The 1,153,433-nt window shown below is 35.9% G+C and overlaps 2 protein-coding genes and 1 non-coding gene across 5 annotated transcripts; 2 read left to right on the forward strand and 1 right to left on the reverse strand.

Annotated features, from left to right (window-relative positions):
- Positions 1–231,250: 231,250 nt before the first annotated feature.
- On the reverse strand, positions 231,251–901,869 carry LOC149079229 (protein turtle-like). 3 transcript variants are annotated; one of them, XM_089240133.1, is made up of 16 exons: positions 901,365–901,869; positions 761,293–761,385; positions 711,396–712,015; positions 485,407–485,433; positions 282,502–282,837; positions 271,551–271,661; positions 270,496–270,702; positions 267,060–267,356; positions 263,549–263,839; positions 260,412–260,702; positions 258,635–258,943; positions 251,453–251,578; positions 250,524–250,554; positions 247,799–247,938; positions 245,965–246,110; positions 231,251–232,459 (listed from the first exon to the last, which is right to left on the reverse strand). In XM_089240133.1, exons 3-16 carry the CDS (start codon positions 711,475–711,477, stop codon positions 232,178–232,180), a joined length of 2,676 nt encoding a protein of 891 aa, XP_089096259.1. In that variant the 5' UTR covers positions 711,478–712,015; positions 761,293–761,385; positions 901,365–901,869; the 3' UTR covers positions 231,251–232,177. The 3 variants fall into 3 exon arrangements, with proteins under 3 accessions (XP_089096259.1, XP_089096258.1, XP_089096257.1); XM_089240132.1 differs by lacking the exon at positions 761,293–761,385; XM_089240131.1 differs by lacking the exons at positions 485,407–485,433; positions 711,396–712,015; positions 761,293–761,385; positions 901,365–901,869 and adding an exon at positions 430,405–430,900.
- On the forward strand, positions 627,972–628,045 carry TRNAS-GGA (transfer RNA serine (anticodon GGA)). The gene has a single exon. It is a non-coding gene; the product is annotated as a tRNA-Ser (tRNA).
- Positions 901,870–1,124,149: 222,280 nt separating the features above from the next.
- Positions 1,124,150–1,124,683, forward strand: LOC149079231 (uncharacterized). Its single transcript, XM_089240421.1, has one exon. It carries the CDS (start codon positions 1,124,150–1,124,152, stop codon positions 1,124,681–1,124,683), a length of 534 nt encoding a protein of 177 aa, XP_089096547.1.
- The last annotated feature ends 28,750 nt before the right edge of the window (positions 1,124,684–1,153,433 follow it).

Consider the following 1,153,433-nt stretch of genomic DNA (forward strand, 5'->3'; position numbering starts at 1 on the left):
TATATGATCTATCTCTCTTTAGAAATTGTTCAACCAACAGCATTTTGGGTAGAATTTATAGAAATATCAATATAAATCAGATAAAATGTTAATATTTTAAATTTTTCATACCTCTATAAACCATGATGGGGAAAAAACCATTAACAATCGTAATAGAAGTAATGTTTGAAATGTCGTGATTTATCCACGTGCGTCCGTTAGGTGACAGTACCATAGTTAGATTTTTAACTATTATAATGCTTTTCAAAATGTAAAAGTAAATGATCAAAAAGCACAGTGTTATTCACACTCATCGTCATCATGGGAGGGAATCGCAAAGATATTTAATTTGAACTCCGGTTAAACAATGATTTGGACGGCATGATCAGACGGCAGGCACGTGAAAGTATGTACGAATTGAAATAATGTCGCGTCATGAGCCAGGTTCGCGCTGTTGTAATTTTTCCAAATGCACGCAGATGGCAGCACCACTGATAGATTTTACTAATTGTGAGGCGTAAAAAAAGGGTGCAAAAGTTTTTAAAAGCGTTGTGCTATTTACATTTATCATCATCGGAGTGGCTCCAGAAAAATTTCGTTTAAAGTTTGTTGAATTTTGTCCAGATCAAATCAAATATGCTTAATGCTATGTGTGAATGCTTCCGAAAATTCTGAATTTGCGTCGATGCTGGAAATATTTTTCATTCTCGATAATTTCAGATTGCTTTATTGACTAATTTTGAATTATTATATTCATTATTAATTTTCTGATATATATTATTCGGAAATTTTACAATTTCTTTTATTTCCGCATGATATTTTGAATTTTTATTCTTTCATCAATTTGGGATTTTTATCAATTTTGAATTTTTATTGCATTTCGCTTTTCATCAAATTTGAATTTTTTTAATGTTTTACTTTACATAAATTTTAATACTTGTTATTCACACAATATGATATAAACATTGAAACAATCGTCTTCAAACCCGAGCACAACACGGTTCTATCGCCATGGACAATTTACTAGCTAGTGAGTTGTGCCGGTGTGTGTAGCTAACAGTTTGAGTGCGCATCTGGTGCTGCGATTAACAGGACTATAAATTGGTACATCGGGATCCCAAATACCGATATAATAACATTTCATAGCATTTGTGCAGATCAAGTTAAATTTTTACTTTTCGTTGAAGTTAGCGCCCTCTAGGGGCAAGGATCACGTGGCCCGTGCTAAACATGGTTAGGAACCATATTAACTGCTAAAATATTAGAAAATAAAGTGTATATACCATCGATCATAAAGTGTAAGAATCTCGCACGAATGGAAGTGAATCTGTAAATGAAATTCTTATTACGGATAAATGTGTTAAAATATTGAGGGATTCTCTGAATACCACTTCGTACTCATAAAATATATTCATAAATTTTGAATTTTAAATAAATTCCTAACTATTACTTGGCCACTAAATGCTGGATCGTTGTTTCTTCGTTAGTACGCAGCAAATAATTCGTCTCAATGGTGGTGAGCTGAATGCTCATCCAGCGTCTTCTTTGCAAAATATAGGTTTTAATGGCATAGCAACATTAATAACGTGCGAGATGTTTTGTGTAAACGTGTTCAAAATAAGTTGAAGTTTTCTGGTAAATTGTATTTTGTAGTGAAATATGATACAAATACCACAGTCACAAGGGTGAGATTGAAATTATAGAAAGCTTTCATGAATTCTGAAATTATACCTTTCAAAAAATATATAATTATCTGAATTTACTTCACTGGATTTATTTCTCTCCTTAATTTTCAATTATATTATTCATCAATTTTTAGTTTTTATTGTAAGTTTAAATTAATCGCAATAAAAATTCTACATTTTTATTAAATACCTAATTATCACTTTTGATCATCTAAAACTCTTCAGTTCTGGATCTGAGATGAAAAGTAAAGCATCACGTTTTCGAATCGGTGCTTTCTCCATGAAACCTATTATCTCTACAGCGACAACGGAATTTTCCCCGAATAAATTAAAATGCAGAACTGTTAGTTTATAATAAAACCTACATAAAATCAACAATATGTGTGGTTAATATATATATTTATTTATTTATATATTCGAACATCACATATATATCTTATATATTTGCCTATTTATTACAACTTAAGTATCACCATTCCTTTTTCTTATCACAAGCATGAATAAAGAAATACACTTCGTACAAAAGTAGCAAAATAAATTATGAACGATAAATTTTTCATGCGCGAATCGTAGAGGAAATTCCGTACAAATCAAAATTCTTTATCTGCGTAACGGAAAACACATACATGCGTACACGAAAATGAAATAAATGCATGAAAAAAATAATACCTGATGCAACAAAATTTAGAAAAATTTTCGGTAATATCAACCATGTTTCCATGGAATCATATAATAATCGAAATAGGATATTTGTATTATCCTAATTTTTCTCGTCATACAAGTGGTTAGTTATTATAAAAGTAACTAAAGCTTTACCTTCTTTCCTAAAATAGAAAGTTTTTCCCAAATTTCTTCTATCTCTTTCTTTTTTGAAATGTGAAATTCTTTTCACTTTTATCTAGGGCTAGTCCGATTAATCGATAAATTTTTAATCGGGGTTACAATTTTTGTTTCAGTTAATGAGATTGAAATTTTTCATAAAAAATCGTAATTATTATTTTTTTTTTGTTTGACGAAACTCATAAGATGTCTTAAATTATATTTTTAGAAGAAACATTTTAGATGAGTTACCATATTTAAAAATATTTCATTCAATATTTTGTTCAAATTTTTTCGACATGGGTTCGAAATACAAACCGATGAAACGAAAATTAGAGACGATTTCAAGTTTTTAAGGGGGATTAGTTATTTTCAGTTTTAGAATACAAAATCGAAATTTGTTGTGTCCACTGTGAACACCATTTTTCGTATTCGGGAAACATCGGTTTCCCCCCCCCCCCCCCGACACCTCCTCTAGTACCATTTTAAGAGTAGTTTGTAAGGAGAAAAAGTGATAAAATATATGGCGAACGCGAAAATAGTTCCGAAATCAATATATGACTAACCTAAAATGATTGATTTTCTAAAAAAAATAACAAGATCCTTGTGCAGAAATTCCAGGATCCGACAAATAGTTTTTATTCTCAATTTTATGTATTTTATGTTTGATTTTATGTTTGATTTTATGTATTTTATGCATTATTTTATGTTTGATTTTATGTATTTTATGCATTGTTTTATGTTTGATTTTATGTATTTTATGCATTATTTCATGTTTGATTTTATGTATTTTATGCATTATTTTATGTTTGATTTTATGTATTTTATGCATTATTTTATGTTTAATTTTATGTATTTTATGTTTAATTTTATGTATTTTATGTTTAATTTTATGTATTATTTTATGTATTATTTTATGTATTATTTTATGTATTATTTTATGTATTATTTTATGTATTATTTTATGTATTATTTTATGTATTATTTTATGTATTATTTTATGTATTATTTTATGTATTATTTTATGTATTATTTTATGTATTATTTTATGTATTATTTTATGTATTTTATGTTTAATTTTATGTATTTTATGTATTTTATGTTTAATTTTATGTATTTTATGTTTAATTTTATGTATTTTATGTTTAATTTTATGTATTTTATGTTTAATTTTATGTATTTTATGTTTAATTTTATGTATTTTATGTTTAATTTTATGTATTATTTTATGTATTTTATGTTTACTTTTATGTATTATTTTATCAATTGTGTATATATTTTATATTCAATTTAATATATTTTGTTTTTATTTTACTTTTTTTTCCAGTTTACTACCAACTTTATTCGGCGATTAATTGTTTTTTAGTCTGCCTTGGCGTACGCTCCTGTATATTTTAATTCGTGCACTTTATGCATTTTCAAGCTTTATTTATTTATTTGTGCAATGCGTTTTTTTACCCTCTTCAACTGTAACTAGATATTTTCTGTTGTTGGATGATGAATGAATAAAATTAAAATTAAAAATATAGATCACTTTAGAGCCTTAATTTCCTAATCTATTCTGATATTTTTATTTAAATCTATCGAATAGGCGAGTCAGAGAGAAATGAACATAATATATTTTTGTAGCATCAATTAATGTAGAAACTTTGCCTAATAAGTTTGTATAAAGTAATAAGTACTACGCTCCATATTAGGGCTACTTAAAAGTATTCGATTAAAACTCAATTAATCGGTCGATTAGGCCCTATATATATATATATATATATATATATATATATATATTTTATTATCCACATAAAAATTTTAATCGATTCCCAGCCATAATTTTAATGATAAGAATGACGACGTTGACGTCAAAATTTATTTATTTATTTTTCTGACATTCCTCTATACAGAGAAAATCACCTACAGTGAAAAAATACAATTTTTCCCCCCATTAAAGATAACAAAAAGTACCATCAAACATTAGGAATAAAATAAAATATTGAATGTAAATGTGAGAAACGTTATGCAAATTACTGGGCACACGTGCAATATTTGTCAATTTTGTCAAATTTTTTGTCATTTTTGTCAAATGGCTTGTACGTTGCATCGAGTTGATGGCTGTCTTCATGGGAAGAACGACGCGAGTGATTCGAAACTTGCGAGCACGAGGCAAGGGGAGCCACCACTATAAATGTTTGCTAACTTTACCGACACAACTCTGCCTCATTTGAGGTAACGGAAGTAAGGTGCTTTGCATCAGTCCGGGGTTGTGAGCGGTTCTATCTATCTATCTACATTCTATCTTATTATAAATAACAGAGGAGTTAGAGTTTCGAATGATACAATTGATACTCTCGGTGTGCTTAATTCGTTATATATATCGTTTTAATTCAAACTCATTTATTTGTGTGTTGCTGTTGAAATTGTAATTGTTTTGGTTCGTAGGAATAAGTATCTTAAAGTGTAAGAATAGAGACAAGTTTCATTATATTACCGTTATTGCTTTAGTATTTCTGTTTCAAGTGGTTATTGTTAATAATTTAATTAACAAAAGTAATTTCTTTTCTTATGGCTTTTGTAAATGATTCGATTGAAGTTAGCAGTGCTTTCGGTTTTTATTGAGGTGTTCGAATATTGATTATAATTTGAAATTGAAGGAACTGTACGGTTTTCAGACAGAAGATGACTTTCGTACTTGCCAAATACTGTAGACATGGGAGTTTTACGAAAAAGGAGCCGTTCAAGTATTACGTAAGCAAATTTTTAGCCATTTTTGACCCCCTCCCCCCCCCTTGTCAGCAAAATTTCGTCACCAGCTCTGCCCCTCTGAAACCTAACGCATATTGGTGGGATCAGAGACGTACACGGGGGGGGGCATAGGGGGGGCTCTCTCTTGCCCGCTTCCCACGAACAAAAATTTATTTTCTTAATGAATAAAAAATATTTTTTTTTTTAATTGAAATTTCGGAAGAAAATACCTTTATATGTTATTATAATCAATTTCTGTTAATTTCAATGTTATTTGAAGGCTATGTTAACGCAAAAAATTTATCTTTAATAAATTCATTCCGACCCACTCTCTTAGCCCTATAATGATAAATCGCATAAACGCCCATGGCCAGCGGACCAAATATGGCCCTGGGGGTTACTTGATGCGGCCTGCGCTCTTCAAACCTAATTCTGTAAAAATGAACTAAGCGGCACATTTACAGATCGCTTAAGTGTCCCGTGGTACGATTCCAGAACATTTAAGCGGCTCGTGGCATATTTTCGATCACTTATATGACCTGGGACACAGTTCCAGAACACTTAAGCGGCCCCGAACACATTTGGAGATCCCTTGAGTGACATGTGACGTGGTTTTAGCGCACTTAACTGGCCCCCAGTGCGGTTCTACATTCCTCAAATTACCCGCGGCACATTCTCAGATTATTCAAGCAATGCGTGGCACATTCCCAGATCACTTGGATCCGCGAAACATTGAGATCATTAAAGTGGCTCTGTAGAGCTCTTATCAATAGGCGGATGTTACTTCAATTACCCACAAACTATGGAAAGGTTTTTCTCGTTTTTGGCACAACGAGTAAGATGCCATTAAAAATATTTCATATTTCTATAAAAGGTGGTTGATGACGTAAGCATTATCCAAACCCCCCTCCTCCCCTTGTCATCAAAAGTCAGCAAATCGGAAACCCCCCTCTCCCCACCCCCGCCATCGATGATGACGTAGTAACGGCCCCAAATGTGCAAAAAGGCCAAAATTCTACGGTTGATTCAAAAGTTAGAGCGTAAAAAACTTTATATTATTTCTATATTGTCTTTTTATACATACAGAAAGCCCAGCCTGAAGATACTCAAAAATAATGGCTTAAGGGGGAACATCCTTTTTTTTCGAATAGAAGACCAGCTCACATTCTCACATTAAAAAGGCATTACCTGTAATTAAGTATTCTTCTATACCAGATGCTCTCCGTGGCGAGACTTTTTTAACGGGGAGATCAGCTCGCATTTGCGCCTTGAAGTTGGAAACCACAGAAAACCAACTTCAGCTGACCACCACTGTGGGGTTCGAACCCCACGTTCAAAGGTAAGTAAACTTGTCAAATTACAGACAGCTACTGTCAAAAGTAGATAATTAGAACCACTCACAAGCCCGGACTGATGCAGAGCAAATTACTTTCGTTACCTCAAAAGAGGCAGAGTTGTGTCGGAAAAAAAAAAAAAATTAATAGTAGTGGCCAACTTGCCCCGTGCTCGCAATTATCAAATCACTCGCGTCGTTCTCCCTATGAAGGCAGCTATTAAGTCGATGTAGCGTACGAGCAATTTCGCTAAAATTGGTAGCTGAACCCAACGACCAGGGAGAAATATTGCACGTGCGCCCAGTCGCACATAAGGGCTGGAGACCACAGTTTGGGATTTCAAAAGAAGTGAGGAGAAGACGTGTGGGGCAAGTAAGATGAAGTTGGCATGTTGAGGTTTAAGATTCGAATGATCTAAATACACAAAATATGTACAACGCCTCCACTGTGACGGGAAACGAGGAAACAAAGCCTCCGTCCACAGTGCTGAGCATTTTTGATCCCCTTTGTTTTGACAGAATACGCAATATACACACACAACAGATGAAAACACACAGAGCCTCCACTGCGATGGATATAATCAGACAGAGCCTCCGTTTTCACAGTGTTGGACATTCACATTTGAATTATTCACATATATTATTTACGTTTCCGTTTTTTACATAATTAGGAATGCATATAAACATTACTATAAATGCAATACATACTGGGAACAAATATCATTACGAGTTCATACAAATATTCACAAAAATGTATTATCATACTATGTAACTGTATATAATAAAGCATTAGTATTGTTTCTCCAGTTGTTTACCACAGGATCGCTAAATGTGTGGCCTTTAAAATATGGTGTGTGAGGACACTAATTCTTACTTTCAAAAATAGCTCACGCAGTCCTTGATTCCACATCATAAATTATACAGTGTGTATTATTTATGTATAATGGTATAGGAGCCAAAGTTGGCCCCTTCATCTTGAATCTACTTCTATTTCAGATTTTACTTATTGTGAAAAGTAAAATTGTCAGTCCACTCACAAAAATTGATAGAGGTAAGTAAAATCACCAACTATCTCTAAAAGTGCTGAAAAATCGTCATTAGCTGAAAATATAGAGGCTACCGCAAGTCGTAATCATTTGATAGATAAATAGATAGAACTTCTCACAACCCCGGACTGATGCAAAGCAACTTACTTCCTTAACCTTAAAAGAGGCAGAGTTGTGTGTGATGATTTGAAATGCATTGCACGAAAGAAAGGTATAGGTCAGTGACAAATATGTGGAATTAAAATATTCATTTCAGTCCTTTCATTTTAGTGAATAATGAAAATCCAAGTAAGCTGCGTTGAAATACAGGGTGTCTATACTTAAAAGACCCTATTTTAAAGTAGCTTACAGGCGAAACCAGTCATCAGAAAAGTGTGAAATTTTGTGGAGGACTCGCGAAGTAAAGGAAATTTTTTAAAGGGAGGGGGAATAGTTGCATGTGTCACCACCAGAGGGCGTTTCACTTTGAATACCTGTAAATTTATGTGATGTCAGCAGCTGTTATAAACCTAGAAACATTCGCGGAGATCTTGTCAATACTCACAACTGCCGAATTTAGGGACCGGAAAATCCGCACGTGATCTTAGAGGTGCCGTTGCATTCATCAAAAGTGACGGTATGGTCAGGGGCGGCTAAAGCTAGGGTGCAAGGGGTGTGTCGCACCCGGGCCGCAGGTTGTAAGGGGCGGCAGCGGAGACTTTAGTTAAGACCTCAAAATTTAACCCAGTAAAAATTTACATGGCATCACTCTTTTGAGTCATATCTCGACAACGGGAACGTTGAGAAAATACACAGGGTCTGTAATACCAGAAACAAGAATGTAATCTATCGGAGCGGCTGGAGGCAAAATCGGACCCGTACGGGACCTATTTTTTGCGCCTCCTGCCTATTGCCTCCACCCGATAGCTCCTGTGGGCCCTTAGGCTTACTTACTTACCAACCGAATCGGTGACCCAGTTCATATTCCGAAGAATTTCTAACCGATAGATCACCGCCGGGGTAAAAAAGTGTATGATAGGGACAGGAAGAGTCAAGAAGGTGCGAAAAATCAAAGCACACATTCTAGTTCGTTGCATTCCGAGTATCATACAATACACAATTTTTACATGAAAATAAATGAAAAAAAAAAATCCCGTTACAAATTATATGTAAAACGCAAATGACTTGGGGAAGCGTTATGCACTTCCTAGTCCATGAGTAATTATAGAGAAAAAAAGAGTGTGACTATTGCTGTCGCAAGATGCATAGATACATAGTTACAAAGCATATATATGCATAGACTGGAATCTTTCGCTTCACCCAAGCCAGATTTTCCCTGAGGGACAGAAAACCTTTTCTTGCGGCCACAATGGGTCGCATGGCCAAGCGCCACCCCTGTACTCTATCACAAGGGGCACAAAGGTGTATTTTGGTTCCTTTACCCATGGCCCCCACAAGGGCGGGGCTGACATGTCTCTAGCCCTCGGCGCTGGGTCAATTCTCATATCTTTTTTGCTTATTCACGCTATAAATTAACTATAGAAAGTCCCGCGAGAAGTCTGACTGAGGGGCTCACAAAAGATCCCAGCGTAGGGGCCCTGTTCTAGGATAGCGGGGGGGGGGGGGTTGACATACCTTCACCCAGAATTTGTTCCAGAATAGTCAAATGAAACAAAGGAAAAATTCGGCTTCTCACTTGACCGGTCCCTGGAGTACCAGAAACATCTTTGAAAAAATGTCTTACTAAAAATAATCCCGTTACATATCATCTGAAAAGGTTGTGCATCCCAGCTGTACAACTGTGTCATGGAGTATTCCAAGCATATTATAATTATTCCAATTGATGATCATATCTTGAAGGCAGAGTAAACCTGGTATTCCATATTACTCGACTGATCTATAACACCTGTAATTTCCATACGTATCGGAAACTTCGCATTAGTAAAATATTCATGCGAGACGTATATTAATGTGTGCTGGTCTTATATATATGTGAGGCGGGTTCATACATCGGATTCTCAGCTATGCAATGAGCTGATATTGGGTCCCGATTATTGCAGCTGCTAGTGGCACAACGTTCTAATCGTTCGAAATCAGTTCTCGCGTTGACAATTCTTTCTAAAATCAATGCATCGCGACTGATCAACGACTAGATTCCCGTTTTGTTGCCTCTTCGTCAAATAGCCAATTCACTACTAACAATAAATAAGTTCTCACAATGTGGTGGTAGGAATAATCTCGGCCAGTGTCCCCTTTACAAGACTCACGCTTCAGAGGCTGGAAAAATCATTGATGGTGTGTGAGAGATGTTTCTAAATGATCTACGGGAGTCAGGTTTGTATAATTTTAGTGAAATATGATGTAAAAAAGAATATTGAGCTAGAAGGAAAAAGTTGAGCTGGGACAGTTTAACTCCCGTAAAATGAATAGGAGTATGGATTTGGGCACAATTTTTGTTAATTGCTGCTGTTCAATTTCAATCTACTCACAAATAGAAGTTCTACGGTTGCAAAGCACAAACGAACGTCAACTACACGAATAGATTTGAGCTTAATTAGTTTCACTCCCATGGAAAAGATCATTGCGTGTGTTATGAATGTCATTTATATTTATTGTCCAAACATAAAGTATTAGAGTGAGATAGATGGCTTTTTCTCAGCCCAAGACATCAAGGAAACAATAAAAATTCACTTAGATAATGACGTTGATTTTATTATAAATTTTATTGCATTGGAGCGTTGGCACATCGAACTGGAAAAAAAATAAATAAAGCAATCGTAATATGAGCCAGGTATGTGCTGCTGTAATTTCACGAAAATAAACAAACTGCCTCCATTATGACTTGACTTACAAATAGAAGTTTTGCAAGGTACAATACAAACGTCAACTAGAGGAATCAAGTTAAGCTGAATTAGCTTTACTCCCATGAAAAAGATCATTGCGAGTGTTATGAGTATCAGATATAGTTACTGTATGAATATAATTGAAATTTTTGTTCAATATTTCATATGATCTCTTTCCCTTTAAATGAAATTCAACTTACACATGGATAAACAAATTCACTTAGATAATGATGTTGATTCTTTTTAACTTTTCATGCATTGGAGCGTTGGCACATCGAACTGAAAAAAAAAATTAAAAGCAATCGTAATATGAGTCAGGGATGTGCTGCTGTAATTTCTTCACATGTACTCAGAAGGTGTCAACACCAACGTTCACCACTTGCGCCTGATGGGTTGTTAATATTTTTCTGCATAGAAAATAGTCAGGTATATGTTACCTGACCTATATAACTTGTTACAGAAAATCATACTCAATTTTCAATTTTAAAATATTACAATTTTGTTTCACTTATTATTATTTTTTTAGTATTATTAGAATTTAACCACTTATTTGACCTATTTTGCATGGCAAATAAATAATCCAGTTTCTTGACAGAATGTGTAACTCAACTAGATTTATGTATCTATGTAATTAAATTAGAAGATTATGTGTCTAGATATCATTATTACTGTTGCATGAATCCATAGCGTTTTTTTGTGCAGATTTAGTTAAATATTTACTTTTTCTAGGGGCAAAGATTACGATGCCAGTGCTACACTCGACTAAAGGCCCGTTTACACGACGCAAGCGCTTTAGTTGGTAACTTAATTTTTAGTTGCCAAGTACGATACAATGTATGCAGACGATAAGGGCCGTTTACACGGCTTTAGTTGACAAGTGCGCAAGTGCAGAAGTGATTTAGTTGGTAAGTCAGATAAGAACGGTTCTATTTTTTCCGGTTAAGTAGACCTATGCGCATGCGCCAGTGGGCGTGACCTGCCGCTGTGGAGGGGTCTTTTTGCTCTCTCACGGAGGGGTTTATTTTGATCTCAAGCGTGAACCTGTTCATACTCCGTCGTCTCCTGAAGTTTCGCTAGAATTCCGCCGAAATATTGGATGGTGAGGTGGCCAGAGGACACAAGCTTCAAGTTTATTGAAAAATATCTTCGCCATGAATGTTTGTTGAACTATAGAAATGGAAATTACCTTGTTCAAACAAGCTAAAATTATTCGATGTTGGGAAAAGCTATGGAATATTCTGTCGACGTGATGTCAGGAGTTATATTTTTGAACCTTCAATTTTTTTTATCTGGTAGGGAGGATTTATATATTAAAAACTGGAGGGGGGGGGGGTTTCGAATATTTCTCTCGTCCGGAACGAATTTGCTGCCATCTGTTGTAAAAATACATGATCAAATATTTAACATAAAGATGTCATCTCTATAGATCAAATTAAAAAATAATAATGATTTCGAAAATTTGGAAATAATTTTTGTTTAATGAATTTTTATTATTTAATTTTTAACCCTTAGAATTTCCTACGAATGCCAAGAATCTTCTCCCGTATTTTCGGCTTACATAATTCATAATTATCTCCTCTTTAACATCGATTAAAATATCATATAATCGGTATTTACAACTTAGAGGAGAAATAGAGAAATCTTATATTTCTTCTCGATGACTTACTTAAGTTTATAATATGTTGTGTGTTCTTTTTTCCCCTGTGGCGTCATCTCTCGCCCCCTTGCGTGGGTGGCAGAGGCGAAAAAAGGGGACAAGCGAACTGTTTCCCTTGCGTGACCTACTTCTTGCTCAGTGTGTTGCTCTCGCGCAAGTGAGAAAAGAGTTTCTCCTTTTTTATTATTTGGAATTAATATTGTTAACCTATATAAATAGTTTTTTAAAATTAAATGAACTTAAATATTATCAACCGTTTCTTCAATTGGAGTCAGAATATACATCGTCCTCAATGTGTATCATATAACTATATCCCCCTTGAGTAAGTGAAAATGAATAAATTTATATTCTTTAAAAAAAATATCATATAATCTGGCTCTGATCACAGTAATCGTAAGTTCTACCTGATCATCTTCATCCATCGTTACGAAAGCTATGAGCTTTAAAAAAAGCACCTCTCTGAATGCCAGATAAATAAAAAATTATTACTATTATTCTCCCGCGCGTTGTGCGTCTGTCTCTCTCCGTGGATTTGAGTAGACTGAAGCGCGCATGCGCTAACTGCGCTCACCTCCGTAAAAATTATCCAATGAGCGCCTACTTACCACTTATCGTGTGGACAGTTTCAAGAAGAATCGGTAAGTTGAAATTAAGTTACCAACTAAAGCGCTTGCCTCGTGTAAACGGGCCTTAAGTCAATTTCGCGAAGAAGCGCATGATCGTGTCTGACCACACACAACACCCATCTTTAAGAGGTCTTCGTCAACACCTTCTACAGCAAAAAGCCTCCGTGCCAAGCTTTGACGTCACTGAAGCCGTCCATTTCACCTGTAGTCATTAGATATAGCAGGCCGCGGACATATGTGGAATCTTTACCTTTTTTTGCAGTATGACTATAGATGAATTGGACGACTTCAGTGACGTCGCGAGCTTCTCGCATAGGCTTTCTGCTATAGAAGGTGTTTTTCTGACACGGGCATGTCAGGCAAGTGGTTTGTAATCCATAATTGTAATGCTTAAAAAAAGTGTAATTTTTTTTTTGTAAAAGTGTTGTATTATTTACGCTTGTCATCACCTGAGTGAATCGGCAGAAATCTCATTTGAACTTCGTCAAAAATTAATTAAAGGGCCCGTACACCACCGATGATGAACAAGCTCATCCATCAACTTCTCTACAAGATGAAAGTTTCAGGGGCCCATAGTAAACATACGTTCTAAGGCAATTGTGCATACCTAAAAAAAAAAGGATGAGTGGGTGGAAGCCATACGAGTACAAATATAACGTAGGGACTGATAAATTCCGAAGATAATAGTCGCAACTGTCACTCATCTTCTTAATTTAAAAAAAAAACTTTTCAACAGTTTTCAAATGAGAATTAACAGAGATATTTTTATCGTAAATCTTCCATCACTATCATACTGAAACGGGAAAAACTGAAGAATCAAAAAATTGTAATTTGAACATAATAGACATTTTTAATGTGCATAGAATATTATAGAAATTCCTAACTTCTATGTATTATGTTTCAATTCTTAATTTCTATGTATTATGTTTCAATTCTTAATTTCTATGTATTATGTTTCAATTCTTAATTTCTATGTATTATGTTTCAATTCTTAATTTCTATGTATTATGTTTCAATTCTTAATTTCTATGTATTATGTTTCAATTCTTAATTTCTATGTATTATGTTTCAATTCTTAATTTCTATGTATTATGTTTCAATTCTTAATTTCTATGTATTATGTTTCAATTCTTAATTTCTATGTATTATGTTTCAATTCTTAATTTCTATGTATTATGTTTCAATTCTTAATTTCTATGTATTATGTTTCAATTCTTAATTTCTATGTATTATGTTTCAATTCTTAATTTCTATGTATTATGCTTCCCTTTTCTTCAAGTTTGAATTGTTATCATGTTTCGATTCTTAATTTCCATGCATTATGCTTCGCTTTTCTTCAAGTTTGAATTGTTATCATGTTTAAATTTTCGTAAATTCAGAATTTTTAATATATACCGAATCATTAATAAATCCCAAATTATAACTTTGTCTAGTACATGCTGATTCAGTGTTTCTTCATCCGAATATAAAGCTAATTACAAGTTCTCTCGATGGCAGTCAACGAAAAGCTGTGCCAGTGTCTCATTTATCCTTCCTTTAGCGCCCGAGTGGCGCGGTGGTAAGATGCTCGTCTACCACCGTGAAGGTTGCTGTCACGGTCCTGGGTTCGAGCCCGAGGGAGGAAATAGATATTTTCCCTAACGAACTTGAGGCGACCACCAATAGACAGTGCCTTCATTCCCAACCCATCTCATTAATGGCAGTAAATTGCGATATGGCCAGAGTTGGTGTTTGGTGAAGTAGTGTCTCCTTTACAAGATGCGAGTTATAAAGGCGGCAGGGAAACAAAATTTGTGGTTTGCAAGATGTTTCGTGGAAATTTTTCAAGAATAAATGAAATTTCTATGGTTACTAGAAAACTTGTGACAACATATGGTAGAAGTTACGATTTGTATCACTAGTTTTTAATTTTTTTTTTCCTGTTAAGAAAATGCCATCTTTATGGATTTTTTTTTCATTATATTCATATGTCCATGGATAGGAATAACTGACAATTACAGAAAATCATACGTCATTTTTCAATTAAGAAATCGTAAAATTTTGATTCGCTCTTATTACCTTTTTTGAAACTATTATTAATTTTTCAAAAGGTCTTATCTCTGAATTTTTTCTTTTTGCATGGAATATAAATAATCTACTTTTTTAGATAGATCACACAGGTTTAAAAAAATAATCTTTGAAAGCTTTTTTTAGTTTTGATAACTGATTAGATTATAATACTTTCAATGCAGATGATATTTTCAATGAGATTCGTATGCTCTGCTTATGATATTACTATTGAAACTGAATTTTTTTTTTTTTCACTTTTTCTCAATAATTAGACGTGATAGAATTTTTTAGTTATTTTTCCGAGAAATTACATCCAAAAAAAAAAACTATAAGATTCGCTAATATATATTTAAGAAAGAACTTTTTTTTCATGGTGGACTTGTGTTATGTAACGGAACTAGATAGATAGGTAAAACCACTCACAACCCCGGACTTGCCATGCAAAGCAACTTAATTCCGTTACCTCAAAAGAGGCAGAGTTCTGTCGGAAAAAGTTATCAAAGATTTATAGCAGTGGCTCCCCGTGCTGGCAAGTATCGAATCACTCGCGTCGTTTTCCCTATGAAGATAGCTATCAAGTCGATGTAATATACAAGCCATTTGACTAGAAATGCATAACTGAACCCAATGACCAAGGAGAAATATTGCACGTGTGCCCATTGGCACATAAGGGCTGGACACAGCAGCTTGGGATTTCAAAAGAAGTGAGGAGAAGGCTTGTGTGGCAAGTAAGAAGATGCAGTGGGCATGTTGAGGTGGAAGATTCGAGTGATCTAGCACAATAGTGATTTGCACAATACATACAAAATATATACGCCTCCACTGTGACGGGAAACGAGGAAACAAAGCCTCCGTCCACCGTGCTGAGCAGTTTTGCTTCCCTTTCTTTTTACAGTGCTAGGCACATTGCCATTTTTGAATTATTCACATACTATATTATTTACAGTGCATAAGTTTCCGTTTTTACATAATTGGGAATGTACATGAACATTACTATAAATACAATACACACTGGGAGCAAATATTATGTGCTCATACAAATGTTCATGGTTACAAAATTATAATCATTCTATGTCAGTGTGTACACTAAAACATTTGTATTATTCTTCCGGTTGTTTACGACAGGGTCGCTGAGGGTGTTGTTTTTAAAGTAGGGTGTGTGTGAGGACATTAATTCTTACTTTCAAAAATTACTCTTGCACATATGTCCTTGATTCCAGATGATTGATATATTATGGTGTAGGGGCCCCCAGTTGTCCCCATTCAACTTGAGTCTGCTTCTATTTCAGAGTCTGATTCTACTTCAGATTCTGCTTCCGAATCACTAGTAGTTTGTTCACTGTTTCCAGTTATTATCGAAACAGTTTCTTTATTATTCACCATGTAGTTAAAGACTTGTTGTAGTTTCCTCGTTGCAGATATTTATAAAATAATTTTCCTTTTCTATAACATCTCTCGTGTCCGTTTGGTGGTGCTTCTAAATGGTGTCCCTTTGCGTACTCAGACTGTGTCACATAATGTATGACGCTTCCCGAATGGCCGCATCTACACGTGCTGGTCTGGCTGATTTTGAACCTTTGCATGTATTCACCGAATGGATCGTGTTCTGTGAGGAGCATTACTATTTTTCTCGGCATGACTTCTTTCATTTTACCCACTTATGGTATTACGTCGAAGACCTTTCTTCCAGTTGTGCATATTTGCCAATGGTGTTTCCATTTCTCTAACACTTCTTGCGAGAGCGGATTTTTAATGCAGGATGCCGGTAATTTCATTAAGTGGTTTTCATGTTGGTGTTTTGTAGTCTCTTTTGCGTATTTGTCTGCCATTTCATTCCCCTCAATACCTACATGAGCTTTCACCCATCGCATTATAATATTCCTGTTGTCTATTAGCATTTTTCTAATGTCATGCACTGGGCTGTGAGGGGATTCAACGTCCCGTATTGCATGTATAACATGCTGTCGGTCTTTGTAGTTGATTTTTCTGCAAATGTTTTTGCATAAGTGACCACCATCCAGATTACGTACAACTCAGCTTGGAATACAGTGTTGTTATTGATCAATCGGTAGTTCCATTTGTTCATTACTTCACCTCTGTAGATACTGACGTAGGCTGCTCCTACGCCATAGACAGTCTTGGAACCATGTGTGAAAATAATTGGATTTGTTGATTCTTCAGTATCTGTTGTCAAGACCTGTTGGCAGAATATCTTTCACCGGGTGATACGTCCAGGGCGGATGTTTATGCTCTACATCAATATATGTTACATTATTTTAATTAACTGTTGTTTAGGATCATTAAACCATACAATAGAAATATATGCTATAATGCGGATGGCGACAACTTTATAAAGCGTTCTTTTATTACATGTACATGTATTAACTGTACAATATACTACGGGACATTGCCAATCGCCATAAAAAGGTTGCCGGAAGGTGGCACAATCACTAATGTTTATTGAGTTGTTGAAAAACTGCGGAAAAAACGTTGAACCTGACAAAAGGGAGATGCATATCTACATTTTTTGCCGTAGTTATATCACAATATAATTTATAAACTGCATTATGAAAACGCTGTGTATTCACGATTTCAGAAAATTTTACAAATTCGAGCAAAAGCATTGTTTGAAAAACCAGACAAATGTATATAAATAAAATTAGAACCAAAATTACAGGAATGTCCTGTAATGTGGGAGGGGTCATTAAAATTGTTTCAGACATTTTACTTGGTCCTTGGTTTCAGAAAAGTTGAGAAACCCTGCATTAATTAATTTGCAATAATTTTATTCATTATTTTTCAGTTTTTAATAAGGTTTAATCATCATAAATTTTGAATAGTTAATAAATACGAAATTAACACTTTTGAGCTGCCAAAACAATCTTTAGTTTTGACTCTAGGAAGAGGAAAGTGTCACACTTTTTGTGAAAATGGTTGTTCCATGGAACTGATTACCTCTACAGCGGCTAAAGTAGTTTAACTTCATAAATTGCAAAGCAGTATTGTTAATTTAGAATCAAACGTCAATAAAATTAACATTATATGTGGTTAATATACACAGGGTGCCCTGCAAGTGCTAATGCGGCCTTTAAATCATCAATCGTTTGTAGCAGAGGTATGGTATAAATTTAAAAACAAATTCTCAAAATGTGTTCAAAAGTTACTCTGTAACAGCTTTGAGAGTGAAAATACAGTGTGTCACAAAATGAAAAATCAAAATTTTTATACAGTCCCACTCTCTTCTATTAACTTATTGGAAAATGGTTGGTCTTTTCTGAGTCCAATAAAAGAGATCCCATGTTTTCAAATGTATTATTCGCATTCAAAAATCAGAGAAAAGTTGGGAAAGGACAGCATAAATAATTAAAAGGAGCGTTATCCGTTAGTTTTTGCTGTTATACCCGAACTTTTCTCAGATTTTTGAATTTAAATATCTCAGTATATATCGCAGTTAAATAGTGGGCTTGTTGGGCTCAAGAAACACAGGGTCACAACTTTTCAACTGGCAGTACGAGAACAAGGGGACCCTATCATACATCTACGACAGGCGGTTGATGGAATAAAAACTGCATTACAACTTACAGGACACCCTGAATATTCAACTGTCTCCATCAATCTATTTACCTATTAGTCTAAATACAGAAAAATGAAAAAATCGAGAAATTTCTAGTTACTTGTCAGCCAATCGTACAGGGAATCCCAGACACATAATTCATGCACTGCGTAACATAAAACAATCATGCTTAACCAAAAATAAAATACCTGGATGAAAAACCGAATTCCTAAAACAACAAAATTTCAAATAAATAAAAGTCCTAGGTGAGTTTTCCATAATGGTAGCAGTGTTTCCTTGGAATCATATAAGAATAAAAGAAGTAAGAATGTGTATTTGTATATTATTTTATTTTAAAAAAGAACAAAAACCACATGAATAAATTTTTGTTTTACATATCAATAGGGCAATTATCCAGAGACTCTGCTTATGCAATTCAACTATCAATCTGATTAATGACAATTTTAGTGTCACAAATATACTTCTCATTACCACAGGTGTAAATAAAGAACTACACAGAGAAGAGAGAAAACACAATCGACTAGTTACGAGTCATTTTTCTTGCAAATCTTACATATAATTCAAATACAACGCCACAACAGGCAAATTGCCCAACGAGGTGGCTGACTTAAGAACATCATGGATCCCCGAGCCATTTTTTGGAGGCCCTACCTACTACTGCTACACCACACATGAACCCCCCCCCCCCCGCGAAACCCCCAACGAATCGGTACATGCGGGAATGTGCGTGTACGTTTAGTGAAACCTGACGTGAAGTTTTTTTGTGTTTCCCTGTAATGCTTGTTATGTGTAGTGCTGCCATCTACCACCAGTTTTTCAAACTATGAGTGAAGTGTTATGATTGAATGATTTATCGTTGTAGGACTGTTGCTCTCTGTGGCGAAACTTTTTAACGAGGAGATCGGCTCGCATTTGCGCCTTGAAGTTGGGAACCACAGGAAACCAACTCCAGCCGACCACCACTGTGGGGTTCGAACCCGGATCCTCGCATCACGAGTCCGTCACTATAACCACTCGACCACCACAGCGGCTCCATACATAAAAATTCATAATCCATGATCTATGTAACAGCAAACATATATAGACACACAAAGATAAAATACATGAATGATAAAGGAATTCCAAAACCGCAAAAATGAAACAATTCAAAAGAGAAAATTCTTAAGAATCAGCAAAAAGAGTTTTCCATAATGGAAGCCGTGTTTTTCTGCAATCATACAATAAAAGAAGTAAAAAGAGTATTTGTATTACTTTATGTTTTTGCTTAGATACCGAGAAGAAAATAGTAACATTACACAAAAGTAACTAAAGCTTTATTTCTTCTCCCAGATTAATAAACAGTTTCCTCCATTTCTATCTCTCTCTCTGGTGAAATGCGAATACCTCTTCACTTTAATTAAAAGAACAGCGACGTTGATGTTTATTTATTTATTTCTCTCTTACTTTCTCCTATGGTAGCGGATCACCTAAACAGGAAAAATATTTTTTCTATTAAATAGAAAAATAACCAAGAAACATTAGGAAAAAAAAAATACAAATATTAAGTATAAATGTGAGAAATGTTATTCAAATTAAGAACTAGGAAATAATATTTATGTAAAAGAAGTACACAAAGTTTTTTTGAAAAGTAGGGACATACTTTCAGTCCAATAAGAAATAAGATATGCATATTAGAGATTCGGATAATGTATTCTGTACTCACGCGGTGCATGTAATTAGGTTATTAACTACTTTTAATCCCAAATTATTTACTTGTGTATTGTTGTTGAAATTAGAACTACTTCCGTTCGTGAGAATGATTTTATAGTGTCAAAGAGAGAAATAATTTCTTATTGACATTATTACTCTAGTGTTCCCGTTTGAAGTACATGTTGATAATGAATTAATGGAAGTTTATATGGTAATCAAAACTCAACCAGAGTGTGCTTTTAGGCCAGGATTTCATTATAATAGTTTGATAAAATATGTTTCACTACTCTTGAAGAGAAACTACCATTGAGTGTATTGGTTAAAATTAATTTTCGAAGTTTTATAAATGAACGTTTATCAAACTTTTATTTAACGTAACAAATGCCACCAATGAGCTTGCTATTATAAAATTTTAAAGACCGACTTCAGGGGGGAGTTTCCAGACAATAAGATAACCCCCTTAATCATAATTGGGCAATTTTGGTAAAATAATCAAGGCTAAATCGTATTTGTTCAAAGTATATGATACAACTTAAGTTAAAAAATGATCAACTTTGAATTTTCTAATGAGATATCCACTAAAATATCAAAAACATAATTTTTAGTCTTTTTCTCTTTCTAAGACGAAACAATGAAAAGTCATTGAAATTTAGATGAGTGTTGATGATAACAAGGGGTTCGAATCTGAAGTGTCGTGATTTCTGCATGCTCAATCGGTAGGTGGCAGCATCAACGTTCAATTTCGCTTATGTGATAGGTCAATTAAAAGTAGTCTTTTCAAAGCATTGCATAATATATAAATCAGAATTAATTAACGCAAATTTAATCAAAAGATCATGTTTATTCTATAAATTATATTAATGCTCACCAATATACACAGATACGAGTGCGATAGTAGGGAAACTAGCGGAAAAATAACTATAAAATTATAAAAGTTGGAAAAAGATCTCGCGAAACCCCTGAATTATTCAAACTTTTCACTGAAAATCTGAAATTATTATTATTTTTTCCAAAATTCATGATTTACATTTAATGCTGAACTGTTGCTCTCAATAATTTTGTTTATTGATTTCGGATTGATTTCTTTTACCAATTTCAGATTTCGTTCTTCCAGAAATTCTTTATTCAACTCTTTGACCAATTTTCGATTTAATTCTTTCTTTAAGATTTGATTTTTGTCAATTTCTGAAATTTAGTAAATTGTGGGAAACTTACAAACTATAACTTACTTTGAAAACTTACTTTCGATCATTTTATATTTCTTTTAGTTTCGAATATGAAGGAAAGGACAATGTTTCACTTTCTGTGACGCTACTTTTCCCGGAAAATTCCTTCAAAAACTACGCTACAGAATTGTTATTTTGAAATCATACTGAAAAATAAATACAGTCGACACCACTTATTAAAATCACGGTTATTGTTATCTCATGTGGGTAATATTATTACTTTTCCAAAGGACGGAATGGACCAATACCATAACATGGGAAAAGTTCGTTTATAGTTACCGGGACTTCGGATAATTCTCGGCGATGTTATGGTTAGGATTAGGAGGATTATGAATATTTTTGCCGTCGAAATTGTTTTTGCGCATTCTGAAACAAAGGTTTATCCAAACTTATTTTTTCCCCTGTAAGTTATAGTTATTAAGCTGCAATACAATGTAAGAGGCTAGAAGGTATTTTCTACATCTCACTCTTATTAACAACAAACATTTCCGTAGTGGTGGTCCACGTCCGTGCAGAGCTGCTATGACTTTTCTAAATTGAAGGCGAATGTATGGCAAAAAATGAAGCCCTTCCTTTCAGTCATTGATTGATATCTTTCAGCTGACCAGAAGCAAATTTCTTTTATCCCAGAGGCTTTCTCGAGGAACCTATGGAACGTCTTTGCACGTTAAAAAATGTAATTCATGATGTACATTAGCAGCGTTAGAGTTAAAAAGTTAAAGTAACTGATAAAGTAACCAATGACTATAAGAACCTATTGGTCCGAAGGCATTATAATTGGTGCGATAAACGAAATACATTCTTAGAGAGAGAGAGAATAATGAGAATTTATTTTCCTACATATATTATCATTTAAAATAGTGATATACTACCAAGGGGGTGCAAAAGCTATACCAAACACGTGGAATTGCAGTCAAACCTTATTACATAAACCGCACATGTGTTAATTTTGTGGCTTTATCGAAAAATAAGTGTAGATAAGTGTAGGCATTCTTTTCTTCTTTTTTTCAGAAAACGTTCCACTAGGGGCACTGCTATTTTGGATTTAGTTCTTACTAGTTCTGAGGATATTGTTGAACATATTTCGGTGGGGGAAGAGTTTTCTTCCAGTGATCATCGTATCGTCAGATTTCACTGTAACTTTTCCTTGGGTAAGGTTGATAACAAAAGACTGGTTCCTTGTTTTCGGAGAACTAACTTTGATGTTCTGAGAGGAAGGTTAGCGGAATTTTTCAAAGACCGGTTGGAATCAGTAGGGGTGGTAAGTCAATGGGATGAATTTAGTACGAAGCTGTCCTCTTTTTTACACGACTTCATAACCTTTGTTCGAAAAAAGCGTGTTTGTACATCGCACCCTCTATGGTTCACGGATAGCGTGCGTAACCTTTATATTGAAAAGAAAAGAGCATTCAGAGAGTATAAAAGTGGACGAGGTGACCTATCATTGTTTATTGATAAAAGAAGAGTGTTGAAGAAATCGATAAGGGATAGTAAAAAAGAAGTTGAATCTAAGTTGGCAGATAACATTGGTTCTGACCCAGAACCATTTTTTCGATACGTCAATAATGGATGTAAGGGGACAGTTGGCCCCCTCTGGATACGAGGCTCTAGGGTAGAGAGCAATGTAGGCATGTGTAGTGCTTTCAATGACTTTTTCGCGTCGGTTTTTAATGGAGATAATGATATTCATTATACGGGTGTTGTATGGGGTAATAAAATCCTCAACGATATTCAAGTGGAAGACGTGGAGCTCCTGAATCTTTTAAAAAGTGTATGTGCAAGCAAGGCACCAGGACCAGATGATATCTATCCCAGGGTCCTCAGGTCTCTGTGGTATAATTAGTGGATTTTAGCACAAAACCCGTTTCAGAATTTAAAATATATATATTAAACACTTTGCAAAACAAATTATGCAGGAAAGAAAACTGAGTTTTCACGTTTCTTCAATACCGTTCACCATTCCTCCCAATTCTAAACGGGTTTTTTTTCAAATATAGTTATCCTTTGGTTATTGTTATCATAATCACGGAATCCCGATGTGATGCGATCACTTTAAGCGGCGTTGATTACATGTAGGCTTATATTTGTATAAATTTATGCTTATCTTATTCAAGTATGAATCTCATTATTCATAACTTCAGTGTCACAACTGCACTTTTTCCTACCGCTAGTACAAATAAGAATATACACTCCTAGGACAAAAGTACATAGAAAAAAGTTAATTTGTACGACTTGTATCTTACGAGTTCTGTTTTGTTTCCTATGCAAATCGTACAGGGAATTCCATGCACGCATTTCATAATTCACGTACCGCGTAAGGGAAAACACATACACGCATAAACAAAAATGAAATACATAAAAAAAAAAAAACAATTGCTTGAGCACAAAAATTTCGAGAAAGGAAAATTTTAACATTCAACAAGAGGAATTTCCCATAATTGCCAGCGTGTTTTCTTGGAATCATACAAGAATAAAAGAAGAAAGAAGAGCATTTGTATTATATTATATTTTGCTTAGATACCAAAAAGATACTTATTACAAAAATAACAAAAGCTTTACCTCTTAGCTCAAATTAAAAAACGGTTTCCTGCGTTTCTTTTTCTCTGTGATGAAATGTGAATTCCTTTTCACTTAATGAAAAGCACGGTAACATTGACGTCGTTATTTATATTTATTTTTCTCTTACTTTCTTCTTTTACAGCAAATCACCTAGAGAAGAATAATAATAGTTTTTCTATCAAATGAAAGAAAACACCGGGAAAAAAAAACATCAGAGATATAAAAATATATTAAATGTAAATGTGAGAAACATTATGCAAATTAAGGAGAGGAAATATCTATACATACATACATATAAAGGATGTATACGAGTTGTTTCTCTATCTTATATGAAATAAGAGATGGATTTTAGAGACTCGGATAAAGCATTTTGTACTCTCGGTGTACTTAATTAGGTGTTTATCGTTTTTAATTCGATCTCATTCATTTGAGTGTTTGTTGTTGATGAAATTGGAATACTTTTGTTCCGTGAGAATTATTTCCGTAGTGCACAAAACAGAGAGAGAGAGAGAGAAGTTCTGTTAATATCGTTGAAATAAATAAATCACTTAAGTATTTTCATTTTAAGGGGATTTCGATAATAATTTAATAAGAGTAATGAGTTTTCTTTTGGTTTTCGTTGAAGATTTGTTTTAAAATGGTGCTTTCAGTTTTTATTGAGTTTACTGGATATTGATTCGGGTTTGAAGGTCAAGGAACTGAATTGTTTTGATATAAATATTGGCATTCGTACGCGCAAAATACCGTACACACGGGGTGTTCTACGAAGAATGTCCAAAGACGATGGGAATTCTATGTTTTATTCAATAATTATGGTGCAAATTGACCATGTTATTTATATATATATATATTTTTTTTTTTGCACACACATAAATTAAAATACCTGAAAGTAATGGTTTATAGTGAAAGGGCTAGCCATACATGGTTATAAGTTTTGGTGCCAATAAATATGACAGCTGTTCAAGTAAATTTTGAAATTAATAAGTTCACTTTGTGCAGCATTAGTGATCCCGATTATTTCCAAATGGTACTCGATCTCTTGCATGAATTTCTCGCTGAGGAATTTAGGCGTTATAAAATTAACTGGTGCTGAAATAAGCTGTTCAGATGTATGTTAATCGGGTAGTCCAGTGCTTCTCGTAGGGATTCCCAAGGGCGAATTCAACCATTGTCAGGAGCTTCGCCTTAAGTTGGAGATATTCATATTTGTGTGTCTATTACAGGGTGCTTACCAAGTATTCCGTCTATACTTTCACGTGGTGCTTTAATAAGGTAACACATCTACCAAACTATTCTGGGAAGCCACGGACGAGCCATGAATTGGGTACGGGAACCACGAGTGACAAAAGTTTGGGAGCTACTGGGGTATAGTCCATACTACCCGACCTAATTCATGGTAGCCAGCACTGCACATATATATTAGATTTTTATCAATTCTAATTAACAAGCCGTCCCTATTATAATATGAGCTGCAATAACAAAATTATATTTGTGTCTATAAGTACATGAAGATTATCGGGGAAAATTAAATGCACATAACAATCCACAATGTGAAGAAAGAAAAAAAATCACAAAAAAATGATCACTCATTAACTTCAAGAATTGCACTTGTCGAAAGAAATTAAATAACTAAATACTTAATTAAAGGTTGATCAGAATCATGGGTATTCAGTAGGCACATGAGAGATTTTTTATTTGATTCTAGGGAACAAATATGTTGCACTTCTTATATACAGGGTGCATAGCAAACAGGAGGGATGCCATTTTACTGGCGAACCATTGATCTTGGAAGTGTACACATTCAATTAGAAAAAGTTTTCAAACAACGTGTAGTACTCAGATATGTCATTCATGTTTCAAGGGGATGTATACTTATATAAATAACAAAATAAACTTTTTTATAATCCCTGTGTGCCTTAAAACGAATTAGACATTTGTTGACCTGTCTCTTCTGATGCCAACAACGATAATCCCATGCTTCTAAGTGCATTATTCACCGAGATATTCGAATTATAAAAAACGGAGGAAATTTTGGAAAAAAAACAGCTCTAAATGCATAAAAACAGTTTTACCCGCGATTTAACGCGGCTCTTTCCCAAATTTTGCTCGCTACAACGATACTCGATGCAATGATAAATCCTCCAATAACGATGTGTTTTATAATCTTGTTTGCAATCACCCATAATCTACTGTTAATCTCCTCTAGATACAAGGATATATGATTACTACGATAAACCTATCTATAACCATATTCTTAAGATTTCGAAACCGCTACAAAACGATGTTTTTTGTTTTTTCTTCATTTCGCTCAAACTATCCTTCAATATATTTTGATACTCGTCACACATTTGGGTTGTTCTAAAGACGTCAAATAATAATGATCACCTGAATGTAATGATCAACTTTCGGTGATCACCTGATCACCGAAAGTTGAAATTTTCGATATTTATATTTTTTGTGTGATACACACGCGCACCAAATTGTGTTTTATTGAACCTCTTCACAGAAAGGCAGCACACACGCACATATGACTGAATTTTGTTTATCGACTTATCAATCAGAATGTTTTGCAGCAAAATAAGTACTCAAAAGCGCAATTTTTGGTGGTACTAACAATGCGCCGATTTAGAAAAGACGGCAACAGAGCAGCATAAAATTTGAAACCTCAACAACGATATTTTCTTAGGTCTGCAAATCTTTATCACCGAGGTTTCACTGTAGTAGTAATTTGAAAAACATTCAACCGATACATTTCATGAAGGAGAGCATTCACTTTTTATTTTCATTACATTTTAACTCTTACAATCCCAAAGTTTGAAACCATAATGAAAGCAATTCCATCATGTTCTAAGTTTGCGTTGTTGTATTTTCTACGTTATTATCCAAGCTGAATTAAATTTAAAACACAAGGTGAAGTAAGTGCAACTAATTTCTCAGCCGGTTTTGAGAACCTAAATAACTTTGCATTTAGTTGGTGTTTTCAGTTTAGTTCTAGCTCTTTTTTTTAATTTTTGAATCGCGTATTCTCAAGGGAAATTGTTAGTGTTAGCAAACATCCATGCCCGAACCCAGTCCTGCAGTCAGAGGCTAGCTCTCTAACCACTCAACTGCCAGGCGGCGAACTGCTTTAATTGTGTTTCTTCGATTAATTAAAAACGCATTTTCAGTGACGAGTATTTTAGTGAATGTTTTTGCTCGACTATTTTGACTATTTTTAGTGCCTGATAAATGAACGCCAGAACTTTGCTACTGGACTTATCCCGTTTCCGAGAACTCTTTCAGCACAGCTTCGTGGCGTAGATTCCGGAACAATTTTTTTTTTTTTGACACAAAATAATAACATAACATAGAAATTTTTCACAACATATTTTCCCCAGGCAGTTGGGTACTATCGCGATTAAGGAATTCTGTGCTGATATCAGACGAGTAGGGGTTGGGATTTGGAGAAAAGACAGCTGAATATACGCATATTAGGATGGAGGTATATTTTAAAAGCAATTGTAAGGAACCCCCATGCCTTTTCATCTGTTATCTTACACTTGTCATATCATATACACAGGATACAAAAAAGACAATAGAAATGAGAATCTTATTATGGAATATAAAATATTCATCGGAGCGAGTCATCTCGCTTAATTGTAATTTTTTTAGTGCCTAAAAAATTTCTGGCCTCCACTTTTGCGGGTAGTAGAAATCGAGCCCATGGAGAGGGCGCTCTAGATTATTTTCTTTAATATTCACAGAAATCACTTGATAAATGTAATGCCTGAGCTTTTTTTTATGAATGAAATATGCTAAGAACTGTTTTTGCATCCCTCAGAAGGGTGCAAAAGCTGCGTCACCACCACCTCTGTATAATATGATATTGATGAATTTTCAAGATGTTAGTTTTAAATCAAAGGATGTAGTAATAATTATCATTTCATTGGTAAATACTAATGAAAAATAAAAAACCTTTTAACACTAGAACCGCGGAGTTGGTCAATTTGACCCAAATCAAACTTCATTTTCATTTGTCTCAAAAACTTACACGCAGATGTTAAAGAAATTTCGTGACTTTTCATGATATTATATGAATATTAATTCACGAAAATTTTATTATCTTCACATTTCGTGTTTCGGAGTTATAAGCACTTATACCTAGAACCGCGGTTTGGGTCATTTTGACCCAACGTACTATTCTATAGGAGAAAGGGGGTGCAGAATTTTCTTAGAAGTGGTCACCCTTTCTAAAAAGTATTTGTACATGAAGACAGTGAAGAATAAAGGTGTTTCAAGGTCAAGGCCAACTCATTGTGAGAGCAGATTATCTTTTTTTCAATTTAGGAATGGCAAGTAGAGCTAAATATTTTTTTTTCCTTTGTACACTTGAATACCTGGAATTCTGACGGGACTCAATGAAGATTTTGGGAGAGTAAAAGCTTAACTCTAGAAAAAACGTGTAGTTGAAATTTCTGTAGGGAAACGATGTCACAGAGAAAGAGTAAACTTCTGGCTTGCACCAAATATGTTTTGCATGGATTTCAAAACCTTGGAAAGTATCATCGTCCAACGAATCTCTCTTTCAGAGCACATAGTGATGCAACTAATCAAGCCATTTGAGAACAAGGGCAGAAATGCCTCAACCGACATCTCTTTTCACTACACTGAAGCTTACTTAAATGCTAAAAACCAAGAAATACGAGCTTAGTAGAGACGATGAGACGAAATCGAAGAGCAATATTATCTCACACAATAAAGATAGTGAAACTACAGTTGTGTGGAACAATGATGACACAATGGCAATTTATCAAGGAAAGAACGATATAAGTTTTTCATTACTCAGCACGCTTCATCTGGCAGTCGATATTCGAAGTAGTTAGCCCCAAAAAGCTTCCTCACCCACACACACAGAAACTATTTCATACTAAATTCAACAAAGTGTAACGGTCGTAGTTGTAGCGATCAAATGCCTAGAAAATATTCGGCATCATAAACGCTTTCTATAATATCCTGGATCACACTATAAAAATATTCCTGTACTTTGTATAGAGCAGTACAGAAGGACAGAACTATTTTTTGAAAGCAGTTCCTCTAAAATCGTATTGAACAACTTCGTTCATCATACGTGTTGCCCTTGCGCAAAAGGAAACGTTCGTGTGCTCTTGATCATGTAACTGTTCGTGAGCGATCAAAATAATAAAGTAATAAATAAAAATAAACGATCTGAGATGTCAGGTAACATAAAAATGCAGAAACAAAACTGTTAATTTTTGCATGGGCTGTGCAACTTCAACATGCGATGAATGTGCAAGAATATTGAAAAAAAAAATTGCTCAACTGCTCATCATAAATTCCACTATCAGGATATAAGTTGAAACAAGGTTTTGACGTCACTCATCAAATCAAATTTAACGGGGGCATTTGTTTCGTCAGAGCCCCCAGATTTATAAAGACCCCCCCCCCCCAAAAAAAAAAAAAGAAACTTTTCATTAAATCTGAAAGTAGGTGTTTCTTATAAATTCACAATATGCATTATTGCAGGAACTCCTATTACTCTTATTAATTTTGGATTAGGTCATTCAATAATTTCTGATTAATTTCTTTTACCAATTTCAAATGTCACTCTTCCAGCAATTTAAGATTTTTATTCATTTTCAATTTTTTTGTCAATTCTGAATTTCCATAAATTCTGAACTTTTCTCAGAAATTTACATTTAATATTATTGTTTGTTCCGAATCTGACGGACCGGACATCGTTTCACTTTTTAAGGCGCTGCTTTCTCCATGAAGAATTAACATAAAAAAAAATCTACGATAATTTGGAATAAAACTTTATATAAAATTCATCTTACATTACATTTTAACACTTATCATAGCGCTTGCTCTCCGCTTATCTTATCCAGCTATTGTAATTTAATTATTCACAACTTCAGTGTCACAAATGTATTTTACCTTTTGCACAAGTATAAACAGAAAAATGTACACCGACAACAAAAAATAAGAAAGAAAAATCGTACAGTTACGAGTCATTTTTCATGCAAATCGTACAGGGAATTCCATAATCGCCATTCATAATTCATGCCCTGCATAACAGACATACGTATTCAAAAAATAAAATACAGGAATGAAAAAGAGGATACCTTAAGCACCAAAAATTCAAAAAATAAGTGAATAAAAGTCTTAACACAACCAGCAAGAGGAGTTTTCCATAATGGCCGGATATGTTTTTTTCAGAATCATATAAGAATAAAGGAAATAAGAATTGTATTTGTGTATTGTTTCATTTTTTGCTTTAGATACCGAAAAGATACTTATGGCAGAAGTATCTAAACTTTTACCTCTTCTCTCAAATTTAAAAAAAAAAACCTGTTTCTTTCCCTCAATTCTTTTCCACTCAATGGAAGGAACGACAACGTTGTGACGTCGACATTTTTTATTCATTTTTCTATTACTTTCTTCTCTAATAGCTAATCACGAAGAGAGAAAAAATACAATTTTTTCCCCCCATTTAGGAATTTTTTCCATTAAAATTATTGTCAATAAAAGTAAGAATTGAATTTAAATGAGAGAAACGTTATGCAAATTAGGAACGGAGATAAAAATAAAAATATGGAAGATGTACACGGCTTATTTTCTTGTAAAGGCATAGGGACATTCTTTAACATTTCCTATCTAATAAGAAATAAGGGATTGGTTTTAGTGATTCGGATAATGCATTAGGTAGTGACGGTGTACTCTTTTTTTTAGGTATTCATCGGTTTTAATTCCGGGTTATTTACGTGTGCGTTGTTGTTGAAATTGCAATTATTTTGGTTCGTGGTGATGATTTCTTAGCGTAAAGTAGGAAATCCTGGTATTAGTGCTATTACTTTAACGTCTCCGTTTCTAAGGGGAAGTTGACAGTAATTTTATGAAAGTAAGCCTAATTCCTTGGTTCTTGTTATTCATTTGCTTGAAGATGGTTGTTTAGTTTTTGATTGGATTTTCTTGGAATTATTCTGATTTGAAATTAGAATTGAACTATTTTCGGGTATAGGATGGCACTTTCAATTAGAAAATACATTAAAAAATGTGCCACGGAGAGTTTCCAAGAAGAGAAATTCCCCATTTCATTCTAAAATTAGAGTGCAATTACTTAGCTAATATTATTTTTATATTGAGTTTTTTATACATACAGGGTGCCCTAAATAAAGTAGCCCAAAAGTAGTAGCTTGATGTGAGAGATTCAGTCATATCAAAAAGTTACCAACCAATAGGTCAAATACACGGCATTGTACGTATATATCCCATCTCAAGGAGATATCGAAGCGTCGAATTAAGAACAAAAATGTGAGCACCATCCGGAAAAATCTACAGTTTCTTTGCAGATATTGCACGAAGCGTGCCCAATGTAAATAAGATTTCTATGGTTCATATTGCAATAATGGCTAAATATAAATAACGTACCAGGAAGAAAGATATTGAACTAGGACATTCTCACTGCTTTCAAAAATAATTTTTAAAATAAAATAAAATAATTTTTAAAATAAAATAAAATAATTTTTAAAATAAAATAAAATAATTTTTAAATAAAATAAAAATATTTTAAAAATAAAAAATTAAATAAAGTAATTTTTTTTGAAATAAAATTCAATTTATTTCCGAAGTAAATAACACATAAAATAGTGAAATCTCAATGTCTGACTTCTAGAGGCCTAAGGCTGTTCAGACAAACTAATTAAAAGTAAAAACGAAAGAAACAAAAAACATAATAAATGTAAGTAATAAAATGATTTTGGATAAATTTTCGTGACAATTATATTGAAATACATGTTCACATAACACACACAGTAGCAGTTAATACAGTAAAAATTTATATGAGGCAACTACAGGCATATTGATAATAATAATATAATTCGCTTCTATAATTGAAAATATACACCAATATCGTCTATCGTTATTAGAAATTCAAATAGTGATTTTTTTAAATGATGCAAACCTAGATAAATTCTGTATTACCAACGGTAAATCATTTAATTATTAATATTATTTAATATTTGTTTCATAAATGAGGGTATGCAGTAAATTTCGTTTGTTCTCAATGATATGGACTCTATTTGTGTGCATTGATTTATTACGGAGTGTGATTCGGTAAATGGCGTTATGTCTAAAATTAATTAAATCTCTATTTAGGTTTCTATAAGTTGAGATTTGAGAGCGAGCACTGCAAATAGTTTTGAATAGAACAAATAGGGTGTAGATTTGTCTTGATAATCGCCTCCCCAGATAATGGATGGAAAGCTATTTACTTAACACGTTCACGCCGGCGTGCATCACCGGTGGGTCACTTGAATATTCGAACAGACGCTGCGTACCAACGAAATGTAGTTCTTTTAGTAACTAGAAAGAATTGTCATATAGTTGAAAATGTAAATCATGGAAATTTAACGTATATTACAGTCGAATCCCGTTATAACGAACGCCAAGAGACTGGAAGAATCACTTCGTTTAAACGAAATTTCGTTATAAAGGAATTCCAGGTTACCTAGCATTGTTCCTATGTAAACTTATTTGGGGTATTGGAAAAGTGCTTGTTAAAACGAGAATTTCGCTATAACGGTATTCGTTAAAACGGGATTCGACTGCAATTGAAAAAAGTAGGATTTATTTTATCTCAACGTTATAAACATAACTTATAAAACGAAAATTCAATATTATAAACTTAACTGTGTTTGTTTGTTCGATGCAATTTTTTGAAGCATTGTAAACAGTGCTGGCTGGCCTTATTGTTACAATGTGTCGTTACTTTTTTGGTTTTCTCCGTGGCATTCTGTCTACCCTTTCTTTTACATAAACATTTGTAACATTCTTTATCTACATCGCCGCTAGATGAAGTGAAGCACGAATTCGAGAGCGCGTGCGCGCGTCGCAGCGAAAAACATGAAAAACGATGCCGGCCTGAACGTATTATACAAAAGTTGATAGTTCTTATGATATATATATAATCTATTTCCCCCTAAGATAAATCAACTGGTATAATTCATAAATCCAAAAACACATTTTGCTGTTGCAGTTTCCATATCCATCACATTTCAACTGTGAAATCGGAAAGCTCAAAGCAATAATGAAAGCAGAGTTAATTATTTCCAAGATGTGCTGTTTTAATTTCTCCACACACACACACCCAAGTGGTGTGGCACAAAAACATCAGAAATCGAATAACTAGTAGAGCTTATACGGTTTGTGAAACAAGTTTTGAAGTTCGTTTCAATTACATTTTTGCAATATACATTGCAATATTCTCAATATACAGGGTGTTCTGTTAATGGACCGACAAACTTCGAGGGTTGTCAGTAGGCATCGAGAGGAACAAAAATTGCAATGGAACATGGTGTCGCAAACCAGAGGATGAAAATCGCGAAAAACGCATGCGGCTCTGATTCCAGAGGAGACGAAAGATGGATGTCAGTTGATCGCTGAATGCGTTCGTGGGTTCGCTCATCATATCTCGCGTAAGCAGCGTTGCTTACGTTACCGGAGGATCTCATAGCGTGGATTGTCGTTGCTGCGGCAGACGTCAAAAGCGCACTGGTATCTTCGAGGGAGTCCGGAAATCGTTTTCACGTCAATGTAGACTGTGTAATGACGTCAGCGGCCGTCACTTCCAACAAATCTTATAAATATTAATCAAATAAATCTTTTGTTAGTTACTATTGTACTATCACTAGAGGACTGTCGTTCCAGCGTCACGAAACCTGCATGCGTTTTTCGCAATTTTCACCCTGTCAACGTGGTTTGCGACACCATGTTGCATCGCAATTTTTGTTCCTCTTGATGTTTACAACCCTTTGAATTTGTCGGTCCATTAACAGAACACCGTGCATATGTGAGCTTTACATTTCTTGCGGCAGGTTCTTGACTTGCAGCTTTTTTTTGATAAACACATTCCACATCGAGCGTTCTTCGTAGGTGGCTAATCCTCTTCTTTGCCTTTCTCTGCCATTGAATTATCCACGTCCGGTTGACTGTGCATTGTGCTGAGAAGAATGACCGTTTTAATTTACTTCGGACAGTTGACCATTGAATTCGGTCCAACTTCCATTGAATCTGTCGGAACAGGAATCCCAAAAGATTGCTGTTGAATGTCCTGTGTATGCATGCATTAATCTACTTTTTCAAAAACAATTGCAAGTTCCACTCATTTTTTTATGGTTCCAACATACATAAGCTGTCGCTGCTTCAATTTACGAGCTAGATATAGGCTAAAGAAGAAATTATCGGCGATAATATTTCTACCAGCACCTGTGTGTATGCTCTTGTAAGTTTCCAGAACTAATCTTCCTCCTCGATTGGTTTTCCTCCCTCGTTGTGTTCTATTTCCAGTGCATATTCGCATGTTGCACACATTGTTGGTTGTGCCAAACTGGTATTCCATATTTTCCGACCAAAAGCATATTCAACTTAACCTGCATAAAATATTCTGAATAGATAATGTCTGAATGTAGAACGCGGACCCATATGCGTGAAATTCTCGGCTGCGCAATGGCCTGATATTGTCTTCATTGTCGTAACAGCTAGTGCGTCTATGTATTATGTTCATAGAATGTGATACAATCAGTTTCAGCTACCGCTACTCTCTGAAATCAATGTGTCGCGGCTGATCAAGGACTATAAGTAGGTAAGTTTTGACAATGGTGGTGAGTGAAAAGCTCATCTAGTCTTCTTTAGACGGAAGTTTCGAGGCAATAGGGAAATAATATTAGTGACGTGAAACAGGTTTGACGTAGTTCCCATATTACCAGGAATAAATATTTGTCATACCAGAATACCGTATATACTCGTGTATAAGCCGACCCCCTACTACAGGACCACTAAAACCGCAATAAATTGAAAACCCGTGTATAAGCCGACAAAAAAAAATCTGTGCATTTCAGAGAAAAAAAAATTCTTATATTTTCATTCAAAAAATGAATAACTTGCGGAAATTTACAATAGAAAATGATTCAGACTTTTTAATCCCTTTCTTCAAAGTCTCCAAGCTGATGGTAATCCATCAGATTATCATAGCGGGTGCCGCATCTTCGCTTTTATCCTCATCTGGGCTGTCTCATCGCCATTGTCCCTTTCAAAGAGGGTATCATCTTCAGTTCCGTCCATCGCATTGCTGATGCAACACTTTTTGAAGGATCGGATGATAATTTCGGTGGAAACAGAATTCCACGCCTCATGTATCCATTGACACTAGGTCAATGTCAGGCTTTCTTCAAAGCACAACTTTTTTTTGTTGTTTCTACTCACTCATTCATTCGATCCACAAATTCTTCAAATAGTCTTTGAAAGGCTTGTTGATGCTCACATCTAAAGGCCGTACAATCGACGTTAGGCCGCCTGGTATCAAAACCAATAATGTTTTCGATTTCTTTGCCTCGGTTTTGACATTATCCGTTCTGTGAGATTTGAACATCATCCATACCAGTAATGCCGGTTTCTCGAAAACTGCGATTGCGGGGGTCGATATTTTCTCATCAAAAAGTGACCCAAGCCGACCCCTCCACTTGAGGAACGAATTTTTCCTCAAAAAATCGGCTTATACACGAGTATATACGGTAGTTCCCGCTTCCAAACACCTCTACCTGAATGTTAAAACCATTGCGTTCTTACCCAATGGTATTGTATTGTTATCTTTAGAGCCCGAAAGTTCAGACGAAATGACATGAATGTATTTGTTTGCCTATTTTCAAGCTTTTTACGTAAAAATGCATTTCTTGAGTTTATTAGTTAATTTCAGAAACCATAACCTGTAAAAATTGGATATTTTGGGCATTTAAAACTTCACAAACTTGTTCTTTTTAAAGTTTTCCAACTCTCAGTATTAATTATCATCAGAAAGCCCGTCCCTGCCCTCCCAGCCCCCTTCAGACGCAAGCAAGTGATCTGAAAGATTGGTGTTGTCACGCATCAACTGTGCTTTGGTCGGATGGTGTTAGACGTGAATGATTTTGTTTCAGAAGAACGCAGCCCATGTTAGAAAAGCAGAGAAAAATTAGAAATTTTTTGCTTCTCCACATGCTTCACATAAGATCTCTCGCTCAGGCATTGGATAGCGTTGTATGTGTATAGCGGACCGATGATTATCCCAAGAGGTCTTGAATTCACGCCATAAATCATACAAGGTTGGATACGAGCAGACATGGCTCTGGGGCCTAAGTTGATTTTATTTAATTTTTTGCATTCGATGAAATTGACAAGAATTGCCCTTAAGGGTGTGTGGGAAAATGCGGCCACACAGGGCCTCGCGTTTGAAAGAGTCCCGCATACGTGGCAATATAAATAGAGTTAATTTTTTTAATACAAAAATAGAAGAAGATATCTATGTTGCAAGCATACAAATGATTATTATTTCATATAATACAACAAATAAACGAGTATTATTCGTAACTCGAGGGAGAGTCCACAAGATTATTTTCTCTGCTGTCTCCGCGTCTGGTAATGGTGGTCCTGGAATCGGACTAATCCCGAGGATCTACTTACATTTTATTTTGCACTTGAAATCAATTCAACTTGGATAGTGTAATACAGTTATTATAAACTATAATTAAAGCAATAGACGGATTAAGTGCAACCCATTTTTCACCTAATTTATGGACTCTTAATACTTTTTTTCCAAAAATTATAAATGCCTTCTTTTTCGACTTTTTGCCTTCCTATTTTGACAATTTTATTGTCTAAACATAGGCTAGACTTGTTATTTTTATATGAAAAACATTACTTTAAAATATTATCAAAACACGATTATTTCAGGAAAAATTCATAAAGATTAAAAAGTAAAATTTTCGAGTTATTTTCAATATTTGAAATTCGAAAGCACGAAAATCTATATCAGTGATGATGAAATTGGTAATAAGAGTAGAGTTGTATTAATTTCACGCGCTCGCATTCGGGAGATAGCAATAGTGTATTATTAATGGTTCATTTAATGCAAAAATTTATGAGATGAATTGTATTATTTTACGTTTGTTCATCCGACATTCCTTCATCTGCATTGACAGAAACTTCATCAGAAAAGTATTAATTATTTACTACTCCTACTAATAATAAATAGCAACGTACATACATAAGAAAAAGTGTGACAGTATCGAGCTATAGAAGGGAATGCCGCAGTTAAACTGTAAAATGATAGAATTTGAAACAAGATTTTTACGTCGCTGATCAAATAAAACTTAATGGAGACATTTGTATTGTCAGATTACTGAATAAATCAGGAGCCACCCCTAAAAAAAGGAAAAACTGATAATCTAAGGGATAAATCTGATAAATAAAACGAGATAAATCTGAAAGTAGGTGATTAATAAATTTAAAATATGCACTAATGCAGGAATTATTACTCTTAAAGTTTTTTAAATATTTTATTCATTAATTTTTGATTTAACTCTTTCCTGAATTTCGGATTTACTTCGTTCAACGACTTCACATTTTGTTCTCTTTGAGAAATTTCATATAAAACTTTTTCATCAATTTCCGATTCTATTATTTTCCCCAGTTTTGGAGTTTTAGTACTTTTCAATTTTTTCTATTTTGTGAATTTCTATTAATTTTCTAGTTTTTTCAATTCAGAATTCTCATGAATAAATCTCGAGGGCTTACTTTCGATCATCTAAAATTATCTCGTTTTTCCAATCTAAGGGAAAGAACAGCGTCAGTTTTCGTGACGCTTCATTTCTCCATGAAATTTGACTTCAAAAACGAAACGACAGAATCGTTAATTTGGAATGAAACTTGTATAAAATTCATCTTGCACATCATTAGGAAACCTATCATGACATATCTGATTATATTATTTAACTGTTAATCTAATTACTCACAACTCTAGTGTAACAGCTGCACTTTTCTTTTTACACATAACTAAAAATATATACACCTAAGAGAAAAAATATTTGAAAAAAAATCAACAAGTTACGAGTCATTTTCGTCCAAATCGCGTACAAGCAATACCATACTCAACAGTCATAATTCCTACTCTGCAATACAGACATGCGTACTCAAAAATGAATTGCATAAACTAAAAAGAGTTCCTTTAAGCAACCAAAATTCAAAGAAATAAAATAAAATTACTGAATAAAAGTCTTAGCGTCCAGCCAGAGGGGTTACAAATAATGGCCCCTGGTGTGTTTTCTAAGAACCATATTAGAATAAAGGAAGTAAGAAGAGAGTATTTGTATTGTTTCATTTTGGTCTGAAGATACCAAGAAGATACTTTATTACAGAAGTGACTAAACTCCATTTCCCCCAAATTAAGAAAACTATTTTCCCAGTTCTCTCTCTGTAGTGAGTTTCTTTTCATTTAATGAGAAGTTTATTATTTATTTTTCTATTACTCTCTTCTCTAATAGCAAATCACGCAGAGAGAGAAAGTACCATTTTTTTTTCATTAAAGAAAAAAAAGCAAAAACTACGAAACATCAGAAATATAATAAGTGAGTATTGAATGTGAATGTGTGAGAAACGTGAAAAAAAGGAAACGTGTATAAAACATGCATAGGGTTATTTACTTTTGAAGAGACATGAAAATTCTTTAGGACTTGCTTTATAATAAGGAATAAGGGATTGATTTTAAGGGTTCGGATAATGCATTAGGTACTTGCGGTGTACTTAATTAGGTATTCGTCGTTTTTAATTCCAGCTTGTTTATGTGTGTGTTGTTGTTGAAATTGGAATAATTTTGGTTTGTTGGGATGAGATTTTTTTGGTGTAAAGAGAGAAAGTGTTGATATCAGCGCTGTTAATTTAATGGCTCCGTTTTTGCAAGGGAAGTTGACAGTAATTTTATAAATGTAATGTCTATTTATGTGGTTGTTTCTAAATGTCATATATATTTATGCGGTGCTTGTTGATCATTTGCTTGAAGATGGTTGCCTCGTATTTCATTGAACGTACTTGGAATTATACGGATTTGAAATTCGAGTTCGACTGTTTTTGGATGACGCTTGAAAATTAAAAAATACATAAAATATGTGTCAGAGAGAGTTTCCGAGAAGATACCTCCTACTTTTGATTCTAAACTTAGAGCGAAATTAGCTAATAGTAGTTCTTTATTGATGTTTTTACGCATACAAGGTGCCCGAAGTAAATTTATCCAATAGTAATGGTGCTTATGGTGAAATAATGGCATATTCTAAGTCTCTCCACAGACAGCAGCAGATCTACAACGGTGCAGACGATCAATCATTATATTTCACACATAATTCGAAATGTAGATGGCAGCACTGAAAAATCAGACACGACACTAGATTACACTCAGACTGTTACTTCCGGCTCAACATACTCGGTGATAAATTTTCCATGGCGATAGGACCGCAGTTGTGCTTTAACTAAAAAAAAAGAAAGAAAGATATATATTTAGTTATAAGTTCAAGTTGCATCAAAGAAGGCAATACCCCTCAAGTTATTTGCCAATTAACAAGTACAATGTGAGTGATCACCATCCGGAAATCTAGAGTGTCTTTGCAGATTTTCAAACGGTATTCGATCTCTTGCATTAGAATTTTAGATGTTATGAAACAAACTGCCACAAGAGATATGCTATTGATATTTATGTGAATAGGTAGTCCATATTGCCTAACCTAATCCATGATATCCGAACTTTCTATACACAGTACACTATCGCTAATCCGGCACATCCAATCATCCGGCGTTCTTTAGGAGAGTTTTCAACGAGGATGTATGAGGGAAACATGTCGTATGTCTATGCCTAGACGTTTATATTATTTGAATTGGCTTTCAGGAATATGGTGACTTCGACAGTCCAGCACAACCTGGTCTGATAGTGCCAGATATTTGAGAATCTATTGTATATCAAACTTCTCTTTCAAAAATATTCTGATGATCCTCATTTATGTATAGTGGTCTGCGTGCAGGGCACGGACAACTTGAAAGTTCAACAATACGTGCAATTTTCGGCTGTGCATTAGTCTCATATTGTTTAGCTTCTTGCTGTTGCAGCTGCTGATGAGTGTCCTGTAAGTGTTAGCAAGGCCTTTATCTCGTCAACCGTCCATAGTAAAGATATAATTTCAATTTAAAAAATTCTCACCAGGCCTTACAGCGTTAAATGCAGGTAAAACGGTTTTACCGAATTTTACGCTGTTCCTTCTCAAATTTCTCCCGTTTTTCGAATATCTCTGCTAATGTTGCACTTGAAAACCTGAATTTTTTTTTGTTGACATCAAGAGAGACTGAGCAACAACTTTCTAATTGAAAGTTGGAACACAGAGAGAGCGTATAAGTGTGTAATAAATGAAATAGCTTACCCCCCGGAGGTAGTAAATTGTAACACAATTGACACGTTTAAAAAAAAATACGATAAACATGTTGGGGTAAATAGAGAAGCTATCCATACTTAGAATAAGACAACCATAAGTATTCTTCATGGGCATTGTATAATTTTTATCCCGTGTATATATTGTTTATAACTTTTATTAATTGCATTTTGAATTGGGTTGCTGCATTTTCGAAATGTATGACATCCATATTTTTATGGGCATCTTTCTTCTCACCCACCTCGTTGGGCATTTTGCCTGTTGTGGCGTTGTACTTGTATTTGAAATTCACGACCTCCCGGTAAGCAATTGCATTTATTAGCAACCCTATTCAAGAAAAACTCCCTGCGACACCACAACATGTAATTATCTCTTACTAAAAGATGCTGGTGTTCCCATGACAAAACAGTTGATTGACGGTGTATTAATAAATATTGGTCCATCCTATCCCTCCCGTTGAAAATTGTAAACACTTTGATCATATCTCCCCGACACCTGCGATCATCCAATGTAAACATATTTAAAAAAAATTAAGTCTCTCCTCCAAGCTCCGTGTTCCAACAAGGACAGATAGATAGATAGACTATAGATTCTATATTTTGTGCGAAATAACACAAATCCAAATATTTCGAATTTTTATTGTAATCCCTCATAAATACATACAATATATCATAGTTGCCTCATTATAATGATGGACCTTATAGTCACTGAATTATCTCTGGCAATGATTTAATATATTTATTCGCACAGTTGCGAAGAGATTCGTATGCTGCTTATGGTATTACTATTGAAATTCCATTTTGTTTTTCACTTTTTCTCAATAACTAGATGTGATAGTATTTTTTAGTTATTTTTCCGAGTAATTGCATCCAAAAAACTATAAGATTCACTAAGTTATATTTAAGAAAGTACTTTTTTTTCATGGTGGACTTGTGTTATGTAACGGAACTAGATAGGTAGACAGAACCGCTCACAACCCCGGACTGATGTAAAGCAACTTACTTCCGTTACCTCAAAAGAGGCAGGGTTGTGCCGGAAAAAGTTAGCAATGACTTATAGTGGTGGTATAAGGCCCCCTCTTAATAACAGGCCCCTCCTGTTATAATGTTTATTTTTGATTTATATTTAACCATTTCCTCAATTTATTTTATTTAAGACTTCGTACTAGGGGAGGCCGTGAAGAGAAGGGGAAATTTTCCCTACAAAAATGAAAGAGGTGGCACAACCCAGAGTCCGACATTTATCATTATCAACTAGAGATCTCAATAAACACTAGACACAAAGAGTCAAGTCCACACTGAGGAAATTTAAATCCAGACATTTTAATAACAGAAAAACATTATTCAGAGAATTCAATGGGGGATCCCCGTGAGATAAATTTAACATCAATTATTGGGTAGAAAGCCCCATCACCTTTGTCGACATGAAAAATTTGGGGCGTGAGCAGTTAAGTATGTTATGAGGAAAAGGCCTCGATTTGAAATCAATCAGATCGCGAGAGAGACCTTAAGATAACCGGGGAGGTGTTTTCGGGGAATGATAGAAAAGGGATCTGTAAATGGCCCAAGGAGGATAGATCATAGGAGGATAGATACTTACGTTTACGACAGTGTCAGTCTCTGAAATCCGGGGATGGCATTGCACAGACGGACGGTCCGCCGAACGAAACTAGATCTAAGTGATGAGGCACTGACGAACCCGCTTCTCAGACGGACACACGGCATCTGCAGGGGCGCCGAAGAGTTTTGCAGGTCGGATGATTACGATATTGGATGAGATGAGGTGATGACGGACCAGCTTCTCAGGCAGACACATTTTCGGATTCCCCTCGGAACTGAGGAGGGGAAGCGGCGCAAGCGCCATGCAGTAAGTCGAGAGCCCGTCCTAGCTCCCTTGCAGCAAAGAACTCAGGAAAAAAAGCCTCGAGACCCGTCTCCGTGGGGTATATATGTCCTCCGCAGCTCTCTCTTCGTCCGAGTTCTTCGTGGATTCTCATAGGTGGCCGCAGCTCACGTGACCGTGACGTTGGCTGTATTCCCCGTCTTTGGCTATCTTTGGCGGCCCAAAAGCCCGCGAAAAACCCGTCACCACCGGTGCAGGTTCGGGGTATGAGTCATTCCGGAAGGAGAAGAGGGGTCGAGGGGGGGGGAAAGAAGGGGGAGAGAGAGAGAGAGAGAAATGGCACTGGAAAGCACGATCCAACACTTTAAACATAGGCTAAAAGAACTATTGAATTTTCGGTTGAAATTCCCGGTCGATTGGCTTGCATGTCTGAATTTATGTACCAACAAAAAAATTCCTATCTATTGATGTCACTCTTATGTTGAGGAACAAATTGGAATGCCGAAAGTTAGGGTTTTAATTATTGTCCGTGGTCGTACTACACCCGGCGCCAATTAAGCCAATTAATTAATTTGAAAGGTGTTCTACGGCGAAGAATTACATACTTCAGCGGGGAAAATTAAGGAGTACGTGTGTGTGGATTTGATCCAAGACAAAGATGTTTCACATTCCTCCACTTCCGTGGGATATATATATATATATAAAACATAATAATAATCTCTATTAAGTGTGAGAGTGTAGGTGTACAAGTGGTATTACAAAAAATCACATATAACTTTCAAAATACTAATAATAATAATTGCCACCTTACATAACATTTATCCCATTCTCCATAGCACTCCTCTTGCCCCGTACTCGCAAGTATCGAATCAATCGTGGCGTTCTCCCTATGAAGACAGCTATCAAGCCTATATAACGTACAAGCCATTTGACTAAAAATTGATAGCTAACCCAATCACCAGGGAGAAAAATTGCACGTGCCCCAGTGGCATATAAGGACTGGAGACGACAGCTTGGGATTTCAAAAGAAGTGAGGAGAAGACTTGTGTGTCAAGGAAGAAGATGACATGTTGAGGTAGAAGATTCGAATGATCTAAATACACAATACATACAAAATATACACAACGCCTCCACTGTGACGGGAAAGGAGGAAACAAAGCCTCCGTCCACTCCTGCTGAGCAGTTTTGCTTCCCTTTGTTTTTACAGAATATGCAATATACACACACACAGATGAAAACAGACAGAGCCTCCGTCCACAGTGATGGGCATTCACATTTACATTACTCACATATATTATTTACATAGCATAAGTTTCCGTTTTTTACGTAATTGGGAATGCACATAAACATTACTATAAATACAATACATACTGGAAGCAAATATTATGTGCTCATGCAAATATTCATGGTTACAAAATTATAATCATGTTATGTCAGTGTATATACTAAAACATGATTGATGTGCTTGATTCCAGATAATTGGTATATTATGATGTATGATCCTACGTTCTCTTGGCCCATTTAAATTGAGTCTTTCTATTTCAGATTCTACTACCAAATCACATGTAGTTTGTTCACTGCTTCCAGTTATTATCAAAACATTTTCTTTATTATTCACCAGATGCACTCATGTCCATAAATTAAGGACAATTCAGGATCACACGGAAATCGAAATGTAAAGTAAAAATTTCACCTGTAGAATTATCACACACATCTGCAAGAATGATGTGCGAATTTCAGAAAGTCACCAGATGATGCCGATAGTACGTCACAATGACGAGAGTGTAAGAGGGGGGGGGGGGGTATATAAGGAATGGTGGCAAAGAAGTAAAATTGTTCACAAGAGTTCTGTAAGGCGCTCAGTTTCATAAGCGAATAGTTATGACACAGAGGACGCATGTGGATGATTTTTTACGTGGTAGAATTATCGGCAGCCTGGAATGTGGGCGTACTCAGATGGAAGTATCCGATTAACTTGGAATTGCCCAAAGTGTCATCTCTAGGCTTTGGCAACGATTCCAAGATAACGGAAATGTCAGTAGACGTTACAGTACAGGTCGCTCCCGAGTTACAATGCCGAATGAAGACCGGTATTTGGCAGTAACTGCCAAAAGAAGCAGACGGAGCACAGCATCCGACCTGTCTCGTCAGCTATCTGCAGCCACGGGTACCACAGTTTCAAGGCAAACGCGTACAGACGTTTGGGAGATATTGGTATATATGCTCGCACAGTGGCGTCGGAGCCGGGGGTGCTGTTGGTGCTCAAGCACCCACGATAATTTGTGAAATTCATCCGAGCACCCCAAGAATTGATTCAGAAATTAAAATTTCCGATATAAAACTAAAGATGAGCAACCACAGTTTCGAAACACTTCCGACGCCCCTGTGCTCGCAGGCCTGTCAGATGTGTTCCGCTCACGGCAACTCACTGTCGGCAGCGATTAGCCTGGAGTAGAGAACTTGCAATGTGGACATCGTCACAGTGAGCTTGTGTGATGTTTTCCGACGAGTCCAGGTTTAGCTTGCAGTCTGATTCACGTCGGACTTTCATATGGAGAACGCCAGGTACCCGTTACCACCAAGACAACATCATTGAACGACACCGTTACGGTGGTGCAGCATTGCTCGTTTGGGGTGAAATTATACTGGGTTCCAGAACAGATCTGCATGTTCAACCCGGAACCACGAAAGCCCAAATTTATCGGGACATCATTCTGGAACAACATGTACGTTTGTTTAGGTGTGCCATGGGCGAAAAATTTGTGTTTATGGATGACAACGCCCGTCCTCACCGAGCAAACATCGTAAACGAATGTCTTGAATCTGAGGATATAACCCGTATGGAATGGCCAGCATTCTCACCTGACTTGAATCCGATAGAGCATGTGTGGGACATGCTTGGCCGACGAGTTGCAGCCCGTCAACCACCTCCTACACGTGTACCGGAACTTCGGAGAGCATTGCTTGCTGAGTGGAGTGATCTTCCCCAAGATCAGATCGATAATTTGATACTCAGCATGCCTAGGCGTTGTACGGACTGTATTTCATCGCATGGGTGACATACAATGTATTAACCATCATACCAACCATGTAATAGTAAGTTTTTGTGAAGGAGATATTTTTTACAATTGCTCCAGGGAGCAAAAATCGTAGTTTTTATGAATGGTATCATACATACATCATCGTTTTTGTTCTTTATCTTTTGTTTGATAAATGGGCTTTATGAATAAGTAACGTTTGTTTTGTTTCTGAACCTTTATTTGCCGGAGCTGGCATTATCCTTAACTTATGGACATGAGTGTAGTTCAAGCCTTGTTGTAGTTTTCTCGTTGCAGATCTTTGTAAAATAATTTTCCGTTTCCCTAAGATCTCTTCCAATAAGGACGAGCGTAGTTCTTCTCTGCAACCCCTCAACTAAGTCTATGTGCCTCTGTAGGTATAGCCTCCAAAATATTGCAGCATACAGAACAAATAAAGCTTCGGATAAGCGGAAGAATGACTTTAGAAGAACGCGAAGCAACCTTTGCAAATGAGACCCTGCATTCTATTTGATTTTTTGACAACTGCTCAACAATGTGTAGGAAACCCAAGCCGCTCGTCAATGAGAATTTCCAAATCGGTGGCCCTAGTTGCGTTCGGGAGAGTAACACCATTGAATTCGTCAGTGATACTTTGGTTGTTCGAACCAAAATGAGCGGCCATCACTTTTATCAAAGGTACCTTAAAAAGGTATTGCTCCATTCATTAGCCTATACTGCAATTATATTCAAGTTCATCTTACCGTTTCGATTCCTGGCTAGTCCCATTATCTTCACGTCATCCGCGAATTTGGTAACAACCTCTTCCATTCCTTGATAGAGTTTATCGATAAGGAGTGAAAAACAGTGTGGTATATATATATATCTGTGCCCCTGTACGTTGTGTTCCAATGCATTATATTATTATATGTGTATTACACGTGCAATTTCAGAGATTCTCAGCTAATCCAGCTCAGAGTGCAATAGGTTTACAACGATAAAAAATATTCGAAAAAGTACTCGGCAGCACTTTATACCAATCATGATATATATATAACATTACAGAGAAACAAACTCCACCACTCAGACACGTACTTATAGAAGAGTTGATCCACTTTGCCCAAGAATATTTAGAAGACACCAACGAATAAGGGAAATACACAAATAATAATAAAAGCCCTAATGCATTTCAACACCAATAGGTGCCGTCTTCAGAGGAAAAATTTAACCACTAGTTTCGCTGACCGAGTTTCCCATTTGGGTTGAATACCAAATCTTCACGCTCGGTTGCTCAGCGGAAGAAGTACGTCTGTTCACTTCAAACGTCGTGGTCAGAATGAAGCTGTGAGCCTGCGTGAGATACTAATGCAGCGTCCTGATTGGACCTTTGCGGAATAGTACTATCCAATTGGTCCATTCGAATTTTCTTGTAATTCCCGCTCAAAATGAATTTAAGCCATGGTGTTGCGATCGGGGGTGTAGATTTATTATCGTTCACAAGTATATTTTTGAAGGCCCGAATATATGTGCCTTCGTAGAAATCTAGATCAACTGTGGACTTGACTTTGTGAAAAACTCTCGCTTCTTGGAATTTGAATTTGTGGCCTTCTTGCCAACAGTGAGCGGCGATGGTCGATTTTTCACATTCCTGATTCTTAACACAGCGAGCGTGTTCATTTAATCTTGCTTTTATGGGTCTCCTTGTCTGTCCTATATAACCAAGAGAGCAATCACCACATGGAATGTAATAAATGCCCCATTGTTTATTCTGCGTTCTAGCATCTTTAGGGGGCATGAAACCAAAGTTTTTAGTGGGCACATCTATGGTTGTTAGATTAAACTTTTTAAGAATCGGTTTGATCTTCAGTGAGAGTATTGGATCGTAGGGTATGACTACACTTTCTGTGAGTGGTCTCTCTGTAATATTTTCTAGAGTGGTTCCTCGTGCCGGTTTCAAGAATTTTCTACTTAATTCGTCAACGATCTTGGTGTTGAACCCCCCGTCTATCGCAATTGCTCTGATGGTTTCAAGTTCATGGTCTAAAGTGTTCCGATCTGAACAGTTGTTAAATGCTCTCTCTACAAAGGTGCGAAAAGACGAAAGTTTCTGTTGCATAGGATGGCAAGATCTGAAATGAGGTGGTAATGAGACTGCGAAAGGCTTACGATAGACCGAGGTTTAAAACTGTGATTTCTGTTTCGTTACTAATACGTCCAAGAAAGAGAGTTCATTGTTAGTTTCGAATTCGGCTGTGAACTGAACATGAGGGTCTAATCGGATAGTACTATTCCGCAAAGGTCCAATCAGGACGCTGCATTAGTATCTCACGCAGGCTCACAGCTTCATTCTGACCACGACGTTTGAAGTGAACAGACGTACTTCTTCCGCTGAGCAACCGAGCGTGAAGATTTGGTATTCAACCCAAATGGGAAACTCGGTCAGCGAAACTAGTGGTTAAATTTTTCCTCTGAAGACGGCACCCATTGGTGTTGAAATGCATTAGGACTTTTATTATTTTTTGTGTATTTGCCTTATTCGTTGGTGTCTTCTAAATACGTACTTATAGGTTACAAGTTCTAAGCAATATGGACGAGGTAATAAGTTGCATGTGTGGTTTGGAAGAAGTAGTAGCCATTCCAACTTATTATCCACAATTTCCTAAATCCTAAATATGACATAGTGGCCTGTGGGTTCCGACTGAAATTGGCAATCAGTGCATACCCCTGAGTCATTTCTTAGCCATCCTGGACTAGTAGTGCTATTTTCGCCATGGTTGTATATGTTTTATTTTTAAACTACTTAGAGTTTAATATTACCCATATTGGGTTATTAATCTAGGGGGAAAAGAAAGCTTAAGTAGGCTGGAGGAGAAATAGAAAGCAGAAAGTGTCACTCAACAGGGCAGTGACAGAATGTCACTTCATCAGCCTGTTAGGACGTCATTAAGTTATAATTAATGCTATTCTTTTAACATTAATCATTCATCATAATGCATATATTACCTACTCTCATTTTTATGTTCAGCGTCAACTATAGATCATATTAATAAATGCGATTATATGTTATTAAATGCAGTTAATTATGATTATTTGATTAAATATATATTATCTACAAATTTGATATTTTGCAGTTGGTCTAATTATTTACACTATATATAGTTGCTTATATACACCTTTCACAATCCCGGTACCTCCGGTCTTTTCATAACCAGAAAGTTTTTGGGTCTGGAAAAAGCTGATATCTGATCTTTTGGGTAAGTGGATATTTCCCTAAGATGTTGGTATTCTGACTCTTCAAGAGTTTGGAAGAGATTATTAGCCAGCTTTTGAGCAAAGGCGTGTATGGTGGGCATTCCTATATCGTTTCTTATACTTCTATTCCTGATGAACCAATTGGCTCCCAGCATAGCTCTTATTGTTTTGTTTTGATATTGTTCTAATTTAACCATGTGTTGATTGCTCGAGTAGAGCCACACTGGTGCAGCATATAAAAGTATGGATCTGATAGCCATTTTGTATACATTTAATTTGTTCTTGATTGTCAATGTTGATCTGCTTGCAAGTATGCGTTTTAAAGTGTGTTTTGCTACGTCTGCTCTTCGTATTACATAATTGCGTTGTTGCACAAATGTCAATCGTTTGTCAATTATTATTCCCAGGTATTTAGTACTTATAACAGGTTCAATGAATTTCCCCCCAACCACTATTCCGGCATCTGGGGGTACATCTAGTTTTCCTGTGATCCACATAAATACTGTCTTGTCTGCATTAAGTTTAACTCTGCTGTTTTCGCACCATGTTTCGACTTGATCAATTAATTCTTGTAAATTACTTAATGCCTTCTGTGGTTTTCTATCTATACAAATTATCATTGAATCGTCTGCGTACAGCGCAGTAATACCCTTAATTGCCACTGGAAAATCATTCATGTGATAATTGTGGAGGCAAGGTCCTATAACACTGCCTTGCACTATAGATGATCTAATTCGTCTAGTTGTAGATATTGTGTCATTGATTTTTACATAAAAAGTTCTTGCTGCAAGATAATGACGTACAATTTTAATTATGCTAAAGGGTAGGGCCATTCTAATCATTTTATAGAGCAACCCCTCATGCCACACTTTGTCAAATGACTTACTTAAATCCAACAGTGCAACTGCAGCTGTATCATGATAAATTCTAGCTTCTTGGAGTGTTTCTATAACTCTTAATAATTGTGTGGTTGTAGAATGACCGTCTCTAAATCCATGTTGTTCGGGCCCAATTGTTGGATGAGACTTTTCGTAAGTGTTGATACGTGTTACCACAACTCTCTCGAATAACTTTCCAAAATTACTAAGCAATGAGATGGGTCTCCAATTGCTTGGAAAGTGCAAATCTTGGCCAGCTTTTGGTATAATTTTAACAATTGCTGTTTTCCAGTTAGATGGGAAATATTTGAGCTCCAGCAATCTATTAAAAATTTTGACGATATATTCTAAAATATTATTGGGCAAATTCTTCAGTGCCATATTTGAAATTAGGTCATGCCCAGATGCTTTCCGAATTTTCAAATGTTTTATTATTTTTTTTAATTCATTGATATCTGTTGGAGTGAGAGCTGTTTGTGTTTCAGGTGGAGGATTATCAAAATATTCATTAATAGTTCTAAGTACTCTCTCGACCTGAACATTTGAAGTATTAGTGTTTGGTGAGAATTGCAGTTCAAAGGTATCTGCAAATACTTCTACCTTATCTTCATCTGTATATACCAGTCCATGCGGGCCATGTATAGATGTAAGTCTTTGGCTACGGGGTTTTTGTGCTCTATAAATTTTATAGAACGACCCATCCTCACAATTAGCATCTTCTAGGAACCTTAGAAATCGTTCACTTGTAAATTCCCTGATTTCTCGACGTGTATTGTTTCGTAATGTTGTATATCTGAGCCTATGTGTAGCATCTCTGGTTCTTTGCCACCTTCTTCTAGCTCTATTCTTTTCTCTTATCATTTCCCTCAGATATCTGGGGAGTGCTAATGGGTTGTTTTCGTTTGACCTTTCCCGAGTGGAATTATTAACAGTGTCCTGCAATTTTTGTGTTAATGAGTTTATTTCATTTTCTATATCTATGGTACACTCACTAGCAATGGTAATAAAAATGGTAATAAAAAAGAAGCTGAACTATATTTACCATAACTGTGCTGTGTAATTTCTCCACGTGCACCCGTGAGATGGCAGCAGCAGCGAAAGATACTGAATGCATTAGCTATTTGAACACTAATGAAATTCATCTTTTCGGTGCACGAAAATTTGTTGTGAGTAATTATATTATTTTACTCTTCGTCATCAGACTGGATTGATAAAAAAAATCATTTAAAAAAAAGTATGAATCATTTTGATGGTAGTATTTATAAGTTAATAAAATAGATACACTAAGAGTTCATAAAAGAAAACAAATGTAATGATTAGAGCAGAGAAAATAGAAACTGTCGAATAGAAATACGTAATATGGATAAATGACCCGTCAATTAGGGATTCTAAATACCTCGATATGCTTGTAAAATTAATAATATTTTCATCAAGTATCTCCACATATTCGTGGTCTGGAAATGAATGTTAAATTTGTTTTTGGCTCGTTTTTTGAGGTATAAAAAACTTTGATTCCAAACATTCTAACACACAATTGTGAAATCGGAAGATTAAAAGAAACTGAAAAAACGCACGCACGCATATAGCCAGACCTATTCTGCCAAACGAAGGGTGGGGGGTGACAGACGAGCCTAAGAGTGGATCATGAAACACCCCACCAACCCCTGTCCCCTTGTGTGGAATTACCGAGTACGGAGAAAAAATGCGTCAAATCAGAATTTGTGAAGATTCGGAGAGACCTACACCAGAACCACATGTGTGGAAGGAACAGGAAGAATACTATAAGTGACACCAATTTCATCGAAATATCTGGTTTTAATGGCGATCAACGAGCGCTGAAAGATTGGCAAAGTTCAAAATCGAATTATCGCCAAAATTTTTAATCACCAATTCGGCAAACACACTTTCCGCTACAATTTGTCAAATTGGCCAAATTTCTCAATTTCACCAGCTTCCGAAAGAGCTTACAAAAAACTATATCGGTTTTTTGGGGTTCAGGAGAAATTTAGTCTTTTCTTTGCAATATGCATCACTGAAAGCAGCGTTTGCCGAAGTAGGCATTCGATATAAATTCGGAATTCACAGATACGGATTATGCCAACAATTTGATTTTTCACAAAAAATTGTATAAGGTGACACTACCTCTATCAACAGGACATAATTATTGAAGCGAGTGATGTGTTATGATCACTCACTTCACTTCTGATATATAGATGGCGGCACTGAAAAATAAACACAACACTACACACGCACTCAGACTGTGTTAGGTCCACACACAGTAACACTTCCGGCACAATTCACTAGGTAATAAATCACCCGTAGATCGTGATAGACCTGAGTTGTGGTCGGCTTGAAAGAAAGAAAGATTTTTCAGTGCTACCATCTATATTTCAGAAGTGTAGTGATTGAATGTTTGTACTGTTTGTAGGCCAGCGGGATGCTATAAAGTCTGTGTCGCGTGGTTGTTACCATGGCCGCTATAGTAGAAGCTTTTCCACTTTCAGAAATTTAGTTAGGTAAGTTTTCAAAAGTGTTTAGTAATTATTGGAAACGTTCCATTAGCCAGAAAGTAAGCGTAATGTGGATCACAAGTGTGTGTTGTATTTTATTTTGGTGTGCTCATGTTTAGCCAATTTCCGGTTACATAGAATGCCATTTTTTTGGCTGATTTTGTGATGGGTAATATGAAATATATTACGTTTTGTCTGAGTTGAGCTAGATTACCTTTTCAAAATGGAAAGTTTAGAAAGATAGGAGAGGAAACGTAAGGAAATAAATGTGTGTGAAGGACTGTCTTGGAGGCAGAATAGGGGGATTACATTTGTGAAACTTGTTAATAGACTCGGACATGCGATTGATATTTTTCATTGTCATAAAATTACTAAATCTTACTTTCCTTTAATTCGAATATGTTTTCTTTACTTTGAACACCATGAAAATGCTTTCTTTGACGTCTTTTTTCTTAGTTATAATATTTATTTTTAAATACGACAAGCTTGTATACGTAAGGAGAAGAAATAAATTTTTATAGGAATATAGATTTCATGTTTCTACTTAGTTTCAAATCGCAATGATAAAAATAAATAAATAGAGGTAGTATTCCATATTACGTGAATGTACTATATCATTAGAACAACTATCCAGACATCTCTGCTTATCTTATTTGACTACTAATTGTTCACAACTTTTATGTCACAATTGTATTCTTTTTATTTTCACAAGTGTGAATAAAGAAAAACTAACAAAGCAAGAATAGAAGGGAACAAAAACCATGTTACGAGTCATTTGTCATGCTAATCGTAGAGGGAATTCCATGCACACAATTCATAATTTATGCACTGCGTAACGGGAAACATTCATGCAAAACAAAAAAAATAAATAACATGAATAGAAAATAATTCCTTGAACACAAAAATTTCGAAAATATTGTCTTACATCCACCAAAAAGAGTTAACCATAATGGCAGTTCGTGTTTTCTTGGAATCACGTAAAAACAAAAGAAGTAAGAATAGTATTTGTATTATTTTATTTTATGCTTTGAGTCCAAGAAGATACTTATTACGAAAGTAACTGAAGCTTTACCTCTTCTCTCAAATTAAAAAAAGAAGAAAAAAAAATGTTTCTTTCATTTCTCTCTCTCTGGTGAAATGTGAATTCCTTTTCACTTAATGAAAAGAACGGCGACGTTGACGTCGGCGTTTATTCATTTATTTTCTCTTGCTTTCTTTCTCTGATAGCAAATCACCTACAGAAGAAAAATAATATTTCTTTCTATTGAATAAAAAAAACCGAGAATGGAGTAAAAGTAGATGAATATTAAATGCAAATGTGAAACGTTATGCCAATTAATGAGTAGAAAAAAAAATATGATGAATAATATGTATACGGTTTTTTCAAGGATGGAATCATATTTTATGAGTATTCATTTATTTTAAAAGTAGATAAGAGATGAATTTTAAAATTTGGAAAATGTATTTGGTACTCACGGTCTACTTAATTAGTATTCGTTGTTTTTAATTCCAGCAAACAATTTATGTCTGTTTGTTGTTCTTGAGATTCAAATTGTTTTGATCCGTGGGAATGATACGTTTTATGTCAAAGAGTTTTATGTCATTATTAATTTTTAGTGTAAATTTTTACGCAGTATATCCCATGTACAGCACTATGTTTTCTGTGAATTTCGTAAAAAATTGTTGAAAACTTAACGTGTTATAAGCAAAAATCTTGCGATAAAAATTGAAATTTTCATAGAAAACATTTATATTTTCGTATATATACGTGTTATTCTCACGAATACATACACAGAAGTATTAAAAAAAGTTAGTAAAATATTTTGTTGAAGTTACAAGTCATTTGCAGCTCTTTCTGATACAGTGTTGAGGAAAAAACGCTTTTTTTCTTTATGTAATATGTCCCCCTAAATGCACTCGTGACGAAATTCTCACTGGGAATACTGAATACCAACACAAGGTACATACATATAACCGAAATTTCAGGGCAATGCGTTCAGTATTTTTCTCAAAATTTAGGAAAATGTGTGAAACATAATGTACGTCATCGTCGCGGACCAAATCTCGTCCGCGGACAATAGGTTGAGAAACGTTGGTATATAAAAGATTTTGACTGATTTCCTAGATATTCTATCAAACTCTTGACTAAAACAACAATATGCATTTTCCCTATGGACAAATCCATACTAACTATCAACTATCGAATAGGTATGACATCTTCCATATTGATCAATTTATCAATTAGATTGCGCCCAGGTGTGTCGAGGAAATGTGTGTGATGATATCCTCACTCTCTCTCTCTCTTGCAACTTGCATAAAGTTGAAGTAGAATGCGATGGAGAGTGGTCACAAATATATACGGGACGAAGTGTGTATGTGTATGGTATCGAAGTCGACTCACGGTCCCATCACACCGATCGCTCTCTCTCTCAACCTGTTTAATACACTAATTCAATTATATCAACGATTCTCTCGCAAATGAGGCGACTGCAAATCGCCATCACTCGTCGCTCCGAAGCATTTGCATCGGTAATTAACGTTAACCTGCCAGATTTTGCTGTGAATAATGACGTCATGCTAATTTACATATTGTGCGTTTCCCAGGTTTGCTACACCGCGCGGGTATCGGGACAATGGCACACACATTGATGTTTTCCGCGATTATATCGTTGGCCTCCCTGCCGATGGGTATCGGTGATCTCTTCTCCCTTCGGTGAATTGGACAATTCAATGGAAAACCCCGTTTATATGATTGATGTTGCTTCGATGTCTAATATTTCATTTGTTACCTGCGAATAAATTTGACGGTAAATAAACAATGGAAAAAATCCTAACACATTGTTTAGCGATTGAAAATGTGCCATATTTCCCGTTTTAGAGTCCTGATTTCCCGTATTTTAGTCGCAGAAATACGGAGATTCGAAAAGAAAAAGATATTAAACAAAATAATTGATCACCTATTTTTCGTACTTTTTAAAGTTTTTAGTATTATAATTTCTTGTCGAAGAAATGAGTGCCTTGTAATGGCGTATTTTAAACAAATTTCAACAAGCGGGGCAATATCCTGTATTTTACCGTTTTTAAGATTAATTCTAAATGCATTTATTTAGTAAAAAGTTATAATATTATCTCAGTAAGAGCGCCATATGAGTGGTATTTCACCGCCATTTTTGAATAAAAATGGCCCGTTTTTCTCATGAATTTTCAACAAAATTAAATATTAACACTGATCTCTCACATATTTTTGAGGTAAAATGTTTTCATGAAATATATTTTTATTCCTTTCAAGTGGCACTCAATTTCCCACCAACGAATGTAATTTTTCATATGGTTCAATAACAATTGACAACTTTTTCCGTAAATTTTTTCGTAACAATTGACGGTGGCACAATTTCCCCAGCTTTTAAGGTCGGAATTTCCCGCATTTTTCTCGAGGAAATACGCGAGTTAGCAGAATGGACAAGTTTTTGGTATATATGACGGATTATAGCTGCAAGGGTGTTTGTGGAATTAGCGATTAAATATTTTGGTGACAATTTGGTTTTGAACTTTGCCAATCTATCAATGCATGTAGGTCACCATTAAATCCAGACATTCCAATGAAATTGATGTCACCTTATAGGGTTTTTCTGTTATTTTGAAATATATAATGGACTTAGTTGGTGTGTAGGTTTCTCAGAATCTTCACAAGTTTTTTTTTTTTTTTCCAGACTTGACACACTTTTATCCGTAATCAAATATCTACCATAACTGAAAATTGGTTCGACATAGGACAGGGTTGGTAGGGTGTTTCATGTTCCACTTGGGCTCGTCTATCACCCCCTATCGTTCTGCAGAACTTATCACGTTCACCCTGTATAGAAAGTTCAGAAAGTCATTTCCATATATTGAGACTTTTTTTCTTCTCAACCATTTGCCGTAGATAAGGCCTTTCAATTGTAAAATTGTCTTAATGAGGTTAATGTTCATATTATGGTACATTTTTATGCAAATAAATGAACTTTTTCAACAAAATAAGAATATCTAACATTTCGGTATGTCTACGCAGTCATCGGTCACCGCGGTCATTATAGTCTATGCAGTCGTATATAGTAATAGTAGTCATTACTGTTCGCAGATTGTCCATGAGATCAGAAACGCAAAGCGTACTGGCTATTCTTACGAGAGTGCACCCATAATGCAGTGAGCCCTTCATCCATGCGTATATATTGTCTATTTTTTTTCCTGTGTTTACCAGTTTTCTGTGCTAACTTTCTTGGTGACATCTCACCATGCATTAGTATGTTCTCTACTTGTATATAGTCGCTGTTTTCTGTGCGTTTATATATTTTATTTTATTGCCTTTATTTAATTTTCTATTTTATGTATTATTATTATCGTATAATAAAGTCCGCCACGATACAGCCCCATTGGGGATATGCTAAAATAGTCCGACAGCGATAGAGCATAGACCGTGTTCGGTTTGAAAGAAAGCAAGTCATTAAAGCCATAGTCCTTATAGTTACAATCCCTACGAAGTGCCGTGAGTATGAAAAACAGAACGTGTTTTATTTCAGAGCGATAAAAATATTCATCGAGACATTAAACTTTATTGAATAGTGTGAGAGGGGATTCAGGGGTCGTTCACAAAATTAACAGCAGGACAGTTAAATTGATATTTAAAAATAATAAGGTATGAAATGTTCCTTCAATAGTAGCACATTCAGTGATTATAATTGATATTACACTGTTTAAACAAAAAAAAAAGTAGTAAATTTCAATAATTATTATATTTTGCAAACATGTATTTTGATGGTGTTATTCGTCAATATCTTCATACGAAATACATTGCAAATTTATTGGAGAATTTTACTTTCCAGTGGATCACAAACAAGTAATAATAATTTACACTGAGGAAAAAAATTAGCATCTCTGAATATCTCAAAGCGACGACCCTCAATGACAGCTTGAAGAATGGCTTCCACATACTAGAAAAATTCTGAAAAAAAATCACACATTTCGAAATTAAATATCTTGCTCGGTTTTGCCGTACTGAGGCAACTTGTTGTGTCTGTCAATTAATGTGAGAAAATAATAAGAAAAATAACATCTAGTTGTGACTGAAAATATATAACAAGTCAAAATTCTGTATTTTTTCTTTAAATTTATTTGTTCAAAGCACCATGATACGGACATTCGGTGTTTACTCCACCGAAATATTCGCTAAGTTTTTGTCTTCAGGGACAAGGGTCAAACTCCAAGTTATATTTCTGACAACGGCTTCTCAAAGGCAGCTAAAAACATGAACTGATTTTGAAGTTGAATATCTCACTTCGTTTTTGTGCAAAATCGAAAGTGTTTTATTTGTCAAATTGCGAATAGAACAAAAGTAAATTAGAAGTGATTATGATGCTTTGATAAAATATTAAATAGCAAAATTTTGCTGTTTTTTTATATTTGAAAACATGTTTATTTAAAACCACGATTATATATAAATATTCACTTCATTTAAAACATTTTTCGCTATTGCAATTCTTCGACAAACGATTCAGAATAACAATACCTTTCTCGACACGCTTTACATAAAAAAATCAATACGAAAACAACACAAGATTCTCGAGAACTAAAATATTTATTTTCAACACCATATATCCAATCTTAAAAGATCACTCAATCAGCGATTTTCTTGTAATTAAGATATTCTTTTCATGTCCTTTTTTTCCCTTCAAATTAATTCCCACTACGTTCCAGAATGATAATGAAAGATTAATGCTGAATTCCAATGGACTATTTTTCTCTTTTAAATCTGTGAGTGAATCACCTGCAAAGCATAAACAGAACCGGAAAAAAAATTGTACTTCGATCAACGTAAAATATAAAACGGCACAAAAAAAATGCACACCAAACCATGCATAAATTTTTCTTAATTTCCTGCAGAATACACATGGCATACTAATTTTCTTCCTTATGGGATTAACGTGGCCTGAGCTGCTTAAAAGATGACGCATAGAAAAGAATAGTTTAAAAATCGTTTAAATACCGTCGAATGCCTTTAATTAAGTGTAATTAGTTGGAGCCAGTTACCGATGAAATTTCCATTGTATAATTAACTGTTCTTTTTCGCCATTTTTTTTTGTTCTTTCCTCCCCCCCTCAGTGATAATGATCGAAGAGTTTGAACAATAATAATAATGAAAATAAAATGAAATAGCGTCGGATGAGAGTATCTGTTACTTAGGGGAATCGATCACGAATATTCACACAAAAGAGATCATACGCCAATTAAGAATAAAGAAAGAATTCTTGACAATGGAATTCTTTAGAAAGAACGAACACAAAAAAATAATAATTAACTATTATTTTTTTTGAGAAGTGAATGATTTATTTCAGATAAAGAAAATTAGAGTACTGTATTTAGTGAATTGAAATTTGGAATTTCTGAAGGAAGAAATTTCTGATTTCCATTACAATGGTTTTTTTTCCCCCCTTCAAGTTTTTAATTATGTTAATAATTGATTTTTACTTAAATTTCTTGGGAAAAAAATGAATAAATTACAATTTTTTTTTGTTTTTCGATTTTTTTTAATCGTGTTTCTTCTTACATTCTAGAATTTTTATTTCAAGTGATTTTGATGGAATATAAAGTGATTTGCTGAAAAAAAAATAATTTTTTATGTTTTCTTTTCCGCAATATTTTGTCTTTCTGTATTTTTAGAAATTTGGAAGATAAAATGTACTTTTTTATTTAATTTTTTTTTTTTTTAATTTCTCCACTTTATCCTTAGAAAAATTGTCTTCGGAGAGATTTTTTGTGCATACGCAATATTTATATGTATATCTTGAATATTTTTTTGGTGTACTTTTAACGTTTTATTTTATTTTCTGTGGTTTAGATATTCTTAGCTATTTAAGGAAGTATTTTAATGTCTTTGGAATGTATTAAAATATCATCAGAAATTTTAATATCTCTGGGTGTTCGTAGTTCTGATACTTATAGTAGGTGTTTATTTTTTTTTGAATTTTAATTTTAATATTTTTTTGAATTTTAATTTTAATAGTTTTTGAATTTTAATTTTAGTTCTTTGGAATTTTATTATTTTCAGGGTTTGAAACTTTATTACTGTTGATGTATGAAATTTCAATGTTTTCCGATGCTTTATATTTTTTTAGGTTTTTAGGTATGTTATTTCTTGTGTTCAGAAAAACAAGACCAGTATCACCCGAATGGCGTGGTGGTGAGATGCTCGTCAGGTCCCACGGTTTGAACCGGGAAAGAATATAGATGAAAAGGTTTTTTTCCTCTGACGAGTTTGAGGCAACTACCGATAGATGACACTTCCATTTCCAACCCAACTCGTTAACGGCAGTAAATTTCAGTATGGTGTTTATGGCCGGAGGTGGTGTGTAATGGAATAGTAGGACCAGTAAGTATGTTCAGTAAGAGCCTCATACGTTTTTTTTTCACAGTAAACGTGTGATACGTATGATATATTGTGTGACTGGTATATAGTAACAGTATTAGATTAGCTGCATGTGACGAGCTAAACAAAGACATTTGAGAGAAAAAAAATAGTTTTTAACAATATTCACAGACATAGATTTTGTTTCATGTCAAATATTGAAAAAATACGGTTACCGCATCGTGATGTGTGAAAGTTAACGTGGATATAATTTATCACGGAAAAATACACCAATTTGCCAATGACTACGAATCATGCCTTTTCTTTTCTGACTTTGGCCAGGGATCTCCAGCCACTTCAAAAACTGGCTGGCCAAAACCCGAAATTTGCATAATTGGCCTACTGAATTTACAACGAAATAGGCCACTTCTCGGAATGACTGATTTCGGGCTTTGGCAGTAACATATAAACCACATCGATACCCATTTATGTACTGTTTCTGAAATTGATTCGTAGAAATAAAAAGAGACTGGTTAATCATTTCGGTTAGCCGGGATTAGATTAGCCATATATTAGATATATACCTATATATTAGATTAGCCATTATTATACCATACTGTCGAAGTGTCAGTATTATATTCAATATCTTAGATATTTAATGTATCCAAACATTGCGTAGTTTCCCATGTTAAATACACGCTATGAAGAGACCTTTGGGTTTTCATACTATAATGACATAGACGATAGTTGGATCAAACTCGATTATATAATCGCTTTACGATGCATTCATTGCTCAGAGCGTCATTCAGCGCATGTAATCTTTTCATTATGTTACGATAATATGCTATACATGGACATGAGATTCGGAATAATATGCTGTAATAAATCATGAAGGTAGCCACAACGTATATATAGAGAAGACAGAATAGATGCCTCATCATATTGCCATAATATCAAATAGATAGGTAGCAAGCTCTACATGAAATAGAGTGTAAATTATATATTATTCGGTGATTCAATTGAAACAAAAATAAATGAATGCATGTTAGCTCAATATAATAAAGGAATGCAATTTTTACGAAAATATAGAACAGCTTACATGGGCATGAATTTAATCTATTATCAATAACTATATCTTACAGCAATAAAAAATAAAATAACATTCCCAAGTTAAATGCATTGAAGACATTAGTTGTAATTTTTATTGGATTTGCTATATCCAATATGAAGGTAAATTTTTAAATTTACACTCATGTCCATAAATTATGGATAATGCAAGCTCCGGCAAATAAAGGTTCAGAAACAAAACAAACGTTACTTATTCATAAAGCCCATTTATTAAACAAAAGATAAAGAACAAAAACGATGGTGTATGTATGATACCATTCATAAAAACTACGATTTTTGCTCCCTGGAGCAATTGTAAAAAATATCTCCTTTACAAATACTTACTATTACATGGTTGGTATGATGGTTAATACATTGTATGTCTCTCATGCGATGAAATACAGTACGTACAACGCCTAGGCATGCTGAGTGTCAAATTATCGATCTGATCTTGGGGAAGATCACTCCACTCAGCAAGCAATGCTCTCCGAAATTCCGGTACACATGTAGGAGGTGGTTGACGGGCTGCAACTCGTCGGCCAAGCATGTCCCACACACGCTCTATCGGATTCAAGTCAGGTGAGAATGCTGGCCATTCCATACGGGTTATATTCTCAGATTCAAGGCATTCGTTTACGATGTTTGCTCGGTGATGTTTGCGTTGTCATCCATAAACATAAATTCTGCGCCCATGACACCCCTAAACAAACGTACATGTTGTTCCAGAATGATGTCCCGATAAATTTGGGCTTTCATGGTTCCGGTTTGAACATGCAGATCTGTTCTGGAACCCAGTATAATTCCACCCCAAACGAGCAATGCTGCACCACCGTAACGGTGTCGTTCAATGATGTTGTCTTGGTGGTAACGGGTACCTGGCGTTCTCCATATGAAAGTCCGACGTGAATCAGACTGCAAGCTAAACCTGGACCCGTCGGAAAACATCACACAAGCCCACTGTGACGATGTCCACATTGCATGTTCTCTACTCCAGGCTAATCGCTGCCGACAGTGAGTTGCCGTGAGCGGAACACATCTGACAGGCCTGCGAGCATATAGACCAAAAAATTTCGTGCTCAGTTTACTTCAACGTTGCGTCAAATAGTAATTTGTGCGCCATTTCGAAAAGCTGTTTTTTTGCAAATATGAACCTATTGCGGTGAAGTCATTCTAACGTTTCACAGGAACATCCTATGGATGATATAGTGGAGTGACTCAAATTAGACTACGGTATAGCCATGATGGTGAGAACCTGATGATGATGTCTGAAAATGCATAGAAGGTCCACTTAAATTTTCCACATTTTTTTTTTTTTAATCCTTCTCGTGACCACATGGATGTGAAAGGGCCTCGCTGCCTGATGTTACGTATAAGCGACTATGCATGACGAGATATGATCAAGTAACTATGCAGGAAATTTCAATTCAGAAGTGTGACAAGGTTTGCACTTAAATATTTGTTACTTTACTCATGACGCGATTAATGGTGAAGCATATATAATGATCAAATAACGAATGAATTGGTGTTTGAAGCTACGTTGACTATGCGATCTGACGAATATTGCTCATGATTACCGGCTTATTGACTAAGTTTCCAAATTCACCGCAGGGAACGCTTCAATCAGTGTCATTTCGTAGCGCATACCCAATCTCTCAGGTTTTGATCGTAACTATTCAAAATTGTGTATACCAGACATTTGAATTTTTAAGGTTCCGCCTTAATCCCGTGTGAGTACTTGACATCTATAAGATTAGTGGAATAGACTTCTTTTTTTTTTTAAATGTCATATAGCAATGTTCTTCAACCTCTTTTCTTCTTGCGTAACAAGTAAAAATTTAGTAAACAACTTAGCCGACTGCCATTAATGGGAGAAATAATATGAGAACCGGCAAAAAAAAGGACAATATCCTAACTTCCTGACTTATTTTGTTTTCATATTTGAAGCTACTTTATTATTGGCACATGAGAAAAACTGCGAGAGAAAGATATATGGAAACTGCGTTGATAAAAGCCTGCTGTCACCTGTTGAATGAAAATAAAACCTACTGTTATAATATTCTTGTACTGAAACTAAAATTTGGTTTTGAACTGGTATGTAGCATGCAATGAATAAAATATGGTTTTGATATTACATATTAGTTTGTTTTGAGCTACAGACTTTAGTCTGTAAATTAGGGTAAATTTTATGCACGGAATTATAGGTTGCTTTGTTTTTATATTTGCCGCATATTTACTTTCGACAAGCACCATGAAGTAACTCAGAGGCATTTTTACATTGTTCAATTTTGTACGTCAAACCAATTCTATAATATCAAGCCATATTTTGTTCATTTGCAATATCATACCGTATTTTAGTCATGCGGCACACCGGCATATAACCGAAAACTTATTTTACTTGCAGAATAATAAGAGCTAGTCTTGTTTTCATTCGATAGGTGGCAGCAGAAGTTCCATTGCAGAGAATCTTGATTTCAATAACATTTATGCACATTTACTTTCTAAGCAAAAATATCGGAACGGGAAAGCGAAACAATTCGGACTCGTTCAACAATGTTTAAGACAACGATATTTATCATTCCGACATACTCAAATCTTTTGTCGTAATCTAGACAAACGTCTTTTATTCCCACACGAGATGCAACAGATTTATTTCCCCCACAAACTTATTACCCGAACTATACGCTCTTGATCCTTCATCCTTGATAATTGTGAAAATAGAATGAAAAGGAATTTGCGGACAGATTAACGCATCATATTTTGCAAGACACGGTTAGGACACCGCTTAATTGGGTAACGGATATTCTCTCTGATGCCCTGCTTAATACTGGTTAAATCCTCTGCAACCAAAATTCTTGCAACCAAAGAGAGAATATTAAAGTTCCTCGATTAATGTTGTAATTTCTTACGCTTTGAAGAATATTGGAATTTTCACGGCAACTGTAAATACATATCAAACATTGTGTACATAATATTTTTATTGAATGAAATATTCATAAATTAAATGAAACGTGTGAACAGTTGAAATTTGTGAAAAATCAAGAATCGTCACCCTATAATGCCAAAGTTATTTTCAGTACATTTAAGTAATTTAGTTTATTGTTGTTTTTTGTTTAGCTAACTTTGAAAAAAAAATCAAAAATTTCACAAACGCCATAGCTTCATGCAAATTCCTTAAAATTAGAAAAAAAAAGAAACCCCGGAAATAAAAAAAATTATTTCTGTGAAACAGATTAAAAGTTTCCACAAATAGCGATAAATTTCTCACACTCGGGTATGAAACATTACAAAAACAATGTGGGCAATAATAATTCCAATTATAAAATTTCATTTCTGTTGATTCTTTCTTTCAAAATTGGGCTAATTTGCTTTTTTTGGATGAACCATTCCGTCCTATATACAGGGTTGTCCTTTAAGTGCTAGAACAGCTTTTTGATCTTTGATCATTTTTGTCGCACCACGATCATTTTCTGCGCACGAGGGCTAATTAGACCGGGACCTACAATTTATTGCCGATTCCGAAAGGCATACAATATATATATATATATATATATATATATATATATATAATAATTATATGTATATATACATATATATATTGCCTATAGTATATTTTTTCAACCTAAAACTTGTAATATGAAACTACTACTACTAAACCAGACATGCACCTCGTCCACATTCCTCCGCGGAACTCCTAACGACCTGGTACATGTTGGAATGTGTGAGTACGTATAGGGGAAACCTTCCGTGAAGTTTGTTTCTGTATAATTCTTGTTATGTGTAGTGTGCTGCCATCTGCAATCCATTTTTTTTTAATTATGAGTTTTTTCTCAACTCATTGATTGAAGTGTAATGAATGAATAATTATTATTATAAGGTATGAAACTGCATTTTGTTTGTTCCCCACACAATGATTCCTCGCTTAATAGGATAATATGTGCCGGAATCATTGATATCCGTTAATGCGGGGCCGACAGTATTTTCTCAAGTATCATTCATTCAGGAGTATTTAGACAATCTTGCACACACAGAAAAGGGGAATAACTAGTAACACAAGAAGACGATCAAGAAATGAAGAATTTTAAATAATCCTACATATAATAATTGAATTCAATTTAATTATATTAATAACACATTTATTCTAAAAGACTTATCTGGACTTTCGACTTTGAATGGTAGAAATAACGTAAAATTACATGTCAAGTCAAATTCCTAATGGCTTAAGAACATCCATCCAAAATCGTACAATCTATTTGTCAAAAATCTCAGACTTTAAAATGGGTATTCGGAAATAAAGATTTTTAATTTCTAATTTAACAGGAATATTAGAGCAAAGACGTCAAAGTTCTGACAAACCAATTAACTCACAAAATTTAATTTGCTGTTCCGTTATTCTATACAAATACCAATCGCTTTAAATACACACAAGCACACGTATATATATGTATATATATATACATACGGAAATTCAAATTCTAAATTCGATCTTCTACGAGAAATGCCGGAAAAGTGGCAAACTCGTCAAAGTAGAATTTTAATAATTTTCTAGAAAAGTTCGTAGAGAGAATTTCTCCTATTGAGTCAGAGGAAATATTAAATTTCCGAAATGTTGATTGGAGAAACTGTATATTCCTGATATTTTACACGAGAGAGAAATTCTAGCATTGCTTGGTTTGGTTTCGAAAACGGGTTTAATCCCATGTTTTGTATCGAAATCTGTATTTTCAAGGAATTCTTTATCCACGGGAACTGCATCCACTACCAAAAAAAATGAGACGAGAGAATCTGAAGCCAAAATGGAGACAAATGACTTCTTATTCCTTTTTTCTTGCCTTAATTTAAGTGAACTTTATACTGATAGAACACACGAGAAGTTGTTTTTTTTTCCTCCCTCTCTTGCAAAGTCGAGCTTTTAGGAAACAAGTTTGCAAGCTTGTTTTCCAGGAACTACCGCTATTTACTCTCAAGGATTTTACAACAGAGGAAGACCAAGTTTTTATTATATATACGATGCTAATATTTACTGAGATAATAGTTGTTTTGTAGAAACATATATATATATATTTTTATGTATAACCAGAAAGTTGTGAAGTTGAATTTTCTGGATGTTATGCCGAAACTATTATTTGGAAAGAAAAGTGATTTGTCTCTTTAACAGTGTGTTCAAGTGTTTGACTGAACAGAGTGTTCATTTGTTCGACTGAACAAAGTGTTCATGTATTTGACTGAATAGTGTACGAGTATGTGAGTGTGACTGAACAGTTCACAAGCATGTGAGTGTGACTGAACGGTGTACAAGCGTGTGAGTGAGACTGAACAGTGTACAAGCATGTGAGTGTGACTCAACAGTGTGCGAGCATGTGAGTGTGACTCAACAGTGTGCGAGCATGTGTGCCCGAAACAGTGTACAAGCATGTATGCCCGAAACAGTGTACAAGCATGTATGCCCGAAACAGTGTACAAGCATGTGAGTGTGACTCAACAGTGTACAAGCATGTGAGTGTGACTCAACAGTGTACAAGCATGTGAGTGTGACTCAACAGTGTACAAGCATGTGAGTGTGACTCAACAGTGTACAAGCATGTGAGTGTGACTCAACAGTGTACAAGCATGTGAGTGTGACTCAACAGTGTACAAGCATGTGAGTGTGACTCAACAGTGTACAAGCATGTGAGTGTGACTCAACAGTGTACAAGCATGTGAGTGTGACTCAACAGTGTACAAGCATGTGAGTGTGACTCAACAGTGTACAAGCATGTGAGTGTGACTCAACAGTGTACAAGCATGTGAGTGTGACTCAACAGTGTACAAGCATGTATGCCCGAAACAGTGTACCAGCATGTGAGTGTGACTCAACAGTGTACAAGCATGTGTGTGTGACTCAACAGTGTACAGGCATGTGTGTGCGACTCAACAGTGTACAAGCATGTATGGCCAAAAACAATTTTATAAACTAGTTAAAAAACATAATTAAAAACAACTTTCTGATTAAGAGATAGTATTTTTTCGGCCCGAAATGTACTGAGAAATAGCCTTTTCTGGATGTTATACCGAAACTAATATTTGGCAAAGTGATTTGTCCCCTCCGCGAATCGAAACCAGACCCCTTGCATACCGGGCACGTGCGCTAACCAATGCACCAGAGACACACTTTCCAATTCCTTCTAACACGCATTCGGGCCGAAAAAACACCATCTCTCAATACAACGCCAACTGGGGCAAAAATTGTTGTAGTTAAAGGGAGGCTGTGCCGCGCGTCTCCACTCAGCGCTTCACGCTACTAATGCCGTGCGTGTGGACGTGAGCCTGTTACGATATTATATTTTAACAGGCTCACGGCCACACAATAAAATTCTGCAATTTCCTGCATTTTATGCTTTTTACAAAAAAATTCCCAAGGTTTGGTGTCCAAGAAAGTAGAAGAACTAGAAAATATAAATGAGAGAGAGAGAGAGAGAGAATTTCAACTCTTTATAGAATGTCTATAAAATGTAGTTTGTATGAATTTTACTATTTTTTGTTAAAATTATTTGTTCATAATTATAAAATTAGTCTTGAAGGTAATTCGCATTCCTAATGTTACAAAACTGATAATGCGGATTCTACATCAAAAACTCATATCATTTCTATATAATGTTTACTCAGTCACTAGGTAATAAAATTATTTTACAACTCAATAATAAATATCTTCTTTACGATATTTAATAACCAACATATTTTTTTCAATATTAATAAACACGGGGCTATTGATTCATTTGGTTATGCTGAAGGGATTTTTATCAAATTTATGGTTGGCTTCTAACTTTATTGCTACAACCTAAAGTATTTCAAAAGATAAATTTTAAAAAAATATATAACATATAAAGTTTAATGAAAAAATGAAATAGACGAGGAACCCGTGATACGAAGTTAATTAATCTTTCGTGAATTCGCCGTAAGTCAATGAAACACAAAATGACGTAGATTGCGAAACCCATAAAAAAATACGCTTCTTTTTTAATTCCAGAGGTGTGGCAACATATGGCGGAAATTACATGCAGCTCCAACGAATATCGGGAAATAAATAACTTCTGTTGCCAACACTTAAATTAGAAGAGATAATTTTAGGATTGTAAAATAGAATCTATCTATATACTATAATAAAGAATTATTTATGGTTTTTATAAATTTTTTTGGGACTGTTCGAAACACATATAAATTTAGTGACTACACTAAATCAGGAGTCTTCAATCGCCCGTAAAATGTGGGCCACAAAAAAAGCAATTTTCATGAAGCCCGAGGGACCAATGAGTCATATTATGTGTGGTATTTAGAAATATATTGATATCTTAAATGGGGAGCAGCATGTTTATGAATAAAACAACGGGAGAGATAGCTGTGTATTAACTGAGTTTTATTTGTTCTACATTTAGTTTTCATAACATACTAATTTGCAAGTTCTGAAATTATTTTTTCACTAATTTTGAAATTAAATTTTTATTGATTGTAAAATGTTTAATAAATTTTTCATTAGATATATGAAATTAATTTTTTTTCATTAATTTTGAAATATTATTTTTGATAGTTATAATTTTTTTCAATTATTCTATTTATTTTAACAATAATTTTTTAATTCTAATTTCATCTAATTGTAAATTCATAAATATTGAATTTTATTAATTTCCAAAGCGTTATTTCATGAAAATATTAATTTTTATATTGATATTGATATTTTGATGCAATTACTATTGCATCAAATATTAACTTCCGTTGATTCTGTTTCTCTTTCATAAAATATTAAATTTTCACATAAATTCTCAAATTATTTCTTAATTAAATTAATGATAACCTGAACTAATTCTTGAAATATTTTTAGAAGCTTTCAGATAATTCTCTCATAAATTCAAAACTTAATTTCAATACTTCTGGTAATTATCTCATTAATTACCAGAATTAATTCTGAAATTAGTTTCAGTTATATAAATTTTTTTCTCTCAATTATATTACATTTTTTCAATTATATTACATTTTTTCTCAATTATATAAATTTTTTTTTCAATTATATTACATTTTTTCTCAATTATATAATTTTTTTTCAATTATTACATTTTTTCTCAATTATATAAATTTTTTCTCAATTATATTAAATTTTATCTCAATTATATTAAATTTTTTCTCAATTATATTAAATTCTTTTTCAATTATTATGAAATTATTCTTGATTAGTTATAATTATTCTTAGGCATTTATAATTTTTCTTGGTCAATTATAATTATCCTTGATTAATTATTTTGAAATTATTTTTGATTAATTCCAATAATTATAAAATTTAAATTACTTCTTTCAATCACTACGACATTATTTTTGATTGATTCTGAAATTATTTCTCCCATTCGTTCAGAATTGTTTTCTAAAAGTAAATTTTAAAATTACTTCTTCCACAATTCGCAACGCATTTCTTTACTCTTTCCTCCTCGCGAACGGGCCGCTGCAAGAAGAGATTCAAACATCACGTATGACCCGTGGGCCATGTGTTGTGCACCTCTGCCGTAATCTATTCAGTCAGCGTTATGCGTACAAGTTTCAACGTATATTTATCAGTGGTAGGTTTTTGCAGAGGCACAAAAATTATTTTATATTATTTTTGAGGTATATATAATATAAGTTCCTTTTATATCTCAATATGTATTTTATTTCCATCCTCTGCCAGAATTTATACAGACGTTACACTTAACAAATGGTGGAAAAACTATCGAGCAAATCTGAACAATAAATTTGCGTGCTGAATAATTTACTTGTTATAAGTGGGGCTTTCTTTTTGTTTTTTGTCAATATTTACTTTCCCTGAATTGTATGTAAGAAAAACAGTGAAAAATGGGAATTTTCCAGATAAGAAGTTGTTATAAAGTATTTTTGAGGTTGTTTGTGACATCACGCGAGAAGCTTTTCGAAGTAAAAGAAAAATCTTCAGACATTAAGTATGCATTTTTTTCTTTTAATGATTTCTTTTCTTTTATCTCAAAGTAATAGCGAATTATTCTTGGCAAATATGGTCATAAATCCTTTTTCTTATTCATCTCACACACAAGAATATTTTCTGAGTATTCAAGATTATTCAATTATCTCGAACTGGATTATCCTTGATAGCTTTAGTAGAAAAATAAAATTTCGTTAGCAATGAATATCTTTTGTTCTTCCCATTTTCTTATTACCTCCGAATTCTGCATCATAAAGCTTTAAGTACTGATATTATTCTAATACGTACATTATTTCATCGATATTTACTGTTTCTTTAATATTTGAAGATTCAAAAATTAAGATAACGCGTGGTGGGATTGTTGTGTTTTTAAACTTTTTATAATTTAATATGTTTATATTCTATAATTTATTATTTTCTAACATTGTTTTTTTCTAATATTTTCAGAACTTTTCTACTATCTTATTTCTCCATAGGGATTTCAAATTAGATAGTTATTTCGTTGAATATTTAAATATTTCTTTCATTTATAAAAATATTTGCATATCAGAATGGAAGTTATGTATTTATTGGCAATATGAAATTCAGAAATTAAGTGTCTAGCAAAAATTAATATACTCGTATAAGCCACATCATCAAATATGAATTTTATTATTCAACCCTTTATTTTGGCAGAGTTGCTCTTATCATCATGTGTTTTATATATTATTTTTAAATAAAGGAAAATTTGAATTTTTTGTTCTCATTACAGTATTGATGTTTTCAAGCAAATCTTAAACAACCAATTTTCACATTTGAGCTGCTGAAGTTTCTGTAATTATCAGCAGAATGGCTAAAATTTACGTCTCCTAATTCTTGACAGTAAAAGCAAGAATGATTTTTGACCCTTGTCAAAAGGGTCTTTGGAGGGAATTACCATCTGCAGAAGGGAAACATTGCAGTGCATACTTCAACAACGATTGAAAAGTGAGTTGGCAAACAATGAATGCCATTTTTATACTTTTCAAATCTATGTAAAGCATACAAATACAGTGTGTATCTGTACGCTTTACATAGATTACGTAGATTACATCGTTAATCTATTAGAAATCATTATCTATTAGAAATCATTATCTATTAGAAATCATTAATCTATTAGAAATCTTAGATTACATCATTAATCTATTAGAAATCTTAGATTACATCATTAATCTATTAGAAATCTTAGATTACATCATTAATCTACTAGAAATCTTAGATTACATCATTAATCTATTAGAAATCTTAGATTACATCATTAATCTATTAGAAATCTTAGATTACATCATTAATCTACTAGAAATCTTAGATTACATCATTAATCTATTAGAAATCTTAGATTACATCATTAATCTATTAGAAATCATTATCTATTAGAAATCTTAGATTACATCATTAAGATTTACACCATTATCCCTCCATATTGACAATTTTTTATCATCCCTGAGCATTTAGGGTACCTCATTTGCTTAATGTAGCTCCTCAAAATTTTTCACATCTGGCCGCAATTAAAGAGTTCATAAATTTTCGGAAATATATATGTACCGATCATTATGATTATATAGTATAACAAAAACTGCATATTACAAAACATTCCGAACAGTCTGTCCGAAAAGGTACTGTAAAGTATCAATGACACTTTTTTTACCCAGCTGCAGGAATAAAAAGCCGGTTATTACAGCGGACAACTGTTCTTTCCTTTATTTATTTTTTATGATGTTTTTACCGAACTTTCTTCCGATTTTAAAATAAATTATCTCAGTGAATATTGCACTTGAGCCAACAATTCCAGTAAACAATGATTCCAGAAACGTGGAATTATCGTTTGGTGGCCTCAGGAGAGACAGAGCAACATCTTTCTAATTGGATTTCTGAGGATAATGTGCCTGTATACACGTAGCGCTAACGCTCTTCCTTTCGGCCGCCACTTCAGCGTTTCTCCAGATTGGTTTTTCCCACAGTTAAAAATCAATTCGGATCACTTCATTTTCCAGCAGGATGTGGCACCACTACACTGGAGCTTGGACGTTCAAGAATTTTTAAACAATCGAATTCCTAAACGATGCATCGGCAGTACGGGACCTGACGATTCAGTTATACATCACTAGCTTCCAAGATCTCCAGACCTACAGCGCGCGATTTCTTCTTGTGGGGGTTTATAAAAGACTACGTTTATGTGCCTCTCCTTCCAGCTTCATTAGCCGAACTGAAGATACGCATAACAGCAGCAGTGGATGCAAACATGCTCGCAAAAGTTTGGGACTTATTTGACTACCGTATAGTCATATGCCGTGCATCCCGAAGTGGACATATTGAGCACTTTTAATTTGGTTTGTAAAATAACTTTATGTTTCGCCATGTAATATAAAATTAATCTCAAGTGTTTATGTGTTCAACATTTTTCGTAATATACGCATTTCAAATCGGGTATTATTTTTGAAACACTCTGTAATGTTTCTTATCTCAAGTACGAACAGTGTTGGTTGCATTTCTAATCCTCTATGATCCCGTGTATTTTTGAATACGAGACAAATATGTGGTAAAAAAAAAAGCAACCATACCTTTTTTCTTCTCTCTCTCTCTCTCTCTTTGTATGTATTTTAGAAAGAACATGTTTTGGTGTCATTCAAGTACAAAATGCGGATATGTGAACAACTTATATCTGGAACTTAACCTTATTATCTGGAAAAAGTTCATTCGATGTGTTGTTGTCATTTTTTGATCTTCTGCTGAAAGAGTTTACGTGTTCAGATATTTATAAAATCGCAGAAAATTGAGAGAATTCAAAATAAAATTCAAGGTAATAACGCTTCAACTCTGCTAAGCTCGATCTTATCTGTTTGTAAATACAGTAGAACCTCCCCTAGCGGGCAATTTTCAGATCCCGGTCCCGTGAAATAGAGCTGCAATGTATTTCAGTCTCTGTTAGAGGACACTCTCAATAGCGGTCAGTAGAACCAATTGTAATTTATTAATTTTCGGTCGTAAATCGAGTAATTATATTGCATCAACTAATTATATTGAATCTCAAGCTCGTATTGGTAAATATGATAAATGAATTAATTAATTAACGAAGCATAATTATTATTACGAAATTTATGTATATAATCATTATTTGTCATAATTAATGCATCAATTAATTATGATACTTAATTGTTTGAGATTAATAATCATCATTTTCACATGTAACTAAACCCATTAATGGAATTCTCTGTAAATATCACCGAGTTGGCACGTTTGGCGATGGTTATAATTCAGCGATGACATGATGCGAAACGAAGATGTGACTGGAATCATCGAGATTTGTGTGTGTGTGTGTGTGTGTGTGTAGAAGGTTAATTTTTAATACATAAGTAGCGCCACTAAAACGGACATATGTCCAGTTGTTAAAAATATATCGGAAAAATGAGACTTTATCTGTCATTCGCTCCGGATATTTGCAGGTCGCTTTCCGTCGAATCGCGGCTTGTAAATACAATACATGTAAATAGCTGTTCTGTGCATTAAAAATCTGTGGCACCCTCCATGCTCTGCTCATTTCAAGGACTCATGAGAAAAATTATCCTCAACACTATCGTCCAGGATGGTGAATTCGAATGGCAATGTATTAGTTTTGTTGATGCACGTGGAAAAACCCTCTAATGGTTAGGATTAATTAATGGAAATACCCTAGGGCAGATGCTCCCTTATATGGCAGACACAGGAAACTGACTAAGCTGAGGAGATATCGATGTTTCATGAGAGAAAACTCATCTCTGCCCTCACAGGGACATGAGCCCCGGTCTCTCGTTTGCCGGACGAGTACTCTACCAAATAAGCTATGAAGACAGATACAACCTCCTCTCCTTGGATATACTGAATGGCTCCTTGCAATGGACAGTGGCAACATTCTACTAATATCTCGCAAATGACATCTGGGCCAACAGATGGCAGTATATGACGAAAGACGTCACTCTCCCTTGACTTTGCCGCTGTGGTGGCCGAGAGGTTATAGAGACGGACTTGCGATGCGTGGATCCGGGTTCGAACACCGCAGTGGTGGTCGGCTGAAGTTGGTTTTCTGTGGTTCCCAACTTCAAGGCGCAAATTGCGAGCCGATCTCCCCGTTAAAAAGTCTCGCCACAGAGAGCAACAGTCCTACAACGATAAATCATTCAATCATACCACTTCACTCATAGTTAGAAAAACTGGCGGCAGATGGCAGCACTACACATAACAAGCATTACAGAGAAACAAAAAAAACTTCACGTCATGTTTCACTACACGTACATTCCCGCATGTACCGATTCGTTGCGGGTTCCGCGGGGGGGGGGGGGGGCGGGGTGCATGTGTGGTGTAGGTAGGGACTCCAAAAAATGGCTCGGGGATCTATGATGTTCTTAAGTCAGCCATCTCGTTGGGCAATTTGCCTGTTGTGGCGTTGTATTTGTATTTGTTAATACGATAGATATAGGAAACTGGCTAAGTGAGGAGATATCGATTGTTTCAGGAAAGGAGAAAATCTATCTCTCCGTCCCCGTGCGGGCATACGACTTATCAAGAATGATGTTCAGTGCACACGAGCTCCAAGGAAGGATTGAGAGATTCGTTGCCTTTGTAGTCTAGTGCGTTCATCCATAAAGTGGAAGGACGTGGGCTCGATTTCCCGCAAAGACAGTCGAATTTTCTCTCTTGCCAAAAATTCATCTTCGCAACAGCCAGTTGTTAAAACCCTTCATACGTCATTTTTACTTAAAAATATGAAAGACCGATGACAGCATGATCGTGACACGGTGAAAGAATAACTCCTACAACATAATTTATAAACACCATCCGATATACTTTTATGAAAAATCAATTATTGCTATCGAATAACTTTTCACTGGAAAAAACGATGTATTATTTAAAGTGTAAATTCATTCTATATATTGATTTTTCCAACTTACTAAAAATTTTAAGATCCTTCCAGAATCATTACAAGATTATTTCTGAAGTATTCATTACTTCGAAAAATTCCGATTCCGCTCGGAGCGAAAATCTTTCTCATTTATACTCTATTTATCTGGAATACAGTTCGAAGTCAACGCATTCTCAAAATTCAACACACCCTTTGCGAGTTTATGCAACTGGAGAACTCAACCTTGTTCCGAAAAGACATCTGTTCCGTTTTAGCAATTCATACATTTCAAGGGATTTCCCAACGTTGAGGAAAATACCCAAGGGGAGATACTCTCTTATTCAGAGTCTAAACTATTTCTTGGCGTGTGTTAACGCCCCTTCCCCCACTACATCCACGTAGGACTAACGTGGTTCGGTCCATACTTTTGCATACATTTTACGACTATTGCGGAACATTTTTGTAACGAATGTTTCTGACTTCAGAGAAAGCGTAAATCTTTGATTCATTCGCCAAACCATACTGAGTTTTATTGTTCGACTTATCAAAAATGGAAATCATGGCTTCCCCCTTATTATTGCTGTATACTTTATTTAAAGTGTAGCGTATCACCTGCGTGGTTCACGTTTTTATCCCCTTTACGACCCTTTTTTCCGGGTTTTTCCTGATTTTATAGCGCGAGGACGCTAAGGTGTGAAGAGAAAGGAACATTTTATTAAACGTCCGTGATGTGAATAGATAATGAACAGTGTGCGCTTACCCAGAATACATCAGTGAAGGAAAAACATATTTGCGTGTTTCTAATATCAAACGTAATTTATTCATGAATAAATCACGATAATCCTATGACTTATTGCTTATCTCCCAGTGGAAGTAATCCCGGGAGAACTCAAAAAATTGATTTCTTTGTGCAGTTGTTTTTATTTTTAAATATAGAAAGCTTTTCTCTTCGAAATTTTCATTTTTACTTTGTTTTAACATATTTTCCATCAATTTGAAATATCGTGCATTTCATTTGTTTCCTTACCACATTACTCCCTCATGTTTAAATTCATTTTGAACAACTCAATTTAATATTTTCTTAATTATGTGATTTCATTACGGAAAAAAGAATTGCATATTATAGGTTTTTGTATCTTAAATACCAGCAACGTGGTGCTTGCACAAATTGAAAAGTTTGCATAAAATACATACTTATGAAGTGAAAATTTCGTTTCAATCTCCTAAGGCACTGTCTCGAAGAAACTGATTAAGAAAATTATGGTTGACTGCAAGAAAAATCAACTTCATATACGATACCTACATAACATCTACATAAATTATTACTACATATTCATCTGTCGGCAGAAGTGAAACATGAAACGCTTAATTTTATCAATGTATATAATTAGGGCTAGTACACACAAAATTTCCATGTAACCAATTCGTAAGAAATTACTTTTATAGGAGTGTTTATATATGCGAATTTCATATACGGTTGAGTAGTAGTAGAATTGCCTTATACTGACCTCATTATAATGGCATCTCGGCTATAGCGTCACCCATTGGCGTGTTGTTGTGATTTCTATACAGCAGCATTTCTTAACCTTTCTGCAAGGACTCGTAAATTTTCTGAAACAATTCCGGCGGATCTCTACTTTACAGCCCGAGTAGTTAGACCATATGCCGCGTATTTGAGAGACGTATCCTTTTCTCCACGAGTACAAATATGTGTACCTCCGTTTTGACGGTTTTAATGATTTTTTTTTTCGTTTTGAGAATTGAGGTACACACATGTGTAACTAGCTCAAGCGGTACTAGTAAATATATGACCCAAATTAATTAAGCGAGTTTATATTAATAATATACGAATAAATATACATTTTTTCATTATAAAGGACATTTTGACATACAATAAACACGATCAATTTTTTTAATCTGCTTTGAGGAAGAAACGATCATCAATTTTTATGACGATAATTTCTTATGAAATTTCTGAAAATTTCTTGGAGAATGCTGAAATACTTGCTATATACCCGAAAATGTCACATTAAAAGCTCTTGGTCAACAAGATTTCCTGTCATTTCCTACCAGACCTGAAGTCTGGATAGTCTCCCGTAATTTAAAGGAAATTCCTGTATTTCCACGTATTTTTTATTCCGAATTTCTCCATACCTTTATCCCATTTTTCCAACGATGCGTATTTGAGTTCATAATTTTTACAGATATCATAAATGGAGATAATATTCTTATAAATTATACTATGATGATTGCGGCTACAATTGGTAAACAGTCCAAAATATCTCATACATTTTTCATGTTCATCACATCTTCCATGAGTCACTTCACATTTTACATCTCACACACATTGTTTCCCAGAATAGCTCCTCATTTCCCCACTTATTTGTAAGTACGTTTGATGACACTATAGACGATTTCCCGTATTCCGTGTATTTAAAATGATGTGTTTTTTTTCGTGGAATAAATTCTTGTTTATAGCAATTTTTAGCAGCCCGTTATCTCAACAACCTTCAGAAATTTTAGCAATAAGAAGCAAATTTGTCAAAATTTTTGGCCTCAACTAAAGACATCATGCAGTTTTTTCTTGATGTTATTGGTTACTCAAAAGTCTGTTTGTTTAATCGTCAATTCAATAAATTGTTTGTTTGAACCCATAAGGGTTTTACTAATATTAATCACAACAATCGAATATAATTTCATTTTATTAGAACTGAATAGGCTTTAGGTGATTCAAAGACTGCTGTGTTCCAACTGAGGTTTATCTTCGAAGACAAAAATATGCTTTTCCTTATATTTGACACATCTAGCGGTTTGAATTAAAAATCAAAGTTAAAAACACGTTTTCCTATGTTTCAGCTAAAGCAGCAATATCAAACATCACAACAAACATGTTAAATTTAAATACACGTATGCATGTTGATACAAAAAATATATAAGTACTAGATGGAAAAGATAGCAATTGGTCCATCGGGTATCTCTCTCGACCAATCAACGCCTCACAAACCACGCACGTGACGATTCCTTATTACTTGAATTTTCCATTCTTTTCCCACCGCAGAACCTCATTCCGTATGTTTCAATTCCGTTATACTTTTTCACTGGTATAACTACTCTCAACTCATCTCTCCGAAGTCACGTATGTATATGTTTGGAGGAGAGAAAAAAAAAAAAAATCGTAAAACTTTATGGTTTGGCGCCTTGTCTCCAGAAATTTCCACACGCAGTGTAGATGGATCCAACCATCCATCCATTCCATTCCGTCCCGGCAAGCATTGCAAATCACAAGATTATACAAGTCTTCACTTCTGGATTTGTAGTGAGGAAAAAAAGAAATGCACAGTGGACATTTTTCATTTTATTTTGTTCTTTTCTTTGATCATTTTTCTTATTTTTCCCGTCCGTGCGACTTCCAAGTCTATGTATAATTCAAGAAGAAACTCACGGGAAAATAAAAAAAAGTTTTGTTTACTTTACGACAACGAAACTGCTTCGAAACTAAATTCATATCAAAAGACGAAAAATATGAAGAAAATTTCAAAGAAAAAATATTCAACTACGTGTTTTCTTAAGAAATCTCGTGTGTTTTTCTTTTGACAAAAAATTATTATTTTTTCGAATGAAAATATTTTGTTTGTTTGATTTTTTTTGCGGAAAAAACTATTTTTAAAATAAATATTTTTTTTTTTATGCTTTTACGTAAAATCAATAATTTCTTGGAAGCAATTAAAATTATTCTGTTTTCTTTCCCTTGATGTGAAAATATTTTTTTTTTTTTTTTTTTTTTTGGAAATTGAAATGAAGCATTTTTTGTCTCTTTTGAAAATAAAGAAAATATTAAAAATTCCGTAATTTAATGCATTTGATTTAGAATTATTGTTGTTTTATGCTGATTCGCATCAGGAATCGTGACATCAAATTAGCTTGAGAAAAATAACAGTATTTTTTTCGGTTGTTTTCTCAAAAGGAATTATTGATTGCCCTTAGGCTCAGTGTACTCACGGAAAATGAAATAAAAGGATAGGAAAGACTGAAGTTGGATGAATGGAATTCTGACACAGTGTTCTTCTGAATGATTCATTGAATTATATACGTGAAGATGTGTTCGAATCATAATGAGATTTTCGATTGAAATTATACTTCATTTAATTACGGTGTCAGTGACTGCGAAGTCTATTGTAGGCTAAGCAATCGCTCGTGCATTTCCATGCTTGTTGCACAAATCAGTAGCTGAGAAGAGAATAGTGCTCCAAACATGCGTAATTTCAGCTGGATGACCTTGCTGACATCTTCATACAACAGTGTGGTCAGGCTAAATATGTACAAAAGTAATATGTATATAATGGAGATATAGATAGATGCTAGACACATTGACGTTCAATACAGATTCAATACAGACCATTGGCCGGCATAACACGTTTACGTGTGGAAATGGAAATGAGGCAAGTACCGAGATATATTTCATGTCCTCAAAAAAGTAATATTACGACGTATGCCTGCTGCAATTTTTTTCCAAAAGACGCCCTCCCAACGAAGCACAGGGTGATTCATAAAGACGTATACAGTAAGCAGATGCGTTAAACAGTAAACATGTAAGGCGTAGAACACAATTGAGTGCTTTTGTAAAGATGTATTTATAAATTTTGTGTCCCACGGCAATTTCTCTGTGTTCTTCAACCTGTAGTCCGTGACAGTAACGGCGCGTGGAAATTGCTTTCCGGTCAGCATTTTTTTTTTTTTTTTTGCTCAATCCAAGTAGCCACTAAAACCACCAACTAATTTGTTATTATCATTTTTTTGCGGTAGAACACGTTATTTTATCACAAATTTCTCCAATTTATTTTTGGCAATTCTTCAAATTATTTCACCTACTTATTAATTTGGGCGAGGTAGCCCGGTCGATAAGATACTCGCCTAAAGTACCAAAGGATATTTAGAGGTGTCGCGAGTTCGATACCCGGTTCGTCCTTGTCAGAAAACTTTCCTGACACAGGGGTACAACAGAAAACGGCGACTTGACCGCAGCAAAAAATTGCTACCGCAGGGAGTCCCCTATCGAGGGGTTAGCGCACCAATCTCTCGACGAGTTTTAAAAAAAATAAGCCTGCCGTTCGGAATCGGCAATAAATTGTAGGTCCCGGGGTCTAATTAGCCCTCGTGTGCAGAAAATGATCAAATTAACTTATTAATTTTATTCTTTTCCTGGTCCTCAAATTATTTCTCGGACTTATTTATTATTTTACAGCTAAAACTTTTTCTCACACTTATTAGTTTTATGACAGTCCACAAATTATTCAACCTACAAATTTATTTTTCTTGTTCGTCCGTAAATTATTTCCCCTACTCTTGCCGATCCGTAAATTATTTATCTGATTTATGACATGAATGTCGCTCTCCACTTGTTAATACAAGATATACGTATATCTTGTATTAACAAGTGGGGAGCGACATCCATGTCATATATATAGCCATCTGGTGGCTCGTCGTCCATGAGCTATTAGCTGATCGGTTCACCGTCCATTGCACGGTTCCGTTCGGCACATATACGCTCTAGCGAAGGAAAATCCCTATCTCCTCTGTAGCTTAGTGGTCAGAGTACTCGTCCGGCAATCGAGGGACCCGGATTCGACTCCCGGTAGAGGCAGAGATGAGTTTTTTCCTTCCTTAAGAAATTAACATCTCAAATATAATAAATATCTTCACAACATCCAGTCTTCCGTATATCTTGTATTATCTGATTTACTAAATTTTTTTCCTAACCAAAAATTATTTCCCCTATTCATTTATTATTCCTACTAATTAACATTTCTCCTATTTATGCTATTCCCAATATTTATCATTTTGCATATTTATTTATTATTTTTCCTATTCAAATTCCTTGAAGACCCGAAAACGATTTCTCACATTTGTGGTGGTGAACCATAACTGTTCAACTACTTTCGCCGGTCCGCAGCTCTGAAAATGTTTAAGAACACTGGAATAGGCACTAGTCAGTCAAAATTATTGCGCCTGAAGCAGAGTTGTGGTCACAAAGCGTATTAAAGACTATTAATACGCTTTGGTTGTGGTCCTTAACTTTTGAATTGCTACTGTTCTTTCCAGCATCTACAAACTGCATACTTCTTCATAAATCCTCCCTGTATGAGAGTATGTTACATTTCATGGCTAGACAAGGATCACATTTTATAATGAAGTCGAATTTGGTTAATTCGAAGCCGAAGTCACTTGGAAAGAGTTCGAATTATCCAATTAATCTATCCTGGATCTGTAAAATGACTACAAATTGCAACTAACCATCAACATTCACATAGGATAATAATTATCAATTAATAAAAGTTTATCATGAATTACTTAACTGTTTCCCGAATTTTAAAAATTGTAATAAATAATTTTAAATTAATTTAAAAATTATTAAACAGGATTGCAGCATGGGCAAATGAATGGAGCATGACGTTTAGCGTTGATAAGTGCATCGTCGCTCATTTTGGTTCGAACAACCCACGGTTCTCTTACGAGTTGAATGGTGTCACTATCCCGGATGCAACTAGGGTCACCGATTTGGGAATTCCCATGGACGAGCGGCTTAGGTTTTCTGAACATTGTTCAGCGGTGGTCAAAAAGTCGAATAGAATGCTTGGTCTCATTTTCAAAAAGATCTCTTTGCGTTCTCCTAAAGTCATTCTTCCGCTTTTTCGAGGCTTAGTTCGTCCTGGACTGGAGTATGCTGTAAGGTTTTGGAGACCATACCTACAGAGGGACATAGACTTGGTTGAAGGGGTTGCAGAGAAGAGCTACGCGTGTCTTTATTGGCGGGGCTTGAGTTATGAAGAGAGACTTAATTTTTTGAATATGTTTACATTGGATGAACGCAGGTGTCGAGGAGATATGATCGAAGTGTTCAAAATTTAGTACAACGCCAATCGGCTGCTTTTACAAGGGGACACCAGTATCGATTGGTGAGGGACAATGCAAGGTTATGGTGTCGCAGGGAATTTTTCGCCAATAGGGTTGTTAATAAATGGAACAGCTTCCCCCCGGAAGTAGTAAATTGTAACACCATTGACACGTTTAAAAACAAATACGATAAACATGTTGGGGTAAATCGAGAAACTATCCATTCTTAGAATAAGACAACCATAAGTATTCTTTATGGGCATTGTATAATATTTTATCATGTGTATATATTATTTATAATTTGTGATAATTGCATTTTTAATTGGGTTGCTGTATTTTTGAAATATATGACATCGATATTTGTTATGTGAATCATTTTCTCAGCCACCTCGTTGGGCATTTTGCCTGTTGTGTCGTTGTATTTGTCTTAGTTTTACCTGCTACATTATTCAACTTTTCTGGAATCGTCATCATTGCAGAATTTCTTGACCGTTCCTGAGATCATCCGTTATAAAGTGTTTCCATAACTTCACTTGTGGTTTTTATGTTCTAAAGGAAATACACTTAGAGAACATAATGTTTTAAAAAAGAATATACAGGGTGTTCCCTGAAAGAACCTGTAACTCTTCAGCTTGTATAGATCGAATAATGTATAGGCAGAAAGAATGAAATCTCGAGTTTTACGCAGGTGCGAGAGGAAGCGATAACGCTCTTCCTTCAGCCGCCACTTCAGTGTTTGCCAAGATAGTGATTGTACAAAAGAAATCATTTTGTGTTCTAATCTCCGCGAAGTGTGAGTCGGTAACAATTGTTCATCTTGCTTTTCGTCGACAATACACCTCGTGTTGAACTTCCTACCGCTCAAAGCATTAGGCGATGGTATAAACAATTCCGAGACACGGGTTGTATGTGAAAATGGAAATTCCCTTGTCGTCCCCGCATGTCAGACGAAAATCCACTCGTAATGGATACAAACATGCTCGTAAAAGTTTGGACGAATTTGACTCCCGTACAGACATATGTCGTGGGTCCCGAGGTGAACATATTGAAAACCTTTAATTTGGTTTGTAGAAAAATTTTGGACTAGCCATGTAATACAAAATTAATCTTAAATGTCTATGCTCAATATTTTTCGTAATATATGGATTGCAAATCGGATGGTTCTTTTTGAAACACGCTGTATATCAAAACACTGCCCCATATTCAAACTACACGCATATAAGTTCGAAATCATTCATTTCAATCAGTCCTCAGTTAAAAGAAAGTCCCCATAAGTCGGTCCGAGGAAAATTGTTGAAGAATAATAGAAGCTCTGTTACCATTCCATGCCGGTTAACTAACTGTTGCCTAGTCAGTTCGAAGTACAGTGCGCAACAATGAATTTTTTACAACAATACTTTTAAATACTATAAAAAAACAAGCAACACACACAAGAAAGCACGCAGTAATTTATTTTTCAGTTTCTTGCTTAGCTTCATGTTCCACTTATGATTCGCCGGAAGCTGAACAAAGGGCGGTTGGGAGGAGGTTAGGGAAGGTCAGAAACAAAACACTACAGATATTTTTCTTAGTGAAATGTTTGAGTAAGTGACCCGGTGAAGATTCGTTGGAATCGGGGAGCTGAATTGAGGGCGGTTGGTTGGAGGAAGGGGAATGGTCAGAAACAACATGTTGGAGTAAGCAACCCGCTGAAGATTCGTCGGAAGCGGGGAGCTGAACAAAGGGCGGTAGGAAGGAGGACTGGGAAGGTCAGAAACAACACACTACAAATATTTTTGTTAGTGAGATGTTGGAGTAAGCAACCCGCTGATGATTCGTCGAAAGCGGGGAGCTGAACAAAGGGCGGTTGGAAGGAGGATTGGGAAGGTCAGAAACAACACACTACAAATACTTTTGTTAGTGAGATGTTGGACTAAGCAACCCGCTGATGATTCGTCGGAAGCGGGGAGCTAAACAAAGGGCGGTTGGAAGGAGGATTGGGAAGGTCAGAAACAACACACTACAAATATTTTTGTTAGTGAGATGTTGGAATAAGCAACCCGCTGATGATTCGTCGGAAGCGGGGAGCTAAACAAAGGGCGGTTGGGAGGAGGTTAGGGAAGGTCAGAAACAAAACACTACAGATATTTTTCTTAGTGAAATGTTTGCGTAAGTGACCCGCTGAAGATTCGTTGGAAGCGGGGAGCTGAATTGAGGGCGGTTGGTTGGAGGAAGGGGAATGGTCAGAAACAACATGTTGGAGTAAGCAACCCGCTGAAGATTCGTCGGAAGCGAGGAGCTGAACAAAGGGCGGTAGGAAGGAGGATTGGGAAGGTCAGAAACAACACACTACAAATATTTTTGTTAGTGGGATGTTGGAGTAAGCAACCCGCTGATGATTCGTCGGAAGCGGGGAGCTGAACAAAGGGCGGTAGGAAGGAGGATTGGGAAGGTCAGAAACAACACACTACAAATATTTTTGTTAGTGAGATGTTGGAGTAAGCAACCCGCTGATGATTCGTCGGAAGCGGGGAGCTAAACAAAGGGCGGTTGGGAGGAGGTTAGGGAAGGTCAGAAACAAAACACTACAGATATTTTTCTTAGTGAAATCTTTGAGTAAGTGACCCGCTGAAGATTCGTTGGAAGCGGGGAGCTGAATTGAGGGCGGTTGGTTGGAGGAAGGGGAATGGTCAGAAACAACATGTTGGAGTAAGCAACCCGCCGAAGATTCGTCGGAAGCGGGGAGCTGAACAAAGGGCGGTAGGAAGGAGGATTGGGAAGGTCAGAAACAACACACTACAAATATTTTTGTTAGTGAGATGTTGGAGTTAGCTACCCGCTGAAGATTCGTCGGAAGCGGGGGAGCTAAACGAAAAGTGTTTGGAAAGAGGATAAGGAACGTCAGTAAAAACACACTGGATATTTTTCTTAGTTAGATGTTGCAGTAAGTGACCCTATGAAGATTCATCGGAAGCGTGGAGTCGAATAGAGGGCGGTTGGTTGCAGGAAGGGGAATTTTCAAAAACATCATATGTTGGAGTAATCAACCCGCTGAAGCACATCGTGAACAGTTTCATCAACAACTTCCATTAAACAGCGGAAAATTCACACACACAATGCCTGAGGAATTTAAAGTGGTGTCTCTCTGTATGCGCGCAAAATGCAGGATGTTTCAAAAAAGGATAATCTGAATTTAAAAAATCTTCACTATTCAGTTTTCATCCTTTTAGATGTAAGGATGTATAGGTAGAAAGAGAGAAATCTCGAGTTTCACACAGGTGCTGACAGGTAGCGCTAACGCTCTTTCTGCGGTCGCCACTTCAGTGTTCGTCAGGATGGTGACTGCATAAAAGAAATTGGTCTTTAAGTTTCACGAAGTCAGTCCATAACAGCTGTTCATCGTGCTTTTTGTAGACAATATCCCTGGTGTTGAATTTCCCACCGCTCAGAGCATTAGGCGATGATATAAACCATTCGAAGACACGGGTTCTCTGTGTGAAACGAAATCCTCTGTTCGTCCCCGTTTGTCAGACGAAAATATGGAGCGCATCCGCCATCCGACAGAGTAGTTCCCAGAAATCAACTCGCAGTAGAAGCATACATGCTCGCAAAAGATTAGAACGAATTTGACTACTGTATAGATATATGCCGTGCGTCCGAAGGTGGACATATTGAGCACCTTTAATTTGGTTTGTAGAAAAATTTATCATTAGCCATGTAATGCAAAATTAGTCATATGTGTATATGTTCAAAATTTTTCGTAATATACGCACTTAAAATCGGGTGATTGTTTTCAAACACCCTGTATATTAACGTATGCAATCTAAACTCTCCGATGTTATTACTCCCCATACTCTTAATGACGACAAAATATTTGAATGTTAAACCTTGATCAATAGTCTGAAAAGCATAATCGGAATAATGTGGCACACAGTCTCAATGCACCCCAACTGAAGAATGTTAAAATGGGCGTTACATTTTCAAAAAAAAAGAGTAGAGAAAAACTGAATTTTTTTTAAACTTTTATTAGTTTTTTCAAAATTTGTTTAACAATTTAAACGATTTACGCACCATTTAAACGATCGAGAAATGCAAACAATGTTTTTTGTAGATTTGTTCCAAATTGAATTTTCTCATACAAAAATTATGATTTCTTTCCCTCCAACTTTTTTTTTTCAAATTATCCAGAAAATTTGACCAAAGTTCGAATAAAATGAGAAATTTCAACATTAAATTAGATAGAAAACTCGAGGGGAAATTAATCATGTTCTACTACAGTACGTCGCTGTCGATCACTTCCAACTTCCACATAATAATTCTTTGATATGGCACTCATTTGCGTTTGAAAATCGAGAAACCACAAGAAGATATCATGGAGATCAATATACTCAACTTTTATGTCGCCATTATTAAGCCATCATGATACCCAAGCAACCACAAATCATCAAAATCTCACTGGTAAAAATGTAATTGCATATAATTACTCTTTCAATGATTGGAAATGCGTATTTCCATTCCATCCTGCTGCGTCCGTTTCCACAGATTTAATTACTGTTTTCTCCGATACTATCAGCTATTACGGCATGAATGTATCTCTCTCCACTCTATAACATGAATAATTTTCGCATTCTAGAGAATTTATCTAAAGTGTGCAGAGAGAGAGATGAGCTAAATCCAAAAAAAAAAAAAAAAAAAATGAATGCGCAGTATTTTTAACAAAAATAATAATAATTTAAGTAAATATTTATCACCGTCTTGGGTACTTTCTATAGCTTCAAAGCGAGGGATTTCTTTCTCAATTTTCTAAAGAATTTTTACTTCCTCTCTCTCGTTATTTTTACAGCAAACTCTGTATAATAATTGTCTTTAATGGATTGAACGTGGGATTAAAATCGCTCCTTGCTTTTCTTAGAACTACGTTAAGATTCCCGGTCGGTGTTCTCCAATAACTGCGTCTTATAAAGAGCTTTAGATGCATCCATTTATGCATTTTTTTACTTTCCACTACACCTCTTTCATACCAGGCTCATTTCTCAGTACACTGTACACATACTTTGTTTCTCTTTCCCCCCCCACCATAATAATTTTACGTGTTTCCTGAAAAGAGTTCATTTAAAGACTATTTTTATTCCCGAAGTTTTTTTTCAGAATTCACAGCCTGAAGGAATTTGTGTGAATAACCGAGTAAATTAAATTTTTTATTTCTACATATTGAGGCGGAATAGACAATATTATTTCCATGGATACCAAATAACTAGGAGGAGATTATGAGGTGTTTCTCTGACAACGCTCAGCTATAATATAGCTCGAAAATAAATATTTCGAAATTACCGTGATTATAGTGTTCGAATAGTATAATCTCTATAGGATTTTTCTATTTGAAAATTATTATTTTTGTATTGTCTGCTTCTCTTCTATAATGAAGTAAAGGGTTATACGTATTATTTTAATCTGTATAAAAAAAAATAAATCCACAACTGTACTATATTCGATGGCTAAAAATAATAAATATCAAAAATATTGAAGTTATACATTAGTGACTGTCTTGGAAAAAAAGGAATTTATATTAAAAAATTGTTTTTTAAACATTATGTTACCACTGATTATGTGTCATTTTCTTGTACTCCAACACCAATAATTTTTTTTCTGTTCCTTACTTAATGGGTTATGCGTTAATATCTACAAAAATTCGTAAATGTCAGCTAAATATATTTTGTGTTCATTTACACTGCTGGCCACCCAAATTGCAACACCAAGAAAGACAAGAGATATCGCAACAATATTTATTTTGTAGATAACATGTTGACCAAGCATCAAATGATTAAATTTATAGACTTCTGTGAAGTGTGGTTCCTGCCAAAATCAGTAGCCAGAGTAGCCGCCATTGTTGGAGATCATCGCTGCCACACGCCTCGGCATTGATTCAAAGAGACTTTGGATGTGTTCTTGGGGTACAGCAGACCAAGCAGCTTCCACGCGTTGCCAAAGTTGATCTGGTGTGGCAGCTGGAGATGTAATCTGGGTCAATCGTTGAGCAACCATGGACCACATGTTTTCTATCGGCGAAAGATCCGGAGAGCGAGCTGGCCAGGGAAGCAATTCAATCTGGCGATTGACGAAGAACCTTTGGACAATGCGTGCCACGTGTGGTCGCGCATTATCCTGTTGAAATATGGCTGTGGGCAAGCCCTGAAGGTAAGGAAGGACAACTGGCTCCAACACCTCGGAGATGTAGCGCTGGCTTTTTAAAGTACCGGCAATGCGTACTAGAGGAGTGCGAGAGTGATATCCAATACCGCCCCATACCATAATACCCGGTGCAGGACCAGTGTGGCGTAGCATAACGCAGCTGTTCAGCATCCTCTCTCCACGGTGTCTCCAGACTCGAATCCGACCATCGTGGTGTTGCAGACAGAAGCGTGACTCGTCAGTAAAGACAATTTCATTCCATTGTGCCGTCCACATCCTTCTTTCATCGCACCATTGGCGGCGGAGACGTCTGTGGTTCCGCGTCAAGGGTAGACGAAGCAATGGACGTCTTGCGGACAGACCACTCTGCTGTAAACGGCGTCGAATGGTACGCGCAGACACTGGATGATGCGGTACAGACTGAATGTGCTGTGCTATGGTTCGTGATGTGGCTGAGCGATCCGTCACTGCCATACGCACAATACGCCTGTCATCACGTGAAGTGGTGCACTGAGGTGGATGCGATCGAACACGTCGGTCCGTCGTACCCTCCTGCATCCAACGATCACATATCCGCATTACAGTTGTTTGGTTTCGTCCAACACGACTACCGATTTCCCTGAAAGATAATCCACAATCTCGGTAGGCCACTATCCTTCCTCTGTCGAACTCGGATACTTGATCAAAAGATGATCGCTGTTTTCTACGAGGCATAATTGATCGTTTTTTTGAAAAAACCACAAGAAAAACACAATTGCCGTACTTCAAATCGTCGAAATCTCCAAGCCTTAAATAGCGCTTTGAAGTGGCGCCACAGGCGCGCGTGATGTGCGTCTACGCTGAAATTCTAATCATTTGCATATCTCACCTCCGCTAATGCATGTTGTAAATTTCATATCATTTGCATGCTTCCTTCAGGGGGTTGCATTTACGGTGGCCAGCAGTGTAGTTTATCAAACAAGCTATAGTGCGTTTTGGATCACGTGATATATTCCTCCGTAAGCAAAGTGTTTGAGGGACATTCATTTATTATTCAAAGTAACCAACAAGCGTCTTCCTTGTTTGCTCATATAAATACTTCGTTTTATTCATTTATTTTTCTATGTTTAACGGAAAAATCGGGATTTTTGATTCGAAAAATTCTCCAATTGAGAGAGAGGGAGAAGCAGCGAAATTTCTTTAACGTAATTATCCGCGGGTCATTATGGATTTTACAAAATAAAATTATCAAACCATATGAATTGATGCTGTTGAATATTAGAAGATGACACAGGGTCAAAAAAAATTTTGTTTTTCATATTGTCAATGAACATACGTACATTTGAATGTAAATATAAAAACTATAAATATTAAAAATTTTAAAAAAATAATAATAATATTGAAAATTTTAAAAAATAATAATAATATTGAAAATTTTAAAAAATAATAATAATATTGAAAATTTTAAAAAATAATAATAATATTGAAAATTTTAAAAAATAATAATAATATTGAAAATTTTAAAAAATAATAATAATATTGAAAATTAAAAATATACATACTGTATTATTGCATGTATATCCAACTCAAAAATACGTCCGACATATTATTTTATATATTGAATTTTCTCGAAATTTCACATTTTGGCTACAGAGATACGTTCGGAAAACATTCATTTTTCAAACAGTTCTCAGTTAATAGAAAGTCCCCCATAAGTCGGTCCGAGGAAAATTGTTGAATTATAATAGAAGCCCTGTTACAATTGCATGCAGATTACCTTACTGTTGCTTAGCCAGATCGAAAAGCAATGCCCAACAGTGAATTTTTGACATCAATGCTTCTGAATACTATAAAAAACAAGGAACACACAAGAAAATGCGCAGTCATTTATTTTTCTGTTTCTTGCTTAGATTCATCTGCAATGATCGGTAGGAGGAAATGAATAGTATACAAGCAATCATCCAATACAAATATTTTTCATAGCGTGGGGTGAGAGTAAGCTACACAATTATGATTCTCCAGAAGAGGGGAGCTGGACAAAGGGTGGTTGGAAGGCGGACGAGCAAGGTCAGTAATAACATACTAGATATTTTTCTTAGTGAGATGTTGGAGTAAGCAACCCGCTGATGATTCGTCGGAAGTGGGGAGCCGAATTAAGGGCGGTTGGTTGGAGGAAGGAGAATGGTCAGAAACAACACACTACAAATATTTTTGTTAGTGAGATGTTGGAGTAAGCGACCCGCTGAAGATTCGTTGGAAGCGGGGAGCCGAATTGAGGGCGGTTGGTTGGAGGAAGGGGAATGGTCAGAAACAACATGTTGGAGTAAGCAACCCGCTGAAGATTCGTTGGAAGCGGGGAGCTGAATTGAGGGTGGTTGGGTGGAGGAACGGGAATGGTCAGAAACAACACACTACAAAAATTTTTGTTAGTGAGATGTTGGAGTAAGCAACCCGCTGAAGATTCGTCGGAAGCGGGGAGCTGAAGAAAGGGCGGTTGGAAGGAGGATCGGGAAGGTCAGAAACCTCACACTACAGCTTTTTTTCTTAGTGAAATGTTGAAATGAAAATTGAATTTCTTCGATATTTCACATTTCGGCATACTCAAGATTTCAAAAATTAAGAATTTAATTTAATTTCTAAAATGGCTTACGAGACAGAGCAGAACAGAACTGAGTGAGCACGACCAGGCTCTGTCGCTTACGCGATTTTAGTTCATTTGTCCGGAGGGCGTGGTTTGTGCCGGAGAAAATTCTGAAATAAAAGAGGGGAAAAATAATCGTGGGATCTAAATGTCCTCTAATCATGCATACGTATTCATATTCACAATATACATTCAATGTACATAACTTTTAACCGAACGATGGCTAAAGTTTGGGTTCTATTTACTGTAAAAAAACAAGATAGGATTTTTCTTCGTTTAAGATCTTCCTTATAAATCCATTAAGTTCATTTTTCCTTAAGGGGTCATCTAGATGTTAAAACTAGATCCAACCTACGATAGATCAATTGTAACCCGATTTTTTTCTTCAACATTTGGTTTCAGTATCTCCAGAAATGCCGAAATACCAAATTTCACCAATTTTGAACGAACGGTTAGTGCTATATAAATTATTGAAAAACAAGTGTCGTAATATTAAACAGCAACATTTTGTTTTTGAGCATATTTGCTGAAATAATACAAGTATCTCATTACTTTCATTTTAAATGATATATTCTAACGGGTCAAACAAATTTTTATTACTCATTTTCAATTTGGCTTTTTTTAAATATGAGAACCCCACAGAATTAATTTGCATTCCAATCTGACCTCTATTTCGCAAGATATGAGCGATTATATGAAAATGACCACTTCTAGGAACCATGTACTAGATACAAATTTGAAACTCATTGAAAATTTCTTCATGACAAGTTATGCGGAAATGTTTAAATATGAAGCTCATAACTTTACTAAAATGGACAATTATTGTTTTAAGTATACGATAAATAAGTCACCCGTCCAGTTTTTCAAACATATTTTTCAAGTATTCGGTAAACATATAAACAACAAAATTTTGCAGTTTTTCGCTATTTCAGAAATTCGTTTCATTCCTTAAAACATTCATGAGCTGAAATGCTAGACATAATAATGCGCGAAGATGTCACAAATTAATACCAAACAATTAGATTGATATTTAATATTTATGGAGATAGTAATCAATAAATAACGGCTCTTCCAATAGCGTAAATAATCTTAGTATCTCAGTGTGCGATAAGTTTAGGGTAGTGGCTATTGGTGGACAATAGTAAATATGTAGATGACCCCTCATCGAGACGGATTGCACAGTCAGGTAGAGAAATCATAAACCATAATTTTTGGTGAAAACCGCTTCATTCTACAACTTTTAGAACCCAAGATATTGCCATCTTTCGGTTAAAAGTTGTGCGTACTGTACATTTACAATATACATTTAAGTAGAAATTTCAGTTAACCTAGGTATGCACACAAATATAATACAGAAACGTAGAAATGTGTGTAAAATAACGTTCAAAGGTTTTTAATAGCTGGCTGATGCGAAGATATATTTAGGAAAGAAAGAAAATTGAACTGCCTTTGCGGGGAATTTTCTATCTTTTTCCTAAATATGAGGCCACACACATATAAGCCATCTGCCACAACCTTTGTATGGATAGCGGTTAGTGACATCATCCTCGGATATACATAACGTATAAATATAAACATATGGCCTATGCATACACAAAAGTGTGAACCTGAACAAAGAAAAAAATCAGAGGGCTCTGGTGCCTGTGGCCCACAAAGTAACCTACAGAAAACCCCACTAAAATTTCGAGTCGCAACAACTAAATTCGCATTTTTAACATTGATTTCTATGGGCGGATCATGTTGTGATTATGCCTCAAAATGATTACAGCTTCTATGATGATTACAGTTTCTATGTGAAAGCCTTAGTATCCTACAGCTGTTCATTGAGCTGACTAATTTAAGATTCGCGAATTCCAACACACAGTGTTGAAGATAAAATTGCATTTCACATTTCACTGAAACGCTAGCTGTGGAAAATTGTGAATGTAGATCCCCTACTTGTGATTAATCGTTGTCTCGATGCACTCCAACTGAAGAATGTTAAAATGGGCATTAAATTAAGAGCCAAATTAATTAACCAAAAGAGTAGAGGAAAACTGAATATTCAAACTTTTATTAGTCTTTAAAAATTCGTTGTTTAACCATTTACACGATTTACACACCATTTAAACGATCGAGAAAGGCAAAGACTGGCTTCTTATAGAATCGTTCCAAACTGAATTTTCTCACACAGAAATTATGATTTTTTCCCTCGAACTTCGAATTAACCAGACAATTCGACGAAAGTTCGAATTAAATAAGAAATTTTCAACATTAAATTAGAAAACTTGAGTGAATTAACCAAGTTTTACTGTAGTATGTCGGAGAGCCAATCACTTCCAGCTTCCTCATAATAATTCTTTGATGTGGCACTCATTTGCTTTTGAAAATCGAGAAACCATAAGAAGATATCGTGGAGATCAATATACTCAACCTTTATGTCGCCATTATTAAGCCATCATGATACGCAAACAACCACAAATCATCAAACTCTCACTGGCAAAAATGTAATTGAATATAATTACACTTTCAATGTTTGGAAATGCGTATTTCCATTCCATCCTGCTGCGTCTGTTTCCACAGATTTAATTACTGCTTTCTCCGATACTATCAGCTATTATGGCATGAATGTATCTCTCTCCACTCTATAACATGAATAATTTTGGCATTCTAGAGAATTTATCTGTAGTGTGCAGTGTTGTGGTTATTAAAGATTTTGGCACATTGTAGAAATTCGCAGGCATAGTGTTTATAATGAAGCCATACACATTGATACGAGAGGAAATGAGGTATATAAAATATTGAGGTTTTCGAGAAAGTACATACTTATTAAAATATAGGGATGTACGCATTGTTTGTATTGAAATCCATAATTATTAAAGACAAAAAACATTTCAGAAATTTTTTGAGCGTGAAGTTATAAATCTCTCATTTAATTTCAGAAAAAAAAACCATTCTGAACTCCGGATATGAATCATGCACATTCATGAACATTCATTTTTTGGCATTGGCTTTCTCCTCTCGTGAAATTTTAATTATAATATTTTTCAAGTGATGTTTCATTTTCTCTAATGGTTTTTTTCACATTTATGCAAATATTATATTAATTCAATCACAAATAAAGTATATTATGTCCTCTCACCAAAGAAATTGAATTTAAATTGAAAAATTCAATGGTTGTTACAAGCAGCTTCAAAAGAATATTCCGTATTATTTTATAATATTTCCTAAAATATGATTGTAGTAATTATCACGACCGTCAAATTATTATGATATCGTCCAAAAAATGTCAATAATCCCAAGTTTCTAAGCTAAAGAATTACACGTTTAATATCACTATTATAAAAATTATTTAATAAAACCAAAAAACTTCCACTTCTGAAGCTTTTTATTTCCAAGATAATACTCGTACACTTTTAAAAATGAAATATTATTAAAGCCCGTAATTTAATAACAATAAACGCTTCATTTATTCAGCCGCTATTATACTCTTTGTGATAATACAAAACAACTGGCTATCGTTATCTAATTTTGATATATTAGTATACTTTGTATTATATTTCCTGTTTTCATGTTTTTTGTGTTGTTATTATGTGTACAAAACACTTATTTATCGTTATAAAAGTACTTATTCATGAGAGAAAAATTCCTGGAAATTTCTTTTTGTGTTACTCGGATAATTTCTATTCACAGAAATCTGGGAAAACAAAATGCTTTAAATTCACTTTTTCCGTTCCAACTATTGTATTTTTTTTTAAACCATTCTACATTACTGAACTCGTATTTGCCGCAAATGTTTCAAACAATAGCTAGTATACAAACATTAAATAAAGGAAAAAAATACAAAAGAAATAAAAGGGGGGAATGTTTTTCATTTATATGTAAATGAAATAAAAGACCGTGTATTTACTTTTTTGCTTTTAATATTCTTCTTTTATCTTTGAATAAAGTGAAAACTAGAAGAATTCAAAAGGAAAGAGTTGTTTAATTGCATGTTTTTGGATAGGAATGTGTTGTTTTTTTTTTTATAAGAACTTCTTTAGATTTCTCTTAAATGAGAAAAAAATAAGATTTCGACAAATATTTCGGAAATGTTAACTTTAGTGAAAGGAAATAATGGAAGTAAAGTTAGCCATTAAATGCAGGGGAAAAAAAATATATCAAATGCAAAATTCCGAAACGAAAAAACAATCTTTAAAATTCATCTTACTAAGCTTGAAATTAATGTTTTTTTTGCATTTATTTATCTATTTTTTTTTTCGTTTTAGGCATTATCGCATGTGTAGCATGTGTTACGTGCTGAACTTGGATATTCAGAAAAACGAATTTTTTCAGTATGGAATTTTCCCTTAGGAAAAAAAAAATGGTTCTTTAAGCTTAAAATGAGAGCAGCTGTGATAAAACGTGACTCTTAATAAATGGAGTTATCTACCAAAAACAAAAAGTTTAAAATATATAGCATTTTTTTTTTAACTAGTTAGTTAGATTCTACCTGAAACTTATTCGTATACTGAAATAAACTTAGTGGAAAATAAAATAGTATATTTTTTTTTTTGGATTTCATTTTGAATTCCGTTTAAATTTAGAAATGAAACAAAGATATTAACAGGGAGGGTCTGAAGCTGTTTCTTATTTTTGTTTTGACAAAAATGAGGATTAAATATAGTACTTTTATTGTTAGGTATATGGTAGTTTATGTACTATGGAATAAAAAAAATTATAAGTATTTTATACGTATGCGGCGCACGCGCGCGCGTGTGTGTGTGTATGTGTGAAGGAGAATAACTATATTTTAAGGTATACCATCCTGAAATTTCCCACATCTTATCATATTTTCGATAAATTCTATGTATATCTTATCCCTATACATAAAAAACTTCTATACTCAGTGTTTGTACTATAGTGTTTATCTCTATATTTTTAGCTTATTGCCCTTTGTTTTAACCAGGGTGAGATTCATTATTGAATCCAATTTAGTCATAACTAAATTAACTAGTTTATAATGAATAACGAGATAACTAAGTTTATAATGAAAAAAAAATTGTGTACAAATAAGTTCGATTCCTGGGACCATTTCAACTTTTTCCGTGGAGGGGGGGGGGGCAAAGCACATGTACTCAATGTATGTATATACATATACCATTTTTAGTGTATTTCCAAAAGCCGGGGAGTGGGACAACGGCCCCCACCTGCCCCACCCTAAATGACGGGCCTGCCTGGGACTCTCTGCTAGGCAACAGAAGGGGGGAGTGATCATCGTTCTCATGTGCCGAATTGTACGGGAAAAATAGGTCTGTGGAAAATACGGGACTATCCAATGAACCTACACAATAAATCGCCTCTCCTGACTCATCCCCCATTCCCTTAGCCCACGCCTACACTGGACCAGAGTTCATTAAGTTTCATTCTTGTGGAGGTTTTATGCATGACAATATCTCAACATCATGGGTTTTCGAACAAAGACATGTTATGAGGCCTCATACTTGGCTGGAATTAACAGATTGCATATTTACATAATTTCAATCAAACAAATCTCGCACGATATCTGATCATGCTGGAGTGCCCTATGAACATGAGGTCCCAGGCTCAAGTTGGGCGTGGTATCTCAGCTCGGTAAGATACTCGCCTAAAGTGCTAAGATTAAAGATGTCGGGAGTTCGGTGCCGGAATCGTCCTTGAAAAGAAACTTTCCTGTCACGGAGATACAACACAAACGGGAAATATGACCACAGAAAAAGATTGCTACCGCAGAGAGCGCCATATGGAGTGGTTAGCGCACCGAACCTCTTAGTGAATATAAGAATTCTGTTGTTCGGAATCAAGGAAGCACAGGGTAAGTATGCCCTGGTTAAATCGTCATCATTTTTTCCTCACGGTATTCACTTGAAAGCTTCATTCCCTCTCCGTCCCCTCACCACTTGTCGACGCTCTTCTTTACTCTGATTTATATCCGTGGCATCCTTATAATATCCCTGCTCCGAACGGGGTCGTATGGGCGTAGGTTTTGGAACCTCAGTTTTGCGACCGCCCAGATCACCGAATACGATCCACTATTCCATACACAGCAAGTTTTCATATACTACGGAAATTTTAACAATACACCTTCCAATTTTATCAGTTTATGATCTCCATTGAACATTATTTTTCCACAAAAAACAGAAACAAAAATTAACAAAGATATTGCCTTCTACAAAATATCCTTTCTGATATGAAAAGTAAAATAAAACAATTACACAAGTATTTAGAATTCGACATTCTAACAATAAAGTAAATTGCGGAACACATAAGTTATTTATTTATCACTAATCATGGATTACACGATCATTTCCACCATTGCAATGGAAATTCGCAATTTCTCTCATCACATGAACGTACAATACCCAAACAATTTGTACGAGTAGATGAGAGAGGAGATTTTCTTTCCCCCATTCATTTATTTACTAATAGGCGGAAGAGACGAAGTGAAGGATTAAATTAAGCCATGCCATTCAATTAATAAGCGATCATTCATTCACTGTTATCATATTGATGCTGAAAATCCCATAGAGAGGAAACTACCAAATACATAAATAAATTTCTATTTCTTTTCAGTATATTGGAATTAATCTTCAATTAAACAGATGTAAGTGAATGTAAAAATAACAATGGTAAACGGTTGGAGTTTTTCCTGAATCTATTATACAGTACCTCATTCGCGAAAACTATATGTAGCAGTGAATTTCATAAAACTATAATGAAAGCTAGTAGTATATACCGTATTAGTATACAGGGTGTCCTGTAAATGATTAGTGCAGCCTTTATCTCATCAACCGTCTCTTGTAGTATAGTTACAATCTAAAAAATGTTCAGAAGACATTCAAAAATGACACTGTACTAGTTATAAGAGTGGAGATACAGTGTCGCAAAATAAAAAATCTAAATTTTCAAACATCCACCATCCTCTAATTTCCAATTAGAAAGTCGTTGCCATGTCTCTCCTGAGGCTAACAAAATATTCCAAGTTTCTAAGTGCAATATTCGCTGAGAAATTCGAATTCAAATGCTGGGAAAATTTGGGAAATGGTAGCATAAATTAGGGAAAGAAGAGCATTGTCTGTAAGTTTTGGCTGCTTTCGTAACTTTTCTCCGATTTTTTGAATTCAAATATCTTAGTGGAAATCGTACTTAAAAAATTGGAATTTTTTTCTTATCCTCAGGAAATATATGTTAATAACTTTCTTTTTCGAAGTTCAAGAACAAGGGGACCGTATAAAAATTTATATTAGTTTTTTATTTTTTTTTTTGAAACACTGTATTTTCACTCTAAAAGCAAGCACAGTGTAATATTTGAACGCTGTTTGAGCATTTTCTTTTTTAAATTCGAATCGTACCTCTACGACGGACGATCGATGAGAAAAAGGCAGCATTAGCACTTGCAGGACACCCTGTATATAATAAATAATATATTTCTTCAAAATGAAGACGTAAGATTGGAGTGATTGAAAAATTGTCAAAAATATCTGACTGCATCGGATACATCGAAACTCATTTGAAAAAGAAGTTGACATTCACCGACGTTGGAATCCAATATTTTTCGATGTAAAGTACGGTGAAGTGAATCGTTTTATATACGGGACATTTCTGTATATTTCCCCGTTATTTTTAGAAAAATCCCATTTTCCCATTATTGTCAGCGATACTTATTCCAATTTGTAATCTTAGCTGAAATCATAGATGGATATTATTATTTATACATATATAAGAGACTATAATCTAGACGGATATTATTTTCATTATTTCTAAACTATTTTACAATTATTATATTACTAGTACTTATTTACTTCTAAACCACCCAATCACCTGAGGGACTTCGACGAATGGGTGCTCGTCGTTATCCGTTGCGTACCTAACTTGCTGCGCATGTGTTCTGTTATGTACCTAACATGAAATATATTTCTCAGGAATTGTCCTAATAAGTGTTCAAAGAATGCTGCTGTCTGTCTTCCGAATCAGTGGGCAACCATCTGATCCAGATCAGCGCGAGTGAGATTTATTTTCTTGACTTGAATTATATGGGATAATGGCACGAGATTTCAAGTCTTCCACGTTAGTTCTGTTTGTGTGGCAGCCTGACGAGAAGCCTAAAAGCCGGATTTTCTGTAGAATTTCTGCCCTGTATGCAGCGTTAAAACGCTGATTGGTTAAAACTTGAAATTCAGGTTTTTTTTTTACCAATCGAAGTTTTCACGCTGCACGCGCTGTAGAAAACTGCCTCCTAAGAAACCCTGGGTTTAGGCTAAAGTTGACTTCCTTTATAACCCATTCGACCCAGATGCGATCGTGTATTCCATTATAGCGACATGGAAGAATTACCCTTTTTGCCCTACCGGTTTGCCCTCAGAACCGAGAAATGTCAGAGTTCCAGCGGATATATTTCTATATTTTTTTCTGTGAATTGGGGTTTACATAATTATTTGAATTTTCTCCGGCACGACCGCGCCTTCCGGGGAAATAAGCTAAAATCTTGTAAGCGACAGAGCCTGGCCGTTCTAGACCTGTTCTGTTTTCCGTCTTCAAATTCGCAACGGAACAACAGCACGGCAGTTTATTTTTCTTGTTCGTTTCGTCGTGAGTTTTAAATGTTGTAAAGGGGGAGGGGGAAGGGTGCAACAATTAGCACACAATATGTGCAATAAATATCCGTATCTTCTATTTCTTATAATTTGGCTGTCGACAATAAAATCATGGAAAATTAGAATCTCAAATACGGTGAAAAACGATGTCTCCTCAATTACTCCATAAAGCGATACCAACGGGATGTAAATACTGTTTCTAAAAATCGCCAAAAAAATCGCTAATCGTGCGAGATGAAGCAAACGGCAATTGAAATGTTTTTTAGGTAATAAAACGGTTTACATGAGAAAATATGTGTGCGTACGAGATAAATATTTACATTCATAGTCATTATTATATAAATATTATCACATTATTATTGTTAATAAATATCATCATATATCATTGTTATTATTATTAATTTATATAAGTTGGGAAAATAATTTTTTGATTCTTGACTTTTCTAAAGAATTTAAATTCGGTGGATTTCGTTGAAGGCAAAAGAAAACTCAACACATTGTTATTGAAAAGTTAATCTACAGCAAGACAAAAATACGGGAATTTCCTAAGAAATACGGCAAGACATCGCAATCTTGTACTTTTCCCATATCTTATTCGGTAAAATTGGTCATCTTAGAGCCAAGGCAGTCAGTTGTAAGCCTAATCAAAGCAGTTATAACTACGGTTTTTTTTTCATAAATACAATGGGCTCAGGTAGGCTTCAAAATAAGGACCAAAATGGGATATTTTCCATCCAAAAACGACGGATATTGTGAAAAAAAAAAATATATGCGTAACGTTGAGTGACTTTAATAAAATATTTCATGCTATAAAATACTTAGGTCACTCAACAGGAATCGTTCAAAATTGTGCATTTGAATTTCATAGTTCGATACAGTAAATATATTATGGACTATTTGTTATACTCACTGTAAATACCTATCAGTATTACACGGGGCATTTACAGATCATATTGCACGTAAAATCCAAAAAGACGTAACAAAACTTTCCTCTGTAATACATGGAGGCGCACCGTATTTGTGAAAGTGCTTTCCGGAGAAACTCCGAAATACATATTTGATTAGCTTATCTGTGGAACGATTCGAAGGGAGGGCGAGGGGCTTATACGATATTCCCAATTCCGGAATTTCACTCTCCTAAAATTCGTCTCTCTAATCGGTTGCGACGAATATATATTCGGAATGCGTCGGAGATACGGCGTCGTTATTGTCATTATACCGACGCGATGTCGAAACGATTTCGATTTTAACGATATTATGCTCCGGGTTTATATCGTGTCATATCTTCGGAAGCGAGTGCTTGAAATTCATTCCCAACGCCGAGGAATTATTCAGCTGCCGTATATATAGCGTTGAGTAATTTTGCGTTATTGTGTATACAGTTATCAACATTGAAATGCCTTTTGAAATATGTTCGCGAATATCTATGGAACTTATGTGGAAGTTAAAATAAATAAATTAAATATTTTAGACTATAATTTTCACATTCCGCGTAAACGTTTTCATATGGAGCACCTTATAATTGAGTTTGTAGTGAATTGTTCATCGTAATATCGCATTTAGCTTCGAATGTTTGCACGAGGGAAATTTAACAGTACGTTTGCTGCGACCCGAATTTGGTGATGTGTTTGGTTTACCTTCAGCAATATTGAAAATGTCTGTTTTTACGGATTTTCTGCTTGAGTCTCTTTGGTGTTTTATGTTTCATAGCGATTCATATTTCAAAATATTTTTGTCATGGAAAAATTGAAAGTAGTGAAATGTTTATACTGTGTTTCAAAAGATTGATAACTCAAGTTTTTCCCCTCTTAAATTAATGATTATTTTAATGGCGCAGCTAACACACATTGCTTCCATCAGCTAATACAGTGCGTTATATTTGACCATAATACGTCGAAAAAAAATAATTTCCATATAAAATAAATCCATGTATTACAAATATTTTCCGATTGTGTATAATATGTGTCGAAAATGTTGCGGCATCGTTTGAGAATACCGAAAATAATGTGTTTCAATATTCATGATGAGCTAGTGAAAAGACTTCAGATTTAAGAATTATTCATAAAGTGGAGCCAAATATTCGCAAAATGGACTATTTTTCAAATGATCATAAATAAAAGCATCGTGTGTGGAACTATCCTAGTCCAAAGCATTGTTCGAAATTATCGTAAATACAAAGCCAATTATCAAATCAGAAAAAAAACATGCAAATTTCCCACATTGTTCAAAATGATTCAAAATCACCGAACTGTTCCAAAGTATCCGAATTCCAATCATTCACAAAAATAATCAAAGCATTGTTCAAAATGTTCGTGAAAAGGAGCATTTTCACAATAATCGTAAATCGCAACATTTGCCAAAACGCTCTTAAATAAAAGTGGAGTGGAGCATTGTTAGAATCATTAGTAAAATTAAACAATATTATTATTATTTAAAGTAACTAATATACAGTCAATTCATAATATTTTTATTTGTAAAACAATTTTTGAAATATTCACAGCATAAAAAGGCGGTAATTAAAAAATGATTGTTGTAAAAGAAACAATGCTGGTAATATTAGCAGGATGCAGTTCGAGAGTATCGATACACAAATGCTCTAACACCGAGGCATCCCACACATACAACTTAGGTGTAAAGTACGTACACTACCGTATACTATACATAATACACCCGGTATTCATCCCATATAATAATTAGTTCCACCATTTTCAAATGTTAGCGTGATAATTACCGAATAGCAAATAGTTTATTTATCTATATTTTTAGTTAACAATGTTGTTTGTGTTTTAAACTTCAGTTAACAATTCAAATATAATAAACAAACAGAAAACACGTAACTGATTACTAATTAATGAGGTAAATTTGCAAACACAAACAAAATATAGTTCGCTCTTTTGTACGGTTGGACGGAATTTAGTACTTCTTTCGAAATTCCTTTAAAACATTTTCCCCAGAGTATTTTCTCAATAAATTTCCAAAAGTCGTAACGGTATTTTTCTCGTCAAAAAACTTTATCGTGTATTTAACTCCATGTATTTTTTGGAATCTTTCAAACTTGTTCAGTAAATGCCTGATGTTTTTCTCTTTGTCGGTGTTTGTTCAACATGAAACGAAGAACAGAATTTCCCAGCTATTGAGGAATTAGAAATAATAATAATCAATAATAATAATAATAATAATATAATAATAATATAAATAATAATAATAAAATAATATAAATAATAATAATATAAATAATAATAATAAAATAATATAAATAATAATAATATAAATAATAATAATAAAATAATATAAATAATAATAATATAATAATATAAATAATAATAATAAAATAATATAAATAATAATAATAAAATAATATAAATAATAATAATATAAATAAAAATAATAAATAATAAAACAACCATAAATACATTTTATGGGCATTGTATAATATTTTATCAAGTATATGTATACTCAAGGAAACAGTTATTTTCCGGATATTATGCTGAGGTGATCTCTGAGGTGATACCGGGCAAGTATGCTACCATCTACACCACTGGAGACACATGAATCTGCCTTCCAAATTTCACGCACTGTGTCGTGAGGCGCTGAAGTAGAGGCATCAGTAGCCTCTCTTAACTTAACTTGCCCGGTATGCAAGAGGGCCTGGGTTCGAGTCCCGGCGGAGACGTGATGACTTTTCTTTCCGAGATCACCTCAGTATAATATCCGGAAAATAACTGTTTCCTTGATATCTCTGGCTGAGAAAAAAGCCATCTATATCTCTCTATATGTATACTGTTTATAATTTTCGTAATTGCATTTTTAGTTAGGTTGCTGTATTTTAGTAATACAATGACATCCATACTTGTTATGGGTAGTGTGGCCACACATCCCGGGACAGTCCCGGTTTTTCCTGTTTTTTTGGAAGACCCAACTTTTTAGTGGAAGTGTCCCGGTTTCTCCCGTTTTTTACACAAACCTTACTTGAATTTTCATTCTTTATCGAAGTCAAAGGATGAAATTATTTTCCCACTCAGAAATGATATTATGATAATTAAAATTATAAATAAGAATATTAATCTCTCACATTTGTCTTATTGAACTTTTTATTTCGTGGAATTCATATAAATCCACTGTAATTTGCAGTAATGCTTTATTTCCCGCCATTTTGATTTTTTACGTAATTTCTCCAATATTTGGCAACTTTGTTTACTTTTGGCGATAATTGGCGGTGTCCCGTATTCGGAATCCCAATTTCCCGTATTTCTTTCGAGGAAATATAGTCAGCCTAGTTATGGGCGTCTTTTTCTTAGCCACATCGTTGGGCTGTTTACCTGTTGTGGCCTTGTATTTATATTAGAAAGTTATTGCCCTGTCTCTCATGATGCAAGAAAAAAGTGCAATATTCACAGAGGTATTCGTGTTCGAAAAACAGAGTAAATATGGGAAAGAACAGCGTTATAAATGCGGGTAAACGGTTTATTTTCCTGATTTTACGCTTTTTCAAAATTCCTCCGTTTTTGGAATTCGAATATCTCTGTGAATATTGCACTGGAAATTGAAAAAAACTCATAAAAATGCAAATCTCAGATGCACTCCAAAAAAAACCCCATCAATAACTGAATAAGAATTTCATCATAGTATTAGAATCGCTCATAAAAATTTTCATTGTAAAATATACCTTTTGTACTCGGATAGCTTGAAGGAAAACTGAATTCATTCTTGGTCTAATGGTGAAAAATTATATGTTTTTTCCCTACCATCTGCTACATGGCATAACATGCCAGAAACATAAAGAACTGTAAAATAGACATGGGAAATAAATAGACATGGATAAAAGTATTTTAGAAAAGTTTCCTAAAAGTACTTGTTTCCAACATTTCATGCTTAAGACATTATTTCGGAAAAGACATAGAACTTTAAAAAAATATATATTAATGGTGTTCCCTTTTTCCGCTTTCATGCACTCACTATACACGCTAAAACCATACAAACAAGCAATTAAAGCGTAATCTGTCTCACCTTGGTTCAACGTTACTTAATTTAAGTACTTTAAATCCAAGAAATGAATTGTTTCCTATTTTTTTTTGTCAAATAAGAAATGCCCGATTAGTTCTTAAGTTTTCTTTGAAAAATTTGCATTCAATTGCTTAAAAGTGTTACGAATTTTTTTTTAACCTAAATTACTGTCATGTTAATTGTTAAGAAAACACTTAATTAGGCAGTTTTATATAAGTATCAGTTAAAAAATTCAAATTCTAAGGTAAGTGAGGATACACACATGGCCATGATAAGCGCTTGTGATTTTTGTTGAGGCCTGTATGGCTAATTCTGAGAAATATATAATGTTAAAAAATGTTTTGCCTAGCGTTGCTAAAAAAAATTCTTAAAAATGATTAACTGGTAATCATTTTAACCTCAGCGGAAAATATGTGAAAAATTGGGTTTTTTGGGTTTTTTTTGTCTTCTTCTTCTCATATTCCCAACAGGTGAAGGTAATATGCAAGTCGCCATCTGGTGGCAGCATCAGCAGTTGTGAGCTTGGCCTGAGTTGGGTCCGACCGTCCATATACGGTTCCTTTTAGTGCACACGAGCTCCAAGGAAAAATTGAGAGATTCGTCGTTGCCTTTGCAGTCTAGTGGTCTAGGCAGCGCCGTCTTAAGGCATGGGCCCACCCGGGCAAGGCCCGGGGGCCTCAAGAGGAAAAAGGGCCTCAGAAAAATCATTTGGCCCGGGGTCCCATGATACTTTTAAAACGGCTCTGGGTCTATAAAAGTGAAAGGACATGATGTTGGATTCCCCGCAAAGGCAATTGAATTTCTTCTTTCCAAAAAAAATTCATCTTAGTAACAACCAGTTGTTAAAACCTTCGGAAGGTAATACGGCCCATGAAGATATCAATAAGAATTGTGCGTGCGTGAACACATATTTGCGTGTAGAAATGAATCGACACAAATGTGAGACCAGCTCGTGAAAGTCCAGCACAAGACCACTCAGTGTTGACTGCAAAACTGTGAATAATGCATTAATACAATGAAATTACGGTATAGAGATATTTTTTTTCGATTACAACCGCTGTAACGAAATAAAAACGGTCGCTCGCACACTCACTTCATCAATCATACGGCAGCTCACCCACTCACCTCGTCACTCATATGATCATCTCAAACTCATATTGTAACTCTTATGGCCGTTCGCTTGACCAGTCATACGGACACTCACTTGGTCACTCATATGGTCATACACTCAACCACACTCTCACTCACTCATATGGTCATACACGCAACCACATACTCAGTCACTCACTCCACCAAATACTCAGCCACTCACTCAACCACATACTCAGCCGCTCACTCAACCACATACTCAGTCTCACTCACTCAACCACATACTCAGTCTCACTCACTCAACCACACTCTCACTCACTCATATGGTCATACACGCAACCACATACTCAGTCACTCACTCCACCACATACTCAGCCACTCACTCAACCACATACTCAGTCACTCACTCAACCACATACTCAGCCACTCACTCAACCACATACTCAGTCACGCACTCAACCATACTCTCAGTTACTCACTCAACCACATACTCAGTCACTCACTCAACCACATACTCATTCACTCACTCAACAACATACTCAGTCACTCACTCAACCATACTCTCAGTTACTCACTCAACCACATTCTCAGTTACTCACTCAACCATACTCTCAGTTACTCGATCAACCATACTCTTAGTTACTCACTCGATCTCATTCATACTTCCATTTCTTTCAAACCGAGCACAACTGAGGTTTATCACCATCTATGAATAATTTACTACCTAGGGATCATTCATACTGTCATTCACTCAACTGTATCCATATAGTCACTCATATGGCCATACACTCAACCACACACTCAGTCACTCATATGGCCATACAATCAAACATACACTCAGTCACTCACTCTGAGTTACTCATTCATACATTCATACTGTCATTCACTCTTACTCATACGGTCACTCGAGCCCGTATCCAGAAATTTCGTTCGGAGGAAGACCACTTGCATTTCACTGGGGAGAACGAAAGTGATAAAGCAATAGATCTGGTCAGTTTTTCCCTCCCTTTCTTCAGACATTCTCTCACATTCGGGGGTAGACCCTTAAGTCCCCCCTCTGCCTTATGAATCACTCACCCAATCACTTAATCACTCACTCTGTCACTCATACGGTCAAGGCAGGTGAAATTTCCTTATACGGTATTCCTTACATTAACAAATAAAATATATGATATCAGAAACTTTCTAGAGAAATGGAAACTCCTGCAGCTACAAAAACTAACCTAAAACAAAACCATAACATATAAAATGTCAATCATTCTCACAACATCCCCGTCGCCTCAATCACCTTCGATTCCACACACCATAATGCATGAAGACATGAGCATGTAATTCTTGAATATATCGATCGATCACGACATATCATTCTCATCGCACGAAATAAAATTTAAAAAAAAAAACTCAATTTCTTTCACTTTTTGGGAAGTTTGAAAGTAAATCAAGAAAATAGTCTATCACTTAGAATAAAAACTGAATAATTGACCATTTTATTTTCGCCGGAGTTAGAAGAGGAAAGTGTCAAATTTTTTTGCTCCCGTTTCTTTCACGGGAAAAAAGATCTTTAAAACTACGGAATCGTCGGGAAAAGAGATTTTCTAATGGATGCAAAGATGCGATAAAATGGCATTTTCAGGTGGGAAAGCCATGGGAGCAACTGTCGAGGAAATCTGAAATGTTAAAAGGGTAGCGCCTTCTCCTGATAAATCGTCGTCTGAGTGAGAGAGAGAGCGAGATTTCGATGTGGAAGTTAAGAATAAAAAAGCGAACTCGCTAGTATAAAAGATCTTCAATTCCCATCGGTGACTTTTCCAAATGTTTCGAACAGGAACGGATTTAAAGTCTAACCGTAGCCGCGCGCTAAAACAGTACGGGCTGGAGATTTGCGTAGAGTTGTTTCCTTCTCTTACATGTGCGTGTAACGTGAAATATATAAATTTGTATACGAAAACATTTCAAGCAAAACGCGACGTAAGAGATGTTAGAAATAGGGTTTTTCCCTTGTACTTTTTCTGTGTACTGAAGTAAAGTAACTGCTTCAGTGTGTGACAGCTATTTTACATGTAAAGAAAATTTAGAGAAGGCATCACGAACCTGTTGCTCACACATGAACATTTCAGCTTCCAATCAGGTGTATGCAGGATGGAATTTAGAAAGGGGCATGCTAAAAAAAACAACATTTAATTTAGCATAAATTGGTTCCAATATCATTTACAAGGTATTCCCTTTTGATATATATTAATTTTTTACCGAAATAATAGGGTTTTTTTCTTCTAATTTTTGGTTGGCTGGAGGAGGCACAAGTCTTCTGCGTCCACTCCTGTTCAGCACGAATCTGCCAAGAATGGTCGATGCTTGTGACTGATTTCATTAGATCTCGATGGGCATCACAATTAAACCGAAGCATTGGAGAATTATTGTTTTATGATTGAGCATATGTTAGAATCACAATATTGGTGCTCTTGTTCCAATTCTGGTTATAAACAGTGCTCGCAACTCTTTAACCAGTCATCTGGGCAATTAATTTCTTCTTTTTCTTCTTTAAAAATATGAATCTAATAAAATATATTTCCCCGATTAAATTTTTTCCAAGCGTAAGTACCACGATTATTTACAGAACTTCACCATTCACACCGATCATGCTGTCTTAAAAAGGTTAAACACCTTAACCCGAAGACTATTTTGATGGTCGTTATAGCTGAGCATGTATGACTGTACAATTAAATATAAACCAGGCACCACACATCAACATTGAGGCCGACATGTTGTCGCGTAATCCTATTTGTCACTTCGTAAACGAAGCAACACGTCTTCTGGAGGCTGGATAATGCCGATGTTACGAAGTACCATAACCTCAACAATGTCTTGATTGGGGTTTTGTCCAATATTGTGTTCTGGAGAAAGGGTTTTAATAAAATTGTGGTCAATTTTTCTTTAAGAGAAACCCTTCTTGAAACTGCACATGAACATTTTGGCCACCCAGGCGTTCAGAAAATGTTAATTTGATCAGCTCAATTTACTATTGGTCCAACATCAGTTGTGATGTACACACGTTTGTGAAACATTGTGAAACCTGTGATCTTAATAAGAAATGCCACCTGAAAAGATTAGGGTTAATTGCAGCTGTGCCTCCAGCTGAGAAGCCCTTTGATAATATCTCTATTGACACAGTAGGTGATTTTGGTTATTATAACTCCACAAAGACATTTTTGTACATTGCTATAAATCATACCACAAGATACATTTGGACTATAGCCTCCAAAAACGAAAATACAGAAACCTACATTAATTTTTTGAACCAAATATTTCAAGTACAAGTTACAAAATAAAAGTCCTCCGAGTGACCGAAACAGTGCTTTTACATCATGAAGATTCAAAAAATTTCTACATCACAACATTAAACAATTATTAACGCCTACTCATCATCCACAGACTAAAGGTAAAACAGGGTGAATTATCCAGTCCATAGTTATTCAACTGAAATCAAAATAAGTACTTCCTCTTTAAATCGGTATTGGGCAAGGCATCTTCATCAAATAACCACTGAGTACAATAATACACCACATTCAGTCGCCCAATTTTCCTCAGCTTATCTGTTACTTGGTGTATCTCCCTACAACCCACCAATAGGGAATAATGAGCTATATCTATCTTTATATAGGAAGCGAGGAAATTGGCGAAACCAATGCCAAAAATTTCCACAAGAAAAATAAAATTAGATACGACGCGCAACCTGCCTCTTTCAAACAGGTGATATTAAAGTATAGGTGATATGAGAAGTTTCAATATCCAAACCACTAAGAAACTTTCGCCACCGTTTTCACAACCTTACACGCCATAATGAGCAAGATTTCTGAAGTCAACATTGAGATAAACCGTCCCAATACCCTTACCAGAAAACTTCAGAAATACTACACGCAAGAAAATTAAGATATTTCTACCCTTCAAATAGCCTTAAGCCCTCTCACAAATAATCTCTTGACTCATCGAATCCAATATGTACATAAAAAATTCATACCATATCTTATGTACAGGGTGATTCAGAAAAGATGGGAAAAACTTTAAGAGGTGATGGTACACACCAGTACAAACAATTGTCATCAAATAATGCATGTTCTAACAGGACAGCGCGTTTCGAAACGACCGCTCAGCAAACGTTAAAACGGCATTCCTGTTGAAATTTATTAGGAGCAAAAGAGCAATGTGCATGTAACCCGGGGAAGAAGAAAAAACAGTGTGCAAATCTGTGACGCAGTGAATAAAATTCGTGGACGCCAACTCTGTGAATTTATTCCAACCGTTCTAACAGTTGTAACGTACGGGATAATGACGCACTTTAGTAATACTGAAAAAGCAGACGGGGCTACAAACGGAAGCACCACAGAGGCAGCATGTGGTACGGTGAGCGTTTCCCCCCACAAGCTGTAGCCTAATCCGAAAACATTTGCGCACTTGCATCGGCAGCTGTGCGAAACGGGATTCTTGCTTCCCGGTCTGATGCAGGTCGTACAAGCACTGCCAGAACAGCAGGTGTGGAAGACGAGATTTTGGAGAAGGTGGTAGATCAGTCAACTACAAGCACACGAGCTGTGGGTCGTAACCTTGGAGTGCCACAATCCAGGACACGTTGCGCCCTGTAGCACGCTTGCATTTCATTTTAGGTCATGCATTCTTTGATGAAAATTGTCTGTTTTAGTGTGTACTACCACCTCTTAAAGTTTTTCCCCCCATACAAATCCATAATTTTAGACCGATCGTCGCCTAGTTTTGCATATATACCAAACAGGACCGTGATTGCTACATTAAAAGTTTGTCAGAGCAGGACAAATGCCCGAAATAGGCGAAAAACCGTTGGAGCAACAATGGTTTTTTCGCCTCAACAATTACTTCCGGAATGTTTACTTTGATTACCGTGATAACCAAACAATGCGTTTCAGACATGTATATGCCTCTACAATTGTTTGTCACACCAGTAGTCCTGCCAGTATTATGTATAACTATATCTAATTTAACTTCGTCCAAACTATCTTGGAAAACCTGCTAGAATATCTAATCACTCAATCTCTACTTTACACCTATATCGGTTTCCAATAAAATCCCGGTTTCTCATTTGTCTATTTTTGATGGCTGTTCCGACCACAAAATTCCCTTTTTCGATTTATTTCTTCATCATACCATCCCTTCTTTTAAACTTGCCAAAAAAAAAACTCAACTTTAATAAGGTCAACTATCCCCTCATGCAAAATATCTTTCGTACTCACTTTCCTGACTTCATCTCGTCTTGCTCTTCTAAGGATATTCAACGTCTCTGGGGAGGGCAAACTCAAAACTGTTATCGAAAAATGCAAAGCCACGGTTCCTAGCATATGCTCCTCATGGAAATGTCTCTTAAACCATTGGATCAACCGCTACATTATCCATCTGAAAAGAAGCATTCGGCGTGATGTCACTAAACTGAGTTTCAACCACAAAGACCTCATTTTTCACCATAAATCCAATTACCTGTCCAACTCGTTGCCTACCTATCTTAAAGCAAATCCCCCGAAATTCTGGAATTCCCTCCACCCCAAATCAGCCGGCACCCCCTTCTGACTCAAAACTACTAACTCGGTCCTAACTTCTCCCATTGATATTGCCTCCAAATTTAACATAGCCTTATCTTCTGGTTTATCCTCTTCGATTCTCCCCAATTCTTCTTTTCTGATTTACTTCTCAACTCCAGTCCTGTCTTTTTTTTCTAAGGCTGGTCTCCTGAATCTCCTGAAAAAATTTAAAACCCCACTCTACTGGCCCCGATGGGATCTCAAATGATATCCTCTCCTCAATATCATCCTGGAATCATCATATCCTCATTATTTTAAACGTCTCACTGAACACATCTACCCTACCCTCTGACTGGAAAATTAATAAGATAATTCCCATCCATAAAACAGGTTCACTGTCCCACCCCCCCCCGCCCTTAATTTTAGACCTATTGCAATCACCCCCGTCTTGATACAAGCTCTTTGAACACATAGTTGCCAAGGAAATCCGTACCCACCTCTACTCGACTAACTTTTTCCTCCCTAACCAATGGATATAGATCATCGTTATCTGTATCTACCCAGTTAAAACTTTTCATACATGACTTAACCAACACCAGTGACAAAAATCTTCAATCCGATATCATTTTCCTAGATTTTTCTAAAGCATTTGACAATGGTGCCCCATAATAAACTTCTACTAAAATTTTCAAACCTTGGTCTGAATGTTCAACTGATTAAATGGGTGAAGGCCTTACTACCCACAGACAGGTAACCACAGCCAGTTTGTCTCATTCGAGGGCCAGAACTCCCCATTTCTTCATGTCAAGTCTGGCACATCCAAGGGTTAGGTCCTCTCGACATTACTATTTTTAATTTATATAAATGATCTTCCCGACTCCATAAACTGCCGTATCAGACCCTTCGCTGATGATTGTGTCATTTACAAAACAGTGTGCAATCTATCCGACCAAGAATCTCTCCAACACAACCTTAACATTATTTCCGAATCGTGCTCAACCTGGGAATTGTCCCTCAACTCCTCAAAAACAGTTCTTATGAAAGTTATCCGTGAAAGAAACCCGAGGATTTGGTTTTCTATTATAAATACTTGGACATTATAATCTCTTTCGATATATGCTGGAATTTTCACGTTGATTATTATTTTAGCAAATGCTTCCAAAAACTCATTTTCCTTCGTCGTAACCTGAAAAACTCCACCCTTCATGTCCGTCACCTGTTCTACCTGACTGTTCTCTCCTATGCCTGTAACCTGGGACCCCCCCCCCCATACCTAAACCAACATAGGCAAATTAGAATCTATCCAAAATAAGTCCACCCCCTTCATTTTTAACCGTTGGTCTTCATCTGGCTCCATATCGGAGATCCAGCGCCAACTCAATATCCAACCGCTCTCCTCTCTTCGACTTATCTCTCGTTTAACTTTTCTTTTCAAAATGCTTCATCGGTATTTTAGTATCGACACTTCTAGCATTCTAATTGAACCGTCACATTTCTCTGTTAGACTCAACCATTCCAAAAAATTACAGTCCATCTTTGGTTCTTCAGATTGTCACAAATTTAGCTTCTTCCCAAGAATTATTATCGACTGGGACAACCTGCCACGAAATATTGTAGATTGTGCTACGATTTCCAAATTTTCCTGTATCATCAATAGTCATTTTCGTCATACGTAACTTCCTCTATTGTATATTTGCCTCGGCCAAACAATATTGAATAAATGAATAACAGTTTATTCCTTTGTAATTGTTTGTCAGTTTCTCAATCCTCCCAGTAATTGGAGAAAACTCGGACAACACCGGGTATTATAGCTAGTATACTAAATAATGCATTGTTGAGATTGCTGATGTGAAGAAAAGACATAAGTAATCGTATCATTGAATATTTCATCTTAATTTTGCATATAAATTCTTATACCCACTCACACATTTTTAATCGAGACGCTGCAACCTTAACATTATAGTAATTTCAGCAATGGTGCTATTATGTTGCTTATGATATTATCTTTTTGATTTTGAAATGTGAATGTGTGTAACTTGTGTTATATCATGTTTCCATTTGCATGTGATTGAACCCACATGATGTCTGAATATGCTGTGTTGGTCCAACCTGATTGGAGCCTTAAATAAACTATCTACTTCAATCTCTTGGGATCCTTGTGGGAGCCCAACACCCCCAGCACTAATCTTGGGGGGGGGGGTTTATTAAGACAAGGGAATTCTACCTCTTCTTTTCCCGTTCTATGGGACTATATATACGGAATATATTATATATATATGGATATAATATATATTCTTTATTCCTCGTATAAGCTGTAGGGCACTCTCTCTCTCATTTTCCTCCCCAAGACCTATTTCTCCCTTCATCCAATCAGGGACCAACAAATTGTATTGTTGGTTCACCCCTACAACTTGATGATCTTAACACTCCGTTATCATGCCGCTGTGATAAGTAGCATATGGGAGCGGTTATCCATATACGTATATGTTTTCCATATATGTATAACATGATTTATCGATATATGCCAACTTAATCAAATTTTATGAAAATAAATCTTACTACCGGCCATCAATAGTCGTATCATATGTACACACACACACACACACTGCCTCTTTTGAGGTAACGGAAGTAAGGTGCTATGCATCAGTCTGGGGTTGTGAGCGGTTGTATCTATCTATATATACAGGGTGCATAGCAAACAGTGGACGGGGTTATGACATTTTACTGGCGAACCGTTGATCTTGGAGGTATACTTCAAATTAGAAAAATTTTCCAAATAACCTGTGGTACTTAGATATGTCATTTATATCTCAAGGGTTTGTATAGTTGTATAGTTATTGAAATAAAAAACAGAACTTTTAAACAGTCCCCGCATCCAACAAAATCCAATTAGAAATTTGCTGACCTGTCTCTTCTGATGCCAACAAAGAAAAACAACAACAAACAGCTCCATGTTTCTAAGTGCAATACTCACTGAGATATTCGAATTAAAAAAAATGGAGGAAATTTGGGGAAAAACAGCTCTAAATGCGAAAAAAATCGTTTTATTCGCATTTAACACGTTGTTCTTTCCCTAATTTCCTCCATTTTAAAAATTCAAATATCTCTGTGAATATTGTACTTAGAAACATGGAATTTTTTTGTTGGCATCAAGACAGGGCAACAACTTTCCAATTGGGTTTCGGGGCACACGAAGGCTGTTTAAAAAATTATTATTATTTTTCTTCATAACTATACCATCCCTTAAAACATGACTGAAATATCTGAGTACTACACATTATTTGGAAACATTTTCTAACTGAAATTATACCTCTAGAGAGGATCAACGGGGTTCGCAAGTAAAATTTCCTATCTCCTGTTTGCTATGGATATATTTATATGATTGTTGTCTGTATATATATATGTGTGTGATTAACTAATTTGGAGTTGATTTTTGTAAATAAATTGGAAAGGAAAAAAAAAACCTAATCAAAGTGCTTCGTTGAAAATACATGAAAAAAAGGGGACGTGAAATTATTTCCACAAATAATTAGACTAAAAGTCTAAAAGCAGGACTGAATGTTAAATACTCGATGCTATTAGAAACGTACACAAACAACACACATATTCTAACTTTCATTTTTCAAATTCTATAATTAACTAATTTCGAGTAGATATTCGTGAAGAAATCGGGAGAAAATTCCAATTTAATACTACAGCAAGTTTTCTTTAAAAACGTCGGAAAATGCAATTCGAAAATATTCAATTTTAATATTAAAAAAAAAACAATTTCTAAAGCTTAACTTACGTTATATTGACATCGTCGATATTATAAGAAAGAAGGAAAGCAATAAAGATAAGTTCATAAGGTAGAGCGAAAATAATTTCCGTAGCAGCAGCTCTACTCGGAAACACGCATTTTTCTCCACGAAATTGCACAGTAATTAATCAAGGTAAGGATTCATTAATCGAAGTCTTTTCTTGGTGGTGGGAGAAAAGTTAATGAAGACGAATTAATGAATTTGTCCGACGCGGGCCTTGCGGCGTCGTGCCGAAAGGTACATTTAGGTCAGTAGCGAAAATCTTGTTTCCTCCGCGCCATCGAATAACCTCTACGCCAGTGATCAAAAATAACCCCCTCCCCAGCATCTTTTATTAATTAAAGGTTCTCTTAATACGTTTAAAACATTTTTTTTAATTATTATTAATAATTTTTTTTTTTTAATCTTATAATTTTCCTACCCGACGGGGATTACATGTCCCAGCTTTAAAAGCTATTTATTTCTGCTTGCGTTGTTTCAAAGGTACTTTCTTTAATCTTTCTTAAGATTAGATACATATTTTCTAAGATATGAATACTTGATTACGTTGCTTGTTTTTCTTCTTTTTTTTTTAATGGAATTACATTTATATTACGCTTTGGTAATTTTGATGAAGTGCGTGTTTAATTAACGATAACTTATTATTTTTTTTTAATTACCTTACACGGTTTTATGAATTTAATATTTTTTTTTTTCGGGATTTATTTTTGGTACTTGGCCTGGAGGTGGAAGTACGTGCTTTGATATCCGTAGTTAGCATGTGTTTGATCTTAATGAGTTAAGAACTTTTTTTTTTTTTTTTTTCATAGCTGATTAGTTTTCTTGATATTTTCTGGGTTTTATAGTAATTTGGAATTATCGATGGGCTTGTGATATCGATGAAGATCGATTTCCGACGTGATAACTGATCTCCGTTATTTAAGCCTTTTCTCTTGGGAAATAGGAAGCGTATATGTACCATGAATATGCTATTAAAGCTACTTCACAATGAGCTAAATCACTTTGAATAATCGAAAAATAAGTTCTCAGCACTGTGTACTATAGTGCACCACCTGACCTGAAAAAAGTGGTAAGGTATGTCTAAGAAAATATTTCTGTGCATTAGAATCCCAATTTCTAGAAAGTGTGATGATATGGTAATCATCCGTAGACGAACGGTTTAACATTTTCAATGTTCGCCTGCTTAGAAGCCTATTATTTGAGCAAAAGAATGAGTTGAAAGCCCATTTCTTGATTGACCAGGTTTTTTTCATCCTTTCAAACTCATATGGTTAAGCTTCTTCGCCAACTCTGGCCATATCACTATTTACTGTCATTAATGAGATGTATTGAAAATGAAGGCGCTGTCAATTGGAGGTCGCCTCAAGTTCGCTAGGGAAAATATCTATATCCTCCCGCCGGTTCGAATATAGGACCGTAACAACAACCTTCGCGGTGGTAGACGAGTATCTTACCACCACGCCACTCGGGCGCTATATGGTAGCTGCTACTCAAGACCCAGATTTTCTCCGTTTATCAACTGTAGTTAGCGAAATCGATAGATCCATTCATCATCAACATTCAATGAGATAAGCTCATTTAGTGCTGTAATTTGGCAGAGGTTTTCTGTGATTTGATAACATTGAGAAACATTCCTTCATCTCTTTGAGGAATTCCGTAGTGTGGAATTCCTTTGAGGATTCCTTCATCTCTTTGAGGAATCCCAGAGTGTGGAGAGGGGATATTTTTAATATATGATGCACTTTTATCTAAGTGGATTGGGAAATATTTAACGTATCGCCTTCCACTATTTTTCAGAATCATCTTTTAAGAAGATGACATTATAACCACGAGCGATATTATGGTTTGCAAAGTACAAAAGTAGTATCAGCGTCAGGGAACATCTTCAGAATAACGATAGAAAAATTTGATACCGATTTCTCCACTTGAAGTGTTTGTGAAACTGTTCAATGTCGAATCGGAAGGGAAATATTCATTGAAAGTAAATTTTTTCAAAGTGATTCGAAAAATCGGATCATTCCTTTCACGATGCTAGGGCTCTTCGCGTTCTCCTAAAGTCATTCTTCCGCTTTTTCGAGGCTTAGTTCGTCCTGGACTGGAGTATGCTGTAAGGTTTTGGAGACCATACCTACAGAGGGACATAGACTTGGTTGAAGGGGTGCAGAGAAGAGCTACGCGTGTCCTTATTGGCACACAGGGCTTGAGTTATGAAGAAAGACTTCATTTTTTGAATATGTTTACATTGGATGAACGCAGGTGTCGAGGAGATATGATCGAAGTGTTCAAAATTTTCAATGGGATGGATAGGATGGACCATGAACTTTTAGTACACCGCCAATCGACTGCTTTTACAAGGGGACACCAGTATCGATTGGTGAGGGACAATGCAAGGTTATGGTGTCGCAGGGAATTTTTCTCCAATAGGGTTGTTAATAAATGGAATAGCTTACCCCCGGAGGTAGTAAATTGTAACACAATTGACACGTTTAAAAAGAAATACGATAAACATGTTGGGGTAAATCGAGAAGCTATCCATTCTTAGAATAAGACAACCATAAGTATTCTTTATGGGCATTGTATAATATTTTATCATGTGTATATATTGTTTGTAATTTGTGTTAATTGCATTTTTAATTGGGTTGCTGTATTTTTGAAACATATGACAACCATATTTTTATGGGCATCTTTTTATCAGCCACCTCGTTGGGCATTTTGCCTGTTGTGGCGTTGTATTTGTATTTGTATTTGTATTTGTTGACGATTATTCGCGTCAAGGTTGAATGGAACGAGAATTTCATTTTGTGTGGTTAAACTTGTGAGGTTACCTTTAAAAAATCTCATCATTAGTAAACATGAATTTGCATTGAAGGACAAAATATAAAAATTTCTTTATTCAAATAATTTGAACCAGATTTTACTGCTTTTTTTAAAATTTTAAATCATTGAAGAGTTGAATTAATTTGGCGTAAGCAGTACGGTAAGAATATATAAAACACATAAGAAGCTTACAAAGGTTTCGTGAATTATGAAGTTGATTTTATAAAGGGATCATTGCAAGAAGTACTGGTGCATAGCATATGTTTTCAATATGCAGGATGCCTTCCTACTCCTCCTCACCAGAACATGCTCCCCCACCGCTCTGTCACAATGAAGAGATATGAGAATAAGAGATATGAGATATAAGAAACCCTCCTATTTTTGGCATTCAGGGTTCTTTATACACGTTAAAATTTTCTAGATGCACAAAAGCCATCTCAAAGCATTAGACGTCATTTAAAATAATAGGTAATACAAGGACGACGAAGATGAATCCTTCTACAATAATTTATTTAGAAGCAATACTATTACGGTGCATACTCAAAGCTTTTGCCAGACGCGCTGACGTATACATTACATCTACTGCCGCACCTTCTCAAAAATATCAGATGTATTTACATATTTGCTACACAACAGCTCCTTGTAGTGGCTCCGTATGGCTTTTGCGCACCTATGTTGCTATGTTATTTTGAACTTATCGTACGACTGAATTGCCCTTTCATTCTGTCGATGTTTTTTTGAAACACCCTGTATATCACGTTGTTTTTATTGATAGTTTTCCACCGGAACACTTTAATTTGGCCGTGTAGAACCCCGTAGCGGTCAAAATGTTACTCACCCCTGGACTAGACCATCTGCTAGACCAAGCTATATGACAATTTCAAAGTGAAAATGTTGATTTACTTTCAATAGCAGTTGAAAATTTAAGACTAAATCAGGAAAAAAGTCAAAGCACGAAGTATTCAAATTCCTCTACAATGTCATAAAAATTAAGTTCAGATATTGGAAACAGATTTCCGCCCCGGAAATTTTTCGTATCGATCCAAGATTTCGCACAGGTCCCAAAAGATGGGTTTTTTTTTCTTCTTTCTGACATTCTTCATCTTACATCTCACTCCAATCTTGGATCTATCTCTGATGAAAATCTCCATGAAATACAGAGTAGAGATATGGAAATTCCATCACACTGCGGTGAAAATACAAATTTTGCATTCCTTTGATTTCCCGTATGCCACGATGCACTTTTCTCCTGTATATATATTTCCTATCGTCAAATAAACTTTCATTCCCGTAGTCTAAGCTAACTGAAGAAAGCCTCTCCGAGCAAAACCCCTGAAAATCCTTTCATATAAGCCGCCGTTTTCTATCTCAGCAGCAGTTGCTAAAACTTTTATATGTCATCGGGGCCGGTAAACCAACCGTTGCCGAAAATTCTCTCTCTCAGACACACACAAACACTGCCTAAGTTGTCGACATCTCATTTGCATTCCTGATTAGCTCGTCCACGGAACAGTTTCAGACGTGATTCCGGGGGATTTTCGAAGCGAAACTTCATATTCCAATCAGTTAGCCTTGAAATTTCGGATTAGATGACGCTTGGGATTAAACGCTCCACGAGATAGTGACGACGCTTTTGTGTGTTCTGTTGAGCTCCTTCTCTCTCTCTCTCTCTCTGCTCTGTGTGTTTTACGCCAACCGCATCTAGTGCCACTATATTTGTTTGCCTTCAGCAAAATATGAAAATTTTGTTCTGTATGTACCCTTGTATACATAGTTATGGAATCAATGGAAATATGCTAATGGCCAGAGTTTTCCCGGTACCAATCTATTTAGATAGGAAAATATTTTTCTATGTTGAATGTAGAAAACACAGAAATACTTTGGACTTTTGTGAATGGACATGCTGGCTGAACCAATTTGGGTGCTCAGAATTTTTTTGTCGTTATGTACGGCCTATTTACATATCAATGGAGGGCAAAAATCTTGGGAAAATTTAAGGTAATTGGACTTCTTTAGAAACCAATATCTCAAATATGGATGGATTTGCATGCTTAGGGAATATACGTACGGCCATGGTTCTGACAATAGTTGCTCGTCGAGAAACCTGATTGGACTTGCACTCACATTAGAATGCTTTCTTATAAATTCTAGAGTAATGTATTTTTTTTTAAGTTTTTTAAATATTATCATCAGTTAACCATTTCACTGGCATCGACGAGATACCTCGCCTGCTTGATAGCCTCTTATATCAGCAATGACAATCAGTTGTTTGAAATGTATCATTTATTTATTTTTCTATTCAATATTGCTTGGCCGAGGCGTATACAGTGGTAAAGTTTGACAGAAGAGACGGTTGATGTTACAAATCGGAACTCGGAAACTGGTGTACAATCAAAAATGTTTGGTGGGAGGTTGTTTCCAATCGGTTATTGTTCGAGAGAAGAAACTAAATATTTTATCATACAAGGGAAATTACCATTTGTTGGCCAACGCATCTGGTCAACCCATGTATCGTTCCCCGCATGCTAGAAGCACGAATGTGCAAATTTTCACTCATGCATTTATCAGCTGGATGGAAGTTTTCCATTAAACGTGTATCCCTATTGAAACACATGTTACAAAACATTTCAGGAAAATAACTTCCATGGAGTAACATGGGTACAGCAAATATTTAAATGCCATTTCCCACGTTATTTCTTTTTTTTTCCCAAGGACATTGCACCGTCTTCTAGCTTGAGAAGGAACGATGTAATGTTGGACGAAATAATTTCCAGATGAATGAATAATAATCAATCCTGTTCTTGTGTATAAATGAGCAGTGCAGTGTTTTTAAAAATTTTCACAGGCAGGAATTAGTTGAGTGACTTCACGGACCAGCAAGAAATAATTCAATAGGAGAAATAACCTGAGGTCCAGTAAAAAATGAAGAAATTATGGAATAATTCACCGACTGGCAAACATGAATAAATAAGAATAATAATTTGAGGATCGGCAAAAAATAATTTAATAACAGAAGTAATTTGTCGACAAAATGTAAGTAGATAGGGGAACTATAATATGTCGACTATTTTAATAGGAGGAAGGAAAGTTACGTGGACCTGTAGGGAATCCCTAGGGAGCCTACATCGGTCCGTGGACCAGAAGCTGGAGAACGCTGGACAAGTGCATTGGGTATAGCAGTGCATGTAGTTCTTGAAATAATAATAATCACTAAAATCTAAATTCCACAATAAATTGAGGTATCCGACTACCTTTTATATGTCGCTTTTCTTCAAAATAGTATTGGAGTGATACTTGGATAAGGAGCCATTCAAGTATTACGTCAGCATCAATGGGGGGGGGGGGGGTTCCGATTTGCTGACTTTTGATGAAAAAGGGGGTGGTTTGGTTAATTGGTGGTCATCAACCACCCTTTATGAAAATATGAAATTTTTTACTGGCATCTTACTCGGTGAGCCAACGACGAGAAAAATCTTTCGGTAGTTTGTGGGCACTTGAAGTAACATTCCCCTCTATTGATAAGTGCCCTACAGTGCCACTTTAGTTATCTCTAAATGTTTCGCGGATCCAATTGATCTGGAAATGTGTCCGGACCGCTTAAGTGCTCTGGAACTCTGTCACACATCACTCAAGTGATCCGTAATTATGTGCCGTGGATCAATTGAATAATCTGAGAATGTGCCACAGATAGCTTGAGTGATGTAGAACCTCACTGGGCCACTTAAGTGCTCTAAAACTACGTCACTCAAGGGATCTCTAAATGTGTCACGGATCGCTTAAGTGTTCTGGAACTGTGTCCCAGGTTATATAAGTGATCTGAAAATGTGCCACGGGCCGCTTAAATTCTTTGTAAATGTACCACGGGGCACTTAAGCGATCTGTAAATGTGCTGCTTAGTTCATTTTTACAAAATTAGGTTTGAGGATGGCAGGCCGCATCAAATAACCCCCAGGGTCATATTTGGTCCACGGGCCAAGGTCCTTTATGCGATTTATCCTTATATGGCTCAGAAGGTGGGCCTCAATGAATTTATTAAAGATAAATTTTGAGTTTATAGACTTCATATAACATTGAAATTAACAGAAATTGATTATTATAACATATAAAGGTATTTTCTACCGAAATTTTAATTAAAAAAATATTTTTTTAAATTAAAAAAATAAATTTTTCATCCTTGGGGTCCATGCCCCCCCCCCCCCCCGTGTACGTCTCTGATCCCACCAATATGCGTTAGGATTCAGGGGGGCAGACCTGATGATCAAATTTTGCTGGCATGGGGGGGGGGGGGTCAGAGTTTTGCTGATTTTTGCTGACAAGGGAGGAGGGGGTCAAAAATGGCTAAAAATTGCTTACGTAATACTTGAACGGCCCCTAAAATTTTTTGATAGAAAGTGTTCCAAAATTATGAAGAGCCTGTAAGAGCTGGCATGGCCTTTGTCTCATCAACCGCACGTCGTAGTGGTATGATTCCAATAAATAGTCAACAGGCGTACAGAAATTAACCTGTACGAGTTTTGAGAGTGAAAATACAGTGTGTAACAAAATAAAAAATCTAAATTTTTACACGGTCCCTGTGCTCTATTTTCCAATTGGAAATTTGATGCCCTGTCTCTCCTAAAGCCAACGAAAAAAATTGTTTCTAAGTGCAATATTCGCTGAGATGTTGTTTAAAATCAGATATCGGAGGAAATTTGGTCAGAAATGGCTCCAACTTTCGGGATAAAATTTTTACCCTGTTATTTAACGCTGTTCTTTCCTACATTTCTTCAATTTCTCGAATTAGAATATCTCTGTGAATTCCACTTAGAAACATGGAAGTTTTTTTTTCGTTGGCATCAGGAGAGACAGAGTAACAACTTTTGAACATCTGTTCAGCATTTTTTTCAAAATTGCAGTCATACGGCGGACGGTTGATAAGGTAAAGGCCGTGGGCCTACAGGACACCCTGTATAATCACAGTACATACTGTTTTATATCGTAGCATAACTATCATATATATATATATAGGGGAACCCGGGGCGGAACGAGGTACCGGGGCAGAATGAAGTTCGACGTTTTTCGGTGGCAAGGTGGTGCTACCAGTGAGCGGCAATAAGTAGATGTAGACCAACATGTTACTGCGCAACTACGGCAGCCATGTTAGTTTGGTTTTCTTGAGCATTGGTGAGTGAGGTTTATATTGTGTGATTTATTGCTCCTGCATTGTAACTTCTGGTGCTTTTGTAACCATGATAAGGTATACATACTTGCTTACATTATAACTATAGTTAGTACATACTTGAAGTACGTTTAATTGTCTTTAGTTTCGTGTAGTTAAACGTTTGTTTATTCATCTTTCTCGAGTGACCTTACCTCCCTAACCTGAATCGTGTTCATGGGGCGGAATGGGGAAGTACCCATTCCGTCAAATTGTCTGTATGTCGGCAAGTGGAATTTATATGCCCCCCGATGCTCATTTTACCTCGAAAGAAGAAGCAGAAAGAATTTGAGTTAGGATTGCCACCAGGACGTTGGGCTGAGGCGCACAGCACTAGATGTGTGACTGCTGAGTGATTTCTTGTACGGTTTCGAAAATTTGTGGAATTTTCTAAGGAATCAAAAGACTTTTCCGGTTCTTCTTATATCAGATGGCCACTCAACACATACCAAGAACCTTGAGGTTATAGACCACTCGAGGAAGAGTGGCGTTTCGTTGCTATGTCTACCACCACATTGCTCTCACAGACTTCAGCCACTTGTTGTTTCTTTTATGAAGCCTTTAAGTCTTCATTACAGCGATGAGCTACAAAAATGACTACGAAGCAACGCAGGGGAAGTCGTAACTCTCTTTCAAATTTCAACGCTCTTTGGATCAGCTTTTATCCAAAGCGCAACAATGATAACGCCTATTAATGGTTTCCAAGCTCCAGGACTATGGAAAAATGACCTATCCATATTCACCAACGCCGATTTTCTCCCAGTAGACACAACTGACGTCGGAAGGCCTTCAAGTGAAGAGGTGATCATAGCTGGAACTGAATAATTTGAATTCACTTCCGCTTCGCACACCAGTTAGAAAAGACATTCCTATCAGGTTGGATGATAAAGCTGGCGAGGTTTCAGCCAACTCTAATGATGACACGTCAGCTAAGAAGGCCCGATTTAATAAGGCTAGTTGTGTCACTTCTGGGTGCTCTTGGATAGCAATTGACAACAGGGCCTCTTCATTTCATGTTTCACCGGAAATTCTAATGTCAATTCCAAAAGTTAAAGAAAGCGCAGAAAGGACGAATCGGAAGATCGCTGTCTTAACAGATTCCCCATGCAGGTTTTAGAATCCGCTACTAAGGAAAAATTGGGAAAAAACTTTGCCAAACAACACACACACACAAAAGAAAGAGCAAGGATAAAACTATTTAAGAAAGACAATAAAATTAAGAATTGACAAATCAAAGAAAATTGCCTGAATGGAAAAAATAATGGAAAAAACCCAAAACTAACGAGAGTGATTCTGAGGATTCTTCTGACTGTGAATGATTATATTTACTCCAAAGTCAGTTAAAGGTTTGGTCACTTGTTCCATGTGCAAAAAAATGGGCACACAATTCCTGTGTGGAAATAGACAGCGAAGGTGATGAGGCTGTCCTAGTGTGTGCATTTTGTGAATAGACTTAAGAAACGGACACAATCAATGAAAACTGTAGTTAAACTTTTCTAGTCACTTAACACTAAAAAAATATAGAGCAAACTTAATTTTCCTGCATTTCCACTAATTTTATATATTTTTATAATTAGTTGTCCTTATCAACCCGTTCTACCCCGTAAGGCAAATGACATAATTTTTTGTTTTTGAAAAAATATATATTGTTCTTTTGTTTTCTTACAATATCACTGTATTTTTGTGATTATTAAATTGTAATGTGTTCATAGAACCATTTGCAGCTCTCTTAACTAACACCATTTGTATTTTTAAAGCTTGTTTTCAACTTGGTACCCCGTTCTACCCCGGGTTCCCCTATATATATATATATATATATATATATAATCCATAGATTATTTGTTAAATAAGTGGTTAAACATTAGAAAATGCGGATTATCTACCACTACGGAAAATCTACAGAAAATTATGTTATCAGCATGATGTGTATTCTGATGAGTTTGAATTTGAAGGTTTTTGATTAAGCTGTAAATTTTGTTTCATGTGTAAGTAATATGCGAGTCTTTCGTAAATACACTAAAGTGCCGAAAGTCATGGAATACTTCTTAATATTATTGCACTTCGCCGGGTAAATGGAGCTCCCACACGATATCGAAAGGTATCCCATGACTTCATGACCCACTTCAGCCATGATACCCATGACTTCATGACCCACTTCAGCCATGATATCCATGACTTCATGACCCACTTCAGCCATGATACCCATGACCCACGATCCTCATGATCCCATGATTGACCCACATGATTCCTATGATTGACCCATATGATTCACATGATTGGCCCACATGATTCCCATGATTGACCCACATGATTCCCATGATTGGCCCACATGATTCCCATGATTGACCCACATGATTCCCATGATTGACCCACATGATTCCCATGACCCACTTCAGCACTGAAGGCATGGGATACTTCTTAATATCGTGTGGGACCTACTTTTACTCGGCGAAGTACAGCAATATTAAAGGGCATCCCGTGACTTTTGCCACTTCAGTGTAAATTTCATTAATTAGTGTATCTAATTAATGAAATTTACACCGAAGTGTCAATAATGGATTGATTATTGAAACACAAAGGCAAGTTTTTATTTAATTATTTTTTTTAAATCCGGCGGATTATACATACATACGGTAATCCCCCCATATACGTAGAAGATTATTTTTACTCCAAGTCTATGGCTAAATAATCAAAGAATATGGATAAATAAATTCAGGAAAGAAAGATATATTTTTCAGAAATGCCGACAGCAAATCTATCTCGAGAAACTGGAACACTCTCGAAAACATTTTTCTCAGTCTATTAGCCTCTGAATAAGTTTCATTTTATCTCCTATCCTAAGTCCCATTTTAGTAAACATAAATACCGAAGGAGAAAAAGAAAGTGAATATTTAAAAAAAAATTACTCAAAAATACAAAATAAAATAATCTTAAAAGACATATTTATCCGTATGTACTTACTTCTCCGTATGAAAATATTAGTATCTTTGCACAAAAGGACTTCCGTGAAAATGGTAAATCGCAACAAGGTAAATCCTAAGTAAAACGTAAATGTATGAGGATATAAATTTACAGTGTAGCTTTCATACTTTCATATTATTATTATTTGGAGATATTGGATTTTATTTCATTTTAAAAGATGGATTTTCGGAAGAAAGTGCCGCTTTCATAGTTTACTCAAGGATTATATAAGATATTCGAAATGATAAAGAAACTATCAGTTTGTTAGATAAAGGTTTTCGAAGAGATATAGCTTGAATATATCTGGAGTTATCGAAGGAATACATTAGGAGTTTCGAGTTATTTTGTTATAATAGATAGCCTGTCAGATAGCATTTACCGATTAAAAAAAAATGATAATAATGGTTACTTAACTTCTTCCAAATCTATTAAAATTCAATGGTATAAGTGATTTAAATGTTTATTAGTTTCAATATATATAACAGCTGTCTTTTAAGTCTTAATCCGGCCTTTATCTCATCAACCATTTGTCGTACAGGATGATTTTAGGAGGGGATATTAGTTTACCCTTTCAATTAGCAAGCATTTATGCATCCAGAAGAGAACATTTTTGACGAGTTATGTTAAGCAAATGATATACTTTGAATGTTATTTCATGACAAAAAAAATGTATTGACAATACAGTAAAAAAATCCTCTTAACGGACAAATGCGATCACCCCTCTTTTACGGTCAAATAAAAATATTTAGAAGACACCAACGAATAAGGCAAATACACAAAAAATAATAAAAGTCCTAATGCATTTCAACACCAATGGGTGCCGTCTTCAGAGGAAAAAATCTATCACTGACCACGACGTTTGAAGTGAACAGACGTACTTCTTCCGCTGAGCAACCGAGCGTGAAGATTTGGTATTCAATGGGAAACTCGGTCAGCGAAACTAGTGGTTAAATTTTTCCTCTGAAGACGGCACCCATTGGTGTTGAAATGCATTAGGACTATTATTATTTTTTGTGTATTTGCCTTATTCGTTGGTGTCTTCTAAATATTCTTGGGCAAAGTGGATCAACTCTTCAAATAAAAATATTTCGGCAAAAAGAACATTTAAATAATATATTTTGAATCCCTGTTTAACGGTCACGGACATCATTTCCGTCATTCGTTCTACTGGACTAAATCCCCTGTAGGGACAACCAGAGTTTCAATTTTGGTACAAATTATACCCACCAGATGGTAGCACAAGTTCTGGTATTTGATTCAGTTTTTGGCTACTCCGATGAAATTTCGGTTTGGAGTTCGTTAGCGTTTGGCAATTCTGTCAGTTTGCTGGTTGAGATTGTATATTTCACATGATTTAACGCTGTTTACTATTTTCAGCTATAGTATTCGTCGCTCTTTACCACTAGGAGAGATTCCGAAGAGAATCAAAAGAATGATGAATCAATGATGTTACGGGATACAGTGAAAAACTTGAAATGCAAATTCGTACTCTTGTGCAAAGAAATTCTGTGTCGCGAAGAGACGCAGATGTATGTTTCATTTTGAAGCAAGAGGAAGATTTTCAAGAAGAATGGCCAAAAAACGGAAAACAAGCAAGAAAAATAAATTTCCGAAGGCACAGAAAGTGCCGCCGAAGGACAGAACTAGGTCTACTTGCCGTAGACTTAGTTCTGTCCGCGATTGGTTTATTGTTAGAGTGAATGAACTTTGCCTGAAAATATTCAGAAATCACTAGAAAATAATACGGAAAATATAAAACCCACTTTTGAATTCGCCGCCTTATTCGTTGGTTATTGCCGAGGATTGGGTTATTTCAGCAGAAACACAAGAATTTACCTGTTTCCGATCCGATTCTACCCGGGAAACTGCAAAAGAACTTGGACTAGCCAATTTCAAAGCTTCAAATGCATGGTTGGATAACTTTGTCGAGTTTAATTGTACTTGAGAAATTGTGCGGGAATTTGCTCTTGTCAATGATGCGAATAATACAGTAAAAAATAATCAGAAAGAATTATCAAGGAATATTCAGCCAATGCTATAAACCAGTGGGCGTTAATACCCCGAGAGGGGCGATGGAATGTTCCAGGAGGGCACTAGAAGCTACGGGTATAACATAGGATCCTATGGGTTAGATTGCGTCGGAGGGCAATGGGAGAAAAAAACTTCTGAAGAAGGGGGCGATGGGGCAAAAAAGGTTGGGAAACCAAAGATGGCCAAACATCTAACCCACGGGCTGCATGCGCTCAATGATTGAGGAGTTTAAATAGTCCTAAAAACGCACCAAACATCGCTTGATCAGTTTTTTCAAAAGATGTAAATTCAGTATTTCAACTTTGTGGAATATTTCTTCTGTTATTTTCATTGCGTGTTTATACAATAATTATGTGCTTTCACGACTTTAAACGCATCTTATGTTTTTAGAATTGCGTTCATTTACAAACAAATAATTCAGTTATTGTTAATATTGTAATTTACAGTTTCAACGGAAAGCCCTCTCTGATGCGGTCACTTGTGTTTTACGGAACATTTTTTTTTCGTCCGTAAAAGAAGGGTTTTACTGTATTTAAAATATATAGGATGTTGCACTTATATAAAAAATCGGTTATATGATTTACATAAACTTGAATTGTATAAAAATGCTATTTATTTCTTGCCGAATAATTTTTCTATCATTGTTGAAGGATGCACAGCAATATTTCTCTTCCACACACGGTATTTCCCTCTAAAATTCAAGGGTCAAAAATGGTTTTTGTTTGGTTCGTTAAGAAATGGGAGACGTGTATCTTTGAGCCATTCTGTGCTGGTCATTATAGAAACTTCATGAGTAGCTCAAAAGTAGAAATCGAATGTTTAGGAGTTGCTTAAAATCACATCTGTGCCGATATTAACTAAAAATATACTATGCCTTTATTTTAAAAAAAATGCGATATCATGTTGTTTGACAGCAACACTACCAAATACAGGGTTAGGGATAGAAAACTACGTATTTTCAGCAAAAACTGAACCAGCGTTTTTCTTTTTCTCATCTAGTCTCGCAAAACAGGCTCGCTGCACAAATTCAACGGAATTTGCATAATGCTACAGCAAACTTCAGCGATTACGTTATTTTGGTATATTCTTGGGAAGAAACATTCCTGATGAAATTTCATATTAGCTTAATTATTTTAAAATGTTTGTAAATTTTTAGGAAAACAATTTTCTCGGAGGAAAAAATGAATATGATCGAGTAAATGCGGGTTTATGTAATAGTCAGGTAATATAAAGTACCAAGTTTACTTAGCCATCAGTTATAGCCAACACAAGTGGAGTGTGGATAAACTATGTGATAATACACAAGATGCTCTCTACAGTGAGTATCATTCGATTGTCATCATCATTACGTACGTCAAATGGGAGGTTCGGTTTTCAATTTCTAGAAATAAAAAGTCATACAAGTCTTCAGAAGTGTTTAATCATTATTCATTATTATAAGAGTGTGTTTATATTTTGGTTCTTTTTTTTTTCGGATGTCGATTCTTTTCGGTTAAACGGAACTAATTTTTCAAATATGGTGTGAGTGTTGGGTATTATATGGAATACCATAAATATCATTTGAGCTAGGCTTTGTACCGACTACAACTACAACAACTATTTGTCCATGTATGCACCTAGCACATATTCTCTGAAAATGTTTAATACAAATACAAAGGACACAATATACAAACTGCTGAACGATGTGGCTGAAAAAATTATGTCCATAAAAAATACGGATGCCAATGTGTAAAAATATGTATTTTAATGAGAATTAGTACATCTTAAATATGTGTTTTGAGCACATTTGTGGCCATAATGTATATATATTGTCAAAGTTATGCGTTTTACTTGTATTAGTGCCGCCTTGTATGTCTTCCGTATTTCGAAGTGAAAAAGATAAATGCCTCAATTGCCGTGTTATATCATTTTTCCTTTTGAAGGTCTGTTTGCCTTAAATATAAAATAAATCGGATTTCAAATTTTCAGCATGAAGCTGAAAAAGCCAGAATTGATTCAGAAATCAAAATGCATTTTATAAATTTCAATTTGAGCACCATTCAGAGTTAAAATGACTCTTATAAAGGAACGTCATGTCGGAGGCGCGTCTCTTTTCCGTGAGATGACGGAATATTCCAGGACACTTGATATTGGAGGAGTTTCCAATAAATGCGCGAAACTACGGAACTTAAAGAAGAAGCCTTTATTTCAAAGCATTCTTAAAACACACAACCTTCCAGTATGGAAGGCATATTCCAACTCACGCTCTCTTCTTTTGGAAGATAGATTTTCTCTTCTCACCTTCTCTTTTAACAACATATATACAAACAAGACGTATTATGTGGTATAAGGCCACAGAGAGTCAGTAAAAATGTTCATACTGGAAAAATAGATTGGTAACACTCTTACACACCTTCATTTCAAATGCATTGTCGATATGCGGTTTTCAAAGCTCTGCTACCGAGTAAATATTTTATTGCAACAATAATACCAAACGGTTTCATTCTACGGTGTTTAAGGTTTGTGGTCGTGAACCTCTTCATTGCCCTGTTAACATTAGAAAGACGGATCGCGAGAGTATACCTAGAAACACGGGATGGGGTCAAAATGACCCCTCATAATTTTTTTGCAATTTTCGGATACCTAAATGTTTCAAATCACGGTATATCATTTTTAATACATAAATAGAGTTGTAACACAAAAATTAAAGGGTAAAACCACTGATTTGTTAATATATTTTGTTTTTATCTAGCACTCAAAGCATTCTGTACAAATCACCTCTCTCGATGTGCATTTGCCGCACAATGGTTTTTTTTTGCATTGCGTACAAGAGATTGATGTGTTTTATTATCTTTGCAGTTCCTTCTTACTTGGCATTTCTGTCATTTTTTTGTCTCCATCAATAGGTGTTGCATATTATCGCATTTTGAATTGCAGTTTTCAAGTTGAAATACTCAGCACAGAATTCTTCGCATAACTGCAATATGTAAGTTCTCCGAGTGATCTTTTTTCCTGTCACTTGTTTGTACAAAATCCAAGCATTTATCGCTGACATATCCAAAATGTTAGAAAATACATGCATTTGCCAGCGACGACTTCCAGTCTTGGGCGTGTATAATCGCACCATTTGATCCACGATGCCGACTCCATATTTAGTTTCGTTATTATAGGCAAATGTTTCTGGGGTCTTTTTTTCGACAAGGTATCATTTCTCACGATTTTATGTTTCTTACTTCTCAATGACGTTCTATTTTGTACTAACTGATGCACTACTGGAAAAATAATTTTATTTTGATTAAAATCTTCGTTACAGAACCGCTACTTGCTTCTCCACAGTTCGTCATAGGGTAGATTTCATGCTTTTCTGAACTTTCATCATCACTACTTCCAGAGTTTCTCTCATCTAATCTTTGCAACTCCTGGAGTATTTCTTCTTCAGTAAATATACGTTTTATCGCCATTTCTAAACTGTTTGGAATGATCACGTGCACTCAAATTTTTTACGTCGAAGAACAAACAATTTATCGTATAATATGGAAAGAATGCTTGACAAAAACCAAACATTACACACCTGCTGACGGGTATTCTTCACTTGCAGATAATAATGGGAGGAAAAGAAAGGTCACACGGAAGGTCAAATGCAAAAAAGACTTTCAGAAGGATTATAACCTATTTAAAAATCAGTTGTGACAATAACAGTAGTGTAAAGAATCTATTTTCCTAGTATGGACATTTTTACTAAGTCTCTGTTGCCTTACAGCACATGATGCATTTTGTTTGTTTATACGTTGTTAAAGAAGGTGAGAAGAGTGAGAAGAGAAAATCAATCTTCCAAGAGAAGAGAAGGTGAGTTGGAATGTGGCTTCCGTCTTGGAAGGTTGTCTGTTTTGAGTTCGTTAAGTTCCGTAGTTTCGTGTTATAAATTGGACACCCCTCCAATATCAAGTGTCTGGGGATATTCCGCCACCTCACGGAAAAGAGACGCACCTCCGACACGACGTCCCCTTGTAGTAGTATTTACCGCATAATGTGCTAGGATATAAGGAAGGGTCATATTGACCCCATTCCGTCTTTCTATGTATATCCGCTCGTATCCTCGTTGTTAAAAAATACAACAAAAAAGCTTTGGTATACAATAAGAACATGCTAATTCAGGAAAAGTGGAAAATTTTCAAGTGAATCGGTTTATTTTTAGCAGAGATATGCAAGCTTAAACAGCGTGCAGGGTCATAAAGACCCCCCGTCCGTCTTTCTAATGTTAATTCATCTCCATTTCATTCATTCACTGCGCAAATACTGCAAAATTTGCATTTGACTATAACAAGATCTATCATTTGGAGACATTTTTAAAGAACACATACCCAAGGAAATTCGACAATATCCTTTATGCTTCGAGACGTTTCGTCGAAGAAAAATTAATATAGATTCAACTTATAACTGTTTTTATGACGGTTAAATTGGAAAAATACACGTGGAACTATATCATTTTAAAATACACCTTAGATTAAATGTGAAGTATTCGTATATCTCTTCAAATGTCTCCAACCAAACCTTCTAAAAGTATAAAAAAAAACCTCAGTGATCATCACCTTTTCAAAAAATACCGATCGATTCCTTCTCCTACGAGTAGGAAAATACCAGAAATCGATCGAAAATATCCAGATAATAGTAGTTCATTCATATATAAATACTACATTCATTTTGTATGAAAGTATTTCTCCCATCGGATAGATATGAAATTCTTCAGTTCTGCGTCCATACGATTTTCTAAAACTTTATATTTTGGAAGTTTTTGTGAAGGAGGAGAAGGAACCTAATCCTCTAAGTACATCTGGCAGGGAAGAGGAAAAAAAACAAACTCACACAGACGAATATAAATCTTGAAACTCATTTCTTTATTCCAGAAGAGGTAAAAAAGAAACTTTTTTGAAGAGAGATGACGTGAAATAAGCAAAAGAACTGCAGTATTTCCATTGCTATACCAGAGCCAAGTTTCATAAAACAGCCCCTGTGGCTCTACGCCGCCGCCGGAAAACCTTGCCAGAAGGAAGTAGTGTTCTCAAGTCTTCAAGTTCTTTATACCATTTTCTTCTTATATATATGTTTTTTCCCCCTACAGAAATTTTTTTTTCCGGAAAAAAATATAAATTTCTGGAGAGTGAGCCAAATTTGATAAAAATAGACGAAAAAAAAAATACTCTACTTTGTTTAGACTCTACTTCCACATACTCCCAATACATCATAATTCCGTATGTCAGAAAACTATCATTAATACATTTAAAAGATATATATAAATGTATTTTTTTTCCATAAGAAATGTTCTACAATTGGATTAGAGTTGCATTGTATGGGCAGGAGAATTTTATTTTGAGAGGAGTTTGGAATGGATTTGAATAAGAATTGCGAGAGTTGGGATATTTTATGGATCAACTATTTGACTTTATGGGTCAACTGGTTTACTGTGTTAGAGTTCAAGTGGTTAAGTGGTTGTACTTTCTGCAGATCGTGTGATTGTGAGCATTGTGAGGCGCTTTTGCTGTCGGCGTGGCCAGGATGGGATGGTCAGGTGTACAGAGGTTAAGCATCTAGTACCGAAGGATGGTTAGAGGTGTCGCCAGTTCGATACCCGGTTCGTCTTTGTCAGAAAAAAAAAACTTTCCTGACACAGGGATACAACAGGAACTGCGACATGACCGCAGAAAAAATTGCTACCGCAGAGAGTGCCCATCGAGGGGTTAGCGCACCAATAGCTACAAGCCTGCCATTCGGAATCGGCAATAAATTGTAGGTCCCGGTCTAATTAGCCCTCGTGTGCGGAAAATACCCGTGGTGCGACAAAAATGATCAAATGTTAATCATCTCGTGATAATCGTGCTTTCTTTGGTCTCAGGTTTGCGTGGGTCTTTGAGGGATGCCGCAAGCCGTAACGAAGCCATTTTAACGGCAATACGGGAGAAGCTGGAACATATTCCCAACGTCTATAACCGCAGTACGCTCTACATTCAGCCACCGGTGAACAGAGAGGTGACTGACTTTGCAGTGAAACCGATAAGAAATGAAATCTCCTCGAACCATGGCACCATAGCCTCGAAAGTCTCTCGATGTAAGTTTTCCAAGTTTGTTTTAAGTATGAAATGATATGCAATGTTTATGTTGTGGTTTGATACCTATGATGTTATCCACTTCTTCTAATTCTGAAACAGTGTTGAAGAATAGGCATGCATGAAAGCAGTGATTCTTTAAATACTGTGGGTCTTGTCATAAGTGGAAAGACTGGGGGAAAAGTACGATTAAAATAATCATGGGGAATGGGACTAAGAAATGAATGAGTATAATCAAATTGTTAATCCTAGGGGAGCCAATCGCTGTAATTGTTATTTATTGCAAATGAAATGGACTAGTTTAAAGATCGCCAAATACAAGATAAAATGTTTAAAAAAACTACAGATCGATTTCTCCTCAAAGTAGGAAAATACTCGAAATAAATCGAAAATATCCAGATAATAGTAGTGCATTCATATATAAATAATGCACTCAGTTTGTATGAAAGGATGGGTATGGAATTCTTTAGCTCTATGTCGATATAATTTTTTAAAAAAATTGTTTTTTTAAAAAAAAGTTTGTGAAGTAGGAGAAGGAACTTACTCCTAAAAAAAAAATCACAGAGAAAAATTTTTAAACTCATTTTTTTATGCCAGAAAACTAGGAGAAAAAAGGAAAATTCTTGAAGAGAGATGACGTGAAATAAGGAAATTTAGTATTTCCATTGCTATATACCAGAGCCATGTTTCATAAAACAGCCCATGTGGCTCTGTGACGCTTCCGGAAAACGTTGCCAGAAGCAAGTAGTGTTCTCATGACTCTATACCATTTTCCTTGTTTCTGTAAATAAAACATTATAATCCTAATATAGACAGTGTATATATACACACACACACTTCAGAAATTTGTATTTCTGGAGAGTGTGTGTGTGTATTTGGAGAGTCACCACACACACAAATTTGATATAGATAGACAAAAAAATTTTGACTCTACTTCAATAGACTCCCAATACATCATAATTCCGTACGTCAAAAAAAACTGTTATAAATGCATTTAAAAGATGTATATATAAATGATTTTTTTTTGTTCCAGAAGAAGAAATCTTCTACAATTGGATTAGCGTTAGATGATATGAACAGGAGAATGTAATTTAGAGGGGAGTAAGGATGGATTCAAACAAGAATTATGGTAGTGGGGATATTTAATGGGTCAGCGACTATGTTAGAGTTCAAGTGGTCATATGGCTTTGCTCTCTGCATTGTGTGATTGTGCGCATTGTGAGGCATTTGCCGTTTGTATGACCAGGAAGGGACGGTCAGATGTGCAGAGGTTGAGTATCTTGCGATAATCGGACTTTCATTGTACTCGGAGTCACGTGGTGCGTAGAGGAACGCTGCCGCAAGCCGTAATGAAGTCCATTTTAATGTCAATATACGAGAAGCTGGAGCAGATCTCTAACGCATGTATAACAACAATATAATTAATGTAGCATTTTAGGAAAATCCTTGAACAACCTTCTAAGGTCCAACAACACTTTTGGACAAGCCTTTTCAAGCCATTATATTTGACGTTGGCTTTGCTTTCGGACTCAAATGTTTGAAATTCACGTCGAAACTTATGGAAACTTTCGGAAGTGAATTAATACAAGCCAGATAAAATTTAACAATATTTATCAGGGAAAAATGTATACAGACAAGATCAAAATATAAACATGGCTGTAGTTTGGGACACACTTCAATCAAAATATTAAGTGATATATTTATATATCATCAAACATTTCCCAACCAATCTTCCAAAAAAAACCGCAATGATTAGCAAAAACAAAATAAAACGATCGATTTCTTCTACGAGTAAAAATTACTCGAAATCGATCCAAAATATCCACATAATACTAGTACATTTCAGATAGATTAGATAGATAGTAGTAGTATAAATAGTACATTCATATTGTATGAAAGTATTTTTCCCAACGATGGATATGAAATTCTTCAGTTCTGCGTCGATACGATTTTCTGAAACATTTTTTTTTTTTGGAAGTTTTTGTGAAGGAGGAGAAGGAACCTAATCCTCTAAGTACATCTGGCAGGGAAGAGGAAAAAAAACAAACTCACACAGACGAATATAAATCTTGAAACTCATTTCTTTATTCCAGAAGAGGTAAAAAAGAAACAAACTTTTTTGAAGAGAGATGACGTGAAATAAGAAAAAGAAACTGCAGTATTTCCATTGCTATACCAGAGCCAAGTTTCATAAAACAGCCCCTGTGGCTCTACGCCGCCGCCGGAAAACCTTGCCAGAAGGAAGTAGTGTTCTCAAGTCTTCAAGTTCTTTATACCATTTTCTTCTTATATGTATATATCTTTTCCCTCCACAGAAAAATTTCTTCACAAAAATATAAATTTCTGGAGAGTGAGCCAAATTTGATACAGATACACGAAAAAAAAAAAATGTTTCGACTCTACTTCCACAAACTCCCAATATATCATAATTCTGTATGTCAAAAAAATTGTTATTAATACATTTAAAAGATATATATAAATGTATTTTTTTTCTGGAAGAAATGGTCTACGATTGGATTAGAGTTACATGAGGAATTCTGGACTGCGGAATGGAATTTCGAGAGGAGTTTAGGATGGATTTCAACTGGAATTAAGATTGCTCGGATAGTTGATGGTTCAGCGACTGTGTTGGAGTTCAAGTGATCAGATGGGTTTATTCTCTGCGTTGTAAGGCTCGTGCTGTTTGTGTGGGAAACGAAACGGTCAGATCTAGAAAGATTGATTTACTGGTTCTCTTCTGTTTCACTGTTCATGTCTTATAAGAGATGACACTGAAATTGTTCTCCGTTACCATTTGTACGTTTAAAACTTTTACTGTAGGGAAAAAGTTAAAAATTTATTTGTGTGTGTATAAATTATAGTTAGTTTTTTTTTCCTTATCAGTGCAATAGTTCGCTTTGCACTTGTACAGACAAGTAGACTGTTTAGTCGGTAAGGTGAATGAAATGTATAATTTTTACTTTGTGATCTTTGTACTTGAAAATAAAATTACGGATTTGGAACATTTGAGAATCAGGTTCCATGGTCGAAAATGTGTTTTAGAGATATTCATTCTTGGTAAAGAATCTGCATTAAAATAAAATATGGGAAACTTCAGCTGCACATCATTCTAATAGTCTCGATTAGTATACGAAAAGACAGGGACTTTTTTATCAGTATAAGCAGTTCATCTCTGATAGATTCCAAAAATTGAAGCGAAGAAAAATATCAAGTCTTTTTTCAATAGTCATATTCTCCTTTCAATTAATTTTGGACCTGAAACGTTGAATCCAATGAAAAAGAAAGAAGGCAGCTTGAAGTCAACTCAACATGCTATAGAGCAGTGATTCCCAACGTGGGCGTTAACGCCCCCTTGGGGGTGATGGAATGTTCAAGGGGGCGGTAGAAGCTACGGGTATAACATAGGATCCTATGGATTAGATTGCGTTGGGGGGGGGGGCGATGGGAGAAAAAAAATTCTGAAGAAGGGGGCGTCGGGACAAAAAAGGTTGGGAAACTATGCTCTATCGCATAGTTTCCCAACCATACGATTTTCAACCATCGTTTCCATCCACCCCCCCAGGAGGTGTTAACGCCCATGTTGGGAATCACTGCTATAGGCCGTCGGATATTCAATGTCATCAAACTTGATCCTACTAGAAATACAGATATCCGTGTAAAAACAAATGTGAAAGATGTTGTAAAGGCAATTCCGAGAGCCTGGTATTCTGGATACGGTCAACGAAAACATACAAATACAAATACAAATACAAATACAACGCCACAACAGGCAAAATGCCCAGCGAGGTGGCTGTAAAAAGATGCCCATAAAAATATGGTTGTCATATGTTTCAAAAATACAGCAACCCAATTAAAAATGCAATTAACACAAATTACAAACAATATATACACATGATAAAATATTATACAATGCCCATAAAGAATACTTATGGTTGTCTTATTCTAAGAATGGATAGCTTCTCGATTTACCCCAACATGTTTATCGTATTTCTTTTTAAACGTGTCAATTGTGTTACAATTTACTACCTCCGGGGGTAAGCTATTCCATTTATTAACAACCCTATTGGAGAAAAATTCCCTGCGACACCATAACCTTGCATTGTCCCTCACCAATCGATACTGGTGTCCCCTTGTAAAAGCAGTCGATTGGCGGTGTACTAAAAGTTCATGGTCCATCCTATCCATCCCATTGAAAATTTTGAACACTTCGATCATATCTCCTCGACACCTGCGTTCATCCAATGTAAACATATTCAAAAAATGAAGTCTTTCTTCATAACTCAAGCCCTGTGTGCCAATAAGGACACGCGTAGCTCTTCTCTGCACCCCTTCAACCAAGTCTATGTCCCTCTGTAGGTATGGTCTCCAAAACCTTACAGCATACTCCAGTCCAGGACGAACTAAGCCTCGAAAAAGCGGAAGAATGACTTAGGACTTTAGGAGGAAGCTTTTGTTATCCTATTGAATGACTTAGGATAACATGGTACGCCTCCAACAATATAGAGAGATCCAATTGTCTGGGAGATAGGAAGGATGTGCAACATCAAGGCAGAGAGTGTTGGAAGCTTTGCGAACTGCATTAGTTGCGAGAAGCCAAGGATGAAAGCACGGGTCCATCTAGGCATAGATAGTTCATAATCGATATGATAATTATTTCTTTCTGAGTATCGTACCCGGTTGTAATCACCGGCAATGGAGGTATCTCTGAGCGTGATTGCACTTTATATAGAAGACGAGGTCTCAAACTGCATTATCAATGGCCCATATGCCTGAATAACCGGAGTTTATTACACTCCGTGTATTTGCCTCTATATCATCCTGAAAATGCGTGAGCATTATAACATCCATGGTCGAAAAGAAATCTACTGGCCATATTTCTGTCTCACCACGATTTGAAATTTCTACTTGCCGAAACGATTCGTACATGCCATAAAAATGGCCAGAAATCCCAAGAGTAAAATCACAAAAATTGAAGAAGAAGAAGACGTATATGGATAGACATTTATGGCTCAACCAATTTCTTACTTTTTCCTCCAAAAAACGAAATGAATAAACAAGAATTGTTTCTTGTTTTGTATATCTTCTCCCAACATACACAAGGGACATGAATGGTAACAAGAAAGGAAAAAAAAAAACTTTTTCCCACTCAATTCATTACTTTTCCAGAAGATAACCGAACCATCTTTGCAAATTATATTCCTCCGGAAAAAAATGTACCGTAAATCCGAAAAAAAGCGGCATTAATAATTCAATGTATAGAAATATTATGGTAATTTATTCGCATTAATCATCATTCATCTATTCCTCTTCTGAACAAACGAAACGAAATCATATTCCACACATGCTTCATTTTCTTTTTACTTTATGAACACTTCTTTTTTGAAATATATTTTTCGTATTTATAGTTTATTTCCAATAGGTGAAATTCCTATTTTTGGCCAAATATCAATTGGCAGCGTTTTTAGAATTCCATTCGAGGTAAAAAGAAGATTTTCTACAATCTACTCTGATCTGATGCATTTGAAATCATAGCTAAATTATTCCGAAATTCACGTAAGAACTGTTAGAATATTCATTTATATTTTTTTATTGATAAGTATACATGGTGTCCTGCAAGGGGCCGTTCAAGTATTACGTCATCATCGATGGGGGGAGGGGGGTTTTGGAATTTGCTGACTTTTGATGACAAGGGGGGGGGAGGGGGGGTTTGGATAATGCTTACGTCATCAACCACCCTTTATGAAAATATGAGTTAGGATTCAGAGGAGCAGAGCTGATGACGAAATTTTGCTGACAAGTGGGGAGGGGTCAAAAATGGCTGAAAATTTGCTTACGTAATACTTGAACGGCCCCCTAAGTGCTAGCACGGTCTTTATCTTGTCAACCGTCAGTCGCACAGGTATGATTCCAATTTAAAAAATACTGAACAGGTGCTCAAAACTTACCCTGTACCAGTTTTTAAGAGCGAAAATACAGTGTGTAACAAAATAAAGAATCTAAATTTTTATACGATCCCCCCTGTGCTCTAACTTCCAATTAAAAAGTTTGCCTTTTTTCTCTCGATGGCAATAAAAAAGATTCCATATTTCTAAATGAAATATTCACAGAGAAAGAATTCGGGAAAGAACAGAGAACAGCGTGAAATCCGGGTAAAATTGTTTTACTGCATTTGGAGCTGTTTTTCCTAAATTTCCTCCATTTTTCGAATTTGAGAACATCTCTGTGGATATTGCACTTATACAAATACAAATACAAATACAACGCCACAACAGGCAAATTGCCCAACGAGGTGGCTGACTTAAGAACATCATGGATCCCCGAGCCATTTTTTGGAGGCCCTACCTACTACTGCTACACCACCCATGCATCCCGCCCAAACCCCCCCCCCCCGCGGAACCCCCAACGAATCGGTACATGCGGGAATGTGCGTGTACGTGTAGTGAAACCTGACATGAAGTTTTTTTGTTTCTCTGTAATGCTTGTTGTGTGTAGTGCTGCCATCTGCCACCAGTTTTTCTAACTAGGAGTGAAGTGTTATGATTGAATGATTTATCGTTGTAGGACTGTTACTCTCTGTGGCGAGACTTTTTAACGGAGAGATCGGCATAGTAATAGTAACCATAGAATTTTTTTTTTGCTCGCATCAGGCGAGACACGACAACAACTTTCTCTTTTGAAGTTGAAACACAGGGGTACCGGGTAAAAATTTAGATTTTTTTTGTTTAGGTGTTATGAACTTTATTTTCACTCTCAAAAACTGCTTCAGGGTAATTGTTTGAATGCCAGTTCAGAACTTTTATATTGAAATTATACCTCTACGACGGAAGGGGTTGAAGAGATAGAGGCCGTGCTAGCACTTACAGTAGAGCCTCCGGATAATGGACACCCATGGGACCAAAGATTTCGTCCGCTAATAGGGAAGTGCGATATCAATGGAAAATCATATATACGACTTTCACATTTATACGACCTTTCTCTTTGGTCGCAATTGGTTCCTATACGTTTTATATGTTATTGTGTGTAAAAATGATACACCGGTGGTAGTGCATAATCATCAATCATCTCGATAAGAAAAATTGATTAAATTTGACTACATTTATCAGTTTTACCGGTGATTATTCATTCGAATTTGCAATTTTGGACCATGGTTATGTTCAGGTAATCAAGTAATCATGACGATACATCATACTTAACAACACCACACCAGCTTAAGATTAAACGTATTGTTACTTGAATATGATAAATTCTCGGTTTGATGAGAAAAATTAATAAATTTGAGATTTTTATAATTAAAAGTTTTGAAAAAAATTAGTTTGCCTGATTTTCCTCTGTGCTACCGAGAGTGCGATCCGCTCTGTTCCTCTAGAGCAGTGATTCCCAACGTGGGCGATGGAATGTTCCAGGGGGGCGATAGAAGCTACTGGTATAACATAGGATCCTATGGGTTGGATTGCATTGGGAGAAAAAAATTCTGAAGAAGTGGACGATGGGGGACAAAAAGCAGGTTGGGAAACTATGCTCTTGAGCAGCGGTGCTCAGTGTGCACTTCCCAGGGGCTCCGCGGCCACTGGAGAATAATAAAACAAATCAATAAATTTGATAAGCAAACAAAAAAAAGAGGCCTAAAGGGCACCGCCATATAAATAATATACTAAAAAGGGCTCCTCGTGTAAAGCAGGGCTCCGCCATAGAAATTATTTACTGAAAAGGGCTCCGCGAATCAGAATAGGTTGAGAACCGCTGCTCTAGAGGATATAAGCTGGTTCGTCTATCACTTCTACGCCTTTTGGCTCAGATCAAAGTGTAGTATCGGAAGTGTCCGCTAACGGGAAGTAGAATACATTAAAACCCTATTCTACGTGAGCGGGGATCGCACACGCACAAAAGTGTCCGTCAACTGGAACTAGCTGGTAACGGGGAGTGTCCGTTAGGGGAGGTTCCACTGTATTTAAAGTAAAATCTCTAATTTGCGGACACCGAGAGGCAAAAAAAAATTCGTTCCTAAAAGAGGGGTGACCGAATCTGATGGGTGTCCGTTAAGAGGGGGTTTTTCTTTTATTTGCATCGAAATGGTTTGAAATTTTACTACTACGTGGTTCTGTAAAAATGATTGTTGCAGTTTCCAGCTGGATGCGAATTAAATAACCTATAGCACATTTGCATATCACTCAAGTAATCTGCGACACATTTGCATATCACTTAATTAACCTACGACACATATACAGAACCCGCAATACAGTGGCCCGCGACACGTTTTCAAATCAATGAAGTGTGTGTGGCCCGTGCGCTCCAAAAAGTTGAAAACTCTTGCCTACACACGACCGTGGCGCCCAAACTCAGAATTTTCGAGGCTCGTAGCCATAATGATGCCCACATGACCGCTAAGCGGCTTCTATTATACACTTTTGCGCGTGAAACATGAACTTTTCGGCTTCACGAGCTTCCATTTAAATGCGATGGCGTGATATAAATCTTGTTGGATCGTTTGTATGCTAAATAGGTAATTTCGAGAGGTTTCATTACTCCACAAGCAGCGCAAAATGAGAAATAATAACAGTCGCCACCCACTCCATTAGCATATCTATTTTTAAACTGGACTCGTATTACCACACAGACCCAAATCTAAAGATACCATTACACCATTTCCTGATACACTGAAGACAAAAAAAACGATAGAACATTGCATTAATATCACTTTTCATGCTGTTTTTTACAGGGTTCAAGCATAAAAAACCGTGTGTATAATAACGTCAGCAAATTATTACTCTTGTTGTATATTTTATGGCCAATACGCAAATAAATTCTCCCATTTATATGTATTTTTACGGTTTCTCAAATTTACCGGTCAGCAAATTTTATGAAATTTAATTTTTCGAATGTGTCCTCAAACTTTTTCCCCGTTTATTTCTGTTTTTTGCTCTTCCGCGGATTATTTCACCCCTTTATAAATTTTTTGCCGAATAATATAGGATTTTACACTGGAAAATCTATACTATTTCTCCAATTCACGGTATTTGCTTCTTGCGGATTCCTTCAATTCTTCTCCCATACGTATGTTTTCTTGGTCCGCAAATTATTATTTTTTTCCTATTTATGGTATTTTTTTTTTTTTTTGCTGGTCCGTAAGTTTTTACTCCGATTTATCAATTTTTGCCGGTTCGCATACTATTTCTCAAATTTATGGTATTAATTTCTTGCGGGTTCGTAAATTATTTCTCTTATTTACGGTATTAATATCTCTTTTGCCAGTCCGCAATTCATTTGTCCCATTAATTTATTTTTCTGTCGGTCCGCAGATCTCATTTCTCCCATATATTTATTTTTTAAAACTACTCCGTAAATTATTTCTCATATTTATGGTAATTATTTTTTACTGGTCCGCATATTATTTCTCCCATTTATCAATTTTTGTTCAATGGCATACTATTTCTTTCATTTACGATATTTGTTTCTTGCGGGATCGCAAATTATTACTCCTATTCACACTATACATTTTTTGCTGGTCCGTAAGTCACTCCTCCCTTTAATTCATTTTTGCCGGTCCGCAAGAGATCATTTCCCTCATATATTTTTGTTTTTAGACTGGCCCGCATATTATTTCTCCTATTTATCTTTTTTTCCCCCCTCGCCCAAGGACTGATGCTTGCGCGGGACTGCTTTCAATACATATTGAAGTGTGCTGATTTAAACTGTTATTATGACACCCTGCTGTCCATTGTAGAAGTATTCTTGAATCAATTTAATACATTTGCATGTCTGCTAAGAACTATCATTTATTGCTGGGTTTCGCAAATTCTGTGTCGCCAACCTCTATCAGGGGCACCGTGGAGTGACGGCCCTAAAAACAGGTTATTTTGAAGATATTCTTTGTTAAACTACGTTGGCTTCCAACGATAAGCTTCCGCTCCACGGGTTATATAATCGTAATTTATATTGCGTAATATAATCGTGATAATGCCTTGCAACTCACATAGTTATATGAAACGACACCAGCTTTACAAGTCTTTGATCTTCAAAATAACAAAATTTAGCTGTCCAAAATTCAAAAACAAAAATCGTGATACATAGTGCAAGGGGCCATTCAGGTATTACGTCAGCATCGATGGAGGTGGAGGGGATTCGGGTTTGCTGACTTTGATGATAAGGGAGGAAGTGGGGGGGGGTTGAATGATGCTTACATAATCAACCACCCTTTATGAGAATATTAAATATTCTTAAGAATATCTTACTCGATGTGCAAAACCTTCCGCTAGTTCGTGGGCACCTGAACTAACATTCTCCTTATTGATAGACTGCTATAGAGCGATCCTTATTAGCGATCTCTAAATGCTCCGCAGATCCTTCAAGTGCTCAAGAAATGTGTCACGTGTCATTTAATTGCTCTAGAACTGTGTCGCGAGTCACTCAAGTGGTCCATAGTGATGCCGTGGATCACTTAAGTGTCTCGGAATATGCCGCGGGTAGATTTGAATGATGTATAACTGCACTGGGGGAGGGGTACTAAAATCTCTAATACTCTACCACATGTCGGTCAAGGAATCTCCAAATGTGCTACGGACCGCTTAGGTGTTCTGGAACTAAGCGGCACATTCGCAGATCACAATGTGCCGCTTAGTTCATTCAATACCAAAATTAGGTATGAGGCAGCGGGCCATATCAGATGCCCCCCCCCCTCCCTCCGCTTCTGTTCAAAATATGCGTTAGGAGGTAGGTGACTAAATTATGCTGGCAAGGGGCTCAAAAATTACTAAAAATCGGCTGACGTAATACTTGAATGCCCCACTGTTTTAATTAATAACTAGGAACCGGGTATTCAGACAAAACAATTACTTTTCCCAGTTATTTCAAACTGTGAAAATGCTTTTTTAAAATTTTCTCACCTGTAAATGCCTTTTTTGACATACTTTAATGTTTATTCGTGAATTCTTTAGAGCCCATACAAAATTCATTCATAAGAACTGAATCCCTACTTCACGCGATTACACTATTCGCTCGCTCCAATTCTTCCTTGGTGCGAAGTGTATTGGAGTAATTCTGGCGAGTCTGGTGGCCGTGACCCCATTGAAGAATAATATTAATATCAATATAATTTTACTTTGAAAAAAATAAAATAAACGAAATTTAAAAATTTCACAAATTCGAGAATAGTTTGTAAATTATCATTACTTATTATTATTGCTATTTATTCGCTGTCATTTGCAGCAAGTTGAATTCCAGTTCACACATCGGAGAAAAAAAAAATTCGACAGCGTTTTTGGTATGAATTGTACTATACAGGCTCAATGGATAAACGACAGAACTTTGCCGCTGGACTTATCCCGTTTCCGAGATCTCTTCCAGCCTCTACCTAGTTGATAATGCAGTCATTATTACATGATTGAAAACGTAGACATAATAAATGCAGCAAATGTTTTAGTCAGTTTTAGGCCCTTAATGTTGTAGGTTTTAGCTATTTTTCCTATTTCCATAAATGTTTTCATTGCCTATTTTAAACATTTTAGTGCATTTTTGCTTGCCTATTTTAAGCATTTTTAGTGTCTTTTGCTTATTTTTACAATTTTCAGTGCCTAAACTTCTCTATTAATGACTTGGAAAGGCCGAATCAATGCCATGTATAACAAAGGCCTCCACGCAAATCTTTGACGTCACTGAGGATGTCACATGTAGACATCGGATATAGAAGGCCGACGCATTAAATATCTTTCCCTTTTTGGAATGTATCCAATGACCATAGGCGCAATGAACTTCTACAATGACGTCACACGCGGAGGCTTTCCGCTATAGATGGTTTTTGCCGAATCGGAAAAAAAAAATTCCTTGATTCCGATACCCGGCTTTTTGAGATGAGGCCAGAGGAACGTGGTTTTGTCTGTTTCCACTTGCAGCTTAACACTGCTCAACCAACTCGACAGGGACATGAACGCAGTCTGAACTGGTAAAGATTACCGTGGTCAACCCCCTGATATCACAAATTTGTGCTCGTACCAGACAAAAAAAAGGAAATCCTATCGAAAATCAGGATTTTCAGGAAATTTTCAAAGAAATTAATTTTAGTAAAGCCAAGAGAAAACACGATACAATTTTTTTTCGTAAACAAAATTTAAAAAAAAATACCATGCACGTTCATTAGACATTTCAATTTCCAAAAACAATCATTTCCTCGCAAGAATTTATATGGAAATTACTTGCAATTTTATTTTATTTTTTTGTTTCAAACACATCCTCCAAATATATGCAACATCAGTCAACATGAAATATAGTGTTTGCCACTGACACATATGATAAGAAGGCAACTACGGTAATTCATAATTTAGAAAAAATTGAAATAATAACTTTTGCAGCACATACAAATTTACAAATGATGCACGAACTGTATATAAATCGGTATTTCGATTACTTTTATCCATGTTACATTGATTTGCATATGGAAATTTACATTTGATTCAGAAATTGATTAGAAAGTTTTAAATACACATGATGTTAGAAGAATTTACATTTATAAATATTCATATTGAAATTTTCATCAAAAATCCAATCATTCATCGCGAAGAATAGATGCAAATGCGAAATATGAATTATTATTAACAATTAGGATTCATGGAAATTATCTTTTCAGCTACCGGCGATATTCAGGGAATGCGACGATTGTGAAGATATTGGAGTGATTATAGAAATAATAATGAGCAATAAATATATCATGAATAGTTATAATTAGACAGATCAGAGCACGATCCAAAATTGTTTTTTTGATGTGTTGATTATATAGTTTGAATAATATTACACGGGACATAAATGGGATCTGAAATATTTTGGAATAATTATAAAAATTAACGAAAGTTGGAGATTTTTATCGATATTAAAAATTAAATGATAAAAGTATATCGCTTTTCTGTATAACGTCTTCTAGATTTTGATTTAGATACGTTTCTATATTGGTTATCCATAAAGTGAAGGGAAGAGATCGGAGAAATCACTTCGTTGTACTGAAATTTCATTACAAAGGAATTCAAGATTCTCGCATTCTTTCTATGTAAAGTTATCTGAGAATTAGAAAAATGTTCGTAAAAACGAGATTTTTCCGGCTATAACGGCATTCGTTAAAACGGAATTTGACTCTATTCGATTTAGTATTTCCCTGATACAGTAGAACCTCTTAATAACGGGCATGCATGGGAACAAAAATTTTACCTGCAAATGGGAAACTACTATATACAGTGCAACTTGGTTTCAATGTAATACTAAAAGCTAAGTTACGACTCTTATACAAATAGACGACGTTTGGCTTCGGTCGCAATCGGTTCCTCTACATTTTAAAGCTGAAAATTCGTTTCTGTAAAATTGATATACCGGTGACTATATATGCATAATTACAAATCGTCTCGATAATGAATGTTTGATTGGATTTCACTACATTTATATATCACTTTTACCAGCGATTATGCATAATTTCGGTAGTACTAAACGATGTCCCCTTGTTGAAGCAGTTCACTGAAGGTGCATTAATAACTTATAGTCCACCTTATCCATCCCGTTTTGAAATATTTGTATTATAAACCCATTCCCTGACATATGCGTTCCTTCAATGTAAACATATCCATGAAATCAAGCCCTGAGCTCGGATAAGGGCCCGCCTTGCCCTTCCGTGCAACTCCCCCACAATTAAGCCTATGCCTCTCGGTTGGTATGGTCTCCAAAACCTTACGGCATTCTCCAGTCCAGGACGAACTAAGCCTCAGAAAGGGGGAGAATAACTTTAGAAGAACGCGAGGAAACCTCTTTCCTAAATGTTTCACTCAATAGAGCCATTACGTGTAGTGGTTGAAGCACATTGACAGGTAACGTGTAAAGCGCAATACAGTCGAATCCCTTTATAACGAACTCCCAAGAGACAGGGGGAATCACTTCGTTGTACTGAAATTTCATTGCAAAGGAATTCGAGTTTTTTGCATTGTTTCCATGTAAAGTTATCTAGGAGATTAGGAAAATGTTCGTTAAAACGAGATTTTTTCGCTATAACGGTATTCGTTAAAACGAGATTTTTTTCGCTAAAATGGTATTCGTTAAAACGGAATTCGACTGTATTCGATTTAGTTTAAATTATCATAATAATTTAAACGTTTAAATTATCATAATAAGCGAGGAACTTTTGGTGTCTGAGAATTTTATCCGTTGAAGCGGGGTATCAGTTTATCCGTTTGTCCGATTAAGCAGAGAGTCGGCTGTATTTGCATTATTGATTTCTTTTATCGAATTAATACCTCCATAGATTTTATTGAAAGTTCATTTGTCAGTGATTTATTTACTCGAATTACTTACTCATGTAACATACTGTACCTCAGTTGTAAACTATAAATACAGAAACAGGAAAAAGTATAAATTTCACGTGTTGTGGTCTTGTATTTGTACAGTAAAACCCTTCGGACACTCTTAGATGTGATCACCCCTCTTTTACGGGCCAAATAATCATTTCCCCTTTTATAATAAAAGTATGCATTTTAAACCCCCTTCCCCCTCTTTTACGGCTAAGTAATAATTTCACCCTTTTGTAATAAACAAACGTATACATTTCAAACCCCCGATTTACGTCACACCCCCCTCTTTCACGGACGATGTTTTCAGTCGCAACGGTGTCCGTAAATGAGAGGTTTTACTGTATTTAAACATGTTCAATATGTGATTTTCTTATTTACATCGCTGCATTTGAATAATCAATATATTTATGTTAAGACTTATTTGCTTTGAATTTCGAAAATTCAAATTTTGTGTGAATTCATTACAAAAGAGAATTAATTACACGGAAATAGACTTCTTTGCAAGCAAAATAGTACATTTTTATATGCATAATCTCTACGTCGAAGCCATTACAAAAATGGATAGTTTCCACGTGTGCAGTATTAATTTCACGCACTGAAGCATTACACACAACTCCTTCAAAACAATTATGAATGCGTAATCATAGGAAATCTGCATTGATAGATCTTTGCGTTCGCATGAGAGGTCTTGTCACATTTAGCTCCGAATAGATTATCTTGATGAATAATTCAATTCGTTCATCAAGTGCAGTGAGTGAGTGTTACGGCGATGGCACGAAAACTCGACTTGTAATAATTGCTGTAATCACACTGGTAATGCAGTCAACACTGGTCACATTCTGGGAGCGCGCACGCTTGAAATATGTCACTGACCACACGGACATGGTTATTTAAAGTTCAAGGGTTGGCGGAAAAAGAGAACAAAAATAATAATCCAAGGAAAAAAACACGTCGCCAAAATTGTGGTCGATTCCATGATACGTGAGAGTTAAATGGGTATTTTTTTGTCCTTGACAAGAACTGAATATAATGCAAAAGCGGTGGGAGGAAATCGGAAAGCAGTGACTGATGAAATTTTGGCATCAGCTTCGGAAATGAAATGTATATACAGTACGACCACAATGAAACGCATTGCACTGAATTTTTTGGCACTAATTCGAGTAAAAATGGCCATTTTATATGTTACGGTAAATGTGATGAATCTGGTGCATAATCGGTTATTATGCATAACCAGTGAGCTTTTTTTTACGAATTTTATAAATTTCCCTAAATTTATCACTTTTACCGGTGACTACGCAGAGTGCCCAACCGTCGTTGGTGAATTTGGTAAATTTCCCTAAATTAATCACTTTTACTAATGGTTATACATAGTACCCAACCGTCGTTGGTAAATTTGATAATTACTAAAATAACAATCACTTTTACCACCGATTATGCTTAATATCCAGCATTGTGTCGTTGGTAAGCATGATGAGTCATACTATTCAATATACTATGCATAATAATTTATACATGTTTTTTGTTATCATTATATCAGGATACGATCGTAAATTTTTTTACCATTATATCGGGGGCCGACTATATTCTTTACACATACTTTTTTTCATATTTATCAGATTCACCAATTACACTAGGGTATTATGCATAATCACAGGTGAAAGCAATAGATTTCAAGTATTATACAAATTTACCAACAAAACTTGGTGATTCCGCATAATCGCCGGTAAAAAAGTGATATTTTTTAGTATTTATCAAACTAACCAACAACGACTGGGTATTATTGTTATATTTGTCAGGAAAAGTGATAAATTTTTTGAACTAAGTATGCATAATAACCGGTTATTATGTGTAAGAACCTATTTATTACATTTAGCGAAACATTTACATGCAAACACTAGTATTATGCTGGGTAATACCACCGTACGTTGTTGGCGTGACCCCAAGGCAAGAAGCGAACGCAGTGTGGGCTTAAGGGGGTCGATCCCTTCCAAGTCAATCAAAAATTAGGGGGGGAAATAACTAATTATTTCTTTGGAAAACAATCAAAGTATTATAAAAAATATCAAAATTTATGTATAATCATATATACCAATTACTCCGGTACCTGTTAATAATACCACTCTGCGAATGTATTGAAAATTCATTTTCAAATAACGTTAAAACAGCCTATTTAAACTATGTTGACGTATTTTGTGCTATGTGTAAGAAACTGTAATAGTCTCCTTACCGATAGTGTCATGTTACTTTTCAGTAGAGGAAAAAAAACATTTCTCCTTTAAGGGGGCGTGATCCCCTGCCCCGGGTCTCCTTTACACATTCGGTAGCATTATTTTCAACAAATAAATATATTCGGCAGTTCAACTGCTACTTCAATGTTCCCACAGTCGAGTCAGAATCCCGATACACACACAGTATCATAAACCACAAATATTCTCCAAACAAAGAAAATCAGTGAAAAGCAAAAACAAAACAAAACTGACAGTATCGTCATCACATAAAACTACCATATCATATAGCCTACCTTTTCCCCCCGTAAAATGCATACACAAATCTCCACTAAAATAAATACAAGAAAACATGAAAGACAATACTACTCTGATATTCATGCCATTTCTCTAGGGAATAAATAGAACAAAAATTTAAAATTATTGAAAAATATACTTTTTTTTTTTGTTATAAGTATCTAAAAACAGGAGTTTTCTCGTGACATGCGCATGACAAGAATAAATTTTTGCCTCCCTAAGTCAGAAAATCGTAGGACATGAACGAAAGAAAACATATTTTTTTTCTATTCGATACCCTGAGGCATGTATATATAAAAACAGAAATGATATATATCAGTTTTATTAAATTTTCTATTCTGCTGTAGTTTTGTATATGTACCCAAAATCTTTCCTGGTACTGGTATTTTGAACGGAGGAAATAAAATAGAAACTAGAGTTTTTTTTTCCTTCGTTCTGGAACTGGTACCTGAAGGAGCGTGATCAATCACTCAAAAAAGAGCCCAGGAATTTTTCGAGTTTTTCATGGACTGTGCATTTTATTATATGTATTTTTCTGTGAATACAAGAAAAGCTCAACCATCCGCGAAACGATACGCTCATGTTCAAAAATAATAATAATAATAATAAATAAAAAATAATAATATGATTTTTTTTTTAAATATTTTAGAAATATAAATACAGAATGTTTATATATATGCCGAGGAATCCTGCAGGGAGTTTTCTCTCGGAATCTGCGTGCAATATTGAAATTTATATCAGTCAGTCATCCGATGTATGATTTCTCCGAAAAAATGTATTTTATACTGAGTGGATTTTATTTTTTAAGGATATGGGTTGTATCGCACAATAATAAAAGATAGATTATAAAAATTTACCGAGATTTTAGTGTTTGAAATATTTCAGAAGAGTACACTTCTGGATGAGGTGCAGTTCAAATATCTGGAGGAATGTCTGACTATTCAGGAATTGTGTCGTCTTCAACGTGCGGGCAAATTGACGCTTTCCATGAAGAGACCGCAAACTACAACAAGGGGTTTAAAACTTTCAGTGTAATTGCGATCCTAATAAAACTTTCAGTTATTGCTATCCTAATAAAACTTTCAGTTATTGCGATCCTAATAAAACTTTCAGTTATTGCGATCCTAATAAAACTTTCAGTTATTGCGATCCCAAATTAAAACTTTCAGTTATTGCGATCCCAAATTAAAACTTTCAGTTATTGCGATCCCAAATTAAAACTTTCTATGAAACTGGCACAAGATACTACTACTACTACTACTACTAAACCACACATGCACCTCGTCCATATTCCTCTGCGGAACCTCTAACGAATTGGTACATGCGGGAATGTGCGTGTACGTGTAGTGAAACCTGACGAGAAGTTTGTTTCTGTGTAATGCTTGTTATGTGTAGTGCTGCCATCTACCACCAGTTTTTTCTAACTATGAATGAAGTGTAATGATCAAGATATTACTGGAGAAGGGGGTCGTTCAACTTTTTAGATATGCATATGATGTTGTTAAATTAAAACTGTTCATGAAGCCTGAAAGCTACTACAAGGGTCTTCTACATTTTAGATATTGTAAGTAAATTAATATTTTACAAAAAGCCAGCAAAATACTACATATCTTCAACTTTGCAAGATCTTCAACTTTGCAGACGTTGCAGACCAAATTAAAGCTTTCCATGAAGCCCGCAAGTTACCACGAGGCAGGCACTTTCTACTACAAAAATCTTAAGTATGCGAAAAAAGTTGATACTTTTCACGAAACACGCAAGCTACTGCAAGAGTTCTTATAGGTTGTGAATGTGATCGATGAATATGTGTGCTATATTTTTTTTTCCACGGATGGAAGCACCCGACGATGATGTTTTCGAAGGGTTCCAACCAAGCTTTCTCGTAAAATATTTTGGAATCATTGATGTACTATTGACGAGGAAATCTCACAATATTTCATACACTTTCATCTGCAGAAGTTTCTTAATAGACGGGATATTATCGAAATCTCATATTTTATGGAAATTGGTTGACGTTTGTGAGTGTAGGACAAGGTTTTAATTCAGGATTTCAGTGTGGTTTGTGTTGACTGTTTCCAATAGCATTTCATTTTGCATCAGCTAAGGCATTGCTTGAGGCATAATTTGATTCTGTATCCATCCTCTATACTGTTGCTTACTTCACAGAGGTTTTTGCCTGGGGTAGTTTTCATGCTCCCTTGAATCCTCATCACCATTGCTTCTGGATATTTAGCAAGAACCCTTTGTCAAATTCTGAAGAGATTTCTCTTCTGTGTGAATCTGCGTCCTTTTTATAAGCATGTATATTTTTCTACTTGTTGCAGAACAAACAATTTATCAAACAATTACTTGACAACGAAAGCTGAGACCCATGCTGACCTATATATACAGATAAGAATGAAGGTAAAAAAAACGTTCACGAATGGGATTATACCGTATTATATGCACAAAGAGATTATCAGAAGAATTTCAACCTTAAAAAATCAATTCTGACAATGTTGGTAGTATTATATGGCGAATGTGTTCTAAAATATGTGGGAGGGTCAGTTTGATCCCTCGCCTTTTTAGTTAACTCCGTTCTTATCTCCGTTGCTAAGAAAGATAATGAAAAAAGCTTTCATATAAGCTGAGAGCATGATAATTCAGGAAAATTCGAGAAATTTTAAAGTTTTTGGTTCATTCCTACTCAAGATACGAGAGCAGAAAGAGCGCGTCAGGCAATACAGACCCCGTTCGTCTTTCTAGTGTTAATGTTTGAAATATTTCAGTAGCGTATATCAAATTTCTCTTGATGAGGTACAGCTCAAATATATAGAGTGGTGTCTGACTATTTTGGAATTATGTCAAAGGTCTCCAACGAAAGGCAAAATAATTTTCCATGAAGACCGCAAACTAGTAAAAAATGTCCTCAAACTTCTAGACATTGTGCGAACAAATTAATATTTTCCATTACGTACAACAATACAAGTACCAGGAAGTACAACAATAATCTTCAACCTTTCTGATATTGTGGGCAAAATAGAAGCTTCGGATACATGGGGCACTACAAAGGTCTTCACCCTTTCAGACATTGCGGGGCAAATTAAGGCATTAAGTGAAGACCCCCGCCTAACCAGATCATGGCTCACAGCTCTGTCTCTATGAAGATATTTTAGGAGGTGGTCGAAGACATGAGCCATACTGGAAGTTGGAATTCCATACCGGAATTTTTCAGTAAGTAAAATGTTTCAGAAGTGCACACTTTGATGAGGTGAAGTTCAATTTTCTCGAGTTTTGTATGGATATGTTTGGAATATGTACGTACAAGAAAGAAATTCACCGAAATATCTGTACAGTCGACCCTTGGTTATTCGCCGGGTTTGCGTTCCGAGAGTCCCTGCGAATACGGAAAGTAACCAAAACCAGAACATGATGAAGTAATGAAAAGAGTCGAGTGCACCTGTGGTACAAAGAAGCATCGTGGGCGGGTTCTCTATGATGATTTCAGTATTTTTTAATTTCTTCTCCATTTGATTAAATATGTTGGAGAATATTCATAATGATCCATCTACCAAATTTTCTACATGTGGGGAACCGGTAATACCGGTGTGTCATTTTTTTGTCAATATAATAATCCGTTGACGATTTAAACTTCCGAAGCCCATCTGCTATGTTGCTGGTAGTGAGCATGTGTCTTCTTATTGATCTTCGTCGTGAGGATACAACTTCAGTTTCCGAAGCACTCATCTCGATTAATTCTACTTCCGTCAATGTATCGAGATTGCTGTTTAATTAATTACTGGATTTCTCCTATGGCCATATCATCGATCCTTCCTCCATCAACCTGACATGAGAATGCCTTTTATAATCTATACGATTGATGTGTAAATGGAAGTGTCCTCCTACACAAACTGAAGTAAACGTCTTTTTTTTTTCCAACACGATTTGACTTTTTTCATATTTATAGCTCCTACGGCTACATCAGTGGCTCGAATGACATCAACGATGGTGCAATTCATGATTATAGCTTGAGACGTTTGATATCCTTTGATTGGATGCACAATCGTTACAATTAAGTAACTCGTATAGTGAGCCTTAAATGCGCGCATGACATCCTGATCAAGCGACTGGATAAGTTGTGTTATAATTATAATACATGTTGAGGGCATCCTGCATGGTAGGTTTATTGACACCTTAATGATGAGCAATTGATTTAGTTTTTCTTATGCATAGTTAGTGTACCGAATTTTCCTTGCAAAGCTTTCACTTTCTTTTGTCTTTCAGAAAAATTTCAGAAGAGTCATCGTTAACACGTACAGTTCATATGTTACCAATACCTCACCCAATCCAAATGCAATGGGGTGAATTCCTGCCATTACAATAAACACATTTTTTTAACAAATTCAACCTGTATTCATTTAGCTTATTTGGGGGTTCCCTATTTAAAGAGATTTTTTTTTTAAATTTACTGTGATTATTATTTTATTAAAGCCGAATTATCCTCTTATTACTGAGAGATATATCTTTTGCTTCAATTATGTGCCCACAGCCTCAGGAAATTATGCGGTTTAATCTCGAAAATCACTGGTCTTCAGTATTGGAAGTATCGAAACAGAAATATCTTATGCATCTAGATTAATCTTGTAGCAACTATATGTTTAATATTTTGAGGCATTTACTGGATGTGCTAGACATTTGGCAGCATATACAACTGCAGCACTACGTCACTACGAGCGGCTTAAAAACCGGTTTTTAAGGTGTGACTGATGTCATTTTGACTGATTTTAACTGTACAAACATAGCACTACTACTGTACCACACATACACTTCATCTGCATTCCTCTGCGAAACTTCTAAAGAATCGGTACACGATGGAATGCACGTGTATGTGTTTTGAGCCTAACGTTGTTTGTGTAATGCTTTGTTATCTGTAGCGCTGCCATCTTCCATAATTTCTTCTAATTATGGCTGAAGTGTGGTCACGGCGGAGATAGACTTGGAAATCTGGGGGCGGGCACGGTCATAATTGCTGGGGGGGGGCGGCACGATGATGATGATGTTAATTCATACATATATATATACATTAGATCAGTCGACTCCACTTTTGACGCTGGAGGGGGGCATGCCTAGCCACCCCGTATCTCCACCCATGAGTGGCGTGATTGAATAATTGTGTCGATGTAAACCTGCTGCTATCTGTGGCGAGCATACTCTGTGGTGGCGAGTCTTTTTAACGGAGAGATCGGCCTGTATTTGCGCCTCGAAGTAGAAAATCGCCGAAAACCAACTTCAGTCGAATACCTCTGTGGCAACGAGGGGAGGGGGGGGGGGTGTACCAACATACTGCACGCTGTGGTTTCCGATTGTGCAAGTCGGAGCCGTAACGAATTGGTTTAAAGCCCTGAAATTCGGCTTTGAGCCTATCAGCAACCAGCGTGCCCTATATGTTAGTACCTTTAAACCATTTTTTATGCTGCTCGGAGAGGCGTGGTGCCGTGAGTGCGAAAACAACCGTAACTGATATAACATATCTCAATCATTTTAATATGTAAAACAAAATATAATTTCATTTTTTTTTTTGAATTACGTTAAAATTTCTTACTCTAGATTTACGACACGTGAAGCATTTTCCACGTCAGGTTGAACACTTGTGAAACACCATTCCGTTCCGGCACAAGTCACGTAAGGAAAATCTACAAAACAACTACCACAACAACGAACAAACAACAAAAACTGTGGCAAAAATTATAAACAACCAAACTAAAACACACACACACACAACAACGCTTTAAGTTCCATTTTTTTTCTCACCAAAATTACTACCCATATATAAGGAAAAAAAAAAGGTGGGAAAAAAATGAAAACAGGAGACAAGTTTGGATTTATGATCCTTTTACTTGGTATATATTTCCTTATTTAATTTGGTAAAACGCCAAAATCTCTCACATCCTCTCAGGATACTTTTTTACCCTCAAAGGAAAAAGCTGGACCAGAGACTACGCTATGCTAGACAATGAGAGTCATCTTTCACTGGTCCATTTCTGTGTCTTAAGATGTAACGAAATAAGAAGAAAAAAAATAACAAAATAAAGTAAATAAATAAAAGGAATGTGCGGCAAAGAATCTTAACGTTGAGAGAAGCAAAAAGGGGAGAGAAAAGAATTTCTTAATGTCGTTGGATACTGGGGAAAGTTTGTGTTTTTCTGGTATTTTTTAGGGGTTTTTCTTTCGGTATTATTTTTTTGTTTTCCAAAAAGGGTGCGATATGAAGGTAATAAGCGAAATTTTCTCCTCTGCCTTCTAACTCCCTTATTTTCCGGGATAGCCGTATTTTTCCGTCGCCGTCCGGGTGAGCGAAAACGTTACTTTTAGAACTTATACTTGAGTGGACGGAGAGAGAGAAAAAGAACAACAGGGAAAAAGGTACTAGAAATGGTCTAAGAAAATAAATAAAAATAATAAGAATACATCCATTGGAAGAAGTTTGGGAATCGGAAACAAACGGGGAAAAAACAAGTAGAAAATTTTGGTACCTCATTGCCTCATTTGTGAAAATGGTTCGAGTCTCTCAAACGCATTAAGATCCAAACGTTGACGTGTATTGGAGGAAAAAGACTGGAAAAATTACGATGGGAAAGGAAATGGAATCTAAAGATTTTTCGCGTGTTATAATGAAATTTTTTTTTTCCTCACTCTCCGGTGTATTGATTACTCAGGATAATTGAGGTCAAGAGAATTTTGTTTATATTGTTTAGATACAATTGACGGTTTCGGCTAGACTTGGTGATTTTCAAATTAATTTGGAGTGACTGGAATGTTTCCCGGCTGAGATCTTTAATGGAAAATTTAGGCGAAAGTTGCGAATTTGCATATCATTGTTAAACAGATTCTCAATGTTTTGCCAAACTGAGAACATTTGACTTCAAGATAAGTCAGCGGTTATGCGAACGAGCCTGAGTGGTGCAATAGTAAGCTGCTCGTCTAACAACATGACGGTTGGCTTCGGTTCCACGGGTTCGTTCTTGAGGAAGGACATAGACAACTAGTTTTTCCACTATCGAATCTTAGGCTACCACAGAAAGGTGATGCCTTCATTTCTGACTTAACTTGATTGAGAGTAAAATGATGTGCAGCAATATGACTGGAGTTGGTGTGCGCTTTAGTAAGTAATTATGTCAATGATTGTGTTTTCAGATAGATTCCAAAATGTAACGTGATTTATCCCACTTTTACCGTGGCTGAAAAATAAAGGATATTATGCTAATGTCTTCCGAAGGTCCGTTGTACCAAAGTTCGAAAATTTCACTGGGTGACAGGACATCTTACCGCCGATTTGCCCTTGGACCGTTCCACAAATTGCACCGCTATAGACTTCCTACTCAAAAAAAATAAAGAAATCTGATGTATTCATATCAATATCACATGGTGAACGGTACCCAACATTATCCATTACTACTTGGACGCACAGTAAAAGTCCGATATAACAAGTACAGCTAATAACGATAATCTCGCTATAGTGATGAGTTGCAAGTGATTGTCGAAGAACTGCTTTAAAGATACAAAAAATAGTAGGTTAAGGGCGGTATTCACTGACATGGTTTAAAGTATAGTCACAATTTTTTGGTGATTAGCGTACGGTACGTAAGCATCCTGTCTGATCACCTGCACCCATTCTTGTGCATTCCGACGGACTTGGACAATTTTAGCAGGACAATGCGACACCCCACACGTCCAGAATTGCTACAAAGTGGCTCCAGGAACACTCTTCTGACTTTAGACACTTCCACTGGCCACCTAAATCCCCAGACATGAACATTATTGAACATATCTGGGATGCCTTGCAACGTGCTGTTCAGAAGCGATCTCCACCCCCTCTTACTCCTACGGATTTATGGACAGCCCTGCAGGATTCATTGTGTCAATTACTGTTCCAGCACTACTTCAGACATTAGTCGAGTCCATCCCACGTCGTGTTGCGGCACTTCTGCGGGCTCGCGGGGACCCTACACGATATTAGGCAGGTGATCAGTGTTTTTGGCTCTTCAGTGTATAACGTCAGAGAAACAATCTCTCTCTCTCTCTCTCTCTTTCCCTCTCTCTTCTCTCCAAAACTCCAGTTTCACTTTCTCTTTCTTTAAGAATTAAACCAAGGCTAACATGATACTCGTGCAGATTACTGTGAGATATTCCTAACATGAAATTGATACAGAAGTCAGATATTTTATTGCCTCACCTATTTTTAGGCTTCCTGAGTATACACACGGAGTGCTAATGTGGTGGCCCTCACAAGGGTGGGCCTGACATGGCTCCAGCCCTGGGGCCCGGGAGGATTGTCATCATTTTTTTGATTTTTCACGCTATAAATCAACTATAGAGGGCCCGTACGGGGCTGGTACGGGGGGGGGGAAGATTTCCGCCTAGCGGAATTGCTCCAGGATGTGAGCCACAGAAGAGCGATATCACAATTTCTTGGTTGACAGCTAAACCGCTTCGTGATACGAAATTATATGCAAAATCCCCTTATAGGGTGGCCCTTAGAATTCACCGACAGGGTTTAAGCTTTAGTCATAAATTTTGGATAGTAGATCAATGTATGGATCAGTTAAATTCTTGTTTTAAACCAACCCGTTTCGATCTCCTATCCAAAAAATTGTGATTAAAGTTTAAACCCTGCCGGTGAATATACCACCCGTAGAAGCAACTGCTGCTCTCAAAACCAATTGCTGCGAAACTAAAATTCGATTTCACGACATGATTTCTCTTCATTGGCTAATACCATCACCGACATGATCTAAAATACGTTTCAAAGCAATATAACAAAGTAACGACTTTCAAGAATTTATAACTTTTAACAGAGTAAAAAATGAAATTCTCTTATAAAGACAAGTCAGTTGTAACAGCTTTCCTCGTGATTGTGAGCTATCGTTACAACGATTTTTTGCTGTATGTGTAGAGGAAATACAACCTTAAAAGATGAAAAGTTTCGTCATATGTTGAACAGCAGCCAGACCACATATACAACACCACACACTAACTCCGGCCAAATCGTTATAGTGCAATTTACTGACGTCAACAAGCAAGGTGGGTTAGAATTGAAGGCACCATCTACCGGGGGTTGTCTCAAGCTCGTTAGAGAAAATATCTCGTCTATATACTTCCCCCGGTTCGAACCTGTAACCGGATGACACTTTTCATGGCGAGCGATATTACCATCAATCCACTCGGGCGTCAAATCCATATACTGAGAGAATTAACAGCCCCCCCCCTCCCACTGGTTCGAATTTCGTTTGTTCTAGCAAACGATGATTATTTCTAGAAAATCAATTTGCTAGCTGAAAATTATTTGCATCGCCATTTTGCCACATTGTATAGATGATTATCAGACAACGTATTAACTAATCCTCAGGAAAATATTTTTAAACACGCGCACATTTGTGTATGCCGCATGCGGTATTAGAAATTTGGCGCTGACCTTATATAGAAGATTTGCTAGAAATATTGTAGAAATATCTCTTACATATTCAGAGTCTGAGGATTATATTTGTGTTATGTTGATGTTCAAATTGCTATTGCACAAAACATATTCACAGATAACGAATGTTACGCGAATTTTAGATGTTAATCAGACATGAAGATTGACAAATGTGTGTGTGTGTGTGTTTTCATTACTTCATGCTCTCTAATGAATGTTATACGATGATTTCTCACAACGTTCATACAAACATTAGGGATCGTTATAATGATAATTGTTTCATCCTCGAACAGGATGGAAGTTATTCAATCGTTTCATGAATGTAAGATCATTCTCGGGTCGACACGGTACTTACGAAATCATAGATTTGAAAACCGCCGTAACAAATGCTTTTAGATCAAGTCGGCGTTTGTACTCGTATTTAGACATCAGTATTCACGATGATGAATGTATAAACTTATGCCACACATTAATTTTGATATGATATCACCAAGTTGTGAAATACTACGCACTGTAAGTGCATCAACAGTTGTATTAGGCGTTTGAGATCTAAAATATTCATGATTACAGATAGATTGTTTCACCAAGACGTAGAAAATCTATCGGAATCGCGCACATTTTAATTATCACGTAAATAACGGGAGTGTGAATTCAAATAAAAATGACGGCTTTCCGAACTTAAGATTTGATAGCGTTGCGCTGTAAGCGGTAATTTTGACCAGAAGACTGAACTGACCAGAAGCCAGCAATTGAACAGATTTTGAATCGAATGTTATGACGTTAAAAACATTGAGAAAAACCAAATTACATAATCAGAAATAATTTTGTCAGATATTTTTTAAATCAAGAACATCAGCTTTTTTTGGAAGTCATTATTTCGCTTTAGTATGTTAAATGTGAAGAAATATTTCTCATATAAGCGTAGACGGTGTCTTTGATTTTAATTGACGAAGCCTTTATTGTCCATCGAAAATTATCTAACTTCATGACCGTCTTAATGAACGGATGAGGAGAAATTTTCGAAGCCCGTTTAAAATCAAAAAATCTCTGAATAGCTTTTGGTATGAAATCACTTTTTGTGTTCGCAAAAATATATTTTCACACCAGCAAAGTGCATTCTGGTAAACATCACAACATACTCTTTAGCGAAAAAATATGGATCTATATTTCTATGGAGATATTTAGAGACCTTGCAAAGAAACATAAAAAGTTTGGCCTAATACATAGTTTCAAAAACTTTGTTCCAACGCTCCAGTCTCCAGAAAATTTTTTTTCTCATCGCCCCCCTACTGAAGCCAACCCATAGGATCCTAAGCTGAACTTCTACCGCCCCCTGGAATCTTACAACGGCCCATGTGACGATATTGCCTACTTTGGGAAACACTGGTCTATTGCTTTCAAAAAAAATCACCGTATATACTACAATTTGCTTGGAAAACACCCTTTAATAATGAACACGGGTATAGTTTTATTTAATTTTGCCATACCATCATTTTTTTCCTAAAAGTTTCATATTTTTCTGATGAATAATCAAAGCTGTGGACAGCTAAATACATACCCGCATATAATATAAAATATATATAGTAAAGTATAAATAACTAAAATATTTACCTTTTTTACTTTTTATACTCTTTCTGTTTATCATAATATTAATTTATCATCATTAAGATAAAAATAATTATATAAAAACTTCAGCACTCAAGAAAACAGCAAATATCAGCGTTATACATGGAAAAAATGTTTTAAAAAAAATCAGATAACAGAGGTGCAATTAAAACTATCAAGGTAATAACAATAAACCATTGAATAATAATAATGCTAAATATTGTAATAGTACTAACCGATTAAAAATAACATAAACTATTCAATAACTGGGGAAGTGTAATCAAGACCGACCGTCAATATAATAATTGTTATTTTACCATGGTAATTTTTTTTTGTATTTGTATAAAATATATTTTGTACCAAATACTGTATCTATGTAAATATATACAATATGATAATCACATTAAAAAATGAATAATACTAACAACAAATAATTAACAATATTAAAATCATATAACAGATTGGAAAAATTGCCAAATTATCCAATAATTGAAGTTTTATCAAAAATATCAAGATAATAATAAATAATTGAAAGATGATATTTGTATTTTACTAACAAAAAATAATTGAATGGACTGAATTACGAATATGTGCATGTTACTAATAATAAATAATGAATGGCGCTAACAATAAATATTTTAAATATTTTATGTTGCACACACACACACAGTAAATATAATAAAGCATACAAATAAATAAATGAATAAATAGAAATACTTGTTATAAACAATAAATAATCGAATAAATGCTAACAATAAGCAACCAAATAATATTGAAAATAAATAGCTGAATGATACTAACAATAAATAACTGAATTAACTGAATGATATACTAACAATAAATAACTGAATTAACTGAATGATATACTAACAATAAATAACTGAATTAACTGAATGATATACTAACAATAAATAACTGAATTAACTGAATGATATACTAACAATAAATAACTGAATTAACTGAATGATATACTAACAATAAATAACTGAATTAACTGAATGATATACTAACAATAAATAACTGAATTAACTGAATGATATACTAACAATAAATAACTGAATTAACTGAATGATATACTAACAATAAATAACTGAATTAACTGAATGATATACTAACAATAAATAACTGAATTAACTGAATGATATACTAACAATAAATAACTGAATTAACTGAATGATATACTAACAATAAATAACTGAATTAACTGAATGATATACTAACAATAAATAACTGAATTAACTGAATGATATTAACAATAAATAATTAACAATATTAAAATCTTAGAACAGATTCAGAAAAATAAATTTCAGAAAATCTCTAGTTGTAAAACTCGTTCTGAATAGTTCTCGTCCAATAAAGAAAATTCCGCTCATAAACTCAAAATACTAAATCGCGTTTATTTCTCTCCTGATGATGATGACGATGACCTAAAACCAGAGGAATATATCTTTCCTGGACTATCAGGAGCAGTCTATGTGTATACACATGTATGTAAGCAAACTTCCTAGACGTTAGGCCATCGAAACAACATGGATAAAAAATAATAATAATAAATTCCGAAAGAAATTCCTACCAGGACATCATTTGACGATTGGCTGCAATAAAATATGAGAAAACCATTAAAGGTCCATAACGGAGGGTGAAAAAAAAAAAGATAAAAAAGTAAAATATAAAATAAATATCATAGAGGAAAAAAAATCGCACTTAAAATGACTGCAGATAAAAGTCTAATGACTTTATTTCTTTTTATGATTATTATGGAAACGGTAGGTTCACCTCGATTTACTCCCTTCGCCGTTCCCTCTCATTCCCATGTTCAATGATAGTTCCGAACATTAAAAATTGCTGTAAATTTTATTTCTGGAAGTACATCTGAACAAGTATACCTATAAAAATATATATATATATATATATAAAGAACATCTGTTCACGTTTAATACTGGTATCGATTTATAAGCTTGGAGATGTTCGGTTTAATGTACTGTGCGTAATAAGATTTGTTTCGGGATGGATTTGTTACTAATGTATGAATCTAAAAGGATTTCGTTTCTTGTTTTTTTAAAATAAAAATGTATTGTTGGTAAGTATGAATTGAATCTAAGAATTTTGTGTCTCTAGATACGGTTCGTTTCGATCACTAAATTTAAATGAGAAAAAAAAATTAAAATTAGAGTTGTGAATGAAAAAAATTAGAATTATAAAATTGAATGCAAAAAAATATTGAAATTGAAAGAAAAATGAATTAAAATTGAGAGAAAAATGAATTAAAATTGAGAGAAAAATGAATTAAAATTGAGAGAAAATGAATTAAATTTGAGGGAAAAATGAATTAAAATTGAGAGAAAAATGAATTAAAATTGAGAGAAAAATGAATTAAAATTGAGAGAAAAATTCATAAAATTGAGAGAAAAATTCATAAAATTGAAAGAAAAATTCATAAAATTGAAAGAAAAGTATTGAAATTGAAAGAAAAATATTGAAATTGAAAGAAAAATATTGAAATTGAAAGAAAAATATTGAAATTGAAAGAAAAGTATTGAAATTAATATATAAATATTGAAATTGAAAGAAAAATATATTAAAATTGAATGAAAAAAATATTGACGTATTAAATGAAAAAAAGATTAAAGTTAAATGAAAAACTAAAATTGAATGAAAAAATAAAATAAATTATAGTGAATCGCACCTAAAAAATGACTGGATAAAAGTCTAATAACTTTACGTATTTATTTTTATGACTATTATAGAAACGGTAGGTTCATCTCGATTTACTCTCTCCCCGTTCCTTCTCTTCCCATGTTCAATGATATTTCCAAACATTAAAAATTGCTGTAAATTTTATTTTTGGAAGTACATCTGAACATGTATACCTATAAAAATATAAGTATAAATGACATCTGTTTACGTTGAAAATTGGAATCGTTTTATAAGCTCGGAGATGTTCGGTTTAATGTACTTTACGTAATAAGATTTATTTTGGGATGGATTCGTTACTTATATATGAGTCTAAAAGGATTTATTTTCTTGTTTTGTTTTCTTAAATAAAAATGTATTTTTAGTAAGTATGAATTGAATCTAAGAATTTTGTGTCTTTAGATACATTCCGTTTCAATCCCTTAATTTAAACCGGAGAAAAAAAAATTAAAATCCGAGTTGAGAGTGAAAAAATGTAGGGTTATAAGGGGGACTTCGTGTCGGAGGGTGCGTCTCTTTTCCGTGAGGTGGCGGAATATCCCTACACACTTGATATTGGAGGGGTGTCTAATTTAAGCACGAAACTACGGAACTTAACGAAGAAGCCTTTATTTCGAAACACACTCAAAACAGACAACCTTCCAGGACAGAAGCCACATTCCAACTCACGTTCTCTTCTCTTGGAAGATAGATTTTCTCTTCTCACCTTCTCTTTAACAACGCATAAACAAACAAAACGCATATTATGTGGTATAAGGCCACAGAGTTAGTAAAATTGTCCATACTGGAAAAATAGATTTGGTACAATCTCCCCCTCTGGCTCCGACGACGTCTCGGCGAGGAACCAGTAAGAGCCATCTTTCCTTTGGGAGTAGTTCCTGACGAGCACAGCGGGAAGCTCAACTGCCGACACTCTTGTGCCAGGTCGAAGTTCGGTCCTTGAATCGCACCGGTTCTCAGGACGCTCACTAGGATTCAGATGCATTTTTGAAGAACGCCACTCTCTTGGGGTCCGGGTAACCACGGTTGTAACCTAAGCATCTCGTAATGTAGTCAACTCCCTTTGGAATCGGTACTGCTTTACGGGATTCAAGACGAGTTCTTGTTTCCTCCCGTTTAGGAAATCTTCGGCTTCTTGAGTAGATTCAACGTTTTCAATGATCTTATCCAAAACACCATTACCACGTTGGGACTCGCGGAGAGTCCGTGAACTCTTCTCCACTACAACAGCTCACACTGCTTCGCTCCTTTACCAATTGGGCTGGATAGCTTATCAGCGTGGATGCCTGGACAGTTACGGGCTATATGACCATTATTTCTACACTAGTAACACACTATCTGATCCCAACATCTTCGGGCAACGTGTCCACGTTGACCGCAGTTATAGCAAGCATTCCTTCTTCGCAAGGTCGAGCTAGAATCTGATACACGGCATTTTTCGTAGCCTTCTCTAGGGCCACCTCTACAGCGGTATACCCTGTCATCACCACCCTTGTTGATCTGGTGCTTCAGGAAAGGTCTTAATCCCCCTGACCTGGAGCATCTATGGGATTCTTCTGAGAAGGAATAAAGTTCTCGCTGCTCGATGAAAGGTATCGGGCCTCCCCCTGGCTTGAAGCATCTCTTGAAATCGGGCGGGAATGAATCAAGTTCTCGTAGCTGAGAAGTAAGATGGGTATCTTTATCTCCACCAAGTCGTCACGTGGGTGACTCAGCAGGTAGTGCCAGGAGGGCACTGCTTTCAGATGGGCTTTCGAAGAACGAATGTTGCTACTCGGGAGCTTCAGAGAAGCACCACTTTCCTTGCTGAACATCCAGGACGATACCAGCATCACTGAAAAAGTCGGTACCGAGAAGGGTTCGGTTTTCTCTGGCCTGTGGTAGCACCATCATCTTGGTGGGAATCACTTTACCTTGGACGTTAATGTCCACAGTCGTAGTTAGGACTTCGGCTCTACGAGCATATCCATCGGTTAGTCTCATAACGATAGTCTTGCGGGAAAAGGGCAAAACATGTTTTTGTAGGAGATGGTATAGCTTCTCCCCTGCCACCGAATGTGTGGCATCAGTGTCAGCACACACTGCTACACGCTTATGACAGATCATGACTTCGACAGCATTTCTTTGACGTCTCTCGTTTGTGAAACTAAAAGTCCAAGGCGTCGGCGCTAACTTCTGGGATGTTCGTGGCCGGATTTCACGTTCGACATCGGGATTTGACGACACCAGGTTCTTCGCATCCGTAGCATCTTAGAACATGACTGCTACTAGCATCTTCCGATTCCATATTAGGATGGGATGATAAACTGTATAAGTCCAAAGCGTTGACACTGGGTCCAGGTCGATGCATTGGAGGAGTGCAAGTTCGGTTCCCCACAACCATAGCATCTTTAGACAGGATGACGTCTTGTATCTTCCGATTCCGGATTTGCACGTTAATTAGAATGAACGTCTCTTTGTCGCACTGGGGACCTAGGGGGTTCATGTTGCTTAGACTGCAACTTCTTCCTCTCACATTGGATTTCGCTCTTTTTGTTTCGAAGGTTATCATAAGAATTAAGCTTCTCCACGATCTCTTCAGGGGTAGTCCACTCACTCCAAACATCCAGAAACTGATGTTTTTTAACTTCAGGTGGGATCATCTTCTTCATCTGATCCGAAATCATCAGATCTTTCAGCTCGTCAAAGTTTGCAATGCTCAGTTCGGACAGCCTCCCGGATGTGGTCGTAATCGTGGGCCTTATCTTCAGGTTCTCGAGCAATGAGTTGTCGTAGAAGGCATAAGACGGTAGACGACAAACACTTCCCTCTACGATTCAAAGATTATTATTAAACATTTATTAAACAATTAAACACAAATAAGCAGAACCTACCAGAACGAGTGAACCGCGTGACTGTTGCATTTGAGCGGCAAAATCCGAGTCCAGTTCCAACATCGCGCAGGCGCGCTCTTTTCCCTATTACGTGGACAGCGCCATCTAGTGGTGGACGCTGTCGCCACAGAGTTCAGCGACTTCATTCGGCAACACTCCCAGCAGATACGCGACCCAGTTCATCTTCTCCACTTTCAAGAATTTTAGCTGTCTTTCAAACAATTTTAGGAATAGCGACATATCATCTTCACTCGGATTGAAATTCGGGATCAACCTCTTCACGTCGAACTTGGGCTGATCGATGAGAGCGACGGATGACTCTTCTGCCGGTTGCGAGCTTCGTTGAAACTCAAGCTGCAACCGCATCTTTTCAAGCTCAAAAGAACGTTTCAGTGCTATTCGTTCTTTCTCTTCGGCGATTCTAGAGCGATTGTCCTCTATGTCTCTTTCTTCAGCTATTCTAGCTTGTTCTTCTTCTTCTCTTTCTCTGATAATAGTAGCCATCAGGGCTTTCACGAATTCTTCCTCATAACCGGATGATTTTATTATTATATGCTTCAGATCTACTACACGCGAATCATTCGGAACTTCTTCTCCTGATTCTAGTAGGATAAAATCACGTTTCTTACCGTTGGCCAGGTACGCCATTTCTTCCAGGCAGTATCAGGAGCCTCACAACCGAGTTCGAATGTCCACTTCGTACCACCTTGCGTTCGAGCCCCACGAGGACGCCAATTTTATAAGGGGGTCTTCGTGTCGGAGGGTGCGCTTCTTTTCCGTGAGGTGGTGGAATATCCCTAGGCACTTGATATTGGAGGGGTGTCTAATTAAAGCACGAAACTACGGAACTTAACGAAGAAGCCTTTATTTCGAAGCACACTCGAAACAGAGAACCTTCTAGAACGGAAGCCACATTCCAACTCACGTTCTCTTCTCTTGGAAGATAGATTTTCTCTTCTCACCTTCTCTTTAACGACGCATAAACAAACAAAACGCATATTATGTGGTAAAAGGCCACAGAGTTAGTAAAATTGTCCATACTGGAAAAAAATATTCGTTACAGAATTAAAATTAAATGGAAAAATATTGAAATTAAAATGAAGACATTAAAACTGAATGCAAAAAAAAATCGACATTATCAAAGAGAAAAAGTATTCGCATCATTAAATGGAAAAAAAAAATATTATATTGATAATTAGTAAATTGAAATTGAAAATTGAACTTAAATGGCAAAAAAATTAGATTCAAATTGTGTGGGAAAAAATGGAAATAATATACTTGAATGGAAATATATACCGTATATACTCGTGTATAAGCCGTTTTTTTATTTTGTGGAAAAATTCGTTCATCAAGTGGGGGGGGGGGGGGTCGGCTTATATTCGGGTCAGTTTTTGATGAGAAAATATCGACCCCACAAACGCAGTGTTCTAGAAACCAGCATTATTGGTATGGGATATGTTCAAACCCCACAGAACCGATAATGTCAAAGCCCCAAGGCATAGAAATCAAAAACATCATTAACTTTAATACCAGGTGGTGGGCTAACATCGATTGTACAGCCTTTAGATGTGAGCATCATCAAGCTTCTCAAAGACAATTTGAGGAACTTGTGGGTCGAATGGATGAGTTCTGATGATAAAGAAACCACTAAAAGTGGTGCCTTGAATATTTCCGAGCATTAAAATTTTCAGTAAATTTTATTTTTGGAAGTACATCTGAACAAGTATACCTATAATATATATATATATATATATATATATATATATACATATACCATCTCTTCACACACGTTTAAAACTGGTATAGATTTATAAAATTGGAGATGTTCGGTTTAATGTACTGTGCGTAATAAGATTTATTTTGGGATGCACTCGAGTAATGTTTGTCTAAAAGAATTTCGTTTCTTGTTTTTTTGAATAAAAAATGGATTGTTAGAAAGTATAATTTAAATCTAGGAATTTTTGTGTCTCTAGATAAGGTTCGTTTCGATAAGTAAATTTAAATGAGAAAAAAAAATTAAATTGGCAAAAAAATAAAATAAAATGGACAAAGAAACTAAAACTAAATGGAATAAGTTAAATTGCAATAAATTAAGATTAAATATGACAGGAAAAAAAATTAATTTTGTGAAAAATAAATTATTTAAAAAAAATTAAATTCAAATGAAATTAAAGATATAAAATTAAATTAGAATTAAAATAAAATATATTAAAATAAATGACGGAAATGAAAGTGCATGGGAAAAAATATATCAAATGCAAGAAAATCAAAATTAAATTTTATTAAATTTAAAAAAAAAACTAAATTAAACAAAAGAATAAATTAATAAAAAATTAATTTAAAAAGATGTAAACATCAAAATGGAACCGGATAAATATTCCCAAATTAACTACATTTTAATTAAAAAACGGTGAACCCTCACTACAACAGTACTCGATACGACGATAAGTTCCCCTAGAATAAACTGTTTATAGAAAATCGTTTGGAGTTGCCTTGAAATGTAAAATTTCTCTATGTGTGTGATCGAGTTCCTATATAACAATAAATTTCCTCAATAACGATAGGATTTTGAAATCATAAAAATCATATCATTTACTTCTCTTTCAAAATCACCTTGAATAAATGCACAATCCAACTCGGTTATAACGACTGCGGTTGTAAGGATACCTCTACCGTAACTTCAAAAATTGTTGGTTCCCGTTGATTCCAAAGACAACAATCAACCTTACATCAAACGTTGATGAAACGCAACGAACTCGTATATAACGACAGTTTTTTGATGCTTTTGCGTCCATTTATATGGCGTTTCCTCAAGAAAATCATTGGAATAGAGCTGAGATCGCGTTCAAGGAAAGGTTTTCGTATGTTGATACATTCGCGTGTAAAATAAATTTGTATTACGTGTTCAACGCCCCGACATGCTAATTGATATAATACTGCATGTTTATAAATACGAACATTCCTGTAATTTTTCCATAGTTAAAAGAAATATCAAATTTTTCAACGAAGTTGGATGAAAAACTAAAAAAAAACAACTCACTATACAAATATTAATTCCACAACATGCGAGTCTGGTTATCGATCATGATTACATTCTCTCACCATATGACATACGGAAGAGACCATGTTAGTATGTACATATTAATTCAAATGTATTAATACGTACTATACAATGAATCAACATTGAATAGCATCAACATTTGAACGCAATGAAATGAAAAATTATCGATGTCTCCGATAAGTTTCTATTGGAATCGATTCCCTAGTGCGGACAAGTTAAATCACCGATTGTGCTGGGGCTGCTGTATAGTCGACGACTGGGACACGCACATGGTTGGCTCTCACTTATCCTACTGCTTACATAACCAATAATAGATCTCGAGGGTCATCGTGAATCTTACTGAATCTAGTCGCTGGATTTTGACAGTTGAACTGTGTCGGGAATCCCGGAAACTTAGTATCAAGTCACAACGTCAGCTCGAGAGATTAAAACACGACGTTATCTGTATTATACAGAGGAGAATATGCTCATGGTGGATCGAATAATATAGAAACATGTTACGACTACTAATGTTGGAGATTTTGTGATAAGTTGAGTCTTCGATCAGCTGATCGTTGTTGAAACCACAGAATGGCCCTTGAATTTAAACTATTAATACTAACATCTACATTGTTTGGAAATATATGTAATATGCGAATTAACAATTTTTCTTCAAATGCAAATACAAATACAAGACCACAACAGGCAAAATGCCCAACGAGGTGCCTGAGAAAATTATGCCCATAACATATCGATGCCATATATTTCTAAAATACAGCAACCCAATTGAAAACGCAATTACCAAAACTATAAAAAATAAATATTTACATGATAAAATATTATACTTCGTAAATTCTTATCTTTATTGTGAGTCAATATTCAATGAAATAAACTGAATTATTAGCTGAACTTTTCATACGATATTGGAAGTAACTCACGGAAATGTACAGGGTGCTCTGTTAAAGGAGACCGAAAAACTTAGAGGGTTGTTAGCAGACATCAAGAACAACAAAAATTGCGATGGAACACGGTGCAAAGAGGGTGCAAATCACGAAAAACGCATTCAGGTTTCGACGTCAAGCTGGAACGACAAAAAAATACAATATTAACTACAAAAAAATGTATTTTACTAATTATTGCAAGAGTTGTTGGAAGTGGCGGTTGCTGACATCATTGCACAGTCTACAACGACGTAAAAATGATTCCCTTACGCACTCGAAACTACTAGGTATGATTTTGATGCCTGCCGCAGCGACGACATTCCGCGCTATGACATCCTTCGGTGTGTTCACAGGCTCCGCCGCTGGGAGTTTCACATGGAGGGGCTAACGCACCAATCTCTCGATCAGTATAAAAAAAGCCGTTCGGAATCGGCAATAAAAAGTATGTCCCGGTCTGATTAGCCCTCGTGTGCAGAAAATGACCATGGTGGGACAAAATGATCAAATCATTAATAATTACTTCCAGAATTGAGATGGAGGTCATCAAACTCACTGGACTATAATCGTGCATGCTTTCTCTCGGATACAGTATTTGTTTAAAAGTTATGATTAAAAACGAATTAATTAGTTAATATATTCCGAAGCTTTTTTCTTCCTTGGCAAATTTTGATAATTTTCCATGATAGTGCACTTAGTTTGACAACCTTCGTGTAGAGAATACTAGACGTAGATTGTACCATGTATATACGTAATGCGGTTTTGACAGTATTTTCCACTGAATATAAGATATCCATACTCCAACATAAAAATTATCATGTCTCGAAAAACAAATAAATTACCATCCGTGATCTAGAAAACATCGATCTGGTCAAAAAAAGTCTATACTCACTTTTATTTATTTATTTAAATTTCACTCAATTGATAAAAATTTACGTAGCCCTCATTGGGTTGTTGTGAGTTGTTTTTTTGTGACTCCATTCAAACCAGGATGCTTTTCATAAAAGTAATCTCAATATTTTCTGGTGTTTGTTTTTCTTTAATGACTGTGTTACAAACTGTGTACTCCAGAATTATGAGCACATTTTGGCATAAACTAATTAAAGTTTTACGTTGAAAACGTTTTTATGCGTTACTTTCAGTGGAGAGCTCGATTGTTTTATAAAATGAATATATCTCCGTTATTTATTGAAATAAGACCTAGTACGGTAAAACCTCTCTGTCTATAGTCAATATCATTACTGCAAACTGAGCGTTTATCCGAAATTGGACAAAGTCCTTTTTTGTGGGCCAAAATATGATTTCTTAATCATCATGAATAAATTCATACGTTTCGTGGAACTCAGTACCTTTTTGATATGTTTTTCATCGTATATAATGAAATTCGGTCCAGATATCTAAAAGTTACATTACCAAGAATTTTGATTCAAATCAATAATCTACAGAAACCTACAAAGTCAGATAGAACCGAAAACACACACTAGGAACGGAAATTGATATTTCCGTTATATTGTGACTCCTACGTAAGTTTATTGGATAAACTGCGATCGAAACATCCACAGATTTCACGTTATAACTGTACAAGACCAATCAATCATTGTGCAACCGTAAACTTGAATCTGAATTCGGAAATGTTTCTGAAAATTGTAAATGTTACACGCAAAATGAAATACTAGATTCGCTGTTTTTTTCATTTTTTGGAACTCGGATAATGAACAAAAAATCGTGATAAATGAATCAAGTGGCCATTTCATTGATACCATAATGCTCCAAGTAAAATATACAATACGTTTTCTCTTTTACACTAGCGACACAAAATTACGTTTGCTCATCTCCCCGCTTCCGACGAATAATCAGCAGGAGCTGCTTACTACAACATTTCACTAAGGAAATACCTGTAGTGTTCTGTTACTGGATTTCACCATCCTCCTTCGAACCACTCTTTGTTCAGCTCCCCGCTTCCGACGAATCATCAGCGGGTTGCTTACTCCAACACCTCACTAACAAAAATATTTGTAGTGTGTTGTTTCTGACCTTCCCAATCCTCCTTCCAACCGCCCTTTGTTCAGCTCCCCGCTTCCGACGAATCTTCAGCGGGTTGCTTACTCCAACATGTTGTTTCTGACCATTCCCCTTCCTCCAACCAACCGCCCTCAATTCGGCTCCCCGCTTCCAACGAATATACAGCGGGTCGCTTCCTCCAACATGTTACTAAGAAAAATATTTATTGTTCTGTTACTGACCTTCCTCATCCTTCTTCCTACCGCCCTTTGTTCAGCTTCCCGCTTCCGACGAATCATCAGCGGGTTGCTTACTCCAACATCTCACTAACAAACATATTTGTAGTGTGTTGTTTCTGACCTTCCCAATCCTCCTTCCAACCACCCTTTGGTTAGCTCCCCGCTTCCGACGAATCATCAGCGGGTTGCTTACTCCAACATCTCACTAACAAACATATTTGTAGTGTGTTGTTTCTGACCTTCCTAATCCTCCTTCCAACCACCCTTTGGTTAGCTCCCCGCTTCCGACGAATCATCAGCGGGTTGCTTACTCCAACATCTCACTAACAAAAATATTTGTAGTGTGTTGTTTCTGACCTTCCCAATCCTCCTTCCAACCGCCCTTTGTTCAGCTCCCCGCTTCCGACGAATCTTCAGCGGGTTGCTTACTCCAACATGTTGTTTCTGACCATTCCCCTTCCTCCAACCAACCGCCCTCAATTCGACTCCCCGCTTCCAACGAATATACAGCGGGTCGCTTCCTCCAACATGTTACTAAGAAAAATATTTATTGTTCTGTTACTGACCTTCCTCATCCTTCTTCCTACCGCCCTTTGTTCAGCTTCCCGTCTCCGACGAATCATCAGTGGGTTGCTTACTCCAAGATCTCATTAAGAAAAATATCTGTAGTGTGTTATTTCTGACCTTCCCAATCCTCCTTCCAACCACCCTTCGTTCAGCTCCCCGCTTCCGACGAATCATCGGCGGGTTGCTTAATCGAACATCTCACTAACAAAAATGTCTAGTGTGTTGTTTCATTCAGCGACCAATCAACCTCAATGCGGCTCCCCGCTTCCGACGAATCTTCAGCGGGTTGCTCATTCCAACATCTCACTAAGAAATATTTGTAGTGTGTTCATTTGGACCATTCCCCTTCCTCCAACCAACCTCCCGAAATTTCGCTCCCTGCTTCCAACGAATCTTCAGCGGGTCGCTTACTCCAACATCTTGCTAAGAAAAATATCTAGTGTGTTATTGCTGACCTTCCTCATCCTCCTTCCAACCGCCGTTTGTTCAGCTCCCCGCTTCCGATGAATCATCAGCGGGTTGCTTAGTCTTACACCACACTACGAAAAAATATTTATATTGGACGGTTGCTTATACTATCTCTATCCTCCTACCGACCATCCTAGATGAAGCTAAGCAAGAAACTGAAAAATTAATGACTGCGTATTTTCTTATTCCTTGTTTTTTATAATATTTAGAACCATTGTTGTCAAAATTGCACTGTTGCGCAATGCACTTCGATCTGACTAAGCAACAATAAGATAACCTTCATGCAGTGGGTAACAGAGCTTTCATTGTTATTCAAAAATTATCCTCGGACTGACCTATGGGGACTACCTTTCAATTGAGGACTGTTTGAAGTGAATGTTTTTCGAACTTATATGTCTTTAGTTGTTGAATATGATACAGCGTTTTGATATACTTTGCGCGTATACAGAGACACCACTTTAAATCCCTCGGGCATTGTGTGTGCGAATTTTCCTTCGTTTAATGGAGGGAGTTGTTTATGAAACAGTTCACGGTGCGGCTGGGAGGACGTATCAAACGTGAGTAACTGATCATTACCAGTATTTGCGGGATATTCGTAGATTTCGCATCGTCTGAAAATTTTATTTCGAAAAAATCCCGTGTTTTCAATGTAACCGAAAATACTTTGAGTGATCTTTTTATGTGCTGTTTAGGTCATTTTTACAATATCAGGTGTGAAGTCACGGGCACATTAGACGACTTCAATGGTCACTTTTTTGACCCGCGTGCTTGGGTTGAGCATGTTATGGTATAACACAGTGATGGGCAAACTACTTCCCGGTGAGGCCTACTTAGAAGTTCCACCCGTCTCGTCAGAGATTTAAAAATAATAGTACAAAAAAATTTTAATTTAAGTGTTTCAAAAAATTTCATTTGAACGGGTAGGGGGATTGTTCTATTTTTTGCATTTGCAAAATATTAGTGGTAGTTCAAAGAGAAGCTGATTTAAAAACATTTTCATATGCAAGAAATGGAGAACACACGAACTAAAATTAACATGCATAAAAATGATGAAAATATACTTGTTTGTTTTCACAGTTGTAAAAGGACTGACGTTGGAAGCTTCTTTTTTTATGAATCACTGTAAACGAATCATTTATGCACCTTTGAAGTTGTCTCTTTGATAATAACTTGCAAATCACTCATGATAGTGAGATCCTCGTAATGAGCCGTTTCCGTTATCAGAGGAGCATTTATGGTTTCCTGATCTGTGGGTTACATTTTTTTTTTTTTTTTTTTTTTTTTATAACATACAAACATATATACAAGCATATACAGAAACACATTCAACATACACTTTTGACCTCAAGGGACATGCCTGTCCTTCCAGTAGGTCTACAAGGGTTTCCCCGTACATTATTTTTCTTAGTAACAGCCTATTTATGGTTTAGGTCGGTTTATAGTTGTTCAATATACAGTTTTTTTTGTTTTTTTTTGTATTTATGTTACAAAGAAATTTTACATACAGATGGATTGTATCATGTGGTTGTATTATTGTTGTAATATAGATTCTAGACTGGTATTCTTAGAAAACGTGAATATATTGTTATTAGATCTTATGTAATTATTTGTATGATTGATTGTATGGTATAGATTCATTATTTTTGGAGCGGTGTATCTATAACTCTTTTGAAATAACGTTTTATTTGTTTTTGGCACTTTATATATGTTATTTAATCTAGATGACGTTCTATTTTGTTTCATTTCTAACCAATTATTGTTTAAGAATGAAAATTTTATTAGTCTATAAACATAGTTTTGTCTTATAGTTAGCTTATGACATTCTGTTTTGTTGGTGTTTATTGTGGTGCTTGTTATTTGGGATCTTATCTTGTTATATATGTAATCTGGTTTTTGCATATCTATTTGATATGCACCTCCCCAAGCAGTGATTCCATGTGTTACTGTTGAATATATCCAAGCATAAAATAAATCTTTTAGAAAGTTATTGTCTATTGTGTCTCTTAGTCTATAAAGAATTGCTGCATATATTCTTAATTTTTTTATCATTTTTTCACACTGTGATTTCCATTTTAAATCATCTTGTATTATTATTCCTAGCTAGTTGTATTCATGTAATCTTTCAATTTCTTGACAGTTACATTGTAATATATGTTGACACGGACAATGATCATGAATTTTTATACTTAAATTTGCCTAATTATTTATGTTTCTTGTTTTTAAGCAGATGTATTTAGTTTTTTGTATGTTTAGTTTTAGTTTATTTTTCTTGAGCCAGTTACTGATTTTAAATAGGTCCTCTTCAACTTTTTTTATTAAATTTGTAATTTCAGTGTCTTCAACATACAGTACTGTATCGTCTGCGAATGAGATTAATTTACCATTCATGTTGAGTTTGAATATATCATTTATGTAAATGAGAAACAATATCGGGCCAAGCACAGATCCCTGGGGGACACCTTTTTTTACTTCTATGAATGTACTCATTTCTTCACCTATTTTAACTGATTGTTTCCTATTAGAATAGTATGATTTAAACCAGCTCAATATGTTTCCACGTATGCCACTGTTGACAATTTTCCTGCGAGTATCTCTAAATCTACGTAGTCAAAGGCTCTTTTTAAATCCAGAAATATCGTTATAGAAAATTTATTGCAGTTGAATCCGGTATTTAAATAATTGCACAGCTCTAAGATGGCCATTTCTGTATTCTTACTTTTCTGAAACCCATATTGGTTAGGAGCTAAATAATGCTGATAATTAAGAAAATCTACGAGCTGTTTTTTTATGCACTTTTCTGTTACTTTTGAAAATATTGGAAGAATTGATATGGGTCTATAGTTTAGTAAGTTATTTGTCTCTCCTGATTTATAAATGGGGTGTACTATGTCATACTTTAAATCACTATAAAAGACTCCTTCCGTTATAGATGAGTTAATTAGGTTTTTTATTACATCCACGTGATAATGGGCAATTATTTTCATCATCTTAGGGGTTATTTGGTCAATTCCACTTGCTTTATTAGTCTTCAATTCTGACATAATCTTATCAATATCATAATCGTTAATTTCAAAGAAGTACATAGAATTGTTAGAATTAGTCATTGTTTGGTCATCTTCACAATTACAGACTGTGTTTAATTCTATTTCTTCCAAGTTTCTTGTAACAAAGTCTTCGTTAAATTTCTTCGCTAAAACGTTATGGTTATCACAGATAGGGAGTATATTTTGCTTTGCACTTTTATTAAGTACATTCTGATTTATACATTTCCATTGCATTTTTTTGTTATTCTCGCATTTCGTAAAAGTATCTCTGATATATTCCTGTTTTATTTTTCTAATATACTTTTTTAGTTCCTTATTGTATTCTTTGTATTCTTGCTCGTATGACATAATATTTGGGTACTTTTTGTATTTTTTGTACAATTTTTCCTTATAATTTATTTTATTTATTATTTATTTTGTGATTACTTTTTTTGGGTTTCATCTTGACTTGTTTCGTCCATAAATTAGAGTTTGATTGTATGATATCCACGAATCGTTTGTATTTATTTTGTATGCATCTTTCTTCTATGACACTAACAAAATTTATATTTCCAATGAATTTTTCAAATTTATCATAATTTATTATTTTTATATGTTTGTTTTTTTTCATTTTCTTCTATTTTCTTTTGTATAAAGTTTATGTAACCTAATACTGGATAGTGATCGGTTATCTGAGTTTTATACACTGTGAATTTTTCTATTGAATTTATTTTTGATCTATAGAATACATGGTCTAAACATGTTTTATTATTATTTGTTTCTCTTGTTATATTTTTGTGAAGGGGGACCAGTCCATTTATTGCCAATATGTTAAGATATTGAGAAGTTTCGTTATCATCTCCATGTAAATTTATATTAATATCACCCACTATTAAAGTATTTTGCTTCAATTTCTGTAAATTTTGTTCTAATTCATCATTAAATTGTGAGATGGAAAAAGAAAGCGAACGGTATAAGAGTAATAAATCAATGTCATAATCAGGGAGGTATATACATAATTCTTCAGCAGTTAAAAATTTAACATTTTTCTTTTGTATTGATTTGATATTTTTATTTATATACATTATTACTCCCCCGGCTCTATTGTATGCTCTACAGTTTATATAGCAATAGTAATATACACTGCTGGCCACCGTAAATGCAACACCCTGAAGGAAGCATGCAAATAATATGAAATTTACAACATGCATTAGCGGAGGTGAGATATGCAAATGATTAGAATTTCAGCGCAGACACACATCACGCGCGCCTGTGGCGCCACTTCAAAGCGCTATTTAAGGCTTGGAGATTTCGACGATTTGAAGTACGGCAATTGTGTTTTTCTTGTGGCTTTTTCAAAAAAAACGATCAATTATGCCTCGTAGAAAACAGCGATCATCTTTTGATCAAGTATCCGAGTTCGACAGAGGAAGGATAGTGGCCTACCGAGATTGTGGATTATCTTTCAGGGAAATCGGTAGTCGTGTTGGACGAAACCAAACAACTGTAATGCGGATATGTGATCGTTGGATGCAGGAGGGTACGACGGACCGACGTGTTCGATCGCATCCACCTCAGTGCACCACTTCACGTGATGACAGGCGTATTGTGCGTATGGCAGTGACGGATCGCTCAGCCACATCACGAACCATAGCACAGCACATTCAGTCTCTACCGCGTCATCCAGTGTCTGCACGTACCATTCGACGCCGTTTACAGCAGAGTGGTCTGCCCGCAAGACGTCCATTGCTTCGTCTACCCTTGACGCAGAACCACAGACGTCTCCGCCGCCAATGGTGCTATGAAAGAAGGATGTGGACGGCACAATGGAATGAAATTGTCTTTACTGACGAGTCACGCTTCTGTCTGCAACACCACGATGGTCGGATTCGAGTCTGGAGACACCGTGGAGAGAGGATGCTGAACAGCTGCGTTATGCACCGCCACACTGGTCCTGCACCGGGTATTATGGTATGGGGCGGTATTGGATATCACTCTCGCACTCCTCTAGTACGCATTGCCGGTACTTTAAAAAGCCAGCGCTACATCTCCGAGGTGTTGGAGCCAGTTGCCCTTCCTTACCTTCAGGGCTTGCCCACAGCCATATTTCAACAGGATAATGCGCGACCACACGTGGCACGCATTGTCCAAAGGTTCTTCGTCAATCGCCAGATTGAATTGCTTCCCTGGCCAGCTCGCTCTCCGGATCTTTCGCCGATAGAAAACATGTGGTCCATGGTTGTTCAACGATTGACCCAGATTACATCCCCAGCTGCCACACCAGATCAACTTTGGCAACGCGTGGAAGCTGCTTGGTCTGCTGTACCCCAAGAACACTCCAAAGTCTCTTTGAATCAATGCCGAGGCGTGTGGCAGCGGTGATCTCCAACAATGGCGGCTACTCTGGCTACTGATTTTGGCAGGAACCACACTTCACAGAAGTATATAAATTTAATCATTTGATGCTTGGTCAACATGTTATCTACAAAATAAATATTGTTGCGATATCTCTTGTCTTTCTTGGTGTTGCAATTTGGGTGGCCAGCAGTGTATTATTCCTTCAAGATTGTCAATATAGTAATTAAATAATTCTTCACTTTCAATCCATATTTCCATTAGGCATATGATATCTATTAATTCATTTAAAGTTCTAAGAAAAACCACCAGACTGTCAAAATTTACTCTTATACTTTGGATATTCAATGTAAGAAACGTCAATGTTGAGTTTGGATCACTGGGGCAGTTCATAATTTTTTTTTGCTTCACTAATGTCCTCCAGAGGTCGTTGGTCCTGCATCTCGAGAAAGTTTTCTGCGATCATTTGTACTGTGGCTTGATTCTAACTTTTGCAAATGTTCTTGGTTTGTTATCCTAGACTTTTGGTCACTGCCGTTCTCACACAATCTAAATCACTCTTTTGATCATCCACATGGTTGCTCACTGCTGTGATCATCAACATGCTTATGCACTGTTCTGGTAAATTGAATACTTGTACACGCTGTAGGTCACTCTTTTGGTCGCTCAATGGCATGGGTTTTTTTTTTGCTTTATAAGTCACTGTTTTGATCACTTACACATTTATTCATTCTCTGGATCGTTCTTTTGGTCACGCGTTCTAGATCACTGTTTTGGTCATTTACAAGCTTGCATACGCTCTCGGTCACTCACTTACCTAATCACTTGCTCTGCAGGTCATTCTTTTCTTCGTTCTTATACTTGCTCACGCTCCAAGTTACTTTTTTGCCCTCTCACATGCTTGCGATTCCTGTAGATCATTCTTTTGTTCACTCACTGACCTTACTGTCTCGGCAGCAGGTCTGCCTTAAGAACTTCATTGGCCCCCTGGATAAAGCGATATTTTTGAGGCCATTCATGGCCAGAAATGCTTGTCCGTAACCAGTTTACACGCTTACTTTCGAAAACTTCAACCAAATCTCATTTTTTGAGCCTATTGCTCTTGTGCCCTGGGCCGTGCCCGCGTAGGCATCATGCTTCACTGATCGTTTCACAGACGATTTATTTATGGTTATATACATTTTTTTGCCCTTCTCCCATTCTATTAATTTTCTCGGCAACTCATTCCTGAAATTTGCCGCTACCCCGTCACCGTTCGTTATAAAGGAATTTACACTGTACCTTTATCATAACCCTGAGAATCTGAGCTCTTCATCAGGATATATAACAGTAATCTTTAATGCAATCAACAAGATGAAATAATTCCAAAATAAGAAAGAGAAACTCTACAGGGTGTCCTGTAAGTCCTAAGATCACCTTTACCTCATTAACCGTCCTACGTAGAGTTATGATTTCAATCTGAAAAATGCTCCAAACACGTCCATAAATTACCCGGTACCAGTTTTGACAGTGAAAATACAGTGTGTCAAAAAATAAGAATTCTAAATTTTTATACGGTCTCTCTGTCCTCTAACTTCCACTTAGGAAGTTGTTGCCCTCTATCTTCTCAGGCCAACAGAAAAAATTCAATTTTTCTAAGTGCAATATTCGCTAATATATCTGATTTCGAAAATTCGAGAAAAAGACGAACAACAAAAACTAACGGGCAACGTTTGTTTGCCTCATTCATGCTGTCTTTCCAGCTTTTCTCCGATTTTTGAATTCGAATACACTTAGAATCTTTGGTTTTTTTTTGTTGGCCTCAGGATTGACAGGGCAACAGCTTTTTAATTAGAAGTTTTAGGATAGGGAGGACCGTATAAAACTTTGGATTTTTTTTCATTTTATTACCTACTGTATTTTCACTCTCAAAGCTGGTGCGTGGTAATTTTTCAACGCCTTTTGAGTGTTTTCTAAATCCGAATCATACCTCTACGGCGGACGGTAGCCGCATTAGCAGTTACAGGATACCCTGTATATCAGTGGGTTGCTTTTGTTCCTAAAAACATGTATAGAATATATTTTTTACACGTTTTATCTCTGGAACATACAGGTCCCAAAAACTGTCTGTTTGAACAGAAATGTTTTCTTTTCCCGTTTATTTTTCTTCTATAAAGATCGGTGTTTTGAGGAAACAAAAGTAAGAAGATTTTTAACGTGAAGGAACTCCTGGCATATTCTGCTGGAATCTTTGTTCCAGTTTATTCTGCATATTTTTCTTTCCTTTTTTGCTCCTGATCCCAGGATTTCTCGTTATTTTTTTTTTTGTTCTTTTCCTGAATCCCTTATAAAAATATTTATTATTTATATATAGATGGATATTTTTGAATGGATTTACTTGAAAAATATGTATATATATCGTGCCGAGTGGTTAGAACAAAGGCACTTTCTTTCCATGAGCCCTCGAAATGGCCCACAATATCGCCAGATCATTTAAGTAACCCCCGTCACAGTTCCACATAACTTTATAAGTGGCCAAGTGAGTGGGGTGAGTGAGCGATTGAGTGAATGACCGTATAAGTGACCGAGTGAGTGGTTGATTGAGCGATTGAGTGAGCTAGTGGCAGTATGAGAAAATGAGTGAGTGAGCATTTGAGTAGGTCTGTCACCATATGAGTGACGAAGCGAGTGGGTTAGCGACAGCATGAATGGAAGAGTGAGTGGTTAGTGAAAGTATGAATGAAAGAACGAGTGGGTGAGTGACAGTATGAATGAAAGATTGAGTGAGTCTGGGATAGTATGAGTGAAAGAGTGAGTGGGTTAGTGACAGTATGAATGAGATAGTGAGTGGGTTAGTGACAGTATGAATGAGATAGTGAGTGGGTTAGTGACAGTATGAATGAGATAGTGAGTGGGTTAGTGACAGTATGAATGAGATAGTAAGTGGGTTAGTGACAGTATGAATGAGATAGTGAGTGGGTTAGTGACAGTATGAATGAAATAGTGAGTGGGTGAGTGACAGAATAAATGAAAGATATTGAGTGGGTGAGTAACCAAGTGACTGACCGTATGAGTGAGCGCGTGAGTGGGTGAGTTACAAATGCAAATGCCACAACAGGCAAAATGTTCAACGAGGAGTCTGAAAAAAGACGTCCATAAAAATATGGATTACTTCCTAGTGAGTGAGTGACCGTATAATTCTCGCTATGCTCATCTGCTCACTCACTCCGTCATTTCCTCAATCACTAACTCAATCACTCACTTGCTCCCTAAATAGCCCACTATTTCACTCTGTCTATGATTTAGTTGTTTGTCGGTGAATTTTCATAGCGGCGAATTGTCATACCGATGACAATTCGTGGTAGTGAATTGCTGGCGATGAATTTTCCACGCACTCTTCATTAGAATATCTAACGAATCCAGCAACGTCGTAATTTCCAATGCAATCGTAAAACCGAGATGAAAAACTTCCAAAAAACAGGAAAGAAAAATTCAATATCGGAACAAAAAAGTACGAAAACGACTCGAATTTCCTTCAGTGGGTTGCTTTCGTTCCTAAAAACACATATAGAATGTGTTTTTCCTATTTTTATACGTTTATCTCTGGAACATACGGGGGCCTGAAAACTGTCTGTTTGTACAGAAGCAGTTCTTTTCCCGTTTATTTTCCTTCTATAAAAATCGAGTTTTTTTCTTGAGGAAACAGAAGTAAGAAGATTTTTAACGTCAACCAACTCCTGACATATTCTTGCTGGAATCTTTGTTCTGTATATATTTCTGTTTTCCTTTTTTTTTTCTCCTGATCCGGGGATTTCTTTTCATTTTTCCAGTTCTTCCCCCCTGAAGCCCTTATAAACAATTTTTATTATTATATATATATAGATATTGAATGGATTCCATAAAAAAAATCGTGCCGAGTGGTTAGAACAAAGGCACTTTCTCTCCAAGAGCTTTTCCCTCGAAGTGTTGAATGCATCAGATGAAAAATAATAACATAGGATTTCATAGGATAAGGAAAAAAAGGAAAGTATCATAGAAAAAAATATATATGTATATATATATATTCTAGGAGATTATCGGGAGGGAATTTTCGTTGGAATGTTTACTGGGTTTAAGATTTATAAGAAAATAAAATAAAAATATATATCTATATATATGTACGTGTAGGAGAAAAAATCCCAGCTTTCCGACATTATTGCGTATACCGTTGCCATCAAAACAACCTGGTTATCTTTGTCGCAGCACAAAACACTACTTTAGCTGTCTTTCAATCCTTTTATATGTATACGTGTGTGTGTGTATGTGTATATATATATCTATATTTTTTGTCATTTCCAACTTTTTAATATAAAAAAACATTTCTTGTGGATAGAAATAAAAATTCCTGTCAATAAATAGGAAAAGAACGTGTATTTTGATATATCGGTGTACGTATAAAAAACAAATATGTAAATTGTATTCTTTTCTGCCTATTTTATCAAGAATATTAAGCAAGAGAAATAATTTAATTTAAAAAAAAATTGGAAGATGAATATAATATGTATTTTCTGATGTGAATAGAATAATAATGAATTAATTTAAAAGGATTAATATTACTTTTTCATTATCGGATTGCTTGTTTCTTGCAAATTGCGAAATAGATTCTTATTATTTTTAAAGATTTTACTAATTATTTTTTTTATTTTCAAGGATAACATTCGGAAGGGTTTTAATTCGATACTTTTTAACAAGATTACAGGAAATGTTTTGTATGTGGAAGAAATATATTTACATATTCTGGTTGGTTGTGGTATTTTAAAGACAATGATTTTTATCGTTTTTGAGAAATTATTGAAGAATATGTTGAAGCAACAGCAAGTTGGAGACAAGTTTTTCATCTAACTGATATGATGGAATAACTGCTAACTCAATTTCTCGACTAACTCTACCGTTGGCTTCTAAACAACCTGGTTATCTTTGTCGCAGCACTAAATACTAGTTTGGCTGTCTTTCAATCCTTTTATATGGATGCGTCTATATATTGGGTTTTTACCCTTTTAATGGGGAAAAAACATTTCTTGTGGATAAATATGAAAATCCCGGTCAATAAGAGAGAAAAAAATATATATATATTTTAAAGTGATATGTGATGATCACATTACATTTTGAAAAATCAATCCACGTATAAAAACAAATATGTAAATTGTTTTCTTTTCTGCATATTTTATCAAGCATAAATAAGAGAAATAATTTAATTTGAAAAAATGTAAGACGAATATATAATATTTTTTCTGATATGAATAGCATAACGATAAATTAATTTAAAAGGATAAATATCACTTTTTTTTAAATCAGATATTAGCTTCGTTTTTTCAAATTGCGAAATAGATTCTTATTATATTTTAAAATATTATTTTAATTCTGTTTTTATTTTCAAGGAAGGGTTTTTATTCATTTTTTTAACAACTCATTAAGATTACAGGAAAAGTTTGTTATGTCGAAGCAACATATTTACATATTCCGGTGGGTTGTGATGTTTTAAAGACAATAATTTTTAACGTTTTTGAGAAATTATTGAAGAATATGTTAAAGCAAAACGTCAAGTTGGAGACAAGTTTTTCATTCAATTGATACGATGCAATATCTGCTAACCCGCGATTTCTCTACTAACTCTACCGTTGGCTTCAAAACAACTCCGTTATCGTTGTCGCAGCATTAAATACAACTTTAGCTGTCTTTCTATGCATACGTGTACATTGTGATTTCACCCTTTTAATAGAAACAAAAAGCATTTCTTCTGGATAAATATAAAAATCCCTGTGAATAACAGAGAAAAAATTCATATTTTCAAAAATCAATCCACGTATAAAAACAAATATGTAAATTGTTTTCTTTTCTGTATAATTTATCAAGTATAAACAAGAGAAATGATTTCATTTGAAAAAAGAAATTGGAAGGTAAATATAATATTTTCTGATGTAAATAGAATAATGTTAAATTAGTTTAAAAGGATAAATATAAATTTTTCTTTATCAGATATTAGCTTCTTTTTTTTTGCAAATTGCAAAAAGAATTATTATTATTTTTTAAGATTATTCTAATTCCGTCTTTATTTTCAAGGATAAAATTCGTGGGGGTTTTTATGTTGCATTTTTTGCAACTCATTAAGATAAAAGCAAAGGTTTTGTTTGGGGGAAACGTATTTACATGTTCAGGTTGGCCGTAATAATTCAAAAAAAAAAAATAGTTTTTATTGTTTTTGAGATTCCACACGAATACGTTAGTTGTTTGCAACACCGTGGGTGACTTCTGTTTTTCATTCAACTTATATGATGCAATAACTGCAAACTGAATTCCTCTAACTATACCGTTGCCATCAAAACAGCCTGGTTATCTTTGTCTGTAATGTTATAGCTGTCTTTCAATCCTCTTACCTCTATGTTGTTTTCTTTTTTGTCTCTCCCTCTCATATTTATTAGAAAAAAATCATTTCTTGCGGATAAATATAGTATATATTCCTTCAGTAACGGAGGAAAAAATATTTTCAAAAATCAATCCACTTATAAAAGCAAATAAATAATTTTTTTTAAACATTGGTTCTGTTTTCTTTGTGTATTTTGCAAGTATAAACGAGATAAATAATAAAATTTTGGCGAAAGAGTTTTTCTGATGAATAGAATAATGATAAAATTAATTTAAAAGGATGAATACCAATTTTTTTTTTTATTACAAGTTGCGTATTTTTTCTCGCGAATTGCGAAATAGAGTCTCATGATTTTTAAAGATTATTAATTGTGTTTCTATTTTCAAGGATAATATTCGAGAGAGTGTAGATTCGATAGGGTTTTTCCTGTGCAATTCATTAAGATAAAATCAATAAATGTTTGTGTGAGGAACATGTTTTTTTTGCATGTTTTGGTTGGTTGTAATATCTTAAGAAAGTAAAAATTTTTATTGTTTCAAGAATTCATTCAAGGATTTCCAGACTTTTAGCAACGTCAAGTTGTATACTCGTGTTTCCCAACTAATTGAAATGATTCAATAACTGCTGATGAATCTTCTGCATGCGGTATTTTATTGCACCGATTTCTTTAGTAGAACACTAAAATAATATATGCAACCAAAATCCTTCTATTCACATATATTCATTTTGTTTAACCCACTGAGAATGTTTTTTTTGGGTTGGGATCACTTTTCTGGCTTTCACAGTTCATTCTTCGTGGGAAATGGTAGCAATCAGTATTGTATATTTTGGCTCCAGTATTTGGAGATAGAATGCATGGGTTTACTGTGGTCGGCTAAGTTGGTTTTATGCGGTTTATCAATATCGGGAGGTGAATTCGAGAAGGTCTCCCATGTGAAAAAAGATGTCCGCTGAGAGCATGCAGACGTACAACACATAATACTTACGCAGCCTGTAGCAAGATACACACACACAAAATTCAATTATTTACAATCTTCACTTGAAAATATGGAAGCAAGATTGCAGTACCAGCAAATATAAGCACAACTCTGACAACATAAATACGCCAGTGGCCATTCGTATACTCAGAACACACATTTCGTCTCATTCCAATTCGTTAGAAATTCCACAGAAGAATGTGTACGTAATGCATTGTATGGTTAAGTAGTAGTATTTGTGGTTTACTGTTCCATCGCGGTCAGTTGTGCGAGCTTAACTTCTCTTTGTTGATATGTACATTAGCATTCTAATTTTTCACTGCACGCAAAACTTTCAAAAACTATACAGGCACTTCTTTTGTATTTGAATGATACCGATATTGATTTTTTAATTCTGATATAATCGGATAATATGACACGCACATTACATTTCTGAATTTGATATTAGCCTATATGATTTGGATATGGCCTCCAAAATGTCCAATGATGCCAATTAAATTCGCTTCAAGATTTCAACAGTACTACTAGTACTAAACCACACATGCGAGTCATAAACATTCCTCTGCGGAAATTCTAACGAATTGGTACATATTGGAATGTGCGTGTATGTGTTACGAACTTGACGTAAAATTTGTTTCGGTGCAATGCTTGTTATGGGTGGTGCCACCATCTGCTATCAGTTTCTCTAACTATGATTGAAGTGTAATGATTGAATAATTGTATCGTTGTGTAGGCCTGTTGCTCTTAATGGAAAGACTTTCAACGCGGAGATCAACCCGCAAGAATTGCAACACTAAGATATAATTGATATTGGTGAAATAAATGAAGACGAAATAATTTTTTTTTAAATTGTTTCCATGTGTCCAAAAAAATAATAATAATAATCAGGCCAGAAAGAGCTAACAATGAATTCGCTGGATAGGCAATCTGCAAAGGCGACAGAAATGTTTCGTGGGTAGCGCTAATAGTCTCTCACACACCGTCCTCCAAAATCGGTTTTGAAGGAGTAGCTGCGCAAAATCATCCAGCTGGCACTGTGGTAGCCACACCTAAACACCGGGTTTTCTTCAAGTCGAAGCCGCATAAAGCTGCGAATGTGGATCTGGCTTTAGTTATAAGTTTTTCATTAGGCCACCCTATTGGCTCGCTTGCTAAGTGCGGCAGAGCGGCGAATATGCCACGGAACCGCCAAAAAAACCTTTTATTCAGGTCAGGTCTGGTCGGGCTTTAGTTATAAGGCGGTCCGTCTCCAGCATAGAATGAGGTTTGATAACTATTAGTCATCAGGAAGAAAGTCTGGTACAACTTCAGCCTTACAAGACACGCAAGAAAAATTGCTGAATGAATAAAAAAAAGAAAACATAAAACATGCTCTTCACTATTTCCCATGTTTAGGTACAGGTCGATTCCTTTCTTTGCGAAAGCGATAAAAATACAAAAATGATAACATTATCCGTGATGTCAATAAGCAGCATCTATTGCATTCCTTTCATTTCCAGCGGATATTATCTACTCACACCAACAGACCAACAAAATACAACAGGCAGCATCATTCGTTATTTGGTTGCATGTCACGAATGTGTAGCTGTGTCTCAGGTCAGTATTAGAAATGAAGGATCGATGAAGGATCAAACTTGCTTGAGATTCAGTGATTTCAGGGAAGTTAAATTTTTGGAGAAATAAATCATGAATAGATCAATTTATAAACCCCATACAATAAAAAGGGATGTTTAGAAGAGTCGAAGAGTTCGATACCCGGTTCATCCTTGTCAAAAACATTCCTGACACATGGATACAACAGAAACGACGACATGGTCACAGGGAAAAACATTGCTACCGCAGGGTATCCCACACAGACGGGGTCAGCACACCACATTTTGGTGAGTATAGGAAATGCCGTTGTTCGAAATCGGCAATAAATTGCAAGCCCAGGTCAAATTAGCTCTCGTGTGCAGAAAATGACCGCGGAGAGACAAAAATTATCAAATGATCTTAGAATAAATTGAAATCTTCTAAAACTTTCCTAGTGGGATATGAAACAATTTTATTTTTAACTGCTTTATACTTTATCTCACAGCCAAAAATATTTTTTTACTTTCTAAGAATCCGGATAATATCTGGTTAAATTTTGTTTTGCTTACCCATGATGCTGTATATCTATGTTTCCCATGTATACGAAACTCCCAACAACCTGAGAAAGAAGCGATATGCAACTTACATATAAATTTCTCGCAATATTCTGTATGAGTAACACTTTATCGCCATAAACACTTCGGGACTAAATCCAAAACACTTTCGTATCTCTCGCTAAAAATATTTACTAGTCCGATGGGAAGAAAATACTGCTTGGGAAATTTTTCCCAAAGCCAGCACAAATAGACATGAGCAAGGGGGGGAAAAAAATTGAGATCAAGCGGATATTTAGCTCTTGAATACGAGTCCTCATCAGATCTCAAGTGGGCTTTACTCTGTAAGTCCTTTCGATAAAAGTCCTGCGCAGGAAATTGCGTTTCGAGTATGAAAGCAACGAATAACTAAAGGGTATATTAGAGGCCACCAATAAATTTTCTTCTTTTTTTATATCTCATGTTAGATATATTAGTTTTCTTCTCCTTCACCTTTTCCGAACATTTGTCATATACACATAAGTGACAGCAAATATCTAGTCATACGCTCATCGAATACATATTCACTGATTATCGTTGAGTCGTAATTGTGAAAGTTTTATATATAATAAATGATTAAAAGGATGAATTAAGGTCATGAGTGTCTCATGAGTATGAGTAGAGTATGTAATCAACGTAAATTTAAGAGGTCTCACTACTCTTTCGACTTGAAAAAGACAAATTTTCAAAAATGACTTCCATTGCAAATAAAATACTAAAAATTTCGTGTCAATCGGTTAATTTGTTCTTTGATAATTAAAGAAAGAAATACTGGATTATAATGTAAACGTATACAAGAGAAAACATTTTGAACGCGATTTTCTCATATTGCAGTTTTTGAGCTCATCCGTAAGATTTAAAGAAAACTACTGCCCCAAAAATTCTGAATTTATGCAGAAACGTTAGTCAATATGTGTCAGTAGAATAGACCTCGGACTTTGATATCTGACCATTCTTTAAAATATTATGAATTTTTAAAGTTTGAAAAAATATATAAATTTCAAAAATCTAAATTCAACATTTAAAAAAAAAATACTTTGCATTAGTCAATTGCTAAATTCGAGGTCTATTCTACTAACACATATAACAATTTTCGAGGCAAAAGTGTTCTTAAAATCTTACGGATGAATTCAAAAACTGCAATCTGAGAAAATCGCGTTCAAAATGTTTTTTCTCGTATACGTTTGCACTATAATCCAGTATTTCTTTAATTATGAAAGAACAAATGAACCGATTGACACGGAATTTTTAGTATTTTATTTGCAATCGAATGAAATATTTTTTGAAGTCACATTTTTGAAAATTCGCCTTTTTCAAGTCGAAAGAGTAGTGACACCCCATACAAAAGTTGTACATTGGTTTGCGAAAATTAATTGCTCAATGAAGCTGAAACATTGAGGTCGAGTACTGATGAAACCAGATTTATTCTGACTAACGATTCTGGACACATACACATCTGGAGAGAGCGGGAGTGGGGAAACCGTTTACCTGCATTTAACGCTGGTTTTTTCAAAAATTTCCTCGGTTTTTCGAATTAGAATATAGCTGTAAATATTGCGCTTAGAAACATGATTTTTTATGGCATCAAGAGACACAGGGCAACAACTTTCTAATTGGAAAATAAAGCACAGGGTGGACCGTATAAAAATTTAGATTTTTTTTTAATTTTGTTACAACACTGTATTTTCACTCTTAAAAATAATACAGGGTTAACTTTTGAGTGGCTGTTGAACATTTTTTAAACTGGAATCATACTGTTCCGAATAACGTCTAACAAGAAATTATCAGAGAATGAAACAATTTTCACGACGTCACAGATTTATATTCACCGAAAACAGCTACATTTCTCCTTTGGCAACAAAAAAATTATTAGATGAGTTCCGATGAGTTATCAACAAATTTCACTACACATAATTTTTGTAACCCTGCCCCTTCCTTTAAAATTGTTCGTCCCGAAAATTTAGTCTTCGAGTGTCGGCGGGTGCACATTGCTACTCACTGTTGAGGTGGATCACCTTACGCTTTCAAGACAGCGTCCTTTGAATGCATACCACGACAGAGTTCAATTTCTTCCCGACTCTGTAGGGCCCTTCCCATGTCGTCTGCAGTTTCGGGCACAGCCTTTTCCGAAGTCATGAGAGGTGGCCCTCGAATCGTAGCGGTTCTTCATGTTTTCTGAGCCGATGCTGATCCTGTCTCTGGCGATTCGATGCACATCCTCGAGGCGCTCCTAGTGTCCCTCGACGTATTCTTCTGGTGGAAGAGGAGCAGCATCTGGCAGTCGCCCGAACAGCCGGTCACCTCGCAGACGAAGATCTCGTCCGATGAGCATCTGCGCTAATGAAAATACGCTGATCTCATGGACTCACAGTTCGGGAGGCCAGCAGGAAAAGTGGTAACTTTGAGTCCCAATCTTGTTAGTTCTGCGACACGAAGAGCGAGAAATGGTTCATGATGGTTCTGTTGAATCTTTCGACCATCCCGTCAGAGTCTGGGTGAAGTAGCGTAGCTTGCGTCATTCCTAGAAACTTGCACATGCCGTCGAAAACTGCTGAAGTGAAGTTTCTTTCCTGGTCGGAATGGACCAGCATGGGGAAATCTGTATCGAAACACCCAATTTCGCACTAAAACCGCAGCCAGCGTCACTGCTTCTTGAGCAGGAAAGGGATACGCTTCTGGCCACTTGGTGATGGACTATTTCTGGCCATCGTGAGTTCTGCTTAACACTCCGAGGATGTTCAGGGTGATTATCTCGAACAGCGCACCAACGTTGTAAGCTATGGAGACGGGCTCGAGTGCGTTTCGGAGGACCTTCATGAGCGGCACAGTCGTCGCAACTCTTTCACCATTTTTTCACATCGGTCCTATGAGTAGAATCGTTCACGGACTTTCTGGAGAGTCATGATTACGCCGGTCCACCGGTCGGGCTCCCTTGTAACAAGTTCAAGACCTCTTTTACACTTCCCCTGGGTAGTATGAGTTGCCATATGAACGTCTTTTCGTCCTCCGACTCCCATTTTCGATACAGCAAGTAATCTCTCATTTCCAGCGAGTGCCGTACGGCGAAGTGTCTTTTGGTCGTCGGACTGGAAGAATCGACGTCTTGCCCCATTGATTTATTCCCGATGGATTCCTTCAAGTCTATTATTGTTCGAATGCCAGGATCTTCTAGTTGGGCTTTCCGAGTTTCCCCGTTGCCCCAAGGATCGTCATTTTAGACTTGAGATGTTATCTGTCCCACTGTCGGGTTCATCGGCCCGTACTTTTCTTCTGCCTTTACGCAATGTCGACAGTCCTGTGGACACAGTGTTCTTGATAAGGCATCTGCATTGCTGTGCGATGCTCCCTTTCGTTGTTGGAACTCGGTTTGATTAGTCTGAAATTCGCAAAACATACATTTCTGAGAATGCAAGAATAAAATGAGTCCTCCCCAATATAAGCAATCCACCCCAGAAAGCACATTCCTCTATGTCATATTACCCAGAATTAGCCCCTATACACATGTCGAATGATGACAACACACCCTGGGGTTCGAACGAGGAAATCGAAGCAGCCCACTGCACATTAGATATCTCTAGAATCCCGCTCTCTTGAAAGGCCAATGTTCCATAAATGGAACATGCATTTTTGAACGCGCGTAGCCCTTTCAAGTTTAACAGTGCAAATAAACTAATTGGTTTACTTTGATTGATATATATTAAGTGGTAGAAACACGCAAAATAATTTTCAATTTACTTCAAAATTGAAATTTTGACAAAGTTTATCGAAATTGGGGAAAAAATGTCCATTAAATGTCAGATTTCGAAATTCTGTCAAAAATGTTTATATCAACCTGAAGTTTCGAAATTTATTTCAATAAATACTTTGAACTCTCGTCTATATACGATAAAAACCTAAAATGTTTGGATCGAATTTGATCAGATATTTTTTAAAATAAAAAAACCATGTTCCATTTATATATATATATATATATATATATGGAACATTGACCTTTAAACGGTTAATTAATTAATAATATTACCATTTAAAAAAATGGAGTTAGCTCCTACCGAGACCTCTCATACATCGAATTTCCTTTGTTGAGCACATCAAGATTTGGCCAGGGATCTCCAGCCACTTCGCGAAATGGCTGATCAAACTCCGTATCATTTCTGCAATTCGAACTTTGTCCAAAAACTCTTAGCCAATTCGCAAAGTGGCCGGTCTCTTTGCCAGTTGACCGCATTTCGGGCTTTGGCAGCATAGACGCACCACCACATAAACGTACTGTATTTGGTTGGTTCTGTGATCTCTAATTAGGTGGAAACCCCTGTTGAATGCTGGAAGCTTATGTCACATGCAATTTCACATGTACACAAGTGCCGATTCCTGCATCTGGAATTTTTAGAAAATTAGAATGGATTCTCGAATTTCATGTAAATGTGGGCGGTTTTTACGGAAGCTGCGTGTCGTTGGTGAAATGTATTTATTTACTGCGAAATAAAAATTTCTTACTCGCACCCCGGGCGCCCCATTCATATGAGATTCAGAATCGTCTGCAACGGGGAACATACATAATATATTGTATATTCATGAAATACTGGAGGATGTGAAAAAACCCTTTTACAAAGTTTATTGGAGAGGGGTGGCCCAAGAAGTACGAGTTCTGCCTTCCCTTACCAAACATGGTGTAGGTGAGATGAATTTCTGCCGACATAAGCGCATACACAACATGCATTGCGATAATCGAATTTATGACTCGAAAATAAAAACAATTTAAATCCCAAAAGAAATAAAATGAACATTTTTACAAAAAAATAAAGAGGACAGCCGAACAATATCTTGCGGGAGCGAAGGGAATGCTCGTACACGGGATGTATGGTCTTCGTTAAAATCGATGCAGTTTCACGTGCCACAATCATCATTGTGGTAAGGAAAAGGCTGTGGGAAAAATTAGTCTAATGATTCTTTAGGCGCAATAAAATTTGTTTGATACAATGAGATCTCTGCTTGGTGTTCGAATGAAAATATTTGTCTTACGAACCAATGAAGAAGACCTCTCGTACCAAAAATCACCATTTCTCTTCTACTCAAACATGCACCATCGATTTTTCCAGCATACTTTCCATAAACACAGTGTAATTTCTCCCAACATAGTGTAATCTCAAACGTTTATGTAGTTCGGTTCAGAAAACACACCTCAGTATATCATGCCTACGATCCTTTCTCAAGGGAGATTTCTTGAAGTCTTCCCGTTTCTAGAAGAGGCTGTTCCAAATATTCATCACAAAGCTAGATTAATATGTATTTTGGGGATGGAAAAGCAAATCACGCACGGATCCTAAAATTAATGAATGTTCTGGAATATTATTTCTGGAACGAAGTGGAGCGTGTACAAAGAGGAGGAGAAGATGGAGAGATTCTCGGTTAATTCTCCATCTAAGAGATTGCCTGATCGAGAGGAGAAAACCAAATACGTATTATGAGATAGAGTCGTGAAGTTAGAGTTGGCTTCCCTTCCTCTCATCTTCATTCACGTCTTAGACACAGTCAAAATAACGCCGATACCACTTTACTTAAGTGCTATACTCACACGGAAAGGTCCTGCTGTAGAGAATTTTAAATATTCAAAGAGCCGGAGACGTAAGTAAAAGCGAGATTTATATTGCGGTAAGCGTCGATTTTAATTAACAAGGAATTAGTCTCTTTATGGTGAAGTCAAGTACTCGTTCGAATTTCTTGGATGCACTGCATGGAAATGAAGCGCACTTCGGTTCCAGAGTTTCTTTTTGTGATCATTATATTGACCTCGAAGACACCTTCTGATAGAACGAATGCTTTTGTGTGTGGGCCGACGTTCCACTTTCTCTCTTTGTTTTTGGTGGTGCATTTTCAAGGGTCCCTGATATTTTAACTCCATTTACAAATCAAAGTGGATTGATGATAATATAGATTTTTGCGTGTATCAGGCTCGATCGTACTGAGGTCCTTGATATTATCTTCTAAAATTGGAGCAAAATAACATCGAAATCAGATTCCTTGTGTTATTAACTTCGGAAGCGGGCTCGTTGGAACAAGAAGTCAAGGACGCGCTTGGAGTCTATCAGGTGCCGATGTTTATTTTAGTAATATTAATATAAATGTACAGAAAAAACCGCGAGTACACCCAGGCTATATAATTTACGCGAAAATTCTGACCGGTGACGAGGATGATTCCCCCCCCCCTCATTGGGCCAGTGCTCCCTTGGTACACACCCGTCAAGCCAAGCCCATCTCGCACTCCCTGAGTCAAAACACTCCAGCAACCCCGGAAGATACCGACTTAGACGACTCACAATCGGCAGAACCAGGAACGGCCCGCAAAGGCCACTCCGACCCCATTCTGAGAAACGAGAACACCACGCAATTACCGCAGCAGTCACTCCGTCACATTCCAGGAACCCTACTCCTCAGCACCATGAAATGGACGCCTAATCCAACGCCCTCAGACAGAATTACCATAGTACAGTTCTCAGCCACGTCGTTGGGCATTTTGCCTGTTGTGGCGTTGTATTTGTATTTGTACAAAAAGTAGTACTGTAAACCGGGACAAATTTAGTACAAGTTTTATTATCATATTTTAAATTATGTGGCGCGCTGAGTTCTAACGTCTACTCGATATAGATTTATTGACAACAATTAAGAATGCACTGACGTGCATATATTGTGAGTGATGCTTCTGATTGTTGGCACTTCGTTTCTTCTATTTAGTGATTATCATAACCGTGTGAAACCTCTTAAAGCTTTGATTAGTCAAAATATCGTACGTCAAGTAAAAACAAAAAAGTAAGTAGTTATTCAATTCATAATATTATTATGATTAATCCAACAACCAGTTTTATAGGGAATGATAATTTAAATCACTTCAAGAAGCTTGTAGAATTCTATTTTCCTAGTACTAAACAACTGAGCAACATTTACCATGAATCGGGTGCGACATTTTTCTGTTCCGTTCTCTTGATCAGTTCGCATTCCACCGTAGGCTACTACGAGAAATGGCATCCCGTATTTAGCTAGGAAAACAGGATCTACACCCACACATAACTATACATCTACCTACCGATATTCTCTTCCAGAATCGATCCCCTTTCGTGAAAGCGAGAACATCGTCCTTCTCAGCGTCAACATCAGACGTTTTGCATCGCTTTGTAGCCTATTCATTTGGAGACACAGTGGAATAGCGGCAGCTGCGGCAGCAGAAGCTACAACAACGTAACAAAAGGGACTCGAAGACAGTAGGGGATACATTAATCTTCCGCTCGATATGTAAAATCCAAGAGACGCGACGCAAGTCTCTTTGATGTGACAACCATCAGCGGGTCGTCCCGAGTATGACGTACATCTAGTGCACATTGCTTGGTTCGCAATGGTATGTTTCGTAGATGCCATAAAAAGGATTGTTCGGGTTCCATTACTATTTTCCAGCATGGCCCAGGTCTTTGACCACCTGAATATAGCTCTTCCTTGAGACAGAGCAGCGGGTCACGATCTGGTTAGGAGGAGGAAACCTTAGTACGCATGCTAATTCTCGTTGTTGTGATGGGAATCCAGTGTTTAAGTAGAGATAATTCAAAACTATAGGGAACTAAAGTACTTTGAGTTAAGAAAGAAAAGACAGATTATATATACTCTACAAATGCGAAGTCATGTCAAAACTTGCATTAATGTATCAAACGAACCAAGATTTTCATCGGAAATGAGAATTCCAATCACTTCTTTCAATCCTGTAGGAATCTTTTCCCTGTACTGCACAAATCTCTGACCGACGTTTTCTGTGTATCAGCTACGACATTTTTCCATTCTTTTCTCTTGATCAGTTCACATACCACCTCAGGCTTATCCGAGAAATGACATTCCTGATGTACCTAGGAAAAGAGGATACACCCATCCATACACATCTACCTGCTAATATTCTCCTCTCCAGAATCGATCCCGTTTCGGGAAAGCGAGAACATCGTCCTTCTCAGCGTCAGCATCAGACATTATACATCGCTTTGGAGCCCATTCATTTCGAAGTCTTTTCTCAAAGAGGAATAGCTGCAGCAGCAGCAGAAGCAACAACAACGTAACAAAAGAGACTCGAAGACAGTAGGGGATACATTAATCTTCCGTTTCCTTCCATTCGACTTTTCCTCGCATTCTGTACGACTTTTTCAGCGAATGATGGATCCGTAGTAGTAGTTGTTGTATATTTTTAGCTTTCTTATATCTCTAAGACGCTAAATCGTGCTCTTCTACTTCCACACGCGGTCTTTTTTTTTTCTCTCTAGTTTTTGTCATTTCTCACGTATTCCAAGAATCTATTTCTACCAAAGAACTGACTTAGATTTTCTCCAGCATTATTATTATTATTCTACTTTCTCTCTCTCTCTCTCTCTCTCTACATTCTACTTACATTTGAGGAATTTCTCAACTTCATCCAGGGCACGAGACTGGAATCTGAGATTTCTCTCCACACCAGCTGCCAGAAACTTCTAGAAGGTCGCATTTCATTATTCCAACGCGCAACTATATATGTATCCATTGCCACTCAAAATTCAAATAGTGTGCAATCTTTTCCTCGTACCCTGTAATTTTTGAAATATCAGAATATATCTTAGTACTGGGAGGAAGGAAAAGAAGGAGAGAAATGCAAATTTTATTATTATTATTATTTTTTTGTTCTTCTCTGAGGATGTAAAAAAAAATGGGATTGCAGCGAGATGTTCCTCTTCTCTATCTGAAAATATTTCTGAAATTAGAAATAATATTTTTCTTTGGTCCTTCAAATATTTGGCAACAGAATATTTTTTAGTCGATTCTTTCTTTCTGTGTATCATAACATCAACAAAATTTGAAGATGGAATTTCAAATCCGGAGCAAAAAAAAAAAAATGTTTGTATGGAATGATAACAAAACATGGCTATGGAATTTCCATTTCGGATTGTTATTTTTCTATTCATAAATATACTTCCTATTTCGATTTTTTTCCATGCATGTCGTTTATATTCCATACATATTACGTGAATGGGAATTCCATAATGTATGTTTTCCTAGCTACTTACATGAAATTTATGAATGTGGATTTTTCATGTTGTGTATTTTCTTCGGATAAATATCAATAAAGTGAGGGATTTTCAATTCTGATGACAAATAGTGGTTAACAAACAAAATCACTTTCAATAAGAAATTATTTTCAAAAAGGGGTTTTTATTTTTGTTGGACATTTTTGGAATGATGAAAATTGAGCACAATGTTTTGCGAGAGGAATTCAATACCAAATTTTTTTGAAATTTGTTAGTATTTTCTTATTCCTAACAATAATGGACAATGCTTGTGATTTTTTTTTTTTTTTTGAATTTCAAATTATACTAACAATTTCCTTATTTTTTCTTAGGTTTTTCCGGTTCTCAATGTTTTGTTCATCATCCTTTCATTTTTTTTAACCTTTCACTTACATATCTTTTCCAATTTTCTGAAACGTGCACTTTCTGCTTATTTTTTGTGGTTTTCTAATTAAAGATTTTTTTAAACAATTTCGTCTTTCACAAAATAACTTCAGTACTTCTGATCTATTTTTGATCCTTCAAGCGGCACAGCAGATATCACAGATCTTTTTAATGAAGTAGACTTTATTCTGTTTCTCAGCAGGAGCAAATTAAGTTGATAAAGGCAAAAGTTGTGGAAAATTAGTTAACTCCACAAAATACCTGGACTTACCAATGCTAAAATTGGACGCTTTCAAGGTGAGATATATCGTCAACGCCCTTTAATGGGTTATTTTCATAAATTTCCAAGTATTAAATTAAGACAATTTTAACCTTCAAGTTCAAAATTTGAATTATATTTTTGCATTTTTTGTGTTTTTAAATTTTTTCCCCTATAAACAAATTAATTGAATTTTAATTTGAGTTTTCAGCATTAATTAAAATGAATGAAGTATTTTTTTGGATCTGTTTTGCATCTTATGTTTCGAAAGTTCATTATTATACGTATATTGAAATAACTTTTTAAAATTTTTATTACAAAAATTTCTTAGGATTTTTCCAAATTTTAAAAGTTTCTTTCGTCCAACACCAAATTCAAAATTATTTTATATTGACAATTACTGATGTTCACACATTCTTATGCTTATATGTACATATTATACATACATTTATGAATATTTTTTTAATTTGATTAATATATATATTTTTTTTATAATTCTTCAGTTTTTATTTTATTCATTGAATCAAAAATTTTGAAACCATGCACATATTTTCGAAATTAGTTAGAATTGATATCTTTTACAGAGGAAAATATCTTATGTTTCTGCTTACTACAATACTTCATTCCATAAGTTTCAAATACAGTATATACTGCATATATAGGTTGCATAGGTAACAAGGCGTAGGACATTTTACTGGTGAACCGTTGATCCTAAGGGCATACTACCGATATTAGAAAATGTATCCAAATACCGTGTAGTACTTAGATATGCCATTCATGTTGCCATGGATTCTGTAGTTATTAAAATAAAAATGTTAACTTTCGACACCCAGTGCTCAAAAACCCAATAAGAAAGTTGTTGCTCGGTCTCTCCTGAGGGCAAAAACAAATAAAAAAATCCACGTTTATAAGTGAAACCAAGTTTTTATTAACGTGCCTCCGTTTTTCGAATTAGAATATATCGGTTAGTATTGCACTTAGAATCGTCATGAGAGACAGGGTAACATATACGTCACTGGGTTTTTGAGCACAGGGTGTCTATCTGAAAAATTGACATTTTTATTTTAATAAATATACAAAAAACCCCTTGCACCATGAATTAAATACAAGGGTTGGACAAAATAATATGGACACCTGTGAAATGAGACAAAATCTTTATCAAGAGGCTGTCGGACCTCTTTTTTCATTAATTACATTTTGTATCCGTCGTGGGGTAGACAAATACAAGTCATGCACAACGGTCACAGGGATATGTAGCCACTCCTCTTGCAAAAAGGCCACTAATTCAGAACATGTATATGGAGGTGGAAACCTACTGAGAACATTTTGGTCTGAAAGATACCCCACAAAGGTTCAATTATATTAAGATTAGGGGGACTGAGCGGGCCACACGAGGTGTTGCAGTTCATCCTGGTGTTCATCAAGTCAGTCTCTGACAGTTCCAGCAGTGTGAACGGGCGAATTATCTTCTTGCAACTCTGGTCGAGAATCAGTGAACAAATATTGCACCATTGGATGAAGATGGTCGTCCAGAATACTGACATAAGCCGCTGCATTAACCCGCCCATTCAGGGCAACAAGTGGGCCGAGACCACGGTGAGACATCGCGTTCCATACTGATCCCCCCCCCCTATATGCACACTTAATTCTTAATAAAAATGTCGCCAATTTTGACAGAAATAGTCAAATATCGCCTGTGAACACTCGGTGATAAATACAGTGCTACAGCAACGGATTTAGAAGGTATTTTCACGGAACAAGAAAAAATTAGCATGATAGAAATACAGTAAATTCTCGATTATCCGGTCCATCACTGATCCCTTCCATGCTTAACAGTAGGAAGGAGACAGTCAACATTATAAGCTTGCGCTGGTGTTCTCCAAACGTAAACACGTCCGTTAGTCTGGAATAATGTGAACGACGATTCGTCTGACCAGATGGAATTCTTTCATTGTTGTTGTGTCCAATTCTTATGTTCGTGACACCATGTTCGTCGTTTCAAGGCATTGCATGGTGTCACCAATGATTTTGGAATAATCGCTCTACCTTGTATGTTTGCTGCATGCAGTTCACGGCGGATAGTTTTTGTCCATACACCTTCCTGTAGATGTGTGTTCATCTCAGATGTGATCTGGGATGCTGTTATCTTTTTCTTTCTGGCCGCAATCTGCTTCAAAACCCTTCTGGGTCTATCAGCCATATTCGACTTTCGGCCACTGTTATGCTTGGTAGATGATGTCTGTCCCAGTTTGCTATAGGCTGTCATTATCATCGACACAGTACTTCTCCCGACACCAACAAGGGTTGCCGTTTTTATTACTGTGGCCCCGGTAAGACGGGCTCCAACAATCATGCTTCTTTCGAAATCTGTGAGGTCAGCCATAACGAAGTTTTAACGCCCCGATGTACATCGCATACGAACGCTATCACTGCTACGACTAGATTGATGTGTGCACATTATGGCCCACTAAGTGGAACTCTTCCACACTAGAGGGCGGGCGTATACGACAGGTTCCCTCGAGTGTTGTTGTGTTGTTCACATTATTTTGTCCAACCCCTGTTTCTAAGTACGGTATTTGGATAATTTTTATTCTTTTTTCAAATTAGGAGTATACCTCTAGGACCAACATTTCACCAGTAAATTGCCTGTTACCTATGCACCCTGTATATATAAAAAAATCCACACATTATTTTGTGAAATAAACTACTTTTTTTACCAACAAATTGATGTAAATGCAAAAAAGAAGAAAAAATTACCTGCGAAAGATTCAAATGTGATGAGTAATATTCCAATATGTATTCAATTGTGAGGATTGAGAAAAATTAACTAAAATATACTACACATATCATTGGTATTGATAGTATCATTGGTATTGATAGTATCATTGGTATTGATAGTATCATTGGTATTAATAGTATCATTGGTATTGATAGTATGATTGGTATATAATAGTATCATTTCTCTAGTTAAGAATTATATGAGGCAACTCTCAAATACTTCTTTCACGAAAATAATTGCTCAACAACACGTAACGCTATCAGACATTTGTCATCATGAGCAGTTCTCGAGAACTTATTGTAGATCGATCCTTACAATCGATGAAAATTAATATATTTCTATATAAATATTTCCACAAAACCATCAGCTATTTCTCCTTCAACGCTTTCTTCAGACGCATAAACATTGATTAAAATATAAACATGATTAAGATGACGCTACCCGACACTATAACACAAGATTAATAATTTCATGTAGTCATTATTGACTACGTATAGATCACGCGGGATCTTTTGAAAACCGTAGATGCCTTTTGAGATTTATTTGCCATGATTTATGTTAATGTTTGTTTCTGATCATGTCGTCAATCACAAGAGCTAAATCCCAGTAAAACTCGATTACAACGACATGAAAGATTCCACTAAATTTTGTCTTCAAAACTAAAGTTGAAGTTTTCAAGTCCTATTTTGAGAGAAAATATAATCATATGCAATCAAATTCTATGTATGATTGCGATTAGGGGTGGCACGTTTGACCAAAAAAATTGGGATCATAAGTTTCAGACACCGTTAATTCTCAATAACAACGTCGCCAGTTTTGACAGAAATAGTCAAATATCGCTTGTGAACACCCTGTGATTACAGCAACGGATTTAGAATGTATTTTCACGGAACTAAAAGAAAATAAACATGATAGAAATACAGTAAATTCTCGATAATCCAACATATATCACACCAGGGTGAGACAGATTACCGGCGTCACCAGGAAGTTAATGAGAGAAAGCCCATTCAAATAATACTTCCGCGCACACTCATGCAGTGACATGTTTTCCTCTTCTATGAAAAAAGCCCGCCTAAACACTCTGGATTACTGGACGGGCCGGACTAGCGCACGGCTGGATTATTGAAAGTCTATATATTCAAATGTATATGTACTTTCTATATAACAGAATTTATAAATTACTAGCTATAATACCCGGCGTTGCCCGGGTTTTCTTCAATGAGGCTTTTTTGGATCACGTGATATCTCCCTCTTTCTTTTAGGGATATGCAAACCGTGTCTAAGTTCACCAATATGGCGACTTCCTGCGCGACTCATGAAACAAACAAATCTAGATTTAAAGAAACGTAAAAAAAATAATATATATATTTTTCTCTTTTTAAAGGGTGCTAGGTATTTCGATCCCCCCCTTTGAACTTCAAGTTATCCATTTCTGCCTGATTCTGCTTCAAAAAATGCGTAATTAAAGCTGTGGAATTTTTTCTTTTTACTTTTTACGGACCCATAATTAATTTTAAAGCAACCTAAACTATATGTGAATTTATGCAGTTGAATATTAAAATACAATAGACGGAAACATTAGTTTTCATGCTTGAGAAGATATAAATAAAAAGTTAAAATCAATGTTATTGCCTGGATATCCAACTCTAAAGAAAAGGTGCGGATAATTACTTCATATTTAATCTCCTGGGCATCGTATATCTCTCAAAGCGAACTCAATATTTCAAAAATCGATTATTTAATACAATTTTCAAAATTATTGATGTGACTGAAAACCCCACCAAATTTCCGTATTTCTACATTAAAATCGGCAATTTTAACACTGACTTCTATGAGGATCACCCTTTTCCTGACCCTCAAACAATACTGATGATGATTAAGACGTCATTCAAAAAACCTCATTATTGGGAGTATTGAAAATATGGAAAACTATTATAAAGGCATAAATATTATACATACATTGGCAGCATTGAAGAAATTACAAACCATTGTAAAGGCATATACACGTCTGTAACGCATTGCTAGGGAACCACGGTAACCAAAATAAACGTTCGGAAAGTGATTGTTGAGGCCAAAAAACCATTGTTGCCCTACGGTTTTTTGCTCATTTGGGGCATTTTCCCTGCTCTGACGATATTTTAAAGTAACCTATCGTTCAAGTCGGGTCCCATTTGGTATATATGCAAAATTTGGCGACGATCGGTCTAAAATTGTAGATTTGTATAGAGAACATACACACACAGACACACAGAAAATCAATTTTATATATATAGAAGATAGATTCAAATTAAATACATGAGCTAGATCACGAATTAAAATTTAATATAAATTCTTTTTGTGAAGAAATAATTCACTTAATTTAAAAAGTCAAACTTATATATATATATATATATATATATATATATATATATATATATATATATATATATATATATATATATATATACACAATCCTTCAAGCAATTTCTTAACCCGATTGCTTAACACGGGGAACGCATGCTATAAATACTTTGGCTTTAAGTATTACGACCGGGCGTTTAAGACCCACCGCGCGTACTCGCGGGTTAACTGTCTGAGATCGTAAGGAGAAAATTCTATAGTGAGGAAATGCAACCTACACATTTCTAGCACCAGGGTCCCAACGTGTCAAAGACAATTGTGATGACAATTTAAGAGTCATCTCGCACCCATCCTCTAAGATCTCGAAGAATTTAGAAAAGAAATATTGCTGGAAGTGCATCTTTACCCCGAGAGTTATATATGCTGGCCACCTCCACAGATACTAATGAATATCATTATTAATGATAATTGATGCTAACGAATCATATGATTCAATATGGATAAACGGTAATAAAGTCACCATACGAAGAAAGAGATGATGAAGATTCAACATGTTGTGATATTGATGTAATTAATGTTATATGAATATAATAATATGGATAAAAATAATAATCGTTAATGATACTAAACTTGAGGTTGAATAGGGAATATAATATGTGTGAGTCATGAAGTGACACAATGACATATGCAGTGTATCAATTCTTACTCTATCAGATGCAAGCTTGGGTTTTTGCCAAAAACTGTTTTAATTCGTCAAAAACTGTCGCGAAAACCGTCAAAAAACCTAAATGAATGCTTTTCGATAATGTTTTAAAATACAATAGGTTTAATAAAATGATGAAAAACTTGCTTTTTTTGCATATTACAATGTTTAATTTTTTAACATTCATTTATTACAATAATTAAAACAAAATATCAATTATAATTTGCAATTTGAATTTTTCAACACATAAGAGTCTAGAACATATAAAACATAATTTTGATTTTATGGTTTATTTATCTAAGCTACTCATTCCCTGTGTTCAATTTGCTAAGCGGAATAGAGCTGCTTATTCCAAATATGTATGATAGGGTATCAGGGTTAGGTTTTTGACTTCTGAAACTAAACCGCGGTTTAAACTGTCATGTGTCAAAACCCTGCCAACCTTGACCAGAAGGGAGAAGTTAACCATATAATACAAGTACATGACAGAGACCTGGAATATTGGTTCTGGACATCTCGGGAAAAGTTTTAGGCTATTTAAGTCTAAAACTATCAGTGCTATTATAATTGGAGATTGCACGAAGATGTTCATAGTCAGAGTTGTTTAGAGAATCATAGCAGTTTCTGGACAGCCTTTTGGCATAATCCATGATTGTTTCAATCTTGGTATATCAACGTAAATGCCTATTTCTGGTGAACTGGAGAACCTGATAAAACTGCGGCATGTTACGTTTTAGAAACATTCAACGGCAATAATATTAGGATTTCTAGCATACTTCCATTCCAGGCAGGAAAAAAAAATTATAGGGTGGCAACAAAGCTTCGCGATGATGAGGAGCGAGGAAAGAAAACAAAGAGAAATTGTTTGAATTCATCCCACTGGCGTTTGGATGCAAAATTACGTCCTTGATCTTAAAGTGGTCAAGTCACGGTTTAAAAGTCAATAGACAAGTTCTACAGTGTGGTAATATTATAAAGAAGGGACGTATTTATTTCGTTTTCATCGACGACATGAGCAAAGTTCATTAAAATTATTCACTATCAGAATCATCCCGGACCGCGAATTATTGTCGTTGTAGCCGAGATCGTGTTAACCGATTGTAATTCTCGGATTTGAATTAACTGATTTAAAAAAATAAAATGAATTTAAATTATTATTTTTTCAAAATGTTTCGATGGCTGGTGAAAATTTGGAATTCTTCAGATTTTGCGAAGTCATGCACTAAAGAAAACTTCTTATTATGTTTCAAAGTTTCCAAATTATATAAATACTTTTATAAAAAACTTAATTAAATACTTTAATATTAATTTGTGCTGCCTGCCGTTAATGGATGTTGTAAACCATGAGATATGTGGTAACATTATAAAATCATTGTTTCATGACTGTAAGTTAAGGAATTTAAGCACCGTTTCATGAAATGGAAGTCTTAGATCTTATTCCTTGAAATATAACCGAAATAATTTTCTTCTTTTTCGAGAAAAGGAAAAAAAAAACATAGAATAAAATCAGGATAAAATCCTGGAACGTATGTGGAAAAGGATTTCTTTCCCCTCCAGGGCATTGAATCGTGGGTTTCGAGAGCCTCAAGGGACGACGAAACTACAAACCAGCGGCTATTACAGTCTTTTCTACATTCTTGTATTTTTGCTGTTATTATTTATTGTGCATCGATGCGGACGGGATTGTACTCCGATACCATATTCATTCCCCCCCCCCCCGTCCTTGTAATATTTGAAGTTTAAAGGCACTGGCAGGCATAAGTCTTTAGAGGCAACAAGAAACGAAAATTCAATAAGGGACTTTGTTTTTCTTTTCCTCCTCGTGATATACATCATAGATTAGGTATGGAGAGAATTTATTCTTTGGAAAATCTGAAATACTTGAATAATTCCGTGATAAAACCTGTCTTGAGATACGGAAATGTTATACGGTAAGTGTTACAAATCCGGTAAAAGTGTGATTGTTATTCTGCATAATATAACCGGTAATAATACATAATCACCGACAATTTTGTCGAGTTCGATGAATTTCACTAAATTTATCTCTTTTACCGGTGATTATGCATAATACAAATGCAAATACTAACAGAAAGGCCACAACATACTAATTGTCCAACGAGGTTGTCATGCCATCACAGGCATGAATTTGCATTTTTTTTTTTTTTTCGTACTCGACCCCGATCGCAAAATTGACTCATACACCTCCCCCAAGAATATGTGTGTGGTCACTACAGAGAACGAGCGGTACCTTTTGTCGGCAAAACGTAATTCTATTGAATACATCGGTCTCAAACCTTCAACAATCCATGAGACTGCATGTCACCCGCAACAAAAAGGGGTTGCCAACCTTCTACCAACTGAGGACGCACTATCGTCGCTGATTCAATGCCAGGTCAAATACGAAAACAAATACAACACCACAACAGGCAAAATGCCCAGCGAGGTGGCTGAGAAAAAGATGTCCATAACAAATATGGATGTCATATATTTCAAAAATAAAGCAACCCAATTAAAAATGTAATTAGAAACATTATAAACAATGTATAAACATGATAAAATATTATACAATGCCCATAAAGAATACTTATGGTAGTCTTATTCTAAGTATGAATAGCCTACAAAATAGGAATGGCCTACAATGAATACAAAAGGGTCATGCTCCATTCATAAGCTCATACTGGAACCATATTCAAGTTCATCTGGAGTATCTCCTCCTATCACTTGGATTACGACTACCCTCCATTAGCTTCACGTCATCTGCGAATTTCCTAACGATCCCGACGATATCCTGATCGAGTTTAACGATACAAAGTGAAAAGCTATGGGCATTTCCTTGAGACTCTTCACACCTGACGAATCAGAAAATTCCCCCGTTCACCAAACCCGCTGCGACTTATTATGTGTGGGTAATTCGAATGTGATCGCTGCCACCCAGCACTGTGAACGGGAGCTGTGTTTGATTGTTCCCGCCGCACTTTTATAGTATGATAGTAATTTGTGACCTTGAATATACATTTGTATGAGCTCATGGTGATATTTGTACCCAATACTACCTTCATAGTAATGTTTATGTGCATTATCAATAGTATAAAAAAGGGAAATTTTTGTAAAGTAAATAATATATGCATGTAATTCAAATGTGAATGCCCAGCACTGTCAACGGAGGCTCTGTTTGATTACTCCCGTTGCAGTGCAGGATCTGTGTGAATTCTGTGCGTGTGTGTATATTGCATATTCTGCAATAGGACAGGCAAAACTGCTCAGCGCTGTGGACGGAGGCTTTGTTTCTTCGTATCCCGTCACAGTCGAGGCGCTGTATATATGTAATTTGTATACATTGTGTATTGTGTATTTTGATAATTCTCAAAGCTCTCCCAGTTCAACATGCCAGCTTCTTCCTCTTCTTTCTTGCCCACAAGTCTTTTCCACATTTCTTTCGGAATCCCAGGCTGCGGTCTCCGGCCCTTATGTGCCACTAGGCGCACGTGCAATTTTTCTCCCTAGTCATTGGATTCAATCACCCATTTTCGTCAAATGGCTTGTAGGTTGCATTGGTTGATGGCTGTCTTCCTGGGGAGAACGACGCGAGAAATTCGAAACTTGCGGGCACGGGGAAAGGGAACCCACCACTATAAATCTTTGCTAACTTTTCCGACACAACTCTGCCTCTTTTGAGGGAAGGGAAGTAAGGGGCTTTGCATCAGTCCGGGGTTGTGAGCGGTTCTATCTATCTATCTATCTCAAACACGAACGCATCTACGGTTAGAAGTATGTATGGCCACATAGAAATATGGCCATGCTGTGTATTTATCTGCATTAACTAGTTCGCCTCTTGCGGGCGATCCGCCCGGGCTCCTTGGCGGGGGTTTCCGGGGACTATGGGGGTGTGATTGCCGTGAGTCGGAGGCGATGGGGACCCTGGCGGGGTTGGGTCTTGTGGCTTACGGGCCGGGGATGCCTGCCGGGCCCGGACATCAAGAGAGTTTTTCCAGCATGGCCCAGCCGCCAGGTAATCTGCCTCAGAGCTGGGCCATGTTTGGTGTTAGTGTCTGTAGTCCTTTGCGGGGTTTGGAGGTCGGCCCGTGGTCTTGGTGGTTAGCGGGGCTTTTTCTTTTTCCCAACATGGCCCAGCCGCAAAGTAGACTGATTATATCCCACAAGGGACAGAGCGGGGGCCATGTTTGGTGTTTGCATTAATACTACTAGATAAGTATTCTGACCTTTGATACAGGAGGGAAAAGAAGCTACGTAGGGCTGGCCCTTTTGAGAAAAGAGGCTAATATGCTCACCGGCATATCCTTAGATCTTACCTTGACGATGAACAAGAGAGAATAGAAGATATTTAGATCGGCCGGCCCAATAAGAGAAAAAGGCCCATAATCCCACCGGTTTCCATTTGAGGATTTGTTAGGATGAGGGCCCTACAAGTGGAGAAGTTGGATAGCCGTGTAGTCAGGCCAATAGGGCCCTGCACGTGAAGGAGAAAGAGTTCCGTGTGGACTGGCCACAGGGGCTCTGTACGTGAAGAAGACGGGTAACTGTGTAGCCAGGTCATAAGGGCCCTACACGCAATGCAATGAATATTTGAGGAACTGTTGAGAATTGACATTACAGCGAAACGGATGCGCCGTAAAGGCCAGTGTCGTGAAGCATCCAGATGTCTGCAAATATGTTTTGTGTGTAACTATTTATTGTTTTGACTTACAATGAAGCTCCGGAAGGGGCGGAATGTTTCTGGGGGCGAGAGAATTCGGTCTTGGGGAGTGATGTGTGTTTTTGGATGTTCGGGTGGCGGCTGTTGTTGTTGTGGGACTTGGCTGGGGATGTTTAGTTGAGGTTGGGGGCGCGAACTTCCTGGTGGTGCCGGGCGGGTGACGAGAGAGTTGGTGAGGGGCGCTCTGGGGGTTTGGGTTGGCTTGGGGTGGCTTCGCTTGGCTGATACACCAGTAGGTTTTCCCGGTACGCCCGCGGTCTTATGACCACTGTGCTTAAATAGCAATAGCGATAGAGCCTGGACGTGCTTCGTTCATTCTGTATTCTGCATTAATACTATATATTTTCTACTTGGAACGGACTTGTATACTTTTATAATTTTCTTTCGCGGTCCGGATGGAACCTTTGGCTTACCACATTTGACCCTCGGGCCGGTGGTTATTCGCTGTTGTAATACATCGTGTCCACCATCATTCCCACCCTTATTTCAATAAATTATTAAAAACCATTGCATATATCTTATTGTACTGAGGGTTGTTATAACACTTTGTTGAGCTACCCTCTTCCTTCAATCACGTTTACCGTCTTCTATGACTGCAGAACGATAAAGCCGGGTTTTGCAAGGAGCAGGTTTCTGCAGCGCGAGCAGCGTGAAATCACTGATTGTTGAAAAAAAAACCTGAATTTCCGGTTTTTAACCAATCAGCATTTTCACGCTGCACACGGCGCAGAAATTCTACACCTAGGAAAACCCGGCTTAAATCATGCTTTCGGTCGTCAACGTTTGGTTAAGGATTCCCCCACGTCTTCCGACGGCAGTGTGTTGACAGATTCAGTAGAATTTTGAAATGAAGCTAGGCTCCATTGGAGTTTTCAAATACTTGAATAGAAACAACGTATGCATGCTTTCCCTCAATTCTCAATATATTTATGCATAGCAGAATCCTGACTCAATAAAGAAACTGCTTGACGAACGTGACACCTCACAGCACAATAAGCCACAAACCATGGCAGAATCTAGAATGTCATTTCCCATGCAGTTCATATCATTCAAACCGAGTCGGAATATGTTTTCACGAATTCATTTAAAACATTCTAATTAGCGAACGAAAATCTCAAATATATTTGTTCCGTACCGTAACGTCACGGGTTAGAGACGCACAAGTACGTTACGTATACTTAGACTGTATGTATACATGGATGAGAGTAAACGAATCCACACGAAGCGACCGCTCGGCGGTGTGTAATTCCGTATAATTACTTTAATGCACAGTTTCCTCATTTACTTCATGAATCGTATCTCAGAAGAATATGCATTACGCTATTTATGCTAATGAATTCGAAAGCGGCATGACACCGTACAGAGTTTCTACATTAAAGTCCCCCCCCCCCCGCCCTCCACCGAGCCACTTGAATGAAGGGGGTACAACTTTTGGAAGAGGAGGGGAAATCTCTAGTTTTGTGGTAAAACCACAATTTTTCATTTTCTCTCTCTCTCTCTCCTGTGGTACCGTTAAAATAGAGGGAGCCTGGCAATTACCTATTTAGCATACAAATGAATTAAAGACATTTATATACATGAATACGTCCGACCTACTCAGTTTTGCCATCAGAACTTTGAATTATACGCGTCACTTTGTCCTGTGTTTTGTTGATGCAAAATGGGTTGCTTTTAAAAATTTTGACACTTTAACACACTAGAACGGCCACGGCAGCGGTTTTGGCTGTTTTTGGTTTTGAAAACTCTATAATCTCGACAATACTTAACGTGCGCACTCAATATTTTATGACTTTCCATTACTTCGATACTTCTCTCGGTATACAGAAATTTGAAGATATTGGAGGTTTTGCTCATGTAAGATATCGATGTTTGTACCTGGAACTAACAATTATTAACTAACTGTGATTTTTACTGTCATATGTAAATTGAATGCGTTGGGTAGGCGTTGTATGTTTTTGTTTTTGGTTACATTCCCTATCACTCGCTGATGGCACACACAATACAATGCATACTCACTAGTGACATACAACAGGTAAGAAAAAATAATAATGGTATTTGTTGCAACATGTGTTACGCCCTAGATTAAAAGCCTTTTCGCGAGGACAGCAGGAGTTCATGTATTCGTAATCAAAACACCATTTCTTATTTAGTTGTAGTTTCTGTTATCAAAGAGAGTTGAGGATAATTTTTATTTTCTGATCGTTCGCCTAGCAAGCTTAGTTTTTTGTTCTAGTCAGACTTTTTATAACTGTTCATGCCACTATCTGCTTTGAAAAATCTTCCTAGAAAAACAGAGGTTCATTCACAGAATGTAGAAATGGTTCTTGTAGATTAGGGGCCATTCAAATATTACGTAAGAAGATTTTCAGCCATTTTTGACACGCTCCACTCCCCTGTCGGCAAAATTTCGTCAGCAGCTTAGAATATTCCATATCTACAAAAAGGGCTGGTTGATGGCGTAAGCAACCTTCCAACCGCCCTCTCCCCCCCCCCTTGTCATCAAAAGTCAGCAAATCCGAAACTCCCTCCCCCCCTCGATGCTGACGTAATACTTGAATGACCCCTCACAGACGTCATTGAACAATAACGCTATTTTAACAGTACTAAATGACATTGCGGACAACGAATCTGACAGATGCTGAGGAGACTTACGATGCAAAGTAAATCAACAAACTCTGACGGTAAAGATCATAATTTTTCGCTTCATCCACCAGCAAGAGAAATTTGTGATTCTGAAAATGAATCAGATAACACTGGTTCAAAAAAGGACAAAGTTGATTTTTTTTTACATTTCTGTAAACATCTAAATAGTCTGAATAGAAAAGACAGTTATACACGTATAAAAAAGTACGCATCATCAAAATAGAGCAATGTGATGTAAAGTGTAATGTTCATCTTTTATCATGGTAAATCTTGTTTATTCATAGTTGTCCTCTTTTTTTCATATTTAAAGATGGGGAGTAATTTTATGGACACCCTGTATACTTAAGAAAATATTTTTTTTTTAAAATTAATAAATTAATTCTGTGAGGCAATTCTTGTTAATTTTTTTATTGCAAAAATTTAGTGATCAAGTATTGTCCTAAAAAGAAGCAGTGGTCAAAATGACTGTCTTTATAGGTATAACGTATAGTTCGGCCCTTCTAGTGTTAATATCATCTCGATAGGATAGTTAGCGATGGTGAGATTGCATTTCAGGTTTTTTGTTATTGGTGCAAGCAGCACTGTGTGAATATTCTTATGATCATTAATGTCCCAGAAATATACTGCTAAAAAGACAGAGGTTTTATTACACGTCCAAACAAACTTTTTTTGCAACGGAACTTGGCGTCGCAAATGATTTTTTTTATCGCATATTTACCTACAATTTAAGCAACTGGCGCCAAAAAAATTACAGAGAAAGATCTTAAAGTCTTAAAGTAACCCTTTGAGTTGAAGAGGAAAAATATTTTCCCCCACACGCATAAAACTATTGAAAAAGAAATGGGGCGAGATTGTTTCCCTGCGTAATTGCGTGAAACTTGAAGGAAGAATTGGTTTCTTCCCTCACACATTGTTTGAAATTTCCCGGTGATGGGAGAAAGGTTGCCATTTTATTGACTTGTTGAGTGAGGTAATGCACGTATCATACCAATAAAGGGGGTTGTAAACCTGGGTTACATAACATTTTTTGCTTTGTTGTGTACAATCACTCTCTATCATTTAAGTGGTATAATTCTGACAACCCCGCATATATCGAATATACTTGTATAAGCCGAATTTTTGTTGAAAATATGTTCCTAAATTTAGGGGGCTGGCCTATACACGGGTCAGTTTTTGAAGGGAAAATATCGATCCTCACTTCATCAAATCATATAGCTACACGGTCTCTGTGCAGCTAGCTTGAAGATCAGCGACATTATTGGACAACTTTAGATTGCTTTACTAGTCAATAGAGTGATTTTTGTAGCTATGTTCAAGCCCACAGAACCGGTGATGTTGGAGGCAAAAAAAAAAGCATACGTCGTCGGCTTTGATACCGTGGCCTATCCTCGATTTTACAGTCTTTAGATGTGTTGTTCCAGACTGTGCTACGAAGCTGGGCTGGAAGAGATCTCGACAACGGGATAAGTCGAGTGGAAAAGTTCTGGCGTTCATTCATTCATTCAGTCTTTAGATGTGAAAATCAACAACCCTTTTTAAGATTATCAAGGAATGTATTGACCGAATGAATGAGTTCCGTAGATAAAGAAACAACAGAAAGCGAGGTTCAAAGAAACCATTCGCTTATTGTGCCAGTGGATTCACGAGGCATGGAATTCTGTTTCCACAGAAGCAATAATCAACTCTTTGAAAAGTGCCGTATCGGTAACGGAACTGAAGACGACATCCTATTTGAAAGTTACGACGTCGATGACAGAACAGTTGAAGATGAAAACGAAGGTGCTACACTGTATTGGGTTTCGATGTACAAGGAGCTCGGAGATCAGAATAAATTAATTACAAAATTTGAATCATTTTTCATTGTAACTTCAATTGCATGAAAATATGAAATTTCCCCCCATCTAAAATGTGCTGATTGGGGTCGGCTTATACACGAGTTTACAACTTGTTGCAGTTTTGGTGGTCCTGAAGTGAGGGGGTCAACTTATGCACGAGTATATACGGTTTATTGTTTTGCACCCGCTGAATTGTGACCATCATTCGCGCTGTTGATACTTTAATTGCAATGTTAGAAACAAAATGGAAGAACAGCAAAAAACAAAAGATTTTGGTTTTATTGCATCAATAATTATCACACGCTATATTTATTCTGCTCCATTAAAAGCTAGAGGCCCTGACCCCGACACAGACTCGTTAATTTTTGTTCCCATACACACAAACGTGGGACCACATCTGCTATAATCTTCGGTGCATATTGGAATAATGCTTTCATCCTGAAGAGTATCATACATGATACGAGTACCGTAGATGTTTATCTCTGAGACACAAAGTTCTTTCAGATCCAATGCACACTATTTTAGAGAGAATGCATAAGACATTAATGGTGAAGTAAATAAGAATGTACGAAGGGTATATTGCATGTGAAGTATTTCATTTCAAAATCTTACTGTCAGAGAAGTATTCTCGTAGAAAAAAAAAGAAAGTGCTCTTCCCTGGAGGGTTTTCCATTACACATCTTCAATTTCTTATCTTTTCTCACTGATCCCTTCTTTTCTGATTTGCTTTTTACTGAATGAAATTCCGCCATGTGATGCTAGTTTATGCCACGTAGAATATCTACTTCAGGATTCGGTTCTGAAATTGTGAGAAAGGAAAGAAAAACATATATATTTTTTTTGTGATATCATTTCCAATCTTTCCCATGGAGGACGGAAGAGAAAAAGGATCTGCGGAACTAAACAAATGAAAATAAGAAATCGGAAAGATATCAAGGATAATTTTTTGGTTCTCTCTCTCAAAAGAAGTGTGCCTCTGCGCAAACTGTTGCCTTACGTCTATTATATCAGATATTTTGGCGATTGGAAGAAATTGGAAAAAGTTGAGTTTTCATTTTCCATTTGCGATTATCTGTGAATGGAAAGATGATTTGTTTTTTCGCATTTGCCTCCAGAGATTTCACGGAAACTTATTTAAGCTTTTCGGATGAGGATTAGCGAAGATCATTTTATGCACATCATGGCTAATCAGACCTGGAACTACAGTTAAAAGTTGTGACAAACTCGTACGTTTGTGAGCTAACCGTAGTTTTTCTCTCAAACCACAGGTGACCACACATGGTACCTTCACAATACACCACTCATAAGCCCCTCTCTAACAAAGAAGAAAGTACGGAGATTGAATGCCATTCGTGAATACTTTTTACCCAGCCGTTTTTTTTGAGAGGGATGAAAGCATGCTAATACCAGAGTACTATCTCTAGTACGGCGTTTATTAACCTTTTCTTAGCCAAAGCTGCATCTTACAACATCACCACATTCAAAACAACATAACTATATCTCCCCTTATTAAGGTATGTTTGGTGCGTTTTTGCTAATTTTTGACTACATTTTGAATGTTTTAATTTATTTTTTTGTAATTTTTGTAAAATATAAAGATTGATCTCTGGGCCCCCTGGACCACGAGCACATCCAAAGTGGGGGGGGGGGGAGGGGGCAACGGGGTGATGATGGGGTGACCATCTCTATCGGAAAATAGTCTAGTGTTTTGGTTTGGAAACTTATTATTGCGTTGCCAAGCATTCATTGGCTAAAAAGTTGTCATTTTTAGCTACTGTACACAAATAAAATTAACTCAAACATTTTAGTTTTGTATTCACAATATATATATATATATACATATATATAGCTGTTATATTTTTGACAATAACGAAAATTCCAAAACTTTCTTTCAATTTCAATTACGTTTCGCAATTTTTGAATCACATCCTAAATCAGCGGCGGCAAATGCTGAAAACTTCGAAATCAAATATATCCGTTAATATTACATTTAAAATTACGCAACATTTTGCGACTTCTCATAGCCAAATTTACATTTCACTGATTCGAAGTTTCATCTCACAGGATCTACATAAAATACCAATTTTTACATTTTTATGTACACGACCCCCATGGGAAATTTAAGATATTTTAAGTAACCGCACATCATTCAAAAACTTTTTTACAATTGAAAATGTATCTCTGAAGTCAAATATATCTCATAGATATGCACTGCGCAAACACGATTTGGGAAAGCTTGTGCGTGGATATCCTTTACTATTTATTTTAGGTTAAATAATCATTTCTAAATTTCTTATACGCCTTCATAATTTAACGCACCATAAATGACTTTCGCAAGTTACACCACAGTTTCGGACAGTTATCTTTATTGGCTAGAAAATCAAGGCAAAAAAAAAAATGTTAATGTTCTTGCAGTAGTTGGGAAGAGCTTCCATCCCATACTTTTTTCAACGGCCGTCGATCAGGAGTCCATAAGCTAAATTTCTTCCAGGGGTATCTTCTAATTCCTTTATTCCTCGCTCTCTTAGCTCAGACACACGCGTTAAGGCCAGAAGCAAATGTTAATGTTCCACAAGAAAAAAAAATAATAATGTATTTTTTATACTTTTTTTCCACCCTTAGGAATAAGGTACTAAGGTACAGGATAGAGAGAGAGGAAAAAGAGATAGAGGAAATGACATCAAGGGGGGGGGAAAACGAAGGTATGGAAAAGAAATAAGGGCTGAGCACATTGCCTCATTTGCGGGAAATGGTGAACTTCCAGAAACATTAAGATCCAGATGCTGACATTGTGAGTGAGAGAGGAAAGTGAATCGAAACGCAAACCAGAAAAGAGGAGCGGGAGAGAAAAAAAAAAAATTGGGATAACAATAGTAATTTGCTGAGAGTCCGGACCGCGGAGATATACAGTATAGAAAGTGGATTTTTTTCCTCTCCATTTAGGTTATATACTCGGAGAATAGAAGAATCTTTTGGTAAGATGACCATAAAGTAGGAGAAATATTGCGGATGCTAGACCATCGTCCTGTATTCGTGTGTGCGTGTGTGGGGTTCACATAATTTCCCCCTCTCCTTTGTTCAGGAACGCGTGATTTACACGCCGGACTGAATGGACATGGTTCAGTTTCTATTGTCAGAAGCATATAAGCCTTATGACTCCTCGGAGGAGAAAAATATATCAAGTCCGATAAAGTGAGTGACCGAAAAAAAAACTCGCAATTATATGAATGAAAAAGACTCGTACTACAATTCGAATCGACCTAATATAATACATCAAATATCGAAATTAATGTATTGCTGGTGTTGGTTTACTAATTTGAACGTTCAATTGATTAATGTCATTCTAATATGAACTGATTAGTACGGTGCATGTACTAACATTTGCATTTGCTGTCCGTTTTCATATATCTACTCAGTTTTCAGGTTTCAAATCGGGTCCGAACTGTAGAAGTAGAATTTACTGGATTTTATCGTAAATACAACAAATAAATATGTTAAGTTTATGGGCAGGGGTATGAAAGCCATTGTCTAATTCTGACTAAAGATAATATCGACTGTTTTCTGTAAAACTCATTTAAAACTCAAACAACATACAGTGTTTTATAATAATCGAACTCCAATTTATAGGCCAATTAGTCTTTTCCCCCAACTTAGGAACAATAAAATAAATATAGACCGATGGATTTATATTCCGTAAAGTTGAGAAATAAGTCTCATAAAGTAACAGAAAAAACTCGCAATTATATATGAATGAATCTCATTTTGGAAAACATACTACAATTTGACTTGTCCTAATGGAATGTATTAAATATTGAGATTTCTATTTCAATTGATATTAATTCACTAGTTGAACGTGCTGAATAATAATATTAGATGGATTATTTTCCTTTTAAAACGATCTGATTTGGATGGTAAGTAGACTAACGTTTGAAAATTGCTGGTTTATTTATTTATAGAATACTGTTGGCTCCAAGGCCTATGCAAGAGGACGCGGTAGAAATACTCAGAAGATAGGAGAATCTTCGGGCAGGCGACCATAAAGTAGGAGAATTATTACGCATGCTAGACCATCGTCCTGTATTATTAACATAATTTTCTCTCTCAATTGTTCATTAACGCGTGATTTAGAAGCTGGACTGAATGGGCATAGTTCAGTTTCTATTATCAGAGGGGCATAAGCATTATGACTCCTTGGAGGAGAAAAATACATTAAGGCCCATAAAGTAACCGGAAAAACTCACAATTATATAAATGAATCCCATTTGGAAACGGGAAATCCTTACTACAATCTCAGTTGACCTGGTGTAACATATCAGTAATCGAAACTACAGTAATACTCCTCTTAACGGTCACTCCTCCAACGGACAAATAATAATTTCTCTCGTGTAACAAAAGTATGCTTTTCAAACCCCTGGTTAACGGTCACCACTCTCTTACGGACGTATTCTTTTTTCCCCTGCCGCTGTCCGCAAAAGTAGGGTTTCACTGTAATATCACAGTTATCAGACAACAACGTCTTTACTAATTCACTAATTAAACGTGCTGAATAGTAATATTTACGGATTATTGTCCTTTCAAGTTGATCTGATTCGGATGGTTAGCAGACTAACCATCCGAAGTATTAGTATTTGCTGAGCTGGTTTCAAATATCCACTCCGAGAAATGGACAATCAAACGTTCCAAATAAGCTCTGCACTGTAGGTACAGGATTAACTAGAATTTATTATGAATGCATGGAATTAATGTCTATCTATGTTGAATATATGAGGGTGACAGGGAATCAATGTCCAATTCAGACAGACAGACTCGGTGAAATATGGCATTCCTTTACATAAAAAGGAAATATTTCGTAAATATTTTTTTGATTCTGCGCACCTAAAATTTATAATATATTACCGCATGATTTTTCAATTGGCATTCAGACCATGCGTTTATAAGATAATTGCTTCAATATATATCAACCATTTCTGATATTGAAGTGCATAGTTTATTTTTAGAACGCGACTGTTTCATTCTTAGCTTTAACAATGGGAATCAGGTATTTTATGTGCACCATTTATTCATTTTGTGTAACATATTTTCCTACATGGCGCTTCATTTGTTGTGTGATAATATCTCCACTTTCAATTTTTTCATTCCTTTCTTTGATTTAGTATTCCATATACAGTGAAACCTCGTTTATACAACGTTCAAGAGGTCAAGCCAAAACGTTGTATATAAATGTGGAAGTCGAATATAACCGCGACTTTAAAAAAAATGACGATCTTCCCACAGTCTTACAAAATATTATAAAATTCAATGTGTTTCTGGCATCTCTAATTTTGTTATAAATAAATATATACGTGCACACATATACATTGGAACTTCGGTTAACGAGCTTAATCCGTTCCTCCAACGTGCTCGTTATCCGAATAACTCGTTATTCGAATCAAACTTCCCCATAGGTAATAATGGAAACTCGCATAATTCGTTCCACAATTTCTGATCTCACCAATATGCGTGAGGATTCGGGGGCAGAGCTGATGACGAAATTATGCTGACGGGGGCAGAGTTCTGCTGACTTTCGTCGACGGGGGGGGGGGGGTGGAAATGGCTAGAAATTTGCTGACGTAATACTTGAATGACCCCATTATAAAAAAACAAAGAAACAGATCTACCGCCATTGTCAAAGGAGAGTGCAGTGGATAAAAAACATTAAAAATCAAGAAATTGCGAAAAACTGCACTTTTATAAAATCCTTGGATGTGGAAAACCCACTCTCAAAACCGAACACCCTTGACTTATCTTCCGAAAATTGCAGCAATTTTAAAATAGATAAAACTGGATCAATACTGCAAATAATTCCTAAATATATCGCGAACAGCTCGCAATATAAATTCATGGATTATATTTTATAAGATTCCTTTCGCACATGTTATACGCAAAAAAAACCAATTGATTTCTCTCAATTCTACGTGTGTATTTCCCCACCCGACGGACCCGGGTTCGAGAACCACCGTCGCCACAGTGGTGGTCGGTTAAAGTTGGCTTCATGTGGTTTCCAAATTCGAGGCGCGAACGCGAGCCGATTTCCCTGTGAAAAAGTCCCGCGACAGAGAGGAACAGACCTACAACGGTACAATTATTTAATCATTGCACTTAATTTATAGTCAGAAAAATTGATCGCGTGTCAAATGGCACCACTACACACAACAAGCATCACACAGAAACAAACTTCACGTTAAGTTCACAACATGTACACGCACATTCCAACATGTATCAGTTCGTTAGAATTTCCGCAGAGGAATATGAACGAAGTGCATGTGTGGTTTAGTAGTAGTAGCTCCCCGCCAGTGTTACGCGTTCTGGTGAGATATGTGGTGGGCCATTAAATGACATTTTGAAATTAGTTAGCACAAATTAATCATTATTTGGGGGTGGGGAGGATAAGCGAAGGCGCAATATAAGTGGATAAGAAAGATTACTTGAATTTTCCAGGGATACGCAAACATGATACGAATATCAAGAATTACGTTGGGCTTCTGCGCTTTCTAGGGAATCTACAGCGGATATGCAAAAAGGAGAGAAAGAATTTCACGTATTTGTAGACAAACGCGTGCCTCTCACGCGCTGCTAGATGTACTCGAGGTACGCCACGCTCAAACGCATTTCCAGGAGAAACACAAGCTTCGAACGCATTTTTAGGGGTACGTAAGGCTCATCGCATTTCAAGGGATAAGCAAGTCCCTCATCGGTTTTCTAGGGATACGACCGCCACACAAGCTTTTCTAAATGACACTCAAGCTTTTTATAAACACATTTATAGAGATTATTCAAACGCATTTCTAGGGAATACGAACGCTTCCAACGCTTTTCTGGCGATTCGCAAGACTCAGACGCATTTTTCGGTCATTTTAACCCTTATAGCGGCAGTCCCGAAATATCTCAGGTTCTGAACACACTTTTATTTCCAGCTAGCAAAAATACCCGGCACTTCCCGGGTTTCCTTCAATTACTGGGGGGGGGGAATTCAAAAGTGACAAACCATTATAAAGGAACAAACTGTTCTAATGGCAGCATTAAAGATGTGACAAACCATTATAAAGACATATACACGTCTGAAACGAACTGTTGGGAACCACGGGGTAACCAAAGTAAACGTTCCGAAAGTGATTGTTGAGACCCCAAAACCATTGTTGCCCGACAGATTTTCGCCCATTTCGGGCGAACTTTTAAAGTAGCCTACGGTTCATTCCCGGTCTTGTTTGGTAGATAGATAGATAGAACTGCTCACAGCCCCGGACTGATGCAAAGCACCTTACTTCCGTTACCTCAAAAGAGGCAGAGTTGTGTCGGAAAAGTTAGCAAAGATTTATAGTGGTGGCTCCCCTTGCCCCGTGCTCGCAAGTTTCGAATTACTCGCGTCGTTCTCCCCATGAAGACAGCCATCAACTCAATGCAACATATAAGCCATTTGACAAAAATGGGTGACTGATGTCTTGTTTGGTATATATGAAAAATCTGGCGACGATCGGCCTAAAACTGTAGATTTGTATAAAAAACATACATACACACAGAAATAAATACTTTCACATTTATATATAAGATGCGGCAGTTATAGTGCGGATAAGGAAAATTTCAAAAACCGCTTAAAGTGTTAAGGGACAGACCCATTGCTATGGATGTGTAAGTCTCAATCGCGGGGGTATGCAAAACTCAAATGCGTTTTTACATTTACGTATACGGAACGGCATTTCCAAGGGTAAAAAAGTGTTTTTTAGTCATGCACACTACTAGAAATGGGTGAGAGGCATGCACATTCCTTGAGATGGGTGAGAGGCATGCACATTCCTTGAGATGGGTGAGAGGCATGCACATTCCTTGAGATGGGTGAGAGGCATGCACATTCCTTGAGATGGGTGAGAGGCATGCACATTCCTTGAGATGGGTGAGAGGCATGCACATTCCTTGAGATGGGTAAGAGGCGTGCGTATTGAATATAAAAATATATGAAACAACTGGTTACCGATATTTCTAGGAATATGCACAATTCTCATTCATTCCTATGCGTACGCGCCAGACTCCAAACGCTTTCAGGGGTAGTCAAGATTCAAACACATTTCTACAGATACGCAGGCCTCTCACCGAGAGTTTTAGGGAACACATCAGATTCAAACGCATCATCTAGACGTGCCTCAAGCATTACAATTTTGGAACGACTCTCATAGTGTATGCTGAGCAATCTGTAGTATACAAACATCGGGGATTATATTCCACCTAGCCCAAAAATTTATGGTTCATTTATGGATAAAAAAGACTAGAACAGAGAGAAATAATTTTTCAGGTACATCTGCGTTGTCATATCCCACAGTCATTGCTGGATTAAGAGCTACGGAAACACACTGAGGTAAGAAACGGTAATTTACAATCTTTTTAGTCATAAAAATTCTCTCGTATTCTTCAACATTATCCGAGATAAATTCATATATATATACGCACATATACCAGCTTGTTATTCTTCTAATGGCTTAAACATTTGATTTAAGGGCCCCCCAAGTCCTGAACTAAAGCACATAAATCACAAGGGAATGGAATTAGTTCTGAAGCATCTGTAACGTTTTTCTTCCGGACGAGAAATCCCTAGTCATCTATTACACGGCCGAGAAATGAAGTAAAATCTTGAATGAGAAAAACAACAAAAAAACACGCAAAATAAGGAAAATTTCTAGAATTTTCCAGAATTTGAATGCATTTTTAATAATTTTGAAAAGGTTCTCCCGTGGAGAAATCACTGAATTTAATGATTATCATTCCTTTTTTTTCTTTTTCCTAATGATTTTTCATTGAGAAAGAAAGATAAAATTACGAGCTACTTGTTAGATATTTTACAAGAAAATGAGAAGCTTTCATCCATTGATGTCATTAATTGAATGCCAACTGATGTGGAATAAATATATATTAATAATATATATAAAATGCTTGTAAATCTTGGAATTCGATTTGATATGCTTTAATTTGGTTTTTTTCTCTCGGAAAGCATGCAATACTTCCGAAAAGTGAAATGGAAAAATATCGATTTTGGAAATGGAAATTATAGGATGTCTTCTCTGAAGGACTTGCAAAATATTTACATTGTATAAAATGCCCTAGTGCCTCCTGCGTACTTCTACGATTATACAATTTTCCCACCCTGTTCTACAGATATACAGGCGTCTCACAAATTTCCACTGCGGTACGCAAGCCTCTCACCAATTTCTATAAGGGTGGTAAGCTTCTCACCATTTTTTATGGTTACGTCAGATTTAAACGCATTTTAAGGATACGCGCAGCTCAAATGTATTTCCAGACAGTGTGAAAGATTAAAACATATTTTTAAAGGTATGCTAGCTCAAAACTAGGTTGAAAGCTAGGTTCAAATGCATTTTTGATGGTCTGAAACTTCCTATGCGCGTCCAGGAGTGAGCAACTTTCCCAACAATTTCTGGGACACGCACGCTCCTTACCCATTTATGGGGGGGCGGAAGATTCAAACGCATGTCTAGGGAGTACTAATACTACTAAACCAGACATGCACCTCGTCCATGTTCCTCGTCCATGCGGAACTCCTAACTAATTGGCACATGTTGGTATTTGCGTGTACGTATAGTGAACTTTTCGTGAAGTTTGTTTCTGTGTAATGCTTGTTATGTGTGTTGCTGCCAGCTGCAATCAATATTTTTAAACTATGCTTTTTTTTTTCTCAACTCATAGTGATCGAAGTGCAATGAATGAATAATTATACCTTTGTAGGCCCGTTGTTCCCTGCGGCGAGGCTTTTTAACGGGCAGATCGGCTCGCATTCGCGCCTCGAAGTTGGAAACTGCAGAGAACCAACTTCATTCTAGGGAGTACGGAAGATTCAAACGCAATATTAGGGGTACGCAAGATTCAAACGCAATTTCAGGGGCACGCAAGATTCGAACTAGTTTTTTTGGGGCACGCGAGATTCAAACTCATTTGAGGATCACTCAATATTCAAACTCATTTGAGGATCACTCAATATTCAAACTCATTTGAGGATCACTCAATATTCAAACTCATTTGAGGATCACTCAATATTCAAACTCATTTGAGGATCACTCAATATTCAAACTCATTTGAGGACGGATTGGGGAGGGACGGATCGCGTGGACCGAAATAAAGCAGATCAAGTTTGACGGGACATCTCGGGAGTGCCGTTGTAAGGGTTAAAAACTACCGGAAAATGCGTCTTATGAATCGCCAGAAAAACGTGGGAAGCGTTCGTATTCCCTAGAAAGGCGTTTAGATATTGCATACCCCCCCCCCCCGACGACTGCATTTGAGGCTTGTCTACCCGTAGAAATGCGTAATATGCTTTGCGAATCTCTAGAAATGTGTTTGAATCTTGTGTACCATTTAGAAAAGCTTGTGTGGCGGTCTTATCCATTGAAATGCGATGAGCCTTACGTACCCCTAAAAATGCGTTTGAACCTTGTGTTTCCCTAGAAATGCGCCTGGCTACCTCGAGTACATCTAGCAGCGCGTGAGAGGCACGCGTTTGTCTACAAATACGTGAAATTCTTTCGCTCCCTTTCGCATATCCGTTGCGGATTTCCTTGAAAGCGCAGAAGACCAGCGTAAGTCTTGATATTCGTATCATGCTTGCGTATCCCTGGAAAAAGTGCATGAAAAAATCTTTCTTTATACAATTATATTGTGCCTACTCCAATGGTTGCAATTTTTCATAACTTTATCCTCCCCAAATGTGTTTAAATCACTCAAGATTTAAACACATTTTACGAGTACGCAGGGCTTCTACGTATTAGTTGCTCGAAGCATAAAAAGTTGGGAACCACTAAAATCGGAGAACACGATTCATCATGCTTCTTTTTTTTTTTTTTTTTTTAATATTTTCGAATTCATGCAATACGTTTGTAAAGTGGACTGGGGAAATACTGATACTGAAAATGAATAAGTAAAATAATTGCAAGGCTCATAATCCCGATCTGGTGGTAGGCAAGCCTCCTACGTACTTCCGGGTATAAGCAAGTCTCTCATCGATTTCTAGAGGCTACACACATGTAGAGGAGGAATAAAAATTAATTGTTTCCTGTAAGGCTACGAAAGATTGTAAGTTGAACCACCATTTATTGAACAGAGAGAGAGAGAGAGAGAGAGCGATGTCCTCTTCACTTGTTAATACAACATACTCGAAAAACTCACTATATGTAGAGATGCTTATTTTTCAGAAAGAAAATATTCTTCTCTGCCTCCAACCTCGATCTTTGGTATGCCTAACGAGTGCTGTACCGCTTAGCTATAGAAACAGATAGAACATTCCCTCCTTGGTGTGTGTGTATATATATGCGAATGGTACCGATGGCGATAGCAGTCGTGTCCTCTTCACTTTTTAATATAAGATATATCGTACACTGGCTATTAGAGTTTCTCTCTCTACATATATGTCGCGATCTAGTGGCCTTAATGTCCTTTACTAAAAAAAATTGACGTCGCACGGCGCCATACAGCATATACACTGTCCAAGGAGGAAATATTCTGACTGCTTCTGAAGCCTAGTGGTAGAACAGTCGTCCGGCAAAACTGGGAAAAACTGGGATTCTTGTCTCCGAGATGAATTTTTATTTGCAAAAAAAATCGGCATCTCTATACATATAGCCAGTTATTCGTATATCTTGCATTAGACATTAACACCCAAGGCGCTAACCTTTGTCTTATTGTGGATTGCACTCCATTGCAAATTACTCTCTTCAAGTTTTCTCGATAATTTCATCCTATCCTCTTTTTAATGTGCTGGCGACCGAGAAATCTGCACATCCAATATCAGTTCAAAATAGGACTGTCCGCACTGAAAACTTTCACTCACCCTGTATATCTTGAAGTATAATTGTCAAACTCAGAGCATATCTTTATTGGTCAAACAGAATATTCCCGGATATAATCTTACTGTATGATATCGCAAATTGAGTGACACATTACTTTCGCTAATTCATCGAGAATCCTACATAATTCAAACATCATCAGTCATCGATCAGCCACACCTTTGGTATTTTAAACAGTTTTAAAATAACTCTAAGAATATTCCTTAAAATGGAACTCTGAATTTCGGATGAAATTAAACCAGAAGAAAATAGTCCCTTTTCTGAGATAATCAGAGCAGTCTTTGAATCATTTTTTTCATATTCAGAGAAATAGCTTTAAGAAAAAAAAATCTTATTCACTGAATATGTATTCAAAACATGAATTATGGAAATTGTTGTCCCCAAACTAAATTTGTCCGAAACGAAAACATTCGGATACATTTTACTTTCGTTTTAGCCAATCTCTGAACATTTCTTATCTAAATGTAAAAGTCTTTCGGTATGAAATATGCAATTCAAGGAAAAAAAATGGATAAGGATCATGTGCGAAACCATACATTTCTGCAAAAGTTATTTCATTCAAATCTTTGAATAAATATCATACGAAAGTAAAATTTCGAATTTCAGAAATTTGAATTTTATGTTTTTGTAAATTTCTTATGAATAAATGAGATTCTTCAATATGGAAACTCATCTGAAAGAAATTTCGATATCTATATAAAGTATATGAGTTAGATATTGATATATTAAAAAAAAAAATTATGGAAACATTAAAAATGTTAATATTTTTCATTTTTGTTTTATTTCATAAAGTAAGTAATTTAAATTACAATAAGTATTTTTACAGGGAAAAATATTCATAAATTCGTTTTGGCTTATGCGTCCAAACCGCAATGTAAAGCACTTCAAGAAAGCGAACTCAAGGGGAAGAAATATTTATTCATTTCATTGGTATTACGGATCTGCCTTGAATTTTAGAATAAATGGAGAGATAGAGTCAATTCCTTATGTGTTTCAGTCGTGATATGTGGCGAATGTAGAAGAAAAGAGACTGTAATTTACAATTCCCGACTTACGTACTTCGCGAGGTAAGAACGAAAATATTTGGTGCTCGTGGCAAATTCTAAATTCCACGTGGCGATATTTGCCACAGAACTTTCAATACAACTTGCCTGCTTCCCATGATTTAGTTACTGCCCCTCGACGTGTTGAACCTTCACTCGTATATCGGGGGTGTCATAGATCGGGCTTTAACCGCGCATACCTCCATCGGTCATCGCCCTGCCAATTAAATGCATTAAGTGGATCTAAGCAGCAGCAGCACCTAGCGATGGCATGCCTCCGCACGCTGCTCGAGATGGCAGCGTGCAGTCCGATTTCCCGGAGAATAATGGAGGGGGAATTCCCGCTGCTCGTGCGAGTGTCATCTTTGTGAGAAAAAGAAATGATCGGGATCAGAATTGACGATTTCTATGCCCCATATCCAATCACCATTATTCGTGAGCTAACCAGGAAGATTCTACGTCAAAATAAGAAGAAAAGAAATATGATGCTGTGATTCAAAATGTGGCAAACTTTCTATGCAGTTTAATGACGTTACAGATGAACTCGGCAACCCGTGCCTAGATCTTCTATCTCTAGGAGGTGTTGATCTAAACCATGGTTGGTACAAGAGAATAGGGGTGATGGCAATTTAAGAGTCATCTCATACCATCTCTAACATGGCGAAGAATTTAGAAAAGGAATGTGACTGGAATAGTACAAGTATGTCTTTACCCCGGGAGTTACCAGGCAACTTATCACAGGAACTAATGGATATCATAACATTGTTGATAATTGATGCTCACTACTTATATGTGATAATATGATGCAATATCAATAAATTGTAATGAAGTCACCATACGACGAGTGAAATGCTGAAGAATGTGATAATATAAGTAATAATATAATCAATAATATCATACTTAAAATATCATACAAGTTATGAAATATTTTTACATGACATATGCAGTGTGCCCTGGAGACCAAATTATGAATATTAGATTTGCGGTTTGCAAAAATGTTGTTCTCACGAAGGCGAATTTCTCTTGGTATAGAAAAAAATTACAGTTCAACTCTTCACCGATGGAGAGCGCTGCGCGACTGCAAATCAACCATCACTGCTATATATAATAAGGTAAACTATTTTCATTTTATTTTTCAACCTTTTCCGTATCCGTCATTGACGAGCGGCTTATGAATTTTGAACACTGTTCAGCGGTGGTCAGAAAAGCAAACAGAATGCCCGGTCTGATACTTAGAAAGGTTCTCCTGAAATCATTCTTCCGCTTTTCAGAGGATTAGTTCGTCCTGGACTGGAGTATGCCGTAAGGCTTGGGAGACTTTACCTACAAATGAACATAGACTTAGTTAAGAGGGTGAAGAGAAGAGGCACGCGTGCTCTTGTTAGCACACTAGGCTTGAACTATGAAGAGATGAAGAGACCGTATTTCTTGAACATGTTTGCATTGGAGGAACGCAGATATCGGGGGGGAGGAGGGGGTATGATCGAAGGACATAAAATTTTAAACGGAATGGTTAGGGTGGACCATTAATTACTAACAAGATGCCAATCAACTGCTTCGACAAGGAGACACAGGTATCGATTCATAAGTTACAATTCCAAGTTGTGGTTTCGCAGGAGTATTTCCCCTCCCATAGGGCTGCTAATAAATGCTTACTTCCGTAGTCATGAATTTCAACACAATTGATACTTTAAAAATAACTACGATAAAAACATATATTGGGGTAAATCGAAGAGCTATCCATACTTGGAATCTTAATAACATTTTTTTATGGGAAGTGTATTATATATTAATAATTCTTAGTTTTTTCTTTTTTTGGTGATGTTTGATTGCTGTATTTTAGTTGTATCTGAACTCCATATTTTTTATGGGTGGCTTTCTTGTTGGACAATTCGTCGGTTGTGGCATTTGCATTTGTAATTCTTCAGCTGGCGATTCGTGCCTGAGGTAAAACAACCTCACCATCCGTGCTCTATCCACGAATGTCAACATTGAACGAAAACGTCATCCAAGCAGAATTTTCCGGTAAAAGGAAAATTCACGAAATGAACAGTTGATCGTACACTCTGTATTTTATAGGACTCCAGTTTGCATATTTTCAGTGATTCGTTTTCGTGCAGTGCCTTCTATCCACAAAAAATTCAACAATTTATTGTCGTACCGAAAGAAACCCCCCCCCCCCTTCGTGAGAATATCTTTTCCGCAAAACGCATTGAAATATGGCAATTTCTTCAATTTTTATACATTTTTGAAATATCTACGAATTTATGGGACACCCTGTTCATCATAAACTGACGGTGATTAAGTCCATTGGTGAATAGATCGAAAATGATGGAGATGGTATACACGGTGCCCTGTAAGTTCTAATGCGGTCTTTGTCCCATCAACCGTTCGTCCTAGAGAATGAAAATGTTCAAAATGTGTTCGAAAATCGTCCTGTAACACTTTCGGGAGTGAAAAATACAGCGTTTCACGAAATGAGAAATCTAAATTTTTCTACAGTCCACACCCCTCCCCGTCCTCTAACTTTCAATAAAGAAGCTGTTGTCCTGGAGAAACATAGCAACAACTTTCTGATTGGAAGTTAGGTGGTGACAAGATGGACCGCACTATGTGACATACTGTATTCTCACTCCCGAAACTGATACAGGGTGATTTTCGAACACATTTTGAACATTTTTATGAATTGGAACTATACCACTTCGACGAACAGTTGATACGAAAAAGAACGAATTAGGATTTACAGGCTGGGCCGGAACTGGGGGGGGGGGGAAGGGGGCAACTGCCCGGGTGGCAATTTTACGTGGGAAAAAAGAAAACCTTCATAAAATTATCGAATTTTAAAATTATGGGGGGTTGATAAAAGACAGAAGGTTGATAAAATTTAGTTAGAACTAAAAAACTACCAGAATTTTACATGTAAATTATTTAATTTTTCCATAATGTGGTACTGAAATAATTAACCTATATGTAACGGCGCCGACTCGCGGAATTGGAAACCAGCATGCCCTAAGATCACGCCATAAGGCTGGTCGTCGACTGGAAATGATGCTCGCAAGCATCAAATCACTCACGTCATTCTTCCCATGAAGACAGCTATCAAATCTGTGTAACGAGCGAGCCGTTTGACTAAAAATGTATAGGTAAACTCAGTGACCAGGGAGGAAAATTACACGTGCGTCCAGTGGCATATAAGGATCGGAGACCGCTGCCTGGGATTTAAAAGTTTGCAGTAGATGACCGGCTCTCACTTTATGTGCCACGTCTTGCAAATACAGACGACTGTGCGTGATTTATGTATCGCTTCTAATTGCTTCCAGTGGAGACGACCAACCTAAAGCACAGTTGTTGTTGTTTTTCTTTTCACTTTTCTGTCATTGACTGCAAGAAGATTGTGTAGTTTCACGAATAATCAAAAGAGGCATAGCTTCCATGCACGGGAATTCTCTTAACATCTGAAAACTATAGCGGAAATATGTTTTCTAACAAGATGCAATACCAGAGCTCCAACGTTTTTTGGCGATTTATCAGGTGCCTGTGCTTGTCGACCCTGTCCCCAGACTTGTCGTTCGTCTGCTTCTGTCACCGGAAGTGACTCGCTTAAGATCGTTCCTATTGGACGACGTCCTCCTATTTTCTATGGAATGTGATCAATCTTGCGAATAGACACAACTGTGCAAACAACTTGCGAATAGACACAACTGTGCAAACAACTTACGAATAGACACAACTGTGCAAACAACATGCGAATACAGACAACTGTGCAAACAACTTGCGAATACAGACAACTGTGAAAACAACTTGCGAATACAGACAACTGTGCAAACAACTTGCGAATACAGACAACTGTGAAAACAACTTGCGAATACAGACAAATGTGCAAACAACTTACGGATACAGGTAACTTGTTTATCGCTTCCAGTTAACGACTGGCATAGGGCGTAGGACTCACGCGCCGAAGGGCCGGAGTTCAACACTTTTGGACAGAATGGTACTTGACGGTCCTTTGTCGGTGACACGCGGGTTACAGAACGTGCTAGAATTGTAAAGGTGCATTTTATAGAGAATCAGATTTCGAATAAGAAAAAGTCAACCGTAACCGCGTAACTGGTACCCGTGAGAAAAAAATCGAAAAAATCAGTTTCGAATGCCATGATTTTTCGGAGTCATTTTTCCAAGGGGATACTGTGAATTTGAACACCAAAATAGAAAAAAAAAGTAAACAACCGCACTGTGTGTGTGCAACGGCGCAGTAATCGCAAGAGGCGTAAAATCCCATTTTCCCCAGACTTGTCGTTCGTCTGCTTCTGTCACCGGAAGTGACTCGCTTAAGATCGTTCCTATTGTCTCGCTTTAATTTCTCACGTGGACGGGGAAGCTGAAAAATTTGATAATTGCCGTGTTCATGTGTTATGAACACTAATCTCGAGTGTGTGATGTATATAAGCTGTGATTTATAATTGTGATTATTTACCTCAATCACCACTTTTCGATCATAAATTTTTTACTCGTTTACTGGCGATGTGCATAATGGCACCTGCCCATGTATATATATCTTGTTCAAGCTCAATTAATTGTTAAGTTCCACGGAGGCACCCAACCCCAGGGACAATGTGCTTATATCGCCGAATGTGGCAGAGCCTCGGTGTCTCTCGGTTCCTATCACTACTATGTGTTATGATGGTGTGAGTAGTAATCGATTAAATATCATTTATTTACAGCCTTCTCCGAGCTTGTGTTAGATGTCTCATCAAGTATGGACTTGACAAATACAGGTCAGCAACTTACATTTATCAAAAAAAATTTAGTTTTTCAATAATTTCCTGCCTTTAACGAACTCCACGTGAAGGTCACTTTCAGCGGACGACGTCAGCCGTCCCTAGTCGTCTGATTCAACAATGTGAGGTATTGCCGCCCGCGTTATTTGCCGCGTATTGCCGCTTCCATTGGACGACCAGCCTTTACCGCACTTCCACCGGAAAAGCCAGCGACAAATTTCCAAACATTCATCAGAAAACCAGACTCTCAATCCCACCACGCGGCTATCCTATTCATTCTCAAAACACTCCCCAGAGATCAATAACCACGGCAAACGATATTAGATACTTAGTTTTTATGGGTCCATTATTATATGGACGTATATACCGAAATACACCCGTACACCTAGAGAGGGAAGGAAGAAATCATTGCACCAAATCTCAACAGTACATTTCAGAGATGAAAACGAAAGAAAATAATAATAAAATTGGAAAGAGAATGACCATATATTTTATTCGATAAAAACTTCAAATTCGGTTACGGGCAACAAATGAGTTATTAATTTTTTTTTATAATGTTTTTTTATTGTTTATTATATATAAAGAACTGGCTGTTCATCTGGTATTAAGTAATCATTTCTTTTGTATCTTTTTGAGCTTTTGGCAACAAACAACAAATATAACATTGCTTTCAACCATCTAATCATTTGTTTCTTGTTTTCGAAATTAGTACTTGACCATGTCTTTGATCATATACATATACAATATATATATATATTCCCAATTATAAAGATTGTCTTGAAGAGTTTCGCCATATATCAATAACTCAGAATTTTAAACTCAGAATTTCTATCCGATGGGCAGTTATAATCTGGACCGTCCATCCTTGAGGAGATTATATCACCATCGCATGGTACTTGGATGTTGTTGTATGTAATAACACTGGAAAGACATGTCGGGCTTTCTATTTTACAAGTCATCACGCTCGGAATAAGTATTGTTAGGGCACACATGTGGATAGAGATTTCTTATCGCGGTGAAATATACACGTGACTTGATGTTTTTTTGTCCACATGTCCTTCTTGTGTCTCATATGGCTAGGCCGAGAATTAGTATCTTCTATCAAAATTATTTGGGACATTCCCCAGTGGAAGAGATACGATCAATAACAGCGAAGGTTCATTGGTACGAAAGTGCTAAATTTGAACATTGTGATGATGGTAAATGACGTCACTTTTTTTTTCACACAATCGCCATCTTGGGATCTTATTTTTTTTTGGTTGTTTTTTTTTTTTTCCCGACCCGATGTCATCTCGGGGCAGCACTGGATGATTCTTCAATGGAAAAGGTGATACCTCCGTTTAGAAGAGGTTGAACCACGTTGAACTAGTGCTTAGCACATGGATTCACAACACACGGATCTCTGACTTGTTTGGTCGTTGAAAAAAAAGTCCAGATCACACACACACATCAGACAGCGCTTTCTCTTTTACTGTTTGATAGAGATGAGTCGCTCAACTCGTCCTCTTCTTCTGGTTCGAGAGTGACCGAGGCGGCAGTACCGCCGGTGACCGTGGCCGGACAACCACCGCCGCTGCCACCACCAGTACTACCTTTGCGAGGTAGTGTATGCCTCTGGATATCGATTTTGGCGTATTCTGTGTTAGAAGAGTCTCTACGTCGTATCATAGTCATCGCGGTAGCGTTTGGCTCTAGCGGCAGCGCTAGCTCGGCGTACGTCACGTCTTCTTTCTGCAATATTGCGGGGAAATAAAATTAGTTCGTGACTTATTTTGCAGAAACTAAATATACAAATACATACAGATCAAAAGTAAAATAAAAATCCACAGCAATCCATGTCATAATTTGATTTTGCGTTTAACGACAATAAACAAAATGAAACTAAAAAGAGTGAAGTTTCCGAGGGGTAATGAAGTTTTCCCTCTTGAGAAAACAGGACGTATAGTTATCGCATCCACTTCCGCATTTGTTTCGGATATAGTTTTCAATCTTTTATTGTTATCAGAAACACCGGATCACAAAGGGAAAACAAATAAATTCATAATTGACTCACCAATAAATGCTAAAATTCTATTTCAAACATAACAACATAGCAACCTGTCACGCATAAAATTCACGCTGGTGGTGTACGTCATAAAAATGAAAGATATATATATGATGCATAGTTTTATTACAAAAATTAATTTTCTATGCTTCATATTACAGACCAACTACCTGTTTTAACAATTATAACAAATAATTTTGTTTATATTCAACCGGTGGCGCAGAAACAAAACCTAAAGTCTGTTTTGCAGTGTTAATCGTTGAAGAGCATCAAGAATTCAGCCCTCAGACGGTCAGAAAGAGAACAGATCAATCGTTAGCATTACTGATGAAGATTCAAGATCCTAATCATACATTGCCAATTGCGATTTTATTTTTAGACATAATAGATCCCGGCGTGACGACGGGCGAGCACACAGGACGCTTAAGACGAAGATTTCAAGTCATATATTCTTCGATTTCTATTGACGATTAAGATTTTATATACATCTGTCCGCAGACAGTGATTACGATTTATTATTCGTCCGTTGACGGAAAAAAAAATAATGCCTGGATTTTCCAGGCGTGCCCGACTTTCGGGAACGCTCTGATGTCTGTATCGGATGGGGAGCGGGGCGCGTCTGGTAATAAAAGTAAAAAGAAAAGTATTAATCGTTGCACATGTTATTGTGTTACACTGAAACTGCTGCTATCATCTACAAGAAACGTAAGAACATAATGAGCACCATAGCGAGTTGTACAGAAAAATATCATATTGCACCCGATCGGGTTTCAATCAACTGAAATTTCAACAAATCTTTTCATATTCTGTGTACTCAAATGCAATTGCTCGGATTCTGCAGCGAACATAAAAGCATATCAACTAGTGCAATGTCGCGCTCGGTTTATTCAGTTCAGTATAATGGGGCATAGAATTCATATCAGTGAACAGTTTGAAAATTTACGAGACATATATGGTATCATACGATACATTCATTTTCAGGCTGCACACCGGTTTCAACCAAAAATCTATTCCCCCATATAAAATTAGTAGTTTGGACTTTATTCGATAAGTGGCAGCAGGGTCTCAGCACAACGCTGTTTCTCGCATGATAACAGAGTGTATCTGCTACTGTGAATGTGCTAAATCCTGTGATTATGCATAATCTTCAGTTTATAGCATTTATCGTAATACATACAGTGTATCTTCGTATACAGTATAGCAACTTGAAATATAAAAAAGTCAGATTGTCCTCTTCTATTGTTATTATTATATTTAATTAATTAATTTATTTTCACTTTTCAGTAATTCAGTAATCAGTGTACCAAATATCCATATGGTTATTTAGTTCATTGATCACTTCTCTGATGATACGTGGAATTGTCCAATTAATTTCAATGATCTGCAAAAAAAAGAGAACCAAAATAACTTGTCTTTTTTTCACATCGGATTTCACACGATTTCGGGGTACGTTGGGATATAGTTATTAATAAAATATTGTTATCAGAAACCTGGAGTGCCAGTGACCACATTAACCAGCGTGTGCACCGTATAAAGTTAAAATTATTCGAAAACGAAGTTGAATAAAACATGTAGAAACACATTACCCTTAGGTTAAATTTCAAGTATGCAAATCGCAGAATACTCCTGAAAAATCACAAATAAAATAACCACAGTGTCATTAATCGTGCCTCGGGACATTTGGAACACCACGTGTGTATCAAATCATCCATCATGTGACCTAAACCCATCACGGAAGTCCTTTGGTATGATTCATGTCCGTTTCATGAACGGGTCAACGACAACGATGTTATACAGATGTACAGATGTCTTTTTTTTTATCCTAACTTTTCCTTATATTTCATATCAATAGCTATGAGGGGTAAAGGGGGTCAAATGGGACCTCACCCTCTCGCCCTCATCCAATTTCTACTCTAACCAATAGGGAGAGAAAAATCTTCATTTTCATGCCAGGAGTTTGGCTCATCTCCAAAGCATTTTCTGAGTAGTATCGTACCCATTTAGAGCCATCTACAAAAGCCAATCCATGTAGGAAAAAAATAGAAAAAATGGACATGTATAAAAGAATAGAGAGAAGAACTGCAGCATCCCACCCATTGGCCATTAAATGAATGACGCTATTGGAAGGGAAAACTCGTAAATTTCTGTGAGAAAAATAATTTTTGAGAAGTTTTTCTCTCTCTCTCTCTCTCGTAGATTACGAGATTAAGTTTCCTATCGTATAATTTCTAAGAGGGAGTACAAAATGTTACTTCGTTCCTCTCGAGTGAACAACAATGGGTTGTTGTAAAAGGGTTATTAAAACACCTGCGTTTATCGTTATACCAGGGGCAAGAATACCCTTTTTCACTTCCATTTTATGTGTCATGAATGGCTTATCGTGTCAGCTAGAACGAGGAGCTATTGATTCCCAAGACTCAGATAATCCCAACAAATCGTGTTCCCTCCATTATGGGTATAATGATTTTACCCCCCTACATGTACGTGGTAAGATAATATTGCGTAGGAAATAAGGAGATAATGACGTAAATTCATTAGAGAAATTACTTTATTTTTTTGTGAAGGCAAAATAAATTAAGGAGAGATTCTTTGTAATAATATTTGAAAGAGAAACGAAGTAATGGCTTAATTTTTATTTCTTCTCTGCATCCATGAGGTTTCGTTAACCCTTTGAGTGGATGTTGAAGTTTTCTCAGATCCGCACCATAACTGCCACATTGGAAATCACCGAATTCTCCTCAAAATGCCACTGTTTTGAATAATAATACCCTCCTTCAGCATCAAAAACTATTATAATGAAAAAAAAGGAAAAAAAATAATACTTATATTTCCAATTACTTATACTTTAGGCATATTCCATATTATCCGGAATTAAATTAAAAAACACCGTCTCTCTCTTTTTCTGTTGCCAAACTTGAACAAAAGCCAACACCAGCCACTAGCAGTTGAACTCGCAGGTTACGGAGGATTTTCAAGCATGTTAACAGGAGAAGAAAACTTACAATGGTATCTGGGCTCGGCATTTCCCAAACGGGGGGCTTCTATTAACAAAACACAGGAGGCGAGTTTAGGCGAGATAACTCGTCGTTGCCGTTTCAAGGGTTAAACGATTTCATGATTAGATTGTTTTTTCAAGGGAATCGAATTTTTTTCTTTTCGTTCTTGATCAGAAAAAAAATATCATTCAGCACGACTGGACCATATACTCTAAATCTCCATAAATTTCCATTCTCAAATCGATATTCCCTCATGTTCGAATAATACTGAAATAATGAATGCCAGAACTTTGCCACTGGACTTATCCCGTCGCCGAGATCTCTTCCAGCCCAGCTTCGTGGCAGAGTCTGGAACACTTTATTTAGTGTCAAAAAAAACAACATACAAACGTTTTTACAACATATTTTCTCCGGACAATAAGGTACCTTCGCGATTAACAAATTTTGTGGTGATTACAGACGAGATGGGATTAGGAGTTGGAGAAGTTTCGGGGTTTAGTTAAGATGAATGTACACATATTAGGATGGAAGTATGTTTTAAAAGCAATTGAGCGCCCCCTCCCCATGCCATCTCATCTGTTATCTTACACTTCCCATATTATATACACAGGATACAAAAAGAAAAATAAATGAGAATCTTATTGTGAAATAATATATATATATATATCCATCGGAGCGAGTCATCTCGCTTAACACCTTATTGGTGAGCAAATGGGTTTGATAACTTTCGGACTAGAAGCCATCATCAATTTTATTGGGTTGAGTTCACTCGCTCCGGCGGGTTTAATGAAAATATACAAAATAGAAGTATTGTGTGGGAGGAATATATACAATTAGGGAGCACCCGTGGCATCTCGCTTAGCACCGAATAATTCCGTTAGTCTTAGTTCGAATAATACTGTGAAATATAACGACGTCGAAAATTTTACTGAATGTTGTCATTACAACCGATGTATAATGCGTTTTCAATTCACTTTAAGTGTATGAAAAGTATTACCAGGTGTTATACAGTGAATAAAAATTATCCATTATGATTTTCATGACCGTATTTTAACAAAAAAATATGGACGATTGTGATTATATAAGTACTAAGCATTTTCAATTCTAACCAGAATTCTTGAAAATTGGCCGCTAGATTGTCAATTACTGCGTATAAATAACCATAGGCGGGAAACAAAGTATACAGCAAGTCTTCGGTGGATTCAAATGCAGACAAATCTAATTGGTGAGAAAGTTTGTTCTCAAAGCAGTGATTCTCACAACTTTTCAAGATTGAAGTACCCACTGAAATTGAGTGGAATTTGTGCGTATCTCATCGATTTTATAAGTGACTAGCGTATCTCTAGAGATGCTCAGGTGTTGGGGGAATGGGAATTCGTAGAAGCATTACGTGAGCCAAGAAATGCGTAGGAGAAGTACGTGCTTCACATGTTATAAAAAATAAAAATGAACGTTTTGAACTCTCTTATTTTCAATTATAAGAGCAGTTTCTTCCGCTATTGCTGAATACTTTTCGCGTTCCACTGAATGGCCTATCGTGTACATCCCGGGTACATACGCGGGAAACCAATTGAGAACCGAAGGTTGTGAGAGCTACATTATTCCTGGTGAGATGGATGCTTTTAAAATTTTACTCAATTGAAAAAGCCATTGCAGATGGTCGCAACTATTGTGGGAGGGGGCATTAGGTCCATAGACCCCCCTCCTAACCAGAACATGACCCGCTGCTCTGTCTCAACGAAGAGATATAGGCAGGTGGTTAAAGGCCTGGGCCATGCAGGAAATAGGTCCAAAGACCGGATACAAGATTAACCCTACGATTCTGAACATTGAGATGAATGAGAATACGAATTCTATCGGAATTACTATTCCGATATTTGTGTATGGAACAAAAACGCGCATAAATATTCCTTAAAGTGGAGAAGCTTTCCACAATCTGCTGCCATCTATGAATCAAAAGCAAAACAATCTGTTGTTCTTATTAAGTAACTTTTGTTATTTCAATTACTATTTTTAAACGATTTGAGCTAAAATTAACAGTTATTTGGTATTGTACTGTGCATATATTTTTATTTCTATGTTCAATATAATAGTGTAAAACTAATGCGTTATATTACGCGTAAATATAATTTTACGTTTGTGGCAAAAAAAAATTTTGTAAGCACTAGACCAGACCAGAATCAAAGTTTTACCCCCATTCCCAGCTCCGTGAGGGCTGACTTTGGGATTACAAACGAGCCATGAAGGGCCTATGAAGAAGGGAAAAGATTGTTGTGTTAACATGTGAGTGTATGTTTAGTGTGAGAAGGGAGAAAATAAAATTGACAAAGTTGGGAGAAATGGTCCTGGTCGGTCATTGATAAAGAATTTATGAGGGGATATTTTGTAAGCTGAGCTGAGCTGAATAAAGCCTATTTTGCCGGTTCCGCGGCACAAATTCCATGGCCGTTCTACCGAGATTTTTTGTAAGCATTGCGATATTATTCAATTTCATGTTGCATACCGATTTAAAATCAAATTTACTTCAAGATGCATACGAGTACTTCCTTTATTATTTCATAGATGGCAGAAGCTGTTCTTGTTCCAAGCAGTTCTCTCATATTTATAGTGGAATATAAATATTAACAAATGATGTGAAGAATAGGAAATTTTGCTCATCATTATTATTATTTGCTTGCCATAATATATATATTCCAAAATCATTTTTCCCATTTATCCATTTATTCTGGTTATTAAAAAAGGTGCTGCACCATCTTCGCGTAAAATTCCGAACCGCCTCCACGTGCGAAATTTCTCACTGCTTTTAAAGTGTAGTGGTGGCGCACTCACCCGGACTGCGAATGTGCAGTGGTTCCAGTCCCCGTGGAGACCATTGTGAATCATTCTTTCATATATATCTACATAGCAACCCGTTTTCTGCGTATCTTGTGTTGACAATTAGAAAGGATTAGCCTCTACGTTTTATTCCTTTTTTTTTAAACTAAATTTATAATCCTGATAGAAATTTTACTAAAAACGGTTCAGTCACAGGCTGATTAATTTTTATAACAATGTGTTTTTTAAGTTGTTATAAAATTTTGTCCATCGCTGTATGTATAGAGATTGTAGCAAAATGGGCATTACACACACAAATCATTCGAAGAAAATTGACAATAAATTATGAGAATTTTTATTTTCTAATACTAGCTCAATATCTTATAGGTAAGAAACGAAAACTTGCAACTAAGATTTTTGTTTGATAACAATGAGAAATAGTAATTCTCTCGTCGGAAATGATTAAAATGAGATCCGAAAATGAGTGATTCACTTACGTGACTAGTTATCTTGTTTATAGAGAATGATTTGCATACATGCTAAATATTAGTTCCAAGGAAAAATCATCTCATTATTATGAAGCAATTATTTTCCGGAAGCCCGTTTTCGAGAGTACGGACGATGTTGCGGGGGAAAATATTTGTTATTCGTATATATCATACAAATAGCTCGGATAATGAACTTCTTAATATTTATAAGCTCTAATACCCTACGTAGATAAATATTTAGAAGGAAAAATATTTCTTAGAGAATTTAATGTATTCAAATTGAAAATTTTCCGTCGGGGAGAAATTATTTTTCATTGGTAAATACATTCGAAAGTCGTTCTTAATTCGTGTTTCTTTCCTTCATTATGAAAAGAAAAAAAGAAATCAATATACATTTTTCTGGATTTTGGTTTATGCAATTTTATGCATTAATTTTTTTATTTCAAACACAAATACATTTTTGGAATATTTATGAGTTTGCTGAATTGACTTTTTTTTTTCCGTGCAGCTTCGTTTCTAAATTTTAGTAGTTTTATAAGGAAATTTATTTATGAACTTACAAATGAAAATTATTTTTCTTTTCTGTGATGATGCAAAGGGAAGTCATGCCTTGCCGATGGCTTTCCAGTGGTGGTAGACCGCGTTTGTGCGAGAATATTCTATACATTCACATAGAAGAACCGGCAACAACAGCGGTACGCTTACGCACTAGGGCAAGTGGTTGGCCACTCGCACCTTTGTGAGGGGCGTCGCAGAGTGCTGGCGATATTGATATGCTGTTGTTCTCAAAGGCTGTTTGAAGTGGTTCTTATATAGATGCGGAATATCTATCGGACTGTCTCTCGGGAGCCGCGGTTCACAAAAATTTTAGAAGCAGCGCTCTATGAGGTACGTGAAGGGTTATTCAGAGAGATGCGCAAAGAATAGCAATCATAGACGGTGGAAAAGATAACGCACAGAGGAGTAATTATGATAAAAAACACGAACGGTACACAGTCCTACCCTGTATTTCTGAGAAACGTTCCTGGAAATTGTACATGGACATGGAAGAACCGACAACAGCATTAGTCTTAGGGGCAGTGGTACTTAAAGTGGGCTTCGCGAAGTGCTGGTGATATATATATATATATATATATATATATATATATATATATATATGTTAACATAAGCCCCGTTTGGGGGTCGCTTTGGTGATAATTACCGGCATGACAACAATTTTTCCCCTCGCAGGGAAAAAAAGGTGGAGGAACTCAAACCAATTTTTGAAAATCTATCCAAGAAAGTATCCCTATAATGCTGTCACAGCAGCCTCATAGCCCCACGGGATGAATGGAAGAGGGCTTCGTCACCACCTTAATACACATAATTACATGTATAATACACCTGAATATACACGCATCTTAATTATTCCTTTAGTATACATATTTACTGTCATCTGTCATTGCACCAAATCTTATCATGGAAGGCCCTATGCAACTGAGGTTCCTGCATCGCTCCAACAAGGGGGTGAGGGCTTACAGAGCTCAATCCCAGAAGACCGAGATGATTGCCGTTATTTTTTTCCCACACGCACTACAAATTTTCACACTACACTACAAATTCATAATAGAGGAGCCCGTGAAACCGATGAATGATTTTGAATCTTTTATATATTGGACATTTCCAAGTTTAAGGCCGGCATTACACTATAAAAGTTTGATAAAATTCCTTTTATAAAACTTGCAAAAAATGCAATCAATAAGTTTATAAGTTTATGGATTGTATTTGCTCGAATGTAACCTATCAGCTTTATTGGTTGGATTTTTTAAATTTTATAAAAGGTAATTTCTCAAACTTTTTTATAGTGTAATACTGGCCGAAGGAATTTACAGGTATTGTAATGTTCTGCCGCCTGTAAGAATTCCAATTTTGCCGCCTGGCAGTCCAGTGTTTAGGGAGCTGGCTTCTGACTGTGCAGGTCTGGGTTCGAATCCCGGTTCGTGCATGGATGTCTACTAACACACTAACAAATTCCCTAGACAGATCGTAAATATCTCTTGGGAATACGTGGTGATCACATTATCAATTATTATTATTTAATGAACTAGGTTTCAAGATGTTTCCTTTTTTTGCCTTTGAAAATGGGAATTTTCAATACTTTGTAGACTAATAAACGATGACTCTCGATAATTTTTTTTTAACGCATGGTCCTTACCCAAGTGCCTCGAATGCATAGAAGGATATAATGATTATTTGAGATCCTGCTGTGTGATTTTCAATGGGCAGGCCTACAACACGATACTGACAAAATCATGAAAATTCAACCATCTTTGCTTCAGAAAATGGAAGCCAGATGGCAGCATGAACAAGCGCAATTCGACAACATAAATACGTTAGGACCAAGCATACACTCAGAACACACATTCCGGCATGTGCCGATTCGTTAGAAATTCCGTAGAGGAATGTGTACGAGGTGCATGTTCGGTTAAGTGGTAGTAGTATGGTTTTCAAGACGAAGTCTTTAAACTACGAAGCTGGGTGAATTTCAAACAGATAGGGGCATCTGAAAAAAAGTTGTACGGGATACTCTTAAGATGGACCTAAAGTCGACACGTTGGCGAAGGATTTATGTAAGTATAAAATTTTTCCGCCAGCATCTCAGTGCTTACCATGGCCCACAAAATCTGGACCCATGTTCTAGACCAGTGATTCCCAACGTGGGCGTTAACGCCCATTTGGGGGCGATGGAATATTTCAGGGGGGCGGTAGAAGCTACTGGTATAGCATAGGATTCTATGGGTTAGATTCCGTTGGGGGGCGCTGGGAGAAAAAAATTCTGAAGAAGGGGGCGATGGGACAAAAAAGGAAAACTATGCTCTAGACTGAGATCTTTGGTGCTCCTTTCTTCAACTGAATATATAGTTAAAAAAAAAAACAAAAAAAAAACAAGAGTACTACGATTTGTCTCGGGACCCCGTGCTAGATGCCTGCCAGGCCTACCCATGGGGGAAAGGGGAGTCGTGGTGCTCACTTGCACCATTGAGGATGAATGTTTTATTTGATACTCAGGAGAAATTCACTCAGAACTCCGATGAGCGCTCTGTGATTCAATCATTCGTATCATGCCTATTTCAGCTTCAGTCAGAGTTGTTCTACAGGTGTTTTCTTGTGGTGATGGTTACAATCAAACCTCGAGATCTGGAAACGAGACTATCGATCATATTTTGACACCCTAATCAACATAAAAATCACCAAAAGAAAAGCACCCGCAGAAGAACTCTGAATGAAACTGAAACAATCATGACGCGAATCATTGAATCACAAAGTTTTCATCTGAGTTGTCAGTAAATTTCTCCTGAGCTCGAAATCAAGCATCCATCCATCCTCAGTGGTTGAAGTGAGCACCGTGATCCCCCAATTGGGTATTCCTGGGAAGGCTCTAGGGGCCCCGTGACAAACCGTATATTTTAATTTTTTTACACTATAAATTCCTTTTAAGAGGGACCACCAACTAATTATCTCATTCTACCAAAAATGTGCTCTCTAGAAAATACTGAAAATAAGTACTCAGAGAACAGAATTATTTGCGTGAACATCAATGAACAAACCATCAATTTATTGAATATTTTGATGCGATCAACTCTGACATATTAGGTCATAAATATTCGTTAACATAATATTTCATTGAATTTTTCTATGCGGCACATTGATGAGAAACTATTTACCAATTCAAATCGAAGAATAATAACATTTTCATTTGATAGGTGGCAGAAGGAATTCCAGTCCAATGATGTTTATCACATATAACAGTACTCTACGACAAGGGCCACGTGATTTTAGGATCCTCGGATGAGGGATTTGTTCGAGGCGGCTTTAGGGTTTTGTTGTCACCGGTGGGCACACAAATTTTGTCACGCTTCACCCATTTTAGTCTTGTTTTCTAGATTTCTCATTTCTCCAAACTAGCCGCTATGAACATGCTTTAGCCCCACACCGTAAACACGCCTCTGTGTCCAAGTCACTTTTTTGATCGCTCACATGCTTTCACATCCTTTAGGTCACTCTTTTCGTCCCTCGCTTACCGGATCATTCTTTTGATTACTCAATACATGTGCACTGTCTTCGTCACTCACATGCTTGCGGAAGCCCTTTAATCGACCACGCCAATAGTGGTCACAATGATGAAGGAGATGTAGACCATTTATTAAAAAATGGGTCTGGCGCTCTGTTTAACTGTGTCACGGTCACATGCTTGCGAGCACCACTACTATTAATTTTGGCTAATTTTTCCGACACAACCCTGCATCTTTCGAGATAACGGAAGTAAGCTGCTTTGCATCAGTCCGGGGTTGTGAGCGGTTCTATCTATCTTCTCACATACTTGCACACTCTCTAGGTCAGGTGTTTCCAACAATAACTTTGTCGCGGAAACCTTGATGATAATAAGGCTCTCCCAAAACAAGAATCTCAAACAAATCGTTGATCATTTATCAAAAAAATTCCGTCCCTACTGCCGTCTCATAGTCCTTGGAGAAAGTAGAAGAAGACTTAGACACCCCACCTCTTAATTTATATATTAATTGCTATAAATCATTGTATCTGATTTTATCGTGGAAACCCTTATGCAAATTATGTCGCCGTGCCCGGGTGCTCCTAAATTCTGCTAATCAAGATTCCTCACTCTCAAGAATATCACTAGTGGATGAAAAATTTCCAAAAAAAAAAAAACATCGTTTTTACAATTTATAATTTCCTGATGAAATGAAGAATGACTTTCATGAACTTCTGGAGCTTCAGGTTCGAAAATTCACAGTGAAAAAAAAAATTTAACATACCCGTTCCTTAATAAAAAGAGTCCGGGAGAACTGGGAGTGGTCTGATTTGTTTTAAAAGACAATATCTCGTTAAAAAACTTATAAATAACAGCTTTGGGCCTATCAGTAACAAGCTATTTCCAAACGTGCGCAAGCTCTCTTCGAATTTCCAACCATACGCAAGCCTCTTGTGTATTTCTATGGATGCGCCAACTTCTTATGCATCCCCAGAAATATACAGGCCTTCCAGGGCCGTCATTTCAACTTTTTCCGGGGGGGGGGGGGGCAAAGCACATGTACTCAATGTGTGTAATATATATATATATATACCATTTTTAGGGTATTTTCGAAAGTCGGGGGGGGGGCAACGGCCCTCTTGCCTCCTCCCCCGTAAATGACGGGCCAGAGGCCTTCCAAGCATTTTTAAATATGCGCAAGGTTTCTATGCATCTTTATTGATACACCAGCTATCAGTGCATTCTTAGAAATGCGCAAGGCCCCCCCTTCCGCATTTCAAAACATACGTAAACCTCCCACGCATCTCTAAACACACGCAAGCCCCCTATGCATTCCTAGAAATGCGCAAGCCTCTTTACATGCCAAGATATACGCACTTTTACACAATTTAAGGGAATAAACAAGCCTTTTTCGCATTTTAAGGGTTTAAGCCTTGGATGCACTTCTAGGAGGTACACAGTCCCCCTGCGCATTTCCAGGGGTAACTGAAGCTCGGAAGTGAGAATCGAGAATCATTGTTTCATCATTTTGACTGAGCTGCGACCCATAACAGATACAGGCTCTTCGAACAGGTGGGGGGGGGGGGATATACACCCGCCCTTCCACCCTATGCTAATAACATAACTTTTCACCGAACGCGTGGATGGTCATCATCCCTTTGGCCCTTTCCTTGTATCCGCCTATGGCTGTTTTTGCGTTTGTAAGTTGATAGAAACATTATCTTTGCCATAGTTTGTACTTCTTGGCTTGTCGGGATGTACTCATTTTGGTGCCTTCCAGGGACGGCTGTAAGGGGTGGCAGCTTAGGCTATGTTTAGACACCAAAATTTTTAAAAACTCACATGACATGAAACATTTGAGCAATACTTTGAGGATGAAGATGCTAAGAAAACATGAGAAAACAGACACAGAGCTCGGAACCGTAATAACAGAAACAACAATATACTCTGTAACAGAGAATTGGGGGGGGGGGGGTGGTGGTGTCCATTTTGGTGCCCCACGTTCCACTAAATGGGTGGGTCTGACAAGTAAGGCCAGAACGGAGAGGGATTAGAGGGAGGAGGCGAGTCTGGGACCCACCCCGCTGCCAGATCAGAGCGCTCCAATTTCAACCTTTAACCTCTCTTTCAGCATTACAAGGGGTCGCCAAAATGCGTGCTTGCCCCGGCCAAGCATCTAGTAGTAGCCCTGCTGACAGGACCCAGCCCTAGGGCCCGGAATGATTCTCATTTTCTTTCACGTTATAAATTCACTATAGGATGAGAGCATTAATATAACTGAGAGCCCGACAAAGGTCCTAGCCTAGAAGCCCTGCCCAGGTTGTGAAAGGGGCATGTCAATGAGACGGCTCATCAGCTGGAATGAATATCAAGTTATCTGGCGTAATTAAGAACGGTAAAAACAATTCTGGAACATAATGCGGGACAGTTTCTTCAAGAGCAAGCCGCATCGACACGGACATTATTCTGTCCGATAAACAGTGGTTTGTGGCTTGAAATAGAAGAAAAAAAAAGGTTTGCACCAGGGTCATCTACGCCAAAACCCTGCCAGCTTTCCGGAAGGGTTTTTGTAAAATGAGGCATAATTTGAAGTTGAATAAGGACCGTTTAAAATTTTAATTTATTTTGTAACACACTGTATTTTCTCTCTCAAAACTGATACAAGGTTTGAACGAATTTTGAGAAAAGCATTTTGAATTGGAATCACATACCTCTACGATGGACGTTTGATGAGATAAAGGCCGCATTAGCAAATTTAGGATTCCCTTTATTTGTATATAAACTCGTTTTTCAATATTTTACGTTTGTGGTTTAAAAGAAGCAAACAATTTTGAACAAAAGCAAGAATTTAATTTTTGACTTACTCTCCTGAACGCTGGCCTTTGTTGCTGTCTGGGCTGTAAGGCTGTCCTCGTTTCTACCATGAGAGGACTTCTAGATGACGTCGATCCCCAATGACTGCTGTCTGGGGTTATGGCAGCTGATTTTGATGACCCATCTTTCTCATTATCTGATAAGAATGAAAAAAATATATTTATAAATCTACAGAAATGTATGTCTTGGAAAATATATTTATATAAATTCAAGAATCATAAATGCTTTCGAAGGTATTTTAGCAGCTGGCTGTTTTATATGGAAGATAGAATAGATATATTTTGGTAAAAGATAAAATTTAACTGCCCCTGTGACGAATAAAACCAGCACCTCCTAGAGGCCACGTGGGGCCATCGCAGTATGCTTGTGACTTTAGTAAGTAGTCCATTTTCCCTCAGAATATTCAGAAGAAAAAATTCCCTGCTCTCGCCAGTATCATCGTTGTGAGGAAAAATAAATGACCGGGCTCAGAATTGGCGATTTCTATGCCACATCCAATTACTATGCGGTATTAGTGCGCCAATCAGGAAGATTCTACGCCAAAATAAGAAGAAACGAAATAGGATGCTGTGTTTCAAAATGTGGCAAACTTGCTAGGTAGTCTGAATGACGTTTATGACAAACACTGCAAAAGCCTTCTATCACTAGGAGGTGCTGATCAAACCCACGTCCTTTTACTATCCGGGTGAACGCCCAAGACCACTAGACTACAGAGGTAACGGATATCTGAATCTTTCTTTGGAGCTCGTGTGCACTGAACGGGACTGTACATGAACGGTCGGACCTAACTCAGGCCGAAGCCCACAAGTTGTATGGACAGCAGAGAGTGACATCATCCTCGGATAAGTCGCCATCTGGTGGCATAGTGAGCTTTGACCTGAGTTAGGTCCGAACGTCCATGTACGGCCCCGTTCAGTGGAAACGAGCTCCCAGGAAAGATTGAGATATTCGTTACCTCTGTAGTCTAGTGGTCTTGGACGTTCACCCGGATAGTAAAAGGACGTGGGTTTGATTCCCCGCACTGGCAGTTGAATTTTGTCTCCTTCCAAAGCATATCTTCGCATCAGCCATTTAGAAACCTTTGTATGGATAGCAGAGAGTGACATTATCCTCGGATAATTCCCGTCATAAACATTCATAACATTCTATCATAATGGACGATGAATTTGCCATTCTGAAAAACCAACTTAGGGACCACAACACACAGATATTGCACAGTGATATGACTGAAATTGGAGCAGGAACCCCTTTCCTATCCCTAATACTTTCGAAAATGTTCTTGTCTTAACAAGATGGAGATGATTGTCATTAACTTGAGTACCATGAAGACGGAATGATTGTATTCATTTTTTTCGAGCAAAAGATTTAATGCCATTCAAAGCAAAATACATATTCTACTTGAATTTCGCCCATTGGAGGACACTCGTTTTTACTGGTGTTGTGTTCCAAAGTTAAACACCAATCTCTAAGTTTTATGCAATAAATTAATTAATCCCTAAGTTTCATGCACACCGGAGACATTTTCTCCTGGAAGCAATCTTAAAATATTCATGAAAGGTCAACTTTAACTGTTGAGCTGCGATGAAAGTCCCGAATGTTTATATTTATCACATTTCTTACTCAAACATTATGCAATCCTTTGGACCACGGCTTAACTTCCTATGGGGCAAAAAGCAAAATATCTACAGTGAGAAAAAGTAACCCACACATCTGCGGCGCCAGGGTCTGAAAGGGTTGACACTTCTACAGAGAAAAGTGACCAAAACTTTTAAGTTTGCTAAATTAGGAATTCGTTCAGTCAAGTTGCTTATAATAGAATTTTACCATGGGGAATGTAACACTCTTGCTGCATTTGCTGCTGCGTTTGTGTTTTGCTACTGACGTTCGCTGGTATTATGTCGGGGCCTTTCTCTTCGCTCTCTATCGTCGCATCGTCAGTATCTTTTTTGAGAGGTGTTTGGCACCTGAAATCGACAAATATAACCATATATAACTACCATTAAATATGAATATAAATAATTGGATGGGAAAAAAACCAATCATGCCCATTAAAAATGTAAAAATAGGTTAGAAAAGCAAAAAATGTTCGAGTAGCTCAGAAACGGTCATTTTTAAGGCACAAGTTCATTGGAATACTTCAGAATTTGCTTTATTTGCATGAATAGTTCATATATTCTAGTGGTATCGATGAACGTTTGTTCCAATTTTAGAAATTATGAGAAAAAATATCCTGAGTATTCTTTTTTCTTGTAGCAGTTGTTCTCTTCCCCAATTATGATTGTGGCTGAATCTCTAACATCCCTTTATCGCTTTCATTCCATTTATTTTTCATATCAATTCCAGAAGAGCTGGGATAAGGTGACTTAAACTTGTCTTGATCAATATTTTGACGTGAATACGTCTTTCAAATCTACTGACGATGCTGTGGAGTGCGATCGCCAAATGGCTGTTGGTGCCAAGGGACCATTGCCAACACAAGCCGAGCTCGCTGAGCGAGAGGAAAACCTGTGTCCGGAGCACCCTTGGGGCGACGCTCTTCCTCTATTTTTGCCATCTTCTGGTTGCGGCTGCTCCAGAGCGAGGTCTGCTTCACCTCGGCTTCCGAAATCATACTTAAGCCGAGTTTTCCTTCGAGCAGGTTTCTACAGCGCGTGCTGCGTGAAAACGCTGATTGGTTAAAAAAAACCTGAATTTCAAGTTTTTAACCAATCAGCGTTTTCACGCTGCACGCGGCGCAAATGTTCTACTCCTAGGAAAACCCGGCTTTAAGCGTTAATTACTAAGTAAAGATAAAAATAATACCACTTGAATTGATTTAAACCCCGCGTAATATGTCATCCGTTCCCGGATGAAGAATCGTTGTCCGAAGAAGTGATGGATGCGAATGGATCAACAAGCCTGAGGAAACGAGATGGTAATCGGATGCACTGTGCTCCTGGACCTTAGGGAACAACAATGGCTGTCCTCCCTGGCTTATGGACATGAAATCTGGATTCGACTCCTGCTCGGGTAAACCTGGCACCTCCGCCATGGACTTCCGAGAGCCCACACAGTTCCTCCGGACTATGGACACGGAGGTCGATACAACTCCTGGTATAGCGACGGATCTTCAAGAATAATTCTCTGATGTAACGAATCTCCCGCATGTAGAGTAGAACTTCAATTACTGAAGAAATAAACCACCAGTTCATCCGGCCGGTCGAGTACGTAATTTGACTATAAACAGCTCTTAAGGTTATAATTTAATCACCATAATTAATACTATGTAAGCCATTGCAATGTCACGTGTATATATATACCAGAATATAATGCTTTCAAACTAGCTTCGTTCTCCCGACTCTTCTTGAATGTGCCAGTGTGTGTTAATGAATTTGGTTTAGTGAGCTTTAATCTGTACGATCACACGTCTTCAACCCCCTACGAGTGAGGCCTAACTTCACAACAACGATGCTAGGAGTATTCGCAAAATGATGCGTGATTAAATTCTTTAAGAGCATATATCTCAGGAAGAACCCAACGCAAGTCAAAAGCAATGGTACCGTCAGACGCATATGACAAAGTTGCATCCGATGATATGACTTCGGTTTCAATATGTCTTTCCGTCTGGGCACCAGGCCCCACTGCCCTGATTCATAACAAATACTTTTGCGTTACATCTCGAGCGGTTCACAACGAAAATGGACCAAATTGTTGCCGTTTATTTTAAGTTACACAAAACCGATGATAATCATAATTCATTATGCCAGTACCTAACACGTGATTTGACACAAAATAAACGTATTGATATCAGAACTTGCAGCCGTGTCTACGACGCAGCCTACCCTATTTTTTCCCTTCGCTTCATAGTGCACCTTGTGCTTTACAACGTAGGAATGGGAAGACTATTATGCAATTTCCTATTGAAGTCAATTTCAAATTCGCTGCCTTTGTGGTCTCGGTCGCTCTACCGGCAGGAGAGGACGTGGGTTCGATTCTCCATTAGGGCAATTAATTTTATTTTTTCTCCCATCTTCGCATCAACCTGCTGTTAGAAACCTTCGTATGGGAAGCGGGGAGTCATATAATCATTGAAAACTAAATAAATACTTATGAATGGTTTTTATTGAGGCGTGTTAACAACACAAATTCAGAAGAGATTCCAACACCAGTATAAATACGGCGGTGGCTGATTAAGTATAACTACCTCTTGATATAACGATAGCCCCATCTACAACTACTTTCTTTTCTTAGTCTGTATAGATTATCGTTATATCGAGGTTTCACTGTATTTGGCTCCTTTCCCTCTGTCTACATCCCCTACCGCTTCTTCTAGCTCCATTTATCATATTATGGTGCTCCACATTAATGGTGTGAATTAATTTTGCATAACATAACCTGACAACGCAGTGTTAATTTCTTTCGCAACACGTCTGAATAGGTTTAAAACTTCCCCATTAAGAAAAGAAATATACTACAGAGAGATAACCAACGACCATATTGTTCCAAAGTATTGAGCATAAGCCATTGAAGTAAAGATAATATCAATAAGTTTACTACATCAGTTACTTACTTGTCGAGAATTTCAGGTGTTGATTTAGTGGCTGCAATCAAGAAGCAAGCAAGCAAGCAAGGAGAGAAACAAAATTACAATGTATATATACACAAAAATTAAACATGATCACCATTTATTAATATCCACTTCCAAGGATCTAACCAAGGGGAAAAAAAAGCACATAATTAAAATTTCTAAATCCTTTTACCCTACATCTGTTACCCAAGTGAAAATTTGCTCAGGGAACCGTAATCGAAATCCACGGGAACGGTTATAAACGCGGGCATCAAACTAACGTAAGCGGCAGTAAATATCATTAATAAGCCGAAAGTTTCAGCAGAAACCACACACAGCGGCTGAGTATTTTCATCGCGATGGATCCGGAGCTAATTTTCAAAAGAGGAGAGAGATTCCCAAAATACCTCGAGCGTAAGAACCCTGGGCTTTAGATGAATAAAGTGAAAATGATATATCGATCATGAATGATTAAGTAGATAAGATATGTTATTCGCGCAGTGCGGTAATTCTGTTATGATAAGTAATTAAATTTTATCTATTATCCGTGGGCATAAATTTCAAATAAATGCAATTTCGAAAATTCCTCATGGAATACGCCCTTCCCCCCCCCACCCCTCACTTCACCTCCTACTCGAGTGGTTTTCAGAGGACCATTAATACGTTATTATTTTAAATAATTCGGATTATGATCAATTAATGCCCGTCGTGTGTTGAAGTAATTAATATTGATATCGGAATTACTATCGGAATTGATGAACGGCTCTTATATCATGCGGTGCTTATTTTGTAGTTTTCGGTTGCGTTTTGATGTGTAAGAAAGATTGTTTGTGGTGTGTGGCCGTAGATGAACGTTATTTCCATGATCGTGGAAGGGGTGCGGGGGTGTGGATTTTTAATGGAATTTTAGTGGAGTTTAATACATTACTTACCTTTTTCTTTTTGGTGTTTCACTAGTTTGACGTACACGATTACTGCGACGGCCACGAAAACGAGTGAAACGACGATTCCGATCAGTAGTCCGAGTACTGGTCTTATTATAACCATTCCTTCCATTCCTAAGATAAGTTAAAAAATTGCCTATAATTTATCATTAAATTCTAGCAACAAAGCTGAATGAGAAAAATTAAAAATTAAATTATCACATCCGTATGATAAAGAAAATGCTTTAAAATATGAGTAGCGGGTGATCTAAAAGTCAAAAGAAATATGAAAGGGGAAAAAAATCAATAATTTGGCAATTAGATAGCAATGTATGCAGAGATGCAACAAAACTGTGCATTTTTTTACTTGTTTTTTATCAGTAATAAAATAAAACTTATTGCCATTACTGTTACTTTTTTACATAATTTCGCTTTACAGTCGGTACAGTATTTTGGGGATTCGGAAAATTCGCCTTCGACATTCCGTCCCCGGTACAATTCGCCTAACCTGACCGTATGAGCAACCAAATGACTAAGTGAGTGACCGTATAAGTGATCATATAAGTGGGTGAGTGACCAAATAAGTGAGTCACCTTATGCGTAAGTGATTCACCGCATGATTGACCAAATGAGTCACCATAGGAGTAAGTGAGTGAACGACCATATGAAGAAGTAATATTTCTGTCTTTAAAAGTAAATTTATACAAGAAGTAATAATAATAAATACAATAAAGAGCGAATCGCAAATATTAAAAAATATCTATATACTAAATACTTTAGTTATTTAGTAATACATATAGGGGAAGAAATGAAATAATCATTGCAGGAAAACTGCAACTATGTGAAAGACTGAAATGTAGAAATTTAATACAGCAAGTCAAATTCAGGAAATAAAATTAAACTACTATATTTAGCAATGTTGAAAGTATTGGATCCAATAAAAAATAAATACCACATGAACAATGATGAAAAATTCAAGCACCGATGGTCGGAAAAAAGGTCAAAAAAGTAATGGAAGTTCCAAGTGAAAATGATCAAACAAGTACATGAAAAATGACAAAAAAAAATTCCGCTAAATATAATGGAAGATTTAGATAAGTATGATAAAAAAATACACAAAAGTCATGTGAAATGGTGAAATGTTTACGATTAAAGATTCGGTAAAACTTTTGATGAAAATTTCAATAAAATTTAGAAAAAAAAAATTGTTTTAAAAAACAAAATCATCAGATGAGAAAAAATATATAATAATAAAATTTTATGTAAAAAAGAATTCAAAAGTAAAAGAATTCACAAATTGAGAAAAAAAAGTAAAAAATTGAGAAAAAAAAGTAAAAAATTGAGAAAAAAGTAAAAAAAAGGTAAAAAATTGAGGAAAAAGTAAAAAAAAATTGAGAAAAAAGTAAAAAAAAAAAGGTAAAAAATTGAGGAAAAAGTAAAAAAAAGGTAAAAAAGTAAAAAAAAAGGTAAAAAATTGAGAAAAAAGTAAAAAAAAACGGTAAAAAATTGAGAAAAAAGTGAAAACAAAGGTAAAATTGAGAATATAATATTCAGAAAAAAATGAGGATAAATTCAAAACATACACAGTAAAACTTTTGCGGGCACTGGTGAGACAAAAAATAATCGTCTATCAGAGACTGGTGACTGTTATCAGGGGGTTATCTTTTATTATATAAGGGGAAATTATAATTTCGCCGTAAAAGAGCAATGACTGCATCTGAGAGAGTCACCACTAAGAAAGAGTTTACTCTAATTAAAACAACAAAACAGAATCAGATAAGAATACGATAAAAACAAAGGTAGAATTTCTGATCGAAAGAAAAATCACATTGAAATAGATAATGAAAAAACGCTGATACGAAATTCGAGTAGTTAAAAATATATATTAAAAAATTAAAATGAAATGCCTCTATTATAAGCACGAAATAAAATATTGAAATAAATTACTCAGATAACAAACTTTTCCAACAAGAACAAAATCAAACAAAATAATTAAAGTAATTGATAACATAATAAAAATAATAATAAAATTATAATAATAAATACCATTCAAAGCCTGGATTCTCAAAAACAAAAAAAACTAATTGATTAAATAATCATGATGATTCGGATAATATATGCGTATGGATTCCTACTAATATTAGAGCTTCGTCAACAGTAAATTCGAATCATACTTATTAGAAGAAAACAGGCTAACACAAATCTCATTAAATAATCTAACAATCTTTGAAAACATCGTTTAAACCTCTTGAACATCAATTCTTCGTCATGCTTTTCTTATACGTCTTAATCTCCAAGATAAATATCGATCCGCTATTCCATCTAGATCAACCTCGATACCATGAAAATAATAAGATTAACTAGACATATAAGTACTACAAGAAGAAAGATAAGAAATACCTCTTCGGACCGATCAATCAAATATATTACTTTTATTGGATACTTATCATTTGATACGTGGGGTGTTAATCTATATTTTTATATACTTTTTCCAGTAACAATTTTTCTCCCATACTTTATTTTATACAGTAGTATACTACGCGCATTAGTGTGTCCAGCAAAAATAAATTCCTAATGCATTTATCAGAATTTATTTTCTTTTTCTGATCAATATTGCATGAGTTTGTTATAGTGAATAACTGAAGAAATTGACAGTTTCCGATTTCTGATTCGATTCGTGATCGTTTTTATTGTGATATTATTCCAATAATGATAAAGATTTATATCCCTTGATAACTATTGATACCTCAATAAGTTATAATTTCAGTCCGCCCCCTTTAATCATTACTACTACTAAACTAGACATGCATCTCGTCCATATTTTTCTGCGAAATCTCTAACGAATTGATACATGTTGGAATGTGGGTGTACGTGTAGTGAAACCTGCCGAGAAGTTTGTTTCTGTGTAATGCATGTTGAGTGTAGTGCTGCCATCTGCCACCAGTTTTTCTAACTATGAGTGAAGTGTAATGATTGAATGATTTATCGTTTTAGGTCTACTGATCTCTGTGGCGATACATTTTAACAGGTAGATCGGCTCGTATTAACGCCTCGAAGTTGGGGACCACAGTAAACCAACTTTAGCAGACCATCACTGTGGTGACGGTGGAGTTCGAACCCGGATCCTCGCCCCCCCCCCCCCTACAAATAAAATCCTCTAGAAGCAAAATGTTAAAGTTCCCCGCTTTTTAAACAAAAAATTAAATATTTTCAATCGAATAAGGAAATTCATATCCCAACTATAAATATATACAGGGTGCCCTGCATGTATCAATGTGGCCTAGCTAAAAAAAATTTTCAAAATGTGTTCAAAAATTATCCTGTACTAGTTTTAAGATTAAAAATACAGTGTGTAACAAAATAATCTGATAAGACCGTCCAAAATGAAATTTAAAAAAATAATTCATTTTGATGTTTGATTTTTTGAAGATTTATTTTAATATTGATCTTTCATCAGTACATCATCATCAGTACTAACGGCTTGAAACGGCAAGTGGACTGCTCCACTAATAATCGAATAATAACCCCCGCTTAATCGGATATTATCTGCTGGGACTGTTGGAATCAGTTGAAATGGAGCCGACGACTGTATTTCGAGAAGGAAGATGGAAATTAACTTCGCCGATCAATCAAATACATTACTTATATTGGATACTTATCATTATTGATATATGGGGTGTTAATCCATATTTGATATCACTATCCGCGGTGTAACATATATATTTTTCCTCCTGTACTTTATTTCATGTAGCAGTACACTATACGCATTAGTGTAAAACAAAAATGAATTCCTGATACTTTTATAAGAATTTATTTTTTTTCTCGATCAATATTGCATGAGTTTGAAGGAATCAATAACTGCAGAAATTGGCGGTTCCATTTCCGATTCGATTCATGATGGTTTCATTGCGATATCTTTCCAATCATGATAAAGATATCTCCACAATAAGGTGCAATTTCATGTATAGTTCCTTCCGAATGTCATAAATCGTCATTTATTCATATATTTCTACGGAAGAGCAGGTGGAAACGCCGAATTCATTCTCCATTGAGTAAGTATCCGCTTTTGCAATGAAATATTCAATTCATATACGGTTCATCTTGGCGATGTATGAACTTTTGCCGTGTTTCCAACCATCATCAGGCAGCTCTTCATCAATCAATGTCGGTTTACCTGAAACTACATAATTATCAGCGGCAATAATTTCTCATGGAAAACTTTACTCTTGATACATCCATCACTCTCTCTCTCTTCCTTATTCTTCTTCAATGAAATTATTAATGCATGGTTTTCGATCACCGAGCACCCCCCCCCCCCCGCGTCTCCCGTAATGATACAGGAATGACGACCGCCTGGTGAAGATCATCGACAATAATTTTTGAGCGATGTTTCCCACTGGCGAAATTATTGGGTTTCCCCCATGATCGGGAGGAGATGGACCCCTTCTAGAGTTAGATGAAGAAGGATATATAACGTCATTTTTCCCTTGCGTATTCTCGGGCGGAGAAGGTACGTGGGCACGCCTTCTTAGCGAACAGGAGGGTCTTATTCTTCAAGACTGCCCCGCTCTCTCTCATGGTACTACTTTAAGGCCAATAAGATAAGTAGCTGATAATGATAGCCTTTCGATGTAATTCTTTTTTTTTCCTCTCCGGATGATGTGGTCTTTTATTTTCTCGTTAAAAGTTCAACGTTATTTATTTTGGATTTTATATTGCTATCGATATTCAGAATAATTCGACTGCGAGGAAGTAGGATATGAGGGGGAGCATTTATTTGATCCTGATAGACAAGAGAGGATTCAAATGGTCACCATTGATAGAAATCGATTTCCGTGATATTTAGGCAGAATTTATCTGCATAAAATTATTTATATACAAAGTAATTGAGCGCGTGATTTGTAGGAATTTAGCTCTTTAACACCTAAGTTATTTCGAACTCTGAATTTCAGCGTTATTTTTTTATTTTCAGATTGCTTTTAAAATGCTTTGAAATGAGCATTTCTGAAGTTTTATCTTGCTCTCGTGAGTTGAGTCAGAATTAGAGACTGTCTTGTGAATAGGACGATGAACCAGAGACGTACGAAGAGGAAAGGGCATGGGGGGCGGGGAACCTTGCCTCCACCCCTAAGACGATCAAAATCATATTCAAACATTTCTGTACAAAAAAATATGTATAAGATTCTCAAATATGTATACCCCTAAATGTTTTCAAAATACCGAAAATACCTCTATATTCTATCTTAATCAATTTCTGGTGATTTAAAATAATTTTGAATTTGAATAACTTGAAATTCCTCTCCAGAGAGGCCGTCAGATGGCTCCTTCTAGTAAATAAAATTTTTATGGAATAGGCAAACCTGATTTCTACGTTCCCCTCCAATGTGAATCTCGGTGATTTAAACGGTGTTTTTATTGCCTATTAAATTTTGCTATCCCTTGAAATTTGCCGCCCGTGCAATTGCCTCCTTTTCCTCCTATAGTTTACACCTTTTTACGATGGATCCCGCGTGAGCCCCAGCGCTGGACGGTTGTCTAGTCCTAAACTTGAAAACAGTAACAATTTCTAATTGTTTGCATTTCTCAGTTTGAAACTGCTTTGCTAATGATATTTCTTGTCAACGTAAATTTTTGAAAGAACTTAATGGAAAACTTTACACAGATGGATATGGAAAAAATAGCATTTGCGTGGCCATTATGGAAAACATATGTTGTATAGTGTAGCATTACACTCATGGAGATGTAGGACTGTCTTGAAAAATGCGAAGGTCTATTCATTAAAAAAAAACCTCACATTCGTACGAGTAAAGGGGAAATCTGTATTTTCGTGATTGGTCATCTCGTGAGTTGAGTTACGTGATTGGCAACTAGCAATACGTCAAAGTTGGTGTTGCTCTTGGCGAAGTTAAAAACTAGATAGATAGATAGATAGAACCGCTCACAACCCCGGACTGATGCAAAGCAACTTACTTCCGTTACCTCAAAAGAGGCAGTTTTGTGTCGGAAAAATTAGCAAAAATTAATATTAGTGGTTCCCTTGCCCCGTGCTCGCAATTAAGTCGGGTAAACGGTGGGAGTAAGTTAAAGACTAGGGTAGATTGGCGATTTTGGCTTTTTTGCTTATCGCTCTTTTTATTTCCTCGTGTAGTTGCAAGAACTTTCTTACGATGAATTAACAAATGAAACGAGAAAATTAAAATAAGAGCGAGATAGAACAGAAAGTGACTGTATATTCAACCGAGAATATTAAAAGAACGGTAGGAAAAAAATATCACTCGTGTCACTCATCGTGACCAATCACATTACGATAAATTTCTCTCGTACTCGTATCAATGTAAGATTTATTAATATGCGGCCGGCACACAGGGCCGCCAGAGCATAGCTGTCTCGTGATATAGTGGTTTGGTACTACGATTTTCAAGAGTGGGTATGCTAATTGGTGATAACAGGTCCATCGAGATAGATAGAGGCCCAGAACAATATTTTACCCGAGGGACCGCGGTGTTGCGAAGACGATTGGAGAGGGGTCAAATGGCTTCGAGCACTAAGAAACCTATAGACACTCTAAACTAGAAAATACTACGGTTTTTTTTCTCTTGAAACCAATAGTCCAACACTTTTTCCTAACATTTAGGGGCATTCCACTGATGCATTACATTAGAAATGATAAGAACTTATGCAAATTTTCATTGTCCTATTCATAGAACTACAAATAAGCTCGTTGTTTGCTATGAAGTTGTTGGTTTTATAATGATTTCCATTCAGAAATTATATTAGATCTAATACAAATACAAATACAACGCCACAACAGGCAAAATGCCCAACGAGGTGGCTGATAAAAAGGAAATCTCTGAAATAATAGAACTGTCACAAAACATGCATACTCTAGAATAAATAAAATGCAGCGTTTATGGATATTGCTATTATAATGCAAGTTTTTAGACCAATAGTGGAAATAAAAATGTGTAAAAATTAATTCATAGCGGAAAATGTATATAATTATAGGGATGTTGAGCCGTAAGTGATAAAAAAAAATCGGTCATATGCATGAAATGAATAACGCTGTATAAATAGGGCTAACCATCCCAAGATGGTCTCTCTGGGCGGTCAGCGGTCATGTCTGTCTATCTGTATAAATAGGAATGCCTATTTATAGGATGCTGGGCGTTAATGGGTATTGAGTGAACTTACCGGTCAGTTTCTCGGGCTTCTGAAGTGTCCTAGCAGAGAAAACAAGCGGTGGGCTCTTTCCTTTAGCGTTTTCGGCGTACACCAGCACTCTGTACTTTTCGCCGCTCGGTAAGCCCAACAAAACGAACTGGGGCTTATTGGAAACGCTGACGTTTTGATCCGAATGCGGCAACCGCCTCCCTTCGGAATCATAGACTTCTATGTGAAAGCTCTGCACTAGCCCACCGCTATACCCTTCGACACAATCCACCCTTAGACTCGTTTCAGTTTGGTTCGACGTCGTACAGTTTATTGGTGGTTCCGGTGGTCCTACATTTAAAAAAAAGGAGTGAATTTATATTCAATGTATATATATATATATATACAGGGTGGATAATATCGACCGTCCAAAAAGTACACTGCACGATTTCTTTCCAAAAATTAATGGGGAAAAGTTTCTTCAGTTTTTGGATATGACAAAGAACTCTGGAGTTATAACGCTTTAAAAATTGATCAGGTCACTTCCAAATTCCGAAAAATTCGCGTTATACACCAAAAGTTTAATTTGACGTATTTGCTATTCACCCTCAGAGAAATCAAGAAAGCGAAAGAAGTGCAAACTAGGTTTTTTTCCCCCATTGCACTTCTGCTCAAAAGATTTGACTGTGAAGGAGATAAAATTACCACTTTGGCAAACAAGTGTCGACTTTGATTTAAAAAAAGAATTAGATCTCATTTGGCAAACACATTTCAAGTCTAATGATGTATTTCCAAAATATAGTAGGTGGAAGTAACAGGATTATATGAAATTCCTCTACACCAAAAGCGCCAATCCTCAGAGAAGAAGACCCAATGGATTTCGAATATTTCAGGCAGTGATGGTAGCTCGTGGGAAATTTCCCGTATTCGTGGGAAAGATTGGCCAAAATTGTTCCGCATGGGAAATTTCTTGGCGTTTGTGGGAAATTTTGAGAGTTCATCAAACAAAAGAATTTTTCAAGGAAACATTTTATTTTCTGGATATTATGCTGTGAGGTGAACTCGGAAAGAAAAGTAATCTTGTCTTCGCCGGGGCTCGAAACCAGGCCCTCTTGCATACGGGGCAAGCATGCTACCAGCTACACCACTGGAGACACGACCCTGTCTTCCTTATTTCACGCACTATGGCGTGAGGCTGGTAGCATATAGATCGTAGGATGCTTATCGTAGGTAGTATATAGATCGTAGGATTCGAGTCCCGGCGAAGACAAGATGACTTTTCTTTCCGAGTTCACCTCACAGCATAATATCCAGAAAATTAAATGTTTCCTTGATATCTTGGGCTGAGAAAAAAGCCATCTATCTCTGTAAAATAATTTATATTAAAAAAATATATATGTATAAATTCGAAACACAATGCTTTTCTAGTGTAAAATACTTGACTACATACTTCCACCGATAGATGGGGGCACAATTTTCGGAATGTGTGGGAAGAAATTAGTCAAAAGGGGAAATTTTGCTTGACGAGGTTACCATCACTGATTTAAGGTCATTGGTCATTTTCAAGAAGCAGCAGCCCGCTGCAAGGATAAAAAATTGATTTCGTTTTTGTGTTCAGCGTGTTACTGACCGAACCAACGTCCCTGGCACGTTACTCAGAAAACTTCAAAACGTTATTACTCCAGAAATACCTGTTTGGTCCTGAAACGAAACGCTCTCTTCATTTGGTTTTTAACAAGGAATCACGTGCTGTGGTTCTCGGGCGGTCGATAGTATGCCCACAATGCATTTTTCACGAGTACAATGTAACGGGACCAACCTGCGGGTATTATAGTGAAAAGACATGGCGTCCTCTGTCTGCCGACGTCATTGCTGCCCCAACATGAAATGGAACCATAATCTTCATCGCTCTGTGGCATGTATGAGATGACGCTCTTGGTGCCAGTTGATTGGTAACCGCTGAGTTCGATGGTTTTTCCGAAACTGTTATTGAAACGCCACCTGAAAGTGACATTTTCTGGATCGGCGTCCAATTCGCAAGTGATACGGACTGGTTCGAATCGCCCAACTCCATAAACGACTTTCTGGTTTGGTTTGCAATCAGGAGCATCTACAGACAAAAGAAAACCACCACATTATATTCGTATAGTAAAATGTTTCTCGACGTATGGTCAGTGAAGATGGCACAGATGGTCTACTGGCCGACTTGATATATATGTGATTCTGGCTGCAACATAGGTGGGGATAGACTTCAAAGTCTGGGTGGGGGCACGATGATTATTGCAGGAGGGGGGGGGCATGATGATGATAATGGCAATTCATTTATACGCATATACATTAGATCAGTTGGCTCCAAATTTGAAGCTGGGGTAGGGGGGGGGGCAATGTCCATGCCCTTCCCGTATCGCTACCTATGTACTATATGAAATATATATTCAATTGCTTGAACTGATATCAGTAATATCCATATGGATTCAAATTAAAATTACACATTTATACTTAAGTAAACCATATATGATCGAGGAAAGCGCTGGAAATTGCAAGACTAAGTACAGGAAATAGCTAATTATTGCTAAGAAAATTTTTCAACAAATTTTCTAATTATTGCTAAAACAGTTGAGGAGCGATATAATAAAAGGCTGCAACAAATCGCATTAAGCAAAAATGCTTTTAACGAGAAAAATATTCATTATCATATCAGGTGACCATATTTCACTGGGAAAAGTATCAAAAAATTGAGATTTTCAATACGGTAAAATACGGGGCATCACCCCGTGGGATATGCCACCAAAAACATTGTCATAAGTTGGCAGAATCACTAACTGCTGCCAAAATAAGAGAAAAGTTATCAATGGGATAGAAATGACGTACTGGGGCTCACTCATTGTGTGTATGTGTGAACATGAAAATTATGTGATAAGTATTTTTGTAGATAAGTAATTATATACAGCCGTAATTATCATACTGACAATTCACAAGAAATGAAAATTATTACAATCGGCATTTCAGTGAAGATTATAAATTCAAATAAGCTTTGCTGAAAAAAACTCGGTAGTTGTATGAAGAAAGTCTTATATAGCGGCCATTAATACTACCTGAAGATACGTTTAAAATCCCGTAAAATACAGGACATATGGTAAATTATTGCCTGCCGAATTGTTTTAGACATTTTACTGGTCTTAGGGTACAGAAATATTGAGAAACACCGGTACAGTACATACAATGTGTACACGGACCCAACTTTGGCCATTTGGGGATTCCCACTTATTCATAGAGAGAGCCATTATAAAATTTTTCAGAAGTGCCACCTAATTACATCGACTGCCAAAAACGTTTGGCGGGACTGAGTTATTTCCCCGCCCCTTGTGGCACAATACTTGGCTGAGGAAGCAAACAGTGGCGGGGAAGGTAGAGGTTGGCAACTGATTTATGGGCACCGCACAATTTGACGCTCCGATGGACTTATTCTCTCACGTTTTGTGATCCGTAACCATGCAATTTGTAACCTGGTTTCCACTCTGATTAATTAAACATCGTAATTAAAAATGCATACTTTTCATTCCCAGGTGTTAAAGCAAATTGGAAAACTGCTGTTCAAACGCCAAGTAAGAGATCCATCACGAACGTGTTCGAAATGCTGAGAATGTTCATTCGGTCCCGAAAACTCCAAATGTTCTACTTGTTCAGCATTAACGTGAAGACACCCCTAGTTAACATACATCATGAACGCCCAACCCATGGCCTGCAGGCCAAATGTGACCCTCGGAGTCATCTGATGTTGCCCACAACCTCAAATTTTGTAAATATGAAATCAGCAGCACCTACTTGGATCACTTTAGTGACTCGCGGCACGTTCTCACTTCGCTGAAGTAGTCCGAAGCACATTTACAGTTCATTGACGGCCGTATTCACCAACACAATTTAAACTGCAATCGCAGGTGAAAGGATTGAAGATTGAAACGGATTGGTTAAATTGAGGATTTTAATCAATCCGTGTCGATCGCTAATCCTTCAACCTGCGATTGTAGTGAATTGTGTTGGTGAATACGGCGATTAAAGGACCAGCGGCACATTTTCAGACAACATAAGTGAACCACTGTACATTCCTAGACCACTATAGTTACCCGCGGCGTATTTACAAATCACTCAAGTGACCCCAGCTGCACATTCCCAGACTAGTGACCCGCGGCGCATTTAAAAATCATTCAAGTGACCAGCTGCACATTCCCAGACCGCTTTAGTGACCCGCGGCACATTTAAAAATCACTCAAGTGACCAGCTGCACATTCCCAGACCGCTTTAGTGATCCGCGGCGTGTTCACAAATCACTCAAGTGACCAGCTGCACATTCCCAGACCGCTTTAGTGATCCGCGGCGTATTCACAAATCACTCAAGTGACCAGCTGCACATTCCCAGACTACTTAAGTGACCCGCGGCGCATTTACAAATCACTCACTCAAGTGACCAGCTGCGCATTTTCAGACCACTTGAATGACCCGCGGCATATTTACAGGTCACTCCAGAAACCCGAGACACTTTTCTAGGTGACTTAATTGGCTCGCGGCACATTCTTATTTCACTTAAGAGATCCACGGCACATTTACAGTTTCCCTAAGCGACAAATTTACAGATGACACCCGTGGCGCATTTACATATCATTTAAATGACGCGTAATATATTTACAGATCATCGAAGTGACCCGCGCCACATTTACTTTAGTGGCTTGGAGAGCTGTTCTAGGTCACTTAAATTGCTCGCGGCACATTTCAAGATCCTTTAAGTGATTCATTCCCACGTCGCTTTCCCAGATGAATTGAATGACTTGCGACTCATTTACAGATCACTTAAGTCACCTGTGGAATATTTTCAGTTCACTCAAGTGGAACGTGACTCGTTTTCAAACAAATAAGTGACCCGCACTCTTCAAAAAAAAAGGTTGAGCATCCTTGACTTACATCTTATCCGGAGAAAGACTTCGTTACTGGTCCCCGTTCCTTCCGGGTTCGTAGCCAGGCACCTGTAGTGCCCCTTGTAGCTCCTACGGACTTTCTGTAGAACCAGCGACTGGTTGCTGATGATGACGCCTGCCGATGTGTTCGTGCGGAGCTCTTGGCCCTCCAAGAACCAACCGATTTCGGTCACCCATGGATTGGATCTTATGATACATTCGAAGTACACATCGTTCTTCTCTTGGATTTCACCTTTCTTGAAAGTGCTTCCGAGAGACAACGTCACCTGGGGAATGTCTACAATGGAAAACAAAATCACAATTAATTTGCATAATGATTTGAAATCATTCTATTTAGGGTAGAATTTTCCATTATTTTCATGAATGGCCACAACTAATTTCAGCACAACGAGAGTTTCATCCCTATCTAATATAGAAATTCACATTTGCGCAATCGTGAATTGCTGAATTGCATTTATGTACAGGGTGGTCATAAAATAAGTTTACCGATATACGAGGCATCTAGCGACCGCGGAAGTCAACGAATTCGGATGAAATTCGGGCTATACAATCAGTCTGCGTACACCCTTGAAAATGGCACTTTTGAAGGAATCATACATTTTTAGGGATAATCTATTATCTTCACAACTTTATGTATCGAAAGCGTAACAAAATCTTGCTGCAGTGAATGACAAATATGGAATAAATTCACGAGAATACGCAAATTTGATCGAAAATCACGTCACAAAAATCTACATACGGTAAGCACGTTTCTGTTGCGTCACGAGTAATTGTTGGTAGTATATGACATGGAAGAAAGATAAATACTGCTTCAAACCGAAAAGCTGAGCTCTGTACTTGTACTAAGCTCGTATTGCCTTTGTGCTGATGTTGAAATGGCTCCACGGAAAGATATTTCTGTTGACATAGGAGACGTGCTGATAAAGTTGTGACGAGGAAGAAAATCTTATGGTGGGATTTCAAAAATTATTGCAAAAAGCCGTTCTTCAGTGTGCAAACCATTGACAGAAATTGCAAATCAACCGGATATTTGTTTAATAAATCTCGCAGGGTCATCCGAGGGTTTTGAGTAATCGAGATATACGATCGATTGTTAATAAAGTCAAGTCGAATCCGAAATTATCTGCTCTTGAATTGACGCAGAATATTGCATCAATGACCAACAACAATGTGCATCCTGAAACTGTTTCCGATCGTAAGGATTTCACGAACGAGTTCCAAGAAGAAAAACCCTCCGATCTCTACCGTAAATCAGAAAAAAAAACTCGATTTCGCTAAATAGGATTTGGCTTTTCTGGAAAACTGTCTTATTTACAGATGAAAGCAAATACAATATGTTCGAATGCAAAGGTCACGGAAAAATTAGGAGGAGGAAAAATGATGAAATGAAACCTGAAAATCTCACACCAAGCATGGTGGAGGCAACGTGATGGTTTTGAGATGTATGCCAGCGTCTGGTGTATGAAAATTAGGTTTCGTTGAAGGTGAGATGAACTGCCTCCAATATCTCAAGATATTGCAATATAATCTGCAAGCATCTGTTGACACATTTCGCCTCGGAAGCCAATGGATCTTCTAACAGGATAATGATCCAAAATATCCAATCTGATGATCCAATCCATGATCCAATCTGCAGAGATTGTGAAGGAATGACTCCTTAACAAGATAACTAGACAGCTTCATTCACCTTCTCAGTCACCTGACTTGAATCCTATTGAACACTTACGGGATGAATCGAGGGAAGAGCTCGCAAGTACAGTGTTCCCAACAAAGAATTTTTGAAACAGTCATTGTTGAAAGAGTGGTTCGAAATTACAGTGGATGACACACAGAAACCTAATTAAGTTCGTACCCGGGAAGTTGGATGCCGTTATTGATTCGAATGGAGGTCCTACAAAGCATTGATTTTGTATTCAAATGCAAAAATCGTGAGTATTAATAACCTTTCACCCACGTATATAGACTCTTGTGCCATGCTATTTTCACTCAAAGTGTTTTTTTTTTTTTTAAATTCAAATATCAATTTGATATTTTTCATTTCCATCAAAAATATGTCTGAAATTGTTCGATGCTCAAACAAAACGAGGGCGCGATCTGGATTCCTTTTTTTGTTTCTCCAATAATGCAATTTTTAGAGGTGTATGTAGACTTTTGTGGCTGACTGTATACGTTTCAAGTATGCGCTCGGGGATGTGAGAAAAAACGAAACCCTAGCTCTCTTGCGGTTACGGTCACAACGGAAAAATGTCGAAAAATTCGAATATCAAAACAAAAACGAATATCTGCAACTAACAACTGTGCCCACTTTCAGGCATTGAAAAATGATCAGCGTATCAAAAAAATGAAATAAATAGCGTTAGAACGGTACCTGCATCACCATAAATTCGGACGCAGGCGAAGAAAGAATATCTCACCAAGGGGTTCGGTGTGCTAGTCGCTTGGTCGGGCACAGGCAACTCGTGGAGATGAGTTCGTTTCTCGCCCAAAGGCATGACACAGGTCAAGCAAGGAGTGTGAGAACGGTAAAGTGGTGTGCGGAACCATCTGGGCACAGCCTTTCCGAATAGATGGATTGGCCTGCCGCTTGGCCTCTCAGATATCTCCCGATCTGTCACATATTTTTATCTGGGAACAGCTAAAATGCGTCGTTTATGAGACGTCCGTCAAACTATAGCCACTACAATAGGAGCCGCTATCCAGTCGCCTTACGGCAAACCACCAGAGGACCATGTCGTCCGAATTAGCGTCGCAGCTGCAGGCGTTCGTGAAATGCCAGGAATCTCTCAACGTGTACATACCACGCAGGCGCCCTCTTGCTGTTCGCCGCTTGCTTTCCGACCCCTCATTGTATGGCGAAAGTTGTTTGGTTTGGCGGGTTCTCCGCCTTTACAGCTCCGCTTTGTAACATCCCGTATATTATATTCAAAATTTGGGGCTCTCTCTGAATCCATGTTCCCATGACGAAATCTGGCTTCGAGTGAAAAGCATCTTAAATTAGCGTTCAACTATATTTTTTGACTGTTAGCGTGTCTTATCAGCTTCTAGTTTCGGAAAAAGATAAAGTACCGATAAATTAAACAGAAAGGTTCATTTCTATTCACGTCGTACTCCTGCATAAATTATCTGAGAGAGAGAGAGAATTGCAATTGGTCTTATATTCGTGTGTTATCAGTAGTAACGTCACGTTCACCAAAATTCTTGAGATTCCTGTCTCTCCGGTGAGCTTTCGTCGTGGCAGTTTTAAAGGTCATGTGATCGGAACAGGTGACTGAGACTTTTAAATGTGAGGAACGGAAACGCCTTCTCATCATCACGTAAAGATAGGAACGTGAACCCTGTGTGTCAAGCTTTGCTGAGGTACTCTCTGTGTGCTCCACCCTTTCTGTCACATCCCGAAATCACGTATCATTTTCCATATTAGCGAGGACTTATATGCTTGCATTTCAAATGGAAAGTTTCAGAAATTTTGTTGCAGTAAGAGTGAAAGCAATACTTACAATGTATGTCCAGTTTCCATCCATCTACGAGAGCACTGCCCGGTATCACCGGGTTATGCGCCCTACACGCGAAATGTACTTCGTTATCGTGCAGCGTCGGGACGATACTTATGATGCTCGTCGTGACGTCACCGGTCTGAGATGTCCTCCTGACTTCTTTCTTCAGTTGCCTGTTGCCTTTCCACCAAGTTATGGCCGCAGATGGTCTTGAACCCGTGGCCACGCAAGTGAACTCGTAGTCACGTCCCGCACTCAGTGGGACACGGGACGGGTCTATTCGTACTTCGACGGGCTTCACTTTAAATAAACAACAACGGAAATGGTCACTATAATGTTGATAACGTATATTATTATTTGATTTTATGAAATATATTACAGTCGCCCCCCCCCCGTATTCGCGGTGTTTTCCTTTATTTGAATTTTTCTCTAAAATACTCAGCAATCGTCGTTCACGTGTTTTGTTTACAAAATTTGAGTTGTGCTTGTTTAGGATGGCTCATTTTTCTAGTGCTACTGATAATGCTTTGAAAAGGTAAATCAAAATGAAAACTTGACAAGAAAAATTTGATATATTGACTGCTTGGCGAGGTCAATACCTTCTGTGGTCCGCCATTACGGAATCAACGAATGTTCGGTGAGTTATATCAAGAAAATGGAATCTGAAATTCGTTCAGCCGTAGCTGTAGCCGCACCTGTGGCAGTCAAAACTTTGCAGCACCTATGGGATCCATGTGTTTCACGTACAGAAAATGCTGTTTTTTGTGGGTAAAAGACTGACACAAAAAAGTATTTCAATTGATGGTAATATTATAACAGAAAATGCGAAAAATTTTACTATTCCATAAGGAAAGGGCTGGTGAAACGTCTATTTCATCAGAATCTTATGCAAGTAAAGGTTGTTTCATAGGTTTAAGAAACGATTCGGATTGCGCAATGTAAAAAGCACTGGCGATCAAGCCTCTGCCGACCAGGAGGCAGCTAGAAAATTTCGAAAAATTTGTAGAAAACTATTAAAGAGAAGGGTTATGCACCTCACCAGGTGTTTAACGCTGACGAAACTACACTATTTTGGAAGAACATGCCGCAAAGAAGTTAGGCAACAGGAAGAAAGCGAGCTCCTGGTTTTAAGGCAAGTAGAGATAGACTTACTATGTGGTTTTGCGCAAATGCGAATGGGTACATGATAAAGCCCACCATCATTTTCAAATCTGCGAATTCGCGAGCGTTGAAGGGAAGGATAAGCCAAAGCTCCCAGTATTTTGGACGAACGATACAAAGGCTTAGACTATGAAAACACTTTTCCTGGATTAGTTTAAACGGTTTTTCGTTTCGGAAGTCAGGAGGTACCTTGTTAGTGAATACATGCTATTCAAAGTTCTTTTGATATTGGGTTGATCGAGGAGGAGTTAATGCAGCTAACTGGTACTGAAACTGAAGCAGTACCAGATAAAGAAGATCGAGATAAAGAAGTAGAAGACAAGTTCACCACAAGTAACATAGCGAAAGGGATTCGCAAGCTGAAATCAGCAATAGATTATTTTCATAACATAAATTCCTCTATTTTACGTTCTTCACATGCAGAAAAATTAGTAGAGGAAGCCTTGCCAACATACTCCGACATACTTAATGATATGAAGAAGACACGGCAAACAGAAAAATGACAACAACATTCTTTCAGAAAACATCGCCAACAATCGCTGCATCCTCTTTTACATTCCCTTCTACCTCTGCGTCACCCTGCTCTTTCTCATGATATTCAATAAACGAGATATACAATAAAAAACCTATGGTTTCTGTTATTCGTGGATTTCCGTATTCGCGGTCACTCCCGGAACGTAACCCCCGCGAATCCGGGGGGGGGGAGCGACTGAATACTAATACGGAAACTAGGAAATGGCCGCTGTGGTGGTCGAGTGGTTATAGTGCCGGACTCGTGATGCGAGAATCCGGGTTCGAACCCCACAGTGGTGGTCGGCTGAAGTTGGTTTTCTGTGGTTCCCAACTTCAAGGCGCAAATGCGAGCCGATCTCCCCGTTAAAAAGTCTCGCCACAGAGAGCAACAGTCCTACAACGATAAATCATTGAATCATAACACTTCACTCATAGTTAGTAAAACTGGGGGCAGATGACAGCACTACACATAACAAGCATTAAACAGAAACAAACTTTACGTCAGGTTGCACTACACGTACACGCACATTCCCACATGTACCGATTCGTTGGGTGTTCCGCGGGGGGGGGGGTGCATGTGTGGTGTAGCAGTAGTAGGTAGGGGCTCGGGGATCCATGATGTTCTTAAGTCAGCCACCTCGTTGGGCATTTTGCCTGTTGTGGCGTTGTATTTGTATTCGTATTTGTATTTGTATAAATCAGGGTCTTGTCCCCAGTGGTGTAGACGGTAGCATGCTTGCCCGAAATGCAAGAGGGTTTGATTTAGTCCCGGCGGAGACCAGATGACTTTTCTGTCTGAGCTCGCTTCGGCATAATATCCAGAAAATATCCGTTCCCTTGATATAAAAAAAAACCGTCTATATCTATCTCCACCATTACTTCAAGGATAATAGTTCATAATTTTTTTTTTAAATAGAATTCTTGACACTGATTTAGTTATTGCGTCGTGGTCATTGCATTTAAACCATTATCAATCACTTAATGAGAATGGACCGTGGCAGCTCCTAATCACTAATTTTTTTTTCATGTCTTATTTATACACGGATGCTATTCAACTCCAATTTTTGCTATTCAAATATTGTTAAGCGAAAGCCTTTCTTGTCTCTTTTTTTTTTGTCATCAGGAGAGTTCCAAGAATTTTCCAGAACCAAAAGGACAATTTTTCGCAACGCGAATAAGTAATCAATCACCGAGCCAGTTTGTTTTATGTACTCGCCTCGGTCGTTGTTTTGACGTGAACTTTCACGTACTTTCCTAGGCATCGCTTATTAAAGCCAGCCAAGCATAGGTGTTACTACACCGTCCGCGGAGAGAGAATGTGTTTTTCCTCTCTACCATACTGTTCTCTCTCTCTCTACTTCTCCAGCCCGTTGCCAACCGCCATCCCCTTAAAAACACATTAAATATTTAAAAGGTGCAGGGGGAGGAAACAAAGTTGCAAAAATTATTTTTCCGCAGCGTTTGTTTCCCGAAGAGAGAGTTTTGCGTGTGCGTGACTTGCTTTTAACGAGTAACCGAGAATGAGAGGGTGTTGCAATTGCACAACAGCAGCAGCAGCTGATGGGTTGAAATTTTTACGAGGTATCGCTAAACCGTAAACCGTGATGGCAAATAAATATGTGGAAAGGAAAGTATATATAAGAGGCGGTACAGTTATATATATCTGTATTTATACGAGGTAAAGTCTGATGAGGAGGAGGGTACATTCGTCCTAGATCCTAGGACCATATGAGCTAAGAAATATTTTATATGATTGAGTACTTACGGTTCAAATCAAGTGTGACCGAAGTGAATGCAGGAACCGTGATGTTGTTGTTAGAAGCTTGGCATGTCAGTGAACTCATCAGGTCTTGCCGTCTCAGCTCTTTCAGGTAAAGGTCGTTTCGGACAAGATTTGCTCCAGGGACGACGATGAAACTGTCGTCCAGTAACGTGTACTCTTTCCACCACGTTACCGATGCTTTCGGTTTACCTGCAACATGGCAATAAGCGTTTCTGTTAGACTCGAGCGGAGCGTATCGAGTCCTAAAAAGCATCAAGTCTAAGGGGTTCTTAAACTTTTTGTGTTCAATAGATCTTCCGTGCGAATAAGATTAAGTCTAAAGAACCCCCTTGCGTAATAAGATCGAACCCAAGGCTCCTCGTGCCAATTAGATCAGGTCTAAGTAACCCTTGTGCGAAAAAATTGAGTCTAAGGACCCCTCGTGTCCTTAAGATTAAGTTTGAAGATACCGAGTCGTACTAGTTACCACTAGTGCCAAAACTTCAAGGACACACCATTCGAATAAGATTAAGTCAAAGCACCCCTTGTGCGAATAATTCCTACTACCTTTTGTGCCAGTAAAATTAAGTCCAAGGACCCATTGTACCAATAAGTCAAAGGATCCATTTCTTTAATAAAATAAAGGATGTGACCCCTTGTGGAAATTAGATTAGGTCCAAGGACGCCTTATGTAAATAAGACCGAGAACCTGGACTAAGACTTGTGCGAACAAGTCCTGGAGCCCCCTAATATTTATTTTAACGAACCCGTTGTGGCAATTTGACCAAGAATTCCTCTTGTGAATAAGTCCAAGAGCCAATGATAAAGTCTAAGGACCCATGGTGACAGGAATCCCATGTGCCAGTAAAAATACAAGCCATGGGAAAATAAAATTTTCAGAATAATATTCAACGTAAATCTGCAATTAATGGTTTTCAAATCAAAACTCAGGGACCCCTGTAATCTCTCGGAGGACCTCTTGGTTAAGAACCACTGAACTGTCAATGCTTATCTCTGATTAAATTCTTAAATCACACAATGAATGGAGTATTTCTTACCTCCAGTCGCTTCACAAGTTAGCCGGAGGGAATCACCTTCGTTAATCGGGCCAACTAGACCTTTGACTTGTTCTCCTTGGTCATCCAGTATTATTGGTTCTCCTGGAGGCACTGAAATTTTAAACGAGAAAATATTTTTAATATACTGAAGTCAATTTTTATTACACATATCAAAGTAAATTTTCCCAAACGCGGATACATATTAAAACATATCATGGCGATAAGATAACCTTGAGAACCTTTTTTGCACACCAGGGTGAATTAAACCAGTGCATACAATTTATTGCCGAATCCGAGCGCCAGCGTTCGAAATCTTGCAAAACAATTTTTTGCTCTCACCGAGTGGTTGGTGCGCTTACCCCTTGTGTAGGACTTCCTGCGGTAGCAACCATTTTCTGTGGTTACTTTGTCCCCGTTTCTGTTGCGTCCCCGCTTCGGGACAGTTTCTATCTAGGACGTATTGTGTATCGCACTCGCGACACCTCTAACACCCTTCGGTATTTAGCCTAAATTTGCACAGTTTGTCGAAAGGCGAGAATTTTATCGACCCTGGTTACCCCCATGCTATGATAATCTGTGTATCAGAATACGTCAATGAGAGATACAGTATTATTCCATCACGTAGAAACAGGATGAGCGTCTATGTTCCATATGACGACGTACATATATATACACCATATCTCATATACCTATAGACCAGTGATTCCCAACGTGGGCAATGGAATGTTACGGGGGCCGCTAGAAACTACGGGTATAGCATAGGATCCTATGGGGGTTAGATTGCGTTGGGGGGCGCTGGGAGAAAAAAATTTCTGAAGAAGAAGGCGATGGAACAAAAAAGGTTGGGAAACAAGACTGTGGGAAACGTCTAATCCAGACATGCCAGCTCCAACTGAGCGTGCTGTGAGGGGCCATAATGGCCATGGCGGGCAAAACTGCCACTGACTATTTTCTCCCCGTGAGGAGTTGCCACAAAGAGCCAAACCCCTCAACTGCTACGCTTGTCCACCATCATTTTCATACGGAAGTTGGAAGCTGTTCAGACCATTTGTTCGGAAATCGTTCACCATTTTCTTGTTTTTAACCGTGCTGATGTAAGGTATAAGCATGTTTATTTATATTTTTAACTGAATACAAGTACCTAATACATGTGATCAGCATTCACCCCTTTACAAAGCGCCATCCTGAAATTGTCTTAAGAAAACCAGAGGCGACCTCAGCAGCACGAGCCCAAGCCTTTAACAAAACAAATGTCACAAAATTCTTCGACATTTTAGAGGATGTGCAGAAAATTCACTTGTATCCTCCTCATAGGGTTTACAACGTCGACGAAACTGGACTTTTTGCTGTTCAGTCAAGATCCTCAAAGGTTTTTGCACTTTAAGGTAGACGTCAAGTTGGTTCTCTCACATCTGCAGAAAGAGGTGTTCTCTCTACATTTGCAGCTAGTATGTCAGTGGGGGTGAGGGATATTTTTATCCCTCCTTTGGTCATATTTCCTAGGCAGCGGATGAAAGAAGAACTTAAAGATGGTGCTCCACCTAGGACATTGTTTGTCACACTTCAGGGTGGATGCAAATTCAGATATTCTCCCACTGGTTTGATCATTTCTTGAAATATGGCAAACCATCAAAAGAAGACCCAGTATTGCTAATACTTGATGGACACGCTACGCACACGAGGAACCTCCCCTTCCTTGAAAAAGCTAGGAATAATCATATTACTCTAGTTTGCCTTCCACCTCATTGTAGTCACAAGCTGCAGCTCCTGGGTGTATATTTCATGGGGCCATTCAACACTTATTATGTTCAGGCAATTGAGAGATTCTTGCGAAATAACCCTGGTAGGCTCAATATCAGGTGTCATGACTTCTTGGTGAGGCTTTTTCAATGCAGCTACTCCGACCATTGTCGTAAAAGGATTTCGAAGATGTGGTATAGTCCCAATCAACAGAGATGTATTTAATGAAGAGGGTTTCGCTGCATCTGCTACCACAGACATCCATGATCCCTCTGTCGCCTGCCTACCAGCTGAAGACCATTAGGTGTCACAGGCCCCAGTTCAAGAGGAAACTCCTTCTGTTCAGACGGATTGCGATCTACAGACCTTCAATCCAATCCTGCACACACAAACTTCCTGTACTTTCTAGTAACGACAGCGCATCATACACAGTAAGTTCGGGAGATTCCAGCAATGTATTTCTTTTCATCTCTAAAGACTCATCAAGGCGCAGTGCCTCATCTGCTGTAAGCCTACTAACCAATCCTAGTACCTCATCTGCTGTAAGCCTACTAACCAAGCCTTGTACCTCATCTGCTGTAAGCCTACTAACCAAGCCTAGTACCTCATCTGCTGTAAGCCGAGCCAGTGTTCCTACATCATTTGCTGTAAGCTTTCATGATATTGTCCCAATCCCTGAAACAAATATTACCGAACGAAAAAAGGGATCAGCAGCAGTTTTAACTTCAAGCCCTTATAAAAAATGATCTCATAATAGCGAAGGAAGAAAAGGGAGAAAATGAAAGACGGGGAAAAAAACTCAAACTGGAATTCAAAAAAGGAAAAGACGTATAAAAAGAAAAACGATGTCAAAAAAGTTAAAGGGGAAACATAAATCCAAAGTGGCTAAGCGTGCTTCCTTTGAGGACTCTGATGACAGCGACGTCAGTGATGCTGATTGCCTCATCTGTGGAAACTATTTTTCAAAGTCCAAACAAAATGAAGGGTTTATCAGATGCTCAAGCTGTCTACATTGGGCACACGAGGCTTGTGCCGGTTACGAGCAAAAAGACAATGAGTTCATCTGTGATTTTTGTAAATAAATTAATAAAAATACAATAGCTAGCAAAATGTTGTGAAAACATTTTTAAACGCCGATAATTTTCAAATAAATTAAAAAATTTCAGTTATAAAATGAGTTTAAAATGTACTAAAAGTCTCACAACCTTTCTATTGAATGATGATATTGCATGAGAGAGAATACACATTCATATTCTTTAAAATGGAATCAAACAGTTGTTTTTTATATCGGGCAAAATGGCCACTTGGTAGGGTTGCGGGAAAATATTTTTTCCAAAAATACTAATCGAAATAAAGTCAAAATAATATTTTTTAAATGAATCTAAATATTTAAACTAACTTATATAAAACTTTCACTTGTTTTTTTAAATATTTACTTATCGAAAAAATATATTTTTCCTTAACGGGGCCATTATGCCCACCCTTCCCCCTATCTGTTCTCATGCTAAGATAATACAACAGTCAAATCCCGTTTTAACGAATACCGTTATAGCGAAAATCTCGTTTCAACGAACACTTTTCTAATCTCCCAGAGAAGTTTTCATGGGAATAATTCAAAAACCTGGAATTCCTTTATAACGAAGGGATTTTTCCGGTCTCTTGGAGTTCGTTATAACGGGATTCAAATGTATACTGTACAGTCCATCTAACTGCTGTAGGTTTGAATTCTTAAGAGGATGCATTAGCCTCTTTTTCTTATAAGAGCATGGACTCATTTTATTATATGATATACGGTCTATCCCGCTTAATGGGGTAACGAATAGAATCCTCTGGAACAAAAAATTCTCCCGCCTTAGGCGACAATCTTTTTACAACTTTTCCTTGCTTATTTAAGATTAAAGTTCAAAAATTTCATTTCTGTAAACACACGTCAACCACTCGTAGAGAATCATTTTTATTGAACGACATATTCTGAAATTAAATAAAATACATAAACAGTTGAAAAACCCAGAATATTCGTATCCTGTAACGTCAAAGTTATCTTTATTACATTACGGTATTCTTGTTGTTTGTTTAGGCAATAGAGAGCGCTAACTTTCCAAACATAAGAATCGTTGATATCCGTTAAAGCGGGGACCGACTGTGCCTTCGATGGAAGCACTTTTGTTTTTATTTCAGATTTCATCTGTAAGGTCTACAAAGGAAAAATCCCTCTGACATGAAATGACTTGTGAGGAAAAAGAACAGTGAAAGCTATGCAATTTGGATAACGGTAAATCGAAGCGCTTAAGCCTAATCAACATGCAACAAACAGTAGGCGTTGGCTGATAATTTAGGGATAATATCAGGGCCGTGACTAGACAGGTTAAACAGGTGCACCCTCACAGGGCCAACTTGGAAGGGGGTCCAAAAATGTTCCAGAAGGGGCCTAAATTCAAATTCTTGCTCAGGGCACAGGAATGGCTGTATAGCTACGGTCCTGGATAATATAAAAACTTGTATTCGGTATATGATACGAAAAATTCCAGGAAGTGGAATCCTTTGAAAGAAATTCATCCTGTGGTATTCGAATGAAAATTTGTCGAGATATTGATAGTCTGATGTTCTTGATTTTGCTTCTTTTTAGGAGAATATATATCTTTATTTTTTTAGGAATAGATTATCCTAACATTAAAAAGGAAAGCAACGTTAGAAATGTGTGTAGAAATTTCTTTTTGCACACACACACTTACACTCACGCACTGTGTACAAATATAAACTATACTTCTAAGATTTTGCTGTTAAAACCAAATTTACTCTATTTTCATTTGCAGAATTTCTTTGAACCATCTAAATAGACATCTTCCTGTTCACGTCTCCTGATCAGAAGTGTTCCTATGGCCTTAAACTGATAGTGTAAGTTAAATTCATCCACAAATGTGATGTCAGCACAATGGTTATCTTGGGTGAATCGTACACCAGACATTTGCGGCCATCGCTAGTATCATATCGGATGAAATCCGTGTTGCTTGAGGGGATGTTTCGGAAGACTCGTGAAGATCCTCGTCTTTGCGAAACTTCGAAAATATTTACTTATCCATGGCTGCCAAACTGCTCAATATCCATCCACCATAATAATATTCGTATATGTATAATGATTCGGAACTGAACTCAAAGGGCAACTCCAATCGACAAAAATTTGAAATTAATGACAGAAAAATGCGTAATTCTGCAACTAATAAAAAATGTCAGAATTAATGAAATAAATAAATAATCCCAGAATTAATGAAAAAAAATTAAAGTGTTTATGAAAGAAATGCATAATTTCAGAATTAGTGAAAAAGAAAATGCTGGGCTAATGAAAAAAAGAAACGTCTGAATTAATGAAAGAAATGTCTGAACTAATGAAAGTAATGTCTGAATTAATGAAATAAATAAGTGGAAGTAAATGACGAAAAATAAACTCATGACAAGTGAAAACTTTCAATAATTGGGGGAATTCCGTTCAATTCAGTGCCCTAGGCTCAGGAGTAGTTAATATGTTAACCCGTTAAGCCACCACTGACTGGTTTCACAAATTATGGAAACCAAAATTTTGTTACTTAGTAAATGTCCATTAAGCGATTTAAGAACGAAACAGATCGCGCAAAATTAATTGGTTGCATAAATTGATCGTGTGGGTGGTTTTGCAGGATCCGATATAAAAGATTAAAATCTCCCACCTCATAGTTTTGCCTATGAATCATCCGAATCACCACGAATCACCATCATTAATCATTCACAATTTGGGAAACGCAGAGATCCCAATTTTTCCTAGTCAAACCACAGTATTATATTCCCACAATAGATTGCAAAATTTAAGAAATTTTTATTTCCACAATTTCAAACTCCATAATAAACCGCAACTCACGTATAAAGTATCATTACTGACATATCAATTCTTTTTTGTCCAAAAAAAAAAAAGGAAACTTTTCCTCTTTCCTTCCCATCCTGCGAATTCCTTATCCCTTGGATTCTCATCCACAGAGCGCATGGTTCACGTAATCTAATTTTAAACAGGATAAAAATAAGGATTCTTCGTATATTTCATAGCACGAAGTCACGGAAAAAGTCTTAAGATTTTTTCCACAGTAAAATTTTTATTTAAGATACATATATATAAGAAATGTCGGAATTTTCTTCACCAAAGATCAAACTAAATTTATAATTCACGAGGGAAATACATTTGAATACGATTTTTTTTTTCGCCCTGCTATTTGACAGAATTCCTCCTCCCTTTTTCTATCGTAGCCACTCAAGTCATCCCAAATAAGATCGGAGAGAGAGGAAAAAATCGTAAGATTTCTTTCGTATTTTTATTCCGAACTTAAGAACTTGCATCATGGAATAAAAACCATTTCCTACAATTTTTTTTTTTTTAAAGTACAAAAAAGAGCGAAATAAATAAAATTCGGATAAATCGTCGCATGTTAGAAGAAGAAAAATTGTGAGGAAAAAAATAGAAAATACATCAGATAGATATATATATATATATAAGAAAAGAACGGAAGAAAAAAAGATGAAGACAAGATGGAGGCAGAACAAGTTCTATGTTTTGTCCTTTAGAAAACGTTGCTGAAGGTAATAAAAAGGCAGCATCATTCTCACAATTCCTTCAAGAAGCGTAAGATGGAAAAGTTGTTGCTGAAGTCTCAACACTCCTTTTCAAGTCACTGATGGGTGACATCGAGGTCTATATATTGGGTTAAAGGCTTCAAAGGATACACAAAGAAAATTCTTAAAGAAAAGAGGAAAAAAAAAATATTCTTGTCGAAGAAATATCCGAAAAGGGAGCAGAGAAGTTACTAAGTTTTCCAGTTTTCCCACTTCTTTGGGAAGAAGTATACAAAAACTAACATATAGTAGTCCCTGGAGGATTAATACTTCCGACTGCCTTTGAAAAAAAAAAACCAGAAAATATTGTTTGGCTTTTAAGCAGTAGTTTTTTTTTTACCCTCAATTATAGGTAGGAATATGACTTTGTGCTGCCTTTCGGCTTGAGATGTTTCATGTTCACTGCTAGGGTAGCATCGGATATCTCGTTGTTATGTATTGAAATCATGTTAACATACAAGCATTTCTGTTCACGTGTATTGAAGAATCTTTTAAGTTGAAACGAATGGATTCAATATTTGTTATCGAAGGATCTATCGTCTGGTTTATCATCTGTCCCTCTCAGGGTCTATCATTAGGATAACCATCTGCTTTCGCCGGGTTCGAAAATAAGGGTCACCATCTATATTTTGCAGGGTCCATTATCACGAACAAAATCTCTTTTCCCCCTGTGTATATCGTCAGGGTCGAAAGTATTTCCTTGGGTTATGATCTTCCTTCCCCATGATCTATTACCAGATTTAGCATTTCCCCAGGGTCTGTTATCAAGGCCACCATTCGTCTTCAACAGGGTCTGCTATCAAGGTTGACATTTGTCTTCAACAGGGTCTGTCATCAGGATCACCATATTTCTCTTCGAGTATATATATATATATATACTATCAGAGCCACCACATTTCTCCAATCAGGATCATATTTTCCTCAGGGTTGGGATCTCTCTTCTCCGGGGTCTTCCATCAGAATGGTCAAATTAGAATGGTCTAATTCGACCAAACAGTCGAATGGTCTTCCATTAGGTCCATCATCTTACTTCCCTAGGGTCTGTTATCCGAGAATATTCGAATCCTATTGTCGAACATTTCCCAGGGTCTATTATCAGGATCACACTCCCCCCCCCCCCCCGCTATTTGACAGAATTTCACCTCTTTTTTCCTGTCGTAGCCCCTCAAGTCATCCCAAATACGATCGAGCAGAGAGAGAGAGAGAAACAAGCCGTACGATTTTTTCCTTATTTTTATGTCGAACTTAAGAACTGCATCATGGAATGAAAACCATTTCCTAGACTTAAAAAAAAACAGGACGAAAAAAATGAAATTCTTATAAATCATCGAATGTTAGAAAAAGAAAAATTCTGAAAATAAAAGTATATACATGATATATATATATATATATATATATATATATATATAACATTTTTGCTTGTCTGGAACAATGTCGGGGGTTTCCACTTGAGAACGACCTCCTCATTGTTCCTTATATTTTCTCTTTTTGTTCTTATCTTTATTTGTATAATTTCCAGTTATGTGCATACAGCTGCTTTGGGCGCTACAAAAGAAAATTTTGTTTTGAATTTTTCTTGGTATATTTTTGCTTTGAATATGAAATTTCAGTATTCTTCATATAATGTATCATACTATATATATATATATATATATATATATAAGAAAAGAACGAAAGGAGAAGATGGAGGCAGAACAAATTCTGTGTTTCGTCCTCTAGAAAACGTTGCTGAAGGTACTAAAAAGGCAGCATCATTCTCACAATTCCTTCAAGGAAGCGTAAGATGGAAAAGTTGTTGCTGAAGTCTCAACACACTCCTTTTCAATTCACTGATGGGTGACATCGAGGTCTATATATTCGGTTAAAGGGCTTCAAAAGATATACAAAGAAATTCTTAAAGAAAAGAGAAAAATATCCTTGTCGAAGAAATATCTTAGAGAAGTTCCCCCAAAACGAGACAGAGAAGTTACCAAGTTTCTAGTTCTTCCACTTCTTTGGGGAGAAGTATACAAAAACGAACATATAGTAGTCCCTGGAGGATTAATACTTCCGACTGCATTTGGATAAAAAAAAGGGGGATATTTTTTGGCTTATAAATAGTTTTTTTTACCTTCAATTACAGGGAAGAACCTGGCCTTTTGCTGTCTTTTGGCTTGAATTTATTTTTGTTATGTCGACTATAGTATCAGATATCTATACCTTTTTGTTGTACATTGAAATTATATCAGCTTCTCTCCATTCACGTGTATTGAGGACTTTTCAGAATGAAACGAATGGGTTTAAGATTTGATATACTAGAATCTATCGTCTGTATAGTTTAGAGCCATTAGTGTCACCATCTATCTTCCCCAGTGTCTATTATCACGGTTGAAATCTGTATTTTTCAGAGCCAACAGTGTCAAAATCTTTATGTCTAAAGTAACCATCTTTCTTCCCCAGGATCTATCATCAGAATCATCATGTTTCTTCCACAGGATAAATTATTTTATGAGAGTCACCATATTTCTTCACCCCCCCCCCTAGTGTAATATATCAATCACCTCTTCGAAAGCCCCATGTGAGTAACGTCTGTGAAGAGAAAAAAAGAGATCTATTACCAGGATTACCATCTTTCTTCCCCCGGACCTATTACTAGCCTCACCATTTCCCCACGGTCTGTTATAAAGATATCACTATTCATCTTGAATATGGGGCCTACCATCAGGTTTAAAAAAAATCTCCTAAGGCTTAATCATCTTTCTTTCTCCAGGTTTTATTACCAGGGTCCCAGTTTCCCCAGGGTTTATCATAAGCGTCAAAATCTTTCTTCTTCAGGGTCTACCATCAAATTCGAAATCTTTTGTTCCCCAGGCTCTATCATCAGAATAGAAATCCATTTCTCTAGTGTCATCAATTCCCCACCCCTTGCCCGGGTCTATACACATAATTGCGATTCATTCAGGGTATTTATCAGGTTCATATCTCCCCCAGAGTCTATTATCAGTGTCACTATTTTTCTATATATTACACCACACAACTACCGATCGAGTTTTGTTGGAAATATTTCTTTAATACAAAAACGAATAGACTTAATTCGATACGGTTATAGAATAGACTTTCCTTCGAACAATCTATATAATGTGCCTTTTGATAATGATATAGGTGAAACTCGAATTTGTCACTTTCCTTTGTTCACTATACATCACCTCCGGCTCTATAGCCACGTGACAATTTACTACTTATTGAACTGAATTAAAATTCTTTCTCTCTCAGTTCTATATTTTTAGAATGAAAACTGGTGCTCTTCGATCTTGACCTCACATATTTTATTTGAAGAGGAGTATACTCTTCTGTATTTTTTCTTTACTGTTTACAGACTTAGGACACATTTAGTGACCGGTACGACGTTCGCTTAAAATTTCGCCACAGTGAGGCATCAGACCAATGACATAGCATTTAACAAAACATACCTATAAAAAATGCATATAGTATTTGTAGGCTTCTTTGAATTTGAAACATATCTGTCTCTATCTCTTCAAATCGTATCATGCAGAGAGCATTAGACACTCATTGCTCTGTAATGCTCATTATATTGTGGCCGTTTTTGGCAATCCTAATACGGATATTTCCACTTTCTGAACACATAGCATGCTGAACACCAGACATAAATACGTAATGATAAGTTTCGAGATTTTCTGAATTCAATGCGTCTACTCTCGGTGGTGTTCGCTATTTTGTCTAGCGCAACTTCAGCTTTTCTTATGGGCGTGTATACATTAGCGCGCGGATCATGCATTCGCGTGGTGAGCATTCGCAATTGGTTGTTCAGTAATTTGTAAGATGTGAACGATTCTTAAGCTGCTTGAGTTTGACCCACCGGGAATCGCTTTTTCATCAACGAACACAATGGAAAGAAAAGGAACTCAAAGAAGGTTTTTGTACCCATGAACGGATTAGAGCCTGAGGAGGGTCTGCAGGAGGGTCCTACGTTACAAGATCGGCGCACTAATGTTCACGCAGCTCGAGGCTACAACCGCTTCAAGTGCAAACACTGAGATATGAGGAAAAAAATTCTCTACTTTCCATATTTAGATATTAAAATGGCAAACATTTTACTTCTGATGCCTCATTTTTTTCTCAGGAAGGCAATGGAGATTATGAAGTGAAGCTCCGTTCACATGTGCAGTTAAACATCCCGGGAAGTTCCCGGTAACGGGGATTTTCGCTACAAACCATTCACATGACGTTTAGTTTGTGCCGGTAATCCCCCCGCTTCTTTCCGGAAGTCGTCACTGGTTACGTGGGTTGAACGGAAGTGGTTGATTCAAGATGGCTGACGAAGGAGCTTACAGTAGTTTTCACGGCGCAAAGGATTATGGGACAGAAGGTCGGTGTCGACCACCAATCCACCACAAGAAAGATGGACTTTTTTTCCATATTTTTTTCCCTACGAGGAAAAAAAGTTGCCATGCTGGTAATAATCACCAAAGGACCCCCAATCTTGCACATGTGAACGTTGCTTGAGACATGGAAACAAAAGTCATGATTGATATCTCAAATATTGCATGTTTATCTTCGGAAAATATTCGAGAAGTCTTACCTATGACTTTGAGTGTGATGACCGTATTAACCGTCCTCGCTTTCCTAAAGTCTACCCGACACCTGTAGTCACCAGCGTCATCTTCCTGCACTGGATCGACCTGCAGAAATGCGGGTCTGTTGTTCATGTTGAAAAAAGCTCGACCTTCGAGTTGAGGGCCCGCTGACTGCCTCGCTTGTTCGACGGTTCCCCGACGGGCATCCAGCGTATAGATCGGCGCAGGATCTTCTCCCTTGTACCAAAGTATCAATACCACGGAGTCGTCGGCCGCTGGAGTCGAAATATCACAGGGAAGAGCTACTTTACCTCGAACCACAGCCGTGTACAGTATCGTTGCTACGAAAAGATAAAAAAATAATAATCAAAATTGGTTAAAAAATAAAGTATAACTCATTATGTTTCTTTCATTAACAATATAGTGAATGACGGAATATATATATAATGACAATTCATATAAATTAATTCAAATAAAAGAATGAAAAAAACTGTATGCTGGATCCGTTGATTGTCAAATTATATTCCAACATGCGTGAGGTGGCCATCGTATGGATATAGGATATATATAGGCATGGATATAGGCCATCGTAATCTTCGTTTTAGAGATGTTCCTGTTCGTCATTTTTGATACCTAGCATTTTTCACCAGTACTGATGAGGTTCCTCTGCATGAAATCACACCTTGCACAATATAGGTTCCAATCGAACAAAATTCAACAACGTAAAATATCTTATGTGCTTTAAATCTCGTCTGTTTCTTCGCCTTCCAGCACGTTCTTTTAGGTCTATATGGATCTGAAAAGTTTCTCAGCTTAACCATTCAGATGACTGAATGCCCTTAGTTCCATGGTTTGTGGTGGTATATTTCTCTTACGTATTCTAGGTTAATCACCATCTGTATTCGCCAGGGTCTATCATCAGAGGGAAAAAGTCATCTTTCCACAGGACCTATTAACAGAATTACTATTGCTCCAAAAAAGGGGGCTCTCATATCCATGAGGGCAGGGGGGAAGCGGCTACATGATGAGATCTGGTACTATAATTTTCAATTGGAAATATAAAGCTGTTACTTCCAGCTATGTATGCCCCTTCCCCCCCCCCTAACATCACTTTGCCCGAGGACCCTCCATGATATTGAGACGGCCATACTTAAACCTCCGAAAATAGAAAGCTCACAACTCTGGCCCAGGGTAGACGAGGACCTCGGGTGGGTCGATTGTGGGTTCGTATTGGATCAGCCCATATTTTACACACACCTATTTTCCACATTTAATTCGGCTATTGGGAGGCATGATCACCCACTTTCTGGATCTGTGCCTGACCCAGAGTACCAGAGATCAATCTCATGTCTAAAATTTTTGTTGATTATAAATTTAATGTTGATTAAATTCAATTCAATGATTACAAAGGGTCGCATCCTGTAATGGGGGGGGGGGGTGTCTGGATAAGACAAAAAGCGGGAGTGGGACGAGAAGGAAATATTATGCAAACGGCGACATGGGCTGAAAAACGTGGAGAAAGGCTGATCAGGGGGGGGGGGGGTCACCGTCTATCTTCCCCAAGATCTTACATCATTGTGGTCGGCTGAAATTGGTTTTCTGTGGTTCCCAACATTGAGGTGCAAATGAGAGCCGATCTCCTGTTGAAAAGTTTAGCCACAGAAAGCAACGGGCCTATATAAACGGTACAAATATTCAGCCATTAAACTTCACTCACTTCACTTCTGAAATGCAGATGACAGCACTGAAAAAGCAGACACAACACTAGATACGCATTCAGACTGTTTGGAATACACACACTGACGCTACTGGCACAACTGACTGGGTAGTAAATTTCCCATGGCGATAGACCTGAGTTGTGCACGGTTTGAAAGAAAGAAAATAAGGGTCTTACATATATATCAGAGCCACCATCGAGCTCCTCAAGGGTTTTTACCCCTGGTGCTAGAACGTGTATAACCTCCCAGCCCCTCTTCAATTTCGGCTGGGTGACACGTGTCCACATGCTGTAATTGCTATGCTATTTTATCTTGAGCGTTGAGGGACATTTGGGAAAGAGAGTCATCTTCTCTTTCCCCAGCGACAAATCTGTCTTTTCCCAGAGTTACATCTATCTCCCCAGGGTTTATTATCAGGGTTACATCAGTCTTCCCGGGGTTTACTATCAGGGTTGCATCTGTCTCCCCCCAGGGTTTATTATCAGAGTTACACCAGTCTCCCCAGGGTTTGTTATCAGGGTTACATCTGTCTCCCCAGGGTTTGTTATCAGGGTTACATCTGTCTCCCCAGGGTTTGTTATCAGGGTTACATCTGTCTCCCCAGGGTTTATTATCAGGGTCACTATCTTCTCCAATGCTCATTGCAAGTATTTCTCAGGCGATCTGCCTTCTCAAAAGAAATTGTTGATTGGAAAACGTTTCATTTCAGAGCTGGTTTCGGACTCGCAGATCACGATGGAGTTCCTCTAGAACTACCTGTAGATACCCTTCCATCGACCAACAACATCCACAAACAATAAGTAAATAATACATCAACCGTAATCACCAGTTGTTCTCGAAGTTTCCAGTCTCCCTAATCGGGACTCAATGCACGATTTCTGTCAGCAGTTCTGAGAACAAAGTATTAAGATAGTTATAGGGAAAACTATCGCGGGAAATATTTACCCTCCATATTAGAATTTGTTTTATTATATTTATTCATCTCGCATGGTTAGAACTATAAATAATATTAAATTGAATTTATTCTCCTCACCCTGAATATAAATCAAGGATAAAAACACACACACACACACACACTGTGTGTTATTTCACACACACAAAATAAAATAAAAAAAACGATATTTCTCGCCCTTAGAATATGAATAATGCATGATTCGTTCCGAAAAGCATCCAAGTATATGAAAAAAGAATTAATAAATTTTTTCCCCTTCAAAAAATAATACACGTATAAATTCCATTTTTCCCCTCCCATTACGGGAATGGAGAGGAATAAAATGGTAGAATATATATATATATATATATATATATATATATATATATATATATATATATATATATATATATATATATATATATATATATATATATATATATATATATTTAATACTTAAAACCATTTATTTAGGTTTTTAATTTTATTTATATCTCGTGCATATCTCTCATAAGTAATACCATACTTATTTAGTTATTCGTGTTTCAAGCATTCAATTTAATGAAAATCGCATTAAGGAACATGTATTTAATATATGGAAATGCGTATCGCGTATTTGATGTCTTCCATTAGGAAATGATGATGTGTTAAATGCATTTGACTGCATTATGTATTTATTTTTTTTAGGGATTGTGAATACAATCATTTGGTATTGACTTACCATTGTGTATATATATATATATTCAAATATTAATGGATTATTGGGAATTTGTAAAAGCTATTTACATATAATTCGTATTATTCATACTGGTGCAAATCAAATTCACTTTCGGCATTTAATAATAAAATTTTAATAGATACGAAGATTAAATATACAGTATGTGTTTGTGATAAATGTCTCTACGTTTTTTAGATCGAATTCTGGATGTTCTAAGTGTGAACACTTAGTCATTCTGCAGATATTAATGTGATAATCTACTCATTGCCGAATACATAAGTTCAGCAAACTTATGAGAATTCGCTCCAGCTTCTGCGATGGGAAGGATGTCGTGGGAACGGTGAACACCTCAGAATATGTCTGCGCGTGGCTATTTATAAGCGTTGCTTAGCATGTTTACATGACGTTAAGAATTGGAGGAGGGAGTTTTGTGAATTGCATATGTGATTGTAAGATGGGTCAGTGCAGGTTTTGGTCAATCGGGGAATTGGACTTAGTATTACAATTGGAGTCCCTCAAGGAAGTGTGCTAGGTCCCATATTATTAGAATTAATATTTGTGGGGATGGATATACTCGATCAGGGTATTGATAGGAATGTTATTAAATTCGCACATTACGCCAAACTAATTTGTGCCGTCGGGAATCCAAGCAATAAGTTCTGTTCCAGAGCAACTGAAATAGGATTGCAAAATTCACAACTAAATGGAGCATGTTTTTCAGCGTTGAAAACTGCATGGTCGTTCATTTAGGTTCGGACAACCCATGTTTCTCTTACGCATTGAGTGGTAAGATTGTTTGGGGTGTCACATTGTCAGGAAAATCAGCAATTACGGCACCAGATACCGAATCTGTATTTGGATATGTTAGCATCAAAGCTGGTTAAAATGGAGCGTTTCAATTTTATTCAAGAAACCGTTATAAGTCTGAGCTGATACCGAAGAGGTTGCGATAGGTCACCACTTCAATTGAAGAAATTTCTTCATTCCACCTTAAGCATGTGCATTCTGACATGTATGTAACTTTTAACTGGCGTGGTAGGGGTCATTTTGACCCCAAACATTCATCATCTTGTCACCCCCCTTGAGAAAGAAATGCATCTGGACCATCTTATTTTCACTACCTTTCAAGCTAGTTGTTTACACGTGTTTGACAAATTTATAATGTTATTCTACTTTTGATTCCCTCTATATCATTGATCAAAGTTTCCGTGGGGTCAAAATGACCCCACCACACCAGTTGCGTAAGTCTTTTTTTTGTCTGACGGCCGGAGTGTTGAGATCGAAATGACGTAACGGAAGAGCGGCAGTTTTCTCGATAACTATTTAAAATTAATGGTGAAACATCTAATATATGAAGTGAGCATGAGGATAGTGTTGTTAGTGAATTGTACGCAGGATCTGTATGATCAATATGTCAGTGTTATTTACAAGTACTGTGTTACCGACTTGAAATAAGACTAACTTTGGTGCTTGTGAAAATAGAGTAAATATTATTTTAATTTGTAAATTTTATTTTCTGATTGTATTTTAATTAGTATAATTTCGTTTTTCAACCATGAAAATGGCGCTCAAAAAATTTAATGAATAATTTAAAAAAAAAATGCAAAAGTCACGCATCCCTCCATTCGTTTCAAATGTGTGTTTTAATAAATGAAAATTTTTGGGAAATAATTAAAGAAATTTGAAAAATTATTTGTTCAATTATAATTGACAGATGAATGAAATCATGTAAAAACCCATTGCTTTTATGAAGACTCTTTTTGTTGATATTTAAAATGCATTATTAATACTTGCTGTGGTCAAAATGACCCCACGACACCAGTTACGTACAGAATTTTCACAACGGCAGTTAAGGGGTAATGTTCTCCTCACACGCTCGTGCTGTGATATAGTGTAGTGTCCCAGATTAAATAAAATCACTGGAACTGAAGGGGCTTCGTAGTTGGTCTCCAACAGTTTTGCTATTACTTCCAGTGGGTGACTTTAAACATACAGATAAGCTAGATGGGGCGATTGAGGATATCCGGACAAGTTCGATGATTCACTGAACAATTAAAGTCAAAGGTGTCCGAGTCTGGAACAATTGTCTATTTCAAACGGCAATTTGAATTGCTATAATTTACAAGAGCATAAGGTGTCGAGATTGAAAAAATTGACTTTTACAAAAATATACGAATTTTTGAATCCTCATTGCATACACTGCTTATTGTTAAAAAAAAAAACAGAGTTAAAAATAGTGTGACTAATTCATAAGTGAATGAAATGCATAAGAAATGCCTAGAGAATGCGTGAATCACGATGTTTAAGTATAGACAAAATCGTCAGTGTGATTACGGATAGGCGGGCTTTTCTCATTGTGCACATTTTAGTACTTTTGTGTGTGTATGTATGTTTCCGATCAAATGATGGACATTATTGCAGAACTTGCGGGTGACTGCATTCCATTCAACAGAAAAATTATTACAATTATTATTAAATACATTCCTGTAAAAATCGTAGAAGAAAAAATATATACATTGCTACGTGCTTCAAAATAGGATTTGCTTTTGCATGAATGATGCCGGACAATAACGCGCATGTGCAAAATATCTCTCATATTTATCTTATCCTAATGAATAATCACTCGATTATTTCATGCATCGATATTCTTCGAGAAGTTTTTCCAATTCGAAGATCAGCCTATGCGTATGATGATACAAAGCTCGCGAGTGAATATAAATCGAAAAACTGAAATAATAAATCATGATATACGTACATGAATGTATACATATATACGGGGGAATGAAGAATGATTGAAGTAAGAGAAGAGGAAACGAAGGGAAAAAAAGTCTTAAGTAAATCCTCGAATTATCAGTCTAAGCAAAGATGATAAATCACCATAGGCAAACATTTCGTGAAAAATGGCCTCCTGTCTATCCGTCATGTTTTACTTTTTTTTCTTCTTCTTCCGTGGAAAAGTAGAAACTTTGCTCTCAACTGTTCAAAGAACTAGACGAATTCTCTGAGAAGGGTTTTCTTTGAGAATTCCGGTGATCCCAAATATATTAACGTCTTGCTATTTGTGGTCCTTGAGCTAATCGTTACGGGGATTACACAATTTTGAAGATCAATATGATTCCATTTCTGTTGATGATGAAGATTTGTCGATGATCCGTTTAAATATCTCAGGATTATGATCCAGAGTTAGTTCTGGACTCACGATCCTGAGATATTTCAACGTGTAGATCAGTCTCCCGCGGACCGGTGCCGGTCAATGAAATATTCCGCCAAATTGTTGAAGCCATACATGATTTAGAAGCTGCGTTGCTGAGGTGTGATATAGTTGCTTTTAAAATTTCTGATCTATGGGAGAGACAATAATGAAAACAATTAGGTAATTAGGCTTCTGGTCTCGTCTCTAGGGCTAATTGAAACCCAAATCTGATTCATACACCATCTTTGAGTGAAGTGTGACGTCAGTAACATCGCTAATGGTAATCGCTGGTCCATATCTTGCATTTTTTCTTAACGATTAGACGTCACCTGGTCGGCAATACCGATTAATTATTCTGAGATGGAGGACGATAGAGGCTTTATAGGTGACTTATTCGCAATTACCAAATGTCCGGAAATTCAAATTCCTTCGCTATAGCGAAAACAATCACAGTGAAGACCCTGCCCACTGATGTAGACGAAAGACTTTTAGAATTTAAATCCACTAAACCAGGGATATCCACCACCTTCCGGGAACCATCTCGTTATGAAAATGGCCGTGAACACCTTCATTTATGCTTCAATCTCCATCAATTAAGAATTCATGCGAAAGAAATACACGATTGCTCCGGACGCATGTGACGTCATGAAGCGTGTGTGTCATAGAGCATCATAGGAATCAGAAATGTCATTGGTATTAGTTTCAGAGCCACCGTAACGTGGAACCAATATCAAATTTGTATATAGCTGTATTGTTATAAGTGGGGGAGATTATACGCTGTATCGGGAAGACCTTCCAGTGAATGTCTAGCCATAAATATTCATATTACGAACAATTCAACGTCGAGATGTCACATTTGCCATAACAATTATCATCTTGCGCCGTTTATCTGAATTGCTAATCAAGTATGTCATGTTTGCTTTCGCGGGAAACGGATATGTTTACCTCGCCTGGTTTTCTCCCATCCCTTTTCCATGAGAAAAGCGGATGGTGGATATCCTATAGAATAATTTTGTTTGTTCGTGGGGAGGGACGTCGACGGCGCTGCCGGCTCCTAATGGCGTTCTGTGGAGTTAGTGGCGACTGTTTATACGATATTCAGACAGAGATTTTTGTTTCGTTGCATACGTGATTTCCACTGGAAGTTTTGCATGATTTCCCATCACATGCCTTGCAATCAGCATATTTTAGAGATAATGATGAAAATAGAAAAATGATAATGTCTCATGCAACTATACATTCTTTCCTCTCGAATGTAGGTACTGGCTCCGAGAATTTCAGCCATTTATAGAAATACCTGGCTTTTGTCTGAGAAAATTCGGTTCATATTATTTTTCGGAATTTTTTTTTTTGAATTTATTCGGCGAAATTGATGTTATGATGAGATTAAAATTGCACGGGCTATGATCCTAACGCAGTGCGATCAGCTAATCAAGCATTCGTAGAACCGCCATAAAACATACTAAACCCAGGTGGGATAGGCCTACTAGAGATAGGCCTCCGCAGTCTGGTTGTGACGTCAGTAAGTAGTCCGTTTTCACTCAGAATATTCAGGGAAAAAATTCCCTGCTCTTGCCAGTATCATCGTTGTGAGGAAAAATAAATGAACGGGCTCAGAATTGCCGATTTCTATGCCACATCCAATTACTATGCGGTATTGGTGCGCCAATCAGGAAGATTCTACGCCAAAATAAGAAGAAACGAAATAGGATGCTGTGTTTCAAAATGTGGTGAACTGTAGTCTGAATGACGTTTATGGCAAGCACTGCAGATGCCTTCTATCTCTAGGAGGTGCTGCATCAACACCCATGTAGTCAGTCCGGCGGGCCTAATGGTAGCAGTAACATCATCTAGATACGGACAACACCCGCGTAGTCGGGCCGAGATTTACTACTAAATCAAGTGTGAAATTTTTCAATTGTTGTAAGTGATATCTGTAATATCCTTATGGATTCAAGTAAAAATTACAGTTTCGTACTTGGCATCAACTTCTTCTAGAAAACTGCGGGGGGGGGGGGTTGAAACCTTAAAAACGGAATATCACTGATTTTAGCACAAAAAAACCCCACAAACTCATGACTAGTTTGCTAATTATTGCAGAAATTGCAGTAAAAAAAGATGTAGTCGGAAAAAAATATTCGTTATGACTTGATGACCTTATTTCATTAACATGAAATTCTCATCAAAAACTCAATCGGCAAAACCAACAATTGTTGCTAAAATAGCTGAAAATTTGTTAGGAAATGAAAGGCTGCCGAAAATCACTGTGAATTGAAATGTAGTTCTGTAGACATCAAAATAGGATTTATAAGCCATGAAAATGATCTTCATTCACGAGTTTAATAAACATTAAAAATTCAAAAATGTTTCACTGCGCTGAAAAAAAAGGGACAACTGTATAAAATAGAACTGTAGTTCCTATAAAGTGTGGATCGTGACATCCCCCCCCCCGTCCCCTCCATCAATGAACTAGGAAGGTCGCCGGTCGCGAGATGTTTCCCAAAATAAAAATGTCCGAATCAAAAATTCATTTTCATTTGAAAAATATGTCAATATTCAAAAATGCATTTACTACTCAGCTCAACCAATTGCCATGTGCTATATAATGTAATTGTATCAAATCCTACTTGTACGATAATCAATAAATCAAGTTAATACTTATACAGGGTGACTCCGAGAGAATCAATCGATTTCAACATTGTATATTTTCTAAAAATTAAAATCACAGAACATGAAATGAGATAAGTAATATATGTGAATATATAAATGGGGTTTGGGAGAGATCCATATGTTTGATGAACAATTTATCTTAATGGTCGACTTCAAGTGTAGAATCATTTTGAAAATGGATGATTCTTTCTTAATCACCCTGTATATAAAAATCAAGGAGCTTACACATAGCTGCATTGTCATCTTGTATAAGAAACATTAAGTACATCAAAAATAAATTAAATATTTATATAATATTTAAAAAAAAATTGAATATCATTAAAATATGTATATTATATATGTATAACATATAATATTCATTGTATATCACTTAATTAAAACCAAAACGACTGTTCCGAAAAGTTCTTTCGGGACAGCACATTTACTGGCAAAATATCAGAATGTCCTGGTTTTGCTGGACGTTATAGTCAGTCTATGCAGTTGTTAATCGCTGTTAAGTGTTTTTGGTGGAAAAGGGGTTTCAATGAAATCGAACGATTTAAACTGAGGATGAAATCGATTATGAATTTTATATCTGATTTGTTATTGATTTCGGTTTTATATTTTATATTCGAAATAAGATTTAATATGCGATACAGGATTATATGCTTGATTTCCGATTGTATACGTAGATTGTGATCTCGCAACTGATTTTGTACTTAAGAGATTATGATTTTATACTTAAGAGATTATGATTTTATACTTAAGAGATTATGATTTTATACTTAAGAGATTATGATTTTATACTTAAGAGATTATAATTTTATACTTAAGAGATTATAATTTTATACTTAAGAGATTATGATTTTATACTTGTTATGATAGTAATATATATTTTTGTAATGCAATGTTTTCTAAATAAATAAATTGCCAGAGGTATATATCCAGTCTGGGAGGACAAAGAGCCAATATTGTCATATGGCGATGTGGTCTGTTTATCTACCGGTTTGACGGTCAAAAGAGGGGTCACGCTTCTAAAAGTTTGGGAACCACTCAAATATAATAACTAAAAATCTGGCCAGTCCGTGAACATGAATGTTCTCCAGTCCGAGTCATGTTTTAAGTTTGAAGTCCACCGAATTGTTTGACATTTTACTGGTCCATGGAAAGGTTGAGAAACACTGCTTTACATGAACAACTAAGTAAGGCAGTTTATTTTTTAATAGCATATTTTCTGACGAATATTAACTCTTTGCATATAGAAATGTCCTCTCAACTTGTCAATACAAGATTCATCGACAGACTGATTATTTGTGGAGATGAAGATTACAAGGAGCAAAATTCATCACTACCCCCACAGGGACACGAACCCCGGTCTCTAGCATCTAAGCTATGGAATCAGATAGAATATTTTAACCTTGGAGCGTATATATATATGTTGAAAGACACCGTACATGGACGGCGTCAACAATCAACTAATAGCTCGTGAATGACATAGGCCAACCAGATGGCCACATGCATATACATAGAAATGTCCTCTCCACTTGTCAATACAAGATTCATCAAAAGACTGGTTATTTGTAATAACCAGTCTTTCTCCATAACCAGAGAGACCGGGGTTCAAGTCCCCGTGGGGGCAGTGATGAATTTTCTCCTTGTAATCTTCATCTCCCCAAATAACCAGTCTTTCGATGAATCTTGTATCAACTCTTTACCGGCCATAACGGCCGTAGTCGGCTCTACAAGCAAACGGACGAGATTGGGGTGCGAGGGGTTTATGGGTATATAAGAGGTTATTGTGAAAAAGCAGGGAGAGAGGGAAGAATGAAAACTCTTGTTAGGGGCGGGAACGAGAAAGATAAGCGTAGGCACCCCATCAATCGGATTTCAAAAGCTACATTCAAGCTTCACGATAAAGCTCGGTGTTGTTTGTAATAATACAATACAGGAAACGAATGACAAGAAAGGGATGGGAGGATATGTTAGAGCAGTAAAAGTTTGGACGACTCCATTTCAGAAAGCAATATTATATAAACGGACCTTCCAGCATAGAATCGGTAAAGGGTTGCAAAAAACAATCAGGAATACACTTAATTATAAAGTCACATTATGGCACAAAATGGGAAACAAAAGCCGGACATTCTCTGGTTGACTGATAAAAATGATTAGACGGACAAACCGAGAAGATAGTGACGACGACTTACGCCATTGGAACGGCCACTGAATACGGAAGCAGTTTAATCCACTAAGCGTATCGCCGTGGGAAATCAGAGGAGCATCGCACATGTTTATACGTGTGATCAAATCGCGTAAAACTCACGTCGATTTCCCTCAAAGGAATTGAAAGTAAGACATTTAAAGCGTTTTCTTTCCGCCTCTCTTTTTTTTTCTCTGTCTCTCCTGTTGGCCGGGAAACGGGAGAGACGTGACCGGGAATACGGGAAATCAAGGCAAAAAACAGCAAAAACAATGAATGAGATGATGGATAAAGTGCTATTATACGATGTTCCGCATACGATAACAGATACCGTCGTAAATAACTAATTCGTTTTAACAGATATAACTTTGTAGGTAAACAAATTCACGAGGGGGTTAATGAAGTTTGATTTAATAATGCTCCTCATTATGAAAATACGTGATGGAAATCGATAATTTTATTCCTGGAACATGATAGAAATTTTCCATGAAAAACACTTGGTATTCATTAGCTCGATATTATGATAAATTTAAACGCTTATTCGTTTATTAATTGCAAAATTTTAGTCCGGATATGCATGTAAAAGTGATTTTTTTTACTAGATTTTAAAATGATAAAGGATGATGTTATATAGTGAGGTCATTCGGGCCACGCGGTGATTATAATATCCATAGGGTGGTTGATTGGAAAGGATGTTTCATAGTCGGATGTACAACCGGATGTATTTTGCCTTCTATGCCTATGATTGTCAAATGGTGAGGTGGCTCACCATTTGTTTTCATCGATTCCGCGATTTTCTTTTTTCATTACTTTGGAATTTTCGTCGATTCTAGGATTCTTTTTCTGCCCATTAATTGTGAATTTGCATCATTCTGGGATTTTTCTTTCATTAATTCTGAATTTTCATCATTCTAGGATTTTTCTTTCATTAATTCTGAATTTTCATCATTCTCGGAATTTTCTTTCATCATTCTCGGAATTTTCTTTCATCATTCTCGGAATTTTCTTTCATCATTCTCGGAATTTTCTTTCATTAATTCTGAATTTTCATCACTTCTGGGATATTTATTTCATTAATTCTGAATTTCCATCACTTCTGGGATATTTATTTCATTAATTCCGAATTTCCATCATTCTAGGATTTTTCTTTCATTAATTCTGAATTTCCATCATTCTAGGATTTTTCTTTCATTAATTCTGAATTTTCATCATTCTCGGAATTTTCTTTCATTAATTCTGAATTTTCATCACTTCTGGGATATTTATTTCATTAATTCTGAATTTTCATCACTTCTGGGATATTTATTTCATTAATTCTGAATTTCCATCATTCTAGTATTTTTCTTTCATTAATTCTGAATTTTCATCATTCTAGGATTTTTCTTTCATTAATTCTGAATTTTCATCATTCTAGGATTTTTCTTTCATTAATTCTGAATTTTCATCATTCTAGGATTTTTCCTTCATTAATTCTGAATTTTCATTAATTCTGAATTTTCATCATTCTAGGATTTTTCTTTCATTAATTCTGAACTTTCATTTCTGGGATTTTTCTTTCATTAATTCTGAATTTTCATCATTCTAGGATTTTTCTTTCATTAATTCTGAACTTTCATTTCTGGGATTTTTCTTTCATTAATTCTGAACTTTCATTTCTGGGATATTTCTTTCATTAATTCTGAATTTTCATAAATTCCGGAATTATTTTCTCATTAGTTCAAAATTTTCATAAATTCCGGAATTATTTTCTCATTAGTTCAAAATTTTCATAATTTCTGGGAATTATTCTGTAATTAATTTTGAATTTTCGTCATTTCTAGGAATTTTTTTCTCATTAATTCTGAATTTCCATTGGTGAGTAAATATTTTTCAGCATTCCCATATATTCTTGCGGTAACGCACGAATCTTCAGACGCCCCGATTCCCCTCTCTCCCACAAAAGAGGCCCTAAAATTAGGGCCCTAAGGAAGCCCTAAAATTAGGGCCCTAAGGAAGCCCTAAAATTATTTATGCACCGGGCCCCGCGTCTAAAAAGGTCGGCCCTGACGATCCTCATGGTGTTGTCCGCAATCTTTGATACACACGCAGCAATTTCACTTGACTTCAAAATCATAGAAATCTAAAAATTCCATGCATTTATATATTCCACATTATTTTTCCAACAAATAATATTTGCACACAATCCTATCACGTATTCAAATATCCTAACATTAGTCCCGTGTCATTATAAGCTAATATTCATCGGATTCTAAAATTTCATCGTAAAGCTTTCATGATATTTTCTACCGTAATGTATTCCTCTGGGGGGTCTATGGTGATGAGTAAATCGATAGATATTTCTCACAAATAAATGTTTTAACTCTTTTGAAAGGGTAAACAATAGATCACAAGAGAAGATGGTGATTTCTCGAACATCAGAAGTGAGTAATAAGACTATCTTGGGAGAAAGGAATATTTGTTCCCTTTCCTCAACAATAACTATAATTATCATTCATGATATATAATATCAGCCGTTTATTCATAAATACGTGAACATTGTTAACGTAAAAATATAGTAATTACTTCAAAATATTTTTATCACGAAAACACGCGAATTTCGCGAACATTAGACGGGAAATGTTTGAATACTGAATATACGAGATTTTGTGAAACATGGATTCTCATTTATGCGTAACTGTATATAGGATACGAAAATAATTTTTGATTTATCAGTGGTTATAACAAAAAATAATAATAATGATGCCATTTTACATGGGAATAATGATATGCATTGAAGGTTTCCTTCCTTTTCGGTGTTAACATGATACAATAAGTGCATAATAATTAATAATAATTACTTATTGTCATAATTATTCTCCTTCTGCGTGGTAATAGAATTCTTATCTGCAGTTTTCAGGCGAATAATTAGTCTTCGTTTGCGCGTATAAAAATAACTGGAGATTTCAGAGTTTAAATCTTGGTGAATTTTCTATTATTGTATAGAACATATTTATCACTCCATAATGGTAAGGTATTTAATAATTGTAAATTATCTCACAGTTGCAGGTACTTCGCTATAGTTTTGACACAGCTCTTCTCCAACTCGAAATAATTTTAATAGTATTTTATCTCTTGGTTCCGAAGAAAGTGTTCTGTGTTATGTGAGCTAATCACTTATAAATTAATTCTTCCACATTCGATCCGATTATGAAGTTCCTGATTATATCTTATTACAAAAGCTTATATTCTATACCTTGCCAAAATTTCTAAAAAAAATAATTCGTGGAATTCACACACCCAGAAAAGACAGGGCATATTAAATGAATATACAGGTTGCCTTGCAAGTGCTAATGCGGCTTTGACTCCATCAACCGTCTACGTAGAAATATTATTCTAGTTTAAAAGAATGCTCAAAAAGGCGTTCAAAAAATTGTCAAGTACCAGTTTTCACAGTAAAAATACAGTTTGTGACAAAATAGAAAATATTAATTTCAATTTTAAGAAAAGTTGTGAAAAAACAGCAAAAAACTAACGGACAACGCTCCTTCCCTTCATTTATGTTGTCCTTTCGCAACTTTTCTCTCCGATTTTTGAATTCGAATATCTCAGTAAATATTGTATTTGAAACATAGCATCTCTTGTTGCACTCAGAGAAGACAAGGCAACAACTTTCTAACTGGAAGTTAGAGCACAGGAGGGACCGCATGAGAATTGTTTTATTTTTGAAAGCCTTTTGAGCATTTTTTTTTTAAATAGGAATAATTCCTCTACGACGGACGATTGATGAGATAAAGGCTGCATTAGCACTTTCGGGACACCCTGTATAAAATTCAAAGATCCACCAAATTTTTTCATGTTAAATTTTTAATGTATCTATAATTGCCTTTCACTTTCACAAAAAGAAATAACCAGCAGTTAAATTCCTAAATGCTATCATTAAGTTGTATGAAGATAACCATAGTATTTGAGTCAGTGCCTAACGTGAATAGAAAATTTTCAAATACTTTGCTCCTTAAAGGAAGGGGATTTTTCCCGTAGGAAAGCCATGATCGTGTCTCAACCCACTTAAAATATACGTATATTTTACAAAGCAGTCGTTTTTTATGCACTGCTTAATTATTTAAAATAAAGCATGCTTAATTACAGGGTTGGCAAAAGTCCGTAGAAACTTTAAAAATGAATACAAATAACCGAATTAAAAACGGTTTGCAGGGTTAGCATCGCTCGGTCAGGGCAATTTTTTTGACAGGGGGGAAACCCCCAAAATACAGCCGGCAGGTGACGCTGGTACTGGCGACTTCGGTGGGAAATATGCAAATGAGACGGTTATAAGAACTCGCGCTCCGAATCCACAACCGTTGTAAACCGTGTATGTGGACCTGCTGCACTCTGCCGTTGCTGGATTCGTGACTCGCCTGCAATGTGCTATCATCCCCTGTGGCGATGGTCATGTGGAACACATACTGCTGCAATAAACGATTTGGAGGCATTCTGTTCGTTATTTGCGAATTTTTCTTTGACTTGGGTATGTCAGTGCCACCTATCGGCTGTTTTGTGAGTTTTTTTTCCCCCGTCTTAAAAAATTCCCGTGACTTAGCGACGCAAACCACTTTGTATTTCGGTTATTTTTATGGTTTTTATGAATTTTTAAAGTTTCTACGGATTTTTTGCCCACCCTGTGTTGATATTACACATCTCGCGTTTAGTAACAATCACGTTTCATTCATTTCTCAGGATTCTCATTCACCAATCAAAGCACAATGCAATATTATTTAATCCCGCTTTTTCTACGCACAACTATATTTAAAGAAATCGTTTTAAAAGTATATAGTGAAAAAGAAACATTAAAAACATATTGTTACTAGCAATACTTTTGTGTAATCGCTACTTTTAAATTAAATTTAACATTTAAATATATATATACAGCATTTTACCCTGAATGGTTCATCCCCATAAAAACGCATCGCCATTTGTTTAATACCGATGTAAATGGGTGCTGCTAGCATAGTTTTAATTGAAACAATTTATCAACACAACAATTTAATCAATTACCGTGGATTTTTTTTAAAATTAGATACAGTGGTGCATAAACGGCAAAATATAGAATTAGCGTTTATTTTACTATACATTCAATGTACAGGGTGATTACAATTAAAGTTCCAGTTCTTCTCAAAAATTATTCATCCGAATAAGCCAAATTTTCAGGATATCTTAATGAGATAAATTTATGATATGAAAAAATAGTTTAATTTTCAACCGCCAGGTGAAAAAGTGGCACTTTTCTATTACATTTTACATTTTTCCCACTAACCATGTAATGTACAGGGTGATTATAAAAAAACTATCCCGACATATGGGCCCCTAACTATCATACCATTCACAGAAACTGAATGAAATTTTGGCATAAGGTATTTTGATGTATGCGCTCAAGAATGATATGGAAAACAACAGTGTCACTCTAACAGTTACGGTTACAGTGAGAAAATTTCGAAAATATCAAATGGCAACACCAAGTTTTTTGTATTGGAATGCGATCTCCATACTAAAAACCCTAAATAGCGTTCGAATGGCAACTGTAGCATGAAAATCACCGGCGGTAGATAGGCTAAAAGTGAGGACAACCAATAAGGACAGAGAAGCAGCATAAAATAAAGCATTTTATTGTATTTCACAAATTTTCCACGTGACCTTGTGGAGGACTAATCAGGCTGGGATCTCAGCCGAAGAAACGGTGTGACGAATGAAACGAACATTAATGCTCTGGTGCACGGCAAAGTCCTTTTTCCTTGCTCCTAGCTCCGGGGATTTTCGTGCTACAGGTGTCATTCCAACGCTATTTAGTGTTTTTCAGTATGGATATCGCATTCCAATAGAAAAAACTTGGTGTTGTCATTTGATATTTTCGAAATTTTCTCACTGTAACCGTAACTGTTAGAGTGAAACTGTTGTTTTCCATATCATTCTTGAGCGCATACGTCAAAATACCTTATGCCAAAATTTCATTCAGTTTCTGTGAATGGTATGATAGTTAGGGGCCCATTTGTCGGGATAGTTTTTTTATAATCACCCCGTATATACCAAGTTCCAACGGAATACACGTCCTCCAGAACAAGTATTACATAGGTGGGAGTAGTGTCAGTATACTGATGGTATCAGCATACTATATGGATCACGGAAAAAAGGAAAATTCAACGAAAAACCACTACTTGAATCAACCGGAATGTCTAAATATTTAGTTCCCAGCTGCATACATTGTGCCTTAGTCAGGATTACACTATAAAAAATTTTAGAAAAGTTATTTTATAAAACTTGGAAATAAAACTAATATAAGCGTATATATATTGAAAATAAATATATATATTGAATATCAAAATTGAAAATAACCAATTCCCTCAAATGCAACCGATGCGCTTATTTTGGTTTTATTTTCAAGTTTTATAAAATCACTGAGAACTAAATATTTAGACTTTAATTAATATTTTATCAAGCTTTTATAGTACAATCCCGGTCTAAATGATGATAACTGTCAAATATATAGATATTTGTTGGAATTCCTTTTATATTCATAATATTTTGAAAACTATCCCCACAGAGAACTTGCCATAAAATAATTCTCTTCACAACAACCAATCTCAGATGATACAGATGTATCCGTAGTCACAAGGTATCTAATCCATAAAACATCTTTGATTCAAACGTGAACGTCTTATAAAAAGACCACGGATGTCACATAAATCACTCCTGGGATAAAAAAAAAAAAAAACACCTGAATAGTAGAACCATGAATATGTAAATTCCAATGATGTACGTACGTAGGTACGTACCAAAAATATTTCGTTTTTCCAGTGAACATTCCTTTTCGTATGGTAATATATATCGTAACGTCGTATTTAAAGGCATTTCAACAATCTCTATAAATTGAAAAATAAAAACAGGAAAAATAATGAGGAAAAATAACGTTCTATAGATTATTCGGCAAAAAAGATGAAATGTTGATAAAGGGACCTCTTAATGCATATCCAATCCCTTTTGTATTATTTATATTTACGCAAATAATAAATTTTCGAAAATACAAGTATAGTATGCGCAATGCATATTTCATATGCATGTTGTTTTTCTTCATTCTTGTGAATCCTGATGATGATGATGTCGGAAAGATTATTCCGTGGAATTTTATTCATTTTCCATTCATTCCATGGAATCCATCATGGTCAATTCATCCGTTATATGTATGGTATTGAAATCGAATATTTATGCATATTAGCTATTGGTGCTGAATAACAATGGTGGTACTTGCGCTTTCATTGCTCTGTGAATATACAATATGAAAATTGTATTTCATTTTATTTTCCGATCGAAATGAAATTATTCAAACAGATGAAGACGAAACATTGATTATTTCTCTTTCCCCTCCCTCCCCCCATCGCTACCCTGTGTTTTGTTATCGGGAATAAAATGCATCCCATATTCGTATTCATCATTTTGTATTCTTTGGTATGATTGGGCAATTTGAATAAATTTGGAAGTTGTTTCAATTTATTACTATTATTTTTTTTTTTTGAAGGAATGATTTTATTGTGATGGAATTACACGTGTTTGTGTTGTTGGGAGCGTATTTCAATTTCGTGGAGTTGCGGTTGCAATGGAAATAGATTACAAAAAATTGAGGGCTTCTTGTAAATTTTATCATCCAATGGGAATACTAGGGTTCGGAAAATGGAGTGTAATATTTAAAATCAGAAAATTTCAAAACGGAAGTAAATAAATTGAATATAAATTTCAAATAAAATTTGATATAATTAAAATTTTTGTGTTGAAGAGAGTGTATATATAAAAATATATTTAAAATGAATTTTTACTCATATAATTGTTATTAAAATAATAAGCACTCGACCCCAGTTAATCGGATAATAGATAACCACTGATAACCCCGTTTCAACAGATAACATTCTCTGTTACCAAATTCCCCGTTTCAACAGATAACATAATCTGTTACCAAATTCCCCGCTTAATACGATAATTTCACCGACATATTCCCGTTAAATTGAATATTCCACTTCACACGTCAACTGTTAACACACATCAATCGCTATATATTATAGTGTTTTCATTGAATGAAGTATTTGGAATTAATGAAAAATGTGTTACTATATCAAGATAAATGCATTTGAGAGTAGATAGTAGACTCCAAGCATTCAAGTGTTCTTCAATATGTATATTTAATTATTTTAATTTTGTTCTATGTTGTGTCAATAGAGGGCGCTAACTTGACCAGTTAAAAGTATACATCTTAAGTATCGTAACCATTGTAATTAAATATGATTTTCATTTCATATTTGATGTCTGATTTATTAAAAAGTTTTGCTTTAATAATAATTATAGCATCAGTTTTTAATATACAAACTATATTAACGTTGTAAAGTGGCGTAATTGTTTTGTTTCCCCACATAAATTGATATTGTGTGATGCAATCATTGACATCCGGAGATAGAAATTCATAAAATAAATTGATGGAATCGATAATTTTGATTGCGGTTTGCAAATATTTATTCTAACGAAAGTGAATTTTTTGGTACAGAAAAATATATATATTTTTTTTGTGGATAGAGAGCGTTGCCCTAAAGGAAATCACTTCAAACATCACTTGAGGGACTCACGGGGTATTCATAAATCACTTGAGTGACCCACGGCACTCAAACGTTTGAAATCACTTAAGTGGCCCGCAGGACATTTACAAATCCCTTAAGTGGCAGGCATTGCTTTTTCACATCACTTTAGTGGCCGCGCAGCACATTTCCAGATGATATAAGGGACCCGCAGCATATTCAATAATCACATTAAGGACCCGCAGCATATTCAAGGATCACTCGAGTGACCCGCGGCACAGATCCAGATCACTTAAGAACCCCGCAGGACATTTACAAATCACTAAACTCGCTGGAAATGCTGTTTCTCATCACCATAGTGGCTGCAGTATATTTCCAGATCCCTCAAGTGATTCCCTTATAAGTTATTTCAATTCCACAGATCACTTAGGCGTCCTACGGTACAGTTCCAGAGTGCTTAAGCGGCACATTTCCAGATCACTTAATTGATCCGCAGTACACTTACAAATCATTTAAGTGACCTGCTGTGCTGTTCCAGGCCACTTCCGTGACTTTTTTTCCTTCGAAATTTCGCATTAAAAAAAAAAATCGTTAAAATTACTGTCGAGAACTTTTAATAATCAGTTACGAGATAGAATGCGTTGTATAGATTTTGCAAAGTATTTAACTGAATGTGTGATGTGCTTGTTCATGCGATAATGTGCTGCCCTCTAATATACAAATTAGAAATGACGATTACATATTTTGAATATTTTTTGGCTGATATGTACAAGCAAAGAAGACTTGGATTTCTAATTTGTGAAAATATATTAGGATATATGCCTAATATTAAGAGTCTATCCATATATATTTAATTGTTATTTAAATTAACTTTTTACTAATACAAATTATAAATACAAGTAGTTATAAAGAAAGCATGATATATTGTGAAGTAATCAAGGGCCCCCGGGCCAATCGATTTTTCAGAGGCCCTACCAAACAAATTCTCGAAAATTTCAACCAGATTTCATTTTCATAAGGCCCCCCGGGTGGGGCCCATGCCTTAAGACGGCACTGAAGTAATGGCTACTCCTACGTCATAGGGCAGGATCTCTAGGTGGGGATATTCATTGGGGCAACCGGGGGCACATCCGTTTCAATTTACTGTGAGAGGAAAGAAAAAAATCATAAGAATCGTCTCGGCTGGAGGTGAGGGCAAAATCGTGAAAAATGAAGATTCCTTTCCTCGTGTGGCATTGCACCGGCGAGTGCAATGCAGTATAAAAGCGCACAAAGACACATTAAAACGCTAAATGAATTGAATAACGTACTACGACGGGCTTTTTCAAAAGGGTGCATTTTAATGGTACAAGAAAAGGAAAAACAAACGTCATGATAGATCAGCTGTTCACTCAATATCATTAGTCGTATAAGAAGACTGTCCCGTGGAAGTGTGTCGCAACAGTATTAATTAATTAAATATCTCTATAGCGGTCAAGATGACAGCTACCTTCGTTCTAGGCACAGCTTCATTTTACCACTAAACTAAGGAACCTAGAATATTTATTCATACTTAAGGAATTTTGAGCCTGAACAAGATGTGAAAAGTCAAGAAACTTCAAGTACCTGAGATACACTACGCGGGTGTAATTTTGTGGTGTTTGTTCAGAACATGATATCTCCAAAAAATGGCTTTCTGATCTGAAAGTACGTCTTGCCAGTTATAAATAATTACACAAGTGAGATAAATGCACAAATACATGCTTGAAGCTAAACAACATGCTGATGTATGATATTTCCATTTTTATTTGTGTGTATGCATTATTTTTGATTTTTGAATGGCAATGAAAATGCTTATATCTCAAAAATTTGATTTCGGAGATGTCATGTTCTGACCAAACACCACAGAATTGTCTGTCAAATTCGGTTTGCCTTTCAAAATGACCGCTTCTGTCGTTCTATTGTTAACAGTTAGGGTGTGAAGCGTAATATTAGATTAAGCGGGAGAAAATTCGTTGAGATTATCATATTAAACGGAAAAAAAATTAACATAGTCTCAGTGGGAGAAAATTTTGTTGCCGGAGTTATCCGTTTTTCGATACGTTCCCGATAAGCGGGGCCGACTGTAGCTCCAAAAACTAGAGCCAATAAAACTTTTTTTCCATGTACATGGCTCAGCAGATAAAAAAAACATTGGGAATTGTGTATTTTCATGTCGAACGCAATTTCATTGCCATCCATTGCAATTAAAAATGATTTGACATATTTTATTCAGCCAACGATTTCACTCACATGAATAAGTTCGTCTTCCCAATTCACAATGATAAAGAAACGCCACTTAAGAATCACTCAAGCCAAAAAAAAAAACCCTAACGATAAAAATAAATTCACACCAAAGCTGCCAATAAATCACTTTCCTCCTGAACGACAGAAGAAAAAAAAAATCGAATCACTTCTCCTCTACCGAGAATTTCCTCTAATAAAATCAGGTAGAAAAAGCTTCTAAAAACCCCATTAATTCAACGTGGCCATCGGCTGTGTCCCGGAATCTCTACCCACTCTCTCTCTCTCTCTCCAGTGAGTGAGAGTAATCAACGATGTGAACCTGATTTGTAAACTAAATTTGCTCATTACCACAGCAACAATTTTCTTTCTTACCATGATCGTTCGAATAAAAACCCCAAAAAAAGGAAGCGAAATGCCAGAAATGAGTAGTAGAAATCGGAAAATGATTATAAAAAGGAAGTAGTAGTAGTAGTGGGTAGGATAGAGCGGAATGTGTGTGTATATATATATATAGAAATCTGTGGACTTGGCATCGTCGAGAGACAGAAATGATCGATATCCAACTTAGAGCCAGTTGTCCATTTCAGTCACGCCTTAAAACGATTTTTCACCTAGAGAGAGAGAGAGAGTGCTGTTCGAATCCAGAGGATTATTTCACCTCTCTGTCATTCCTCTAACTCTCTCTCTCTCCTCTGTGATGGTACATGACCCAGCAATAAACGAGGATATGCTATCTGATATCGTTTCTGGCAGCAATTTTTTGTCGTATGTCTTTTGACGTCATTTTCAGAAACGTGTACGAATTGCCTTTTGCGATATACCTGATTTCAGCCGCACAATAAAGAAGAGAGAATTGATTGCGATTCCAATCTTTCGTCCATGTTGGAAATCTGATTGATCAGACTGGAGATCTCTCCTGTGTACAGGAATTCCATTGGGGGAATTTCGGTTTTTAGGAGATGGTAGTGTGTGGTGAGTACACAAGATTTGGCTAGTTGGGATAATTATCATGTTACAGGATGATGGAATAAAGTGAAAAATATCCGGGATGTAGGGGAGTGAATTCCTCCACGCGTGAGTGGAATTTTGATCATTTTTGGTTAGCGAAACTTTACGAATTTTCTAGAAACTTGCGAATTTTGGTTCATTGTGAATTGTATATATTATTGCGCGAAGCTCGAAGTGCGGACACTTCGCGAAATGGCTGGAGATCCTTGACCAAAGTTTGATGTGCTGATGTAAGACGGTCCGGTAGGCACCAAATACATTTTTTTTTCATCGCCAACATAAGTAACACGACAATATATAGTAGCTGTATTGGCCTCCAACTTTAAGGTATGAATGCGAGCGGATCTCCCCTTTAAAGAGAGTGAAACAGACCTACAAACAGTACAGATGTAATTCAATCATAACTGACCGATTTCGGACTGCAGCTATACAATGCATGCACAGTACCACGTTCATTTCGCCACGAAAATTAATTTATAGAAACATGGAGCATATCGTAAAAATTATTATTAGTCTTTTAATGTTAGCTTCACTTGCATACATAATGTAAACACAGCGATGACTCATTTATCGCATTAACCGGGGTTTGACGATTATGCATAATGACTTACAAATGTGGTAGATTCACGGTGTATGAGCAAAATTGATCAATCTTACCGAAATGGCCGGTGATTATTCATATAATAACAGTTCTTTATCACTTTCACCGTAGTATATATAGCATAGTCCTTCCATAAAGAGGGTGGCCGAGAACCATCCAGTGAACGTGGGATGAGTCTTTGATTCGAACCATATCGGATGATTAAGTATGTATATGTTTGTGTTTTTTACTGCAACATGTTAATAAAATATTAACATTGTCTCAACTCAAATTAATCACGTTTCGGGCATGGATGTTTACTAACACTAACAAATTTCCTGGACGGATAATGCTGATCCCTTGGGAATACGTGAAGATCACGTTATTATTATTATATCATGTGAATATATCATTTCTTCTCAACCACATGTTCATATTTGCTTAAATAATCTCCGCCATTTTTTCAGGCTAGCGTAATCCTAAACTTCCTTTTCCTCTTCCCCCATCTTGCCAACAATCCGTTGTTGTTTTTAGCTGGGTGCTGATTGGTCAATGGCGAAATTCCCCAAAAAGGGAAATTTTTCGGCCTGTCCATCGTCACGTGACCTTAAGAATAACAATCACACCGTGGTTGCATTCTGAACTCGATTCTTAATGTGATTCTTACGTATGGAACTATGGATGATTGGTTATTAAGAATCAGAAGGTGGTACACCCCCCTGATATAGTTTCTGGCAGGGATGTCTTGTGACGTCATTTTCAGAAACGTGTATGAATACCTTTGTGATATATATACCTGATCTAACTGAATAATGAAGAGAGAAAGAAATGGAATTTTTTTGCAATTCCGTTCATGCTGGATTTTAATCATATTGATCAGACTGAAAATCTCTCCTGTGTACGGGAATTGCACGGGGGTTCAAGATTTTCGGCGATGTGGTGACTAAGAACAGTTCACTTCGTTGAGATAACTATAATTTTAGAGGATGAGAAATACATATAGAAAAATATCCGGTGTGTGTGTGTGTAAAAGTGAATTAGGTTTCTTCCACGTGAGTGAAACTTTGATAATTTCTGGAATGTTCTCTAGAAACTTCTTCTTTTCATCTGTCGTTCACGTTGGAAATCCGATTGAACAGACTGGAAACTCTCCTGTGTACAGGAATTCAACTGGGAGTTCAAGTTTTTCAGTGATGGTAGCGGGGGTGACGTGAGTATCCATCAACAGTTTGTTCCGTCGATATATATCCCATTTAATGAGGTTGGTGAAATAAAATGAAGAATTTATGGGATATAGAGAAGAGAGTGATTTCAGTTTCTTCCACGTGAGTGGAATCTTAATAATATTGATGGTTTTTTTTTTTCTTCTAGAAACCCTTATTGGTGATGCGGTGGTTCCAACGAGTAGCAATAACTCGTCAAGACCGTCCAACCATTGAATTTCACTTCGTTTCAACTCAGGTATATAGTGCGATCCAAAAGTCAGTTTACATTAATTGGAAGTTTGAAAATTCACGGAATAATGTAGGGATAGAAAATGACATGCGCTGAAAACGACAAAAAGTGCTATTGAAACCTTTACAAAAAAATTAAAAAAATGGCCAACAGAAGGCATATTAGAGAGATTTCGTAATCTATCTTGATATATTAATTTTACTTTGCCAAATGACGCACTTTAATGCCATTTTTGTCACTTGTTTCCAGATGAAGCGTTATCTGATGACCATTTTTTGTAATTATTTCTTTACGATTCCACTAAAATCCCGTGCCGTTTCTAGCATGTGGTGTTAAGTTTTATCCCTCTACGTACATTATTAAGTGAATTATTGAACTTTCAAATGTTAACTGATGCTTGGATCATCCTGTGCATAGTTGGAGGGAATTGGAGGAAAGTGAATTTTTAATTAACAAAAAAAGCGAACCGCCACAAAAAATTAACATGGCTTCAAAGCACTACTGCATTCAATTAGCAAAACGATAATTTAGGGATGTATCAGTTCTATCAGAGGTATCACAGTATGCGAATGAAGGTTCAAAGGAAGATGGAAATGAAGTGGCCCATTCCCTCCTAGTTTTAGCACCTTGCTATACAGGCTAATTCGGGAAGAGACCTACGTAGTTATTAATAAGTAAATCAATAGCAAATCAATTACAACCATTCTTTAGGATAAAAGAAAATAACTTGGAAAAAGGATCAAACATGATATGTTATCCCTCCTGTACACCTACATCTATTTGCTGCTGTAATAGTGCAGTGTAGTGCAGTGTGTGTGTGTTTGTGAATTAAGTTGGAAATAAAATTTTGCATGTAAATTTTCTCAACCATTTACGTTTTGCCAATGAAATTGCCAATATCAGCAATAACTAAAATATTGTAATGCTACCTGTACCTAAAACCCATCACAAATAATCAGGGGTTTTCAGAAACGGATGTGAATGGGAAGCCTTTGGCGAACCAGAAACAAACAGTAAAGAAGAAGAGCATCGATATAAGAAACTGATTGAATTCCACTTTTCATCGGTGGTAAAACTTTTACTGGTCAAGCTAAGAACTCTCTTCCATACAAGAGTATCTTTGATTTTTTTTTCAGTGATGGATGGGTCATGTTTACTACCTTTGACAGAAAACACGATTATTTCCGTTGAAATAATTCCAATTTAAGTTGGGATGTGAAAGACAATAAAAACATTGCTGGTCATAGAGAAGTAAATTCGATTTCTTCCAAGTGAGTGAAATTTGATTAATTTCTGTAGTTTCTCTCCCCCCAGAAGCCAGTGAAATTCGCTTCAAAGTTGGCTCATGTGTAGAGAGAGCTCTAGTCTGTGTGACATTGAGTGTTTTTTTTTTCTCCTCCATCTCGGGCACGGGTTGTAGATAATGGTGATACATCAGCAACAATCTATCCGAGGGTTGGCAGGGAGGAATGCGAAAGATGGCGAGAATATTTAGTTTGCGAGAGGAGAAAAAAAAATCGAGACGAAAATACCGTCGGATAACAATTTTCTGTGGCAGTGAGTGTGAAAATTTTTCAGTGAATGTTTGAGTTTCTGAAAATTGAGTGGAGATTTTTTTTCTTCGTAATTCGATTTAAAACCCCCGGCGCAATAATTAGCTTTTCTGCTGTCTCTGGAAAAATTCTCCATCCTTTTTCATGACGTTGGTTGGGAAACTGTAAACTTGATTGATTAGGAGCGTGAGGAATTCCAACCAAAGACAAGATCGTTCGTGATCTCTCCGTCTTATACCGGGTTTTTAAAATTAATTTTAATTAAACAGATCAGGAGGAGGGAATCTTCTGGGGTTGCATGTTGCGTTTGACGGCAATGACTTGTTGCTTGGTATTTTGTGTTATAAAGTATTTTTTGTTTAATATTAAAAGCATCATCAGCAAATGTAACCAATTTTCCACGCAGTTGAAAAAGAATGAATGAATTTTTATCTACCCAAAAATACAAGTAGCTTTAAACTTGATCTCTGAGGAATTCCTTTTCTTATCAACATAAAATTACTTATTATATTGCTTATTTTCATACTATAGAAAGATGTGTTGATTATTCCCGTCGCAGTGTACGTTCAGTGTGTTTTCTGTGTGTGTATATTGCGTATTCCGTAAAAGGAAAGGGAAACAAAACTGCCCAGCACTGTGGTCGGAGGCTTTGTTTCTTCGTTTCCCGTCACAGTGGAGGTACTGTATATATATTTTGTGTACATTGTATATTTAGACCATTCTAATATCTCTCCCACTTCAACATGCCAACTTCTTCTTACTTGCCAACAAGTCTTTTTCACGCTTCTTTCGAAATGCCAGGATGCGGTCTCCGGCCCTTATGTGTCACTGGGCGCACGTTCAATTTTTCTCCCTAGTCATTGTGTTCAGCTATACATAGCTATAAATATTGTATACAAATGGCTTGTACATTACAAGCCATGTAATTACATCAAGCAGATGGATGTCTTCATGAAGAGAACGATGCGAGTGATTCTATACTTGCTAGCACGGGGCAAGGGGAGCCATCACTATAAATCTTTGCTAACTTTTCCGACGCAACTCTGCCTCTTTTGAGGTAACGGAAATAAGGTGATTTGCATCAGTCCGGGGTTGTGAGCGCTTCTATCTATCTACTAGAAAGACGGACAGGACTTGTATGAGCCTGCGTTTTCTTTCTGCTACCATATCGCAAGTAAGAATGAACCAAAATCTTCAAAATTTCTTGACGTTTTCTTAGTTATCATGCTCTTATCGCACACACTAAAGCTTTTCTCATTATCTTTTTTAGCAACGGAGATAAGAACGACATACCTAGAAAGACGGAAGGGGATCACACTGACCCTCTCGTATATTTTAGAACGCATTCACCATATAATACTACCAACATTGTCACAATTGATTTTGTAAGGTACAAATTCTTCTGATATCCTCTTTGTGCATTTAATACGGTATAATCCCCATCCGTGAGACTTTTTTTTAACCTTCATTCTTATGTACAGATGCCGATCAGCAGGTGTCTCAGCGTTTGTTGTCAAGTATTGTTATTATTATTATTTTTCATTTTGTCCGATAACGTTTTTGTTTTGCAATGTCAACGTGGTTGTGATTGCTGTAGAAATGGAAAAAAAAAACCCCGCAGAGATTCACTGAGGAGGAAATTTCTCAACAGTTGGCAAAAACTGCGTGAGGGAAACCCAGAAAGAGTGGTTTTTATGATGAGAATTCATAGGAGAATGAAAACTATCCCACGCAGAACATTTGTGAAGCATAGATGAGGAATGTGTGAATCAGAATGAAATTATACCTCCGACAATGCTTCAGCTGATGCAAAATGAAATGCTACCAGACACAGTTAATGCAGGCCACATTGAAGCCCCTAATGAAAACATAGAAGTACATCAAAATGTTGATTGATTTCCATAAATATCAGAGATCTCAATAGCATTCGGTTTATCGGTAGCGAAGATACTACTGCAGATGAAAGTGTAAGAAATATCGTGGGACCTTCCTCGTCAATTGGATGTCAAGGATTCCAAAATAGCTGACGACAAACTCAATGCTTGCAAATACTAATTCCCACAGAGTAATAATACTATAGAGTGCGCGCGAGGGGTTACAATGTGAAGCAAAGATCCGGAGTCACGTGACTCCGGTCGAAAGGCTGGTCAGGGAATCTCTCTGGCAATGCTTTCCTTATGGCTACTCGTATGACGATCTACACGCGCTGTCTTATTTTTGATTAGAATGGCCAACACTTGCGCAGCTTTCGGATGTTCTGAGCGGTTTAGGAAAGGGGGACCAGTATCCTTTCACAAGGGAATACTTTTTTGCTTATTCCTCTTCTTATAAATTAAAAATTGGAATATTAAATTGACGATCCAATGGATTTCTGACGTAATCTCAGTTTTTAACGACTCCATTTTGGATTTAATTCAATTAAAGTTCCAAGTTTTGGTAAAATTCAAATGTCATGAATCATTATTAAATGTTTTAATAGAATTTTTGGCAATAAATGATTGAAATTGTGAGTTTTATGAAGTTTTAACTGAAATATACGTCTCCGCAAGATTTGGCGAGATTTGGCGAGCTAGTGAGTTCATTCGAGTTTTGCTCAACTTGGAAGAAAATATGCTTTTCAGAAGGAGAAATTTATGAAAAATATTCTATTTAAATAGAATGTGAGGAAAACTCCCCCCCCCCACCCCCTCTAGACAATTGCAGTTTTGCATAAAAATGCATAACAACCTCTAAAAATAATAGTATTTTTACCCCTCTTCACACCTGAGATAAAACTATTACAGAAAAGAAATTTTTTTATTCATTAATTTATGTTTGTTGTATGTGAAATTGCCGCTTCAAACAAGAAAATTAATTATTCAATTGATTTTTTGAGTCAATATCTGTACTAAGACCTGAAGTCATATATTGTGTACCTCAGATGTTATCTTGAAAAAGAATCATTCTAAAAACGATTTAATACCTTAAATTAAGATTAACATGTGCATACTTTTGGAGCGAAGAGATTACATATATATATATATATATATATGTGACATGTGTAAATATTATATTATATATATGAAATATTATATCCTAAAATATTATATATATATATATATATATATATATATATATATATATATATATATACACACTTTAAATTATTACATATATACTCTACATGGAATTTTAATTCTTATAATTTAGAGAAATTGATGATGAGATTCTGTAATTTTCTTGAGTAAAATCTATTTTAATCCTGAAATATTATGTAAGTGTTTACAGTTTTGTGTGATGAGGTTATAAAAGGTTTTTCAGGAATGTTAGAAATGAAACTTTTTCTTATTGTTTGAATATTATTTCATGACTGAATATGGTATGAGTGTGAATGTGTTACATTACATAACATAATATGATGCATTATAATTAATTATACATTAATTATGAGTATATAGAGTAATTGTAATGTTCTGGAAAGATATATTTTTGTTTTAATAACCCCTCGTATAAATAAATTTTCGAAATTAAAAGCGACAAAGTGAATGAAGAGAATATTTAAAAATATAAATGAATTAGGCTTTACAACATATACGTTGTTCCGTTTTCCAATATTTGTTTATTTTATAGAATTTATTTTTTCAAATCTGATACTCCCTAAATATTTCACATAAAAATGAGTGAAATTCATTGAAAAAATGAAGGAAAGTTTTCATCAACTTGATCGAATTGAGTCAAATTTCGTTACAGCAACATCCTAGCTTCTGCGAAAACGCGCCAAATGTAATAGCGCAGAACCTGTTCTTTCCCCGACAATACTGCTCATCTTTTCTTCACGTTCGACAAGTTTTATGAATAGCGTGCGCGGTCTATTTATATCTTAAGTCTATGCTAATTCCACATCATTAGAATTATGTATTTTTGTTTATTTTTAAATCTAAATCAAAAAGCTTGGTTGAAACCCTTCAGAAAGATAATCGTCAGGTGCTTCCAACCACGAAAAAAATTATAGCACACACATTCGTTGATCATATTCACAACCTAGAAGCGATGTAACACTGAAATCCTATCGGGAATGCAGAAAATACAGATTCCCGGTCTCGAGTTTCCCAACACACTGACGCTCATCAAGGGCACACGCACACTCCCCAGCACCATTTAAAATCAAATAATGATAAAACATATTAACAGATCAATGGTTAGATCCAGCAATTCTTTGTGGTATAACTCTATTGTGTCATAAAAATATTATACCATGCTGTAAAATAGTAAAATGTTCAAAATTTGCTGGAAAAAGCAATCATGACACACAGACCCCTGCCCGTCTTTCTAGTGTCAACTTCTTGCATTTTATTCTCCAGAAAGCTCTTTAGACAATTCTTTTCGAAAATATATTGAAAAAATGTCCATTGGTAACATTTTTGCTTCTCTATATAAAACCGAGAAAAAAGAACAAAAAACTCGCCTTCAACTTTAGGTTTCTGTTGTGTGTTCCGCCCATAGCCATACAACAGAAATTAAGTTTTCTGGGGCCCTTCCAAACAACGGAAACGTAAACACCTAGTTTTTAACCAGGGCTTATCGGTAAAGGAAGAGATACCGCACGATGATATCCGATATTACAGCAAAATATTCTGTCAAACGTTCTTACCATATAGAGTGCCACTTTATCATTCAGGATCATAGTGTTCTGGGTCACGGAAAGTAAAGCCTCTCAACTGTCACATCATTATCTGGCATGTAGCCACATTGTTGAAATATAACTGAGCATCACGAATGTACTTTTTCTTTACTAAGTGAACCAGTGTCGTTTACTTAGGAATAAACTGAAACACCGATTATTTAAAGCAGGGTGGCACGACTTCCACCTGCAGGGCTCGAATGTGGCCCACCAAAGGGGTCCCAATAATCCGGCCCAAGAAAAATTTTCCAGTAGAAAAGTATCAGTAGTGTAAAGACCTGAGAAATGTAGTATACATACAGTAAAACCTCACCACAAATATATCCGATATAACGATGGATCTCTCTATATCAGGGATGCACAACGAACCCTTATAGAGTCCGAACCCTTATTGCGCCAAGCCCGCTAGTGAGATGTGCGGTAATTCTGCCAGCCATGGTGGGTGACCAGCAATTTTGGTTTTCCAAACTTTTTCGTAAAATGTTCTGTCACCACCCCCCCCCCCACCCCATTTGCAATGAGTCTTACTTCAATTTTTAAGATCAAGAATCTGGAAACTTTGCTTGCCTTTGAAACTTTATTGGCTATAATTTCTTGCATTGGCTAACTTTTCTTGATGGTATTTGGTGATTATAACTAGTAGGAATTACTTTTCCCAGTATTTTTACAAAGGATAAACGAATACGTGGTCAGTTTAGGCATCGTATTCGTATCGTGTTGTGTGTCTTGATGCTTTTCTACCGAGACAGTTTCCGCGGGCTGAATGAAACCTCTTAGAAAGTCGTATTTGACCCACGGGCCGGAGGTTATGTACCGCTGCTCCACAAATATATATATGAAATTTTACACATCTGTAACAGTCGATTTTTTCAGTATTGTAAAAAAAAACCCATTAAAAATTGCTTACGTGCATTATAAAACTGCATGAAATCAATGCAACTGAATAAAAAATGATTCAAAATAAGAAAACTGTTCAGTTCATAGTATAATAAAAAACATTTAGAGTTTATTTCACTCAATGCTATCCATAAAAATCATTCTGATGTTTTGAAAAATTCTCCATTGTACCGATTTCTGAGATGCAGTAATAGTGAAGACGTATATTTTAAAACTTTGAATTTTGTATATACATGTTTTTTCTTGTATTCATATATGCAAACTGTAACTGGGCTTTTGCCTGTAGTTTGTATTTAAATAAATAAATAAATAATTACATTTGAAATTTAAAAAATTGAAAAAGGAAATCCCAAGTATTTATGAATGGATCTCAAATCGTTTCCATAATTTTATGAATTTAACAGTTTTTTTTTCTATTTCGAAATAATTTTTATTCAGTTTCATTGATTGCATGTTATTATATCATGCACGCAAACTATTTTTAATGCGTTTTTTTTTGGAATATTTGTGAAAAAAATTATTGGAAATATGTGTCTAAAAATGTATACTTTGACATAGGATAGCATACACAATTAAATATATATGGTAAAAATTTGAAATATATCAATAGATAAATAATATTTTTAACATTTCTATATACGTAGGAAAGTTTTATAAAGTTAAAAAGTAGGAAATACTAATATAGTCGAATTTAAACTAGTGAACATGCAGCAGTTTGGTCCATGTCATAAGTATATGCCTTTTAATTTAGGCTGTCGATCTGAAGGAAATCTTAATTATGCTCGTTTTCAGATTAAACTTTCTGATATCCGAACATTCATGTGCCTCTAGGTGAAGTTTCAGATGAGAAGCTCGAACGTTTGCCTCAAAGCGGAATAAAGAGTATTAGACACTATTCTCACATATGATTCTAAGAAAAAAGGAATATCTCAAGCAAATCTCTAGTGGAATCACTTGTAAGAAATTAATTTCCACTAGAAGCTTGCTTTAATTGGCTCTTGGCTTGGTTATTTAAATGTACCCCACGATGAAACAGCCACGCAATATACTATGCCATCCATACCCTGCAGAGATCCAGATGTATCACAATCGCCCGAGTGGCGTGGTGGGAAGATGCTGTCACGGTCCCGGGTTCGAACCCGAGGGAGGCTATAGATAAAGTATTCTCCATAACGCGCTTGAGGAGACCACCGACAGACAGCGCCTTCATTTCCAACCCATCTCATTAATGGCAGTAAATCGCAATATAATATAGCGATATGGCCAGGGTTGGTGAAGTTGTAGATCCATCACAAAGGTGCTTAATATACGTACTGGTACGGATTATTCTCCAAATTTTCACGTCCCGTTGGGTATGTAACTTGGTATAATAGATTCCCGAATAAATATTTTATCTGTTCGAAAAAAACATTTTATCATTGAATTTACGTATTTTAGAAAAAAAATAAAAACGAATTGATTTTATTTGAACGAAAAATATCGAAAGTGATAATTTTTCTTCTGACCGAAATTTTGGGAAAAAATGCGGAAAAATTAAAAAAAAAACAAACAAAACTGGTGACTAATTAAAAGTCTAAAATTAGTCAAATCACTAATTACAACCTTTAACCCTATTGTGTCGAGAAAGAAATCAAGTTATAATTTATAGCCGATTTACGGTATGGAATCGGACGGCAGGCCAGGACCCAAGAATGGGGTGACCAAATAAAACACATACTAAGAAAAATAGATAAATCCCGACAAAAATCGTGAAGTAATTGACACTAAATTGACACTAATAAGCCTCTTCTTTGTATGTTAATTACGATTTGGTTCAGTGTTCTCTTTATCCTCTTTCTCATCGTAGACCGCTGAAATTAAGTTGAAAACTTTCACGAACCGGCAGAAATTGGAACAGGCCCGTCATTTAGGGCCCCCCCCCCCCGGCTTTTCAAAATACACTAGAAATGGTATATATATACATACATACATTGAGTACATGTGCTTTACCCCCCCCCCCCATCCCCTGGAAAAAGTTGAAATGACGGCCCTGAATTGGAAGAATAATTTTCAAACCGGTAAAAAAAACAAATAAAATTGGAAGACAATTTCCAAAATTTCAGACTTATTTACATTTCGCATTTTCATACTTTGCTATTGAAGCCGCCTGGCAGTCGAGTGGTTAGGGAGCTAGCTTCTCACTGTGCAGGTCTGGGTTCGGGCATGGATGTTTATTAACACTAACAAATTCCCTGACGGATCATGCTGATCCCTTGGGAATACGTGTGGATCACGTTATTATTATCAAAAAAAAAAAAAATACATCCGTGAAATCACTTTCAGTTAGATCCCATGCCATCACTTATTGAATAAAATCAAAACTATTTAATATAATTTTCGATTTTAATGTGGATGTGTACAACAAAAAGGAACAACGTGTGTGTTTGAAACTACGTACGTGTTCTTTTCCATTTATTCTGCATATCGTGTGGATTTTATGCGACAAAATACTGGTTGTTATATTTAACAGAACAGAATTTAATTTATTTCGTCGTTTTTAAAACCAATGACTAACATTTTTTAAAGAAATTATAAGATAGTTTAGTTTTTATTTGATAGGTGGCAGCAGAAGTCCAAAATTTTTATAGTGGACAGTTTTTTTTTGTGTATAATAATGCGGCATATAAACATTTTCTACAGTTTTTAAAACCAATCACCATCGAGCTTATATTACTGGAGAGAGTATGACGTCAGCGGTCTCCGCCTTGGCAGTGCTGAGAACATTGTCCCCCAACATCTTTCGTCGGAAGATCACGTGACTCGGTGAAAACAAACGCAATCCCTTGTATTTTCTTATGGCATCCGCAGAAATTTAAAACAATAAATAAAATAAATAATTCCAGCATCGATGTGATAATTCCAGAATTAATGAAACAAAATATTCTAGAATACTCGAAAATTAATGAAAGACAATTTCAGCATTAATGAAAGAGATAATAAAATTAATGAAAGAAAAATTCTAGAATTAATTTAAGAGATAATTCCAAAATCACACACACACAATGAAGGGGGTGATTCCAGAATAAATGAGATATGACGTCAGAATCAATGAAAGTAATAATTCCAGCATTAATGGAAGAAACATATCTAGAATTGATGAAAGCAGTTATTCCAGAAGTAATGAAAGAAATGATAATTAATAAAGGAAATAATTCTAGAATTAATGAAAGAAAATTCCAGAATTAATGAAGTAGAAAATTCCAGAATTAATGAAGTGGAAAATTCCAGACTTAACGAAAGAGAATTTTCAGCATTAATGAAATAAATAATTTAATCTTTTTCATCTTTATGATGAGTTCTCTATCCTTTTTTTTAATCTTCAAAACCCAATAGTTAGAGACTGATATGTACGTTTTTATGGGCAAATTGCCAGGCACGAACTTTGTTTTCACCGAGTCACGTGATTTCCTTGCATTTGATGTAGCTGCCGTCGCGGCGGCTGGATACTCCCTCCAATAATATAAGTTCGATGCCAATCACAGAATTTTTATCCCTTCCGTACACTTTATATAATAGGGCTACATAATATATACTGTAACGTTTTTGGAATTTTGTTTTTTTTTTTACTTTTTAATACAAACTAAGGAGTATTTTCTATTCTCCTGTGAATACCATTAGGATATACTATTTCACAGTAAATGAGGTTTTTCGTTTTCTAGAAAAGCCCAGTTACAGTAAATGGTTCGATTTCGAGCCCAGTGACAGTATATATATATGAGAGCCCATGACCGCACCAGGCTTCTGAATATTAGCAGTGAAAATAATTTAACGAGACATTTGCATCATGACTGCCAAAGAAAGCATTTCTGCGAAATTTCATGCATGTGGGTAGGAATCGAAAATGTTCAAATTGTTGTTTTTTATATGTGTCCAAGTCGGGCATGTGGTCATAAATAGTATGCTTCCGATCAAAAGTTTTTCATGTTATGGGCGTGTCAGGAAATAGATTATTCCTGATACGTACCCGATACAGAGGCAAAACTTTCGTCAGAATTCATGAAATTTTATCATTGATCACTTCGATCAATTTTTGTCACGGCATGGTCATTTACTGTAGACGAGGGCTAATTAGACCAGGTCCCAATTCATTCCCGATTCGGAACGGCAGATTTTTTTTTTTTTTTTTACACTCATTGAGACGTTGGTAATCTAACCGTTCGGAGTGGGGCTCCCTGCGGAAGCAATCTTTTTCTGTGGTGATGTTGCTGTTTGTGTTGTACCTTCGTGTCAGGGAAGTTTCTGTCAGGGTTCTAACCTGGTATCGAACTCGTGATACCTCTAAACATCCTTTGGTACTTAAGGCGAATATCTTATGCACCTGGGCTACCACGCCCAAAAAAATTAAATAAATGTTGTTCATATAAAAGGTAGAACTAATGAAAAGAAGAGTCATTAGAATTTCTGAACTGAAATACATTTTTATGCATTTGTAATTGGTATGATACCACGAGCAGCACAGATCCGTCACCATAGGTGATTTGCTAATGTTATTATGCTGAAATGATGGATTGATTAGAATGATACTTCTCTGAAATTTGTGTCTCAAGAAAAGTTTGGAATACTTGGTGATGACATAGTGAATAAATGTCATGAGGATATTAATACATATTTTTGGAACGTTGTGGAGTACTTTTAGAGTATTCGTATCTGAGAGTGGGTTCCGTTCGACAAACCTCACCCATATTCCATAGGATTGTCTAAGAGTCTCCACCGGATGATCACATCCGTAATTAGATGATGTTTTTTTGTAAAACCCGTAACAGTGGCACATGCCAAAAAAGCAATGATGGATCCACGACCTTATCCCAGACTGACCAGCTCAAAAGTTATAAACCCGGGTAATCACAGGCATTAACTTCACTCACGTAAACCGAAACGGAATAAGGCAATGAACCACGCATTCACTTGGTTAGTACAGCATACCATGCATCCTGATTAAGAAGAAAAAGCTGTGAAATACTATAGTACATTAACATATAATTATTCCTTAGAAATTACAATTCTGGAATTACTGTATATTCAAGAGATTTCCTTTTAACGAAGAAACCGGCTCAAAATATTTCAATGAATTTCGTCTACAAAAGGGGAAATCAGCTTTTCTTGGCATGTAGTCAACCGCATTGTGTCCCACTTTCCATACGGAGAGGGCAGTCGTAATAGCGAATATGCCCTAAGGACTCTCCGTAGAAATCAGCCTGAATGTCTCCGTGATGATGAAATCTGACACTATGCTTCTCGGGGAGTTCGGGGGGGGGGATTTTTCTGGTCAGGAGGAAGCTATAATCAGTTGTAAGGCGACTTGATAAGAATTTTTGCTATTTATAAAGTGGCTATAATCAGAAGACGTCCCTACAACTACTTGAAGTGTTTGATTGGACCTCACGAGTGCAAAAAACGGTCACCAGCACAAAAACCTCTTCAATGGATGAGTCATTGAACGAGCACTGTGGGAATCACGAGCAACAAGTCCAAGAAGCCAGATGTAAACTATTGATCTGTCGTTATTCCATGAACGAAACAAATACGGTTCAAAAAGGTTCAACCAACGTTGAATTTCCACTAACATCTGATTAAATTGATTCCAGTCAACGATGTTAAATCAAATTACTACTGTGGTACTAAAAAAAAAATAATAATAATAACCATCGTTAACCTGTCATTCTTCATCGGCATCGGATAACTACTGTTTAATGGACGATAACATTGATTGATAAAAGAAGAGGAAAAAGACTCGTAAAGTCTGATAAATCATTAAATTCCTTATTAACACGTTCTCGTACCGGTAATGACAGAAGTTCATCAAAAAATCATTAGATAACTGATTATTTTTTTTTTACACACACACACTCTGCCCATAAAATAATTTTTTTTAGCTCCTAATCGAGCACAAACCAAACTTTTCTTAGTTACACATTGATTTACGGCGGAATTGGGAGGGAAGGAGGGACCGAAGATTCTCAAGACTGACGTTCATAAATCAAAATGCGCAGAGGAAATTGACAACTTGACGTCGAGTTTTTGGATCAATAAAATTTCCCACGTACTAAATATACCATCGAGATGCTTAAAAAAAGGAAAAGAAAAAAAAAAAAATCGAGAGGAAAATCCTCTGGAAACTGGGTCATGGCGCAACTTAAGAAGAGGTGAAAGGATATAAGGAATATTTCTTAGTCAGAAATTATTCCGAAGCATTGGATTTTTCTTTCGACGGATGGACGTGGTATTTTGGTGGATTATAATACTTCGTTTCCTCGTCGTTCTTGCGGATTCCTCTGAATATTTTACCCGCCCTATGATATTCATGTGTTGGGAGGATTCATGAAGAAATACTATATTTAAGATAGTGTTTCCCAACTTGTAGTACTGTTTCCCCGTTGTTACGAGGCTGGTCATTCTGGGAACTCGAAAAATAGCATGTGATGTTAACAAAAATCAAATTTTCTTTGTTCCAGGGTAGTATTTATGATTTATTTCTTTGCTTACCAGGAATAATCATGAAAGTGATGGTTATTCCCCCCTCAAACTTTGTTTCTGTGGAGAGTGGGGGGGGGGGAGGCGATATTTGTGAAATGATAATTACAGGAAACATGGATATCGAAAATGACAAAAAACAAGAATTTTTCGTACTGATAATAATTTTAAAACTGTTAATAACTTTGAGAATATTATTCACGTATCTATTAGAGACGTATCAAAAAAGAAAATTTGAACTGGAATAAAATAATAAATTTTAAAAATAATGGGCCGTCCCGTTTTTATTTCCATATGAACTTCATATTCCATTTTTTGTGGTCCCAAAAATAATTGTCATGTTATTTTTGATACGTCCACCGTCACTTACATGTTCCAAGTCGATAATTCTTTGAAGGTGCTCTTTTAAATAAACACGTATGCTTTGTATTGAATTTTTCAGTTTTTCCAGGGAGCAGAAAACGGGAATATGAAGTGTATATGGGAACAAAAAATAACGAACACTCTACTAAAAAAATAGTTTGTATCCAAACAAATGTCTACATCAAATCAAATTTAGGACCCTATTCGAAGTAAAAAAAAGGTACAGAAAATTGGTCATATTACCATCAGATACCTTACTGAAGATCATCCGGATGATATTCATCATCTAGCTAAGAACTAAAGAGCAGCGACTAGGGACTAAAGAACTAGGATAATATTCGAAGTGAAAAGTTAAAACATTGAAAAGGTTGAATTTCATTTTTTAAATGATATCCATGGTTTTTATTACTGTGCTATTCATTACTATTTCTCGCGGAACCTCCAGTCATATCTCAGGGAACACCAGTTGAAAGAATGCTATTTTAGTCTCGAAAAATATAGAATTTATACGACGGAAAACAATGCGTGTCCGTACGTTTTAGAATATCCAGTCCTCTCACAATTTTCCATTTTCATATAACAGCCTACCCGTATGCATATCCGCATCCGAGTAGACTACGTCGATGAACGGAACAATAATTAATCACGATTAGGAAAATCATTAAGGTAAACCGTGTTAATTACCGACTGGGAGCACGGATACAGGTTGTAATAAACGAGACAGACTACACTCGAACCCCTTCCCCCCCTCCAATGGAGTCTCATAAGGATTTGTTTGATATTCTCGTGATTAGCCTCACTATCAGTGGGAACGATATGATTTGACTTCTCCGCAAACATAGCTGTTGGAATGAGTGTTTGCCAAGTATCATCGCTTTATCATGCCTTCATTAGCAAGTGAATGAGCTTCCATAACGGAACTGCGTGTTCCTGAATAACAAGTATGTGCCGCATTTTACACATTTGACGGAAATTGGGGTTCAGAAACTAAAAAGTTTAGAAAATCAGGAATAAGTTTAAAATTTACCATTTTGAAAATACAGTAGCCTTGATCATTAGTGATAATTGTAACTATTTTGGAAATAGTCTCAAAAGTTGATATTATCTATCAGTATGTGGGTCCGAGTCTTGCTGCAGATATTTCTGACTATTCTTTCTCTTTCTGATGAATCAGCATAGTAGTTAGTATTACTAATAAAGTTCGGATTCATGGACGAGCGTGGGGTTTATCAGACTCTAATGTTCATTTAAGTAATATAATTGATATACAGGGTAACGGGGAAATGCTACTTTTTCAGCAGAGCACCAAATTGGAAGTTTATTTGGACTTTTTTCCATCTAAATTGCGTGTTTCGCTCAACTTCAGCTGATGTGATATTAAATTTCGTGGGTCAATACCATGGTTGCTAAAGAATGATTCTTCACTCTGCCGTTAATCTTGAGATTTTTCTCGTTTGTATCATTTTGACCGGCAGAATGGCATTTTAACACCACTTTTCGCTTTTATAAACGCTAGTAGTCGGTTCTGAAACAATATATATATTGATACATATTTTGAAAATCCTGCAAGGTTCCTAGTGGAATCGTCTGCCAATGAAAATATGAATTTATGACCGAATTATCACTTTTTTTCTTCAACAACACTATAAATCATGGTCGCAAATTTTAAGTTCCAAAAAGCAAGTCCACGAGAGTGGGTAAAGAGGACAAGTCCAATTTGACACACATACAGGAATGTGTTTTGTAAAACCCTATATATGCTTTCGCTTGTATATTCCTCTTCTCGTATGCTCCAAGATCGTGCCCCATGAGGTTCTCGCCATGCGTTCCAAGCTCGTGTTTCACATAAGCTGCTTTTGTACGTTTCAGTGTCGTGTTTCACATAAGCTTCTTTTATATGTTTCGACCTCGTTCGTCGCTAATTATTGTCTGGTACACCCAAACTCATGTGTAACATCGCATGTTTTAAGTTCGTGTGCCAAAAGAAATTCTCCCCGTTTGTTACGAGCTTGAATATCACATGAGATCCTTCTGAGTATGCTCCAAACTTGTACGTGTCACATGAGATTCTTTTTGAGCGTTCCAAGCTCATGCGTCCAACGAGAGATTCTTCTCGTACGTTTCAAATTCGTGTGATACAAGATTCCTCTCAAACGCTCCAAGCTCGTATCACATGATATTCTTTTCGTACGTTGATCGTGTGCCGCATTAGCTTCTTTTCATACGTTTTCAGCGCGCATATAAGATATCTGTTCACAAGTATAAATATAATTAGCTATATAACATTTTTTTTCTGTTCGTACATCAATAACTCAATGCCGTTTTGAATCAAGGTGGAATCCTATAATTTCCAGACATTAAATGTGAATTATTTAACTGAAAGAAAATTATATATATACTACAATTTTATATCATTAAGCCAGTATACCTAATTAACTAATGATCATGCATTTACGGTAAATTTGTACCGGTTGCGATGAGTTAGAGACCGAAACCCAACAATCCCGGGATGATCCCAGAACTGATCAGCAGCATCGGTATCGGTATCGCTACGCGAGCTCATGTTCGAAGTAAATGCACATAGAAAGCAGATCCCTTGACCTATTTGTCAATACTCTTACAATTCCTGACCGAATCACACAATGTTTTTACGACTGGCTACTTAAATTAGATATTTTCAAAGTTTGAAAATGTTGGACATCGATTTAACATTTTTTTCTTTGTAATTAATGTAAATTTCCAATTAATTACTTTCAAATTAATGCAAATAAATTATCTTAGTTTTATAAAAATAATTAATTATTATAATTTTGGTAAACATAATGTACCATGTAACGAAAAAAAATTTGGGGGAAGAATTATTTTTTCCTATTTATTAGAAAAAATTATTTTTGTTCATGTGGTCAGGGAAAAAGAAAGTTCACATAGAAAATCTGAATAAAATTTCTTAAAATTTCATTATTGTTAAGTCATAAAGGAATCAAATTCCATCGTAAACAAATTTTAAAATTTACCATATGACATTAACCAGATTATTTAGTTCCCAAAAATGTTCATTTCATACAAAAGTTTGAGTGAAAAGTATTTAAAAAAAAAAATGTTCAAACAAAGCGTTGCGCAAACGCAACGTCGTTCAAAAACGGGTTAACACTGTAGGTGTGAAAAATAATTTCATATTTCCCAGCTCAAAAAACTAAGCTCCAACCATTCATTACCACTGGAATCGATCATAACAGAAAAGGAAGGAAGGAAATGAAAGCGATAAAAGTAATGACCGTGTGTACACCACCGATAATATCAAAGATAATGGATTCAAAAATGCAATAGGAAATATCGAACATTTCCTGATTTCCGAAACAAATGATCATTATCTTGATAGTAGCAATAATAATGACAAATACATATCTCGCGTGGAGAGAATAGTGTTCGTAATGGCGTTACAATCACAGCACATCGAAACTTTTCAAGTGTTCACGGAATAGTTACATAAACACGAATTTAATCTCTCTTCCACCCCACTGTCGTTTAAACAGTATTCACATAGGACGAAGTTTATAAAGGAGTAATAAAGATGTAGTAAACGTAATGACAAAACATGGTTGCAATGTTCACAGGCTTCGTTAGTCTTGTTAACGCATATTAAGAATGGCCATTTCGTGTCACCGAATCACACACACACACACAGAAACAAAGCATTCACCTCGTTAACGATCTCGTTGTGTGCTAGTAATGAAATAGGAATTAACCCAGAGAGACAGAGAGAGAGAGAGAGAGAACATTCGCCAAGAGACAGATAGGGAACAGAGATAAGGGTTACACCACATTTAGAAACAAGACAGAAATCCTATCGTGGACTCGGATATTTAGCATTTTGTACGAAAATAATTGGGTGTCTCTGTGTTCGCGGTGGAGATGATGGTGGTGATTGCGGACACCTCATTATCTCCAGCCGATTTGGGAAAGACTTACGGTGAAGGGTATAGGGGGTAGCTGATATGCATCATTTGTTGCATATCAAAAGTATGCATCTCTATCTTTATGAAATGAATCGTTGACAGGACGGTCGCGTTCCTTGACAGGATGCGGTAATTTTAACTCGAAACCATGTCTTTTAACACCTTCGGGGGGGGGGGGGAATACGATTTAATTACCTCTGTGCTCTGGGAAACTATCGTCATTCTAATTACTATCTGGGAATATTGTAGCGTTTTCCTGGATCGAGGAAATTTATTACGATAGGGAATACAACTCATTTTTTCCATGATAAAAATCGCGTGAAAGAAACGATACGTAATACATTTCTGGATCGACATTTAATGCTTTATTATGGCATTTCGAACATTGCCGTGATGACAGTCACTACAAAAGATGATGGTACTATATTTTGGTGAAGGTTCCCTCGGACATTTGTCATTGTGACGACCTGATAAGGTATTGAAAACGATCCCTCTCTGTCTTGCTCCAACCACACACCAACGATCTCCGTAACTAAATCTACACACGCGACAGTATTTCATTATCACATGAGAATACAACACGCGACAGGCACATAAAATTTTCGTACAATTACGGTTTCATTATGGATGCGTTTATTATACAGTTATGTTACGTACCGCAGGTCTCTTAATGAGCGTATCCAAAACATTGAGAACATGATACATATTTCATGGGGAGAAACTTTATCATTACTTTACGTTTATATGTACCATTATGATCGATATCTTAGATTTGGAAACATTTGTTTGGGGTTGGAATGATCTGAGATAATGATTGTTCATAGTTCTTCATTCTTGGGAGATATATATAATTTATGTATTTTAGTTATTCATAGTAATTTTCTTATGTTCTTTAGGTTGTGATAAAGACAGTTTGAAACTACGTTCACGTGAGATGGCTTCTAAGAGTGCAAAGAACTCACTGAAATGATTTTTCTGATTTTCTCGGCGTCAAAGTTTTACCAAATAGTAGACAACTAATTAATTTTACTCATTCAACAAACATTCAGCTTCGAGAACAGTACTGTTTTCTGAAAGTGAAAGGAAGATTTATATTTCGAGTTGATCTGCCTCTGCTTGGTATAAACGGTGGGAACGGGTAGGAAGCATTTAAGTAATCGGTTTTTTTTCCAGGTTCCGCAAAATTTTATTTCAATTTCAACAGTAATACCTAGCGCTGCTCGAAAAAACGATTAAGCTGTACGATATGAAATTTAATCGCTGAATATATGTGAATAAAAGAATTATATGTTTATGATGCATAATATATGAAAGGAAATTTATAAAAACAAAATGATATATTTAATGAATGAAACAACAATCACAGCAATGATTTTCAGACTGATGATACATTTTCAGAATGATACTTTTTCTTAATGGGCAAAATAATATAAGGTGAACGTGAACGTAATATTGGACACAGTCTCTTATCTGGAATATTTTAGATGATTGTCCAATGAGTTCTCTCAAGGAAATAACAAGTGAAATAATTTAAATCAATTGTGCCCAATTTTTTGGTAGGTAGGGCACCTTCACTGTTTTGAAAACTTGTCGCGGGCCACGTACTTAATCTGGAAATGTGCCGTGGGCGCTTAAGTAACCAGCAAATGTGTCGCCGTTCGCTTAAGTTATCCGGAATTGTGACGTGTGCCGTTTAATAAATCCAGATATGTGCCTCGGACCACTTAATTGAAATCAGATTGAGCCATAAGCCGATTAACTGAATTGATGCAGCGCCCCATACATAAGTGGCCAGCAAATGTGCTCCAGGTTACTTGAGTGATCTCTAATTGTGCTGCAGATAATTTAAGTGGTGCGGAATTGCACCGCAAGTCATTTCAGTGATTTGGAAATGTACGGTGGGCTTATTAATTGATTTGTGAGCGTGTCGGGGACCACTTAAATTAAGTGAGGATGTGCTGCAGGCCACCTAAATGATCTGGAACAGCGATTAAGATCACTTATATGACCTGTCAATATGCGGTTGGTCATTAAAGTGATCTGGGATTGTGCCACAAACCACGTAGGTTATTTAGAACGGCACTACTACAACTAAACCACACATGCACCTTATCCATATTCCTCTGCGGAACTTCTAACAAATTGGTACATGTTGTCTGTATTGGAATATCTTGGAATATGCGCGCCCGCGTGTTGTGAACCTAATGAGAAGCTTGTTTCTGTGTAATGCTTGATATAGTGCTTCCATCTACGACATATGTTTCACACTATGAGTGAAGTGCAATGTTTGAATATTTTACCGTTGTAGGCCTGTTGCTCTCTGCGGCGAGACATTTCAATGGAGAGATCGGCTTGCATTCGTACTTCGAAGTTGGGAACCACGGGAAACAAAATTCAGCCGACCACCACTGCGGTGACGGTGGGGTTCGAACCAGAGTCCGTCACTACGACCACTCGACCACTACCACAACTGCTGTAGAACGGTACCGCGGATCACTGTGATCTGGTGATGAGCTGGTCAGTTCATTTATGTGGATTTGGATTTGAGATCTCGCGTCGGATCAGATGACTCCGGGGGCCACATTTGGCCAACAGGTCATAGACTGAATATATATGACTTAAACAAACCCTTTTTCTACAAGGGTTTCGTCCCTAAAACGGGCTCTTTTCCGTTCCATTGAGAAAATCGCGCATTTCTAACAATCCATTACAGAGGGGAAAAAACAACAACAAAGTTTCAAAATTTTTTTGAAAGGTTTTCAGCATTTAAACAATGTTTCAAAATTTTAATGGATAATATCAAATAAATTGCGACTCGCTGGAAACGCTCGTATAAACTAATCGAAAATTGGTACTTGCAACACCAATACGAAAAAAATGCATTCCAAATGTAGCGATACATCCCACGGATATAGCAATTTATCACAAAATCCCATCCATTCTAAATAGAAAAAAAAAAAATTAATGCGTTTGTGAATACGGTTATAACAAAAGACCGTAATATACCGTAAAAACGATACAAATTCATATCGAAAACTCGTTTTTTTTCTTTTAAAGAAAATATATTTACTGATGTAGATTCTCGTTATGTTGTATGAGAAAACACGTTTTTTTGCTGGATTCATCTTTTTCCTATTGAATTTACTCTCAAAGAAATTGAGGGGGGGGGGAGGGGGAAAGAAAGTACACATGCTGACCAAAAGTTTTTTTCCACTGATACTCAACAAAAATGGAGGGGATGCAGGGAGGGATCACGCTATAGCGCGTGTTATGACCATCGGTCCTTTAACATCCTCCGAGAAAGAAATTTTGTTACAAAATAACACCCTTAAAGAAAAAGGAATGGAACAAGTAAAAATAACGCCGAATCAGCGCGAAGAAATTGTTGGTATTGCGTGATCATGTACATTTTTTTTTTTCCCTTATACTTACACGAAGAAAAAGTATCAAAAAATACATTTCTTTCCTTTTTTACGTACATTTTCTCCATTTCTTCAAATGGAACGATACTGTTTTTTTTTTTTTTTTACCTTATTTCTCCCATATGGCAGCAATTTTAAGACATCTTTTACTGAAATGATGGAAACTCTTAAAAAGGAAAAAATATATTTCTTCCACTTTTTGTAACATCCACGAAGTAATAAGTTTTCTCTGCTTTTTTTTTTGTTGTTGTCTCTAACTGTACAATAAATTATACAGTGTATGTGTATGTGTATATATATCCTGTATGTCATCTTACTTTGAAAGGATGAAGAAAAAATATATATTCTTCGTGAGTGGATTCACGAGAAGTTTTTTTTTTTTTTTTCTTTTGTATTTTGCGAAATGACCGTTTACGTGGCATTAGTTGTCATGTTTTGACAATGTACGAGAAATAACCCGATTGTTGTTCATGGGAACTTGAAGTAAATGCTGGAGAAGTGCTTTGGTAAAATAGGATATCAAAATATTGAGCATTTTCTTACGCACCTGTGGAAGTTTAGTTGCAATAAATGTTGTTGAAAATTTGATTTTTTTTTTCTGGACGCTATATATCTGCAATATATGGTCAAGCTAGTACAGTTTATGCGTAATATATCCAGTTCTAACACATTTCATGTTTCGCATTTCCTGCGTATAGTTCGCAGATTCAAACTTTTGCAAATTTGAGGAAAAATATCGTCATACAGCCAGCGTCGGTGTATAATATGCAAATTTCTTTCATTAATAATGGAATATAAGAGGATAAAATCGGTTGTTTGTCAAGCAAAGATAAAATATAGATTTGTTTTTGTTATTTACATCTATAAATCTTTATGAAAATATGTTTTATAATTTTTTTATTCAGTATATTCAATTATACAGTCGAATCCCGTTATAACGAACTCCAAGAGACTGTAGAAATCACTTCGTTATAACGAAATTTCGTTATAAAGGAATTTCAAGTTATTTAAAAATGTCCCTATGTAAACTTATCCGGAGGATTAGAAAAGTGTTCGTTGAAATGAGAATTTCGCTATAATGGTATTCGTTAAAACAGGATTCGACTGTATTCCAATATTTTAAAGATGGATACAGCTAATACACAGTGTTGTGTCGTGTGGGCATTGTGATGGACTCGCATTGCAAGTATCCAGGTTCAAAGTTCGATCCTCACTGACGGCAGAATGGTGGTCGCTGAAGATCGTTTACTAAGATTTTTGAATCGTGGTTGACTCACATTGCGGGGATACAGGTTCGAACCTCACTGACGACAGTGTGGTGGTTTGATGAAGTTTGGTTTACTGGGATTTTGAAATACTGTGGAGTGAATGGGAGCCGTTCTCTGGTTCAAAAAAAAAAGATTGAAAAACTGTCCACACAGAGCCATCACGCCAGCAACATTTAATTGGCGCGTAGAATACGAACACGCATAAACATAAACTGTCAAGTTGTTTGCTTTCGAATTCAGAGGAGAGTAATGTTTTCAACAAGTATTGAAAACACACATTACCGACATTCCTCTGAAACAATCTTCATGTTTACGCCAGATACACAAATTTGATATACAAGGCATTTGTGGGACATTCCGCAACAAACAAATTCATTAGCCGTTCCTCAGAATAATGTTTACGAAGTGAATGTGGAGTTTAGAAGAAGACACTACAAGAAACAAAACCTCTTATGCAAATTCTTCTATAAACATTCTTATTAGTTTTTTATAAGATGTTTCTGCATGGCGTAACATGTATTTGTAATGTGTATGTATCTCTAACGTATTTATGTTCTCACAGTTATGCTTGTTTCGTGTTACATATATCGGCATCTACCTTCAGTATTTTAAAATGAAAATGCCAAATGTCTGACTTTTATGTATCTTGTTGGAGGTCTGCATACTCTCTGCGGAGAGGCTTTTTCCAAATGGCAGACTGCTCACACGACCGCACAGCGGTATTTGCGGACATTGCCGAACGCAGAATGGAAAAATGTCGAGCACAATCTCTATGGATATCTCCTTGAGATAGGAGAAACCCTTGAAGGCTTATATTTGCAAACACTCACCCTCATTCTGATCACAGTATCTGATATCTGAGAACCTAATTTTACCGTTGAGCAACCGGGAGATAAGCTTTACTAGCTAACCCACGCGTTATATTCCCGTAGAGCATGTGAGAATGTTTATACAGATCCTGTGACGTCAAAGCCAGTATTGTGTCAAAACAACTTAAGCAATCTTAATTTTTCCTTGCTATCTACATTTATTTTTGGTTTCCAATTTTTTTGGTCAATGAGAAATTGCCTACAATCATCCCAGATAGACCAAGACGAGTAAACTCGCAATTATCGGTAGAGCAGTAAACTCACCCACACGAATATAGTTAAATATGAGCAATAAATTTTAAAGCTTAGCATCAGGCTCACTCAATAATTGAAAACGATTCATCCGTTAAACACAAGGAAATACAAGTGTAAAGAGGGAAACATCGAGAACACTCGATAACATCCTTCAAATGATTCAGCCGTATTCTGAAGGAAATGAGCCAAAAACTCTAAATAAATTGCCTGTTTGATGAGTAACGCTACTAAATTAAATTCCATACCAAATAGCTGAAAAGCGGGAAATACATTTTGAGAGATCGATCAGACACTGAGATAAATCATGTAAAAGCGACATCTCCCCGAATCGACAAATTTCCACCCCCGTAATGTAAATGCTTTTTAAATACCGAAGACAAATTCATAGTGCCGTAGTAGTTATAGTGCTTAGTCAAGGAAGCAATTAGTATTGTTCGATAGCTGGCTAGCCCTTCGTCGTCAAGAATATATGCAATGTCAGGAGGCTATATTTTCCAACTCTACAAAGCAAAGTAGCAGTAGAAATGAGTCCAATACTGTATGTTTTGGAGGAAGACTCCCTTCTACCTGGAAGACAATTAAATTCCGATTCCGCCAAAATATTCCTCGAGTTAAAATCCCAATTTCGCCGCCGGTTTCGACGGAAGTTCTGGAAAGTTTTGAAATGTTAAAAGCCTTGTGGGTAGAGAAGGGGGGTTCGTAGTATAGAATGGAGTTCTCTTCCCGTGTATGGGGGTTGCGAGGGGTTCCCGACTTGTTTCGAAGGGGCGAACAGAACAAGAGGATTTTAATATCCAACGCTCAGGAATTTCTCTTTAATTCTAATGGTTCTCTCTCCCCCTCTCTCTCACTAAATGAGCGGCCCTTGATGTGCGGATTAAGTGCTAGAAGACAAATTTAAAGTTTAAATTCCTTTCGAAATATACGGACAAAAGACACCATGGAGAAAGATTTAATGTTGAAACATTTCAGGCTTGAGAGAGAGAGAGAGAGAGAGAGAAACGCGAAGTTTTAATTTTAGAGAAGCTTTATACATATTCCGAAAAACATGGGAAATGCATCCAGTTCCGACATCATCGGGGAATAATGATCATCGATATTAATTAGTGAAAATCTGAATTAGTTATTAAATGATGGATAAGGGCTTGCAGACACACGTGCGATGTAAAATATTTATACGTTCTGGTAATTTAAGCGAAAATCGTATTGGAAAATGGTGATAATAATTTTTTTTAAATTTTGAGCAATATTTCAATGCTGTTTTGAAAGTGAGGTGTTGATTCTTCAAATGACTCTGGTTGTCTTATCGTCATTTTTGCTAAAATTCTGAAAACCCTATTTTTCTGTATATTTCGGTTTCTTGAATTTTGTTTTGCATATCAACTGCGGAATATGTGTCTTTTTTCGAATCTGCTACAAGTTGTATAGGTCCCGGATTATAGACCAACGTCAACGATATATGACAGTGGTCGGATAACTGATGCATATAGTACTAGTCAAGATATTAAATATCACACGACAAACAGCATTCGCAGGGGGTTTAAAGGCCGAACTATGAACAAAGTCACTTATTGTTTTGAAATTTGGAATTCGGGGTCCTTTTACATGCCTATACATAGATCAACTTTGAAATTTGAAGAAACAAGTTTTCTCTGTTTTATGGAACATTGGCACTTAAGGAAGATGTGAAAGCGGAAAGTGGTATCGCCTGTATTCTCACGATTATTTATTTCTGGAGTAGTTATCTCATGAATTTTTTTATTTTCCACTACAAATTCAATTTCGTAACACATACTAGCTTTTTTAACATAAAAATGTGTGTGTGTGTGCAGAAAATTCCAAATTTTTTCTAATGTCAGTGATGAAAGAAAGGAAACATATATGTATTTCATGGGCCTATCTGTCACATTGGTAGCATTTATACACATTTTTGGAAAACCTCATATCGTCCTCGCGTCGCAGACACAATATAATGGTCAAAAATGTTTATATCAACCTAAAGTTTCCGAATTTATTTCAAAAAATAATTTGAACTCTCCTCTATATACGATAAAAATATTTCGATTTTCCCGTGATGTTTGAATCAATTTTCATCTGATATTTTTGTAAATATAAAATATGTTCCATTTATGGAACATTGGCCTTTAAACGGTTTATCGTATACCGATTCACTATTATAATATAATTTTTTTTATTTTCATCAAATTGGTGTGGTAAAACGTGTTAACCGATAAACAGTTTTAAACCAATGTACAACATTGAATAAAAGATATACGGTATTGTGCCTAATGTTGTTCATTTTGATGATGTACACCGGTTTCAAATGAATAAACACTTTTATTTTCTGGATTATAAGAAATAATTTTACTTCTTTTTGATAGAGGACAGCATAAGTCAACTGCGATTTCTCCCTTGTCTGTAGTAATAGAGCATATAATTGTTGCATATGGGAACCGCTGCTGCCGTATAAGAGAAATATCGGGGTATATCGGTAAATATCGTATATCGGGGTGCTGTAGATGACACTTCACAACAGCTCATTTCATACACTCTCTATCATCGCTCTGCCAAATCAATGCAGTAGAGCATTGAAACCATGTGGTTGGTATAAAAGAATACGGATGATGACAATTTAAGAGTCATCTCAAAGTATCTCTAACGTGGCGGAGAATTTGGAAAATAAATGTGGCTGGAAGTACATCTTTAACATGGGAGCTACCACAGCCACCACCACAGATACTAATGGATATCATATGTTGATGATGATTGATGTTAACTAATTATATGTGATGATATGACTTAATATGAATAAATGGTAATAAAATCACCATTCGATGAATAAGAGTCTGAAGATGCCACATGTTAATAGTGATGTTATTAATGCTGTATGAATATGATAATGTAGATGAAAAGTAATAATGATGAACACTATTTTAATTTGGGGTTAAATATGAAATATAATATGTGTAGGTCCTGAAGCAATTGCAATCACAGTGTATCCTTACAGTACTAGCAGGGAGAAATCAGGCATACAATACGAGTTCATGCGATAGACCAAGAAAGTTGGGTCTGGACACCACGAGAAAATTTTTAGGCTTTGTAATCTGTAAGGGCGGTATTCACCGACAATGTTTAAACTAGTCAAAATATTTTGATAAAGGGCCATTCAAGTATTACGTAAGCAGGTTTTTAGCCATTTTTTACCCCCCCCCCCTTCTTGTCAGGAAAAGTCAGCAAAACACTGACGCCCCCCCCCGCCCCCCCGCCCCCCGCTCCCCCTCCTTTGTCAGCAAAATTTCGTCAGCAGCTTAGAATATTTCATATCTTCAAAAAGGGTGGTTGATGACGTAAGCAACCTTCAAAACCCCCCCTCCCTCCTTGTCATCAAATCCGAACCACCACCCCCCCTCGATGCTGACGTAATACTCAGTATAATTGGAGATTTCACGAAAATATAAGAATCATAGCAGTTTCTGGAGAGCACTTTCAGCATAATCCATGATTGTTTCAATCTTGGTATGTGTGCGTTTATGCCTATTTCTGATGAACCAGGGAGACCTCGAAAAACTTAATAGTGTTACGTTTTGGAAACTTTTGATATCAGAAATTTCTAGCCTTACATCCACACAGGACCTGCGTCAATAATGTAGGACGTATGATCAATTTATAAAAAATGAGTTTGTTGTTGATAGAAAAGACCGTATTACGCCTGAAGATTTTGCTTAGGGCCCCTCTGGGTTGTTTGACTTTTTTTAATAACTTCAGAACAGTGATGGGCGAACAAACGACATTTATCGAAAATTATACCAAGATATTTATGTGTATCCAGATGGGGAAAAATGTTTCCTTGCACGTTTATAAATGCATTTGGGGAAATTAATTTTTTCCAGTTTCCCATATGAAAACAGTTTTTCCAGCATTCTCAATTTCTTTGACCATCTCTTGAAGATTTTATAAACCTTTCTATCCTTTTTATCTATACAATTTATGGCACTATCACCCATGGCAACTTATGGCACACATCAGCAAAAGTTGCGGTGGTTTCTTTTGGTGACACTGAGAATGCATGAATGCTCAAATTATGAAGTAGAAGCCTACCAAGACACTGTCCTGACCAATTGCCATATTTATTTTGATGCTGCGCTTAGTGGTTTTACACCATCAATTTTATTTCAAAAATTATGACAAATGGTTTTATTTTTATTCGACAGATGGCGACAGGCAATAAAGCTCAATACTATTTATCGAAGATATAAACATGAAGTATTGACGCAAAAGTTTGGAAAAATTTTCCTCTTATTATTAATATCTTCCACGTGTTCACAAATCACGAGGCATCCCATAAATTGTACAGAAGGAAAAAAAACCTGTAGAAATTTTTGTTGGCAGAAGATACTGTTCGCGATGAAAATCCCAGAATTCCTTTCTTGAATCTTTCTTCAATCTCTGCTGTGAATGGCTATCGCAACTATCGCCCAAAGGTTTCATAACTTCCTCACTGAAATCAATACCAGAAGCCAATTTTAGTCGAGGGATAGTTTTGAGTAATTTTACCACGAACTTTGCAATGTGCGAGAAACCATATAAACCCAGTTTCACAATAAAACTCACGAATGAGTACATCTTGTCGAGTGTAGGAGTAGTAAAGATGCCAGAGATAGCAGCATTCCTTCCCGGAGGAGAGGAGCATCTAAGACATGCGTTTCGACGATGGGAATTGTACTCCTGCTTAGTTGGTATCCCCGGGGCGCATTTCGGATATGTATTAGATAGGGAGGTCTGCTCTTATACTGTCCTGTTCGATCTGATAGACCAACACGCAAACGATGCTTCTAACCATTGCATCCAAATTTTCACTTACAGGCTCTCAAATTTAGCTGCCAGGAGAATTATTTCAGAAAATGCATTTGCTGTCGGTGTTCGCTAAATTTCTGCGGAACATTTAGTCCGTTGTAAACAAATTGCGATTCGATCGGAATATTTTACATGAAGGTGCTCAAATCGTTGCACATACTTTGTTTTTCTCTCGATAGAAACTCGTCATTATTTTATTCAACTCAACGTTCCACGTGAATAAGAGGTAAGCATTTAGCATTTAAAATTTTGTGAATAAATTTACGGAAGCAAGATACGGTTCTTATGTTATACTTTATTCATAAAAATACTTCTACACCGAAGACCAACTCTGGTCATGTCCCTATAATGTAATTTAGTGTCATTAATGAGATGGGTTCGAAATGAAGGCACTGTCTACCGATGGTTGCCTCAAGCCAGCACCTCATAGAGATAGAAGGCCTCCTCACGCTGCTTGTAACGTCAGTAAGTAGTCTATTTTCCCTAAGAATATTCAGGGAAAAAAATCCTTGCTCGTGCCAGTACCATCGCTGTGCGGAAAGGAAATGATCGGGCTCGGAATTGAGTCGGATGTCACAAGTTATAGTCATGTAGGCCGTACAAGGACAAATAGATGCCATGTTTGCATCACATGGAGTCCTGTTCGGACACCCAAATGTTTTAGCTCATTCACATGAAGATACACGAAACAGAGAACGACTAGATGTTTGTAGCTACGTATACCGACAATACAATCGAAATTGGTTATAACGACAGCGAAGATTCCACTTTTTTGTTATCATTGAGGCGTCGTTATAACCAAGGTGATCTTTTGGCACAAATTATAATCGGATGCAATCTGCGCATAAATTTTCCATTCCACTTCGATTACGATACAATACTTGATCGAGAAAGATATGGAAAATAGGAATCATAAAAATTTGTGTACGCGACACAGTCAAAAATGCCGCGACTTGTCAGAAAAACTGCCAAATATTGCTTTTAAATAACTATTGTTGAGAAACGCAGTGCAACAACAAGTTTACGGTGATTCAAAATGTACTTCTGTCACGGTTAATTTTTCTATGTAATGGAAATATGCAATTACAATGCAAAGATTACAATAATCTTTGTCGGAAAAACCTGGACATTTTCATGTGAAGAGAAGTCGGGTAGGTCAAAATTACGGAAAAAATATACGAATGCACCGTATACAAGTAATGCCAATGAGCAAAGAAAAGCACCACACATACAATATATTATTTTCAACATTAGGCATCAATTGAACAACAGGCAAACATTGCCACGATGAGAGGAGCTTTAATTCTGAGGCGGCCTATTGTCGACGTTATAGCCGAGTTAGAACCAAGGTCGTTGTGGCGAAGTTTAGCTTGTGTGTGCATTTGCTATTACAACCCAATAAGCTTTGAAAAATAGCTCTGAAGCGTCGAACCAAAGAGGCAGTATGACAATCCTCGAATCGGACTCGCACAATTATAGTGTCCCAAGGCACTTTCTACTCGAATTATTCGATTAGTTTAAACTCGTGCAATATAAGAATCTATCAAAAATATATATAACTTTCATTAATAACTCATAATATTACGTTAATCCACAACCTCGAAATCTCGTTAAACAATAATAAAATATATATATATATTAAAAAAAATGAAGAACTCTAGAACTTTCATTAATAATTGGAATCAGTTTCTCCATTACAATCATAAACGGAGTTACAAAATGTCCAAAATTAGTTTTTAAAAATTTTAAAATGTTAAAAAAAATACTTTATATATTTAATAACCACTCAAACATCATCCGAATGACGGTAACGCATCCACACACGCGCTAAATCTCATTAAAACGCTCCAAAATACAATTAATATTTTATATCCGAAACACAATAACAAACATGTAAGACATTTAACGTGAATTTCAGGGGGATTAATAATTCAGAATCGTAGAAACGAAAAGATAAGAGTATTTTCCACAATTACTTCCGAATTCTCTAATTACTTTACAACCAAGTGAAACATATTTTCTTAAATTTTATAAATAAGTTGAAATCACAACCACTCAAGGGAAAATTACCAAAACTAATATTTTTAATGCGTAATTAAAACAAAAATACATAGTTATAATACATCAGATGAAAGACTAAAACAAAAGATAGACTCTAAAGCTAGAAAAGCAATTTAAAAGTGTCCTCAGAATTTCATCAAAAACACCTAAAAACGAATCGTTCGGAAAATCAAGCAATCACAAAAGTTTTCTCTAAGGAATATTTGTGAAACTATTATTGGATTGCTTTAAATTATGCAAATTTCCTTTTTTCATGGCTCTGGTAAAGTTTATGAATTTTCTTTGTTATATAAAAAACCAAAAGTGGGAATGTATACGGGTTATGGCAACAGGCTGGGCGGAGCGTCAAATATGCAATAAATCTTTTGGAGCAACAGAAAAACCGCTGACAGGATGGGAAGAGCTTCAAAGAGTTCACATACTATTCTTAACATAATATTAAGGATCAAACTCAATCAGTTGTAGCGCTGAAACGCACTAACTACTCGAGTTATTCCATCAGTTCCCATACAATATGAAAAATATAAAAATCTATCAAAATATTTAGAAATTTTATTACCAATCGCAACCCGTTTCCTCTATCAACAGCTGAAACGGAACTACAAAACGATATCGAATTGCTTAGATTTATCATAAGAATTGAAAAACACTCAAAATAAAGATTCTAGCATCATTTCCAAAATGACGTCAACTCATCCACACGCACGAAATGTCGTAAAAACGCTTTAAAACCGCAATGCATATCTAAAGCCAGGTTTTCCTAGAAGCAGGTTTCTACAGCGCGTGCAGCGTGAAAACTCTGATTGGCCAAAATAACCTAACTTCCAGTTTTTAACCAGCAGCGTTTTTACGCTGCAAACTGCGCAGATATTCTACTCCCAGGAAAACCCGGCTTTACGTTCGAAAGAATAATAAACATGCAAAACGTTTAACGTGAAATTAAGAGGGGATTAATAATTCAAAATCATACAATATGGTGAAAAAATGGAGAATTAATGAAATTTACGCTCGAATATCCTTGTTATCCTACGGCTTAGTTAAACATATTTTCATCAGTTTTAAATACGTTAAAATCCCGATCACTGAAGAAATAAATACTAGACCCCGAAGCAAATAAATTATTCTCCGAATTTCTTAGACACTAATAGTTGGGAAAATCAGAAAATCCTTTTCCCTGATTCCGCTCTGTTATTTTGATTGTTATTATTATTGTATGTCCATCTTAGTTTGAACCTCATGGTAGAAACCCCCGTGTTTCTGTCATGTTATTTTTATGCGTGGAAAAATAAGGGCTTTCTTCCAGGCCTATATAATAAGGGTTGTTTCGTGACTCGCCGGAGTCGGTACCAGCTGACGTCATGCAACGTCATTGCTCGAACAGAACCGAAAGCGCGCCCTGTCAATTACGATAGTTTGCGATTGCTGTGCTGGTTATTTCATTGAATTATTTCCAAAATTATCCTTTCGATTATTATAAATACATATACAACGCCACAACAGGCAAAATGCCCAACTAGGTGGCTGAGAAAAAGATGCCCATAACAAAATATAGATGTCATATATTTCAAAAATACTGCAACCCAAATAAAAACACAATCACAAAAATTATAAACAATATATACACATGATACAATGTCCATAAAGAATATTACCTATATAATATTGTCTTCATCTAAGTATGGATAGCTTCTCGATTTATACCCTAACATGTTTATCGTATTTCTTTGTAAACGTCTCAATTGTGTTACAATTTACTACCTCCGGAGGTAAGCTATTCCATTTTTGTTAATAGTATGTGTATATTTATTGGTTTGATTTTTTAAAACATTTGAGCACTTCAGCAAATACCGAAATTTCTTTATGAGGTAACTTCCACTGAAAATATTATCTTTTATATTAGGGGCCGTTCAAGTATTACGTAAGCAAATTTTTAGCCATTTTTGAACCCCCCCCCCCTTGTCAGCAAAATTTCGTCATCAGCTCTGCCCCTAGCTCTTAATCCTAACTCATATTTTCATAAAGGGTGGTTGCTGACGTAAGAATGACCCCCCCCCCCCCATCGATGATGACGTAATATACTTGAACGGGCCCCTTATCTTTATTGTTTTTAATCGAATCAACTGTAGCCTTGGACTTCGTTATTACCAATACAGCTGCAACATTAAAACATGGAAAGCAAATATAAAAAAAAAAATTCCTAATATAAAATACTTGTTATCATGTAAGTTATTATCATTTTGAATGCTAATACAGGTTGGACAAAAAGTCCGCAGAAACTTTAAAAATGTATAAAAACCGGAAAAGTAACCGAAATAGAGGAATTAATAAAGAATAATAAAAGAAACGATTTGCAGGGTTGCTACGTTACCAAACATGCATCTCGTACAGATTCCACTACGTAATTTCTCACGAATCGGTACATGTCGGAACATGTGCGAGTAAATATATACGCATGTACCTAGAGCAGTGTTTCCCAAAGTGGAATGATGAAATGGTCCAGGGAGGCGATGGCAGCTACAGATATAACATAGGATTTTATGGGTTCACGTGAGTCAGGGGCGATTAGAGGAAAAGGATTCTAAAGAAGGGGAATTTTCCATGTTTTAATGTTCCATTTTGGAAAACTTTATCTTCTAAAGCATTTTTAGTTACCAAAAATTTAGTTACCGAACCCATAGGATCCTATGTTATCCTTGTTGCTTCTATCGCCTCTTCAAAGTGATGAAACAGTCCTTATTATATAGTCCATGGTTTCATCTATGTCTCTCTTCAAGTAGTTAGAAAAGTTTCATCTTAAGGAATATTTATGAAACTCTATATCGGAATGGTACCTCTTTCACAACCTGATGTGATTTTACTTCAATGTGTGGGTTACTTTCTCTCTGTCGATTTTTTTCTTTGACCCTGATTTGAAGAATTTTGTTAGTTTTGGGATAGAAATATAGTGAATATGAACTTCGGGGGCTTTCACCAAAGGACAGGACTTCAAGTTGAACTTCTAAGAGTTTTTTTACGTTGGCTTCCAAGAGAAAGTGCCTCTGGGAAAAAGTGTGATTTATTACATAAAGTTTAAAAATAAAATTCTTAAAAAATTTCTGTGTGAAGATGAGTTCTCTCTGCATCATAACGACTGAAAAAAAAATTGAACGGAGTAAATAATTTCTTCAGAAGAAAAATTTGAAAAAAAAATAAATATTTGCTGACATTAATGTTTTGAAGTGCATTTTCTAAATGTAAAAAATGCAAAAACATTTTCCAAATTCCAAAAAAAAAGAAAACGAAATTACTCCTCTGTTCTGAAAGGGATATAAATTTTGCCAAATTGCTTTATCTCTGATTCCAGTAAAGTACATGAATCATGGTGAAAGAGTATTTGCATATCAAGACCTGGACATTTACTTGGAATAAAAAAAATCGGGTGGGCCAAAAATTACGGAAAAATACTGAATTTATCAAAAATCTAGAACTTTCATCATAATTTCCACCAGTGTCTACACCATCGGCATAAACACATTACTTTAAAAATATACGAAATTACTTAATCAAAACAAAATTGGAATAAATTTAAATATATATACACTTAATAAAGATTCAGACATCATCCGAAATGACGTTAACGCGCGAAATTTCATTAAAAACACTAAAAACTCTGAAACACAGTGTGAATATTTTATATCCAAAAGAATAATAAACATGCCCAACATTTAACGTGAAATTTAGAGGGATTATTAATTCACAACCATTATAAACGGGGAAAAAGCAGAATATTATATAGTCACATTTACACTCGAATACCGTTAATATCCGACGGAGCAGAAAAACATATTTTCTTGAATTTTAAATACGTAAAAATCCCGATCACTGAGCAAAACTAAATCACAAATCTCGATAAGAAAACACATAATCACAATACACCTGATTAAAATGGTTAAAAAAAAAGAAAACATCTGTAAAACTAGAGGAAAAACAATTAAATTATTCTCCGAATTTCTTCAAAAATACCTACAAACTAATCGTTGGGGAAAAATCAAAAAATAATTTTCCCTGATATTACTATTATTTTGATTTTTTTTTTCTCTCCTCTATCTTAGTTTCAACCTCAGGGCAGAAACCCCTTGTTTCTGCCATGTTAGGTTTTTATGAGTGGAAAAATTGCGGGGGAGAGAAGAGGGTTTTACTTCTCCTCTTTCCACTCCTGAAGTAATTACAAAAGTTTCATCTGAAGAATATTTATGAAACTATCCATTGGATTGTTCTTTGTATGCCCTAAAGGTTAGGACGGAGGGGAAAAAGAGAGAGGATCGAAACACACTGGCTTTGATCCAAGTCCTTTTTTCCCACAAGGAAAAAAAAAAAGGAGTTTCCTATTAAAAGGATCGAAGAAGAAAACTAGAAATGAGTAGAAATTCACTAAGAAGAGAGAGAATAGAGTTAGACAGAATAGGAGCAAAAGAAAAGGAAATACTTGTATATAGTTTAAAGGGTTCATTTTTATTTTATTTCTGATCGGCAATTGCTTTGCTCAGCAGATGTAAAAGGGACTAAAAGAAATAGAATAAAATGAAATCTTGTCTATTTGGTAAAAATCCTTTTATACTTTTCATTGAGGTGAAAATCCCATGTAGCTTCTAGCCATTGTTTCCTTTTTTCTGTGTGTTTTTTTTTTCCCATTCTTGTTCTCGGACTATGGGAAACGATGTTATGGACTAGAGAATCGCCATTAAAGGAATTTATTTAATTTATTTCTACTGAGAGTATAGAGTTTCGACATGGAAGGGCTTGATTTCGTTAAGAGTTACATGGTTTCCAATTAATGGTGGGAGGGGGGCAAGTAACAAAATAACCGAGTTGCTCCCAATTTTCTTTTTTGTAAATGCACGAAACGTTATGGAGCGGTTTTAACATAATTTTCTAAATGTTTACGGGAGGGATCGTGATTGGGAACAGTGAAATAATGGTTCTTAATATTTTGTGTTCTATGGAAACCTTCTGGCAATCAGATGAAGTCAACTTACCCTCTATGCTGATAAATGCGGGTTGCGTATGCCTTTACGAAGTAATATTCAGTGCACGATGTATTTCCGAAGATGATGTACATCATACTCCGCTATCCACGTAAACGGTTTTTTTTTACACCTGGTTGATGCGAATATGAATTTTAGGGAAGAGAGAAAATTCAACTGATTTTCCGCATGGGCAGTTGCATTTTCTTTGTTTCCTAAAATTCATCTACGCATCAACCAGCTGTTCAAAACATTCGTAGTAATAGCGGAGAGTGGCGTCATCCCCCAGCTAAGTGAGCTTGGCCCGAGTTATGTCGACCGTCCATGTACGGTCCCGTTCAGTGCACGCGAGCACTAAGGAAAGGTTGAGATTCGTTGCCTTTTGTAGTCTAGTATGTCTGGACGTTCATAGTTCGAGGAATATGTGGTAGATGGCAGCACTATAACAAGCATTACGCAGAAACAAGCTTCGCGTTAGGTTCATAACACCGACTCGCGCATTCCAGCATGTACCAACTCGTTAGTAGTTCCGCAGAGGAATATGGACCAGGTACTTGTGTGGTTTAGTAGTACTATTACTTCCAGTGGGTGACTGGAAACATACATTGGTAAGCCAGATGGGGCGATTGTGGTTATCCGGACTTGTTCGATGATCTACTGAACGGTTTAAGTGAAGGGTGTCCGGGTCCAGAACAATTGTCTATTTCAAACGACAATTTGAATTGCTCTAATTTACAATATCATAAGGTGGCGAGATTGGGAAAAAATGACTTTTACGAAAAATATACGAATTGTGGTTTAGCAGTAGTAGTAGTGGTCTGGGACAAGAGTTTCCAACCAGTGTTTCGTGGAACCCTGGGGTCCCGTGTTAGTTTTGTTGGGGGTCAAACGCCATGGAAACCTCAAAAATCCTGGATCCAGGAGAGCTTTTAAAGAAAAGCTTTCTTGTTGCTTATATTCGCAAAGCTTTTCTTTGTTTTGTATTTTAACGTGATAGTATCATGTTAAAAAAAAATCCAGACCACTCGAATAACTATCCAAGAGGATGTGGAATCATGCTAATGAGCAAAACAATTTGCTAGTATGTGAGTGACCAAAAGAATAACCTGGTGAGCAAGGGACGAAAACAGTGACCTAGAGTGTGTGAAATCATGTGAACGACAGAGAGATAGTGACACACTGTATAGCAGTGTAGAAAACGAATTAAATATTTCTTATTCAAGGTTACGGACCTCCAAGAAATGTCTGCAAGAACCCTAATCGTGTCAGCGAATCCCTGCTTAAAAATTATTGGACTATTGTGAAAGAGAAGAACTTCTATTAGTTACACATATTGCAGTTGAAGCGCGTTATATAGGTCGTTCCATCATAGCCAGCGGTACCGTAAAAGTCTCATATGGTTTCATATTCATATCATTACTGTTTTTAATCTAACATAATTGACTTCCGAAAATAATTCACCCCAATATAATGACCTACGGAGATACTTCAATCCTGCATTACGGCATATGAACATTATTCAATCCAATATAATGACCTACGGAAATTATTCAGTCAAATCAATGTCCAAACTCAGCTCAGGCCTGCCTTCTTTTTACAACCAAATAAACGAAATTCTGTCTTAAAAGTGTTTCACCTTGACCCTCTATATCAAGGATTTCGATTTTATAATTGCAATCATTAAGAGTATTCAAGGAAACAATTAGTTTCCGGATATTATGCTGAGGTAAGCTCGGAAAGAAAGGTCATCACGTCTCCGCCGGGACTCGAACCCAGACCCTCTTGCATACCGGGCAAGCATGCTACCATCTACACCACTGGAGACACATGAATCTGCCTTCCTAATTTCACGCACTGTGTCGTGAGGCGCTGAAGTAGAGGCATTAGTAGCCTCTCTTAACTTCAGGAAATGGCCCCCGGGTGGGACGGTTTAGAGAGATATAGATGGCTTCTTTCTCAGCCGGAGATATCAAGGAAACAATTATTTTCCGGATATTATGCTGAGGTAAGCTGGGAAAGAAAAGTCAAACTCACGACACAGTGCGTGAAGTTAGGAAGGGAGAGCCATGTGTCTCCAGTGGTGTAGATGGTAGCATGCTTGCCCGGTATGCAAGAGGGCCTGGGTTCGAGTCCCGGCGGAGACGTGATAACTTTTCTTTCCGAGCTTACCTCAGCATAATATCCGGAAAATAATTGATTCCTTGATATCTCCGGCTGAGAAAGAAGCCATCTATATCCCATTAAGAGGGAATCGTCGAAATTGCCGTTTTCTCTCTCCAAATCCTCTATTACATTCTAAGCTGCGAGTGAGTGCCATGACCGCTGATAAACACTGTTTCACTCACTTTAGCTTTGCCTTCGAGAATTTCTGCGTCTGCACATTTTTGGCAGCAAAAATTGTTCTTTCACTGATACATTCCATTTTTATACAGACCAGTAAGTGATTCTCAATCATGAAAATTCAAGCAGTAACCGCATTTACTTCAAAATATGGCAAGAACACGAAACAAGCAGAAGAGTGACAACCATATTTTTATTGGCATCTTTTTTCAGCCACCTCGTTGGGCGTTTTGCCTGTTGTGGCGTTGTTTTTGTATTTGTATAATTACTTTAGAGCAGTGTTTCCCAAAGTGGGCGATGGAATGGTCCAGGGGCGATAGAAGCTACAAGGATAGCATAGGATCCTACGGGTTCGCGTGAGTCGTGGGCGATAAGAGAAAAAAAAATTCTGTAGAAGAGGTCAAGATGAAACAAAAAGTTTCGGAAACTATGCTTTAGATCAGTGATTCCCAACGTGGGCGTTAACGCTCCCGGAGAAGGGCGATAGAATGTTCCAGGGGATGGTAGAAGCTACGGATATAACATAAGATCCTATGGGTTATATTGCGTTGGGGGCGATGGGAGAAAAGATTACTGAAGAAGGGAGGCGATGTTAAAAAGATTAAGAAACTATGTTTTAGATCCATGCGTATACATTTACTCGCACATGTTCCGACATGTACCGATTCCTGAGAAATTACGTAGTGTAATCTAAGGTAAATTAGAAATAGCCATTACTTCGAAGTATCTTTTTACAATCAAACGGAAGCGTATATTGCGGTGTTGGACGCCAATTTTTCCCCTCATACAAAAATTAACGAACGAAATGGTTCATGTTTCTCTGGATAATTATGGAGATAAATAAATTATACTAATTAATTGAAGAATGAAGACGTTCATGTGCTTGGGTTGAAAATACGAGTCCGCTTTATGTGGAATCGGCGGGAATGATATACTCCCAGGTTAAGTCATATCTAGTAAGTCTATCAGTTAAAGATGATTCACATAATCTCACATTATCATTACTATGTGACACCATAATAACGTAAGATATTCATAAATATCGCGAATAAAAACTCAACTTCATAATACACTATAGAGTGCAGGAATTGAAATGGAAAGTTTACATAACACATTCAACTATTCAGCACCTTTCTTTCTTTCTTTCCTATTGTTAACCTAAATACCATCGTATTATATATTCCAAAACAGAACAATGTCGTAATTACCATTCGTAGAAAAGTTTTCGGAAATCGATGTAACATACTTCAAAATTCCAGGAACCCCCTTGTTAAGGAGCAAGAGAGAAGGAGAAATGCGTTTGTTCCAGAAGGAAAGGTTCGTGTCCGTTGCTCATTTTCGCAAGTTTCCTTTTGTAGTGAAATTTAAATTCTTCGCGTTTTCCTCCTTGTGCATAATTAATTCATTAGTTTTACAAGAGATTTCTCACTAATTAATCGCAATTACAATCTCAAATTAGCATCGAACCATTTCTCTCTCTATCTTAACTATCTAACTTTTCTCTCCCCAATTCCTTTTACTTTAGATCATCTGAATTGGAGAGTGCGGATAGGAAAAAGTAAGAAGTATACATGCAATTCACAAATTTCCCTTATCGAAAGAGCGAAATTTATCGTCCTCGGCTCCTACAGAACCTAGAGAAAAGGGGGAATAGAATATATATTCCTGCTGATTGGGAGTTGAAATGGCTGATTCGAAATCCGAGATATCCCTTAAAAGACGCACCACAGAACTCGAGTGTGCGTATGAGGGGTGTATAGAGCTAACCGAATTCACTTATTGACGAATTAAGAAAAGTAATTAAGAGGAGCTGTGTGTGAGGCAAACGATCAATATATATATATATACACACACACACACACACACATACACTTACTACAGATGGCTACAATCTCCGTCGCCATCCATCTTATCTTCCTCCTTTTCTCCTAAAAGATGGAGTAAATCTCCTTGAGGAATTTCCTCCGTTTCCTTTCACTTGCAATTGGAAGGTACGTACAATAAAAGGGAAAGTTCTGATGTCTCAATTGCATTTATACTGCAATGCGTGTTACTGACATCTTGGACTAAACCTAGATTTTGACATTATGTGTATAAATATATATATTCAGTATTAGATATATTATTACGCAGGTTGTTTCATCGAAAGGGCCAGGAAGAACTCGGAATTCTAGTTTCAAATTTAAGTGGTTAGCACTGTTAAGTACTTAAAGAAAAATGCGAAAAATTACTAAAAAGCGAGGGTGGATTCACGTCGACAGATACTTACCGTGTCGTGTTAGCAACGGGAAACATTCTTCAACATAAAAGCAATGAACGTATTTATATCTATCGTAACGTGGCTGCGCAGGCGCAGACAGACATTCTTATGATACATATATTTTAATATTTATCTTTTACAGACATTCTTATGCCGTGCCTGACACGACACGGTGATTGTCTGAAGATAGGATTCCACCTTAAAGGAGAGTTTTGCAGTGATTTTATGTTTTACTTCTATTTTACAACATTAACAGACCACATGCAATGTGCCTACACTGGAAAGTAAAAAGTAGAAAAATAATAATGATAATAATATAAATGGTCAGTAGAGAAATCGTTTCGTGTACAGAGCCAGGTCAAAATCTTCAAGAGCGGAAGCGAATCTTGCGTAGGTGGCACATACAAGTGCTGATGGCAAACTGTTCCAGATTCTGGCAACACGTCATTTATAGCCGTGGGAAAAAGTAATCTTTTCTGGTGATTGGAAGTGATGCCTACCTATGATAACTCATCTGTCTAAGATCTTCGAACGAAGGTTCACCAGATAGTAGTTACACCGTTTGGTAGACAAGTTTGCAGCACATCTTCAGATCTACAGCGATTCTGCGCGAAGTTGGTTGGTTCTCTGCGGTTTTCCAGCTTCAAGGCGCTAATGCGAGCCGTTGTCTCCCATTTGAAAAAAATCTTATCCGCAAAGAGCAGGCAGACACGATACTGACAAAACATGAAAATTCATGAATTTCCATCTTCAATTTAGAAAATGGCAGCACGAACACGAAACAAGCGCAATGCGACAACATAAATATTTTAAGGGCCACACATACAAAATACAAATACAACGCCACAACAGGCAAAATGCCCAACGAGGCGGCTGATAACTCAGCCACACTCAGAACATACATTCCGATACGGCATATACATGTGCCGATTCGTTAGGAATTCCGTACAGGAACGTGCACGAGGTGCATGTACGGTTTAGTAGTAGTTAGTAGCGATTTTGAGCTAATCCAGTGAGTGCAAACCCAGATATTCAAGCCTCTCGCAATAAGACTAGAAACTCATGCCAGCTATTCGCTCTTGTCCGAGTAGCTCAGTGGTAAGATGTTCGTCTTCCATTATGAAGGTTACCATTAAGGTCCACGGGTTCGAATTCCGAGCACAGAACGTCAGAAACAAGTTCTTTACCAACCGACCCTGGGACGACGGCCGATAGATGGACCCTTCATTTCCCATCCAACTCCACTGATTAGAAACTGCCGTATGGCGATATATGACAACACCACCTATAGAAAAAGGCCTACGCACGAAGCTCGTCACTGAAGGCCATTCACCTGTTGCCATTGGATATAGCAGGCCGACGCATGAAATATCTTTACTTTTTTTTTTGCAGCACATCCAATGGTAATAGGAGAAATGACTTTCTTCGTTGACGTCAAACGCTTCGTGCGGAGGTCTTGTTCTATAGTTGGTGTTGTGTATGATCGGAGTTGGTGTGCGGTAAAGTGGCTATTCGTTCGGTAAAGGACCTCTGTGGCTCTTCTGGGAGTCCTTAATTCCTTCTGTCAGTCCTTAATTTTGTAAGGGCTTCATACTTGTGAACAGACGTGTGCGCATCACGTTCGCCGTATTCCGCAAATGAATTGACGTGACATGTATGAATTTCTATTAGCTTTGCAAAGTTTGTCACAATAGCGCTCAGTAAAACCCAGATGCGGTTCAATACCTTAATTCACGAATACATCTAATTGCTGCAACGTTTCATTGCGTAGCTGATAATATTCAGGATCGATGCGGCTGCCCAAATAATCGTTCAGCTTATCGTTGAACTTCTCAGAAATGATTATCACGGATGAAATGCTTCCGCAGTCCTTAATCAAAGATTAACTATTAAAATTTGTGAAAGAAATATATCCAGTATAATGGCTGATTTAGGCCGGTATTACACTGTAAAAGTTTTCTAAAAGCCCTTTTATAAAATTTGTAAAATTTTACCAATAAGATTATCGGTAGCATTTGCTCGAATGTAATCTATGAGCTTCATTGGTTGGATTTTTTAAGTTTCATAAATGTGATATTTTTGCAGTGTAATACCGGCCTTAAAGAGATATGTATTTAACTCTGATCTCAGAGATAAATTTTATTTTCCTTTGTTTTTTGTATTTCTTGATTTTGGTGCGTAAACATGCGGAAAAAATGAACTTCAATCACGATGTTTCAGCATTTTTTCTTAAACTATTAAAGGTTGAAGTATTTTATTTGTGGCAGTGAGAAACTCAAATTTTACTGATTGGAATTTTCTTGATCGGAAGAGGCGGGAATATACTAGTTTTACTCTTCAAGTTTCTTTTGATATACACACTCTTAGATATTCATCACAGGAATCTTTTTCTATTTATACTGACCATTTTTCATATTCCACTTCGTGAGCGAGTTTAAGGATTGTGAGGAGGGGTTTTTACCTTCTCTCCCCCACCTTCCTTCGTAGATTCATGAATATGTCACGTATATTCCACGGTTTGTGACTAGATATTTTACGAAATCTAAATAAATATGATGAATGCCACGTACCATAATCATACATTTTACCCATTCCGCAAGATCTGAGTGATTGTAATGGATGCCATTGTTTGCAACTACACATTTGACAAATTGTAGATGGCTGTAATTGTCTACTGCCCATCTGAAGACATTTCAAAAAATCCTAACAAGTATAAAAAACGTCATGGTTTGCAACTAGGCATTTTGCAGCTTGGAAACGAATGTGATAAATGTCACAATCCATAATTATACATTCCACAAAAACTAAAAGGAATGCAATAAATGTCATCATCAACTAGACATTTCACAAAGTTTAAAAGAATGCAATAAACGTCACGGTCCTTAACTAGGCATTTTTTACAAAATATAAACGATGTAATAAACGCCGTTGTTCGTAAATATGGTGAAAATCTCAGTTTGGAACAAAACATTTCGCAAAGTGCGCCCGAATGCAATAAAGGTCACATGTTGTAATTAGGCATTTTACAAAATACCAACGAAAGCAATAAACGCCACGATCCGTAACTAGACATTTTACCAATGGCAAGCGCCGTACTTATACATTTCACGAACTGTTAACTAATGTCCCCATCCGTAACTCTAGATGCATCTCACAAAATCTAAGTAATTTCAGTAAAAATGCCTGGTTTGAATAACTAGGCATTTCACTAAATCTAAACGGATATAATAAAAACCTCATTGATTCGCAACCTGATACTTGCCAATCTAAACGATTGCAATACATGTCACAGTCCGTAACTGCTTCACCAAACACCACCTCTGGCATATCGCTATATCGCAATTTACTGCCATTAATGAGTTGGATTGGAAACGAAGGCACCATCTATATCGGTGGTCGCCTAAAGGTCATTAGGAAAATATCTTATCTATACCATTTATTATATTTGTTGAGATTCTCAGTGAAAAGTGTCGCGATGTTCAATCAGTTCAATCAATTCGTTCAGATTCAGTGAAAAAGAGTTCGTTTCGGTTTTGTAGACGTTCATTGAAATACCGCACTGACTCTGTCTGCCACATTTGAACAGAAGTGTGGCGTTGCGTCAGTATTGTCGCTATAGCCAATCGCTGTTCCTCCCTATCCTGTTTTTTTGTTCCTTCAACAGTTTCCGATATATTATATTATACCGATATATTATTTATTACTTATATTCTCTCCTATGTTTGAACCTGGGACAGTGACGGGTACCTTCAGGTGGGAAACGAGCATCTTACCACCACGCAACTCGGGCTACAGTCCGTAACTAGAACTTTCATAAAATATTGAGGCACGGATGAAGGAGAGCGGGCTCGTCGTCCAGCTTTCTGCAAATAACAACATTTGCTGCTCCAAGTAATGTTTCGGAAACCGTTGAAGGAACAAAAAAACAGGATAGGGAGGAACAGCGATTGGCTATAGCGACAATACTGACGCAACGCCACACTTCTGTTCAAATGTGGCAGACAGAGTCAGTGCGGTATTTCAATGAACGTCTACAAAACCGAAACGAACTCTTTTTCACTGAATCTGAACGAATTGATTGAACTGATTGAACATCGCGACACTTTTCACGGAGAATCTCAACAAATATAATAAATGGTATTATCCATATTTTGCACAAAGTTTAAACAAGCAATGAACGTCCTTGTTCATAAATAAACATCTAACAAAATCCAAACGAATGCAATAAACCACGGTCTGCAATTCCACATTTACAGAATCTAAAACGATTGTAATAAATACCATGGTACAGACGTGACTATAGTAACATTTCACAAAATGTAACCGAACACGGTAAATGCCACACTCAGGCCACAACGAGGCATTTCACAGAATGTAAACGAATGTAATTAGGGTCACGATCCGTAAGTGCACCTTCCATAAAATATAAACGAATGTAAAAAAAAAATTACATGACCAGTAGTTAGGCATTTCGCAGACCGTTAGTAATTATTTCACATAATCGAAAGAGATATGCAAAGGTAATAAGATAAAAAAAAAGTAAATTTCCATACGATCCCGTCACTCTCTTACTTCCAATTAGAAAGCTGTTGCCCTGTATGTCCTGAGGAAAACAGGAAAAAATTACATATTTCTACGTGCAATATCCGCTAAAGTATTTTAATTCCAAAAATCTGAAAATAAGTCGGGAAATGACAGCAAGAACTAACGGACAACGCTCCTTCCCTCATTTATCCTGTCCTTTCCCAAATTTTCTCCGATTTTAGAATTATCGAATATCTCCTATATATAATATCTCAGCGAATATTGCACTTATAAACATGGTTAGCCTCAGTAGAGATAGGGGAAAGAGCTTTATAATTAGTAGTTATATAGGGCAGGGGGGTGGGAACCGTATAAAAATTAAGATTCTTTATTTTGTGACACACTGTCTTTTCACTCTCAAAACTGATGCAGGATAATTTTTGAATGCATTTTTTCTTAAATTGAAACTCTACCTCTATGATGGACGGTGGATGAGATAAAAGCCGCATTAGCACTTGCAGCACGCCCTGACGTCCTGCATAAATGTAGTAAATACTAAGTTTCGTGTGATTAGATACTTCACAAAATCAAAATGAAAGTGGTAGATGTCACGCACCACTGAAATCTCAGGAACCTAATAACATTAGTAACGTCTACCTCCATTGTACAGTGCTTGTAAACGCTTATACATACCGAAAAAAAAAACGCATGATGTTCCACCAAACACTCACGTAAACAGAACACCAAGTATCATTGTAGTTGATGTACAGCGCAGTTTACTTTCCGTCAATATAAAAACACTTGATTGCATTACAGCTGCCGTAAATCAAATCACATCGATCCTCACAAACCACACGTAAACGCAATTCCCCTTGTGAAATTTCCCCCCCCCCACACACACACACACATACAAGAGATGTATTTAACTACAAAACCCGGACCATACGTCAAGAGAATTATCGGATAAAATGGGCGTGTGAGAAATTGAGTATTAGGTTTAAATGCTCATACCTCTTTCGATATTTTTCACTATAAATTTTATGTGTATCGATATTTTCTCGAGCAAACTATCGATGCAATAACCCCCGGAAATGTGACGCGAAGGCAGAAAACTGCAAGAGGGCGGGGAGTGAAAAATCGATGTTTTACAGAGAAGGTCATTTTATACGTTTATAAGACCGTAAACCTACGGGCCATTCATCATCGAGAAACAAATTACCTGAAACTCGCTTCCCGGACTGGAAGGGGTGGGTAAAAAGGCATTTATTAGATGAATTCTTCTCCGAACACATACACAGGGCCCTGGGAAGAATGATTCTAAAATGTAATCGCCCATAAAACACGCGCACGTAGTTTATTTAAAATTCTGACAACGTTTTGGCTTTGAGACTTTCTCTCTCTTTTCCAAAAAAAAAAAATTACATGTCAAAAGATTCACGTCCTCTAACACCGAAACTTGCAATGTATTACTAACTCGTTTATAGTTTTACTACGTGACGAAACCAAACACGGGACATAAACAAACGGAATGTATCATACGTAACATTCATACATGAGATTTTTCGTGCTATAATCGTCCATGATGTATTCAATAAGTTTTGGGGTAACTTACAACAATGGAAATGAAACTGAAAGGATGGAATATAATGAATGTGCCATTGCGGAAATAAATCCCATGCACCATAACACGATATAAACCCTGTCGAGTCGCATTATTGTAAAAAAACCTATTTTTGGCGTAATCTGTGTGGTGGCGTGTGGAAAATAGAGCAAGAGTTGTTGCAATTTGATGGCTAAGTACCGTCTCGTCCTTTCTGGATTCATCCTTTTTTAAGTCAAAATGATCCCGTTTCATGAGATCTCTTCTTCCCTTCCCATGTCGATAGGGGGGATTAGTGTCAATCAAGATAAAGCATCCCGTGGTTTCACACTGAGAAGAAAGGCGAATGATTGACGTAACAAGTACTCGTAGATGGAGCTCCTGGAAATACCTCGTTTGGATATATATCCTGGAAATAACAGCGATTCTCAAACTTCTACAGGATATTTAAATTCAGGATTAAATTACATATTTCACAGGAATGTCCCGTATTTTTGAGTGATATTCGTGTAGTTTTGGTCGATCTGTATTTTTTATGCACTTTTCCCGTTTGAATGATATATGGTCACACAAGTCATGATGGAAGAAATTCGTCTGAAACACATACAGATAAAAAGGTCACAACACCCAAAATACCCACCGAGGTGGCTGAAAAGAAGATGCCCATAAAAAGTATGGATATCTAATATATGCACAGGGTTGGCAAAAAGTCCGTAGAATCGTTAAACATTCATAAATACCGGAAGACTATAACAAGCAGAAGACTTAATTTATCCTAAACCAGTTAACCGATATGTTTTTGTTTTTTTTTTGGAATCTGGTGGAATGGACAAATTTTTGCCAAATTTGACAAATTGTAGCTGGAAGAGTGTTTGCAGAATTGACGATTAAGCATTTTGGCAACAATTCGACTTTGAACTTCGCCAATCCTACAGCGTTTGTGGCTCGCCACTGAAATCAGATATTTCAATGCTATTGTTGTCAAAATTTGCAGCCTTTTTTCCGCAATTTTCTAAATATGCGTTTAGTTTGCGTATAGGCCTTTCACAAATTTCACAAATTTAGTTTTTTTCAGACATGATGCATTGTTTTTTCCAGAATCGATTATCCAGCATAACTCGAAAATGGTTCGAGATATGATAGGGTTGGTGGGTTGTTTCATAATCCACTTGAGACCGTCTATCGCCCCCTTTCGCCTGCAGAATAGGTTGGATTCACCCTGTATATACATGGCAAATACATAATCAAAATAAACCCATTAAACCAATTTCTATCCTTTTTGACATTTCAGAAAGTTCATCTTTTAGTGTTATTTTGATACAAAATACGGCTACGTAAGTACAATACTTATTTATCTAGAAATCGTTTATTGTTCATTGGCGTCATTTTTTGAGAGCCGCTGGAATTTTACGTATTTAGACATTTTTAAAATCGCACCAAATCGGAGAAAATCGGAAATAAAATTCGAGTCAAAAACTATTCGACTTTGCTAAGCAAGCTTTGATCTGTTTATAGATAACGTTAAAATCAAGGCGAAATGCATAACCTAGTTTCTCTTAATTACCCCCTTTCGGAGAGAAATTTGTCTGGAGCCTAAATTTTCTTTCCGCTTCGTTACGCCCTAATATCAATGGAAATTATGGCAACAGCACCATTTTGCATCCGCATGTGAAATTGTTTTTCGTAAAAAAAAAAATTCTGAAAAACAATTTTACATGGGAGTTAGTCATAGAGGGTTAGAAACATTTGTTTTTGGGGAAAAGAAAATGTGTATTTTCTAATTCATAGTTTGTCTCAAACAGTTTTTGTCTCATTGCCGCCCTTATCAGACGCGGTCATGGTGCGAAAATAATTTCGGGGCGTTCATTATTATTATTGTTCGAATAATTAGTTCCGATTTTGTATCTTTAGTTGGACGTCCAAAGATTCATGCATTACCAGAGAATAACATAATAAACAGGAATGTGCTGAAAAATATATATGTATCAATGAAAAGTTTCAGAATTAAACAAAGATTAAAAAAAACTCAGAATTGTGATGAAAATCCAGAATGAAAATCAGAAAAAAAATCCAGAATCAAGAGAGAGATCAAAATTCAAAATTAATGAGAGAAATATGCTGGAATTGAAGGGTAATTTAGAATTATGATACAAATAATTGCAGAATTGAGGGTAATTAAGAATTATGAAACAAATAATTGCAGAATTCAGAATTGAGGGTAATTAAGAATTATGACACAAACAACTCAAGAATTGATGAAAGAAAATATACTTTATTTATCACGGGTATTAGGTTATCCCTGTGCAACGAACAAGACTTTTCAGGTCTGTAACTGTTGTTTATTGCATAGGGATAAGGTACTACCGCTAATAATTAAAAAATAAGTAAAACGCCAGCACTGATAATTGAAATTTTTCGGTAATCCCAACAGAACCTTGTCCCAGAAGATTAGCGAAACGTGTGTTTTAACCACACGTTTCTCGAGTTTCCGCATTAACACGGAAAATGCAACTTCCAGGGACGTTTGAAGTTCCGTTACCGACACTGGATTTACAAGGCGCGAAGCTATTGCAAGTCGCAAGTCAGCCATTTAATCCAAACATTTCATACGCGAAAGTGCGATATACAAACTCTAGAGACAACGTTATTCACGTGTGTTCACATCATCCATCAGTGGTGTCACGAGAATGTTCACAAAAGTAACGAGGAGTTGAGGTGGGAGTGGGGGGGGGGGCTCAAAACCTTTAGTTTCGTCAGAGCGGCTGAAACGGACAAGACAGGAAACCATTCGTCACTTACAAATGACGTAAGTTACTTTGAATATGAATGTAGAATAATCATCACCGCAAAATGTGCGTATGGTGTATATATTCGTACATGGTGTGAATGATGGACAGAGAGGATGCAATAACAGTTTCGTTCTTTTCTTGCATGCGGACATTTTGGAGTTCAACCAAGCGTATGCTTGGTCAGACAGACACACGTCTCTCTCTCTTCACATATTACAGGATTCTAGGATATTATTCGTGTTGCTTACGCAAGGAATGAATGCAACTGGTACATCGTACAGTTCACGTATTATCCGGACAAAACCTTGCCCCGAACGAACTGAACCGAAAATGTATGCAGACTAGCATGAAGGATTTCCAAAGGAATAGGAAGCAGCATTTCGAAAGCAAATACTGTTATGTGTATTGCTGTAGATTTTAGTAAGATATCTCGTCACACTGTACGCAAGCGCGTTGCGTTTATTTATTTAAATGGCATATTTCAAGATCTGTAACTTAATGAATGTTTACAGTTCGAAAATGGGACGTGTTGGAAGGCCTAAGATGCCTATATAGGAGAAGGGATTCGCATGCTATCTTTGAGAAAAGAACAGGGCTTACACTCTAAAGCAAGGGTCTCCAACTTGGGTTCTGGAGACATCTTTTTTTGGGGTTAACGGAAACCTTAAAAATCCCAGAACCCGGAAAACTTTGAAAGAAGAAAACTTTCCTGCTATTGGACAATCGCAAAGCTGTTATTCGCTTTGAATTTAAACAATAGTGTCGTAAAAAAATCCAGACCACTTGGGTTACTAACCTATAGAGGGTGCAAGTATGTGAGAGACCAGAACAGCGTGCAAGTATGCGATTAATCAAACGAATGACCTGGTGAGCAAGTGGATTAAAACAGTGATCTAGAAGGTAGCAAGTGAACGACCGAACGAGTGACTTGAACACAGAGGCTTATTTACGGTGTGGTGCGGGGGGGGGTGAATATGATGTTCAGGGTGGTTAATTCACAGGAATAAGTAGTCAGGAAAACTATACTGTAATGGGTGAAGGGCGGCGAAATTTTTCTAGCGCACAGGCGGCATAAATGCACCTTCGGAGGGAGGGGAATGAACAACATTGGAGGGCCGCAAATTACGTGGCCCTCGTCAATTACTCGAATTTCAGCGTGAAATAATGAGGGACCTGCTATTTATCATAGCACGTGGCCCCATTATAATGGAGTGCCTCTATGAACCCGAGCATGCCCCCCCCCCCGCGCCGTGTTTGGCGGGCCCATGCGTTAGGACTGCCCTGAGGTAGTTTATTAAACAATCAAGCGATATCGATTCTTCAATTGCGAAACAAACAAAATCGGTGAAACAAAACAATCACCCCCCCCCCCCCGCCCAGTAGAAAAGCTCCATTGTATGCATATTTTTAAAGCGGTTCTGTTTCGGATGGAAACCGATTTTCTTTCATTGTTGGCATAGTGGTGTCATCTTCTGTTAACATACGAAAATAACAAAGCCAAAGATGCTTGTTTATGCGTGTTAATTTGATTTTTTTTCTCTCTGGTTAGTTAGCCAATGAGCATCAAGTATGATATGTACAATGAGCAATGGGCATTTGACATGCTTTCCAAAGCGGAGACAACCAATATCGCCCCTCCCTTCCGCTAACGAGTTATCACCTGAGGATGAAACGACACTATTTCACTGATAGGATAAAACGGGAAAAAACGAATCGACATAGCAAAAAAACTTCTAGTAGTTTAGTTCTCCATGTTTTATAAACGAAAGAAAGAACGCTATGAAGAAAAGGTGGCTTTCCTGGATACTTTTTCCATAACCAATAAACGGGTGAAAACATTTTCAGCGAAATATGCCTTGTATAAAATATTGAAAAACAATTATAAAGTACAGTATTATACTATAATAATGTATACAATATACGGGGTGATTATAAAAAACTACCCCGACATATGGGCCCCTAACTATCATACCATTCACAGAAACTGAATGCAATTTTGGCATAAGTTATTTTGAGGTATGCGCTCAAGAATGATATGGAAAACAACAGTGCCACTCTAACAGAACAGTTACAATGAGAAAATTTCGAAAATATCAGATGGCAACACCAAGTTTTTTGTATTGGAATGCGATCTCCATTGTGAAAAACCCTAAATAGCGTTGGAATGGCACCAGTAGCACGAAAATCCCCGGAGCTAGGCAAGGAAAAAGTAAAAAGGACTTCGCCGTGCACCAGAACATTAATGTTCGTTTCATTCGTCACACCGTTTCTTCGGCTGAGATCCCAGCCTGATTAGTCCTCCACAAGGTCATGTGGAAAATTTGTGAAACACAATAAAATGCTTTATTTTATGCTGCTTCTCTGTCCTTATTGGTTGTCCTCACTTTTAGCCTGTCTACCGCCGGTGATTTTCATGCTACAGTTGCCGTTCGAACGCTATTTAGGGTTTTTCACAATGGAGATCGCATTCCAATACAAAAAACTTGGTGTTGCCATTTGATATTTTCGAAATTTACTCACTGTAACCGTAACTGTTAGAGTGACACTGTTGTTTTATCATTCTTGAGCGCATACATCAAAATACCTTATGCCAAAATTTCATTCAGTTTCTGTGAATGGTATGATAGTTAGGGGCCCATATGTCGGGATAGTTTTTTTATAATCACGCTGTATAATACAGTACTATAATAATATACCATATATATAATACTGATAATATCTTTCATGATAACATATTATTAGTATTATATATATACATGGAAGAAACATTAATAAACTGCATCTTCCCCAGCTATCAAATGAAACTGTTATAATTCTTCAATTGAAGTTAGTGACAGGTTTCAGCTTAATGCGTTGCATGAAGAAAACGATGTGATATGATATTAGTCCATATATTAAAACAATAATATTAGTCGAATTATCTAGTTGGCCCGAAATTTTAAAAGTTGTTATTTGTGTGTGGTAAAACAACACTGGTAAGTTTACCACATTTTGAACCGCAGCATCCGGTTTTTTTTTATTTTTTGCCCCACAATTTGTAAGTTCAGCTCACGTGTTTGTGTTTTCCTTTTCTTCTGAAGAGCAATTGTATGACTTAATTGGGAACTTCAAAACTTGTGGTGATACAGGGCTTGAGCTTCTGACAAAAAGATCTGAACTAGTATTGTTATGGTGGCATTTACCGGACAGTATGTTGTTTTTATTTCTATTATAAGCACTTCACATCTACACAAACTCGCAGAAAATTGTCTATAACCCCCTTCATAGCCATCAAGGGCAGTCTGTTAGTCGCTAGGCAGTCCCCTAGGGCTGGGCAGCGACGAGAAATATTAAATTCGGTAAGTCGGTGAACCACAGCATCTTATTTCGTTTCTTCTTCCTTTAGCGTAGAATCTTCCGGGTTGGCTCACAAATACCGCATGGTGACGTTCGGGGCAAGGTTTTGTCCGGATAATACGTGAACTGTATGATGTACCAGTTGCATTCATTCCTTGCGTTTCCTATTTGGATGTGCGCATAGAAATCGCCAAATCTGTGCCTGATTGCTCCTTTTCCGCACAACGGTGATAGTAACAAGTGCAGCGAATTTTTCTGAATATTCTGAGTGAGGATGGACTACTTGCGCGATGTCACGAGCGGCGTACGGAGGCTTCTGTGGTTAGTCCGCCCACAGTGCAGCAGTTGATTTTGCTTCAAAGTACCATCTTCTGACTCTTAAATTTTAGTAAGTTTTACTGATGTTATTTTACCATACACAGACAAAAAAAATTTTTGACGCCAACTGGGTAATTAAATTGATATTATTGTTTTTAAAATATAAACTAACATCATATTTCATTGCTTTTTAGCATACTACTGATCAGTCTGAAACCGGTTGCCAGTTCCATGAATAATTGTAACATATTTATTTTATAGGTGGCAGAAGGTGTTGCAGTTCATTGATGCTTTTCACATGTACGATATACTATATATATGCATATATAATACTGTACTCTCTCTATATAATTATTTTATATAAGGCATATCTTTTGCTGATAAAAATTTTACGATTTCCCGTTCATTGCTTATGGGCAAAATTAACTAAGAGAGAGAGAGAGACTTCATTTTTTTTTCATGGTGAATACTTAAATTGGCCTCAAGGGGCCATTCAAGTATTACGTAAACAGATTTTCAACCATTTTTGAGCCCGCTCCCCCTCTTGTCAAGAAAAGTCAGCAAATCCGAAACCCCACCCCCTCGATACTGACGTAATTACTTGAATGTCCCCTAACCGAAAAACAAAGATCGGACTCCATATACTTAAATACTAAGCCACTTACCAACTGAACCCTTGTATAAACGGTCCTTAACGTCTGTACATTTTAAAGTGCTTAATGACTGAAAATTTAGTTAACTGCTAAATTACTAACCAACAACCCCACCCCCCCCCTCCCTCCTCCGAAAACCCAGATGTGTAGGTTTAACCGGGACAGTCTAAGTTCATCTCGTAAGTTATTGTCTTCGCAACAACATGATTGAAAAAGCAAACATATCTGTTTCTGCAGTTGAAAATTTTAAATATTTTAAATTCCAAAATCCCCCATACACCTTCTTATTCATTAAAATTTAGGTCCTGATTAAAAAAGTATTCCGGTATTCATCAAAACTTTATTTAGAAAAGGTAATATATTCATGGGAGAGGTAGAAGGAAAAATCTCATCACGGCAGGTAAATTTCGAATAAAAATCGCGAAAATATACTCACAAACCAGAGATAAACTTCACGTTCACTACTCTTTCTAAAAGGTCAGAGAGCATTTGAAAATGCTGACATTAATAATTAATATGACTTGACTCGCTGACGCTAATAATGATTCAAAGATCCTAAATTGACAAGAAACGATCGCTCATGCATGTTTATCATTGTCTTTTTTTCCTTTGTCTCTTTGATAAAAGAAGAGAGGACAGGGGGAAAAAAACAGAGATTTTCTCTCCAAACACGAGAAATTTCGAGAAATAATTACATAAAACTAAAAGGGCACTTGAAAATTCTCTCCCCCCCCCCCCAGAACCCTCTCCTTCGTTGAATGTAACTAGATGAAAGCTTTTCGGTAAGAAGTAGTTTTGAGCTCATAGCTCATACGATGGGAAGTTTCCAAAGCTCTTAAAGAGTTATGTAAAGGGTTGATGAAGGGGGAAGGGGAGGGGGGGGGGGGCTGAGTATAAAAGAGAAAGATAGGGGGAAAGGAGGGGGGTTGGGTATAAGTGGTTAGAGGGAGAATCGAACATCTCGACTTAAAGCGAAATAAATGGCTCTGGCCCAGATACAACATTACTTCTCTGGAGAAGCTGTTCGCCGGAGATAATCCCATTATATCTTAATGAATTGCCTTTTGTTGGCAAGGACGACCGGTTACTTTCAAGTCTTTTAAGAATGATGGAGAGAGGTAATACGGTGTACATACACTATCGCCCCCCCCCCCAATTTCTCTCCATCTGCGACCTTTATTACGCAGAAGCGATTAAATGAGAATTTACTCCAATTTTCAAAACGATCTCCTTACATAGTTTTTGTCTCGGTAAATGTTGGTATTCAAGTGGAATTATGAAATTTACGATATGCAATTAAGTCGTTATGAATTCATATTCTTTTGATAGAATTTCTTTTGATTTATGCATTTCTCTGTTTTCGGAAGGATCTGAACTGGGGAATGTTCGGAATGTGAAAACAAATTTCTGCGGTTGGTTCTGAAACTTAAATTAAACGTATAATCGTATCAACAAAGGGAAATTAAATATTGGCACTTCTACGAAATAGTCATTAAATGTAAAGATAATAATAATTAAATTTTTATACAATTTTCCATTTCTAAAATGTCAATCAGTAAAGCTTACGTCAATCTCTATCTTACTTATTTCACCAAAAAGAAATAAATCCCAATGTAATTCTGATGAATATTCGACGAGATATCGGTGACTGAAACACAATTCCTCTGGCAGGTTTGTTAACTGGCGTTGGAAAAGAACTCATGTGTCCTTACCGATTTCTGAAGTAGCCTCGGAAATCATGAATAATTTAACATTCTCTAAATCAGTGATTCTCAACAGGGCGTCATATGCCCCCCCCCCAGTGGTACTGGGATACTTCGAGGGGGCCATGGCAGATGGTTTGGTGGGCTGCAGAGAGCTGAGAAGAAAAATTAAGGTGTGAAGAAATAAAGCTTTTATATTAGAGTGACTGTACGCTTACAGAATCCAACAAAACCACCCATAAAACCAGGGCCGTCTGAGGACATGGACCCACCCGGATTCATCGCCTACATTTCACAGCCTGTACCCTAGGATGGCGTTTTTCGCAGGCGCCCCGGCTGCATTTTTCACAGATCCTTCCTCTATATTAAATTTATAGTGTGAAAAACAAAAAATGATAAAAACCATATCAGGCCCCTGACTGCAGCTCTGTCAGTCCCACTCTTGCGAGAGGTCATTCCCCGGGGTCTCATGTCCCTAAGTGACCACACCTTATAATATTTTGTATAGAACAATAAATTTTGAAAATAAGTAGGAAATATGTAGGCTGTTTCTTTCCAGCTAAGTATGGGACCACTTTGCCTACGGCGCCCATGATGTTCAGACGGCCCTGAATAGAACTCAGACTATCGGGGAGCTCAATAAATTCTAGGCCAGTGATCTGGAGGCCAATCTTATTTACAAAATGTTCGTTCAGTATAAATTCATTGAAAAAAAAAATCAATTCAATACGTATAAAGGATCATACTTTCGAAGGTCGAAAACTCTGGGTAAGACAGGGGAGCCACGAGAAAAAAAAATGGTCCGAAGGGGGCCACGGGCAAAAAAAGATTAAGAAGCACTGCTCTAAATGACCATCCCGTAGATAAATACATTATACACAAGCATTTGTTTCACTCGGCCCGTTCTGATTCAGAATACAATGTAATTCTAAATTCATGAGACAATCTTTAAGAGGTTATATAAGACTTCTAAACAAGCATTTCTGGTAACACAATGTGCGGTCGAATCACAATAGCAAATGCGGTCGAAAATTTTTTTTAGACAGACCACAATAACACTTCACCTAAAGCACATATATTTTTCCGACGGATTTGCTGCGATATGCGCAATCTACCATTGGAGAGTGCAGGGTATTGTAATGTGGTAGGCCCCTTCTCGTGATGCAACCTTGGTAACAAAACTTATACCAAGTCATTAAGGGCGGTATTCACCGACATGGTTTAAGCTATAGTCACAATTTTTTGATAAGAGATCGACACGGATCGGTGAAATTCAGGGTTTTAGCAAATCTATGTTGATCTGTTATCCAAAAATTGTAACTACAGGTTTAAACCATGTCGGTGAATATTGCTCTAAACCGATTGATCATTGTGTGGTAGAGCATAACGTTGATGGTTCTTGCACAAATGAAAAACTAACTCCAATCCAATCCGAAAGTGCATATGCAACTTCGATGGCACATATAGCCTCAAATCCGTCGGAGAAATATGACATTTGTTTTTGGTGCCGTTGACCCACACTCTCTAAAAACACACACAACCTGTATTTATAATGCTATTGCGTTTCGATGCCACATTCTATGATCAAAAATGCGTGTTTATGTGTATTATATCGTTTCTTAACGTTTGCCCCATGAATTTAGAATCGATAAACACGGTTGTCCAAGAGCTCTACCTACCAAAGATGAAATTTGTGATATTACACGTTGCCATGAATAATTTTTTGCAATATCCCCCCCCCCCTCCCCGCCGGCGCCGACTATAATTCATTTATTCGGGGGATGCGTGCTATCCCCTTACTGCAGACGTCGCCGAAATAAGATAACCTTACTCATTTACTGAAAAGTGACGGGGCAGTTTCCTCTTCCCAGTCAATCCGAATGAGAGCCGATCTCCCAGTCGAAAAGTTTCGCCACAGAGAGCAACAGGTCTACAACAATATAATTATTCAATCATTACACTTCACTCATACTTAGAAAAATTTACGGTAGATGGCAGCATTAAATATAACAGGCATTGCATAGAAGCAAACTTCATGTTAAGTTCACAACACGCATATTGCAACATGTGCCAATTCGTAAGAGGTTCCGCAGAGAAATGTGAACGAGTTGCATTAGTGGTTTAGTAGTAGTAGTCATGATTGATTTACGATAAGAGAAAAATAATATTTTTCCCCTTTTTCTTTCTCTCATGAGTGGGGAAATATTTTTTTTCCCTCTCACTCCTTAGGTCACTGCAACTTTTGTTCTCTCTGTCTCCTTTTTTGTTGCTGCGGTGGGAAAAATTGCGTGTAGACGCTGGAAATAGAAGTCACTTGTGACCCTATTCCCATTGGAAGAACTGTTTGTTTTGACTTGCCACCTTTCTGATTCTGACAGTATTTCCGTAAAAAGTTTCTCAGAGCAGACATACTTTCAATGCGATACTCACATGACATGAAAATTCGGGCATTACTCATTTCGTTTCAAAGTATGGGAGACAGATGACAGTACTAATAGAACATGAAACACACACTATTCCCACAACATAAATACGTTAGCACCATGCATCGTGCGTATACACAACACGTTCTTGCATGTAGCAATTCGTTTGAAATTCCGTGGAGATATACTTACCAGGTCCATGTACGTCAAGTGGTAGTAGTTCTGGGACACCCTGCGCCATGTTTATTTTTCCTGATGTCCATGTTGTTGTGGGGAGGGGAGGTTAGGCCTCCCACTTAGAGGGCACGTGATCGATTATTTAAAAATACATGATAAACACAATAAGTTGAAACGAATCGAGAGGCAGAGAAAATCGTTTTTAAGTAAGGGTCAAATTATATTTAGACACATATAACATCTTTACATTTGTACTGCTTTTCAGATTATTATTACTTATTATTATTATTATTTCTTAGTGAGATCTCGATTACCGTTAAAAAGCTTACGTACCAGGCCTTGATTAGAAAAAGGACAATATTCACGGCATTAGAGTTCTATTATGGATCTGCTACGGGTTGTCGAGTCAGGGCTGTTGTGAAGTACAGGCGTGTAGGCAGAGGATTATTATATTCCATATACATCATTCAGAGGAGTCGAGTCCCAGCAGGTGTCCTAGGTCTTCAGAAAGGTTGCATCAGTTAGGCCTGATAGCTTCATCTGGTCTCCTCGGTGATGGCGTCCCCAAAGTGGCGTGGGCCTGATCGCGAATCCGTTTCTATCCTGAAGACTCTGGATCCCTATCCCTCGTAGTTTCAACCTCTACATATGGGTTTAACATTAGGCATTAGTTTCGATGTTTGATGACGAATTAAGATTAAATAATCGGGATATTAATGGTTCGTATCCTTTGACATTTTTGCTGGAGCCGGAGGTTCGACCGACCTCTCTGAGTGACGACACGAACCAGAAGAACGAAAAAAAAGAAAAAAGCGTCGCCCCAAGGCAAAGCCGCTTGAAAAAGTCGGGTTTTCCTAGGAGCAGGTTACTTGCACTGTGTGCAGCGTGAAAACGCTGATTGGTTAAAAAACGTGAGTTTCAGGTTTTTAAATAATCAGCGATTTCACGCTTCACGCACCGTAGAAAATTTTTCCTAGGAAAACCTGGCTTTTAATGCAGCTTTGCCCGAAGGCTACTCCATAAACAGGTTTTTTCTTGCTGGACAGGCTTGGTGTGGTGTTGGCGACGGAAGGAAGGTGCCAACGGTCCCTTCCGAAACGCTCACAACAATGTGCCGTAATATAGGAGCAACGAAGATATACAGCAATACGATTATCTATAGAAGGATGGGTGTACCATACTCTCAAAGACTGCAGATACAAGGACGTGATGGTGTTTTGGTCGGATTAAGGAGAGCGAAGTCACCGTTCTGCATAAAATAGTATAGAACGGTGAGTCCGTTCTCCTTAATCCGACCAAAGCACCATCACGTAATTGTATCTGCAGTCTTTGAGAGTATGGTACACCCATCCTTCTATAGATAATCGTATGTCTTCGTTGCTCCTATATTACGGCACATGAACATCAGCAAAAATTAACATGGTACAGGGTGTCCAAGAACTACTAACACTTGACCGTACATTAATATATGTTACTGTGTGTAAAAGTCAAATGTAGCCGGTAGTTATGCATTAATCGTCAATCGTCTCGATTAAGAAGGTTTCGTTAAATTTCTGTATATTTAACTTTTACCGGTGATTATGCATAATTCCCAAATACAGTCGAAAAAGTCTGACAAATGTAAAAAAAAATGACAACCTATCTTCTCTTCATTAAACCAATTCATTACTTTTACCCGTACCCGGTACGTGCACTGCGCATATTTTGCAATACAAATTAAATGAAATTATAATAAGTGTGAACAGAAATAAACCTTCATAACAACATTACATTGGCTTTCTTCACAAATACCAACATCTGCTAATAATACCAACCATTACCATTCGAAATCAGCACCCTGGACAATAAGTTATGTTCAGTTAATCAAGTAATTAATTAACGGATTATCAATTTACCAATACGAGCTCGGGATTATATATAATCACCTATGAATATGATAAACTCTCGATTTATGATCAAAAATTCGCAAATTAGAGTTTGGGGAAAAAAATAGTTTGCCTGATTTTACTGTGCGCTATCGGGATTTTCCGCTAACGGGGAGGGGGGTGAAATACATTAAAGCCCTATGTGGAAGGGATTCTGAAGGGAGATCAGAAATGTTTCTCTTCAACAGAGGAGGTACAACTGTAATAAGAATACAAAACATAAGCAAGGGAAAATGAAATATCCACGTTTTCTTGGATCAATTCGAATTACATCCAAAGCATACAACAATGAAGAAGACAACTTCCTCCCTACCGTCTTAAGTAAAATTTATTCAAATTAGGATATAAGGCGGGGGGGGACGAGGAAATATTGGAAGAAAAGGAGTACAGCTAAGACTTTCCATAACCAAATCCAACGTTGAAGACGGAATTAGGAATCGGGAAACTGTGAGGGGCTGATTCATCGATTCCACGAATCCCAGTGGCAGTTGAAGCATCCAAGACATTAACTCGAAGGTCAATAATCGGAAAATCTGGATCTAATCGACCGAATCTGGAAAACGAGGACATTTTCCGAATGTGTGTATGTATAAGAGTGTGTGTGTGTGTGTGTGTGTGTGAAGGATAAGTGTAACGCGAATCGGGGGTGCGTAAGAAGCTACTGGATTGACGGTTGGGATGGGAATGAGGCGTGGAAGAACGTTACTATAAATACGCAACCTTCTCCAAGGTAAGAGAGATGCCCCCCCCCCACCACTAGCGAAAGTGATTCCCAAGGATCGACACATACTTAATTTTTCCTATAAAATATGCCGGGCCAATATCAAGCCCTGAACAAATCGAGTGGAATGAATTTTTGCAGATGTGAGTCACGTGACACGTGATGTTAATAATTTTTTTTTTTTGCGCCGAAGGACAGAAAGAGGTACAGTCGGCGTTGGGGCAACTGATTTTTTATTTTCCGGATTCTTCGCTGAAGTTTTCAATACAGTCATAATCAGGGGCGAACGTACTCAAGAAATCACTTTGAGGAAAGGGAGGCATACTGATGGGATGGAAGGTTTTTTGCGGGGGCGGGGAGAATCCATTTTGGAGGACTGCAACTCATTGAGGCTTTCAAAAGCATTTCAAGTGAACAAAATATGATTAAAGCAACTTTGCCAATCCATCCTAATTTTTCCCCATTTTTTTTATAAAGTTTTTTTTAACCCTTTTCCATACTAGGGCGAGATATCTCGTCCTAGAGCAGTGGTTCTCAATCTAGACCTTCTGCTAGCTTACCTCCACGACTTCAATCTTATCAGATTACTCACCGCCTCGAAGCAAATCCCTGCTACGGAATAGACTAATGATGAGATCGGAATTCAATTACCTCTATATTACAGTATACGCTCTGGTAGAGTATTGCAGCTCTTTGCAGCTCTGATGACTAGCCATATGCGATTGGGATATCTGATGTACACATTTTTGTTTGTATTTCTGTCTCTGAAATTTTTAGAAATTGCTGAATGTGTATGGAATATACACGTACGTACTATTTTATTTTGTTTTTCTCGTACGTATAACTCTTTCTGAAATGTTTGAAAATTGCTCAATTGTGATGAGCATATGTATTATATTTAATTTTGCATTTTAACTATATTGAAAATATGTTTCCCGGTGATGGCTTTTCTCGTTGGAGTCCGTAAGATATGGACTGAACCTTCACACGGTTAATTAGTTAAAGCTAGGGAGTTCTCAAGTTCTCAATCGGTGCTCCGTGTGCACACCCTCCCCCCCAGGGGCTCCGCGGCCGCTCGAGGAAAATGAAATTAACTAGTAAATTTGGGAGGGGGGGGGTTATATATATTTTTTAAATAATATAAATAAATCAGTAACTTGGATGAACAAATTAAAAAACCCAACGGGGCTCCGTCATTGAAATTACATACCAGAAAGGGCCCCGCGCGAATCAAAATAGGTTCAGGACCGCAGGCCTATAAATCATAGGCAGACCAGGGGAAGGGGGTGACCATTCCCAGTTTCCCAAAAATTGTATTATTAGCATGGGGGAGGTGGAGGTGGGAAAATTTGTGATACTCATTCACTATACATAAACACCCTCCCCCTCTGTTCGAACAGCCTATATTCGATTATTCGCTTATGGCCTAGAGTAGATGAGCTAGCTCTTTCTCTCTTCCTCCTTTCGAGAAGATCTTCTTCCATAATCCGGGATTTGTTTTGTTCCCTTCCCCTCAGCATTATTTTCCTTTCTCTATAGCTACTGTATGACGATTTGTGGTCGGCTGAAGTTGGTTTTCTGTGGTTTCTAACTTCGAGGCGCGAATGCGAGCCGATGTCCCAGTTGAAAAGTCTCACCGAAGAGAGCAACTGGCCTAAAACCATACAATAATTCAATCGTCATACTTCACTCATACTTAGAAAAATTGACGTCAGATGCAGATGGCAGCATTTCACATAGCAAACTTCACGTAAGGTTCACAACACATACATGCACAGCTTCCAGCCAGTTTTTCTTCGACCACCTTCTAAAATCTCACCATTGAGACGGCGGTGGGCCATGATCTGGCTAGGAGGAGGAGGTTAAAATATAGTCGATTCCTATTAATACAAATACAAATACAAATACAACGCCACAACAGGCAAAATGCCCAACGAGGTGGCTGATAAAAAGATGCCCATAAAAATATGGTTGTCATATGTTTCAAAAATACAGCAACCCAATTAAAAATGCAATTAACACAAATAATGCAATTAACACAAATTTACTGTCGAATCCCGTTATAACGAACTCCAAGAGACCGGAGAATTCACTTCGTTAAAACGAAATTACGTTATAAAGGAATTCCAGGTATTTGCGTTGTTCCTATGCAAACTTATCTGGGTGATTAGAAAAGTGTTCGTTAAAACGAGATTCTCACTAAAACGGTATTCGTTAAAACGAGATTCGACTGTGAATGACATCGCATACTGTATATAGGTGAAGTATGGGTGAGAAAAGAGAAGGGGTGGGGGACCTTTGTACCGCGTTTTCCCCTCTGTTTTCGAAATGTTTAAAAGATACCAAAGGTTCTCGGATGCATCGGTGGTAATTCAACTGTACATTCAAAACAGTTCGATCAAATTTTATTGCCAAAAGCCTGTACGTAAACGCGTTAATGATTTTTATCGTTTGGATGTTCTCATTTCACACCCTGCTTATGTCTGTTTGAAATTGATCACGTGATACTAGGGTTGGGAATAAAATCGTTTCAACGCTCGTGCAGTGGGTTATAGAAAAGAACGGGGGTGACGACACTGATTCCGAGAATCCCTAGAACAGATGTCTTCAACCTTTCTCTAGTCGCGACCACAGCTTGTACCTTTCATCAGAGGAAGAGCACCCTCACGGCAAGTTTGACATACGAATGCATGAAATCAGGATAATTTCAATCCCTGAATGCAATTCGTACAAAATGTATAATTGGGCAATGCGATCAAGTGCTCGCGAGCAGGAAATCGGACACGAACATCGAGCGAGCACTCTGGGTTTTTTAGGGGGCACCGTGGTGCTCGCGAGCAACGGGGTTGAAGATGCTTGTCCTAGAGGAGTGTCACAGATGTTCAGCATGAACATGAATGGAGCAATCCAAGTTCCAAGTATTACTACTAAACCGTACATGTGCTTCGTACAAATTTCTCTGCCGGATTGGTACATTATGGAATGTGCATTCTGAGTGTATGTGTTGTCCCTAACATATTTATGTTGTGAGAGTTTGGATTGTTGCGTGTTCTTGCTGCTGGATACATCTGTCTTCCATATTTTGAAGTGAAGGTGGTAAATGATTGAATTTTTATGTTATGTCAGTATCATGTTGTAGGTCTGCCTGCTCTCCACGGAGGAACTTTTTCAAATAAAAGTACGGCTCACATTCGCACCATGAAGTTGGAACCAATTTCAAATACAAAATTAAAGCTTATTATCCATATGTTTACACGCACAGTCACTGAGTTTGTAAACATACGCATAAAAATACAAACCGTGAAGCCACAACATGGAATTTCCCAACAAGATAGCTGGAAAGAAATTAAGGTGAAAAAGTAATAAAAAGTAAAAAAAAAATGAATGGTGATATACGTTATCACATTGCTGTTCCAGTTGAGGATGCACATCAACCATATAGAGATATAGTGACTACATTATCTATTTCATGCTCATGGAAAAAAAAAACACCGATTGCATCGCCTTTGAAAGCCGTTCGGTTGAAAATGCTTTCAAACTGCAGATTTTTGTCTATCTCTAACATTTAATTGCATAAAAATAGCCCTGATGGGTGTTGCGAATCCTAATTGACCATATTTTAATATGCATACATATAATTAATTTTCTGTGTGTATGTTGTCTATACATATCCAAGATTTTCGACAGATCACCGTCAAATTTTGCATGTATACCAAAGATAGCTAGACTTGAAAGATAGGCTAATTATAAGAGTTCGTCATAGATGGGCAAATACCCGAAACTGTCAGGCAACAATGGCTTATAAGCCTGAACAATGACTTCCGGAATGTTTACTTTTTGTTACCGTGGATTCCGTAAAATGGGTATCAGATATGTTTATTCTTTTTTGATGGCTTGTCGTCGCTATGATGCTCCCAGCACATAAAGAAAACCCAGCTTTTGCTAGTATATATAGTGTCTGTTAATTCAGAATCAATTCGTTTGAAAAACGAACTCATTCTGAAACATCAAATTTTTTCTAATAGATATTATATATATATTTTCAACAGCAATCGACCTAAGTTAATGTTATATAGATTACGTAACAAAGATAAAGCTTTGGAAAATATCTCTCTCTTATACTTGGTTCTAAACTATATCCTTAGAATAGTATTCTTATAATTTGAATTCAGTTTTCTTTTTCCCTTGTGGATTGGGCACAATACGTTCCATTTTATTTATCTTTCCATCTACGAAGAGGAAATAATAATAATAAATGAAGGCATGTAGGATCTAGCTAGAATGGAATCCGAAATCACCATCGACCACCGGACAAGAATAATAGAGACAGGACGAGGATGATACTGACGTTAAAAGCTGTCCCAACGCTCTCACTGGTAAGTGATCTCCTTGGTCGGTAGTTGGAAGTTAGTAGTTGTCTTTGAAGAACTTCTATACAATCTAAAGGGAGTTTTTGTTTCGAGGAATGGATGGACATTGGTGATCCCAGCGGACAATACACAAACACACAATATATATATATACGCGTATAGTATTTATATATTTTCTTCTGGCGTTGTTTGTTTCGAAAAATCGGACGGAACCCATTTCTGTATTTCTTATCTGTTTTCTTGTCATCTATTTTCTTACAATGCGTATTTCCTCCTTTGGAACGACTTACAGACAACGAGAACGGATTTGTTTTGTCTTTGGAACTTTCTTACGGTCCCAGAACTGGCGTATTATTCGATGAATAAGTAATAAAGATATACTGTTTACCCCGGGGGAACGCACGCTATAAGTACTTACGCGAGGACGCGCGGTGGGTCTATTAGACCCAGTCAGTTGTTTTTGTTGAATAATACTACCGAGAATGTCTTTTATAACGTTAAATGCATTTTCTGTGAAAGAACAGACACTAAGTGTACATTAAAAAATATATAATTACAAAAAATCCAATTCATTCACAATCTGGAGACCTGGACCACTTTCGAGAAAAGTGGGTGTTTCTACGGTATGGTTTTAGAACTACCAGGTCTCTAAGGCCCACCGCGCGTGCTCGCAGGTTAAAAAAAGTAGAGTATCTGCATAAAATAACTTGCATAAATACAGTCGTACACATGGTTAATTCAGATCTCAAGGGGACAGCAAAAAAGTTCTAATTATCCAAAATTAGAATTATACGGTTCATCAATATATGGTGACTATACTTTCATGAAAAAAACGCTTAATAATTGTGAAAAATATATTGAATTCTATCACTTACGGTGCTAATTTTGTTTTTGTTGAAACTAATAAATATATAAAGCGTAAACGGTCACGAAAAACTTTAATTTGTAAATTTGTAATTTTCTTTTACGTGATCCTAAACATTGCGTAGAACACAGATACGTTCATGGATAATAAATTCCCAAATACCTTTAGTCATATAAACCCCCCCCCCCCTCAGAAATTTCTGTCTGCTATGGACCCCCGTTTATGGCAGGAGAAACGACAGCCATCTAACAGAGATAATGTTCTCTAACAACATGGAGGACATTCTATCCAGTATTACCAAAAGTGGTGTTATAGCAATGCCATCTACTGGAAAAGAACTAAAAACGACGTTTCGTACTCCAATCGAGGGATGTCACCACGACTTAAATTTTTTGTCAAAAATCATAACAATATTTCTAATTTAGCCTACTAACGTTGCAGTAGAGATTTTACGCGTTAATTTAATTAAAAGGTCATTTCTTTTTAAGTGATTTATTTATATCATATTATTTTCCAATTTCACAATTGTAACGTCTAGCCTATTAAATTTTAATGCCAGCGCATTAGCGGCTCTGCTGATGGCCAAACGTCTCTCTATGTCTTAACAAGTGTTTTGTACCATTTCAGGTTTTATTAACCCGTTCAGACTCGAACACTCATTTTTAAAAATTTCCCAAATCTTCTTTTCTATATTTTTGATACTAAAAATGCATTAAAAACATAAATATCAGCAAATCTGTATTTTCTCAATTTTTTTTCATATTTCCAATTTTTTGAGGAAAAAAAAAACATTCGCTTACTTGAATTTTTTTCAGATAATGTAATGATTTTGTATTCATCTTCACATGCAATTTTGTCCAGAATTTTATTGCTAAATTTTATGTAATAAATCACACTTTTCCATGAGTCACTTTCTCCTGGAAGCTTTCTCAAAAAAACCCCGAAAGTTAAACCTTTAGTGCCGTCCCTCTGATGAAAGCTTCCTAAAGTTCATAATCAAAATATTTCAACTGAAAACTTGCACAATCCTCCAAGTCAGGGCTTAATTAACTCCCTGAGGCCAAAAGAAAAAAAATCTATAGTGAGAAAAATCGACCTACACATTCGGGACGTCAAAATCTGAAAGTGTTGAATCAACTATTTCAGAAGCTGTTTCAAATCATGAGGGGACCACTGTCAAGAAGAACCAAGGAATAAACTAAAATGCAAATTTCATATGTGCAGTAAAACTGTGCGTACTAACTTCAATCTATAAAGCTTGCTACAAAGTATTCTGTGAGGTTTAATTTTTAACTGTATAGGATAGATTTTTAGTGATAAAACTCATCATCAAATGTTTCCCCTCAATGCAACAACACTCGGTACGAGATACCAAAGAAAAACCCCTTAAAATTTTTGTATTGATGGAAAGAACATGTAACCGTGTGTGCAAAATGATCATGTAGAAATGTACGATTGCGAAAGAAACTTTTTGAAAACATGCAATCAAACTCAAAACGTGTCTACTAATCGTCAAACTCCACAAAGACCCGGATGAAAAACTTCAAACGCAAAACTTTCTCCAAATCGTTCTCTCGCTTTGTCTTAATAACAAGATCCAATTCCTTATGTGTTAGAACGGTCAAAGGTCTTTCGATTTCATTTCTTTTCACCATTATTATTTTCCCTTGAGCTGGGTATGTTTTGGGAGAAACAGTGAGAAAAAGGCAGGGACATATTATATATTTTTCAGGGTGGGGCCCAGTCCTAAAAGCATGCATTAATACATCGTACGCTCATAATCTTAGCACATACCTAGCACAAATCAAAGGCCACCACATCATAAAAGGGAAAATAAAAAGTATTCCGGTAATTGTTCGCTTTGGGAACTGGAAATTTTCCGTGAGGCGAACAATTGCGTGTCCGATTCCCATATGCCCTAATTTTTATTACTATTATTTTTCTTTTTCACGTGGAGAAGGAAATGGACACGCAGAGGTGATTGAAAGAAACTAAGAAAATTGTAGAGAAAACCCCTTTTCCGCGTATAGCTCTTATGAATGGCATGTGTAGTCGAATTTCCCGGATATTTTGGCGTTTAACATGTTGATAATTCTATTAACGTTTTTTTTTTTTGTTATTTGTTTGGTTCGTTAGGGAAATCATGTATAAAAACACGAAAAAATGTGTTTTTTTTTGTTTGATCTATGGAAAGTCATTGATTAGTTCCATTCAATTTGTCAAGGTAACTAACTCCTTGTAGAAATTACGAGGCCGTGACCAATATCTGTGAATATTCTCAAGGTGTAATTCAAATTGCAGGGTGGCCTAGAAAGTCAGGATAATTGAAAATCGTCAGAAAAGTCAGGGGAAATGTAAAATGTGTTTCACAAATGTCAGGAAAATACGCAGATATTTGATAAAAGTCAGGAAAAGTAAGCAAATAATTTATGAAAGTAAAGGGAAAATTCTGTGAAGTAGGGAAAACTGAAACTCTGAACCACTGGGAGGTTACAATTTTAGATTGCAGTAAAACCATCATTGGTGTCATGGTTACGTACGGAAGTTTGCAAGGCTGGGTTCATCGACCTTGCAGTTCAATTTTCAATGAATTTAGATGAATTAAAAATAAATAAATAAATAAATAAATAAATAAATAAATATATATATATATATATATATATATATATATATATATATATATATATATATATATATATATATATAACAGTCAAACCTCGTTAGTGCGTCACTCGGTTAACACGTCACTCCACTTACCGGGTCACTTTTGGGAAGGTCTCAATTATCCTCAGGCAGGAATTGGCACAGCTATGGCTTACTCCGTTTAACGAGTCACTCCACTTACTAAGTCATATTTTTGCTCTCCCAAGAGTGACTCATTAAACAGGTTTGACTGTATATATATTTTTTTTAATTAATTCGAATCTATTAGTGAGAAAAACATTTTTTTTTTCAACCAACTCGAATGAATCAAAACCTTTCAGTGAATAATAATGAATTGATACACGACGATTTTTTCAATGTACTCGAAGGAATCGATAAACAAAACATTTGCAATCAAATCGAATGACTTGTTCAACGACAATCTTTCAATCGATTCGAATGAATTCGTAAACTTTCGTTTTTAAATTTATTCGAATGATCCAATAAACAACAATTTTTCATGCCGAATAAATTGGTGTGGACAACATTTGTCTTCAATCAATTCAAATAAATTAGTGAACAGAAATTTATCAATGAATTCGAATGAATTGGTAAAAACCAAAGTTTCAATTAACTCTAATGAATTAATTAAAGAAAAATTATTTACACGAGTCTCTTGAACCAATTCGAATGAATTGGAGCTAAGTTGATTTTATCAAACTACGTGGAGAACATAATTTTTAATCCAAATAATCTTAAAATAATAATTCTTATTGAATGAATTCATAAACATGTATTCCCATCGTTGGAATACATAAACATCAATTCTAAGGGAATGAAGCGGTAAAGAACCATGGTAACTGTGTAGATTGCGAAACATCAGCTTTTGGCAAATGTAGTTTCGGACAATAGCTCTTGTAATTTGCATTGCCAGACAGCATATTTTATTGGACAGATATTTCTACAACTTCATTTATATAAGACGTTTTATTTACAAAACGATAACTTTGTTCCTTATTTTTCGCGTAATATGAATAAATAATCATTTCTATCAAATAAACGCTTGTACATATTTGAAATGGACATTCCAGTCCCATATTCCGCGTCTTAGAAAACAAATTCACAGTGTTGAAATAATTTTTAAAAAGCTAAGAATAATATTGTCAAACCTACGATCAAAATCCTGATCAAACAAAAATTGAGTTTTCAAGTAAAACTTCCGTCGTAACTTCAATCACAAAATCCAAACACAAACACCTCACTTTGAATAACTGAATGCAAATGATCCAGAGACAATAATGCTATTACAACGATTTTTTTTTACGAAATATCTCGCGATTTTCTCGACGGGGAAGAAAACAACACACGCAATCATCGCTCGAAGGTACACACAGTCCCAGATAAAATAAAATAAAACGTCATCACATGAGAAACGCTCTCGATAAATATTAGAATATAAATATGCAAGAAAAAAAATAAGCAAAATAAATAATAAAAGTGAAATGTTCAGACGTTAAAGAAATTGCCCGGAAGTAGTAAAATATTCAAAACTGCAGGATATACACAGGGTAAAGTTATACAGAAAAAAGAAAATATCCAAAAACCAAAGAAAATAAATCTAAACGAGAACATCAAAGGCGGATCCGGAGCAGGTTTTCATGAAAACATGTTCCAAAGGATATACATATACTTCTATTCTGTATAAAGCTGTTTATTTATTCTTTTCTTTTAAACTTTTTTTCCTGACTGATGTGACCTGCCATATACAGACCAGAGCATTAAAACTTTTACTTTATTTATTTACGTATTTTATATTTTTCTGTGGAAAAGTGCCCGTATCCACATATAAACGGGACGTTAGAGGAGTATATATACGAGTATTTTTGTATATTTCCCATTTTCTTTCGCTCCTTTTTCTTCATCGTTACGGATACAGGAAAACAAATTGTTCAGTGAAAAACAAGAAAAAAGTATAAATTTTCTGTAGAAGTTCTTTTTTTTTTTTCTTCTTCTTTTTAAATATATTATGGAGAGGAAAGCTTTAGTGTCAAAACTGATATCAAAGATTTTGTAAAAGTATTTCCATTCGAATGCGTCCTATTGTTCCAGTCTATTTATTTTTGTTTATAGTTTTCTAAGGCTATTCATATTTACTATAAATGCTATTTTTTGTGTGTGTGTTTTTGTTTTGTCTGGAGACTTTTTTCTGTTTCTGAAAAATGTCAAAAACTCTCCAGTCAAACATTCGTTTTTTTGCTTTTTATTCTACATGGTAAACAGCGGTGTTTTTGGACCCCGTGGTCCGGGTAACCCGGGGCGACGGGGGTTTGTGAGTACTTTGAGAGGTGTCTGTGGGATCATTTTCATTTAGTACAATTGCGTTAATGACACATTCTGTGCTGTGAAAATAATCATTAATTCAATGATATCCAAATTTGCAAAAATAAAAATAAAAAATGAATTTTTTGGATTTTATTGGAAAAGGGAGGTGTCGGATTTGATCTGCTGAATCCGCAAAGCATTGACCGGTACCAAAGAGGGTCTTCGACATTCAAAAGGTGGGGGGAAACATTGATGTACAGTAAAAGTAACGAGATCGAAGATTCCACGAAGTTCTGTCGTTATGATCAAGGTATCATTATACCAGAGGTTGAAATTCTGAAGGATTTTCATTGTGAGAAACATAATCAGATGCAATCAAATACTGTGTATATATGATGTTTTGTTTCATTATGGTTATGGTGGCCATGGTTGATCGAGTAAAATGAGGGAAATTGGGATACGGGACATCGTGATTCTCACCAGAAATGTTGCTAAATTGTCTGTGAAATTGTCAAATATTTCTAATAAAAAACCCATAGTGAGATAGACATTCAATGATACAACAAGTCTGCGATTATTTAAAATGAATTTCACGGGAAATTGAACATGTGAGATGAATATTTATAGACTTGGTCATATATATATCACAATCAGAAAATTATACAAATTTCCTTCATCCCTGATTCTAGTAGAGATCAGAAATTAAATTAGGCTTCGTTGAAAAACGGGACATTTTTATAGGGAAATATACGGGTTATTTCTTTTATATACTGGTCATGTCAATGAGCATGCCGTCAAATATTTCAGTTTGTCTGTGTATCTAGTGTTGGCCGTGAAATTTCAGTGCTGCCATCTACTTTTCCTCCACTATATATCAGTGATGATTTATTATTTGTACCGTTGTATGTCTGCTGATCTCTGCGGCGAGATTTTTTAACGGGAAGATCGGCTCGCGTTTGTGTCTTGAAGTGGGGTACTACCACATGAATGAATGAACGCCAGAACTTTGCCACTGGACTTATCCCGTTGCCGAGATCTCTTCCAGCCCAGCTTCGTGGCAGAGTCTGGAACACTTTATTTAGTGTAAAAAAAAAAAAAACCATACAAACTTTTTACAACATATTTTTCCCGGACAATTGGGTACTGTCGCGATTAACAAATTTTGTGGTGATTACAGACGAGATGGGATTAGGAGTTGGAGAAGTTTCGATGTTTAGTTGGGTATACTGGGGTACCGTATACTGGGGTACTACCACAGTAAACTGATTTCAGACAACCACGGACAATGCCGCCGGATACGAACCGCGATCCGAGTCCATCTCTATGACCAAACAGCGGTAAGTCCCTGTCAGACCAGACACGACCGGGATGTAAGCCCTTTACCCGTGTGGGTTGGGTCGTGCTGGGGAGGACCAGGGGTGCTGGGACGGAGCGCCCGCTAGTGAAACTCCCTGGCACAAGAATGTGTTGTTTTTTTTTCCATGTCGCTCTGAATTCATACAAATACCACACTGGACAATATCTTATTATGAAAGAATCGGTTCAATATTTTCGAATTTTTCGATCGATCATTATTCAAAGAAAATTCATTCTGTGTAATAAATTATTACTTATATGAATGCAAAAGTTTATAACACTTTTCTTATTTCGTCATCGACCGTAACTGAATTGTTTGTCGTAGTGTTTAGTAATACTTTACAGTACAAATAGCGAAGTATATGCAATTCATTACCAATCCAAAAGTATCGGAAATGAATGCTCTATCCATCGGTAGTAGGCTTGGGACCGTTTAAGGAAAGAACTTGTTATCTATGGCCGTAACTAGAGTGGGGCAGGAAATAGAAGTGCCCTTGGGGGCAGTTTCAAGTGGAAACAAAGATGATTACAAAACACCATTACAAAATCATCGAATTTCAAAGTTGTGAGGGGTTGGGGGTTGGCAAAATAATGTTTGTCCCGGGCTGGAAAAATCCTAGTTACGGCCCTGCGGCAACCCACATGGTGGTACACGAGCATTTGACCACTGCACCACTCGGGTGTTAGGGCTCAGTACTGAGACAATTTTTGCGCCAATTTCATCAATCATATTTACTAAACAGAATTCTATTATAATATTTAATTTTTTATTACCATGATATAATCTAAATTAATTTAAAAAAACATTTAGGACAAGATCTAATTATCAAAGATTGGTTCAATGGTTTCCGATTAATTTATTGATCATGATGCAAGTCCAATATTTTCTGCATAATAAACTAGTTTCGGTGCTAGTGACTTAATTTCGGCCTCGATTCTCGTGGTCTCGCATGTTGTTATCTGCGATATAAATTGCATAACACCTCCACGAGGGGTTTAAATACTTGATATATATATAACCTACTTATTTGGAATGAGACTCAGACAATATAATGTGAAGTCCGTGACTCTCGCGTCTAGAAAATAGTTGAGTGCGTGAAATTCTCTCCTTCCATGAATAATTAAATTGGATATTCATACATTACCAATATTGATCTTTCCTTATCTTATTCCCAATAATAATATCGTAACACGTAAACGGAGAGGGAAAAACACTGGGAGAAACCATATAAAAAGAAGAGGAAACACGAATCCTGTAAGTGTGTGCGGGAAATAGAGAGAGATCAATAACGCAGTCAATACCGAGATCTTTCACGCACGTTCAAGTCTTTACGGAAAATCAAAAACAAATCCCAACTTGAACGTGTATACCAAGGGAAGCCAATTTCCACCCTTCTCATCACTTTCCCCTTCCCAAATGTTTAGTGAGGGAAGTGGGCTTTGCTACATGTCCCCAGAACAAGCCGCCCCAATCCGTAACAATAACTTCAGTCGAAAATCGGGTAGGAAAAGGGTTACGCCTGTCTATATATATATAAAGATCGACAATGGCAAACAGGGAGGAACGGGAAGAAAGAACAGATACCGAACCGTGAGAGAAAAGGTTCGAGAAAGTCCTCTCTCTGGAAACTAGAGAACGTGTCAGAAGAGAGTGAATCGGGCCAGAGCTTTGGTTTATTCACGAGCTGCTCGCAGCTACTGTGACAGGAGAGACAAAGTGAGTGAATGAAAGAGAGAGAGAGTTGGTCGGTCGGTCGGTCGGATCACGTAGAAGTCTCAAACAATTAGGCAGGTTGTTACAATGGGGTCGATCACAAATGAGGCAACACCCGCTGAGACGTGACCGAATGTAAAGCGTGAAATATGCTGATGCAAAGGAGAAGGACAAACGGCCTGGCTGGGGTAGAGCGGGTAGCTGCGAGGGACGGACAGAAACGCCGTCCTAAGCATAAATGGCAGAGAAAGATACCATTAATACACGAGTGTGTGTGTATATGTGCATGGGAGGAAGATTCACAAAGTCCAACCCCGTCCTGTTGTCTTCATTCTTACTTGCAGAAGCGTCACAATACGTTAAGTCTGTGATTAGTGTCTCAGTTGATGTCGAATTTTCCATCCAAATTCTACCACACGCGTCGGTAAAAAAAATTCCAATAGTTATGTTACCATATATTGTATTCATTTCTGTTTAAACCGGTGTTTCCCGATGCGTGTGTTAAAATTCGGACTCAATGGCACACGGGTGGAGGGCCCCTGCCTTGTTCATTTTAGTGATGGCATTAAGGTACATGATAATGTATTGTATTTTTGTAAATTTTAAATGCGCATTAAGGGACTTATTTAAAAGTTTCTTCGTTTGAATTGTGTTTCCCCTCCCCCTCTTCAACTGTTCTGTTACATTGCACGTCAGTGTCATGGTCACTGAAAGTTACTTCGTTACTTACTTTCTCGTTGCTTTTGAGAAATTTCTCCTGATGCGCCATTCTGTACTGCCCAATTTGTCTGTGACATTTGCATTTCGTTCCAACATTTGGAAATTTCCTTATAGCAATATGACCGGAGTTGGTGAGTGGAAAAGTAGTAATTGTTCTACTCCAATGTTTCGAGAAACATTTTGGCTTAACGTTGCCAGAGACCAAATCGTTCCCTTTACCAAAAATGAATTTATAGCGAAACTGACATGCGTTTTTCAAAATCACCATGAATATGAAGAACTTATCCTCAGATTCTGAAGAAATGAAGAAGCTCAGCAGGGATTGAGGAGACGAAAAAGATTTATAAGAGGGGTTCAGCAAGACCACAAACTTGCGCTGTCAGGGTGAAATAATTATGATCGCTTTAGTTTTCACTTCACATCCCCACTATATCGATCATAATCATATAAAAATCAATTACCATGCTGGACAAATCATCTGGTACAGAATTGGGAAACTTTGCTCACACATTATAAATGTAAAATTGAATTTCTGTAGGTCTTGTGTGTATGTTCTTAACACAAATCTACAATATTAGACAGATATTCGCCTAAACTATAAATAAGACCCGACTCAAACGCGATATAGGTTGCGTTAAAAGTTTTCCGTAGCTAGGGAAATGCTTGAAATGGTCGAAAAACTGTGGAGTGACAATGTGTTCTCGGACTAAAAGATATGATTTTGAAATATTTGCATTAGGGGTTTTTAAACGTTTGTTTCGGATATATACCGAAGCAATGAAAAGCTCACATAGTCTACTTTATAAGAAATGGGATCTGGGGGGGGGGCAATACGCACGCGCTATCAGGTTGCACTTAATTTCGAAACAATCATTCCAAAAGTTAATCCCCGAACTTAGAACTACTTAGATCAGCGTTTCTCAACTTCTCTGAAAACAAGGACCAACAAAATAACTGAAACAATTAGACAAACCACTTGTGTCCCGTATTTTAGAAGTAATTTTAGAAGTAACTAGCACATTGAATTTAAGGCAATAAATTGAATTTTTTTTTAAATTTTAGTGACATCCCATATTCAGGATCGCAATTTCTTGCTCTCTCCTTCGATGATATATGGTGAACTATGAAGTCTAAAGGTATAATTTTACTTGAACTCATATTATATATTATTACTAATATCAATTATCGGGTTAATAATTTTATCAAGTCTGCCTGTGGAGCACCTATGCTATCGCCACTGACTACCTCTGGTCCACAGATCATAGGTTGAGAACCGCTGACTAAAAGGAAATCATTATTTAACTGTTTGATTTTATTATGATAATGTCTGTAAATCATGAAAGTGGAACAAACCACAATCACTCAAACTCATCAGAAGCATTGACGAATCCTCACAGACACATAAATGAACGTCTCCCCAACCCACTCCGGTCGTATCGCCGTACAACAATTGACTAACGATCGATCTGGGTTGAAATGAAGGTGCCTCTATCAGTGGTCACCTTGGGTTCGGTAAGGAAATGGCTCATTCTGTCTATGCCCATCCCCAGGATCGAGCCCGCTGACCTGACGGCAGCCTGCATGGTGATAAACGAGCATCTTACCATTATACCACTCCGGTAGCGCAATGTTGGTCTGGTTCTACAATTAAATGCCAACCATGATATGGTTAGCTAACCATTCGAAAACAGACCCAATAACATAATTTCGTATTTTCATCCTAAATAAAGCAAAATTTGGACTAGCAAGAAGTTATTTCACCCATACATCAACCAGCGGATAACACAGCCTATTGAAGTCAACCAAAACAACACCTAGTTGTTTCTATAGAACCAACGAATACATGTGTATAGCTTATTGTAGTTCGAGTAAACGACCTATACAGAGCTCGAAATGCAATTTTACTCCATCACTATACGCTTTCATCCCACCACTATTTAAAAAAAAATAAAGGGAGAAATGTTTTCATGTAAAACGAAAATAACGCAACTCTGCGGAATTAGTTACGTGCATAGATTCAGTTATTTTATGAAAAGACTTCCAATACAATACAAATACAATACAAATACAACGCCACAACAGGCAAATTGCCCAACGAGGTGGCTGACTTAAGAACATCATGGATCCCCGAGCCATTTTTAGGAGGCCCTACCTACTACTACTACACCCCACATGCACCCCGCGGAACCCCCCAACGAATCAGAATGTGCGTGTACGTGTAGTGAAACCTGACGTGAAGTTTTTTGTTGTTTCTCTGTAATGCTTGTTATGTGTAGTGCTGCCCATCTGCCACAGCCCATCTGTCTTCCAGCAGGATGACTATTTAATGAGCATATTTTCATTTAGTATAACCATAACTCTTAATAAGTATTTTAGAGTATACATTCAAAGAATTCGGAAAACGCTATTTTTTAACAGACTTCAAGATAAATATTATATGAACAGACTTCCAAAGAATTCATGACAACTATTTTTTGACTAGACTTGCAAAGACTTTAGGATGACTAAGTTATGAGCAGACTTTAATACATTTCATGATAACTATGTGTTTTAAGAGCAGACATCTTTATTTTGGAGTAAAAATCAGCAAATTGTGTTGTACTACTTTACCGCACGCCAACTCCGGTGACATATCGTCATACGGCAATTTCCAACCGGGAGAGTTTGGTGGGAAAATAGAGGCGCCATCTATTTCTGGTCGCCCCAGGATCGTAGATATAGAACTTGTTTTTGACGTTCTATGCCCGCATCCGGGCCCGTGACGGTAGCCCCCATATTGACGGTAACCTTCATTAGTAGAAGACGATCATCTTACCACTGCGCCACTCAGGCACGACATCGTGTTCCACTGACGATGATATGTGTTCCATACACTTAAGTAAAAATGACAAACGTATCAATAATGTCTGTGTGTGTCATGAATGGAACAACCAAAATTATTTAAAAGGCATTATAACCATTGAACAGTCTTCAGCAACACAAAAATTTACTGGCTCTGCATTCAAAAGTCAATTTTAAAGTATTAATCCAACCATTCGTATCAAGAGATGATCATCTATTTATTCTAGACAAAACTGTACTTTTGGACTCGTACAATTTATTTCGCCCATACATCAACCAACGCATAACACAGCCAATTAAATTCAACAAAAGCAACACCAAGTTGTTTCCAAAGAAACTCTCCAATATACATACACGTATAGCTTATCGTATTTCCAGTAAACACCCTATGACAGAACTCGAAATGTAATTTTATTTCACCACTGCACGCCATTATTTGTATAAGGGCAAAAACGAAACACATCTCGATGCATTAGAAAACAAAAATAACGTAAATCCTTTTCCCTTTTTCGGAACAAGAAAAACAACAACAAAATATATCCCGGAATTAACAATTTTGAAAACGGAATTGCGAAAGATAAAGGACGAGAAGAAAAGATTTCAACGAGTGAAAGCAACGGAAACGACGATGAATATAAAGAAAACTGAGGAAAGAAATGTATTGTACAAGAAACACTGATGGATCACTAAAGTGATCATTTACAGATCACTCAACTTACCAGCGGTGCAGTTCCCAATCACTAAATGTGGCCCACAGCATATATCCTAGATCGTTTTATTGGCCCGCAGTACATATCTAGATGACTTTAATGACCCGCAGAGTATTTGACTATCACTCTCGAGTGACCACGACATACAAGTTCAGTCAAGTGGCCCATGGTGTGTTTCAATATGGCTGAAGTAGCCCGCGATATTTTATCAGGTCGCTTATACGACTCGCGGTGATTTTACAGATCAATCAATTGTTCTGTTGTGCTCTTAGAGATCACTATAGGGGCCCGCAACAAAATTTCAAACCAATGAAGTAGCCCGCACTCTTTCAAAGGCTGAGCACACTTGCTTTACAGCATTGTTTCCCAAAGTGGGCGATGGAACGATCTTGGGGGGCGGTAGAAGCTACGGGTATAACATAGGATCGTATGGGTACGCTAGAATTGGGGGCGATGAGGTAAAAAAAATTTATGAAGAAGGGGGCGATCGAACAAAAAGTTTGGGAAACTGCTTTACAGCAACATCAATAACAGAATGCACACCACTAAAAAATGATCACGCACTCTAGTTTCTTTCCTTTGAGTTAGAAAATTTTATTAAATTAATTAGTATGCGGAGATAGAATGTAACTGCACAATGCTTCACGAATTACGATGCGTATTTTCTTTTTTAATGCACGGTACGTTCCATAGATTCCACCAGAAAGTCTTTCAGGTCATTGATAATTTTTTATCGCATCACGGAAATTTTCTGGACCCACATTCAAAAGTCAATTCTAAAGTATCGAGCAAACCATTCGTATTAAGATGCTCATCTATTTGTTCTAGACAAAACAGTACTTTTGGACTCGTACAATTTATTTCGCCCATACATCAACCATCGCATAACGCGGCCAATTAAAGTCAACAAAAGCAACGCCAAGTTGTTTTTCCAAAGAAACTCTCCAATATACATACACGTATAGCTTATCGTATTTCCAGTAAACACCCTATATGACACAGCTCGAAATGCAATTTTATTTCACCACTGCACGCCATTATTTGTATAAGGGGAAAAACAAAACACAAAAACGAAACGCATCTCGATGCATTAGAAAACAAAAATAACGTAAATCCTTTTCCCTTTTTTCGGAACAAAAAAACACAACAACAACAAAATATATCCTGAATTTAATAATGTTGAAAACGGAATTGAAAGATTAAGGACGAGGAGAAAGATTTCAACAACGAGTGAAAGCTACGGAAACGACGATGAGTATAAAGAAAACTGAGCAAAAAAAATCATGTATTTTGTAGGAGTAAAAGAATTTTTTTTTTCAGGAGAAAAAAGGAACAGGATACGTTCCCTCGGATGTAAGTCTAAGATCTTCAACATCCAGTATGACGAATACAGAATATTATGCAGCAGGAAATGTCAAACATTTCAAGATATTTCCTTTATTATTTGTTCTCTTTTTTTCTCCTCCGCATGAAGTACTTTGAGATTGGAAGTCTTTGGGATCGGAGATCTTTTCACATTTTTTCCTGTTTTCCCTTTTGTTGCTGAGGGCACGAATTTTTCCGTTTTTCCACTCTTTCTATGTTTTTTTTTTTTTTTTATAACTGAATTTTTTTTTTTTTTGTCAATTTTAAAACGGGGGAAATAGATAAAAAGTGTAGAAATATTTTTCTACGTGAAGGGTTCTCCAGCTCTCATTTTTTTTTTTTGCCAGGAAGTGTAATTTTTTTTTTCCCGAGTTTTTAAACGGAAATATTTTCTGGAATATTTTCAATTTTTTTTGTAGATTTTGTTCATTTTTTTTTATTTTATTCAAATGAGCTTTAGATTACTCTTTGTCTCTTAGCTCTATTCAGGATTGTGCCAAAATTTAGGCTTTTGAAATGTACATGATAACACATACAGGATGCCCAGGAAATCGCTATTAGACTTTGAAACTACGAGTGACTTTGTGACTACGAGAATAATTAATATCAACATGATCAGAAGTTTTTTTGCAAAAATCAACAATGTATCTCAAAAATTATTCATGATCCAGGACTGCATTAATAACTATACATTCAATACTCAGAAACATTTTCTTTACAAAACAATATTATTTATTCAGAAAAACCCTGTCAGATTAAATATAAAACAAACAGTGAGACAAATAAGATCCAATACGCAGTGATAAAACCAAATAAAACCGTAATACAGGAAACAATTTTTATGCATATTGCATCAAAAGAATATAATAATCTTATTCATTAAATACAATCGGAAAAATGAATTAAAAATTTAAACGATTAATAATTAATGAGTAATATATAGAATGCAATTTATACTTTTTAAGTATCTTATATTTGAGTGTATTTGTGTGTATTATAATCTGATCAAGTTTAAATTTCAAATAGACATGAAAAATTTATGATTACAAATTAATGACATCAATTTCTCAACGTACATACATAGCGAATAATTATTTTTATGTACCCATGTCAAGATATTGAGTGCTATTTTATCTGGTTGGTCTGTTGCCAAGTATTATGCATTAATGAACCCTGGACGGATCGTATGATCTCTTGGGTTAACATGGGAATGTAATATGCCTTTGTGTATATTTAGTTGTGTATACTGTTCCATACTTAGAATAAGACAACCATAAATATTCTTTATGGGCATTGTATAATATTTTATCATGTGTATATATTGTTTACAATTTTTGTTAATTGCATTTTCAATTGGGTTGCTGTATTTTTGAAATATATGACATCCATATTTTTATGGGCATCTTTTTCTCAGTCACCTCGTTGGACATTTTGCCTGTTGTGGCGTTGTATTTGTATTTGTATCTGTGTTTGTCTTTGTGTGTTAATTAAATTTCAATTTCAGTGCTACAAAAAAAGGAATTACATAGCGGTTAGTTACATTTTATACATCTGTGGTGAAGAGCTAATGATTTGGAAACTGTCTGAATATCTCTTTTAATTGGGTATAAATATCGTCGATACATGCCATTTTCAGGTGTTCTCATTTTTTTAATGTAATTTTAAGCGTCCTCACACGTTTCTGAAATTTCTCTCCTTCGTTCTTATTTTCAGGGTTTAATGAATTTTTGTCCTTTTCTTTCCAGAGAAAAAGAAAATTGCACTGTGATGGAAAAATCTGTTTATCATTGTGTGTTCATTTGGTTGTTCTTTTACGTGACAAAACTGAGGTTGTTCTTTTAGATGACAAGCTCAGTTTTATGACACATATCGCTAAGAAAGTAGAAAAGGTAAACGGTACCCTCCAACTCCTTTGTAGAGTGGCCGGACCAAAATGGGTGCTCCAGCAGAGTTTTAGGAATGTTTTATACAGATCAGCTGCGCAACGTAGCTTTCCTTTGGATGCGCTTCTTGGTTTCGGTATCCTACTCGAAGAGGAGAATTCTGGACATCCCAGCGCCCGTTCCTGTTGTATGTATCTGGAGCCTACTCCACCACTGCAAATGAAGTCTTATATGTTGCCACAGAGAATCCGCGGCTGAGCAGTTATATTGAATATGAAGCCCGCAAGACCAGCATTCTTCATTTGGATGAAGACGTTGTCATCAATACTCGGTCAACGCAAGAGCAGGCTTTTGAAAAGCAACACAAACTATGGTTCATGCACCCCAGCGTGGACATCGACGCAAATCAGGTCGTGCTGTCTGGTGCTGAATACTGTAAGTTGGGAATCGGGGCGTGGTTACTTTTGGACGAATATCCGTGGAACGATCGTTGAGATCCCATGCTTGTCTCTACAAGATACAACGACGAGTTGATTAGCGTTTGAACGTATGGCCTAGAAATAAAACAATCGCTATCACCGATCATGGCCCTTTTCCGGTATAAAGAACAATAATTGTTCTTTATACCGGAAAAGGGTACCAATAAGAACAATTATTGTTCTTTATTGGTACAAAGGCGTCACCTTTCGGGAAAATATGTAAGTGACGTTGCCGATAAGTGCGTACATGTCTCGTCGTTTGTTTCGGAATCTGATAATAAGAGGTCAAGACCAAATAAATTTGCAGTGATGATTGAATAGTATAATCTTTGTTTATGTGTTATTTATGTGCATTATGTTGTTTAATTTTTCTTCTTTTTTCGTTAATTACAGAGGTCCATCTGTGTTCAACTGAGCTAAAAGAGTCGTTACTAAATCTGTATAAGCGTGGTCCCTTATTTTGGAGTTCTATCTGTCGTCCATATTTTAAAGTGGGATTTGTAAATACAGAAAGTTCCATGTTGCGTAAATATTGTGATAAATGTCTGTGTGCTATCTGCGAAGAAATATGTTACTTTGGAAATTCTCAATTATAATATTCTCAAAATATCCACATTTCGTAGCGTCGCCGCATGTCGTAATCACACTGGAGGATTCCATATTATCGAAAAACGAGCGATAAATCACTTGACAAAAATAGACAGTATAATTTAGTTGAGCTTTGACCTAAAGTCTCATTATTCGGGAAATTCGGTCTTTCAAATGGTACCATAGAACTAATCATATTCATATTATAATCAACAGCAGATACTACTACTAATATCTTGTGCATGCAACCTTCCTATATATATTCTGGGGATATTCTAACGAAACGGTACATGTCGGAAAGTGTGTCTTGATTGCATTTGTGGCCCTAACATATTTATGTTGTGAAAGATGCGCTGGTTTCGTGTTCTTGCTAGTGCGGTCACTAGCAAGAACTCCATTTTGAAATGAAGATGGTAAATGGCTAAATTTTCCCCATTTGTAAGTACCGTATTGTAGGCCTGTCTGATCTCTGGGGAAAGACTTTTTCAAGCAGGTACAATAAATTACATTCACCACCATGTATTCTACTTTTTGATGAAGCTGATGCTAAATTTAGAAATTCATAGAAGTTGAAAAGTTACTGAATCTCCAATAAAAATGTAGCAAACAATGCATTTATAGTGTAAAACCTTAAAAGCTTTGTGTAAATTTCTGGACACCCTGCATATACATATAACCATAGTTATATTTCTATTGGAATTGTGTGGAACTACAAATTTATATTGATTTTTTAAAAATTAAATATGATACAAAAATGTTTAATGAATATTGTTCTGTAAATAAATCTGTGTCTGTCCGTCGAGTCGCTTCTTGTTTTTTGCAATCTCGAAGTCTTGTGAAAAATTAGACCATACCCGACCCGGGCTCTGTCCCTTCCGGGATGTAAGCCTTTTTTTACCCGTGTGGGTTGGATCGTCCGTCAATATACTGACACTACTCATACCCATGAAGCACCCTTTCTAATGAAGGTATTCCACCGAAACTTAGTAATATGCTATATGGACCATGGGAGAAAAAATAAAATTCAATAAAAAGTGCCCCTTATTCACCTGGTGGTAAAAAATTGAACTGTTCTTTTATTACATAATCTCTCTCTTATGGTCTCACAAACATACCCTGGAAATTTGGCTGCAATCGGAAAATTAGTTTTTTTAGAAAAACCAATCAGAGTACGGAACTTTAATTATAATCATCTTGTGCCTCCGTTTTGTTCCGCTTTGTATTTTGCTATCGAATTATTTTGCAAATCAGTATGGAAATTCCTACTGTGTTGATTTTGCACATCTGAGTTCACAGGTTCTGTATTACATCAACATGACGTCACGCATTCGGGAAGAAAAATTCTTGCAAGAGAGACTCGGGTAATAAAGTTTATTTAATGTTTGAAACTACTAATCAATATCATCGTCATTAAGAAAATCCGCTTGGGAGGCCATTAACTACCAAAGACTTCAATTTGGTATCGGTATTGAAAGTTGTTACTTAATTGTATTTTTATCTGGTTTACTTCAAACCTACTTGTATATTTTGGATGTTCTTCTAAATTTCAAATTTAACAACTTCGGTGAAATTTCCCTTTTTCTTCCTCTTTGAAATCTTGTGAATAAATGTTTTCCAGAAGAAACCCTTTAAGGCTATGTTCTAATTGGTTAATGGAATTGGTTAATTCCATTGGTAATTCCATTGGTTAATTCCAATTAACAAAATTGGAATATTGTGAAAATGCTAACAGTCCAAATGCAACACGCTGAGTCATCAAATTTGATTAAACAAAAAGTCGTCGAAAACAAACTAAAACTTATATCATGTGCACAACAAATGTTTCTAATTTTAGCCGCCTATAAAAACAGGGTTTGAAAATGCCATCGCATTTATTTCAGACCCTCTTTCATGTTTTCGAGGCTTATTAGCAGAGCTAACCGATTCTAAACTCCCGAAATCTGGACATAAACGACTGAATATATCTTTGAAATTCAATCAAGACATCCAGACGGAATGCAAATCGTCAAAATTAGGTAATTCCTATAAATTGTATATAATTTAAAAAAAAAACCAAAAGATAATCCCATAGCCTATTTTTTCTGCGATATAAATTCTCATTCAAGAGATCGACTACAAGTTCCAATTCAATGAACAGCTATGGAAAAGGGCAGTGCTGAGTAAAATAACAATTCACTTCATATACAGGGTGGTAAAGTTCATTTCACCTCAAATAAACCCGCACACTCGTAAACCGTGGGTTACGAAAAAACATTTCGAATTTGGATTTGTCATTTCTTCTATTTAGAAAAATGAGGACGAATATATATTTAGAAACAAGTGCCAAATTCAACATTAAAGTTGTATTTTATTATAATACTTATTATTATAATTATTTATAATAATTTTCCAAAGATGCTCCTGAACATTCAATGGACAATGTCCCATTGAATAATGCAATTAGATATACTGAGCATTGTTCTTTGACTCAATAGAGAAGACAAAAAAATTCTAATTAGAAGTTAGAAGGCAGAGGGATTGCATAAAAATTAAATTTGACATACCGATATGTATACGACCTCTAGTAACATAAATTGCATGTCTAAAACAGACACGTAATTTTATACTTTTGCTAATTGAAAGTGCTTTTCTATAACGACGGTTCACAATTTATTCGAGCTGAAATAGATAAGTTTCATCCTATACAGACAGACCTTAAATAAAACCGCTAATATCATATTCTAGAAACGTTATTTCAATCAAAAGTAATTACTTATAAATTAAAATAATTTGGATTTAGCGTTAGACTTTGTTGACTAAGCACGGTTATCAGCATGAACAGCCTTCAGACAATTTGTTCGAAATTAAACGAACTAAATCTCTCTTCAGGCAAAAGTTTTCATAATTTTTGAAGCTTATGACAGGATAAATGCATTTTCAGCGAAGGATAACTGACGTTATGAGTTATGTGAGAAATTACCCAGAGTTAATTTACGTCAAAAATATGTTTCCAAACACTTTGGAAACGCTATGAAACAATTTCACGCTATATGGATAGTACAAATATTAATCACACATGCTGAAAAGAAAGATTAAACCTATTTTTAGTGGTCAATGAAATTAATTATGCGGTATTTACATTAAAAAAAATTGAGAAATCCTCTACTCAACTGTAATCATCGGAACCCGTTGACGTTATAACCGAGTTTTGATATATTAAATTTCTTAATGGTATTTTCAAACTTATAGTATGTACTCGTAGGATTCTTTAACATGACTTGTCGAAAAAACTTCAAACATGATCGTCCTGAATGTAAGTCGAGTGTTCTTCTTTAGTCTTGTCAAAAAATGTTTCTTAACATATATCTCGTAACATTGTTCATCAAATTAATGAAAAAAAAATGAAAATATTACTCTTTTTGTTTTGGAATGTTCTTATTTTAGGACGTGCTGTCAAAGAACATCCCTTTCCTTTTCCTTTCAAGACTCTTCATTGTTCTTTCTAGAAATATCGACATATTTTTTTTCTTTTCTAGTTTCTTTTTTCCTCTATCTTTCCATTTTTCTCCTCCATCTGCAGCAAATTTCTTGGAAATCGCGGACAAATATCGAAAAGTGGAGAACTTTTCATCGGTTTCTTGATCTTTATGAGTGGGAAGGTTTCAATTTTTTTTTTTTTTCCTGTCCCTGTACCAAAATTTTTTTTTGCTCTTGGAAAAAGCAAAAAAAAAAAAAAAAAAAAAAAAATTTCTGAAATATCCGTTCTTTATACTCTCTCTCGCTCTCTCTCATCCTTTGGTAACAGATTTTTCTAAAAGCGCTGTTTTTACACAAAAGCAAGTTTTTTTTCGCTGGAAAATATATAAGATAGAACAAGTCACTCTTACGTTAAAAAAAATACCTATAAAAAAAAATGGAATTTTTTTCACACGTTTTAGTCCTTTCAAGACAAAGTATTATCTTCCTTTTGTACGTAAAAGCAGACTTCCTCAACTGTTTTTTTTTTTTTTTTTCTGTATTTAAGGTAAATCTTGGAAAAAAGATTTTTTTTTAAATATAAAAATAAACCAGCGTCAAACATTCCATCGTTGCAATATAAAGAGGGTTTTCTCATATATATATATTTTTTCCTGTCGTTATTATTTTTAATGCGTTCGTTAGTGTCCCAGAAATGATAATAAAAAATAATTTCTGCACGTATATGTACTTTCGTCCTCATATAATTTTTTTTGCTTTCATTTTTTATATATATGGAGTTATTATGAATTTTTTTGACATCTTTTAATAATATCCATTTTTATAAAAATTTAAAGATCATTTTTGTGTCTTATACACACAGAATGAAAGCAATTATCTGATTCTTGCAAACCAACATTATATGATAAGTTGAGAAGAAATAAGCGTGTTTACATTTTAGAAGTCATTTTATAGTTCTAGGAAAATTGTGTAAGAGTGCAGAATAAAAAAAAAGGATAATACCATATGCATGAAGTTTGATGGTTGGATGTTTTTAACATATTTAGGATGAATTTTAACTTGAAATATATCGGAAAGATTATATTTCCATATAGATTATAGAAATATATGGAGGATATATTCCTTTCAAGACAAAATATAATATTTTCTTTCTATGTCAGGAAAACTTCCTCAATTATGTTCAAGTTGTTCAACTATGTTCTCCCTTATGTTCAAGATAAGTCTTAATCAATTTCTTTTAAACAAAAAATCCGCATCAAACTTACTACCGTTGCAATAAAGAGGATTTTCTCATTTTCTCCCCTGTCATTATTTGTAATGTTTTCGTTAGTGTCCCAGTAAATATAATAAATAATTATTATTTCCGTACGAAAATATAAATATGTACTTTATTCCTCATATAATTTTTGTTACATATATGGAGGTATTATTATTTTTTCCGTATCTCTTTAATAATATCCCTAGTCACTATTATTCTTAAAACTTAAAGATTATTTTTTTTGCGTTTTATATACACGGAATGAAATCTATTATGTGATTCTGGCGAACCATGATTACGGGATGAGTAAGGAAAGAATAATGTTTATATTTCAGAAAACACTATGTTGTTCCAGAAAAATTGTGCAAGAATGCAGAATAAAAAAAAAAATTGCATGATTGTCGGATATCATGAAGCATATTTAAAATGGATATGAACTGACAATATGTTGGAAATGCTAAAAATTAATATATTCTTGTAGAGATAATATGGATATCCTGAAGTGTGTGATACAAAGCTTAATCTTTCTTTTGTACTTTTTTACACGCAGACCTCAACTGTGTTTTTTTCCTATATTTAAGGTAAATCTTGAGCAATTTTTTTTTTTTTAAACAAGAAAGAAGCATCAAACTTTCTATCATTGCATAAAAGAGGATTTCCTCATATTTTTCTCTTTCAGTTACTATTTTAATGCATTCGTTCAGTGTCCCAGAAATGATAATAAAAAAATTAATTATTTCTGTACGAAAATATGCAAATATGTACTTTATCCCTGGAGTTTTTTATTTATTTTATCTTTGTCTGTCGGTATAATTTTTCTCTGCTATATTAAAATTTTTATGAGAATGTTTATCATAAAAGAAAATTGTTGTGCTTTATATCCACAGAATGAAGACTTTTATCAGTGTAAGGCAAACAAATACAAATGCAAATACAAATACAACGCCACAACAGGCAAAATGCCCAACGAGGTGGCTGATAAAAAGATGCCCATAAAAATATGGTTGTCATATGTTTCAAAAATACAGCAACCCAATTAAAAATGCAATTAACACAAATTACAAACAATATATACACATGATAAAATATTATACAACGCCCATAAAGAATACTTATGGTTCTCTTATTCTAAGAATGGATAGCTTCTCGATTTACCCCAACATTTTTATCGTATTTCTTTTTAAACGTGTCAATTGTGTTACAATTTACTACCTCCGGGGGTAAGCTATTCCATTTATTAACAACCCTATTGGAGAAACGATGACTATTTAATAAACAGAAAATGAATAAGCATATTCAGGTTTTAGAAGTCACTATGTAGTTTGAGAAAAGTGCAAGAGAATTAACAATATTAAATTTCGCATGGCATAATCAAAAAGTTCAATTGTTGGATATATTTGAAACTTATATAAAATGAATTCACTATATGTGGAGATTAATTTATAACATTCCAGATTTACTGTAATAGTGTTACAGAGATATAGAGACCTTAGAAAAATATTGAGTACAGTATTTTCAAGACAAATTATTATCTTCTTTTGTGTGTGAAGCATACTTTTTAGATTATTTCTTCCACTATATTTAAAGTGATTCTTCAACAATATCCTTTAAAGACGGAAACCAGCGTCAGACGTTCTAGCGTTGAAATAAAATGGATTTTTTCGTATTTTTCCTGTCACTATTATTCTTAACGTGTTCATTAAAGTCCCAAAAAGTGGTAATAAATTTATATTACTTCTGTAAAAATATATAAATATGTACTCTTTAATTCTCATAAATTTTTTTCATTATCTTTGTTTGTATTATATTTTTCCCGTTATCTTCAAATTTTTATGAGAACAGATAGAATTAATTTTGGAGTTTATGTGAACGGAATGTAGGTTATTATCAGGATCTGGTAAACCAAGATTATGCAATAAATAGAAAATGATAAGCATATTTAGATTTTAAAATCATCATGTGGTTCTAGGAAAAGTGTTTGAGAAAGCCGAATGAAAAATAAAATAGTTACGTATTCAAGAAGTTTAATGGTTGGTATTTATATAAGTCATATTAAAGTCGAAATTAAACTCAATCTATGTATTTCCACCTGGCAGTCTAGTGGTTAGGGAGCTAGATTCTGACTGTGCAGGTCTGGGTTCAAATCCCGGGTCGGGCATGGATGTCTACTAACACCAAAGCCCCGTTCACATGTACAATAAAACATCCCGGGAAGTTCCCGGTAACGGGGATTTTCGCTACAAACCATTCACATGACGTTTATTTTATGCCAGTAATCCCCCTCTTCTTTCCGGAAGTCGCCACTGGTTACGTGGGTTTAACGGAAGTGGTTGATTCAAGATGGCTGACGGAAGAACTTGCAGTAGTTTTCGCGGCGCAAAGGATTATGAGAGAGAAGGTTAGTGTCGACCACCTATCCCCCCCCCCCAAGAAAGATGGGGTTTTTTTTTATGGGATTCTCTCCCACCTTTCTTTCCCTACGAGGGGAAAAAAGTTGTCATACCGGTAATTATCATCAAAGCGACCCCCAGTCATGTTTGAACGGGGCTTTACAAATTCCCTGCACAGATCGTAACGATCTCTTGGGAATACGTGCTGATCACGTTATTATTAAGAAATAATTTCTAATTATAGAACTCTTTCTATTCTGGAACGGTTGAAAATCCCACACCACGGAATTATTACAAATTTTTCATAATTATAATACATTCCCGTGTTAGAAAAATGTGAATGAGTTACTAATCAGAGTACTGAAAGGAAAACCTTTTTCTCAGTCAAAATGATGAATGGAAAGTTTCTGATTTGGTTGCTTTCCTGCATCATGATTGATATTACCAAAATGCGAACTTTACAGCATACACGTTCGACTCGTGGACCATGGGCCAAATATGGTCTTCAGGGTCATTTGATGTTGCCCAAGACCTCAAGACTGTAAAAATGAACAAAGCGGTGCATTTATAGATCACTTAAGTGATCATACAAGTGATCACTAGCACATCATTCAAGGGATCCGCGGCGCAGTTCCATGTCACTTATGTATCCCACAGACTACCGAGTGGATTGTACAAGCGGGTTGTACCGAGTGGTTGTAAAAATGGACGAAGCGGCATATTTATAGATCACTTAAAGTGATCATACAAGTGATCACTAGCACATCATTCAAGGAATCCGTGACGCAGTTCCATATCATTTATGTGGCCCGCAGACTACCGAGTGGGTTGTACCGGAAGTGTGAGTCTGTGTATACCGAACAGTTTGAATGCGTGTCTAGTGATGTGTCTGATTTTACTCTGCTGGCATCTATATTTGAGAAGTAAAGTGAGTGAAATGTAATGATGTTCGATACTTGTATCGTTTGTAGTCCTGTTGCTCACGCTGGCGAGACTTTTTAACGGAGAGATAGGCGCACATTCACGACTCAAACTTGGGAACCATAGAAAACCAACTGCAGCCGACCACCACTGTGACGGTGATGGGGTTTCTTTCCTTTGACCTAGAATCCTGCCTTTTTGTTTCATTGAACGAATTATTGTGCAGAGTTAGAATGTAAGTGCTTTATGTTTCACACAAATTACGATGTGCACTTTTTTAATGCACGGTACGTTTCATAGGTCCCTTAAAGCAACAAGGCTACAAGGATACAATTATTTAAGTATTACACTTCACTCATAGTAGAAAAAATACTGGCAGATGGCAGCACTTCACATAACAAATGTTGCACAGGAGCAAACTTCACGCCAGCTTCACAACGCGTACACGTACATTCCAACATGTACCAATTCGTTAGAGGTTCTACAGAATAATGTGGAGAATGTTCACTGTTACTAAAAGCGGTTTAGTAATAGTGAATCCCTTGAGAAAGTCTTTCAAGCCACTGATAATTTTTGTCGCACCACAGTTACTGTTAAATTATGTATACGAGGGCTAATTAGACCGAGACCTACGGTTTATTGCTGATTCTCAACGGCAGCTTCTGGACAATATTATCATTTTTTTTAGATTGATACGCTACCACTACGACCGTCTTAAGAGCACCGTGGGATCCTGTGCCAAGTGATTTTTCCGAGGCCCTAGCTCGCACATTCTTGAAAATTTCAACTACCCCTCATTTTTCTGAGGCCCCTTTTCTCTTGAGGCCTCCGGGCCGTGCCCAAGTAGGCCCATGCGTTAAGACGGCACTGGTTACTCCTAGATATAGGCCTTCCTGTAGAAAAATTCTTCTGCCGTTATTTCGTCACCGTTTCTGTTGCGCTTCTGCGTCAGGTAAGTCTCTGACAAGAACCAATAGGGAAACAATTCGCGACACCTCGAATCATCCTTTGGTACTTTAGGCAAGTATTTCATCTACCTGGGATATATACCACGCCTGAAGTTTATCTCGGTTGGGGGAACTGTGAATCTGGACAACTGAAAGAAACTGACGAAGGAAAATAATTTTTTAATTTTTACTTTCATCTGCCTTCACTATAGGGAACTCTTTGAAAAAAGCAGCCTTACGATCTCCTACATAGTCTTGCGGGGTTGGTAACGATAACTTAAAGAAATAAGAGTCTGACCTACACAAAAAACAAACATAAAATACTATGGCACAATAAGTATTCGATGATTGCTTTTCTTTCCTGATGAAACCTGATAATTTCATCATCACGAAACCCTCGTGAACGTAACCCATAGAGTTTCGAAACGATCGCGAAGATCTGGTTTTACCATATTATTTGGAAATGTCTGGTTGAACCCCATACCTTCGAAATGAGCAAAGAAAAACTTCCGATTATCATATTGATCATTTTCTGCACACGAGGACCATTTGGACCGGGACCTACAATTCATTGCTGATTCCGAACGGCGGCCATTTTTTTTACACTTAGCGAGAGTTTAGTGAGCTAACGACTTGATGTTTTGGAACTCCCTGCTGTAGATATCTTTTTGCGTAGTCAGTCAGCGTTTCTGTTGGGAAAAACCCTGTGTAAAAGCTTTCGATGGGAGGAAAAATGATTACATATAAATTAAAGGTCCAATATATTTGGATCTATAGTGACGGACTCGCGATGCGAGGATCCGGGTTCGAACCCCACAGTGGTGGTCGGCTGAAGTTGGTTTTCTGTGGTTCCCAACTTCAAGGCGCAAATGCGAGCGATCTCCCCGTTAAAAAGTCTCGCCACAGAGAGCAACAGTCCTACAACGATAAATCATTCAATCATAACACTTCACTCATAGTTAGAAAAACTGGTGGCAGATGGGAGCACTACACATAACAAGCATTACAGAGAAACAAAAAAACTTCACGTCAGGTTTCACTACAGGGACACGCACAGTCCCGCATGTACCGATTAGTTGGGGGGTTCCTCGGGGGGGGGGGGTTGTGGGCGGGGTGCACGTGTGGTGTAGCAGTAGTAGGTAGGGTCTCCAAAAAATGGCTCGGGGATCCATGATGTTCTTAAGTCAGCCACCTCGTTGGGCAGTTTGCCTGTTGTGGCGTTGTATTTGTATTGTATTGTATTGTATTGTATTTATGAACTAATTCCCCCCGTGTTATGATATTGGTCCATTTTGCACTTTGCAAAAATTCCCAGTATTCTAATTCCTAAAAAACAATAGAAATCACGAAAGCCTTTCACTTCGGATAGTCCGTAAAATCGAGATTTTCACCATCACATAAAGACTAAGAAATGTATATATTTTTTTTTTCGTGATTCAGACACGCATCAGGTGTTGAAATCTCAGACTAAGTATTCATTCATAAGTATTATGAACGAGTTTAACGTTGAAAGCTGCATTTAATTAATAATTCTCGAAGATTAACTTCACGCAAATGATGGTGAGGGTTTGAGAAAATATTCCACGTTTTCACCGCGTTCGTTTTTCAAGCTCACGCACAGGAAATCCATTCGAAGGAAAGCCACTGCTTTTAAATTTAATAAATGTCAAGTATTCAGAATATCTTCATGGATGTTTCTCCTACACCACAATGCTTTCGGTATTTCGATAAATTTTCGTTTCCAGAATTCGAATTTCCCCGGGGAATCAGACTTACAAAGACGATTGCATTTTTGCGAAGATGAATATTTTTCAATGTAGATCGCAAGGACAAAAAAAAAAAAAAAAATGTATTTTGCAATTTCCATGATCTCATGCTATTTCCTCAAACACCAACTCTGACCATATCGTTATACTGCAATTTACTGTCGTTTTAAGAGTTGGAAATGCTATCTATATCGATGGTCCGCTCAAGCTTTTTAGCGAAAATATCTACATTCTTCTCACGGGTTTGAAACTGGAACCGTGGCGGCAACATTCACGGTGGTGGACGAACATCTTGCCACCAGACCAGTCGGGCGGTGAGGTCTCATGCTTTTCGGTCCCGAGGCCTCTAATCATTCGCTTTAACAGACCTAACTGCGTGTTTCCTCCGAGCGTCAGCTATCCTGGGGGAAACTTCGGAGGGAACCAACTTCTAGATGGTTTGATTAGTCTTTCGCCCCTATACCTAGGTTAGACGATCGAGTTTCACGTCAGAACCACTGCGTTCCTCCACAAGAGTTTCTTCTAGCTTCGACTTGCCTGGGCATAGTTCACCATCTTACGCTTGTCTCATGCTGGATAATAATGTTGTTCAGTAGCCAACTGCAGTCAGCTGAGTATCCTACCATAAATGTAATGATATCTTCATTAATGCATTGAAATGTTTTTTAGAAAGTATCGTATGTTTAAAAGGATCAAAATGTATTCCGATACTGATCTCGAATTGTAAAAAAAATGATTCTGAAAGCATAAGATATATGGATTCATTGGAATTTTTTTGGATCTTCTACTAGCAACTCAAGGTTTTGTAAGACTTGTTAGAGAATCAAGATTGAAATCCGATCAAGGACACGTGGGGCTTGTTGAAGAGTCTGTACCAAAATCCGATCAAGTTCATATCGGACTCGTTGGAGAAGGAAGTAAAAGCGAAACCCCTGAGAGAGATGAACAATATGTCGGACTTGGAGAGGTAAGGACCGAATTCCGATCAAGATATCGGATCTGTTTGATAGTCAAAAGAACAAAAACCGATGAAGATTGAATGAAACTTGTTAGGGAGTCAAAATCTAAATCCAAGCAAGGTCGTATGAGACTTGGAGAATCAAACCGAAATACGATCGACAGCCTATGGTACTCGTTGCAGTGTCAAGATCGAAAGTGCTGTGGAGTCGAGTATTGAATCTGTTCATAGGCATATAGATTTTGTTCAAGAGTCAAGACCGAAATCCGATAAATAAGATGTTTGACTTGTTGGCGAGTCAAAGCCAAATCAAGGGCATACGATACTTGTTGTAATGTCAAGACCGAAAACCAAACAAAGGCATATAGGATTATAAGAGTCAAGACAACACTCCGATCAAGGAAATGTGGGACTTTCGGTCGCCGCACTTTACTCGTTTCATGTACTCAAAGACTAGATAGACGTGTCTTGGAATATAGAGCATTTCTCTCAGGTTTTCTGTGATGTTTCGCATTGAAGTGATGGTATTCTCGCTACTCGGACTCCTAGTCAGTCTCGTTGGTGGCTACCTCGGCTGTACCACTCTTCTAGAGATGAAAATGAGATTCTGAGAAAAAAACTGTAGAAAATTTTGGTCTGACAAGAGAGCTCATACTATCTGTTCGGGGATCTGTGAATTGTTGACGGGTTTGACTGTCGCTAGATGGCGACAGGGGTTCTGCTGTGTGTGATTTCATTTCATTTTTAATTAAATTGTACTTTGTGTAATTTATTATTTTTAATCTGAATTCTATTATTACACATTAATATTTTATTTTCATTACAAATATGTCTTATATGAAACATTGCAGCAGTATTGGAAATATTGTATGTTTATGTACATGCATGTTGTTTGGAATGCATAACCCATTTCGGGCCGTGAATAAAAGTTTCTGTCGCATATTCGATGTGACCTCGTCTCTTCATTTTTGTGACTGAATTCCAGCAACAGATTGGCCTCGGGTAGAGGTAGAAACCTGACAGAAATTAATTTCCAAGTTTAATTTTGGTTATAGGTAACACCATCTGACACATGGAAACATAGTTTATATATTGCTATTGACCAATTAAAAATTGCTCATGCACATTCCAATGCGGCTATCGATAACGGAAGTTGACCAACAAGAAAGCCGACAATTAACAGACTTAATAAGGAATTTGATTTCGTAGCGCTGCTGCAGATATCATTAATACCACGTACGTCATCAAAAATGAAGATATTCGTTATATATTTATATATATTTTCCGTATACTGACCATACTGCTTTGCGCTTATCCCACTAACGTCCAGTTCCGACCTGAATCAACACTGAAGCAAAGTCTCCCCAGCATCGGAATTATTATGAAACTTTTGTGATGAATAAACGCACATCTGTGTTGATAATTTCCAGCGACTTCTCATCTACGTTATTGCTACTTAACCCTCTCAACATCGTTGACTTGCATTTCGCTTTCATAGAAACCTTTATTTTAATAAAATGACAAGCCCAGAGAAAAAATAGCTAAGTTCTCTCAATGGGAAAAAAAATTCATGTTTTCTATTCCCTTTACTTTCCTGAAAATTGCAATAAAGCAGCTTACTTCAGCAGGTTTTAGTGATATACGCTATAGGGGTTATAGGGTTGAAAGAATGTTAAATATACACACCGATGTTATCAAGCAAGACGTGTGAATACCATGTTTTGTCAGGAGAGCAGTTGTCTAGCTTGGAAGTGAGGACCACAATATATTACTAGCATGATTAACGTAGTGACAAAGACATGGATAACTAACGTTGCATCAACGTTACACTTCATAAATCAGCTAATACATCTCGTAGACATGTAAACTAGTATAATACAGTATTAAAAATACAACTTGACAAATGTAGTTCATTCATAACAAACCACGCAAGAAGATTAAGGAAAAAGGTCAAAGTGTCCATCAAAAGAATATTAAATAAAGAAACAGGAAACTCTCTGAAAAAAAAATTACAAACACGCTTTATTATCTTACATAATTAACCTTAATCGTTGTATATTATAATAACGCGTCTATAACACACACACACACACACACACGGAGCTAGTGTCGGCGATAACTGGCTTATCTCCGACGTCCTTGTCTTCATGACAAGCCGAAATATCACCAATGTGGTCAGGACCACGCCACCTTCCGGGTGGTGGTAAACACGTATACAAGCAGTCATGGCAACTGCGAGGGATGGTATACATCACGAATAAGGTATCCACACGACAACTACTAAATGACTTTTGAAAGCTCTAGACGACACGACGATATAGTGGTCAGTTAAGCGGGGGGGGGGGAAACAACAACCAAGGGCTGGACGTGTATGTTACAAAGAGGTCTAGTTGCGTGCGGTTTTTTTGCATGATCCCGATCCTGGTCACGTGTTCTTTTTTTTTTTAACAATACATGTTTGCGTGTCAAGCCATTTTTACTATTCAAAAGAAAAGGAAAATGTGGAATATAAATTCATAACGACTTTCTAAAGACCGTAAATACAGAATAGGCAATTCATAAAAACTATCGGTTGGCCCATTGTAGTAATATCATTCCCAAAGTGTCAAAGAGATGGTGATTTTTCCGGATTATTCCTTTTTTTTTTTCTTCAATAGGAAAATACCTCTTATTATGATTATGGTTCAGGTTTGGAGAAGATTAGTCTCCCTGGGATACAAAAATACACGTGTGGAGGCTTTTTATTTTCAAAGTCTGAAAATAATACCGTGCTTTTTTTCTTCTGGAAACCTTTCATTAACCAGCATTTCTATAGAAAGTTTTTATCGTGATGAAAGAGGTACTCACATAAAAGAGAAAACTATACATTGGAGAGAGAGAGAGAGAGAGAATGAAAAAAAAAAATCAACGGAATTCTATGCTAGACTATCTGCAATAAAGCGGTCAATAGATTCTTGTCCTGTTCGAGAAATCTGGTCTTGTCTTCATAATGGATGTACGCACTGACTGAGTTTTTACACTGAGTCGATTATGGTTATTAACTTTATTTTTGCTTTCATCCTATACAAGATGTCCCTGAACACATGGGCCATACTTTAATGGAAGGTAAAATGCACATAAAGAAACTGTTTCGGATAATTTTTCACAAGACTTCGAGATTGCAAAACAAGAAGTATTTCGATGGACAAGCACATATTTATTTACAAAACAGCAATTTGCACGTATATACAGGCTAATCAGAGACCTATCAACTTTCTCGCAAAGTTCAATCACAACTGACTTTTTATCGAGTCTCTCTATATATTCCGGAATCTCTCTCCCGCCTCATACTTACAGCTCCGGTCGAAACTCCGAGAAAAAGAACATTCCACAAATTTATATTTCATAGTACCAGGTTAGTGGCGCCACTGTCTGGATGGGCGTAACCTTCTGGAAGCTTCTGTCCAACCCTCCACCAGTTCTTCGCCCATCGCATGCCTCTGCGCAATACCGAAACCGGTATCAACAAATTGATATTTCTGAGAGCCGTCGAAGAAATCGCGCCATCTATCGTCTACAGATCGTAACAAAACATGTTTGCATAGTGATGTGGGGTCGGAAACGAAAATTGTTGGCGGTAAAACACGAAATTCTGAGGAAGTCAGAAAAGCTTTTTATTCGCATTAATAATTACAGTAAGTGCTCAAATGTGCCACCATCAACATCGATACAGGGCTGGCAGCGTCTAGCAAATGATTGGCGTAACATTTCGAAGATGCCAGGTGTTTCAAGAACAGCACTGACTGAAAGTTTCGCATTGAGGTTCTCGTGAGAGTGAGTTTTTGTGCCATTTTCCATTCCCAACCCCTTATCGCTATACAAAAAATGCTTCTTTATGTGTATTTTATCTTCCTTTAAAATTTGATCCCATGAGTTCAGGCACATCCTGTATACAAAACTGACTACGTTTGGACAGAAGGTGTTGACCGGTAGTATAGGTTTCTTTTTGTTTTCTGTTTTGTTTATTTATGGCCATAAAATTAGTGAGCTTCAGAATCTAAAAACATATTTGATTAGGATATCGCAAACGTTGTCAATCTGAATGTTAATCTGTCATGATCAATATAGACCAACAGCTGATCCACGACAAGGTAAAAATACTGTGTTTTAAATGAAATGCGTGACTTATTCCAGCTATTGGTTCTAACAAGAGGCTTTCTGATCAGCAAACTACACTGCTGGCCACCCAAATTGCAACACCAAGAAAGACAAGAGATATCGCAACAATATTTATTTTGTAGATAACATGTTGACCAAGCATCAAATGATTAAATTTATAGACTTCTGTGAAGTGTGGTTCCTGCCAAAATCAGTAGCCAGAGTAGCCGCCATTGTTGGAGATCACCGCTGCCACACGCCTCGGCATTGATTCAAAGAGACTTTGGATGTGTTCTTGGGGTACAGCAGACCAAGCAGCTTCCACGCGTTGCCAAAGTTGATCTGGTGTGGCAGCTGGGGATGTAATCTGGGTCAATCGTTGAGCAACCATGGACCACATGTTTTCCATCGGCGAAAGATCCGGAGAGCGAGCTGGCCAGGGAAGCAATTCAATCTGGCGATTGACGAAGAACCTTCGGACAATGCGTGCCCCGTGTGGTCGCGCATTATCCTGTTGAAATATGGCTGTGGGCAAGCCCTGAAGGTAAGGAAGGACAACTGGCTCCAACACCTCGGAGATGTAGCGCTGGCTTTTTAGAGTACCGGCAATGCGTACTAGAGGAGTGCGAGAGTGATATCCAATACCGCCCCATACCATAATACCCGGTGCAGGACCAGTGTGGCGGTGCATAACGCAGCTGTTCAGCATCCTCTCTCCACGGTGTCTCCAGACTCGAATCCGACCATCGTGGTGTTGCAGACAGAAGCGTGACTCGTCAGTAAAGACAATTTCATTCCATTGTGCCGTCCACATCCTTCTTTCATCGCACCATTGGCGGCGGAGACGTCTGTGGTTCTGCGTCAAGGGTAGACGAAGCAATGGACGTCTTGCGGACAGACCACTCTGCTGTAAACGGCGTCGAATGGTACGCGCAGACACTGGATGTTGCGGTACAGACTGAATGTGCTGTGCTATGGTTCGTGATGTGGCTGAGCGATCCGTCACTGCCATACGCACAATACGCCTGTCATCACGTGAAGTGGTGCACTGAGGTGGATGCGATCGAACACGTCGGTCCGTCGTACCCTCCTGCATCCAACGATCACATATCCGCATTACAGTTGTTTGGTTTCGTCCAACACGACTACCGATTTCCCTGAAAGATAATCCACAATCTCGGTAGGAAACTGTCCTTCCTCTGTCGAACTCGGATATTTGATCAAAAGATGATCGCTGTTTTCTACGAGTCATAATTGATCGTTTTTTTTGAAAAAACCACAAGAAAAACACAATTGCCGTACTTCAAATCGTCGAAATATCCAAACCTTAAATAGCGCTTTGAAGTGGCGCGACAGGCGCGCGTGATGTGCGTCTGCGCTGAAATTCTAATCATTTGCATATCTCACCTCCGCTAATGCATGTTGTAAATTTCATATTATTTGCATGCTTCCTTCAGGGTGTTGCATTTACGGTGGCCAGCAGTGTATTTAGTACATTCACTGGCAAGAAAGTAATTTACCATGTACAACTTTTTCGAGCACACAAATTGCTCATAAAGTTTGCTATGGAAGCCAAATGCATATTTGGGGTTCTACTGACTGTGACGAAACTGTCTCGATTGAAGACGCAGACTCACTATGACACGTCAAAACTCCCACCGACTACGATACGTAGACCCTTATAATTAAAGAGAGCAAAATTATGTCAAATTGAATGGTCGGGTTCATATTATCTCTTTGCCTGAGAGAGTTTCACTCCCGAACACGATGATTGTTTGCCCTGAAGAGAGAGAAGTATTTATTGTCTGAGAAGGAGTCAGATCTGAATTGCGAGATTGCAGGTTGGTAACGTCTCGCGTTGCACCAGACTGGCACTTCTTCAAACCGAACCACCGATAGATAGTCTGGTTAAAGAAAGTAGCTGATGCAATGGAAGTATCCATGTGGTCGCATGCGGTGCCGCTTTAGAATTGGTACCAAATCAGGGGTGGAGGAAAATAATTGCAAAAAAATTTGGAAAAAAAAATGTTTTGCCTAAAAAGTGTGTAGAAGAATCTGTATATTCTGATTCATTGCATCTAGCTGGAACGAAACCAGATAAACATTGAATCAGTGTGAGTGTGTGAAGTGGAAGAGCCCAGGGTAAAAAACATAAGGATGAATTTGCATGCGTTTCTATACATTACTTACGGCGTATACAAATGTGTGTTTTCCGGGTCATTTCAGTGTTTCGGCTTATACGCCGGAATTTAGGGCCGGCGACGCTACAACTGACCGCTACGTTGGCAATCGAACAGAAAGAAGTAGACCACTTTGATGTACAGTATCTCCTTGTCAATCAGAGGAGATTTTTTCAGGAAAAAGGACCGTTGTCAAAAAAATGGGGGGGGGGGAGGGTTACTTTCACCAAGGTCATAGTCAATCAAAGAAGGGTCTCTTTTGCTACGACCGTCGGCAATCGAAGAATAATTTCTTGGTTGAAAGAGCCGTCGTCAATCGAAGGAGAGGTTTCTACATATGGGTCCGTCATAAATCGGAGGAGAATCTCTTTTGCCGAGATCGTCGCAGTCAAAGGAGGGTATCTTTCGCTAGGAACGTCGTCAACTGAAATAAGACTTAAAAAATAAACGACCGACATCAGCATAAGTAGAGTCTCTTCAATCTGAATGGCCGTAGTCAAACGACGGGTTTTATTACCTTGGGTCGCTTGCCAAACGAAGAAGGGTTCCTCCAGCTACAGCCGTCGACAATCGAAGAAGAGGTCTGCCGATTGAAAGACAGCTTTAATTTGTGGATCAGTGTAAAAATGATCCAAAAATATAATTTGTAACACTGCCTGGATTTATCTCGGTGGTAACTTTCTGACGTTGAGAACTGTCTTACCGACTGTAACCAATAGCTTATGGAGAATGCTGAGGATGTACGCTAACCCTAGATATTTACAAAAACCTTGTACATGAGAAATTATGTTTATAACAAATATCAAGTTATGTATACAACGATAACAAATATCAAGATGAAATGTCTTAATAACAGTCTGGGGCAGAACTTGTCTTGGCAGCACTTTATTCTACTAAACAACGATATAAAATATTTAATGATAATTAAATACGGATATTCATTCATCTCAGAAAGCTCCCGTATACGTTTTGGACCGTATCCAACACGTTCTTGGAAGCCGAATACGAATGATAAGTACAAAAATACAGTTTCCGGGTCTAATGTTTATCTCTAAAATTGTAAGTAAAACTCCAGCCAACACTTAGTGGCACAAATGTGATTAAGCACGCCCTGCGTCAGAGTCTTCAATAGAATATTTCTCATTATCTCTTGTTATTCCATATACGAAAATTGAATATTTCTACTCCATCGGTCGCATTGTATCTTGCATGATCATATTTTCCATGAAAAAATCAATTCCTAGGAATATTTAAGTAGAATAATAATGTTCTACTCATACTCGGGAAGAAAGAAAACAAAAAGACCATAAAACAATTACAGGAAGAAAATGGTAACAGTGAAGAAACCAAATGAAATTGAACGTAATCGGGAGACCGCATCTACGTCACATAAAGGTATACTGTGTAGGAATTGCAATTTTTCTTTGTAGTATTTCAGAAAAGAAACAGATTTATTCCCTTTACTTGCAGATTTTCGGCAACAAAGTTGGACGATGTATGTTTTTGGTTCAAGTAAAAAGTCTACAAACCTGTGGAATATTTATTTACACGTAAGACAAAAAGAGGAATATATGAGTAGAATTTTAATAAATAAAAGGCGTTTAAGTAAATAAAGAATGTTTTAGAAAGGATTCTATAACTTTGAACTTCTATTAATGGCCACGCCTGGAATTTATAATGAGCTGGTTTGGGAAATGATTTACAACTTTGCCTTCTAGATGATGCCACAGTCTTTTAAACAGTAGATGATATCATTTGTCCTCTACAAACATGGTCAAATCACATGTGCGATGCATTCTTAATGGTTACTATGCCTTATAAGGGAGTAACAAAAATATGACTGGCATTTAAAGCCACTTTCTTGCAAGGTCTCTACTGAATTGGATGCGTATGCCTTGCCGAAGAGCTGTTTGGGTACTCTTACGGAAAGTAAATACCTCCAAATGCCAACCATAATGGTAATTTATTTTGCAAACTGGTGTACGTATAATTTCAAGCTTGCTATCAAACTCATTCCATCTTTCTAACACTGTTTCTAATTTATGTCAGTTCAAAGTTAAAAAGTCTTTTCTGAAACACCCCCTATGAAAATTTGTTTCCTCTCTTACCATTGACCCTTTTTTTGAGAAAACCCATGTTTCTTCCATATTATAAGTTTGATGAAATTTGACTTCTTTTATTCATTTTCTTCGGTAAAAAATGAGTATAGGAAATGAGTTGAAAGATTTTTAATTGCATCTATGCGTTCCACATGTTTGCTTAATGGCGAAAGTTTCTAGGTATAGACTATTTCCTCCTTCGAAATGAACTTGGACGACTTAACTCGTTATTTTTCAAGATAGCGATTCAACAATATTCCTATTTACAACGTCACGAGATGGGCAGGTACCTTGAAGGTCAAGGTCAGTGCCGAAAAGGAGAAGAAAAAATCAGTTTATGACAAATTATCGATGTCAATACGACAAATTATTGATAATTGACGACAAATTATTGATGAACAAATTGATAAATACATTAACTCCCAACAACTACCAAATAATCCATATAAAAATTTTAAAAAAAATCAAAAAAATCTTGTATATATCATACAAATGTATGTATCATATAAATGTTTGTATGCTATAAACAAACAAGCAAACACGAAAATAAAATAGTCCTAAAGGGATTTTTACCTGCTTTTCTTTACATGGGCGTAAACAGTTGAGTTCTGAGAGGAAATTATCCATCAAAAATTCTTTTAAAATATGGTGTTAAGGTGAGAAGAGAAAAACAAAAAAAAAAGTGAATTATGGAAAAAGGAGGAACGACGGGAAACAACTTCCTCAAGAAACATTATATATATTTTTAAAAATCATATGTTTTCTAAAGTACCAATTTGTATGCATTCCTTCCGAAAAATTCGTACGAGTTAGCTCGCCTTTGTCAGGAAAGCAGTTCAAGAATATTCCTCTATATCACGAAACTAGAAGGACAGATATCCTTCTAGCAGATGATCTGAGGGTCAAGGTCAACCACGTGAATAGTTGGAAACATTTCATATAAATGCATCAGTCCAATGTACGTTTGATCCAAAAATCGATCAGCAACTTTCTTCAACTACAAAATAATTCACGGAATTATTTAAAAGTAAATAAATAAAAACTTTATAGTACAATATTTTGACAACGTGTGCCATAAACAAACCAAAAAACAAATTCACGTGGAAGAGAGGAATAAATCACGGAACATATATATAAGAATTTTTTTTTTTTTTTTTCAAAATCATATGCTTCCGAAAGAACGAGTTTCTATGCAATCCTTCGGAATATACAAGGACGAGTAAACTCGTCTTTTTCAGGAAAGCAGTTCAAAACTATTCCTGTGCATCATGTGACTAGGGGGAATGCTATCACACACGAAGGTCAAAGTCAACCAAAAGAAGAGGATAAAACAATTCCATGTAAATGCATCAGTCATATCGACGAATCGATGAGGACAATAACGCTCTCCAACTACAGAATAACCCATAAAATTATCAAAAAAAAAAAAAAAAAAAAAAAAATTAATATTAAAAATAAAAATTGTACAGCACATACGCACACAACGTGTGTCATAAACAAACAAAAACAAAACAAATTCCAAGAAAACATGAAAACCCATTTACTTGACACGTCTTCAAGTTCCAAGAGAGAAACAATTTCTCACCTTACCCAACTCCCAACGAAATAAAATAGTCTCCTAGCGGGGATTTTCTTTTCCCCTCTTATTTTTCTTTACATGGACGTAAACAGCTGAGTTGTCGGAGGAAATTCCCCATCAAAAATTCTTTTAAAAGATAGTGTTGAGGGCAACGGGGGGGGGGGGGGGAGGAAAAAGTACCAGGTAGAAGAAAAGGAAAAACCACGGGACACATATTTTCCTTAAAAAAAAAAAAGGAAAAATAGAATTTCTCAAAAATATATATAAATGTGAAGGGAAGCATCACACCTATTCCATCCGGAACATCTTTTACTGCTTTTGTTCCATCTTTTCATCCGTTTTGAATACATTTTCTTCCTCCGATTTCAATGGTTACGTTTTATATCCGTTTTTTTTTTTTTTTTTTCAACAAAATATTCTTTTTTTATTCTGCTTTTCGACATTAATCATTGCAGAATGTAGACGGAGGAGAGGACTATCAGCTGTATAGGCAAACATTCTAGGCGAGTCAGCAGTGATCTTTTTCCTCCAGGAAGATCGAAGACTTGGGGAAAAGAAAGTTGTTCATTTTTCTTTATGGTTTCTTATATACAATCTCCCATTTTTCCTACCTACCTGAATAATAGGTTGGCATTTCTCCCCACCTATTCTCCCTATTTTTTCCTGCTGTTGTTGTTGTTGACGATCCTTTCCGCGTGGAAGTGCGAGTGATATTATTACCTAGTGTCAAAAATAGGTAAAGGATCGCAGATAAGAGAAGAGAAAAATATATAAATTTATATATTACTTTCGCCTTCATCTTTTATACTGATATAAATTCTCGTTACTGTGGCAACCGGTATTGCCTACGTGGTTTTCCCGAGTCAGATGCAACTTTTAACGTGGTGAGAACGGACTGATAAGTGGGATAAGCACGTTAGGTGTGTGGATAATTGAATTTAGTTTCGGAATTGAAAAATGAGTAGTATATTTGTATTTTCATTTTGTGGAGTTGATATTGCTTTCGTGTTTATTGGAGAGCAATTTGATATCGTAAATTTTCATCTAGCACTGTGAATGTTTATTTATATATTAGATGAACACACAAAATTTGGAATTTCTGATGCTTCATCGTAATGGGATATTACATTGTTGCATATCAATTGATAATGTTGAGATTTTATTTTCCAATTGTTGGACAATTGGTTTCTGGCTATAATAATTTTTAGAGGAATGTCCGCAATGAATCAAAATCATTCGTCTAACCAAAGTTGAAAGTATAAATTGAAAACAAGCAAATAAGTATCAGGGAAGTATAAAGAAACTTAGCTGTAATGATTTAACTACCGCTACATAGGAAATACCAATTAAACAAAATAGGAAAATCAAAAACTGAAATATTTACACAGCTTAGTTATATTAGTTACATAAATTGATAGGAAATATAATAGTTATAATATGCAAACTTTTTAGTATCTGTAATTATTCTTTTACCATATTTTTCGACATTAATAATTGCAAAATGTAGACGGAGAAGAGGACTGCCAGCTATATAGGCAAACATTCTAGGCGAGTCAGCAGTGATCTTTTCTTTTTCAAGAAGATCGAAGACTTTGGAAAAGAAAGTTTTTCATTTTTCTTTATGGCTTCTTATATGCAATCTTCCGTATTGGCTGACATTTCTCCCCATTGAAGTGTCAAAAATAGGTAAAGGATCGCAGATAAGAGAAAAATATATAAATTTATATATTACTTTCGCCTTCATCTTTACACTGATATAAATTCTCGTTACTGTGGCAACCGGTAATGACTATGTGGTTGTGGTTTTTCCGAGTCAGACACAACTTTTAACGTGGTGAGAACGGACTGATAAGTAGGATAAGCCCGTTACGTGTGCGGATACTTGAATTCAGTTTCGGAATTTAAAAATGAGTGAAGTCTTTGTAATTTGATTTTGTGGAATTGATATTGTTTTCGTGTTTATTGGAGAGTGATTTGATATCGTAAATTTTTATTCGGTAAAACTGACAAATGGATAAAATTATTTATTTCTATCTAGCACCATGAATGTTTATTTAGATATTAGATGAACATACAGAATTTGGAATTCATGATCCTTCATCGTAATGGGATATTACATTGTTGCATATCAATTGATACTTTTGAGATTTTGTTTCCCAATTGTTGGATTATTGGTTTCTGGGTATAATAATTTTTATAGGAGTGACCGCAATGAATCAAAATCATTCGCCCAACCAAAGTTAAAAGTACATATTCAAACAAAAGCAAATAAGTATCAGTGAAGTATAAAGAAACTTAGCTGTAGAGATTTAACTCCCGCTGTGGTGGTCGAGTGGTTATAGTGACGGACTCGCGATGCGAGGATCCGGGTTCGAACCCCACAGTGGTGGTCGGCTGAAGTTGGTTTTCTGTGGTTCAAGGCGCACATGCGAGCCGATCTCCCCGTTAAAAAGTCTCGCCACAGAGAGCAACAGTCCTACAACGATAAATCATTCAATCATAACACTTCACTCATAGTTAGAAAAACTGGTGGCAGATGGCAGCACTACACATAACAAGCATTACAGAGAAACAAAAAACTTCACGTCAGGTTTCACTACACGTACATGCACATTCCCGCATGTACCGAATCGTTGGGGGTTCCGCGGGGTGCATGTGTGGTGTAGCAGTAGTAGGTAGGGCCTCCAAAAAATGGCTCGGGGATCCATGATATTCTTAAGTCAGCCACCTCGTTGGGTAATTTGCCTGTTGTGGCGTGGTATTTGTATTTGTACATACAAAATACCAATTAAACAAAATAGGAAACTAAAATTGAAACATTTACACAGCTTTCAAACAACATTAGTGTATACATATATATCTAGAACTATTATTTCTACTATATTTTTCGACATTAATCATTACAGAATGTAGACGGAGGAGAGGACTATCACAGCTGTATAGGTAAACATTCTAGGCGAGTCAGCAGTGATCTTTTTCCTCAAGGAAGATCGAAGACATATGAAAAGAAAGTTGTTCATTTTTCTTTATGGTTTCTTATACACGATCTTCCATTTTCCCTACCTACCTACCTGATATGTATAGGTTCGCATTTCTCCCTACCTATTCTTTATTTTCTTGTTGTTATTGACAATCCTTTGAGCGTGGAAGTGCGAGTGATATTATTACCAAGTGTCAAAAATAGGTAAAAGGGATCGAAGAGAAGGGACAAATATATAAAACTTTATATATTACTTTCGCTTTCATCTTTATACTGATATAAATTCTCGTTGCTGTGGCAACCGGTATTGCCTATGTGGTTTTTCCGAGTCAGACACAATTTTTAACGTGGTGAAAACGGACGGATAAGTGGGATAAGTACGTTATGTGTGTGGATAATTGAATTCCGTTTCGGAATTGAAAAATGAGTGTATTCTTTATATTTTCATTTTGGCTCTTGATATTGTTTGAGTATTTATTGGAAAGCAATTTAATATCATAAATTTCTTTCCTCTAAACTGAAAATGGAGAAATTTATTGAATTTCATATTCAGTAATTGAAAACGGGAATTAGAATTTTCCCGATCTAAAATTGCAATTAGTAAAACTTTCTTCTCTTTCTATTGCGATTAAAAGAAGTCTTCAGCATATAGAAACTCATTAGAGAAAAATTCCATATATCATTTTACCTTTCCTTTACGCAAATCTGGTTGAATATAAGCGTTCGGGCATAGATAAATTATTGCTTAGACAACACAGGGAAGACCAATATCGATTGGTACGGGACAATTCTAGCTTGTGATGTCGCAGGGAATTTTTTCCTCTAACGGGGTTGTAAATAAATAGAATAGCTTACCAACGGTGGTCATGAATTCAAAGGCAATTGACACGTTCAATTAGAATTATGATAAATATATTGGGAAAAATCGAGTAGCTATCAATGCCTATATGCAACAACCATGTTTTTATGGGCAGTGTATTGTATTTTATCATAATTTTATTGGGTTGCTGTACTTTTTGTATCGCATTATGGCTAGTACATATGAGCAACGCCAAGCTCCATGTCTCCACCATCCCAGTATCGCCCCGGCCGTGCACCAGGTGGGGGGGGGGGGTGCGGCAACGGGAGCAGTATCAGAATGGTGGCAGATTTGGTGAAAAATTGACAACGCAAGTGGCAGTGCATATGTAATACTGTCGGCTAATGGATCGGGGGCAGAGCAGTGAAGTCGAAGAATAGCAAACGAAAACAGTGTCTTCCAGGCGGAGATCTACGCATTACTTAATGCCATCATACGAGCCGAACAGATGCAGGAGCCTACGGTCATGTACACCGACAGCGTGTCCAGTCTATGTTCTATTATGAATTCTCGCACGCCGCATTCCGATGTCCGAGCAATTCGTGTAATATTAGGCAGGAATCCGCAAATATGCTTGAGTTGGGTAAAAGCGCACGTTGGCATCGACGGTAGTGAAAAAGCGGACAATTTGTCATCGACGGTAGTGAAAAAGCGGACAAGTTGGCCAAAGAAGCGGCAACTCAGCTAATTCTGGAAGCCCGGCCCTTGCCTCAAAGCCATGCTTGTCGAATTTTGAGAGAAAACCTCCTTCATCACTGGCAAAAGGCATGGGATGAATGCTCTCAAAAAGATAAAAAGATGCACACAAGGTACAGTATGGGTCTGGTCACGAGTAAAAACAATCCTTCTAACGGAGCACGGGCCATTCCCCACGTGTTTGGAAAGGTTTGGGCGCTCAACAAACTCAAAGTGCAAATGCGGCGCAGAAGGTTCATTGTGGCACTACGCTTCTCGTTGTCCACACACACGGCGGAGTTGCACTTTGGTGATATGCTGGCGGATAAACTATATGTTTGGAAGAAAAGGGTTCCTCAGAGTCCGCTCAATTATCAGCGTGTGATGGAACTGCTGCATTTCCTGGAGAGCAACTTATATTTGCTGAGTGAAAAAAAAAAGGTGGCCACCACGAATTTTTTTTAAACTGGCCGATGCCGACTACACACTCGCGTATTAACATCCACAACTACGCATACTTATAACTTGAGGTCGCGCAGACGTAATTAGCGACGTTTTGTGACTGGAACCGACTAAACGTTTACAGCTGTGGCAGCGCATGAATGCGGTATTCTATCAGTTGCTAGGTGTGTGCATCGCATAAGTTGTGCTCGAAATTGAGACAATTTATATATAATATATATCAATAAGATTATCCAGTAATTACATATATTTCTTATTATTAACGCAATCAGCGTATGATTTGTATTTCTATTTGCAATAATCACCAAGATACCCGATTATGACACTGCGATTCCAGATTTTATACTGCTAAAGTACCAGATCTGCTCATTGTAGTTGCATGTTTTTGTGACATGAATAGAGGAATAAAGAACTTTCATCTAAACGAGGACGAACACTATGACGGCTGTACGTCCAGTCCCCTCAGCATCGTAAGCTGCGGTACAAGAATCCGAAATGACTACGTAACCATGAGTGGAATGCCGACATACTAGGTAACAGAAGACGCTCACCGAACCTCTAGGACGTTCCCGGTGCCGGGAGACGATCGACGGATGTTATATGCGAGATTTCTAAATTAATCATTGTTATTGGTACCGATTGCCCTAAATCAATCTGTATGTTTCTTGTAATTTAATAAAATTTCCGAACACAGCCACCCTTCGGGAACACTTAGATCGGGAACACTCTGAGAGATGTGAAGTGGGGTGTGTCCTGTCCTTCAATGTCCAATGTATTTTTCGTACAGTTTAGATGTATTAGACATCCATATTTTTGATGGACATATTTTTTCAGCTATTTCGTTGGGCGTTTTGCCTGTAGTGGTTATTGTATTTGTACTGTAATTCTTGAAAACAACTTTCCAAAAATGTACGTGCATTTTATTTTTTGGGTTCATGTAAGACCCTAGATATGATTGTAATAAATGTGGTAAGCGTGTACCAGATATACCGTATTCCTTAGCAATTTGTGGCATGACGGAAAAGAAACAATTTCTTCCAGAACTGGAAGCTCTTCAATCCGAGACATTATTATGTTATTTCTTGAACTTTTGAATGTGTTTGATAATCTTCTTTCGAAGATAATCAAAACTTCTCAGAGTGTTTTTTTATGCAGGAAATTTTCTCAATACAATTTGACTTTGAAAGGGTTCCTCGGCATAAAATTCGGAGCAAGAACGCCAGAATGGGTTATTTATAAGAATATCCAATAAATGTAGAAAACTCCAAAATTTCTAGACGTATTTTTTAAGGTGATCAGCACGGGCTAAGAATTTTATGGCCTAAAAACCAATAGAATATGCTCCATGAAAAATAAATTTACGCCCTACAGAACATATACATTTTACAACACGAAGTAAAAACCTTAAAATATGTCTTTATAAATAGGCTAATCCTATTTGCTCGAGGAAATTACGGTAAATCACCAAACATTGCCGAAAATGATGTCAAAGGCAAAAAAAAAAAAAAAAATTGCCAGTTGTGACTAATACTGCCGAAAAATCGTCAACCATTGCCAAAAACGATGCTAAAGGTAATTAAAAATGGTAAAAAAGGTAAGTAAAAGGTCAAGTAATACTAATGTGGTTGAAAAATTGCAAACTTTTGGAAATGAAGCTCGTGAAGAGTCAGATTTGGAGGAACCCCCCTTCCCCCCCCCCCACTTTCATTTTTCTGTTGAATTATGCAAAATACTTCTCTAAAACATGGAAACATGAATTAACTTAAATTCCGAAAATCATGAAAATATGCTTTAAAATTACTGAAAATCATGGAAAATGTTATACCGCGTAAAAATAGCGAAATGCACCAAAATCATTCAAATCAGAACCCTTGTGATCAGTGATAATTTTTTGTATATCACTCGCATTTGAATTTCAGACTTGAATGAAAATAATTATTGTGTATGTGCCCTTGAGTGAAGATTGAGTTTCCGTTCCAAATTTTCTTTAGTGGAAATATTTGTGGTATGCTTGATTACCCCCCCCCCCACCCCCGGACGAGTATTCAAGATTTTTTTAGAAACAGAAGATATTTAAAGAGAAAAGCTTAGATCACAGAGACAGGTCTAACAATCAGAAAAAGCCACTCCATCCAGTTTTTTAGTTCATAATCAGAAGATGAAATTAAAATTCTCAGAAGTGGGGAAAATTAGATGCACTTGCATACTTCTTTTGTAAAAATCTGAAAAAAAGTTTTTATTGACTGTAGTAAATATTAAAGTTTGGTGAATGTGGCTCATTCAAGTCATGAAAACCTAATCCTGATTTTAATCTATTACACTAAAACTTGGATTAACCGTCCGTTTCTTTATCCGTCATCGTGTATAAAAAAATAACTACAAAAACAGCTCTGGGTTTTAAGGTCCAAAAAGATCGAATTACTGCTATGGTCTGTACAAATCCACCAGCAATTATAGAATTTTCATAACAACATCAGTTATGTTTTCTTTCCTCACATGTATCAACATGTGTGAAAAAAACCAACATTACCATTCGTAATCAGCGTCCTGGACCATAGTTATCTTCAGTTAATCAAGTAATCAATTGACGGATTATCATATTTACATATACGAGCTTGGGATTATACATAATCATCGTTAAATTCTCGATTTACGAACAAAAATCCACAAATTAGAGTTTGGAAAAAATGTAGAGTTTTCCTGATTTTACTGTCCGCTATCCAGAGTGCCCCCCCCCCCCAACATTAAACATGGCCTCTACTATGTCCCTTGCGAGATATAAGCGATCCACGTTTCGGCTGGGCCATGCTGGAAAAATCCTACCGGCATCCACGCCCGGCCGTAGGATCCACATCAGCCGGAGCCAAACGCCGTCCCCAAACAGCAACAGCCACACGGCCTACAATCGAACGTCGCCATCTGCCGCTTCTCACGCAAAGAAGCAACGGGACCGAACCAGATGTCCGTCCTTATCCAGCAGCACATGTCCCATCCACCCTCAGCACTAACCCTACGCCTGTTGACGGGCCTGCCGTCCACGTTTTCCTATAGCATTCTGGATGCGCAATACCAGTAACCTGAAAATAGAGTAAACGGAACAGAAAAAAAGATGGGAAGCGGATACAACAAAATGTGGGAATTGACGAACTGGTGTCGCAGGACCATTGCTATCAAACTTCACTGTTCAAATGATGTATCGAGAGTGCCCGCTAACGGGGAGTGAAATACATTAAAGCCCTATTTCACGGGACCGGGGATCAGAAACGTGCCCGTTAACCCATTTGCATCATTCGAAAAAAGTGGAAAATTGGCGCATATCACCAAATTTTTTTTATTGTATATAAAGTTCGAAATATTTCAAAATTACATACACTTTGAGTGAGTCTATCGTCATTGTCAGAAGATATCGTAATAATACGTCTACGTTTTGTAGGTCTAATTATTTTTTCACTACTATTTGAATCAAACTCCTCAATTTTTATCAATATTTTATTATTGCTTTCACCCAGAAAAATACTTTAATCCATTTGGAATCATCACTTTCCACTAACTGCGTGCATAGGCGGAGATAGACTTGGAAGTCTGGGGGAGAGGCACGAACATTATTGCTGGGGGCACGATGATCATGCCAATCCATATAACAATATGTTACCACTAGCGCTCGAAGGCCGTTGATGTGCACATTACGAAGCTAATCTGCAGATTAACTGATTTTGACACCTAGATAATCTGTAGAATAACTGATTTCCGCATTTTAGCGGTAACATACACATATATAATTTTTTTTTTTCAAGCCGAGCACAACTCAGGTCTATCGCTATGGGCAATTTACTACCTAGTGAATTGTGCCGGAATTGTAAGTGCGTGTACCTAACAGTCTGAGTGCGTATCTAGTGTCGTGCATGATTTTTCAGTGCTGCCATGTATATCTATCTCAGAAGTGAAGTGAGTGATGTGTAGTGACTGAATATTTGTAATGTTTGTAGGCCTGTTGCTGTCTGTGGCGAAACTTTTTAACGGGGAGATCGGCTCGCATTTGCGACTTGAAGTTGGGAACCACAGAAAACCAACTTCAGCCGACCACCACTGTGGTGATGGTGGGGCTCGAACCCGGGACCCCGCGATGCGAGTCCGTCACTATAACCACTCGACCACCACAGCGGCACATATATAAATTAGATCAGTCGACTCTACCTTTCACGCAGGGGGGGGGCAATGCCCCCCATGCATCTCCGCCCATAACTGCATGCATGCATGGTATGGCTATGCGATCTAGTGTTTTGTTCTTACGCATAAAAAACTAGCGAGCATATATGCGCTTTGGTGATAACAGCCATGAAATTTCCGCGCGCACACACGCGCTTATGATGCAAACGGGTTAAGGGAGGTTCCACTATAGAAAGATAACCGATTATATGCTAAAACAAAATTTATGTCAGTACCGTAATTTACTCAAAAACTAAGATCTCTAATTAAATTTATAAGCACTAATGTGCACTTTCCATGGAAACAGGGACGCGAGATAAAAATCCACGGCCATTCCCTGCGAATTTCTTCCGTGACGTCATAAATCTCTTTAAACCGCGTAGATAAAAACGGACAGGTATGTCAATAATAAATATTGGACAAATTAACAGAGTTGCACTCCTTCCCAATAATTCAAATATTATTCTTTTTCTGCTCATTCCCCCAATTTCTTCTCAATACTCTTATTATCGAAACGCAATTATAATATTTTACTGTATTTTTTTTTTCGCCCCCCCCCCATATTAATAATTGAACGTCACTTATCACAGGGACAGTGGGGAAAAAAATGCATTTATTTACATTATTCAATTTTTTGTTTTTTTTCCCGAACGTCATTCGCCGATGAAGAAAGTATCTTAACTATACAGTAGCGCCTCCTGGTGATGTTTTGCCAAGAAAAAAAAAATGGTCCAACAACCTCTTAATTGCATTACCTCCGAATTATGTGGTTTTTTTTTTTTAATTATATATCCTTTTTTTTTTTTTGTTCTTCACGGCTCTTCCCATTGAACCACAGACAGCCGCATCCAACGCGGAATTTAATTATCATCACAAACAATATGCAAATTCTAGAGTAGTTGAGTGAGGAAATTAATTAACGCTGGGAAAGAAATGCTTTTTTTTTGTTTATTTACTTGCATTTTTTTTGTCTGTGGGAATTGTACAAGGGAATACAGTCAAACCTCGTTGATGAGTCACTCTTGGGAGAGCAAAAATATGACTTAGTAAGCGGAGTGACTCGTTAAACGGAGCAAGTCATAGCTCTGCCAATTCCCACCTGAGGACAATTGGAATTTCCAAAAAGTGACCCGGTAAGCGAAGTGACGTGTTAACCGGGTGACGCACTAACGAGGTTTGACTGCATAAGTTTTAAGGAAACGTATATAGAGCCCGGTTATGTTCGGAATGTCATTTTTCAACGATTTTTCAACAGGTTTGAATTTCAACACTTGTAATTCTGGAAAAACTACGGATGTAAAATTTTCCGTGGATTTTATTTTTTGAATAAAAACTACTGATTTGCATAGATATTGTTGGCATTGACTTACATTGGCGTCGGTTTTTTTTGACTGAATTGACACAATGCACCAATTGTTGTGTTTATTGTCAGTGAATCAGCGAATATGTTACGGCGAATGTGATATACAACGGTTATTATTTAAACTTACTAGTCGTGTTGGTAAATTTGATGAATTTATCTGTTTTACCTGCGAATACGTATAGTACCGAAGTTTTATTGGTGTATTTGATGAATATGAAAAAAAAAAAAAAAATCCGAATGATTCTAGTATTCGTTCCGGGTATAATGATGAAAAATTGTACGATCGTACCCGGATATAACGATACAATACGTGTATGAATTATTATATTGTTCAATCTAGCATGTCTACGACATTTGGGCATTATGCGTAATTGCCGTTAAAAGTGATAATTTTGTTTTGTCTTCATTGGATTTACTAATCATGCTTGGGAACTATGCATAAGCGTCGGTAAAAGTGATTAGATTAGAGAAATTTATCAAATTTAACAACGACGCTAGGGTCACTATTCATAATCGCCGTCAAATGTGATAAATTTAGGGTAATTCATCAAACTCACTAAAATGCTGGGCGATTATGCATAATAACCGGATTTATCGAATTTACCGTAACAAATATATCCCATGGCCAACTGCACCCTTGAGTAAGATGCAGCACGACTTAACCTAGGTGACTGGAAATCGACCATATTTTTGATAGTTTTGCAACTTACGAATATGTGGAGTGAGCCAACAATTTCGCATTAACTGGAAAACACCGCTCAAAAATCCGGAGGATTTTATTTCGGTATACTTTTTTTTGGCAAGTAAAGCGATATTCAATGAAATTGAATTTGAATTAAAATTTATCCCACGGGTGGGAAATAATTTTTTAAATCCTGAACCGAAATCATCGTTCATTGGGCAGTTTTGCATGAGATTTAATTTTATGTGAAAGAAACAAATGACCGAAATATAAGTAAATATCATTTTGAGAATTAAATACTTACAATATACACGGTGGTATTGGGTCGTTTAATTTCTGTCATCAAATTAGCTCAATTAAAAGAGTACCTTGTTCACGTACTCTTACACTAGGTCCACCGTATCTCTTCCACATGATCAAAAACTCGGAAAATTTCAAATGTTTTACTAATACGATGGACAATTTGACCGAATAATATGGAGATCATTCTCCCATGAGGTGAAACAACCGAACAGAAAATGTTATAAGTGTTGGACAACAATGCGGAATTCAGAGAATAATAATGTCTCTCCACACAAAATTTCCGAAATCAAGAGAAATAAGTTTTAATTAGTAGGAAAAGGACTGATATATTGTAGGTAACATGAAGTTGTTTAAATTGTAGTTATGATGGAAATTTTATGATAATTATGGATGCGCATGGTATGGTTTTCTCCTGCTATAATATACAGTATCGGTCCATGGATTTCCAACTGGTGTTCGGTGGAACCCTTGAAAAAGACCTCAGAGAGCTTTTAAAGAAGAAAACCTTGTTGTTACTGAAACTTACAACGCTGTTCTTTATTTTGAATATAAACAGGATGGTGTCGTCGAATTTTTGAACCAGAAGCTTCAGAAGTTCATGAATGTCATATTCCGTTTCATCGGGATATTATATAAATATTGTATAAAAATATTATTATTTTTTTGATTTTTTTGGAAATTTGTCACCCAGTGAAGGTTCTTGAGTTTGAGAATTTACGTGTGTATTATAGGACACCCAGGTCCACACATAAGTCAAACCCAAGCACGGCACGGAGAACAATGAGATCCAGCACAATGATTTACGACAATGAATATGCGAATTAAGAGGTCCTAAGCTTTTTTTCGTTTGTCCTGGAGCTATGATGCTGTAGAAATGGATGTAGGGACACACTTTTTTTTGGATAAATACTAAAATATTTGCTTGAGTTGAGTAGAACAGCGTTATTTTTATCAAGGGTTCCGCGGAACAGCCTTATAATTATCAAGCGTTCACATGGTTGGGGAGCTGCATTGCTACGAGATGTGAGGAATGCCATTGAAATTTATATATGAGTGTTAAAAGAAATTTGAATCATGCCAGTAATAAAAACTAAGCAGAAAAATGGAATGAAAGCTTTTTTCGGATAGTTTTTTGAATAATCCAAGTGATTTATATCTCAGATACAATGCTGCAGCCGCGTATACAAAGACTTAATTTTAAAACAAAGATGGCAACACTATCAAAAAAATTATTCTAAGATAGTCTGTATAGATTATTTTATTCCTTGCCACAGCCTTCAGAAATTAGGAAATTCCCTTCGATTTTTTTCTCGCCTTATCGCACAAATTTTGTCTCCGATTTCCGCCTGTCCGTGAAATTATTCACTCATTTCCACCCGAAAGTATAGAAAATTTGAACAGTTTTCTAGACGACATAATTGTTCGATGGCATATCAAGGACGAGAAACGAAGTGTCCGAGCTTCTTTTTTCCTCCAAATACCGTATCGCTGGAATCGCAAAGTAGTTCTTTTCTTTAAATTTTCAATTTTCTACGCAGGAAAAAAAATTCCAGTGCCATTATCTACTGAATCAGATCGATTGCCATATGATCGAGAATTGTTTTATCAGTTCTTCGCCATCGATTACTGATCCGGGTCACTTTACAGATTGGGAGTTTCATGCATGGAATTCTTGGAATTAAAAGCGAGGTTCGTTCATTTGTAGTTTAAAATGTTGCATTTTACACTATGATTACTGAAAGAGACCTTGACCTTAAGGAAAAAAAACAGTTTTAGAAAAGACTCGAAATTTCCTAGAGAAAAATTTACTCTCCTTCTACTACCTGATTCGTATTCAGTGGAAACGAACACTAGATGTTTCATTGCAATTAGTGCTGGGCTCAATTATCAGCTTGCATTTACAGGCGTCTTGCACTTTACGCGAAGGTAACTTGTCTCGCGGAAAAGTCGCGTAAGACACAATCACGTATTTAATTTAACATGAGTTGAATTTAACATGGGAAAGATAGGGATAGGGAGATTTTTTGTGGCTTCCTTCAGAACGATTAAAAAACTTCAATTAAACAACAATGGAATTTTTTTTAAGCAAGTTAATTATCAACATTTATTAATAAACACAGTGAATTTAGGAAATATGGATGAATTAAGCTAATACTTTTTCTGTCTTCACAACTTTTGATTGATTCTAATCTGTGTGTGGATATTTCCTTTCCGGAACTGAGCCTGGTAGCTAGGCTGACAACTCTTTCAATTAAACAGCTGAGATTCGGCTGACAAGCAGCATTTCCCGTCTCCTTATGAAAACTAGTAGCAACGCCAGAACATTCATTCTACTTATTTCTCGAAAATATAAAAATTCTAGTTCCACTGGAACCGTTTGTTTTTTCGATTAATTTTCTCATGCTATTGTCAATGTGTTGCCAAACGATGTTCATCAGTGAGATCTGGTGAGTGGTATCTGAAAATTCCTCTCCCCTTTTTTTCTCAGCTACGTCATCAAAGCCAGCGTATTTCGTCTTCAAACTAATATATCTTCGATTTGCAATCCCATTTTCAGGATCAAAGTTATACTCTAAGCTTAATTTTGCAGGTTGAAATCAACTTTTAAGGATTCGCGTTTTAGCGAAGGATACCTGTAAACGTAAAGCGGACACTCCAGTATTTAATTTTAATTGCTTCTAAAATACTAGCTATGATGCTCATGGGTTTTATACTATAATGCTGCATTTATAAACGTACTACGCACATATGAATATTGTCGATATTTATGCTCATTAATGAGGTCATTTCATTCATTTGGAACGAAAAAAAACTATTTGCCACAAAAATGTCCTAATTAAAATGTCAGAAATTGAATTCTCTGTTGAAAAAGTAAGATTTTCTCCCGTAATAGATTTTTAGTCTTCTTCTTCACTGCGCCATCTATTTGTCTTCGATGACACTAAATGATATGGAATATTTTATTGCCTCTGATATTTGCATTGTGTTATTCGCATTTCGCGATAGGATATTGTTATTTATTTTCTTTTGGTAATTTTTTGCTTTGACTTGTTTTACGTAACAGAGAATCTACCATTGAATTATTTTCATTTTGAGATTCAAAATAGTACAACGACATAATATTCAAATGCCATGAACTGAAGCATATACGCTAGCACTAGGAAATTTGAATAAGGCTTCGTAGACATTTTGTATGTTTTTTTTTATGTGAGTATATATTCATGGAAGTGAATTATTACTTTAATTTAAGCAGAAAGAAGTATCATTTTTCATGGATCCAGATGGCACATCCATCCAGATCCCATCAATTTATCTGTCAGTAATAGTAAAAAAAAAACTGTTTCTCGGATATTCTTCACTGTTCTTTCGAAAATTTGTAAAGATTTCACGGATAGTATAGATAAAATTTTCAATTTTCTCCATAAAGACGTGACGAAATTGTTTTATTCTGTAGAAATGAGTTGCAAATGTGTATTAAAAATAAAATGCATGTATTTCTTTTCCGTTATAACTCGACTAAATATTTTGTTATAGTTTTTTTCCCGATTGTCAGAGTTTCCTAAAAGTTAATCATATCGATGTTGAGTTATATTAGTAGAGATATCTTTCGTAATTCACTTGAAGTTTTTATTTCCAAATTATTAATGTTATTGCGTATACTAAATACCACAGAGTAATAATACTATAGAGTGCGCGCGAGGGGTTACAATGTGAAGCAAAGATCCGGAGTCACGTGACTCCAGTCGAAAGGCTGGTCAGGGAATCTCGCTGGCAATGCTTTCCTTATGGCTACTCGTATGACGATCTACACGTGCTGTCTTATTTTTGATTAGAATGGCCAACACTTGCGCAGCTTTCGGATGTTCTGAGCGGTTTAGGAAAGGGGGACCAGTATCCTTTCACAAGGGAATACTTTTTTGCTTATTCCCCTTCTTATAAATTAAAAATTGGAATATTAAATTGACGATGCAATGGATTTCTGACGTAATCTCAGTTTTTAACGACTCCATTTTGGATTTAATTCAATTAAAGTTCCAAGTTTTGGTAAAATTCAAATGTCATGAATCATTATTAAATGTTTTAATAGAATTTTTGGCAATAAATGATTGAAATTGTGAGTTTTATGAAGTTTTAACTGAAATATACGTCTTCGCAAGATTTGGCGAGATTTGGCGAGCTAGTGAGTTCATTCGACTTTTGCTCAACTTGGAAGAAAATATGCTTTTCAGGAGGAGAAATTTATGAAAAATATTCTATTTAAATAGAATGTGAGGAAAACTCCCCCCCCCCTCTAGACAATTGCAGTTTTGCATAAAAGTGCATAACAACCTCTAAAAATATTAGTATTTTTACCCCTCTTCACACCTGAGATAAAACTATTACAGAAAAGAAATTTTTTTATTCATTAATTTATGTTTGTTGTATGTGAAATTGCCGCTTCAAACAAGAAAATTAATTATTCAATTGATTTTTTGAGTCAATATCTGTACTAAGACCTGAAGTCATATATTGTGTACCTCAGATGTTATCTTGAAAAAGAATCATTCTAAAAACGATTTAATACCTTAAATTAAGATTAACATATGCATACTTTTGGAGCGAAGAGATTACATATGTCACATATATATATATATGTGTGACATGTGTAAATATTATATTATATATATGAAATATTATATCCTAAAATATTATATATATATATATATATATATATACACACTTTAAATTATTACATATATACTCTACATGGAATTTTAATTCTTATAATTTAGAGAAATTGATGATGAGATTCTGTAATTTTCTTCAGTAAAATCTATTTTAATCCTGAAATATTATGTAAGTGTTTACAGTTTTGTGTGATGAGGTTATAAAAGGTTTTTCAGGAATGTTAGAAATGAAACTTTTTCTTATTGTTTGAATATTATTTCATGACTGAATATGGTATGAGTGTGAATGTGTTACATTACATAACATAATATGATGCATTATAATTAATTATACATTAATTATGAGTATATAGAGTAATTGTAATGTTCTGGAAAGATATATTTTTGTTTTAATAACCCCTCGTATAAATAAATTTTCGAAATTAAAAGCGACAAAGTGAATGAAGAGAATATTTAAAAATATAAATGAATTAGGTTTTACAACATATACGTTGTTCCGTTTTCCAATATTTGTTTATTTTATAGAATTTATTTTTTCAAATCTGATACTCCCTAAATATTTCACATAAAAATGAGTGAAATTCATTGAAAAAATGAAGGAAAGTTTTCATCAACTTGATCGAATTGAGTCAAATTTCGTTACAGCAACATCCTAGCTTCTGCGAAAACGCGCCAAATGTAATAGCGCAGAACCTGTTCTTTCCCCGACAATACTGCTCATCTTTTCTTCACGTTCGACAAGTTTTATGAATAGCGTGCGCGGTCTACTTATATCTTAAGTCTATGCTAAATACATAGAAAACTGCACAGTACATTCAGATGAAGTTTGTTTGTCAAGTTATTAAATATTATTTTATTGCAGAAACATTACTGAATAGCAAAGTCTTCAAAAGCATTGCTGGTTGAAGAACTGTATGAAAATAAAAAGTTTCCACCGAATTCTTCTAAATATTTTTAATGATTTATAAGTTCTTTTGAGATAAATATTGTTATCAACGGATATATTTTGGTGAGAAAATTTGAGTATTATTTTTTATGAAGGATTTGTTAAACTGGAAATTTTCTTGAAAATATAATAATTATGAAGAATATTTTTTTAGAACATGGTAGTAAGTTAATAGCAGTCGAAATATTTTCGATATCATTAGTATCAGGGGAATATTTTCAGTATTGTTATAATTTAGAATAGTCATTTCCATATTATATTCTTGTAGAAATATGTTCATGTTATTACAGTTTTTCATGGATATATTTTTTTCACGAAAACATTTTCATAATTACTTTCCATAGATTTGTTTTCATGTTAAAGATAGGATTATTGTCATATTATTAGAGTTAGTTATTTAAATAATTGTTGAACAATCCTCGATAGGAAAAAAAACAAGGTTTATTTTTTCCAAACAAAGATTAAAAGATATAATGACTTTATAAACATATTAATTTAATATTCCGTAGCAATATAAATTACGTATAGGGGGAATTTCATTGATTGTCTATAGAAAAATCAAATAGTATATTGTATTATCTGAAAGTTATTCAATGTGATTTCGTTCATTATTGTAGATTTAATTTTGTGCGTATTGATAACCGTGTTCATAAATATTTATACATTTATGATTATTTTATGATCATTTGTATATAAATAAATATTTGTATTATATGTATTTTTTATTTATTACGGAATGAATTACTCTTTGTCAAGAATTTGCCAAGGAAAACATACAATGTATAAAAATTTCATTTATCCACAAGTTTGGAATTTAATGCAAAACTATTAAATCTCAATGAAAAAAATATATAAAAATGAGTTTCTTCATACAAAAAAATATGCCTTTTTAATATAAAATTGATTACCGTCATGAATTTCGTAATCACTTGAAAAATAAAAAAAATCGTTAAATGTATTGAATAATAAAAATGATGGTAAATTAGAAAGTTTTCTATCAACGGTTAATGGAAATCCTTGAAACTCATTCATAATTAATGAAAAAAAATTAAAATTTAATTTGTGATGTTGAAAAAATGATTTTTTACGAGATTAATAAATTTCGATAATAAATGAAATCGCAATTATCATTAGTTCAAATGAATATCATAGGCAAAAATAAGCTGCAAATATTAACAATTTAATTAATAACTAATTAATGGTAATAATAACAATTAAATTTTAATTATTTGAATTATTTATAGAGAAAATAACTTCATTATTGAATATTTTCGGAACCCACAAAATTATTACTGACATGAGAAAATCAGACATGGGCAAAATTAAGGCATTTCTTGAATGTATCTCATTAAGAGATTTGATAAATATCTCAAGAGAAATTTCCAACCATTAATATAATTTATACATAAATTAATATTGATGTAAATTAACTCATAAACCACAATACATTGTGATACATAAGCGCAATTAAATACTCACCCCAGGGCTGTTCATTCGTCGCGGGCCCAGTCGATCTAGCACATATACCAACCGTAACCCACAAACTACAAAACAGTGTAATTAATGACCATAACGTATCCGTCCGAGCCATTGAATGCGTATTACAATAACAACAATGATACTCCAACGTGCATAGAGAAGCTGTACAAAATTTTTCCTTCGGGTTTCATGCACACAATGCACAAATGCACATTTTCACTTCACTTTTAATTCCCATGCGTGTGTCTTTATATGTACTCGAAACTTCACTTTTAAATTTACTTGAATTTTTTTTTCGCTTTTTTGAAAAAAATCCAAATTTTTCAATATATACACAAAGAACAAAAAAAAAACAAACTTTTTTCAATTGACAAGCGGGAGAGAGAGTTAAGAGATATGATAGGAGAAATAGCTCCCAGAGTGGTGCCACGGTGTGTTTATTATGAAAACACCTGGCAGGCTTCCCTACCGCAGAGAATCGCGTACTGAGTGCCGGAGAAATCGTACAGACATGGCAAAAGGGTAGAAATCCGCGGCCAAATCGATTGCAAAACACAAGGAGAAGGTTTACCTCGCATGCCGTTAGAGTGCGCAGCGTGAGCGCGGATTTAAGAGAAACCTTCGAAAAAATTTCATTTTTTTCTCCCAGATTTTTGTTTTTCCAATAAATGAATATTAAATAATTTAATAATTTAAAAAAAAAAAATGTTTTTTCCCCTTTAACTTTAATTATTTTTTACTTGATTTATATATATATTTATATTTCTTTTTTTAATTTGAAAATTGATTTTGTAAAATAAGAATTTATATATTTAGTGATAAATTGTGTAATCATACTTGTAGGTGTTCAAGGCTATCGTGGGAGTAAGAATGAGATCACGATTATGATCAAAGGAAGTACGTGACACATGCACGTGGAGAATACTAATTACTCTGAAACAAGCACTGAGTACCTTTGATGTATCCAATAAATTTGTGAATAGCTTAAAAATTTATAAAAATTGAAATAGAGAGAGAGAAAGAGAGGGAATTTGTATATAATTGAATGTTGTTTTGCGGAAAAGTTTCACGAAGGGGATTTTTTTTTTGATACAGTGAAAAATTGTTAAAAATTTTTGTCGAAAGAGAGCGCTGCATGATTGAAAATTAATGGTGGTTGAAGTTGAATCTTCGTGTGTGTCCGAAACGTATATAAATATTTAATTTTTATTCAAATCGATTGCAAAACACAAGGAGAAGGTTTACCTCACATGCCGTTAGAGTGCGCAGCGTGAGCGCGGATTTAACAGAAACCTTCGAAAACATTTTTATTTCCCAGATTATTTTTTCCCATTAAATGAATGACAAATAATTAAACAATATAATTTTTTTTGTGAATTCTAGATTTTCTATTATTCAATTTTTTACTAGATTGATATGATATTTACAACTACGAATATTTATTTTGTAGAATCGAGGTTACTAATCACTCTGAAACAAGCAGTGATTAGTTTGATAAATCCAATAAATTTGTGAATGTTTTAAAAATTTATAAAAATTGTAACAATTTTTGTATATTTGCATGATGTATGAGGGAAATTTTCACGGAGAATTTTTTTTTTTTTGATACAGGTAAAATAGTTATAATTTTCGTCCAAAGAGGGTGCTGCATGATCGAAAACAAATGCTGATTGAACCTGAACATTTCCTCAATCCCTTCTATTTTCGAAGCGTGGTAAAGCTTTAATTCGCAGTCAAACCGAATACAAGGAGTAGGTGTACCTCGCGTACCATTAGAGTGCGCAGCATCAGCGAGGATTCAAGCGAAATCTTTGAAAAATTTCACAATTTCCTGTTGTCCCAATAATTGAATACAACAATAATGAAACAAATGCAAAATGACATAAAATAAACGAGATTTTTTTTTTGAAATTTTTAAGCAAAAATTATAATTATTTATCTAATTTGTGAAGGTGTTTAAAAGGGGGATTAGTTTTTTTTTTAGACCGAAAATAACTGCAGTTCAAATTTTTGTCAATAGAAGACGCTGTACGAACGTGGAACATGCAAATCAGAATTATATACAATGCAGGTTGTGCTATTAGCAACTCATCTTCTAAATTTTATCGATACTGGCGCCTGGATAAGGTTCTCAATGTGTTTTAACATTGTTGGAAATACTAATATTGCTCAAGCTATTTTATGCCAGCCATGAATCAGCAGATAGATTTACTAACGTTTGAGGCATAGAATAAATTGAAGAACGGAACAGACCGCTCGATTCAATTTTGTGCCGCGCCCACTATCTAGAAAAATGTGAACTATTTCAGGTGCGAAAAAAAATCTCCTTTTCGAAAAAGTAACTTTTACGCAAGCAGCGTCTAAATGTAGCAATTCAAAGAATGTTAGAAGGAATTTCAAAGATGCACTAAAATCCAAATAAAAAAATTTTACCCTCAAATCAATGTAGGAAGGGAACTTTTTCTACATTGAAGAGTAAGAAAATTTCTTTTGTATTGACCCAAACACGTAACAAAGATACAAACGCCAAATCAAGAGAGAAAAAATAAAACAATTCAAGAGCCTGATAGTGTTGGGGTCGAATCAGATAGTCAGCAAAAAAATCACTAAAAAATTCAGTTACTTAATAAACAACCCCATACCAAATGCAGCAAGCTTAAGATTTATAACAGCTTACGTAGATAACAAGTACAAATCCGGAACTGATTCTGTATTCCGTGCAAATTAAGGTTTCATGGTTTTTATGTTCTAGGAGCACGGTGTTTTGCCAATATATTACAAGCCGTAAACCCGTTTTTACCGAATAATATTCCTAATTAATCAATAAGCCAATTGTTTTTTTCACCCGAGCTAACGGACATTATTACAGATTTACTTAAACACCTCCAAGACTAGCTGTGGCGAATGTTTCAGCATCATCGTTCTTTAAAATACTGGTAAATGTGAAACCAGATAAAAAGACGTTATACCACATATTTCGACTTATACTCCGATACTCAATGAACCAACTGGATTCATTTTTTTTGCAGTTATTATGTGGAATTAATCCAGATCCGGAACTAGAGTGGGCGAAATAAGCAACTGTAGTTGCCAAAAATGTTTAGAAGACGGCAAATTCTTGGAAGAAAAAAATCTTACATAGTGCAAAAAACACTTCTTTTGTCATGAAACCATGGAGTTTCACAGTGGATAGTCAGCACAAATCACTTTGTCCATCCTGGAAAAAAAAACCCGGTACTCATAGCCATTTATTAATTCACAAAACTATTCTGTGTCTCCCAAAAACCTGTTTTGTTAGAAATAAATACTTTCAATTACTAATAAAAATATACAAGACAAATTCTGATACGTTAGAGAGCATTACTTCTCAACTTTTCTTCGTCCACTTTTTGTGGTTACCTATGCTTTTCCTGCCTCTCCACTCATGCTTCAGCCCGAATCTTCCTACTTATTAGTTTATTGAGCAAAATTTGAGCAGGAATCTGCCACCATCATGGACATCCCAGCAAACATATATTCCGCGATTAAAAACTATGTTTTTTAAATAAATATTATATTAATAAAAGTTACTGCTTAATCGATCCAAAAAAATTTGCTAATGGATATTGTTATTGGAACTTCGTCGTCGCAAAAAATTAACATTTTCTGATTCAATTTACCTTGAAGATAAAATTGGAGGAGCATAAGAAAATTCTAACATAAACAACAATCGTTGTAACACTATTAAACAACTTATTCTTTCAACTGCAACTTTCAAAATTAGGTAAAAAATATATTCGAATGGTAAATTTTACAATTAGTATAAATAAAAGCATGTACCGTTATCGTGAAAAAGTATTGTTTCATCGCCAAAAGTTTAAATTCACACTTCTTCTGAATATTTGAATATAAACTGCAGAAATACAATCCAAAAATCTCACAAAAATGTAATTAAAATTCTACGTATATCATTAAGAAAATATAACAGATATATTATATATTAACCAAAAATTATAGATCATACTACAATGAATAAGGAATAATAAAATCATTAAAAATTGGATACATTAAAAGAATACACTCGAGTCTTTTTTTATGTGTATTTAACAATTTAATAAGATATCTATACTCTAACTATCCTCTATCAAAATTGTCAAAATTCTGTCATAAACGATAGTTTTATAAAAAAAAATTGCTGTCCTGTGACATTGAATATGCAATTATTCAAATTTATTCGCGGCTCTCAATCAAGATAAGCGTTTTATTTTTCGCGATAAAATGAATTTTCTCGAATATTTAATTAAATGAATACATCTCTCTCTGTACTACGCGTTGTGAAGAAAATGTTGTGTTCATTATTGAGAGGTTTTTACGAAATGTATATTTTATTCAAATAAAATAACGAGTTAATCAAATTGGTATTTGAATATTTGAGCCCAAAGTATAACGATTATTCATTAAACAAAATAAGTAAATTAGTCTGTTTGAGGGCTTCTATTGATTTCATTAAATTTTCCAATGAGATAGAAAATCTCAGATGTGAAGTTAAAATAGTACCGCGTATGCTCGTGTATAAGCCGACCCCTCCCCCCCCGTCACTTCAGGACCGCCAAAACCGCAATAAATTGAAAACTCGTGTATAAGAGGACCTCAAAAAATCTGTGTATTTCAGAGAAAAAAAAATCTTATATTTTTATGCAAAATCAACAGCTTACAAAAATTTGCAATAGAAAATGATTCAAACTTTTTAATCCGTTTCTTTTGTCTCCAAGCTCGTCGTAACCCCTCAGATAATCATAGAGGGCGCGGCATCTTCGTTTTTATCCTCATCTGGGCTGTCATCGCCATTGTCACTTTCAAAGGGGATGTCATCTTCCGTTCCGTCCATCGCATTGCTGATGCAACACTGTTTGAAGGATCGGGTGATAATTTCGGTGGAAATAGAATTCCACGCCTTATGTACACATTGGCGCACACTAGGCCAATGAGGGAGGCCACTAGGCCACTAGGCCCAAGGCAACACTTTTCGTAGTTTCTCCATCATCGAAACTCATCCATTCGATCTCCACAAATTCCTCAAATAGTATTTGAAACGCTTGTTGATGCTCACATGTAAAGGATGTAGAATCGACGTTATCCCAGCTAGTATCGAAACCAATGATGTTTTCGATTTCTTCGCCTCGGCTTTGACATAATCCGTTCCATGTGGGGTTTGAACATATCCCACGTACCAATAATGCCGGTTTCTCGAACACTGCTGCAAAAATGACTACTGATTATGAAGGTCGTCTTTTTCACATCAAAAACTGACCCGAGTATAAGCCGACCCCCCCCCCCCACTTGAGGAACGAATTTTTCCACAAAAAAACTCGGCTTATACACGAGTAAATACGGTAGTTATAAAGTTTTTTCATATGATTACACTGAAACGTGAAACAAAAATTACTTCAGACCACAATTATGGCTGTTACACCATGGCACTGAAAGGCCAGTCGTGGCCCAGGCTCTGTCCCTGGTGGGATGTAAGCCATTTACCCGGAGGGGTTGGACCACGTTGGAGAGACATCATGGCACTAGCATTTCCATGTATCTTAACTTTTTTGTGTATACATATGTGAAATATATATATATATATAATCACATGTCTCTCTCGACTGCATCACTGATTCAGCATCGCCACGCCCAAACCGCTGAAGTTATGAATATGAAATTCGGACAGAGTAATTTAATTTCATGATTAAACACCCTAAGATAGGATTTGTTTTTTTAAATATGACCATAAAGGGGGGGGGGGTTCAAAAACCATCAAATCATGCCTAGCCCGGAACCACTTACTACTACTTCACCGCATGCCAACTCCGCTCATACATCGCCATACGGCAATTTACAACCAGTGGAGTTGGGTGGGAAATGAAGGCTCCATCCACATCGGTGGTCGCCCTAGGCTCGATAGATAAAGAACTTGCTTCTGATGTTCTATGCCCGGATTCGAACCCATGGACCTTGATGGTAACCTTCATAGTGGAAGACAAGCATCGTTACCACTGAGCCACTCATCGGGGCAAACTCATCTCTGCCTGGTATGGCCGTTGGCAGCCGGAACCACTGGAGCTATAATTATGAAATTTGGCTAGTAGTTTCATTACATGAACTAAAAAGATGTTTTCGATATTCGACTTCAAAGAGGGTGATGAGAGGGTTCAAAGGTTACATAGACAAATCACGTTTCACCTATACCGTTGAAGCTATAAATATAAACTTTTGTCAGTAGTTTTTGTTTGTAATATGTGACTCACTACAAAAAAAAAAAAATTCAAAATTCAACATCTAAACGGGGTGATATTAGGGGGGGGGGGATGTTCAAAGGTTATATGGTGTAATCATCTTTGAGTCCAAACAGCAGAAGCTATAAGTATGAAATATGGTGAGTATTATATTTTATAACAGAGAATTGCTATGACGGATTTCCGAAAATTTAACCCTCAAGGGGGCCCAAATGTTATATGGGAGGGGGGGGGGGAAATCATTGTATAACAATTTTCTAATTGCCGTGTGAAGCCATGGGTTACAGCTAGTAATATAGGCTAGTATACAGGGTGGGCAAAAAGTCCGTAGAAATGTTAAAAATGAATAAAAACCGGAAAAATAACCGAAATAAAAAACGGTTTGCAGAGTTAGCACCGCTAGAGAGGTCAGGGGAATTTTTTTTTACAGGATAAAAAAAAAAAACAGACTAAAAAACGATATATTTACATGGAAAAATCCGAAATATATCCCTAGTTCCTAACTTTTTATATATGTTTCTAATTTTATTCACTTTTCCGGTAAGGTACGCATACGATTCTCTTCATTAATCCTAACATTAGTGTATTTATCTAAATGACCCATATATCATTATTATCGCGAAACGTGGAATCACGTTATACAATACGGAGTTGGGATGTTTCCTGAGTTCCGCATGATTTTTGAGGAAGTTTGTGGTAATATCCCAGGAGACCAGTAACAGAAAGTTTTGTGAAGTTTTCCGAAGGAAAATGTATCCAAGAGAGAGAAATGTGAAGGAGACGGTACGTTTCTCTTCTGTATAATACAGAGAGAGAGAGAGAGAGAGATTTCCTGATCCCAACATTTGCATTCCGAAAATCCCAAGGAGAGAGAGAGAGAGAAAAGAGCACGGGAACCTTATCCACTATCTGCTACATCGTTAGACAGTTCCTAAGGATCGATTTTCGTTTGTACAAAGAATTTCTCCTTCTCTAGTATTTGTAGAAAATGAAGAAGTAGAAGAGGAAAAAAAAAGAGAGAAGAAAGTCGTTTAAAATTTCTTTTCAGGTTCTGCAGAAAAAAACCAGGAAAGACACGTATTGATGTGTAGAGGTTTCTTGGACTCGGTGCCTCGGAGAATCCTTACGGATGTAAATGAAAAAAAAAAAATGTATCAAAGAAATGTAGAAATAGACGTAGAAAGAAGAAGAACTGCTAACAAGTGCCATGGATAAAGTCAAATTGACTGCGAAAATTTTCCCTCGGGGTGAAAAAAAAAATGCATAGAAAAACGTTATGCGTGTAATATATGAGAGAAATGGATAATATACGCATATTTTCACTGATAGTATACTGAAGGGTTCTCAATGTGATGATAAGGTAACTCCCAGACCAAAATTTCTGGCGAGTCTATAGCAGTGGTTCTAAACTGTTGGGGAGGAAGAGAATTTTTGGGGTAAGACTGAAAAAAAAAATTACAACATATTGACTGGTTATTCAGAAAAAAGTAATAATTACAAAAATTGAATTTTTGGAATCTTAAAAAAATATATGAATCACACTGTTATTTTGACACCTCATCTTTTGGCTTTCGCTTGCAGATATTTGTCAAGCGAAATTTGTTTTGTATATTTGCTTATATTTTGCTTAATATATATACTTATGTTCACTTATTATTCTCATTATTTATTGAATATTCTGAAGGAATCTACTCATTCATGCCCAATCTGGCAATTGAAAATATGTGCCTTAACAAAAACATTTTATGAACGCATGGAAGGCTCGAGATGTCGTCATGGTTGAAATTTTAAAAGCAACCGATAAAAACTGCTGCAAAACTTTGCAAAGCCATGCCAATTTCCAGAAGATTTTGCAACCTTGAGATTATTTTCAGAATGTTTCGTAAATACGTCAAAATTTCTAAAATAAATTTCGAATGTTTTCTTTTCCGATTAGCGATCGTACTTTTTCAAATTAGGAAAAAAAGTACCATTAATACCAAAAATAATTTCGTGGTTTGTTTGCATTAAATGTAAAACGAGATGAATGAAAAGTAATGCAATTTAGAAATTTTATGCCCCGTGTTATTAGGGTGCCGCTCTTAGATTTGTTACCGCAGTGAGCATGACTCGAGAAAAAAATTCAAAAAATTTAATCAAGCGCCAAAAAAAGCATTTAAATATTGTTCTTCCGGCTGGAATCTATAAATGAAGAGATCTATTCATTGAATCTTTTTTCTTCCAAATTTCAGTACTTTTTTTTAGTTTAGAGAGTTTTCTGAATTGATTTTCAAAAGAAAAAAAGAGGCAAAACTAAATATTTACCGTAGTCCCCAGTGGAATTGTATAATAAGTAAAAGATTTCATACAAATTAATGACAATTAATTTTCTGTAACTAATGTAATTAATTACTGAAATGACTAATTTTTCTAAAAGGTAGAAAACGCATTATCCAAGAGGGTGCGGGAAGATAAGTCCAATTCCTCTAGGGATGCGTTTTGGAAAAGAGGTTAAGAACCTCTGGTTTACGGGAACAATATTGTTATATATATATATATATATATATATATATACTTATGTTCACCTATTATTCTCATTATTTATTGAATATTCTGAACGAATCTACTCATTCATGCCAATCTTGCAATTGAAAATATGTGCCTTATAAAAAACATTTTATGAACGCATGGAAGGCTCGTCATGGTTGAAATTTTAAAAGCAACCCATAAAAATCGCTGTAAAACTTTGTAAAGCCATTGCAATTTCCAGAAGAGTTTGCAAACTTAAGATTATTTTCAGAATGTTTCGTAAATACGTCGAAATTTGTAAAATAAATTTCGAATGTTTCGTAATATGAGAACTTGCGAATACTTTCGTAATATGAGAACTTCCGAAAGCTTTAGTAATATGAGAACTTCCGAAAGGTTTCGTAATATGAGAATTTCTGAAAGGTTTCGTAATAGACAATTTCTGAAAGGTTTTGTAACTACATGATAACTTGTCGAAGGCCTTATAAAATGATGAAACATTGAGATGTGACGAAAGACGTCACTCACCCATGTTAATACAACAGATATAGAAAACTGGCTAAGTGAGGAGATATCGATGTTTCAGGAAAGAATTCAGAGAAAAGAAAAATTCATCTCTGAATTTTCCTTTCCTGACACATCGATATCTCCTCACTTAGCCAGTTTTCTGTATCTGTCCTATTAACAAAGGGAATTGACGTGTTTCGTAATATACCGCTTTCTGGTGGCCCTGATGTCATCTGCGAGCTATTAGCAGAATGTTGCCACTTTCTATTGCATGGAGCCATTCAGCATATACATACACTTCAAAGAGGGAAAATTCCAACTGTCTCCATAGCCTAGTTGGTAGAGCATTCGTCCGGCAAACGAGAGACTGGGATTCGAGTCCCCGTGAGGGCAGAGATGAATTTTCCTTTCCTAAAACATCGATATCTCCTCACTTCGCAAGTTTTCCGTATCTGCCACAATGAGATGGCTTTATGCATGACTACAGAGTCCAAGATGGATCACTGTTCGCTTACAGACTTTGAGACTGCTTTATGAATAGACAAAAGTTCACGTTGGTCGTGTGTAGATTTTCATATGATCTTAAAATATGGGTAAACTTTGAAATGACGTTATGAGCCAATGCAATCTTGACTTCGACAACACAAACTAACTAAGAGATGGCTTTACACATCCATACAAACTTCGGAGTGGCTTCAAAAACGCAATTCCAGTGAGAAATGAGCTCTCTAAGCACCAAAGTTGTGGTAAGATGATCGTCTAAGGGCGGTATTCACCGACATGGTTTAAACCTGCAGTTACAATTTTTGGATAAGAGATCAACATAGATTGGTTAAAAACTTGAATTTAACGAATCCGTGTGGATCTCTTATCTCGAATCTGTGACTGCAGTTTAAACCACGTCGGTGAATACGGCCCTAACACATGCAGGCTACGGTCAGGTATGATCCATGGAAGAACATTGATGACGAATTCTTTCATTAGCGTACCTAAGGCGACCACCAATAGATGGCGCCTTTAGTTCCGGCCAACAAGATTTGTAGTAAATCCTTTATGGAAATATGACCGGATTTGTCCGGTAAAGTTGGCCTAATAAGAAACGGGACGTATGGATGCACAGCAACTGGGCGATTATTTTATTGTCATCACCGAATAGCTATGAGATAGCTATATAAACCCACAAAAACTCCTGGGAGGCATGAACACCCAATAACTAGGAAATGGTTTTTTTTTTTATGAACGCACAATCACTACGAAATGGCTTTATTATCGCACAATAGCTAGTGTGTGTGGTATATGGCTTCATAAATCCCCATGCAAACTATAAAATGATTCACGGACCGACGATATTCGGGAAAACATTACATGCATGTTATAAGAAAAACCGCTCAAGACATTCCCTTATGTCATAAAAACGCTGTTCCCAGCTACATAGGAATGGGCTTTAGTTCAACTGTACCATGTGCAGCTTGAAACTGGTGCCTAGAAATTCGTTTCCTCAACAAGGATTTGATCGCAAAACTAATATCGAGAATACCAGCTTCTTAGCCTGCCCATTAAATACTGGTCAGAACGAATGTAAAATACATTAAGTGTTCTTCAGGCTGAGAACATCCTACATTATACAATCTGTAAAGACAATATGTGAGAAATTAGACTCATACACAAACGTAATAATAGTCCAATCAAGAAGTAGAGAAGACGGACGTAATATTCTTTCAACCATATTATATCTGTAGGTAAACCGACGCTTTTTTGCGCAAAGAAACGTTTGGAAACAACGTGATGCGGTACAGGAAAAATGCAATGGGATAGATTCCTCGGCAGAATCTATCCGATGATTACCGGAATTGATATTTTCCGGTAGATTGTGGGGGGAAATCCTCAGAGGAAGAATCATTTAAAGCCGATGGAAGCCATTAATCAAAGTCATACCACACTTCGGTGAGCTCTAAAGTTTTGGGCTGTGGGGGCGAATATATATATATATATATATACACACACCAACACACACACATTCTCTGCGATTGAGGTTATTCCATTAACTCACTGAAGGGCTCTTGTCCAGCCTCATCCACGGACGGGAAAACACATTTCAACCTTAATTATCTGGGAAGAGGTAAGGGCTATATAAAGACTATTCTGTGGACATTACGCAGCTATTTAAACATACACCCCCAATCCTTCGTGGAGTGTTGTTCTTTGTTGTTTCCCAATCGAGCGTGTGGGATGTCCGTAGTAATAATATAAGGGTCATCCTTTAAGGAAGCGATGTCTCGAAAATAACCTTTCGCGGAATAACTTGCTTACCTGTTTTTTCCCCTGATTACTTGTGTCATTTCTTCTGGAAATAAAATGAGTCATGTGTCAACCTTTTCAGGGAAAATATCAGTAAAGTAATTACGGTCTGACAGTTACCTAATTCGCTATTCAGGATATGAATAATGAAAGGTGAACGCGTAGGTTTCATCCATGAGTCCTTTATTTTCGTGGATAAAAACTTCTATTCACTACCACATAAATAAAATAATAATAATATTGCAAAGTATTATACGATCCTGTAGAGCAGCGGTTCTCAACCTCAAGCGGTTCTCAACCGGAGCGGTTCAAACGGTTAAATTCAAAACTTATGAGAGAAATAATTCCAGAATTCATGAAAAAAACTATTATTAAAATAAGCGCTAGGCCTCTAAACAAGTGGGGTCCGATGCGACTGCACCTACATCACCAAACACTAACTCTGGCCATATCGCTATATTGCAATTTACTGTCATTAATGACATGGGTTGGAAATGAAGGCGCTGTCTGCTGGTGGTCGCCTCGAGTTCGTTAGAGAAAATACCTTAATTATATCCTCCCACGGGTTCGAACCCAGGACCGTGACAGCAACCTTCAACTGTCTCACACCCCCTAAGCGCGGCTCTCCGTGGATACCATCTAAAAACTCTAAATATCGCAGTATGACTTGAAACATAACATGAAAATCAAAGTATCTACCATTTTTACTTCGAAGTATGGAAAAAAGATAGCGCCGCTAGTAGAACATGAAACACTCATTGCTCCGGGAACATAAATAAGTTACGGCAACACATGCCCTCAGGACACTCATTCCGGTATGTATTAATTCGATAGAAATTCCCTAACAAGAATGTTTATTACAGTCAAATCCCGTTTTAACGAATACCGTTATAGCGAAAATCTCGTTTTAACGAACACTCTTTTTAATCCCCCAAATAAGTTTGCATAGGAACAATGCTAGTTGACCTGGAATTCCTTTACAACGAAATTTCGTTTCAACGAAGTGATTGCTCCGGTCTCTTGGCGTTCGTTATAACGGCATTCGACTATACGCTTACATAGAATGATGATAATTTTGTAACTATAGATACTTGTATGAGCTCATAATGATATTTGTTACCAATATGTTTTGCCTTCATAGTATTATTTATGTGCATTTCCAATGGTATGAAAAATATAAATTTTTATATAATGTAAATAATATATGCGAGTGAAATTCAAATGTGAATGCCCAGCACTGTGAACGGATGCTCTGTTTAATTATTCCCGTCACATCGAAGCTCCGTGTGTGTTTTCTTTGTGCATGTGTTGCATATTCCGTCGAAAGAAAGAGAAGCAAAACTGTCCAGCACTGTGGACGGAAACTGCTTCTTCGCTTCCCGTAACAGTGGAGGCGCTGCATATATATATATTTTGTATATATTGTGTATTTACCGATTCACAAATGTCTTCCAACATGCCTTCTTCTTCTTCGTACTTGCCCCACAAGTATTTTCCACATTACTTTTGAAATCCCTGGCTGCGGTCTCCGGCGCTTATATGCCACTGGGCGCACGTGCAATATTTCTCCCTGGTCATTGGGTTTAGCTATTATCCATTACAGTCAAATTGCTCGTACGTTTACATCAACTTGATAGCTGTCTTCATGGGAAAAACGACGCGAATGATTCGATACTTGCGAGCACGTGGAAAGGGGGGACACTGCCATAAATCTTTGCTAACCTTTTCCGACACAACCTTACCTCTTTTTGAGGTAACGGAAGTAAGTTGCTATGCATCAGTCCGGGGTTGCGAACGGTTCTATCTATCTATCTATCCATCCAAGCTTATGAGTTGCAAGTACGTTCAAGCAGTAGTATAACTTATCGAGCCATGTAGTTCATGAATTTTCATTCCGCCATTATGGTCCGGAAAGGTTGAATACCACGTCTTATTATTTATAAATTTAATATATAATTCTTATTGGGATTTTTTTAATGAAAACTATATAATCCTATTATTAAATAAACCTCCCTTAATTAGTTTCTTTTGAAGACGGCAGCTGTAAGAAATTGCATTCTAATTCGCAGATATACATATACAAAAACAGCCCTCACAAAAACCAAAAAATAAGAACAAACGTAATATATTCTTCAGGATTTCTCACAAAACGCTTTACATCTAATGTTAAAAAACAAACGTCCCCAGACAAGATGAAATTACCATAAGATAAAAAAAAAGAAAGAAAAAGCTCCGCACAGAACAAAATTGTCGAAATTACGGGAAGTGAAGAACAAAATTTCCTCACATTAGAGGAAATATTATCTCAGATGGAAATCTGGAACAAGAGTATAAAAGGAAAAAAAAAATGTATATTCATTCCTATCCATTTTAGCACTTACTCTTATTAACTTCACAATCTCAAATATGACTACTGAACAGCAAAAACAAGGAACGAGAGAAAAGGTTTGGGATATGCAAATATGCCTTTTTTCCCCCCCGTCACTAAATCGTTTGGAAGAATGCCAAAAAACACTTCCTTGGAAATTTTCAAAGAATTACTCTGAATAACTGAAAGTAATGTTAAAAAATTAGAAAGGAAAGGCACTCGTTTCTTTTTTCCTTGATGATAAAATGGGAAGAGAGAGAGAGATTCTGGTTTTTGACTAGAAGCACTTTTCGTCATTTTCATATTCAAAATCGCGAATTGTTATAAAGAGTAAACAGCATTGAATATTTTAATGTGCTGATGAATTCGTTTGATAATATGAAATTCTGAAAGGAATTCGACTGTCGTTGTATCGAGCTTAGGTTATATACAGAAGGGTTTCTTAACCATTTTCAGCTGCGATTCAAAATCAAAGAATGATTACTTTAACGATTCATCGGTCTATTTTCAATTTGAAAACTGTTATTGATTTTTTTTTTTGGTCAAGAAAGTGCTTATTTTGCGAAATTAGTGTAAGGAGTTTATTGTATTTTAACAGGTGAGCAGAAGGCTTATACTGTCTGAGAAATTATTTCTTTCATAAATACTGAATTTCCATTACTCCTGGCATTATTTATTTCTTGAATTCTGAATTTTTCTTAATTCTGGAATTATTTCTCTTATTAATTTTAGAATATTTTTTTACAATAAAATAAGAATAACTTTCAATTTGTTTTAGGATAATTTGTAATTAACTTTAGGGTAATTTACAATTTAATTTAGGATAAATTTTAATTAATTTTGGAATTATTTTCCCATTAATATCAGAACAATTTCTGATTCCCATTATATCAGTTTTAGAAAAATTTTCTCATTAATTTTAGAACAATTTCTCATTAATTTTTAGAATATTTTTTGTTAAAAGAAAACATTTCCATTTGTAGGATAATTTCTAATTCCTCATTAATTTCAGAATAATTTTCCATTAACTTCAAAATAGATTCCCGTTAACTTTCCCATTATTTTTACTGTGATGGAGTTATATATTTGACTTTTAATTTCTATGCATTTATGGTCAATGATTGCGGGTGTATTTCACGAATGGCTTAAAGTAACGTAAATTGATTTCAAAACGCAACAGTTCTGTAAAAAAATAAGATTGTCGTTGTACTAGAAAGTAAAATAATTTCACACTTTGTAATAATTTTAATAATAAAGCTTGTTTACTCAATCCATTTATGCACGCACTTTGATGCACTTTGAATTAATTTTCGATATTGGAATATTTACTTAAAATTTCGCACCAGTTGAGAATATTCCAAGAGATTTTTTTTAATATATCAACAGAAAGTATGGCATTGAACGGCAAATGCCCTCGATTGAGGACAAAAAAATATGACGGCATATTTGGAAAAAAAAAAAGCTGAAGTGAAACAAAATTCAATTGCGTTAGTTATTCATATTAAACAGTAACCTAAATAGTCCATTACAAAATAATCATTTGCGTGAAAATAACAATATAAAGTGCAAAACAAATGTACCCACATGATAATAAAATACACCTACTGCAAGTGTTAAGTTCTAAACCAGAAATGGCTTCTCGAGAATTTTTTCGACGCCAATCTCTGAGTATTGTTGTCATTAAACGTACTAAAATATACAACATCTAGCTGCAGGGTTAGAATAATATACAAAGACAAATATATCCTCGCTGTAATCAAATAAGTACAGTGGGATACAATAATGTGTTAAGTTGTTACCCAATGAGACCACCACGTTTCTCGTGTTTGATGTTAGAACCATCAACGTTTCTTGCCTGTTTGTTCCATAATGTTTAGTTAATTATTTCTTTATTTCATTCCACTTCTTGGTATTCGAAATGTTAAATAATTACATTATATAAGTTTTTTATTTATCATATAGTTTTTGTCAAAGAGGAATGGAAATTGTCCGACACAGTAAGCGATGCAAAGCATTTGTCTTCTAAACACATAATAAAATACATGCGATCCATCTAATTAATACAAACAATAATTAAGATCATTCCCTTCGTGTGCAATCCCTAAAAATAAAAATAAAAGTTTCGAGCCAATGAAAAATCGCCATCACAGCGATAAGTTGCTTTAAAACAGAGTAATGTCTTAACTTTCATATCTCGATAAATACCAAGTACAATTGTGTGGATACCAAGCGAATATGAATTTTGAAAAGAAAATTAAAATTTCTGTCTGAGTAATCGAACCACCAACCTCTCGCTGTACGGGCTTGCGCTCCACCATTAAACACAAACGATAGACATTTTCTCTCTATCGATGAATGGGGATGCCCTAGTAGGCAGCCTTCTAGCTCATCAACAACTCGAGGCTGTGTTAGCGCTCCCCCTCCCCCTCCTCTCCCAGATGGCAGTGAACATCATAACGATGAACCTCTCCGCCAAATATACGAAATACAATTGTCCGGATAACAAGCGGAGATAAATTTTGGAAAGAAACTTCACATTCCCCTGAGCACTTCTCTTCTATGCATTCCTAGAGCATTCATCCAGGCAGTGAGAGGGTAGTGGTTCGATTCCCTTCGGAGAAATTAGAATTTTCTTTCCAAAATCCATTTTCATTTGTTATCCAGGCAATCGTAATTTGTATAATTGGCGGAGAGCTTCATCGTTACGTTATATCTATAAACACTGCAATTAAAAATATGGAATTTTTCCTGAAATGACTTCTCAAAGCAGTTTCTATATTTCACTAAATGGAAGTTATAGCTCACGGGTACCGTACCAAAAACTGGTTTATTTTTTTATATGTACATCACTAAAAAAATACGATGTTTTGAGAAACACTATGCCATTTAAGAACGCTTGTAATTGAAATTACACTTGTCAAGTGAACTGCTACATTGATAGTCATGTGGACAAACAATTTGAATTGCCTTTATTTATATAGGAATCAGTGATACATTATTTTCCATGATTCTGTAAGATCAAGAACAATATCGATGGAATTTTTTGATGCTGATGTAAAGATCTCGAAACCATAACCTGAACCACGGAATGCGGTAAAATTGTTGTCTATCAGAAAAATAAATAATACCAGTAACGAGGAGACACAAATGATATTCGAGTTTTCTACTAACGCGTGGTTGGATCTAATGTAGCTAACAATACGAGAGAATCGTGCGTTATTAGTTCCATCTCTCGGCAATCTATGACCACCTTTCCTGGTCTTTTCCGAAAACACACATACATGAAGAGAAATAAGGAACTAAAGAATCAGGAAAAAGAGAAGAATAATGATGGAAACTCTCTCTCTCTCTGTCTAATAGAGTTTTCCTGGAAGTCGCTTTAGCTTACAACCGGCAGCCGCAGCAGCAGCAGCCACCACCAGATGATGATGATGAAGACGACTATGATGAGGCAACTAGTCGATACTTACACGGTTATTCGATAGTCAATGAACCATGAGGCCATCGGATGCCAATGCAGTCATTTTTATCTTTCCTATGGGTACGAAGTTAGTAGCCGAAAAGTCGATTTTGTACACTTGGACTTTTATTGGGGAAAATGTAGTGAAAATGACCTGCTTTCGAAATTCTTGGGAATCTTTCCGGAGACTCATTATATCCATTCCTGCATCGTTACGTGGAATTGTTTAATATTTATGATTTGTGTTTGAATTAACTGTGGAATTCGGATTCATTTAAAATAGTTTCTTCTATCGAAGATATATGTATTGACGCAACCATGGATATTTAGCGTTATTTATTAAAAAACTGAATTACTTCAGTGAAAAATATTTAGTGAAAACGTAATAATTGTTTGTTCAACCTTGAGTTTTCCATACTGCTTCAATATCAACCAAGGAGCTTCAATATCAAATCGATCCTGAATTTTTTGTATGAGTTAGAACACGATTTTTTTTTTTGCATTATTTTTCAAAGATTAAATTTTCGGTATTGTAATTTGTTCAACAATGAATTCTTGAGAATCTGCATGGTTTGGTTAACCTATGAATTCTAAGCATCGGTCCAACCACGAAAAAAGTTTGAGCAATGGTCACCAACGAAAAACTCTTATCACTGATCCAGTCAAGAAGAATTCTTAGCACTGATCCAATCACGAAGAATTCTTAGCACTGATCTAACCGCGAAAACTTCTGTGAGCATTGAACCGCTCCCGAAAAAGTCTGAGCATTGATCCATCGTCGAAAAATGCTGAGGATTCATCAATTCTCGCAAAATTCTGAGCATTGGTCCATTCTAAAAAAATTCTGTACATTTGTCCATCAATGAAAATTTCTTAGCATTGACCCATCCTCGAAATATTCTGAGCCTTGACCAATCCCCAATAATTTCTGAGTATTGATACATTCACGAAGAATTTCAAACATCCTTCCATTCACGAGAATTTCAAACATCCTTCCATTCACGAGAATTTCAAACATCCTTCCATTCACGAGAATTTCTAAGATTGGTACATCCACGAAAAGTTCTGAACATTGGCACATCCAGGAAAAAATGTGAGCATTGGCACATCAATGAAAAATTCTCAGGATTGGTCCATCCACGAAAAAATCTGACCATTTGTCTAACCACGTTCCTGATCAATGACTCACCTATGAATTCTGAGTATTCGTGAGAGATTCCTGCTGGTCCACGATTGCACTTGATTCAAAAAGATGCTATATAATTTTAGATTTCATATTGGATATTATAATCTCCGTATATTGGTTTCTATTTCTGTCATTAACATTAATGCTAGGTCTAACTGAGATTCTTAGTATTTGTTTCATTGAAGAAAACAGATTTTGACATCGGTTCATAATTATTTCAATTAGTACCTTGGCAAAATGGGAATTGAGTATGAGGCAAATTTATTCCGGAAAATTTTAATCGTGTCTTTTTTATAGATATATTCCATCATTCTTATAAATTTTCCTCTTACCAGTGTGAAGGTTGTATTGGATATTGTTTCGGTTATATATTAAAAAAAAAATAACACACACATTTATCTCGTGGTTATAATATGATGCTGAGAAAAGAAATTGCCTGATGCAACTTGAACCAAATAAAAACTTGGAGAAGATTGAATTTCGATCTATATATATATATATATAGATATATACTTATCGATCTTCAGGGTCTTATTCGTCCAAGAAAACAGTGAAACAATCATTAATATTTCTGAAATAGAAGACGGTTATTCACGTTTGATGATGATTTGTGTTGACTACGAAAAATAAACCTTCAAAAGCCATTTCTCTCAATCTCCTCGCACTTTTGATCGTGCGCGTTTGTGCTATCTAGTTTGTCTACGATAAGAATGAGTGATGACTCATGATCGAAGCTTCACAAATTTCATTATTCTTTGGTAATAAATACCTGAAAACGGAAACTTGAGTGAATTATTGCGAAGAGAATTGTTCAAAAAATTCATAATTACCAAAATAGATATGGTATACCAAATAAACTTCTGATCGTCAGGAACAGGAAGGTATGCAGTCAATGTTACGTTCTGTTTGTCTTGAATTTGACTACCCCGTCTTACTTACCTAAACGACCCAAATCTTTCTTTGTTTAATACACATTCTCCTCCCTCTCCAGATGCTTTGTCCAATTCTTGAACTGCGAATGAATGTCATGATCGCTGATAAACACTTCATCGCTAATTTTGGCGTTGTCTTCAAAAAATTTCTGCATCTGCACCATTTTTGGTTGCCAAATTGACCTTTCACAACGGCATTTCTCTATGATATTCATAAGATTATGATGAGATTGTTGAATTAGCTTGTTTTTCTTCACCTTGTGATATTATGTAAAACAGTGGTTCTTAAAATTTCGTGGCCCACGGCGTCTTTGCTCTATTCGTGATTCCCCTGCAGCTTTCCGGAATAGTTAATAGTAGATATTTTCACTTATAAAATAACCACTTCAAAGCATAAATAGGCACGCAAATCAATGTCTCCATCTTGTGACGACGCACACGTTGAGAAACACTGATCTATAGGGTGCGATTGCTTTTAGCAATATAGCTCTTCAAAACAGTGAGTTTTTAATCCTGATCCTCACTCAGTATTTCCTAATTTATCTTCAAGCAATAGGTTCTAGGCCAATCTTTCGAGATAAGTGTTGAAAATCACACTAAAACGTTCACTAAGGTGCTAGGCACCCAATTGCTGATCTTATCAGCAAAAGAACTAATGACCAAAGTGTCAAGGGTTTCTCAGCAGCACCATGGAGAGAACAATTTTAAACTCAGCTACTCAAAGAATGAAGAAACTCATGGGTGTAGGTTGAGAGGTCGAGTCCAAGGAGTAAGGAAATGCGTCTGCTTAAACCCATCAACAAAGACAGCTAGATTTTGTGGATAATTATTTACAACTACAGAGAAATTTACGGCAGAGGCCCACGGATTTGTTTGCGTCCTCATTCCCGATATTTGTCGTCAGAGAATCCAAAGGAACTATGGGGGGGAAATGTGCTGGATCTGATGGGATCTTTCCGAGGGCTGATGGGTATTATTTATGGCATCTGTTGTATACCATTTTGTTACTGGTGATCAAAAAATCGAGTGTTTTAAAGTTTGTATCTATGCGATTACGACTTGCTTGCATTTGAGAATTTTTTGTCATTTCTGCTTGTCATTCGTATGACAGAGATATGGACAAACTTTGACATCTCGTGAATGGCTATGGATTACATCCAGTTCATTCCGCTTTCGAAAAAATCTCTCGACCCAGAGCACTTGCCCTTCAACATTTATATATACTGACACAGATAATCCTTCTCTACGTTTATGTGTTTACGCTGTTTAAGTGTTTCTCACTTCTTATGGGGCAGATAAATGACAGTACATTTTGAATGCATTTAATGTATGACGCTGAAAATACGTAGGAGACGGATTTTCCCCACGATATGCAAAATAGGCTTTCATATTGAACGAATTGCGTAAGAAGTCTCTGTGCCGCTGGCGATGCACATGAGGCGAGTGTACCCCCTGGATATGCACAGCACGCTCTAATACTGCTCGAAATGGGCAAATGCAAGTACCTCTAGGAATGTGTGTAAGTGGTTCCCATATCACCATAAATGCGTAGGAGCGTCCAATATCACAAGAAATTAAAATTAAGGTGTTTCATCCTCTACGTGTATGTGGGAATTTCGTGGTTTTCTAGAGATGCCAAAGAGCACTCTATACTTTCTAACTTGAAAACTTTTCGTATAACGCTGGAAATTTTTTGTATTATTTTAGTGAATGCACGGACAACCCCTTTAAACAACTCGGGATTGGGTTTGTACGTGATGAAGTTCCAGCTGCTTTCAAAAAACTCGTTCCACTTGCGGCAGCTAGACCCACAACATTTGAAACAACTAATTCTGATGAACGTTCATTGCACGTTCTTCTCTTCCGATCTGGTTTATATATAGTGCAGCACTTTTCGAACACATAAAACGTAGAACGCACACATAGTCCTCACACATAAGACGGTAGCTATAGTAAAACACTAACATAGCTGAATAGTTCAGGGCAGGGCCATAACTAGGATTTTTGCCGCCCGGGGCAAACATGATTCAGCCGCCTCGGGCAAACATTATTTTGCCGCTCCGACAGCATTAAAATTCGATAATTTTGTAATGGTGTTCTTTGTTCTCCCCTAACACTGCCGCCCATTAAATATTGCCACCCGGGGCAGTTGCCCCCCCCCCCCAGTTACGGTCCTGGTTCAGGGATAAAACTGTTCTGAACTGCTTCCATGTTAATAGACCGGGGTTTATGATCCAGTAAAGTCATAGACTAATTCAAAAAAAATTAATACTCATCAATTTTCATATATTATTATATGAATGTAAATTATTTACGTTTGACAGATTATTTGAGAAAATGTGTCAGTTTATATATAGGCGAGAGGTAATGCACGTGTGTGCGTTGCGTATTAGATGGAATTCACCAGCGACGTTAGCTCGCAAAGCCATTCCAAACACGTCTCGTAGATTGATGTCATCTTATGGCAACAGAATAGCTCCGAATAAAATACACGACGAAATGTTTAGGCGAGGTGTAGTTTATAAACCATTACCAAGTATGTGATAGTATAATAATAATATCATTTTACTTTTTTAACATCACTATTACACCGGTAATGGACTTAATATTGTCGTATAATATTCTTTCATACTCACACAAATCTCTTCGTATAAATTTGAGATAGCTACGTGATGTGCATGAGAAATACTAATGATATCCATTCAGGCAACCTCATCATCATTTCGTTCTTCAAACTTTGTATTGAACTATTTGTTTGTTATATTGAATTGAGGTGTTTGCTATATCATGACTTTTTACCACGTGTCTTCCTCGTTTAGTATCGATCATTGCTGTCAAGAACAACAATGAATTGAAATAAAATGAGCATGAAAATGCGGTGATGAGGATTAGGAATGATAGGTTATCCCATTATGCTAGGCTGTATCTTTGAATAACGTTTCTTGAACAATTTTAACTGGTATATCACACTCAAGTTGTTTACTACTAGAACTACGGAAGCGGTCTGTTTGACCGAAAAGCTACTTTGACATGCGATTACACTCGAACCGTTCATCTCACATTTCAAAGAGCATTTCTCACATTGTTAAGGGTCTTGAATTTCAAAAATATAAAGTTTCTAGGCTTCTTAGTTTAGTGATAAAATGAAGTTCTACCTAGAACGACGGTAGTGGTAATTGTCACCGTTATAGAGATATTTAATCAATATGATTGCAAAACATGCTGAGATGGACAGTCTTGTTGTGCGAATATTAATCTTCAAAGATCAGATGTGTTCTGTCATAGAGTTTGCTTTTCTCCAGTCGTGCATTATACCATTCAAATGTTACACTTTTGAAAAATCTAGTTGTCGTACATTATTTAATTGATTTAGCGTTTCTATGGATCTTTGAACATATCCTGCATTATATTTGCTGGTACAATGTCGCACGACGAAAGGAATCTTCATTTTTAATGATTTTACCCATGGACAGGCTTCCAGCCCGGGTCCTAGAAGAGGGAAGGGTGGGGGCACAGGGGACCGCACCAAATATCCTAGCCTAGGCGATCCTGCTGGATGATGTGGGGAGCCATTATTTTACCACATATCATGCTTTCGACTGACCAAAAACATATTTTTACAGTCGGTAATCAGAGAAGATCTAGCTAGGTCTTGAGTACCCTGCTCACACAAAATGAAAACCACAAAGGAAAATTAAAACCAAAGGAGATTTCTGCCAGAGATGATCAAATTTTATTGCTCTAACTAATGAGGGCCGTTGATGTTTTCGATATAATGAATTCATTTAGTACACAACGCGATCAGCAAAGAAAAGCTGCCTTACGAATGTATTTTACGTTACTCAGGATATGGTGGCTATTCATGGTTTTTCATTCCGTAATGCAATCCTGTCCCTTTTTGATTTTTTTTTTTCATTTTTTTTTTTAAATTTCCATCCGTTCTTGATTTCCATTGATTATGAATCCCCACTAATTCTCCCATTGTTTTTCACTTCTGAACCAAACTTAGTATTTAAGTTCAAATATTGTTTTCAGATTTATTTTTAGTATTTGAATAATTTGAAATTGGCATCAATTCTGAATATTTGTTCATTTTCGTTCAGTACATTCATTTTTGGCAAGAAATTTTTTTCAGCATTGATGTAAATTCTGTAATAATGTTATGAATTTTTAGATGCTGATTAATATGTTTATCTTATCTTTCCTCATTCCCGAGTTACGTAAAACCTGGGATCAAGGAGGACCGTAAAAATATCGAGGCCGTTAAGGTTGCGTTCAGAATTTACTTCTATGTGTTTAATGCTTCGCAATATGCGCCATGCTAAGCTATAGCCATACTACGTGTGAGGCATGTATGCGCTATGCTACTCATCTTGGTAGCCCGCCCCATATAAATGCTCCTGAAATACTTGTCCCCGTCCTCGAAATGATCCTAACAATAGTACTTCCTCGGCTTCAACAATTACTTTGTAAATGTTTTATTGCATTTGTATGTAGAGCGGGGGCATTGCCAAACAATACGAATATTTTCGTTGAGAGTTTTTATTCTCAACGTGTTTATTCGTTTGTGGTGACTTTCTACTTTTAATGTCCCTATTACGGAAAAAATCCGGGCATCCTGCTGGTATGAAGAAATATGTATAATTAAATTTATTTTATTTAGTCATCAAAAAATCCCATGACTTCTTTCCAGAATTAAAACATTCAAATGGAATTTCGTTTTAGAGAAAATGATTTCGAATGAATTCCTGTAATAAACTATATTCTATGAATAAATTACCATTCTTGTATCAAGCCCAAATCATTTAGTTTCTCCAAAAAATTTTATTTTCTCGCGAGGTTGCTGAAATTAGTCACTCTGATGGTGGGGAAATTGTTTTTTATTACTCAAGTGCAATACACATTATAGGGATGATTCCTAAAATTCCGGTATATGTCCCAGAATTAATAGTGATCTAATTCTGTCTTTCAAAGTCATTTCGAAATTGAAGATGATCAAAGAACTTTAACAAACTATTCCGAGAAATATCGAGAGATTAAGAAATGAGACTCGATTTTTGTATGATATAATTCGTTTATTTTTACGATTTCTTAATTAAAATTCACTTTGATCGTTGAAATATGTGATATAAAGTTTACACACACATTCATCATTTAAACACAATATACATATATGTTATGGCGTGTTTAATGTTGCAGCCACTATCTGTGGGTGGAATGTTGAACTAAATTTTTTGACAAAAAAAAAAAAATTATACAAGTTTCACTGTAGAACACCATTTGTATGGCGATTGTTTGATTTTTTAATGGATTTTTAGAATGCGTTACAGACTTTTTAATCACTCTGCATATGTTATAAATACTTTTTCTTCAGGCATAAAACGTTTTCGCTGCTTGGTCTATAAAAAAATGAACAAGAAAGTCACTACGAGTCTAGCGATCCACGGCAGATCCGAGGGACTGATATCTGAGAACGAGCAGAAAGTAAGTGAAACTAGAACAGCAGTTCTCTTCTCCCCAAATGACGTCTCCACTGCAAAACATCGACAGCGAATAAATCAAGCAGTGAGATAATAAAATTAATTCCAAAACCTGGTCAAACTCCAGCATTCGCATCATCGTATAGGCCTATCGCTTTTCTTTCTCATCTGTCCAAGTTGTTCGAGAGGGTGTTTGCTGCAAGTCTGATCGAATTTACTAACGAATTCAACTTACGCCGAATGGAACAATTCAGTTCCGAGGCAGAGCACGGAACTGTTCATCAGCTCGTTAGGGTGATCGAATTCCTTCAAGCAGCTAAACATTACTCTGTTGCAGCCTTTTTAGATTACTGTTGAGCTTTTGATAAAATTTGGCATGAAAAACTGTTTTTCAAAATGATGAATAGGGGCTACTCCTCAATCATAATCAACTTTTTAAATTAACATTTATCTTTTTGAGTCTTTTAGGTAAAGGTGAACGACTCATTATCAGAAAAAAACAATGTATAACCGCAGGAATTACCAAGGTTCCAACTTCGGCCCAGTGATACACAATATATATTGATGGATGATTATCCCATTGTCCCTAAGGGCATCCTGGGTATACATGCTGATGATTTTACATTAATTTCTTAAAGTCCTATCCTATCATCTCCTATCTCCAGGAGCTGATTCCAAATGTCGAAAGATGGAATGCATACAACAATGCCAAGTTGAATGTGAACAAATGTGTGATGATATGGCTCACAAAACGAGATATCCCATCAAACAAGAAGGTCATCATATAGTGACAAGGTATCGTACCACCGACTGAAACAAAGTATCCGGGTGTCACCCTGGATAAAAGACTCAACTGAAGGAGACATACCAAGAACAAAATCAAAAAGACTCGGATCCTCTTGGAGAATATATCGAGATTCTGCTATCCGAAATTTGAGGAACAAAGTTTTGATATACGAACAAATCATCTACCCACAGTGTTAACACATGGTGCTTTCGAATCTAACAACGACAATGATTTCAGAATCGCGTCTTCAGGCGCTTTACCGGAGAACAAAGCATTTTCCGCCCCACCGATCAGCACAAAGATTTGAAGGTGTCGTCTATGTTTTCAAGAAAGGTCCACATCAAGAAAGGTCATGTCACCAACATCTGAGAGAGCTCTAAAATTATGATGCTCGTGAGTTTCTGAAACATCTTAGGCGTAGAAGAAACATACTCAATACAAAATATGTGTCCGAATTTGGAAAAATGTTTGTGCGCTTTTGCACATTTACATATGACGCTTTCAGAATACAAGTGGTACAAGTCCATAGAAACAGTTTTTAAGGTATTTAGTCTTAAAGAGCATAAATTCAAGAATTATAAATTATATCATGTTAATTATGACTGAAAGGAAGAACATTAATCTCATTTATTTGAAATGTTTGGACTTTTTTTCTCGTGAATATTGAATCACTGGTGACTTGCTGGAGCACCCCATTTTTTGACTAGAGTTATTTCAGGATAATGGGCGATTTCACTTACACTGTGCAAAATTTTCTCGGCTGAAATAGCGATACCCCGTGTTTACGATCCCCATTTCCTGTATTTTTCCTGATGAAATTTACCTAACCATCATATCAAAGCAACTTCATGAGCAACGGGAACAATATTTGTTCCCAATATGCGTTACCTTCATAGTAATGTATATATACATTCCCAGTAGTATAAAAAAAGGAAAATTTTTATAATGTAAATAATGTATGCGAGTAATTCAAATGTGAATGTCCAGCACTGTCAACGGAGGCTCTGTTGCAGTGGAGGCTGTGTGAGTATATTGCATATTCTGTAAAAGGAAAGGGAAACAAAACTGCCCAGCAGTGTGGACGGCGGTTTCGTTTCTTCGTTTCCCGTCATAGTGGAGGCGCTGTGTATATATATATTGTGTATTTAGACCATTCTCAAATCTCTCCCACTTCAACATACCACGATACAATAGGATCCCTTCTGTTACACTGTAAGCTTGGCACATTGTTTCTAAGCTTCATTTGCGTCATTTGAGCCACTAGTATCAGGTTCATATTCTGAAGCGCTGGAAAGGTTAATTTCCCGGTTTTTATGAATTTTTAGTCCTACGGACTTTTTGCCCACCCTGTACCAAGACCATACTCCCCGCTTTTACGTCACAAGAATTGAATTTTTTCATCACTTCTAAATATAATTCGGCTTCTCCGTTTATATCCTTAATTTTTTCCTTTTTTTTCGTTTTTTTTTTGAAAACGAAAAATGTTTTATTTTTCATCGCGAATTCTGTTATCAGTCTCAAATTTCGTACATTCATCAATAAATGTAATGTGCGCTATGATATTGTGCATAGCCACCGAAACCTCACTTCTAGGGGTAATTGAGCATTCACAGTGATCTTTGTTATAGCTGAGCTTCTTCCCTCAATAATAATTCCAATTCCTTTCGGACTTCTTTAGTGCTAACACCTCATTTGTAAAAGAAAGCGCAACAATATCATGAGCGTGAAATGTATTGCATTTACATCAGGAAATATATACTTCTTATCAGATACCCAAAGAATCAAAGTGAACTTTATTTAACAATTCATTATTATTAATGAATTTCCTCATACAAAAAATTTACTCGCATATATTTCTTAATCTCTCGATATTTCTCGAACACATTTGAAAGAGTCCTTTGATCATCTTAAATTTCAAGATGTCTTTGAAAGAAGAAAATCTATTAATTATGGGAACATGTACCACAATTCCAGGAATCATTTTCATTTATGAATATGCCATTTGAATAATTAAAAAAAATATAGCTACGTCAACAGCGATGACTATCAATAATTGTATGAGAAAATGATATTTTTCGAAGAAACTAAATGGTGTGGGTTTGATACACATAAATGATAATTTATTCATAAAGTGTATACATTTACTATACTTTATTAGAGAAATTTATAGGGGAAACATATTCTTGAAAACGATTTTATTTGAATTTCTGATTCCGGAAAGATGCGGTGAAGTTTGTGATGATTCAAGAAATAAATATAATGAGACAATTATTTATTAATATACTCTGTACAACTCTCGAAACTGGTACAGAGTGATTTTTGAAGACATTTTGAGGTTTTTTTTTTTTAAATTAGAACCAAACCTCTCTACAACGAATGGTCATGAAATAACGACCAAATTATGGTTTAGCATTGCTGAAAATTTAAAACTAACACAAATTTAAATTTAATAAAAGTTGAAATCTTATGAAAGTTCAGAATTGATGCCAATTTGCAATCAATGAAGCATCATATTGGGTAAATTGATGAAAGTTCAGAACTATTAAAAAATAAGTCCGTATTCGATGGAAAAACAATTGGGGAAATTAATCAAGGAAAATTCAGAATAGCAGAAAATTAAAAGTCCAAAAATTCGAAACATTGAAAATTTCAAAAAATAGAATTCTGAGATAAATAGGAATTCAAAATCAAAACAATTTTTGAAAACTAGAGAATTTTCAGGATTTATGCCATCTTTAAATCAATGAAATTTGAAAATTAATGGACGTCCAGTATTAAATTTGTCACAATGTTAATTGCATTCAATTGATTTGTCTGGGGAGTAACTACGAAAAAGATCTACTACATTAGAAATCTCAATTCAAGTGTTCTGCTAGATAGGGAAAGATTAAAACACTATAGTTAATAGTGTTAAATGCTGATTTCTCTCGGGACAATAATAACCAGCCATTTGGTGTGTCAATTATATTAATATTAAACTAATTGTATTTAATTTGCGTAACATGCTTTAAATAATTATCCAAATAAATAGATATGATTAATCTAAAACTTTGTTGACTGAGATTATGTTAATGAGAAAAATATGCTACATCTAATAATCAATTAATCCCTATACAAATCAACATAAATTAATTAAATTAATTACCTAAACTAGCTGTATCGATAGGTCAGAAAAAACAGTTGTAAATTCGTTCATATATGCCTCTTAGTCATATATGGATCACATTTGTCTGGAGTTGGAAGCACAGGAAACCAACTCCAGCCGACCTACGGTGGGGTTCGAATCCAGGTCTTGTGATGCACCGGTGGGATTAAAACCCGGGCTTTAAGAGTCCGCCACTATGATCACTCAACCACCACAGCGGTGATGAGGAAACACTCAGAAACCTTGAGAAACGCTTCAAAGGATGCCCATATTCAAATATGGTATGTAGATATACGTAACGCCAATCGTAATAAAGAGTAATTAAACACTATATGTGTAATGTCGGCTCTCAATGAAGCGCCATTTGTGAATTGATGAAATATATATATATACACACACGTTATATTTGAATGCAGAACGCGCTTTCCACCAATTGGTTGAGTTTTTTCCATTGATTTTTAAAATGTGTTGCAGACTTTTTGATCGCGCTGTACATACATATTTTTGATTACGGCATATTTAATTGCACAAATTTTCGCTGCTTGATTTGTATAGATTTCCCACACTCAAAACCAAAAATTCATTCTGCAGCTTTTGATACGAACACTATACGTCCCGCTTTTACGGGACGTTATGCGTTTTTTTTTTCATGACTTTTGAACATAATTCGGCTGCTCAGTTGATATCCTTTAATTTTACTCTTTTTTCCAGTTTATAAAAACGAAAAATTTGTTATTTATATCGTAAATTATGTTATCTTTCGAGAATTCTGTACATTTATCAGTAAAAGTAAAGCACTCTATGAAGTTGGGCATAGGAGCCGCGAAACTTGACACCTCTGAATATTTGCGCATTCACAGAAATCTTTACTATCTGAGTTTCTTGCCCCATCCGATTCCTTTCGGCCACTCTTTCGGAGAAACTCAGCTGTAAAAGAAGCTGCTAAAGTATCCCGAGACTAAAATGTATTGCGTTTAAATAAGCAAATATATACACTTCTTATCAGATATCTCAAGGATCATAGTGCAATTTAATGAACAATTCATAATAATTAACGAATTGTATCATACCAAAAATGACTCGTATATTTCTTATTCTCTCGATATTTCTCGAACTCGTTTGAAAGAGTCCTTTGATCATTTTCAATTTCCAAATAACTTTGAAAGAAGCAAATCTATTAATTATGGAGCATGCGCCGGAATTCATGGAATCATTTCCATTTACGAATTAATTAATATGATAACTACAATCATTACTAAAATAATCATTCCATTTTTTTCTTTTAAAGTTTCTCTTCAGAGGATCACCAAATCAGAATCAAAAATTCGGATTCAAAAATTTCCGATAGGAATGACTTATATTTCTAAATAAAGTAAAAAATATATAAATAATATGCAAATTTCCATCCTATCCATAGAAACAATAACTCCATTCCGATTACTCTATATAAAAATTTAAGAAGGAAAAAATTATCTTATTTTCATTATTCCATCTCAGACAAATCACAATTTCAAAGACATTCACGATGCAACAACGACCAATCCAATCAACCGAAAATGAAAATACAAAAAAAAAAAAAAAAACAAGGATCCAAATTAATAAAATAAAAGTAAAATTTCCAATTGTGTGATGTAAGAAAATTTCAATTTTCCCCAACGCAAAAAGAGAACAATAGTGAAAAAAACCTGGATTTCTATATATCCTTTTATTCCATTTAAAGTATTTAGGACATTAAATACTGGTAGAAAATTCTATTTAAAATTTTCCAAATTCAAAATTACAAAAAAAAAAAAAAAAAATTCAATCAGTGCCGGAATCGTTTTATGTTACCCGTGGGAGCTACGGATTGCTTTTTAGGGGGGCGCCTTTTCTCCCTTTAATTGATCGCCCTGTGTTTTATATTCTTTTCCCATTTTCTAGAAATTTTATTTTTATATTTTTTTTATATTTTCCGATTTCTATTCTAGAAATTAGTCATTTCGAAAGGATAATTAAAATTTCCGTTTCCACGTCCTGGAGAGATGTCCCCCTCTTCTCTCTGTGTCCCCGCTACTACTTTTTTTTTGGTCCTTTTGTGTTACTATATAATTAAATGGGAGTTGCCTTCCGTTCCATTGTAACAGTTCCGTTCCCGTGGAAGGTCTGTCTCTTCATGATTGCAGTACCTAACATTAACTTCCATTATGTCGTCTTGCCGCCACCTCCTCCAAACCGGCTTTCCTACTGTAATCTTTATTTCCACCATTTTCTGCGGACCTGCTTCCTCTTTCCCTCCATCTCAGTGCTTCAATCTGTCTTCCTACTTCCTTTTTCCGTTCTGGTCTTAATGATATCATCTTGTGTCTGTGTCCCTCGCATTCCTAGCTGTAACCCTCCTCGGGTCCTCCCCCCCCCCTCCCCCCAAAATCCCTAATACTAAGACAATTTCCTTCCATTACCCGGAGAAGAATTTTTCGCTATCTTTCTAATTATTTCGTTCGAAAAACGAGGGTGTGGTGGGTGCTCTCTTTTGTGTCTTTCTCCGATGACGGCGGTGGAGGATCTGAGGGGTGCTCGGAGACGGGAATCGCGAGTATTTATGTATAATTAGAATCGTAGTATGTTTATCATTTTATACTTCATCGCATATCTTAATCACTCTCGTGACCCTTTTCGTCTTTCTTGTCTCATCATGTCCGTGATCGTTTTAGGAACATTTTTGGTTTCCCGTTCTGCTGTTTTTCCGGAATTTTGAGGATTTTGTAGGATTTTAGTTCCCCGGATGCCACTGTGCTTGTACTGAGTGATTATAATTGTCTGATTCGCATCGTTAAAGCTTAGTTTCAGATTGATTGTGGATACCGGAAATTAGGATAATGAATTATATAATTATCAAACATTGGACTTACATGTCAGTTGTAATGATACTTGGTAGTCATTCATGTTGTGCATGTTATTATTCCTTTTTATACGGGAAAAGCTTAATGGTTTTGCTCTTTATTGTTGATGACTATGTAAATGCTCTATGAAAAATGCATTTATGTTTTTAAAAATCTGAAAGTATGTCCGAAAACATTGAAAATATGCCCAAAAAACTAAAAATATACTCTATAGAGATTTTAAAAAATTCTCTCTTATTTCAGGTGGCATTAATTTTAGTACAATAACATGAGAGTGAGAAATATCAGATTAATTTACATATAGAATGAAAATATTAATTTCATTAATATATCATTAAAAAAATAGTGTTCCTTGAAATATCACAAAATCGAAAAGTAACTCAGGCGGGTGCACGGATGGGCCCCACAGCGTCTCCGCCCTAGGCCATGACCTTGTAAACAGTGTTGGATATGAAAATGTTGAGACCTTGCTACCTACGAGAGATATGCGCAGAATTGATTTTATGATGATGAATCAAATTACAGTGTCATCTAACGCCAAAGATAAAAACTAGAACATCACTATAATGTTATGTAAATTCACATATTTATGGGTATAAAGTTCAATTATACTCTAGACTATTTATATATAAACATTTAAATATTTAAAATAAAACTTTATTTCCTCTTATCTTTCAAATTTTTAAATTGTTAAAATATTAAAAAGAAATTTAAATATATAAACCATATTTTTTAAAATCCAATGTTTTTAGATTTTTAAATTTTACTGTTTTGCGTAAGGATGCCTTGAATAGGAGGGATCTCACGACGTGAGCGAATGGAAATTGAGCCTTCAAAGATTACTGTCATATTGCAATACCTGCAGTTACTAGTTGAAATGCTACCTAGCACGTAAAAAAATGTATCCGAATAACGTACTTATTTCAGAAATGGCAGTTATTTTACTAAGGACCGTATACATGTATGTGCTGAGATAGAAAACTGGATTTTCAGTCCCGTATTTTCCAATTAACAATTTATTTTTCCTGTCTGCTGAGCAAAAAAAAAAAATATTTTTAGTGCAAAATTCACGGAAATACATTTTTTTACTGAATGGGAGGAGACGGGGTGTTCACTCACTTTACCCTTACCCCGTTTCGCATTTTCTTTTCCTTCATACATTCGCCTTCACAATGAAAGGGTGATTGCAAAAGCCGCTCCGCACGTACATGGGGATCTTCTACAAAGTCTAGCAACTTGATAATGATAACTCGCATGTGTAAAAACATGAAGTTTTGAAAATCTTAGGCTTCATAATGCGAAGTAACACATTGACGCATTTTCTTTCCACGATGAATACAAAAATAAAGCATCCAATTAGAAGAGGGTCATAGAGGAAGAAAACAAAACCGACAACAGACACAGAATAGATGGATCCATTTGGTTATAAATTCGTTAGAAGAATTCCACATAGAGGGACTAAGCAGAGATAAATACAGATGTTCTCATTGAGGAAAGGTTTAGGTGACGTAAGAAGGGTGGAGCTGGCGGTAGAAATCTCAAGATGATCTTTTAGGGCGAATAAAGCGAATAAACTTTCGTATTTCTTAAGCAATGCCTCTTCATTTTATCTGCCATTGACAGGCGATAGTTAAGTCATCTAAGATTCCGGGAAAACTCCTACTGACGAACTCCAAGATGATTGTGCATTGCCAACAACTACCAACGGTAATTTGCATACTGGAAAACTGTTCACGAAATCATTGCTTCTTAGAGCCAAACCGAAACTGATATTTTGTGTATTTCTACATTTTTCTTTAATGTAGGCTACATATAATTACTGGCACAAATCAGTAAACCACGGGATAAAAAATAAGATGACTAAAATTTAGAATTGAATTCCGAGAAAAGACACATTTTGCAATGTCATATCTGGATCAAACTACAAATTATAGCCAAATCATTACAGAAAAAAATCAAACTGAACAGGTAAATTTAACATTAAACTGAAAAAGAAACCGGAGGGGGAAATTCTTTAAATTCAAACCATCCAAAAATACCAAAGTTCGAATTAGTCAAGTTCGCTTGTATATGTAGCCAAAGTGTATGAAGGAAGTGATAAAAATATATAAATAAATAATGTAGAGAAATCGTTCAACTGTAAATGCAAAGTAACACATTGACGCATTTTCCTTCAACGATTAATACCAAAAATAAAGCATCCAATAAGAACAGAGAGCCATAAAGAAAGAACAAAACAAAAACCGTAAGTAAAAAGCTGAATGCAGTAGACATAGAATAGATGGATCCATTCGGTTATCAATCACTAGAAGAATTCCTCAGAGAGGGACTAAGCAGAAATAAATATAGAAGTTCTCACTGAGGAAAGGTTTTAGGTGAGGTAAGAAGGTTGGGTAGGTAGGAATCTCAAGGTGATCTTCTTCTTAGGCAAGAAAAATTAGAATGTCTCCACTGTGGAATCGACCGGAACAAGAACCAAATGAAGTCTTCCCTTCAAGAAAGAGAGGAGAAAAAGTGCTTAAAGTCAGGATAGGCACTTATTCTAACTTCTTAAGGTCTTATTTTTTCGCTATTCATCGGCATTAAAAGACGATTTGGTTGTTCCTCACTCTTTTCCGATTGCTTTTTTTCTTTCATTTGATCCTTGGAAGATTCCTCACGGCTAATAAAAGATTGAATGGGAAGTGAACATTGAAAAAATAAAATAAAATTTACGAATAGTCTCGGATAAGAATGTTCATGGGGGAAAAGAAATCCATGCGTAACAAGTTGTCGGGGGGAAAAAAGTGACATAAATCAAAAGATTATCAGTTTTTAATGAATATCTGGTCGGAATGATATTCCGTGACTGTACGAAACGTTTCTTTAGCACTATTACGGTAGAATCCGGACTATCTGGCCTAATGGGGGTGGATAGGCGGGCCGGATAACAGAAAAGCCGGATATGCCGGAATTCTATGAATGCATTTCCCATCCCCGCACGAAATCATCAAAAAACACAATTTTAATACCAAAAACTACTCCTATTCATATTTTGGTGCAGGTTAGTGCTTTATAAATAAATGTCATGTAATTTATGTATACATATCGTAAATGTTTGTTATGTACTGATACGTTTTAAAATTTTATTACAGAAAAAGAACCAGTGAAAGAGTGTAAATATTTTTACGAGTTGCGTTCTTCTGTAAAGATCGCCAAACTGACAACAAACTTAGTGAAGTTTGGTGACATCTCCGATGATTTTGTGACGTCATGGTGCCAAGAGACTAGGCCGGATTGTCGAGATTCTACTGTATTAATATCATTACAGTAATTTCAATCCACAGCTCTGCATATAGTTGTCCGGCCTCCTGAAATTTTACCCTCTCTCCTGGACCCCCCGAAAAATTATTCTACCTCCAGCATTGTTACCCTAAATGCAGAAAAACATCCACTTTTAAGGGAATGATTGCTATCAAAGAATTAACGTACTCAGAAAAAGTACGGCGTTTCTGTTTAACCCTGAGAATGATCTCATCATCCACAGATGAAAGCGCAGTATCCTGCTCAATACTCTGTGATGAGCTGAATTTATTTTCTCTTTGACATGAAGTTCTTAACACTAGAACGACGGGAATTTCAAACTACAGTCGAATCCCGTTATAACGAACTCCATGAGACCGGAGAATCTCTCGGTTATAACAAAATTTCGTTATAAAGGGATACCCAGGTTTTAGCATTATTCCTATGTAAACTTATCTGGGGTGATTAGAAAATGATGAATTAGAAATAGATGAATTACCTTTTGGTTTAGATAAAACGATATTTGATATAATGAACGACGTTATTTGAACCCAAAATTGCAAAAAGAACCACGGTTTTTCGGAACAATAGGAAGTTCCTTCATCAGTAGCAAAAACAAAACAACATAAGAAAAATAACGAAAAATACTCCTTAAAACGGGAGTTACTCGCTGTTGTAGACAAAAGAGTCAAATTCAATTTTTTTCTTTTTTTGGAATTTTGCACAAAAGGGCTTTTCATGACAAAGACTAACCCCGTGTTTTGTTACTTTAAGAAGAGGTTTGATTATAACTTTTTTTCAGCTTTTCTTATTCGTGCATTCGTGGCTTCATTTTCACTTGGCAGTATACTGACAACGTTTTGACGAGGGGAAAAACGCTTGGGAAATTTGCGACGAGATTGCATTGCGGAATGAAAAACCGTGCACAGCTGCTAAATCTTAAGCAATGTATAGACAGTTTTCCGATGCCGATCGGATCATGCATTCAATGAGCTGATTTTAGTCGAAAACACATCAGTACTCATCAGTAGAGTAATAACATTTCCTATACATATAATTTCTGGCAGTAATTTCTTTTGTCTGTCATTTGAATTGTGTGTGCACGTGGTATTAGAGACCTAGATTTTGTTCAGTCGAAAGCATGGTGTGTTGCAAAATATTGGCTCCATTTTGGGATATTTGTTGGGTTCCCCGAGGGCCCTCTACAGTGACTTTGTAATGTAAAAAAAACAACAAAAAAAAACAGATAAGAATCGTCTCAGCCCTTGAACTAGAGCCCTGTCGAAATTAATTCAGTCAAAAATTCTGGAAGACATTTTTTTTTTCATGGAGGTTTCCATTTCGGAATTTCTAAAAAAACTTGTAACTGTGTTTTAGCTTTTTCGTCGGTGAGCCATGCATTAATGATTCCCCTCTTCTGGATTTAGGATTTTTCAGTGATACCAGATAGCAATTTCAAAATGCAACAATTCTTAAAAATATATTCACTCCCAGGAAGTAGTTTCCCAACAATCCTCTATTAAGGACCAACGAAATTTGAAATATTTGCTTCTTGAAAAATTTCGAAACTATCTAAAAAATATTTCGAAATTTTACAGAATAATGTTTCAAAAAAATCTATCAGCACATAATCCAACATGAATAAGTTTCGAAACAACGCACCAGAACAACATTTCAAAACACTTTAAAATACCTATTAGAAATTCCTAGAATTTTTTATTCCACAATTCCTTTATTTTATTCCACCCTAAGCTGAAACAAATTCATTTTTCTTCAGAAATCGGCTTTCACAACCAGGCACCAGTGAAATAATACTGACATTTCACGGTCTGAAAAAGACGGTATTCAAAAAACCAAGACAAGTTATTTAAAAGACATAGAAAAGAGATCATTACATCCTATTACGAAGACATAGACAAGTCTATTTTTCAACGTATTCACTGTACATACTACAACAAATGTAAGGTACATTCACGAACGCATATCCTCGTTGAAAAGAGCATTCAAGACAAGAAAAAATGAGAGACATTTTCTTTAGAAAGTTCGCAGTCCAACGGGAGGCTATTTTCAGCATATATCATATGGCTTTTTTTGGCAATTTTTGATTTCCTCGCAAGAATAAGGTTGCATAATGCTGAAAAAAGAGTAAAAAAAACGCAGGATTTATATATAGAAGGCCCCATCCGGTGGTGGAAAATTGCTCGAGCCATTGATTCCAGGCCAATGATTGATAGGTATTTCTGGAACGCGCCCATAACTTCAAAATACCCCCCTTTTTTTTACTTTTTTTCGCAAGCGCTAGCCAACACGCCCCTGAAATTTCTCATCAGTTCTTGTAGTATGTCACGTGGATAGGCACAAAAATAAAATAGAAATCTTGCAGTTCTGTGTTCTCACGAAAATTACTTTCTTTTAAGGCCATATATATTCTACCATCCCATGTTTTATTATTTTCTTTTTTACATTTTATTTCGAAGGTATTGTGGAACATGTCAGAAGCATTCGACTATATGAACATGTCATACATCCTTACTTTATTGTTTTTATTTATTTGTTGTTTTTCTCGTTTTACTGGAATATATTGGTCATTCGTTTCGAGTTATGGCCGAGCGATAAAAACGACAATGGTAGAAATATAAGGGAAACTGTGCTATATTCACAGTCTGTTTTTTTTATTTATTTTTGTTTTCGTCAGTTTCGATTTTTGTTTGTGATTGAACGCGACTGTTGAGCGGGATCGAGAATTGAAATATCTGCTGATGATTGACACAGCGATGGCTGATTAAGTGACCCTGAAGTCACTTCACATTTTTTCATTTCGACTCGAAAGTTCATATTTAGTGGAGTAAGTTTATCACTCAATATTTAGTGGAGTAAGTTTACCACTCATATTTAGTGGAGTAAGTTTACCACCCATGTTTACTGGAGTAAGTTTACCACCCATGTTTACTGGAGTAAGTTAACCACTCATATTTAGTGGAGTAAGTTTACCACTTATATTTAGTGGAGTAAGTTTACCACCCATGTTTACTGGAGTAAGTTAACCACTCATATTTAGTGGAGTAAGTTTACCACTTATATTTAGTGGAGTAAGTTTACCACTCATATTTAGTGGAGTAAGTTTACCACTCATATTTAGTGGAGTAAGTTTACCACTCATATTTAGTGGAGTACGTTTACCACCCATGTTTACTGGAGTAAGTTTACCACTCATATTTAGTGGAGTAAGTTTACCACCCATGTTTAGTGGAGTAAGTTTACCACTCATATTTAGTGGAGTAAGTTTACCACTCATATTTAGTAGAGTACGAGTAGGATGTATGTCATTCTTACCGACAAGTTGGTTTTCTGCATTAAAAACAAATAAGTAATGTTTTTCACCATAGTTCCTCGATAGTCGTAGTTGACTTACAAAGGACGATTCTGCACAACTTGAACCGCATACACAAAGGCATCACTGTTTTTCCTCTGAATATTTCCAGAATCAAATTAGAACATTCAGAATATACAGTATAATTCTGTGAGGAACTAATCACCACATTTTATCACGTCTGGAATTGAAATACGAATGCAAAGGCCACAACAAGCAAATTGCCCAACAAGGTGGCTGAAACAACTGTGCCCTCGTAAAAAATATCGATGCGAAATATAACCAAAATACTCAATGTAAAGGCATATATTCCAAAGAAAAATTAATAATATAAGATACACTGCTTGTTTTTAAAAGATTGTGGTTGTCTTATCTAAGTATGGATAGCTTCTCAATTTATCTCACCATGTCTATCGCTCTTCTTTCAAAAAGTATCAATTGTGTTAGGACCACCGGACGTAAGCTATTCCATTTATCGACAACTCCTATTTGTCGAGGAAAAACTCTCTGCGACACCACAACCTAGAGTTGTCCCTTACTAAACAATACCAATGTCCCCCTTGTCGAAGCAGTTGATTGACGGTGTATTATTAACTCATGGTCCATCGCATACGTCTCATTGAAAATTCCAAACACTTCGATCATATATCCTCGGCACTTGCGAACTTCCAATGCAAACATATTCAAGAAATCGAGTCTCTTCATAGCTCAAGCCTTATATATACAAAGCCAAATATTTACCAATACAAAATCAGAGGTTTCAACCCGTAAATAACCATATATATGGGTGTCATTCATTTAATTGTATTACTCCCACCTAGTTAAATATTTCTTTTTGAAAGTCATTACCGTGGTGGAATTCACGACATCAGAAAATTAGCTATTCCCCGCATTTCAAACATAAATGGTGGCCCTTTCCTGTTGGAGAAAGACTCCAGCGAAACGACAACTTAGAATTACCCCTAATAAATCGAAACTGGTGACCCCAGAATCCCGGTTCGGGATTCGAACTAACTACTACAAACAAATTCCCTGGAATTTGTTAGTTATCTATTGGTGGTCACCCCAGGTTCATTAGGAAAAATATCTTAACTATATCCTCCCCCCCCCCCCGGTTGGAACCTAGGGTCTACTAACAAATTCCCTGGACGGATCATGCTGATCCCTTGGGAATACGTGAAGAACACGTTATTATATTTTATGGTCCATCATATCAATGTCCTTGAAAACCTTGAATACTTCGATCATATTCCGACGACGTAAAACCGTAATGCCCGAGGAGAAATTTAAGAAAAGGAATCTCCAGTCGATTTTCAGGGAATATCCTTAAAATTTCAGGGAATCATAGACTAAAGGAGTATTAGAGGTTTGGCATTTTCGGACTCATAGAGGGTAATTGGAGCTTTGCACTCGTATCTAATCAGTCACATTGGTGCAGGTTGCATGAGTGCGGGCAGCGATTACGTGCCCGAGTGGCGTGGTGGCAAGATGCTCTTCTACCACCGTGAAGGTAGCTGTCGCGGTCCTAGGTTCCAACCGGGGGGAGGATATAGTTAAGATATTGTGCCTAATGAACCTGGGATGACCACCAATAGATAACGCTTTCGTGTCCAACCTATCTCATTAACGGGAACGTATTGCATATGGCCTGAGTTTGTAATGTAGTGACTGTAGATACTTTGGTGGTAGTTGCACTAGTAGTTTTTCGATTTGGCTTTTCTTTTTGACATTAAAAATGACAGTAACGTCTTGACTTAGCCTCTTGTGCTGCGTTGGCTTGCTCTTGCAATGATCGATCGTATATAAAGTGGATATCCCTAGGGGCTCGTCGCCGTCCATTCATTGAAATCTCCACGACGTCTACGTAGCTCCAAAGAAAACATATTCAATGAATCAAGTCTCTCTTCGTAGCTTAAGCCCTTACATACCCGTTAAGCAGGGTTCACACTGGTTGCGATACCGTAAGCGATGCAGTTCGACGCGAATTGGTGAAAAAAACTTCTGTTTTCTTTACCAATCCACGTCGAGTAGCATGCTGCTTCGCTTTCCGTATCGGGCCAGTGGGAACCTGTATCCTAGCTATTTCTTCCTTCTGGAGATAAGGCTTTCAAAACCGTACGGCGTACTCCAGGATGAACAAAGCCTCGGAAAAGCGGAAAGATGGGAAAGATGATGAAGGAGAACGCGGAGAGACTTTATTTATGAACCAAACCGAGCATTTCATTGCCTTTTCTTGAGAACCGCGGAACAATCCTCAGAATACGTAAGCCACTCGTCAACGAGAATTCCCATAATCCATAACTTCTTCGGTTTACCCATGACCTCTTCGAAGCGACTAAGTTTCTTCTACTATCAAACCAACAATCCCTAGAATAATCCATGATGCTCCACCCCATTAAATATTATGATTACTCAAGGCGCACCACCTTGAATGTTATTTTCGATAAAAATTACAGATTATAAATTCAAAGATGCGGGAAATTTAAATCGCCCAGAGTAGTGCATTATAATAAAAAAGAATGCACGTAATGGTGTTGTTCACAATCCTCAACCTTCAAGGAATTTTAAATATTCCGCGAGAATGATCTTTAAAGGTTGAACGTTAAAACCCTGGTCATCAGAGACGTCACTTTTATTTCTCTTTTCTCAAAAAGACTCTTGAACGGCCATTTCCAACACTGCCAACAACATGGCGTAATACGTGCTCTCTGTGGCGGTATTCGAACCATTTCTCACTTCAGAAGCGAAATCCCGGCGCTCTTCTAGGCCTTTGCAAGGATTGGGAGAAAACGACATTTAGGATCTGATTACTCAGTTTGGTTGTCCTAGATTTACCAAGAGGTTAAAAAAAAAGTACGTGGTGACATTGGATCGATAAACTTCCAGTTCGAGGAGCAGGATAGTTTGGCCCGGAATAAAGTCTTCGGGAAGGAATAAAGATCAATTGTTCATGCCATTTAAATACGGAATTCTTTGTCAATGTCCATTTACTATGTATATTAAACGTCAGATGTAACAAGCACGGCTTACAACGAGTAGCCCGCTATAACGCCTGATTTACGAAGGATTGTCAAAAATCTAATGTTAAAGAGAGGGATGTAAAAGTACCATTAAATACATCTTAATCTCCAAATTTGTATTTTAATTACCTCAACATATCAGAATCATCTTATCTTACTTATCCCAAAAAAATATTTTAATTATCGCATCCTAAACTTCCGCAATACATTACAAATACAAATACAAATACATAAATACAAATACAACGCCACAACAGGCAAATTGCCCAACGAGGTGGCTGACTTAAGAAGACCACCAGAATCCACCAGAAATCACCAGAAAGACCACCAGAAATCACTCACAATACTGATTTATCATCCTTTAAAAAACGCATCAAACAATACTTATTCATATTTGATGGTATAGGGTATTTTTTTTTGTTTCTCTCTCTGTTGCTCTCATGTAATTTTTCTTAATAGCATAATAGTTGAATTAATTATTTATTTATTTACATTTTACATTTTGATTTTATATTTTGCTAACCCACCAAATTCCCAAAATTTAATTTGATGCAATATTTGTGGAATTTCAATTAAATTGCACTCTTCTGTTGCCATGAACGTCGTACGTATTCATTACTATACATTATTTTCTTTTCCGTTCATTATTTTTCTGTCCTTAATAATTTAATTGGCATTTACCAGAATTTCTTTCTCGTCACCTTAGTATTTTGTTTCCGCTGTTCTTAGACTGTCGGATTTCTATGATAATAATAACAAACTATTTAAAAGAGAAAAAAACTGCTCGGATATATCAAGTTAAAAATCATGAAGCATTCTCATGAATGTGTCAAAAACTTCATAAACATAAAAAAGTAGTATTTTTTTCTCCCTTTGAAAACTTTAACTACAAGAGTGAACTACTATCATTGAGGATTACGCGTGCGCCGTTATTTGAAGTGTTTCTGGCAAAAGATGAATTCCGAAAATACAATTCTTTTACTCCTTCTTCGTATTTTAGGTTTCCCCCGCTGTAAGCGTACAATACGTAGCAATTTTATTTGACTTTCGTTCTTCCAGTGAGAGCGCGGTCATTTAAGTGTTTATTTCACCGGACATGCAATTTAAATTCATTTCTAAACTACGACTTGCTAAGAAACTTCACGATCACCAGAAAAATATTAACAAGTCAATGAGGACACTCATGGACTGATCAGTGAGAATTTCTATTGTTTCGTCAGTCTTTTTTATAATACAAATTTATGTGCGGAAAACGTGTTAGAGCAATATTTGCTGCAAGACAAATGATCAATTAGACGACTGCGGGGGGGGGGAGTATTGTCCATTCGCCTTTTACAGGAATATAACTTTCTGAAGCGTAGGCTATTGTTTAAAATTTAATTTAACGAAAAGACTCATATTTTACCATTACTGATCATAAAAAGACACAGAAATCCTGAAATATCTTATATATTTGAAGATTAGAAAGATACAAACTACTCATCTAAGTGTATAAAACTTGGGTTGAAGGCCTAGTGCCCTCACAAGAGGACAAAAATATATGACAGCATGTAAAAAAAAAAAAAGATAAAATGGAAACAAAATTAATTTGTGCCGTTTCGGAATATTAAACTGCAATTTGAATAAACAATTACAAAATAATCAATTCCATTGGTATCGTGTTAGTAATATAAAGTGAAGGACAAAAGCATCCAGGTGTCAAAAAATAAATGAAATGTTCATTTTAAAATAAATTATGGATTCTAGGTTTTTTTCAAAGCAAATATCGACGTCGGTGGTATATAGCCTAGCGTCAAGGCTAAAACGTTATACAATGACAAAACCTCAATGTTTTCATATGAGGACTTAAACAGTTAATGGGGTTAAGGTATCAGAGTACGTTATAAGGCATGAAATGGTAATGGAATTAAATTTGATAGCATTATTTTCGCAGAAAGGGTCCCAAAAATGGTATAAGCAATTATAAATTTTGGAATACTTATGTCATTTTTTTGTGAAAAAGTCATATTTATGTCAAATTTCAGGTGTAATTCAAATAATATTCCACACACGATTGCAAAAACTCCTATGAATGGAATGTTTTCATATTTTCACAATACATTCAAGTAGTAATGGTTAGGATTATGAACAAATAGTTAAAGGATTGTATTATATGATCAAAAGTTACACTCAAATCTGTTAATGTACTTGCGAATTTTTTGAAATTCAATGCTACATATCATCTGTAAAACACAGTAATTAGACAAATATATGTGATAGACGTTGGATTTAAGTTCATACCTTCAACAATGTGCAGTACAATACCATATTCAAACTGGTAATGATACAATGAATAGATTTTTAGATATCATTTTTCAAACTCAATAAAAACATCAAAAATGTCATTCTTCGTAAAACGCGTTTAAAGTTTTCATTAACGAATTACTTGTATGCAAAACGCAACACTGAAGTGAACGTAACTTTTGTTCTGAGCGTCATATAAACAAAACAAGGCATGTTTTAGATTCACAACAAACAGATATTCCATTGAAAATGGGGGAAAAAATATATATTTTTTCTTCCTAAATGACGCTTTCAACGTAGTTGGATACATTAAACACATCCAACTTTGTATGTAATAACGGAATGTAGAGGAAGTAAAAATGAAAGTAAGAATTTAGAGTCCCGGAACACACTCGAAAAAGACTTCAATCACAGAATTGTATTCTTCTCAAGTTTAAAATGATGCTCTGAACACGTGTTACAGACGCATTAAATATATTTTTGCTTTTTAACTTTTGGATGTCTGCACAAATATTCATAATGTATAGCAAGAGTGCACGACCTCTGCCCCGGGGACCAAATGTGACCCAAAAAGAGGTCTGATTCGGCATGCGGAAGGGGGTACTAATGAGAGCAATACATACAGCAAGATAGGCACGCAAGTTTACGCACCACGAGGGTTAGACACGTCACACATCTCGCCCACGGACTGAAAAGTTTAAAGGTTGTACATCCCCCTCCTGTATAGAACAGGGTTTCCAATTAATCCGAGAATAGTTTAAAAATTCACGAAATCATGAAATTCGGTAAAACCTGCTTTTACGGGATTTTTTTTAATTACTACCAAAAAAAAAACCCCCCGTTTGAATTTTAGACGATATACAGCATGGGAAACAACCAGACTGGCAGGAATGATTGGACCTGAATATCTCTTCAATCCGTTCTATGTTCTAGACGTTCGTAGAGATGCAGCCGCCGATTCACGTCTGGGGAAAAATAATATCGTCAGTAGTGTTTTATCCTCCAATGTTAACACCAGCAAGAGAAAAATTGATAAATGAGGTGTTAATGATAAAACCGGCATTTTTAAAGGACTCTTCCAATGATATGCTTCCGTACTGCACCGGTTCCATAAAAAAAAAAAAAAATTCTATTGAAAATAATAATAAATAATTAACACCTTCCCTTCGAGAGATTAACTTTTTGGCACACCAATTTCTTGATTTTCTCCGCTTTTTAAAGTATTTACAAACATACGGGACACTGCATCGTAAAAAAAAACATTACATGACCGATGTGAAATGCAGCAAGCATCACTAATTTTGTAATAGGGTTCTGCGATTGTAGGAATTACGTGACACACAACGTGTTCAAAGTATAATATTTTTAATGTTGGCCATTTCCACGATAACGAAAATTTCATAAAAATATGATTTTGTTAATTTTTCAACAAAATTTATTACAATTTCCCCAAATCAACTATATTCTATAAATAAAAAAAATTTTCAAACACAAAATTTACATATTTCCCACGTTTTCGCAATTCTAGAACAACAAGAAGCACGATGAAAAACTAGTTTGGGTTTTACCATTACACCAAAGCGAACACAGACATTTATAGAAAAATTACTAAAATATGTGAAAATAACACACTATTTAAAAAAAAATTCCTTGAATAACTTGATGGTAATTATACACATTTAGTATTAAAACAGCCATTATAACGCTCTCCAGGGAAAATTTTACGAAAAAAAAGAAATTAATTTCCCAGCCAGACATTTTCCTATTAAAATATCTTTTTTTTTAAAATTAGATTTCTCTTTTACAAAAATAAAAGATACAAATTTAAAATATGTATTTTCAGGAAAATTAACAACCACTTTCCCGTGCGACTTCCTTTTTTTGCTTTTAATCAAAATGGGCGCCAGTCACCCTTTGCATGAATTCCCACTAGAAAATTTTTTCCCGTTCGTATATACATGTAATATAGCATTTTGAGAAAATTAGAGTGGGGGCGAGAGTCACTCTCTCTCTCTCCTCGCGAGATAAATTTTAAAAGAGTTGCCGTGAAATTAGAATTAATTGAAGCTGGCATATACGCTGCAGCGAGCAGGGTGCTAATTAAAATAAAACGTTTAATAAGGGGCAGCGAAAGTGAAATTATGTTTCCTCCTCCTCTTCCTCTTTCTCCTCTAAATCCTCATTTTCCTCTCTGTTCCCAAGGAAAAATGCTTTTTGTTTTCTTTCTGTGGGAAAATAATATCTGCTTCTTTTAAACCGTTTCAAGTAATTAACTGAAGAAGTTAATGTAAGGATTCACTTTCATATTATTTCCACAAAGCTGACACGAGTGAAATATTAGAGATTGCAAAAATGCGCATGAAAAAATAAAAATTTCACGTGGAAAAGTGTTTTCCCAGGCCCTTGTTAAAATGATATTATTTTTTTTTTGTCTGTCTGAAATAATAATTGTGATAAGGATTGCGTAAATTATGTAAATTCTCGGACGTGAGTCACTTTTTCGCAGTCCAGAGAACATTAATACTTTACAGCAATTAACGAACTGGAAAGTTCCATTTTATTTTCTGCCGTGAATTTGCGATATTTTATTTCTCTTTAATAATTTTCTACTGATTGTTGCGTTTTGAATATATCTTGCGTGTAATGAGAGTTGTTCTGATGGAAAAATAGATTGTAGATTCGTGGTCGGAAGAAGAAAATATTCATCGTGTTTGGACTAATTATGAATGTTATTTGAGAAATGTAATTTGTTTTGTCGTCATTTGGTTCTCTGTTCCAACTTAGTATAAATTAAAAAAAAAATCCTATGTATAAGTAATTGAATTTTAATACCATGGAATTTAAATCCTTATTTAGAATTTAAATTATTTTTTCTGAGATAGATTGATTTTTGTCAATGAGTATGATTATTCAGAATACATGATGCTGAAAATACTTGTTAAAGCTTTTAATGTTGATTGAAAACGAATAATTAGTGAGGAGAATTGTGGTTTGTACGAATGGGATCGGGTTATTAATAGTTCCAAAAGTCGACATTAGATGCAAGATTGTGCTGATCGGTTCGCGAACAATATCGATGAATGCAAATGCATTTTTCATTCGATGCCAGCAATCAGGTTTTAACATTGACACAAAGATGCAATGCTTTACTTTGAAACTCATATTCATGTCACATTGCGGGAATAGAATCCTGAATCAAAACGCCGGCATCACACTCATTCATGTGATATCCAAATTAACCGTTTAAACATGCAAAGTTTTCTTTGTATATAATGGAAGGGTAGAGTGGAAAATGGAAACAAGAAGTTAGACTCTAAAACACTGATTTCATGGAGTTGGTTTTTCCTCAATGTATAGATTGACGCTGTGAAAACAAAATACAGATTCATCACTTTGCTCTTCTGTTGCTTTTTTTCTCCGTTCCATCAATATGCATACGGTATCACCAAAAACACAAAACAAATTAATTAATTAATTAAACGACGACGAATCATATCACCTATCCCCATCTAGCAAATTATAATATACTCTCATGTATTGGTATCCACATTAAAACAATTGTAATGCGTTGATTTTTCATTCTGAAAAAAAAGGCATTTGCATAATAACGAAGTTTTATAAAAAATATTATTTCAGATTTTTTCAAGAAAATTATCACTGATTAAAGAAATTAAGAAAATTCTAGAAAATAAGAATTAAATCAAAAATCCATAATTTCGAAGTAAAAAGTCACTCAGCCACTATAAGCTAAATTACCAAAACCATTTATAATCTAACAAAAATGGTTTTCCTTCGTTTTTATCATTTTAAATTGATCACAGAAATTTATACAAAAAAAAAAATTACTAAAAAATGCAAGAAAAAATATAAATAACACCAGAATATTTCACAAAAAAAAATTGCGCTAATATTTCACTTGTTGGTAATTATAAGGATTTAGTATTAAAACAGCCATTACGGCACTCTCAGAGGAATATTTTACCAAAAAAAGGGAAATCAATTTTCCAGCCAGACACATTTTCCTATTAAAACACTTTTTCTTTAATTAGATTTCTCTTTCACAAAAAAATAAATGATACAAATTTAAAATATGTATTTTCAGGAAAATTAACAACCACTTTTCCCAGATACTTCTTTTTCTCCTTTTAATCAGAATGGGGGCCAGTCACCGTGCATGCACATTTCCACTGGAAACTTTTTTCCCGTTCGTATATACACGTAATATAACATTCTGAGAAAATTAGAGTGGGGGGCGAGAGTCACTCTCTCTCTCCTCGCGAGATAAATTTTAAAAGAGTTGCCGTGAAATTAGAATTAATTGAAGCTGGCATATACGCTGCAGCGAACAGGGTGCTAATTAAAATAAAACGTTTAATAAGGGGCAGCGAAACTGAAATTATGTTTCCTCCTCCTCCTCCTCTTTTCCTCTAAATCCCCATTTTCCTCTCCTTTCACAAGGAAAAATGCATTTATTTAGTATTTTTTCCCGTCAGAAAAATAATAACTGCTTCTCTTAAACCGTTTCAAGTAATTAACTGAGGAGGTTAATGTAAGGATTCACTTTTATATTATTTCCACAAAGCTGACACAAGTGAAATATTGGAGATTGCAAAAATGTGTGTTTGAAAAGAAAAATTTAGCTTTTTGAAAGTTTTCCCAGGCCTTTGTTAACATGTCATTAGTTTGTTTTTCCTTTTTTACCCAATTCAAATAATAATTGTGATTAGGATTGCAAAACATGTAAATTTTCGTTTGAGAATCACTTTTTCGCAGTCCAGGAAACATTGATACTATACAATTATTAACAAACTAGAAAGTTTCATTTTAATCTCTGTTGTGAAATCACATGATCATGTTTTATTATTTTATTTGTTTTTAATATTTTTGTTTTTATTGTTGCATTTTAAATATATCTTGCGTGTAATGAGAGTTGTTGTGTTGGAAAAATAGATCGTTGATTTGAGGTCAGAACAAAATATTCGTTTCTTTTGGACGATCTATTAATGGTATTTCAGAAATGTAGTTTGTTTTGTCATAATTTTTTTACTTTCTGTTCAAACTGAGTATAAACTGAAAAACATTATATTACACATGTATATCGAATTAAGATATCGTGAAATTAAAAATTTTATGTTACAATGAACAGTATTTTCTCTGTGATCGATTGTGTTTATGCTATAAGTATGGTTAGTCGAAACACAAGGTGAATCGCGTTCTTCAAAACTTTAAAAATTAATTTTAAAAAATTTACGATGAAAAAGTATGTTTTGCAAGAATTATTTCAGATATGTTTTTCTGAATAAGAAAATAATAGCTGTAAGAGGTGACACTTACACTTAATATATGAAGCGGATTAATGCAAATCAGGCTACCGGCACCAACCAATCATTGCAATTTATTCACGGCCTAAATCAAAATTGAGTATTGCATGTAATTGCCATCTATCGATGACCATCAAAACTAACTAATTTTTATTCAAAAAAGGTTGATAGCTATCTGTTTCCGATTTCATTTGTGTAAACGGAAATTTTATAATTTTTGTGAGGTAACTGTTTCAGAGAAAAATATTTTAAAACTTTAATCAATTACAAAAGATTATTTTTTTAAAGTTATTATAATATATATAAAATAAATTTGTAATTAATTTTATTGGGTTCGGCACAGGTGTTTTCGGTTGTTTTACGGTCAAGCTTCGTTGGCTGACCGCTACTACTATGGATATCGGAGTACAGTGAGTAATAATACAGAAATAATTGAAACTCTGATAATTCGTGTCACAATTATTCATTCACATAAAAATGACTAATAAAAACGGCATTCAATCAATAATTAAACACAATAATAACAATATACATAATACAATAAAATAAACCGTACAAAAAAAATACCATAATGTTTATAAATTAACTTATTCTAAACAACGAGAGGAGGACTATCGTTTCGGACGATTTACAGATTCACTTTTATTTGCACACTTATTCTTTTTGCGTGACTTTCAAAAAGAACCTTATCCATTGACATTTACTTTTGCCTCCTTTTTAGGATTTCTTTGAAATGGGAAATTGCAGTGTTTGTTACACAGATTCATTGCTCGCACACTGGTACTGCTTCATTTGGGTGGTGCTTTTCTACACAGTTTTGCGCTGAGTCCCACATTCACACATCTCTTTAATATCATTTTATGTGAGGGAGTTCTCTCTTCCTCTGATGAGATACCGTCCATAAACGTTTGCTGGTGCGCAAAAAAGACATCCATCCTTCTACATGCACCGTGAACTTCTAGACTACCTTTTCATCACTAGCTCTTGAATATCATCCTCATGCACCTCCAGTCTATGGTCTTCCCCAAGCACACAATCTCTCCAGCAAGTAGTGGCTCCTGTTTATGATCTAGCCCCTCAAAGATACGTCCAATAATGCAATCAGCACCCATTTTTCTCGAAGCAGAATTAAAATAAAAAAAACCTTTCAAGCTCACATACACACAGCTGCAATGCTACATCTAGTTTCGCATCGTAAATATTCACACTCGCAATACGTGTTAATTTTCCGAGTGAGACACGCTTACCGGAGATTGTAGGGAAGAATATTACCCAGAATTCCATAACAAGTATGTGAGTATTACCATCAGCTCAGATGTGATAACGGGAAATTAAATAAACAAAGCGCAAATTTTTTTTCCTAATGGGGATCATCGCTCGTTAACCGAGTCAAAAGTTCTTTTCAAAATTTTTGAGCGTTATGTTCGTTAATCAAACCGCTCGTTAACCGAAGTTCCACTGTATATTCACAATTTTTCGCCAATGCATTTCTTGCCCTAGCGGTTGGCAAATTTCTCACTCATTTCAGGGAAAGCATAAACCAAACACACATTTCTGGGAAAGCTTAGACCAATCACACATTTCTAGGAAAACGTACGCCTATTATGCATTTTTATAATGAAATATCCTACATTTCATTTTTAAAGGACTTTCCGGAGTTAAGTGTTTCCTACACATTTCAAGATTACAAATTTATGCAAAATAAAGAGCGTACTCCTCTAACGCATTCTTACACTTCTAAAGGGCTTTCCAGGGATAAGCATTTCCTCCATATTTCAAGGGACGTGAACATATTCTACGCAGGTGTAGTAATAGCCAAGCATCTAGTGATGCTCAATGCATTCCTCCTATGCATTTCTCAGCGATGCTCTAGCCTTTTATGAATTTCTAGGCGGCACAAGAAAACCTGTTCAAAATTTCTGAAAATGGCAAACATGCAATCTACACTGAACACTTCCTAAAATTCAGACATGCCACTTTTTTTTTTCCTCATCAAGTAACAGACTTATTCCAACTAATTCCCATGAACCCAAAAATATCGAAATGAAATGCCAAAATAAGAAGTAAAATAAGCAAATTCAACGCCATCAAAGATCATCTGAATATTTTTGACATATCACGCTCTTCCATAAATGTTCTCGAAGATAGACTACTATATATCTATCTTTCTCTCTCCCCCAAGACCTTTTCCTGAAAAAAAAAAAATGCGAGAGACGTTTGAAACTTACAACGATGGATGTCGAATACTGCTGTTTCAAGATATTTTCTCCTCACACACATATATACGAGTTATATATACATATATATTTATATAAATTCTTCTGGGTCAGATGCAATATATCGGTTTTTCCACCAACAAAGAAAAAAAAAACCCCGATATATTTGGAAATAAGAAAATAACAGAAAAACGGGATCGCAATACTGTATACGAATGATCTTTAAAGCCAGATGGAAGCAAAGAAAAAGCAAAAAAAAATGCCAGTTATGCCTCTTTTAGCAGCCATTTTGCCATACCACTACCGCACCAAATATATATATATATATTTGGGGTTTTTATCGCCTATGAACCTTTAGTGGTTGGAATGCAGTGAGGCATGATCTAAACCAATGGCAAATAACGCATGAGGACCGTTTGGAGATTTGATACCACCAGATCTATCTATACTGTACCTTACAAGAGAAAGAGGCGAGAATATGGAGAGAAGATAAGGCTATGTACAGTATACGTAGGTGATGGTGGAGGAGAAAAAGCATAAAATGGGAGTGACTTAAGAGATGTGGGAGCAAAAAAACGGGAGCTGAAAAAAAACATAAAAACGGGAGAAACTCTGAATCATATTTTCTGTTATGGTTTCATACATTTATATGTATATTGCTTTATTTTTTTTTTCACGAGAGAAATGCCGAAATGGGAGATGGAAATGAGCGCAGGGGAAATATTTTCTGTGTCACGGTTATGACACTAATATAATGACTATCGACACTGTAATTTATTGTAATGGGAAGAGGGTGTTAGAGTCTCAAAATTCCCTACTTTAATAACAACAGTCATTTTCTCTGTTACAATGCCTGCCGTTTCCAGTACACTCCGGGTAAAACGTCACGTCACTGAGCATTGATGCTCTCACCTTACATTGGTGAGAGTCAGGATGAAATCAGAATCCCCGTCATTATGCGTATGATACGAGAAGTTTCACTAAAGAGATAAATTCAACGTTTCATTCGAAAATTCCAGTCAATTATGGAAAGATCCGAGAGGAGAGAAGAATTCCCTACGAAAGATTATATTGGAAAAAAAATGACCATTAAATATATTAATGAAATTAATTATAAAATGTTTCGAGGAAAAATATTCACTCATAAAAGTTACATGGAAAATCGTTCGGATATCGGTGAAGTTATTGTTTTTTTATCATTATTCACGTGCTGAAATAAGAATATTGTAATAAATTTTCCCGTAAAACTAAACAAAAATTGGCAAAAATCTAGAATTATTAACTCCGATATCTCAGCGATGTTCACTTCAGCTGTTACGGGTTAGATTTATTCCGGTTTCATACAGGGTGTTTAAAAAATCAATAAACATTTTTGTTATAAAAATAAATTTTTTTATGGTTTTGTGGTTTTATTTATAATTATTTCTTGGGGGTGTGGCTGGTACCGGTTGCTGTCTCATTCGATCTGATGCGGGGCCGGGGTCTGTTCTCCTAGAAATAAGAGGTAGTTTATCACCAACTTGCTTCAGGTTGTATTGAAGAAATCTCGTGAGATCCTCCACAGTCTTTGGTCGTTGGAGATCGTAGGTCTCTCCCCATCATACGGTACCACTTCTCGATTAATACTATCGTCGGTTTCACCATGTGGAATTGGCTTGTGTGCGGACAGACAGTTGCGTAATAAAGTTGGCTGCCCACAGCCCTTCATAGATATTTGTTGTGGCATTTTTTTAAACCACTCCAGGTAGGTCGGAAATGGACAATGGTGTGAGAAAGACACATGTACTGTAATCCATTCCACTGGTTTCAGATTAACATTTGGCAGCACTATATAAATGGCTTTCTCCTTGATCTTCAAGATCAGATATGAAATTACTAAGGAAAAATAACATGTAAAATCTATCATTGGTACAATCAAATTAAAATTGGCGCAAGGAAAAAGAGTCGCCAGTTCAGTTGAAATTACTATCAGTTTCCAAAAACGGGATATGTTTTGCTAAAATGAGACAGTATGGTCATGACACGCACACGCAGGAACAAAATGTTTGTGCGAAAAAAGGGATATGAAGATAGAGAATGAAGAAAAACCTAAAAAATATATTACATGGATACTCATTAAGTTTTCTACAAACCAAATTAAAGGTGCTCAATATGTCCAACTTGGTATGCACGGCATATGTCTATTGATATGAAGTTTTTTAATGTGTATTTTAGCATTGAAATCACGAGACCACAATTTTTTTCCGTTAAAGACAGGTTTCCGTTGAAGGCAGGTTTTACTGCATTACATAATAATGAGAAAAACAAATTCATCAAGAGATCACGTGGATGTTAACTCATATACACGAAGTATTAATGAAAAATTACAATACAATTTCAAGGACACAACAAACAAAAAGAGCCAAATAAATACATCGATATCACTTCTGCATCTATGGAATAAACAAGCAAGTAATCAATAAGAATACAGAACAACATTTCAGATACATAGCATTTCAATTATACAATATAAAATTCCGGACTACGTTATTTCAAATGTTTTTTCTTCACTTGATTATGCATTAAGGGAATGTTTATAATATTATTGTAGTTATTTGAGGTTCTTGCTGAATTAACCAATTTTTGACCGCTCCTCAAAAATTCATGGCCGAATATTCCGCAATGATAATGCAATTTTTCCATATATGATAACTGGTTAGTTAAATAACGTATGTTTGAGAAGTTTAAAAAAATTAATATTAATTTATAGAGTGGTTGTTTTTTTTTGCAATTAATGCAAATTTACAATTAATAAACTTTTTAATCAATGTAAATTAAACAACTTATATTAATTTAAATAACTAGTGATATCATATTGGGAAACTTCCATGAGACAACAGAAATTTAAAAATACGTAAATGCATTTTCTTTTCTATTTTTAAAAATATTATTTATGTTCATGATCATGCAAAAAAGAAATTTCAGATCGAAGATACAGATAAAATTTCCAGAAATTTCATTTTTGAAGAAAACCATAGAGAATTAAATGTCTTTGTAAACAATTTAAAAAAAAAACACTATGGCTTTCATTGAACATTTTAATTCCCATAAATGTTAATTTTATAAAAAAAATTTGAATAAAAATTAGTTGAATTTTTTTCTTTTAAAGCGTTACGCAAAAATGTGTTAAGGGGAAAAAAATTGAGTTAGTTTTTGGTAAATAGGAGAATCGATTTATAAAAGTATAAACACCGCAATGGGAGTATGTTCAGTTGATTGATTCAGTTGTTTATTTTGAGGAATTTTTCAATGTTATTTTTAATCTTCTTAAAAATTTTACTTCATGTCATTACGGGAATCTTCCACGTGGTCTGGTGGATTTTCCTTTATTGGCAATTACATGGATTGCGGTTGCCTCAAAATTTAATTATTTCGAAACTCTTGATACTGCGCACGAAAAAGAATGTACATAAAAAAAAACTAGATGAAAAATAAAGATAATATTCATTCGATTTGATTAATTTAGTACATTTCCATCGAAACATCACGAAGCTCATTCTATCGACTTCATTTCTATACGTGACTTAATTGTAAGAATATTTACTTATGTTTAAATATGTTTCTTCATGAAATCAGTGAGTGAATATAAAACATGCTACGACATATATAGTAAAATTGAATTGATTAAAATTAATTGAAAAAGCGTTTGGAGACTTACGCAGTGACGATCCCACGATGTCGATCCCTACAATAAAAAGAGAAAAGAGAAAACTTATTAGTTTAATTATATAAATGTAATTCTATATGGCTAACTTCACATATTATATATATATATACAAAATATTAAGCATGGGAAATAAATATGTAAAGCACGACGCAAATGCAAAACGTTCAGAAATGGTATAGGCCTATGCAATTTTAAGCATGAAAAACAAAGGAACGACTAGTTATTGAAATACACTGTTTGCAATATTTTAATTAGATGGACAGAAAAGTTTGAATCGTAGGGAATTGATGTACTGAACGAAAATTGCTGCTGGTATGTGGCACCATAACTACTACTAAAACACGCATGCGCTTCGTCCACATTCCTCTGAAATTTTTAACGAATTAGTGCATGTTGAAATGTGCTTGTACGTGTTGTGAACCGAACGTGAAGCTTGATACGGTGTAATGCTTGTTATGTGTAGTGCTGCCACCTGTCATCAACTTTTATAACTATGAGTTAAGAGTGAAATGGTTGAATAATTTTCTCGTTGTAGGGCTGTTGCTCTCTGTGGCGGGACTACTTAAAAGGAAGAGATCGGCTCGCATTCGCGCGTCGAAGTTGGAAACCACAAAAAACCAACTTCAGCCGACCACCACTATGGTGACGATGGGAAAGATGGTACTGCTCAGCCTTACATGCACTCCATAAAAATTACTCTGGGGAATTTCTAACGAGTTTGTACGCGTAGGAATGCGCGCTTGTTTGTGTGTGCATGTGAATTGTGCATGTTTCATGTTCACGCTGGTGGTGCCCTCACCCTTTCATATTCTGAAGTGAAGATATCAAATGCCTGAATTTTTATGTTATGCACGTATCGTGCTCAGAGTCTGCCTGCTTTCTGAAGAGGAGTTTTTAAAAAAAATTAAAATGGGGGATCGGCTCATCGGGAAAATTGCACAAAACCAACTTAAACAGATCACCAGTGTACGTCAACGGGATTCGAGCGTATATCCTGCGACGAGAATACAGCACGACCGCACAGCGGCGGCAGGTGGTACTACAATCTAAAGGAAATAGACGCTGTGCAGGCGTGTGGGCACATTGAGCTGGTCTCTCATCAAGACGATCCAGAAGAACCTCATTTGTGGCATAGTGGTGATCGGCTAAAGATGGTTTGACCCATTTGAAAAGGAAATAAAAAATCTCTTCGCAGAGAGCCGGCCAACCTCTTACATAACCTGGAAATTCAGACATTTAACGCTTTCCCTCAAGCATATAAAAGAGAGATGGAAACAAAAGTATAACATGAAGCAAGCATAAGTCTTAGGACATAAATACTATAGAGTCACGCCTAAACTCATCGCAACATGTTCCTTCAATTCGTTAGCAATTTCACAGAGGAATGTTTACGAGGTGCGTGTACGGTTATGTAGTTGGAAGGAACGCCGCTGTGCGGTCGTGTTGACATCTTGCAGGACAATCCAGGTTCGTACCCGGCACAGTGGTGGTCGGCTGAAGTTGGTTTTTGCAGCTGTTTCCCAGCTTATAGAATGCGAGGCGGTCCCCCATTTGAAAAACCGCTCTCCTCAGAGAGCAGGCAGACCTACAACACGATTCCGACATAACATGAAAAATTCAAGCATTTCCAATGCTTGAAAATGAAAAACCGATAGCGGCATAAACACGAAACAAGCGCAACTCTACGACATAATTATGAGCCCCGTGTGTCCTTCTGCATGGGTCTTCTTTTCTGTCTAGGTTACGCTAGGGCCACACATTCCGGCATCTGCCGATTCGTTAGAAATTCCGTAAAGAAATGTGTACGGGGTGCATGTCCGGTTAAGAAGTAGTGGCAGTAGTGTGAAGGATTGTGATGGAAGGACACTGATTCCTGTGTATTTCTAATCTATCCAAGCATTCGCATAACCATATCCGTGGACATCAAACTCCGGCCACATCGCTACATCGCAATTTACTGTCGTTATAAAGTTGGCAATGAAGGCTCTCATCACTCGGTGGTCGCCTCAAGCCCGTTATGAAAAATATCTTCTTATCTACTTCCCCGGGTCCTGAGTGACGCATATTCGTGGACGATCTTGCCCGTCTAGTCGAAGAAATCCCTTTGTGTCCCACATCTTTATCCAATTAATAATTAAATACATGGGAGAGAGGATTTTTTAATAGTGGCAACGATGCTGTATCAACGCTGTGAAACGAAGCCAGGCCATGATAAGTATTCCACAAGAAAGTTAAATGCCTATCCTCCCTCAGAGCAAATGAGAACTCGCTATCTCCCTCAATGTGCCTGTACAGTGATAACAGGGACATAATAGTTGTAATCCAGCCGGGTGCAGAATACAGTCACAATGTTTTCGTTAATGTTCAATGTATATTTTTTTTCCATTGAGGAAAATAAATGCTCCCTCCGGGGAGCCCCTGTATGGCGAATTATATTCGCGCGGCCGGAGTCAATTACTAATGTAGTGCGTTCTTATCTGTATAGATGGCGCGCCCTCCTCACGCTCCTGGTGATTGTAAAAAAAAAGAAAAATGCCAGTTGGAATTATACCACCGATTTGTATACACGTGTCATCCTCCTCGTTATGTTTCTTTCGTATATTAAATCGTTAAGTTTTCATTACGTTTTATGTCGTCACTACAAGCATCGGATCACTGGTGACCTATAGGACGCATCTGATTTTGGACATTGAAGTTAATTTCTCCATCGTTTAAATTTCGTTTTCGCGCCTTGTGCTTTCCGTTCGTACGCTCTTCAAAGATGAAACTTGTCTAATCTCCTAGTCTTTTGGATATACTATATATTTTTTTTTTTTTCAAGCCAAGTCTACTCGTTTCTACCCAATATAGAGACGTTCCTGGAAATTCAAGGTGAGGAATAAACTTTCTACTCTTGATTTGCCGGTCTCCATACTTGCATTTGTCATGGCTCAACCTATTGCATCAGCTGAAGTTTCACGTGTTGCCTTTCGAGCCCCTCCGTTCTGGGAAGCAAATCCAGAGATTTGGTTTCTTCAAATTGAGTCACAATTCAAATTGTCTTCTCTTAAATGTTTCGTCTTCGACTGGAGGGGGAGTGCTGTAGTGCGTTCTTATCTGTATAGATGGCGCGCCCTCCTCACGCTCCTGGTGATTGTAAAAAAAAAGAAAAATGCCAGTTGGAATCATACCACCGATTTGTATACACGTGTCATCCTCCTCGTTATGTTTCTTTCGTATATTAAATCGTTAAGTTTTCATTACGTTTTATGTCGTCACTACAAGCATCGGATCACTAACAATGTTCAAGGTACTGGTTTAAAATCGAATGTGCTATAGTTTGGGAAACTCAACCAGAACATCAAGGGCAGTAAGAGATATGCGGTAAATCTGCATTACCTCATCAAATAGTAGCAAGGTGGGTACGAGAACCAACAGTGAAACACCAATCAACCAAATAATACCATTACGGGTCACCGCGAAGAACAGTTTGGCAGACCACCCATCACCATGGTGTTATCATAAAGAATGTCATTCTGCAAAGACGTACCGTTAATCCGGAGTAATACGGATTGTTTATGTCCTGTATTTACTGTACGTTAGGGAGTACCTCTGAGAATAAAACACGACGTCACTTTACTGTTTGCATACTACAATTCTGAACGAAAATGCAAGAGCGCATGAAGCAGAAGCTCTGTGTGATTTGTTCAATCGCTTGGGCCGGGAAGTGCCCTTCTACCCCGATATTCCCTTGATTAAGGTTCCTGCGGCTTCTACGTTAACCTCTAGAAATGAAGGAGCCACTTCGTGGGATTCGCTTCCTAAGACCGCGCACATAGTGTGTTACCAAGAGCGAGAACACAGAAGAGCGACGTAAACAGGTGTAATGTTTTGCTTTACATACTCGATGTTTCGAGTGAAAGGGGAGAAATAGGCGACTTCACGAGGTGCACGACTTTAACAAAAAAGTGTGTTTTTTATGTGTACTGAATATACTGATTTTCGCTATCTGCTGATTGGTCCGTTTTTATTTTTTACTTTCTCCCTCTAGAAAAAAAACGAGCTTCTACGGAGGGATCATCATCACACTCTTACATTTCAGAACCAATCTGGTCATTTTTTCTATCTTCCTCCTCCTTTACTATGTGTGGACATCTCTTCCTCCACCCACTACGCGATGTTTTCTTCCTAGTCGCAATTCTTGTACCGCGTACCTCTTCGTCCCAATATCTATGCAGCCTAACAGGTGAAGCCGTTCTTCTTTAAATAAATCACTCTTTTCGAACCATCACCAGACTAAGCTTGCATGTGTTTTTTTTTTTTTTTCTGGCATAAAATAAAGTGTTCCTGACTCTGCCAAGAAGCTGGGCTGGAAGATATCTCGGCAACGGGATAAGTCCAGCGTCAAAATTTTGGAGTTCATTCAGACTAAGCAGTGTCAATGTTATCCGAAAGCTTCCGCATTGCTGGAAACACGTTTTACGCCACTCTGGTGGATGCAACGAAGGCGTCTAAAACTTAAAACCTTGTGTGTATACCATTTTTTTATACCTTTAAAATAAATTGTTGTCACTACAAAAAAAAAACAACCTATATACAGTCAAACCTCGTTAGTGCGTCACCCGGTTAACACGTCACTCCACTTACCGGGCCACTTTTTGGAAGTCCCAATTGTCCTCAGGAAGGAATTGGCACAGCTATGGTTCACTCCGTTTAACGAGTCACTCCGCTTACTAAGTCATATTTTTGCTCTCCCAAAAGTGACTCATTGACGAGGTTTGACTGTATATATATATATATCTTAGGGTTTAAGTTTCTATATCGCATTCACATACACTATTAAGTCTGAGGAAATACCTTTTCTATTGTAAAAATCATCATTTCCATTATGAAAATGAATGGATACACAGTGTCGCATATGCTCGGTCTGGAAATGAAAATATAATCTTTCAAATAAGGAATATACCATGAAAGGAGATTGTAGGTATTTACCCCCTTGGTGAAGATACACATTCATACATCCCGTGTAATAATGACAAATTGCGTGCATTAATCAACAATTTAGGGTGTTGACCTCTATATTTACCGCCAGCCATCTAAATAGAGATTCGATTAAAATTCGGGGTGAATCGTCTACATGGCAAGGTGTAAATGAACCTTCCGTTTTTCTCCCTCCTCTCAATATACCTCAATATTTTCAAAATAGTGATTGCTTTCGGTGACTCACAGGCAAAAAACATTATATTGAGTATTTCAATGAATATGATTTCCCGAGAGAGAGAGAGAGAGACTTATTCGGACTCGTATTCAAATGTAGCATTGATAGCCATCATTAGTTATGTAAGGGAAGGGAAAAAAAATTATGACAGATATTTTTTCGTCTTATGACCATAATGGATTCGATACGATATTCAAAATGCGTAGTAGTGGAGGTTCAATACTGAATCAACGTGACTATTGATATACGGTTGAATGTCGCATACGAGATAATGAGATAGTAAGAGTATTTCTCGATATAATGACGGAATTTTCTATGACGATTGTTAGGAATTATTACCATTCTAGTAGAGAAATTATTCTCTACTAATGATATTAGGTATATATTTTTTGTGAGTAATTTAATATGAATTCTACAGTTATTGGTAATTATGTTTTTTTCATTTATGCTTAATAATGGTTATTAGTTGTGGCATTCCCGGGAAATAAAATATGACCTTTCCAAAAAGACCGTCTATATTCTCTGGTGTTATATACATTTTTACGTATAAAAACTCTAAATATACGTTGTCTCTTTTTTAATACACATATCTTGTAAATTTTCTTCTCTTTTTGCTTTTGGAATAATATAATAACCATTAGTGACATTCCGAAAATTTCTTCCATTAGCCATTCATTTTTCACTGGAAATGATGTAGAAATGTTTGGATTAAAAAAATGTGATTTCTTTATCATTAATTTACGTAAAATGCCTTATTTCTTTTTTTCATTTCTGGGAACTCAGTTGTATTCTCGTTGTTAAATTATGATTTTTGGTGGTTCATCTAGTCTGATGGAGCTGCTTCACATCGTTGAAATGTACAATTGGGTCGTAATTTATTAATATATTCTTCATAAATAATCTTCATAAATATATTCTTCATAATTTATTGAATAAATTTTGGTTCGTAAATATGTATTATCCGTAGAACCAAAGAAGGACAGAAATATATTTTCGAAGCAATGAGAACTATACTATGGTCGACGTTTGTTATAACGTCCCCCCATTTCCCCCTCCCCCACTATGTTGTACGAAGAAACGGACATTATAACGCACCTTCCAATGAAGTTCGTATGTCAATGTTCGTATGTATGGAGAAAAATTAGCTTCTTAATATAGAGTTTATATTATCACAAAATAAAAGAATGCATTATTAGTTTTGTTATAGCGTAGGACGCAGTAGCAATGAAAATTCATTCGATTGGAAAATATTGTAGTTATAAAATTGCAAATTAATTACATAAATATGCACTGAACTCTCCAGCATCGAACTGAAATTTGGCAAACGAAAAACCATGATCTTTAAATTTTTTGCGCAAAAAAGGTGGCACAGACTGGAGTTCGGACATTGTATTGGATTGAATGGTCGTTATAGGTTGTTATACTGCATGGAAAATATTATATGGTGAAGAGGTTCTTACGTCAAGGCTACATTACATGACTCACCATTTTCAGGTTTAGGTTTCACTGAACCCCATTCGTACACATACATGCATGGGAAAGATGTAAGCCTATATACTCAGACATTCATGTCTATTTGCTTCCCCCACCATCACAATCAGCATATTTCAGAAAATCCCTTATGTCTAAATTCCTATACGTCAAGTATTTTGTCGATAGGTGGCACGGGAATCCAATCTGGCTGCTGTGATTGGACCTGAACAGTTCTTCAATCTCTTCTGTGTTCTAGACGTTGAGAAAGATTCAGCCAGTGATAAATTGCTGGCGTAAAACAACTCACCAATAGTGGTTTATCCTCCAATATCAACATTTCAATGAAAACATTATGTATGCACCAATAACGGGAAAACTCAGAAAGAAAGAAGCAATAGTTCGTGCAACCCGTGCAACCTGCATTTTACACGACTTTGATATGCATATTTCCTGTGATTTTCATTCGCCCTCTATTGACAGAAATGTAAATTTATTTTATTTCCTTCATAAAAAAAATACCTTTAATGTGAGAATTGCCTGTTCGCAAATCTTCATCAAATACACTAATTACTTGAATTTTTATGAATATTTAAACTATTTACGAACTTACATGAAACTGCGTATAATGAACAACGTATTATACGAATTACCTCCAATACAGAAAATACAGTCGAATCCCGTTATAACGAACGCTGAGACCGGAAAAATCACTTCGTTAAAAGGAAATTTCGTTATAAAGGAATTACAGGTTACCTAGCATTGTTCCTATGTAAACTTATTTGGGGAATTAAATAATTGCATATAGAAATGTCCTCTCCACTTGTCAATACAAGATTCAATCTTGAATCTTCAATACAAGATCAATGAATCTTGTATTGACAAGTGGAGAGGACATTTTATATGCATGTGGCCATCTGGTTGGCCTGTCATTCACGAGCTATTCGTTGATTATTGGCACGCCGTCCACACACATGTACGGTGCCTTCCAACATATATATACTCTCCAAGGTTGGAACATTCTATCTGTTTCCATATCTTAGATGGTAGAGCACTCCGGCAAGCGAGAGACCGGGGTTCCAGTCCTCGCGAGGGCAGTGATGAATTTTCTTCCTTGTAAGCTTCATCTTCGCAAATAACCAGTCTCTCAATGAATCTTGAATTAAATAAGTGTTCGTTAAAACGCGATTTTCGTTATAACGGTATTCGTTAAAACGGGATTCGACTGTAATAATTTTCTAGAAGGTGGGGAAATGATCACAGGAAATATCACAATGTTTTGAAAATATTATTTCCTTTCAAAATTATAAAATAGTCATTATCATGGTAATGAGAAAATGTCTCTAAAAACATGCTTTTTTCTCACTTTTCACCAAAGTTTATCGCAACGACATCAAATCATCGGGATTTTACAAATGAAACATTTTTAATCGGAAAATTCATATTTTTCATGGTTTTTTTTTTTCAAAATTAGTTCAAAAACTAACAAAAAAAAAATTAGTTTCGGTTTCACCATTAGACTGAGTCCAACATAGAAATTTATACAAAAAATTACTGAAACATAAAAACACCAGAATATTTTGAAAAATAAAATCGCGTTTGAATATATTCCGATATAGCGAAAAATTACCATAGTAATATCGCATTCTCCTCCTCCTCTACAGCATGCACTTCTGTTAGTGAAAGCCATATGCATATGATGATAGCCGTAATGCCAAGTCAATTTCACCACACCAGTCCAAATAGTATAAGCGTCATTCCCTCCTCAGCAACGGCTCCACGGGGTTGTCGATTTCTATCACAAAAACTCCATCTGTGCATGTGAAAGTCTATGTCAGTCTATATACTCGAGGCCATTCATGGCTATTGGCTTTTCACCACCGCCATCAGCGCTGCATCTTTCAAAAAAAAAAAAATTCCTTCTATCTAAATTCCAATACGTCAAGTATCTGGTACGCTCCATTCATACCAACATATCCATGTAGTAGTAGTTACTCCATATGCATCCTATTTATTCACGGTTCAGTATACATGTGCTCGCACATACCCAACCCTCCATCACTTAATTCCTTTATCTCTTTCACCTCATATTTTATCGATAACGATGGATAAAAATAAAATTCAAAACGATATAACGATTTGAAAAAATAAAATAAAATAATAAAATACGGTCATTATATGTAAAGAAAAAAATGTACTTGTATCGATTTCCTATCGTAGGGAAGAAAACAACGCTACTCGAGAAACTGCTTTTAAAATCCTTTAAAAACATCTCTTATCCGTTTTCTTGGTATAAGAAAAGACGCGGATCCGTAGTTTGGGAACTAAAGGGGTCGAGATACGAGAAGATGATGTACGTTGGAACCTCGTTTATACGACGTCCAAGAAGCGGGGTCAGAAACGTCGTATAAATGCGTGAGTCGCATAACTGATGCTTCATTGAAAAAAAAAAAGCCTCCCTCTCAACTGACATACGGAATTCAAATTGCATATATTTTCAAATAAATTCAATGTGTGTCTTGCGTTTTCACTAATTACAGCGTATATACAACCAACCCATGGCCCGCGGGTCAAATGTGACCCATAGACGGAAATAGACCATGGGGACATGGTCATTAAGGTGGATCGTAAAATCGAAATGCTGATAAAAGAATCGGCTTGGGGTGCAAAAGTTGTATTTTAAGCATACTAGCATATAAATGCAAAATTTTTTCAACTTCAATTAATTTCTTCCGGTGCCCCAAGACACTTAAATATTTGTCAAAAATTGATTTTTACGCAAATTTTGAATTTAAAAAGTCAGTTAAATAATCGATTTCACAGGGAAAATAGTGTAGGCAGAGAATGAAAAATCATTTATCGTTTATTATTAAATGTATAAAATTATTTAGTATATGGGCCATTCAAGTATTACGTAAGCAGATTTTCCACCATTTTTGACCCCCTCCCCCCGTCATCAAAAGTCAGCAAATCCGGAACCCCCTCCCCCCCCCCTCGATGCTGACGTATTACTTGAATGACCCCCCATAGTAAAAGTTGGAAGGAATGGTGTGAAAATATTCATGCCATACCGAAGCAGTTGAAAGATACATTACCACCTAGTGTCTGAGGCATCAGGAAGTATGTGTGGGGAAGAGAAGACACAATGCTCCATATTGAATAGGATAAAATCATATCAAACATTTTAATAAATATGCAAATCTTCAAATTAATACAATTTAAAAACCCATTATACAAGTTTTATGATTTATTGCTGTATTTTTAAATTTATATTTCATGTATTATTATAAAATAATTATTTATAAGTTTATATTTAATACCTGAATATCATGCAAAATTTATAAACATTTTTCATTAATTTACAATTTTTAATACACTGTCATAAAAGTGTGAAGTTTTAACTATTTTTGCGGTGCTTGGGGCACCGGAAGATATGAATGGATTTCAATAAAAAAGCCAAAAGTAATTTCGAAAAAAAAATTTTGCTATACTTTTCGATCCACCCTGATGGTCATTATTTGTGGGGGGGGGGGCACGATGGTGATGATGTCAAGTCATATATACACATATACATTAGATCAGTCGACTCCACCTTTGGCACTGGGGAGGGGGACAAGGCCCCCTCCATGCCCAACCCCGTATCTCCACCCATGATGTGACCCACGATCTCGAATCTAATTTGGTGAAAATAAACTAGACGACACATTTCTAGATCACATAAGTGACTCGCAGTGGAGTTCCAGATCGCAGTGTTCCGCAACTGTGTTAATCCGGGTTCAAATCCCACTGTCTCCGCAGTGGTGGTCGGTTGAAGTTGGTTTTCTGCGGTTAGGAGCGAAAGCGAGCCGATCTCTACGTTAAAAAGTCTCGCCGCAGAGAGAAACAGGCCTACAACGTTCCAATTATTCATTCATTACACTTTACTCACTATGAGTAGAGAAAATACTCATAGTTCAAAAAAATCGATGGCGGCACTACAAATAACAAGCATTACACAGAAACAAACTTCACGGAAGGTTCACTATACTTACACGCACATTCCAACATGTACATATTCGTTAGAAGTTCCGCAGAGGAATATGGACGAGGTACATGTGTGTGTCTGGTTTAGTAGTGGTAGTGTCCCGCAGCACGTTTTCAGATGACTTAGTATCACTTTCAGATCATGACCGCCACTGTGGTGGTCGAGTGGTTATAGTGCCGGACTCGTGATGCGAGGATCCGGGTTCGAACCCCAGAGTGGTGGTCGGCTGAAGTTGGTTTTCTGTGGTTCCCAACTTCAAGGCGCAAATGCGAGCCGATCTCCCCGTTAAAAAGTCTCGCCACAGAGAGCAACAGGCCTACGACGGTAAATCATTCAACCATAACACTTCACTCATAGTTAGAAAAACTGGGGGCAGATGACAGCACTACACATAACAAGTATTACACCGAAACAAACTTTACGTCAGGTTGCACTACACGTACACGCACATTTCCGCATGTACCGATTCGTTGGGGGGTTCCGCGGGGGGGGGGGGTGCATGTGTGGTGTAGCAGTAGTAGGTAGGGACTCCAAAAAATGGCTCGGGGATCCATGATGTTCTTAAGTCAGCCACCTCGTTGGGCAATTTGCCTGTTGTGGCGTTGTATTTGTATGACACATTTTACACATAACTTAGGTGGCTCATGACATATTTAGAGATCACTTCAGTGATTTGCGGCAGTTCCAGAGCACACCCACGTCATATTTACTGGATCACTGCGACACAGTTCCAGAGCAGTTTTTAGGGATTCGTGATACATTTAAAGACAATTCGAGTGACCTGGGCACATTTGAAATCGTTTATTGACCCGCGGCACATTGAAAGATCGTTTAGTGACCCATGGCATTTATACAAATAATGGCCGAGTGACATGGTGGCAAGATGCTCATCTACCGCCATGAAGGATGCCAAAAATATCACGGTCCGAACCCGGGGAAAGAATATAGATAAAACATTTTTCCTAACACAAACTTGAAGAGAGCAACGATTGATAACGCCTTCATTTCCAATCCAACTCATCAGTGACAGTAAATTGCGATACGGCCAGAGTTCGCCCTGAATGAAGTGGCGTATTTACTAATGAGCGCGCCAAATCACTCGAGCATCCGCGACGCCACATTTACAAATCACTTCAGTTATCCACTGCGCTGTTCAAGATCACTTAATTGAGAGTTGCCGCTCTCTCTCTCTCTCCTAAAGGTTGAACACCCTTGGTCTACAGAAATTGATCTATGTTTGATGGAAAATGACAATTTAAATAGGAAAAACGATTTTTGGAGTCCGAATCGAATATAACTTGATGATTTCAACATTAAAATGTATAGGAACCGACAGTAACATAAGTTAAATGTCGTATAAATGTTGAAGTCGTATAACTGAGAGACGTATAAACGAGGTCCCACTGTAGCTCGAGGGGGTACGGGTGCAAATCGAAGGTTATGGGCATTACAACACAAAGCGAAACTCTGCCATTCCTGAAGGGCAAACGCTTTCACTCTTTTGATGCCCCATCCCGACAATTGATTACCAATTCCCAGAACTTTATATCCCCTTAAGAAATCAAGGAAAAATTCCAGACACAATAATCCAATACATTTTGAATAGTTTAAAGATCCTTCCTATCACCAAATATTCCGGTAAAAAGATATCCATTCCCAAAATTACAAGCGGATCTTCAAAAAGATGGGTGAAGTTGGATTGAATAAAAGGAATAGAAATCGGTATTTATTCCTCCTCCGCCCCGCTATTGATATAAGGATAAAAGTTAGATCGTTAAGAAACTAAGAAAATGTCGAACATGCTTTAGCCATTAGGTAAGAAGAGAGTGAGGGGGAAAAATCTTAGATCTTTCTTTTCACAAAACCCGAGTTGCACACGTACATGTGCATTATCTAGCATTACTGTTATAGCTACGGCGCCATTATTGTTACTGAGTCAAGAATGGATTCATTGACTTCGGGAGACTGGTTCGTTTTGGGTGACTTTATCGTTGACTTGTCAAATGGAAGCTCTTCTTTTTCTTATTTACCATTCTTGTAAAGGTTCTGAGCTATTCATCTTATCCAGAAGTACAAAAAAAAAAAAAAAAAAGAGCCGTTCCATGCATGTGCTCTATTGTTGCACTGAGGTCTGTCCAATGGAACAGGTGTCCTCACAAAAGGACCCTGTTTCGGGAAAAGTAACAAAGACGTATCATTTATTTTTATTTTCCCGTGCGATTGCGTGTACTATGGAGTTTATCCATTTCTATCTTTTCAAATCAATATCTATGTCTGAAAATTTGATTATAAACAGCAATGCGATTTATTATCCATTGAACTCGCTTTCATTTAGGAAAAGTTAGTTTTCTGATTTTTATTTTAAGGCAACTGAGAGAGAGAGAGAGAGAGATTACGTTGAAATGATGAATTTTTCGGATATTGTCGAAAATGGTTTTATAATTATATTTTTTGAGAATATTTCACAGATATCAAAATTTTCCTTATTTTTCTAAATGCGATTAGTAAAAACGAAGAGTTGCGGTTGATCTAAATCATCTGGAACAATGGTTTTAAAGGCAACCAACAATTTTCAAACGCGTGTGTTGGAGAATTTTTTTTTTTTTTCGTTACTCCGCGAAATGTAGTTCTACGCGAAACTAAATTTCTCAAAAAATGTATGCAAGATATCGTCGTGAAATTTTTTAACGGCGTTCCAGATGGCATTGACGACGGTACCTGAGTGGCGCGGTGGTAAGATGCTTGTCTACCACCATGAAGGTTGCTGTCACGCTCCCGGGTTCGAACCCGAGGGAGGATATAATAAGATATTTTCCCTAACGAGTTGGAGGTGAGACCACCTATAGACAGCGTCTTCATTTCCAACCTATCTCACTAATAGCAGTAAATTGCAATATGGCCAGAGTTGGTGAAATAGTAGATATCCTTAACTGAATGAGCAAATCTCGGCTATATGTTCATGCTCAGTATTTAATGTTTCATATCTGTTTGAACAAATAATATTGCATACTGTTTATCACAAAAACTGTCATATTTTTGAGAATATCCAGTGTACCTTAACATATTTAGTTCATTGCAGAGATAACAGTATTATAGCAACATAGAGTAATAAAATTATCCGAATACTGCATATGCTGTAGTTTTCAGTTTACAATATCTGATGTAAGTGTTAATACTGCTAAACCCCTCGTCCACATTCCTCTGCAGAATTTCTAACGAATTGGTCCATGTTGAAATATGCGTATTGTAAACCTAACGTGAAGTTTGTTTCGGTGTAATGCTTGTTATTTTTCTAGCACTGCCATCGATTTTTGTAATTCAATGAAGTGTGATGATTGAATAATTGTATCGCGCGTTGTAGGAATGTTGCTGTCTGTGGCAAGACGTTTTATCAGGGAGATCGGCTCGCATTTGTGGTGTAATTGCTGAAAAAGAGCTACTTTTGGGAACATTATATAAAATATCCCAAAAGGTTTTACTACATTTCCATGTTGTATGCGGTGTTAACATTAACACCACACATGACTGTGAAAACCGCAAAACCCCACTGTTAAAAAAAAGAAAAGAAAAAGTGTCCCGCACCCCCGCGCCCCTAGTCAGTTTCCTTAAGTTATTCCTGAACAAAATGAAAGAAAAATATATCTTCTGCATTATTAGGTTTGAAGTGTTCTGTGGAAGAAAAATAATATGATTGTTTATTTTCATTTTTATTTTACTTACTAACTAGCAAAAATGCCAGTCGCTGCCCGGGTTTTCTCCATATACCCGCAGCATTAAAGAAATTGCAAAGCATTAAAAAGATTTAAATGTGTCTGAAACGCATTGTCAGGAAAGCACGGTAACCAAAGTAAATGTATCGCAGTGTATCCCGTAAATATATCGTTCGTCTAACAAAATTATGGTTATTTTAAATTTGGCACTTCCTATACTGTAATAAAATCTCCACATTTTTCCGATAGACTCAATCACTCCCAAAAATTGACCACCTTTCCCTGCATCCACAGTTTGTTTCAAATTTAATTTCTTCCCCGAACAATTACGGATTGGAATAGTCTTCCATCAAAAACTACAGATTCTACTTCAACTTTCGATTTCGTATGTAACATCAATCATCTGCTATGTCAAATCTCATCGCGGCATTACCTTATATAGGCCTCGGGCCAAACTATATTGTGTAAATAAATAAATAAATGGGAAATTGTTTTTAAAATCAATGTTGAGGCCGGAGAACTATTATTGCCGAACAATGTCTTCGCCCATTTCGGGAATTCGTCTAACTCTGACAATCTTTTACAAAGGAACCTATACGGGTCACGGTTTGCATCTTCGTATATACAAAATTTGGCATATATTGTCTAAAAGTGTAGATGTTTATAGAGAACATGCATAGAAACAGACAAACAGACACAGAAAAAATCCTTATATTTATATATAAAACACAACAATAAAAACCCTTGAAATTCAGATATGAGTTGTTAATCGTGCATCATGTTTCTTTAGGACTGTCATTGGACTGTCTTTGGACTGTCATTGACTGTCATTTTATGCAGCGTCCTCTATCTCTGAAATATTTCTTTAACGAAGAAAAAGAATATCCTTTTGTGAAAATCACTCTTCTGCAACCCGCATTCAAATATAGCAACTCCTTCAAATTTTAAGAATTTAGTTAACTATTCACGAACTAAACAAGACATCCTATACATCGTTATTATTTGGAAGGAAATCTCAAAAACCAAATATACGAGAAGGAAAAGAAGAAGAAAAAATCAATAAACACAATTAACATCACACGAACCAAAAACGAAAGAAAAACGCAAAAATCGCCAGTGGTCAAACCCCAGTCCGCTTATATCCAAAGAAACGTGACGGCACACGTGACAGCCTAACGAACTGTCAGCGAGCCAAATAAGAAAAGAAAACCAATTGACCTAAGGTAAGAATGATCACACATCTCCAAAGATGTATTTTACCAATAACACCGTAGACAGAACTTGATATAATACAAAGAGGAAAAAAACAAGAAAACAACGAGAGTTTTCCCTCAAGGAAATAACGTCCCTAAAGTACAACTACTTCACATTATATCAGTAAAAAAATGGAAAATAATAGTAGACGCATGGGTATGGTATCTCAAGCCAAAGAACCAAGAGTTATATAAGAACGTATCAATCAATTTTTCCTTTCAAAGGGCTTATCCGCACATTTAGGGGGCGTTCCTGCGGAAGATCAGAATTGATTATCTCTTGGTAACAGTAAAAAAAAAGTTTCGTACGGGTTCTATACTCCATCCTACCATCCATTTTTTTTCCACTGGACACCGGTTGTTAAGAAGTATTGGCTACGAGAATGTAGTGCCTGGTCTTTGGTGTACGTGTTTCGGGTGTTAACTCCATAAGGCCACGATTCTCACGGAAGAAACGGGAGGAGGAATACAATCGAACCTTACCATCCATTACAAGGAGATTAAGATATTTCTTTCTGGCTGTGACTGCTCTATTTCGCTGTGTGATCACATAAAATATCCATGCCTTTTTTTTTGTCTTCCCCGAGATATATACGTTCCATTAAGTATGTTTGATCTACAGGTTAAGAATTAGGATGATACCTGGAACTGGAAGATGATCTCTCGGTAATACCTTTAAGGGAATGTTCCGGGATTGATGTTCAGTCATGTTTATATGTACAGCTATAAAGTAGATTACTTTTGAATAGTTTTAGTTTGACGTAACGTGAACAGTGGATGTTTAGTGTCGAAAATATAGATAAAATGTTTGTATGGGCATTTAATTTGCATACTTTTGGTAAATGTAGTACATGAATTTAGGCCTGACAGGAGTGGGTCAGAGGAGAAAGCCCGATTACATTCTGTGGCGATATCAAGGTGAGAAGTAAGGCCGACGTTATCAATTTGAACGGAAGACGGGCCAGCTGATTTAGGGCTGAGAAAATTCCAAAATATTTAGGGGTTAGTTTTAAGGTATTTAGGTAAAGAATTAGTTAGGTAATTTGTTTTCTGGCGAAGGATGAGATCTTTAAGGTCAGGTGTAGAGGCTGAGATCTTATTTTTGAGAGAAAGGGAGTTATTGAATTTAAGTTTTGGGGACACTTCGGCGAATTTTCCTATTTAAATAGATAATATCACGATTAATGGGTCCCTATCCACTTGTTAATATAAAATACATCGAAAGACTGGTTATTTGCGGAGATGATGATTTCAAGTAAGAAAATGCATCACTGCTCACACGGGGACTCGGATCCCGGTCTCTCGTTTGCCAGACGAGTGCTATATACGTTGAAAGGCTATGTACATGGACGACGGCAGCAATCAACTAATAGCTCGTGAATGACATAGGCCACCAGATAGCCACATGCATATCAGTAAACAAGAGACCGGGATTCGAGTTCCCGTGGGGGGCAGAGATGAATTTTCTTCCTTGTAATCATCATCTCCGGAAATATCCAGTCTTTCGATGAATGTCGTATTAACAAGTGGAGAGGACATTTCTATATACAGTGGACTACTTTCAACGAAAAACGAGTGCATTTTCCAGAAAGTGTCTGTGTATATATTACTGTCAAAAGGGCCAGTTGTCCCACCTAATGTACAAATTTTGGGCTTCCGGCTTTGGCCAGTGCATATATATATTGATCCCTATAATTCGGGGTCATCGCCACGATGACATTTTTTTTCTTTTTGTCATAATTAAAGCCATTTATAATAATTATTATTAGCTATAGCATCCCAAATTTCGGGATATTCTCCCAAAGTAAGGCAAAAGTCCGAAATTCGGATATCGACAGAGTCAACTGGGCCGGTTCCGCACATTGACAGTAACATATATATTTGTGGCCCTAACGTATTTATGATGCCAGAGTAACGCATTTCGTGTTTGAGAAATCGCTCCACCTCTACATTTATATTAAAAGTGAAAGGGGTCAAATGCAAAAATTTTCCATGTTTTCTAAGTATCGGGCCAGACGGTCTGGTTATTAACTGAACTTTCCTGGGTATCCAGACATTCTTCCAGTATATAAGCTGTTGAAATATAAAGATAACAAGCTTGTGATAAGACTTTCTTTGTTTCAAATATCTTTTGAGGTATTAAAAATGTTTCTTCGCTCAAATACATTGAAAGAAATGACAGCCATCGCGATAGAATAGCAATTATTATTGCAGATAACCATACAAACATTCATTAAGAAAAAGAAATATAATAGTTTACCATTTCATTTTCCTTATCCGCTTTCTCACACGATAAATACAATTGATCCGATTTCTTTGACAGTTATCATAAGAAAAAGTAGAAATTCGTGCGTATTGATTCCAGGCGAAAAAATATTCTCCTTAAATCCTTGAAATTTAAATTATTGAACGCAATACATTTCCATTTTCTATTGAAAAGAAAGAAAAAATCGTTTCTCTATCAAGTTTTACGGACTTACAATGAAGTATCACATTAACAACGTCTTTATTATTTTATTTTTTTTCCAGATTACTCTTGAAATCGATCTACAAAAATCCTGATAAAATCGGAATTCTTCTTCTCTTCTCCACTCTGTCAGTCACGGTTATAGCAATGCTATGTTATCAAGATGACTTATCTTAATCGATGAACTTCTCTCCCCTTTTTTCTCAACCGGGTGAGTCATGTAATCGATATGCAAACGCATCGAACAAGATACATGGAGAGCGACAAGGTCGTTTCTACAAATTATTGTTATTACGTGGAAAAAGATTTTTTAAGCCTTTTTTTTTTATAAAGAAGATAGAGAGAAATGTTCATCATGTGAAGAGCGGGAGACATGGAGCTACTTATTCCTCAACCCTCCATCTCATCATCTATAGCATTAAAATCGTATTGATTGTCTTCATCGAAGACCAAAGAATGGAATTATATTTTGAGAATTCCTCTCCGCATATATACGCGGCCGAGTGATTCGTATAAAGGCGAAATTTTAATGGGTTCATGCTAGGATGATTACTTGAGAATAAGCTACTCATGGTCTTCCGATCTCATGAAAATTTTTAATGGGATCATAAACTAGAATAGAAAATCTTACAGTCTGATGAGTTCAAGTTTTCCTCTCCATTCAAGTCTCGTTTTGAATAAAGTAAGCATTTTTCTATGGAACATTCTGAAGATTCTCGATGATGAATATTATATGCGTACAAACTATACATATTTGCCATTTTTCTCTCTTATTTTTGTTGTTGTTTCATTTTATATAATCATCCACTCACGAGAGAGAGAGAGAGAAAGAGAGAGAACTATTTACGCTCCAAGAGTTTCAACATCGAGATATGCAGATGAAGTCATTAAATGATGAGGATTGAAAAAAAAAAGTATCTCTGGTGGATGTGAATTCGAGAAATATGCAGATTGTAGCTTATAGATGCATCCATATATAATCAGGAATGAAATTGAAAACTAGAATGCTATTCTAATCAGCTTCGAGAGATTTGTTTCTAAATATTAATGAAGGAGGCGTTGAATATAAGCAATGAACAACACCGAAAAAATTTGTCTCGAAACGCACAAATATTGTTTTTAGCAGACACGCGTCGAAAATAATATGTTCTCTGCTCAATTTTTCATCGCTAAGATTATAAATGGCACGCGGTACTGTATACTTTGTCTATGGTATTTTGACAATTTCGTGAAGATAATCGGACCAATCATAATTTATTTGATTATATTTCCACCCTATGCAGCTATTTCAGATAAAGAATATTAGGAACTGTGTGTATTTTAGTGTTTATTTGCAATGGCTGATTGATCCCAATCTTAAAAATTCCGATACCTAACTTTCCGGTAATTTTTTATTGTTTTCAAACTAAACCAGTTGAAACCTGAAAATTTTCATCCAGTTGAAAACATGAATTTTCTGCAGCAGTTTTCAAAATTAGTTTTTTGATGCAGTTGAGAAGTTGAATTTTTGGATCCCGTTGAAAATTGAATTGAAATTGAAAAATGAGACTTTTGATCATGCATTTGAAAACAAAAATTTTGATGAGGTTCAAAAATTAAATTTTTGATCCAGTTGAAAAAAAAATGAACTTTTTATCTGGAAAAAAATCTAAGAACATTAATCACTAATCTTATAAAAATTTCATGGAAAATCTCTGTATTTGAGAAACAGTACCTATTTTATATATTTGCCTTTAATTAGAAATAAATGGCCTACACCAAAATATTTGCATGGTAATCATTCATTTTGCTATGTATTTATATTTTTATTAATATTTATTTTCTTTTTCATGTTTTTATAATTTTTGTAATGATTTAGTAAAGGGTTTAATTGAAATTATTTGGATATAAATTCACATTAGAATGTTATATCAAGATTATATGATTTATTGAATTAAATTTTGAATGATTATTGAATTAAAATTGTGTGCAGCTTATACAGAGCCTCTTTCTTAGGTTATTTTTCCTATTGTTTCTTTATTTACCGGAAATTACGGTAATTGGAAAACATACTACTATAATTTCATTGGTATTGATAAAAAACGAATCCTGATACACAATATAAAGCACACATGCTCAACCCATAGTGATGTGACCCGTGACATATTCTCAGGGGTTTACGTGGTTTGCGGCGCAATTTTAGATCACTGAAGTGACCCGCAGCATACTTACAGTTCACCGCGGCAGAATTACGCAGCATTTAAGTGACACATTGCTAATCATTTCAGTCACCTGAAGCGCATCTCCAGATTATTTAAGTGGCCCCTCTACCCGTTTTCAGATCACTTAAGTGATCCGCGGTTCATTTTTAGATCATATGAGTGACCTGTGGTTTATATAAATAACAATTAATTGTCCCGCGGTACAGTTCCGGAGCACTACTCACCCGTGGTACACTTACAGATAATTTAAGTGGTCCGCGGCACTGTACCAGATCACTCAATTAAGTTACCCGCGACGAGTTTTCAAACCAGTGAAGTGGCCCGCACTGTACTAAACGTTGATCACTCTTGATATATAAGTCTTCAAAAATAATATTGCAACACCTTGAAGTGTATAAAATTTTCTAAAATGAAAATAATCATGTATTCATGAGATAGAATTTTTCCTCGTGAAAAGGACAGCAACAAAATATATACTGATACCACCATAGTGAAAAGGTACCTTGGGAAGAAAATGTTTTAGGGTTTTATCTGACTTTTCCCAACTCCATAAACATTCCGGTAAATATAAGTCTTCATATTGTTGTTCCTATTTGTGTATTTTTATTTTTTTAGTTTTCTTTGGGTAAACATATCGAGAGAAAATAAGTACTACTATTCCCTTGGGGGGTTTCCAGAGATAATATTCGTTCTACTTACATAAGATTCATGGATAGCCCGCAACACATTCATCTGAAGAACCGTAACCGAACAAAAGAGAAGAATGTAAGACTAAGAATGCTGGTAAATGGCTTCTCTCTCTCTAAGAACCTTTATTTCAGATCTATCAAGTACTAGTGGTAGTAAATATAGAAAGCATTTGGTATTTATTAGAAACAAACTCATATATTGTTCTTTATAATGTAAGTGATTTTATTTTGTATTCTAATCCTCTTATCCTCTAATACAACTTTGCATGCACTGTCTTTTTGATACTTTTAAGAGTAATAAAAGCACTGAGATTCATTAATATTATTATTTTAGTTTAAATTTAAAAGAAATTTTATCAGATATTTGAATGACTAAAATATTTAAATGTATATATATTTTGGATTTTTAATGTTTGATATGAAACAGTATTATTTATAATTTTCTAAGCTTTATTGTTAATAAATTTAAAGAATTTATTTATTGTTATTAAATATTCGATAGTATTTTAAGTTTTATTGTTATTAAATATTCGATAGTATTTTAAGCTTTATTGATTAACAAATATTGGATGAATTTCACACTTTATTGATCTTTAACAATTCGATAATATTCGAAGTTATTAGTTTTCAATTTGACATTGACGATAACGTTTTAAAATATAGTTAATTTAATTAACATTCACTTACAGTACAGGAAGTTGTGATCGATATAAATCGATAAAAAATTAATGTTAGAGCAAGAATGCTGTCTTCTCTCTGAGAACCTTTATTTCATATCTATCAAGTAATAGTGGTAATGAATATGGGAAACATTTGACATTTATTAGGATTAATAGGATGTGTCTTGAAAATATAGAATAGCTCCAGATATTCCACTTTATAATGTACATGATTTTATTTTAGACGCTAATCCTCTTAAACAGCATTTTATGTATTACTTTGTTATTTGATAATAACATTGATTTGCAATTTCATAAATAACGTCAAATGTGAGTTAAAATTTTATAACCATTGACGTAGAAATAATATTATTTCTGCTTAAATTTATATAAGAGATCTTCCCCTAAAAATAATTTAAAAAATATTTTTTTAGAATTCTGAATAATTAAATAATGCAAATGTTTTTTATTTTAAAATTATATGAATATATAGTCAAATTATTATAATAGTTATTAATGTTTCGCGTTTAATGATATAATGCATTTTTCTGACTTTTATATTCTGTAATTATGTGTTTAAATCTTGATTAATTCTCAATACCCAATACATTCTTAGCTTAATCTATTTTGAGCATTTAATACAATGATATTTCTAAGCTTTATTGATCTTAAATTTTCTAAAATTTCCCAAGCTTCATTGATTCTAATTTCACCTAGTTTCTCATTTCTCGTATTCAATAATATTCAAATATTTATTTATTTTGAGTTTTCAGTAATGAGGTTCAGTATATGAGGTGAAGCAATTTCATACATGCAATAATATAATTGATCCAACTTTAGTAATTTTTGTATTTGATAATATCATGTATTTAGTATATCATTTATGAATATTTAGTGGTATTCAAAGATTTTATAATATTCATTGCATTTAATAACTTTGAAATTTATCTAGTCACTTAATATTGAAAAATCTAGTAGTTACTTCTTTTTTAATGTTTTAAAATATTATGTTTTAAACAGTTTCAAACTTTCATATTGTGAATATTTACTATTATGTTGCTATTATTTATCAATTATATTACTTATGAGATATCACGTTGTAATTATACGTACTCCCAAACTACATTTAATTTATTAAAAATATTCAGTTGCTGAAATCATGATTTTTTTGTCCATTCTCATCCTTTTTTCCATAAAAGTGTTTCAAAATTATTCTCAAGTTTTTTGAAAGAATGTGATTTTTATATGTGCTGCTATTCATGATCAAAAATGTATTATAAAATACCTTTAAACACACAAAGTTATGATGCATAAAACCGTTGTAGTGAATAATCTTATAATTCATAATAATTTTATATATAAAATATGTAAAAGAACTCTCTCTCTCTTGAGCTATGCACATGATTATAAAAAAAGTATGAGACAAAAATTAATTTTTTATCTTATAAATTACATAAAATGAAGTTCATAAACGTCATTGTATGAGGATATGAGTAATATATTTTTTATAGTCTTGGAAAAAGGAAAATTATTCAGTGAAGGTATAAAAAAAAATTTCTTCGAAAATTTCCTTGAATAAAGTGATTTCTAAAGGCTCTCATAAAACCTGTCACGGTAAAAAATACGGAAGAACAAAGATAAAATGTATTAAAGATCACACAATGTATCAGACCTGAATTAATAGGTATGAGAGATAAAAGAAATGGTAAAATTTATGAGATAAAAATCAAAATTTTAAAAAAAAAATTAAAATTTTGGAAAATAAAAGAAGAGTTTATCTCTGTCAAAAGAGTGAATAAAGCTGCGGGAATCTCAAAGTACTTAATTTTATCCTTGAGGAGATCTTTCTTGAAAGGAAGGCGTTGAAATAAGAAAGGAAAGAAATGAAAGAATATAGAAAGAGAGCAACCATTTATGTTTTTTTTTTTAAAATATAAGTAAAACGATAAGTTTAATAAATAGACAAGCTCATGGCAAAAAATCGCTCTAAGTTTATTCATAATATGATCATAGTAATAAAACATAGTATCTTATATTCGGGATATATTAATTGTTGAATATAATACAGATTATTTTAATTTATCTATTTGATATGAAAAATTATTTAATCGACAGGTTTGTCTGAAAGATGGATGACGGTGAAGTGAATTATCATAGTGATCATATACTTTTGTGAAATTTCTTTTCGATCCAGACACGAGACGAATACGTTCAATGTGAATCGAATATGAATAATTCAACGCATATATATTGATTTTCTAATAATACGAGCAAGAATCATCGAAATGTAGTAACTAGATTAAATGTTTTGCATTCAATAAATTTGAATTCGAGAGATTTTTCTTCTAAAATCTGGAATAGTATCTATCTGGAGTAGTCACAGAAATTCATAGTTTCAATGTTTCTCTTGATGTGTGTCATAAAATATTGCGATTTCATTGAAATTGTATTTAGAAGTTTGATGGGATTAGTCTTCAAAGTTATGGGATTCGTCTTCAAGTTATAATTTGTAAATAAATCAGGAAAATTCAAATTTGAATTTTTAAGAGTTATGTCAGTAAATCTTATTCGAAAAGTGATAATACATTTATTTTAATTTTTGTATCAAGCCACAGGATACAAAATGATGATTTAAAGCCAAAATAAAAGGAAAAAGGTATATGAAATTTTACTTATTAGTAATCGAAGACTATCCTAGATACTTATTACCACATTTATATTAATTAGTGATAATAAAGAAAACAATATATTTGTCAAATTAAAAAACTTTTAAATAAAATCACACCAATGCAACTCTAGTATGATTCACTATTAACACCGAAGAGTAATATCTTCTAGAAACTAGAGAGTAGTGAATTTGCTATTACAGTATTTAGACACTAAAACTCATAGTTTCAGATCTTGTCTTGGAACATGTCATTAAATATTGTAATCGCAATGAAATTGTAACTTGAAGTTTTAAATGGAGGAAATTGTAACTTTGAGATAAAGTTGTATGGCATAAAATGGAATTTGAGTGATTTGGATTTCTATGTTCGAATAAAGAATCAGAAACGACAATATTTTAATTACACCCAAATATCACATTTACTGACTTAGTTGAATTCAGTGAGTATATCCGTATGCAAAAATTGGTAAAAATTGACAAAAAAAGTTAGTTATAGCCACAAGCTGCAAAATTAAATTTATGAAAATAATAAAAACAAAAAAAATGTTTTAATTATTTAATTACCAATCGAAGAGACATTCTCAGATATTTATTATAACATTTTTGTTATGTAGAGTTATTACAAAAAAAATCATATTAGAATTTAAAAATTCTAAATTAAATTATATCAGTACAGGTCTACGCTGATTCACTGCTGTCTACGAGTGGTTTCTTTTCTTGTACCTAGAGTAGTCATATTTTCATGAATAGTCAGCAAAATTCATACAGTTTCAATTTCTCTCCTGAAATATGCCATAAAATGTTGTAATTATACTTTGGAAATGTATATTAAATATATGTGCATAAGAATGTATAAGTTAAAATCGTTACATGGAAGACGTGAATTATATGAGACTATTCTGGGTTGTAATTAGTCATAGAAATTCGAGTATGAGCAGAACTGAGTCAGTAAACCTGATTCGAAAAAATAAAAGTATTTCTCTACAAATTATTTTAATTTAATTATCGAGACACATGATACATAATTATAATTTGAAATGAAATACAAAAATAAAAATATATTCATTCATATTGATCAGCGATCGAAGACATTCCCTGGTTCTTTTACCATATTTATATTAAGGGCGTCTTTTATTTCTTAACAAGGTCGAAAAACCTCAAAAAATATGCTATAGTAAAAGTAGTAACATTATTATATATTGATTGTTATATCAAATTCAACAAACATATTTAAGGTTATTTGGCTATGCTATGATAATAATTATTTGGCTAAACTATGATAATAATTATTTGGCTATGCTATGGTAATAATTATTTGGCTATGCTATGATAATAATTATTTGAGTATACTATGATAATAATTATTTGAGTATACTATGATAATAATTATTTGGCTGTGCTATGATAATAATTATTTGGCTATACTATGATGATAATTGTTTGGCTATGCCATGATAATAATATATAATATGTATGATAAAGATAATGTATATTCTTTGAAATGACTTTAATACTCTTTCTTTTGCAAATTTCCAAAATTAAGATAATAAAAAATCCTTCACATATTGCTCGCATGATAAAATTGCATGACATCAATTTAAATGAATAAAAATTGATCCAAACTACTTTTCAAAAGTGAGAAAATCTATTATTTCATAAATGAGGTATAATATTAAAAAACACAATTGTCTTAATTATATTACAAATGAAATTAAACTTTTTAAAAACGAAAAATAGTAATAATTTATCAAATATCAATTAATAAATAACAAAAATTATTTTTTATGGATCTCAAATATGAACTGAGCATTTTCGTTAAAGATAATAAAAAATCCTTCACATATTGCTCGCATGATAAAATTGCATGACATCAATTTAAATGAATAAAAATTGATCCAAACTACTTTTCAAAAGTGAGAAAATCTATTATTTCATAAATGAGGTATAATATTAAAAAACACAATTGTCTTAATTATATTACAAATGAAATTAAACTTTTTAAAAACGAAAAATAGTAATAATTTATCAAATATCAATTAATAAATAACAAAAATTATTTTTTATGGATCTCAAATATGAACTGAGCATTTTCGTTAATTAAGGAAAAGAGTTAATTAAGGATAAGTTAATATCTCGAATTAATTTATAATTAATTATATATAATATTAATTATATTAATTATATAATTAATTATAATATCGAATTAATTTTTGTTCAATCGCAATGATGTCGTGTTTTTTTTCATGCGCGTATGATGTTGATAACACATTGTTTTCAAATATTTGGAAATTTGAAAAACATAATTATTAAAGATATCAAGAACAACACCGCTAACACCGTATATCGTATACAATCGAAATTATATGTACAATTTCAAATCAATAAATAAGAAACTAATATTTATGATGATATTTCTATACTATTTAGAATAGTTTTGAGTTTTCTTTCGCCACTTTAAAACGCACGAGACCCGTTTCTTCAGTAACAATGAAGAAAGTGAAATATTATAATTGCAATTTCAAAATGGAATTATATCAATGACGGTTTGGGATGATTCACTATTGTCATGTATCGGTAACATGCCAAACTAATTTTCTTTTCTAAGATAGCAAAGTACATTATATAACAGGGGACTTCAACCTTTCAGACACCGCGGGCCAGATTGAAATTGCCCAGGAAGCACGCGGGCCACCAACTCATAATGAGGTATTATAATTGTAAAAAGAATCCACACACGCATTTTTACAAGGGCTCACTCATGTAATTCATGGCATATTTTAAAAAAATCGGCCAATGGGACCCCAAAAATAATAGAAGTCTTTAATTTATTCTGATATTATTTTTCATTAATTATCGATTTTGATTAGTTCTGAAATCATTTTTTTTCACCGATTCTCAAAAGTTTTTGATTAATTACTGATTAATAAAATCGATTATGATTAATTTTAATGTGAAATCACTTTAAATGATGCTTTAAATTATTATTTCAATAATTCTGAAATTATTTCCTTCTCAATATAGCGTGAGAAGATATTTCTTTTCACTAACTATGCAATTATCATTTTATCAACAGTGAAATAATTCCCATCACAAATTACGAAATTATTTATCTCATTGATTGAAGTTATTTTTTCAACGATTCTGAAATTATTTGTTTCATTAATTCTAAAGATTTCTTCTTTTATTAAATCTAGGATAATTTCTTTTGTGAATTCCGAAATTATTTCTTTTGTAAATTCCGAAATTATTTCTTTTGTATAAATTCCGAAATTATTTATTTTATGAACTCCGAAATTGTTTCTTTCCTTTATTCTGGAATTGAGCGTCTTTCAATGTGTTCAACGTCTTCCTAAAAATGATCGGTGGGACCACGTCAAACAGCTCCGAGGGCCAAATATGACTCGCCAGCCATGCGTTGAAGACCCTTGTCACATGAAATTCAACGCCCGTGCTGCCATCTACTACAGCGCCAAGAAAGCGATTTTTTTTATGTGCTTATACAAAGCATTGGAAGTTCAATTTTCAATTTCACATTAGCTTCTTATGGTATGAAAGATTTTTATTCACAAAAAATTACATGTTTTTGCCATTAAAATTTCCAATTATTATTTTTTCATCAATATTTACTTTTCTTCTCAATATAACATCTCGTTGAATCTCAAGAGACACAAAGATTTCTTATTTGCAACGCTCAGTAAAAGTGATGCATGAATATTCAAGTATAAAAATTCGAAACAAAAAGAAAATTATTGATATTTTCAATTTTATGGAAGAAAAAAAAATATCAAAATTGTATCAAGAGAAAATAGAAATAAAATGTTCGTAATAGCTTCAAGAAGTCATAGAAAGAAAAGAATCTTTGCTCTCTCTCTCTCTCACAGTCGTAAACACAACGTTTATGAGATGTTAGACGAAAATATTTGGCCCCCATTCCTTGAAAAATTCAAAAGGTATAAACAATTTATACTTTGAAGATGTTCTGTAATGTTCCGGAACATTTCTCTTTTGCCTCTCAACTGTTATTTTTTCCTTTTTCAGTTTGCAACATTTACAATGGATTTTAAGTACAATTTATAAAGGTGCGGAAAAGAATTCCTAAAGAAACTGTAATCGAGGAATTGTTGGGGGAAAAAAATAGTAATAATAAAATGGTTCTTATGAGATATTTTCCGAGGCGTTTATTGCTGTTTAAGGAAAAACTCTCGAGATATGACGAGAATTGCCGGAATTTTCCGCGGCAAACTAAATGACATTTTCAAAGCATCTAAATCCTTGAAAGCAGATAAAGTTGAGGATAAATAAATAAAAGTATTACGCCTTTCTTCCTTTTTTTTTTTTAGACTAAAACGTTTGTTTTTAGACCGAGTTTTTATGTATCGTGGCCGATCGTTTCTCAGAGGTTTGGCTTACGTCTCCGAGATTATTGCGGGAAAAAAGGCCGTTACATTTTCCATCATCATAAGATTTTTTCCCTTTATTATCATTTCAAAATAATTTTCCGTCCTTTGAAGAACGGACTTTTTATCGATTTTTTGTTATTTCATCGGAAAAAACCCGAGGTAGAATTTAATATATTGTTACGAAATCATAATGAAGTAGAATCGACTGTTATTATCGATATCGTACCATTCATTGCATATCCATGATGAAATTTAAATTAATGTATATATATATATCATGAACGTTTGTCCAGGTTTAAATGCACGAAATTTTAAAAATAATGTTCAGTACATGTATCAACATAGACGTACGAATTCGGTTGTAATGGTATCGAAGAAGATTTCTTGCGATCTTGTTTTTATAGCCAGGCTGTCGTTACTACCGAGGTTAACATTTTATGAGTAATATTTAATATGAAAAATATACAAATACAAAAATGAAGAAGTATTTTACTATGATTAAGATCGCTATATTTTATTGAGTGAAATACGGAGATCATAAACACAGGACAAATTCCGTCCAAAAATGTTGCCGATTTTTGATGAAATCGCCATTTATCCCTTATTAATGATCCTTGGATGGAAATAAAAAAGCTACAGCAAGTCAGCAAAGAATTCAATATTATTTTACAGCACAGAAAAGTTCTAAATGACAAATGATGAAATATTTTTTTTTTTTTTTATAATCATATTTTTGTGATATAACCTATAACTTATGAAAATTATGGTCATCTCTGATTTCAGTATTTGAAAGGAAGCAAGTTTTCCGTCGAACCTTTCTTTGGGAACTTTCTACGAATTTTTAAAGAAATGAAATCAACGTTACGGAAAGTTTGTGTGATATTTGAGGTTAGTACGTTTTCATCGACGTTATAAGAAAGATCCATTTACATTATTGTCCATAGGAATCAGGGCTCTGAATATATAACTCAATTTATATATTCTTATATTTTTTATATAAAATCTACAGGTTGTCCTGTAAGGGCTCCTGTAAATTGAAATAAACATAAATTAAAATTTTGAACTGAAAAACAAATCAAATAAATGGAAGACATAATTCCACACATTATGTAAACATCATTTAGTGAAAGAAATACTATAATCCGAAAACGAATAAAATCTTAGAACTGATGAATTTTAGGTTTTTTATTCGTTTAAGTGAGAAAAAGAAATGAAATAAATAATTCCAGTAACCATAAAAATCATCAGTTAATAATAATAAATAAATAAAATTGTTAATAATAATTAATAATGAGAAAGAATATCCGGAATAATCCCAAAATTAATAAATGTTCGGAGTCGACGAAAATTTGAAAATAAGGAAGAATCAGTGAAAATTTGATCGAACCTACAATGAAAAGGGAAAATGTAGAGAAATATGTGTTCAAGTGTGTGTGTGTCGTGGTAGGATGCTCATCTACCACTGTGAAGGTTGGCGTCATGGTCCCAGGTTCAAACCCAGGAGAGACTATAGCTATGTTACTTTCGTGTGTATATAACGAGCGACCACCGATAGATGGTGCCTTCGTTTCCAACCACACTCATTAATGGCAGTAAATTGCGATATGCCCAGAGTTGTGTTTAGTGAAGCAAAAGTACGTAGTAAGAAAAGACAGAATTGATGAAAATTTAGAATTTTGATGAAAGAAATAACTTCAGAATTGGTGAAAGCTTTCAACAAGTTGGGAATAATTGTCTGACTCGGATCGTTGGCTCTCTGCTGCTCACAGTTAGGGGCCACTCAAGTATTACGGCAGCATCGATAGGGGATCATTTGAGAATGACTGATGTCTCTTACAGTTTGGTTATATTCGGCATCCATATTTTTCGTGAGCATAATTTTGTTTCAGGCACCTCGTTGGGTGATTGTAGTGGTATTTGTATTACGATAATAAAATAAAATGTACATGAAAAATTGAAATATTTAATATCTTAAATAGACAATTTCTACCAAGAAAGAAAAACAACGATTTTTCATCAATCGAATTTGATCATAAAATATTCATAACATTAAAAAGAAACAATACGAATAAAATACTAACAAGATTCCAATATGAATAAAATACGATACTATACGATCATTAGATCATATTCTCTAAGATTACCCTAACAAAATCACCAAAAATTTTCGTTTTATAAATTCATTGAATAGTTATGGTAACCTTCAAAAACATATAACATCTATATTTACGCAATATATATAGCGACATTCCTATTACTTTCATCTCTATTAGATAACAATTATAATTTTTTGAAATGCATATCGAATATACGTATTTGAAGTCGCAATTATCCTATCTAGAAAAATAAGTAAATAATCTCTTCTTCACGGACAATTCGGGTAACGATTACATGCAAATATATTATAATATTTTCCTATTTGCTCAACTCTCGCTCCTCTTCCCCCTGATGATTAAGCTTATTATCTGCGGATATTGTTTTTATTAGCGGCGAAAAATGGACTACTTTATATGTATCTACTTTTTTATTACCTTTTAAATGAGAATTCGGGAATTTAGGCTCAGTAATATACATAAGTATGAAGAGCGAGAAAAAAGAAATCGCACGCACAAAACGAATATATACATTCGATATTCGAATATACTTTTATACTACATTCGGGTAAAAAACCCGGGACAATATCGCCGTAAACACGCAATATTGCGATCCATTCACCAGATTCCTGTCACGTATTCTTTATTTTTTTTCTCACAAAAACGAAAACGATGTTTTTCTCGGAGTTTTCAAATCTTTTTAATGGCTTATATATTCTAGTTTCTAGCGAGTTTTATTTTTTAATGTTTCTCCATTTCGAAAGATAAAAATAAAACAAAAAAAAGGGGGAAAATATCATGAAAAATCGTTCTATTTAATGGATGATATGATTAATGTGCGCCTGAAATGAATGATCAAAGGACAAGGAAGACATAAAAATGTAAAAATTGGCATACATATTTTTCCTGAAAGTTTTGTATTAAAAAAAATTTGATCTTTATAAAAAGTTGTAGTTTTTTGTATGTTTTTTTTTTTTTTTAAATGGGACATTAGTGTGTTCACTTTACGAGTGAGTTTGTAACTCGATCAAATATACGGTATTAGACATTTTTTTATGAGTTTTACTTGATATAAGAGATTAAGTTCTGTTAGTTAATGGAATCGTTAGTTTTCTTTGCCTTCTTTTTTTTAGTTTAGCAGTAATCTAGGAATCAAAGAAGATTAAAACTTTTGTATTCTCATAAATGAGACTAATATTTATTCATCATTAATAAAATAATGGCAATGAAATAGTATAGTAATAAATTAATAAACAGTATTGCGATAAATAAAAATCTAAAATTTATGAACAGAACTGAGATAATTATAATTTTTGAAATTAATAAACGGCATCGAGATAATTCGAAATTTCAAAACAAATTCGTAGTATTGGGATAGTTTGAAATTCTCAGATTGATGAGCAGCATTGAGATGAAGTGAATGCGTGAGTATTCAGGTAGTCCAAAAAAGTCTAAAACAAATTTACGCCATTCGGGAAAATTAGCAGCTGTGAGATAGTTTTAAAATTAATGAACATTACTCTAAAAATTTCAAGAATAATGAGGAGTATTGAGATTATTCAGGTTCCTAAGATTAATGAACAATGACGAAGTAACTGGAAACTTTAAAATCAAGTAACAGTATTGAGGTGAATGTAAATTTTAAAATTTATTTTATTGCATAATTTATCTTATTTTTAATGTTTTACTTTTTAGAAATACATTAAAAACAAGGAAAAAGGTTTTATTCATGAAAAAAAAATGTTCTAAGAATGATATGAGTCGCGTGCGTCTGAAATGAATGATCAAAGGACAAGGAAGACGTTAAAATGTAAAAATTGCTGATATGTAATTTTTCTGAAAGTATTGAAATTGAAAAAAAAATCTTTCTAAAAATTTATTGTTTTTGTATGATTTTTTTTCTTGTAAATAGGACATTAGTGTTCAATTCAGGAGTGAGTTTGTAACTCGATTAGTTGATCAAATATACGGTATTGCACATTTTTTTTAAACTTTTATTTGACATAAATGATTAAAATTTTATCAATAGTACTGAGAAATTTCTAATTTCTAAAATTAATCAACATTATCGAACCAATTCGAAATGTCGAATCAAATTCACACTACAGGGAAAATTCGGAATTTTCTCATATCGAGGAGCTTTATTGAGATAAAATTACTGATAGAGTGAGTGTATTGATATAGTTCACAATTCTAAAATAATTTTACGCTATTCGGGAAAATTCTAATCTTTATAATTAATCAGCAGTATTGAGATAATTTTAAAACCAATGAACAGTATTGACGTAAATCAAAATTTCTAGATCAATGAGTAGAATAAAGGTAATTCAAAATTTCAATATTAATGTGAGTAGTATTGAAATTTCAAGAGTAATCATTAGTATTGAGATAATCCAAAATTTCAAGGTTAATCATTAACATTGAGATATCCAAAATTTCAAGATCAATTAATAGAATTGAGATGGTAAAATTTTCAAGGTTAATGTGAGTAGTATTGACATAATCGAAAAACCCAATATTAATTTGAGTAGTATTGAAATAATCCGAAATTTCAATATAAATCAACTGTATTGAAATAATCCGAAATTTTATTATTAATGAATAGTATTGAAATAATTCTAAATTTCAAGATTAATTAGCAGTATTAAGATAACCCAAAATTTCAAAAGTAGTTAGAAGCATTAAGATAATTCAAGTTTGCAAAATTAATGAACACTATCAAAGCGATACGAAATTTCAAAACGAAGTACATTATTGAGATCAATCTAAATTTTAGAAAGAATGAGCATCTTTTTTTCAGGTAATTGAAAATTTTTAGAATTTATATTTATTAATTCTAATTTTTCTTATTTTTTATGGTTTTTTTTTTCCTTCCGGAAGATGAAAGAAAATGGAAAATATCATTAAAAGTCGTTCTTCATATATTTAATGGATGATATGATGAGTATGCTTCTGAAATGAATGATCAAAGGACAAGAGAGACGCAGAAACGTAAAAATTGGAGATATACAATTTTTATGAAAGCTTTAAAATCAAAAACAAAATTATCTTTCTAAAAATTTCTTGGTTTGTACGATTTTTTTTAAATGGAACATTGGTGTCCAATTCATGGGTGAGTTTGTAACTCGATTAGTCAACCTAATATACATATTAGAAATATTTTTATAAATTTTATTTGACATAAAAGAATAAATTCGATTGATGGCATCGTTTTTTTTCCCTCGATAGTAACTCTAAGAAATTTAAAGATTAGAAATTTTTTGTTTATCATAAATAGAGCTTTGGTTAGAATTAAAATACAAAAAAACTAATAAACAGTATTGATGTAAATCAAAATTCTAAAACTTATGAACAGTAATGAGATAATTCTGATTTCTGCAATTAATAAACAGTATCAAGCCAATTCAAAATGTTAAAACTAACTCACAGTATTGAGATAAATAAAAAATTTAGAATTCATGATCAGTATTGAAATAATTCTGTAATTCTAAGATTGATGAGCAAAATCGAGATAAAGTAAACGGGTGAGTATATATATACAGGGTAGGCAAGATGTCCGTATTAACTTTAAAAATTCATAAAAACCGGAAAAATAGCCGAAATAAAAAACGGTTTGCAGGGTTAGCATTGCTAGGTCAGGGAATTTCTTTAACGCTAGGAAAAGAGAATTCAAAAACAGCCGATAGGTGGCTCTGACGTACACAATTCAAAGAAAACATACGCAAATAACGAACAGAATGACTCAAAATCGTTTATTACAGCAGTATGTGTTCCACGTGACCACCACCACAGGGGATAACATATTGCAGGCGAGTCACGAATCCAGCAACGGCAAAGTGCAGCAGGTCCACATACACGGTTTACAACGGCGAACTGCTTGTGGATTAGGAGCGCAAGTTCTTATAACCGTCTCATTTGCATATTCCCACCGAAAACGCTCGTACCAACACCACCTATCGATTGCTTTCGAAGATTTTTACTGTCAAAAAAATTCCCGTGACCTCAGCGATGCTAACCCTACAAACCATTTTTTATTTCGGTTATTTTTCTGTTTTTTATTAATTTTTAAAGTTTTTACGGACTTTTTGTCCACCGTGTATATAGAGGTAGTTCAAAATGGTGAAACGAATTTATGCTATTTGGGAAAATTCTAAACTTCAAAACCAATTCCAACAATGTTTCCAACAACGAAAATTACTGCAACGTCCCGTAATACAGGACAAAAGTGGTCCGTTAAGTTGTTTCATACATTTTACTGGTTCTTTTTTTTTAGAAAGGTTCAGAACCACTGATATACAATAATATTATAGTAATTCAAAATTCTAAAATTTATGAAGACTACTGCGATATTTCTGATTTCTAAAATTAATAAACGGCATGAAGATAATTAGAAATTTTAAAATAAATTAATGGTTTTGAGATAATAATTATTTTTTTTAATTAATGACCAGTATTAAGAGAATTCAAAATTCTGAGATTGATGAGCGGTATTGAGATATAGTGAATGGGTGTTCATTGAGACAGTTGACCAACACCTACATCATTGAAAGAATGAACGCCACCTAGACTCATGTTTGTCCACCTAGACTCATCCCGTTGCAGAGAATCTCTCACGCCACAGTGCGTGAAATAATGGTCATGTCTCCAGTGGTGTAGATGGTAGCAAGATTGCACGGTATGCAAGAGGGTCTGGGTCCGAGTCCGGCGGAGACAAGATGACTTTTCTTTCCGAGTTCATCGGAGCGTAATAGCCAGTAAATATCTGTGTTTCATTGTATATATTATAACACCATGTCTTACAAATAACACAGGAAACTGACCAGCCTAGTTTGACAAGTTCAAAATGGCCATTAAAATCGGCCTACAGTTTAGGAAAAGAAGTCCAAAATTTTATTTTGCTTCATTACTGGTACTAACTGAACTCCTACATGGTGCGCAAATTTGAATTTACCGACTCCAACGCTTTCGATTAACCGTTGTTCCGGTTGATCGGTATTCAAATAACGGATGCTCTGCTGTATTTTAAAACTAACGGACAGTAATGAGATAATCCAAAATTTCAAGACTAATGTTAGCATTGATATAATTCAGGTTCCTGAGGAGTTTGTTTATGAAAAAATTTCCTTTTTGATTGATAAATCATTAATGAACATGTTTAAATAAAATAAAATAAAGAATTAATACGGCACAATATATATCAAGTAACTTTATTGAGAGCAATGTCTTATTTTATTTTAATATTTTCGCGAATCGGGTGGGACTCGTGCCCCGGGTGCTGGACCAGAGGAGGGCACAAATTTCATTCTGAAACCAATTTCCAAATTTCATTTCCTCAGCATTACAAGGTGGCTTCAAAATGCGCGCTTGCCCCGGGTGACCAAGTACCCAGTTGCGGCCCGGCACTTATCGGTTGCATTTTCTAGTTTTATAAAAGAACATTTAAAGTATAATCCCGGCCCAAGAAACATGTTCTAGATTTCTACAAGTTAATTATTTTTCAGCACAAAATCTCCCACAAAAAGCAAATGTAAATCGTTGAAAATTTTAGGCAATTAAGACAATTCATTGATTTCTAAAGAAAATGATAATTTCAAGATTTCGCTTTTGTTTATGAATTATATACAAATACGAACTTGTGAAAAGATTTTGAATGATATGATATCCATTCAAAGCTTCGGCATTGGTGGAAATTCTACCTAAAGTTGCGTATAAAATTACTGTAAAATAATTAAATTGAATGCACTTTTTTTTAATTACCTAACATTGAAGTGCAGATAATTAAATTTCTATTTTTTTTCAGATGAATGAAAGTTCTCTGTATTAATGTAATCTTCCAATTTAAGGTAGTTTTTGTTATTAAAAACTGTCCTTAGAGATATACGATTGCATATTCGCTGTGGACATCAAGTAAATTAATTAATTGACATTTTGGACAAACTGAAAGAAATTCAAATGGAACGCCAAAACAAATTATGACAAGTATAACTAGTTTTCAATGAGAAATTTTTTTTCAGACATTTCTGCGTTGTCGAAGGAGCACCAAAATACTTTACTCTTTCCTTATATTACTGTAAATTATACTGAAAATTGCCGAAGCATGGCTGGGAAACATTTTACTCAATTTTTCTTTGATTTCTTTTGCAAACATTTTACAGACTGTTTATACGATATGACATAGTGCTGCCATCTATTGATAAAAGAGAGAACTGTTGATTTTTTTTTTTTAAATTTGAGATTTGATTTTTTTTTTTCAAACAATAACTTTCCAGAATATTCAGAAAAATATTTATTGTTTTTTTAAATTTTAAAATTTTTATTTGCATAGAATATTTATTTCAAATATCGATTACTGTTACTTTTAATTATTTAGATATACAAAATACTGTTTCATTGCTTGAAGGAGTATGTATGTGATCAATTATTAGTAATTTTTTAATTTCGAAAGTCATAAATTTCTGTGTTCATGTGCAATCGAATCGTAAAATAAAGTGATATTACCATCTATATAGTAATTTAGCTTTCAACTTGCGTTTGTACTTTGTGCACTAGATGGCAGCACAAAAACATCAGATAGGAAATTTCTGTTTTTACGTCAATTTTTAAAAAATTATTTTGGTGAGGTTGGATTCAAGAATATTTAAAGCTAAGAAAATAATGTTTTGTAATTTACTGTAATATTTGCATGATCGAGTGCAGGGTTTTCTTGCTTCACAAATTATTTTTCTATCGGATGCCCCGTTATCAACCTGTTACAGTAAAATCCCTGTTGTAAGGACAACAAAATTCGTCCGTAGAGGTGACCGTTAATAGGGTTTTTTACTTTATTAGGTCTTCTTTCTATGCATTCATATCAAGGACATAATATATTTAACGGATGCCGGGATAACCAAGGCAATGAAATAGTGGTTTGAAAAAAAAAAGAATTCTTTCCATGGCAAATCAAATGAAAAATAATTTTTGTCAATAGTTTTTTGGTTCTTAAAATATATATAATAAATATAATTTGTATAAATATAATTTAAGGAATAATTTCTGCGATAGCATCCATATTGCAAACGTGGAACAGTTGTACGAAACCACCACGTTTGCAATATGGATGCTACAACTGTGAACAGTTGTACGAATCCAAGAAATGCGATTGAACTTGAAGGTGATACCCTGCAGAGAGTATCAGAGCTTGTCCTTAAGATTGGCTCCGTCGATTTATCCAGTCGAATTTGATTAATTCGATGTCTAAAGTCAGTGGAAAAATGTTCGAATTATCTAAAATTGGAATTATCCGATTAATTTATCCTGAATCTGTAAACTGGACTTCATGGCAAACCTAATCATCAACATTCACAAAGGATAAAATAATTAACAATTATTAAAAAAATTTTCATCTTACGAAATCACTTTCCAAATTGTATTAATGTATATAATTATATATATTAGGAACAAAATCAACAGTTATGAAGATATAAGAATGGAGAAATAGCAAAAATAGCTTTTCGAATGACAAAAGCGCTGGTGCTGCTGAAATGTATATTCAAAAATGTATACTTAAAAGGATATTATTTGAGGAAAAAATGAATGCAAGATGGAATTTTATGAGAGTGGAATAGAACCTATGGAATGGGTCGTCATCAGGGAGAACGCCATGCATGGTTCGAAAAGAGTTGGTGTAATTAACAACAACCATAAGTTTCTTGAATTTATCAACAACAATAACATATCTCGTATTTGCACATATGACTTCGAAAACCACCACACAATAAAGTCATTGACATCTGGTTCCATCTCTTTAAAAAATACGAGAGAGAGAAGGTTTCCTTATATTTAATTTCACACACTGGAGAAAACTTGAAATTGTTAGAATTGCTAGAAAAGAGAAATTGTTAATTTCTGCATTCTTGAAAACTTTCTTTACAATTGAATACATATCCACAAGCGGATTAAAGAAATACCAATGGGGACCTGCTACTCTAACGTCCTTACCAACCTTTTTCTCCACTTCTAAGAACAAAAATCCAAACTGCAATACAACTTTGTTGGAATTAGAAATGAATTACATTTTGGGTTTGATAATGCAATTGAATAATCGACGTTGGATTTACCCAAAATTCCAAAAAGAACACGGCTATACGCGTTTCGGAACTATATGAAGTTCCTTCATCAGTAGCAGAAACAAAGAAAAATATTGAACTCCTTATAGCGGGAGTTACTCGCTGTTGTAGAAAAGAGTCAGATTCAAGATGGACCGGCAACAAAAGAGTAGAAGAGGAGGAAGGAAAAGAAAAGATGGCGTAGCCAATCGCAACCGAGAACGTGATAGTGATGCTGATGGAGAAAAAAATGATTATTGTATGAACTGTTGCCAGATTTTTGAGAAGGATGGTGTGCTGGCTAGATCGTTGACCAACTGGTTTCAGTTTTTGTTGATGTGGAATGATTCGATGTCCAAGTCAGACGGTGAGGGGCATTTTTGGATGATTTTGGCAGAAGAGAAGTCAAATTTATGGTCAAAGGACCAGCAATGTTGGGCTGCAGATGAACGGTTAAAGTCAAATATATGATAATCCGCATTGTCATGAAATGTTGTAGATGCCCCAGTTTTTGAGTGTGTGAATGGAATCTTTTAGTTGAGAGAAGCGAAGATTATTGACGGGGGTGAAAACTACAGAAAAATTGTATTTTCGAAGGACTTTAGCGATGCGTTGGCTGGTTTTGGGGAAGAAAGGCAAAATGATCAAGTTTTTGTGTTCAGGTTTAGGCTTTGTTTTGGAAGTGTTTTTAATCAGTTTGCTGTGTAGATTATCAATGAGAGAGCTGCGGTAACCACGATCGACTGCTATTGCTCTAAGGATATTTAGTTCAGCATTGAGTAACGTCGGTGAAGAACAGATATTAATGGCTCGCTTTACGTATGTGTAGAACGAGACACACTTTTGTGCCGGAGGATGAGCAGAGAGGTTGTGAGGGGGGTAGAGAAACAGCAAACGGTTTGCGAAAGACAGTTGTAGAGAAAGTTTGTTCGTGGCGAGTGACTAATACGTCCAGGAATGCAATTTGGTTATTGTTTTCTTCCTCTATAGGGGATTGAATGCAGGGGTCAATGGAATTGAGAGTTTTTAGAATATGGTAAATGTTAGCGTTACGGTCAAGAAGAACGAAGCAATCATCAACATATCAAACAACTTTGTTGGCTCTCTCTCCTTACATTGATGACATAATCATTTTCAAAAACTGCAATTTTAACAGCATCTTCCCAACATCTACCCTGAAGAGTTTTCTCTGGAAACCACAAAAGAAGACCAAATAATTTTCCTGGATATGAAAATATATAAAAACAACATTAAATGGGAAACAAGTATATATGACGAAAGAAACGACTTCAACTTTTTCGTTAACTGTTTAAGCCACTGGCATTCAAACATCGACACCAAAATATTCAGACGCATACTCATTTCGCAAATCTGTAGGTTTGGACACATTTTTAATAATAAACAGGAATTCAATACAGCACTTCTCAATCTTTTCAAAGCTGCATCAACTTCACCAAACCTGGCCATACCGCTTTATTGCAATTTACTACTATCAATGAGAGGGATTGGAAATGAAGGCGCTGTCTTTTGGTGGTCGCCTCAAGTTCGTTAGGGGAAATGTCTTATCTAATATCTTCCCTCGGGTTCGAACCCGGGACAACAACCTTCACGGTGGTAGACGACCATCTTACCACCACGCCAGTCGGGCGCTCAAAGCTGCATCTGGCAAAATCATTCCCAGCACCTTCTTCAACGACATTTCCAAAAAAATCTTCAAAACAAGTTTCCTCATAAGGTATGTCCGGTAATTTTGGACTGAATTTTGGACTTTAAATTTAATTTTTGACATTTTTTTTGTAATCTCTGTAAAAAAATCCCTGTAATTTCTGCATTCTTGTAACTTTGTATATATTTTTCTCATGCTTTCTCTTGCTTATAATCTGAAGCAATGTTTATATTTTTTCTAATATTGTAATTATTCAACATATTTTTTCATTGCCATTATTTCGTCCAACATGTTTTTTGAGAAGGCAGTCGTCGGGGAACTGGAGTTGGCATTTTAATGCAATTAGCCATAGCCACGCTTCAGAAACACATTTTTTTTTCGAACCATGCATGTGGTTCCACCTGATGACGACCCACTGCATAGGTTCTATTTCACTCTCATAAATTTCCATCTTGTGTATTCATTTTTTTCTTCAAATAATTTCTTTTTAGTATATATAGATTTTTTTGATTTTGGCCGCTGAATTATTTTACTGTTTTTGAATCAACATCACTGCAGAAGTTGTTGGCCATTCTGAAAGCCTGATTTACTGAATCAATTCATAATAGTCCGTTAAAATACGATTTCTCCCATACGATTATTCGATAAAGATTTGTTTTTTGTTCAAAGGTCAAATGATCCAGATTTTGATCCATAGGTTGAACAACATAATCGACATTCAATGGTACACATTCTCGAAGCCCTCCAGCTGAACAATATCCATTTTAACTTTGTTCAGCACTCCAGCTGGACAAAGAATGGACATTAACTTATCAGAGAAAGAGTAGACTAAATCAGAAGGTTCTAACTTTTAATTGTTTTTTGAAAATTTGTCGGGAACAACTTCGTCAAATAAGGCAAATTTTATCTTGTAGAAGTTGTCCAAACTAAATTTGCCTCAACAAAAATCGTGATTTTTTCCCCTCCAACTTCGAATTATTCGGACCATCTCAATACAAATACAAGACCACAACAGGCAAAATGCCTAATGAGGTGGCTGAGAAAAAAAAAACGCCCATAACAAACATCGATGTCATATATTTCCAAAACACAGTCACCAAATAAGTGCAATTATACAAACTAAAATTTATATATACATGATAAAGTATAATTACGCTGCCCATAAAAAAAATATTTATGGTTTTCTTATCTAAGAATGGATAACTTCTCGATTTAACCGAACATGTTTATCGTATTTCTTTTTAAACATGTCATTTGTGTTAGGATTCACGACGCCCGAGAGGTAAGCTATTCCATTTATTCACAACCCTGTTACAGAAAAATTCCCTGCGACATCACAACCTTGAGTTGTCCCTTCTAATCGATACTGGTGTCCCCATTGTCGATGCACTCGATTGACCAATGCCGCTTGGGTATTATGCATATTTGTCGGTAAAAGTGATAAATTTAAATTTAACAGATTCACACCAAAACGATTGGTAATTATGCATAATAGCCGGTTATTATGTATGATGAACGATTTATGACGTTTACCGTAGCATATATAGTTTATTTTTCATATCCTTAAACTATTCTGAAATTGTAAATACCAACTATTGCAAAAATAATGAATTCAAAATTCCATTGAACACATTAAATTATTACTACAGTTGAATCCCGTTTTAACAAATATCCCGTTTTAGCGAATATCACGTTTTAACGAATACCGTTATAACGAAAATCCCGTTTTAACGAATACCGTTATATCGATAATCCCAATTCAACGAATCGAATACCATTACAACGAAAATTCCGTTTTAATGAATACCGTTACAACGAAAATCCCGTTTTAACGAATACCGTTACAACGAAAATCCCGTTTTAACGAACTTTTCTAATCTTCCAGATAATTTTACATAGGATAACAATGCAAAAAAAAACCCTGGAATTCCTTTGTAACGAAATTTCGTTATAACGGAGGAATTTCTCCTGTCTCTTGGACTTCGTGATAACGGGATTCGACTGTATATATATATATATATATATATATATACACACACCTCCTGCAATTTTATTTTGTTACCATTCCCATAGTTTTGTACGCAAGCAAAAAAATTTCCGGAAAAATAATTTTTATCTCCATATTTTTCTTCGTCTATAAGAAATATTCCAGAAATATTTTCCCTGTACTCGCATTGGCGGGGAAAAAAATATATAAAGATGGAGAATATCTTATTTTCTTCTCCTCCACAGAGAGAAGCAGTTCAATCAATATTTATGACATATCTTATATAGACCTCGAAAAATAGGGCATTACCTTTCAGCGAAGTGTCGATCGTGCAAGTACCTATCGGAGAAAATGGGATACAGTATACCCTTGGGAACCGATGGTAGAGGGGAATAGTGATAAAATTACACAAATTCCGACAATATACCGTTATATGCGCACACACATGCGGGTATAAACAAAAACAACTCCTTGTGCGGAGATACTTAAGAGATATAAGCATGTGTTGCCATTTAAGGGAGGAAAGTATGGTTTTTTCCAGGAGCTAATGTGCATTGTAATTGACAGTCACGTCGAAGTTTGAGGTCACATATTTATTTTATTGCTCTATATCGGGGGGTGCCCATCATACTTTTTCTTACCGGTGCCGTATTAAGTCTAGGAGTCCTACCACGGCACCATCTGTCATCTAAATGTTGATGCATGCCACTATTTTCTCCATTGATGTTTATTTATTGTTGCCAAAAATTGTTGTGAAAATACAAATATATATATATAAAGATGGAGAATATTTTATTTTCTTGATATTTTTAAGCCCCCCCCCCCCCCGTATTATAAGATGGGATCCGGAAATTTTGCCCCTAGAACGTTTCGTTCCCATCACATTTCACCCCCGGTATATTTGGCCCCTGGGATATTTCGACCCCGAAATATTTGCACCTGATATTTCACCTGTCCTGAACGCATGAATGACTGTATAAGTGACTGACTGTGTGAGTGACCATGTGAGCGACCATATAAGTGGATGAGTGACCATGTGAGTGACTAAGTGAGTGTGAAATCGACTTTAGGAGTGAGTTAGTGACCGTACAAATGACTAAGTGAGCGACAGCATGATTAACCACGTGAGCGACAGTATCTATGAGTGTGGAATTGACTGTGTGAGTGAGTCACCGTATTTGTGTCCAAGTGAGTGATTGACCGTATGTAAAATAATTTCTACGAATTCTTTTGATACTGAAGATTCGTTCGACTTTTTTTCCTTGATAGTCTTTAAGAAATGAAATAAAAATACATTTTTTCTTGTATTCGTCTAAATGAGAAGGATATTTATTCGTCACTCAAACTAATACAGAACAGTGTTTCTCAAACTATGGTCCGCTGACCAGAGGTGGTCCACAGGCGAACTTGATAGAATTATTCGCTTGTTGTAATTTATATTAGTTGTATCCATATGGGTTCAAATAAAATTATACCTTTTAACTTGGGCTCGTCATACAAGATCGAGGAGAATGCAGGAAATTGCAATCCTAAATATGGAATGTCACTAAATTTTGTAAAAAATTTCAATTTGCTAATTAATGCTAAAATTTATGAAGGTTGTGAAAATAAAGAACGTGGAAAAAATTGCCATCAAAATTATTGCCACAAAACATTAAACCTGATAAATATGTGAGATGAATAATTATAATTTTTGCCAAATACTGTATTATAAATTCAAATAAAAGTATCATTGTAAAATTATTATACCCCGTATTCCACCGGTATATCATAACATCGGTCATAAAATATTTTTACGTACGTTAAACTTACGCTAGTAATGGTCTTGAGCACCCCCAAAGTGGTGACATGGTGACTTTCCACGAATCAGAATTCACCACCTCACTTCAGAAAAGTATGTAAGCAGTTTTAGGCACACGAAAAAACTCTGTTTCTTAGATATTCGTAGGAAGTTTACTTGTAGAGTTGTGTGGAAACTTCCGTTTCCTTACATGTAGAAGTGCGTAGGTGACTCGCTGACACTTTGACAGATGAAGGAGGCTTGCGCGCTTGTTGAATTGCGGGAAAGTTTTTCGTGCGTAGGGGGATTTGCGGACACCCCTGATATGCCTAGGAAGTCTCCTGACTCTTGGACATGCGTAGTAAGTTTCTGGACTCCTGGATATACGTCGGAAGCTTTCCGACCCTTAGAGATACATAGGAAATAAGCTTATGCTTATTTGTAGAATTACATTACGCGGAATCTTACCCGCAGAAATGCGTAGGACACTTGCGGACTCTTATAGAGACGTAGGGAACTTGCGTTCTTGTGGAATTGCAAAGAATCTTTTCGTATCTCCAGAAATGCGCAGGAGGATAGCGTACTCTCACGCGTATCGTACGATACTCGATATTTTACACGTTTGTATTACTTATGGTTATTTCCGCCACATTTTCCCTCTAATATTCTCCTTGAGTGAGTCATGAATTTAACTCTAGAAGGTACACGTACAACAGGTAGAAAATCATTGATCTGTCGTTACACAATGCAAGGCAGTAAATAAATCGGATGAATACGAATGTTTTTTCAATATACATATTTAGACGAAATTTCCTTCTCGTATTTTTCAATATTATATTATAATTAAAATCTAAATAATCAAAAATTTTGATAACATTAATAAACATCCGAAATTAATCCTGAGCACATTTATTAAATATTACGCCAATGAATAATTTAATTAAAAACTCACGAAATCAAGAACAATAACATTAGAATCAACACAAATACCAAGCCCTTTTCCGTAAGTTTAAACAGTATGCGGCAACGTCTAAACGGGATAATATAACCCATTCATACAATTAATTAATTAAAAATTTAATAATAATTGGTATATTAATTTTCATGAATTATCATAGATTATCGCCGCCAGCGTCCGTTTCATCGACCACTGATACTTCCTCGGGAGTGTTTGTGATAAGAAACGGAGGGAGGTAATAATAATAATAATGAGGGATGAGGGAAATTTTTGATTAGGGCCAAGGGATTAATTACCAGCTAATTACACGAGAAAAGGGGGTATTATGACGACACCTTAAGTTATTTTTCCAGCCTCTCCTCTCTCTCCCCAAGAAAAAAAACAAAAACAAAATGGCTACCCGAAACCTCAGTAGTTATATATGATGAAATTTTGCGGATAATATGGCCACCAACGCCCCCCCCCCTACTTCTCTTCATGGATGGGTAACGGGATTCCGCACGTGCTTCTCAAGGAAACACAATATTAATCGGAAGACTGCTTAAGAAGCTCCCTGAAGAATAACAGGACGGATATACATTTATATGCTAATTAAACACAGTAATTAAAAGAGATAAATTACACTCTCGCGACAGTCGTAATTACTTAGTGAGGTATAATAAATATACGTTAAACCGGTTGCCTTTTTTTATGATATTTACGCGGGGGTTTGTCTCGAAGGATGTGGGGGGGGGGGTTTGGAGTTGATTTTGAGGAAATTGCCCTCACAATATGGACTTTCTTATAATTACGGGACGTGGATTTACCCTTTGTCCTTAGAGGAAATTTCCCGATTAAGTATGTTTCGAGGGAAATGCGGTAAAAACCAGAGCGTCCGAGATGATGGATGAACTTTACATGATCTTCATGGTAAATCCGTGTTTAGAAAGGAACTTGATATTTTAACTCGTAAATTTGGACGTAAGAATCTGCATGTGTTTTGATGCTTTCTTGCATCATTTGGATTTTGAAACTCTCATCTTGGAGTTTCAAATCGGAATTTTTAGCTGCGTGGCAGTTTTAATTAATGTGTATTTCGATTTATGGCCATACCAGATTTGACGTACGGTGGAAACGTTCAGATTTATGGATGAGGTCAACATACACAAATGTCCTATTATCAAAGTTACAAAGCTCTCGCCAATCTCTATCCATATTAAAGTTCGTACGAAGGTTCCCTTCTGAAAAAGAAATTGTTTACAGTAAGAGTAACCATTCAGGGTTTGTTATAAAATTTATTGTATAAGAAGGCCAACACTTTTATTTGCAATGGCAAAGGTTTGTGGAAAATTAGTGTGAAAATAATTGAAAAACAGTAGGGATGGCTCACGATATTCACCCTTTTCACCAATAACTCCATGGACGAGTGGTAGCCTCGATCATAGGCATATTTTGAGATTATCAAAATTAGGAGCTATGTGTTTGTTATAGGAGCGTTGTTTTTTTAATATACTTTTTTAAATGTGCTATACGTACTATTAATTTTATTTTTTATATACTTATTTCATAAGGCCTAGCAAGTCTAATTGGTTCAGTGGCTAGTACACTAGCCTGGAGAACGAAAATATACTTTATCAGCTGTCATGGGTTCGATAGGTCTCTGAAAACAGTTTTTTATTTCCAAATAAATAGGACCTACCCCGAATTATGAAAATATATCCGACATTTCTCCCAGATAGGTAGTCTGGTTCGCAAGGTGCGAGATCCGGAAAATATATCGGACATTTTTCAGGCGACAGGAAGTCTGGCTGGAAAGGTGCGAAATCCGGCTAAAATTCCGGTGGCGCCATCTACTGGCGGAAATGAGCATAACGCCAGAAGCTAAGCAGCATAATTTGTACACTAATGATTAGTTAGTGTCATCAACGGAGTGAGAAGAGAAGCAGCATTATCATCACAAAGAAAATCCCTTATAGGCCTCAGGGTCAACAATATTGTATGGATAAATCCTATAGCTAATTGAGGAACGTACTGGTATGTGTCGGGTGGTCCAGTGGTCAACGTTGCGGATTGTCATCATGAGGAACCAGGTTCGAACCCAGGGCTTGAAAAAAAAATAAATGATTAAAATCAATTAAAAGTGTGCTGCCATCTAGTGGCGACATGGAGAATCATCCTGCGGAACGTCCGACACCTCGGCAATAACCTAGAAAAAATAATCTCGGACACAAGTCCATCCAAGAAGGGTCACGTGATGGCAAGAATCTTCAATAACGTGACAACAAGTTCCGACGTGATCTGTAGTGCGATGTCTTGAATGAGTAGTGCCCTCTGGGTCACGTGAAACCCATAGTCGAACAACACGACCATCAGGACGCCATCTTGAAAGATGACGTCATTGACATGTAGCGCCACCTAGGTCAGTGACACCCAAAAACACACCTCGACGAACAACACGAATCGATCACAGGAGGGGGAAAATCCCCTCTCCAACAACACGAATCCAATATGACCGCCATCATGATGGCCACGCCCCCCTCCAAAGTGACCCCGTGCAACAACACGGCCACGCCCACCTGTGGTCAAGGTAGTCCATTTCCGGTATACCGCTGCCTATACTACTGGTCACCGAAGTGATAAAAGTCATCTATGGCGGTTTCTAAACGATGGTCACGACTGGAAAAATGTAAAACCGCTGCTACACAGCAGAAACTTCAATTTGATTGGGATCATTTTTGTCGCACCACTGTCGTTTTCTGCATACGAGGGCTAATTACACCGGGACTTGCAATTTATTGCCGATTCTAAACCACTGCGTTTTTTATACACACTGAAAGTTCGGTGGGCTCACCCCACAGTGTAGTTGGACTCGCTACGATATCAATCTCTTTCTGTGGTCATGTCACTGTTTCTGTTTGTACCCCTGTGTCATGAAAGTATTTTGACAAGGACGAACCTAGTATCAAACTCGCGACACCTCTAAACACCCTTTCGTACTTTAGAGGGGTTGGTACACGAACATTTTCCATTATTATTTTTCCGCTAGTAATATTTTTAAAATATTTAATATAAACTGCTGGCAGGTATTACATATGCTAATGCTTTTCACTAAAATGCGTTTTTCTCGAAACTAAGTTTTCTGTTAGATAAGAAACATTTTTTCGAACACAATTCATTCAAATGTCTTGAAATTTTGCGTGTCTCTCAACACTATGGTGTTATATACTACTTTAACGCGAGGATATTTTTTGTTAAAATTATTTAACAAAAATTTATGAAACAAAATATGAGTAAATTTTGGTGATTTTTGAAAAAGTTGCATGTGGCTGGAGTTAAAATTCGATAAAAAAATAACCAACAATTAAAATCCTAAAAGCTCCTGTTAAAGTATGTAACACCATAGTGTTGAGAGATTCGCAATGTTTCAACACATTTGAATGAATGGTATTCGAAAAAATGATCCTCATCTAACAAAAAAAACTTAGTTTTGAGGAAAGAACATTTTAGTGAAAAATATTCGCATGTGCAATGCCTGCCAGCAGTTTATATTAAAATATTTTAAAAATATTTCTAGTCTAGGTAGAACAAAGACTTGAACGCAGTAAGACGCAAAACTTCACAGTATTTAAAAATTTAAAAATTGCAAAATGTGTTTTTTGGAAAATTTCCGTGCTTCTCCAACCCTCTTAAGAGAGTATCTTATAGCCCTGGGCTACCGTGACTTTGGTTCGGATTAACTTGTTTGTGAGAATCGAAGTTAAAACGGCCAGATAACATGAAACATACTCATTCGGGTAATTTATTAATTAATAATATAACTTTGACGCAAATAAATATAAATTGACGCAATTTGAATGCACCACGAAAAATTACATTTTACTTTCTTGGAAAAAATATGAAAGTGAGAAGGTGAGAGATTCATGGGAACTTCATTGAAGTAAAAGCTTAACTTGTGTTGTCTTTTACTCACAAAAGTCTAAAAAAAGCAATCACTGAACTTGGAAGATTCTTTAATGGATTGCCCTTGTGAGTTATTAGTTTTTTTATTTATTTTTACGTCATTAATAACTAGAGAGTTTACATCCTCAAAGATTAGAAATATCAAAATATCAGTTGACTATATTAGACACTTTCCTGATAAATAATATTAACCCTCTCACTGGAACTGACGAGATAACTCGCTTTCTTGGAAGCATTTTGTTCTATAAATGGCAACCACAAGTATTTTGTAAAGAGTATTTGTTAATGGGACAAAATTTCTTCTACCTTTCTCTTAATAACTGCTGGAAATTGGAAGAAACCCTACTTCATACAGAAAAATAAAGATATACCATTTTATACAGAGGGCTTCTGTGGCTGCTACGCTCATTGAAGGGTTAAATATTCAAGAGCTTACTAAATCATCATAAGAATAGCCCATATATCTTATTTATTGTTTAATGAGGTTTTTCTTTCAGGTGATAACACAGTTTCACTGTGAGCTATTCACAGTCTGGCAAAAAATTCGAAAAAATCGTTTTGGCAGGAAAGTTTTGTTTATATTTTTTGTATTTTTTTACAAACTTTTCATCAATATTTACGAACTTACACGCGTTTTTTGCATGTTTTTGCATTCCATGCAATGTTCATAGGGGGAAAGAAAAGTTTCTTAACATGTATCTCAACTCATTTTCGCTTCATCTACAGCCTTATATGAGAAAAGTTTCAGTTGCGTACACCAACTATAGCTCTCACAACTTCCAGCTTGAAATATAAATCGCGTAGAAATATAGCCAAGGTATGGCACTGAATATATTAATGAATGAAGCTACTCTCCATGAATGGATAACTTTGATTCATCGAAGGCTGGATGAAGTCGGAAATGGTAGATGTGGCGTCGAATTTTGTACGAAGCTTCATCGATTACTTTTAGCGCCAAAAAAAAATTGGATTATTTTTCGGTATATTTGTATGAGAATATAATGTAAAAATGAAGAGATGTGATGCATTTTCACATGGGCCAATTATTTCAGCTGCTTTGGAGATGCGAAACCAGAAAAAAAAAAAAAAACAAAGTTAAACTTCAACAAAATGTAACAAAACTAACTGGACCTAACCGATTGTCATTTACAGTAAAACCCCGTTATAGCACCCCCCCCCCCGATTTAACGCCAAAAATTTATTTTTTCAGCGAACAAAACATGAATAGGGATTACACACGTTAATTTGTGATTCGATGTAAAGCAAAACTCGTTATAGCGCCAGAAATCTGAGAGACAAATGGTGGCGTTACATCGGGGTTCTACTGCATTTTGTTCACTTTATGGTACATCCTAGAACAAAAATCGGTTCGTCAGTCAGGGACTTTACTACTGTGAAATATTTAACAGCCGAAGTTCTTCTAGATCGGATAGTTCTTTGTCTCCTTCTAAAGATGTTTCCTTCCAGGATGTAAAAATGAGATTTCCAACGTAGGTGTAAAATATTTACTCTTTCTGGTTATCGATTGATAATTTGAATTCTCGCCCACTGGACTACCCGGTAGAATTGAACTCAGCAAGGAAACCATCGGGTATCCAAACAGACTCGAACCCAGGTCTTTAAAACCGGATAGGTATGTTGTCATGTATATCACTGGAGGCACGACCCTGACTTCCTTATTACAATCGCTGTGGCGTAACGCGCTGATGCAGAGGCATTAGCCTATCTGGTCCCAGTTTTAGGGATGAATTGTACTCTTTCCGAGTTCAATTCGGCATAATATTCAGAAAATACGTTTCCTTGATATATCGTCTGCTTAAAAAATAGCGTCTATCAATAAAATCCAAAATTCGCAACCATATCTAAAGCCTAGATTACAATATAAATGTTTGATAAAAATTACTTTATAAAACTTTAAAAAATTCAATCAAGAATAGTATCGGTTACATTCGATTGTTGCAATTTAAAAGTTCTATAAAAGAACTTTTATCAAACTTATATAAGTGTAATCTTCAAAATTAGCAACCAAGTCTAATTCTGGGTTGATGTTTCCGACATTAGTTTCCCTACTACGTATGAACCTGATAAGAGGGAAGTGAATTACCAAGAAAGTATCGTTGCCTACCTTTACGTTCAGATGGAAATTACTTCCAGGAATCATGGTCAAGACATAAAAGCAGCATTCGCGGTTTTTTGTTTCGTTGCCCATGTATAAGGATTATAAAAGAACAACAACAACAACAACAACCAAAAAAGGATCGGTATAATCGGGAATTCCATTGCCTGGAAATCGTTTGCTTTGAATAACGGAATAAGTGAAAAAGCAGAGAAATAGTTCTCAGGCTTCCTTTTTTCCCCATCCTCCCTGTATTTTTTAGGCCAGTCGGCAAAGAGGGTGGCGTCGAGCCTATTTTCTAGCAGATCTACGATATACAGTAACTGCCTTAATGGAAAGGAAGTATAATGCTTCCGGTAACTTACTCACTTCCCCTTTTACTTCCAGTAGAAGACTCGATACCACTACCAAAGCATCTGGAAGAAGGAATAAAAATATATACAAGGGGAGTGGAAGAAAAGTAATTGCACTCCCGAACCTTCATCGGTTAATGGGAAAGTTGCTGAGAAAAATTGTTTTTCATTTTCCTTTTCGATTCCTTCTTGTCTCGGTATTTTTTTTGGTTCTGTTCCTTCGGTTTCTTTCAATGATGTAGCTAGCTATCATTAACCCTTTAACCTATTTAGTTCCCTGGACATGTTTTGCCAGGGATTTGCCGTGGATTGTCTTGACGAAGCCGTGAATAAGATCGACGAGTTTCGCATTACATAGATTATTATCGATGGAGATGGAAGGAAGAAGTTATGGATGATCCTGGAATAGTTTTTACAGTCATTTGTGTGATATTCGCTTGAGACATATGTTGTCGAAGTGGGTATGGGAGCTTGTTGTTGGTCCTGAAGTCAGGGATTGCCGAAAGTATGTAGCTGGTGAGATGAATGGATGGTGAACTGCACTTCAGATGCATGTTCAGAAAAATCATCCCAAACAATACAACACCTGACAATACACCGACATGACAATTCCCAGCTAGGAATATTCACCGACAAACAATTCTCCAAAAAAGGGACATGCAGAGTGTGTCATTGGATGAGCAAGTGAATGAGATAGTGAACAATTGCGCTCAATAATCAAATCAGGGAGTCAGTGAGTAAGCAAATGAAATGAGTGAGTGAATAAGATTAGGACTTGAGCTGGTGAGTGAGTCACTCACATCGTCACTCATGGCGATGGACATCTTTTCCAGAGATTCCTAAATACGCCGCTGGGTGTCAAGATGATATCTTCCTAAAGACGCATAGGTTAAGCTGGATTGAAATGCAGGAACATTGATGATATTTTCAAATATAAAGCTCACCGAGAGATACATAGTGAGCGATAGTCAATTTTGTTTCCTTGATTTGATAGTATAATAGGCAGTTTTTCAATAACTTCGTCTATTGCAGATTTGTACTTTCAAATGTACACTTCCAACCAGCAATAAAATTCAAAATTTGCGATCATTTAGTTTGCGATCAAATTAGTTTCCCTACTACGTATGAACCAGATAAGAGGGAAGTGAATCACCAAGAAAGTTATCGTTGCCTACCTTTACGTTCAGATGGAAATTACTTCCAGGAATCATGGTCAAGACATAAAAGCAGCATTCGTGGTTCTTTTTGTTTCGTTGCCCTTGTATAAGGATTATAAAAGAACAACAACAACCAAAAAAGGATCGGTATAATCGGGAATTCCATTGCCAGGAAATCGTTTGCCTTGAATAATGGAATAAGAGAAAAAGCAGAGAAATAATGCTTAGGCTTCCCTTTTTTTTTCCATCCTCCCAGTAGTTTTTAGGCCAGTCGGCAAAGAGGGTGGCGTCGAGCCTATTTTCTAGCAGATCTACGATATACAGTAACTGCCTTAATGGAAAGGAAGTATAATGCTTCCGGCAACTTACTCACTTCCCCTTTTACTTCCAGTAGGAGACTCGATACCACTACCACCTCCACCAAAGCATCTGGTAGAAGGAATAAAAATATATACAAGGGAACGGAAGAAAAGTAATTGCACTCCCGGACCTTCATCGGTTAATGGGAAAGTGCTGAGAAAATTGTTTTTTATTTTCCTTTTCCATTCGTTCTTGTCTTGGTCTTGTTTTTTTCCCCCCTTTGGTTTCTTTCAATGATGTAGCTAGCTATCATTAACCCTTTAACCTGTTTAGACCTTTGGATATATTTTGCCAGGGATGTGCCGTGGATCGTTTTGATGCAGCCGTGGATTACATCGACGAGTCTTACATTCCGCAGATTATTATCGATGGAGATGGAAGAAAGAAGTTATGGATGATCCTGGAATGGTTTCTCTCCGTCATTTGTATGCTATTCGCTAGAGAAGTCATATGTTGACGAAGGGGATATGAGAGCTTATTGTGGTGCGGAAGTCAGGGATTGTCGATAGTACGTAGCTCGTGAGATGAATGGGTGGTGAGCTGCACTTACGATGTGCTTTTTGAGGATTTTCGATGAGTTGGTGAGCAGGTTGTTCCATCAGAAGCTAGAAACGAGGATAAGTCCGATTGGATGTATTCTGTGATGGGGGATAAAGGTGAATAGAAAAGTTGTTTGCATGATGTAAATGGTAATAAATTACTACGAGCTTGAATTTTATTATGGTCACATAATGTTCAAGTTTTCTTTTCGAAGTAATTATTTGCATTAATATCCAGAAAGTCGCTTTACTTGATGCATACCGTCAACTGGGGTGACTTTGCCCAGTTTTGAAAAACAAAAAGTTTTCTGGCGGTGTAAATCTCTTACCAAGTAGATCGCTTGTGGCACTGTATCGTCAAGGCATTCGCTTTACATGTAAATGAAATTTGAAGACCTCAAACTTCCATTTGTACAGCCGTTTTTGATAACCAAATGAGTCCTATCATTTATTGCTGTCATTAGATGATGTAATAAAGATTGTAAAGCGATTGGAGGATTTTGCACCTTACCAAAAGATTTTTATTTCGGTGGACATTGTCTCTTCAGGTTCCATAGGAAAGAAGTTATGGATGATCCGGCTTTTCGGGATCACTTTGCCCCCTTTCGAATTGTCATTTTTTTCTCAGAGTACCAAATTAAAGGGTGTAAATAGATTAATTCTTATAATATACATACGAATTGAAACTATTCAACAGCTTAATAAAAAAAACAGAAGTTTGCTTCTAACGAATGAATTGTTTATGTATATAATTTACTTGTGTTCTTTTCTGACTTATCGTAATGTTCCGTGGACCCGCTTTTGGGAGAGTCAAATACAACCACAAAGGCCACAATAGGCCAAAAACGATAGGGTGTGACACCCCCCTCCCCATTAAAGTGAAAACACAATAAACCATGTCTACGAACTATGAACCAAAAATAAAACATTTATTTTTGACCTATCAACGGATTGAACGAAATTTTTAACTTCAGTTTTAAAACTGGGCAAAGTCACCATAGTTGACGGTAGATGATCCAAAAACTCCCTATGGATAGGCCAAAGATGCCGAGTCATTCGTCCTCAGATCCAAGTTTAGGCATTTTTGATAGACTTACATCAACGCTTTCTCTCACATATTGAGTACTTAAATAACAAATAATGTTATTACACAAACGCACAGATTAGGACTCTGCTGTCATCTATGAACTAGAAAAAAATACTAAGCATTATAGCTTGCTTATAAAATGCTGCTGAGCTGAAGAAAAAAAAATTCTTTTGGAGGAAGAATCTTTTTTTATTTTATTTTCAAGATAGTGCATATATATATATATATGAGTATATATATTCTCTTTTATTTCATCTGCACACATCTGTTGTTTCTCTCCGCACAGAATTTTGATACCGGTGCAGAATGACAACATGACATGCTACCTTATGCAATACAGGAAATTTTTTTTTACGCCAAGCAAAATCTCTGTGTACATTGAAGAATTCTCAGCAGAGTTTGTCAATACGCATCTAGATGCGTGATTCGGGAATCAAAATTCAATTTTACACCTCCAAATCTTGTTGAGAAGTGAAAATACTTCTTCAAATTTTAGGTAATTCTTTTTAATAGAATAATTTCTCTGTTTATTTCATTAAAAAATACCACTTTTTCTACACAAAATTGTCCATTAAAACGCTGTGACATTACTCTGAAAAATTATTGTTTTCTGACAACACTGATTCTCAGCCCTTTTCAGACTCTAAACGTCCATATTTTGTAATTTTTGTACTTTTTCACCATGAAAAAAAAAACAAAAAACGGTGATTTTCTTAGATATTTTCCCCCATAACCAAAAAAGGGATAAAAGTAAAATTTTATCAGCCAAAATATGCCTTCTAGAAAATTTCTGTACAGTATTATATTGCACTATATTGAGAAACATCATCAAACTGGAACTCCTTCAAATTAAAAACGCAACTGCTATGGTTCTTCTATTCGAATTGGTGACCGGTTTTTTATTATTGTGCCGAATAAAGAAAACAATATAAAATTATATTACTAAATATCTTATGAGATATAATATTAGTTAAACTATCAATTTTGCCTTGAAATTTTAACAGTTGTTGTTTGTATGTTGAAAAATAACGTTGGTAAACATAAGTTTACTAACGCCTTATTAAAATGAAATATTTGTGCTTAAATATATATGTTTATATATAGTTTCGAAAGTAGGCGATGACATGCAATATATAAACCAGATTATGCAAATCAGTTGTCAGCAACAAATAAAGAATGCAATTGCATCAATCCAATTTATTGACTACTTCAAGAAGTCCGTGACAGCGTCATCTATTGTCGCACTTCAGAGCTATTTTTGTTATTTCAAAGAAAATCTGACATCCCACTGAAATTTGACAGCATTGTAATGAAGTGGGTTTGCCGACCTATCGTTACTCAGCTATGCTACGCTTCACAATTCATACAGGATCTTATTCCTGCAACATCTCAAAATTGTTTACAATTTATAAAGGTTCGATTCGAGCCTTATTTATTTGAATAACAAAATTTACATCAACTAAACACGACATATACTCGACTGTCAACTCGCCTTAGCGAAATTAGAAATTATCTTCTATAGGTACCATAGCAAAAACCATACTAGTTAGGTCACCTACAAAAATACCATGCACCAATCTCGAACTGGTTGGAAACAGCAATCAATTTCAATATATTAATTGATATTATACTTATTTTTCTGCCTCACCCACCAAAGAAATCAAAAGAAATTCAGTAACAAACATTCTTCCACACGGTGTCCTTTAAGAGCTGAAGCGGACTTTATCACATCAACCGTCCGTCGTAGATAGAGGTTTTGAAAGTGAAAATACAGCGTGCGGACTCCTTGTTTCCTATTTCCTAATTAGAAAAGTGTTGTTCCGTATCTCCTGAGGCCAACAGAAAAAAAAAATCGTGTGAAATATTCGATTATATTTGAATTCCAAAATCGGAGAAAAGCAATGAAGAAAACTAATGGACAACTACTACGCTACTTTCCCAATTTTAAAGTTTCTAATCGCACTTAGAAACTTAGATAATTCCGTTCCTCTTGGGAGACAGGACAACAACTTTCTAATTGGAAGTTAAAAGACCGTATAAAAACTGTCTTTTTCTTCTTGTTACGCACCGTATTTTCACTCTCAAAACTATGTATTATAGCATTTTTCAAAATCGAAACTATATCGATACGACGGACGGTTGATGATATAAAAGTTGCATTAACACTTACGGGGCACCCTGTATATAGAACTCCCCTTGAAGTTGACGCAAGATCAAGAACTCTTCATTTGGCTCAATACCCTTGATATTCCCCCCCCCCCCATACCCACGGCAAGTAAAGTATCTGATACACGATCTGTATCGATGCCAGAATAAAAAAAAAAAAATCTCGCCTCAACGGAAATTTTATAGTCAAAAGTTTTCCTTTAATGACCCTATGAATAAAATATGTTCACGGGTCGCAGCATCCCTCTGGGATCTCGCGGTCGCTATTAGGCTTCTTGTCTTCTTAAAGGAAAGATATTTATGCCATATCTCTGACATATACGTAAGTCTGAAAAAAAAATTGAGTATTAAGAGAGAAAATTTTTTAAGAAACGGGATCGAAAATGAATCGAAACCAGAGAGTACAGAAATGATCGTTGCCGAACGAAATCATCTGAGTGAAAACAAGAAATGGCGTTATTTTATTTCCACGTGTCTGTTTCGTTCTCTTCCTTTAATTCTTTCTTATAGATCTTGTTTTTTTTCAGAAGAAAATTCTAGAACTTCTGTTCGAGGTAATGCTTTACTTTCACGGCCAATGAATACGAGACGGTGGGAGAGAGAAAAATAAAGTAAAATGAAAAAAGAAATTTAATCAAATTTACCGATTCATGTTTCGCTTCATTAACTCTTAACGCCATAAACCTTTAAACGCATGTATGACTTGACTTGTCTTGACTTTGAACTGAACGAGACGAAAAAATATATATAAAAAATCGGAAGAAATATACGATGCGTTATATATCTTCAACGCCGTCTTGATGATGGACTCCATTGAACGTATTTTATTCGTTTTTCTCTACTCGAAGAATGAAATAACACTGGTGAAGAATGTAATTTTTTTTTTTCCGCTTGGAAATTATCGAAAAATTTCATATTGAGAGTTATGGGAAAAGTTTTTAACTATTGTTTGAAGTATTGACGGTAAAGAGCTCGTGGATAGAACGGGGTGTATTTGGAAATTACTTTCCGAAAATATTTGCGTTAACATTATGAATTATTAAAATGGTGTAATATTTTTCCTTGGAAAAATTCCGTGTATAAAATTTTTCTTGATAGCTATGCTCTAAATCAGTGATTCCCAACATGAGCGTTAACGCCGCCCCTCCGGGGGGGGGGGGGGGTGATGGGATATTCCAGGGGGGCGGTAGAAGCTACGGGTATAACATAGGATAATATGGATTTGATTGCATTGGGGGTGATGGGAAAACAATTTCTGAAGATGGAGGTGATTGGATAAAAAAGGTTGAGAAACTATACTCTAAATTGTATAGCAAGTTCTCGGGATTGACGTTTACAAATGCTTTTGAGATATCAAGAAAGATAGAAGCAGTATTTTCATTTCAATATCTCTATTATCCGTCAATACTTCTGCAGATGAACTTTCAGAGCTCCTCCAATAACGCATTACTGTATCATGACTCCCCAAAAACCATACTGATTTGGGGAGAAAAATTTGCTGCTTATTCAAAAACACCAAGGAGTCTATTATTCAATGATTTGTTTCAATTAACGTAGAGTAGATAGAAAGAATAGAAATAAGGTAGAACAGTGGTTCTCAACCGGGGCTCCTTGTGCACTCTCCAAGGGCTCCGCGGCCGCTCCAGGAAAATTAAAAACACCAGTAAAATTACAAAAAATATATTATAAATATTTTTGAATAGTGGAAATAAATCAATAACTTGGATGAATGATTGAAATATTGGCCTACGGAGTTTCGCCATAGATTTTCACTTTAAAAATGGCTCCGCTAGTCGAAAAAGGTTGAGAATCGCTGAGGTGGACGATATTCAATACATTTCTGTCTTCAGCTTTAAAAACAGGAATAATTGTAGTGCATGCCAAAGGATTATAGGAAAATATTGCTGATCGGTAGATTTATTTATCAACTTTGAATGCGGTCAATAGTTTTAATGCTAAAGGCTTTAGAAACTTACGTATTTACACCTGATGTAGTGTTGCATCAGGTATTACGTAATCTGGTGTAGTGTTACTAAAAATAGAGTTCACGATATTCATAACGTGTATGTTCCCTATACAAATCTACAATTTTAGATCGATCGTCGCCAAATTTTGCATATATACCAAATGGGGTCAGACTTGAACGATAGGCTACTTTAAAATTTCGTCAGACCAGGGCAAATGCCCCAAATGGGCAAAAAACTGTCCGGCAACAATGGTTTTTGGGACTCAACAATCACTTTCCGAACGTTTACTTTGGTTACCGTGGTTTCCTAGCAAAGCGTTTAAGGCGTGTATATGCCTTTACAATGGTTTGTCACTTCTTTAATGCTGCCAGTTATGTATAATAGTTTATGCCTTTATAATGGTTTGCCACATTTTCAATACTCTCAGTAATGAGGCTTTTCGAATAGACGTCATAATCATCACCATCATCGTTTTGAGGGTCAGGAAAAGGGTGATCCTCATAGAAATCACTATTAAAATTGCCGATTTGACTGCATAAATACGGAAATTTAGTGGGGGTGGGGGGGGTTCCCTGCCACATCAATAACTTTAAAAATTAAATTGAATTCTCGATTTTTGAAATATGGAATTCACTTGGAGATACGAAGCCCAGAAAATTAAAAATATGAATAATTTGCCGGATCTACTTTTGAGTTGGATATCCATGTAATAACATTGATTTCAACTTTTTATTTATATCTTCTCAAGCATGAAAATTAATGTCTCCGTATTGTCTTTTGATATTTATTTCCATAAATTCATATAGTTTAGGATGTTTTTAAAATTAGTTATGGGCCCCGTAAAGTGCATCGAAAAAATTCCACAGCTTTAATTAAGCATTTTTGGAAGCTCAAACAGGCAGAAATAGACAACTTGAAGTTCAGGGGGAGGGAATCGAAATACCTAACAGCCATAAAAAAAAGGGGGGGGGGGACTATTCATTTCTGCGTTTCTTTAAATTTAGATTTATTTCTTTCATGAGTCGCGCAGGACGTCGCCATATTGGTTAACTTAGACACGGTTTGCATGTCCCTCAAAGAAAGAGGGAGATATCACGTGTTTCTAACAGCCTCATTGAAGAAAACCCGGGCAGCGCCGGGTATTATAGCTAATTAGATATAATTTTCATTAATTCAGAAACGTTTTTCATTAGATATAATTTTCATTAATTCAGAAATGTTTTTCATTAGATATAATTTTTTAAAATCAGAAATGTTTTATGATAAATATGAATTTTCATTAATTCAGAAATATTTAGTTTTTTGCTTATGAATTTTCATTAATTCAAAAACATTTCGTTTTTTGCTTATGAATTTTCATTAATTCAGAAATGAATGTAAGGTTTTACTTCTTCAGAGAAATATATTTTAATAAATATAAATTTTCACTAATAAATTCAGAAATAACTTTATACTGAAGACGAAATTTCATCATTTTAGAAATATTTTTTATTAAAATACGACTTTTCTTCTTCGAATTCGAAATTATTTTCTATTTATTATTATTTACTTATTAAATTCGAAATTATTTTCTCATACATTCTGAATCCTGACGGCTCATTATGATACAAGGCCGGGATTACGCTATAAAAGTTTGATAAAAGATATTTTACAAAACTTGAAAAATGCAACCTACAAGCGTATCGGTTACTTTCGAGCACATGTAACCAATAAAATTATTGTTTTTTATTCGAGTTTTGTAAAAGATCTTTTTTCAAACTTTTATAGTATAATCCCGGCCTAAAAATGATAAAATTCCTTAAAAAAAAAAAGTACACTTCGTAAAATTTGATTCTTCTTCCAGATAACTTCTTGAATCCAGTGAAAAAAAAAAAGAATTTGATGCCGAAATATAATATTTTTCAATGAATCTCATGCATACAACGATGATGCCGAATCGAATAAATTTCAAGGAAACACAAACAACCCATAAAAATCTTCTCTCAACCTTTACTGAAAAGATAAGGTATTCTTTTCTCTTACCATAAAATTGCAATATTTCCCTAAAAGGCTTAAAAAAAAAACAGAAAACCTTTGCACGACCGTAGATTTCATGCACGCACCAGTTCATGCAAAATGTTTGCACTAAAAAAAAGAAAATTTGCTACGAATATTACCGCTGTGCTCTTCTTCGGCTCCCATTTCGCTACTTTTTCCCGTGGAAAATTCCAAACATATTTTACAGATGGCTTAATGCATTGCTTCCATTTGAAAGTATTCAAATGTCAATTTCCTTTTCTTTCTTCCTTCTACGCCCAAATGGCGTGTTTCTTGTATTTTAGGTATTCTGTATACATGGATACATATTTATATGCAGGGGGAAAAAAAAGAGTAGAAATGATCGTGATAACCAAGGAGAGCGTCCAATAACATCTGGAAATATTTTTATGGGGCGTTTTCGTTTGTTTCTTATTTGCATTGGAATATTATATTTTGTCCTTATATAAGAATTTTGGAATTTTTAGTATGAATTAATCTTGAATTTTAATTACAATGTGAAAATGTACGAGTTATTTGTGAACTAATGACGGGGGAGGGGGTGGTTCAGTGCAGGTATGTAGGTGTTCCTAGTGCGCATGCTCGGAATTTTACCTGTCCGCAGAAGCTGACTGTTTGCCGATGAATGAAAAAGTGTAAGTGAGCGCCGTTGCATTTTAATTTTTGACAAAATGGCACGGGAGACTTGAACAAATTCTTTGTGAAGCTTAATTATGGAGTCGTACATGAATGAAAATGACTCATGAACAAGCACATGCCAGGGCCTCCATATGCTTTTTTTTTCTTTTTTTTGTGCAGTCTATACTTGTACGTGTTGCTTTGCCCAATGGGTCCCCAAACTCCTTGTACAACCTGATTGTTTTTGTTATGCCTACACTCACACATGGTTTTTTAATTGTGGCTCAATGTGCATGACACGGGGTCCTACTAAAGTCCCACTCGAGGGCCCCAGATTTATATTTTATTTCACTTATTTGCTTTTGTAGAGAATCGAACTTTTGTGCATATATTTATACCAGTACATTGAACCTCGAATTTGAATGCAGATTGTCTAAGGACCCTCTAGGCACCCTGAAATAGGGGGCTCCCGAACTCTATATGTCTCAGCATGCACGCGTTTCTCTTTTTCTAATTGTATATGAATGCACGTACATGAATAGATGCCATTCAGATGTCATGATACGGACCCCCACCCCCCCCCCCTCACAATTATTTTTTCTCCACTTAACTCAGAATATTCTCCAGCACGTCCACACTCTCCGGGATAATGCGCTTATAGCACGTAAACGACAGAGCCTGGTGGTTTTTGGTAATTCTCGAGTGAAATTAATCAGGAAATGAAATTAGCTTGTTCAGGTAGGCCGTAGACGTCCAGAAATGAGATCGTTATTGATCAACCGAGAGCTCTGTTGATGCAGGGTCATTGAATCGCGATCACAGAAAGTGCATACGAGGTGAGCATTAGCGCATTGGATCCGTTCATACTACTTAGACGGACGATTTGGTCTTCCGTAGATGCAACGCCAGAGTAATGTTGATCGTCTTATTCGACTTCAGTGGTGGGGTTCGTCACGAGTCCGCATCCCACGGTGCACAACTATCACCAAAGAACGATAGTAAGAGGTCTTGCGCCACAATCGGCAACTCCATCATGATTGATGCTGTAGCGTTGTTCGAGCTTTGCCTGCCATTTTCTCAAAAAAGGAAATAGGGACGACGCTCACATACACGTCCTCATTCAACAGTGGTGTGGCGGCCTTTACAGGCAGAAAAACATTTAAGCACACACACTGGAATGGCCTGCATACTTGCACGAAACCACGTCTCCATAGCTGTTTTGGTTTATTCACGAAAAATTATGGTCTAATAATTTTTGAACAGACCTCACAGAATGATCATACCGACCAGAATAATTTTCTTTCTTTCAAACCGAGCACAACTCAGATCTATCGCCATGGGCAATTTACTATGTAGTGAGTTATGCCGGAAGTGTGAGTGCGTGTCCGTACCTAACAGTCTGATTGCATATCTATTGCTGTGCCTAGTTTTTCAGTGCTACTACTACTACTAAACCATACATGAACCTCGTCCATATTTATCTGTTGAACTTCTAACGAATTGGTACATGTTGGAATGTGCGCGTATGTACACTGAACCTTCCGTGAAGTTTGTTTCTGTGTAATGCTTGTTATGTGTGTAGTGCTGCCATCTGCAATCAATTTTTTTAAACAATGAGTTTTTTTCTCAACTCAGGGATTGAAGTGTAATGAATGAATAATTACATCGTTGTAGGTCTGTTGCTCTCTGCGGCGACGGTTGGGTTTGAACCCGGGATCTCGCGATGCGATTCCGTCACTATGACCACTCAACCACCACAGCGGCTAGCGGAAGATCTACTGTCTGGAGGTCATTTTACTTCGAGCTGCTTCTCCACTGCTGATAAAATAATTTTGTATATTTTCTATGTAAAAAGTACAATGGGGGTCTGTTATAACGAATACAGCTTTATAACGAGAATTTCGCTGTAAAGAGTGATCTACAAATAGCTAAAGTTGCAAAAAATATTCCTGAAAATTAGGAAGCATCCACTATTACGTCAAAAAGATTCTCAAACAAATCCGTCTTTCCTCCTTCTCTCTCTTCGAGAATTGGACATTGTGACTACATATACCTCTAAAAATTATTCTGAGGTAATTACAACACAGAACGATCACTGACAGTCAAACTTTGTTTTGAAATTCCTCTCTCTTCCTTGTTTTGAGCTCGCCCCATCATTCACATGGGATGCGTGATGATTTTATAAACTTTTGTCTCTGTCAGTGATAAAGAGACCACGGGACTAGAACTTACAGTTTAAATTCGTTTCCGAATAACTGAGAGAAAAAAAAAGCCCAAAAAACTTTGATTCGCGGACAAATGGTTGACGGTCTCATACGGCTATGGGAGTGGGCAATGACCTTATAATTGTGAATTCTCATTGTTCAATTGGTCGACTAAATTGCTTCTATAATGTGAAATTCTATGCAAAAAATGCCTTAGAGAATAAACTGCTGTCTGACGATAAATACATTTCATGACTGGAGTTGTGTTGATTCATTGATATTAGGAAGAAATGGTCTAAAAGCCGATTCAATGCGGATAAAGCAGCAATTTTCTACAATTTTATAACTTGACACAGCAAAAAAAACTCGCTTATAAGTTCGTTATAACGACAATTTTTCTCGTGATTGTGAACTTCCGTTATAACGGACTTTTAGTATAGTATTCTGTGCACTAACCAAAGCCTTCGGCGTATCATCATGAGCTATTTCAAAGCCTTTCCTGGTAAAGATAATACAATATGGGATCTCAGAGCACTCCACTGGAAAACAGTTGTCATTTAACACTGTTCCAGCTCACATCAATGCCGTCGATGGAATCGTGTTCTGTTTTACTTTGACACTCGATATCAACGGTCCTCTTCAGATGAATTGAGGAGAGTCATCACTTTGCCAACATTGAAACTAGATTCGCCTGAATATAGGAAGCAGATCATCTACACTCCAAACGTAAGCGTTATGTGACCGAGTGGATAATGTGAAAGCTTCGCCTGTCATAAGGAGGATATCGAGGTGCGGATATGAAATCCATGATGTTAATTAACATGAATTACATCGACGGCTGAGATACTGTCTTTTTCGATTGTTGTATATGCGGTCGTTTTCATCCTCTACAGCAGTGTTACCCAAAATGTTTTAAGCGTGACTTCCCCTAATTTTTGTGGGGTGGGGGGCAAATATGATTTTTCTTTACCCACACTACTGTGAAATTCGATTATTTTATAACGATGCTCATGTTCCCACATAAAATTTGCCACCCTATGACAGTTGCCACTTCCCCCCTCTCCCTAGTTTTAGCCCTAGTTACGCAGAATGCATATGCATTTTAGTGGAAAATAGCAAGCATATTCGCGAAGATACGAAGGTTTCATTTAAAAATTCCAGTTTTATCCGCATGTAGGCTTAGACAACGTGCCGTTTTCAATTAACTTATGCGAAACACAGAAACTTGACAACGTATTTACCTTCTTAGTCTTTTGCAATGTAGCGTACACGTAAGGTGTTCGGGTCAAAAATTACCCTTGCTGTAATTTTCAATGTTATTGAATTATGGTCACATTTTATCAATGTTATTGACGTAGCCGTTTATTTAGCTATCATTTATCTGCCCTTTTCTGTATTTGTATATCATTTGACGTTGTCTTACAGGTAAGCTTTCGTAACCATAAGGAAGTATGTATATGCATTTAGCAAACCACTCTGTATTTATGAAATACAAATGCAATAAATATTTCACCGCTGAAAATCACTGTGAACTTTCAAATACAATACAATGTAGGATGTATTTTCCCTATATTTATTACATATATTTACATTTACATTCAATGGATAGAACAATATTATCAAAATAAAAATTACGAAATAGTGACAAAATATTTCTTACATTTAGGCGTTTGAACAACCAATGAAAGGAAGTATTAGAAAATCTGTTCATTCATTAAGTCAGTAAGTTGTACCACATATACAATTGTTGCACAATTGAAAGAAATGTTTCTTACAAATGAACTGTCTACATTTGAAAGCACTTTTAATGACAGTCTCTGGGCACAAGCGGCATTTTCCCCTTTGGCTAGCAATTGCTATACTTCCAGATACTTCAGGTTGGGGTTCGGGATGTCCTGAGTTTAGCATACTCACCGCCAATTCTCAGGCAGCCATTGCTCTTGGCAAATGTTTTCTTCCTTCAATGTGTTGATTAAGCAAAGTCATGCCCAGTTTCTCAATGAAGATTGTCCTTCTATGAAATGAGTTCATCTTCCATTCTGGATTGACTTTGATGAATGGTCCTTATGCATTACACACGGAAATGTCTAGGATGTTGGAGAAAACTACGATGGTCCACAACATCTGTAAGTCTTTCTGCGACAGAAATAGTGAGAGACAAGCTTATCTAAAGTGTCTACTCCTCCTATGGTGCTGTTATAATCCAGAATAATTTGAGGTTTCTTGGTTTCTGTGTCTACTATATTTATATCACGGAGAAGCGTACTCTGGCGTAAGCACTTGCCTCTTTTCGGAATGACAACAATATTGCAGAGCAAAAATAATATCCCAAGATGCAATTGTTTTTGTCCTTAGCTAGAAAAATATTTTCCGTTTACCCAACATTATAAAAATTCGTTCTTTCCTTCTAGTGTTATTTGCTCTCAGCTTTAGCATAATAACGTTCCAGAAATGAAATGAAAAAACGGGATAAATACCCATCCTCCAGTTAATCTTCTACGAGAACAGCAAACATACTCGTATAGATTTTTTTTTGTTGCTGCCCTGTGCTGTTCATCTCTCTCCCTTTTAACACGCAGGTTACAGGTTTCAGAACGAATTTGGCTGACCTATCATCACCAGTAAATATGATAAATCCGCAAAACGTATGATCAATCATTAAGCATAACTACCAGATTTAAAACATTTATCATAACGTCATGTATATGAGACTCTACCTCATTCAGGCTGTCTCAAATTGCTATGAGAAACAAATCAAACAAAACGGTTGAGTTAGTTGTATGTGAGTACAATTCTTAAAAATGCCATTTTTTTTGAGCCAAAGAAGACTCATCAACACAGTGATAAGTAGCCAAATCACTGTGATTTTAAATATTTCATATCTCCATATTGAGTTTAAAAATATGGAAGTTCTTGCAAATAATCTTTCAGAGTAGGATCTACATTCCAATAGTTGGAACACACGGGGACTGCATAAAAATGTATTTATTATTGTTGTTTTTTTTATCTATACGACCCCTCAAACAAGTTTTGAGATTTTAAGTTACCTTGCGTCGTTTGAAAACTTTTTCTAATGAAAGTTTCTAAACTCAACTATTGCAGAGATATCTGTTGCGCAAACAATTTTGGACATCACTTAAATTTTGTACAGTGCCTAATATTTTTGTGTAATGTCTGATATGTTTGCATAGTGCCTAATTTTTTCTGAATAATCTTTCGCTTATCACGCTAGCCTACATATGCAACATCATGAAGAAATCTCTATTACCACCATAAAATAAATCATACTTTATATTTATGGCAACAATAATACACAGCGAATTATTTTTATCATGTTGTGTAATTCGCAGACACTGTTAACAGAAATTACATCCCTAGATACCACAATGTTTTTTTTTTTTTGTCCCAGCTAGAAAAATATTTTCCGTTTCCCCCAACGTTATACAAATTCCTATTTTTTCCCCCAGTGTTATTTGCCCTCAGCTTTAACATAATAACGTTCCAGAAGTGAGATGAAGAAACGGGATAAAAATCCATCCTCCAGTTAATCTTCCACGAGAACAGCCAACGTACTCGTATAGATTCTTTTTTCTGTTGCTGCCCTGTACTTGTTCATCTCTCTCTCTCGTTCTCTCTCTTAACACGCAGGTTTCTAGTTTCAGAACGACTTTGGTTAGGATAGAACTAGAACGTTCTAGAGAAGTTTTTCTCCTCTCTCGCACAGAAAGAAATAAAAATAAATGAAATAAAAGAGAGAGAAACGTTCTGTTTAATTAGCTTTTCTAAGGTTACGCACAGCGAACATGGCCGGGTTGACTAGCCAGACTTATTTACTAACCTGAAACCGAAATGAGGGCGAACAAATAATAAAATAAAAATAAAAGATTTCTGCTAAAGTTAGCAAATACTTGGTTTTCCCTCTTTTCTTATTTCTTTCTTACGTCAAGATGAGGTGGAAAAGAAATAGTAATTGCTAGTTTTCTAGTACATCAAAAACTGGGATAACAAGTACTGAAATCCCGTGGGCTGTGAATGTACTTTTTTCCGTATCTCGATGAAAGAAAAATAAAGAAAGTAAGAAATAAAGTTTTGTTTCTTTAAATTTAATTTGATGCATGTTATCCCCGAGTGGATTCAACGTGGAAAAATACTAAAGTAGTATAAAACTACAAAGTAGTTTTTTTTAAGGATTTTTTTGTGGATTCAAGTTGTAATCTGTAAATGAGTTTCCTATGTAATAGAATGATTCGTACCTTGAGAAACTGAAACTACTGATATTGCTGGAAAGTTCTGTAATTTTTTTTTTCTTTTGTAATTAGTGTGAGATTTTGGTTTTAACGCTCCGTTTTAACATGTCTTTTTTAACTTAAATTTTGTACACAGTTGAAATGCTTTGATTCTACTACGTATTTCTATTTTTTATAACAAAAAACTGTCTTTTTTTGAACTTAAATCGAAATAAATTTCTAAAATTTGAATTTACTTTGCAAATATACACTCTTTTTGCTTATCAAAAAAATCGTGGGCTTTTCCAAAAAAGATATGCTGAATTAGTTTTAAGTTAAGGGAAAAATTTCCAGCATAAAAAAAAATCTGTAATTTCGAAAGTTTAAGAAATGTACGTGTTGTGAAAATTACGAAAAATCCCTTCAGATCTGGAACTTACTGCTAAAATTCCCTCGAAATTGTGAACACAGTATAATTTCTAGAAATTAAGTAGTTACTAATTTACTCATTTCTAGGAATTACAAAAGTAATACCGATTGCTGGGGGAAAAAAACAATTGCGAATTCATTTGAATTAAAAAATAATTACTCATTCCTGGGAATTACAAAAAAAAACAAAACAGGAACTCATTTCTAGAAGCTATTATAGTAATTCAACAGAGGAGGAAAAAATACATTCTAGGAATTAGAATAAAATCGCTCGTTTCTAAAAACTACAAAATAGTTACTCATTTGTAGGAATTGGGAAAGATACTCAATTCTAGGAACAATAAAACAGGAACTCTTTTTCAGAAAGGGCTAAGAAATTGCTCATTTTTGGAAATGGTAAAGACATTACTCATTTCTAGAAATGTCAAATAAATTACTCATTTTGTAAATAAAATAGAAATTACTCATTTTGTAAATAAAATAGAAACTACTCATTTTGGAAATAAAATAGAAACTACTCATTTTGGAAATAAAATAGAAATTACTCATTCTAGAACTGACCTAGAAATTACTCATTTCTAAGAATTGGAAAGAAAAAAATATTCATCTGTACGTTACACAGACCATAAGAATTAATCATTTCTAGGAGCTACGAAAGAATTATTTATTTCGGGGAATTATGAAAGAGCATTACTTATTCCTAAGAAAAAAAATTAACTACTAATTTTCTTTGATTTACGAAAGCATTCCTCATTTCTAGAAATGACAAAAGCATCACTTATTTTCACTCGGAACAACAAAAATATAACTGAATTCTAGGAAATATTCATTTCTAGGAATTACAAAATAATTTCTCAATTATATAAATTACAATAAAATAAATTTGTTTCAGCATAGACGGAAATATTTCTACATTTTCATTCTAACAATAAAAATATCGTGTTTTAAAATCAAGAAAAATTTCACGCATTTTGAAGAATTTACAGAAAAAAAAGCCTTCCTTGGGAAAATGCAAAGCATTCCACATATTAAATTTTTTTTAATTTGAATTTTAATTTCAATTATTTTTATCTCTTTCGGACTCTTCTAAAATTTCAGTTAAATTATATATTTTTCGAATAACAATGAAATAGAATACTTACGAAAATTCAGTAAATTACATTGTTTCTAAATTTACACGATTTTGTAAAACTTGCGTTAAAACTAGATCATGTCTACGTATATATACGTGTTTTTAAAAAAAAATATCAACATAAAAAGGAAAAGAAGTAAGTGGGAATTTTGTAGAAAAATGGAAAAGATGACATTATGAATTATTCCTCGTTTTTGCAGAAATTCTCATGATTAGCGATGTCCTGTAAAGTGGCTTTTTTGTAGTAATACTCTTTCTTAGGAGAAGTTTATACTAGCGATCGTAGCTGTGGGAACGCGAAGATGTGTTTCTATTTTTCGAACTATTTCGAAAAATTCCATGAAAAAATGAAAAAAAAAACAAAACAAATAAGCTTATTGGCTACATCGAAAGTTACCGATACGCTTATTGGTTGCATTTTTCAAGTTTTGTAAAATATATTTTATCAAACTTTTATAGTGTAATCCCGGATCCCGGCCTTGTATCATGATGAGCCATCAACATTCACAGAAGTTTTGAAAAAATAATTTCAGAAGAAAATTCGTATTTAATCAAAAATATTTCTGAAATAATGAAATTTTATCTTCAGTAAAAAAATATTTCCAAATTATAGCCATCTTGGCCTTTCTCTGTCACCAAAATTATGATGGAAAACAGCAGACTGCACATGAAAAGTCTAATACACTGTAGTAACTCGTCAAAAACATATAAATTCCTAAAACAAATTGTATTTTTAGAGATTAATAGAATTAGCACATATTTTTTTAAATTTCAGAATTTAGTAATTTTTTTCTTATAAATTGGGAAATAAATAATATGCATTTAATATGATTTACGTATTAAGCGATAGGAAATGTCTTCTTTGCAAGTATTACGGTTTGGATGGTCGAAATACTTAAAAAATAATGCGTATCAAAATTCTTCAATCAAGTGAATGTCGTTGGGAAGTTGTGTTTATAAATTCCGACAAAAAAAGCCACAGAAAATTACATATGTTTAGCAAAATTTATAAGATTATCACATGCATATTTTTCATATTCATGTTTAATTTTTTATTAAACATCCGAATAACATATGCGAGATTCATTACCTATTTCAATATAATCCTTCTAATACTATGTTTGAATTTTGCAAACACTACCAACATATAATTGACAAGAGAAATTAAAATAGGTGTTTAATTATTTATTTTTCCTAAAATTTTTTTAAGATTGAAAACACGGAATTTTCGTAATTTTAAAATCGTAATTTTTCACATAAAGACTTATTTTATTATACTTCAATACGACAACTTTGTTATTTTTGAGAAATAAGTCAGTGCTATCAGTACATTAATAGTTTTCAATAAATATGTTTTTTATATCTGATGTTCTATCGTTCTATTAGTCACTTTATTTCTATTTATGCTGTTTTTTTTCCATATAAATCGCATTTAAATTTAATTTTGAAACACTATTCAATTTTTTTTTTCATCCAAATGTTCATTTTTACCTGATTGTGAATTTGTATCATGATCAGTATTTAGATGATTTGTGTGTGTGTGGAGCGTTCTATTTTATTTTTTTCGAACGAATTTCTTTTCTTATATCTTCCACGCTTTGGAATGAAGATTCCCAAATTCCAATTTATATTGATCTCCGGTTACTGGAAATCAATATAAATTAGTCTCTGAAGTTTGCAGGAATCACCTGTTTTATTTTCTCCTCTCTTTTCATTAACAACTTTATATTATTTTATGCTAAAACTTGTAACATCTATAAAAAAGATAAACAAGGAAGATAAACATATGGAAGAAGGGGAATAATAGTTACGCGAATAAAAGGAGCCAGGGAACAGAAATAAGAAATGCTAGCAAAATAAGAGAAAAATGGGTTAGAGGAGAGATAGAAAAAAAGATGAAATGTTGAGAGAAGAACGATAGAAAAATAAAGTAAATAAATAAATAAAATTGACAGTAAACAGGAGAGAACATAAAAGAAAAGTGAAAAAGGAAAAGTGTGCAGAAGAAAATAATTAATCCATACGAGAAGACAGGAGATTAGAGAAAATTATACATAGAGAAGACATACATATCAGATACCGGATAATGAGAGAGAATTAAAGGGAGAAAGAAAAAAATCGAGAGACAGAAAAAAAATCAGAAAACATAGAAAGAAGAGGTCAAGAGAAAAAGAAAGAAAATAGCAGTAAATAATAGTAAAGAAGAACATGAAGAGGGAAAAAAATATGAAGAGCGAAGAGAAGGAAAAGAATGTAGAGAGGAGAAGAGGATAGCATTAAGAATGCAAGAGAAAGATAGTGGAGGAGAGGAGAGAGGTGAAAGTGCAGAAAGAAGTAAAAAAGGAAGGAAAGAAAGGAAAAGAAAGAAAGCGAGAAGAGAAGAAAATAAAACAGTGAGGGGGGGGATAGGGAGAATTAGAAGATAACAGAAGGAGAAGAAGCTTAATTTTTAATTTATTTTTGTTCATTCAGTTTTTGTCGTAACTACTATCATTCTCTGTTGTTATTTTATTCAACATATATTTGAAAATAATATCACCGTACTGCATTTTATAAACCTATTTATTGTAAACACCAGTATGGGACATAGTCTCCTTGGTTTCCATTAACATAATATAATATTTATCCACACTAATTGTGAAATAAACTTGAAATTTTTGAAAAAGAGACAGTGAAGAAGAGAGAGAGAAATAATCAAGAGACGAAAAAGTCAAGTACCCAAAACAGTAAGGGCATCAAGTAACTGATGATGCATTATGAACCTGGGGGGGGGGGGGAGAACCAAGAAACAGAAGAGTAAAGAAGCAGAGATGGAAAAGAATGAGGAGGGAGAAGGGAATACACGTAATACGGTATAGAATGGAAAGTAATTGATAAAAATATTATAAGGATAACAACCTCTTCAGACCTGAAGAGGTTGGATCTTTCAGACCTGAAACAAACTGATTATTAAAAAAAATATTTGGTAAATTTGCGTTTATTGAGTCAAAATGTTCTTTAAAAGAAATAAAAATAACAGTTAACTAATTGATTAGTTATATAGTTTGATTCATTATCTTTACAAGGACCATTTGAGCTAGTCAATCATATGTTAACCTCTGAACTGAACTTAACTTGAGAAAAGAATAAAAAATCATTTGAAACCATCAAAAAAGGGAATGAGGATAATTAAAGAAAAAAGAAAAGCACATGAGTAAATTAGATGAAAAAATAGAAGAAATGAAAAAATAAGAGAGAAAACTAGAAATAATGAAAAGTACAGCGAGAGAAGAAAAATAAAATAAGGAAAAAATTAGAAATATAGAAATTGAAAAGAGAAAGATAAGAATGTAGAAAAGTACAAAGAGGGAAGAATTAGAATGTAAAAGAAGAAGTAGAAAGTAAAAAAGAAAAATATGAAAAAATAGAATTGTAAAAATAGAGAAATAGAGAAGGAAATAATTATAGAGAAAAAAATAAATAGAGGAAAACGTATGAGAAAAGTAGTTAGAGAGAGAAGAGGGTAATATTATAGAGATAAGTAGGGAGAAGAGAATAACAGAAAAAAGTAGAAAGAAGCAGAAGAAGAAAATAAGGGAAAGAAATTGTGGAAAAGAAGTGGGTAAATGAGAAAAATCGAAGGGATAAAAGAAAAGATATAACAAGAGAGAGAGAGAGATATGAAGAGAAAGAAGAGATAAAAAGAAGGGGGGTAGAGAGATACGAAGAGCGAGAGAGAAGATATCAGAAGAGAGAAAAGACATAAGGAGAAAGAAGAGAGAAGATATCAGAAGAGAGAAAAGACATAAGGAGAAAGAAGAGAGAAGATATCAGAAGAGAGAAAAGACATAAGGAGAAAGAAGAGAGAAGATATCAGAAGAGAGAAAAGACATAAGGAGAAAGAAGAGAGAAGGTATTAGAAGACAGAAAAGAGATAAGGAGAAAAAAGAGATAATAAAAGAAGGAAGAAAAGAAAAATACAGAGATAAAAAAAAAGTATGGAGAAAGACAGCGAGGGAAATGTTGTATTCACATATACACTACGACCATGCTCACTCAATATTTCTTTATCCACAGTAAAAGTTTAAATTCACTCTATTTATACCAACGAGAAAGTTGGCATCAATTTTCTTTATATACTTTTTCTTAAACGTATCAGCTTTTAGAGAAGAAGTATGTAAATAAGGTTTTAATATTAAGTCACGACACAAGTGACGCACCGATATTGAAAATATTGAAAAAAAAAGTATCCGAGTATTCCTTATATTGAAAGAAAAGCTTTACTCTTTTGAAAAAGGGAACTTGTGTATTCATATTAAAAGTTTCACTCCAATGCTCGAAATTGAAATAAATATTATGTGGAATGGGAATATCCCATTTACCCTTGGAGATTATCTTGTAATTACAAAACAATCACCAAATTTCCAATTCCCTCCTTAACAAATAATAAAATAAAATTGAACTCATTTTTCACTAAAGATGTCTTGTTATCATAAATTCTTCGCGTAGATAGGCATCCACATCGATTTTTTTCATACACGTGTATATTCCTATCTTAACTATCAGACTATACAATCCATCAGTACCTAGTTGGGATATCTCTAGAAAATGAAAAAAATAAAGGTATATGATGAAGGAAAAAAAGTATTAAAAGTAATTTTTTTCTGGTAATGCCTTCTGGCAAAAAAAAGTAATATATATATATATATATATATATATATATATATATATATTTGGAGAAGATATCACAGAAGAGCAGAAAATTTTCGAGGACGAAGGGTGGTATATGTGCGAGTAAAAACACTATCAGCAGCTGCAGCTGATAATTTCAGAAGTGATAATAGTTTTTTTTTAGTTCTCTTTTCACTGAAAATATCTCTGGGATGCCATTAAATTATGTTGGAAATATCCCAGATATATATAGTAGAGAGAGTAAGTAAGAAATGGCGAAAGATCAAATGACGCCTCATAAAGTCCTTACTGACCGAAACCTAGAAAAGAACGTCTTTTTTCCCTTGATGTTGGAGAAAAGAAGTAGAAAGCATCAGGAACGAAATTACGCTGGTGGTGTATGAATTCTCCGTACGTACGAAGTCGTTTAAGTATACAAAAGAAGAGGAATGAAGCCCTATCATGCAGTCGTAATTGATTTTATGCAATGCATGAACATACTTTAGGATTCTCATTAAAGCGAATGAAACATGTTCGAAGTTGCTTTTATGGATTATGATATCTATTTATCGAATCCAGCAGCACTTTTTGTCTATTTTCTAGTGATTTACGGAGATCATTAGTCTGGAAGTCACGTGATTGAAAACTAGCTGGAAGCAGACTTGACCGCAAAGTGTTTCTGGAATTTTGAACCTAGTCAGTGATGTTTTGTCTGTTCAGGTTTGAACTTACTTGAAATTTCAATTCTTATGACCAGAGCAGCTCAACATTTTAAATCCGCGGACCAGATATGGGATAGTTTTGCCTCTAGCAGGACACAAACTTGTATGTTAAAGGTGCCCATATCCTATATATTGTACGGGGTATTCTTGTATTTTCAGCGATCCAACATTTTTTTGTAAAGTCTCCCATCTTTTCCTTTATTTACAAGAACGCTCAGTTGAATTTCTGTACCCATAAATCAAGATTTACACCGCTTATAAATTACATTATGATCATTGTAGTCATAAAATATATTCCTATCACCTATTTGTCGAACAAGTGCGATTTTTGTTGCCTTTGACAATTTCTTGGCTGCAACTAGCAACTTTACTTGCTTTTGACAACTATTTAAGCTGTAAATGGTATTTTGACTAGTCTTTCAAATATTTAAAAAATTTTTGGCGTCATTCCGTACTTTTATTACATTTTAACCAGCAGTAGTCATAATTTATTGCTATTGGCGACATTTCAACTATTAGACATAGGTGACAAGTTTATTTGTTATTACTGGCAATTTTGCTTGCCTCTGGCAGTATTTTGGCTGTAACTGGCAACTTTGTTTATCTTTGATTATTTTTTTCTCTGTCTTCGGCAATTTTTCTTGCCATTCACAATTTTTTCATCTGTAATAAGCAATTGTACTTGCCTTTCAAATTTTTTGTCAGTAATATGCAATTTTTCTTTCCTTTGATTGTTTTTCGGCAGTAAATGGCAAATTCACTAGTCTTTGACAACTTTTTTAGCTGTAAGTGACAACTTTACTTGTCTCTGACAAATTTACAATTTTTTGTCTTCCTTGCGATTTGCAATTTTTCAGCTATTAGAGATAGGTGGCAGCTTTACTTCCCTTTGATAATTTCTTGGCTATAACTGACATTTTTATTTGCCTTTGGCGATATTTTGGCTATAACTAGTAACTTTACTTCTCTTTACTTTTTTGTCTGACTTTGGTAATTTTACTTGCCTTTGAGAATTTTTGGATGAAACTGGCAACTTTACTTGCTTTTGACAATTTTAAATTTTTTTGGCACAAAGACACTTCCTTGAGGAACTCCACTTCCCATACCTGCCCAATCAGAAAATTCCACGTTCGTCGTAACCCGTTGTGACCTACCTCTCAACTTTGATTATATCCACTTCAACAAATGGCAGCCGATCCGGATTTGATGTAAGCGCATTAAGACTTTACCATGCTAGACCCCAATGGAATACTTTCTGGAAATCAAGATAAACAACATCGACGTTTTTGCCAAGGCCTTAGTCACGTGATCATAGAAACAATGGATAATAGTAACACGTGACTTCCCCTTCCTGAACCCATGCTGGTTTTCCAATATTATGTTATTCTCGTTTATCCACTTCTCATCAATTGCCTTTTGATAATAATATCTACAATTTTCCGAAGGTAGCTTGTCCAACTAACTGGACTTGTCTTTCATATCCTAGATTGCAGAAAGGATGGCTGGTTTTACGAACCAGGAAAAAGAGTATATAAATTATATATATGGTGCTGCACATGAATTGTTTTCCGACAAAAGTTCTAAAAAAAAATTAGTAATTGTTCCTGCGTCTGTGCGAAATCGGCTCCTTTGTCACAGGCATGCAGGATAGAGGGTTTTCCGGGACTGCGCGTGTGTGTGAGGATACTACCACAAGAAAGCCTGTTCATACAGACAACGCTTCAATCGCTAAGAAGTTTTTGTTCTTCCAGAACATTGCCGCCCACAGCACAATACAAGAAATTCATGTCTTCGTGAAACCAGCCATCTCTTCTGCAATTTACTCCCCTTCTACGATGTAGCACCGTTTAGAAATTCACCGTTTGCGTTACTACCATGAATTGTAAACAAGAATTGCTTGTTTAGATGTGTTCTCTCACTATTTTAAGTTTTCTCATGAGTTCTGAGTCCCCTGCACAGCCTGTTCAATTTTGAGGATATCTCCAGGACAGGCTTCCATGGCCCTCCACTACATCTCAAGGAAGAGATATGAACATTTTTTTCCGAAGTCCGCGACACTACAAAATCTTCATCTCTACACATTGAAAACTCCTGGTGACCCACTGTGTGGTCATGTGGGCAGTCCCTGCGCGGGCAGTGGACCACCACCTACAGTGGTGGTGGGCTGAAGTTATTATCATTCTGTTTCATCTAAACTTTGAGGCGCAATTAAATGCAAGCTGTTTCTTTTTCGAAAAAAAAAATCTATCTATAGCGACTGCCAGGTGAACAACAGGAAAATGCATATCCTTCAATAATTATTTTCTGATTGCCAAGCTAGATGACAGAACCTCTTTGACACACAATATTCATGACATTAGACGTACCTAAAACCATTGAATTTCCTAATAATCGCCATAATGGAGGCTTTTGTGGTATATTTGTCACAATTCGCCATTTCCTTTTTCGGATAATGGCATATCAGTCGTAGCGGTCTTCAAAATAACTTATCAGAAATAATATCTTCTGATGGGGGAAATAGTCACGTAATCGCAGTCATGATACATACAAACATGAATTGGTTTCCATATTAAAGGAATCATCGGAGCTCGGATGACAAATATTAGAACCAAAAAAAAGGATACTGCAGTCATATCCCGGCTATTGCTTGACTTACTATTCCTGGACATACCCGAGGCAAATTCCCTGATTTCTCTCGATCATGCCATTTGGTTAGGGTCAGTTTTATCGAAAGTATGCTAACCAACAGAACAAAACAAAAGAAAAATGAGCCAGTACGGAGTTATTTGTCTCATGAGAAAAGGAAACGTCATGTAAATCGATAAATCTATAGATTCCATCGAAAATTTATAACCTTTTTTTTCCGCTTTGGTACCGTTTGTTATTTTCTTATCTATTCCGAAGATTTTTATCGTCCTAATAAGTATCGGATCAGTAGGTATCAATACATGAAAAAACGAAATGAAAATATAAATGAGAACCAGATGCTGAAACGTGACGTTGCCCGATGAATCAAGCTTCGATATTGAGTACCGAAATGGGGTCAAACCCGTAATAAATCAATATCAGAAAGTAAACCATTTCATTTTAATTTCAAGATGCATGTTGAGATCTATTTCGAAAAGAACAAATAATACATAGTTTTGACTATTTAGGTGTCTATACTCGACTGAGGGATCATTTAAGAACTTACCTTGGTTTGTTGATTGTTCGAACTAAAATAAGCGACCATGCACTAGTCAACGCTGAAAGTCATGCTCCATTAATTTGTCCATACTGAAATCATATTTAATTTGGTCTGGAGCAGTTCCCAATCACTTTCATTCCAAACTACACCCTAATGATTGTTTTGCGCTACCAGTGAATTTAATACCAATCCAATCGATACCTGATCAAGTTTATTGTCAATTAAAGTTAAAGGTAAAAAAAAGTTTGGGACCAAGGACACTTCTTTGTGGGACTACCATTTGCGACACCTGTCCAGTCAGAAAATTCCCCTTCAACAGAACCTGCTGTGACTTTCCTCGCAACTCCTATTCTATATAGTTCGACAAGTTGACAAATAGTTCAAAGTTTAAATAGTTCAAATTTTAACTCATAGACGGCGCACCATCATTAATAAATGGACATAATGGACAAATGCATGCATAAAATGAGGCATAAACAACACTGCATTGCGTGACTGATGTTTTTAGACTTGCCGGATAACAAAACGACAGCATTTGCATATGATGAACTCCTGTTGTTTGGTCTACATCTGAATGATACTCGATTCAACCCTCTCATAAGAGCTGGACAAATATATTGCCCGACATGCCCAGGGCATGTATTTTTTTACCCGCATGACCGACGGGAGCACGTAAAAAACCAAGAAAAATTGAAACCCTCTGTGTTTTTTTTTATCATTATTGGTGATGATGCAAGTGTGTTTCTTCAACATCCCTTCTTTTGGAATTTAATTAAGAACGTCTTTAAAGGCCTTTATTTTATGTTACTGAAATTACCAGAAGGCTGGGATCAGTCATTTTCTTACGGCCCTTAATATTTCACTGTATGGGCGCGTAATCAGGAAAATATGGGTTTCTATGGCGTATAAATACAGCTTGCCCAGGAAGTTTACTAGCCCTAGTAATTAAATGAAATGTGTAAAATGGGCACGATACATGGACAATTTTTCACCAATTTAAATATGTCTTCATAGTGGGTTGAGACGAGAAAAGGTTAGGTAAGGACTTGCTACACGCACTGTGGGATAAGGGTTGTTGATAGTAGTTCCTGAATAATTGTTATTTAGGTTCTACTAGTTATCATTATTTAATTTCTAGCTATAGGACTTTGTTAGGCACCTGTGATGGGTTTTGTAGTCAGTGCATATTATATCTATTTTATTCTTACGGCCCTTAATATTTATCGGCCTAGTTCTGCTGCGGCTCTCGCACCACCAGACCAACCGTGACCCTCACTCCGTATCCCTAGGGAATATAAGGGTGGGGGGGGGGGGGGAGAGGCCTTCACACCTGGCCATGCACGGGGTTCTGGAACGCAAATAGCCCATGATTCCGTGCGCGAAGTGAATAGCAACTTACCGACTTCTTTTCAGACAACAACAGCGCGAATAATTTTATTGACTGATCTTAGATTACCGATTGGTAACCGTATTAATTTTATGAAGATCAGCATCGGTATCCCAAGAAATAATAAGTTTGACCCTGATTTTAATGGGATGTCTTGAAATATGGGAGAGAGTTCGAAGGGAAAAATATTCTAACACGGAATAATTGTAAGTAATTACAAGTAATACCAATTGTAGTACCCAATATTGTAGTACCCAGTAGTACCCAATTGTAAGTAAAATACAATTGGGAAAGTCCATTCTGGTTTCGATCATATCAAAAGTCACAGTAGTAATAAGGCAGATTCTCAAGTAATGATTTATATTAAAAATTTGTATCCTATATGAATTATTTTGTTGAAGTGGAAATTATGTGGATAAATACTACATGTCACGCTATTTTGTGCGAACTTTCTAACAATGGAAAGGGGTTTTTCTAATGAAATAAGTAAATCCAGTAAGAATACTTGATAATATATTTCGAAAAACTTATTTCAAGTCACATGCCGACCAGACGTGTATTTTTTGGAGATTTGGTGATCCCAGCCACTCATCTACTAATATCAAGGAATCTAGATATCAAGGATGGTTAAATCTGCAGACCTACAGATAGATGTACAGGGTTCCATCTCTCGACTGCCATCTGCATAGGGAATACCTTGCATTAATTAAGTAACCTCTTCATGGGAATATGTAGTTTTTTTGTGATACAGTGTCATCTGTGAGTGAAATTTTTAATTATTTCGTAAAAAAATTACCAAAAGAAAAATTCAGCCATGGTAAGTATCTTATCCAAACGACAATATATTACGTCGATTGGTTGATTTTTTAAAATTTCTGAATGTGCCATGAACTTTTCATTCACCTTGTATTTTTCTTGTATCAAATTGTGCGTGTATAAATGTAAGTGTAATAATGTGTGTAATGTGATATTGCCGCCATCTATCTTAGGAATTCCAACGTCAGAAACTCTCAAAAATACGATTGCAGTATAAATGCTGCAAGCCTGGGTGATACTTGCGTAGAGACCGACTGGGTATTTTAAGCCTTGCTAAAAAACCGCAAGTAACAGTACATTGAACTCGAAATCCCTGGATCCAAAATAATTTTTTGAGAAGACACTCCAGACTGCTATTCCAAAAATTGGATATCCATTTGTGAAATTACGTGCCGAATACCATGGATAGAATTTGCATGCATCAGCACACGGTTCATAATCAATCACCATCAGATGTTCCAAGCACACTCCCCAAATCCCTCGATGTTACCCAGCTATTTTAGTCACTTGCTTAAATCTACCCCCACCATTCCGAGCATAAGTCCGATTAATCCCAAGGATTGTTTACAGGATCATCGGAAAACACCTCTAGGATTAGATTTTGCTCACACCGAGGTCTGGGACGTGTCCTGAAACCGAAAACACCTTAACTTATTTAGCATTCAAGTGATAAAGTCAATGCGGTAGGGACGGACGCACACGGAGAGAGAGAGAGAGATCTCGTCAAGTGATGGCGTCCTTCTTGTCGCGTCGTTTTTTGCTGTTTTTTTTCTCTTAGCCCCCAGATGTTAGTGTCCCAGGGTAACAAAAGGATCATTCCGTCCCACAATTCGTTAGGGCAAAAGAAGTAAAAAAAAAAAAAAATGGAAGCAAGACACGATCCGGATTTCATCGCCTACTATTCTTGTTAGATTCCCCTATTAGTATTTCTTACCATAGTAAGATCCCGAAATAATCCGTGTAAGAAAAACTATCGCCTCTCACGTGCAAAGGCGGATAATAGGAAAGGCTCGTAAATTGGGAGACATGTTTGCCACTTATGGCCAGTACGGGGTTGAATGGTATCAAGATCTGCTGTTTTTGTTGAGATGTTATGTTGGTGATATTTTTTTTTTCTTTTGAAGCACTAATAAATTTTCAATGCATAAAAATAGGCGGGTATATCGGAGATAGAACATATTGTGTCAGTATCGGATCAGAAATGAAGATGAGATCTTGTTAAAAATTAAATATGGATGTAGAATGTGTGTGAAAGCACATGTTGAGACAATGAATACCGTTCGTAATGGTGTCAAATTCAACACAAACATCAGTGGATTCTGAAAATGATTTACGGGAAATTCATCGACAACAATTCACCGTCGTGTAGTTCATGGATACACCGTCATGCAATTTATGGAAAATTCACCGTCATGCAAATTCACGGAGAAATCACCGTCATGAAATTCATGGAAAATTTCCCGTCATGCAATTCATGGAAAATTCCCCGTCAAGCAATTCATGGAAAATTCACCGTCATTCACACAATTCATAGAGACAAACCGTCATGCAATTCATGGAAAATTCACCGTCATGCAATTCATGGAAAATTCACCGCCATGTAATTCATGTAAAACTCATGGAAAATTCATCATCATACAATTCATGGAAAATTCACTGACAACAATTCATGGAAATTTCACTGACAACAATTCATGGAAATTTCACTGACAACAATTCATGGAAATTTCACCGACAACAATTCATGGTCATGCAATTCATGGAAAATTCACTTACAACAATTCATGGTCATGCAATTCATGGAAAATTCACTTACAACAATTGAGTGCCATGCAATTCACCACACGTAAAATTCACTTACAACAATTGAGTGCCATGCAATTCACCACACGTAAAATTCACTTACAACAATTGAGTGTCATGCAATTCACCACACGTAAAATTCATTGACAAACACGGACGGAAAATTCACTGCTGGGGAAATCACCGAAAAAATTCATAAATGGAAAATTCGCCTTGGGACAACTGAGTGAATGCCTGAGCTGCATCGATTTGGGAAACTCCTGTTGGAGACGTCCTGCTGGAATTCAAATGCATCTACACACATTCCTTAGCAGCTTGCCTCAAGGGCGAATTGGGGATTTCGCCTTACACCCGATTATTTCAACGGGTCTGATATAGAAGCAACACATATTCAGTTACTGACCAAACGTCTTTAACCCTATTCGCATGTGTCACGTGACTTTTTGATTCGCACAGACCCGTCACATGTCAAAGCCTAGCTCTGCTCGGAGCGATTCTGATACGAGAAAAATCAGTACCATATCCACATTTGCATTGTACATGATTGACATGCTTCTCAAAAATAAAATAATAATATATGAATAAAATAATTAAAAATGATTATAAATTATTAGGGACGGAAGAATACAATCTCTGAAACTTTCCAACCAATCAACTCACCATAACTGTTTGCATCGTCTGAATCCTTTCATGAAACAATGGTGAGTTTGAACAATGGTTTTGTTACGTAGGTTACAAAAAAGTAGGTAGCTTTACTTTTAGTATTTCACACTTCAGAAATCTTTTATTATTACATAAACGGTTTTCTGCTTATGACAGCAAACCGTGACGCTCCTGGTCATTTACAAGGTCCCAAAAGGTCCGAAGGTCACCATTAGACGAGGAAGAGGGACATTATCTCAGGCACCAGATTTTATCAAAATCTATTGGGTACGATATTGAAGATTTATTTATTTACCTATTCAAAATTTACCATAATTTGTGATTTAAATTTAAAATAAAAGTCAATAAAATTTTTGGATCTACTCATACTTCGGAACCGCTTTGATATCTCCAGATTTATGAAGCGGGGTGTGTCTGGTTATTCAATGTTCAGTGGCGTATATGCATTACATCATTTCTTTTTTTTTCTCCTCGGAGGGTCAATTGAGATCACGTCTGAAACAATAGTTTTTGAGATTAGGCCCCACACACATTAAAGCATTTAAATAAACTTCCGGGTCTTCCAAACGTTGAAAATGCTGCTCAAGAGTGCATCATACCGATCCAAATAACACAAAATTTAATCAAGAGACTTTAGAATACGAACTAAAGATTTATCGTACGAAATAAAGTAATTTACGAAACTCCGTCGATAGTAAGATCATTGCAATATGAAATATATCATCCTATTTTTAACATAACTTTCTATTAATAACATCAAACAGAATTGCTGATAGCTATTAATTTTAAATTTTCGAGCATCCACCAAACAACTAAATCTATTCATTCCACTCCAATCGGTCTTCGATTTCAGAAAAATCAAATTTAAAAAAAAAAACAAAAAACAACAAAAACCCAGAACCGTCCCTTGAAGATTCACGTTAAAAGGTGTTTTCAACATTTATTTAAACAAACGTCGCAGTTATTTTTTCAGGTTGTGTGTTTGTGAGTGTGTGGTAAAAGCAATCCCGAAACAATTTCTTTTAGTAGGAATAAAAAAATATAAATCGTCCTCTTCCTTTTTTTTTGAAAAGGTGAACTCTGGGGAAATCACATTTTTTCATCAAAAAAAAAAAAGTGTTTCTTTCTGTATATACTTTTTTTTATATATATTTGAAGGCTTCCACATAAGCTAAAGTCGTGTTACGCCTCAAAACCATCAAAACTCGTCACTTCACAATTCCAAGCTATTTCCTGAACGGCAAAATAAAAAGGAGACGAGAAATCACAGAATCGAACCATTTTTTGTTTTTCCACTATACGTTGCTCTACTAAGCCTAGGAAATGTCAAATAAAATACTACGCGTGTGGGAAAAACAAAGAAGTGAAAATACACTGTGTGTGTATTTTTTGTGTCCCTCCGGAAGTTGTTTTATTTTGTGCGTGAGCGTGTCTACAGATAAACGCGAGAAACAATGCTTGTCAAAAAATAACATATAAAATTTTGTTTTGATTTATGGAAAAATTCTGAATGTTTTGCTGGGGAAATATTGCCTTACGCTATACATTTTTGGATGTCTCATAAAGTAAAAATAGAACCTATACATTTTTTTAGCGATGCATTTCTTTTTCTATTGATCTGTAAAAAGTGATTGATGTAACAAAGGTTATAAAGAAATCACATAGGTTAGGGACAATAGTTTGCTGATTCCACTTCATTTGGCAATACTTGAGAACCAACTTCTAAAAGGTGGCAGTTAAATAAGGCTATGTTACAAATAAGAATTTCGGCTATTTGGGTTGGGTTTTTGAACGATTCTCGAAGTAGTACACGTTTTTGAGAATCATCAGTGACAATAATTTGTTTGAACGAGGCATCGAAATAACAAATATTTTCAACACGACAAAAACTTACATTAGTTCCTGGACAATACAACTGCTGATGTTTTCCGAATGATCAATTCTTTAAGCTACAATAATTTTTTAACAATTCTTGAAACGACGTTGGTTTCTGAACAGTTGTTAACGTTTCCTGATCAATTCTTGATGTGATGATATTTTCTGATCAATTCTTGATGTGATGATATTTCCTGATCAATTCTTGATGTGATGATATTTCCTGATCAATTCTTGATGTGACGATGGTTTCTGAACAACTCTCGAAGTGACTCGTTTTGCCAGGCTTGAGATACTTTTGAAAAATGCACCAACTAACGAGCATGAAACGCACGAGGGAAAGCTTATTCCACAAATGGAAGCTCGAGTCCTTCAAACAAGAAGACGAAGACAAATTCTAATGGTGCTGGTAATTCCAGGTACGAATTTATCTCATGGGTGAAGATACCACTGCAGTGCTTATTATATAATCGATGTCTATGAGAGTAAATTTATAGGGCCTGGAGACTCTACTATAGATAATCTGCAGATAATTAGAGCGTAAAGCGTTCATTGACCATAAATTTCATTGCATTAATATATTCATTCTGCGTGATCTGTTTTCATAGCCTGCCAAAGCCACGTCGTCATAACCATATGTCGAAGTGAGTGTCTAATACGTATATCAGGGATGGCTGACCCGTGGTGTAATTTTGTGCGGCCCACGACAAGGTAAAAAAAAATACTGAATCCAACCAGACAAATAATGTGAATACGTATTAGTTTTATGAAGTAAAGGAATACGAAGCCCAGGTTTGCTGCGATATGTGGTATCAACCATTCGAGGATGAATATGCACACCTTTGGATTGGGTTGGAGTTTGCTTTTTCTTGGTACAAGAACCATCAAAGTTATGCCGTGCCAAACAATGATAAAGTGTTGTAATGATTTGTGGTAGAATTTGTGTTATACAAGGTTGCACTATAAAAAGGTTTCCCTACATTACAATACCATGCAGCCTTCTAATGGTTGATTGCACGTACTGCAGCAAATCCGTCCGGAGAATATACTATTGGCTTTAGGTGAAGTTATGTTGTGCACTCTCTGAAAACACCCTCTACCGACCTTTGTTATTGCGATTCTTCGACAGCACTTTCTATGATCAAAAATGTTTAATGTCTTATGTCTTATATCACCTCTTAAAGTTTGTTACATGAATTCAGCATCACCCTGTATTTACATGTTGAACAAATATACAAACAAATCAAACGTTGTAAGCAAGATTTTCTCGGGGAGGGGGGGTATCATTTCCTTCTGAAGCGGGAGGGAAATTCATTTGATACTGGAAAAAACACATGATTAAATGCACAGTTTCCTTATACAAACATTAATATTTGTAGAACAGACATGGTGTTTGCTTTTATCCAGTACCCAGTTTATACCCTTCATATGTACACTTTTGAAAAAGCAAGTTACCGTACGCTATTCAATTCATTTAGCGCTTGTATGAATCTTTGTGCTTTAACTGCATTGCATTCACTGGTACAATGTCGCACAACGTATTTTTTTTTCTTCACTATTTTGCTCATGGACAGGTCTCCAGTACGGAGGCAGAGAAGATTCTAATAATTTATTTGTTCCTTGATTCGGTAAATTTAATATGGAGTGGCCCTGGGGAGGGATTCCAATAAAGCTCCCAGCCTATGTTGTCACATATCATGCTTTCAACTGAGCTAAAAAAATTATTCCACAGTTTGTAAGCAGAGAAAATCTAGGTCTTGAGATCCATTCTCACACGAAATCGATATCGCGGACAGATGAAATTTCTGCCAGAAATCATAAAATTTCATTACTCTGCTTATAGATGATAGATAGAACCGCTCGCAACCCCCGAACTAATGCAAAGAACTTTACTTCCGTTACCTCAAAACTCTGCTTATAAGTGTCGTTGATTTTCTCGACAAAATAAATTAAATCAGTACATAAACTCATCGGCATCAAAAAGCTGTCTTGTGCATGTATTCTACATTGCTCAGAATTTGGCGGCTATCCTTAGTTTTTGATTCTGCACAAGCAATCTGTTCACCAATTCCTCCAGTGCATAATACTTCTAGCCTCGTCAGGGGACTGCCAAATGAAAATTAAGCCACGAATTACAAGGTCTCAAAAAAAAATTATAATCGAACCTCTTTTGAAAGTAACAAAACATGGGATTAGTTTTCGTCACAATAAGCCCTTTTGTCCAAAATTCCAAACAAAATTGATACACGAACATGGGCTTATCACGAAAATAACTCAGATACTGAATAGACACTATTTTAAGAAGTTTTTGGTAAAGAAAAGTAATTTTGTCGAATTTTATTTCCTACCGTTGTTCTAGGCATTTCAAAATTTCTTTTATCGTTCTAGATTTACTACTATAACAGTATCATTGCCTGTATTTGATCGATAGTACCGGAATCTAACATAGGAATCCTATCAATTCCTCTAATTTTCTATCTTTCAAGCAAAAAACTGATACGAAACTGAACATCTGGTGAACATTTGCAACATTAAAATAATGTAATTACTTTTTTTTTTAAGCATCCATATTCATCATCGAACAAAACAATCTGATTTCTCTTTATTATCAAACGATACACGATAGAAATGAAATAAATAAATGAAATAATAATGGGAATAATACTGGGCATTATAACATAGCTACGACGGGATTGAAATCGTGCAAACTCGTGGGATTGCGAACAGATGGATTTTTTTTTTTATGATGATGGAGGAATCGAATATGTTATGTTCATATCGGAGAAGACATTGGGGTTATTATGGGAAAAGAATATCATTAAATGAAAGACTACTTGTCAGAAAAAAATTGATAAAAGAATACAAGTGGATTATTCCAATACTCGGGATTGTTCTGGATAAATCGATTAAAATCGTGTATAACAGCCATTGGTACATAAAATAAGTAATCGATAATTTCTGATGGATTTGGAATTGAAATGAGTCGACCCCAGATTATAAGCACTAAAGAAGTGGCAAAATATGCTCTAAAAATATGCAAACATGCACTGAAAAATATGCAAACATGCACTGAAAAATATGAAAATATGCACTAAAAAATGCAAAAATATGCACTGAAAAATGCAAAAATATGCACTGAAAAATTCAAAATATTCACTTAAAATGCACTTAAAATACAAACAATGCACTTGAAATACCAAAATGTGCACTGAAAATACAAACAATGCACTTGAAATGCACTTGAAATACCAAAATGTGCACTGAAAATACAAACAATGCACTTGAAATGCACTTGAAATACCAAAATGTGCACTTAAAATGCAAACAATGCACTTGAAATGCACTTGAAATACCAAAATGTGCACATAAAATGCAAAAAAATCGAATTAAAATCCCGAAATATGCACTGAAAATGTAAAAAATGCACTGAAAATCACGAAATATGCACTAAAAATCCCGAAATATGCACTGAAAATAAATGGCTGATACAAATCACCGTAACTAAATTTGTATTAGAAAAGAAAAAACAACAAAGGAAAGACATTCAAATGACAGGATGACCATATTTCATTGAGAAAAATAATGGGATCTTTTGTACGGCAAAATAAGGGACGTCACCAATTGATATAAAAAACGTCGCAATATGTTAGCAAAATCCTCAATTGTTATTACAGTCACTGAAAAACTGAGCAAAAACGTTGAACTTGACAAAAATATGAACTGTTCATTCACGATTTTAGTAAACATTACAAATTCAAATAAGCATCGCTAAAAAAACGGGACATATGTATAAAAAAAATTTCAAAACACTCACAAATAAGGGAATGTCCCGTAATACGGGACTCAAGTATAGTCCGTCGAATTGTTTCAGATATTTTACTGGTCCTTGGGTCCAGAAAGGTGGAGAAACTCTGCCCTAGAGGGACAGAGCGTGGGTCACGGTTGGTCTGGTGGTAGTTGTTTCAAGCCGAAATGCAAATCAAAATGATATCCTAACGATTCTTCCGAACGCCAAAATCAATCTTAGATGTACATAACGATAACTTTTTCCAACTTTATTCATATCTTTCAATTAGTATACACAATTTTGTATAATAATTTTACAATTCCAAGGAGATGAAAAAAGAAGCTATAACTAATTAAATAATCACACGCAAGAAAATTGATTAATCCCAAGAAGAAAACTCTAATCAAAATAATTGAAATAAAAATCAATTTCGAAGACACAAAATTAATTTACTCTCTATAACAAATGAGAGATACCTCCATCCCTTAGAAAACTTTTTTACGTAATCTAGAATGACTTAGCAAGTCTCCGGAAAAGAAAATGGCTCCAAGAAGAAGAGCCCTAAGATTAGTTCGGCCACTAGCCATGTCTAGGATTAAGTGACCAATGCTTTTGAATAGGGGGGAAGAAATACAAAGAAAATATTGTTCTTACCCAATAAGAGGAAGGGGAAAAACAAAACATAAGTGAGGTAGAGGTGAGAAGGAAAAAAAAAAAGGAATTACACCAGAAAAAACAGGAAAAGACAGAGGAAACAAAACAGTATTAGAACGGTACCCGAGAAGAATTAAGCTTGATAGATTATCATCACACTCTCGTCCCAACCAAAAGCATACAAGGAAACCCACTCTACCAAGTTGGCGGTAATGCGCTGTTGGCGGCTAGTGGCGGGGGGGGGGGGGAGGGCCCTCAGATGGTCCCTTGGGATACTGGAAAATTTCCGTCGGGAGTATGGGACTAGTTTGGCTTAACTGCATCCATATACATAAAGATTCTTAAGATAAGAAAAATGCCTTAAGAGTCGAAATAGCTATTTCGACATTCATGAATGGAATCGATGATTCGTATTAGTTATTGGTACTGTCAGAGACTCAGTTATTACTGTCACGTCCAGGGTGCACAACCTCCGGAGTCCGGAAATTATTCCAGTTGAGAAGTATCAATACAAACACACAAATCGATAAACGTCTAGACCAGCGGTTCTCAACCGGTGCTCCGCGGAGCGACAAGGGCTCCGTATGCACCTACCAGGGGCTCCGCGGCGGCTCAAGGAAAATAAAATGAATCAGTAAATTTGATAGATAAGTAAATAAGAGATGCCTACAAGGTTCTGCCGTAAAAATTAAGTACGAAAAAGGGCTCCGCCACAGAAATTATATACTGAAAAGGGTTCCGCGAGTAAAAAAAGATTGAGAACCGCTGGTCTAGACAATAGTTTCCCAACCTATTTTGTCCCATCTCACCCTCCTTCTTCAAAAAAAAAATTTTCTCATATCGCCCCCAGCGCAATCTAACCCAATAGGATCCTATGTTATACCCGTAGCTTCCACCGCGCTCCTGGAACATTCCATCGCTCCCCAGGGGCGTTAACGTCCACGTTGGGAATCACTGGTCTAGACTAACCATATTCACTTCACAAAAAAAAAAAAAAAAAAAAAAAAAAATCAGGATACCTTCTGGTTATCACCAATTAGAGGCCGTTCAAGTATTACGTAAGCAAATTTTTAGCCATTTTTAATCCCCTCCACCCCCTTTTGTCAGCAAAAGTCAGCAAAACGCTGACCCCCTCCCCCCTCTTGACAGCAAAATTTCGTCATCAGCTCTGCCCCTCTGAATCACAACTCATATTTTCATAAATGGTGGTCGATGACGTAAGCTTTATCCAAACCCCCCCCTCCCCCCTTGTCATTAAAAGTCAGCAAATCGGAAACCCCCTCCCCCAATCATGATGACGTAATACTTGAATGACCCCTTACCGCAAAAAAAGTAATAATCAAATGCAATTAAAGTTGCCAATGACAGCCAAAAGTTGCCAAAAAGTTGCCAAAGTTGCAATTAAAGTTGCCAATTACAGTCAAAAGTTTCCAAATGCAGCCAAAAGTTGCCAAATGCAATTAAAGTCAATTGTATACAGATATTTCCAAATGCAATTAAAGTCAATTGTATACAGATATTTCCAAATGCAATTAAAGTCAATTGTATACAGATATTTCCAAATGCAATTAAAGTCAATTGTATACAGATATTTCCAAATGCAATTAAAGTCAATTGTATACAGATATTTCCAAATGCAATTAAAGTCAATTGTATACAGATATTTCCAAATGTTATTAATTAAAGTTGCCAATTACAGCCATAAGAAAATAGCTTAGAGCGAGAAAAGTCACCAATTACAAAGTATTATGTATTATGTCAAGTATATTAATAAAGTATTATGTCAGAGGCCAGAAAAATCACCAATTTGAGCCAAAAAAAAATTATCAAAGGGAAGTTAAGTTGCCACTTACAGCTGAAAATTTGTGAGAGACAAGTGAAGTTGCCAATTACAGTCAAAAATTTGTGAGAGACAAGTGAAGTTGCCAATTACAGTCAAAAATTTGTGAGAGGCAAGTAAAGTTGCCAATTACAGCATAAAATTTGTGAGAGACAAGTGAAGTTGCCAATTACAGTCAAAAATTTGTGAGAGGCAAGTAAAGTTGTCAATTACAGTCAAAAATTTGTGAGAGGCAAGTAAAGTTGCCAATTACAGCCAAAAATTTGTGAGATACAAGTGAAGTTGCCAATTACAGTCAAAAATTTGTGAGAGGCAAGTAAAGTTGTCAATTACAGTCAAAAATTTGTGAGAGGCAAGTAAAGTTGCCAATTACAGCCAAAAATTTGTGAGAGGCAAGAGAAGTTGCCAATTACAGCCAAAAATTTGTGAGAGGCAAGTGAAGTTGCCAATTACAACAGAAAATTTGTGAGAGGCAAGAGAAGTTGGCAATTGCAGTCAAAAATTTGTGAGAGGCAAGTGAAGTTGCCAATTACAGCTAAAATAAGTTACTAGCGGTTAAATTACCATTTATCTGCAAGTCATGAAAATATAATCTTGATTCTTGATTTAAAAAAAAAAAACATAAAGCAAGCTTTGTTGAAAATTGGTGAAAAAACGGGACATTTTTATGAAAACGTTTGGACGGCGAAAATTACTGGAATGTCCCGTAAAGTCACAGATCATTTCACCAACCCATATATACGAATGTCTGACCCACGAATTACCGTATACCTGGCCCGCGGACTGAAAAGGTCGATCAAGGATAGTGCACCCTTCTCTTTAGTAATTAGGGCATGTAAGATGCCGGGAAATTCAGCCATTTCACCCGATGTCTTCAAGACCTTTTCAATCAAATACTGCTTAAAAAAACAATTTTAAAATTTCACAACAAACGATAAATTATACCTTATTATACATCACGTTATTATTTAATTATCATTAGGGTGACAATATTTTGTCAAAAAAGAAAAACAATGATCCAGGAAATTGTGATAATAAAAACCTTTCACGCTGCCAATTCTCGCCGAGAATGTTTCTATTTGTTAATGCAATTACTAAGTTTTACGTAAGCAAATTTTTAGCCATTTTCGACCCCCCCCCCTCCCCCTTGTCAGCAAAATTTAGTCATCAGCTCTGTCCCTCTGAATCGTAACGCATATTGGTGCAATCAGAGACGTACACGGAGCGTGGGGGGGGGGGGCATAGGGGGCTTGTGCCACCCCTCCCCACGATCAAAAATTTATTTTTTTAATTGAAATTTAGGAAGAAAATGCCTTTATATGTTATTATAATCAATTTCTGTTCATTTCAGTGTTATTTGAAGGCTATGAACTCAAAATAGATCTTTAATAAATTCATTGCGACCCACCCTCTAAGCCATATAATGATAAATCGCATAAAGGCCCTTGTCACGCGGACCAAATATGGCCCTGGAGCTTATCTGATGCGGCCTGCCCTCCTCAACCCTTATTTTGTAAAAATGAACTAAGCGGCACACTTAGAGATCGCTTAAGTGTCCCGGGACACAATTCCAGAACACTTAAGTGTGTTACACTTCCGTGACGCATGTAGAGATCCCTTGAGTGATATGTGACGTAGTTTTAGAGCACTTCAGTGCCCCCCGGTGCGGCTCTACATCACTAAAGTTCCCGCGGCACATTCTCAGATTATTTAAGTGAACCGCGGCATGTAATTACGGATCGCTTGTGTGATACGTGGCACAGTTCAAGAGCACTTAAGAGGCCCGGGCACATTTACAGATCACTTGGATCCGCGAAAAATTTAGAGATCACTAAAGTGGCTTTGTAGGGCATTTACCAATAGTGGGGGATGTTACTTCAACTGCCCACAAACTATCGAAAGGTTTTTCTCTTTTTCGGCTCACCGAGTAAGATGCCATTAAGAATATTTCATATTTTCATAAACGCGGGATATTCTTTACGGCGGGATAAGTCCCAAATGTTTCCATATAACGAATAAACAATGTGTTTTTCCTTTCGAAATGACCATGTAATATACAACCTTCCATTGTCACCAGGGCGATGGAGGCGGGTAACCGTTATAACGAGCATCGACTGTAGTGGTCTTTTGTGGAGAAATATAATTAGATTCAATAAACAGAACGCACATGGAATTATTATGTCATTCTAATTAGGTTGATGTTTTATCGAGAAAAATTCGAGAAATCGTTTTGTGGCAAGACCTAGTTTTCGCTAAAAGTGATGCGAGATATCAACGAAATCGCCAATTATTGTTTCGGAGTGGACCTTGGCGAAAAACACATTGCTACAGGAATTTCAAGAAAAAAACAAACCATAGATGTAAATTGGCTGAAATTGACAAACTCAACGTGGCTTTGAAAATTTTTGGCAGGAATTGGCAACTATACGTGTCTTTGAATATTTTTTTTTTCTGTCTGTGATTGGAAACTTTACTTGCCTTTGATAACTTTTTGCGATAATTGGTGGTATCCCGTATAGATCCTGATTTCCGGTATTTTTATGAAGCGATATTATCAACCTAAAGTCCCTTTCACATGTATACGATTGGGGGTCGCTTTGGTGATAATTACCGGCATGGCAACTTTCAGATGGGAGCAAAGCTCATCAAAAAAAGCCCATCTTTCTTGGGGTGGATTGGTGGTCGACGCCGACCTTCTCTTCCATAATCCTTTGCGCCGCAAAAATTACTGCAAGTTCCTTCGTCAGCCATCTTGAATCAAGCACTTCCGTTCAACTCACATAACTAGTGACGACTTCCGGAAAGAAGAGGGGGGCTTACCGGCATAAACTAAACGTCATGTGAATGATTTGTAACGAAAATCCCCGTTACCGTGAAATTCGCGGAATGTTTTATTGCACATGTGAACGGGGCTTTAGACATTTATCATACTGTTGGTGTTGATACTTCACCACCGGAGCATTAGGGATACAACAGGTACAACGGCGACATGACCACAGAAAAAGATTTCTACCGCAGCGATGTCCACACCGAGGGGCCTAGCGCACCAACCTCTCGGTGAGTATAAAAAAGGATGCATTTCGGAATCAGCAATAAATTGTAGGTCCCAGTCTAAATAGCCCTCGCGTGCAGGAAATGACCGTGGTGCGACAAGAATTGTGAAAATGATCAAACCACAGGAACACCTTTCACAGGCCGGATGGAACCTCTCAGCGGGCCGCATTTGGCTTAGTAAGCCATAGGTTGTGTACCATAAATTATAACCATATGAATTAACTTCAACCCGGTCCCAATTTCCGCTAGCAACGTTGCGATTTGTTGGCGAAATCACCAAATATTGCTTGCAACATAAATACTTCGCGGGGAATAAATTACTATGGTTGTTAAGAATGTTTCAACGTTGCGTATCAGTAAAGCAACGAGGATTGCCAGAATGTGATGGGTGTCAATTGTTGGAATTTCATGTGAAAAACACCCTAAAAACGGAAGCAAAAATGCGTCATTATATCCGAGGTCACCGAAATCGACGTTTTTTTAGCAAAATTCCTGACATTATATTCGCTGTTATCATTAGCCCAAACCAACAATTATTAACGTTATAGCTGAGCTGTCGTTACAACGGAATTCGACTGCTTTGTGTTATTAACATTTTTTTGTATTGTCCGTTGGTGGTCTTTCATGTAAACCTAAGGATGTCTGAATGGATCCTCGGTTTATTTGAGCTGTTAGTATGATATGGGTAGAGATATGATTCTGACAATCATGATAATCCATGTCAAGTAACGCCTTGCTCGTGACATTGCGCGTAATTCCCGAGCCGATTGACATCCGTTGTTGTCTTGTATGACAGGTAGAGTAGCGATTCTATCGGAATAATCTAAGTAATGCTAAGACCGCTGCCTTGAAGTCTATTGCAGTTGAACTTATACACCAATGTTCCACATTATATGATGGACGAGAAGTTTTGTTATTCATTAAATGCTGAAATATGTTACGTGACATCAAAAAATTAGTATAAAAAGTAACAGTTTCTACACTGGTTATGGATATTGAAATATTGCTAACGGATGTGTGAATGTAAATACATTAACACTAGAACGACGGCAGCGGTCGTTTTGACCGTTTTGGGAAAACAAATCCATTATTTTCCTTTACCGAAAGTTCATAAAATAGTATCTCCAGTCTCTTTGACTTATTTCCCAGCAAAAAAACCCATATTCGTGTACTCTGGACAAAACAGCTTGATATGGCGAAGACTAATCCCATGTTTTGTTACTTGGAAAAGAGATTTGTCTGATATTTTTTTAAGGCGAACAAATTTCGCCAGATTTATTCATTATTGTACATAATGAAAAACCTTGAAAAGCCGCCAAATCCTGTACAATGTACAGGGTGGGCAAAGAGTCCGTAGAAACTTTAAAAATGCGTAAAAACTTGAAAAATAACCGAAATAAAAAGCGGTTTGCACACGCTACCGTTGCCGTTGCCAGTTGATGCGAAGTACCGAGCGCTAAGTTCTCGTCTTCTTCATCTTGGTTTCTCTACTTAAGGTAGAGATATTGATCAGTCAATGGCAAAGTATTTTTTTTTTAAATTATATATAACCCTTTATATATAAAATATTCTCACTAATACAAAACAATATCAATATACTGTTAACAGTTTGCAAGGGTTAAAACATCTTCTACTCCATCAGATTACACTTACTTTCGAAATAAATCTCGTCGACTACAAATATTCTCACAATATATACAATATTAAACAAATCAGTTTTTCACAAAGTGATTTACACAACATAAGTTTACAGCATATTTTGCAATATATTTCCAATATTTCCATTTAGACAAAAAATTATATGTGTATATACATGAAAACTCCAACAATGTCACCAAAACCATTCAATATGATTTCTTAACATTTGACAAACATATTCAAAAAATATATAATTATAAAATAGAAAAATAGAGTATAAGGTTACAAATGGTCATTAGAATTTACAGAACATCAATACACTCCTCAGCATCATATTACGTAACTCTTGAACATTTGACAACTATATTAAATTAAAAAAATCTATGCTGATTAGGTCACATAACAAATGGTTATATAATTCACAAAGCGTTCATATCATATATCTTTCAATTAATATTTGATTTTATGAATGACTGTATTTACATAAACTGTTCTCACTCCACCAATGTTAAAAATGGAATTGACCGGTAGTGATTAACATTTCCATCATTTCACAAAAATTTGATGAAATTTATTTATAGTAATATTTATCTATACTCTGCTGTAGTACATTATTAATAAAAATACAGGGTCTTTTCAATCATAACTTCAGTATGATTAACCATTATTGCTTGTTCTACGACAATTAAAATTCCTTTCTAAAATTTGTAACCAAGATATTCTTTGGTCTTAGTTGCGCTAATTTCTGTTCAGCTGGGTAGTTGGATGCTGAGCTGATAACATCCACTTCAGAAGCATCTTGCTTCTCAAAGTACTTTTTGGTCAGTTTCTTTATATATTTGTAGATCGATGGAATTTGAAGATCAGCGTGCAGGTCGGTTAGTCTGAAGTATTTTGGAGCACCTGAGAATATAATTTTGATGTTTCTGGAGGTTGTAAATATTGCTTTTCTGAGCGAAAGCCCAAGCCGGTGCACCATATGTAAGAACATACGTCACGGGACGTTTTATAAGCCAGGAAAAACCTCAAAAAACGGTCGATGGGTGACGCTGACGTACACAAGTCAAAGAAAAGATACGCAAATAATGAACAGAATGCCTCCAAATCGTTTATTACAGCAGTATTCGTTCCACATGACCACTTCAAAACAGGGAATAACACATTGAAGGCGTCACAAATCCAGCAACGGCAGAGTGCAGCAGGTCCACACTAGTGCCGTCTTAAAGGATGGGCCCACCCGGGCACGCCCCGAGGGCCTCACAAAAATGAGATCTAGTTGAAACTTTCGAGAATTTTCCAGGTAGGGCATTAGAAAATCCAATTGGCCCGGGAGTCCATAATGCTCTTAAGACGGCCCTAGTCCATACACACGGTTTAGAACGGTGAACTGATTGTGGATTAGGAGCGCGAGTTTTTATAATCTTCTCAGTCACTCGTGCCAGCGCGATTTATTGGCTGTTTTTGAGTTATTTTTTTTCCTGTCAAAAAAATTCCCCCGTAACCCTACAAACCGTTTTTCATCTCAGTTATTTTTCCGGTTTCCATTCTATTTTAAAGTTTCTGCGGACTTTTTGCCTAACCTGTAGAGTAAAATTACATAATAAAATTTTTCATCAGCAATGTGAATTACATGTGCCAGATTTTTGACGACAATCATTTTGCGCACTGAATCAATTCATTTTGCTGAAATTACCAACGTCATTTATTTAGTAGAGTAATAAGATTTCATACCATCTGGCAGAAATTTATTTTGTCCCCGATTTCAATTTTGTGCTTGCACGCCGCTGTGGTGGTCGAGTGGTTATAGTGACGGACTCGCGATGCGAGGATCCGGGTTCGAACCCCACAGTGGTGGTCGGCTGAAGTTGGTTTTCTGTGATTCCGAACTTCAAGGCGCAAATGCGAGCCAATCTCCCCGTTAAAAAGTCTCGCCACAAAGAGCAACAGTCCTACAACGATAAATCATTCAATCATAACACTTCACTCATAGTTACAAAAACTGGTGGCAGATGGCAGCACTACACATAACAAGCATTACAGAGAAACAAAAAAACTTCACGTCAGGTTTCACTACACGTACACGCACATTCCCGCATGTACCGATTCGTTGGGGGTTCCGCGGGGGAGTGTATGTATGTGTCGTGTAGCAATAGTAGGTAGGGGCTTCCAAAAAATGGCTCGGGGATCCATGATGTTCTTAAGTCAGCCACCTCGTTGGGAATTTGCCTGTTGTGGCGTTGTATTTGTATTGTATTTGAATATGATATTCAATATCTAGATTTTCTCTGCCTACCAACTGCATTTTTGCTCAGTCAAAAACATAGTTTCCCAATCTTTTTTGTCCCATCGCCCCCTTCATCAGAATTTTTTTTCTCCCATCACCCCTCCATTCCCCCCGCCCCCAACTATGCTATACCCGTAGCTTCCATCGCCCCCCTGAAACATTCTATCGTCCCCCAGGAGGCGTTAACACCCACGTTGGTAATCACTGGTCTAAAATATGATATGTGGTAAAATATTAGCTCCCCACAATATCCAGCAAAGCTCCTAGGCTGTTCTCTATCTCCCAATTAGAAAGGTGTTGCTCTGTATCTCCTGAGGCCAAAAGAAAAAAAAAATTCTGTGTCTATTCAACTTTAAATTTTCAAATTCCATTTCATCGATTTCACTTTGCGCTGAGCTATAAATTCATACCTTATTATACCATCAGGTTATTATTTAATTATTATTAGGGTTTTCGAATTCGAATTGGTTACCGGTTTCTGATTTTGTGCCGAATAAAAAACAACAATATAAAACGATATTTCTAGAGATCTTATGAGGAATAATGTTAGTTAAACTATCAAGTTTGACTTGGAATTTTAACAGTTGCTGCTTGTATGTTGAAAAATAACGTTGGTAAGCGTAAGTTTACTAAAACGCATATAAACCTTACTAAAACGCATATAAACCTTACTAAAACGTAAGCAAAAAGTAAAATGTGTTCTTAAAAAAAATTCTTCAATCAGATATAAAATATTTGTGCTCAAAAAATATTTATGCTTAAAAAATACAATGGCAACTCTGGATTCTTCAGCAGGAGGAAACACCACAGAGACTGGCCGAAATAGCAGAAATATTTCTGAAAGAATTTTAGGCCTAAACCTGAAATGAAAGTACTTGTCTCTGTGCATTCTGCCAATGTAGCACATCAGATGCCCAAGAAACGAAAATCTATTCAACTTACGAATTAGCCAATCACAACGGCCTTTCAGTTTTTACATAAATGAAACTGTGAATAATAATAAACACGAGATGCAGGAAATAGGTGAAACAGCACATGCACAAAAGCTTACGCATTGATGAAGAAAATAATGTATACATACATATATTATGTGTGTGTGTGTGTGTGTGGAATGGGCTTGGGAATGGTAGTGTAAAATATTGGTCATGTTGTCTGGGGGTCACTCTCTCTGTGCTAGGGAGTGTATAGAACAAACTCATATATAAATATCAGTTGAGAGTTGTCTTTTCAAAAGGTGGCAGCAGCTCTTATCTGCTCCTCACCAAGTTCTGGAATTTTCTTCATGTTATAGAATTGCTGCTGAGTTTATGTGCCATTATTTTAATTGAACTCCACACATGCACGTGCACTTTTTTACTTTTTTTTTAGAGTTTGCAGGCATAAAAAATGAGACGAACAGTTGCCTGGCAGTCGAGTGGTTAGGGAAATAGCTTCTCATTATGCAGGTCTGGAATCGAATGCCGGTTAAGGCATGGATGTCTAATAATCCAGCACTAACAAATTTCCTGGACGGATCATGCTGATCCCATGGGAATACATGAAGATCATGTTATTGAAAAAAGAAAAGGTGGTGGATAAGAGACAATTTTTCCCAAAACAACATATTATTTCTTTCTCTTTCAAATATTACCATTTTATGTTAATAGAATATTGTGTTACTTCAAGATGAGAGAGAAGAACAATAGGGCTCTTTTGATAGATAGATAGAACCGCTCACAACCCCGGACTGATGCAAAGCACCTTACTTCCGTTACACTCAAAAAAGGCAGAGTAGCGTCAGAAAAGTTAGCAAAGATTTATAGTGATGGCCCCCTCGCCCCGTGCTCGCAAGTAACGAATCGCTCGCGTCGTTCTCCCCGTGAAGACAGCCATCAACTCGATGCAACGCACAAGCCATGTGACTAAAATGTATAGTTGCCAAGGGAGAAAAATTGCACGTGCTCCCAGTGGCACATAATGGTAGGAGACCACAGCCTGGCATTTCGAAAGAAGTGTGGAAAATACTTGTCGGCAACAAAGAAGGTGGAATGTTGAAGTGGGAGAGATTTGAGAATGGTCTAAATACACAATGTATACAAAATATATATACAACGTTTACCGTCACAGTCGAGGCACTGTATAGATGTAATTTGTATATATATTGTGTATTTAGACCATTTTCAAATCTCTCCCACTTCAACATACAGCTTCTTCTTCTTTCTTGTCTACAAAGCTTTTCCACACTTCTTTCGATATCCCAGGCTGCGGTTCGCGGCTCTTATGTGCCCCTGGGCGCACGTCCAATTTTTCTCCCTAGTCATTGGATTCAGTCACAATTTTTTATCCAATGGCTTGTACGTTGCATCGAGTTGATGGCTGTCTTCATGCGGAGAACAACGCGATTGATTCGGAACTTGCGAGCACGGGACAAGGGGAGCCACCACTGTAAATCTTTGCTAACTTTTCCGACGCAACTCTGCCTCTTTTGAGGTAACGGAAGTAAGGTGCTTTGCATAAGTCCGCGGTTGTGAGCGGTTCCATCTATCTATCTATACAACGCTTCCACTGTGACGGGAACTCGACGCTCTGTAAAACGTTCGCTCGGTATGTATATATATATATATATTTATTTATTTATTTATTTAACCATGTGTAGCACGATACCAATCACTATTTTGAGCATACTCATGAGTCCCGATGCCACTTTTTACCAATATGCTCACTTTTAACCACAAACGACGATCGAAAGAGCTTTATTGGATACCCAATAGACAAAAATCACTCTGTCTCTTCAGCATAATAGCACGGGTGAGAATATTAACAGGACCCATTCATCACACTATCAATGATCAAATTTGAATAAAAACTTCTTTTTATTATACTCAGCAACGAGAGTGATTTCTTCAATATCCATCTGGTTCAAATGCCCAATATCGAAGTTGCAAATAACCGTTAATATACTCAAGGAAATTTATTTTTAGCTCGTCCCCAAAGATACCTTGATTTAGGACTCACTCTAGTATCAAAATCGAAATTTAATTTGAATATTGAATATATAACCCTAGTTTCTAATATCCGATAAAATGTTCGTTTTAAAGACTTGCGATTTAATTTACTGACTGTCACCGGGGTGTATACTCAATGTCAAGATTTGGGAAACTAATTTCAACTAAGTATCGGAAAAACGAACAGCAAAAGAAGTTATCTGTTTCGTAGCGCACTCTACCATTCCAGTATTATTTATACGGATTTAGCCACCGAAGTTAATATACAACTGGAATATGTTTATCGTCATGGATGCGGATAAAAGTCCTCTTTCTACTGTTTTTTCACAATTAAGTGCGTCGTATTCCATTACAAAAAAAGAAACGTAAAATTCTCATATATTAATATTGAAATGAATTGCAAAATAAAATGATCATTTATCAACGTAATTTTTAAACAAAACTCAGTAAAGATAAGAATTTTGTAGCTGTCTAACAAACCAACAACAGATATGAAAACTGACTTTAGTTTTCTGTACTTGAAAATATTCGATCTTTATATATGTAATTTGATGTTCACTTCTCAATTAAATTATATGATTTTCAGATTTTGGGTATCAAAATATGTAACTAAGAGATGATGCATTTTCTGCTGATACATATTAGTGCAGTAAACCAATTATATTTATTTGAATCCAGTAGATTCTCAGTCTAACCTAGTAATATAAAAGCACGTGTAACACGATATCGATCACTATTTCCAGCATACTCATGAGCCTCGATTTTTACTAATATGTTCACTTTTAACCACAAACGACGATCGACAGGACCTTTATCGGATATTTAAGGGACACAAATCACTCTCTTCAATGCAAATTGAGTAAAACTCATATGACGCAAGTCAGACGTGTGTAACATATTACCAACCACTATTCAGATGTTTATGGAGTATGAAGTCATTTCCTACCAATAGCTCCTTTTTAACCTCAAACAAATGATCAACAGGGCCATTAGGGTGTACCCAAAAGACATAAATAACTCTTCAGCAAGAATATACTAATATGGACGTATTCATCAAACCAGCAATTATCAAATGAATCAAACAACTCTTTCCTATATCAGTACAAGAAGAGTGATTTCTTCAATGTCCATTATCGACTTTATAAGATTAATACTTGAGCTGCATACATATAAATTTATATCTATATCATCCCCATCTTTGAAGTTTACAAAACCCAATCTAGTATCAAAATTGAAATTCAATTTGAATATTGAATACAATCCAAGTTTATAATATATCCGATGAAACGTCCGTTTAGGCAAGACTTACGATTCAATTTACGAACTGCCACCGATGTGTACACTCAGTGTCAAGATTTGTGAGACTAATTCCAACTAAGTATCGGGAAAAGAGAAACAGCAAAAAAAAAAAAAAAAAATTATCTGATTCGTAGCACTCTGCCATTCCAGTCTTATTTATACGGCCTCAGTCACCGGAGTTTATCTCCAACTGGAAATGTTTACCGTCCTGGATACGGATAAGAGTCCTCTTTTCTACTGCCTTTTTTGTATTCTCTATCATGGTTAAGGGTGTTCGCTAATTGATTCCAAGTACCCAGGCGTGGAGTTGAAACTAGTACAGAGGTATAAAAGAGTTTCAGAACAAGCGGAAAAAATAATAATGTATACAGTGAAGGGAAAAAAAAACCAACAAAATGCCCGGCACGTCGCATTTCAGATCATTGGAGATGTGATCAGAATCCTTAATAGGATAAAAGCAAGCAATTCAAATGCAACGAAACCTTCAAATAAACAACTTCATTTCCTAGTTTCGTAGAGGGGTATGTCCTATTTTTTTGTCCACGTTTTATTTATTTATTATCGTTATTGTTCGGGAAAAAGACTAACTAAAGGCTGAAAAACTAAAAAAGAGCTACACATTTTTATCTCGTTACTTACAGGAAATTCCGCGAATTTATCCGGATCTTGTTAAACACTTCCCTAATGAAGAGAGCTTGGCTGTGTGTAGACAGGAATCCCCGCTTTTCGTTTTACTTTCCCTTTAGGGGGAATTGAATGATCCGATAAAGTTTTTTTTTTTTATTTTATTTGTTTTTTTGAATTTTTTTTTCTTCCAGATAATGAATTCGTTTTAATGAATACAATAGGGATAAAAATTGTTTGAAAATCGAATAGATTCAAACTTGGTTATAACGATCATGACGTGACGAATACTTGAATGTAATGTCAATAATTATGTGTCCCGAAAGATTTTCATAGAGAATAAATAACTTTAAATTACCGTTCTCATAACATCGATGAAAACGCAACCACCTCGGATATAACGATATATTTTTGGTCGCTTTTAATGTCGTTTTTTTTTTGGTACTTTGTCGGATTCCCAGAAGTGGAGCTCTGTACATTCAACTTCTATTACATGCTCTATTGATGCCTAATAATGAAAAAAAAAAATATTATATGTTTCACTAAACGTTGTTTGGTCGTGCGTCCAAAATCAACATTATGACCAATTTTGTGACCCATGGGTGTATTTTGAAATTAAATATATATTAAATATTGATAAATAGCAAAATGTTTTGATTTCAAAATTCGTGGTGCCAGTCAATGAATGGCTGTTCCATGATTGTTCATAATTAACTGTTCCTTCAATGCTGGAATTACTGTATATAGAGAATTTCCAAGTATGGGGTAGCTCAGGGGTTCTCAAACTGTGCACCGCCACCCTCCGTTAGGGGCCCGTGCAGCGGCGGCGTTCAAAGGTTTTTTGAAGAGAATTTTTGTAAAAACTGCTCTGGGGAGCTGTGGTTAAGTGTTTATTTTAGTGAAAGGGGTGCAGCGGGTGGAAAAAGTTTGAGAACAACTAGGCTAGCTGATGACTGAGTGACCCAAGAAGGCTCCCAACTTCTTGAAGAGGGCAGCAGAGAATCACATTTTGGCAAGGAAGAAAGTCTTGAGCAGTTGAGTCCTCATTGTTATCCACAAACAGATGTCATTCCCCCATTGAGTCGCGCAGTTCCATACCTTGAAATTTATCAGGTTTAATTAATTTGATTGTCAGTACATTTTGGTAATCGACTATTACTTGTTTCATTTTGCCATATCATTGATAAGATAGTAAGCTACGTTTTGATATCCTCGACGAAGGGATATTATTCACTGATGATGAAAAATGAAATTTAAAAAAAACGGTCTGATTATGTGCTGTATGAACATCTTTCTATAATTTCTTGGTGTTTTGTTGCACAAAAAATGCGTTTTAAATCGTATTTTATCAAACACAAAATATAATGTTAGGTTGATATTACCATAAAGTATGTAATAAACTTCTGCTTATTTATTTACACTTATATAGAGTTGATACAAGGCCATCCTAACACAGGGCTATGTAATACGATATAGCCCTGATCCTAACAGCACCATGGGTCTCGTAAGAAAGTGGGAGCCCCCAAACTATCAAGAGTTGCTGTTAGGAAGAGGTAAATAAGTACTTTGAAGGCTGACATGTTTCTGTTTTCTTCACTATTTTTACAAATGTATCATAGGTGGCTAATATTTAGACCATCATTCGAAAAGTAAAATTTTCACAACTTTTGTAATCGAATTTGCTGCAGAATATTCTAGTTTATATATATATACAGAATATTTTTTCTTACTATCTTCACCCTTAAATGTTTTAAGTTGCATTAACGCATCAGAATCTTTAAAAGGAGATACAAAAAAGTTGTCCAGAACTCAAAATGGAGCATGTGGTCCAGGTATATACCTGGACCTTCTCCTCTAGATTGCTTTCATTAATTTAATTCTACCATTAATTTCTAATTTTTCATTAATTTATGTTTATTGTAATGGCGTATTTTTGTGTGGATATTTCACAGTATTTCTGTACATTTTGTAATAATGTTATACGCTTTTTTTGGCGTTTAACATTCGCGGTAACGTCATGGGACTATGAGAGCGTTTTCCCGTCCGCAAGCCCATACATATAATTCATCCCATTTCTTCGTGGTTCGTGAAACCAGCAATCCACGATAGAAAAGTGGCTATAACATCGTTTTACGCATCCAATGACAACGCCGTCTAGCGGTTCACAACTTGCGTACGACGCAAAATGCTTCTTTATCTAGGTTCTATACCGAAAACTTAAAGTTTTAAAGTCAAAACTTTAAAGTTTTTTCCCCCCTATAATTTATGAATCGCCCTTGTATTGCTAAATAAAATATTTAAATTTTCGACTTTAAGAGAAACTATCCTAGACTTTATTGCCTTATCATCTTTTCTAAAAAAAAATATTTTGCTGGAATCACGTGCCTGCTGTTCCCATCATACGTGATAGTGATAATTGGATAGACTCGAAAACAGCCCATATCTCCGATATTATATAGACAAAAATGTTTGTTTTTGGTGATTAAAATAACCTTATAGCCGTAAATTCACGAAATAATTGGAGAACACATCATTAAAATTTCTAACTTTATAAAAAAAAAGGAATCAAAAGAGTACCCAAAAGAATAAAAATTTTCAGCAAACATAACACGTTCTTGTAAATGCACACGTAATGACTAAAAATATCGCATTTCCTCATCCCAAAATTGTGGTGTTTATATAATGTTTAGCTTTTCAACATGAAAGACGACACGTAGTACATTAATACTCTGGCATTTTTTTCTTCTTCTTCTCAGTGTCATCTCCGTCATCAGAGTCTGTCATTTCCATGAAAGCCGGCGCATTTGAAATCCTCCACGCATGGAAATTAAATACTCCGTGAATAACATGGAAAACGTGAGATATATACTTAAACATTACAAACTGTTTCTTTTTCTAGTGTGGAAGTATGTGTTCAAAAACTATCATTTTGAACTTCGAGTCACGTGGATTGGCGTGTGTATATATAAGCACAATGATATTTTCGGCATTTACATAATATGATTCTCTTCAATGGTATTTATATGAACATGTATGTATGTAAAATATTTATTACGAAAGGATCGTACAAAGGACTTTGAGAGAGTGTCAAAAATATTCAATTTCTCCTGGTATTTGTATCACGTACGTGACACCCGTCATTTATGGAAAGTGTTTAGAGGGTTTAGTCATTTTCTCAAGTGTTACTCTAGTTTCGAAAATAAGGGTACAATACGGAATGGGGCTGATTTTCTCCAGTTACCTCTCATCTGCACTGTATATCATGGAAATCATTCATTTGTCCATCACTGCAACTGATTCAATTTCCCATTTAAAAAACAATTAGGGATTTTTGCAATTTTACTAATAAAATGAATAAGGTCTCAATGATGGAGGATATGTGATTCCTTAAAATGTTTGGTGCTCCGCTTTCACGAAATACGGTTACAAATGATTATTTTCGAATGCATAAATTTAAAATTTGTTTAGATGCATTGCGCCCTCTTTTGGCACTGCAATATTCTAAGCGGTGCCATGGGTAAAAATTTTGTAAAATGATAGCCATTGGTGAAAATTTGGTAAAATGATAGTCATTGGTAAAAATTTGGTAAAATGATAGGCATTGGTAAAAATTTGGTAAAATGATTCACCGTTTTTTATGAATGGGGAATACGCTTGGCAATTTCCACGAGGAGGCGAAACTACCTGTCCTCGATTATACATTGAAAGAGAAATTGAAATTTTGTCCCGTTAACAATTTAACGGGACGTGCCAGTAATTCGCCACAATCCTTGACTACATAAGCAATAATACCATCTGGACCAATGGATCTGCATGACTCTTGAGCTTCTTTATATATAGATACTTCGACTTATCCCAATATTTTGGTTAACACAAATTTTTTTCCGCTGTTCTTCTGCCTTTGCTAACGAATACGGATTCATCTAACGAACATTCTCGTTGGTATGAACTCACACGATAAATTAAAACAGCCGTGTCATGAGCTGAATTTTAGCGTCAATCATCATCAGGATTACTATCACTCGAGTCCGAATTAATTCATGTCCACCTCGAAATTTTTTTTCCAGTTGCACTTTCACTTCAATTTCCGGAAGATTTTGAAACTTTTCATGTAAAATAAAAGATTCAGCTAGTGAAAAATGCATTGAAAAAAACGGGGGGGGGGATCCATGTTCTCATAGCACGCGTTCTTTCAGTGTCTGACTCTTAGCATCAAACTGAATAGTCTCGACATTCTAGGAGAAAATCTTTTCTATCTGCACGAATATGAGACACAGAAATGAGCTGACCATATCACAAATAGATGGAGACACCTACGAACTCGACTGGGTTGTGCTAACACAATCTTTTGACTACTAAATCCGGCGTTGGTTGTGTCATCATCATCATCATCAACAACCATTTTCAATCCACTATATACGTGTGTGTAGCCCAATGAGGCTTGATTGAATTTACTTGGTTGTTTCCCTGCCTAATGAAGCTGTCTGACGACTTACAAATACCCTTTCTGAGACGTTGTGAACAAGAAAGACAAGTTTGCGCATGTATGCGTAAAGCATGAGCGTGTGCTCGTAGTGAGTGAACAAAAAAAGAGCAAATCCATGCTAATGTAAAAATGCAGTATGCACTCCATAAAATCTAAATTAAGGAAAAAATTAAAATTATCAATAAGGGGGAAGACACATTACTGATAAACGATGCATTTGTTTTCTTTTGTCATCAGATTTTGCAAGATTTTTGCATCAGATAGCTATTGAAACTATACTAAAAATTTTACCTCAAAATTTGTATGATGGATCACCGTTATAGCCCTGGTTTTAATAACGGCCCTGTTAATTATTAACAGATGGATATCTCAGAAGGCTCTTACACTTGTACATATGTGCTTCAATTATGCTCACAGATGACGAAATGCCGTAGTACCATTTCGACAGCCATTGTTTTTCGTGTTTATTTTATTTATTTTTTTAAAGCTTTCCGTCAGTCAAGTGGCAATTTCTGATTTTCTCGTACGTGTCATGCTCGTTTGATGAAACGGGGCATATTTTCAAAACGTGGCATGGATTTCTTATTGGATATGACATTAGTAGACGCCTACTTTGTGGAGAAATTAACTTCATAAAATATACTATTGAGCGCTGCAAGTGCTTCGCAGTTAAAAAAAAATAATAAAGCGTATTCTTATATGTATATCATTAGTATCGTATTTTTTTTTTCACATACAGCATGTTCATTCACAAGCTAGCAATAAATGTGAAAATCCATGTGAGTAATGGTATTTGCCATCTAGCGACAATATTCGTTGCTCTTTTTGGCGATGCATGATATAAATCTTATATCTATTTAATTATCATTATCATTATGGAATCATACATTATAGATAGTTCGAATCACAATTTATTATAAAATTATTTTTAGTATTGCAATTATTGCAGCAAAAAAAATAAACATTTTCGTCACTTGAATTTTAAGTCATTATAAAAGATATAAAAATTATTATTTAAATAATATTAAGCTTAAGCGGTTGGCCTAAATCTACTTAACGTGCCTGCTCAATGTGCTTGGACAATAGCAAGGCGTTTGACAAGCTTGTTGAATACGGTTTTCCTGACCACTACGTGTTGTTCTTCAACAGCTATCTTAAAGACAGGCATTTTCTGGTAAAAAAAATGGAAATGCTTGTTCTTCTGTTCGTCCAATAAGAGCCTCGGTTCCCCAAGGATCAGTTCTTGGGCCTCAGCTCATCTACATCAATGACTTCCCTGCCCCCCCCCCCCCAAATGGGCATACTGGGACTCTTTGCGGATGATGCAATTATTATCACTAACAGCATAAAATCTGATAAATGCAGAGAAAATTTTCAGGAGACTCTGGAGGAGGTTGAAGACTGGTGTGAGGATAATGCTGTCGAGCTTAATCATGCCAAGTGTCAGTTCATCTGGCTAACAAGAAGAACCAAATTCACTAGAGCACCAATCTACCTGGGCAGAGAAGCCATGAGACCTGTGAAGGAAGTGAAATATTTGGGATGTATTCTAAACCAATCATTATCCGTCGTTCCTCAAATAAATCACGTAAGAACTAAGGCTACCCAAACCATGGGAATGATGTCACGCATTACATTTCCAAGTGTAAACTAACTCATAAAGACAAAGTCATATTGTTTAAATCAATCATTAGACCTATCATGACCTACGCCGCCCCAGTATGGGCTCATGTTTCAAAAACCAACATGCAGCGTCTGCAAAGTCAACAGAATAAAATACTGAGAACTCTTGTGCGTGCACCAAAGTACATCAGAGGGGCTGACATTAGAAAAGACCTGAAGATTCCAACCATCCTCAGCTACATCCAACAAATCTCAGAGGATCACTTTGAAAGGATGAAGAACTCAGAATACGAGCATCTGAGAGAGCTGGTCGATTACCAGCATAATATATATGTGTATGTGTTTGTGTATATGTGTTTGTATATATGTATGTATATATATGTGTGTATATATGTATGTATATATATGTGTGTATATATGTATGTATATATATATGTGTGTATATATGTATGTATATATATGTGTGTATATATATGTGTGTGTATATATATATATATATTTTTTTTTTTATTTTTTTTTTTACTACAATTACTATTGATTTTACAACAGCTCTATTGCATAGAGTAACATTTTGATGAAGTTTGGCTGATCTTTGTGCATTTTACTATTCTGATGGCAGCATTTATTGGACTGTATGTTGTTTTTTTCTATTAACTTACAAGCACTTCACATCTACACAAACACGCACAAACTTGTCTATAACCCCATTCATAGCTAGCAAGGGCAGTCTGTAAGTCGCCAGGCAGCCCCCTTGGGCTGGGCAGCGACGAGAAAAATTAAATTATGTCTGTCTGTATAACATTAGGCTGAAAAAACAAGTAATTCCCTATTTTTCACTACGACCGTGTTAGTCCTATCATGGGAACTAACTGCACTTAGCACTATCGCCAAGATCAAAAAAAGAAAATTTATATATGGGTGTAAGATACCAGCACCTGCGAGAGATAGAGGAGCCTTTTACCAGCACCTTCTATCTTTAGGAGGTGCTGAAAAGACACTTTACTGGTGAACCGTTGATTCCAGAGGTATATTTCCAATTAGAAAAAAATTCGAAATAACGTGCAGTACTCAGATACGTCATTCATGTTTCAAGGGGTTGTATAGTTTTTTTTTAATTATAATAAAAAAAATTCCAAACACCTAGTTTGAAAGTCGTTTCCCTGTCTCTCCTGATGCCTACAAAAAAAGTTTCTAATTGCAATATTCACAGAGATATTGAAGTTTTGGTCCCAGCGGTGAATTCGCCTCTTGGCGAATTTTCCGGCTTCCGGCGGTGAATTTTCCGGACACGGTCTGGTTTCATTAATACCATCTGTAATCAAAGTTTCAAAGCCCTTTCAAAATCTCTGCCTAAAACACAATCTGGACGCAATATCATCCACGCAAAGTTCATAGTTCGAAAAAAAAATTGATGTTGTAAATGGAAGCAAATACGCAATTTTCAATATGCAATACAGAATATTGAAGTAATGTTTTTAGAACTCATTGAGAGTATGTCAAAAATTATTGTAACGTTCACTGATGAAGAGCTTCTTGAAGTTTGAAATGACCTGCTAACCCCATGGATCACAGAGTGGACAATGGAAGTCCTATTTGGTCGCGTGTATATATAAAACTAGCTATACAAGGCGCTGCCCTTGTTTTCTTCAATTACTGGGAGGATTGAAAGAGTGACAAACCATTGCATATTCATGTCTCAAACGCATTGCTAAGGAACCATGGTAACCAAAGTAAAAATTCCGAAAGTTATTGTTGAGGCCCAGGAACCATTGTTGTTCGAAGGTTCTTTGCCTATTTCGGGCATTTTCCCTGCTCTGAGAAACTTTTAATGTAGCCTATCGTTCAATATGGGCCCGTTTGGTATATATGCAAAATTTATGACGATCGATCTAAAATTGTAGATTTGTACAGAGAACATACACACATACACACACAGGCAGAAAATCAATCTGTATATATATAATTGGTTTTCTGTCTATGTGTACGTGTGTGTGTATGTTCTCTATACAAATTACAATCTTAGATCTATTGTCGTTAATTTTGGATATATATACCAAACAGGGCCTGGTTTGAACGATAGGCTATATTAAAAGTTTCTCAGAGCAGGGTAAAATGCGCGAAATAGGCAAAAAACCTTCAGGCAACAATAGTTCTTGGGCCTCAACAATCTCTTTCGGAATTCTTACTTTGGTTACCATGATTCCCTAGCGATGCGTTTAAGACACGTATATGCCTTTACAATGGTTTGCCACTTCAATACTATGCTGCCAGTATTATGTACAATAGTTTATTCCCTTATAATGGTTTGTCACATTTTCAATCCTCCCAGAAATTGAAGAAAACACGGCAAGCGCCGGGTATTATAGCTAGCAAATAAATAATAATAATAATCAAAAACAGTCACATCACCACAGACCTAAATTATCATTCACTCGAGTTCCAGTCCTTTCTGTGTGTTAATAAATCAAGACCAGTTCGTAAACCGAATCGTTTTTTCACCGTTCGTGAACCAAGGGTTAACAGTGTCTTTTTAAGTAATTCGAGAATCCAATGAACAGTTAAAATAAAGAACAAACCAATAATAAAATTACAAACCCCGTGTCTCCGAGGATGCTCTCTTAAACCTTTAAAAACAATTCATTTCCATAGAACCTTACCGATATTTTCCTGGAGAAAACGGGAAAAAGAACTTTCTTACGCGATAAAGTCATCATTGAACAGTTAGACTGTTTACTTTTGTCTAAATCTCTATGTAAGGTAACTTGATGGAAGGAAGAAAAAGAATAAAAAGAAAAACCCAAATCAAATAGAATCCAGGAAAAAAAGGAAAAGATTGCGCATTTTTTATTTTTTCCTTCTGTTTGGGAATTTACTTTTACCCAAAGAAAAGTTTGTCTTTCCCGCGGGTGTCGTTGTGTTGGGTCGAGTGTCTTATACCTTCGATAAAGAAATTGGAATTTTATTCGTATCATATAAATTCCTTTTTTTTTTCCTCTTTACCCATTTCTAACTTTATTTCCCATTCTTTTTTCCATGAGAGATGAAAATAACTGCTGAAAAATGAGAAAATAGTAAAAAAAATGTGCTGAAAAAAAAATAAAAGAAAGAAGCATTTACTTAAAATATCTCTTTTAAAGTGAATTTTACTTTTATTGAATTGAAATGCGATTTTCTTGAAAATATGTTCTCTGGGAATTTTTGATATTGTTTTTTTTTTTTGTCGTTATTTATGTAAAGTATTTTCGAATTTATCAATAAAAATCAGGATGGGCAATTTCGAGTAAGTTGTAGTTGTTCATTATAGATACGCGTATTAAGTACAGTCATGTGTTCATACTTGGGAAATTTTTGAACCTTGCACTGAAAATTTCATCGGTCAATGAAACGTTGGAATTAAAGAAATATATATAACCGAATTCTTGAAGGGTGTCTAGAGAGGCCTTCTGTACTGATACTTTCAGAATTGTAAATGTACTTAAAAAAATAAAGTTACATTTGTCCCAAGATAGTCGTGGATACCCTAACTTCTGACTGTTCGTTTTCCCATGTTGAAGTGTTTTTGTTGTGAAGTCACATAACTTTTCCGACAACAAACCTGTGCGCCGTCGCACAAGAGGCTGTTTTGGCGTAGAGAAAAACCTATTCTGAAGAACGAGCAGGAAGAAAAAGAGAAAAGTACAAGTTTTTCGGTAAGGGAACCCCATGCTATAGTCAAAAAATGTAAAAACAAAGAAAATGCTACCTTAAACGAAGGAAATAAGACATGGAAAGAAGTGACCATCTGATCCTAATGGACTAAATAAAGTTGAGTGGAACGAAGGACCCATAGCCGTCACGATGGAAGGAGATGACTGCACCCATGCGGTCCGTCCACTGTTTCTGAGCAGATGATGTCCCAGCGGTTAGACCACAATCTACAAGAATCTCGTCGTACATGGTTTCTTCCTCGAGAACTATAACGTACTTGTAGTCATCCGTCCCACTGGACTTTTCTTAGTATCACCGATCCGGATCTTCACCTCCCTGGTCTTCTCACAGATGCAACCTGTTCTTATTACAACCAGATCTGGTACGTAAAAAATGTGAATTTAATTTTCGAACAGCTCTTAATTTTGAATCCATAATCTTAACATGCATTCAAAATGGTTTTTAATTATGTGACCTGAAATATGAATACTTGGAATGTTTGATATTAAAACAACTCTAACTCTGAACCAGTGTGAGGGTAGTTATTGATTTAATGTTTTATTTTAAATTGTTTCCCATACGATCACCGAACCAATCGAATCTACTTCTCCCCCTTCATGAAACTTTAGGTTTTGCTTGGAAAAGGTTAAATCTAAAAAAAAAAAAAAACACTAAAACAATACCAGACTAAAAAGAGATGAGAAACCATTTTATTCATCAAAAATGTCACTATTTTTATGAAAAAATTACAGAGAAAGTTCTCTGGTTAGGAAACATCACACTTCTCAACGCACGTTAAAAAATAAAACAAATGATATTAGGAAGTAGAATACTAGAAAAACTAGAAAAACATGAACTAGTTACTACTACTATACCGTGAACTAGTACTACTATACCGTGAACTAGTACTACTATACCGTGAACTAGTACTACTATACCGTGAACTAGTACTACTATACCGTGAACTAGTACTACTATACCGTGAACTAGTACTACTATACCGTGAACTAGTACTACTATACCGTAATGTCGAAAGGTTGAAAAAAAACGTTAATGTGTGTTGCGACTTCGTCTGACACGAACGAAAAAAAGAAAAATACCAGAGATTTAAAGTGTAGCGATCTCAACGGAGGCTAAGTGGTTGCAAAATGATCTCATTTACTGCAACTTCATCAATGTCATCAACATCAGGAAATGAGAACACATGTATTTTACCCATGTAAGTTCTCACTAAACCGAGTGTGAACAGCTGCGGATCTGAACTAGCATCTATGAGCATCCCCTATGAAATGAATTTGTAATCCCATGTAATGTGCCTAACATGTGGTTGTGTCCCAAGTTTAAACACTGCAGTAGTCCCACAAGTTTGAACACTGCAGTAGTCCCACAAGTTTAAACACTGCAGTAGTCCCACAAGTTCAAACTTTGCAATAATGGTAGACAAAATATTAGTTATAAAAATAAAATGTTGAACCGCCATTCTGTAGGGAGAGAACTTGCCTAACATTGCCCAATACCATAGAAAACCCAATGTCTGAACGTAACTATAACTGCAACGCGAACCTTAGTAGCTCACTAAGGAAGACCTAACGATTTTCGGGAAAACAAATGAAAAACTTTCTCGCAACCGAAACACGTTCTACACTACTGATACTACCATGACATGTCAACACAACTAACAAACGTGATGAGTTAGTTGCTCTAAACGTCAAGGGCGTAGCGAGGGGGGAAGGGACTTGGGGGTCTGGTCCCCCCCACAAAATGTGAGAAAATGACCGAAAAAAGGGAAAAAGATGGCCAAATCCATTGTTCTGTCACTTTGGTCCCCCCCCCGAAATGAAAGTGGTCCCCCCCCCGAACGAAATTTCTGGCTACGCCCCTGCTAAACGTAACCTGCAGCAACCGTCCTGGCAACTAACGTATTAAAACAAATAAAGCGAAACCTCGCTACATCGATACTCGAAATAATGATAAATACCTCCAGAACGATAAATTTTTTTTCAAATTTTGTTTGGAATTATCTATAGTCTAATAACTATATATATGTGTGTGACACAGTGTGAGTACACAAAGGGATACCATTCAGAGGCGCCCCCGAACGGACGAGAGATCTTGTGGAAACGGAAAATTATTTTACAAAGATCTGCAACGAGGAAACTACAACAAGTTTTGGACGATCTGATGATTAATAAAGAAACTGTTTTGATAATAACTGGGAGCAGTGAACAATCCACTATCGATTCGGAAGTAGAATTTGAAACAGATGCAGATTCAATGTAGAGGGGCGCACTTAGGCTGCTAAACCATAATATTTAAGTAATACACGCTTTATAATTTATGAATGTTTTTGAACATGCACTTTCATAGTAATGTTTATGTGTATCTGCAATTATATAGGGGGAGAAATTTATATTATGTAAATAGCGTATATTTTATAAATATAATATGTAAATATGTGTGGGCAATTCGAATGTGAATGTCCAGCACTGTGAACGGAAGCTGTGTTTGATTATTCCCGCCGCACTTTTATAGTATGATAGTAATTTTGCAACCTTGAATATATATTTGTATGAGCTCATGGTGATATTTGCACCCAATACTGCTTTCATAGTAATGTTTATGTGCATTCCCAATAGTATAAAAAGGGAAGTTTTTGTAATGTAAATAATGTACATGCGTGTAATTCAAATGTGAATATCCAGCACTGTCAACGGAGGCTCTGTTTGATTATTCCCGTCGCAGTGCAGGATCTGTGTGTTTCCTTTGTGTGTATATTGCATATTCTGTAAAAGGAAAGGGAAACAGGACTGCTCGGCACTGTGGATGGAGGCTTTTTTTCTTCGTTTCCCGTCACAGTCGAGGCGCTGTATATATTTTGTATACATTGTGTAGTTAGACCATAGTTTCCCAACTTTTTTTGTCCCACCGTCCCCTTCTTCAGAAATGTTTTTCTTCCATCGTCCCCCAACGCAATCTACCCCATAGGACCATATGTTAAATCCGTAGCTTCTACCGTCCCCCTGGAACATTCCATCGCCCCCCGGGGCCGGTAACGCACACGTTGGGAATCACTGATTTAGACCATTCTCGAATCTCTCCCACTTCAACATGCAGCTACTTCTTCTTTCTTGCCCACAAGTCTTTTCCACACTTCTTTCGAAAGCCGAGGCTGCGGTTTCCGGCCCTTATGTGCCATTGGGCGCACGTGCAATTTTTCTCCCTAGTCAATTGGTTAAGCTGTCCATTTCAGTCAAATGTCTTGTACGTTGCATCGAGTTGATGGCTGTCTTCATGGGGAGAACGACGCGAATGATTCGAAATTTGCAAGCACGGGGCAAGGGGAGCCACCACTTTAAATGTTTGCTAACTTTAACGACACAACTCTGCCTCTTTTGAGGTAACGGACGTAAGGTGCTTTGCATCAGTCCGGGGTTGTGAGCGGTTCTATCTATCTATAGTCTAATAATAAACTCTTCTCGACACAACAATGTCCTTTACTACGATAAATCTCACTATAACGATATTTTTGAAGAGATTTTTAAATTGCTACAATATTATTTGATTATTATTTTTCAGAAAAATCGTTTTTAATATATTTCCAAATTAGAAACTGGTTTTTTATATATATTTTTATGGCGTGTAGAAACAACAGTGTTTAACGCAACGTACTTCTGAAAGAGTTAATGAAGTTTCCGTGAAGCTACTTTTTGAAGAGTACACAAGTGTAATGCAGTAAACTTCTTTTGAAGGGCAAAACATTTGAGTTTTGTTGATTAACTATTAAGAAACGATTTTTTGCAAATAAATACTTATAAGTGACTTTCCTGGTGGTACTAACAATTCTCAGACCATTATAAGAGAATCAACTTTAGGGCAATCAATTCGATCAAATACTATCAACGGAGAGTGACGGCATTTTCGGATGTGTTGCCATCTAGTAGCAAGCAGTGTCAGCAATAGTGAACTTTAGTCTGTGTTAGCAATAGATGTCCACATCAGTAGGCTCTCACACTAGCCAGAAAAAAAAAATCGCAGACGTGCTTTTGAGTTATACTTGCAGATGCCGAATGCTTTGATATAACGGTAAATCTCTCAAAAACGATAATTTTTCAAATCTTATACTGAGAAATTGAATTTTCTGGATGTTATGTCGAAACTAATATTCGGAAAGAAAAGTGATTTGTCTCCTCAGGGAATCAAACCTGGCATACAGGGTACGTACGTTAACCAATACATCAAAGACACATCTCAATTCATTTTTTACACGCATTAGTAGCGTGAAGCGTTGAGTGGGGACACATTTTCACATCTTGTTTGGAATCCCTTTTAGCCTAGTGATAAACTCTTTTCGTCACAAGATATCCTTTATTGCGCTAAATCCTACTATAACGACATTTTGGAGGATATTTTTAAATCGATTTAACGCGATGATTCATTATATTTTGCAGAAAAACCCGTTTTTAATAAATTTCTATATATTTTTTTCTTTACTGAGAGCATCTAAAAACATCAGTGTTTTGCGCAACGTGCTCTGAAAGTGTTAATGGAGTTTCCGTGAAGCTACTTTTTGAGTAGCACACAAAATTGTAATGCACTTAACAACTTTACAAGGGCAGAACATCTAACTGAATTTTGTTCATTAACTATTTCCAGCCATTTATTAACCTTTTTTCCAGCTCCATTTTTTTTCGAATATATACTTATAAGTGCATCTTCTGGTGGTACATACTAACAATGCCGACTTCGCATAACAGATGCGTAGTCGATGAGATACTTAGACCAGCGTGAATTCCGTAATACATGATAGTAATGTTGCCTATCGGTATAACGACAACCTCTATAGAACAGATTTTTTTTGGGTCTGCAGAGAGTATCGTTTTATAGAGGTTTCACCGTGGTCGGAAATCCTCCCAAGTAATTAAACTGTCTCAACTATGGATTCCTGACTGTGTACCAAGGATTTCAATTTTCATTGTCACTAAAAGATGAGATGAGAGCCAAAATACTGTGTGTATTCGGAATACATTATTCTCATGGGGGAAGGGAGGACGAACTCAAGAGTTTACCAAGTCGATCAAATTTTCTGATAATTTAGCGAACAACCCGATAAACACATTAAACGCATTAGGAACTTCACTCTAAAGACTCATTAATTTTTTAGCAGCAATCAATGAGTGGCTAGCTTTGTGTTTGGAGAGACAATTCCGTAAACATGGAGGATATCGTTCGATACACACAGAGACTATTCAATCAATGTTAAGAGAAAAGGCAAACAAAAAAACCTTGAAAATATTTATACATGTATATAGAACATGTTACCAATTCATCAGAACGTATTGAGTTAGGAATGGCTTCCGGGTGCAGACATAACTCAAGAAAAATCGTCTTGGGAAATATCTAAATTTAAGATGACCCATTTAATAAACAAGTAGGAGACGTCATTGAACAACATGCAGGACATTATCGGGCAAATTCGTAGGCAAAAGAACAATGTAAATACACCCAAAATTCGTCTATCTGTGGTTTTCGTCATATTTTAGGTAACGTTATTGTTCTTATGCCAATTATCTCACCCAAAAGGATAATAAATGATGGAAAAAAATGTCCTTTCTAAATTACAAACGGTTCATCATTGAAATGCATGTAAAATATCAATCCACAAATTCTACATCAATCATTTTTAAATAGCATTAAGATTGCTCACATAAATAGAGGTGGACCATTTTTTAGAGATCATTGAAACAATTGGAGATCACTATTCAAGAAATTCCAGAAGAGTAATCTTTGAGCAGCATTAAAAAAATAACTTTATTCAACAAAAATTCCAGATCTATTATATTTGAAAAACATTACTGTACAAATTATAGATATCGGTCATCCTTTGAAAAGCATTACTCAAAAAATACCAAAGTGGCCATCTTCGTAAAATACGGGGAATTTCACACGTCGAATTGCATTTCGTATCCAAATTTCCATCTGTATGGCGATATATGAACAGAGTTGGTGCATGGTGAAGTAATAAAGTAGTTCGGTCATCTTTGAACAATACAGAAATCATTAGAAATTCCAGTTCGGTCATCTTCAACAAATATGAATAACATCGGTCATCTTTCAAAAATATGTGGTACAGTGTTCAACAAATCTAGTTTGGTCATCATTGAACAATATGAATAGCATTAAAAATTCCAGTTCGGTCATCATTGAACGATATGAAGAGCATTAAAAATTCCAGTTCGGTCATCATTGAACGATATGAAGAACCTTACAAATTCCAGTTCGGTCATCATTGAACGATATGAAGAACCTTACAAATTCCAGTTCGGTCATCTTTGAACGATATGAAGAACCTTACAAATTCCAGTTCGGTCATCTTTGAACGATATGAAGGACCTTACAAATTCCAGTTCGGCCATCTTTGAACGATATGAAGGACCTTACAAATTCCAGTTCGGTCATCTTTGAACGATATGAAGAACCTTACAAATTCCAGTTCGGTCATCTTTGAACGATATGAAGAACCTTACAAATTCCAGTTCGGCCATCTTTGAACGATATGAAGGACCTTACAAATTCCAGTTCGGCCATCTTTGAACGATATGAAGAACTTTACAAATTCCAGTTCGGTCATCTTTGGACGATATGAAGGACCTTACAAATTCCAGTTCGGCCATCTTTGAACGATATGAAGGACCTTACAAATTCCAGTTCGGCCATCTTTGAACGATATGAAGAACTTTACAAATTCCAGTTCGTTCATCTTCGATAAATACGGGGAATACTGGCCATCTTTGAAAAAACATGGAGATCACCATTCGACAACTCCAAGATGACGGTATTTGACACTCTTCTCTTACTTCATTTATTTCTTAAATTTCTTGTAAATAGCTCGAAAAGTAGGCTAACACTATTAATCCATGCATGTGCATTTGGAACACACATGCGCTCCGTAAACATTCTTCTGAGGAATTTTCGACAAATTTTCATGCCGGATAATGTCAGTATTGCGGTCCAAGTACGAAATCAGTATCTTCGCTAAATGGCCGACGACTCGATTCGTTGTCCAGCCATCTGACACTGTTCACTTCGTGAAGTGACCGACTAGTTACTGGCCATTCAAGAAGACGTTGGACTTTGAACATTGAACATGGCATATGACCTTGAATTAGGCGTGAATGAATGTCAATAAAATTGAAAGTCAAAATGTCATGATATCTGGACACTTCATGACTGTAATTCTGGCGTTTCGGACCAGCCTACTTCAAGGTTAGACTTATTTTACTGCTCGAAAAATTGACCAAATATTTTGCGCCAATCTCATATTACTCTAAATTCAGCCATTTCAAGAATCACATCCAAGAGAATAGGACTACGGATTATTAAGGAGAATTATGCTTCCAAATGCTAAGATTATTTTATGATGCGTAAATATCTGTGCACTATGACATTGTCACTGATATTTGCAACTTCATACCCAAAGGACGAAGTGCATTTTAATTATGTAAATATTAACGTTGATCCAGAGGATCACATACTTGGAGCACTGTTATCTCGATTCGTTATTAATCCATAAGGATAATAATGGTCGCGGTTATTATTTGCTTTTCTACGACGGATATTCCAAATTTACGTAGTTGTTTTACACTGAGAGATGCGGACTTGAATAAACATCGCTCATCTTCAGACGCATATACAGTGCATTTATATCAACCACTGCTGTCTCGATTAGCGGAGTGTATGTACTCTGATGTTCATGCAACCTGATGTCGTATCAGTTTTACAGGGAAATGGATCCTGTCCGAAATTAACGTCATGACATGAAACGGATATTCCGTCGGTTTATATCAATCGCTCTATCACTCATAATGTGTTTGCTTTCATTAATGCTTATGAAAGCCATGCGATCATATTGAAATTGTCATTTCGTATGTAGGATGATTGGCGAAAATCTGTATTTTCCGCCTGTTTCCATAACATCAACATTTGCATGTTTAGACTAGCGGTTCTCAATCGATTGTGCCTGGACAGCCCGTTCCACTGATATTTTACTGGGGGGTTGACGGCCGAATTGCGTAATTGCGTAATTACAAAAAAAAGTAATGATAATAATGCGAAGTTGAAAAGAATACATTAATAAATTAATTAAAAGAAAAGTTAATTAAATTAACGCGCACCTGCTGCACAATGGTAGAATGCAGTGGTGATATTGTTATGATTTTATATAAACTTGTAATTGTGCTGACATCTCTCGACCAGAATATGAATCACATTGTATTTGCTCTTTTGCAGTCTGCGACTAGACTGCAAAAGAGCAAATACAATGTGATTCATATTCTTGTCGAGAGATGTCAGCATTTCATTTTACTGGTACTGGATAGACGGAACATCACTCGCTATCCCGGCGTTGTGGGACGACTCAAACAATTGATGCGTTTCATTGAGGTCAATGAACATTCTTCGGTGCAACGGTCAGCAGCTCCGAGTGTGAACATGGCGTCTTCGGGTCTACCTTGTATCCGCAGGTCATTGCGCATACGGCACAAGACAATCCATTTAAACTTTTACAGCTACTCAATGGTTACTTAGAGAAGCCTCGCAACCAATAACGGTTTAATGATAAAGCCTACTATTCATCAAGGGCTTCATGTGTGGGTAAGGCTCAGAAACGTCAAGTTTCTTCGAAATGTCTGTTGACCAACAAGGGTGACAATGAACTGTTTTTAACGTCTCTAACTGCCTCTTGAGTGCTTGTCCACCATGCGCTCAAGTGACAATGTTACGTAACCGAGACTCTGTAAACATCTGGTAAAAATCAGGGATTCTATAAAAAAATTTCAATCGTCAAGAGTTCCACGAAAAACTCTAGTATTAATCAAGGACTCTCCTGGAATATGAAGTCTAGCAATAATCAAGGGAAACATCACACAAGCCCACTGTGACGATGTCCACATTGCATGTTCTCTACTCCAGGCTAATCGCTGCCGACAGTGAGTTGCCGTGAGCGGAACACATCTGACAGGCCTGCGAGCATATAGACCAATATCTCCCAAACGTTGTACACGGTTTGCCTTGAAACTGTCGTGCCCGTGGCTGCAGATAGCTGACGAGACAGGTCGGATGCTGTGCTCAGTCTGCTTCTTTTGGCAGTTACTGCCAAATACCGGTCTTCATTCGGCGTTGTAACTCGGGGGCAACCTGTCCTGTAACGTCTACTGACATTTCCGTTATCTTGGAATCGTTGCCAAAGCCTAGAGATGACACTTTGGGCCATTCCAAGTTCCTCGGATACTTCCATCCGATAATTCTTCCACGTAAAAAATCATCCACATTCGTCCTCTGTGTCATAACTATTCGCTTATGGCACTGAGCGCCCTACAGAACTCTTGTGAACAATTTTACTTCTTTGCCACCATTCCTTATATACCCCCCCCCCCCTCTTATACTCTCGTCATTGTGACGTACTATCGGCATCATCTGGTGGCTTCCTGAAATTTGCATATCATTCTTGCCAATGTGTGTGATAATTCTACAGGCGAAATTTTTACTTTAGATTTCGATTTCCGTGTGATTCTGAATTATCCTTAATTTATGGATATGAGTATACACTCATATCCATAAGTAATACACACTGTATATACACTTTTTAATAGTATGATGGTGGTTTGAAACCTTAAATATTAGTATGAGCTCATTATGGCATATGTTTAGAATATATGTGACGTACATGGTAATGTTTATGTGTACCAACAATTATTATAAAAAGGGAAATTTCTATTATGTAAATAGGTGTGGGTAATTCAAATGTGATCGCTGCCACCCAGCACTGTGAACGGGAGCTGTGTTTGATTGTTCCCGCCGCACTTTTATACTATGGTAGTAATTTTGTAACCTTGAATATATATTTTTATGACCTCATAGTGATATTTGTACCCAATACTACCTTCATAGTAATGTTTATATGCATTATGAATAATATAAAAAAAAGAAATTTTTGTAAAGTAAATAATGTATATGCGTGTAATTCAAATGTAAATGCCCAGCACTGTCAACGGAGAGTCTGTTTGATTATTCCCGTCGCAGTGCAGGCTCTGTGTGTATTCTCTGTGTGTGTATATTGCATATTCTGTAATAGGAAAGGCAAACAAAACTGCTCAAGCACTGTAGACGGAGGCTTTGTTTCTTTGTTTGCCGTCACAGTCGAGGTGCTGTATATATGTAATTTGTATACATTGTGTTTTTTGACCATTCTCAAAGCTCTCCCACTTCAACATGCCAGCTTCTTTTTCTTTCTTCTTTCTTGCCCACAAGTCTTTTGCACATTTCTTTTTAAATCCAAGGCTGCGGTGTCCGGTCCTTCTGCGCCACTGGGTGCACGTGCAATTTTTCTTCCTAGTCATTGGATTCAGTCACCCATTTTTGTCAAATGGCTTGTACGTCGCATTGAGTTGATGGCTGTCTTCATGGGGACAACGGCGCGAGTAATTCGAATCTTGCAGCACGGGGCAAGGGGAGCCACCACTATCAATGTTTGATAACTTTTCCGACATAACTCTGCCTCTTTTGAGGTAACGGAAGTAAGGTGCTTTGCATCAGTACGGGGTTGTTAGCGGTTCTATCTACCTATCTATCTACCACGACTCTCAGGCGCATTAAAAAGCTGCAGCTGGTATGATCCTAAATTCGAGTTTGAGCAAAATCACCGTAGACAGCAAAATGATCGGTTGAAGTTGGTTCTCCTATGGTTCCCAACTTCGAGGCGTAAATGCGAGAGCCGATCTGACCATTAAAATGTCTCGCCACAATAACAGGCAACAGGCCTACAACGGCACAAACCTTTAGCCATTACACTACACTCATAGTTTGAAAAATTGATGGCCGATGACAGCACTATAACAAGCATTACACAGAAACAAACTTCACTTTTTAGTTTCACAACATACATACAGATTTTCCAGCGTTTAAAGATTATCTTGTATCTCCTCGTTGAGAGGGAGCGGCGGACTAGGAACTGGAACAGGAGGAAGAGGTAAATTTAAGTAATCAATTCACGGTTTATCATATTTGCCAATAGGAGCTGGAGATGATAATAGATAATCACCGGGAAAACGTGATAAATTCGCATAATTAGTCAAAATGTTCGGCAATTATGCATAATAACAGACAAATTATGTGTAATTACCGGATTTGTAACATCTACCGCAACATATGCATATTATAATTATTCCTAAGAAAAACGACGGAAAAAGGGGACGATCAAAAAAAGTCATGGTTTCCATAACACAATTTCAGTATCATGTAACCATGCGTTAATATCAATTTATTAGTTCAAACTGCACATTCCTAAATAAATGTGCTTAGATTAGTATTCATTGGCCTACACCTATTTAGCTCATTGAATAATTAGTCTAAATTCCCTTCTGAAATGAAGCATAAACTAGTCCCAATATACATATTCATTCCACCATGATTGCAATCATCATAATCATGGTCCATTATCTCAAATCCAATTCCGATATTAATATGATTTTCTATATAATATGCCTTCAACATTTACATATTGAGTAAATATATGCAAAAGCACATGGAATTATTTAAAAAATGAGTATTTCTCTCTCCCCTAACACCTAAGATATCTTCGCATATAAATCAGGATTAAAATAAATCGAAGAATTTATGTGTGTATAAGGAAATTAAATCACACCCTTCCTCACAAAAAAAATATCACGTTAGATCGAATCTTGTTAATCCCTATCGGCCAGTAATTTCATTACCATAAGTTATTTAGTGTTTGAAAACAGGATATTTACAGTAAGCCCCCCCTCCCCCCCCTCCGCATATTCTAAATTATTTATAAGGCCCAACAACCTTCGAAATTCCAAACGGGGCAAATATTTTGGACCGATTCCAAAAATCAAGCTAGAGAGAGAGAGAGAAAGGCATTTACATACCAGTTATTCAGTTATCAGGAATTTCTCGAGGATATAAGAGAAGGAGGGGGGGGGGGGGAGATGATAACGGGGGTTGCGCCTGTAATGGCCCTGAAACTCATACATGCTACGATCGCTCTGATACTTTCGGTCTAAATCCAGCTGTATGTGCATTTCATCCCTCCCAACGTCGTATGGGTTTCTGATCCTATGACCATTCAGGTAATGCGCTTTTCCAAAGCGTGAAGGCCTCATGGTTTACGTTCTCCTCTGATGTTAAGACGTTGTTTTAAGGTAGAGGTGGTGGGGATTTTGGCGTGGGGGGAAATGGCTCTTATACAAGTAATAAAGCGTTCTTGTGTAGTAGTTATTTCGCCTTGCTCTCTCCCACTTTTACCAATTTTTGGTGGAGGAGAAACCGAGCGAGAAAGTCTCCTAAGAGAAAGAGAGAGAGAGCAGGAGAGATGCCTTTACACTCTCTCTCTACCAGCAGCGATTTATTTAGATGTGCCTTACCTAATCCCTTTGGATTAAGAAGTCATGGCGGGTTCGAGAGAAGGATTTGCTCCCACTTTTTCCCCGTAATATCTCGGAAAACAACGAATCGTTTTTGTTTTTTGTTCGTTTTATTTTGGACGACTGTCGTAAAACATTTAACGGCTTCACGTTTTATTTCTTAGTTTTTATCTTTCTTGGGAGGACGGGGGGTGGTTACTAACTATTATCGGTGTATAGAGAGGTTAGAATTCCAGCAATTGCCTAAAGAATCTTTAAGTAAGATCTGTAATTCAATGCAATTTAAGTCTGGGATGTTGGTGTAGTGTCATGTGTTATGTATGTCTGATAGTGAGGCTGAGCGCGCACACTAGTCAGACAAGATAAGAGGTCATTTTCAAGTATTACGCCAGCAGACGTTTAGTCATTTTTACCCCTCTACCCCCTTTATCAGCAAAAATCTGACCCTCCCCATTGTCGGCTCTTTCGTCCCCCCCCCCCATTGCATGTTGGAATCACAGACGTACACGTTGGGGGGGGGGCACGACCCCAATGCCCCTCCCACATGATTAAAAAATTATTTTTGACGTAAAAAATTAAACTATAATAAAATTTTATTTATATGTGTTTTAAAATTTCAGTTAATTTCGATGCTATTTGAAAGCTGGGAACTCGACATTTTTTTTTTAAACATTCATTGCGACCCACCCGTTAAGCCTCTTGCGCTCCCTCCAAATGTCAATCCTGCGTACCCTTTCTGAATGGACTGTCATTCGAGAATGTATATAGGGAGTCTGACGACCACCGTCTGACACTGCTGCAGTGAAATTTGTCATGCATGCACTGGGATCATTTTTCGCATGTTATTATAGATTCAACACATTGCATTTTTAACTTTTATATTTCAATTTTATTAATTTCTAGGAAACGTTTTCTCGTTTTTGACATTGCCAGTAGAGATATAAATATTTTAAATTTTCATATAAAGGGTGGTTGATGACGTAAGCGTCATCCCCCCCCCCCTCCCTGTCATCAAAAGCCACGAAATCCGAATTCCCCCATCGATGCTCATGAAATAATACATGAATGACACCAATATATGTAATAGAGTGTGTGATGGGATTTGGCAGAGGAGACAATTGATGCCACATTCAAAATCGGAAGCCGAAGTACAATCTATGGTAGTTGATGGAAGGTTGTTCCAATCTATAATTGTTCGGGGGGAAGAAACCAAATTTGAAGCAATCTGTGGATGCAACGAAATGTTTCAATTTTTGGGAGAGATTGAGTTCTATATCGAGAAAATGTAGAGAGATTTGTTTAGAATATGTGAAGTGTCAAAGTTAAAATAGCCGTGGATAATTTTGAAAAGTAAGGTAAGTGGGAGGATATCAAGTTGAAATTTGAGCTCTGTGATAGAAACAGACGAAGACATGCAATTTCAAATAAAACGGGTAGATGCATACATTAAAATGCAATTTACGAAATAAACGTTTATTTTCAAAAAAAATTTAAAACAAATATTCAAATGTCTGTAGCATATGATCAATAATCATAGGTGTTATAATACAATTTGAAATTTAGAAAAAAAAATTTCAACCCTTAATTTCAGTAAAGCATAATGTCAAGTAAACTTACTGTTAAGTTAAAAATACTGTTGAAAAACAGCACATTTTTATAACAATTTCAGGAGCATTAAATTCATGAGAATGTTCCGTAGAAACGTATCATGTGTTCAACAAGATATAATACTAGTTTCCGTCTCGCGAACAGTAGCAATATCGTATCCATGGACTATAACAGGTTGTGCATTCTTGCTATATGGCAGCGTTTCCCAAAGTGGGCAATATCACCCCCTGGTGGGTGAGAATTGTTCGGGGGGGGGCGACAGAAGCTAGGGGTATAACATAGGATCCTATAGGTACGCTTGAGGGGGGGGGCGATGAGGGAAAATTTTTCTGAAGGGGGCGATGAAACAACAAGTTTGGGAAAATATGATCTAGTATATGTTATATGAAGGGTTACCATATTTAATCGTCCAAAAAGCGAAGTATCGGAATCCTACATGCGGCACAACTTTATTGTTGGAAAGCTTTCGTATTATTACTGAAAATGTTTATAAATTACCAAGGGGTGGGGACAAAGGTTTACTGTGCAAATCTGCAGTGTATTGATATATGTCTTTCACAGCAAAATTATTACAAATTTAAATTATTTGACATGAGTATTGAGTACAGTCTTTATAGTCAAATTTATCAAAAAATTCCATGAGATATGCAAATACTCACCATCATTGAAAACTACAAATTGAAAATTGTTTCATTGGGAAAAAAAATGGGATGAACCGACGCATTTTCTTTGAAAAATTATGCTAAAAAGTTTGTCAAAATAACGATAAAATATGGGAGCGTCCTGTAAAATGCATGCTATCATCCAAATGATCATCAATGAAAAAGCCAAAATTGTTTTTCAATACTAGTCGGAGAATAAAGATACCAAGAGAATGGCGAACCTTACACAATGAATTAACGGATATATTTGAGATGGAAATTTACAACAAAATTGTCCAACTTTTGCTCTAAACAAAATAAATTCAACAAAATGTAACAATAACGAAAAACCACTAAAACAGCGTGAATCCTCGTACAAAATCAAATATCACTCAATCACTCTCTCTCTCATTCGTATTCTCTCACTTCACACAACGGAGAGAAAAAAAACCCTCAATTAATTTCCCATTTTCTACCCCGAGGCTATCTTGTCTAGTCGGATTAAATAATCATAAAGGAACTCTAAAAATAATTAAACCCGTAAGACAAATACATTTTTTTTCTCTCGGTTACATCATTAAACGCAGAAACTTTTTCAATTAATTCTTCATCAACACTATTTGCTGCTAATGATATGGTGCGAAAGTTCTCGAAAAAAACAAGTAGATAAGAGAATATGTGATCGGGGAAAAAATGCTGTTTATGGCAAAACAGACCGCGTCGTGGGTCAAAATAATTTCGATAAATGACCGTAACAATTAGTTAATTACCTGTCGTTGAATCCAGTACGAACATTTATTAATAAACAGCTAGTCATCATGTCAAAAGCCCAACCTGAAGTTATCGAAAGTTGAATAAGACACAGACATTAGGAGGTAATGGATTCTGAGATGGGGCAATGGAATGTGATAATTGCAAATGTTTGGTTGCCAAATAATCATAATTCATTTTGTCATCAATTGATAAACATACGAATCATGCGAGAAGTTGGAGAAAAATATAGCTAATAGATATCATAATGAGTCGCGTGAAATTAGGATTTGGTTCTAATTTACCTGTGTTTAATCATGTTTTTTCTGATGGGGTGTTTCTTATTTATATATATATATATATATATATATATATATTTTGTATGAATGATACCGCCCTTTACAAAAATGGTAAAAGAAATTATGGTTACAGAAATGGGCGTAGTTCTTACACGTTGATCTCTGCCTGTGTGTTCATTGATAAAGTTTGTGTGTGTGTGTGTGTGTATATGGTAACATACGTTTAGAACAGAGGTCAATTATTGTTATCGATCTATAAACAAGGAATACCCCCATTTGTGAGGTCATTATTGATTACCAATTAATTTAATAATAAAACACTCACACATGCTCAATGGTCGACACTTGGTCGATGCTGTCGATGTTTGTAAGTTATCCTGATAGTGAATTTTTTGACCGAGTGAGTGACCGAACTAGTGATTGAATGAGTTACTCACGCTTTCACATATGTGCTCGCTGACCTGCTAATTCGCTCTCTCACTCACTAGGTCACTAACTGCCGTATGTAAAGTGTCTGTCGATGGATTTTTCTCTCGATTCTCGGCAGGGAATTTTCCGTAAATCCCAACGTGCATTTCTACAGTCGGATGAGCTGTAATTCATGGCCTTTCTAGGAAAAACGCCTTAAATACGGAAACAAAAGCAACGGAAGACGTGCCGTTATAGGCGAAGTCGTCACTTTCTCTTTGTTGTTTCAAATACACACAGAATCAGACAAATATTCAAAAATTACAGTGAACATCAAAACAAAAAAGTAAAATATAGACATAAAACAATAAATAGAAGAAATAAACACACACTGTAGGAATTTTGCAGTCCTTCTATCAGGTGTAGATGAGACGTATGACTTGAAGTTGTTACAATGCAACAGCGTTGGTTATAATGATATTTTGGTTGGTAATTATAGTATCGACTCGTTTCTTTTTTTTTATTTGAGTAGTATTCAGGCGGAAATAGTGAGAGATCGCATGTGTTTTTTGATAAAATTCAGAATATTTATTTATTAAATGAATCTCACTGTATTATATCTGCATAATTAAAGGTGTTTTTTAATAACAATAATCGACACAATGTCTTTTGGGCAATTCATAACATTAAGTGTATGTTTAATGCTATAGAAAATGTTCAATATTTTTGGAGCTGTATAGGAGTAGCTTTTTGTCAAAAAATGATTTATTCGTTTTTACGACGTGATATATATTTTTATGTCTAGCTGAATTTCTACTTTGGTTTTTATATCAACCGATTATTATTTAATAATGTAAATTTTACAATCCCGTACGTATAATTTTGTCTGAGTGTTAATGTATGACATTCTGTGTGGGTTAAAAGTACTTATTAATTGAGATCTTATTTTATTGTATGTATTGTTCAGTTGATATATTGTTGGTATGCCTCGCCTCCGAGCCTAATTTTTATAATTCAAAATTGAATATAGTCAAGCATAAAATACATATTTGAGGTAATTTTTTATCGATAATGTATCTAAGTTTATATAAAGTAGCTATAAAAAATTCTTATTCGTTTTAATTAATTTCTCGCAATGAAATGTTCATTTCATCGTCCATTTTAACCTCTACATGGACAATATAAGAAAGGTTCATTAACACCATTACCCATGACAATCAGCCCGACCTTCAACTATTGGTGTTACAGCAGAAGTCGAAATAGCCGATATTGACAGCACTTTTTCGAATGCACCAATGCTGTGACTCATCTAGAAAATTCTCCGGTAAGCAGTCCAAAAATCATTGTTTGGAAACCGCAGTAATAAAGGAAAGGTAACTAAAGTAAATACAAATACAAATACAACGCCACAACAGGCAAAATGCCCAACGAGGTGGCTGATAAAAAGATGCCCATAAAAATATGGATGTCATATGTTTCAAAAATACAGCAATCCCATTAAAAATGCAATCAACACAAATTATAAACAATATATACACATGATTAAATATTATACAATGCCCATAAAGAATACTTATGGTTGTCTTATTCTAAGAATGGATAGCTTCTCGATTTACCCCAACATGTTTATCGTATTTCTTTTTAAACGTGTCAATTGTGTTACAATTTACTACCTCCGGGGGTAAGCTATTCCATTTATTAAAAACCCTATTAGAGAAAAATTCCCTGCGACACCATAACCTTGCATTGTCCCTCACCAATCGATACTGGTGTCCCCTTGTAAAAGCAGTTGATTGGCGGTGTACTAAAAGTTCATGGTCCATCCTATCCATCCCATTGAAAATTTTGAACACTTCGATCATATCTCCTCGACACCTGCGTTCATCCAATGTAAACACATTCAAAAAATGAAGTCTCTCTTCATAACTCAAGCCCTGTGTGCCAATAAGGACACGCGTAGCTCTTCTCTGCACCCCTTCAATCAATCAAGTCTATGTCCCTCTGTAGGTATGGTCTCCAAAACCTTACAGAATACTCCAGTCCAGGACGAACTAAGCCTCGAAGAAGCGGAAGAATGACTTTAGGGGAACGCGAAGAGACCTTTTTGAAAATGAGACCAAGCATTCTATTCGCTTTTTTGACAACCGCTGAACAATGTTCAGAAAACTTAAGTCGCTCGTCAATGAGAATTCCCAAATCGGTGACTCTAGTTGCATCCGGGATAGTGACACCATTCAACTCGTAAGATAACCATGGGTTGTCCGAACCAAAATGAGCGACCATGCACTTATCTACGCTAAACGTCATGCGCCATTCATTTGCCCATGCTGCAATCTTGTTTAAGTTGGTCTGGAGCAACTCCCTATCGCTTTCATTCCCGATTACCCCCATTAGCTTCACATCATCTGCGAATTTGCTAGTAATTCCATCGATACCCTGATCGAGTTTGTCGATAAAAAGTGAAAAAAGTATGGGGCCAAGGACACTTCCCTGAGGAACTCCACTTGTGACGTCTGTCCAACCAGAGAATTCCCCGTTCACCATAACTCGTTGCGACCTATCTCTTAACCACGATTCAGCAAGTTGCCCCCTATTCCAATCTCGTGTAAACGCTTCAAGAGTTTGCCATGTTGGACCCGATCGAATGCCTTCTGGAAATCAAGGTAAACAACGTCGACATTTTTGCTCATGACTTCCCCTTCCTGAACCCATGCTGATTATCCGACAATACATTATTCTCGTCTATCCACTTCACAAACTTCCTTTTGATGATAATTTCCAAAATTTTCGAGAGGGCGCTCGTCAAACTCACTGGACGATAATTAGACACCACCTCTCTACTACCCTTCTTAAATATCGGAACAACGTTAGCCAGTTTCCAATCTCTCGGGACGATACCCTCAGCAACACTACTCCTGTATATCTGTGCGACTGGTCCCAACAATTCATTAGCACATTCCCTGAGAACCCTGGGATAGATATCATCTGGTCCTGGTGCTTTGCTTGCACATACATTTCTTAGAAGATTTAGGACCTCCACGTCTTCTACTTGAATATCGTTGAGGGTTTTATTACCCCATGCAACACCCGTATATCGAATATCATTATCTCCATTAAAAACCGACGCGAAAAGTCATTGAAAGCACTACACATGCCTACATTGTTCTCTACCTTAGAGCCTCCTATCGAGAGGGGGCCAACTGTCCCCTTACATCCATTATTGACGTATCGAAAAAATGATTTTGGGTCAGAGCCAATGTTATCTGCCAACCTAGATTCAACTTCCTTTTTACTATCCCTTATCGCTTTCTTCAACAGTCTTCTTTTATCAGTAAACAATGATTGGTCACCACGTCCACTTTTATACTCTCTGAATGCTCTTTTCTTTTCAAGATAAAGGTTCCGCACGCTATCCGTGAACCATAGAGGGTGTGATGTACAAACACGCTTTTTTCGAACAAAGGGTATGACGTCGTGCAAAACAGAGGACAGCTTCGTACTAAATTCTACCCATTGACTTACCACCCCTACTGATTCCAACCGGTCTTTGAAAACTTCCGCTAACCTTCTTCTCAAAACATCAAAGTTAGTTCTCCGAAAACAAGGAACCAGTCTAATGTTATCAACCTTACCCGAGGAAAAGTTACAGTGAAATCTGACGATACGATGATCACTGGAAGAAAACTCTTCCCCCACCGAAACATGTTCAACTAGATCCTCAGAAAGTAAGAACTAAATCCAAAATAGCAGTACCCCTAGTGGCTTCTGATACATGCTGATACAAAAAATTTTCGAGCACCAAGTTAAGAAAGTCTCTTTCATACTGATTTCCAGATGAAAAGTTCTCCCAATCAATACCCGGGTAATTGAAATCCCCTTTGTATGAGAACCCTCTTTCGCTTACACATGTAGGAAATTTCATCATGCATTTTGGCAATGTAGTTTTGATCCCTATTCGGTGGATTGTAACAAACCCCAACAATAAGCTTATGGCGTCTTTTGCTCTCAAGTTCAACCCATATGGTTTCAATATCACTTCTCTGCACGTTAGACTCTCTAGCCTTCAAACAGGATTTCACGTATATCAACACTCCACCCCCTTTCCTATCAGATCTATTTCTCAAAAAAGTATCGTATCCTGAGATGTGTAAGAAAGATTTATCCCCATCCTTTGCCCAAGATTCTGTAATGGCTATAAGATCCAAGCCCTCCACAACTATCATAGTTTCTAAAAAATCTTTCTTATTACCCAAGCTCCTGGCATTTATTAACACACATTTTAATTTGCCCGGTGATTTAGTGTCAATCGAGAAGCCATCCAAGTCAGAGGTGGGTAATTTTCCGTCAGTACTGTTGTGATTATCATTAACTAACCCGCATTCCCGACTACGTGGTCTGGGAGTAAAAAACCTGACCTAAGACTATCGTAAACCTCCCAGACCCCTCTCTTATTTAGATGGATCCCATCCGAACGAAGCCACCTATCGGTAAATGCGGGGAGCTCCAAGAACGTGACCCCAAGTGAGGAGCAAATGTCCTTCAGGCCTATATTGAATTGGTGGATCCTACTCCTATATCCCCTACTACCCCTTGGCAGCACTGGAATCACTGCCACATCTGAACCCCCCTCCCTAGCGGATAATAGTAAATCCCGGTATTCTGACAGAGACTCACTAATATTCGCTCCTACCTGATTTGTTCCCACCCACAGAATCACCCGCAAGGGCAACTTTCGGCGATGAAAAACGTCTCGAACGTTGCCAATCTTCCCCCCAGGAAGACAACAGCGCTCGAAAATCCCGAAAATCCCTACACACTCGGTTCCCAAGTTCCCTAAACATAGAATCGCCGATGATTAAACCCCTATCACTATCCCCCTCTACCTCATCCACGACCACCCATTCGCCCTCTAAAATGTCGTTGTTCGTGGAGATTGCTTCTTCATCAACAGGTGACTCGACGACCAGAGGCTCCGTTATAACCGGGCCCTCTAGCACCCTAACTTTTTCCCGTAAAGCTTCGACCTCGAGTTCCAGCCTTTTCCTAACCAAGCACCCTTTACAATTGCAACTATCAGCTACTATACCCCTAGACCAGGGAAACCTCCCGTCGCAAGCTCTACACAACACTAGTCGAGGTCGAGGCATACCAACACTATTGCTAAAGCTAGATAATAATAATAATACTTAAAAATAGGAAAATGAGAAACGTTAACTGGAAATTAAAATAATGTAAAATACATTACTATGCAAAATATACGTAAGAGATTATACGAAAAAATTACGTAAAGTAGAATGCTCAGCACTAAATCACGAAGAATAAAATAAATATGTATATAAAGAATACAACACCACCCTCTAAAAAGAAACGTAAGCATTCCAAAAATCATTGTTTGGAAACTAAAGTAAGAAACGTAAGCATTCCAAAAATCATTGTTTGGAAACCGCGGCAAGGAAAGTAATCATTCTACAACTCGTTGTTTCGAAACGAAGCTGAAAAAAAGGAAACATTCTAATACTCATTATTGTTGAGGTCCACAAACCATTGTTTCCCGACAGTTTTTTTTTTACCATTTCAGGCATTTCGCCGACTTTGACAACTTTATGAATGAAACTAACATTTATAAATAAACCGCTAGTCATCATGTCAAAGCCCAACCTAAAGTTTCCGAAAGTTTAATACAAACTGGGCATTATTACTAATGGATTCTGGGATGGCAATGGAATAATAATAGCGTAATTTTTGGTTCCCAAATAAGCATAATTCATCTTGTCATCAATTGATAAACATACGAATCATACAAGAAGTTGGAGGAAAAAACTATAGCTAATAGATATCCTAATGAGTCGTGAAATTGGAAAAAGATTTGGTTCTCTTTCTCCTGTTTTTAATCAATTACTCACATTTTTGGATTCTTTTCTTATATATTTGGTACGAATGATACCGCCCTTTGCAAGAATAATAATAATAATAATAAAAATGGTTGGTTACAAAAAAGGGCGTAGGTCTTGAACGATGATTTCTGTGTCTATGTGTGTCCATTTGGTAAGGGTTGTATGATAATGTTTAGAGGGGAGGCCAATTATTGTTACGGGTCTAAACGGGAAACTAAAGTAAAAGTGGTCATTTGTGAGGTCGTACCTATCCGCCTTTAACTTTATAACAGCCAAAAAAGTTTGGCATTTTTTTTTTTTAGCTCGTGGTACATTGATGGAAGTATCCATTACTGGTAAAAAAATAATAAAAATGTCGTCGCCATTTTCGCGTGTTTTCGGACATGACCGGCAATCATTCAGTTGGCTGAGGGAGTAAAAAAAAAAATGGTGGAAAAGGCAGCTCCACATATAATAGAAAATGAATTTCCGCACGCGATCGAACCTGACATAAGGGTATTAAAGTTACACAGAAAAGGCAAGCATCTGAAACACCAACTTCATTTTTTTGAACGTATTTTTGGAGTATTAAATACCTGTATATGTATATTTGAACAATGGGTATAAAAATGGTTTTGTATTCTTATTGCACTTTGTTCATGTTTGAATTCCCATGTGTCTATTCATATTTCGGAAACATTTGTAAACAACAGCAGAAAAACGTTTCCACTCAGTTCATAACAAATATGTGAAACACAAGTTGGCACATTTACAGTCATTTGATGATTTAGTAAGGTGAAAAATTTATATATATATATATATTCAATATATATTCAGTAGAATCCCGTTATAACGAGCTCCAAGAGACCGAATAAATCATTCCGTTACAACGAAATCTCGTTACATAGGAATTCCAGGTTTTTGTATTGTTCCAATGTAAACTTACTTGGAGGATTAGAAAAGTTGTTCATTAAAACGAGATTTTTTTTCGTATAACGGTATTCATTAAAACGGGATTCAACGGTAGTCCTGTATCTGTATATGTGTGCGTGTGTGATATATGTATGATATACAGTGGAACATGTACGAAACGAAACGTCAACAGACCGAAATAATATTCCGTTTGAGACAGATTTCCGTTTTATAAAGGTGCAAATAAAAGCACTAATCATTGAACAGATTATAGTAGTTTGACTCCGTTTAAGACAGGTTTCCGTCTCGTACAGTGTCCGTATTAGACAGGTTTCACTGTATATATTATGATACGTATTAATATATATTATATACAGGGTGGGCAAAAAACCCCGTAGAAACTTTAAAAATGAATAAAAACCGAAAAAATAAAAAACGGTTTGCAGGGTTAGCATCACTAGGTCACAGGAATTTCTTTGACAGAAAAAACTAACTCAAACAAAGTCGATAGGTGGCGCTAGTACGAGTGACTTCGGTGAAAATATGCCAATGAAGACGGTCATAAGAACTTCCGCTCCTAATCCTTAACAGTTCACCGTTATAAACCGTGTATGAGAACTCCGCCGTTGCCGGATTTGTGACTCGCCTGCAATTTGTTATCCCCTCTGCTTGGTGGTCATGTGGAACACATACTGCTTTAATAAACAATTTGGAGGCATTCTGTTCGTTATTTGCGTATCTTTTCTTTGACTTGTGTACTTCATCGCCACCTATCGGCTGTTTTTGAGGTTTTTTTTTCCTCTCTTAAAACATTTCCCTTGACCTAGCGATGCTAACCCTGCAAATCGTTATTTATGTCGGCCATTTTTTCCGGTGTTCATGAAATTTTAAAGTTTCTAAGGATTTTTTCCCCACAATGTATATATAATACAGAGAGAGAGATAGCTGTCACCTTTCCGGATTCCACGAAATTTCACATGGTTTCCGGATTATGCATCCATATTGTTGGTTTTCAATTGTCCAACATAATTATTTTCAGCAGTGTTTCCAAGTTAATTGTTTGGAATAGTGTCTTAAAGAACCTTCGCGGCAGTGATTTGTGTTTGTATACGTACGAGTAATATTTTTCAACAGTTCATCAACAAAATTATTTCAGAAAGAGCGATAATGAGAAATCTCACATTTTTTGATCGTAGCAATTTGCATATCATACCTAAAATTGCAGTAATAGCGGTCGAAATCAGACTCCACCAATTAGGGAAAGGCTTATCCTGGACGTGAAAGAATGATTAAAAATCGGTGCCGCTGTGAATACTGATGAGGTGATGTTTTTTCTTGAGCATTAATAACAAAAAAATGGAAAAATTTAAATTATTATTACAAAATTTTTTTCTTCTCTTCAGGAATCTACATTACAAAAAAATAACTATTCTATCTTTGTACTTTATCCCTAGAAATAAAAATATTTTTCTTATGAATTTTAATCAAGAATATCATTCTTAATTTTTTTTTTTTCACTTTCTTAATCAAAAAAATATAATAGAAAAAAATTATCTCTCCAGAGAATTTTTTTTTTCTCTTTTCGGAAATGATGGAGAATATTTACAATGATGGAAAAGAAAAATTATGAATAAAATGATAAATAATAACTTTCGTCATAATTTTGATTAATGCTTACCGTTATGAAATTTCGAAGGAATCTGAATTTATTAACAGTTTCGTTTTTCTTTTTCACTAAGTTTTTATGATTTATTTTCTTCTTTTATGATTTCACCAACAAGAGAAAATATTTGAATGTTGAAAGAGAAAATAAATACGTTTGAAAAATACGCTGAAGAAGGATGCGAATATAATTTATCGCAGTGTATGTGAACGGCGATGTAATTAATTAAGTTTTGTTCTTATTTTTTATTTGGGCACTTATTAATTCTTAGATATTCATTCCTTTATATTTTTACATATTTTTTTATTGTTTGATATTTATTTTGTGTATATATATATTTTGATATTTGAGTTATTTATTTATTATTTTCTTTTTTTGCATCAATATTAACTGTTGAATTCTTTAAGCAAAATGTGTTTTTCAACTTCTTTTGACGATAGTTCGCTTTAGCAACAGCGAGTCAGTATACAGTCAGTTTTTCAATAGCGGTTCAAAAATGAATTCTTCAACAATGGCTGATTCTTTTTCCAACAATGACTTACAAAAATGTTTCTTTTGTTGTAGATAGCCGAAGAAAAATTACTTGCAAAATAATTCCAAGAAGTTTTTCCAAAAAAATATATTCCGCAAGAATTATCAGAATAATTGCTTTAGCATCGATGTTATTCAACAAGAAACCGTTTTTCTATAGCAGTTTTTTTTTTTCTGTGACAGTCTTTTAAAACAGCTGGTTTTGAACACAACTACTTCAACAGCCATATTTTTAGGCAACAATGTTTCATACAAACTATTTCATCAACAGTGTGTTTGAGCAATTTTAAAAATAAAAAATAAAATAGATTCAGCAATAGCAAATTTTTTATCAATGCTCGCAGATACAGTTGTTGTTGTATGTGTTTTATAAGTAACCAATTCAAATCCCTACAGAAAAAAAGAATAAATAAAACTTCGAAATTCATAGTCAAATTATTTAATTTTCGGAAAAGAACAACAAAGTGGTTACACTTAAAAATGTAAAGCAAACACCATGAAAATGTATTTATTAATAAAATGTTTGAAATTTTCAAGCAAACGGAAAAAAACATAGTTGAAACAAAAATACTTAATTGGTAAGTGAAAACATCATTTTGATAACAATTCAAGAAGAAAAATACATTCAATTTCAACTGAATCGAAGCATCATAACAAAAATTACTCATCATAATAAACACTGTAAATACACTGCTCAAAACAATTAGGGGAGCAAGCAAAAAAGTGAAGAAAACCGTGCGAGACAGCCACGTATTGGCATACAATGGATAGTACACGCTTATCAATGCGCAATACAGAAAAAAGACGTAAAAAAAATTTGGAATTAAGCTTTAATTCTTTGAAAATATGGGAAAAACATGAAAAGATGATTTAGGGCAACAATTTGGTTACATGTAAACGATAAAAAAAAAAGTACTGTTTAGACATGATGCATGAGTTTTAATAGGGCGTGTGGTCTCCTCGAACAGCTAAGACTGCTGCACACCTGTTTGCCATGGATGCGATGAGGTTATCGATCAGACTTTGGGGAATACTGTTCCACTCCTCATGAAGTGCAATCTGCAAGTCTCGGACAGTAACAGGCGGCCTTGGTCGCGCAGCAATGCGTCGTCAGGATTCATTTCAGGAGAGCACGCTGGCCATTCCATACGCTGTATTGTTTCAGCTTCAAGCATGTTCTCCACCAGACGAGCTCTATGCGGTCGGGCATTATCATCCTGGAAAACAAAGGAATCTCCAATGGCTCCAGCGTAAGGGATGACATGAGGTCGCAGTATCTCGTCTGCATACCTTCGGGCCGTCAAAGTGCCATTCCGAATGATATGCAGGTCCGTACGTCCGCCTATGCTGATTCCACCCCATACCATCCAACCAGCTCGTCTGTATTATGACCTTTCGCGAACGAATGCGGGGTTATTTCGAGTGCCCCTGTCCCTCCATACCAGAACACGTCGGGTGTCACACTCCAGACTGAATCGGGACTCGTCTATAAACAGCACTTGGCTCCAATCATGTTGCTCCCAATCTCGATGTTCAGCAGCCCATCTTCTTCGGGCCGCACGGTGGCGTGGGGTCAACGGAATGCAGACCATTGGCCTACGTGCATAGAGCCCTCCCTCATGAAGCCGATTACGTACTGTTTGGCTGGACACCCTTCGTCCTGTTGCCAAGAGCAACCGTCTTTGCAGCTGCGTAGCATTCCGTGTTCTGTTTCGACGGGCTGTTAACCATACATACCGGTCATCAGTTGCTGTAGTGGCGCGTGGCCGACCTTGCCCTAGTCGACGTCTAACATTTCCTGTTTCTTGGAATCGATTCCACAACCTTGCAACAACACTTCTGGCGACTCCAACAGCGTCCGCGACACTACGTTGTGTTTGCCTGGATTCCAGTCTGCCTATAACACGCCATGCCATGGATTCCGGTAAATCACGTTGTTGAGACAGCCTCAAGTCACCTTGCAATCGAATTTCACAGTTACGGCAGTAAAACAGACGTTTCTGCAACATCCCGATTTCTGGTTTTTGATGTCATGAACTTTGATTTGCATATGAAGTTTTCTTCTTCCGTTTCCTGCTAGGCTTTAAATTATGGATGATTAATTTTATGTTACTTATCGGTATACATCTTTGCGTAATTTTGTTAAAACCATGTGCTCCCCTAATTCTTTTGAGCTGTGTATATATATTAATAATTGTTACACACAACTTCCCTTTCCCAACACCACATACACAATAGCGTATTCAAATATTGTTAATGTATAAAGATAACAACTTTCAAATTCTTACTTATGAAATTTATTAAGATAAACTAAAAAAAAATGCCTAAAACTTTGGAATAAAATTCAAATGAGACTATAATAGGATTTAATAACAAGATTATTTTTTTGTCCTAATGAAATATATAATAATGGAAAACAAAAGATTCAACTTCAACGATTTCTCGTGTTTATTAACGAGGAGCTTTAGAAAGTGACCGCTTCAAAACAACGCGGAAAAGGAGGGAAGAGTTGCGAGAAATCATTTTGAACCGAACTCTAAAGATTATTTCCACTTAGCCAGATTATTTCCTAATAGTTAAGAGCTTTATTCTTTAAAGAGTAGTAATTACCAGCTCCCATTCATTAGCGGCTTTCATTCCAACAAAAGGGTAACAAGGCCGGAGAAAGCGAATTGGCCATTAGTTCCTGAGATTTTAATACGAGAACATGCTGGTGATTTTCCTTCAGCTGTATATATTTCTACTCTGGTTAATTTTTTTTTTCTGGTTTAGTTTTCAATTACTTTGTTGCTAAATAGAAAGGATTTGAGACAAACTGGAATTATTGGATTCTATGAGTTCTCCCATTAATATCCTCATTATAATTAATTTTTTCGTTCCTGTGAGTGTCGAAGCTATTATTTTTGTTGTTTATCAATACTGTCCTTTTTGTGTTTTTAATTATTCGACTGCATCGTACATTGGGAGGTTTACATGATTAAACTAGTCGTTGGACGAGAAATGTGCAATCGTGTCTGAAAGTTGAAAATAGTTGTCGTTTTGCAGATTATTCGGGACTTCCTGTGTCCGAACTATCGAACTACACCTTCTAAATGAGCAAGACTAGCGATTTTTTGCAATGATATCTAGGGTCGCAAATGAATATTATATTCACCGCATTTTTTCTCTTGAAATTTAGTCACCGGTGGCATAAAGGGAGAAAGAAAAGGTCCAAAGCAGGGCCGTCATTTGGGGAGGGGTCTTGATCCCTGGCTTTTGAAAATACAATAAAAATGGTATATATATATATATATACACATACATTCAGTACATGTTCTTTGCCCCCACCCCCCGGAAAAAGTTGGATGACGTTCCTAGTCCAAAGGAACCCTGGGAGAGAGAAGGAAGGAAAAAGTTTTAACTACCCCACACTTACAACATACCGTTTGAGAATTTTTTTTCTTCTTCTGGTTGGTTGTGACTCTGGAAGGAATTTTATTTCCGTTGCTCATGATGTGAGCAAGGTCATCACATTTTGGTGACACCGGGAAATAAAGCACGTATTTCCCAAATGAAATATACAAATACAACTCCACAACAGGCAAATTGCCCGACGAGGCGGCTGACCCAAGAACATCATGGATCCCCGAGCCATTTTTTGGAGGCCCTACCTACTACTGCTACACCACACATGCACCCCGCCCACACCCCATCCTTCCCCCGCGGAACCTCCAACGAATCGGTACATGCGGGAATGTGCGTGTACGCGTAGTGAAACCTGACGTGAAGTTTTTTGTTTCTCTGTAATGCTTGTTATGTGTAGTGCTGCCATCTGCCACCAGTTTTTGTAACTATGAGTGAAGTGTTATGATTGTATGATTTATCGTTGTAGGACTGTTGCTCTCTGTCACGAGACTTTTTAACGGGGAGATCGGCTTGCATTTGCGCCTTGAAGTTGGGAACCACAGAAAACCAACTTCAGCCGACCACCACTGTGGGGTTCGAACCCGGATCCTCGCATCGCGAGTCCGTCACTATCACCACTCGACCACCACAGTCGGTTCCGTTTTGAAAAAATTGTTTTTCCGTAATCTGCAAAATTACCGCTATCATTTTGGTAATGAAGACCTGGATCATCATGTATTGACAGCTTTTATTGACACTATGGAAAAAAATAACACTTTTGTTCATTGACATGGACGCTGGGTCTCAGTGGTTGAACCGCCGAAAAAAAAATCTTGTTTTCAATACCAAAGTCTAATATGATGTATTTGGAAATGCAGTTCCATCTCAGTACACTCATGGCCCACCACATATAGAGTTGTCTTAACACGCGGGTTCACTAAGGAGTGGGCACTCTTCTTACGCCATTCAAGACCAAACTCAACGCAGGTCTTCGAAGATAATATGATAGAAATTCTGTTCTGAATGTATCACACATTATTTGTCAGATCGGAATCGTTGACTAATGACAATGGCATTTACTAGCCTTGTTCAACGGCAAAGAAGTCACCAAAAAGCTGAGCGTGGTGAGCCGTTACGTTCTTTTGTATGGGATCTGAATTGCAGTTACATTCTCAAAACATATTAAAATGAGTTCCCAGAGAATCTACTGCTTTCACTGAAAGGGACCGTACATGGACGGCCGGACCAGATGGCAGCGTCAGCAGTTGTGAGCTTGGCCTGAGTCTGGTCCGGCCGTACGGTCCCTTTCAGTGTACACGAGCTCCAAGGAAAGATTGAGAGATTCGGTGCCTCTGTAGTCTAATGGTCTAGGGCGTTCACCCGGAAAGTGAAAGGACGTGGGTTCGATTCCCCGCAGGGGCAGTTGAATTTTCTCTCTTTCCGAAATATATCTTCGCAACAGCCAGTTGTTAAAAACCTTCGTATGGTAGCGGAGAGTGATGTCATCCTTGTTGTAGACTTATACATCATAACCAATGAGTTAGCAATACCGTAACAGTGAGCAAAACTCCATTTTGAAACCGCGTAGAAATGATCAAATCTGAGAAATCTTCAAATTTTCCACCATCCGCTATTTCGAAGAGTATAATTTAACTTTAATTAATATATTTATATTCATCACTGTAATATATCTAGAAAACGACGAGACATTGCTGATACAGACAGAACTTTCGAGAATATTTTTCGAAATAAAATTCGAGATGTCTAGACCCGTTTTAGTTAGAAAAATTATCATTGATCCAAGTTTCACCCTGAATTTAATTTTTTTTTACTCGTCATTCAATTTTTAAAAACCGAATCACATTGATGAAATTTTAATGCACGAAAACCACGTAAAAATGTCTATTGACATTACAGAAATTACGGGAAAAAATTTGTTTAGAAACTACAGAAACTAAAGGAATGAAATATCACAAAGGACAAAAAATATATATACTCCCCGCATTTACATAAACATTTTTCAAGATAGTACAGGGAAGCGTCACACAGAATAAAACGGTATATAGGCCTAAGTCCCTTATTTTTATATCTTCATCACGGGACATGAAAATGTCTCACAAGTCTTCTGACAAAATTTTTGTTTTTACTCTGGAATTCGAAAATTGCTTAAAATTTGATGGATTCTCTTGGAATGTCGCTTCTATATTTGTTTTGTTTATGTATATTTTTTTCTTTCCTGTTTGTTTATTCAAATAAAGGGCGGCAAAGTTTTGTTTCCGCTCTCTCTTGTCAAGTGAAGCGGAAATGCAATTACTTGAAACGTCGAAAAGCATTTTCGATTGTACTCTACACCTGACTGTCTCTTTTAAAAGAGACGTACAGAGTGAACGAAAACCGCTTCCCGTTTCCACCTTTCCCAAAGAAACAATGACGCGTTGTGTCCGGGAGGTTTTCCTGTAATATCCTCTGTCACTCGTCCGTAGAATATTCCAGAAAACCATTTCATTTTCCCGCCTTGTTTTCGATAAAGAAAGCTCATCACCATTCCCTCTCTTTCTCCCGTGTCACGTCTCTTTTAAAAGGGTACCGCTTCTGGTGCATACGCCCGAATACGGCACTGCCCTAGTAATTTTGCCGCGTAGTCACAGTTGTTGTCGGACCCCCCCTCCCTAAACCCTCCAATCAGAACTAAAACTTTTTGGAGGAACTGGTAATCTTTCAGAGTAACGGAAGCACCTAATTAGCCCTTTTCGGAGAAATCGAAAACACCATATTCGTTGCGCTTTCGGGAAAACAACTGTTTGCTGTGCGTATCAGTTTTAATTATTTGTTTCTTCAAAACGGTCCGCTTTTAAAAATTCACGTATTGAGGACTTTCACGAGATGAGAGTTTTCGGGGTAAATGGGAATTCTCTGAATAACGGATCTGTCGGGGTCGTCGTCGCGAGCAACCGGAAGGATCTGACAATGGGATCGGAATCAGCGAACTAATGACTGAACATGAACTGGGTTTCGATTTATCTGTAAGTATTTTGCATTCTCATGACTTGTGTATTAAAAATTCAAGATGAATGAAACCGGCCTCAGCCATTAGTTTCGAAATTGAATTTTTGTTCGTACGAGATGAAGAAAAGTGGCAGCAGAAAAGAATTTAATTTATTTCGCCATTTTCCCAGCCTCGAGGCTGTCTGACGACTTATAAATAGCCTTTCCCAGGCGTTGTGAAGACGAAAGACAAGTTTGTGCAAGTATGTGTAAAGCATGAGTGTGTGCTTGTGTAGAGTATTCAATAATGAAGTCCAACATCGTGTGCAAAATACAAATGCAGAATGTGCTCCGAAAGATCACAATTAGGGGGAAAATTACATACAAAACGTATAATGTATAGAGATAACACATACAATACATATAGGAGATAACCTAAGTCCCAGAAAACCACCTACAACACATATAAGAGATAACACATACGGATATAAGAATGAGTGAATTATGTGTGTATCCAACAGTCTGAGTGTGTATCTAGTGTTGTCTGTGAATATTTTTTGCGCTGTTATCTGCATTTTAAATTGCGAGTGAACTGTAATGAATATACATGTGCATCATTGTAAGGCTGCTACTCTCTGGGGTGTGACTTTTTAACGGGGGGAGGGGAGAATCGACTCGTATATGCATGATTCGAAATTAAGAAACAGCCAAAAACCAATTCTAGCCTACCACCAACTCCAGTAATCTGTCTCGGGTCTTCACGGTGGAGGTCTAGGCTGGGCCGCAACCAGGGGCGAAACAGGCGGGTCTCGTGCTCGGGCGCTAGACCCGAGTGGGCACCAATTTCATTCTCAAACCTCTCCTTCAACATTACAAGGAGTCGTCAAAATGTGCGCTTGCGCCGGGTGAGCAAGCATCCAGTTGCGGTCCTGGGCCTAGGAAATAGTTTCTCAAACTTTTTGTTCCATCGCACCCTTCTTTGGAAATTGTTTTCTCTCATCGCACTCCCCCTCCCCCCTAACTAAAGTGAGCTCATACGATCTTCAGTTAGATCCGTAGGTTCTATCGTCCCCTTGGACCATTCCATCGCCCACTTTGGAAAACACTGGCCTAGGCAGTGGAAGGAATCGGAACGATATCCCCGTATCGACGTGAAACGTTTGCCCAATTAATAAAGATTAGACGGGGATTTGTGTGGGGAGGGGGTAAGGTTTTTTACAGTTCGTTCAAGAAATCAAAGAATAATTTGTTTCGCAATAATTTTTGAAAAATATGAGGAACTACTACGTCTTCACCACACGCGAACCCCAGCCACATCGCCATGATTGTCGTACCAGATAGGCACTGTCTGCCCATTTTTCTCTGAAAATATCTGTCCATATTCAAGCTTATCGCTACATATTTATACCTTTTCTGTGCATATTTAGGCTTTTTGTGAACATTTTCCCTTTTTTGTATGTTGTTGTTGCTTTTTTTCATTATTAGTGCTTGTTTATGTTATTTCAATGTCATTTTAGTTTTTAGTTTTTTAACGCAATAAGGGTATAAGGGAGGGGGGTAGTGCAGAGAGGCATTGGGTAGGGTTTTAAGAGGGGTGGGGATCGGATGCTCTGGTCTCCCGGGAGCGAGGTACACGGCTAAGTTTTTTCCAGCATGACCCAGATCTTTACCCTCCTGCTTATATCTCTTCGATGATGCAGAGCGGTGAGACATGTTCTGGTTAGAAGCAGGAGGACATATCGCCATAGGGCTATTTAGTACCGAAGATGAGTTATAAATAAAAGCGCCATCTATCGATGGTTGTCTCAGGGTCAGTAGGAAGAAAAGAACTGGTTATTTATATTCTTTCACAGGATCAAACCCGTGATTCAGATGGCAATCCTTATAGTGGCAGGCAAGCATTTATTCTATAAGAAACTGATTTTACTTATTATTAAACTTAGCTGATGATGAAATATTTAGTAGTGATTAATGGATAATTGAACAAAATAGTTATAGGTATTATATTAATAATTATTTGGTATAGTAATCCTGCTGTTTATGATGGAAGTTGCAAGATTGTGTGCCTTCGCATTGCATTGTTACTGATTGTTCAATAGCTCAGTTAGTATGTTAAATGTAACCTAAAAATGCTACTACTGTGCATTAATGAGATTCAATCACACAATTTAACTTAAACACGTACTCCTATAGTACTAACTTTATTTTTAAAGGGAGAGCCTATTGCTCGTCTCCTTTCCTGGTTAACGACTTATTTCGTAATACAGTCACAGAAAAACGCTCGCTACAATTGGCGTACAAAATAGCCGCCAACACACATAATTTGATGTATCGGCCTAACTAACACTGATGAACTTCGGGATCTACGTGCTTGCGTTAAAGAGCCCTAACCATTACACTGGATAAAACGAATGATTTTTGTTCGCATTTGTTTGACATGAATCTTTGGGTTTTCTTTACCTCGAAATATTGTTAAACTTGGTCTATAAAAACGACTTTTTTATACCCATTGACTTTTAGAGATCACCTTAAGACACAAACGTGTCTTTTTTTTTCCAAATATTGATCACGATATTCTCAGCAAAATCGTGGAGAACTTCGAAGAATGAATGCACAATTTCAGACTGACAAAAAATTGAATACATGAATAACCTTATCGATTAATCACCTCTCGAGCTTACGTAAAAAAAAACACAATTGTTTCCAAAACAGTTGTTCTTAACAGTGTTCACGGACCTCTTGGTGATCCATGAGATAAGTTGCAAAAACAATCATCATTTATATGATTTATACTGTGTATTACAGTGAAGAAGCCCGTGGTGTTTATTGCGGCTGCACAAGAGAACCGGGATTTCATCTTATTCGCACAAAAGATCCATGTAACACAAGAAATAAAAAATCCACCTCCCCTCCGTTTTCTCTCTAAATGCATTTTTCTTTCTTTGTGTGTATATATACCATGTTTTCTGGACAATATTAACTAACAAGACCTGACATGATTTTTCAGGACGCGCTTCTACTATACACCTACCAGAAAATAAACACTAATTATAATCGTCAGCCAGATGAACACATCCGCTGCTGCATTGGTGCACTGAATTACAAAAATAGTGGTTCTTAATATGTAAATTTTAATATGTCCATCAAAAGTTATAAATTGTCAAATGGGTCCCTTAGACGAGAGAGATGAACCCCTCTAGAGTTAGGATTCACGCAAGAATTCTCCGTCGGTATTTTGAAGTGGAGATGGCAAATGCCTGAAATTTTCATGTTATGTAAGTATCATGTAGAAGGTTTGCCTTCTTTCTAAGGAGATATTTTTTTTAGATGGGAGACTCGCTGCATTCACACCTCGAAGTTGGAAAACCACATAAAATCAGCTCTAGCCGACCTCTACTGTGCTACCAGAAGGGTTTTAACCTGGATCGAGGGTTGAAACGCAATGATGACTGCCTATCTCGATATTTATGATATTGTAGGCGTATTAAACAAGCTATTGGAGGCAGGGCAGTCTTATCGCACGAGAGCCTACCCAGGGAATCAAATCAATGAAAGCTGTATTGCCAATACGCTATGAGCAGGTGCATATGCTCATTTTAGGAGAGCTCTCTTGCTGGGAATAAGATATTCAGACTAATTGTTCTCAGCATATGTAATCATAGGAAATGCAAGCTGAAATTCGTGTATATTTATATATAATAAATGGAGGTTTTTTGGCAACCTCAGAAAAATAGGACATAACTCAAAAATAAATCCTAATGCATCTTTTGGAACAAAAATTAAAGCAATATCGAGTCTTATTTTCAGGGAAACATGGTATATAGGCACATTTTTTACCAAGTATCAAGTTGATTTTTGAGTGCTCTGCATTTTTGCTAATTACTCAATATTTATTAAGTACCGTTTTTCAGTATCTATTTTACCGTGATATTTAGGCACATAATTATATAAAAGCAAAAATAACAGTTTTTACAAAAACCAATTCGATAGAATAACCCAAGTGACCATAAGTTGGCCAATCAGCCATTCCAATCCGGAATACCATAGTACAAAGACCACATTGAACAAACAAACAAACGCTCGGTATTGCAAATGTCTCTTTGGTAATCATACTCCCGGCCGCAGTTTACATTGGACATACCGTACATGTGAGTATAACAGCAACAACATATAAACGATCGGCCAGCGTTTCCCTGGACCCCGCACCCGAATCCTAATATAACTAGAAGAAATAGGTATTGTGTGGTACCACTGCCTTCCATTTCTTATGAGCCCGAAGGTTCCGTATTCCCCCCATAAAAACCAGAGTCTGGGGCTCACGGCTATAACGTAGCATTATAACACACACAGACATATTATTCTTCTCTTTACTTCTCTTTCTGCCGCATTCGGAATCACGAGAGCAAAAAATAAGTATATTTTTTTCCTGCGTAAGAGAGATATCTTCTTCTCACTCACCGGTGAATAAAATCCTCAGCAGTGAGCATAAGAAAGCCAGAGGAAAAAAAGTGATAATAACAAATATAAAGAAGAGAGGAAAAAATAAATCGCATTAGGGGTAACGTTGAATAGGAACACGGTGAAGAAGACCTGATTCCAGATTATCGATCTCGCGCCGATGTCATATCTCGAATAAAGTTACCGGTAGAAAAATTTCTACGTGTAGATATTGGACTGACGTGACAGAGACAGAGAAGTAAATACTCCCCCGTTTTCCCCCTGTAGAGATAAGGTCAACATTTGTTTGATCGAAAAATCGGCTTCCGACGTGGTTTGCATGAATATATACATGATCTATCAGTTTTCGGTGGGAATGTTTGCGAACGATATGGGCATAAATTTCGCGATAATATTTCCCGGTGTTCTAAGAACGCGTGTCAGAAGCTGAAATGTTATTTTATTTATGCTTTCGTTGTCGGATTCAAACTCAAATGAACAGTCTAATTAGGATGTGTCCGAAGGACGGGAATGGAAGACGACGACACGTTTAGGGTTTCCAAATTCCCGACATTTTGCAGCCCTCGGGAATCAGGTACGGGAAATCGGATTTCCCCAGAATTCCCGAAATCCCTTATTTACACCGTATACCCCATTTATACGATTCCTTCCGTTTATACGACGTGTGTTTTTTTTGGCCTCGGTTACTGTGCGTTATTTCTAAAATTAAAACTTTTACTTAAGTACTTAAAAATTTTACTTTAAACTTAAACTTTTAAATATTTCATTTATATGCGCCACACAACGTCAATTACACGATGTTTTCACGACACGATTCCCAAATTTTGTAACTGATTAATAATATATTATCATTATATTTATATTATTACTAGGGGGGCTCTGCCCCCCTGCCACCTTTGGCGGCCAACCCCCCCCCCCACTTCTCTCCCGGACATATCTTGTTTATTTCGTCCCACTTCATCAGCGTGCTATGGAAAAGGGGAAAGGGACGTGTGAAAGCACCAGCCTACTGAAGAAGCGAATTTTAATGAAAATAATAATAAAGCAACAAAAAACAAATGAGATTCATCAAGTATCCCCAGAAAACTTCCCCATGGGGGTCCCCAGATTCAATTCGCTGAATTTCAGTGGGGCCCCACACTGGATATATCTTGGGCTACCGATGTGTTGCAAATTTTACAATGTTAAACCACAAAAATCAATGAGATACATTCAGGGGCACCGAATTACAACCTGCCAACATTTCCATGAAGCCCTGACCTGCAAGCTTGTCGGACACCCCCCTGTGAGAATTTTTCATTTTTATCAATTTTACAACGAATAAAATCCAGGGCCCCGCATCCAGTAGCGGGGACACAATACGCAGATTTTTAGTGGGGCCCCAGACTGGCTATATCTCGGGTTTCGGCTGTGGCAAATTCTACAACAGAAAAGAATGAGATTCATCCAGGGCCCCCAAAATCAAACCTGTAAACATGGGGCCCCCCGACTTGGAAGCTTGTCGGTCATCCCCCGGTGCGAGTGCCATGAAAAATTTTCATTTGTATTCGTTTTACGAACGAATAAAATCCAGGGCCCCCAAACAATTACCCGGGACACCAATTCGCATATTTTTGGTGGGGCCCCAGACTGGCTTCATCTCGGGGTTCCGCTGTTGCAAATTCTACAACAGAAAAGAATGAGATTCATCCAGGGCCCCCAAAATGAAACCTGTAAACATAGGGCCCCCGACTTGGAAGCTTGTCGGTCATCCCCCGGAGCGAGTGCCATGAAAAATTTTCATTTGTATTCGTTTTACCAACGAATAAAATCCAGGGCCCCCAAAATGAAACCCGTAAACATAGGGCCCCCGACTTGGAAGCTTGTCGGTCATCCCCCGGAGCGAGTGCCATGAAAAATTTTCATTTGTATTCGTTTTACCAACGAATAAAATCCAGGGCCCCCAAAATGAAACCTGTAAACATGGGGCCCCCGACTTGGAAGCTTGTCGGTCATCCCCCGGAGCGAGTGCCATGAAAAATTTCCATTTGTATTTGTTTTACCAACGAATAAAATCCAGGGCCCCCAACCAATTACCCGGGACACCAATTCGCATACTTATGGTGGGGCCCCAGACTGGCTTTATCTCGGGCTTCCGCTGTTGCGAATTCTACAACAGAAAAGAATGAGATTCGTCCAGGGCCCCAAAATGAAACCTGTAAACATGGGGCCCCCCGACTTGGAAGCTTGTCGGTCATCCCCCGGTGCGAGTGCTATGAAAAATTTTCATTTGTATTCGTTTTACCAACAAATAAAATCCAGGGCACCCAAAATGAAACCTGTAAACATGGGGCCCCCGACTTGGAAGCTTGTCGGTCATCCCCCGGAGCGAGTGCCATGAAAAATTTTCATTTGTATTTGTTTTACCAACGAATAAAATCCAGGTCCCCCAAATGAAACCTGTAAACATGGGGCCCCCGACTTGGAAGCTTGTTGGTCATCCCCCGGAGCGAGTGCCATGAAAAATTTCCATTTGTATTTGTTTTACCAACGAATAAAATCCAGGGCCCCCAACCAATTACCCGGGACACCAATTCGCATACTTTTGGTGGGGCCCCAGACTGGCTTTATCTCGGGCTTCCGCTGTTGCGAATTCTACAACAGAAAAGAATGAGATTCATCCAGGGCCCCAAAATGAAACCTGTAAACATGGGGCCCCTGACTTGGAAGCTTGTCGGTCATCCCCCGGTGCGAGTGCTATGAAAAATTTTCATTTGTATTCGTTTCACCAACAAATAAAATCCAGGGCCCCCAAAATGAAACCTGTAAACATGGGGCCCCCGACTTGGAAGCTTGTCGGTCATCCCCCGGAGCGAGTGCCATGAAAAATTTTCATTTGTATTCGTTTTACCAACGAATAAAATCCAGGGCCCCCAAAATGAAACCTGTAAACATGGGGCCCCCGACTTGGAAGCTTGTCGGTCATCCCCCGGAGCGAGTGCCATGAAAAATTTCCATTTGTATTCGTTAGACTACAAAGCATTACCAACGAATAAAATCCAGGGCCCCCAACCAATTACCCGGGACACCAATTCGCATACTTATGGTGGGGCCCCAGACTGGCTTTATCTCGGGCTTCCGCTGTTGCGAATTCTACAACAGAAAAGAATGAGATTCGTCCAGGGCCCCAAAATGAAACCTGTAAACATGGGGCCCCCCGACTTGGAAGCTTGTCGGTCATCCCCCGGTGCGAGTGCTATGAAAAATTTTCATTTGTATTCGTTTTACCAACAAATAAAATCCAGGGCACCCAAAATGAAACCTGTAAACATGGGGCCCCCGACTTGGAAGCTTGTCGGTCATCCCCCGGAGCGAGTGCCATGAAAAATTTTCATTTGTATTTGTTTTACCAACAAATAAAATCCAGGACACCCAAAATGAAACCTGTAAACATGGGGCCCCCGACTTGGAAGCTTGTCGGCCATCCCACGGAGCGAGTACCATGAAAAATTTTCATTTGTATTCGTTTTACCAACGAATAAAATCCAGGACCCCCCAACCAATTACCCGGGACACCAATTCGCATACATTTGGTGGGGCCCCAGACTGGCTTTATCTCGGGCTTCCGCTGTTGCGAATTCTACAACAGAAAAGAATGAGATTCGTCCAGGGCCCCAAAATGAAACCTGTAAACATGGGGCCCCCCGACTTGGAAGCTTGTCGGTCATCCCCCGGTGCGAGTGCTATGAAAAATTTTCATTTGTATTCGTTTTACCAACAAATAAAATCCAGGGCACCCAAAATGAAACCTGTAAACATGGGGCCCCCGACTTGGAAGCTTGTCGGTCATCCCCCGGAGCGAGTGCCATGAAAAATTTTCATTTGTATTTGTTTTACCAACGAATAAAATCCAGGTCCCCCAAATGAAACCTGTAAACATGGGGCCCCCGACTTGGAAGCTTGTTGGTCATCCCCCGGAGCGAGTGCCATGAAAAATTTCCATTTGTATTTGTTTTACCAACGAATAAAATCCAGGGCCCCCAACCAATTACCCGGGACACCAATTCGCATACTTTTGGTGGGGCCCCAGACTGGCTTTATCTCGGGCTTCCGCTGTTGCGAATTCTACAACAGAAAAGAATGAGATTCATCCAGGGCCCCAAAATGAAACCTGTAAACATGGGGCCCCTGACTTGGAAGCTTGTCGGTCATCCCCCGGTGCGAGTGCTATGAAAAATTTTCATTTGTATTCGTTTCACCAACAAATAAAATCCAGGGCCCCCAAAATGAAACCTGTAAACATGGGGCCCCCGACTTGGAAGCTTGTCGGTCATCCCCCGGAGCGAGTGCCATGAAAAATTTTCATTTGTATTCGTTTTACCAACGAATAAAATCCAGGGCCCCCAAAATGAAACCTGTAAACATGGGGCCCCCGACTTGGAAGCTTGTCGGTCATCCCCCGGAGCGAGTGCCATGAAAAATTTCCATTTGTATTCGTTAGACTACAAAGCATTACCAACGAATAAAATCCAGGGCCCCCAACCAATTACCCGGGACACCAATTCGCATACTTATGGTGGGGCCCCAGACTGGCTTTATCTCGGGCTTCCGCTGTTGCGAATTCTACAACAGAAAAGAATGAGATTCGTCCAGGGCCCCAAAATGAAACCTGTAAACATGGGGCCCTCCGACTTGGAAGCTTGTCGGTCATCCCCCGGTGCGAGTGCTATGAAAAATTTTCATTTGTATTCGTTTTACCAACAAATAAAATCCAGGGCACCCAAAATGAAACCTGTAAACATGGGGCCCCCGACTTGGAAGCTTGTCGGTCATCCCCCGGAGCGAGTGCCATGAAAAATTTCCATTTGTATTTGTTTTACCAACGAATAAAATCCAGGGCCCCCAACCAATTACCCGGGACACCAATTCGCATACTTTTGGTGGGGCCCCAGACTGGCTTTATCTCGGGCTTCCGCTGTTGCGAATTCTACAACAGAAAAGAATGAGATTCATCCAGGGCCCCAAAATGAAACCTGTAAACATGGGGCCCCTGACTTGGAAGCTTGTCGGTCATCCCCCGGTGCGAGTGCTATGAAAAATTTTCATTTGTATTCGTTTCACCAACAAATAAAATCCAGGACACCCAAAATGAAACCTGTAAACATGGGGCCCCCGACTTGGAAGCTTGTCGGCCATCCCACGGAGCGAGTACCATGAAAAATTTTCATTTGTATTCGTTTTACCAACGAATAAAATCCAGGACCCCCCAACCAATTACCCGGGACACCAATTCGCATACTTTTGGTGGGGCCCCAGACTGGATATATGGAATAATTTGGTATAGTAATCCTGCTGTTTATGATGGAAGTTGCAAGATTGTGTGCCTTCGCATTGCATTGTTACTGATTGTTCAATAGCTCAGTTAGTATGTTAAATGTAACCTAAAAATGCTACTACTGTGCATTAATGAGATTCAATCACACAATTTAACTTAAACACGTACTCCTATAGTACTAACTTTATTTTTAAAGGGAGAGCCTATTGCTCGTCTCCTTTCCTGGTTAACGACTTATTTCGTAATACAGTCACAGAAAAACGCTCGCTACAATTGGCGTACAAAATAGCCGCCAACACACATAATTTGATGTATCGGCCTAACTAACACTGATGAACTTCGGGATCTACGTGCTTGCGTTAAAGAGCCCTAACCATTACACTGGATAAAACGAATGATTTTTGTTCGCATTTGTTTGACATGAATCTTTGGGTTTTCTTTACCTCGAAATATTGTTAAACTTGGTCTATAAAAACGACTTTTTTATACCCATTGACTTTTAGAGATCACCTTAAGACACAAACGTGTCTTTTTTTTTCCAAATATTGATCACGATATTCTCAGCAAAATCGTGGAGAACTTCGAAGAATGAATGCACAATTTCAGACTGACAAAAAATTGAATACATGAATAACCTTATCGATTAATCACCTCTCGAGCTTACGTAAAAAAAAACACAATTGTTTCCAAAACAGTTGTTCTTAACAGTGTTCACGGACCTCTTGGTGATCCATGAGATAAGTTGCAAAAACAATCATCATTTATATGATTTATACTGTGTATTACAGTGAAGAAGCCCGTGGTGTTTATTGCGGCTGCACAAGAGAACCGGGATTTCATCTTATTCGCACAAAAGATCCATGTAACACAAGAAATAAAAAATCCACCTCCCCTCCGTTTTCTCTCTAAATGCATTTTTCTTTCTTTGTGTGTATATATACCATGTTTTCTGGACAATATTAACTAACAAGACCTGACATGATTTTTCAGGACGCGCTTCTACTATACACCTACCAGAAAATAAACACTAATTATAATCGTCAGCCAGATGAACACATCCGCTGCTGCATTGGTGCACTGAATTACAAAAATAGTGGTTCTTAATATGTAAATTTTAATATGTCCATCAAAAGTTATAAATTGTCAAATGGGTCCCTTAGACGAGAGAGATGAACCCCTCTAGAGTTAGGATTCACGCAAGAATTCTCCGTCGGTATTTTGAAGTGGAGATGGCAAATGCCTGAAATTTTCATGTTATGTAAGTATCATGTAGAAGGTTTGCCTTCTTTCTAAGGAGATATTTTTTTTAGATGGGAGACTCGCTGCATTCACACCTCGAAGTTGGAAAACCACATAAAATCAGCTCTAGCCGACCTCTACTGTGCTACCAGAAGGGTTTTAACCTGGATCGAGGGTTGAAACGCAATGATGACTGCCTATCTCGATATTTATGATATTGTAGGCGTATTAAACAAGCTATTGGAGGCAGGGCAGTCTTATCGCACGAGAGCCTACCCAGGGAATCAAATCAATGAAAGCTGTATTGCCAATACGCTATGAGCAGGTGCATATGCTCATTTTAGGAGAGCTCTCTTGCTGGGAATAAGATATTCAGACTAATTGTTCTCAGCATATGTAATCATAGGAAATGCAAGCTGAAATTCGTGTATATTTATATATAATAAATGGAGGTTTTTTGGCAACCTCAGAAAAATAGGACATAACTCAAAAATAAATCCTAATGCATCTTTTGGAACAAAAATTAAAGCAATATCGAGTCTTATTTTCAGGGAAACATGGTATATAGGCACATTTTTTACCAAGTATCAAGTTGATTTTTGAGTGCTCTGCATTTTTGCTAATTACTCAATATTTATTAAGTACCGTTTTTCAGTATCTATTTTACCGTGATATTTAGGCACATAATTATATAAAAGCAAAAATAACAGTTTTTACAAAAACCAATTCGATAGAATAACCCAAGTGACCATAAGTTGGCCAATCAGCCATTCCAATCCGGAATACCATAGTACAAAGACCACATTGAACAAACAAACAAACGCTCGGTATTGCAAATGTCTCTTTGGTAATCATACTCCCGGCCGCAGTTTACATTGGACATACCGTACATGTGAGTATAACAGCAACAACATATAAACGATCGGCCAGCGTTTCCCTGGACCCCGCACCCGAATCCTAATATAACTAGAAGAAATAGGTATTGTGTGGTACCACTGCCTTCCATTTCTTATGAGCCCGAAGGTTCCGTATTCCCCCCATAAAAACCAGAGTCTGGGGCTCACGGCTATAACGTAGCATTATAACACACACAGACATATTATTCTTCTCTTTACTTCTCTTTCTGCCGCATTCGGAATCACGAGAGCAAAAAATAAGTATATTTTTTTCCTGCGTAAGAGAGATATCTTCTTCTCACTCACCGGTGAATAAAATCCTCAGCAGTGAGCATAAGAAAGCCAGAGGAAAAAAAGTGATAATAACAAATATAAAGAAGAGAGGAAAAAATAAATCGCATTAGGGGTAACGTTGAATAGGAACACGGTGAAGAAGACCTGATTCCAGATTATCGATCTCGCGCCGATGTCATATCTCGAATAAAGTTACCGGTAGAAAAATTTCTACGTGTAGATATTGGACTGACGTGACAGAGACAGAGAAGTAAATACTCCCCCGTTTTCCCCCTGTAGAGATAAGGTCAACATTTGTTTGATCGAAAAATCGGCTTCCGACGTGGTTTGCATGAATATATACATGATCTATCAGTTTTCGGTGGGAATGTTTGCGAACGATATGGGCATAAATTTCGCGATAATATTTCCCGGTGTTCTAAGAACGCGTGTCAGAAGCTGAAATGTTATTTTATTTATGCTTTCGTTGTCGGATTCAAACTCAAATGAACAGTCTAATTAGGATGTGTCCGAAGGACGGGAATGGAAGACGACGACACGTTTAGGGTTTCCAAATTCCCGACATTTTGCAGCCCTCGGGAATCAGGTACGGGAAATCGGATTTCCCCAGAATTCCCGAAATCCCTTATTTACACCGTATACCCCATTTATACGATTCCTTCCGTTTATACGACGTGTGTTTTTTTTGGCCTCGGTTACTGTGCGTTATTTCTAAAATTAAAACTTTTACTTAAGTACTTAAAAATTTTACTTTAAACTTAAACTTTTAAATATTTCATTTATATGCGCCACACAACGTCAATTACACGATGTTTTCACGACACGATTCCCAAATTTTGTAACTGATTAATAATATATTATCATTATATTTATATTATTACTAGGGGGGCTCTGCCCCCCTGCCACCTTTGGCGGCCAACCCCCCCCCCCACTTCTCTCCCGGACATATCTTGTTTATTTCGTCCCACTTCATCAGCGTGCTATGGAAAAGGGGAAAGGGACGTGTGAAAGCACCAGCCTACTGAAGAAGCGAATTTTAATGAAAATAATAATAAAGCAACAAAAAACAAATGAGATTCATCAAGTATCCCCAGAAAACTTCCCCATGGGGGTCCCCAGATTCAATTCGCTGAATTTCAGTGGGGCCCCACACTGGATATATCTTGGGCTACCGATGTGTTGCAAATTTTACAATGTTAAACCACAAAAATCAATGAGATACATTCAGGGGCACCGAATTACAACCTGCCAACATTTCCATGAAGCCCTGACCTGCAAGCTTGTCGGACACCCCCCTGTGAGAATTTTTCATTTTTATCAATTTTACAACGAATAAAATCCAGGGCCCCGCATCCAGTAGCGGGGACACAATACGCAGATTTTTAGTGGGGCCCCAGACTGGCTATATCTCGGGTTTCGGCTGTGGCAAATTCTACAACAGAAAAGAATGAGATTCATCCAGGGCCCCCAAAATCAAACCTGTAAACATGGGGCCCCCCGACTTGGAAGCTTGTCGGTCATCCCCCGGTGCGAGTGCCATGAAAAATTTTCATTTGTATTCGTTTTACGAACGAATAAAATCCAGGGCCCCCAAACAATTACCCGGGACACCAATTCGCATATTTTTGGTGGGGCCCCAGACTGGCTTCATCTCGGGGTTCCGCTGTTGCAAATTCTACAACAGAAAAGAATGAGATTCATCCAGGGCCCCCAAAATGAAACCTGTAAACATAGGGCCCCCGACTTGGAAGCTTGTCGGTCATCCCCCGGAGCGAGTGCCATGAAAAATTTTCATTTGTATTCGTTTTACCAACGAATAAAATCCAGGGCCCCCAAAATGAAACCCGTAAACATAGGGCCCCCGACTTGGAAGCTTGTCGGTCATCCCCCGGAGCGAGTGCCATGAAAAATTTTCATTTGTATTCGTTTTACCAACGAATAAAATCCAGGGCCCCCAAAATGAAACCTGTAAACATGGGGCCCCCGACTTGGAAGCTTGTCGGTCATCCCCCGGAGCGAGTGCCATGAAAAATTTCCATTTGTATTTGTTTTACCAACGAATAAAATCCAGGGCCCCCAACCAATTACCCGGGACACCAATTCGCATACTTATGGTGGGGCCCCAGACTGGCTTTATCTCGGGCTTCCGCTGTTGCGAATTCTACAACAGAAAAGAATGAGATTCGTCCAGGGCCCCAAAATGAAACCTGTAAACATGGGGCCCCCCGACTTGGAAGCTTGTCGGTCATCCCCCGGTGCGAGTGCTATGAAAAATTTTCATTTGTATTCGTTTTACCAACAAATAAAATCCAGGGCACCCAAAATGAAACCTGTAAACATGGGGCCCCCGACTTGGAAGCTTGTCGGTCATCCCCCGGAGCGAGTGCCATGAAAAATTTTCATTTGTATTTGTTTTACCAACGAATAAAATCCAGGTCCCCCAAATGAAACCTGTAAACATGGGGCCCCCGACTTGGAAGCTTGTTGGTCATCCCCCGGAGCGAGTGCCATGAAAAATTTCCATTTGTATTTGTTTTACCAACGAATAAAATCCAGGGCCCCCAACCAATTACCCGGGACACCAATTCGCATACTTTTGGTGGGGCCCCAGACTGGCTTTATCTCGGGCTTCCGCTGTTGCGAATTCTACAACAGAAAAGAATGAGATTCATCCAGGGCCCCAAAATGAAACCTGTAAACATGGGGCCCCTGACTTGGAAGCTTGTCGGTCATCCCCCGGTGCGAGTGCTATGAAAAATTTTCATTTGTATTCGTTTCACCAACAAATAAAATCCAGGGCCCCCAAAATGAAACCTGTAAACATGGGGCCCCCGACTTGGAAGCTTGTCGGTCATCCCCCGGAGCGAGTGCCATGAAAAATTTTCATTTGTATTCGTTTTACCAACGAATAAAATCCAGGGCCCCCAAAATGAAACCTGTAAACATGGGGCCCCCGACTTGGAAGCTTGTCGGTCATCCCCCGGAGCGAGTGCCATGAAAAATTTCCATTTGTATTCGTTAGACTACAAAGCATTACCAACGAATAAAATCCAGGGCCCCCAACCAATTACCCGGGACACCAATTCGCATACTTATGGTGGGGCCCCAGACTGGCTTTATCTCGGGCTTCCGCTGTTGCGAATTCTACAACAGAAAAGAATGAGATTCGTCCAGGGCCCCAAAATGAAACCTGTAAACATGGGGCCCCCCGACTTGGAAGCTTGTCGGTCATCCCCCGGTGCGAGTGCTATGAAAAATTTTCATTTGTATTCGTTTTACCAACAAATAAAATCCAGGGCACCCAAAATGAAACCTGTAAACATGGGGCCCCCGACTTGGAAGCTTGTCGGTCATCCCCCGGAGCGAGTGCCATGAAAAATTTTCATTTGTATTTGTTTTACCAACAAATAAAATCCAGGACACCCAAAATGAAACCTGTAAACATGGGGCCCCCGACTTGGAAGCTTGTCGGCCATCCCACGGAGCGAGTACCATGAAAAATTTTCATTTGTATTCGTTTTACCAACGAATAAAATCCAGGACCCCCCAACCAATTACCCGGGACACCAATTCGCATACTTTTGGTGGGGCCCCAGACTGGCTTTATCTCGGGCTTCCGCTGTTGCGAATTCTACAACAGAAAAGAATGAGATTCGTCCAGGGCCCCAAAATGAAACCTGTAAACATGGGGCCCCCGGACTTGGAAGCTTGTCGGTCATCCCCCGGTGCGAGTGCTATGAAAAATTTTCATTTGTATTCGTTTTACCAACAAATAAAATCCAGGGCACCCAAAATGAAACCTGTAAACATGGGGCCCCCGACTTGGAAGCTTGTCGGTCATCCCCCGGAGCGAGTGCCATGAAAAATTTTCATTTGTATTTGTTTTACCAACGAATAAAATCCAGGTCCCCCAAATGAAACCTGTAAACATGGGGCCCCCGACTTGGAAGCTTGTTGGTCATCCCCCGGAGCGAGTGCCATGAAAAATTTCCATTTGTATTTGTTTTACCAACGAATAAAATCCAGGGCCCCCAACCAATTACCCGGGACACCAATTCGCATACTTTTGGTGGGGCCCCAGACTGGCTTTATCTCGGGCTTCCGCTGTTGCGAATTCTACAACAGAAAAGAATGAGATTCATCCAGGGCCCCAAAATGAAACCTGTAAACATGGGGCCCCTGACTTGGAAGCTTGTCGGTCATCCCCCGGTGCGAGTGCTATGAAAAATTTTCATTTGTATTCGTTTCACCAACAAATAAAATCCAGGGCCCCCAAAATGAAACCTGTAAACATGGGGCCCCCGACTTGGAAGCTTGTCGGTCATCCCCCGGAGCGAGTGCCATGAAAAATTTTCATTTGTATTCGTTTTACCAACGAATAAAATCCAGGGCCCCCAAAATGAAACCTGTAAACATGGGGCCCCCGACTTGGAAGCTTGTCGGTCATCCCCCGGAGCGAGTGCCATGAAAAATTTCCATTTGTATTCGTTAGACTACAAAGCATTACCAACGAATAAAATCCAGGGCCCCCAACCAATTACCCGGGACACCAATTCGCATACTTATGGTGGGGCCCCAGACTGGCTTTATCTCGGGCTTCCGCTGTTGCGAATTCTACAACAGAAAAGAATGAGATTCGTCCAGGGCCCCAAAATGAAACCTGTAAACATGGGGCCCCCCGACTTGGAAGCTTGTCGGTCATCCCCCGGTGCGAGTGCTATGAAAAATTTTCATTTGTATTCGTTTTACCAACAAATAAAATCCAGGGCACCCAAAATGAAACCTGTAAACATGGGGCCCCCGACTTGGAAGCTTGTCGGTCATCCCCCGGAGCGAGTACCATGAAAAATTTTCATTTGTATTCGTTTTACCAACGAATAAAATCCAGGACCCCCCAACCAATTACCCGGGACACCAATTCGCATACTTTTGGTGGGGCCCCAGACTGGATATATCTTTTGCTTCCGCTATCGAAATTTTTCAACGTTAAAGCAGCAAGAAAACAATGAGATCCATCAAGGGCCCCTGGAAATGAAAACTTTTTACTTATACGTGAAATCTTCCCCGGGTACCCCGACCCTGTGTTGGGAGCACTGCTTTTGTGTGTGTATATTATACATATATATACCTCTCGGCATGGACCTCCCCCCCCCCACAAAGGAAGGGCTGACAGGGGCCACAACGATTCTTATCACTTTTTGATTTTTCACACTATAAATTAATCACAGAGGGGCCCCTGAAAAGCTGGTTTGGGGGCTCGAAATCTAAATTCCAGCCTAAGGGCTCTGCTGTAGGATGTAGGAGCCTCTTGGTACATGCACTTAACATGGTCCCGATGGGTCAAATGGGTCCCGATATGTGAATATCGACCCAATATCGATATATGATATATGATACATCGATATATGAATATATGAATATGAATGTACGATATATGAATATATGAATATGAATGTACGATATATGAATATATGAATATGAATGTACGATATATGAATATATGAATATGAATGTACGATATATGAATGTGAATATCGATATATGAATAATCGAAACCGACTTCCGTAACAGATTTCCGTCATTCAAAAATTTCACCCACTTCCGTCACTCGGTTGCTTAGCAACAGGCCCTTTTCGAGTTTGTTTGTGATTTTATATTATAGAATAGATAAGAGCCCGGAAGTTCAGGCTAAATGCCATAAATGTCTATATATTTTTGCCTATTTTCAAACTTTTCTGAAAAAATGTGTTTTTTGAACTCTTCTGCCATAAATGCCAATTTTTACATAGTTTTAAGTTTATTGATGTACACTGCTGGCCACCCAAATTGCAACACCAAGAAAGACAAGAGATATCGCAACAATATTTATTTTGTAGATAACATGTTGACCAAGCATCAAATGATTAAATTTATAGACTTCTGTGAAGTGTGGTTCCTGCCGAAATCAGTAGCCAGAGTAGCCGCCATTGTTGGAGATCACCGCTGCCATACGCCTCGGCATTGATTCAAAGAGACTTTGGATGTGTTCTTGGGGTAAAGCAGACCAAGCAGCTTCCACGCGTTGCCAAAGTTGATCTGGTGTGGCAGCTGGGGATGTAATCTGGGTCAATCGTTCAGCAACCATTTACCACATGTTTTCTATCGGCGAAAGATCCGGAGAGCGAGCTGGCCAGGGAAGCAATTCAATCTGGTGATTGACGAAGAACCTTTGGACAATGCGTGCCACGTGTGGTCGCGCATTATCCTGTTGAAATATGGCTGTGGGCAAGCCCTGAAGGTAACTGGCTCCAACACCTGTAGATGTAGCGCTGGCTTTTTAAAGTACCGGCAATGCGTACTAGAGGAGTGCGAGAGTGATATCCAGTACCGCCCCATACCATAATACCCGGTGCAGGACCAGTGTGGCGGTGCATAACGCAGCTGTTCAGCATCCTCTCTCCACAGTGTCTCCAGACTCGAATCCGACCATCGTGGTGTTGCAGACAGAAGCGTGACTCGTCAGTAAAGACAATTTCATTCCATTGTGCCGTCCACATCCTTCTTTCATCGCACCATTGGCGGCGGAGACGTCTGTGGTTCTGCGTCAAGGGTAGACGAAGCAATGGACGTCTTGCGGACAGACCACTCTGCTGTAAACGGCGTCGAATGGTACGCGCAGACACTGGATGATGCGGTACAGACTGAATGTGCTGTGCTATGGTTCGTGATGTGGCTGAGCGATCCGTCACTGCCATACGCACAATACGCCTGTCATCACGTGAAGTGGTGCACTGAGGTGGATGCGATCGAACACGTCGGTCCGTCGTACCCTCCTGCATCCAACGATCACATATCCGCATTACAGTTGTTTGGTTTCGTCCAACACGACTACCGATTTCCCTGAAAGATAATCCACAATCTCGGTAGGCCACTATCCTTCCTCTGTCGAACTCGGATACTTGATCAAAAGATGATCGCTGTTTTCTACGAGGCATAATTGATCGTTTTTTTGAAAAAACCACAAGAAATACACAATTGCCGTACTTCAAATCGTCGAAATCTCCAAGCCTTAAATAGCGCTTTGAAGTGGCGCCACAGGCGCGCGTGATGTGCGTCTGCGCTGAAATTCTAATCATTTGCATATCTCACCTCCGCTAATGCATGTTGTAAATTTCATATTATTTGCATGCTTCCTTCAGGGTGTTGCATTTACGGTGGCCAGCAGTGTATTTCAGAGGCCATAATATGCAAACTTGGATATATTGAGCATTGAGAACAAAAAAGAAATGTTTTATATTTTTATTTTTTCCCAACTCTCAGTATCAATTATCATCACAGAAAGTCTCTCCAGCCCCATTTAAATGCGAATACATGATCTGAGATATAGGGGACTTGTTATAGGGGATATGTTGCCATACATTAACTTATAGCTATTTAACCGGATGATGTTAGACGTGAATAATTTTGTCTCAGATGAACGCATCCCACTTTTAGAAAAGCAGAGGAAAATTACAAGTTTGTTTCTTCACATGCTTCACGTTATACGTTTCGCTCAGGCATTGTACAGCTTTGTATGTGTATAGTTTACCGATGGTTGTCCCAAGAGGTCATCAGTTGACGTCATGACTCACACAAGGCGAGGTAGGAGAAGGTGGCTCTGGGAATGGAGGGGGGGGCGTTGTTTTTATTTTGCTTTTTTACACCATAAATGCACTGCAAACAACCCATAGCTATTTATCTTTTTTTGTATCTTTTAGTATTTTATTAAATTGAAGAGAATCGCCCTTAGGGGGTATAAGACAAATGCAACCACGTCGGGCCCCATTCTTGGAGGAGTCCCGCATACGTATGAGGAATATAAAAGAAAAAAAAATACAACAATAGAACAATTTATCTATGTATCAACTATAGAAATGATACTGATTGTTCCAAAATATTACATCAAATAAACGAGAATTATTCGCAACTCGAAGGCACCCCATAGATAATTTTCTTTTCGGGCCCAGCGTCTGGTATTGGTGGCTCTGAAATTGATTTGAGGGGCCTCAAATACTCTATTTTGGGCTTGAAATCAATTTAACTTAGATAATATAATGCAGTTATTATAAACCATAATTAAAACAGTAGATAGATTAAGTGCAACCGATTTTTCAGCTAGTTTTCGGACGACCCGCCCCCGACTACCTTAGTTTTTAGTTATATTTCCTTCCTTCCAAAAATTATAAATGTCTTTTTTTTGAATACCTATTTTAGGTATTTTAGAAACCTTGTATGGATAGCGGAGAGTGACGTCAAATGCCCTTCATACGTCGCCATCTGGTGCCAGCTTCAGCAGCTGTGAACTTGGCCTGAATCAGGTCCAGCCGTCCATGTGTACGGTCCCTTCCAGTGTGCACGAGCTCCAAGAAAAGATTGTGAGATTCGTTGCCTTTGTAGTCTAGTGCGTTCAACTGGAAAGTGAAAGGACGTGGGTTCCATTCCCCGCACACACATTTAAAGGCAGTTAAATTTTCTCTCTTTCCAAAAAAATTCTTCTTTGCAACAGTCAGTTGTTAAAAACCCTCTACTTAACATACTGGTCGCAATAACGCATGGTCGTGGTGACTGTGTTACGTCTAGAATTACACAGAGATTCACTGCTTAAATTGTTCAGATTCTTAGCCTTGACTTACCTAGATGCATTAAATAACTTCGATTATTATCCCTAAATTGTCTATATTGTCAAAATTATTCATATTCTCACCCACGACTTTCTTAGACTCGCAGAACAACATGTATATATTCTCAGCTCCCACTATTACCCAGATTCTTAGACTTGTCCATACTCTATATTTTTAGACTGGAATTACCTAGATATTTATAACTGCGTACATTCATAGCATTGAGTTACCTCCCTTTTCTAATACGATCGCAATATTCATCTATCAATATACATTCCTAATAACATTTGTTTTCGCAATGCAATCAAATAGTAGGAATCCCCGTATTTAAATATCTGTTCCTTCGAAAGGCAGAAAAATAAGAACTAAAAGAAAGAAGAATTAGATACAGTGACCCCCAGCAATTAGGCTAATTAGAAACAAGATTAATCAACGTCAATGCCAAAGCCATTAGATTTGCATGTCGATTACTTAGGGAAGTCGAAATGTGAGGTTAATGAGGTGCATTATCTTGGAAAAAGTTCTTTCGAAACCTCCAAAGGTGTGTAACTGCTGATTAAGGTAGCAGACACAGCGACATACACGAAAAATTCTCATAGAGATTACTTATAATACAGGGTCTGCTAGAAATGCGTTCACAATATTTTAGGAAAAATGAAGTGCATGAAGACGAATCGGAATGATATAGCAATGCAGGGTCTCTAAAATGGCATTTCCATGCGGTATAGTTGACTTTATTCTATTGCGACCTGCTCTTGAATTTCAGTGAAGCCCGATTCTTAACCCCCCCCCCCTTCCTCAGGTGTAGTCATTTCTGTTTTACGGCCAAATAAAAATATCCCGGGAAAAAAGCCTATTTAATTAAATAATGTATTACGAACCACCTACTTGACGGTCACCCGCAGATACGGTCACGGACAGGCCCGTCATTTGGGGGGTCAGGGGGGCAACAAATACACTACAAATGGTGTGTGTGTGTATATATATATATATGCGTACCTTTAGTACATTTTCTTTGCCCCCCCCCCCCGGAAAAAGTTGAAATGACGGCCCTGGGGTCACGGACACCATTTTCGTTCCGTTCGTTTCGTTCTCGACTAAAATCCCTGTACGGATATCTATGGTTACAATTTTGGTTCAGATTATGCTCAATGGATGACAGTACAAGTTTTAATATTTCATCGACTTTTTTTTGGCTACTTTTCAGTGAAGTTTTAGCTTCAAGCTTTTGTTAATGTTTGGGGTTACTCTGATGTCAGTTTGCTAGCTGTGATCGTATATATAACATGATTTCACGCTGTTTAACCGGTTGAGCGGTGAAAGGTTTTTCGATTTCTATTTGAAAAACGGTGTGAGGTTATACGGAAAAATACTTGTAAAGTGGCGAAGCTTCTTTATCTCAAGTAGTGCTATCCCCCCCAACAAACATGCAGGACAACAGAGAAGGCGTGGTTGGTGGGGTCCATCCAAGTGACACGTTGGCTACACCTATTCCAAAGTGATCCTATTCTTTACTAATACACACTCAACTTCAGTACCTGTTCTTTTGTTACAGTATTGGCCATTTTTTTTTCTCCCTGTCGTGGTCATAGACATATTTAGAAGTTCATTTTTCCTATTGCTGTGGAACATGGCTAAAATGACACTTGATACAACGATATTTTTCAAGTATTATTTGGAAATGTCTATACTCTAATGTTAATCGGCTGCCTCTCGATATAGCGATAATCCCACTACAGCGATATTTTTTCTTAGTCCGCAGACTATCGTTATATCGATGTTTCACTGTATATATATTGTACTTTTCTCACTAATTTATTGGCGAAAAGAAGCGTTTATATTCTCTAAATGCACAGCAACACTATAACGGGGTATTAGGGATTACGCAACAAAGTTTTTCTTTTCTTTTTTATTTAAAAAAATATTTAAGCCCGTTCTGAGTCTACGTAGAGTTTCACGGCGTTACAATACTTTATAATCGCACTTACTTGCAATTTTTTCGTTCCTCTTTCGCTGACGTTGCATGTGACTTATCATTTTGTGGTATCACTAAAGTGTCTTAGCACATTTTATCCGAGAAGTGTGATGCACTTTTCCAATGCATACTTTTCAGTTTAATCGAATAGCTTTTTCGCAAGAGAAAAGGCTGCACAGTTTTGAACAGTATAGGAAATTTATGAAAGCAACACACATTATGTGTGATAAGGCACAAAAATATACATATATGGTGTACTTTGAATTTCCAAGAAAGTTGAAAATAACAGTAGTCGATGATTTTAATTATACAAATATCGATATTGTATCTTATGAGTAAATTTAAAATATGCAATGAATTGGAAAAAAATACCTTCGTTTTTATTTAATCTATTTATACAACACGAAATGATTTATACTTCACATATAAAAAACTAACTGATTATAAAATATATCGATTTTATGTGTATATGGAAGGAAGCAATATTATGATGTATTTAATACATGCCATTAATAATGTAAGATACATTATAAACGCAAACGTTTTAAAAGCCTATTTGAGCCTCGATAGGTGGCATGTTCAGCAACGCGATGTATCTTACAGAATTTTTTTTTCTTTTGATGAAATTTACTTTCTTTGATGATATACAGACCAAAAAAAATAAAAGGTAACAAAAGAAATGGAATATTTGTCAACATTTTAATTGAATCAACGATAACAACTGCTTTTCAGGGTTTATCTCAATGTAATGTCACATTCAGTTGGTCACATATAATTGAATTTTTACGCTTCGCATAAATTACATGTGTTATCATAGGATTCTATAAACACATTCAAAAAAAAAACCCGCATACATACACACAGTTGTACCCGCTTATAACGAAGTTAGAAAAAACAGCGAATGTATTCAATATAAGCGAATTTCATTACATCCGTACCGGCTTGGAAAATGATACGATTAAAAGCGAATAACACATTTTGCACGAGCGATACGCATTTTTCAGTAATCTGAACATTCTTAAAATGAATAGATTAAAATAAAGATTAAAAATTTAATTGATGATATAATAACATTCCATATGAATAAATATGTGCCGATTATTATTTTTCTTGATATGATTGTATATGTCAACCGTATTGCGTTTAAATCATTTTTGCCAAATAAGCATGCACAAAATGTGTCTTTTATTTTAGTAAGTGCATAAACACCAAACAATTTTTGGTTTCTTTTTTGAATCATTCAAAGAGAATGAAAGAATTATACAAAAGGAATTATATTATCAAATCCGGACCACAATCATCCCATTCTTTTTTGCATGCATGGTATGTATTACGAAAACTACTATATATATATCGAGTAGCTTTGTGTATCAAAATTATACTAAATACAACATAGGCGTTCTCAGGATTTTCTCAAGAATGGGGAGGGGTCAAATTTTTTTCTTCTGAAGGGGGGGGGGGAGTGAAGTTTATACTGAAAAATAACGCTGTAATCTCGGCCAAAGCTTGAACCCCTTCTCCCCTTTTCATACGCCAACGAAACATTCTGTATTTGGGGGGGGGGGATCGTTTCATGCCTTGACGCTGCTCAGAAAACATGTCAATTTCAATATTATTTTTGACAAACCGACATCTCTCAATGATTTTTTTCTTTCAAATTTCACATAAAAAAGAAAAAATTGACGAAATTAAGATGTCGGATAATACAGTAGATTTTGCTTTCGAAGACAAATTAAACATGCAGCACAATGTTTCAAAAAGGCCACATCACATACGTTTTCAAATAAAGAAAGTCTTGGTTTTGACGTATACCGCGTACGAGCTATTTCTTTATAAAATTTAGTTCCCTTGGTTGGGTGCAAGTCACATAGACTATTATTGCTTTCAAAAGAGAAAAAAAGTCTTTCTGAGCCTTTCTGATCGGTATATCGATCTCTAAGATATCGATATACCGATTTCTTTGATCGTTAGAGTTGCTGTCGCTAGCTATAATTATAAATGGTCACAATTATCACCAAACACTATGCCAACGTGGTGATGACCCTAAATCATAGGAATCGATACATGGGGCCGGTCAAAGCACAAAATTTGGACATTGGCTGGGCAAACTGCCCAATTTCGGGCTTCGCCACTGTTATGCATGGTCGCAACTAGATGCATGGTCACCCGGGGCAAGTGCGCATTTTGCCCCCCCCCCCCCCTTGTAATGTTGAAAGTAAGGTTTGAGAATGAAATTTGCTCCCCCCTCTGGTCCAGCGCCCAGGGCACGAGGCCCGCCTGCTCCCAGGGCTCGGTCGATTGCGCCGAAAATGGGAGTGTTTGTATTCCCCCCAACAGGTCGATTGCGCCGAGTGTGGAAATCGGGTTGTTTGGATATCGGGGTGAGCGCAATCGATCTATAAACGGTTTATCTTCTGCGCAATCGACTTACACCCCTGCTCCTTAGTTGCGGCCCTGCCCGTTTATATATATTTATTTATGCAGACTAAAAAAGAAATGTCGTTGTATATTGGTTATCGTTATATCGAGAGGCATCAATTTAACATTAGAGTAGTGACATTTCCGCACAAAACTCGAAAAATATCATTGTTGAAGGATTTATCGCTTATCGTTGTAGCGGGGTCCCACTGTATTTAAAAAATTTGTAAAATATAATTAAAACATTTATAATTAAAACAGCAATTGTGAATTAACAAATAGCACGAAATATTATGCAAGTCTCAAGTTAAATTTATATCCATATAACTTAGAATAAATTCTAAAAAAAAAAAAATAAATTCTGGAAAAAAATTTAATTTTAATTTCATCTTCCAGTCAATAAACTTTGTTGGATTTTAGTGGATTGCATACGTTTATTTATGTGTTTATATACAGTGAAATCTCGTTACAATGTCACTGATACAACGATAAATCCATGGCCCCCACTTCCTGGACTAGGGCTCCTAGGCTGGAATCTTTTGCGGGCCCCTCCCCGACCAGACTTTCGCGGGCCCTTTTATGATGGATTTATAGCGTTAAAAAACAAAAATAATGAAAATCGTCCCGGGCCCCAGGGCTGGAGCCTTGCCAGCCCACCCCTTGTGGGGGCTATGGATAAATCCTACTACAACGATATTTTTTCGTCTTATTTAGCAATGCCTATAGCCTAATATTGAAGTGCTGCCTCTCGATATAGCAATAACCCTTCTACAACGATATTTTTCGTGGTCTCGAGAATATCGTTATATCGAGATTTCACTGAAAAATTAAAATAAAATAAAAAAATATTTTTGAGAAAAATTTTGACCGACAGCATCACATGTTGTGAATATAAGTGTGGAAAAAACAGTTCCCCTCCTTAGAAAGATAAACAGTTTCTCTCCCTCTTTCTCTGTACCACCCCTCCCTAATTCCATTTTAACAATCTAGCATTCTTACTTTCAAGATACCAGTAAAAAAGCCACACCTTATTCTGTACAGACGGTATTTATTGTGACGGTCTATAACCAATTCATTGTACTGTTCAACCGAGCGCTTCATTCATTTGAAGGATTAGGAGGCGTTGTAGGTGTCAGTCAATGTACAATAGGTCAAGGGGGAAGGAACAGGTCTTCCATGACCCATATATTCGTCACCACCACTCAAGGATTGGAAAAAGTTTGACCCATATAGTCGTCATCACCACTCAAGGATTGGAAACATTATGACCCATATATTCGTCATTGCCACTTGACTGGTTAATGAAGTTTTTTCTAGTTAATTCCTCGCTTTCTATCACTAACAGGAGAAATTGGATAGAGAAAAAATTTAGGTCATCGAATACATAGTGTAAAACGTAAATGGGAATTCATGTTCCTTCAAATGAATACAATATCGGGAGGACACAAATATGCCGCATTTCGAAGCAAAAGAAATATTGGCGAGGCGAATGGCTGAAAAACGGAAAGCAAACTGGTAAAAATAAATTTCCGAAGACAGAGAATAATTGTCATAGACGCAGTTGTGTGCGATTGGTTTGTTTCAACAAAAAACATGAATTTACTTGTTTCCAACCCGATTCTGCAACAAGAAGCTTGAGAAGCTGCAGAAGAACTCGTCGACTTTAAAGCTTCAAATACAAATACAAATACAAAAACAACGCCACAACAAGCAAAATGCCCAACGAGGTGGCTGATAAACAGATGCCCATAAAAATATGGATGCCATATATTTCAAAAATACAGCAACCCAATTAAAAATGCAATTAACAAAAATTATAATTAATATATACACACATGATAAGATACTATACAATGCCCATAAAGAATACTTATGGTTGTCTTATTCTAAGTATGGATAGCTTCTCGATTTACCCCAACATGTTTATCGTATTTCTTTTTAAACGTGTCAATTGTGTTACAATTTACTACCTCCGGTGGTAAGCTATTCCATTTATTAACAACCCTATTAGAGAAAAATTCTCTGCGACACCGTAGCCTTGCATTGTCCCTCACCAATCGGTACTGGTGTCCCCTTGTAAAAGCAGTCGATTGGCGGTGTACTAAAAGTTCATGGTCCATCCTATCCATTCCATTGAAAATTTTGAACACTTCGATCATATTTCCTCGACACCTGCGTTCATCCAATGTAAACATAAGTCTTGTTGGAATAATATCATTTTCCCCCTTTTACTGTGTGTATGTATTCATGTTCTTTCCCCATATACGCAGCGTTTCCCTCTTTTGGGGACTTTCATTTTCCCTTCACTTCACCGCTGCTGTAGTATAGTTATTTCTTTTTTGCTTGTATAAAATGTCGTTCGTCTGACTAGACGTGTGTTTCGTTTCTCTCTCGTCGTCGTCTCTTTCCCTTTCCACACTCTGCCCGCCCACAGGTTATGGGCCCAGAGCATCACCCAGAGACGTATCTTTGGAGACGGTAGCGTTTTCAATTTTTTTTTTTCCGCGCGCCGATACGCAGTAGTGGTATCTCGTTAGAAGTTTAGTTTCCATTCGTTTTATCGTGTGCATCAGGAACCTTCGCAACGATAATGGCCAGCATCAAGGACAATATTGTCAAGCTGAACAATCACAACTATTCGAACTGGAAATATAAGGTTAAACTTCTGCTAATGAAAGAGAAACTTTTCAAGAAAGTCATCGAGAACGACAGGCCGGATCCAGGTGAAGCGAATCGAAGGACCCTCGATCTATGGGAGGAAGCCGACAGCCAAGCACAAGCGTACATTGGACTAACTGTCGAGGATGATCAGCTTATTCACATCCGTGATAGTAAATCCGCGAAGGACATGTGGATCGCCCTGAAGGAGTATCACGAGAAGAGCACCCTCACCAACAAGGTTCACCTGATGAGGACAATCTGTTCCCTGAAACTAGAAGAAGGCGGAAATGTTCCCGAGCACGTCGTCCGCATGCAAGAACTTTTTCTGAAGCTGAGGGACCTCGGCGAGGAATCCTTATCGGATAAATGGAGTACCGCCATGCTACTCAGCAGCCTGCCAAGGAGCTTCGACCCGATGATCACCGCATTGGAAACACGTGCCGAAACCGAGTTGACGTTCGCTGTTGTCCAGCAAAAGGTCATCGCCGAATACGAAAGAAGGCAGCAACACGCGGATCCAGGCAGTATCCTCACCGAAAGAATGATGAAACTCGGATCAAGCCACATCGAGAGGAAAAACTCCATAAAGTGCTATTTTTGCAAGAAGCCCGGCCACGTCAAGAACAGATGCAGAAAATACGCAGAGTGGAAAAGGAATCATCCGGAGAAAACGTCCAGGAGCTCAAGTGAAAATAAAGTGAGCGCCGCTCAGCAAAAGGATACCTTGCTGTCACTAGGCATACGGTCGGAAAACTGGATTGTGGATTCTGGTGCCACGCGCCACGTGAGTAACGATATCAATTTTTTCACGTCGTTAGATAACTCATATAAAGATAATATTGAAGTCGCAAACGGCGAAACAGTTCATGTGCTAGGCATAGGTTCCGGGAATATGCTATTGAAAAATTTAGACGGTTCGGTGACAAAAGTGTTACTTTCGAATGTGTTGTATGCTCCCGATGTTGTCAGTAATCTAATATCCGTTCGTCAGCTAACTTTGCATCATGCTTCCGTGAACTTTCATAGTGATTATTGTGAAATTCATAAAGATGGAAAGCAGATCGGTATTGCTGACTCTGTCGGAAATCTGTACAGATTACGGGTTTGTCAGTTATATAAAGTAAATACAGTGACTGGACATAAAGAAAATTGCGTACACACATGGCATCGAAAAATGGGTCATAGAGATGTAGAAACCATCAAGAAGATGCATGCTGAAGGACTTGTTCATGATTTGAAACTCATTGACTGTGGTATCAACATGTCCTGCGATACGTGCATGAAAGGGAAACTTTCGAGACTACCATTTCCCAAGAAATCCACGAGTGAGTCGAGCGCACCGCTAGATCTAATTCATACCGATGTGTGCGGCCCGATGCAAACGATCACACCAAGTGGAAAGCGGTATGTTGTCACGTTCATCGACGATTATTCGAGGTACACTCAAGTACATTTGTTGGCACAAAAATCGGACGTATCCGATGCTCTTAAACGGTACCTGAATCTTGTTGAAAATGAATTCGGTCGAAAAGTAAAGGTGATCCGATCCGATCGAGGAGGTGAATACCTAAACCGAAACTTGAGGAAATTCTTAGCTGATAAAGGTGTGCAAACACAGCTAACTGCGGCTTATTCTCCACAGCAGAATGGGGTAGCGGAAAGGAGAAACAGGACTTTGGTCGAGATGGCACGTTGTATGCTGATCGATGCAGGCTTACCGAAGAACTTTTGGGGTGAAGCTGTGATGACTGCCAACTACATTTTGAATCGAGTTCTAACTCGAGTAAAGGAGAAAACTCCTTACGAACTGTGGACGAACAGGAAGCCTACCATCAAGAACCTACAAGTCTTTGGATCGAAGTGTTTCGTTCATGTACCAACAGAGAGGCGTCAAAAACTCGATAACACAGGGGTACAAATGATTTTCCTTGGGTACGACGAGGAGTCGAAAGCCTATCGCTGCTACAACCAATCATCGAAAAAGGTCGTAATCAGTCGAGATGTCAGGTTCTGTGTAGAACATCAAGTAAGCGACAATTTCGACGCGAGTATAGATGATGTTCGTGAAACCGAACTTACTGGCTCCGTGGAAATAAAAACTCAAGAGGAGCAATCCAGAAAACCATCAGAGGACGATCCCAGAGGTGACGGATCCCGAATTCGTGTTTCACAAAGGTCAACTAAAGGCATCCCGCCCAAGAGATTCGAAGTGATGAGAGCAGGTGACGACCATCGCATGGGGAATTTCTCAGAGAAATTGACGGATGAAGACAGCGATGATGGGGAACTTCCAACCTGCAGTCGTATTCCTGACAGAAGGCACTTCAACGACGGCTTCATTGTGCATCAAGCCAGTTTGTGTCGTGGTGAAGATCCAGAAACATTAGAGGAAGCTATGGCCAGCCCCGAAGCAGAGAGATGGCGAGAGGCTTTAGATATTGAAGTAAAAGCTCATCTTCATAACAATTCGTGGGAACTTTGTGATCTTCCAGCAGGAAGAAAACCTATCAAAAGTCGTTGGACTTTCAAAACAAAGAGAAAGGCCAATGGTGACATAGAAAAATACAAAGTTCGTCTCGTTGCCAAGGGATGTTCACAGAAATATGGTCTGGACTATGAAGAAACGTTTTCGCCAACAGTGAAGCACAGCTCCATTAGATTCCTGATCTCTCTAGCAGCTCAGCATGATCTGGACATAGATCAGATGGATGTGGTCACAGCATTTCTCCATCCGGAACTTGGAGAAGAGATATATATGGAACTTCCAGACACGGAACATTTTCCAAAACGACACTGTCGACTGAAGAAAGCCATTTATGGGTTAAAACAAGCCAGTAGACTATGGTATGACAACTTAAGTCAGGCATTGTTGCAGTCGGGTTTAAAAAGGTCAAAAGCAGATCCGTGCATATTTTTTGAGAACTACAACGGGAAAATCACCATCGTAGCCGTTTATGTCGACGATCTTCTTATTCTTTCCAATGACAAAAACGAAAAGAACAGAATCACAAGGGAGCTGAAACAGGCGTTCCAGATGAAAGATCTAGGTGAAGCCCACTATATACTCGGAATAAGGATAATCAGAGATCGCAAAAACGGAGTGATAACTCTGGACCAACAGAGATACATCGAAGACGTCTTGAAACGATTTTCTATGGAAGAAAGCAAGCCGGTCAATACACCTATAGCCTCCGATCAAGATCTCACTAGAGACATGTCGCCGAAGAATGAAAAAGATCGCAGCCAGATGAAAAAGGTTCCATACAGAGAAGCAGTAGGATCCTTACTATATGCTTCACAAGGAACTCGTCCAGACATCAGCTACGCCGTAGGAGTGGTGAGCAGATTCGCCAACGACCCTGGTCAAGCTCATTGGTCTGCCGTGAAGCGTATCATGCGCTATCTGAAGGGAACTCTCACCAAGAAGCTCGTGTTCCAGAAAAACGAAGGGGAGTTGATTGGTTACACCGACTCCAACTGGGCTGGAGATAAAGATGACAGGAAGTCAACTACGGGCTATGTCTTCTGCAATGCCGCCGGAGCCGTCAGCTGGAATTCGAAGAAACAACAAACGGTCGCTCTTTCCACAGCAGAAGCTGAGTACATGGCAATAAGCTCAGCCGTTCAAGAACTTCTCTGGCTACAGCAACTCAAGACCGAATTGCAAGGTTGTGTCAGCAAACGCATGACTTTGTACTGTGACAGCGCAAGTGCCATATCACTCGCCGGTAATCATGTTGTGTCCAGTCGCGTGAAACACATCGACATCAGGCATCATTTTGTTCGCGAGAAGATCAGTGAAGGTCATCTGGACATTCAACATATAGACTCTAAAGTCAACCCAGCCGACGGATTTACAAAAGCACTTGATATTGTGAAATTAAGAAATGTTATGTTTATTTACGGGCTCAAATGAAGTGGGGGTGTTGGAATAATATCATTTTCCCCCTTTTACTGTGTGTATGTATTCATGTTCTTTCCCCATATACGCAGCGTTTCCCTCTTTTGGGGACTTTCTTTTTCCCTTCACTTCACCGCTGCTGTAGTATAGTTATTTCTTTTTTGCTTGTATAAAATGTCGTTCGTCTGACTAGACGTGTGTTTCGTTTCTCTCTCGTCGTCGTCTCTTTCCCTTTCCACACTCTGCCCGCCCACAAGTCTCTCTTCATAACTCAAGCCCTGTGTGCCAATAAGGACACGAGTAGCTCTTCTCTGCACCCCTTCAACCAAGTCTATGTCCCTCTGTATAGGTATGGTCTCCAAAACCTTACAGCATAAAATGGTTGGCTGGATCGTTTTTGCGTGCATTACGAAAATTTGACTTAAAAATTGTGCGGTTAATCTGGTTATGTCAATGATGAAGTGTGCGAAGAATGGAGTAAAAGATTAACAAAAATTATCAAGTGGTATTCGGCCAATGATATATACCAGGGATGGCCAATAGCTTGCCCGCTGGCACATGCAGCCAATGTTAGAAGGAGGTTGGAATATTCAGCTAAATCAACTAAATGTCGATTGATCAGGTTTTCCAAAAGAAGTGCATTCAGTATATAAACTTTGTGTGATATTTCTTCTGTAATTTTAATTTTGTATCTGAGCAAAAATAATGTGCTTTCATGATTTAAACGCCTCTTATAATGTCAGGAATTAATTCATTTGAAGACAAAGAACCATTTCAGTTATTGTTAATACCGTATTTTACAATTTCAACAGCAACCTTCTCTGCTGCGGTCACCCCCCTCTTTAACGGTCGATTTTTTTTAATTCCACGAGTGTCTTCAAAAGAAGAGTTTCACTGTATTTAAAGACACCTCATCTGTAAGTTAGGAATATAATTAAGTTCATAAACGTAACGATATGGTTGTTTTACAACTCGCATACGAGCAGTGAAAATGCCGTTGTGTATTATTTACCGGATGCAGGCACTAGGAATGATTCTCGATGAGACGAGAACCGACGAAACGTATACTAAATAATACTTGTGTTTTACATTGTGAGACCTGTGTGCATGATTTTCTCGTTCAAAACGACGAGAACTTTGTCCCTAGAAAGGTGAGATGCGTGTTATTTTCTCATGCGTATGTTGCCCTGAGTTCTTTGAGCACCTTCTGTAACATCAATGCTTTGTCTTTGGGTTATTAGAAATCTTTTCGCATTCAATCCGTGTTTTTGTCTCATTTCTAGTCATTTGTATATTGTATATACTAATGTCTGGAGATGACGTTTGTGTCAACCCTTTCACACATGCTTCCGATGAAAATTGTTAGAGGGGTTGAAATTTGTTTTTGTGAATGCTGTGGTGTCTATCCGGCACCAAATTCTCATTTAGCAATTACGAATTACTACTACGAATTACTTACCCACGTTGTAAATCGTACAACCAACCAACCAATGACCGACCACAGCCCCGGTTGATTATCCTTAGGTAATATAAATTGTAAAACTTAAATCACTGTACCCTCAGTAAAATGTCACATCTTTTTTGAAGACGACTTTCTCCCATTTTGTGCACACAAAAGCGCCCAGCACCCGACCCTTTCCAACTCCGAAAATAATAAAACTCGGAAGAAAAATGTTCTATTGTTTTTATTTCATATTCTATGCATATTCATTTACCACTCGAAGATGAAGGAAAAAAGGTGGCTTTCCAACACACTGTCTCTTTCCTTCTATTGTCAAAATGTGTGTGAACGATACCTTTCTCTCGCCAAATGGCAGTTTATCTGACGGAATCGGGTATAGAGGGGAAAGATGCTCGACTGAAAAGCGCGCTTCACAAAATTGCTGGGCTTGTCTTTGCCAAAATACGAAGCTTTCAACCCTTTAAGCGGAAATTAAGAATGACCAAACCCCACCCTTCGAAATTCCATATCTTTTTAATGGAGTAGGCTTTCTTCCGATTTTCAGCAGTGACCGGCTAAGGGGGTATAATTAAAGGTTCTCCTTTGAGAAATCAACTTTACAGATTATCTGGGCTGGTCAATTGTAAAATAAGATGCTTTTAGCGAGACGAGATAACTCATCAGGGTCGCTTAAGTGTTTAACTCAACGAAATACCCCGCCATTGTCGACATGAAAAACATTAGGTTAGGCGAGATAGCTCGTAAATTCCGGAAAGAATACTTGAATAAGTGATACAGTAGAATATAGAGCAACAGAGAACAACTCTCGATGAGAGACTCCCATTAGAATCGAAAATGTTGTCCGCTAACGAGGAGTGTTCGTTAATGGAGGGTTAATACACCAAGTCCCGTTGGCGCAATTAAAAAAAATGTTTGTTACCTGCAGGTGTCCATTAATGGTAAGTGTCAGGTATGGGAGGTCTACTGTATTATCAAAATAATGTATGTAGTGAAAATTTGGTTCTTTAATACAACAAAGCACCTCTTTCAACTTAGAACAATTCACTTTATTTTAATTTTTCGTTTTATGCAGCGCCTATGTATGATTTTAAATTGCAAGCCAGTGTCATGGTCACTGAAATTACTTTACCGCTTATTTTGCCCTTTTCTGAGAGTTTCGTCATTAGCACCAGTTTAGGGAGGCAAAAATGGGTAATAACCAGCACATTACTTTTTCATGGTGTCCAGCAAATGATTCTGAACCGAATCTTTAGGACACATTCTTGAAATGACGAAAAAATGTTTCTTGACTTAGTAGACACCGTTTCGTTTCCGTCAGCAAGCAACAAACGTATGATCACTAAGATACGCGTTTCCCAACAAAGTTATGAAGATAAAAATCAGCTAGTGAAACAATCAAGCTCACATCCATGTTTTATTTATGCATGGCCACTGAAAATTATTTCATCTCAATTACTTTATCTTCGAGAATTTCTTCATCTGAACCATTTTTGGCAACCAAAGTTATATTTTCCGCCGCATTTCGTCTCCATAGGCACCAGTGCACTAACTAGATTCTGCACTAACCTTTTGGGATAAATTCTACAAACCACACAAAAATATGCATTGGGTTGCTAGCCACAATTCCGTTTCCATCCTCAACGAACGAATTCATGACCGAAGTTGCACGTGTTTCTTTCTCAACAGCACTCGCAAATAACGATCATAACCTTACCTAATGAAACAATGAAAAAGCGCATATGAGAGAACTGAGAGGACGAGTTTTTAAGGGCAGCCCACCTCTCCCAACATACACTTCTGAAACAACTTGTGCGACTGATTTTGATACTTGTTTCATTTTCTCACTAGGCACATTCGAAATCACCATCCTTTCCTCCTCAATTAAATTGAGAAAACCTCAACAATAGCCATTTTGGAGAACGACACTACGTCTGAATATCTTAATGAGTGCAAAATCACCATACCATATAGCGCCATTGTATTCTTATTCATAAGAATTTCTTTCCTAGTTGCGTTTATTGACCATAATGTTATGTGGTATTTCCATATACCTGTTTTTTTTTTCTCCTGGCGGTTGGCCTTGTATTTTTTTTATATTTTTGCTGGTGTGTAACGTGAATGCAAAAGCCGTATTTGATTTTCCGGTCAGGAATCTCATTGTCCCAGCTTCTGTGAACGGGACAAAAGAGGAGATCCGGAACGTCCATTAAGGAGGCTTTCATCTCCATTCTGTGAGAGGAAGGTGTATATATATGGTGTGAGACTTGAAGAAAAGCAGAAAAAAAAAGAAATCTCATCGGGGGATCAGGTTGAAGATGAGAAGATCTGAAAGATGGCATGAGATCAGGGTTTTTTTGTTACCATATGTGTACATGTTTTATCGGCGTCACTTTGATCTTAGTGTGCAGTTCGATTATGGCATTCTATCACACGTGAGAGAAATGATGAGTTAATGGCATTTATTCATTCTCAGGTAATATCCTCTCTACGCTGTATATAATGCATTGCATTGTCCGTCTAACTGACATTACATAAGAATCGAAAGAGAAGCACGCTTTATGGTTGGCATATCTTACGTCATAATACCTAAAAATAAAATATTATTAAATCAAGTATGAAATGTAATGGAACTTCGTACAAACATTCCCTATTAATTTTGAGGATTTTTGTTTTCCCATAAATGGTATAGTAATATTTTCGCTCCATAGTGTAACATAAAAATTCCTATTATTTCATGAACAATTCTGTGGTGATTGGTCAGAACACGATATCTCCAAAAAATGGCTTTTTGATCTGAAAGTACGTCTTGCCAGTATAACTAATTAGAAGTGAGATAAATGCACAAATATGTGCATACGGCTAAACAGCATGCTGATGTATACTATATTACTAAACATTAAATTTGGGAACACAAACCAAATAATACTCCAACTGGTGCGAATATGTCTTCAGGTTTGGGTACCAGAAGTACAGCACTGTATCACTTTCAGACACGAGCATTCGTTTTCCGGACGTTCCACACTGTATTTTTTTACACAAATTTAGATACGGAAATCCATGTATGAAATGCATACCGCAAGTATTCGAGGAAAAACTTACACGAAATCATTTTTCTTCGACTCTTTAAGCTCGTCGAATCACACTAAAACGATTCATAGAAATACATCAAAATATCAAAGGATATTAGATTGACAGCTGGAAAAATCTCTCTATTTTTTTTTCTCTATATTCTTTCACGAATGGAATCGGAGACCTGGGATATAAGTCTCAAATAAGATTTGGAAGGTCTAATCCCCTTACATCTTCGTCCTCGCGTTGCACCCTGGGGAGTAACGCCCTTTTTGCAATTTTTGTATATAAATTTCTTACTTTTAGCATCGAAAGTGACGTTTGTGTGTGTTTGTTCGACAGATATAAATTGTGTTGTGTGTGTGATTATGTGTCTGACATAACCTGAACGGATTTTCACCGCTGCTGTTGAACTAACAGTAAGAAAATATACCGAAAGGTGAAATGTTTTATACAATGTCGGCATAAGTGAATTGGCGGAAATTACTCTTTTTGTTCAGGTAAAAAATGAAGTTAATGCATTCCATTACTTGTTTTTTTTTTTGGTAAAAAAACTGTTATGTAGGTAAATGGTCTCGATGTTATTCTGATTTATAATGACGATAAGAAATTTGTCTCTTTCCGAGGTATGACCACGGGAATTATCATTAGGATGTGATCAATTGAAACGACGGCGCGTAGTTTAGAACTTATTTGAAGTCGATGTGCTTCCAAAATATTTCCTATTATAGCACACCGGTGAAATCAAGTGAGCAATTTCGACGAGCGTCATTAATGAGATAAATAATTTCTGAACTGGTCGGGGGAAAAACAAGTAGGAGATAATTTTTCCTTAATAATTCTGACCCATTAGACATGCGAGAACGGATTTCTGTTGGAGCTCCTGCTGCCACCTATCAAGCAGAAACAAAAATATTCACTATAATTCGTCAAGTGAAATTGGTTGTTAGTTTAAAACCATTGTGTAGCATGAAAATTATTTTATGGTATAATAATATTCTCTTTTTTGCTTTCATGCCGCATACCGGTGTAAATATTATGCGCAGTAATATTGGTTGTTATGTATGCGGAGAAAAATGTTAAAAGTATAATAGATTGAGTTAATTTTTACAGCATGGAAGAGATAAATATTTCTATGAATAAATTCCACTAATTTCTTGTAAAATGATGGAAATGTTAATCACTACCAATCAATTTCATTTTTAACATGGTAGAGTGAGAGTGTGTTTTATGTAAATACAGTTATTCATAAAATTAATTATTATAATAATTGTAAGGTATAAGATATGAACGCTTTGTGAATTATATAACATTAAAAAATTATATATTATATAAATATATAATAATAAGATATATGAATTATTTTTGTGATATATAACCATTTTTTATGCGACCTATCAGCGTAGATTTTTAAATCTGACATAACAGGTGTTCAAAAGTTACATCAAATTATTCTAATTGTACGGAAGGGATGTACAGTCAAACCTCGTTAGTGCGTCACCCGGTTAACACGTCACTCCGCTTACCGGATCACTGTTTGGAAGTCCCAATTATCCTAAGGCAGGAATTGGCACTGCTATGGCTTACTCCGTTTAACGAGTCACTCCGCTTATCAAGTCATATTTTTGCTCTTCCAAGAGTGACTCATTAACGAGGTTTGACTGTATTAATGTTCTGTAAATTCTAATAACCATTTGTAGCCTTCTCTTCACTTTATTTTAGTTATGTATTTATTATTTCTTAATTTGTTTGCCAAATGCTCAAAAATCGCATTAAATGGTTCTAATGGCATCGTTGGGATTTCTCATGTATATACACATATAACATTTCTCTGAATGGAAATGTAATGTAAAAGATGTTGCAAACTTATGTTGCAAAAGATTGGTAAATTTTGCAATTTTTGGCAAAGTAAATCACTTTAATGAATTCAATGTATTTAACATATATATTGTAGATATTGACAGAGTTTGCAATGTTCGAGATTTATTTTTGAAAATATGTATGATCTGAGAGAAGTAGTAAAACATGTTTTAACCCACTGTTGAAAATGTAAATCAATATACTAATATTGTATTTTAGAAGTGAGGATAATTAATGTATAAGTTTTATACAATATAATATAATACATAAAAGAAAAAGTGTTCGTTCGCTTTAGGACCCCACCCCTACTGCTACCTATGAAATAAAAACAAAACCAATTGTTGTAACTATTCAACTGAAATTGGCTGTTGGTGTACAACTCATGTGCGGTATGGAATATAATGAACATTGACTACTTGATAAGCCTGCTTTGGGTGAGTTTTTGGAGCACTTGATGTCCTAAATTTTGGTTTATTGCAAACTACCTGACGTGTGTAAAGCATCGGTATGTCCTCAGAAATACCTAGGAATTTTTCTGATTTTTTTTGTGCAACGTTGGTCGTTTAAATCTTACTGTTGCATTCCCGGTTCAATTAATTTATTAAAGTTATCTCAATATAGGTTTAGCACCAGAGATGACAACAATGAAATTACAACAACAGCTTTAACTTAAAACATTTATTCGAATTATACCGAGACTAGATCACACAGTAAACATTTCGTTTCAACTCGGTTATTAAATCTTCGTTAGAGTTTTTTTCTTTAACTACAAAAGTTCAAAAATATGGTTCGCTATCACCATTTCCGGACGTCGAGGGATCTGTCAGCTATCCGATCGCAACTTCGTCACCTACAGGTCAAGTCCACACAGGAGCAGCGATAGATCGGAGTTGAAGAGGACTTCGACAGGCATCGATACGGATGTACCAGGAAACTCCCGTCAAACCACTGGAGAACAGGTGTAATGATCAGGACGATGTCGAAACTTGCCGAGGTGCATATCCGGCCAAGCTACCGGTCAATCCATAAGGTGATGAGACGAAGTGATTCGAACAGCGCCAAGGCACACAACGAGACATTCAATACACGACGATGTTAGTAAGGTTACCCGGCCTACCCTATTCAATGGGTGAAACGCCTTAGTAATATCGAATGTTTCAAAGAAATAATCCAGCGTACGGTACCCAGCGCACCGCCGGTATTTAAAGGGAGAACATTCCCAGCATGCGCTATACTAAGAACCAATCAGAAGGATGAACTGAAATAGAACTAATTTTCCACACACAAAATTACTATTGTACATTATAACATGATTTTTGGCAAAATTCAAAAAATGTAAACAAGATGGCCGATCGTCGGCGCAAGACCTAGCAGATCGATGGCCGGAAATAAAATAATGGTAAGACAAATTAAAATGACTTATTAAAACGACTAGATTCAAGGACTATTTCAGCGGTAACGTTACAACAGTTTTAACTGTTATCCCTATCGAACCCGTTTTCCTCACGTACTTTATTTCCAGTCACGTTTCGCGTTCATATACCACAGATTGGAAATCCTTTTTATAGAAATTTATAATTCTACCTACATCTCTTTAGAGATTTATATTTAATCCCTTTTAACAGGTTCCATCACGAAAACTACATTTACGGCCCGCACAAACTCACAGCAATCATTAATAAGAAGTCACGTAAGTGAAATCCATCAATACTACACAGGCCGTAAAATTCAGATTCACGTAGTTTGAAATTTAAGCTGCATTGTTATAATGAGACAAAAATCATTACTCCCAATATATAATTCGAAATATATCCATCACGTATGCTCTAATTTCCCTTTCAACGCAAATCCTTAAACAACGTTAAATTCTCAGAATAAAGTGAAAATGGTCTTCAGAAAATTCCTGTTCATCTAATGAATGGAATAAAGAGGGAAGAGAAGAGGATCCAAAGAGTGTGGATCCAAACTATCCGAGAACTAAACTCGTTCATCAGCCCTTTGCAAAACACAGCATAAGGTGGGAGAGTGTGGTTCCGTGGTACACCCTCACGCTCCCCGTATTCGTTAGCATTTAGTATTGGCATCGGAGGAGGAGCAGAATACGGAGCATTCGTTAAGAACTGATGATCATGATGAGAGAGAGAGAGAGAGAGGACTATTTTCTCCCACTGAACAGCCCTATTGAAAATAAGCCTTCGGTTCCAGTTTAAATGACAGTTACCGGAGGAACGTAAATTTGATTTGGTATTTTGGGAACCCAATGGCGGACTAGTTTGCTATTCAACACTCGAAGTGTCGGAAATGAATGACTTCCAAAGACTTTCTATATTTCCAACTCAACTCCTACTAATTACCATCTAATGAGATGTAGTTTCCGGGAAATTGGAGGAATTGGATACAAGAGTGGTGGGGAGTTCGAAAGGATCGTGGTTGGTTTTGTAATTTTCAATTTTCTCTTGAAAACATTTCTACTATAGATAAAAACTAGAAAAAATTGTGCTCATTCTGCGAAATTTAATACACAGTTCCGTAAATTTAAATACATCATATACATATATACATTTCTATTTTTTATGTGAAGTGGGAGTTTAGGATAATCAATTATCAAGTACAATTTTCATCATTGAGGAAATGACAACGGGTGATTGAGAATATATTACAGGGACGATGAATGACTAAATGTCTGCTTGACGTTAATTCCTCGGTCACGTTGCCAATTTATCGTGCCCTCTAACAAAAAGCGCAATCAAATTTGGATAAAGTATTGGTTGCATAATGAATAAGAATTACGTCCCTTTTTTCTCTGTGGCTTGGAATTTTACTGAATATGTCTGTTTTTGTTTGTACTTAAGTGGAAAGAGTCCTGAGTCTTCAAAAAAATTTGGAAAAAAAAAATTATCACTATTTCTACTCATTTAAATATGCACAAAAAAAATCCGATGGAATTATTATACGTCATTCAAAAATTTAGTAAATATTAATATTTAGAACGCCAACCAATACAGACTAAGAATGAATTGAAAATCCCGCAACCCTAGAGTGTCAGTGTTGTGAGCGTTTCGCCAAGCGACCGTTGGTGCCCTGACGGCGTCGCCAACACAACGTCAATCCCGTCCATGGCGAAGAGAAGAAACCTGTTTTTGGAGGAGCTGGCGGGCGAACGATGAATTTCTCGTGCTTCTACTTCTGGTTGTGCTAGCGAGCGGTGGGACCGACCTCGCGGCCCCTCTGAAAAATCAAGATGTAACTTACAATGGTCCAGACCTTGATTCCCTCTCGATGATCAGGGAAAACTAAAAATAATCACTGAATAAAATTTAACAATTCATCGAACATCTGAAGAAGGCGGAGAGTAGTACGGGTAACCTCTAGATCGGGAGATGATCTAGGATGCGATGTCCGGAAGAACCACGAGGATGACGGAGACGCCATCATCTCGACCTCCCACGAAGAGAAAGGGGCGAAATATGCTGCCCGAGCCAAAGGCGGAGATAGACTTGGAAGTCTGAGGGGGAGGGGGCAAGATGCTGATGATGTGTTAATTCATATATACATTAGATCAGTAGACTCCACTTTTGACGCTCCCCCCCCCCCACCCCGTATCTCCGCCCATGGCCTGAGCCGATCTGGTGCTCATCCACAGACTCGTTATATTCAGCACTCTCTCCCTAAGCCATAAGATGACCTACCTCTGCGAAGATCCAATTTCCACGAGCTCCCGTCATCGCACATCTAAAATAATAGTATTTGTCATCCGCCAGGCTTGGTAAGAGTAAATATTTAATATTGAGATCTCGTTACTATATAGTTTATCCGTTAGCCCAATCTTAAATGTAAATGAAATTGGTGAATTTGTGTGTTAAATACAGTGTGTGATTGAAAGTATTTTCTCTGTCTCTCTCGACAAGTTTTCGACTTATTGTGTTTGTAGAATGTATTTTTAAGTAATACGATCACGAGCCCTCAACCCTCTAATGGGGGGAGGCTCAACCTCCCCTCCCCACAACAAGAGTGACGCCATTAAAATAATACATTATGAGGTACAGCACAATGAAAGAGGGGGGGAAAAAACCTAGTTTCTAGAACAGAAGAAGGTGGAGGAATGAGAGGAAAAAAGTAAGTGAAAATAAGTTTTTTGCATAGATTATCGCCAAGAAGCGCAAGAGGCGATGTGTGGCCAACTGTAATTTATCTTTAATTATTTTTTTTTGCGGCTTTGTTAATAGAATTCCATCACTAATTATTTCGTTTTGATGTGTTTCCGATTCAAATCAATGTTTTTATTTCGGTGTTTAATTACGGTGTTTTATGGACAAAATGAAGAATGAAGTTTCGAAAAATTGACAGGTACATTAACAGATTTGAGTGCAACATGAGCATACCATAGAATCCTTTAACATTTGGTTCATAACCTGCACCATCACATTCTCAATGTACTGTGAAAATAACAAAACACATTCCATGCGTAAAATGTTTTGCTATCGTGTTTCGTATATTTTGTGAATTTTGCTTAAAACTTGACATAAAAATTACCTCTTCATAGAAAATGGCAAAGCTAGTCCAAAATTTATTACCGTTTTCAACATTTTTAGGACAATTTATATCAAAAAGATATTATTAAAGTTCATTCCAGTACCAATTTAAAGAAATGTAAGAAGAAAGGTATTCGGATACCTTAAAGGGTGAAATTGCAGTAACAAAAAAAGAAAATATATTTCTCTTATCTTTTTTTAATGGAAATTGGGACTTGAGGATAATCAATTATCAGGTAATTTTCATCATTGAGGAGAACAATGACAACGGGTGATTGTGAATATATTACAGGGACCATTTACGAGATGAGTGACTAAATGCCTGCTTAACGTTAATTTCTCGGTTACGTTGCCAATTTACCGTGCCCTCTAACAAATGGTGCAATCAAATTTAGATAACGTATTGGTTATGTAATGAATAAGCTTATGTTCCTTTTTCCTCTCTGGCTTTTGGAATTTTGCCAAATTCTTCTTCTTTTTTGATTTGTAGTTAGTTGCGTGTATGTATCGCCCGATACTTTCCACTGTACTGCGAGTTATTGACCGTAATTATGATGGAAACAAGGGTCTGTCATTTTTGTCTGTTATGACATATTGGATCGGATTATATCGGCTTTAAAGGAAGGATTACTCATATCTGGTTGACATTTCAAATATTTAGAGAGAAAAAAGCAGTAATATTTCAACATTGGCTGAATTGAAAATTGTGATAATGTAAAAATTTATCCACAAGGAAAATTCGAATCGAATTGCGATTTCAATTGAAGAGTCCATGACACACTTTAAAAATCAATGAAAAATAGAGAAATGCTATATATATAAATGGTTGGGCTTTCACTAAAATACGTCACAACATAGTTATTTTCTCATGATAATTTAAAAAAGAATAGTTCATAATTTCAATCAGAGATGGTGGTGTATCGCCAAAATATTATGCGTATCACTTCTGAGGATCTCGTTGAACATGTTTCGGTGGGGGACGAGTTTTCTTCCAGTGATCATCGTGTTGTCAGTTTTCACTGTAACTTTTTTTCGGGTAAGGTTGATAACAAAAGACTAGTTTCTTGTTTTTACGGCGAAGTAACTTTGATGTTTTGAGAGGAAGGTTAGGGGAAGTTTTCAAAGATCGGTTGTGGAATCAGTCGGGTGGCAAGTCAATGGGAAGGATTTAGTACGCAGCTGTCCTCTGTTTTGCACGACGTCATACCCTTTGTTCGAAAAAAGCATGTTTGTACGTCGCACCCAATGTGGTTCACGGATAGCGTGCGTAACCTTTATCTTGAAAAGAAAAGGGCATTCAGAGAGTATAAAAGTGGGCGAGGTGACCTATCATTGTTTACTGATAAAAGAAGGACGTTGAAGAAAGTGATAAGGGATAGTATAAAGGAACTTGAATCTAGGTCGGTAGAGAGATAACACTGGCTCTGACCCAAAATCATTTTTAGATATGTTAATAATGGATGTAAGGGGACAGTTGGGTCCCATGTTCACACGAGGGTCTAGGTTAGAGAGCAATGTAGGAATTTGTAGTGTTTTTAATGACTTTTTCGCGTCGGTTCTCATGATATTCAATATGCGGGTGTTGCGTGGGGTGATAAAATCCTCAACGATATGCAAGTGGAAGCCGTAGCGGTCCTAAATCTTCTAAAAATATATGTGCAAGCAAAGCACCAGGACCAGATAATATGTATCCCAGGGTCCTCAGGGAATGTGCTAATGAATTTTTGGGACCAGCCGCACAGATTTACAGGAGTAATGTTGCTCAGGGTATCGTCCCAAGAGATTGGAAAATTGCTAATGGTGTTCCGATATTTAAGAAGGGTACTTGAGAAGATGTGTGTAATTATCGTCCAGTGAGTTTGACGAGTTTCCTCTCGAAAATTTCGGAAATTATTATGAAAAAGCAATTGGTGAAGTGGATAGACGAAAATAATGTATTGTCGGATAGTCAGCATGGGTTCAGGAAGTGGCAGTCATGTGTAACAAATCTCCTTTGCTTCTATGATCACGTGACTAAGGCTTTGGGTAAGAGCAAAAATGTCGACGTTGTTTACCTTGATTTCCAGAAGGCATTCGATCGGGTCCAACATGGCAAACTCTTGAAGCGTTTAGACGAGAATGGGATTGGGGGCAACTTGCTGAATTGGATAGAATCGTGGTTAAAAGATAGGTCGCAACGAGTTATGGTGAACGGGGAATTCTCTGGTTGGACAGACGTCACAAGTGGAGTTCCTCAAGGAAGAGTCCTTGGCCCCATACTTTTTTCACTTTTTATCGATAAACTCGATCAGGGTATCGATGGGATTACTAGCAAATTCGCAGATGACATGAAGCTAATGGGGGTAATTGGGAATCAAAGCGATAGGAAGTTGCTCGAGAACAACTTAAACAGGATTGCAGTATGGACAAATCAATGAAGCATAACGTTTAGTGTTCATAAGTGCATGGTCGCTCATTTTGGTTCAAGTTGAATGGTGTCATTATCCCGGATGCAACTAGGATCACCGATTTGGGAATTCTCATTGACGAGCGGCTTAGGTTTTCTGAACATTGTTCAGCGGTGGTCAAGAAAGCGAATAGAATGCTTGGTTTCATTTTCAAAAAGGTATCTTCGCGTTCTCCTAAAATCATTCTTCTGCTTTTTCGAGGATTCGTTCGTCCTGGACTGGAGTATGCTATAAGGTTTTGGAGACCATACCTACAGAGGGACATAGACTTGATTGAACGGGTGCAGAGAAGAGCTACGCGTGTCCTTATTAGCACACGGGGCTTGAGAACACAAAACATGCCCCCCCCCCCCGTTCTGTCCCTTGTGGGATATAAACGGGCTTGAGTTATGAGGAGAGATTTCAAGTTTTTGAATATATTCACATTGGATAAACGCAGGTGTCGGGGAGATATGATCGAAGTGTTCAGAATTTTCAACGGGATAGATAGGATGAACCATGAATTATTAGTACACCGTGAATCGACTGTTTTTAAAAGGGGACACCAGTATCGATTGGTAAGGGACAATGCAAGGTTATGGTGTCGCAGGGAATTTTTCTCTAATAGGGTTGTTAATAAATGTAATTGCTTACCCCCGGAGGTAGTAAATTGTAACACAATTGACACGTTTAAAAAGAAATACGATAAACATGTTGGGGTAAATCGAGAAGCTATCCATTCTTAGAATAAGACAACCATAAGTAGTTTTTTATGGGCATTGTATAATATTTTATCATGTGTATATATATTGATTATAATTTTTGTTAATTGCATTTTTAATTGGGTTGCTATATTTTTGAAATATATGGCATCTATATTCTTTATGGGCACCTTTTTCTCAGCCACCTCGTTAAAATTTTGTCTTTGTATTTGTATTTATAATACGAACAAGAATAGCCATATATGGGAACAGATGAGACAGGTTGAGCTTTGGTCGATGTGTTGGACTAGATCAAGGGCCTTGAACCTCTCAGTCATCGCGGGTCAAATTCTAACTTCCCACGAAGCTTGCGGGACACGAACTGAGGTATTTACAACTTTTATCATGGAATGCGTACGTTTCATTTTTACGGGAAGGTTGTTACTGTCATCTATGATTGAAATTTGGAACTAAGTTTAGGGTACCGAGAAGATAACATTAATCCATATATATATAATAGGTATTTTAGCGCTTCACCACATTATTCTTTTTCTATCATAGTTAAATTTAAAAAATAAATCAAAACGCGTCGCGGTCATTTAAAAAGTATTTGTGTAAGTTAAAAATAAACTAAACTACATAATTATATGAACACTATAGTGTTATAAATTGCGCTACATCAGCTTCTGAAATTAATCCTTAATTGCTCCGGTCGTGTGGAGGGGCGATGAATGCTTGGTACCTACATCGACATTAATATGTGACATCATCTCTCTATACCGGTCCTTCCTTGCCAGCACAAAATGTGAATTGGGAACTCATTATTAACGTAGTAGTACGTCACCCGGCTGTTGAAGACATTTGCATTTGATCTCCGGGGTGACGTTACTCCGAAATGTGACTAGACGATTCTGTAAAGTCCAAAACAAACCGTAATTGAAAACAACAATTCGCCGAAAAACAGAGGATATTGTCAGGAAATCCTTTCCACCGCTCAATAGTTTATAAGAAGAAAACTCAGATTCTTTCGATATCAACCAGTACCACCAGCAATAAAAAAAAAAAATTATACGTCAGCTTGCGATACGTAGAACATTGAAATATCATCTGAATACGTATGTATTTACTTTTCGAATAGGGATCACAATCTTCTAGATAAGAAATCGCTTTCCAGACAACCTTTGATAAAGATGATATAAAAATTCCTTGTTCTCAGTAGAAGCGTTCTTACTTGAAGGATTTCCCGATCAATGTTCTGAATTCAGTTCCTACAACCTGGAATTTCTCGAGGAATTGCAGACCCGAGAAAATAATCTTTAGGGATTTAGACAGGAAAAAAGGTCAAGGTTACTTCTTACACCAATCTATCAAAGAAATCTATGATAAATTCAGAGATTAATCCAGTTATAATTGCTTATAACTTATCAGTCTATACGAGTAAGTATTTCGGTAATAAAAAGAAATGTCTAAATCCTCTTTATCCCAACGTTGGATGATGGAATAATGAATTACGTTTCCCTAAGTTAAAAAAAAAAAACCTCCCCACACCAACATTCTAAATTGACCATTTTTCTAGATGTGATGATTGCGTAGGATATAGTTCCGTCTTTTTTGGAAAATATCGCATAATATTCACACAATGGATCCATCCATAATAGATGCTCCCATTAATAGGAAGCTAACAGAATGTTAATTTTTTAATCACGTCGATAGGCCTCATGTACTTTAACAGACTTTGGTCTTCGCCAAACGGCTGAAAAGCGATTTACTGTACTAAGCAAATGTATTTTTGAAGGGGAAAAAAAATCTTGCATGGTATTTATACTGTGGAACTTCCCATAACCTGTGCCTTTCCTGAACCCTCAACTGGCGTGTTGGGGCCATTTCGACCCCACGCATTTTTCATCTTGCCATTGAGAAAGAAATGTATCTGTACCATCTTATTCTCAGTACCTTTCAAGCTGATTGTTTACACGTGTTTGACCAATTTATGATGTGGTTTCTACTTTAATCAATAATATAGAATATGGGGTCAAAATGACCCCACCTCACCACTTGCGTGTTTTTTTTGGTCTGGCGGCGAATGTTCAGATCGAAATTACGTATCGGAAGAGCGCCAGTTTTCTCGATAACAGTTTCAAATTAATGGTGAAACATCGGATATCCAAGGTAAGGTTGAGGATAGTGTTGTTAGTGAATTGTACGAAATATCTGTGTGATCAACACGTAATGGTGTTGTTTTCAAATTAATGTGTTTCCGACTTGGAATAAGACGAATTTTGGTGTTTGTGAAAAAATAGCAAATTTTATTTTCTGAGTATATTTCAATCATACCTGTTCATTTTTCAATCATGAAAAAGTTTCGTTCACAAAATTTAATAAATAATTTTAAAAAAGTTTAAAAACATACATATTCTTCTATTTCTTTTCGAATGTGTGACGTAATGAAATAAACATTTTAGGAAAATAATTAAAGAAATTTATTTATTTAAATGTGTTTAAAGTTTTAAATTTATTTATTTAATTGAAAATTATTTATTTACCATATTAACAGATAAATGAGGTCATGTAAAAAAACCTATTACTTTTATGAAGACTTTTTGTTGGTTTTTAAAAATGCGCTAATACTTGCTGGGGTCAAAATGACCCTCACGACGCCAGTTGGAATTTTTTCACAACGAGAGAATTTCAGAAAATTCTGAGAATTTTCACAATGCCAGTTGAAGGAAGGTTAATGCATATTTTTTTTATATATTTTGAATCATTAATACATTCCACTGTCCCTTGACCCATTTTTGACAGACGTTGCATTTATGCAAAAGTTTCGATTTTAAATTTTTTTTAAAATACTTTTCATTCAAATTTCTGTATGAAATAAACATTTTTGGGAACTAAAAGTTCTAATGAGTGTCATAACATTTCTTTTAAATTTGTTTACAATGAAATTTGATTTTTTTATGATTTTTAAAAAATAAAGTTTTCAGAAATTTCATTTCGATTTTAAATTTTTTTTTGCTGACCATGAACAGAGATAATTTCTTTTTTTTGAAAATAGAAAAAAAAGTGAATTTTCCCCAATTTGTGTTTTGTCGCATGATGCACGAAGTTTCTCAAAATTATAATTATTAATTATTTTGATTAAACTAAGACAATTAATTTATATTTACTAGAAAATTTAATAACTGGGAATTAGCATTAATTATAGAGAAAAACATGCTAAACTGACGTCCAATTTTTCGTAACTTCGAAATACTACGCTATTTAAGTAGCTAGTCATCACACAAAAAAATTGTGCGATTCGGTCACGAAGTGTGAGAGTGGTCAAAAGTGGGTTAAAGGACACTTCTTGTTAGTGGATAAAATTTCCGGTCTCAAGGGATGAGAGATGATTGACAGGAAAAAAAAAATTCATGATGTGTAAAGCAGGTTGCATAAACTCCGGCCCGCGGACCAACGGCGGCCCGCAATTGGTTTTCATTGGGACTTCGGTAGAATTGCAGCAATACGGACAACACGATATTTCCTAGACTGACCACACTTCCTCGATAAAAATATCCTCGTCACCATGGATGGACACGCGAAATTCTAAAATTTTTTAGCTCCGCAAATATATGAGACGTTGCATTTACGCAAAAGCTTCGATTATAAATTTTCGTAACTAAATGTGATGAGATTATAGTCATAATCGTTGTAGTATGACTACAAAGGAGGAGTAACGAAAATAATCTTCATTGAAAACACGTGAATAACGGGACAATTTCTGGAAAAAGTCAAGACGGAGAAAATTGTTGGATTGTCATAAGGGTCATATGGCCACCCTGTATATACCAATTTGTTGTCACGACCGGCAGCAATATCGCATATCAAATCCGCGGACTAAGAAAGTTATGCAGCCCCTGATGTGAAAGATAGTTATGTATACAGTAGGACCTCTCAATAACGGACAACCAAGGGACCGAAGTTTTTGGCCGTTATGGAGGAAAGTCCTATAATGGAGAGTAAAATACAACAGGTCTCATCACCGTGATTCAAAAAAGGTGTAAGTTAAAGGGAGGTTCCGCTAACGGGGAGTGTCCGTTATGGGAGCTTACAGTGGAACTTCAGGATAACGGGCACCGTGGGACTGAAGTTTTCGTCTGCTAACGGGGAACGCCCGTGTGATCGAAATACTATGAGGCCTTGTTTCACAGTCTTCAAAAGTGTCCGCTAATGAGGGTGTGTTCGTTATTAGTCACTGTAATAACATTACGAATAATTTTGGGAGCATCGAAAAATACGAATAATATATTCTTTTTAAACAAGTTATTTAATGAATTAATTAATTTTAATTATAAACATTATGATAATACATACTTATTATTAATACAGTAAAAGCTCTCTTTTGCAGAAACCGACGGGACAAAAAAGAAACCGTCCGTAAAAGAGGGATGGTCGTTAATCAGTTGTTTGAAGTGGACAATTTTATTACACAAGGGGAAATTATATTATTTGGCCGTAAAAGAGGGGGTAACAGCATCTGAGAGTTGTCCGTTAACAAAGGTTTTACTGTATGTTATATATTTAATATTATTAGGTTAATCATTTAATATTATTATATTATGCAGGGTGTCCTGTAAGTCAGAATTCGGGTTTCATCTCATTAATTGTTGGTCGTAGAGGAATGCAGGGTCGACATTTCAACTTTTACCAGGGGGGGGGGGGGAGACAAACCTTTTCCGGGGGGGGGGGCAAAGCACATGTACTCAATGTATGGTTATATATATTTGTATATATATATATACCATTTTTAGTGTATTTTCGAAAGCCGGGGGGGGGAGCAACGGTTCCCCTGCCCCCCCCCCCTAAATGACGGGCCTGGAGGAATGGTTCCAATTTAAAAAAATGCTTAAAATGTGTGTTTAAAAACATTACTCTATACCAGTATTGAGAGTAAAACTGGTATATGTGTCACAAAATTAAAAAAAAATTTCCAAATTTTTATATTTATACGTAAACTGTCCAAAAAACCCAATCAGAAAGTTGTTGACTTCTCTGATCTGAGGGGAAAATAAAAGTAGATTTCAAAGCGTAATATGCGATGAGACATTTGAATTCAAAAATTGGGGGTAAATTGGGAAAGAACAACACAAATTCAGGAAAGAATCGTTGTCCGTTAGTTTTCGATATTTTCCCCATTTTTCCCACCGATTTTTCAATATTTCCACTAATATTGCACTCAGAAAAATCGGGTTTTTTGGCATTTTAAAAAGAAAAGAGCAAATATACATTTTTTTTATCCAAAAATGTCATTTTTTTGTATTTGAAAAAAATGAAATAGGGAAATACAAATACATCATTTGAAAGAGGTTTTTCAATTTTTTTTTCCTGTGATTTAAACCGAAAAGAGGAATTTCATTTTTAAAAAAAATTATGAAAAGATCAGTTTATTTGGATTTTTTTTATCTTCAGGCTTTTTTTTCTTCTCGTATGAAGTTATTTGTGAATTATAAACTGTGAAATCATTTCGGTGTTTTTTATACATTCAAGAAACTTCCAAAAAAAAAAAATAATAATAATTTATGCATATTTTTAGATTCTTATAATTTATTATTATTTTTTTTTACACTTATTTCTACAGAAATATATATTTTGCAAGAAAGTTGTAAAAATCTCAGAGCGGAATTTCTTATACTTGAAATTAGTAGAATATTTCACGAATGCAAGAACATGACAATTTTAAGCGTCAGTGAGTGTTGAAGTCATGTGTTCACATGCGAAATACAAAAACGAATGAATAAATGTTTTTTTTTTTTTCCATTTGGCCATTTTCTGAAGTTAAGAGAGGCTACTAATGTCCCTACTTCAGCGCCGCACGCCACAGTGCGCGAAATAAGGATGGCAGGGTCGTGTCTCCAGTGGTAGCAGGCTTGCCGGTATGAAAGAGGGCCTGAGTTCGCGTCCCGGCGGAGACGTGACGACTTTTCTTTCCGAGTTCGCCTCAGTATAATATCGGGAAAATAACTGTTTCTTTGGTATCTTGGGCTGAGAAAATGCCACCTATCTCTCTAAATGTATTTATTGTTGCAAAAATATAGACTAAACAAAGAAAAATTCATCATGGGTTAGAGTAGTCGTGTCTGAAATTTTTGTCAACCAGATGTCGATGTACACGAGATGGGGGGGGGGGTGCTTTCAAAACTCCAAATACTGTGGGAAGAATTAAAACTTTTCACGGAGCCCGCGGGCCATTGAGAAAAAAACCAATGGGAATACCATTCGTACGAATGGTATTCCCATTATCAATGGTACCCCGTTATTAAACAGGGTTCCCTAAATTATTGAATACACTTTTACTTTGAAATTATATTACTTTCATGGAGTTTCAATTTATATTTATGTGGAAATAACTTGTATCATCGATTCAAATTTTTTTCATTAATTATGTAACAATTTTTTCATTAATTACGCAACTATTTTTTCACTAATTATGTAGCTATTTTTTCATTAATTATGTAACTATTTTTTCATTAGTTATGTAACTATTTTTTTATTAATTGTACATTTTCATCAATTATGAAATTATTTTTTTAACAGTTATGAAATTATTTCTTTCATAAAGGAGTTTTTTTGGCAATATTAAAAGCAAAATACGATAGTTTGACTGTTAGGACTGCCTGGAAAGACATCATGTCCCTTACAGCAGCGCAGTGTTTCTTAACCTCCTGGCCGTGAGTTTTATTTTACCGTTTTATTTTACTCTATTTCAGTGTTTTCCAAAGTGGGAACTATCGCCCCCGAGGGGCGACGGAAAGGTCCGGGGGGGGGGTGGCTGTAGAACCTCAGGGTTTAGTACAGTACCCTACTGGTTGAATTGAGTTGGGTACTTTGAAGAGGGTGCAATGGGACGAAAAGTTTGAGATAATATGCTCTATTTGTTGCTAATAAGTCGTGTGTATGGCCGTCCACTCACAAAAAATAAATCAAGCAGGCCGAATGATTCCAAAGCTTCAGAACCACTGCCTTAGACATGATCAGAACATGTGATCATGTCTTTTTTTATGTGATTTTGTCTTGTGTGAAAATACATGTATAAGTGCATTTTAGTGTTTTCACGATTAAAAAATAGTTTTGTTATCTTCAGCTTTTAAAGCATATTGATAAATTACAAAAATAAACGAACCCCAAACATATGTACTTATAAAAATCATCAATAGATATAACGAACAATTAAAAAATAAAATTTCAGAAGTTCTAGAAAATAAAAGTATAACATGTGGATGTAAAATATGCTTCAAATTTGAAGAAAACGGGGGAAAAAATAGTGCATCTGAAGAGAAAGAAATCAGAATGCGTGAAAAGTCTCTTCGAAATTAACTGAGAGGGTCTTTTCACACTTCTTCCAGAAATAAGATGAGAAGGTAATAAAAAAGAAGAAGAACCTGAGGGAAGTTTTAGGAAAAGTTAATTAGATTTTTCCGGATAACTCGATAGATGTTCTCGAATCATCGCGACCGAGAAAACACCGAACAGTAATGAGATGCTGTTTGGTTTTCTCGAGTTCTCTTCATGGAGCTCCCTTCGACATTATTTTTATCTCGTGGATTTACCTCTAAATAGAAAAAAAAGGGGAAAAGGAAACTGCAAATAGAGAATTCTTGAATAAAAAAATCGTTTTTATTCATGTCCGGCAAGAATGTAATGTTTAGACACATTCGCGGCAGAAATGCATTAAAAACAAAAAGTGGCATGCACTTGTTTTTAATAATATTTTGACGAGAGTCGGTACATTATACCATAACAATTGTCTTTTATTTTCCTCTCGTCACTTTGTATTAAAATATACAAGGTGCATGGTTAGAGAACAATTTTATCGCAAACCAACTCCACCCATATATCGCCACTTCCAACTAGTGGAGAATGAAGTCGCCATCTACCGGTGGTCCCCCAGGATCTACATGCAAAGAACTTTTTCTGATGTTCTTTTGTCTGGATTCGAACCCATGGACCTTGACGAAAACCTTCATGGTGGAAGACGAACATCTTATAACTGCGCCACTCGGGCGACTTAGCTTACAGCTGGCACCACAACTTAATGGTGAACTGGTAGTCCTGGAGCCATACTTGCAATTAGGAAACTCATCCAAATAACGTGTAAAAGACAGATACTTTATTTATATTGCAAGGGGCTGTTTTGTTATTAATATAGAAAAATTTACTTTTTATACGGACACACTGTGCTCGAAAACCCAATGAGAAATATGTTGCTCTGTTGCTCCTGAAGCGAACAAAATGAATTCCATGTTTCTGAAATAACTACTCGCTACGATATTTGAATTTAAATATAATGGGGAAAAATTGGGGGAAAACAGCATTTTACGCTCTTCTCTTATCAAATTCCCTACAATTTTTTCTCAGTGAATGTTGCTCTTGAAAACGTGGAAATTTTTGTTGGCTTCAAGAGAGATAGGACAACAACTTCCTAATTGGGTTCTTTCGCACAGGGTGTCCGTATAAAAAGGTATATATTTTTTATTTTAATTATACTGCAGAACCTCTTACAATATGAATGACGTTGGCGTATGTATAAGGTCCACACGTTATTTGAATACTTTTTTCTATTTGGAAGTATGCGTCTAGTATCAGCGGCTAGCCGGTAAATTACGGTAAATTGCAGTAACTCCCGAGTGGCATGGTGGTAAGATACTCGTCTTCCACTGTGAAGGTTGCTTTTTCACGGTCCCAGGTTCAAACCCGTGGGAGGATATAGATGAGATATTTTCCCTAACGAGCTTGAGGCAACCACCGATAGACAGCGCCTTCATTTACAATTCATCTCATCAATGGCAGTAAATTGCAAAATAGCGATGCGGCCGGGGTGAAGTAGTGGTAAATTGCGGTGTTAGCTATTCACCCTGTGTACTAAATTTTTGAAAAATCAGTTTAAAGTGCATTCCATTTTTTCAACGTTATAATCATGAGTACGTACTCGTGCTGTGTGCCTTACCATGAATTATGAAGCATGAGCAAAAATACATACACAGTCTGACAGAAAAATTTATACATTTCACTGCATCTATTATGCAAGATTCAGGAGGGAATCTTGTTATACGGGGTTTCTTTGTATTGTTTCGAAAAAGGGTACGCAATAAATTTATATCTGATGAATATTTTACCATTCCATATTCAGACCACATCTACCCATTTATGTGTATTTTCTTGTCTAAAGAATTATATATGTTCTGAAACTACGATGACGAAATATATGTGCCGCAGATTAGGAAAGTTGATGAAAGAACAAAATTTTAACAAAATGGCTTCAATTTTCATTTTTCATTTCATTATTAAAGAACAGTAAAATATATGATTCTTTTGTATTTCGACGGGGGGGGGGGGGTTATGATCGAATTCCAGCATCTTCTTGATCATAATAACAGGAGAAGCACCATACAAGTTCATCAAGAAATCAAAGAACATCCTTAAGGAGCTTGCAAGATGGGCGGACAGATTTGGCTTGAAATTTAATCTTCAGAAATGTCTATTTACGATAGTAAAAGAAAGGGGCAAAATACCAACGATCCCCTCCATAAAGATGAATAAAAAATCACTAAAATATGTAACAAAATTCAAATACTTAGGCGTAGTCATCAATAGAAACTTTTCATGGACTGACCATCTACATTACATTAAGAACAAAATGGCCAAAAAGACGCAAGAAATTGTTCAAAGATCAAGGGCCACTTGGGGTGTCAAAGCTGAAGTGCTAAAAAAAATTTATTTGGAATGCTTGGAGAAAATGGTAATATATGGGTACGAAATCTGGTACACAAATACAAGAACTCAGGATGACAAATTAATTTCTATCCAGAGGAAAGCTTTAATTGTAATCTCAAAATGCTATATTACGGTTTCTAATGAAGCATTGAATGTACTTACTGGGATACCACCCATACAGATTACGCTTCAAAATCTGCTGAAACATTACAAATTGCTTCAACTTGGAGAACAAATATGCATTAATCAAAATATTGTTAAAAGAGAGCACATAGAAGAAGATAAGCCGGCTCTAATACCACCGTGGGAGAAAAAGAAGATCGACTGGAATGAAGATCAAAAGGATAGTATGGAAAATTCAATTTACACAGATGGATCCAATATTGAAAACAGGGTTGGCTGTGCTTATGTGCATTATAAAAACACACAGATTGAAAAGGAGCAACTAACAAGGCTTAGTGATCATAGCACTGCATTTAGAGCCGAAATTACAGCGATATCACAGGCGGTGCAATATACTCATGAAAATCACCTTCAAAATGTGCACATTTTTAGTGATTCGAAATCGGCACTACAAGCGCTAGCAAACCCTAACAATTATAACGAAATTCATCGTACAATACAAAATCTGGCAACGATAAATAATATCAAATTTCATTGGATCAAAGCGCATAATAATAATAAAAGAAATGACTATGTGGATAATAAAGCTAAAGAGGCAACAAAAAAGGACCAAATTGACATTAAAACTAAAATCACTAAAATACAACTTAAAAATGCCATAAAAAAAATATACAGGATGAATGGCAGAGGCTGTGGAACTCAACTACAAAAGGGAGATTTACACACTCAATAATGCCGAAGGTTAAAACAACCAACATCTATGGAGACTTCTACATCAACCAATTGTTGACTCAACATGGGGCACTGGGAGTCTATCAGGCAAGGTTCCACAGACGAGACTCATTATGTATCTTCTGCAAGAAGGAGGCTAGCGACGCTCAACATATAGTATATAGATGTGAAGCATGGGACAAAGACAGAAAAGAATGCAATTTTAGCGATCACAACATAAAAATCTTAACATTGGTGAAAAATAAGAAAATAGCTAATTTCTTAAAATCCATCATGCAAAAAAGCGTGGAATATTATATACATCACCAATAATGTCCTATTTTATGGCAAGGTTTAAATGAATACATAATATATATGATATATTTGTTTTAAATATATAGATATTATTGAAAAGTTGAATGATTGTAAGGTGTTAATACAACATTGTATATAAGTGCATTTGATGAATACGAAAAGGATTTTCTGATTTAGACTGGATTAGCGTATACCATTTTTTCAATGTAAAGTTCTCACTTTGATCTTTTTTGTTGCTGAGTTATACTGTAAATTTTAATAATACGTACTACAATTTTTTTAAAATTTATGTCATATACTGATTTTTTACGAAAATATGTAAACTTTTGTTCGTGATAGCATGTGTGGAGCAGTGCACATAAAATATATGTTAATATCTAATACATGGTTACAATGCATAAAATCGACTGAAATATAACTTGTAGTACAGTGTTCTTCGATCTCGTGCAAAATTAGCTGATTGACGGACTGATTTGCTTCGTGTATTTCAGATGACCTGATGTGATCTGATGGCCTATGAGTTATTAATTAATAATCCATCAATCACAATCTAATTAACTGCTTGGACAAGAGAGCACCAGTATAATTTAGTAAGGGGTAATTCCAATTTTAATGTGCAAGTTTTTGTGATAGGGTTGCAAATAAATACGGAATAGCTTACCTACTAGGATCGTGAATTGTAACAGAATGGGCACGTTTAAAAAGACGCACGATTAAATATTGGGATAAGTCGAAAAACTATCTACACCTAGATAAAACAGTAATCTTTTTTATACGTGCATATTGTATTATATATCATAATTATATTATCATTAAGCCTCGTGATATAGGCTTTCATATTAGGTTTCTGTATTTTTGTTATATTTGACAACCATATTTTTAAATGGTCATCTCTTTTCAGATACTTTATTGGACAATTTTTCTGTTGTAACATTTGTGTTTAAATCTGTACTTGTATCAATTCGAACGGCATCTTTAGTTTTCTTGGTTTAAACTGCTCCATCCGTTCTTTTCAACTGTTCCGTCGCATTGTAAACTGCAAGTCAGTGGCATGGTCGCTGGAAATCACTTCATCAGCTACTTTCGCGATGCTTTCGAGAATTCCTTCATGCTCATCATTTTGGCAGCCAGCAAGACCTTTTATCGTCACATTTCATCTTTACAAGTGTCAGTAATTGGTTCTGAGCTAATCTTTCTTGACAACATTAAAAAACACGTGAGAACGTGCAGTGGCTTGCAAGAATTTTGAACGACTAATCGTTGTATTTCTTTCTAGTTTTTGCAAGGAAGCTGTCTTATAATTGAAATAGGAACTGGCACAACAACATCAATTTGGTGCATTATTGTGGGTGTGATCTCTATGTTTATTCTTCTTATCGAACATGAAAAATTCCGATATTCAAAATTTATTGTGAGACACACATTTGAATTATTAAAAATATTATAAATTATTTTAAAATTAATTTTTATGATAACGTGATATTCTGTTCAATACTTTCACGATTTTACATTCATATTCCGAATATTATTTTATCTTTTTACCTTTTTTCCCCCGATATGCAGTGTATTGAAGAAATATTTCACTACCTACTTTTGTATACATTCTTTGCCGAAAATATTTATGGAGATTGAGGCAAAAAAAAAGTAATTTACTTCGATGTTTTATTAATTCGATTTCGCGAGCACCAAATGTCTTTTACGTTGATTCGATTCTGTGGCAGAGGGGGAATAAAAGATACAAAATTTATGGGTTTGGGCTTATCCGTGATCTAATTAGATACTTGGGACTTTTCCCTCAAACACGATTACTGAATTTGGCTTACCGACTTTCCTCGTTCATGGAACGTTACTTGCCCGTAAACCTCCAAAGAGAAGCTTTTATAATTAAAGATTCGCGGATATATATATGGAGTTGACGGGATCACAATTACAAGAGATGTCACTTGATAGGATCACTCAATATACGAAGATGTGATAAATCAGTCGTGAAACGTGAAAACTGATGCGTATTGAAATGCTCGTTATGGAAATATCATATTATATACTTCGGAAGTATGGGAAGCCCTTCCTAGAAGAAACTTGAATGTATGTATTGGAGTTAGGGTTACCAGATTTGATGTTAGCATTGTAGGGTCACCTTAAGCTGGTTATTATTTCTTTAAAAAAAGCGAGACATCAAGCTGGTGGTTTCTAATTGGTGCCTGAAAACAGGCTTCAAAAATTTTGTTCTCTTGTTACCTTAAAGCATCGCATAAATTATTTGCATCTTCGAGATAATATTTTATACCTATGTACGGTTATCAACCTCGAATTCCTTAGAATCTCCCAGAAAAAAGAGAAGAAATCTGGCAAAACTCATGCTGGGTTTCCGGTGACAGAGAATTTTAATGACATCGCGGGCTTTGAGCCAAGTGCTGAACTGTGGCGACGCACAATCACTTCCTATTAACAAACTCGTAGTAATGAAAAGCGTTGGTACGCCAGCAATGGCTAGCGAAAACGTACAGGGTGAACGAGAAGTCCTAGACACATTTTTGGAAATGATAACAGATCAAACAATGCAGCGGATTGCACTGTAATACTTATCGTAACCTAGAGTTTCATAAATTCAAAAAAAAAAGTTTGAAATTCACTCACAGGTGGCACTGAAATAAAAAAAAAAAACTCGATGTAAAACACATAAAATGCATAATTAATGTTTATGACGACTTACAGTACCTAAAACTACCCTACTTGAACACGAGCACCCCTTTTTAGCTCGGGCTACAGCTAAACGCGTGAAAAAGTGTTCATATTGAAATGCGATTATCTTATGAATCGCAAATGGTCAACACATGAATTGTGCACTGTCTGTGTTGCATTTCATGTGCTATGTCGATTTTTTTGGTTTTACAGCGTCACCTGTGAGTGAAATTTGATAAATACCATACCATTAGAACGGAATTATTATTAGTTTTAATTTTATCAGAAGCAGAAAATCTAGGCGATTAATGTCCTGGACTTACCCCCTCCTCCCTGTAGTCGTTTCAAGACTTGTATCGAAATTAAAGGAAAATCGAATCATTAATTTGACGATTCTTTTACTTCTCTTCGATTCCAAAAAACATTAGGGTCACACTATAACTCATAGTCCTACAAAACATTAGGTTAGATCATAGTCCTACATTCATGAGGGACCATTCAAGTATTACGTAAGCAGATTTTCAGCCATTTTCGACCCCTCCCCTCCCTGTCAGCAAGACACTGCATTGACCTCCTCCCCCCCCCCCCGTCTGCAAAATTTTGTCAGCAGCTTAGAATATTTCATATCTTCAAAAAGGGGTTGTTGATGACGTACACCCCCCCCCTCCGATGCTGACGTAATACTTGAATGGCCCCTAATAAGAAAATTCGATACTAGATACAGATGTTTTAGATCCTCCGATATTTAAATATACTATAGCTAAGAATTCACTATATTGCACATGTTGATTTAAAATACTTTATTATATAAATTTATTACTATTAAAATTACTATTGGTTAAACTTTACTATTTACATCGCAGTCGAGTATGAACGCGTCCGGACATTTCGAAGTCTCGACTCTCTCTGTTCGTAGTACACATATACATATATAAGTATACACTCACAGCATTCACAGCGACAATCATGGATGACTAACGCCATCTGCTGGGCTATTGGTTGCTATACAATAGTATCGCTACAATACAGAATGTCCTCTTTGTCCAGAATGGTGATATTGTTAGGAACAGACAATGAGCACTATAAAGAATATAAAATAGATATCGCAAATCTGAGCGTAAAAAATTCAGACTGACCAAAATATCCGAAAACAACTGACCAAATATAATGGAATGAACTCCAAGATCATCATGAAGGAACTGAAAGAACGCAGTTTTGGAAATGGCAAATCTATATTTTAGGGGAAAGACATTATTTTCAGGATAATATATGCCGAAGTGAACTCGGAAATGAATCTCCGTGAACGTCAATGTATCTCCGCTGGGAATCGAACCCAGTCACCGGGCAAGAGCGCAATCCATATACACATTACTGAAGACATGATCAATCCTTCCTTATTTAGGCACTATAGCCTGAGGCACTGGAGTAGAGGCAAAATAGTCCATTTCCCCCCCGCGTCTCCAGTGGTGTATATGGATAGCGCGCTTCCCCGGTTTGCAAAAAAAAACTGAGTTCCACTTCCGGCGAAAGTATGTTGACTTTTCTTTCTGAGTTCACCTCGGCATAGTATCCAGAAAAAATTGTCTTTCCTCCATTTGTTCCTCAATACTGCATTTCCTTCGTAATGATAACAAAAACAAAAACCATTGGTATCCAAAGCATATTTATCCTCGATAAAACGTAACATCATTTCTTAGTCATTATGCAAATCAGACAAAACGAACCGCTGTTCATTTCCTTCCAAGCTCCCGCCAGAGACATTTTTAACAGACTCTTAACACACCATGGAGAAAAAAACAAACTGCAAAGTATATACACACAGACACATGACTGATTCTGAAGAATGCATTACTCCTCTCATCCTCTATCCTGTCAAATATGAAGATGATTTCGAAAAAGGAAAAAGAACCTCCCTGAAGACAAGTCCCATAAATGATATTGGAGTCATTTTTCCTCTCTCGGAGAATTAGGGCAAGATGTGTTTTTCTTTATATTTTCGTTTCCCATCCTACACGATGGATCCTCACACTACCCTTTTTTCCGTAAAAAGAAAAGTCACATCATAAGAACAAAGAACCCCCTTTCATGTCCGTTTGCTGTCTTACAGAAAGAAAGAGAGAGCGAGAGAGAGAAGCATTGCAGTGCTGATGCACAGGGTTGGAAAAGCAATTTCCGGGAGCGGACCATATCCAAACTTTCTCCCGGGGATGGCACTACTTCAATCAGGAGAACCGTTTTGTCTGACGCGTGTTCGTATGTGAAGACGCTGGCAAACAAATCTAATCTGGAAGTATGCCCCTTGTATTAATCTTTTCAACGCCCTTTCTTGTCTCCTTCTGTAGGGATAGATTCCCCTCGAGTTTTAAGCAGCCTTTGAGTGAAGGGACCCAAGGACGTAAGTGTGCCAAAGGATACGACTTCCATGGTTTTTTTTTCTTTATTTCAATAAGAAATAGCGTTTACATCCGACGTCTGGAAGAAATATAGTTTTAAGAATTCGTGTATTTTTTCCACGTGTTTCCTTAATCTTTCACAAGTAAGCGAGGATAGACGCTTTGTTTTAAAAAGCTAACGTCAGACGGGAACTAATATTTATGCATGTCCCAGATTGTCGAGATGCTTTTGTAATTTCTATTATAAATATCGGAAGTGACGCTTCAAGTGACATATTGTAGCTCCAGAAAACAATTCAAAATATATGCATATATATATATGTATTCATTTGCAAAGAGTCATCCAAAAGGGATTGCACCATGCGTTCTACAAATGTTACATAAATCCAGAGCACGAAATAACATTGTTATCAATGTTGAAGATTCATGATAACCTAATTCCTGACTTTCGAAAATTCTTTCGCAAACCCTGCGAAGTTGTAGCGATAAAACATGCATGTGTTGAACGTTTCTACACTCCAAGTGCCATTACATAAATTTTAAGAAGTAACTATATAAAAAACTGTGAACTATTAAAACTATGCTGCATCCTCTGCATAAAGTATATCTAACGTATCGATGCATGCCGGAATGTGCGTTATGAGTGTAAGTGCTCCCTAATAAGTATAGTGTTGTAGCTCTATATGTGAGAGTGTGCTCTCTACAAAGAGTCTTTTTTGAATGAGAGATCGGCTCGCATTCACGGTTTACTGTTGATAAATCGTAGAAAACCAACTTCAGTCGATCACCATTGCACTCTCAACTGAGTTCGAACCTGAATCCTCACCATGAGAGTCCAACACCGTGGCTTCTGCGAACTATAATGGAAGCCGTTCGCTGGGCTTTCTACCGGTAGATTTTTACTTGGTTTATTACTTATTTTCAACTCAGATGTTGTATAACTCCGTCTAGAGTCAGATATGGGACGCTCTAGCTCAGAGTTCTTGAAGTTTCGTGTTCCTCGGACCATTTCCGTCAATTACACGAATTTCAAGGATCCCCTCGTCAATAAGATGCAAGCCTTGGACCCATTCACCGAATAATATTTAGCACATAATGTAAATATAATAAGTTAATATATTGTGTCCCCTCACCGAAGCTCACGCATGCTGCAAGCCCACTGCAGCCTCTATTATCCGTAATCAAATCCTTCAAGATAATGGATCGACTTAGATACCGTATTTTAACGTGTATAAGGAACCCCTACTTTTTAAATCAAAAATTTTGTTCCAAATATAGAAGGGGGTATCTTATACTACAACTGAACGACTGACGTAGTTGAACCCAAAATTGCAAAAAAACCAAGGCTATACGCGTTTCGGAACTATAAGAAATTCCTTCGCCAGTAGCAGAAACAAAGAAAAAATATCGAAAAAACTCCTTATAGCGGGAGTTACTCGCTATTGTAGAGAAAAGAGTCGAATTCAAAATTCTTATACATGGATAGTACTGTTGATATTGACACATTACTCAATTCCTTGCAATATATGATGACGCTGATGATGATAATGAACTAGTATAATTGATTGTAGATGCATCTGATGAGAGTGATGAATTTAATAGTCCATATATAACACTGATTTTCTGTTTGTCTCTCTGCGTGTCTGTGTGTGTATGTTCTCTATACATATCTACAATTTTAGATCGATCGTCGCCAAATTTTGCATATATACCGAATGGGACCGGACTTGAACGATAGGTGAAGTAATAGTAGATGAAACGTAGTTGTACACCACTTTAGCACCTACTCATCGAACATTTTTCTTTGGTGCCTTCAGTGCCACTTGAGCATCCTATAAAACTGGTTTGTAGCAACGAGACAAAAGGAAATTGAACACGATGCAGAGATTTCACATTAAAAAATGCTTGCCACTGCACCAAAGACTTTCTTTATTTAAAACCATGAGCAATTCTATGACTATCTTTGGGCGATTTGCTACTTGGTGAGTTCTGCCGGAAGTGTAACTGTGTGTGTACCTAACAGTCTGAGTGCGTATATAGTGTTTTGTTTGATTTTTCAGGGCTGCCATCTATATTTCAGAAGTGAAGTGAGTGATGTGTTATGATTGAATTACATATTTGTACTGTCTGTAGGTCTGTTGCTCTATCTGGCGAGACTTTTTAAAGGGGAGATCGGCTCGTATTCGCGCCTTGAAGTTTTGTTTGTGTAGACCATAGTTTCCCAACCTGTTTTTGTCCCACACAAACACATCGCCCCCTTCTTCAGACATTGTTTTTCTCCCACCGCAATCTAACCCATAGGATCCTACGTTATACCCGTAGCTTCCAACGCCCCCCAGGGGGGCGATGACGCCCACGTTGGGAATTACTGGTGTAGACGAACGAATTAGAACTGCTTCAGGGAGTCGTACATTACAAGATCTTCATGCTTTTAGATTCCTTTTTCGTGTTGTACTGTGGCTACTTTACCGCACATCAACGTCGGTCGTATATCGTCATACGGCAATTTCCAACCAGTGGAGTTTGGTGGAAAATGGTGTCACCTATCGGTGGTCGCCCTAGACTCGGTAATAAAAGCACTTGTTTCTGACGTTCTATGCCCAAATTCGAACACATGGACCCTTACGGTAAGCGTTTATGGGGGAAGACGAGCATCTTACCACTGCGCCACTGGCTAATAGTGCCACCTCCGGATGGACTGTACTGTTGCTGGCATCTGGGTTCTGTTCTTTGAAATGAGAATGGGATGTTCCTGAATTTCCATGTCATACAAGAATTATGTTGAAGGCATGCCTGCTATCTGTGGAGAGTCTTTTCTAGCTGGAAGATTGGTTTCCATTCAAAGCTCGATATTCACAAAAAACCAACTTTAGCTCATCAGCCCTGTGCTACCTTTTGGCACCTATCAATCGCTGGAGCGAATCCAACGCAATGGTCACACGACCGAACAGTGGCGTGTGGTTTTCAGCCGTGTTTGCAGTGTCAAACGGCGCATTGGTCACGCGGACATCAGCATGGACTCTCTTTCATAACGAAAATCAAGGTGCGAACCCATAGGTTCATGGTTGTTGCCTCAGTGGGGGTCCGCTAATATTCGTTTTTTGTTGTTTTTCCAACTTCATGCAGTGAAACCGTTAACCCATTCATAATTGTCTCACTGCAGAGTGCAGACAGAACTTCAACACGATACTTACATAACACGGAATTCAGGGGCATCTATAATTTTCCCTTTTAAACATGGACGACAGATGGCAGCACCAATATAAAACGAAACATTAAGTAATTATAGTCATCAGTTCATGATGTAGATAAAAAAAAAATTGTTGGTCTAAAAGTCACACTTCTTTCTCAGAAATTCTCTCTCAAACAAACAACAAACCATGAAAACCAAACTATACGTTATGATTCTATGTAGTCCATTCAATAAAGACGTGCAAAATATACTGTATAGCGTTTCATGCATAAGTACTGTTTCATCACGAGTTTTAGCACAAACTCAGCGTGGTATTTATTGTTCAATCATAAATCATGTTTTCTGAGTATGAGAAACTGAACAAACTAATCATGCATTCGTGAGAGAATGTAGCGGATCACACACAGCAAGATCTCCATATCTTCATTCCGTATCCCCTGTTTTCATTGCGTCGTTCCTTTTCACCCTCCAGACATCGCAGAAAGTGTTCAATTAGTGCGTTTTGGTAGGCACATCCTGAGATAATGAATTACTGGGCAACCATCCCCCCCCCCCTTTCCCAGTTCAAGCTGCCGAATTTCCTGCCAATGACAAATGGTTTCTGCCATTCATCATTCAAGGATTAACTTGCGTCAGGAGCGTAATCTCTATTAACCCAACAGCAATCATTACTAGATCTGAAGGACTCCAACCTCATATATATCGCCATCAGGGAATTTCTGACATAAGGATTAGCTCTCTCTCTCTCTCTCTTTCCTAATCTTATTTGTATCGACGGTGAATAAAGACGAAAAGAACAAATGGGAAAGTATGTGAAGTGCCTTTATTTCCATGCAAAACACAATGTAGTAGTAGAACCGCTGAAGATGTAGAGAAAGGTTTTCTCTCCCCTTGTTATAATACAGGATATACAGAAAACTAGCTGCATGTAGGGATAGAGATTTTTGGAAAGGTAATTTTTTTTTTTTCAAACAGGGATCGAACCTGGATCCACGACCCTATAACGACTACGGACGGAGAAAACTATTTGCCGTGGTTTGATTGTTAGACATGCTCACATCTTGAGTGGTGACGGAAATCAAGACACACGTTTCTGATTAGGTTGCAATTAGGAATCTTATGCACGAGGCTTTTGAGATCAACAAAAAATAAATCATGACACGACATGTTGAGTGATTATGGCAGGATGCGAAGAGGAATCGGTCAATCGCACCGGAAAGTTGGCGTGACGGCCAAATACCACCGCTTTTCTAAAACTCCTTAATCCAACTCTGAACCTACGAGTTGAGAGTACAACGGACCTTCGTTCGAATGATGTTGGTGGACCACTTCATCGAATAAATAGGATTTGAATTGGCTTCGTGTGAAAATGTAGACTTACATAATACTCTCGTATATGTGTAAATGTCGTTTTTCTTCATAACTTAGTGCAAATGGATATCTCTCATGCTTTTGTTTTAAATAATCGTCGGAAAAAAAAAACTCATACATAAAGTGCATGTCATTTCTTTATCGCTATATTATGAATGAGAATCTGGTTGTTTCCCCCAATTAGGCTCTGGTCGTGCGTCGGAGCGAAAGGAGATATCTCTTCTACTGTCTGCAATTGTATATCTGAGTAGCAGCATATCTGCAGTTTTCCGAAAACGAAGAGCTGACTTCTAAAAATAGTAGCATTCAGGATTAATGGTGGCCTCTTTGCAGAATGAAGAATTATGCTTCTACTACTCAACCGCAATGTAGGGAGAAATACTGTTACTTTCTCAAATCAGAACGGTTCTTTTCAAAAACAGATGTTTTTGTTATATTTTGTGATATTTTGATTGTCGTCTTTAAAAATAAAGAATCTGTTTGTCCATTGAATACTTCCTTGTTTTCGAGAAATTTAAAAGTTATTTTTTATAATCGGATATAAACTAAATGTCAATGCATATCAAAAATTAAAAAAAAAAAATAAAGCTAAAATATACCCTTGAGAAACACGTGCATTCACAGTATTTGAAAATAATTAACATTGGATTCGATTTTGTTCCTTCATTCTGCTGTCAACTTGGCATTAAGACCAACCTATTCCATTTATAATCTCATGCATACTATCATTGTGTTTGCATTTTTCCAAAGCAATGTGGTGGTTTACAATGTCAAAAGCCTTAGATACATCTAGGAAAACACTAAGAAACATGCTATCGTTTATAGTATATGCAATTTGAAAGAAATAAGACATCATTCCTAACAGTGGAATGCAATGAATTAGATTTCTCTTATAGGTAAGATAAATAAAACTATTATCTCAAAAGCATCTGTTGGGCAAATCGCCAATTATTCCGTGTTTGGAAATAAGGATACTCCTATCAAGAAACGTAAAGAATTTTCTTCATAGAAAGTTAGTGATCATTCAAGTATTGCGGCAGCATCGATTAGTGGGGGGAGGTCAGGGGGTTGCCGATTTTCTGACTTTTGATGATAAGGGGGGAGTTTTGGATGACACTTACGTCATCAACCACCCATTATGAAAATATGAAATATTATTCTTAATGGCATCTTACTTGGTGCGCCAAAAATCAATAGTTTGTGGGCACCTGGACTAACATTCTCCCTGTTGATAAGTCCCCAATAGAGCTACTTTAGTGATTTATAAATGTTTCGCGGATCTAAGTGATCTTCAATTGTGTCCCGCATCACTCAAGCGATTCGTAATTATTCCGAGAAGTACTTAAGTAATCTGGTTAATGGGCCGCGGGCAATTTGAGGGGTTGTAGAACCGCACAGGGTGCCACTTAAATGCTCTAAAACTGTGTCACATGTCACTGGAGGAATCTCTAAATGTGCCACGGGCAGCTGGAATGCTCTGGAATTGTGCCACGGGTCACTTAAGCAATCTGTAAATGTGTTTTCCACTTAGTTAATTTTTATAAAATTAGCTTTGTGGGGCATGCCTCATCAGATAACTCTCGGGGCCACATTTGGTCCGTGGGCCAAGGGTTTATCATATATGGCTTAGAAGAGACACTTTCAACCCGTTGCTCGCAAGCACCATGGTGCATCCTAAAGCACCCAGAGTGTTCGATGCTCATGCCCGATTTGGTGCTCGCGAGCACTTGATTAACATTCCAGTTAAACACCTTGTAAAAATTGCATTGATGGATTGAAACCATCCTAATTTAATGCATTTGTACGTCGAGTATGCCGTAAGAGGTGCTCTTCTTTTTATGATAGGTACAGGCAGTGCTCGCGACAAGGAAAAGGTTGAAAACCTCTGGCTTAGAGGGCGGGTCGCAATGAATTTCGTAAAAAGACGAAATTAACAGAATTTGATTACAATAACATGCAAAGATATTTTCTTCCGAAATTTTATTTTGTGTTTAAATATTTTTTGCATGAAAAAAATAACGTTTTGATCATCGTAGGAGGACTCTATGCCCCTACCCCTAATCTCTAGTAGGATAACCATTCCGCGGACCCTTTGAGCTGCTAAGATGAAGGCCAGGGACATCTTTACACAGCAAAAATTGACAAAATGATAATTTAAAATAATAAATAAAGTTAAGAATGAATAATTTATTAAGTCAATTATAATTTTAATGTGATTCTCTGTACCGTTGTCAGTACGGGTAGCGTGTAGCTTAGTGGTCAGAGCCAGGACCGTCATTTCAGCTTTTTCCGTGGAGGGGGGCAAGGCACATGCACTCAATGTGTGTATATATATATATACTGTATATATGTATATATATATATACCATTTTTAGTGTATGTTCAAAAGCCAGGGGGGCAACGCCCCCCCCCCCTAAATGACGGGCCTGGTCAGAGCACTCGTGCGGTAATCGAGGGACCCAGGTTCGACGCCCGGTAGAGGCAGAGACGAGTTTGTGCCCGAGTGGCGCAGTGGTGAAAATGCTCGTCTTCCACTATGAAAGTTAAAGTTCTTTACATACCGAGCCTAGGGCGACCACCGATGGATGGAGTCTTCATTTCCCACCCAACTCCACCGGCTGGAAATTGATGTATGGTGATATATATGACCGGAGTTGGTGTGCGGTAAAGTAGAAATAGTACGGGTAGCCACGTTACCCCTTGCCAACTTAAATCTAACTTCGTAGTTTTGTCTACATCTGCGCCAGCCTAACTCATTTGTACCCACTGTAATCATTTGAGTAGAGATAAAGAAAAAAACGTGTGTGTTGCAATTGTTTTCTCAAATCCAAGCTGACTGAAAGAACCTTCTCCACAGAGCTCTGATTAACAATCACTGACGTAGATCACTTTTTTTTGGGGGTAGTGGTGAAAGTTTGTTTACAACTGCGTTATTCATTTCAAGTGAAATAATCACACCATGATAAGATTTAATGATTTATTCAAACTAATATCTCAGCAACATTGAATGGAGTTTCAACACACTTCGGTTATAACAACACAATTCCAGAATATCTTGGATGCCCCTGCAACCGATTTTGACAGTAGTAGAGAGCCAATCTCAGGTTATATATTACAAATAAATTAATCAAATTTCTTGGCTATAATCTTGTTTCACATGATTGTTCCAACAATCACCCCGAAACAAAACAAAATTACGCACAATTCACTATACATTATTTCCAAAACTAACAGCAGCAGTTTCTAGAAAAATTTTCGAACGGAATGCAATAATCTTTTTTCTTCAGGAATTTCTCTCATTCCTCTCCTCTTTTATATCTACTACTACTACGACGACAGCCACTACCTTTCCCCCATCGAAATGTTTTGAGCATGAACGCAATTACCAGTGCCAGCACCAATCATAGGAAGGAAGCCGTCACCGTCAATAAACGACAGTCGTACGTACGGTACGTACGTAGCAGGTAGCAAGCAGAGGGAGACAGGACAGAGTAACCAGGACAGAGATGGAGCTTTCGGGAGCAGGAATCCGGGGAAAAAAGGGGGCTGTAGGACGCAATGGTTGTAGGAAATAGCAGATAGTAATTCCCGTTCCAAGCAAAAGGCTTCTCTAACATATATACACTTCTTATATATTTCTGTGTATGTGTATATATACAGGCGCGACAGCTCCTTTGATTGTCCCGGATATTTCACTGATATACCAGGCACCTGAAATCAGGTGTATATATCCAGTATATATATATATAAACCGAGGTTCTCTCTCTATTAAGAAGACCCATAACAGAAAAGAGGTACCGGCTGCTAGTTGATGATAAATAAGTTATTTTCTGTGAAGAAAATAGCTACCGATCAACACGCTCTCTCTCTCTCTCTACCGAATGTTTTCTCAAAGAAAACTAATGGAGGAGACATACACGGAGAGACAATGGAATCTTCAATAAAGGGGTTGGAGGGAGCGAGAGTATATAACAATGTTTTTCGGAGCAATTTATACTTTGTTTTATTCTATTGAACAATAAAAGGAAGAGGGAGGGTAAGACACACGGGGTGACATTTTGTTTTATTTTCCACTTTAATGTGTGTATTTCTTTTAGTTTTAGGGTATTTCATAAGGAATGAAATTCGAGTTTTTTATTTCTATGTTCTTTTTATTCGGTTGAGTTTCATTGTTATGATCATGTATTGCCTCCGGGCTATAAATTGCTGCATTATCTGGATCAGTGCTATTGTCATCATGAGAATAAAAAAATATATATACAAGAGAGAGAAATTTATTAGAGATATTTTGGGTTGCATTTTTTTGTGTTTTTATGGATGAATGAAGATTCGTCGAATTTCGATATATATTTTTTGTTGTTTTTATTTGTAAATTTATATCCGTTGGATATTTGTTATTGGATTCTAAGAATTTCATTCTGTCTTGAACTAGGGATCAGGTAGTCAATTCAACAGAAAAAGTAATTTGACTTGAGTATTGTGCTGTTGTTCGGGAAATTTGTTTGAAGATGATAAAATGAAACTGAAATGAATGTTTGTGGTGCATGGTAATCAACTTATGATGGGTAAATAAAACCTGTTTCCTTTCTCTGTTTTTTTGGGCATTAGGCAATAGAACGTGATTGGTCGATATCGATCACGTGTTCGGAATCAACCAATCACGGAGCTCGGGTTGTTTCATTCCATAAGATGTGGTTTTTTTTTTTTATTATGTGTTGATAATTATATGTCGGAATTTTTTTCTGTGGAGAGGTTGGTCGGGTTGGTTGATCGGGATTTTTTGTTATGATCATTTTGTTCAATATGTGCGGTCATGTGATGGTTATCAACTTATGATGGGTAAATAAAACCCGTTTCCTTTCTCTGTTTGTTTGGGCATTAGGCAATAGAACGTCATTGGCCGATATCGATCACGTGTTCGGAATCAACCAATCACGGAGCTCAGGTTGTTTCACTCCATAAGATGTGGTTTTTTTTTTTATTATGTTTTGATAATTATATGTTGGAATTTTTTTCTGTGGAGAGGTTGGTCGGGTTGGTTGATCGGGTTTTTTTGCTATGACCATTTTGTTCAATATGTGCGGTCATGTGGTGTCTTTAAGAAGTGCTTTCGTTTAGAATTGTTTCTGGATTGTCAGGTGGGGATCATGTGTTTCGTGAAAATCAAGATCCACGCGATTTATTGCCGCTGGTCATCGAAGAATAAAACGTAAGGGGGTGTGGGGTGAAACATATAACAATATTTTATTTAACATTTTATGTATTTCGTTAGTTTCTTTGGTTTCTATGTGTTTTATAAGGGAAGAAATTTAAGTTTTTTTAATTCCTTTTTATTTGGACGAGTTTCATTCTTAATCATGTATTACCTCCGGGATATAAACTGCTGTATTATCTTGGTCAGTGCAATTGTTATCATGAGAATAGAAATAAATTAAGATAAAAGGGGCGTTTATTAGAGATATATATTGTGTGTGTGTGTTTTTTTTTTCATTGATGAAAATTCGCGGAATTTAGATCTTTTTTTTTGAATTCTTCATTGGATATTTGTTATTGGATACTAAGAAGTTCATGCTGTCTTGAACTAGGGATCACGTAGTGAATTCAACAAAACATGATTTGATCTCAGTATTGTATTGTTGTTCGTGGAATTTGACGATGCTAAAATGACACCGGAATGAATGTTTGGTCTGCATGGTTATTAGTTATAATGGTTAATAGGACCCGGTTCTTCCTATTTGATTGTTATTTGACAATACATTGTGATTGGCTGATATTGATAAACTATTCTGAATCAGCCAATCACAGATCTCATTTTTGTTTCTGTCTATAAGATGTGCGTTTGTTATGTATTGACGAATTTGTTGTTCAAATGTGTACTTTTGGGCGAGGGCTACACACACATTTTTTGCATAGTTGTTCTAATTTGCTGGATGTGTGCGTTTCTTAATACTTGGTTGGATTTGTGGTATTCTCAAGAATTGGAAAGAAGTGGTTTCGTTTAGTTTTCTTTGGGTACAAATAAACGACTCGATTGTCAATTGTTGTTGGTTATGCGTATCGTTGCGATCAGGATTCATTTGATTCTTCGCTATCAAAATGGGGTTTTTTTTTGGTATTGTCGGTGCTTCTGTTTCAAATTATAAGCACTCTTATAATTTGTTGATGTTGTCGTTCATGTGATCTGTTGTTGTCGGGACTCACGTGATTTGTTGTTGTCAGGGACTCACGTGATTTATTTATGTCGCGGCTCAATAAGTTTCTTGTTACCAGGACTCATACAATTTGTTGATATAGAACGGGATCATGTGATGGTTGCTGTTGAAATTCATGCGTGATTTCAAGGCTCGTGAAACCCATTGTCACCAAGACTTATTTATTGCTACCAGGACTTGTAAGGTTTGTTGCGGTTTGTGGCAGTGGTCCGTCCAATTTCTTTTGCTAACGAGGGAGCATGTTCCCTTCATCCGTGATACAGCAATACGTCATAGAAACTAATGGTATATGCAGTGACTTTGTACGACCGGTCGCGCACGCCTGCAGATTTGAGGAAATATCGGTCGATGATCACGTGATTTGTTGCTTTTGAAATATTCCAATCAAAGCCCAGTTTATCTTCCATCTTATAAAATATGTGTATTTTGTATACGAATATGTTGTCACAAGCGTATATCTATAAAAAAAGGTATTGGTTAACCTAGCTGTCCCGCTTTATTAACGCGTGTGAGCGTGTGGTATCTATCCTCAACCCCATCAGCCATTTATTGAGGATCTTGATTCAATGTATTATATGGTTGTGTGGTTTATGTCGAAACTCTTGTGATTGTTGGGTTTTATTTCGATAGGGGTGGGATTCCACTACGTGCTGCGCTTATTTTTTAATGCATTTCGTTTCAGTTTTCACAATTAGTCATTAGGTTCTGGTACTGATATTGAGCATTTTCGAGCGGCTCTCATACTGGTGGTTGTGTGGTTGAAATGGCGTCAATCCGAAGCGATCACTTAATCATTCATGTCACTGTTGGGTGATAGGCCTCGTATATGATCCTGAGAATAAGCCGATTTAGTTTCGTTCACGAGAATTACTTCCATATTTGTGAATATGATCGTAATTAACTTTGACAAATAAGAAATTCATTTATTTTTATTCACCCATTCTTTTCAGATTAATGCCTAATTATTGAATAACTCATAAGTCCATCATAATTATATAAACTCAATTATTATTAATCGAGTTATAGTTTCTTCACTAATTATATTTCCATCGATCATAACACACAGAATTTGTTGCAATTGGAAATGAAAGCGTTCTAACGATGCTTTGAATCTGGTATTGAAAATTTTGGTATTACACCAACTGTAATTAAATTGGATATTTTATTAATTAAACGAACGATTTAAATGACTAAATTACAATAAAATTGTGTTTGTAATGTTTAACTTCTCATGAACTGAATCTATGCCTTCCGTGTTCATGATCGAAGGAAAAGAAATATCCGTAAAAGGGGGAAAAAGACCCTGTTTATGAGTCATTGTCAGCTTCTCTTTCCTCTCGTGACTTCAATAATAGTTTTAATTATTAGAATCCAAGGAAATTAATTAATGAAAGCGTCTAATTCTATCTGCCAAATCACTTTTACTCTCTTGTGGCTGTTAGTGAAAGCGAGAAAACACTTTCTAAAACAGATTGGTCAAAAATTTTTCCCATTTACGTGCTCGAATTATCTAGTAAAAGCTTCAAAAAGAGGGCTCTTCGAAACCGTCAGCGTAATAAATTGAGTGAGCTTAACTCTACGCATGAGAGTAAATAAATTAGGGGGGGCTTTAGCTTGACGTCAGTAATCAAACATAACCCAAACTCCATTTAAGAACATTTTTGCGCTGAACTCTGATTAAAATCCTCGACCACGAATACATGGCTACACTATCTAATACATTTTCCGTTTTGTTAGCATTTTTAATGTTTGCTGGGATGGTGTAGGTAACAACTTAACCCTTCGATGGGCAGCGCCGTATATATCCGCTCAAAAATGTTGTGGCGAATCTGGGCAGCGCCGTATATATCCGGCCGACCTGATCAGTTGCCTTCCCCTACTTTCTTTGTGTAAATCTGTCGCCCCTACAGTTGACGAGCTCCTCCTCCAGTATTCAGAAGAGATCAAGACATTGTAGGACGCTCTATACAGCTACACAATACAGAAAGCACACGGTAACAATGCTATTATCCCTTGCATTGTAATTGCTATCTTGAGGTGCAAAGGGTTGGGTTGTAGGGAAAGAGAATTCTTGAAGATGTTTCTGTGGTCTGAAGTATTTTTTTTTTTCAGTCCAAAAATAGAGTATCGCTTTTTTTCCCTTTCACTCAGTTATTTCTTCTATATTTGATTTTTTTTTTATTTTTGAAACTTTCGGGTGATGATTAGTTTAGAAATGGATATGATACAAAATTTATGTTTCAAAATAACTATGAACGTTAAACTAACACCTCTTGAGCTGAATTTTTTTTCGTAGTAAGGAAAGGACCCCCCCCCCCACTCCTTCACCCTCTCATCATAAACTTACTTATTTTCCGCTAAACTATGCTATATAAAATTATCCGTGGTCAACTATGATACTGTAACTAAGCCATCCATCCTATATCTCTAACATAATATAAACCGTCCCCAAAAATTAAATCCTATTTCTGCATCTTCTGACTATCTATAGTCGAATGGAAAAACTCTCTCCCCTCAACTATCATTGATCACAGTCTGTCACAATCAAACACATTCTTTTGTATCGGTCTCGACAAACAATATTGTATGAGTAAATGTAAGGAATTTCGCGATTTCAGCATTTCTTTATTTTTTCAACTACAATCTCTCGTTATTATCTATGCATATCATTTCCTCAACAACCTCACAGTCTAAAAATCGAGTTTATTACACTGCTGATGTATTCCAAAAACATAGAAATTTTAGTATCCATTACACATCTTTCACGTTCTTTGCGAACATCGAACTTGAATATTACCATAGTTATTTTAAACTTCTGGAACTTTAGGTCGTACATTGCAGTCAGTTCTGTGAAGTTTTTGAAGTGACACTTTCCCAAGCCTGCACAATCTTCCAATCCTAACTTATCACATTCCTGAGTTAACGGAAAAGGAAAGGTCTAACCACCCCCATGAGCCAGTATAATAGTGTTATTTTGTAGGAAAAAACGTAACCCCCCCCCCCCCCCAAGGAAATATTAAATTTTGAAACGCACCTCTCTCCCTCTGAGAAAATCCTGCCTACGCCTATGATCACATTCACCTCTTTGGCGTAGTCTTGTCTGTTCTTTCTGTGATTGATAAATGTCAATATTGTGTTCAGAAAAGTGCTCTTGTAGCGAAACTGCGTGGATCACAGAATGCCCACTTACATGGGTTGCATATACGATGCAGTTCATTGGAAAATTCTGTCGCTCTCAAAATAATAACATTTTGAAAGTACGATAAAACTTTTATGAAACGGCCGTTCGGTATTCCGAAAAAAAAGACCGTTTGTGAAGTTGATCACCGAATAGAAGTTGGGCGATGGTAGAAAGAAGAATAAGGTGGAAAGCGTGTGGTGTGTCAAAATTTCGGATTTCATTGTCACCAAAGAAAAAATCTCATGCTCAATATATTTTACAATGCCCAAGAAACAGGTGCATATACTTTGGGCAGAGCATTGAATACCAGATTATCCGATCAATTCTTGAATCTGTATTATCAGAGATCTGTTTTTTCCTCGTAGTGAGTGCTACACTCAATGAAAAGGAAAAGCCTTGTGTTCGTTCTTTCCTCGCATTATTTTATTCTCTCACTGCTTTTATACTATATGTCTGCGTGCTAAAAAGTAAAGAAAGCTCCCACAAAGAGCAAAAACTTTCACGTCCTGTTTCTATTCAGTAAAGATCATTGGTGATCTGTCGTATTTATCCTGGGCCATGGGCGAAAATTTTTTAACTGTCTTATCAGCTAGGATCAATTGTATAGCATTAGCTTTTGTCATCTTATTTACAATTTTTTTTAACCTGATAATGTCACAACTGAATAGGAAATTCGATTGAGCTGGAAAGGTATTTATACTGATGTCCGAAGATTATAAGGTTATACAAAGAGAACTATATAAGGTGTTAATGCATTCAAATAAAACGAAGAAAAACTTGGTTTTTTTTCTTCAACTCTTACGGCCTAAGTTTGAAAGAAAAAACAGCTTGACAAATGTGACGGGACCACGGATCAGTCTGGATTAGGGAGTTAACTCAATTTTTTTGGAAGAGACTCTGTGAACACTCCTTCTTTTCAATCCCACCAGTGTCTCTTTTTACCCCCTCCCCAAAGGTAGGTTTTGCGGACGCCCATGGAAGAAAGCAAGCAGTTCATTCAAAATAAATTGGTTGTATTGACCAGAGCTGATCATAACTGAACGAGGCAGAACTAAATTCTAGGAAGAGGAAGAATTTCAAGAAAAAGACAAGAATTTCTCATTTGGTACCCGTGAAGTTATCTGTATCCGCCCATTAGTATAAGCCTCTTATCATCGTGGCTTGTTATAGCCAACACCAGAGGTAAACACAAATAAGCATTTGGTTGTTTCAAACAATGCTTGTCTCGTGATCTCACACATTCCTACTTTCCCACCTATTTCCTTTCTCCTCGCTCTTCTTTTCTACTTTTTGAGCCATGTGTGTTTCACAATGGTTTTTGATGATTCTGTATAACATTCATACTATTTGACAGGCGAGTAAAAGCAAACCCCCCCCCATAAGTACAATAATACTGGCTCTATTGAGTGAAGATTAATTCGATGAGAGAAGTTAATATCAAGTTCGGAGAACGATTGCTCGTTTTCATCAGTTTCATCCGAATCTTAGGATGAACTCCAGAGTGTAAGAGACTGGTGCAGTCGTGTTGTATTGAAAATTCCACCACCACCTCGAGTACGCCATTTTAGTGGGAACCCAGGCATATAGGTCCCACTATACAACGTTTCAAATTCATTCAACTAGTTAAACTTTTTTTTTTTTTTTATGAACCAGTTATTGAAAACATGGTAACGTAGATCAATGACTTTGCTGCAGAATATATTCAACAAAATAATGTGGCACCAAAATCAAAGCGTGTTGGTGCGACACGAACAATCCACAAAAAAATTCCAAGTTTCCAAGTGCTATATTCACAGAGATATTCAAATTCGAAAAGTGGAGGCAATTTGGGGAAGAACAGAGTTAAAAGCGTGTAAAACTGTTTTCCCGCATTTAACGCTGTTCTTTTCCGAAATCTCCTCCGTTTTTCGAATTCGAATACCTCTGTGAATATAGCATTTAGAAACCATGGAATTTTTTTGTTGGGCATCGGGACAGACAGGACAACAACTTTCTAATTGAAAGCACGGAGGACGGTATAAAAATTTTATTTTTTTTATTTTGCTACACACTGTATTTTCAATCTCAAAACTAGTACAGGGGAATTTTTGAACGCCTGCTGAGCGTTTTTTAAATTTAAATCATACCTCTACGACGGACGGTTGATGAGATAAGGGCAGAGCTAGTACTAACAGACAGGACCGTAACTAGAATTTTTGCCGCCCGGAGCCAACCTTATTTTGCCACCGCCACAACTTTAAATTTCGATATACTTTTTTTAAAGGTGCTCTTGTTACCACCTAAAACTACCTCCCCCTAAATTTTGCTGCCCGGGCAGTTCACTCCCCCACCCGTCTAGTTCCGGTCCTGCTTACAGGACACCTAGTATAAAGAGTTGATGAAAACTAACTTGTATATTGAAAATAATTGGGGCAGCTTAAGACAAACATTTCACGAAACTTTGTCGAAGACAAAATTATCCACGAAAAAATTATTTCATTTGTATGGTAACTAATCAACTGTTAATTATTAATATTTTTTTTTTCAAAACATTTTACGGAAGTTTAAATATAGCGTACATATATAAATATTCGTATCATCGCATACTGAATACCAACAGATAAATTAATAGACTGACATTTATCCAGTAAACATTGAATGTCCACAATGTGTGTCACACAATAGAAATTGATTTTATATTGAGTATTCACGAAACTTTCGATTCAATCCCCGTAAATTCCGGTAAGGATGTATAAGCCACATCTAGAAAGGAAAAAAAAAAGTTTTCGTGGAAAAATATTGTCGTCGAAGCCTCAAGTAAGACGCACATAATTTTTGTCAAAGAATTTAAAAAAAAATGATTAAAATTCTTCGTACGTTTCCACTTACGTTCTTTGATTTCTTTATTAATTTTTTTTACCATTACTTGATTAAAAAAATAAATTAGTAAACATTGAGCGTTTTTCAGAAGTGAAAATTTATAGAATTTATTGGAATTCTCGAAGTTTTCATTATTTTCAATCGAATACTCTGTTGTAAATGAAAAAACGTTGACGCTCGAGATTTTCATGTAATAATAACTATTTATGATTATCTTTCAATTAAAATAATGATCTTTTTGCATGAATCCAAAAAATAGAAAGAAATTGGTGAAGATGAAAATTTCTCATTTTTCTCCAAGAAATCGGGGAAAAATGATTTCCTAGGTTTCATAAACATTTAAGCACTCAGTGAGGCCATTGTGGCTAACCTACAATAGGTCTATTCATGTTGTTGAGGTATTGTTGCGATGGGAGGATCCCCAATTACCGAAAATCCGGCTACCTGCTGGTGAGAATGGGGGGAAAGCATCGTCTTTCCTGAACAGGCTCTGCCCATTTTCGAAGGATTTATCTGAATATGCGTAACTGTCGAAGGGTTAATTGTATCGAATTTTACGGTTGTGGTTTTTTTTCATGATGCACATAAAATTGTGTTTATGGTTTCTGACAAAATTGTAATTCTTGAATAATACGTATCGTTCATAACTTTGCAAGCATCAATGTTGGAAATAATGGCAGATAGAAATAATCCATTGCTCAATAATGTCTTTGCAAACAAAACCATCTATCTTTCACAAAAGAAAACTGAAAAAAAAGTGATTTCGCTCCTACAAAAGAGAGAAAAATTCCTCCCTCTATTCACGCAGCCAAAGTGTTGATAAACTGAGCTTAACTTGTAAGCAGATATTCGACTTACGAACACAAATTATATTTTATTGCCCATTTATTTTCGAATATTTATTTCAGTTTTCTCAATTTCATTGTGTGCTAATAATTCTTTTCTACACAAACATGCACAGCCCATAATCAATCGAAAGTTGATACTTTTAGCCAACACTTAGAACAAAGCTTCGATATTTTGCAAAAGATGTGAGGAGGAGTGAATCTGGTCATGTCATATCATGTTAATTTTTGCCATTCCCTGATAAGGGAAAGGGCAGGCGGAAAATCATAAAAAATACTTTTTTTTATACATTGGACAAAATTCTAGTGTATCGTCATTGGTCTATTTAACACCCCTTTAATTTCTATCAAGTAGAAGCGTGTGTGTCTGTACCTTACAGTATAAGTCGGTATCTATAGTGTGGTGTGCGGAGTTGTCGCTGCCTTCTGTATTTCATAATTCTAGTGAAGCGTAATTATGAAATGCAGTGAAACCGCCCTCAACATTCACCCCGCGGATGCGGTCACTCATCTTTTACGATCAAGTAATAATTATTTCATTTTTGAACACTTCAATAATAACCCCCCTCCTTTTTTTACAATCACCTGTGGAATTTTTTTTTCCGTCGCTGTCCACAGAACAGGGATTCTACTGTATGGAAAAGAATAGACGAAAAAGTGAATGTGGACTTTCATCGCATTAGAAAGCAACCCATTATTCAAATAAAACGAACGATGAACAACAAATCGCCACTCACAAATTTAATCGCGAGTAGAAAGGAGTAGGGGAATTATGTAGAGATCACAAGTATATGAGGTATTTATGAAATACCCTGTAATGTACCTGCTAATTTACTTATATCCATATATTGACATAGAAGAGATGCTGCATGAATTAATATGATAAAATAATAACAAAAACGGGAAAATTTAGAGGTAAATTTCCTCGCTTAATTAAATTAAATTTACCCGTAATTTTCCAAAAAATTACGAGGTAACTTTTCCAAGAATAACGGGAAAAATTTACATCAAAATGCAAGTTTTTCATGACACGAGTAGCTTTTCAAAGGAGGATAAATCCTGAATCGAGTACCACTGCAAAAATATATATCTATATATATCACCAGAGAATGTCTTTTATGATTGAATATGACCATGCAGCAAGTATTTTTTTATCTGAACATATACATCGTACATGTCAATGAGTCTTCAACGGATATATTTCGCTCAAATGGAAACAGTTTCTCGATGAATTGCAATCGGCTGCAGAAAACTGGTTTTAAAAACATTCCCATGAGAAATAAGTAATATATTTAGCTAGACTATTCTATTTGGCGCATTATTTGGCATCATCTTTGGTCTAGGTTCACGAATCTGAAACGATTCGCATGTGACTTCATGGTACTGTAATACTAAAAAAAATATTATCCCCATAGAGCAAGGGTGTCAGACTTAATCGGATACACAATTGACAATTTTTCTCAGAATTATATCACATGTGGGTCGCCAATTATTATCTTTCATTATTTAACAAAAAAACCTGCTGGAATAGAAGGGAAGTAAAAAAGAATTAGGCTTATAAAAGAACCACATAAAATTAATAATTATTAATTTATTGATTATAATCATTTATTGGCTTTGATTTTAATTGAAATAAATGTTTGTTTTTGATCATTAATAAGTGCATAATTTCTATTTTGTCTATTTTGCCATGGCGAATATATATAATTCCACCAATTTTACTAACTTGGCATTAATTATTTTCAATGATTTTTCACTAAATTATCACCGATGATTCCGGAAGATTGAGAACATTGAACATTATAACCTTCATTAGTGCAAAAATATTGACATTAGTTAATCTCGATTTTATAATTATTTGGAGTCTTATACGAAATTATTCATATGAAAATAAAACATTTTTATCTTGTTTGACACGGCGGGCCACCACTAGTTTCGGTGCAGCCAGTTTGACACTTATGCCATGGAGAAACACTAAAACAGTTGCGTTTTTGGAATAGAGCAAATCAAGAATTACACAAATTTTGTGAAATTACTTGGAAGCAATTTAATCGTTTGTAGAAGTATCAGAAGCTTGCGAACTACTCGATACTATGGTAATCTCAAATTTAGAATCTGATTTCCTGATATAATAAGGTTTCCTATTATGCATATTTCTATTCATTCGGGATGTCGCAGAAATACACGTGTCTGCTTCATTACGCGTCAATGTTGCTCGACGGAAAATTTTGCTGTACAAGATTCCGGTATTAAAATAAGTAAATCACGTTATACATATAAGTGAATAAAAAACGAGATTTGACTTACCCAGATCTTCAGCATTAATTATCCTTATCCACGTAAAGACAAGAAGAACTAATGAAAAACCCATCATTAGCCGCAGATACATTTTTCTCACCTAACACGGGCATCCGCAGCACTGATCCATTGTTGATTTTATACTTGTCGAGTTGTCTATTTCCAGATTAAAAAGTGTCTTTAGCAAACAGCATGTTTAATGAACACAACAGCGCAAACGTTCTTATTTCACATGTGAATCTTCAGTCCTGTTCTCAAAACACAAGCACATGGCTCCACGAGTCTTTCTCTGAAATCTTATTCTCCGGGAAATAAATAAATATACGAACGGAAAAAAAAAACGCAGGAGGCAAAACAACAAAGTGATCATTCACGGCGTGTTGACATTGTTTTCGTCCATTTTTTTACTTTGTTTTTATTCCTCAAGGAAAAATGTCCACGATCAACAACACGTAGAATTCTGAAAGACTTTTGCGGGCAATCCTCTTCCTCCTCATCTCAGTTGCATCCCCGTTGGGAAGCTTCCGCACGTCAACGGAAGGTGGCGCTCGCTACGCACAACTCGTCAATGATTTTTCTCCCATTTTTACTCCAAAGACCTCCGGAGGAAATCAATCTGTGAAGCTGACCTGAAACAAGAAAATAATAAAAGAAAAAGGCGATTAAGTATTTCACACTTCAAGACGGAAAAGCGACGAATTTTCCAAATCACATTTCACGTGTGATGAAGTTCTTTAGTGCTTAGGAAAATTAATTTTCTAATTTATGCATTTCTTTTCTTTCTTCTTACCCATCTCATCGTTTTAAAGGCAGTTACTTCCCGTCTGTGAGAAAATGAAAGAAATTGTCACGCGACACTTGCCGATTTTTCCTTATTTTTCTTTTAAATGATGATTTTCTTCTATATTACCTTTTCGAATTTATTTCAGAAATAGAAAATGTTCTAGTAAAGGATGAGGTTTGTGAAAAGCAGTTCGTTTGATCTCAACGGTCTATGGTACTTTTAATTACTTATTCGACAATCCGGATCGTCACAAACAGACGTTTAAGATGAAATGTGATTTAATTCATGTCATTTGAACCAGAAAAAAACATGAAGGTATTGAAAGATTAGATTCTTTCAAAACAATTTCAGCATTTTGTTCAGTGTACGTTTGTATCTACACCGTATTTGATTTTAAGATAATTATTAATAAAGGTGACACCACTTAGTAAAATCATGGATAATGGTATCTCACTTTCCCGTTAATAAGGATCTGACTAATATCATAATATGGGAAAATTTGTTTATAGTTGTCATTTTTATAGTTATAGAACGTTTATATATTTCTCATCATATATTTTTTTTCAAAGAAAGCTTCTGTTTTGCATGTTTTGTGTCTAAATGTAGGACTAATTTTTTCCCTCTAGAGCTTATCGTTATCAGTCTATTAGACTATGAAGTGCTTAATACAAGGGAATGACCGACGTATGTTGATCCAAAATTGCAAAAAAGAACCACGGCTATACGTGGTTCGAAACTATATGAAGTTCCTTCATCAGTAGCAAACTGTGGAAATACTCATCTCGAAAAAAAAAAATGGCGGAACCAATCACAAAACGAGAACATCATATTGATGGTGATGGAGAAAAAATAATTATTGTACAAACTGTTGTTAGATTTTCGAGATGGGTGGTATGCTAGATAGGTCGTTGACCAACTGGTTTGTGTTTTTTGTTGATGTGGAATGATTCGAAAAAGTCCAAGTCTCAAAAATCTGGCAACAGTTTCTACAATAATTATTTTTTGTCCATCAGCATCACTATCACGTTCTCGTTTATGATTGGCTCGGCCATTTTTATTTGTCTTTCCTCCGCCTTTGCTCTTGTTGCCGGTTCATTTTGAATTCGACTCTTTTGTCTACGACAGCGAGTAACTCCCGCTATTAGGAGTATTTTCACTGTTTGCTACTGATGAAGGACCTTCATATAGTTTCGAAACGCATATAGCCGTGGTTCTTTTTTGTAATTTTGGGTCAAAATACGTCGGTCGTTCCCTTGTATTATCTAACCCTAAGGTAATTCATTTCCATGAAGTGCTTGTAGAAAAGTTAATTTTCTAATCTATGCGACTTTTTCTCCCACCATCTCTTCATTTAAAGGGAGTTATTTCCCCTCTGTTAGAAAATTTATGAAATTGTTAAGCGGAACTTGGCGTTTATTTCTTAAATGATAATTTTCTACAATATTAGCATTTTGAATTTATTCCAGAAACAGGAAATGTTCTAGCGAAGGATGAGGTTTTTAAGAAAAACAGTTTGTTCGATATCAACGGCAATGGTGTTTTAATTACTTATTCACCATTCCTTATTGCAACCAAACAGACTTTTAACATGGAATGTGATTTAATTCATGTCATGCAAACCCGAAAAGGATTAGAATATTGAGAGAAGATTAAATTTTCGAAGGAATTAAACATACACTTAGAATGTTTTGTGTACGTCTCGATTTAAAGACAACCATTGATATGTGTATCAGATTCTTCTTTACGGGAATACGGGTATTTCGGATGAGAAATGAGGAGACAATGATCAGTTCTGATCGTGTACAGCCATACTCCTGCTTACGCTATACCGATTCACACCACTATACTTCACGTATGGTGGATTTTTTAGTGCTTAGGAAAATTAATTTTCTATATAATTTTTGGTTTTATTTTTCCATAAATCTCATCGTTTCAATGAATGTATTTCTTGTTTGTTAGAAATCGTCGTGTGAATCTTGCCTTTTTCTTTCTTAATTGATAATTTTCTGCAATATCACCATTTTGATTTTAGTCCATTTATAGAAATGTTCTAGAGAAGGACGGGAATGTTTTGTGCAAATCAGTGTTATATCAATTGCGATGATATTTTAATGATTTATTCACAAATCTATATCGTCACAAATAGATTTTTAAGCTGAAATGTTATTTAATTAGTGTCATGTACACCAGAGGGAAGGATTACAATATTGAAAAAGGATTAAATTTTCCAAGGAATTGCACATAAATTCAGCATTTCGTTCGGCATACGTTTGTATCTTCGCCGTCCTTGGGGTTTTAGGATAATAATTGATAGAGTAGACGCCGTTTCGTTTATTAAAATCACGGATAATATTGTCATTTGGGTATTGTTATAACTTTTATAAAGTATGGAAGCAGCCAATAACGTAATAGGGGAACAAATTCGTTTAGAAACCAGGATCATTTTTTTTAATTCATCGTTATCAATCTGGTAGACTGTAGGAGGTTAGAAGTGCAAAGGGAAATTAAATTTCTAATTTATGCATTATTCATTTCTTCTCCCCCTCCATCCCGTCATTTAAAGACAGTTATTTCCCGCCTGTGAGAAAATTAAAGAAACTGTCACGTGACACTAGCAGTTTTTTTCCCCCTCTTAAAAAAATTATTATTTTCATCTATATTATCGTTTTGAATTTATTGCAGAAATGGAAAATGTTCATGTTCTGGATGAGATTTGTGAAATGTAGTATATTTGATCTCAACTCTGCCATGGTATTTTAATTAATTATTCACTAATACTTATTGTCACAAAGACTTTTAGGATGAAATGTGATTTAATTCATGTCATGTGAACCAGAAAATGATTAGATTACTGAGAGAAGATTAAATTTTCGAAGGAATGGAACATGAGCCGAGCATTTCGTTCGGTGTGCGTTTGTGTCTTCGCCGTTCTTGATTTTAAGATGTTAATCATTAATAGAGTAGACGAAACTTATTAAAATCACGGACAATGGTATCGTTCGGTTGTGAGTTCATTGTTATCACTTTCCGTATGAACGGCCGTGACCAATATCAAAAGATAGGGAAAAATCGTTGAAAGTTATCATGACATTGGTTTATGTTATCATTTTGGTTTTTTTTCTGTAGAATTTTTTGTTAATATTATTACCCTTATTTTGTTGAATATTTTGTCTCTAAGGTTGAACCATACTCGTTTTTCCCCTATAATTTTTTAGTATCTGTTAGACTTCGTAGAAGTTCAGAAGTGGTCAAGAAAATTAATTTTATAATTTATGTATATTGTTAGTACCACGGACAATGTTTTCATTTGGGGTATTGTTATCACTTTCGCTAGGTAGTACGGAACGGACTAATATCACATGATAGCAAAAATTATTTTACAGTCATCAGGAGTTAGATTTATGTTATCTATTTCTTTTTGTAGAAAGTTATTTTTTGAATCTAAAGTAGGACCAGACTCATTTTTCCCCTATAACGTAATAACGTATCGCTATCAAATTGTTAGACTACGAAGTGTTTAATAAAATTAATTTTCTAAATTTATGCATTTCTTTTCCTCAATTTTTCCATCCACCTCGTTGAAAAGCGATTACTTCCTGTCTGCCACGTGACACTATTTTCTCTAAAACCGGAATTACACTATAAAAGTTTGATAAAATATATTTTACAAGACTTCAAAAATACAACCGATGAGGCTATCAGTTGCATTTCGTCGAATGTAACCTATGAGCTTTATTGGTTGGATTTTTTGAGTTTTAGAAGAGGGATGTTATCAAAATTTTACAGTACAATACCGGCCATAAATAATTTCCTTTTGTATTACTATTTTGCATTTATTCCAAAAACTAGCTATAATACTCGGCGCTGCCCGGGTTATATTCAATGAAGCTTTTTTGGATCACGTGTTATCTCCCTCTTTCTTTGAGGGACATGCGAACCGTGTGTCTAAGTTAACAAATATGGCGACTTCTTGCACGACTCATGAAATAAATGAATCTAGATTTAAAGAAACGTTTTTTTAAAGGGCTCTAAGTATTTCGATTGTCCCTCCTCTCTTAAACTTCAAGATACTCATCTGCCTATTTCAGCTTCCAAAAATGCTTGATTAAAGCTTTGGAATTTCTACGATGTACTTTACGGGCCCATAATTAATTTTAAAACAACCAAAACTATATGAATTTATGCAGTTGAATATTAAAACACAATATAGAGACATTAATTTTCATGCCCGTGAAGATACAAATAAAAAGTTGAAATCAATGTTATTGCCTGGATATCCAACTCAAAAGTAGGTCCGGCTAATTACTGCATATTTAATTTCCTACTCTTCGTACATCTCTCAGCGAACTCAATATTTCAAAAATCGAGAATTCAATACAATTTTTGAAATTATTGATGTTGCGGATAACCCCACTAAATTTCCACATTTCTACAGTAAAATCCGCAATTTTAACACTGATTTCTATGGGGATCATCCTTCGCCTTACCCTCAAAGTGATGCTGTGTCTATACAAAAAGCTCTTATTACTGGGAGGACTGAAAATAGGGCAAACCATTACAAAGGCATTAACTATTATACATATAATAACAGGATTAGAGAAGTGACAAACCATTGTAAAGGCATATACACGTCTGAAACGCATTGCTAGGGAAGCACGGTAACTAAAGTTAACGTTCCGAAAGTGATTGTTGAGGCCCAAAAACCATTGTTGCGCGACAGTTTTTTGCCCATTTGGGGCATTTGCCCTGCTTTGACGAACTTCTAAAGTAGTCTATCGTTCAAGTCGGATCCGATTTGGTATATATGCAAAATTTGGTGACGATCGATCTAGAATTGTAGATTTGTATAGAGAACACACACACACACAGAGAAAATCAATTTTATATATGTAGATAGATGTAAAATGTTCTAGTAAAGGATGAGATTTGTGAAAAGTAGTTTGTTTGATCTCAGCTCCACATAGTACTTTAATTTACCAATCCGTATTGTCACAAAGATACTTTGAAATCAAATGTGATTTATTTCATGTCATGTGAGCCAGTAAAGGATTAAAATATTCATAGAAGATTAAATTTTCGAAGGAATTAAACATAAGCTTAGCATTTCATTCGGCGTAGCTTTGTGTATGTTACGGCCAAAGCCCGGAATTGGCCAATTCGTGACGCAGTTCGCGAACTGCCCGGTGATCCCTGGCCAAAGTTCGATAATAAAAGACATGAATCGGGATCATAGTCAAGTTGGTGTATTTTTCCTTAATGATAATAACATCCACGTTAGTTATGGCAACCCATCCAATCACAGTCAGGATGCGGGAATTATTTTTCTCTCTAAAAACTGGAAGATAAAAACTGTATGCTTATATAATTATATCTATAGATATTTCTCCCAACGTTCACATTTTTGTTTTCTCGCGTCACATGCAGCTAATCCAATGGAGCTGCTATAAATAGATATGTATCACATGTTGGAAATTTAAAAAAAATTAATTTGGCTCCTACCGGGCCATCTTGCATCGAGCGTTGGCCAGGGATCTCTAGCCACTTCGCGAAATGACCGGTCAAAGTCCAAATTCGAGAAATGGTCGGCCCCATCGCGAATCGGCCGCGCTGCGGGGTTTGACACAGTAACATATATACATCGTTCTTCATTTTAAGGTAACAATTTTCAAGTTTTTTCTGATTTTTTCTGATTCTTAATTATTGTAATAATAGAATTTCAGTGAAGAAATGATAGCAATAATAATTTCTCATCATATACACGCTATACCGATAATGGTTATATACTTAGAATGTTCCGAATGTTGCGGATTTTTTTTGAGAAATGGTTAAATTCTGGTTCCCGGATTCGATGGGATTCGTAACTATTACGAGAAAAAAAAGCTGAGATAGAAACAGCATTTTGATTATAATGTGACAATCAGGTAAGAATATATTATCTCTAATCAGAATACCAAATAAACAAAAGATGACCTGATTTTAAAGGTGCCAAAAACATAGGTACGAACAAAAAGCTCACGATCTAAACCTTGTCAGAGATTTTGAAAAGTTTTTTGGGTTTTTGAAAACCATTTAGAATCATAGCTTAACTGCTAAATACGTTGGGTCAAACGCTATTGCCGGTATGTCGTTCAAAATGATGTTACTTAATATTTATTGGCAATGCATCGGGTCACTCTAACAGGTTTCGACACTCTTTGAAGTTTGTTTACTTGACGTTATACAAAGAAATTAAAAAAATAAAATAGAAAAAAACTAATAACAAAATGAAGGTCACTTCTTCAGATGGACCAGATGACTTTTCAGTACTTATTAAATTTACCAATGATGCGTGGGTAATAACCGGGTTTACCACATTTAGTGCAGCATATATTGAACAAGAGTCACTGATATGAGGAAAAAAAACATGGGAGAAGTGGGGTTTAACCCTTTATATAAAATTGATGTGATACACACACATATTTAATAAACGAAAAACGAAAAGTTCAAATTCGCCCACACGCGGCACTGTAAAATGAAACACTGGACAATATCACATAAAATGCAATACAATCCCCTTTTTTTAGATAGGGCTGAAATCTGAACAGGTGCTGATGTTAAGTCGTGGTAGTTTTATGCAACGCAAATTGTCTTAAACATTAATTATACACTATTTGTGTGGCATTCTATCTGTCATTTCGAACTTTTCGTTTTACAGCGCAACCTGTGAGTGGAATTTGAACTATTTTTGATTTATTAAAAAAGAAGAAACTCTAGGCCTCTAGTATTTTAGTGCAAACAGCAACTTTTCAATGTCATTTGGTTGATTTTTTATTACTTTAAAATTGTGTCCAGGACTTTTCGCCCAACCTGAATATCCATGAATGATTGAGGACTGGGGTGGGGGGGGGGGGGCTCACGTAAACCGAGATACCAGGTTCCAGCGCCTATGTATTTCTAAAGACTCAGGGAGTATTTGAGCCAATGTGTAGAAATGGCAGCATCTCGCTACTAGGAGTAAAAAGCTAACAACATTCAGAAACACATGCAGCCGAAATTTCCTATTTCCTATATTGTTATTGTCAATAAATATTTTTTCTGAGTTGATGGATTCATATATATATATTTTAGATGTGAAACTCTTTACTTTGAAGATACACATTTTTGAAATCATTGTATATATGTATATATATATAAATCCAATCCAATCATTATGCTGAATGAAAATGTAAAATAATGTAAATTGTGTTTGTGTGTGGGAAACAGATTCTCAGCGTACAATGAATTCTTGTCAAAAAATGTGGATACGCCGAATCTTGCACAAAGAATGACATGGAAACAATTTGAATATATTTACAGAAATTTCAATGGTAAAAAAGGATTGATTACTTTTGTGGGATTCTACTTGTGGATTACATTACAGTTAAAACATATTCCAAATAGTATTCCCTTTTCCATGTTAGCTCAAAATGTTTTCCAATTTAAATTCAAATTTGTTTGTTGAAATTGCAATCGCAGCAATAATTCACTAAATCAACATGTACAAATATGAATTTTTTTTTTGAAAATTCACCAGGATGTGGATATTTCTGTAAACAAATTTTCAAAGATTCCTGTATACATTAGAAAGAGGGGGAGTATGGATTTTTTTGTTTTTCGATATCTTTTCGAAATTTCCGTGCATAATGTTGCACATGCGTCTTTCGGCATCCCTTGCACGGGAGCAGACGTCGTTTCGTATCACGTCATTAAGTTGCTGAGCGTCGTTTCGGGTCAAGTCATGAATATACTTTGACGAAATCGCGTAGCTTGTGAAATAAAGGTTTGTTATTCGGCTTTCTGACCACAATACACGCTTCACTGTCAGATGTCTGGTACTCAAATTCTAATACCAGGTGGTGACATAAACTGAAGAGCCAAAAAAACTGGTACAGGCATGCGTATGCAAATAAAGAGATATGGAACCAATCAGAGTACGGCGCTGCGGTCGGCAACGCCTATATAACACAAGTGTCTGGCATAATTGTTAGATCGGTTACTGCTGCTAAAATGGCAGGTTATCGAGATTTAAGTGAGTTTGAACGTGGTGTTATAGTCGGCGCACGAGAGATGGGACATAGCATCTCCAAAGTAGCGATGAAATTTGGATTTCCACGTACGACTATTTCACGAGTGTACCGTGAATATCGGGAATCCGGTAAAAAATTAAATCTACGACATCGCTGCGGCCGGGAAAAGATCAGGCAAGAACGGGACCAAGAACGACTGACGAGAATCATTAAACGTGACAGACGTGCAACTCTTCCGCAAATTGCTGCAGATTTCAATACTGGGCCATCAACAAGTGTCAGCGTGCGAACCATTCAACGAAACATCATCGATATGGGCTTTCGGAGCCGAAGGCCCACTCGTGTACCCTTGATGACTGCACGACACAAAGCTTTACGCCTCGCCTGGGCCCGACAACACCGACATTGGACTGTTGAGGACTGGAAACACGTTGCCTGGTCTGACGAGTCTCGGTTCCTATTGCTTCGAGCTGATGGACGTGTACGGGTATGGAGACAACCTCATGAATCCATGGACCCCACATGTCAACAGGGGATTGTTCAATCTGGTAGAGGCTCCGTGATGGTATGGGGCGTGTGCAGTTGGCGTGATATGGGACCCCTTATACGTCTAGATACGACTCTGAAAGGTGTCTGATCACCTGCACCCATTCATGTCCATTGTGCATTCCGACGGACTTGGGCAATTTCAGCACGACAATGCGACACCCCACACGTCCAGAATTGCTACAAAGTGGCTCCAGGAACACTCTTCTGACTTCAGACACTTCCGCTGGCCACCAAAATCCCCAGACATGAACATTATTGAACATATCTGGGATGCCTTGCAACGTGCTGTTCAGAAGAGATCTCCACCCCCTCTTACTCCTACGGATTTATGGACAGCCCTGCAGGATTCATGGTGTTGTAGCGACCTCTACTTGAACTTTCACCGACTGCGGAAAAATTATGACGTCGCACTTCGCAATTTTCTGATGAGAATATTTGTTACCTAGCAACGCAAGTTGCGATAAAAAATCGAATGTTTTTCTTCGCAGTCGGCAAGCAACCATTGTCATGTGATGTCTTTCATTTTTATGTGTCCGTACCAAATTAAACATGTATTATATAAAACCTTCTGATTGTTATTATATTTAATAATGGAGCTCAACAACCGGTCCTACAGATAGGTGCCTACACACCGGTGCCCTGCATCGGTCCCTAAACTGGGTGCCCAAACTGGCGACGCCGGACGTGATTTCGAACAGCGCCATGATTTCGAACAGCAAGCTTCTCAAGGTAAGCGAGTAATCGTTTCCTCCGTTCCAAATGGACAATCCGCCGAATGTCGATCGCGTCGCTATAAAGCCGCCTCCATTTTGGAGAAACAATCCAAACTTGTGGTTTATCCAACTAGAAGCACAATTCCCGATCGCAGCGATAACTGCCGATGCTACGAAGTTCAACCATACTATCGCTGGTATCGATGCCGATATTTTATCGACAGTCCAAGATTTAGTTCTAGAACCTTCCCAGCAGAATAAATACGACGCGCTGAAGACACGATTGATTCAGGTTTACGCGGAGAGCGAATCATCGAAAATCCGTACGCTACTGCAAGGTTTAGAACTAGGAGATCAAAAACCATCGCATCTGCTTGCCCGAATGCGTGAGCTTGCCGGACGTAACTTTAGTGATGACTTGCTGAAATCGTTGTGGTTAGCGCGACTCCCCGCTAACGTCCAAGCTATACTAGCTGCTTCGAGCGAAGGGCTTCCACAACTCGCTTCGATAGCAGATAAAATCGCTGAGTTGGCCATTCCAAATATCTGTTCAGCATCCGGTCGACCTGAGAACGCAATCAGCCAATCACTGGAGCAACAAGTCGCAGCTCTGACCAAAGAGTTGAGTGAGCTGAAGGCCGCTATTCACACTTCACAGCGACAGCCTAGACCTCGATTCCGTCATCGAGAACGGTATTCTCGCTCGCGATCCCACAGCCGAGCCCAATACAAACAAGCTGAAAATGGCTTCTGCTTCTATCACACCAGTTTCGGAACTCAGGCTAAGAAATGTCAACAGCCCTGCTCCTTCAAAACCTCACCGGGAAACTAATAAGGCAGTCGTCCACCGGCCAAGGCCACGGCTGCCAATTCGTCGACAGAGTCATACTGGCCGATCCTTCCACCAACTGGACTTTTTTGATCGACACGGGCGCTGATGTGTCAGTCGTCCCGCGAACTGTCGTCAATACCCACAAGAAACCCGAGAAGTTGATTCTTACAGCCGCCAATGGTTCCTCTATCTCAACTTACGGTACCAAACTTCTAACATTGAATCTGAACCTCCGAAGGACATTTGCTTGGCCATTCATCATAGCCGACGTAACCCAACCAATTATTGGTGTAGATTTTCTATCGCATTTCAATCTGTTAGTCGATAGCAAACATCATCGCCTCATCGATGGAACGACCTTGCTATCTGCCACTTGTTCCATTGCAAGAAATATCGCAGCTCCATCTTTTTGCTTGAACGGTATCGATCTATTATCATCGCCATATCGGGATATAGTCAAAGAGTTTCCTGATATTCTCCGTCCACACATCCAAAATAAGAAAATTAAAGAGCACAATATCAAGCACTTCATTGAGACTACAGGTCCACCAGTTTTTGCCCGACCTCGACGGCTTTCCACGGAAAAGTTGAAAGTTGCGCGAAAAGAGTTCGAGTTCATGATGCAACAAGGACTTTGTCAGCCTTCGAAGAGCAGTTGGTCTAGTCCACTCCATCTAGTGCCAAAGAAATCTGGCGACTGGAGACCGTGTGGAGACTATAGAGCACTAAACAAAATCACAGTTCCTGATCGTTACCCGATTCCTTTCCTCACAGATTGCTCGCACATTCTCCACGGAACGACAATATATTCCTCAATCGACCTGATTAGAGCGTATCAACAAATTCCAGTGCACGAGCCGGATATTCCAAAAACAGCAATTACTACACCGTTTGGACTCTTCGAATTTCCATATATGACCTTTGGATTACGCAATGCAGCGCAGACCTTCCAGAGATTCATGAATACGATCCTACAAGGATTGGAATTCGTATTCTGTTATTTAGACGATATCCTGGTAGCTTCTCCAGACGAGCAAACTCATCTCCAACACTTACGTGAAGTATTCAGTCGACTTGACGAATACGGACTGTGCATAAATGTGCCAAAATGCATATTTGGCGTCCCGACCATCAAATTCTTGGGATATGAAATTAGCAAGAATGGACTCAAACCGTTATCCGCCAAAGTAGATGTCATCAAGAACTTTATGCAACCCACTTCCGCCACTTCCTTGCGCCGATTTCTGGGCATGTTGAATTTTTACCACCGGTTCATACCTAAGTGTGCGGACCTGCAGCGACCACTCACCGCTATGTTAGCAGGTCATGCGAAAAACAGCCGGAAACCACTCAATTGGACTCAACAAGCTTCACAAGCCTTCGCCGATGTCAAGGAAGCGCTATGCAACGCCACTTTGCTCGTTCATCCAAAGCCAAACGCGCACATTTCTCTCGTAGCAGATGCATCGGACAATGCCATCGGTGCAGTGTTACAGCAAGAGCATGATGGTATGATCCAACCCCTCAGTTTTTTCTCTCGCACACTCTCCCAGTCTCAAGTAAAATACAGTGCGTATGACAGAGAACTTCTAGCTATTTATAGCGCAGTTAAACATTTCAAATGCCAGCTAGAAGGACGTCATTTTACCATTTATAGTGACCATCGTCCATTGATGTATGCCTTCAAACAAGACCCGAACAAAGCTTCACCTCGACAACTACGGCAATTAAATTATATCGCAGAATTTACTACTGATATCAGGTATATTCCCGGATCAAACAATGTAGTTGCTGACACTTTGTCACGCATCGCAACTATTGCTTCTCCATCACCAATCGACTACGATGCGATTGCCGACTCTCAATGTGACGATGAATTACGTGAACTCCAAAAAAGCTCATCATTGAAAATCGTCAAACTGCGTTTGCCGGACAGTAATATAACGAAGCACTTGTTTTGTGACATTTCTACGGGACACATTCGTCCTTATATTCCAGAATCACACAGAAGACAAGCTTTTGAATCACTCCATACGCTTCCTCATTCAGGTATCAAAGCTACTACCAAGTTGGTTTCTCAACGCTTCATCTGGCGCAACCTCAAAAAAGATTGTCAGGCGTGGACTAGAGCATGCATTGCATGCCAACGTTCTAAAGTTCACCGACACACTCGTTCCGCTCTGGCCGAATTCAAAGTACCAAACAATAGATTTCAACACATCAATCTCGACATAGTTGGCCCATTGCCATTATGCCAAGGCTCACGGTACCTCCTAACGATAATAGACAGATATTCCAGATGGATCGAAGCCACACCTATGCCAGACCAAACTGCCGAAACAGTCGCCAAAGCCCTAATTGCGACCTGGTTTGCCAGATTTGGCATACCACAGAAGATTACCACAGACCAAGGAAGACAGTTTGAGAGTCATCTTTTCCAAACCTTAAGCAGATACCTCGGATTCCAACATCACAAGACGAACGCATATCATCCTCAGGCGAATGGACTCATCGAGAGACAACACCGATCTCTGAAAGCTGCCCTAAGATGCCGAATCCAATCCCATGCAGCTTGGGTTGACGCTCTTCCATTAGCACTACTAGGCCTGAGATCAGCAGTGAAAGAAGATTTAGGATGCTCCTCCGCCGAAATCCTCTACGGATCACCATTGCAACTGCCTGGCGAGTACTTCTCCGCAATACCAGACATCAAACAATCCGATTTCGTCCATCAACTTCAAAAACTAATGCGGTCAATGAAACCCATACCTACAACAACTCACGGATCTACGCCAACATGTGTTCCTACATGTCTACAATCCGCATCTCATGTCTTCCTGCGTAACGATGCACCACACTCTGCCTTGCAACCAACGTATCAAGGCCCATTTCTGGTCAAAGATCGACGAGATAAATTCTTCGACATCGACTTCAACGGGACATCCAGGAGAATCTCCATCGATCGGTTGATCCCAGCTTTCTTAAGCGACCAGCATACCCAAGTGCCTTCGACGTCACCCGTCCATCCAAGTACAGTACCAGCAACTGTGACTCGTTCCGGTCGTCATGTCCACTTCCCCGACAGATACTCGACCACGACATTTCGTTGACACTAGGGGGGGAGTGTGTAGCGACCTCTACTTGAACTTTCACCGACTGCGGAAAAATTATGACGTCGCACTTCGCAATTTTCTGATGAGAATATTTGTTACCTAGCAACGCAAGTTGCGATAAAAAATCGAATGTTTTTCTTCGCAGTCGGCAAGCAACCATTGTCATGTGATGTCTTTCATTTTTATGTGTCCGTACCAAATTAAACATGTATTATATAAAACCTTCTGATTGTTATTATATTTAATAATGGAGCTCAACAACCGGTCCTACAGATAGGTGCCTACACACCGGTGCCCTGCATCGGTCCCTAAACTGGGTGCCTAAAGTGTCAATTACCTCCAGCACTACTTCAGACATTAGTCGAGTCCATGCCACGTCGTGTTACGGCACTTCTGCGGGCTCGCGGGGGCCCTACACGATATTAGGCAGGTTTACCAGTTTTTTTGGATTTTCAGTGTATTTTGAAACATGTAAAACCACTTTCATTCTAGAAATGTCACAGCGAACCTGCGTTATGACGGTTCCTGAAAATGCCTCACCGTTTACCAATTTTGTCAACATTAATGACATTTAAACCAAACATTTCGCAGATTTGGTGGCGCATCACAGAAGACAAACTGAAAGGTAAATACACCAGAAAAAAAAAACGAAATTCTTATGCGTTTCGTCAAACTATGACTTTAGTCTTCAGAGGATGAATATAATAGACATTATCAGGCTGTCTGGGGGATTTCACTTGAAATGCGTACCAAATCCTAACTCCCGGTTGCTAAGCTGGAAAATTTTTGTCTGTGAGAATGTTGTGGTGAGAATGAAGCTGGACGTTTGTCTAATGCAGTTTCCCAAAGTGGGCAAAATCGCCCCCTGGTGAACGATGGAATGGTCCAGGGGGGCGGTAGAAGTTATGAAGTTAAAATAGCATCTTATCGGTTCACTTAAATTGGAGGCGATGAGAGAGAGAAATTTCTGAATGAAAAGTTTGGGAAACAACGTTCTGATTGGTTACTTGCAAAATGGAGGAGTTTTATTGGTTTATTTCAATTTTCTTGCAATCCCTGCACATATTGAGCCTAAGCTATGACGCTGAGACCAGTGGTGTTGATTTGTTGAAGTGAAACTTCTATAGCGATGTAAGAGTGCAAAATATGTTTAAAAGAACGCATCACGAAAAAGTGAAACAATTTCCTTTTTTTTAAAAACCCATTATGTAGAATAAGTGACTGTGTGATGAAGTTCCGAGAAGCAGATGAGGTTGTGGTCGTAGTGGGGAATGTCAATGGACATTCGGCCATGTAAGAAAATAAATTGGGTGGGGGGGACTGGTTTGGACGGTCTATTTCAGAAAAGGACAGTTTATTGCCTTTCCATCTCCCCTCCCATGACACAGAACCTCCGGTGACAAGAGAGTGTATCTTGCATACAAATGAAAGTTCTGTGACGTCACAGAGCCAGCTCCTAATTGTCCACGCTGTCATAACGCTTTAAATCCACAGTGCTTCACTTTTTCCTTCTTTTCTCTTACTCTTCACTCCTGCACTAGACTTTTATACTAGACTGCAATCCCGATAAAAAGTACCCCACTCTGATTTAGAGTCAAACACGATCATCGCCAGACGTTTCTAGTGAACAAATTCGCCGCTCATGGGATTTACTGTGGGAATATTAAGGCATTTAATCAAATTTAAAATTTCTAAATTCAATTTTGAATAATTAAAATTGAACTCAATTCAGGTGAATTCAGTCATGTCAAACCTAAAAGTTTCACTTCTACCGCGTGAGATTCCCAAGCAGAATTTTTTTTTTTATCGTTTTACTGGTGTATTTTTGAAGGTACGAATACAGTATGTGTGCTTTCACAGAAGCCTAAATCAGCCGTATATAGACGTTGCGAAAAACCCATTCTTCATGAAATTTGAGTTTTTGGCTCCCTTGCCAGCAGAGAGAGAAGATGGCCGATTTTTCTCGTTCTGCCAGAGTCGCACATTTTGTTGTCAGGAAGCAAATAACGGACCTAACATAGGAGCTGCTCAAACATATTAACATGAGCCACGGAATGCATATACACATTGCTTACATTATTTTGAATGACGTCAGTTTGTGTGCAAGGAGTTATGAAACTATCGACTATACACCGAAGGGTGGATTCCATTGATTTTCGTAATAAAAAAACCACAAATATTGCATACCGTATGATTCAACGGAATTTTCTGCAACCCATTGTCGATAGACAGTTTCTGGTCAGTTAAAAAATTTTGACCCATTAATATAGCCACTATACAGCGTGTACTGTAAGTGCTAGCATGACCTTTATCTCGTAGTGGTATGATCCCAATTTAAAAGATGCTCAACAGGCGATCGGAAATTGCCCTGTACCACTTTTGAGTTACGGTGTGTAACAAAATTTTAAAAAAATCCCTGTGTTTCTAATTAGAAAGTTGTTGCCCCGTCTTTCCTGATGCCAACAAAAAAAAATTACATGTTTCTGAGTACAATGAGTACAATTTCCACAGAGCTGGTTCAAAAAAACGGAGGAAGTTTGAGTAAGAACACCGTTAAATGCTGGTAAAACTAGTTTTCCGCATTTAACGCTGTTCTTTTCCGAATTTACGCCGTTTTTCGAATTGAATATCTCTGTGCATATTGCACTTAGAAACATGGAACTTTTTCCTGTTGGCATCAGGAGAGACAGAGCAACAACTTTGTACTTGGAAGTTACAGCACAGGGGGTACGCCGAATAAAAATTTATTTTTTTATTTTGTTACATACTGTATTTTTAATCTCAAAAACAGGTACAGGGTGAATTTTGAACACCAGTTCAGATTTTTTTCAAATTGGAATCATACCTCTACGACGGACGGTTGATGAGATAAACGTCGTGCCAGAACTTACAGGACACCCTGCATAATTTTATATTTATTAAAATATTATATTTAATTATATTATAATATATTATATTTAATTTATATTATAATATATATACATTGGTTTTCATTCCTGGCTTGTCGTCAGAATATCCGTGCATTATATTTATATAGTTTTTGCAGGCCAAATAAATTACTCTTTCCCCATGTATTTATATTTTGTCGCCCCCAAAATTTTTCCTCTGGCTTTTTTTTGCATGACCTGAAATTCTCCTAATTATTAATTTTTTCTGTGTTGCGAAAATTACTCTTTACGTTCTTTCTTTGTATATCCTAAATTATTCATTCCCTCCCCCTTTTTTTGCATGTCTGCAACTTGTTTCTCACATCTGCGTCGGTTCATGAAATTGCTGAACTGCTTTCACCGGTCTACAGCTGTAGGGTTGTAAATCAACAAGAGTTGAATAATTGATTATTTGAACTGATTCACTGTATTTGAGCTAACTCGATTTATAATTACAGACAACCCTCCCGATTCACGCGAGTTACGATATTTTCTATCTACAGTTTTGTTTGTTGAATCCAACAGAAATCGTAAGCAATGTGATATTATAGCTGGGATGGAAATAATATTTTACTGTTGTAAGAATGAATTGTGCATTCAGTTTGAGCACCAGACATAGCCTGAGGTGAATTTTAAGATGCTAAAAATATAAACCGGAGAAACAAACATTATATAGAAATGCATTCAGGCTTCATAATCATTTTGGAAATCAATTTAGGCCTTATTAAAATTTTTGAAATTAATTTGGGCCTTACAACAGTTTTTAGTCAACACTTGGCACACAGCTTCCATTTTCAAACAAGGGTTTGGTCAGCAATTAATGCGTTGGGTTTAGTGACATATTGCAGATGCTTCAAAAAAGCTCGTTCAAAATTATTCCATCTGTTATTTATTGTCAATGCACCCGGTCACTCAACTTCTACTCCAATTAAATTCGACACTCTTGGAAGTAATTTTACTTGATTTTATGACAAGGAAAAAGAAACTAGTAACACAATTACCCTGCATTAACACAAGTTCAGTTCTTGCGATGGACCAAAATTTAATCAAATATCACACTACACATGAGGTTCATTTGTACCTATTTTTGAGACGTTAAAAAAAGTTATGCTAATGGTAGATTTTCAATTATGTGTTGGAAAAAGTGCGATTTTTATTGCATTTTATTTCAAAAGACTGGCGTTTTTCGAAAATGATGATTCCACTACACCATTAAATAGTGTGTTTTTGTTAAATTTTCACCGGGCTCACGCGAATAAGATCACACACTTAATGCTGGTGTGACTTATCTCTTAACTTCGTGGTAATACTGCATTTTAGAATTAAAACAGTTGTATATACATAATTCATGTAGGATAAACCCACATAAAGATAAAATGAAACATATCATCATATTACGATGCTCACACCACAAAAGAATTATAACCCCACACACAAGTTTCATTTTTCAATTCCAAATAAGTGTTTCATATAATTGAAAAAAATAACAATGAAAGAGAATAGAGGAATGTTTAGAAAATTCTAGAACATCACGATAACAAAAGAAAAGATTTCATCAAAAAAAAAAAACTAAAGGCATGTCCGTAATACTGTTACAACGAGGTACGCTATTCTTGTTGTTCGATTTCGTTCTTTTGTTGTGTATGTATATGTATAACAAAAAGAAGAGGTGGATGGAAATTGCACATCCCTCTCCTACCGTAAGATTAATTAAAATTCCTCCCTAAACCCATACCAAAGCTCCTTTTTCTTTATTGTTCATTTATTTATTTTTGTTCGGAGATACCCCTTATTTGTTGCAAAAGGGGGGTTTTGTACTACCTTTCATTAACGTCAAGGCGAATGTTTTCGACCTTTCTCTCTCTTAGCAGAAAATTACCTTCACGTGAAGACTGCTAACGAACGCACGAGGATAAAAGAATAAAATGCGATATTTTATTCTTGAAAAAAAAAAAGAATAAGAATAAAAGCCCATAGAATTAGCAGCGTTATATATAAATGCATCTTTGTGAATAAAAACAACGCGATTCCCGCTTTGTGTAGATGCTTGCAATGAAATATGAAATTTCATTTCTGTCTCTGTATTTGCTTAAGGCTAATATAACGTGAGATGTGTTTTTGTTCGTTTGATTTTCCGCTGGAGAATGTGAATGTATTTAGGTTTTGTTCAATTTCTCTGTTTTATAATCCGTACGAGAGATATATATAAGGCAAACTGATATTAATATTTTAAACAAAACAAGTAAAGCTTTTAGTAGCTATGATTAAAATTTGAATAATGGCGAAGGATTTGAAAAGGAGTATTGTTCGTGAAAGATTTTCTCCTTTTAGTATTAGCTTTCGTTTTCGTCTGTTGAAAGTGGATATAGAAATAGATCTAAATTAATTATGTCGGTGAATTGGATGGCATATTATCGAAGGATTCTTATTAGTCAATGATTTGTTGACAATGTACTATTTGTTGTTTATGCTCGTAAAATATATTTTTTCGCTCTTGTAATTTTAACTGTTTTGCAAAATATTAACCGAGTTATATTGTTTTGTACGATACGTGGTTAGACAAACCATTGTTGAATAAAGTACACAATTACAATAGACACAATTATAAAATTAAGAATAGAAACGTAATTGGTTTTAGAAATATAAGAAAGATATGAATGTTTTTTTTTTAAATTCAGCTCGTGTAGAAATTTACGTCAGTCGTCGTGAAAAGGAATCATTAAAGCTCAAACCTACACTTCGCTGATGTGTTATTTCATGTTTTACTTTGTAATGAACCAGAGAATTTACATTCGTTTTGGACACTCACTTCGTGAAACTCCATGTATATGTTACTACCAAAGCCAAAAATGCGGCCGATTCATTTCACGAAGTCACTGAAGATCCCTGGCCAAAATCCGATGTGCTGATGTAAAACAGCCCGGTAGGAGACAAATCCACTTTACTTAATTGTTTACGTGTGATAGATGTCTATATATAGCAGCTATATTGGATTAGCTAAATGTGCCGAGAGGGGAAAAAAACTTTAAAAATAAAATATAAACATAGGGGGATATTTTCGGCCAAATTTGTTAAAAAAAAAAGAAGAAATTTTCATAATGATTCCATTTCAATTTTCAGTTCATATACAACCTGTCATTTTTAATGTAAATTACGCACGTTTTACTTATTAATTGATTCGATATAATTTTTTATGACATAAATTAATTGGACACTTATTCTAAAAGGTTCGTAGTCAATTGAGCATATCGTAAAAAATTATTTCATTGAACTTTCCGAACGAGCAAAAATTTAAAACGTAGTCCAATATTTCATAACTTGTTTGTAAATTTAATAGATCAATGTTATTAATAAATGTATTTGTACTAGTAAGTTTCGATTCATCGATGAGGAACTCTTATTGTAATTCAACAGAAACCATAATTTTTTTTTCTGTACGGGAAATGGGAAAATGAGATCCAACAACTTGCATATTTTGTTTGAAAGTGAGCAAAAGTAAAAACTGAACTTCGAGATAGCCTGAATACACATCATGGAAATGTTCAGAATTTCAGAAGTTTCAAACAACATGAATGGTAAACAAAGCAACATAACCATGTTATATAGTACACTATTCTGTAATCCCTAACGTATTGTCGAAAAACGTCAGACAGAGAAGAGAAAAATATCGAATAAATTCCACATTGTACATATTGAAAACATGAAATCTTGTACGATATGGGAACAGCTGTTCTTGGATAGACATAGTGTATAGTGTATTATTTCCCTTCTTCAGCCTCAAACATAACAACAGAGCTCTTTGATACATAGAAGTAAAAAAAATGTGAGAATAGAAAGAGAGGAAACAACACATTCAGATGCAAATTCGCACGTGCCTCGTAGATATTTTGAAGATTTTTGGAACGTAAGAATGATTACACAATGTGGAATTAAACTTGGGACTAAATCTATGATTTTAAAACTATATTTCTTTGGTGAATAATGAATTTCTACCGAACATGGAATTATTTCTCTGATCAATTTCCCATTGTTTCTAGAATTATTTCGCTGATCAATTTGGTATCTGCTCAATCTGAATGGAAACATTTTCGTTCATTGTGGGATTGTTTTAATTAATTCTAGAATTACCTTCATTAACTCTGAGAATAATTTCCATTATTTCTTCCATTTTTCATGAATTCTGGAATTATATATTTGTGAATAGTTATATAACTGGGAATAGTTTGAATTTCTGGAAGTAGTTTGAATTTCTGGAAATACTTTTAAGAATTTCTGGAAATACTTTTAAGAATTTCTGGAAATACTTTTAAGAATTTCTGGAAATACTTTTAAGAATTTCTGGAAATACTTTTAAGAATTTCTGGAAATACTTTTAAGAATTTCTGGAAATACTTTTAAGAATTTCTGGAAATACTTTGCTTTGAATTTCTGGAAATACTTTTAAGAATTTCGTCTCTATACTTTCATGAATATTTCGAAACATTTTCATTAATCCGGAAAATAGTACCATTAATTTCGAAAACGTTTCATTCATTCTGAAAATGTTCCCATTATTTCTGGAAATATTCCCATTCTTTCTGGAAATATTTCCATTCAATCTAAAAATATTTCCATTCAATCTAAAAATATTTCCATTCAATCTAAAAATATTTCCATTCAATCTAAAAATATTTCCATTCAATCTAAAAATATTTCCATTCAATCTAAAAATATTTCATTCATTCTGAAAATATTTCCATCAATTCTGAAAATATTTCCATCAATTCTGAAAATATTTCCATCAATTCTGAAAATATTTAGATAATTCTGGGATTATTTTTCATATATATTTTTCACGAATTCTAAAAAAAAAATGTTTTTCATGATTACGAAAAACGTTCTACCTATTATAACTGAGTAAACATTACAAAACGGTACCTGTGTATGGTAGGTTAAAAAAAAAAAAGAACTGTAATAATTTGCATATTTTGTTTGAAACTGAGCAAAAGTAAGAAAAACTAAACTTCAAAAATCTTGAATACATCATCAAAACGTTCAACATTTCAGAAGTTTCAAACAACTTGGGTGGAGAACAGAACAACAAAAAACGCGTTTTTATAGTTCTCTATTCTGTAATCCCTAACGTGTTGCCAAAAAAAAAAAAAAAAAAAAACGTTAGAACGAGAGAGAGAAAAAAAAAATTAAATAAGTTCCACCACACTTTGCATATTGAAAACATGAAATTTCGTGAGATATGGGAACAGCTCTCTTTGGATAGACATATTTAATAATATTTTTCTCCCCTTCTTTTCCACCACAAACATAACAACACAACTCTTAATACACAAAAGCAAAATGAAATAATAAAAAAGTGGAAAGAGAGGAAACAACACATTCAGATGCAAACACACACGTGCCCCCGGAGAGATTTTAAGGATTTTAGATACATAAAAATGTTTGCAAAAGTTGTTTCACTTATATAACCTTCTCTCTCTCTCTCTCTCTCTCTTTCTTGCAGTATTTTCATGCCTGTCATCTCTAGCATTCACGGGAAAAGGAAGAAAAAAAATTGATTTTATAAGAAAAAAATACAAAAAAATACAAAAAAACATTCCAAACAGTGTAGAACGGCCTACAAGGAAAACCTTTTACGCAGTTTCCCGTCGTGCCAAAACCATCTGCTCAAGGTAGAAAAATGTCGGAGAGTAATGTTTCAGTTTTCAATTTCGTTGAACGAATTCTTATATTATATATATATATATATAAAAAAAGGAATATAGGGAGGAATGATAAAATGGGGCGAAATATAAAAGAAAAGATGGAGGGGGCCCTGTGCTTTCGAAAATAAAGGCGTAATATCTAGTGTCGCACGAGGTTGTCATCAAATATTTTCTTACCTGGAATCACTGGTGCCGTTTCAAAAATACAGCCCGGAGTTGAATAAAGTATTGGAACAGGTTTTACTGTCTCCAAAACTGCTTACATCCATGGAATTCGGCGTAAAGTTGCTTCTGGAGGTTCATATCATGGACCCCGGTGAAATTTTTAGGGGGGGATATATTTGTTTATTATGTTGGGGAGAATAAAAAGAACGACTCGTGAGCTCGAATGTGTGCCCTGGATATCAGTTGTGTTCTTTGTTTGTTCTGGAGCAGGAGTTCTCTCTGTCGAAATTTTTTTGGCCGCGACCCGAATCAACAATACAATGGAATTCACAATCTATAAGTGTAATTCGAGTTTGAAAATGCTCATTGAATTAAAAGTATTAAATTGTGTTGTTTCAACGGTTACGGAGCTAACGGAAACGGGTACTGGAGTCTGGAAGGATCATAAAATATCACAAATTTGAAAATTGTTTGTTTCATCAATTCTGATTTTTTTTAATGATTCCAGAGTTATTTCTTTGAACAATTGTCAGTTATTTCTGGAATTATTAATTTTCCCAAATTCTGCAATTATATGGTATTCGTGAACTTTGCAATTATTAAAATTTCACAAATCCTATAATTATTAAATTTTTATAGTTGCCATGAATTCCGGAATTATATTTATTTTATGAATTTTAGAATCATATTTATTTTATGAATTTTAGAATCATATATTTTTCATGAATTCTAAAATTACATATTTTTATATGAATTCTAAAATTACATATTTTTATATGAATTCTGAAAATTTTTCGATTTGTCTTGGAAATATTTTCATAAATTCTGGGAATATTTTCATAAATTCTGGGAATATTTTCATAAAAACTGGGAATATTTTCATAAAAACTGGGAATATTTTCATAAAAACTGGGAATATTTTCATAAATTCTGGAATTATTTTTGTAATTCTGTAATTATTTTTGTAATTCTGTAATTATTTTTGTAATTCTGTAATTATTTTTGTAATTCTGGAAATATTTTCATAAATTCTGAGAAATTATTTTTGTAATTCTGGAAATATTTTCATAAATTCTGAGAAATTATTTTTGTAATTCTGGAAATATTTTCATTAACTATGTAAAAATACTGTACTTTCATCAATTCGGAAAATGTTTTCACACACATATTCGATATTAGTCCTGACGACTTTTTTTATTGCAGGAGTTTTTGAGTTGAAAATTGATTGTGCCACCCGACCACCAAATGAGGGCAGATTAATGTACTAATGCAAATGACTACTTCATTCGTCTGGATTATGTTGGTCTTTGTCTAATTACGGTGAGCGTCGTACCAGAATCATTTGCAGATCGGACCCGACTCAGGCCAAGCTCACTGCTGCTGACGCTGCCACCAGATGGCGGCTTATACAAGGATGACATCACTCCCCGTTACCGTATGAAGGTTTTTAACAACTGACTGTTGCGAAGATGAATTATTTGAAAAGGGAGAAAATTCAACTGCCTTTGAGTGGAATCGAACCCACGTCCTCTCACTTTCCAGGTGAACGCCCTAGACCACGAGACTACAAAGGCAACGAATCGCTCAATGTTTCCTTGGAGCTCGTGTCCACTGAAAGGAACGTTCTAGTGCGTTCACCCGGAAAGTGTAAGGACGTGTGTCCGATTCCCCGCAAAGGCAGTTGAATTTTCTCTCTTTCCAAAAAGTCATCTTCGCAAAAACCTCCGTATGGTAGCGGAGAATGACGCCATCATTTTGTGATGTCTAACGTCGCACGAGAGAAGTTGCCATCAAATACTTTATTACCTGGAATCACTGCTACTGTTCAAAAATAGAACCCGAGTTGAATCAAGTACTGGGACAGTTCTTAGTAGTCTCCAATACTGCTTACATCTATGGAATTCCGTATAACGTCCTCCTGCAGGTTAATATCATGAACATGATGTGAAATTTTTAGAGAGGTATAGTTATTTATTAGGTTCAGGGAGAAGAACAACTCTTGAGCTCGAGTGTCTCGAATATCTATATATATAAAATTGATTTTCTGTGTGTGTGTCTGTGTGTGTGTGTATATGTTCTCTATACAAATCTACAATTTTAGATCGATCGTCGCCAAATTTTGCATATATACCAAATGGGACCCGGCTTGAACGATAGGCTACTTTAAAATTTCGTCAGACCAGGGCAAATGCCCCAAATGGGCAAAAAACTGTCCGGCAACAATGGTTTTTGGGCCTCAACAATCACTTTCCGAACGTTTACTTTGGTTACCGTGGTTCCCTAGCAATGCGTTTCAGACGTGTATATGCCTTTACAACGGTTTGTCACTTCTTTAATCCTGTTAGTATATGTATGATAGTTTATGCCTTTATAATGGTTTGCCACATTTTCAATATACTCTCAGTAATGAGGCTTTTTGAATAGACGTCATAATCATCATCAGCATCGCTTTGAGAGTCAGGAAAAGGGTGATCCTCATAGAAATCAGTGCTAAAATTGTCGATTTTACTGTAGAAATGCGGAAATTAGTGGGATTTTCCGCCCCATCAATAATTTTAAAAATTGTATTGAATTCTCGATTTTTGAAATATTCAGTTCGCTTAGAGATATACGAAGCCCAGGAGATTAAATATGAAGTAATTAGCCAAACCTATACTTTTGAGTTGGATATTCGAGCAATATCATTGATTTCATTTATATCTTCTCAAGTATGAAAATTAATGTCTCCATATTGACTCTTTTGATATTCATTTGCATAAATTCATGTGGGTTAGGATATTTTAAAATTAGTTACGACCCCGTGAGAAGTGCATCGAAAAAATTCCACAGCTTTAACTAAGGATTTTTGGAAGCTGGAACAGACAGATGGATAACTTGAAGTTCGGGGGGGGGGGGGGGAAATCGAAATACCTAGCGCCCCTTAAAAAAAGAAAAATATATATTCATTTCTACGTTCTGTGTAAATCTAGATTTGTTTATTTCATGAATCGCGTGGAAGTCGCCATATTGGTTAACTTGGACACGGTTTGTATGTCCCTCAAGAAAAAGAGGGAGATAACACGTGATCCGAAAAAGCCTCATTGAAGAAAACCCGGGCAGCGCCGGGTATTATAGCTAGTTAGTTATATTATTTACTCTTACGGAGGAAACAGCGTAGGTAGCTATACCTAATCTAATAACATAACCTCGCCTCATTTTAAAAATACTATATTAGTAGACGTGGTATATAACTGAGGCAGCGTTTCTCAATCTTTCAGTATTTGCGACCCAATTTCCAATCATAATTTTCATCGCCCCCCCCCACAAGTGCAGTGCAGAGGGGCACCCCCCCCCCCATGAAATTTTTGGAACTTTCATAGGGAATATTACATTCAAATAATTTGCTGAAAATTACTTTTATCAACTTATTTTAAACGAAAATAAAACAATCTTTCCTCTGAGAAAGTCACGAAAATACTGAACAATATGGGATGTATTCTAATTATTAAATACATTGTGCAGTACTGATAAAGTCCTATTTGAAGTGTATTATATCAGTGTAAATGCGAATTTTATTTTTTATCTTATAATGCATTTTGTTTTGCTTTCCTTTCAGAGTAAAATAATCATTTTTTTAATAATACATATTTCTTTCGATATGCTAGCGCCCCCCTTTCAGTACTATCGCGCACCCCGGGGGGGGCGCCCCAAAGGTTGAGAATCGCTGAACTGAGGGATTGTTTCGTCAATAACTATTCGTTTACTCGTAATTAGGTGATTTTTAGGCAATTATAAAAGAAAAATTAATAAGAATCTTGCAAGCTATAGATAGACAACCTTGTCTAACGCACCAGCAAAAAAAAAGACGAGTGATTTTGAATCTTACTCAGATCAGGTTATGACACTGACAAAAATGCATGTAAATCTATATCAATTCACAAATGTTAAGGTTGGAAAACTGAGCTGTGTAAGTTACATTTTTTTTCAAGCAATAGCAACAAGTTATTCAATTTACTGCATTTGGAAAATCCAGACCGCAACTCACATACGTGCAAATACGTGTTTGATGATAATTATTGAAATAATTTTTGATCGTATTGTTTTGAAATAGTTTTCGATTGCATGCTTTTGAAAATCGGTATTTTTGCGTACAATGGGAGTTTTATAGACTATGTCATATGAGTGGGCAATTTATTATGGCCACCTGATAGTTTTTAAGCAAATGAGTTATGGCGTAACATAGTGTTCTGTAATTTTGGGCTCGTTAATATAATACTCTGACCACCCTTTCAACACAGATCCGGACTTTTTTTCCTATTTCTTTCCGTTTAACTCCTGGAAATATCTCTCATCATCCAGCTAGGTTCAGCAAATAACTGAAATTACTGCTCACTGTATCGTCGAGATCTTTGTGAAATTTTGTGACATCCAATTGGGATTTTTATATAATCTGCACTGTATATCAACCAAATTACAAAAAAAAAAAACAACTAAAATTCAAATTTCTTGAGCATGCTAGTTAAGAATCATTTACTTGGAATGATTGCATCTCATCGTATACCAGATCGTTAAATTTTACATGCAACATTTCACATAAAACACATTATATTTTGCGTTTTTTCGCAATGATTTTGATGCGTAGTGTCAAATTTTCTCTAAGCATTACTCTTAAGGCTTAAGTCTTTCCAGCTCGACTTCCCAATCACTTATATCCCCTTTGGGGACGGAGTAGGAGTCATGTTCTAGTTTGGTGATGGTGTAAGTTTCATAAGAATTGGTCGAAAACTACGCATTTCATAAACAAAAAACGTGCGATGGAAATTTGTATTTTTATATGAAAAATGTGTCTTCGTGAAAATTAACGTGTTATTTTCATGAATATGAATATACAAATACACAAACCACAAAAGTACACGGTGTACACAAGGCAATTAAAATATTTTCTGAAAGTTACAAATCATTTACAGCTTTTTATGATATAGGGTTGACAAAACAGTTTTTGTTTTGTTAAATTTTTTGTTGGTCTCCTAAAAGCATTAGTGACCGAATCTACACTGAAAAGAGTGTGAGTTCTAGTTTTATATTTACATGCCCGGAATAACAGAATAGTGTGACGCCAGAACTCATTTGCTCATAGTTATCAGGTGGTTATGATAAATTGGCTACTCGGTGTAATATAAGGAACATTTATGAAGAAATCATTGCGAAGTCCATCCCACTGTTCGGCATAGTTGAAAATCTCCCCGTTTAGAGACCATACTAACTGTACATTTGAGAGTCAATATATACATTATTCTGTTGTTATTGAAGTTATATAAATTGCAAAAATTATTGATGCAAGTAAACAAAAATGCCACAGCACAGTTTTCTGACCATTCTATGCACATCTTCTGGAAAAATTCTAAGGAACACTATTTAAAGGTAATGTAACCTAGTTACAGGTAGTTGAATCTAAAAATGATGGCTACTCGAAAAAAGTATGATTTTTTCATAATCAGTCATTAATTTTTTAATGAAGCCTTGAAAAACATGCATAAAACACATGCACTTCAGAGCTATTGAATTCAAGTTTAATAAAGTCTTTCTGTACATTCTTCACTGATTTGCTAATCGTGGCTTCACAAGGCCTTGTTAATATAGAACTGGTAGTTTGAAAGCCGTTGTTTCCCCTAAATTCGTTCCTCTCCCTGTACTTAGTTTAAACACTTAGATACCTAAAATTTATTTCTAGGAAGTCGTTACTCAATGCTGAACCATAGTCATCATTTTCTGAAAAATGATTCAAGAACTTGAACACAGTCTATTCAAAAAATACCAAGTTTCTAAGCGATTGTTAACAGAAGCATCATTATGGAATCAATTTTCTTCGGGTGATTTTGAAGGTCGCCAGACCTATCATTACTGAATACATTGTTCCTGCAACATGACATTTATCCAATGACAAATATTGATGTTGCTTCCGGGATTATTGGTTTTCTCCGTGGTTCCTGGGATTCTGAAGACAACGTCCCTCCAAAACACGGTGAAAAGAAACGTAAGTAAAAAAATATATTTTTTTCTCCGCCCATGATACATCAAATCAATAGACATTCTGGATATCACAACGAGGTGTACTTGGGAGAAAAGCTTCTTGCTCTCTACCGGGAATCGAACCCAGGATAGTGCACTGACCATTATACCACAGAGGTGAGATTTTTCTTTCTTAAAACACGTGCAATAGCATGACTTGTGCCGGCATGCCTCAGTGGACGCGGTCTTAGATCAGATGCGCGACGTCACTGCTCCAGTACTTTCAACTAAAGCGCGACATTGAAATATCAGGGTGGTAAATGTAATTAAATTACATACAAGGCAGGCAAGATAATGCAATTAACCGGTTCTGTCAGGCAATCACGCCAGCTGCTACCGACTCCGGTGGGTCATGAGACAGCCCTTATTATATGGCCCTGAGAGACTGGAGCCTCTCTAAAACTCAGCGAATGACCTCCAGGTGGCGGCAGTAGAGATAAGTACAGTCAAATCCCGTTTTAACGAACACCGTTATAGCGAAAATCTCGTTTTAGCGAACACTTTTCTAATCCCCAGATAAATTTACATAGGAAAAACGCAAAAACCTTAAATTTCTTTATAACGAAATTTCGTTATAACGAAGTGATTTTTCCAGTCTCTTGGGGTTCGTTATAACGGGATTCGACTGTATATCTCTACTCAGGAAGTCACAATATTATGAGAGTTTTAAGGGAAGAAAGATCACGTCTCCACGGTATAATGTGCCCTTCCAGGCTTACCAATGATCCTGGGTTTCTATTCCCGGTCCAGACAACGAAATCTTTTCCCTTAAGTTCACTTCGGGATAACGTGCATTAAATCTATTGATTTGAAGAAAAAAGAAAATAAATATTCGTTCGGCCTGGTTATATTTGCTTATCCTTAGTGACACATGTTAACAGCTATCAAATTTCTTTCCTAAGGCTTTAAATCACCCCCGTAAACTTCTACAATCAATGCATTTCACGATATTTTTAGTTAATAAAATTTATGTTTTCTCTTCTCCAATACCTACCTGGCAAATGACTTGACGACTCTATTTTCTGACGGTGACTTCCCGTTTAAGTGAGATTTTGCGTGTTTTCTTCCCCTGTCTATTACTGATTACGGACGCGGAAATAAATCGATTATTGTATAATGATTCTTTCTCGTATTTTTCGGATACGTAGGACGTCCATAAAAGTCATTTCCGTGCAGTATTTTCTTTTTTTTCATTCACTATCCATAATGTAAGATACTTACTTGCTCTGGTGAAGTTTTATCGAGAAAATTTTTGCGTTTTTCGTACTTCTTTGGTGATATTTGTAATGGCATCGCGAGAAAAATAAGTTATCACCTCTCTTTTGTTTTTCTCCACTCCCTCTACTCTTTGATCATTGTATTAATATATATTCAGCATTTTTTTTTTCTTTTCCAATTCCGATTGGACAGATGCAATCACGTGACCCTCACCATTTGGTGGAATAGTAACGACGAAAAATCGTGGTAGATTAATATTTGATTTACGTTGATTTATTTTTATTTGATCATTTTTTCATCATGTTTTGTTCGAAATATGAAATTTTAATCTACATGGGGAAAAGTAAAATGCACATTCTATTAACATTATTTTGACTTTTTGCACATTAAATTCGTGTGGTAGAATAAATAAGGCAAGTGTTTTGAGTTGTTCACCTGAGGGCCGATGTATGCACAGTGTGTTAGAAATTTTTCGGTTCGTTTGAACCAATCAGTCACCAGACATTTCGTCTGAGAAATTTGGTCAGTACAGACAATTTTACGGGCGGGGGGGGGGGGGGGGACGCAGAAAATTGGTAAACAAATTGCTTCAGTCGAAGAGGATTTTATTTGTGTAGCAGCGTCAAATTATACAAATACTACAAATACAAATACAACGCCACAACAGGCAAAATACCCAACGAGGTGGCTGAGAAAAAGATGCCCATAACAAATATCGATGTCATATATTTCAAAAATACAGCAAAAATGCCGCTGTGGTGGTCGAGTGGTCATAGTGACGGACTCGCATCGCGGGGACCCGAAACCGACCATGGCCCCCGCTCTGTCCCCATAGGGGATATAAGCTGGTCACCCAGAGGGTTTGGGCCATGGTGGAAGAGCGATGCAATATCCGGAGCACTAAGCACCCAAAGACCACCAGCGGATAAGAAGACAAAAAGTTGAGGTTACATGGGCAGGTGCATACGCACGTCGCCAGCAGGCCACGAAGGGGGCCCACAAATAACTATAGACACACATATATAAGATACATAAACATATATATACAAGCACTCATATATATATAATATATACAAGACAGGCGACATTGTACATTGACAGCAACGGGAATCAAGGAACTTCATTGTCTATCAGAAGTCGCGCACAAAGACACCGTGAGACAATCCCAAAATATCGCATTTCATGCCAGAGGATCATAGTCTGAGTCTGATGAAGGGTTGTTATCAGCTTGTGAGGGAGCTGAAACATTCGTACTTTGGCACTGTTTCGTGACTGTTAATTTGTCTTCGTTTGAAATGACGTATCTAATAAGGCGCTTAATTCTTTCGATTCTGGAGTGTTTTCTCAGTAACTGTTTCTTCCAAGTGGTGTAATTCTGTGGCGTAGTAGAGCCAAAATGAAAGTCCTTGGTATACTCGCATGCCGTAGCATAGTGAAAGACGGTTCCCTCCCCTCCACATTTACACATGCTTGAAAACCTACTCTTATGAAAACGATGAAGATAGGAGGGGAAGGGGCCATGCTCTGAAAAAAATAAAATAGCCTCTCTAGACCAGCCATAACTAGAGCATTTAACTTGTGGGAGAACTTCATATATCTTACGACCTGTTTTCGTGTCATTTGACCATCGCGATTGCCATTTCTGTAACAGATCATTTTGCAACTTCTTCATCGCCCACGACTTTGGAAGAAGGATAGAGAAATCTGTTTCTGGTCTTTCGGTCGCTCTTTTGGCTAACCGATCAGCTGCTTCATTCCCAGTATTTTCACTATGCGCTTTGATCCACGAGATATAGATATGTCTATTTGGCAGTAACAGGTCTCTAATTTTCCGAGCCATCATGTGGCGTGATAGGGGGTCTAGAACCGCATATAATGAAGAAAGTGAATCAGAAAAAATGTGTGTTTCTTTCTTGCTAGCGCTTGCCTGTTGCGTAGCTGTGAGCAGCGCAAACAGCTCCGCCTGAAATACCGTATTTAGATCATTGAGTTTATTGCTCCAGTTACTTATCTCCAAGTCATCCTGAAAGGTAACCATGGCCGAAGCCACTCCATGCTCAGTCTTGGAGCCATCAGTGTAGATCTTATATTCAGCCTGTGGGTGTATTTCTCCTTTTAGTTCAATGCGGCATTCCTCCACAGATTGTGAAGGATGCTGGGACCATCCTGTGATTTTCCTTTCCATCTGAACGTAGGAAAGTGTCTCGCCATTCCCCAGCGTAACAGGAGTTTTCAGACGGGTCAAGAGGCTAAATTTGGCTTCACATTCTACCAGGAGACTGAGTGGGGGCAATCCCAGTATGACTTGTAGTGCATTTGTGGGCGTAGTTGAGTAGGCCTTAGAGATATATAGCAGATATCCCCTCTGAATTGAGTCAAGGCGCTTCTGTAGGGATACGGTAGCATTGGCTCCCCATATGGCGGCTCCATACACCAGAATACGTTGTGCGACCGTGATGTAAAGAGTCCTGCGCATCCTAGTGTTGATTCCCCAATTCCTGCCTGCTATGCAGTGAAGCCTCGTGAGTAGTTGATTGGATCTTGTGTTCAGCTCTGTGATATGGTCTTTCCAGTCCAATTTGTCGTTAAAATGGATACCTAGAATTTTAATTTTGCGGAGTCTCTTGATGAAGTTGTTTGACGAACGAATTTGTGGCGGACGTTTCCCTTTGGGGGAGACCCATAGGAAGTTTGTTTTGTTGGTGGCTAATTTAAGGCCGTTCTCAGTTAGCCAGTTGCTGATATCAGCCAGGACGCTGGAGGCGTTTTTACCAACTCCCTCCACCGTGGGGCCCGAGACCAATACGATAATGTCATCCGCATAGGCCTGGACCAGCACGTTATTTGGCCACTTGAGCTGGAAGATGTTGTTAAGTACCAGATTCCAATATAGTGGGCCAGAGCAGGACCCCTGTGGGCAACCTTGAGTTAATTGTTTCGACACTGCTCCACTGCCAGTAACTATTGAAACTGTACGGTTAGAAAGAATGTCTTCGGCTATTTTCTTTAGCTGGGAGGAAATTGGAGCCTCGTTTAATCTGCTGCGGATAACTGGATATTTAACAGAGTCGAAAGCCCCTTGAACGTCAAGAGTTATGATTGCCATGTCGTGCTTTTTCTTTTTCTGTGTATTAATTTCTTGCTGAATGGCAACCAGAGCGTGTTCAGTGGAGACACCATGTCTGAAACCAAATTGGTGGTCATTGATCCAATTAACTTTGTCTAACTCGAATACAATTCGTTGTGCAATTATCTTTTCAAATATTTTTCCTACAGTCGACAGGAGATGTATAGGCCTATATGACTCAGGTAGGCTAGGATTTTTATCTTTTTTCAAAAACAGTAATACTTTACTGTTTTTGAAGTGTGTAGGAAACAGCAGAAGTCGGAAGCATCGGTTGTACATTACGTACAAAAATTCAGGGAACGTCCTGTTGATTCTTTTGATCAGGATATTGTTGATCATGTCCATTCCAGGCGCTTTTTTGTCATTTAGATGACTAATGACTCTTTTGATTTCGCTAGAAGTAATTTCTGGTTCAACAAAACAAATGCGCTCGCAGTCAGCTGTCTGGGAAGACTGACCTATTTCATTTCCTTCATCAGGAAAAATGTCGGAAAGTAATTGTTGTGCTTGCACGCGTTGGCTGTCATTGTCTGGGTTATATGAGAATATTTGAGGCGTAATTTTTTTTTGCCTTATAGCTGCCTTGAAGACCTTGCCAAATGGATTAGTAGAAGCCTCACAAAATTGTTTCCACGCTTGGTGTTTGGTCTTTTTGATAAGCTTATTATGCAAGGCCCTTCTTCGATGGAAAATCTCTTTCAATACACCTCTATTCTGATCGGTGGCCGCGTAGAATTTTCGCTTGCTAGACCGTAGAGCTTTTCTCGACACCTCCAGTTCTTTGTTCCACCAGGGTGCAGCTTCTTTGGTGGTTGTGGTTATTTTGAGCCACCTATTGCCTATTGATGATATTAAATTAAACGAATTTGAAATAGAGTTGTCTAGCTCTTCTCTATTTCTCGCATGATGTAAGTCACTAATGATATCAGGCATTTGTCTACCGAGAGTTTGAAGAAAATTTCTAACTCTTCTTTCAGAATTTGAATACTTGGCGATGGTTTGTAAATTAGCTTTTTCGGTCAGAGCTAGATGTATATAGAAGTGGGGACTCAAGCTGTCTTCATCAGAAATGCTCCAGTGGGTTCTCCGAAAGATATCTACATCGTTCGTTAGCGTGACGTCAGGGCTGCCCGAAGCATCCTCCCAACTATAGGTGCAGCTGCCATCATTGAGAAGTGAAAGATGTTGAGCCCTGAGTAGATCTAAAAGTTTACGTCCCCTGCTGTCGATGTCCTTGTAACCCCAATGTATATGGTGAGCATTCATATCGGCACCGATGATTGAAGAAGTTTTGCCAGTTGTCTGGGAAATAATATTGAGTTCAGTGATAGTGTCTTCTATTTTTTGGGATGGGGAGGCGTAAGCTGATGTCAGAACAAGCTCTTTATTTGTCAAACAAATTTTTACGGATACACTGTTTCTGAATGTCAAGAAACTTGATGCAATTATTCTGTTATTCGGAATTATTATAGCTGCTTTACAATTTTGTGAATTAAATTTCATCCACATACCAGGAAGGCCCTTAAGCATTCCTCTATACTGCCACGGTTCCTGGATTAAGGCTATATCTATTTTTTTCTCAGAAATATGGTGCACCATAGTATAAGTGGCAGTTTCACTCCTGTTCAAGTTAATCTGAAGTATTTTAAGGTTTGTGAACATTAGTACTGTTATAGGCTAGAATACGTAAGTTGCGGCACCCTTTGCCGATAGATGATATTTTAATTTGAAGTTATTTCCAACAGCGACACTAATGACCTTAGCCGCTAATGAGTGGGCGCATTTCACTACTATGTCGTTTTTCCTGGGTATAATATCATATATATAGTCAGATAGTTGCTCATATTCCATTTGTTCATAGAAGTCATTTAAGATGATTTTTCGATTGATGTAATCATCTTCAAAGAATTTCAAATGCAGAGGGAAATTGTTTATATTTTCCAATGCATCAGCATATGAGACCGTCCTCTTCGGATAGGAGAGTGTGGTGCCATTTGTCAGCTGACGTTTAGGTATCATCCCACCTGCAGTTTTTGACGATGAATAGGATGTTATCGTGCCACGGCCAGAAAGTGACGTCCAAATTCTTGGTTGTTTCCTGCTGGCTTGACATCCTTGTTTTTCAAAGGATCCTTGATTTTGTTGTGTCGCTCTTCGACCCTGTTTCACTGAATTAGGTCGTGGCAGATGATCATCTGGAATTACGACAAAATAAAGTTGCCTCAGGATTTTGTCATTTAAAATCCACCGCTTAAGTTCCAGGCGATCGTTCTGGTTTAAACAGTCTATTGCAGTTCCACCTTTAATATTCCTGATGTTACTGATTTTGCTGTTGAAAATATGAAGGGAAGTTATATTACTAGTGGCTTGTAGATTTTTCATAATTTTATTCCTATACAACAGCAGGGGGAAAGTTTTACCACTTGTGGTTTCATTTGCTGTGGTCCGTTGCTTTCGCTTTTGTCTTTTGTTCAGTACTTCGGTGAATGTACCACTCTCGAGATCATCTTCTGTATCTTTGCCATGGTTTTCCAAATTTCTCCCGGTTTTTGATGTTTGTTGCAGGGACATGTTATACAGCCTTTTCTGTATATTAGTTCTATGTGGATGAGTCTTCTCATCCATAGTTTCTCTTGTATAATCCACTTCTTCGACGGTAACATACTGGCTAGTATCACTGTCATCTTCTGTATCCCTTCTTTGGTCCGACGCTTGTATTGACGTTGGCGTGTGGTTATTGGGAGTTGTCTTATGCGTGATATGCATTGGCACCTTAGCCTCAGTGGTGTGTAGATAGTTGTTTTGTTTATTCGTTGAGCCGTCCTTACATTTCCACTGTTTTGTCTTGTTATTCATTTGCCTCTGTGGTTGGGACTTTTCCTTACTGCCTGTGAGTTCATTGTTTTTGTTAATGCCAAAGACTTCCTCGATCTCCCTCTGCGATTTCTTGTAACATTCTTCAGTTTGTGTGATTATGTCAACTCCAGTGGGATGATTCCAGTCATGCCTTTCGTCAGTTTGCTGTGTTTGGGTGGCTCTTGTTGTAAGAGTCTTCTCTTGGTCACCCAACCACAGTAATAGGATATCAAGCCTCTTCTTCGCTTTTTTCCGGTGCGTCGCTGGTATCCCATATTTGAAATTCTTACCCACTCCCGTAGTGTAATTTATGATTTGAAACAAGTCCTTGATGATGTCATCTACCTTGAAAGTTTTTCGTGCGTTAATAGGAAGCACTTGAGGATTCATTTTGGCGTTGCAGGATTTGTCAGTCCGTTCATGAATAGTTCTCCCAGCTGAGCTAGGTGATATCTCATTTGCTTTTGAGGATTCCTTTTCATCTGTGTTCCGATTTTTGGAAATATCCATCGGATCTCTCTTGGAGTCGGGAGGCTTATTCCACTTTGGTCTGTCTCCATGTGACGATTTATCCTTAAGAAAAGGACTGAGGCTGCTATATATGGCCTCCCTTTTCTTTTGAGAAATGTTCTTTGAATTTTTAGTTTCTCTACTGGGAGAAAGGATATCATCCATATCTTCTTCCTCTAATGGAGCCCTGAAGAATTTGGAGCTCAAGGATTGGTCTTTGTAATCAGAAATTGTATGGCTTCCCCTATCGCCATTTGTCTCATAATTATTTAGGGAACTATCAGCTCCTTTTCTATCGAGTATGTTCATTTGTTCTTCGGGGATCAGATCTATTAATTCATCCAACAGCTGACGAATGGAAGTGTCAAGTTCCGAAACTGTATTAATTCGGATCATGCTGTTGATCATGTCGTGAATCGAATACAGTTGTTGATCCTTTGAACTCTTGCTTGATGTTGTCAATGGACTATGTGTTGCCGTTGATTCATTTTCCTCTCCTATAATTTCTTGTGAGACACCGTCTTTGTCATCATACTGAGTCTGCCAGTCCTCTGTAGATACAATTTGTTCATCATCGTTTAGTGGGGGTGTTAACTGTGTCGAGTTCAGAAAGCTCTCCGTATCCATATACGAGTCGATCTCTAAGCTATGAAAAGTTTCAGACCCGTTTGAAATCTCTACGGTGCTGTCGGCTTGTTCCTCGTCCGACGATGAAATCATTTGGAGGAATCTATCGACATTTTTGTTCTTATTTCTTACCCGGGGAGTTTTCTGTTTCTTATGATGTTGTAACTCAATGGAGTCGTTGATCTTTTTATTTCTGAAATAATAGCGTCCGTCCGCAGACCTCTTTGGGGTTGACAGCACTTTTTCCGTTGGTGGGGGTGTCTTTTCCATTCTCACACTCTCGGATATTTCAGTTTCAATGAATTTTGAGAAACCAAAACGGAACGTATGACCTGGAGTAATATCATGTGTCAACACAGTCTGCAGCATCAATTACACTATTCGAGGAGAAAACGGTACGAATACGGGACAATTGGTCAATGAAAGTCATTTTGATCGGGACACATGGTCATAAATTACAAAATTCTAATCGATATAGTATATCTTTATCGTTTGGCCGCAATGTTTACATAATTGACCAGGGACTCCTGGCACAAACAACATATTTTGAAAAATCATATAAAAACTTCAATTAATCGTAGAAATTCGGTTCTTGCGGCGGAACAATGCAATCAAAACATATTATCCAGGCAGAATATTGTGCTATTTTTAAGGACAATTCGTAAAAAATTGTGTCGCTATAAAGTTACACCATGTTAGACTCTCGTAGGAACCATTACGAGAAAATTTTCAAACGATTGTAAATATTTAACAACTACAGATATTTCGATGCGGTTTGAAGAGGAGAGAAATATACAGGTCTCTTAATAGGAAATTTTCAAAATTATGGTCAAAATAAACATAGAAAGGATTCAAAAAATTTTTCTAATATACCCCATAGACTTAACATGCGCAGATCAAAAATTCATATCTCTAGAACAAAGTCACCGAATTGAATTCAAGTTATCTCAAATTGTTCCTCTGGTTATTACCCTTCTTATTCGCAGATTTAATTGAAGACAGCTCACCGGGAAATTTCAGGAGACCATCTTTAAAAGTCACACTTGATCAGTGACGTCATCAACGTTGTAGCTCCATTAGAAGCCACGCCGCTTCCAGTGTCAAATTTAATCGTCCGTAACTTTTTAACGCGACGTCAAAGAAACACCCGGTAAGAAATTAAACGAACCGCGCACTTTATTAAATCCAACAGCACGTTACTCACAATCAAAAATACGCTGGCACATTTCGAAAGAGATACGAACACAGGAGCTTTTCCTCTCCCTGCATCTTCATCGCGGGCCATCCCATCCCATCGCGGGGACCCGGGTTCGAGCCCCACCGTCGCCACAGTGGTGGTCGGCTGAAGTTGGTTTTCTGTGGTTCCCAACTTCGAGCAGCAAATGCGAGCCGATCTCCCCGTTAAAAAGTCTCGCCACAGAGAGTAACAGACCTACAAACAGTACAAATATTCAGTCATGACACATCACTCACTTCACTTCTGAGATATAGATGGCAGCACTGAAAAATCATACACAACACTAGATACGCACTCAGACTGTTAGGTACACGCAATTACACTTCCGGCACAACTCACTAGGTAGAAAATTGCCTATGGCGATAGACCTGAGTTGTGCTCGGTTTGAAGAAAAAAGAAACCCAATTAAAAATGCAATTAACAAAAATTATAAACAATATATACACGTGATAAACATCATACAATGCCCATACAGAATACTTATGGTTGTCTTATTCTAAGTATGGATAGCTTCTCGATTTACCCCAACATGTTTAGGACCTCTTCTGTTTAGCCAAAGGTTGCCTACTTCATGTCATATCTTATGTTGTTCATAAGGGGTGGCTGATGTGATGACTATTATTATTACTACTTAACCGAACATGCACTTCGTACATATTCCTCTGAGGAATTTCTAACGAACAGTACATGTCAGAACGTGTTACGTGAAGGTATGCATATGTATGGTCCAAACGTATTTATGTTCTTGCAGTTGTGTTTGTTTCGTGTCCTTGCTAGTTCTACCATGTGTGCTCGAGACAATTGTTCCAAGCAGATGTTTGAAAAATCGTTAAAAGAAAAAAAAAAACGGATAAGGAACAACGATTGGATATAGAGATAATCAATCAATCGATAATTTATTTCGCTTATGCGGCCAAAACAATGGGAACGGTTGACACACAGGAAACTAGTTGATGTATATGGCGATAATGCTGACGTCTCAAGTTTTCTCAAAAATGGCGTTTAGGTCAGCTTGGAATTGTAATGATTAGAGCTCGGATTATATACTGTAAAAAAGTGGCGAAATATGCTCTAAAATATGCACTTAAAATGCCAAAATATGCACTTAAAATGCCAAAATATGCACTTAAAATGCCAAAATATGCACTTAAAATACCAAAATATGCACTTAAAATGCCAAAATATGACTTGAAAATGTCAAAATATACATTAAAAACAGAAAAATGAAGTGTATTATAAACCGAAAAATGAAATGCATTAAAAACCGAAAAATTCATTAAATTCCAAAATATGCACTTATAAATGCCAACAAAATGCATTAAAATCCTAAAATATACGCTAAGAAAATTCTGAAAAAAAATGAAAATTGCCAAAAATAAGAAAATTTAAAAAATCACCATGCAAATATGCAGATGGGCTTTAAATAAATGTTTTCTATTTCTCAGAGCATATTCATTTACAAAACCATCCCTACATATGTATACTGTATACTGTGCTTATACAAAAAAACTTCTACATATTTTTTATTTAGGCATTTTTAATTTCTAGTTTGCTGTAGCTGCTCAGTAACGAAATACCAGTAACAAAGGAATTTCGACACCATTTCTAAAAAAAAAAATATTTAGCGCTTTTGACATATCTCTAGAAATAACCTTAAAAATAGAACAGTCGATATTTGGAAAAAAAATAGGAGCATCTCTATTAATTCACTAAATTTCACCTACGGCAGAGAAAAACCGATATTATAATACACAGTAAAACCCCTTCTTAACGGACATTCCTTAGATGCAGTGACCCTTTTGTTTCGGCCAAATAATATTTCCTCCTTGTATAATAGAAGAATGCATCTCAAACCCCTGATCAACGGTCACCCCTCATTTTACGAACGAATTTTTTTGTAACGCCAGTGACCGCAATAGAAAGATTTTACTGCATTATTAGCAATATTTATTACAAAAATTATAAAAAAAGGTGATTACGCTTGACTAAACTTTCAAAAATATGCACTTATTGTGAAGATTCTTTGATTTTATGCATTTACGTGCATTATTGCTAAAAAAGGCTAAAACATGCAAATGCATATGTGCATATGCATTTGCATATAATCCGGGCTCTATTAATCATTCAACATCTTGAAATTGTTTTCGCGTCTGAAATAGAAGCCTGAGATGTGCATTTATCACCCTGTACCAATTTCACCCAATTATGTTGGTTAATAGAGAAATAAATTTAAAACCTAGCACAAAATCTCACCTTATTTGATATTACAAACTAAAATAATATCATTCTAATCACAAACACCCACTTCATTAAAACCCATTATTATAATGACATCCCTGAAATAATCTCCAAATAGTTATGGCGTAAGTGTTTAAAATTTCGATTCTAAGATGTAAATAACCGTAGACATGTAATAATAATAATTTCGGTGCTTACAATCACTTTGCGCAATACAGACGTCGACGGGAGCAGAAATTACATGTCTAGACAGAAATCGTACTAAAAAAAAGAGAAACAGGCCTATAGGGAATCCTCGTATGGAGAAATCCTTGAGAAAATAACATGGGGGGAAAAAATATTACACAAGTGGTACTAAATTGAATAAATTGGATAAATTATATCTCGAAGAAATATTCTGATATTTTTTTGTATCCCAAATGTTTGTAATGTTATTTGAATGACAATCGTTTTTATGGTCGCTTAAAATTCCCCCAAAAAATTAAGATTCTTCTCATTTCTTCGCAATAACTCCGTGAAAGTAAAATACTTCTAGATATAAAAATTTGAATATTTTTACTTCGTTGGCTTTTACTCGCCAAGTTTTATAGCTTTTTTGTCATTTTTAACTTAGCTCTATATAAGGAGGTTGTTAGAGTTTTTTTTCCTCTACTGCTAATGTGTATCTGTATATGCTGGAAGATAAAAAAATCATTCCACTTCGTGCATGCTAATGAAGTTTATTAAATTGTCTGTCTCGTTGGAAACGGGGCGTTGAATACAAAAACTCCCTAAAGAAATTTGTTGCGAACGAAATATCATGTGTGTGTAACTAGTGTCTCTTATATTTCTAAATATCCGGAGGGAAAATAGAACGTATCGATTGAAATAAAGTCGACGCCGCTTATTATAATCATGATACTATAATCATTTGGGTATTGTTATCACTTTCGCAAAGTACGGAACGGACTAAAACATAACAAGGGGAAAATGTGTTAACACTTATCAGGACTTTGGTTTATGTTATCATTTTTCCCCCACCAGAAAGGTTTCATCTTGCATATTTGGAAACTATAACCAAAAATTTTTTTTTCCTTTAACTATTGTTATCAATTTGCAAGACTATATAGGAGGTCAGAAGGGTCCGCTATTGACAGAAATTTCCGTATTCGACGATACCGGTAAATGCGACACACCGCACTCTCTTACACTTCCTCACTAGTAAGCGGTCTGCGGAATGCGATTTCCACATTTTCCCGATTTCCACATGAAATAGAATCGACGCCGCTTATTATAATTACGATACTGTAACCATTCGGGTATTGTTATCACTTTCGCAAAGTACAGAACGGACCAAAACATAACAAGGGGAAAATGTGCTAACACTTATCAGGACTTCGGTTTATATTATCATTTTCCCCCCCAGAAAGGTTTCATCTTGCATATTTGGAAACTGTAACCAAAAAAAAAATTTCCCACTTAATTATTATTATCAATTTGCCAGACTCTGTAGGAGGCCTGTTGACAGATATTTCCGTATTCGACGATACCGGTAAATGCGACACACCGTGCTCGCTTACACTTCCTCACTCATCAGCGGTCTGCCTGTGCCTGGCAGCTTTTTTTAAGGCGAGAAAAAATTTCACGCATGCTCACAAGGATTGTCTACTCACGTTCACCAAACCACGCCTCCACAGCTTCATTGGTTGGTGCACGAAAAATCATGGTCGGATACATTTTGAACAAACCTCGTATGTGTACACGTTGTCGTTGTCATGATTTTCCGAGGTATGCACGATGCGTTCGTAGTGCCGCTGTCTAATTTGTGAAAAGACTTCTCTGACAATTAGAAGCTCACATATGCACCTTATAGGCGAGAAGCAAACTTCATCGGCCCTGTCATTCGGGATCACTATACACACCAGACTACACCATAATCTCATGCGTATGAATTAAACCAGGGGTGGGAACTCTACGTCAATTGCGCCGCACTACACCAAAATTAACATCTTGCGCCATCCTGCTCCAATAGTACAATTTTGTATTGTTCTGCGCCAAATATCGAATTTTGCTTCAGTATGCCAAGAATTTCGGAGAGGACGCCAAAAATGTTTTGTTCCTGCTTGCCGCGAAACGAATCTTTCCCAGAAGAGCGTGTTTTATTCCACTGTACTTGAACTATCGCCTTATTTAAACAATCGGCCCCTGCATCGGGCTTTCCATCGCGAAACCCCGATATTATCCGTGATCGTGCAACTGAAGATTGTTTGCAATGGTCTTTCAGCTTTAAAGCGCAAATGCGAGTCAGTTTCCGTTTTCAAGAAAAAAGTGGCCTCTGGAAGCAGCAGAAATATCGTCAGTAGTCGATCGTCATTGCGTCAAATCTCGATGTTTCGTGAAAAGAAATTTTCATTCCGGGAATAAAAAGCGCATGTCCGCCGATTGCTAATTTAGAAACTTTGCCGATTAATAAGCGTTAAATCGCCAATGTTGCCGAATAACGAGTGGTAAATCGCCAATGTTGCCGAATAACGAGTGTTAAATCGCCAATGTTGCCGAATAACGAGTATTGAATCGCCAATGTCGCCAAATAATGAGTGCTGAATCGCCAAACATCGTGGTGATTCTTCCGAAATTCTCTCCCATTTTGCCACAATTTCTTTCAGAGAATAAAGAAATTGAACACTTATAGAACATTTTTGGCTCATTTGAAGTGCTGCTGTTGAAGACAGACAATAGTGTAGTGCCCTCCGTAAGCAAAAATCATCTTAAATAGACTGGTGCGAAAAATTTTATGACAGCCGCTGTTTCAGACAAGGTGTCAAATGCCTGAAACAACAAAAAGAAAAAACAAGCTGATGAAAAGATGTTTGATAAAAAAAAAGACAGTGCAGTTGTTATATTTGGAAAAGTGGTGAAGGTTAATGAAAATATTGTTAATTTCGCTGCTCCAATTTATAAATATCTGCTCCGAATCCTATATTTTGCTGCTCCGAATCCTCAATTTGCTGCTCCAAAACTGCTCTGAATCTTGAATTTTGCTGCTCCAAAGCCGCTCCAAAATGGTCTTTGTCACTTCTCACACCCTGATTAAACTGATACAAACTATCGTTAAAATAATCAATTTTAGAATTTGATTTTTTCTCTACAGACAATTAAGAACAATATTTTAAAAGTATTCAAAAACTTTTAACGTAACCTCCATAGAAATATCAGTAATATCAGAATAAAAGTATTTGTGCGACGTCACACCGTAGATTATTCTTTCAAATACCTTTTTACGAGACAGAAATGGACGGCTTAATCAATTAATATAAAAAAGACACAAATTAGTTATTAATGGTATTAAACCAAATCTTTTTCTCCACAGCCAACCGAGATAAAATCCATTGTTGAATTCCCAAATTACCCTTTAGTTCTCAAAAGTGGTCGAGATAAGGAGGAAGGTGTAATATATCATCCTCCAATCGATATTATCGATCACAAATCGAACGGTAAGCCTTTATGGCCACGTTACTGCGTTCCGTATATAACTTTCAAGAAACTATATTTCTTCCTATTTTTTTGCCAAATTTCATCGTCAAAAGAACAATTAAATTGTAACACGGATTTCGGAGAATCATTTGCACGTCTTGATGATCCATCGGTTCCAATGTAAAAGTTCAATGAGTAGCAGTAATTTGGGTCAAACGAAAATCTCCCGAAGAGAAAGTGGTGTCTCATCAGTAATTAACGCTGTGGATGAAGTGAGTTTTGGTGGGGGAGAGAAATACAGCCACCTTTTCGTGTACCCACCAGCCAAAGGCGTGGTTCTCTTTGAAGAATTGTACGTGCTACAACAGGCTGGCAGTACATGATGGGTAGAGGTTGGTAGGGGCGAAAAAAGGTTACTCACACTGAATTATAATCCGTTTCAAGGTAATTTAACTGCGCGTCGTGTCGACAGTCTGTCGTGGTCAAGGTGATAAAAAATTATTCCGATGTATGTATGTATGTATGTATAGTGTCATATGAAGTCAATGTCCTGACTGTTCATATTTTGGTCATCAGTGAGATTAGTTTCTGTTTCGATGCATGCAGATGTTTTTCATCAACTAAAATGCCAATTGCCTACCTATTTGGTAAATTAAATATTTAGATACAATGGAAGAATGATTAACACATTTAAACTGAATCGAATAACAGAATTATTCACCCTCATAAATTTAGTAATATACGAAACATTGACGTATCATACTGTACATGAACAAAAACCTAATAAAAAAATTCGTTTCGAAAATTTTTTCCCCTTAATATAGTTCCTAAAATATTCAATTTATTTCCACAGTTGATAATTTAACAATCTTGATATATATATTTTTCCATAAGTTAAAAATCATGATTGTTAATTCGAGAAAATTCAAATAACCTACTTTTACCTATTTGGCTATGTAAAATAATCTTCTTGGACACTCCGCTAAATATCGATATTTTGTATTTTGTCTATCAATTGCATTCCTGTGTTGCCACACACACATTTCCTTATCTACATATATAAAATTTATTCTCTGTAAAACGATCCCTATACAAATCTACAATTTTAGATCGATGGTCGCCAAATTTAGCATATACCAAATGGGACCGGACTTGAGCAATCGGCTACTTTAAAAGCTTGTCAGAGCAGGGCAAATGCCCGAAATGGGTGGAAAAACTTTAGGGCAACAATGATTTTCGGAGCCTCAACAATCACTTTCGGAGCGTTTACTTTGGTTTTCGTGGTTTCCTACCAATGCGTGCCAGACATGTATATGCCTTTATATGGTTTTCCATTTCTTTAATGCTGCCAGTATTATGCATGATAGTTTATGCCTTTATAATTGTTCGTCACATTTTCAATCCTCTCAGTTATTCAAGAAAACCCGGGCAGCGCAGTATATTATAGCTAGTATTATATTTTATTGATTTATCTATGTATTTCTTTTCTTTCGTAATTATTTGTGCCCACAAACAGGAAACAATTAATATTTTTGTGGGCTCAAAAGCTAGCTTAGCACCTAAATGAGCTGTGTCTGTGTTTCAACGGGTTAAATAAAATTACCTTATCTTAATATCTTAATATTATTCTGGTGAAACATATTTCTAACATTTCATAATGTTTCCATTCATGATAATCCTATTACCTTACATCTTTAATTTCATATACCGACTGACTAATTTATTTACTGTTAATTAATGAAATTACTGTTTGAGCTTCAGGAGTTTTGAAATCGTAATTAACGTAATCTAACCGTAATTAATCGGAATATTTGATAATTGCCATCTTTCAGTGTTTGATCAATCATAGTCATAAACGTATATGACATGTACACTACACATTGTACGGTAGAACGATGTAAAGTTTAGGTATCGTTGGTTAGTCGGTGTACGATTAAAAATAACTTTTTGAATAGAAATTATTGGTTATATATTTAACCACGATAAATTATATTAATTATATTGATCTGCAATGCCTAAAAATAATGTCAAGAAATGGTTAATATTCTATAATTATTTTGAGAAATGCATGCGAATTCGTAATTACTGCCTGAGAGTATTAGTAATTATTTTTATGTATGCAAGGGTATATTCCTTTCAGCTGTATGAATCGTTTAAGTTTTTTTAATAGAGTTGGAAGCATTTCTATACATGTTTTATGGCTTAATACGCAATGCCCCGTCTATATAGTTATCAAAACTATACATTGTTGGCACAATAATGTGGCATCGATTGCGTCTACGCTGGCAAATGGCGGCGCTATGACAAACATTACAAAGAAAGAAACTTCACACTAGGTTCACAACACGGGCATGCACATTCCAACATGTACAGATTCGTTAGTAGTTCCGCAGAGGAATATGGATGAGGTTGCATGTGTGGTTTAGTAGTAGTATAGTTATTCAAAAGTAATGGCGGATACAGAGAGTACCGAACATGATTAGTTTAAATTTTAGTCGCATTGAAAAGGTCAACTCCTTAAGTTTATTTCTAGTTCATTTAAGTTCAATGTTAGCATCTTCAGGGTATCTGCGGAGTCCAAACGACACTCGATCGTTTGTTAAGTATTAAGTAGCATTTGGGCAGTTGTTAAATAAACTGATGCATGCTGTTTCAAATAAAATAAAGCTCATAATTCTATTTAGTCCATACTGTAGTCAAAGCACGCACTGAACCTTACGTTGTGGCATGCTGCCTAATTTAACGAACACCAACTCCGGCCATATCACCAGACGGCAATTTCCAACCAATGGAGTTAGGTGGAAAATGAAGGCGCCATCTATCGGTTGTCGCCCCAGGCTGCGTAAGTAAAGAACTTGTGCCCGATGGATTCGATCCCCTGTACCTTCACTAGCATCTTACCATTGCGCCACTCTGGTGCATATTCTCATACTGACTGGCACTCACCTCACGATTGCTGGGAAAAAGCGGCTCAAAGCAGCTGCCGGCAGTACGCATGCGCTACGTCGTAAAAAGTCTTGAATAAACCGAAATAAAGATATTGGATCAGACATCATATCAGTTTCGGCATAACATCCAGAAAATTCAATTGTCGGTATATTTCATACAAAACGCCAACTGGAGCGAAAATGGCTGTAGTTAAGGGAGGCTGCTGCGGCTCCACTCAGCGCTTCACGCTACTAATACGTGTTATAAGGAATTCAAAAGTGTGTCTCTGGTGTATTCGTTATCGCGCTTGCCCGATATGCAAGGGGATCCGGTTTCGATTCCCGGAGGAAGCAAATAACTTCTCTTTCCGAATATCAGTTTCGACATAACATCCAGAAAATTCACTTTATCAAAGACATTGAAAAATTTCAAAAAATTCAAAATTTAATTTTAAATCGGATTGAGAAAGGGTAGAATCTCCATCGGTTTTACTACATTTCATGGATTGAGCAGTTTATATTGAAAATCACAATTTCCATACGTACATTGATGTCATGCTATTTTATCATGCGCGTAAGCTATTTTAATACTTTTCTTTAAAAATATTTCAAACATTTACTATAAGAGATATGTCAAACTTTTCACCGGCACATGGATACCTTATACCTACAATCAAAAATATGTGTAAAACATATTCAATGTTTACTGTAAAAATTTGCACAACTCCTAAAATTCATCGTAATTGAAAGCACAATAACTCATTTCCGAAGCAAAAATCACATTCCTCTATTATTTACTTTAAGGAAAGCGTCAAAATATAGACAACGTACAAAAAAAAAAAAAATGTATTTTTCCAGCAAATACAAAGATTTACTCAAAAAAGATCCAATTTCTCGGTACGGGAGTGAAGTCTGTCCCTAACAAGATATAAAAATTTATTTCCTATTCAATTCTTTCTTATCCCTCAGAATATCTGTCCATATGTTCTTAACAACGAGGACGTATTCTTTATTCTTCCAGAAATGATAATAATAAAAGAAAAAAAAAAGTAGACCCCAAGACGTTCCAAGTTATCACGTATATATTTATTTATCGATTTCTGTCTTATTCATCAGTCATGGGCAATATTTCTGTTATTTCTGTATTTGTTCGTCTCCTGAGTAAAGGCGGGGGAATAAGAAAAAGTACATACAGAGCCCTTCAGTACGACACGTTGAAAGGAGCAAAAGAAAAATATAAGTACATAGGATATAGACGGTCACGTTCACGTCTATCATTAACCTGTTTCCAGTTGCTGAATTATGGAGGAAATCCCTCACAATCGCCCAATGGCTTATATATTATATTTTCGATATTTTTTTTCTTGTCTTCTGTTTGCTTTTCCTGTTGTGTGTGATACTGAGGAAAGCCTGGTCAAATCAGATTGACAATTAAATGTTATTTTCACGTTATTTCAATTTAGTTTCATTGGTTAATGTCAAAATTCTATTTCCCGAGAAATGAGAAAATACTTGTATTTGCTTTACTAAACCAATGCATTTTCACCAGTTTGTCTCGAAGTAATTTTTGAAAAAAACTCTTATCCCTCGAAGGTCAAGCCAATGATAGTAAAAATGAAGTACGGGAATTCTGCACATTCCATGGAATAATTTTGTTTTACTATTATTCCGTGTAAGACACATTTATTGTTGTGAAATTGTAATTTATAACTTCAATTTTTCATGTAATGCAAATTATTAAAAAAAAAATTGGATTGAAAATGGGGATGTAGAGTAGAAATTCACCTTGGGCTTCAAGGAGTCCGTGGTACCTTGAACTTCACGAATAGGGAGTCCACTGTATCGAAAATATTTGGGGAATAATGCTGTACAGTACAAATAAATATACCTTAAAAAAGAACAAAATATAAACGTAAAATGCGTAGAGGCTAAGTTATTAATAAAATTTTTTAATTGAACTTGTTCATTGGTAAATTATTACAAAAATGTGAAAGGGTAATATTATGATCCATCATAATTGCTTTTTGTTTTAAAACTATTCCGGATAGCACTGAAGAAGGATAATCTGTTCAAACAACACAATAAACATCTGCGCTGACCATACTTCCTTCATTAAAGTACGGGAAACAGAAAATTGGGATACCTACGGGATATCACAAATTATCACCAAAAAAATTGTCAAATGTAAGTCAAATTGATAATTATAACCAAAAAAAAAATTCTTTCAAACTCAAGTAAAGTTGTCAATTGCAGTCATAAAAATTGAATGATGAATGACCCACCGGCACGTAAAGTCGCCAACTATCGCTGAAATTGTTGAAAAATCGCCAATGGCTGGAAATAAGGAACTTCCACAAGACGCAATGGATGACAATTTATGAAATTCACCAAACAAAACGTATATGTTAGACAAATATGTGAGATGAATGTGTTTATATGACTATAAATAATTATGATATAAATTATATTACGATAATTATGTCTGAAGCATGAAAAAAATAATTTTAATTCTTGATTTCAAAAGTTTTTAAGTAAGCCCCATCACATCAAATATGTGAGAGAAAACAGGTAATGTTTTATAAAATTTACAAAATCACGGAAATGTGTCCCGTAAAATACATGACATATGGTCTGACTATACATACAAGTTTTTGGCCGCGAGCGACAGAAATGCAAGTTACATGACCCGCGAGCTAAAAAAAACATTACGCATCTCCGACCTAAATCAAAATTTGTCTGCAGCAGTCAGGTTGTGTATTTGTAATTTTTAAAATGACGCTGAAAATAGAGTTAAAGCATTTTCTGTTTTAATTATTACTTTTTGATTAACCCACTCACCGGCATTGATGATACATCGTCATAACGGATGCTTTGTATTCCAGCATTGGCGAGATATACAGGCGTCCCGAATCGTTTGCACAGCAGATATATCTGCAAACATGTTGACTTTAGAAACATATTTTGTTACAAGAAGGTTCAAGTTTTAAGATTTTATAACATATAAAATTTGTTTCAGGGGTCGTTTTATTTTCTCGGCTGGTGACGGGGGATTATCTCACGGAATCGTGAGAACGGTGGTTTGTCCACAAGGGCTCTCTGGCATTCCTTAGATGAACGAGGTCGACTTTCACTGCGAAGGGGTCCGGCGGTCCAAGTTTCTAGAAAGTTATCGTGACTTAAGGCCCATTCACTACACTGATTGGTTGAAATTCCCGCTCTGGGAACATTATCTTGGGGTTTCGCTTCTCTCGAGGGTGATTATTGATGAGTATTCCAATGTGCGGAGATGTAAAAATTAATAGTTGAACAAGACTTCCATGTCCTTGATTATGTTGTGTGTGTCAATGTTTTACATTGTGAAATAGTTATAGAAAGGCACATCAATGGCACTAGTTGTAGAGCAAATATGGGGTATCATTATAATATTTTGTTTTCTTTTATAATATATTATTATTATGTAACCAAGGAGTCTAATAATAATTTTTTCACAACGTAAATGTTCTTGTCGTACAGCAATTATAAAGTATTAAATTTTAAAAGACATAAAAAGTCTCATAAAAAGTCACTTCTTTATCTTATTGTTTCCATTTAATTTTTTCTTCATATTTTAAGTAACGAGAATTATGACATAATAAAATTGTACCGTAGATAATATGTTATTATCGATGTCCTAACACATCTTGTGTAAATTATTGTCAATCATTCAAAACTTTATAATTACTTTATGACAAAGGCATTTGCGCTGTGATGAGAATTATGACATAATAAAATTGTACCGTAGATAATATGTTATTATCGATGTCTTAACACATCTTGTGTAAATTATTGTCAATCATTCAAAACTTTATAATTACTTTATGACAAAGGCATTTGCGCTGTGATGAAAAAAATAATTATTAGACTCCTTAGTTGCATAATAATAATATATATAAAGAAGAAAACACAAAAGATTATAACGATGCCCCATATTTGCTCTGCACCTTTCGCTATCGATGTGCCTTTCTATAACTATTTCACGATGTAAAAACATTGACACACACATCATAATCAAGACCATAGCAGTCCTGTTCAAGCATTAATTTGCACGTCTTCGCACATTGACATACTCATCAATAATCCTCCTCGAGGGAAGTGAAACCTTCCCCCCCCCCGAAGATATTGCTCCTAGAGCGGGACTTGAATCAATCTGCGTGGTGAATGGGTTTTACGTCACTGAAAGTTTCCAGGAACTTGGACTGCCTGACCCTTTCAGACTAAAAGTTGACCTCGTCCATCTAAGAAATGTCCGAGGGGCCATGTAGGCAAATTCCTATTTTCACGATCCGTGAGATAATTTCCCTTCACCAGATGAGAGAATAAAAAGGAAACACATACTCTTTATGCACAATATAACAATCCAAAATGACTTAAAAATGATTGACAAAATTTCGGAAATATCAAATGGCAACATCAAGTTTTTTGTATTGGAATGTGATCTCCATTGTGAAAAACCCTAAATAGCGTTCGAACGGCAACTGTAGCATGAAAATCACCGGCGGTAGATAGGCTAAAAGTGAGGACAACCAATAAGGACAGAGAAGCAGCATAAAATAAAGCATGTTATTGTGTTTCACAAATTTTCCACATGACCTTGTGGAGGACTAATCAGGCTGGGATCTCAGCCGAAGAAACGGTGTGACGAACATTAATGCTCTGGTGCACGGCAAAGTCCTTTTTACTTTTTCCTTGCCTAGCTCCGGGGATTTTCGTGCTACAGGTGCCATTCCAACGCTATTTAGTGTTTTTCAGTATCGAGATCGCATTCCAATACAAAAAACTTGGTGTTGCCATTTGATATTTTCGAAATTTTCTCACTGTAACCGTAACTGTTGAAGTGACACTGTTGCTTTCCATATCATTCTTGAGCGCATACCTCAAAATACCTTATGCCAAAATTTCATTCAGTTTCTGTGAATGGTATGATAGTTACGGGCCCATATGTCGGGATAGTTTTTTTATAATCACCCCGTATATAAATATAGATAGATAGCTAGATAGATAAATGTGCAATGCATGTAGTTCGATTGTATAGAAAAGCCAACTCTCCTAACAGTTGTTGTGATTAGTCTAAATTGAAAATAACTAGTATAAATCATAAGATTATCATTATAATATACTACAAATACTAAAAAAATAAAAATAAAAAGTTTAAAATTTCGTTTTTATTCGTTTTGTAATCTATAATTTTGATAAATTTTGTTACGTTCAATTTATACGATTTACACAATATTGCACATTCAAACTGATGGCACTTCGCTTAAGTCGTCACCACAATTAAGCCGTCATAAATTTTCTGCGAGTAACGAGCTATCGAGGCTTTACTGTATTTTGAATCACTGAAACTACAGGGGAATATTTATCAAGACTTCCTAATTCACCAATATTCTAGGTAAGAAATTCATCCCTTCCCCCCTCTGATACGTTTATCTGAAAATTACAAAAAAAATAATGAAATTGAATCTGAGTTGATAGATTGAAATCATCGTTGCTATCAAATTTTTTCGTCCGATATTTGTGCGATACGCATTTGAAATAATATTAGTTCATCAGAGACTTCGTTGGAATATTTTACCCAATAACGTTATTTACAGCTAGATAATTTCTTTTTTTGGAAATATTCATCTAATGAGTGCATCTCGAAAATTCTGAAGAAAAGAATTCCAAACATCAAGTGCGATTGAGGTTGCCAAAGAACGTCTCCTTTCAATGATGACTCGGAAGTAATGTCATGGGAGGGGGTGCAAGTTGTTCGAACGAATACTGAAGAGGAAACTCTTTCGCAACGTTTTAATCAAGGGTAAAAATTGCCGAAGCCTTCCATTTATACGCTCAAGATCACCGTCACGTGAATCCAATCCCCCCCTGCAATAAAAATTATGGCTTGCTCCGATGTTCGATGCGGGGAGACGGAGAAGCATCTAATGAGGTGCTATTCCTCAGTAAAACGGGTACGATCTCTATTAAAACTTGACAGGACTCGACTTCTTTGACATCAAGATACGTGCGTATTTAATTACAGGAACGGACAGAGAAAGTATAAGCATTTTTGCATATTTACATATTTCAAAGGTTTCCAGATCGGTGCTAATAGGTATTTTACTTTAGGGTGCGACGTGTGAATTATTATACAGCGTGGGCAGAAAGTCCGTAGAAACTTTAAAAAAAAACGAATAAAAACAGGAAAAATAACCGAAATCAAAAACGGTTTGCAGGGTTAGCATCACTAGGTCACGGGAATTTTTTAAAGACAGGGAAAAAACTTTAACAAAATCTGATAGGTGACGCTGGTGCGAGCGGCTTCGGTGGAAATATGCAAATGAGACGGTTATAAGAATTTGCGCTCCTAATCCACAATCAGTTCGCCGTTGTAAATCGTGTATGTGGACCTGCTGCTCTCTGATGTTGCTGGATTTGTGTTATCCCTGTGGTGGTGGTCATGTGGAACACATACTGCTGTAATAAGCGATTTGGAGGCATTCTGCTCGTTACTTGCGTATCTTTTTTTTTTTTTTTTTTGTGCACGGCAGCGCCACCTATCGGCTGTTTTTCGTGTCTTAAAAAACTTTCCGTGACCTAGTGACTCTAACCAATATCTGCAGATATGAACGCCCACCACCAAAGCTGGGGATATAAGGATAACAACAACAGAGGAGGGTCGCTTCTAGATTTCGCTAATGCCAATCATCTGATATTTCACAATGATGGCTCGAACACATACGAATACTTCGGGGCCACAGGTGCTCCAGACGTTACATTGTCAAATTTTGTCCCACCGCTTGATAACCTAACTTGGAAGGTCAGGCATCTCGATGTTACACATAGCCCGCATTCGCATATAGAAATTTCTATGTCTGATCAACCATCAATGATTAAGACGGTCAAATTCTCCAACTCGAGACGCCGAATTGAGAAGTTCACGAGATCATTGGTTGATCAATTACCTCTACATGTACAAAATATCAACTTAGCTACATCCACTGAAAAATTGGAAGAATGCACGAATAATCTCTTCAATCTCTTGAAAACGCAGGGTAACAAGTATCTCCTTATATCAAAGCAAAAGACACGATATTTCGACGGGTGGTGGACCAAAGATTTAGAGGTAGCTAGACGGAAATGCAGGGCGAGTAAGAAAAGGTATCTAGCGGCAAATCCAGATAATAAGGAGGTTTTGAGAATCATTTTCCACCGTAACAGGGCCTTTTATTCAAAATTAATCAGGAAGACAAAAAGAAACTCCTGGAGGAAATTGTGTAACTCAGCTACAAATCCGTACGGTATATTTTACAAAGCAACGGTGAAACAATCTTCTCTGTCCCCACAACTTTTTTTCCAAACTGATACAAACGAGAATTTGACTGTCCTAGAACAAGCCCAAAAGCAACTTCAAGAATTTTTCCCTGAGGCTAACTATCCAACTAATCATCAAATAAACTTTTCAACAACTAGTCTGGTGTCTCATGAGCCGGATAATAAGAAAATCTCACGCCAAGAACTGTGGCACATTGCAAGTCATTTAAATAAGAAAAAAGCTCCTGGCGAAGACGCAATTAATAATGTAACCCTTCAAGCTCTACTACAAAGCTTTCCCGAGGTGTTCTCCGTATTATTTAATAAATGCCTTCAACTTGAACATTTCCCACGACATTTCAAGATTAGCAATGTCCTCTTCTTCCTCAAAAAAGACAAAGATCCAACATCAACTAAATCATATAGACCCATTCATTTGTTATCAACATTGGGTAAATTGTTCGAAAAAGTCATTTGCCAGAGAGTTATCTTCTTCTTGGAAAAATCTAATGTCATCTGCCCCCTTCAATATGGATTTCGCCATGGGAGTTCGGCAGAACAAGCTCTCATGGACATTGTCACAGAGATCAAAAATCAAAGAATTAAAAAACATAACGTCATAATAATTACCCTGGACATCCAGGGGGCTTTCGATCACATCAATCATAATATTATCAGGGAAAAATTGCTTAATCTGCCCATACCATCTAATCTAGCCAATATCCTGATAAGCATGCTCCAACACAGGATAGTACAGATCCAGACACCATTAGGAACAGCTCGACATAGAATGACAAGGGGATGCCCTCAAGGATCGTGTTCTGGGCCACTACTTTGGAACTTATTTCTTAATGATCTCCTCGTTAAGAGGTGGCCGAAGAATGTCAGGGTCCAGGCCTACGCCGATGACATTACGGTAATGGCCTCGGGCCCTACGGTAGAAGGCACAGGTAGACTAGCCACATATGTGCTGAATGAAATCCATCATTGGTTAGACCAACATGGACTCAGCATTGCTATGGATAAAACCAACTTTTTGTGGCTCTCTTCCAAAAGACCACCATCGGTAAAAATTGGCGACAATTTCATCAAGAAACGATCTAATATCAAGATTCTCGGGGTGACATTTGATGACAAACTCAATTGGTATAGCCATATAGCTGCAATTTCGACGAAAATTAATGCCCTCATGCCAAGATTATGGTGCTCTACCGGAAAGGAATGGGGCATCACCACGTCAATGCGAAGAATTCTATATATGACAGTGGCTGAGAGGATCATCGCATATGGTGCCCCAGCCTGGGGTATCACATTAACGGAGGAACAGGGTAGACGTCTTGATTCTATCCAACGTGGTTGCTTATTGTACATCCTCAAAGCTTACTCGACGTCACCAACAAACGCCCTGCAAATCTTGGCTGGTCTGCCTCCACTAAGATATATCGTGGAGTACGAAGCTAAAATAGGGGCACTTCGGAACAAACGCAATATCCAACTACATGATGCAACTCACATCAGTCACACTCAACTCCAAAGGAAAATCACCGGATGGACGAGACACCCGGCAGAATATCCTGATGATAGACAAATATCTACAGACCCGACTGACACGGAACTGTTTAAAAAATCCTATTTCGACATCTATACCGATGGTTCAAAGACGGAAAATGGAGTTGCAGCGGCGTTTACTATCCTTCAGAAAGATGACATCTTCTACAGATGGACTTGTAAATTGAATACCAATAACACGGTATTCCAAGCCGAACTCTTTGCTTTACTTATGGCTATTAAGAAAGCGGAAGAATTCCAGAAGAGAACATCTATCTTCACAGACTCACTTTCATCACTCCATTCAATCAGGGATCCCCTGTCTCAACACCTCATCGCTAGGCAAATCAGAAAGGTTCTGTGTGCCAATCCTCAAATCAGTCTCAATTGGGTGAAAGCTCACGCAGGAACATATGGGAATGAACAGGCAGACCAACTTGCAAAAGCTGCGACTGCAAGAGTGACGTCTGATTTTTCGCTGCTCTTCCCTACGTCGTGGGCAAAAAACATATTATCTGAGGAAATGATGCAGAAGTGGCAAAATCGATGGCAGACAGAACGCAAAGTGGGCAGGAAAATATATGCCCTCCTCCCCACAGCTAGATACAAATATGGGAAATGGACCAGAGAAATGGTTATATTCTTTTCTGAACATGGTCCTTTCCCAGCATATATGGCGAGGTTTCATCGACAGACTGAGAAATGCAAATGTGGCGGGGAGGGCACGGTCATCCACTACGCTACAGCCTGCCCGTTGACCAAAGAATTCCACTTACAAATCCCTGTTGCTGATACACAGTCTTGGAAGTTGAAGGTCTTCCAAAATCCTGGTACTTATCATAAGATTAAAAATCTTATCAACTTTATGGAAAATAATCAAGAGTTATACATCTTCCCGAGACCTATTGCATATGAAGACAGAGAAGATCCCTTGGACTCTGATTCGGACTCAGACTATGTACCATAACTGCGACGTCTTTCCTAACCCCATGTGCTATAAAATATATATAGTAATATTTTGATGAAATTTATCATTCTCATTGTCAGTGATGCCAGTATGTATTCGTTCCATGTTCATATATGATATATTCTTTTATCCAAAGCATATACTTCAGATTCAATGTTTAATAATATCCTGTTTGAATTTTTTTACTCTGCTTTGAAGAGCTGAGCGCAATTGTTGATTGAATTTTTTTTTTTTTTATTGATTGCATTGTCGATAGAATTTTTATTTTTGGTTCAATTGTTGACTGAATTTTTATTATGAATCATGCGTAGTTTGTAGATGTTGTCCTATACGCATAATTAAATTTTATCCTATTTCATGTATATTCACTACGCTTATGTTATGTGCTATACTATACAATGTTTACATCGTATCATCATGTATGTACGCTATATATCTTACGTTTCGTGGCATCGCTTTCTGTCTAGATCATTCCCAGAGCCCATCTGTTATAAAAATTCTGACATTGCACTTGGACACCTGCTTATAATCACATTATATATACTTTCTCAACTGCTATACGAAACGCCATAATTATTGTTTTTCATCAATATATTCATGTATTCGAATGTATACCGCCGGTGAATCCACTAGTGCGCAACTGAACCTTGTATATTCAAGTGAACTTTGTACTTTCTCCGGACTTGATCTCGTCATTAGGTCTATAATATCCATATCTAAATAAGTCTCTAACTGGCAATGGAAAGTCCCCCCCGGCTCATTCAGCCTTGTGATATTATTAATACCAGCAATTGATCAATATTGATAATTCCCACTCACATATTTATAGTTCATTGGACCTGAATTTGTACATGTGTATCCCGTTTTTCATGTTCTGTTTTCAGATTCGGACCTATGAAAAAAAAAACCCTTCCAACAGAAGACAAGATGAGAGAAGTTGGTGTTGCAGATTGGCTGATGGTTGGGGACACAGCACAGTGATGAAGGCGGATGGCTCGGAATGTTTTCGTTGGCCTCTTGCGGGCGATCCGCCCGAGCTCCATGGCGGGGGTTTCCGGGGGGCAGGGGTGTGATTTTTGGGGATGTGATTGCCGTGATTCGGAGGCGATGGGGGCCTCGGCGGGGTTGCGCCCTGTGGCTTACGGTGTTTTTTTTTTTTTTTTTTTTTTTTTCCAGCATGGCCCAGCCGCAAGGTAGCCTGCTTATATCCCACAAGGGACAGAGCGGGGGCCATGTTTGGTGTTTGCAGTGACTCTAACCCTGCAAACCATTTTTCATTTCGGTTATTTTTCCGGTTTTTATTCGTTTTTAAAGTTTCTACGAACTTTTTGCCCACCCTGTATTATAACTCAACAAATTACGAATGCCATTAAACACGTGAATAATTATACAGTTCCCCTTGCCGCATTTTACTCGCGAACCATCGATGATAGAGCAGGGATCTTCAACCTTTGATACAGGGCGGGCCAAATTGAAACTTTCCACGAAGCTCGCGGGCCAGCCACTTAATCTTCCAAAAATTATAAAATTATTCCCTTCAGTAATTGTGAATTTTTATCAATTTGGAATTATTTCTTTCATTTATTCTAGAATAATTTCTTTCATCAATTCCGAAATTATTTCTTTCATCAATTCCGAAATTATTTCTTTCATCAATTCCGAAATTATTTCTTTCATCAATTCCGAAATTATTTCTTTCATCAATTCCGAAATTATTTCTTTCATCAATTCCGAAATTATTTCTTTCATCAATTCCGAAATTATTTCTTTCATCAATTCCGAAATTATTTCTTTCATCAATTCCGAAATTATTTCTTTCATCAATTCCGAAATTATTTCTTTCATCAATTCCGAAATTATTTCTTTCATTAACTCTAGAATTTATCATTTCTGAATCTTTCCAATCATTTTCTGAAACTGATTGTTGGGCCACGGGGAAAAAAGATGTGGCCCGCGGGCTATGCGTTGAAGACCCCTGCCTTAGAGGAATACTTCCAAATAAGAGGATAAAACCGTCCAACACCAACATTTATTAATAGACATATTAGTATACCTCCAAATAGTAAAAGTATCCAAATGACGTGTAGAAATCAAATACGTCAATCATGTTGCAAGGGGCTGTGCAGTTATTACCAATTTTTTTCTTGGCCTCAGAAGAGACACGGCAACAACTTTCATTTCGGGTTTATGAGAATGATGTCCATATAAAAAACCCTTAGTTTATTTTAATAACTACACAGCCCCTTGCAACATGAATGACGTATCTGAGTTCTAAACGTTATTTGGATACTTTTTATAATTGGAAAAAGCCTCTAGGATCAACTGTTCGCAAGTAAAAGTTGACAAGAGGAATTCAATTGGTATATCGTTATAAACCGGGTGCTCTGACAGTTTTTAATGGAAGTGTCAACTAAATTCGTTCCACGATCAATTATGAAGAATCATTCGATCTTCCCATAGCAGTCATATCCCGTTAGAGTGGGCATCTTCGCCACAGGAGAGTTTTCTAAGTTGGTGGCTCACCATGAAGGTGGACAAGGTGCAGACTTGTGCCTCCAGGGTGCCGTAGAATTCGGGGATGCAATGCGTAATGAAAGTGAATGTTGGTCGTAAGTTTGATGATTACCATGAAAAAATGTTATCTGAGGCTTTTTGACAATTTCTCTAAGGCAGGGGCGTCGGAAGTGTTTCGAACCTGTGGGTGCTCGTCTTGAGTTCCATATAGGAAATTTCGATTTCTGAATCAATTCTGTGGGTGCTCGGACCTGTTTTACAAATTTTCGTGGGTGCTCGAGCACCCACAGCACCCCCGGCTCCGACGCCACTGCTCTAAGGGCTTCAAAAATTCTAGCGTCACCGCTATCCACGGTGATACGGTTTCACAACGCAGTCTCTCACTCCCTATTTCATATTAGTTCCATTCGCGGAATAAATTTTCAATTATATACAAGTGTCTGCTCCTGGGATGTCGATGAATTTTGTAACCGTTGCCATATTTGTAGGGCAGTCGTTCAGTAACAAAACAATAAATAAAATAATGCTTTGTTTAAATTTCTATGAGTGCTCAACTCGCTGCGGCCGCATCGGTGGTCCTGCCCATTACAGTCACGGTGGACATTTCAAGAATATTGTGATATGATTCTTATAAACCACAAAACCACACTGCAGATTCCGCAGCGCACATCTGTTGGTGAAATTTTAAACTAATAACATGACTGCGTCCTAAATAAATTCCGCGACCTGTCTTTCGTATCCTAACTACCAGAATTAATATCAGCTCACAGAGCGTTCTTCTGCTTCTACTTTTAAGAGACCCTTAGTTCATACCAGGATCTCCCGTTTGAACTGAAACAGCGCGGGTTATCATATCGTGATACGTTCATGTCATAGAAAATAACATTTCTCAGAAAGTCATTCCGATTCCACCCGGTGGTCCTTAATCTTTTGCTATGGGTATAGGTCGGCCCCGATCAATCGGACATCACAGATGGCAGCACACAGTATTTGATTGTGCAGGGGAACAATTCAATTGCCTTTTGACATCGTTAGTATAAGCTGTGTATTGAAAACTGGTGACATCAATAATAATGAAGCTTCTCGAATAAATCTGACATTAAAAATGAAAAGAAAAATTTCGATGAAAAAATGAATATACCTATGATTTTTACTTCACATTATGAAAGTTAGCACCCTCTATTGGCTCCACAGAGAGCAAAAATAAAAAGTAAATTAAATGTACAATTAAATGTACATATTGAAGACGACGTGCATACATGTACACCAGTATCTACTCTTTTAACATAACTTAGTAATAGTCTATTAATTCTAAATATTTCATTCAATAAAAGCATTATGTGCATAGTCCTCAATGTGTATTAACAGTTTAGGCGTGATGTTCGGATGAGAGGGGAAAAGTCGCTGAAATTAACTTACTAAACAGGGAACTTTAAAATTGTCTCTGTGGGAAAAATTTTGTGCTGGATGGTTTTATCCGCTTAAGCGGAGTATACGTTATCCAATTAAGGTCCGACTGTAACTGTCTCTTAAGAATGTGTTATTAGGTAGGAGCCCGCGACCCTTTCTCGACAGTTTTCGTACAACAATTTCCTAATTTATTTCCCCTGCAAATATACAACGTCACCATGTCACCATAATTTCCAGCCATAGAAAAATCGATTGATAAATTTAGAATTTTCGATGCAACAGGGAAACTTCCGAAGTATCCGTTTTCCTTGAGAAGAATGAGACAATTATGAATGTGTGTACGTGAGGTGGGTATGCTTTAGCACGGCCAATCGATAGTTTCAACTTCTTGGATCGATTTTATTTAGATTAAAGGATTTTTGAATACCCGATACTCTTCTGGCTTTTAATTTAATTTTGTAGTGTCATCTTGAGATAATATTCACGTACAACGCGATAAATTAAGCAGATCATTACAACAATAAACGGGAATGATTTAGCACATTTTGGCGGTAAATGTTTTGATGGTAAGCCGTTTTTTCGCACAAAAATAGTTCTGCGGAGCGTGTGAGGTAAATTACGCCTTTGAAGGGTACATATAGCGTACGAAACGAATTTCGTACAAATTTTCAAACAAAACCGCATCCGAACCGCCCAACAGTCTATGGTATAGTAATTGTCTAACTACTATTTGTCAAAGGATATGCGCATGTCCACATTTGTACCAGTAATATTTTACCGTGTGGATATACACCTGTCCACAATCCTCTGCGAAACTTCTAACGAAATGCCACAAGTTGGAATACGTGTGTGCGTGTTTTGAACCTAAAGTGTTCAAATGTACACCGGGCCATAGAGGGTTGAAGCTAACAGCGATCGTGATGGGATTTTTTTCATTTTACTTTACTTTCCTATATATTGCGAATGTTGCCATCGGTTTCTTGAGAATTTTGAGTATTCGAATGCTGCGGAATGTGTGTATTTATCTTTTAACATCGAAGGACTGGCGATTGCTGTAGAGATGTCTTAAATGAAATCAAGCTAACTGGGGTTTCGAGTTTCAAAACTCACTTTTAGCTCGCAGTTTGCCTCAAAGAAATAAATTGTTCGTTTTTTTTACCTTAATGTTTAGGCACATTAGTGATAATTGCGTGCTGAACTTTATTCAGAATATTTCTCAGCATAGAAATATTAATTCAATAAACTCTTCTTGAATATTTCAGCATAATGATAGCAACGATAACCACACGTCCGCACATCACCACGAGAACATACAGAGGAGTCAATTAAAAGTAATTATCCTGATGATAATAATATCCCAAATTATAATTAGCTTATTTCTCTGTCTACGGAAACATACTTAGGATTATTCCATACCCTCGAGTATATTGGGAACTGGAAATACAATTTTTCCTTCGCATGAGATAATTATGCTTGTCACGAATAATAAAACGAGTATTATCAAAAAAATATACTGTATGTCTCAGAAAAAGAAATATTTTAAAGTAGTTTTTATGGAAAAATAATCCAGTTATGATTTTATTTTAATCTTAAGACCTAATGCAATTATGCTTTTAAGTGATAATTATATAAGAAAGGGAAAATATTTAGGGGACAAAAAGAAAATTCTGAGAAATTGAAATCTCTCAAGAGAATACATTTCTTACAGTAAAAAGAGATACAAATTTATATTCAATAAAATATAAATTTATATTTTTCAGAAATAAATAACTATATTTTAAACGAATGAAATAAAATTTGTGTTTCTAAGAAATTATATAAATTTTTTTTCGGTGAAATTTAAAAATAATTAATGGCTATAATTAAACTGGCACTATTTAAATCTGTCGGAAATAGTGATGAGTAGAGCCCAGCCATTAACAATGGACGAAATAGGCACGGAAAAAACACTAAAAATGACTGAAATAGGCAGGTAAAGAGACACTGAAAATGCCTGAAATAGGTAGGAAAAAACACTAAAAATGCCTGAAATAGGCAGAAAAAAAACTAAATGCCTGAAATAGGCAGAAAAAAAACTAAATGCCTGAAATAGGCAGAAAAAAACCAAATGCCTGAAATCGTTTCATCATCGACATTAGCAGATTCACCGCGCAGTTTCTTGATAATTCATGACGAACTCGTAAACGGTATAACCAACCAATTAAAGCTTTCTAAAGGTGAGATATCCGAGTTCTTCAGCTTCTTGAGCTTTCTCTTGTATAATTAAGTCGGAAACTGGTTAAGTCTTACGGAAACAAACCAATCTTACACAATTGCGTCTATGGCAAGTCCTGCTTTAATATTTACCGAAATATATATTTTTTTCCTAGATTTATTTCCGTTTGGATGGAACATATCTGTGCCCTCCCAACATTGAATTCATTTTCAAGAGCACGAGCTTCCATTTTAGGTTTTTGTGGGTGACATCGATTTTTTTTCTGTTCGGAATCTCTTCTCTTAGTAACAGAGTGTGACGAAAACTAGACCTGGCCATTTTAAACAGCTTGAAATTATGTAAATGTAAAATATACGAGCACAATCAAAAAACTGGCATCAGAATTGCCAAAATATTAACAAACTTCAAGCCAAAATTTCATTCAAAAGTAACCAAAAAGTAGATCAAATATTAGAACATTTGCGGCCATCTAGTGAGCATAATTTGAACCAAAATTGCAACTATTGTTGTCGATAAAGGAGGTTCTAGTCCAATTATATATACATAGATCGTATGATAAAAATGGTGTCTATGACCATATCTGATTGTGACCGTTAAGCAGGGGGTTCGAAATATATTAATTATAAAGTTTTTTTGGTGTTATATCTTTATTTGTCCTTAAAACCGGGAGGTGACCGTTAAAAGGAGTTTTACTGTAATAAAATAAAAACAACATGGGGCCCCCAGAGCTCTGTCAGCTCCTACCACACTTTGATTGTGAGCCGTGATGTCAACTGATGACTCTTGGGACAATCATTATTTAGATATACATATACAATGCAGTTTAATACCTGAGCAAGACTGCATTATGTGAAGCGTGTGCAGAAGCAAATTTTCAATTTTTCTCTAATTTTCTGACATGGGCTGCGTTGATCCGAAACAAAATCATTCAAATCTAACACCATCCGGTCAAAGCAAAGTTGGCAACACCTCACACACACACACACACACACACACACACACACACACACACACACATACACACACACACACACAATACACTTAATTTTGTTAAAATAGGCATTTATATGGCAGGAAAAATTAAAAAATAAGAATATTTTACAAAAAGTTTGAAATTTGCCTGAACTTCAGGGCTCTAGTGATGCGAATTTCTTAGAATTATGACTAGAATTATATGATATATATAATTTTAGTATGTGATTTACTTCCAGTGTCGAGGGAACTACAAAGACGCAATTAGCAAACGGTACTGGAATATTTGCAAATTACTCCCCCAGATAGCGTTCCAATATATATAAAATTACATAGAAATAATGGAACTAATGACACTATTCAAAGTTCTTCTAACATACAAAAAGTCCAAGATACATTTCAGAAATTTATAACATATCAACCAATTGACAAAAAAGAACGGTTTGCACTAAAATATTTATCATAGCCTAGAGTTGTTTTTTTCTCTTGATAAATTGAAACAAAAAGTTCGAATTTCACTAACAGATGTTGTTGGAAAACAAAAATACTCGATATAACACAAAAAATGCCGCACAAGCAGAATATAATAAATGTTTATGACAATTTGAGATAAATAAAACAATCAGATTTTAATATGAATGCCTTTTCATCTCTGGCAACATCTGAACTATTGAAAGTAGGATTGCTCATGTTAAATGCGGTGGTTTTATGTAACGGAAATTGTCGGAGAAATGGATTATACACTGTATTGCATTTTAGGTGATATGTTGAGTGTTTCATTCTCCGGCTCCACCTTTGAGTGAGATTCGAACTTTTTGTTCAGTCTATCCAAAATAAAGCACTAGGCCATGATAAGTATTTTACAGAAAACCGCGCCTTTTTTTTGTATCAATCGGCTGATTCGTTATTAATTTTAAAAATGTCTATAAGACTTCACGTGTCCCTGTAGTGCAATGTAAGTTTGTATGTGGGTGGGTTAAGAGGCGCATAAGCTTCCGATTAAAAAAAACAACCTCTCATTTTGGTCTCTAAATGGTGTTTAAAAATATGCTTAGTTAGATCATATCAGTCTATTTAAAAATCGATTTTATAGCTGTGCAGAGTAGAGTTAAACTATCGTCCTGTCTACTAAAATCATTTTTACAGGCTCAGCACGTTTTTCACTCTTCTTACAGCATGAAGATCGACGCAGTGTGCATTTTAAAGTTAACTGCTTCTATTTGATTCAATAAAGTAGTTTGATTATCTGTGTGGAATTTCTATTGAAACGCCATTGCGATGGTGAAAATTTAATGTTAGTATTTTTTACGTTTATTCTGCATTCATTCATTCATTCATTCATTGTTTTCCCCATTTTTGCCTTAATAAAATAAGATTCCCATGGTCCTAATAGTTCATGTACCAGAATAATTCATGATAAAATTTCAGATATAATTTCAAGCAAGATCACTCGTTCTATAATTTTCTTATAAATTTGATAGAAACGCTAACAAAAAGAATGTCAATGCAGGAAGTTGATGCAAGAAGGAAGAGCGAAACGAAAGACAATAAAAGTAAAATAGAGTGCACTGAGGGTACGGAAAATAAGAGAAGGAAAACTAGGCCAGGCACAAAAATTTAGAGAAAGAATGTGATTATAGAGTAGAGTGCCTCAAACTTACTTGGACAAACGCTTTCCCTTCTCGGTAAAATATATTTCTTCGTCCCCCTCTCTTCAAGTAATCTTTAGTCTTTTTATGGTGTACTCGTATCAATTTTTCCCTAGCCAATTTCACTGCCTTTATATCAATTAAAATCATCGTATTTGAGAATAAATAACGTGGAAGTGAATAAATTATATATTTAGAGGGAAGTAAAAACATTATTATAGGGTCATTTATATATTATATGTGATGCTTTATGTCAAGAGAAAACAGAAAATAGAGATATGAATGTCAGAGTTGACAAGAATACAAGGTCAGAAGAAGGAAAAATGGAAAAAGAAGTGAAACACAGAAAAAATTAGCAAAAGAATTGAAACATTGAAACAGAGAAAAAAAAGAAAAAGGAACTGAAACAGAGGAAGAAATAGAAAAAGAACAGAAACATAAACAAAGATTGAAACAGAGAAAAAAAATAAAAATAACTGAAACAAACTAAGGCTGGGGAAAGGGAAACGTGAGTAACAGGAAAGAGATGAAGGAAAAATGTCTGGAAGAAAAGAGAAAGATAACTGAATATAAAAAGAAAGGAGAAGAAAAACAGAGGCACAGAGGGAAAGGGTGAAAGTGAGCCGAAAGCTAAAATTAATAGATTTATGTGCATATAGAAAGAGAACAAATATTATGTGGAGAAGAAGTGAGCTGCTAGGAAAGGATGGGGGGGGGGGAGAAGAAAAATTGGTGAGAGTAAAAATTCAGAGGAGGGTGGGTTGAAAGAAAGCCATACTCAGAACAAGAAATTCTTAAAAGCTGAGAATCAAGAGGTATAAAGAAAGTTAAGAGATATCAAAGGATGTGAAAGGAAAAGGAAAGACAAATGGTGGGAAGGCTAAGAAGAAGACAAAGAAACCAAAAGGGAGCTGAAAGGGGTGAACAAAAAGGAAAAAGAGAAGTTGGGAGGAAAAATAGAGGAAGAAATTTAGAGGGAAAATGGAAAATGAAATGGGAGGAGGTAGACGAGAGGGATGAGACAAAACACTGTAAAGTAGTAGGGAAGAAAAGAGTTCAAAATATAAAAGAAGAATTATTCATAAGAAGAAAGAAAGAAAGGGTAAAGAACAGCTGAGAGAAAAATATAGAGAATAAAAAAGAGGCTAAGAATAAATAAAGACAGCGTGAAAAACATCTAAGGGGAAGAAATATAAGAAAACAAAAGGAGATAAGAAGAAGAAATTAAAAAGCAGCTAAGAGGAAGAAGGATAGAACGCAAAAATAAAGAAAGAAAAAGTAAAATGAGGCCAAATAGAGAAAGGAAGCATGAAAAGCAGCCAAAAGTAAGAAAGAAAGAACGAAGCAGCCAAGAGAACGAAATAGTATGCACTGGAAGTGAAATGCAGCCAAGGGGAAGGAAAGAAAGACCGGATAAAAGAGAAGCTACAAGGAAAGAAAGACAGAGCGTGAAAAGCAACTCAGGGAGAGAAAAGAAAGATGGTGAGATCGGTTTGACAACTAGAAGAAAGAAAGGAAAGACAAACAGCAAAAAGAAACTAACAGGAATTAAAGATAAAGATATGGAAGAGTCAATCGGCGTAAAGAAGTAACTTCACAGATGTAGAATGATTCACGGTACATGTTTAGCTTTACGTACCATAGTTGGTATTATAAAGACAGATAGATATTCATAGGGGGAGAGAAACAGTGTGCTTAGATAAAATATGAAGAGTTTAAAGAAAAAACTAACAATGTAGAAGAGGGATCCTAATCCAGAAAAAAAATTCCATCATTTTTACTTTTTATATTTGAGTTCCTATAGAAAGTTTTTCTCCTTAAACATTAGATCAAAAATATTTTTCATCCCAGATTTCGACGGGCTATTGAATCCAGAGAATCGAAAGTAAATCTTTCTTATCATTTTAAAACTTCCTTCATAGCAAAAGTGGAAGGAAGTAATACCTGGCGTGGTATTTCTAAAATTTATAGGAAGCATTGAAGAAAGTTCCTTCCAGATATTATTCCCAGAAGTATCACAGAATTTAAGATTTCATATAACTCATATTTTCTCTCATTCTCTTCTAAAATGACTTTCCCCTTCTCTAACGTGATCGATTCATGACGGAATGTTATGATCTTACATATAAACTGAAAATCCAAAGATTTTATAGAACCATATCCGTTACACATTTGTATTTCATTGACTTGTCCTCTGTGATATCGTTCTACTACAAACATTACGATCCATTTTCACAGGAAATACCGTTTCATTTAGTATTTATGACTCTCTTAAGCTGTAATATGTATGTATTCCCGAAATAAAGGGCGCATTACGAAGTTTATTTTTCCCCTAGTGATGACTGAATAAAATGTATTGAAATTTCAAGAATAAAAATTTTTCTCGCTCCACTCTAAATGCGTTCCTGAATTTCGAACGTCCGTCTGTCTATGGATGATCGCTTGTATTCCATTCGAAGCGTTTTCCAGAAAGTTTCCGTCACTCGCTCTCTTCCATGAATTGCAAATGATCTACAAAATCGGCCAAAAAATCGAAAATTTCGTATCTCGATGGCGTGGAACGATTTCTTCTGAAAAAGGGCGGTGGCAGATGTTTAGATTCATATGAGCGTTTTCAGCGAGAAAATCTTTGCGTTTGATGCTCCTAATCTCACTTTTTCCTCTCTGTCTCGTGAAATATTGCTTTGAACGCATGAAAAGTTACCGTGTTTTCCACTGGACGGTTTCTCTTTGTTTCATACGCATAGTTTCACAAAAATGGAAGAAAACATCAACAGGCTTAAGGGGGGTTGGTGCTCGATCTTGGCTTGCCATGCCCTCCTATAGGAAAAATGTCCTTGTTTTAAGGAATGTTTGAAAATTTTATATTCTCTATTTAGTCACTCAATTTTTTTCTCAAATGTTATGGATATTCATATGCAATTTAACGGGAGCATTTAAGATTTTATATAATTGTTGGTTATTTTTTCTAGAATTTAAACTTCAATAATAATGCAGCATTTTCAAAAATCACTGGACTTTAACAACTACTTTGTACCATAAAATTTCTTTACATCATTTTAGTAAGAAATTATCTCTTAAAGTATGTAGCAACTTAGTGTTGAGAGACACATAAAGTTGCAAGGTATTTTATTTGAACAAGTATTATTTGAAAAAAATGTCTCTTATCTGATAAAACAACTGAGAATGCTTTTGAGAAAAGATAATTTTAATGGGAAATATTAGCATCTATCAAGCCTGCCAGACGTTTATATGAAAAAATATGTTGAAAATAATAATTCCAGTGCAAATATAACAAAAACGCAAAAAAATTAAATTAATTAAAAATTTAAAAAATCGAAAATGTGCGTCTTTTCTTCAGAAAAATTCAAGAAATGTCTTGATTAAAAATAATAGAAGATGAAGCATCGTTTTGAAAGTTCCAGCGATGAAGCATCGTTTTAGTTTACGTGGTGAACGTTTCGAGTTGAAAGTAATAACTTTTAATCCTTTGCAATAGATACCCATATAGAATATTTTACAAACATACGCAATACATTTCAAATTATGTTATCCTCCTCAAATTTGGAGTATATATCTCACTTGAGAACGAGTGTGGAAGGCTTCTGGCAGCGTCACTAGCTGTAGTTCATTCACAAACATCATCTTACTCTGCTCAATTATATTTGAACTATATTTTCACTTTGCGGTGAAAATTTAAACATATGATGTGAAAATAAATTACATTTCACCTCAGAGAAAATCTGATTCAAAATGAACCCCCCCATTCCCAAAAAAGAAAATAAATGCCATTATTACACTTGAAATTGTATTTGCTGTCTATCCATCACTCTTAATACATTATAGTAAAGGAGGTTCAAAGACTCTTATCATTAATCAAATAATGATTCCATTAATCGTTTCTATCAGAAAGAGGAAATAAGGAATAGACGTATGATGAAGTGTATTGAAGAGAAATATTTTTTTATGTTATATAAAATGGGGGAAAAAGTAATTGTTTTATGGTTATAAGAATGGAAGTTATATCACTATTTTCTTCTTTTCCATTTTTCCACTAGCAATAATGGCAAAGTATCACGCAAATAGAGCATTGACTCTGTCTGATACCTCATATAAAGGATAACTGTATAAGATCACGGAAAAAAATGAGATCCATAAATACAGTCACAGAATCATTATTAGATTATTTATATTTTATTATTAGTCGCCATGACTTAATTATAATTGTATTTTTTTACTTTTTTTAGTGTGGTCGCAGTTATATTTGATTCATTTCTAATTTATCCATAGATTCTTCCATTCTCAAATATTGTTTTTTAGTTTCTTTTCTAAAAATTCTATCAAAATCAATTTTTAATCCATTTCTGAAATTTAATTATTATTATCTTATTTTCCCTCCATTCGGTTCATATATTTTTTCTAATTTTTAAATCATTCTAACTTTCTTCTTTTCACAGGATTTTTTAAATTCTAATTTTAGATAATTTTTTAAAGAAATAATTATATTTACGCGAGTTTAATAAATAATCTGAGATTGGTTTTTGCTAATTCAAGATAGTTCTTGATAGTTCATTAATTCAACTTCTGCTTATTCAGATAGTTTTATCAAATCTTACTTAGATCTAGACGATTTTGTTCAAATACTGTAGAAGTCCGTTATAACGACAGCTCACAATTACGGGAAAAACTGCTTACGACTTATGTGCTCCCGAAACTAGAGTACTACACTATTATATGGAGTCCTCACAACAATCTAGACTCATTGATACTAGAAAGAGTCCGAAACAGATTTCTACGTTCCATGTTTTACAGGCAATTTCACGTCTACATAAATGACGTAAGTACAACTGAACTGCGACGTTTTGCAATCATTGGAATGCCGAAGAAGAAGTTACCTTCGCTTTTTGTATAAAATTGTAAATTTTTCTGTGCCAATTAGAAATAGGCCTGTTCGGCAAACTTTTCGCCTCCCTAAACACCGAACAAATATTTTACGACGGTCCCCTATTTTTGAGATGTGTAATATATAATATAATATATATATATACTATTGTTATATATATACTATTATATACTAATATATACTAATATATACTATTGTTCCACTCGCTTTTGTTTTTTTGTAGTATGTTGTATTTGCGGTTTTGTATTTTTATTCTCTTGTCCATCTCTGTAATTGGACAATCCTTGCCTGTTGAGACGTGAATAAATAAATAAATAACAGCTTCTCGTTATAAGCGGTAATAATGTTTTTTTAACATTAGCTCTTTGACTATCACCTGCAAATCACTCGTTATATCGAGATTGCCATACTCGTTAAAATGGACTTTTACTGTATATAATGGAATATCGTTTCCTTGAAATTGATATTAGATAGTTCAAATGTATTCAAAATATGTTCTAATTTTTGTCTTTTATATTTTTCTTTAGCATGATCGTATTTTCTTTGATATAATTTCTTATTTATCCATCGATTATTTTTCCATTCGCAAATATATATTTTCAAATTTTTGCTGCTCTAAAAATTCTACCAAAATCAATTTTTAATGTATTTCTGAAAATTAATTATTAATTTCTTATTTTTGAACGATTCGGTGCTCAATTTCATTTTACTATGCCCTCAATTTTACTAATGACTTAGATTTTCATCTTTATTTTTTTTTGAAATTCTTTTACTTTGGTTAAATGAATTTTGATATAATGACTTTAATTAACCCGTGATTTACTTTTATATAGATAATTTAAAATTAAGATTGGTTTCTGCTAATTAAATTTCATTCGAGTAGTCTTACTAATATAAACTTAATTCAAAATATTTTCATTCAAATATGAAATGGGATAGATTTACTTTATATTGATGTTAGATAGCTCTGTACCAATTCAATTTTTTTTCAGAAATAATTTAGATAAAATATTATGAAAAAAGTAATTCGACGCAATTATAGTAAATTGCTTGAAGATTGATTTGATATGGTGATAATATTCTATTCCAGTTTAATTGGAGATTGATTAGGAATAAATATAAATATTTGATTCGGGTTATATTGTAATGTTGAAATATTCAAGTTCAGTTCATTTTGCTTGAGTTTAATCTATAAGATAAATGTAAAAATAAAAAAAATGATTATACGATAAATTAACGACTGGTGTATAAGACAACTGTAAGAATGAATCATAGGATAAATTTAACATTGAAATATAAGAGAAACTTAGGATTGATATAAAGATAAATTTTTTAGATTGGAATTATATTGATAAATTTTTTAGATTGAAATTATATTGATAAATTTAAGATTGTGATATTATATTTATAAATTTAAGATTGATATTATATTGATACATTTGAGATTGATATTATATTGATACATTTGAGATTGATATTATGATACACGAGATACATTTGAGATTGATATTATGATACATGAGATAAATTTTAGATTGATATGTATACAAAAAATTCAAGATTGATATGTATGCAATAAATTTAAGGTTGATGTTTTAGAAAATTTTGAGATTCACATTTGAGATAAATTCAGGATAAGACAAATTTAGGATTGATATATAAGACGAATTTAAGATTGATATATAAGACAAATTTAGGATTGATGTATAAGATAAATTTAGGATTGATGTATAAGATAAATTTAAGATTGATATATAAGATAAATTGAAAATTGATATATGAGATAAATTTATCTGATAACAATAATATGATCAACATAAAATAAATTTCGCATTGATGTCATAAGATAAATTGAAGATTGATCATCAAAAGATGAATTGAAGATTGATCATCAAAAGATGAATTGAAGATTGATCATCAAAAGATGAATTGAAGATTGATCATCAAAAGATGAATTGAAGATTGATCATCAAAAGATGAATTGAAGATTGATCATCAAAAGATGAATTGAAGATTGATCATCAAAAGATGAATTGAAGATTGATCATCAAAAGATGAATTGAAGATTGATCATCAAAAGATGAATTGAAGATTGATCATCAAAAGATGAATTTAGGATTGGTCATTAGAAATAGATCTGAATTGATTACTATCAGATAAATAAAGGATTTATGCATAAGATATATAAATTTAGATTCGATCTTTTGATCTTTTTGAGATAAATTTAAGATTGACTAATATGATATACATTCGAGATTCATTATTATGAGAAAAACTTGAGATTGGTTATGATAAGGAATATTTAAGTTTGATTATTACAAGATAATTACAGGATTGATTTTCATAAGATGATTACGAGAGATTGATTTTCAGATCATGGAAACATGAATGATTGTTTTAATAACTTTGAGATTGAAACATAAATTTAAGATCGAAAGATCAATTTAAGATTGATGATTATAAAATATATTAAAGATCCCTATATATAAGATAAATTTGAGATTGATTATCGTAAGATTGATCTAAGCTTGATTTTAGTAAAATAACATTAAGATTAATTCAAGTTTTCGATGCAACTATATCCTTTCATGTGAATAGAAATTTATATTGCTATGAACGTTGAGGGATTTTTATGCGTTTTTGATGTCTTTAAAACTTGAAAAGTAATGCATTTCTTGGAAAAGTTAGTGAAAAAAAATGATGCAAAAGTTGTTTTCGGAAACATTAAAAGAATTATTTCCGGTGAATTCGGTCGTCGCGAATCATATGCAAATTTTCGTATTGAAAACGTATCTCGCAAAAGGCATTAATTTCAATATTTAAAATTTCCCAGATTTTAAACATACGAACCGGGCATTTCTCAGTGTCATCCCGTTCTTATTTTGAATCCTTATTAGCATTATGATTTGCATTTTGCGCGTCATTATGGTTGTTGTTCTACAGCGGATTTTGAATTTTTTTTCTCTTTTCTTTGGGGAATTTCTCATTTTTTAGTAAAATTTTCTTAACATATTTTTGCAGAAACAAACATTAGGAATATTTAGGTTAGGTCTTTCTGGAATTTCGGATCTGATCGTCGACTCGTATATGCAGGATATAGAGTGAATAAATAAATAAATAAATATATATATATATATATATATATATATATATACATTTTAATTTTTCGAGAAATTTTCTACAATTCGGTATTTTATGTGACAAAATTCTGGCATCCTGATTTTTATTCTATTGATTACTTGGAAGTTTTTTCAGAGATGGCTTCGAATCGATAGAAAATATTCGAAGGTTTAAAATTTTTCATGTATCTCTGTATTACTCGGAAAGAAATAATTTTTATTTGTAATTTTTTGAAGAAAATATGAAAGTTTATTCTTCAAATTTAATAAATTTCTTCGAGACATTGGGAGATTTCTTTAACATACGGGACAATCCCGTGTGTATACACGACGAACATAAATTAGAACATTGATTAAGAGAGAAGTAGCACGAGAAAAATTGTATTCATTCGAAAGTAGGATACATAAGATTTTAGGTGTTGATATTGGCAAGAAAAATTTAAATTTTGGCCAAAACTCAAACAGTCTTTTGGCCATTTCTTATCCGTTGTGAAGATCTCTTCCAGCCCACGTTCATGGCAGTGTCTGGAACATGTGTACACCTAACAATCCGAGTGCGTATATAGTGCTGCTTCTGATTTCTCAGTGCTGCCATCTATGTATATTTTAAAAGTGAAGTGTAATGATTTTATTTTGTACGGTTGTAGGCTTGTGTTGCTGCCTGTGGCGATACTTTATAAAAAGAAAATCTACTCGCATTTGCACCTCTAAGTTGAGAACCATTGGAAAACTAACTTCAAACGATTACCATATGTCACTGGCGAAGTTAGAATCCGGATCCTCGCGATGCGAGTCCGTCACTGACCACTCGACCATTATACCAGCATGACTAGCTACCTGGTAGAGAGTTTTGTGAAACTAAGTTAACCTCGCAACCCTTTATTTCTGCTGCTGAGGCTACCTATCTTTTCTGAAATAAAGGAAACACTACATGCATTTTTTCAATCTTGTAAAAGGGCAAATCTCCAGTTTTTTGTGCAATTAAAGGGTTAAGGTAACTTTAAAACTTTTTTTTTTTCTTACAAAATGATTTTCATGACCTATCTTCATTGTATATTAATTGTTTGGCCGTAATTCTTGTTTGGTTATAATTATTGTTTCCAAAATAAATATCGGAAGCTTTTTTTTTTACTTCTGTTATTTTATATTATTCTGAACTGCATGTTATATCTATTGCAATAGATAGAACTGATAGATAAAATTAAAGGCATATTTTCCTATTTATATGAATTTTTGAATTAATTGTTTTTGTTTATTACCTATTTTAAAAGAAAGAGGGTGAAAAAGAAATCGTGGCCGCAGTTCAAAAAATAATGACAAATCTAAAAATTTAAGAAAAGGTGTTATACATTAACCCTAATAACTAACCCCATTATACGTAAAATATTTTATCACGTGTATATATTGTTTATAATTTTTATTTATTCATTTTTAATTGGGTTGCTATATTTTTGAAATATATCACATCCATATTTTTATGGGAACCTTTTTCTCAGCCACCTCGTTGGGCATTTTGCCTGTTGTGGCGTTGTATTTGTATTTGTATTATATTTGCTTCATTTTCTGTGCTATGTCCAGTTTTACGTTTTGCATCAACTGCGAGTGAAATTTCAACTTTTTTATAATTTAATCAAAGAAACTCTAGATCATTATGAGTATTTTAATGCAAACTTCACATTCATATGTGAATTTGTCGATTTATTATTACTTTTTAAAATGTTTCCAGAAGTTCTCGTCCACCCTGTATATCAATTTTTTTAACTTCCTAGGATATATGGACCATTGGGAAAAGAAAGATTCAACAAAAAATTCAATTCTTGACCACCAGGCAAAAAATTACCACTTTTTACGCAGTTACCTTTCTCCCCCATGGTCAATTTATCCTATATACCAAGATTCATCAAAATATCTCTATCAGAATGGTCACTATATAAGTCTGAGTATTGCCAATTTATTTATAACCACCACGTATTTAGCTGATATTTGTAATGCGGATGTTGAAACAATAAATTATGGTTTCATTCATGTTTGATTCATATATATATGTATATATTTTAATTCAAACTGTTTTTTCACTTTAATTCATTCTTGATTTTTGCGAATTTTGGATTTCCGCTCACACATAAAAATTTTAGTACATTAGTACATATACTCAGCCAACAATTTGTGTGTAAGAAACGGAGCAGAATATCTGAATGCTCATATCGCAATCATTATTAGGATTCTAATAATTAGGATTCTAAAAAAACAATCGGATTCTTTGTAATATCCATACTTGTATGGAAAACATTATCCAATCAGAGAAACCACGGTTAACAAAACAATCCTAGAGCATAAAAATGCTTCATAATTACACTTGTATATACATCCTTATGAATAAAAGATGCAGATTTGTGGTATATTTGAGGTGTGGAAGAATTGAGTATGAGCAATTTGTGAGCCGTACACATTTTTACATTTATGCATTTCCCTATGGATGCATACAAATTTAATGAGATTTTTCTCCAAGATATGAAAAAGACGTAGCAAAATCTGGGGCTTATTTATTGATGAAGTTCTAAAAAAAATCTAATGGAACTCTTATTTGCATCAACGGGAATCACTCAAAAGCACTTGAAATATTTTCCATTCTCAAGGAAAATTCGAACATTTTAATGACTGAGATAGAAACTTTAGTAACAGTGTGAGGCACTCTAATTCATCTTAGATATACCAACTAATGAGACGATTCGATAACGACCAAGGTTTTGAATATTTGCTCAAAAGAAATGAAGATGTGTTGATATATATCAGTAGCTATTTTCGTTTTCAAATGCTTCAGTATTACGTTTCAAGCCCGTTCAAGTCATATGTATATATATACACACACACATATTTCTTATTAATTAAGAAGTACACTGACACAATTTTGATAGGTGCATATTTTCATAAAAACGTTCAGGTATTTGGATTGAAAAAGGAGAAAAAAAAAATTTCAAAAAGATATTCATCATTTGAGTATGTACTGATGCAAAATCACATTTGGTTAATTACATTAGTCTACAAGATTTTTCTAACATGGAAAAATTTAGCTGTTCTTAATTAATTTTACGGTATTGATTCCAGATCTGGCCTTAGCAAATAGAAATCGCGTCTAGTTTTTTTCGTATATGGTATTTAATTTTGAATATTTTTCAAAATTTACATCTTCAGGCTGTATGTGTGGAATTTTTGCCATAAAAAACTTGAGGAATGGCAACACTGATTTTGTCTCCATTTACTCGCATTTTCCGTTTCTTTTAATGAAAGAGAAATACAGCCTTTATATATGTATATGTATATTTACAATCCTTTAGTCCAAAAATGGAGCTGAGCTAATGTCACAGATGCATTAATGTCTCCTATAAGTTTTACTGCCACCACTTCACGTTAAATTTGGCTGATCAGAAGTGTGCGCGGGAGAGGGGCTTTCCCACCAAGACGATGAAGGGATTTTTAGGGGAATCAATGCTGATTATCTCCTTCAATAATGATTGTTGACATGTTTCTGCAGAAAAAAATACAGCATAAAAATTAATTATGTTCATAAAAAACTGAGTTTACCGAATATTAATAAAAATTAAAATAAACGAGCAATAACATATAGCAAATTTTTTTGGTAGATGGTAGCAGTGATTCTGTTCTAACAGTAATGTGCTCTATTGTTACACACGAAAGAAAAAAAGCATTTCGCTGAGATACATGATGAATGAATGAGCGCCAGAGCTCTGCCACCAGACTTTTCCAGTTGCCGAGATCTCTTCCAGCCTAGGTTTATGGCAGAGAGATACACTTTATAGTTGAATAAAAAAAGAGAAATAAAAAATCAAAAATATTGAAAATTCTTGCGATATATTTCGCCAGGCAAAAGGGTATTGTCGCGATTAACAAATTTTGTGGTGATATCAGACGAGATGAGGAAAGGAGTTGGAGAAAAGTTTTCCGGGTTTCGTTAAGAACAATGAATGTACTATAATATTAGAAACAATTAGAGAGCCCATGCCATGTCATCTGTTAGCTTATGCGCGTGATATTAGATATATAGAATATTAGTATCCATGCTGCCACCTATCAAATAAAAAACAAAACAACAAAAGTCTTTCAATTAAAACTAGGCGTTCATTTTAACTTTGTCTGCAGCATCTGTTTTTTTTTCGTGAACTGACCATGAATATATATTCGAAACCAACAGGCAACACGATATTGTGTGCCTGTTGTGTAGTATTCTTAATTTTGACGATGGTGTGTAGTATTCTTAATTTTGACGATGGTGTGTAGTATTCTTAATTTTGACGATGGTGTGTAGTATTCTTAATTTTGACGATGGTGTGTAGTATTCTTAATTTTGACGATGGTGTGTAGTATTCTTAATTTTGACGATGGTGTGTAATATTTCTTAATTTTTGTAGGTGGCAACAAACATTCTGTGCTACAGAAAATATAATATATATATATATATTTTTTTTTTGGAATGTAAAGTTTCTCATATTATTCCTCCTATATATTTACCTTCTGACTATTTATTTATCTGCCGCCAAGTATTCCTGCTATACAAAAAAGTTATTTATCCTCTCTAATTATTATTTGCGGACCGTTAACTTCTCCCATTTACTCCGGTCCAAGCAATTGTTAAATTATTAATTTCACAAGTCCGCAGGTTCAGAAAGATTAAAGAACACTATCCTAAACAGTTATTGTGTTTCGCAACGAAAATATACGGTGTATGGACTCGCAATTGTACCCAAATTAATTTTACCGTGTATTTATTTATATATTCACCATTGAAAATACCTAACCAACAAAAAAAAGTTATTTTGTTTTTTAAATACATAATTCAATTCCAGGTTTTGTCTTTCTCTCATACAAAGAAGGGAGGAACATTTTTTCGTGTTAAACAATGTTACCCTAAGCTTCTAAATAAATGTTTTCAAATGAATAATTCAATATCAGTTCCCACGTATGCATCGAGACATTTCGAAACATATTCACATCACGTGTTGTTGTTTTTATGTGCAGGCTATACCACACTTTCATTGAAAGTATTTCAAAATGGCATTTTCATCTCTAAACTTGAGCTCGAGACATACAAAAAGTAAATAAATCTAAACATATCCCTTTCGAACACGCATTAAGCTGTTAAAAGTCTTTCTAATGATATGCATATTTATATGTTTTTTTTTAATAGTGTGACAATGTGGCTAAAATTTCGAGACCGAGCGTGACACCTGAGTGGCAGGTCGATTACGAAATGAAACTCGCGGCTCAAATGTCGAGCGTTTAATGCCTGGTGCATGAACGTACGCACGTGAAATCACGCACGCATGTCACAGGCTGTGACAGAGAAATGAAACGCGTCACGAAACGTTCTCTTCCTGCGCCGTTAATAAATTAAGTATTTCGGAAAATTAATGATAATGAATAACATGAATAAAGAAACATTTTCACTCTGTAAAGCGGCCGAATTTGCATTCCAAGCAAACATTTCACTAATAGTCTTTGAGTTACAAATTTCCAGTCACTAACATGATTTCTCTGTAGGAATCAAATATCGTTGTAATTAAATGAAAAGTAACGAATTGAAATGAGTGTAATGTAAATAAGTTCGCCGTAGCGATCTTGTTATTACATTCCGTATAGAATTAAATTTAAAAAAAAATTCTTTAAATTTCAGCAAAATTTTTAGTTCAAAGATTTCCATTACAAAGTAATTACATTTTTCAAGTATTTTCAATTTATACATCCTTTATATGTAAATTATTCGGAAACAGTCTCTCAAGATTCGATTGCTTTGATTGAATTTATTTAACAAATTGGACATATATATTTACAAACTTTTAAATCGCATTTCCGGGGTTTCCTAAATTAAGTTATGTATTTACCGTAAACACGAGCGGTTTTCCCGGAAAAAAAAAAAATCATCATTTTTATTTCTTAGAAAGAGGAATTATTTTTCAAAATGGAATGTGGACGTATTTGATGCAACATGTAGCTCTGGTAGTTGATAGAAATTTTCGAAAACAATTTTGTAGATTTTTTTGTTAATTTCCGTTCTTTTTTTCCCCCGTTTTTTGAGAGTGTTTCATTAGTTCAAATGCAGTGATAAATTCAGAAGATATTGAAGATTCTATTTATTTAAATCTAGATAGAATATTTTTCTCAAAAAATAAAATTCAAATTGTTCAATATTCATGATTTCACTTTGAATAATATCAGATAAGGAACTCAGCAATCACGGCAGACACCAGCGGTCAGTTTCAGTGCCTCATTTCTTCGTGATTGAACTATCGATAATCATGGTTCTGAAAAATAGGGAACATTCATAGGCGAATCCTCTCTAACACAGACAACACAACTAGGTTGGGTACACCAAGCTCTACTCTGAAATACTTTTCGCTGTTTATTCATGATCATTCCATAACCCTATTATCCGTCGTGTCTGTAGGTCAGGCATTCTTTCACAGCGAAAATAATTAAATGACTATTGGTAGACATTTGCCTCCCAAAGTGCATTAACTGCTAATAACGGGGGCCAATCAAGCAGTGGATAGCCTTTCATATCCTAGATGAACGACAACAGAGCAACGACAAACCAAATAATATGATTTATCGTTGCGTCAGCTAGTGTTGCCATTGTCAAAATCTTCGTAGTAACAGCGGAAAGTGAGATCATCTCGGAGCAATATCAGAAATCGTGAGCTTCGTCTTGAGTTAGTTCTGGCTGTCCATGTACGGCCCCGTTCAGCACACACGAGCTCTAAGGAAAGGTAATTCTTTGACTTTGCAGTCTAGTGGGCTGGGAGCGCACCCGACTAGTGAGAAAACGTGGATTCGATTTCCCGCAAGGTTAGTAGAATGTTTTTCCTGAGTTTATCTTCGCATCAGCCAGCTGTCGAAACCTTCCTAAACCAAATAAACTCTGGCACATTTACAATCTTTCGGGTTACAGCAAACGAGAGCTTGTGTCGATTGTACATCACACATACAGGGTGGTCATAAAATAACTTTGTCGATGTACCAGCCCCGTAGCATTAGCAAAATCGACGCATATTTATGAAATTCAACACAAGTGTTTCAGACCATGCACTCGAGAACGAGAAGAAAACAAAACCCTCGATTACGGCCACAACACAAATATTTTGAAAAATTCAAATGGCAACATCAAATTTATGAATGACAAATTGATCGCTGCAGTGAACAGTCGTGGATAGCGTTACAGCGGTACCGGTGTTATGAAATACGCTGGGGTTAGACGTAGACAAAAGAGCATGTGGACACAACCTAGGTATATCACATTACTGCCGCAGAAAGTTTCCTACCGAAGGGGATAGCACCAGGGCCGTGTTAAGAGCATCATGGGGCCCCCGGGCCAAGTGATTCTTTTTGAGGCCCTACCAGGCAAATTTAAAACAAATTTCATTTTTGTGAGCCGCCCCCCCCCCACGTCCTCCTCCTCCTCCTCCTCCTCTCGTGCAGTTCTCGTGTGGGCCCATGCCTTAAGACGGAACTGGATAGCACTCAAAAACCTTGGTAAAATCTTCGAATGCGCACTGCCTTGGCGTTTCAGGCTACGGGTACCGTTCTAGCTCCTTTATAGCAATTTACTGAGCCGATCACTTTGCAATGAATAAAAGGTGATGTCATTTGATTTTCTTTTTGAAATTTTGTTTTTTTGTAAACGTTAGGTATGATATTTGATTTTTCTGTTCATTCTCGACGCATTCTTCGAAACACATATACCTCGAATTTTATTCGCATTCGTTTATTTCTTCGCCCACTAGGGGCTCGTACTACCCCCTCTACTCTACTACCCCATCTCTCTCTCTGAACATTCGGTAGGTAAAGAACTTGTTTCTAATGTTCAATGCCCGGATTTGAACAAATGGACTTTAACGGTAACCTTCATGGTGGAAAACGAGAATCTTACCACTGCGCCACTCTGGCGCTGTTTAGGGTAAAGGCGAAAACAGCAAATACTTGTATATTCTCTCCTCAGAATTGCACAAAATATTCTTCAGAGGAAGATAAACATAATCATGCATAATGCATGGCGTCTCATATCAAAATGAAAGTTCGTGTTGTGCGAATCATATTACTGTGGATCATGAAAATTGACCGTGATTGAAAATACATTAAAATTTACGAATTGCTAATTCAAAAAATATTAAGTTTAGCTTTAAATGATAATTTAGATCTTGGCACATCCCTTCACACAGAACTAAATGTATAAGAAAACGTGCCTGAGATTTTAGAAAGATTAACTTTTAGGACAAATCTGCTGAGTAAGAACTGCCCATCATTTCTAATTCACCATACAGGAATATCGAGTCGATCTGTGAATCTGTCAATGGAAATTCAGCTTGAAAATGAATCTATTAAAATTCAGCTTGTAAATGTATCTATTAAAATTCATCTTGTAAATGCATCTATTAAAATTCAGCTTGTAAATTCGTTAATAAATATTCATCCTTTAGATTCACCAAAAAAGATTCTGCTTTAAAATTCATCAACAAAGATTCAGCTTTAAAATTCATCAGCAACAAAGATTCAGCTTTGAAATTCATCAATAGCGATTCAGTTTGCAACTTTGCCAGCGAGGGTTCAGTTGGTAAATTCTTCAAAAGTGACTCTTCAATTTTTGGTGTCTTCATTGGCTTAGGAATAAAGTGAATTTTACAAGAGTCAAATCAGTCGTAGAAAGTGAAGAGGATAAATTATTACAACACGTGACTGAAGCAAAAAACTTGACTGGAACTCAAATCGTATAAATAGATTGATAGGCACGCAAATCTTAAATCAATAAGAATGCACACCGAAAATCCATTTTTGGAGATCCAGCATGCGATTTTATCAATGGAGATCTGGCTTGCAAATTCATCAATACAGATTCTGCTTGTAAATTAATCAACACCGATTCTGCTTGTAAATTCATCAATACAGATACTGTTTGTAAATTCATCAATACAGATTCTGTTTATCAATTCATCAATGAAGATTTGAATTTCAAATTCATCAATGAAGATTTGAATTTCAAATTCATCAATGAAGATTTAAATTTCAAATTCATCAATGAAGATTTAAATTTCAAATTCATCAATGAAGATTTAAATTTCAAATTCATCAATGAAGATTTAAATTTCAAATTCATCAATGAAGATTTAAATTTCAAATTCATCAATGAAGATTTAAATTTCAAATTCACCAAGGAAGTCCCAGCTTTTAATTCATCAGTTCAGCTCTCAAATTCATCAATAAAGATTCAGATTGCAAATCTAACAATGAAGATTCAGATTGGAAATCTAACAATAAAGATTCAAATCGCAAATTCATCATTAAAGATTCTCATCTTGCAAATTGACCAAAAAAGATTCAAATTGGGAATTCATTAGTAAAGACTCATCTTGCAAATTGACCAAAAAAGATTCAAATTGGGAATTCATTAGTAAAGACTCATCTTGCAAATTCACCAATAAATATTCTCTCATCTCGCAAATTCACCAATAAATATTCTCTCATCTTGCAAATTCACAAGTAAAAATTCAGCAACAAAAAAACTTCAGCTCTAAATTTCTTCAAAAGTGACTTAAAATTTTGGAGATTTTATTTGCTTAAAAAGAGGAGAAAAGAAAATTTAGAAGTGTCTAATCAATCGTCGAAAAAGAAATTGATAATAAAAACTGCAAATGCTTCATTGATAACCAACTCCTTCGAACAAAATACGAAAAATAAATTTTCATCCAGAAGAAAATTCACTTAATCTCACGAATAAAATTCTTTAATGGGAATTGCGTTCTCCATGATAATAAAATACACGAACAACAAGAGATCGTTGTTATTCTGTTTTCCCATGTGCTCAGTATTCATTTAATATTCAACATCCCTTCCACCGAGTCTCAATCCTATTGCGGTTTTTGAATCTCAATCACAATTACCTTCATTCTTAATGCTGTTGAGCAGCAATAACGAAAAGGGGAAAGAAGAATAATGTCATTCACTGTATCTATATTTTTGAGGGGATAAAGCGCTAGAACGCGTGACTGAAGGAAAGAAATTGACTATCGTCAATAGAGATTCAGGTCACGAATTCATCAATGCAGAATCAGATTGAAAATCATCAATGGGATTCTGCTCAGAAATTCATATAAATGGGGATTCTGCTTAAAAATCATAAATGGGGATTCTGTGCTTGCAAATTCATCAGTGAAGATTCAAATTCATCAATTCATATTGAGACCGCAAATTCATTGATGTGAATATTCAGATTAAATATCACTGATGAGTATTCAGATTAAATATCACTGATGAGTATTCAGATTCAATTTCACTGATGAGTATTCAGATTCAATTTCACTGATGAGTATTCAGATTCAATTTCACTGATGAGTATTCAGATTCAATTTCACTGATGAGTATTCAGATTCAATTTCACTGATGAGTATTCAGATTCAATTTAACTGTGTGTGATGAGTATTCAGATTCAATTTCACTGTGTGTGATGAGTATTCAGATTCAATTTCACTGTGTGTGATGAGTATTCAGATTCAATTTCACTGATGAGTATTCAGATTCAATTTCACTGTGTGTGATGAGTATTCGGATTAAATTCATTGATGAATATTCATCTGGGAAGTTCACGAAGAAAGATAAAGCATACCAATTGATTAGTTCAGTTTACAAAATTCATCGATAGTGATCCAGCTTGTAAATTCACCAATAAATATTTGACTTGCAATTTATCGATGAAGATTCAGCGTACAAATGCATAAATTGAGACTCGGCTAGCAAACTCATCGATAGAGGATCGAGATTGAAAATTCATCGATAGAGGATCGAGCTTGCAAATTCATCGATGGAGATCCAGGTAGCAAACTCATCCATGGAGATATATTGCAAAATATGCTGTAAACTTATGTTGTGTTAATCACTTTGTGAAACTGATTTGTTTAATATTGTAGATATTGGCAATGTTTGCAATCGACGAGATTTATTTTTGAAAGTAAGTGTAATCTGATGGGGTAGAAGATGTTTTAACCCCTGAAAACTGTTAACAATATATTGATATTGTTTTGTATTAGTGAGATATTTTATATATAAAGGGTTATATATAATTTAAAGAAAAAATTTACTGGTGGTTGTTTTTAAGCAACCATTTTGCCATTAACTGATCAATATCTCTACCTAAGTAGAGAAACCAAGACGAAGAAGACGAGAGCTTAGTGATCGGTACTTCGCATCAACTGGCAACGGCAATTAAGCTGGAAAGTAAAATCCCGTCTGCGCAGGGGCATGGACTCGGCTTGATAGAACTTCAGCTTGCAATTTCTTCAAACGCAACTTTCCAAATTTCAATGATTTCATTTGTTAAGGATGTCGAAAAAAAATGAATTTAACAATCCTGAAATCAACGAATTCACAATAAAAACCGCAAATGCTCAATTAACAACCAACTCCACTGAAACAAAATACGGAAAATAAATTGGCACCCAATTGATCAGAAAAACATTTACTCAATCTCCATTCTACGAAATTCTCAACTGCATTCTCTGTCTCTCTCTTCTGCCTAATAATAAATACAAAAATAGAAAGAAATCGTCAAATCTCATGGGCTCAGTGTGCATTTAATATTCAACATCATTTCTACCGAATTTCAATCCTCCTGCGGTTTGGATTTTCAATCACAATTATCTCCATTCTTTACGGTGTTGAGAAAATCCAAGACAAAAACGAAGTACGAGCAATAATAACAAGGTGGAGGAGAAGGAATACTGTGTATCTATATTTTCGAGAGAATAAAGAGCTAGAACACGTGACTGAGAAGTAAAGAAATTGACTATTGTCAACATAGATTCAGCACACAAATTCATCAATGCAGAATCATCTTGAAAATTCATCAATGAATATTGATATTGCAAATTCATTGATAAATATTGAGATTGCAAATTTATTGATAAATATTTATACCGCAAATTCATCAATGAATATTGAGATTGTAATGCCATTGATGAATATTGAGATTGCAAATTTATTGATAAATATTTATACCGCAAATTCATCAATGAATATTGAGATTGTAATGCCATTGATGAATATTGAGATTGAAAATTCATTGATAAATATTCAGATTGTAATTTCATTGATGAATATTGAGATTGTAAATTCATTGATAAATATTCAGATTGTAATTCCATTGATGAATATTCAGTTTTCAAATTCGGTGATGAGTATTCACCAGGAAAGGTTCAGAATACCAATGCATCAGTTCAGTTTACAATATCCACCAATAGAGTTTCAGCTTTCAAATTCAACGATGAAGATTCAGCTAGCAAATTCACCGATGGTGGTTCAGCTTGCAAATACACCGATGAAGATTCAGCTTGCGAATTCACTGATGGGGTTTCAGCTTCCAAATTCACCAATGGAGATTCAGCTTCCAAATTCTCCGATGGAAATTCAGCTTCAAAATTCACCGATGGAGATTCAGCTTGCACGTTTATCAATGCAAGATTTGAATACACCAACAAAGATCCATCTCGAAAATACACTAATAAAGATTCATCTTGCAAATCCACCATTAAAACTTCAAGGAGACATATATTTCCTGGATATTAACCCGAGGTAAACTCGGAAACCAAATAAGAAAAATGAATTGGCACCCAATTAGTTCATCAGAAGAACATCTACTTAATCTCCATTGAATGCAACTCTTTCTTTCTCTTTCTCTCCTCTGCATAATAATGAATACACAAACAGAAAGAAATCGTCCAATCCCATGGGCTCAATGTGCATTTAATATTCAACATCATTTCTACCGAGTTTCAATCCTCCTGCGGTTTCGCATTTCAATCACAATTATCTCCATTGTTCACGGTGCTGAGAAAATCCAGGAAAGAAAAACCACGTACGAGCAATACCAAGGAAGAGAAGAAGAAATACTGTCATTCCCTGTATCTTTATTTTCGAGGATAAGTACTTTATTTAGAGGATAAAGTACTAGAATACGTGACTAAAGCAAAGAAATAGAGTAGTGTGAACAGATATTCAACTCACAAATTCATCGACGCAGAATCAGCTTGAAAATTGATCAATAGAGATTTTGCTTGCAAATTCCATAATGAATATTGAGATTGCAAATTCACCAATGAATATCGAGATTGCAAATTCACCAAGTAATATTCATCTTTGAAGTTCACCAAGAAAAATCCAGCTTGCCAATTCATCAGTTCACTTTGCAAAATTCATCGATGAAGTTTCAGCTTGCAAATTGTTCAATAATGTGATCCAGGTTGAAAATTCACCAATAAAGCTTGCAGATTCATCACTGGCGATTCTGCCGGCAAATTCATCAATATAAATTCTGCCTGCAAATTCTTCAATGGAAATTCTACTTGTAAATTTATAATGCGGATTCCGCTTGCAATTTCAACATTGGAGATTCGTGAGCTTTCATATTCGTGAGTGAAGTTTCAAATTGCAAATTCATCAATAAATATTGAAATTACAAATTCATTGATGGATATTCAGTTTTTCAAATTCGTTATTGAATATTCATCTTGCAAGTTCACCAAGAAAAATCCAGCTTGCCAATTCATCTGTTCAGTTTGCAAAATTCATCGATGAAGTTTCAGCTTGCAAATTGTTCAATAATGTGATAAAGGTTGAAAATTCACCAATAAATATTTGGCTTCCGATGATAAACTTTAAGCTTCCAAATTCATCAATACAGGATTAAACTTGCCCGTTCATCAATAGAAGATTCGAATTCATCAATAAATAATCATCTCGCAGATGCAGCAATTTATCTTCCAAGGAACATATATGTTCTGAATATTATGCCGAGATGAACTCCTAAACTCCATCGAAACAAAATCCGAAAAACAAATTAGCACCCAATTCATCAGAAGAAAACCTACTTAATCTCCATTGAAAAAAAAATTTCCACTTTGAATTCTTTTCTCCACACTAATAAATACACCAATAGAAAAGAAATCGTCGAATTCCATGTGCTCAGCGTTCATTTAATATTCAACATCATTTCTACTGAGTTTTGGAATCCTCTTGCGGTTTGGAATTTCAATCCCAATTATCTCCATTCTTCACGGTGTTGAAGAGAATCAAACCCACGTACGAGCAATAACAAACAAGGGAGAGAAGAAGGAATACTATCATTCTCTGTATCTTTATTTTCGAGAGGATAAAGTACCAGAACACGTGACTGAAGCAAAGAACTTGACTAAAACCCAAAATCGTATAAATAGGGGAGAGGCACGCAAAACTTAAATGGCCACGAGAGTTGGTTGCATGACCCATTTCCTTTGAGTAAGAGAGGAAAGGGTCATGTTTGTATGGACATAGGGACCTTAGTATCATGTCGAGCGTAGAAAGAGAGATGTATTCAAAGTAGTATATAGAAACATTCTTGGAAAATAATAACAGGAAAAAATAAATACTAGGAAAAACAATCTGTATATATATATCTTTTGCTTATACCCATGATAGTTTTGTCACGGAACACTTTTCACGAACATTTTCTGTCCGAGATGTTCCATTTATTCTATTCTATCAGAGTAGCGTCGTTATCCCGAAAGGAATTACATATAAAAAATTTATATCTTTTCGAAATGCAATATTGATTCCGAAACTAAGATGAAGACATTATTGATAAAAGAAACCGAAAGTGTTTTTTTTTCAATGCTTAATGTATTGTGTTTTCTTCGAAGGAACATTGAATGGTACTCAGTTATTGTCATTAAAGAAACGTACGTTTCTTACAGTAAAAGCCAGGCGTGTGGCAGTTTACTGAAGAACCGCCGATCCTAGAGGCATGCTTCCAATCTGAAATGTATCCAGATAACGTGATGTACTCACGTTATCTGTACTCAACATGATATGACATTCATGTTGCAAGGGGTTGTATTGTTATTAAAATAAAAATTTTGACTTTTATACGAACACTGTATCAGAAATCCAATTAGAAAGTTGTTGGTCTGTCTCTCATGATGTTAGCTAATAAAATTCCACGTTTCTAAATGCAATATTCACTGAGATATTAGAGTTCGATGGAAGTTGGGGGAAAACAGCATTGAATGCGAGAAACCGGTTTACCCGCGTTTAATGCTGTCTATTCCCAACTTTCCTCCGTTTTTCGAATTTGAATATCTCAGCGAATAATGCAATAATAATGCACAAATTTGTAATTGGGTTCTTGAGCACCGGATGTCCGTATGAAAAGTTAGCATTTTTATTTTGATAACTATACAACCCCTTGCAGCATGAATGACATATCATGAGTAAGTACTTCACGTTATTTGGATAATTTTTCGAATTGGAAGTACGCCTCTGAGGTCGACGGTTCTCCAGTAAAATGCCGCACGTCCTGTTACCTATGCACCCAGTGTATACGTTACGTTTCTATTATGTTCACCGGTAAAGTGTCATACGCCTGTTACCTATGCATCCACTATGATTTCGGCTATATAACTTCTTATATATAACCTAAAACATATGTATAATTTTATAACCTTTGACTATATTTCATCCAAATGGGGGATTTTTGGATATTAAATACGAGAGAAATAATAGACACCCCCGCCCCCAGTTGCCATCAAATAATAACCAACTGTTCCTAGACTTGCTGAAATATCATTGATTCCTGCTGTAAATCATTCTATTGCAAGCAGAGATGTACGCACGGAGGGGCACAGGGAGCCCGTACCACACCCGTTCCCAAGACTATCAAAGAATACGAAACATGCTTTGAAATTACTTCTTAAAATGATGAAAACATCGAAAGAAATTGCATTTATATATGTTATCTAAATCAATCCATAATTTTTTATGGGCAATATATTTATATTTTATCACAATTATTGCTTTTTTATATTGCTCATATTTGTGTTGCTGTATTTTTTATGTAATTTAAATATGTATTCAACAACCATATTTTTTATGGGCATCTTTTTTCAGCCACCCTGTTGGGCGTTTGTTGTAGCCTCTGTATTTGCATAAAATCCTGAGTTTCGTATAACGAAAATCCTAAATTAATTTGTGTTTTGTTTGTTCATTCAATCATGTGGTTGTCCATATCTGTGTGTTGTTTGGACTAATTTTATTGTAATTTGTGCTGTCATATTTTTGCGTTTGTCAATAAATGTTTCATTAGACTACTGCTTCACCAAACACAATCTCTGGCCATATCGCTACATTGCAATTTACTGCCATTAACGAGATGGGTTGGAAGTGAAGGCGCTGTCTATCGGTGGTCGCCTCGAGTTCGTTAGGGAAAATATCTTATCTACATCCTCCCTTGGATTCGAACCCGAGACCCTAATAACAACCTTCACGATGGTAGACGAGCATTATACCACCATGCCACTTGGGCACTGTTTCATTAGACTGGGGAAAACATCCAGAACATTGAAAAGTAAAAAAAATATAAAAAATTTCGATCGCTGATATCTCAACTAATTTTTTTTTCTAATGGTCAGTGAGCAACCTTAATTTAAATTGGAGAGCGGGAATTAAACTTCAGTTACTTACAATTTTATGAACGGTTCAGCATACATTTATCTTTCTTCTTTTTAAAAAATGTATCAATAGATTCAACCATCTCGTCGAACTTCTCATCTTCTTTGCTGATAATCTATATATATAAAACTGATTTTCTGTATGTGTGTGTTCTTTACGTGTGTGTTCTCTATACAAATCTACAATTTTAGATCGCTCGTCGCCCAAATTTTGCATATATACCAAAAGGGACCCGACTTGAACGATAGGCTGCTTTGAAATTCCGTCAGAGCAGGGCAAATGCCCCATATGGGCAAAAAACTGTCGGGCAACAATGGTTTTTGGGCCTCAACAATCACTTTCCGAAACGTTTACTTTGGTTACCGTGGTTCCCTAGCAATGTGTTTCAGACATGTATATTCCTTTACAATGGTTTGTCACTTCTTTGACGCTGCCAGTTTATATATAATAGTTTATGCCTTTATAATGTTTTGCCACTTTATTCAATCCTCCCAGTAATGAGAGCTTTTCGAATAGACACCCATCATCAGCATCACTTTGAGGGTAAGGCAAAGGATGAACCCCCATACAAATCAGTGTTAAAATTGCCGATTTTACTGTAGAAATGCGGAAATTTCGTGGGGTTTTTTCTGTCACATCAATAATTTTAAAAATTTTATTGAATTCTAGATTTTTGTAATATTGAGTTCGCTTAGAGATATACGAAACCCAGGTGATTAAATAGGAAGTAATTAGCCCGGACCTACTTTTGCGTTGGATATCCATGCAATAACATTGATTTTAACTTTTTATTTACATCTTCTCAAGCATGAAAACTAATGTCTCCGCGTATTATATTTTAATATTCAACTGCATAAATTCACACACATATAGTTTAGGATGTGTTAAAATTAATTATGGGCCCATAAAGTACATCGAAGGAATTCCACAGCTTTAGCTAAGCATTTTGGAAGCAGAAATAGGCAGATAGATAACTTGAAGTTCAGGGGGGGGGGTTTCTCTTAAAAAAGGGGGAAAAATATATTCATTTCTACGTTTCTTCAAATCTAGATTTGTTTCTTTCATGAGTCACGCTGGAAGTCGCCGTATTGGTTAACTTGGACACGGTTTGCATGTCCCTCAAAGCAAGAGGGAGATATCGCTTGATCCAAAAAGCCTGATTGAAGAAAACTGCAGCGCCGGGTATTATAGCTAGTATTTTATAATTTACTTCAATTTTTTAGGATCAACACTGTGAACTTATATTCTTTTCATGAAACATCCCATACAAACAATGCATTTACGAAGAAATATATTAAAGACATTCAATTTTCAAGTATTAAGAGTGCCGGAAATCGTTATTATTTCATAAAATGAATATATATTTTTAATCTCAAATTATTTTCTTCTCATTATTCTACAAATTTCTTTGACGATATCCAATTTTATTCCTATACACAGTATAATACACCCGATTCCATTTTGACTTCTGTCTTTCTGTTCCTCCACCAAATGTTCCATTAATCTTACATGGAAAAAAAAAATATATATAACGAAAAGGTACAGAAAAAAAAAGACATACGGTACACAGAAGTAACTCAGATGGGGAAAAAGAAATAAATAAAATAACATTTTATTCTTAACTCTTTACGTCAAGACCATTTATTTCTAACCGACAATCTGCCGGGGTAGCTTCATCTTGGCATTAACTGTCGACTTCCCTTTTCGCTTTTACGAGTTTGAGCGAAAATAATGATTTCAGTTTCTCCCAAAAAACTCAAGATAAAAAAAGAATAAAATACTCGGGGGGAAAAAAAAAATAAAGAACTAAACTCCACAAAGTACTCTCGTTCCACGCACATAGACAGATACAAAATAACAAGAAAATACAACCTTTAAAAAACAAAAAGTCACAGATAGACACGGAAACTGTAACTCATGCTGCTTTAAATAAAGTATAGGAATTGTGGCAGTACCAAGAAGAATAACAAAAATACTAGAAGTCAGTACAATGCAAGGTTCTCAACCGGTTTGACAGATGATTTTACTAAGTTCTTCGGGAATCAACAAGAATCAAGAAAACCATTTTTTTTTTCTCCTCCTCCTCTTGAAAACTCTTCACATGAGCTTATTTATAACCGCAATAAATTATAGACAAAAAGGACTAGAAAATTCACGTCACAGTAGAATGGAGTAAAAGAGATATATGTGAATTGACAATAACATGTCACACGTGAAATACTGTCTCGCCATTAAGTAGACAATGACAGAACGGGTCGATAGCAGAGTTCACAAATATAAAAGGAATTCCCTATTTTTTAGCTTTTTTGTTTTTAAAGGAAACCATTTTTGCATGTATTTAAAAAGAATTCCTATTCTTTATGGTATCGCCAGATGCCTGTTGCTGTCATTTTCAATGTTATCATTGTGCTTGTGTGCTATAAATTAATTTATTTTCTTTCGTATTTCGTTGTTTAGTGTATTACGCAGTTTGTCTTCCAAGATTTTATGTGACTAAAGTCATTATTTTCTTTTTCACGAGAGAAGTTGTCAAAATTTTTTTTCAAAAAAAAAAATCGACATATTTAATTTATTTTGATGGTTATTTCATAAAAATTCAAAACGGATGTTAAAATGAAAATTTGATGCAGATGCAGCCACAAATTAAATAAGTATTGATCTGTGTACTTACTATACACGGCCTTTAATTTCCAAATCCATGTAGTGCTTATACTGTAGCAAATTGTGATAAAAAGTAGGGCTGGTACGATTAATAGATTAATGGAGTCGGTTAATCGATCAATTCGATTAAAGTTTTTATTAAAAGTTTGTGAATTAACTTGGTGTGTTTGGAAAAACCGATTAGATGCCTTATAAATCATGCTATATGCAGAACAGTTTGGATAACTGACTATAATAAAAAATATATTAATCAATACTTTGATCTAATTCGATTCAATGAAACTGATTTGAATTTCAAATTGAGCTTGATTGGAGCTTTAGAAGGCAATACCGAAATTTACTGTCTCCACTATGAACAGTAGATTTTCGTATTCTTGGAAGCATCAGCTCATTTCTTCACAAGCACCATTCAAGAGGAGTTTCTATGAAAACAAGCAATAGTATAATCGGATGTAGTTTTGAAATCTGTGAATAATAACCAAAAATAATCGTTTGTTTGAAAAGGCAGCCTTAATTTCTTAACCTATTCCTATATTTGTTTCATCTACCGAATAGGTGAGAGAAATCTATAAATCATATTTTTATAACATCTATTAATATTATATGGTTACCAAAAATATTGGATTAAAATTCGATTAATCGATTATAAAACTTCATTAATAAGTCAAAACATTTAATCGATTCCCAGTTCTAAAAAGGCCATTTAGCTGGGGAGATAGTGTATCTGACAATATGCGAAATGCACGGCAGTTCTTGTTCTATCTGTCACGAAATTGAAACACTTCAAAAACATAAAATAAAGAATTAACTACATAAAATACTTTCACTCCACACAGATAGATATAAAATAAAATATAACGTAAAAATATAAGATATAAGAATATAAACTATAGATATAAAATATATATAACTGTAAAAAAAATTACAGACATACGGTAACTGTAACTGCTGCTTTAAATAAAGTATAGGTTTTGTGGCAGTACTAAAGAAGCAACAAAAATACGAACAGCCAGTATAATACAAGACTCTCTCTCTGGTTTGACAGATGATTTTAGTAAGTTTTTCGGGAATCTACAAGAATCGAGAAAAACCATATTTTTTTTTATTTTCCTGAAAACTCTTCACATGAGCTTATTTATAACCGCAATAAATTACAGACGAAAAGGACTAGAAAATTCACGTCACAGTAGAATGGAGTAAAAGAGATATACGTGAATTGACAATAGCATGTCACACGTGAAATACTGTCTGGCCATTAAATGGCAGACGGAAAAATCTCAATGACGGAAAGAGTCAGTAGCAGAATTTACAAATATAAAAGGAATTTTCCTATTCTGTTTTGTTTTTAAAGGGTTTTTATTTTTGCATGGATTTTAAAAGAATTCTTATTATTTATCTTATCGTCAGATGCCTGTTACTGTCATTTTCGATTTTTCCGTTGAGTCTGTGTGTGTCTAAATTAATTTATTGCTTCAATAAGCCTTGTTTTTTTACGGTATCGCAGATTTGTTTTCAAATTTCTGTGAATAACATTATGTTTCTCTTTCTTCATTTAAAAATATTTCATTTCTTTTGATGGATCATTCACTAAACAAAATATAAACTCCATAAAGTACTACCATTGCACACACATAAATAGATATAAAATAACAACTATATATACAGGGTGATTCAAAACTCAACGTACAAAATTTTAGGGGAGGTAGACAACACAAAAATAAAACAGAATCACATAAGAATGTATGACCAGAAACACCAACCTGATCAGCTGGAGAATAGAAGAAGATGCAGAAATGACAAGCTTGGGTACTAAATAACTAATTTCCAATAATCGGTGGCAAAGCTCTTTATTTAGCGATGCTTTACACGAGGACAGTACGTATACATGTTAAGTTTCACAACAAGTGCCCAAAGTTAATACTATCCACGTTTCACAACGGCGACCAAAGTCCTCTACGAAATTCAAGTGGAAGATGTTGAGACAGATGGAAATAATGTAAATAGACGGATGAAAATAATGTGATGTCGGAAAACCACCATGGGTTCAGGAAAATGAAGTCGTGTGTAACCAACCTCCTTTGCTTCTACGATCACGTGACTAAGGCTTTGGGAAACGGCAAAAACGTAGGCATTGTTTATCTTGACTTCCAGAAAGCATTCGATCGGGTCCATCGTGGTAAAATTTTCAAGCGTTTACATGAGATTTTGTGGGCAACTTGTTGAATTGGATAGAATAGTGGTGACGAGATAGTTCACAGAGGGTTATACTGAACGGGGAGTTTTTATGATTAGACAGGTTTTAAAAGTGGATTCCCTCAAGGAAGTGCTCTTGTTCCCACTCCTTATTCACTTTTTATCGATAAGCTTGATCTTAGTATTGATGGGATTGTGAGCAAATTCGTAGATGAAGATTAGGGGGTAGTCGGGAATAAAAACGAAAGTGAGAGGCTCTAGACGAACTTGAATATGATTGCAGCATGATCGGTCATTTTGGTTCGAACAACCCACGTTTGACTTACGAGTTGAATGGTGGTGTTATTACAGATGCAACTAGGATCACCGATTTGCGAATCCTCATTGACGTGCCGCTTTGGTTTACTGAAAATTGTTCAGCCGTGTTTAAAAAATCGTACAGAATGCTCGGTTTCATTCTCAAAAAGTTCTCTTCGCGTTCTCCTCAAGTAATTCTTCCCCTTTTCCGAGGCTTATTTCGTCCTGCACTGGAGTATGCTGTGAGGTTTTGGAGAATAAATGCTTGCAAAGTAACATTACCTCAGTCAAGTGGTAGTGAATTCTAACATGATTGACATGTTTAAAAAGAAATACGATAAACATATTGGGATAAATCGAGAATCTATCCATATTTAGATAAGGCAACGTAAGAATGCTCGTAAGATGCAATGTAAGATGATAATTTTTATGGGTAGCATGTACTATATTTATATCTTATCATAATTATTGGTTTTTTATTGCTCATATTGGGTTGCTGTACTTTCAGTATATTTTAGATATATATTTGATAATCATATTTTTATGAGCATCTTTTCGTTTCAACCACTTAGTTTGCAATTCTGTCTGTTGTGTTCCTCTTATTCGTATTTGTATAAAATGCGGCAAGGGGGATTGTAGAATCACCCTGTATGCAAAGGAAAAAATATATATAAAGACGAAAAGAAATACAACTAACATTTATGCAAGGAAAAAATATATACAGTAGAGACGACATAATGCGAATAACGTACAAGAAAATTTGAAAGGAAAATAGACGAAAATTGGAGTTTGAACAAATGACAAATAAAATAAAGAAAAACCGCAATAAAGTCAATATTAAGTTGGAAAGTAGTAAAAAACGTTAAGCAGCGTAGAAAGCAGAGTAACAGACAACAGAAGAAAAACATATACAAAATATGTGACATATGTCTAATAAAACATGTAATGAGTTCGCTGAAATGGCAGACACTATTGTGGAATCGGAAACAGGAAAAAAATAAAACAAGATTGACAGAGGAAACTGAACTTTGATTTCCTATCGAATCGCAACACCAGACATCCAATCAACATTCTGATCCGTCTACATATACTACACTGTACATCATTGCCAGACACAAGGTGAGAAATTCCAAATATTTCACCATATGTTACTCCAACATTGTGTTCCAAACGACGATAAAATATCACTCACATTGATGATATATATTTTTTTTTGCTCTCTTGTCTAATACGTATTTTCCTCACGTTCGATACGCGTACTCGGATTTCATGTTTCCATTTTATTGATTTATAGATATTTTTGCAGACGTCTCGTTAGTCGCAGGAACTTTCCCCCTCATTGATACTATACACGGGAATATAAAATAAATAACAAAAATGTAAGATATATTGGACAAACTTATGAAAGACAACTAGACCTCGTACGCATGTTCAGTTAAGATCGATCGATCGGTAGCGCTCTCTATGGACGTTATTTATTTATTTTTTACAGTTCATAAACTTATATTAGTTTTATTTTCTAGCTTCTTCTCTTCCATCCTTGATCTCGAAAAAATATAAGAGCTTTATCGCAAAAAGGTTTTTCGCTCGTAACAGCTTCGGGCGGATTTTCGAAGATTTCATTCTATAGAGAGAGAGAGAGAGAGAGAGAGAGATGAGAAATATATATAAGAGCTCTCTTTTTCTCCTGATATTGTTCTACCCTCGAGATACTTAAAATGAACGATGGTGATGTTGATATCGAAGAAAAAGAGATACGTGGTGATCAGCTTGAACCAATTTACGTCAACATCGAATGTGTGTTTTTATATAGAAATTATTTACTAATTGAAAACAAAATTGTATCGTGTGTTATCCCATTTGAGGGGGGAAATATCTTGATGGGATTAACTGAGATTAGATGGAGGTTTAAAATGGAAACGGTGTAAATTGATTTTAGTTTTTTTGGAACAATACGTATTTTATTGTGTTGAAAATAGAAGAAAATATTTTATTTATTTTTTCAAAAGCTATTGATTAAACCGCCATTTTTTTGGATATTTTCTGACTCAAAAGTTTTTCCTATTCTGAATATTTCACTCATAGCGTATACAAAATACGGGATTTGGAAATTTCGCCTCCGATGTTTTATCCCTGACATTTCTCCCCCCGGGAAATTTCGCCCCAGACATATCGTACCGGCATTTCGAATGTCCTGATCGTATGAGTGGCCGTTTGAGTGTCCATATAACTTGATGAGTGACCGTATGAGTGAGTGAATGACTGTATGAGCGATTGAGTGTGTGATTAACTTCATGAGTGATCAAATGAGTGATCGAGTGTGTGATTAACTTCACGAGTGATCAAATGAGTGATCGAGTGTGTGATTAACTTCATGAGTGATCAAATGAGTGATCGAGTGTGTGATTAACTTCATGAGTGATCAAATGAGTGATCGTGTGAGTAAGTGAGTATCAGTGACTGCATGGTTGAGTGCCATATTTTACCATATTAATGATGAAGTAAGGGACAATCACTCACTCGGTCACTCATACTTGATCATTTGATCATTTTTGTCGCACCACGGTCATTTTCTGCACAAGAGGGCTAATTAGACAGGGACCTACGATTTATTGCCGGTTCCGAACGGCAGGTTCGTATTTTTTTTTATACTCATCGAGAGGTTGGTGCTCTAACCCCTCGATGAGGGACTATTGATTGTTGACTGCGGTAGCAATTTTTTCTGCGGTTATGTCACCGTTTCTGTTGTAACCCTGTGTATCAGGAAAGTTTTCTCACAAGGACGAACCGACACCTCTAAACATCCTTTGGTATTTTAGGCGAGTTTCTTATCGACCTGGGCTACCGCGCCCGGTCTCTCATATTCTCACTCACTTGGTCACTCGCTATGTAGTTTATACAGTCAGGTCATTCGTATGTTCGGTCGAGGAAACCACAACATATCTCCCTCAGGGTAAAGCTAGATGTGTGTCTCTTAGATTCTGAAGTTTCAGCCTTATTGAAATATCGTCAAAAAAGTTTGACCAAATAGTCATGAATGGTTTCAATGTTCAAATCCTTCATTATGCCAAGGGTTTTGATATACCATTGTGTTGCCCCGGTATATCGCCGAAGTATTTTATTTTTTTGCACTTTTAATGGTTTGATGGCAGAGTCTTGCTGTGAAAAAGCATTGGCTGCACAGCACAAAATTTGTCAAATGACTGGCTTGCACGTAATCGTTTTGTTTTTGAGGCTGAGTGAAGATCGTGTGTAACGGACTCTGTTAAGAAGGTTTGCAGCCTTAGCAATATCGAACGTGAGCTTTAAAATTGAGCTTGTATCTAAAATAACACCAATATTTTGCCTCAGTCTTGAGTTGCAGTATGGTGTCCATCCAATGTGGGAATGGTTTTCTGCGGGAGTTGCCACCTTACAAACCACATAAAGTTGAATTTTCCCTCGTTTAAGACCACTGCATGTAGCCAGCACCAGACCTCGACCTTTCGAACCATTTCTTGCAAGTTCCTCAGAGCTTTCCGAGGAACCCTGGAATCATTTTGAGTGTGAATGAAAAATATGAATTAAAACGAATTATTAAAATAGATTTCAGAGTCTAAATCTGAACACTATTATTGATTTGATACTTCTAAAAATTCAAGAAAAATAATCATAACAGACGGCAATTCTTTTTAAAACAATTTAAACGGTAGTTTTTTCCCCATTCCGTTACATCTCTACCGAAAAACATCGCACGCGTTTAATGGTCGCCCCGTTTAAGCATAAACAGCCGAGAAAATACGTGTGATAAAAATATAAAATTTTTATGCGTCGCGTTTGTGCGTCCATTATCATTGTTGTTGTTGTTGTTATAGCCTCCCTTTCTCCCGAATCAAGGAAAATCCGCGCTAATATCATCATGAAAGTATGATGGGAAAAAAGCACGCGATGCGAAGCTCTAAATTTGTAATCAACGCACATTTCCATACCCAAAAAAGAATAAAAACCAACGAATAAAACAATGTCTTTTAACGAGCGTTTTTGTCCTTAAAGAAAATTACTCTTTAATATATACGTATACAAAACCGTCCCGTACATGCATTTCTGCTCCTGGAATATTTCCTTCTTTTTTTTTAAAAAAAAAAGGGAAAACGGAAAGGGTATTTTTCCCCCTCCCTATTTTCCCTATTTTCCTGGTTTTACAATAATTGGATCATAATAAGAGGTATTAAAAATCCATTCAGCGAATGCCTTTGTTTTGGCTACATATGAATCCGTGTTATTGAATCGTAATTAAAAGGAGGGGAATTTGGTAATTATCTCTCTCGGAGTGTTTTTAATGTGCGCAGTGTACATTGTGTTCGTTTTGTTTCCCGTTGACGTTAAATGAAATTTTCAAATACAGTAATTTCGCCACTCAAATCATTCGACACATCTAGTGAATAAGAGCCTACAACAGATACGCTCAATCTATGTCCCGCGGGTAAAATGTGTCCCTCGGAGTCAACTTATGTGGATCTCAAAGCTACATTCGTAAAAATGAATAAGCAGCGCTCTCCCCAGAGCAAGTGGTCCCTAGCACATTTCCATATCACTTGAGTGCCCCACAGCACATCTAAATATCGCTTGAGTCACCCCACAGCACATTTACATATTATAACTTGAGTGACCCAAAGCACATTTACATATTATAACTTGAGTGACCCAAAGCACATTTACATATTATAACTTGAGTGACCCAAAGCACATTTATATATCACTTGAGTGACCCCACAACGCATTTACATATTATCACTTGAGTGACCCACATCACATTTACATATTCTCACTTGAGTGACCCAAAGCACATTTATACATCACTTGAGTGACCCAAAGCACACTTATATATCACTTGAGTGACCCAAATCACATTTATGTATAACTTGAGTGACCCAAAGCACATTTATGTATAACTTGAGTGACCAAAAGCACATTTATATATCACTTGAGTGACCCACAGCACATTTACGTATAACTTGAGTGACGCAAAACACATTTATATATCACTTGAGTGACCCAAAGCACATTTATGTATACCTTGAGTGACCCCACAGCACATTTACATATTATAACTTGAGTGACCCAAAGCACATTTACATATTATAACTTGAGTGACCCAAAGCACATTTATATATCACTTGAGTGACCCCACAGCACATTTACATATTATCACTTGAGTGACCCACAGAACATTTACATATTATAACTTGAGTGACCCAAAGCACATTTATTTATCACTTGAGTGACCCACAACGCATTTACATATTATCACTTGAGTTACCCACATCACATTTACATATTCTCACTTGAGTGACCCAAAGCACATTTATATATCACTTGAGTGACCCACAGCACATTTATATATTATCACTTGAGTGATTCACAGCACACTTATAGATAACTTGCTAGATTTTCACTTCAATTAAGTGGTCGCAGCATATGTACGGATCATTCAAGTGATCAGCGGGACATTTACAGATCACTTAATCCATCTAAAGCGCTGCTCCAGATCACTTAAATGGCCTGCAGCACATTCTCACTTCAATTAAGCATTCCGCGTTACATATCCAATTTACTTAAGTGGCCTGCTGTGCACTCCAAGATCACTTAAGCAGCCCGCGGCATGTTTCCAGTTCAATTAAGTGGCCCAAATTACCATTTGAAACCAATCAAGTAGCCCGACTCTCGAATAGGTGTTACAACTCAGCCCATGGCCGCGGGTCAAATGCGGACTCCGTCGTCATCTTGTGTCGCCTGCGACCTCAAACCTAATTGTGTAAAAATTAACCAAGCGGATGACTACACACTGATCTCTAAAGTGAACCGTGACTGACTTATTTACATATTACATATTACTGTGGTCGGCTGAAGTTGGTTTTCTGTGGTTCCCAACTTCAAGGCGCAAATGCGAGCCGATCTCCCCGTTAAAAAGTCTCGCCACAGAGAGCAACAGTCCTACAACGATAAATCATTCAATCATAACACTTCACTCATAGTTTGAATAACTTGTGGCAGATGGCAGCACTACACATAACAAGCATTACAGAGAAACAACGAAACTTCACGTCAGGTTTCACTACACGTACACGCACATTCCCGCATGTACCGATTCGTTGGGGGGTTCCGCGGGGAGGGGGGGTTGTGGGCGGGGTGCATGTGGGGTGTAGTAGTAGTAGGTAGGGCCTCCAAAAAATGGCTCGGGGATCCATGGTGTTCTTAAGTCAGCCACCTCGTTGGGCAATTTGCCTGTTGTGGCGTTGTATTTGTATTTGTATTATATCACATGCGGCATGGTTCCAGAGCACTTAACAGCTCGCGGTACATTTCGATATCACTTAGTTGACCTTGGGCACTTTTCAAGATAATTTCAGTGATGACCAGCGATGCTGTTCCAGATCCCTTAAGAGGCCCTCGATCTTTTTTTCCAAACGATTGAAGTGGCCCGCACTCTCCAAAAGATTGAGGACCCATGTTTTTACATTAAAAAAAAGGAAGGTATATATATGAGCACATATATGTACCTTTTTTCCTAAAATTGTGCCCAAAAACACTTCGTTCAAATTACTTGCAATGAATAGGTACGAGCTAGAATGTGTTGTGTGTATAGGTTTTTGTTACACATATTACTGAATATCTTATAAGCGCTAATTATGGGATAATGTGCTGCCCTCTAACCGACAAATTACAAATCACAATTGCATATTTTTAAAATACTTTTTGACTGATACGTACGTGCTAGAGGGACTCGCATTTGCTCTCTAAATTGTTAGGTTATAAAAAAATATATTAGACAGTGACATCAAGCGTCATTCATACTCATTGTTGTATTTTTATATAACTTAATTTTTTATGTATAATTGCATATTATATAAATTTGGTTTTCAATGATAATTCCACTCAAATTTTGATGACCTGAAAATATTTTCAGGTGCTCAGATTGCAAAATGTATGTCACTATTTCGAAAATTCACGATGACAAATTTATAAACAATACTTTGCCAAAATATGATGCTATGGCTTTTTGACTTATTGCAATTTACCTTCGTTGGTTCCTCAAACCGAAAAGAAATGGACGAAAATTTGCGAACTTCCAAAACTTTGACGAACAACTCTTTCCAATTTTTTGGGGAAAGTGACTCGGGACATTATGCCATTTGACCACACATATGATGTTATAATTAATTTTCCTATTACCTCTTCTGTTTCAGTTATTCATCATTAAGTTAAAAATCAGCATAAAAATGAATTCATTACGTTTTGAATTGAACTTTTTCACACCAAATGAAAATCACGCCAACCTTACGTACAATAACTACTCTGCAGTCCGTTCAAAATAAGAAATTTAAACTTTGAACGTCCTCCCCACCCCGTGCTTTTACTTCCAATTGGAAAGTTGTTGCCCTGTCTCTCCTTACGGCAAGAAAAAAAAAATCCTTGTTTCTATGTGCAATATTCGCAGAGATATTCGAATTCGAAAAACGGGGGAATTTGGGGGAAAAACAGCGTTAGATGAAGGTAAAACGGTAAGGGGGATAAATGTAAGGAGTATAAACGGTTTTTCCGCCGTTTTCTTCCCAAATTTCCCTGTTTTTCGAATTCGAATATCTCTGTGAATACTGCACATAGAAAGATGGAATTTTTCTCTTGGCCTCAGGAGGGACAAGACAACAACTTTCTCATTGGGAGTTGGAGCACAGAGGGGGACTGTTTAAAAAATATATTTTTTATTTTGTCACTGCATTTTCTCTCCCAAAACTACAGGTACCGGGCAATTTTTGAACGCCTGTTGAGCATTTTTCAAGTTCGAATCATACCTCTGCGACGGACAGTTGATGATATAAAGGCCGTGCCAGCACTTACAGGACTTAATGATTACCCTGCATATCACATTGCGTTGTTACTGGGCCTTGTCTGGTCTAACAGTACCTACCCAGTAATTCAAAGCACCAAAAAAAACGTATTCCGTCAGATCTTGGGGCCGTGCCTATGGCACAGCCTACCCCAATTTTTCTTTTGTAAGGACATTTTGACACAAAATAAACACGAATCAATCATAAAAAAAATGATAGTTTTGGCTCAGGTTTTAATAGTTAAAGGAAGATGTTTTTTTCAAAATAAAGTGTCAGCTCTGCTTCAGTAATAATCATCTATCATTAAATTTAATAACATCATTAAAATAATGAGTGAAGCTTGGCTATTTTAGTCTCCAATTTCACCACGTCCGTAGGGCTTTATTGTATAGGAGTCCCGTACCAATATTTACAGCCTGAAACTGATTTCGAAAAGGAACGGAATAAAGACATTCATGCCTTAGCACATGTTCAACCTCAGGTTGCACAATCTTTTCTGCACAGGGGCTGCATATGCGATATTTTTTCCGCTCTCGAAACAAGAATAGGAATATAAACAGTGACCGTATGACCTGTATTTTGAGGAATATTCCTGTAATTTTGGCCGTCTCAACTTTTTCTATCTCAAATGCCCCGTTTTTACCCTTATTTTCAAAAAAGGTTTTGTTGAATTTATTAAATCACGAATTATGATTATTTTCACGACTTGTAAATTATATTATGGTAATTATGACTCCATCAACGTTAATTGTTGTCACATGTATATATTTATCTTACATATTTGTCAAACACATGCGAATTTTCGGCGAATTACTTTTTGAGCTACGCTATCCATAATTTCCCGCGATAAGTAATTTTTCAGCTATTTTAGTGACAGTTGACAACGTTAATTGCCTTTGACTATTTTTTTGGCTATAATTTGCAAATTTCCTTGTCTTTGAGAATATTTTTACTACATCCTGTGTGTTTTTTGGTCAACCTAGGTATTTATCGTGTTGTATGTATTGATAAATTTCGAACCGGGATTTTTCGGTGTCCCGTGGGCAAGACGAAACCCCTTTGGAGAGGCCGTACTTTGCCTGCGCGCAGGAGGTTTTGCACCCACTGTTGAACCTCATGACGAGACGGTCAAACCCCTGAGCTAACCACAAATGAATGATGTACGCTATTAATATTTAATATCGAATAAACACATTCTATCAAATTCATTCCTTATAACTCTCCATACTTTTCCATCTCAGTGGCTGCATAGCGAGTGCCGTGCAACATTTTCAGCGTGACAGAACACTTTCAATAGCGTATCAGAACACCATTTCAAAGACTAGATCGTAGCTCAAAATGGCTCACGCTGTTAGCAAACGGATATTTACCAGGAACACATGAAAGAAAACACTTCGGATATTGCTCCGAAAATTCAATGGATGCTCCAGTCCCGTATCAGTTTCGAGTTTAAAATATACGAGTTATACATCGTATCATGATCATCGTTATTTTTATCCCCACCGATATCCACCGATTACTCAAATGCATCGTCCAATGCATTTCTATATCGGATGCTCTCTCTCCGGATAATCGACATCCCTGCACGTTCGTGAATAATTTGTGAGACGGTAACTCATCTCTAAATGTCATTACTTCTATCGCAATGATGAAATGCGCTGAATAAGCATCGCCAGTGACTATTCCATAGACTAATTATGAACTGGATGGAGGATAAAAAAAAATGTTCGAATATGGAAAATATTTTTGCGGAAATTCACGTCCGTATGTGCTTTGAAATGATATTCAGTGAGATATTTCCAATGGTATTCCCAACATTTTTCGGAAGAGTTGTGTAGAGTTGAATTCGCTTTTCGAATCTACACACACTCTCGTGTCCCATGCATACTCTGTTTTCATTAGTTGACTTGCAGATAAGAGGGAATTGTTCCGTTGAAAAGCTAGAAGTGGATGCATAAGCATCCGTTTTCATTGCTCAGTGGAAATCCCAGATGGGAAATAACCACCGATTACCTCTTTCCAAAAAGTCTTTTCTCCCCACACAAAAATCTCAATTCGACTCTTTTCTTCTACCTTTCAGTACATAGTTTCACCAGACGCATATCCACGTCGAAGAAGAGCACCGTTTACTACTGTACAGTATAAGCCCCGTCCCTTCCTTTCTTGAAAAATCTCGCAACGAGTTCATAAATTACGTGCTTTCTTCGGTAAAAAAGTTAAGAAATAAAATAAGGACCATATTTTCGGGAAAAAGGGAGAAAACATTTACGTTCCTTTCCCGTCGAAATAAATCTATACGATGCAACCGGATAGGAATTTTCATTCTAAAAGAGTTTTCCTGCCTACCGTATTTTCTGGGATGTTAAGGAACGGATGATTGGTTCTCCGTGTATTCAGAGAAATGCGCATTGCTTATTCTGGTGGATGACATTGAATGGTTTTGTGTGTGACCTCGGTCTGGTATAGCATGTTGCTTTTCCAAAAACAGGGCGTCTTGACTTGTGTCTCTGCTGCGGATCTTTATATGCTGTTAACGATTTTGGCTTTATTCCGATGAAATGCAACAAATTTAACTTTGTAAAAATGTGAATTCTAAAAAATGCATTGCTTGCAACTAATCTGTAGCTCCGAAAAATTATCAGCTTCTTCCGAAAGGTAATCAAAGAATTCTAAAACATCATCAAAATTCTGAAACCTCATCAAACTTCTGAAACATCATCAAACTTCTGAAACATCATCAAACTTCTGAAACATCATCAAACTTCTGAAACATCATCAAACTTCTGAAACATCATCAAAGTGTTCTGCAACATACTCAAAGTGTTCTGAAACATCATCGAATAGTTCTGAAACATACTCAAAGTGTTCTGAAACATATTCAAAGTGTTCTGAAACATACTCAAAGTGTTCTGAAACATATTCAAAGTGTTCTGAAACATACTCAAAGTGTTCTGAAACATCATCGAATAGTTCTGAAACATACTCAAAAGATTCTGAAACATCATTGAATAATTCGCAAATAGTTTTGAAACATACTCAGACTTCAAAAATAGATCTCAAACATACTCAAAGAGTTGAAAATAGTTCTCAAACACACTCAAAGAGTTGAAAATAGTTCTCAAACATACTCAAAGAGTTGAAAATAGTTCTCAAACACACTCAAAGAGTTGAAAATAGTTCTCAAACACACTCAAAGAGTTCAAAATAGTTCTAAAACATACTCAGAGTTCGAAAATAGTTCTCAAACATAATCAAACAGTTCCGGAACATCAATCGAAGGGTTCAAAAACATCGTCATAAAATAGTTCTGAAACATCATCATGAAATAGTTCTGAAACATCATAAAAGATGAGGATTTGTGAACGGTAAATCATGATAAAATTATGTGCCAGAAAAATATAGTTTTATAAGGGGACGTCGCGTCGAAGGTGCGTCTCTTTTCCGTGAGGTGGCGGAATATCCCTTAGCACTTAATATTGGAGGGGTGTCCAATTTATACACGAAACTACGGAGCTTAACGAAGAAGACTTTATTTCGAAGCACACTCAAAACAGACAACCTTCCAGGACGGAAGCCACATTCCAACTCACGTTCTCTTCTCCTGGAAGATAGATTTTCTCTTCTCACCTTCTTTTAACAACGTATAAACAAACAAAGTGCATTTATGTGCTGTAAGGCCACAGAGAGAGTTAGTAAAAATGTCCATACTGGAAAAATAGATTCGTTATAGTTGTATATAATCAGAGATATTTTCAGTACAAAACCTCTCTATCTATTATCTTTAGCCTGCGCGTTTCAATAACCACACAACTTCCATTTAAATAAATACTCTTTTGCAAAAAGTTTTAGTATATTTTCACAATTATAGACATTGTATTCATTTCCTTTATTTTATAAACTTTGAAAAAGTTACGCTTTTTTATTAATTTTTTTTTTCGATGGTCCATATAGCGTATATACCAAGTTTCAACGGAATACGTCAACCACAACGGGCGCTACATAGGGCTGAGTAGTTTCGGTATATTGACACTACTCCGACCTATGTAGCGACTGTTCTGGTGGACATATTCCGTTGAAATTTGATATATACGCTTTATTGACCATGAGAAAAAAAGGAAATTTCAATAAAAAGCGCTTTTCATTCACCTGGTTTTCAAAAACTGAACTTTTTTTGATTGCATGAATCTCTCTCCCATGGTCTCATTATCATATCCGAAAAAATTGGCTGTATTCAGATAAGCAGTTTTTTGAGGAAAACTACTCAGAGAATGGGAATTTTAATTATAATCATCCTGTATATTGATCGGGTAAGCTATTTATGTAAAGAAAAATAATAACTCCCAGTAATTTATCAGGCATTTTAAGTAATTATTGATCAGTTTGTTAAACATCATTAACAGAGCTGCTGCTAGATAACACTCAAACATGTGATAATTCGATCATCAATCAGACCTTTTCAGATTTTACTGATCAGGTAAACAAGTTGTGTTTATTATAAATATTGATTTACAAACTTTTGCCATAAGCTGATGATGCTGTATAATTTACCCGTTATAGACATAAATGATAAATACAGAATCTGCAGTACGAGCTCTTTGACCACAGATATTTCATGTGATAATGAAAAGATTAATGATAATATTCAAGTTTGCACTTAATCTAATAAATGAGGTATCGCTTTCAAACATGTCTCTGGTATTGATAGACCGAGTGATTATGATTGATATTCCACTGTTTTGCAAATTTTTCTCATCAATCCTGATCAATATGTTACTGGCCAAACACATTAATAGTTGATTTTATTTGTTAGTTTCTCGATACGAAACATGTCACAAAATATCAGAGAATTTCAATAAACAGTAAATCCCAAATTGCCATCATTTCAGTGGGTTCGATAACGGAGTAGAACCTATATAAAACAAATTGTTTATCCACCAAACCTGTGGCGAACACCGATAGATGGCACCTTGATTTCCGACACTATTCGACCGGTAGTCAATTGCTGTGTGACGATAAGACCGGAGTTGGTGTGCGGTGAAGTAGTAATAGTAGTAGTAATAAATCACAAATTAATCAAATTAAATGGAAAAAACATCCACCTTCGACTGCTTCATTTACATATGACGACCTATCAACGACAGCTAGAAAACAGCTTCCAACAGAAGAAATCGAAAGAGAAATTGAAAAAAAAAAATTATAGTTTTGAAATTGATTTATCCCGCTCAGTTTTTGCTCTGTGATGACAGAATTTGTTTTTTTTTCCAAAAACAGGACCAAACTAAGTATGAACTGAAAAAAATGAAAAATAAAAATTTATTTCATTTTTTTTCAAAAACTCAGTTAAAACTACCATGAAATGAATATTTGCTTCATTTAAAACAGTTTTTTTTATGACAGTCTTCTCTGCGACGAACGGTTGCAAAGAAAAAGTTATCGGTCTTGGCCTTTCCAGACGTTTATCTACAGCGCAGCGGTCTTCAACTTTTTTCTCGTCGCGAGCACTGCCTTTACCCATCACAAAAAGAAGAACACCCTAACTGAAAATTTGACATGCGGATGCATGAAATCAGGATTATTTCAATCCTCGAATACAATTTGTACAAAGTGTATAATTGGAACGTTGATAAAGTGCTCGCGAGCACCAAATCGGAAACGGACATCGAGCACTCTGGGTGCTCGCGAGCAACGGGTTGAAGATAACTGATTTGCAGAGTCCTCAGGCCGATCTTAAAGCTGAGTAGAAGGAAAATAAACTGATAGAATTTATTTTCTCGTGGGAAAAAAAAAAGTCTTGTGAATTTATATATTGGCATATCAAATAAATTTCTAGCATTACCAGAAATAAATTATTTTTCCTTTCTAAAATGCGTTTCATATACTTCAGAGTTAGCACAAACCAATTATAAATAACATACGGAGCAATTAAATGCATTTCCGAGTCTTTCCACTGGAACGTTTTTTGCCATTAGTGTTCAACCTGAAGAAATTCCATAACATGTATGTTCATATTTTTATCTTATTTTCCTCACAACTCGTTTTCATTTGTACATATAGATACTAATTCCTTTGGGAAAAAAAATATATATTTTAATTTATATTTTAAAATTTTGACTTTTCCAAGTAATGTCAAAAAATGTTTAATTAAATTCTAAAGCTCTTCCAAGATTTATACTCTCGAGATTTTAATCTACTATAACTGCCACGTCATGAGAAAATCCAAAACCTTTCAACAATTTCTCCCCTCGGTCGTTGATGTGTCTTAAAGATTTTCACTGACTTCAACATTTTCAAAAATAGGATTATATATTCTCCAGCATTAATTAGCTTTCGCTACTGTACGGGAAGTGCATCGAGTCAAGCCTCCCCAATGTGAACGAAATTTTATAAAATACTCACGGGGATTTCAAAAACGGATTTTCAGAACATTTTCTGTTCCGATAAGCACACGCGTGACATATACATAAAAGTTTGATTTCTAAAAGCGTGTGTTTTCTGCCCCGTGTTTCAAAGGATGGCATTTTCTTTTGCCGCATCGCTAATTATATCGCTGCAAGGGCAAAACTCGCGTATAATATTTTACTGATATTCATTCTCTTAGAAAGTCAAGATAGCATGATGAATAGGATTTTGCATGCCCCGAATGTCACAGTATTGGATTTCGTTTCGGATACTGGGAGTAGGTGGTTCGCTATGACCGCATTAGAATTCGTAAATGAATGCTGATTTGCGTTTTTGATCTCAAGAAAAAATTTCGTTTTATGACTTATTAATTTCATAAATAGTATTTTATAAGATAATTCCGAATTTGAAATGTCGACCACCTTGGAATTTGGTGATTACACTCGTTGAGGAGAACTCACTGAATACGAATTTGCAATTGATATGAATTGCATTTTTTTTACGTGGGTTATAATGGAATAAATAGCTGTTTCTCGGTTAATACGAAGTTCGGTTAGTACAAAATTTTTCCAATGTTTTCGACTTCGTCTTAACGAAGTTCGTGTATCACAAAAAATAATAATAAAAGGGCTTTTATATTGTGTACCAGGGGTTATCGACTTGCGGAGCCTTCTTTAGTACAGAATTTCTATGGCGGATCCCCGTAGGCTCTTCTGTTTTATTTATTTGGCAAATTTACTGATTCATTTTATTTTCTTCGAGTAGATGCGGTACTTCTGGAAAGAGGACACGCGGACTCTCAAGAGCTCTGCGGAGCACTGACTGAGAGCCGCTGCTATAGACAGCAGAACCTCTCTATAAAAAACAACCACAGATTTGGAAATTGTGTCCGCTAACGAGAATGCCTGTTGATATATAGCGAGATAAGTTGTTCCGCTTTGGTTGCTTGTCCGTTAACCTCAGGTGTCCGCTATGAAAGCTTCCCACCTAGGTTCCACGTTCTATTTTTTGTAACGGTTCTGGTGCGATTTAGGGCTGGGAAAACAATCATGCCTGACATTCCCGAGGCGTGTTAAAACATCAACCAACCATGCTCGATGATCGAATATTATAGTGTAAAATATTTTTTCGGGTATCTATTTTTTTAAATAAATGATTTTTTTTTAAATTTTTCCAGCCCTATTCTATGACACCATTTGGCTTCTTTCCAAATAATCTAGACACCTTTTTGTCTTTCTTCTAGGTAAATGAGACCTGCCACACCTTGCCATATTCCCGTAAAGTCAGGCCGGCATAGCTAATTGTATCAATTTGACCTTCCTTCTAGCTAAATTAGACACTGTTTGTCTTCTATCTGAATTAGATACATTTTGTGTTCCTTTCAGAAACATTAGACACATTTTGTGTTCCTTTCAGAAACATTAGACACTTTTTGTCTTCCTTTTAGATACATTAGGCACTTTTTGTGTTTCTTCTGCATAAACTAGGCACGCCCCATCTTGCCTAATTCCTATAGAGACAGGCTGGTTGAACGTAGTGGATCAGTTAGACACTTTTTGTTTTCCTTCTAGATAAATTAGACACTTTTTGTTTTCCTTGTATATGAATTAGATACTTTTTGTCTTCCTTATAGATAAATTAGACTTTTTTGTTCCTTTTAAAAAAATTAGACACTTTTTTCTTCCTTTTAGATAAATTAGACATTTTTTGTCTTCCTTCTAGAATATAGATACATCAGGCATGACCCACCTTTCCCTATTCCCAAGTCATGCCGTAGCAGATCGATTACACATTTTTTGTGTTCCTACTAGATGTGTGTGTGTGTGAATAAGGGAGTTTTTGTTTTCTTACTAGATAAATTACTTTTTTTGTCGCCCTCCGAAAAAATATTAGGCACTTTTTGTTCTCCGTCTAGACAAAGTTTTTGTCTTAGAAGACACTTTTTCGTCGAAGAAATACCTTGGAATTATTAATAGCGTGTGGTGATTCACAAAACCTTGCGATGTCTTACCTTCTTTAATCAGTTATAATTCCGGTCGCATATGTTTTGCCTTCAGAAGTATCCTTGCGAGAAACAAAAGTCCCCTGCACGCACAATTACATTATAATGAATGCTTCTATCCAGTCACATGAACAACTCATCAGAGATACAGAGGTATAATAGAGAATCAGGTAAATCAAAATTGTACTCCAAGAATAACGCAAAATTCATCGAAGACAAATCGGGTTATCCGCGCGCGCGCGAACCCAACAAACTTTCGTATCTACAATTAGATGTTTATTCGACTGATTGGATGAAGTAATTTCTGATCATGTGCAGGCCTTCACGTACCTTCGACCACAAAATGACCCTACAGCATAATGGGTTATACTGACAGTATAACCCATATTTTCGCGTATTTTTGGCCGTCCCGATTTTTTCTTTGTAAAATACTGTCCCGTCAATGATTAGTAAAATACATTGAGGCTTTTGGACCTAAATTCAAAAAAGTGTCCGTTAAAAGGAGGTACGAACAGGGAGTGTTGGTTTGTTTAACCCCACGGGGGGGTGGGGTTCACTATTAAATTTAAAAAAAAACTATAACAGATAATAAAAATTCATCTCACATATTTGTCATATTCAACATTTTTTAAAGTGAAATGCGGTTTGTGTGATATAATATGATTGTAACAGCCATCTATCTACCGCCTATAAAATAAAGGGTCCCAAGATGGCGTCTTGAAAAAATTACCATCGATTCTACTCATTTAAATATGGACAGAAATATAAAACATGTGTCGGAATTATTATGGATCACTCAAACAAAAAATGTAAATATCGATATGTTGATGAAAGAGTGGCTATGAATGGATTTAAAATTCTGCAACCTTAGAGTGACGTCATTCAAACAACACGTGGCCAGGTACAGCACAGAAAAAGAAAGATGAGAAAAAAATAATGTTGAAAAGGAAAAGGTGAGCGAGAGTATGTAAAAAGAATGAAAATTATTTTTTTGTAGATATCGCCAAGAAGCGCGAGAAGCGATGAGTAGCCGAATGTTGTCATCTTTTCGAGCATTTAATAATTACACTTCACCACTATTTATTTTGTTTTTGTGTTTCTGGATAAGATGAATGTACTTTAATTTATTTCACAAATTTTGAGGACACTTTGAAACCCTTTCCTTGTAAGTATTTCTTCAATCTCCAGCCACTTTTGGTGAATTTTCAACTTTTTGGCATTTTTGAAGCGAATTAACGGTATCACGTATTATTCTTTTCCACAACAGGTATTCAAACAGTGTTAAAAAAATTCAAAACAAATTTAGAAGCTAACTAATTAACAAAATTGATCTTTGAATCTACGAAATGTCTATCCAATTATAACGAATGCCTGTCATTTAATCCAACACGTTTCTACAACAAAAATCAATAAAACATCTAATTACAATTCACCATATTTTAAAATTTTCCCCCCACCAAATTCGAACTAAAATCTTCAGAGAAATGAAATTTTTCAATTTGTTTTTTTCGTTTCAATCTTCATATTTTGACATTTCATCTTTATTAAATTACTGATACTAATAACGACACGTTTCAACGTCCGGTGGAAAAATCCTGACGCCAAGTGACAGGCAATAAATTATGGAGACTCAGAACCTTCAGAGGAACGCAGTTTAGATGAGAAAATTCCTCCCATCAGATACCTGGTGGAGATTACTTAAATTCTTTCCAGGATTTTTATTAAGGAAACAATGATAACATTAAAAAAAAGGGGGAAAGATTTAAATTAAGCACATGCAAGCAATTGTGGTTGTAGTTTGTGGTTTTAACCGCAAATATTCCATCACGTCATGCATTTCTTGTCTTTTTTACTTTTGGAGACCGAACGTTGTCAACATCCTCTTGATTAATCGCGTTAATATTCGATTAAGATACGGTATGCAATTAAAATCTCAAAGATCGAAGAAAAAAAATCAATTTTTTTAAATGATGTTTAATTGGAATATGAAGATAATTAAAAATCATTCGCGAATATCTTTTGGATGAACGAGAAAAAATATCAATAATTTTAATAAAATAATTTCCAGTTGATTTGATATTAAATGCCTCATAAAAATTGAAACGTGTAATTTATAGATTTATAGGAATTTAACAGTGGCTAATGCTGGAAAAATTCCTGAAATTTTCCGACTGAGTTCATTACCGATATCTAGAATGCTATATATCATGGATATATTTTGCACGTAAACTCGAATAAACACTTTGTTATGGTGGAAAATCAATCGTTTTCGATAGTTTCATTTCATTCGAAAAGTTTTTAAGTCAACTGTTTGGGTTTATATTGGCTAACTTGATATATTACCATGCATTAAAAGTGGATAATTACTTCAACGATCGGAATTTTGAGGCCATTTATTGGGTAAATGATTTTTCATAAATGGCATTATGAGGGGGTTTTAGTGAATTTCATTACTGTTCGGGTACATTGAAATGAACACCTTTCCGAGCAAAAATTGTGATGTAAAATAATTAAATGGAGGATAAACATTTTGTATTATCGTCGAAATATTATTTAAAAATGCTTATATGATTGAAAATTGGCTGTACGAGTATTTGTGAAGTCATGAATTTCGCATAATCGGCAGATAAACATTGTACGTTCGAGAGCTCATTTGAAGGATGATTTATAATCAACAATCAGTCTTAGAGTATTTGATATATTTCAATTTTCTGTTCTTATAATCCACGTATAATCAATACTTAATTTTAAAATATTATCGCATAAACCGCATATCCAAATAATTTCACTGCTATAAATCTTTGGTAATTTTTCTGACACGTCCCTGCCTCTTTTAAGGTTACGGAAGTACATTGCTTTGCATCGGTCCAGCAAAGCAACTTTCGTCGGTTGCTTTGCACTCACACACAATCATAGAAGCCTTTCAATTCTTCATCACACTTATCTGATGCATCATAATCAGCTACATAAACTAGTTCATTATAATTAGCGCCCGGATTATATGCAAATGCATATGCACCTACGCAATTGCATATTTTGGCCTTTTTTAGCATTAATGCATATAAATGCATAAAATCAAACAATTTTCAGAATAAGTGCATATTTTTGAAGATTTACGTATTTAAGCGTAATCAGTGTTTTTTATAAATTGGAAATAAATATTAATGTTACAGTGAAATTTATCTTTTGCGGTCACCGGCGGGACAAAAAAATTCGTTCGTAAAAGAGGGGGTGACCGTTGATCAGGGGTTTGAAATTCTTACTTCTATTATACAAGGGGAAATATTACTTGGCCGTAAAAGAAGGGTGACCGTATCTTAAGGAGGGAAAAAGGGTATACTGTTATAGTATCGGTTTTTCTCAGCAGGTGGAATTTGGTGAATTAATAGAAATGTTAATTTTTCCAAACATCAAGTATTCAATTTTTAAGGCTATTTCTAGAAATATGTCAAACGCGTTCAATATTTTTTCAGAAATAGTCTAATTATTAGTAGTGTAATAGTTTAAAATTCTTTTGTTACTGTTATTTCGTTACTGAGCGGCTACAACAAACTAGAAATGAAAAATTTTTAGATAAAAAATATGTATTTTTTTGAATATGCAGTATATGTGCATACGTTGGGATATTTTTTGTACATGAAGATGCACTAAGAAATGGAAAATATTCATTTTGAGAGCATATCTGCTTTTTTTTGCATGAGGATTTTTTAAATGCATACTTTCTCATTGCTGGTAATTAACTTTTTCAGGATTTTTTGGTGTAAATGTGTGTTTTTAATGCTGATTTTGACATTTTTAGGTGCATATTTGCATATTTTTAGAGCATATTTGTCCGCTTTCTTAGTGCATATAATCCGGGCTCTAATTATCATCATTAGAGTGACTGTCATCGTAAATTGCAAGACTTTCTAAGAGAATAGAGATAGGGATGTATCAGTGAAATATTATGTGAGATTTGCCGTTGCAGAACCTCTTCCTATTTTTGGGACCGAATTTTTGGCAAAACGGGGTTCCTTATAAGCGATAAAATACGGTAATCAAAAACGTATACGAGATTCTGGTAGTGCGAACACTTTTTGTAATTAGTCTGCTAAATCCCAGCTACCTTGAATGTTTTGTCAGAATATATACGAGGTACGAAAGTAAAAGTTAATATCTTCGTTGTTGGAACTGCTTCTGTAACCCTTGCAGACTAGGAAAAATAAAAATATCGAGAAATTGGTTCGAATCTGAAAGGTGCCGTTGAACCAGGTGTGCATTATTGCAACTCTAGCAACAACTGCAAAGAGGAACTAGCTCAATCTCACGAGCAGACTCGGAAGCATTGGCTCTGGTTACAAATCCGCTTATGACTTCCCTATCCTCTTTATACGTTATAGTGAGAGCGGATGAAATATATCCCGGAATAAACTCTGAAGTTTCATATAGAAAGACGTCGGATCAAGAATCCGTAATTCCATAGCAGATATTTTGAAAGCACTCGTGCAATAGAGAAAGAGATGGGGTAGGGTGTTCCGAGTTTATATCCGAGTTGATTATTATTAGGTACGGGATATATATCGGAAAAGCTTGAAGGTAAATTCGCGACTGCTATTCCTGGGGAAACATCACAACAACGTCCTCACCTTCTTTGGATTTCGAGGATACTCTATCCGGATTTCACCGAATTCCTTCGTCGTCTCTTGAATTTGAGATTATGATCGGGACCAAACGTATCGGACCATGAAAATGGATCTCGGTGATATATATCGGCACGACACATCATAAGTGGAAGCAATATATTGACTAACTTGAGATAACTATTGGTACATTGAGTCAGGTTCTGCGTAACTTTCTACAGATTATCTGAGGGATTGCATAAGAACAGGTATTTTCTTCAGAGTGCTACATGCATAGTTTAAGTATAGCTCCTTTTGGATATACCTTGAAAGTCACACAAAAATATTATATAATTTTTTCGAATGGAAATTATGTTTTCACTTGTATTTCCCGACACAAAATAATGTCATGATTTTAGCAAGAAATCAGTTTTTATTTATTTATTAATGAAAAAAAAATATATATATATGTGTGTGTGTTTATTCGCATAAGAGTATCGATCCACTAAATTTGTTAATTAATAGTGCGGTCACTCTAATGAATAAGAAAAAAACGTCAACTAAAAAATCTCGTCAACATTTGAGTGAATAACAGTATGGTAAGAAAAAAGAATGGAATCGAAATCACACACCCAACATTCTGAGACGAACATTCACAGTACTGATTGACTTGATGCTTTTTCCTGGACTGTTCTGAACATTAGGACTAATATAGTGTTCCTGGAGATGCAGTGGCGGTGGCGGGAGAGCCCACGCCGACTTCGCTACACGAGAGGATCAAAAATTAAAATGTTTTTGTAAAATATAAAATATCGAATTAAAATACCTTTCTACGCAATAGTAATCGACCTCTGTTAATAAAAAAAAAAAAAAAAAAAATTCAAAATTTGTATTTTTAAAATTTTTAAACTTGTAAAATTTCTCTGGGGGGGGGGGGTTCTGGTGCCCCACCCTTACACCACCCGCACTCCCCTGCCCTGTCAAGAACCACTGAAATTAACGAAACTATTTAATGAATCAATAGTTTACATTGTGTGGACATATTTTAGAATATTATTAATATATGTTGCACTGAAGCGAATAAATTTCATTTATTTAGGGCTGAAGTTTTTCAAGTGTACTTACGGACCGCCTGTCCTGTTTTTACAAGCCATCTCTGGTCCGCAGGACATAGGTTGAGAAACGCTGGTCTAATTGGTCAGTTCGGGTTTGGCTGCATAATTGCTAACTTCATATTTCGTATGGATCAGTGATTCCCAAAGTGTGGGTCGAGATGAGTGGTTAATGAACTTGGGGGGGGGGGATCGACTGAGATTCTCCAAAACAAGACATTTATTTTCATTTTTCGCAACGTGTACATAAATATGTTAAAACTAAAAAAAATGCCTCAATTCAGCTAAACAGCTAATTATCGCATACGTGTATAATAAATGAAATTTTTCCCCCCAAACTGTGCATGTGCAATAATTAATAGATCAAGATAATATTTATACAGGAGGATTCAGAAGGGAAATAATCATTCGAGTTCAAAGTATTTTTTACGTATTTTCAAAAAATTATAAACATAATAATATGTAAAAAATAATATTATATATATTATAATGAATAGCATTACTAAATGTAAGGGAAAATGCCTATATTTTAGATTATGAGCAATTATTAAATAACGCGTGCCGTTTATGAAGCTTTTTTGATGAAGTGAAGTTGTTGAAAATACTGGGAGGGCTCAAAAATATTGAGGGGGAAGAGAAATTTCAAACATGGTGGGGAGTACACAAGGTGCACGATATAATAGAAAATACTTCTGTAGTTGAAAAAATAGTTTTGCATAAGGTGGCTGTGCCACAAGCATGAAAATGTTATGAGTATTCATAAATTATATATGGGAAACAAATTATAATTGTTTTTCTCAAAAAGGAACCCGATAATATTTTGGCACTGGGCCTGGCATTATGGTAATGATGACCCTCAGTTTGGCTACCAAGTTACCCCCTACGTACCATTAAGATGAGTAAGATAGTCATTTTGTCCTAACTTGACCCCGTCGACAGGATTCAAATCTAAAGAAATATGTGGATATTTTTAAATTTCATAATAAAACAGCTTTGACAACTGAATATTGGAAAATAATTTGATTCAATTCACCATCGGTAACGGAAATTGAAGCACATTTATTATTCAGATAAAATTCTTAGCGAGAAGGGTTCGAGCTTCAAACATTTAGCAATCACTAGATCAGATTACATCTACCATAAATAGTCATCCGTATCTGCACCTCATAAATATTCCTCAACAGAATTTATAAGGGATTTCCGTATGTGACATGGGCGGAGATACGGGGGGGGGGGAAGCGTGGAGGCCATTGCGCGCCCCCCCCCCCAGTGACAAATGTGGAGTTGAATGATCTAACGAACATATGTATATATGAATTGACATGATCATCGTTGTGCCCCTAGCAATAATGACCCTGCCCCCCACCCAGACTTCCAAGTCTATCTCCGCCTATGGTATGTGATTTTGAACACAATAATGTATTTAATAAATATTAACGGCATTTTTTAAATATAATAATGAAAATAATAAAGAATTGAAGACTAAAAATATCTACGTTTTCTACAGAATAAAGCCTGTAATATTCACGAGAGAGAGAGAGAGAAAAAATAAACATAGAACAACATCGATTTATGCATTTAAGGCAGAAAACTAAAAGCTTTTTTACAAAAAAGTTTGAAAATAGGTGAAAAGAGGCATTTATGGCATTTTGCCTGAACATTTGCGGGCTATAATTATAATGTAGCCCGGGCTGGCTGAGCTGGAAGAGATCTCGGCAACGGGATGTCCTGTGGCGAAGTTCTGGTGTTCATTCATTCAGGCTATAATTATAATTTAGTGTAGATATTTTACAGAAACTGAATTTAGCGAAAGCGATGGGAATGTTACCATTACATGCCTATTCGATTTCTTCAAGTCACTAATCAAAATCGATTTTTTTTCATACAAATTAAAATAAGTTTAAATCCGTCAGTAAATAATTTTACACGTGATATTGAAATAATTTTGCACATGCTAATTTAAATAATGCTAAACATGATAATGTAATTAACTTCACGTATGAGATAATGTAATTAACTTCACGTATGAGATAATGTAATTAACTTCACGTATGAGATAATGTAATTAACTTCACGTATGAGATAATGTAATTAACTTCACGTATGAGATAATGTAATTAATTTCACTTACGAGATAATGTAAATAATTTACATTCTCATCTGTCGTTATCAGTTTTAAAACATCTCTAGGTGTCGCTGTGACAATCCTATGTTGTTGTAGCGTCATCGCACCTTATACTATGTCGATGTGACGTCACCGCTGGTGTTGCATAAAAGTGCGGTTGACGACTTCACCCTATATATTCCGTAATATTCAACTTTTTTACTTTTAATATTATGTATAGCTATCCGTTTTAAGTTATATAGTTTTTTTTAACATGTTTTAATAAATCAATCATTCAATTTATCAAGATCTGGAGTAACAGAAGTTAGTTGGAGTCAGATGAGTAAATTAATAATTGTTATCACCATGCGGTTCTAAATAGCAATAATTTCTAGAGGCCACATTCATGGTGATGCACAACTGCAAAAAATTTAAGGATTTTTTTTTTCAGTGTTTAAGACGTAGTAAACGATTCAAAAAAAGCATATGACCCTAACCCGTTCAGCCGTTTGGCAATTATTCTCACAGTATTGTCTTCTGTATGATATTATTCAAAGTAAAGAAAAAATGACGCTCAACCACAAAGCCAGTCAAAATGCCTCATTCCATCCACACATTGGCAATAACAGTTTTACTGTGTTTGTGTGACCACAAAATAAAGTGACGTTGCTGATGCTGCTGACGATGACGACCGACTTCTAAGGTTTCTCGTTGAAACTTTGATTTAAATAACGTTCGGCAATCCGGACGCCTGCTGCTCTCCCGTGTTTGGTGTTTTGTTGTCTCGAAGCGTTCCGACGAACGTCAACCTTTTTTCCACGATCTTAAAACTGCGTTTTAATGCAGCCTTTTACGACGGTCCGGGTCGGAGAAAACGACGATAGCCGAAATTCGGTTTGTCGTAAAGTGGGAATGTAAAAATCTCACACAATCGCTTCAACCGAGAGAATGCGAGAGGCTTTCCCTTTCGGTTTACGTCGTTAGTCACTGGGGAAACTTGGCGGAAAGTCATCTCTTAACTTTTGAGTATGGCTTTTAAGAGAATAAGATATGGGTTTTTATATTTCGTCACGCGTCGAGAAATTCTACTATTTATTTGCTCTGAAATATTTCGTGTAGTTTTGACATTTTGTAGATATAGATAACTTTCGCCATTTCGAATAGAAGGGGATTCGGAGCATATTTTTATATTCGCGTATCTCACAAGGAAACACAAGGGTAAGTGATCACACTGTTTTTACCTATTCAATACGCATTGAATATTGCGCTACGTGTTAAAATACTACTTTGGCTAATTTTCTATAGTTTCGATTTTATGAGAATAGAGGTTGCTCTTGAAATAATCCCATGTGTAACACTTGTTGGAAGGTTGTCAGAGGAATCACAGTTGGGATCAGAAACACACACAACTCTTGTCGTATACCTATCCTGTACATCAGTGGCGGCGCCCAGGCCTTTCCAAAATGCAATACTGTCTTTACATATATTCAATTATATAATGCTATTCTTACATATATTACGTATATTTCATCATATCATATATGGGAAATTACATATATCTCTGCAGAAACTCAATCAGCGTATGATTTTTTTATTTCTGTTTGCAATAATCACCAAGATACCCGATGATGCCACTGCGATTCCAGATTTTCCACTGCCACAGTAGCAGATCTGCTCATTGTATCCGATATTGGATTTGATATTGTGGATATCTGATCATGTCTTTTTCTGACATGAATAGATGAAAGTTCTTCATTTCTCTAAACGAGGACGAACGCTATGACAGCTGGATATCCAGTCCCCTCAATAGATTAAGCTGCTGTGCAAGAATCTTAATTGACTAGGTAACTACGAGTGAAATGTCGACATACTTGTCTTGGTTGTGGGCTCTCATCCCGAGAAAAGGCATAGGAGCCTGGGACCGTAACCGCTGATCCTTAGCAGTGACGTAGGAGCTAGTGGGGAGGCTGCAGGTGGTCATCCTCATCAGTGGTGTCAGGAGATGTGGACATTCTTCCTCGTCATCAGTAATGTCGGGGAGGGGGGGGGGGTTGGGTGCCCGCCCACAGCAGAGGCATTGAAGTCGAGCACCGCAAAATTGATGCTTGAATAAATTGTTTCACAGTGAATTCCAGCATATCGTAATGCCGAGCATCATAGAATTGATCAAAAATCAAAATATCCCGCATAAAGCATAATTTGAATCCACAGGTCCAAGTCACTGCCAACGCCCCTGTATCCTTGTATCCTTCTACTCTGCCAATACTCTACATAATGCAATTTTGAAGTCTCCATATGTTCGATTTCCAATGCAGAATTGAGTAAATGTTTTATTTCGACGGTAAATACCTTATGATTCCTTATAACCTTATATTATACCTTATAACGTATTCTATTCACTTGAACCGTGAAAATGATTTGAAACAAGATCCCTTTCCTATATATTCCTAGATATCTTCTACATAGATGTAATTCTAAGATGTTGAGTACGATAAAAGCAATTTAATATGATATATTCGTCTGTAATAAAATAAAAAAGTCCATATCAAATATCCAATTCTACGTAAAACATCAAATACGACATGAATTCTTTAAGCCTCTTCCTTTGTATTTTGTACGTGAAATTTGGTATCACGGGGATTTTGTGCGGTGTATACCAGGCATAAGTATCATTTTCTCCATCATGGATACATTCAAGAAGGAATGCAATAAACATCTAGAACAGGAAGAAAAAGATATTATTCGCTATGCAGGAAATTCCGTTTTATGGAAAAGGGAATTTATATACAGTATCGCGAAAATTACTCAATTTATCTCTCTCTTTCAGCGCTTGCGTAAGTGCTAGAAGCCAAAAATACGATCTTGGCTAGATGGCCAGATGTTCAACGCCAGCGTTTTCTTTTTAATTTTGGAATATCCGCCGTGTGCTTAAAATGGAAATGCGCTAAATATTCGAGCAGTCATCTAATACAGCTGTGTTCTCTATTTTTTATGATTCAAGTAACCTCTGGAAATGCGTAGAAGGTTTGTATGCACTTAGGAATGCTAAGGAAGCGTGCATTTCGATGGGATGCGTGAGGGGTTGTGTCTCCATAGAAATACACAAGAATTATTCGAATCCTCTTAAGAGTGCTTGGCACATATTTATGTGTCAAGAAATATATCTGAGACGCGCACATCATTATGAACACATGGAAAGTGTATATTTACATCCGATTGACAGGTCCTTTTTCACATTGACGGTATAAATAAGGTCACCAATGAGGCTCTTGGCGAAAATGTAAATTACCGTTTAAATTTTTTGACAAAACTGGAAGAGGATTGGAGGGAGGGGAAAGTGATTAGACGGGAAAATCAGGGAGTAGCAGATAAATTTAAAAAAAATGGTGTCACCTATAAAATTCTTGGAAAACATAAGTTAAGACAGGCATAAGCCCTTAAGACATACGTACATAATATTCTTGGCGAAAAAGGCCGCAGTGGAAAAAAAATCTTGGTGATGTGTAATATCGGCCACAAAGTTATTTGCAGAAAAGTGGTATCGCCGACAAAGTTATTGACAGAAAGGTAGATCTCTGATAAAATTATTTGCAAAAATGAAGAGTCAATGTGAAATTCTTGGCGAAAAGAGGTTTCACCGATAAAATTCTTAGCGAAAATTGAGAGGCTGATAAGATTTTTGGAGAAATAAAAGGTCTACAATATAAAATTCTTGGCAAAAAGCGGGCCGATAGAATTCGCCGCAAAAAATAGAGTCAACGATAAAATTCTTGAAAAAGGAGCATCAATAAAATTCCTATTTAGTGTCGCTACTATTTGACCATGCATCTACTTGCCGCTGTGGTGGTCGAGTGGTCATAGTGACGGACTCACATCGCGGGGACCCGGGTTCGAGCCCCACCGTCGCCACAGTGGTGGTCGGCTGAAGTTGGTTTTCTGTGGTTCCCAACTTCGAGGCGCAGATGCGAGCCTATCTCCCCGTTAAAAAGTCTTGCCACAGAGAGCAACAGGCCTACAAACAGTACAAATATTCAGCCACTACACATCACTCAATTCACTTCTGAGATATAGATGGCAGCACTGAAAAATCACACACAAAACTAGATACGCACTCAGACTGTTACACACAATTACAATTCCGGCACAACTCACTCGGTAGTAAATTTCCTAAGGCGAAAGACCTGAGTTGTGCTCGGTTTGAAAAAAAAAAGTAGGTCTACTTGCTGTACTGATGGGAGATCGGCTTACATTCGTGCCTTGAAGCTGGACGAATGTGAGCCGATCTCCCATTTGAAAAAGTCTCTCCGCAAAGAGCAGGCAGGCCTACAACACGATAATCACAATACATGAAAACTCAAGCATTTCCATCCTTACTTCAGAAAATGGAAACCAGATGGCAGCATGAACACGAAACAAGCCCAACTCGACGACATAAATACGTTAGTTCCAAGCATACACTCAGAACACACATTCCGGCATGTGCCGATTCGTTAAAAATTCCGAGGTGGAATATGTAGGAGGTACACGTTCGGTTAAGTAGTAGTAGGTCTACTTACACCGCGTACACAATCCTCTGCAGAATTTGATTTGGGAAACACTGACATAGGCTATGCAATTTATGATTTACGGATGGAATACCAATCGTTTTGGATATGAATTTATTCAGTTATTATCGTCCTCGTTGCCATTTTTGAATGTTTCAATCATGGCCCTGCACATGCATAAGGTCTCGGGAAATCATTGAAATACTCTATGTTCATGTGAGTACTTTCCACGAAGGCTTACAATAAAAACAATAAAACGTAAGAGAAAACAAATCAGATCAAGAGGCTAAGGTAAATGAAAGGAAAGTGAAGATAAAGAGAAAAACATAAAATGAAGGAACTACACATTATGTATCCTCATTCCATACTCGTAATCGAAAAACCCCATCATGAATCAAACTCGACAATTACACCTGATAATAATTCTTTACCAGACAACAATCAAGTAATGCATAGACAGAATTACGTTAATTAATGAAAAAAAAAAAGGAGATCCTTCGAGATATTTCATTAGCTCTTTTGATTACATTCATGCATATACATGACCATGTTCCTCGAGAATCTCATAAAAAAAAAATCCTCCTAAATACCTGCAAATATTGTATCGGCAAGGTTATTGGAAATTTGATGACACGGGCGATGCATAAATTTTATATCGCTAAATATAATTACATGCCTAGAAACACGGTGAAATTATATGATGATTGAGCACAGGGAGGGAGCAAAAAAAACCCCCAAAACCCATCTATCGAGATGATCCGGAACATACTCATCCTCCAGACAGACTGTCTAGTACTACAATGTCCACATGAAAAATCACGTTCACTCAATGTCTTCGGGATCTCACACGCCCATCATTATTCAACCCGAAAGGCATAATAATTACCGGAAAACAACAGAGAGATGATATGGGGAGTAAAAAAACTGTACCAGCAATACTTTAATGTGCAAGACAATGAGTAAAAGTACATCGTGTAGAAGTGTGGGGTGGGTTTACTCCGGAGATTGGCTAATTGCCCCTTGAGTAGACTGATGTTCATGAAGCTAGAGGAAAAAAGACAGAGAGAGCTAGAGCCTGGGCTCTCTCTACGCTAGATAGAGAAGGTAGTGAAGCGATCGTTTTCATATTTCCCTATGGGTTTTGCGCAGTTTGAGTTACCCATCATTCAACCGAAGATCCATTAGGGCGTGAATGTAGACTAGGAATCAAAAAAAAAAAGAATAAAGAAATGGACGAGAATATAAGAAATAAATGGATACGAGATTGATGTCCCGTTATTTGAAAAATCTAGTGAACGTGTTTTTCCCCCCTTCACTGGAAATGATCGATTTTTATTACCCCTTTTTTGTATTATCCGGTTCTAGTTAAAACATGATTTTCGAAGGATGTTCAATGGCAGCATGAATGATACATGGACGACTGGAGTATGTGCTACAGCAGGGGTGGGTGGCCAACTTCTCACTGTCCGAGGGCCAATATAATGGCCAGCTGCAACGCCGCGGGCCCCTGATTGCTCTGGGGGGTTGGTTACTGCTGTTGCGACCTGTGCGTGGTGGCTCTCCCAGCCTGGACGCTGAAAGGCTTTTCCAGCGTGACTACTTAGCCGCTTATATCCCCTTTGGGGACAGAGTGGGAATCATGTTCATTTTGCTGGTGCCATAGTAGATGGCTCACTAAAGCAACTAAGTCAAGATGTGGCACAGCACTTGGGTTGTCCACAGTGACACGAAGGGCTCAAACAACCTAACAAGCAAAAGTAGATGTGGACCAGGACCTGGCCACGGTGTAGGTCTCACTGGAGCCGCCAAGCCGAGAGGGGATATGTGGCCCAGCAAATGGGCTGGCCACATCGAGACGATGGGCTCAGTCCAGCCACCAAGCCGAGAAGCGTAGACGTGGTCCAGAACCTGACCTGACCATGGTAAACCACAACGGGTTCCCTAGAGCCTCAAAGTCATACATAGATTTAATAATTTTTGTTATTTGTGACTTTTGTGATTTTAACTTTTTGATTTTGTAACTTTTTAAATTTGTAATTTTTTAATGTGTTTTACCATCCTACATGTAATGCATTTATGTAATAAAGCACTCGACCCAACCCAGTCCCTCCTCCGGGGAAATGCCTAAAATTGGTTCTTCTCGGTCGATATAGGCTAGGCGGTGCACGATATGAAATGTAGTGAAATGAACTCGCATATGTCTCCACCATAAGTAATGTGGTTAAATGCGAAAGCAATTTAGTCGTCAAACTGTTACCCCGGGCTCCTGTTCTTCATGGAACTGATACGAATTAAAACATTGCTTATCTTTCTTTATTTCTTTCTTTCAAAGCAAGCACAAATCAGGTCTGCCGCCATGGGCAATTTACTAACTAGTGAGTTGCGCCGAAAGTGTGAGTTTGTGTGTACCTAAGTCACTGTTTATCGGGCTATGCAATCAGCTAGATGAAATGCATCTAAAGTCTCTCTTTTTCCTCTCTTTCTGTTTCTTTTACAAATTATTCAATCCATTAGATTCTTAGTTTGAATTTTTTTACATTTGCCAAACTGCCATTATTTTTCCTTATCTCTCATTTGGCACCATTCGGCACGAGTCGGATAGACGCTCAAGGAATTGATTCACACAGCGGTAAACTTCAAGAGGAGTTTAACCATCGCAATGAAAAAAGTGTAAAAAGGCAATCGTGTGTATAATTTGACTATTCCCAATAGAGGAAACACTTGATGTTATCAAGATATGATGGACTATCTTCCCATGGACCAGGCAGGCTACCTGTAGATCTGATTAGATGTTGCACACGCACTATTACCTGCTGCTCTTGTATGTCCATAAGATTACATTGTTTTGGTTTGGAAAAAGTGACAGTCTGGTGCAACGTGGAATGATACCAACCTGCCGTGGTGAAATTGAGAAATCAATGCTTCTCTGTGTTTCACACAAACAATCATCGTGTGCGGGTGTGGAACTTTCTCGGTCACAGCCACAATACGAACCTAGGGCTGGATTTATCCATATGAAGGCTTTCAGAGCTCAAGTAATTTTGGTGTTCTCCCCGTGCCGGGGCCTGATGACAATTAGATGTGATTTACAATTTTTGAGAGTAATTAAATTGGTAAGCGGATATTTTGGGTGGGAGGGGTGCAGAAAAATCATTTTGCTCTTGGCCAATGATGTCACGGCTCGGGAGTCTCAAGTGCCGGAGACGCCGTATAATAAATCGATCTTTTTGAAATTTCGGAGTATTAAAATTGTGTATTAGGCAGGTGTTTATAGCAAGTAGGGAACCTCAGAAAAATTTCCTTTGCCCAAGAGACGATGATGCTGTTCAGACGGCTTGGGGCTGCGAAATTGTGCGAAATATCTCGATCCAGAAAATGACCATCAACGCAAGTTCTTGTTAGCAGTTAACTTAGTTTCTCTGGTTTTGTGTCACCCTCAAGGTAGCAACCAGAAACGAAATTTTGCTCTGCCGCTCGAGGGTCAATATCCATTTTTCGTGCCCTTCCCCATAATTTTTAACGAAAAAAAGAGTAAGCTCCTCGTCAAGCGCTCCCACCTTGTCCTCCCTTAGTTGCGGCCATGGTCAGGCCAACCTTTAGATACATCTTTAACTGTACAAGTACAAGTGCTCCAAAAATTTTAGGATTTTCTACCGGATGGCTGATGCTGGGAAAAAATTTACTTAAAAAAGAAAATGAACTGCTGGATCATTTTTATCGGCCACTTTTGTCCCGATGCCCTAAGCACGTGCTAATTTTGCTTATTTGCTTAATCCGGACCTGTATTAATTAACCCGACCATCAAATATCACACATTTTAGACCATTGGAATTAATAGGATCTGCGTAGCCTAGTCAGTTGAAATTGAGTCTTAATTCGATTATCTGCCATTGCGTAGTGTAATTTCATAATTAATACTTTCTCGGAAAGCTGATCGTGTCCCGTATATATAGGCAAGTTTTTCCACCAAATACGTTCGTCTCATCCAGTTCACGGATCGACGGATCATTTCAAACGTTATGAAGCTCTGAAGAATATTTTCAAAGATATTTGGCAATAACCTAGTATCTGGCATTGAACTCACAGTCAGTAACTTGTCTAAAAATTATTTTATCATCCCAAATTATAGTTCTTATACAGAAAGATTTACAGCAAGTGTCTTACAGAACCATTAATATAACTTGAAGTATATTTTCCACAGCCGGATAGTGTTGCGAGTGGAGATTTCAATGGCTTTGACGCTGATTTGGGATGATTTTTATTCATGAAGCCAGGCTATTGCCCTGGCATCGTTTGCATTTTATCTCTTTCAAATTACAGTAATTTTTCAGTGTTGGTTTAATGGTTTTCATTGGCTACACACAGAAGATGCTGTAAGTAGTAGTAGTAGTTCACACTAGTAGTCATCGGCGTCCCAAGAACGAATCAATTCATTTTACATTGAATCCTTTGGGAAAAATGATTTCAGTTTGCGACCAATCTGGTTTACGGGAATCGACGTCAGGAACGAATTAAGTTCGTAAACAGAGGGTTGACTGTACTTTGATATACTATGCGAAAGTAATACAACACCAGAATCATAACATTATTCGTGTTTTCAATAGCCGGCACAACTGTATTAGAATATGTTATACTTATGATTGGAAACATTTCTACCTCAGTAATTACAGCAACAACACATTCACTCAACAGGTTTTTTTTTCCCCTTTTAACAAACTATCAAATGTTTAGATTTTATGTGCAACATGGTGCGGAAACTTAGTCCACACTGCGTTGCCTAAACCTTCGGCTGAAGGATTGGGTGAAAATCACCAGAAATAAGGTATCTATAAAGGAGAGTCGATACTCATCACCTTCTTTTATACAAATACAAATACGACGCCACAACAGGCAAATTGCCCAACGAGGTGGCTGACTTAAGAACATCATGGATCCCCGAGCCATTTTTTGGAGGCCCTACCTACTACTGCTACACCACACATGTACCACCCCCCCCTCGCAACCCCCCAACGAACCCCCAACGAATCGGTACATGCGGGAATGTGCGTGTACGTGTAGTGCAACTTGACGTAAAGTTTGTTTCTGTGTAGTGCTGTCATCTGCCCCCAGTTTTTCTAACTATGAGTGAAGTGTTATGGTTGAATGATTTACCGTTGTAGGACTGTTGCTCTCTGTGGCGAGACTTTTTAACGGGGAGATCGGCTCGCATTTGCGCCTTGAAGTTGGGAACCACAGAAAACCAACTTCAGCCGACCACCACTGTGGGGTTCGAACCCGTATCCTCGCATCACGAGTCCGGCACTATAACCACTCGACCACCACAGCGGCTTCAAATAAGAAACTAGTTCGCCTCTCCAAGTCACGTATAATCTTTAAAAAGAGAGCAGGATAGCGCTATGACTTTGGGATAATAACAATGCCACACTTTTGCTCAAAGATGGCGGATAAGTTAGTCTGGTATTTCTAGGAGCTCTAATCTGCCAAAGGAAGAAAAATACCTACAGTATTACCGTAGCTGAAGACCAGGGAATCTGGTCGTGTTCCCAATTTCTGACCATGGCCTAAAACATTGGAGTAAAGTACAGATTTGTTAACATTAGCCCTGTCGTTATACGCCTGGTATCGTTATGAAATAGAATTTTTCTCTCACACGAAACATAAATTGCTGAATATAATTCGGAACCTAAAACGTTTTCCATCAAAAAGAAATATATTTATCAATACTTTACATTTAATATCAATGCTAAGACGACATTCTATCGAAAAGCAAATAGAGCCAAATTAGACATTATTAATTAAAAACACGCAACATTGATGAAATTTCAAAAATTAAAATAATAATAATTACCAATTTTCTTTATAATTAAAATTCTAAATTCAAATACATGAATTCAACTCGACCGAGATATCCGTTTTAATTTGCATTCAGAGATGTATAAAACAGTATTGTTCTAAAAAAAATAATTACTCAAAGCGCTCTATTTATGGGAATTAATTAGTTTCTTTAAATATTTATGGGCAGTAGCGTAATTGGGGATAACGAAACATTAATGAATTTCTCTTTTCACTGATATGGAATAAAAAATGAATATTTTCACATTTCTTGACTACATATGCTTATAAAATATTTACAGATATAAATGGATTAATTATCGGTGAATGAAATAATCGGATTATTTTTAGTGCTAGGTTTTAATTTCTATTTCTATGAATTCAATAGGTTTTAATGAATACAGAAATGCGTATTATATTTATATGTTATTATAACTCATGTTTTTCCTGAAATCTGTATCTGTTAGGAAAAAGTAATAATAAATATTTTTATGTGTTAATCACACTGTAATTTATTTTATCCGATGTCTGATTGGTATGATTTTCAAATGTATTTACAAAAACATATGGATTATGATATTGATTGTGTCTGAAATTTTGGTGCTTAAAAAATATTTATATGCCTTTTATTGAAATGCCAATATTTTGTTGGTAATTTGGGTTTGTTGTAATTTTTCTTTTGCAGTTTTAGTAAAAGACTTTTTTATGGCAATCTTGGTACTATGGCGTCTGTTCCAGTGAAACAAAGAAGGATTATAATGTGATTTGTAGAGGCGTCTTTGGCGGCCAACGCGTTGCTGAAGTCTCTTGTTTATTCGGAAATTACTTTTTTTCCCTTAAATATGAGCTTTCAATAATTTTGAAATTATTTTTTTTTCAGCGCAATTCTGAAATTATTATTTTTTTATTAATTCTGAAATTATTACTTTTTTACCAATTCTGAAATTATTATTTTCTTACCAATTCTGAAATTATTTTTATTTCACCGTTACTGAAATTCAAAATTGAAATTAATCGAAACCAATGTCTGTCTAACTAGGATTCTCCTGTATATATATTATGTGTGTGTGTGTGTGTGTGCGTACGTGCGTGCGTGCGTATATATATATATATATATATGGATATATGTACACACTCACACACATTTAAAAGGTAATTATTTGAAGATAATATTAATACAAGATGGAATTGTATGACAGCGAACTAGAACCTATGCAGTGGGTCGTCATCGGGGGAACCCCCCATGTATGGTTCGAAGAGAGTAGGTGTTTCTGAAAGGTGGCTATGTCTGATTGCATTAAAAATGCTTATTAAACCCTTCAGAAACGCCTACTCTCTTCGAACCATGCATGGGGTTCCCCCTGATGACGACCTTTGCATAGGTTCTATTTCACTCGCATCAAATTCCAGCTTGGATTAATTTTTTTCTTCAAATAATTATCTTTTAGGTATATATATTTTTGAAAATTATGCCTAATTATCTCTTGAGTGTCGAACTACAATATAGCTGAAATTTATTTGATCAAATAGTGTACCCGGTATCCAATTCTGAATCTATTATGCATATCGTCAGCTCCAGAGTTATCAATAATACTAGAATCTCTCGCGATATAAACAAAATATCTCTTTCGGAAATTTTCATCGACGGATTCGCGTGAAAAAATAATTGTTTAATCAAGAACCAACGAGGAATGCAAATATTCTTATTTGACTAATAGGTAGGCTTACTTCGAGGAATATTGGCAAGAAAAAGCATACGTGAGTGTAGTACAATTGATGTATACGAATGCTAAACCGCATAAACTAATTTACTTTTGTTTTTGTATATCTCTCCATATCCTCAAACAAAACAGATGTAATGATACATCTTCTCTCTTAGTCGAGGAACATAAATCAATTTCTCTAAATGCGAACTCTTGTGGTGAGCCGTAACTAGCTGTCATACATTATCCCAAAGCGTTTCTCCCCCATTCATGACGCAAATTAATTTTCCCAAAGAGTTTAAATAATGAAGAGTAGAGCTTGTGCCCACTGTGCCTCGGTTCAGGGAATTCGGAAGACGACCACAATGCATTATGCATTTGTACGTACAGTATATACAAACAAATCAATGATTAACAAACACAGGAATTTCGATTTTTCTGAATAGCATTGACGGATTTTCGTGAAGTTTCAACTTTTAATCCATGCGAGCGTTTTCCTTTGCAGAGTTATACGCATGTATGAAAGGTTTTTGATCTCATGAGCGTTTCTTAGCGATGGTACCATCAATATATTTTTATTATTGTTAAACAATTCCATATATCGAAAGGAAAAGAAAATCTTTCAATGGTTGTAGAAAGTTTCAAAATTTTAAATTCAATCGAACTTCTCTAAGATGAACTCGGTTAATTAATATTTGCTTCAGGTCATTGTGATTTTTTTTCTCATTACACTGGAAATGACGACTGCGTTGTTGGTTGATACGAAATTCAGATATTATGAAATATCATATATTTGTTTTACTTGGTCTTAAATCCGACAACGTTCGAGAGCACTTTCCCATGAAGTGGTACAGAAATGAATTTTAATGCCATTTTACGATGGAGAGTGTCTAAAAATGGTGAAAACTATAACGAATTTTGGACTACTCTAATGTCATTTTCATACATGAAAAATTTGTTTTTATGTCAAATTTTAAGCAAAATTCGTGTAATATTCGAAACACGATTGCAGAAGACTCTATGAATGGAATGTTTTGTTATTTTCACAGTACATTCAGATAGTAATGATGCAGGTTATGAACCAAAACTTAAGGGATTGTATTATATTCTCATTACAAGAAGAGACAGAAAACGAATCACTTGGATAAGAAGTCACACGAAAGTATATAATATCATGGAAATAATTAAACGTTGAAAATGGAAACAGGCCGGACATATTGCAAGAAGACAGGACAATAAATGGACGACAAGTATCTGGGTTGGTTCCCCCCGTAGTGTTAAATGTCCGCGGAAGCGTCCCCTACACAAGATGGTTCGACGGGATCAAAAAAGTGGCTGGTGTCAACTGGATAGCTAAAGCATCAGACGAAGTAAAATGGAAACATTTAGAGACCTTCATCCAGCAGTGGATTGGAAATAGTTGATGATGATTATTATTACTATTCTATTCTTATAAGTTAATCTTGAATCTGTTAATGTACGTGTGAATTTTTTGAAATTTCACCCCACATATCGTCTAAAGAAACTCTGTAATTAGAAAAATATATGTGATAGACCTTAGGTTTTGGTTCATAACCTCAACAATATATAGCAAAATATCATATCAAAACTTCGTAATGTTACAATGGATAGATTTTAGCAATCATGTCGCTAACTCTAACAAAATCTCAAATATAGCATTCTTCGTAAAACACGTTTGAAGTTTTTATTCACATATGTATGTAAAAACGCAACACTGAAGTGGACGTAACGTCAGTTCTAAGCGTCATATAAACAAAGCAAGGCCTGTTTTGGAATCACAAAATGCATAACATTAATAAAAAAAATTGAAACTGATATTTTCTTTCAAAATGACGTTTTCCACGTAGTCGGATACCTTAACGAGATCCTACTGTATTCAATAGTTATTTTCGGTAAGCCTTTGATAGATAGATAAACCGGTCACAACCCTGGAGTGACGCAAAGCACCTTACTTCCGTTACCTGAAAAGAGGCAGAGTTGTGTCGGAAAAGTTAGCAAAGATTTATAGTGTGGCTCCATTTACCCCATGCTCGCAAGTATCGAATCACTGGCGTCGTTCTCCCCATGAACACAGCCATCAACTTTATGTGACGTACTAACCATTTGATTAAAATAGATAGCTGAATCCAATGACTAGAGAGAAAAATTGCACGTGCGGCACATAAGGGCCGGTTCTGTAAATTGAACCTAGATGGTAAAGTGATATCTTTGCTGACGATACTGTACTGTACGTTGAGGACACTCAAATAGAAAGGCTCGTAAGAAGCGTAGAATAGAACTTGATTAAAATTAATTTATGGCCAGTCAAACATAAACTAAAATTAAACGTACAAAACTGAATTCATGTGTCCAAAACGGTCATATGCATTAATATACACATCCACTGCCACTGCACAATATCAACCTAGTGTAACTGTGAAGAAATAAATAGAGTGCGCATTATTTGGACATAATAATACAAGATGATTTGAAATGAACAATGCATTGCGCTAGAAAGAAATTGGAAAAATTATAATTTTTACTGCGTTTTTATACAAAATTAGATATATTGTCGATAAAAAATTCCTCAAAAATGTATTTTATGCATGGATATATTCAGTTGTGAATTATGAAATTTGTGTTTGGTGGGAAGGGGAGCTTATGATAGCAACATATGAATTGAACAACGCAGGCAATGGAAAAGAAGATCCCAAATAACAAATACTTCTAACAGAAATAAAGTAGGATGTCATATATTAATTCTTAGATAAAATTATATGCAATGGATTGTGAAATTTACATCATTAAATAATAATTGGTTGATAAAAAACCAAAATAGAAATTCAACTGGGCATATAAAAATTCACGTCCCAAAAACTAACAAAACACTTTTTTGGAAAAAGCTGCTCCAAAAATAATGAACCATTTCCATAGCATTAAAAATGCAATTAACGCTACAAATTCCACAAAAGACATTCTGTCATTTATAAAACAACGTAAATTATGCAGATATATCCTCTGTTGTGCATGCTGTTCTAGTGTTCCTCATGGGTCTATTTTGGGTCCCTTATTTTTTATTGTATTTATAAATGATTTACCTAATTGTATTGATATCAAGGCTGGTCCGATTAATCGATGAATTGTTAATCGCAGTTAAAATTGTTGAGTTAATTAATTTGATTAATCCGATTAAAATTACTTTAAATCATCATAATTTATTCTGATTTGTTTGACGAAATCTATTAGATGTCTTAAATTATATTTCTAGGTATAACATTATGGATACGTGACCATATTTAAAAGTATTTTAATCAATATTTGGATCAATTTTTTCGACATGGGAAAAATTCAAGTCGGTTCATTGAAAACTAGTGATTTCAGTTTTAAATTGAGTTCGATCACAGTTTTAGGCTGGTTGCATATTGGTTAGACTAGACGAGACATCTTTAGGCAAGCTTAGTCATTTTTGTTCACATTTGTATGACGCAACGTTTTAGTTTCTCTGATAACCGGTATTCTTTGTGCTATGAAAATCAACGTGAACAACAATGACTAAACTTGTCGAAAGCTGTCTTGTCGAGTCGTGTCTAGCCGTTGTGCCACTAGTTTCAGAAAAGACAAGGAAAAAAAGTGTTGCCTCCTCTATGAACACTACTATTTGGGAGGAACTTCTAAAGAAAATGTAGCAGTATGAAGATGAAACATAGTTTCAAAATCAATGACTAACTCAAAAAATGATTGATTTTCTAAAAACAACGACAAAATCATAGTGGAGAAATTCCAAAATCTGACCAAAATGTCCAGCATTACTTCAACAGTGCAGCCTTAATTGCTTAATCTATTTCAATATTAGTTTACATTTTGCGAATTAGGTGAGTGAAAATGAATAAAATATAATTTTGGGCATCAATCAATAAAAATAAAAAGTTACCTTATATAAGTTTGTTATAAAGTAATAAATAACATTTGGAAACACATTCGATTAAAATTGGATTGATCTGTCGATCAATTGGTTGAAATATCTTGATCAATCGATTGAATGCTTTTGATTAATCGATTGAATGCTTTTGATCCATCGATTTAATGCTTTTGATTCCGCAATTCCAGTTTTTTGATTAATCGATTAAGTTTTTTTTGATTAATCGATTAAAGTTTTTTGATTAGCCGATAAAATATTTTGATTACAAAGTTAAAAATTTAAATCGATTCCCAGCCCTAACTGATACCGAATGCTTAACGTTTGCTGATAATGTAAATTTTTTTCATGTCATTAATAATGTTGATGAAGCTGCTAAATTACAAGAACCTATTAGCTAACTTAATTTATGGTGTATAAATTATAAGTTGTATTTAATCATTGAAAAGTGTGAATTTATTACCTATTGCAGGAGGCATTCTCCACTTATATATGATTACAGTATTGATGGTCAGTTACTTCAAAGGGTTGATTGTGTGAAGGATTTAGTTGCAATATTCCACAGTTCTTCACAGTTCAACCAAATTAATTAATTATATTGTTTCTAAAGCATCCAGAAGACTTGGTTTCATAATTCGTTATAGTTAGCTTTTTCATAATGTTGAAACTATTTTGTTGCCGTTTACTTCATACGTTCGATCTGTTTTGGAATACTGTAGCATCATTTTGGAGTCGGTATTACTTACTTAAAATAGTTAAAATTCAACGTGTTTGAAACTGGGTTTACGCTATGTGTATTTTAAGAAACATCAATCATATAAACATTACTTATCAAACAAAATACTTGCTCATCGTTCAGTTATGATTCACTTGAAACTCGCCGTCTCAGGGCACTTACTGATTTTTTTTGTAAAATTTCTTCACTTTGATATTGAATGATTAATTATTTCAATTGATATTCTTAACCTCATTAAATTTTATTGCCCACGAATCAAACCTAGATGCCGTAATCTTCTTTATGTTCCTCCATATCGTCCCCCATATGTTTCTCCATTCAAATAAATGCTTTGAAAAATTCTCCATTGTACCGATTTCTAAGATGCCGTAATAATGATGATGTATATTTTTAAATTTTCATCTTATTTTTATTATATATATATATATATATATATATATATGCGTATGTTTTTATCTTTATCTTGCGTTCATATATACAGACCGTAAGTGGTATTTTGCTTGTTATTTGTATTTTTAAATAAATAAATAAATAATACAGTGAGATTTATATATTTACTGTTTAAAAAAAAGAAAAAAATTGAATTTTATCAAGAAAAAAGAAACATATGTACTGCGATCTCTCACTATTCACGCCTGAATTTACACAGATAAGATTAACGAGCGTAATATTATAACAACCAACTAAAATACCATAGTAACCAACGCTGCTGCTTTGTAGCAACTTCAAGTACGTCTCATCTAGACCTGATGGAAGGAATGCTAAATCACTATAGGTCACAAAGTATGTGTGTGTGTTTATCATTTTTCCATGTTTTGTTTATATTGTAATGTTTTGTGACTTGACGTTCACTGTGTTTTTTCTATCATTATATCATTATCGGATTGCGTGTGTAAATGAAAAACAAAAAAAAAAAAGAGTGATAAATTTATCAAACTTACCAAGACGATTGGCAAATATGCATAATAACCAGCTTTTCTTGTGTAATAAGATTTATCACATTTGTCGTGACATAAAGGCTTAATGCCTTTGGAAAATAATCTTTTCACTTCAAGAAATAAAATAAAAAATCAATATACATTCAGAAGTATTAAACATGGAAGAAAAATCAATTCCATAAATAAAATATATTGATAACTATAAAAATGCGACATTGCGGCAAAAATAAAAACTCGACATCCCATTCAACAATTCAAATAATTGCTAAACGCTGCCAATGAAACAAAATACGAAACAGCAACATATTTCATTCAACAATCTATTAGCTGACTTTTTCACTCGTTAATTTAGTTTCTATTACAGCATGTCAGCAAAAATATTTCTGGTAATTTCAGTGATTCAAATAATCCTGACAAAATAAATACTAAACGGTTTCGAAATATGTTTTTTTGAAACTTCCGATGTATTTTTAAATTACTTGATATATGTTTTTTTATTAGCTTTTATTTTAAAAGTGAGAATATTTATTGAAAAGAAACATAATAATCTTAACATTTATCCACAGAATTATTGAACCGGATTGTAATTTCATGCTCAACGTGTTCGATGTTGTATAAATAAATATCTCAAATAAGTATATTTTTTTTTCGGTTTCGTTTTCTTCAAATACCCGATTAATTCGGTTCAGTTCATTTAGGTAAATGGCTTCGATGCAACATCAAGTGCTTCGGTTTTTTCTTCTTCTTAATTTTATATATACTACAAATACTCGTATCGAAAGGATCTGAATTTACGAAGCTTGAATTATGTGTTCAATGACGTGTATTAAAAGAGAAAAAAAATTCGGAAGAAAAATATCAGCTATCCAAATGCAATTAATAAAGCAAAGAAAAAATCTATTCGCTAATGAGGGAAGCAAAAATTGCAGTTCAGAAGAAATCATTAATTGAAAAATTGAGTTTTTAGTTCGAATAATAATCGAGAAAAAATTTCTAGTTAATATAAGAGTTTCCCGGTAACAGATGAAAGAGTAATAATATTGTAAATTAACTTGTAGTCGGTTTGTTTAATGAATTTTAAGTTATCGCTATTAAGAAATATTTGCTTTCCGAATGAAGAAATTGCCTAGTTTGTTCGATTTGAGACAGGTGTTTATTAATTCCAAAGCAAAAATAATAATTATAAATTTATTATTTATATACTTCATTTACGTACACGAGTACATGCATATCTTAGTTTATTCAAAGATTTAGTGAGATAGATAATACTATTATTTATTTTTTTATCTCTCTTTAGTAAGATTAAAATGCGTTGTTTTTTCGGGAGTTTAGTGGAAACCTGAATGTTTCGTTGGTTTAACCACTATTAAAATACAGGGTGCATAAGTAACAGTGTGTATGCCATTTTACTGGCAAACCCTTGAGCTCAGAGGCATATTTCCAATTAAAAAAAGTATCCAATTAACGTGTAGTACTCAGATACGTCATTCATGATGCAAGGGGGTTGCATAGTTAAAAATAACTTTTTATATCATCTCCGTGTGCCCAAAAACGAAATGAGAAAGATTTTATCCTGTTTCCTCTTGATGCCAAACGAATAATTCCCACGTTTCTATGTGCAATATTCACCGAAACATTCTCTCAAATTTGAGAAACGAAGTAATAGTGGGAAAAACGGCATTAAATATGGGTAAAACGGTTTTTCCCCATTTAATGTTTTTTTTTTTCTCATTGTTGTTCCGTTTTTCGAATTCGAATATTTCAGTGAATATTACAATTAGAAACATGGAATTTTTTCGACATCAAAAGGGACAGGATTCAGTTGCCTTTCCTTTTCGTTCCTGACGGACTTTCAGTTGCCGAAGCATTCAAGTCACTATCTTTACATTGCAACAGTAAATAATGTCACTTATGCTGGCTATATTCATTTTTTTCGGAATTTTCAAAATGTTTTGCATTTTTGATATTCAAAAAATGCGTTAAAAACATAAATTTCAGCAAATCTTTATTTATCAATTTTTTTTTTGAAATTTTTAATTTTAATCATTATTTTTTTTGTCAATTATTTAGGCAAGATAAGATGCAAGGTCAGGTTCACATAAAATTTTTTTACAGAATTTCGTTACTTAATTTTATGTAATAAATCACACTTTCCCGGAGGCACCTTTTGCCCTAGAACCCATCTTCAAAATCCTTGAAAGTTCAACTTTAAGTGCTGTCGTCTGATGAAAGCCACTAAAGTTCATATTCCCCATATTTTAAGTCAAAACTTACACAATTCTTCAAGTCATGGCTTAACTCTCTGAGATAAAAAAATAATAATTCTACAGTGAGAAAAAGCACCCCAAACATTTGTAGCACTGGGGTCTGAAAAGCGTTATAAGGGTGAGAACATAGTGCTTTCGTATTTCCGATTCCGGAAACCCGCGTCGTCTCCGATTTGTTAAAAACACGAATTTCAATTTTTTTATTCTTTGATTATTCCAGTTGGAGATGACGCGGGCTTCCAGAATGGGAAATAGGGACGCACAATTTTTCCACACCCTAACACTAGAGCTCGTATTTCTATGACTTTGCATATTTTGAGATTTTTACACGATAGAGCATTTTATCATGATGTCTCAGTAATTTTAAGTACATTTTCCCTGTTTCTAAGTAATTTCAAGGACCCTTTTCATGGTTTCTTAGTAATTTTAAGGACATTTTCCCTGATTTTAAGTAATTTTAAGGACATTTTCCCTGATTTTAAGTAATTTTAAGGACATTTTCCCTGATTTTAAGTAATTTTAAGGACATTTTCCCTGATTTTAAGTAATTTTAAGGACATTTTCCCTGATTTTAAGTAATTTCAAGGACCCTTTTTATGATTTCTCAGTAATTTTAAGGACATTTTCCCTGATTTTTAAGTAATTTCAAGGACCCTTTTCAGAATTTCTCAGTAATTTTAAGGACATTTTCCCTGATTTTAAGTAATTTCAGGGACCCTTTTCATGATTTCTCAGTAATTTCAGGGACCCTTTTCATGATTTCTCAGTAATTTCAAGGACACTTTTCATGATTTTTCAGTAATTATAAGGACCATTTTCATGATTTTTAGTAATTTTAAGGACCATTTTCATGATTTTTAGTAATTTTAAGGACATTTTCGCGGATTTTTTCCGTAATTTTGAGGTCATTTTTCATGATTGTTCAGTATATTTAATTCCTTGTTATGATATTTCAATAATTTCGAGGTATTTTTCATGTTTTCTTCAGAATTTAAGGAATTTTATATTTTTGTGCGTTATTTTGAATATTTTAACAAAATAACGAGGGATGCTTTTTTTTTTTTTTGCCCCAAGCTTACTAAACACCAGATTCATTTCCCACAGGAAAGTTCTCGACGGTATTAGCAATATTTGACAATTTACTTCTGGCATCGTTTTTGACAATGATTTGCGATTTTTCGGCGGTGTTAGCAACAACCGACTATCTTATAGAAGACTCAGATGTCATGCCTTTGGCATCATTTTGGACAACCATTGGCGATTTCCCGTAATTTTCTTGAGGAAATGTAGTCAGTCCAATTTGTAAAGGCATATTTTTAGATTTTCGCGATATATTTTAAGTTTTTTTAAAGGCATAAATGGATTTCTATGGAGGATATTCTGCCAGTTTTTAAGTCATAGAAATCCTAGCCCTAATTTTAACAATTCAAATCGTCAATGGTAGCAGTTGAAAGATTAAACAGCCCGATAGTCGTTTCTAAAATCCTTAAGGTTTCTTCAAATCCTTCATGGGTTCAGGGGTTTGAGAATTAGGAGTTATTCTCTTTCGTACTCAAATAAATTTTATACCAATTATTTGTGATGTGAACTCCGTTCTGACTTCCTATCAAAGTGATATATGACTTAACTTCCTGGCGTTAAAATCGTTATTTGAGTACTTCAATCAACACAACTCGCAATTTGTTATCCACTGATAACCAGTGTGTTTACGTGTTGAACGAAGTCCCGTCTTTTCTCGCATCAACGTTCTTAAAACGCGATTGATGGCTGTCATTAAATATAATTCGTGCATTTTGCGGACCTTTCTCCACGTCTGGGAGAGATTTCTGTTATCTACGGGATTCGATATAATTATAAATTGCACCGATTTCCGCTCCCGTACGGTTTTTCTTTCTATCTGAGCACTCTTAATCCTGATTATAGTTTGATGTCAAGATATATTGCTCAAACTTTTCTTCGCTAACCCATCATACCCTTCGTACCCTGTATGTAACAAGCTCGTAATTCTCGTCGGGCTTCATTGATAATGGAAGAGTCCTAATCTTTCACGGGTATTTCGGGACACTTCTCTTCATTTTCTCCGGACAGAAGTCGAAGTCTCTTCTTCGCTCCTGATAGCGATGGCCCTCCTATACATTCCTATTTTATTTATTTTATGTCTTTTTATCATACGCTTGAAAGCACCAAACTCGCATCGTTATTCGATGTGGCATTTTCTGCTTCCTTTCAACCACCCGCCATCGATTTATTGGTTGAATCTCAGGCTGGAAAGCGAGCTGGATCCACTCGAGAGTGAGAAGGAGAGAGCTCGATACCCCCATTCTTCTTAACGCTCTTTTATCTGACTTCTTTCCTTGACTGAATCAGTGTAACCTCACAGGTAAGGAAGAGTTCTTCTGAATCTTATCCAACAAGTTTAAATTCGGAGACATTGATTAGTGTCGCGACGTCTCATAAATCTCCCTCGAGCATTTTCAGATGATAGTGGGGATAACTGTTGTTACTATGGGCATTACTGAGCTTAGAAACATTTTTAAAAAAATGAGCGAGAGGAGCTCTTCATAGCTTATCAAAAGTAGATAGTTATAAGATATGGTTCCTTAGACTGACGTGCAGTCCGCGGGTCAAACGTGGCTTCAGGAACTATTTTTTATGACCCACTGACCATTAAAACATTGCTATTTTACATGGTATACGGGATTCATTCATGATTTAACGATTAAAATCATGATTTCATGATTAAAAATTCGTTAAGACGAAGAATTTATCAAATGGCAGTTCGTTATATCGGGGTACGATGGCAAATTTACTTTGATACTAGAAAGACGAACAAGTGGGGTCTGTGTGACCCTGCGTGCTATTTCTGCTCCCATATCTCAAGTAAGAGTAAACCAAAAGCTTGAAAACATCTTGACGTCTCCTGAATAATCATGTTTTTTGTACACAAAAGCTTTTTCCATTAGTTTTCTTAGAAAAGGAGGTGTGAGCGGATATACCTAGAAAGACGGAGGGTCACGCTGACTCTCTCATATTATCTATAGAACACATTCACCGTATAATACCATCAAAGTTATCTCAATTGATTTTGTGAGATCAAAATAATTCTGTTAAATTCTTTTTGTGCATTTAATACGGTGCAATCCTCATTCCTGGGGCATTTTTTTAACTTCATTCCTATCTGCAGATTTCGGTCAATAATACGAGAACCGTTGAAAGAAATAATTTCAGAAGCATTGAAAAAAAGAAATAAGAACATTCCCTAAATAATTAAAATAAACAATTTCATAATTTATAAAAACATAACTGATGAATTGTGTAATTTCATAATTACTTTAACAAATAATTTCATGAAAACGTTTAGAAGTAATCTTTATAAAAAAACACGGTTATAAACAATTTCCTTAGACTGACTATTTGTTAAAAATTTTAAAAATTGGAGATGTTTGGAATTTTTGTTTCTAGATAGATATATATCTCTAGCGCTTATTTAAGTCCCTAGATTTATTTAAGCTCAGCGTTTTCCTACTGACTCTAGGTTTCTTGTTTTGTCCGCGATATATTTTCTCTCCAATTCTTATTGTGTTCCTCTATATTACACCTACGTTTATTTTTGTCTATGTATTGCTCCCACACTTCAGTTTTCATAATTTCTCTTCTCGTGTTTCGCGACGTGTTCCGCGAGAAATACAGAATGGCGCATATTGCATCTAACAATTTCATAGATTTCCACAGGGTTTCAAAATAAAACCGGATATTTTAGAACAGCCGCGAGCATAAAGTTGTATTTTTATGCATTGGAAACTGAATTCTGCAATTCACATTAGTGGCGATATCAACAATTTCCGCCTTTCCTGCACTATCTTCAAAAAAAGAAAGGACCAGCTAATCCCCGCATGCGATATTACAGACCATAATATGAATTCGGGTACATGTTTCTTTTTCATTTTAAGAGAAACATATTTCTGGAAAAGATATGCAACACTTATATAAGTTACCACTGTCATTTTATTAAACATTTAATTACCTTTCCCTATCAGGCAGGGTCTAATTATATCCTGTCATGCAATAGTCGTCAGAGGTCCTGGATTTTGGATTTTGACTAATACTGTCGACCCTTTGTTTATGAACTTGATTCGCGTTTCTGAAGTCTGTTCGTAAACCAAATTTCTCCCAAACCGAAACAATTTCTCCAGTAGGAATCAATGTAAAATGAATTAATCCGTTCCTAGGACGCCGGAAATTTCTAGAGTGAAATTTTACAACAGCTCCCGTGCATAACGCAGAAAGCAATGAAAATCATTAAACTGACATGAAAAAAAAAAAGCCCATAGGTATGAGATAGATGAAGGGAAAATTATGACAGGGCCATGTACATTGGCATCTGTAATAATCTTAGTGGCGAAGCCTTAATGAACTCTGCTGGCCGAATTCATGGTTCTGTAAGACATTTGCTGCCAAGCTATTCCAATAAGAACTATGCAATGTAGGGCATAAATTATGTTTCTAGCATTTTTTGAGTGTTTGTTAGTTCTATACCACATATTATTGCAAAACTTCTTTGATATGGATCTTCTTAAAGTTTCAAGTGATTGTTCATCCATGGGATGGAGAACAGGAGTCATATTTGCGTGGGTGGGAGCTTTACTCTTTTGAAATTCAATTATTAAACCAACTCTTCTCCCAAATAAAAAGAAAATCATCATGTGGCTGGCCACAGACACCTAAAATATGAATATACTCAGGAAACAACGTCGTTTAACCCAAAATAAGAAGAGAGCAACAGCTAGACGCGTTTCGGAACTGTATGAAGTTCTCCCTCCAGTAGCAAAGAAAAATTGCACGATAGCAAAAAAGAAATCACAGTTTTCATTTCGACTCTTTGTCTTGGATAGCAAGTAACTCCCGCTCTGTGGAGTACTTGCCTATTTGCTATCGTTCAATTTTTCTTTGCTGCTATAGAGAGAACTTCATACACTTCCGAAACGCGTCTAGCTGTTGCTCTCTTCTTATTTTGGATTAAACGACGTTGTTCCCCTAGTATATTGTTATTATAATACCGAAAAGATAATTTATTTCTACCTAAAATATGTTTTTTAGGATTTAGTTCGTTTTGCATGTTTGTAATGCTAGCTTTTCACCGCCTTTTTCGTTCGTAAACCGAATTATGCTGTACGTAAACCGAATTTTTCCTAAATCGAGCCGTTTGTAAACCAAGAGTTGGCTGTAAATGCACTGTTCCGAAAACTGCTGGCGGAGCTCTTGTTTCCTCAGTTTTTTTGTAACTAAAGGTTTAATAAAATTAAATAATAATTTAATTTACAGATGTTTAATGAAATTATTCCAAAATATTTAACTGTTTTCGAATTTTCTTTATTTCGAAATTTCAAACTACCCACATTTTGTGAAGCGAGGGAGCTGTGACATTAAAACGGCTGCAAGTTCGGACGCAATTCGTATCTTTCAAATCATTACAAATCAGAACTTCCAACTTTGTACTCCAAATCTGGGCCATCCTTACGAGCGAAATGCGGGAACAGTATTGAAAATAACCGCATTTTTTGTTGAAGGCCGGTTCATTTTCGCTTATCCATATATTTTCAATGATTGTCGAACAGCCACATGCAAATGTACTATACAAGAGTAATTTTTGAATTTCCATGTTGTTATAATACTCATTGGTATCGACTTCAACACGGCAAAATAGTATGTGTGTATAAAATGTAGCTGCTGATAGGTTTACAGATATATAATATTCGATGACAATATCTGCTCAAACAAAGACTGTATACTGGCCAACATACATTCAACCGAATATTGTATAGTGTCCTATATCTGCTTAACCAAATACTATACTTGTAAAGAATTCCGATGGTAGGTGACGTTAGCTTGATCTTAACCATTATCTCTGATAGCGATAGCTGAAATTCTATTGAAAGTTCTTAAAAAAAGTTAACCTTTCTTTATAAAACTGAATTGAATTTTATAGAATTGTTTTACTGCATTATTTCCATTCGTACACTTCAGCTTCACAAAAATGACAACAATTAATTCTACATAGAAAAGTGGCAAATAGGGAGGACAGACATAACAATAGCGCTTAGCTCCAGCTATGATTCATGATATTTTTAAAATCGACTTGATGATGTATACAAAGTCCGGTTCTTTTTTTCTTCCAAACTTCACAGAACTTTCAAACGACGCAATGAGTATTATCAATATCAATGCGCTAAAAAAACAAAACACCTGGGCATCTCTATCCAATAGTGAGTAAGGTCAGCAAGTGATCGATTCTCTGAAACACCGTCATGGTCCAATTATTTATATTATCTAATTTCTTGCACGAGTGTTCACGGAACTGCTCTTTGGCTACGATTCACCGAGCCAGACAAAAAGTCAGTTTCCAACTCATCCGCAGATTCAGCATCCAATGGACCTACTCGAGTGTAAAAATCCTTAAGAGTCTCTTACTCGCAAGTGATGAGGAGATTATACAATAATTAAAACGGGGGAAGAGTAACTATCAAAGAAACGAATAATATCACTTTTTTATTTTATTTCTCATCCATCAAGCTCGTCCCTTATAACCTTTCCCCCTAGCATCTGCGACATAATGACAAGCAAAACTTAGAGCTTAATTAGTGGAGGTAAGAACCTTAGCACGTCTGAAAAGCTTAAAGGTTTCACGTATGGAGGAGGAGAAGTTCGGAAAGAGTGTTCGAGTGAACACAGTTGCGAAGACCGGCCCCTAAAGGTGGAAAGAATAAATGTCACCGAGAATCTCGTTAAGCAAAACAAATGGGCCGCAAAATTTACCAAATTGGAATATGTCGACATCCGATATAGAAACTCCAGCCATACGTCTTCGACGTTCGTGCTCATATACATGCACGCGTAGGAACGTATCGACATTGGCGAAGAGAAGTGGGCGAGGAAAATTTCGGGAGATATTAAGGAAAAATAATTAGAAGCAAAAGATTTCTGTCGAAGCGATGGTTCCCAAAGCCATGAGCGTCGCGTTCGTGTCTTATTTTCGTTTTCATTCATCTCCGATGTTTCGCCTCCAGGAAATGCCTCTGTTTAGGAGAGGTATGCTGCGGGGAGGTCACTAAAACACATTCCTCGCGTGGAAGATTCTCAAGGCATTAATAAATTTAATCTTATCAACTCCACTATACATGTATATTTATTAAGTGAGCGAGAGATACTTATATAGATAGAAAATTTACATATAGTTGACATATCTCAATTCGATTTTCTTTTATCTATTCATTTGCCTATTGTGCATTTCAGTAAAATACCACGTACCTGATATTTTAAGAATTCATGGATTCCTCGAAATATTTTAAATGACGAGACATGATGTTTAATTTCCCTATTTTGTGGGACGGTCGTGAAATTTCAGATTCACTTGCAAATTTTCATTGCGTACATTTCCCAAGAAAAATAATTTACAACTTGGGGCCCTAAAAGTTCTGAATACGGAATCAGGAAATAGATATGCGAACAATACTCGCACTTTCAACATTTAATGATTCACTTAAACGTGAAACTTCCTTGAAGCCGGGTTTTCCTAGGAGTAGAATTTCTGCGCTGTGTGCAGCGTGAAAATGCTGATTGGTTAAAAACCTAAGAAATTCAGGTTTTCTTGACCAATAATCGTTTCCACGGAGCAAATGTTGTAGGAACCTGATCCTAGGAAAACCCAGCTTTAGGTCTCTTACTCACGAATGATAAAAAACTTATACTAGCATGATGACCAAAACGTGAGAAGTACGTATAGAAGAAAATAATAATACCAACTCTCACGAGAATGGATTTGTATTCATCATCCATCAAGCTCGTCTTTTATCATTTTCTCTACCATCTAAGGTAAAATCACAAGCAAAACGTAGAACCTAATTAGCGCAGATAACTCCTACTTCTCCATGGCTTAAAAACCTAAATGATCCGCATATTGAGAAAGAGTAGGTGAAAAGAGTTCGAAAAGCGTTCACTCGAACACGGTTACCAAGACTTCTCAACGACAGCCCCTTCCCCCCTCCTAAAGGTGAAAGAATAAATGCCACCGAGAATCTCGTTAAGCAAAACAAATGGGCCGCAAAATCTACCAAATTGGAATGTGTCGACATCCGATACAGGGACCCCAGCCGTACGTCTTCCACGTTTGTGCTCATATATATGCATGTGTAGGAACGTATCGACATTGGTGAAGATAAATGGGAGAGGGAAATTTCGGAAGATATTAAGGAAAAATAATTAGAGAGAGAAGCAAAAGATTGTCGAACCGATGGTTACGAAAACCACGAGCTTCGCGTTCGCGTCTTATTTTCGTTTTCATTCATCTCTGATATTTCGCCTCTAGGAAATGCCTCAGTTTACGAGAGGTGTGGTGCGGGGAAGTCGTAAAAACACATTCCTCGCGTGGAAGATTCTCCAGGCATTGATAAACATATAATATCAACCTCACTAAATATGTATATTTATTAAGTGAGTGAGATACTTACGTAGATAGGAAATTTGCATAAAGTCGTCGTATCTCGATTCGATTTTCCTCTCATTCATTCGTATCGTGGATTCCAATAAAATAGCTCGCATCTGATATTTGTAGAATTCATAGATTCCTCGGAATATTTTGAATTACACATTTGATTTCTCTATTCTGTTTGACGGTGGTGAAATTTCAGATTGAATTCCATTTGCTTGCATTTGACGAAAAAAAAGTTGGAATGTGTAGATATTATCTTTAAAAGTTTTGGATAGGAAACTAAGAGATATAAATATGATTATTTAGGAAATTTGTTGTACCATGAATATATGATTTCTCATCACATATTTCATATTAATTTGAATATCTGATGGGTTTGAATCATCTTAATTTACTCGAAATATTTATACGATATTCGTTGATATTGCATGCGCTGGGTTTGAGCTATTGAGAATCATACTGAAATATATATATCTGTATCACGGGAAAAAATTTATAATTTTGCTTACGATATTTTAATAATTAATTAATGATAATTATATTATACAGGATTTTTCAAAAAGAATCACCTGATTCGAAACGCGTATCGTACGAAAAATATTGAACATAGACCTTAAGATTAATTTTATAATACATGGCGAATCATAATGTTTTATTAGAAACCAAATTAAAGGTGCTCAATATGTTCACCTTGGGACGCACGACATATATCTATACGGTAGTCAAATTCGTCCCAAACTATTGCGCGCATGTTTGCATCCACTGCGAGTGGATTTCTGTGGACTGACTACGTGCGAAACTTTGTCGGATGCGCTCCACATTTTACTTTGACATGCGGGGACGGTCAGTGGATTTCCCTTTACACAGACAACCCGTGTCTCGGTATTGTTTATATCATCGCCTAATGCTCTGAGCGGTAGGAATTCAATGCCAGGGTATTGTCGACGAAAAGCACTATGAACAGCTGTTACGGACTCATGATTCGCGAAGCTTAACAAAACGATTTCTGTAGGGCAGTTGCAAAGTGGCGGTCGAAGGAAAAGAGTTGGCGCAACCTGTAGGAAACTCGAGATTTGACTCTTTCTACCTATACATTATTCGATCGAAACGGATTAAATGATCAAAGCTCAAAGCTCCATAAAAACGTGAAATGAATAAAGTACCACGCCGAGTTTTTTCAAAAGTGTACCTTTGAATGGTACCAAATGGGTACTGGAGAAAATCAAGCACCATGATACAACATCTGTGTTCTCCCTATATTAATATGCTCACATTAGAAAACTGTCAATTTCAACTTATGCAATAATATGTCATGACACCTAAGTTAAATCGATCGGATAATTGCGTCATTGTAGGTTTGCGGTCAACATGACAGCTGCCGTTGTTTAAGTTCTGATTTGAATGAATAGATACTCCAAAAATAAATTGTGTTAAATTATCATAAAGCATTTTAAGTCAAAAAATTACGAAATAATAAAATTTCCCCACTTTAATTTACTGAACTTTTTAATGAAGCAATTTTTATAGAAATTTGGTATTGCGTTACTCAAAAATACATTTTGATGAAAATTTACCAGGATATATTAGCAATTAAAAATCGTACATAATATAGGGAACAGATGGCAGCACATTAGAACACAAAACATGTATATATAAATATATATATAATTCCGGTAATATTAAGATGGGAATACACATACACCTATAACACTCGTACCGACATGTACCAATAGGATTACTAAGAAGGATACAAACGAGGTTTATGTAACGGTTGAGTACTAGTGATTGAGATTTTTGGGGTCTTTCTTTAAAAGTTTTTGGTATTGATTGATATGCCTGTTTTACTTTATTAGGTAATTCAAGGAGAAGTGGCAAAAATGAAGAAATTTCAATCACCGAAATTGATGGAAATAATTTTAGAAAAAGGAGAAGTTTTTTCATAATTATTGGAAGAAATAATTTTAGGGAAAAAGAGGTAGAAAGGACTCCTAATAATTAATGAAAGAAATAATTACAGAATCGGAGGGTGGAAAAATTTATTTCGAAATTGATGAGAAAACTCAATATTTCTTTGAAAAAATAATTTCAGAATTATTGAAAAAAATATTTCCATAACCAATAAAGATTCATATTGAATGAAATAAATGCTTTTAAAATTTATAGAAAAAATTCTTACTTGAAAGTGAAAACAAAATTGAGGATTAATGTAATTTCTGAACAAATTATTTCAGAATTTATGATATCCATATTCAAAGGAAAATTAGTTTCAGAGTTAACGAAAAAATTCTGAAACATATAGTGCTTATCCTGAAAAATATATAATTAATGAAAAAAATGGTCTCGGGGTCCTCCAATATATAAACCTCTATTTCATTGAAAACATAATCAAAATTCATATTTCATGAAAAAATTAATTTTATTTATTTATGATTGGGTGAGCGATTAAATGAATAACAATGAGAGTTAGTGAGTGACCTTATAACTAACGACGTGAGTGGGTGTAAAAACATTCGAGTGGCCATATAAGTGATCAAGTGAGTGATCGAATGAATGAGCGAGCCAGTGACCGTGTGAGTGATTGGGTGAGTGGGTAAGTGTCAGAGTGAGTTAGTAACTGTATGAGTGATTATTGGTATGAATAACAGAGTGTGTAGGTCAGTTATAGAGCAAGTGAGTGATTGGGTCATTGACCATATGAGTGACACACCCACTTGCTCATTTTTCCAAAAAAATCCAAAATATGGAACTGCATATGCACATATGTATTTGCATATAATCCGAGTTCTAGTTATTTGCATTGAAATTAAGAAATTTATCGTCTTGGGTGAGGATACACAAGCCACCCATGCCCCCCAGGTACGGATCTGATCCCTATATAGGGGGCAGAGCTGACGAAATTTTTCTGGAAGGTGGGGCTCAGAATTTGGGAAGGGTCAGAAATGGCTGAAAATCTGCTGACGTAGTACTTCGACAGGCCCCTGAATTTCGAAAAATTAAAGACGCATTCTCTCATCAGAATAGTAACAAAATTTGTCGAAACAAATAAAATTCAGTGATAGCATTCCTAAATTTACTTATTCCCCCTTCAATTCAGGTACTGATGGAAAACGCATTCAGAATTCGATGTAGCTACAACATGCCCTGGTCAATACCCCTGTATTATGAAGACTGAAAAGACACAGCATGTATCTTACTTTTATCAAATAAATTAACGTGTATTGTACACCATGAAAGGCTGCGGACGAGCCACATCCGTATCGCACCGCACGTAACAACTATTGACGCTGCTCTTTTGTCTCGAATAAGATCCTAGAAGCGTAATTTATGCCGTACTTCTCCTTCAATGACTCGAATCAAGCTTCAAAGCATTCCCAGCAATAAATCGTCGGCTCCAATTTCCAACTAAAGCACATCTCCTACACCGTCAACGCCGGAATTCCTCGGCCCACCCTCTACAATAAATGTTTCGCAAGAACGGAACACGAGTCTCTCCTTTAACAACCTTCGAGGTCCCCGGAATGAATCGTTTCGACCAATTAGTGCGCAAGAGCCCGTGAAAGTTTTCCTGTTGGCGTTCTGCGAGCTCGGGGTTTTGCCTGTCTGATCTGCATATAGTCAATCTGCCAAAATTTTCCGCGAAACCGAAAACGGTACACTCCGCAAGGCAAGGAAATACAGTGGAAGAGATTTTTCAGCATCACGAATTCCCCCTTGTGGATTTGGAAAAGGAACGTATAAATCAAATCATTCCGGAGCTTTCCTTTTCTATTGATCTCTGGAGAAGCTAAAACCGGAGGATATAACGTATATCCGAGTTATGTACTGCGAGTGTGCTCAATCCGCACGTCTAAACATATTATTTATGAAGAAGTAAGTAGCTTGGGTATTCTGAAATGTATGTATGGATGCATGGGAGAGACTAGATAAATCTATGATACTAAACTTCTCGTAATATAGCGGAATGCGTAGACTTTTCTTGGGAAATTCCAGTCTCTTTTGTGAATGGAATGTCTCCTTCAAGAGTTCTTTTCACTATTTGCATAGGTAAATCAGGCTGTTTGAATTACTGTGAGGAAATTTGAAGTCGGTAAAAGTCTAAATATTTATAGGCGATTATCAAGTGTAAGAGGAAATCACTGAGTCGTCTCGCCACTTTACAAACTTTACCATTCATTTCGCATCGAATAAATTTATTTCTTTAGCTGGGTATGGATATGAGAGTCTCAATCATATCCCGATATTTGAATTTTAAACATTTTTTTAATGATAATAAGGTCTTGAAGCAAACATGCATGAAATTTGTTTTTAAGCTTATAATTCTTTCCGCACTCCTTAAAAAAATTCTAGCTATTCAGAGAAACGTGTTTTCATTCTTGGATCATTACCTAATGGGAGCCGATCTCTCCGTCAAAAATGCTCGCACGGAGGACAACATCAGGCCTAGGCTGGCAGATGTTCTGGCTTTTCACGACAGTCTCAATTTATTTGCTATTAAATTAACTGTCCCAGAACTTTCTCGAATCCTCTGAGTTGGGGAAGTTGGATTTTTTAAAGATCTGTATCGGTGATAAGATGCCTTATCATCATCCAGCTCAAAAGTAGGTCTGGCTAATTACTTCATATTTAATTTTCTGAGCTTCGTATCTCTAAGCGAACTCTATGTTTTAAAAATCGAAAATTCAATACAATTTTTAAAGTAATTGATATGGTGGAAAACCCCACTAAATTTGCGCATTTCTACAGTTAAAATCGGAAATTTCAACACTGAATTCAATGAGGAATCATCCTTTGCCTCACCCTTAAAGTGATGCTGATTATGATTCTGACGTCTATTCAAAAAGCTACCATTACTGGGAGGATTGAAAAAGTCGCAAATTATTATAAAGGCATAAACTATCATACATACACAACTGCCATCATTAAAGAAGTGATAAACCATTTTAAAGGTATATACACGTCTGGAACGCATTGCTAGGGAACAACGGTAATTAAAGTAAATGTTCCGAAAGTGATTGTTGAGGCCTAAAAACCATTGTTGCCCGACAGTTTTCTGCCCATTTGGGGCATTTGCCTTGCTCTGACAAAATTTTAAAGTAGCCTATCGTTCAAGTCGGCTCCCATTTGGTACATATTGCTATGGCGTCAATAGCCATCACTATCAGATGAAGCGGGAGAGGTCCAATTTCCAGCCCAATATAATATAATAATAAGAGAAAAGGGAAAAGGGGACTTGAGCCATTTAAATTATAAAAAAACATGCTCTTTCGCCTCCATCAACACTCCTTAATTTTATGGCCACTTGCTTAAAGGGCCCCTTCAAAGTTTGCGTAATAGGCGCTCCGTATTCTTCTTTTCTCTCTCTCTCTTCCCTATATACTGAAGCCTCTTGACCTTTGTAATTGCCACCTGCAGGCGATTGACTTTATTTCATCTATTGTACGCATCCCTTCTTGGGAATATGTGCTTTCTGACTTTCTTGCTTCCTCTCTACTTTTCTTTTCCTTCTTTTCTTGTGCAACTTCCCCCCCCCCCCCCACAGAAAACATCTTCCTCCCATATGCTTCGAGAGATCGTAGGGGGTGAACCTTGACCAATGATGTCAATTTTAATACTATTTGTACCTACGTAATCCTCATCACCCAATGGAAGGATCTTTCTTTGAAGCTGGACTACCAATTAGAAATAGGGGGTAGGTACCCCTCAAAACTTTACTTTTTGGAATCTTTGAAAAATTAAAGCAGATTGATTAGTGAAAACTAGAAATCAAGTTGGAAAAAAAATGTAGAAAGAGGAGAATTTTTTGTAAACACATTTTCAACTGTAGCATCAGGAGCGGCGATCATCCGTGATGAAAGGGATGGAGGAAAAGGTAGGAAAGAAATTCTTACCACAATTCTAGTAAATTATAGACGTTTAGTTAAAACCTAAATTAGGAGGAATTAACAGGGGTCAGATGGCGAAATTAGGCATAAAGAGTGATTAAAAGAGAGTTATTCCAACATCAAGTTAAAATTATTATAATTGAACATACAGTATTTTGTTTATGTATTATGCAGAATTTGATATCGTGGAAATGGATTTTTCTAATTGACTTTTATTTTGTGTAAATATAACTCGTTCTTTTCATATGATCATTTGATTAAATATTAAAAGCTATTGAAATTTAACTGATTCCTTCTTTTCATGAGTCATCGTTTTTATTCTAAATGTATATTGGACCACTAGGAGCCTGGGTTAATCTGATAATTACATATATATATATTCTTCCAGTGGTTCGATATAACAATATGCAAAATTTGACGACGATCGATTTAAAATTGTAGATTTGTATAGAGAACATATACACACACAGATACACAGAAAATCAATTTTATATATGTAGTTTGTCATTTTGATCAAAATAGAGGTAAAATTGTGCTGCTTTATTGTTTCGAATGTCTACAACATGTATGTGCAGTTTTAAAGGAAAAAAATTAAACATTTAAGCTCACCTGTAATAATGAAGTTTAATGAAAACCTCTTTTATATCTGTCAATATTCATCTTTTTCCCTCCTCACGCTCAGTTTTTATCGCTATTTTCGTCTATATCTCAAACAAAAATTGATCTCCACCACCAGAATTTACCTCTTCCTAACGTAGCTTAATGGTGCATTTTCTGGAACAAAACACAACCCATTACGGATACCCTCCCATTCCGAATCGTTATCTAACAATCAGTGTTGCATGTACGTACATACTCATCCCCGTCCATGATACGGGGATATCGATATCATTAATTTCATAATTTCATTTAACTGATGTGCAACGATGAAACGTTAATAATGTTTGATAATAGCTTTCCACAGTCAATTAGCCTAAATTTAGATAACTGCATGCGTTATTCTACTCCTCCCGTGTGGAACGAGGTCCTGGAAATTACTGGATCGGGTTCCGTAAATTTGCCGGTGCAAACTCGATCTAATATATTCGCGTATTGATATGCGCCTCGGGCCATTTCATTTAGTGTATAAGACGTTCAGCAAAACTTTCTTGATATACATCGCTGATATTATCTGAACTTACTACCCGGGTGTTTATACAGCGTTCCTTAAAATTTATGAAATTCAGGAATAACGGAATTTCAAGTTCTTCATTTATCGGCAAACTACAAAGAGTTTCACGCTAAAACTGGGTATAATCGATTGATTCGATCTATATCGATTTGTGTTACTACCAATTAACTATCGTTAAAACACTTTCATCTGTCTTAAAAATGGCTGAAGCATTGTCTTTATGTATGTGCGATGATTCGAATAACTACAAATGTTCAAGGTTCTAGAAACAACGGAAGATGACGTAAAGTTCTAGTCTCTATTAGCCTGTATTACACTATAAACGTTTTGTAAAATGTATTTTATAAAACTTGAAAAATGCAACCAATGAGCGCATCGGTTGCATTCGAGCAAATGTAACCAATAAACTTATTGGTCGCATTTTTCAAGTTTTATAAAATAGTTTTTCTGAAAATTTTAGCGTGTAATTCCGGCTTTACTGCATTTTTCGTCTTTGGGGATCATTCAAGTATTACGTAAGCATCGATGCGGGGGAGGGGGTTATGATGCTTACGCCATCGACCACCCTTTATAAAAATATGAATTTTTTTTAATGGCATCTTACTCGGTGCACCAAAAACGAGAAAAATATTTTTTTAGTTTGTGGGCACTTGAACTAATATTGTTTCCACCGATAAGTCCCCTACAGAGCCACTTTAGTGATCCTTAAATATTTCGCGGATCGAAGTAATCTGGAAATGTGCACGGATATCATAAGTGCTCTGTAACCGCACCACGCATCACTCAAGCGATCAGTAAATATGCCGCGTATCACTAAGTAATCTCGGAATGTGCCGCGAACTTGAGTAATGTAGAACCACACTGGGGGCCGCTCAAGTGCTCTAAAACTGTGCCACATGCAACTCAAGAGATCTATAAATGTGCCACGGATCGCTAAAGTGTTCTGAAAATGTGCCGCGGACCACTTAAATGCTCTGGAATTGTTGCACGGGTCACTTGAGCGATCTGTAAATGCACCACTTAGTTAATTCTCACAAAATTACGTTTGAGGTGGCAGGCCACAAGAGATAACCCCCCCCCAAGGGCCACATTTGTTCGTCGGAATAAGGGTTTAGCGTGTATGGATTAAAGGGTGGGTCGCAGTGAATTTCTTAAACAAGTAAATTTTCTGAGCTCTCAAATAGCCTTCAAATAGCTTTGAAAATAACAGAAGTTGATTATATTAACATATAAAGATATTTTCTTTCGAAATTTTATTCATTTTTTCAATATTTTTTTGTATTAAAAAAAATAAATTTTTGATCGCCTGGGGGGCCCTCGAGTCATTCTATGCCCCCCCCCCTGCGTACGTCTCTGATCCCATCAACATCGGTTGGGAGGTAGGGGGGCAGAACTTACGAAATTTTGCAGACAAGGAGGGGGAGAGGGTAAAAAACGGCTAATAATTTGCTGGCCCCTTTGACAACGTAGACGGTTGGGGGAGGGGGAGTATAATCTCAGCAACCCTATACTTCCGAGACACCATGTATCTTCCTCAAACAGGAATGGATACACCACAACAATAAAAAAAATGAATTTGTTTATTGGAAGTGGGGTGTGAAGAGTGTTATTGCCACTCATACGAGAAGCATTGGTAACTCCTCTCGCTGCAAATCACTGGCGAAACGTCGATCCTAGCAGCATACTTCCAATTAGAAATTATCCATATAGCGTGTAGAACTCAGATGCACACTATATGAGTTCTACACGCTACATGGATAGCGTGTAGAAATGATGTACATCATGCATTTTGCAAGGTGGTTGTATTGTTATGAAAATAAAATAAAAAAATTACGGAGTCCTCCTGTCCTCTTCAACTTCGAATTAAACGTGGTTTCGGCGAGAGGAGTTAGCTATGCACGCTGTTGTATGTCGTGATATAATAATTCTAAAAATGTATCGGCCATTACTGTCACAGGTCAAACAGATTACTTATCAGATTTAAAAAGGAGTACGAATGTATAATTTTCAGTCAAGTGTCATGTTATGCCAGAAATTTGGCCGTTTGCGAAGCATATCGCTTGCTGATGTGATTCAAATATATTGTAACTAGGCAAATGACATCAGTGTGATTAACTGAAGATGCTTAAGAATGCCTGATGATGTAAAGATGTTTTTTTGTGCCGACCGGCTCTCGAGCTGAGCTATTCACCGCCCTAATGATGAATCGGAAAGCTACGAGTCTTAAGCCAAAAATGCCAGCGTAGTGAATCCTTCTGTGAGTGGTGCTCAAAACCATATGATTAGAAACTGCAATCATGGTAACGAAATTATTTCGACACCAACGGGTTGAATTTGAATGGCGGTATCAAAACTGCTCTTATTTTGATTATCAAAGAGGTGTCTTCCTGGATATGTGTAGAATGAATTGCTTCTATCGTATCAAAGGAAAAATCTCCAAGAGCAAAGAAGCAAAAGAGCGAAAAGAGCCTTTGCATCTCTAAAGCAATTTTTAGGAGCATACAAGCACGTGTCATAGCTGTATTTTTGTCCAAGAATTATTATCTTAGATAAATATAACGTTCTTTTAGCATCTTAATTCGTCACTTGCAGACCGACTTATTGCTGCACGGACTGTAGAAAAAACGTTTTCTTGATGCAGTCAGCCCCGCTTAATCGGATATCAAAGATTTCACCACAAAATATCCGATTATACGGGGAGCAATTCAATTGCCCTTTTACAACGTTAGTATAATTGGTATATTGAAAACTGATGAGAGATCAATAATAATAAAGCTTCTTGAAGAAATGAGATATCAAAAATGAAATGAGAAAATTATATTTTGCCACAATGATTACAATAGAAAAGTTAGCGTCCTCTATTGGCTCGACACAGAATAAAACAAACACTATTAAATGCACGTATTGAAGACAACTTGAATACTCTGCGAGGCCAATACCTATCAACAAATGTATATATCTTAGCTTATTTCTCTGCAAAGCACGATATATATATATTACACATACTCTCTTTCGTCTTTCTCTTCACAGGGCCATTCCGGTTCTGGTATCTTAGCCTAGTTACACATCTTCCCACATCAATTCTAAAAATGTTCCATTCAATAAAAACTTTATGTGCATAGTGATTGATGTATATTAACAGTTGACGTGTGGAGCGTAATATTCGATTAAACGGGGAAAATTCGTTGGGATTATCATATTAAGCTGGAAACTTTAACATTGTCTCTATGAGAGAAATTTTGATGCTTTAGGATTTCATCCGTTTATGCCGGACAGACTGTATATGATAGTGGTAACATTAATGTGATTCTCTCGACTGAGTATCTCCCTATACCTTAATGATCCATGTTATTCCGGAAATAAAAAAGAGTTATCGTTAAAATATGGTAATGCTAAGTATAAGAACATAACTGATAAATAATAAAACCAGAAACGCAGAAAATACATCAAACATGGAAATTGTTGCTTTCCTTTTTCAAACATGAGACTTTTTCTTGAATATCTTTGTAATCCTTTTTTTTATCCAGGAAATACAGATATTCATTTTGATATTTATGTTAGCGAATTCCCATGTTGATGTTAACGCACATGATCAAGTCGCACCGAATGAATGCAAATAAATCTCATTACAAACTTGATAAAATGCAAGAAAAAGAACGGATCTTCCTGTGCAAATATGCATTAATCACTCTCCTAACACATCGATATTAAAAGAGTCTCAGAATTCCTTTTGATATTAATTATAAGGTAAATCTCATTACTACTATTTTTGCATACACCGGTATTCCCTACAGTACGTGAGGAAGAAAATGAATATCGATGAATTTATCTCTTCATCTTCATGGGAAGTTCTCAAGGGGAAAAAAAATCGTATTGCTGGAGATGAACCTTCATCATTCATTATGGCGGTGACTGCAAATACTGTATTAGAATTATTTTCTATCGCATTTTCTTTGTTTCTTCGTTACTGAAGGATTCTGATGATTTGAGTCTAACGGGATTTTTCTTACACGATAAGGAATAATATAGGCCAGTGTTGGGCAAAATGCGGCCAGCTTAGAGGTTTTGTCTATTTTACCGCACACCAACAGGCCCGTCATTTGGGGGATCACCCCCCTGGCTTCTGAAAATACACTAAAAATGGTATATATATATATATACACACACACACATACATTGAGTACATGTTCTTGCCCCCCCCCCCCGGAAAAAGTTTAAATGACGGCCCTGCACACCAACTCTTATATCGCCATACGGCAATTACAGACTAATGGAATTGAGTGGGAAATGAAGGCTCCATCTATCGGTGGTCTTCCCAAGACCGGTAGGTAAAGAACTTGATTCTGCTGTTCCCCGGCCGGATTCGAACCCAAGAGGTTCTATCTGGCACAACACAGATTTCAAAATAGCGTATAGAAATTTTCAAATTTATTGTTTGAGAAAAAAATATTTTACGGAGGTTGCGGTCTCTTTTTGTATATGGGAAATAGAGTTGTGAGAATTGGAATATAAATTGATTCAAAAGCTTTCGCATATGCAAGAAAATGGAACACATAATGCAAAAATGTGCATGGAGTTATTAAGGTATACTTATTTTACTTTCGCTGTTGGTAAGCAAATACAAAAACAAGGCCACAACTGGCAAAATGGACAATCAGGTGACTGAAGAAAAAAGTGTCCATAACAAAAATGGAGGCCATATATTTTTTAAATAATATATTTAACGGAAATTGCTACTACTAACTAAATCGTCTGCAAAAATTCTCTGCGTGTACGTGTTGGGAACCTAACGTGAAGTTTCTTATCGTGCAATGTTTCTTGTAGTGTGTGTATATATATATAGTGCTTTCTTTCTTTCTTTTCTTTCTTTCGAACCGAGCACAACTCAGGTCTATTGTCATAGGCAATTTACTACCTAGTGAGTTGTGCCGGAAGTGTAAGTGCGTGTACCTAACAGTCTGAGTGCGTATCTAGTGTTGCGTATGATTTTTCAGTGCTGCCATCTATATCTCAGAAGTGAAGTGAGTGATGTGTAGTGATTGAATATTTGTACCGTTTCTAGGACTGTTGCAGTGTATAGTGCTACCATCTGCCATCAGTTTTTCTAACCATGAGTAAAGTGTAATAATTGAGTAATTGTATCGTTGTAGGAGCTCTGCTTTCTGTGGCGAGACACCTTTACGAGAAGGTCAGCTCGCATTTGCGCAATCAGTCTTTGAATACTGTTGCCGGTGAATGGTCTAGTTGGTGAATATTTCGTCGATGAATTGTTGGTCGGTGAATTATCCTAGAAGTGAATTTCATGTCCGTGAATTTTCCTAGTGGTGAATTTCATGGTGGTGAATTGTCAGTTGGTGAATTTTTCGTCGATGAATTGTTGGTCGGTGAATTTTCCTAGCGGTGAATTTTACGTCCATGACTTTTCCTAGTGGTGAATTTCATGTCCGTGAATTTTCCTAGTGGTGAACTGCTGTCGGTGAATTGCCAGTTGCTGAATTTTTCGTCGATGAATTGTTGGTCGGTGAATTTTCCTATCGTTGAATTTCATTGCTGTGAATTTTCCTAGTGGTGAATTTGGTGGTGGTGAACTGCTGACGGTGACTTGTCAATTGGGGTCGTCAACGTCGGCGACGTCGATGAATTGTTGGTCGGTGAATTTCATAGCCGTGAATATTCCTAGAACCTCCTAGGATGAGATTTACGGTTTCACGATTTCCTAGAATTTTCCTAGGTGAATTGTCAGTAAACCCCACAATGAGAGGCAGACTTGTGTCGGAAAAGTTAGTAGTATTGTACAATACCACATTCAGTGGCATTGTACAATACTACTAACTTTTCCGACACAACTCTGCCTCTTTTGAGGTACCGGAAGCAAGGTGCTTTTCATCCATCCGGGATTGAGATAGGTTCTTATCTAACCACTAATTTTGTCATTACTTTCCTACTGCATTGAAAAAATCTCTACCATACGTAGTGTCAATATTCCATCAGCAGTCGCACAATGAAAATAATTTAAAATGATTATTTTCCTGGATAACTATTATTCTGAGTAAGTATTGCGGAACGCAAATATGATAATACCCACTGATGTATATTTCAGACTCATAACTTTAGGCTAGATGTAGAAAAATTAATTATATCGAGGAAAGATAGAATTCTCCTAAAGAAAATGCGCATCAATTAAAAGGATGGTTAATGATCTTTGCTGTCAGGAGTAGTGGTGGGGAGGGGGATGGAAAATCATAACGGATGCGGTAAGCAAATCACGGGAGATTTGGTTACAAGATAAATATCAAGGGTAATTGGCCTGGAAATTAATTTCTAAGAGTTTGTCTATATCCGGGACTTATTGCCCTTCTCCAATGGAAAGACGATAACGACGACGATTCAGTATTGAATTGCCGCAGCGGGATCGAATAACTATTTCGCCCATGTACTAATAATTAGCAATGAAATCAACAGAACTTAAGTTGATAATTTAGTGAATAACTGCTATCTAAAGAAGTAAGGCATTTTTCGACTTTAAAATTCTTTATTTTCTTTGAAAAAATTTCTTACAACTTAATTTTTTTTTTTCCAAACCGAGCACAACTCAGGTATATTGCCATAGGCAATTTACTTCCTAGTGAGTTGTGCCGGAAGTGTAAGTGCGTGTACCTAACAGTCTGAGTGCGTATCTAGTGTTGTGTATGATTTTTCAGTGCTGCCATCTCTATCTCAGAAGTGAAGTGAGTGATGTGTAGTGACTGAATATTTGTATTGTTTGTAGGACTGTTGCTCTTTGTGGCGAGACTTTTTAACGGGGAGATCGGCTCGCATTTGTGCCTCGAAGTTGGGAACCACAGAAATCCAACTTCAGCCGACCAGCACTGTGGTGACGATGGGGCTCGAACCCGGGTGCGAGTCCGTCACTATGACCACTCGACCACCACAGCGGCTTACAACTTAATTAATCTCCTATTTTCGAAATGAGTAATAATATAGAATTTAGTAGCTATGATACCCTTCGCGTCCCGGGTATTCTTCAAGTACCCGGCGGACTCAAAATAAAGTGACAAACCATTTTAAACTGATACGCACGTCTGAAACGAATTGATAGGGAACCACGGGAACCAAAGCCAACATTCTGAAAGTGATTGTTGAGGCCAAACAACCATTGTTGTCCGACAGTTTTTTTTGTCCTTTTCGGTCATTTCGGCCCAGCTCTGACGCACTTTTAACGTAGCCTATCGTTCAATCCGGGCTCTGTTTGGTATGTATAGAAAATTTGGAGACGATATATATATATATACAGTTAAATACCGTTATAACGAACTCCTAGAGACCGGAGAAATCACTTCTTTATAACAAAAAATTTCGGTATAAAGGAATTCAAGGTTTTTGCATAGTTCCTGTATGAACTTATCTGAGGGATTAGAAAAGACTTCGTTGAAACGATATTTTCGCTATACCGGGGTGTTCGACTGTATATATATGTATGTATGTATGTGTATATATAAATGTGAAAGTATATATGTATGTATGTTTGTTCTTTATACAAATCTACAATTTTAGACCGATTGTCGCCACACAAATTTTGCATATATACCAAACTGGACCGGTATTAAACCACAGGCTACTTTAAAAGTTCGTCAGAGAAGGGAAAATGTCCGAAACGGGCAATGGACAGAAACCTGCCAGGCAACAATAGTTCCTGGGCCGCAATAATCACTTTCGGAATGTTCACTTGGTTACCGTGGTTCCCTAGCAATGCATTTCAGACATGCATATGCGTTTACATTGGTTTGTCACTGCTTTCATGCTGCCAGTATTATGTACTGTATGAACAGTCATTTTTTCTATCCGCCCGGTAATTGGAGAAAAGCCGGGCAGCGCCGGGTATTATAGCTAGTGAACAATAATAACTGTTTTTCACGGCCCTTAATAAAGACAAACTCAGTTCAACAATATCGAAGTTTCTGTGAGTTTTTTGTCGTTTCAACAAAAGTTGAAGTTTTCTGGCATTTTTGCAACATTAGATATCAAAAACGTCATGAAACAACGATAAATTGCAACCTTAAAACCCGGATTCGCGAAATTTTCATCGACGTCGTTATAAGCGAAGTCATTAACGTTATTTTCTATGGGGATCGACAAAGACCGCAAATTATTGACGTTATAACTGAGGTGTTGTCCCGACCGAGGTCGTAATAACCAAGTTTGACTGTACATAACTCGCTAGATGGAGCTACAGATTTGAAATTTCGAAATAACGTTGTTTGGAATATCGAGATAAGTTGAGTAGAGAACCAACGTTGAAATCATGTGCATGTGCATAGATGCGATTGTCATCGTTCATTATGTCGGTTGACGTCACTGTGTCAACATGCCATTGTTTGTCAACAAAAGGATTTGCTTAAAATGAAGTTCTACTGCATAACAATGTAAGCTTTCATAACTATGGTTTCATTATGGTCACAAAACTGCAATGATGAGCTGATCAGACTCATGAGCGACTGAAATATGTCGTTTATGTACTAGAGTTAAAACACACTTTGGTTCAATTTTCGGTGTCGTCAGTCCGAATCTTTTGCATACAGGGTGTCTCATATATTCCTAAAAAGTTGAAAAATTCATTAAAATTTAATGAATTCGTATATTTGAATGCCGTTTACGGAAAAGTTATTCTCACGAAGGGGGACTTTTTTTCTGTTACAGGGGAAAAAAATTAGTCCAAAATTTTGTCTATAGAGGGCACTCCACACTAGTTCGGCAGGAGTGATTGGACTTAAACCCTTCAATCTCCTCTATGTCCGAAACGTTCCTGAGGTTTCAGCTTCGTGGCTGAGGTAAAAATTCCTTCAACAATGTCTTCATCTACAAATGTCAAAATCACAATGGAAACTTTACGTAAACGCCAATAATAAGAAAATTAGGAACTGAGAAGTTAATCGTACATTATAGGACTCTGATTTGCATATTTACAGCGATTTTCTTCCATGCAGCGCACTCTATCCACGAAAATTTAAACTATTTTTTTCTGGTCCAAAAAAACCCCTACGTGAGAATAACACCGCATATATACAAATATATCAATTCATTCAATTGTTATGAATTTTAATTAAACCAATCACGAATTTATGGAATGCTTTGTTTGACTCACCAACAGAGTTCAACCAGATGCTCACTCTGTTCAGTGTACACATGTCTAAGCATAAACTTAGCCAATGCTAAGAGTGATCGAATACATACGATGCTGCACGTGATGCGTTGGAAATTGGTTTACGGAAATTTCGCCCCTGACATTTTACCTGCCCTGACCGTGTGAGTGGCCAAGTAGGTGGCTGTTTGAGTGACGGTGACCGTATGGGTGGTCAAGCGAGTGGGTGAATGGCCATATGAGTGAGTGACCAAGTGGATGCGTGAGTGACTGTATGAGTGGTCGATTCAAGAGGTGAGTGAACGTATTAGTGGATAAGTAAGTGAGTGAGTGAGTGAGAGAATGACCGTATGAGTGTCAGTGACTGTATGAGACACCAAGTGAGTGCAGTCATTCCTACGGTCCCTCCCTTGGTCACTCCTACTATAATTAAATTGATCGCGGAAACGAGCACTCTCTTGGTCACTCGCATACTCGTTTGGCCATTGATATGGCGACTCACACATTCACTTTGTCACTCACACATTCACTAATACGGTCGTTTCTTGTTCACTCATACTTCACATTCACTCATACTGTCACCAACTTGATCGTGAAAAGGCCACTCTTTTGGTCATTCATACGGTCACCCTCATACTCACCCATACGGTCACTCACCCATACAGTCATTGACTTGGTCACTCATATAGCCCCTCACTCGCACATGCAGTCATTCTCACTCTCTTGATGACTCATACCGACAAACCAGTCGCGGCCCAGGCTCTGTCCCTCCAGGGATATAAGCCTTTTACCCTTGCGGGTTGGGTCGCGCTGGAGAGTGATGACTCATACCGTCACTCATTCGGTCCCTCATACATTCAGGGCAGGTGAAATGTCAGGGGTGAAATTTCAATTGGGCGAAAAGTACCGAGGACGAAACGCGAAGGGGCTAAATAACGGGGACGAAACGTCGGAGCGGAATTTCCTGTTTCCTGTAAATTGTACCAGTAGCATTAATAGACACACTTGATGATCGAAATGCACACTGTCTAATTCATTACATATTGCACTTAAAAAACATGGATTTTTTTCTGTTGGCGGCCACAGGAGAAACAGGGCAACAACTTTCTAATCGGACGTTGGAACAATTATTGTACCGTTTAATTTTTTTTTTTTTTTTAATTTTGTTACACACTGTATTTTCACTCTGAATACTGGTACAGGGTAATTTTTGAACGACTGTTGAGAATTGTTTTGAATTTGAATCATACGATAAGATAAACCTCGTTGTTTGCAAACTTATTATTATTTTTGCATTACTTTTAAAAAGAGCGCAATGGCACTTGCTTTTGCCTCCTTTTTAAGATTTCTAGGAAATGGGGAATTGTAGTGTTCGTTGGAGAGATTCATAGCGCTCGGGCGAACGCACGCACACTCACGCAGGCACGCTCACTCGCTCACTCACTCTCTGCTACAGATTTATTTGGGTGGTTCTTTTCTAGAGTTTTGCACAGATTCCCACATTCTACACATTGCTGTAACCTCATTTTATATGAGGGTCATATCCTTACTTCTCTCTTCCTCAAATGAGATACCCTCCATCTCATAGTGATAGACTCTTGCTGGTGCGTGTAAAAGAGATCCGTCTCACTTCATCTATCGTCAACTCCTAGACATTTTTCACCACTAGTTCTTCAATGGCATCCTTATACACCTCCAGTCCCTGGTCTTCCCCAAACACACAATCAATCTCTTCGATAAGAACTGCTCCTGAGCATGAGCACCCTTCACACACAAAGTCACGTTCAATAATTCAAATCAGCCCACAGTTTTCTGCAAGCAGAATATGAAAAAAAAAAAAATTCAAGAGCACGTACGCATATCTACAATGCTTCATCTAGTTTCGTATCGTAAATATTCACACTCTCACACGTGTGTTATTTTTCCGAGTGAGGCACGCTTACCGGAGACTTTAGGGGAGAATATTATTCGCAATTACATAACACGTGTGTGGGCGGAAGCAAAAAATCATGAGCTCAGTTGTGATAATGTGGAAATAAATGAAGAAAGCGCAAAATTTTTGTTCGTTATGCGAATTGCTCGTTAACCGAAGTTCCACTGTACAAGGCCAAAACATGCAAAATATCCAACGATGTGGCACGGTGCTATGTAGTAAGCAGTTCCTTTTTGAAACTGCAAATGAATTTTTTCTGTGAAGCAGGATTTTCTACTGGAGAAATCAGTATAAGGCCGGGATTGCAAAAACTCTATAAAAAAGTTTGTAAAAGCTCTTTCATAAAACTTGAAAAATGCGACCAATAAGCGTACATTCAAGCAAATGTAACCGATACATTCATTTGTTGCATTTTTCAAGTTTTATAAAAGAACTTTCTAAAACTTTTATGTTGGCCTAAGGGTTGGATTTTCAAATCATATGCAAGACTTACAAAATTGTATACAGCTGCTTTCCGTGTTCGTAGTGCTGAATAGGTCCGCAATTAGAGGAACGCGGAGAGGGCGATTGCCCCGGGCTGCAAATTTTAGCTAGAAACAAAAACACTGTAAAAATCACTGAAATAATACATTGTTAGGGACGGCGAGCCGATCTCCCCGTTAAAAAGTCTCACCACAGAGAGCAAGAAGCCTACAACGGTGCAATCAATCAATCGCTACACTTCACTCATGGTGAGAATAACTGACGGCAGCGCTGCACATAACAAAAATTACACAGAAACAAACTTTACGTTAGGACCGCAACACATACATTCCAGCATGTACCAATTCGTTAGAAATTCCGCAGAAGAATGTGTACGAGGTGCATGTAAGGTTAAATAGTAGTAGTATTAGGGGTGGCACCCCCCCCCAAAAAAAAAAAAAAAACCCTAGTTACGTCCCCGGTGCTGAGTATTACATAGACGACACTGCGTAAACTGAACTTGGAAGATGTTCCCCCACTCCTCATTTTTGTCAAAAATAACGCAAATGTCGTCATTTTAGAAGAATAACAGTGTATGTACGATGATGTTTTATACAGATGCTGTTAAAACCCAAATACTTAGTATAGTTATAGATGTGCACACATCACTTTCTTCATTCCATCACGTTTCAAAAATTTCTTCCTTTTCAATGAGTTTTTAAACAAAATTATATATAAAATAAAAATATTTAAAAAGAGTTAAACAACTTCAAAATAAATGGCAAAAGAAGTAATTGAAAATAAAATAAAATAAATTGAAACAGTGATCAAACTGCTGATTATAAACTGGAAGAATACATCAAACTACAAAATATTCTGGATATTTCCGTATTAATTAACAATTGTTTGAATAGATGTCACTGCAACGCAAAAAATGCATCAAAATATTTTCGATATTTCTCCATTCGCAGTATGTACGTTTAGGTGCCGCACAACGAAATTGGGGAATAGTTGTAACAATGTGTTTCTCTCAACGGTAAATACAATAAGAGTCTACATATAATGCAGAGCATCCTGTAAGTTTGGAGAAAGATGTACTCTGCACTTGTTAATACAAGTTATAGAGAAAAACTGGCTAATTTTGTAGAGATACAGATATTTGGGGAAAAAAAAATTACGTTTTAAGCTAACACTAAAGTTACTAGCAGAAAGTGCGTGAGGTGTTGTCGTTTCAATTTCGTTGTTTTTGTTTTCAAGTTGTTGTAACAGGCAAACAACTCTATAATTTCTCGCATAATTGTATAATGATGTCAAAATAGTTGCATTATATATAACTATGCTTCTAAGATCAATAATTGGCCAATAAAATGTCGAATTCCCTGTTACCTATGCACCCTGTATACATATTTTTTTCCGTATTTTGTGCACAATGAAATCCCTCTTCTGCGGACACTCATAAAGAGCATATATATATATATATATATATATATGTGTGTATTTACCCTAATAGTTAATAAGTGTTGAGCAGTGATCAGTCTAAAACATGGATTATGTGAATAAAATTATTCTTTTTTCTCTTAAACTAGTGCATGGAATGTCCCATGTTTCATTACCGCTTTTTAGAAATGACCCCATCTTTTTTTTGAAACACCCCGTATGTTTGCTTGCGCCTGAAATGCAACGGAGCATAGGAGATTCCCTCTCCTAGTTTTGAAAAAGAAAATGACAATTTTATTTCTCCTACAAAATGCATATTTAAAATCTGGATAAAAACGAAATTTCCAAAATGACCGCTCATCTAATTTTAAAGTTGTGTTGCAGTTTCCCTGCATATCTCATACAATGTCTCTACCGATCGCGCTATCGAAGCAGTAAATGTTGAACGTTGCAATTTTCCTCACACTCTGTACATAAAGTGTAACAGAATATATTTCATCCAAATTCACTGTATCTAAGATATTCAAGATATGTAATACTTTTCATTTCAATATTTAAAAAACTAATGACTGAAACCAATTTTTTTTAAATCGTATCCGCATTCAAATTTCAAATTTACACTCAAATTTAAAAAAAAAAAAACAGAGTAAGACAGAATTTAAAAAATTTAACTTTAAAAAAAAAACAAATGTTTTCTTCGTGATTGAAAAGTGAAATTAAAATTTTTTTTTATATAGAAAATGTAAAATAAATATTATTTATTTTACTTTTCTCTTCGGAATTTTTTTGTTTATTTATCCAACATGAGGGAAGAATTCAGTTTTACGCACCAATGAATCCCCGGAAGGAGAGAAAAAGATGGAAAGAAGAATGAAAAAAGTTTCAAGTAAAAGAAAAACAAACAAAAAATGTCCTGGGCTTCCTTCTACAGCAAGGAAAAAGCCCCGTGGCGTTCCGAGCTCAATTGTTCGGGAACACTACTCCGGGAAGAGAATAGATGATGATGCGGCTTGTTGCATCTACGGCGCTTCAAAGATCGGGAGGAAAAAAATAAAATAAATAAAATTCGCCAAAAAAACAACAACAAAAAGAAGTAAATAAAAGTGTTTTGTAAAGTATTCATGCTTAACTCGCTTCTCAAGAGTGACTGACGTACTTTTTTTTTCCTCTCATGTGAGATCACTTACTTCCAGAGTTTTGCCGGAAAAAGAATGTCAAGTAACTCCTTTTTCTTTTTCTCTCTAAGGCTTTATAACTTTCTCAACTAATTTCTAGGATAATAGAACCTCTTTGATGAATTTTTAAATTGTTTTTTCTCCCCCCCCGACCGAGTATGGTGTTAAGCTGCAGTAAATACCAGTAATTTGTTGAAGCGTCGTGGAATGAACGATGATACTCCATAGTGTTGTAACCGATGGAAATATTTTTTAAGGGTATGAATAGCTTCAAGAAGCATGCAATAAAATATATTCTGTTGATTTAAATCTGCCCTTTGTATTCGTGGATTTCATATTCATATTTATTAGAGAGGTAGCAACAAAGGTCCCAGTATGATATTATTGCAACTTGGAACCACTTCCGCCTTCTACAATAAATTAAAAATAATATTTCTCAAAATCTTCTCTTGTTCATCAGTTTCAACTATGTATATATTCGTATTCAACACGCTAAAATGTACAGTAATTGCTGAAAGTCTGCGGCAAATATAAAAACATATAGGCTAACCGGCGTCTTATATATAAATGTGAAAGTGTCTATATCAATGTCTGTGCTTTATACAAATCTACAATTTTAGACCAACCGTCGCCAAATTTGCCATATATGCCAAAAATGGCCCGCATTGAACCATAGGCTGCTTTAGAAGTTCGACAGAACTGGACAAGTTCCCCAATGGGCAAAAAAACTGTCGGGCCACAATGGTTTCAAAAATCCCTTCCGGAATGCTTACTTTGGTTACCGTGGTTCCCAAAAATGCGTTTCAGACATGTATATGCCTTTACAATGGTTTGTCACTTCTTTTACGCTGCCAGTATTATGTATAATAGTTAATATATTCTCTTGCCACGTTCTCAATGTTCCCAGTAATTGAAGAAAACCCGGGCAGCGCTGGGTATTATAGCTAGTTATCTATGTATACAAAATAGTCGTCTATGTATGCGTGTGTGTATGCATATGTTCTCTATACAAGTCTATAACTTTCGATTGATCGTCGCCAAATTTTTCATATATACCAAACAGGGCCCGGATTGAACGAAAGGCTACTTTAAAAGTTCGTCGGAGCAGAGGAAATGCCCAAAATGGGCGAAAAACTGTCGGGCAACAATGGTTCCTGGGCCTCAACACACACTTTCGGAATGTTTACTTTGGTTACCGTGGTTCCCTAGAAGTGTTTTTATACGTTTCTGACGTGCATATTGCCTTTGCAATGGTTTGTCACTTCTTTAAGAAGTGAAGTTTGAAAACTTCTTTAATGCTGCGAAGTATTATGTATAATAAGTGCATTCCTTTTTGATGGTTTGCCACTTTTTCAATCTTTCAGTAATTGAAGAAAACCCGGGCAGCGTCGGGTATTATAGAGCTAGTAGGACATACAATTTACACCGGTTTATGTTCCAAAGCAAAAAAAGCAATATAAAATAACACACCGTAAATTGTTCATTTCGCTGCTTCACACCGGTTTTCGAAAGGGACACAACGCTATTATATCTCGCTCGTATATATTATTTTCGTATTTACACGGTCTGTTTCACAGTTTTCTGGAAAACACCGTTCCAATGCTGATTCTAGTATCAGAAGAAATAATAAATTGTACATAATATAAATATAAATGTTTTAAAAACCATGTTCCTAAAGGTTGTTCTAGTACTTCCGTAAATGTTTCTAAATATTGTTCTTTAAACGTTTGTCTTGTAATAATTATCGATCCAATCGGGATTTTTGTTTATGGGGCTTTCGGTACGTAGGAATTTGGCTTGCGCATATACAAATACAAATACAAATACAACGCCACAACAGGCAAAATGCCCAACGAGGTGGCTGATGAAAAGATGCCCATAAAAATATGGTTGTCATATGTTTCAAAAATACAGCAACCCAATTAAAAATGCAATTAACACAAATTACAAACAATATATACACATGATAAAATATTATACAATGCCCATAAAGAATACTTATGGTTGTCTTATTCTATGAATGGATAGCTTCTCGATTTACCCCAACATGTTTATCGTATTTCTTTTTAAACGTGTCAATTGTGTTACAATTTACTACCTCCGGGGGTAAGCTATTCCATTTATTAACAACCCTATTGGAGAAAAATTCCCTGCGACACCATAACCTTGCATTGTCCCTCACCAATCGATACTGGTGTCCCCTTGTAAAAGCAGTCGATTGGCGGTGTACTAAAAGTTCATGGTCCATCCTATCCATCCCATTGAAAATTTTGAACACTTCGATCATATCTCCTCGACACCTGCGTTCATCCAATGTAAACATATTCAAAAAATGAAGTCTTTCTTCATAACTCAAGCCCTGTGTGCCAATAAGGACACGCGTAGCTCTTCTCTGCACCCCTTCAACCAAGTCTATGTCCCTCTGTAGGTATGGTCTCCAAAACCTTACAGCATACTCCAGTCCAGGACGAACTAAGCCTCGAAAAAGCGGAAGAATGACTTTAGGAGAACGCGAAGAGACCTTTTTGAAAATGAGACCAAGCATTCTATTCGATTTTTTGACAACCGCTGAACAATGTTCAGAAAACTTAAGTCGCTCGTCAATGAGAATTCCCAAATCGGTGACTCTAGTTGCATCCGGGATAGTGAGACCATTCAACTCGTAAGAGAACCGTGGGTTGTTCGAACCAAAATGAGCGACCATGCACTTATCTACGCTAAACGTCATGCTCCATTCATTTGCCCATGCTGCAATCTTGTTTAAGTTGGTCTGGAGCAACTCCCTATCGCTTTCATTCCCGATTACCCCCATTAGCTTCACATCATCTGCGAATTTGCTAGTAATTCCATCGATACCCTGATCGAGTTTATCGATAAAAAGTGAAAAAAGTATGGGGCCAAGGACACTTCCCTGAGGAACTCCACTTGTGACGTCTGTCCAACCAGAGAATTCCCCGTTCACCATAACTCGTTGCGACCTGTCTCTTAACCACGATTCTATCCAATTCAGCAAGTTGCCCCCTATTCCAATCTCGTGTAAACGCTTCAAGAGTTTGCCATGTTGGACCCGATCGAAGGATTTTGATCAATCGGCAGTTTTCCTGGTCTGGATACTATGTTTTAGGAGTTTCGTTACTATCCTGTTTTTCAAATGAGGGAATTTACCCTCTTAGGATTTTGGCATTATCGGGATATCGGTCAGTCGGGAATTCACCTAGGGCGGTATTCACCGACATGGTTTAAACCAGTGTTTCTCAACGTCGGGCCGCGGCCCGCTACTGGGCCATGACATCATTCATACCGGGCAGCGACTGATCTGCCATTTCCTTTTTTCCCTATTCATGTTCCGTTAATCATGTGTTTTACCGGGCCTTCCACTTACAAAAATAAATGAAACCGCGCAGCGGGCTTCCAAACGTTGAGAACCAATGGCTTAAACTATAGCCACAATTTTTTAGGGTCCACGCGGATTGGTTAAATTCAGGTTTCTTTCAGTCTATGTTGATCTCTTATCCAAAAATTGTGACTGCAGTTTAAACCATGTTGGTGCATGCAGCCCCTAGTCGCGAGTTTGGCTTTTTAGGGATTTCGATATTGTTAGAGTTTTGTCGGAATTCGGCTTTCAGATGTAGAGAATTAAATGAATAAAATTTTCCAAAAACGAAGTAAACAAAAGTGTTTTGTAAAGTATTCGTGCTCAACTCTATTTTCAAGACTGACTGACACACTTCTTTTCTTTCATGTGAGACCACTTACTTCAAGAGTTTCGTAGGAAAAAGAATGTTAGGAAACCGTTTTTCTTTTTCTCTAGGCTTCATAACTTTCTGAACTATTTTCTAAAATAATAGAGCCTCTTTGATGAGTTTTTAAGTTGTTTTTGCTGTCTCGTATGATATTAAGCTGTAGTAAATACTTAACATTTGTTAGAGTGTCGTTGGATGAACGATGGTATTCCGTAGTCTTACAGCCAACAAAAATGCTTTTAAAGTCTATGAATAGCTTCAAGAGCAATAAAACATTTTATTTTCCTTTAATTTAAACGTAGTTCCATTTCATGGATGTGGAGGGTGTCTATAAATAAGTTTACATGCTTCGAACACTTTGCAGCTGAAACTGTTCATTAGAAATCAACGAAATTTCTGCAGCGTCTATAATAATGATTTCAAAAATCATGGGTAGTTAGAAAGTTTAAAAATCACCACTAGAGGGAGTATTGCAGAGAAAGTTTCTATCATTACTCATGTTGGGAATTTGGCTTGGCAAGTTATAAGTATCGTCGGAATTTTGCTCAGTCGGGAATTTATCTTATCTAGATTTTGAAATTTTCGGAATTGGTGGGGTATTAATTTGTTAGGATTCCAGTATGCGGGAATCTGGATCAGTCTGGAATTTACCTTCTCCCAATTCTGGCTTGTAAGGATCTCGGCAATGTCGGGTTTTTGGAATGTGGGAATTTGCCTTGTCGGATTTCGGCATTATCACGATATTGGTCAGCAGTCGGGACATTAAATGGTCCGGATTTTGGTTTTTGTAGGGATATCGATATTGTTGGAAATTTTATATATCAGAATTCGGTTTTCGGGATTTATGGTATACTGGCATTTTAGGTTTTCGGGAATTTCAGTATTGCAGGAATTTTGTCAGTCGGGAATCGGGCTTGTTTGGTATTGGGCTTGGCATGAATTCGCTTTGTCGGTAATCACGCTTGTCAAGATTTCACGCAGTTAGAATTTTAACTGTTGGGATCCCAGCTTGTCGTGAACTGTCAGGATTATAACCCTTACCTGTTGAGATGCTATAATCAGTGTAGAAATATATGATATCTATGAGGAGTTATTTTAGATGGAAATGTACCTTTCGTGTGAAATATAGATATAATGTAGTGCCATTTGCAGAATCACGTGAGTGCATAAATTACCCTGTACTCTACCTCCCACCCATCAAAACGTGTTCCACCGGGAGATTTCAGAATTAACGTTTTCTGCCCATCTGTTATTGTTCTGTCGATGCCTTGCTCATACTCTCTTAAAAACAAAAAAACTGACTGTCCTACACATAGAATGATGCTGATACTATTTATGCCCAAACATTCGTTTGGGTACACAGTACCGACTAAATATGACTACAATGATACGGAGAGGGGATGGTCTCAAATCAAGAGCAGTGAGGTCAGCCCAACTTCTCAATCATCAGTCCACAATTGTCATGATTCAGTTGTCTGACTATAGTGATTAGAGTGGCTAGATGTCCCGTTTTCCAGGAAAGATGTGATTTTTGTCCAATCAATGCACTCACCGTATCTAAAAATGTTTTAGGGGACCGAGTTTGCTCCAAAATTACCCACCTGCAACAGTAGTTGGCAGAAAGCATTGTTCACCAGTACGCATCATGATATGCGTGATTTCACACATCACTATTAAATTTCACTCGATTAGGGTTTTAAATCGATTGAAAATCTAAATCAATTCAAATTGCAATGTCGATTGGGGCGATGCTGCGTCATAAATACGGCAAAATATTAAGGTGTGAATATATCACGATATTCACACGTATCTTTCGCAACTTTACGGAACAGGATTGTCTGCCTTGAACCCGAACAAAATGCTATCGATAAGACATCGTTGGAAAATCTTTACAAAGACAAACCTTTACAAACTTCTGTGCTATTTGTTTAAGCTCCTTAAAATATACAACGATTGTGTCTCAGGTAGATTTCTACTAAAATGAAAATTGTCTCATGAGAGAGGCCAGGCTTTTCGCAATCCAGTGAACACTCAAAGGCAAATGGCGTATTAATAGCGATGATCCAAATTTCATCAACGGCAAACTGAATCGCAAATGTTCCATACAAATCGGGAATTAAATGTTCCCGGAGAATAAAATGTTTTATTCTAAATGCATTTTCCCTCCTCTCGACAGATATCGTTTCAGGGACATTTGCGAAATACCGAGACTGACTCCGCGATTCTCTGACAACCCATGATTATCATCGGCCGCCCTTCTCAGAGCTCGACATCTTAAACTAGATCTGAGGAAATTTTCTCTTGGAATTGATTGAAAGTTCCACGAGTGAGAGAGAGAGAGAGAGAGTGAGGTTCTCGGTTAACCAATTTCACACCTGCCTATTTACTGAGGCGTCCCACTAGATTTACCGCGAAATACATTTCGAGGCGTGTGTGACATTTTCCTGAGAATGTTCCGAAAAATTGAAAAGATGATGGGAGAGTAACAAAAAAAAAAAATCATTTTCTTGAAGAAAACGAAGCCCGAGTTTAGGATTATCTGTCTGGTAACAGGAAAGAAAGTTTCCAAATTATTTTTGATGCATGTTTTTCGTTCGAATTCATTGCGAAAAAACTAAAATGTCTGATGCTTTAAAAAAAATTAATGTAATTCTGTATTTTTTGTTTCCTCCTTAGAAAGTTTTTATTAAAAATTTGTGTGCAGTTATATAATATTAAGTATATGCATTAAGCTTTCTTCAGCCGAAACGTGATTTCCCATAGGTTTCCCATGGGAAAAACGTTTAATTCGTTCCAGGTACTGCCCAAAATGTATAGATTAAAAATTATAGATATTTTTAAAACATTAAAAAGTGCTATAAAAAGGATAAGACAAAAACTGGCCAAACGTTAGAATGAACAGCTTCAAAATTGGATGAATGATGCTTTGGGGCCGTTCAAGTATTACGTCAGCCAATTTTCCGCTATTTTTGACCCTCTCCCCCCACCTGTCAGCAAAATTCCGTCAGCTCCACCCCCACTTCGTGGAGTCAGATTCATACGGGGGGGGGGGGTCCTTGCGCCCCTCCAATCAATCAAAAAGTTATTTTTTCAATGCAAATTTTTTTTTTTTAATTAAACTTTCGAAATGAAATGCATTTATATTTTATCATAATCAATTTCTCTCAACATTTCAATGCTACTTGAAGGCTGAGAAATAAAAATTTCTTTCTAAGAAATTCATTGCGACCCACCCTCTAATTCTAAGCCATATATGGTAAACCCTTGACTCGCGTACCAAATGTGGCCTGGCCCATCAAATCAAATTTTGTAAAAATGAAGTAAGCGGTACATTTTTACAGATCGCTTAAGTGAGCCGTGGCACAATTCCAGAGCAGTTAAGCTGCCCGCGGCACATTTTCAAATCACTCAAGAGAGTAGGCCTTTTTTTCTTCTGTCTTTCAAACCGAGCACAACTAAGGTCTATCACCATCTACGGGCGATTTAATATCTAATAACTTGGGCCAAGTGTAAATGTGTGTGTACCTAACAGTCTGAGTGCGTATGTAGTGTTGTGTTCGATTTTCCAGTGCTGTCATCTATATTTCTGTGAAATGAGAGTGATGTGTTATGATTGAATTGCATTTTTACTATTTTCAGGCATGTTGCTCTCTGCAACGAGACTTTTTAAAGGGGGAAATCGGCTCGCATTCGTGCCTTGAACTTGGGAACCACACAAAACCAACTTCAGCCGACCACCACTGTTGTGACGGTAGAGTTCGAACTTGGGACCTCACGACGCGAATCCGTCACCATGACGACTCGACCACCACAGCGTCACTGAGGAAGGTGTGTGTGGCACATTCACATATCACTTAAGTGGCCCACGACAGTTCCAGAACACGAGCGATCCGTGGCACATTTAGTGACATGTGGCTCTTGAGTGACATGGGACAGTTTTAGAGCACTTGAACGGCCCCCACAGTGTGGCTCTACATCACTCAAGTTATTTAACCACGGCACATTCCTACATTACTTAAGTGATGCGTGGCACTGCTCCAGAGCACTCAGCGGCCAGATTACTTGGATTTGCGAAACATTTAGAGACCACTAAAGTGGCTGTGTATGAGACTTATCAATAGGGAGGACGTCAGTTCAGGTACCCACAAACTGGAAAAAGGTTTTTTCTCGTTTTTGCGCACCGAGTAAGATTATCAACACTATTAAGAATATTTCATATTCTTATAAATGGCGGTTGATGACGTAATCATTATCCAACCCCCTTTCCCCCCACTCCTTGTCATCAAAAGTCAGTTGGTGTTGCCACAACCCAGTCGAGTTCGTATGTGGCCCCATCCATCGGCGATTTGGTCCAGTCATTTCTGCGTCTGATACATGCAAACGGAAAAGATAAGCTTCTAAACAATGTCCTGACTCAGTTTAAGGAAAAATGAATTTAATAAACTAATTAATTAAATGATTCACTGCTCAGTTTAAGGAAAAATGAATTTAATAAACTAATTAATTAAATGATTCACTGCTCAGTTTAAGGAAAAATATATATTTCAAATACAAACAGAAAGGTCACAACAGGCAAATTTCCCACCGAGATGACTGAAAAACAAAAGCCATAAAAAACATGGATGTCAAATATAGGCAAAAATTAACCAATATTACCAAATTCCTTGATATATTGGGATGAGAAAAACCCGTCTCACTGATACACCTTTGCCTGGCCTCTCTACCGTACAACCTCGTTGTCCTGAAGTTTGCTGAAGGTAACGGAAGGCTGCTAGTGTCTCTACTTTAGAGCGTCACACCGCAGTGTGTGAAATAATGAAGGCGGGGTCATGCAACACCACCCACAGAACTAGGCCTCCGCACGAAGATTGTGACGTCAATGAAGAAGGTAATTTCTCCTATTGCCATTGGATAGACTGCAAAAAAGCTAAAGATATCGCATTCGTCAGCCTGCTATATCCAATGGCATTAGATTAAATGACCTTCCTCAGTGACGTCACGAGCTTCGTGCGGAGGCCTTGTTCTATAGGTGGTGTTGGATCATGTCTCTAGTGCTAACGTAATTTTCCCGGTTTGCAAGACGACCTAGTTTCTTTCCTGGCGGAGACCAGATGACTTTCACCAGAAAAGATCTCTTTTCTTATATATTGAGTTGAGGAAAAAGCCGTCTTACATCTGTTGAGATTGATGTTAAGAGTTTTGCACTATAAAAGAACGCGTGAAAGCTTTTTCTTTTCTCAATTTTCAATGCACTTTCTATTATTTAACTCTTTCATTTAACATGGAATGGTTAGAATACTTTCAATAAAAGTAATGAAATTACGTTTGGGAAAAGATTCCGAGGTGGACAGGAGTTAATCGGACTCTAGTGACAGTAATTATGTTGATGATTGGCTCGCGAATTTAGCTCACGACACGATCATTTATATTAGCGCGTGCATCCCATATCAACGAAAGCGTTCCCTAGTCGAATATCCGTTAGCCGAGGCGGAAAAACCACGAAAAGAATCTTCATTAGCCGAGAAGGCATCAGTGTACTTGCATAAAATATATTTATTTTTGTTTACTTCGGCCTTCCATTAAAATAATAAAACATTCCGCGAAAATACTTCAGCCTGGTCCCTCAACTCATCAGGACGGATTTGTCTGCTGTGAGAGGAAAACAACCATCTGCGTCGGCTTTCCGTTTTGTACCCGATAGACATCACGAATAATTAAACCCTCATATAGAGCAGTGTCAATTTTGGAGGAATTTATGTACGGGCAAAATCATTACTTATTGCGGGGGAAATCTCTAGTTCATAAAATTAAAATATTCTGTAAAGTTTTGATAGATTAAAATGGTCGGAATCAACTACACTCAATTGTAATATTTGGCGATGCTTTCCAGAAAAGTAGCTACTACTACTACTAAACCACATAATTATGTGCCTCGTCCACATTCCTCTGTGGAATTTCTGACGATTTGGTAGATGTTGGAATGTGCGTGTACTTGTTGTGAACTTGACGTGAAGTTTGTTACTGTGTAGTGCTGTGTTAGTTACTACTACACACGCTTGCCATGTGTAGTGCTGCCATCTGCCTGTTGCTCTCTGTGGCGAGGCTTTTTAAAGGTAAGATTGGCTCGCATTCGCGCGGCAAAGTTGAAGCCCGAAGCCGGAAAAGTAGTTGTAATACAGAAATAACATAAAATAAAATGGATAATAATTATCCTTTTTACAGATAGAATATTGAATTAGAATCATTTAAGAGGTTAGATAACATTGGTAATATAGCTCTAAATATTAATAATAACCAAAGTAATTATATGGTCTTCAATATCTATAAATATATAATAAATTTATCAACTCAAAAACAAGTTGAATAGAAAGCCATCAAAATTACTTTCGAAGCTGTTAATTAATTAATAAACTACAGACGCTGAAATACTCATAAATATTTTAAAAATACCCAATATAAATAATTCCCACATTGAAATTAATTTCCAACACCACCCCCCCTATAATTATATCCTTAGATTACGCAAGTTTCGGTTATTAGTAATAACTATCATTAATTATTTGTACAGCATCTTTTATAAATCTCAGTGAAAAATTTCTCGCATGTAATTAACAGAAATTATTAATAATTGAAAACACACACAAATGGACATTGCAAGAATATCTATTAGTATTACGAAATAGATATTCATTACATAAAGTAATGAAATTAAAAATAAGAACTAAAAATTTTTGGAATTTTTTCGAACTTATTTTCTCTCAGTATCTTGACGATTTATAACAAGTAGGGACATTGGATTTTATGAATTAAATAACATCGGTTCAGTTTCACAGCGTACATTTTTAATATTAGTTTCATGTGTTTTCTGGTAAATTTAATTTTTAATAAGAATTTTAAAATTCAAGGGAGTGTAGAGGAAAATAAGATGGAGCTTCTTCGTTCCCCGTTTTATGTATATCAGTAGTTAAATATTAAAGAACGTCAAATAAATTAACTTTTACGACGTTGTATTTATGATTTATTCAAGGGAAAAAAAATTCATTCGAATTTCTTGGAGGAATTACAAGAATTTTTATTTTGGTGGGGGAAAAAATCTTAACGTTAATATTTTCCATATTTCTTATGCATGGAAATTTCGTGAAAGATTAAGAATGTTGAATATTTTAAAATAAAACTATGAAATATTTTCGGGATTCTTTCCACTGTTGATATCATGAGGGTAGTATTGATTTAAAAGTGGAGTAATCCTAGATCATACAAGACTGGAGGGGTATGGGGGGCGATATCGAGATATTAAAGTTGGAACAATTGATGCAGTTTTCTCCTCTGAATGAGCTTGCAGCTTATGATGCAAACTAATGCAGTCTTTGGAAGCTGGCGTTTTCATTTGAGCTCGGTTTCCAACTATTAGGCTTGTCAGTTTCTTGATCGATATTTGAAATTATTAATTTACTTAAGCTGAAACGCTTGCAGGATTCTGATAGTCCCTTATCTCTACAAAGAGGTGGCTAGTACAGCGGGGGCTCCCAACCTTTTTCAGGCCATGTCCCACCAAAACATGTCTGAAATGTGACTCCCACCCGCAGTATTTTTCGGGGGTATCCGTCCCCTCCGATGAGAAAAACTTCCATAACTTTTTTCTTTGAATATGAGGACCATCATTTTTATTGATTTTCCTAATTAATTTTAAAATGCGAGGTGCTTTGCACTCCTCCATCATTTCTGTCTACTCTTACTTAGTCAAAAGCAGAGATTCTTAATTAGGGTTCCTGGGGGAGACAGTGAACAAATTGTCCGTAAGCTGGGATGACAACACAATCAAATTAACACAATTAACTCAAATAAACACAAATTACACTTAACTAATTGAGAATAAGGACTTATCGCGCTGTTTGGTCGTCGTCTTCTATTTATTTCAAACGTTTCGCCTGCAGCTGTGGTGATCAACTCCAGAGGTGAGTCTGGTACCACCGACTGCCGACGACAACAAAAATCTATAGCAAGTGAAACCGAACAAGTTGATAATCAAGGCATCTCATCGGAACTCGGTAGTGCCAGACTCACGTCTGAAGACGAACACCACAGCTGCGGTCGAAGCATCGGAAAAACAAAGCGGACCACTAACCTAACAGCCCGGTAACCCTTAATTCTCAATTAAGCCATTGTTTGGTCATTACAATACGCAGAATATTATTTTGTGAAGGAGTCCGTGGCCTTAATTTTCTTCATTTTATGCTCATAAGGGGGGCGAGCTGATCTCATTGTCACAAATTTTCTATGGGAACAAAAAACATTAAAATCCCTTGGTCAAACCTCCTCCAGTAAAAGAGGAAAAGTAAAAGAAAGATGTCATCAAGCAATTGTTTAAAAATTTGAACCGATATAAAAAACGAATGGTTTTTGGAAAATTTCAAGCTTCATAGAAAACTCAAATTGCCCAAAGTTGGGAATCACCGGTCTAGAAGTCTTTCGCTCAGGTAACATTGATCGTAGAAAAAAAAAAAAAATTATATAAATGTTTTATATGGAGTTATATGTTATGATACGTTTACACATGAATAGTTTTTTTAAATGAAAAATTACAAAACTCACACATATATATTTTCCATATGTATATTTTCCCCAGAGGAAACCAATGTAAAACATGAAAAAGTTTGTTCATTCCTTAATATGCCAAAAAAAAAGAAAATAACACAAGTTCCTTCACCAAACGATGAAAATAAGGTGAGACATTCAAACTGGAAAGTTGAGATTTTTTTTGGTGTTTCAGAGCCATCTTTTTAATATTCGGTGAGTGACTGATGCATTCAAAAACGATGCGGTTGTATGAGCGATTTAAAACTTTTTTTTTTTTCACTTACTAACACGGACGTAATACGGTGACCAAACGCAAGTGGAACAAATTCAAACAACTTCTCTGTGTCTTCTTCCCTCTCTCTTCACCATCTCTTTTATTTACTTTATCCCTTTTTTTTTCAGTTGTATTCTTTCTCCTTCCTTTTTTTAACGTGCGTTTAGGTTGTGACGAGGTTACCAGATTTATCGCCGATTCGTCAAAAAGAGATAATCCAAATTTGTTGCAAAAAGCATGCACGTGAAGTGGTTAACAAGCTCCGTTCTGAGAATCGCGCGTCAGTAATTCCATATGCTCGTAGCTCGATTTCACGACAATTAGGTGAGAAGTCACAGATTTCACGTTTCTCAACGATAATCGTGAAATTGATAGTCTTCTGCAAGGTTTTTCAAAATCCTTCAAGGGTATTTTGAGTAGTTTCTTTGAATGATGGAGGGGTAGTGAATTGAGAGAGAGAGAGAGAGAGGGAGAGAGAGAGAGAGAGAGAGAGAGAGAGAGAGAGAGAGAGAGATAGGGGGAGAGAGAGAGAGAGATAGGGAGAGAAAGAAAGATAGAGAGAGAGAGAGAAAGATAGAGAAAGAGAAAGAGAGAGAGAAAGATAGAGAAAGAGAAAGAGAGAGAGAAAGAGAGAGATAGAAAGAGAGATAGAGAGAGAGAAAGAGAAAGAGAGATAGAGAGAGAGAGAGAGATAGAGAGAGAGAAAAAATAGAGAGAGAAAAAAAAAATAGAGAGAGAGAGAAAAAATAGAGAGAGAGAGAAAAAAGAGAGAGAGATAGAGAGAGAGAAAAAATAGAGAGAGAAAAAAAAAATAGAGAGAGAGAGAAAAAATAGAGAGAGAGAGAAAAAAGAGAGAGAGATAGAAAAAGAGAGATAGAGAGAGAAAGAAAGAGAGATAGAGATAGAAAAAGAGAGAGAGAGAAAGAGATAGAGAGAGGGAGAGAAAAAAAAAGGGAGAGAGAGGGAGAGAGATAATTCTTTGGTCATTCTTGTCGCACCTGGGTCATTTTATTCACACAAGGGCTCATCGGAAATTTATTCCCGATTCCAAACTGTAGCGTTCGACATTTTGCATTTTTAATACTTACCGAGAGATTGATGCACTAATACCTCGGTGTGGAACTCCCTACTGTTGCAAACTTTTTTTTTGTGGTGGAGCGTTTCTGTTGCACCCCCCGCGTTAGGAAAGTTTCCGACGAGAATGAATAAGGTAAGGAACTCGTGACACCTCTGAACATCCTTCTGTATGCCTACTTTAGGTGGGCATCTGATGGGCTGCCGTGTAACGGTAATACATTGCTCTATTACGTTTTGAGCGGAGTTGTTTTGTTGTGAAAAGAAAGACGGTCAGTGTGTGTTTGAAAGGTCCCGTACATTTATGGAGAATGGGAAAACAATCGATTTCAAACGGTTGAAATTGTCAGGTTCAATCCTAGAAATAAATGAAAAACAAATATTTTGACCAACGGTAGATGGCGCCTCAATGAGCTGCAACCACGTATATAATTCCTCCAGTTCACAGAAACGTGTAGAAAAAAGTTATTACGGGGGACAAGTGAAACAAGTTGAAATTTTTAAAATCTTTGTTATACATAATTGTTGATATTGTCCCATTTTAGCGGATATTTTACCAATGCCCTGCTTCTGGTTAAAAGAAATATGGTCAGAAGGCTTACGTAATTTTTCATGGGAAGAAATGACATCCTAGAAAGATTTAAGTCACAAAATATCACAGAAGGACAAAGTGGTTATTTTTTCTGTACGAGTATTTCTGATAATATTAACAATGTGTTGGTGCTTAGTGAAGTTGATGCTTCAATATTTTTCCGATATTTTCCCGAAATTCTTCAGTGCATTTCTAAACCTTCTCATACATAGAAAAGTATATTATACACAGATTTATTGGCTAGCCGTTATCGAAATACACGAGAAATAACTATGTTCATTTGTGGAATCGAGAGAGTCCGTGTCCATCGTACAATTGCTGGAGAGCATCACGGTATTACAAAAGCAGTATTCAATTCCGAAGGTACTCGCCCATTCGCACATCTGTGAAAGAGATAGATACATTATTGATTGAATGATTATACTCTGGATAGACCGTATGACCGGGATAATATCCACATGGTTTCTATACAATTTTAAACATTCGTGTTGAATGCAATCGAATGAAACGTTATTCTTGTTATCCGAAACATGCATTTCCGTGGACACGATAGGCTATATCTCATGTCAGGATGGACCCTGGCTCTAGCTGCCTATGAACATCGAATTCGTCCATTCATGTTCCACTTTATATGGACTGTCCATCGCAGCCGTAGCTTAAATCGCTTGATATGATCATCGGTTTGAGTGTAGTTTCATCGAATCATTAACATGAGCTGAAGAGAACGAAGATCCCAACCTCTAAAAAGGTGATAAGCCGGCCACACTACGCGATTCTGAGCTGCGAAAAACTCGATCTCGAAGGGGTGGCAGCGATGGATAGTCAATGAAGGGGACGTTCAATTATCTCTGCGTCGCCACGTGGTGTAGAGAATGGTAATGAAATGTCTTCGTTTGACAAAAAACTGCAAAAATGCCTCAGGAAACCACTAGCCGGCGTGAAAAAAATGTCAGATTCCTTCGGAAGATTCAAAGGACCACGCTTGGTGAAGCGAAACAATTCGCAGATTGTCAGATTCAGAATAGGTTCGATATGTTTAGCTCCAGGACAATCACTTTTCTCTCGGAATAATATCTAGAAAATATCTGTTGCCTTTATATCTTGGGCTGAGGGGTGTGGGGGAAAGTCATCTATCTCGCTCTACTTTCCCATCTAGGCTATTTGATGAAATTAAGAGAGGCTACTAATGCCTCTACTTCTGCGCCTCACGCCACACTGTGTGAAATAAGAAAGGCATGGTCGTATCTCTAGTGGTATAGATGGTTGCAAAATTTAAATTAGGGTTTAAATTTAAATTTGGGGAAAAATATGCTTTCTTTTTTTTAAATTTAAATGTAAGAAAAAAATTTTCTTCCTTATTTGAAGTTAAGAAAATTACTGCCCTAATGCCAGAGTAAGGGAAATATTTCGGTCCGACAAGAATGTTTAATGGCTTAAAACAAAATAATAGAAATGAGTTTTACATGAAAGTGATGGTTTCTCAAGTTAAAACCCGAAATATGTGGCAGTATATCAGGGTGTTATTAGGGTGTCATCTCTCTATTCTTCACCTTTTGGACTTGGACATCCCATGACCATCAAAAACGAAATGAAGGTATAAATTGATTTCCCCTCTATAACATCATTTGTCTTTATTCCATATTTCCTGGTAATAATTAAATCATATTATCAAAAAAAAAATAATGTAAAAATTTAAAATAAATATCTATTAGAGAAACAAAAGTTCAAAAATGAAAATTCCAATTAATTTTTCTCTGTTCGACAATTTCGCTTCAAATTTCACGAAAATTACCTTCGCCTTAACGATTCCATTGTCTTCAACTCTTGAGGCTCTGAATCTAATGGTACTAAAAATAGCCACTAAAGAATAATCCCGTTTCTTCAAGAGAACAAAAAAAGTTCTTCATTATTCTTCGAATACTTGCTTAATTATTCTAAGGGGGGAAAAAAGCTTCTTGAGCACGTGGAGTGGATTTCAAAATTAACTTATTTTCAATAGAATAATTACCAAAGACGCATTCACCGTCATCTTATCGTCACAATTAGCTATCGATCAAACTTGAATGTCTTCAGTCTAAGAAAAATGAGGAAAATTTTCTACTCCAAATTATAAAAATAATAATTATATTTTGAGGAAGTGGGCACAAACTTTTCAGTCAGATACTTGCGTACAAAGACTGACCATATGATCCGTACTTTACGGGACATTCCTGTAGTCCTCACTTTTTTTTATAAAATGTCCCGTTTTTTTTTCTCTATTTCAGAAAAGGCTTAGTTTAATTGTTGAAATCCAGATATAAGATTATTTTCATTGCGTGTGAATCTCACTATGATAAACATGACTCTCTCATGATTACTTATAGTCATACAAATATATACATTTCACATATTTGTGAAACAATATATATTTTTTTTTTTGGCCAATTACATGCAGTACCCATGATTTTTCGTGATCGGTGCTTTTCAAGCAATTTCAGTGATAGTTGTGGCTATTTTACTAGCGTTTGAGAATTTTTTTTGGTGATAATTGGCAAGTTTACTTGCTTTTGACTTCTGTATTGGCTTTAATGACAACTTTATATGCTTTTCACGATTTTTTGTCTATGATCGACAACTTTACTTTCGTTTGAAAATTTTGTTTTGGAACTAACAAACAAAACTTCACAACTTTTCTAGCCTTTGACATTTTTTGGTGGAAATTAACAACTTTACTTGCCTTAAACAATTATTTTTGGGTATAGTTGACAACTTTACTTTATATTTGCGATAATTGACAATATTCCGTATGGATCCAGATTTCCCGTATTTTTCTGAAAGAAATATAGTCAGCTTAGTTTATTTGTAATTGTTAATTTGTAACTTTCGGGAAAGATGATTTTGATGAACATTTAATGTGAATGCATTTTGATGAACATTTAATGTGAATGCATTTTGATGAACATTTAATGTGAATGCATTTTGATGAACATTTAATGTGAATGCATTTTGATGAACATTTAATGTGAATGCATTTTGATGAACATTTAATGTGAATGCATTTTGATGAACATTTAATGTGAATGCATTTTTATGAAAATTTCTTGAATTGCTGAATTTCTTGATACAACTATATCTCTCTACGTTGATGATGAATTTTTCGATAAGATTTTTTTTTAAATTTTCAACTGAAATTGTTGAGAAATTTCCCTAGTGGGGATTTAGTATTTGTATGTGACATTCCAACGAAGACAGCTTCAAATTCCACTTTTTATCACTAGGAGACTATCTGATAAGGAGTTTTCGATGTTTTTAAAAAAAATATTTTTCTGAATGGGAATTTTTCAAAAGAGCATTCTTGAAGCTCTGAAGAATGAACCTTCAGTGGATCATTGTTGAATAGAATATTTTTGATAAAACTTTTCTGAATAAAAGTTTTTTTTTTTTAGTATAGAAGTAAGTACGTACTTTTTGAACGGACATTTTTGGATGGGAATTCTCTTAGACCATGCAATGTTGAAATAGAATTCTCGCACACGCAAACAGTGATTGTTGAAGCAATTTTAAATGTCCGTTGTTAGAAAGAAAAAGTTCTTCGATTACTTGGTTAATCAATCTAAGGAAAAATGCTTCTTGTGCGTGCGGAGTGGATTGCAAAATCAACTTACATTAAATATAATAATTACCAAAAGTGCATTCACCGTCATCTTAACGTCGCAATTAACTCTATTGGTCAACTTTGAATAGTTTTAGTGCAAGAAATGAGAAATTTTCTACTCGAAATTACAAGAATTTTGGTTATGTCTTAAGGTATCTGTTAATTTTAAACTCAGTCCCTCTGGTATCCTAATGGTGATTTATCTCCAGATGAGAGAAACGTGCGCATATAATTCAGGTTAGGTTATTTTCGTCTTAATACTACCTGATTGCGGAGAACTGCTGACCACGACATGAAGGTAATTTGTCCTAATCGTAGTAATAATGATCAGAAGAGAAATTTCTTGGTCAGGAAATGCTAGCGGCGATCAATAAGCCCAGTCGGAGAGAAGAGCTGTAAGGTGACAGGTTTAAGATCTTACGGACATTGTTGTAATTTATTTACGAATTGTTTCAGATGCGGGCTGAAGTGCTTGGGCATTGGTCAGTGAACCTCTCGTAAAGCTCTGATAAGATTTTTTTGTGGATGAGCATTTTTTCTGAATGGCCATTGTTGGATAAGAATTAATTGGTATACGTTTTCTGAATGAAGAGACATGCAATGTTGAAGTTTCTTTTTTTTGCAGGATCGTTGTTGGGTAAAATTCTATTTTTACAGGTATTGAGTTGGATAATAATATTTTTAAATATTTATTGTATGATATTGTTGAATGATACATTTTTAAATACGCATTGTTGTTCTTGAATGAGAAATTTTTTACTCATCACAGATTGAGGATTCTTTTAATACTGATTGTTGAGTTATAAGTTTTCAAAAAGTAATTGTTGAAGAATTTAGAATTTATCATTATTGGATAGGGTATTTTTGATACATATTTTCTGTATGAAATTTTTTTTAGCGTTTTTTAAACGGACATTGTCACTTACTGTTTTTTTTAACAAACTTTTTCCCTTATAAACCATTATTTTTTACAGTTTTACAGAAATTTTTGGATAATGAATTTTTGTACGCATTGTTTGATAAAAAAAATTGTGCACGTTTCTTGTTCGATGAGAATTTTTAATACCCATTGTTGAATGAAAATATCTGAAAAAAAAGGCCATTTGGAGCATTTTTAAGAGATCATTGTTGAATAATATATCTTGGATAAATATTTTCGGTAGGCATATTTTGAACGGACATAACTGCATAATGTTACTTGAATGAACATATTTTCAGTTAACATTGTTGGGTGCCGGTTTTTGTAAGCACATTGTATACCAAAAAACAAATATATATATAACAGTGTTGAATAAATAAGTGTTTTTCGAACATTCACTGTTAAACAACAATTTTTCGACCATTCATTGCTGCATAAATATTTTTTTGAAAAGACATTGTTGAAGTGCTATTGAAGTACCATCAATGTTTTATGAGAATTTTCCGATGCAAACTACTTTATGGATGAAACGTTTTTGGATAAAAGTGTAGAAATAATTTACATATATTTTCCGAATGCAATTTTCCCATAGCTAATCCCTAAACGAGCATTTTTGTATGTTAAGAGTAAGTATCTTTTGATCGGTCTTGTGAACAAAATTTTTTCGAAGTCTCTCATAGTTGAATATGTTCTTTTGAAACTACATTGTTGAAAAAAAATTCATGAGGTAGTCCTTTGATAAATATTTTCCGAATAAAAGGAAAAAAATAGAAATAAAAATATTTAGTCTGACGTATTTTGTTTAAAAACATTTTCTGAACTTTATAAGCAGTATGATCTATCTCAAATAAACATTTTCTGCTATAGACATTATTGGGTAGGGATTTTGGAACAAATAGTTTTAGAATAACTATTTTTCGAATAAGAATTTTCTTCGTGGACATCGCTAAAGAAAAATTTGAGGATTAGTAATTTTCGAATGGAATTTTTTTTAATGAATTGGTTTTACGCTATTAATTAACTTTCATCCCAATTAAATGATTCCCTAAATAGATACAGAAAAACTTTCAGGACTGCAATAAAAAAGGAAAAATGTAATAAAATGATATTTTTAATCATTGAGATAGTTTTCAAACTATCATTGTTTGATAATAATTATTCCAAATGAAAGCATTCTTGAATGGTCTGACAGTTTTTCGATAAATGCTTAGATAAACAATTTTTTAACGGGCATTGTTGCGCATGATATTTCTAGAATAAACAATTTTCGAACATACATTGTTCGATAGAAATTTTAGAATAAACAGTTTTAATGGAAAGTTTCGAGCAATTATTTTTTGGGTGAACATTTTCTGTGTGTACAACACTGAGCAACAATTTGATTATTTATATTTTTTGGATTTACAATGTCGAAAGAAGATTTTTTTGAATAGAATTTTGAATGAAGGAATTTTCGTCTCACGTAATCGAGTCATGAAATAAGCAAACACGTTAAGGATTATAGTTAAGATATGGAAAAAAATAGATAACGTTTTTTAATCATCGATAATCCGATTATAATTTTTTATCTAAAGGAAAACATTTGCATTTTTATCCATCTAGGAATTCCAATCAAATATTTTTGTGCAGCAAGGAAATTTCCTTAATAACTTTTTTTTCACGATTTTTCTCACAATAAACTCATGTTTAGAAATAATTTCAAAACTCTAGAAAAACTATACTTCGCAATCCCTTATTGTTCATTAACAACACACCGACACTATTATCAATTTTTAAGACAAAAAACACATAATAGTGTCAATTTTATCATCTGAAATCTTCTACTGAACTTAAAGCATAGTTTAAACTTCCATTTCCCCACCCCAACAACATTCAAAACAAACTCTTCATTTTGCATAATTATATCCATCAAATCTACGTTCAGCGTGTCACACAACTTCACGCATTCAAAAATTCTAAACAGCGTCCACAAAACAGTTATGGTTCGTAAACATGCAGGGTCTGAAGCTACGAAACATATAGACAGCTATTATACACAGACTTTTAAATCCACATTAAAAGCTTAAATCCTTACTCACCACTGTCATAAAGTTATCCGATTCCAATAACACAGGAGACGAAAAACACTTCCCACGGTATATACGTCAGCAACGAAAATTTCCAGAATAACACTTCACATAAACGAAACACTCAAGTGTGTTTAAATACCATCATCACACTTCAAAGAGTGCACGAAAAAGTATTCCAATGTCCGAACGTGAACGTTTCCAAAGAATCAGCACACCTCACAACTGACGATTATAGTATCCAAAAAAAAAATTATGTTGACAAAAAATAGGAATCCCCAAAAAAAAAAATATATCCGAAAATAAAATATTATATTTCCATATTTTTCCGGGAATTTATATATTTTTTCCCTTTTTATCTCTCCTGGTCTTTTTCGAAATCCATAACTAAATAAGAATAAAAGATGAGCCTTTTCATACCACACACACACACGCACACACGTAACGTTTCGCGCTGGACTATTTGAAACTCACACAAATTGCGGACCGAAAGCACTTATACACTGTTTGAAGTGCCAGCGGCAAGCTCCCGGCAGCAGCCAGCTGAAAATTCCTGGCAATTGCCACCAGAGGGAACCTGGATACTTGTATTGACCCATACATAGTAGAGAAAGAGAGAGAAGGATGCATCTCTCGCGGTGAAGATCACACGGTGAATCAAAGTGGAAAAGGTTTTTTTTCTCTCCCCACTACGTAAAAAACAGAAAAATATTTTCTCTTTTTTTTTTCAAAATTATGTACATACTTTGACTTTATGCCAAAAAATTTTTCGAGACTAAAAATATATTATTTGCAACGTTACTTCATAATTCAGAAATCATTGAAGTCCTAAATACTTAGGGAATTCATGACTTTCAACAATGAAGAAATTTCATTACACGCATCCGTGGGATATTATGTTCCATTTTGTTTGATACAAGAATTTACGGATTAAATTTCCTGAAATTTTTCTTTTACGATATTTTACTACGATTTTGAATTTTTTGATTAGGGAACTCAAAATCCATTTCGGATGTGAGTGAATATCTCCGTATAAGACGACTGAAATCAGGTAAATAATATGTGAAACTGATATACCTTAGTCAAAAGATTGCATGTAACTAGTAATATTAGATCATTTGATCATTTTTGTCGCACCACCGTCATTTTCTGCACACGAGTGCTTTAGACCGGGACCTCGTTCAGAGGTTGGTGCGCTAATCCCTTTGATGTGGGACTCACTGACGGTAGCAATCTTTAGTGATATTAGAGAAGGGGTTCTTAACCTTTTGTGCTCCATGGGCGCTTTGTACCCATGCGACGAAGACTAAGGATGACATTTGCGAATGAGATGAATACCAGAGATCCTCTTTACAGCATATAATACAGTGAAACCTCGATATAACGATACTCTACCACACAAGGAAAAATATTGTTTCAGAGAAGTGGTTCTTCACCTCTTTTCTCTCCCGCACACCCCAGTCCAATGCTTCTTTACCTTCCCGCAGCCCCCTTGGATGATGCATTTCTTATGTGTGAGAAAAAATTGTTTTGTTTCTGCAACTAACTACATTAATTAACCATTATAAATTATTTTACTTATTATTTAATGTCTTCTTCGACAATGACGAATATTTTACTTTGGCTTTATTTTTTTATTTTTTTGAAAATTAATTCAAAAACAAAATTAAAATAAAAAGTTAATATTTTTTGAGATTTGGGAAAAAATATTCATGCAAAAGTTATTTAGTAATTTATTCCAGTCGCAACAGCTATGAATTAAATTAACGTTTCTTTGACACGACTAAGCTTTTTGACGTTTTCCCTTAGGTATTCACGACAGTATCGAAGCTAAGCACAACATAACGCGAGTTACCAATGTAAACAAACCGCGAAATAGTTTAGGTAAGTAATGGTGTTTTTTCTCAAAAGAAATGGAAAAATAATTCGATCGCTAATTGGAAAAGGAACGTTTAAAACGCAAATTTTTCGCGTGACATATTTTTGCAAGTGAAAGCTAAGAGATAAGGTGTCGAAATATAGGTATGATTCATATTTTTTAACAATTTAAAAATTAAATTTTTATCATCATTTCAATTTTATGGAATAATATATATAAATAAGTCAACATGTGATTTTTTCCCTATCTTTCACCCTCAAAAATATTCTCCCGCACCCTAGTTTAAGAGTTATCGTTGGAGGGACTATCGTTATATCCAGAGGTAACACAGTTTAACATTAGACAAAAGGCATTTCCAAACAATATTGAAAAATATCGTTGTAGAAGAATTCATCTTTATGTTATGTTGTAGCGATGTTTCACTATAACATTTAGTAAATGAATAGGGAAGTAAAAGTTCTGTAGGATTTGCTTTAAAGTCCAAGTGAAATATGCAAAATTATAAGCAAAGAGAGAAGAACTATAACCCTTCACCCTTCTCTAAATAAGAAATACAACGTCGCAACAGGCAAAATGTCCAACAATGTGGCTGAAAAAAAGATGCCCATAACAAATATGGATGTGATATATTTCTAAAATACATCAACCTAATTTAAAACGCAATTATAAAAACTAAAGGCTGTAAACACGTGATAAAATATAATACAATTTCCATAAAAAAATTTTTATGGTTGTAAGACAACCACAAAAAACCCAAATTATAATATTCCCTTGAAATTATGTTTAAAAAACAATGCCTATCAGTATAATTACAAAGAATATCGATTTCCTATACGACCCAATCTTAGGAATATCGCAGAGTAAAATTTGCGCTATCAAATTTGTGCCATATCAAATTCCTAAGCATACAAGTGAATATATAGATTTTGCTAATTTTTAAGAACTAGAAAAACTGCTTCAAACAGTTTCCGGACTTCATAAAGTGGAAAAAGACAAGATTTTTTCAGATCATCGATATTTCAGCTAATTTTCATTCAATTGAAAATGCATTTCATTCAATTGAAAATGCATTTCATTCAATTGAAAATGCATTTCATTCAATTGAAAATGCATTTCATTCAATTGGCATGGGTTAAAATTATTTGAGTATGATAGAAGGACATTAACTATTTGCAATTTCTGATTTGGACTGTATAATGGATTTAATTTTTTGTATTTACCTCAAATTAAAATTTCTTGAAGCTAAATTATCGAACATCAATTTTTTTTGCTTGATTCGCTGATATATTTTTTTTCATTTTATTTTTTTATTCCTTTCAATTAAACTATTGTTGCCGCACCTTGTATATGTTACGGTAAATGCGATAAATTTGTTAATTATGCATTACAGCAAAGTTTAATAAATTTACCTCTTTCACCCTAGCGTCGTTGGTAAATTTTTGAAATGCTGAAAAAAATGTTTACGTAACGATAATTTGTATATCGTTACGTAAACGTAATATCGGTGTACAATAGTAAAGTTTTTTAATAGGTGTTCGTTATATTGAGGTCCGATTGTAAAATCCGTCATATTGGTTAAATTATATCGTGAAATAGGAGTTTGGTTTATTGTTTAATCTTATACGCACAAAAATTGTAAAAATTCGTTAGATCAGAGATTTTGTAAATTGATAGTTCGTTATAGGAGTTATTACAGGGCACGTTCGGAAATGATTCATTACCTCAGAATTGTATTATATACATATTGCATTATGTTCGGTTCAGACTCTGGCGCACAAGTACAGTGTACGGTCATCTAAATAATAATTTTATCCCGGAAATGGGACCGATTTATTATATTTACCAATACGAAATGGCGATTATTCATATTAGCCTGCTAATATGGTGAATTTCGCACGATTTATCATGTATGCTAACGATGCTTGGGTATCACGCATAATCGTCGGTGAAAGCCACAAATTTAGGGAAATTATCAAATGGTTGGCGGTATAATAGTTTATTTTCACTTGTGAAAAAAACATATCAAAGGAAAAACAACACAAGTCAACATCTCCAGCTCGACGCGGTGCCCACAAAAAAGGTTGAAGATTTCCCGAGTAGCCATGACACCTACTTTGTGAAACTGTGTCAGAGCATGCACATAGGTATAGTATATGTGTGCAGCACCATCCATAGCAGAAGGCCTCCAAGCGAAGCTCGTCATGTCAGTGAAGTAGGTCATTTTACCTGTAGCTACTATATATAATCCAAAAAAAGGTAACGATATCGCATGCGCTGGCTTGCTATATCCAATGGCTACAGGTGAAATTACCCACTTTATGACGTCACAATCTTTGCGCGGAGGCCTTCTGCTATAGATGGTGTTAATGTGGCACGAACGATATCACTTCACCATCGGGGTTATCCCGAAACACATTCAAAATCTCTCATATTCTGATTTTGTCCGTTCCGCAATATCCGAATGATAACATTATATGTGATTTTAATAAGCGGCGTCTAGTGTACCAAGCTTGACTTGGTTCGGCGACGTAGTGCTCGTCTCTGGAATCCAAAACCACCTCAAGCTGGTCCCTCCACCTACTCGTGAAGGGGTTCGTTGTGTTGTTTCACAAAGTCATCATTAGAAATCCAGGAAGAAAATGTCACAAATGCCTTTTTCCGAATATTTTCAAACTTTTTTTGTGAAAATTATTGTTATTTTTTGAATTTTTCCTGTAGTAAATGTCTAATTCGATATTTGTTTTTGTCTATTCGCGAATTTTACGGACCTTATTCTGTAGAAGTTGGATATTTTTAATAGAGGGAGCTTAAAATGAACATTTTTGTTTAATATCTTCAGCCCTTTTTATTAAATTGTTTTTAAATTTTTTACAATTTTAAAATTTATATAATTTAAATTTTTAAAATCGTCAACCCTTACTACGAATTAATAAAGGGTGCTCGGTCGATTGACCTCAAAATGATCATTTTGAGGTCATCCATGGATCCATACCATAGGTCGGTTGTCATGTCTGGTTTTCATCACTGTATTTGCTGAAAAGTTGGGAGAGGATTTTACAAACTTCTCAAATGTAGTTTACGTAATCGTATGAAAATATTATGTGCAGTTTGGTTAAGAAACCGGAACAGCGATTAATGGCGTGTGCGAAAGGAATGTAGTTATACCGCCATCTGTTGTTGATTTAGACCATTAATTTCTGAACAGACGAATATTATCGAAATACTCAATTTTTGTTTTAAATATTTAAAAAAATAATAATAATGTTATAATTTGTTATTTTGATAAAATTCACTATAGTTGAGGTAAATTATTGTGAAATTTGATGCAATCAAATATCGGTTAATTTATTTTAGACTTATTCTGTTGTTGTGTACAAGATTTTGTGTGTCCGTTTCTGAATTTACCCGTATATAAATTTTGGTCATATTTTTTTCTCAATGCAAGAAATAAATTTTTCAATCGACGTTTTCCCACTTTAGTACAACTTATTTTCATGGTCCAAAGTTTCATTAAGGCCGGATCGACTTTTTTTTTTTTTGCCTCATCAGCGAATTCCGAATTGTAAATTTCTTCTACCATTTTCATCTCGGCTCTTTCTATTTTTTACAATTTTCTATATACAGTCAAACCTCGTTAATGAGTCACTCTTGGGAGAACAAAAATATGACTTAGTAAGCGGAGTGACTCGTTAAACGGAGTACGCCCTAGCTGTGCCTATTCCTGCCAGAGGACAATTGGGACTTCCAAAAAGTACCGGTAAGCGGAGTGACGTATTAACCGGGTGACGCACTAACGAGTTTTGACTGTATTTTCCAAGAATTTTCTATTTCCACGCACATTATCATAATCTTGAAAGAGTAGATTCAGGACAGGACTATTCTCATCCAGCATTCGGCCCCTTAATATCGAGCTTTTCGCCAATTTTCAATGCCTATAATATGCATTTTTAGTGTTTTTTTACAGCCTATTTTGACCATTTTTAGTGCCTGAACGGCTCTAGTAATCATAGCGGGTATTTTGTTGCAGTTGATGGGATTAAGTTTTGTCAGCGATCTTCAACTCGTACTTCGATGTGGTAGGACGAGCTGGTCACGCACTCTGTGGTGTAGTGCACGAGATCCCCACCTTTGTTAACATGCACACGTTATATTTAGCACTATGTTGAATCGATGCAAGTATGCCTGGGTATCATGGATCGACTCCTGAAAAAAAAGTTTCTACGGAAAATTAATTCACTTTTTTTTTTGGATTTTCTTGTATATTGACAACAACTACTTTCATAGTTCTCTCAAAAATTCTGAAATATTCATCTCCCATCACGTTTCTTCATATCACACCTTTCAACGCCTATGGACACCGACATAATTAAACATAGAATCACAGCCCCGACACGTAATTAACGATTACGGGGTAATTATTAATGATTGATGATCCTTACGTGTGTAGGATGTATTAGATAATAATGAAAAAATAATAGTAATAAGGAAATCACGTATGTTTGGGATAAAAAAATTGCAGATGTCCGTCCGGAACTCGAGCGCCCAACCCTCGTATCTATCAGTAAGTGTCACGGAAGTTGTCCATTTCTCGGGTTATTTTTTAGTACGAACAGACAATCTCCTCCAGAAGTTATCCTTCTGATGTGCGCAACAGCCACGTCTGTCCTCCGAAAGACAGAAAAAAAAATAAGAAAGATAATGGCAGACACTTTTTGTTCAGCGTCTGAAGAAAATCTCCAACTCAATAATAAAAACTCGAAGCATTGGCGTGAACAACCCTTATAGAATCGAGTTGGACAACAAGTCGTTACGCCTCCTACTTCCACGACAAAAAGAAAACGTAGTCGACTAGATAGTTTTTCTTCTTTTTACTTCCTTCTTTGGGAAATATTTCTTACTTCTTTTCTCTTTTTCTGTGATTCTTCTTACGAGACGAGAATGACAGAAACGAGGAATCTCGAGCTTAATACAAGTCCATGTGTTCCGTCCTTGTCACAAAAGGATGGATTCCAGTCCCACTTTTTCAAAGAATAAGGGATAGCTGCTGCTTGTGTGAGAAATGAAAGTTGTAGTTGTTGTTTATTTATTTATTTATTTTTTTCGTTGTATTGACAAACATTTCTTTATATATACGTATATATATTTTCTTTTTCGATTATCACACAGCAACTCGATACTTCAACGTTGACGAGTCGAAACAACTCTCGAAAAGTTTCTGGATCAGTTCAGTTTTTCCTTTTTCCCGATTTCAGTTTTTGTTTGGGTTGATGCATTCGATTCGTATCATCTGGAACACTTCTTGATGGAGCACGTATAAAACTAAGAAAGAAGAAAGATTGAGCACAGAATAAGAAAGAAAGAAAAAATACTACATAAATAGATCTTTCCTCAAAGACTGATATCGTCGGAGAAAGCTTTTGAAAAACAAATGCTTTTCCTTAAACATTTGTCTCCGGTGAAAGAGATATAGGCAAAAAATATTCTTCGTAAGATCGCGTGGATGCGACTGATTCACACGGTATGGAAACATTTGAGGACATTTATTGATGCTTTTGGTGATTTTGATTGATTTGATTCTCTTTATTTTTTGTTGATCTGATCTGATAAGATCGACATTTTTCAAATTCTTAAACCAATAAACACAATTGAAAGCCAAGATCAAGTATCAAAAATTCTTACATATGTTCCAAAATTGGTACCGTCTTCAAAACAAAGTAATCTCTCTAATATGGTATCCTCGTTAGGTAGGACTAGCCTGACAGCATGAGATTATTGGACAATTTCTGGTTCATAAGTAGTATCATTCACAGGGATAGTACGGACAAGAGTAAGGCATTAGGGCAAAGGTGCAGAATATTTTTATTCTACGGGCCAGATTTGCAGTATTTCTACACCATTTTACGGAAAACTACTGTAGTTTTAAACGTGCCTACCTATTTTATAAACAGTCACCGTTTCTTTCTGAAATAACAACGAAGTTAATTGGATTTCTTTCTTTACTGGACTTGGAGCTGATAATATTTAATAACTTATAAATTATACTGTGGTAATTATGCCTATAATTACCATATGAGAAGATCGTATAAGTGAGACATCACCATCGTCTTAAAGTATGTCAGTTGAAGGCAGGTGTCCGCTTTGGGAGAGCGTCTGTCACGGGAGTTTCTCCCCACTTTATAATAATATATAAATATATTATACAAATCTCGTGTATTTGTTCAAACTAAATCTTTTTTTTCATGAATTACATTCTAATACGATTGCGAGTGTTTGGCAGTACTTGACTTCTCACTATTGGCGATTTTTCAGAGATAAATGACAACAGGCACCCGAATGGCATGGTGGCGAGATGCTTGTCTACCACCGTGAGTGTTGCCGTCACCGTCCCAGGTTCAAACCCAGGGGTGAATATAGAGATGAATATTTTACTATATAACGAGCTTGAGGCGGCGGCCACCGATGAATGGTGCCTTCATTTGCAACCCAACTCATTAATGGCAGCAAATTGCATTATAGTGATATGGGCAGTGTTGGTGTTTGGTGGCGACTGTGGTGGTAGAGTGGTCCCGAGTTTGAACCCCACCGTCCCCACAGTGGTAGTCGGCTGAAGTTGTTTTTCTGTGGTTCCCAACTTCGAGGCGTGAATTCGAGCCGATCTCAATTTTAAAAAAGCTCGCCACAGAGGGCAACAGACCTACAAACAGTAGAAATGTAATTCAATCACAACACATCACACACTTCACCTTCTGAAATATAGATGACAGCACTGAAAAATCAAACAAAACACTACATACGCACTCAGACTACTAGGTACAGGCACCAGACACACAGTTACACTTCCGGCACAACTCACTAGGTAGTAAATCGTCCATAGATGGCAACGGGCCTTGGTCGTGCTTGGTTTGAGAGAAAATTACTGTTTGGTGAAGTAGTAATTGCTGAGTGCATCGAGCAATTTGTGAGGACAATTTGACTGTGTCTAGGAATCAGCATGATGAAGGGCAGTGTTTTTGAATCTGTGGTTCGCAGTACTTTAGGGGATCTGCGAGTACTTTGAAAGGGATCCGCTGAATCATTTTCATTTGCTGCAATTGCATGTATGACTTATTTACTGGCGTGAAATTCACTTCGATTTTCCATGATTATGCAGAGATTATTGAAAAAAAATACAATTTATGCAACGAATGTTATGGAGAAGGGAATGGAGAAATTTACTTTTAGTGCAGGAGGTCCGTGACATAAACAAAATGGGGAAACACTCATTTAGGGCTCTAATTACACGTTACAGCACCTGTGAACTGTAATGTCAATAGATATATATTATACAAGTTCTGAACGCTTCCATACACACCCGTAACACATTTCGTGTTCAGTCCAGGTGCTTTCCAAGGCACATTTTTGTGCCTTGGCACATGCGGCCATTTTTTATGTTACATTTTACTACAATGTGCAATGACCTCATATACTCTGGTATTCTCAGCGTTCGCTTGAAAGAAGGTACAAGAGCTGAACTGCTTCCGAACAACGGAAACATTTCTTGTAAACATTGGATAGTCTATCTCCAAGCATTTGCACAGTTAAAGGGTTGCAAAAAATGATATATACTCGTCAGATTTCAGATTAGGTAATCAATTACAAATTCTGAATGTGTTGCAGGTTTTTCTAGAAACGTTTTTCTCTATTCCTTTTAAGACAGAATAATTTCAAAATTCAAGTAAAAAAAATGACTATACATAGAGAAATATTTCACTTTTCTTCCCCGAGACATAGTTCTAGGAATTTCAAGACATTTACAGTATTGCAGCCGTCATATTTTACACATACACACATCTATCTATCTATATATATATATATATTGTACACGTCTCTCTCTCTTCGAATCTTAGCGTGACGTTAGGAATTCCGAAGTCCAGTCAAACTTATTTCCGAGAAACATAACATCTGTCCAGTATTCTGAAAAATAAAAATAAAAAATCATAAGAAAAGGCAACGAAAAATGTCCAAAATGTAACATTAAAACATTATTTCAGATGTCGAAGGGTACCATGATGGAAGTAGGAAAAAAAAATTGTATTATAAAGTTTTATTTCAAAGTCGAGTTTGCGTCAAAGTTTTTCTTCTAGAAAATTTTACGGTTTTGAATGACATTGATAAATGCGTTCCATTTCCAATGCGTTCTTGAGAAATAGTAAACTTTTCTCCTTTTGTTTTGGTGCCTTTTTCACGAGACCAATTTATAAATCCCTCCCGAAATCCTTCAATATGAATTCGTGGATATGTATATATACATACACGCATACAAAAACAACCTTAAAAAAAATACCAAGACTGACCATTTCTTTGCTCAAAGAAAATTCCACCGACCATTACTGGAATTTCTTACGCTCGAATTGCTGACATATTTCCGTTTCACATATAAATGTTCATTTTTTCCCATGTCAAGTTCTGTGATTGATAGGATTTCATTTCAGTATGGATTTGCATAATGTACTCTAAGTAGGAGAACTTAATAACCGATATGGAAACTTCTTATTTTTGTTTTCAAATATTGGTTTGATATTATGTTGCATAATAGGCGGAAGTTAGTTTTTTGGGTTTTTTAAATTTGCTTTCATCATTCGGATATGATACTGTGAAGTTAATTTGTATCTTTCAAAAATAATTTTGTTTGGGATATGAAAGACGGTATTGGTATTTGTATTTAAGAAAAGGAAATTCTCTTTGGTACAGCTGTTCCCAACCTTATTTTCCTTCCCGCACTCCCAGAGCAATGTGACTGATCCTCCCACAGTTCCTTGGATATAATACGTTTTTCATATGTTAGAAAATTTAGGTTTTCTTCTGTAATCGATTACAATTAGTTATCCGATAACTAATTTCTGTGAAAATTCTTCTACTTGTTTCATTTCTTTTCGACTATTGCTAATATTTAAAAACGGAACTATGAAACTCACTATTTAATATATTTTTTTTTAGATTTAGAAGAAAAAAACGATTCATATTGAATAGTTCTTATCGATTCCAGCCGCAACAACTATGTATAAAAGTTTCTTTGGCACTTGACTGAATTTTCTGACGTTTTTCCTGAGTCCTGTGTGTCAACGACGGCATCAAATCTAAGCACAACATGTTAATAACATGAGGTACCGATGTAAATAAATCACGAAATAGTTTAGGTAAATAATGGTAGTTTTTCTCAACCGAAATGGAAAACAAGTACGATCGCTACTCGAAAAAAGAGACTTTTACAATGCAAAATTCATACGACATATTTTTGTCAGCAGAAGTCAGAAGAAAAGGCGTCAAAATATTGGTACGATTCACATTTTATTAGGAAAATTGAAGAATTCAATTTTTATCATCATTTTAATTTTCCTGAATAATCAGTCAACATGTTTATTTTTTTCCCCATCTCCCATCCCCAAAAATGCTCTCCCGCATCCCCAGTATGGGAACTACTGCTTTTTAGCAGTACCTTTATTTTATATTTAAAAGCAGTTTTTTTTTTGTTCGTAGCGGTGCTTCTGTATATAAGAATTTTTCTTTTTTTTATTTGACGAAACACACAAATGCAAACTGATGAAAACAACATTAAAATTGAAAAATAAAAGTCACTGGTCCCATTACAAAAAACCTACGTGCCCGCAGACATCGTAACTGGTTCATTAAAAGAAATCTCTTCTGAATAATGTTATTTTATTTTCGTAAATATACTATCATTTAGAAGAGTGATATATCACCAAGAGTTGCAAAAAGACATAAAAAACATTTAGAGCTACATCCAAACTTTATGAATCGCCACCGTTTTTTGTGTGACTTTGCACATAACCAACTGTGGAGGTTCAAAGCAAGGCATTTATTTTTGAATTCCTTTTTTTCAGAAAACATACTAAAGATATTTGAGAAATATATTATATTTTAAAGAAACATTGCAAAATGTATTTGATTCTAGGAAAATGTATATTGAATGGTTTGCTAAGATTCAAAGAACAACATTTATTAACAAGTATTTAGAATGGGATATCTTTATAAATGCACATTTTTTTGGACCATTCAGCAAAAAGTAAAACATTTTCAGGTGTCATAGCTTCCAAGACAGACAAAAAAACCGACTATGGAATATATGGACTGTCTATGCAACCTCTGACAATACGGGGGTTAGTGGAAAAGAACCACCCAAATTTTTGTCCCAGACAAAACATTGAGTAGGTGCATGTTAAAGGATTGAGAATCGGCTGATATTCACAGCTCAAAATGATATTATATTACAATGTCATTTTTTAGACGAAAATTAATTAAAACGACAATAAGAAGTAAGTTTGTGTGATACACAACCGTTTGCAACATGAATGGCATATCCGAGTACTACTCGTTATTTGGTTACTTTTTCTGATATATAGATAGCTATGCACCCGTATATTTTAAAACTTTGAAAGAAATTTAAAGAAAATTCCAAATTATGCACGCAAATTATTTTTCTTTAAAAGTGTAAAATAAGAAACTTTTGAGCAAGGAAAAGAAAATCCACCGAGTGTTTTAGTTCTTCTGTGTCCTGTCAACCCGTTCAAGAAGAAAGCGATAACGGATAGAAAATATAATAATATTCAGAACAAACAATAAAAATTGCATCTTAGAAAAATCATGCATAAAACACGCCTAATCCCGGATTTGAGTGTTTCTGGAGACATCTACATTTCTAAATGGAAAAATAAGCCTCGGAAGAATATAGTCATTTAAATAGCATCATGTAAGTGCTCTTTTTTTGTATATTGTTCAAAACAATTTACTCGATCCACATTTTGAGGACACAAAGTAAAACCTTATTCGTTCTTTATTTGCTAAAATTTGCATTTTCTAGATGAAGAATTCGAAATTTTGACTAAAAAAACGTTCACTAAATATTGAAACGTTCGATTCGAAACATGAATTCATCAAAAAATGTGCAATTTATTATTTATCTCATAATCCTATTTCTAAGCAAATATTCATAATATTTTTCCTTGGAATATCCAATCCATTATTCATATGTTTTTCTGGATGTGATTAATAGGAAAATAGAAAAAACAACAGGACAAATTCTGGTCATAATAACATCACTTGACTTTACTGAGTTTTTAATTAAAAATAAATTACTTATACACGTGACTTATATTTTCATTTTTTTATTTCAGAAATGTCTTTTCTGAGTTATTTGTTATTCTTTTCAAGTTTGTAATCAAAGCGAATTTTCGGTTCTTATGAAGAGAAGATTAAAATACAATGATTTTGAATGAATAAAACAATATTCATATTAAGAAAGTTCAATGGAAAAGTCTTCAAAGAGGTTACTTCGTAATTAATATTAAATATTCCGTAAATACATTTCTTGATAAAAATTACATTTTCCAATTTCGACGTTTCTGTCTTGAATATTCACGATAATAAATTTTTCATTGATAAAATACTAGCATAGTATTGTAAGTTTATTTTATTTATAATAAAACGAACAAATGATAATAATCATGTTTTGTCGGGAAACAACACAACTTGAATGATAAATTTGCCGTGATATGTAAGATATTTATACGCAGCTACTAATTCATAATGTTGATGATCCTAGTGATTATGAATAAAGTTCAGATTACATAGTGTACAGGGTGTCCTGTAAGTTCTAATGCGGCCTTTATCTCCTCAATCGTTTGCCGTAGAGGCATGGTCCTAATTTAAAAAAAAAAAAAAAAAGATCTAAAGGCGTTCAAAAATTACCCTCTACCAGTTTTGGGAGTTAGACAACAATGTGTCACAAGGAAAATCTTCACTTTTCTACGGTCTCCTTCTCCTCTGATTTCCAATTAGAAAGTTGTTTTTCTGTGTTTTCTCAGCCCTAAAAAAATTTCCATGTTTTTAACTGGAATATTCACTGAGATATTTCAATTCCAAAATCGGAGAAAAGTTGGGAAATAACATAAAAAACTTCTTTCCTCATTTTTTTTGTATTTTTCCAACTTTCCTCTTTGAATTTGAATATCTTAGCGAATATTGCAGTTGAAAACATGGGATCTCTTATTGGACTGAGAAAAAAACAGACAACAACTTTCTAATTGGAGATTCGGAGACTGGGGACAATTTAGATGATGAGAAAATGTATATATTCCAAACATGGATATTATCTTGTTTTTGTAATGAAAATGTTTAATATTTTAATTTATCTTCAAAGCGATTTTCCACTGTCATGGCTTGCGTTTCCCGGGAGAAAGACGCACTAGGATTGATGGCCTTGTGATGTGCGTGCGAAGAGGGTGCTTCCATTTAAATTGAAACTATACCTCTACGATAGACTGTTGATGAGATAAACGCCGCATTAGCACTTAAAGGACACCCTGTTAATACGTTAGAAATAGAAAAAAAAAAAAAAAACTTTGTCACCTAATCACACGAGTAACGCCTAAAACACAAGGAAATAAATACCCTTTTTTCCCTGATTTTAACTTTATTTTCTTATCTTATTCGAGGATGTGTAAACCAACAAAAAGTCCGTCCGTAAAAGAGGGTTGATATAAAGCTCCATTACCAATTGGCATGAAGGGGGTAACCGCATCTGTGGGTGACTGTTAAAGGGGTTCTACTTTATTTCTATTATTTTAAATTCTAGATTATTTAAATCATCTGAATTCGTGCATAATATATCCCATTAAATATAATTTAAAATTTCCATGATTATCTACGGAAAATGGAGAAAATAAATAAATATCTGAACTTTCTTTGCATTATTTCTCTCTCGATAGAAGAAAACATACTATATTACTGATGGATCATAATTACACATTTCATATTATATTATTGTTAGGAATATCAATTGTCTCTACCAATATCATAATGCAATCGTTTCACTATCGACAAATGATTCGACCCACTAACATAGAATAAATTCTCCGATAAAACAATCAACGAAAAGCATGATCGGATTATGTTATAAGAATAATTAATCTCTGAATTTTTCTTCCCTGATTCGATAACAATAAGAAGAGAGCATATTGTTCACATCAAAAGAAATTTCCTATTCAATATAAGTAATGAATCCTTGTGAGAAAAAAATAAAGAACAAGAAGAAAGTAATTAATATAGAGAAAAGAGTAAAACATCAAAAGACCTTGTAACCACTTCAGTAACAAGACACCAACAACCACAATAACTGTCATATAGAGAACTGGAAGAGAATCTCTCTCTCTCTCCGTCTCTCATAAAATCCAATTTATATGGTGTTTATCAAAGAATAAAATGAAGAAGTGAGAGGAGAACACAGTGCCACCATGAGAAATAATTCCTTTTGTGTTATTTATGAAAAGCTGCAGAGCAATATAATTGCCTTCTTGTTCCATTGAAAATAAAGACCCCGGCTCTTTTCTTGTAAAGGGGCTGGATGGAGAGCTTTTGAATTGAGTCAGAAGTTCTCGTGACATGTGCTTCTGTAATGGTGAGACTGATGATGGCTGCTTTGCAGGGAAGGCCGAGGAGGGGGGGGGGTTAAGAAGAATGGGCGAAATATGAAGATTCGCCCTTATTTCCCTTGTTTATTGCCCAAGACTGTCACTATATATCATCAACTTACTACGCTTCCGCTTCTCTCGTAGATTTTTCTATACCCATTCTTGTACTCCATGATCAGGCATCGCACACCACCATTCTTATTCTTCACACTACTTAGTTTTTTTTTCCTTATATATTTTCTTTTAAAGCATAATTCATTCCTTCATTGTTGAGAGATATGAGAGTATATGTGGGTGTTGTGTATTTCACATTCGTTATTTTTTCTCGAGTTTTTTAGTGTAGTACGTGAAATTTCCATTAAATTTAGATGTGTATACGTAGAAAAGAATGTAATACGCCGTTGTGTTGTCATGCCAAGATGTGCTTCTTGCAGTCGGGATGGGAGAAATATAAATCTACATATTCTTTTTTTTTTATCAAGAGGCGTGTCTTGGAAAATGATTATAAATCGCCTGAATAAATTTTGATATAGTTTTTCGACGAAGGTGCCTTCAGAAATTGTAGCTGATCCCCTGTCTTCGTCTACTCAGGAAAAGGTTTTCGGACTATAGGACTGTCATGCGCATTTTTCTTACAAGGACTTTTAATTTATTTTACTCAATCAGAGAATTAAATACTTCTATTTTTTTTCTTTACTTCTTTCAGGCGATCAACGGCCCGTCTTGATTTATTACCTTCGGCCAAGACGTATTCTATATCAAACTATTACTCTGTGACGCCTGGTCGAATTCCAAAAAAGAACGACCACGTAATCGCCATTTGTGAGACTGGTGATGTCTGGTTTTCAAGGAAGGCAAAGAAGAAAAAGAACGAGCAGAATATGAAAATCCGCCCTTATTTGCCTTGTTTATTGCCAAGACTGTCGTCACTATATTTAGCTAACCTCTCAATAACGGACACCATTGGAACCGAAAATTTTTGTCCGCTTGTGTGGAGATCCTATTCACGGATATAAAAATAGATTGATGCCCGTTGACGTAATTAAAAAAGTGTCCGTTAACGAGAGGTAACGGCTAATGGGTCGTGTTTGGGGTAGATTACGGGAAGATCCACTGCATCATCAACTTATAACGCTTCCGCTTTACTCGTAGATGTTTCCATACCCATTCTTGTACTCCGTGAGATCAGCATCACATCACCATTCTGCTCTTCACACTATACATTGTTGTTTTTATTTCATTTTAAAACATAATCCATTCCTTCATTGTTGAGAGATCATGTAGGTGTTGTGTATTCCGCATTCCCTCTATTTTTTAGTGTTTATAGTACGTGAAATTTTCATTATATTTGGATGTGTATACGTAGAAAAAGCGTAATAATGCCGTTGATTGTAGTTGTGACGGAAAAATATCTGTATAAAAAAGAAGTATTTTGTTATCAAAAGAATAATGCTTCTTGGAAAATTAATATAAACATCAGTCGTTCGTAAAAAAACTTCAGTAAATTGGAATGGATTTTTCACCCTAGATGCTTTCTAAAATTGGAACTGACTCATCATCTTTGTTCATTCAAAGAGAGTTTTTTTGGACTGTGGGGCTGTCGTGAGGGAATGCTCCTATAAGGACGTTTAATTTATTTTACTCAATCGTAGAATTGGACATGTTTTTTTTTCTTTGTTCTCTTTCGCTGACCCGCGGCCTGCTGTCTTGACTTCTCAGCTTCAGCGAAAGATTTGTGAATTCCTCTGTATCAAACTATTTTGTTTTCCTGGGTTTGAATGCAGTCAAATTTTTTATCTGTGATACCTAGTCGACTTCCAAAAAGAACCACCACGTTATCACCTTCCGCTAGCAGTCATCCTCCATCAGAATGTTTATTTTATTATTTTTAATACGCTCGTGATCCAGTCTCACGACAGGGCCCATCCTGATTTCCAGACAATTGGCAACGTTTCACTTGCATTAATGATCAACTTTCTCTTACAACCCATACATGGCACAGGCTCTATCTTAAATTGACGATTATAGTCGTTGCACCTTTTAAACGGCAGGATTATGGTTATTATTAGCTGAATTTCTCTAAAAGAGAACACTTTCTTCTCACAAAAGTACCTCGAAGAACTGTTGGAAAAACGTTGATAATGAAGCTCAAATTTAGGACAGTCTCACAGCCCATAATATAATACATATAAATTAAATAATCCCGTCTTTCATTTTAGTCATTCTTTAAGGTGATAGAACTCATGGCAATCTTATAATAAAACTTGTCTCGCTTCCAGTTAGTTCAAGTCTATCCGCTATCCAACAATTAATTATGAACTTAATTTACAGGATCAATGAACAAAGAGGTGAACTCAACAAGCATTCCAGACGTAATTCTTTCTAGATAACGACAATTGTTTAGGTTACTATGAAACTACTAGTAATCTGTATATAAATATGACCTAAATGCAAATTATTGAAGCACTGGACAAAGTTTCTGAAAAGTGCGATAACCTCTACGCTACTTAGGCACGATCCTTTCCAACCTTGGAGCGCATATGTGCCGAACGGGACCGTGCAACGAAACGGTCTAACTCAGATAACGTCTCATTGGCCACCAGATGGCGACGTATAGAGCGATGATGTCGCTATCATTAGTTTGGGCAAAGTTTCAGAGAAGTCATCTTCTTCGTGTTTCTATAGCGTAATGGTTTGCGCACTGTCCTGGATTCTAAAGGAATAGTGGCTGGATTTCTTGCTGAGGCCAGCAAATTCTCCTTTGAAAAATTCATCTCCACATTGTATCAATTTCTTCTACAATTTGCATGGATAGTGAAGATTGGCATTATCTCCATAAATGTGGGAATGCTTCGAGGCTTCCAGGATCCAGGTACATACTGCCTAGAGTCGTGTATGCTGACACCTATTCCTTGATTATGCATTCAATTTATACAATGTTGGAATGAATGTGTTTTTGAATTCAAACAAGTCGGGTCGTCAAACACATGTAATAATTTGTTTTTCATCGTTAGAAATGAATAAAATAACAAATGAACATTTCGAGCTGCGCAAAACAGGTTTTTCGGTTGTGACTACGCAAAATCAACCATTAAAATCACACGTCTGTGCCAATCAAACCTATAAAAAACCGATTTGGCCTAGCTTGAAATCGCGTAACGTTGCCTGTGTGGACCGGGCTTTTCTGGAAAAACCACCATAGAGAACAGAATTTCTTGGAAGAACAACATAAAAACGGAAGCGAAAGCGACAAAAAAAAAATTGTCGTTTTATTTTCAAGTCACTGCATTTTCATAGACGTTGTACAAACGTTTTATTATTTACCATTATTCATTTCTCTTAAAAAGACCACCCGCCAATTATTGACGTTATAACCGAAGTATCGTTAAAGCAGAATTTGACTGCATATGCATAGCACGGCCAGGGAAATAAACGATCCTTAACAGGTTGAATCCCGTTGATGTCCATGTTCTTGTTGATATAAAGGCCATTATAAAATCCAAAACCAAAATCCCAAAGTCGTTCATTAAACTAATACAGGTAATATTTGATTATAATTTATAGAAAAATATCAACTCAATTCCATCCACAACGAGACTCCAGTGATTTCAGACCCTCTCAATGTCATTAAGATCTGATAATGTTGAAATATTCACGAGAGCCATGAAATGAACAACTCCATACAATCGTATAAAGTATCAGAAGCTTTCGTGATTTATCCATTCTGTGGGAAATAAATACGTGAAACAAATCATGTCTCCATTCAAGGACCGGGGTTGTTTAACTTAGTTTCCAGTAAATTACATTCAACTGTAACAAATCGAATAAATTCCACTCCCATCGTCCACTGAGGAATCATATCAAAGCCATGGATGGATTGAATGAGAGAGAAAGAGAGAGAGAGATCAAATCTCGAAACAATAACTGAATGTTACTGAAACGGTCTCGAGTATGAAATTGTGTGTTATTATTAAGTCGAATTTGAATTAGATTGAAGTCTCATTTCATTTATTTCGGATTCAAAATCTCACGTGATGAAGTCAAAAGCTTTCGGATGGACAAACCCATGAATTGTTTGATTGGAATGAAATCACTCGAATGATAATATCATCGTTGTGTATTTGAGATTCGGGGGTTATTTGTTAACTGTTGAATTCTTTGGCCATTGTGGGTCAAATTATCTGTATTAAATTTTAATTAAATGGCTGAGAAAGGCTTTCCAAAAGCCATCTTGATGATTACGTAGTTTCAACGCGTTAATAAAGAATATTAGGTAAGTGAGGGTGATATGGACATGCTTCAAGGATTTTTGCTGAAGCCGGTATGATAAATTCTGAAATCATGTGAAAAAATACCTTAAATAATAGTTAGAAATAAAATGATCCATTCTATCCCTCAACAGAAAATATGAAAATAAAAGTTATTTTTGTGTTAAATAATAAATCAAAAATTTAAGAATAAATTAAGAGACACATTTTGGAGAGATTAATTATATTTCTTCTTCCTTAGCGAATAGGAACTGGAGGGAAACTCGAGACATTGTCACACGAAATTTCCGACAAAACAAATTTGATACTCGCACATTCACAGTGAATTCTGCTTATCTGGCAATAAAAGCAACCTAGCAAACATCCTGTGGAAACCTACTTGAGAGGCAGAATTTTATACAGATTGCGATTACAATGAATGATTCAAAAGTATTGAAAACTGCACGTATCATGATTAATGAACTAAAGCTATGGGGTAATAGCGCTAAGAGAAGAATTTCACATGAATCGTTAGAAAATAACATTATTTCCCGAATTACACTTCCGGCATGATATGGCCGAACTACTTCACCAAACACCAACTCTGGTCATCTTGCAATTTACTGCCAGTAATAAGATGGGTTGGAAATGAAGGCGCTGTCTATTGGTGGTTGCCTCAAGCTCGTTAGGGACCGTGACAGCAACAACCTTCAACCAACGGTGGTAGACGAGCATCTGATCACCACACCACTCGTGCGCTAATATGACAAACTAGCGTTCCGTATCACCGAAAAAAAAAATCGCAGGTCTAAGCAAATAGCTACACCATAAGAACCAAAAATTTCCAATTTCGTTACAGATTAGAAAAACACAGAAAAAGTTGGCCCTGGACATCAGACCAGGGCTGTTTCATGACGCGTCGGAGCAACACTTTCTATCAGGGGCGTAGCCAGAAATTTCGTTCGTGGGGGGGGACCACTTTCATTTCGGGAGAAGACCAAAGTGACAGAACAATGAATTTGGCCATCTTTTTCCCTTTTTTCTGTCATTTTCTCACATTTCGGGGGGGGGGGGGGAGACCAGACCCCCAAGTTCCCCTCCCCCCTCGCTACGCCCTTGCTTTCTATAGCAGAAAGCCTTTGCGCGAAGTTTTGACGTCACTGAAGTTCATTTTGCATGTAGCCATTGGATATAGCAGTCCGACGAATGCGAATACTTTACCTTTTTTGCAGTATACTCAATGACTACAGGTGAAATGGACGTCTTCAGTGACGTCACGAACTATGAGCGGAAGCGTTCTGCTATAGAAGGAGTTGGCCGGAGTCGGCACAAGCTGACGTCACGCGTAACGCCATTGCTCAAACAGAACCGATTGTGCCCATTTTGTTAATTACGATATTTGCAATACAATCGCTATTTTACTGAATTATTATAGAACTTTCCAATCATTATCCGTATTTTAATATTTATTGGCTTGCTTCGAGCATTTAAACATTTCAAAATAAGAATATTTGCATTTGGTTACTAGGTAACTTCCACGGAGAATATTTTTCTCTGATCCATTTCAGGCGAATCACGTACGTTCATGCCCCCAGAAGGGTGGCGCTTACAGGGTCAGACATACACCACCACTTTTTTTGTTTTTCATACTATAAAACTTAATTTAGAAGGGCCCTTGAAAAGTCTGTCTTGGGCCCCACCAAAATCCCAGCCTAGGAACGCTTTTTAGGATGTGGAGTAGGGTGGATCGAAAAATCGAAATGTGGATGAAAGAATCGGCTTGGGGTGCAAAAATTTGTCTTTTAAACATGCTAGCATATAAATATAAATTTCTCTCAACTTCAATTAATTTCTTCTGGTGCCCTAAGACACTAAATTATTTGCCAAAAATCGATTTTTATGCAAATTTTGAATTTAAAAAAATGAGCTAAATAATTGATTTCACAGGGAAAAGATTATAGGCAGAGAATGGAAAATCATTTGTTTATTATTAAATGTATAAAATTATTTAGTATAGTAAAAGTTGGAAGCCATAGTAAAATTCTGCAAAATTTATAAGCATTTTTCATTAATTTACAATTTTTAATACATTTTCATAAAAGTGTGAATTTCCAACTATTTTTGGGGTGCTTGGGGCACTGGAAGATATGAATGGATTTCAATAAAAAAAAATTGCGCAAACTTATACACCCAAGACACAACTTTCCCACCCTGAACCAAAAGTAATTTCGAAGAAATAAAAAATTTGCTATACTTTCCGATCCACCCTAAAGGTCATGCGCACGTTATTTAATTTTTATTAGCTTAATTTAAAGCCAGTCGAGATAGATAATTTCACATTTTTTTTGAACTTTCTAATAATTTTTGATTATCTTCTCGTTCTCACTTGCGAATTAGGTATAGCTTTCAGAAGATTTGGATATTATCACCAATATACAATTTCAACATTAAAAAACATGGGAAGCAAATATATAAAAAAAATTTCTACACCAAAATGTTTCAAGTCATTAATATTGTTATTTTGAATGCTAATATCAAAGCATATATTATTACTTACCAAAAATTTTTTTTAGGTCTAATCCATTTCTTAGCTTATACATTGTAAAAAATAAAAACTATAGAAATACCACACACGCATTTACCTGTGACACTAAAACAACACACAATAATGAGAGCTCATTTACTTAAAACAGCAACTTAAGCAACTAAAATGTAGAAAAAGAATACGTTCCGGATAGCTGCTAAAAATTTATTTTAGCAGTGACTTCTAGCTCCAAGACCACGCCCACTGAACTTAAGCGGCAAGTGCGACTTTAAAGAGATGAAACAATCTTTACTATCAGACAGCTTATTGTACATATGCGGTGTTTTACCCCGAGTGTCCAAAAGAGTAAAATTTTTAATTTACAAATTCAAGTCTACTATGGAAATAATTAGCAAAAGTAGCAAAATTCTTCTATGATAGGTGAGAATCCCCCAAAAAGTACTTTTACCATAATGATAAAAGTTAATTTTTTTTACAATCTGAAATCAAAGAAATGTCAATCTGTAAAACTCGCTGCTCTCTCAATCACGTTCAATGAATGATACCCCATAAAAATTTGATGGACATTTTCTGAGATATCGATGATTGAAATCCTTGAATTTTGTTACCTTTTTAAATGCTGAAGTATAAAATTCTCGAAAAGTTTGAGGACGTCAAAAATGACATATATTCAGAATTCCAACCAATATCTTCGCAGATTTTCACAAGATTGCTCGTTAGTATGGACAGAGATATAAATTTCATTAATTAACCATCTTCGAATCCATTTCATATAAAAATTTCCAATTTCATATCTCCTATCAGTATTAGAAGATTCGATCATCAAAATATCTTTTTCCTTATGACTTTACTTGAAAACTCCAATTTTACTTGAATTTAAAGAAATGAGTCGTTGGATTTTCATTGCTTTTTGGACAATTTTGGTGAATTTGGTAAAGCAACCTACGTTCTTACAACAGTTTTTGGAACAATATTTTTTTTCAAAAACTATACTTATAACTTTTATTTTCAAATGAAGTATTTCTCTCTCTTTTCAATGTTCTTCTCACTATTTTAAAATTTGTAACGGACTGTGAACCTGAAATTGTGAAATGCAATTTTAATTTAATAATCATAATAATGCCATGTCATGAGTAATGTCAGAGGTAGTCTCGCTATAGAAAATTATGTTCAAAAAATAAAGCACGAATACTACAATAATAATAAATATTTAAAAAAAATAATTGGGGCAAAACAAACCACTGATAGTTCCAATGAAAATTGTTACATATATTTTCTTCTTGAAATAGCTAATCTGTTCTACCTGCAAATCTAATTACCTTACATGGACACATAATCCCTTACTATAAATCCATGAACCCTCTATAATCCATTGTATATTTGAGTTGTTCTACTTATTGTAGAAATTTTCATTCTAAATGTTTTTGGTATTTTAGACAATACGCCTTTTAGTGTCATTTCAGTAAGAAATACCACTGTATTAAGTACAATACTTTTTTTAATTTTTAATCTATCAATTGTTTATTTCTTGGTGGTGTCATTTTATGAGAGCTGCTGCAATTTCACGTGTTCAGAATTTTAAAAAATCTCACTAAATTGAAGGAATCATAAATATAATTCAACTACAGCCATCTCGTTGGGCATTTTGCCAGTTGTGGCGTTGTATTGGCCAAATAACAATTTCCTTTTGTATGATAAATGCACGCATTTCAAACCCCCGATAAAGGGTCACCCCTCTTTTACGGACGAGTTTTTTTAGTCTCGCCTGTGCCCACAAAAAAGGGGTTGTAACTCTATTCAACTTTGCGGAGTAAGATTTCATGTCCATAAATAACAGCAAAATAAAGTAAAATTGTATATTTTACCGTTAATTGCCCATTACGATTAATTAAAAATGTACTCAAATTTTAAATTTCTATGCTGGTGTATGCCTTCAATTGAAAACGAGCTATTAACACCAATTTACATTCTAGATTTTGTAAAGAAAAACATTCAATACGTTTTTAAAGAAAGGTGAACAATAATGGGTTAATGCACAAAGGGCGCCAGTCCTCTTTTTTCGCAAAATCTACTTTTGACAATTCACAACAGTATACGCGTTTACGTGCCATATATCAACATGACATTTTTTTGGCACCTGGTAAAATATATCCTTACCTGAAGTTCCAATATTTATGAATAAATAACTGCAGTCTTAGACAGTTTCTTGCTACTAACTAAAAACTAATTTTTATAACTAGTGCTTTTTTTTCGAGGGAAGCAATATTTTTCTCCACTGCTCAGCACAAGACATATCTATAATGCACACAGAACTAATTCAATCTAGAAATTTAGTGAAGCAGCTGATTATCAATGTCTCCAAAATATTCAAGGAGGGTTGGTGTGGCAGACATCACATTATTTTCTTTAAAAGAATCATCTGCCTTCAAGGAACATTCAATAGAAATTATGTATTCACACGTTAGGCGCTCAATTATTTATTTTTTCGAATTTTATGAATATTTTTTATACAACCTAACAAGAGCTTTTAAGATTCTATAAATGCTGATTTTTTTTCGAATTTAAATTTCAACAACCTGCAACTATTTCCAAAAATCACCCAAATTTACACCTGTTTTGCACCATACTTGTTTTAAAAGTATTTTAATGAGAAATCCTCTCCTGAAAGTGCGAATCAACTCAGTGCTGAGAGACACACACAAATTTTCAAGACATTCGAAAAGTGGTGTTTGAGAAAATATTCTTTATATGACAAAAAAAAAAGAGAGTTTTGAGAGAAAGCATTTTAATGGAAAACTTTTGGGGATATAATGTTTGCCAGCGGTTTATATTGGAAACATTTTAAAAATAGTTCTCTTGCAGATAGGCAAAAAATAACTCGAACGCAGGCGCAGAAAATTTTATAGTATTTAAAAATTGCAAATATTTATTTATATTTGGCAATTATGCGTATTTTTGCTTAAAAAAATGGAAATATTAAAAAGAAGAATTATAATTATGGAAATAAAGTATAATTTTAACGTCGTGGTTATAATTGAACAATAAATATAAAAGAGATCCGCTATCGATTCCCATTAAGAGAAGTAGCTGTAGAACTCTCTCAATGCAATCAAAGCCAGTGCTAAATATTTTCAATGCCCCGTATCATAATAAATTGCAGTACTGATTTTTATCACTTGTTCGCGTGATAATATATATTTCCCATAAGAAGATATTAGTTGTAATAACATTAAACATCGGGGAGCTCTGTGAAAGTTTTAGACTTTCAAGCGAAAAACAAACGCAATACGCATGGTATCACGTGAGTATTAGGAGACCAAAAAATTAAGGACGGGGGGGGGTGGAGGAAGGTCTCAATATAACAAGAGATCAAAGAAAAAGCTCCAGGAAGCTCAAATATCAGTATCTGAGATTGCGGTAAAGCTTAATGATAATGATGATGACCATGGTAAACGAAAACTATCCCATCAGGTTTCTGGATCACAGAAAAACTGCGATAATGCCAATTTTTTTTTTTCTGTGTGTTTCGTGCATATTCACATTAAACATATATTTTTTCTTGCAACATTTGTACAGGAAATAGAGCTATTAAGGTCACTGCCAGAGGTCATTAAAGTAAATAGCCGTAGGGAGTAATATCTACACTGAAATTTTTACCTAAAGAGGAAATGAAATATGAATTTTTCTGATTCCGCCTTGCAATAATGCTTGAGTATTTGCCGCAATGTTCCCATATGTGAAATGAAAAGTATAATGTATTTATGATTTAAATACCATATTAGGTATTATACAATACAATACAAAAGTACCCGTAAGCATATTTCTGTCGTGAAATTCATTGATACAATAAAATTGGCATGCAAATAATGGTTCTCATCTAGGAGAGAATATGCAATTTGACGTCACACCGATTCAACAGTTAATCCTGTTCGTAAGCTTACGTACGGTCATTATCGTGATCGGCGCTACTCGTTGTGTGCCGTTCCATAACTAATAATGGTTATGTTTTGCCGAAACCCATTATCTAAACGTACTAGAATTAACCACTAGTTTTGTATGATGGCCGTATAACATATCAGTGATAACAATGCTGAAGCAATGACGATCGAACTCGGTTATGTCGGTTGAGAGTAGAACAAATTTTGATCCAGCTGCAGGTGCACTGAACAGCTTTTATTTTAACCATATTTACTAATATGTGGTACATAAACAGTTATAAGTTTCGATCTATAGAAGAATTTACAATATGTTACCATTATTATGATTTTTGGATGGTTTCGTGTGCTATAACAGTAAAAAGTAATTACCTAAGGAATTTATCCTCTACTTTATTCATCCTTTTTAGTAAAATTTAAGAAGTCAAAGATTGAAGATGCCTATGACAGTGAAGATATTTTCAGGAAGTAGATAATTAATTTTTTTAACAGCATTTTTGCATTGGGGCAGGTGCCGTTACCATTTTACACATTGCGGACCCAATCAAAAACTTTCATGAAATCTATGGGCCGTTAAATCATACTATAGCGTAAGTGCAAATTTCCAGACTACAAGAACATGTAGTTTGTCACGTGACGACACACTTCACTGACGGAAAAAACAAAAATAAAACATGGCTTAGAAACAAGGGAAATTTGATTTCTTTGGGGGATTACATAGGTTGACCATTAAACCCGTTTTTCCAAGCTACTCCCATATTTCCTGCCCAGAGTTTTCTTGAAAAAGAAAAGTTCCCTTTTCTCTCCTAATTTTCAACATGCCTACTTGAATATATATACTTGTATATATTACACAGATCGAACGTTAAAATTGTTTTGCCAAAACGTATAAATTGCATTATGATTATTATGACAATAAAAATATTTGTTATCATTACTATGACATCAAATAATTTTCACCCCCCCCCCTACGTTTTCTTCGTGTAATTCCTTTTAATCCTATGTGATTTGCAGTTTTGCAGTAGCGCTTCATTTCCTGTCTTTGGCGAATTTTTCAGAGATCTAAGTTATAATTGGCAACTCCGTGCACTTTTTTGCAGAATATTTGGAGTATATAGAGCGGAATGTATAGAGAACCTCCATTTCTTCATATTTTTCCCCAAAGAAACATGAATGCAAGTACCGAGGGATTTTCTTAGGAGATTTTTCATTTTTTGCAAATCACAATTTGAATTTTTAGGGAAATTGTTTTTTTAAATGCAAAAAATCGGAGCGATCTGGTTTCCGATAGGAAGATTTAAATAAGGGGGAAAAAAATTGAAAGGCGGAGAATTACGGAGTTAAATCGGAAGCATTGATATTTATGCTATGATAATGATCATTGTGAATTGTGAAAGAGTATTTATATCTATAGGGGACTTGCAATGTAATGTGCGTTCAAGAATCCGAGTCAAAAACAGGGGCTGTAAAATCAAAAAAAATATAAATTCCATCTATTTTAAACATATATTTTCCGTGAAATATGAATTTCCATCACCTGTGAAATCATTTCTTTCATTGGACATGAATTATTATCAGTTCTGAAATTATTTATCTTATTAATGCTGGAATTAGGCCTATATATCTCTCATAAAATCTGAAAGTCTTTCTAGAAAAACAATAACAATGCAATTATTTTCGATGCTTTTGAAATTAATTCTTTCAATACAGTTCCGGAAATATTGTCTTCTTTGATTATGAATGCCACCCATCAAAAAAAAAAAAAAGAAACACACACACACACAACAAACCTGAACTGTCTGTAGTAATACTTGAACTAAATTTGGTTGCTGGCTGAAAACCGGTATGCAGCATGAAAATGAAGAATGCATGACATGATACATCGGTATGAATTTCAAGCGTCATTATACTGGTTATGTTCAATGGTTGGAGCAGGATTTCAGCAATTACTTCTCAGTGCGTCGAATACGAATATATTTGAATGTGAAACTATTGAGCGCAGTACTATATGCTGCATCAAACCACACTCTACGAATTTTTTTTGCAGAGAGCAGTAGGAATACTAAGATGACAATAATATAATATGACAATTAATATATTATATTATTATACACGAGAGAAATATCTTCGTGGCGAGACCACTGCTGCCATGAAATAAGAATAAAACTACATATTTGTTATTTACTATTTTTGAGTAAAATTGTTTTTGTTTTTTTGAACTGGTGTGTAGCTCTTATATATAACTTGATACATTTTTTCCCCTTTGTTTTAGTGATACACACCTGTATACATTTTATACGTCATAATACCAGTTATTATGATTCTATGCTTGCCGTAGAGTTTTAGCAATTCCTTTTTGATCTGCTAAGCACATCGGCGGAGATAGACTTGGAAGTCTGCGGAGACACGGTCATTATTGCTGGGGGCACGATGATGATGATGCCAATTCATATGTATATATTGTACACTAGATCTGTCGACTCCACCTTTGACGCTGGAGGGGCAATATCACACGCCCCCCTTTCTGTAGCTTCACCCATGGCTAAGCATAAATAAAGTTGGACTCGAAACTGAAGGACAATAGGTTATATTCCGGCAGACAATACACCAACTATTTTTTCATACATGACAGTAAGAGTTCTTGTGTGGCAATAATATGTTGTATCATATTATACACGAAAAAAAAAACACTTGCGCTCCAACTCCTGCTGCCATCTATCAAATAAAAACAAAACTATTTGTTACAATTCTTCAAGGAAAATTGATTGCTCGTTTTAGACCGGTGTGGACATGATATAACGCTATAAATTGTTTGTTTTTATGATTCACACTGGTGTGGATTGTAGATTCCATGCGTCATAATACAGAGTTTTTCCTTAAAATTTGAATGATTACTTTTTCGGGATTGTCGAATTAATGCAGCTCTCATATTCTAGACCGGCTTTGAAAATTTAGCGAAATGTTCCGTGAGCCGACATCAGACAGCGGACCAGCTCATTTTTGTCACATCACGGTCATTTTCTGCACACGAGCTAATTAGACCGGGACCTGCGATTTTTTGCCGATTCCGAACGGCAGGCTTGTTTTTTATACTCATCGAGGGGTTGGTGTGCTAACCCCTCGATGGGGGCACCCTGCGGTAGCAATGTTTTCTGTGGTCATGTCGCCGTTTCTATTGTACCCCTGTGTCAGGAGAGTTTTCTGACAAGGACGAACCGCGTATCGAACTCGCGACACCTCTAAACATCCTTTGGTACTTTAGGCGAACATCTTATCGACCTGTGCTACCGCGGACCAGCGGTTGAAGAACACTGTTTTGAATCGAAATACATACATTATTAGTAAAACGTAATCAAAAAATGAAAAATCCTCTCATAGAAATTATTTTCAAAAACAAATACAAAATAATGATGTTTTTTGTGCATTTTTTTCATACCGAATAGGAAAAAAAATCTAGTCCATGCAAAAGAAAGTTCCGATAAACGAATAAATCATTTATCAATTTACATACCAGACATAACATATTTGTTTTTTTCCCTCATCTATTCATTTTAATTGCACCGATATTTGTTTAACTAATTTGCATAAACAATTTTCTTTAATATTTAATGAATAAGAACGTGTATATTCAATACTTAGAATATCCAATACATTCATTCGATATCTCTGGAGAAATATTTTTAATATTGAAAGGAGAAAAAGCTTTTTTACTGATTGAAAACTAAATATTTACATTGGTTAAACCAATTCCGAAGTGCAATCAGATCAATCATACTCTTTTTTCTTGGTGATTTTTCCCGATTTATTTTTGTTTCGGATTTTTAATTTAACTGGAAGTTATTGAACAGGCATTAGACCAGAAAATGAATGCATTGGAAACCAAATATTCTTAACGGTGAAAATTAATTGGAAAAATTAACGGTACACCTTACATGCGAAACGTATCTAATACGCATAAGAAAAACTTATTTAATTTTATTCTGTTGCATTCATGATATTTATTAGACAATATATGAAGAGCCAATAGACCTGTATGAAGAACCAATGTTGAAGGATTTATCATTGTGATGGGTTAGGAAAATACTATAGAGGTTTTTCATTTTATTCATAGTACTATGTGGTTATTAATAAACACAATGAATCGAATTTTGGGATTTTATATTTTGAGTGAAATTGAATCTTTTGTAATTTTTATTGTTTTTTATGGGAAAAACACGTTCCAAATTCATCTATTTGATTCATGCTACCTGAGTGAAAATTGGCCTTTCCAAAAACAGTAAAATAGAAATTCGGTGATCACTGGTTATTTAATAATTGTAGTGGCATTTCAAACGGGTGAAAAATTAAATAACTCTAAATAATAAATACATTGATAAATTAATGGATTTAAAATATAATAAATGTCCTGTATATAATGAGTACGGCATAGACTTGGTTGAAGGGGTGCAGAGAAAAGCTACGCGTGTCCTTATTGGCACACATGGCTTGAGTTATGAAAAGATACTTCATTTTTTGAATATGTTTACATTGGATGAACGCAGGTGTCGAGGAGATATGATCGAAGTGTTCAAAATTTTCAATCGGATGGATAGGATGGACCATGAACTTCTAGTACACCGCCAATCGACTGCTTTTACAAGGGGGCACCAGTATCGATTGGTGAGGGACAATGCAAGGTTATGGTGTCGCAGGGAGTTTTTCTCTAATAGGGTTGTTAATAAATGGAATAGATTACCCCCGGAGGTAGTAAATTATAACACAATTGACACGTTTAAAAAGAAATACGATAAACATGTTGGGGTAAATCGAGAAGCTATCCATTCTTAGAATAAGACAACCATAAGTATTCTTTATGGGCATTGTATGATATTTATCACGTGTATATATTGTTTATAATTTTTGTTAATTGCATTTTTAATTGGGTTGCTGTATTTTTGAAATATATGGCATCCATATTTTTATGGGCATCTTTTTCTCAGCCACCTCGTTGGGCATTTTTCCTGTTGTGGCGTTGTATTTGTATATAATGAGACTCACGAAAACGAGTGATTTGTGAGTATAATCCTCCGACCACGAGATGAATTTTCGCTGCGTCATGTCACGTCACGTCGGATGATTTTATTCAATTTTTTTTTTGGTAAAACGATTGCGCATCGAGAAAAGTTCATCAGTGACGGAGCTTTCACGATTGGCATGTCCTTCTAGGATAAAATGGAATCGTTTGACGTGACATGACGTGCCGTAGCCAAATCTGATCTCGTGGAGGACTATAGTTGTCGAATAGCTAATGTTACGCAGTTATAGCGAGTTGAAAAATGCCAAGCATTCGCTATGACGTTAAAAAACTCTCAAAAATGTGTTTTTCCTCTTTTACAGAAATAAACATGGTAACAAGAGACAGAGATATTGTAGCACATGCTGCTCATAATAATTATATTATATGCAGTAGAATCTCGCTACAGCGATACTCGACATAATGGTAAATCCCTCTATAACGATTTTTTTCAAATTTGTTTGGAATTATTTATAGTTTAATGTTCAATTTCTCCCGATACAATGATATTCTTTATTACGGTAAACCCCCTCCCCCCTCCTCTACAACGATATTTTTTTTATATTTCGCCCAGAATCATCTTCGATATGTTTTTAAATCCTTAACCTGTTTTTGTCGTTTCGAGGGTGTTTAATAGCATTGGCATCTTCCAATATATGTCATTCGAAATCGTAAATGAAGTTGCCGTGGAGTTACTTTCTGTAAGTAAACCACTTGACAGTCTAGAACAATTAAAATAAATTTTATTAATAAATTAATCAGTTGTAACATTTTGCCTGGAATAATATGCTTACAAATGCATTTTATGGTGGTACCAACAACAGCATAAATCTGGTGGCGACTAATGATTATGCTACCTCTCGACATAACGATAACCTATCTATAACGATATTTCTTCTTGGTCAGCAGAGTATCGTTATATTGAGGTTTCACTATATAACACAGGTATTCAAAGAATCAACACTTGTTCTCTTTTTCTTGACCCCAGAAAAAGCTGTAGGAAATTGCATAGAGAATATGAACGAGTGTATATAAAAATATGAGCAAGTCTATGACTTCTTATACAACGAAATAATACAAAAAATCTTAATGATGCACATTCTTTATGTATATAAACATATGAAAATATTACATACAAATTTTTCCTCTCACTTTATAATGAAGTAATAAATATACACGCATTCCTTGCTGCATTATACAGGGTGCATAAGTAGCAGGGAGTATGACATTTTACTGGTGAACCGTTGATCCTAGACTAGGCATACTTCCAATTACAAAAAGAATCCAAATAATGTGTAGTGTGTGTGTGTGTACGGACACCCTGCTTTCAAGAACCCGATTAGAGGGTTGTCAGTCACTTCTGGTGCCAACAAAAACAACTCCATGTTTCTAAGTGCAATATTCATTGATGTATTGAAATTAGCAAAAAATGGAGGTACTTTGGTAATGGAGGTAAAAAAAAAACAGCGTTAAATGCGGGTAAAACGGGTTTTTCGTATTTGGAGCTGTTTTTTTATTTTTTCAAACTTTCCTCCATTATTCGGATTCGAACATCTCAGTGAATATTGCACTTGGAAACATGGGACTTTTTGTTGGTTTCAGAAAAGACACGACAACAAATTTCTCATTGGTATTTGGAACACAGAGGGTATCCATATAAAAATTTATTTATTTTTTATTTTAATAACTATATAATACCTTGAAACATGAATGGCATATCTGAGCATTACACGTTATTTGGGTACTTTTTTCTAATTGGAAGTATTCCTCTAGGACTAACGGTTCGCCAGTAAAATGTCATACGTCCTATTACTTATGCACCCTGTAAAAACATTTCGAATATTAGTCTGAAAAATATAACATTTTTAGCTATGAAATTCATGAATAATTTAAGTGCATGAGTCTCATTATTGAACGCGCAAGTGACTAGTAGGTAATTTCTTTCATAAATTAGATCATTGCACATAAATTTTCTATAAATTGTATATTGTCAGGTATTTCATGTGAATTTATCTGAACAATTTTTATCTTATTTGTGACAATCATACATTTATTATGCATTTTATTTAGTGCATTGAAAATAATCGTTAGTGACTGAAAAACACTGATATTTTAAAGAAATCTCCATGTTCATAAACTTCACATGATTTTAAAGTTTTACTTCTCAGTTGAAATTCGATAAAATGCATTAAATTAAGTACTATCTCAAGATACACAAAATATCGGTAATAACGAACTTGGATGTAACGTTACATGGGCTATAACTACCTTCGCTGAAACTACACAGTGGTATAACATAACAATTTGTTGCTCCACGAACTCTTGTAGAGAGAGTAATGCCAATGAGTGTTGATTATACCGTCAATGGAAAATCACATAGACCACGGATATAACGCCACTTTTTTGTCTTTTTTCCGTTTTATAGCATTTTTCGAAGTCATTCTCCTAGAATTAGAGTTCATCATGATGTGATCATGTTCACCTAATATTCTATTGATATTTGAAGGGGGGAAAAATGATTTATATTGCATGTTGGGGTGCTCGGACTAATTAATCGGTATGACGTGTGCACGGGACATCCTATGTTTTTGCCCGACTTTTGTCTATAAAAGTGTCCCTTTTATTTATTTTTTTCAATTAAGCTTACTTCAATTCTCATCCATATACAGGGTGCATAGCTAAGAGCACGCACCGCCATTTGCTACCAGACCATTTGTGCTAGTGGAATATTTATTAGAATCAGCATCCAAATAACGTGTGTACCTCAGGTGCGTCATTCATATTTCAAGGGGTTGGATAGTTATTGGAATAAAATAGAAATAACTTTTTATACGGACACCCTCTGCTCAGAGGTTCAAAGTTTCCACTGTGTTTCTTCTTTGGTCAAGGATATTAATATTAAGTTAAATATTCGCTGAGATATTTGAATTCAATAAACGTGAAAAAAATAATATTTTCTTCCTATTATATGTCCGTCTTTTTTAATTCAAATATATCAGTAAATATAGTATTTTTATTGGGGATGGGGCTTCTGGAGGACAGGGAATCCATATATAAGGAGTTTAATTTTAATTTTATTTTAATAACTACTCAACCCCTTGCAATATAAGTGATTCATCTGAGGTCTACACGGTATTTGGATATATTTTCTTTTCCTAATTTGAAGTACGCCTACAGAATCAGCGATTTGGAGGAGTACAAATTTGATCTCCGTCAAATTTTGTGTGAATAACAATTACCCAGAAGTTTTCGACGGATAAATACAAGGAAAGAAAATTCAACTGCCACTAGATGGCGACTTATCCGAAGATGATGTCACCCTCCGCTATTGCTACGAATCGTTTCGATAGCTGGCTGATGCCAATATGAATCCCAGGGGAGAAAACTCAACAGCCCCCACGAGGAATCAAACCCACGTCTTCTCACTTGCTGTGTGAGCGCCTTAGACTACGAAGACAAAAAATCTTCTCTGCACGTAAGGGGGGGGGGGGGTTAATTCATTCCAAACTTTATATAACACTTTATTCCCCAACCAGGAGATTGTTATGCTCAATAATTGGCAATATCACAACAACTGTTAACACTTTTGGCAAATATTCGCAACATCCCGAATTTATGATCCCAATTTCTCAAATTTTTCTCCCTTAACACTAGAAGGGCCCGACTGTATGTTATACCTAAAAATTCTTCTGACAGTCATTTTGACACCTGCTTCTTTTTACTGCAATGTATGTTTAACCACACTAAATTTTTATAGTAACAAATGCCCATCATTATCCCACATGCTTAATTTGTCAAATTTGAAGAAATTTCCATTTTCCTAAAAACATACAGGTCGTCCATAAAATGACTTTCCAACTACAAATATGCAAAATTAGAGGGCAACTGTGGATAAGATTTACCACGGAATAAAGATAGACAAACATTGCACTTATATCACATCGTACATTGCTCCAGTTTTATCATGTACATAATTTCACATATATATCATAACGTTTCTTATTCGCTTTATTTAGCTGTTCACGCACGCTATGGATATCATATACTAATATCCAACCGTAAATTTACACTATCGAGGAAAAACTAAGTCACTATTAAAATTTCATACTATAAATTAACTTATGAAGAATATGCAATCGACATCTTCCCCGAAAACCCTTCAATGTCTTCAAATTTTTGTACACGCAGAAAAGTGCAGGAATAATGAAAAGCCACCAAAAATTGAGTGTGTACGTCAAATACTGTTGAGATTATATCGTTTTCAAAATCAAAAACCATCAAAATGACCGCTCCGGCCGTTCTAGTTTTAAACATCTTCGATGATGGAAAAACACCTCCGTGCATCGTATTTTATTGCACCTGATTATATATTTTCCATACTGAAAGTTCTTTAAGACGCCACCCTTGGATATAACTTCAACACTTCGTATTATCTTCGATGCAGTTGTTATAGTTTGAGTGTAAATTCTAGAAGCTCTAAATTCCATCGAAAATCGATCAAGAGGTTCATGCCATTAGAACGCGATCGAACTGACGGGATGCGAGGAACGCACCGTATCTAAGTAGACAGCTTGCCGTCACGTCGCAATACCAAACAGACGAGAATTGAATCCGCAATACTGCACGACCTTGCGATGCGGAGGGAAGTAAATAGCTCCATGAGCATCAAGATCCATGATTCATTGTATGACACGTCGTCTTCCAATCTGCAGCAACTCCATAACACTTCGGCACACACACACACACACACACACACGTGCGTAGTGGCTGTGATGTATGGTCAATCACGCTACTAAGTGTAAACTGCCACATTGTCTGTATTACCTACAATATCAAAACTGGTCTATACAGTTTCGCTCGAAATCAAACGGGCAGCAATAATTGAATATTGAATCCCTTATGCATATATTTGTAATAGAGATGCTGGTATTTCAATGTTCCCTCGCGCATTTGGGGGGGGGGCATCGAATTCCCATTAAACATCGTATAGGAGACAAAGAAGAGTACGGAACACTTATGTAGGAATTGCCTTTCGGGTATTATTGATCGCGCTCGATAGCGTGAGAAAATATCATAGTGAAATTTACGTTTCTCGCTAATACATATATGAGTGTATATATGGAGTTATAACGTGGCCGGCGTCTGTTGATTACCATAATAATTAAGTCGCTCTCGAATTATCCGAATATTTTATAGTTTTGACAATACGGAATAACTTTGTGGAGCAATGCAATTGCACTTCCATGAAATATCTGTTGTATTATATTTCTTTGTGATATATTATACATTATATATTCAATGGAATTTCAGAAAAGTTTATTTTGTTAAGGATGTGCCGAAAGTCGAAGTTGCAATCACTACGGCAAACACGCTGGAATTAGTCAAGTTTAGTTACGACCACCAAACCAGAACATGGCTCCCACTCTGTCTCAAAGAGATATAAGTGGTTAACGATGCCACGCTGCTGAAGTTTAGTTACCGTTTCCCTTAGGTGTAAGTAATTTCGCCATTGAAGTAGTCGAGTATATCGAAATGTGTTTTTTTGAAGACTAATAATATATCGCCAGATAATAAACATACGTTTCTTTAAAAAGAAATCGAATTAATGTACACTAAAACCTGCCTAAAACAATACTATAGTTACCTAGCAAAACTATTGTTATACAGGGTGGATACTATTGCCAGCAAATTATACATGCGCGATTTTTTGTGAAAAAATAATGCGAAAATGTGTTTTCAGTTGTTTGATCTGACCAATAATTAAGGAGTTATAATGCTATATAAAACTTGATGATGTCACTTGCGAATCGTGCCAAATTCACTGAACGTGCACCAAACATATAACTGAGCGTATTTAAGCTGATAACAATACCACAACCCTGAAAGAGTAATAAACAAAGCTGAAACTGTGCAAACCAGCTCCTGCACCCCCCCCCCCTTGCCCATTCGTTCAAAAAATTTGACTTAACAGTGGAGAAAATAAAATTACCACATTATGGCAAAAAAAAGGGTATTTGAATTGAGAAAGCAATTTTTTCCAATATTTATTTTCCATGATTTATAAATACACTGTGAATCAACTGCTTCGACAAGAGGGCACAAGTGTGTTGTAGTAAGGGCCAATTCCAGGTTGTGGTGTCGGAGGGACTTTTTCTCTAAATGCCTGTGAATATATGGAATAGCTTACACCCAGGGGTCGTGAATTCAACACAATCGACACTTTTGAAAACAAATTTGATAAAAATTTTGTAGTAAATTCTGAAAGCTATCCATACTTAGATATGGCAATCATTCTTATATGGCAAACTTAGATATCACAACCTTTTTTTTATGGGCAGTGTATTGAGTGGGAGTGTAAACCTCTGCTTTTGCTGACACCAACAGGACAAAAAGCACGTCCATAAAAGAGAGGTAACCGTTTATCAGTAGTTTCAAATTCATATTGTACAAAAGCCTGAATAATTTTATGGCCGCAAAAAAGATGGGTGACTGTTAAGAGGGATTTCAGTGTATTAAATATTTTTGATATATACTCTTCTATATTGGGTTGCTGTAGTTTACTTACATTTGACACCTATATTTTTATGAACATATTTTTTCAGCCACCTCATTGGGCAATTTGTCTGCTGTGGCCTTTTTGTTTGTATTTGTATATTTACTTGTATTTCTATCCAATAAGGGCAAAAGCTGTTCCGTATAGTGCAACAGCCGCGAGGCAGCTCTCTTAAAACCATGCCAGTTGGGCAACTGTTCGAGAGGCTGCTGGTCTTCGAGGGCTGGGCGGAAACTGGTCAAATGTCAGGCAGTTGAGTGTATTTTGTGTAATGTACACTTAGAGTGTAATCGCTTTCTTTGCCCGGGGGATTTGAGAGGACAATACTTCCCGCACAATTCAATCGGTAGTAAATTGCCTATGGTGATAGACCACAGTTGTGCATGGTTTGAATGAATTAAGTAATTAATTTTCGTCCAAAACTAATAGTTTTTTAATACTTGATGCCTTATGTTATAATATATGTGTATATATTTTGTTATCTCAATACACTTACATCTACACGTAATCTTTTGTATGTCATAATACATTCATTGCAAATGTTAACAAAGTCAATTATTTTGGCATTTTTTCTGTCATCAAGACTTCATTATTACTCACTGCAAGCTCTTCCAAAATTTTCAGGAATCATGCATCGATCCATACAGAACGTATCCAATAATCTAAATTCCACAAACGTAACATAACCATGACCAACGCTAGTGACATACATTCTATATCTAGAAAACCATACTTGAATCGGCACTGTGAAGTCGACAGATATCGTCTACATCACATACCCAGGGATTATGTCTTCGTACACTACCGGGAAATACTGAAATCCACATAAAATCTCTCACCTCCTACACGATATTCCCGTCAAACTTTCTATCAGACAAAAAATATATGCACCAATAAAACTCGAGTTGAATCATTTTATTCTTACATTGGAAACGGAAAACTCCACCTAAAAGAAAAAAAATTGTTTGGTTCATCCTTGCTAAACCATGTTATAGGATGGTGGGTATAGAATAGTCCGTGGAACGTTCCGAAATGCCGAAAACATCTTTTATCAAGAACTACTTGATGTTATCCTATATTTTTCACTCTTTTATTTTTTATTCCCTTGCTTCACTTCTTCGCTCTTTTGGATAAGAAGAAAAAGAGGAGAGATATCTCTCCTCACAGCATCCGGAATTTCCGTGGGAAATATCTGACACTGTTACATGAAGAGGATGCGGCATGAATTTTATTTCCACTTTTTCCTGGTGGTGGAAAGTCCGAAGTAAGAAGTGGGGGGATTGCGGGACGAGAGAGTGAAAAGCGGTTTCTGCCCCTGCATGCACAGAATACCTTATTGCCTTCGAAGTTTCATTCCGTTCTATTTTTACAACATTTCCAATTTTACGGTGAAGGAAACCGGAAAAAAAGAAATATATATTTATAAATATATTTATAGGCATTTCCCTATTCGACTTTCCGCTTTGTGGGAAAATATATTTCATTTTTTTTCCCCTAAAAAATAAATAAATGCACTTTCAATTTATACGATTTCTGAATCATGAAGGGAATTTCGTTTTTTTTTTCTTCTTTTGAATGCCTCAAAAACGACGGTTTCCGACTTGTGTTCCGTGGAACTTCGGGGATCTGCATGATCAGACGCCACTGAACCCGGAGAGAGAAAGAGAGAGAGAGCTATCGAAGAATAAAGCTTTCTTACTGGTGCTCGCAATGCCCATTGTTTTACATGTTAACGATATAGTGTCGTTTAAAAATACTTACATGCTATGTTACTTTTGATCGATTTCTGCAAATTCTAATGCTTTTTCAAGGGTGGTAATGCAATTTATGTGCCCCCCACAGAGGTCAAGCCTGTGTACTCCCCCTTGTTTAGAGGTTGTGACTAATGTATTTTTCCCTGGGGATATGATGTCATTGATACGGCAGTACGGACAAACTTTTTTTTTGGATAAATATTCAGAAATGTGTATGAGTACCATGGAACTGTCTCATTGTCATCCAGTATTCCGCGGAAGATCTTTATAATTATCGATAGTTCCGCGAGAAATTGTGCGTTGGATTCCCCTGTCCTAAAATGCATTTTATTTTTGCGTTTGAAGTCGTGTTACTTTATTTTAAAACAGAAGATGGATTTTTATTTTATTTCTCATTTTTAAAATACTTATTTTCAACCTAAATCGAGTTATATGGGAAGGTTTTTTATCAGTTTTCTCAACCTATTTTAAATAGCTCGGCCTACCTACGTTATTTTTGTAGACTGTACCGTGATAATATGGGTATGTCATGGCCCTTTTCTCCATTTTCTTCTGTGCCAACCCCGTATCCCAGTACCACTAGGGAACCATATGGCCCCAGGTTGAGAACCACTGTTATCGATACACGCGATATTTCAATCGAATAGTCGTGGTTATGTTACGCTTTCCACAAGCGTAACATAACCACGGCCATTCCCAATACTAGTGACGCGCCTGTATCTAGATAACCGTACTTGATCCCGCAATGCGAATGTCGTCAGATACCGTCCACATGACATACCCAGGGACTATGTCTTCGTACATCCTCTCCCGTATAATACTCAAATCCACATAAACTCACCGCCTATATAATATTCCTGCCGAACTTTCTATCAGGAAAAAAAAAATGCACCAATAAAAGCTGAAGTTGAATCATTTTATTCTTGCATTGGAAGCGGAAAAAGCTCCACCTAAAAGAAAAAAAAAATTGATACATCCTTGCTAAACCATGTTATAGGATGGTGGGTATAGAATAGTTCGTGGAACGTTCCGAAATGCCGAAAACATCTTTTATCAAGAACTACTTGATGTTATCCTATTTCTCTTTTCTTATTCCCTTGCTTCACTTCTTCGCTCTTTCGGATAAGAAGAAAAAGAGGAGAGATATCTCCACACGGCATCCGGAATTTCCGTGGGAAATATCTGACACTGTTACATGAAGAGGATGCGGCATGAATTTTATTTCCACTTTTTTCTGGTGGTGGAAAGTCCGAAGTAAGAAGGGAGGATTGCGGGGCAAGAGAGTGAAAAGCGGTTTCTGCCCCTCCATGCACAGAATACCTTATTGCCTTCGAGTTTCATTCCGTTCTATTTTTATAACATTTCCAATTTTACGGTGGAGGAAACCGGAAAAAGAAATATATATTTATAAATATATTCATATGTATTTCCACATTCGACTTTCCGCTTTGTGAGAGAAAATGAATTTTCCATTATTATTATTTTTTTCCTAATAAATTCACTTTTAATATATACGATTTCTGGATCATGCAATTTCCGTATTTATAAAGTTGCTAAAATACATTTTTTTTCATCCACCTCGTTGGGCATTTTGCCTGTTGTTGCGTTGCATTTGTATTAGTGTGCAAAATATTATTATTGTTATGTTATTTTGTGATGAAAAATTCATTTTTATTGCATTTTTTTTTATTTTCCAAAAAGAATAATTTTTTTTTGGTAAATTTAGTTATGGAAATGTTAAAGTGTTCGCTCCTCGGCCTTAAAGAGCTAGTGTTAAGTTGGTGATTTTCCTGTCTTACTTCTCGTTGAGTAATCTGGATCACTTAAATTAAAAAGATTGGAGTTCTATTGACAAATTAGTAGTTTTTTTTATTTTTATTTGGGACCATGATGATGATATTAGAACTCGGTTAGTATATTCAATTCAGGTTTGCATATAGTGTAATTTCATGAGGGAATTCTTAGACATCTAAAGTAGAAACTACAATCTACAAAATACAGTGGAACTTGGTTAATTCAAACTTTGTAGATTTGAATTTTTACGAGCTCCCCGTGAGAGTTTCCTGACTTATTTAATGCCCAAATTCCTTATTTATAATTTTTTCAAACTTTTGGGTACGTCAAAGTTCGAGGGGAAAAATCATGGTTTTTGTATGAGCGAATTTAGTTTGGAAAAATTCTATAAGCAGTCAGAATTTGTTTCACTCGACCAAGTTGTTATGTAACAAATCTTTGGAAACTAATTCCTGTCAAATCGTTTTACGCAATTTACTACCATTTACGAGTTGGGTAGGAAATGAAGGCACCATCTATCGGTGGTCGCCTCAAGCTCATTAGGGAGAATGTCTTATTCACATTCTTCCCCCAGGTTCGAGCCTGGGGCCTCACGGCAACCTTCACGGTGGTGGACGAGCATCTTACCACCACGCCACGCATACCGATGAGTAACTAGCGCCATCACTGGAAACTGTGCTGACCATTCTGCTTTATTTTCTGACATGGTGGATCACTCACACGCGTTTCATTTCTTTTATCTCGTTCTGAATTTTATTACTACTACTACTACTACTAAATCAGGCATGCACCTCGTGCATATTCCTCTGCAGAACTTCTAACGAATTGGTACATGTTGGAATGTGCGTGTATATGTATAGTGAATCTTCCGTAAAGTTTGTTTCTGTTTAATGCTTGTTATGTGTAGTACTTCCATCTGCGATCAATTTTTCAAACTACAAGTTTTTCTCAACTCAAAGTGAGTGAAGTGTAATCTAAATTTTACTGCATAATTCGACTCAATTTCTGAGTGGGAGAGTATAGAGGAGAGGCAAGTGTGAACTTATTTTGCAGCATATAGTAAAAAAATAACACATTTTAACACATTTTCATTTCAATCTTGTAACAAAATAAAATAATTTAATTTTTTTAATTCTACACAATTTTCTATTGAAGCTAAATTTATGATTTGTTTTAGACGTTCGATATAACGACTTCCAATAAAACGTCCGTTTTCTCGCATTTGTAAGAATCAAAAACCCCTTAATTAATAATATAAATGATGAAATGATTGTCAGAACTCTAAAAATAGCATCTCCATAAATTATGTAATTAGAGGAATCCTAATATAGAACCGATAACTTCATCAATGCCATTCAAGTTGATCGTCAGATAACGCAAACTTTGCTCTCTAAACCTAAATTACCACTCACATACTTCCACAATGACTAATTCAAAGAATTCGATAGTTAATTACTTTTTCTCCGTAAACATTAGAAAATACTTGAAATAGTACAATACCAATATCTCTCCTTTCCATACCTCACAATGGACAACATTCAATTGAAATGAAACTCGCCATTATAATTTCACGAATAAGACAATACTTGTTCGAGAAAAATTCCATACAGATAAGAACAAATATTCGGTCAACCGAAAAATACATATTGGAACAAAAAAAAATGTTTTAATACGGATAATGTCTTTAGTGATGATGTAAATGGTAGGTATATGAAAAATTTCAGAAGGAGGGGAAACAAAAATATCAAAATTGAAATATTCCAATCGTTATAAAGAAGAGAAAATTTGAATTCAAGTCCTTGATAATGCACTTCGCTCACCATTTTCTTGGGTTAAAGAAAAAGAAATTGAGTAAAACGGGAAAAATGGCGGATCTCTCGGAGCCGGGACTCAAATTAAGGTCACAAAAAACCCCTTATTCCACTTGTTCTCAATGTATTCACTCTTGTCATCAATTCTGCTTTCATCTCGGCTAATATTACAAAAGAAAAATAAGTTTTCTGCGGACGTGCTCAAAAACAAAAAAAAAAGATAAAGAAAAACTGAAAGAGAAAAGAATGTATTCCAAACAGAATAAGACAGAATAGAATAGAATAAGAAAATTTTAAAACTTTTTCTCCGTTTAATGGAAAAATTGTCTTTCCTCTTCATTCATTACTATCCTTTGTCCATACATTTTTCTTTGGAAAAATAATTTCTAACCGTACACATGTATTTTAATCTTAATGTATTTAAGCGTTTTATTACATTACGTTTTATTTTCCTCTCAGGGAAAATAATGTGTATATGTGTGTATATAATGTATAAATATGAAAATAAAAATAATTTGTTTTATTTTCCTCTTCAAACCAGAACATCGATAGCAAAAAGGTAATTTCCGTACATGCACGGGTTGTTTGATGGTTACGTCTTTGATGCATCGGCATAAAATTTGCCAAACATTTTTTATGTAGCGTTTGTGTGCTAAAGTGCCTTCTCATACGGATGTGAAAATATTTTGTTGCATTTCTTACACAGGTCCGTTGTGTTTTTTATGATTGTATTTACTAGTTTTAAATTATCCCGGCAGCTTTTGTGTGTGGTCCAATAGATTCCACTGGTATTCAGACTGGTACGATGTTATACAAGCCACCCACATGGTTTTGCTTGCATGCATCATCAAAATTCATTCAATTTCAAGCTGCTTGTAGAATCAAAACGCTTATTCAAAATTCTCCTACAGACACACTCATATGATTGTGCAAAAATACTGGATGCGATGCTTGTACCAATTACTAGATACAAGTTATTCCAGGAGAAAGATACCTCCCTATGTATTCTGTATAATTTTTTTGTGCATTACGAACAAATGCTATATTCAAAGAATAAGCGAGACGTGTATGAATATATCGAATAACAAGTAGAAGTAATCTCTCGGAATGTTAAAAAGCTTACACCCGTATTACAGTAGCGGTATTCATTCATTGGCTTAGCGTCTTCTTATCCATACACTTTTTAGAAAATCAAACACACTTAATAATAATAGTTGAACTGTTTATTATCGTATTTCTGGGAATCGAGATCCCCTTCACAGAACACTAAAATTAATATATTATTTTCGAAATTCCCCTATGCATTATAAATCTAAACGAGAATTAAAAAACAAAACCAATAGTATAATGAACTAGCTATAATACCCGGCGTTGTCCGAGTTTTCTTCAATGAGGCTTTTTTGGATCACGTGATATCTCCCTCTTTCTTTGAGGGACATGCAAACCGTGTCTAAGTTAACCAATATGGCGACTTCCTGCGCGACGCATGAAACAAACAAATCTAGATTTAAAGAAACGTAAAAAAATATATATATTTTTTTTTCTTTTATTAAAGAGTGCTAGGCATTTCGATTCCCCCCTTTGCACTTCAAGTTATCTATCTCTGCCTGTTTCTGCTGCAAAAAATGCTTAATTGAAGCTGTGGAATTTTTTCTTTTTACTTTTATCTCTCAAAACGATTTCAATATTTCAAAAATCGAGTATTTAATACAATTTTTAAAATTATTGATGTAAAGGCATTGTAAAGGCATTTACACGTCTGAAACGCATCGCTAGGGAACCACGGCAACCAAAGTAAATGTTCGGAAAGTGATTGTTGAGGCCCAAAAACCATTGTTGCCCTGAGTTTTTTGCCCATTGGGGGCATTTGCTCTGCTCTGACGAAATTTTAAAGTAGCCTATCGTTCAAGTCGGTTCCCATTTGGTATATATGCAAAATTTGGCTACGATCGATCTAAAACTGTAGATTTGCATAGAGAACTGATAGACAGACACACGCACAGAAAATCAATTTTATATATATCGATATATAATGGCATTCAAGTTGATCTTCAGAAAACGCAAAATTTGCCAAGCACTCGAAAAATCCCCATTCACATACGCCCACACCGACAAACTTATTAATTGTTTTCCCGTTCATTAGAAAGCTTGAAAAACATTACATTACCAATATCTTTTAAGACCTTTCCATACACTCTCAATGGACATCATTCAATTAAAATGAAACTCAACATTAAAATTTTTCGTAAATAAACCAATACTTAGCCGGGGAAAATTACAGTCAAATAGTTCCTTGGAGATAGGAATAAATATTCGATCAACCGAAAAATACATATTAGGACAAAGAAAACAAAAATAGCGTAATACTTACATGCTTTTAGTGATGATGTAAATGGTCGGTGCATGAATTCAGAAAGATGGAAACAAAAATATTAATAATAAAATATTCTAATCGTTATAAAGAGGAGAAAATTGAATTCGCGTCCCTGATAATGCACTTCACTCACCATTTTCTTTAATAAAAAAAAATGGAATGGGAAAAAATGGCGGATCGGAGCCGGGACTCAAATTAAGGTCACGAAAACCCCTTATTCGACTTGTTCTCAATGTATTCACTCTTGTCATCAATTCTGCTTTCAACTCAGCTAATATTAGAAAAGAAAAGAGAAAAGTTTTCCGCGGACGTGCTCTAGATCAAAATACTAAAAGAATATAATTTAAATAGAATAGGATAGAATAGCGTAGAAACAAGAAAGGAAATTTAAAAAAACTTTGCCTTTTTTTCTCTCTGTTTAATGGAAAAATTGCCTTTCTTCTTCATTCACTATTATCCATTTTTCTTTAATCCTTTTTTTCTTTTTTCGGAAAAATTTTAGGTATATATATATATTTAATCTTTAAGTATTTAAGAGTGTTTTATTTTCTCTTTAGGAGAACATATCGATACTAAAAGGAAAGTTTTCGTGCATGTACGCGTTGTTTGACGGTTATGTCGTTGATGTATCGACTTGGTTGTTTTGAAAATGTCCGTTTTTGTGTTTGTGTGCTAAGTGTCTTTTTTTCATAATGATGTGGAAATTGTTTTGTTGAAATTTTGTAGATGTTTATATGGTTACGTGTTGACTTTGCAAGTTTTCCCGGTGATGTATGTGTGTAGTCCAATAGACTAGAAAGTGAGCGTCTTAATCCTTTCAGTATAGGGGTTCCCTATATAAAACTTCTCGCAGAACGAGAAGGTGATTAAGCTGTTCCACGGAACTCAAACAAATTTTGATTATTTTTCCAAAAAATGCCATTACTCCGGTCTCCACAACATTATTGCCCGAGGGCAAAATGAAAGAGGACTTGTGCACCTCTTAATTTTCTTATTTCCTGCCATAAATAAATGTGCCACATCGGGGGTAGCCTCTTTGTAATGGAAATCGCCATGCCGTTTTTTGGGTGTCTGTTAAAATTCACGTTAATTTTGTAGTTAAAGATTCGTTACTATCAAAAATATCACTAGAGGATAAAAAGGTTTTTACAACTTTTCCTAATTTTTTGATGAAACAAAAAATGACATTCCTAAACTTGTTTCTGGTTCAAAAATTCAATGTGAAAAATGTAATGTCACTGCTATTTTCAGTGACGGAAGAAATGTTACTCAGATGGTCCCGATGCATAATATACAAGGTCTTATCTCCGTCTGAGGGAAACGCTATGTTCATGCTCATACTTCAACATACATCTGGGTGGAGGTTCTGTGATTGTATGGGCATCCTACATATTCAATGGAAACGCACATTTAGCAGTTCTAGATAGAAGACAGGATATACACACAAAAATACAGAGACATTAGAAAAGCATTTCATTAGTTTTGGATAATTTAGAAGGGAGGAGAACTGGTGTTTTTTTAGCATTACAATCACATCCCATGCATATGTCCGACGATGCGAAAACCTATTCCAAGATGAAAAATGTGACTGCTGTATTGTCCACCGACGTGTCCTGCTCTCAGTAAGGTAAAAAGTGTGTGGAGCACTTATACTCGTAAAGTCTACTCGAACGGGTGACATTTCAGCTTTGTGAACGCTTTGAAGCATGGCATAGAAACTGAATGGTATTGTTTGGACCAACAACTCCTAAAAAGTTTAATTCATTTAATTGAAGAGAAAGTTTGTGTTTGATGTCGTTTGAAATAATGAAAACATGATCAGTTATATATTTTTACGTGTTTGTCAGAAGTTATAATGTATGTGATTATTATTTACATTTTTTCGGACAGAACTTCATTTGTATTTGTTTTTGTATTTTGGCATAAAAATGTTTTCTTTCAAATGTTCAGTGCCAATCGCATCTGGTCAGTAGAATAATATTTTTTTACACATGCATGCATTTATTTTCGTTCGTCTGAAAAACAACTTTTTCGATAATTTTTTAAATTTTGGAACATGTAAATATTCATACTCTTTTATTCCCTCGGAAAATAATTAAATGCATAATTATCTTTGGTTATTCCATTAAGATGGTTGGTGCACGATCTTTGCTTCCCGTGCTTTCCTATGGGGGAAAAATCTTTTTCCTTCAAGGAACATTTAAAATTTTTCTGCTCACTTTAGGCACTCAATTTTTTTCTAAATACTATGAATATTTATATACAATTTAAGATGAGAATTTAGGATTTTAATACAGTAGTTGGATAATTTTTTCTCGAATTTTAAATTTACAACATGCAACTTTTTTCAAAAATGACCAAAGTTTAACCATATTTTCAAAAATAATACTAATGAAAAATCTTCTTGTTAACGTATGTAACACCATAGTGTTGAGTTTCAAGTCATTTGAATGAGTGGTTTTAACAAAAATGTTCCTTACCTAACCAAAAACTCGTTTCGAGAAAAGAGAATTTTAATGGAAAACATTACCACACACGATGCCTGCCAGCAGTTTATATTAAAATATTTTATAAATATTTTTAGTTCAGGTAGAACAAAAATTGTAACTCAACTAGACGTAGAAAATCTATATATATAAAATTGATTTTCTGTATGTGTGTGTATGTTCTCTATACAAATCTACAATTTTAGATCGATCGTCACCAAATTTTGCATATATACCAAATGGGACCGACTTGAACGATAGGCTACTTTAAAATTTCGTCAGATCAGGGCAAATGCCCCAAATGGGCAAAAAACTGTCCGGCAACAATGGTTTTTGGGCCTCCACAATCACTTTCCGAACGTTTACTTTGGTTACCGTGGTTCCCTAGCGATGAGTTTCAGACGTGTATATGCCTTTACAACGGTTTGTCACTTCTTTAATCCTGTTAGTATATGTATAATAGTTTATGCCTTTATAATGGTTTGCCACATTTTCAATATACTCTCAGTAATGAAGCTTTTTGAATAGACGTCATAATCATCATCAGCATCGCTTTGAAAGTCAGGAAAAGGGTGATCCTCATAGAAATCAGTGCTAAAATTGTCGATTTTACTGTAGAAATGCGGAAATTAGTGGGATTTTCCGCCCCATCAATAATTTTAAAAATTGTATTGAATTCTCAATTTTAGAAATATTGAGGTCGCTTAGAGATATACGAAGCCCAGGGGATTAAATATGAAGTAAATAGCCGGACCTACTTTTGAGTTAGACATTCATGCAATAACATTGATTTCAACTTTTTATTTACATCTTCTCAAGCATGAAAAATAATGTTTCCGTATTGTCTTTTGATATTCAACTGCATTAAGTCATATAGTTTAGGTTGTTTAAAATTAATTATGGGCCCGTAAAAAGTACATCGAAAAAATTCCACAGCTTTAATTAAGCATTTTTGGAAGCTGAAACAGGCAGATGGATAACTTGAAGTTCAGGGGGAGGGAATCGAAATACCTAGCGCGCATCAAAATAAAAGGGGAGGGACTATATTCATTTCCATGTTTCTTTAAATCTAAATTTGTTTAGTTCATGAGTTGCGCAGGAAGTTGCCATATTGGTTAACTTTAGACACGGTTTGCATGTCCCTCAAAGAAAGAGGGAGATATCACGTGATCCAAAAAAGCCTCATGAAAGAAAACCCGGGCAACACCGGGTATTATAGCTAGTTTGATATAAAACTGAAAAATTCGAAAATAGGGGGTTTTTTTTGGAAAATTTGTGAGTGTACCAAACCCCTTAATATTATTAATATGCACACTGTTCAATAATATCTCGTGATATTTTACATATTAACATATAAGTAGATGCAATCTCAGTACACGCAGTTAATGATATAATACAATCTTTAAAGGAAAGAAAGAATGAAATTATTTTCGTGGTAATTAATTGAATCATACAAATCTCTCACATGGGAAAACCATAAAATGAAATGTTTCTCTCTCTTGCACTGTATTAATGGAAATTAAAAAAAAAAATGGAGAAACATCAATTTACGCCTCAATGCAATTTCGAAAAGATATTTTGAATTCTGATTAGGTGAATGTTTTCGTTAAATACACCCTCGAGGGCTTCCGTTAATAAAAGAGACGAAAACCCCGGGGAATGTATCGTTTAATCTCGGAGTTTCACGTTGATTCGACGTGACTGTTTTCCCGATTCCCTTTTTTCTTATATGGTACCGTAAGAATAATATTCCGATAATTGGATTTTATTTTGATTTAATCCAATAAAGAAATTTAGTTTTATATTTTTCGCTTTGGATTCTAAGAGTTAGGTATATAATACTAAATTTCATTTGAACTTGCGCTAAGAATAGTTGTATTGGGAACTTTAGTTTCTAAAGATCTTTGAAAAGATTTTTAGAGCATTTTTAAACGGGTTCACAAATCTGCTAATGCCCTCTTTATACTCTATACTTACCTTTCAAGATGAAAGTGTAAATAAATTAAAATAATACCATTAAGTATTTTATTTCCTAACACAGATTCTTAATTGTTGTTATTGCTTCTGGAATATTTGTGCACTATACACACCAGCATCTACATTTTATTGATATTTGAAATCAGTAAAAGCATAATAAGTCACTATATCTACGTAAATACTACTCAGGAACGATCAAAATGACACACAAATATATTTTTGTAAACTAAAAATATATGTCTAATTTCTTCTTTTCGATCATAAAAGAATAATAAAAAGTAAGTAATTTTCAAAATTAGGAAAGTACAGCCAGAATCTTTTTCACTGAAAAATGATTAAATTAAATGATTAAATTTAAATGATTAAATAAAAAAAATTAGTACAAAGTACAAATGTGAAAAATTACTGAAACGAGGCAAAACAGGAATTCTAATTCTGCTGGTGACAAATGAATAAACTCACGGTGAACGGTCACAAATGAATGACTTCAGAATGAATGTCAAAAATGAATGACTTCAGAATGAAAGTCAAAAATTAATGACTTCAGAATGAAACTCAAAAATGAATGACTTCAGAATGAATGTAAAAAATGAATGACTTCAGAATGAAAGTCAAAAATTAATGACTTCAGAATGAAACTCAAAAATGAATGACTTCAGAATGAAAGTCAAAAATGAATGACGTACGAATGAAAGTCAAAAATGAATGACGTACGAATGAAAGTCTTAAATGAATGACTTCAGAATGAAAGTCAAAAATGAATGACTTCAGAATGAATGTAAAAAATGAATGACTTCAGAATGAAAGTCAAAAATGAATGACTTCAGAATGAATGTAAAAAATTAATGACTTCAGAATGAAACTCAAAAATGAATGACTTCAGAATGAATGTAAAAAATGAATGACTTCAGAATGAAAGTCAAAAATTAATGACTTCAGAATGAAACTCAAAAATGAATGACTTCAGAATGAAAGTCAAAAATGAATGACGTACGAATGAAAGTCAAAAATGAATGACGTACGAATGAAAGTCTTAAATGAATGACTTCAGAATGAAAGTCAAAAATGAATGACTTCAGAATGAATGTAAAAAATGAATGACTTCAGAATGAAAGTCAAAAATGAATGACTTCAGAATGAATGTAAAAAATGAATGACTTCAGAATGAAAGTCAAAAATGAATGACTTCAGAATGAATGTAAAAAATTAATGACTTCAGAATGAAAGTCAAAAATTAATGACTTCAGAATGAAAGTCAAAAATGAATGACTTCAGAATGATAGTCACAAATTAATAACGGTCGATAGTATATCCACCCTGTATAATCCCTATAATAACCCAATCGCAATAATATAACTAGCAATTATAATATCATAAAATAAGAGGCGGTCTCTTATCGAAGTGAATGATAGGAAAACAACTTAGTCGAGCAGAGCACGTTTTTCGTCAGTCGCTCCGAGCACGTAACTCCCTACAAACTCCCCAAACCCAAAAAACAAACTTTAACCTAAAATAATATCCCCCACATCACTCGGATTTCTCCCAATCCAATTCCACATCAATTAATTAACTAAGGATTAGAAGTAAAAAAAACCGAAAAGCAATAGGACGGATTCAGCAAAATAACCATTTCTAAGATCTCTACTCCCCAACTCAACTGGAAATACCAAAGCTTAACTTACAGGTTGTATTATATATAAAATACATTTCTTTTTTCACTTATATATTACATCCCTCAATTTTTTTCCAAATGTATACTGACAATACGAAATGAGAGAAAGAATCTATCTCTGGCTTTAGAATGTGCTTTCGTGGTTAAAAAACCGGAAAAATAAAGTTTAGGAATGGTGGGAAAAATTTGTAAAGGTTTTCCTTTTTTTTTATGATAAAATGATCGATATCTTTTTTTCCCGTTTTTTTTTCCCCCCCGATGTATTTTGTATTTTTCTCTCCGGTTTTGAAATGTTAACGTAGACCTCGAAGATTAATGATTCTTTTCTGATCTTTACGCATTCGATCATGACCTGTACAAAGCATGGGAACAGGGAAAGAATACTAAGGGAAAAAATAAAACAGGAACGGGAGAGAAAATCCTAGCGATAAAATAAATATTTGTTTTTCTTTAGAATATATATTATATGTGTGTGTATACTGTATACATACATTTTCAATTTTTTTGTTGCTGATGCTGTTGCGGTATTTTTCTTTTATGTGATGCCCCGATGCATCGTAATAATAATTATCGTATTAACCGAAAGCGTATCCAATGGTTGTCTTTTGTGGTTCGATGGTTCGATCCTGTTTTTTTTTTCCAGTTTTTTTTATGGTTTGTGGATTATATATATATATACGCGAGATTATTTTAGTACGTATATAAAACAAAACGGAATTATTATTATTTTTGCAATTGGACTTGGCAGTATTTGTGATAAATGTCTTTCAAATCGCCATGCCAAACACACATGGAGATATCCGATTGAAAAATGTTTGTGATTAATATTTATTCGGTTGAACTCGTCTATAACGGTATGTTATCATGGATCCATCGATAAGTTGCGTTGCAGGCTGATTTCTTTAAGCGACCTCGCTTTTAACGTCGTGCTTGTAACGTTCGTATACAGCGACGTATTATCGAGCAGGCTTTTCCGTTCTCAATGTTTTTTACGAAATATTCGAATTCTAGCTCAACATATTTATAAATTACAGTCGAACTCGGTTATAATGACAATAAAGACTTCTTGAAAATTTGTCGTTATTACCGACATTTTCCAAGACATCTTAACTGAAAATACACTCCGATGCAATCGAACACAAAAATTAAGTTATTTCACTTTGTTCAGGACGACCGTATTTTCTCGAGATATGATGTCTGTTTACGATAGTCGTCGACTGTACTTGGAGAAAGTAATAAAACGCTTCAATATATTTATTTTATATGCGATTTTACGTTCTCTCTAAGACTATTAGCAGCACGATTCCAAATGGATGTTTAAAAATATTTTTCCTGGCTTTCTATACGCGTCATTAACGATGAGAAGCTAAAAAAAAATCATGCACTATAGTATTAAAATGTATTCCACCGACAAAATGAGGTGTAAAAATTTCAATTATGTGAAATGAACACATTGATGATATATCTATATTTTATATGGATGTCTTCCTTCAGCCATCTCGTTGGTTTTCTCCAACTACCAACCCTATCTTGTCTGTAATCACTACAAAATGTGTTAATTGCGACAGTATCCGATTGTCCGGGGAAACTAGAAACTATGTTGTAAAAATTGTGTATGGTTTTTTTCCCCCTCTTTCTTTTTTTATTTTTGACTCACAATAAATACTCAGTGTTCCGGACACTGCCACGAATCGGGTCTGGAAGAGATCGTGGCAAAGTTCTGGCGATTATTCAGTCACCTCGTTGGGCATTTTACCTGCTGTTGCCTTTGTATATTTAGAGTAATAATTTTATCACGATATAACAACTCATGCGAATAATCTTAATCTTAATTTCTATGAAGAATGAAATTTCAAGTAATTTCTCGTAAAAAAAGGGGGTCTTGGGTATTTTCATTAAATTGTCTTACCGGCGAAATTTACGTAAAAATGCGGACCATATGGTCAATCAACTTGTCAGTCACGCATTGAAAGTTAAAAATACCACATCTTCGAGATTTATTCTGTCAACATCCAGCCAATTTTCCCCCATACACGAGAACGGTATTCCTAATTCCCGGAGCAATCCACAGCGAGTAATCGTTACATATGGAGAAATACATTATGCAATAGATATAGCGATATGCAGAAACAAAAACCCGTAATCCCGTGGTTATTATCTCACAACGACCCATCAATTCGCCGTGGATATATTACAGCCTTCCCGCGGCATGTGAATTCTATTCGCTCCTTATAATAAGCGAGAGGAAAGCAGCTGCCTGAACAAACAACTTAATTTCACAAACTGATAGGTATGTACATAACCCTCCGAAAAATATGTATCATTCTCTCTCTACCCGAGTTTTAGATAACGTGGCGGAAAGAAGCCACGGTGAAAGGAAAATACAATTAAGCGATATCATGGGCCTGTGTGCCGTCACGCAAGAAATAGTCCTTCGCATCACTGATGGCGATGGATAGTCCAATAAAACCAAGCGGAAGACCTAAATTACAACTGGCAGAGGACAGTTATAATTTCACGCTTGTCGCTCCTACGAAATCTTTCGGTCTGTTTTTAAGGTCTGCCCCGTAAGAAAAGTTCTCCGATGTATGTTCCAATCTGCTAAATGGATTAGGCGATCATTTCTTTCTGCAGTTTTGGATTCCGCGGACAATGTTGAAATATATATCTCTCTCTCGTGTTTTATTACTTTTAGGAGGATAGGACATTCAGGTTTTTTTTTAGAATTATGTATTGTAGGTTTTACTGTTATTCTGTGTGTGTATATTTGTTGATTGCCTTCCATTAAGGTTACTATACAGGGTGTCCTGTAAGTGTGAATGCGGTCTTTATTCTATCAACCGATGGCCGTGAAGATGTAGTTTCAATTTAGAAAATGCTCAAAGGGTATTCAAAAATCGCTCTGTGCCAGTGTTGAGGGTGAAAATACAGCGTGTAACAAAATAAAAAAAAATCTAGATATTTATAGGGTTCTTTCTGTTTTCTAACTTCCAATTAGAATGTTTTAACCCTGTATCTTCTGACTCCAACAGAGAAATGTCATGCTTCCAATTGCAATATCGCTGAGATAGTATTTGAATGCAATAATCTCAGGGGAAAATTATGAAAGAACAGCATAAACTAACGGCCAGCACTAATTTTTCTCATTTATACTGTCTTTCCCCAACTTTTCTCCATTTTTTTTTAATTGGAATATCTCAGAAAATGTTGCACTTAAAGACATGGAATTTTTTTTTGTGGTCCTCAGAAGATACAGGGCAACAGCTTTTCAATAGGTTCCTTCAATTTTTTCAGTTAAATTTGATTTTGTTCACGATTTTTCAGAAAAATAAAAATTTCAGAAACTTTATTCTGATTTTCCATCTGAATTTTTTTTTCTTGACCATGAACAGCAATATTTTTTTTAAATAGATAAAAATTAATTTTTACCCAATTTTTTTATTGTCACGTGGTTACATACAATATTAGTTAAAATTGTAATTAAAATTGATTAAAATTGCAATTATTAATTATTTTGAGATAATTACTTTACATTAATTAGAAAGCTGTTTAATTGGAAATTTACATCAACTAAAAAAAAAATCATGTCCAATTTTTTGAAACTTCGAAAATATGCTATTCACTTAACCCGTCATCATGTGTAAACAAATTATGCGATTTGGTCACTAATTGTAAGAACGGTCAAAAATAGGTTAACTCTATTTCGAGCCCTATAAGCAAATTAGTATGTACTTAGATGTGTTTACGACTTAGCACAAATCGTCTAGGCTTCCAGAAACAGCTGAAATACCTATTGGAAATTTACCAACTCCGAATAAGGGCAAATAATCCCTTTATCTCTGTCACGCATCCGTATTTGAGATCGAATTTCTGAAATCTTCATCTGTAGGAGTTTATTTCCCTCCCCGAGGTCACCAATTATAGATCGTCTCCTGTCGTAAACAGATGTGAATGGTTCGTTCGGTCGTGAACATCATCGACGCCTATCCCAAAAGTTTTTGGTCTGTTCAATTCCATTTAAAAGACGCATTCGAGTCCAAGGTGACGTATCGGATCGAAGAATACTACTTATAGAAGACAACTCACTAACTCTTCATCAGCTGAAAAGTTTCAGTGACAAAACCTTGCGTGCGTAGAGAAAACTGGCCAATGCTTTTCGCATTATACGAGCGGGAAACAATCACATTTCCCCTCCCTCTCTCTCTCTCTCTCTCTCATCGCTCTTCACTTCTCCACGTGTATATATATTCGAGCGAACGATTTTCCTTTAGATGGAAATCAATATACAGTTTTGACGGTCGGTCGCAAAACCCAAAGCGATGTGGAGCAGCACAATGAGCGGGAATATGCTTTAAGCGGAGGCGTTGAATTTTGAATGAGCGACTCTGGTGAGCCGATTTTCTACTGGGTAGCCTGGATGTGTATGCGTTTACCGTCTCGAAGGAATACCTTAAAACTTCGTTTCGACTTTCAAAGTGTACTTTGAATATTTGACCAAATGTCAAAGAGTCTCTCTCTCTCTCTCTCTCTCTCTCTGTCTCTGAGGCACGGTGTTTCCAATTCGATTTGTCTTCTCATCCTTTTACCCCTCTTTCCTCTTCAAAACGCGTTTACACTTTATACCATATCTGGCTTTGACAACTCAAGCTTTTACGATAAAACTGAAAGTTCAAACATCCGTTAATGTTAAGCATAAGGTAGTTTTGAGGACAAGTGTATTTGTAGATTTTTCAGATGAGAAATGTGACAAGAGGGTTGGAGAAATTTCATTTGCGATGTCAGGAAATCTCGCAAATCCCGTCAATACTGTTGACGGGATTTACGGGATTGACGTATGAAATACGTCATTTTTATGTTATTATACAATAAAGGAAAAAGTTCAAATATGAGCTACGTGTTTCACATTTTGAAGCCTGACCAGCAACTTGTTCCTTGCTTTGCTGCTTATCTAATTTGTCTACCTATGTTATTTTTGGAATGTTCCCTCGTTAATACAACTTAAAATATGTAGAGATCAAAGATAAGAGAAGAAAAAACATGCTTATACGAGATTCTGTGAATTTAAAAAAATTTATTTCAGTAGTTGTGCAAATCTTAGTTTTCCAAACGATGGTCTAAATATGGATCACCCTTAATACCAGCTAGACGAGAAGTCCTCTGCAAATTTTAAAAATAATTAACAAATTAACCAATCGGCAGAAAAATATTTTCAAATAAAAAAAACTTAATAAGTTTGCATTAAAATGATTACCATGGCTTAGAAGGTTATTTTTCCTTCGATAAATTAAAAAAAAGTTCAAATTTCACTCATGGGTGGTGTTGTAAAACGAAAAACTCGACATAACGCATAAAAGGCAATACGAACATGCCTGAAAAACACAACATGAATTATAATTAATAATAATACAATTATCATTATAATTAATGTTGTTTTGTTTCATAAAACTACCATATTTCAACATGAGCCCCCTTTCACTCGTTTGGATGTAGCCAAAGCTGAAAAGGGCACTCATATTGAAATTTGATAGTTTTATGTAACACACGTAAACATCAATTATGCACTGTTTGTGATGCATTTTAATGGCGATAATGATATGTCGAGCGGTTTTTCTTTTCGTTTTGCAGTGCCATCTGTGAGTGAAATTTTAGTTTATCAAAAAAAAGGAACCAATGAACCAAAGCAACTGTGGGATATAATAAATATTTGAATGTGAATTGCACCTTTTTTATCACAATTAGTTTGTTATTTATTTTTAAAATGTGTCCGGGACTTCTCGCTCGCCCTGCATATTTGTTACATTTACCAGAAAATCGAAATATAGCCGATGGCATCAAGTGTACAAAGTTGCTCATTCTTATTAGATTTAGTGCTGAAATTTTGAGTATGTATAGAGATTGATAGACTGGTATTTTTTTTTTTTCAAATAGTTCGGGGCCTCCATAACCACCCTTGCTCTAAAGCCCATGTTGCAAGGTGGTTTTGCATGGACTCCACGTGAATGTAGATAAATGAACAGAAATAACCAATGACTATATATATATAAAATAGCAGCAATTATAGATACTTCTTTTGTGTTTGATAAAATATAATTTAAAAAGTACTTTTACATATATATGAAAACCAGACACGCCTCCACGTTAATATTACTGAAAATCTTCTAACGTATAGAAGGCGCGCTACTGTTATAGTACTGTTATAGGTATAATAAAATGTTAAGAAATGACATTGTTTTGAGGGGAAAATGGCGTTCGCTTCCACGTGGGCAGCAATGGTGACACAACTGTTGAAAATGCAACATATAAAGGAAACTGGCTGATATATGTACGGATACTGAATTTTTCTAAAGAAAAAGTATAAATCTCTGCCTTCACAGGAACTTCAACTTAAGCCTAAGTATAGTGCGCTACCACTACGCTACAGAAGCAGACAAAAAATTTCTCTCTTGGGTTATATGTATATGATGAACGGTACCGTGCGATGGATGGTGACAGCGATGAGCTAATGACTGGTAGATGAAATCAAGGTCACCAGACGGCGACATATATGTGAGAAGTAGATGTTATCTCTTCTATTTGATACAATATCAGAAAACTGGTTGAACGGCACCATTTAGCATTTCCAAGGACAAAAATATGCTACTTGCTTCTATAGCGTAGTGATACCGTACTCCTCCGGGAAACAATAAGGCTTTTTACAAGTCCTCGTAGAAGCAGAGTTAATTTTTCTTTGAATCATAAGCATCTCTATACGTTAGCAGTTTCTCTGTGTATCAAACATTAACAAGTGGAGAGGGAAACTTTCTCTACATATGTTAAAGTCACTTTTCCCTTACCCTAATGTGATACTTACATGCTCTCGTCACCTGGTGGCAGAATCTTCTACTAGCTCATTTAACAGCTAGTTCACATGTTGAACCTCCTCCTCCTCTCTGAATGAATGCCAGGACTCTGCCACCAAACTTATCCCGTCTTCCAGCCCAGCTCCATGGAAGAATCTGGAACAAAGTGTGTGCATCCAACACTCTGAATGCGAATCTGGTGCCTTGTCTTTTTTCAATGCTGCCGTCTACGTTTTTAAATGGGAGTGAGGTGAAATGATTGAACATGTGTATCCTTGTAGGTCTGTTGCTTTCTTTGGCGAGACCTTTTAACAGTAAGATCGACTTGCATTCTCACATCAAAGTTGGAAACCACAGAAAATCTACTTCAGCAGGCCACCATTGTGGAGCCGGTGGGTTTTGGAACCGAGTAGGTACTTGCGATGCGATTCCGTCACTATGGCCACTCTCCCACCGCGGCTGTAGACGTCCCCCCACCCTCCCCCTGTAAATGAACTTACATATCATACATCTTTCTAATTTATTCCGCATACGTCAATAAATTTCAAAATAAGAAGAGATACATCGCCTCGAACATCAGATATTCCGAGGTAATCCGAATACTCTTTCATGGAAATTTCTGCTTCATGTATAATATTGAAACGATGCCAAAAGCCATAATTTTTTGACGAAATGGATAGACTCCATTTCCATCTTGATCATGATACATACGTCATAGTATCAGACATAACCTCATTGGAATATGATGGACGACATTTTAAATATACGCTTTTCCCTTTACTGAACACACGCATATTTCTCATGTCCTTTCAGACTCATAATTCAGACTTTTTTTTATTTCCCTTTCCCATTTTCCTCTGGGACACACAGCTATCCCTTTCCTTTCAACTAAAATAATAAAATAGAATAATAATGTTAGGGGGGAACTTTGCATAGAGATTCGACAAAGAAGGAAAAAAAGAAATTGATATCATAAAGGTGAAATCGATATATGAATAAGAAATCTGTTTTCGATATCACGAACACAGATTTTCAACTTTTCTTCTTATTTTATTTTTGGGATAAAAAAAGGATCAGATATTAGCTTTGCCGGAGGAGGAAAGATTAAATGGCTTTGGGATTCCGTGATAAGGAATACGATCGACCCCCGAGAAACAAAAAAAAAAGTGATTTTAGTCGATCAAATCGTCTCTAGTGATTTCGTTTCGGAAAATATTGTAAAAATGGGAGAAATGAAATCTGTGTGTTTTGGTATCTTTCACGTATAAGGTCATTGCAACATAAAGATGCCGATATGTGATTCTCCTAATTCCTGCGTATAATCCGCGTAGTATGCGTTAAAAAATTCGTTTTGATTTCTTATCGCTGTCAGTCTGTCAGTGACGTTTTGATTTCATTCAACAGCTTTCCATTTGAGTTTTTCCAGGACCGGGTGGCCAAAAATAAAGATTTTTGTTTTTTTCATTTCAATTACTATACGCAGTGCGAATGACGTATCTAAGGTCTACACGTTATATAGAGATGCTTTCTGTAATTGAAATTAGGCCTTCTAGGATCAACGGTTCACGGGTTATTCCAGGATAGAGAGGCTTCCGTATGCACCCTGTGTATATCTGAATTATATTGACGTCCTCGCATTATTTCTTTCAATTATTCATTTTTGCGGTGCATGCAATTTTTTTAACCACTTACACTACGTATAATGCAAAAGTACATATCCCATTCACCTGCAGTGAAATCTTATGAATAAAAGAGTTTTGTCACGTTTTGAAGATCTCTATCATTCACTAAGATTTCGTTATTGGCAAATAGCATGCGTAAATTGATAAATTAATTTGTGAACTGGCCAAAAATTCATAACTGTAAGAAATAATAGAGGACCGAAAAAGCTGAATAAATGAGAGAAATAATTCAGAGATGAGTAAAAAAATTCATAAAATGGAAACGATAACGGACCAGCAAAAATAAATGAAAATAATTTGAAAACAGGCAGAAAATGAAATTAGAAAACTATTTTTCGAGTCGGAAAAAAATTAATAGTAGAAATAATTTGAGGATCTGCAAACAATGAGTAAATGGAAAATCTAAATAAATGGAAAAAAAATATTTCGTTCGCGGACCAGCAAGAAAACTAAATGGAGAAATAACTTGCGGACTGGCAAGAAATAGGTTAGAAAAATGATTTGCGAACCGGGAAAAAGTAGAATAACCAGCGGACATGCAAAAAATAAATAAAGAGACAAGTAATTTTCGGAGTGGCCAGAAAAAAAAAATTTTGAAAACAATATTTGAGGATCGACAAAAAAAACCAATAAATCGGAGAAATAATTTTAGTTGTGGCTACTATTAGTATCCATTAAAACTAAAATTCTGTGGTGTTTGGTCAGAACATGATCAATCACATTTTTGAGATATAAGCATTGCCATTTTAAAATCAAAAATAAAGCATACACTCAAATACCAATGAAAATGCCACACATCAGCATATTATTTAGCCGGACGCACGTATTTGTGCATTTATCTCACTTCTAATTAGTTACAATTAGCAAGACTTATTTTTATATCTAAAAGCCATTTTTTGGAGATATCATGTTCCGACCAAACACCACAGAATTATGTAGCAGCTTCACGAGTTGGGCTAAATATTTTGTGGACCGGCAGGAAATTTCCACGGACAGCAGTTGAAAAAGTTTGATTTACGGTACATTCGCATAGCCATCTCATACACGAATCGTATTATACTGCGCTTTATAGTTTTACATTTTGAGAGCATTGACAACTTCTGCTGTCATTTTAAATTATATCTTAAACAAATTTTGTTTCCGAATGAAACATGATCACTTCCATTAATTAGAATGCCTATTTTTTTTTTTTTCTCCTATTAATCTTACGATTGAAAATACATTTTTTTTTCAATTTATACGGCACAAAGCTTATTGAAACAAATCGGATATTTCTGCAGAAGTCTTTTCAAACTTCAATTTTATTAATTTCCTATCGGCACGTAATTATTTTTCGGATGTTTTTCTCGAAAGGAAAACTAATTTCCTTTGAAAGAAGTAAAAACTTTCGTCATGTGATACGATTTCTAATTTGCTGATAAACAAAAGCTCATGCGAAGCACACAAAAAATAATAGTTATTAAATAAAATAATAAATAATCTAACGGAGGAAATAATTGCTCATATATATATATATATATATATCGGTTTCTATACGTTATTTATTTTATTAATTTTTTTTTCTTTCTACATGTTTCATACAAGGTGTAATACACTGATACGATGTGTCGTCGTTCAATTTTCTTCCAGAGACATATACTTATAAATTAATACCTGAAAGAAAGACAAATTTCAGTTCTCGCAAAACTAATTAATGAAAGCGAAAATATCGAATTCTATCGTTAATGTAATTTTCGATGTAAATATGTTAGGTAGTTGTAAAGAAAGAATAATATAATATCTATCTACGTATGTTTGAATAATTTCTGGAATATAAATTTCGTATTATGTAAATGCATACATATAATCATATTCATTATTTCTTTCCATTCGTACCTAGCGAGTTATTAATTAAAAGAAATTATGAAACTAATAAGTCACCTGGAAATTATAAAATACAAACACAAAGGCCACAAGAGACAAAATGTCCTACGAGGCAGCAGAAAAAAAGATGGCCATAAAAATATGATTGTCGGATACACATGTAAACCATATCAACACATCATGCTATTATTGAGGTAATAATATTAATATTGTAATTCTTATAACAATAATAATATTCATTTCTTGATAATAACTTCTTGTGTAAATATGTAAGGTAGCTGTGAAGAAATAAAGAATATTATATCACATAATAAAAAAAATGTACGTGTATTTGATTAATTTCTGAAACGCAGATACCGTACTATGTAAATGTTATAAATATAACCCATGTTGGGTTATTTTTTTCATTCACATCTGTGAGAGTCATAAAGTAAAAGAAATTATGAAAATAATCAGTCACATAGTAATTATCATGATATAATTGAGATGTATATCTAATGCTTGAACTATTAGCATCATTTAATTGATATTCAAATGAAATAATTTCATTCGGCATAATTTAATCAGTAAAAATTCATTATAACAATTTTTATAGCCATATTTTAACTTGATAACTTCCCATGATAACAAGCATTTCTTCGTGAACTATTCAGTTTTTGTCAGAATGATTTTTGAAATACTTTCAATTCGATCATTTATGAATCAATATCTTTCTTACTAGATGCATTTGTCAATTATCGGAAATCATTTCCTATTTATTATTAATTATTTCTCAGTTTATCTTAACATTCTTTTTTTATTATTTTCTGGTTATTTTACTTGAATCTTTAATATTATAGAGTCTATGAAAACTATATTATGAAGTCATTGATATCATTCAACCAAAAACATAGTAAAGGAATACGTGCATAAGTTATAAAATGTACCGAAGTATGCAGGATATTTATAATTAAAGTATGGACGTTCAGACATTCTTTACACCTATGTAAAATATCCGTTCAATTTATATTTCCAGTTGTACTCAAAAATCAAATATTTTTATCACGCAATCAATATAATTGGTTTGAAAAAATTTATAACAAAATATACTTCGCTTATATCTTAAATAATATATTAAAATATCGTGATATGTTTCTAGATTATTAAGCATTTGATATTTATTTTGTCGAATAATCATGATAATATATTCCCACTTGATAATAATTCATATGATACTTCACATTATTGCTTTTTGGTGAAATTCGGTTATAACGGGAACTTGGCTTTGACGTCAATAACTGACTTTCCGGGCTGATTCCCATATGGAATAATGTTAATGATTCTTTTGCTGACAACGTCGATAAAAACTCAAAGACCTCGGATATAACGGAGCGATTTCCGACGCTTTTGCTTCAGTTTCTATTACGTTTTCCCAAGAAATTCGTAGAACTGTAACTTATCACATTTGAGGGAATATCGTTCTATTGGGCATTCGCGTATATATTCTTAATTATTCTCGACTTTTCTATAAAACTACCTCAGTTTCCAATGAAGGTTACTTTATATCATTCAAATCGGTGACGGAGATAATTTGAATAACTTTAGAAACAATATTTTGATTAATTTGACGATAAATACTCAGCTTGTCTTTTTTTTTGCGTGTGATGCATTATTATGCATAAACAATTTAATTAATAACATAATTTGCTAAATACATTTGCTTTACACATAATTTGCTAAACACATTTGCTTTACACATAATTTGCTAAACACTTGCTGCTGCACAAAGGGTTATTCATGTCCAGTAATTGGTTGACAATTTTGCTGAAAACTTGACATTTTGGGTAAGAACATGCAATGTCCCGAGTTCGTGTTCCTAAAATCCCGTATTTTCCTGCTAAAATATGGTTAAATAATGAAATAATTTATGTTTTGTATTTGATTGTGTGCGTCTGACTATTTCATCATAAAAATATCTTAAAATTACAAACTAATTTCACTTCGGTTAAATCAAAAGCACTTCATAGAATAGTTCATGTCGGTATAACCGAGTTTGAATTTATTTCGTCTGTTGATTGGGTTGTTTTGTCAATGTAGATGATATATTTTGGTTTACCAAGTTTGTTCGTTTTGATTTCAATTACATATTATATTTTATGTAATTGATCTCATTCGTGAAATAATTTAACAATTTTTCGGATTTTGTCAAGTATAACGTATTTGAAATTCATTCATGATGTTGTATGAAGTGGTTCGAATAGATCTGTGAATCAAGAATTCTACAAGTTACGACATGCATTAATTAATAAATCAATTTTTCAATGAAGTTATCCTGCTTTTCTTCGAAATATTGTTTCATTTATGAATAACTGAAACGAGATTTGCATTATCCTTTCAGACCTAAGCATTCACTTTTTTTTGGAATTTTCGAAATGCTTTTGCATTTTTGGTAATCAAAATATGCATTAAAAACAAATGTTTGCAAATCTTTATTTTTCCACTTTCTTTTTTCGTTTATGAAGAAATAATTCACTTCGTCCAATCTTTTTACCCGAGATGACGCAGGGTATATCCATCTTCACACATAATTTTTTTCTAAAATTTTATTGCCAAATTTTATGCAATAGATCGCATTTTTCCCGGAGAAACTTTCTCTAAGAAGCTATCTTATAAACCCCCCGAAAGTTCTCCTTTAAGTGCTGACCTCTGATGAAAGCCTCTAAAGCTCATGTTCAACATATTTTTAATTCAAAACTTACATAATCCTTTAACTCGTTGACTATGTGATTTTTTGTTTGACATCATTTACTAAAGAAATAGCAAAAACATACGTCACAAATATAACAAATTCAGTGTTTAGGATTTTTTTTTTCACTAACGTGAGTTCGAATGAAGGTTGGGATGCATGTCCCAATATTCGCAGTGAATGACGCCCGAGTGGCGTGGCGGTAAGATGCTCAGCTCTCACCGAGTTTTCGTTAGGTCCCAGGTTAGAACCAGGAGAAGAATACAGGTAATATATTTTTCTTAATGAGCTTGAAACGATATAGCCGGCGCCTTCATTTTCAACACTTTTCGTAAATAACAGTAAATTGGTACAGTGATGTGACCGGAGTGCGTAATTGCAATCCCTTTGTTCGTAGTAATACATGGGGCATTAGCACGCCTGTTATTGTTTATTACGAGCAAGAAAGACAACATAACGTCACGAGTAGGTGGGGGGGGGGAACTTTTGGCGAAACTCAATTTAGAAATTCATTAACGAAAAACGAAAGCATTTCGTAGTGAATCAATAACTAATAGCAGGGACCACAGCATAGCTGGGCGCTCGCTTCATGAGCCGTTATTATTGATATCTTGATACAACTGAACCGCATTTGATTAAATCAGTAAAAAAAGATGAAGATGAAAGAGCAGTGATGAATCAATAAATGATGGAAGGAAACTCGAGATGGGTTTAAGAGGGAATCGAACACGCAAACTTCGGTATGTGAATTCCACTGTTCTAACTGCGGACGGGGAATGCAAGTGCAATTAAGTATATCTATTGTTGAACATCGCATACAAAGTTTTCACTGACGTAGCGGTTCATCACACATTTCGGTCAGTCACGATGAGCTAAATTTCTATAATGTAGCTAAGAATGTAGGGTTTGTGTATAAGCGGCCGGAGTTATACACAAACGCTTGTGGGGAAGTAGTCGCAGGCCATGACGTTATACGTATGAGGGGATGAGGGGAATGGTGTGTATACACGATCAATTCACGATAATTCGAACTCGAAAATTTTCCCTTAACTCCACGTTTCGTTCCTTTAAGTCGAAGTTTTCGAGAGTGAGCGGAATTAAAAAAGAATTATATTTATATGAATAGAATTCAGTATTCAGCAATATAATTTAGCAATACAATGTAGCAGGTTTAATTAGTGGATTCATTTGTCTGTTTGCAAAAAGTGAATGACTTTCTGGCAAAAAAAAGGACAAAAAATAAAGAAACAGGAAAACATCACTGCATTTTTTGACAGAAAATATTTGTTACACGCTTTATTTATAATCCGTTTCATGTATAAGAGAATCGTGTATGCGTCTGTTTTCATCATACAGTATGTGCGTCTGTTTTCATCATACAGTATGTGCGTCTGTTTTCATCATACAGTATGTGCGTCTGTTTTCATCATACAGTATGTGCGTCTGTTTTCATCATACAGTATGTACGTCTAGTTCGAATCTCTGAGTATTCTCATTCAATAATTAAATACGATTAAATTAGAATAGCATATCTTTTCGAAATTTCTTCATGTCCAGTGGTTTGGCATGTTTTACTAATACGATATTCGCAGTAATAGTGCTGTTGTTTTAATTTATAAAAAAAATCGTATTCTGAAATCGGAATTTTCGATGTGTCTTTTGCCGACCGCTTGCACATTCGACTTGTAGAGATTTGATTTTATGTGTTTTTGAGCCAGGTAGTTACAACTACTACTGCTACTACTAAACCACACATGCACTTCGTCGACATTCCTCTGCGGAATTACTAACGAATTGGTACATGTTGGAGTGCGCATGCGCCTGTTGTAAACCCAACTGTTGGAGTTTGTTACTATGCAGTGAGTGTCATGTGTAGTGCCGCGATCTGCCATCAATTTTTCTAACTATGAGTGAAATATAATGATTGAACAACTACATCACTGTAGGCCTGTTGCTTCGTGTAGTGGAGAGACGTAACTGCAGCGTCATCTGAGGAACTAAAGATAAAACATGAGCGTTAGCTTCCGAACTTTTTCGTCCCGGTAGTAATTTTTGAAATATTAATGGAACATAAATATTCCATTTATAGACAAAGGGTTAAGTCAGGGCATAATTCCCTAAGATAAAAAGAGAGTACACAGTGAAAAAAGCAACCTACATGTTTGCAGCGACGGGATCTGAAATTAATAGTCTGAAAATAAACATTTATAAGAAAAATATAGTAATTAAAGAAGTATAAGATGTAAAACACAACTTCTATATGTAATTTTCTGTCTCTTCTTCTGCTAGAAATGTGCAATTCCCCGCTTCTTAGAGCTCATTTACTTATACATAATTTGTTCAAATTTTCGATTCTTACCGATTTATCGAGCACCCACGATTCCCGACCGTTATTAATCGAATCGTATACGCAAAGTCCAACAAAGTACTAATCTAACAAGCTTAAAGACGGATAATTATCACAATTCAGCCGAAGGTGCAGAGTTCAATTACGGAATAGCTCTAGAACGTGACATTCAATGAGGATTTGCAAATTCCGACGGAGGCGGCTGGAATGGCGTTGGAATTAGCCAATTGTATTTACTGCTCCGCTCACCTTCTACCTGATTTCTTGTGCAAACAAACGAGCGTGATTCACTCTAATTGGCTGAAAGACATTCACCCTGTTTTGCCATGATTGATTCTCTTTCACTCTCTGGTCACTCATGTTGTTTTCTGATTTACTGCAACCGTTTCAAGCCGTTCGGTGTTCTTTTGTATATGGCTGGAATCGAGTAAGAGGGTATTGAGTTGTGTTTTAATTAACGCGAAGTTGAGCAAATTTAATGTATTGTCGACGCAGCCAAGATTCAGCAGTTGGATAAAATTGTTCTAATTTATCATCTGTGGGGCCATCTCATTCCATATTTCAGTTGTTCATTATTTCCAATAGTGGGTACTTTTGATATTACTCAGCAGTAGCTGCTGCAAAATATTATTTGTTGGCTCTTAGCTATATAAATCACATACCGAAATGTATTTCTAGAACAAAAATAACCACGACTATTCTAAAAATATCAATACTTTAAAAATACCAGAATATAGTATGAAATTTTTCATATCACTTTAGTTTTGCAGAAATGTTGAAAAACACCTTAGTGAAAGAAATGATTGCATAATTACTTTTACAAATTTGGGAAATGATTTCGGTCTTAGTGGGAAAAATAATTTCATTTTTAACGAGAGGAATAATTCCACAATTACTTTTTCAAATAATTTCAGAATTCGCAGTATAAATGAGAGAAGTATCTTCACTCTTAATGCAAGAAATATTTGAAATCTTAATGAGGAGAATGATATCAGTCTTGATGAAATAAGTTCAGTCTTGATGGAAGAAATAAGTTCAGTCTTGATGAGAGAAAAAATTTCAGTCTTAATAAGAGGAATAATTTCAGTAATGATTCAGCAATAATTTCAGTAATAATTCAGCAATAATTTCAGTAATAATTCAGCAATAATTTCAGTAATAATTCAGTAATAATTTCACTCTTGATGAGAGGAATGATTTTAAAATTGTTTTTACAAATAATTTCATAATTAATATTTGCAGTCTTAATGCAAGTAATAGTTTCAGTCTTAATGCAAGTAATAGTTTCAGTCTTAATGCAAGTAATAGTTTCAGTCTTAATGCAAGTAATAGTTTCAGTCTTAATGCAAGAAATAATTTCAGTCTTAATGCAAGAAATAATTTCAGTCTTAATGCAAGAAATAATTTCAGTCCTAATCAAAGATTATTAAGATAATTATTTAAGAATTAATATTTTCATTTTCAAGTAGAGTGATATTTTCAGTTCTTTCATGAGAGAAATATTCTGAGTTTCAATGAGAGAAATGTACTTGTAACTATTTTTAAATATTGAAATAATGTTCGTTAGTGAAAGTATAGATTTATAAATTCCTGAAAGAAATCATTTCGTAATCATTAATCGTTTAAAAAGGAATTTTTCTCAAAGTGGATGGAATGTAATTGTGACTAGAATGCAAAATAAACTCTCATGGTTCAAGGCCTCATCAGCAAGTTGTTATTGAACATGGCTCTCCGGAAAGTCAGACTGTCATTAGGAAATCAGCGCGCAATCATTTCATATCCTGTTCGGAAAATGAAAGCCTTAACCTTAACACGGCTACCATATACATTTTATCTATTTATATCTTGGATGTGTCGTAAGAACATATTGAAATCGATTGATGGGATTTTGTACATGTCGAACGAAAAATAATAATATTTAAATAAAGTAAAATCAAATCGTCTTATAGAAATAACTGAATATATTTCTTCTTCCAGGACCCATGTCTGTCTGCATGTTGGATGATAACCTGCAAAGATATGAAAACGTGCCGAAACGAACGCTTTAGTGATGATTTTATAATGTTTATTTTTTTAGAAATAATTTCAGTCTTAATGAGACTAACAATTTTATAATTACTTTTTAAAGTAATTTCAAATTTCATGAGAGAAAGAAATTTATAATTAATATTTCCAGAGAAGAGTCCAGTGAGAAAAAATATTTTCATAATTACTATTACAAGTATTTTTAGTCTAATGAGAGAAATATCTTTGTCTCTAATGAGGGAAGTATTTTCAGTTTTAATTAGAGAAATAGTTTTAGTTATAATATGAGAGAAGTATATTTTCAGGCGTAAATGAGAGAAGTATTTTCAGTTTTGATGAAAGTAATAACGTCAGACACTTTCAAAAATAGTTTGTGTTAGTGAGAGTGATATTATTTCTGAATTTGTGAAAGAAACAGTTCCATAATTACTGTAATTTTACAAAGAATTAGTCTTCAACTGGAAATAATGTAATTGTGACTATATAGAATACAAGATATTCATGTAAAATAACGCCAAATAAATTCAATATTAATGAACATGGCTACCCGCCAAGTTTTAATTCGAAAATCAGCGTGCAATCATTTCATATCCCGTTCACAAAATTGAGATCTTTACCTCAAACGGCTACCATATATATTTCGTCCATTTATATTTCTTGCGTCGCAACAATATACCGGAATAGATTTATGGGGTTGTGTACATCTCGAAGGAGAAAATAATAATCGTTAAATAAAAAAAAAATAATAAAATAAAATCATAGCCACAAATCGTCTTATAGAAATAACTGAATATATTTCTTCCCATCCAGGGTCCCCCATGGTAGAAAGCGTCTGCCTGCATATTGGGTGATAACTTGCAAAGATATATGAACCTGTCAAAACGAACGCTTGTTATCAATATACGAACATTATGCACAGAGTGAGAGGAAAAAATAACACACACACACACGAACAAATCTAAGACCCCTCCTTTATAAGATTCAAGAAAAGAAAATATGAGAAAAATAGACGAGATATATTCTTCCGAAATTTATTGTCAACGTAGAGACTTGAACTTTTTTCTTTTGACACTAAATTGGTTGGAAGAAGCGCGGGGAGGAAAAAGACACATTATTCCAGGATCACAATCTAGTGCGGGGACGAAAAAAAAAAAATGAAAAACAGTTCAATGAAAATTCGTCTTTTCTACTTATTTTAGGAAGAAAATAATAACTTTTTTTTCTCGTTTTTATTTTTAATATTTTTGTGAATAGAGGGGGCGAGAGGAAGGGAAATTGCGATTTCGGAATGAAAAAGTAACTTTCCATTTTTTATCCCCAAAAAAAAATGTACATTCGGAATGGCTTTGCTGGCATTTTTATCAATTTCTGAATGTGAACTTGGGAATTTTTTTTTTTTTCTCTCCATTTCTATTATTTTCTATCTTTTTTTTTTTCATTTTTCTCCTTTTCATAACTCGCATGAATAGAGATAACGCTTTCCCAAAAACGAAGTAGTAAAAGAAAAAAAAATATATTATAAGGATGGAACTTAATAGTCTAGTATTGAATAAATAGCTTTAGTTTCCTGGAATCGCCATATTTTTCTCATTCTTCCTTCATCTTCATTTCAAGATATAAGTATGAATTTATAAAATAATATGCAAGTTTTTGAAACATTTTGTGTGTTTTATTATCAATTTTTAAACTCTCGTAAAACGTGATTATTCGCAACGAAATCCTTGAAAATGCGGAGGAAAAGATGCAGGAAAGTTGCGACCATATATTGCTGGGAAATAGCTATTTGATTTTTTTCGGGATTTTATATTCCTTTGATACTGTATTAAAATGTAGTTTTCTCGTAACTGCAGGCTATGGCGTAAGGAAACTTAGTAAATATTTATTCATACATTTTTTAATCTAATTTTATTGATAGCGAGTAAAGACAGCTAAAAGACTCTTCTATAGATAAATGGGGAAATCAAGTGCTTGCTCCATATAACAGAGTATTTTAAAAAAGAGTTTAGCGTTTTCGGCAATAAAGATACCTATTATATTACGAATATTTTAAACTTGGGGTATATATTAACATCTAGTATTAGCAGCTATAAGTACAGAGTGGGCCCACAATTAGTAGACCACACTTTGAATCGTCATAACTTCCAGAGGAAGTTTTTTTTTCTGGCAGGTTTAACTTGTAACATGTATCTGAAGTGCTATATTAAAATGGCTCTGAAACTGGAATTATGAAACTGAAGTTATTTCATCTGAGACTCATCAACCGGTTGAATGAAGACGATCCTGATCGCCACCTGCAATTTGCTGAAGAGTGGCTCATCAAGTTGGAAGAGGACCCACAGTTGGAACAGAGTGTGGTGTGGACTGATAAAGCAAAATTTTACCGGGACGGTAGTGTAAACAGACATAATTGCGTGTACTGGCGTGATTTCAATCCAAATGTGGTATTTGAGTACGATGCTGAAAGTCCGGCTTCACGGTTTGGAGAGGTGTTACGTATGAAGATGTCATTGTCTATTTTTTCTTTGAAGGTGGCGTAAATGGGGGGGGGATGAGAATTACCTGAACCTCATTAAGGACACTGTTTGATCTTTACTCCATCAGAGAGGCCACTTCGATCAGTTGTGGTGGCAGCAGGTTGGAGCTCCTCCTCATTATGCCAGAACAGTACGGAATTGGTTGGACCAGGCATTTCCCCGGACGTCGGGGGCCAATTCATTTGTCGGCCAGCTCTCCGGACGTAACCCCACCAGATTTTTTCTTGTGGGGGGTATTTAAGGAATAAAATTTATTACCGCAACATCAACACTCCTACAAGACCTGAACAATAGCAATGCTGAGGAATTTACTGTTGTTCCTCAAGACCTGTGTGCAAAATCATGACAAAATGTTTCTTTGCGATTACAAGCATGTATTGACATTGATGGCTTGCAAGTTGTTCAAGCAATGGAAAACGGGTAATAAAGAGTGTTTGTGTTACAAAATAAGCTCTCTGTTTTATTTTAATGTCGACTCTGCTAAAAGTTACGGCACTTCAAAGTATGTGTCTACTACTTATGGGCCACCCAGTAGTTAAATTTTCATTACAGTAACGAACATGAAGTATCTACGATCTATGGTTATCCACAGCTCATAGAGAAAAAAATAATCATTTGTCAATCTAACACTAGAAAGACGGACAGGGTCTGTGTGACCCCGCGAGCCCTTTTTCCCCTTTATACCTTCATTCTTATCTGTAGATATCGGTCAGCAGGTGTCTTAACTTTTGTTCGTTATATCCACGTGCTTATAAGTGTTGTAAAAATGGGAAAAAAATCGTCACAGATTCACTGAAGAGAAAACTTTTCAGAAGTTCACAAAGATTTCGTGAGAAAAATCCAGAAGCAGCGGTGCTGGTGATAAGAATTCAGAGGAGAATGAAAACTACCCCAGTTAAAAAACCTCTGTAGCAACAGTATTATAGAGGATGGATGCGTGAATCCTAATTAAATTGTACCTCAAACAATGCCTCAGCTGATGCAAAATGAAATGCTTTTAGAAACAGTAAACACAAGCCACATTGAAGCCATCGATGAAAACCTTGTTCTGCACCCAAACGGCAATTGATTCCCATAAAAATTCGAGATTTCAATAATATCCCGCCTGTCAGTTGCGAAGATCACACATGGGATCGCACAGACCCTGTCTGTCTTTCTAGATATAGTGTCCCCGACCCGTCTTTCCCTAGTGCCAAGAAAGTCCACTACTGCTACTTCGTGAAGTATTACTTGCTATTGAAACATTTTTAACTTATGGTGTTTAACTCGCATGGCCTTATGGCTGGGACGAGTAATTTATGAGTATATGGTGTTTAACACTTCTTGATTGATCTATTGTGGCGAAAAATTTAACATCTACTGTCTCAGGACATCTGCGGTTTATGAAGAAGCATTAATCATACGCACGCTTTGTAACAAGGTCTGTTAATCATGGAGGATCCTTTACTATCTAAGAAAATTCACTATTACAAATACAAAAACAACGCCACAACAGACAAAACGCCCAACGATGTGGCTGAGAAAAAGATGCCCATAAAAATATGGATGTCATATATTTCAAAAATACAGCAACTCAATTAAAAATGCAATTAACAAAAATTGTAAACAACATATACACATGATAAAATATTATACAATGCCCATAAAGAATACTTATGGTTGTCTTATTCTAAGTATGGATAGAGCTTCTCGATTTACCCCAACATGTTTATCGTATTTCTTTTTAAACGTGTCAATTGTGTTACAATTTATTACCTCCGGGGGTGAGCTATTCCATTTATTAACAACCCTATTAGAGAAAAACTCCCTGCGACACAATAGCCTTGCATTGTCCCTCACCAATCGATGCTGGTGTCCCCTTGTAAAAGCAGTCGATTCGCGGTGGTCCGTCCTATCCATCCCATTGAAAATTTTGAACACTTCGATCATATCTCCTCGACACCTGCGTTCATTGATAGTGTTTAATACTCTTCGATTGATCAGTTATGACAAAAAACCAAGCATCTGCTACATTAGAACATCCGCAGTTAATGAAACAAGTAAGTAATGGATTTTTTTCTGGAAAAGTTTTTTTTAATTATTTCTGAAGCTGCTGTCTAAGAATATTTCAATTGTGAAGCAAAAAAATGCAATTTCGGTGCGTAGTGCTCCGTGATTGATCTGTTATGCCGAAGAATTATGTCTTAGAGCGTCTGCAATTCACTAAGAAGGATTCATCTTTTTTCATCTAAGTTTCATCTAAGTAATTTGTGATAATAAAACATGTTATGCTAACTAAAAAAATAAATGGACCTATGGTGTTAATATTCATAATAATTACTGGGTAGATCTTCTGGGATGAAAACTTAAGCATCTGCTATCTAAGAACATCTGGAGTTTACGAGGAATATTTAATCTCATTCTGTCTAAGTCTGTTATTAGTGAGGTGTTAGTACTTGCTATCTAAAAAATTATATTTATGGATAAGTACTTCTTGACTGATCTGATGTATATGACGAAGAATAAAGCATCTGCATTCTAAGAATATCTACAATTCATAAATAAGAATTAATCTGATGCTTTCTAAGAAAGTCTGTCATTTGGGTAGGTCAGTGAAACTCATCTCTTAACGGTAGCCCCTCTTCTAAGGTCAAATAATAATTACGTTTCATTTTAAAGTTTATAATAATGACCTATTTTATACGGCCATCTTTCTCTTTCAAGAAAGAATTTTTTTTGTCCCGCAACTACTTGGGAGGGTGATCACCTGGGAACACCGCGTCGCGTGCTGTTGGCATCAATGTTATATATATATATATATATATATATGCTTATTATGTATATATATATATATATATATATATAGCACCCAAAACCGTCCAGCACCCCCATCCGGGGGAGGGGGGGCCAATAGCTAAAATTGGCAATGGTCGATAGAGCCTGGGCGGTGCACGGTATGAAATGTCCCGCCAGTGCCTGCAAAAGAAAGGTTCTACAATGTTATCTACTATCTAAAAAAGAGAAATTTGTGTTGCTTAAGGCTTCTTAATTGGTCCGAAGAATTTAGCTTGTGCTACCTAAGAAAGTCCATAATTTACGAAGTCTGCTATCTTAATAAAATTGCAATGAATGGTCCTTAAATACTTCTTTATCGATCTGCTACGACGAAGAATATTATTCAGCATCTGCTATGACGGAGAATTAAGCATCTTCTATGATGAAGAACTAGGCACCTATCTCGTATCTGTAATTTATGAAAAGTGAATCGCATATGCTATTCAACAAGGTCTGTTAATTCTAAAGTATTTTCTACTATCTAAAAAAATTATCTGCATATTTCTTTATTAAACTGCTATGAAGAAGAAAAATTTAGCATCTGCTATCTAAAAACATCTGCGATTCATAAATACTCAATCACACGTTATTTAACAAGCTCTCTTATTTGCGAAGCACTGTCTGATATCCAAGAATGACTGTTGTTTTTGAAGAAATACCCACTGTCTTAAAAGTGTAGTTTAGGGTGCTTAATGAGTTTTGAATGTTTTGCTATGATGAAGATGAGATCATCAGGTATCTGGGAATATCTGCGATTTTTGAAGAAGAATTATTCGTACAGTATATATAAAGATGTTTTATTTATCAAAGGCTATATTCATATACGCAGGTGTCGCGGGATACGATCGAAGTGTTTAAAACACTTAACTGGATGGATGGGATGAACCATGAGTTATTAATACACCGTCGATCAACTGCTTCGACAAGGGAACACCAGTATCGTTTAGTAAGAGGAGAACTCCAGGTTGTGGTGTCGCAGGGAATTTTTCTCTAATAGGGTTGTCAACGAATGCAATAGCTTTCTTCCGGGGCTCATGAATTCTAACACAATTTACAGGTTTAAAAATATGAACAATAGACATATTGGGATAAATCGATAAGCTATCCATATTTAGATAAGGCAGCCATAATTTCTTTTACTGACAGTGTATTATATATTATTGATTGTTATTAGGTTATTTTTTGGTGATATACATGCTTTCTTATTGGTTTGTTGTATTTTGTGGCTATACTTGATATCCATATTTTTATCGGCATAATTTTTCCCGTCACCTCATTCAGCAATCTGTCTGTTGTGGCTTTTGTATTTGCATATGTATTAGTATCTAAGTGGATTTGCAGTTTAGGATATTAGATACTTCTTGATTGACCTGCTACGATGAAGCACTAATTTTCTGTTATCTGAAGACATCTGCGACTTACGAAAAAGAATTAATCGTACGATATCTATAAATATCTGTTATTTGTTAAGTACCATCTGCTATCTGAAATAAATGCGATTTATTGTGCTTTGCACTTCTTGATTGATCCACTATGACCGCGAATGTAACATCTGCTGTCTCAGAACATCCAAAATTTGTAAAGATTATTCAATCTCATGTTATCTAAGAAGGGCTTTTATCATTTGAATGTTCCCTTTTGAGCAGAAGGAAAAAATAAATCTAGATTTCTCGATTGTCAGTTCTCTTTAGGATACAGTATTAAGCTCTCGTGATAATTTGTCCACGAACAATCAGAGTTGAAATTAATAGAACAGAAAACACTGAGAATTTAGTTTTTTATCAAACAACTGAAACACAAAAAATAACAATAAATCTGAACATTACCTTAAATAAATTCAGCAGAGCGGGGCGTTTTGTGAACAATGCAATAAACTCCATCTGCTGTTATAAACACGACAGAAGGCTTGATGATGTTCTCTAGGAGAAAGGGAAAAAATTGAATTTTTTTTTCCCCATGATGAAATTTCCGGGTCATTTTATTTATGTTTTTTCCATGCAGTGAATACCAACCTTTAATACCATAAGAGGATAGAGAGAAAGAAAGACCAAGACCCTCTCTCTCTTTCTCTCTGTGTACATAAAACCTTGCAGAAAATTCCTAAATCCCGAAGCTATTTCCCGCTCAAGCTGATGAAAATTAATCTATGCACTCTGCACGCTTGCTTCACTAGAACAAACAAACAAACAAAAAAAGATGGGAAAAATCTAGAAGGAAAAACACACACACAAAAAAAAAGAGGCTCAGTTTTACTAAATTACGATGCATCAGCTGTGTTATGCTTCGCGCAGCTTGTAGCATAACTTCTCCGGTATAATCTAATGTCGTTGATATTGGGAACAGGAAAAGGAGGAGAGAATAAAGACATCAACGAGGAGGAAACTAAACGAAGGAGGAAACAAACAAAACATACAAAAATAACGATAATAATAATAATAATAATAAAAAAAAAGGAATATCCTAAGTTTATTACGCTGTTGCTGACAAAATAATTGCATTAAGGTCTCCTTGAGAAAGCCAGCTATTAACGGGGATTCGATCACTTAATTTGTGTAGGCTCGCGAAAAATAATCAAAAACAAGTAATACGGAGTATGTATATAATCTATCGACGACGCTGATGTACGGGATTTTATCCCGCACAAACAGTATTTAATTATTGTTTTGTGTGGAGTAGCGTATTCTAATGAGATTGGGTATATGTATTCACACACAGTGAATAGGGCTCTCTCACTCTCTCTCTCTCTGTCTCTTTTAAACGCTATGATAATAAACAATCACATTCGCTGATGATGATGATGGTGATGTATTGCGAATATTGTGGAATTACGTTCGAAGGATGAAGTTCTTGAAGGAAATAATATTTCGACGTGGATTGTTTTCATTCAATCTAACGGGGGGGACGTGGATTTGGATAATTTGTTTATCTGTAGAGATAACACGGAGCATGTAGAAAAAAGACGGTGGCATTTTTATGGTCTTTTTTGGAAAGCAGAGTAATTCAAATTCTCTTGGTGATTATTGATCTCAAGTGATCTTGTATGCGATGTTCTTTCTACGGTTTGTGCGTACCTTATATGCAGTATGATATAAAACTCATTGATGGGTTTACGGAAAATTCACCACCAACAGTTCCCCGACAGCAATCCATCACGTTTGATCTTTGAAAACCGGAAACCCCCCGCTTCCCATCTCAGTGAGATATATCGAAGCGTCCCCGAAGGATGGGTGTATCCGGAAAGTTTTATTATAAGCATCAAAACATTTTCGCCTCAGACGGCGATAAAGAATAAAATATTTATATGAACAATCGTCAATCTGCAATCAGATAATTAAAATCTAAACAAGAAGCGCCAATGGGCAATCAAATTATAAACAAGATTATAAGATGATGGCATATAGTCCATCACATGAAGAGTCTAGCAATCATCAATTAATCGAATGATTGTCAATAATGAATATAAAATTTAGAATCGCAGTGAATCAGCCAATCACAGTTATCCATGCTATTGTCCAGCTTACACATATAAGTTCGATTGTCGGCATCGGGTCTTCGGTTGTCATAGGTCCGCCATCATCTAGGTAGCAAGTTTGTCCTCGCCTGACTACTGCACTCTCGCTAGAGCGGGTATGTGGCGTCAGTATTTCCTCTCAGTCTTTGCCGCACTGTTAAAGTCGCCACAGTGGTGGTCGGCTGAAGTTGGTTTCCTGTGGTTCCCAACTTCGAGGCGCAAATGAGAGCCGATCTCCATATTAAAAAGTCTCGCTACAGAGATCAGCAAGCCTACAACGATGAATTATTCAATCATTACACTTCACTCATAGTTAGAAAAACTGGTGGCAGATGGCAGCACTACATATAGCAAGCATTACGCAGAAACAAGCTTCACGTCAGCTTTCACTATACGCACATTCAAACCGTACACTAATTCGTTAGAGGTTCCGCAGAGGAATATGGACGAGGTGCATGTGTGGTAGTAGCCATGACTATTTATTTTACATACTTACTTAGCATTCGATTGAATTGATCAGAGGAGTGTAAGAGGGATGCGGTCACAGGGACCCGCGCTTGAAGAATTCCAGCATCATAAAAAAGTGGCTATATTTCAACTATAAAAATAGGTGTGTGTGATTATTTCCCAAATAAAACAACTCGAAGGAGCTCCACACATCATTTTCTCTACGGGCTTCGCTTCTGATAATGGTAGCCTTGGAATTCACCTATCCTGAGGATCCATCGACATTTGATTTTGGTATTGAAATCAATTTAATTTGGATAATAATGCCGGTATTATAAAGTGTAATGATAACAGTAGACAGATTAAGTGCAACCATTTTTTTTTCAGCTAGTTTTAGGCCCCTTAATACCATAGTTTTTAGTAATATTTTCTTCTTCCCATGAATTATAAATGTTTTTAGTGCCTATTTTAGGCATTTTTAATGCTTTTTTGCCTGCCTATCTTGACCGTTTTCTGTGCCTAAACTTTCGGGCTCTAGTTATAAGTAACTAATATCATTGAATAAATACCCTACCTAGTAACTTTGAATGTAATCGATACCACTCTCGGGAAGTCGTATCTGATTTTTTTTTTTTCAACCGAGTAAGAACAATGCTCAACTGACATGGATTAATGCACTCGAACGAATGCAATCCGTTGTATTCGATCGCTTGCTGTCCGATCCAACCAACGTGCCCCTTCCTTTGAATGTTACAAATCGTCCGAACTCTCGGCATTTATCTTAGCGAATCAATTCGTTTCGTTCTCTGACGTATAATTTCCGCAATGTCTGCTTTCGATATGACGCTAACGTATCTTCACGGGGAAGGTAAAAAACGGCATGAGAAAACAAGCAAAACAAACGGGAGTCACGCTTTTATTGTATATATACCTATGGACCCCATAATAAACAACGTATAATCGTCGATACAGAGCTAACATGTCAAGGAAATACCTTCAACCGAGTCAGACAGTGAAGATGAACCTCAACGTTTCATTTATGATGAAAGTAATAACGTGATATTGCCATCTTGAATGCTTACCTTATTGTTCCAGTTATGAAGAAAGGTCCAGAATATTTAGTACAGTAGAATCCGGACTATCCGGCCTAATGTGGTGGAGGGGCAGGCCGGGTAACAAAAAATCCTCACAGGCCGGAGTTACATAAATGCTAACTTCCTACCACAACCAGATTATCAAAAACACCATTTTAATACCAAAAACTACTCGTATTCAAATTCTGTTACCTCTCGGTGCAGGTCTGTTCTCTATACATAAATGCAACGTACTTTATACATTTGGAATCAAGTAGATTCTAATTGCTTGATATATGCTGATGATGTTAAAATCTTCTAAGTCATAAATAATACAGATGGCGCTACAAGATTCTGCCGAACAACTCAGTTCATGGTGTAACACCAATAAGTTAAATCTGAATATTGTCAATTGCAAATGTTTGTAAGAAGCATAGTATATAGAAATGTCCTCTCCACTTGTCAATACAAGAGTCATTGAAAGACTGGTTATTTGTGGAGATGAAGATTACAAGGAAGAAAATTCATCACCGCCCCCACGGGGACGTTTTCATACGTCCCCGTGGGGGCCACATTATGCATGTGGCCATCTGGTTGGCCTATGTCATTCACGAGCTATTAGTTGATTGTTGACGCCGTCCATGCACGGTGCCTTTCAACACATATATATGCGCTCCAAAGTTGAAACATTCAATCTGCTGCCATAGCTTAGATGGTAGAGCACTTGTCCGGCAAGCGAGAGACAGGGGTTCATGTCCCCTTAAGGGCAGTGATGAATTTTCTTCCTTGTAATCTTCATCTCCACAAATAACCAGTCTTTCAATGAATCTTGGAAAGAAGCATAGTCCAATCCTGTACAATTACAACATTGATGTGGTCAATCACTCGAAAGAGTATAAGTACATGAAGGACTAAGGTGTCACTTTTGATAAGACTCCCAATTTCAACCAGCATATTAATGACATTGTTTCAAAAGCATCAAAAAATGTCAGTTTCGTAATCCGCAACAACTATTTTTTTTTTTCAAAATACAGAAACCTATCTGTGTCTTTATAAAATTATCACGTAAGATCAGTTCTATAATATCGTTCCATAATCTCGAATCCATAATTACTTGTACAAGAACATGAGGATTGAACGCACACAAAATAGGCTTTTGCGCTTTGTCTACTTCAAGAAGTTTCAAATTTTTGATATTCGAATTCCTTCAGACTTACTCAGATCTACTTTTCACTATGAATCACTCGAAGTCCGCCGTCAGAATGCATTGATCATCTTTTTTTGTGAAAATTCTGCATTTCGACTTGGATGTAACAGACATTTTAGCGCAAATCAGTTTTCACTGTAATAGCATCAATCTTCGTGACCGCAATCTTTTCAATGTCCCACCATACCGAACTAACGTGTTGGAAAACTCTCCTCTTCTCCGCTTCCTCAGGTGATGATGAATGAATGATTCAGGAAAAACTATTTTATGTATACAGGGGGGGGGGGTGAATCCGACCTATTCTGCCAAACGAGAGGGAAGTGACAAATAGACAAGCCCAAGTGGATCATGAAACACCCAACAAACACTGTACTATCTCAAACCGTTTTCGAATTATGGTGCTTAATCGATTATATAAAAAAGTACAAGTCTAAAAAAACAGAATTTGTGAAGCTTCTGAAAGACCTATACGCAAACATAGCACACATTTGGATAGAACAGAAAATTTTTTATAAGGTGACATCAATTTCATCAAAATATCTGGTTATAATTGCGAGCTACAAGAGCTGAAAGATAGGCAAAATTCAAAATCGAATGGTAGCCAAAATTTTTAATCGCAAATTCTGCAAACACCCTTCTAGCTACAATCAGTCAAATTCGCCAAAAAGCTGTCCATTCCATCAGCTTTCGAAAGATTCTAGCGTAAACTATATCTGTTGTCTTGTTCACAAGAAATTTAGTCTTTTGTTTGCAGTACATCACTGAAATCAGCGTTTGTCAAAGTAGATATTCGACGAAAATTTGGAATTTGCGGTAACTGATTTTGGCGACAATTTGATTTCTCAAAAAAAAAATTCAATGAGGTGACACTACCTCTATCTATAGAACATCCGTATTTAATGGCGAGCTACAAGCGCTGAGACATCAGCGATAAGGAAAGTTGAATTGTCGCCAAAACTTACTAAAATTACTTCGACGAACTCAAATTTGAGTGATGTATTGCAAACAAACGACTAAATTTCTCCTGAACTAGATGACCATGACCAATTTGGTGTACTCTAGGCCCTTTCAAAAGCTGGTGGAATGGACAAGGTTATGGCGAATTTGACTGATTCTAGCTAGAAAGGTGGTTTGCGGAATCGACAATTAAAAATTTTGGCAACAATTCGATTTTGACCTTTGCCAATTTTCAGCGCCTGTAGCTCACTAATAAATCCAGATATTTCAATGAAGCTGGAGTAACCTTACAGGATTTTTCCTGCGCTTTCCAAATATGCGTTCAATTTGCGTAAAGGTCTCTTAGAAACTTCAAATCCGTTCCCCCCCCCCCCATAATTGATTATCCACCATAACTCGAAAACGATTCGAGATAGAATAAGTAAAGTTGATAGGTTCATTCATGATTCATTTGGGCTTGCCTATCACCCACTTTCGTTTGCAGAATAGGCCGAATTCACCCTGTATAGATTACCTCATCTAAGGTATTTACATGAACCACCCACATCTGAAGCATAACCATTAATCGATAGCTACAAGTGTGCATCTGCAATTGTCTATGTAGGAATTAATATGTTCTAATGCGATACATCAAAACCTATTCAAAAACTAACAAGATAATTTCTTACTCCTTAATTCCTTGCAATTTTCACCGAGAGTTGGAGAATGCAGTTCCCCGGCACGTGTAGTTCCCGAAGAGTGTTCCATTACATATAAATAATGCTCTCAACGAATTCTACCTGGTCATTACGAAGCTGAATCTCAGATCTTATCAATTATTTGTTGTAAACGTATCCCCTTTCCTTTCTCTTTCCTACGGTTAAAGTCGATTTTCTTCACCGTATAACGTGCCGTAGGGTTTGGAATTTCTATGCCCTTTTTCCTTTTCAATTAAGATCTTAAGTGTTATCGATCGCAATTCGCTTTAAGGTCGCAAAAACCTCTTTCGACAACAACCTTCTTATACATATAGTTACCTTCTTATATTTTCTTGCCGATGCAAACGAAATGTTCTCATTTATATTATAACAGTCCCCTCGACAAAATCGATGCATCACTTGCTTTTGTTCGTTTGTGTGTTCTCTTTGATAATGTATAACTGTTTCGTACGCTATTCAATAAGTGAAAAGGATACACGGGGTTTTGTTATTCAATTAAATATTACTTCCTTTAAGGAATGCATTTTCGTAGGAATCTAATAATTCTTATTATATGTTGGACTTATTTTTGGAATAGAAAGTGTAATTGAAATCAGATAATTGACATTTATTCTGGTCTGGATATTAAAACGTTAAGTATTTTCCAATACAGTGAAGGAATTTATCTTTCTCAATGAAAACTAAATATATATATTGCATTTTCTTGATTAGACTTCGGGGGCAAAATAGTATATGCACACACGTATAACATACTAGCTTGTAATATTCGGTGTGCTTCCCAATTATTCCGATAATGATTATAAATTTTAATTTGAAAATTCAAGGAAATATTAAAATTATTTAAAAGGATAGAAGTATTCATTGATTTTTTTTCCAACAGAAGATATTATTGGAAGAAATATGAAAACTAAAAAATATTTAAAATAAATTGAATTGGTAAAATTAGTGATTTTATCTACTGTATCGAAATAAATTCACCTGGAAATATTTATACCAATGAAATTCGCTGAGTTATCGATGATTAAATTATTCATTTCTGACGCTTTTCGATTCTTCTATCAGTCCTCAAATTTTCCAGACATTTATTGTAACACGTAAAAATGGCAAAAATATCAAGAAGTTTAATGACTTTTATTCCAGTGTATTTTCATTCAGCTGATACGGGGTAAATTTCTTGCTATATAATATAGGAAGTCACAAATTTTATCAATCGACATATTTCTGATTGTGGCAACAAAGATCTGTGTAAAAAAAAATTATATGTGAGGAGTATAAAGTTTTCAAGTGGCAATGCCCTTTCAGAGCGGCAACTGTGATTCCAGAATTACCCATATAACTGGGGTCATCCTAACGTCTGAGCTAATAACATCTATCACCCACACCTAAGACATCTGCCTCGTTTACCTACATCTAAGGAGCCATTCAAGTATTACGTAAGCAGATTTTCAGCCATTTTTGACCCTCTTCCCCCCCCCCTCTGTCAGCAAAAGTCAGCAAAACACTGATCCCCCTCCCTCCCCTGTCAGCAAAATTTCGTCAGCAGTTTAGAATATTTCATATCTTCATAAAGGGGTGGTTGATGACGTAAGCAACCTTCAAACCCCCGTTGTCATCAAAAGTCAGTAAATCCGAAACACCCTCGATGCAATACTTGAATGACCCCTAAGGCATTATCATATATCAAAAGTATCTTCATCAATCACCCACGTCTAAATTACTACAATATGCGACAATTACCATATAAGATATCTGCACCAATTACGTTATACCTAAGTCATCTGCATCAACCATCTACATCTGTAACATAACGTAACCCTCATGTTCAGAGGCCTACATGATGAGAACTACTTTACCGTACACCAACTCCAGTCATATATCGCCATACGGCGATTTCCAAATGGTGGAGTTGGGTGGGAAATGAATGCACCATCTATCGATGGTCGCCCTATACTCGATAGGCAAAGAACTTTTTCTGATGTTCTTTCGGCTGGATTCGAACGCATGAACCTTGGTCGCAACCTTCATAGTGGAAGACGAGCAACTTATCACTGCGCCACTCGGGCGCTGACATGATGTAAGAGCTGGTACTTTGATTTTTCTAGGCTACGTAGAAACGTTACTACCAGCTAAGTACGGGTATCTCAGAACATAACTTCACCCGTGAGAACTAGATATTGCGACGACCCCGAACAGAACAAGATTGAAGATCACTGATCTCAAATTCAAGGTTCCGGTCTTTACCGGATATACTGTATTTACAGAAAAAAATCAATTCAATGAGTAGAATGCTTCTCTCTTCTGGATGAAAGGTTACGGGGGCCCTGAGAAATACGGGTGGCCACGGGTGAAAAAAAAAGTGGTTTGGGTATCACTGGCATAAAAGAAAGGGGTTCACAATAACTTGGACCACGTTTTTAATCTGTCACCTAAAACTGGCATCATGTGGTGGCTAATGTGGCTAATCACCTCGATATGAACAGCATTTTAACAACTTGAGAGAGTTTCTTTTTTCTGTCAAATCGTGTCCAAAAATAAGTGTAATTTTTTTTAATTTTTATGAATAACGTGATCCTCGTGTATTCCTAAGAGATCAGCAGGATCCATCCAGAGAATTTGTTAGTAGACATCTCTGCCCGAACCCAGACTGCACAGTCAGAGGCTAGTTCCCTAAACACTGGACTACCAGGGAAATACCAACAATTTTCGATGTACAATTCGATTCAAATCAATTATACAAATTCAAATCAGCAGTCAAAACTTACAGGAATTGAATTTATTAATAAAATCAAATCCCGTTATAACGAACTCCGAGAGACCAGAGAAATCAAACGAAATTTCGTTACAAAGGAATTCCATGTATATGCATTGTTCCTAGGTGAACATATCTGGAGGATTAGAAATGTGTTCGCGTTAAAACGAGAATTTCGCTATAACGGTATTCGTTAAAACGGGATTCGACTGCATATGATAATTTGTAATTACAGCGAAAAAAAAAATGTCATTTTCACATAAAGTTAGCTTTTTCCTGAACTCCAACTGAATTAACTGAGCTGAACATTCTGTTATAAGCCACTCACTGTCACTCATTTTTGTTTTTTTCATGTTTTCTTTTCAGGTTTTACTGCTGACCTTAAAACCAGTGTACACCTGTTTTGCAATCCAACCTTTAGTGGACTACTAGGGCCATCTATTAGAAAAACTAAAAACAAAAAAGTAAAACAACTGTTCAAATCAGTGGATTTGCGTAGAATAATATGTCGCCCGAACGTCGTATACGAACAAATCAAGAAAGTCTCTTTTCGCTAGGCAAAATTGTTAAGCGCTTAAATAATAGTTATACGTCTCAGTGAGTTGTTCCAAACGTCTATAGCCCTAAAACACATCCCTCGATGATAACATCCACATTTAAATATATATTACCTCTCTAGAATGAACCATTCATATCCATCAATAAAAACAAAATCCCTATCCAAGAAACATTACATCCCCAGGAAAAGATGTCTTCAAAAAAGAAGAAGATATGAAACCATTACTAAGAAAATAGCTCGAGACGCTATGCGTACGTAGCCCGAGGCTTTGAAGTGTATGCAAACACAAAAAATAAAGGTTTTAAAAAAGCTATTTTGCCCTTTAAATAAGTCTCAACAAAATCCCGTTTTTTTTTTTTTTAAAAATGGTCTTTGAGTAAAGACGTATATCCTATAACTTGGTTCTTCAGAACAAGTCAAATTCAAAGTTTTCCCACCTACTCTCCTCTATTTCTCCCCCCAAAAGAAACCAAATGTTTACCTCCCTGAAAGTATTCAGGCAATTCCGCAGCATTTCGTACCAGCAAGGGATGTATATAAGATATTCTTGCTTCTGCGTTATGGGAAAGAAAGAAGCACAACTTATATTTGGGTTAGATGTGGAATGGTTATGGATATGACATTCGGCGTGTGTGAAGCGTCTGGATTCCAGGAAAAAGTACATGTCCCAGTTACAGTTTCAGATATGTATACTTATACGTATATATACTGTATTTTTGAATCCTTCAAGTATTCGTATTTGATACGTTTCGAGGTTTGAATTCACATGCTAGCGAGAGAGTCTTACATTTGAATAAATAAAAATATGTATATTTCCGTGTGAATGAACTATTTGGAGCGAGCTACTTGGTATGTACGGTTTTATTATTTTTTGTGTTTTTATGTGAATACTCTGTGCACATGCATTTTTTTTGGATTATTTTCTTGCGGTGTCAGTCGACAGAATATAAATATTAATCTACATATGTATTAATGCTATCTAAACAGTTTCGTAAAAGTCTCGAAAAATGACTTTCTAATGGATGGTATAATCGGACCTCATTAATACGAATTGGACATTTTTCCCTCTGCAGACTTCACAATTGTGTGATTTGTTGGTTATTGATAGATTCTCAGAATACGAAATGGTTTCGGTGTTTCTTGGATTTTGCTTAACGTGGTTCAACCGTACTAGTTTCTTTAAAAAGTAGTAATTTTTTACGCGCAATATATAGTTTATATAAAACGAAGATAAGAGTACCTGCTGGAATAAAATATCTCTCGCTAGCTTTCAGGAATATCTGCTTTGGCGACAGCGAGCAACTGTCGAGAACAAGGTGAGTCAAGACAGCGAGCATAGATAACTCCTTGAACCGCAAATTACTGGAGAGACGTTGATTTTAGAGTCATACTTTCAATTATATATATACATATATAATTCAATTTTTGAAAGAAAATTAGTGGTTTTTGGATATATAGATGACTTAATTATTTTTCAATTTTCATAATTTTCATAAAATCAGTAATAAAATATATCCGAACAATCTCAATCTAAACAAACACAAAAAGGACCATATTTCAGCAGATTTTTTGGACTTGAAAATCAAAATTCACAACAACGCAGCTTTCACTAGTCATGACAAAAGGAATGGCTTCAAATTCAGAGTCAATTTTCTGACCAATTACAATTGTAATATAAGCGAAAGCATTTCAAAAAATATCATTTCTCTCAACTGCGCAGAATAAAATACATTTCCACCAACACTGGGGATTATTTTTATGTGATAATCCACTTTAAGGAATCTATATTTGGCAACAGCTACACTGTCAAATATCTTCAAAAGAGGCAGCACCACGTGTGTGAGTTTGTTCATTAACTCACAAAAATAATTATTTGCTTTATGAAATGGTAAGCTTATTTTACATGTTGTATTTTCACCTATTTCCTGCATCTCTTGTTTATTATTCGCAGTTTATTCATGTTGAAATTGTGTATTTATAGATTGATTTCGTTTGTTGGACTTCTGATGTTCTGCATTGGCAAAAGCGTAGGATAACAAGCACTTTTGCTTAAGGCTCAGGCCTAAAGTGCTTTTAGAAACGTTTTTGTTATTTCAGTCATTCTCTGTGGAGTTTTCCCCGATGACGAACCCAGAGAAGGATTTGTTTCTTCAAATCATTTTCTACTTTGTTTCGACTGAATATTTTAAATTACTTTCAGATTCCATTTCTGCACTTAGCTATTTACTTTCAATATTCATTTTCGTTGCTTTTTATTTAGCACACTATATATATTCTAGTTGCCTTAGGCGCTAATATTGGTTTGTTATTACATATTTCTATTCGTGTGTTTATTGTTCTGAAAAAATCTTTAATTTGAGTTAAATATTTGTGCTCAAATATATAATGTAAGCACTTCCGATACGTCATTTTTATGCAAGAGGTTGTATATCAATTAAATTTAAAAAATATATATATTTATTTGCCTTGTGTTCGAAAACCAAACTATGGAATAATCACCCTATCTTTCTTGAGGCCAAAAAGAAAAAAAAAATCCACGTTACCAAGTCCAATATGCTATGAGATATGTGGGTGTGGGAAATGAAGAAAAAGTTGGGGAAAAACAACACAAAATAAGACGGGGAGGCATTTCCCGTTACTGAGACTGGCACTTACCCGGTATGCAAGGGGGCTCGGGTTCGATTCCCGGAGGAGACAAATTCGGTTTTCTTTCCAAATATTAGTTTCGGTATAACATTCAGAAAATTAAATTTTTCAGTATATTTCGGACCGAAAAAATACCATCTCTTTGCTGTTTATATCAACAATTATTCTCCATAATATGTATAATAATACATAAAAACATCTATCCATTTCGGCCAACGGAAACACATATTTATCACTCCATCCACCAATCATCTTAAAATAAATCGATCGCTCAGTAAAGTCTGATATTCCCAAACGCGAAAATCAAAACAGACATGCATATCTTAACGCTGACGGCCAATGTCCTTCCTTTGGTCACAAAAACCTCAATTACCCCCCCCCCCCCACTTCCATCACACATAATACACGTTTACTATTTCTTTTTTATGCTATGCACACACACAGTTTCCATACAAACACACCATACGCACACCCGCACACACAGCTTCTATTCTATACTGTCAAACCATTTTTCATTTGGTTGCGTGCCGGGAAATAAAGGACAACTCGCGGAACCTCCCTCCAGGACAATTTTTTTTTGTGCTTTAACCCAAGGATATCCATTCGCTTAAATTCTACTTTTCTCCAAGTTCACTCTCTCTCTCTTTTCCCGCGTTTCATGCGCATTTATATATATTTTGGCTTTCATTTTCAGTAGTGTGTTTGTTCCATCTTAATTATTTTTCTGCGAAAGGGGCACGTTCATCACGATCACGTGCGCAACGAGCAACCCACAAGAAACAATAAAAACCCGTAAGTTTACTTTGAAATGTGAAAAGACATTTATTTTGAAAACATTTCATTTAAATGAGATTAAAAAAAGAATTAAAATACGCGAGGAGAGAAAACAGCTTTTAATTCTTTATTCTGAGCCATAGGTTTATGTGCATGTATTTATCATTCGTTTTCCTTTTGTTCCGAGGAGTATAAAGTGAACAACTTTCTGCGGTGTCGTGTGCATTAATTAAGCTTGACATGTTTATTTCATGTCTCCCATCCATTTTATTTGGGTTTTTGTTCCCCACGGCACAAAAGCACGAATAATTTACCGATCCGGTTTTATATTATTTTACCGGATTCTTTTGATTCATGAATTCGGGAACGCATGTGTAACTAATAGATTCTCGTTAACGACTTAATGCCTTCTTCTTATACTAAATACTTTAGTGTTTGGTCAGGAAGGGTATTTCAGTAATGAAATCTCTTGTATTTTGGATATTTGTTCGCAATCAATCCGTGTTCATTCAGTACTTGGAATGTTAGAACAATGCATTTGTTTGTTTCGTTTTTCGTGAGGTGATCATTAAGCGGAACTGAAATCTGTGGTTCATTCCCTCATTGTAAATGTTCAAAGGAAATCGTAATTAATGCAATCTCGTATTTGACACCGATGGAGAAAGGAAGCTTTGACTTTGTGAAGCACGAAGATGAAGCATGTAAGATGGTATGGAATTTATAATAGGACAATATTGACGCGGGCAGAGTTTCAATGTTTCAACCTGTGGCGAAAATCTCTGTGATTTTTTTTCTGTCAACACTAGCCATCATCATTATTTACATCATCATCAAAAGTATAGCATAGTTTGTAGGGTGTCGTGATCACCAAGAATATGTTTTTGAAAACATCATAACTGTTTTCCGTCACCAAGAATATGTTTTTGAAAACATCATAACTGTTTTCCGTCACCAAGAATATGTTTTTGAAAACATCATAGCTGTTTTCCGTCACCAGGAATATGTTTTTGAAAACATTATAACTGTTTTCCGTCACCAGGAATATGTTTTTGAAAACATCATAACTGTTTTCCGTCACCAGGAATATGTTTTTGAAAACATCATAACTGTTTTCCGTCACCAAGAATGTTTTTGAAAACATCATAACTGTTTTCCGTCACCAGGAATATGTTTTTGAAAACCATAGCTGTTTTCCAACTTATTTACGAGTGCCCAGTTCTTTTATAGCTTTAACGAATTCACAGTTTTTCTCAATGTAATTATTTTGCAATCCTGCATCTTAATCTCCGTGTACGTGTGGAACGTTTCTTTTAAAAACGTTCAAAAATTTTTTTTGAAAGTGTGCTATTAAAAATGGCTAGTTAAAAAAGTATCACTAAAAACAGTCTGTTCGAAAGAGTGTCATTGTCTGTTTTTTAAGTAGATACGGTGCTCATTGGTTTTGTTTGAGGGATGATATTCGAAAGTGCTTGTTCAGATGGATGTCATTGAGAAGTGTTAGTTAAAATGATCGTTCAAAAGCTTCTGATAAGCAAAGCGTCATTGAAAATTCACTGTTATGGAAATCGTTAATGAAAAGTCTTCGTTAACAAAAGCGTTATTCAAAGTCCACGAAGGAGAGCATTTGAAATGTCTGCAAAAAAAAGAACTTTTGAAAAGTCAGCAAAGAAGAGCGTTGTAGAAAGTTCTGTAAAAATGAGCGTTATTGAAATGTTTAAAAAGGAGAGCTTAATTATAAATAGGTTGTTAATTGTTTAATATTATATATATATATATACACTCATTGCCATAAAAATTTGCGCACCCAGAAGAAGTCGTCAAAATGAAACGAAATTTTACACATGTAAGTACTACGTTGATATAAGTAAGTAATTAGAAAATCCAAGAAAAAGGATTATTTATTGCAGAAAAAAGTACAGATGAACAGAAGTTTTAGTACTCTGTTGGACCCCCCTCTAGCGCGAATGCACGATGTGATACGAGCGGGCATTGAGGCATACAAGTTCCGTATGATGTCCTGAGACATCTCGTTCCACAGTTGCTGTAAATGCGCCTCTAGTTCGACCAACCTCATAGGGTGTCCAACTTGCCGTCCCAAATGATCCCAGATATGCTCGATTGGTGACAAATCTGGGGATAGAGCAGGCCAGGGAAGGGTGGTAATGTGGCAGAGGCAGTCTTGTGACATCCTTGCTGTGTGTGGGCTAGCCACAGAGTAAGAATAACATATATATCTTTATATATGATATTTATATCTTTAGTCTATGGGGCTAGCATTGTCTTGTTGAAAAATTGCTCCTGGGAGCCCTACCATGAGTGGCAACACATGTGACTGAAGGATGTTATGGACGTACCGCTGGGCTGTCATTGTGCCATGGATTAATATTAGGGGTGACCGTGTATCGTAAGCAATGACACCCCATACCATGACACCAGCTGTGGGAGCGGTGTGTCGCTGTAAAGCGAAGGCAGGATTGAAGCGTTCACCACGGGGCCTCCACACACGAACACGATTGTCATCACTGCTCAAGCTGAATCTCGATTCGTCGCTGAAGACGACCTGGTTCCATTCCGTTGCAGTCCAATCCCGTCGTGCTCGACACCACTCCAAACGGAGGCATTGGTGGGTGGGTGCAATTGGCAGCACACGTAATGGGCGCCGCTATACCAGATGTCCTTCAGCCAGGCGCCTTACGATGGTTCGGGAAGACAGAGGGGCCCGTAGTGAAGCTGCTGCCTCTACGCTGGCTCTACGCGTGCGTTTCGGATGATGTGACGGTCTTCTCGACGAGTGTCTGTCGAGGGCGTCCTGAACCTGGTCGCCGTGTAAATGACGTCTCTTCTGTCCACTGGTCCCAACACCTCCTCACAGTAGAATCAGAACGGCCTAGTTGACGAGCTACTCGCCGAGCTGACCACCCAGCTTCCATCATCCCGATGATTCTTCCCCTATCGAACTCTGACAACTGCTCATATGGTCTTCGACGGCGGCGAAACGGCATGTCTACCTCAGCATTTCCTTTGCAAACGATTAAATACACTCCAGCAAGCTCTGCTTACCTGTTTTATACTCCAAGGAGAACGAAGTTCAACGCCCTCTAGTGGCATTACGCAATGCGCAATCACGCTGCATTTCTAATCATTTGCATATCTGCCCGACATGTACCTTCAGGCCAACTTTCGTTTCGATCCCACAATTATTTCTTGGTGCGCAAATTTTTATGGCAATGAGTGTGTGTGTGTATGTATATATATATATATATATATTTATTTATTATTTTTTTTTTTTTGTATATCTAAAACAAATAAATCTCACATACAAATGGATTGTTACGTTGTATTGTTGTATTATTGTTGTAACATAAATTCAAGACTGGTATTCATAGAAAACGTGAATATATTGTTATTGGATCTTATGTTATTATTTGTATGATTGATTGTGCGTGGTATAGATTCATTATTTTTGGAGCGGTGTGTCTATAACTATTTTGGAATAGCGTTTTATTTGTTTTCGGGCACTTGATATAAGTTAATCTAGACGAGGTTCTATTTTGTTTCGTTTCTATCGAATTATTGTTTAAAAATGAAAATTTTATTAGTCTATGAACATAGTTTTATCTTATAGTTAGCTTATGATATTCTGTTTTGTTGATGTTTATTGTGGTGTTTGCTATTGTTACAAAATGGTGTATAGTTTTTAAAATACAAAAATTAACTTCTTATACGGACACCCTGTCCTCAAAAACCCAATTATGGATCTTATTTTGCTAGATATATTATCTAGTTTTTGTATATATGTTTGATATGCACCTCCCCAAGCAGTGATTCCATATGTTACTATTGAGTATATCCAAGCATAAAATAAATCTTTCAGAAAGTTATTGTCTATTGTGTTTCTTAGTCTATATAAAATTGCTACATATATTCTACGTATTTCCTAAGTAGTTGTATTCATGAACTCTTTCAATCTCCGGACAGTTACAATGTAAAATATGTTGACACGCGGACAATGATCATGAAATTTTATACTTAAATTTTGCCAAACTGTTTATGTTTCTTGTTTTTAAGCAGATGTATTTAGTTTTTTGTATGTTTAGTTTTAGTTTATTTTTCTTAAGCCAGGTACAATTTCTAATTGGCTTCTTAAGCATAGGATATTGCTATAAAATGTTTTTATTTTTTTATTGTAATAACTATACTACCCTTTGTAACATGGAAGATGCATCTGAGTTGTACACGTGATTCGGACATTTTTTTCTGATTGGAAGTTGGCCTCTAGGATCAACATTTCGCCAGTAAAATGCGGCAAAGGGAATTATGGAATGACCCTGTAAATAAAAAAATGAATGAATGAATGAATGAATATTTTGAATTAGCATAGTCAAGTATGTTTCTGTATATCCCATAGAAAGCCATTCTAGCCAAAGTGCGTTTATGTTTATAGAATTCAAGATATTTTTAGAACTTTTATTCTACTTCAAACACTAATTTTTCTTCAAAAATTTATGTTCAGTAAATATAAGTTATCTCCTAAAAACGAACACTGTAATGACCGAAACGCAAACTGAAGAACTGATAAGAACTATAAAATCTGTTCTGCGTAAGGGAAGGTAAAGCTAATGCTAATTTTGGATGAGAAAAATCTCCATTCGTCTTCGATTCAAAACAGAGTGCACAGGGCCCTTTTTTGAATACGATACCGCATTATTAATATTCATTAGTAGTTTTTTCGTAGTATATTCCCAGCGATATAACTCAACGAAATGATTCAGACATCGAGAGAGGTTCGATATAACTCATTCTAGAACATGGTGTAGAACAAAAGTATCAAAAAAAAATACATACATGTTTTCGAAATTATTCAGAAGAGTTATTCTGGAGTACAATCTCAGAGAACGGGGAAGAACATTTCCTATGGGAGGTGGAAACAAATAAAAATATCGTGACTTCTCTCTCAACATCATTATGTATTTCTGCACGAACGGAAGAAACTGCGAACGCGAGTCGAATTAATTCTCATTCTTCACTTGAAAAAATTATATATTTAGAAAGCAAAAAAACACTGTACATTGTTCCTTTATTAATAGTTTCGTTCTTTCCAAGATGCCTTTTAATTTCAGCATGCAAATTTACTCGCTTATATCACGGCAGCTGCCTGCCTATATCGATCTTTTTCTTAATGTTCCAGGTCGGGGCATTATGTATTAATTACGGGACTAATCATAACTTCATTTCTAGATGTTTAGCATACTAATTAAAATGTTTCTATATTTTTCTATAATAGTTTTATAAAACTAGGATCATGAAAAAGTTTCCAACTGGAAAAACAAAAACAAAATATGAAGTATAAAATTCGCTGTGAGATATTCTGAAAGCGAATCCCTCTTTACGGTCACCCGTGTTTTTCGGCCAAATATAAGTATCCTAGTAAAACGCCTATTTACATAATGTATTTTTAACCTCCTGCTTAACGGTCACCCTCACATACGGTCGCGGACACCATTTTCATCACTCGTCCCATTGGACTAATACCCGCGTACGGACACCAATAGTCGCGATTTTGGTACGAATCATGCTCACTAGATGACCGCACATGTTCTAATACTTTATTCACTTTTTGGCTACTTCTCAGTGAAATTTTGGATGGGAGCTGGGTTATATGTTTTACAACTCTGATGTCAGTTTTCGGGTTATGCTCGTATATTTTACATGAGTTCACGCTGTTTAAAATGGCGAGCTCCTGTAACCGTCGCTCTTTACCACTAATGGGCCGTTCAAGTATTATGTCATCATCGATGGGGGGGGGGGAGGGTTTTCAGATTTGCTGACTTTTTATGACAAGGGTGGGGGGTTTGGGTGATACTTATGTCATCAACCACCCTTTATGAAAATATGAAATATTTTTAATAGCATCTTACTCGGTGCGCCAAAAACGAGAAAAACCTTTCGATAGTTTGTGGTCACTTGAAATAACAACCCTCCGCTATTGATAAGTGCCCTACAGAGCCACTTTAGGAATCTCTAAATGTTACGCGGATCCAAGTGATCTGGAAATATGTCCGGGCCGCTTAAGTGCTCTAGAACTGTGCCACGGATCACTCTAGTGATCCGTAATTATATGCCGCGGGTAACTTGATGTAGAACCGCAGTGGGGGCCACTTAAGTGCTCAAAAACTACGTCACATGTCACTCAATGCATCTCTAAATGTGTCACGGATCGCTTAAGTGTTCTGGAACTGTGTCCCGGTTGATTTAAGTGATCTGAAATGTGCCACAGGCACGGGCCGCTTAAAATTCTGGAATTGTAACACGGGACACTTCAGCGATCTGTAGATGTGCCGCTTAGTTCATTTTTTTTTTACAAAATTAGGTTTGAGGAGGGCAGGCCGCATAAGGTAACCCCCCGCCCCCCCCCACAGGGTCATATTTCGTTCGCGGGCCAACGGCCTTTATACGATTTATCATTGTATGGCTTAGAGGGTAGGTTGCAATGAATTTATTAAATATAAATTTTGAGTTCATATCCTTCAAATAACATTGAAATTAACAGAAATTGATTATAATAACATAAAAAGGAATTTTCTTCCGAAATTTCGATTAAAAAAGTTTTTTTTTGCATTAAAAAATAAATTTTTGATCGTTGGGGAGGGGGGGGCATGAGCCACCCTCTGCCCCCCCCCCTCCCCGTATACGTCTCTTATCCCACCAATATGCGTTGGGATTCAGAAGGGCAGAGCTGATGACAAAAGGGGAGAGGGAAATGGCTAAAAATTTGCGTAATACTTGAACGGCCCTAAGGGAAGAGATTCCGAAGAGAGAGAAAAATTGATGGCGTCGAACGCTGCGAAAATCTACTGGACCACTCATAAGCACCTCGTCCATATTCCTCTGCGAGCTTCCAACGAATTGGTAAATGTTGGAATGTGTGTATATGTAGCGAACCTGACGTGAAGTTTGTTTCTGCGTAATGCTCGTTGTGTCTAGTGTTTCCATCTGCCATAAAGTTTTCTAACTATGAGTGAAATGTAATGATTGAATAATTGTATCCTTGTAGAACTGTTGCTCTCTGTGGAGAGACCTTTTTAAGGGGGAGATCGGCTCGCATTCACGCCTCGAAGTTGGGAACCACAGACAACCAACTTCAGCCTACCACCGGTGGGGTTCGAACCCGGGTCCCCGCTGAATGCAGTAAAAAACGTAAAATGGGAGCTTGTGCTCCTGCAAATGAATTCAATGTCGGGATGGCACAGATATGTTCCATTTTCAAGCAAAAGAAACACATTCACGAGAAGAACTGCTGACAAAACGGAAATCAAGCTATGAAAAATAAATTTCCGAAGACAGAAGAACTTGCCGTAGACACGGGACCGGCCAATCCTGGGATTATATCATATATAGTTCTTTCCCGACGAACCGGGAGTGACCACCGATAGATGGCACGTCCATTTCCGATCAAACTCTATCTGTATTAAATTGCTGTATGGCAATATGACCGCTGTATGGTGATATAACAATGTCAATTTTTATCCGTCAGTCGGTTGTTCCGACTTTGGAAGACAGATGACAATATTTCTCGCACATATCATGTATTCTCTGAAGTAATCATCTTTATGTTAGGTACACAGACACATGAGATTACCCGGCATGAAGAAAGTAATTAGAAATTCTTCACGAAAGCTTAGGGGTCATTCAAGTATTACGTCAACATCGGGGGGGGGGGGTTTCGGATTTGCTGACTTTTGATGACGGGGGGTGGTTGAAGGCTTCTTACGTCATCAACCACCCCTTTCCGAAGATATGAAAATTTCATATCTTCAAAAAGGGGTGGTTGATGTCAGCAGCTTAGAATATTAAATATTCTAAGCTGCTGACGAAATTTTGCTGACAGGAGGGGAGGGGGGGGGGTAAAAATTGCTGAAAATCTGCTTACGTAATACTTGAATGGCCCCTTATGAGATGTATGTGCCGTCTAGCAATACTGTAGTAGTATTGTTTGGAATTGATATTTACGTCCATTTCGTCACATATTTTACAGTCAACCAGAAATTCCTCAGGGCTAGAAATTCAGTATTTTCATCACCAACAACGACATTTAGTATGGAAAGCTTGGTTTTCTGGAGGAAGATTGCCATTTTTGGCGAAAACGTCAAACTTCAGTGCAACCCGACATGAGGTACGTGTGAGACCGCGGGTTATTTTGTGCACGATGCGAGACGGCACCATTCCCAGAATATTCACCCAAAATGTACAGACGTTCACAATATGAGATTTTAGAGCACTTACTTTTTCAACCTCTCACTGAATGTTCTTTTTAATTTAAATACCACAATTCTCGGTGCTCTAAATTTAACTGCTGATTTGATTTAATTAAACGAACCGAGCACGACCAGGATCTGTCGAGCTGCTTAGACTATATTAGCGTACCCTGTTAGAAAAAAAAATGAGCATCATCTACGAATAACACGGAATCAGTTCCTCAATGTAGTTTTTGTTAATTAACCTTCTCAGATATCTATAATTATAACTCGAATGTTTGATTTCATCAGGAACACAAAGCTCCTTTTAATTTCAATTATAATACAGTTGAATACCCAGACATTTTTCATAAGGATTCCTCATTATTCACTAGGTACTGTACATAATTCTCATGTACATAATTCTCATTACTGTTTCGTTATCTCTAAGAGTGTGTTTCGGCATCTTGTTTCCCATATTAATTTCCTTCTGTTTAATTATGTTTGTTTATTGTATTTTTGTGAAATGCATCTATTTTTCTGTTTGTTTTTTTTTAATGTATTTTGGATGTGAACGTGGCTTTGTTTTCCTTTTATCGAATTATCAATTTGTACTTCCATTACATACAGGGTGCGCAAAAAGTCCGTGGAAACTTAAAAAAATCCATAAAAACCGAAAAGAATTCCGAAGAATATCGAATTTCAAAAAAACACACAACCTCTCTCAAGAAACAAAACTATTTACAAGATTTGATATTTAGCCTATAGCCTCAGTGGTTCCAGCTCGGTGTGATGATGAATCAGTCAGTTAGGACATGTTATAATATATGTATACATTATAAAGCAGGTGGGGGTTTGGAAATCATCAAATTAAAGGGAGAACTTCTTGACAATTTCTCTATAGGAGAAACTTTGGTTCCAGAGGATTTTATAAATATAAGCGGGGTGGTCGAGTGGTCATAGTGACGGACTCGCATCGCGATGTCGATGACTGGAACTCCACTAGCGGCACAGTGTCGGTCGGCCGAAGGTGGTTTGCTCTAGTTCCCAACTTCGAGGAGCGAATGCGAGCCGACCTCCTGCGTTAAAAAGTCTCGCCACAGATATCAACAGGCCTACAAACAGTACAAATATTCAATCATTACACTTCCCTTCTGAAATATAGATGTCGCACTGAAAAATCAGACAACAACGCAAACCGGCTACTAGGTTCTTACACCTGCGGCACAACTCACTAGGTAGAAAATTACCTATGGCGATAGACCCGAATTTTGCTGTTTGGAAAAAGGAAAAAAATATATAAGCGAGGTGTCAGATAGATTTTTTATCCGTTACCTGATTAAGGGCGGAATTCACCGACATGGTTTAAACTATAGTCACAATTTTTTGATAATAGATCGACATGGGTTGGTTGAATTCATGTTTTTAACCAATCTATATTGATCTCTTATCCAAAAATTGTGACTACAGTTCATACAAATACAACGCCACAACAGGCAAAATGCCCAACAAGGTGGCTGATAAAAAGATGCCCATAAAAATATGGATGTCATATATTTCAAAAATACAGCAACCCAATTAAAAATGCAATTAACACAAATTATAAACAATATATACACGTGATAAAAATTATACAATGCCCATAAAGAATACTTATGGTTGTCTTGATCTAAGTATGAATAACTTCTCGATTTACCCCAACATGTTTATCGTATTTCTTTTTAAACGTGTCAATTGTGTTACAATTTACTACCTCCGGAGGTAAGCTATTCCATTTATTAACAACCCTATTAGAAAAAAAAATTCCCTGCGACACCATAACCTGGCATTGTCTCTTACCAATCGATACTGGTGTCCCCTTGGGAAAGCAGTCGCTTGGTGGTGTAATAAAAGTTCATGGTCCATCCTATCCATCCCATTGAAAATTTTGAACACTTCGATCATATCTTCTCGACACCTGCGTTCATCCAATGTAAACATATTCAAAAAATGAAGTCTCTCTTGATAACTCAAGCCCAGTGTGCCAATAAGGGCACGCGTAGCTCTTGTCTGCACCTGTTCAACCAAGTACATGTCCCTCTGTACGTATGGTCTCCAAAACCTTACAGCGCACTCCAGTCCAGGACGAACTAAGCCTCGAAAAAGCGGAAGAATGACTTTAGGAGAACGCTAAGAGACCTTTTTGAAAATGAGACCAAGCATTCTATTCGCTTTTTTGACCACCGTTGAACAATGTTCAGAAAACCTAAGCCGCTTGTCAATGAGAATTCCCAAATCGGTGACCCTAGTTGCATCCGGGATAGTGACACCATTCAACTCGTAAGAGGACCGTGGGTTTTTCGAACCAAAATGATGTTTAAACCATGTCGGTGGAATACGGCCCTAACCAGGACAATGGGTTTCTTTTGAAAAAAACACGTGACCACTTCCGAAATTTTTCTACACTTGGAAAAACGTCTTCTTCATTTCTTAGTTCCTAAATGGAATTTTTGAAAAGCCAGATAAAAACATTGAAAGATGCATTAAAATCTATTCCATTTTCCAAATCCAAAAAAAAAAAGCCCAACACGCGTCACCAAAAAGTCTCACAGATCACATCGATAGACGAAAAATCCTAAAGTCATGTTTTGCTTTCCGGATATCCCGCATTTGTGGCAGATAATGACTCCAATGCCAGAGGTAATTACTATTTCTCTACGACACAATGACTTCTTAATGGGAAATCGAAGATTAATTTCAACGCTTTGACTCTCCAACCCCCCCCCCCCCCCCCACTGCTGTCTCTCTTTCTGCTCCTATCGCTCTCTTCACGAATGCGATCCAATGATTTTCGGTCGATTCCAGGTTCCGTGCACACTGAGTTTGCAATTTAACCCATAAGTACGATTTTCCAAACTACATCTCTAGAAAATATTACTCGAAATATCATTCAAGTCATTTAATATTCATTCGTGGAAGGGTTTGTTCTCCCCAGCCCCCAGGTTGTGAGTTAATACAAAATTAATGGATGTTTTTAGAGACGTATGTCGGACATTAATGGGCATTTGATGATACTTCTCAAATCTCGTGAGTCTGGAAGAAGTCACATAAGTTGCAAAAACTTTCTGTGAAGTTTATTTTACACTGCAAATCGTGATGATTTTCAGAATTTTCTCTCATTAATAATTGCCATAACTTATTTCTGTATTCTGCCTAAATCTATTTTAAAGCCGTTCTAATGTTCAGAACAATTGAACATGCGCACGTGTGAAAAATTAAAAAAATGCGTTTGAAGCACGACTTTGTACTTGTATTAATCAATGCAATTAATTAATACAGGGCTGCACGACCTCTTCAGCCAATACGCAGGACATGTGGTATTCATATGAAACTCGCGAGCCAAAACTTGTATGTTAAGAAGCATATGTGTATTATGAAATACACATATATTGGAACTCCACAATTAAGATTATTATTTCTTACTTTTAAATTATGTTATGGTAATTATGATTCTATCATGTTCGATTTTTGTAAAATAAATATATATTCGTCTTACGTTGTTTTGGTGAATTACATTTCAGTTGCACTGTCCACCATTTTCTGCGATAGTGATTTTTCAGAAAATTTAGGGATAGTTGGCCTTCGACAGTTTTTTGTCTATAACTGGCAACTTTACTCATCTTCGGCAGTATCTTTTTGTTGTAATTAGCAACTTCCCTTTGGCAATTGTTGCGGCAGTAAATTTCAACTTCACTTGTCTTCTATAATTCTCTTTGCCTCTGTAATTGGAAGCTGCACTTGACCAGGAAACCTTTGTGGCATTCGAGAGATATCGTCCTATCCAATTGGTAATTCGAAATTTCAGGTGAATACCCTTTGTTAAGCTATTGCGATGTGTTCATATTGTTGAAAACACTTCCGGTTTCATTTTTTCTGTTATATTAGAAAAGATACGTTATAATATTGTCAAAAACACTTTCCGTTTCATTTTTTCATTATATTACATTCTAATATAATAGAAAAATTAAATCGAAACAATATTAGAATGCCTTCTAATAATTAGAAGTCTAATAATACCTATTGTCAATATTTTTGGTTTTTTACTTGCCTTTGAAAATGTTTTTGGCTATAATCAGTAACTTAACTTATTCAACGAAATTTTTGGCCTCTTTAAGCAACTTCACTTGAATTTGACATTTTCTTTTGCTGTAAACGACAATTTTACTTGAACTTGCTAATTTTTTCGGCTGGAACTGCAACTTTACTTAAATTGTTTTTGACAATATTTTCGGCTGTAACTGGTAAATTTACTCGCTTTTACCTTTTTTTTTTAATGTAAATGGCAATTTGAAAAGTTCTGCTTTGACAATTTTTGGTTGTCATTTGTAACTCCACTTGCCTTTGACAAATTTTTCCGCGGTAATAGAAAACTTTACTTCCCTTCACTGTACTGTCCCTGTCAACTTTATTTTCATTTGGCAATTTGTTTGGTGATATTCCATATTTTTACGAAATAAATTTATTTAACGTAGGTATTTATCGTATTGTGTGTCTTGTGTATTGTGTATTGCTACTTTTATACCAAAACAACTTTCACGAGCCGAACGGAACCTCCTTTACGGATCGCATTTAGCCCGCGAGTCAGCGGTTGTGCATTCCTGATATAATATCCATTCAATAAACCGCCATCATTGAACGTCACATTTCTAAAATCCCATACTCTCGATATATCATAGTGTTTTACTACAATATAGATTCTGTATTCAGTTTTCCACTAAAAACTATGAAATTTGTCATCACTGTTGACGCGCACAATTTTCAACTACGATCAATTCGAATCGATAGCGTAGTATTTTCAACCTTGCAAGCTTCCCAGTGGACTTCTACTTTTGATAACGTGTCGGAGATGAAGAAGAATATGATGGCAGCAATATATCATTGTTGTATTTTCCAAAGACTTTTTCATTTCTACAAATCTCATGCATAGGGTAACATACTGTATAAGTTCTATGACAACAATGAGATAAAAGATATTCATATTTTATATCTGGTTTATGCAAATTAGCATTATTTAGTACTTTGCTTACTTTCACTTCTTCCCTATTTCGTTTCATTTTATTTATACATGAATTTGTTTTCTCTATATCTTCTATATATATAAAATTGATTTTCTGTCTGTCTGTGTGTGTGTGTGTTCTCTATACACAGCTTCAATTTTAGATCAATCGTCACCAAATTTTGCCGACCAAATGGGAGCCGACTTGAACCATTGGCTACTTTAAAATTTCGTCAGAGCAGGTCAAATGCCCCAAACGGGTGAAAAACTGTCGGGCAACAATGGTTTTTGGGCCTCAACAATCACTTTCCGAACGTTCACTTTGGTTACCATGGTTCCCTAGCCATGCGTTTCAGACGTGTATATGCCTTTAGAACGGTTTGCCACTTCTTTAATCCTGTTAGTATATGTATAATAGTTTATGCCTTTATAATGGTTTGCCACATTTTCAATACTCCCAGTAATGAGGCTTTTTGAATAGACATCACTATCATCATCAGCATTGCTTTTGGGGGTCAGGAAAAGGGTAATTAATCCTCATAGAAATCAGTGTTAAAATTGCCGATTTTATTGTAGAAATGCGGAAATTTGGTGGGGTTTTCCGCCCCATCAATAACTTTGAAAATTAATTGAATTCTCGATTTTTGAAATATTCAGTTCGCTTAGAGATATACGAAGCCCAGAAGATTAAATATGAAGTAATTAGCCGGACCTACTATTGAGTTGGATATTCATGCAATAATATTGATTTGAACTTTTTATTTATATCTTCTCAAGCATGAAAATTAATGTCACCGTATTGTCTTTTGATAGTTATTTGCATAAATTTATGTGGGTTAAGAGATTTTAAATTTAGTTATGAGCCCGTAAAAAGTGGATCGAAAAAATTCCACTGCTTTAATTACGCATTTTTTGAAAGCTGAAAGAGGCAGATGGGTAACTTGAAGTTCAGGGGGTGGAGGTTTATCGAAATGCCTAGCGCCCTTTAAAAAAGGAAAAATATATATTCATTTCTACGTTTCTGTAAATCTAGATTTGTTTATTCCATGAATCACGCAGGAAGTCGCCATATTGGCTAACTTGGACACGGTTTGTATGTCCCTCAAGAAAAAGAGAGGGAGATACGTGATCCAAAAAAGCTTCATTGAAGAAAACCCGCGCAGCGCCGGGTATTATAGCTAGTGAATATATATTTTTCCTTTTTTAAGGGGCGCTAGGTATTTCGATAAACCTCCACCCGATGAACTTCAAGTTACCCATCTGCCTGTGTCAGCTTTCAAAAAATGCCTAACTAAAACTGTGAATTTTTTTGATACCCTTTTTCCGGGCTCATAATTCATTTTAAAATATCCTAACCCACATGAGTTTATGCAAATAAATATCAAAAGACAATACGGAGACATTAATTTTCATGCTTGAGAAGATATAAATAAAAAGTTGAAATCCATGTTATTGCCTGGATATCCAACTGAAAAGTAGGTCCGGCTAATTACTTCATATTTAATCTCCTGGGCTTCGTATATCTCTAAAAGCGAACTCAATATTTCAAAAATCGAGAATTCAATTAATTTTTAAAATTATTGATGGGGCGGAAAACCCCCACCAAATTTCCGCATTTCTACAGTAAAATCGGCAATTTTAACGCTGATTTCTATGAGGATTACCCTTTTCCTGATCCTCAAAGCGATGCTCATGATGATTATGACGTCTATTCAAAAACCTTCATTACTGAGAGTATTGAAAATGTGGCAAACCATTATAAAGGCACAAACTATTATACATATGCATATACTAACAGAATTAAAGAAGTGACAAACCGTTGTAAAGGCATACACACGTCTGAAACGCATTGCTAGGGAACCATGGTAACCAACGTTCGGAAAGTGATTGTTCGGACAGTTTTTCGCCCGTTTGGGGCATTTGCCCTGCTCTGACGAAATTTTAAAGTAGCCTATCGTTCAAGTCGGCTCCCATTTGGTATATATGCAAAATTTGGTGACGATCGATCTAAAATTGTAGATTTGTATAGAGAACATACACACACACACACACGCAGACAGACAGACAGAAAATCAATTTTATATATATAGAGATAGATTTCTACGTTTCTGTAAATCTAGATTTGTTTATTTCATGAATCGCGTGGGAAGTCGCCATATTGGTTAACTTGGACACGGTTTGTATGTTCCTCAAGAAAAAGAGAGGAAGATATCACGTGATCCAAAAAATCCCCATTGAAGAAATCCCGGGCAGCGCCGGGTATTATAGCTCTCTCCAGCGCGACCCAACCCGCAAGGGTAAAAGGCTTATATCCCTGGAGGGACAGAGCCTGGGCCGTGACTGGTTTGTCGGGTATTATAGCTAGTTTAAAATATTTATTTTATTTATGTACTTTTTTCTTCTCTATTTCACGACGATTGACTGCTCGACGATTTTCTAAAGAGTGAGGATATTCGCCAGATGGATTGGCCAGCCAGATCTCCATACCTTAACCCTATAGAGCATGTCTGGGACGCTCTGGGGAGGGCAATTGCAACTCGCAACCCCCCTCCGGGAACCATCCAGGGAATGAAAACAGCGTTGCTGAACAAGTGGGACCAATTGCCACAGGAAATGATAAACTGCCTTATTTCAAGTATGAAATCACGCTGCGAGACCTAGGAGGGGACCATACCCCCTATTAACCCATATTTTTGTTTATTCTGCAACCGCTGTTTCATGCCTTCCGACTCCAACGAGTGTTACGCACGATCATGGGCGTGAGTATTACACAATTATTGAATGGTTATTTGTTTCGTAATGTATCAATGTATGTACATATCAAATTTCATTAAAATCGGTACAGTAGTTCTAGAGATAATCGACCAAGTCTGCAAATTCTCTTAATTTCTTACACCAGTGTACGTCCTTTTACTTTCCGGGTGAACGCCCTAGACCACTACACTACAGAGGTAACGAATATCTCAATCTTTCTTTGGACCTCGGGTGCACTGAACGGGACAGTACAAATATATCTTCGCATCACCAATCTGTAAAGACCTTTCTCCATTATTTTGCTCAGTTACTTTTTTTTCTATTTTGTTTAATTTCATTCATATACTCTTCCACGCAGTTTATTTTTGTTAATTAATTATTTTTTCTTCCATACCTCAATTAATTAATTGTCTTAAATTCAAATTTTCCTGTTTCTTTCTCTCAACAAATACATACATAATCAGGAAATTACGTCATTTTTATACCGAACAAAAATGCATGAAGAAATATACGATCCAATTTTTTTTTTCAAAATATATAATGCGATGTAGAGAAGCTTGAATTGAAGAGAATTGTAACATATGTTTTTCTTAAATTTTAAAATACGCGTATCAAAGTCTTCTATTTCAAGAAATAATTAAATTGTGCTTTTTATCAAGCGACGAATAATGCCTAGTGTTGTTCTGAATTTCCGATGAGTAATTTTGTCGCGAGGTGATAAAACTGTTTACGTAAAATTTCGTTTCGAAAAGTGTTAAAATATTTTCCTAGATTTACACAATAAATTACATTTCGTCTATTCTTATAGCATTTTCTCTTAAATTGCGAAAAGGTCTTAAAATGGTACAAGAAAAATATCTGAAGGAAAAGAGAATTATCTCTTATAGGAAATGCATTAAGACATTCGAAAATTTTCTTTTGCATTCAAGATAAAAGTGATAAAATGGTTTTACATGTCTACCGGCCCAAATGATTACATCGAAATTGATTTTATCCGTTGAATAAGAATTAAAATTTTGGAATATAAATTAAAAATAAGATAAATAAAATTGAAAAAAAAAAATATATATATATATATATATATTTTACATTCAAATTAAATTTTCTCACATAAACGAAAGTTCTAGAATTTTCTGAAATCATTCTCTTTGAGGAAGGTTGAAAACGTACCGAATTTCAGTACTAGTATTACACGTTTCGAATCACAAGCAATTGTGTGAATTGATTTTATCCGTGATTGAGCTACAATTCAGTTGGTGTTTGTATGTTATATACAACCTCTGACAATAACGTTCGGTAAATAGTCCTGTAACATTGACGTAGATGAAATGTTAACGAAAGTTACCTTACTGTCCTTCGAAATAGTCACCTCCCATTACTATGTTCCGCTGAGATCTCCTATACATGTCCTGGAAACTTTGCAAGAAGTCTTCTTTTGGGATGGAGTTCAAAAGCCTCGTCACGTTTCGTTGGATATCAGGAATATCGTCAAATCTCTTTACTTTCAAAGCGAGTTTGAGTCGTGGGAATAGGAAGAAGTCTGGAGGATTGAGATCCGGATGTTCAATTTGCACCACCCCCTTTTTTGCGAGGAACTGTTTGACGATATTGGCTGTGTGAGGGCGAACATTGTCGTGAACGAGAAACCATGAACCTTGTTGTGCGTACTGAGGTCGTACCCTGCGTAGACGTTTCATGAAAGTGTCAAAATTTCAATGTACCTTGCAGCTTTTCCTGGTCATTTTCTTGTTCTCAGTTAAGAACCAACGCACTAAACAAGCACTTTGTAAAACAAGTCTTTCACGGAACATAAACGACGCTCAACTGAACAACGGTGGCGGCAGATGGTCAACACCTGCCGCTACGTATGTGCAGCGTTTTTCTTCGCCAGTGTTGCCAGATCGGCCGTTCTGACTTCATTCACCGAACTTTGTCAGAGGTTGTATACACACATATATATAAAAAGCCCGAAATTGGTAACTTTGAGAACTGGCCAGGCCAGTTGTCCCTGCCAATGTCCGAAATTCAGCTATAACCGGGCTTTGCTGGCCGGCCCCTATATATCGATCCATCGATGATTTGGGATCATCGACGCACTGGAGCATTTTTTTTTTCTGATAATTATGGTCATTTATAATTAGCCATAGCTAATCAAAATTATTAGGGTTATCTATGACAACCCTAACGATCAAATTAATCTGAATATCGATACCTTAATAATAAATGTATAGGTATGAATAAAGATCGACAAATACGAGCCGGCCAAAGCCCGGCGAAAGCTATCATTTTGGCCGTTTTAGTTCACGAAGTGGCCATCGTAGCTTATATATATAGGCTACTAAGTTTTTTTTATTAAATTAAAGTTTTGCATCACATTTCCAGAAAACCCGTTTCCTCGAACAATTTCGTTGCAGAAAAATAGGAAATTCCTTGTACTCTCCATGAAAAAGAGTAAAGGTAGAAAGGGCACGATGAGAAGACATAAGTAATTTTGAAATATCCATTTGTTATCATGAAATAATGATTTACTGCAGTTTAAGTAATGAAACGGAGAATTATTTTTTGAATATTAGTCATAACACATTGTAAAATATTATATTGCCTAGCAAGCTTTCAAGTATCAGATAATGCAGGGTGGTTATAAATAAACTGAGACTACTCACAGACGTATGGGGTGCCCATTCTGATGAAGGTACATTGAAGAAACTTGGCATATACATGGTGATTCAGAAAAGATGGGAAAAAGCTTTAAGAGGTGATAGTATATACCAATACAAACAATTGGTCAGGACATAATAACTCCGAAATCATATTTTTGAGTTATAAGCATTTTCATTTAAAAATCAATAATAAAGCATGCACACAAATACAAATGAAAGTGACATGCATTATCATGTTGTTTAGCCGTATGCACGTATTTGTGCATTTATCTCACTTCTAATTAGCTATAATTAACAAAACTTACATTTATATAAAAATCCAATTTTTTTTGGAGATATCATGTTCTGACCAAACACCACAGAATGCATGGCCTAACGTTAAACGCAAACGTGCTAGCGGGTTTCCAAACGGCCGCTCCGCAAACGTTAACACGACATTCGTGTTGAAATTTATCGGGAGAAAAGAACACCATGCATGCAAATTTAACCTGGGGAAAAAGAGCAGACCGTATACAAATCCGCATCACAGTGAATAAAAGGCACGGACGCCAGCCCTATGAACTTATTCCAGCGTTCAACCAACCACCACCAGACCAACCGTGACTCCCGCACTGTCCCCCTAGGGGATATAAGCTGGTCCGTCTCAGGAGACGTGGGTCGCGGTGGAAAAATCCAACGACATCCAAGACCAGCAAACCACCCACACCAAGTCACAAGCCAACCAGCAGCAGGACCCCTCATACAACTTACCCCCCGACACACACACACATACTTCCCCACTTGTTGTGCATGAGATGATATATCAATAGAAAGATATGCGGGAACATCGGCAGGTGCAGAGACGCACATCGAAAGATCGAAAAAACGTAAATGTGGGACAAAAACTCTGTATAAAAGATTCGGTTGACAATTCAGAAATTACATATTCGAACGAGAAAGGGTATTTTTTTTTTTTTTTTTTTTATTTGGGTCCTTCAGAAACAACTCCCCGTGTTCCACAGAGTATGCCACGAGGCTTACAAACGTAAGTAACAACAACAAACAACATATACGGTTCAAGAAACTCAAAATTTGCAATACAGCGTAATACAAAAGACAGGAAAAATCAGATCAGTATGTACAATAACAATATACGAATGCACTTCAAAGCGCAATATTGCACCAGTGAATGCCATATGGTATCAATGCAATGAAAAAAAAAAAATTCAATACACACACATGAATAGAAAAATATACGACCACACATAAGTATATATATATCCACACATAAGTATATATATATCCACACATAAGTATATATATATCCACACATACACATATATATACACACACCAATACATACATACAAAGATAGTGAGAAAAAAAAATAATAATAATAACAATAATAATAATAATAATTAGTACTTAAATGGAAATTTTGATTAATTATTCAAGAATCGAAAACAGCACTTGCAAGGAAAATGAGAATGTACACAAGTACACATTGTATATACAAAAAATAAAATAGAAACCAATTATTTTTTCGCAAAGATAGACCAAAAAATAGAGTTCCCAGTGTTCATGAGAAACCGCACAAGTATAGAGCACGTAGCGATGGAAATCCGCCGAATGTCAGTGTCCGTGTGGGTACCGACTGTTTATGGCAAGAAATCTTCATCAGAGTTTGACGAGGAGTCAGCATCCAGATCTGTCAGTTGACACCTCAGATGTGTGGGAATTATGGAGTCATGATTGTCTTCGAATTAGTTTGGTAATTTGCTGACAGCAGGACTTCTTCTGAAGAAGATGTTGTCTCCACAGAGTTTTGTTTGCGTTCAACCAACCGTTCTAACAGTTGTAACGCACGGGATAATGGCGCACTTTAGCAATACTGGAAACACAGACGTGTATTTTAATTACAGAGTTGCAAACGGAAGTACCACAGAGGCAGCACGAATGCACGGTCAGCGTTTTTCCCCCACATGTGGCCACCCTATCCGAAAACATTTGCGGGCTTGCATCGGCAACTGTGCGAAACGGGATCCTTTCTTTCTTCCCGGTCTGATGCATTGTGACGCAGATTTTCATACTGTTCCTTCTTTCCCAGGTTAAATTTGCATGCATTGGAGACTTCGACGATTTGAAGTACGGCAATTGTGTTTTTCTTGTGGTTTTTTCAAAAAAAACGATCAATTATGCCTCGTAGAAAACAGCGATCATCTTTTGATCAAGTATCCGAGTTCGACAGAGGAAGGATAGTGGCCTACCGAGATTGTGGATTATCTTTCAGAGAAATCGGTAGTCGTGTTGGACGAAACCAAACAACTGTAATGCGGATATGTGATCGTTGGATGCAGGAGGGTACGACGGACCGACGTGTTCGATCGCATCCACCTCAGTGCACCACTTCACGTGATGACAGGCGTATTGTGCGTATGGCAGTGACGGATCGCTCAGCCACATCATGAACCATAGCACAGCACATTCAGTCTGTACCGCATCATCCAGTGTCTGCGCGTACCATTCGACGCCGTTTACAGCAGAGCGGTCTGTCCGCAAGACGTCCATTGCTTCGTCTACCCTTGGCGCAGAACCACAGACGTCTCCGCCGCCAATGGTGCGATGAAAGAAGGATGTGGACGGCACAATGGAATGAAATTGTCTTTACTGACGAGTCACGCTTCTGTTTGCAACACCACGATGGTCGGATTCGATTCTGGAGACACCGTGGAGAGAGGATGCTGAACAGCTGCGTTATGCACCGCCACACTGGTCCTGCACCGGGTATTATGGTATGGGGCGGTATTGGATATCACTCTCGCACTCCTCTAGTACGCATTGCCGGTACTTTAAAAAGCCAGCGCTACATCTCCGAGGTGTTGGAGCCAGTTGTCCTTCCTTACCTTCAGGGCTTGCCCACAGCCATATTTCAACAGGATAATGCGCGACCACACGTGGCACGCATTGTACAAAGGTTCTTCGTCAATCGCCAGATTGAATTGCTTCCCTGGCCAGCTCGCTCTCCGGATCTTTCGCCGATAGAAAACATGTGGTCCATGGTTGCTCAACGATTGACCCAGAGTACACCCCAGCTGCCACACCAGATCAACTTTGGCAACGCGTGGAAGCTGCTTGGTCTGCTGTACCCCAAGAACACATCCAAAGTCTCTTTGAATCAATGCCGAGGCGTGTGGCAGCGGTGATCTCCAACAATGGCGGCTACTCTGGCTACTGATTTTGGCAGGAACCACACTTCACAGAAGTCTATAAATTCAATCATTTGATGCTTGGTTAACATGTTATCTACAAAATAAATATTGTTGCGATATCTCTTGTCTTTCTTGGTGTTGCAATTTGGGTGGCCAGCAGTGTAGTTTGAGAAAAAGTGTCAGTATAATGAAGCTGAGTAGCGTCAGTTAAATTATACTGCACTACTCCGACCTATGTAGCGAACGTGTACGTATTTCAATGAAACTTCGTAAATGACATGTGAAAAATATAACCGCGATTATAAAAATGAATCACTTTTTCACCAGCTGGGGTCAAAAGTTTAACTTTTGTTTTACTGAATCTACCTTTTCCCTCCCACAGTCCATAATATCCTACATAAGAAGTTTCATCAAAATACCTCCATCAGAATGGGTGCCGTATACGTATTTCAGTAGTGTCAGTTTATCTATAACCACCCTGTATTTAAAGCATTTCAAGATACTTTTTTCTGACAGTTGCGCCGTTGTGCTTGCAGGAATGGACGTAAACTCAAGTCTAAGTTGAAAATTTAGTGCCCCTCAGAACACGTTAATTCTCAGAACATTCTTTGATAATTGTTTCGTAAAAAAGAAAAAAAAATTTGAGTTCTTTTGGGGTGTTCGTTTTCTTACTTACAGGCAAAACTTATTATCTTTAAACTTCCAGCTACTCACTTGTAATAGCTAATGAAAGGTTAGAACTCTTAGCTCTAGTTTTGTGGGGTTAATTATTGTTTTCAGAAAATAAGCAGTTCATATAATTCCTTGGTGATTCATTGTTGTTTTCAAAAATGCATACAATTCGCCTGCTCATTATTCAAAGTTTTTTTGTGATTCAGACAAAGAATTAGAATTTCGTGTGGTAATGGAAAGGATTTAGCAGTAGTGTCGTGCAACATTTGTAATAAGAGGAAAGTGAAAATATACAGTGTCACCCTTTATGTGAAATAGTACATGAATGCGCAAAATTTTTACTTTTTTTAACAGCTGGTTGGATCGCTTATTCTGCTGAATTTTGACAGAAACGTGAATTCGTCGAGAATACCATCACTGACCTCCGATGATTGTCCAAGAAAATCTGCTATATTGTTACTTCCATAACTTCCACAGCAGACTTTTGGAGTCTGGAAAGAGTTGATCAAAAGTGTGGGGCACGAGAAAGATTCTCCGAAATGAAAACGCTCCAAAAATGAATTTATTTTCATTTTTCCCAACGAAAGTAAAAATATCTCAAAACTGAAAAATGCCTTAACTCAGCTGAACAACTATTTACCATAAACAGGGTGTTGCCTTGAAGTGGAGAGAAACTCAGAGGGCGGATAGTAGGCATCAAGAGGAACAAAAACTATCATAGACAATGACATCGCAAAACACGTTCAATCGGTGGACATCGCAAAACACGTTCAATCGGTGGACATCGCAAAAACACTTATGAAAGCTGTGACGTCCAGTGGGAGAAAAAGGCCAATAATTGGGCCAAAAATCATTTATTTGGCAGCATGATTACAACACAGCCTGTGGTGTACAAAATAAAGTACAATAATGAGTACAGAATTATCACAAAAACCATTCACCTGACGGCACGTTTACAATACAACCTGTGCAGCACAGTTCAATGTCAGAAAGTAGACGAAAAGAAACGAATACAGGAGTTGTTAATCACAGACTGTGTTTTAATCACACGCTGTCAAATAAATGTTGTTGTTTTTCTACTTATTATCAGCCTTTTTATCCCCACTTGACTTCACGCCACGATTTTCAACAACTGAACATGGTTCGCGATATCACGTTTTATGGCAATTTTTGTTCTTCTTGTGTGATGCCTAATATCAATCGTCTGAGTTTGTCGCCACTTCATGTCAACACCCTGTATATATGGATCACACAATGATACATATACACAGGGATTATCTTCTATTAATTTCTTTGGAAATTTATGAAACAGTTTATCCACTTATCCATACAGTTTATCCATTCGCTTCAATTCGCCATACATTCAAGGCTGTCTTTAGGAATGAATAAAGGTTGCGTGGCATGTTCAGAACTAAGTGAGTCATCGAGTATTTTATATACAATGCCGAAGTACTACTGTCCATGCGCAGTGTAACTATATGAATATGTGTTGTTGAATTTCTATGGGAAGTCGATGTTTACATAAGTTTTTCCTCTATACTTTATAAATTATAGTAATTTATAATTATAAGATTATTGTAATAATCATAATAATCTAATTATAAGACCATTATAAATTATTGTAACTCAAATTAGACTTTTGTATTCATCTCAAAGTTATTGTTAAGGTGCATGTTAGTTTCATAAATCGTGTGTTTTAAAATTTGTTTGTTCATATTTTTTATATTTAAAAATATAAACATCATATATCACATCACACGCAGCACTAGTTGAGTAATAAAATTGATTTGAATTTTGTGTTTATGGCACTTAAGAGCTAGATTTTCTCCGCTTACCAACCGCAGAATTGTTTTTTTTTGTTCAGTTAAACGCATTATATGTTGTAAAATGATGGATCCCCGCATCACATCCAACATGTTCTCATAGGCTGGGATCTGAGTTGGGGCCCCATCTATAGTGAACTTGTGATGTGAAAGGAAAAAAAGAGATAAGACTCGTCCATAGGTCCCCTGGTCATCCATAAGTAAACTCATGAAACATTAAAATTATTTTTGTCGTGCGACATTGTACTAGCGGATTCTATACAGTGCGCGCAATCCATAGAAACGCTAAATGAATCGAATAACGTACGACGACGAGCTTCTTCAAATATGTATCTTTGAATAGTACAAAATGGGTAGTGGGAGAACAGCAAACATCGTAATAAAACATCTGATTTTTCGATACTAATGTTCGCATAAGTAGACCGTCCATTTCATCATATTTTTATCATATTAGTGAAATATCTCTAGTCGCTCCTTGTCGTTCTAGGCGGAACTTCATACTTTACAACTAAACTAGAAAACTTAGAAAAGTTGTATTTTGGAGATTTTTTAAGAGCTTAATCAAGATGAGAAAAGTCATGAAATTTCAATAATAATGCTAATCTGAGATTAGCCATTTAAAAGCAATAGTTGTGGTCAAAATGACTGCTTCCATCGCTCCAGTAATACACTAACCGTCTTTGTCAAGATCAGGTTGTAGTGCGTCATACCCCTCATAGTCCGTGTAGATTGCCGCGAAGGGGGGTCGAATAGATTGGAAAATTAAGCCTTCCAATTAAGAGGGGGGGGGCAGTGATCGTATAGGAAATATCGAATAAAATAAATAATTTAACACAAAAATAACCCTAACACATGTTCAGAGCAGAATACATTATTAGAAAAATGAACAATTTTTAATCAACATAAATTTCATTTCTACATAATTTTCGCTTGTACGGGGATGTGGGGGGAAGACGTGGGGGGGGGGATGTCTGGAGGTCAGATTAAGTTGAAGTTCATAGTTAGATGGACAACGGAGAGATTGAACGATACATATGCTAGCTTCTACTCACGTACGAAGGACACGCTTAGACGGACATCTCAATTCGATGATTCCTTCTTCCTCGTGGCAACCAGAATCGATGGTCGTCGTCGACTAGGAAAACCATAAAACCGAAAACTAGTCTTTCTGTTACTCTTCCTTCTGGTTCCTCGAGAACAGGTTTTCCTTTGCGCCAACAAACCAGCCTCTTGGCGACGGCGTACGGGATTGCTGGCGGGAAAGGTGCGTGACTTCACAACATTATGGCGCACCCTGCTTACGCTTCTTCTCATACACATAATTGTTTGTGTGTGAGCGCCGGCGCGCGCGCGCGTGTGTGTGTATAGTGAGTCTTAATCCTTGCAGATGGCGCACCCTCCTGAAGTTTGGTTTTTTTTTCGAGTACTTTGTTTAAGTTTAGTTTGACTTGTACCGCTGATACATAAACCAGTCGTTGTACTCCTAGCTAATTATACAGAAATAAATTGTTATGTTTTTAATGGTTTTTTTTTTATATTCTGACTATATATAGCGTCAGGATACGGTAAATCATGCGTTTATTTTGTGTATATTTTTTCCTTTGCAACATGTTTTATCCTACACATGTGAATATTATTGTGTAACACTGACACATTGCATCGTATTGATGGACACTGATGTTCGTATTGATGGACACTGATGTTCGTATTGATGGACACTGATGTTCGTATTGATGGACACTGATGTTCGTATTGATGGACACTGATGTTCGTAATGATTTCCTCTGTCATCTGTATTATGTTTCATGGAGGCACGTTATTGCTACGTAGTATCTGTAATCCATGTAAATCTGTTATCTGTATCGATGTAATATCGGTTATTCTACCTTTTGCTTCGTATCATATTGACGAACATTGATGTTCATAGTGTTTTTCGCTGCCGTAATTTTCAGATTTTGTAGCAATAAGTCATATAATATGTAATTTTTTTCCCTTTTCCCGGAGAGGTGATGCCTTAAGGCAGTGGTTCCCAACGTGGGCGTTAACGCCCCCGGGGTGCGATGGAATGTTCCAGAGGGCGGTAGAAGATACGGGTATAACATAGGATCCTATGGGTTAGATTGCGTTGGGGGGGGGGGGGCGATGGGAAAAAAAATTTCTGAAGAAGGGGTCGATTGGACAAAAAAGAATGGGAAACTATGCCTTAAGCCATCACTTCTCCGGGGCTAAAGCTTTTCTGATTGCTCTGGGGTTATTTGCTGCTGTTGCGACCTCTGCGTGGTGGCTTACATGCTGAAAGGCTTTTCGAGCATGACTTCTTAATCCCTTTTGGGGACAGAGTGGGAGTCATGCTCTGGTTTGGTGGTGGTGGTGGTGGTGGTAAATCATGCGTGATCATGTAAATCTCTCAAATTCTAAAAATATATAATATTTAGAGATGAAAGAAATTATCTTTCTCAAATAAAAAAAAAACTCGATAATAATTTCTTAATTCTCTCATGACCTTTTGGTAAATTGACTGGACGAGGTGGTTTATTAGTTTTCCATCGGGTTTCTATTGAAGCAATCAACGCATTCCTGCAAATTCTTCGAGATTTCGAATATATTGTTCATTTCTCGTTACAACCTGATGCAGTAGTTCTCTCCATCGAGTCGAAATCAGTGCAATTCATAAAATAATGATTTCAAGAAATTTGCATAAACAATTGTCTTTTCTTTTGTCCTTAATATATCTGTTTTCTTTCATTTCCTCTCCCGCCGTGTTTTGTTTGGTAATAAATTTGCATAAATATCACCGTATAATATTATACATTTATTTGAAGTTTCTATGTCCATGTTTACGGGGCAAACTCTATTTACATATATATTGAAAATATTGAGTCGATTTCTATAATTCTTTTTTTATTATTTTCATTCTAATCCTAGGAGATAGTGGGAACTGGTGGTGGTGACATTATGATAATAATACGGAATAAAGAAAAGACGAGTCGCTTTTTTTTTATATACGATAGAGACGAGGAATTTAAGCGAATAATTTCATTTTTTATATATTTTTTTTTATATTTTAATCTAGCGGCAGTGGTTGTGTGATCCTATTTCGCGCAGGGGGAAAGTTCCTTTAAGTGTATTCACTTAGTGATGTTCTTTCGGAACACATCAAGCTGGGGAGTCTAGTTCCGAAATTCCGTATTATTATACGTCTCATGCTTCTATGCCTCTTACGTCAAATCACATTGAAAAGTTTTGCATAGTCGGGCCACATCAAATCCTAGAACTTATGGAATCTGAAAGCATGTCAGAATCTTGTGATTTTTCCCTTTTTATTTTTTTGCTGAAAATTTAATATAGCCTATCGGTTTTCCGAGTGAGTTCGGCAATTTAATCAATGGGATTGAGGATAACGCTATGGTACGATGCATTATACAGCCCACGCCGCCTAATGTGATCACATTGGGACTAGGGGTTTCTGATAACAATAACCGAATGATAATTATACCTGGAAAGTCTAATATATGCGTAAACAGGTATCGGTAAAACAGGAAAACTGTTTTTCTTTCTCATATAATTGGATGCTAAATGTACAATCGTTTCTGCATTTTTTGATATTTAGCCATTGTAAGGCTTCCCGAGTTCGATGCGCGAATACTAGCTGATTTCCCAGTTATAAAGTTCTACAACAGTACAAATACTCAATCATTATACTTCTTGAATGGTAAAAAAATTGATGGCAAATGGCAGCACTACACATAACATGACCGTCGTCGCAGTGGTGGTCGGCTGAAGTTGGTTTACTGTGGTTGTACCCAACTTCGAGGTGCGAATGCAAGCTGATCTCCCCATTAAGAAGTCTCGCCGCAGAGAGCAACCGGCCTACAACGGTAAAATCATCAAAACCATTACACTTCACCTATAGTTCGAAAAATATGTGGACAGACGTCACAAGTGGAGTTCCTCAAGGAAGTGTCCATGGCCCCATACTTTTTTCACTTTTTATCGATAAACTCGATCAGGGTATCGATGGGATTACTAGCAAATTCGCAGATGATGTGAAGTTAATGGGGGTAATCGGGAATCAAAGCGATAGGGAATCGCTGCAGACCAGTCTAAACAGGATTGCGGCATGGGCAAATGAATGGAGCATGACGTTTAGCGTTGATAAGTGCATGGTCGCTCATTTTGGTTCGAACAACCCACGGTTCTCTTACGATTTCAATGGTGTCATTATCCCGGATGCAACCAGGGTCACCGATTTGGGAATTCTCATTGACGAGCGGCTTAGGTTTTCTGAACATTGTTCAGCGGTGGTCAAAAATCGAATAGAATGTTTGTCCCATTTTCAAAAAAGTCTCTTCGCGTTCTCCTAAAGGCATTCTTCCGCTTTTTGGAGGCTTAGTTCGTCCTGGACTGGAGTATGCTGTAAGGTTTTGGAGACCATACCTACAGAGGGACACAGACTTGGTTGAACGGGTGCGGAGAAGAGCTACGCGTGTCCTTATTAGCACATTGGGCTTGAGTTATGAAGAGAGACTTCATTTTTTGAATATGTTCACATTGGATGAACGCAGGTGTCGAGGAGATATGATCGAAGTGTTCAAAATTTTCAATGGGATTGATAGGATGGACCATGAACTTTTAGTACACCGCCAATCAACTGCTTTTGAAAGGGGACACCAGTATCGATTGGTGAGGGACAATGCAAGGCTATGGTGTCGCAGGGAATTTTTCTCTAATAGGGTTGTTAATAAATGGAATAGCTTACCCCCGGAGGTAGTAAATTGTAACACAATTGATGCGTTCAAAAAGAAATACGATAAACATGTTGGGGTAAATCGAGAAGCTATCCATACTTAGAATCAGACAACCATAAGTATTCTTTATGGGCATTGTATAATATTTTTTGTATATATTGTTTATAATTTTTGTTAATTGCATTCTTAATTGGGCTGCTGTATTTTTGAAATATATGACATCCATATTTTTATGGGCATCTTTTTCTCAGCCAACTCGTTGGGCATTTTGCCTGTTGCGGCGTTGTACTTGTATTTGTATTTCTTAATCGGATGTCGACGATTAAAGCACAAAATATCCGATTAAGCAGGATATCCGATTATGCGGGGAACAATTTTTTGTCATTTCACAACGGTAGTATGGAAGTAAATTGGAAACTGACGAAGACATCTTCATCGGTTAGCTCGAAGATTGAAGAGAAGCCAGAGCATAATACTTTTTGTACATACACTTTCATAGTATGATGGTGGTTTTGTAACCTTGAATATTTGTATGAGCTCATTATGGCATTTGTTTAGAATATAAGTGAAGTACATATTAATGGTTATGTGTATCAGCAATTATATAAAAAGGGAAATTTATAATATGTAAATAGCGTATATTTTATAAATATAATATGTAAATATGTGTGGGTAATTCAAATGTGAATGAAAGGGGAGCCACCACTTTAAATCTTTCGTAACTTTTCCGACGCAACTCTGCCTCTTTTGATGTAACGGAAGTAAGGTGCTTTGCATAAGTCCGGGGTTGTGAGCGGTTCTATCTATCTATCTATGTTCATCGGTTTACAATTTACTTGCTTACTACCGTTGTAAAAAATCAATAGAAATTTATTATCATAAATATTTCAGGCAGAAACTTCAAAAATGTAAAATGTTGTTTTTATTAAAAAATGCATTTACGGAATGTTTTAAAAGACAAACATGTAAGAGGGTGAAATATTAATATTAATTATGAAGTAATTTCTTTGAAGACTTTTCCATTGAACTTTCTTAATATGAATTTTGTTTTATTCATTCAAAATCATTGTATTTTAATCTTCTCTTATAAGAACCGAAAATTCTCTGTGATTACAAACTTGAAAAAAAATAAATAAGTAAAATAACTCAGAGAAGACATTTCTGAAATAAAAATTGAAAATATAATTCACGTAAGTAATTTATTTTTAATTAAAAACACAGTGAAGCCAAGTGACGTTATTATGACCATAATTTGTCCCGTTTTTTAATCTATTTTCCTATTAATCACCTCTAGAAAAACATATGAATAATGGATTGGATATTCCGTGGAAAAATATTTTGAATATTTGCTTAGAAATAGGATTATGAGATAAATAATAAATTACACATTTTTTTAATAAATTCATGTTTGGAATCGAACAATGTTTCAATATTGAGTGAACGTTTTTTCAGTCAAAATGTCGAATTCTTCATCAAGAAAATGTAAATTGTAGGAAATGTATAAGAATGAATGTTTTACTTTGTGTCCATCAGCAAGTAAATTGTTTTGAACGGCATAACAAAGAGCGCTTACATGATGCTATTCAAATGACTATTTTTTTTTTCTGAGGTTTATTTTTCCATTTGAAAATGTAGATAACTCCAGAAACACGCAAATCCAGGATTAGGCGTGTTTTATGCATGATTTTTCTAGATGCAACATTTGTGTTTCTTCTCAATATTATTATATTTCTATCCGTTATCGCTTTCTTCTTGAACGGGTTGACAGGACACAGAAGAACTAAAGCTCTCGGTGGATTTTCCTTTTCCTCGCTTAAAAGTTTCTTATTATATATTTTTAAAGAAAAATAATTGGGGTATAATTTGGAATTTTATTTTGGATTTCTTTCAAATTTTTAGATATACAGAGTGAATAGGTATCAGGGCGTATGACATTTTACTGGCTAACTGTTGATCCTAGAGACATACTTCCAATTAGAAGAGGTATCCAAGTGTAGTAATCAGATATGTCATTCATGTTGCAAGGGGTTGTGCAATTATTAAAATAAGATAAAAATAATATTTTATACGATCTCTCTATGCTCAAGAACCCAATTAGAAAGTTGTCCTGTTTCTTCCGAGGTCAAGAAAAAATTTCACGTTTGTTAGTGCAATATTCGCTGAGATATTCGAATTCGAAAAACGGAGAAAGTTGAGGAACAGAGTTTTATGTGGACAAAACTCTTTACCAGTAATTAACGCTGTTGTTTTAACAACTTTCCTCCGTTTTTCAAATATCTCAGCGAATATTGCACTTAGAAAACGTGGAATTTTTTTTTAGCGTCACGAGAGACTGGGCAATAATTATATAATTGGGTTTTTGAACACAGGGTATCTGAATAAAAAATTGACATTTTTATTTAAATTACTGTACAAAACCCTTTGCAATATGAATGACATATCTGAAAGCTGCACGTTATTTGGGTATTTTTTTCAAATGGTAAGAATACCTCTAGGATCAACGGTATGCCAGTAAAATGTCATAATCCCCCCACGTGTAGCTAGGTTAAGATAGTTACCTTATCTATCGCCGATTCGTCAAATAGAGAGCATCTGAGTTTTTCGACTGATCGAATGCATATATGTATAGATGAATTGACATCATCATCATCGTGTCCTCCCAGCAATAACGACCGTGCCCTCCCCCAGAGTTCCAAGTCTATTTCCGCCTATGTAGCGGACAACCCGTTAACGGGCACTTTTCTGATCCCCGGTCCCGTGACATGGGACTTCAATGTATTTCACTCGCCGTTAGCGAACACTCTCGATACCGGACAGTAAAATCAGATTTCATAATTTCTCTTCATAAATCGAGAATTTTTCATACATCGATATGTTTATCATATCGTGCAATACGGTGATTATTTATAATTCCCAAGCTCGTATTGGTAAATATGATAACCCGTCAGTTAAATTACATGATTAACTGAACATAACTATCGTTCAGGATGCTGATTTCGAATGGTACTATTGGTTTTGTTTGCACATGTTCATACTTGTGGAAAAAAAAAAATCACAATATTTATTGCAAAATACGTGTACGTATCATGTACGGGTAAAAGTAATTATTGGTTTAATGAAGAAAACAAAGAGTATAAACATATTTCCATATTTATGAGACTCCACCTTTTTTGGAAATTATGCGTAATTTCCGGTAAAAATGATAAATGTAGTGAAACTTTCTTTATCGAGATGGTTTATGATTATGCATAACAACTGCTGTATCAATTTTGTAGTAACATACGCATTTTTAACGTTAAAACGTGTAGGAACCAATTGCGACTGAAGCCAAAGGTCGTATAAATGCGAAAGTCTGCGGTTCGGTTCCAGTGTATATCGTACCTCCTCAATAGCGGACAAAATTTTTGTTCCCATGGGTGTCCGTTATCGAGAGGTTCTACTGTTATTATTTCTCCAGAAATATGTATTTATACGAGTAATTACAAATAAGTTTATGTTTTCTTAATTATAACCAAAACCGGTTATAATCTCGTATAACCACTGCAATTTCCATTTTCCTCCCGAATCCGAATCATAAACTATCACCAGAACAACGGAGTCCATAAACGCAGCATATTATAAATTATTATCGAGCAGTTTGTAACGCTTCATGGTTTGATTAAGAGGGGAAGAGTCGTGGAACTGAATTAACTGTACACCAGCCACCATGGCAGAAACAAATATAGTAGAGTTTCATTAACGTTTATTAAATCCAATGCACATCCATGCTCGCTGTTCATCGGACCGGGAGGCAGCGCCGTTTTCCGCTGAACCACGCGCACACACACACACACACAAAACTGATCCCATTTTCCGATCGGCTAGCGTATGAATGATCACTTCGAGAACCAGCCAGGGTAGCTGTGCCAAGAAAATCCAGACCGGACGTATCATCTTTCCAGGAAACAAATGTCGAAAGCCCTGGTGGCGGAGGTGGTGGAAATACGGGACGGGCGTGGGTGAGTAAGGAATCCGATTACGTCACGACTCGATTAATTGGTCTCAAAAATCGATCGCTTCGTCTCTCTCTCTCTCTCTCTTTCTTTGGTGGAATCCCGTTCCAGATAGGTACATCGGAGTGAGAAAGGGGGTTACCCGCTTTGGAGAACCTTGCCCCAACTCCCCATGTCCATCCGGCATTTGCGTCAAGGCTTTCTCCACCCTCCTCCCTAATGGAACAGTTTGTTGAACGTGTTTGGCTTCCGGATTTGGGCAATCCCAGCTCCACTGCTTTATCAGAATATTTCGCTTCTGAGATGAAATACTCGTCAAATGTTTGCGTTGAGTGTGCTTAATCGGGTATGTTTCTGAACGCGTATACCCGTTGAATGGAAAATATCAATATTACGGCTAATTAAAACTTTTCATTAAAACTGAAATGTATGTATTATAAGAAATAGACATCACAATATAAAATACATGCAATTAAGTGGCGCTTTTGTCAAATGTTTGACTACTAAGTAAAAGATAAGATTAAGAGCAGTTTGCATTTGAAGCAAGCCTTCTGATGCATTCATTGCATTCACAGGTGAAATATAAAACCCTCTTGAAAAGTAGCCGATAGAAGGTGATGACTCACGTTTATCACGTACAGGGTGCTGTTTATAATTAACCTCACACTGTGTTTATACACTGTGTTCACACTATGTAGCGCCTGTTTTGGTGGATGTATTTCGTGGGCACTTGGCATGTAAGTTACATGAACTATGAGGAATAGGAAATTTTGCGATAAAAAGCTCAACTTTTTTCTTTAGTTTTATTTTTCTCCCCCATGGTCCATATAAACTATATATCAAATTTCAATGAAATACGTCCTACTACTTCACCAAACACCAACTCTGGCCATATCGCTATTTACTGAAATTAGTTAGATGGGTTGGAAGTGAAGGCGCTGTCTATCGGTGGTCGCCTCGAGTTCGTTAGGGAAAATATCTCATCTATATCCTCCCTTGGGTTCGCACCCGGGACCCTGACAACAACCTTCACGATGGTAGACGAGCATCTTACCGCCATGCCACTCGGGCATTATGAAATACGTCCACCAGAACAGACACTACATAGGTGTGAGCGTTGTCAGTTTAATTACAACTACTCTGTATTAGTACGCAAATGGAATTTATAAATGGCTAGAAAAATGAAATGGCATAAAAACTCAAAATGAAAAACCAAACAGCCGTTTCAAAGCCAACATAGCCCGTTCTTTAGGGGGAGCTATATTAACCATGTAGGAGTCTGAGCAGGAGCATCACGTTCTACTAAAACAGAGGGCTATATTACCATTCACCTGTTTGATGATTAAATTGTTTTTAATTTGAGTTTTTGCACGAGTTTTGTACACGATTCTCAAACGGTATTTTCTTTAATAGGTGACTGTTAGCTCATTACAGGCTATCCCTCACCGAAATAATTTTCTGGTCAAAAAATAGCAATGTAGTCAGCAATTTTTGTACTAGTTAATTCTATGGATTTTTTATTTATGTAATAGTAATTTTTGTGACAGATGAATCTGGTATTGCAGTTTGCAATTTTAAATATGTACTCACCCCCGTGTGCAATATGAATTATACAGCGTGTTCAGTAAGCTGTTACTCAGGACTTTTTCTTCTCAATTATTGTCATGAACAAACAATTCCCAATACCACTTTTTTGGGAATGAAGTAAATCATTCATATTATAAATAAGATTGAAGTAATTAAAGTTTAATAAATTTAACACGAGCGTTTAGGATTTTAATTCTTGGTCATTATTTTCTTAAACTAACAACATGAAACTTTTTTCAAAAATTGCCAAAATTTACCCACATTTTGTGCCATAAAAATTGTTTAAATACTTTTAGTAAAAAATTCTCCCCTTAAAGTATGTAGCAACTTAGTGTTGAGAGACACTCACAGTTTCATGACATGAATGAGTAGTGTTCGAAAAAAAGTTCCTTATCCAACAAAAAACTTCGTTTTGAGAAAAACGCATTTTAGTGAAAAACATTAGCATGTGTAATGCCTACCAGGAGTTTATATTAAAATATTTTTATTACAAGTAGAACAGAAACTTTAACACAGTAAGACGCAGAAAATTTTATAGTATTTTAAAATTGAAAAACTAGAAAATGTATTTTTTGGAAAATTTTCACCAACCCCTTCAAATTTGAATAACACCTCAACGACAGGTGGTTGATGAGATAAAGACGACATTAGCACTTACATACAAACCTTGCATAATTTTAGTTTACAGAAAATAACATTTCCAAACAAAGCTAATAATAAAAATGATTATTGAAACTAATAGGTGCTAAATTAGGTACTGCATAGTTCGTCCTATGTTCAGTACAAGAAAGTTACTACTGATTAGAAATCAGGTCATCCCCAGTCAAAATTTATTTAAATTTATTCTACTGTTGCAGGTCCTCAGCCTAAGGTTAGAGAACTGCGGAATACACCCATCAGATGTTCACGGACGTCTTTCGTTTCCTCTCTGAAATTCTTTCATTAATTTTAAAATTTTTCTCGATTCCGAAGTTTTTTTTTTGTCAATTCTGAATTTTTATTAATTCTGGGATTATTTCTTTCATCGATTCTGAATATTCATAAGTGTAAGAATATTTTTTTTTTCAAGTATTTTTCTTACTTTTTATTACATCGATTCGAAAAATTTTCATTAGTTCTTTAATCGAGTCTTAATTCTTATATATCGGTACTGGGAATTGCCAACCCCATTCATTAAGCTTTAAAGTTTTATACAAACTTTTTTTTGTGTTATAAATAAAGTTATTTTGTGATAACTTTACAGTTTTCTTCAGAGTTCTGAAATTTTTGTTTATTTACAATGTGCGTTTTAAATTTTTCTATGGACACTTCCTTTTTCTATGGCGTTCCAGAATACTCTATACTGATTAAAAACATTTTTTCCGTCAATACTCCTTCCCCACATAATAATAAAATCGAAGCTAAAGGTGCCATAAAGATTTCCAGGACACCGGACTTTGAAGGATGCATCTGGCCAAAACTTTCAGCAACAGGCCCAGCTCTTGCTCAGAACGGTCAAGTAGGACAGCTGATATTCAAATTCCCGAATGACTAAGCAGCCTGCGAAAACTTGAATAATGATTCCACCAAAAATTTCTAATACCGATATATCACGATAAACATAATTCTATACTTAACATAAATACATCTATATAGCCTCGAGATCAGAAGCAATTCAATTCAAGCGAGAAAGTGATGAAGTAGGAAAGCTTTCCACACGCGCATATAACGATAAAAATTCATAATAACAAACAAACAAATAACACGCAAAAAATGAAAAGTCGATATAGAAAACAATTTCACGTTTTTCCCATGTAATAACATTCCATCTTTATAAAAGAATAAGATATGCAAATGCAGAAAGAGAAGGGGGGGAAGAACGTTTGTTCAGGGAACAATACACACAAGAAACGCTCTCTTCTCGGAAAATTATTACTTCATAGTGAGATCTAATTATTCAAAGGGCAGTTTCATTTTCATACTCTCGGTGAATAGGAAAACCCGAAAGCCTAAGGGGGAGAGAAAATAGGCAAAAAAAAACCTATTAGAGTAAAAAAAACAGGCAGTTTTATACACCCATGATATTCAAATGCATTTCCTACCCTTTTAAGATCATATACATGCTGGGGGAAAAAAATAAAGAATAAAATGCCGGATTTTCGTGCAATTTAAGTTCTTGAAAACCTCTCGGGAAATTACATGGATGGGCTTTTGCAGTGAAAATAAAATGCAAATATGGATAAGATGAAAAATAAATAAAGAGGAAATAATTTTTTCTTCTCGTATTTTCATTATACGTTGTTTGGTCTGCGTTATGTACAAACTTTTATTTATTTATTTTTTTCCTTTTACATAATATTGAATTGAACATTAATATCTCGAATGATTTAGTCTATTCTATTGGGGAATCTCACAATGCAATTGCAATGCATGTATTATTATCAAGGAGATTTAGGTCTCTCTCTCTCTCTCTCTCTCGCGTTTTGTTTCGTTTTCTGTTCTAATCTTTGGTTGTTTTTAAAATAGAGTTTATTTTATATCAATGAGTTTGTAGAATCGATTTTGCATTTATATGGCTTTGGCTTTAAACTAGAGAACAATGGAATTTAGATTCTTTTTAATGTTTTCTTCTTTTTTTTTTTTCAAAAGTTTCTGTGGTTTTCAATTTAGGTTCTTAAATTATAAGACGGTTTTAAAGTGAGATAAAGTTCAGTATACTATTCGGAATTTGTTCTATTTATACGCATGCACAGTATTTCTCAAATTGCTTCCACAACACATATCTCTGCAACCGTTGACTTTTTAAAGATACTTTCACTTACAAAAAGTTTTCATTTAACGTGCAGTTACTTAAAATCGTAAAATTTTACGGGGAGGTATAGATATAAATGCTAAAAAAATCAACTTTTTATATAGTCCCCTGTGTGCTAAAACTTTCAGATATTGAAATGAATATCCCGTTCCGAAATGTCATTTCCAAAAAAATTTAGTATTTTTGAATGTAATATGTATGAATATATATATAATTTATATATCTATATATAAATTTATAATATATGTTTATGAATATATGTATATATATATATATATATAATCACTGTTTCGGGAACATGTAAGTATTGTAAAATTTATATTTGCTCAAATGTTGCACTTTTTAGGTGACGTACACAAATGGAATGGATTCAACCATTTTTTTACTTTTCTACTCAGAATAAATAATAATTGAATTTTTTGATAATTATTATCAAAAATAATAATTATTCATTATTATTTTTCATAATAATAAGTATTATCAAAAAATATTTGATAATATTTTTATTATATAATATAATATATATTATATTATATTTAATATCATTAAATATAATATAATATCATTATATAATATCATGATATTAATATATAATGTATATTAATTATTAATTAATATACATTAATATACATTAATGTAGGTTTAATGTATTGTGTAAACATAAAGTTTTTTTTTATTTTTGTTTGTCATATTACTGCAGGGTCATTATTTTTCTTCTTCTTTTTTTGAAATATACAAATACAAATACAAATACAACGCCATAACAGGCAAAATGCCCAACGAGGTGGCTGATAAAAAGATGCCCATAAAAATATGGATGTCATATATTTCAAAAATACAGCAACCCAATTAAAAATGAAATTAACACAAATTATAAACAATATATACACATGATAAAATATTATACAATGCCCATAAAGAATACTTATGGTTGTCTTATTCTAAGAATGGATAGCTTCTCGATTTACCCCAACATGTTTATCGTATTTCTTTTTAAACGTGTCAATTGTGTTACAATTTAATACCTCCGGGGGTAGGCTATTCCATTTATTAACAACCCTATTAGAGAAAAATTCTCAGTGACACCATAACCTTGCATTGTCCCTCATCAATCTATACTGGTGTCCCCTTGTAAAAGCAGTCGATTGACGGTGTACTAAAAGTTCATGGTCCATCCTATCCATCCCATTGAAAATTTTGAACACTTCGATCATATATCCTCGACACCTGCGTTCATCCAATGTAAGCATATTCAAAAAATGAAGTCCCTCTTCATAACTCAAGCCCTGTGTGCCAATAAGGGCACGTGTAGCTCTTCTCTGCACCCCTTCAACCAAGTCTATGTCCCTCTATAGGTATGGTTTCCAAAACCTTACAGCATACTCCAGTCCAGGACCAACTAAACCTTGAAAAAGCGGAAGAATGACTTTAGGAGAACGCGAAGAGACCTTTTGAAAATGAGACCAAGCATTCTATTCGCTTTTTTGACCACTGCTGAACAATGTTCAGAAAACCTAAGTCGCTTGTCAAAAAAAAGTTAAATTCCCTGTCATTTAATTAAAAAGTTAATTCTCTGTCAAAAGTTAAATAAAGTTAAATTCTCTGTCATTTATTCAAAAAATTAATTTGGTTACGTTATAAACATTATGACATCATATTAAACATTATTGCAATTAGAATTTAACTTTCGCATATGACCGGTAATGGAATATATTATTGTTACAATAGATCCCCTGCTGCTATCTGCAAAAACAAATAAATAAATCCATTAATCCACATCTTAGTAAGGTGCCTGTCACAAAATTAGTTCCTATTGGTCATTTTCAACGGGCGTTTCGCATGTATATACCTTTTACCATGGCCCCCACAAGGGGTGGGCTGGCAAGGCTCTAGGCCTGAGGCCCGGGACGATTATTAATTATTTTTGTTTTTTCACGCTATAAATCCATCATAAAAGGGTCCGTGAATGTCTGGTCGGGGCCCGCAAAAGATTCAGGCCTAGGGGGCCATGCCTTTAACAATACCCATATTCGGCACACCAGAAAGTTATTACTGAAATTCTGCGGCAAACATCAGAGCATGGTATCATGACGTATAAATTTTACACTTTTTGCAGCATGAAAATAAAAAACATACCATACATTCGTTTTCATGCTGCACACCGGTTCAAAATCAACAGCAAATTACACTTGAAGAATTATTAGAAACAGTATTGTTTTTATTGGATAGGTGGCAGCAGCTTTCCAGTGTAAAATTGTTTTCATATAAACTCATTACAGATCACAATGTCATTAATACACTACACACCCTGCTGCCATCTAGAAAAAAAAAGACATCGTAGTAGTTTTCTGCTGCAAAATATACTATTTCCAATTAGTTTCACGTTCAGCTATATCCATATCAGGCACATCCAAAGCAACTGCTGAAATTCTGCGGTAAATATGATAACTTCGTAACCGGGATTGTAGTACATAAAATTTACATCGCTGTGCAGCATGTGAAAAAGCGAAATTCATAAGTATTTTTATACTTCATACTGCACACCAGCTCAAAACCAAATAATAATTGCTTTTGGGAAAGGTGTAACAAATAGTTTCGTTTTTATTTGATAGGTGGCAGCGGGGATCTAAGTTTAATGCTGTTTCTCAAATGTAAAATAATAGAGAATAAATATGAAATACTTTTGTTTTTCACTGGTTTACGCCCTAACACTGGTTATTTCTCCCTTATAAGTCATTCACGCTATTCCAGCAGTAGAGAAAGGTTGAAGAACATTGACTGGAATCAAGGAAAATCAGCACATAACAAATTACGAGATATGCACACGAATGGAAGAATTGTTTTCGCAAATAATCTTGCAAACTTCCACAATTGTTGCAAATGCGGATGGAAATTTTCTAAGGACATTTAAAAATTGAAAAGGCATGACAATGAGTCACGAACAAAAAAAAGTGGACACACATCAAACCAATTATGCTGTCGATTACAATATCCGCCATCTTGTGTACGGAGATGACTAAATCGCGTTCAGCCCACAGATCACGGAGGTTACCCAGAGCCAGACCCGTCACTGATCGATTAATTATCTAGATCCATATTTTATGCAGATGAAATAGATTAGGGTTGTTCCACCTCTCCGTATAAGAAAGGTTATTCCCTACAGAGAGTGGACAAAAGCCGAATTCATGTCCGCGCGCCGTACCAAGCACACGCACGCACATTAAATATCGCACTCCCTGGCATGGGAAATTGTCCCCAGTACCCTGTGCTGTATTAATTAATTACATAAATGCAGATGTGCATGGGGGCGAGCAAAGATGATGAGGAAAGTGTTAGAAAGGACGAAAACCAGAAGCAAGCAGCAGCAGCAGCATGTAGGTAGTTATTCACGGGGAAGGCCTGTTCAGAATCAGCATGACTAATTGCAGGTAACTATTCCACTGCGATGAAAACGCCCGAAATTTCGTCGGTGGTCCGTGTTTCACTTGCCACATAGTTTTGGGTGACATTTCTCGCCTGGCAGAATTAATTCAAACTCCCCCCCCTGCCTCATCTCTACACTTCCATCGCCACCCCCTCCCCCTCTTTTCGGTGCGTTCCGAGTTTGGCGTGCACCGGAATTTCTCGTTTGTCCTTCAGAACACCAACGCCCGTGTTATATAGCGATAAGCAGGAGAGAAACCGCACTTGTGTGAATGTGTCTGTCATGGGAAAGGGCTTTAACGTTTTGAATACACATATACACAGTGCGTTTGTTTCCAGATTTATACGTTTCTATCTATCTCGTCTTACGGAGGATCGCTCTGGAACTAAGATGTTCGAGGAAGCTTGAAATTTCCTTTCCCGGGATGGCACGTATTCGCCGCTCGCTGTTGTTGTTTCTCAGGATGTGTTGGAGTTTTGAGGTTTACTTCACAATACGAAGCTGTTGAAAGGGTCGTTGAAGTTCCGTTATGAAGTAACTCGGTTGTGAATGATGTTGTTTACTTGACGTATTATCCGTCATACGTGAAATGTTAATCACAAATGTATAATTTCCAGGAGCATAGGAACATTAGGCCTGCATGGAATATCCATCAAGCACTGGAATTACAGTATAATCATGATTAAAAAAACACGCGCTACCCTTATTTTTCGTTAATCGTATATAGTACGATTTCTCCTCTTGCAATATTCCAAATATATTGTTAAAAAAATTATATAAATAGTCCTTAAATATCATTCATTTGTCATTCTAATCTGTAAATAGTCATAATCTTATGAAAAAAAATATGAAAATTTGTCATCTGTAAATCTCGCCAAATTAACGACAACTTGGCGAGTGTGGTGACAGTTTCGATGATTTAGCGATATAATAGCACCACAAGAGAAGTGTAAAAATTCCACGAGAATCGTCGAGATTATTCTGAAAGGTTTCGTTTGCCTATATAGTGGTGACGCCTCGGTGGAACTATACGTTTTGTTGAACATTCTTGTATGTGAGTGAGGTCGCTCTCTGGTTAGTATGTTTCGTCTAATCGCTGATTGTAAATATGTGTACGTACCGGTACATGTTCTGTGAAATAAATCCGTGCTTTCCTTTGCATTACTTCGTACTTTGCCATCTCGAGTGCTTGTGAGAGACATTACCCGGAACAATATCCTGTGAAAGCAAATAGATCTTTTTGAACAGTTACGCCGAGATGAACTTGGAAAGAAAAGCCATCTAGTCCGAGTTTGCCTATCCATAATATCCAGAAAAGGTCCGTTTACTTCATGTATCGGGCTGAGAAAATGTCATCTCATTCTCTATAATCTACGATAGTAATTACTGTGCGCGAGGAGTGGTGCACTGATAAGATGCTCTGCTCGTCTTCTACTATGGAGGTTACCGTCAAGGTCCACGGGCCCGAATCCGGGCAAAGAACGTCAGAAAGAAGTTCTTTACCTACCGAACCTTGGTAGTACCGAACACCGATAGATGATGCATTCATTTCCCACCCAACTCCGCTTGTTGGAAATTGCCGTATAGCGATATATGACCGGAGTTGGTGTGCGGTAACGTAGCAGTACTAATTACTCTTCAAACACGACACTGCCGCCGTACGGTCATAATGACAGACCCGTTGGACTGAGTGGCTTCCTGTGATTCCCAGATTCGAGGCGTGAATGCTAGCAGGTCTCCCTGTTGAAAGGTCTCACTTAAGAGACCGACCGATCTGCAACGGTATAAATATTCAATACCCAATCATTAGACTTTGTGAGTTCACACTACTCGGGCATATTATTCAGAAAAAGTCTTTCCTTCATACATCGGGCGGAGAAAAATCTCATAAATTGTTTCATTCTAGCTAAATGCTATTGTAGCTATTATGATAATGAAATCTTTGGCCATTTAAATAAAACCCTGTCTTTCTGTGCAAACTGCATCGTCTATGTTTTTCGCATTATTAAATTTTTACTTGTGTTTTTTTGGTCTTGTTTTTTCCTAATAAATTTTCAGAACTTTTCAGATATCAATCAAACAATATATCCACGCTATAATGCATTTTAAGTATGTGCTGCGTAAGCTTATTTTGCCCGCGACAATCTCAGTAATGTATTTTATGCATGTACAGGGTGTCCTGTAAATGCTAGCACGGCTTTTATCTCATCTACCGGCCGTCGTACGAGTATGGTTTCAATTAAAAAAAAATGTTCAACAGACGTTCAAAAGTTACGTTGTATTGCAAAATTACGTTCGGAGTGAAAGTACAGTGTGTGTAATAAGATAAAAGACAATTTTCATACGGTTCCCCTGCGCTCTAACTTACAGTTAGAAAGTTGTCCTGCGACAACAAAAAAATTACATGTTTCTAAGTCGCAATATTTTCACAGAGATATTCGGATTCGAAAAACGGAGGAAATTTGGGAAAGAACAGCGTTATATGCGGATAAAGCTCGACGGCATTTAGAGCGGTTTTTTTCCCATATTTCCTCCGTTTTTTCGAATTTGAATATCTCTGTGAGTAATGCACTTAAAAACACCGGTTTTTTTGCTTTCTTTCGAGAAAGGCAAGGCAACAACTTTCTAATTGGAAGTTAGAGCACAAGGGTAACGTATAAAAAATTGAGATTTTTCTTATTTTTATATATAGGCGTAAATAGACGTGAAAGTCTGGGGGGCGTGGGGGGCACGATGATGATTTCTTGGAGGTGGTATGATGATGGTGATGATGATGTCAATTCATATATACGCATACACATTAGGGTCCACCTTCGACGCTATGTGTCGCACGCCCCCTCCCCCGTATCTCCGCCCATGGTGTTGAATGATGTTGGACATTTTTCTAAATTGCAATCATACCTCTACGATGGACGGTCGATGAGATAAAGGCCACGCTAGCACTTACAGGACACACTGTATGCTATTGCTACGTAAGCTACTTTCAAGTCCTCTCTTGTAACATAACACAAGTCGGTTTTAGAATACACTTCTCGAATCACCTAAGGGTATGTTCTAACTGAACTCGACTGTAGTTTCCGAATCTACGTTGTTAGTATGTACCCCCGTTGGTACTTATTCACCACTTAAAAAGAATAAAACATAATGATAATTAAATAAGTTCATTACGAAAATCCAATTAGCTGTCTCACCTACGCAGAAGTGTTTACCACTACAATTCTCCAAGTGTTCCCTAACAAATGTATGAAAGAAATGATGCTTTTCTTCGTAAAATGAATAAATATCCATGCAAATGTATTTGCTAACAACATATTTGAGAAGCATTTTTTAATTTTATTTTTTCGTATAGCATTAGCGGTTATTTAACGTACCAGGTTATTTAATTAACGATTTACCAACTAATTTTTCCATGAGAAAGGGCTCTAGTTAGAAAAAAGTATATGGGCAAAAAATTTACATGATAATTATTTCATACTTTTCACACACATCATGTTGTAGATAAAGAATTAAAAACAAATTTAGCACCAAATATTGAATCAGTATCTTCTGGCATCATTCGCGCTATTTTGGAAAAAAAACCCATATAAAATTGGCTTACAATGAATTTGAATGAACTTTTTACCAGTCATGTTCCGCATTTTCACATTTGCGAATAAGTGGAAGCCGTTGAAAATATCCGCGTACTGGTGGAAATCGGAGAAATAACTTGCGGGCAGCCAAAACATTAATAAATAGCAGGAATGATTTGACGAAAATTTAAAATATAATAATAAAAAGTAGAAATAATTTGAGGAAAATTGCAAAAAAAAATAAATAGGAAAAATAGACTGCGGAAAAAAATAAATACTTCGAATAGAAGAAATGATTTACGGACCAGCAAAAATAAATGACCACGAGAAATAATTTGCGGACCATCAACATTTATAAACAGAAGAAATAATTTTCAATAAATAAGAAGAAGGACCGACAAAAATATTAACAAATAACCGATAAATTAATTATAGATATTCGATTTTGTACTGATTAGAGATTAATAGATAGAAGAGAGATAAATAATTTTTTTGGACTGGCAAGAAATAAATAGACGGGAGAAATAATCCAGAGACCCCTGATCACGGCTAATACAGAAATAAAAATTAATGTAGAAATAGTATAACATTTAAAAATAAAAAAACATTATGTAAAGCTATATGAATTGGCCAAAACGTTTCGTGTGGTCTGCGGACTAGCGGTTGGCGAACACTGATGCAGTTGAAAATCATCGCCGAGAACATTACTGAAAGTAAGTAATAGTGATAAATGCCGACATGTACCAGAACACTGCCGTGATAGCAACCCCAGATAAATGTACTCACAAAAATATACAGGGTGTCCTGTAAGTGCTAATACTTACTCATCAACCGTTTGTCGTAGAGGTCTGTTCCAGTCTTAAAAGGGCAAATACAGTGTGTCACAGAATAAAGGAATGCGAATATACGGTTTCCTAGTCCTCTAACTTCGAATTAGAAAGTTGTTGTCCTGTCTTTCTTGAGTCAAGTAAAAGAAATCCCATGTTTTTTACTAAATATTCGAATTCAAAAATCGGAGAAAAGTTGTGAAAGTTGTGTAAATGAGGGAAAAGAGCGTTGTCCGTTAGTTTTTGCTGTTCTTTCATAACTTTTCTCCGACTTTTGAGTTCAAATATCTCTGTGATTATTCAACTTAAAAAAACATGTAGCTTTTCCTGTTGACCTCAGGAGATACAGGGCAACAACTTCCTGATTGGAAGTTGGATGACGGGGGAACCACATAAGAATTTAGATTTTTTCTTTATTTTGTGACACGCTGTATTATCTCACTAAAAACTGGTACAGGGTAATTTTTGAAAGGCTATTTGAGCATTTTCAAATTGGAAACATACCTCTACGACGGACGTTTTATGAGATAAAGGCCGCATCAGCATTTACAGGACACCCTGTATACTCAAAAGGCATTCCGGAGTCTAATCTGACTGTTGAGGGATTATACTATTATAATTTCAACGAAGGAGACAATGCCACGCTAAATCACAGAATTATTGACTCATGTTTGTTGATGAAAAGAAAGCCACAGCACATTATTACATTCTTAGTTTTTTTATACTATTTTTAATTTATATTCGGGATTGTGGAAAGGACATTTTAATTAAAATTAGGGGAATTAGTTGTTACGAATGATAATTTTATCCCTTTCGATAATCTTTACACGCTTGTAATTGTTATCTCTTAAATGCTCAGTTTTGTATTCGAGGTGATAATTTTTCCATTGTTAATGGCAAGTATTGAAAACCGGACAAATATAAATCATTTAAAATAATCTATTTCAAATTGTACTGCTTATACAGGGCCTTATTGAAGATGTGCAAAGCCTCAAAAATCACTCATTAAATGTATACAACTAACTACTTTGAAATTTCAAAACTATCGTTTTCCTTCAAAACGTTTTATATCGTTTTATAGATTAAATGAATTCACTGTTTTAAATGCATTGAAAAGTTTATAATCGCAGTCTATATGTGTGTGTGTGTATGTGTGTGTGTGTATGTGTGTGTGTGTATATATATATATATATTTCTTTTTTTCTCTCTTTCCCCCGCTTTTCTCTCGTTTTAATGCATGTGGTTAGAGCGTAGCCAAACTTTTCATGCCAATAATAATTCCAGATTTACCTAGTTGACATTAATTCGAGGTTTAAAACAACTTGAAATCAAAGCGCAGGAACTTTAAAAAAAGCTGAGGTCCCAAGAACTACGGATAGAAGTGAATATAGGTGATAAAAAAGTATCCTAAACTCTCCGGAATCACTAAATGATGCAAATGCATAGGCCACAACAGACAAATTGCCCAACGAGGGGGCTGAAAGAAGATTCCCATAAAAATATGGCATGAAATATGTATGTGAAAAAAATCAAGAAATTTTTCTTTAATGATAACAGAACTTGTGAAGACCTCAAGCAGATTAAAAACGTGTTTTAAACTAAAATCTTTAAAAAAAATCTATCTGTCATCATCTGTGGTTTAGTTTGTGATTTTGTCGGTTTTAATTTCAAATAAAAACAAAAAAAGTATATGTAATAAATTAATATCAGCCATTATAATTGAGGAGCTTTATTTCGAAAGATAAATTTTTCACTTTTGCTAAATTTACGAAATTAGAAAATATCCCACCCACTTAGCACGTAAGAATGATATAATAATATTTAAATACTGTATTTCTCGATCAAACTTCAAGGGAGTTAACTACAGTTAAATTTTACAAATGTTTCGTTTTGAATAAAAAAAAAAGTGTAAATGTTAAATTTTTTGATAAAAAATTTAATCTGGTCAGGTCTTAAAAAAAAATGGATGTTACAGAAGGTTTTAACTAGCCCAGAAAGGTACCATTACCACCCTGTCTTCATTATAATAAGGAACACGATCTTTTTACAGTGGAACCACTGCACATAGCGGACACCTCCACTGACGGACACAATTTTAAATTTCATCGAAGGAATAAATGTACTTTACTATCCATTAACGGACACTCCTCGTCTGGGGACAAACTTTTCGCTCCCCCTTGGTGTACGTTATAGAGAGGTGCGTTATCAAGATATGACAAATACCGAAATACATGAAAAAGGTGGTTTCGTTTCCTTTTTATCGATGTTACCTTTGATTTGATGCTCTATTTGATTCGATAAACTTTGCATTTAATTTCTAACAAAAATATTCCGGTTTGAAATAATATCTGAAAGTATTACAAAGATTTATAAGCCGTTGAAAATGCATTTCAGAAAGAATTTGGTGATGTTCCCTTTTCAAAATGAGCTCCTCAACTAGTTATGAAAATATATACGATTTTACAATCTTTTTTTGGGGTAATATAAATATTTATTTCAATTCGTATTCAATTTCCTATCAACTGTTTAAAGACTAAAGTTTCAGATATGATATGTCGCTTTGTAATGTTTCTCAATTCCCCAACTGTAGAGAAAGTCCAGGTAAGATAAATTGCATTTCTTTCTTAAAAGTAATGACATAAGAGTATAGATGTCGTAAAATACAACATATTGAAGAAGAAAAAAATAAGTTTCTCTGTTTTCTTTCCGGAGGGTTTTTGGAACTTCCGATTGAGCAAGAGAATAGAAAAGAGTTCTTAGAAAGGAAAACACCCTCTGGAGCTTTCCAGGATTCTAAAAAAACAAGGAAAAAAAATTGGATTTCTGGAAAAGATATGTTGATAATTGAAACTCCAATCAAAAAAAAAAAATGACATAATAAAATTCTTTAAAGATATGTATGCCTATCACGATGCAATTACCCATCATCGCTATTAACTGCCTGCTTATAAAATTATAAATTAAAAATTCAGAAAATTTAAAAACAATCAAAACATTTAATTACGACATTTTCCGTAAAAACGAAAAAAAACATTGGTTCTTAAGCACCTGTTAAAAAGTTGATGATTAATTAAGATTTGAAGAAATCCAACAAAACTATTCATTCCGAAACATATTTACTAATTGTTGTATACTTAATCAATATTCATTTATTTATTGTCTTCAGATGCTTTGTTTCTCGTTTAATTTCGTTTTAAAATCTCCGATTTGTTGTTTTGAATTTTATCGTTGATAGCTAATGAAGTATTTTCTGAAGAAATGCATTCTCTTTTTCCAATCAATTAAACTTTCGTTGATCAAAGAAAAAGGGGTGATTAAATACACATTTCAAGTGCTTTTGTTGATGGGGAATAACTCTCTTATTTGAATTTCCGATATAAAAATAATTATTTATTGGTATCAGATTCGTTTTCATAGAATAAAAATTTTCATGTTTTGAAGTTGTTTTTTTTATCGTATAATAATCATAATAATTATCTAGTATCGCTAATTGTATTGGTTTCCAATGTACTGATGGTTTTTTTTTTCCTGATATCTTTCAAACTTTGAAGTAAATTTAAATGAAAATTACTGAATAAAAGTTTGTGTTTAATCAATAAGCAATATAAAAGTTATTGAAATTTGAGATTTATTTATTTCGGGATAGTAATTATTTATTTTTTATAACAAAACCACACTTTTCAGGATTATCGGGAAGTGATGAAAAAAATATTGTACAAGTGAAGGGATGAATAGTCACCTGCTTTGCTTTATAATCATGATTAACATACCGGTTGTTTTGTAGTTAAACTGACACAGAATCAACTGTAACATAACAACCGGAATGATACTATCTGGGACTGTCAGGAATGTAATAAATTTTAAAAAATAAACATTAAACAATGAAAACATTCTGACGTGCTGTATGCTGTAATATAATTTAATTACTTATTAAACGATCAAACGCATTTTTTAATAATTTAAATATTATTGATTAAAATCTTCAATCAGATATACCATTTTGAAGAAAAATAAAAAATTTGATTTGGCCGCGATTAATTAAAATAAATTAGACAAAAATCTGTTTCACATCAATATATAATGAAAACTTAAACGTATAAGCCACTACTTAGCACGTAAAGTTAATCTAGTCAAAAGTCACTCAAAATGCAAAAACACAACACTCACCACCATCCTCTGTACTTGGGAATAGTCCCCCATGGCAGGAAAGACTCGTGTGTATTCTTGAGAAAATCGAGCCCGCGTCCTTCCACTTTCCGGGTGAACGCCGTAGTGGTCTAGGGCGTTCACCCGGAACGTGAAAGGACGTGGGTTCGATTCCCCGCAGGGGCAGTTGAATTTTCTCTTTTTCCAAAATATATCTTCGCAACAGCCAGTTGTTAAATCCTTCGTACGGTAGCGTTGAGTGACGTCATTCTTGCATATGATCGAAGTGTTTATAATTTCTAATGGTATGGATAGGATGGAGCATGGAGGACCATGAATTATTATTATCACACCGTCAATGGATTACTTTGACAAGGAGACACAAGTATCGTTTAGCAAAGGACAACTTAAGGTTGTGGTGTCGTACAAAATCTTTCTCTCTAATAGGGTATGAATAAATGGTATAGCTTGCCCAAAAGGAGGTCGTGAATTCTAACACAATTTTGACACGTTTAAATACGATAAGTATATCGGGATATATCGAGAAGTTTCCCATAATTAATAAGACAACCATATTTTTCTCTTTTTTTTTAATAGGCAGTGTATTAAATTTTATCATAATTATTAGTTTTTTACTGTTCTTATTAGGCTGCTGTAGTTTTGACATACAGTCGGCCCCACTTAATCGGATAACAACGATACCAGCAAACAACTTCCAACTGGTCAACAAGGGATAATGTTTCTTCTTGAATTTCGTAGAAACGTGGAACCAGACAGAAGAGAGAATATTTATAATTTGACGGCAGTCGCCAAGTGAAAGTTCGACAAAGTGTTCAACACAAGGTGTCGCATTGCAAATTTACAATAAAAAGCATATGCAACTACTTTGCATGTGCAAAAATATTATTAAAGGTATTTGGGGGGTGGGGTATTATATGTATTGTTGAGGTCACTTCAAAAATGTCATACTGTGAATACATGTTCCAGTTTAAGGTAGAACAGTCTGTAGGGGTGTGATGGAAAATATTAATTTTGTTCAACAGAGAAAGGCTCAAAAACCATGATACAAATACAACACGACAACAGGCAAAATGCCCAACGAGGCGACTGAGAAAAAGATGTCCATAAAAATATGGATGTCATACACTTCAAAAAAATATACAGCATCCCAATTAAAAATGCAATTAACAAAAATTATAATCAATATATACACATATATAATAATGATCAGAATGTTCTGGACGTTATAATGAATTGTTGGAAATCATTCGTTCTACGAAGGAACCACCACGGGGCAAACCATCTAATAGGAGGACCCTGAATTTGAGTGCCAGGTTCTCCACTCTCACAAGCATTCCTTCCAAACTTGTTGTTGCGTTGATGACGGTTCACTGGATTCTAAGCTAATATATAACATAATTTGATATTAAAACAGTTTCCTGACAAAATTAATATTGGAAAAAATCATTTAATTTATTTGCTTTTTGATTACTTAAATTAAAGAAAAAAAATCGGGACAAACTTTCATTCCGGAAGAACTTTTCGGTACTGCGCACAAAACCGGGACATCTGGCCACCCTAGTTAAGCAGAGCTGGTCCTCGGAATGTCTTTCGGACCTTAACCTATGTCTTTATAGATTGAATTATTGGCGATGTTGTCCCTTTACGTAGGTGTGAATTTGTATATTTCATATTTTTATACCTGCACTTTATGAAAATTTTCAGATACGTAGACAAGAAAAGTGTCATATTTACCCCATCAGTGATGTTTGGAACTACATTTTTTCTATAATATTTTCATGGAATCCTTCTCAGGTCGTCATCAGTCCCACGAAATTTTGTGTTATTGTGATTGTTAGGACAAGCTACAGATGACTCAAAGCATTGTTAGTTTAATTGCAAACACCCTATACTGTATATGCTTTCTGAAATTCATAGTTCAAGCAAAGAAATTGGTACTTCACACTATTTCCAATTCCCAGTTGAAATGTCATTACTAAATGATGTTCAGTAGTTTCTTGAAAGTAATCGTGAGAATTTTCCCTGATATAGAAATCATTTATTCCAGACACGAGCACAAATCTATTGGCCAACATGCCCGGGGCATACGCGAATTTTACCAGATTTTTTTCACCCATGTGCCCAATGCTGACATATCAAATATAGATTCGGTCATGAAATATTATTAGTTACATTTACTAAATTCTCTACGACCCGTCCAGACTTACTATTACAATTGAATCGTGAGAAAGTAAAGAAGACCAAAAATGGTAAAATTACATTTTTAACTACAAAGCGGTTATTATTAAACTTTTTATTCTTTATTCCTCCATTGCCCTCTTTGTACTATACCTTTTTTCCCCTTTTGGACCCCTTGTCTTATCCAGGGCTCACCCTGGATAAGACAAGGACGTCACCACCCCCCCCCCCCCCGACATCAAGGAATTGATATTGAAGAGAAATTTCATGAGCGAGATCTACCCCTCGGGGTGGTTTATGCAGTGTCATCTCATCCATATGCGCCCTCGTGCAAAAGAATGCTCTGGTGCTCCTTACTTTATTGGAAAAAACAACATCTTGCGTGTTTACTCTTATTCCTCTTAGTACCGTACTCTTCCTGGTACCAGATCACATCATGTAGAGGCGCCCTAATGACATCAGGACCATGCCTAGATAACCCCAATGTTTGAGAGGACCCTGGTTCCATGCAGGGTCAGCTTAGCAGCATCGCTAGGGGAAGCTGGGAATAACAGCATATCGTATAACTGTACCGTGGAACTCTGATTGGTCCTTGAGCAAGAAATAGCTTTAGCCAGAGATAGGATTAAAGGAACAAATTCCATATACTCAATGAGTGCTTCATGTCCTTTAGAGACAGATACATTTATTTGTCACGTCATCTAACGAGATGCTTCAAAACAGTTTCTAGTATACATTGATGAGCAATCTTTTAGATTTTCATTAAACGTTTTAATGTGCGTGCATACTTATTCAAGAAAAAAGGTATCAAATCTCATTTCGTGGATCCCTTCAGACTGTCTCTAAGTGCGCATGCGCAAGACGGCATTGTCGACGCATTAACAGAACACCCTGCCCTGTATATTCTATTCTTCCCTGAACTTCATTCTGATACAAAATTCTGTTGAATTTTTTTTTTATCCTTGTTGTTATAAGAAAATGATTAGAAATAACATTTCATAAATGAGACATTCTATTGCATATATTGTCATTAGTAACAAATATTTTCTGTGTGTGTGTGTGTGTGTGTTGTATATTTGATTTTGCATTATAGATACTTTTTCTTTACTTCTATAAAATTTCTGATTTCATTTCTAATTTGAAATGTTATAGAAATGCAATCGGCTCCCGTTTTAACGAATAACATTATAGCGAAAAAATCTCGTTTAAACGAACACTTTTCTAATCCCCCAGATAAGTTTACGTAGGAACAATACAAAAACCTGGAATTCCTTTTTACGAAATTTCTCTCCTTATAACGAAGTGACAGTGATAGGAACCGAGAGACACACAGGCTCTGTCACACTCGGTGATATAAGCACATTGTCCATGGAAACTCGGGTGCCTCTGGGGAACCAAACCATTTATTGAGCTTGAGAAAAATATATTATGTACATGGGCAGGTAATCGAAAAATGGTGATTCTTGTAAATAAATCACAGGTTATAAATCACGAAATCATCATAATTATCGTCATAATCGAGGATAGTTCTTGATAAAATTGTTCTACTTCTCTTCAGGGATCTTCATTGAATCAGTTAATATCACTGAAAATTCTCAATCTGCTGCTGGGTTGATCTAATCGCTGCACAGTGTAGTTTGATTTGGTCCAAAGACATTCGTCAGTAATTGCCGCTTGTATCCAGCTTTTGTGGATCAAACGATTCTCGACTTACTCAGGCTCCTCTTCTCTAAACAAATGTACGAGATCGCTGTCTGGGTGTAGATGACGTCGTATTGTAGTGGATGTCCTAACTGGCATAGGGGGCTCTCTATCTGGTTCTGGCTCCGGGACCGTAGCTCTGATATCAACAGGGTGCTACTCTAGAAAGCGGGCAGTTTACGTATTGTACTTTTCGAATCTTCCCGCTTCAGGATGCACTCAAACCAAGGTATTCCTTATAACGAAGTGATTTCTCCGGTCTCTTACAGTTCGTTATAACGGGATTCGATTGTTCAACGGAACCCCACTAATCCGAACCAATTGGGAACTGGGCCTATTTGGACTACCGGAGCTCCACGAACTATTTAGAACCAGGACCTATCCCTATTAGCGAAAAATTTTGATTCTTAGTGGTAATAAAAGAAAAGAAAAACATTTTTTTCCTTTTATAGAACATACAGAGTGTCCCACAATTGACTGACGGTTTTCAAAATGGGATAGCAAGAAAACGGTGGTGGATATTGTAAAAGTAATTCCTCAGGGATATACATGTGTGAAGAGTCAGGGATTTCAAATACGTCATTCATGTTGTAAGAGGATGCATAGTTATTGAAATAAAATAAAAAAATACCTTTTTTTGTAGACATTCTGCGCCGAAAAACCCGATTAAAAAGTTGTTTCGCTGTCTTTCCTGATCCAACGAAAAATAATTTCCACGTTTCTGCTAGCAATATTGGCCGAGATATCTGAATTCGGATCAGAAATTGGGGAAAAGATTAGATTTGGGGAGAGAGACAGTTTAACAAATTTTTAATTGCGTTTTTGAAGACATAGTGGCTGTATAAAAACTTTTTTGAAATTTCATTTAATAACTGTATAAAACCCCTTGCAACAACGTGAATGGTTCACGAACCACAGGTTGAGAAACGCTGTAATATACATATAATATAAATGTGTTCCTAAAAATATGCGGAATAGGTGAAAAAATTATTAATTACTTTAACGCATAGTAACCTAAGAAAAGAATCGAAAAATGCTTTTAACTGAAAACTAATTCACAAACCACAAATATTTAAGAGCATTTTGTAACTCCACGGAACATATCTTATGAATATTATTTATCTCTCCCATTTTAATTTCTATAATAATACTTAAAAGAAGCAGGGAAATACTTAAAATGTTAGCAACAACTCGAATTTCTCGATCGGCAATTGATCGGATTACTTGGGTTGCAGCTAAACTATCAAATAACTTAAATAATAATATATTTTTATGTAAGTTGTTTGTTATGTTTTAAAGTTATTTATTTGACAAAAGAGATGATTAATACAAATATAAAACAATAATCTGTTAATTCAATAACTTTACTCGGAAAAGCTTATAATCCCCCCCAGGGAAAATAACAAATATAAGGAATTATTCCCGGTAGTCTCGCAGTGCGGAGCAGCGTCTGTTTTTGACGTAAAACAGAGTGAGCTGAAAGATATTGTTCTATTTCCGTGGAATATGGTAGTGATTGATATTGCGAATAATAAAAAAATAATAATGGAATATTTACTTTCTTCAATGATAGAATTTGCCAGAAACATGACCCAACATGATGAATATCAGCATTATTGTGTCTATTTGCGAATAATAATAATTAATTTAATTAAAATTGGTGACAGCTGCAGGAAAATGTTATAGAACACACAGCCGCGGGTGGGTCTGGTGCGCACAAAGAAAGAGGTATGAACATTAGTGGGGGTATCATTACATTTTCCTTAACACGATCTACCCGCAGGCATCAGAAACACTGATATGTTGTTCTGAATACTCCCTGAGATATGAGCGTACAAAGAATTTCGTTACGAAACTTTTCGAGAATGCATCCAGTGCTATCAAACGCTATAGAAGGCGTATTCACGCCAAAAATATTTATCGATTGCAAGTTTTGTGTTTTTGAATGGTAATGCTGCCCACGCGTGTTTGAATAGACAACATATATTTCTCGCCTAACGCCGCTGTAAAGAGCCAGAATGTCCGCCTTATAGTGCGGACCTGTCACCCTGTTTTCACCATAAAAATTTCATTTTTTCCGAATTTTTCCTAAAAACAACAACAAATGAATGAATGAACGCCGGGGTCTCTGCCACCGGACTTATCCCGTTGCCGAGATCTCTTCCAGCCCAGCTTCGTGGCAGAGTCTGGAACAAAGTGAGTGCACCTAACTGTCAGACTGTATAGCTAGTGTTGTGTATGATATTTCAGTGCTGCCATCTATACTTCAAATTGCGAGTGAAGTGTAATGATTGAATATTTGTAACGCTGTAGGCCTGTTGCTCTCTGTGGCGAGACTTCTTAACGGGGAGATCGGCTCGCATTCGCGCCTTGAAGTTGGGAACCACAGAAAACCAACTTCAGCCGACCACCACTGTGGGGTTCGAACTCGGATCCTCGCATCGCGAGTCCGTCACTACAACCACTCGACCACCACAGCGGCTAAAAACAACAACAACAAAACAGTGTTTTCTCTAAAACGTTGAAAAGAAGGAAACAACTTTCACAGTCAAGATTTCCTTAAGGGCATAAACCAGCTTGCGAAAAGGATCTCGGCCTGAAGACCAAAGGCAGTTACTGCTAAATGACACGCATATGTCTCATCCCTTATCATTAACTCCTTACTGTCTGGAGGATTTTTCGGTATTTCGTTGGTATGGTTGGTACTTAAAAGCACCTCCCTCGCAATGACGGAGGCCCCTGGATGTTGTTCCCTTCATAGTTTTTTGCATAGCTTATGAATTATTCTAAGGAGCCGAATTCACAGGAGGCCCTTCTTATTATCGCAATCGGCAGATGTACCATTGAAATACCGTTGTTTCCTGATGCATACGTATGTCGAGTCCAACTCCGTATAGGACCCAAAATGTAAAATATTTGTTTCAGAGACTTATCATTGAAGGGGTCTCTTGTGATCAAAAGACTCCTACGTGCTTCGATTCATTATAATATTCACTGAGTAATATTTACTAGATGCATGCGTACGCTTCAGTAGTAATATGTGAAAAGATCCATATTTTATTTTAATAATTGTTAAACATTCACACTTCTAATTTCTTCTTTTTACATTCTAGTTGTAGTGACAATTTTTCCAGTTTTCTTAATGGCTTGATCCAGTTTTCAGATCAATGTTTGTTACGTAGCAGCGAGTTGTTTCCACTTTTTTCTTTTTCGTTGGAAATAGGAAAAAAAAAAAAAGGAAAAAATCAAATTTGTTGCTTCTTTTTCGCAGCATATAAAATGTTTTCCAATATTTTTCTTTTGCCCTGTATCTGTTTTTCCCCCTCTCAACACAGGAACTAAATCCAATTACAGGATATTGCAGTAACCGAATTTTGCAAATGTGTTTCCGTTTTTTAGAACTTATTTTTTGAATGTTTCGAAAGAGAAAAAAAAAATGCCGCGTAGAATCAATAGGAGAAAAGTTAACCATGTTTTAATTCATGTTTCCGTTTTTTGGTGATTGTAGAATGCGCATGTGCAGTTATGCCTGTGTGTGGAATTTAGTGTTGTTTGTTCATTAGCAGTTCATGTTAGGGACTTCAACCCTAAAATCACAAGAAAATTACAATAGGAAATATCCATGGATATCAACGGGTTATATTGCAGTTTCTATTATCCGTCATCGTCTAAAAAAAAATACGGGGAAAACAGCCCCAGGTTTTAAGGTCCAAAAAGATCGGATCACTGCTATGGTCTGTGCAAATGCCACCGGCAATCATAGAATACCCCTGTTTGCAATTAGTAAATCCAAAAAAAATAAAACCACGACCTTTCAAAAATTTAAATATGAAAGCGTTGCCTGTGAACTATTATGCCCAAGTATGTGCTTGAATGGACCAAACATTTCTTCTCAGAATGGTTCCAAAACGTTTGCGTGCCTCAAGTTAGGGCTCATATGCCCGAAAAGTGATTGCCGCAGGAAGCACTGCTGTTAATGGACAATAACCTCACAGTGAACTCAAAAGTGATGAGGTCAAAATAACATGCCTCTTTCTCCCAGTGAATACAACTCACTTATCCAGCCTATGGACCAGGGCATATTTGAAAATACAGAATGAAGCGACGTTACAGAAAAGCTTTTATCGAAGGCTTGCTTTCATCTGATGATGCCAAAGGATTTTGGAAGAGATAATACATAAAGGACGATATTTTGAATGTCGCCAATTCCTGGGCTGACCTTATATTGAAGTTCATATTGATCGTTTTGTGAAATTAACTAAACTATGTATGTATTATTTGTCACTTTGAAAGGATTTTATCATTTTCATATAATTTTCAAATCACTTTCGTCCCAAGCGCACAGTGAAATCACTTTACAGTATTAAGAGACTTCTGTTACCCTATTCGGTTTTCCGTCACAGCCCTGGTCCGGACGGTGATGGTTAATCGAAGTTTTACTGTATTCACAGAGCGGCATCTTGACGGATGGAGCCCAACGAAAACTATAAGTTTGTTTTCATTCACTCACAAGAATAATTATTTGCCTTATGAAATTGTAAGCTTATTTTACATATTGTATTTTCAATTATTTCCTGCATCTCTTGTCTATTGGTCACACTTCATTTATGTTAAAAGTGCATTTGTACGGAGTGATTGGGTTTTCGCTGTTGATTTTGTTTGATGGACCTCTTATGTGCTGCGTTGGCAAAAACGTAGGGGAATAAGCGCTTTTGTTAAAGGCTCACAGGCCTATATATAAAATGCTTTCAGAAAAGTTTTTACTATTTCGGCCATTCTCTGTGGTGTTTCCTCCGATTTAGAATTCAGAGATGATGGCTATGTTTCTTCAAATCATTTTTCCACTTTGTTTCGACTGAGTATTTTAAATTACTTTCTTATTTCGTTTTTGCACTAAGCTATTTGCTTTCGAAAATCATCTTCGTTGCTTTTTATATAGCGCAATATATTTTCAGGCTGCCTTAGGTTCTAATATTGGTATGCTATTATGAATTTTTTTTGTATGTTTTTACTAATTATATATATTAAAGAATTATAAATATCCCAAACAAAAATGTAAAAATGTGACCAATTAAAAAAACTCAAGATGAACGTTTTCGAAGATAGAGTAATGCGCCCAAGGCAGCTGTATACACATAACTGGAAATTATACAAGAAAAATTAGAACAAAAAAGGAAATAAATGGAACAATGAGGAGGTCGTTCTCAAGGAGAAACCCTCTACATTGTTCCAGCCAATCAAAAATGTTCCTGATGATGGAAAGCCATAAAATGGCCAAAATTATCATCCGTTCCTCCGACATTTTTGCAATAACAAGCTTTAGAAGTCCAAAATACATGAAAAAGACAAAAGCAAATTTGAGACAGTACAAAGATTAAAAACAGAACTAAATTTTAGACAATCGTAAGTATTCTTTATGGGCATTGTATAATATTTTATCATGTATATATATTGCTTTTAATTGCATTTTTAATTGGGTTGCTGCGTTTTTGAAATACATGACATCCATATCTGTTATGGGCATCTTTTTCTCAGCCACCTCCTTCGGCGTTTTGTCTGTTGTGGCGTTGTATTTGAATTTGAAAATTACTAGAAAAACATGAAAAAATACATTAGTAACACAAAATAATGGACACTACCACACAAATGTGTGTTCCAAAGAAGATTATAATAATAGGAAATTTAAAAAAAAAGAAAAAAAAAGCGTTAAGGAAACCATTTACATTATTGTATGGTTTTTTTTTTAATTCCAGAAAGTTGTCCAAAAAATATATTTTTCAGAATTCTAATACTAATAATAGAATCGAAATTAGATAGAAAATCAACTTTAAATTTAAATTCTTTTCTTTTATCAAAAATACCGATATAAGCAATGCGATTAGACATACTAATATTAAGGGCAAGGAAGTCCGCAGAAAGAGGGTCATGATTGGTACTCTTGAGTGTCAAGTACGTAGGGTAAATATCGCCACTTAATTATAGAAAATTTTCAAAATTAAATATAATGATATCGTCGATAAATCTAAAACCCATGATTAATGTTATTATCATGGCGATAATAATATAATCATGTATCTAATATAACCCAGCGAAAATATTAGTTTCCTAGAAATATAAAAAGGTATTCGCAAAATCACTAGAAAAACATGTGTCCATGGGTATACCCTTGATTTGTTTGAAGATATCGACGCCATTGTACAAGTAGTTCTCAAAGATGCAAAAATTTACCAAATTATTTAAAAAAAAAAATCCCAAGTGAATAATGTTCTTATATATAAACTCTCATAAATACACAAATATTTAAGATATTTTCATGTGGAATATTGGTAAACAAGTTTTCAAAATCGAAAGATTCAATGCTATCAATTTTGGATTTTTTTTAAAAAAATTTAGAACTTTTCTGATTATTTTTTGTAATGAAAGTCTCCTTCCAATTCTATTTTCCCCAAAATATTTTTTAAGATATTGAAAGAATTCTTGCCACAGTCACTATTACAACAGTTGGTATCACAGGTGGCAAATGTAAATTTGATTGATTTTTTGTGAAATTAAATGATTGCAAACAAATATGGATAACGAAACAAAAAATTTATAATTTAATTTTAATTTATTACTAATTTATTTATTTTATAGTGATTTTCAATTTTTAATCTTTGTACCGTCTCAAATTTGCTTTTGCCTTTCTCATGTTTCTTGGACAAAAATGTCGGGGGAACGGATGGTAATTTTAGTCTATCTATGGCTTACCATCATCAGAAACATTTTTGCTTGTCTGGAACAATGTGAGGGGTTCCCCTTGAGAACGAACTCCTCAATGTTCCAGTTAATTTCTTTTTTGTTCTAATTTTTCTTGTATATATATATATATTTATGTATATATTGTTAAAAATATAGGAAGATTGACAACCGATGAAGAATAAAAAAATTCAGTGAGAGAGAGAACCTATTAAATCAGTTCGCTCCTCCAGCCCCAATACATCGGATTAAAGCTCGAATATACGATGATTCTTGACGCCGAAAAACCATTCATTATTAAACGACGCAAATTAATGCAACTTGAAATCCTACTGCTGATGCCAACCCCTAGCATTGGAGACACATCGGGGAAAAAATTAACTTTATCGTACTATCAAAGATTTCTTTGAAGGAATATATAGAAGGAAAACGATATAATATTTCAAATTACAGAATCTCCCATAGCATTATAAATATTGAAGGAATTAGTAAATTTGTATGCGGTTTGCGTAAAAAGTAATTCCCACGAAGGTGGATTTTTTTTTGGTACAAGAAAACGATTAGTTCAAATTTTCGTCGATAAAAGGCGCTGCACGAAAGAAAATCACTGGAAGTATGCAAATCAGAGCACTATGTAATGCATGTTGTGCGATTAACAACTGGTTTCTGATTTTTTTTATTACTGGTGTATACATAAGTTCTTCATTCTGATGTTAAAGCACTTTTGGTGAAGTTGTTTCACCTCAGTCACAAACCACCGGTTGAAGGTTACGAACGTTTCAGACACAGAAGAGATCGAGGAAAAGTTCACGTCAAATCGTCCCTCCCGACTGGTCGTTACCAACAGCAGAAGTACAAACTGCGCCACCTCGCCGTTCACAAAGAAAAAAGAAACTGATCAACTATAAAGAAGACTGACTGATAACACAAGAACAGTATAATGCCGTGGAAATCGAACGATTTAAATTGAGAATGAAATCGATTATGAATTTTATCTGATTTATTATTGATTTCAATATGTAATTCAGGATTTTATATTCGAATTAAGATTTAATATGGAATATATATGATTATATGCTTGATTTCCGATTTTATACGTAGATTTGTGATCGCGCAACTGATTTTATACTTACATTATGATTTTATAGGTGCTATGATTGTAATGTATATTTTGTAATGTATGCTTTTTTATGAATAACTTGCCTGAAGTATCCAGTCCGTGTGGACAATGAGCCGATATTGCCATATGGTGATGTGGCCTGGGTATCTTTCGGTTTGACGGTCGTTTTCGCACTCCATCGACAAGAATTCCAACTAAATTTTTGTTTTCTATACCAAAAAGAAACCCACCTTTATGAGAAAAAGGTTTTCGCAAACCGCACTCAAATATACCGATTTCTTTTATTTCTATGAATTTTTTAAACGATTTAAGAATTTATGGGACACCCTGTATTTCCAGAATATTCCACCCTTAATACCAGGAATTTAAGAAAAAATATCAACATAGTCTGAATAAACTTGAAAATGAAATGAGTATTAGCTTAGGGGAAATATAAATAATCAAAGTATATATTTCCCCATATTATCCTAAACATCTGTACTCATAGGTTTTGAACTCATAGGAGTAAAATCTTATTTGTCGTATCTGTTTACATGTTACTCCTGGATACAGTGATATCTACAGAAATAAATCTCTCAACAAAGATAAAGTCGGCTTTCTGGAAAGTATCCTTGATAGAAAAATATATGTATTTCTGAGAATTTATTTTTTCCTCTCCATATCTCTCTATCCAAATAATCCTATCGTTCAACATTCGCGCTTTGATATTCAAACATCTCGCATCAACAGAAATAGAATTCTTGTATTCGTCACTTTATGACTGAAAAGTGGATGGAATTGATTCTTAAAGGCAGAAATATATCTTATTTTTCCCTTCATTCCAGTTATTGCCTAAAATTCTTCCGCTCGGGATATAACATCGCTGGATTCCATTTGGGAAATATTCATAAAACAAGGCAATATTTAGAAATATGCGTACAATTTTCTTGGATATTTTCCTATCCGACTATAAATTGGTAAGAGATGGAAACCGACTTTTATTTCGAACGATGAGTTTAAAAAATGTATATATATTTTCTCCATGCAAAAAAAAAAATATATATATATAAGCGAGAAAAGAAATTTATCCGCCATTTTAACCGAATAATACATTTTTATTTCGTTTCGTTTATTCTTCTAGGAACAAAAAAACTGTATTTCTATATTGAAAAATATAAAGCATTTTTTTTGTGATATCAAGTATTTTATCAATTTCCGGATGTCATATTCAAAGCTTTTATTACTCTTTTTTTTCGGGATTATAATAGAAAAATAGGATATACTAAAGGAATGATAAATTCAAGAAATATACTCTGTATCAAAAATATATCTATTTCTGCATTCAGTATATTTTATGTATAAAAATTTATATATATTTCCTATGAAATGATTTTCTGTGTAAACTTTATATTTATTTCTTCTATTTATTAGAGAGAAATAGTATTTTTAATAAGAAATATATACAATAAATCCACATTTCTAAAGATGTATTATATATATATACTTCGTATTTTAATGTATCTGCCATAAATATAATGGATCTTTTATAGTGTCTGTGTGCATCTAACAAAAATTTTTGAATCATGTTTATGTTCTAAAACAACGTAGATTCTTTATGTAAGAAATTTGTGTATAAAAGTGTTTTTTACCGGAATGCTTCTATAAAAGTGTTTTTACTTGATGCATTTTTTTAAATGGAAGGAAGTTATTCATGGAGATGAGACTGCAATCAAATGATAACTCGATCAAATTAGCCATTATATTCATTTCTATTCATATAATTAGAATATTGGGATGCGAGGAAAACTGATCGAAAATCCAACGAATTAATGGAATTTTGACTCCAGTTGTTTTGGTTTTTTTTCGTAGTTTCAAAGTTATGAAAAAAATGCTTATTTCGCCGTAGAAAAAAAAATATACAGGGTGCACAGTAAACAGGAGTATGGCATTTTCCACTTGATCCTAGAGCACCTGGAAATCCATCCTCCATCCTGGCCCACCACATGGAGTGGCCAAACGGACATATCGAGGGCTCACCTGAGCCAATCAGCCGAAGCACTTTTGCTGGCCACACAGACAAATAGAGAGCTCACCTGAACCAATCAGCCAATGCAGCAGTGGCCCAGAACCTCGGCTGGCCACACGGAGATATCGAGGGCTCGCCGGAGCAAATCAGCTGAAGCAGCAGTGGTCCAGCACCTGGGCTAGCCACACAGACATATCGAGGGCTCCAACCCCTCGGAGTAAAAGGCTTATACCCCTCATGGGACAGAGCCTGGGCCTCGACTGTGTGTGTGTGGTCTTGATCCTAGAGCTATACCTCCAATTAGAAAAACTTCCCAAATAACATGTGGTACTCATGTTTGAAGGGGTTGTACAGTTGGTAAAATAAAAGATTCACTTATACGGTCCCCGTGTCGCCCAAAACCCAATTAAGGGGGTTGGTGCACGAAAATTTCCAAAAAAAAAATTTTAAAAATTTCAATTTTTAAATACTATGAAATTTTCTGCGTCTAACAGTGTTGAAGTTTTTGTTCGATCTGTACCAAAAATATTTGTAAAATATTTTAATATTAACTGCTGGCAGGTAATACACGCATGCTGATGTTTTTCATGAAAATGTTTTTTCTCAAGTTTCGTTAGATAAGGAACATTTTTTCGAGCACAACTCATTCAAATGTCTTGAAACTTTGTGTTACTAAACACTATGGTGTTACATACGTAACACGAGCTTTTCGGATTTTAATTGTTGGTTATATTTTTTTGTTGAATTTTAACTTTAACAACATGCAACTCTTTTTCAAAAATCACCATAATTTACTCATAGTTTTTACCATAAAATTTTTAAAATGATTTTAATAAAAAAATCCTCGTGTTAGAGTATGTAACACCATAGTGTTGAGCGACACACTAAGTTTCAAGACATTTTAATGAGTGATGTTCGAAAAATGTTCCTTCTCTTACAAAAAACTAGTTTTGAGAAAAAAAGTATTTTAGTGAAAAACATTCGTATGTGTAATGTCTGCCAGCCGTTTATATTAAAATATTTTACAAATATTTTTAGTACAGACAGAACAAAAACTTTAACACAGTTAGACGCAGAAAATTCCATATGATTTAAAAATTGAAAAATGTGTTTTTCTGGAAAATTTGCTTGCAACAACCCCCTTAAACAGTTATCGTCCTCTCTCTCCTGATGCCAAAAAAAGAAAAATAAATAAATGGATAATTCCACGTTTCTAACTGCAATATTCACTGAAACATTCGAATTCGTAAAACGGAGGAAATTTAGGAAAAAGCAGAGTTAAATGCAAATAAATCGGTTTTTCTGCATTTCACACAGCTGTTTTTCCCCACATTTTCTCCATTTTTCGAATTCGAATATTTTAGTGAATAATGCTCTTAGAAAGGTGATTTTTTTTTTTTTTTTTTGGTTGGCATCAAAGAGAGAGAGGGCAACAACAACTTCCACATTGGGTTTTGGGCCATCCGGACACTGTATAAAAAGTTAGTTAATTTTTTTATTTTAATAACTATAAAACACGAAACATGAAGGACATAACTTAGTTCCACGTTATTTGGAAACTTTTTCTAATTCGAAGTATACCTCGAGGATTAATAATTCACCAGTAAAACCTCATACCCTCTATTTGCCATGCACCCTGTATATATATAAGCGGAGGAAGACATTTATCCGCATTTCAACCGAATAATATATATTTTATTAAATTTCATTTATTACTCCACAAAAAAATAGTAATAATAAATAAATGTTTTATCTATATTGAAAAGAATAACATAAATTTTTCTGGTATATCAAGTATTTTATCAATTTCCGGATTCTATATTCAAAGCTTTCATTACTCCCGTTTTAGGCTGTAATAGAAAAATATTATTTACTAAAAAAGAATAATAAATTCAAAAAAGCTAATCTGATGTTTCTGATACTCTCGATTCAAAAATATATATTTATTTCTGTATTTACAGTATATTTCATGAATATAAATATATATATGCATATATATACAAAAAACTTTCTATGAAATCATTTATGTGTATATGTTTAGTATATACATATAATCTATATTTATGTGTTTTCTGCTTTTTATTTCTATGTATGAGAAATATTATATTTAATAAAAATATTAAATTGAATCCCCATTTCTAGAGATATATATATACTGTATTCATATATTTTTTTATTATAAAGCATCTGCTATGAATAGGACGGACGTTTAATGCTAGTTGAGTATATCTAACAAAAGTTTTTGAATCATGTTTATATTCTAAAATAACGTAAAATCTTTATATACAGGAAATTTGTATACCGTAACACAACTATGGTCCAAACGCCCGTGCTCACTGAAACATCGATAATCGAAATGCTAATAGTATCTAATGGAATATTTAATTACTAAAGCAAACAGCATGGATAGTGTAATATGGAGATGTGGTTAGGAAGCCCTCTTTCCGATACTTTCCCGGGCATCAGCTGTTAGTTGGGGAGGGGGGGGGGTTAAGTTTTTCACGTTATATTGCTGCATACTTTCTGGGCCACAAGCTACTACAACAAGCTGTTCTATTGATATTCTGTATTGCAGGTAATTTATTACTTGCATATACTTGATAAATACATTTTTCTGTTGCGTGCGTATAAAGAAATTTATAGGAAAAATAATAGAAAATTTTGTACTTTTCTGAAACTATGGTTCAACAGTTTTATGGACGCTATTACTCGCATCTTCGCTCGCGTGGATTTGGTAATCTGAAAAATACTCGTTTTGATGATTCCCCGCATGTAACATTTGAACCCTCATGACCCCCTTGGGGGATGAATTTTCAGAGATCCTGTCTTATTGGGTATTTGCATTATAAAATACCATATTGAATAAATTTCATATTTATAGCTTCAGCGATTTCGGCTTATTGATGATTACCCCATATAACCTTTGAACCCCCCCCCCCTTAATGGATTGAATATTGGTTTCGGCTCAGCTGATTTCTCCATACTACCCCCCCCCCTCCACTATCGATCCCCTCTAAGGCCCCTTTCACACGGAGCGGATGCGGACGCGGGTCCGCATACCCTTTCAAACGAGCGCTGAAGATGCGGACGAATCGCCCGCATCTTTAGTTCGAAATTCGTGCATATAAACTGTTTTTTCGCAATTTTTGTAATTATTTTTCTCCTTCACCCCTGATTCAGTGGCCATAGGCAGCCTAGAGGCATTGTTTGGTGGTTTAATCTAGAGCCACATAGAATATGGGAATAAAGATGTCTTCATTCCGATCCTCACAAGTAGTCGATGGGAGAAAATGTCTTCAAATATTTTCAAAATATGAAAAAAAAAATCCGTCTTTTCGGAAAAATATGGAAGGAAAATTTTTTCCAAAAACATCCAAAAACATTCGATGTTCCAAAAAAAAGAAAGAAAATTCAGGAGATATCAAAGAATTTGCAAGTAGTAAAAAAGGGAAGGGGTAGAGACTTTCAAAATGTCTGTGCTTAGAAATATTCACATCACAATTCTGTCTTAGGTCGGGATTACACTATAAAAGTTCGTTTATAAAATTTGAAAAATGCAACCAATAGGCGGATCAGTTAAGTTCTCTCGAATGTAACAGATGTGTTTATTGGTTACATTTTTCAAGTTTTATAAAATAACTTTCATAAACCTTTTAGAGTGAAATCCCATCCTTAGATTAGTCTCACTTCTGAAGTATAAAATTTCATTTTTTCAGTTTATAGACTGAATATCGAGTAAAATAAACTTCTAGGTATCGGGGGAACCACCAAAAATATTCAAGTGCTTAGGGCCTTCAAACGACTTAATCCGGCCCTGAGTGAACACCGTACGTGGATAACGTTGTTTAATAAAAGTATTTTTTTTAAAGTTTAAAAAAATTAACAAATATTTAAAATAATATTTCAGATATTTATATTTTAAAAGAGAATTTAAAAAGAGAAAAATTAAAATTTTTAAATTAAATTTAAAAGTTATTAAAGTATGTATTATAAAGTAAAGTATTTAGTCAATTAAATATTCGTAATGAACAGAACGGCTTATAATTTTGGTCCCGTCAGTGGCCGTTGTTGGCAGGTTTTATTGTATAAAATTGTAAAGTATGGACAAAAGGCAGTTAATTATGGCAAATAATTAAAAAAAATTCCGTGAAAAATCACCTTTAAAAAGTAGCCAAAGATGCGGACGAATTCGCTCCGCATCCGCATCGTCTGAATAGCTCCGAATAAACCTATTGTCAAAACTTCTATGTGCGGATGCGGAGCCCGCACTTAGGTTTTGACACATGCGGACGACGTCCGGACCCGCATGAACATTTCCTAGGTGCGGAGATTTTTCGGCTCGTCTGAAAGGCGCAGTATATTCCAATTGTTAAAACTTCTTCCGGACCCGCATCCGCGTCCGCATCCGCTCCGTGAAAGGGTCCTAAGCGGTTGAATTTCCAAAAGAAACTTCATAGTTAGTCTTTACGTCATGAAACGAAACTTCGGTTTCGTTTAGATAATCTGTTCATACAAATATTATCGGTTCCCTTGCGTTGTCAACGGGAATCGTCCGAGCAGACCTATCCATATTTTACGAAACGGGGCGTCAGCAGGTTTGATTGGTTGAAGATGTCCTGGGGAGTCGTTGTAAAGAGGCTTTTCTTCTTTGGCATTCCTTGCAATGAGACACATTATGTCGTACACTTTTATACAATTTGTTTGATAATAACCAAAAATTTGATAATAACCAAAAATTTGTTTGATAATAACCAAAATTTTTTTATTATAATCAAAATTTTTTTATTATAATCAAAAAATTTCTATTATAATCAAAAAATTTCTATTATAATCAAAAAATTTCTATTATAATCAAAAAATTTCTATTATAATCAAAAAATTTCTATTATAATGAAAAATGTATTTGATAAATCGTGAAAACGTGTTAGATGGAATGTATGAAAAATGATGAAAAATAATTCTTTAAAAGTTTTATTTCATAATTCTATAAAACTTATCCGATATTTCTCTAATTCTTTTATATAGGTAATTCTCAAACATTCATTTGATAACTCTCTAAATTCATTTCATACTACTCAAAAATTCCGTTGAGGATTCTCGAAAACTAAAATTTACTTTCTAACTTTCCGATGAATTATAAACTTTATTATCATCCAAATATTCCAATTGTTCTAAAAAATAAAATTCATATTTGGTAATTATTAATTTAAAAATAAAATTAAAATAAATATCAAATTAATGAAATCAATGAAAAATTCTCAAAAATTTAGTAGATGAAATAAATTAAAAATTGTGAAGAATTCTTAAAAACACATTCAATTATCAAACATATATATTCAATTTTCAAAAATATGCATATATGATAGTACTCAAAAACTGAAATTCATCTACCAGATTTTCGACGAACTCAAAATTTTCCCAGCCTTAAGCTCCTAATTTTATAAAAATTCATCAAAATCCATAAAAATAATTTTTTCAATATATTTATTAATTTAAAAAACAAAAATAAACAAACGTGGGGACTAAAACTTATGAAGGAATTTCCATTCAAATATTCACGATCACGTCGATCAGTAGAAATAAAAGACCTACTTACTGTTAGCACTGACCAAAAAAATAAATGCAGACCAGTGTAATTAACCTTTCCACAGAAGCATTATTTCATTTGTTTTCTTTGTTGTTTCCTTTAACTTCTTATTGTCCTCGAGAGGAAAGGGGGAAAAAAAGAGATATATTTGTTATTTTGTTCCCTTTGTCTTACTTTTATTCAGCACTCGAACGATTCCCGTCTTTTCTTTTATCGCCTTATGTCCGTAAATGCATGTAAGTAATGATCCTCAACTTATAGATTGCGGTGAAAAGAGCACTGGTGAGATATATCGTGTTGCACAAGTACTATGTTACCTTCCCGTCATCGAACAACAATAAAATAAAGTAAAATACAAAAAGAAACACACATGCGCACACACACACATATAAGGCAACTGATGAAGAAAACAGAACACATTGGATTATTTTATTTCGTTTTTCTCTGAGGTAATGTGTGTCCTCGGTTTCTGATTTTATTTATAACCATTAGGCTTTTGTTTTTATTCTTGTCCGGGATGTTTTTTGACCTGTGAAAGAAAAATTGTGATCCGTTGAACTGTGTTTTTTTCATCGGAATTTCACTGGGAAAGTTTGTCGGTTTGTTTCTCAGTATGTATTGGAGAGACCGTAAAATTGTCAATACGGATATTAAGAAAGAATTATGTATGTATGTAACTAATAAAGATCAGTTTGAATTAAATAAATAGCTGCGCGTGTGACTGTTTATGTTCAAAAGTTTTTTAATGAAAATTTAATGCAGTTTTTTATGGGGGTTTTCCTGTTACATTATAGTGAAATTTATGGATTGCGAAGCTTTATATCATCCCTCCCATCTAATATATATACCAGTTCTTAGCCCGGTACGAATCTTATACAATTATTGGTGGCAAATATTAATGTAAGAAAAATATTCAGCAATATTTATAAAACTTACCATTATCCGAGAACTATGTATAACCGCCTGTAGAACTGATGAGTGTCAAGTGAAATTTTCGAACCAAACTAACAGAGGTGAATGGTGATTATAATTTTTACCGCAGCATAACACATGTATATTTCCATTTAAAAAATAATTTCTGTTCAATAGAAGACTTCAATGCAGATAAATGATTTTCGATTTGTACCAAATCAACAAAAATGTGTGTCGATGAAAAATTTTCACATCTGTGCATTGTTTTGAAAGTTCTCCGTATAGACCTTTTTCTGCAATTTGGTGTATTTGCACGTGCCAGCTTAATTATTTTTAAATGTTTTATGTGTGCATTCGATTTCCTTTCATAGTGAATGATAAATATTGGTCACATTCCATTGTGTATTTGAATCAGCTCTAAATTATTTATCCAAATAATTCACTTAGCTCCTATAAAATTTGCCTGTGTGCCATTTTTATAGCTCTTTTCCATAGTTCTTCATTTTTGAGTAATTCAAGAAGTTTGGTTAGTAAGTAGCCTACAGTAAAAAATCCATAATAGCAGAAGCTCGTTATCAAAGTATAAATTTAAAATGGAATTCTCGTTACAAACAAATTTCTTGTTAGGAATTGTTAAGCAATAAATTGTACAAAATACCTGCTTTATCTGTATTATAATCGTCAATGGGAGTGGGGGTGGCATTCTGTTTTAAAATCAGAGTGATTAGGACTTCGGACATGAAATTTATTTTGGCAGTTGATTTTCTAAAACGTTTTCCATAAAATTTAAACAATTTAGCCAACTGACCGAACAATCAAAATTCTCACTGCCCTTCACTTTATGGAGTCGTTAACATCTTTCCATTAATCTCAAATACTTAACATAATTAGTCCAGCCGATCGGAAGCTACTGTAAACAGTCAATTTTGATGAAATAAGTCTGTCAAAGTGGAAGATGAAATCATCCATTGAGGAAAGTCAAATTAAGTCGCTACATGTCCCATAGTATGTTAGCAAATCCCAAGAATAGGAATAGATGCAAAAACAAATGAAACTTTTCTGTGCTGCCATCCTTTTTTAGAAATATCTCAAAATAATGTTTACAAGAAGCATATGCGATAAGTGTCATATTAACCCGTTCTTAGTTTAATTCTAGAGAAAGTAGAGAAAATTTAAAACGGATGTTTTCGAGAATTTTGTCGACGATGTAGCAAATGTTTTCAAATTTTAACTAATTTTTTTTTCTAATTTTCAACTAGCTAAATGAATGGATTTTTTTTTTCATCGTAAACATTAGGTTTTTGACAATCACCTGCAAACCACTCGTTTTGTGAGATTTTCGTTATAAACCTTAATAGGAGAAAATTTATGAAAGAACAGCAAAAACTAACGGACACACACACACAATGCTCCTTTCCCTCATTTAGGCTGTCCTTTTCAAATACACTCTGATTTTGAATTTGAATGTCTCAGCGAATATTGTACTTAGAAACTCTGATTTTGTTTGCGTGTCTCAGATGATACAGGGTAACTACTTTCTAACTGGGAGTTAGAGAACAGGGAACCATATAAAAATTTAGATTTTTATTTTATTTTGTTACGGGACGCTCTGTATGTAGCCCATTTGGGTAGTAGGGAATAGACGGGCAATATGATATACTAGGTTTTCTCCGCTTTCATGTATGGGGGGGGGGGGGGCATTGTGAAGTATTTTTACTTCACAATGCACCCCCATGATGGTATTAGGTAAGGAACAAAGTTCTTGAAACTTGTTAGTTTATAGTTTGGTGAAAATGATACAGAAAATAAAGCAAGAAATAAGAAATATATTTTTTCGCAAGAAAGTCATTGAAGAATATTCTATGGTGATTCCATCGACAGGCAATATGACTATTTTGTTTGTCAGTGTGCTTCTGACGACTTTTTTTGCTCTTGCACCGGGCAATTTATGGGGATGGAATGTCCATAGTAGACGCAGTATCTTACTGTCTATCCTATCTTCTGGCACTCACAGTGGACTCTCCCAAGACGGAATTTATCGCGGTTACACCCCTGAAAGCACCAAGTTTTAATTTTAAGTGGAACTAAATTCTGTGACGAATTTTAGATTTTTCAACAGACATTTTACATGTCCCCCGTATTACACCTGAAAGTTGCAAACAAAGAACAAAATTTTGCGTACTACTAGAACACACATCAACATTTCCAAAGCTATTACGCAAATTAGACTGTAAACACGACTACTGCAGCTAGTCTGGCGCTACCTATCATTTCTGGCAAGAACTTCGTTCCCCACGTGATATTATAGAGAGAATGTCGCTCGGTTGTCGCCATCACCACGGCTGCTGTAGGAGAGAACATTTGTTTTTCTACTTCCTGATATGTACTCAGGCAAGTTTAAAAAGGAGTTTATCAATTATTTGAAATGTACCCATTAATTTGAAACTAAGCAGAATGTGTATCAAAATTGCTGTATTTTATTGTGCTGTGTGCGTATTTAGCTAGCGGTTTTCTCCGGCATAGATGGAACGATATGTTTTCACAGATGGTGTGTCGGGTAATATGGAATACTATAAATATTATCTGAATTAAACGCTAGAATATCTCTTCAAGATGGAACTATAAAAATATAATAACGTGAAATAACGCGTGTCCTGTTCTCTGCGGTCCCACCTTGACGGTTTTGGGGCGGAATAGGAAGATTGCATTTGTGACTCTTATAAATAGGATACGGCACCCCCCCCCCCAAATCGTTAACTACAAAACGACAGAAGTAATTTTAATTTTTCATTGCCATAGACTCATTAAATAATTGTTCCTGATCTTCTGTTTGAACCCCCCATCCCATATTAGCCGACTATTTCTATATTTTTAAATGCCCCTTTACTTACTTATAATATCTATCTTTCACTACTATACACTTGTCAATCCAAAGGCAAGAAACAAAATTTTACGAAAATATGGATTTTATAGATTTCTACCATGTTTCGAATGAGAACAATCGAACAAATAAAAGTGGTATTCCATATTACCCGAACGTAATGTACGTTTACAAATACGTATATCCAACTGCTGCGTATCCATCTCAGTATATTCGATTCGGAACCAACATAGTTTCTTATCGCATCACAAAAACGTCTAAATACTGGAAATTCCACGTACATTGATTGGCTTCATTTCCGCGAAATCCCACCGAAAATCTCGCTGGTATTCAAATCCTCTGACACGGCACGCCCTTGCAAGCCACCAACACTGCAATAATCTGCCTCACGGCGTTACGCATTATTCGGTCGGCACCAAGACACAGACTCAATTGATATCGGATACATAGTAAAATGAGAAAAATAAAAACTCCCAACAATCCATTCTGAATTGATTTAAAAAAGAAAATTATTCCAATATTCTTTCTTTTTTTCTTGTACTTTATCGCTAAAACTTCCAAGAGTCATTTAATCTCGCCTTCAGCAAAGTCAGTCAATATCTAATCTTATATAAGAGGGGTAAAAAAAAAACCTTATTCTCTTGATATTGATTACCGATTTCTTATTCAAATATTGATTTCGACATTTTTTTTTTATCCCACCTCGCTCCATTCGCCTTCAGTCCTCGCTGTTATCCTCTATCCGTCGGGTAAGGATAATGAAAAATTTTAAAAAGATGGTTCGAAAACCGGTAGTGATGGTGTAAGTACCGAGTTATGACTCGGAACCGACATGAGAAATATTCGTGTTCAATAAAACAGTACCGCCGACTTTAGACGGTGTATGTGTGTGTGTGTGTGTGTGTGTGGATGTATATATATATTTAAAACTTCATTCATCAACGGGACGAGCCGCTGCTGCTGCCGGTTCACGTTCGATTAGAGAGATTCTCGGATCATTCGAGAACTTTTTTTTTCCTTGAAATTCCTTTTTTTAAGAGAAATATAGTAATAATAATGGAATTTTTTTTTTCAGAATATTTCCCAAGAAAAGAGGGGTCACCAACCTTTACAGATATAGCGGGCAGAATTCGAATTTTCCCCCATGACGCCCGCGTTCCACCACGTCAAGTAATGTACAGGGTGGGCAAAAAGTTCGTGTAATCTTTGAAAATTAATAAAAACCGGAAAAATAACCGAAATAAAAAACGGTTTGCATGGTTAGCATCGCTAAGAGTCACGAGAATTTTTTTTTTATGACAGGAAAAGAATAATACAAAAAACAGCCGATAGATGACGATGGTACGAGCGACTTCAGTTCACCGTTGTAAACCGTGTATGTGTACGAGGATGCTGAGTGCGAAGGATAAAGCTTTGTTGGATTTGTGACTTCCCTGCAATGTGTTATCCCCTGTGGTGATGGTCATGTGGAACACATACTGCCGTAATAAACGATTTGGAAGCATTCGGTTTGTTGTTTGCATATCTTTTCTTTGGCTTGTGTACGTCAGTGTCACCTATCGGTTGTTTTTTTAGTTTTTTTCTGTCTTGAAAAAATTCCCGTGACCTAGCAATGCTAACCCTGCAAACCGTCTTTTCTTTCGCTTATTTTCCGGTTTTATTCAAGTTTCTAAGTACTTTTTTGCCCACCCTGTACTTGAATAACAATTCATTACAATCACGTTAATTGGCTCACCGGAGAAACCGCGAGACACCCAGGCTGTGTCGCAATAAGCAACGTAAACGCTTCGCCCCCCTCCCTCCCCCGGACGTGGTGGCCAGTACTGCTGCTCTACATATGAGCCAAGAAGAGACCATTTGGGTACCGGCTTTTCTTGTTAACCGCTTCAAACGTGTTAACCGTTGTTAAAACGTGTAGGTGGACCTGCTGCGCTCCGCCGTTGCTGGATTTGCGACTCGCCTGCAGTGTGTTATCCCCTGTGGTGGTGGTCATGGGCAACACATACTGCTGTAATAAACGATTTGGGGGCATTCTGTTCGTTATTTGCGTTTATTTTATTTGACTTGTGTACGTCAGCGCCACCTGTCGGTGTTGTTTTAGTTACTTTTTTCCTGTCTAAAAAATTATTCTTGACTTGGCGATGCCAACCCTTAAACCGTTTTTTATTTCGCTTATTTTTCTGGTTTTTATGAATTTTTAAAGTTTCTACGGACCACCCTGTATTTAGAATTGTAGGATCGAATTCAGATCTACAAGTACACTCATGTCCATAAAATCAGGATAATGCCAGCTCCGGCAAATAAAGGCTCAGAAACAAAACAAACGTTACTTATTCATAAAGCCCATTTATTAAACAAAAGGTAAAGAACAAAAAGGATGGTGTATGCATGATACCATTCATAAAAACTACGATTTTTGCTCCCTGGAGCAATTGTAAAAAATATCTCCTTTACAAATACTTACTATTACATGGTTGGTATGATGGTTAATACATTGTATGTCTCCCATGCGATGAAATACAGTCCTTACAACGCCTAGGCATGCTGAGTATCAAATTATCGATCTGATCTTGGGGAAGATCACTCCACTCAGCAAGCAATGGTCTCCGAAGTTCCGGTACACATGTAAGAGGTGGTTGACGGGCTGCAACTCGTCGTCCAAGCATGTCCCACACATGCTCTATCGGATTCAAGTCAGGTGAGAATACTGGCCATTCCATACGGATTATATCCTCAGATTCAAGGCATTCGTTTACGATGTTTGCTCGGTGAGGACGGGCGTTGTCATCCATATACACAAATTCTGCACCCATGACACCCCTAAACAAACGTACATGTTGTTCCAGAATGATGTCCCGATAAATTTGGGCTTTCATGGTTCCGTTTTGAACATGCAGATCTGTCCTGGAACCCAGTATAATTCCACCCCAAACGAGCAATGCTGCACCACCGTAACGGTGTCGTTCAATGATGTTGTCTTGGTGGTAACGGGTACCTGGCATTCTCCATATGAAAGTCCGACGTGAATCAGACTGCAAGCTAAACCTGGACTCGTCGGAAAACATCACACAAGCCCACTGTGACGATGTCCACATTGCATGCTCTCTACTCCAGGCTAATCGCTGCCGACTGTGAGTTGCCGTGAGCGGAACACATCTGGCAGGCCTGCTAGCATATAGACCAATATCTCCCAAACTTCTGTACACGGTTTGCCTTGAAACTGTGGTACCCGTGGCTGCAGATAGCTGACGGAGACAGGTCGGATGCTGTGCTCCGTCTGCTTCTTTTGGCAGTTACTGCCAAATACCGGTCTTCATTCGGCGTTGTAACTCGGGGGCGACCTGTACTGCAACGTCTACTGACATTTCCGTTATCTTGGAATTGTTGCCAAAGCCTAGAGATGACATTTTGGGCAATTCCAAGTTCCTCGGATACTTCCATCTGAGTACGCCCACATTCCAGGCGGCCGGTAATTCTACCACGTAAAAAATCATCTACATGCGTCCTCTGTGTCATAACTATTCGCTTATTGCACTGAGCGCCTTACAGAACTCTTGTGAACAATTTTACTTCTTTGACACCATTCCTTATATACCCCCCCCCTTACACCCTCGTCATTGTGACGTACTATCGGGATCATCTGGTGTCTTCCTGAAATTCGCATATCATTCTTGCGTGTGTGATAATTCTACAGGTGAAATTTTTACTTTAGATTTCGATTTCCGTGTGATTCTGAATTATCCTTAATTTATGGACATGTGTGTACTTTTTCAGTGCCGTCTCATCGAATTGCCAACACGTTATTCGAGTAAAAAGAAGGATAGAAAACAGTTGAAGGTTTTTTATTTTCAAAATCATTCCGTTCACCAATTCTGAAATTATTTGTTAATTATTTATTTTGTTAATTCTGAAATTACTTCGAATGGTTCTGTCTGAATATATATATTTATTTATTTACTTTTTTTCAATTTTTCTCGAAATTATTTCTCTCTCTGTCACTAAATCGAAAATAATTTTTCCATGAAAAAGGTAATTCCTTTCATTAATTCTTAATTTTTTTTATCAAAATGCCAAAATTTCTTTCTCCGCTTCTGAAATTATTTTTTTCATCAATTCTTTCAATTATTCTGGAAGTAATTTCGTCCCTAATTCTGAACATATTGCTGTACACCAACTCTGGAAAAACAGTCGAATCCCGTTATAACAAACTCCAAGAGACCCAAGAAATCATTTCGTTAAAACGAAATTTCGTTGTAAAGGAATTCCAGGTCTTTGGCATTGTTTCTACGTAAATTTATCTGGGGGATTAGGAAAGCGTTCGTTAAAACGAGATTTTCGCTATAATGATATTCGTTAAAACGGGATTCGACTGTATATCTTTCACAAATTCTGAAATTACTTCAAATGTGATTCTGGTTATTCATCGTTAAATTTTTCTTGAAATTATTTTCTGTCATTAATTTGGAAAATAATTATTCATCAATTCTTATGTATTTTCCTCCACTTATTTTATTGTCATTACATCTGAAACTTTTTCTGTCAATAATTCTGAAATTATTTTTCACTGATTCTGAAATTTATTTCAGTCTGTGATTGTGAAATTTGTTGTTTTTTTTACCATTAGTGTTTCAAATTTTCAGCCATTTTTGACCCTCCCCTTTGTCAGCAATAGTCAGCAAAACACTGACCCACCCCCTCCCCCACTGTCAGCAAAATTTCGTCAGCAGCTTAGAATATATCATATCTTCAAAAAAAGCGTGGTTGATGACGTAAGCAACCTTCAAACCCCCTCTTCCCCCCCTTTGTCATCAAAAGTCAGCAAATACGAAACCCCTCCCCCCCCCCCCGATGCTGACGTAATAGTTTAATGACCCCATATGATATGAAAATATATGCTTGTTTGGATACCAATTTTTCTCCTTAGAGATAAGGAAATGAAGGGCCCCAAAATTTGTTTGCTGCCCACAAACTCGTTTAGACGGCTCTGGTACTGTATCAGATGCGCAGTTATTATTTAGTACTGATTTCTTATTTAACCCTTAACCGTCGTGAGAGAGGTTAGTTTCACCCTACTGTTTATAGACTAGGATTCCTAGGTTGATACAGTGGGGTGGGCCTTAACCTTGGTGCTGCCGTTTTGTACCACAAAGCCCTGCGGTCGAAGGCTATAGCTCTATAGCTTTAGCAAAAACTACACGGCGAAGATTAAAAGGGTTGGCACCACTCCTAGAATCTGACTCCGCTGGCTTTCGATTCTATAGTTATTTCCGCCTCGACCAGTCAGATCTGTACTGAGTGGGATGGCGGTGTCCGGTTTACGTTTCTTAACTGAATACCCTCAGGGGTGGCACAGGGATGTGTTACTTGTATTATTCAACTAGACTGGTGGGGTCTGATAGACCCCCGAGCCATCTTTTTCCGCATATACCTTCCAAATTAGTCAACAGCGAGTCGATTCCGGTTTTTATATTCTCTAGTGGACTACAGATGTCCCCTCTAAGTGCCTTTTGAATTTATTCCGCGCTGTCTGACAGTTGAGAGTAGTCCTGAGTGTGTGGCCCAGACCCCACTTGAGTGTTTACGTTACTGGTTTTTTTTTATTTTTCACTGAAGTGTGAACATTTTCTGAAGAATTTTCTCCCGGTTTTGTGCGTTCCATTTTCTGTAGCATTTGCAGAAGTTGATGTCCTATGCGTTTCTTCTAGAGATGTTTTCCTTGCCATAGGCCATTTGTGCGTTTCTAAAAAGACAAAAAGGGTGGGGTGTATACCTTTGAATAGCTGCGTGGCACATGCACAACTTCGAGACGCACAAGAAGATGGCCAATGCCTATTTTCTTCGAAATATTGGAAATTGCTGGTGTAAACAATGCCATTGCATCATACCACTAATTCAACAGCACAGAAGATGCCGAGAAAAAATTTTTCGACGTCATCAAACATGCCTTTATCAAAGAACATATTAGCCACCGAGAAACCAGATATCTTTCAATGGAGCTTCAGCAGCTTGTGATGAAAGTTAGAGGTGGAGACGAAGGGCAGGAACGATCAGCTCCACGCGTTCGAAAAAGACGTAACCAGCTGTGCCCTCAAGAAAGTGACAGAAAGACGAAATTCCCTTGTGTGCAGTGCGAGAAGTTCCTTTGCTCGGAACACAGCTTATGTATTTGCCAGGACTGTGCAAAATAACATTCACATGTATGTAACTTATGTATGCAAGGGGTCTTTCAAGTATTACGTGCATCGAGGGGGGTTTCTGATTTGCTGACTTTTAATGACAGGGGGGGGGGAGAGGATTTGAAGGTTTCTTATATCATCAACAACCTTTTTTTGAAATATTATATAAAGATATGAAATATAAATATAATTATATAAATATATGAAATCTTCTAAGCAGCTGACGAAATTTTGCTGACAAGGTGGGGACGGGGATCAGTATTTTGCTGACTTTTGCTGACAAGCCGGGGGGGGGGGGTCAGAAATGACTAAACATTTGCTGACGTAATTCTTGAATGGCCCCTAACTCATATCGCAATTAAATGTGAATATTTGTACTACCATCTGATTGGGTTTTTTCAGACCCTACTAGAGTTTAAGTGCAATTTTTTTTTCACCAGACCAGTCAAGGGTTGAATATTTGGTTACAATATTTTCTTTGTTTCTTTCTTCTTCAATCCTTGCTGTTATCTTCAACCTCTACAAGACGGATAATGAGAAATTTAAAAGGAAGAGACGGTTCGAAACCGGTAGTGATGGCACCGAGTTATGACTCGGAACTGACATGAGAAATATTCGTGTTCAATAAAACACTACCACGGACTTCAGCCGGTGTACGTGTGTGTGTGTGTATATTTAAAACTTCATTCATCAACGGGACGAACTGCTGCTGCTGCTTCACGTTCGATTAGAGAGATTCTCTCTCAGATCATTCGAGAACGTTCCCTTTTTTTAAGAGAAAAATAATAATGGGAAAATTTTTCGAAGATATTCCCTAGACGTATAAGAGAAGGTACACGGTTCTCCATAATTAAAATTCACGTTCCGTAGAGCTTTATAGCTCGAGAACTATTCAGCGGAATGACGATATATTTAGCGTGAATAATAGTGTAGTAATTAGATTTTGTTTGAAATAATTAAAAGTTGAACGCCATTAATAAAGTCTATTCTAAAGACGCGATAAAGTTTTATTAAAATTCCGTAAGGTTACGAAAAATTCGACGAAGTTTTGGTAATTTATGCATACATTTTCTTTGTAAAAATGCGTCGGAAATTTTTTAAAATGCGAATTTTTGAATATAATTTCGTGAAATTTCGATTGAGTTTTTAATGACTTTTATTAATAACATTTTTATAGCTTTCGACATTGCCAAAGAGTTGTGAAATTATTGTTTGCTGAGTCTGCATATTATCTAGAAAGCCATCCATACTTAGATGAGGACAACAATAATTTCTCATGGGTAGTATCCTGTAAATCCCTTTACCTCATTTTTACTCGCCCTTGATCTCATCAACTGTATGTCGTACGAAATGACTCTAATTTAAGAAATGCACGAAATGCGTTCGGAAATCATTCTTTACCAGTTTCGCGAGTGAAAATACAGTGTGTCATAAAATAAAAAGTCTGTTTTTTTGTACGGTGTCCCTTCCCCGTACTCTAACTTTCAATGAAAAAATTGTTGAGGCCAACAGAGAAGTTCCACGTTTCTAAGTACAATATTCGCTGAGGTATGTTTTGAATTTAAACATGTACTTTTTCGCGACTTTTTTCTGATTTCTGAATTCAAATATATCTTCGAATATCGCATTTTGGAACAAGAAATGTTTTTAGTTGACCTCAGGACAGACAGGGCAACATCTTCATAATAAGTTACAGAACAGGAGGGAATCGTATAAAAGTTTAGATTTTTTCATTTTATGACTCTCGAAACTGGTAGAGTGATTTCTGAACACATTTTTCACACTTTAGAAATTGGAACTGTCCCCTATACGATGAACAGATGATGAGATAAAGGCCGAATTGGGACCTATAGAACACTATATTTTTCTCATTTTTTCATGAGAATTGCTCTCACTTTGGGTTGATGAAGTTTTAAATTTCAATTTGAAATCTGTATTTTTTGGGAATTTTTGTTTTCATCTACCTTCCACCTGATTGGGCAATTTTCCTATCGTGTCCTTTGTATTTGTATAAGCGATTCGTGAGCAATACGAGATCTGGAACATCACTAACGACAGAACAATATTTGGAACAGTTTAATGGGTGAGAATATTTGCAAAATTGTGAGATTATCTTGCAAATAATTCCTATATAATAGAAAATGCGAAATTTAAGTATGAATTATGATGAACACTGTTCAGAAATGTGTATCAAGAATTAAAACATTTATAACCTGTTAGGCACAATCATACGCTGAACAATTCGCCGCGCCCTCGCAATACCGTATTTTAACCAAACACTCACGCTTTCCTTTGTTATGTGAAATAAAATCAGCTATTGTTATTGGAAACCTTTCTTAAAATTCCAAATTGCATTTGTCATTAATATTGATGCTTAAAATCTCGAATCGATTGTCACGGATCAAAAAAATAATCGATATCATATAATGTCTGTCGGTGGGGGTTAGATAATTATAGATAAATATCATGGCACAATGACTGTGTTAGGGCCGTTTAAACTATATAGTCAGAATTTTTAGATAAGACATCAACATAGATTGGTTAAAAACCTGAATTTAACCAATCCGTGTCTATCTCTTATCAAAAAATTGTGACTATAGTTTAAACCATGTCGGTGAATACCGCCCTAAAAGATAAAAAAAATGATAAAATAAAATCTTCAATTCTTAGCAATAGTAAGATTATAATCTCAAAATTCCGGACACAAGAATACTGTTTTACCGTGATTTTTCTGCCCCGTACGGTCCGCAGCCTATCTAAAAATTGAAAGAGGAAGACCTAAAAACCCGCAAAGTGCTGACTATATATCAAACTTATTATTTTAGTGCGCATTATCTCGTATATATGGTGAGGATTATCGTACATAGAACTTTATAGTAATCATAGAAAACGGCAATGGAATTTTTGAGATTTTTGTTCTGTAAATCGTTTTATATAGTTTATGGTATATAATTAAGGTATTATTAAAATTCAGTTTCGGACGGTATCTATTCATATATTGTGAACACATTAAGCTCTTGGAAAATATTCAAAAATCCTTAAAATCAACGAAAAGTTCTAATGAGACCTCTTAAATAAACTGTCGATGATATTAGTTAATGAAAGTAAGCATTAACCATTTATGAATATAAGATAAATATTTATTCACAGAGCATTTTCATATACCATATTTCACTATATGAAGAAAATTAGTAAAACAAATTACTTCGAACTATATCACATGTTCCTGCATTCACAATTTACACTATATTACTTCAAGAAATGAATATCACATATTCTTAATCTGTTTGTTTGATTAGTATGTGTAAAATTACATAACAAGAGGAATATTGTTTGGCATCACGTTATTCCAGAAGAATCAGAATCACCAACATACACTACGAAATCGAAAAGAATTAACCGAAGACCCGATAATGCAAAATTCTAATAGAAAGAGCTTCCGATATATGTAAATACATAATACGTATTTAGTAGTATTTGTATGCGTATTAATATATTATCTTAATACGCATACGTGATCAAATTCTATACACTTTAAGGGACAAGAGGCGTTCGAAGTGAAGATTATATTCCTTTAGTACTTTCAGAGCCAATGTGTTTTTAAATGGCGTAAACACACGCAGTAGACGCATTTTGGTGAATCTAATCAAATTATTTGGTAAATATTTATGTTTAATAAATACTTTATTGAAAAACAAATGTAAAACTGAAATGAGAGCTGTATTTTTCCCCTGCGTTTCGTATTGTCGTGAAATATATTCATACTTGTGAATCTAAAGACACACACTTAAACAGTTATAAGCATGCGCTTTAGGATGTGTTGAACGGAATGTAAGAAAAAAAACCACTAAAATAATCGTGCCAAACGACCTTTTTTTTTTACCTTTTTAACAATTTATTCATATTTTTAGCGGTATCAATTTATGCATTTTAAAGTGGATGCTTATTTATCTCGAATAGGTCATAAAAAGCATGTAAAATTTGGAGTAAATTGAAGGAAATTTTGTTTCGCAAGGGACATTTTGAATCTCAATGTGTGACGAAAACCAAACATGGAGGAAACTAGAAATGGATGTATTATTTCTGATTTCCCGTTAACACAACCATGATGTTTTGACTATAAAAATCGCAGTAGAAAAATAACAGATAACAAACAGATTTTAAAGGGGATTTTGAAAATATTTTATGCAAACTTTTTGCCTTTTTTTCCGTAATAAAAAACATTTCATCATTTTCGTAATTTTAACGTCTCACATTCCTTTAATATCAACTTCCGCTTAAAAACAAATTTATTCTTTGCAAAAATACTCGTATGCAGCGTTATTCAGTTGCTGCTCCGTTGCGACGTTTTCACTGTAAAACCACGTTCCACAACATACTTCGCGCAATTCACTTCTCTATCAGTCTATCATTTCAGGTAAGGCTCAGCATCAGAAATTAAAAAAAAAGCTTGGGAAAAATGCATTTGTGTTTGTGGTCTTTCTCTGAATTTTTTGTTTATTTTCATATTTTTCGAAATAAAACTTTTCAAAGATCGTGTCTTCATGTCAACCAGAAAGTCTTCTTCCTAGATGTGTTCTAGACCGGGAAAAGGCATCACTGTCTGTAATTTAAGGTTCTATTTTCAGTTATTATTACTGTATCATGTGGATTTATTCGTCATTATTTCAATATTCTACGAGGCGTATTTTCACAATAAGGGAAACTGGTAAATTATTTAAATTAGCGTAACAGTAAATACGTGCTGCGTGTCTATCAACATATCTTGCATTATCATATAATATTTGACTTACATGAAAAAAAAAATTCATTCGAACAGTTACATATTCATGTGCACTTACAAAAAGGTATACTTTAAAATACGTTATACATCAATCACACATTCTTTCCTCATTTCTATATAACTAGTGTCTAGAAAATTCTACTATAAAAGGAACATTGTAGGCATCACGATATTATATTCCAGAACAAACAGAATCCTCAACAAACCCCAGAAACCGAAACAGAATCACCGAATATCCGTCAAATGCGATATCCTAATCGAAAGAGCTTCCAATATATGTAAATGCCCATCTTAATACGCATACGCGATCAAGATTCAATCACTTAATATCAAGTTTTCCTTCAAGAAAAATTTTATTCTATGCAAAAATATGCAGCGTTATTCACTCACTGCTCCGCTGCGACGCTTTTCACTGTAAAAACCCACCTTCTTTAGTGCGCTCCATTGCTCTATCATTTCAGGGCAGGCTTAGCATTGAAAAGGAGAAGAAAAAAAAAATATATCTTGGGAAAATGCATTTTTGTGATCTTTCCTTCATTTTTATTTATTTATTTATTTATATTTTTTCTCCTCTACTCCATGAGGTTCCTGTTTCCAGAAAGAGAGTAAAAGATGGCGGGTGATTGTAATGGAAATATAGTGGAAATCTTTGTCCTGGGGATATGAAGAAAATACTCAAGATGTGATTTTCCAAGAATGAAAAAAAAGGAACATGTATATAAAAGACTGGAAGAATTTTTCTTATCGAACGGCCCGATAACCGAGTAGGTGAAGAAGAGAAAGATAAATCATCCAGGCTTTCATAGCCATCATGCGTCCTCCAAAAATGAAAATACACTTCTTATTCTGAAGACTTCTATTCTCTTTGTCTCCCCTGCTCCAGGGCATGATCCACAATGAGAATAAAGAGTTTCTAATAATAAAAGAAGCAGAAAAAAGACGTGCACCGAAACGATACGTGAAATTTAGTGCACCGCGTAGAATTGAATTGTTATAAATGGAGAGAGATAATGTTCTCCTGTCTAAGTTTCGTTTCTTAAAACCTTTCGAATTCCAAAGGTTTTATGTTTAAATGTCGATTATCAATCGATTATTGAATAACTCGATGATGTAATAGTATCCGATGTACTTTCAGTTGTCTGATAATTATCGATATAAGATAATCAAGGGAGAGAGTGAAACATCTGTTAGTCCTAACTAAGGTATCAGACTACGTTGAAACGCCCTCTTGGAAGAGAATGTGGATTTTTTTTGAAAGCCCTATTCATTGCGGTTCTAAGACAGGCCTTGGTTTGTTTATATGACACTTAGAACTGAAGTTACGTTCACTTCAGTGTTGCGTTTGTACATACAAGTAATCCGTGAATAAAAACCTCAAACGTGTTTTACGAAGAATGTTTTTGATATTTTACTTGAGCTTGTAACATGAATTCTAAAAATATATTTAATGTGTCATTATGAAATTTTTATACGATATTTTGCTATATATTGTTGATGTTGTGAACCAAAGTCTAATGTGGATCACATAATGTTTCCGAATTACATATTAGCCATTAGCTAATCATAATCATTATTACAGTGAAACCTATACGAAACGGAACGTCAAGAGACTGAAATAATATTCCTAAAGGGTGGCCGTTTTCATTACTGTGGCCCCGGCAAGATGGTCTCCAACAATCATCCCTCTTTCGAAATCTGTGAGGTCAGCCATAACGAAGTTTTAACGCCCCAATAAATATCGCATCCGAACGCTATCACTGCTACGGCTAGACTGATGTGTGCACATCATCGCCCACTAAGTGGAACTCTTCCACGCTAGAGGGCGGGCATATACGACATGTTCCCTCGCGTGTTGTTTGCACAGGTGTTCACATTATTTTGTCCAACCCCTGTATATATATATATATATATAGGGTTCGACATATATAGGAACCTGCGTTAGCCCGAAATTCGGACATTGGTCGGATCAAATGGGCCGGCCAGTACCCGAAGTGGTCAACTTCGCGCTTTGGCAGTATCTCAAAACTGTATTTCGGATGCTTTTTATTGTGTATTTTTCTCAAAAAAGTTAATATTTTTCTCGCGTAGCCTTTCTCACTGAACGTATAGTTCAATATTTTACCTTCAAGTCGTATCTTTTCTTTCATCATTATCTTTCCTTTTCTATGTTGAATGGTGAATGCAAAGTGATTTTTTTTTCGTCACGTGAGTATTGAAAAAACAGTGAAAAAAAACAGGAAATTCAAGAAATGGTTTGTACTTTTTCATTCCTTTATAACTGAGAAATAAATAAACAAATAAACCACCGAAAAAGGCTGATTTTTTCCCCAACCTTTGTGTGATAGGAGATTCTTAGTTCTTTTCTTCAGAAAAATAAATAATAAAATAAATGTGTGCAATTGTGAATAGAATAGATTTTGTATTAGAAATAACGCAATCGTTTACTCAGTGTAAGAGGGGAAAAAATCCATTTTTTATTCCTAATTATTTATTTCATTTTAATCATGCTTTTTTGGGGGAAAAATGTATATTGAATATAATTTAGTATCTCAGTTCAAAAATAACCTGGTGGCGATAATTATTTATGTAACTTTTCATTGTATTATTGCGATTAGAATTTTAAAAAAAAGTGTTGCGATTTTACGTATTTTTAAATGCATGATGATTATATTGATTTATGGTGTATGGTGTATGGTATATTATGATTATGGTGATTTATGGTATATTTACACTGATTCCATGGATATTTTACTGTAAAAGCCCGAAGTTGGCCACATTCTGAACTAGCCAGTGCAGTTGACCTGGCCAATGTCCGAAATTCAGGCCTTCACCGGTTGCTATGTGTTGATCCCTATCTAACTCTATCAAAGGAATATGAACATCGATAACTTAATGGTCACTAAGTTATCGATGTTCAGATTGCTTTGATAGTTAGGATTACCGTAGCTAAGCCTAATAATTATGGTTAGCTATGGCTAATTATAAATGGTCATAACTATCATACAAAAAATACTCCAACGGGGCGATGACTCCGAATCATAGCGACCAATATAGGAATCGATATATAAGTGCCGGCTAAAGCCTGAATTTCGGGCATTGGCCGGGTCAACTGAGCTGGCCAGTTCGTGCAATGGCCAATTTCGGGCTTCGGCAGTAACACATATATTCATTAGAGAGCGATTGACTCCGTTTCGTGAAGTAAACGTTAGTTTGATCAACACTGGAGAGAACTGTGCCCAAAGGAACTACTACTTCACCAAACACCAACACTGGCTATATCGCAATTTACTGTCATTAATGGAATGGGTTGGAAATGAAGGCGCTGTCTACGTTGTCTATCGGTAGTCGCCTTGAATTTGTTAGGAAAAATACCTTATCTGTATACTCCCTCAGGTTCGAAACCAGGTTTCAACAGCTGGCTGATGCGAAAGATGAATTCAGGAAAGAAAATTCAACTGCTTTTTCGGAGAATAGAACTCACGTCTTCACTTACTACATTTTTGTGTTTCCTTTAATTTGAAAGCCTGGGAATTCAGTTAAAATGTTCTAGAAAAAATACAATCGAATTTCTCAACAAAGCCAACCACGGGACTAGGCTTCTGTCCCTTAAATATAGGTGTCTACGAAACACAATTAAGTAAGTTTCTATACGAAGGAACATGGATCAGGATATCCGTCTCTGAGAGGAAGATTTGACTGTATGTCTGTCGGACGTCAGTCTGAAGTTTTTTCTCCTTTTTGTTTTTCAACATCGAGGTGCAAATGCTATAGCCGGGGTCTCCCATTTAAAAAAATTTTCTCTGCAGAGAGCAGGAAGACCTGCAACACGATACATACATAACATAAATAATGCAGAAATTTGTCATTTTTCATTCCAAATGATGTGAGACAGGTGGCAGCACGTATGCAACGCCAAATAAACATGGCCTTGAAAATATATAAATGCATCAGGGCCGTACATAAGTAGAAACAGGATCTTCGGACAAGGGGGGCCTATCTATGCTCACCTTGCAAACCGTTTTTTCTGGTCTTTATGAATTTTTAAAGTTTCTACGGACTTTTTTGCCCACCTTGTATTAATTATTTGATCGATCCCCATCTTACGAAATTTTGACGATTTATTTTTTATATATTTGAATATTTATTGAATAAAAGGTGTTTCAGAGGTATCCATGTCCATAAGGGCAATGACCCAATTGATATTGACAATGGCCAACATCACCGTTAGGTCATGTGGTATGGGTGCCTCTTCACTCCAAAGTAGTTGTAGTAGTGTATATGTATTTATTTGTCAAAATCATATAATCAAGGATGACGTCACTCCGCTATCCATACGAAGGTTTCAACAGCTGACTGATGCGAAGATGAATTAAGGAAAGACAGAGAAAAAGCAGTTGAATTAAATTGTAATTTACCACCATTAACGGATTGGGTTGGAAATGAAGGTTCCATCTATAGGTGGTCGTCTCAAGCTCGTCAAGGAAAATATCTTATCTGTGTCGTTCCCCCGGTTCCAACCTGGGACCTGACAGAAACCTTCACGGTGATAGATGAACATCTTACCACTACACCACTCGGACGGCAACTAGTTCTGCCGGAATCATCTCAAAAAGCCGGTGCACGACAATGTTATGGTGTTGGAATAATCAAATGGCAAAAATCGAAACTTTGGAAACATTGCCACAAAAATGACTGGATTCATTTTAATAAGAAATCCTGTCATTGAAGTATAAGAAACCTCAGTTACAAGAAACAATACAAAGTTCCAAGACATTTGAATGATCAGCGTATAAAAAAAAAATATCTTCCTTTTCTCACGAAAAAAACAGTTCAGAGAAAAAAGCATTTCAATAAGGTACCTTAGCGCTCAAATGATATACTTATCTTTTATATTAAAATACATAAAAAATGATTTTGTTACACATAAAGGAAAAAATCGAACACAGGTGTACAAAAGTTTAAAGTATCTAAAAATATGAAAACGAAAAATTCGTGTTTTGGATATTTTTCGCGCACCGACCCCTTAACGTTCTCACAAACATCATATTCAAGATCTCGCATCTCAGGATATATCTTCGGATATTCTTAACGTTTTATTTTACCTTCACATTGCGGAATAAATCCCCTACACCGCCAAAATATTTTTATACCATCAGCTATTTTTAGAATTTTCGATACTGGTTTCAGGAAAACTCACTACTTCACCAAACATGAGCCATGTACGCGAGAGTATGAGTAAGTGAGTTACACTGTATGGGTGAATGAATGGACATATAAGTGACAAAGTGAGTTATCGTCTTAGTGATCAAGGTTAGTGACCGTATGAGGGAACTCATATAGAATCGCTCACCCCATCAATTGGTACTCATATGGTCACTCACGCAGTCACTTGGTCACTGTATGAGCACTTACCTACTCGGTCCTTATACTGTCATTAACTTGAACAGTCACTTGGTCTCTCATACGGTCACGCACCCACTCATCTGGTCACTCACCCCTCACTTCTACTTCACCAAACCGCTCGTATCGCTATATTGCCATTTAATGTAATTAATGAGTTGGGTTGGAAATGAAGGTGCTATCTCTATATGTGGTCACCTCAGCCTTATTAGGGAAAATACCTTATTTATATTTAATTGTTTGAACCTACTGCTTTACCACACACTAACTCTGGTCATATCGCCATACGGCGATTTCCAACCAGTGGAGTTGCATAAATATTCACACTACTTCACCAAACACCAACTGTGGCCATACCCTTATATTGCAAGTTACTGTCATTAATGAGATGGGTTGGAAACGAAGGCGCTGTTTATCGGTGGTCGCCTCAAGCTCGTTAGGGGAAAATATCTTATTTATATCCTCCCTCGGGTTTGAATCTGGGATTGTGACAACACAGTGGTAAGATGTTCGTCTACCATCGTGAAGATTGCTGTCACGGTTCCAAGTTCAAACCCGAGGGAGGATATAGCTAGGATATTTTCCCTAATGAGCTTGAGGCGACCACCGATAAACAGCTCCTTCGTTTCCAACCCATCTCATTAATGACAGTAAATTGCAACATAGCTATATGGACGGAGTTGGTGTTTGATGAAGTAGTTGCGTGAGAAAATGAAGGTGCTATCAATAGTACTGGTCACCCCATGGTTGATAGGTAAATAACTCGTTTTCAAAGTTCTCCCTCCAGATTCAAACCCGTAGAACATGATGGTACCCTTCACGCCCTTCACGACGGTAGACGAGGATCTTACCACCACGCCACTCGGGCGTTAGGAAAACTCACTGGAGCTCAGCATGGCTATATCACCCAAAGGTACTTTGAATATGTAATACCTTTACATATTCAAAGTATACATTTTTTTTTTTACAAAAAGAAAAAAATAATAGAGATACCTTTCGAGATAAAATGCACAGATTTGACTATAAAAAAGAGTTGCATTGAAAACCCCTATTCCACGTATTCAAGAGAGTTTGCTAACGGAGATTGTTTGTTAACGGAACAGCATGCGTTCTGTATCTATCACTGAAGAAGGGAGTCTTTTAATGGCAGATGCAACCAGGAACGGGCTTAAGTATATTGTGGCCCGGTGCAAAAAAAAAAAAAAAAAAAAAGATGCGGCCCCTCTGGTGCCCGCCAGGTCCACGCTGGTGCCCAAGAAAGATTGTAAAACTACTTCGTAGACATAAAAAATTGTCATTTCAAATAAATATGGACAAAACTGTCTGCTTCCCAGTGAAAAAATTGCGAGTGCCCCCCCAGGTAGTTGGTTTAGGGGCTCTCAGGGCTAGAAAACCGATTATCTACCCAGACCCTCAACCTTAGTGGTCCTCTATCTTGGACGGAATTTTAAGCTATTGCTTGCTAAGAGGTTGAAGTCAAAATGTAATCGAAACATTTTTATCCCCTTTCGCGGTCACAAAAATTCAGCGGCCCGGTGCGGCCGCACCCTTCACTCAAGTCCGGCCCTGGATGCAACTATCTATAACTGAAGCCTATCATTACTACTCCCACCACTACTTAACGGCATAAGCATGTACGCATTCATCTACGGAATTTCTAACGAATTAGTGCATGCCTGAATGTGTGGGTACGTGTCGTGATCCTGACATGGAGTTTTTTTTTCAGTTTAATGCCTGCTATGTGTAGTGCTATCAACTGCCATCAACTTATCTAGCTATGCGTGGAGTGTAACGATTGAGTTATTGCACCGTCGTAGGTCTGTTGCTGTCTGTGACGAGACTTTTCAACGGCATAAGATCGGCTGAAGAACATCTGATCCTTGATTAAATGCTGACATGAAATCATTTCGGACATGGAGGAACGCCATCTTGTATCTGGAAAAATAAATAAAACAAAAACTAACGTTCCTTATAAGCATTTTTAATACGGTTGTTCTAATATCACCTACCATCGATTCCATTTGCAGAAATGTAGAAAAATTTCTCTTGATTCAATTTCCATCTAATCCGTTCAGATCAGCATCGTAGCCATATTCCCAACCAAACTTTCAAAAATAAATCAAAACACTCAATGACAGAAAACAACGCTTTCAAAGAACATCAAAGATAACTTATTTCATTTCTGAGTAAATTGGTTTTCATTATGAATTTAACATTTTAAAACAACAAATAAGTATTCAGAAATGAACATATATATCTATATATAATAAGTCTCAAGTGACTTACATGGAAATGGCTTTTTAATAAACTTTTCGACCTAATACTTTGCACACTAATCGATTATTCGCTTTCTCTGGCGAATGAAGTTAATAAATAGTCTTTCGCTGAGAAATATTTCGTTTTTTTTTTCCTTGGCAGTCGTAACGGTTTCAAGTGATTTGACGCAGTTCTCTCGTAACTTCCCACGATATTAAATGCACTAATGAGGCATTGGATGACAATTTAAAATCTAATAAGAGGAGTTTTATGGGAAAGTTTAGAAAGCAGTTAGCGTCTCAGCTTTTTTCCCCTCTTTCTTTTAAAAAATTAAGGAAGAGAGAAAGATTAAGAGATAAATACTCAAATATAAACTTTCTCTAAAATTTTGGTATTTTTCTTAGAGAGAAAAAAAAAATTGAAATTGATCATTTTGGTCTCCTTTTTTACAGATTCCATTAAAATATGCATCAAATTATTGGATGCGGTAAGAAAAAAATTAACTTTTAGTTGGAAAATATCAACAAAAAAAATAGTTATTAAAAAAATGTGAAACTATTTTGTGCTTGCAATGAAAGCTATTCTACGGAACAAAAAAATATCGTTGTAGATGAATTATCGTTGTATATCGAGAGGCAGCGTATTTATGCACCACCAAATTTATGCTATTGCTAACATTGACTGAATGGACATTATTTGCCTAACCAGAAAATTCACTTATGAGCATGTTTTGCCAGAAAAAGATTATTTAATTGATGAAATATAGATAAGTGATTCTCCTTGTGAAAATATTTACTGCAATACATTATTGCGTCTTACACAAAAGCCGCAATTACGGGTGACGGGGAATACTTTCATATGTTCGAGGGGTAGTTGGTGCAAAATACTAGTGTAACAAAATTCCCTAAAGAGATTACAAAAACTTGCGAGACATTTATAAATATGTAAAATGTGATCGAAGCGTATAAAAAAATCGTTTTAACTGATTCAAAATTCCTTTAAGGATTATCATGTGTATATATTGTTTATAATTTGTGTTAATTGCATTTTTAATTGGGTTGCTGTATGATTGAAATATATGACATCCATATTTTTATGGGCATCTTTTTATCAGCCACCTCGTTGGGCATTTTGCCTGTTGTAGCGTTGTATTTGTATTTGTATTTATTTAAAGCCGTAGTTCTTAACCAGAGGTGCTAGGAGAAGTCTCGGGGTGGGGGCTCCTTAGTTTATGCCTAAAAGACAAAAACTTGCGTGATGTTCAATAATGTGCTATGGTCAACTCTGAGTTTACGAACAGTGAAAAAACGGATTCGGTTTAGTAACTAAATTTGGTTTACGAACACACGAACAGAACCGAATCTCGAGGGAAGAATGGTCCACGAAGTCATGAGGTTATTTTTTAAAGAAGATTTGGTGGAAGAATTTGATTTCATCTGAGTAATGTTCACTTCCCCGAATATGACTCGTACTATCCACTCCGTGACCCATGGATCAGCAGTTCATTTTAAACTTCAAAAAAGCTCTATATCGGAGAACTTTTCAAAATGGTTTTACAATAATTTTTGGCATGAAACTTGTACTCCCAAAAACTTCATTTCAATATTATATTCTACTTTGCATATTGCAAATTACATATTGCATATGCTATTATTCACAAAGCTTAGCAGCAAATATTTTACCGAACTATGAATTTTGCTTAGAGGATATTGTGGCCAGATCATGTTGCATGCAAATATTTTGAGGGCTTTGACACTTTTATTATAGATGGCGTTAATGAAACCAGACATGACCCTAGCATCGTTTTCATTTCGTCTCTTTCATGCAGTGGATATTTTTTCAGTTACTTATTATTTTGATGATTTTCATTGGTGAAAAACTTGAAAAATATTGTTTTAGCGGATTAAAAATCTCTTTAAGATTTATATATAGGACAGTCTTTACTATGGGTGCTAGGAGATGTCTCCGGGGCCCTGCTTAGCTTGAGTTGAGAAAACAATTTACTTATTTGTTTCGCATCATTACAATAATGAATATTATTCTGAAAAGTTATCCGTGGCATCATTCTCTCTTAGAAGGGAATAAAGGGAGTATTATATTGGCACCAACAGGGTAAGAACCTGTGTTATGGGGGGGATTTATCATTGAAAAGGGTACCATTGTCTATCGATAATATTTTAGCATTAGATTAACCCTTAAACCTCTCCTGCCACCTATAGATAGTGAGCTTAATAACATGCTCAATCATTGTATGATGATTTTAACCGCTTTTATAAATGAAATTCTTAAAATGGCGTTCAGATGGCGTACATATACGTATATATACAAGGTGTTTCAAAAAGAATCAGCCGATTTGAAATGCATATATTACGAAAAATATTGAACATCGACACTTAAGATTAATTTTATATTACATGGCTAATCATAAAGTTTTTATTACAAACCAAATTAAAAGTGCTCAATATGTCCACCTTGGGATGCACGGCATATGTCTATACGGTAGTCAAATTCGTCCCAAACTTTTATGAGCATATTTACATCTACTGCGAGTGGATTTTTGTGGACTACGTTTGAAACTCGGTCGGATGTGCTCCACATTTTCGTCTGACATGCGGGGACGGCCAGGGGATTTCCCTTTGCACAGACAACCCGTGTCTCAGAATTGTTTATACCATCGCCTAATGCTCTGAGCGGTAGGAAGTTTAACACCAGGGCTATTGTCGACGAAAAGCACGATGAACAGTTGTTACGGACTCAAACTTCGCGAAGCTTAGAACACAAAACGATTTATGTTGTGCAGTCGCCATCTTGACAAACACTGAAGTGGCGGCCGAAGAAAGAACGTTAGCGCTACCTGTCGGCAACTGCGTGAAACTGGAGATTTCCCTCTTTCTACCTATACATTGTTCGATCAAAACGGATTAAAAGATGGATAGTTATTTCTTTTTAAATGGATGATTCTTTTTGAAACACCCTGTATATATAGGAAAATGCTCAAGATCTTGCAAAAGTAATTAATTTTTGTCGAAACTCATCATTATCATTGCCATAGGCAGGTGAAATATGCAGTGTGGTGGTATAAACATTGTAAAATATTCATTGTTGATATCAAATTTTATGGCAAAACATGAAAAATTGAAAACAAAACTGATGATGAGATGATTAGAAGCAGTATATGACAATTGAAATAAATCAAAACCAATGTCTAGGACTCTCATCATTGGGGAAACACCCTGACATTGGCTTAAAGCAGAACGTTTCTGAGAGCACTCAGAGTTTTAAAAGTCTTAAGAAGTGATCGATCCACCCCGACGTTCTGCTACTGTACCAATGAAATCAATCTATATATATAAAATTGATTTTCTGTATGTCTGTGTGTGTGTGTATGTTCTCTATACAAATCTACAATTTTAGATCGGTCGTCACCAAATTTTGCATGTACACCAAATGGGACCCGACTTGAACGATAGTGTAAGGTTCAGGAGAAAAGAGGTTGGAAAAAAGGCCGAGGAGAAACAGGAGTCGCGAGAGAGAGAAACGAGAACGAGTGGAGACATTCGAAAAAGGGAGGTAGTGTAAAAGTTGGTACCGAAGAGACAGAACGGTTTTGTGGGAGGTTTTGGATAATACATTAAATTAAGTGTTGTTTTCTTCTTTTGGGAGTGTAGAAATCAGTTATTCCGTCCTGAAATCGTAGTACAGCCGAGGACCTACGACCGATAGGAAATCGGGGGAAACTTTACTGATAGGCTGAAACTTTACTGATTTAAAATTTCGTAAGAGCACGGCAAATATGCCCCAAATGGGCAAAAAACTGTAGGGCAACAATAGTTTTTTTGGCCTCAACATACACTTTCCGAACGTTTACTTTGGTGTTACCGTGGTTCCCTAGCAATGCATTTCAGACGTGTTTTATGCCTCTACAATGGTCTGTCACTTCTCTAATCCTGTTAGTATATATGTATAATAGTTTATGCCTTTACAATGGTTTGCCACTTTTTCAATCCTCCCAGTAATGAGACTTTTTGAATAGATGCTATAATCATTATTAGCATCACTTTCAGGGTCAGGCAAAGGATGATCCCCATAGAAATCAGTGTTAAAATTGTCGATTTTACTGTAGAAATGTGGAAATTTTGTGGGGTTTTCCGCCACATCAATAATTTTAAAAATTTCATTGAATTCTCGATTTTTGAAATATTGAGTTCACTTTGAGAGACGTACGAAGCCCAGGAGATTAAATATGAAGTAATTAGCAGGATCTACTTTTGAGTTAGATATCCATGCAATAACATTGATTTCAACTTTTCATTTACATCTTCTCAAGCATGAAAATTAATGTCTCCGTATTTTCTTTTGATATTAAACTGCATAAATTCATATAGTTTAGGATGTTTTAAAATTAATTATGGACCCATAAAGTGCATGGAGGAAATTCCACAGCTTTAACTAAGCATTTTTGGAAGGTGAAATAGGCAGATGGATAAATTGAAGTTCAAAAGGGGGGGGGGGATCGAAATACTTAGTGCCCTTAAAAAAGGAAAAATATATATATTCATTTTTACGTTAAATCTAGATTTTTTTTCTTTCATGAATCGCGCTGGAAGTCGCCATATTGGTTAACATAGACACGGTTTGCATGTCCCTCAAAGCAAGTGGGAGATACCGCATGATCCAAAAAGCCTCATTGAAGAAAACCCGGGCAGCGCCGGGTATTATAGCTAGTATTTATATAAAAATCAAAAGAACATACAACATTACAGCTAAAAGTATGTTGTCAGAAAAATATTGCACGCAAAGAATGCAGTCATATGTATCTACATGTATATATAAACTATAACAAAAGTAGATGCAGAAGCAGTAGATGCAGATATTAGAATTGTGATTAGTTACAAAATTTACATTAAAATTAAAGTTTCTTTTGTCGTAGATACCTGTTAAGACCACATTATTAGAAATGTTTAATTTTAAGTCTGGGAAATCTGCTTCATTACTATAGTGATTAGTTGTTTTATCAAGATTTAAATGTGTTAGGATATACTTGTTCACTAAGTTCGTGAAAGTTGTTGTAATTGGAGATTATTAAATCGTCAATGTAACTAAAACCTCTAACATTATGTGAAATTCAATTTTTGTTTCCATAGCAATGTAGGGAAATAATTGCAAAAGCACTTGAAAAGTAATTACACATAGGGATACCCGTGGTTCTTTTTATATAAACTAATACCATTAAGTAAATTGTTTTCAAAAATACAGAATTTTGCAAGATTCATCTCCATTCGGGTTTTTTTTCCCCATTTTTATACATTGTTCATAGATATTGTAGAGGAATTCGCAGGTGTTTGTAATTTCATTATGTGGAATTTTAGGGAATAAATATTCAGAATCATAAGTTTTTCAATAGATTTAATATTATCAGTTTTAAGAATTTCCAAAACGATAACATTATTATTAACTATGAAGCCAGATTTTTTTCTGTTATTGATTTCTTTGAGAATTCTACTAAGCAAATTGAAAATTTTTAAACCAATTTCATGATTGTCGATGTTAGTATTATCATTTGATTATAGTTGAGCACAGATACTTCAAGTCAGATTGAAGAATTTTTCAGAAAAAAAAAGGTACAAATAAAATACGTCATAACAAACCAATATTAGCGTCTAAGGCAGCTAGAAAGATATATTGTGCTAAATAAAAAGCAACGGAAATGATTTTTGAAAGCAAATAGCTAATTGCAAAAACGAAATCAGAACGTAATTTAAAATATTCAGTCGAAACCAAGTAGAAAAATGATTTGATGAAACAACGCCATCTCTGGGTTCTTCATCAGGGGTAAACAACACAGGGAATGGCTGAAATAGCAAAAACGTGTTTGAATGCACTTTAGGCCTGAAACCTTAAGTGGCATCATTGGTAAATTTGAGAAATACCAGAGAGAAAAATCATCACATTTACCGGAGATTGCGCAATGCCCAAGCGTCGTTGGTAAACATGATTAATCGTACAACATTATACATAATCCTTATTTCGTATTGGTAAATATCATAAATCCGTCCCATTGCCATGTTAAGATTTAGATGAACATACTAATGAGAAAAAGTCTGAGCCGGATATAGTGAACTCTGATTTAACGAATTTTTCCAAACATGCCCGAAGTAACTCCTATGACGATAGTAGTCATATCTCATTTGATAAATTTTACGATCATACCCAGTTATAACAAACTCTAATTTAACAAATTCTTTGAATTGACGATTCTTCCACAAGTTTATGCGCGTATACAATCAGGCCCCAATATAACCAACTCCTATTTGATGAAATTTGCGATTGTATAGTGATATAATTAACTCTTATTTAATAATAAATCTAACCACCTTACCCCCATATAATGAACTGCTATTCGACAAATTTTACGATCATAACCCTGATATAACGAAAACAAATTGTTTGATGTGACGATTTTTTACAAGTCTATGTGCATTTCAATCAGACCCCAATACAAAAAAACTCCTGTTTGACGCATTATATACTCGGACCTCAATATAACGTATATCAAATTCGCCAATTACACTAGTGTAAAATGAATGCATAATTACCGGTAAAATTGATAAATTTATCAAACTTACCAATACGATCGGCAAGTATGTATAATAACCAGTAATTATGTATAATAACCAGTAATTATGTATAATAACCGATTTATACATTCAACTTAACATATATATACATAGAGAGATATAGATGGCTTTTTTCTCAGCCAGAGATATCAAGGAAACAGTTATTTTCCGGATATTATGCTGAGGTGAGCTCGGAAAGAAAAGTCAAAAGTGTCCCGGCGGAGACGTGATGACTTTTCTTTCCGAGCTCACCTCAGCATAATATCCGGAAAATAACTGTTTCCTTGATATATATACATAGTTTCGCGAAAAATAAAAAAAATCCGTCATTTTCAAAAATCAAATTATTCAATCACCAACATCGACTATTTCAATACAATTAGCAAGGAATCCAATAACGTATAAGTCAATACCAATTTAAGCGATAGTGACGTTTTTTAACAACTCATACCTTTATTCTTCAGTCCAGTGTAAATGGAATTTTGAGTTTATAAACCATCTCTAACGATCTTTTCTTATCTATAGATACACGAGACTCTATTCAAAACCGTTAATCTCATTGATGGATATGCTCTCGGAAAAGGTATCTTCGCGTAGGTAGAATCGATTACCCTTTTATATGTATAGGAGAAGAAGAAACAGGTCTATATAACACTCTTGTTTTTATTGATGTTGTATGGCAAAAGAGCATTGAAATAGTTCCAACAAAAATAAATTTAAAATACATCAAACTTGAGGAGGGGGAGATAAAATATGAAGGATAAGAAATTTTTCCAGGAAAACATTTTTATTTTGTTTCTTTTTATAGATATGTATTGTGGTAAAAATAACTTCCTTAGTATCACGGTTACAGTCGAAATGCTATTCAAAGCTATTTCAAATTGCCTCGAAGCAGTGTCATGATCGGAACTGTACCGATAAAAATCTCCTGAAGAAATCTGTATTCATCGATTCTCGATCCTTTTATTCCGATTATCGATTTCCTTTTTTTTTTTCATACATAATAAATTTTGAATTATATATGAATCCAATTTTAAGTCATAAAACGAAGTACCGTAAATGCGGGATTTATTTTGAACCACTTTTATGAAATTTTTGTTTTATCTTATGCTAAAAAATAATAGATAATAGATACTAAGATTTAACCATTAATTGGCGTTGTGAACATTCTGTGGGTAACTGGCATCGTGGTGCCATTTTTGACCCCAACAAGTATTAATGCATTTTAAGAATCAACAAACGAAAGTTTCATAAAAGCAATGGATTTTTTTTATTTCATTCATCTATCATATAATTCACTAAATAATTTTTCAAATTTCTTTATTTTATCAAAAATGATCCTTTCGTGAAACACACATTCAAAAAAACAAATGGAAGGATACAATGACTTTTGAAATTTTTTAAAAAAATTACTTATTAAATTTTTGAACGCAATTTTCATGATTAAAATATACTCAGAAAATAAAACACTAATTAAAATGGTGTTTACTATATTTTCACAAGGGGCCGTTCAAGTATTACGTAAGCAAACTTTTAGCCATTTTTGACCCCCTCCCCTTCTCTTGTCATCAAAAGTCAGCAAATCGGACACCCCCTCCCCACCCCCATCGATGATGACGTGACACTTGAATGGCCCCCCAATCACCAAAATTAGTCTTATCGTGTCTTAAGCCGGAAACACAGTACTTGCAAGCAACACCATAACATGTTGATCACACAGATCATGCGATTCAATTCACTAGCAACACCATCCCCATCCTCACCTCGAATATCCGATGTTTCGATATTAATTTGAAACCATTATTGAGAAAATTGACGCTCTCCCGGTACGTCATGTATATCTGAACACTCCGGCCGTCAGATAAAAGAAGACTTACGCAAGTGGTGCGGTTGGTCATTTTGACCTCATGGAAACATTGATCGATGATATAGGGGGAAGTAAAAGTAGAATATCATTATAATTTTGTCAAACACGAGTAAACAACTAGCTTGAAAGGTACTGAAAATAAGATGGTCCCGATGTGTTTCTCTTTCAAGGGGTGCAAGATGAAGAATGCGTGGGGGCTAAAATGATTGGGGTTAAGATGATTTTTAGATTGTTCAAACCTTTTCTCTAAAAGACTGTAATAACAAAAAATAGTTTCTATTATATTTTTATGTTTTCAAAATATGCTTGAAAGGAATGCAACCCACTGTTTTTCAAGAAACAATTGGGGTACGCGGTGTCATTGACATAGCCGCAAGTTTTGACGTGAATACCTTCTTTGGTGTTTACCATTGCGTGGTAGGTATTGACATCATGAAATTGCTATCATTGGGTTTGTCTTTAGAATAGCTGACAGACGATATCAATGTTGTCTATTTACGTTGCGGACCTGCTGCTAGAAAACAATTTCATTACGAAAACGGGCCGCGAGCGTAGTGCCCAGACCGGAGAAGATGTATTGAAACCCGAGTAGTAGTATCATTGGATTATATTGGTCGTAGTAGCATCGTACGGAGATCTATTCGCAGTCATGCAAAACCCTGATGTATTGTGAAGTTATCTCTTTGAGATATAGCGTTTAAATCCCACTCGTGTGCAAAATAAGAGAATTTGCGCATTATTCCTATTTGAGGCATCACGTTGGACTGGTGCACACTTCTCCATGTTTCTGACAGAGGGTCGCTGACTGCTAGGATTTAAAATATACAAGCGGGATGGAAATTTTTGCAATTTACACATTGTGGAAGATCCACGTCTTTCATATTCTTGCATTCTCCGAAGTTTGGAAATTTTAATGCATTTGATATGGAGCTTTAAATTGATCACTGACGTTTTCAAATGATTGATATTCATATATATATATATTATATATTGATTTATATTATATATTCCACCGATTTATATTATATATTGAATATATTATAGCCTATATTCCGCTGTATGCCTCTAGGGGCGGGACAGCAATATATATGATTGATTGATATATTGATTGATATATACATGATGGTTATTAATTATTTAAATAATAAAGAATTATTCATTTTCTATCTACATACGATATCATTCTTTGAATCAGATGCATAATTTCATTTTTTATCGTACATTTCCGCCGTTATACGGGGTGTCCCATAAATTCATAAATAGGTTAAGAATTCATGAAAATTGTGGGTATTGGTATTTGAATGCGGTTTGCAAAAAAGTTATTTTTTCTCACGAAGGTTTCTTTTTTTTTGTGAAGAAGAAATAAACTAGTTCAATTTTTTAATGTAGGAACTGCACGTTAGTCCAGCATAAGTGATTGAATTTGGAACTTTCTTCAATCTCTTCTGTTTCCCAAACTTTCGTAAAGCTTAAGCCGGTAATTCGTGGATTGAGGTAAAACAACGACAGTGCTTTATCCAGCAACGTCAGCATAAAAATGAGAACCTTATTCAAGTGCCAGTAACAGGGAAATTCAGAAATGAACTTTCAATCGTGCGGAATTTTATACTATTCCAATTTCAACATTTCCTACGATTTGTTTTTATACAGAGCTCTCTATCGACAAAAATTCCAACTAATTTTTTTCTGCCCTCCCCCCCCACCACCACCCAAAAAAAATCTCTCGCCGAAAAATAACTTTTCCGCAAACCGCATTCGAATACACCCATTCCTTCAATTTTTATGAATTTTTTTAACCATTCAAGAACTTACGGGACACCCTGTACTAACTCACAATACATTTGTGGAATTACGAAAACAACATCGTTAAAAATGGAGTCTTCTAATTATTTCCCGTCGCACAAAACAATGCATATGCACAAAAAAAAGAAGAACAGAAATAATAAATATAAATAATATCGCAGGAGAAATGAGCTGTACGCGTTATGCTTTCATACATCAAATGCCAAATGGAGGAAAAACTGCCAAAAAAAGAAAGAAAACAGGACGGAGGAATTCAACCGAAACTTAAGGAATTTTTCTTTATTTATACATATTTTTTTCTATTTTCTCTGTTATAATATATTCAACTTTACTTTGACAGTTTGTTTTCGTCTTTCAAATGTTACACTTGAATACAGAATGGCTTTTTCTTTCCTATTTTATTTCTTGTCTTTTAGTCTTTGTGCGAATGCCACCTCCAGCGACTACAACAACGTACATTGCCCAAAAAACTTTTTTTTTTCAGGCGAATTTCCAAGCCAGCGGTGGATTTTCACTCGAAAAACAAGAAAAATATTTATTTGTTGTTTTTACAATTTTTTGTTTCTATTTCGTCTTCAAGCGATTTATAAATATTAAGATGAAGAGAACAGTTTTTGACTTCATTTTTATTTCTTCTAGTAAGTCGATTGTTTGCTAGCAGCGTGCATTACCATTTCAATGTATATGTTGAGGTAAATTTGATAAATCTTATTATACATAATAACCAATTGTTATGCATACTTACTACTCATCTTGGTAAGTTTGATAAACTTATCGCTTACTAGCGAATTTGAATAATACCCAAGCGTCGTTGGTATATTATATATTATATGAATACTAAAAACAAATATCACGTTTACTGGCGATTATGCGTTATAACCAAGTGCCGTTTTTAAATTTGATAAATGCAGGGTGGGCAAAACGTCCGCAGAAACCTGAAAAAATAACCAAACGAATAAACGGTTTGCAGGGTTAGCATCGCTAGGCCATGGGAATTTTTTAAGACATTAAAAAAGGGCTAATAGGTGGCTCTGACGTACACAAGTCAAAGAAAAGATGCGCAAGTAACGAACACAATGCCCCCAAATCGTTTATTACAGCAATATGTGTTCCACATGACCACCACCACACATTGCAGGCGAGTCACAAATCCAGCAACGGTAGAGTGCTGCAGGTCCACGTACAAGGTTTACAACGGTTAAGTAGTTGTGGATTAGGAGCGCTAGTTCTTATAACCGTTTAATTTGCATATTTCCACCGAAGTCGCTCGTACCAACGCCAATTATCGGCTGTTTTTTTTCCTGTCATATAAAAATTTCCGTGACGTAGCTATGCTAACCCTGCAAACCGTTTTTTATTTCGTTTATTTTTCCGGTTTTTATTCATTTTTAAAGTTTCTACGGACTTCTTACCTACCATGTACTTGAAATTTATCGTGGCATCTGGGATTATGCACAACACCCTAGTGCAAGAGGTGAATTTGATAAATACGGAATTCCAAATGAGACTTGCATGTGTGATGAATATAGTCAGACCCTGATATAATGATGACAATTTTGACGATCGTACACCGGTATAATGATGAAATTTATGTATAGTATATCATATAGTATGATTTATCATGTTTACCAACGACGCGATGCTTGGGTATTACGCATAATCACCGATGAAAGTGATCAATTTAGGGGAACTTATCAAGTTTGCTAACGACGCTTGGGTACAACGCATAATCACCACCAATAAAAGTGATTAACATAGGGTGACTTAACAAACTTACCAGAATGCTTGGCTATTATGCGTAATAACCGATTATGTATATGGTAAATATGTTATGGTAAATGTTGTAAGAGGTGGATTTACCACATTTACCTTCATGAAATAAAAGTTACTAGTGGATAAAAGTATGTAAAGACTATTAGGTAAAGTTGAAAGAATAAATATGTTTGGTTATTTTTTTGTTTCCACATTCATGGATTGGGTTAATGTCGAGATGGAATATATGTTAGATGTAAATCCGCATGAATAGTTGTCATGCATTACGGAAAAAAATGTTATTTATTGCAACTTTTTTGTCACATTATTTTCGTTCGTTCTCATTCACGTTAGAAGTCAAGAGCTCTTGACTCCCAGTGAAACAGGGAGGGATCATGAAAGGGCTTCCTTTATCTGACAAGCAAAATGTTTCCCGTTAGGAAAATATCAATGCAGATCTACAGTTTATGACCTTTGAGCGGTAGCCACATCACATATCGGACCCGTGGACTGAAAAGGTTGAGTTGTCCAACTCTATCAAATTATAAAGCAAGCCATGCTCCCTTCCTTTATCCCGCCATATTTCACTCAAGTCTTTAATATATGTGTTTTTCACAAATTTCTGCCTCCTCCCTACCATGGATCGATTTTTTATTGATTTTCACCCGTGACCCGTTTGAAATACACCACGGCAACAAATACCAATTTGTCCTCTTAGTAGAGGACCACTGCTCTATGTGTCCGTCCACTACTAGCGACTGCGAGCGATAAGTTGCCCGTAGTCATCTTCTCTAGCGAGACTAATCCCAATTCACTGAAAACAAGTGAGCATTATACACTGTTCAAAACATTTAGGGGAGCAAGCAAAAAAGTGAAGAAAACCGTGCGAGACAGCCACGTATTGGCATACAATGGATAGTACACGCGTAACAATGCGCAATACAGAAAAAAAGACACAAAAAAATTTGGAATTAAGCTTTAATTCTTTGAAAATATGGGAAAAACATGAAAAGATGATTTAGGGCAACAATTTGGTTACATGTAAACGATAAGAAAAAGTACTGTTTAGACATGATGCATGAGTTTTAATAGGGCGTGTGGTCTCCTCGAACAGCTAAGACTGCTGCACACCTGTTTGCCATGGATGCGATGAGGTTATCGATCAGACTTTGGGGAATACTGGACTCCTCAAGAAGTGCAAATCTGCAAGTCTCGGACAGTAACAGGCGGCCTTGGTCGCGCAGCAATGCGTCGTCGATTGGATTCAGGTCAGGAGAGCACGCTGGCCATTCCATACACTGTATTGTTTCAGCTTCAAGCATGTTCTCCACCAGACGAGCTCTATGCGGTCGGGAATTATCATCCTGGAAAACAAAGGAATCTCCAATGGCTCCAGCGTAAGGGATGACATGAGGTCGCAGTATCTCGTCTGCATACCTTCGGGCCGTCAAAGTGTCATTCCGAATGATATGCAGGTCCGTACGTCCGCCTATGCTGATTCCACCCCATACCATCCAACCAGCTCGTCTGTATTGTGACCTTTCACGAACGAATGCGGGGTTATTTCGAGTGCCCCAGTCCCTCCATACCAGAACACATCGGGTGTCACACTCCAGACTGAATCGGGACTCGTCTGTAAACAGCACTTGGCTCCAATCATGTTGCTCCCAATCTCGATGTTCAGCAGCCCATCTTCTTCGGGCCGCACGGTGGCGTGGGGTCAACGGAATGCAGACCATTGGCCTACGGGCATAGAGCTCTCCCTCATGAAGCCGATTACGTACTGTTTGGCTGGACACCCTTCGTCCTGTTGCCAAGAGCAACCGTCTTTGCAGCTGCGTAGCATTCTCTGTTCTGTTTCGACGGGCTGTTAACCGTATATACCGGTCATCAGTTGCTGTAGTGGCGCGTGGCCGACCTTGCCCTGGTCGACGTCTAACATTTCCTGTTTCTTGGAATCGATTCCACAGCCTTGCAACAACACTTCTGGTGACTACAACAGCGTCCACGACACTACGTTGTGTTTGCCCGGATTCCAGTCTGCCTATAACACGCCATGCCATGGATTCCGGTAAATCACGTTGTTGAGACATCTTCAAGTCACCTTGTCTCAAAAAAAAAAAATACTGCGCAATCGAATTTCACAGTTACGGCAGTAAAACAGACGTTTCTGCAGCATCCCGATTTCTGCCCTTATCTCCTTTTTCTGGTTTTTGACGCGATGAACTCTGATTTGCATATGAAGTTTTCTTCTTCCGTTTCCTGCTAGGCTTTAAATTATGGATGATTCATTTTATGTTACTTATCGATATACATCTTTGCGTAATTTTGTTAAAACCATGAGCTCCCCTAATTGTTTTGAGCAGTGTATATTGCAGCAGGTCCCAAACACTTTTAGTCGTGGACTCCTGTGGGTATCTTGGTGTCTACTACGGACCCCATTTATACCAGCAAAAAGGACAGCCAGCCATCTAACAACGAGAATGTTCTTGAACAATGAAAGACATACTATCCAGTACTGGTGAATGTTAAGAAATGGAAATGACATCTACTGGACTGTAATAGAACTAAAACAAAGTCCATCGGGGAGTTTTTGATGGGTTATTTCTGCCCACTAAAACCCCGACATCACCAATACCAATTATGGTTTTAAGGCGGTGGACCCCTGGAGGTCCAGGCGCACCCAATCGGGCAGCGTAGGTCTACTACCCCCTACTTGAACGAGCATGCACCTCGTACACATTCCACTGCGGAATTTCTAACGAATCGACACATTCCGGAATGTGCATTCTGAGCGTATGTTTGGCCCTAACATATTCATGTTGTCGAGCTGCGCTTGTTTCGTGTTCATGCTGCCATCTGGTTTCCATTTTCTGAAGTAAAGATGGAATTGCTTGAATTTTTCGTTCTAATTTCTCTGAGGACCCCGGGCCGTTCCCGGGAGGGGGGGGGGCATACGTTTAGACGGCACTGGTTTAGACACGCATTTTTGTCATTTTGTTCTCGCTCCTTCCCCCCTCCCTAGTGAGTCATCTTTTTTTGCGGGCTTTTGCCGAAAGTCTGACGTTGCTGCCATGCGACACTTCCGCGACCAATCAGGTGGGTCGAAACTAGGAACTTCGGGAAAAAGTTGTCGAAAACGAGGCTTTTTTCTTAAGGTACTTGGGGGGGGGGGGCAGGTAGACGAAAAAGACGAGTCTCCTCTCGGAACGGGGGGGGGGGGAATGCAATGTTTTCCATACCAAAGGAACGTCAACCTCTAACCGGCCAGATCATAGAAGACGACGCTCCTGGGCCACCACCTCTCATGGTGATTCTCCCTTGGTCACCTCTCTCCATCCGCACCCAACATCGGTCAACACTGCTAGGAGCCATGTACCAGGGTACCAGGGACCACACCACTGAAGACGACGCTCCTAGGCCACCACCTCTCATGATGACTCTCTCGTGGCCACCTCTCTCCATCCGCATCCAATACATACGTCATATACAAGACGAGGGTGGATGGGAGATTCTGAAAGGGTCGACCTCAGCGAACGTACCTCAATCAGATCGAGGACGTTTTTAGCAAAGTCCAGCTTAGGAGTACCCTAATTTAAGTTAATAACAATGTACCTGCCTATATAGTTGAAGTTTAAAAAAAATTTGGCTCTTGAAAGAAATTTCAATCGTTGTAATGTTGATATTTGGCTCTGTTGACTTATGAATTTGCCGACCACTGCTCTAAGCCAAAATAATGAGGGACACGGACCGTTTAAAAGAATGAAGTTTAATAAAAATTTCCACATTCACACATTACCCTGTCCAAAATACCTTCAATAAAACGATAATAACTCGAAAATTCAACTCTATTTTCTTATCCATCGCAAATATCTTGAACAAGTACTGAAACAAGTATCCTGAAAAAAAAGGGAAACACAACAAACACGATGGAATAAAAAAAAAATCCATCATAACCATTGAATCCAACCAGTAACTACATCGATTCCTTCATATACAACTGAATAAAAAAAAAAAAAAACAATCGAAAAACAATTATCAAAACAAAAAAAAAGGAAAAACTGTTGGATTCCTTATTCTCTGGCAACGACTTCGATTATTTTCGAATCGATATCACAACGTGTGTAATTTAAATCGACACATTCTTCTTGTTCTTTGTGGCAACCGTGGTTTGATTGAGAATCTTTTTCCTGCTACAACGCGAAAAAAAATATCAAAATCTTTTTTTTTTATTTATAATTTTATTTCTTTTACGAAAATTCTTTCATTTATTTTTTCTTCAATTCAAAAACAATGACACGAATTCTGTAAAGCGATGGGTCAAATGTTTTTTGAATGTTTCAAATGTTTTATCTTTCTTTTATTACATTCGATTTATAGTTTCTAATTGATCTTTTTTAATCAGTCTTTTGATAGCAATGGCTTTGTTCAATTTAAAAAAGAAAGTAAATATTCAACTCTTATCAGTTTCGTTTTTGTTAAATTGAACAAAAATTAAGTTTGTTCGTTTTTTTAATTATAACATTTCTAAGATGTATTGTTTTCAGATAGGTTCTTTCTCTCAGTGAAGAATGAATTTCTCAAAGAATTCATTCAAAATTTTTTTCCCGTTTTACTCTCTGTGTTTTTAGTATACGTTTGTTTCAATAACATATCCTTCCAGTTTTTTGCGAATGAAATTTTCATACCCGTATGTATTATACGTACTTATTGGTAGGACATTGAATTCCTCCATATTCACACATACTTTTTGGTATAAAAATGTGTTTTGAAGTTATTTGCATACAAATGAAATGAATTGTCATCTTGAACAATTTGAACTGACATTGGTTTAAAGTGATGTCTGTATATACTCTGAATTGTGATATAGAGTAAGAGTGCTTATATATACATTTTTTTCTTAATTTTAAAGCAATTTTAAATGTTCTGTGAAATATCTCGTCGAATGTTTTCTGAAGTTATAAATATATTTAATTTATGTACATAAATTATAAATATTTCTTCTCGGCTATAGTAAATTAAAAGTACCGGATTCTTGCATCATTGGAAAGTACTTCTTATGTTGAAAATTTTTGATCGGATATGTTTGTAAAGCTATGAGTTTATATTCATTATAGAGTGTTTTCAAATGTTCTTAATTTTTTTATATAAACATATAATACATTCTATAAATTAGCTCGAATGTTTTCTGAAATTATATAAATATCTTATCTTTCTTTTCTTATATTGAATTCAAAGTTTCTGATTGATATTGTTAAATCAGAAGTTTGTTTACTGGTGATAATAATTGTTCAATTCTCGTGGAAAAGAAAGTAAATATTCGACTCTTATCCTCTTATCAGTCTTGATTTTGTTAAATTTAACAGAAACTAAATTTTTACTTACTTTTTATAGAGGGTAACACACACACACATATATATATATAATACATTCTAATATTAAAGAAATTCAATCTTCGATCAGTAACCACATATTATAACATACGGGTATGCAAATTTTATTCTCAATACAACTGGAAAGATATTTTATCGAATCAAACACATATATATATATATATATATATATATGACATGAAAAAAATTAACATCTCAAATAATAAATATCTTCACAACATCCAGTCTTCCTTATATCTTGTATATATATATATATATATATATATATGTGATTACTGATCGAAGATTGAATTTCTTTACATTTATAAATTTATTTTGGTGTAAAAATGTATTTTGAAGTTGTTTGAACATAAATAAAATTAAGTAATCTCTGGGAATAAACCGCCATCTTTGATAATGTGGCGGTCGCCAATCACGTCCGGGTCACCAATTCTGTCGTTTGATGTGTGATTTGGCGGTCGCCAATGCAGACTGGGCAGAGAGAAGATAGAAAGAGCTAGAAAACACACACGCAGTTATGCTCTCCTAGTTGTCATGGTGTAAATATTTCTAGATTTTAAACGGAATAAATTTAATATGATGAAATAATCTGTTGTGTCATAAAGGTGTGTACAATGTCTAAGACACACAAACATCAAACAACAGAAATAATAATTTTGAACTGATATTGATTTGAAACATATCTAAACTCTGAATTGTAATCAGTATAGAGCGTTTTTGGATGATTTTCTTAATTTCAAAACAATATTATATTGATTCGGTGAATTATCAAGTCGAAAGTTTTCTGAAGTTATAAATATCTTTAATTTACCAATATAAATTGAATTACCTTTTTTGCGTTATAGAAAATTATAGAAATACAAATACAAGGTCACAACAGGCAAAATGCCCAACGAAGTATCTGAGAAAAAGATGCCCATAACAAAGTAATTCAAAGTATCTGATTCTCGCATCTCTAGAAATTAAATCCCATCTTGAAAATTTTCAATTTCACGACATATTTAAAATATTAATTGACATTTAGTATAAATTATTTTTGAATTTTTTTTCTTAATTTTAAAACCATAATATGCATTCTGTAAGTTATCAGGTCGAATGTTCATTGAAATCATCAATGTCTTACCCTGCTTCTATCACTGTATATTTAATTTATATAAAGCTGATTGATTTTGACTTCTTTTAAGCAGAAGTTTGTTTTTGGATGATAATAACTTCGTTCAATTCAGAAAAGAAAGTAAATACACTCAAACCTCGTTAATGAGTCACTCTTGGGAGAGCAAAAATATGATTTAGTAAGCGGAGTGACTCGTTAAACGGAGTAAGCCATAGCTGTTCCAATTCCTGCCTGACGACAATTGGGACTTCCAAAAAGTGACCCGTTAAGCGGAGTGACGTTGTAACCGGGTGACGCACTAACGAGGTTTGACTGTATTCGACTCTTATCAGTTTCGTTTTTGTGAAATATAGTTAAAAAAATTCGGTTTCCTTTTTTATGATTCATATTTTTCAAAAAAGTATTGTTTTGAAAACAAAAAAAACAATTTATTAATAAATATTTTTAATTTCTAATAGTATTTAATTTCTTAAATAACTTCCACAAAAAAAATTTTTGCGTTTCATTGTTAATTAAATACTTTCCTTTCGATAAAATACCGTTACATCAATTTGGGAACGTACTTCGTTACCCCTACGATAGAATATCTAGTTGTATTTGTATTGATCGCAGAAGTATCCTTTCATATTTATATTTCAATATAAAAATTTAATTTAAAATCATTTGAATACAAGTAAAATTGATCCAACTCTGGAAATGAATCGTCATCGTGAAAAATTCAAATTGGTATTTCGTTTAAAAATGTATTTATCTATCGAGTTTAAACTTAGTATATAAAGAGAAAGATGTGTTACTTTCTTCAATTGAAAACAATATGCATTCTGCAAAGCCCCGGATCGAATTTTTCTTTGAAATATCAATTTTTTTATCTTTATTCTAAATTATTATATTCATATGTTCAAATTGACTTTTTTTTATCAGAAGTTTCTTTTTTTAGACAATAATGACTTGGTTCAATTCTTTTGGAGAAGAAAGTAAATATTCGACTTATTAGTTTCATTCGTTAAATTAAACAAGCGTTTTTAATTCATTTTTGTTATTCCAAATTTTCTAACATGTATTATTTGGAAAATAATATTATTTTTTCCTTAATGATGAATGGATTTCTCAAAGTATTCACCAAAAAAAAATTTTTTTTTTGTTTTTCATTTTCTGCGTTATAAATATGTTCGTTTCGATTAATACCAATACAGTTGTTTCAGGGGAAATGCAATTCGCAAACCCGTATGATACAAAATGCAGTTATCGATAAAAAATTGAAACTGTTCATATATAGGGTGGATACTATCGACCGCCCAATAATTACACACGTGATTCCTTGGAACTAATATAGACGAGTGTTTTCTGTTTTAGGATCAGACGAATATAAAGGGAGTTGTAGAAATTCCGTGACGTGTCAGTTTTCTAACTGTCGGATTCGGGCTCTAAACAGTCAACAAAGAGAAATTTTCCCATATAGCGGGTTGCCACTAATTGAAAATGAACAGGAATATTTGATCCCGTTAGAAGCCAAGATAGTTATTTTCTTTAACGATTGGCGCTTTTCCCCTCTTCGTGTAGAGTGTTGTTAACCTTCTTATTACGTGCTACCTTCGCCCCACTATACTGGCAAATTTATGATTAGATATGTAAAGTATTAGCCAAAAGAGATGTGTTGTCTTCCCAATCATTTAATCAGATTTGGCGTACCGTGGTCATTTTCTGCACACGCGGGCTAATTAGGTCGAGATTTTCAATATATTGCCGATTCCGAACGGCAGCCTATATTTTTACTCACCGAGAGGGTGGTGCTCTAATTCCACTGTGTAGGACGGTAGCAATATTTTTATGTGGTTATGTCGCCGTTTCTGTTGTACCCCTATGTCAGGATAGTTTCCGACAAGTTATGCGTTTGGTGAACGTTCGGTGAATTTGTCAGGATTCGAAAGTGACATCATGAATTTTGACATGCGTTATGACACCATAATTATTGGTAAAACCAGAAAAGAGAAAACACTCTTTCATGTTCGTTTTTCACAAGGAATCACGAGTGTAATCATTCGGCATCCAATGGTATACACCCTGTATATAGATTTGGTTTCGTATAACATTCAATATAAAAATTTATTTTTAAATTACTTGAATCTCAATAAAATTTCTTCATCATTGAAAATAAATTCTGATCTTGAAAAATTTGAATTTATTTTCGTTTAAAGAGATATTCATCACATTAATTGAAAGCTACTGCAGTGTGTGTAAATCCTTTGTAGCGGGTCACCTTTATAATGCGTCACTCCGCTTATAGGATAACTTTATTTGAAATTCCAATTGTCTTTATGGCGTTATTTTGTTACTTTACTTACTGATAATACGTCTCGTTCTGCTCAAGGGAGGTCACTTTTGTGAAAGTACGCCTTCAAAAATGTTCATAGAAACCGAAGTTTTTCATGCAATGTACACGGTAAGATAAATGCTCAAGTATTGGTGGTTAACATACCGTTCGACACAGGTTGCCCCTTCTATTTAAGAAAGACTGATGAGTTCTAAGCACGGGGTTCCGGCTGTAAGGTAAAAGAAAGCCCTTCGATGCAGACCCCCCAATTCTTGTGTTCACGTATACCCTTATTTAAGTGTAATTGCCGGTCATCGATAATTTAGAATGTTGTACGCCATTATAAAATTAAACATTATTTATTTATTTTGGTCTCATTAATACAAGGTCCTAGATGTGACTGGTTCTTCGGGGCCATGCCCAGATTGACTGGGTTAACGCGTGCGTTAAGAGGTTCCATGGAGTACTGCCAATTGGACACCAAAGTTGACCCCTGAATTTTTTTTTTTTACATCGCAAGAAATTTCTTGGTATATTCTTTCTTTCCAATTTTGTGTTTTCTCTAAATTTTGAAGCCTCTACCTTTTCTTTTTCCTCGAAAATGGCAGAATAGTAATCGATGTGTCATTAGGATGTGTGTGATGAAAATGATAATGTTACGTTAGTTTTATCGCTTATCGACAATGTTTCGTTAAAGAGTGCTGCCTATAATGGTTAAGTTTAATAATTAATACATTTTGATATTCTGAACCATTTTTATTATTAAGACAGGTGATTTTTTGCGCAAAAGTGGGGAACTGTGATGCAGACAAAATGATCAAAACTTCGGCTGGGAGGAAAAAATAACATAAAGAATATAAATTAATGTTATTAACTCAAATTAATAAGCTTTCGAGAATAAACTAATTTGAATAAACGAAAAAAGTTGATTTTATGCACTTGAGTGCATCAATGGGAGAAGGAAATAGCGAGATCGGGCTTACTCCGCTTATCGGGATCCCGTTCTCGCTGTCCCAACAGTGACCCATCAAAGAGATTTGACTGTATTCAAAGAGACAGAGAGAGAGAGATGTATTTCCTTCATTTGAAAAATATTATACATTCTATAAAGCGTCGAAAATCTAGCGTTTCTTTCAAATCATTAATGTCTCATACTTCTCCTAAATACAGTAGATGAATGCTACAGTAGTAGTTGATAATTCGAACTTGATAAACTCACAATTTTGAATAATCCGAAATCTTACTAATTTCCCTTGAGTTTTCAATCTAATTTAATGTTATAGTCAAATTTAGTGCAAATTTAGTGTTTCTTTTTTAATTCGAATTTGTTTTCGAATGTTCTGGATAATCCGAAGTTGAAGGTGAAAGAAATCATGATTACTGTATATGAACAAATTGAATTTCAAACAAATTATACAGTCAAAGATTTTGCTTTTCACGTTCAAGTTGTTAAAAAACAAGTCTTCAAATAGAAATAATAGCTTGGAAATTCTGTTTTTCCTCTCCTGTATCTATGCCCATTTTAACATTGTTCAGAGTGCATCGAGAATGTGTACGACCTGATACCGATTATGCTATAGAACCTAACAAGATCAAGGTACAGCATTCAAAATCTGAATCTTTTTATCGTCATTAAGATTATGGAAAGTATCAGAAATTTCAGATCGTAATACGTTAATATTAACGTATATATTTTCCCTTTATTTAAAATTTTTTAAACACAGTTACAAAACATTTAGTGGCTAAGCAAGCTTGTATGAGCCCGCAAAACAATAACCGATACATATCATTCGGCATAAATGATAACAAAAGGAAAACCACACATATATAGCCCTATATAACACCAAGAAATAAGTGGCAACAGGAATGGAGTTGATAGACAAAAAATGGCATTTAGCAATGTATGCAAGATAAGAGAAGATTACATTACAATATCAAACAGATAATTTAAATCTTCTTGAGTTAACAACCAAGATTTTAAATTGATAAAAAAGATGTGCATGAAGATTTTGTTCACTTTTTACCTGAGGAAGTAAATTAAATATTTTAGGAGCTAAATAGAGGACAATTTATTTGGCGATAGTACCTGTATAATATGACGCGTCTAAATTGTAATAATTATATTCCCTTGCTAGCATAAAAATCATAAGGAAAATTTGGAATACAATTTCGTAACTGATGATTATGAGCTGTTTCCGTAATACAAGCTTTGAGCATGGTGAAGAAATCCTGCAGTGATGCTGATTCCAGATTAGTGAAATAATGCAGCAGTTGAAATCAGTTATTATAACTATCTACTATTATAATATGGGAAACGGTTTCGTAACTTATCCGAGGGTGATGTCACTCTCCGCTATCAATACAAAGGTTTTTAACAGCTGGCTGGAGAAAATATATTTTGGAGAGAGAGAAGATGTTGAATTTTCTCTCTGCCCCTGTGAGGAATCGGTCCCGTTCAGTGCCCACGAGCTCCAAGAAAAGATCGAGATATTCGTTGCCTCTGTAGTCTAGTGGTCTAGGACGTTCACCAGGAAAGTGAAACGACGTGGGCTCGATTCCACGCAGGGAGCAGTTGACTTTTCTATCTTTCCAAAATATATCTTCGCACAGCCAGCTGTTAAAAACCTTTGTATGGATAGCGGAGAGTGACATGACTGTCGGATAAGTCGCCATCTGGTGGCATTGTCAGCAATTGAGACCTTTGGCCTGAGTTATGTCCGGCCGTCCATGTACGGTCCCGTTCAGTGCACACAAGCTCCAAGGAAAGATCGAAGTATTCGTTGACTCTGTAGTCTAGTGGTTTTGGACGTTCACCCAGGAAATGAAAGGACGTGGGTTCGTCCCCTCCCCCCCACCCGCGCAGGGGCAATTCAATTCTCTCTCTTTTCGAAATATATCTTCGCATCAGCCAGCTGTTAAAAATCTTTGTATGGTTTCGTAATTGATGATGAAATATTGATAATTATTATCCTATGTGAATATTAATGATTAAATTGCAATTATTAGTTATTTTACAGATTCAGGATAACATAATTGTATAGTTCCATAGTTCCAACTTTTTCAAGTGACTTTGGACTTCAAATTAACCAAGTTCGACTGTATATTAAATTCACAGTTTTTTATTGATCTTTCTTTGAGAACTTTTTTTGGATGATAATCATTTTTTTTCAATTTGGAAAAGGAAATTAATATTCGACTCTCAACCACTTTGTTTTTTTTTTAATTTAGCTAATGCCAAGTTTGTAATTTCTTTTTATTATGACTCAAATTTTCTAAAGCGTATTGTTTTAAAAATTAGTTTTTTCCCTTGAATAATGAATGAAATTCCGAAAGTGTAGAAACAAAATGAAAATACATTTCACATTGTCTGTTTCAGATGTACTCGTTTCGATAAAATACCCTTTTGGTTTTTTCTTTTGGGGAATGTAATTTGCATACCCGTATGCAACAATATGTAGTTGTAGATAGAAGATTGAATTCGTTCATATTTGCAAACATGTTTTGGAATGGAAATTTATTTAAAAACTATTTGTGAATAAAGTAAAATATCTCTTTTGCTGGAAATGAACTCTCTTCTTGAAAATTTTAAATTGATATCGGCTTATGTATATAAGAATCTATTTTATACTATTAGATGAATTTAAATATAGGTATCAAAAGAGTGAGGTTTTTTCATTGAATAGAAGATATTGGTACAAATTCTGTGAAACTTCACGTCAAATATTCCGTTTTCTTTTATTATAATAATTTTGTTATATTTCATTAATTTCTTTTATTATATAATTGTTTAACTTTTTACTATTTCATGAAATTTATAAAATAAATAAATTATTTGTTTTCTTTTTTTTTTGGTGATGGCATTAATCAATTTGGAAAAAAAGCGACTTTTTTGCTAAACAAATCAAAAATGAAGTTTGTAATTTCTTTTCCATATATTAAGAAACACTTTATTTTCTCTTAATAATTAATTCATTTTCCCCAAGAGATACAAAGAAGATTTTACATCATCATTTTGAATATTTATAATTCGGTAAAATTCCAATATAGTGATTTGATTTAAGAATGAAATTTAATAAAATATTACAGATATGGTGATTACTTAATTTCCCTTGTCGCATTTTACTGGCGAATTACAGGCATACTTCATTCCAATCAGATAAATTATCCTAATAACGTGCAGAACTCAGTCATTCATGTTGCAAGGGTTGTATAGTTATTAAGAATACATTCAAAATATGGATTTTTTTGAAAATTATCTAAAATGGTTTTTAATGGTTTTTCACATTTTATTTAAAATAGTGTTTAAAACAGAATCAAAAACGGCTTTATTATTGTATATGCAATAAGTAAAAACAAAGTTATCGTTGGTTTTAAATGATCTGGAACAATTGGTTTCAAAGGCAAAAACCATTTTCATAATAATTTTTTTAAGAGATTCATTTCTTTCGTTAATTTATTCCACGCGAAACTAAATTTTTGAAAAATATTCTCATAAAAATTTTCACTATCTCTCCAGATTGCATTGCTGTGCAACAATGAACAATGATCTTGGTTATATGGTCAAAATTTGTTAATTTACTATTGTTTGGGAAAAAAATTTAATTGTTTTGTCAGAATGCGTGTATCATTTCACAGAAACTGCCACATCTCAGAAAATATTTTGTGCATCTAAATATTTTTAGTTCATTGCATAGTAATAGTCACAGAAACAAATAGTAGCAACATTATTTGAATATATGCTTTACTTATATGTGTACAATGTCTGGCGTAATTGCTAAAATTGAGACGATTTCGGGAACACATAGTATAAAATATCTCAAGAAGTCATCGAAATTTCAGAAACTTCATTAGGTATTCTTGTTTTGTACGGTTTTATGGTAAAAACTACAAAAATTTCGCAAAATACACAATGTTAAAAATAAATACCTCCGTACGTAGTTGACCGAAAAAAAAAAGTTTTTTATACAGACATAATGTCCCCCAAAACCCAACTAAAAAGTTGTTACCCTGTCTCTCCCAAGACCAAAAAAGACAACAAAATCCACGTTTTCAAGTGCAATTCAATATTACATAGATATTTGAATTCAAAAACCGGGAAAAGTTTGGAAAGAACAGCAACAATTGACGGACAACGCCTCTTTCTCTTATCTATGCTGTCCTTACCCAACTTTCCTTCAATTTTCGAATTCAAATATCTCAGCGGATATTGCACTTAGATACGTGGAATTTCTTTAGTTAGCCCCGAAAAATAAAGAGTGGCAACATCTTTATAACTGAGTTATCGAAGACCGGTTGTATGCGTGTAAAGCATTCTGCACATTATCTGGATACTTTTCCAAATTGGAAGTATACCCGTAGTATCAACGCGGTTCACCAGTAATTTGCGACCAAGGGGGAATCGATTAATCACCCTGTAAATGGTATCTGCGCTATTTCGATGTTTGGCCACATTCAGTTACCGATAGACGATTGAGTTCGTACCTATGTACAGAGTTTGATATCAGAATTTGTAATAAAAATTGAATACAAAAATACATTGTTTCAACAACGAAAATGAATTCCCGTTTAGAAAATTCGAATATTCAATTATTAGATGAACTGAAATTCTGTTTCTGATATTGAGAGATCGATTTTTTCTCTTGTGATTCTAATACGGTATGTGCTTATTTAAACAATCATGCCAGTTGAATTTTCATATGTGAATGCAAGTAATTTTGAATACATAAATTTAGTTATTTGTAAAAGTGTTTTTTCAATGAATGGCTTTTTTATATGTCATTATAACAGCTGCGACGTATGGAATTGGAAGGTGTTTATTCCTTAATGCTTATCTCAACAGACTGATAACAAAAATAGAATGCAGAAACATAACGCTAAAGTCGATAAATACCACAGAAATTCCAAGAACAAGTTTTCGAAGCTTCATGATTTCCTAAAAATATCAGTAATGATCTAGTGTGCCCGAATGGAGTGGTGTGGTGGTAAGATGTTCGTCTACCGCCGTGAAGCAACAGCAACTGTCACGGGTTCGAATCCGAGGGAGGCTTTAGCTAAGATATTTTCCCTAACGAACTAGAGGCGACCACCGATCGACAGCGCCTCCATTTCTAACCCATCTCATTAATGGCAGTAAATTGCGATATTGCCAGGTTTGGTGAAGTATCGATGTTTTAGTGGCAAATTCATCGAGTGCTTTTACAGTCGAATCCCGTTATAACGATCTCCAAGATACCGGAGAAATCACTTCGTTATAACGAAATTCCAGGTTTTTGCATTGTTCCTATTTAAACTTATTTGAGGGATTAGAAATGTCTTCGTTAAAACAAGATTTTCGCTATAAAATTATTCGATAAAACGGGATTCGACTGCATTGTACGTTCTTCGTATACACACTTGGTAAATTGAATATTACCGAAATATATTGCTTCAGGATGTAAACAGGTTAAATGGATACAGAGAAGTCTATCTCCTGACATTATACTTCGCACAGAATACTGAAATTTGTGTTCGAATTCGAAAATACGTATTCACATACAAAAGATTGAAATTAAAGAATTTTATGGCTTTACTTTATATGCATTTAAAGACGGTTTAGAAAAATCTTCATTCAAAGTATTAAATACTCTGAGTATTATGGGCAATTAATTGACTCCAGGCCCTATTTAAAACCGCAAATAGGAAAGTCCGACATTTTGAAGTTACTTGCTGAGTTTGTATAAAATATTGGCATACAAAATCTGGCTCACACTGTGCCAATCTGACTGATTCGCGAAATTTATCCCCACCCGTAAATTAATTTATAATGTGCTTTCGAATTTTAAATTACGGCATAGGACGAGACGATACAAATGCAAACACAAAGACCATAACGTGAAGATTGACCAAAGAAGTGTCTCAAGAAACAACACGTTTTGACTAGATTGGACCCTAACACAAGCGTTACGGTCCGATTATAATACACGCGTGTTTCCGATTCTGGAAACCCGCGTCGTCTCCAATTGGTTAAAAACCCGAACTTCAACTTTTTTTAGCTTGAAATTCCCGTTTCCAACCAATCGAGGAGCACGCGGGTTTCCAGAATCGGACACACGCATGCACTGTAATCGCACGCTTAGACTGGATTGCATACCGGTTAGACACGACTAAACAAGACAGCTTTAGACAAGCTTAGTCATTGTCGCATTTACTGACGCACCCATCAGTTAGACAAATTCAAACGTTCCGTCATACAAATCAACGTGAGCAAAAATGACAGCTTGACTAAAGCTGTCTTATCGTGTCTAACCGGTGTGCGCCCAGCCTTAGAAAAACGTTATACTGCAGTGCGCGCGCGTGCGTCCCAGAACGTACAGATGGCAACCCCCTTCCATAAAGTGAGCAGTTAGTTGCTTGTGGTAAGATCAGTATAACTTGTACCTATGATATATACTAAGCAGCTTTAACACAGCTTCTTTCTTGTACTTTCTCCACGACATACAGGGTAATTACCTAATTCCCCTTGCCGCATTTTACTGGCAAGCCGTTGATTCTAGAGGCATACTTCCAATTATAAAACTATTAAATAACATGTAGAGCTCAGATATGCCTCTCATGTTGCAAGGGTTTATGTAGTTATTGAAATAGAAAATGTCTTTTTATACGGACACACAGCCTGTCCTCAAAAATACAATTCTTGCATTTGCGGTCTCTGCAAAAATGCAGTCCTTGTTCCGTCACTCTTGAAGCCAGCGAAAAAGTTTCACGTTTTCAAGTGCAATCTTCGCTGCGATATTTGAATACAAAAATCGAAGAAAAGTTGGGAAATAACAGCATGAATGAGGGAAAGAAGTGTTGTCTGTTAGTTTTTGCTGTTCTTTCCCAACATTTTTTCAAGTCCATCTCGTGATGCTTGTGTATCTTTCTAATGTGAGAAGTTTTTACGTATTTAAGTTGTCGAAGTTATGCTTGTTAAGTAATTTAAAGGCATTGTTATCCATCTACAACATTTTGAATCAAAAACGGAAATTGAATTTTCATGTTATATAATTATAGTCCATACAGGGTGTACCTGTAAGTCCTAAAAACCTTCAACTGTTTCTCTCGTAGAGGTAGGATTTAATTTTAAAAACTGCTCGAAATATGTTGTAAATGAATCACCCTGTACCAGTTTCGAGAGTGAAAATACAGTTTTCTGCAAAATAAAAAAAATAAAAAATCGGAATTTTTTATCGGGCCTATCGGTCCTCTAAATTCCAATTAGAAAATTGTTGTGCTGTCTCTCCTGAAGCCAACAGAAACAAAGAAATCGACACATTTCCAAGTACAATATTCGCTGCAATATTTGAATTAAAAAACCAGAGTTGCAGGTCCTGGTCTAATTATCGCACATGTGCATAAAATGACCGCGGTGAGACAAAAACGATCTAATAATACTAACGACGCTTGGTCATTATGCATAATCAACGCTAAGTTATAAGTTTTTTCAAACTCACCGAGACAATTGGAGATTATGCTTAATAACCTATTTATCACGCTTTGCTTCGAATTTTCAATACACACACACTGTTTAATCAACCACTCTGTGTTAATTAGCTTTAGTGTCTTCATTCATTATATTTTAAAAAATTTCAATTTTAACTTTTTCTCAGAAACCAAAAATTAAAATCCTAAAATTTTCAAAGAAGAAAAATACATTTCCCTTCAAAGAAGCATATGCTACACTAAACGCCGTCATATATATATTTCTAAAAAAAGTTAATATTTATTAGAGAAAATAGCTTGAAAAATTTAAAACTTAACTCAAATTTCCAGGAAGTGTTAATTTTTTTAAGAGATTTCTATCAAGTTTGATACAAACTAATTTTGACTAGAAAAATCTCTTTTTTTCCCTCCTATTACACGTTTTATGAAGAATAAATAAATATATTTAATGTGAAAAAGCCACACAAACGCATAAAAATTAAAATAACTTAATATCTGACTTTTTCTCTCCCTTTCAAAGCTTAAAAATTTCAATTTTTCCCTTTATCTATAAATATTAGCTTAAGAATATAAATATTTGCAAACGAAATCATAAAAATTCGTGATATAGTTCTTTAATTTTATATTTAAATAATTTTTATCTTCCATTACAGGCCAATTCAACACATACTAAGTTGTAAAACTTTTATAAGTTCCTGAATTTTTACTATAAAAATTGTTAGATTTTATCGACGCTTAAGAAACTAATCCTGTGGTTAATAGAGTGTAATAAAATTTCATTTTATTACTCTCTATTAACCACAGGATTAGTGAATATATATAACCAAAATACATTATAAAATTAAATTTTATTACAAACGTTGGTACTTTTGGTGAGTTTGACTTAAAATTATTTTTCACATCAATTCTTTAGGTTGATAGAAACTAAAAGATAATCACGTATGAAGATGCATTTATTTCATTCAGGTTTAGTGCAGGCAGGAGTTTAACGAGGGAGGGGGGAGCAGCTATACCCCGGGCGGCAAAACCTAGGGGTCGACAATTTTAGGAGGGAACAAAGCCACAACGTTATAAAATTATCGAATTTTAAAGTTTTAGGGGCGCAAAATATTGGTTGCCACGGGCAGCAAAAATTATAGTTAAGGACCTGAGTGCAGGGATGCACAATAGGTTTAATCCACGGGCCGGATAAACGATAATTCTGTCACGTTGCCCCCAAGGGTCCCGGGGCAGAATTATCGAGGGAAATAAAATAAATCAGTAAATTTGATAGATGCATAAAAAAGATGCCTACAGGGTTCCACCATAAAAATTATTATATAAAAAAAAAGCTCCTCGAGCCAAACAAGGCTCGGCAAAAAATATTAAATACTGAAAAGGGCTCCGCACGTCAAAAAAGTCGAGAAACATTAACTTAGGGTGACCATACGACCTTCATTTTACGGGACATTCCAGTAATTTCGCGGTCGTCTCAACATTTTCATAAAATGTCTTGTTATTTTCCCTTATTTTCAACGAGGCTTCCTTGAATATGTGAGAAGCAATTATGGTTCGCTATGACTAATTATAAATGCCCATAGTTATTAGAAAAAAAAACAACTCGCCAACACGCAATGACCCCGAATCATAGGGCTGTATAGGGATCGATATATAGGGGCCGGCGAAAGCCTGAATTTCGAACGTTGGCCGGGTCAACTGGGTTGGCCACTTAGCGAATTAGCGAAGTGGCCAACTTCAGGCTTTTTGGCAGTTACATAAATATATACACACAGAAAAATGTACCAGATGTTGCAAAATTAATAAATTTTTGTCGAAACTCACCAATACGCAACTGAAATATGCAGTGTAGTGTATAAACATTGTAAAATAATACATTCTTTGTAGTAAGGTGTCTGAGCTTCCACTGATTTGATTCTGAAATTTTCATCAATTCTGAAATTTTCATCAATTCTGAGATTTTTTCTTTCATTGATCATGCGTTTTCATCAGGTCTGGGATTTTTCTCAAATTAACTTTCATTAATTCTGATCCTTCATGAATGTTTTGATGATTTCTCTCATTAAATCTGAGTTTTTCATCAATTCTAGGACAATTTCTTTCATCAATTTCAAATTCGGTCTAGTGCTGGAATTATATCTCTCAATTATTCCTCTCACGCTGAAATTCATCAATTCAAAATATTCATTACTTCTCAAATCACTAGATCTTAATTTCCATTAGTTTTGAAGTCATTTATTTTATCAACATAAAATTTTCTTCAGTTCTGAATGTGTATTGACTAAACTATTTCATTAATTTTTGTATTAATTTAAATTCAATTGTGTCAGTAGTTTTTTGTGTCAGGATATTTTTCAGCATTCCTTTGATAGATATCTTCATTTTGTGATAATGCATCGCTACGTGTCCATTTTCCTCCCCGCACGAAGTATATAAAATCGGGCCAAGGAGCCACGAAATTATTTTCGCAACGGACCAGGCGTCGCTTCTGATAAGCGCGGCCCTAGAAACTACTGATACTTTAGAGCAGCGGTTCTCAAACTTCATTGACCCGTGTGGAGCCCTTTTTAGTAAAAAAAGTCTATCGCGGAGCCTAGGCCAATTTTTTAATGATTCTCAACGTTACCGATTTATTTTTACTATTTAAAAATATTTATAATTACATTTTTTTCAAAATTTTACTGGTTTTTTTATTGTTCTCGAGCGGCCGCGGAGCCCCTGTAGAGTGCACAAGGAGCACCAGTTGAGAACCGCTGCTTTAGAGAACAAAAACCAAATAAAATCTGCTGAATCCAGATCAGAACCCCCCACACTCACAGCGTACAGGTGTAAGATCTAAGAATAATCTTTAAACGAAAGGCAATAATACTATCTTCATCCCACGGGTACGATTGCTTCATATATATATACACGCATATAATCTTTTACGTATCGTGTCATTATTCTTTCGTATCAGGCACGGAACTACACTTCCCATCAGTTTTTATTGATGGGACCACTCTTGAGCTCTATCAGATCTTGCAGCACATATGGTACGATCTTCTTTTCTTTTTTTATTACACACACATACGTTGGGTACACGGAAATCCCTTAGATCTTTCCAAAAATATCAATAGCTCGGCAATCATCGAATCGTCATTGATGGAGAAAGAAGTGGGGAAGAGTCGCCCGTACTTATCGATCTGTTGTTTTCGGTATGGGGTCTACGCCCAAGAGATAAGTGATAAACGTATGGGATAAACCAAAAAAGAAATAAAATAATAAGTAGAAATGGCGAAAGAGGATGTTCACAAATGATCCTCTCCAATCGCTATCGTCTTTATATATATATCGCTTCAATTGCTATTGAATTGTCGAGCCAATGTCTTTGTTTCGAAAGGCAATAAAGAAAAAGATAGGTATGTGCGTGTGTACAGCGTACCGTTGGAAATAAGTATTTATGAGAGTTCCTTCTGGAGAGATGTAAGTAGTTTTTGTGGGAAAAAGGGTAAATATAAAATCGGTACTTTTTCTTATATCTTCGTACATATAACTGAAGAGGACACTAGAGGGAATGGATTTTTTTTCTGTACTTGTTAGCTTTTGAGATAATCCTGTTTGGTTTCGAGTAATAATGACCAATATTTTTGAACGGTTGAAAAGAATTTCTGAAGGAAACTGCTCTCTCGAATGTTTTGTTTAGGTATTTTTTATTTAGTTATTCAGATATTTTTGTTCAATTTTATTGTGAAGTTCCATTTTTATCTGAAAATATATTCCGTATGTTTGCAATTATTTATTTTTGAAGGCAATTAAAATTAAAATTGTAAAACAAAAAATGAAGTCAAATAGTAGTTTTTGTTTTGTGTAGTATATGTTTCTGTATTTGTGTAGCACATGTTTGGATTTGTTTGTATGCTTGTATTCGTGTAACACATGTTTGTATTAGTGTAACACATGTTTGTATTAGTGTAACACATGTTTGTATTAGTGTAACACATGTTTGTATTAGGGTAACACATGTCTGAATTTGTGTATTACATGTTTGTATTTGTGAAATAAAAAAAAAAGTAGCAGGGCATTTCTCTTATTTTGTTTTAGTCCGATTCAATTTTTTTTTATTTCAGTTCCATTGAAAAATTTTGATTCATTTTAGTGTTATTGAATTTTTTTTTAATTTCTTTTATATTTATTGAATTTTTTTATTTATTTTAGTGTCATTGAAAAAAAAATTATTTGATCAAAATTTGAATTTTGAAAATTCATTTCACTTTTATTGAAAATTTTTGATTTTTGTCTGAAAATATGTTCGAAAATCGAAAGAAAGTTCTCGAAATTACTTTTTAACACTGAAAATTGTTATTGATAGTTACAAAAAAACAAATTTAATAGGGCGTTTCTGTGTTATTTTAGTCTTAAAATGAATTGAACATGATTTATTAATAACAAAAAATGGCGAAATAAAGTAGCACATTTTATATTTTAGTGTCATTAAAAATTTTTATATCTGTCTGAAAACATTTTATTACAATTTGAGGTGTTGCCGACTACTTTGAAAACACCAGTTTGGAAAAAAATATTAATATTTTATCATTATTTACGAAAGAACCATTTTTTTTTTTTTTTGTTATTCCAAAGTCGGTCTTGTTTTGTTTATATGACGCTTGGAACCGAGGTTACGTCCAATTTAGTGTTGCGTTTTTAAATATAAGTAAATTGCGATTTGTAAAGATAAGTACATTGCAAAATATTTAAATGTGTTTTACGAATATTGCTATTTTTGACATTTTGTCGAGTTTGAGAAACATGATTTCTAAAAATCTATTGAGTGCATCATTATAAAATTATAATACGATAGTTTGCTGTATATTGTCAAGATCATCAATCAAAATCTTAGCTTTATCGCATGTATTTGTCGAATAGCAGTGTCTTTTATGCCCGATATGTTAAACAGAATTTAAACAAAGTTAGGAGTACATCATCAGATTTGGGTGTACCCCTCATGAGCATACTGTATAATACTTTAAATTTTGGTTCGTAACGTGCATCATTACTGGCTAAATGTACTATAAAATAAGAGAACATTTCAATCATATAATTTTTCTCTATCGTGTTTCGAATATCACACGAATTTCGCTTAAAATTTAACATTTTAAAACAACATTTCATAAAAAATGGCATAAGTATTCCGAAATTTTTGATTGTTTTTACCATTTCGAGGCACTTTCTATATAAAAAAAAATGTTCACTCCTTGGGAACTTGCAAGTTATAGTCCGAAGGGTCGAGATCTGGTTTCAGCTACATGCAGTGGTCTTAAGGCTCAATTACATTAGGCGAGTTCACTAGCTATTTTCCGGCGAGTAAAGTAGCTGGCGAGCAAACCGGTCCCAGCTAGCGCAGTGAATTTCAATTTACACAGGACTAGTAAAATCGCTCACCGGGGCTAACGAGAAAGAGATGAGAACTCGTTAGCCCCGATCGCTCACTAGATGAGCGAGCAATTCTTTTTCTTTCCCTTCCTTTTTGCGTATTGTCGTCTTTCTTTTTTGCGAGTCAAAGCGAGAGGGAAAACAGTAGCCACGGATATATTGCATGCACCCCAGAGATAACAAAAACCCAGCGAGTAGCGAGAAAAAAGTAGCCTACCCTCCAACTTTTCTCGCACTAGCACAGCGAGCTGTGATTTTGCTTGCTAACGTTATTACTCAGAGCGAGTTTAATAGCAGCGAGTAAAACCGCAAGTGAGTAGCTAGTAAACTCACCCAATGTAATTGGACCTTTAAACGAGAGCTAATGTAACTTCATATGGTTTGAAAGAAGGCAACTCCCGACGGACACCACTATCATAGTGGAGCACACCATACTACAACCCAAATCTCAGACAAAATATCTTGTTATTATTAAAGCTCACATTCATTAGGTGAAAGTTCTAGCCACTAACGCTGCAGGACTTCTAAACAGAGTCTGTAACACACGCTCTGCACTAAGCCTCTAATACAAAACCGTTATGTACAAGTCAGTCATTACATTAATTTTGTGGTATGCAGCACCATGCTTTTTTCTACAGCGAAGACCTCTGTCATCAAACAATTACAAGTGCAACAAAATAAAATATTTCGGCGATATACCGGGGCGCACAATGAAATATCAGAAATCTTGACATAATGAAGGATTTGAATATTGAAACCATAGATGACTATTTAGTCAAAACTATGTCAAGGATATTTCGACAGGTCTGAAACATCAGAATGTCAGCACGTAAGAGACATCTCGCCTTATCTTGCGGGATAGATGCTGAGGTTTCTTCGACCTAAGAACATACTGGCCTGGTACTGGTCAGTAAATTTGTTTGGTTTTGCAAAAAAGTGTAAATAGTTCTAATTCTCTCTTCATTGATTGAAGGCGTAGCATAATAATTTGACATATACTGACTCTCTGAGTATAGCATAGGCTGTAAATTTTATTATCTTTCCATTGACATGGCCCTTATACACGTTCATCACACACTCAACTATCAACAAACAGTTTCTTAATTTCTTCATTCAGCTCGAACGGATTAGCATCGAGCAGGGAAGCTTATGAGAGTCTTAAAGACTCGATACACCCTGAGGAAAATGTATCTACGGCTGGTATTACACTATAAAATTTTGATAAAATCCCTTTTATAAAACTTGAAAAATCTAACCAATAAGGTTATTGGTTACATTCTAGAAAATGCAACCGGTGACCTTATTGGCTGTATTTTTCAAGTTTTATAAAAGGACTTTTACCAAACTTTTATTGTGTAATACCGGCCTACCTCAGTCAGTCAGTCATTTGAAAATATTTCATTACCAGTTAAAATAACCAGCGCTGCCCGTGTGTTTTCCTCCATATTATGGCAGCATTAAAAAAGTAGCCTATCGTTGAAGTCGGATCTTGTTTGGTATAGGAAAGAGTGAGATGCGAAGGGAGATCTAATACTTTTGGGCTTATAAAATCAACAATTATGCTTGGAAATTTTGAAAAAAAATGCATTTAATGTCACATTACTAATGTTTACAATGGTATACAAAAATGAGCTTATTTTCTATTTTTAGTTAATTTAAAAAATATATTTTTTTCGGTTGAAGAACAAAACTTCATCTTGCTCGATCCTAATATGTGTGTGTACATTCATCCGTCTTAACGAAACCCCGGCAATTTTCTCCAACTTCCAGCCCCATCTCGTCCGTAATTCCCACAAAATTTGTTAATTGCGACAGTACCCAATTGTTCGGGGAAAATATGTTGAAAAAAGTAGTATGTTTTTTTTTTCTTTCTTCTTTTTTTTCCTCTTTTTTGTCTCAAAATTAAGTGTTCCGGACTCTGCCACGAAGTTGGGCTGAAAGAGATCTTGGCAAAGCGATAAATCTAGTGGCAAAGTTCTGGCGTTCATTCATTGTCCCACCGAAAGTGGCAAGATGAATATTGATGGGACATATTTTAATAACTGTACAACCTCTTGCAACATGAATGACGTATCTGAGTTCTACACGTTATCTGGATACTTTTTTCTAATTGAAAGTATGCCTCTAGGATCGACGGTTCACCAGCCAAATGTCGCAAGGGGTAAATTAAGTAATCACCCTGTATATCTAAAAGCGTGCTGCTCGTATTGGGATAAATAGAGATAAATACTATAGTACGTGCGATAAATAGAGAGAGGGGGAAACCATCAACACCGGTGATGAAAATTATCAGTGGATGAATGAGTTCCGGATGTATTGGAGTGGTGTCGTATACCTGAAGGAAATAGGTCTGTATAGTCCCATGAATTCATGAATTCGAGCACATCCCATTCAATACTCGAATACAAGATTTTGAAACGACGCGTTCAAATATTATATCTATGTTGATTCTCAAATATTGGTTGCAGAAACTTTGTTGATTTGGTTCTTATGTACGCATTACTATTCATTACACAAAAATTTATCAGGTAATGAGCATGCTATTACAGATATTAAAGCTAAATGCGGATAAGTGATTGATTCACGTATCCGCATTTAGGTTTATTCACTTGAAATTAATATTTCTGATAATTTGATACTTGCGAAAAGGGGGAAAAATCGTTCTAATTATAAGATTATTGAACTATTCTAGTAGATTGGAATATAATTCCCATTCAAAGGTATGTCCTTGACATAAATTTCCCGTTCCTTTCACTTTACTCAGTTAACGTTCTTTGCAGTGTTAGAGGGCATTGGGAAATTCATGCAAGTAGATATTCAACAGGTTTCTACCTTTCATTGCTTGAGAACCACGCGCACTCCCACGTTAACATTGCTGAAGGCTGAAGTCACGTAAACGCTAGAGCAGCTTTTCCTCAACATCTTTACCCTTGGGGAATCCTTGAAATCAACTGGGATCAATCAGTTCTATTCATCAATATGGGTTCCGCGAGAAGGGATAACGGATTGCTGTAGCAAATAGTTCTGGCAATGTTCTGTAGAGTGAGAAGCATTCTTCAACCTTAGCTGCGGACCGGTGAAGTAGTTGAACAATTTCGCGGACCAGCAAAAGTTAATGAGAAAAATAAATTTCGAACAAGTTACGCCATAAATAAGAAAAACAACTTGCGGTCCGGTGATAAATAAATGTACGGGGGAAATAATTAGATAATACACAAGCAACATTTCAATAAATGGGAGAAATAATTTGAACACTGGAAACAGTAAATTCCGCAAATAAAAGAAATTATAACGGAACTGGCAAAATGTGAATACCGAGAATAAGAGACAACTTGTGGACCAGCAAAAAATAAATGCATGGAAGAAATAATTTGAGGACCGGAAAAAAAATAAATACCATGAACGAGAGGAATAGTTTACAGACCGGGGAAAAATCAAAGTGGGAGATATCCAAAATTTTGCAGCGGTTATACAGCATATGGAATTGACGAAATGTTTGCGGAGGCAGACTTACAACGTGTTACATAACGTACAAGCATTCGCCATTTTCATTTCAAAATATGTAAAACAGATATTGCAAGAACACGAAACACACACAAGCACAGATCTGACTACAAGAATACATTAGGTTCACTCTCATATACACAATCAACACGTTAATGCATGTAAAACCGATTCATTAGAAATATCGCAAAGGAATGTATATGAGGTGCATTTACGGTTAAGTGGTAGTAGAAAACATGTAGGTTTTTCTTCTCTCATCTATACGGCATCAAAAATTTTTGAAAATAAATACTTTTAATTTTTTAAAATTTATATCTATTTCAAACTCTCCGAGGAAAAGGTACAGCTAATACGCTGTGGTGTACGATCCGTCCTAAGAAATACAGTAAAATTTCGGTTTACCGTTAGTCGTTTAACCGTCGGTTTCTATTATCTGTCATCGTCTAAAGAAATACAGATAAAAAAAATTCCCACGTTTTAACAAAAAAAAAATTTTTATAAAAAAATCGTATCACTTCTATGGTCTGTGGTAAATGCCACCGACAATTCATAGATTACCTCTGCTTGAAATTATTATTGGTAAATCCAAAAAACCACGTGCTTCCAAAAATTTAAATACGAACGCATTACCTGTAAACTGCTTATGCACCAAAAAGTGCTTAGATGGGTCAAACAATTTTTTTTTTCAGAATGGTTCCACAACGTTTTGGTGTCTCAAGTTAGAGCTCATATGGCAGAAAACAAGTGCCGCAGGATTGGTTTTCTGCGGTTCCCAACTTGAGACGCGAATGCGAGCCGATCTCCCCGTTAAAGAGCCTCGCCGCAGAGAACAACAGGCCTACAATTTCACTCACTATGAGTTGGGAAAAAAACTAATAGTTTACAAAATATTGATTGCAGATTGCAGCACTACACATGCCAAGCATTACACATAAACTTCACGGAAGGTTCACTATGCATACACACACATTCTAACATATACCAATTCGTTAGAAGTTCCGCAAAGGAATATGGACGAGGTGCATGTCTGGTTTAGTAGTAGTAGTTGCCGCAGGAATCAGTGCTGTTAATAATTTATAATGCCACCACACCGCCCTCTTGCGAACTCAAAAGTGATGATGGCAAAATATAACATGTGTCTCTTCTCCCAGCGAATACAACTCCACTTATCCAAGGCATGATTGAAAATATTAAGCGACGTTACAGAAAAGCTTTTATCGAAGGCTTGCTTTCATCTGATGATCCCATTACTGTCAAAGAATTTTGGAAGAGATACCACATGAAGGACGCTATTTTCAATGTCGCCACTGTCTGGGTTGAACGATCAGGGCACTTTTAAAGGATTTTATCATTTCCGTATCATTTTCAAATCACTTTCGACCGAAGCCCCCAGTGAAATCACGTTACCATATTAAGAGATTTCTGTCGCCCCTATTTGATTATCCGTCACAGCCCTGGTCCGGACGGTGACGGTTAAGTAATCGAAGTTTTACTGTAATGATATTTTGTAGTTCGCGAATTATACGAAGAAAATACGGTAATCACACTACTGTATATAGAGCAGAACAGAACGGACAGAGCACGATCTCTCTCTGATGCCTATACGATATAAACTCATTGCCACGGAGGGCGTGGGCGTGAAACAGAAAAATCTGAAATACATATAAATTACAAAAAAAAAAAAAAACCGTGTGTGAGATCACACATATACGTAAAGAATCAGATTAAATACTGGGTTCGGCGCCCCTTTTTTAGGGCACATCTGGGTGCCGCCGAATAGGTATCCAACCTACATCGTCAAACTTCATGATGAAATTATCTACATGTGTACATTTCCTACAGGAAGAGGTTCGTAATACTAGGGGATTTCAATTACCTGGGTATAGATTGAGAGAATATTTCAGCTAGAGATTAATATGAAAGGGACTTTCTTAAGTTGGTGCTCGATAGTGTTTTTGCATCGGCATGTACTAGAAGCCACTGGGGGTATTCTGGATTTAGTTCTCACCTGCTCCAAGGATCTTGTTGAACATGTTTTTTTTTTTCTGGATGATAAGTCAGTGGGGAGAATTGATTACGAAGCTGCCTTCTGTTTTGCACGACGTCATACCCTTTGTTGGAAAAAAGCGTGTTTGCACATCGCGCTCCCAATGGTTCATGGATAACGTGCGTAACATTTATCTCAAAAATAAAAGAACGTTGAAAGAGTATAAAAGTGGATGAGGTGGCCTGTCATTGTTTACTGATAAATAAAGGGCGTTGAAGAAAGCCATGAGGGATAGTAAAAGGAAAGTTGAATCTAGGTTGGCAGATACCATTGGGTCTGACCCAAAATCAATTTTTAGGTATGTCAATAATGGACGTAAGGGGATAGTTGGCCCCCTCTCGATAGGAGAGTCTAGGTTAGAGAGCGAGGTAGGCATGTGTAGTGCTTCCAATCACCTTTTCACGTGGTTTTTAATGGAGGTAATGATATTCAATATACGGGTGTTGCATGAGTTAATAAAATCCTCAACGATATTCAAGTGGAAGATGTGGAGGTCCTGAATCTTCTAAAAAATGTATGTGCAAGCAAAGCACCAGGACCATATGATATCTATCCCCGGGTCCTCAGGGAATGTGCTAATGAAATGTTGGGGCCAGTCGCACGGATCTATAGAAGTAGAGTCGCTGAGGGTATCGTCCCAAGGGACTGGAAACTTGCTACTGTTGTTCCGATATATAAGAAGGGTACTTGAGAAGATGTGTCAAATTAGCGCCCAGTGAGTTTGATGAGCCTCCTCTCGAAAATTTTGTAAATTATTATCAAAAGGCAGTTGGCGAAGTGGATTGACCGAAATAATGTATTGTCGGATAATCAGCATGGGTTCAGGAAGGGGAAGTCATGTGTGACTAACTTCCTTTGCTTCTATGATCATGTGACTAAGGCTTTGGGTAAGGGCAAAAATGCAAATGTTATTTACCTTGATTTCTGGAGAGCAATCGATCGGGTTCAACGTGGTAAATTATTGAAGCATTTACACGAGATTGGAATTCGGGGCAACTTGCTGAATTGGGTAGAATCGTGGTTAAGAGATAGGTCACAACGGGTTCTGATGAACGGGAAAATTCTCTGATTGGACAGGCGTCGCAAGTATAGTCCCTCAAAGAAGTGTCCTTGGCCCCATACCATTTTCATTTTTTATCTATAAACTCGATCAGGTTATCGATGGGATTGTTAGCAAATTCGCAGATGACGTGAAGTTAATGGGGTAGTCTGGAATCCAAGTGATAGGGAGTTGCTCCAGACCCACTTGAACAGAATTGGAACATGGGCAAATGAATGGAGCATGGAGTTTAGCGTTTACAAGTGCATGGTCGCTCATTTTGGCTCGAACAGCCCACGTTCCTCTAACGAATTGAATGCTGTCACTATCCCGGATGCAACTAGGGTCACCAATTTGGGAACTCTCATTGCTCAAGTTTTCTGAGCATTGTTCAGCGGTGACCAAAAAAGCGAATGTTCAGTTTTGTTTTCAAAAAGGTCTCTTTGCGTTCTTCTATAGCCATTCTTCCGCTTTGCTTAGTTCGTCCTGGACTGGAGTATGCTGCAAGGTTTTGGAGACCATACCTACAGAGGGACATAGACTTGGTTGAATGGGTGCAGAGAAGATCTACGCGTGTTCTTATTGGCACACGGGGCTGAAGAGGGACTTCTTTTTTATATATGTTCACATTGGATGAACTCCGGTGTCGAGGAGTCATGATCGAAGTGTTCAAACTTTTTAACGAGATGTCTAGGATGGACCATGAATTATTGTTACATCGTCAATCGATTGCTTTTAGAAGAGGACACTAGCATCGATTGGTAAGGGACAATATTGTGTCGCAGGGAGTTTTTCCTCGAATATGGTTGTTAATAAATGGAATAGGTTACCCCGGGGGTAGTAAATTCTAACACAATTAGCATGTGGTGTCTCACGCAGACGACCCCCCAAGAGTCGGGTCAACGACCTCGAGTGTGTCACGTGATCCCGGGTACTGGAGACGACCGTCTGGAAAACAGCAGAGCAGAGAGTCACTGCACACGAAAGCGTGAGGTTCAAAAATTTCTATGCCTGTCTTTTTCATTAACCCAGATTATCATGTTTGTGTCGTCGTAATAAATGTTTATTAAGAAGCTGTGGCTCTGTGTGGTGACTCCGCAGTGGTGACCCGGACGTGATTTGAACACGCAACTCTTTCCACCTGGATTTCTCGATACGGCACACCTTTAACAGTAACAACTGATCAAGGTCGCCAATTCGAATCGCAGCTATTCCGAGAGCTGTCCAAATTCATCGGAGCAAAACGGGTTAGAACAACTGGATACCATCCACAAGCGAACGGTATGTTGGAAGAGTGGCATCGCCCTCTCAAAGCCGCGTTGAAATGCAACCAAACCCATAAATGGACTGAAGCATTACCTACAGTTCTACTCGGTCTTCGGTGCTCTCTGAAACAAGATTTGGGGTGCACACCTGCAGAACTACTGTACGGAGAAACTTTACGATTACCTGGTGAATTTTTCCAAGCACGAGCTAATTCCAACTCAACTGACGCTTCCGAGTTTCTACAAATGCTGAGAACTCACGTCCAAACTTTCCAGCCACGACCAATCAAACGGCATGGAGGACATCCTACATTTGTTCAGCATGATTTGAAAACTACTACTCACGTTTTCGTGAGAACTGATAGGGTGAAACGTCCTCTGGAACAGCCATTTGAAGGACCATACAGAGTGATCAGCCGGACCGACAAAGTGTTCAACGTGGACATAAGAGGAAAATCAGTGTCAGTGTCAGTCGATCGGCTTAAACCGGCATTTCATGTGAATCCGACGGTGGAGCCGGTACCTTTATCTCCAAACTGCAGTTACGTCTGACGGACTCGCAGCTGATTCTGCTGTGAAACCAGTCAGAACCACTCGTTCTGGACGTACTGTCCACTTTCCAGATCGTCTACAGTGCTCGTGATCACTGATGCTACTCCATAGTACGCGATCACCTCTTATTACTCGTGATCACTGGGGAGGGAGTGTGTGGTGTCTCACGCAGACGACCCCCCAAGAGTCGGGTCAACGACCTCGAGTGTGTCACGTGATCCCGGGTACTGGAGACGACCGTCTGGAAAACAGCAGAGCAGAGAGTCACTGCACACGAAAGCGTGAGGTTCAAAAATTTCTATGCCTGTCTTTTTCATTAACCCAGATTATCATGTTTGTGTCGTCGTAATAAATGTTTATTAAGAAGCTGTGGCTCTGTGTGGTGACTCCGCAAGCACATTTAAAAAGAAATACGATCAACATGTTGGGGTAAATCGAGAAGCTATCCGTACTTAGAATAAGACAACCATAAGTATTCTATATGGACATTGTATAATATTTTATCATGTATATATACTGTTTCTAGTTTTTGTAATTGCCTTTTTATTAGGGTTGCTGTAATTTTGAAGTGTACGTCATCCATATTTTTAATGAGCAACTTTTTCTCAGCCGCTTCGTTGGGCGAGAGACTGTACAAAACAAATAAGTAAAAATTAAAAAAAAAACATCTGGGGCCCTGGCGTTGGGCCAAAATACAATTCAGATACAATTTCAAAAGACATCTGTGAGAGCATATAAGCACGAAAATGATCAGGTTATACAAGGAGTTCGGGGACCCATTTGACAATATATATATACGAGATTCAAAGTAAGATGTACAAATACAATATAAATATATATACAAAGGGGTGAGAGACTGTAGAAAACTGTATACAGAAATATGAACAAAATTAGATTTCATTATTCTCATAAAAATTAGTCAAAACGACTTCATTCAAATACTTAAATCAACACATCCTTTGTTTCTCAGTATTAAAAACTGGAACGAGTGTATGGTTCGAAATCGTCAAAAGATGGAGCCATCATCAATCAAAAATGGAGCTGACGAGGCCCACTGTGAATTTTCGTTGTCTTTCTTCATGTTATTCGTTAAAAAAAAGAAAGTTCTTTTGGATGTTTTGAGAGTTCTAAACAAATGAGTTTGCTCTTATTCGGCGAATGAGCCGTTGCCACTGCTTCAGACAGTATTAGCGAGCGACAAGGATTCTTGGACTCACTCCAGGACCATCAATCATTCCCGACGCTGGAAAAACCAAAGTTGAAAGAAAATGTTATTTAGCTCTTTTCCCACATTTATCCAACGACAACCTCAAAAAAAAAAAAAAAAAAAAGATTAAAAAATTATAATTTTTTTTTAAAATAAGAGTAAAAATTTCATTTTAGAGAGTAAACTAATGAATTTAGACCAATATTATCCAGCTTTAAACAGAGAACAAGCTTTGACAGTTTATGGAAGACAAATCTCCAATATGTATTGTACTTAATTTTTTCCACTTCTCTACCGCTCATTTGTCAGAAAAATTTTAAATTATAATAAATATCCACGTGGCGAGAGCGAACAAAATGAAATAATTATTAACTTAGGAATCAATTAGTCGCGTCAGAAATATGATAAATTTGGTTCTTTTGCTCGAGGTGAGGATAATTTATGATGGTTGTTCAAGGATGTTTCATACTATTTGGCGTATTGGAACTTTGTACGATACTAAGCTGATATCCATTCCACGCATTGTCTTAAATGTTACGTTTGTAGAATTGTTTTTGTAGTATATCTATCAAACGAACTTTTATATTGTTTGAAGCATCAAACATATTTTAAATTCAACATCAGTAAAAACCAATACGAACTGGGAAATTTCTTTTGTTTTCGGTTTCTGATTTTTTGAAAGTGTTTGACAACCATATGAGTATATTCGTACTATAGGAGCTCTAAAAAACGACAAGTATAGCCCGCTTAATCAAACGATTCCAACACACAATATCCGATTATGTGTGTGTGTGTGTGCGGGAGGGGGGGGGGGCAATTCAATTGTCATTTTACAACGCTAGTATAACTTAAATATTGAAAACTGATGAAGTATCATTATTAATAAAGGTTCTCGGACAAATCACACATTAAAAGCCGAAATGAAAATTATATTTAATAACAACGAGCACAATACCGTACTTTTCATTAGGAAAGTTTAGCGCCTTCTATTGGTTTAACCAGACAACAAAAATATAATTACTATAAATAAATATAATAAAATATATAATTTTATTATTTAATCTTTAAATATATAATTTTATTATTTATTCTTTAAATATATAATTTTGTTATTTATTCTTTAAATATATAATTTTATTATTTATTCTTTAAATATATAATTTTATTATATATTATATAATATTTAGTAAGTAATATATAATATTTATTAAATAATATAAAATAAATAAACTAAATAAATATAAGTATTAAAGGCAACTTGAAAATTTTTCGGGCCCCGTATCTAATCTCAGATGTATTTATCTTAATTTTGTACCATGTTTTCGTTACTTCGAAATGTTTTACTAAATAACAACATTATGTGGTGGATGAAGCATAATATTAAGAGGTGAGGAAGTTGCTGAAATTATATTAAGCGAGAAAAACACTTTTTTAGCACCGTCTCTATGGCAGAAATTTTGGTGCCGGAGGATTTTATTCGTTTAAGCGTGGTATCCGCGCGCTTATCCCTTATCCGATTAAGCAGTGCCGATTTTTTTTTTCCGGTAAAGTGCTAAATAGGTATAGCTTTCGAGTATAAGAGATAGATAAAACTTTTGTAAGAATATACAAAAATATTTTTGATAATTTTATTACGTATTTTGAACGTTTTCTATTTTTTCAAGATTGTTGTTTTAAAAGTGTTTTTTTATCAAATATTTTCTAATTTTTTTCAAGATTTCTTTCAAATGATTTCAAAATTTATTCCGATATCTTCTATTTTGTTTGATTATTTTCATTTTTTTTTATTCAAATATTTTCTAGATTTCTTTTTTTTTCCTCTCGAGCAGACTTCTGATGTATTCTATTTCAAATCTATTTTTTTTCCAAATATTCAAACAAAATCAAAATTTTCCAATTTCATTTTTTTCATACGTTTTTCTCTCTATCTATCTATTTTTTTCTCAATTATTTTCCAATTATATTTTCGTTTTCAGTTTTTTTTTTTTAATATTTTTTCATATCACTTTCACAGTTCACTTTTTTTCTCCCAGATATTTTATAATTTTTTTTTTCTCAAATATTTTAAAATTACTTTCTTTTCTCTTTTTACTTCAAAAATACAGAATTTAAAAAATTTTCAAATATTTCGAATTTGTTTTTTTTTTCAAATATTTTGCAATTTTATTTCTTATTCTTTTTCGAATATTTTAAATGATTTTTCGATTTTTTTCCTCAAATATTTTAAATGATTTTTCGATTTTTTTCCTCAAATATTTTAAATGATTTTTTGATTTTTTTCCTCAAATATTTTAAATGATTTTTTGATTTTTTTCCTCAAATATTTTAAATGGTTTTTATCTCTTCAAATATTTCAAATGATTTTTTGTTCAAATATTTAAAAAAAAATTAAACGTACAATTATGAGTTTCTCGAATTTCTCTCTTTCAATACTTTATAATTTTTTTTCTAATATTTCCTATTTTTTATTTTTCCAAGAGTTATTTCCACTGTTTTCATTTTTTTTGAATATTTCCTTATTTTTTTATGAAGGTCAAAAATATTCCTTTTCCTGAATTTTTTTCCCGAAAATTCATAACTTTTTTTTCGCGAAACCACAAAACTCGTAATTTATTTTCAAATTGTAGACGCAAAATGTCACTAAGAAATCATAATCATTCAAAATTATGGTCCCAACATCCCATCGCAGTAACAACACATTTTTATTTCCTATAATTCCTCAATATATATCTACTTCATTCATACCCGTACGATTCTCCATAATAAAACCCGATAATAAAAATAAATCGGAAAATCCTGAAACGGGTTCTTATCGACGCTTCGCACATCCATAAACCCATCGTCACATCTAGAAAACCTAAATTCTATGGATATTGAAAAAGCATTCCACGAGAAAACGGTTCACATATGGTCATAACACGCGCCAAAACTCGCATTATTCGAATTACGACCGACTCGCATAGAAAACTACCTCAATGTTCATCATCGGAAAATGTCTCGACGCGTAATTTACAAGAATCGAACGAGCACTCTTTTCCCACGCGAGTGTTATGCATGCCATTGTCTTGCAAATGATCACCTTCGTGCAAATGTCCTTTCTTGACTTGCCGTTTTCCTCAAAAGTCCCCGTATGTGTGACGTCTTTATCAATATCTGTTGTAATTTTCCTGCCAATATATATCCTCTTATTCGACAGATATTTCCATCTTCGCATCAAACTACGGATAAATTATTGGTTTTGAGTTTTAACGGAGATCCATCACTTCTGGACTTCAATGTCCGTATTGGCACAGCGTAGGAAGCCACTAAATGCTGGATAAGTATAACCTTTGAATGAAAAGGATAAAAGTTTTTGTCGAGTATTTGAAAATATTTTGCTAATAATAAATATTTTAAATATTTTTCCCCAAATATTTAAGATTTTTTTATTATTTCCTTATAGCTTCTTTCTTTATATTTTTATCAAATAGTTGTTTCTTTTTCTTAAAATATTTTAGGGTTTTTCACATTTTTTTCTAATTTTTTCCAATTCATCCCCTTTTTCTTTCTAATTTTTAGATTTTTACTATTTAAATCTTTTTCAACATTTTTTTCTCAAATATTTTCTAGATTTATTTTATTCTCAACAATTTTTTTTTTTGAAATATTTGATTTTTTTTTCATATATGTATGTATTTGAATTTAAAATTTTTTTCACATACTTTTTAATTTTTTTGTCATGTTTATTTCATGTTTACCTATTTTTTTTCGTAAATATTTTTTTTAATTATTTTTTTTCATATTTTTTAAACATTTTTTAATTTATTATTTAATTTTAACATTTTTTCACATTTTTTAAATATTTTTCATAGTTTTCAATTTATCTTTGCAATTTCATATATTTGCAATTTTTTCAGATTTTTCTAATTTGTAATTTTTTTCACATTTTTCTAATTTTTAATTTTTTTCACATTTTTCTAATTTTTAATTTTTTTCAGAGATTTTTTAATTTTATTCAGATATTTGTAACTTTAATTTTTTTCAGGGATTTTTTTATTTTATTCAGATATTTGTAATTTTTATTTTATTCAGATATTTGTAATTTTTATTTTATTCAGATATTTGTAATTTTTATTTTATTCAGATATTTGTAATTTTTATTTTATTCAGATATTTGTAATTTTTATTTTATTCAGATATTTGTAATTTTTATTTTAAAAATACAAATTAAAATACAAATTTTTTAAATTTTTATTTTATTCAGATATTTGTAATTTTTATTTTATTCAGATATTTGTAATTTTTATTTTATTCAGATATTTCTAATTTTTATTTTATTCAGATATTTCTAATTTTTATTTTATTCAGAGATTTTTTAATTTCATTCAGATATTTCAAATTTTTAATTTTTATCGCCAAGTTATCTGCTATCATTCCGTTAAAAATTAAACTTTTGCTGTACAACACTCTTATACTTCCTACACTCACTTACTGTCGCTGGATTTGGGGTCGTACATCGTCCGAAAACCTGAATAATCTAGCCACCACAGAGACGCTTCCTGAGAACAATTTCGCATCATTCCCCCTCCCATACTACTAAGATCCTTCCTGTTCATATTATATATACGATCCATGTTATATCCATATATCCACGATTATCTTCTTTCAATTTTTATGTTCAAGGCAATTAAACTTCATATGTTCTCAGATATTATACAACTGACTTCGGTTAACCATGAATATAATGCCCGCAGTCGTAATGTTCTTTACCCCGCTGCGGCTCTCACTAATATGCGTTTCAACAATATAAATACTACGGGCCCACGATGCTGGAATATGCTACCTGCCTCTTTAAGAGAAATCAATAGCCTACGCATGTCTAAGACCCGTCTAAAAATCTATTTAACACAACAGCCATCAGAGATGTAGTATATTCCCTTCTTTTTCCTCATTATAATAGCATCAATCTATGTTGTTGTTTTTTTCTGACTTTTTCATTTCGTTTTTCTGATTGTTTTTGCCAACCCTTCTAATCGGCCACGGAGCTCGTCCGGGTATTTCTATGCCCTTTTCTTCGTGGTTCCGACTGTACATGTTCAGGTTTTTTTTTTCTCTTATATTGTTCAATGTTCTCACCTGTATCAACAATCATACATGTTCTATAATAAACTGTAATATTTTCATGTACGGAAAAATATAAATTGAAAATTGAAATTTTTTAATTTTTTTTCAGATTTTTCTAATACTTAGATTTTTTCTCATATACTTGAAAATTCCATTTCAATTGCTTTTTCTAACGTTTTCTAGTTTGTTTATCCCTTTTCTTCGAATATTCTACAGTTTATTTCAAGTATTTTCTAACGTTTGTTTGAAATCATAAAATCTGTTATATATCTCCAAAAGTGTAGATTCGAAATGTCACATGTTAACCAACGTACCTCAATGTTCATCAACGGCATACACCTTTGCGAGCAATTTACAAGATCTAAACGAGCATTATTTTCCCACGCGCGTTTTATGCATGACCATCTACGTGTCCTTTCTTGGCTTACCGTCTTCCTCAAAAAGCCCCGTATGCATGACGTCTTTATCAATGTTGTAATTTTCCTGCCAATATATTTTCTCTAGTCGAGAGATATTTCCATCTCCACATAAACTTCGGATAAATTATTGGTTTCGAGGATGAGAATAAGTTTGAGCGCAGATCCACCACTGCCGGACTTCAATGTCCATATTGGCATGGTACGAAAGCGGGTGAAGATGAGAAACACGCGGTACATTGTAGAGTATAGGGAGTTGCCCCACCCATCTCGTTGGTGGAAATGGCCTTCCGTCACGTGAAATATATCGACAAAACCCTCTGAAAAGCAAGCAGGCGCGTCTTTTCCCACCTAAAATGCAATCTTTCGTTTCGGTATATTATGGTAAGTCTGCTCACCTCTCTGTCTAATCTGTAATCGCATGTGGCTATTTTGGACAGCTTGGTGTCTGTGTATTACATTCCCACACGTTCTGTTGGATTTTATGAGAACTGGACGGTGAATTTCCCGTCGAAGTATCGAAACGGGGGAGAGCAAAATGGAATTCCTATTACAGTAATGTAACTTTAATAACTGACCTCCACGTGTTTTGATCATTTGTTTTTTCTCAGGTTGTTTTTTTTTTGTTCCCTCACCGATTTTTTGAATGACCGTAATGTTTGCTACCCATATTACACGCACGTGAAGGGATGGGCATTTGAAATTTCTGTGGGGGGGGGGGATGCGTGTGATCTGGAACAAATGTGAAAATACGGGGGGAAGGACATTTTCTGGAAGTAAATTCAATTTTCTATGATAGATCTACTATTTCAGGCCTGTTACACCAATCAGAACGCAAATTTTCATCGCTCAAAAGATTGTGATCGGTTGAGAGTTTAGATGGATCTGTGCTGGATAAAGGTGTTTAAAGATTCTCGTAATAAACGGTGTAAAGAGAGATATGGTTAGAAATACGTACGTTTCGCAAAATGAATAATTCCGTATCGAAAAGTATTTGGATAAAATTGGATTATTCGCAAAAAGATTAAAATAAAAAATTTTGCATTCATCTACAAAAGTATTTCATTTTTTCAATGAAAAGTTCTTCATTTGCATGAAATTTTTAAATAAATAACTGTACTCATTTAAAAAAATATTTAAGTACAAAAAATTGCATTCATATCTGCAAAAATATTCAAATAAAATTTTTGCCTTCATCTGTGAAAGCATTTTTCTTTGATAAAAATGTTTGCATTAATGTTCAAAAAGATTTTGCCAATCACAAGGTTTGCATTCATCCGCAAAAATATCTTCCAAATCAAAAACTTCGAATTCGTCCTCAAAAATATTTTTCAAATAAAAATGTTCCCATTCATTTGCAAAAAAAATTCAAAACAAAAATTATTCATCTGTTCCGAAAAATATTCTTCAAATTAGAAATTGTGCATTCATTCGCAAAAAAACGAAGTAAATTTAAAGCACTGGTTTTTTATAGTTCAAATTACGTGGCCGAGTACTGTACTTAGTTGAAAAATCTTAGAATTCATGTCCTCAGCAAAATCATCACCTATTTTCGCTTCAAAAAGAGTAAATTATCACGATTTCACAGAAAAATTTTAAAAATCAAATTTTCTTATTGACTCATCAAAAATACTCGTAGTAAGTTTTCTTGTGCATATATCGCATTCACTTCGTAAATGCTTACGGAAATTATGTATCCCTAGATATTATAGTAGATGCATTTAAATTCAGAAAATACAATTTTAGGTTTCAAATCTCAAACTCGTCAATACGTATGAAATTTTTCTAATCTTCTGAATTATAGTACTGTGTGTGTGTGGTTTCTAATTTATCCTCTTCAAACCTGAGCCAAAACTGGCAATACTTTTTTTTGATTGATTTGTCTTTATTGTATGTCCAAATGCCCGTTAAGAAGAAAAAAATTAATTGATTCCTAAATAAATAAATAAATTAATTTAGGTCGATATCTTTCATATGATCATTTGATTTAGGTACACATATGCGCACCTGAAGTGTTCAATTCAGCCGTTTTACATTACAGTCTAGCTTTTGATAAAATTTGGCATGAAGTGTGCTTTCAAAATGATAAATAAGGGGCGAGGGGCTACCCTTCAATCATAATCAATTTTTTGACTTCCTGTTTCGGACTTTCAGGTCCAGATAAATGACTCATTATCAGAAAAAAGACGTATAACCGCAGGCATTAACAAAAGTTAAAACTTGAGCCTGATTATCCACAATATTTTCATGATTGAGTGTCCTATGCAGGGCCGTAACTAAGATTATTCCCCCCTCCCCCGGGGCAAACATTATATTTTGCCTCCCCCTCCCAACAACTTTCAAATGCAATAATTTTATAACGGTGTTCTTTGTTCCCACTAAATTTTGACGACCGGTCAGTTGCCCCCACCCCCTCACTCCTAGTTCCGGCACTGGTCCTATGGTGCCAAAGCGCATCCTGGGTTTACACACTGACGATGTTATAATAATTTCATCCGACTGGAGGCCCTTGAAGGCGCTAAGTAACCTACAGGAGCTGATCACAAATGTCGAAAGATGTAACGCATACAACAATGCCAAGTTGAATGTGAACAAATGTGCGGTGATATGGTTCACAAACCGAGATATCCCATTAAAGGCGAAGATCATCATAGAGCGACAAGATATCGTGCCACCGACTCAAACGAAGTACCTGGTTGTCACCCTGGATGAAAGACTCAACTTCAAGAGCCATACCAAGAACAAAATCAAAAAGGTTTATATCCTCTTAGAGAATCTATTGAGATTCTGCTATCCGAAGTCTAAACTCAGTTTGAGGAACAAAGTTTTGATGTATGAACAAATCGTTCGACCAGTGTTAACATATGATGCCCCAGCTTGGGCTTTTCGCATCTAAGCGTAACATGCGCAAACTACGATTCCAGAATTCCGTCCTCAGGCGTTCCACTGAAGCACCAAACCTTTTCCACCTCACCAATCTGCATAAATATTTGAAGGTGTCGTCTATGTATTCCGACATCAAGGAACCATCTCAAAACTACTTCGAAAAACAAGAAACGTCGTGTCACCAACATCTGAGAGAGCGATCTCCAGTTATGATACTCGCGAGTTTCTGAAACATCTCAGGCCTAAAAACATACTCCACGCAAAATATGTGTCTCAAAAAAACGTGTGTAGGCTTGTGTCTCTATATATATATATATATATATTGTAAATATTCAAACATTCGTTAATATTCATCATGAACGAAGTCTCATGAACGAAGATGTCAAATGTATGACGAACTGGTCGTTAAAGCATTTTTCCTCAACAAAATGTTTTGTTTTCTCATTTTTTTTCTTTCAAATATTATCCTTTTATGGCATATTTTATGTCAATATCAATGTAACACAATATTACATTGGCATATTTCATGTCAATGTAATATAGTGCTACTCCAGGTGGAGGAGGATAGGGCTCTTTTGAACTCGGCACTCTGTATAACGGTCACGATCACGGTCAGTTCTTCAAGAGGATATACTCTTTTATTATACTTGGGGGAAGCAGTTGTAATTTTTTCAGCCTTTTCCCCTTGTGGAACCTTCCAGAAAATCGCTTTGTCGAAATAACTATTCCACTATCGTTAACGTTGTGCATCTGATGTATCAATTAAAAGAAATAAGATCTATAAATTATTTCTCTTATAGTACTTGAAGAAATAAAGAAAATACCGATTTTTTTTGCCAAACTTAAAAGTAATATAATATAACCTAAAACTAATTAAAAACGTAATTCGAGGAAAATGAAAATTTGTAATTGATGAAAGAGAGAAATAATTGCTAACTTAAGCCATTTTTGACTCACGTTGCATTTGCTCAATGCTCTGGTTTTTTTTTTCAATTAATTCTCATACAAATTAATGTATGAAACAAATATTTTTGGAAATTCAAAAGACTAATGAGAGAGAGAAAAGAAAATTTTATTTAAAATTTTTTTTACCAAGAAAAATTTGATATTTTATGACATTTTAAAAATGGAATTTTTTAAATATTTTTCTGAAAAAAAAATTTTCTACCGCCAATTTTTTTCACGACCACGAACAGAAATGATTTTTTTTAATATAAGAAATTGAAACTTCGTTGGTTGTTTTTAATGTTTCACATTTTATATAAGGTTTCTAGAAGTCATAACTGTTTAACTAGTTATATGGAAAATGCACTAGTTTCAAAGAAAAACATGCTAAATTGATGTTAATTTTTTTTAATTTCTCAAATATGTTTTTTAACTCCTTCACGTACAATTTTTTGGCAAACAATTTAAATAAATGATCTCTGTTTGTGTGACGAAGCAGTGATAAATATGGTAAAAACATTTTTCCACATTCATCACACTTTAGAACTTTATTTGAGAAATTATGCATAAATCGCCGGTGAAAATGATTAAATGTGGAGAAATTTAATCAAACTTTCTTTATCGAGACAATTGGTCACTGTTCACCTATGTATCGCTTTTACACAGTATAGCATTAATAACCAATTGCGATGGAGGCCAAACGTCGTATAAATTTGAAAGTCGTATAAACGAGATTCCACTGTATATCTTACTTCCCTTCCAAAATGTTTAGTACCACGCATGTCCGTTATCGAAAGGTTCTTCTGTAATTACTAAGGAATTATGTACATAATAGTCTATATATATACTGTGTAAATTGCGCAGCTTCATCATGAATTTGAAGAGCGGTTAGCAATGGGTCAAGACGCCACAGCCTATGAAGGGATCTGGCAATTATTTCCTCACTAAGCTCAGCGTCTTGTAAGAGCTTCTGTGTTACCGTCACGACACAAAGTGAAGTTTACGGAACATAAATCCGACAATGTAATTTGATGTATGCATGGGGAAAAAAAACAACAACAACATATGAAAGATTCCGATAAATTACATTTAATAAATGATATATCTTAATGGCAATTAAGTTGTATTCGTCATTTGAATACCATCGCTCCTGAAATGTTATCACAATAAATCCAACCAGAAAATCGCAATTTCTTCTCATGTACAACGTTTCCCAATTGCCAAGAGAGAATACGATATACATGTATCGTCGTATGTATATGTGCGTCCTCGATTTTCCTCTCGCTATTCCAATGCGATGGGAGAATTCGTCGCTTAAACAAATGGGTTTCACTTGCCTGACAAATAACCTTAAACCTCCACCCCCCCCCTTTTCCTTACCGTTCTCATCACACACACGCGATCTCCCAGAGTACGGTTGATGAGGCCTTGAATGCGAAATTTGCATCTTCTAAAACTCTCTCGACGTTTACGTTTCCTTAACATGGCGTGGTGATAGTAGTGGTGGTGGTGGTGGATGATGGTTGTGTGAATGTAAAGGAACGCAATGATGCCGTGGAAGCAAAGAGGAGAGAAAGAGGTAGTAGGAAAAGCAAGAATTCTCAATTCCAGTTTCAAAAGCGTTATCTACCTTTTAGGGTAAAAGAGAGGGTAAAACTACTATAATTGCTTCAAGGATTCTTCCTGACATCTCCTTGGAATGCTACGTTAAGTTGTTGTTGTTGTTGATGTTTCAGGAAAGAGGGGGGGGGGGTACAGTTTAAAGTAAAATAAAAAATACGTATGAAGGAGGAGGGCTTTTGTATTCGTCGGCAGGAAACTTAAGGTACTTTAGGGATTTTCAAAGGGACAACTTGGGCAGCAACAGAATGTTTTAACGCTGTGGTAAATTCTCTCCTTCACCCTCTCTCTCTCTCTCTCTTTTAAAGTGATATTTCAGTGGGTATTCAATTTACAGAAAGTAGAAGAGTCTTGTCAAGGGAAAATGTGCTTTGCTGTACGTTCTCGTTCTCTCTTTATCACGTTTGTTGTGGAAAGGATGAGTTTCGTGTGTGGTGATATTTCAACAACCTCTTCCACCAGAAACATACAGGTGGGAATTTACGAGATGCAATGGTATATAAGGGAAAATGCATATCCGTTATATATTTATATATTTTCAGTAGAAACGTAAACATGGAACGAAATTTATTTCATAATTAATTTTTTTGCATTGAATTGTTACTAGGAAATGGTTGTATTTGGAAATTGTGGGAGAATTCGGTTAGGCTTAGGCAGCTGTCATTCCAAATACGCTGTTGATGGTAACCATGGTTTTCTTAAAGGAATGATTCAAGTGCCATCAACGAGAGATAGAGAATATATATTTTGTAAAAAATATGGGTTTTCACAGAAATGTTTCAGTTGAGTCAAACTTATAGAAAGTAGTACCACATTTGGTTTTGTATACGCTGTTATTTATAAAAATAATAAGTGTTTTTATGATATTCGGCTTTGGAGGCGCATCAATTTACATGTGCAATTTTATATCATTGAATTTTGATCCGTTACAAGAGTTTGTGATAACATTAAATACTTTCATAATACTATGCTTGAAAAACTGTCTTACTTGTTAATTTCACTTTAAAGGAATAGTTTCAGAATTGATAAAGTGAATAATTTAAAAATTAGTGGAAATTTGAAATCAACAGAAAGAGTGGTTTTTTTTTTCAGAATCAGTGAAGAATCAGAAACAATGAAATTTTTAATTTCAGAACTTGGTAAAATTAGGAATCAATGAAAAGAGTGATTTCGGAATCAATCAAAATTCGTAATCAACGAAAGGAGTAATTCGTTTCCTGATTATAAATTTTCTATATTGGAAAAAATTATGAAATTGTTTGAAGTAGTTATTACTTCAGATCATTTCATCATTCTTGTCGCACAGTTGTCATTTCCTGCACACGAGAGCTAATAAGACCGGGACCTGCAAATTATCGCCAAGTCCGGATGACAGCGTTCGATATATATATATATATATATATATATATATATATATGTTGTCTTTTTTCTCGCCGAGAGGTTGGCGCTAATTAGGAGACTTCCTGAGGTCGTAATGTATTCTTCGATAATTTTATTCCCCTTCTAACATACCTACGAGCCAGGAAAAGTTCTGCTAATTAGAAATCGTAATCGTGACACCTCCTTTTGTTAGGCACAACTGAATTGGTAGTAAATTGCTCCTGGCGATTGACCTGAGTGGCGTTCGGTATGAAAAGACCTTTCGCGTGGTGGTAAGATGCTCGTCTACCACAGTGAATATTGTAATCACGGTCCCAGGTTCGAACGCGACGGGGGATATATATAAGCTATTTTTCCTAACGAGCTTGACGCGACCACCGGTAGACAGAGCCTTAATTTCCAACTCATCTCATTAATGGCAGTAAAGTGCAATATAGCGATATGGCCAGAGTTGGTGTTTGGTGAAGTAATAAAAGTAGACTTTTATAAGGTCCTAACTTCAAGGCGCAAATGCTAGCCGATCTCCTCCGTTAAAAAGTCTCGCGACAGAGAGCAACAGGCCTACAAACAGTACAAATATCCAATCATTACACTCACTTCACTTCTGAAATATAGATGTCAGCACTGAGAAAAACCAGACTGTTAGGTACACGCATTCACACTTCCGGCACAAAGGTACTAAATTGCCCATGGCGATAGACCTGAGTTGTACTCAGTTAGAAAGGAAGAAAGACCTTTTTAACAGCATTATTTCAAAATCAATGAAAATTCAGAATCAGTGAATGAAGTAATTTCAGAATTAATAGATAAAATAAATGCAAAATATTGTTGTAAATAATAACATGGAAATTTATGTAAAGAATAATATAAAAATTTATGTAAAGAATAATATAAAAATTCATGTAAAGAATAATATAAAAATTTATGTAAAGAATAATATAAATATTTATGTGAAGAATAATATACGGAAACTCTCTCTTATGTAAAGAATAATTTCAGCAATAATAACTAAAGAATGATTTTAGAAATGACAAAAGATAATTGCAAAATTTATGAATGGAATAACTCCAGAATTACTGTAAGGATTGACTCCAGAATTAATGTAAAGATTGACTCTAGAATTAATGTAAGGATTGACTCTAGAATTAATGTAAGGATTGACTCTAGAATTAATGTAAGGATTGACTCTAGAATTAATGTAAGGATTGACTCTAGAATTAATGTAACGGTTGACTCCAGAACAAAAATAATTCTCGAATCAGTAAAATTGAAAATTAACGAAGAAATTCTTTAAAATATACGTAAATTTAATATTTACATGAGCAATGCATAATATGGAAAATCGAATTGATGAAAGGGATAACTTTTGAATCATTGAAAGTACTCAATAATTATTGAATACTTTCAATGTGATATTGCCCGTGAATTATAATTCAGAACTCGGCCCCGTTAGTCCACCTGTTCAGAAGCCACTACCTTCCAGGAAAAGGTTTAGCCTTTGTCCTTGCTTTCATAAAGCCGATTTTCATCACCTCGACACACTGCACATGACCATCCCGGACACTCTGCATTCACAGTCAACTTTTTTCAATTCTCTTTCCATTCATTGCGCTTCCAATAGTTCCTTAAAAAATATAACGAGAGACTAAAATGCGTGCATAAAAATCCATTTCTAGAAAATGGTCCAATCATCTGTCGCATAATTTTGTTCTCGTTTTCCCGACGAAGATATAATTAAGTTCAGATATGATAGGCAATTTCTGATAAAATAGAATATTTCTTTTCCTTTTTTTTCAAAATACATATTTATTCAAAAGAAGATGGTTACGAAGAGAAGAATGCATTGAATTTCAATTCACAAAAAAATGAAAAGAATTATTTGTGAATGAAAACCCTGCTGGAACTTTAGTTTTTGAGGCCTCACAAGAAAATGTGAAACTCCTTTTATTATTTCTTTCGTATCAATATCTTTGGGGGAAAAAGCGTCAGCTGCAGAGATGGAATCGTTAGTGAATAGAATTTTCCATTTTTTTTTTTATTATTTAAATTTTCTCAGAATATTCCAGAAATCGTCCATGCATTGCACGGTTTGTGAAATGGGATCCCGAAAAAATAAAATTAATTCCACGTCTTTTTCTTTGAGATATAAAAGAGAAGAAAAGCGAAATTCTCTTCCATTTCTTAACCCTTTGTGGCATTTTTTTTTTAACTTTCATACAACAGTTGCTGGTCGGTTTGAAAACCTCACAATCCTTATATGTACAGTATATAATACCTTATTTAATTATTATTATTTTTTTTTCAATTCGAATGCAAAAATGTGGCAACAGCAGTTTCCTGAGAAGGTTTTGAAAAGATCTAAATGACGAAATTTTGAAGCCTATGTGAACTTTTGCAGAATTTTCTTCGCTGTTGCGATGATTAAAAAAAAGGAAAGTTTTACATGCGAAACTATTTCACCGAACACCAACTCTGGCCACATCGCTACATTGCAATTTGCTAACATTAATGAGATGGGTTGGAAATGAAAACGGTATCTATCGGTCGTCGCCTCAAGCTCGTTAGTGAAATATATGTTATCTATCTCCTCCCTCGGATTTGGACCTGGGACCACCTCTTCACGGTGGTAGACGAGCATCTTACCACCACTTCACACGGGCGTCCGTGCTGTTTACACACAAGACTAGTTTTGCTGTAGAACTTTTTTATATGTATGTATATATAATTTAGATTTAGTCTAGGGAAATTACGTGCTGTATGTTGCTGATGCACTTCCTCACTTAAGTCATTACTAGGGCCAATTTTTATAGCCTAAAAATTTCTAAAAAAATTCTCCATAAAAAATGCATTTATACCCTTGAAAAACTGTAAATATTCCCTATAAAACGAAAAATATGTCCTAAAAAAATTTTTCACTCCTATCTCACATAACATTAGTTTAAGCAAAGTAATATGATAATGAGAAGCGTTGAAGCAGTCTAAACCATTTTGAACCATTACTTATCGTATGAACAAAAATTCTTCGTTTCACTAACCACTACTAGCATCAGAGAATCAATAAAAAAAATTTTGATTTTTTAAAAAAAATCTTGAAAAAAAAACTTTTGCGTAAAAAGGCATTGCACAAAATTAAAAAATATAACAAAATATATACTATATATAATAATAATTATTATTATTTTCTTTGATGAAAACTCAAAATTTCCCACAAACGTTAAGAATGGACTCATTTTAGCCAATTTTTCCCACGAATATGGGAAATTTCCCACGAGTTACCACTGTTGATTCAGGTGATTAATCTATTTACACAGCCACACACCAGTATTCAAGAAGGGCTAGTATTTTTATGCTCTCGCAATGCAATGTCATTGCTGATTGATTAAAAAAACCAATCAGCTATGATTTCATTTTTAGTGCATAAAAATCCTAACCCTATATAAATGATACACTCTAATTCAGTGGTTCTCAACCGGGGGCCACGGAAGAAAATGGAGAAAGAGGACAAGACAGGTGGTTTGGAGAGCTGAGAAGAAAAATTAAGGTGTGGAGAAATAGAGATTTTATATTAGTGACTAACACTTACAGTGAGAGAGAGAATCCAACAAAACCACCCATAAAACTAGGGCCTTCTTTAGGGCATGGATCCACCCAGGCCTCACCGCCTACATTTTGCAACAAGTTTCCTAGAATGGGGTTTTTCTCAAGTCTCCGGCTAAATTTTTCAGAACCCCTCCCCTTCTTTATATGAAATGTATTGTATGAAAAAAAAATTATGAAAACCATATTAGGCCCCGGGCTCTAGCTCTGTCAGTCCCACTCTTGTGAGGGGTCATGCCCAGGGGCCTGATGCCCATAAGTGACCCCACTTTATGATATTTTGTATAGTATAATTAATTTCGAAAATAAATAGCAAATATGTAGGCTGTTTATTTCCAGCTGAAGTATGAGACTACCATAGCATCACTTTTCCTAAGGAGGGGACCCCCATGATTTTGAGACGGTCCTGATAGAACTCGGACTAGCGGGGACATCAATAAATTCTAGGCTAGTGGTCTGGAGGACAATTTTCTTTGCAAAATTTTCGTTCAGTATAAATTCACTGAAAAAAATCATTTCAATACGTATAAAGTGTCTTGCTTCTAGATGAGAGTTGAAAACTCTGGGTAAGACAGGGGAGCCACGAGAAAAAAATATGGTTCAAAGGAGCGCCACGGGCTAAAAAAGATTAAAAAACACTGCTCTAAACATTCACTGCGCTTCCGCATAATTTGAGAAAAAAAGGTAATAATATTAGTTGGCGCGCATATTTCAGTGAATAACGGAGAAAAAACCGAAGTCTGAGGCAGAATTGGAAATAAATTCACTTTTCATGGAAAATTATGAAACATGCAAAATATTCCTTGGGATTATGAAAATATGCTCTATCACGTGCAAACATGGAGAATATTAAAAAATATAAAAATAAAATAAGTCATATATATAGAAATCCCAACCCTGCTCATTACTTTATATAGCTTGAGTGTATTAAGATAGAGACTATAATATAGAGACTAGTGTTTCCCAACTTTTCTAAATCTCAGGACCATTGAAATTTCGGAAACAATTCGGCGGACCACAATTCTATGGTGTTTAGTCAAAACATGATAACTCCAAAATCACATTTTTGAGATACAAGCATTTTATATATATAATTGTCATTTAAAAATTAAAAATAAAGCTTACACACAAATACAAATGAAAATATCATACATCAGCATGTTGTTTAGCCGTACGCACGTATTTGTGCATTTATCTCACTTCTAATTAGTTATATTGGCAAGACTTACTACTAGATCAAAAGGCCATTTTTTGGAGATATCATATTCTGACCAAACGCCACAGAATTTACAACGAGGTGGTGTTTATTTTTAACGGTGGTGGTGCCAATTTTAATGAGACTATCGGAATAGGAAGAATTATGAATGTTCTGTTTTGTACTATTTTACACTATTTTAGGCAGTTTTATATTATTTTATATATATATATATAGGCAGCTGTCCCCCTTTTTTTTCAATGAAGCTCATTTGAATTTGAAACATTTACCAAACTTATGAATGAAGACAATTCATATAGCTTATAAATCATATTTTGATAAGAATGCTTATAGAACCGCATTTCAATTCACAGCGATTTCCAGTAGTCCTTCATTTCCTAACCATTTGTAATTTTCCGCAATTTTAGCAATAATTGTGGATTTTGCCGAGTAAAGTTTTTGGTGGCAATTGATGTCCCGTAATTTAAGATATTTTCTCATACTTTACTTAATGAAATATAGCCATCAAGTCAAAAAGAGTGAACATTTTTTTCCCTCTCTCGAGAAATACGTACGCAATTTTTCGGATTTTCCTCGATGACATATAGTGACGCCAAGTATGAAACTGTAATTTTTATATTTGAACCCATAACTATATTACACTAGTATGAATTGCAGTAATTGAAAATTTCCACAATTGATTTGAAAGTAAATTATCAAGTCTGCTTGCGGACCACCTCTACCATCGTCAAGGACCACCTCAGGTCCGTGGACCATAGGTTGAGAAACGCTGAGATTAACGGAAAAAATTATGGTTTCTTTCGTATTTCGAGGAGTTTTATGTGTGAATATTTATATTTGCGGATATATAAAAAGATTTGCACATGATTCCTTTTTCTTTTCCCATAAATTTTCAAAGTTAGCATGCTGTGTTTGAAATATAATGGGTTTGTACGCGCGCGTTCCTTGATGATATATACATTCAAAAATGCTATTTTTGAGAATATAATGAGCTCTTGGATTTTTTCTGTTCATAAGAGTCTTTTATGTCTTCAGAATTATGAGAAATAGATCTATATAATATATATGCTACTGCCAAAGCCCGAAGTTGGCCACTTCACGAAGTAGCCAGCCCATTTGATCCGGCCACTATCCGGAATTCGGGATTTCGCGAGAACCATGAATCCCAATATCGATCCCTATGATTCGGGGTTATCGCACGTTGGTGTATTTTTTGTGTGACAATTATGGTCATTTATAATTAGCCATAGCTAACCATAATAATTATGGTGTGAAATGTTTAAAATATAGTGAACATAGTGTTTAAAATATAGTGAACATAGTGTTTAAAATATAGTGAACATAGTGTTTAAAATATAGTGAACATAGTGTTTGAAATATAGTGAACATAGTGTTTGAAATATAGTGAACATAGTGTTTGAAATATAGTGAACATAGTGTTTAAAATATAGTTGTTTTAACTATGGCAACACTAACGATCAAAAGAATCTGAATATCGATATCTTAGTGATACATAGATAGAGATCGATACATGGGGCCGGCCAAACCCCGACTTTCGGACATTGTTCGGGTCAACTGCGCTGACCACTTCGCGAAATGGCCAACTTCGGGCTTTGACAATAACATATACATACGTATAATTTACATGCGAAACGCTATTTACTTGGTGATGGAATTTGATTATTACTAACCACGTGTTGGATTCTGGGGATAGATTAGGAGATAAGGAATTATTTAAGAATTAATCAAAACTCCAGAATGAACGGAAATAATTTTACAATTAATGAAAATTCGAAATATCGATGAATGAAATAATTTGATGGAAATTATTTACTATCATATGAAATTATTTCAGAAGTAATTAAAATTCGAAATAAGTGAAAAGACACATTTTAGAATGAAGACAAGAAGATAAAAGTGAAGAAAATCGAGATGATTATATTTCTTAGCCCTTTGTGGCATTTCTCACCTTCCATTCAAGAGTTGCTGGTTCGTTTGAAAGCCTCAAAATCCGTAAATATACACTTATATAACACATTATTTAATTCTTTTTCAATTCTAATGCAAAAATGTTGCAATAGCAGCTTCCCGAGAATGTTTTGAAACATCTAAATGGGAAAATCTTGAAGCCGAAATGAACTTTTCCAGAATTTTCTTCGCTGTTGTGATTATGAGGGGAAAAGAAAATTTTACACAAAAAAACTAGTTTTTCTGTAGAACTTTTTCATTTTGTTTTTTTGTAATTTAGATTTAGTCATGGGAAATTACACGCTGTATATAGCTAAAGTACTTTCTCACTTAACTCATTACTTTAGCTTGGGTGTATTAAGATTGGACGGAAAAAAAATGATGGTTTCTTTCGTGTTTCGAGGAATTTTCTGTGGGAATATTTACACCTGTGGATATATGAAAGGATTTATATGATTCTTTTCATTTTATTTTCCAAAGTTAACGTGAAATGTTTGAAATATAGTTGGTTTTATATGCAGTGAAATTGTACTTTCATTCTGTATAAATTCTAAAATCCCATTAAGAAGTTGAGCTATTGATTTTTGTGAACATAATGGGCATGCGGATATTTTGTCGTAAGGATCCGTACATGTTTTAAGAACTATGAGAAATAGATCTATATAATACCACACGTATATGTATAATTTCCATGAGAAACTCTATATACTTGTTGATGGAATTTCATTATTACTAGCCAGACCGTGGTTGAATCTGAGAGTCTAGACGCGTATCTCGTGCTAATGTTACGTAATTCTCTCTCTCTCTTAAACTTGTAATGAGTTTGCTACCCGAACTCATTGGATACGTCATTCTTTGTAACGAGTTCCTGTTACGAAGCGAATTCACATTCGTGTTGAGAATTTATCATATCTATTCTAGTCTTACCAAAAAATTTCAAGTCATATCTTAATACATTAAGACGGTATTTTTAGAACCAAACTATTTAGAAGGAAAAAGTTTGCGTCTTTTTGGATGACTATACATAGCGTTCCTCCTATTAGGACCATATGAAATATCAAATATATTTCGTGTGAGAAACTTCCATCAGAATAAAACTCGTGGTGAAAAATCGTACAGTATATTTTTTTCCAACCTCTCGAATCCAGTATTTTTCCATTGTATCTTAGGCGGTCATAAATGCCAAACCGTATAGAAAGGAAGGATTTTTTTTAAGTAACTGTTCCCTCCTTTTCCGAAAAGATATGGCTTTGGTGTTTTCTTAGGGTCCTAATCTAAGCAAAGCAATAGGACTCATCTCGTCACAATCAGCGTTGATTGTTACGCAAGAGTATTTCAAGTCCCCTACGATATGCAACTAAAGCATCGGGCAAATCGGGAATTTCCGGTGAATCGAAAACTACTTTCCAACATGAGAGCTCAAATAGGCCGCTGTTTATGATAAGTCGTAAAAACTGCTCCTATTCAAATTTAAAGATGAACGACGCAACACCTGTACTCAGAAATGAACAAAACATTCAAAACATTTGGCATATGTATGCTTAAAGTATGCTCGCGTATGGTTCATTCCTCATAAAGTGGACCCATCCTCTCAGTTGATGCTCGTGAGCATCTTCTTCAGAATCTAAGAGAGTTTAAGTTCATTACAATCATAGTTTTGTACAAATGCGTGTCATTTTAACCATAAATTAGTTTTTCGATAATGGAAAATATTTGGTATCTAGAAACTCTAGTCAAGTTTTCACGTGATTATCAAAGCATGTATTTTGGCAGATTGGCACATAGCCTATTGCTGGTCCCTATGAAGACGACTTCATAGCTACGTTCAAAGTGGTTACTACGTTCAAAGTAGCTACGTTCAAAAGTGGTGCTAACGAATATATTCTTGAGAGCAAAGCCGAATTGACACTGACTCGAAGAGTGACAGAGCAACTTAAAGCTGGTAGCACAGCTTTAAGTAGCTCTATAAAGCCACATTCCTATCTCTGAATGCGCCGCAGACCGCTTAAGTCCCCTACGATATGCAACTAAAGCATCGGGCAAATCGGGAATTTCCGGTGAATCGAAAACTACTTTCCAACATGAGAGCTCAAATAGGCCGCTGTTTATGATAAGTCGTAAAAACTGCTCCTATTCAAATTTAAAGATGAACGACGCAACACCTGTACTCAGAAATGAACAAAACATTCAAAACATTTGGCATATGTATGCTTAAAGTATGCTCGCGTATGGTTCATTCCTTATAAAGTGGACCCATCCTCTCAGTTGATGCTCGTGAGCATCTTCTTCAGAATCTAAGAGAGTTTAAGTTCATTACAATCATAGTTTTGTACAAATGCGTGTCATTTTAACCATAAATTAGTTTTTCGATAATGGAAAATATTTGGTATCTAGAAACTCTAGTCAAGTTTTCACGTGATTATCAAAGCATGTATTTTGGCAGATTGGCACATAGCCTATTGCTGGTCCCTATGAAGACGACTTCATAGCTACGTTCAAAGTGGTTACTACGTTCAAAGTAGCTACGTTCAAAAGTGGTGCTAACGAATATATTCTTGAGAGCAAAGCCGAATTGACACTGACTCGAAGAGTGACAGAGCAACTTAAAGCTGGTAGCACATCAGTTAGACAAGGCAGCTTTCAACGCACATCAGTTTGACAAGGCAGCTTTCAACGCACATCAGTTGGACAAGGCAGCTTTCAACGCACATCAGTTGGACAAGGCAGCTTTCAACGCACATCAGTTAGACAAGACAGCTTTCAACGCACACCAGTGAGTCATGCAAATTGAAGCGTTACGCCATACAAGTCAACTTGAACAACAAAGACTAAGCCTGTCCGAAGTTGTCTTATCTTGCCTAACCGGTGAGCGCCTAGCGTAAGAGAGCGAGGAAAATTTTGGATGAGTTTGAGTGCGTGTCTTTTGAATTCATCACCCACACCCTTAAATTATATCAACAAAATAAGCACAGGGGTCTGATGAACCCGACGTTCTTCCTCGATTCCGAATTCCAACACGCACTAACGCGTTAACAAATCAGAAACTCAACGTACTCGTTGTCTACGTACTCGTTCTTCAGTTATTCTCAACCCCAAAAAAGAAAAGGAAACTATATTCAATTGGTTCAAACCAGACTATCCCGGAACAAGATGCATCGTCCCGCCTCGGTACAAAACTATTCTTCAGAGTTCTTTTAAGAAACCCAAAAGAGGAGAATTTCGGAACCCTCTCGAGATTCCGCCATCAACGACATCTTTTCTCCTTTTTTTTCCTTTTTTTTTTCTGGCATACACTGTATACGTACAGTTCTCTTTTGTCTCTGGGACTGGAAGGAATCCCAATAGTGTAAGGATGGATTCCTTTTTCCCTGTTCCGTTTCCGATAGTATCCGTCTCTCCTCTCCACACGTACGTATAGCAGCTGTCACGATATTTTTGTCCAGGATACAAAGAGATGGTTGGAAAGAGATACGGGAAAAAAATATATAAAATAAGAAATTATTCTTTTTTTTTTTTTTTTGGAAGTGTTTTTTGAAATAGTTTTATATTTTTCCGCAGAATTTTGTCGTCCAGTTGCGTATGTGTATGTAGTCTCGAATATTTGTAAGTTGCGTCAGCTGTTTCCACCAAAAAATCCCTCAACTAAATCCCTACGAAATTTTTTAGTTTTTCATTCCCCCATTCCAGTCTCTCTCTCTTTTTCCTACCAAGTGTACAATACCTTTGTAAAATGTTTTGGGATTTTGTTTCATTTTCGAAAAAAATATATATTTTCTCCGAGAAAACAAAAACAGGGGGAGTATTTTTCTTAATCTTTGCCGTCAGTTAAGGAAGAAAAACAAAAACTCTCCGTTGATATTTTGGTACGGATTCTTGGAAAGAATTGTATACTTCAAATCGGCTTTCAGTTTGAAACCCTTCGTGAAATCTCTTTAAAAACCTACAATACAACATCTTTTTTTTTTGCATTTTGCATTTTGCATTTTGATGTAAATGGTGGAACTGAAATAGCTACGTGATGTGATCTTTTAATATTCAAGGAATAAATGTGTGGGGGAATACTCAGAACCCTGGTGAGTTAATTAATCTTTAGAAGTTTGTGGAACCTCTGATTTTTTGTTTCGAAATCTTTGATTTTTGAATTTTCAGAATCAGATAATGTAAAAATATTATTCTTATTATTTTGGAATTTCAGAATGAGAGAAGAAGCATAGATTTTAGAATCGAAGAATCTTTGAATGTCAGAATCAAAAAAAGAATTGAGAATAAAAGAATTAATAATATCAGAATTTTTAAATAAAAGGAATTAAAGGATCTTTTTTTTCTTAATTTCATAGTTGAAGCATATATGAGACAATTTAACTTTTATTTAGCATTCACTGAAGTATTTCACGTTTTTATCAGGACTTTCGAAATTCAGAATTAGAAAAATTTTGACTTTCAAGGTTTGAGAACTAGAGAATTGAAGAATCTATGAATTTCAGAATCAGGGAACAAGGGTAATTATACGTTAGAATAATTTTACATTAATTTTAGAATAATTTTACCTAAATTTTAGATTAATTTTACCTAAATTTTAGAATAATTTTACCTAAATTTTAGATTAATTTTACCTAAATTTGAGAATAATTTTACCTAAATTTTAGATTAATTTTACCTAAATTTTAGAATAATTTTACCTAAATTTTAGAATAATTTTACCTAAATTTTAGAATAATTTTAAATAAGTTTTAGAATAATTTTGAATAAATTTTAGAATAATTTTAAATAAATTTTAGAATAGTTTTTATTAGTTTCAGAATAATTTGTCATTAATTTTCGAATGAGTTTCTATAAATTTTAGAATATTTTTTCATTAATTTTAGAATATTTTTTCATTAATTTTAGAATATTTTTTCATTAATTTTAGAATATTTTTTCATTAATTTTAGAATATTTTTTCATTAATTTTAGAATTTTTTTTCATTAATTTTAGAATATTTTTTCATTAATTTTAGAATATTTTTTCATTAATTTTAGAATATTTTTTCATTAATTTTAGAATATTTTTTCATTAATTTTAGAATATTTTTTCATTAATTTTAGAATATTTTTTCATTAATTTTAGAATATTTTTTCATTAATTTTAGAATATTTTTTCATTAATTTTAGAATAATTTCTGCACGAATGATTTTTCACCAAGTCCTTGAATCATGTGTCCTTCCATCAATTTAAAATCCCCCAAGAGGTCCCCAAAAATTTCTGGGTCCCAGTCCAGGCCACTAAAGCGTGAAGCAATGTTAAGACGCCCCTGAATCCAGTAATGCAACAAATAGACATACAACCGGATCTTTATTGGATTCTTACGTTTTACCTCAGGAGCCTCTGTGACCCATAGGTTAAGAACTCTTCGTCCATGGGTTTTCGTTTTCATATGCTCTTAAACTCAGCAGCATTTTCATTGAAAAAAAAAACATTTGAAAGAAATATAAGAGAGCGGAACTCCCCTTTATACGTATTCGATTTCAATATTTCTCCAACCTAGCATTTCACTTATCTCGAACCAAAAAGAAAAAAAAAATACGCAAGTAGCCTATCAACATGATTCAAAGTCCTTTTTTTCCAAAAAAAAAAGGGAAAAAAATTCCCAAAGGTCTCTTCATAGCGTTTTTTCGAAATTTTTTATTTATAGGCAATCAATATTTATACGGTTTTCCCTTCAGTGAAGTCTCCCAAAGTGTAACAGCGAACTTCGAAGATGAAGCCATCTTGTATGTTACGTACGTTTCAATGGTATAACGCACTCGTGTGGGAAAATAAATAACTTCGTAAATATTCCGGGAGACGTACTGTATACCCTGGAAATGCAGTAAATAAGACGAACAAAACAAAACAAAAAAAGCCATAGTTCACTCATATTTATCAATAAACTTAAGATCTTTCTCTTGTAATGCTAACCTCCTCGGCAATGAATCATCTCATAGCGTCTTGGGAGGCCATTGCATGGGAAAAAAAATTTAAGAATTTGTTTCTCTTTCTACATCACTGCAATGCAGTTTATTCTAATATCCAAGTGAAGACTTTAAGGCATATATTTTTCAAATCGTTCCAAAAATCTATTTGATTTATGATTGAACATGGGCATGTAACAAGTATGGAATACACGCACGAGTTTAAGAGATCCGTAAAAGAAAGAGATAAACATTGGAGATTGTCTTCAAATCTTTTTTGAGTATTAAAATTCAGAAATTCAGAGCGAAAAATTTGATATATATATAGAGTATATAATCCTCATGAATTAAATTATTCTATGTAAAGCGTTACTATCGTTTTACAAATAGTTTACGGACATTGGAAGAGAAGTGGCTGGCTTTTGTGCGAGGTTTTTCGCTGCTTTTTCGCGTTAATCTAAAGCCACTTTACAGCGGAAAGATATTTTATTGTATAATGTTATTTTTCAATACGATTTTATTCTGTCGCTTCGAGGATATTCCCATAAAAAGGAAATATTTCGGAAAGCATGATAAATTCGTATTTCGATGAGTTGGTGAAAGTCCTAAATACGTTTGTAAAAACGTTTTACTTTCGGACTTTTATTTTAAACAAAAATACATAAAAAGAAACAAAAATTTACATACTTATACACCACAAGTGACCCTCAAGGAATTGAGAATAAATTTAATTTTACCTAAATTTTAGAATAATTTTACCTAAATTTTAGAACAATTTTACCTAAATTTTAGAACAGTTTTACCTAAATTTTAGATTAATTTTACCTAAATTTTAGAATAATTTTACCTAAATTTTAGAACAATTTTACCTAAATTTTAGAACAGTTTTACCTAAATTTTAGATTAATTTTACCTAAATTTTAGAATAATTTTACCTAAATTTTAGAATAATTTTAAATAAATTTTAGAATAATTTTACCTAAATTTTAGATTAATTTTACCTAAATTTTAGATTAATTTTACCTAAATTTTAGAATAATTTTAAATAAATTTTAGAATAATTTTTATTAGTTTCAGAATAATTTGTCATTAATTTTCGAATGAGTTTCTATAAATTTTAGAATATTTTTCCATTAACTTTAGAATCAAGTTGCCCAAGTAGTCCCTTTTATCAAGTCAAAGTCCGTTTTTAGTAGGAAGGAATGGAATATAAAAGATTTCTATAAAGCCACATTCCTATCTCTGAATGCGCCGCAGACCGCTTAAGTGTTTTGGAACTGTTCCGTGGGTCACTCAAGTGATCTGTAGATGTGTAGGGGGTCACTTAAGTGATTTGTAGATGTGTAGCGAGTCACTTAAGTGATCCGCGAACGTGCCACGGGCCTACTTGAGTGATCTGAAAATGTGTCACTGGCTACTTAAATACTCTGGAATTGCGCCACGGACCACTTAAGCGATCTGTAAATGTTCCGCTTAGTTCATTTTCACAAAATTAGGTTTAAGGTGGCGGACCACATCAGATAACCCCGAGGGCCATAAGTCTGGCATTTGTGGCTTAGAGGGTGGATCGCGATGAATTTCTTAAAGAGAAATTTTCTGTTCATAGCCTTTAAATAGCATTGTTAACAGAAATTGAATATAATAACATATATATATACAAACGTATTTTCTTCCGAAATTTTAATTTATTTCCAAATTATATTTTTTTGCATCAAAATTTTTTTTTCGATTTATCATCGGGGGGGGGGGGGGGGCAAAGTGGGAGCTCGCGCAACCCCCCCCCCCCCCCGGTACGTATATGATCCGAATTTGCGTCTGTTGACGAAAATTTTCTGACAAGGAGGGAGGGGGGTCCGAATTTTGCTGACAAGTGGAGGGGGAGGGGTTCAAAAATGGCTAAATGTCTGCTGACGTAATACTTAAACGGCCCTAAGAATCTATAAATTTAGGTGGGAAATTATAAGCCGTTTAAGTAACCCTGACACTCCGACTGCGCCATTAAAAAAAAAAAAAGAAATTATATCGTTACATTGAGGTAAACATTTTCACTTAAAAATTCCCTCGTCATCAGCATTTTAAAATGATTACCCTGGAAATCTAAAGTGTCATTGACGTTAAGGGGCAAAACAAAAAAAAAAATTAACGAAAAATTATTCCACCGCGGGGATTTTACAACGTGAATGCTTTGATGGGCATTCATATCAAATTACCGCGGACGTCATCTGAATTAATCCTTCTTCATATCAGATAATCCCTTATCATTTTCCACCCTTCCTATCGCTCTAGGTTTAATCCTAATAATGAGGGGGGGGGGGTCCTGCAATATTGGGGCGAGAGGACATTATCATGGAATTATTTAAAGGGTGGAGAGAGGAAATCGGGAAAAATCTGGATATAAGAGAAAGAAAAAAACGGCCTCAAACTTCCATACACACAAAACCCTGCCAATTTGCTTTACCCTACTCTTAAATCTATACGTGA

This window comes from Pholcus phalangioides, unplaced genomic scaffold, assembly GCF_987345545.1.
Source record: "Pholcus phalangioides strain wild (caught in Gottingen) unplaced genomic scaffold, Ppha-v1.0 ptg000012l_1, whole genome shotgun sequence".
NCBI classification, from domain to species: Eukaryota; Metazoa; Arthropoda; class Arachnida; order Araneae; family Pholcidae; genus Pholcus; species Pholcus phalangioides.

What these genes read in the sequence shown, in the direction of transcription:
- LOC149079229 (XM_089240131.1), bottom strand. Translation starts at nt 430,516, where the DNA reads ATGGCTCGGACGGATACGTTATGGTCATTAATTACACTGTTTTGTAGT. An exon ending in GACGAATGAACAGCCCTGGG is followed by an intron (nt 282,838 to 430,404) that starts GTGAGTATTTAA and finishes ATCTTTTCGTAG; the next exon opens with CAACGATACTGTACACGGCT. An exon ending in ATGGAAACTGGACATACATT is followed by an intron (nt 263,840 to 267,059) that starts GTAAGTATTGCT and finishes TTTCCATTGTAG; the next exon opens with ACATTCCCCAGGTGACGTTG.
- LOC149079231 (XM_089240421.1), top strand. Translation starts at nt 1,124,150, where the DNA reads ATGTTGGAAGAGTGGCATCGCCCTCTCAAAGCCGCGTTGAAATGCAAC.